The following is a 1,153,433-nucleotide window of genomic DNA, read 5'->3' as shown; positions in this document are numbered from 1 at the left end:
TCATATGTGGAATTTAAGAAACAAAAAGGATCACAGGGGAAGAGAGGAAAAAATAAAACACGATGAAATCAGAGAGGGAGACAAACCATAAGAACTCTTAATCATAGGAAACAACTTGAGGGTTGCTGGAGGGGAGAAGAGGAGGGGATAGGGTAACTGGGTGATGGACGTGTAATGAGCACTGGGTGTTATATAGGACCGATGAATCACTGACCTTTACCTCTGAAACCAGTAATACATCATATATTAATTAATTGAATTTAAATAACAAATTTAAAAAACATATGCACATATATTAAAGCAAACCAAAATAATTGGAGTCATCTGAAAAGTTGCAATTTTGGTACTAAATTTGACACTGTTAACACTGTCACTTGACCCTACTCTATAGGCTATAATTTATTTTAGTAAGAAAATATTCTCTATGGTTGAAGAAGCTCAGCCCAATTATCAATACTTGATAATTTCAGAGCTTGATTTTATGTATTTTATATTGATATAGGCAACTACGTCAGCCCATGTATTTTTACAAATGTTATCTTTGTCTTGAATAAGACAATAAATATGCTTTTAGGACAAAGAAAAGTCACATAGAACTGTTTGCAAATATGTGGCGAATGAGATTCATGTCTAGTAATGGAAACTGGTGCAGACTTTCTTGGAAGTACTTCAGCAGTGCTTTGTGCCATTAATAGTATCGGTGACCCAGCAATTGTACTCCTAGGTATGTATTTTTGAGAAATTTTCACACAGGTTCAAAAAATGGCATAAATGAGGATACTCACCACTGTGGTATTTATGAAAGCAGGTGAAGTAGAGGCATCACTAGAAAAATGGCGAATCAAACGTAGTGGATTCACACTACATATATATGCATCATGTAAAAAAAAAAATCCACAGCCTACTGCATTTATTAAATAAAATATACCAACACTATTCTTTTTACAATCATTATTCACCCTATAAGCCCCAACTTAGATTTTACTGTAAGAACCTAACGTGTATGTGTAGTTTCTTTAGAAAAAGTGTAATTCTCTTCTCACTTGTAGAGATTATGTAGCATTTTTTATTTTACAACCACATTCTTACTTATGATCAACTCTAATTACACTGCTTTTCCTCCACTACATCTGGTTTTGGTCATTATTCCTTGGATCCTGAATCTACTTTTGAAATTTCTCATTTTGTTGGAATATATTCCCTGGTATTGGTTCAAATGCATTCCTTTCTTCCGCTGAGGCTCTGTGGGAGGTTAATATTGAGACCTTGAATTTCTGAAACTGTCTTTATTTTGCCCTCCGATATGAATAACTTTAAATACCCTTGCATCCAAGTGGGTCATTAAAGTTCTGATTTTTTTCACTTTGCAAGTAACTGCCTTAATTTTGGAAAATAAGGTACTCTTTGTTTGGAACTTTAAAAAAATGTCCTCTGTACCTAATCTGAAACTGTGACGACATATCGGGTGTGCATGTTCATAGTTTTTGTTTGGCATGAATGGACCCATTTGTTCTAAGGATCCGCATGTATTTTTCAGGTTTAGGACATTTCCCTGAGTTTGTTTTCTTTTTCCTCCTTCATTGTGTATCTGTACCTTTTTTCTCCCTTTGAAATCCTATTAGATCCATGTTAGAACACAAGAGTTCTCTTTCATGTCTCATTCCACACTGTTCTTTAGTTCGTTTGCATTACATCCTATGGAATTCATACCTAAAGAGCTCACAGATTTGCTCCTCAGGGTATCTTCCTACTCTTCAGCCCAACTACGGAATTTGTGACAAATTCCACTTTCCAATATAAAGATATTTAAATGTTTCCCTAACAGTTGATCTTGCAAATTCAATATTCTCGTTTGTCCCTGAGAAGATCCTATTTCAAAATAATGCTTTTTGAATAAAACTAGCTATTTGGTGACTCTCCTGATGGTGTCACTTTTCTTCAAATGTTCAATAACTACTGTTCTCACCTTAGTATGAACTTGTCTGGGACTGTCATTTGCTTACTGCAAAAAAAGATGGGCACAAGGAGGGATGGTTTTTAATGCAATCACTCACTGCTCCTGCCCTTAACCATACATCACCTTCTGCATGGTGCTTGGCATTAAAAAGGTGGTTATTATAACCACTGCATCTTATTATATTATTAAAGCCAATGCATCCAGCATTATCTAGTGCTCTTACTTGACCTTTTATTCTGTCTCTACTTTTGAAGCATCCCTGAAGCCAAATTCATCTTTTACGGTGGAATTCTCTGGGCCTTTCTGTCCTAGGATTTCAAAGAATTCCTTAAAACCTATTTATCCAGTGCACTTCTATTTCTCCAAACGTGGAGACTAAATAATACTTTTACCTATCACGGTATGAAATAATTGTTTTCTGTTGCCTCTAGGGATGTGGAGGGGGAGGAGATCGAAGCATGTGCCAGAGCGCAATCTTGAACAAATTTACTCTGTGACACCTAAGCCCGCACAAGTTTTCTCCTATTTTGGGGAAATAGAATGCCCTTTTGAAGGATGATTCAAATGTGAAAGATGTTTTCATATCCATTCTGGGACAGAATTAGTTCTCAGAGGATTAGGTTTTGCTTTTCATGAAGATGAGGAACCTTCTAAATCATCCATCCTAAAAAAATCCATGCTCTGTGTTTTTTCTTCAATGCTTAGTTTAGTTGTCTTTAGTTTTTCTGACAAGTTAGTTGGGAAGAAGAACACATTAAAGAGAGCTGTGCCTAGGAGGAATAAAATTGGCTTGATTAGAGTAAGGAACATCGGTTCAGGAAAAATATGTACAGACTTTATCATGTTTTCATGCAAAATAAAAATAGCTCTACTGAATCATGGAGGGGGTATGATTTTCAACTACGGACTTCTTCCTTTACTGGTGATACGTGAGCTCATAGTTCATCCTACAATTTAAGGGCTTATTAAGAAGCTAGATGGGCCACATGAAATCCCAACGGAGATCATAAATGTCTCTTACATGTTATATGAAAAGGAAATTATCAGAATTATTTTTTTCCAGTCTTCTTCCTAACAATCCCTTAGAAAGATTTTAGTATACCTTGATCGTTCTTTAAAATAAAACCTGAAGAGATTCTATGGAGGTGTTTTTCCTAAAAAAAAAAAAAAAAAAAAAAAAAAAAAAACCAAAAAAACTTTCTTTTTCTGTTTAGAATGCAAATTGTTTCACAAAGATAATTCATAGTCCAAAAAAAAAAAAATAGCATTGTCTAATACATTTCCCAAAACTGTAAATGACTATGCGATCTCCTGGGATTACAAATTCTGCAGAAGTAAAGAAACTGCAGCAGAAGGTAGGTAGAAGATGAACCACCTTTTCTGAACTCTCTGTTAAGAGACAAGGGATCCCTGGGTGGCGCAGTGGTTTAGCGCCTGCCTTTGGCCCAGGGTGCGATCCTGGAGACCCGGGATCGAATCCCATGTCGGGCTCCCGGTGCATGGAGCCTGCTTCTCCCTCTGCCTGTGTCTCTGCCTCTCTCTCTCTCTCTGTGACTATCATAAATAAATAAAAATTTTTAAAAAATAAAAAAAAATAATTGCAATAGAAGGAATGAAAAATAGCCTTTCAAATAGATTTGACTGCACCAATTTTGAACTAACTAGAAAACATTTCCCATTCCAATGACTTCTTGTACAAGTAAAAAACAATAATTTAAGGTAAACTACACTTCCTCCGTATCCAAAACTACAAGTGTTTAAAATGCCAAAACTATTGTCTTTCTGACAATTCTTCTCACTCTGAATTTCATAAAATAAATCACACAACTTTAAACAGCATTAGTTTATCACCCAATTCACTGTGCTATTTCAATCTAAATATGCACAAAATTTGGGAATGTTTTATAAACATTGATAAAAATATCACATAGCTGTGGATGGGATTGCCTTTGAAGCACAAGGTTTAGTTCTGTTTAGGTCACTGCTTGTGTTTAAAGAATTTTTCAGGGGTCCCTGGCTGGCTCGATCAGTGGAGCATATAGGACTCTTGATCTTGGGGTTGTGAGTTCAAGTCACACATTCGGTGTAGAGATTACACAGAAAGAAAGTCTTTAACATTTTTTTGTATTTCACATATATACACAACTTTAAGTCCCAAGAGGTCAGAAAAATACTTACATAAAAAATATATGGGAAGTTTTAGAATTTCATGGATTTAGATGATGGTTCTCATAAATCAGCATAAAACTTTATTTAGTCTGTGTAAAGAATTCTGTGTGGAATAAAGGATTCTGAGCATATAATTTTTAATGGTTTAAAATTTCAGGGTGATCAATTTTAAACACTATCACTAAAAATGAGAGTTTTGGTTTTGATGATTTGCTACATAATATTTAAATAATGTCACTTATGGGTATGGACTTAGACTACAAATTACTCAATAATATGTAAACTAAAAATGTCTTCATTTCCTCAGAAGATTTAATCTTCCATTCAAATTTTTAAACTTTATCAACCAAAAATTCTAACAAAGAGTTAGTTTTCCAATTTTTTGGAAGAAAATTATGGCTATTAGTTGAAGTGCAAAGCTTTTTGCTATTAACTTCTGTGGTTTTTTTTAAAGATTTAATTTACTTATTCATGAGAGACAAGAGAGGCAGAGACACAGGCAGAAGGAGAAGCAGGCTCCCTGTAGGGAGCCCGATGTGGGACTCGATTCCAGACACCGGGATCGCGCCATGAGCTGAAGGCAGATGCCCAACTGCTGAGTCACCCAGGCGTCCCTGCGATTAACTTTTCTGTTATATAATTTCTTTTTCAACTACATATAATATAAGAACATAAAAAAATTTTTAAAATTAATTAGTGGAAGGGCAGCCCGGGTGGCTCAGTGGTTAAGCGCCACCTTCAGCCCAGAGCGTGATCCTGGAGACCCAGGATCGAGTCCCATGTTGGGCTCCCTGCATGGAGCCTGCTTCTCCCTCTGCCTGTGTCTCTGCCTCTCTCTCTCTCTCTCTCTGTCTCTCATAAATAAATAAAAAAAAATCTTAAAAAAATTAATTAGAGGAAAATACAATACTAGTACATGTAATGCTTGCTGCACTTGTATCAGTATAATATGCAGACAATTAACTTAAGGTTAGATCACTGTTCAATCAGTTGTTTTCTGTGTCTCATTTCCTTTTCCAAAATTATCTCTGTGTATCTGATTTGAGATAAAGTAGTTCAGTTGAAAATGTCGCAATTATATCTATTTTATGTATTCCTTATTAAAAGTAGAATGTGACTGAAAAATTGACTGAAATTAACAAAAAGTGATGTGTCAAAATTAATATTTTAAAATAACCTATGGAAAAAAAAATAACCTATGAATAAAGGGAACACCAAGGCTTGTCTTAAGAATCTGTTTGTCATTATTTTTTTTTAGAGATTACAACACACATACAGTAAATGAATTTTATCAAAATACATCACATTTCTTCTACTATATCCATAAAAATCAATTCCTATGTAAATAGTACTGAAAAAACAACTAAAATGAGTTAAAATTTACAAAGAGTTGTTAAAGGGTTTCAATCACAATATTATTAAAACTATACAGTACAATAACCAAATGATAACATCTTGAAAGAAGTGCAATATTTGAGTTCACATCTTTTCAAAATTACTGCCTATTTACTCTGACTAGCAAGAAAGGAACGAGTCTAACTTTTTTGCAAAAATAATGTAAACTGCCATTTTTGCTCATCCTATAAAAGTCGTAATTAAAATAAAGTTGAAGAACAAAGCATAACAGATTAAAAATTCCAAAATTATATTTCTTAGTAATTAAAAATGAATTGCAATAACTGAATATTGCTCTAATGAAAGGCTCCAGACTAGCCTCGACTAAAAAACAGTTATTGGTCTTCTGTGGCACTTTTTTCTGGTCCAAATAACCATGCATTAATTCTTACCTTTGCATGTTACTCAAATTTTATTGAATTACACAGACAGAACAAAAACAAAATTAATAGTTTGGATAAACAAATTAATAAACATCTATGAAATATTTGTTACACTAACGAAGAACAAAGGCAGCTGGTGGTAAAACATTATTCTATTACACTGATACACTTAGAAACCCTTTAAAGACTCTGAAGTGTCGAGTTCACATTTAATGTTACCTGTAGGAACAGCCCTTTATTTGAACACCTTTACACACTGGCAGGCCTCAAGGACCCATCCCTTTGCTCTACAACGCTCCACAGCAATTCTCTATCACTGTGCCAATTTCACAAACTTGCTTTGGTTTCCTAGCTCCATGCGTACTGTTTCCTTTTACTTTACCAAGGCAATGTGAGACCAAACAAAATCAAGAGGCTTTCCTAAATCTGCTTACACTTTGTGTTACAGCAACACAATCTTAAAACTGGCCATTTTAGTTTCATTTGCTGCTTAAAATAAAAATTATAAATTAAGATTAAAATGGAATACTAATTATAAAACAGATTGCAAGGACCACCATTTGCAAAAACTCAAGAGATTTCCATATCAGAAAAAAAATGCATGGACATGCATCTACAGAAGAGTTAAAAATTTCCTGTGACTAAAAAATTAAAAATTGAATCACCAGTAGCAAATGTATTGTCAATGGCTATGACAAGAACAGATCCTGTAGAGTTCATAAAATGCAATTATTGTCTCTTTTTATTTCTTTAAAAAGACATTACATTTTTATTGCATTATTTTATTAATAAAAACACATTAACACAGCTGTTTTTTCAGTCTTTGCTTCCAGATTTTTATAGGAATTAACTGTTTTAATCTGGCCTTGGAAAGTGAACCCACCAGTACCACCTTCACCTACTCACTCTTCAATTCAATATGCACATAGCAAAAACCAACACTTCAAATCTCTTGCCCACATTAAAAAAAAAAAAGTAGTTTCAGCAGAAAAACATTAATACGAGTTGAATAAAAATAAGGGCATAAAAGCTATGAGACAGATAGCTCTGCCATCTGTCTCTGGGCTACAATCAAGGCTAACTAGAGCCTTGCACAGAGTTCAGTCATGTGTATGAAATCCAAAAATAAACCTACAATCTATACAAAAACAACATATGTTTGTTTTTGTGGCCTTGATTGCTATGTTTAAAAACCTAACAAGAACTTTTATATGGTATGAATTCAACAGTCTCCCCTATATACTGTACAGTGGTTCTTTCCCTCTAACCACAAGTTCCATTATTTCATTAATGTACAAATTTGAACATAATTTTTTGAGTTCTTCTTTACATATAAAAATAGTCAAAATATTAATTTCCCCTGCAAATATCTTCCAATAAATCTTGCTGCCTTCCCTTTCTTTGTCCACAATTCTTATGAGGAAACCTCTCGTACAATGATGAGTTCTACTGCATTCTGGAAAGTTTTTAGCAAGGACACTGCTTGTCCATGTTCAATATTGATAAAACTGTAGCCATTAGCCTAGAAGAAAGAAGAAAAACGTCTTTAGGAAAAACATTCCACAGTAATTTATTTGCATTTATACATCTATTTTTGCTGACGGTGCACAAACCTGGCTGAAAGTAAGAATCATTTTGGCAATCTACAGCATCACACAGACTCCTGGGCCCTATTTCACATCTATGAAAATAAAATCTTTGAAGGTGGGACCCGGGAGCCTGTACCTTGTCTACTTTTCAGATGATTCTTATGAGGCAACCCAATGTCAGGAAGCACCTGGCTAAGACACAGAGCCAGACATTGGGTTATGTGTATGTGCTAACATGTAAATGAGTCCCCAAGATGCAAGGACAGCAGAGGGCAAGGCCTACTCTTCCCATCACTTTGGACCATCAGATAAACACTACATTTCTTATAATTTAGGCTTAATACTTATTGAGGTCTTACTATATATCAAACACACAGTTCTAAGTGCTTGATATGAATTCTTTAATTCCTGTAACAAACAAGATTCTTTCACCATCTTATTTTAAAGAATATTCCTGAACTTAAACAAAATGCTAAGATGTATCAAACATGTATTTAAAAAGATCCATATGATTTTCCAAGGTTCAAGGAAGAAATATCTTAAACTATGAAAATATCTGAGTGGCCTATAAGAAATGCCACTATTTTCATCCACAGATTTTTAATGATAAACTTCAAAAAATGATTATTTTTAAAATATGGCATTTAATAATTCCTTGATGAGGAAGCAGATGTTATAAAATGTAAAGTTAAGAAAATAATAAAAAGATGTATATTAGTTACCTGAATAATTTTATCACCCGGTTGTAATAATTTGGATGCTGGTCCCTCAGGCTGTACCCTTGTTACAAATATACCCTTTAATAACAACAAAAAAGGGAAACACTTAATGGAAAACAGTATGCATCAATAGAAGAGATGATTTTTCTTTGACAGTAGGCATATATTTGAATCATTGTACAAGTTATCTTCCTGCCTTCTCTGAATATTGTTACAATCCCTTGTTATGTTTGGTGCTGGTAATTCTGACTTGAGTATAGTGACTTCTCTTAAAGTGACAAAGTTACTTCTAGGATGTGCAGAAAAGTAATAACTAAATTTAAAAATCACTTCACAATGTGATGGACTTGTAAAATTGGCAGTTTAATTTGTTTTCCTCAAACAATTAAATTTGAAGTGGATCACATTTCTAAAAAAGCTGAACAACAGAAAACAAAAGGTGATTCTATATTTATATAAGTATCTATTGGATTTTTACTTACATATAAGGGGCATTAAGTTAGTGAATAAAATCTCCTGGGTGTCTCAAGAACATACAAACAAACTCACATCATCTTCAGGTCTGAATGGATTTCCTCGGCCCCCAACACCTCCCGATATGCTGAATCCAAGTTCTGGATCCTTTTCAACTCTCACTCGAATCTGAGTTAAGATGAAAATAAACTATTACTAATATCTCAGAAAATGCTACAACACAGTATTTAACTATTGGTAAAATATGTAAAGATTCATCTAAAATAAATATTCAGGTAGATGAAGGGAAACTACAACATGGAATATTATGTTAATGAGTTAGTGAGTTAAAGGCACAGCTGGGATTATAAAGCATAGCTCCTAACTTAATCTACTGCTGTTTTACAAGGATAGGCAACCAATTCATAGTGATACCTTTTTTAAAGATATTACGGATTTTATTTTCCGCTTATTATCAGTTTCCATTTGTAAAATATCTAAATTACATAGTATCTCTGCGTATTGAGTGTTTCATAAGATATTTAAAAATCTGTGGGTGGTTGTTGAGTATCAACTCCTCATTTCCTGAACCTGTTTATATCCTTGCAAGACATTGGGACTGATGATCAATTGACAATATTTTTTATAACCAGGCCATAAAAAAAAAAAAATCAAGAGCTAAACTTGTTATAAAACATTCCCTTTCCCCAAAGTCTAAAAAAAACAAAGCACATGTTCTCTGCCTAAGTTTCTAATAATATTATTTTATCAACAAACTATCAAAATACATAAACGTATGATTAGTCACTTAAGTACTTTGAAACATTTAATTCTTGAAGTACTTTGGAGACTGCAGTCAAATTTCAAACTCTCGGTGTCAAACAACAATAGTAAACCATAATATGCCAGTTAAGTTTTATGGTCTACTATTCATATTCCTGAAGAAGGTCTAATTACTGGAATATCATCAGATGGTTTTGGATAAACAACCACCTTAGGGAAAAAAAAAAATCACATCCCAAACACTAAATCCTATGTCAATTAATCAGAACACAGGGGATCACAGAGTCAAATTAAACAAACCATTAAAAGTTTGACACCCTATTAACATGAAACCAAACCTTTAAACAAATTGGTAAAAACTATGTTAAAATTCTATATGGATTTACTGCTAATAGTTAAATAACCTACAAAGTACATTAAGAGCTTAGTTTCAAAAAAAAAAAATAAAAAAAATAAAAAAGGGCTTAGTTTCATATTTCAAATATTCTTGATTATTCTTACCTCTTGCCTTGCCAGTTCATGGCCTTGTCTAGGAGGACAATGGGGCTGTGTATATGGAGGCTGGTGGGCCACCTTCAGCATCAAGTAATCAATTAGTTGTTCTCTAGAGGGATGCCTTGCCACAGAAGCCTGAGGAAGGGAGTGATGTATTTGACTATAATTTGCCTGAGGCCTGAGAGGCTGGCCCATCTGTCCATTACTCAAAGGCATCTAAGAAAAACACGAAGTGTCTTAAAATGACCAGTAATAATGTCTTATCACAAATATTTGGATTTTCTTCTTGGAGCATCACAAAAGTACTCGAGTTTAACATTTTACATTACATAATATCAAGCCACTTAAACTATTTTTTCTAATTTTACAGTTTTAAAAGAAAAAATCTATTAATTCGAAACTTGCCTGAGTGCTTGCAGATAAGATTCTCAGTCTTTAAAGAAATCATACCTACATTTAAAATTACTTGTTTTCCTGTTCAATATGCATGGACATGTTCAATATGCATGCTTTCTTACAGCAACCAAATGTTAAAATGGTGATTATGTCCAATTTTACAATTAAAGCCCATTAAATTCAGGTAAATTTTTCAATCTCACACACACCTTTGTTCATGTTTTCTTCTGAACAAAAATAGCAATTCCTGTGGTAGAATTATTTCCTAACCTGAGTGATTATTCTACTTTTATTTCTTTTCAGAATTAACAAGTCAATGCAGCTATACGGTGGAAAACTAATTTATTCCTTGTGTGTGTGTGTACAAGTTAGCAACTTTTAAACTCTCTAAATGTTAGTTTCATAAAATAATAAACATAAAAATTAAACCTTGACATTCTATTTTACTTTTCGCAAGCTACACAAAAAATCTGAGATAATTATTTTGTTGTTAAAAGAATTCTCTTTTTAATGCTTCACATTGCATAGAATGAATCTGAATTTTAGATTTAAAGTCACCTCTGTGGAAATGTAGCTAATAATTTGATATATTAGTATAAGGAAACTATCTGAAAAATAAGTTTATATTTGTATTATCAATATTTGCATAAAAGGGATTGCTGTATAGAAGGGGAAATACTTTTAAGCTATTCAATCATTTAAAACTTCACTGCTGATTATTAATAAAAAGGTGATCTCATCTACTAGCGAATTATGGAAAAACTCTGAGAAAAATACTGAGCCCTGTTCTCCTAAAATTATCACAAAGTAGAAAAGTTTGGGAGAAGATTATGGTAATTGTTTCAGAACTACATATTTTTGTCACATGAACCTTGTGGAAGGAAACAAAGAAGTGTGGCTTTACTGAAGACTTTTACTTTTAAAAAAGTTATCTTTTCTACTGTGTTATACTTGAGAACTTGGTTAATTCTGAACTTTGGAAGCTGAAATGGGTATTTTCTAACAGGGCACAACGGTGTTATCACTGTGACAAATCTATTGGTTGCAGAAAAAGCAAGGTACTCTATTATCCATGTCTGTCTTTCTTTCTTTCTTTCTTTCTTTCTTTCTTTCTTTCTTTCTTTCTTTCTTTCTTTCTTTCAATTGTCGTTGTGCTGTCACTTTATTACTTATGCACAACTCTGAGGATTGCACTTGCTTTCTCCAAGCTTGTAGCATTTATTCCTATGTGCAGATTCAATATCTTTCTCTTGGGGAAAATTTTCCAAACAATAATTACCTCTGACCCATGTATGCTAAGACTGCCTGATATCTAGATTCTTAGCTGTTTACATCAATGTTAAACACACCCATGGACTATATTAAGCTATCATTAGCAGATGGCTCAGGAGAATAAAAGTATGAAACAAACCCAGTAACCTAAACTATAAAATGGATATTAAAAAGAAAAAGAAACTGAGTAACACAGTTCAATTAAAAGAAAAACAGGAAAAAAAGCGTAAAACAAATCATTATGTATGAATTTATGTTAAATGGCTGGGTTCCTACTCTCGAACAATGTAAAAGTTTTTAATATAATACATAAGTATGCTTCAAAATTGTATCTGGTTATACTAGGAACATGGAATTAGTTAGGAGAAAGAACAGTTGAGAGATATTATTAAAGATCTATCTGGTATTGGTGACCAAAAAGTAAACTAGGTAAGTGATGCTTTGGTTACAAAAGTAGTAAGAATACAATCATCATCTAGTCTACCACATACAAGTCTTTAATTTCATTTAAAGTATTTTTAAATGCCTTTAATAATAATGAAACATTCTCAAAAGAAGAATTTAAGACTGGTTCATCTTTAATTCTCCAAAAGGTTAACTTTAGGAATGCTGAAAACCCTCTGATTCAAACAATAAATTAAGTAGGTGATAGTAGAGGAGGAAAAAAAAACAAACCCAATAAAATCATTCTCCACTGTAAAAAAATCACGGACTAAACTAAGAAATAATAGAGTAAAAATCTATTTCGTATTTCGCAATTAGCTTTTAAAAAATCTTCAATGATTAAAGAGGAAAAAGTTCTCAAAAAATTATTTTCAATGTTAAAGCATCTATGTTATTTCCAGTTCAAAAGCTGTAAAACATAGTAAATTCAAAGAGATATCTTCATTTATTTCCTGAACACCTACTTTCATCAAGCTGTCTGGAGAAACATCTTTGTGACTAAGTGTAGCTGACGAGTAGTTCGGCTGTCCTGAAATGAATATATCATCTTGACAAGGATCTCCTGGACAGGATGTCTGGGGATGCTTCAAATGAGGGGAAAATAAAAAGTAAACAAATAATGCTCTTTCAGATGTGAAACCAAAATGATGATGACACTTGAAAGGAGATTAGGAAAAAATATTACTATTGTGGAAAAATGAAGAACCAAATCATACATTATGATCATAACTGCCATCAGTATTAGTACCTTTATGATGGACATTAACTAAGCTTGTGGTAATCATTTCACATTTGATATATATCAAAATATTACAATGTACACTTTGAACTAACACCATGAGATATGTCAATTATATCTTAATAAAATGGGAAGAAATATTAGGTACCTTTAATATACACTGTTAAGCTATTCATAATGCTTTTTTTTTTTTTTAAAAGATTTCACTTATTTATTCATGAGAGACACAGAGAGAGAGAGGCGGAGACACAGGCAGAGGGAGAAGCAGGCTCCATGCAGGGAGCCCGATGCGGGACTTGATCCCAGGTCTGCAGGATCACGCCCTGAGCCAAAGGCAGACACCTAACTGCTGACCCACCCAGGCGTCCCTCATAATGCTTTTTTTATTTACAGTAATACTCAGCCTTTAGCAACTATGAACAACTTAGTTATTAATCAAAGTTAAAAGTCCCAAATTTTAAGAGCAACTAAAATATACTCCTAATATACAAAAAGTTTTTTTTTTTTGTAAGAAAAAAAATAAATAACTGCTATTCTCTTAACAGCACAGCGCCACCTGGGATTTTTCTATTAATGTTGAAAATACCAATAAATATACAGTCTTAAAAAATTCGCTTTCACTTAATTCTATCATACTAGCATTGGACAGCTCAGTATTTTTATAACCAATGGTTTGGTGAAACGTTTTTAAAATTAATTAGAATTCTTATTTTTATATGTCAAATAATAATATCCTTATAGTTTACCTCATTGAAAGCTTTAGAGAAAAAACAGAGTCTCTGAATATTTTTTATAATATGCTAGGAAGCAAGATGTTCATAGTTTTCATTTTAATTTGCTTCTAAACACACCTAGCTCTATTTTTGAAAACTAAAGAGACTATAATAAATAGCACTATCGTTACTTTCAAAACAGTATGCGACTAGCAACAAAGATATGCATCCTACAGGGACGCCTGGGTGGCTCAGCGGTTAAGCGTCTGCCTTTGGCTCAGGGCATGATCTTGGGGTTCCCAGGTCGAGTCCCACATCAGCCTCCCTACATGGAGCCTGCTTCTCTTTCTGCCTATGTCTGCCCCTCTCTTTCAATCTCTGTTTCTCATGAATAAAATTTAAAAAAAAAGAAGATATGCATACTATATCATATAGAAAAATAATCTGAAATCTACTTCATTATGATATGCCAAAGAATAAATATAAGCCTGAGGGGTTGTGATTTAATCTTAGAAGCTTTATCTGCAATAGAACTATCATGTGCAGTTAGTTGCTGGTTCAAAGCATGGATTAGCATTTTTAGATTTGGTTTCATCCAATTTTGTGTATTTATGCAATGAATATTTTGCCTTCCTTCCCCATTTTTGAGATGTGCTTTCAGAATGCACAGTAATCAACTTGGGTCATAACTTAAAGTTTAAATTCTAGTCGGAATATATAACTTTATTGAGTCTTTAAAAGAACAAGTGTGTTATGAATGAAAAAGCAAAATGCAACAAACTCAAAGGCCTTGTTTAAGAATTATAAGCAAAAAATATTACTGTACAAGAATTTGGAAAGAACAATCATTCCAGATGACAATAGAGATTATCCCTGAGTTATTATAAAAGCCCCTGGTCTTCACTCTGTGGCTTTAGCTAGAATGAGTGCCAGAAACGCAGAGTTTAATAGCTATCACCCTTTTCTCCCAATTTCAAAGTGATAAATTACAGAACAATTGCTATCACTCTAACATAGAAACAAAGTTGTGGCAGGTGACAGAGGGCAGAGCAAGAAAGGTGAGGTCCAGCCACAGCAAAGTGAATCCAGGAGACGGCTCCTGTCCTAGAACATAATGCAAAGCCAACAGTGTATTAAAAAAGGGGTGGGGCTAAGGATCCTCAGGAAAAAGCAAAGGACCCAGAAGTAACCAGTCAATATAGAAAATAAAACTATAGGGAGGAGACAAAATAAGGTTGTAAGAGGAGAAAAAGCTTTTTCAGAATGGAAGAAAAGGAGGAAAAGGAAATATTTATTTATGGGCCACACTACTACCTCAAGTTGTTATGAAGAGAAAATTAAAATAGAGCCAAAGTGGTCTTTCTCCTTCTCTGCCATTTTTATCCTCGACCCTTAATTTTCATGAGCAGAATAAACCTTCCTTCTTCACCGTTAATGACTCTGCTGAAACATGTATAATAAGTACAGGATTTGGGTTTTGCCTCTTCATTGGTACTTATTACAATTTCTCTAGCCTTACATTTAATCATATTCAGTGAATTGTGCTTAAAGTTATTTCCCAATTTTCTATCACTAAACTAAAAATTATTCTTCCCTACAACACCTCTGTGTACCATATATGGCATAGCCTTAATACCTTGAGTTGTGGAGAGCTAATTTTATTAAGAGAAAACACTACAAAGCCTAATGATTTTTTTAAAAAACAGCTCAGTTATTCCAATTGCTCATTCCTATTTACATAAACAAGAGCACACTACAGCCTTAGTTTGCAAACCAAAGAAATTTAAGAGATAAATACTAAATCAGCTTTGCAGAGTTTTAGAACTAAGCCACGGAAGAACTGAAAGGTAATTAAGATATCTAACCCACAGTAAAAATTTATTTTCTAGAAACGTGAAAATATTAAAAATGTGGGGTTTTTTTTTTTCTTCTGGGTACTAAAAGTACTGGTCTACTACAGGTACTCACTCGAAAAATGTGCCCACCAGAACCTCTTCCGTCTGCAACACTCAAGGCAAGGCTGCCTTGGCTGCCATGCAGATCCCTAGAGCTGCCATAGTGAAAGTTGCTTACAGCAGTAAAATTGGAATTAAAGGACCTTGACAGCATGCTCTGAATAAAGAGGGGATAGATTTAACAGAGATTAGTGTAGCATGCAAAATTCACAAGACATGTTATGTACAAAGACGTATTTATAAGTAATCCCGATACCACGCAGGAATATCATGCATCGGATTTTCAGTGCCACTACAAGAAAATGGCACTATTTACCATATATTTACATGACAACATACACATATACACATAAAGTACATTTAAATCCAACCATTCATATTTAAACACTAAAGAAGAAAGTAAAAAACATACAGTGGCTTTTATAATGCTACCATTTCCTTTACTCCTAACACATCTTATTAGAAGTTTGTCAGAAGAGAGGAACTGATGCCATACACCTAGATGTATGTGTACATATGTAGTTATATATGGAATACAAGCTAATTTCTCTATAAAGATAAGTTTTACCAACAACCAGTTATTTCTAAGTCAAAATGGACTTCTAGAGTTCTTTATTTTATAGAAATCAATTCTATGTTATTATTAAATAAACGGAGAGGTTAAACATACATATATACCACAGAATAAATCTACCTGCAAGACACACCTGGCTCTTGGGTATTGTAATTTCTTAAAAAAAATACCTTCTACATTTAGAAGCATGTCTTACATTAGAAAAAAGTTGAACATATATTCAAAGTTTTAGGATAGGACACTTAAAAGGCTCCCATTGCTCTCCAATTACCAGGAAAAAAAAAAGTTAGAAAATGTACTTGTAAAAAAAAAAAAGTTAGATACTTAGGATTTATTTTAGGAGTTAGTAGTGGCATTTGCTGATTCAACTTGAAGAACCACTGATAGAATCTTTACACTGATGAATCCCTAATGCAGAGCTGCCTGAAAAATGTACTTCAATAAAGACAATGCCTGATTTTCATTGTTCCTGCTCATTAATTCCCACAGCTGTTAAAGGCTGTTCTTTCACGTGGATCCTTTTAGTCATGTCCCTGAATATTGAGGGTCTTAAGGTCAAATTGAGTGCAACCATATTTTGAGTATGGCTTATTATCAAGAAATATAGAAATTTCTGTATTTCTTTTAGGGAATGAATACACACACACACACACACACACACGCACAAATACCTTCTCCAGATTATGAAACTGATCTCTAATACCAACAAACATTAATGTGCCATTCCAGAATTAAACGGATCTATAAAATTACAATGTAAATTTTTAGTTATTTTGTGAATTCCAAAGTAAGACTAAAGAAAAAGCTAAACTTAACGGGCTATGCCTATAAGTTTCCCAGACCGTTTCATGAATAATAAGGATTTGGCAGAGGCAACTCAGAGGTTCTATAAACATTTGATTATAATGTAAAAATAAAGAAATTATACAGTCACACACACACACACACACACACATATAAACACCACATACCCATGTGCTAAATATAGTTTTAACGTGTTCTTGAGTGGTCCAAAATGGACCTTTTTAATGATAATGTGTAATCTAGAACAAAGCTTTTTCTGTGGTCTTTGAACATATATTAAGTTTTTGCAAATATGTCTCTGTTAAGAAGGCTGAGGCTCAGAACAGGTCCAGTTTTTAATTCAGGCCTGTGCATAGACCTCTGCATAAAACTGCACCCTGTCATAACAACACATTTGTGCAGAACTCAATTAAGGAACAGGTCTCAGGCACTGCTCTTCATTACACGCTAATAGTTGTATAACAGCAACTGAATGTGGAAATTTTCATGTTATGTTCATCATAATCTGGCTGAGTGCTTCTTACCAGAATTATTAGTTTAATTAAATAAGTGTGGAGCAGCAAGAGGTGAGATCTATTTATGTGTTTGGGTTCCAGATACAGTTTGTTGTAGGAAAGGGAAGGAAAGGTTACTACTACAAGGTTTAAAAACCATGTAAGCTGCAATAATTTATCTACTTTTTTATTAACAACTAAGCTGGGCAAAGTAGCAACTTTTGATTTGAGGACTTACCTCTAGAGGTAGGACAAGCATTGTGAAATCACCTGGGGATATTTTTCAAATGTCTACCAGGCCATCAGAATTATATTTGGGGGAGGAAGAGGAATTGCAGAGGTGTAAACAGATTTTCCATCACCCTCCACCATTTTTAAGCAATGCTTTCAGGTTTGTAGTCTGAATCATGTTGCTCTGTGTCCTCACAAGGCTTTTTTTAGTCTCAACTGGCCTAATCCTCACTTCTATATTACCCGTGGGCACAACTGGGAAACTACCATCTGGTACTCTTCAAGTAACTGAATGGCAGATTTCTAAATTTAAAAAGCAGAGAGGTATAATGAAGAGTGGGGTAGCAGCTACGTGCTTTCTATTTACTAAAGTCTAGGCATATCTCCGTCAGACAGGAAAGTAGTGGAAGAACAGCCACCTGAGATGTCAACTACACAGAATATAAATATAACCAAACTCATGTCTTCATCCAAATCTGCTCTTCATTCTCTATGCCAGCATTCTCAACAACCAGTTAATTCAAGGCACCACTCCAGCTATTACGTAGTGCTTTTCCTCAGAGACTTATTAGAGAAATATTCTAATCAAAAGTAGACTTTCTAGAGTCTGTTTTTGAAACTATCTCTTGAATTCTTGCCTTTGATTCAATTCCATCAATTTATTTTCTCACTTATTTTCTGGACCACTAAGGACCCTCATAACTCAATCAACTTAACCATAGCCTCTTCCTCCTTAAAACAAAACAAAACAAAACAAACAAACAAAAGTATAGCCCTTCCTTCCTCTTATGCCATACCAATTCCAGAAGTTTATTTATAAAAATAGCTATGGTACTCCACTGCTTAAGAAATTTCCAAATTCCTCAGAAAAAGCACACGAGTTGAAAGAGCCTCAACAATAGCTATAGTTACAGCTGATATGAAATGGGTGACAATGAAGTTGCCTAAGGCCATTAGATGCTCAGCTATTTAAAGGTGAGAGGATAGCATTGACAAGAGCTCACAATTTTAGGTAGAGGTTCACTGTGAATTCATATAGGTACTAATCATATTGCAGGCATTTATTTTTGAAAAACTGGACCTAAGGAATTTTTTAAAGAATTGAAGTTGTATACATTTAGCTGCTTTTAAAAACATATATTTAACGAACAAAGAAAATTCTTGGGTAAACTCCACCAAGAGACATGAAGTTAAATCTTAAAGAATGTGCTTTATCCGCTTGAGCCACAGAACTGTGTACGTGATAATTTTTAAAAATTTTTTAACTCCAAAAAAAATTTTGTTTAACTCCTTTTCAAAAGCTGAGTTTTACAAATTAAGTTATAAACTGAACATGAGCTTAAGTTATCTTACCCATGATTTTCAAACTTCATTAGAGCCACAGACACTTGAGTTCAGATAGGTCAGAAACATAGTTCAGAAAAGTCAAAAGAGTAAATGCCATGCCAGAAGTCATCTGTGTCAGTGACAGTGTTAGTCTTATAACATTGACTGGGAAGAAAATCTTAGATAAAATAGTTATATTTATGGTATGTTTCTTGTTATCCTGCTAATTACACAGTAAACTGCTATTTCTGTACACATACTTACATAACCAACAATTATTAATAGAGGAGAGCAGGAGGTCGAAAAATGCTAAACAGAGGTACACGTGTGTGTGTATATATTATTTAAAGTATGTACAGCATAATCTAAAAGAGACACATATATAAACATATGAAATGAATTTCAGCTCATTAGAAAACTCTGGGGAGTAAGAGACAGAAAAGAACCATATCCTACCATCTCAGACTTTGAGTCTAAGTCTAAACTTGAACTCTGCTTTAAGTACCAAGGAAAAACTCCTCAAATATAAGTATATATTCAGTAATTCAGAGTATCTTGTTTCACCTTAAGAAACAAAGAGTACCAAATATTTTTAAGAGAAATAAATTTATAGAGAGGAAAATAAAAAGCTCATATTTAATTACCTTTTCTAACTTTTTGGCCTCGATGTGTCGTAGTACTTGTTCTCGCCAATCATGAGGAACTTTACTTTTTCCTGGAGGATCTAATAAAGAATGCTCAGAACCAACCCTTGCATTTGGTCTTTTTGAAGGACTAGTCCGTGAATAATTAAAATCACTAACTGACATAGTTCTCTCTGGTATTTCACTAATGGAGGGTCGTGCACTCTGAGGTCTTGATGCATTTGGACCATCCATGCTATATGTTCGTGCAGAAAGAGGTCTCTGTGATCCTGACATCATTGGAGTTCTTCCCACTGAATGTAACTCTCTGTACGACAAATAATCTCCTTCAGGAATTTGGCCCCGCCTTGTGGGACCTGACTCACCAAGATTTACAGAAGCTGTAGAAGACACACTACTTTGTCGCTGAATGGTAGTTCGAGTTGCTCCAGGAATGAGTCTGTCACTTGGTGAAATGGCCCACATTTCCCCATGTCTTCCTGGGCCAAGTCTCTGATGCAAATGATATCCAGTATTAGCTCGAACATTGTTATGGTTAGAGAAATTCATATTGGCAGAATGTTTAGCATAACTGTGACTTTCTGTGCTCTCTGATCTAGGAAGACGCTGTGGAGGAAAACCGACATGATCTATTTGGGGATTTTGTTTGGTGTGCCACAAAGTGTCCTTGACTGCAGCACTACTACTGTATTGGATATTATATTGTGGAGGACCATATATTTGAGGCGCAGATTGTGGGCCACTTACTGTGGGGCCTCTTATCATACTTGGCTCTTCAGGATTATGATTTGAATCAAATTTGAAAATTGCCTTTGTACCTGATATTAAATCAGAAGATGAAGAAGAGCCAGTAAATACTTGCAATGGTTGATCATACAGAAGTGTAGCAGACTTGCTCCTGACAATATTTTTTCCATCAACAGTAGGTGTTACTTTAATTGGTGCACTTGGCTGCTGTGGTCCATTATCACTAAGAATGTCATAGATTTTTAACCCTCCAGTCTCCATATTAGTTATACTATGAGATTTCACAACAGATCCAATTGGCCCACTTCTCTGAGGAGAGAGATCTTCAGTACTTTTGGAAATACCCATATCAACAGAAGAATCAGTGTCATGTGGTTCAGTCCTCTTAGGAGACTGTGGAGTTTCCTCGGAATGTCCATTTACCTTATTTACACATTCCAGATTAGGATACTTATTTCCATTTTCCAAGGGCTCAGCTTCTCCTTTAGTATTAATGCTTAAAAAGTCTGTTCCAAGCACTATATCCTGCGTCTTTGATCTTTCCACTATCTCTGGTTGAAATGTATCATTAGTTACAAGTTTATTAAGGTTCATATTGATATGGTCTAATTTGTGAGATTCATCAGATGTGGCTGTTGAGTCAACACCTTTCTCAATAAGAACTAATCGCTCTTCAATATTCAAATCATATTCTGGTAAATTAAAATCTTTTTTATCAAGAACCTGGAATTTTTCTTCTGTTGAGTGATTTAAAATATCTCCATTTTGTAAGAGGCTGTTAAAATTTTCATCTTCTTGCCTAAAACAAAGATAATTTTATCACAAACATCATAAAGCTCAGTTTCTTGGTAGTAAGAAGTATTAATAACTAGTTAATATGTCAGTACACAAAGTTAAAGAGCTGATAGTAATCAAAGATTAAAGTCATTTATTAGCAAGTAGTAATATTAAAATATTATTGTAATAATCAAATAATGTATTTACATTAAATGGAGACAAGTAAACCATTAATTAAATTCACAGATAATCAAGGTTAATTTTTTTCTTTTTTTTTCAAGGTTAATTTTCAACAGGATCACCACTTTGTCAGAATATAGTTTAATAGAGCTAAACGGTGAAGAAAAATGGACTTATGCACCTTTCCAGGAATGTGCTAAAAAAACATGAAACGTTTGAAAGATGGGCAGATACATGAAAAGCCAGTAACTTGAACAGCTGAGCAAGAGCACAGACCATTTTTACAAATAATTCGAAAATCTAACATTAATAACCAAAGTTAGTCATATATTTTTTTTTCAAAGTTAGTCATATTAACTAAGTAGTTAGTATTAGTTTCAAATATATAAACAAAGGAATTGTAAAAAGCTAATAAGAATTAAACAAGTACTCAAAGGTCTACAAAAAATGTCAAGAAAGTCAGCTATGCAAAAAAAAAAAAAAAAGAGAGACAGAACTAACCAAAAAAAAAATGTCAAGTATTGTACGGTGATTTAAAAAATAAACAATGTAGCCCTGAAAAAATCTGAAGATAAAAAGCAAAACTAAATCTAATCACTCTTCTAAGTTACTTCATTGCATTTGGCAGATGTTTATAAATGTACTATTCCAAAGTTACAGAAAACATTTTATTTCTACTTGGTGGAAATAAATACCTACTTATATTTCACACAAATACGAAAACATATTTGTGTTTTGCCATATAAATATTCATGTTTAACAAATATTCCTTAGCTTTGATCTTCCCATTAGGTAACAGACTATACTCATTACTAGAGTATACTAGTATACTATACTCATACTCATTACTAGAAATAAGACAAAGGTGTGGATATATCCCTTTCTTAGCCTTTATTTCATTACACAAAAAACATGATTTATAAAATACAAAACTCAACAAAATACTCAAGAAATTAATCATTATCTTACCATCTAAGAGATTATACATTTTTTTTTACCATACTAGGTCTTAGCCTCAAATTCAGAGAACAGATATAAATAATCATAATTATAAGTATGTGATAGCTAAATTCATTTTGAGACATAAAATTCACCTTCCTTTTACAATACAGATCAATTCAAACAAAATTTGACTTAACTATGCCTGAAATTTAAGAATCAATTTACTCTAAAACATAGTCAACAATATTAATATTCAGTAGTAACCCAAATCATTCTAATAAGCACCTAGCTGATACATTAACATGAAGGCAAAACAACACATTTTATTTTGATAGCCAAATACCTTGAAAGTCCAAATAATAGTTGTTTTAAACTTCAGCTAACTTTAGCCTATAGAAATTAAGACTAGTTTCAGAGTCTGAATTTAAGTCTACAAATTTAAGTCGAACTCAAAGTTACAGAAGTAGTTAAAAGTACTGAATGCCCTTTAATGGCACCTCTCAAAAATGAGTTATCTAAAAAGTACCTATTTCAACTTGAATTACTCCAAACAAGCTGTTTATGTTGTAATACCTAAAAATGCAGTAAAACTGTCCAACTTTTTAATGAAGATAATTATATTTTAAATCCTTTCTTCTCTATTTATTTTTAGGTTTATTTTTTTAGTAATCTCTACCATGTGTGGTTTGAACCCATGACCTCAAAATGAAAAGTTGCATGGTCCTCTTCTTCTCTATTTAAAAAACTAATACAAATGGAAATGTAGCAAAGCTACATAGTAGTAATGAGGAAGAAATCATCTACTACTACCGAACTATTTCTATAATAGTAATTTGTGAAATCCTTTTAGTCATATATATTTACTTGCCTTATTATCTCTATTGTACAAATAAATTATTCTGTTAAGACGTTCGTTCACAAACCTGATTTTGGCATTGATAGCAATATGAGTTTGTTTCACTGGAGAGCAGAGTGAGGTATCTTGACTACTATCAGTGTTAAGAGAAACTGAATCAGACATCCGAGATGGAGAAGAACAGTTGCTGTTATTCTGATTGCTATTGTGTGTGACTTCATCTGATAAAGAATCTGTATCCTTTGTATCATCTGAAACAAAACAAAACAAAAAGTAAACCGTTGATAAAGTCACTAAGGATTTCTCTTTAATACTTTGTAATGATGACAAATGGCATTTACATTGTTCTGGTTCAATATATAAAGAATTATATGGATTAGAAGATAACCAATGACACTTCTGAAAATTCAGTCCTAATACACACAAAGATTAAGTAATTTAAAACATGTGATATCTTTAAGTTTAATACATATAATCTATGTTAAGGTTACCCAAAATTTTAGTTTTAACTACTGACAAGATGATATTATACAATGTTTTTCTAAGGCCATCAATTAGTTTTAGTGTATATGGATCTTCCACTCACTCATTCACAATTTTTTTTTTCAGTAGGCTTTACACCCTGTGTGGGGCTTGAACTCACAACCTAGCAATCAAGACTCACATGTTCTAATGATTGGGCCCGCCAGATGCCCCCTCATTCACGACTTCAGTTTCACAAGGTCAACTCTCTTTTGCTATTTTTAAACCATTTCAAAGAATTGCACATGAAAAAGCAACTATCAATATATGAGAAGAATTTTGTTTTTTATTTTTTTATTTTTTTTTTTAATTTTTATTTATTCATGATAGGCACACAGTGAGAGAGAGAGGCAGAGACACAGGCAGAGGGAGAAGCAGGCTCCATGCACCGGGAGCCTGACGTGGGACTCGATCCCGGATCTCCAGGATCGCGCCCTGGGCCAAAGGCAGGCGCCAAACCGCTGCGCCACCCAGGGATCCCAAGAATTTTGTTTTTTATACACAGAAACAGACAATATTCATATTCCATTATATAGGCAGGTACATTTTAAAAAGTATTAATTTTTTTAAAGTAATGATAAAAAGATAACTTGGGACACCCAGTTGTTCAGTGGGGAGAGCATGTGACTCTTGATCTCAGGATTGTGAATTTAAGCTCCAAGTTGGGCAAAGAGCATACCTAAAAAAAAATTTAAAAAGATAATAACTCTATATCTTTACAACCCTAAAAGCTGTTTTTAATGCCATTCTACCCAAATCATAGAAACAGTATACAGAGACACAGTCACAGGAGATTACATGAATTAAGGATTTTTTAAATCTGTTCTAAATATCTTAGGAGCACAGTTCAAGCAGTCTGGATTGTCTTTACAGTTGATAATAATAGCACATAAGGCTTTATATCTTCAACTTTAAGGATCTGGGTGCTGGAGTCTTAATTTTTTAAATACTGTTAAGATAGCAGGTAAGCTCTTTCCTAGATATTATTCCTCTTCTTCCACCTCCTTGTGACAGATAGCAACATGTAAAATACTTAGCACAGTAAGCAACTAGTAAGTGCTCAGACAAATATCACCACCATTATTTTTATGAAACCCAAATTATTCAAGAGCCGCCCAGATGTAAGTTTAGTCAAGGCCATAAAGGCAAAAACTAGATCAATATTTGGTAAAGATAATACAGGGCACTAGTGGGAAGGGGTGAAAGGAAGGGATAGATTTCCTTCAAGTTCCCTCTCATTTCTAAGAAGGGTCTGAGATTCTATGTTATATGAAAAAATGGCTGCGGTGTGAGTATGGTTTAAAAAGAACTCCAGGACAGATAAAACAATAAGCATCTATTCTGTATCAGGTACTGTGCCAATCTGAGTACACTGAATAACCTAGTACATTTGATACTCACAACCTCTTCATTAGCCTCAATGAATGTTAGGTAAATTCATATGCATAAAATTAAGAGCTCAAGGATTACCCAGCAAATAAGCAGGAGAAATGGGATCATGCTCTTATATGTAACCTTGCATGAGAGAAGAGAAAATACCTAGCAATTTTTTTTTTAATAGAGAGCTAAGGAATAGATCTTTTAGAAAGGCATGTTTTGAAAATTATTTCTAAAAAAGTATTTTAAGTAGTATAATGACACTTAAAGAAATTTATTTCAAAAAAATTTATGAATTTACACATTCAGCCCATTTCTATTCTTAGTGCTTTCAACAATCTAACCTTTTTTGTTATTACTAAGAGCTACCACTTTTGGCTGGTTAATGGAGCTTTCAATTAATGGTGGTCGCATCTCTGCCATTTTCATTTCTTCATCAGAAGAAAGTTCTTCAGATTCCTAATTTAAAGAAAAAAAAAGAAAGTATTTAAATAAATTTTGGTTTCTTCAAATGAATAGATAGTAAGTCATAAGAGCTTTAAAGAGAAAAGAATACTTAGAACATGGATGAAAAAATTTTAATGGTAATAGTGATTAAAACTAATATATGATTTAAGTTTTTCAAAATACAGATATAAAACTATGGCAATTATTACCAATATGTCAAAGTGACTATGGGATAATTTTCCATGGGAGGCCTTAATTCAAGGTCAAGTGTATTAATGATTCAAGCATATTAATGATTATTATATGCCTGGTACTATGCCAAGTGCTAGAGTAACAAAAACACAATAATAAAAACAACAATAAGAAGAAACTGTCTTTAAAAAAATTAACAATAAGAAACTGTCTTTAAAAAATTCAGTTTAGTCAAGGTGTTCCAACTGAAAGTCTTTTCCTAATTCTCACATTTATTCCCTCTAAGATTATCAGGTTCCAAGGAGTCAGAAGGACTGACGTGTTATTCTATTAAAATGACTTAATGGCGATTTTTGGCCAATTTGAAGACGGAATTTTTTGTTATTCTCCACGAATTTTTCTCTAATATTTGGCAATGGTCACAGATGATCTGCCATTGAAAGCTATTAGGTCACGGGGCTAGTGAACAAAAGGAGTGGGTAGTGAACAACTTTTTATTGAGATATTTTAATGTTGTAAATATTGTATATAAAAATAGATCTTTTGCATGTTAAATTATTCCTAATGACAAAAATTAAAAAATAATATGATGAAAATAAATGACAAGTCTTAAACATTGTTCTGTTAAAAGTACTAAGACTTTTAGGTACTCATAAGTGACCTAATAAAGATATGGACCAGAGTCAGCCAACTAGTTCAGTAAAAAGGCCCGATCATAAATCTGTTACACTTTGAGGGCCTGAAGGTCTATTTCAACTACCCATCTCTGCCACTGTGGCACGTAAGCAGCCATACACAACACATAAACAAACGAAATGTGGCTGTGTGCCACGAAAATTGAATTTTTCACTTGTCAAGAAATATTCTTTTTCTTTTGATTTTTATTCAACATTTAATAATGTAAAAGCAGTTCTTAGCTTGCAAGTCATATAATGACAGGCAATGGGCCAGATATGGGCCACAGGACACAGTTTGCCAAACCCTCTTCAGGACTGTACTATAATGGAAAGATACTTCTAGTTAGTAGAATAGGAAGAGAAAGTGAAGAGGGAAGGAAGAGATGTGAAGGGCAACGTAAGAGAGGCATGACATTCTGAACAGATGAAAGAATGGAAATAAGAGAAGGTATGTAGAGCATGCCAACTCCATGTAGCCAGAGCTCAGATAACTGGCAGGACACAGAAAAGTCAGATTGGATTAAACAGGGAAAGGTTTTGCTTTGAATATGGACTCAAGTATGTGTTGGTCATTATTGGAAGTTGCCAAGCCAGGAATTCACAACATCAGATTATCTTTTAAAATGGTAACTCTTGGGACGCCTTGGGGGCTCAGTGGTTAAGCGTCTGCCTCCGGCTCAGGGTGTGATCCGGGGTCCTGGGATCGAGTCCCATATCGGGCTCCCGGCATGGAGCCTACTTCTCCCTCTGCCTGTGTCTCTGCCTCTCTCTCTGTGGCTCTCATGAATAAATAAATAAAATCTTTAATAAATAAATAAATGGTAACTCTGGTATTAAGAATGTAAGGGAAGAGAAAGAGACCAGCAGAAAGGGATCTGGCTATCCGAAGTCTGAAAGAAAAAAAAAATCTGTCCTTAAGCAATGGCAGTGATGGTTGATAAAGAAACAAAGAATTTGACAGAAATTTTGGAATGAACAGGACCTAAAGACAATGAATGCAAAGAATAAGAGAACAGGAGAAGGAAGAACAAATGGTTTGTCCTAATTTTTGATTCGTGCAGTGCTTTCAGCTGCTGAGATTTCCTCCTATACTACACCTGGCGTCTGGGAGCTATGGCCTCCCACATTCCTTCCCCGTTTGTCTCCTGTGCTCACATCAATTAATCTTCTTGCAGTTAGCTCTTATTTTTTGCTTTCATACTCTTTGCCCTTGGATTATATTTTCTTCAATGATTATGTTTAATGTAGATAATTCTTTAGTTTATAATCTAGCTTTAATTTCTAGGGTCCTGATCCAAGGTTCCTGGGATAGAGCCCTGAGTCGGAGCCCTGCGTTGGGCTCCCTGCTCAGAGAGGAATCTGCTGCTTCTTCTCACTCTCTCTCTGCTCCTACCACTGCTTGTGTTCTCTCATACTCTCTTTCCCAAATAAATAATAAAATCTTCAAAAATAAATAAAAAATAAATAAATAGGTGAATTACGTAATATGTGAGCTATACCTCAATAAAGCTATTTAAAAAAAGCTACAGTTTTTATTGATCCACTAGAAGAAACTTTTAAAAGAAAAAGTCTCAGACTCCACCAAAAAACTAATAGAACTGAAAACTGAATACAGAAAGTCACAGGATACAAAATCACTATACCGAAATTTGTTGTATTTGTATACACTAAAAAGAAATTAAGAAAACAATCCCATTTACAATTGCATCAAAAATAATAAACCCCCCCCCCCCAAAAAAATAATAATAAAACCCCTAGGCATAAACTTAACTGAGGAGGTTAACTCTAAAAACTGTAAAGCACTGATAAAAGAAATTGAAAATGACACAAATGGAAAGACATTCCATGCTCATGAATTGGAAGAATATTGTTAAAAAGGCCAGATTGCCCAAAGCAATCTATAATGTAATCAGTTTCAAAATTCCAAGAGCAGTTTTCACAGAACTAGAATAAATAATCCTAAAATTTGTATAGAACCCCAAAAGATCCCAAATAGCCAAAACAATCTTGAAAAAGAAGAATGGGAGGCATCTGGCTGGCTCAGTTGATAGTAGAGCATGTGACTCTTGATCTGAGGTCATGAGTTCAAACCCCACATTAGGTGTGGAGTCTACTTAAAACAAAACAAGAGCAAAACTGGAGGTATCAAAATCACATATTTCAACATAGACTACATGAAGCCATAGTGATCAAAACAGTAATAGTACTGTCATAAAATTAGAAACACTGATCCATGGAACAGAATAGAGCCCAGAAATAAATTCATGATCATATGGTCAATCACTGACAAAGCAGGAGAGACTATCAAATGGGAAAAATAATGTTTCTTCAACACATGGTGTTGGGGAAACTGGACAGCAACATGCAAAACAATGAAACTGGCCTACTTTCTTATATTATTCATAAAAAAAAACTCAAAATGGATTAAGGACTCAAATGTGAGACCCGAAACCATAAACATCCTAGAAGAGAGCACAGGAAGTAATTTTTTTGACACTTTCTTTTTTCTTCTTTTTTTAAGATTTTATTTTTAAGTACTCTCTATACCCAACTCAAACTCACAACCATGAGATCAAGAGTCGTGTGCTCTACCAACTGAGCCAGCCAGGTGCCCCAGAACATTTTTCTAGATATGTCTCCAGAGGCAAGGGAAACAAAAGCAAAAATAAACCACTGGGACTGCATCAAAATAAAAAGCTTCTGCACAGCAAAGGAACCAATCAATAAAGCTAAAAGACAACTTACAAGGGGCACCTGGGTGGCACTTGGGTTGCTCAGTCGGTTAAGTATCTGCCTTCAACTCAGGTCATGATCCCAGGGTCCTGGGATCAAGCCCCACATGGGGATTCCTGCTTAGCAGGGAGTCTGCTTCTCCCTCTACCCCTCCCCACTCCCCATGCTCTCACGTGCACTCTCTCTAATAAATAAAATCTTAAAAAAAAAAAAAAAAAAGACAACTTACCAAATGGGACAAGACACTTGCAATAACATATCTAATAAAGGGTTAGTATCCAAAATATTTTTAAAAAAGGAGCCCTCTTGCACTGCTGGTGGGAATGCAAACTGGTACAGCCACTGTGGAAAACAGTGTGAGAGTTCCCCCAAAAAATTAAAAACAGAATTACCATATGATCCAGTAATTCCACTACTGGGTATTTACCCAAAGGCGCGCGCACACACACACACACACACACACACACACACACACACTTGGAATATTACTCAGCCATCAAAAAGATTAAAATCTTGCTATTTGCAACAACATGGATGGCTCCAGAGAGTAAAATGCTAAGTGAAATAAGTCAGTCAAAGACCAATACCATATGATCTCACTCATATGTGGAATTCAAGAAGCAAAACAAACGAACAAAGAAAAAACAGCAAATTGAGAATCAGACTCTCAGCTATAGAGAACAAACCGATGGTTACCAGAGTGGAGGTGGGTAGGGGGATCAGTGAAATAGGTAATGGGATTACGAGTGCTCTTGATGGGTACTGAGTAATATATAAAATTGTTGAATCACTATATTCTACACCTGAAACTAACGTAACACTGTATGCTAACCATATGAAATTTTAAAAAATTCTCAGACATTCAAGAAAAAAAATACTTCACAATCAACGATAAATGCTTAACTAAGCGAAATAATTTAAATATACCAAAAATAAATAAATAAATATACCTATGGCAACCTTTTCATTGTTAAGCAATTGAAATGACATATTTTGAATAATTAGAATAGAAACATCATACTCTAATTTCCATGGTAAACACCTGAGTGCAATACAGGCATAAAGTTTTCAGTTCAGAGTGATACTATAGCAAATACCATGAAATTTCTCAAATGAGTTGGCCTATTTTCTGCTTTTGATATGTTTCATCTTATCTTTAGTAGCAACAATGAGATACAAAATTTTTAAGACTGTTACAGCTGTTTCAGAGAACAATCACAAAGCAGTTACCTCAAAAACGTCATCATGATTAACAATATGCTTCAAATTCTCAGAGGCCTTCATATTTGTAGTCACTGGTAGACTTCCAGGACTAATCTCAGCTTCAGATTCACTGGTCTTCTGTAAAGAGTTTCCTATCATATACTTTTCTCTTTCATCAGCTTTGATTCTTACTGGAGTGGTACTTTCTGAAGTCTGCATAAAAGAAGAGATAAAGAATTCACATTCCTTAACACTTTGTATCTATTTTTGTACCGTAGTTCAGATTAGAATTTAAAAGTAGGATGCCTGGCTGGTTCAGTAGGAAGAGTGTGTGACTCTTCATCTCAGGATCATGAGTTCAAGCCCCACACTGGGTGTAGAGATGACTAAAAGCATATAGACACGTAAAAGTAGCTTCACATATTCCTATTCTGGATAAATCAAGGGACCTTTAAACATGGACATCTGTAGCAGTCACAGATAAAATGCTTATTGGGAGAACAGGTGGCCCCAAAGGTTCATGAACCACATTAAGCTTGATAATTTAGCTGAGGCTACACTTCACCTGAGGCTACACCTAAGCGGCCAAGCTGTTCATGAGTGAGTCACTTAGCTCAGCATGCTTGAACTCAGGATGGTTAGGTTGTTTTCTGCTGACTGTGGAATAGTAACTCTAGTGACACGAGAAAACTGGATTCTGTGATATAATGTGGAGGGGAAAAGTCCATTAAAGGAACACAAATTTTAAGGATCTGTGTAGGTTTCTGAAACATCTTCCAAAAATAATGTCATAGCAATTATATTTAAGATTAGAATTGGGTAGAGTGGATCAATGTTATTACGGGGGGAAAAAAAAGTATTTCCATAACAATGAATTTTCTGACATTCCTTATCTTATTCTTGGTTCAGGCAAGATTTTTTAAAAGCTATGTTGACGCTATCCTGCCTACGTGGAACATCTGTAACCATACTGAAGTGGTAATAACAGCAATTAGAGAGTTTGCTGATTATTCCAGCTTTTACTTCAGGTAGCTGAGAATAACACCCGAAATTTGGGAGGACATTATCATGTATACAAAAAGGACCATTATTTTCAATTATTATTTTAAAGTTTTAAAAAGCTTGCAATAAGTTTTAGTCAACTCTTTTAAATGGAGTTTTCTGACCTTCACACCCACATCATTATTTACAACTTGCTGATCTTCATGTGGTTTCAGATCTTTTCCAGAATCGTCATAAGTCTCTTCATCTTTTAATCTATGTACAATGGTTTGAACAGTTTTGACCATATTCTTAAGCTCATCTGGGTACGGTGTTGGATACCTCTTTAAATTTCCCTCCTAGAAAAACAAAATAAGTAAAATGTGAAAAATGGATAAATATTTCTAACATCAAACTAAAAATTGATCTACAATCCATCTGAATTACATTTGTTATCTGGCTCCTAGGGGTAACTTTAAACACAGATGATAGATCATTGAAAGCATTTTGGAGACAATAAAAGAATGGTTTTATCAAAAGTAAAAGCCTTTATAGCTACAGATTTAACTAATGTTTTGAATGCTTTTTTTTTTTTTTTTTTTTAGCAGATGTATATGTATTCCATTTTAAGATTTATGGTGTGGGTATTGCCAACACCATCACTTGGCTTTAAAACAGTTATGTTTTCCAGCTAGATATTTATCCAGATACATAAAAAATTCCCACATTTATAAACCGTCTTATACACCAGGAAACAAATACTTCCAAAGTCAGTCTAATTGTCATTTTTTTGGATTCAGCTAGTTTATGTAAGGGAAAAATAATTACTCCATGAGTAAGTGGGAAATGAATTATTTACTACTTCTGTCACTGCAACACAGATTCTCAATCCCATAAAAAAAAAAGTTCGTAACAGAGTTCTTTTTTCCTAGAATATAAATAATAAATTAAAAGGAAAAGGGAAAACAATAATGTGTTTTTCTCTTATTTTTATATAAAATGGCTTATAATCATATAGTTTTATGCTGTTCTCAAATTCCTTCACATGACATATGTATAGGATCGATAAAATTTCAAGTGCCCTGAGGGCAAGAAATGAAACCTGTACTTCTCTGTATCTCCCAAAACAGCACAGTAAGGTAAGTAGCACCAAATAAGTATCAGTGGACCTCTTTCAAACTTGAAGGAAGAACAGGACTCACCCTGGGAGGTGCCTCCCTTTCATCTTTGTCTTCATCACAGTCAAATGCCACTTGAGCTCGTTGTTTCCTCTGTTCCTCCCACAGTGAAGGATTAAAACTTTCATTATCTGATATGAACATAACTAGAGAAAAACAAACAAAAATAAAAAAAAAGTATATATTACTGTAATTAAGAAAAACCATTACTCACTCGTAATTTTCTTTGAGTTATATACATTAAGGTAAGTCAAGACTGGTCAACACCGGCAGCATTAAATGTTACATTAACAGCTAGGCTGTGAGTCTAGTATTTCTTTACAATATTAATCACATATCTTTTCTTCCCTAAAGCTAATTTGTCTTGTTACCAGAAGGGTTCCTGAAAAGAATCTAACAATCATAGCATAGTAGATAAGGGATTTTTGTGCAGTTCCTCACAAAATGCAGCATGGTAATAGTGCTAGCTTTGGCAGCACATATACAACATGGTAATATATAAATTATTTCATCCAAGTTTTTGCATTCAGAATAATCTGCCCAATTCCAATATTGTTCATTACGTATGGGGGACAAGGAGATAAAGACAAAAGCAAAGCCAGTTATTTTGGTTAAAAAAGATTACCCTGATGCCTTATAATTACATCTTTGCATTATACATTACACTTTGTATAGCTTTTTTTTTAAAGATTTATTTATTCATGAGAGGCACAGAGAGAGAGAGAGAGACAGAGACAGAGACACAAGCAGAGGGAGAAGCAGGCTCCATGCAGGGAGCCCGATGTGAGACTTGATCCCGGGACTCCAGGATCACGCCCTGGGCCAAAGGCAGGTGCTAAACCGATGAGCCACCCAGGGATCCCCTACTTTGTATAGCTTTACTAAGTGAAGTGCTTGCAAGATATCTTCTATATCAAAATGTAAGAAAAACTGAAAATCTAATATAAACTCAACACTACATATCCTGCTATGTGATATTAATATTAAAGGTAAAGAAATAACAACTGTTACAGTTTTTCACTTATTAGGCAACTAAAAAAATCTAAGTTCTAAAAATCAATCCATTTAAATATTATATATCACTGTACAGAAGTGTGTGCAATACAAGATAAAATCACAGTTTTCTGCCCACTAAAAGAAAATGACTATACCCACTCAAAACAAAGGGGATTAAAAGTGTCCAAAATTGGTTAATAGAAAAAATGAAATTTCTGGAATACCCATATGTGGTCAACTTGAATACTTATGCATAAGTAGCATAATTATCATTAACTTTAAGTCCTTATTGTGTGCTTCTTACCTTCTTTAACATTCTGTCCAAACAAAGAATGCCACAAAGCCAAATACAAACGAGGGGAATTGAGTTTTTGTCTTCAGTTTTCCTTTATTTTCAATACTTGGTTCTAGTATTTTTTTATAGTCACAATAATGTACTATTTCAATCATCTACCTTATATGCTCTGGACTGCTCACTTCTACCAGAGGAAAGTGACATCACCTTGTTGTTTAGAACTATCACAAATTTATGGTATTCCCTAGTCTTTGCTCCATCTTTAGTGGTGTCCAGGAATCCTTCTATTTATTTCTAGTTAGTCTTTTCTCTCACCACAAATCACTTCCACAAACACCCTTCCCCCAGCCGCTAGAGGCAATTTTCTCTTTGATTTTAATGAGTAAAGAAATGAAATCAAAACACTCAGACTGATAATTCCCTGAATCCTTCTTCAACAACCAGTTTTCTCCAACTACACAGTTACATGGATGCATACTTCCCACTGAACACTAATTCCTCCATGTAACCCAAAATACCATGCCTTCTCTTCCGAATTTATCCATCATTATCCCCCTTTAGAAGAAGAGCTATTGCTGCCCTCCCCCTCCCCTTTTTAAAAAGATTTTTAAGTAATCTCTACACCCTACGTGAGGCTCAAACACAACCTGGAGATCAAGAGTCTCAAGTTCTACCGACTAAGCCAGCCGGGCACCAAAGAACATGAGCTTCTTGAAGCAAGGATTTTTATCTTTAAATACTTAGATCTAATACACTGCTTATCGAGCACATAGGTGCTCGATAAAAATGGAAGGAATTAAATGTAAACCAAGTATTTCTTCCCTTAGAGAGTATAAAACTCCAAGCCAAGAACATTGTATTTTTTTTTATTTCTTTGAGGCACTGTGATAAAGGAAAAAGCTTTTCTTGAATTTGAAAAGAAATTCTCCCACCTGGCATGTCAATGCAGTTTCTGATTCGCTATTTTAAGTGCATTATGTTATAGTGCTTTCCTTGTAATAATATCTATAATGAAATACGTTGAGAAACATGTAAACTCTAAAAGGACTCAGAATATGATTATTATTTTTATTTAAGTAATCTCTACACCCAAGATGAGTCTCAAACTCACAACCCTGAGATCAAGAGTCACATGCTCCACTGACTAAGCCAGGCAGGCGCCCCAAGAACTTAACATATAAGTGTATCTCAAACTTTTCCTTTTAATACTCTTCTACTCTAAAATACATCTCTCAAATCAAAAATTGAAAGGGGCAAGATTTTATTTTGCTGCTTCTAATTTTCATATCACAAATAAATTTCCCTGAAGTATGAACAAACACTAAGGGAATAAATTAAAATTACAGAAATGATAGGAGGCTAAGCAAATCTGAATCATGAAAAGAGAAGACAGTAAAAGAGATCAAGGCATGAGTATATCCATGATTAGAACAGTTCTGAGCAGGAGTCACCAAAGTTTTTCTATAAATGGTTGGATAATAAGTATGTTAAGCTTTGTGAACCAAGAGACAAAAATCACGAATACTATAGTAGGTACTTATGAGAGAAATCAAATTTCCATAAGATTTCTGACAAAATTTAAAATATACTAATAGTTGAGTACCATTTTCTGTTATACAGTAAATGAGAAGACTGAAGTTCTTACTGATGGAGTAATGGTACCGACTATCATCAAAATGATGTGTATACTCACTATAGAAACTATTCTTAGCTTGTGGGCCACACAAAAACAGGTATCAGGCCAGATGTGGCCCATGGGCCACAGTGTGTCAATCACTTTTATTGGAACAAAAAGTGTTATGACAGAAGATATTTATCTGACTATTCCGTGGAAGGGCCTTCAACAGTATCTCACATTTATAGAGTTTAGTTCATTACTCAAATAAAAACTACACATATGCTTTTGCCTAGTTTTATTCATTGTTGGAATCATGCTTGGTTATTTTAATGTTAGTTAAAATTAAAGGAAAATAACATTCTGAAGTCTCCATATGACAGCAACAAAAGCAGGTAGACAAAACACTAATAACACATTAATATAATAAAAATATCAAAGATTAAATATGTCCTCCACTCTGGTTCCATCACCAGGGAAAAAATAATTTTATTTGAAGATCTTCCTTCAGAGTGATATCTGTATTAGATTTCTGATAATTACCAGTTCTTATTATTTTTCTGAAATAGAAGCAGCAAAAAATGAGAATAAGAACCAAATCCAAAAAAAAAAAGAACCAAATCTCCCAATTTGCCTTTTTACCCCATACGACAGGGACCAAAAGCTATTAAATCTGGGCTCACTTAAGAATGGTTTTAAAATTTTTAAATGTTGAGGCCAAAACCCAAAACATAAAAAACTAGTTCATGACACATGAAAATTACATGCAATCTAAATTTCTCTGTCCATAAATAAAATTGAATTAGTACACACTTATGTTCATCTGTTTACATATCATCTGTTTTTCCACTAAACAGCATCAAGTAGCTTCAACAAAAACCTATGGTGTATGAAGCCTTTAATATTTATTAAATGGGGGATCCCTGGGTGGCGCAGCGGTTTGGCGCCTGCCTTTGGCTCAGGGTGTGATCCTGGAGACCGGGGATCGAATCCCACGTCGGGCTGCCGGTGCATGGAGCCTGCTTCTCCCTCTGCCTGTGTCTCTGCCTCTCTCTCTCTCTCTCTCTCTCTCTCTGTGACTATCATAAATAAATAAAAAATTTTAAAAAAAAGAATATTTATTAAATGGGGGCCCCTGGGTGGCTCAGTGGATTAAGTGTCTGCCTTGGGCCCAGGTCATGATCCCAGAGTCCTTGGTTCAAGCCCCATGTCAGGCTCCCTGCTCAGCAGAGTCTGCTTCTCCATCTCCCTTTGCCCCTCTCCTTACTCATGCTCTGTCTGTCTCTGTTTAAAATAAAATAAAATAAAATAAAATAAAATAAAATAAAATAAAATAAAATAAAATCCAAATTAGTTTATTAAAAATATTTATTAAATGGTTCTTCACTTAAATAATTTGCTACCCCATGCAACAGGACATTAAAGTCTCTTCTCTACACTAAGAATTCACTCTTCTCTTTCCTCACAAATATTTTAACATTCTATTTTAGCACTCTATCATCCCATGTAAAAAAATAACTATTTCGGGATCCCTGGGTGGCGCAGCGGTTTGGCGCCTGCCTTTGGCCCAGGGCGTGATCCTGGAGACCCGGGATCGAGTCCCGCGTCGGGCTCCCGGTGCATGGAGCCTGCTTCTTCCTCTGCCTGTGTCTCTGCCTGTCTCTCTCACTGTGTGCCTATCATAAATAAATAAATTTAAAAAAATAACTATTTGAATATATTAATTATGTAGCTAACTGAAATACTGTTAGAAATCACCTTTAGAGATGAAGTGGAAAATTGAAACATGAGTCTCAGTGACTATAGCAAACAAAGGAAAAAAACACCTATTGATGTTTCCAAACACTTGTTAAATTTCCTGTAATGCACAAACAAGGGCATACGCCAGTGTTGGTATATCTATTTTGAACTTCTTAATTTTTTTTTCTTGGTAATCTCTACGCCCAATGAGGAGCTTGAATTCAAGATCCTGAGATCAAGAGTCACAGACTGTACTGAATGAGCCAGCCAGGTGCCCCTGAACTTGTCTAATGCACATACAGAGTACTTGCATAAAACAATATTTCAACATTGACTATCTAAAATGAAGTATACTATATTTTGTTATGGATAGATATTTCTAAGTTATATTGCTAAATATGGGAATTGGGGATTTATTTAAATATATGGAAAAGGAATCGTGCTTATAAATCTATTCTCTAAGCATTAGTTATAGATCCCCAATGAAAGAAGGTACTCATATCTGACTTCTCACAGTATTAACTTATAATTCAATTCAAAAGCTAAATAGTTTTGTTTTACCCAAATCTCATTATATATTCCCATGAAATAACTTATCAAGTCTTTTATTCCTTTTTGCAAAGAATAAGAAATAATTAGCACAGATAAATGAGTTCTTTATCACCAATAATGGAACAGAAGTTAAATGATTTTAATTTTAATATTTTATTTTTTATTTTATTTTTTTAAAGATTTATTTATTTATTTATGATAGACATAGAGAGAGAGAGATAGAGAGAGAGGCAGAGTGTGTCACAGGCAGAGGGAGAAGCAGGCTCCATGCCGGGAGCCCGACGTGGGACTCAATCCCGGGACTCCAGGATCACGCCCTGGGCCAAAGGCAGGCGTTAAACCACTGCGCCACCCAGGGATCCCCGATTTTAATTTTTAATGTATTTAAGAATTACAAAACTGGTGGCTGAACCTGCCAAAACAATAACAACATCCAATTTGATTATGCCATTGTGTTGATAAGCACTTTATATCCAGTGCTTCTCATCTGTACAAAACTCCTGCAAAACATATACTATTATCATTATTCCAAGATGAAGGAAACCGAAGTCCAAGAATTTATTTAACTTGCTTGTGGTAGGGGATCCCTGGGTGGCTCAGCGGTTTGGTGCCTGCCTTTGGCCCAGGGCACAGTCCTGGAGTCTCGGGATTGAGACCCGTGTCGGGCTCCCTGTATGGAGCCTGCTTTTCCCTCTGCCTGTGTCTTTGCCTCTCTCTATGTCTATCATGAATAAATAAATAAAAATCTTTAAAAAAAAAAAAGAAAGTATTCTTTAAAAAAAAAAAACTTGCTTGTGGTATATTTTATAAATTAAAATTAATGATTAATTTAGATTTTCTTCAGTGTTTTTATGTATTAAGAGTTAATTTATAAATAACTTAGGGCCATAATGATTTTCACTGGTTTCAGAAAAATATACACATAAAAATTATATCTTTAGGTGTAACATAAAATATACATTACACATAGACACATAACAACATGTACTAAAAACAATTTTGCTCCTTAATCTAAAAGGCTTTATCATACCAAAACTGTTGAAAAATAGTAAAGTATATATATTCCCTTTCTAGGTAAAACATAAGAACCCTTTAGTCAGAATTCTACATATTATATCTTTATCTGGTATATGGATCCAAGCATAGTGTTTAGTCTACAACAAAAGAACAAAATAATTCCTGGTTCTATAGTTGTAATTACATAACACTTGACATGCATTCCTAACATTTAGCGGAAGAACAGAGAGAGATCTATAATAGATGAAGTTGAATTAAACAATTTCAAGGAATCACTTATGGAAGCATTTGGTCTATATGTATCTCTAACTTCAACTATCTACAACTCTGACATACGGACTTATTTTCTCATTTTCAGAAATTTATTTCCAAATTCCCTTCAAACTGGTAAAAGTTTATGAGACTTAAAATTCACTTCACACCTTTGCTGTGATTTGTTAGTATTTGAATTTTTAAAAGAAAAGAGATTCTTAAATTCCTACCATCCTCAGTCCTTGGCTGCTGAGGGAACATGTAGTTAGTGAGCACCATTTTCTGGGTCTCTGAATCAGTCTCTTTTTGAAGAGGTATCAGGGGTTTAGACTACGGAAAGAAAAATAAATGTTTAATTTTCAACAATTCTAAAGTAAATACATATCCAGTAATTCTTCTGAATAAGTACACACCATTTTTTCTATAAAATATCAATATGTATATTACAAAAGCAAGCTTATATATACATTAAAAACTTTTAAGCAGTGATTTGAAACCTTATAAAAATCTAAAAAATAACATTAATTTTTAGTATAAAACAAAACTCATACTGTATTGCAATTATCACTAGTTATCAATACAATTTAAAAACACCTCATATACTAAGTATACCCATAGTCCAATAATTACTTATCACAGTGATTTAATAAAGCTATAAAACAAGCCTTTCCATTTTATGTTATTGTGCCCCATTTATGTTATCATTTCCCTTTGGAAAGAGGCTTTTATAGAAATGGTTTAGAAGATTTAGTCTAGTTATCTGCAGGTTAATTCTAGCGGAAAAAAGAGCACTTAAACATTAAGTTATAACCTGCTTCTCTCCTCTGTCAACTGTCTCCTTTAATAAATGGTACCACAAGTTACTGACTTCAGTGGTATATTATAAACCTGTTATTTTGGACGTCATTTTTTCCTAAGCCTTCTTTCCTAACTGGTTATAAAGTGTTTCCAATTTATTATTAATATAACTAATAACTTTTGCCAGCCTATTAATCTAAAATCTTACCAATCCAAGTCTTGGTCAACTCCAAAGAGGCAAGCAACTACCCGATCTCTTCCTCACCCGCCACCCTATCAATCAAATCTTTACCCTTACTCTTGTGAAAACTTTGCAGCCAGCGAATTCCATCCGACAGTCTTATATCCCCAATTCAAGCACTTCTTCCATGCCCCTCAATTTGTTCCATGGTAAACAAACTGCCCTGCATCTCAAACATCTTTATTGAAAACTTTCCTTGACCTCCCTAGATACTTTCCTTGACCTCCTCAGATAAAAAAAATGGTAGATCTATTCCTTCCCTAAACAAAGACAGTGCTCTGCTCCTCTTTAGTCTTCTTAAATACAGGGGTGCTTATTCTCCCATAGCTCACAGACGCTGGGTCAGGAGGTGGATTCTGAGCTTACAAATGCTGTGAGATCATCACTGTTATCAAGTATAAATACTGTTTTTTTGAGGAATATAAACTGTGCCTCTACCCTCCTGAACTCTGCCTCTGCCATTGTATCTCCTTTCCTAGTATCCACTGACCTCTCAGTAGAATCCATCTATTCTTGACTCTTTTATGACAAATCTTTCCACAGTCATGGGTAATTTAATAGATACAAAACATAAATGACATGGTCATTCTCTTAACCCACTGATGTCTTAGCAGATGAGGAGTACATGGGAAAGGGGAAAGAAGTCTACTTAGATGGACATGTCAAAATTATTTGGAGGCTTTTAAAAACAAATCACTCCTGGAAATGGTTCTAAAATTGTGGTAATAACTGTACAATTCTATAAACATATTAAAAAGCATTCAACTGTACATTTTTAAATGGGTGAATTGTATGGTTTGTGAATATATTTCAATAAAGATGTTATAAGAAAACTAATCATCTGTTATTTATGGGGTAACAAAGGCAGAAACATAGATTGAGGCCTCTCCATTCCCTAAAACAAAACATCTAACTCCAGTAATCTCTATTTCTATTTCTTTTTAAAAACTTATTATTATTATTAGTTTTTTTTAGTAATCTCTACACCCAACACGGGGCTTGAACTCACAACTCTGAAATCAAAAGTCCCATGCTCTTCCAACTGAGCCAGCCAGGCGCTTCTCTATTCCTATTTCAGATATTCAATCCATTCCCTTGCCATAATTCCCACAATGTAACCAGTAAATATTCATCCTCTGAAAACTAAAATCACTCATTCAACAAATATTTACTTATATTTGCCTTTTAGATGCCAAAGTCCTATAACAGGCACCAGGTATACATTGGTTACTGGTTTGGGAGAGTTTACAATACATGAGAGGAAAGACAGGGACAACAAAATGAGACATTATAGAGGTGTCTGGGTGGCTCAGTGGGTTAAGCATCTGCTTTCAGCTCAGGTCATAATCCCAGGATCCAGGGATTGAGCCTTGCATCAGACTCTGCTTAGCAGGGAGTCTGCTTCTCCCTCTCCCTCTGTGTGTGCGTCCTCTCTCTCTCACTCTCAAGTAAATAAATAAAATCTTTTAAAAAAACAAAATGAGACAGTACAACATAATTTAAGTACAGGTTAGAGTATAGGGAGCTAAGAGAAAATATAAGAGGTGTTCACTTATCACACTCTTGAGTGATTAGGAAAGCATTCCTGAAAGAACGCCTTTCTACATGATGAGTAGGCATTAACCAGGTAAGAAGGGGGAGAGAGAATGATCCAACAGTGCAGAACTCATTTGGGGATATGAAAATGAAGGTGTAAGGGATAAAGATGAAGATAGACGATGAGCAAGGTCTTGAAGGATAGGATATGGAGAAAGGAGAAGTCATGAAAAGGCTTTTTTTTTTTTTTTTTGAAAAGGCTTTAAATAGATTAGTGCTGGAACAGATAAAAGGATTGCTTATAGTGTGGTTCAGAATGAAATCAGAGTGATATGAGATTGGAGGTGGTGGCAACAATGGAAGCAGAGACCTGTTAGAAATCTCAATAGTCCAAATAAACATTGTTCAACAGAAATATAATAGTGAGACTAAAATGAGAACCATAGATTATCTATAAATTTTTAGCAGCTGCATGTTTTGAAGGGCAAAAATAAGTTAAATTTTGATAATGTATCAAATTTAACATATCCTATAAATTTAAAATATAATTTTGATGTATGATCAATAAAAATTGCTAATATATTTTGCTTTCTTTGTTTTTACTAAATATACAAAATCCAGAGTATATTTTACACTTAGAGTACATCTCAAATTGGACTACACACATGACACTAGTGCCTACTGTTCTGGACAGTGCATGTCTAAGTAAAAGATGATACACTATATGATGAACAGTTAAGAGTTATACACCCAAGCCTCGGTCTCTAGCAAGTACTTTTTACTGATCTAGGGAGCCCAGGAAAAGAAAAAGATTTGGAGCAGAGGATGGAATGCTCACTTTTGGGCTAGATGAATTTGAGACATCTAGGTAGCAACGTTAAGTAGACAATAAGGGTGCAGTTTGGGAAAGAAAACTGAGCTAAGGGAAACTCTTAGGAATAATGGGCATATAGAGAGCAATTGCATCTTTTACATTAGAAAGTGTAGGAAAAGAAACTAAAGAAGAACCTAGAGTACTACAGGGGAACCAACATATAAAAGATTGGCAGAAGAAAAATTCCTAAAAAGGGAAACCGAGGAGTGGTCAATCACAAGGACAACCAGTAGAGAACGCTAAGATAGACACCACACAGGGCTCTCTCTCCACTGTTCCAACTATACTTGCCAGTCAGTCTCACCAAGACTGACACTCCCTTGAACTTTCCACCTTATTGCCATTGTTTTTCCTGGTCTCTGCTTCTCTCTTTGTACCTCATGGATTTCATTATAACCACCTTCCTGCCAATTACCAAGACCTCCTTGCACTTTCTTTTACACCTGGTGTGGCAAAGCTGTAATCCACAGTCATACCAACTGTGCACTTTCTTTGTATCACACAATTGAGCAAATTAGTGTAACTATGAGTTTGTGGTAACCAACTTCAACAGGGCTCTCAATGTTGCCTGAAAACCTTTCCATGTTTCCTAAATTCTATTCTGAAGATAGTGTTTTCTGAAAAGGTTAAAAAGAAAAAACAGGATTTAAGAACTGCTTGGAAACAGCTACATTCTAAGAGTTTCAACATAAACATTATTAGCTCTCCCTTTCACAAACATCAGACCAAATTGCCTTCAAAAGGAAAAGAATCCCTGCCAGTTTTAATTTCCATCAGTTATACACCAGTTACCCAACCCCATCTTGTATTAATCTCATTGTCCACACAGCCTCCTCACAACAACCTATAGAAATGCTCTCTAATATTAAAGGATTCCCTCTTACATTGCCTCTAGCTACCAATTTATGTTCCACTCCTCTTCTTTTTCATCCAACCTTCTTAAAAGCTTAATCAACAACTGTATGGCTTCATTCTCTCATTTATTCATTCCTTAAATTGCATCAATTGGGTTTTTGATGTACACCTCTAAAATTACGTTAGTTATAGACATAGTAAGTTGGCAAGTTAAGTATAACTTGTCAAAATATAATGCATATTTTCCAGACTTCATTTGAATTGACCCCTCAAACAGCATTTATCCCATTATAACTTCATAACTTCTTCCATTAAGCCAGTTGCCTCATCATTAACTTGAATCTACTATCATATGGCCACTCTTTCTAAGCCTATTGACCCAGCTGCCACTTAAATGTAAGTAATAAATGTATATATGTATGTATGTATGTATGTATATTAGTATTCCTCATGATTCATCCATCCCTAACAATTAAATAAATAAATTCAGAGCTCCTTTTGAGAAAATAATAAAAGCTATGAAACCACTCCCTAAAAAAAGGCGATTAAAATGATGAGCTGAACTCCTATTATCTCTTCTTGGGACAAAAATCTTTAAAAAATTTTTATAATAAACAAAAGGAACAGATCTATAACTGTCCTGGAAAAAGAAAACTGCCTTCAGGAGTACTTACAGAAATCCCAGGAGATTTGAAATTTAAAGAATGGAGAAACCAAGAGCATAGAAACCAGAATCTAGGACAAAGCTGGAGAGGATTGTGGCCACTAGAATTGTTCTCTAGGTGCCTCTACCCAGATATATCAAAGGTACTTCAAACTTAACATACCTAACTGGAACTACTATCTTCCCATAAACCTTTTTTTCTGTTGTGGTTCCTCATCTTGGTTATTGTATCAATACATCAATACCCACCGAGCCCTCCAGTCACATCTCTGAGGCTCACCTTCGTTTTTACTTCCTTTCTTCTCACACACATGAATTCTTCACATATTCTAGTGATGTGACCATTTTAAAGATTTTTATTTATTTATTCATGAGACACACAGAGAAAGAGAGAGAGAGGCAGAGACACAGGCAGAGGGAGAAGCAGGCTCCATGCAAGGAGCCCGATGTGGGACTCAATCCCGGGTCTCCAGGATCAGGCCCTGGGCTGAAGGTGGCACTAAACTGCTGGGCCACAGCGGCTGCCCATGATGTGACCTTTTAAGTTATATCTTAAATATACTAGCTCTTCTCTGGCCCTGTTACCATTATTTTACTTCAAGGTAACATTTTCTATGGCCTTGAGTTTGGCAATGCCCTACTCTCTAGTCTAGTCTCTCCTGCCTTCACACCAAGCACCACTACCCCCTGCTAAATCCATCTTCCACAATGCAGCCCAAAAAGCTTTCCAAAATAACAATCTTATCCTACTATTTGCTTGTTCATACGTCATACTGGTTCATCATCAACTATAGTAGGGTTGACATGTATTACAGGATCACTTCTTTCTCTTAAACTGATGGCATATATGAATAATTGATTATGATTATAATGACCAAAAGCCAATTTGCCTGGGATATTTGCATTTTACACATGCTGATGTGACATAGTTATCATAAAGCCCTTTTCATTATCAAAAGGGTCTTAGTATGGACAATAAATTACAAGTTACCCTAATCACAGCAATCTCCCACTGAGGCTGAGTATGACTTCTGAATCCTTATAACAATTATTCAGAAGCCAGTCATAAATTAACAGAGTTAATTAACTTGCCATGCAAGTTAATTAGAAAAGAAACTGTTCACCAGTCTTGAAATATAATGCAAGTTTCTCTGCATGGCATACAAGATTCTCCATGACCTGAGAGCTGTCTACCTCTCTGGCCTCATTTCCTACTCTTCCACTTAAAGGTTATGTTCTAGTCACAACGAACCACTTCTCCAGTTACAGAGTACCCTAGACTTCTTCACCAAAGAGTACTTAGGTTTATGATATTCCTTCTAATTAGTATTTTCTTCCCCCATCTTTGTTTAAATCCTTTTATTCTTCTAAGAAGTGGTTAGTCATTTGCAGGCATCTCCTCCACGGGGAAACCTGCATTTACATCCCCAAATTTTGCTTCTCTTCTTTCATCCTGAAGCCTAATCCTACTAAACCTTTTATCACATTGCATTACAATGACCTTCTTAATATCCTTACTTGGCCCATCTTAGTCTGCCTGGCACAAAGCAGTTGTTCAATAAATATTTCTTGAATGAAAATGAACAAACGAATAAGGAAATGAATCAACTGTTCTGTTTAAGACTTCAGAAACTCATGAAAAATTATGTGACTCCATGTACTGCATACAGGTACATTCCCTAAATGGTCAGTGAAATATCCAAGAGCAATTTATTTTGTTGTGGGTTTTTTTTTTTTTAAGAGCAATTTATTTTGATAATTCTACTCAAATTACTTTCACATACCTTCTCCCCTATATGTTGTTCTTTCTTAGCAAAATGACTGCTTCATACTGTGAGGGAGATTTTATAGCTACACAAGATGATTCATTATTTACCTGTTTATTACTTGTCAAACTGAGAAAAAACACAAAACCCTGTATCACTACAATTTTTTTTAAAGATTTTATTTATTTATTCATGACAGACACACACACAGACAGAGGCAGAGACACAGGCAGAGGGAGAAGTAGGCTCCATGCAGGGAACCCGACGTGAGACCCGATCCTGGGTCTCCAGGATCAGGCCCCGGGCTGAAGGCAGCGCTTAACTGCTGAGCCATCGGGGCTGCCCCTATCACTACAATTTTTAAAAAATTTGAGAGTGCGTGCACGTGTGTGTGTGTATGTGTGTGTGTGTGTGTGTGAGAGAGAGAGAGAGAGAGAGAGAGAGAGAGAGGGAGAGGATAAGCAGGGGGAGGGGCAGAGGGAGAAGGAGAAGCAGAATCTCCACTGAGCAAGGAGCCCAAAGCAGGGCTCAAGCCATGCTTAACCAACTGATCCATCCAGGTACCCCTACAGGGTTTTTTTTTTTTTAAGATTTATTTATTTATTTCAGAGAGACAGAGCAAGCATGAGCAGGGAAAGAGGCAGTGGGAGAAGGAGAGAAAGAATCTTAAGTAGACTCCCTAGAGTGCAGAGACCCATCCGTGCAGATCTCACGTCCTTGAGGTCATGACCTGAGCCAATATCAAGAGCTGGATGTTCAACCAACTGAGCAACCCAGGTGCCCCTACTACAGTTTTGTTTGTTTGTTTTTTTTTAAGTAATTAACAGATGTGGGACAAAGAAAAGAAAATGAGAGAACACTGTAAATATGAAGAAACTCTTAGATACTAGATAATTTCACTAAAATGAGTCATCTGGCATAATATGCTGGTATGTACTCCAATAGTGCTATTATACTAAAAGTCTGAGTCCTCAAGACCAGGAGCTATGTCTCACAACTATAATAAGTAACTGGCATAAGCCAGGGCCTAGCAATGTTTTGTGAATCCAAATGCAAAATTTCAAACATTCCACATGTAAATATTTAAATTAAGAGATTAGAAAATTAAGAGTTCCATATATACATGAACTGACACATTTAATGATGATCCAGCAATCACTGTGTTCAAGCTCTCACAAAAGCAAAGGTAACATCATTTTAGTATTTCCTTCCTTAGCTTATAGAACAAGGAAATACTACAATCTGATTCTTAAGTGTAGACTGACAACAACTCAAGCCTTTTAGAATATTAATAAGAATTAGGTAAGAAAATTGGTCTTGGTTAAGAAGCTTGGAGAATCCTGAAATATAGACAAGTGGGTTTCTTTATGATAGTAACACAAAAAGGTTGTTAATATAATCTAAAAGAAGGATAAAATACAGTCTCCCAAGCAAATTTAACTATAGAATTTAAGAATATCTTATGAGGGGGCGCCTGGGTGGCTCAGTCAGTTAAGTAACTGCCTTCTGCTCAGGCCATGAAGCTGGGGGTTCCTGGGGTCGAGCCCCACATCAGGCCCTCTGCTCAGTGGGGAACCTGCTTCTCCCTTTCCCTCTGCCTGCCACTTCCCCTGCTTGTGCTCTCTCACTCTGTCAAATAAATAAATAAAATCTTAAAAAAAAAAAAAAGAATATCTTATGAGACTAGTGTATCCAAACCTTAGGAAAATGCAGCTTTAGATAACTTATTATAAGGTATTGCTCAAAGTCAAGTACTAAGCATTAACTTATTAAAAGGATCAGCAAACTGTATACTCTACTAGGTTAAAAAAAAATTACCAGTAAGATATACCTGAGAATAAATATGGAGGAAAGATTTCCTCATACTTACAGAGAGTAAGTTAACTCTTATTTTGTTTAGGACCTACAATCTATTACTTTGATGACATTATACAGGAGATTTCTTATCAATTAAAGTAGAAGTTTACAACAATCTACACTGTGAATCCTAAAACTAAGAATGAGATACTCAAAACTCAAAATATATTTTGCCAATGTCTTTCACAGGGGAATTAGAGCTACTATATGCAAGGATAAATTACTAACATTTATTTCTAAGACTAAGGCAAATACAGAGACTTCCCCGCTAACTGTCCAAATGGAAACTTAGCTAGAGTACTAAGACAGATTCACTGTCCTGACCTTCCTGCCTCCCATGCACTATAATACACTTAAATCAGTATTTCATATCCACTATTCCACGAAAAATATGTACTCTTCCCAAGGTCAGTAACTACTTCTATCTTGACAAACCTAATGGCCAATTAGAGGTTCTCACCTACCCGATCCATCAGCAACTATGGCTCAGATGATCTTTCCTGAAGTACTTCCTTCAGATGACTCTCTAGATAACATCCTCTCCTGGCTACCTGGTTCTTCTCATTTTCCTTTTGGGGCCACTCTCTTCCCTGAACTTATTAATCTTTGACCTTTTTTTCTTCTCTGTTCTTTCTCCCTAGTAATTTTATGCACTTCCATGGTGTTAAATCCTCCCTTTGTACAATGCTGACTTCCAAATTTTATCTCTAGCCAATGCCTGATAGTCAATTACTGACCTGACAGTCCTACATTCCTTCTTACCATCCCCATTATTATCACAATAGTTGAAGCCCCACAATACCTCCTTCTCAACTATTGCAATACCCTCCTTACTGAACCTTCTCCTTCCAAAACAGAATATTCCACTCCTAATCTTAGCACCCAACCATGGTCCATTCCTCACACAAGCGCCAAGTGATCCTTTTTAAAAAAAAATTACATTTTGCCATTCCCTGGCAGGAAACACTTCAACAGATTTCATCTAACTCAAAATAAACCCCAATTGGTTAGTATGGCCTACAAGGTCCTATGTGATCTAGTCCCAATGTTCCTCTCTGATCTAATCTTACTCAATTCTCTTCCTTGCTCACTATTTTCCAGCCGTTAGGGTTTTAATGTATTCCTCAGTTACACCAAGCTCATTCCAATATTAGGACCTTTCTCTAAATATTATTTAAAGGCACCTCCTCTCCCAACTCACTGTCCTAGTCTATGCATGGCTCACTCCTAATTGTATGGGAGCATCTGCTCTACTGGTTCCCTTCCTTAGAGAGAGAGAGACTTCCTAAATCATCCTATTTAAAATAGGATGTTTACTCTTTCCCTGCTATTCCTCTAATGCCTATCAGGTTCTGTTTTGCTTTGTAGCTCTGACACATTATTACACAATCACTTTTCTCTCTCTCTTGAAAATGTAAGCTCCATGAGAATATAAGAAGATTCTATTTGCTTCACCAATATATCTCGTTTCCAATTTTAGTATATGAGCTGCCGAAGCGAGCACTATCTCAAGTTTCCAGAGCAGTTCATGATCTACTGTTAAGCCTTCAATAAATATTTATCAATCAAAGAAAAGTCCCAGGAGTAACTCTTAATTCCTTAGAAACATTTCTTTCAGGCGTGTGAAAGTGTGTGATTAGAAGCATAATTTAAATTGATTATTAAATTTCTATAGATAAAATACCACAGAGGATCACTATAAAAACTTCAAAACGGAGAATACTGAGTCTGATACCTTAATCAATATATCTTTTTACGGATTCAGGAGTAATTAGACAAGTCCGATAGGATTTATGTTTTGAATCTACACAAATTGCACAAAACTTAGCTGCATCTACATATTTTCTAAGATTTTCTTTCCTTATATATATTTTAAAATGTATACCAGGGTATAACAGCTCTTAAATGAGCCTATGTAAATTATTGTGCATAATTCTATAACACAATTGAAATTCCAGAATTTACAAAATCAGAATGCCTACCTGATTATCTGAGAGCCACATAGCAGTCAATTGTTGCAGCTTTGTAAAGCTAAAGGGCAAATTCTTTAATCTGTGGGGGGAAATACAAACAAAATTAAAATAACAAATGTTAAAATGTAAGAGCAAAACCTAATGGTCTTCTAAACAATATTATATTTTTGAATATGAAAACAGGAGATAAATATTTAACTTAGGAGAGAACCTGATAAAAGTCTTTGACATAAGATATAAGATAAACTATTATTCAGTTTTATAAGAATTCATTTTAAAAATAAAATGCTTCTATTGAATCAATTCAGCTAGAGGAAAAATAGATAATCAAATACCCTCAAAAAATTATCTGCTAAGAAAAAATGTTAACCATCTTTACTTTAACTCAAAGATAAGAACACCTTAAGCAATGTCTCATAAAATTGCTGTGGATATTTTATTTATATTTAGAAAGAACAAACTACTTCAAGAAGCCTGAGTGAGAGTTAGAAAAACTCCAAGTTCTGAGCCAGCACTTTCATATTCCAAAGGCTATTTGAACAATATAATGAGGGGCAGCCTCATTGTATGAGGTGGCTCAGCGGTTGAGTGCACTTTCAGCCCGGGCGGGGCCTGATCCTAGAGACCCGGAATCGAGCCCCACATTGGGCTCCTTGCTTCTCCCTCTGCCTGTCTCTCTCTCTCTCTCTCTTTCTCTCTCATGAATAAATAAATAAATCTTTAATGAGTAAAAAACAAAATAATATTAACTCCTCAGAAGGCCAAATTAGAAGAGCACCCTATTTAAAACAGAATGTCTACTTAACTTACACCTTCTATCTTGTTATGCTATCTACTCTGCTATGCCTACCTTCCAAGGCAATATGCTAGAACCTAAGGGCTCTAGCTTTAGGGTACAAAGTATGGGCGGAAATGAGGATTTAATTTTTTTAAAAGGTAGTGGTTATTCTTAAACAAAATGGAACAGTCCAAATACCTTAATTAGTCAGAAAACTGGGCTAACAGTAAAGCTCTACTTTACAAGCTAAGTGAGCCATCTTAAATCTGAGTGTTAATTTTCTCCTTGTAAAATAACAATACTGTACTATTGCATAGTGTTGTTTTGATATTTTGTAAGGTATTATGAAAGCATAATGTAAAAATGCTCTACATTCTTTTATCATTATTAGTATCTTTACCTCAGGAAAAATTACAGACCGTCTGTTCTTAAACATTATGCCAATTTAGCAACTCTAGTGATTTGCTCTGTACTTTGACTGTGTTGCCCAAGCTATGCAAATGGGTGCCTAATTCAGATCTCTGCTTAGAAAAATACAGGGAGCAGATTAAATGAAAAGCTGCTTCATGCATCAGTATTATGGTGAAGGTATGACTTAAGGAATAAAAAAGGGTGAGTATAAGGAAAGAACAGCTATCTAGCTAAGGCTTTAAGTTGTTGAGCTAAAGTTGACACAAAATGAACTGTGACAAATAACCCACTATAAAACCACAGAAAATTAGGTCATCTTTCAAATAAAAATTCTATTTAAAAACCAAAAATACATATGAAAAGAATATGAAAAAAAAAAGAGAGAATGTTATGCATGCCATTTTCTTTTCTTTTTTTTTTTTTTTTTTTTTGCAATGCCAGTCTTCTTTGGAAAATATATTTATTATTGATAATGCATGCCATTTTCTATCAAATAATGAAACTTTAATTTCATTCAATCAATGTCTTCTATAAACCAGAATTCTTACAAACCTATTGTCACTTAAATTGATGACTTTTAGTTTTTGCATGTCACCCATTTCCTCTGGAAGTGTCTCAAGTTTATTGGAATGGAGAAATAGCACAGTTATATTTTTCCAGCTTCCAATCTGAAACAGAAACATAAAATTGTGGATCAAAATTGTGGCCTACTGCTTAATAGAGAGAAGTAAAATATCATTTCCAAAAGTTATGAAAATATTCTTTCATTTATAAAAGGAATAATTATTTTCTCCTTTCAATGATTAATTTTCATGTTTAAAAAGTATTTAGATACCTCTATAAATAAGTATAGCTAATTATTATTCAGAAATAAATAAAAGAGTTACACAATTATTTCTAAAGAAAACAGATAAAACCATACTAGGTAGTTTTAATAAATAAAATGAAAAAACAATTCAAAGCAAATTGAAAATACAATACCTCTGGGGGTAACTGTTGTAAATAATTATGATCTGCAGCAAATGTTCTTATATTAGTAAGCTGCCCAATAGATGAAGGCAAAGCTTCAATTTCATTGAAGCTACAATCCAGTTCTTCTATTGATACTAACCTGATTAATTAAAATAGAAAACACACATTTTTTTTTAGTTTCTTATATATAACCCCAAACTTAACACATAAATATCAACTTGATTTTACCCAATCTAGAAAAACTCGATTTCCACTAAGCATAACAATAAAGATAAACCTCTCTTTATTATAAACATATCCAACCTATGTCCAATTACTTATTTAAATGCTTATGGAATCTCCCTTAGATGCCATTTAAGCACTTACCCGAAAATATGTATGGCTGAATGAAATATATACATAATATATATAAACATAAATACATAAAGCTGAATGAAAATAAAGTCTTCTAAGTAATTCAGAAAAATCTTACCCTCCTATAGAGTCTGGCAAATACATTAATTGATTTTCATCTATTTTAAGAGTTGTTACATTCTTCAATGAACCTATGAGGGAAGAAGTAAGATATAATTTTCCAGCTTGAACTAGAAACCAGTCAATCAACAGTCCATGCAAACACATATTACATTTGACATGAATCATACAGAACTTTCTTAACCTATCTAAAAGAAAAACCAACCTAACCTCTTCACTCTGTATTCCCTTAGCCTTTATTTTCAATTTTTATGATATATCACCTTTTAACAGTAGTGTATATTTATCTATCTTACTTCTATTAAAATGCAAGCTTCATAAAAGTAGGGACTTCTGTCTGCTTTGTTCACAGGTGCAGCACTACTCCTTAAAACAATGCCAGGGGACAAGTGAGTGCAAACAAAAAGGAATGGTAGGTATATAAAATTCCTAGGTATAGGGATGCCTGGGTGGCTCAGCGCTTGAGCATCTGCCTTCAGCCCAAGACCCGGGGTCTTGGGATCGAGTCCCGTATGGGGTTCCCTGCATGGAGCCTGCTTCTCCCTCTGCCTGTGTCTCTGCCTCTCCTTCTGTGTCTCTCATGAATAAACAAATAAAATCTTTAAAAAAAATAAATAAAATACAAAGAGTCTAACTTAAAATTAAAGTGTTGAATAAATTGTAGACTTTGCAAAACGTAACCTGAGCTAAAAAAGCTATGTAACTCAATAAATATGTACAAAGGGTTTTTTGTTGTTGTTGTTGTTTTTCATGTTTAAGCATCATAAAGACGGCAAGATTTATGTTATTGGTTCTTCAATCAAAATAATTCAATTTCCTTGAAGCATCATCAGACTAAAAGTAACTACACAAAGACTCTCATGGGATCTGCTAAACTGGTTTGTTTTCTCATCTATGAGTCTAAAATAGAGATTGAAAAAAGTTACTAGATAATAGCTATGATTAGCAGTTAAAGTTTGGATAAATTAACATCTTTTTAAAGAATTTAAATTTTATTGTAGTGATAAAAATGGCATTTTCTTAAAGAAAAATATAGTAATGTCAACCGAGAAAAACGTGTAGACAATCACATAAGGAAAAAATTCAAATAAGATTTGTGACTGGCAGTACAACAGAACTAGCTCATAACAAAATCTGACATACGAAAGTTTTGAGTGAAATAATGGCAAAATGTAATTTCTGAGATTTTACATTAGTAAATTTTTTTTTTAAAGATTTTTATCTGTTTATTCATTAAAGACACACAGAAAGAGGCAGAGACACAGGCAGAGGGAGGAGAAGCAGGCTCCTTGCAGGGAGCCCAAAGGGGACTCAATCCCAGGACCCCAGAATCACAACCCAAGCTGAAGGCAGACGCTCAACCACTGAGCCACCCAGGTGCCCTACATTAGTAAATTTATTACATGAATCAGAAAGCAATACAAACCAATAGTCTCAGGCAGTTGTTGAAGTGAATTGCTTGATAAGAGGAGGTCTTGAAGGTTTTCACATGCTGAAATTCCTTCTTCAATCATTTCAATATTATTTTTGGAAACATCCAAATATGTGAGCTGTTTCAAACTACCAATAAACTACAAGTAAAAAAAAAGGAAATCTAATGATTCCAATAAATGAATTTGTAGCAAGTGTAGATAATAAAATCAATACCAAGTTATAATTCATAATTACATGTTTAGTTGAGAGAAAAGATTCAATTTTTTTATTAAATGCCATAAATAATATATTCAATAATAAAGCTAAGAGCTCTTGCTAAGAGACTAGCAGAATGACAATGGACATATACTTTTCTTTGGGAACTCAGCTGTCACCATTGGCCAGGGCAAGAGGACCCACAGGGATTCATATGTTCTTTGAGTATGGGAATAAATGTCAGCTGATAAGACAGAAATTACATAGAAAATATCCTACTTTAACAAATCTCTGAACAAAATGAGTTAGGATATAAACTCAAATGCAACCATTAGGAAGGACACACTCCAGGTCTAGTGAATTAAAAACAGTCTATTTTACAAAGTTTACTATGGTAATTTTCTGATTTTAATCAAGAATGTATTGACAGTAAAAATAAAAATGTTATTTGCTTCTATCCAATAGTACTAACAACTAAATAACCATCCTTTCTTAAAAGGTAATTTGAAAATGTACAATTCATAAAACTGCAAAGAAAAGAGTACAATAAGAAAAGCCATTTAAAGTTTGATATACATACCCCTGGAATAAAAGTCAGTCTATTACCATCCATCCAAAATTCTTTCAATCCACTTAGTTGCTCAAGTACTTCAGGCTGTTTGGATAAGAAGGAGGTAGGGGGATTCAGTAATTTACCTGAATATTTTTATCCTTCAAAAGAAGCTCCAGGGAACTTCTAATGGTAACTTCTAGTTTAAAACAATTAATAAGTAATGGGGGCGGAGGCATGGAGCAGAATCAGGATTCTAGACTTTTCACTATATTATAATCATTACAGTGGTACTACTAAAAGAAAACTCAAAGATAAGCATTCCAGAAGAGTAGGCTGCCTAAAACTAATTTAAGCTTTTGATTACATAACAGGTTCAAGTATTTATAAAACTAATAAATAAAAGTAAGACCAATTGCTTTCAAGAGTACAATAAAAAGATACTCTCAATCATTATCTGTAAAAAAAGATTTAGCCTTTTCCTGTAAGACCCAGCAATTGCACTCCTGGGTATTTACCCCAAAGATAGTGATCTGAAGGGGCACCTGAACCCCAATGTTTATAGCAACAATGTCCACAATAGCCAAAATGTGGAAGGAGCCTAGATGTCCACTGATGGATGGATACATAAGATGTGTGTGTGTGTGATATATATATATATATATATATATATATCACACACACACACACACACACACACACACACACACAAACAATGGAATACTACTCTACCAACAACAAAAAAAGAAATCTTGCCATTTGCAACAATGTGGATGGAACAAGCGAAATAAGTCAATCAGAGAAAGACAATTATCATATGATCTTACTTATATGTGGAATTTAAGAAACAAAAGAGAGGACCACAGGGGAAGGGAGGGCAAAATAGAACAAGATGAAATCAGAGAGGGAGACAAACCATAAGAGACTCTTAATCATAGGAAACAAACTGAGGGTCACTGGAGAGGAGGGGGCTAGGGGATGGGGTAACTGGGTGATGGACATTGAGGAGGGCATGTTATGTAATGAGCACTAGGTATTATTTGAGACTGATGAATCAATGAACACTACCTCTGAAACTAATAATACACTGTTAATTAATTAAATTTTAATTTAAAATAAATGGGAAAAAAGAATCAATTAAGAATTAATCAATGTTACCTACTTATTATCAACTATTCTATATGATACTATAATGGTGCTACATATCGTTATGCATTTGTCCAAACCCACAGAATGTACAACACCAGAAGTCAAACCCAATGTAAACAATGGACTTCAGGTAATTGTGATGTGTCAATATACGTTCAATCAAGTTTAACAAATGTACCACTCTGATGGGGGGTGTTGATGATGGGGAAATTATAGATGTATGGGAAGGGTGTGTACAGGAAATCTCTGTACCTATTGTCAGCTAAAATTTGCTATAAACCTAAAACTGCTCTATAGAATCTATTTTAAAAAAAAAAAGCAGGAGTTGTCTGGGTGTCTCAGTCAGTTAAGTTTCTGCCTTCAGCTCAGGTCATGGACTTGGGTCCGGGGCTCGAGCCCTGCATTGGGCTCCCTGCTCAGCAGGGAGTCTGCTTCTCCCCCTCCTCCCTGCTTGTGCTCCCTCTTGCTATCTCTGTTTCTCTCTCTCTCAAATAAATGAATAATATCTTTAAAAGAAAAGATTTAGGGATCCCTGGGTGGCGCAGCGGTTTGGCGCCTGCCTTTGGCCCAGGGCGATCCTGGAGACCCGGGATCGAATCCCACGTCAGGCTCCCGGTGCATGGAGCCTGCTTCTCCCTCTGCCTGTGTCTCTGCCTCTCTCTCTCTCTCTCTGTGTGACTATCATAAATAAATAAAAAAAAAAAAAAAAAAAGATTTAGTTTTTATGAAAAGGACAAAGATTTTCCCTGATGACTAAGATGGAGGAAAATAAAGAAAAAAACATCTTGGGCAGCCTGGGTGGTTCAGCGGTTCAGCGCCGCCTTCAGTCCAGGGCCTGATCCTGGAGGCCCAGGATCTAGTCCCATGTCAGGATCCCTATGTGGAGCCTGCTTCTCCCTCTACCTCTGTCTCTGCCTCTCTCTCTCTCTCTCTCTCACATGAATAAATAAATAAAATCTTTAAAAGAAAAAAAAGAAAAGAAAAAAACCATCTTAAGTATCCAGTAATAAGGGAAAGGTAAGTAAACTAAGGCATAATCACATGATATGAACATTTTGTTATTTCAAACTCTTAGCAATTATATAATTATTGGTTTTTTGTTTTTTTAAATTATTTTATTTTATTTTATTTATGATAGTCACAGAGAGAGAGAGAGAGAGGCAGAGACAGAGGCAGAGGGAGAAGCAGGCTCCATGCACTGGGAGCCCGACGTGGGATTCGATCCCGGGTCTCCAAGATCGCGCCCTGGGCGTGGGATTCGATCCCGGGTGTCCAAGATCACGCCCTGGGCCAAAGGCAGGCACCAAACCGCTGTGCCACTCAGGGATCCCAATTATTGTTTTTTTTTTTTTTTTTTAAGATTTTATTTATTTATTCATGATAGTCACACAGAGAGAGAGGAGGCAGAGACATAGGCAGAGGGAGAAGCAGGCTCCATGCACCGGGAGCCCGATGTGGGATTCGATCCCGGGTCTCCAGGATCGCGCCCTGGGCCAAAGGCAGGCGCCAAACCGCTGCGCCACCCAGGGATCCCCCAATTATTGTTTTTAATATGGTGTTGATAACAAAAAAATTAGAGGATTGCAGTGGACCTTGGTATTTTTTTAAATTTATTTTTTATTGGTGTTCATTTTGCCAACATATAGAATAACACCCAGTGCTCATCCCATCAAGTGCCCCCCTCAGTGCCCGTCACCCAGTCACCCCCACTCCCCACCCACCTCCCTTTCTACCACTCCTTGTTCGTTTCCCAGAGTTAGGATGGACCTTGGTATTGAGACAAAATTCAATCTTAGACTTTTGCCCTTGTAGGTTCTATTGAATGCATCTGTCAAAGGTATTTTTGCCACTACACAAACCTCTGTCCAGTCACTGACACTGTGATGGCACAGAGTACCATCATATTTAATCAACATAATAACACAAGTAATACATAAAAGTCATGTCATTCAGATTTACTGCTAATACATAAATATAAGTAAGGATTCTAAGTGTCTTGGATTAAAAAGATCTCTTTGTGCTTTACCTGTTATCACTTAAGGGTGAGTTTTTAAAAAATGTATAATGCTGGAGACTGAAATGGTACAAAAACTAATGATTCTGAATGCTACTGATTTACAGGACTAACAATAATTAAGATTTTTCAAATAGTTAATATGGATGTAGATTAATATGTATAAAAATATCAAGAATATAATAGCTTAACAATTTAGGAAGCATAGTACATGTATTTTTTATAAGGGCTTAAAAACTTCCACAACACACAATAAAACCTATCATAAACCATCCTCAATTAAAATAAAGAATATGAATATTTTAGAAAAAAATGAGGTATCCAAAACTTCCACTCTTCAGCCGACTTCAGCTGTAGAGTTCACTGTCTATTTGATAAGCAAATGTATAATGAACACCCACAGGGCAATCATGAAGTTGACAATACTGAGAAATTCTTGTTAAGATGATCATTTGACAGCAGACACATGAAAAGATGCTAAACATCACTCATCATCAGGGAAACGCACATCAAAACCGCAAGGAGCTATCCCCTCACACCTGTCAGAATGACTAAAATCCATAACACAGGAAAGAACTGCTGGTGAGGATGTGGAGAAAAAGGAACCCTAGTGCACTGTTGGTGGGAGTGCAAATCGGGGCAGTCACAATGGAAAACAGTACAGAGGTTCCTTAAAAAATTAAAAATACAATCCAGCAATTCCCCTACTGAGTATTTATCCAAAAACATGAAAACACTAATTTGAAAAGATATATCCACCCCTGTTTGTGGCATTATTCACAATAGCCAAAATATGGAAGCAGCCCCAGTGTCAACTGAGGCTGATAAAGGCAATGTGACAGGAGTGCCTGGGTGGCTCAGGGGATTAAGCGTCTCCCTTTGGCTCAGGTCATGACCTCAGGGTCCTGGGATGGAGCCCCACATCGAAGGCTCCCTGCTCAGTGGGGGGCCTGTTTCTCCCTCTCCCTCTGTTGCTCCCCCTGCTGGTGCCCCCCTCTCTCTCAAATAAGTAAATAAAATCTTTTTTAAAAAGTAGTATATATGTGTGTGTGTGTGTGCATATATGTAATGGAGTATTAAACATAAAAAAGAATGAGATCTTGTTATTTGTAACAATGTGAATGGCTCAAGAGAGTATAATGCTAAAATAAGTCTGTCAGAGAAAAAGAAACCACATGATTTCACTCATATGTGAGATTTAAGAAACAAAACAAATGAACAAAGTAAAAACGGAGACAAACCCAGAATCAGATTTGTGACTATAGAGAACAAACTGCTGTGGGAGGGGAGGTGGATAGGTGGATGGGTGGAATTGGTGAAGATTAAAAGTGCTCTTGATGAGCACTGAGAAATGTACAGACTTGCTGAATCACTGTATTATACACCTGAAACTAATATAACACTGTATGTTAATTATACTAGAAGTAAAAGAAGAGACCAGGGGCACCTAAGTGGCACAGCTGGTTAAGGGATCAGACTCTTAGTTTTGGCTCAGGTAGTGAGTGATCTTAGAGTTGTGGGACCTTAGCCCTGCCTTGGGCTCTGCATTCAGCATGGAGTCAGCTTGAGATTCTCTCTCTCTGCCACTACACCCCCACCCCACCCCTCTAGCTCTGTCTCTAATAAATAAATCTTTTTTTTTTTTTTTTTTTTTTTTTTTAATTTTTATTTATTTATGATAGTCACACAGAGAGAGAGAGGCAGAGACATAGGCAGAAGGAGAAGCAGGCTCCATGCACCGGGAGCCCGACGTGGGATTCGATCCCGGGTCTCCAGGATCGCGCCCTGGGCCAAAGGCAGGCGCCAAACCGCTGCGCCACCCAGGGATCCCTCTAATAAATAAATCTTAAAAAAAATAAAATAAATCTTAAAAATAAATCTTAAAATAAAATCTTAAAATAAATCTTAAAAAAAAAAAAAAAAAAAAGACTGCCAGTCATTTGAAATCTACCATAATTTTAAAAACCAAACATAGGGCAGCCCGGGTGGCTCAACAGTTTAGCACTGCCTTCAGCCCAGGGCGTGATCCTGGAGATCCGGGATCGAGTCCTGCATCAGGCTCCCTGCATGGAGCCTGCTTCTCCCTCTGCCTGTGTCTCTGCCTCTCTCTGTCTCATGAATAAATAAATAAAATCTTAAAAAAAAATTATAAACATACTAAAAAAAAATTAATGATGATGATATTCAGGCCAATGAATTCCCCTTCAGAAAAAGTATCTAGCTTATTTTCTGAGTTCTCTTGGAAAGCTCAGTAAAAACAAAAATCTACATACATACTCTTTTCCTTTTTTGTTACATATCATAGCACACTTTGCATACAAAACAAAAACAATTTAGAGGTCTTATTAGAGTCTTATTACCAACTGAAAAACAACAGTTGTTTCACTTGATGTTTTCTCCTTAGCTATTAAGTAAAATTACAGAAAAATATTTTATCATTGAATAAATTCCTGAGCAATACTCTCAGGGAGCTACTTTTGACTCAGAAGTAGTCCCTCTGCCTGTGTCTGATTCATTCTAGATTCCCTTATAACTTCTCAAATTGTCTACTCACTATGCCTAAAAACTTTTAGTTACCATTTCCATGGGTTTCTCATTTATTTTACATTTTATTCTCACTATTGTCAGGTATTTCTGTCTGCTTAATTTTCCCTGTTAAGAACTTTCATATTGTTTTTTTCTCAAAAATATGTATCTTTATTTTACTCTTAAAAATGCTAAGAAATAAATACATTAATTTTCACATGTTCTCAAACTTAAGACCTCTGGATAAGGACTAGTATGAACTTACCACTTCTGTGAATTCATTACTTCCCAAATCCAGTCTTTCCAGCTGGGTCAGTCTATTCATGGTTCTATGTACAAGGGATTAATGAAGAATTGAATATAGAAAAATATCAATTAAATGGAAGCTTTCAAGAGTAATAGTGTTAAACATTCTCATGTAGTATCTAACAGTCCACGTAGACAAAATAAATGTAATTTCTTAGAAAAGTATTCTAAATTTAATTTCTCAATAAAATAAGTTGAATTATTTTCTCATTTTGGCTTCTCATCAGGTCTTCATCTCTATTCATAAGTAGTCACAGTAAATTCAAACACATAGACCAGAATATGTGTAACTGGTTTTCATTGTTTTTAAAGAATAAATTTTCATATAATATAAATCAACTAATGAATTAGACTGGCAACTACATAGTAATTATTACCATTTTTCAATATTGGTCACGTATTTGTAAAATTTCAAGATCGCTAATTCTGAAAATTAAGACTCAAAATTTTAAGAAAAGTAAGGACATTTCTCACCACATTTTCAAATTAATTTCAATACAACTCAAAGTTTTATAAGAATCACAAATATAATGAGTTAGATAAAATTCACTTTTAACTTCCAACTTACTACCAATATTTCTCTGTAACTACAGCAACTTGGAAAATATACAAAAACTAATTTCATAATAAAATAACTAAATTGTGCTTTTATTTCTCCTTCAATATGGTATTTTAAAAACCTAATTGGGATGCCTGGGTGGTTCAGTGGTTGAGCGTCTGCCTTTGACTCAGGTTGTGATCCCGGGGCTCCCGGGATCGAGTCCCACATCAGGCTCCCTGCATGGAGCCTGCTTCTCCCTCTGCCTGTGTCTCTGTCTCTCTCTTGCTCTGTGTGTCTCTCATGAATAAATAAATAAAATCTTTAAAAAAAACCTAATCAATAAAAACACATATTTATACTCTTACATAGCTACTTTTAGAGAAATGTAGTATTTGATAGATTGAGGTACTCTCAGCTACCCAAATAAGAACTTCGTGCTATAATCTTTTAGAATATGACAAAATGAAAGCAAAATACAGCTATTATCATGTTCCCAATATATATTAATATGCTAATAACTTAAAAATTAACATCATTAAGAACCAACAGGCTCCTTAAATGATAACCCAAGAACACAGACATTTTATCTTTTCTGGAAACTTAACAAATTAGAAAAAGTAAAATAAAATTCACTTAAAAGCATTTCTCTGTTTGTTTTTTTTTTTTTTTTTGGGAAAAAACTAACAAACATAAGAGCACACATAATTGGGGGCACCTGGGTGGCTCAATAGGTTAAGCACCTGTCGTCAGCTAAGGTCATGATCCTAGAATCAAGCCCTGCGTTAAGCTACCTGCTGGGCAGGGAGTCTGCTTCTCCCTCTCCCTTTGCCCCACCAGCGTGCTTGTGTGCTCTCTTCCAAATAATTAAATGTCAATCACACACATAACTGTAACGCCACTATTGTTACTGACCTACTATTAGGGGAAGCTAATTTTCCCTAACCCTTTCATTTTAAGTATTCCCATTATATCAACATTTCTTTAACTTATTTCACAACAACCATTTTTTTTTTTCCAAAGCTGCTTTATTTCACTTAGACTTATTAAGCTCCTAATCTCAGGTACTATGAAGTACTATGATTTTATTTCCTTTACTCTTATCTTTGTCCAGAAAATCTCTAAGTCAGTTGTAGTTTGCTTCATAACAAAGCAAAAGGTACTTCCAGGATCTTTCTGAAGAAAGATTAGATGCTATGGTATTAAACTACGTCTATAATACTGTATCTGGTAAACATCTGAGAAAAGTAGAGAGGTGTATGAGGAAGAAGGGAAGGACTAAAAGAAGACATAATCTTAATTTTCTTAATTCAACACTCTTAAAATGACAAAAGAACATAGGAAATCCATAAGCAGCAGTTAAACATTGTATCAACAGGGTAAGGAATACAAGAGTATAAAAAAGAAGTGGTCCCTAGGAAAAATACAATTATGAATGACATCTTTAATAAGCAAAGTTTTAAAACTGATCCAGGAAAAAGTGAGTGAAAGATCTATGTAATAAAAAAAGAAATATGGTGTAAAAGCCTCAAAGTGTCTCCATCACAACTTGCGTTAGTTTACACTGGCAACCTTGGTCCTACTAAGAGACCTCAAAAGTCTAAGACAAAATTTCATGTTTTCACTTTCGAGTCTTTTAAGATCCAGCTTCTTACTTCAAGGAGAGACTAAAAACTATCTCTCAAATTTCTTCCTGTTTACCTCTATAATTCTTTTGTATTAATGACGCCTTTTTATCATCTCCTCTTGTGTCACAGAGGAAAAATAGACATCTTTCGTGTGCTTAGTCCTGGCCCTCTGGTCCTCAGAGGTTATTAACTTTCACATAGCTACATATATCTAAACTAGCTTTCCCACTGCTTTCATCTTTGATTACAATAAGGTTCACTAACATAACCTGGAAGCATATGACTTTCATAACATTTAAATACTGCCTCTTTGTAGTTTGTGAGGTCTCGAAAGTTTTAATCATGAGTCTTAAAAAGAAAGCTGTAAAGATAATATTTGAAAATCCATCAGAGCCCAATTTAAAGTTAAATAAGGACATAAAATAATGAGTTAAAATTATGGTTTCACATAAACCATATTAATTGTAGGCTGAGCTATTGTAAATGATTTACATCTTATTCAAATCTTTTACGAAGCTGTCACTGTTTGAACTAAGGAAGCATCAACACCAGTACCACATATGTAAAGTATTTAAACCTTTTTGAACTTAATATGGATCATAATTCTCATTTTAATTTATACTTACAACCATCACTAAGAATTCCAATAATTTCTGCACTGAACAATCATCAGCTCATAGATAACGTCTTCTGGGAATCAGAACTAAGATATGCTCTTTGTCCTCAAAGACTTAAATTCATGGGGAAGGTTACAAGTCTATCTGTATATGCATATAAGTTGGGCAGGTAAAAACGGGAGTAAAATGTATTTAAAAAATAAGAATAATGTGGTAAATTTCATAAAAGATACAAATAAGATGCCACAGAAGTTGAGTAAACAGAACTAACTCCTGGGGAACTGGAGATATCTGCCTTAGAAGGTAACAATTAACTCTTTGACAAACCAATTACAACAGAAGTCAGCAAAGTTTTCTGTAAATGATCAGAAAATAAATAATTTAGGCTTTGCATACAGTCTTTGACCCAAATATGTGACTCGAACTCTACAGAGCAAAAGGAGCCATAGACAATATGTAAATAAATACAGGTATTTCCAGTGAAACCTTATTTACAAAAATAAACAGTGGGCCAGAGTTAACAAGATGGTAGTTTGCCAATGCCTGCACTGTAAAAATGCAGCAATAAATTCTGGAAGTTTTAAGGTTTTTTTCCCAATAAATGGACATAGACCACAGTGCATTTTGAGTGTGTACATCTGTTTTTAGTCTTACCTTATTTCGCTTGGACTGCCATCTTTTTTTTTGGACTGCCATCTTTTTTTGATGTTAGTTTACCAGTAGGGGGCCCTCCACCCCACTTCTAATTTAAAACAAACTATAAAATCGGACAAATCGTTTGAACTACCATTATCAGACTTCACATGAAGACCCTACAGATCTCACTAATGAATACTATAGAAGAGCCCTACTATATGAATTGGGACCTCTATATAGGACTCGTGAGCTTTACAGACATATTTTGGTATCTGTCACAAAGGACCTAGTTCTGGAAAGCTATGCAATCCCTATAAAATACCAAAAACAGATGTGAAAATTTTATATTCAACATCACTGATTAAAATATGATGACCACAAATGCCAGTCTTTTAAAATAACTTTCAATCATATTTTAGACATTACAAAGTTAACATTTCTCTAAGGACTTAAGAATTAAAAATTCTTAGGGTGCCTGGCTGGCTTGGTCAGTAGAGCATGTGACTCTTGATCTTGGGGATTATAAATTTAAGCCCCACATTGGGTGTAAAGATTACTCAAAAGTAAAACCTTCAAAAGAATTAGAAGTTCTGGAGGCAGCCATCTTGCTCTTGCTGTGTGCTGTTGTTGGAGGACCCTCCCTGCTTCAGATTTACCAACAGCATGAATCAAGAAAAGTTAGCCAAACTTCAGGCTCAGGTCCAGATAGGGGGCAAGGGTACAGCTCGCAGAAAGAAGGTGGTACATAGAACAGCTACAGCTGATGACAAAAAACTTCAGAGTTCTCTAAAAAAACTGGCTGTGAATAATATAGCTGGTATCGAAGAGGTGAACATGATTAAAGATGATGGGACAGTTATTCATTTCAACAATCCCAAAGTCCAAGCTTCCCTTTCTGCTAACACCTTTGCAATTACTGGTCATGCAGAAGCCAAACCAATCACAGAAATGCTTCCTGGAATATTAAGTCAGCTTGGGGCTGACAGCTTAACAAGTCTTAGGAAGTTAGCTGAACAGTTCCCTCGGCAAGTGTTGGATAGCAAAGCACCAAAACCAGAAGACACTGATGAAGAGGATGATGATGTTCCAGATCTTGTAGAAAATTTTGATGAGGCATCAAAGAATGAAGCTAACTAAAATTTTTTCTGGTGTTTGGAAGCTGGCATGGACTAGATTTAACAAATCAGCTATGTGGTTCCAAAGTTTTACAGACATGGAGAACATCAACTGTTACTAGTTCAGTAATATAAATATTTTGTATATTAATAATGCTGTTTGTTCAGCATTTTTCGGTCATTTGATTTTGCGTTTTGCACTTCCTCCCAGGATCTATTCTTTTGGTCAAAATACGAAGTATTGGTGCAATTTGAGGGTGTTTTGGTGTTTGATTCCCAGTTTTCTGTTTTTTTTGTTTGTTTGGGCATTTTTGGTGTGTGTAGGTCTGTGTATGCGTGTGGGTATGTAGGTATACAGTGGAGAGCAAATTGGAAAACGGTTCTATTTATCGTCCTTCTTCCCCCAGTAGAAAATAAAACAAATCTTTACAATTGTTACTTTTATTTTTTTTTCTAATCACAGAATTAATGAAAAGTGACTGTCTTCGATTTCATATCTGAGGAGATTTTGCCCTTGGAAGTTTGGTTTTAATTTGCTTTGTTAACATATTTTTCATACATTTCTCTGGGTTTAAAATGTCTTGAGATATTTTACCACCAGCTCCATGTTGGCATAGTGGGTAGCATATCTCTGGTGCATCTGCCTTAGATTCACTTACCTAGTTAGACCCAGAAGATTTTCTTCTAGCTTTCTTCCTAAATGCCTTTTTCCCTTTCCTTTTGGGCTCCCAGTGGCCTAGTCAGCCTTTGGTAATGCTCTTCCTCATCTTCTACTAGCCTGAGAAGGATGTTCTCCATATAGAGTTAAGTCAGTGCCTAATCCCTCTTTTGGTAAGACCTTTTCCCCCTCATCTTGAGGAACAACAGCTCCATCTTCAACGTTTTATTTCCCCCTTGATTTTATAATTTGGTAGATTTCAAACAGGAATAGCTAGCATGTGCTTGCTAAATAATTTTATGCCAGCCATAGACTCATTCCCCAACACAAATGGTCATTCTATGAAATGGTACTGGCCCCAGGAGGATTTCTTCAACCACTCTCCTACTCTTGGTCTTGAACCTACCTCTGGATTAGATCTTACTGTTGTAGCTGCTCACAGCATCCTCCTGCATGCTTAGAGTAATGCTTTTGGGGGAACACTGGTAAAATACAGTATTTATTTTTTTCACCTCCTTTCAGAGGACTTGTAGGTAAGTTGCATTCATTAATTCAAGTTTCCCTCTTGCTGTCTGATGATAAAAGCTTGCATTTTGCTATATCAGCATTTGTTATAGCCAATATTAAGGACAAGAGTTAGAAAATCTATAATTTCCTGGCTCACCCGCAGACTATGGCTTAACCTTGCAGCATATCAACTTATGTTTCAAGCCAGATATCTTTATTTGATATCTAAAGTGCAAGACCAACAACATATCAAGAGATCTATAGGCAAGAAGGCAAAGCTCTTGTATTTTTTTTCATCCAGACACTTCAATTTATTTTATAAATTTGTTCATTTTTCCTGTTCTGTTTTATATAATACATGAACTTAACTACAAAATAAAGTAACAGTAATAAAATAACAAAAAAGGATTATAAAAAAAAAAGAATTAGAAGTTCTTACTTTAGAAAGGATAGCATCTTTACTTACTTTGGCAACATTTTCAACTGGTTTTCTCTAAGTTCTAATATCTGGAGTTTAGTTAATCTGCAAAATAAAATAACAAATCAAGCATCTATGACAGAGACAATGAATTTAATTACCAAAGTGATGTCTAACTCTAAAGTTTAAAAGCAACGAATAATTATTTGTAATCACAAAGACAAGACTATTTCTGCTCCTCAGAGAAAAATTAAACACTTCTAAACACATTTAAAGCACAAATTGATTGCCCCTGAATATCAATCTTACAGCATTTCATGCAAAAAATCCCTCCCCAAAATACTAGCCATCAGTATATCAGAAAATAATTCAACTTCAGAATCTAGCTCCGAGAGAAAAAAAGAACAAGAGAAACTAAAGGGACATAAAAAGGGACAAATCCCCTGGCTCTTCAGTGATGTACATACCAATAAAATTAGAGGGAAAATAAGAAGATTGGTTGGTCTAGAGGTGCTAACTAATGCCACAATGTCAATTATATTCCAACACATAAATGTATCAAATCAACACGCTGTATACCTTAAACTTACACAATTTTTTTACCTGTCAAATATATTTCAATAAAAAAGTGGTCCAAATGTCAGATATAGAAAAGGAATCTAACAAGTATACTAACTTTTTATATATTCATGTATAATGTATATGCATATTACACATATATATCTACATATGCATGTATATAAATATGTGAAGCATGATAATGTGGCCCCCACAGGACAGTCATTGGGCTACAATAATACCCAGAATTCTTTTTTCTTAATTGAAATGTAATTGACATATAACATTATTAGTTTCAGGTATTCAATGAAATGTACATATGTATATATTGTGAAATGATCACCACAGTAAGTGTAGTTAACATCCATCACCACAGTTAAAAAAATTCTCTTTCATATGATGAGAATTTTTAGAATCTGCTAACAGCTTCCAAATACGCAATACAGTATTGTTAACCATAATTACCACACTGTACATTATATCCCCATTATTTATTTATAGTTGGAAATTTGTACTTTTTGACCACCTTTACCCATATTGTCCAACCTCTCACCCTTGCAACACCAATCTGTTCTCTGTATCTTTTAGATTCCACATGTGAGATCATACAGATTTATCTTCATTTAGAAACAAAAAGATGACTAAAATTAACATGTCAATAAATAGCACTTTCTACTAATTAGTTTTAAAACAGTAATAATTTGCTATTAGTCATTCATTCACTAATTCATTTTTTCATTAAAAAAAATACTCAGAGACTATAATGACAAGAACTACTCTGTTAAGATATTGGTAGGAGTGTGCCAATGGGGTGGTCCCCAGAAACACATTTTCTTTTCTCCAGAATTGTCATTCTAGTAGAGGGGACAGATAAATAAAAAATTAGATCATTTTCAAATGTGGTAAACACTAAGAATAAAGCATTCTGTGTATCCAATATATAGAAATTACCCACATTTAAACTATTTTGCATACTTTAAAAATCAATTCAAGTCTTAAATTACCTTTTTCTTCTAAATATTCACTGCTTATTATATACTTGGGAAAAGAAATTCAAAGACAAAATAACAACTGAAAAAACTATAAAAACCACAGTGCTTGGAAGTAATTACAAAAGAAGAGCCTATGAAAGTGTAATTAATAGTATTACAGCGACTTGTAGTTTTGTAAACTTTATAAGAGCTAACAAGAAAAGGCTTTAGAAGAAACTGTAATTTACCTGCCAAAATTAGCTGGCAAGAATTCAAGGAAAGCATCATTTAGATATAACTGGGTTAGGTTTAACAGCTGAGAAAATCCATCAGGAAGCCTATATAAAATACATCAGAATTTAAGTTAAATTAATACACAGAATTTCAGTCTCATAGAATCTAAGAATATGTCTACCCAACACATGTTCTTAACAGGTAACCTTTTTACTTTAATGAGGGATCCTCAAGTTGAGATTTCCTTTTTGTAAGAATTTACCTGTTTCAATGTTTATGATGACTTCTCTTTGTAAATAGGAAATGAGACAGTATTTGTCTCAAGAAGATAAAATGTCCACAGAAAGGTCAAATATGAATGAAGCATGATGCACAGAAATGTACTTAGGACATAACTATGACATCAGTAGGCACTCTTGAAATTCGCTTTATCTAACGTCAGTCCAAAGGAGTAGATAAGGAATTCTCAACTTTGACAGTACTGACTTTTGGGGCTGGATAATTCTTTGTAGTGAGGAGGCTGTCTTCTGCACTGTAGTGTTTGGCAGCAACCCTGGCCTTTGTCCACTAGAAGCCAGGAGCACCACCTACCATCATCGCAGGTTTTAAAAACCAAAACCATCTTCAGAATTTGCCAAATGACTCCTGGGAGCAAAATTATTCCTACTTGAGAACCACTAGTTTAGATTATTTTCAATTTCAATATCTGCCCCTTAAATAACCAAATAAAGATTGCATAATTTTATAATAAGCAAAAGAAAAGAAATAACACAAAAAGCTACATGACATTTTAAGGCCATCTGAGAACCTATATGTACTATCAGCTTTATCTTTGTTTCCTCTGGTTAACAAAAGAAATTCTAGATCTAGGACTGGATGCTAAGTATTTTTAGCTAAAAATAAACATCTTCAGTATATGTTTTTCCTGGATTTTAACAAGCACCAAGTTCTCTTGCAGTGAGACATCTCAGTCTTTGACTCATCTTGTTTCTCCTCTAAGTCACATTCCTTCATCTACCACAGCAAATGAAGCATCACTGTTTGAAAATACTCTATAAATACAGTAGTGTAATATGTGAAAGCTAGTTTCAGTTTTTGACTTAGCTATACTAAGCCATGCTCTACTCATCTTTTGTTTTCTATCCCATTTTTGTAAAACTGAACAGTTCTGGTGTTAGGAAAGCGTTCTATTTATAGCCATTACCACCACAAAAGAATATTGATGACTTCTGGTGTATGGTGCAACCAATCACATGTTTTTTCTTTTTCTGTTGTTCTTATCTCTCTGATCTTTCGGTTTCTTTTAGTATTTTTGAAAGTTTTAGGGTGCTACAGAGCTGATTTGTGAGCGAAGGTATTCTTACATTGTGCAAGTATCACTAAGGGAGGAGACCTGGGTTCTGGCCTCATTCCTTACACAAACTATCTGTGAGACCTGGAGCAAAATACTAGCATTATGGATGCTAAGTTGCCTTTGTAAAATATGGAGTTAGAAATAGGATTTAAAGGATTTCATTTTAATCTAAAACTGAAATTTTGTATAGATTTATGGTTGTTAATCAATTACTCATTAAAAATATAGAAAGTGATGTTCCACTCCTATTTCACAGCTATTTTATTCACAAGAGCAACTTGTAATTCAACTGAAAACTTACTTGGAAATGGGGTTTACACTGGCCTCCACAACTGTCAAAACTTTACAATTTTTTATATTTTCTGGAAATTCCTGTATTCCTAGAAAGAGAACAGATAATAATCAAATTAAAAGTATCTGCTACAGGGACACCTGGGTGGCTCAGTGGTTGAGCATCTGCCTTTGGCTCAGGGCATGATCTCGGGTCCTGGGATGGAGTCCCACATCGGGGTCCCCGAAGCGGGAGTCTGCTTCTCCCCCTGCCTGTGTGTCTGCCTCTCTCTCTGTCTAAGGAATAAATAAAATCTTAAAAAAAAAAAAAAAAAAAAAGGACCTGTTACAAAGGATAAAATAATAATAAATTAATTCCTATTTACCTTGCAGATTCAAAATTTATCAACTAGGATCTAGACAAACTGATACCTGCCAAACAGAACTACTCTACAATTTCTCTTTTCTCTTTTATCTTTTGTTTATATGCCTCTTTATAATTGCCAGTTATTAGTTTTACCTCCCTTTGCTTCTCTTATGTCTTCTGAAAACCAATGCCTTCTCTATTTGATGATGTTAAGGATACAAAATACAGAACACTGAGGAGTCTGTTTTTCTGACAGAAAAAGACACATTATTTTTTAAGTGCTGGGCTCCAGATTAAGGTGGTCCCTAACATATATATAAAAGACAAAGCTGAAAACAAAGCTGAAGATAGAAGTAGTAGAAAATCTACATTTGCTATATGACTAGATATGCCTGGTGGCAGTCGCTGACCAATACTTCTGTAAAATACCATACACGTGCTGGAACAAGCCAAATTACGGTAAACTTTCTAAGCACTTACTCTTACTTCCTTGAAATATCTCAGGAAAAATATAGTAAAAATAATTTGCGAACAATATCCCACAAACTTCAAGTAGCAATGTTCTACTCCAGACTAAAAGAACACTAATAGCTTTTTGAAATATTACAAAAATTCTGTTTATAAGACTCATTCCTGTACTAATACGATATGAATATTCAATATAGTTGACATTAAAGGATCATTTAAACTTCTTTAAACATCATTACTGTATCATTCTACCTAAGTTTACCACAGTGCCAAGCACAGAATTTCAAGTGATCAAAAATTAATGATGCAAAATCAACTGGCAAATACTACAGTAATAAATGTTCAGTTAAAATTCATCACACACACAAAAAAACCTCATCAGTAGATACTAATATTTGTGGGTAAAACGATTATGAAAAAAACAGAATACTAATAAACTCTCAAAGTTTCTCCCAAAAAGATACTTTTTAATTATAAAAGGAAAACAGCAATTACAGTAAAGAAATCTCACAGGCATCACCTTAAAATGCTTCAAAGGTAGCAACACCAGTTAGCATTATCCTATGGAACCAAATCTAAGAGGCACTGGGGAGGGATAGGTATCGTTGTCATGTTAATCACAAGCAAACATCAAACAAATCCAAACTTAAGGAAATTCTATATAACTGCCCAATAAACTTTAAAACTATCAAGGTAAAAAAAGACAAAGGAAGATGGAGGAACTACCCAGGTGAGAGGTCTCCTCTAGACTCAAGAGTAGGATTGGTAGACTGTATCAATGTCACTATCTTTCTTGTTTTAGAGTATCACAAAAATGATACCACTGAGGGGAAACTAGGTAACAAGTACACAGGACCAATCTGCAATTTTGGTGCAATTGCATGTGAATTTACAATTTTCTCAATAAAAATTTTCAATTAAAGAAACCTAGGCTCAATGATTCCTTAAGGGAAGGCTTTATCATTGTGGTTATTACAAATCCAATTTCTCTAACAGTCAAGATAATTCATTTTTTCTATTTCAATTTAGGAACTTTTATATTGCCTAGAATTTATAGAGTTCGTGTAAATCTTCAAATAAGCAAATATAAACAATGACAGATATCAAATGATATTAAGGAATTACTTTTAACTGTCTTTTTTCAAGTATGAAACAGAGTGGTTTCCATCTTGAAATACTTATGTATGAACGAGGTTGTTCATGACTTGCTTTAAAACAATCAGAGGTGAAGGGGTACTTGACTGGCTTCATCAGTTAAGCGTCCGACTTTTGGTTTCAGTTTAGGGCATGATATCAGGGTTGTGAGATTGAGCCCCACGTGGGGCTCCACACTCAGCACAGAGTCTGCTTGAGATTCCCTCTCCCCTTTCACTTCTGCCTCTCCTCACCCTGTTTGTTCTGTCTCTCTCTAAAATAAGTAAGTAAATAAATAAATAAATAAAATCTTAAAAACAACTATCAGAGATGGCCAAGTAGGAGGTTTAGATGAAGGTATTCAATACACTGATACATGCTTAAGTTGCCTGATAGGTACACCAGGTTTATTAAATTCTACTTTTGCAAATACTTGAAATATTCCACTATAAAAGATTACTACGGGGGGCACCTGGGTGGCTCAGTGGTTGAGCATCTGCCTTCAGCTCAGAGCATGATCCTGGATGATCCCGGCGTCCTGGGATCAAGTCCCACATCGGGTTCCCTGTGAAGAGCCTGCTTCTCCCTCTGCCTATGTCTCTGCCTCTCTCTGTGTGTTTCTTATGAATAAATAAATGAATCTTTATTTATTTTTTATAGATTTGTTTGTTTATTTATTTATGATAGTCACAGAGAGAGAGAAAGAGAGGCAGAGACATAGGCAGAGGGAGAAGCAGGCTCCATGCCGGGAGCCTGATGCGGGACTCGATCCCGGGTCTTCAGGATTGCGCCCTGGGCCAAAGGCAGGCGCCAAACCGCTGAGCCACCCAGGGATCCCCATGGATAAATAAATGAATCTTTAAACAAAAGATTACTACTGTTCAGTTACTAGAAACAGACCCAGAGACAAAGAAAAGGACTTCAAAACAGTTACTGTACTTAAAGGGAAAAAAGTGACCAAAATGGTGGAAAGGAAAAGGTTAAATTTAAGACATAAATGAAACCTCACAAAGTATAGTCCCAAATAAAAAAATCCAGGACAGGATTAAAAGAAGACTGGGGTGCCTGGGTGGCTCAGTGGGTTAAGTGTACAACTTCGGCTCAGATCATGATGTCAGGGTCCTGAGATTGAGCCCCACATGGGGCTCCATGCTCAGTGGGGAGTCTGCTTGTCCTTCTTCCTCTGCCCCTCCCCAACACTTGTGTGCTCATGCATTCTCTCAAATAAATAAAATCTTAAAAAGAAAGAAAGAAAGAAAGAAAGAAAGAAAGAAAGAAAGAAAGAAAGAAAGAAAGAAAAGAAAAGAAAAGAAAAGAAAAGAAAGAAAAGAGGAAAAGAACAAGATTAGACACCACAGAGGAAAATTTCAGTGGGCCAGAAGACAGGAAACAGAAATTAGCCAATCTGAAACATAGGGAAAAAGTAGAATAAAAAATATCAACATAACTGAGAATACATGGGACAATGTCCAGCAGGCTAACATATATCTATCTACCTCTTTAGAAGTTTGTTTACCAGCCCACCACTAAGAGTATATGCTCTTGGAGGGCAGAACCTTTGCCTCTCTTTTTCACGAGTTTAATAGGACATGGCACAGCCTTATCAATGTCAATAGACACTTGGCAACACCAATTTTCACACCATAATACCTATGTACACATATTCTTGTCAACAAGAATCTGTGGCAGATCAACTCCTGTCACCCCAACACAGGATCTCCAACATTGTGATTTATATAGTTTTTATCCAGTTTTGTTATCAAAGTTTATTTTATTTTTTTATAGATTTTATTTATTTATTCATGAGAGACAGAGAGAGAGAGAGAGAGAGGCAGAGACACAGGCAGAGGGAGAAGCAGGCTCCACGCAGGGAGCCCAACATGGGACTCGATCCCAGGACCCCGGGGTCACACCCTGGGCCCAAAGCAGGTGCTAAACCGCTGAGCCACCCAGGGATCCCCACTCAAAGTTTAATACTTATAGATGGAGTTGTGTACTTTCTCCCCTTACTCTAACAGAATAGTTTTTATAAATTAGGTATTATCCCAATTCTATGAAGGTTTATTCAAACTTGCTCTTAAAAGTAGGTCTGCTAGTTTTTCTGATTTAATATTATGCTCATTGGACTTCTCAAGTTTTCTGCTTCTTGATTTTGGAAATTTATTTTTCATTTCATTTATGTTTTAAAATTTAGTGCCTTTATTGTATTTATTTATTTTCTTTTGAGTGAAAAGTCACTTTTTAAATAAAATGATGGTAACAGGAATGTGAGAGATGTTTCTTTTGGAGGGAATGAGGGACAGAAGAATTTTCTTAATGGTAAAATAAAAGCTTAACTTTGTCAGAAGTCACAAAATTGGAACTACTGATCTACAAATCTTTTTACCTAGAAATTTAACACTTCAATTACACATTTTAGGATATGTATACAATGAATTACTTAAAAGTACCTGTGTTTCTTCTATTACTACTCAAAGATTTTGTTTAGGTTGATTTGATTTTCTATCCTAAGTACATGTAACTATTTAGTATATTGGTATCTTTGTACAGCAAACATTTGCTAAATTTGACTTACTACCAATAACATCCACTGTTTTCTACAGTAATTTTGTTCCTTCTTTTCTCTCATTGATTTATATACAAAATATTTAAGGTTACTAAGTCATGTTCTTTTAGGAGTTAAATTCTTATCAGTCCTTTAACAAATAATTTGTCTCAAGTGATAATTCTATAGGATACATTAAAGTAACTTTTATACATTAAAACAGTACCCCTTTGCTAAACTAACTTATTATTTCAAAAACTTTGTATGGGGATGGCAGCAGGGGTCCTGGGGCAGATGTGGTACTCGGGGCCAGAAGTGGGAGACATGGAGGAAAAGGGGCAAAAAAGGGAGTTTGGATTATTATGAAAAAATATTTGCTTTAAAAAAAAATCACTCTATAAGCATATATTTCATTTCTCTTATGTAAACACCAAGGAATGGAATTAGTGAATTAGTTATATGCCTACTGATATGGTGAATTACATGGATTAATTTTCAAATATTGAAGAAGCTTGGAATATCTGGAATGGGTCCCACTTGGTTGAGGGGTATTATTTTTTTTTTCGTACTAAGAGAACAACATGATTTAGCGTATCACTTTATTTATTTTTTAAAATATATTTTTTAAAGATTTTATTTATTTATTCATGAGAGACAGAGAGACAGAGAGAGAGGCAGAGACACAGGCAGAGGGAGAAGCAGGCTCCATGCCGGGAGCCCGATGTGGGACTCGATCTGGATCATGCCCTGGGCTGAAGGCCGTGCTAAACCACTGAGCCACCCAGGCTGCCCGAAGGGTATTATTCTTATCAAACACTTCTTTTAAAATAAAACATTCCACATTTTCAGGAAGGATAAGGGAAAGGCATTCCATGGTTTTCATTAGCACCCCACTTCATTTTAAAACTTAGCTAAATATCTCATTCCTTTTACCTTTTTTTAAGTCTTTAGGGTATCATAAAATCATCTACATAAAAGATATATCCAAGAGCTATAATGTTTTTTGTACGTGATAAAGACTAGATATCTAAGGAGAAAAAAAAACAATGAGTATGGTATGTTCTACTGATCTAAACTTTTATATGGAGAAAATAATTTTAAGAGTCCTATATTAGATTGCTATAATTTTACTATTTAGTGGAAAGTAATGCTTTTATCTTCCACAAATACAAACATATACTTTTATCTGTGAAATAAGTAATTCTAAATCATCTCCAAATTTCAGATACATGGTAATAATTTTTCCTCAAGCAACTGATTTTGAAATATTCACGGGTTTTCTGCTTTTATAAATTGTTAGCATTGTATTTATTATGACTTTAATTCCTACAGGTTCTAAACCTGTATCTCTGGTTCCCTGCCCTCCCCCCCTTAACTCCAAGTAAGAATTTTCAAATACCCTTGAGGTATTGCTTAGGTATCTCAAACAAAACATGGCCCAAATTGAAATTACCTATACTCTGTATTTTTCAGCAAATATGTATTATCTACACACAGTGTAAGACACTACTATAGACTAAAATACTGAAGACATGGTTCCTTTTCTTGAAAAGCTAAGAAAAATATTATCATCCTACTGGTTTCTTTCCTTCCTTGGTAATATTTCTTCTCAGGATCTTCTGTACCTTTCCCCTCTTCTTCCAGGTTTCTTAATGTTGGGTTGCCACTAGGGCTCATTCTTTAGGTCTCTTTTTTCACACTCATGCCCTTGGTGACTGAATCTAACCTCTGGCTTTATGCTGACAACTCCCACATATGTATAGCTACCACATTCCTCGCTTGATTGAAAACTCCAGACCACCCTCCCCACCCTGTGAATAACCAGGTATCTTATTTCAAATATAACATTTCAAAAAATTATCTGATTTTTTTCCACCAAAAATTACAATTCAACAGATGACCTCATCCCGTCTCAGTTGTCAGCAACTCTTTTCACTTGCATAGACCAATGCTACTGAGGTCATCTTTATCTCTTATCTCATGTCCTATATTCAGTCCATCTTAAAATCTTATCGATTCAACCTTCAAGTACCTCTAGAGTCTGTCCACATCTCACTGCTTCTATCACTATCACCAGAGATGACTGAAATAGCATTCCAACTGGTTACTTTTCACCTTTATACCCACAATGTTTCTACACATAACCAGTGTAAGTCTTTAAAATATAAATCTGATCATGCACTGATCGATCAGCTCAAAGCTTTCCAAATGATTCCAGATCACTGAGAGTAAATGTGAAAGAACATACTAATGCCTACAAGGATCTATCTCTCTGACCTCTACTCCTCTCACTCTCCCATCTTAGTATGTTTTAGCTACCCTGGCCTTCTGTTTCCCACACATACTATGAATGATTGCACTTTCCAAACTTTACACTATTATTCCCTCTTTCTGGTACATTCTTAACTCAGATATCTACACAGCTAACTTCTCAAGTCCTTGCTCATGTCACTTTCTCAATAAGACAAGACCTACTCTCAAATGCTTGTATTAGCCAGTCTTCAAAGATGGCTCATTTTATCCTTAAAGTATGCAAAACCTGAATTTTATGAGTTACTTTTTAATTCTCTAACAATTCGAAGTATCTTTTCCCTTTTTCATTCTCATTTGAATTTAATAGTGTTCCTTCTTTGTGATGTACCCTTTTTATAAGAATTTGACTCTGCTACTTCAACTTAATAAAATGAAAACACCAGTTTAGATATTACAAAATGTGGCTTTCCTCCTTCTATTACTATCACTTAGTTATAGAAGAACTCTTTCTTTACTCCTGAGAAAGAGAATATACCTCCTGACATTTAGGAGCTGGCCTGGTCTTATGAGCTAACTACTTGGCATTCAGAGGAGCATCTCAGTATTCTCTTGTTGAACTATACAACTTCAAAGACTATCAAAATCAGACTAGGCCATTCTTTGACCATAAAAGATAAAAATTAAAGCAACTTTGTACAGTTAACCTTTAACATGGGTTTGGATGGTGCAAGTCCACTTAACCATGATTTTTTTTTTTACAGTACTATAAATAACGTTTTATGGTTTTTTTTCGTTTTATGATTTTAATAACATTTTCTTTTCTCCAGCTTACTTTAGGAATATAGTATATAACACACACAACACACAAAATATGTTGTATATGTTATATATATTATACACATATATGCTAGGGATAAGAGTTCTGGTCAACAGTAGGCTGTTAGTATAGTTAAGTTGGAGGTCGGAGGAGTCAAAAGTTATACACAGATTTTCAACAGTGCATGGGGTTGATGCTTCTAACTCCCCACATCATTCAAGGGTCAACTATAATCATGTCTGAACAAATGTGAACATCGTCCAAAATACAAAATACCAAACAAGCCCTTCTCGCAAATACTGCGTGACTGCTATTTCTTTATCAATTACAACTTTAGGCTTGTTCTAATTTTCCTTCCCTATAGATAAAATTAAGTTTCCCAATCATAGGAGTGCCTGGGTGGCTCAATCAGTTGAGTGTCCAATTCTTGGTTTCAGCTCAGACTGTGTTCTCATGGATTGTGTGACTGAACCCCATGTCGGGCTCTGCACCAAGCAATCAGTCTGCTTGAAGATTCTCTCCCTCCACTCCTCCCTTAACTCACACTCTCTCTTTCTCTAAAATAAAATCTAAAAAAAAAAAAAAAGGTTCCCAATCATAGAACTACCCCTACTTCCTGATAGCATCCCACCCAGAGTAAAACCTCATATTCTTAAATGTTCCCCCAAATCACCAAATAGAAGTCAAAACCCTATAATAAGTCTTTTTTTTAACACCTTGAGACACCCCTTAGATCCCCATGATATGGGTTTTTGCTCATTGCATCAAATAATAAACCCAAACTGTTGAAAGGTGAGTTCCTGGTGATCTCTACTGGGAGGGCATCAATGCTTCAATGTCCTAATTATAGAATGCAAGTTAATACTGGTTCCTTACTGTTTCTGCACTTGAAAAGCTATGGTAATAAATAGTACAGAATATAACAGTGAGCTCCAGTCAAAACAGTCTAAACCAGGAATTGCAAACTCAAATAATTATACTGGTCAAGCCAATGTATGATTTCACTAGAATACGAGTGATAACGCCTATGATAAGGCAGTGTGTGAACACCCCAGTTACAGCCTGCATTATTAACATACTTAGCAGGGACCAGTGATCAATGTTTAAAAATATTTAAGTCCTGGGGTATTTAACACACAGTTTTTCTTCTCTCATTATCTTAAATAAACTTTATTACAAGAGCTCAATTTAAACAACTATTAAGCACATTAGCAATTTCAGAAATTTGAAAACACAAGAAAAAAATACAGTGACTTCCCAGGTCATCAGTAATTTTCCTCATAATCAATTTAACTTCTCTGAGCTTAAAGTGAGAGCCTTTTCCAGCAGTTGGTTCCTAATCATCAGATTTTCTCAGGTTCAATGAACTGGTTTCTGTTTTCACCACAAACTTTCAATTCATTCTTCCTGGGCTTTTTGACTCAATTAAAAAGAAAGGCCTTATTTAACCTCTCTAGCATTCCCATATCAGTTAGAAAGATCTGAGCCACTCTTTCTGGTTTCTGTGCCTTATAAATTCCTGGCTTTCTATTCTGTGTGCTCAGACAGATGAATTACAAACTAGGTTAGTCTTCATTTCTTTTATCTCCCCTTCCCCACCAGCTTTCCCAATCAACCACTTTGCAGAATGTTTTAATCACCATCCCCATTAGTTTTCAAGAAGGACAGGCATTTGAACACAAAAAATGATTATTTTTCAAACATTAGTTGCTTTCTGCAATGACTTAGGACAGCAGCTTGGTAAACTTTTTATTTAAAAACCTAACAATAAAGCAAAACTTTAGACACAAAAGGAAGAGCAAATTAAATAAATTTACACTTCAATGCAGTTTCATTTAGAGATCAGTTTAAGACAACAAGGAGAGGGACGCCTGGGGGGCTCAGGGGTTGAGCACCTGCCTTCAGCCCAGGGTGTGATCCTGGAGTCATGGGATTAAGTCCCACATCGGGCTCTCTGCATGTCTGCTTCTCCCTCTGCCTGTGTCTCTGCCTCTCTCTGTGTGTCTCTCATGAATAAATAAATAAAATCTTTAAAAAAAAAAAAAAAAGACAACAAAGAAAAAAGCAAGGAAACAAGTAAAAGGCAAGGGACTGATTCTTCCACATAAAATATAGATGAGGCCCTTTCTATGTGAAATCACAGAGAAAGAGAAGAAAAGAATAGATAAAATTTCCACTAAAAATTAAATTAAGCTTTCATTGGGCAGCAATAACTAATGTCATCCTCTTTCTGGGTAGAATGCTTGAGGGCTTATCTTAAATCTTCTCACTATACAGAAATTATTTCCAACTCCTCAAAAACACAAGCTGATAGAATCACATAAAACAGGTTTTCAATATAACCAAAAAAAAACTGCTCAAACTAGAATAAAAAAGAAACACTACAAACAGGCTGCCATAATTCAAATACACCATTCTTTAAGAAGCTGCATGAAAAAAAAAAAAAGAAGCTGCATGAGAGTCTATACATGCTGCACCCAAAGTGCATCAGTCTCAAATCAGAGTAATAAATCCGTGCTTAATATATTTGTCAAGAGATATATGAAAAATGTTCATCATTGAGCCAAGAATTATTATCATACCATGAGAAGTGGTAGCAGTTTGCCAGCCCTTCCCAGGTGCATACAACTGTATTAGTAATATTCAAGATTATTTCAGGTCTCTTTCCTTATACTTTAAGATTTCCCATTTAAAACTATCAAAAAGTAGAAAACACCTCCTTGGGATGAAGGTTCAATGTGATGACTTACAACGTCACACAGTTCTATCATTTGGTAATACTATGGAAAGCTACAATGGCAATGGATTAAGTTCATTACTTTAAAATTTATTAAGCAATACTTGTCACTCGACTAAAGCAGGAGGAATGGAAATTCATTTCAAACTGTCCTTCAAGAGAAGTTTCAAGCTGAGGAAATCTACTTAACCTAAATAAAATCATGAGGGGAAAAGTCACACAAATTAAAAATCAACTGACCTGAACTCTTCAAAATGGCAAAGTCATAAACAAAAAGATGGGCAAACTGTTCCTGATTTTAAAAGATTGAAGAGACACAACTGAATGCTATGTGATCTTTAAGGGGGGGGGGAGGGGCGGCAAATAGCTGAAACGGCACTTTTAGGCAACAGGGAAAATGTAATGTCAAATTTCTTGAAAGTGATCATGATACTGTGGTTATGTGTAAGGATTTCCTTGTTCTTGGGAAATGCTTCTATATTTAAAGGTAAAGTTCCTGTCTGCAACTTGAAATTTTAAATAGGTTTACTAAATAGAAATTTTATATAAGCAACAATGTCTTTTCCCCACAACATATTTAAATTCATATATATTTTTAGAAGAGAAAGAAAGCAAATATGGTAAAATGCTAACGGTGGGTGAATCCTTGAGTGTTCTGTGAATTTTTCCATAGGCTTCTACTCTGGCTATGAAATTTTCAAAATAAGTTGAGAAAAACAGGACATACATGAATCCAATCTAAGTAGCTACTAAATTCTAAATTTTTTATTTAAAACACAAATTTCTCATATCACAGGAAAAAAAAATTTAAGTGGCTCCATGCCCAACATGCGGCTTAAACTCACAACCCTGAGATCAAAATGAGACCAACACCTAATTTTAAGAGTGGGATGGTCCACCGACTGAGCAACCCAGGTGCCCCCAAATAACAGAAAAATTCTAACCTGAAAGTCAAATATTTCAATAGAAGTTTTAAAAATTACAAGTTTTAAACTTAAAATTTATAAGCTATTAACAACTAAAACCCACTACAGCATTAACTGCTATAACCTTCCCCTGAACATAGAATGAATGTGAACACATTATACCTCCTTAAAAAAGATTTAATCCCTAAAATAGAAGTATTAAATTGATGACCTTCCTACAAATGTGCAATTATTTGATACGGATTGCCCACAACTAAAATAATTAGGGTTTATTAAATGAAGGCATGCAATAAATATATATTTTAATTTTTTATGGAAATGAGTAGATACAGTTGCTAATTCATTGAAAGTGAACTGCTGGTTGTGAAAAGAGGATAATTCTTTCAATCAGTCTTTAAAGTTTTTTTTTTTTTTAATTTTTATTTATTTATGATAGTCACAGAGAGAGAAAGAGAGGCAGAGACACAGGCAGAGAGAAGCAGGCTCCATGCACTGGGAGCCCGACGTGGGAATCGATCCTGGGTCTCCAGGATCGCGCCCTAGGCCAAAGGCAGGCGCCAAACCGCTGCGCCACCCAGGGATCCCTCAATCAGTCTTAAAGTGGTTTTTGCAAGTCCTAAAATGTAGAATTAATATGATAGAAAGATCACTTTTGTATGTTCATACCATCAAGACAAAGAGAAACTTTGCAACCCAGAGGTATAGAACAACTGCTAAGCATTTACTGGTGCTACTGCACTAAATTCTGGGGACTTGTTCATAAAGTTTTTTCCAAACATTATAAAGAATTCTTTGAATATGACTTAGTATTTAGTGTTTGTTGAAGTCTTATCTTTTAGCAGGCCATTTAAATATTGACTCTCGTAATTTTTTTTGTAATTACATGAGAAATATGCATTCATTCTAAAATTTTCAAGTATTTACTTCTCTCTCTATTGGACCAGGTAAGCACTTAACATTTTGGAATCTTCTACACTGAAATAAGTGTATATCAAACTAAACCAAGACTATATACAGCAAGAGAACAGTGACCACGTCCTTTATTTCTCATCATTAACTGTAATCCTAGGTCCTAATACAGTACTTGAAAAAAGGTGGTCTTTCAATAAATATTCAATGATATTCAATTGATTTACAATATTGCACTTTTTTTTGACCTTTAACACCGTACCGTAAATACTGCATGCCAGTACTGATGGAGCTCCATTAGATTTCTCTCTATAGCTATATTAAATAGTGTAATCAACAGTGAGCGCTACAGTTGTTAATAGTTTCTCATCATCACAAACAACAGGACAATGGATATATATAAATATATAAATTTAAGGATACATAAGTAAATACATGCATGCATGTATCCACAGCATCTTAATTTAAAGATCATTTTAAAGTTTTTACATCTATCTCCACATTGCCTTAAACTATCATATTTATAAGCTTTATATATATGAAAGCTAATATGGTAACACTTTTTAAATTTGTATTTGTATTTTTGTTTGTTAACCCACAATTTTAATAAAATAACATGTTCCTAAGTACAGAAAGCCAGGGGAAAAAAATCTTACCATTCTTGCTGACATCCAGTTCCCTGAGATTAATGAGATTTGCAATAGATGCTGGTAATGTTGTTAAATCATTGTCTGGCAAACTCAGTTTGTGTAGAGACTGACAGTTAAAAAGTTGCTAATGAAACAAGGGAAAAAAGGATTTTTGATTAAGTTTCCTTAAACATTTCATTTATTAACCTTTATACAAATAAATATTATTAGTATGTTAAATTGAATGATTTATACCCACATAAATACCAGGAAAGATTTCTTATTGTTTCATGCTATTATGTATCTGAACAGAATTGAACTACTCAATCATTACAACCTTGTACTTCTGCCCTGAGGAAAATGCATTCAGTGAGAATAACTCTATGGTTGTATTCTTTGTTAAAGTAGTAAAAAATAAGTAATTATTAAATATGGCAAACTTTGAAACATCTATTTCAAGCATCCTTATTTCAAAATGAAAATTTACATATATTAAACCCAAATAAGTACAACTGACTTAAAATGACTCAAAATACATAATTCTGATTTGGGATGAAAAAAAGGGAACGAATATATTGTTATGCTAAAATCAGAAGCATGAAATATACTTATAAAATACATTAACCAAAAGTTTAAGTAAATGGGTCACTTCTACATTCCATACCAAAAAACTGTATGGAGCACAGAGAATTTTTAGGGCAATGAAAATACTCTGTACAATACCATAATCAAGGATACGTTTCATACATTTGTCCAGACATACAATGTAGAACACCAAGTGTGAACCGTACCATAAACTATGGACTTCAGGTGATGTTAATTTTTCAACATAGATTCAACAACTTTAATGTAAGTACCACTCTGACAGAGGATGTTGACAACAGTGTAGGTATATATGAGAAATTTCAATTTTGCTGTGAATCTGAAACTGCTCATAAAAAGGAAAGTGTTTAGAAAACCAAACAAAAAGCTGTTATCAGGATGACACTGCATAAGCCCTATTTAAGAGCGTTCTTTCAAAAACTGAAAGTAGTGTAAGTGATTCAGTTATCTGCACTATCACAGAAAAATCACACTCTCTTTTCCACCCAATCACCAGGCTGAGATCCTACTATTATTGCTTATTACAAAAAAGGTACTAATCTCAGACTTCCAAGTTCTCCAGAACAATCTAAGTAAGATAAATTACTTTCTAAAGAACAATATGTAAGGAAAAAGTAAATTACAAAGTACCTTATTACAACCTAGGGAAGTAATTCATAAACATGCAACCCACAATCTTTAATATTTTATCCATAGCCATATACAATTTCTTTCTAAGAAAACCTTGGATGGCATTGGCTTTCCAAATGTTTTTATTAAAAAAAAAAAACAAAAAAACCAAATGTTTTTATTACTAGCTACCAAAGAAAAAGCCTTTTTCAAAGCACTGCCATACAGTATGTATATACACACAGAAATTTAACACAAATATTTCATGCAACAATGGACACATGCAACACACTGTACTTTCTATTCTATTCTAGTTAGGATTGCCAGATGAAATACAGAATGCTTGATTAAATTTGGATTTGAAATAAACAAGGAAGAATTTTTAGAAGAAGTATGTCCTATTTACTGCATAAAACACACTTATACTAAAAAAATATTCATTGTTCATCTAAAAATGATAATTTAACTGGGTGTCCTCTGTTTTTATTTTCTAAATCCACCAGTGCAAATCAGTTTGCTTTTTGGAAATGCCACACATATTTATGATCCACAAACACATCTCCATCCAGTTTTGATAAACACTAATGTTAGAGTAGAAAAACATTCTAACAAATTAAAACTACTGTACAAACTGAGGGTAGCTAAAGGGGAGGTGGGTGGGGCATGGCTAAATGGGTGATGGGTATTAAGGAGGACACTTCTCATGTTAAACACTGGGTATTATACGTAAGTGATCAATCACTAAATTCTACTTCTGAAACCAATATTACACTAGCTGTTAACTAACTAGAATTTAAATAAAAATTTGGCGGGGGGGGGGGGCAGCTACTGCAGTTTTTCCACAGTAAACAAGGAAGGGAATTGAGAATGAAGGGGATTGGGACTTAAAAAAAAAGTAGCCATGAAAAATTTTAACAAACTGATAATGTGAGAGGATGTTTCATGGCAACAAAACAACTTTCTCTAGTTGTTTTTACATTTCAAAAATGTTAAGTCCTCTATAAAATCTTTTCAAACAAACTGAAATGGGGGCAAATAGAATACTACCTCTAAAAACCTGCTTAATAACACAATTATTATGTGACATTCGAAAGGATAATTTATTCTCAATTACAATAACGTAGACCAACATCTCACAAAAACTAGAAGAAAAAATTTCTATTTTTGTCTAGCTAAATCTACTGGCTGCAGAAATTGTATAGTCTTACCTACCAAAATGGCACTAAAAAACAAATTAAATACAAAATTTTAACTTACTTTCTCAAATATTCAAGCAATTAACTTGAAGAGATAAAGGTTAAGATTGTATTTTAAAAATTTTGGGGTGGGACGCCTGGGTGGCTCAGCAGTTGAGCGTTTGCCTTCAGCCCAGGGCGTGATCCTGGAGTCCCAGGATCAAATCTGAGATCGAGTCCCACATTGGGCTCCCTGCATGAAGCCTGCTTCTCCCTCTGCCTGTGTCTCTGTCTCTCTCTATGTGTCTTTCATGAATGAATAAATAAAAATCTTAAAAAAAAAAATTAAAATAAAATAAAAATTTGGGGGGCACCTGTTTGGTAGAGTAGTTAAGCGTCCAACTCTTGGTTTTGGTTCAGGTCAGGATCTCAGGGTCCTGAGACAGCCCCATGCAGGGCTCCACGGTCAGTATGGAATCTACTTGAGATTCTTTCTCCCTCTCCCTCTGCCCTACCTCCTGTTCATCCGCATGTACACACTCTTTCCCTCTCGCAAATAAATAAATAAATCTTAAAAAAAATTTTTTTTGAACTCTGCTACATATCTCAAGATAAAATGAACCAACCAAAAAAAAAAAAAAATGGAAACACAAATACATTGATAGCATTATGGCAACATTGGGGATATCATATTTCTTGCGTAAAAATAACCAATGGCAATTCTTAAAACAGTATTAACATACCTTTGGAAGCTCTTCAATCTGATTAGCATCTAAATAGAGCTCCTCCAAAGTTTTCTCAAAAGTAAAAATCTCTTTGGGAACCTGTTCCAAACTGCAATGAGAATAATCAAGAGTAGTGACAGTCTCCTCTTCCCCTCGTAGACAACGACATGGTACCAACCGCACAAACAAACTTCGTTTTGTAGTCATTTTTAGACACTGCAATATTCAAATAAAAGTAAATTCAGTTAAAACATATTATAACCAATAATTTTTCAAAAAAAATTCCAATTCATCGCAATCTATATATCAAGACAGGTACCTCTTTCTTTACACACATCCAGTGGAATACATTGAACATTGTTTACTGTCAAAATTTATGTAAATTTATATATACTGAATTTCAAATGAAACTCAAGTACTTTTGTACTATAAAAAAAAATGACCCGCTAAATAGCTATTTATGTGCTTCTTTAAGACCCATGCTTCATGAGTCTTGGTTATTCTCAACTAGAAAACCCTAATATAACAAAGATATTTCCTTAATTCCTGGGTAAGAGCTATTTTTTTTATTAAGAATTTGGAGGTTCCTGGGAGGTTCAGTTGGTTAAGCATCTGCCTTTGGCTCATGTCATGATCCCAGGGTCCTGGGATCGAGCCCCACATCAAGCTCCCTGTTCATCAAGGGGTCTGCTTGTCCCTCTCTCTACCCCTCCCCCTCTTATGCTCTCTCTCACTTACTCTAATAAAAAAAATTTATTTATTTTAAAAATAAAATAAGTCTACTCTGTAGACTTTGACTACAGAGTTTTGAGTAGGAAGTGGGACTGCAAAGATATTTTCAGGTCTTCCTTAATGAGCCATCAGAATCAATCACTCCTTTAACTTTCCAAGGCTCTTTTTTTTTTTTTTTTTAAGATTTTATTTATTCATGAGAGACATACAGAGAGAGAAGAAGAGGCATAGGCAGAGGGAGAAGCAGGCTCCATGCAAGGAGCCCTAGTGGGACTCGATCCTGGAACTCCAGGATCATGCCCTGAGCTGAAGGCAGACACTCAACCACTGAGATGCCCACGCGTCCCTCCAAGGCTCTTCTACATCAAAATTCCAATGTATGTCAAGTGTACCTTGTTTCAATTAAATATTGGTCTTTTAATTTTTCTTTTCTTTTTTTTTTAAGATTTTATTTATTTCTTCATGAGAGACACAGAGAGAGGTAGAGAGAGAGGGAGAGACACGGGCAGAGAGAGAAGCAGGCTCCATGCAGGGAGCCCAATGTGGGACTCGATCCCGGGTCTCCAGGATCATGCCCTGGGCTGAAGGCGGCACTAAACCACTGAGCCACCCGGGCTGCCCTCTTTTCATTTTTCTAAAGAGCTTATAGACCCTCTTTTTGTGTAACGTTACACACTAGAGAATAAACTTACTTAATAAAGTATATATACAGATTTGTTTCAAGTTAAATGGGGGAAATTAGTGAAAAGTCTCCAGGTTTTTTTTGTTTTTTTTTTTTTAGATTATTTACTTATTTGATAGAGAGAGAGAGAAAGAGTGAGTGCACAAGCAGGAGGAGCGGCAGAGGGAGAGGAAGAAGCAGACTCCCCACTGAGCAGGGGGACCAATGCAGGGCTCAATCCCAGGATCCTAGGATCATTACCTGAGCCAAAGGCTGACACTTAACCAACTGAGCCACTGATTGGTTAATGTTGGTTAAGCAACAATGCTGCTTAAAATTGGCTAATTTTAATTTACATATCCATAGATTAATTCCAACTAGTCTAAGATTATACTACCAAAGAAAAGCCTACTTCAATAAATAAGAATGACTGTTAATCAAGTTAAGAACTCTTTGTAAAATAGGAATTCTTGCTTAAGCCAGAAGACTCTTAGAGTAATAGAATACTTCTAACCAAGGCCAAGACTAGGTTGAAACCAATGAGGGAAATGGTCTCAAGCACAAAATAGAATGAAGCACCGAAAAAACTCACTAATCAAATTAAATATTTTACTGCATTGCCTTTTAAATTAAAAATCACTGAAAAATAATCTGTTTATGAACAAAATGACTAATACTTAAATTAAAAACAAGATTGGGGGATCCCTGGGTGGCGCAGTGGTTTAGCGCTTGCCTTTGGCCCAGGGCACAATCCTGGAGACCCGGGATCGAATCCCACGTCAGGCTCCCGGTGCATGGAGCCTGCTTCTCCCTCTGCCTGTGTCTCTGCCTCTCCTTCTGCCTGTGTCTCTGCCTCTCTCTCTCTGTGTGACTATCATAAATAAATTAATTAATTAAAAAAATAAAAATAAAAAATAAAAAATAAAAACAAGATTGGTATTACTAATGTTTTTCTTTTGCCTCAGACTTCAATATGGCTCTACACAGTACTGCTTCCAACTATTCTATTTCAAATTATGTGATATTCTTTTTTTTTTTTTTTAATTTTTATTTATTTATGATAGTCACAGAGAGAGAGAGAGAGGCAGAGACACAGGCAGAGGGAGAAGCAGGCTCCATGCACCGGGAGCCCTACGGGGGATTCGATCCCGGGTCTCCAGGATCGCGTCCTGGGCCAAAGGCAGGCGCCAAACCGCTGCGCCACCCAGGGACCCCTAAATTATGTGATATTCTTTTTTTTTTTTTTTTTAATTTTTTTTTTTTTTTAAATTTTTATTTATTTATGATAGTCACAGAGAGAGAGAGAGGCAGAGACAGAGGCAGAGGGAGAAGCAGGCTCCATGCACCGGGAGCCCGACGTGGGATTCGATCCCGGGTCTCCAGGATCGCGCCCTGGGCCAAAGGCAGGCGCCAAACCGCTGCGCCACCCAGGGATCCCTTATGTGATATTCTTAAAGTGTTTGACAACTAAGCATTTCTCTTGCAATCTTTTAAAAATATAACTATTCTTGGTCAATCACCATGTGCCAGGTACTGTGCTAAGTTCTTTAGATAAAATATATAAATATATAAAATATAAATAATATGTATAAAAATATATATAATATATATAAAATATATAAATGTATATTCTCATTTCATCCTCATATATCTAAGACATGTATTATTATTCCTATTTTTCCATAAAGAAACTGATTCTTTGCTCTTACTGCATTACTGCTCCTAAATACATAATAATAGACATGAAATCATATTCTCAAAATGAATAAAATATCAATAGGTCTTTACTAGGCACTTCTCCTTTAGAGTTTACAAAAATAAAATACTGATCAGATTCAGAACACACCACTCCAAAGTACGGTACCATGACATATTGAGTTCTTTCAACTTAAGGAATGTGAGAAAACAACAGAAGCAGGAAGGTCATGCTGCTCCCTTTGCATGTCCTCCCTTTGCACTTCTCCAATGAAATAGGTCATAAAGTCCTCATGTGAGAAGTGCCTTCCTTATACCTGGAGGAAAAAACCAATCTAATCTCTAAAGAATGGAGACGAATCCTAACAAATGGGCTTTATTAAACTTCCCCCAGTTTACTACATTAAACCTCATACTCTGGGATCCCTGGGTGGCACAGCGGTTTGGCGCCTGCCTTTGGCCCAGGGCGCGATCCTGGAGACCCGGGATCGAATCCCACGTCAGGCTCCCGGTGCATGGAGCCTGCTTCTCCCTCTGCCTGTGTTTCTGCCTCTCTCTCTCTTTCTCTCTCTATCATAAATTAAAAAATAAAGATAAAAAAAATAAAAAAATAAACCTCATACTCTGACTTATCATACTTCTTTCTATGCAAGTCACACTCTTCATCAAACCTAGCATAAAAATACAAAGTTTTAATGGTTTCTTTATGTCCTTACTCTTTATAAAAGCTCCTCTGCCACTTAAAAACTTGTATTAAATAAATTTGCATGCTTTCTCTTATTAAACTATCTTTGTGAAGTTAGTTTTCAGACCTAGCCAAAGAAAAAAGGGCCAAGGAAAATGTTTCTTCCCCTACACTATGATGTCAAATATAAAAGTTTCTATATGAAATTGCCTCATGGGAATGTAATATATAGCATGGTGATTATAGTTAATAATAATAATGTACTGTGTATTTGAAAATTGCTATGAGAGTAGATCTTAAAAGTTTTCTCATAGCAAGAAAAAAAATGTATAACTACATATGGTGATAGATGTTAGATTTTGGTGGACATTTAGCAATATATGCACATATCAAATCACTGTTATACCATACACCTAAAATTAATATAGTTAGGTCCATTATACTTCAATAGAAACAAAAAAACTTTATCAATAAAGAATATCCAGAAAAGTTTACTGAATGCTTATTAAGAATATAGTTTTACTGGTAAGAATGAGCAGTTTTGTTGATCTAATAAGAATTTCAGGGCAGCTTGGGTGGCTCAGCAGTTTAACACCGCCTTCAGCCCAGGGCATGATCCTGGAGACCCGGGATCGACTGCCACATCGGGCTCCCTGCATGGAGCCTGCTTCTCCCTCTGCCTGTGTCTCTGACTCACTCTCTCTCATGAATAAATAAATAAAATCTTAAAAAAAAAAAAATTTCATTGCCACAGGGGAATTTAGCTTATACCTGTGTGTTTATGAGATCCCCAAATTAAAAGATTCCAAAAATGAGTATGAAATTTCTGCTCAAGAGATTTTAAGATTTAAACTGATAAGTTAAGAGGACACTTAAGAACAATGGGGAACTCAATCCGCTCTTTCCAACATGGTAGCCATTAGACATGTGGCCATCTTAACCATTTTTAACTTAAAATTCAAGTTAAATTAAATAAAATTAAAAATCTAGTTTCTCAGTCACACTAAGTACATTTTAAAAGCCCAACAGCCAAATGTGTGGCTAGTGGCTACTGTACTCAGTAACAGAAGACAGAGAACATTATTTCTATCAGTGCAGAAAGTTCTGTGGGACAGTGTTGGTTTGATGTTTGAAAATATTATTCTGTTTATCAAATTATAAATATTGCATGCTTATATTTATATAATATGATAGTACCAAAGAACTTGTAAGATATGGCCTAAAAATTCCTGAAACTGTAATGGATTTGAGAGTATAACTGCTAGCTGAGAATAAAGGGCATGAAAAGTTTATGACCAAATATATGTAATTAAAAAGAGTGTATCTTAGATATCACCTGTGCAGCACACATGAAGCATAAGGCAATTTATAAGACAGAGTAATTGTTAATGAAGGTAAAACATCTCCAAGGTTTTTTTGTAGTGCTAACCATAAAGAGATCATGTTGTAGACAGACGAGTGGGGTGGTCAGAAGTTTCACAACTTCTAAGAAGAGACTATGACTTTAAAAAAGGAAATTAGATGCTCTAGGAAACAATTTACATCTTAAGTAAAAATTTCCTGTGGACAGAGGCTATGAAGAGAGCAGTTTTAGATCTCAGATTGAATTCAGTGGGCCTACAGCCCATACAAAAATGAACTCTAATTTATAGCAGATTAAAACTGCTGATTGCTAAGAAAGGAGGGGGAACTTCATTACTGAGGGAATGGAAGGAAAATATCATATGAAAGAGAAATAAATGAGTACTAACAACCAAAAAGAGCCTCCCTTATACAATACTAAAAGAAAGTAAACCAGAGGAAGAAAGCCTGGCCTGTTTTCAAAAGGAAGTGATCAACATGGGAACAGTCATTAGAATTTTAGTGTTAAGATAACTAAGAGCCACTTTATAAACCGGACTTAACAAGGGAGACATAAAAATATTCTAATCAAATGGAGAAAGAAAGAAAAGCCAACCAAGAAAAAAAAGGCATAACAACAAGCCAAACACTTTCTAACAAAACAAATTAAAGCTACTTACCACTGGGTTGAATTTATCTCCCTGATGTTTCTTAATTGAGCCAACATTCTGTGGAAACCAAAATAAAGAAACAAAATTAACAATAAAAAGAGATCTTGGGACACCTGAGTGGCTCAGCAGTTGAGTGTCTGCCTTTGGCTCAGAGCATGATCCTGGAGTCCCAGGATCGAGTCCCACATCGGGCTCCCTGCATGGAGCCTGCTTCTCCCTCTGCCTGTGTCTCTGTCTCTCTTAGTATATCTCTCATGAATAAATAAAATCTTTAAAAATAAATAAATAAACAAACAAACATAAATAAATAAAAAGAGATCTTTATGGCTTTAAAGATCATCTCTTCTAAATTCTTATTTGTATCAAAATGTAAATTATAATTCTCAAAAATTCACTAGTATTAAACACACAAATTTGCTAACCTTTAAATACATAGCTAGCTTCTTAATCAGTCACTGGATTGTTTTTAATAATTTTTAAACTATGGTAAGCGCTCATCTGTATCAAATAATAAATACCCAACTACCACTAAAATCCCATTTATTTGAAACTACTGAGAAAGAATAAGGTTTTTCCAAACAAATTCAAATCACCAATTGTATTAAATTTAATAGTTTTTCCAAAAAATATTTTCTTTAGGTATGCTTGAGTGGCTCAGTGGTTGAGCATCTGCCTTGGGCTCAGGTCGTGATCCCGGGGTCCTGGGATGGAGTCCCACATCAGGCTCCCCAAAAGGAGTTGGCCTCTCCCTCTGCCTATGACTCTGCCTCTCTCTGTGTGTCTCTCATGAATAAATAAATAAAATCTTTCTTATGTATGTATGTATGTATTTGAGAGAGGGAGCACACAAGTGAGAGTTGGCAGGGAGACGGGGAAGACAGAAAGAGAGAGAGAGAGAGGGAGAGAGGGAGAGAATCTGAAGCAAACTCTGCACTGAGCGAAGAGCATGATTCAGGACTCGATCTCATGATCTCAAGATCATGACCTGAGCCAAAACCAGAAGTTGAACACTTAACCAACGAAGCCACCCAGGCACCCCTATATTCAGTAGTTTCTGATGGTTCTGTAAAGCAGACAATGGTAACAGATGCTCAGATTCTATTCCTCCCTTTACAGAAATTTTACTTTATTTGGGGTAGTAATGAACCCAGCTAAATATCCACAATAGATCCTTTCAAGATGGATGGACAGGAGTCGGAGGACACAGTTGAGATCAGTGACATATGAAGTCTGCTTTGAGAATGGAATGGGGTTGGTTATAGGCAAATATTTGTGCTCCTTATCTAGGGATAGATATAAACATGTCTACTGAGGCAACAACAATCCTATGACCATGAGTCAACAAGTCTGAGTATTAAAAAAACAAGGAGGCTGACAAAGAAGAGAAACAAAACAATCTGGGGGTCTCTAATAGCAGTGCTGAGGAAATGGACTTTTCTTTTTGGAAATGGACCATGTTAAACTACTGCCTTTTTCTGGGTTTCTTGGTATGTAAGAAAGCTAACCCCCGCCCCCCCCTCCCCCGCCAATTAATTTAAACCATTGCAAAGCTTCCTGTACCTAGAGCTGACACATTACAAAGTGCAATAGCCTAAACCCAAAACAGGAACATTAAGAAATACATAAATACATCATAATCTTTTTCTTAAAAATTCATAATGCTACTAAGTTTGTGTTTCAAAATTTTAGTTATCCTAAATTTATTGGGCTATTTTTCTCTGTGCCAAATGGTTTAGTACTGCTGAGTTGTTTAACCTTCCCCACAAATTCTACATATAGTACATGCCACAAAAAATACCTCTGTGTATAGCAAGCAAAGATGGTCACTAAATTTGTCATTCAACATACTCCTACAAATGTGATAATCTGGTAAAATGGAATTGTCAATAAGCTGAAATGGAATATGGCTATGGAAGACCAGGTTGGAGAGAAGAGAGATGTGAACTTTGTGTTTAGAAATGTTAGTTTAAAATACCTGAAAGATGTCCTAGTAGGATCTTTAGTGTGCAGTTGAATATGGGCATTCAGAGATATGGGGACAGATCCAAGCTGAGGATATAAATTTGGAAGTCATCTGCTTAGAAATGATATTTAAAGCAAGGAAATTACATGAAAGCATCAAGAGCATGAGCATGGACACAAAAAAGAACAGGTCCAATGACTGAGCCCTGGGATATTACAAAAATAAGAGATAAGAAAGTAAAGATGGAACCAGCAAGGACACTGAAGAGAGACAGTGAGTCAAAAAAAAAAAAAAAGTGATATATCATAAAAGCAAAGTGAAAATATTTCAAGGAGGAAGAAGTTATTAACTATGTTAGAGAATTTAGAATTACCAATGTGTAAAAAAAGATCACTGATTATCCTGACAAGATCATTTAATGTGGAGGGGTAGAAACTAAACAAAATTTGGAGGTGATTCAAGAAGAAAGAGGATAACCTGACAGCAAATTCAGACAACTCAGATAATTTGGCTACAAAGGACATTAGAAAAACAGAGCAGTAGCAAGAGTATAATGTGAATCAAGTGTTACAACATTTGATTTGTAAGCAGATAGGCATAATCTAGTTAGAAGAGCCCATTGGTAAATTTCCATAAAGAGATTTGGGCAACAACTCATAGATTGTCCTAGCAAGATGTCCCACCAATAAAAAAGCTGCTCATAAGGAGGAAAACAAAACAAAACACACCTTGCGTGCAATAGTATGACTAGCTAAATAAAATTCATATAGGTTATTTTTCAAAAATATAGATTACTGGGGACGCCTGGGTGGCTCAGCAGTTGAGTATCAGCCTTTGACTCTGGGCATGATCCCAGTCCCGGGATCGAGTCCCACATCGGGCTCCTTGCAGGGAGCCTGCTTCTCCCTCTGCCTGTGTCTCTGCCTCTCTCTGTGTCTCTCATGAATAAATAAATAAAATCTTTAAAAATATATAGAAAGAGATCACTGTGCCTTCTTTCTAGAGACTCTTTTTGCAAGATTTTATTAATTAATTAATTAATTTGAGAGAGAGAGAGAGGGAGAGAGAGGTGAATAAGCATGTGAGTGAGGGGAGGAACAGAGGGAGAGGACCAGCAGAACTCTGCACTAAATGTGGAGCCCAGTGCAGGTCTCAATCTCATGATTCAGAGATCACAACCTGAGCTGAAATAGTCTGACACTTAACCGACTGAGCCACCCAGGCATCCTTCTGGAGATTCTTATTTTGGAGATTAGATAGAAAACTCAAGATTCTCTATCTTAAAGTGCTGATGTAATTCTTTTTGTGCAACATTCTCAACGATAATCAGCACATGGTCAATCTTATTTCACCTGTGTTCAAACCACCATCTTTCCTCCCTCCTAATTCTCTACCATTATTTTGACAGACTCTCAGCTTGGGTATTACTATAAAGTGAAAAGTGAAGTCACTATAAAGGTTTTTAAAATACAGTATGTTGGGATCCCTGGGTGGCGCAGCGGTTTGGCGCCTGCCTTTGGCCCAGGTCGCGATCCTGGAGACCCGGGATCGAGTCCCACGTCGGGCTCCCGGTGCATGGAGCCTGCTTCTCCCTCTGCCTATGTCTCTGCCTCTCTCTCTCTCTCTCTCTCTCTGTGACTATCATAAATAAAATAAAATAAAATAAAATAAAATAAAATAAATAAAATAAAATAAAATAAAATAAAATAAATAAAATAAAATAAAATAAAATAAATAAAATAAAATAAAATATAAAATAAAATAAAATATAATATAAAATAAAATAAAATAAAATAAAATACAGTATGTTATACTTTCCCATCGATTTAAAGAGATCACATGATATACCTGACTAGATTTGAGAAAGATTTTATTGCTGGAGCAATCTTTCTAAATGAGTTCAAAAGCTAAAATGTACAACAAAGGATCATCAGGCATGCTCACAGCTATGAGCAGTCAGTGGTTATATAAGATCATTTTAGTTTGATTATGGCTATCCTGGTGTTTGTTAATCTATATTCGCTATACCTGTCCTTAGTACTGAGTCATTTAATGGACACTATTAACCCATTACAGGTAAGTAAATGAATAATCAATAATGAAAATATGGATATGAAAAAATATATATATATAGAAAGGTCAGAAATTGGGATGCCTGGGTGGCTCAGTGGTGGAGCATCTGCCTTTGGCTCAGGTCGTGATTCCGGGGTCCTGGGATTGAGTCCCACATCAGGCTCCCTGTAGGGAGCCTGCTTCTCCTTCTGCCTGTGTTTCTTTCTTTTTTTTTTTTTTTTTTTTAAGGTTTTGTTTATTTATTCATGAGAGACACAGAGAGAGGCAGAGACACAGGCAGAGGGAGAAGCAGGCTCCATGCAAGGAGCCCGACGTGGGACTCGATTCTGGGTCTCCAGGATCACACCCTGGGCTGAAGGCAGCGCTAAACCGCTGCGCCACTCGGGCTGCTCTGCCTGTGTTTCTGTCTCTCTCATGAATAAATTGTTTTAAAAAGGTAAGAAATTTGTACAATGAAAAAGATTATAAATGCTATACAAGAGCATTGGGTCCTGAAGGACAAAAATCAATAACTGAATATACAAAATGTGCTATGCCTATAACATATACAGCAACAAAGAGATAGTTCCATACTTAGAGCTGTAAGACTAACATCGATGTCTGAACCCTACTGGCCGGATTCTAATCCAGTAGAAAGCTGAGTTTCTTCAATATTTGCACTACTAATCCAACTTTCATAACAAACCATTGTTAGCCTAAACATGTTTTACAAAAATGTTAGTGTTGAATAAAGTTGTAGGCATACATACTGAAGTTACTAAGGAGTGCCACATTTGTATAAATTTCTGTCTTACATTCCTACAGATTATTTACATAAAGAAAGGGACAGATCCCTACAGTTTGGAAACTGTATACGTCCATGTAACCAATAGCAATGACAATATAAAATCTACTTTAGTGAATAAAAGTGGCAAGAGGGGGCATCCCTGTGTTGTTCCTGATCTTAGAAGAAAGGCTCTCAGGTTTTCACCAGTGAGTAGGATGCTAACTGTAAGCCTGTCATATATGGCTTTTACTATATTGACATATGTTTCTTCTACACCCACTCTGTTGAGAATTATTATAACTGGATGTTGAATTTTTGTCAGATGCTTTTAAAAAAAGGACAGGTTACTAAGTCGTCTTAGAATTCACCAGTGAAGCTATCAACTCCCCACCAAAGCAAATAGGCAAGAAAAATAAATAAAAGGCATTCAAACTGGAAAGGAAAAAGTAAAACTGTCACTATTTACAGATGACATAATAGTATATATAGAAAATACTAAAGACTCCATCAAAAAAACTGTTAAAACTAATAACTGAATTTGGTAAAGTTGCAGGATACAAAAATCAGTTTAATTTTTATTCACTAATAAAAAATTATCAGAAAGTTGGGACGCCTGGGTGGCTCAGTGGTTGAGCACCTCCCTGCAGCCCAGGGCGTGATCCTGGGGTCCCGGGATCGATTCCCGCATCAGGCTCCCTGCGTGGAGCCTGCTTCTCCCTCTGCCTGTGTCTCTGCCTCTCTCTCTCTCTGTCTCTCATGTATAAATAAATAAAATCTTTAAAAAAAATTATCGGAAAGAAAAATTTTTTAAAATCCCATTTACAATTGTATCAAAGAACAATACACCTAGGAATAAAGTTAATGAAGGAGATGAAAGATCTACATATTGAAAACTCTAAGATATTAATGAAAGAAACTGAAGATACAAATAAATGAGAAATTATTTCATATTCATGAGCTGCAAGAATCAGTACAGTTAAAATGCCCATACTACCCGGAGCAATCTAAAAATTCAATGCAATCTCTATCGAAATTCCAATGCCATTTTTCAAAAAATACGGTCAATATTTTTACCCAAACACAATGGGTAAGGTAAAGGGCAGTCCCTTCAATTAATGATAGGGGGAAAACTAGAGTCAGGCAAAAGAATAAAACTTGACAACGTTCTTACACCATATACAAAAATTAACTCAAAATAGATTAAAGGCTTGAACCTGGGGCACACCTGGGGTGCTCAGTCGGTAAAGGGTCCAACTCTTGATTTCAACTCAGGCTATAATCTCAAGGTTATGAGATTGAGCATTGCATGATGCTACACAGTCAGCATAGTCTCTTGTCCCTCTCCCTTCTCCAGCTTGTATGTGCTATCTCTCAAATAAATAAAATCTTTTTAAAAAAGGAAGAAAAAAAAAGACAACAAACCTAAGACCTAAAACCATAAAATTCCTAGAAGAAAATACAGGTGGGTAAGCTTCTTCAGGTAGGTCTTGTTAATGATTTTTAATCTGACACCAAAAACAAAAATAAGTAAGTAGTACTACGTCATAATAAAAAGCCTCTGGCACAGCAAAAGAAACCATCAACATAAGGAAAAGGTAACCTACAGAATGGGAGAAAATACTATTATTCAAAATATCTAAAGAACTCACACAATTTAATGACCAAAAAAAATCCAATTTAAAAATGGGCAGAAAATCTGAATATACACTTAAAAGAAAAATAACAAGTAGCCAACAGAGAGATGAAAAGATGCTCAACATCACTAATCATCAGGGAAATGCAAATCAAAATAATAAGATATCACATCCCACAACTCAGAATGGCTATTATCAAAAAGACAAGAAATAACAAGTATTGTTGAAGATGTAGAGATAAAGGAACCCTTCTGCACTTTTAGAGAGAATGTAAATTGGTGCAGCCACTATGTAAAACAATGTGGAGGTCCCTCCCTGAAAAGAAATCCAGCTATATGATCCAGCAATTCCACTTGTGCGTATTTATCTGAAGAAAACCTCTCTTGGGGCGCCCATGTGGCTCAGTGGGTTAAGCATCTGCCTTCAGCTCAGGTCATGATCCCAGAATCCTGGGATCAAGCCTCACACTGAGCTCTCTGCTCAGGAGAGAGTCTGTTTCTCCTTCTCCCTCTCCCCCAACTGGTGCTTTCTCTCAAATAAATAAATAAAATCTTTAGAAAAGAAATCTCTCTTTCAAGAAATTTCTCCAGCTACCAATCTATTTCTCTGCTTTCCTGTACAATAAAATTCCAAACAAATTGTCTATATACACTGTCTTCAATTATTTCATCAATTGTTCTTAAATACACTCCAATCACACTTTTGTCTCCATCACTTCAATGGAAACTATTCTTCTTAGTTCATCAATGGCTCACATATTGCCAAATTCAATAGATAAATTCTAAGTTCACATCTCACTTGAACTGTTTCATTAGAAGCATCATTCCCCTACTTCTTTCCACATTTTCTTAGTTTCCAAAACATTACAGGCTCCTAATTTTGTTATTACACCACTAATTATGCCCCAGTCTCCTTTTCTAGTTGTTCCTCTTCATACCAACCATTTAACACATATAGTCACCAACAACACAGATTTTGGTCCTCTTCTCCATACTCATACCCTTGGTGATCATACAGTTAAGTCTTTAAATGTTATCAACTCTTTAAATAATAAGTACTCAAAAGATACCTGTCCTAGTTTGGGTTCTCCCAAAAGAAAAGGATCAGATAAGAACTTAAGTACAGGTAGTCTGTCCAGAAAATGACCTGAGGGAGCAAGAGTAAGGCAGAGATTTAAAAAAAAAAAAAAAAAAAAAAAGAGCACCAATACAAAACACATCAGTAGGAATCAGAATGGGAATAGCACATATAAAAATTATTTCTGGGGGCAGCCCCAGTGGCGCAGTGGTTTAGCGCCTCCTGCAGTCTGGGGAGTGATCCTGGAGACTCGGGATCGAGTCCCATGTGAGGCTTCCTGTATGGAGCCTGCTTCTCCCTCTGCCTCTCTCTCTCTCTGTGTGTCTCTATGAATAAATAAAATCTTACAAAAATTATTTCTGGGATGCCTGGGTGGCTCAGTCAGTTGAGAGTCTGCCTTCAGCTCAGGTCATGATCCCAGAATTCTGGGATGGAGCCCTTCATGGAGCTCTCTGCTCAGAGGGGAGTCTTCCTCTCCCCCTGCTACTGCTCCCCTGCTTATGCTCTCTCACTTTGTCAAATAAATAAATAAAATCTTTAAAAAAACATTATTTCTGTACTTTGGAGTAAATGTAGATCTTCATATTGCAAAACAAAAAAAGTCTTTTAAAATATATTACTAGGGGATCCCTGGGTGGCGCAGCGGTTTGGCGCCTGCCTTTGGCCCAGGGCGCGATCCTGGAGACCCGGGATCGAATCCCACATCGGGCTCCCAGTGCATGGAGCCTGCTTCTCCCTCTGCCTGTGTCTCTGCGCCTCTCTCTCTCTCTGTGACTATCATAAATAAAAAATAAAAATTAAAAAAAATATATATTACTAAATTTAATATATAGTAATGTTTAAATTTTGCATGACTTACTATAAAATATAAATCATAAAACAGTCTCAGGAAATAGAAAATCATGGATGAAATTTAAGAGTTTACCAATAAATCACTATTCTAAAAGACACCAAGCACTTAAGTGCTTGCAAACTTAAAAGGAATGGAATTGGATTGCAAGATTTAGGGGTTATAAGAAATATGAGAAAATTCTCAATTCTTATTACAAATTGAATATAATTCTGATATCAACAATTATCAAAGTTAGCATACTGCATCAATATAACATTTATACTCGAGAATACTTCAAAAAACCAAAGAGTTAGTTAAACCTAAATTATGTAGGAGAAACTCAAATACAGTAGTAATACTAAGCATAGCTATGGAAAATGAATTCTAGGAATGCTAAGAGAAAAAATCTATTAACAGTAGGGGTGAAAATGAAAAGGAGGTAAAATGGATCTTCTTGACAACGCCATAATGAATTTTTAAAAAGGCAACATTCTTCTCAACAAAAGTCCTAGAAACAGAATATTTACTCAATAAAAAAACATTTGCACCACATTCATGAAAAAAATACTAGAAAAAATCCATTAAAATTCAAAAAATAATCTTATCAAGCAAGTGAAAAAGACAACCCACAGGATGAGAGAAAATATTTGTAAATCACATATCTGATAAGGGAATTGTATCCAGAATACATAAAGAACTATTACAACAATAAAAAACACAAAACTTAAAAACAGGTAAAGGATTTGAGGAAGCATTTCTCCAGATATACTAATGGTCAATAAACATATGAAAAGGCACTCAACATTATCAGTCATTAGGGAAACACAAATCAAAATCACACTGAAATAAAATTTTATACCCATTAAGAATGACTACAATAAAAAAGACAGGCAATAACAAGTGCCAGGGAAGATGTAAAGAAACTGGAATCCTCATACGTTGCAGATAGAAATATAACTAGGAAGTCACTTGAAAAAAGTTTAGCAGTTCCTCCAAAAAGTTAAACATAGTTACCATATGACCCATCAATTCCACTAATAGTTATATAATCAAGAGAAGTGAAAACAAACCCTCTCTGAAAAACTCGCAGCAGTATTACCTATAGTGACCAAAAAGTGGAAACAATTCAATACCCATCAACTAATTAATGGACAAACAAAATGTTGTATATCCACACAATGGAATTATTATTCAGCTATAAAAAGAGATTAATTACTGATACAGGATACAACATGGATGAGCTTTGACAACATTATGCTATGGTAAAGAAGCCTTACACAAAGGTCACACACAGTATGATTCAATTTTTAAAAAAGATTTTACTTATTTATTGATTAATGAGAAACACATGAGAGAGAGGGAGAGAGAAAGAGAGAGAGGCAGAGACACAGGCAGAGGAAGAAGCAGGTGGAGGACTCGATCCCAGGACTCCAGGATCAGGTCCTGAGCCTAAGGTGGTGCTCAACCACTGAGCCCCCCGGGCTGCCATATGATTCAATTTTTATGAAATGTCTCAAAAAGGAAAATTCATACTGGGGCACCTGGGTGGCTCCGTGGGAGCATCTGCTCAGGGTGTAATCCTGGAGTCCGAGGATTGAGTCCCACATCGGGCTCCCTGCATGGAGCCTGCTTCTCCAGCTGCCTGTGTCTCTGCCTCTCTCAATGTCTCTCATGAATAAATTAAAAAAAAAAAAAGGCAAATTCATAGTAAAAGGAAGTAGATTAATGGTTGCCAGGGTCTAGGGCTAGAGGCAACAAGAATGACTATTAATGTGTACAGGGTTTTTTAAGGTGATGAGGTATTTTGGAATTAAATGATGATAGTTATTGACCTTCATAAATGTACTAAAAACACTGAAGTATATACTTTCAGCAGTGAATTTTATTCTACATCAACTATAACTCAATTGAAAAAATATCTAGGGGCATCTGGGTGGCTCAGTTGGTTAAGCGTCCGACTCTAGGTCTTAGCTCAGTTCTCGATCTCAGGGTTCAAGTCCAGAGTAGAGAAAAGAAAGAAAAAGAAAAAACACCCTAAAAAAAATACACCAGTTAATGCCATTATGACGTATTAACACAACACATTCCAAACTGCTTTCCCAATGCATTCAGTAAGCACTTGACTTTTTTCTTAAGATTATTTAACCGCTTCCCTCTCTTTTTTTTTTTAATTTTTTTTAAAATTTTTATTTATGATAGTCATAGAGAGAGAGAGAGAATGAGACAGAGACACAGGCAGAGGGAGAAGCAGGCTCCATGCACCGGGAGCCCGATGTGGGATTCGATCCCGGGTCTCCAGGATCGCGCCCTGGGCCAAAGGCAGGCGCCAAACCGCTGCGCCACCCAGGGATCCCTTCCCTCTCTCTTTAAAAACTTAAGATAAATTACTTACACCCAGAAGTCCATAATCTAATCCCAATTTATCTTTATACAACTTAACTAGAGTCGAATCCTTTGCTCAGGTGAGGTATTTTACCTTCCTGTGGACTCCTCATTCTACCCACTGTTGGCAATTACTTCTTCAGTTCTTTATGTGGTGTTTTAAATGAAGAGAGCTATAAATAAAATATGTTTTTATGCAGTGTGTATACTGTCCTAGAAACTGAACCAAACCTGCTGAAAAACATGACCTGATTTGAGAATCCTGGACATGAATACCACTGCTTGAAATTCCATTAGTTACATATTCTGGATCCTCTAAAATCAACCTCTATTAAAATGAAAAATTCACATGGTGCAGACAAGCCCTCACTTCCTAAGGTGAATTTCCTCCTAAGCATACTTCTTCCTGGGTTCAAGAGAAGAAACCATGACCAAAAATCAGAAAAAAGGTGAGAACTGGCAAAACAAAAACTAGAAGCCAGTCTGAATCTTCACTTTTCTGTAAGGCTAATGTGTTTGCTTTAGGGTTAACTTAGCCTAGGTATGATTATAAACATCACAAACAAAAATAAATAAAATTAAAATTAAAAAAAAAATAAAATAAACATCGCAAACCTTTCAAAGAAAGCAAGCCAGAACTCTCAACACCTTGTTACACAAGATTTTTAAAGCTTATCAGTAAAATTTAAAAATACCACCACTTGGTAAAAGCTGTAGAATTCAGATTAAAATTTAGTCATAATATCTGTAATTCTATTAAATCATTCCAAACATCGCTTAGGGCTAAAAGACTCATCTCCCTGAGATGACTCGAAGAGATCAAGAGTCACATGCTCCTCTGAGCCAGCTAGGCACCCCAAAGGCTCATCTATATTTTAAGTAAAATAGCATCAGATTCATAGGAAATAAAAGAGAAAATTTTAAGCTGCTTCTACTACTCAAATATTATTTTTTCTTGTTTTTTAGCCATACCATTTAGTTCCCTATTTATTTAATGCCGTACTACAAAGGTCTTGGGGGAACATAAAGTATAACATGTGGTTGTGGTTCTCCAATCTCAAAGGGCTTAGAAATATAATAGGGGATACAAGACAAACTCAGTTTAGAAAAACTTTGGGTAATAATTACATGTCAGTGTAGTCTCATTAATGGTAACAAATGTACCACTCTGGTGGGGAATGCTGATAACTGGAGAGGCCATACACATGTGGAGACAAAGGTTATAACAGGAAAATCTCTGTACCTTATGCTCCATTTTGCTGTGAACCTAAAACTGCTCTGAAAAATTAAGTCCTTTTTTAAAAAGGGCAACTAGTCCTAATACTCATTACAAAAAAGGAATGGGTATACCTTAACTGGAAGAACTACAATTTCTGTCAGTGACATTCATATTCCAACATGCAACCATTCAGTGTTAGATAACACCTCACTGTAAAGTCACCTTTTTCAATTAACTGAAAAGTCTGTCTTTATATTTTTAAAGCCACCTCAATGAAACTGGGACACCACGGGAATAAAAATTTGACATTTCCTGGAACTATGAGGATTTTTTAATAGCAGACTTTGGACTGGTTATACTACTGGAAATCTGAAAACCTCTTAAGCTAAAATCATCTGTATCATATTCTTTGGTGTTTTAGTTGTCTCAGTAAAGCATTCACATTAGGTGCTAGGAGGACATCTAAACTTGCCTCTTGAGGAAACTACAAGCTTTATAATGTCGAGAACACCTTGTAGAGAAGGAATGGCCCTTCTCTCAGACATAAATACTTCTCACCTTTCATAATTTGAAAATAAACATACCATTTCCTCAACTGATTTCCAGTCCACCAATAAGCAAAATAGAATTGTGATATGTCATTCCTTCATTAGAAAACAAAATTCTGAAATTGTCTGCTATCCAGCTAGCCCAAATTAGAACAATGATGGATAGAGCGGTATAAAAAAATCCATCCACATCTAATTTACCCTTAGGATCAAGTTAGAGTACAAAAAAATCTGTTTTTTTGAATTACATTATCTTATCCTTGTATATAATCCATCTTCACTGAGCTTTTTGTATTTACGCCCTATTTATTAAGAATATCATTATTTTTTTAAAAATTGAAAAAAAAAACAACTTTTTCATTATGAAAAAGAGCCTGAGAGCTATAGAATATGAGCTATTTAATTATTGTCAACAATATTGTCTATTCATTACTCAATAGCTCTTACAGAAGAGTATTCAGATTTTAGAAATCATTTAAAACTACAAGGAAAATCTTTTGGCTCCTCTGTAGATACATTTCTTTATTTAGGGTAATGAAAACCTTGGCTCCCAGGAAGCTTAGCTGAATCTAGTCTATCACAGCAATCATGCTAAGTTACTTAAAAACTATTCATTTCCTTATTCATTTCTTTAGATGGGACTTTCTATTTCTATTAACTATAGTATTTACATCCTATTAAAAGTAACCCCAAATCTTATATTTATGAAGAACTATTAAAAGTAACATCAATTTGGGGGATCCCTGGGTGGCTCAGCGGTTTAGTGCCTGCCTTTGGCCCAGGGCGTGATCCTGGAGACCCCGGATTGAGTCCCGTGACGGGCTCCCGGCATGGGGCCTGCTTCTCCCTCCTCCTGTGTCTCTGCCTCTCTCTCTATCATAAATAAATAAATAAATCTTTGAAAAAAAATAACGTAAATTTGAACACAAAAGGATCTTATTTAAGTAATTCTATCATACAATAAAAGAACAAAAGATATTTAAAAGAAAAAAGGCTGTTCTTTTATTTATTATCCGAAAAGATTCAATAAGGGGCACCTGGCTGGCTCAGCCGGGCTCTTGATCTCAGGGTTGTTAAGTTCAAGCTCCACATTGGGTATACAGATTACTTAAAATAAAAAAAATCAAAAAAGATCAACAAACAAACAAAAAATACTAAAAAGTGACACAGCAAACTAACTGCTTACGTAGCTGAAGGGATCAGTGGACCCTGGCAAAAGAATCCCTATAAAAGTCAGTTTCTTCATTTACCAAAATAAAGGTAGGGCTACTTACAGACTAAGAATATAATTAAGAAAGACTTAATGTATTTATTTGAGCCTAGGACAGTTCTTATAGCACAAGGCAGGTACTTAAATGCTCTTGTTATATATACAGTATCTAAAGCTAGGAGAGAATAGACTTGAGACTACACCTTATCCTCTATAAATCTATCCCAAGTCCTTGCTCTGACCATGAAGTAGACTAGATATAGGTGAAACACTGTCATGAGGAAGAAACTGTACTCTGTAAATAAGTAGATACAGTGAAACCTCTTCACTTCATACACAGTTCAAAGTATTAAACACTACACTCTGAAGAAAATGCCCAATAATACTACATTCCAATGCATGGCAAAAAATAGTTTAAAAAGTGTATAAAAAGTAAACTAGCATTTAGTCTATCGTTTTAAGGCAAACGCTATTCTCAATATAACTAAGTATAAATTTAACAAAATATAGGTATAAATTTACTTAACAAATATATACCAAGAATCTATTCTTTCTGTGTTAAATACTGTGCTATGAAAAAATGGATGGAGGGGCACCTGGGTGGCTCAGTCAGTTAAGCAACCAACTCTTGATTTTGGCCCATGTCATGATCTCAAGCCCTGTGTCACGAGCCCTGTGTCAGTCTCCATGCTCAGGGGGGTAGTCTGCTTCTCTCCCTTTCCCTCTGCCTGCCCATCCCCCCTCACACAGAGTAGCATGCACTCTCTCTCTAAAATAAATATATTTTTCAAAAAAGGATGGATGTCAAATATATAAAATTTATAATTTATATAAAATTTCATCAATCATCTACAATAGAGCTACATAAAACAAAATTGCTCATAATAAAAAGAGGACAAAAAAAACCTTTTAAAGATTTTATTTATTTGAGAGAGCGTGTGGGTGAGCTAGCTGGGCAATTATCTCAAAATAAAGGGTTTAGTTCCAGAAAGAAGCCTGAAATGAAACATTTATAAACCGGAGGAGATGAGAACACTAGCACTTTTACTTTAAAAAGAAAAATTTAGTTAAGCTAATCAAAATATCCACTAACAATTAGAAACAATACAAAATGATTTATGTACTTAAGTTTTAAATTAAGTAGCCAAGCACTCTTTAAAAGTTATAAATCCAGGGGTGCCTGGGTGGCTCAGTTAGTTAAGCATCTGCCTTCAGCTCAGGTCAGGACCTTGGGGTCCTGGGATTGAGCCCCATGTTGGGCTCCCCGCTCCATGGGGAGTCTGCTTCTCCCTCTCCCTCTTACTCTCCTCACTGCTCATGCTCTCTCTCTCAAATAAATAAATAAAATCTTTTTTTTTAAACATTTTCTTTTTTTTAAAGATTATCTATTTATTTATTTGTTTGTTTGTTTATTTATTTATTTATGATAGACAGAGAGAGAGAGAGAGGCAGAGACAGGAGGAGGGAGAAGCAGGCTCCATGCCGGGAGCCTGATGTGGGACTCGATCCCGGGACTCCAGGACCGTGCCCTGGGCCAAAGGCAGGCGCCAAACCACTGAGCCACCCAGGGATCCCCCTAAAATCTTTTTTTTTTTTTTTTAAGTTCTAAATCCATACTAAAACTCCTCAAAGAAAACATAGTGGAAACCTCCAGGACACTGGATTTGGCAATGAGTTCTTGATGACAACACCAAAGGCAGAAGCAACAAAAGAAAAATTAGACAAATTAGATTTCATTAAAATTTTAAAATAAAAAATATTTTAAAATCTGTACAACAAGCCACTATCAACAGGGTAAAAAAAAAACAAACCACAAAACAGGAGAATATATGTGCAAATCATGTATCTGGTACAGGATTAATATCCAGGGTACAGAGAACTCCTAAAGTTCAACAACAGGGCAGCCCTGGTGGCGCAGCGGTTTAGCGCCGCCTGCAGCCTAGGGCGTGATCCTGGAGACCCTGGATGGAGTCCCACGTCGGGCTCCCAGCATGGAGCCTGCTTCTCCCTCTCCCTATGTCTCTGCCTCTCTCTGTGTCTCTCTGTCTCTATGAATAAATAAATAAAAAATCTTTTAAAAAAAATAAATAAAGTTCAACAACAAAACAACCTGATTCAAAAATGGACCAAGGGCTTGAACAGACATTTCTCCAAAGACGTAAAATAAGCACATGAAAAGTGCTTATGGCCCATAAGTACGTGAAAAGATGTTCCTATCATTCATCATTAGGGAAAAGGAAATCAAACCTATAATGAGAGGCGCACCCGGCTGGCTCAGTTGGTAGAGCATATGACTCTTGATCTCCAGGTTATGAGTTTGAGCCCCACAACAGGTGTAGAGATTACTTAAAAAAACAACCACAATGAGATACCACCTCATACCCATGAGGATGACTACTTTCCAAAACAAAAATAAAAATAACAGAAAATAAGTGTTGCCAAGGATATGTTGAAATTTGACTCCTTGTGCACTATTGGTGGCCACTGTGAAAAACAGTATAACAGTTCCCCCCAAAAAAATAAATTGTCATATAACCCAGCAATTCCATTTCTCCATATATAACCCAAAGATTTAAAAGTGGGGTCTCAAAGAGATACGCATTTTTACGGCAGCATTATTTACAATAGCTAAAATGTGGAAGCAACCCAAGTGCCCATTGACGGATGAATAGTTAGGCAAAATGTAGTATATACAATAGAACATTCAGCCTTAAAAAGGAAACTGTGCATCTGCTACAACATGAACTTTGAGAACATTATGCTAAGTAAAACAAGCCAGACACAAAAGGACAAACATTGTATGATTCCATTTTTATGAGGCACTTAAACTAGACAAAATCACTGAGACAGAAAGTATAATAGTGGGTTGCCAATGGCTGGGAAGAAGAGGGAAGGAAGGGGAAGTTATTGTTTAATGCACACAGAGCTGCAATTTTGCAAAATGAAGAGTTCTGAAGACGGACACTGGTGATTAATGCACAACAATATGTACTTAATATCAAGCTGTACACTTAAAAATGGTTAGTGCAGTAAATTTTGTTGTATGTATTTTACCACAATCAAAAAAAAATTGTAAGTCATAAATCCAAAGAAGGGAAGACTTAAATACCTGAGGAACCTTCAATGGAAACAATGGTACTTGAGTTGGACTTGATGGATGACAATGTGTAGAAAGAAGCCAAATAGGAGTTGTAGAATAATCATTAAAAAATTTAGTGATGGGAATGCTCCCACTTTCATCTATAATTGTGCCTGCCTGTTTCTGAGAAATGAAACAGGTCAACATTTAAACATTATTTTTCCAGAAACTAGACATGAATCACCAAAAGTTTATAATTTCTTTAAAAGTCAGCTTCCAAATATTCAGTATGGGTGATTTTACATTCTGTAGTTATTCCCACATATATGCCAGTAAAAGGTAACTCAGTCTTCTCAAGTAATGCCAAGTATCCTAAGAGAACTCTTAGAATATCCCCAGTTCTTCTCTCTCATCCTTTACAAGGCTGCTGTCATTAATTTCACTTACCCATAAACCGTCTGCAATGCTATCACTAATAACAGTGGACACAAGTCCTTGCACATTAGTCAAAACTCACAGAATGTATATCAGAAAGAGTAAACCCTAATGTAAACTATGAGTTCACAAACTGTAACAAACATAAGTTAACTAAAGGATAAACAGGAATGGAGTAGAATACATGGGAACTTCATACTTCCTTTTCAATTTTCCTGAAATCTGAAACTACTCAAAAAGTAATGTTTTTTAAAATTTGAGGTGATAGGGGCTGGCTCAGTCAGTTGGGCACCTGCCTTCAGCTCAGGTCGTGATCTGGGGGTCTTGGGATCCAGCCCCTGTTGGGCTCCCTGCTCAGAGGGGAGCCTGCTTCTCCCAGCTAGCTCACGTACACGCTCTCTCAAATAAAATCTTTAAAAGGTTTGTTTTTTTTTAACTTTGTGATTACAAATTATGTACTACTTTAGGATAAATCTTTCCATTGATCCTCTTGGCTCGAATATTTATGTCAATTTTTTTTTTTTTTTGTAAACCGAACTGAATTCCATTTATTTCTAAATTTAAAAATGATCATCTGTGACAGATGGGAATCTGCCAAAGGTGGGGGCTGGGAATGGGGGGATGGGCTTATTACTCCAAGGTTTCGTCATTTACATGACCCCAGAACTTCTTCCGTAACAACTATTGTTTTTTTAAAGATTTTATATATTTATTCACAAGAGATGGAGAGAGAGAAAGGCAGAGACACAGGCAGAGGGAGAAGCAGGCTCCACGCAGGGAGCCCATGTGGGACTCGATCCCGGGACCCCAGGATCATGCCCTGAGCAGAAGGCAGATGCTCAACCACTGAGCCACCCAGGGGTCCCTTTCTGTAACAACTGTTAAAAATATTTGGAAAATATTGTTATTCTAGCTTCCAGTTAGAAGTATGGGTCTGAGGGGGAAACTAAGTACACTTTTGAGGATATAATGTGATGGATTAGCATTGTGATGGATTGTTAATACAGTGTTATATACTCAAAAATTGCCAAGAAAAAAGTAATCATGTGCTTAGATATGATGAAGGTATCCCCAAATACAGTGGAGGTGATCATACTGCAATACATGTGTATCAAATCAACACACTGTACACCATAAACTTAGACAATGCATATGGCAATGACATTTCAATACATCTGGGGAGGAGTGAAAAGTAAAAAGTAAAAAATAAACATCTGGCACAAAAAAAACAGTGCCAAAGAAAATGTATACTTCAGAAACTACCTAGGGAAGGTTGGTGTAAGAGAAAAACCAACATCCGAAACTAATGATGTATTATATATTGACTAAATGATTTTAAATAAGAAATGAGAGGAAAACTGAATTTATTTTTCTAACCTCATTTACATCACTAACAAACTAAATGACCTCTAACATTTCACTTCCCCATCTGGGCCAATAGTTTCCTTTTCTACTAATTATTAAAAAAAAGATAGGGTGGTTATCTAGACTGGACTATTTTCTAAGTCACTTTCAGAGGTAAAATCCATTGATTATGAGAAAAGTATCAGCATTCTGGGGAACCTATCTTTCATTCACAGCAAATTATCTATTAATCATATTACAGGAAGGATAAGGTCAAGGCCAGTGAAACCATGTAAACTGACAAAAATATGTGCATGAACTTAAGTAGAGAGTTTGCTGAGTTTACTGTAGGGACGCCCAGCTGGCTCAGTGGTTGAGCATCTGCCTTTGGCTTGGGCGTGATCCCGGGGGTCCTGGGATCGAATCCCGCATCAGGCTCTCTACATGGAGCCTGCTTCTCCCTCTGCCTGTCTCTCTGCCTCTCTCTCTCATGAAAAAATAAATAAAATCTTTTAAAAAGAGAGACAGAGTTTACTATTTTAATCAAATAAAGGACCGAAATAACTGCTATCTATTGGTATACATGATTATTACTGTGCATCATACTAAGTACTAAGCAATTCAAGGAAAATGTTTATAATTGGAATTTTTTTTTCCAGAGATAAACCAAAATCAGTCAAGAAACAAAAAGGTTCATGAAGCCATTCTAGTATTACTGAAAACATCTTCAAGAGGCAATTAAGGGGCAGAACTGTAGTAGAAGATACCAACTTTTACTTAAATCAGCCAAGAATTTTTACTTCTCTAACAAATGACATTCAGTTTAGAAAATTATCTTTTTCTCCTTCCCATTCCCACAACCAGACAATGCTTAAAAAAAAAAAAAAAAAAAAAAAAAAGGCAGGGCAGCCCCGGTGGCACAGCAGTTTAGCGCCACCTGCAGCCCAGGGCGTGATCCTGGAGACCCAGGATCGAGTCCCACATCGGGCTCCCTGCATGTTGCCTGCTTCTCCCTCTGCCTGTGTCTCTGCCTCTCTCTCTAGCTGTGTCTCTATGAATAAATAAAAATAAAGATAAAAATAAAAAATAAAAATAAATTTAAAAAAAGCAAATACAGTATGATTAAATGGAAGGTCCTGGGCAGCAATAAAAATAACCTGTCCCATTAATGAAGATTAAATAAATCAGACTGCTACCCTAGCAGTGGTGGAGGGTCTCAGGCAAGGTAAGGAAATTGAGGGAAGAATTTTGTAGTTAATAGAAAACAAACTGATAGTTCCCAGAAGGGAGGTGGATGGGGGGATGGTAAAAGAGGTGATGGGGGTTAAGGAGGGCATGTGTGGTGATGAGCACAGGGTGATGTATGGCAGCACTGAGTCTCTACACTGCACACCTAAAACTAATATGTTAACTAACTGGAATTTAAATAAAAACTTCAAAAAGATTTTGTAGTTAAAAATATGGGTTTCAAGTCTTCAGAATACAGCAGGTAATACATATGAAAAATCAATCCCCTTCCTCTATTTAAATATCCAGGGGATCCCTGGGTGGCTCAGTGGTTTGGTGCCTGCCTTTGGTACAGGGCATGATCCTGGAGTCCCAGGATCAAGTCCCAGGATCGAGCCCCACGTCTGGCTCCCTGCATGGAGCCTGCTTCTTCCTCTGCCTGTATCTCTGCCTCTCTCTCTCTCTGGGTCTCTCATAAATAAATAAATAAAAGCTTTAAAAAAAAAAATAAATATCCAGGTAAGAATACAATCAATGAAATAGCCCCATTCATTACAGCAACAGCTCTCACCCTCCCTCCATTAAGTTTGTGGAAATAAACACAGCAAAAAATATACACATTTCTTTATAATTACAAGAAATATACATACTATAAACGCCACTGAGAGGCATAAACTGTAAGAAGAAAATCATAAATGCCACTGAAAGGTGTAAACTATTAAGTGGAAAACTTATGTTCACATAAAAGGCATATGCTATTTTAGAGGTATCAATTAGTTCCTAAATTAATCTATGAATTCAAAGCATTCCCAGCATACCAACAAGTATTTAGAAGTTGGTAAGAATGATTCAAGTCCACCTGGAAAATTATTTTCAAAGTAGAGTGATAGGGGCCTGGGTGGCTCTGTCTGCTGAACATATTACTCTTGATTTTGGCTCAGGTCACGATCTCAGGGTCGTTAGGTCAGGTTGGGCCCCATGCTCAGCTTGGGGTCTGCTGGGGTTTCTCTCTCCCTCTCCCTCTGCCTCTGCCCCTCCCCACCACATGCATGCACACACACGGTCTCTCTCTTTCTCAAATAAATCAATATTTAAAAACAAAATAGGGGCACCTGGGTGCAAAACAGGGTGATAAGTCACAACTTTCTGATATTAAGCATACTAAAATGAATAAAAAAATCAAGACAGCATAGTATTATCATAATAAAAAGCAAAGAAAACTCTTGACATAGATTAAGTATATTTGGAACTTTACTATTGATAAAGATAGAATTTTAGAGGTAAAATGATTTACCCAACAAATGGTAATAGTAGATAGAAATATTCTAAAATAAATCCAGATGATTATTTCACTCCTTAAGCCAAAAACTTAGGTTATTATATGTTTATAATCTTGGCACAAATCCTTTCCAAGAATATCATTAAATCCAAAAATGCATAAAATTGATTAACTTGACTATATTAAAATTTGAACTTCTATATAACCAAAGCAGCATATAAGAAACAAACCAATTAAATCCATATGGAACATAAAAGGCACACAAAAATGTAATATTCCTAAAAGAATTCTTACAATGAACTTGCTAACGTCACAGTTAGTAAGGAATAGATTTAAGCCCAGGCAACCTAACTCCAAAGCCTATGTTCTTACGTATTATATACCTTACTACCTGCCTCAGATTTGCACAAGTACTTTAAGACAGCTTATATCCAATTTGTTCAAGAATGCACTTAGAAAGATACTCTTACATACTACTTGTGAAAGTATAAATTGATAAAAATCTTCAGAGAGAGAATTTGCTCCTATCAATCATTCTGAATTATACACATAGCAAATGCACTTTGGGTATTTATCCAACAGAACAGAATCATATAAAAGTGCAAACATTTATGTGCATAAAGTATAAGAATAAACATATATTCTATACAGCAGTGTCATGTATAACGACCTACAAACAACCATAACACTAATTAACACACAAACACATCTACTAGATCTCCTTATATATACTTGAAATATATCTCCCATTTATATTTAAAAATACCGACACATGCATATACACATGCACACTGATACGATGGACTACATACTGAAGTATTCAGAAGAATACACAACGCACTGATAAGAGTATCTGAGACAGATGGGATTGTGGAAATTTTTCATTTGCTATATATTTTTGTACTTGAATTTTTATAACCAGAAAAAAATTAACATAATTGTTTTAGCCGTTTGCCTACCAAAGCCTCGTCTACTTGTACCTTATCCAGCCCTCTAGCCTACCCTAAAATATCTCAGTCTATAAATACTTCACAAAGAACTGATAGAAGTAGTATTGATTTCAATGAGTAAGGTCAGCAAGAAGACTCCCAGGGTTTCTGGCTTGGGGATGGTTTTCAAAAGAGCAGACAAGAAACCATGTGCTGATATCAAGTATCTCTGACAAATCAAAGTGCAGCTACTATACACAGTCTCTGTTATTCTGCAGTTACTTTCAGGATAATTAAAATCTTTTGAGGTCCCCAGAGATTAACAGGGCACCCAAAGAATCCATTTGCTGCTGCCAGGATCCTTATCTTTTCCTAGAAGACGGAGAGCAAATCTTAATTCTAGTCACAGTAAGGTATCCCAGTATACTTCTTAAATCACTTCAAAATCTCCAGGGTTGGGGAAGTCAACCAACTTCTTCTAGGCTAAGCAACAACCTTGGCAAGGGAGATTACAGGTTTCTTACACTGGTCCTAATACAAATGAAACAATCCCATCCCCACCCATCCCTCCAGACCTTAGATTTAGCCTAAGGTTTGAAATTCTAAGGACATCATTATCAGGAAGAAAGATACAGGAAGAAAGATACATACGCCAAACTTAGGAATCACACAAACAATATAACCTAAACATGGAAAAACAGAGTTACATCAAAATCACTGCATGCAACTAAAATTGAGCTCCCACATTACCTCCACAAGGATTTATCCATTAAGAGTACTGATTCTTTCCATCCACCATTCATCCGCCTTTCACATGATAACCTGGGATTGCTAAGGAATGAAATACTTCACCAAAATGTATTGTACCAAATATTACATTTTAGAATTGTATCCCTTTAGAAATACTTTGAAAATTAATTTGACTACAGGGATTTGACTTCTGTCTGAATATGTCTGTCTGAACAAACGTTTGCCTCATCTCCCTCACCAAAAAAAGTACAGAAACAAAACTAGTTCTCACTGTCAAAGATAAATTATAACTATACAAAGGGAAATCATGAGAATGAACCATGTGGTGCTGAATTAAAATCAGATGTATTGGGATCCCTGGGTGGCGCAGTGGTTTGGCGCCTGCCTTTGGCCCAGGGCGCGATCCTGGAGACCCGGGATCGAGTCCCACATCGGTCTCCCGGTGCATGGAGCCTGCTTCTCCCTCTGCCTGTGTCTCTGCCTCTCTCTCTCTCCTGTGTGACTATCATAAATAAATAAAAAATTAAAAAAAAAATCAGACGTATTACTGAGAAACCATTCTGTATTTATTGAAATATACTCATACATGTGAATGTGTACTTGTGTGCAAATAAAAATATCCCTTAGCTTTATATCCTAGGGAGGCCTGAGTGCAGCAGATACCCCAAGAACAACAAAGACAAGAAGAACCCAGATCTTGGCTTCTAAGTACCATTTTCCGCTAAAAATGACTAGAACAAATTTAACGGTAACTCTGAACACCATTTTGTGCTGGATACAAGAAGTGCTCAAGGAGGAAGAGCTGTATCAAAAAGAAAACAGAAATTAAGTCAGCTGGAAGGGGTTCTCACTAGCCAAATCCACAAAAATTTGAGTATCAAAATGAATAATAATGGATTATAACCCAACGGATGTAATAGCTAACTATGAGTTTATATAGATGTAAATATATGAATAAGTTAAAAATAAAGAAAATGTTTACATAGTCCCAAATTACCTTCCCCAAAAATACGTGTTAATTACAAATGAGGAAAGAATACCTTGGCATAAAGAGGTATCTGGTAGTTACAACCATAATTGCATAATCAACGATTATCACCAATAATGGGGACAACTGAAATTGCCTACGACCTGATAAGATGCAATGAGAAGAATGCAGCATCACTCCACAATAACCCTGTTGAAGATCTAATCATAAAAATATAAATCTAATTAAAGATCAAATCATAACAATGTCACGGAAATACAATTAAGGGATATTCTATGAAATAACTAGATCTGTAATCTGTAATAAGGTCCTTGAAAGTGAACACAGACATTGTTCAGATTAAAAGACATGACAACTAAATGTAATGCAAGATTCTCATGTGGATCTTTTTGCTCTAAAAGACATGGGGACACTGGTGAGATTTAGGTTAAGTATTCTTTGTTAACTTCCTAGTTTTGATAGTTATAATGTCATTACACAGGATAATGTCCCTACTTGTAGGAAATAAACATTAAAGTATTTGGGGGTAACAGAGTATCGGTAAGGAGGGCAACTTACTGTCATATAGGTCAGGGACAAAAAGTTTTTCGTACTATGCTTCTTTTGGTACTATGCTTACAACTTTTCTGTATATTTGTCATTATTTCAAACTTTTAAATATGAAAGAAGAATTACAAAAAATCTACAGCATTGCCAGAGAGGATTATATTTACAGATAATAACACAGAATGGCATTTGTTGAGAATCAAAACTGAATGGGAGTGGGGGAAGGTGGGAAATGACGACAACACAACACACATCTGAAGAATCAAATATACAAAACAAAGTAGGATCTCCAAAAAGAGTTAAGTTTTCTTAGCAATAAGGATTGGGAGAAGTGTGTCCTGGGCAGTCAGCCAGGTAATAAAACCATAGAACAGCTGCACAGTTAAGGCCTCCAGCAAGCACTTTGTACTGCGGGATTTCTGACACTCGGTCAGTATAACTGTGAAAATAGGGGAATATTATTCCCTGAGTGAAAGGAAACACGTGTAAGAGGACAAGCTACCCACATACCCTAAAGGAGAAAGCCATTAAGTAAATAAATATACCAAAGCCAGAACAACAGGGATGCACATGGGCTGGGAGAGTACCATGAAATGACAAATGCCATACAATCTGGACCGCGGTACAAAGCTTTAACCACAATGAAAAAATCTAACATTTGAGGAAAAACCAGAAGCATGATAGATACATCAAGCACAGTATGATCAAATCTCCCATACTGCTAAGAGAGGAAACAGAAAACAATGTAAAAGTTTTATCTCAGAGATTCAACAGGTTACAAGTAAACCAAAAATACAGCTAAAAATTAAAAATCAACTCCTATGGGGCACCTGGGTGGCTCAGCTGGTTAAGCACCTGACTCTTGATTTCAGGTCAGGTATGATCTCAGGGTCGTGAGATCAAGCCCCGCATCCAGCTCTTCACTGAGCGTGGAACTTGCTCAAGATTCTCTCTCCCTAAAAAAAAAAAAAAAAAAAGATTCTCTCTCCCTCTGTACCCACTGCCCGCCTCCCCTGCCCCACCACTGCTCACTCTCTCAAAAAAACCAACAAAAAAATCAACTCCTGTGAAAAAGAGTTCACAGAAACTCTATCCTCCCCACCAAATAAAGTAATTGAAAAGAAGTGAAGACCAAATTGGTGAGCTAAAATATCAAGCCTCAGGATTCTTTCAGAATGTAATACAAGACACACACACACACGCACACTCACACACAAAATCAAAGTAATGAAAGCTCTCTAAATCCCAACATCCAAGTTTTTAAAGTGCCAAGTGTGCTCCTAGGGCCTTAGAAGTCCTCAGATGTTTCAAAGAGTCTTCAAGATCAAAACGGTTTTCATAATAATACTGAAACATCATTTGCCCTTTCCCATTATACTAACAGCAATGGTGCAAAAAAAATGGTAGGTAAAATTGCTAACACCTTAGTGCAAAAGCACTGGCATTGAGCTACATGAGCATCACTGCATATTCCCAGATTTCTTTTTTCCCCCCTTGAAGTTTTTATTCAAGTTCCAGCTAGTTAATGTACAAGTGCAATATGAGTTTCAAGTGTAGAATTTAGCAATTCATCACTTACAACATCCGGTGTTCATCCTAAGTGTCCTCCTTAATACCCATCACCTGTTTAACCCATCCCTTGCTCCCCTCCCCTCCAGTAAGCATCAGTTTATTCTCTGTAGTCATTCCCAGATCTCTTTTTAAATGTCACTTTCACCTGATTTCTTTAATAAAACAGTATAAAATAGTTTTATTAAATCTGAACTCAATACTGTCTTTTTCACATTTAATGTGAAAGAATGGCGATGTTGAGGAAAAGCACCTCTGTAATTACTTCAAATGAGCTAACTTAAGCTTTTTCTCATAAAACATCATTTCGACCTAAAAGAACAAATGACAAACTATGCTTATAGACTTAGGAATTCGGGAGACCTTCTCTAAAAAATAAACCAAGTACACCTGCAACTTCAAGGAAAAAACACTAACAGTATTTGTTACCAATGATTAATATTTAAACCTCCTAGTGAAAATTTAGAAATGTGGGAAATGTTTATCTGTCACTCTGAACTTGACAGCTTCACAATACTAAAGAGTTTTTTGATGAAATTAGTGGTGATGTTAACAATTTTTTTCTTTTGTTTGCTACTACCTAAAAGAAATGCATCAACATTTGGAAAACGTATAACTCAATGAACCAACATTTCTCAAACCACCATTATATGATGTCAGAAAATCATGAACAGGTAAAAGATTCATTCAAAGTGCAAAATAAACCAATGGATTATCAGGTAACAAGAATGAAAAATTCACTGATACAGTATCCAATCTGACACCGCAGCTATATATCCTTTAAGAAATTTTGGTGTGGTGGGCAGCCCGGGTGGCTCAGTGGTTTAGCGCCGCCTTTGGCCCAGAGCATGATCCTAGAGACCCGGGATTGAGTCCCAGGTCAGGCTCCCTGCATGGAGCCTGCTTCTCCCTCTGCCTGTGTCTCTGCCTCTCTCTCTCTCTCTCTCTCTCATGAATAAATAAATCAAAACTTTAAAATAAATAAATAAATGTAGATATGAGAATTAAGCTGTTTCTATTTAACCAGACATAAAAGCCTTGGAAAAATATTCAACAATGTCCCTCTTTTTGCTAAGAATTGTTTTGAAAAATAGTTGTTTTGTTTATAACATGCAATGATTTATGTTTTTTTGAACAAACCAATTGATATTTAAAAATTCTGTAGTACAGGAAGTAAAATAAATATAATCCACATAAACCAAAGCTCTGTGGGGTTCTTAGTAATTTTAAGAGTATAAAGGCATCCTAACACCAAAACGTTTGGAATAGTTGCCTTAGGTCTACTATTACTTGTAATTATATTATTATGCTATAAAGAGTAATTTCTCCTAAAGACAGATGAAATGTATAAGGCACACTGACCCAAAGCAAGTTGTCCAAGACTACTCTACTGCCTAAGTTATTCAGTGTTCTTTCCATTATCCTACTCCCTTCTGGGAACTTAAGGATGCTGTCATAGTGCCCTTCTCAACTCTTCTGGTACAGAAAAAAAGAACCGGAAACCACTCAATATGTACAAAAGTAAATAGGTTCTGAATAAGGATGTCCATAGAGCTGACGTCCCCAGATGTTATTACACCCATTTTGATTACTTGTCTTTTGATTATTTTCTACTTTTTCTACTACATTCTATATACCTAAAATCATAGATATTCTCCACATAAAGTCTTTTATTAATTTTTAGATGATCTTTTCTATTGTCTTACACACTACCACTTCTTAATCCTGGCAAGGCCTTCATCCAATAGTACCTGAAACAAAATTTCAAGTGACAAGAATAAAGTGAGTGACACAGTTCCACTGTGCTTATTTCATAAAAACAAAGGAAGGCAATTTCAAAATTTTAGGGACGCCGATAGAAAAGACACCTACCTTGAGAGGTAGGACAAAAAGGAAAATGACAAAATGAAGAAATATACAGAGAGATGTTTGTGTCAAAACCTTAAGAAGTCAAAAGCATAATAAAACAAGGCATAGGGGTTTATAGAGAGTCTTATTAATAAAATTAGTATGTAAAAACCTGATCTTAACAGAAGTAATTCTGGGGATATTAAAAAAAAAAAAAAAAAAGAGTTCAGGAAGCATAAATAAAAACAAAATATATTAATGAGTAGCAGCTTACAATACTGGCATGTAAACTGAGTGGGAATGCAAAAAAAAAGGGTATTTATAATTAAATGGGGCAAATAATTTTTTTCTATTTATGTTGTAAAGAGTCTTTTTAGGTGATGAGCATGGTCTCAAAAGTTCAGAAAAGAAGGGAAGGGCAACATACAATCAAGAAACAACAGCTGACCATGAAGAAAATAGAGGAAGTAAATAAAGCAAACTATAAAAATAGGAAGCTAAAGAAATTAGAAGACAATGTCTAACAATAGCTAGATTCCTTTTTTACGATTAGAAAACAGAGGCAAACGCTAAACGTAAATCTGAAAAATGGGTGTAGTACGGTTCGAGTTAATGATGAAAGGCACCATGAAAGAAACAAAAGATGCAGAGTCAATCAAAGAAAACTTGAAGGCAGAAGTGCTGAGCTCCTTCCTTACAAAATTCAAAAGTATTATCAGGCATAATCCACATATATATTTCTATGGCAAAAGCAAACAGCATGCATGCAAAAACTGAGCAAACTATTTTGACCAGCAAAGCACAAGTACAATTTATGTTGTCAGGACAGAAAAAAATAAAGACCTCTTTAGAATCTACAACACAGGTGTTCCCGGGGGGGAAAAAAATCTAATAGGGAAATAGGCAAGAGAAAGAGTCAAAACAAAAACTTCAAGCAACAGTGCCTTTAAAGAGAATCTAGGTAGCCCTCACAAAAAAGAAACTACTTTGCTATCCAACATCACTAAAATTCTGCACAAACCCAAATATGTTGCAAACACTGCCATAATCTATTTCTAAGACGAAACAGCTTAAACTCTTGATTATGTTCTCTATAAGCAATTATTTAAAATAAATGCTGAAACATGCACCTAACTTTCTGAAATTTTAAAGTGTTTCTTAAAGTAAGGTATTGTTTAGTACCTTAGAGTCGCTAAAAGAGGGGAATTTATCAATTTAGAGATTTATCAATGATATATGTAAAATGTCTCTAACTACAGCTACCACTTCATTAAGAAATAGCATGCAATAAAAACCGGGTTTCCTTTTTTGAACCACCGTAAGCTTTTCAGACACGAAAAGTTTGCAAATGCTCGATCTCAAACAGCAGGTGAACTTCATAACATAATATTTGAATTAATTAGCTGCTGGATTAAGTTTATCACCATTGAAAACTCCTAAGTACCTTCCGTAAATAGTGCCATTAAATATGTATTTTGTGCAATGTAAACAAAAGCTTTGGAAGTACTCTAGATTTACCAATTTAATCTAAAAAAACCCCATATAATGCTAAAAAGAATACCCAAAATGTAAAGCCACTTGAATATTCTGATTACGTCTTTCTTAACCTCTTTTCAAACCCCATGGTCACATTTTAAACAAGGCCTGAAAATATGTATAGTCTGACAATAATATAAAGCCTAAAATTGATTAAGTTAATCCGGTACTGAAGTAACAAAATTCTAAGTAAACCACAAAGTAAATTTTGCCTTGGTGGTACAAAAGGAAACAAAGGTTCTACAAAGGTGAACATTTCCCATTTGTAAAGTGTGCTGTCCCCATCTAAATACACTACTGATCCTTTAAAAAAAAAAAAAAAAATCAAGAACTTTATAAATGGACTTAAGCAGTCATTTTCAAGTGCTACAATACTTTTCACTTGTAAAATTTACTAAAGCAGAGAAACATCTTCACAAAGTGATAATTCTTTATAAAAGACTTGTTCTATTAAGGCTCTGCTGCTCTGAGGCCAAGTATAAGCCATATAAGGAAACTGAAGTTCAATGCCATTTATTTTGTTCTGCTCTTTTAGATGCCCAAGAATAACCTCTTTCGTTGCTTAATATTACTTACCCAAGTCATAAAGCAGATCACCTATACGCTTTAAATTCCTTCATAAAGCTACTCTGACTTAACAGGAATGACTTGAAGGTCCACAATCTTAACAACACAAACAAACAATAAATTTCTAAAAATATCTCCAAGGACTACACTCTGGGGGGGGGGGGGGGGGGAATCAAGACAATATACCGTAAGAGTGGAAAGACTCTCATTTTGAAATGCAGTTCACCTAACAACAAACAAGCTGTGAAATAATTTGATCCTGCTCTTCAAAAGTTATCTTTTCTCTGAACTAAAGAATGCCAACTATTTTTCATAGGGTAGCACGAGCAAAGTAAATATTAATTTATAGTTAGGATATACCTACCAAAGGATGCCACACTTCTTTAACATTTATTCAAAAGCACAGTATTAGGTTTCACCTACTTTACCAAAGTACTGAGAGAAAAAAAAAAAATTAAGACACACTAAAATACCGAATAAAAAAGCTATTTGTGTTTGTTGTGAGCAAAGTAGTTTTTTCTACAAAGACTACCGATTGGCTCAGAAGTGTTTATAACTCCGACTGGTGGGCTGTCTCCCGTGCTTCACTAATTCCTGCCCCCACAGGAGGTCCCTGTGGCTTATTAGACAGAACCAGCCAAAACCTTAGGCAAAACCTAAAACCTACAGAGACGTAAGGAAAGTACTATTCTAAAGGGACAGATGTTTGTTATAATCAATACGACTCCCACAACGATCCCTTTAAGCATTTCACTTCCCTCTCTATACATTCTGTTCTCAACTGCAGAGAAGTCTTAACAGATCAAACTACTCACGGCTGTATTTTTGTTTTTTGTTTTTTCTTTTTTCACTACAAGGCTGGGCGACCTTAACGCTCACTCTCTCCTTCTCCTTCCTAGGTCAGTTAACAAGAAACATTGAGCAGAAAACTTGCTTTCGATTCATTGACCAAACAAGTATCATTAGGGTTGTAAATGTCTGAAAGGAGCCACTTAACTGGAGAAACAGATCACTCACCTAAAATTTACAAAAAACAACACAACAGGGAAGACTCAGAAGGGCAAAGTCTGTGGATAAAAATCCAACCAAAGACGTTTCTAAAGGTTGCAACTAGAAAAATAGAATGAAGTAAAATAAAGTAAAATAAAATGAAATAAAGTAAAATAAAATAAAATAATAAAGATAAATAATAAAGTAAAATAAAATAAAGGTAATAAAGTAAAATAAAAGTAAAATAAAATAATAAAGATAAAATAAAAAATAATAAAGTAAAATAAAAAAGGTAATAAAGTAAAATAAAAGGTAATAAAATAAGTAAAATAAAATAAAATAAAGTAAAATAAAATAAAAAATAATAAAGTAAAATAAAATAAAGGTAATAAATTAAAGTAAAATAAAGTAATAAAGTAAAATTAAAGTAAATAAAAAATAAATAAGATAAAATAAAGTAAAATTGAATTAAATAAATAAAATAAAATAAAGTAAAATTAAATCAATAAAATAAAATAAAGTAAGTAAAATAAAATAAAATAAAATAGACAAAAATTAAGGCAAAAGTCCCATAGCCGGTAGCAGGACCCACAACTGCGGCAGCCATCTCAACGACGGTAAAGCCCTCGCTGCAGGGACCTAACTTTTTCCCCCCAAAACAGAAGTTGCCGGGTTCAGCCACTTCCCTGATGCAGAAGTGCACACACCGTATAGGTTTTGGGGAAGTCGGCGTTGCGGAGCGGGGCGGCACAGAGGACCTGCCGCGCCGGGTCTCGGGGTCTCGGGGTCTCGGGGTCTCGAGTCTCCGGCCCCGGGTCCCGCCGCTCCGCCGCCGGCGCCGCCTCCCGCCCGACCCGGCTCGGGGCTGGCGCGGGGCTGGCTCGGGGCTGGCTCGGGGCTGGCTCGGGGCGCGCGGGGGGCGCGGGGGGCGCGGGGGGCGCGGGGGGACCCGGGAGCTCCGGGCTCGGGCTCGGGCTCGGGCTCGGGCGCTGCGGCGGGAGCTAGTTACCTGTCGGGGCGCCGCTCAGGGCCGCTCCCCCGCCGCTCCGCCCGCCATGCTCCGCTCCCTCCCGGGGCGCCCGGGCCGCGGCCGAGCGGATGTGCGGCGGCCGGGGCGGCGGGCCCGGGCGGCGGCGGCGGCGGGGGCGGGGCGGCGCTCCGGGGCCGCGGGGCAGGGCCGTCCCAGCCCGACCGGGATCTCCGCCGAGCAGGAAAAAAAAAAAAAAAAAAGCAAAAAAAAAACTTTTCACTCGTGACACCGCCCGGAATCACGGCGCGCAAGTGCGTCCCCGCGGCGGCGGGCCCGGGCCGGGGGCCGGGGGCCGGGGGGGGCAGGGGGGCGCGGGGCGCGGGGTCCCGGCCGCGCTAGGCCTCCGGCTCCGGGTTATTGTCTCGACAGCGCCCGCCGCGCCCTCCGCCCGCCGCCGCCCCGGGGCCGCCGCCGAGGGGCCGGGCGAGCTCGCGGGCGGCCCCCTCCCCGCCCCGCCCCTCCCGTCCCCGGCCGCCGTCCGTCCGTCCGTCCGTCCCTCCGTCCGTCCCTCTCGGCGCCGCGGCGGGCGGGCCCTCGAGCCGCGCTCTCCTCCCTCTCCCGGCTTCCCGCCGCCGGCCCCTCGCTCCCCGGCTCGCGCTTCCTCCGGGCGGCCGCGGCGGGGGCGCCCCCCGGGCGGCGCGGGGGGCCGCGGGGGGCGGGGGGGCGGGGCGCGGGGGTCCTCTCGGGCTCGCGGGGCCGCGGCGGGGGCCGAGGCTGCGTCCCGCGCCGCCGCGCCACCTTCGCTCGGGCTGGCGAGCCTGCGAGGGGCGGGAGGGGCGGGAGGGGCGGGGAGGGGGAGGGAGGGAGGGAGAGAAAGGAGGAGCAGGGAGCCGGGCGGAGGGGAGTGCCGGCCTCGCAGGCCGCGCGGCAGCAGCAGCGCCACCGCCACCGCCCCGGCGGGCAGGGGGAGAGACTGCGCGCGGCGGGGCAGGGGCGGGGCGGGGCGGGGCGGGGCGCCTCCCGCGGGCTTCGCCCCCCCGCCCACGGCCGGGCAGGAGGCCTGCGCGAGCCAGTGCCGGCGCGCGGGGGCGGCGGGGGCGGCGGCGGGGGCGCGCGGGGGGCGCGGGGGGAGGGCCCGGCGGCGGGGCTGCGCGCGCGAGGCCCAGCTGGGCCGGGACCCCAGCTCCTCCGCACGACGGCCCCGGGGGCGCGGGGTTCAGGTCCAGCCCCGCTCGGCGGGCTGCAGGTAGCCCCGCGCGGCCCTCCCACTTCCTCTAAGGGCTCGTCGCGCTGCAGGAAACCGCAGCGGCGGCCGGGGCAGCTTCCCACGCCGGCCCCTCCGGCTCGGGGGCTCCTCCGAGTCTCAGCCTCGCACGCGCGAGGAGACAAAGCTGGCGCTGGGGTGGGGGGAGGGGGGACGGCCCGCGAAACGGCCTCAGGATCGTGCCTTTGTTCCGGGGAGCGCCCCCGGCCCCCCGGCCCCCCGGCCCCCGGCCCCCGGCCCCCGGCCCCGGCGCCGCTGCCCTGCACCTCGCCGCGCGGGCCGCGGTCTTCCAGCCTGGCACGGTTTGCGTTTACTGCGGAGCGAGACTCCTAAGCGTTCCACCAACACATATGGCAGAGAGCGCTGCGACCATAACATTGCACGGTTTTTTGCAGTCACTGCCTTAAATACGTTAACAGACAGGACGGCCTTGTTCGGGAGCAGGAGCGTAAGAGACGCGGAACAAACCGTTCCCCGCCCCCAGCCTCCGCGGCGCGGAACCCTGCCGGGGCGCCGAGGAGCCGCTGGGTCCCCCACGCCTTTGCTTCAGTCCTTCCGTCTGTGTTCCAGAGATAATCATTTATTGCCAAGTTTGAGTAAAGAACCGTATGCCCTATAGATAATGTTTGGCTTGCATCCAAAGGAAGGAGTTCATAAAGTCCATCGAAGAATTGATTGTTCACCGGGGTGAGCTGGACGCGAGTGAAAACGCTTGGAATCACTCCAGAGGTGGTCAAGACCGTCTGGTTAGTGTCACAGCATTTTCGCTACTTGCAGAGCTGCTGGAATGAACGCAGGTAGTTCTTTAGGGCAAGAGCAGAAGTTGAAGGTTCCCAAATAGCACCAGGGCGCTCAGGCTGACTCAGTCCTGCACTGGAGGTGGGAGAGCGTAGAACTACGGCTGCTTGGAAACGAAAGGACAGCCAGGTGTAATAGTAACTGACACCGAACCAGTTAAGTCACGTGACTATGAATCTTAGCCATTGCCTAAAATCTTAAGGTTGGTGTATTGTTTAACTGCTATTTTTAATCTCACAAAAAGGATTGCCTGCTCCCCTTGCAAAAACTGGCTTCGGTCTGACCAAACTCCGTAGCATAGCCCTGAGCTGGAAGGGTCACCCTAGTGAAGAAGCCCCAGGATGGAGTGTCTCCCCATACCAGCTGCAATCTGGAATTCCAATGTTGTATCTGGTCTCAGGTTACTTCAAGACCCCTTTATTTATTTAAGATTTTATTTATTCATGAGAGACACAATGAGAGAGGCAGCGGGAGAAGCAGGCTCCACGCAGGGAGCCCAATGTGGGACTCGATCACTGGTCTCCAGGATCACACCCCAGGCTGAGGGCAGGCGCTAAACCGCTGAGCCACCCAGGGATTCTTCAAGACCCCTTTAAATGTGGCATCATAGATTCCCAAACCTAAATAATAGGACCAGACCAGTCCCTAGGTTAGGACCTGTACTGACCCTGGCCTTATCCCCCCCACACACACCATCTCCCCCTATTTAAACTCCTCCTTGGGGACCCATCAGCTGATTACCACTTAGGCTGGAAAACTTTCTCTAACCAAAACCCCTCCTCCAGCTCACCTAAAATTTTGCTGCTGGAGTTTAATCCCTTTGAGTAGTTTATTTCCCTAGAACAAAGCTGTAATCCTGGGAAAGGTAACATTTAAGCCTTATTAGTCATTTATACCTAATTCATCAGATTGTTTCCCCAAAGCAGCTTTTGATGGCAGGGAATATAGAGATAGCATATGCCGATGCTGTCAAAATAGGAGTGGGAAGGGCAGCCCAGGTGGCTCAGCGGTTTGGCTCCGCCTTCAGCCCAGGGTCTGATCCTGGAGACCTGGGATCCAGTCCCACGTCCGGCTCCATGCATGAGGCCTGCTTCTCCCTCTGCCTGTATCTTGGCCTCTCTGTGTGTTTCTCATGAATAAATGAATAAGATATTTAAAAAATAATAAAAAAAATAGGAGAGGGAAATGTGGTTGCATTCTTTGGGGAAATATATGGAGAGAAGTACAGACAATAAAGTGCTTCCCCATTTGATTGTTAAATGAGTCCCACGTGGGGCAAGAATGAGCCCCAAAGCACTGACTTTAAGAGGCCGGAAGCCAGGATACACTTAGCAATATTACCTATTTTGACAAATATTCTTTCATGATGCCTTTGCAAAGTATCTTCAGCAGGAATTGTGTCTGTGCTCATACAGAAGGGTGGAATGACAGCTGTATGATCAGGGTATCCAATAATCAGGAATAATGATTCATCTTTGTTATTCATCACTGACTACTCAGTTCTAACTCATATGAGCACCACATACAGATAGAGCCAAATCTTCCATTTGTTCTTTTATTATAAGGCACTCTCTTGTTCTGTGCTTTACAGATTAGTTTCCTTTGAAAATCCTCCCACAGTTCAACTAAGATGGACTTAACATTTCAATTATGATTAAAAGGAGAACTAAAACCCCACCTTCAACAAGCCTAAGTGTGCTTCTGTAATGATTAACTGAACTCCAGGACCACCGACTGATCGTAGAGAGAAAGCTAATAACTTTGTTGATACTATTGCTTCATCTTCCCCCATTGTGATTCTCTAAATAATTCTCTGTGAAAGGCGGGGAATTCTTTGGGATTCTGCTTCCCAATGGCTGGGCTCAGGAGAGGAATTACTATCTGCTAGCAATAAGCCACATATCTGAAGGAAAGTCTTAAGTCTTAAGCATTCCAGGGAATGCACACAGCATCCATCAGGGGGGGAAAAAAGTCTCAGGAAAGAGCCTATCTACTGTTTTTAAAAGGGTCCCCCTGTCTTTTCCCTGTGAAGGCCAAGCAACTGCACAGAAGCACTTGAAAATCAAGTAAGCAGAGGGCAAAGGAAGGTTCAGGATGATCACTCTTCTTTTTTCTTTCTTTTGTTTTTGTTTTTTTTTAAAGATTTATTTATTTATTTATTTATTTATTTATGAGAGAGAGAGAGGCAGAGACACAGGAGGAGGGAGAAGCAGGCCCCATGCTGGGAGCCAACACACCGGGACTCATCTCGCCCTGGGCCAAAAGCAGGCCCTAAACCACTGAGCCATCCAGGGATCCCTTCTTTTTTCTTTCTTTCTCAACACCTAGTAAAGAATTGGTTACCTAAAACCAAAGTCTTCATCGTGTAGTATTAGGAGAAAATTAATCTGCAGGCTAGAATAGTTTTTAAAGTCCAGAAGCATTAGATCAAAATGCATTATAACACATATTTTTAGTAAGGATTGACTTCCCTAGTTTCACTTCCATCTTAGCCCCTCGATAGAGAGAGGGCAGGAGGTTAGGGCAGCAAATGTGTGGGAAAGGGGCACTTGGGTTCAAAAGAGGCCACACATGCAGGAACCAAAATTAATAATACTTTGGGAATGGAATCATCCCTCCCAGAGCATGCCTTTTTGATATATTTTCAATAATATTTTTCAAAACAGAGGTAAGTCTGCCTCTCGTGAAAAGCTTTAAAAGGTTTCAGGTTTTTTGCCCTAGTATATGCGTGATCATCTTTCTTCCCCCATCCCATACATTTTGTACCCATCAGGGTTAAATTTCTTTCAGATGTCTCATGAATTTTTTTAAAGTAAGAGAGAAAATAAAGAATGCATGGTGATTATTTGTGTGATCTCTGAAACAAGACAGCTTGAATTAGAAACTTGGCTACGGAGTGACCTTGGGCAAGTTCCTGAACATCTATAAACACAAACTTGAGCTTCCTCATCTCTGCAGTGGGGACTATAATACTAACTGCCTCTTAGATTATTGGGAGGACGGCAGAGGACAATGCCCATAAGCTGCCTAGCACAGTGCTTGGCCCATAAAACTGTGATTATTAGTAATTCAGTTTATTTTTTTATTTTTTTAAATTTATTTATCAATGAGAGACAGAGAGAGAGAGAGAGGCAAGACACAGGCAGAGGGAGAAGCAAGCTCCATGCAGGGAGCCCGATGTGGGACTCGATCCCAGGTCTCCAGGATCAAGCCCTGGGCCAAAGGCAGGCACCAAACCGCTGAGCCACCCAGGGATCCCCAACCCCAGTAATTCAGTTTATTTTTTTTATTTATTTATTTTTTTTTTTAGTAATTCAGTTTAAAAGGCACTGATAATATGTACCATGCTTCCATCATTTCTAAGATGACCATATAATGTCATCATTATTTTTTTAATGTATTATTAAAACTAGAATACTTTTGAGAGGAAGCGCAGACGTTAATAACAAGTATGCAGAGACAACAAATGTAAAACCACAACTGTCCTGAACCAACTAAAACAAATAGTTGCCCTAATCATTTCCAATTTTACTACTTCCTTCTGATTGTTTCCCCTCTCCTATCTTCCCTGCGATGAATCATACCCTGTGTCAATCATATTACAACATGCACACTTCCTTCTAAATTATAACAGTATTAATCAACAACAGAGTTTAAATACTGCTGCTTATTGCCTTTCCATGCAGGCTTTCACTTAAGAATACCATCCCTCTTGGGGTAACAAAACTGCTGTTTTCCTACTCCAACCCACACTTAACTACTTTTTTCTATAGTATTTATTTATTTTTTATAGTATTTAAAACAACAACAACAACAAACATTTAGCATTCAACTATGAATTAAAATAGGCAATACACGAGTGTGAAGCAGAATTTGAGATGTAGTAAGAGGCTAAATGCCCTGCTCTAAACTATGTAACTTAAAAACTTGTTTAGCTAAGCAACATACCATTCCTTTTTTTTTTTTTTAAGATTATGTTTATGTATTCATGAGAGAGAGAGAGAGAGAGGCAGAGACACAGGCAGAGCAAGAAGCAGGCTCCACGCAGGGAACCCGATGGAGGACTCAATGTGGGACTCGATCCCGGGACTCGATCCCGGGACTCCAGGGTCATGCCCTGGGCCGAAGGCAGGCGCTAAACTACTGAGCCACCCAGGGATCCCCACCATTCATATTTCAAAGGAAATCATCTCTATGTTGTTGACAGGATACTGGAGAAATCTCACTAAAATCTGGTTTAATCAGTATTTGGAAAGATACTTCTCAGTTGGATTTTCTCAAATAATTCTGGATATACTTTAACACTCATACTTTCTTCCACTGGGGAGAAAAATATTTTCTGGGAATTGAGTGCAAGTGTTGAGCTAAATAATAGCATATTTTAAAATGCTCCCCCTCTGTGCTGTTTTCCCTAGCCCAAGCCCTTTGTTTTCCTGCCATTAAATTAATGTCCACCATGAGATCAATCATACAGTATTTTAGTTTTCTTAGTTTTTTAAATCTTCCACTCTTCCTCTAACATAGATACTAAATTTGGCTTCCTTCTACCTCTGGAAACTCCCTCCAAGGGCTTATGTTTTCTTCTACAAAATTTTGGATTATATATTTTTCACTTTTCCTCCTATACAGCATGCCAAACTACTGATAGAAATGTCATTCTCCTTCCAAAGGATTTGTCATCCTTTACATAGAAATAAATACGAAGAGAAGAACCCGTTTTCAAATATTTTATTTTATAATTTCAACGTAATTCTTCTTTTTTTATTCTTGATATTTTATTTCATTTACCTGATTTCCAGCCACCTTCCCTCATAGATAACTGATATTTCTAGTTTGTCTTCTGTCCTAATGAAACCTTAACTAATAAGTTCTTTGTCATCAGTCTTTTCATCTTTCAGAAAAGTTCTGGCACTGGCATTAGCATTTACTCGCTGATGACCTTGGACAAATGATTTAATCTCTGTGCAGTAATTCATGATCTATAAAAATGGAAAGATAATCCCTTCTTTACCTACCTCATAGGGTTACCATGGGCAGCAAATGAGATGAGGTACAGGAGAGCACACTATAAATATTACCTAAATAAAAACTATCTTTTTTTCTATTACATCAGTAGTCATACATTTCATTATTATCATCAATAAAATATCATAAGCCATAGTCTATGTCCATTGACATAGTGGCTCTATAGTACGCATACTTTAGATTGCATATTAAATGCAGGGTCTATTTTCTATAAAGTCTATAACCTAAAAGATAAAGTAGGTATAAACCCATCAACTTTTATATAAAAATTCAAGTCATTAATTCAGCTGTCCAAAATTCATAAGCTTTATTGAGTCAGACACTGGCTAGATTTTACACCATGAAATGTTGCTAAGGCAAATTAGAAGTGTTAATTTTAGGGAGAATCTTTGACCTACTTAAAGATAACAAACTTTCTAAACGTCTAGAATCTCAACATTCATAGTAGTATTTGATAAGCATGAAAGGACCTTAAGAGGTGGTTTCTAGCCCAGCTGCATTTTATAGGTGAGAGAATTAGGCTTGAAGACTTGCCCAAAGTCATACTACTAGTTAGAGGTAGAACCATAATTAGAACACAGTTCCCCCCCATTTTAGTATGTGTTCTTCTATCCCACACTGCTACCACATAGTAATCCAAACATGAAACAACCAGAAACCGCTGAGGAAAAGTTTGACAGAACCACTTAAATTCATAGAACTTCGGCTGGCAAAAGACACTATAAACAAAGTAAAAAAGACAAATGACAGCTGGTCCAAAAATGCTGCATACGCAAGAAACAATACCTAATATTTTAATATATAAAAGGCTGTTATAAATCCAGAACACAACAAAAATCCAATAGAAGTATTTACAAAAGACATAAATCAGCAGTGCATACACACACACACACACACACATAACACAAAGAGCCAATAAACATTTGAAATATGTAATGGCCTTAAAAATCAAGTGGGGAACAATCTCATTTAAAAACCAAGATGAAAAAAATAAAAATAAATAAAGACCATGGGATCCCTGGGTGGCGCAGCGGTTTAGCGCCTGCCTTTGGCCCAGGGCGCAATCCTGGAGACCCAGGATCGAGTCCCACATTGGGCTTCTGGTGCATGGAGCCTGCTTCTCTCTCTGCCTGTGTCTCTGCCTCTCTCTCTCTCTGTCTGTGACTTAAATAAATAAATAATAAATAAAATATTAAATAAATAAATAAATAAATAAATAAATAAATAAATAAATAAATAAATAAATACCAAGATAACTTGGGGCTCCTGGCTGGCTCAGTTGGATGAGCATGTGACTCTGGATCTCAAGCTTGTGCGTTCAAACCCCACACTGGACATGGAGTTACTAAAACAAATAAAATTTGTTTAAAAACAAAACAAGGTAACTGAAAGTCTAGTCAGCTTTTGCTATTGTTATTAGGGTTGGGGTGATAGTTCCTTTTCAGCTCTCTCAATGAGCAAAAGGAACCCCAGTGGGCTCTATCAAAAGATGATCCTGTCACTTTGGTAAGAAAGGGAAGTGTGCCATTCTGATGACAGCTAAAATGGAATTAAGTTAACTTATGGGGCTCCTGGGTGGCTCAGTCTGTTAAGCAGCCACTTTTGACTTTGGCTCAGGTCATGATCTTGGGGTAGGGAGATGGAGCCCAGCATCAGCTTCTCTCCCATTCTCTCTCTCCCTCCCCTTCAGCCCCTTCCCCCTGCTCGCATGCACAGGCACTCTCTCTCTCTTCTCTCTCAAATAAATAAATGAATCTTTAAAAAAAAATTCTCTTAAACATGATCCCAGAAACTAGATACAGTCTTTCTGGTGCTGGTGCTCTCCATGAATGTCTATAGAGAAGCTCAACAGCAACACTTGGAAAGGGTCAAGGCCAGACCACCAGACTTCTAGATACGCATTTGCCAAATTGTGCTCAAATTAAGGTTATATACTTTGGAAACCATGGATTTTAAGATACTGCGGTACTCAAATAAGTGCTGAACAATGTGAGGTGATAGCAAATTGTTTTAGCAAGTCGAAATTGTGTTTGTGTAATGAGTTTCAGGCCCTGACGTTAACTCCCAAATTCCATCAGGGTTGTGGATTGAGGTTCTGTAAGGGCTGGGGAATGGGAATCCCGCGAAAGGATCCAGGATCCGAGGAGCCAAGTGCAGGGGTAACCACAGGAGTAGGGAAGAGGCCGAAGAAAGTTTGCTTGTATTTGTCATGTGAACTCTCTCTACTCTTCACACCTCCTTGGACTTGCTCCCTGGCAAGTGTTCTTAAGACAAGTAATAGGGGGAAAATGGGATCAGGTGGGACAAGAGGAGAAAAAAAATGGCTTAAAACAATTTTTAAAAAGAGACCAAACCTAAAACCAGAAAGTTGAAACAAAATACCTTTAAAAGACTGACATAAGTTTGCAGAAAACAGAACAGATGAAAGGAGAGAGAAAATGAGAGTCCGAAATTACTAAAAAGAGCAAGTGAGGGGAAAAATGACATTTAAATCCTCCTAAAAGGCAGAAAATGAGATTGATTTCAACGAACTATATACATGAGGGGGAAAACTAAAACAACAAAACCAAACAAAACAAAAACAAAAGATGAATGACATTGGCTGTACCAAAAACTAGACAACACAGAGAAACCCCCCAAATCTATAACATAAAAAATAATAAAACAATAATACTTGTGAATGCGTAAGAAGAAAGAAAGAAAACTTCTAGAGGCCATTCGGTTTCTGAGCGAGTCTGATATCTCTAGGAAACAGGGTCCTGGTGTACCAGGACTTCCTGGGTTAGTGAACAGAGGGCTCCTTGGAAGCTGCCCTACACCCTAAGCTCGTTGCTCCCAAGTGTCCTTAGCTACCCGTGGAAGCAAAATCTGACTTCTACAGCTGATTCAGACTGCACTCCCTGAACTTCTCCTAAACCCTGACTTTCCTCCCCTTCTTATCAGAATAATAAGTTATGTTGCCAGTTAATAGATAACCTGCCTGTCCACGATCACCTAGGTAGGAATTTGTAGAGCTAGAAAATGAACCCAGCAATCTGAAGCCAGAGTGTAAATGCCAACCATTAGTCTGTGTTGTCCTGTAACTACTTGTAATGCCTGTACCAGTAGCTTTTGCACACCCATTTATAAGCCAACATTCTCACTTTTAATCACTGGGGATTTTTTTTTTTCTTAAGTCACAACCTTCCGTAGAATAGAAACAAAAGCAGTTTTAATTTCATCTTGAAATACTTCCTGTTTCTTAGTCTTCTTCCTCTGCTTGTTTAAAACAAAAGCTTGTCCCTTTCTTTTCTTCTTGTTTCTCTCTTTTCCATAAAACCAATGTGCATGCAATGTAGAAAATAAAGGGCTTACAAAGTATACAAAACTAAAAAAAAAAAAAAAAAAAAATTCCACCAAATACAAACAATTCAAAATAGGACCCGAGTAATGATGTTATTCAAGTGCCTGAGCATATCTGTAGAGACTAGGTGGTTTTAAGGCCTTTTCTGTGTAACATAATGCTCATTTTTGTGTAGCAGCCATGATTGTGCTAGATTGACAGGTAGAGTTACATCTTTATTGGTGGGATTGAATAAAAAATAAGCATCCTAATTTGGTGCTGCAGTAGCTTACTTTGAAGTGTTGATTCTATGTTTTCTCTTAACCTCATCATCCCAGCTCATTTTACCAAATCATCCCAGCTCATTTTACCAAAAACCGTTTGCATTGGAACCTTGCTGATAATTATTCTTTAGGCATGCCTAATGGAATATGACCAAAAAACAAAACAAAACGAAACAAACAAACAAACAAAAAAAAACAAAACAGAGTGAGCACAGCTTCAATACTGATACACTAACTGGTATCTAATATCTCAATACTCTTTTCTTCCTTTAATGTGTATATGACTCCTTGATGCTTCTGAACCACTAGCAGAGAAGGTAGTTTAAGAATCATTACCAACATAAATTTCCATCCATAGACTCTACTTTTTACTTTCTCACACCACCTCATTTAAAGTCTTTTGTGTTTAGAAGTATGTAATAGCCCCAAAGGAAGGTATTATGCGTTTCATCTGTTGCTCCAAAAGAAGCGAAAAACTAGACTATTAACCCGCTGTGTAATCCCTGCACAGACTACAACGCCATTCAGTGCGAAGCCAGGCGCTGCCAAGAGCAGGGAGGATTGCAGTTTAAACATTACAGGGTCAAGTTCAACATTTGTTCCATTCACAGATCTCCCACCGACATCAATGAGAGTTTTGTGCAGAGTAGAATTTCTTCCTTAGTCAAATGATTTCTGTAATGCCTTCTATTTTGCCAGAACATACTCCACAAAGAATGTAATAAAGAAAATGTACATAGTACCTCTCTTTTTTTATCCCTACTCTTGATTTCAATAACATGCCATCTACACACACACACACAAAAGGCATTTTTCTTAAAGAACATGGTTTAGAACCTTCTAGACAGTTTGCAGAGAATATAAAGAGATTTTTTGATCAGTCTAGGCTCATTTGCTTACAGTTTTTGAGGTTCTGTTTTATTTTGGTTTGGCTTTTTTTTTTTTTTTGACCTGTGATATAAATATCACAGATGAATTCAATCAACAGACTTTGAAACAATGAAATTTTATGCCCTATATCATAATTGGCTGATTGGGAACATGGAGTTCTTAAGCTATTAGACGAAGATATGTGGAACTACCTGCAACTAAGTATCAATTCCGCAAATATTCTAGATAAGTAAAGGTTGTTAAACAGGAAAAGTGAAGGTATTGAATTTTATATAATTGTTGGAAGGGTAAGCAGTCTATTATATTAGTGAAGTCTGAACACTACAATGTAATTGTATTGTTCTTAGGGAATACAGTAATATCAATAAAAATAAAGTATTCCAACAAGTGAATAAACATAATTTATAATTAGCCCATTGTCTTTGTGACTTACAATTTCAAGGGAAAACAAAATATTAGGATAGTAAAATATTAAATTCCTTTTAAGGGAAACAAAATATTAGGTATTTTTCTTTGAATAACTATAGTAATTACCTGATTAACACTTCTATCAGCTTGTAAAAAAGAGACATTAATTACATTACAAATTAACGTTAGTGTCCAATATCATAATTTAAGGTTCTCTTTGACTTTTAAGATTTAAAAAGAAAATCTGCAGTTTCTTATAGACTTGAAAATCTGGTGTATGTTTTGCTTAATCTTCAGAAATATTTTAAAACAGATTGGATTCTAAACATCATTAGTATTCTATAAAAAGCTTTGGCATGACACATTCATACTTCGTGTAAAGGGAGATGCTCCTATTTTTCTGTTGCTCAGGAAAGTTTTTAAAAAGGCAATCTGGGGACAAAGAGAGCTGATAGAAAGTAAAAACAAAATAGGCACTTTGTCCTGCGCAATAAGTCACTCCCTGTTATGACCGCCCATTGCTCAACTTCAAAATTTCTTTTTTTGGCTGTTTTTAAAATTTTTATTTTTAAGTAATCGCTACATCCAATGTGGAGTTTGAACCTCCAACCCTGAGATCAAGAGTCGAATGGGCCACTAACTGAGCCAGCCGGGTGCCCCTAGAATAAATTTCTACGGCAGTTCACTTCTCCTTCCAATTGTAACTGTGCCAGGCCTTTCAGAAAATCACAAAGTCACACCAACTGCTATTTATTAATGGTGCACTCGTACAATAAAAACTTCTTTAGGAATTCAAACAGACGTTAGGCATCAACGACATTAGTGGAGTATCCATTACGGATCCAGTATAAGGCTAGGCAATTCAGATGTGATATCTCGCAAGGTAATTTAAGAGATACCAAGTTAAGAAATTTTAGATAAATCTATGATTTATATGGCAATTCCAGGAAGAATCCATTATTCTACGGTCCTGGGAATCAGAAAAGTCCCCACTTAGGACTTACACTACAAAGAGACCATCAAATTCTTTTGTGTTCTTTTGAGTTGGGAATGGGACAGTGCAGCAGTTTTAAAGAATATCTACAAATTCATTGGGGCACCTGGGGGGTGCAGTCAATTGAGCCACCAACTCTTGATTTCCACTGGGGTAGTGATCTCAGGGTCATGGGGTCGAGCCCCACATCGGGGTTTGCACTCAGCGTAGAGTCTGCTTGCAACTCTCCCTCTCTCTCTTCCCCTCCCCCTCTCCTATAAATAAATCTTTAAATAAAATAAAATATATCCACAAGTTCTTTGATAGCCTCACCAAAAGTGCAAATTAGGAAGTCTGTCCTTGAAATGGGCTAGTTTTTGATTTCTGCTTCAACCCATCGAGAACAGAGAAAGTGACACTATGTGATTCCCTAGGTGAGGGCATGAAAGGCAATATTCTTCTACTTTGTTCACTGGACTACTAGCTTTTGAAGACATCAGCTACCAACTCAACATTCTGTCTTCCCTGAGGCCATCACGTAAGAGAGGTCAAATCAGCCCACCTGGCAAGACCACACAGCGAGGCCCTGGGACTATAAATAGCAATTGAGAGAGCTGACCAGCCAGTCTCAAGTGCTCCCAGCTGCCTTCCCTTCCAACCTGCCCCACCCTCCCCACCCCCCGACCCCAACATCTGTCACGGCTCCAGCCACAATCACATGAGAAATTACGTGGGCTGCAACTGCCTAGCCAAGCCCTCCCCAAGTTTCTCACCCAGAGAAAATATGAGATATAATATTGATTGCATTTAAGCCAAAATATGTTGGGGGTATTGTGTTAAACAGCAATAGTAACCAGGACAGATACAATTTTCTTTTTGCCTCAAAAAAATTTTTGTATTAAAAATGTTTTTTTTTGGGGGGGTTGAAAGATTTCAAATACATTCTAGAGCAGAGAGAGAGTTCCTCTACAAGGAACTCTACAAGGAACTGAAATATTTTAAGCCGCATCCCAGACATTGTGTTACGTCAAGTATCATACACTACGTCAGTATGAATATCTTAACAAACAGGTATTTTCTTATGTAATGAAAATGTCATCATCACACTTAAGAACATTAACAAAAAGTTTCTGACATCATCTAACATCCAGACTACAATCAGATTTTTTGACTGCTCAAAATTGTGTTGTTACAGTTCTCAGAATAAGAATTCAAACAATGTCTACATACAGCATTTGGTTATTGTGCCTGTTAGCCTCTTTTTTCTAAAAAAAAAAAAAAAAAAAATTCACTTCTCCAACCCTTTCCCCCTACCATTAACTATTTGCAGAAACCAAATAATGTCTGAAGAATGTTTGCTTTCTTGTGGTGTCATTTAACTTGCTCCTTTATTCCCTGTAGTTACTGTAAATGAAAGTTGGATCAAAAGAATTGATTAGATTCAGGGTCAACATTTCCCCCCAGGAAGGATATTTGATAAATGCTGTGCGCTTCATAATGCATCACATTAGGAGGCACATCGTATCTGTTGATTCACTTTTAAGGTGCTAAGATTGATCAATCATGCTCACAGCCTTATTATCCCTCATGATAAAGTTCTCACCTGCCTTTCAACTAAGTTTTCACTCGATGATTGTTGCCTGAATCAAGTATTACATCATCGCTCCTGGGATGTCACTGCTCCTACACCTTCTCAATAGCTGGTAGTAGGAAACACGTACATTAGAAAAAGGGGGAAAAAATGCTGATAGTAATGAGGTTTCCAAGTCAAAATTAACATTACAGCAATGTAATCCTGTAGGATTTTTCCTAAATTCTTTGATTTTCTACATGTTTCCCTTACACTGCAAAACTTCGTTCCTAAGATCCATGTAATTACTTATTTTCATTAACCTCTAGTGTGTTTAAAAGTTTCAGAATGAAAAGAGAAAAAGAAAAAAATAGTTTCAGAATGATAATATCAATATTGCCTCTAACAATTAGATACAGAATACAGTTTACAAATTCTTTCTACTTCTTTTTTTTTTAATTTTTTTAAAATTTTTATTTATTTATGATAGAGAGAGAGAGAGAGAGGCAGAGACACAGTCAGAGGGAGAAGCAGGCTCCATGCACCGGGAGCCCAATGTGGGACTCGATCCCGGGTCTCCAGGATCGCGCCCTGGGCCAAAGGCAGGCGCCAAACCGCTGCGCCACCCAGGGATCCCAAATTCTTTCTACTTCTATTTGTTCTTCGACTCTGTTCTGTTAAGGTATACTCTTGAAATAATTATTTTCTTTGTATCTTTTTATTTTATTTTTTATTTTTTAATTATTTTTTCTTTCTTTGTATCTTTTTAGTTGTGTCTTTTGTGTTATTGACTTGATATTAAGTTCATTTGTTTCAATTCATTCAGTTCAGTTCAAGTAAGGTTCATTTGTTTCAGTCTGTTTGTAACTTTTACAAATTGCTTTAAAAATGTTTTTAGTTTGTTTTTTGAATATGTGCAACATCGATATACTTTACATGGTCAAATGATCTAATAGGATACATTTTGAGAAGCCATTCCATCTTTTTTCCCACTATCTGTTCATTTTTTTAATAGTCATTTTTTTATTAGTTTTGGTTTAGCACTATGTTTTTAAAAGATTTTCACTCATTTATGTTATTCTGACAGACTGAAGGGTGACAAATTAGCCTTTAGGCTAAATGGCTACAATACCTAGGCTCATGAGAGCTGTAGATTAACGAAGAATTAAGGTTCAGATGCAGTGGATTTCATACAAACAAGTCATTTTGGTTTTTCTTTCCTTGCAGCTTCCTCATCAAAGTCTTTTTTTGTTTTTTTGTTTTTTTTTTTTTTAAAGTAGGCTCTATGCTCTATAGACTGAGGCAGCCAGGAACCCCACCATCAAAGCCTTTTTTAAATAGAGAAGTACTCTTCTGCTTCTCTTCTTCATGTTTTTTTTTTTTATCACTTCTACTGAAATGTGCTTACCTAGTTAAAAGATTCCTTTTTCCCTTAAGATTTTTTTTTTTTAAAGTAATCCTTACAGCCAATATGGGGCTCAAACTTACAACCTTGAGATCAAGAGTTGCATGCTCTATCAGCTGAGCCATCCAAGTGCTCCCAAAGAATTCTTTTTAATGATTAGAAAATAAAATTCATAATAGGATTCCATTTTACACATACATATGTTTTCAAAGAAAAAAAAGCAGTGACACAGTATACCAAAATAACAATGTACTTATTTGTGAAGAATAAAATTTTAGATTATTTAATTTTAATTTTTATCTTCATTTTCTACAATGATGATATACTTGCATAATATTAAAGGGAAATGTACTTTTATTTATATAGAAAAATAATAAAATAATCATTTAAAAATGACTAGATGAATGATAAACTATTCTTATAGGTACAGAATTTTTGTTTGGGATCGTGAAAAAGTTCTGGAAATGGATAGCGGTGATGGTTGCACAACATTGTGAATGTACTTAATCTTAGTGAATTGTACACTTAAAAATGGTTAAAATGGTAAATTTCATGTTATGTATATTTTGTTACCATAAAAAAAGAACAATAAAGTAAAAAAAGTTACTACACATTATCTCTAGTATTAAATAAAACTCGTTAAGTACCATGATCTTGCCATACTTCAGTTATGTTTTTTAAAGTTTATTTATTTATTAGTAATCTCTGTACCCACTGAGGGGCTCAAACTCATGACCTTGAGTTGCATGCTCTACCCACTGAGCCAGCCAGGTCCCCCATAAAATTATACTCTTTAGATAGATGTCCAAAACATTATTGCTTGCTTATTGCACAGAGAGAATAAATATAAACTAATATTTACTGAGGGACTGAATGAACATGTTACACATAAGATATCATTTAATATTCCCCAAAGTCCATGAGATAAGTACCATTATTATCTCCATTTTAAGCACGAGGGAACTGAGGCTAAGAAAGTTTAAGCCACTTGTCAAAGGCCACCCGGCTAGTAAGTGGCAAAATCAGGATTTCACCGAAGGTCTGTTTGACACCAAATCACTGCTCTTAACCACCATTTTCTGGTAGTTGGGCTATCCCAGCTCTGGATTGCCACAGAGGGACCAGTTACACAACATGCTGTGGTTATAATATGTTGTTTCAGAAGTTTTTGGAGAGGAGTTTACTTAAGATGTCTGCTGTGTTTGCTTTTAAGCTTTCCTATTTCTGCTATGTTTCAAAATGGGTTAATAGAGTTGTCATAGAAACCATTCCTTATTAATTTCATAGTCATGTCAAATAATGGCGATGATGGTACATTTGTTCTATTTCAGCTAGAGACAGAGTCGGCAAGAAGGTGCAATTTAGGATGATGGATTTTGAACACGTTTTTCCAAGATGAGGTCAGCAGCTTGCTGGAAATGCTGGGGGTGGGGATGTGGGTGGGGAATCACATAATTATTATTCTAAACCCAGCAACTTTAGAGTCTCCAGGATCTGGGGAGAAGATCAAGGTTTCGGTTAGTTCTGAGTTTAAGAAATGTAGTCACTGCTCACATTCTCCTAAATTAGAAGGTTGAAATGTACTTTGTGAGCTTACTCCTATGGCTGCATGCTGCTCCTAAGACCCCCGTCCTTACTTCTTCCTTGTACTCCAAAGTGCTCAGGAGTGAGTTCTGGTTGAGAGGTGAGAGAATTTGGGCCCATTATGGTGTTCTGGCATGGCTTAGAGCTCCTGCAAGGATCCTGGAGTCAATCCATTCTCTTAGATGCTGTTATGAATTTCAATTCTGAACCAGACATGTGGCCACACTCCTAGATGGACTATTAATAAGATCACATTTCTTGGGTTCTTTCAACTGACCCTTTAGACACTGAAGACTCCAGTTGGAGGTGCAAGAAGCTACCTAGGGCTTAGGGCCACACAAGCAGTCACAAAATGAAAATGTGTCTCTACGGGGAGCCTGCTTACAACTTGGTGTTGGACTGACTTAATTTTCCCAAGTAAAATGTAACTTGTTCATTTAAAAGAAGGAATGCTGTTTCCAGTGCTGTTGAGACAAATGTAAACTTAAAAGCATTACAAGGCCACTCTTGAAAGAAATGTGAAAAGCAATTAAAAGTTATCAATATTAACTTTTAGTACTTTTAGTATGAGAATGAGAAAGTAAGTTTCATGCCAAGAATTTGTCCAGTCGTGCAGAACTGAAGTCTGAGCATGCAAGGAACTCAGTTAATCAGGGTCAAAGGAGGCTAATGAAACAGGCCTTGGAGGTATAGAAAGACTGTGTAAAAGTCGAGTGAACGTGCAGAAACCAAAAAATCTAGAGGTTTTACCCTCTTGAAGTCCAAAAGATTGGACATTGAGAATATTTTTCCATAGTTAAGACTCTGAAATGTTCTTCACATAAATTTCTGTGTAAAGACCCACAAATATGCCCTTAGCCATTGTACAAATGACCAGCATTAGACATCTCCACTTAAAAAGAAAGGGTGTCTACCTGTGAAAGGCATGCACAAGGAATAGTGAGTGTCTATTCAATGTCCATTATCCTTGCCCATGAAGAGAAGCTATGGAGTAGGAAATCCAAAACCCAGGGTAACCCCCAAATTACTCATATTTCAATTCAAAATGCTTCCTTATTTTATCCTTATGTAGGCCAAAACATCTCAACTTTAAGACTACTGACATTTCAGGGGGACCCGGGTGGCTCAGTGGTTGAGCCTCTGCCTTTGTCCTGGGATCCAGGCAACCTTGGGCTCCCCGCAGGGAGCCTGCTTCTTCTCCCTCTGCCTCTCTCTTTGTGTCTCTCGTGAATAAATAAAATCTTAAAAATAATAAAATAAAAATAAGTAAAACTACTGACATTTCGGACCCAATTACCATCTGTTGCAGGTACCCTGTGTATTGTAGGATGTTACCAGGACTTCTGGCTTCCATCACCAGATGCCAGTTGTGACAACCACAAATGTCCCCCGGGAAGCAACATCAGTTGCAACTGAAAACCACTCATGTACACCAATATCAAAGATAGTCTGTCCTTCCTGCTGGCACACACCAGCTGGATGGTGGGGGAAGTGGCATGAAAAAATATAAGAAGCTGACCCAAGACAAAGAAAATTTATTGCCGATAATCTGCAGTGTAGATAATAAACAAGTAATTCACGGAAATTAAATATAGGGCTCAGAGCATCCTATTAGAACCAAGGTTCTCAATTGGTAGACAGTGAGTGATTGAGGTTAATACAAATACAGGACGTGGTGGTAATCACCTTCCGGCTGCCAGGGCCCAGCCACTGATGATCAAATCAAGTATTCCTTTTATAGAACTGAATGACTTGATACACATTGTGCAGTTGAGAGCTCGCTTGTTTTTCATTCATCGACAGCTGGTCTAGCAGAAAGCCTGCCAGACGCTTGGGTCAGGCAACCAAATTCCAAAAAGCATATTGATCCTGAGAAGGTATAGATCCGATGAGTAAAGATTTCCAGAAAGAAGTAACCACTTCTTTTTTTTTTTATTTATTTATGATAGTCACAGAGAGAGAGAGAGAGGCAGAGACACAGGCAGAGGGAGAAGCAGGCTCCATGCACCGGGAGCCTGACATGGGATTCGATCCCAGGTCTCCAGGATCGTGCCCTGGGCCAAAGGCAGGCGCCAAACCGCTGCGCCACCCAGGGATCCCCAGAAGTAACCACTTCTAACTGAAACATACATTTGCTAGTACTTCTGATGCATGTAGGCAAAGCATATTTTAGCCTCTTTTCTGGGTTTTATATATAGTTTATGGACAAAAATCTATTTCTATCAGGAAGTCTTCAGTGTTGACAGCAGGGAGGTGTGTGAAGTTCAAAACACAGGCTAACCCTCCACATGCCCCCTTCTACTCACTAACTCCCCCCAGGATGGTCACTGGACTGATTTCTAACAAGCATCGAGAACTTTTGCCCGTTTTTGTATGTTATTTAAGTGGGATAATACAACGTGTGTTATTTTGTGTCTGGCTTCTCTCCTTTGACATTACTTTATGAGATTCATCCAGGTTTTATGTGTGTATGTGTGTAACTGTAACTGGTTCTTTTTTATTGCCATGTATTATTCCAATGAGTTAATATCCCACAATTTCTCTGCTGATGGGTTGTTTTCACTTGGAATTATTAAAAACAGTGATTCTCTGGGGAAAAAAATACAGGCTGCTAGGGGCACATTCTTTAAGAGAATACATATGTGGACTATATTTCTTCTTGTTCTACATTAATGATACTGACTGGGTCCTGAACTCTGTCGTCTGCCCAGTGTGTCACATTTAACAAAAAAAGTTGAACCAATGTGCTTGTGGAATGGGAAAAATGTGTTCACTTGTATTTCTATTGGGTTCAACGACCATCTTCTTCGTACGTTCATTAATAGATTATGTATGTTTCCACTTAGAGAAAAAATTAGAATTAAGAGATGTGTCCAGGGGTTGATCCTTGAAACTAGTATGTTGCAATAATTCTATTAGTGAATTTAATAAAGACTCCCAGGAAAAGCATTTACTGTATCTATAACAGTGCCTGGAATAAGAAAGCCACGTATTTGTTGAAAAAATGAGCGACTAAATGGACGGATGGCAAAAGTGATGTCACATGACTAAGAGACAAAGCCAATATGGTAAGTAAGGAGAAAATGTTATTTCAGGAAATATTAACAAGGTAAAACAATCTGCCCATTGTCAGGCAGCCAGAAAATGTATAAACGGAATTCTGAACCAGGGAAGTCTAACATTGAAGCACTTAACCTCTAAACCAGGAACAATGCTCAGAAAGGTAATTCTAATAGGGTTAAATTCCTGACTTTAAGAGGAAAAAATAAATCCCACAAATGAAGGACTGTGTACTGTTCATGGCCACAGTGCATAGAAGAGACCTGGTGGCTTTAGTTGACCACAATCACAGCTGAGCCCACAGAGTGATGCGCTAGTTAAAAAAGCAGAAGCCATCTGAGGCTACGCTGATCACGGGAGAATATCCCACTCAAAGCAATCCCAGCTCTGTTCAAAATAGCTCAGCATCTTTCACTTCTCTTTCCTCGACCAATATCTCCGATAGGATGTTATGGAGAGATTCAGCTCCTATCCCTGTCTTCTTGTGTGTTTTGGGGTTTGTTTTGGTTTTAAATAGGCTCCACACCCAGTGTGGAGCCCAAGGCAGGCCTGAACTCAGGACCCTGAGATCAAAACCAGAGCTGAGACCAAGAGTCACAAACTTAACCGACTGAGCCACCCAGGTGCCCCTCTGGTGTCTGATTATCACTGGAAATATGCAAGCTTCACCCCATACAGACAACTAACAAGAACACCTTAAGACCACTTCAATCAACCCATTCCAGATTACTAATTTTTTGCTTCAGGTCCAGCTGTTGCCCACTCTTCCCCTCACTTGACATTTTGAATTGCCCCTTCCTTCTGGTCCACACTCAAATGGGATGTGTCTTTGCTTGTATCTCACAGACTCAAGCCAGCAAGATCCACTCCTGCAACCAGCCTAAAAACTCTGGGCCCTACTAATTTGGAAAGGGGATTGGGCATGTCTCAGTTCACTCTCAGATGGAACATCATCTTTGGTTATGTGAGTCTTGATAAGACATAACGACAAGCTAAGGGCAATCAAGATGGTGAAATATCTGGAAACCATGCCATACGTACACATTTGGTTTTAGCCAAGAGACTGAAAAAAAGAATGTGTTACCAAAGGAAAAACTGAAGAACCTGGAGGAACAAGAAAAGGAAACGGTGTATGGTAGGCTTGATTGTGATCTGCACTTGAACAGCTGTGATGCAGATAAGGGAATAGTTAATCTCATTTTATTAGTAGGAAATACAAATGGATGGAAGCTTTAATGGACACTTCAGATCTGATGGGAGGAAGAACTTGGCCATAAAGAAACATCTATGTTAGTCATGTTAACACATGGAAGAAAATGTACTATATACATTTTCTTTTCTTTTTCTTTTTTTTTTTTTTGAAATTGGAGCATAAATAACACAGTGTTACATCAGTTTCAGGTGTACAATATAATGATTCGACGATTCTGTACATTGCTCAGTGCTTATCCAGATCAGTGTACTCTTGATCCCCCTCCTCTGTTTCCCTCCTCTCCTCCTCCCCTCCCTGGCAACCACCAGTTGGTTCTCAGTATTTGAGAGTCTGGCTTTTTGTTTGTCTCTTTTTTTTTTATCTGTTTGCTCATTTGTTTGTTTTCTGAAATTCCACATACGAGTGAAGTCATACGGTATTTGTCTTTCTCCGACTGACTTATTTCACTTAGCACTATACTCTCTAGGTCCATCCGTGTTGCAAAAGGCAAAATCTTCAGGAATGCACTGCCTTTCAAAACTGAAAAATTCATAGGGAAAGTCAGCTTCAGATTTGAGGAGGAAATAGGACAAAAACACAACGGGGGCCAGGATTCCACGGCATTCTGAGTCACTTTACATTATTTCCGAAGGTTGGGGTGCCTTGGGGTCAATTACTTGGAAGAGGTTGGTTTTTAAAATATTTTGAAGAATAAAGTAGAGATGATTTTCAGGGACACAATGAAAGATTGCCCAACACAATGCAGCTGCAGTGGAGAAAAGAAAATAGTGGGTATACTGAGAGGTTTTCTGTTCGACTAGACCAGAAGAAGTACACTGGACGAAGAGTGAAAAGATAGGAAATTTGAGACAGAGGCAGAATAATTGGTGAATCAATCTTAATCTACCTCGTAGGGTATTTATGAAACACTTTAGGTCATAGACTCCTAAAAAAATTCTTAAATGTTTACTTATAGGGAAAATGAGATCTGTTTATCTGGAAAATAATTATGATGTCATTTTCAAAAATATACCAATATATTATTAAAATAATCACATTATTGGATAATTTGCCAACAAGTTTATGGCAATATTTATAGACCTGTGATTTCTAGATAATATATCAAATAATGCATAAATATCAAGATACTATGCTTTATAATATATTTCTATATTCATAGCCTATCTCTGGAAGGAGATGTAAGAAAGTGGTACTAATTGCCTCTAGGAAGGAAAACCTAAAGGGCAGGGGATGGAGGTGGAGGAGAGAATTTTCACTGCACACCTTTTTGGTATTACTTGAAATTTTCTATCATATGTATGTATTACCTAGTCAACCTTAACTGAATTACTAATTAATAAAAAGGAAATCTTTTATTCATATTTTAGTCAATATCAAAAGTTTAAGAAACTCTACATATATTTTCCCATTGATCTGTCTGGGTTTTCATCTCTTTCTCTTTCCACATAATTTGGATCTTGTTTTAATAAGCTGCTTCTTTTTTTTTTTTTTTTTAAGATTTTTATTTACCTGTTTGACAGAAAGAGAGAGTATGAGCAGGGGGAAGGGACAGAGGGAGAAGCAGACGCCCCATTGAGCGGGGAGCCCGATGCAGGACTCGATCCCAGGACCCTGGGATCATGACCCGAGACGAAGGCAGACGCTTCACCGACTGAGCCACCCGGGTGCCCCTTAATAAGCTTCTTTTGCCAAGGAACATAGCTGACTAAATATCTGTCTGATCAATCTTGTTATTTGAGGGCAAGCCCTCCAACCAGACTTAGCTCCTCCTTGCTGTTGGTCGTTGTGGCACATTGATGGGATTTTACTGAGGCAGAAATGGCTAGAAGTAATTTAAATGACCACCTCTCAAAAGCGTCCAGTTTCCCCCATTCTTGTTGCTCCTTCCTTAACCTGGGACATCAGATGTTCCTGCCTCTAGTCTTCTCAACACTCTGTGTGACGTCCTGCCTCTCTGTCCCTGTTCTCCACTTTGCAGCCAATGACCTCATCACGTCGCTCCTGCTCCAAGCCCTTGGGGGACCCACCCTTGTCCTCAGGGAAGAAATCCAGCTGCCTCCATATGACTTACGAGGCCTGTCAGGATGCGGCCCCTGTCTCTTCCTCATCATCTCCTGCCACCCTCCCCATCTGAGCTTCCCATCTCTGGAACTCCCCATGCCTTCCCTGACTCTTACAATTGCAAAAGAGTCTGCTACAGCGTCTCTGCCTGGCTAATTCCTGTTCCTGAGTTCTTGTAGAAATCACATCCTGTGGAAGGCCTCTCAGCTCCCCGAATCCGGGTGAAAATACCCTCCCTTTCCAAGCACCCTGTACCCCCTCCATTGTCTGTTACTTCGCTGCTCCTGCTTCCCATGAAGACTCTCAGCTCTGTGAAGGCAGGGATCATAGGCAGTTACGCCCCAGACCTCAGCACCTCAGGAGTGAAGCAAAACTTAAGCCAATTCAGGTATATTCAGAAAAAAGGAACTCTTCTTTCTTTTGTGTGTTGAAAAATAAGATTGTCCTGTTTGGTAATAGAGACTTGCCTGGCAGGAACCATGGGAAAGAGGGATCTTATCAGTTTAATTTATTAAATTGTGTTAATACAGTTTTGTTCATGAATATTGTCTTTATTGAATTCCTGGAAGGAAGGCATTAGAATATTTCCTTTGAGTTGAGCCTATGTTTATATCCAGGACACACATTAATAAGGTTGGCTCTGTGGTTAGAGAATTTTGTTGTAAAAGAATACCTGGACATCTAATTTATTTGATTAGGACTTTATTAAATTTTCCTCAAAGTCACCTTGCTTGCCACCACTCTTTCTCTTACAGCTGCTACCTCTGCACAAAATTTTCTGAAATAACCTCTTATCCTAATATGAGCAAGTGCTCTCACCTCTGAATAAAATGGTTATGAAATTCAATTCTTATAAAATCAGACATTATAATTCCTCATTTTAAAGATTTGAAACATTTTTTTTCCTTTTCAGGGAAAAAGCAAATATGAAATTAGATACCGCCAACAGTCTTCAGCCTCATACCATACCAGACACGCTGTAATATGAGAGAGTATGTCTTAAATACTCACATAAACATACATATTATATGTGGAGAAAAGAGTGGGAGAGAGCACAACAAAATATTAAGGTTGGTGGGATGTGTGATTATGATTAGTTTTTGTTTTCTTTCATTTTCCTCCCAATGTTTCTGCAAGGAGGAGGGCTGTCATTTTTTGTATGACTGACAAAAATCAATCAATCCACTTTAAAAATAGGCCTGATGTATTTAATGTATCTTTTTCTTCTCTTCTGGATGCTTGAGGTCTCTGAGTTCTCAATTTATGAAATGAATCAAAAACACTCTTGTCTTAATTTTGGGTAACATACTGTCTCCAGAGGGACCTCATACTAATGGCTCTGCTTCTAATCTTTTCACAGGAATGCCATTCTTCTTTCTGGATGGAATTCCAGAGAAAGCTTGTACATAGTCTTCAGATCATTATTCCTTGCGCGGCTACCAGTTTTTGTCTTAATCTGCATGTGCACGTTTCAGGACATCCAGAACTGGAATTAGGGCCTCTGACATACCTGCACATCTGATACAAATGGGATATGACAGGAATCAGTTTCCAAGAGCCTGCAGATGGTACTAGATTTTGTGACTGTTCAAATGTGGTAATGGTGGAGAAAAGAGGAATCCTATAAATGCTCTTATTTCCTCCTCATGTTCGGGATGCCTGAGAAAACAGCAAGTCGGCTCAAAAATCATTTTTACCTTCCATTCTTTTTTCCTGTAGCATTTCTTAGCCAAACAAAAAGCCTCCGGATTTTATGCATCTTTTTGCTTTGTAAAAAGTTGAAACAAATATCTTGAAAAATGGCCCTTCCAGTAAAGCAAAGTTAACTTCATTTCTTGACAGTTTGCCTGAGAGCCACTGTACTGGTTCCTTGGAGTGCTGAATTCTTGGAAGCAGAGGATGGAGGTAATACTCTGGGAGAAACTGCCCTCACAATCATCATTTGTACGTCTCAGAGTGCTTGTTTAAAAGAGCTCATTAGGTGGAAGCATGAGCTGTCTCAATCATGTAGAATGCCCCCTCCCCCCACCCAAAGATGGTTTTCTTATCTATTCACTACTTGGTTGTTCAAACTTCTAACCCATCTTGGGCTCTCAGCCTTGAACTTAAAAGCCTCTAAATTCTGATAGTAGTAATGATACACTGCTTCAGTCTTTTTTGGTAGCATATTTCTATTTTTTTCCTAGCCATTTTCACTGAAAAAGTCAATTGCTTTTTAAAAAAGCAACTGATTGTTTTTTCCACTCTACCCCATGAAGAACAGTAGATCTTAACCATGCTTGTGGCTTCACTACCCACCTCCGTGCCAATGGCTCCCAATTCTACATCTCTTGCCCAGACACATCTCTCTCTCCTGAGCCCCGGATGACCAACCACCAGCTGCATTTCTCAATTTGAACGTAGAAATTCATTCGACATTAAATGAATGTAGCACCTCAGTGCTATGTACTCAAAATTTACCTTCTTCCTGTACTTTGATTTCTCTCTCTCTCATCTTTAATTTCTTCTCTCATCTTTATCTTTTTACTCAGGTGAATGGCCCCACTATTGACCTACTTTCCCAAGCCAGCAACCTGTCGTCTCTGACCCATCCCTGTCCATCATCCCTCACATCCAAATGCCAAGACTTGTTGATTCTATTTGCTAAACATATCCCAAGTAACTTTTCTTCATCATCATTGCCACTAACAGTTTAGACCACGAACACCTCTCACCTCAGTTATCGCAAACATTTTCTAAATCACTTCCTCGCCTTTGGTCTCTGTCGCTGAAGATCCAATCTAGCCAGAGTGATCATTCTGAAACACAAATCTGATCCTATCACTCTTGTGCTACAAATGATGTACTGGATGTCCACTGCCCTCAGAATTAAATCCAAATTTCTCAGCCTGGCTTTATAAGATTTTCATAATCTGGTCCCTACTCGTTTCTACAGTTTCAGCCCCTCCCACCTCTCCTTCCCCCAAACCTTGTCATAGCTACAATGAGCTTCTTTTTGCATGCTCTACTATTTCCTGGTCTTCACGTATACCACATGCACCACTTGGAACACTCCGGCTTCTCTGTATCACCTGATACTGGTTATCAGCTACACTCAGTCTCAGATCTCAGTGTAAGTGGCTTGTTCCCTGGGAAGCCTTCCCAGAATCACTCCCACCCTAGACTGATTAAAGTACCTCACTATATTCCCATAACACTCCCCACTTATCCTTGTCTTTTCATTTTTTTTGTTTACTTGTTTGCGTCCTTCTCCTAGATCGGTAGCTCCCTAAGGGCACATACACGTCTTGTTTACTCTTACCTCACATCTTCTGAGATCTTATAAAGGTCTCGTAAAGAACCCAGTAAAGTTCTAGAACCAGTAAGTTCTCAATTAACAGTCGTTGAACTAATGAATAAAGTTAGAGAACTAACAGGTTCCCTGGTTGCTGGAACATTTACAAATAAAGTTTGAGTTATTCTGATTGCTTGGATTGGCAAATGAACCTGCAGACCTAGGCCAGATTGGAGAAAATCAAGACTGATTTTTGGTAGAGCCTGGCCTAGATTAAACTAAGAAAGAAGAAAAGCCCCTAATCCTTGATGCCAGTGGAACCAATTTCATCTTCAAAATGGATTATAGAGGGATCCCTGGATGGCGCAGCGGTTTGGCGCCTGCCTTTGGCCCAGGGTGCGATCCTGGAGACCCGGGATCAAATCCCACGTCGGGCTCCCTGTGTGGAGCCTGCTTCTCCCTCTGCCTGTGTCTCTGCCTCTCTCTCTCTCTGTGTGACTATCATAAATTAAAAAAAAAAAAAAAGCATTATAGGGATCCCTGGGTGGCTCAGCGGTTTGGTGCCTGCCTTTGGCCCAGGGCATGATCCTGGAGTCCCGGGATCGAGTCCCACATCGGGCTCCCTGCGTGGAGCCTGCTTCTCCCTCTGCTGTGTCTCTGACTCTCTCTCTCTATGTCTATCATGAATAAATAAATAAATAAATCTAAAAAAAGACATTTATAAAAAAAATGGATTATAAACTAGGAAGAGTGAGTTTGCTATTCTTTTCCTTGTTGGGGTATTCTTCTAGGGATTAGAGGATTTCAACCTTAGATTCCAGAAAAACAGACAGACAAGACAAGATTAGTGCTACAGAACAATGCAGGGACAGAGTGTTTGAATGAATGGGTTGAATGGTTGGAATATTTTTATGGGAATAGGGAATATGCCAGAAACAGATTTGAACAAGAGATAATGCCTCTGTTGTATAGAAGGTGAGAATGAGACAACAAGCAAACAAATAAGTCAAGAAGACACAATCAGAAAGTGATTAATATTATGATGTCAAAACCAGTTGATGTGATAGAGGATGTGGGTAGGGAGGTGGTTGCTTACAATAGAGGGTCAACCGAGGCCTCTTTAAAGAAGTGACATTTGAGCTGAGATGTGAATAGTGAAAAGGAGGCAGGCATGTAAAGAAAGGAAGGAAGAATAATTCCGTTGGAAGGAATAGCAAGCGCAAAGAATAAATTTGCAAGTTCAAGGAATGGAAGAAAAGGCTATGTGAACAGGAGAGGCATGGCTGTCGATGAAAACAAGGAAGTGGGTGGGAGCTGATGGAGCAAGGCCTTTTCACCTGTGCTGGGAGTTTGGGTTAATAGTGCACTATCCCTGGGTGGCGCAGCGGTTTGGCGCCTGCCTTTGGCCCAGGGCGCGATCCTGGAGACCCGGGATCGAATCCCACATCGGGCTCCCGGTGCATGGAGCCTGCTTCTCCCTCTGCCTGTGTCTCTGCGCCTCTCTCTCTCTCTCTGTGACTATCATAAATAAATAAAAGTTAAAAAAAAAATAGTGCACTGGGAAGCCACCAGAGGGTCCTAAGTCAGTAATTGACTTTACCTCAATACTCTTTTCTATTTTTATTTTTTAAGATTTTATTTATTTATTTGAGAGAGAGAAAGGGCACAAGCAAGGGGGAAGGGTACAAGAAGAGGGAGAAGCAGGTTCCACTCTGAGCAGGGAGCCCAATGCTGGACTCGATCCCAGGACCCTGAGATCATGACCTGAGCCAAAGGCAAACCCTCAACCAACTGAGCCATCCAGGCCACTATCTTAATATTCTTGAATTTACAGACTGAGGAGGAAGGAGTTAAAAGTGAAAGAAAAAAGTATTCTTTTTAACTTCTCCTACTTAAACTAAAGCCATGTGTTTGTGCTTTTCAGCATTTCAGTACCCAGAATGATTTGATGACACATTAAAATACATTTATTATACATTCCATTTCCTTAATTGAAGGAGAACTCAGAAATATCCCTGCCAATAGTGTTTCTAGGTGAAGAATCAACATTCCCTAGACATTTTAATTTTTTTACTATTCTTACCCAATGGGAGATTAGAAAGTAATTTTGTTTAAGAATTAAAATTAAAGTAATTACTAATTTTAACCTATTCTGCTCCCATGTGGTTATCTCAATTAAAATCAGAATCTATAACAGTCACATCCAAATGGGATTCAGGGTTTTAAAGCCTTTCATCCTAGACCTTTAAGTGACTAGCTGAAATCTTGCAAATCTCTGCTTAATTGCAATTTACACAGCCTTTCTGGTGAAACTATGAGGTTTAAATACGAATTGAATCTGAGTTCAATTAAAAAGTTATTTGGACAACATTCCTTGTTAGGAAATGTGATCTACATGGTGTTTGTTGATGATTATAAAGCCTGGTTTGTTGTCTCTAATTCAGACGCTTTATGTGGTTCTCTGTCAAAATAAAAATGGAATACGCCGTAATATTGAAACAATATTATTTTTTTCCTAAGGAGCCCAAAGCACTTCAGTGATGTTTCCTCATTAGTCCTCACCACCTCCCCAAGGTAGTAAGTAGATGGAAAGTATTATGCACATTCAGTAGAACGCGGAACAAGGCCAAGAGAAGTGAATGAACATGCCCAAGGTCATGTAATACGTCATGGCAGGGGAGGCATGAATCTCAGGTCTTCTAATTCCCAGGGATCTGGCATTTTGTAATGCAGGGCAAGGTACCAAACCAGTGCCTGTTTACTTTGGTACATTTGAGTCCTCATGTATACAATTACAGTGAACTAATACATCTGTCCTAAACTCTGTCTCTATGTTTGCTGTTTATATTGGCAATAATTATCAACAGTTATTGCTTTTAAGATTTTATTTATTTATTTGAGAGAGAGAGAAAGAATGCAAGTGAGGAGAGGGGCAGAGGGGGCAGGAGAGGAAAGGGAGAGAATCTCAAGCAGACTCCTCGCTGAGCCCAGAACCTAAGGCAGGACTCCAACCCATGACCTTGAGATCATGACCTGAGCCGAAACCAAGAGTCCAATGCTCAATCAACTGAGCCACCCAGGCCCACAATAATTATTAACTGTTATTTTCAAATGAAGACATTGGGGAGGGAATAAAAATGCAGTAAGGTTAAAATATTTATCTCATATATTGCAGATGGGTTATCTTTCTAGGAACCTATACTGCCTATAGGAACTTTATCATTTTGCCAAGGATTACATGTGTTGCTTGCTATTTAAGGAATCAGAAATGTAAACAGACACACACACACACACGCACGCACGCACACACACACTTCATTGTATCATTTTCTCATAAAATATTTTTCCTCCATAATAAGATATTTGAAACCTGTGAGCTTCTATAAAAAGTTAAAGCTGTTTGAGCTTTGGTTCTTAGGTTTTAAAGTGTTTACATGTCCTCTCATATTAGCATATGTTCTTGCTTTTTTTTTTTTTTTGCCTTCTTCTCTCTCTCTCTCTCCCATTTGAATTTGTGTAAAAAAAAATCCAAACACACATAAGCATAGCAAATATAATACAATACACCTCCATATACCCACATCTTGATTATAATTACATATAATCATAATCACGTAATTATAAAGATTTTGCAACTTTTATTTATCCCTGTTTTTGCCCTTGCTGAAATTTCAAAAAGTACATCTCAGACATCAAGTCATCTCATCCCTGCACACGTGAACTATGAATCTCTAAAAATAGAAACTTTTATTTTTTAATTTATTTTTAAAAGATTTTACTTATTTTTTTGTTTATTTTAGAGAGAGGGAGAGTGAGAGCAAGCTGGGGGAGGAGCAGGTGGAGAGGGAGAGAATCCCAACCACACTCCACGCTGTACATGGAGCTCAAGCTGGCCAGATGTGGGCTGACCCAGCACCTGGAGATCACGACCTGAGCCGAAATCAAGAATCTGTCATTCAACCAACTCAGCCACCCAGGTGCCCCAAAATAGGAACTCTTAAATCATAATCATACTGCCATTATTACACCAAAAAATTTAACAATAATGCCTTTATGTATCCAAAATACATAACATAAAGTTTCTCAGATTATTTTTTTTAATCTTTTCATAGGGGTACCTGGGTGGTATAGTTGGTTGGGTGTTGGATACCTGGTTTTGGCTCAGGTTGTGATCTCAGGGTTGTGATCTCGAGCCCCTCTCAGGCTCCCTGCTTAGTGGAAAGTCGCTTCTCCCTCTCCCTCTGCCCCTTCCACTTGTGTTTTTTCTCTCTCTCTCTAAAATAAATAAAATAAATCTTTTTTAATAAAGTCTTTTCATGGTTTGTTCAAATCAGGATGGAAGCACATGACATCTGGTTATGGTGCAGCCTCCTCTGGAGCAGCTATTTCCCTTTTCTCTACCTACTGCTCTTGACTAATGGCAGATATCAGGGAGGCTGCCCCGAAGAATGTCCCACATTCTGAAATTATCTGTTTGCTTCTTTATGGCATCATTTAACTTATTTCTCTATCTCCCATATTTGCTACTAATTAAAGTTAATCCTAGAGGATTGATTATATTCAAGTTCATTAAAAAAGAAAAAGAGTGCTACAAGAACACTTCACAGGAGACACTGTGAGCTTCCTGTTCCATTGTATGACGAGGCCCATATGTCTGGTTGTTCCACCCTTGGTGATGCTAACATTATTAGAGGGTTCATGTGGTGACAGCCTCATCCTTCCATTATAAAACTCCCCAACAGCCTTTCCACTAATGGTATCAACCACTGATGATCTTTGCCTGAATCCGTTATTTCAGGGATTTCAAATAATTATTTCATAAACTTATCATTCCTTCCACATTTATTAGCTGAAATTCTTCTGTAAACCAGACTCTTTCCTCCTCAACTAAGCCTATTAGCTTAAACAGAGAATTGCTGCTTAATTCTTTCCTTTGATTTGACAAGAGGTTGGTAACCCAGTTACATTCATCAGTGTTCAGTGGGGTGGGTTTCAGATAACTGCATTCATGATTTTTCTTAATACTCAAATTCATGCAATGACTTTTTACTTCTCACAGCAGCAGACAGTAGAAGAATATAATACAGGTGGAGTACTAGCTCTGTATTGTTTTTTGGAGAAAGCAATGGAGCAGCATATAGGCAGTTCTCTCTAGTATAAGGTACTTCCCTAGCTAAACTGAGCCTTTTCTTTTGTTTCCTTTGGCTTTCCTTCACTGTCTCATGGGGATGAATGGGATGTAGCAACCAGAGAGGAGGAAAAAGAAGGGAAAAGGGGAGGGACAAAGAGGAAGGGTAGAACTGTGACTCCGGAAAGACAATTGGCATATGGCTTCACTCATATGTGGAATATAAGAAATAGTGAAAGGGGCAGCAGGCCGGCCCCGGCGGGGGGGGGCGGGGGGGGCGTGGAGTAAAAAAAAAAAAAAAGAAATAGTGAAAGGGACTCTAAGGGAAGGGGAGGCGCTGAGTAGGGGAAAATCAGAGAGGAAGACAAACCATGAGAGACTCCTGACTCTGGAAAATAAACAAAGGGTTGCAGAAGGGGAAGGGGGTGAAGAGGATGGAGTAGCTGAGTGATGGGCATTAAGTAGCACAGGGGATGTGACGAGCACTGGGTGTTATACTATAAATTGAATTTAAATAAAAAAAAATTATGACTCATGTTCCAAAGCCAAGCATCCTGGAAAAGAGAACTACAAAGGAACCAAAAAATACTTCTATACTATCTCCAACCTTGAAGGAAATGAACCGACCATAGGAAGTTCTTCATAACTTTAAGAAATATGACACTGAGCTTTATCAGTCTTTGCCTTAATAATTGTGTAATTAATTGGTGAGAGTAGCTAGAGTGAGGAGATGCTGATGACCAAGACTTCTTGCAGCACTTTCATGTTGCACATCAGAACAAGATCACTAGGCAGAAATACTTTTGGTTTACCTATGAGCCCAAAGGGTTTATGGGATACTACCATTAACAGGGAAGATGGCCCTGTTTATGCAACTGCCACAGGCCTAACTGGTTGGATAACTTCTTTCTAATAACAACCTTTTATTCAACAACAATATATTTTTTATTGTAGGTGTCAGAAATAATTTCATCCTCTGCTCACGTACAAAATGAAGCTGGGAGAGTAGCTTTCAGCAACAAAACGGAAACTAACATTCCAATATCTTTTGATGTTAGAGATATTTACATAATATAAAAGGTATTTCCCAAATTAAAAGGGTTAATTGACAATATTTTTTGAGTGGTTTAAAAATTCATGTTGAAAATTATCCCTCAGAGTAAGAATGCTTTGTTTTTCATCCACCTTCTCGTAATGGATATTAATCCCTGAATGCATAAAACTTTAATCTGCCCTGCCAAGTTATGCATTCTAAAAATCAAATCTTATAACACAGCCTAACATCCCTCAAAGAGAAACAACATGAGGAATAGAGGTCTTAGAATATTTGAAGGCAGGTGGAAGCAAGAAATGACTGACCTTTTATGGAGAGCAAGCTTCAATGGTGTCTTTTTTCTAAAAACAGTTGAAAAGCATCTTAATACCCAATTCTGCTATCAATCTAGCGGTAGTCCTTGTGGCGAAAGTTATTCAAAGGTTAGACTGGGAAAGTGTGAATAATGAGTTCCCTGAGGTTAAATGGAAATGATTGATTTTTGGTGTCTTGACAGTATTCTCATTAAGTAGCATATACATTTATGGATGGACATAGGAGAGTTGGCATGGAATGCGAAGATCTTTGTTCCACACAGTAACACCTACTAGGGAGAAACCACCCGGAAAGAGGCACTGAACAACCAAATAGAATGACTTGGCTGGCTGATGTCAGTCAGCCTATGTCGTTGGTCACTGCAGGGCTGGCATGATGGGCCCAGGGACGGAGCCAGGGGGACAGATAGAGACGGTGCATGAGCCCAATTGCACGAGCTACCCTTTACTGAATCTGATCTAACAGTGTCACTTGGGCAACATGTCAGCCATAGAAAGCAATATTGAGCCACCCCTGTAACACTGTTTCCCAAAGAGGGGATACCAAATACAACTTCTTACGTTGGTAAGAAGTTAGATATACTGGACCCCTTCCACTCATTTTTTTTTTTCTGACAGTAATAGCCAAATATTCTGGTTATATATTAGCTTTTTCTGCCTACTGAGCCTCTGCTATCATCACTGTCACATTTGATTCACCACCATGGGATCCTACATAACAGCCATTAGGCCAAGGACTCACTTCACAGCAAGGGAAATATGAGAGTGGACCCATGACCATGGGATTCCCTTGGCTTTATTACATACCATGCCAACTGGAAGCTACTGGCCAGGTAGAGACTGGGAATGGCTTGCTGAAGACATGCTTAAGTGCTAGCTCAGAGCCAGCAGTTTGTAAGGATGGAGTGCAGTCTCCAGTAGAAAAAAATCATGAGACTGGGAGCCAAAAAGTCAAAGCAGGAATGATCCTACTTACCCTCATTCCAATAATCCCCCTAGGGAATTTGTGCTACCCATCTCCATTACATTAGATTCTTCAGGGTTAGAGATTCTGATCCCCAAAGGGAAACATTCCCCCCCCCTAGGGAAAACAATAAGAACCCCATTAAACTGTAAACAGGCTGCCCTTGAGCATTTCAAGCTTCTTGTGTTACAGGGCCAGCAAATATGAAGAGGAGTCACTATTCAGGCAGGAATAATTGACCCTGATCACCACAAGGGGGTTGAGCTACTATTATACAATGGGGGCATGAAGGAAGATGTTGTGGAGCTCAGGTGATCTACTTGGATACCGCCTGTTACACCTTCACCAAATAATGGTGGAAACAGATGAGAGAGATGAGAGAAGTACCCCTAACCTGAGAAGGACGTGGAGACAGAGGCTCATTCCCTCTGGGAATGGAGAGGCCACTAACGAAGCCACCCAAACCAGCAGAGATGTTAGATGAGAGTGAGGGCATTCCAGAATGATCAGTGGAGGAGAGATACATGGAGTCTTAACTGCAGGCCCAAGAGTAGGCTCAGCGATAGTAGGTGTAGTTTGTTTTGCTAGCCTTCCCTTTCTGAGGAAGAGAGGCCTGCTGGACATACATGAAGCACAAGGGGTCATCTGGGAGTGCAGCTGACAGCCCTCAGCTGGCGGGTCTTGGAGGGATTGCCTGAACTGCAGAGATCTGCCTTGCCCAAGGTCGCACCCTTCTGGGATAGCCCATCCCCAGGGAATGGTAGAGGTGAGAATATAAAGGCCTGGCTCACTGTGGGCCAAGTCTGGGAGGTGATCTGATTTAACCTCCAGCGCTCCCTAAGGAATTGCCTGAGGCCTGCACTGCAGTGTGACTTCTCCCTCTGCTCAATCCTTCTTTCTCTCCTCCCCTGGCAAATATCCCCAACAGTAAGCTCTGTCTGAAGGTCCACTTCCCAAAGTACACACACTGTGATTATTGGTTACAGTGAATCCTGCTTCCATGAATTTTCTCATCAGCCAATTTCTTTGGTTAGACAGATTTCCCAGGCAGAGCTGGGCCCTCACCTCTTTGCCACCACAGCACTAAGTCTCCTCCTTGCGTTCCAGCACTCACCACATTATGTTGAATTGTCATTTAGGACGGTGTGTCAGTCTGCCTTTCTAGACTGCTAGTCTCAATCTGGAAAAGAGGGATCTTTTCCTCACCAACCTTTGGGCTCCCAGCGTCCAGTGCATAATCAGTGCTCACATCATGTGGTTGAATGGGGATGAAGGAACGAAGTCTTGATTTCAACAGGCTTGCGTTTCACTCCTTCTTGAAGGTCTAAGCCCTTTAGGAGACAGACAAACACAAAAGATTTCCATCAGACTATCTTTCTTACATTTGACTCTGTGTCAAGAAACGTCATACTGATCATATTGAAATTTATGTTCCCTTTGTGTTGATTATGAGTCAAGTGGTCCATGGCTACCAGCAGCAGCAGCAGCAGCAGCAGCAGCAGCAGCAGAGCAGCAATTGGTTTTCCAAGCAGGTGTCAAGTGTGAATGAGTTCTGTCAACTAGTCTCATCAATATCCTTGAAGTCAGTAACTCTCTGCTGACACATGCAGTTGACATTCACAGAGAAGCTGCTATGCATCAAGCACGGTGCTATCCTAGGAAGTCTTACCTGATAAGGAAGACAGATGAGTGAATAAAACCTGGATGTGCATAAGCCCTGTTCTTTCTAAAACACCTGTGACAAAAATAATAAAATAAAATAAAATAAAATAAAATAAAATAAAATAAAATAAAATAAAATAAAACACCTGTGACAACGTCAGTACCAGGACAAGAGTGAATTGTGAAGAAGTCTTTGGAATGAAGTAATAAAAGCCAACAATAACTAGAGTTTCTTGGAGACACACATGCAAACCATCCCCACCTCCCCCACGCCACCCCTTTTCTTCCATAGGTAAGTAGCCAGGAAATACAAACTTTCCCAGAAGAAGACAGTAATAGAAAGGGCAGGTTATTTACTGGGAAAAGAAATTAGGTGACTAGGTGACAATGAAAGGTTTGTGCAATAAAAGTTCTAGGAAATGGTACCAAAGATGAACTCAGGATCAATGAGGGGACTAATGTTCTCTCTTTCTCTCTACTTTTGGGAGATGTGGATTCAGGGGACAGGCAAAGAAAAGATTCATAGTTCTTTCTTATAAAATGAGAACCTAACATTTAAACTAAGTGTTTAAATGAATAGGAGAGGTAGACTTAAAAAACTTTTTTTTAATTTATTTGATGTGAGAGATAGTGTGTACAAGCAGGGGGAGCAGCAGAGGGAGAGCGAGAAGCAGGCCCTCCGCTGAGCAGGGCAGGGACCCCAACATGGGCTCAATCCCAGGACACTGGAATCACAACCTGAGCTGAAGGCAGATGCTCAAGCAACTGAGCCACCCAGGCGCCCTGGGATACCAAGTTTTGTACCAGGATATGAATTAATTACTTACACATGGAAAAAGAACAAAGAGTCAGAAAGTTAATGCATCTTCTGGAAGACTAGCACAAGAGCTGACATCAGTGAGATAATAAATGTTATACTAAATTAATGAGTTGCCCTTTTGTCAACAGTAAGAATGCTACAGCACCTCCTACCAGTAGGACTTGCTCTGTGAAGAACAAGTAAGGATTTCTCCAAAACCGGTTCTACTCTTTTACTCTTTGGTCAGGAGTTGAAAGCAGTGAGCAGGTTAGGAATTAGCAGGATCTGTACTTAGGCAGTCACAGAAGATCACGGGATCAGGGGAGAACCCTGTGTAGGCAAGTGCTATGTTCAGAGAAATGTAATAAGGAAGATGCCGAAAGATAAATGGAACACAGCACTAATCGAGGCAGGATGGAAGGTTTGGCCATCATCCACGTGTCCACTGCAGTGCTCCAGAAAGTTCCTCTCAAGCTTTGGTCCTAAAGCCCACATGGAACCTTAAGTCTTACAGCTGGCTAGATTGTGTGGGAGCCACAGAGACGGCCTTTGCTCCTACCCAAGGTCCACCTGAAAGCATGCTCTCTCCTTTAGGCTCAACGCTAACTCTTGGTTCCACCACTCCAACGGTGAGATGAGCCCAAGAAAGATAAACCTAAGGAAAATGAGCCAATTGAAAGGACATAGACTAACAACATGGATGAACAGCACAGACACAACAATGAGTAAAAGGAGCCAGATACAAAAAGAACATACTGTATGATCCCATTTATATCAAGTTCAAGAACAGCAAAGCTAACATATGGTGACAGATGTCAGAATAGGAGTTACCTCTGGGTACAGGCTGGTGGGGGTGTTAGATATTGCCCGGAAAGGGCTTCGAGACCTCTTTCTGGGCTGTGAGGGATGTTCTGTATCTTGATCTGGGTAGGGGTTACCCAAGTGTACCCAATATGTAAGAATTCATTAAAGCGTACGTTGAAAATGTCTATGCTTTATGTATGTTACACCTCAAAATGAAGTAGAAAAAAATTCATTTACTTGTTTTTTTTAAATCACTTATTCTTCACTCCATTTCCCTTTTCTTCCTTCTACCTCCCCACCCTCCCCACCCCCCACATTCACACCACACAAGTTATATAGCCCAAGTACGTTGGCCAGTTTACGTCTGAGCTCCTCTTCCTTGGGAAACAGAGTAGGGAGGGACCGCTTTGCACGTTCTCTAGGGGTTGGAGGGTGCCAGAGACACACTGGCACATGGCACAGTCCCCGATAGGAGCATTCGGTACGTGCAGAGTGCATCTCCTGAAATTTGTAAGTGGGGTGGGAAGGTCTGGAAACCTAAAGAAAAGGGACATCTAAGACTAGGTACTTACAGGGACTACAGAGACTTGCTCACGAAAAGCGAGACCGGTGCCCTTTTCCTGCGTGGAAGTTGAAATAATAGACCAGGACCAGATAGGTCAATGATGCTGCTGCATGCCATGGAACTCAAATCCCAGGTTCTGTGATTTCCCTGGTCTGAGAAGAGGATGAGCTCCAGAATCTGCAGGGGAATTACACTACAGGGAAGGATTGTTGTGTGGCCCCATTTTTGTGAAAGGAGCCAGAGAAATCATTAGAAACACCATCCGAAGCCAGAGAAACGAAAGGAAACTAATTCTCACCAAGGGATTAACCTGAAACCTTAGGTCCAATGACACAGTATTTTAATCAAGTGTCTTCCAAAGAGGCGATAGGCACTGGAACAAAAGCAACCCTGACCCTTTTCAGGACGTGAGACCTTGCCTATTACCTTCATGGCTTTCAACTTCGAGAGAACTAGAATGTGTCAGGGCACGGGGCACGCAACAGAACGGCGGGATGGGCCTCCCGCTGCCATCAGTAGATGCACGGACATAAGCATGGCTTGTCTGCCATCAGACATAGATGCTATTGTAATCGGAAAGACAGAGCAGCTCTCCGTGCAGTCATCTGAGGACAACGTTAGCCACTTTAGCATGTGAACACAACAACGCTGTCAGAAACAACAGCTGCATCTGAGAACACACTCCTCATCAGAGACCAGCACCAAACTGGGCAATCAAATAGCAGCCTGGTAATTAATTAAGTTTAGAGATTGTTCTAAGGGAGCTGCTGGTCTTATTCACTAATGTCATTTATCAGAAGCACTTTTTTCCCCCCCAGTCAGGACAAGAGTACATGTTTATAAAGGTGACAGTCTTACGCCCGGGAACAGGACTGTGCCGGACTCCCCTTCCCGAGACACCTCTTCCAGGATGCTTCTCCCGTGCTCATGGTTCTTCTTTCCAATGTGTCAAGTATGCGTCATTTTAATTGGCTTTCGAAATATCTCATTACCTGGCCTCATTATTTTTTCTTCTTTTAAGATTTATACATTTATTTTAGGGAGAGAGTGTGCACATGGGCAAGGGGTGGAGGGTGGGAGGGGCAGAGGGAGAGGGGTAAGCAGACTCCCCGCTGACCGTGGAGCCCTACGCAGGGCTCAATCTCACGACCCTGAGATCATGACCCAAGCTGAAATCAAGAGTCTTATGTGCAACCGACTGAGCCGCCAGGGAACTTCCCTGGCCTCATTCTTTGTAGCAAAATTTCTGACTACATGTGGGACCCTTTCTGCTTTGGTCAGGTTGGAAAGCCTTTGACCTGGCTACTCCCTCAACTTCCCTCCCACCCGTTCAAACACTAAGCCGGCTTCTGAACCCACTTCTAGGTTCCCCTTCTATAGGTGTGCACTGGCTCTGGATCTCATTAACTGTCAGTGAGCTCCTCCTCACTTCCTTCAGCACTTGAAAACAAGGTCATGATTCCTTAGACAAGTCAGTCCTCCATCTCTTCATTTTATAGAAACAATCTTCCATACTCATTACTGTTGGAGGTAATTTAGTCTTTCCCAGTACCTTAGAAGCCCATGTGTCACCTTCCTGATAACATCTTCATCTCTTTCCATCAAAAGAAGAATCCCGCTGTTTATTTTCAGGTGAGAGCTTCTCCAGAGTGTACATAGAACTGGAATTGAAGTTGTAAGTTTTTTTTTTTTTTAAGTAATCCCTCTCCATGTTGGGTTTTGTTTTGTTTTGTTTGTTTTATTTTGCTTTAAAGATTTTCTTCATCCATTCACAAAAGACACACGGAGAGAGAGGCAGAGACACAGGCAGAGAGAGAAGCAGGCTCCATGCAGGAGCCTGATGTGGGACTCATACCCGGGATGGTGGGATCATGCCCCGGGCCGAAGGCAGACGCTCAACCACTGAGCCACCAAGGTGTCCCTAAAGTTGTAAGTTTTATGCATCTTCAACTTTGCCAAGTAATTGCCAATGGATTTTCTAAAGTGCTCATAACAATTTGTATTCTACTAGGAAAAGAGACTCTGAGAAGAAGATTATGGTGCAGAAAATTTATTAGGGAGCACTCTCGGGATCGGCACCAAGGGCAGACGGGAAAGGGAAGGGGATGAAGCAGGGCCAGACAGGCAACGTTAAGGAAAGCCCCAGCTCTCTCACAGGGAGCTTTGAATCTGAAGTACCCAGAGTTGTCTGGGGCTGGGGGGCTAGACCTTTACCATCCCCCGTGGCCACACATGAGCTGTAGGCTGCCACGGGGAGACTGAATGAATCATTCTGGGCAAGACAATTGTCTTTGTTTTTTTTTTTTAAGATTATTTATTTATTTATTCATGAGAGGCACAGAGAGGCAGAGACACAGGCAGAGGGAGAAGCAGGCTCCTTGAGGGGAGCCTGATGCAGGACTTGATCCCAGGACCCCAGGATGAGGACCTGAGCCAAAGGCAGATGCTCAACTACTAAGCCACCCAGGTGCCTCCGTGTTTAGTGGTTTTATGACACGGCCATAAATCGAGTTTCCACAATGTGTCGATTGTGTCTGGGATCTCCACCCTGTTACATTACTCTACTTGTCTTCTCCTCTACCAATACCGCATTGGGGTAATCACTATTCCTCCACTGTAGCTATTTTGTGGGAATTTTGTGAGAATTTTCCTAAAACACTGAATCTTCCTATCTAAAAAAATGGTTCGGGATCCCTGGGTGGCACAGCGGTTTGGTGCCTGTCTTTGGCCCAGGGCGTGATCCTGGAGATCCGGGATCGAATCCCACATCGGGCTCCCGGTGCATGGAGCCTGCTTCTCCCTCTGCCTGTGTCTCTGCCTCTCTCTCTCTCTCTCTCCCTGTGTGACTATCATAAATAAATAAAAATTAAAAAAATAAAAAAGTGGTTCATCTTTCTAGATATTGAAATCTTCTTTAATGATAAACAGTAAAGTTTATCATTATACTGTGAGACAGATCTTGCATATGTCTGGTTAGACTTATTCCCAGACACTTCATATTTTTTGTTTCTATTATAAATGGAGTTTTCCAGTGGCTTGTTGCTGTTGTTTAGAAACACAGTACATTTTCATTTTGATCTAGCAATCTTACTAAATCCTTAACTTTGATTCTAATAATTTCTCTGTAGATTCTTTTCAGTTATCCAGTAATTGCATCTATTTCGTATTATTAAACCGTTTCTGTAATAATTCATTACAGTACAAGGATGTGCAAAATCAATGCTAATTATTTCCCCCCTCTCCTGTCACATTCCACGCTCTGTGTCTTCATCTTCTTGAGTTTACCAGTGTTAACAACCTTCCCTGCATTTCCTGTTCTTTCCCTGTGTGTACCAATATGCAGGGACTTTTAATTGCTTTTATTGGAATAAGACTATCACAAAACCATTATTCTACAATCTGTGTTTTCCCCTTTCCCTAGTACCATGAAGTTCCATTATTCCATCTTTTTTTCTAATATCTTTATGCATTTTGCCTAAATGAGCTCCTATCACATATGCTAGCTGGGTTTTTTAATTAAATTAATTTTATTTTTTGCCTGGCCGGTGTGAGTGCTTTACTCTTTGAAAAACAAAAACCGACTGTGGATAATCTGCAGGCCAAATGTGAAGGCCTTGACCCTTCATGAAAAGATTGCTGAACTAGTTGCACATATAAGTATTAAGTTTTAATAAAACATTTAAGGTATCTATGTACCTTTTTGTTAATGACTCACACTGTGATTGACTTGATTATTGGACATGGAGTTAGACACACACTGCTGAGGGACCAGACTAAATCTGTTAAACTGTAAAGTCATGAGCAGACGCACAAACCAAATAAGAAGCCGTGCTCAGCAAAATACTTGGTAGGCCTCTAAAGATAAAATAACAATCTGACTTGCATTGTCCTAGGGTAATGTAGTGTATCAGGTGATTCCAGTTGTCTCAGTGGCACTGTGCTGTGCCACATGGATCACATCTGTCAGGTGGGATTAAGTGACAACAGAAATTATTCCAGTCAAGCTGCCAATAATTTGACTGGGATTTTATTTAATTTATTTATTTTTAAAATATTTTATTTATTTGGGGGGTGGGGGAGAGTGTGAGGAGGGGAGAAGAGGAGAGGGAGAAGCAGCTTCCTGCTGAGCTGGGAGCCCAATGTGGGATTCCATTCCAGGACCCTGAGATCATGACCTGAGCCCAAGACAGACGCTTAACTGATTAAGCCACCCTGGTGCCCTTTGACTGAGATTTTAAAGCAGTAACCTAGTAGTGATTTTAAGCTAGAACCCAAGGAAGTAAACATAACAAGACTTCGTGATTCTTGTTATGTCTTTGCAGCAGAGCATTCTACTTCTATGACAGCATATAAAATCCCATTATGTCAAAAATCTTGAACACATGGAGCTTTCTGCAGAAGCATGATGTGTTATCTGCCAACAAGATATTAAACAAACCAAATTCATCTGGTGTTTTCTGTAAATAATTCACTATTGTTGTCTAGCATCTTGTAAGTATTGACTGTGTTTGTGAAAATATAATTCTAGGAATGACTTATCCTATTTTCTGGGATTCCACTGAAGAAAGAGCATACTGTTTCATTTGTGCATTTCATGTCAGCAATGTTTTACTATTATAATTTCCTGTTAATATTTTATTCTTAGAACAATGAATTCATAATATTTTCCAAACCAAGTGAGTTATTTCTTTGAAAGTTAAGAGTGTGTATATTTCACAGTCTTCATTATCATCATTACCAACAAGTATTAAGTGTGTATTATAGGAAGCCCCACCGCGTAGAGTTTGCAGTATACCAGAATATAGGGCTGCAGTTTCTGCTATCCAGGAGTTGACTGTCTAGATGGAGAAAAAAGATGTCAACAGATGATAAAAAAGATAATCATAATACCAGCTTTTTAATGGATTATTATGTTCTGCTATTATGGTAAGTGCTTTTTATAATTATCATAATCTCCAAATAACCCAACGTGATAGGTGGTATGTTTTACAAATGAGAATTTTTACAAATGAGAATACCATACGTAGCAGAAATTTTGAACTTGACTGTGAAAAAGATTTATTCCTTTCTTCAATAATGATCACTTCATGAGTATCAGAATAATACTATATAAGAAGTCAACGGAGGGAGAGCTCTGTTTGGTAGCACTGAGCTTTGTACCTTAGTTGGATTTTAGTTAAAGCAGAAGAAGAGCGAAGGCAATGCAAACAAGAGGAAACATACTTCCAGAAGGCAAAAACATGAAAGCAAATTGGGTGACAACAGTTGGGCTCGAGTGAATATAAGGAGGAGAGTGAAGGTGAAATTCTATCAGCAAACATTTCTAAAAGACTGGCAAAGGTGGTTTGAGGACAAGCTGATGAGTGCTTTAGGTATGAAGCTAAGAGGTTTAGACTTTATTCCACAGGAAGTGGTGAGTCAAAAATGATTTAACATGTTTAAATTATTGAAATGATAATAGTTACATATGCACATGTTTGCAAATTCAAACAATACAGAAGTATAGAAAGAAAAAGGCAAAAATTCTCCTCCCTCCCACCATATCAAAATTTTACTTTCCAGAAATAGTCACTGTTAATAAGTTTTGGGTGCCACCTCCCAACATTTTAAAATTCATAAAAATATAGATCTACTTTTCAAAATAAGTGAAATTATATTATCACGTTTTTTGGCCACCTATTTTTTTTTCCTGCTCAGTGATGTATCATGAATACCTTTGCATGTTAATACATGCTATGAGGACTCTTGGACAGCCCCAAGCATTTCAAAGCTTGGATGCACTGAAATGAAAAAAAGTTAGAAAAAATGTATTAACATAACCAATGTTGTAATAAATATCTTTGTATGATAATCTTCCTTGCCCAATTACTTCTTTAGGCTAAGTTCCTAAAAGTGGAATTGCTGGATATATACATATTAAAATTTGATAAATTTTCAAATTGTTCTCTGGAAAAATTATGTCAACTTATACTCTCAAAGAAAGTGTTTTGGAATGTTTTTTTTCTGTACCTTCACCAACATCAGATCTTATCAACAAAGAAACTTTTTGAGCAAGGATGTGACATGATCATAACGGTGGTATGTCTTGTACCTGGCTTATTCCAGATCATTGTTTTTAATGCATGATTCATTGTCTATTTTAAGTCCTAAAGCCAACAACGGGGTAATCAGACACTTTGGAAATGAGGATTTCTAATGTGTTAGGAAGTAGACTGAACATAATAAATCTCACCTGGCAAAATATTAATCTTCTTGCCTTAAGTCAATGGTTCTCAAACCTTGGTGCACTGAAATCATTTGGGGAGCTTTAAAGACTATCAATGTCTGGGTCCCATGTCCAAAATTCTCACTTAATTGTTCTGAACCTGAGCATTGAGATTCTTTAAGCCCCTCAGGTGATTCTAACCTGAGACACGATTGAGAATTCCTGCTTTATCTGTTAATTTTAGAAGTATCCGAACTTCATGCCCAGCCCCCTCATAAAGATGCCGCGTGTAGCTTCCTTTTTCTGAGGCTGTCTTGAAAGTATGATATGCATTCCACATTTGGGAGAGATCTCACTAGATTCAAACCAGGCCCTATAGAGTCACCATCTGAAGAAGTTTGTATTTCTTTTCTTGGCAAAGATCCTGGATTGTATTCCAGGCTTAATTTAATTTCTATACTTTTAAGCTACAAAGACTAAGAAATATAAGTTTTGGCAGCCTTGGGTCAGCCATTCTGTTAGGACTCAGGTGCATTAAATAGAGGTCTGGTTAATCTGCAGAAAACAAACAAAATGACAGTTCTCAGAGTGTTCCCTGGAAGGAACAGAAGCTCCGGAGTTAGAAGCTCCGGCCTGACTGACGTACAGAGAAAGCAGGGTTTACACAAGGCAATATTAGTAGAATAACAAATGACTAATTCTTCTTCAAGTGTTTCAACTGTGTGAGTTCCAATTTTTCCTATCTCATTACTGTAAAATTTTCAGACATGTTCATTGTGATTAATAGTATTGGAAGGATAATCCCATCATGTTTTGAGGGATGAATGTCCCTTCGCTTTGCTGACCAGGAGAATGAGTAACTCACTTGCCATAGCCCTCAGGATATTTTGGTACTCCACGTCAACCTATCATTGCCAAGCAACAGCTGACACTTGAAAGAGAACTGCTGCCCTTCAGAGATGGAAACTGATCTCTAAACATTGCTATTCTGAGTTTCATATTTGCCTGGGTTGGTAACTTTCTAGGTATTATGAGAAGCAGGTTGCTGATCTTTGGCAACAGAGCATCAGGCCCGGGATTCATTTCCTGAATCTCACTGCAAACAGGATGTCCCTGCCCATGTGTGTGATGGTAAACCAGCTCTGTGGGGCAGGAGCCACGTGGAAGTGGGCTGATTTCCAGAATTTGCCAATTTCTGTGGTGTAAATACTCCTATTGTGACTGATTTTAGGCTACCAAGATCTAATAACCAGCACTCAAAATCCTGAATATTTAATAATCAGCTCTCACCATCTGGCTCTAGCATGCTACTGATTTTATCTCACCAAGAATCAGCAATCTTGGTTTTCTGGTAGGTAATTATAGATTGATAGCTAAAATACACTGCAATTATTACTCTTGAGGCCATTTTGTTATTTAAAATTCAGTGTAAGTAAGCAGCAAAGCCCAGCTCACACCTAGATCACAAGTTTCTAAAAAGCAAGCAATAAATAAATAAATAAATAAATAAATAAATAAATAAATAGCAAGCAAACAAACAAGTTTCTCAGCATGGACTTTCAAAAGACTCTAAGGTCTAACAATGTGAAAGCTTAACTATTAGCACTTTCAGAAGGTTTATTTAATAGAATTTTTACAAGAATTATAGTCTAAAATAAAATAATTATTTGGGGTTAGAACCATGGAATGTATTGAAATTTTTAAAATATTCAATCCAGCAATTAAATCAACTTATTAGCCCTAATGGTTGCATGCTTGACCATTGCCCTTTTATCTCATGAAGTTCAAATGCTTGTTGAGAAGACAGAGGCTGTTCCAGATCCCATTTTGTTTGACCCAACTATAAATTATAATCTCTTTACTTTAGAGAAAGGATTTCTCTTGGGAAGTCCTATGTCCCTCAAGTGGATGCCTTCCAGAATAGAAAGAGGCACTGGTTGGCCTGGCTCCTGTTTGGAAAAGGAACCTGTTTGTGTAATCTCAGGAAATGATAATTTTTTTATACATCTGTTTTTAGGAGGTAGTCATTATTTTTATTTAGGACTGTTCCCTTAAAAATACATGAAATGAGGGTGCCTGGGTGGCTCAGCTGGTTAAGCGTCTGTCTTTGGCGGAGGTCATGATCCCAGGGTCCTGGTATCCAGCCCCTGCTCTGTTGGGAGTCTGCTTCTCCCTCTCTCTCTGCAGCTTCCCCCTGCTAGTGCTCTCTCTGTGTCAAATAAATAAATAAAATCTTAAAAAACATATATATATATATGAAATGTGTAAAACATCTCAATTACTATTTGAAATAATCATCTGTATGTGTTTTCTATGCCACCATGTCATAAAAACTGCTTATTTAATCGCCGTACAAAGATAATAACACCTTGCATGTGTAAAGAGGTTGAGTATTCAGGAGTCTGAATAAATGTGTTTGTATCCTCACTTGTATCTTCAATGTGTAAATGAATATCCTCCCTTGTAAAAACAAGACACAAAAATAATACCTACTTCATGGGGTTATTGTGGGGATTAAATGAGACAACATAAATAAAGCACTTAGCATAAGCTTGGCATTTAGCAGATGCACAATAAAAATCAAGAAACTTTATTTTTACAGTGTTCTGTGACTGTATTTAGTAGATGCACAATAAAAATCATTTAGTAGATGTATACTGGCATTTAGTAGATACATAATAAAAATCAAGAAACTTTATTTTTACAGTATTTTATAGTGTTTTGTCCCTTTCAGTGTTTTTTAATTAATTCATTCTCATATGATCTTTTATCGTAATCAGGTGAAATATGTAAATGGTATGCTGGTAAATGGCAACCTGGGATGGGTTTTTCATTATATACATTATATATAATTAATCATAATACTATTTACTGACTCAAAATAGGGTATAAACTGATAAATAGCAATAAAAGCAAACCAGAGTCAGAATATTTTTTTCATTCAGAAGTAACAAAATATTGCTAGCTACTGATTTTAGAAATATTATTTCTTGAAAGCAACCATAAGTTTCTTCTCTTACAGCCGAAACTATTTTCAAATGTTTCCTATGTGCTGAGCACTATGTTAAGGGCTTTATCCCTTTTGATCCTCAGAACAACCCTGTACAATAGGAATTCTATTCTTTTTACAAATAATCGTAAAAGCCAACACTTACACCATTTAGTCTGTGCCAGACATTGTGTCAAGTGGGTTTTTAAAAATTTGTGTTATTTTATTTTAAAAATTTTATGTATTTATTCATGAGAGACACACACAGAGAGAGAGAGAGAGAGAGGCAGAGACACAGGCAGAGAGAGAAGCAGGCTCTGTGCAGGGAGCCTGACGCGGGACTCGATCCAGGACCATGGGATCACGCCCTGGGCCGAAGGCAGACATTCAACCACTGAGCCACCCACGTGCCCCAGAGTATTTTTTTAATAAAGATTTTATCTATTCATTTGAGACAGCGAGTGAGAGAGGGAGGGGGGGAGAGAGAGAGAGAGAGAGAGAGAGAAAATGAGCGGGGGGAGGGGCAGAGAGAGAGAGAGAAGGAGATTCCCCATTGATGCAGGGGCTCAATCCTGATCCTGGGACTCAGCAATCATGACCCAAGCCAAATGATCAACTGGCTGAGCCACCCACGTGCCCCTGTGCCAAATGTTTCACATGCATTATCTCATTTTAAGCAGCCTGACAACCTTCTGAGATTGGGAGGGACTATTATTATTATCCCGGTTTGCTAATGAACATGATATATAGACAAATTTGCTGGAATGATAGAGCAGGGAACTTTTTTATTGGGCATCATCTCTGTGTAATTACATAATTTAAAGTTCCCAGGATTATCTTTCTAGAGCCAGTTGCATTAAAAATAATCAGTGACATACAGATTGGAGAGAAAACAGTTCTGGGGGCAAAATTCTGTTTCAAGTATGTTGGCACCATTCCCTGATCCTACCACTGTCCCAGAGTTGCACAAGAGCAAGACCTGCTATGACACACTTGAGTGCTGGAGAATCACTGTATTAGTCAGCCCTTTCCAATTTGAGTAAAAATAAATTCAGTTTGGCAACTGCACACTGGAGAGTAAACTATTCTTAACACCTGGTAACACATCATAGCCTTTCCAGAGATAAAAACGGTGATGGGGTCAAAGAAGTATGTTGTTTCAGGGCGTATGTTGCTATTATTAAAACCGGCTCTCTGCAGGAAGTATACACAGACAGCGCACAAAAACAGGAAAGTCACTCAGGAACCTGCTTCAAAACTCCTGGTCTGAGTTCATGAAATTGCCCTAAACGTCACAAGGGATGGATATCACCAATTAGCAGTCAGAGAGAACACGGTTGTTCTCATACTTTAACTCAGACACTGTATTTCTAATCCTGTGAAAACTGATCCTGATGAACTAAGGAATCCAACTTTTTACACCAAGCCCAACACATTATAGATAAAGAAACCAAAATTACAGTGGACACGATGGATATCTGAAGCTAGTGTTTTTGCCTGCTCAGAATTCATTTCCCCTTCTGGTAACAACCGGTCTCCTGGAATTTTCTATGGTACTCCTCTCTGATTCATGATCTTCCTGTTTTTAGAGGGCCGATCTCAGCCTTACGTCCAGGAGTGGGCATAAACTGGGCTTGGACGAAGGAGGTCACACTAAGCACTCGCTTCAGGCATGAAGCAGAACCTGAAATGATTCAGTAGACGTGAAAGTAAATCTAAGAGCACATGGTTAATTCCAAAGCTAGGGCTACGTTGCAAGCCCAATGTTCCTTTCATACCATCATGCCACATAAACCATGTAAATTAAAAAAAAAAAAAAAGTTCTTACTGGTCTAAAAAATAGTCACAGGTTCCATTTCAGTGCCAGTAAGCCAGACTGTCTCAGCGTCCATGCTACTTCCTGTTTATATACTAGAATACCTGCAACCTATACCCACATTTCCTTCTATTTCCTTAAAGAGAGTAACAGCTTCTACCAGGGTAAGGAGAGAAAAATGATAAGTTGCTGCTCTACATTCAATATTCCTCTAAGGTCTTTAAAAAAAAATCATTCTATGGCACTAGGATGCTGCAATCTATTTTATCCTACTATAATGATTGCGATCTGATTTCCAGCTATGTGAAAGGGGGCTAGGGAAGAAGTGCAAGGGAGTACAGTGTTCCATAGTGCTTATTGTGGTTGCACTGGAGGGACTAGATTGCTACTAATTTCCTGTCATTCCATTATTTTCCCATTTGGGGCTTAATACTGTATTTCAGAAATCAATAAGCTTATACTTTTCTAAAAATTTATTCAAATTATAGATTATCTGTTATCTGTGCTTCAAATTATTCAATCCTCTTTTCTATGGTGGCCATTAATCTCCTCCTTAATTCTACCAGGAAAAAAAAAAAAAAGCGGTGACTCAAGCTAGAGGCCATTGGGCCTATCCTGGGCTGTAGTCTTCCTAGGAGTGCCCGTGTGAAAGTGTGGCTGCATTAGGGCCGGTGTAGCAGAGCTCCCAGGAAGACAGCCAACTCCCAGGAAATCAGTGAACGAGGAAAGAAGGAAGTTTAGGAATGACCCAGATCAATTTTAGTTAACCCTATCAATGTGGTCTCTCATGGCCTCAGGAAATTTGGCAATTACTTCAACTTATATTTGGGTGTCACATGAGGCCTCAAACACAGAATGTCTGAACTGAATTCCCTTATCTTTTCTTTTCCAGAATAGTTGTGTACTTACTCCACACTCCCACCGTATCTCTCAGCTCCGCCTCACTGCCTACATTGGACTCATCCTCAAGTACCAACCAGCATGTGTTCTTTACCATTCTCGTATTGCTGTATCGCCAACCGTTGTGTGGACTGACAGTTGCTCAGCTACCAGTCTCGTCCTCCTCCCTTTAATCCTCCACAGGGATCTTTAACATTCCAAATCCAATCCTGCCCGTCCCCCAGCCCATCTCCACCCACAACTCAGATGCTGTGGGTAGTTCCTGATTTCCCTCAAGATAACATCCACAGTTCTCTAGGATGGCATTCAAAGACTTCTAGGATCTGTCCTCTCTGGCTATCATCTTAGCATTATCTGTCACCACCCCTGGACACTCATGGCCTCACCTCAGTCACATCAAGCTCCCTGAGTTACCTATCCGCACAAACTATTCCTGCTGTCTGGGAAACCTTGATCTTTCCATCTGGGGGTGATTAATTCACATCTGTTGACAAAAGAGTTTGTGTTGTGTTGTTGCCTTGGTGTACAACATGAGATGATTCATACATATGCTTCCAAATGCAGAGTGTGTTTCCACAGGAACACATAAGAAACTGGTTGCCTGTGGAAGAGAGAACTATGGAACTGGAGATGCAGGGGCAGGAGAAAGACTTTTTCACTCCATACTCCTTTGTGCCTTCAGAATTTTATGCCATGTAAATATACCAACAATTTGACTAAAGCTAAAGATAAGTCTGCTCTATGGACCAGCAGGTCCGTTGATTGGTATAAACACAAGAGAAATGAATGTGCAGGGACACCTGGGTGGCTCAGTGGTTGAGCCTCTGGGTGTGATCCCAGGCTCAGGGATCGAGTCCCACATTGGGCTCCCTGTGAGGAGCCTGCTTCTCCCTCTGTCTGTGTCTCTGCCTCTCTCTGTGTGTCTCTCATGAATAAATAAATTATATCAAAAAAAAAAAAAAAAGGAAATGAATGTGCATGTTCACCGAAAGACATGGACAAGAATATTTGTAGCAACTTTTCTCATGAGAGGCAAAACCTGAAAACACTCCAACTGTCCATCATTAGGAAAATGGATATTTAAATTGAACTATATTTATTGAATGGAACCATATAGGAATAAAAAAGAATAAACCCTGATACATTCTATCAGAGATGGAATGTTGAGCCAGTGAATTCAACACAGAAGGGTAAACACTGGATGATCCATTTCAACATCAAATACAGGCAAAAGTAATCAATAGTGATAGAAGTCAGAACTTCTATAGTTCTGTGATAACCTCCGGCAAGAGTAGCGTATGGAGGGCTAGGAGGGTGGGGCATGGAGGATATTGACTGGGAAGGGATAAATTTGGGAGTTGTTGGCAATGTTCTGTATATCTTGGGTGGGTGACAGTTAAAAAGATATATACATATGTAAAGTACACATATACACTAGATACATATGTAAAAATAATTGAGCATTACATTAAAGATTAGTGTATTTTACTGTTTGTATATCCATGAAATTTTAAAAAGTTCTTAAAAAGCATAAAAATACATATTACCAATTTGATAAAAGTAGATAAAATAATTTAAAAAAATTTTACCCAAACATAAATTGATTTTTCCCTTTACATTGATAAAAGTCAAGGCAACTTCCATACTAACAGTCAGTATGGGGGGAAAAAAGGCAATAAGGAAAATATCAAGAATTTCTTTAAATTAAAGAAAAAGTCTGAAGCAACTACTGATTGTAAATGTAAAATCCCAATTAAATCCATTACAAAATGGAAACAAAACCAGAATTTTCTATCAAAACCCTAAAGCCTGAAGGTGAATGAAAGGGAACTAAGCCTGACATGTTATCGGAGGACACCACGGTAACCTGGAGACAGAGCTCACTTTGTGGAAAAGTGGCAGCTAGAAGTGGAAGTGACAAGTGCACTAATGAGTAACTAAGGTTTACCTGACACACAGAGAGGCAGAGCAATGGTGATCTTTCTAGGTGAAAGGACAGGAGAACCACGTAGTCCAGCGAAAGCAAAAGAGACAAGAGACAAGGCTCTTGGCAGCCAGAATGTTTACAAATGAATTTAAAAACGTGTGTGAAACCGTAAAACAAGCTGTGTTAGACTATATCAGAGGAGTTCAAGAGCTACACAAGGGCAGGTTGCCACCCAAAGTGAAAGCAACATGTGCTGCTTTTTAAAAAGACTTTTTTTTCCTCTTTTCTTTCTTTTTCTTTCCAGTTCCGGAGAGGCAGTAACAACAAGAGATATTTGGCAACCAAGCTCCCAAGACTTAATACTTTGAATTTCTTGTCTGTCAGGTTTTTTTTCCTCCTCTTCATAATCTCTCTCTCTCTCTTTAAATTAAAAAGTAACACAGTTTCATTGTAGAAAGTTTGGGGAATACAGAAGAACTTGAAGGAGAAATCAAAAATCACTCACCAGATGACCACTGTTGCGTTCAAGAATGGGCCAATTTCTTGTAGGTAGAGAACAGCCCAACGAGCAGGTCAGAGGCTCTCCTGCCCTAGGAAGCCAGACAATGTTTATTATTGGAGATTTGTCATTTTTATTTTTTATTTATTTCCCACTAGAAGTTCCATGAAAGTGGAAATTTTGTCCCTGTAGTTCACTGCTATATCCTGGTGCCTGGCACATAATAGACACTCCAGAAATATTTGTTGAATTAGCAATTTTTCCACGTTTACTAACAAAGATTAGCTGCTACTTTTAGTTCTTTGCCCTCTCATAATTAAAGCATTTTAATTCCTTTTCAAGTTCCATTCATGACTGTTTTCCTTTATCAGAACAATGTAGACATTAAATTAAAATGTCTGTTGAAAAAATAAAATAAAATAAAATGTCTGTTGAAATTAGGAAAATGTCAAATGTAAACAAAATCTTCATGATTTATATTAATACCACATTGTATTTCTTCTGTGGTGCCTCCTTGTGTATTCCCCCTGAATATTTGAAAAAATACTTCCTTCCATTCCTTATGTTAATCTCTTGCTCACATAGCTTACTGAATAGAACTTGAAAATCAATTAACACCTAGGGCATTGCAGCACATGTCTCCTTAAAAACCATGATTTCTTTTTAAAATTTAAGTTGGGTTACTAATTATTTTCCCCCAAATTCAGAACTTGCCTTTGTTGAATGAAAAGTGATCTAGGAGATCCCATGATGCTTAGAAGTTCAGTGAGGGCAGTAAAGAATATTGAATCTTCTTCTAGTAAAAATTTTCAGGGAGAGCAGATGGAATTGCTAAAGCTTGAAATATGTCCAAAATTCTGTAGTCAATATTCCTACTCTTAGAATTAAAACAAGACCCTTGGAATCTTCCATCATCAGAGATAGCCAGGGCCCTTCAATCATCCCAAACCAACCAAGGCCTCAGGGACTATGAACAGTTTTTTTTTTTGGGGGGGGAGGATAATATCACATAGTTAAGGGTGTGGTTCATATAACTGGGAAGTCTAAAGGTAGAACTAATGGGCGAGGCCAAGTCCACAGGTTAGATAATGTCAGGGTCCTCTCTCTGAGCACCCATATGATCAATTCTCAGAGGACCAGTTGGTCCTGGATCATGAACAGTGACCAAAGGAGAAGATATTTGAGTTGGGAGGGCACGGACAATGCTGGGGCCACGTACTCAACCATGTAAAGAGGGAAGTGGGATCAACTTTATTCAAGCAAGAAAAGTGGAATCTGTCACCACGTGGAGTGGCAGAGGGTATTGGTGATATGCTGAAATTTATCTGAGCCTGTGCTCCTGGAACACAATCCTCCTCATACACACACCCACTCACCCCTTGTGTTCCAAGAAATGGCTTCCTGCAAAGAACCACCCTTCCCCAAATGACTTAAATAAGACTCTTGACCATCTTGTCTACCTATGACAAGACACAGACACTATAAATTTCCATTCTTTGTCTCATAAATCATTAGCTAAACCATTTACCCCACTGACCAAGCTGGACAAATGGCCACTAACTTGATTTGAGTAATCTTTAGTCAGATTTCTCTACTTCCCTCTGAATTTGGTCCCTGAACTTGGCCTACCTTTGACCTGCCTGACCTGAGATGCTTGCAAGTCTTATGCCCTATGATTAGAGCACTCCCCCTATTGCAACAGCCCCCCTCCCTTCCATGCAGTAATCCTTCTGAGCAAAGTCTGTCTCTCCTTACCTCACCCCAGATTTGTTTTTCACTCGACATTGGCCAGACAAAACAATAGATGTTTACCACAAACACTGTTGTCCAATGTGCTGGGTCTTTTTTTTTTTTTTTAAGATTTTGTTCATTTATTCATGAAAGACATAGAGAGAGAGGCAGAGACACAGGCAGAGGAAGAAGCAGGCGGGGAGCCCAATCTAGGACTCGATCCCAGGACCCTGGGATCACACCCTGAGCCGAAGGCAGACACTCAACCACTGAGCCACCCAGGTGCCCCAAGATCTGCTGGGTCTTAAAAGGATGAAAATTAATCACGCCAACCCTTCCCATCTTCAGTTCTTAACCAGTGGAGAAGTAGAAAGAAAAGCCAGAATCAAAAAAAAAAAAAAAAAAAAAAAGAAAGAAAAGAAAAAAAAAGAAAAGCCAGAATCAGGCAGGTAAGAGTTCACAACATCAGCTTCATCAAGGGATAAATGGATAAAGAAAATGTAATCACACGCAATGGAATATTATTTGGTCTGAAAAAGGAAGGAAACTCTAACACATGTTACCACACGAATGAACCCTGAAGACAACAGGCTAAGTGAAATGAGGTGGTCACAAAAAGATACTGTCTGATGCCACTTACCTGAGCTACCTAGAGTAATCACGTTCAGAGACACAGAAAGTAGAACAGGTTGCCAGGATCTGGGAGAAGGGGGAAATAGAGTTGTTGACGAACAGATGGACGGTGTCAGTTTGAAAAACAAAACAAAAAAAAGTTGTGGAGATTCTTTGCATGACAACGTGAATATAATTAACAATACCAAATTGTATACTTAGGAATGGTTTAGATGGTATATTTCGTGTTTTGTGCTTTTTCCCATAATAAAAAATAATTTTTACACAAGTCAGCTTCTTTACCACTGAAGCTGATTGGAGATGGAGATGTTGATTTGTGCTCAAATGAACTTACTAATACTTTGCAGATTTCTTTTTTTTTTTCTAAAGATTTTATTTATTTATTCATGAGAGACACACAGAGAGAGAGAGGCAGAGACACAGGCAGAGGGAGGAGAAGAAGGCCCCATGCAGGGAGCCCGATGTGGGACTCGATCCTGATCCCAGGATTTCAGGACAAGGCCCTGGGCCGAAGGCAGGCACTAAATCTCTGAACCACCCAGGGATCCCCCAACTTTGCAGATTTCAAATAAATTTCTTCAAACTTCAGACCTTCTTGCAGGACAGGACCTACTATAGTAAGATTACCACAAGGTCAGTCTTTAAGGGCAGGCCATTCTGAAAGAAGGGCTGAGTGACACGTTGGTACTTCATTCTCTCTCTTACCAAGGAAAGTGCTTTCTCCCCAAGGTGAGAGTGACCAAGGAGGAGAGGCCTGAGTGCTCCCAAGTCATCCCCACTGGGAAGCAGACAGATTTCAGGGGATAATCATTTACTCCTAAACAATCTGTTAGGAGAAAACCACATTAGAATGTAGGGAAGGAAGGAATATGAGAAGCAGCAAAGTTTTTCATATTTTTGTTGCTAGGATAACAGCAACAGAATGGTCTTTCTTTCTCAAAACAATTTTATTGGTGTGCCTTTTTAAAAATATAATTTTCCTAACACTGGAAGTACCACATTAATGATAATTTGATACACTTAATTTATTAAGTGGCTGGAAGGGGAAAAATGAAAAGGATTATTAATGTACAGTTCTCATTTTATAATTATCTTTTTTTCTGAGACTATTTATTTATTCACGAGAGAGAGGTAGAGACATGGGCAGAAGGAGAAGCAGGCTCCCTGAGGGGAGCCCAATTGGGACTCGATCCCAGGACCATCTGAAGGCAGATGCTTAACCGCTGAGCCACCCAGGCATCCCTCATTTTATAATTATCTTAACTATTTTCTGGCTTTTTGTCCTGTAAGTTTCATTAGTAGCTATCAGTGACACGAACAGTTTCAAAATGCTTTTAATTGATACGAATGCCAAAACAAGAGGATAATTTTGTGTTGGAAAGCACACATCTGACTTAGATGTTTTATTCTGAAAAAGAAAGACAGCCCCTTGGGCACAAGAACTTCAAGGTCAGATATAAGTCCATTAGACATATTTGACTGGCTACACATTTTTAAAAATTGTACTATTAAATGCACTATAGGGCCGGGATATCTCTGTCTTTCCAACATCTCTATGGAGAAAGCAGAGCAGATTTCATTTCTCCAGGTTATTAGATGAAAAAAAAAAGTCTATTATGTTAAATTAAATGCTTGGTATTATATACCCACAGAATGAAATAGCTGATTTAAAACTTTCTTCTTTTCTTTCTTTGCTTTCCCAAACAAGTATATTTAAATATATACCTCTCAAAAAAATATATATATATATACTTCTCTCTTATTAATTTATGGTAAAAGGATTATCTTTAAAAGTTACATGCAATCAGACTTAAAAGAGAAAAAACTTACACTAAATGTAAATTATACCTCAATTTAAAAACTTACAAAACTTTAAACAAGTTTGGTGAAAAAAATTCCTCTGTAGGAACTTTAGACAAATAAAGGAGTACATTGAAAATCAGCTGTGATATGACACTTTGAATTAATAGTACAGAGTGAAACACTTTGCATCTTTAAAAAAAGATAGATACTATTATGTCAAAAAAAATGTATATCCTCTATCAACAGAAAGCACATTTGGTTTGAATAATTTCTACATCCTCAGAGACATTCTCTCTCTAAGGAATCAATCCATTTAGGAAATTACTTCCTAGAACTTGTACTAAAAAATGAAGAGGACTTATCTATTACATTTGCGTTGAGGGGAAAATGGTGCGCTTTAGATAAAACATTGCAGTGACCAAAATACCTCCCATCTGTCAACTTTATATTCCTCTCATTTAGTTTCACGTCATGCACTTTGGCAGGATTCATGGGAGGAAAGCAGACAAGAACCTATTTTTACCATTGCTGAAAGCATGCCAATTTGGCAAGGGTGTGGGACAATGGGCAGTCTCATACGCAGTAAGAGTATAAATTGGTTCCGCCTTTCTGGAAGGTAATTTGGCAATATAAAGGATATCAAAATTTTAAATATGCATATCTTTTGGCTTAGAAATTCAACTTCTGGGAATTTATCCCAGTGAACGAATTGAACAAATATGTAAAGATACACATGAAAGATTGTTTACAATAAGGATAAGTTAGAAACCACCTCAATCTTCTATTGTAGACTGATTAAATACTTTATGTCTATTCATTGGAGTACCTTATGGTACTTTAGAATGATCATATATACTTGGGTTTATTGCTAAGGAAAAGTTATAGAATAGCATGTATAGTCTGGGTTGTGAAAATATTTCTACACACATAGGAAAAATCCTAGAAGGATAAACAGTAAAATAATGTTACCTCTGAGTTGTGCAGTTTCAAGTGATTTTTTTACTTTTTTATTTTTTTGAAACTATGTCACAAGCCTGTATCATTTCTTTAGTCCTAAAACACGTGTGTTTCGGCTTGAAAAAATTTAAAACATGCCAACCTAAACAATTGTTTCAGGAGAAAGTACTTGCAAATCACATATCTGCTAAGGGACTAATATCCAGAATATATAAAGAACCTCTAGAATTCAACAAGAAACCCACAAACAACCCAATTTAAAAATGGGCAAAGGATTTGAGCAGGTATTTCTCCAAGGATGATATGTAAATGAGCAATAAGCACATTAAAAAATGCTCAAAATCACTAAATCATTAGGGGAAATGCAAATCATAACCACAATGAGATACCACTTCACACCAATTAGAATGCCTAGTATAAAACAACAACAACAACAAATAACAAGTGGCAAGCATGTAAAAAAAACTGGAACACTTCTGCTTTGCTGGTGGGAATGTTGCTGTGGAAAACAATACAGTGATTTCTCAAAAAGTTAAATGGAATTGCTATGTAATTTAGCAATTCTACTTCCAGATAGATACCCAAAAGAATGGAAAGCCTGGACTTGAACAGAATATTTGCACACTAAAGTTCATAGTAGTATTAGTCACCATAACCAAAAGGTGGAAACCACCCAAATGTCTGTAGACAGAATGATGGGATAATTAAAATCACACGCACACATACAATGGGTTGTTATTCAGCCTTATAAAGGAAAGAAGTTCTAATACATGCTACAGTGTGGATGAACCTTGAGGACATTATGCTAAATAATACAAGCCCAACACAAAAGGACAAATTCTGTGTATTTCCACTTACATGAGCGATGTGGAGCAGTGAAATTCATAGAAAGTTGCCAGGGGATGGGGGAGGTGGAATGAGTTGTTGTTTAATGCATACAATGGGGATGGTTGTACAACAATGTGAATGTACTTCATACCACTGAACTGTACACTAAAGTTCATGTTATAGATTGTTTTACCCCAATAAAAACGTTTTTTTCCCTACCTAGTGCTATCTTCTGTCATGACTAAGGAAGATCTAACTTGTCAGAAAAATATCTGTAGGCTTTGGAAAACAGAAAACTCTTATTCATCTCAATTCATTTCCCTTAGCCAGGCTTGGCCTACATTGGAAGGTATAAGTGACATTAATCCAAATTAATAGGGATTGAGTTAATCCTCGTCATTTCCCTCAATCCAATTAGGTTTATTTATATGTGACCTTTATTTCTTCAGCTCAGACCAGATACCTGAAAGACACGGGGAGATTGTGGGTAATCACGGGCAGATGTTTACTACAGACATGTCAGCTCTTTGAGCCCACCCGAGATAGTCTGGCTTCTCAGTGATTACAGCTCTTCAGGGTGTCAGAAGTAGTCTGGGTCTAAGCACTTTTTAATCTCCATGGGGGACTGAGCCGGTAGGGGCCACTACTGCTGTGACCCCAGTCTGTGCCACTCTCTCAGGCATTTTCCACCACCTCAGCTCCTGACCTCAAAAGGAGCATGTACCCCCGTCTTCGAGCTGATGGTACATTTCTGTCCTTTTCTGGGACCGTCTGTCCAGAGGTGGTGGCAGCTTTCCACTCAGCTGATGGAAGAAGTTTATTCTGGTGGAGGCCTCTCCATGCCCAAGTCCCCACTGCTATTCCTCTTGGTGGTCATGGTGGCCCTAGGGTGGACAGACAGGGTCTGGGCTAGGACTGGGTGAGGGGAGGAGGTTGGGATCACCCTGGACCTGGGCTGGTGCAGGGAGGGTGGGGGGAGCTGCAGCCTCTGCTCAGACTTTAGCAGATGAGCAGCTCCCCAGCTCTCCTTAGGAACCCCCGTAACAGCATCCCCATAAGTCGTCTACCTTACAGTAGCTTCCATTCTGTGGCGATTGTCCCTTCCTCACCCAGAGAAAAATAAAACAAAAGCAAACACTGCCCCCCCCACCCCGTTTCACTATCCAAAACCCCAGGCTTGGGGCACCTGGGTGGCTCAGGTCCTGATCTCAGGGTCCTGGGATGGAGCCTGCCTGGGGTTCTCTCTCACTCTCTCAAATAAATAAAACAAAATAAAATCTTAAAAAAAAAAAGAACGAAAACCCACTCTTAGTTAATATCACCTCATCTAGAAAGAGTCGAGAAGGGTATGGTCTCTGTTGTTCTATGCAGGGGGGGCCACACTATACTGGCCATATTTTTAACCCACTCCCCGCTGGAGGTGGAGCCCGGAGAACCTCTGCAAACAGGACTCGCGGCCTGCCCTGTACCTCCTCCTTCCTTGGATCCATCACTGCTTGGATTCTCAAGGCCAGAGCACATGGGCTCACAGGACATTAGAGCTAAAAGAGACGTTGAAAAACAGCTAGTCTAGTTGCTTTAGCTTTTGATGAAGTTCAAGGACATTAAGTGATCTGGCCAAGAACACGGCTATTAGGTATAGAAATTTCCACCACTATGTCTAGAGATAATTAAGATCTCTCACTTGTTGCTGTTTGTTTTCAGTGACTGGCTTAAGTATTATGAAGGGAGAATTGAGAAGAGGGGGAAAAATCTCAAATTAGTCATTCTTGGTAGTTTCTCACAACTTGGATGCGAGGTTTTTGTGGTGAAGGAAGTTGAAATTCATGACTAAAATGAGTAATTTTTTAAAAAGTCAATATTTGCTTAACATTCTCCTGTTCTCACGGATATTTCAGAGCTTACAGGATTCAGCATACAGCACCATTAGCTGCAGGCATAGAATGCTTAAGAACTGTGGATAATGCAACAAAACAGCCAGTTGAAAAATAATTTTATTTCTGAAAATAAAGTTATAAAGCTAGGCATGTACACACACACACACACACAAAGCATGCTTTCGATTTCAGCTTTGGAAGATTGGGTCAGATTTGCTTTTAGAAAAGACCCTGTTCTTTGTGACTGAGCCACTTATAATTAATTGGAATTGTCTTTCTAACCATCTTTTGCAGTTTACACCAAGACTTGCATGCTTGATGTTCTGCTGGTGGACGTATGAAGTTGGTGAGATGGGGAAGGTTTAAGATCTACCCATCAAGGTTGGGCCACCAGATAGAAGTAGCCGCCAACGTGGACTCCAGAAGCCTAGCTGGTTGGGACAGGAAGAGCTACTGATGCAGTGTTCAAAGGACAATAAGCATTTCAATTCCAAAAGTGAGGACCACTGGGCTTCCGATAAAGCAGGTTGGGCACAGTTGTGGGAAATTCAGGAGGTACCTATCACTCAGGACTCAGTCTAAAGGGTGAAGTAAGGGCAAGGGTTAGAAGGATAGGGAAGGGCATAAGTTTGGGATAATTCAGATACAGAGATCAATACAAAGCTGATCTTACCATAGGCAGGGAGAGGGAGGAGATGGGAGATGGTAACACGACCATAATGGTTCAGGGTTCATCCCTTCAGACCCAGTTAAGAACATGAATAGTTGGGAACTAATTAGCCCCAGGTGTTATCATCAGGACAGTAATAGTTGGAAGAGTTTTCATCACTCCTACATGCTTTTTTTTAAGATTTTGTTGATTTACTCATGAGAGACAGAGAGAGAGAGAGAGAGAGAGAGAGAGAGAGAGAGGCAGAGACACAGGCAGAGGGAGAAGCAGGCTCCATGCAGGAAGCCCGATGTGGGACTCGATCCTGGGTCTCCAGGATCACGCCCTGGGCCGAAGGCAGGCGCTAAACCGCTGAGCCACCCAGAGATCCCCTCCTACATGCTTTTCATTTATATCACACACACACACACACACACACACACACACACACACACACACACGAAGAGAGACGGAGACCGAGACGGAGATAGAGATTTATTGCAAGGAATTGGCTTATGTGATTGTGGGGGCTAGCTGCGCAAGACCAGAATCTGCAGGGCAAACCATCAGGAAGGGCAGGCCGCAAACTCTCAGGAAGGAGCTGACACTGGAGTCAACAGGCAGCATTTCTTCTTCCTTTGGAAAAAACTCAATTCTGTTCTTAGGCCTTCCCACGGATTGGTTCATGCTCACCCCAATTATGGAAGATATCTCCTTTCCTTAACGTCAAGTAACTATAGATGTTTATCACGTCTACATAATACCTTTGCAGCAACACCCAGATCAGTGTTTGATTGAATAACTAGGTACTTTAGAGCCTAGTCAAGTGGACAAATAAAACTGACCATTACACCAGTTTGGTAGCATTGAATTTGCATTACACCCTGCTTCCCAGAGGGAGACAAATGCATTCCACTCATCTATATGATTATCATTCCTAACATATAAAAATATGGGAGAGATAAAACCAAAAACGTATTGCCTGTCTTGAAGATTTATATATCTGAAAACAACCGAGACTGAGCCTTCTTGGTGAAGAACTCGGCGGGGCCAGTTGTGGAAACTAGGTAGGGCAGAGATTAGGGGAGGTAGTACAACCTCATAAAAACAGGATGGACTTTGGAATCAGACACACCTGGGTATGAATTATAGTTTCACTACTCTGCAAATGCTGACTTTAAGCAAATTGCTATATGGAAAAAAAAATCCATTTCTTGAGATATAATTTATATATAATTTAAGTGAATTTTAACACATTTACACATGTGTAATCATATACACGATCAAGATATAAAAGTTCCCTGTACCTCTGCGCAGTCAACTGCCCCTGATTGCTAGCCCAAAGCAACCGCTGACCTGTGTTCTCTATTTATCAATTCATTCATTTTAAACTAATATTTATTGAGTGCTTACTATGTGTCAGGCATAGTTCTGGGCGCTGGAATATAGTAGTGAATAAAACAGGTAAAAGTAGCCGCTGTTATGTAGAGGGAAACAGAAAGCAAACAAGAATACATAAGGAAAATATAGGTGGGTCATATGGTGGTAACTTCCCCAGACGAAAATGTAAAATGTTACTGGGGAGAACCAGGGTGGGGTGGGGGTGGGGCACATGTTGCTCTTTTCAGTGGGGTGGTCGGGGATCCCATCACTGGGAAGGTGATGTTTGAACAAATTGCTGATGGAAGTGAGGGCATAAACAATGTGGGTATTAGGACAAGAATGGTCTAGGTAGAAAGAATAGCAGGTGCAATGGTCCAATGGTGAGTGCTGCTGGAATGTTTGAGAAACTGCACAGAACTCAGTGTGTTTGCAGTGGAAGGGACAGAGATGGAAAGCAGAAAAAAGTAGAAGAGGTCCAGCTAGGATAAGGCCCGTAGTCCACTTTGACATTTTACCTTAGTGTAATTAGGAGCCACTGCAGAGTTTTGAGTAGAGGAGTTGACATATTTAAAAGGATCACCCTGGCTGCTGTGTTGGGAATTGACCGCAGAGGCCAAGTGCAGAATTAGTGTAAAGTGCCTGGTACAGAGCAGATGTTCAATAACTTTTAGCTATTTGGAGCTTATTGATTTCTTAGCACAAGTGAGGCTGTGACCTCTTTTTGTTTCTTTGTTTTTGTATAATGCAAATACAAATCCATTCGTTTACCCAACAAATATTTGTGTAACATGACTATATTGGGTGCTGGGGAATGTGGAGTTAAATGTTGAGTTAATGCTGGGGAATGTTGAGTTAAATGTTAAGTCAAAAAAAGCTAAGATTGCTACAAATTCATAGAAACAGAAAGTAGGATGGTACCAGGATGGGGGAGGAGAAAATAGAAAGCTGTTTTTAATGTGTACAGTTTCAGTTTCGCAAGATGAAAATGCCTGGAAATCTATTGCACAACAATGTGAATATACTTTACTGAACCGTACACTCGAAAATGGTTAAGATGGTAAATTTTACATTCTGTGCTTTTTCTTTAACCACATTTTTTTATTTAAAAAAAAATTAAAGCTTTTTAAAAAGCAAAAAAAAAAAAAAAAAAAAAAAGAGAGAGAGAGAGAGAGAGAAGACTATTGTTAGGGGGGTTAACCAGCGAATTAACAACAGAAATGTTAGGTAGGAATAAGTAGCTACGATGAAAAAAATAGTGGTGATGTAGTGTGATTGGGGGGCTCCTTTAAATTAAAAAAAACTAAGACCCGTCAAAAAAGAAAGCATGACCCTATTTATGTAAAGGAGTATTTAGGTGTCTGCTGCCTGACTAGGCCTTAATCACTTACAAGCAAAATCCCAAACAATATGAGTAAGTCTTTCATCTTGGGGCATGTGGGTGGCTCAGTCCGTTAAGCCCTGACTCTTGATTTGGGCTCAAGTCATGATCTCAGGGTTGTGAGACTGAGCCCCACATCAAGCCCTATTTCGGGCTCCACACTTGTGTCAGCTTGGGATTTTCTCCCTCTGCCTCTGCCCCCACTGGAGCATGTGCTGTCTCTCTAAAATAAATAAATAAATCTTAAAAAAAAAAAAAAAAGTCTTACTTCTTTATCCCCTAGAATGTGGAATCAATTATATAGTTAAAATGCTATTTTTCTGTCTTACTAAAAATAGATGTGTACATAGGTGTGTATAACTTACATACGGGTATGTGTGTACATATACATACATACACACATTGGCACATACATGCATATGCTTGTATGTGTACATGCGACATTAAACAGATGTGTCTGGTTGCTTATTCAGCTTATTCAGCATCCAGGTAATAGAATACCTTCACTTCATTTGTATACTTTTCTGTATAGTATTAATTTTTAAAGTAATAAGCATGTAGCATTTTCCCTAAAACAATAAAGCTATTTTAAAAATTAAAACTACAACACAGTATAGCTCTGGTGTATGAGTTGATAAATGTGAAGTGCTTGGAACATGTCTGGAACGAGTCAGTGCTGATAAGTCAGTGTTGATTAACTCTGCTTGTTACTGTGTCACCTGTTAGGCCCTGCTCCAAGTTCTCTACATGTATTTTCTCCCTTAACCCTGACGGATATGACAGATGCTGAGATACAGACGCATTATGACAAAGATTCCACAATTTTTAAGTAGGGAGACTATATTCAGACAAATGTCTTTTAACTTTTTTTTTTTTTTAACTCCTTTAACATAAATGGTTATTCAAGATGCCTCAACCCTGTACTCATGGAAAAACTCTTTGATGAGGACATTCTCAACTGATACCATAAACACATAAGTGCTTTATGTGATTCAAAAGAATGATGTATACATTCTCATAAGGTTTCTGAAGTATCATTTAAAATAAGTGAGTCAAATAACTACAGTCTAAGGCATACATAATTCACACAGAGAACTAAAATTTGCATCGTAACATTAGAGCAAAATTATTGATAATAGAGCCCGTTTGCCCTTGAAGAGCAATTTAAGAGTTTACAAAGCACATCCACATATGTTGGCTCATCTTGAGCTCCCAAACCATTCAGTGAGGTGGTAGGGCAGGCCAGACATGGCCGAGGAAGCTGAATCATGGATGTAGCTTCAGTTAGAATGTCTGGCCACAAGTAATAAAGCCCAGTTCTAATTGGATTAAAACACAGAGCTATCCTGGCTCACTTACTTGGATGCCCAGAGGTGAGGTGGTCTTCAGACTTGACATAATCTAGCTTCACTTCTTTGTAATACTCTTGGTTCTGCCCTTCATGAAGTGTTGGCTTCATCTTGAGACTCATACAGTCCTGGGCCTCAACGATACACATGACAATGCCAGAGGAGAATCCATTTCTTTCTGTCCCTTTATCTTGAAAACTAGGAAGCCATCCTCAGAAATCCTTTGCAAATTTCCCTCATTTATCATTGGCCTGGAGAATTCATATGCCCATTCATGAGTCAATTATTGGCAAGGGCCATGGGATTACCCTTAGACAAATCAAGATACTTGAGAATCTGGGCTCTGTTAAGAAAGAGGAGAAAGGGGAATGGTAATGAGCACTGGTTGAGTACTACAACCTGGGAAGGAGGAGTCAGGAGTCAAATCCAAAACTCTCTCAGGTTAAGTCCTGTGGCCATGAGAGTACCACTGAGGCCATGGGAGCAGGACTCAGGTCCTTGCACTCTCATGTTTTTCATATAACAACCTGAACTTGAGTTTCATTGGATTAGAATACTCATTTTTGGCTTTTGTGAGGACACCCAAAAGGTATCCTTAAAATGTTTGTGGGAATTAGCTATGCCTGGATTTTGCAAGGCTGAGGTTGGATGGACTACAAAAAATTTGCTTTGAAAGCCACCTTTTGAAAATTCCTTTTTTCAATTAAAAATATTTTAAGGAATAAAAAACAAAGTTTTTAAAAACATTAACATTATGCTATATTTGCACTAAATTTTTAAAAAAGATTTATTTGAGAAAGAGAGAATGTGAGTGGGGGTGGGGAGGTGCAGAGGGAGAGGGAGAGAAAGAATCTCAAGCAGACTCTGCACTAAGCACAGAGTCCGATGGAGGGCTCCATTCCAGGATCCTGAGATCGTGACCTGAGCCAAACCAAGAGCTAGACGCTAAACCAAGTGAGCCACCCAGGTGTCCCTGGATTCTATTTTTAAAGAAAAAACTATTGCAGTTATAGTTGAAGCACCCTGAGCATATCTCCCAGATTCCATTCTTTTATTCTTCCCTCACCAGAGGAAATCATATTCTGAATTTGCTGTCCATTTTCATGTGGATGTTTTTGTACCTTTAATACTATGCATAGATCTAAGATACATAATATTAAATAAACACACACACTTTGCATAAACACTAGCCTGAACATATCCTTCTGCAATGGGACTTTTCATTCAATATTTTTTTAAGTGATACCTATATTGACATATGCAGCTTTAGTTCGCTCATCCTGATGGCAATATAGCCTATTATTCAAATATACCCCAGGGTATTATCCACTCTTCTGTTGGTGGATATTTTCATTATTTTGCAATTCCAAATAAAGCTATTGTGAGCATTCTAGTAGATATTTCAAGGTACACATTCAGAAGAGTTTGTTCGGTCCACATCTTGGAGTGGAATTATTGGTCATGTTCATCTTCAGCCTTAATAGATCTTGTCATATTGCTGCCTGTCTGATGGCTGTGATGTGGAATTACATTGTTGGTTTCAGAAGCATAGTAATTTCTTTTTTCCCTTCTGTTTCCTATGCATTTGAGACCCTCCAGTTTCTTAAACTTACCCCATTTTCTAGATTGGAAATTTGTTTTCTTTCCCTCATCATGGAAAACTGCAGTGCTTATTATGAGTCTCTTCATCTTGATAGGTCTTATTTAAGTTAGCCTGCTTTTTCCTTTGAAATTTATTTTTTTGTTTATTGGACACAGTGAAGTGGCAACGAGAGAAAAGAAGTAAAAACACATATCCACTTTCTCATATCCACATGTCACTTTCTCTTCAAAGTGTTGAGATAAAATAATTTTTCTTAGTAATTTCTTGCTTATTTGATGAAATATGTGATCACAGTGTGATCAGAATTTGTGTATTTTGTACAGAGAATGGAATAAGTATATGCCTCTTTCTTCTCACTAGAGAAATCCCTAAATCAGAAGGTTTAGGAATAGCACTGATAACCAATTAGTTTAATTAATATTTGACAACTCTGTTTAGCAGAATCCTTGGACTTGTACCCTGAGCATAGAGATGACACTTCTGAATGATGCCACTTTTGCATCCTAAAACACCTCTCTATTTTTACAGCGTCTCCTAAGAGATTCAGCTGCACTTGGATATGCTTACAGCAAGCTCCCTGAGGACTTTCCCTATGTTAAGGGGAAGAAGTAAGGTCAGTAAATCAAAATTTACACCCTACTGTCCTAGGAAATGCAAAGGCAACCCAATAAACAAACATGAGATCATATTTCCATTTTGGCTAAGGACAAGGGGAACATTTAATCCCGAGGAGAGTGAGAGAGAGAGACAAGAGGAAATTAAACACGCGCTAATTGAGACCGTGCTGTTTTCTCTTGCAGTTTGCTTTGCAAAATCCAGATGGGAAAGGAATAAGTATTTACTTCTCGTGCTTTCCTCACTTACCTTTTAAGTGTCTTAGCATCAAAAGAAACACCCACCCTGAAGCTTCATTTTCTTTACCCAAAGAATGTGGTATAAGTGAGAATGTTGTATGAGAGGGAGGAGGTGCAGGGTGAGCTCTGGGGGCACAGAGAAGTATTCAAGATAAAAATGCTAAAAAGGATAATTTCCAAGATTTGAGACACAAGTTTGATGGGGGAGAGTTATTTACGTTGGTTATGGGTTCTTAGAGAGTTGCCCCACACCATTTATCCTTTTGTTTATTGATTAGGTTGTTCAGAAATGTTAGAAACGGTTGTCAAGATTGTCAAACAGCTCCTTTTATTGCTTCCTCTAGAGTCGCAGGATGACAGCTAGATTCTTCTGGCATGCACAGTAAAGGTCAACTTTGGTAGTGTTCCATTAAAACAAGACTACAAAAGTTTTTATAGATAAGAGGTAATGAAGTTTTTAGGAATTTCCCTTTTTCTTTTTTAAGATTTTATTTTTAAGTAACCTCTGCACCAAATGTGGGGCTCAAGCTCACAATCCTGAGATCAAGAGTCACACGTTCCATCAACTGAGCCAGCCAGGAGCCTCTAGGAGTTTTCTTCTAACTTCGTTCATACCTTTTTATTATTAAAGTTAAGGAAGACCCGAACATTTGTTGGAAGCAGTTAGATATTCTCTTATATTACTTTTAAAAATTACTTATCTTGAATTAAAATAATAATTTGTTAATCAAATATGTCTTGAAGCCAAACACTCTTTTCTCTTAAATATTCATGTCTTCCTCCCCTCGGAGTTCTGCAGTTGTGCACAGCTGGCACTTGCTGCTGTTGGGTTCCCGTCCCTGCCTTCTGAAGCTGACCTGCCAGCAGTTGCCTTCTGATGGGCACCTTCAAAGTGCAGCCTTCACACCAGCCTGTCCTCACTGTCTTCCGTATCAGAAACCTCTGTGGTGCTAAGTGGCACTTTGGCTCACCCTTTCCCGGCTACGAAAACCCTTCCAGCTGCTAGTTCAGTGACCTTAACCTGGGAGAGCCAGTGTGTTGGGGGGGGGGGGGGAGAAGTATATCCTGAGCACATGATCCATTTTCTGATGTAATGACTTCATTTCTATTATCCCAGAGGAATGCAGCAGGCGTACTGACATTGTGTCTGCTGGCCCCACGGACAACAGTGTGTTGTTGTACCAACACGCCCGGCTAAATTTGGATATGGTCCTGAGAATCTTATTAGGTAGAGAGAGGAACTAACCGGGTCTTTGTGGATGTTAACACAACTGCACGCCACCCTTATAAAAGAAGTTGGCTTTAGTTATAACTAGGGCAAAGTTAAAGTAGGATTCAAAATGTTTAATTAGGGCTCAGTGAATGTTTTTTCCACCTTAACCTGAACTTCAAGAGATAAAAGGTGAACCAGGTAGCACATTCTGGCTTTTGGGAACAAGTGTATAGCCTTACTTAAAACTTGGCTGACAAGCTATGAATGAGGCCAAATCTTTGAGAGCTCTTAAGCGTTCTGCAAACATTTTAAAACAGCATTTACTTATACGGGTGGTGGTATATAATTTACCCTGTTCTAGTCCTTCCAAACCTCTTATTCAGCATGCAGGCATTAGAATATTCACCGTAGTTAAAATGGGATGTTGTGAGAAAAGCCTTCCAAGCACCCCCCCCTCCCTGCCCCCCGCCCATGAAAGAGCACCTCGACCTTTGTCCATGGCCTCACCAGGGATGTTTTCTGCTTCAGATCTCTGTCATGTTCCTACTGGGATTTGGAGACATTCGCTTAAATCTTCCATTCACCTAATTAGTCTTTTGGGAGAAGGACAGATGAAAGAAAGGGAAGGCAGGAGAGAAAGTGATGCTTCACAGAGCTGGTTAGACCACAGGATGTAACTTATCTACTAAGGGATTAGTGCCATGAAAATCATTACAACAGAAGGACTGAGCTCTGTGAACTTGGAGGTTCTGTCTTCATTTAGATAAGTCACATTCAAACTAGTCCTATTTCCCTCCTTAACTATGGCGGAATTAAAAAAGGAAATGCAAAGTTGGGTCACCTTCCCAAATGGCTTCACAAAAATGTCCCTCATCAGAGGCCCCCCCAAAAGAAAAAATAAACTGGGGTATATAAGGGATTGATAGATAAAGTGTGAGAAATTTCTCTCTTGCCACCTGATTCCAGTTGGAAATTCACTGGCTGTGCTGCTGACTGAACAAAACAGAGGATAATAGCCTCTGGCTGAAGATTTTATAATTGAAGCTGAGGCAGAGTGGGCCATGTGCGTGTTCAGAACAGTGATTGCATTGTGAATTACAACACAAGTCCCACTTGTCAGTCACACAAATGTTTAAGACCATAGAAAGGCATCTGATTTGGGACAGGGATGACAAAATGGATCTTTTGGTTTTCCCCACTTAGCCCTGAATACAAAGGACTGACGACTGCTTTGTTCTGGGATAAAGTCTTACATTCCTTGTAGGACCTATCCAATCACTAATAGAGAAAGAAAATTCCTGTCTGGAATCACTCCTACCACTTTCCCAAAGAAGTAGACTTTAGTTCTCATCACCCGATGGGGGAAAGAAAGCCATATAAACAGTAACACACCAGATTTTGTTTTGTTTTGTTTGCTAATCATCATTTCCCCTCATTTATCTTAACTGAATACCTCAACGTTAAACAATTGTACTAAACAGTATTGAGAGACATGGCTCTAATTTGATAATATTTGTCAATACTTAAAATGCTTCTACCCTTTGAACCAGGAACTACACTTAAAGAATGTATTTAACAGATAAACTGATAGCTGTGGAAAATGATATATTTTGAAGGGATAGTCTTGGCAGCATTGTTTGTAATGTCTGAAGAGTGAAAATGTCCTAAAAGCTCATCGACGGGAAATTGATTAAATAAATCACAGTACATTTACACTTCTGAGGTCCAGTTCCAGTCCTTGTCACCAAACTTGGAACTCTCAAGTTTTTTATTCTTTCACTGATCTGCTTAATTAATTGCTATCCCTCGTGTCACAAGTTATAAATAACAGGCAATAAGGGATTGAAGAGTTGGGTGCTTTTCTTCAGCTGTTAGCAGTAGTAATGGAAAATTAACACTGGTGGGAGAAGGAAATAAGGAATCTTGACTCATTCTGGACCATCTCTAAACATCTCAATGGTCATCTTAATTAACAGCATGTTTTCTGGATTTATAGGATGTACCAATGCTTCCTGGGTATATTATACTTATCAGGCCAAGGGGAGTCCCATGTCAGTTCTTAAGGGCTAAGGTTTATAACCATTTTTTCCTTTTTTTAGTTTTTAGGTAGGTTCCATGTCCAGCATGGAGCCCAATGTGGGGCTTGAACTCATGACCCTGAGATTAAGACTTGAGCTGAGATCAAGAGTCAGATGCTTAACCGATTGAGCCACCTAGGCGTCCTGGCATATAACCATTTAATCACAACACATAGATAGGGTTAAAGTGAATATTCTATTCTTACTTGTAAATCCTTTAATCACAGGGCCTAAGAAAATTCTAGGTGTAACAGATGGAAAAGCACCATTTAGTCCGATTGCTGACAGGCTGAAAAGAAAAAATCAATCATTTTATTAGAAATAAGTCTGTGCTGGCAGGTGGCATGATAATCATAAAATTTAGTGGCACAAACATTGAATTGTAAAATGGAGCCAACTAGTGTCAAGAAAAACAACAAGAAGGCTTTTTAAACATACTTTCTTCTAGAATTTTTCTCAATGTATTATAAGCCTATTTATCTTACTACATTTGAGTCCCTGGAACTCAGAATTTTTTGTCATTTTTTTGTATCCTCAAGAGCCAAGCACATAATGGGTATTTTATAGTCTTCAAAATGAATTAAAAAACAATAGTTTGAAAGCAAATTGTTTAAGATCATCCTTAAATTTTTCTGATTAATGCTAGAGGTCCTTTTCCCAGAAAAATAAACTTATCCATGCATACAAAACTTTCAACAGAATTTCTGGGCCATCATGGATGCCTGCTTTCTCTTTTCTTTTCACACATTTTCTAGGGAACCAGAGATTCTAGATTAAGAAATTCCTAGATTTTTTTTAAAAGATTTTATTTATTTATTCATGAGAGACACACAGAGAGGCAGAGACACAGGCAGAGGGAGAAGCAGGCTCGCTGCAGGAAGCTGGATGCAGGATTCGATCCTGGGTCTCCAGGATCATGCCCTGGGCTGAAGGCAGATGCTAAACTCCTGAGCCACCCAGGGATCCCCAAGAAATTCCTAGATTTAGAGTACATAATCACAGAGAGAAGTGGAGGAATCTTTAGAAATATTTCCTATTCCTCAATTTTTCTTTTACAAAAAGCATGTTTTTTTTTTTTCATCTACTTTACAGAGAAACTTTCAGTCCCTAAGGAAAAGGGCCTCTTTGAGGTACAAGGTGTGTAAAAAAATTTTATCTATATAATTTTAGGTTAACTTAGATATTTTGCAGTTACCATAGTAAAATACAGCCTTATAGCAAAACATAAGTTTAAAGAGGTTTTTTTTTTTTTTTTTTTTTTTTTTTTTTACAGATTTACTTATTTTAGAGAAAGGGGCAGGGGGAGAAGATCCTCAAGCAGACTCCCTGCTGAGTGTGGAGCCTGACGGGACTCAATCCTAGGACCTTGAGACCATGACCTGTAGGGAAATAGAGCTGGATGCTCAAATGACAGAGCTGCTGAGGTGCCCCAAGGAAGTTATGTTTATTTAACAAACATTTAGGGACTATTCACTATGAGTCATGGACTGTGGAGGGCAGGGACTAGAAACAATGACTCAAATCCTAATACGGTAGAGCACAGGCATCATAAACTGGGTACTTGAGTTAGATTTTTGCCTCTGCGTATGTGTGCTGAAGGTAGTGATGGGTGTAATGAGCAGAGAGCAACTATAAATTCCGTGAAAGGAAGAAAATGCAACCGCAAAAACCTTTGGTTTTATTATGGTCATATACAACTATTAGCCTCCCTTCCTGTTACCAGATGACCCACAAGGAGTCTGATTATAACCTCTGGGTAAGCACTGATTGATTATGGATGAGGAGTAAGGTAACGCTTGAACTACAAATGCTTAAACTCTACCTCTGTGTATGAGCAGCTACAACCACCTACATGCCATTTCTAAGACCAAGCATGTAAATGTTTCGTTCACCCGAGTGATGTTTTTCTAATATTATGTTTGTGGCATCTTAAAGCTTTGGGGAGACCTCAAAGCTGATCTGGCATGAATGTCTACTCAAAGGAGAAATGCCCTCTGGAACACTCCTGAAGCCACAGGCTTCGTTTGAACTCTCATTAACAGCAGAATGTATTTGCAGTCACCGATAATTATTAGAAACCACCTCCTCATAATTGAACTAAGACCTCCTTATATTTTCCAATCATTTCTCTGAGCTTTGACTTCTGGAGTAATGCAGCATAATCCTATTCTCTCTCCCTACCCTTAAGGATCTGAAAACAGCCATCATTTTGCATTTCTGAATTTATCTCCAGGCTGTACTTTCCTTTCTTCAATGTATTCCTCTTGAGAAATATTTTCACAGTCGTCACCTTCCTGTTCCTAGTCTTTCACACACTGTAATACTTGGCCAAAGCCTGCTGAAAATGTGACACCTAGAACAGAACACGATATTCTAGCTCTGAGTATCTAGCACATCTGAGTCCAGAGGAATTCTTTTGATCTGGACACAACCTTCCACCAACACACTCTTCCAAGCTTTCATCCTTACCTCCTGTTCTCTCCCTAGGTATGCTGTGCTGTGGGCAAAAACATTTGGAATTTGGTCACATAAAAATGTTGTCTTTTTTTCTTGAGTACCACTATCAACTCAAGTTCCCCTTTCATTTGCCTTGGCAATGGAATGTGTACAATTTTATCTTAAATTTGCCTCAGCACTGACATAATTGTACATCTTAATACATCATATTTAACCACTGCAGATCTGCTATCTGTAAATTTGATAATACTTTTTATGGAATTTCTTGTGTCTTCATTCAAAGGATTGGAAATTGGCTTCAGTTTAATGTGAATCATTATTCAACTCTCAGGTTGTTTCAATAGCCAGGAATCCACCTGGCTGATTACCCATCTTGGCCACAAAGATTTCAAAAGAGATGTCGAGTACCTTGCTGGATTCAGTGAATATGGTACCTTTAAACCAGTCTAAGCCAAAATGTTTCCCCGATGACAAATCCTAGGGACATTTTATCACTGCCGTGAAATTTTAGGTGAGCTTCCAAGCTCTATGAAATAAGCAGCCAGGATGGGTGCCAGGTCATGTGAGTAGAAACAAGAGAACCTGTGTCATAGTCACCATTTCCCCTTTTCTGGTACATATATAGTGGACCAGAGGCACTGGATCTATATTTTATTAGGAGAGGTAACTCTGAGGTAAATTCAGCCAAATAAAAACTCAAAAATCACTCACTAGAGAGGGATATGTGAGGGGTTCTGTTCATTACCGCAATTTTCAATATTTTTTTTCAGATAAAATCTGAAAAGTCTTATTGTGGGTGTGTCAGAAAAGGCTACAGTGATCTAGTATTTAGATTTTATAACCTTTACCTTTTGCCTTTGATAGAGTTGGTACTTAGGTGGATCTGTTGCCTGTGTAAATTTCTCCATTAACGACAAATGAAGAGGTAACCTTTGGACATTGACCGTTTTTCAAAGAAAATGAAAACATGTATTTTTTTTTTTTTTTGCTTTTATTCTCACCAAACATTCATAAGTGAAGGCATATTCAATTTCGAGGGGCTATCCAATTTCAGATGTGAGACACATAACTGTAATAATGTTGTGCCGAGGGAAGAAAGAAGCCTTGGTCATTGTATCTATTCAGATGAAATAGGTTTTCTCTTTTAACACTTTTAGGGGCTCAGTTAACCATGCCTAAACCCAATTTGGGGGATTAGTATTTTAATTCAATTCCTTCAGAGCATGAACAATTCTTCCTGTGCATGACAGCAAGGGAAAAAATGAAAAACAGTCATAAACAAACCAGCTGATCCACTGAGGATTACTATACAGATTAATTTATACAAAGGCTAAAGGCAAAATGAGAAAAGTAGAAAGTTAAGTCATTCCCTACTAGTTAAGGAAAGAACAAGTACAAAATCATATCAATTAAAAATTAAAAAAAAATATTTTCTCTATTTTAGTTTTTTACACAATGCAGTTTGTCAATTTTACAGAGCTACAAATAGTTACCTTTCATCCTACTAGCTTCAGAAAAGCAAGATATTCATGTAAATAGCTCAGGTGGTAACTCTTCAAGATAATTTTTAGTTATTCATCTAGGTAACATGCAGCATTCCTACTAAAGGGAAAAAAGTCTATGTTAGGTGGCATAATATCATGCCTTTTCTTTCTTTTCTCTGTAGTAACCCAAAATGGTCCTAAATCTCCTGGATCAACAATCAAGAGAGATTTTATTATATATTGCTCAGTTCACAAATCTGAAGTGTATGTTGGCCAATGACAATTTTTATAGTTTATCCACCATTCAGAATGCTTTACCAACACTCTATGCTCTGATCTGGAAAAAAAGAAAAAAAAGAAAAAAAAGAAAAAATAGATGAACGGCTATATTCAAAAACACCTAAAAAAATACTCCTTAGTTTTGAATTATGCTAAAGAATAAATATTTGAATTTATTGCTATGCTTTGCTAGATTTTAAATATCAGATGTGGACTTTAGATAAAAAGAACTTCATAGCAAAAAAAAAAAAAAGAACTTCATAGCGCTTTTGCTTTCTTATGAATTTCAGTTTTAACGTTAAAGTATGAAAGAAATGTGAGCTCGTTCTCATGGATAATAATTTAACTTTATTGTGTGCAGCCTTTTTCACACCAAGTATTTGTTTTTCCATGTGAAATAAGATTTAAAATTATAAAGTTATTGTTAAGGAGACACACAGAAAGGCAATAGAAAAAGCTGAAGAGAGTTTTTGTCTGAAGCTAGAAAACAGAACAGTCTGGGAGAAAAAGATAAGAAATGAGAAAAGTATCAAAGGTTAAAAAAAAAACTAGTTTTGGGGAGAGAAGGGCCAGGCAATTGTCTCAGAGGGACGGTAAGATTTCATGTGCATGTTTAATATATGTGCTTGGCAATAATAATCTTAGAATTTTCTTCTGTGTCATTAGAGCTCTTAATTTTTCCCACTGTCTATAATTTTATGCAACATTATATATATGTGTGTGTGTGTGTGTTTATGTAGCACAAAATCCATTTGTAATTTTGTACCTCCCAGCAAAGTCATACCTCAGATACGAAATGGAAAATAACTGGAAGACCTATCAGAGTACATTCAAAGTTTGGATTTTTTAATTAAAAAAAATTTTTTGTATTATCCTGCTTTGGTTTCCTTATTGAGTAGACTCCTGGGGAAAAGTAAGTACAGTGAGTTTACTGGTCTGCTGTAGAAGTAGAATTAGACTCATAGCAAAGAAAGTTAAAAAGAGATCCAAAGGTTCACTTAAAATAAAAATCACCAGACAAGATAGGCTATGAGGAGCCTCCTCCCTGTGGATGAGTTTTAGCACACACACACTTTGGAGCAGCTATCCGCAGATACTTCTGTCCAGAACCCACTCCTTTTCTGGAGTTTCTGAACTCTTTTTGCCCCACATCAGCTTTAGCTCTCTTCACTATGCTGCCATTTATGATATGTTTACCTGCCACTTTGGATGAGATGGCAGAGAAGGAGGAAAAGTCCCTACTATTTATCAGAACATGAGAAGAGAAACAAATCCCTGGACTTGCTTTAGTGCTCTAATTGGCAAATATGCCAAAAGACTGACCATCTCACATGCTGAGGTGGAAATGAACCTCTAATATAAGATAAAAAATCCTCTAACACAAGATACAAAAGATAATATACATTAGGCCAGTTCAGTTAAAACTCATACGTTTTTTGGTACTCTCTGACAGGACTTTAGAAAAGATATACCCCAATGGCAGAAAGTAATTTAAGTATGGGAGAAAGTTAGAAACCATAATGCCTGAAATACAAAAATAAATGCATTACTGAGGCATATTCCCCTGGTGCTGAGGTATGTGGGCAAAGAGGTCACACTTTACTGTGAGACAGGGGGTCAAAGGTGATGCAGGGCTCTAAGAAAATATTTACCAGAGGAATGTGATGATTCATTTACCAGTCCAGAAATCCTAAGTACAAAACTTTAAGATATAAGAAGGATCAAATTATATAATGTATATGATTCAATTTAAAAATTCTTAGCCCTTTTACATTATCTAGATTACAGTAGTAAAAAATCAAATTACATTCATATGAAACTTTTATAAAAAGAAATCAAATCCATTTTTATGAAATTTTATAGTACAATTATTTTCTAATGGGTATTTTCTTAGGTCATGGTATTTATAATTCCATTTACATCTGCAAAATTTTTCAAATCGAAAAACAAAAGGCAGTCAATAGAAATCTAAACTTTCATTTGCAAAACTCCCTTCAGTTTTCAGGCCAGTAACACATGGTGATGTCAACTTCTCCTCCAGACATGGACTGCTACCAAAGATCCCCAGTTTAAGGAGCATGCAGGCCTCTACTCATTAGGAACGCTTTCTGGTTTGGCTCACGTTTCAAGAAATTCTGGAGCATGTCCATGCCGTCCAGAGATCCCCCAGGTTTCAGGATTAGGTTTCTGTATTTCATTCCAACCTAATAAAATAAAACATCATGCCTAATAATTCATTGTTAAAGCAGTTTTCCAAATCCCTAGATGCAAAAGAGAAAGGGGTAAAGGTGAAGAAAAATGGACTTTACTATGTCTGGATGTTCTCTTTTGCCAAGAATACAGCTCTGTAGTACTTATTTATTTTGGGAGCTGTGAGATCTGAAGCTTAAGAACTCTGGTCTTCTACATTCCTCTCTAATAATGTCTTGTCTCCTTAGAGTCTCAACAGTGAGCAAACAGATGAACAAAAAAATAGCCAAATGGAATGTATAACTGATTTTTATTGGTTAGTCCATCTCTAATGCTATTTCAAAAGGGTTAGCAAAGCAAGTGTTCAAGAAGGCCAAAAACAGGGGGTCTGTGTACCTGGAAACAGTGGTACCACTTCTGCCAAAATGGCTTCTGCTATGTTTTAAACAAGGGGCTTTACACAAAACCCCTCATCTTTATGGATGGCAGTAGGACAACAGCACATGCTCCATGGTATAGGGCAAGATATTTCTGTGGGTCCAGAGGTGGGAATAAGAACTTTGTAAAGTTTTCTTTGGGGATGAGGTCTGGAATTTTAAAACATTGCAGTTACTCTGCTTTTATTTAGAAAAATATATGAGCAAATAAATATGTGAGAAAAAAATGACTGTACTTCAGTGTCAGTGTTATTCACTATTTTCACTTCCTTTTCATCATCCTTTTGAGGAAGACAATTCAGTGAAGCCTAATTCTAAATATACATTTAAAATAGTTCACAGAGTAACACCTTGAAATGTATAACCTTTATATCACTGTATCAATATGATTAGTAGTCTTTTTTTAAAGATTTTTTTTTGGGAAAGGAGAAGGTGGGGCGAGGGAGAGAGAAAGAGAGAGGGAGAGAAAGAGAGAGAGAAAGTGTGCACATGCATGAGCAAGCAGGGGGAGGGGCAAAAGGAGAGAAAGAGAATCCTCTAGACCATCACTGCCTGGCTTTTTTTAAAAAGTAAAAAACAAAAAACTTGGTAAAATTAATTTTAATAAAATATTCTCATTTTAAAAAGATTTTTATCTATTTATTTCACAAAGAGAGTGCACAAGAGCATGAGTGAGGCCTGGGGGATGGCGAGGAGCAGAGAGACAGGAAGAAGTAGACTCCCCACTGAGCAGGGAGCCAGCCGCAGGGCTCAATCTCAGGACCCAGGGATCATGACCTGAGCCAAAGGCAGCAGCTTAACCTACTGAGCCAACCAGGTGCCCCTTAATAAAATATTTTAACCAGTAAATCTACATTTATCTCAACTTCTACAAATATAAAATTACTGAAGTTTACTTTTTGTTGTAAGTCATCAAAATCTAGTGCTTTTTACTTTTACAGCACAATTCTTCAGTGGCACTAGCCACAGTTTAATTGCTTGATAGCCACAGGTGGAGAGCATAGACAGGTGGAGAGCCCAGAACACTGATGATCTTTAGAAGGGCTGGTTGGATGATATTCTAGTCTGACATTGAAAAGGCATGTAGTAATCTCGTTGCTTTATTTAAAAGCTTTGGATAAATTTTCTTTTTTCTTCTTTTTTTTGGATAATTTTTTTTTAAAAGGGCAGGGCCCGTAATCATTGATATTTCAATACCTGAAAACCCTGGTAATGAACGTTTAGAGCTTGATTTAATGTTCTTTAGGGGGAAAAAAATGACATGTAATTTCTTACTTGGTCTGCAGCAATTCATTACTGGTACAAGAGCAATCGAGAACCTAAAATGTGAGTGATGGCTATACCTACCTTGGACTTTATTATTCTAAGAAGTAGCAGCTCAGGGCCCTTAAGCCCAAATACAGTCTCCCTCTCTTCCCTTTATTTCATTGTCCAATGTGCTTACATTTCCTACAGTGTTAAATCAGTATGGGGACTGGGTGGTATGGGGAAGAAAGACTACGCTCTCTGCAGGTAGCAATATGGGAAGAACGTGGAAAACGCGAATTAAGTTCATCTGCAGAATTGTAAAAATATTTTAATCGTTAATGGAAAAGGATGTAAATATATGCTAATAACTGAGACAACAGTATAATGAAACCCATGTACCCATCATCCAAACTCCATAATTAATATTTACCTGCAGAAATTCTTAATGCTTAGGATCTGAGACTCTTTTACTTATTAAAAAGAAATTTTTCATTCCACAAATACAGGAACGTCATGAAAATCTAGGTAGGGTAAAAAAAAGAAATCTCCTGCAATGCTGGTACCGAAACAGTCTCATCTGTACAGGGAACTGTGGCCCTTGAGGAACTGCCGGGTACTGGGAAGAGGCAGCTCCGGGCTCCTCTGAACAGTAAAGCCCCCATGGAGCTGGGTACTGTTCCGACTCACGGTACCCAGTTCAGCACAGCTCCAGCCCTGCCCTGCTTACGGCTCCAAACAAGTTGATTCAATTTCCTGAATTACAGAGCAATGGTCTTTTAATAGTTTCATTTCCTTCACAATGAAGTTTGGAGAACAGTTTAAGAGTCATTTGGTAATAGGATCTTGCTTTTCTTAAAAAAGAAAGAAAGAAAGAAAGAAAGTTAAGTGAATTTTAGTATTTTTGGAAGGTACCAGCTCTCTGGGTGAGAGAACACTTCTGGGAGACATATGCCACAGGTGGAAGGAGTCTTTGCCCTAAATTGTTCTACTTTGTTTACATAATAAAGAAACTTGAACTGAGAGGAAAGCAGAAAGAAAAGTTCTAAGACAACCACGGAGATTTTTCATGCTGAAAAAAATCCTTCAGGAGGATCTGCACATAGTATGCTGAGCTTCTATTAACTATTCCAGAAGGTAAATCACATTAGTCACCTGTGCGGTTTTTAATCCTGGAAGATTAGAGTGTATCTATTGGCAACTGTGCAAGTCCTCTCTAACAGTGATGTTTTCTAAAGCAAGGTCAGGGTGTTGGGAGTCAGGGCCAAATCCGAATCTTGGCTTCAGCCTCGGCTCTGGGACCGTGGGCCTTGGTTTCCTTTACCTATCAAGTAAGAATATGCCCCCCTCGTTTAGCTGATGGGGAGTTAAGGATGATTTCGGTACATTACCCACTCCCTAGTGTACCACATGGCATCCGGGGGGGCACTCAGCAATCCTCAATGGTCGTGCATCCCTCCTCTCATTTCTGCCCCTCTCACACTGCTGCTATGGTTCAGTGTCTCACGTACAGAGCAGGAACACAGATGCATTCCGGGTCTGGCATCTCCTTAAAATTCATTCTGTCTCCTAATAAAGCTAAAAAAAAGTACGAGAGACTTCATCTCCATTATTAATAAGAAAGAGACTCTAATTCAGTATGAATATTAAGTCAGAGACAAGGCACTCATTTTATCTAAGAATATGTACCCTTATTTTTCAGAGATTTATTCATCTATTTGAGGGAGAGAGCACAGTAGGGGGTAGGGGCAGAGGGAGAAGGAGAGAAGCAGAACCCCCCCTAGCAGGGAACCCAACCTGGAGCTCGATCCCATGACCCCAGCTGAAATCAAGAGTTGGATGCTCAACTGACTGAGCCCCCTAGGAACCCTTGAGGTAATATTCTAAGAACAATATAATGACCTGAAGGAAGGGTGCCATCATCTATCAGTAATGAGAATATGTAAATGGTCAACAGCCTGGGTCTCCTGCTATCTCCGGCATCTGTGAGACAGCACATGCTTCTACTGCCTTCCAACTCTCTCCTTCCTGTTGCTGTCTCCTTCCTACACTGAGTAACACGCATCAGGGCAAAGGGCATCCACCTGAGCACAGGGGATGATGACCAGGCACCCAACAGGCTCCCTGACCAGCTTTTAAAGTGGACTTTGAAACCTTCCCTTCCACGGCCCATCTGTGAACTCCTTCTCAACAGCACACCCTTTGTTTTCTATGAGGGTGGGGAGATCGTGGGTGGAAAAATAATACCTTGGACAACAACAAAGAAAAAGGAAGAGAGTCAAAGATTGGTGCTGGTAGTCAAGGAGATGGAACAAGAAGAGTGGGTAGGAATCTTCGCTTCATTAGAAGAGGCCTTCTGGAAACCTTAAGCAATGTTTCAGTTTGTGAGGGTAGACAGACAGATCTTTATTTATGGGGAGGGAGAGCAGAGAAAAACAAAACAAAACAAAACAAAAAACAACCAGCCTGGGCAGTAGCATGCACTGGGGGAAGGGGAGGCAGACGGGGAGGACCACCACCATAATTAAATAGAACAGTTTTGAAGCAGATGACACGCAAAAATGAATAAAACAGCTCCTTAGGGCCTTATGATCTAGGGGGTGAGATAAAGGAATAGACAATTAACAAAACAGATTATTAGGGTTTAAGGAGAAATGCGAAGAAGGGCTGTTAAGAACACAAAGAGGGAAAAACTGCTTCCAGTTGGTTGGGATTCAAGACTTAGAAGGTCTGGCCTTGTAAATATGCAAGAAGTTGGAAATCAATCCCATTTCCTTCCTTTATCCTTAAATCAGGCAAAATCTAAGTCTATTTGAAAAGGCTGCAATGTAAGAGAAATCAGCTTTGGGGTGGTGTATCAGGAGAGCTGAAGCAGAATTTAATCCGTTTGTAAGGACCTGCAGGAGAGGAAATTTCATATTCTCCCTTAGCAACACATTATAGAAAGAACTGGGCCTAGACTTCTGATGGAAGAGCACTGGAACACTGAGCTTTATATTACACTTTCACTGTCAGGCAATTCTTTCGCATGTTAACCCCAAATTCGTCAGGTTTCTGTCTGTTATGGCATGTGGAGATCTAGCTCCTTCCTAACGGCATTACAGATTGAAATACAGTGATACTTGATTTTAGTTCTTCTCCACTGACAGAAAAAACAAAGGTTAGCAATTTCTCTAAATGCAAAAGAGGTGGAAGATAATTCTAGCTTAATAATATAATTGTCTTTGAATCCACAATGTCTACTAGCTCTTAGGAAATTTTCCCACAATGAAGTTGCCTTATAAAAAGAAATGGCCCTAGTTAAAATGCCCCCATTTTTTTCCAACCCTATGATTAGCTGCTGTATTTTGAAACTACATTTGGTGACCTTAAAGATATCTTCAAAGAGCCCCTAGAGCTTGCTGTTCAAAAGTGTTATTCCCAAGCAGCTCCCTTCCATAGCTATTTAAGAGATCAGTTGGAGAAGGAAAAGAGGTGTCTGATAATGAAACGTCTCCATATTCTACCAGAAACAAAGACTTTAGAATATATTTAACTAATTATATAGTTAAGACGGTCTATCTATTTACAATGAAGAAATTAGAAAATCACAAATAAAGCCAGAGGGAGCAAACTTGTGGCTATTATAGGTAAGTGGCCAATTCTAATACTTTGATAGAGCCCTCAAAGCAGAATGAAACCAGTGTACCATAAAATATGCTACTGCTACCGTTGGTATTCGGAAGGCTATAGGTTTGGGGCACCTGGCTAACTCAGTTAGTAGAGCATCTGACTCTTGATCTTGGTTGTGAGTTCGAGTCTCACACTGGGTATATAGATTACTCAAAAAAAAAAAAAAAAAAACAAAAAAAAAACCCCAAAACAAAAGAAAAGCTTTATACTTGACCCTTCCTTTTATTGTTTTCCCAGTGAGTAAGGCACTTTCTACAGTTCTGCTTGCTAAGGTCTGGAATGTTTCTCGGATGAGCAAGAGGTTATAGTGAGAAGGTCTGGAGATGTTCTTTTGTTTTTGTTTTTAAAAGATTCTATTTATTTATTTATGAGAGACACAGAGAGAGGCAGAGACACAGGCAGAGGGAGAAGCAGGCTTCCTGTGGGGAGCCCGATGTAGGACTCGATCCCAGGACCCCAGGATCACGACCTGAGCCAAAGGCAGACATTCAATCGCTGAGTCACCCAGGTGTCCCTTGTTCTTTTTTTTGTTATCAATGACAGGACTGGTAATGTCAACAGTATGTGATCTAGTTAGTCCTCAGCCTCTCTAGAGTCTGGGGACTAAGCATAGTAGGCACTGATTCCTTGAAGGGCCACACCACTATCTTCTCAAAATGATTCAAATACTTACTGGTGAAATTAACCTGTCTTATTAGGTGTCAACTACAGTGGCACCAATATGTACTCAATTGTGATGCTTATTAAGAATTCTAAGGGAGTCTAATTCTTCTTCCTTTCACAGTGTCTTGTCATTTGTTTCTTGCTTTTGTTGTGGTTTCATACTGAAAGTTTCTAGAGTCTATTTTGTATTCTTATTATTCCAGAATTTTTATAATGGCTTTGGGAAAGTCTTTTTAATTCACTGTGCCGGGCAATAATAACTGGTCCCTTTCTGCTGAAAACTTTGTAAATCTAGAAAATATAGCAGAATTCAGTGATGAGGAAAAAAACAAAACATAGTTGGGAGGGTGAGGGCTTTGAGACAACACAGACTGTATGATATATTGTGATTGCTCTGATACCCATGACTTCAGATCAAATTCAGTATTTCCTTATACTATAAAAATTCTTTCAGGGCACCTGGCTGGCTCAGTTGGAGAAGTATGCAACTCTTGATCTCAAGGTTGTGAGTTCAAGCCCCATGCTGGCTGTAGAGATTATAATAAACAAACAAACAAACAAATTGACTTTTAAAAAAATTCTTCCTTTTCATCACAACATACCTGTAATAATGACTGATGTTTTTTGTAGAATGGGATTACTGCCTCAAAGTATTAACTTTTAATAAGTGGGTATTTGAATTTTATAAATCAGGTATTACTTTATTTTTATTTTTTTCTTAAGATTTTACTTATTCATTTGAGACAGAGAGACAAAGAGCACGAGTGATGGGACAGGGCAGAGGGAGCCCTGAAGAGCAAGGAGCCTGATGTAGAGCTTGATCTCAGGACCCTAGGATTATGATTGGAGCCGAAGGCCAACATAAGGGCCCCAAGGAGGTATCACTTTAAAGCAAACGTTGGCAAAAATTAAAAAAAAATTAAAGCAAACAAAACCAAACAGTACACTGTAAGATGGAACAAAATGGCTATTTAAAAAGCTGTTCTAATATCTGCCACTGCAGTGAATAGTGTGAAGGTAGGGTGTGGAGGGATTCCCCTTAGTTGCTGGAACCAGATTCACTACTGTTGTGACAGCAGCGTAGCAAGAAATGACATGATATCCCAGAGTATTTGATAGGAAAGGATGAAATAAAGTCAGTTTCATGGCATAAAATGAGTAACACACAGTGATGTCATATCCAGAATTATAGCAAAACTGAAAACTGTTTTTAACATTACAAGGCAAAAATTCCAAGTTGTTGGGAATTTTGCTTTCTCCAGGATCAACCCAGGTCCCTGTTCTAAATTAAAAGTAGTCTGGCTGCCTACCAAGCTGTGAAGCTTGAGAATAAAAGGAAGTACATAGAAGCATAAGGGCAGGGATTGATCTGCTGGACTTGCAAGTTCCTTGTGGTCCACTGGGATCAGTACTTTGGCTGTTACCTTGATAGGTGGAAGAGAAGAGGTGACAGTGGAAGGTACTGGAGATGTGGCTGTGGGAGTGGAAGCACAGAGGAGGTGGATGAGGGAGAGTAATTGAAAAAGGTACTGTAGTACTTATGCCAGGAAGCCTCACCCACTAGTAAAAGCCAGTAACAGGTCATAATTGACCTTTATATAACTAGACCTTGTATCTCTTTAATCATTGTTTTCTGATTTCTACAATAATGCATGCTTTATGTAAAAATAAGGAAAAGCTCCATAAAAAAAACAGAAAAATATTGAATAATCACTCATAAAGTCATTACCTGAAGCTAAGAATGGACATTTTGATGTACTCTTTTTCTAAACACATCTTAAAATAAAAATTTATATTCGATGGTACAAAATATTTTATGACCCAACTTTTTTTGTTCTGTGTATTAAACACTCCAGACATAAGAAAAAAGCTGTTGAAGCCCTTCCCTCATGCCCAAATCCATTCTGCTCTTCAAAATATGGAAAGGCCACTTTTGGTTCAAATGATCTGGAACATTTCACAAGTGAGTAGCCTTTTGAGTAGGGCCTTTAAGAAAGGTAAAATTTTTAAGAGGCATAAACAAGGAAGGCACACGTTTTAGGTGGAAAAAACAGAATGAATAAAATTTGTGAAGGTGCAAAGACCTATGGGAACACACAAGGAGTCTTCTGGGAAGTAAGGAAGGGATTTGATGGCTAAGGAAAGGACTATAAACAAGAAGAGGAATAAGAAGGAAATTAAAAAAAAAAAAAGAAATGGCAGGTGAGGGCCTTTGGAAGTTGGCCAATGGCTCATCAATGGTTAACTGGAGAGTAATTTCCAGTTTAGTTGATGGAGGCAAAAGCCAGGTAACAGGGGCACCTGGGTGGCTCAGTAGTTGAGCATCTGCCTTCAGCTCAGGTCATGATCCTGGGGTCCTAGGAGTGAGTCCCACATTGGGCTCCCCACAGGGAGCCTGCTTCTCCTTCTGCCTGCGTCTCTGCCTCTCTCTGTGTCTTTCATGAATAAATAAATAAAATCTTAAAAAAAAAAAAAAAGCCAGGTAACAGAAGTTGGCCAAGACTGTTTCTTAGAGCAAGAAATTAGGCTGTAAAGGAAGAACAACCGAATAGTAGCAACAGGGTTATCAGAGTCAGTAGCAATTACCCGTTTTTTTCCCCCAAGATGGCAAACCAGTAAGGCTTGGTATTAGAGACATTGCTGAGACAATGGAGGAAAGAAGATAAGTACTGAGGTATAGAAAGAGAATAAAAAGATGAAGTACTCAGTCTTGATGCCCTTACTTTTCTTAGAGGAGAGGAAAGAGGTATTAAGAGACTCCGGGGAACGCAATAAGGGAGGTGGAGGAAGACAGCAGAGTAACACTGGGGGTCCAGACAGGTTGGATAGCATGACTTTGTAGTGGGGCATGTTAATGGAGTCACATGATCTTCCCCAGAAAGTGTGAATCCCAAGGACACCATCTCCAAGTGCGCTGGTGGAGAAATCCAGGGCTCTGGGCACTTAGCCGAAGGTCATGCAGAAGTCAAGGTATTTATAAGAATAGTCAGTGGTTGACCATTGTAATAGGTGGGCTAGGGAATGGAAGGAGACCTACAGTGACCTAAGAGCCTGGGTAGGGTGGGATGGAAGATGGAGTGATTAGAAAGGCTAGTGTATAGACTGTAAGTGCCCTGAAAGTGTTTTGGCGGGGGTGCGGGGTGAGCTTGGGGGGGGATGGTGGTCTAAACGACAGCCATGTATTTCAGTATCTATGTGTGGAGCACTATGCAATCCAGAAACAAAGTTTAAGGGAACAAATTGGTTAGCTAAAATAAGTACAGAGAGCCTGATTTTGAGAATTTGTTCTTTTCATTTCTGAATCAAACAGAATAGAAAGCACACTGGAAAATGCATCAGCCCTAGAAATAATCCGACAGCTGAGTCTTCAACAAGAGTGGAGACTGGGGGCCTGTAACTCAGGAAGGTTTGGCTGGTAGCCACCTGGCAGTCAATTTACTATACACAGAAAGGAATGGCTCAGGTTAATAAAGCAGCTTGAATTACTTAGAGGCATTTGGGTTACAGACTATGTAGTAGGTGGGGTAGGCCAGCCACAGAGAAAGGGTACCTCACGCAGAAAATGTATAAAGAAACTGTGTAGAGAATATCAAAATCTTTGTAGATCATTTCTATCAGGAAGGAGTTTACCTTTCTTTCCCAACGTCCTATAAAACTAAAACATGGTTCAGCACATGTCAAAACTAGCTGCTATAAATGCTCAAGTGCATAAACAAAGCTTTGAATTTTAATTATGCAATATATTGGAATGTTAATAAGCAAGAAAATGTAGTAGGTTTTTTTTTAAACTTATAGAATTAGAGTTAATCACTTGTGCACTGCAACTTAATGATGTATGATTTGAAAAGATGCAAGACTTTAAAGTTGAAAGCTGTTACCGAATCTCTTATTCTAAAATCTACACGTAATAAGTACTTTACACTAGGAATTAAAGGGGAGGGAGGCAATTGCAAAATTAACAAAAAGGAGAAAAGAAAATACAATACCTCTGGATTCATTATTCCTTTTTTTTTAAAACAGCTGTAAAACATGTCCATGGAAAATACTTCACTCCAAAGGTATCCATAATATTGGCCATCGTATCCCCCTGCCAAATGTCCAAAAGTAGCTGGCATATTTGTGCCTTTAAAGAAAGATACATTTCAATCAATGTGATGGCCAGTGTTAATTATCAGGTTATCAGCTGCCTAAGGTTTCCCTAGGGGGAGTGCAGGCACTGGGGAGAGGAGACAAGCAGGATCCTACCTGTAGTACTCCATGGATTCACATGTGCCCTCGGCCAAGATGTTTACAAACTTCTCTACTATGATGACTCAACCTTGAGCAGGTTTCGGCCTTAAGCTTTGGAATGCCTAACAATAGTTTCAGAGGCTTTGTCCACACCCATCAGATAGCTCAGTGTTTCAGAACTACTCAGTCCTTTCTTATCCCTTAGATGCATATGTATCTTACAGATACTCTACTATTAGAGCCTACCCTTCGTCACACCTCTTTATATCTAAAATTTGTCAGAACGGCGCTTATTTTAGGTTCATAATTACTGAAAAAGAATTATTTAAAAACCTAAAAAAAGTTTAGGTTTAAAAACCTAAAAATTTTTACCAACTCAATCTACCTCTAGGGCTACTTTTAAAAAGGATTTTGTCAAAGTGGCCTCAGGCACAGAGTTGTGTATGGTCTGCTATAAAGAGATCGCAAAAGTAAGTGAGGATCTGGGATGGACTCAATGAACTCTTCTGATCTTTATCATCACTATTAATGTTGACGGATTTATTTAAATAACGACTTTTACAGAGAAAAAAAAATCACCCTACCAACTATGTGTACACGAAAAACTACCTGTTGGCTTAAAATATGTAAATATATAAATGTGAACACACGTGTGTGCACCTACCCACCCACACACATGAATATCATAAATATAGGGTTAGAAAGTGCTAGTTAAAACTGCCTTAACTGATCTCAGAACCAAAATCAGAAGCAAAGTTTGTGCTTCTCTCTAAAACTGCCCCCTTCTGCCAATTTCTTAGTGGAATCACTGGGAAGTCCTGGTACATATATGGAGGGAGGAGCCAGGTGGGAGCTGCCAAACGTGAACGGCTTTCTCTGCTTTGGGGTGGAGGCCAGTTGCTCATGCATGATTACACTAAAATGCTGAAAGCTGGAGCCACCTTTCCTTTAAGCATATTTGGACAGGATAACTCATACTCGAACATAGTAAGCTTATCTGAAAGTCACTGCCTGATTATAGAAATCAGAAACAAATTACATGAGGTAAACTTCCTGACAATCTCGGCCTTCCCTAGCAGTGCTGTAGGACTTTACCGTGTGTGGAACAGAAAAAATTGAATTCAAGTCTTGGTACTCACATACCTGGGGTGGCTGCAACACCTAAAACCTCTGTGCAGTATTTGGCATATTCACTTGCGGCGTCCAGCGATGCGTTGGTATGGAGAGACTGATCAACTTTGCTCAAAACAATCTGACGTAAGGTCAGAAGACCTATTAACATAAGAATGTTTGGGCATGTTTTGGAGAAAAGAGAACTATGTGTTCTAATATCACAAGATCAAAGATTTCAAAAACTGATGCCTGTAGTACATACTACAGAGTGGGAGCAAGGTAACTCACTTAAGATTTAAAAGGAGACAGATTTTTTTTTCTTGGGCACAATCCTGTATATTTAGCAGTCTTCTCCCCCCCCCATAATAGCACTTTAAGAGCACTAGGATTATTAAAGGGGAAATAAGTTCTATAGAAGAACATGTCGGCAATTCCCTCTTAAGCAATTCTAACAAATTTTCCTTTTCTATAAATTTTTATTTTTTTAATTTTTATTTATTTATGGTAGTCACAGAGAGAGAGAGAGAGAGAGAGAGAGGCAGAGACACAGGCAGAGGGAGAAGCAGGCTCCATGCACCAGGAGCCGGACGTGGGATTCGATCCCGGCTCTCCAGGATCGCGCCCTGGGCCAAAGGCAGGCACCAAACCGCTGCGCCACTCAGGGATCCCCAAATTTTCCTTTTCTAAAATTACAAGTCATACCTGTGTTGACCAGTCTGGAATCAACAAGCTTTTCAAGCAGATCATCCATGATAGGGCTTCCATCTTTATAATGTTTTGACAATCTTCGGAGGGAATCCATGTCCCATACCCAGTTCTCAAGCATTTGTGATGGCACCTCTACAAAGTCGGTTTCCACATTTGTTCCGCTAAATCGTGCAAAATCAGTCTAGAAAGTGAACACAGAGGTCTTTTTATTTAAGCACTGAATGAAAACTACTTATGTGATGCATTATAATTAGGACTCTAAGAGCTGGGCACCTGGCTGGCTCAGTTGGTAGAGCATGTGACTCTTGATCTTGGGATTGTAAGTTTGAGCCCCAAAGAGGGTAGAGAGATTACTTAAATAATTATTAGAAAACAGGGGAGGTGTCTGGGTGGCTCAGTCGGTTAAGTGCCTGCCTTCAGTTCAGGTCATGATCCCAGGGTCCTGGGATTGAGCCCCATGCCGGGCTCCTTGCTTAGCAGGGAGCCTACTTCTCCCTTTCCTTTTGCCTGCTGTTCCCCCTGCTTATGCATTCTCTCTGTCAAATCTTAAAAGAAAAAAAAGGAATCTCTAAAACTCAGGACAGAATCAGAGTCACCTGCCTCTTTGAATAAAGGGTTAGGATAACTTCAAATTCAAATGAAAACAAAACACAGTAGCCAAGCAGCCTGAAAAATAACCCTCCAAGTACTCTATGTTCATTTAAATGAATATTTCATATTTTGAATCATAGACAAACTTGGAATAATCATCAGGAAACATAACTGAAAAAAAAATCAGTCTGAGTTAAAACTAGCCTTAAGCTTTGGAAGTAAAAAGATTTTAAAAATTTTCCATTGAAAATGAATATATTTACGACAATTTCCCCCTACTTCTCTTTTCCGTTTGCTTCCTTTTATTTATTCGATAAGTCCATTTCTGGGGCACTCATCACTCCATTATTTAACTCCTCAAGTTTTCATCAAAATCAGAGTTAAATTACAACATTGCAGACAGATATCCTTTCCATGTGTGTTATGTTTTGTGTTCTAAACTTTAAATAAGTGATTTCTAAGGTAATAGTGTTGTAGAAAGCCTAGTTGTACCTCTCAGGATAGAAGAGGTTGCCTTAACACAAGAAGCCATTTCAGCAGGAGTTAGAGCTGTGGGTCAGCTGGCAAGTGGGGGCAGTGAAATGCAGCTATAGTTTCCTGGACAAAATATATACTCAGAAGTTAAAGCATCCCTTATAAAAATAAAGGACTTATTCTGAGGGTATAGGCTAAGAGTTAATTTTTTTTTTTTTTTTTTAAAGGGAAGTTTAGGAATGCCTGGGTGGCTCAGTGGTTAAGGGTCTGCCTTTGGTTCAGGTCGTGATCCCAGGATCCTGCTCAGCTGCTCAGGCAGTCGGCTTCTCCTCTCCCTATATTGCTCCCCCTGCTTGGGGGGAGCGCTCTCTCTCTCTCTCTTTCAAATAAATAAATAAAATCTGAAAGAAAAAAAAAAAGTGAAGTTTAGTGAACTATTGAAACATATGTCAGGAAAGCTCTTGATCAGAAAGAGGGGAACCTGCACACCATCCACAGAACTTCAGTAAAACTGACACGGGCAGAGGAGAGTTAGCATGAAAACAACTGGGTCGCCTGCAGAATGGGGGTTATCACTGTGTTGTCTTTCCCTGAACCTCTCTGTCCTGTTTCCCTCCTCAGTCCCTCCCTGACTTCATCATCCCCGGGGTTCTGCAGGGAAAGGAAAAGAAGAAGGGCTTAAGTGCTGGGGGAGGCGGCAGATGGGATGCCGAATCAGCAGCAAAGAACTGATTCTGCTTTTGGCCCAGGGCAGAAGCGCAGATGTCAACGCCATTTCACATTCTGCCTTCCTCTCTTTATGCAAAAAAATGTTTTGCTTGACTTCCTATTATAATTGCGCTGATTCTAGATATGAGGAGCTGCAAATACTGCAGGGCCAAAGGGAAGGAAATTCACTAGGCGCTGGAATTAGGCCACCTGTGTTTGAGGACATCCTAAAAAAAAAAAAATTCTTATAGGGAAGAGGCAAGGGTTCCAGAAAACTGAATATTTTGCCTCTTTCTGGTATCTTCTAAAATAACAAACATCCTACATTTAGATAAAACACTTTGATGCAATAAACATAACAGTGGAAATCCATTGAGACTTTACCACGTCAGACATTATGCTAGGCCCTTTATATGAATTATCTGATTCAAATTCTAAAATGATTATATGAAGTACATACTGTTATCTCTGTTTAGAGATAAGGAAATTGAAACATACTGAGATTGACAGGAGATCTAGGGTTTGAAACCAGGTGGTCTGATTCCAGAACCCATGGTTTTAAGCACAATTGCTATAATGCCTATGTTATAGAAAAATAAAAAACATAAAAGGTCAAATTATGACATTACAAAGTGGCTAAATCCTAGATATTATCTAAAGTAGAAAAATCTTTTTTTTTTTTTTTAGATTTTATTTATTTATTCATGAGAGACACAGAGAGAAAGAGAGGAAGAGACATAGGCAGAGGGAGAAGCAGGCTCCCTTCAGGGAGCCTGATGTGGGACTCGATTCCGGGACTCTAGGATCAGGCCCTGGGTCAGAGGCAGATGCTCAACCACTGAAACTCCCAGGCTTCCCTAAAGTAGAAAAGTCTTATATCAATCAAACTTGCCTTCATAAGAAGAGCAAAACTGAGGTTTCAATTGTGCTTCCTTAGGAATCCTACTTCCTCTACATACTGGAAGATGTTTCAAGGATCAAACATGAGCCTGGCTGTGAAGGTCGGCCTTTGTAAGCACCTCTCCTGCACTTGGGATTCTGTTAAGAGTAACTGCATGATTTTCTAAGGATTATAGTTTTTAAAGAAGTACTAACAGACCAAATAAAGGCAAATAAATCATACCATCAGCTACCACTCCGCGGTATTTCGACAAAAATGTACATTTTGTATATTCTGCTTGTGTGAATATTTTTCAGTCAGCATTTGCAGATAAGGGTGCAAATCAGCCCCAAGTAACAACAAAATGTGTGTGTGTTTGGAGGTGGTGGTGCTGGTGGTATTTCAGAACCTAGAAAAACATGAACAAATGAGAAACTCATGAGTTAAAACTGAACAAAATAAAAAGTAACGCAGTTATGTCATTCAGAGTAGAGAAGAAAAGGCTTATTCTGTCCAAAGACATCGGGTGGTGGGGGAGAAAGCATAGCACATGAATGAACAGATCAACAATGTCTCCTAAAGAACAAAAGGAAATGTTTGCAAGGAGTAAAAGCTAAAAATAGCCCTACGGCTTGCTTACTAATTTCCCGAAAGTCAGAAAGTCAGTCACGCTGTTTCTCTGTGTGCCCTTTGAGCAGTATCATTTAAATATTTTTCAAAAGAGGAGGACAAAGATCCTATGAAATTCAAAAGCTCTATTTCCAGCAAACAACTGAATTGCTTCTAAAAAGAAAGGCATCCATGGTCAGCCACTGTATGAGTCAACAAAGGAACCCTGAGCAAGTCTTAGCATCTAGTAGCCCGCTGGGGGTCTGACACTCAGGACAGCACGGCTGCTGAATTATTTACTCACTGCTGACCAGTCAGCAAACACCACCTCCTAGTTTTAAAGCGCATGTTCCAAAGAGCCCTATAAAGCCCTTTATATGGTTTTCAGTAAGAACAATTTGAAGGTGTCGAATAAATAGTAGCTTATAGGCTATAGTATCTATTGATGTTAATATACTTCCCAGATAAAGCAGAGCATCGTGAAATGAACACAAAATAACACGATTAACGAATCATTTTGTAGGTGACACTTCGAAAGGTTTTAGAGCATTATCGTCGCAAGAAATGTTTTGACAATAAAAGCCTAGAAGACAATGTAAACTTAGATTTCTGTTTGATTTTAATTTCTTGGGAGGAAGAATGTTAGTTAAAACCATGAGATTTTTCATTATTACCCTTTTAAACAGACAACGGGATACCTAAAATACACACTATTACAGATTTTTACAACAGATCACTTGATGCTATAAAGAATTCAGACAACACAGCAAGAGCTGGAACAAAATTATATAAATTAAAGCTCAAAAGTCTGTGAGCTTCTGGTGTATTTAAAGACCAAAGTCTTACGGATGACTGTTCTAATTAAGTGGCTGGATGCTTTTAGGGGTTGCAACTAAAGTTTTATGTTCGTGATACCAAATTCCAGCTCAAAGGAAAAGCAGTCGCTGAAATCCGTAAGTGTACTGTGTTTAGAAAAAGAAAAGGCCCCAGGAGAATGGACTCTGGCTGTCTGAGGTGATCCCCTACCGATTTCCCCACAGTCATTCCAGATCCTGACCTGCGCGACTTACCCCTAAATCCAGGGATGGTGCAGAAGTTTATGTAACAAACCATTAAAAAAAGACAAGTGCCACTGTTTCCCAGACTCTGACACAAATAGAGGGTTAAGGGTTCACACTTTTAACTTCACATACACCTACCCATCAATGGAAGTAATAATAGTAATAAAGATACCCTGAATAATACTTTGCTGACTTGCTTATTAATCTTCACAGCAGCCCTATAGTTCAGCAGATCAGTATCACCACCATGATTCAAAAGACATAATCCATAGAGGTCCTAAATACTGCTTTTTTTTTTTTTTTTAAGAGAGAGGGGAAAGAGCACACATGTGTGAGTGGGGGCTGGGTGGGGGGCTGGTGGCAATGGTAGGATAGTGGGGAGGGGCAGAGAGAAAGAGAGAGAACTTAAGCAGGCTCTACACCCACCATGGAGCCTGAGGCTGGTGCTTGATCTCATGACACTCAGATCATGACCTGAGCTGACATTAAGCATTTCTTTTGTAGACATGTGTCTCTCTCTATACACACACACACACACACACACACACACACACACACACACACTCATATATATAAATAAGCACACAAATAAATACAGTGACACAGAGACCTGGGTAGCTCAGTGGTTGAATGTCTGCCTTCAGGTCAGGTCATGATCCTGGGGTCCTGGGATTGAGTCCCGTATCAGGCTCCCCGCAGGGAGCCTGCTTCTCCCTCTGCCTGTGTCTCTGCCTCTCTCTCTCTCTGTGTGTCTCTCGTGAACAAATATATAAAATCTTTAATAAACCAAAAACAAATAAATAGAATAACAAAAATGGGATCCTGAAAGACATCGCTTCTAATACTAATGATGGAATCTCTAACTGTGCAGGGCTGGGGGTAGGGAGCAGAGGCCACAAAGTTGTTGATAAGTGTTTACTGTACTTTAGGACTAACACTGAAAGGTCACCTTATACAGAGGGAAATGTGGAACTAGATAAACTCATTCCACACATGCTTACTTGTGGTTGACTTAGAGAGAATGTCATTTAAGAAGCTAAGGAGAAAAAGATCTATCAGACAGGAATACATACTTGGGAGATCAAATTCTGGCCACATGATGCACTGTTGTCTCCAGGGCGGGGACTGAGAACAGTGGTTACAGGTAGCAGACTGGTGAGGAGCATGACCATCAGATCGGGGACAAGCCATTCAACCCTCTTGAATCTCTGTTTTCTCTACTTGGAAATGGGGGGGTGGGTAACAGTTTAATAGGAGAGGCCATATTCCTTATTCAGGGAATACTGTGAGGATAAAATTCATTAATGGATGTGAGGCACTGATTATAGTGTCTGGCACATGGTCAGTGCTCACTAAGTCTTGGCTGCTATTATCGTTCTTAGCCTGCCCAGTTTGCCTAACCAGGTATGGTCTTGGCTGGTCTAATCGTGCTTGTCCTTGGCTTCCTTCAAGGATCTATTTTTCAGTATTAATACTGAAGATCAAACAAACCCATATTCTTTTCAACTCTTTTCCCACCATTGCAATACTTGAAACTGCTCATTCTGCTCTAGCTTCAGGAATCAAATTTCCAAATGGGCAATAAACATTAAAACAACAGAAAGACGAACACAAACGTGATCCTTCCTCCCTCCCTCAGACTTACTCATTTGAGTGAGAGAAAGAGAGTGCACATGAACGGGAAGGGCAGGGAGATGGGGAGAGAGTCCCAAACAGACTCCACACTGAGTGTGGAGCTTAAGGCAGGGCTCCTGTCACGAACCTGAGATTACGGTGTGAGCCGAAGACAAGAGCTGGAGGCTTAAGCACTATTCCAGCCAGGCACCCCTAAATCAGATGGTTTCTAATCACCTTCCAAAGATCTTCACCCAAAAACCTACTGAGGGTAGGTGTTTGTGAATTTCTTAAACTGAAGTGAAGGTACTTTGCCTTGTGGCCACTTTTTTCCTTCTCTCAAATTATGACGTGAGCTATGTAGTGATCCCCGAAGCTTGAATTATGTGTAAATACAGTTACAATACTTCAAATACATATGGTACTTAATGCTTTCCCAAGTACCTTTCATACATTATTAATAATCTTACAGGCATCCAGGGAAACAGGTATGAGAACTGTTGTCCTCATTTATGAACAAGAAAAATGAAATGGCTCAAGAAGGTTTAATAACTTGCTCAGTCACATAGTCAGGCTCTCAAGTACCTGGATGATTTTTAATACAGTGATTTTTTAAAAAAAGATTTATTTATGAGAGAGAGAGAGAACTTGTATGTACAAGCTGGGGGGCGGAGTAGGGAGAGAATCCCAAGTAACCTCCCTCCCAAGCACAGAGCCCCATGCTGGGACTTGATCTCACGACCCAAAAATCAGGACCTGAGATGAAACCAAGAGTTGGACGCTTAACTGACTGAGCCCTCCAGGCACCCCTAAGGTAGTGTTCTTATCCTAACACTAGGGTGCCTGCCTGGCCTCTGCCCCACAGGGTTTATTTACAAGACAAGAGGCTCTCTATTAGTCTTTTGACCAAATTAAAACATTATTTGGAATTACAAAATTTGAAGTTTTTCTGCCCTTCCATCCTTCTCACTTTTAATTGATAAGGCTTTATTGTGATTCTATGATGCTTTAAGACTTATTTATTTTATTTTTTAGAGATTGGGGGAGGGGAGAGAGAGAGAGAGAGAGCAAGCAAGCACAACACACACACAGGAGTAGGAGGCAGAGGGGGAGAGAATCTCAAGTAGCCTCCACTCTGAGCCAAGTGAGGGTCTGATGAGGATCTGATCTCATGACCATGAGATCACCATCTGAGCCAAAATCAAGAGTTGGATGCTTTGCTACCCAGGTGCCCCCTATGTTGCTTTACAATAATGATCTCTAACAGTCTAAAACTCATTACTCCCAATGTGCAGACCAATGACATCATTATGGCAGCTGTTAAGAAGAATTACTTTTCTTTTCTAGCCTACCTAGTTCAAAAGGCCAGTGATTACTGAGAGCCCAAACCACAATAAAACCAAGAAACAGGAAGAGATACCAGAGATGCCATCTCTTGATTGTTATCTTCAAAATTATATACCCCATAGTACTAACACAAGAAAATATAAGAGAAACTCATCTCCTGAATGATGAAATAGGAGACATATTGAACTAGTGCACATTCATGTTTGCAAACTGGATGTTCCTGCAGTCACATTTAAATATTACTATGACAAGCTCCAACGAGCTCTTCAGGTCATCAAACTTGCACAATGCCAAAGTGGAGGACCCAAACACTGAGCTGCCATATCTTAAAATCAATCTAGTGGATGTGTACAGCAAAATTATTATTATTTGTTTAAATTAGAGAGAGAGAGAAGGAGAGGAAGAGAGAGAATTTTTTTTTTTGACAGAGAGAGAGAGAGAGAGAGAGAGAGAGAATCTTAAGCAGGTTTCTTGCCCAACACGGAGCCTGATGTGGGGCTCGATCAACAACCCTCAGATCATTAACCTGAGCCAAAACCTAGAGTCGACTTAACTGACTGAGCCACCCAGGTGCTCCCACACGGCAAATTTTAAATTCACTATGTATTTCTCAGAGAAGTCAGAAGTGTTACTAAACATAGAAGCTATTAAAACTCCTTATTCACTACCACCCAGGTTACGTTAATACAAAAGAATTTGAGGGCAGCACCGGTGGCGCAGCAATTTGGCGCCACCTGCAGCCTGGGGTGTGATCCTGGGGACCTGGGATCGAGTCCCACGTCGGGCTCCCTGCATGGAGCCTGCTTCTCCCTCTCTCTCTGCCTGTGTCTCTGCCTCTTTCTCTCTGTGTCTATGAATCAATAAATAAAATATTTAAAAAAAAAATAAAAAGATTTTGAAATTATTATAAGGCTGCAAGGAGGTGGTTCTGTGCCTATTACTTTTGAGACAAAAGTACTGATTATTGGTTCCATATACAATTAACTTAAAAGTTCTTTTGGGTGGTCCCGGTGGCTCAGTGGTTTGACCCTGCCTTTGGCCCAGAGTGTGATCCTGGAGACCTGGGATCGAGTCCCACATTGGGGTTCCTGCATGGACCCTGCTTCTCCCTCTGCCTGTGTCTCTGCGCCTCTCTCTCTCTGTGTCTCTCATGAATAAATAAATAAAATCTTTAAAAAAAATTCTTAAAAAAATTTTTTAATTGACCTATAGTAGACATACAACATTATATTAATTTCAGGTGTACAACATAGTAATTCAACATTTATATCTTTAAAAGTTCTTAAAGCATTACATACATATGAAAGAATTAATAGAGATTTTTCAAAGATGATCTCATGAGATGACCAATCAAGGGATTGTACTACACACTATTTAGTTATATGACACATTCTGTGTTCATGAAGGAAGTTAGGCAAACTCTGTAAGAATTGAAGGTAGTCCAGTGTTTCAATAGAGACACCATATACAAACACTATCATCATCATGATACTGTCATCAGTGTATCACTATATATACTGATTCATGTATATATTATACATTTATACAGTTTATATATATACGTACACACACACACACATAAACATACATATATTTCAGTTAAGAGTCAAAGAGCTCTAAAATAATAAATTTAGGAACCAGGAACATTATTTTCCAGCATTAAAAGTGACTATCTCAAAGGATCAAAAATAACATAAGAGATCATGAGAATAACAGAGTGGTAGAGAAATGCATTATGAGCACATGGTAAGCATATAATACTCAGGTTCTAAGAGGACTATGTCTGAAAACAAGAACACACATGAAGAGCACTGAAAATCCACTCAAGAATCACTATTACTTTAATAAATGTGATTAAGACGCCAAGTTATTCCTTTGTGAAATCATTAGTTGCTAATCAATATACAAATAAGGAGGAAACTGCTATAACCCAGGAGTTCTTAACTTGGAATTCATTATGGTCTGGGCTTCAAGGAATCTGTGAGCCCTTTGGAATGTTATGTAAAAATCTGAGTATATGAGTTGTATGTACATTTTCCTAGAAGAGGTATCCACAGCTTAAAATCAGATTTTCATAGAATCCTCATACCCAAAAGAGTTAAGATCCACTATTCTAAAAACAAGCTATGGTTTATGTATGTACAAATATATAACTGGATCTTGGACAACCTAAGTAATATTCCATAAGTCTGAAATTCAAAAAGGTATCTGACTTTTCTAAATTACTCATAAAAATATTTTTTAAAAAAGGAAATGGAAATTAGACTTATCTTAATTAAAGGAAACAGCTACAGAATGGACACTGATTGAAAATAAATACTGCAGGAACCTGATAGCTGTGAAAGTACTTTAAAATTATGTCAGAAAGAAAATTTGGGTTATTCTGAAAGATTTCTTTTCCTTGGATTAAATACAGGATAGAACTGGCTACATTGGTGTATGAGGACTTATTTGAACAGATTCATATCTTATTTCCCTATTTTTTTGAACTAAACATGGAAAAATCAGAATGTAAAGATAAATTGTTAAAAGAACTAAACAGGTTTTTTTAAACAATAGTGACAGTATTGTTTTGGAACTGAGTGGATACATCTTTGGTTATTATAATGACTTGGGAGCTATTCTGAGGGCCGGGGATGCTAGATGTCCAGGACCAACTGCATATGTGCGGACAAAAAACAATTGTCCCATATGCTACATGCCATTCATATGTCCTACTGGACATTTACATAAGTGAAAAATCTTAATTAAGCAAGCCCAGAAACTAACTCCATTGCACATATTTCTGTAAAGTATTTTGTACCTACCTTTAATTTCCAGGACTGAACTATTGAGATCAACTAGGTAAATCAAAGCAAGACTGCTTTTTGTAAGTTTCCCAAAAAAATGTTCACCATTTTGGAAAATCAAGTCACCACTGGTGCTATTGACCAATATGGAATGTCTTTGTTCCCCCCAGTTCATATGTTGAAATCTAATCCCCAATGTGATGGTAGGAGGCAAGGCCTTTGGGAGGTAATTAGGTCGTGAAGGTAGAACTTGCATGAATGGGATCAGCGTCCTTGTAAGAGAAAACCCAGGGAGACCCCCAACCTTTCTATCACGTGACAACATGGTGAGAAGGCACCATCTGTGAACCAGAAAGCAGGTTCTTACCGGATACCAAATCTGCCAGCACCTTCCTTGATCCTGGAACTTTTAGCCTCTGTGAGAAAGAAGTTTTCATTGCTAATAAGCCACCCAGGCTAAGATATTCTGCTACAGCAACCTGAACCAAGACACTTGGCAATATCATTCTAGGGCTTGAGTTTACAACACAAACCGCATTTATCAGTCTGTAGTTTTTGTTATTAGGTTCAGGGTTATTCATAATGAAGACTTCATTATATCTTACTATGGAGCCATGCCCAGGCCTAACTATCTGGAAAACATAAAAATGTATTTGTTTTATGTTCAAGGAGGACAATATATCAACTACAAAATTTTCTGTGAAAAAAAAATTCTGTGTGGAGAACGGCTGTTGGGAAAAATGAGTAAAATCTAAAAAGTGCTGGGTGTAGTTAGGAGTACTGTAGCAACACTGGCTTCATGGTTATGACCAATGTACTATGGTAGTATTAGATGTTAGGAGTAGAGGAAACGGGGAGGGTTACATGGGCAATTTTTGTTCTGTCCTTGCACCTTTTCTGTAAATTGAAAACTGTTCTAATAAAAAGCTTCTTCTTAAAAACTTTGCCTTTAGAGATGCATAGAAATTTCAAATTTGGAAAAATGTTCCTCCATTTCTTTTAATATCAGTTTCCTTCCTTCCTTCCTTCCTTCCTTCCTTCCTTCCTTCCTTCCTTCCATCCATCCGTTTCTTTCCTTTCTCCCTTCCCTTCCCTTCCCTCCCCTTTCTTTCTTTCTTTCTTTCTCTTTCTTTCTTTCTTTCTTTCTTTCTTTCTTTCTTTCTTTCTTTTTTCTTTTCTTTCTTTTCTCCTTCCTTCCTTCCTTCCTTCCTTCCTTCCTTCCTTCCTTCCTTCCTTCCTTTTTTCTTTCTTTCTTTCTTTCTTTCTTTCTTTCTTTCTTTCTTTCTTTCTATTTCTTTTTCTTTCTTTCTTTTATTCACTAGAGACACGAAGAGAGGCAGAGACACAGGCAGAGGGAGAAACAGGCTCCACGCAGGGATCCTGATGTGGGACTTGATCCCAGGACCCTGGGATCACGCCCTGGGCTGAAGGCAGATGCTCAACCACTGAACCACCCAGGTATCTCTAATATCAGTTTTCTAAACTGTTTATTAAACTGTTTCTAGGGCAGCCCTGGTGGCGCAGCAGTTTAGCGCCGCCTGCCGCCCAGGGCGTGATCCTGGAGACCCTGAATCGAGTCCCACGTCAGGCTCTCTGTATGATGCCTGCTTCTCCCTCAGCCTGTGTCTCTGCCTCTCTCTCTCTCTCTCTGTCTCTATGAATAAATAAATAAAATCTTTAAAAAAAATAAATAAACTGTTTCTAACTCGGTGTTTTCATGAGTCAGATAACAGTGAAATATTAACAAGTTCATATGGTTTATCCTAGAATACGGTGGGCCTAGTTTACTGAATTGTATTACTAAGTTGAGAAAAAAATGTTCATTTTCAGAAATAGAGGAATCAGTTGCAAGCCACCGCACACACACACACACGCCCTTTTTGGCAAGTTCTCCACATGGTTATACTACGTTATCTATGATTTTAATTTGAGGCTAGTAGTGGGAGGTGTTTCAATGTATTTATTATTAAAAAAGGAGTAGAGTCTGAGACAGTTGAAAATCACCAAACTAAACAAAGCATTAATAAGTGGAAGAAAAGAGATTACAGCTCAGTTTATCTGTGAGGCTTACACCAAATCCCTATGGAGAAGAAGATAATTAAAAGTAAAAAAACCCAGAGTTATCTGTAACCCTTAATGATAATCTTTTTCCATTGGGTGGTATTCAATGAAGATCCTTTACCAGTGGGTTAACCTCTGAGTAAAAAACACAGTACATTTGAGGACACAATAAGAAAACTTTTATGTTTTTCTACAGAAGGCCTAGGAGATTCGTGAGCATGTTCAGATTCTGAAAAAACATGTTAAGGGGAGGAATCGAACAGCAGCAGAAAAAATAAAAGTCGGAAAAACAGTTAGTAGGTTTACTATTAAAAGAAAAAAAAAATCACTCACCTGTGCACAAATCTGATGCATGACATGACCAAATTCGTGGAAGTAAGTCCGCACCTCATCATGCCTCAGGAGAGAGGGACGAGCTGCTGTTGGCTGCGAGAAGTTCACCACAAGGGCAGCCACGGACATCATGCGGCTCCCATCAGGCAGGAGGCAGCCAGGCTGGAGACCAAAGCAGGCTGCGTGGTTGTACTTTCCTTCCCTGGGAACCAGAGCATCATGGGTGAGATATGAGAACTCTTCTCTAGCAACAACATTGCTGGGACCTCTCTCAGACACAAAGTCTTACTGGATACCAGAGGGATGTAATCCACACTTAGAAAGTAGGTCAACATTTTATCAAAATGGATAAACCAGAACTAAGCAAACAAAAACTCTACTATCGCTTCACATGAGTTCTATCTCCAAGGTTTCTTTTGCTGAAAAATCTTAATGTAAGAATTAAGAGTATATACCACACCCAGTACAGAGCTCAATGTTTAATGGAATCTTGCTTTTCTTCTCCAAGGACAGGGTCACTAAACACTAAATTGTGTTAATGCAAACTTGAGATAAAAGATAGAGTTTGATTTACGAGGCAGTTTTTTCTTAAAATTACAATTGACAGAAAACCAAATACTGGACAAGAAGGTTGTTCCTTTTATTCAAGGAAGGAAGAATCAGCATTCACAATTAAATGAGCTCCTTTTATAAACTAGTCAGGCCTTTCTGAAACAGAATGCTTTTAGTTAGCTTGGGAAAAAGCATAAATTACACTATAAAGTTGTCTATTCATGGACAATGGGGTATCAGTGATGGTCTCTCCAAAAGCAATGTGCAGTTAGACTTTATTCCACAAGTAGGTTTCCTTCTTCCTTTTCTTTTTTTGGCCAGAAGACTAACAGTACATTCAGGTTTGGGGTAGAACTTTTAGTTTGTTTTGATTAATATATAAAATTTTTTTGTATTATCTTTTCTTGCTGACTCCTTATTAGTCTGTTTTCCCTGCTGTTCTTTAACTGTTCTTCAAGTTAAAAAAAAAAAATTAGCCTTTTCCAGCTTCCTATAATGGTATAATGCTAGAAAGGGCAATGTTCCTATCCACACAACCATCACAATGTGTTTCACAATCTCCAAATCACAACTTTTTCTGAATTCATCACTAACTGGAAGGCATTCAACTGACCATCCAAGACAGATGCCTCCAAGGAGAGAGGAAGTGAGGAAGCAAGCATTTTTTTTTTTTTTTTTTTTTATACCTGGGGCAAATCCTGCAGAAACCAGTAAGAAAAGTCTTTTAACAAATTGTCAAAGGCTGTGGTGGACCAGTGAAAACAGGGAGCCTCTGTGAACTACAGATAAGGACACTCTGCCTCTGTTTGCAGGGTCTTCTCCCTGAATCTGGCCAGGGACACACAAAAAGATGGTGGCCAGGGAATACCCTGATAGAGCATCAGTCCACGCAGGCCTGGAGAGGGAGTAGCTGCCTGGGTAAAGGAATGAAGCGCTGCCTCGCTTCTGGGAGGAAGCGCACAAACTCTGCTGCCCTAAAAGCACTGGTAAAAACCCAAAGCCAAGGGAAAGAGAAGAGAAAAAAATCCTCTCCTTCTGAAGGAAGGACAGGAACGTAGTGTGGGCCCAGACCTGCAAATGAGACCTACTGAACAGGCTATGTCAGCACTGAGCAGGGACATGGGAAGGAAGGGGACAGATGAGGAGGGGACAGGCCCCATGAATGTGAACACCAGAAACTATATGCTGAATGTGATATGATTTTCAGCCAGTCCAGATTCTGGTGGTTCAATAGAATAATTCCACGTAGTTACTTCTAAATGTGTAAACAGATCTATAAATCTTTTTTTTTTTTAAAGAATTTATCTCTTTGTTTATTTACATATTTGACAGAGAGAATGAGAACACAAGCAGGGGGAGCCAGAGAGGGAGAAGGAGACTCCCCGTGGAGCAGAGAGCCTGATGCAGGGCTCGATCCCAGGACCCTGGGATCATGATCTGAGCCGAAGGCACATGCTTAACTGACTGAGCCACCCAGGTGCCACTATTCTATTTTATACCTCTTAGTGCACTATGGAGGGTCAAGAGTGTATTTTTCCCCCAAAAGTGTGTTCTTCATTTGAGAGTAGTATGTGTGCTACTGTGTTAGCCTTGTCTGTCTAACATCAGGCCCTGGGCTGAAGGCAGATGCTCAACCACTGAGCCACCCAGGTGCTCCACTGTACATGTTTAAAAATGCAGAGAATAGGACGCCTGGGTGGCTCAGCAGTTGAGCGTCTGCCTTCAGCCCAGGGAGTGATCCTGGAGACCCGGGATTGAGTCGTGCACTGGGCTTCCTGCAGGGAGCCTGCTTCTCCCTCTGCCTGTGTCTCTGCCTCTCTCTCTCTCTGTGTCTCTCATGAATAAATAAATAAAATCTTTAAAAATAAATAAATAAAAAATAAAAATGCAGAGAGTAATGCTGTAACTTACAGGTTTAAATGTAGATTCTCTGGTGAACAAAAGCTCCCCAGTGACATTGCTGTATATTATTCATTTTATGCTATGAAGCTAGCTTTATTATTTTTTTAAAAGATTTATTTATTTATTTATTTATTTATTTATTTATCTGTTTGTTTATTTATTTATTTATTTATTTATTTATTTATTTATTTATTTATGATAGACATAGAGAGAGAGAGAGGCAGAGACACAGGAGGAGGGAGAAGCAGGCTCCATGCCGAGAGCCCGACATGGGACTTGATCCCGGGACTCCAGGATCGCATCCTGGGCCAAAGGCAGGTGCCAAAGCGCTGAGCCACCCAGGGATCCCCGAAGCTAGCTTTATTTAATCTTTCTTTTTCTTTCCTATCAAATGCTCTGGGATATCATGTCATTTCTTGCTCTGCTGCTGTCACAACAGTAGTGAATCTGGCTCCGGTGACCAAGGGGAATCCCTCTGCACCCCACCCTCATACTTTTCACTGTAGTGGCCGGAGTAACCCATACCTGAGTTCTCTCTGCCACACTGAGATGATTCTTACTGAAAGAGAGCAGATTGTCCCTAAATCAGAAGAGGTTGCACAGAAGAAAAAAGATATCCCAAAAGAAACTAAAGACACAAAAACTTATGGCCCAGGTGTAAATTCTGCATAAAATAAATGCAAATTAAAAAAACAATAATAAATTTTAAAAGGTCCGTATCAAGCATCTTATGTTAAAACCAGAGTGTTTTGCTTTTTTGTTTTGAGAATCTTAGTATTCAATGAATAAAAATTGAAATGTGATTAAAAAAATAAAGTAACTTTTTTTTAGGCCTACTCCAAATATCATTTTTTGACTCATGTAGAGAAAATGAGTTATTCCATCTCACTTTTATGAAGTGACAGGAAGTGAACATTAAGTAGGTCACTACTTTCACAAGAGATCAGCTTCTGATTCCCATATCAGTGCTGGTAGCAATGGCCAGATCTCAGAGTACAAAAGAAACCAATTATATGTTGGCAGGGAGACAGCAGGCGGAGGTGGCAAGAACTGCTATCTTTGACCCTGGAAGTAGAACCTGGGGACAGTTACAGAACACTCCAAGACTGAAGGATTTCCCCGGACAGAATTTTTGGCTTAAAACTCTATGCTGACATTCTTATTAAAAATAGACTTGTCTACATTTGACAAGGGTTTATTTTTAGATTATATCAAAAGTGAAAGTAAGTCCAAAAAACATTGGGATAAGACTCCACTGTCTGGATGACACAGTTAGCCAGTGTCCTTCCAGCAACTACCTAAAGTCACCCAAAGTCTGTGGGTTAAAAACTTTTTGCACTACAAAAAGTAGGGGGTTACTGTAATTTCCTTTGGCCTAGTTAGTAAAACGAACTGGTAATTGTAACAGCCTAGCTTTGTTTTAGAAAGCAGCCTAGAGAGAAAGTGATCCAAATCCTTTCATGTCTGATGAAACAGAGTCCATAGTTACCACATGTTTCAGAGACAATAATATTTTGAATTCTCACCATTGACTGAATACCTAGCCTGGGTGATATGCATAAATAGCCTAATGCATGAAGTAATCCTATAAAGGGATTACCAGTCCCAAACGACAGAGGAAGAAACAGAGTCTCAAAGAGGTTAAGTCACTTAAGCATCTCAACTCCATGTGAATGACTACAAAGATTTTGCTATTCCTACTATACTGTGCTGCTTCTCAGCCAATTCAGGGAAGTGCCCATAGACTAAAGAGTACTGGCAAACAGATTACCTGAATAATAAATATTTTAGGGACCAATTTATTTATTTGTTTATTATTAAAGATTTTATTTACTTATTCATGAGACACACAGAGAGAGGCAGAGACACAGGCAGAAGGAGAAGCGGGCTCCCTGCGGGGAGCTGGATGTGGGACTCGATCCAGGATCTCGGGGTCACGCCCTGAGCCAAAGGCAGCCGCTCAACCTCTGAGTTACCCAGGCGTCCCAAGGGGCCAATTTTAAATGAAGTAAGTGCAGTGCACAAACCAGATGATGATGGTAATGATGATGATGATGGCTGCAAACACTTACTAAGCAATTGCTATATGCAGAGTCGTCTTCTAATCAATGTTCTGCACATCATTAACTGTTTCATCCTTATAACCCTACAAAGCAGGTAGAACTAATATTCACATTTTATCAAACCTATAATATAGGTAAGGGAACTGGGGCACAGGAACATTATTAAGTAAGATGCCTGGTAAGTGACAGAGCCAGACACTCTGGCTTCAGAGACCACATGTTCACTCTCACTTCTAAGAACCACACGTGAGAACTCTGGAAGACAAGAGTTCTAACCTGGGTAGGAATCGAATCCCTACAGTCCCTTCCAACAATAGGATTCTCAGTACCTTGGATAGAGGTCCAAGTAGAACTGTCCCAAAACTTCTCCTGTGGCTTTGTCCTTCACAGTGTAAAGTGTCACACTTTTATGCCACACATGAGCATCTGCCACCTGCTCGAATGAAAGCCCCAACAACTCCTGGTAGATGTTCAGCAAGCCTTCAGTGACCACTTCAATTGGGAAGTATTCCTTGAGGCTCTCTTGATCGATGGAGTACTTGAGTTCTTCTGTCTGAGTCATGTAGTAATGGAGATCCCAGGCATTGATTTTCCCATCATATTCAAAACCTCTCTCTTCACATTCCTTTTTCTTCAAATTCAAAATAAATTCTCGCTCTGCCTCACCCAACGGTTTTAATTTCTGGCTTAAGTCATCTGTGAGGGAAATGGGAAAAGCCAGTGATTTATTGCTTTTGGGGGCAAGCACATTTATACACATACCAGTGTTTTAGCACGGTGTTTTCTCCTTTGTAGTACTTGATACACATAATGGGAGGAAGGAAGAGCGGAAGGAGAGAGCGAGGGAAGGAAAGCAGGCTCTCTTATGACAGCACTGCTGTTCTCTTCGGGTAATTTATCATGGCTCCTTGCCCTCCCCCCCCCTTTTTTTTTAGTTTTTCTTTTTTAGCACCAGCCAAATCAAGCCACAACTTCCTCATACCGTCAACAAAGCTCAAGTTTATCTCGGAGAACTCTGACTCCAGAATGTTATATAACTCAGGAAACAAAACAATAGTGAAACCATCTCATGTACATGATTACTCTTCAATGAGATGAGGCTCCTCAAAAAGCCAGGGAAGATAAATCAGATGCAACCTGTGATCACTATTACTAAAAACTGCTCAGTGCAGTTAAAGAACAGCCATGGGTTTTGTTTATCACCAATCCCTTCCTATAAAGAATGTCTATTTGGATATAGCAATTCCACTTTTTAGATGGATACCACAATTTATATACCGTGGTTAATTTTGACTATTTCGCTTTCTCCCTAACTTACTTTATTTATTTATTTTTTATTTTTTTCCCCCTAACTTATTTTAATTTAAAAAGGGCACATTTCCATCTGGGCTATCGTCTTGTGGCCTGTATTCACATACTCTCTTACAGGCCTAATCAGAATTGTATCACTCTGTATCTCCCTTAAGTTTCCTTCTTTCTCTTTACAGGGCTTATCAGACAGTTGTCTTCACCTTTACACTCTAGGATTGACTTCCAAACTGCCATGTCCTGTAACAGAGCCAAATACATGTTTATCTTACAAATATTTGTGACAAATTGAGGACAAATACATAAGAGCCCATGCATTTAGCTGGATACAGTGAGATAATCAAAGAAAAAGAAAGATGGAAATATACAACTAAGTATAAAAAGACCCCACCTAGAAAGGCTGTTACGTGGCTGGTACTCTTTGCAGTGTTCATTTCAAGGACAAAGTCGGCATGTGTGCTATAGCCAAGGAGTTTGGCTACTCTGGCCCGCAGTGGGAGTAGCTGCTGCAGGATTACGGTATTTTCCTAGTAGTAAACAACAACAACAAAAACAAAGATTCATCATTAATTGGATCCAAAGCATTAAAAGAGAGTTATTACATGTATTTTTAGGTTGGCAAAACTGTCAGGTATTTTTAAACCATCTCACCTCTGAATAAATTACTACAGTGTTAACGGACTTTTTTTTTTAAAGCTATGATTGAGTTTTATTTCTGAAATAACCAACTTTTTAACCCTCAGGAGATTGCTATGAGGTCTTAATAAAATTTTAGGTATTATAAACTTAAGAGTGAAAAATAGGGATCCCTGGGTGGCGCAGCGGTTTGGCGCCTGCCTTTGGCCCAGGGCGCGATCCTGGAGACCCGGGATCGAATCCCACGTCGGGCTCCCGGTGCATGGAGCCTGCTTCTCCCTCTGCCTGTGTCTCTGCCTCTCTCTCTCTCTGTGACTATCATAAATAAATAAAAATTTAAAAAAAAAAAAAAAAAAAAAAAAAAAAAAGAGTGAAAAATATTAAGGACTACAGTGATTCCACATTTAATTTCATTGATAAGACTGCAACAAATATTGATACTTACATTTGTTTTTGGTATTATAAATATATGTAAACACTAGTTTGCCACTTTTTTTTTTTTTTTACAGATTTTATTTATTTATTCATGAGAGACACAGAGAGAGAGGCAGAGACACAGGCAGAGGGAGAAGCAGGCTCCCTATGGGGAGCTGGATGTGGGACTTGATCCTGGATCCCAGGATCATACCCATGATCTCAGGATCATGCCCTGAGCCGGAGGCAGACCTCAACCACTGAGCCACGAAGGAGCCACTAGTTTGCCACTTTACTTCACACCCATTAGTATGGCTACTATAGAAACAATAGAAATATAATGAAATATATATATTTCATGAAATACATATATTTCTATATTATAAGGAATATAATACAGAAAAATAGTGTTAGTGAGGATGTGAAGAATCTGGAACCTTTGTGTACTGCTGATATGAATGTAAAAAGTATAGCTGCTGTGGAAAACAGTATTGCAATTCCTTAAAAAATTAAACACATAATTACTATATGATCCAGCAGTTCCACGTGTGGGTATGTATCCCAAAGAGTGGAAGCAGGAATTCAAAAAGATACCTATACACCTGTGTTCACTACAACATTATGTGAATAATAGCCAAGTGGTGGAAGCGTGTTCATCAATGGATAAATAAAGGAAATGTGGTTGATACATACAAAGGAATATTATTCAGTCTTAAAAGGGTAAGAAATGCTAGCGCATGGATAAAATGTCAAGACATCACACTAAGTAAAAATAAGCCAGCCACAAAATATGTCTCACAAATTGTATGATTCCAACTTACATAAGGCTCCTAGAGGAGTCAAATTCATAGAGCCAGAAAATAGAGCAGTGAATGCCAGGGGTTGGGGAAAAGAAGATTGGGAGTTAGTATTTAATGGGTACAGAGTTTTAGCTGGGAAAGATGACAAAGTCTGAAGACACATAGTGGTGATGGTTGCATAGCAATGTGAACATTCATCTCAAATCATTACACATTTTTTTGTTTTTGTTTTGTATGTATTAAGAATATAAATAATGATATTGCTTTATTTTTTTAATAATAAAAGGAAAAGTAATCTCCTGGAGAAAGTAATAAATGTTGAAGTCAAAGAAAAATTACCCCAATGATTAAATCATATTTAATTGTTTCTAAGGAAGATCACACACTGAGGTCAGTCTATCCAGGTTCTTAATTAGGCTCTACCATTTATTATTTATTTGACCTTTGTTAAGTCCTTTAACCTTTCTAAGCCTCAGGTTTCTCATCTTTAAGATGTGGACAATAGAAGTAGCTGAATCGTAGGGTGATAACGAAGACTCAAGTCAGAATATATGTCAAGTGCACAGAAAAGTGCCTGGTACGTGAGCAAATACTAAATAATTATTTACTCTAATTTTCATTATTTTAAAACTACAATGGAAATATGGATAAGAGAAATACATAACTCAAGTTCTAAAGTTTACTAGTTTGAGTTTTTCCCATCTTTTTCAGTTTTCCTAGACTTCTCTCTAGACTGACAATTTTCTCAAAATCCCCCTCCCCCCATTCTTTCTTTTAGTAAAAGAATTTTCTGAGTTTTTGCTGGACACATGATACCTTGACTACCTCTTCCAACCTCTCTTAAAACTAGCTGTGGCCACATGATATGCAACGGAACAAGGGACTAGCAAAGAGGTCATGAGTAAAATTCCCGGGTTATCTCTTTATAGATGCTTGTCTTGTCAGCTGTGAACTGCATGTGACAACAATGACTGTGGAAGCCACGATACCAAGGATGGCAGAGCTATCTCCTCCAACTCTGGATCATTCACCTCTGTACTGTTAGTTGCAAGAGAAATACACCTTTAGAAATTGTGTTAAAACACATATAACATAAAAATGCCATTTTAACCATTTGAAAAAAATTATTTAAGACTTTTATTAGCAGGTGCTTGCCATCTGCTGACTTTGAAAAAAAATCAAGTTTAAACTTTTATTACAAATTTAAAATTAGGTTCTTAAATTTAAATCTTAACTTGACCAGATACAAAACAACTTAAAAACTTTTAAAGGCGTATTGAGAAAAACCAGGCTAAAAAACCAAACCAAACCCAACCCGTTTATCATTACCAAAAGACAGCTTTAGGTAAAAATAATAGAAACCTCAGGCTGCATAGATAATGCAGATTAGAAGTTCTCCTTATTGGCTCAATGGGCAAAAGGCAAGCACTTAAAGTCTTTGGCTCCAATCTCTTGTTTATTTCTTACTGCTGGAAATTCATATTTACTACTTCTTGTTGGCCAGCTAAACCGGATGATAGTAGAGACGGTAAGACCGCATTTACTTAGTGCCCCCAGCCTCACGAGCCTACCAATTCTCAGAAGTAGATTGGCTGAGTTTGTCTCTGGAATCTTGTGGTTTGGGGTTTTCTAGCATCTGTGTGGGTCACTGGAGTTAAGTTGGCAGAGACCTTGAGGCAGCTGTTGATGTTGGGCCTCATCTTAATTTTCCTTCCTTTCCACTTCAGGCTCTGTCAAGAAGGAGCCCTGTGGGATCATGGTCTGAACCCCCATACACACTGTCTCACTGGTCTGCCTTGCTCTCCTGTCCGCTGGTCAGAGCCCTCCAGTGCTTCTCCCTGCGGGCGAGGGTTGGAAGAGTGGTTGCTGCCCATAGTCAAGTGGGAACTTGGTCTATGGGAGGTCTGGCGCTGTGGGGCTTGCCTTTCAGGAGCACTGTCCCAGTCCTCCTCCTTCCCCATCCTCACTATTCTGGTACTTCTGCGGGTAACTGTGGGGAAGGCTCCTGCAATGAAGAGCATCTTTAACAGTTATCACCTGCTGCATATTTATGGCCTTGAGCTGGGGCTCCACCACAGCCTGGCACTTTTGCTGCCTCCCTACCCTTTCCTCCTCCCACACCAGACTCCAGCCTCTCCCTTCCCTACACTAAGCAGGTACTTCCCAGGGTGATTCTTTTTGGCAATCTGGTATACAAACACCTTGGTCTCATTTCTGTTGATCGAACTGCATCAATTTCTTAAAGTGAACCACTTTACGTTCTCCACACCTTCACTGTGATGACCTTGTGGTGCTGCAGAGGTGAGGGCAGGGTCACCTCCCCCCAATTGTTGCGCGTGGTGACAGTGATGGTGACTGGGCCACTGGGGGTGCAGCTGCTTAGGGCTCTCTGGGGTCCACTCTCCTTCCCACTCTTGCCGGAACTCCCATTTAAGCCATTTTTAAGTGTCTAATTCAGTGGCACTAATTGCACTCAGTTCATACTATTAGGCAACCACTACTATTATCTGTTTCCAAAACTTTTCCAACACCCCAACTGGAAACCTGGTAACCATTAAACAGCAATTCCCCAGTGTCCCCTGCCTCTGCCAACCACTAATCCTTTCTGAAGAGAAATAGCTTTTATCTTATTTGAGTCACTGCACTGTTGGTTGGCTTTTGTATAGCTGCTTACCCTGCTTACCCTGTACCCTCACACACACAGAGGTTTGATATTAGGAATAGGGTACTGCCATAAGAAAAATGAAAAAATGTACAGGAGTAGAAGGTGGGAACAGAGACACAGCAGGCTAGGAAGCTGGCAATCCTCATTATACCATGGGCAACATTTGTTAAAATGATTTCATATCATAACTTGGAAGGCCGGACAATTACCTACTAAGTCTTAGCCCTAGGGGGACTGTTGGGGACATCTAATGTTGGTGCATGTGTGTTGCTATGTGTGGCTTTTGGAAAGATTGCATGAGATGAACTCAAATGAGAACTGTTCAGTTTACAAAGATAGAAGGAAAAGACTTCTGTTAACCAAGGTTTTGTCCATGGCGTACAATCTAGGACCTCAGATGTCTGGGGGAGCCATTGCTCTGTACTCCTAGGATCAAGAGAAAAGACTCACTTAGAGTTATTGAATTACAGAGAGTAGTTTGAGAATACTGTCTTCTTCCTCAAGCCTACTGTTTCAGAAGGCCCCAGAGCAGACTCTATTAAAGCAAGATGAACAAGATACAGGAGCCAATATAAAAAAATCTAGAAGACTTAGGAACTACTGACCAAAAGTATTACTTGGGTATAATCATTTTAATCTGAATCTGACTGGAAGCAAAGAGACAAGACACTTACTACATTTTTGAGGGAATTATATTACCAAAGGCATCATGAACTTGGCCTACAAAAGCTTGTGGTTATTTGATCCCTAAAGCAATCCTCAGGCTTCAAACCAGCATGAGCAGGAATCTTGACTAGTAGCTGCCCAGGATTTGGTCCTAGAGGGCAACAGACAAGAAAGAATTCCTGGCAGGCAAAATCAGGGATCGCGCGGTACAATTGCTAATTACTGCTAGAAAAAAAAAAAAAAAAGTAACTTTAAGGAGCTATCCAAGGACCTTCATCAAAGCAAGGAATCCTCACAATTTCTGCCAGTTTTTGAAAATTGGTATGGGCCTGCCATATGTCTCCCATTCTTTCCTTTTCCAAACAGGAGTTTTTAGTGTGGTTACTGCGTTCCTAATCCATCAGTGGGTGTGTGTGTTGGGGATGAACAGATCAGACAACATGCTCTCTCTTTCATAAGCTGCTAGATCATGAGGAAGCTACAAGTGGGGAGGACTCCAGACAGGCTTGTCTTTGAGCTCGAGGCAGTTAACTCGTTACGATTTGACATATGGTGAGTGGGGTTCTAGGTGTGGCAAAAAGGTGCTCACAGTTATCTGGAGGGCCCAAGAGGCAGACTGTGGAGGAACTGGCCAGCTGACTCTCAGAAGGCATTTTTAATTCTTCCTTTTTTCCTTTTGGCAGTGGAATCCCCTCAGCTAAGCACATGGCTGTCAACCAGAGACTACATTTCCCCCCGTTCCCCTGAAGCTAGATATGGCAAGATGATGGAATCTGAGTCAATGGGTTGTGAATGGAGTTGATGTACATCATTTCAAGGTCTTCTTAAAGGTGCTTTATTTTCCCTCTTCCCTAAAGGCTGGGACATGGTGAGAGCTGGTATGGCCTTGGAAGTCATTTGTTGAGGACAGAGAGGCCTAGACTTCTGACTTGGTAAATGAATACAACTTTTGTTTATTTAAACCATTCTATTTTAATGAAAACAGCTTATGATGTGGCCACACCAAGGCTGCCACTGAGCAAGGAGAAAGTTAAAAGCTTTAAGAAATTAGGAGGCATAATACACAACTAGGCATATTGGTTTCTGAGCTGATGTCAACATGGGTAAACAAAGGAAACCCATCTCTTAAAATCTTCCACAAAAACAAAAGAAAGACAAAACATTCAGAGTACCTCTTTGCACCTTGTATTAAAAGCCATTTCCATCTTCCTTCTGGTCTCAGGGATACAACATTTCTTCATGACAGGAAAATAGTGTGGATATTTTAAGGTAATTTTATACTTGTCATCATCTGTCTTTTCTAAACTGTCAATGAAATCATCAGGAAGTGCACCTGCAAAAAATCATTTTCTCATTCATCTATTTTTCTACTCATTATTAGTGTATTTAGCAATTGGCATGATGCCTTTAAGAAGCTCTAGGAATTCTGTGAAGTAACTGAGATTCAAGTAAAATAATGATAATCCTTATAATATCATTTTGATGTTACTAGAATGGGGGTGGTGATCAGAGGACGGTGGCTTAGGAGATGGTAATTCAGAATATGAATAGGCTTCAGTGCACTTGTACAGATGGTGTTTTGATGGGGAACAGGCAAAGCTAAGCCACAAAAGATTCAGAACAGATTAAGCACAGACTACTTAAAGTTACACTGTAGGAGATATTATAAAGCAAAAAATTTCAAGGCACTGAAGGCTGTTAAACACTAGCATAAGTTACCAGGAAATATTATGAAATCTCCTTTGGATTATCTCTAGAAATAGTATATACTCTTATTAGAATAAAATCTAGGCATGCTTTGGTTGTCTTTTTTGTTGAAGGGGTGATGAGTTCTATAGAAAACTACCTGATCATTTTTTTTTTTTTTTAATTTTTATTTATTTATGGTAGTCACAGGGGGGGGGGGGGCAGAGACACAGGCAGAGGGAGAAGCAGGCTCCATGCACCGGGAGCCCGATGTGGGATTCGATCCCGGGTCTCCAGGATCGCGCCCTGGGCCAAAGGCAGGCACCAAACCGCTGCGCCACCCAGGGATCCCTACCTGATCATTTTTTAAAGAATTCTTTCAACTTTGATTTGGCAAATGGTGAGGTAACATTATTTCTCTAAATTATACTATTTAACCAGAAAAAAAAAAAAAAAACCCAGAATTTTACCAAGTTCAGCCTTGGAAAATACAAGGAAGGTATCATCCTCATTGAGGTTTTTGTTGAAGTCAATACATAGCTCACTCACTCTTTTCTTCATTGCTTTGATTTCCTAAACAGAAGATACAGATATAGAACATTAACGATAAGACAAAACTTTCATTTTTTTTAAAAAGATTTTATTTATTCATGAGAGACACACACACACAGAGAGGCAGAGACACAGGCAGAGGGAGGAGCAGGCTCCATGCAGGGAGCCCAAAGTGGGACTCGATCCCGGGACTCCAGGATCACACCCTGGGCAGAAGGCGCCCTAAACCGCTGAGCCACCCAGGCTGCCCGAAACTTTCATTTTTAATGCCATTGTTCAAACAAGTTTCACTTTTACATGAAGATTGGCTTCTATGTCCAGCCTGCAGGAAGTGTTTTTTTAAAGATGTGTTTCATAAAATAGTTTCTTGAAGTCTTCTATGCAGTATCTGTATCTGTATGAGTATCTGATACAGAGTATCAGTATGCAACATGAGTATCTGTATGCAACACCTACAAAAGGCAATCCCAGTGATGTGTTAGAAATTAGTCATAAGAACTAATTTGTAAGAACTAAATAAACTTAGGTATAATCGAAGCAGACTCTGGTACAGAGTACATACAGATAGTAAATAGTTGTTGGGTGAATGAATGACTGTAGTAGCCTGTTAATAATTAACATTTTTCTTTCTTTTTAAAAATTATTATTATTATTTTAAAGATTTTATTTATTTATTCATGAGAGACACAGAGGGAGTGAGAGGCAGAGACACAGGCAGAGGGAGATGCAGGCTCTATGCAGGGAGCCCAATGTGGGACTTGATCCCAGGTCTCCAGGATCACACCCTAGGCTGCAGGCAGCGCTAAACTGCTGCGCCACTGGGGCTGCCCTAAAATTATTTTTTTAAAAACATTTTATCTATTAATTTGAGAAAGACAGAGAGACAGAGCTTGAGTGAGTGAGAGAGAGAATGCACGAGCAAGGGGGAGAGTCAGAGGGAGAAGGAGAAGCCGACTCCCCATTGAACAGGGAGCCCGATATGGGGCTTGATCCCACTACCCAGGAACCATGATTTGAGCCGAAGGCAGATGCCCAATTGATGGAGCCACCCAGGCACCCCTAATTAACATATTTCTAATCTTTTCCAATTCAGAGTTTTAATGTAGAAATCAACATTTGGTGCTGAAGTAAACAGATAATTAATTTTATGGTTGCTTTGGAAAAAAGGCTGTGTCTTAGTTTTATAGACTTTTGTAAACTAAGGTAATAGGGGCCTTAACATTTGCATAAAAAATATTAGGTGGGAAATCAGAGGAAGCAAAAAAGGAAACCACAAGAAAAAACATTAAATGTTTATATTAACCTGTCTTATATTCTAAAGATGCTGGATAATGAAATTTCAGGAACCATAATGGTTCTCAAAGCATGGCCCTGACCCCAACATCACCTGGGAGTTTGTTAGAAATGTATATTCTTGAGACCCAAACCAAACCAACTAAAACACAAACTCTCAGAGGGTGGGACTCTGTACTCAGAGCTTTAACAGCTTTGCTGTAAACCATCACTTGGTTTGGATGTCTTTCACACTGGTTTCCTGTTTCTAATGTTTACAAGAATAACCTGATAATTCTGGTGCACACTTAATTTGAGTCTGCTGACTTAACACATACTGTGCAGTATTGGTTTTGGACACTTGGGTTATCACCTCAAGCTCCCTTCCACCACCACTCCCCCATTCTACATTAGCCATGTAGTTTGGGTGGGACCTGATCCTATCTGAAATTTCAGGAATGTGACCCTATACCATTCAGGTAATCCCATCCCCACTGTAGTACTGACTGGTTCTGATTAGCAAGGCCTGGCATTCTCCTGACTAAAAGGGGAGTCAGGATTAGGCATATGATCCAATGCAGGCCATTAAGACATGAGAGGAAGTTTGACACTATGTTCTTTTGGATGGTGGATCTTCTAGTTATACAAGCAAATAAGTCTTTTCTATTGTTTAAACTGAGTCAACAGGGTTTTTATCAATTGTAAATAAACATATTTCAACTAATACAATGCCCCAAACAGAAATGATGAGTGACCCAGAAGACATAAGGTAAATTACGTAAGTCAGATCAGTCACATTTCTCTAACTAGGTTGAGGAAGATACAAGGTATTCAAAGGGCGTTTAGGTGACAGAAAGGTACCTGTATCTCAGTAGTACCTTCAGTTATATCTACTAGGCTGACATCACTTGGTTTGGCTATCTTTCACACTTGTTTCCTGTTCTACTGTTTAGAAGAATGACTTGGAAACAGATCCAGGGTTGTATTTCCTGTCCAAGAAGAATGATTTAATTCTGTAGCTGAGTTTACTTCTGATAATGGAAGACAGGATCAGCATCAGACAAGAAAAAGTTTGAGGAGCACTTTTCAGTAGCTAATGTGTCCTCATATTCGGTTGGCCCTTGAGCAACAGGGATTTGAATGGTCCAGGGCCACTTATATACAGATATTTTTTCAGTAAATAAAGTTCAGTACTATAAATGTATGTTCTCTTCCTTTTGATTTCCTCAATAATAACTTCTTTTCTCTGGCTTACTTTAAGACAATATATAATACATATAACATACAAAATACATGTTAATCAACTATGTTATGGGTAAAGCTTCTGGTCAATAGCAGGCTATTAAGTTTTTGGGGAGTCAGAAGTGTGGATATTTTTGACTGTGCAGGGGAATTGTTATCTCAACCCCCAGGATGTTCAAGGGTGAACTGTATTAATCCTAGGGTATTCCACTCCAAAGTGCTTGTATTAAAACTCTCCATCATAAAAATTTTATTACCAATGACCATGGGAGTGAGAGTGCAAATCAACTACTAAGACCTGGAAATAGCCATAAGGAAATATAAAATGGAGAACGGAAAATAAGCCCAGCACATATGAAACAAATGTAATTTGCATAGGATTAAAAATTCTGATTATCAGTTGTCAGTCACCATGAGGTTGAAAGGAGTTGTAGAATTTAAAACCACTGACTACCAAATACACTGGAAATGGATTTGTATTACGTATTATTTTCCATAATACAAATGTGTTGTTTTCCAACCTGTTTTCTGTTGTATTTTATTTATTCTTTTTTTTCAAATAAGAAAAAAGAAACATAAACTCACATTTTGAACTTGTTCTGGAAGATGGAGCCCATTCCTTTTTCCCATTTTAATTGACTTTTCCAAGTATCTCCTGGCTTCAGGTTTTATCTTACTCAGATCAGATGTTTCCTGAAATGAAAGGGTATGACAACCATTTCTGTTACAATAGTGCATGGGTAAATTATAAACTATGAGACCAAAGCAAATTTATTCATTATCTCTGATGGGCTATGAAGCACACAGGTGATTACGAGGCAGGCTCTTTTGAAGACCTAATTTCTTTTATGCCTTAGTGAGCTTTGCTCATTTAAAAGGGAAAAATTAAATAAATAAAAAAGCTAAACAGAACTGCCTCGCCTCACATCAGAATAAAAAATGCCTGTACCACTTGAAAGTGTGATAATAGAAACATTTGCATAATCTCATTCTGAGTATTCTCTATGACCATGGTCTTTTTCAAAGAACGTATTCCTTATCACGAATCATCTGGATTTAATTTTCTATCATTTGCTAACCTGGTTCCACTTGAGAGGCAGGAATAGAAATAATGGGCAAATTCTACACAAATGGAGAATGGGATTCTTTTGCCAACATACCAAACAAGGACAGCTGGATTAAAACCCCAGCCAAAGGCTTCCAACACTTCAAAAATGCCTTACTGTCATTTGGCAAGAGAGATCAAGAGACTACAGCAAGCAGCATATGAACGAGTATCTGGGAAAATGAGTCAACACTGCACAAAAAGGAGGAAAGCTAGACAGAACATTTGAACCTGTATGCAGGAGCAAAACAACATCACTCAAAAGAATGGAGAATTCTCCCGGCAAAAGCAAGCTAATAAAAATACCAGATGTTTTCTCAAAACAGGTGGCAGGACAGACATGGCACATCTGGGTGGCTGGTCAGTTCATGGTCCCTGGGAGGAAATGGGGACGCCAGACAGACTCAGCAGGTGTAATGGATTCAGCCTGGGTGAGAGCCAATAAGGGACACGTGTCTCTAGAGCCTTAGAGACCTACCATTGGGTGCACTCTCTCTCCAAGACCTGGGCTGCCCACCCTCGAGTTTTATATTTTCCCAACTAAAGACATCTTTGAAGGAACACAGTTTTAGCTTCAGAACATGCATTTTAGATTGCTGGTGTAAGGCTTTTGCTGCAATCATTCTGCAGCTTTTTTTCATATTTTATTGCAACAGGCAAATAGCTGTATTTTATTTTTAAAAATATTTTATTTATTTAGGGATCCCTGGGTGGCGCAGCGGTTTGGCGCCTGCCTTTGGCCCAGGGCGCGATCCTGGAGATCCGGGATCGAATCCCACGTCGGGCTCCCGGTGCATGGAGCCTGCTTCTCCCTCTGCCTATGTCTCTGCCTCTCTTTCTCTCTCTGTGACTATCATAAATAAATAAAACTTAAAAAAAATAATAAATAAAAAATAAAAAAAATAAAATAAAAATATTTTATTTATTTATTTGGGAGAGAGAGAGAGAACATATGAGTAAGGGGTAGAAGCAGAGGGAAATCACAGAGAGAAGCAGACTCTCCTCTGAGCAGGGAGATCTACTCAGGGCTCAATCCCAGGACCCTGAGATCCCAACTTGAACCAAAGGCCGATGCTTAACTGACTGAGCTGCCCAGGTGCCCTCAAATAGTTGTATTTTAACTAAAGGTACTACTCGATACAGCAATCCGTATCTCACTTTGCCTACCAATACAAATCGTAGGTCCTAAGTACTAAAGCACTTTTGTGCATACATTACTCACAGTTTCCTTTGCGTTTATTCACAGTGGAGGCAGAGAACAGTTAGACTCCTTTTTCCATTATAACCTTCTTTTATATCCTTGGAGAACTTCTGCGCAAGCTGGCATGACTGGAGTTGGAACCCCCCCTAACTGATATTGGCACACACTGGGATCCCAGCAACACGTGCCTGCAGTGGGAAGAAACCCCTAATGGCCAGGGAGAGAACAGGGCTGTGGGCTGGCTCCCTCAGGGATGGCTAGCCGTTCGAATCACAGAGTTCAGGGGCATGTGATTAACCTGGGTTGATCAAGGCTGGTTTTAACAGCACCAGGAAGTATGTCCTGAGGTGTGGGGCACAGCAACCGGAGTTTCTAGAAGATATAATACTGGATACTGTAAGGTTGGGGAGCATCTAGGCGAGAGCTATGTGTAGCAGAGGAAAAAAAGTTCCCCATGAGGAGGGTCTGGGGAGAGCTGGGTAAGTTGTGAGGGGCCCAAATAAGCAGGCCCAGAGCCAGAGCAGAAGGCCTTCCCTGCAGGGCAGTGAGCCACAAGTGAGCCTTCCCTGTGGGCAAGTCGGGCACACTGCTGGGCAGCAGTGTACCAGGGCCTCGGGTTCCTGGCTTCACCTGGTCACCAGGGCCCTGAGCTTAGAACAGAGGCTCACTGCGAGGCCCACCAGCTGCCGTGAGCAGATTTCTCCCTCTTTGCTATGCTCGGTCAGGAAGGGCTCACATGCTAGGAGTGCCCGGCCCCGCTGTATCTCGGGAGTACAGAGCTGGTCCTTCAAAAAGCCTAGAAGCATACTCGGCAGAGTAAACTCAAACTCCTGGTCTTGACTGGGTAAAAACGACCGACTCCCTAAAAAGATAAGATGGGCATCAACAGGTACAAGGATGTTCTGAGAAAAATCTGCCCCAAATTAGGTCTAATTTAAAAAAAATGACTAATTATCTGTACTGAAATGTTTGACTTACCACAAAAATGACCCTTAACAAAATTCTGACTCAACTATAACCAGGCATCATCCGCCAGTCAGACTCCGAGCCCTCAGAAATCTCTGGAGGGCTCTCGTAGGAGGAGAGCACTTCTGATATGTGCTTCTAAAGCACATTCCTGAGCTGATCATATGAATATTCTCCCTTATAATCTCCAGGCAAGAGCAGAATCACTGTGTAATGATTTTCTAGGAGCAAAGCAGCCAATACTCTGGACTGCTCTGTGGTAACTGCATCTTCCTTCCTGAATAAGAATTTAATCCATTTGAATCTGAACCAGGTCTCAGACCTCCTTGGGTGAAGTTTCTCCTCGTTAGTGGTGGGGGAAGGCCTAAAGTGCCCTTGAGAAATTTTCCAGTTTATATAATCTGACAGTAGAGGCTCGGATTTACTTTAATCTCTGTGGTGAGGAGAATTAGTTTCTTCCTATTCTCCTCCTGTAACAAAGAGGCTTCACATGAAAGTGTGAATGTGGGCACATGTGCGCACACACACTGACACATATGCTCGTATACTCATTTTATAAACAAGAAAACTGGGGTTAAATGATCTTAGTTCACTCAGCTATTGATTAGTAAAAATGCATAGAAATACATTTTATAAATTCTTACTTTGGTACTTTCCCCAATATATTATACCACTAGATTATACCTTGATTTATTATCATTCTTTAGAATTTTATTATAAATCAGTGAACATTTTCTTAATTTCTCTGCAATCCTCCCCACCTTCTTTCTTTAAAATATTTTATTTATTTATTTATTCATGAGAGACACACACACACAGAGGCAGAGACACAGGCAGAGGGAGAAGCAGGCTCCATGCTGGAAGCCCAACGTGGGACTTGATCGCAGGTCTCCAGGATCAGGCCCTGAACCAAAGGCAGACGCTCAACCACTGAGCCACCCAGGCGTCCCTCCTCCCCACCTTCTATCCCATGACTGTTCCTTTCTTTGCAAGAACTTCCATTTCAGCTTCTAAAATATATAAATAAAAGATAATTCCAGTGGGATTTTCCATATTGTGTATATAAAGAAGAAACCACAATATTGTTAAAAGAACCCTGAAAATTTAAGATGGTATATTTCTTTGAATATCATCTAGAAAAATGAGTTCAGGGATTCCTGGGTGGCTCAGCGGTTTGACACCTGCCTTTGGCCCAAGGTGTGATCCTGGAGTCCTGGGATCGAGTCCCATGTCGGGCTCCCGGCACGGGGCCTGCTTCTCCCTCTGCCTCTCTATGTCTATCATGAATAAATAAATAAAATATTAAAAAAAAGAAAAATGAGTTCATAAGCTTGGAATATGCTATAGCAATAGAAGATAACAGAGTAGAGTACAGATCCCATTGCAAAAGCTAAGACAGAGGCATAACTTAATTAAATGTGTTATATTTGCAGTTCCCTTCCTGATTTTCCTGTTCTTTTCAACGTTATGTTTTCTGTTAGGTTTCTATCTGACCACTGTGAAGAGGGCATTCTTAGGTAGCTTGCCTGTGTTTGCGGGGTTGGGGGGCGGCACAGAAAGGTCTGCTTGCTGACCACTAATTCAAAATACCACAAGAGCCCTTGCTTTGGTGTGAGCCAGAAGCCCAGCGAGGACACTGGGAACAGGGAACCATACTGCATGAAGACACATTTTAATGGGGACTGGTTCAGTTCCATTCAGCAAACATTCACTGAGCTCCTACTTATGCCAGGTACTGGAGGAAAAAAAGATGAATATGTTTGAGGTGCTTTAAGTAATATGAAGGGATGCCTGGGTGGCTCAGTGGTTCAGCATCTGCCTTTGGCTCAGGGCATGATCCCAGTTCAGGGATTGAGTCCCACATCAGGTTCCCTGTGAGGCACCTGCTTCTCCCTCCGCTTGTGTCTCTGCCTCTCTGTGTCTTTCACGAATAAATCAATAGAATCTTAAAAAAAAAAAAAGTAATATAAAAGAAAACAAAAATATTAGCAGCTAACATCAGTATCAGGTAGTGAGTGAAGAGAGAGCTCAATACTTGGGAAGCCCAAGAGTGGTATCTGGCTAGTAGGGAAACTAAGGCAAGGCAAGGCAGTTGATGCTTTGTATTAGGTCTGTAGGCTTTTAAAGCCTCACAAAGCCACAAGTTTCAGTAGTACTGAAAGTTATTATGACCAATAACTAGACTTTTATGTTTCAAAATCAAGAAGGATGGTGTAGGTTAAGGGAATTACCATTATCATGCTGATTTTTGACTAAAGGTTTTTCCTTCCCTTCCCTGCTTCTTTTTTTTTTTTTTTTTTTCCATAGTCTTAAAGGACTGGTTTGTGTATTTTAATTAGGCAGGCCTTCATGGCTGGTAGCGTAAAAGGCCATATAATGTTTAAAAGCATCTTTACTTAATACCATGACCTCATTCTTTTACACTTTAACAGTAAAACTTTAAGTCACTAATTGGCTAAGATGAATTGGCCTGACCAAAGCCCAGGGCTCTGAAAAAAAATATTAATATTACAACAGATAACTGTATTTCTTGATTCAGCTGGCATAACTGAGACTTTTATTTCACTAAGGAATCCCTCTTTTATGCGTATTAGTTAGCAGTTCACTGGAGTAAAATATTGCATGCCTGGATTGTCTTAGCATGGAGACACTGGACACTGCACATTTTTCTCATCAATACGGCTTGAAAGAGTGTCTAAGACTTCTCTGCTGGCTTCTTAGCTAACAACTAAGAAACCTTTGTCAGGACGGTTGGAAAAACCAACACCTGTGGCCCTGACTGCTGGCTTCTACTGTGGCCCTGGACAAGCTTTTAGCTAAAGGAATGAGGAAATGGTTGCTTTAATTTCTTATTCTTTTATTTCTTCTGGTAGAATTAAGGCTAAATTTAACATGTTAAATTTGCATGTAATATTTTAAATCTATAAATGAGTGGAATTACAAATATATGTTATAAAAACACATTAAATCCACCCTTTAATTTACAAAATAGAATAGTAACACGGCTGCACTTACCTGTGCAGCAGATAACCATTCTCCTGACTTTTATGCTAAATATTTTCTCCAGTTTTACTGCTTACATATACATTATTTGGTTTTGTTTCCTTTTGAGCTTGATGAAATGATGTCTCACTGTAGTGTTCTGCGACATTTTTCTTTCATTGCTACTAAGATTCAGCCATGGGGCTGCATGCTGCTATACTTTACTTACTTTCCTGATTATAAAATATTCCAATGTAAAAATACTAAAATTCCTTGATGCATTTTCTTGCTGATAGAAATCTGACTTGTTTCAGCATTTTGCTATTATAGGTAATGTTGCTATGAACAATAAAATTGTTGTCCAATTTCACAAATGCAAAAATAGGGATACCTGGGTGGTGCAGCGGTTTAGCGCCTGCCTTTGGCCCAGGGCGCAATCCTGGAGACCCAGGATCGAATCCCACGTCGGGCTCCCGGTGCATGGAGCCTGCTTCTCCCTCTGCCTGTGTCTCTGCCTCTCTCTCTGTGTGTGACTATCATAAATAAATAAAAATTAAAAAAAAAAAAACAAATGCAAAAATATTTCTAGGTAAACAGTAAGGATATACTGAGTTATGAAGATTGTGAGATCCAACTTCATAATACTAAATTTTTCTCCAAATTAGTTACTACTCTAATTTTTTTTAAATTTTTATTTATGATAGTCACAGAGAGAGAGAGAGAGAGAGAGAGCGCGGCAGAGACACAGGCAGAGGGAGAAGCAGGCTCCATGCAACGGGAGCCCGACGTGGGATTCGATCCCGGGTCTCCAGGATGGCGCCCTGGGCCAAAGGCAGGCGCCAAACCACTGTGCCACCCAGGGATCCCACTACTCTAATTTTTGAATTAACTTACACCCTTACAGGTAGTGCATAAACATTCTCACTGACTCATATTTACAGATACTGAGCATTGTTAAACTTATTTTTGCCAGCCTGATGAGGAAAAATTGTATCTTAATGTGACCTTCATTTGTACTTCTCCAATTATTATTATTATTCTTTAAAGATTTTATTTATTTATTCATGAGACACAGAGAAAGGCAGAGACATAGGCAGAGGGAGAAGCAGGCTCCCTGCAGGAGCCTGATATGGGACTCGATCCCGGGACCCCAGGATCACGCCCTGGGCTGAAGGCAGAGGCCCAAACGCTGAGCCACCCAGGAATCCCTGTATTTCCCCAATTATTAATGAGACTGAATATCTTTTCATGTTTAATTGCCATTTGTGTTTCTCCTAAAATATCTTTTCATGTCATTTGCCCATTTTTCTTTTGCAATGTTGGCCTTTTTTTATTGACTATAGTAGTACTTTATATATCCTAGGTACAAATGTTTTTCTAGTTCCATATTTTACAAATTTCTTAATTTAGTATTTACATATTTCAGTATTTGTTAGTATTAGTGTCTTTTCATTTTATTAATAGAAGTTCTTTTTTTTTTTAAAGATTATTTATTTATTTTAGAGAGAGAGAGAGAGAGAGCACACACACACTAACAGCGGGAAGAAGGGCAGAGGGAGAGGGAGAGAATCCTCAAGCAATTTCCCTGATGAGCAGGGAGCCCAAGTCAGGGCTTGATCTCAGGACCACAAGATCATGACCTGAGCCCAAAAGCAAGAGTTGGATGCTTAACTAACTGAGCCACCCAGGTACCTCCTAAGTTCTTTATTTTAATGTAGTCATGTTTATCAGCCTTACATTTTACAGTTAGCATTTTGGTGTCTTGTTCAACAAATATATCCCTGCTCAGGTGTCATAAAGATTTATTCCTATATAAACTTCTAGAACTTGTTTCTCTGTTTGATTGTGAGTAGGAGATCCAATTTTTCCTTTTCCTATATAGATAACCCATGTCCTAGCAACAATCACTGAAGTCCTATCTTTTAGATCTGTCACCAAATGTTCCTCACTTTAGTTTGATGAATAATTACCTCTGTGGCTCCTGGGAGGTTACTATTTCTGAGCTTCAGCATATCTATTTATAAAGAGGGATGCTTCACAAGGTTGGTATAAAAGTTAAATTAGGGCAGCCCGAGTGGCTCAGCAGTTTAGCACTGCCTTCAGCCCAGGGCCTGATCCTGGAGACCTGGGATCGAGTCCCACATTGGGCTCCCTGCATGGAGCCTGCTTCTCCCTCTGCCTGTGTCTCTGCCTCTCTCTGTGTTTCTCATGAATAAATAAAATCTTAAAAAAAAAAAGAAGTTAAATTAGATAACTACAATGTTGTGCCAATGTAAACTACTAACCACAAATTAGGGAGGAGGTAGGAAGACTATGGTATGCTAGTCTCAAGCTCTATTGTAATTTCATCCATCTATAGTCACCACAGGACTTATTTTGGAGGTTTTGAAAAATAATTGCAAATTAGTTGATACTTCTTAGACGGAGATGCACTGTCTCTTGAATTTGGGCAGACTGCAGGGACTTGTCAATCAATACAGTATGGCCAAAGTGATGCTATGTGACCTCCAAAATGGTCAGAAAATGCAATGTTGCCTCTGTGTAGTTTGTTGAAACACCCTTGTCAGAGTTCTGAGTTTCCATGAAACAGATCCTACTACCCTGATGCTGCCATGCTATGAGAAAGTCCAAAGTAGTCCATGTATAGAGACAACAAGGAGATGCCTTGACATAACATGAAGAGAAAGATGTCTGGTTGGCCTCTACATGCTTCAGCTTCAGCCACCACTGCCTTAAATCCATGCAAGACCCCAAGCCAGAACTATCAAACTGACTTTTTTTTTTTTTTACGATTTTATTTATTTATTCATGAGAGGTGCAGAGAGAGAGGCAGAGACACAGGCAGAGGGAGAAGCAGGCTCCATGCAGGAGCCTGATGTGAGACTCGATCCCAGGACCTCAGGGTCACGCCCTGAGCCAAAGGCAGACGCCCAACCACTGAACCACGCAGGCGTCCCTCCAAATGACTTCTTTATGAATTCCTGACCCACAGAAATGGTGACAGAATACAAAATGATTGCTGCTATATTCAGCCAGTAAGTTCTGAAGTAATAGGTTATATATCAATATATCACTAGAAGCCTTACTGAGCATAGATTTTGCATAAAGAACTGTGAAAAATAATTTCATATTTTTACCATCAATCCTAAGTGAAGAATAAGATGATAGCTAAAATAACATCTTATATCGAATTAAGAATATTATAGATCATTATCTACATTGGTGGTATCTTGAGACCTCAGTATTATTCAGAGCATCCTCATTTTAGTAGATCATGCTGAAATTGCTGACTTAACATAAATTTAAAATCCTATCACCCAGCTTAATGAAGGGGTTATGTATTACACCATGGTTGCCCTGTTTTACTTACAACATTACAGAGAAATATAAATAGAATATTTAGATATATCTAACTTTGTCTTTTTTAAAAATAATTTTTTTTTAATAGAGAGAGTGTATGTGCAAGTGCATGTAAGCGGGCTGGAAAAGGCAAGGGGAGGAGCAGAGAATAAGGGAAAGAATCTTAAGCAGGCTCCATACCTGACATAGAGCCTAACATGGGCCTGGGTTTCATGACCCTGAGATCATGACCTGAGCCAAGAGTTAGCTGCTTAACCAACTGAGCCACCCAGGTACCCCTAACTTTATCTTTTAGTATGAATGAGATGAGATTTATCATTTGTTAAACTGTCCAATGCTAGCACAGAACTCACACTGATAGTTTTAGATTTTAAAAAGTACTGCCTAAATACTGGGTAATATATAGAATTTCTGAGTCACTATATAGTATACCTGAAACTAATTTAACACTGTATGTCAACTATACTGGAATTAAAATGAAATAAATACTACCTAAATAAATGCATCTATTTGTCAAGGAATGTGTTTAAAGGGAACTAAATTCACTAAGTAAGCTCCAGTGATTAAAAAACCCACAACAGTTATTTTTTATTATTCCGATCTAGTCCTAACAGACATTGTAAAAGCTTCTAAAAACGGTTGCACAACAATGGACAGGTATGATAATAATTACTCCTTTGGAAAAAAAAGAAAAAAATGATGGAAGCAACTCTAAAACTACCGTAAATTATTACAATAAAACCTTTGAGGAAAACAAACAAACAAACAAAAAACCTTTGAGGGATGCCTGGGTGGTTCAGTGGTTTAGCGCTGCCTTGGGCCCAGGGTGTGATCCTGGAGACTCTGGAGACTCGGGCTCCCTGCGAGGAGCCTGCCTCTCCCCCTGCCTGTGTCTCTGCCTCTCTCTCTTTCTCATGAATAAATGAATAAGTCTTAAAACAAACAAAAAAAACCTTTGAGTGAACCAGCCCAAACAAATGGACAAATAGATGAATGCACTGGTATCTATCTGGTATATTTTACTAGCATACTATATAGGCAGCAGTTTGTTCCCAAATTTAAAAGTATAACAATATAAATAATTATAATAATATAAAGAAATCTAAAGTGACAAACCTCCTGTATCTTGCTAACATTCATAAAGATCAGAGAAAAACATTAATACAACATATTACATTAGGATTGTGATATCTTTTTAAGGCTTGAAAATCCCAAATGAAAACTTACAAGTCAGAATGGAAACAGAGTTCATCAAAGGAAATTAGAAATTCTGGGAAAAGGTTCTGAAATACATATATAATATAGAGCTAGAAAGGAAATCAGATTTTTTAAGGAAATAAAAAATAGAAGACTGTAAGGGCCATGATTTGAATCACACAGAATTAATAACTGGGGTCAAAAGAAGAAAATAAAACAATGTAGCTAATAAAGAACACTCATAAAATTATTACAATTTATGTTATTTTTATAGTGCTAGAGATGAACAGTTATGAATCACACAGATGAATATAAATCACAGGGGGGGGAAAGTGCCTGTCTGACATGAGAGAAGAGACAGCATGTACATCTCACATGTCTAAATAAAGTCTTAATTACATATTCTTTAGTATGTCACAAATAAAACATCTGAAACAAAACTGCTGTTTCATTTCAATTCTTGTCATAATTTGCTAAAAAGAACAAAATTTGAGATTTTGCATAAAGACACATGCAAAATTAAACAAAAATGTCTAGGATTATAAAACAATGGTTGTTTTTCAAACAAAGTGCTGAGCGTCATGAAAATAAAAATTCAAAGCAAAAACATAATGACAATGCTGGGAAACAAATCAACATTGGTGATGAAAAGATCAAAAACCCTCAAGGCAGACCCTAACTTAAAATATCCATTATCCATAATTTCTGTGAGTCCTGAAAAACATAAGGATGATAGACAGGAATGACTGTGGCGGGTAGTATCAACAGTATGTCATCAATATCATGGCCCAAACCACATGATATTTATAGGTAAACAACTCACAATCCCATTTGGTTGTAGCTGACCTGATCTAATATAAACCTTGCAACATTCCAGAAATTCAAAGAGGTTTTTACATCGAACCATTATGTTCAAGATGGTCAAAAATCCTTAGATTTATAGCTGTACACTTTTTTATACCTGGTCTTTAGTGTTGAACGTGAACAGCAACTCAACATAAATCTATAACACTGTGCTATTATAACACTGTGCTATTATATATAACACTGTGCTATTATAGAATATATATATTATATAATAGCACATATATATATAACACTGTGCTATTATTATAGTATAACGATATGGTGTAATATAACAATCTATGGTATAACAATATATAACACTGTGCCCATTATTATAATAATTAAAAACAAAATCTAGAAACTTTCAGATACTTTTGATTGTTGGTCAAAGATTTTTACTTTTTTATTATAGATTTTGTTTTCTTTTTAAAGGGATTTATAACATTGGAGTGCCTGGGTGGCTGAGTCGGTTAAGCATCTGACTCTTTTTTTTTTTTTAAGATTTTATTTATTTATTCATGAGAGACAGAGAGAGAGAGAGAGGGGTGGAGAAGCAGGCTCCACGCAGGGAGCCCAACATGGGACTCGATCCTGGGACACCAGGATCACGCCCTGGGCCGAAGGCAGGCACCAAACCGCTGAGCCACCCAGGATCCCAGCATCTGACTCTTGATTTCGACTCAGGTCATGAGATCAATCCCCAAGAAGGGCTGTGTGCTCAGCAGGGAGTCTGCTTGAGAGTCTCTCCTTCTTCCTCTGCTCCTTTTGCTTGTATGCACTCTCTCACTCTAATTAACCAATCAATTCTTAAAGGGATTTATAATATCATTTACCTGTAAATGAACAATTCTCAGAAATATATCTTCTCTCATGCTCATCTCAATATCAAAACGAGAAAGTCTTTTGTCTGCTTCTGTACTTGCTGCCCGCACTTCTTTGTCAGAAGAGACATGCTGAGGAAAGTCTAGCATGGTTCGCTCCACTGGCAATAGAGGAAAAAAAAAAACCATAAGGACTCATTGAATCAGGACTAAGAAAAATACCTCCTACCTGGATGAATGATTAACCCAATTTAAGTTTTTCATTTTATACTTTCTGTAAAGGTTCCTGAGGCTATCAAGAAATAGCATCTAGTGGCCCGGGTGGCTCAGCGGTTTAGTGTCGCCTTCTGCCCAGGGCGTGATCCTGGAGACCCGAGATCGAGTCCCACGTCAGGCTCCCTGTATGGAGCCTACTTTTCCCTCTGTCTATGTCTCTGTCTCTGTCTTTCTCTCTCTGTGTCTCATGAATAAATAAATAAAATCTTAAAAACAAAAAAAGAAATAGCATCTAATGCAGGACTTGGCTGTGGCAGAGCATTACTAGGAACAATCAGGGTAGACACTGTGCAGAGTATGTGTAGGGTGTAATTTATTAACTGGGAATGCAGAAGGATAAAGACATAGTTCTCCTAGTGACACATTTTATTTTATTACTATTATCTTGTATTTTTTGTGATGTATTTCATTGTCTGGGATGTGAGAGTATGGAACAATATGTGAAAAAATAACCATACAGGACAGAGCAACTAAATTGTCAAATGAATGCGAGAGTAACTCAAAGACAGCACTACTAAGGACTGGAGCCCTATGTGATGCCTTATGGATAAGGCTGGACCCTAGGATGGCAGGGCAAGAGGAATATCTCAGGAGAGGACTAGAGAAGTAGAGACGACAAGCGTGGGACTGGCAGAGACAGGATGTTTTGGAAAAAAGAAGACCAACTTAGTGAGAGGGGGTTTGTTTAGAATAGGAGTTCTTAACCTTTACTAAAGATTCCTTAGAGAATCTAATCAAAAACTCTCTCCCAAATACACATATTCATACAAGCATAAAAAGTTCCATACAATTTCAGAAGATTCCCAGAAATCTCAGCAGACACATCAAGTAAGAGGCTCAATACTGGGGTTACTTCTGTTACATAATGGTAGTAATGCAGTCTGCTCTAATTTTCACATATTAAAATGATTTCTTGGGTTTTTTTATACATTTGTATTTTGACTTTAATTGGGCAAAAGTCTGACTAACCCATACAACAGGAAAAAAATGAGTATAACTTATAGGGATGGTTATAGCTATGCTGTGACAATGAATACATTTTTATTATTTTTAGTACTTTGAAGGAATTATAAATAGGTAAAACTTCCTCATGTGAATATGGTAGAGAGTAGAGCTATCCTTTACATACCAAGAAATTGTCCAGTTAAACAAGCTACCTCACTTTAATCAGTCCTCTTAAAACATAGCTACAAATAAAGCTGTTTGAAAATTGCCTCAAATATCAGAATGAGTTCATAATGTGTGGTTTAAAAAATCAAATTGAATAATTATTCTTTAAGGATTTAAGGAATAATTATTTTTAAAATATATAGTTTTATGTCCCTTGATTAAAGAAAGAATGGAACAGAATTAAAATTTCATACATAGCACTTCTTTGAATAATAAACTACATAGTTATAGATTCTGTTTACTTTTTAAAAATTAGCTCAAGAAGATATTAGGAAAAATCAAAATTGCAGAACAAGAACGAAATGAACAGAACAAAATGCAGGAGCCTGAAACTGGAAACATATTCTTAAACAAACAATAATACTAAAAACCATTTCCTTCCTTTGCCACAAAGACCTGAACCAGACTTATGTTCTCACTGCCAAACTATAAACAGTACATGACACTAGACAAATGAGGTTTTAACAGCTATTGCAGGAGGCAGATTAAACTCTAAGAATATATACTGATAAGAGGAAATTTGTTTTTAAAAATCTATTCCTGAACTCAAAAATTTCTATGATTAACTCACAAAACTAAACTTATGGGATAGCAAGAATATTAGAAAACTAAAAGCATATCTAAAAGATGTATTATTGGGGAAGAAGCAGAATTTAAGATAATTAAAAAAAAGATTTTGTGCTTTCCCCACTGATTTTTGTATTTGTTGAATGCAGAAGTCACCAGGCTGCCACACTATCTTGGCCAAATGTGACTGCAGAAGAAATGAGTCTCTGAACCAAGGATAAACCACATATGGGGAGGGAGATACGTATGAAATTGTGTTCTGGGAAAACGCCAAGTGGGAACCAACTCCATCCCTTTGACTATGACTAATGAGACCAATGAGGTCTTTTTTTATTCAGGAGTTTAAACTCAAGACTGTTAGCCAGATTTAATGGCCATTAATCAGAGTGAAGCCATTGGTGGTAAGAGGCAGAAACTGAAACAGAATAGGGGAGGTAAGAGAATCCCTATTATGGTGGGAGACAGGTAGGGAACTCTCGGTGCTGAGGGGTTGGTGGGGATAAAGAAATGAGTAAGTCAATAGAGCTGTGCAGGATTCTGGACAACCTTCCAAATTCCGGAATACATACAAATGTTTCTGATATCCAGTTCTACAGATAACCTATGCTCTTACAAGGCCTGGATACACAGCCAAGGTCGTTTAGCCATAATTATACTCCAGAGTACACCTAACCCTTAGAGGCAACTGATGTGAATCTTCACTCCTTTATTTCAAAGGACTTGTATGATAAAAATAATATATTTTTAGTGTAGGAAATATAGAAAATAGAGAAAAGCAGAAATAGTGAATTTTTAAAAATCAACTGTAAACTCAATACTCAAAAAATAAGCTATTATTAAAATTTGTGTATTTTCTTCTCGTTTTCTTCTCTGTGCTTTTTTTTAAAAAAGTAACTAAATACTGTGCTTCTAGCATGATTTTAATGGCTCCACAGTGTTGCAGAGGCTGAGTGTACTGTTATTTAGCCTATTTGTTGCCACCCAGGGATTGTTTCCAAGCTTTTGAGAGGACAGAGTACCTATTTAAACATAAATTTACACAAAATTTCTCCTGTGTCTGAATATTTCCTTAGATTAAATGCCTGGATGTGGAATTAACAGGGCTAGGATATGAACTTCTTAAGCGTTTTGATATGTCAAAATATTCCCTAGGAAGCAGTTGTAATAGGAGTGTACATTCTGTAGCATCATTGCCAACACAATAAAAACAATTTTAATCTTATTTAATTGAATTCTAAGCAATTTATTAATCATTATGGAAAAATCAATGTCTTGTAAAATTGGAAAATGGACTGCCAAAACAGAATGCATAAAATGGTTGATGCCTACAAAATGCATCCTACTCACCTATGTACTTCACCTCTACATCTGCCAAGGCCTGCAAACAGTTCTCATAAGTTACTTCCTCAATGTCAAGCATTCCAATAGCATCGTACACCTGTTTGGTTTGCACAATGAGCTCCTCAGTTCTTGTTTTAATTTGCTCTGGTGAAAGATCCCATCTTAAAACATTTCTGCCAGCCACAGTATAGGAAGACATGGCTTGAAGAGGAGACCTCACTTCTCTTCCTAAAGTCATGAATAAAATCTTGGAACCACCAACTCTGAAAAGAATCAGAAAAATAAAAATCAGGCATTTGTTGGTCCAAAGTCGATACACAGATGTGTATTATCTAATTAAATTAACTTTTTAATAAAACTGAGTAAATCCCTTTCGGGTGAACTTACATAAAATAAGCATAAAACTAAATGCCTTTGCATTTTTCCCCTTTGACTGTACAGACTTAATGGAATTAGTACTTACCAAACACTGAATTGGTTATGTAATTAAATTATGTTGAGAAATAAAGTGTCAAAGACATAACAACTGTCCTTTATAAATTAAGCCAGTAATCTTTCTTATTTAAATGTTTTCCCTGTGCTGGGATGTCTAGTTGGCTATGATCTTGGGGCTGTAAGTTCAGGCCCCGTGTTGGGTACAGAGATTACTTAAAAAACTAAAATCTTAAAAAAAAAAAGAAGAAGAAATACATGTTTTCCTGTGCTAACATCTATCTACAATGTACCAGACTCAAAAAATGTTTTAGGATTCAGCAAGGAAACATTTTCAAAATGCTCTTTTTATAATGAACACCAATGTAAAAAATTTTTTTTACAAAAATTTCATGTAAATCAACTATGGCAATCTGAATTTAAGACTGGAGAAATAGGGACACCTGGGTGATTCAGCAGTTAAACATCTGCCCAGGGATCCCGGTGGCTCAGCGGTTTGGCGCCTGCCTTCGGACCAGGATGTGATCCTGGGGTCCTGGGATCGAGTCCCACATTGGGCTCCCTGCATGGAGCCTGCTTCTCCCTCTGCCTGTGTCTCTGCCTCTCTGTGTAGCTCATGAATAAATAAATAAAAATCTTTTAAAAAATAAATAAACATCTGCCTGCAACCCAGAGCATGATCCTGGAGACCCAGGATCGAGTCCCACATCGGGCTCCCCACATGGAGCCTGCTTCTCTCTCTGCCTGTGTCTCTGCCTCTCTCTCTCTGTCTCTCATGAATAAATAAATAAAATCTTAAAAAAAATGCTAGAATTAAAAAAAAAAAAAAGACTGGAGAGATAAACTCTGGTATTGCTATAATGTTATTCTAAAAAATAAAAGAAAAAAGAAATTGTCATGATACCAATCCTTCACCTCCCTAAAACTCTCAAACTAATAATTGATGCCATATGTGTATACATATGTAATATATACCATTCAATATAATTTTAGAGCTTATAAATAAAAATATTATAATTAATAGCTAACATCTGTTGTATGTTTAGGCAGTGTACTAAATGCTTTCCATTTATTCACTCAGTCCTCACAACAAAACTATAAGGTAGATACTATGGTTATTTTCATTTTATTTTTATTTTTGTTTATTATTTTTTAAAGATTTTATTTATTTATTCATGAGAGACAGAGAGAGAGTGAGGCAGAGACAGAGGCAGAGGGAGAAGCAGGCGCCATGCAAGGAGTCTGACGTGGGACTCGATCCTGGGTCTCCAGGATCACGCCCTGGGCTGAAGGCGGTGCTACACTGCTGAGCCACCCAGGGGATCCCTGGTTATTCTCATTTTATTTACCACAGAGGAAACGAAAACACAGGAAAATCAAGTAACTTGCCCAAGGTCATGCAGATGGTTAGACAGTAGAAATCCAGAACCTCCACTCTTAACTACTATGCTAAACTTCATTCCCATTATCTTACAAGACCCTCAAGACCACCTTATGTGGTTGGCAGTGCATTATTCTCTTTTAATAGCTGATTCAGTTGAAGCTCAGAGAGGCTAAGTGACTTATTTAAGGCCATTCACTCAATAGATACTTATAAGCATATACCGTCTGGTCATTATGACAGGCATCAAAGATAAACAGGCAAACTGACTAGGACCCTGCTGTTAATAATACAGTGGAGAACTCTGAAAGACCACAGAAGGAACTTTTCTAGGATGATTTTCTAAAGGGAATAAGGTGCAAGCCAAGATCTGGATGTTGTCCACAAATTACCCAAATGCCAAAAGCTGTAAGGAGAGAGGTCGGATAAGATCAGTGGGGACTAGAGAATGAAGAGCCTTGGGAATCACTTAAGAGTTCAACCTTATTCTGAAGGCAGTGAGAGAGCCACTGAAGGGTTTTAATCAGGTAAGAGATGAAATAAGATATACATTCTAGAGAAATCGCCCAAATTACAGTGAGTTGAGAGGTTTAGAAAAGAGAGATCATATTAGAGGTAAGCTATTACTGTAATAGGGACATAATATTAAGGTATACTCAATAGGAAACGGGGAACTGGAGTGACTTAAGAGATATTCAGGAAGTAAAATCAATATGACTTTTTTTTTTTTAAAGAGTGATATAGGGATGCCTGGGTGGCTCAGTGGTGAGCGTCTGCCTTTTCAGGGCGTGATCCCCACGTTCTGGGATCGAGTCCCACATTGGGCTCCCTGCATGGAGCCTGCTTCTCCCTCTGCCTGTGTGTTTCTGCCTTTCTGTGTGTCTCTCATAAATAAATAAATAAAAATCTTTTAAAAATAAACAAAAGAGTGATATAAGAGTTTTATTTAAAAATAATATTTACATGACACCAGGAAAGACATACTTTGGCAACATCTTAAGTTGATATTTAGAAAGTGAGGGGATACATGATGTTTCAAAATCCTTTTCGGGGGTGGTGCATGAGCAGAAGAGGGAGTGATGTGCTGTATAACACTGGCAGGTGAGGCTGGGCTACCTCCTGGAGTAGAAGCACCTGGGGGAGGGTGCCTGCTTTTTTTTTTTGGTATTTGGTACAGGGGTGGGGAGTGAGTCAAGGATGTTGTCCAAGATTCTGTCTTGTAACTGGATGGATGGATGGATGGATGGAGGCACCTTCACTAAAACAGGAAATTTAGAAGGAGGTGACTTTTTGTGGGGGTGTGGGGGGAGAGAAATTAATTTTGAACATGCCAAGTGTGAAGTGGCTGTGGCACATGTAAGTACAATTCATTAATATCAGATGGTAACTGGAGTTATAAGGCTGGCTGAATGGGCCCAAGGGAGTTTGCAGAATAAGAACAGAACAACTGAGCCCTAACTCTAGTTTAATCACTGAGGTAGAAAGAAAATGAAGCCAGAATGGTTTTAGTAAGTTGTGAAAAGCAAGCATAGAAAAAGGTAGGGAGTGAATAAGTGCCAAATGTACAAATCTCCAGAAAGATGGACGAGTCTGTCAAATTTAGCAACAGGAATGTCACTGATGACTACAGCAAGAACAGTGTCAGTGGATGGTAGTGGTGAAGGTCAGAATGCTATGACTGAGCAGTAGGAAGAAGGTAAAGAACTGGAGAGTGCATCTAAGCAAGTCCCTAGAGCTGGATGTATTTTAGGTAAGAAGAGAGACTACTGTCTCAGTAAAATAAAAACAGGTAAAGTGGGAGTTGTTAGGTTTTAATAAAAAAGTATGGGTTTGAATTTAAGAATTCAAAGGTTAAGCAGTCTGACAAGATCCAGGACATTTTCCCAGAAGTGGACAGTTGATATAAATGAGTTGGAAGAGTGCATATGACCGACTATCTCGTACTGGATAGATTGTCTATGTGAACACTGGAGTCAGCAGCTTGATAGCTCGGCCTGGGAATAGAAAGGAAGACTGAGCCAGTAACCAAAGTCTTCAAAGATTGGAGAAGACCAACTAGGTAGCTGGTGGAGGATATCATAGGCAAGGTAAAGGATAATAAAACCAGACTGTGAGCCTTGAAGGTGTTTCTATACAATGGTGAAGTGTTGGTCTGGGAGCATACCTGGGGGAAACAAAGATGTGATCTTTCCTCCTTACTTTGTGGTATATGGGGTGGAGAAGAAAGAGGGATGTATAGAAAATGTTTTCCCTGGGGTTGGATGGATTTCAGTAAAGGTTAATAGAAGACAAGACAATCCAGGGAGTATAAAAAAGTGGAGGAGTTTGTTTATTATGGGACAAGGGTTCCAGAAATAATGAGGGAGGAGCCTAAGAGTAGATTAGATAGCTAGAAATGGGTTGGTTGTCCAGCCATTCACTGCTTCCCTCTAAGTATATATACATCTTTCTTCATGTTACCCATGCACCATCACTGCCCCTGTCCCAGTCCATGATCCATGGAGGTGGCTGTCCCTTCCCTCAGAACTCCTGTTCCCACTGTGTATAATCCAGGAAGCTTATGTCCTTGATAGCAGCTGGCGTCCACCTTACGACACAAAGTAGAACCTGACACGATGAAGCAAACACTGTGAACAGAAGAATAAAGGAAGGAAAGCAAATATTTACTGATATCCCTGAGCCCCTATATCACTTAATCCTGAAACCTGACCTAGAGCTATTTTCCAGTTATGCTGAAGCCAGTTTGAAGGCGGTTTTATGTTATTTATTTCATAGAGCATCCTAACTGATGAACAAATGAGGACACACACACACACACACACACACACACACACAAAAGTATGAAGGTCACAACAAGAAATGATGGATGACTAGAGGATCTTAAATGCTCAGTAGTGGCTGAAATTAATAGAGATCTGAAGTTCAGTGTGTGGAGTTGGCTGAAAATGTCCAAAATAATTATTTCCACAATCCTTCATAGAAACACAGAGCTGATGCATCAAGGAGGTTGTCAGCCAAGTCCATGACTTTCCAACTATAAGTGAAGACGCTGGCCATGGGATTACTGATGTAATCAGTAATTCAGTGTAATTCCGTGGACTGATGACTGAAACACAGCACCTCTGCAGCTTAACCCCTTGTTTTTTCTCGATTCTTCTAGGTACAAGCCAATTATTACAAATTTTCATTACTGTTAAGCCCCCTTAAGAGAAAATTACTTCAAACATTCAATGATAAGATGAACCTCCACTACTTCTCCATTTCCTAATATTTGTCTAAAGCTTGAGTGTTTGGTCACAGCATGTGCTTCTAACTCAGTGAAACTGGTAAAGTTATTACAGTACCTACACCCTGGCTGAAAAGACAGACTCATCATCCCCCGTGTACAGTTTGTGTTGCAATTAATGAAGAACTATCCCTTCCTTGAAGTGATACTACTCCCTGAATACAGAAGGGGTAAAGAGAAAGGAGCAGAAGTTAGAAACCATAATTTTATGGGTCAATAGAACATATGACATTTTTTTTCCATATACCTTTTCTCACCTTGTGGGATTCTGTTTTAATTTCTTCCAGGATTTATAATTCTTGCTACCAAAGAAAAGGAGACAAAGGATTGCCTCCTGCTTCTAACCAAAACATTTTGATCTATTGAGAATTTTTCCACCTGCCTAGTCTCTGCTTTTCTCCTTCCATCATCATTTTGCTGAGTATCCCTATTCCCCTTTGTTATGATTTCAAGCTTGTTCAATGCTTCAGATGCTGGTACATTTTATCTTTTCTTCCCCTTCAGGGCCTCTGCAGCCCTGGAGAACTGCACCTGCGTGGAGAAACCAGTGCACCTGCAATCACTCTAGCATATGTGATTGTACCCTTGAGAATCTGGTGAGGATTTTTCTAGTAACTTTTTGCAACTGAGAGGTACCAGAGTTGAAAGCAGGCAACAGAGCGTCATTCTGTCTTCCCTATAGGAGTTACTACATGCAATTATTTGAGAATCTAGGTTAAATCTGAGATTTCTACTGTGTAATTAAACACAAGTTTGTTTCACTTTCTATAAACTTCCAGGCTCTATTATTTCTGTACCATTCATACCCTCTTCATCATCCCTTCCCTCTTTAAATCATTTTTTCAACACAAAACTCTGAAGCTTCTAACTAAGAAATAATACCAAATACTACAATGCAGTTGACAGGAAGGTGCATTTGTTAGGGCTGTTGTCTCCTGTGTCCAATATACAAATGAAGTATTTAGGGAAAAAAAAGTGGCACAAATTTTGAAAGAGATCACCAGGTTGCAGAATTTCATTCTGAAACATGAGCATGCCACAATTATTCTGAGTAATTGCTGTTTTAAGACTTGCAAAGCATTTTATGGAATGGACTTTCAGAAATGCTCTGACTTACTGGATTCATTTTCTTTTGAAGCATAGTTTAAAGGCTTCCATTTCCTGCCATCAGGGCTTCTTTGACCATCCCTGTTCACCCAAATCTGAGATTCTATCACCTTTTATTTGTGCCATTAATTTTAGGCATTTAAATTACTATTATCCACCTGTTCAATTGGTTTGATTCATACTCTAAATTAGACTAGGGCTTTCCCAAGCACAACAACCACTGTAGGTTTCTTTTGCAAAACCCCCAACCCTAACACATTGCACACTGATGAACACATAGGTGCTCACTGCATATTTGAAATGAGATGGGAATGATGGGCTAAAACTCTGTGGCAACACTATCTTCCTTCAATATCACCAATAAATATCCACATAGGGAAAAGTGTTTTATTAGAGCTAGGACTAGAGTGAGGATCATTATGCAAAATGGCCTACATTCTATTCCCCACAATTTATATTTTATCCATATTTTCCTCCTTTCTCTAAAGTGGCAGCACAGGCATTTCCTGAAACTTAACCAATTCTTTAAAACATCGGGCAAACCTTTCTAGTTTTGACTTTAGAATTAAGCTTTGACTTTATCTACAAGCGGCTATTGAGGACTCCAGTGCTCCCAGACTGGAATTATCTTTTTTTTTTTAATTTTTATTTATTTATGATAGTCACAGAGAGAGAGAGAGAGGCAGAGACACAGGCAGAGGGAGAAGCAGACTCCATGCACCGGGAGCCCGATGTGGGATTCGATCCCGGGTCTCCAGGATCGCGCCCTGGGCCAAAGGCAGGCGCCAAACCGCTGAGCCACCCAGGGATCCCATGGAATTATCTTTTTTATCTCAACTCAAACTTCACCTTCTCCAGCGGTTTTAGGAATTATTCCTCTGTAAACTGAGAGTACCCAACACGTCATTCATCAAAGCACTTACACTGAAGAGTATTCACCTACTGACTTGGTTGTATGTCCAAAAGACCTTGAGCAGACACTGGGTTTTAGTGAAACACGGAGACTCTGAACCTAACATAGTTTGTGGTACATGTGTATTTTAACAGTGACAAGTTTACCCAAAAAAATTCCACTTAAGGTACATGTGTATTTTAACAGTGACAAGTTTACCCCAAAAATTCCACTTAAGGTTATTAATACTTCTATTTAATACTTCTATTATCTGTATGTCCAATATACAAGTAGTTCCATCTGAGAACTGAATAGCCTCCACTGAATATTATAGAAAGTCCTGATCTGCAATCAGAGAAGATGGTCCAAACTAGTTAAAAACAGCACATATTGGACTCAAGCAAAATGAATGTTGCTAATAATTTTTCTTCTGAATCAACTGCTGCATTGGAGGCATGGAGTCAGGATTAGTACTCAATCGTTACTGAGCCCTCCAGTTCAGGTCCCTAGAGCTCCCTAACAAGGGTAAGCATCTGGTATTTGAGTTATTAATGGTCTAGGCAACAGCTTTTCCATTTAAGGACATTTTATTTTTTTATCTTTTTAAATCCTTTATTTATTTTGAGATAGAGTGAGAGTGGGAGAGAGAGAGAGAGAGAAAGAGAGAGAGAAAACATGAGTGGGAGGAGGGGCAGAGTGAGAAGCAGGCTCCTTGCTGAGCAGGGATCCAGGACCCTGGGATCATGACCTGAGCTGAAGGCAGATGCATAATCAACTGAGCCACACAGGGGGCCCCGTTTAAGGACCTTTTAATTTGGCTTAGGATAGAACTGATCATGAACAGAATGTTATCGAACTAAATGCCTTAGAGTAAGTCAACTTTTATCAGTAAACAGAGACACAGATTCTTAGCCAAAATTATTACTCTTGATGTTCTTTAGCAGAACTAATGTCCGGAAAAGATCCTTCTAGATTGACTACTGAGGAATTACAGGAAATGCAATTAAGTATGATAATCTCTTAAATCTCTACTCATTCCTATGTTCTTTCTCTTAGTTTTAAAGAAAAAAACATGTGTCTCCCAACTAAGGGTCTGCAATTTTTGCATCCTGCAAACTTCCCACTTACTGTCTCCACCTTGTCTTACCACTAATTCGTCTGCATTATTTCATTAAAAGTTCCCTGGCAAAGCTCACTTTTACTCTTTCTTAGTCCTTCTTCCACTTTTATGACCCTTTCTTCTCAGTCTCCTTTGTTGGCTTCTCTTCCTGTACCACTGAAAGTTGGTATCTCCCATGATTCCATCTAGATGCCTAGCTGGAGTTCCAGACCTGCAGACATCTCAAATGTAACATGTTCAAAATTAGATCTTTCTCACGAATTCTCACTCTCAGTTTACCAATCACCTAGGCTTTTCAGCTAGAAACTCACATATGACTGGAAGCACCATCATCACCCCTACTATTCATTAACAGCCTGCTAATGTGCTGATACTGTATCAAGATTTTACATGATTTTTCTTATTCAATCCTGCCAAGAGGCACATATTAAAAACCTACTAGTATGAGGCGTGAAGAGTAAAGGGTCAGGGTCACAAAGCAGGAGCTAAGATTGAAACCTAGATCTGTGTACAAAGCCCATATTCTTAACCATGCTATACTCATGTAGCAGATGCATCATCTGCTAGATGATGTAGACGATGGAAAAGAGCAGGTTTCTCACTAGTTGCACCTCCATGATGATCCACCCTGCTCGTAATGAGAAAATCAGGCAAGTAAAGCAAACATTTTAATGTCACTTATCTGATCTGCTATCTATACCACTCCCTGAAGGACTGCTGCGAAGGGCTGTGGAGAAGTGCCCCACTTCAGCTTGTATCCAGCTCTGAAAAACGGGCCATGTAGGCACGGGCAGCTTGTAGTCACCCATTTCCAAAAACTAAAACACCTCAAACTGGGATGACCTGATGGCTACCCTTTGCACCCAGGTCTCAAATCTTTTTCAGGGCCCTTTGATTAATTGCTCTTAGGTAAGCAGTAAACTACTTGAAAAAGTGTATTCATTGGAAGCTGCAAACACGTTCTTAATGTACACAGCCAAACAATCTACATTTCACATAGATAAGATTCAGCTGAGGCATTCTAAGAAAACTTACGCAACAAAGGCTAGTTCTTTATTCCCTGGTGATTCTCAGATAAGAAACAGTGAGCTGTTACCGTCATCTGTGAATATGCCTAAACTCCAGATTATATTATCAAAAAAAAAAAAAAAAGGTTTATCATAAAGGGATTTTCCATGAATGAAATGAGTTGATTCAGTCATTCCTTTAATTAACTTACTGTGGTTACAAACATGAATGGAATACAGTTATTGCCCTTCAGGAGCTTACAGTTTTGAGAAAGAGACAGAGAGAATACAAGACAGCAAATTTTACATGAATAAAGTGATGGATGATTTAGAGGACAGAGCTATTAACTCTGCCAAGGGTACATTCTTCTATATTTCCCTCTGTGCATGCATACACACCCCCCTGCAAATACACACACACTTAGACCTTGGTTCTCTTCTTTCATATCCTTTGTATAAAATATTTTAATACTTTTCTTATTAGCTGTTGCTACATAGATAACAGAATTGATGTAGAGTATCATACTTCTATTTTCTTTTAATTAGCATTTGTAGAACATCATCCAAGTATATTCCCAGAAATATTACTAACATTAGCTACTTCTAACTTCTAAATTCCTTAAGTTCAATGTTTCAGGGTCTGTATGTCAACTGGATACTTTATACAATCTGTATTTAAAAAAATTAAAAATAAATGATACATCCAAAGACTGGTCTTTTTAAAAATCTATAAGGAAAAAAGCATAAATTTATAAGTTAAACTCCTATAAAGTGCCTGATATGCAATAGATATTCATTTAATAAGTTAAAATCTGTATGAAGATTTAATACCACCTATAGATTGGCTGGTGAAACACTAGAAAGATTGATTGACCTGTTTCCCCCAGGTCAGGGGAGGAATGAAGACACTCTCTTTCTCATTCTACTAGAATGTAAGCTCTTTAAGAACACACTCCACATCTTAGTCACCTTTGTGTTTCTTAACAAATATGGAAGAATGTGTCAATGCAAATCATACAGGTTCTAACTGCTGAATCAATGAGCTAGAAAAGTGATGAAAAAGCTGAATTCCTAGCCCTAGAATGACTATTAAGTTAAGCCCAAGACACCAAGTAAATAAGGTAATAAAGCAATCAAGAAAAGGTGCCAAGACAATAAAGTTGTTCAAGAAAAGTAATTAAGGAAGGGATATATCATAAAGATACTTTGAGTCACAGACAGATTATCTACAGAAAAGGCCCGTGTACTTGCAAGGCAAGTACACAATAAGTCTGCTCTTGCTTCCACCTGCTGGTATGGGAAAGTAATTTTTTAGATGATACAGAAAATGTTGAACAGCTCTAGGAAAATCTTTAAGAAAACGCTGAACTTTCAAAGTGCTCTTGAAAAGGTAACACAGTAGCATCCCACAAAGAGCCCGTTCACAAAAATATATACCATGATCTCTGCCACAAATACTTTGAATACAGAGCAGAACTACTCCAAACCTAGAGATGTTCCAGTGGCTCTTATTCTAAGTAGTCTCCTGTGTCTGATAAAGCCAAGAGAAGTACCTATTTTCTTTCATTGTACAGTCTCTTTTTTGTTCCCATGGAAGTAGCATTCACAGTTGATGACTAGTGGTCACAGAAATTCACTCATGTGAAAAAAAATTACACATATATACACAAACGCATAGAAATGAGTGGATATAAAACTGGTGAAATGTGAATAAGGTTGGCGGATTGCATCAATTCCATCAATTCCTGATAGTAACCGGAGAAAACTGTATGAAGTGGCTATGCGATCATTCTGTGTTATTTCTCATATAACTGTTTGTAAATCTGGATCTCAAAATTTAAAGTTTTAAAAAAATGTGGCTAAAAAAAATTAAAATAAAAAAATAAAAAATAAATAAAAAAATGTGGCAGAGTGCTGTACCTACCACTTGTGACTTCTTTAAGAGGAGGGAGAGTCAACGTACAACTGGTTTTTCCAAAGTATAAAATCTATGACTCCCTACTGACATACATGAGTAAAGAAGGAAGGAAGGAAAGAAGGAAACAGGGAAGGAATGAAGGAAGGAAAAAAAAAGCTCCAGTATAAGTAAATATCAAATATTTGATGTAGACACTCCAGAGCTCAAGAGGGTGAAGATTAACTTCTCTCCTGCCTTGAGTACGGGCTGCACTTAGTGACTTGCTCCCAAAGAGAAGGGCATGGAAAAATAACTTTATAGTAATCTAGCAAACACTACCTCAGCCAACTGACCAAGATTAACATCATCAGTGATGTCCTGTAGACATCATGTACCCCTAAACATGACATGATATAAAGGGCATATGACCTCTGCAATCTTCTTCCCCAAAACCTATAACCCTGATCTGTCTAATTGTGAGATAAATTAAGGGACATTCCACAAAATACCTGTCAGCACTACTCAAAACTATCAAGACTATTCAAAACAAAGACTGAATGATTCTCACCACCCGGAGGAGCCTAGGGGAACATGCTGATTAAATATAATGTGATCTCCTGAAACGGATTCTGAAAGATGAAAAGGACATTAGGGAAAAATGAGTGAAATCCGAATAAAGTATAGAATTTAATTAATAGTCACGTACACATACTGGTTTCTTAGTCATACTAAGGAACCAATGTTGGTTCTATTGTAACCATCTAACATTGTAACCACGTAACCCCTTCCAATGTAAGATGTTAACATTAGAGGAAACTGGATAAGGGATTTATAGGAACTCTGTACTATCTTGGCAACTTCCCTATGAATTTGGAACTGTTCAGGGATGCCTGGGTGGCTCAGGGGTTAAGCGTCTGCCTTCAGCTCAGGGCGTGATCTTGGGGATGTGGGTTAGAGCCCCACATCGGGCCCCCTGCATGGAGCCTGCTTCTCCCTCTGCCTGTGTCTCTGCCTCTCTCTCTCCCTGCGTCCCTCATGAGTAAATAAATAAAATCTTTAAAAACAAATCTGGAACTGTTAAAAAACCAAAAGTTTATTTTTAAATATCAACAAAAATTTGATGACTAAAATGACCAGTGCAGCTATAAAGGTCCAATCGTGGTCCTATACAATGAAAATATACTATGTATTTTGGAGCCAGTGCTACATACAACCTCAGTTATATACAACTTCCTATTATCAGTAAGGCCTAGAAGTAGAACTAATGTTATTATACAAAGTCTCCCCTAGGAATGAATGATGATTCAGTTTGGTGAGCTCTTTCTTAAAATAGTGATCTGGGGTGCCTGGGTGGTGCAGTTAGTTAAGTGACCCACTCTTGGTTTCAACTGACTCCTGGTTTCAGCTCAGGTCATGAGCTCAGGGTTTAGAGCTTGCTTAAGATTCTCTCTCCCTGTTCCTTTGCTCCTCCCTGCCCCACCTCACTGCCCCTTGTGCTCTTTTTTTCTCTTTCTCTCTAAAATAAATAAATCTTTTTAAAAAGTTAGTGATCCACTTAAAAAAAAAAGGAAATTCTCTTTAGATTTTAGAATATAATGGAAATAAGTTCTTCTGAAAATACATGAGAAGAGACTCTTCAAAGTCATCTTTTCCAGGAAATAGGAATACAAATTAAAAATGTTACAAAGAAACTGCTTAAGGTCATATGAAGAACTTTGTGAGACTAGAAATACTTGTACTATTTCTACTCTGGGCAAATAGAACTTACAGAGAAGGTTGATTACAAAATTATAAGGAAGGAAATAGAAAAATCTCAGGTTCTGAAAAATAAGAAGCAGAACATATTAGTTTAACTGATTTTTCTCCTAATGTTGTATATAGGACAAGTGGTTTAATATTTACAGGTTTTAAAGAAATGTAGTATAAATGAACATGAAAAGATGGCTCTTCTTAAATCCTTTAACTGGCTTAAGTAAAGCCACCTGAGAAGGAGAGCATCTGAAAACAAGTGCTGCATCACAAATAAAATCAAGACTTCCTTAATAATTCATTAGTAAATGGCCTACTCACACTCATGAAAAACCACAATTCTAAAAAGACATTCCACTTTTATTTTTCTCTAGGAGGATGAGTAAATTGCTTTTGGCACATGTAATTGGTGTTTGGGGTATAGTTCTCAGAATTGAAATCCTTCCTAAAGTACTCAGGAGAGACACTTCTCTCCTTGGTACATTAGTTAATAGGCTCTTTTTTTGGGTCATCTACACATGGATATTTTGTTGAACGAATGATAATGGCTAAATCCTCATCTACACATGGATATTTTGTTGAATGAATGATAATGGCTAAATCCTCATCCTCTACCTAACAACTAGTTTGCTTTTCTTTTTAAAGATTGGTTCAGCCACTAATGTGTGTCCATTGTTATTACATGTGACGACGATAAGTAGATTATATATCTATTATTATGTATCTACTGATTATTATAGATTATGGATCTCTGAAAAAGAATTTATCTTAGGGCTATAAACTGAAAAACTTATGATTAAAGTAATATAATGCTAGGAATATGTCTCAAAATAATTGGAGGAAAAAGTATATGAAAACAGATTGGCAATGAGCTGACAATTTTGAAGATTGGGGAGGAAAGTCTGCTTACTAATTTTTGACTTTGGTTTATGATGGAACATTTACATAATAAAAAATAAAAAAAATAATGACTTTCCATGTGCCTAGCTCTAGTTATTATTCTAAATTCAGATGTGATCTGAAAAACAGAAGAATGCAACAGTAACAAATTCAATATTAAAAGGGACACTAGAGGCACATGGCTGGCTCAGTTGTAGAGAACACACCTCTTGATCTCAGGGTCCTAAGTTCAAGCCCCAGGTTGGGTTGAGAGATTGCTTAAAAATAAAAGAGATATTAAATGGAGCAAACCTCAAAGAAAAACAAGAGCACAGAATAAACATACTTGACCAGAGAATGAAGGAAGATTCACAAAATCATGGTTGGAAGGGACCTTAGAAACTAGTTAGTTCAAATCTCTTAATTTAGGATGGTCAGTGAAGTTAAGTCCTGGGTAGCCAACTACGGGCTTATGTTTCAGCATTTTACTTTCTTGAAGATATAGTGAATGTTACTCAATGTGGCCATTTCTAAATTCTGATAGTCTGAGAGTTAGAGAACACCCTCCTCTAATATTCACATGTCCAAATCCTACCCCCTTCAAGGATCATTTATGACCTTGTCCCTCCCTTTTATCTTGGAACTAATCTCTCCCTCCCCTGAACTCCATATCAATTTGTTACTCCCTGGTACTTAACACCTTCTACCCAAGTCCAGGGAGTTTGGCTTCTGTGTGCCCTTGGCTGACCCCAGGCTCACTCACAAGAAGTTTGTCTTCTCTCTTTCTCAGCTTGGTTGCTTCTGACCCAGTACTTCACAGGCTGGAACCTCCTTCAATTTCTTCAGTATCCAAGTTGACTTATTTAGAATGAGTCTTGCTCCCAGAATATTCATTACATGAGACTATTACTCTTCAGATCTACCAACTGGGTCTGCAGGGCACCAAATCACTGTGTGAATGCCTCCAGGGATACGGAGTATGACTAACACCATGTTTTCTAATATATGGCTTCTCTTCTGCCTCATACTCACACAGTATATACTAAAAATTCCTTTGTATTTGTTGGTTAAATTATCTTCCTATTGCATATTACTCTACTCTGTAATTTTTTATTACTCAACTAGGCCTAAATTAAGACTTAGACATAGTACTTTCCTCTGGCAATTGTATTTTTGAATAAAAAAAAAATCAGCAATGAGCTATCTATTTCGTATAAGGATTGAAAGAGACACAAGCAGAGGGAGAAGCAAGCTCCCTGCAGGGAGCCTGATGCGGGACTTGATCCTGGGACTCCAGGATCACGCTTTGAGCTAAAGGCAGGTGCCAAACCGCTGAGCCACCCAGGGATCCCCAAATAGTTACTTTCTATGGAGTTTTACCTGTCATTGTCAAATCCCGGCCTATACTTCTTTGGTATCACCAGCAAATGCTGAATTTTCAGTTATTATCACTGATAACTTTTTATCCATCCAACCATCCATCCATTCACGTTAGTTCAATAAATATATTAGTAAGCATCTACCAAGTGAACAACACCAGGCTAAGTGCTAGAGATACAGAAATCAACAACAACAACAACAATAGAGGCTCCTGATCTAAAAAAACTTGTCAACTAGTGAGGCAGACAAACATTACTACTGCTACTACTGTGTGTGCTATGGAAGTACTTATAGTACTCAAAGGGACCAAATTTAGTAGGAGTTGGATAAGTTCATTCTGAGGAAGTGCAAGTAAACTGATATTAACAGCATCTATTACAATCTAACTTTTTTAAAAAAGATTTATTTTATATTAGAGGAACAGTGAGAGAGAGCCCACGTGCGTGAGCAGGGGAAGCAGCAGAGGGAGATTCTTCAAGCAGACTCCCCACTGAGTGCAGAGCCCAACTCGAGGCTCAATCCCACATGAGATAATGACCAAGAGCTGGACACTTAACTGAGCCACCCAGGTGCCCCACAATCTAACTACTTTAGAGATTTGTTTCATTACTCTCTGACTCCTTGAATAGAGGGAGGGCATGAACCCATGTGAGCAGGGATCATTTCTTTTTCCTTTTTTATTAAGTCAAAAAAAATTTTTTTAAAGATTTTATTTATTTTTTCATGAGAGACACAGAGAGAGAGAGGCAGAGACACAGGCAGAGGGAGAAGGAGGCTCCCTGTGGGGAGCCCAGTGCGGGACTCAATCCCTGGTCTCCAGGATCAGGCCCTGGGCTGAAGGTGGCGCTAAACCACCGAGCCACCCGGGCTGCCCTTAAGTTTTAAATTTTAATTCTAGTATAGTTAACATACAGCGTTACATTAGTTTCAGGTGTACAATATAGTGATTCCACATTTCTATATATTACTTGATGCTCATTGAGATAAATTTACTCTTAATCCCCTTCACCTATTTCACTCATCCCCCACCCACCTCCCCTCTGGTAACCATCAGTTTGTTATTTCAAGTTAACAGTTTATTTTTTGGATTGGCTTTTCTCCCATTGTTCATTTGTTTCTTAAATTCCATATATAGGGCATCCCTGGGTGGCTTGGCGGTTTAGCGCCTGCCTTTGGCCCAGGGCATGATCCTGGAGTCCCGGGATCGAGTCCCACGTCGGGCTCTAGGCATGGAGCCTGCTTCTCCCTCTGCCTGTGTCTCTGCCTCTCTCTCTCTCTCTTTCTCTCTATGTCTATCATGAACGAATAAAAAAAAAAATCCATATATGAATAAAGTCATATGGTATTTGTCCTTCTCTGACTTATTTCACTTAGCTTTATACTGTCTAGCTCCAAGGGATGGTTTCTTGACTACAGCTGTATTCTCAGTTTAGCTCAGTATCTACTAGCATAGATAAAGTATAAGTATTTTTAAAATATTTTATTTATTTATTGACTCTTTAAATATTTTATTTATTTATTTGACACAGAGAGAGTATAAGCAGGGGAATGGAACGGTAGGCAAAGGGAGAGGGAGAAGCAGACTCCTCGCTAAGCAGGGAGCCCAATGTGGGGCTTGATCCCAGGATGCTGGGATTATGACCTGAGCTGAAGGTGGATGCTTAACTAATTGAGCCACTCAGGTCCCCCTAACAAATATCTTATTTGGGCAGCCTGGGTGGCTCAGCGGTTTATCGCCACCTTCAGGCCAGGATGTGGTCCTGAAGACCCGGGATCGAGTCCAGCGTTGGGCTACCTGCATGGAGCCTGCTTCTCTCTCTGCCTGTGTCTCTGCCTTTCTCTCTCTCTCTCTCTCTGTCTCTCATGAATGAATAAATAAAATTAAAATATATATATATATCGTATTTATTTATTTAGAGAGAAAGATGGCGCAAGCATGAGGAGGGGGAGAGGGAGAGAGAGAGAAGTTCAAGCATACGCTGCCTTCAGGGTGGAGCCCTATATGTGGATTTCAATTCCCTGACCCTGACATCATAACCTGAGCTGAAACCAGGAGTCGAACAACCAACTGAGCTACCAAGGCACCCCTGTAAGTGTGCTTTTTGAGTGGAAATCAAATGAAGTATCTAGAATATATAAAAAGTGCTCAAATCCAGTATGAAAAAAATAAACAACCCAAGGAAAATAGACAAAAGACACCACAGGTATAAAATACAAATGGCAAATAAATGTGAATATACACTCAAACTCATTAGTAAACACAGCAATGTGTACAAAATCCAAGAGATACATTTTATTTTTTTATTTTATTTTTTTTTTTTAAAGATTTTATTTAGGGATCCCTGGGTGGCGCAGCGGTTTGGCGCCTGCCTTTGGCCCAGGGCGCGATCCTGGAGACCCGGGATCGAATCCCACGTCAGGCTCCCGGTGCATGGAGCCTGCTTCTCCCTCTGCCTGTGTCTCTGCCTCTCTCTCTCTCTCACTGTGTGCTTATCATAAATAAAATAAAAAAAAAAAAAAAAAAAAAAAAAAAAAAAAAAAAATAAAGATTTTATTTATTTATTCATGATAGTCACAGAGAGAGAGAGAGGCAGAGAGACACAGGCAGAGGGAGAAGCAGGCTCCATGCACCGGGAGCCCGACGCGGGATTCGATCCCGGGTCTCCAGGATCGCGCCCTGGGCCAAAGGCAGGCGCCAAACCGCTGCGCCACCCAGGGATCCCAAAATCCAAGAGATACATTTTATAACCACTGTACTGGCAAAAGGTCTGACAACACCAAGATTTGCTGAGGATGGAGGATCAATGGATACTCATGAACACTACACAGGGAGAGGAAGTAAACTAGTATTACCACACTGGAAGAAGACTGGATATCTTTGATAAAGCAGAAAATGTATAGATCATACAACCTAGCAATTTTTCTTAACCCTTGCACATATGAATTAGGAGAAATTATAAAAATATTAATACCAATATTGTTTATAATAGCAAATAACTGGGAATGACCTAAATACTCATTGATAAGAAACTAGACAACAAATTTTAAAATGATCACCCAGTGAAAGGTCTCAGAGCAATAAAAATGAACCACAGCCATATAAAACTAGTCTCATCATGTGAAACCAAACCATATGTTGTTAAGGAAAACATGTATTTGTGTTATGACGTAAAGAAAAGCAACAGGACAATAAACATGAATACAGGACAGCAGTTATCTCTGGAATAAGGAGAAGAGATATGGTCAGAGAGGGGCACGTAAAAGACTTCAAAGGTACTAGAAATGTCCTTTTAGATATACAGATACTCTTTTTTTCATTCTTTTAACTATAGATCTCTTTTGTGTATAATATTTTATGATAACTTTTAAGATGAATGACAAGTATTAGCCAGGCTGTGGAACAGTAGGGAAGAAAAAAATGTTCCAAATAAGGGATCAGTATGTGTTAATTTATGAGAAGGATATAAAGACATGACTTCTCTGGCTGAAATACTGAGTCCACTGAGTGAGAGGAAAAGCTGGGCCAGCTAAGTAGTGGTTGGACTGTATAGGGATTTATAAACCAATAAAAGATTTTGATTTTATCCTAAGGTTAATGGTAAACTAAAGATTTTTATCTTTTTAAAAAAAATATTTATTTGATAGGTGGGGGAGGGGCAGAGAGAGGGAGAGACTCTCAAGCAGACTCCTTGGTGGAGCATGGAGGTTGATTCAGGGCTTCATCTCATGACCCTGAGATCACGACCTGAGCAGAAACCAAGAGTCGGACGCTTCATGACTGAGCTAGCTGGGGGCCCCTGAACTAACGAATTTTAAATTGCAGTGTGACAAGTCACATTCGGATTGCATAAAGGTCTCTGTTTTTGGAAGGAAAATATATGAATAGGGAGCAAAAATTGAGGCTGTTATACATGATGAGGATTTGGATTAAAGTGGTGGTACTGCAAATAGAGAAAAGAGAAAGTCTTTAAACAAGGTAATTGATGGAAAAGATAGAGACAGAGAAAAAGGCCAGGGACAGCTCCTAGACTTTTGACGTCAGTAAACGGTGACATTCAGAGACAGAGAACAACGGCAAAAGACAGATTTATAAGGTTTCTAATTTTGGTTTAGGATAAAGTGACACTGAGATTAAATAACGTTAACAAGTGCTCAATAAATATCTGTAAAATGAAAAAGTAGACTGAATATAAGAATTCTAAAAAGAATTGCATAATTGGCAGTTGGAATCTAGTATCATTCATCTATTTCTCTTTCAAATAAATAATTTATGTTTCTCTATGTTGGCACAGAATTCTATAAAAAGTGAAATCTGGAAGTTGTATATTTGTATAAACTTCAGTGTTAGAATGATAAAACCTAACAGTGTGGCCCTTATTGTATGAATGTTGTGCATTGTAGAAAGTTAGGCTATACCTGAAAGCTGTGATTATTTCAGTCAGTATAACCATTGTTAAGGTGTGGGGCAGGAAAACCCTAATGACTGTTAGAACTGATAAACGAATTCAGCAAAGTAGGAGGACACAAAATCAACATAAAGAAACCTGTTATATTTCTAAACACCAATGATGAAGCAGCAGAAAGAGAAATTAAGAAAACAATCCCATTTACAATTATAACAAAAATAGTAAGATATCTAGGAATAAACCCTACCCAAGCAGCGAAAGGCCCATACTCTGAGAACTATAAAACAATGATGAAAGAAATCGAAGATGACACAAAGAAACGGAAAGACATTCCATGCTCATGGATTGGAAGAACAAATACTGTTAAATATTTAACAATTTGTTAAGAAAAAATACTGTTACTACCTAAAGCCACCCACACATTTTTTTTAAGATTTTATTTATTTATTCATGAGAGACACAGGGAGGGGGGGCAGAGACACAGGTAGAGAGAGAAGCAGGCTCCCTGCAGGGAGCCTGATGCGGAACTTGATCCCAGGACCCCGGGGTCACGACCTGAGCCAAAGGTAGATGCTCAACCACTGAGCCACCCAGGCATTCCATCATCCACACATTTAATGCAATATCTATTAAAATACCAATAGCATTTTTTGCATAACTAGAACAAATGGAACTACAAAAGGCCCTGATAGCTAAAGCAACCTTGAAAAAGCAAAGCAAAGCTGGAGGTGTCATAAATCCAGACTTCACGTTATATTACAAAGTTGTAGTAATCAAAACGGTAAGGTACTGGCACAAAAATAGACACACGGATCAAAAAATCAGAATAGAAAACCCAGAAATGAGCAGTTCTGGGCACCTGTGCTGGCTCAATTGGTAGAGCATGAGACTCTTGATCTCAGGGTTGGCAGTTCGACCTCCACGTTGGTTGTAGAGATTACATAAAAATAAAATCTTAAAAAAAGACAAAAAAGAAAACCCAGAAAAGAACCCATTACCATATGATTGATTAATCTTCAAGAAAGCAGGAAAGGATAACCTATGAGAGAAATGAATGTCTCTTCAACAAATGGTGCTGGGAAAACCGGACAACAACATGCAAAAGAATGAAATTACACCATTTTCTAATATCATACGCAAAAATAAATTCAAAATGGGTTAAAGACCCAAATGTGAGACTTAAAACCATAAAAATAATAGAAAGGAACACAGGCAATAACTTCTTTGCCATTGCCCATGACAACTTCTTTCTAGATAAGTCTCCAGAGCTAAGGGAAACAAAAGCAAAAATTAAACCATTAGGACTATATCAAAATAAAAAGCTTCTGTACAATGAAGAAAACAATAAAACTAAAAGGCAACCTTCAGAGTGGGAGAAGATCCTTGAAAATGACATATTGGATAAAGGGCTAGTATCCAACTTACAAAACTCAACATCCAAAAACCAAATAATCCAATTTGAAAATGGGCAGAAGACACGAATAGATATTTTTCCAAAAAAGACATACTGATGGTCAACACACACATGAAAGATGCTCAGCATAATTTATCATCAGGGGACTACAAATCAAAACTATAATGAGATATGACTTCACACCTGTCAGAATGGCTAAGAAACAACACGTGTTGGCAAGAATGTGGAGAAAGGAGAACTCTTTGGCATTGCTGGTGGGAATGCAAACTGATGAAGCCACTCTGGAAAACAGTGAGAACATTTTTCAAAAAGCTAAAAACAGAAACTACCTTATGATCCAGCCATTGTACTATTCACTATTTACCCAAAGAATACAAAAACACTAACTCAAAGGGATACAACCACCCTGATGCTTACAGCAGCATTATCTACAATAGCCTAATTACGGAAAAAGGCCAGTGTCCACTGATTGATGAGTAGATAAAGGAGAAATGCAGTGTGTTTGCATATATATGTATATATAAATATGTCTGTATATGTATATATGTGTATATATCTGTATTTATATATGTACATATATAAATGGAATATAGGATGGAACATTACTCTGCCATAAAAAAGAATATAATTTTGTCACTTGGCAATGACACAGATGAAGTATTATGCTCCACAAAATATATCAGAGACAAATACCATATGATTTTACTCATATGTATAATTTAAGAAACAATATAAACAAGCAAAGGGGGGGAAAAAGAGCAAAACAAACCCAGAAATAGACTCTTAGCTATAGAGAACCAATCAATGATTACCAGAGGGGAGGTGGGTGGAACAATGGGTGAAATAGCTGATGGGGATTAATAAGGAATGTAATTGCTGAGATCAGACCAGATAGTGTCAAACCAGTATGTTGTACACCTAAAACTAATATTACATTGTATGGTAACTGAAATTTAAATAAATTTAAAAAAAGAATACAGGTGAAAAAAAAGTATTCATCTCTTTCTGTATGGATATGCAACTGACCAAATATTATTTATTGAAAAAAGTCCCCCTTCCCCCTACTAAGGTCACACTGTTATTATAAAATAGTTGTCAAGTATGTGTAAGTTTATTTCTGGACTCTCTTATTTCATCTATTTTTCTATCCTCGCACCAATACCACATCGTGTTTTGTTTTTTAGTAACCGTACCTTTGTAATTCCTTGATATTTGGTTGCTCGCATCCTCTAACTTCATATTTTTCAAGTTTGTGTTTTGCTGTTCTCAGCCTTTTGTGTTTCCATGTTAAATTTTAGAATCTACATGTCAATTTCTCCAAAATTTGGAGACTGGGATTTTGGGACTGGGATTTTTACTGAATCTAAAGGTTGACTTAGGGGAAATTTTACAATATTCAGTAGTCTACTTTTCTGCTTCCCAGGGAGGGATCCACAGATGTTCCACATTCCCACTGTAATGTAAAGGGAACCTTTCACAACGCCCAGAGCTCTTGTCCCGCAAATGCAGGAGGAGGATGTCCTCAAATTCCTTGCAGCAGGGACCCATTTAGCTGGCACCAAATGTGACCTCCTGACGGAACAGTACATCTACAAAAGTGATGGTATGTGCATCACAGATTCAAGAGAGAACCTGAGAAAACCTTCTGCTGACAGCTCACACCACTGTTGCGACTGAAAACCTGGCTCATGCCAATGTCCTATCACACAGGAATACAGGCCAGCGAGCTATGCTGAAATTTGCTGCTGCTACTGGAGCCACTCCTATCGCTGGCCACCCCACACCTAGAACCTTCACTAACCAGATCCAGAAAGCCCTCGAGGAGCTGAGACTTCTGGTGGTTACTGACCCCAGGGTTGACCACCAGCCTCTCCAGACGTGTCTTACATTAACTTGCCTGCCACTGCTCTGTGTAACAGAGACTGTCCTCTGCAACGCACAGACATCGTCATCCCTTGCTATGAGGGATGCACTCAGTGGGTCTGATATGTGGATGCTGGCCTGGGGAGGTTCTGTGCTCCTGTGGGGCCGTTTCTCCTGAACACCCACTGGAAGTCATGTCTGATCTCTACTTCTACAGAGACCCTGAAGAGATTGAAAAGACTAGGCTGCATAAAGTATTTTTTAAAATATTTTATTTTTTTTAAAGATTTTTTTAAAAAAAGATTTAATATCTTTATTTAAGATAAAGAGACAGAGAGAGTACAAGCAGGGGGAATGGCAGGCAGAGGGAGAGGGAGAAGCAGGCTCCTCACTAAGCGGGAGCCCTATGTGGGGCTCCATCCCAGGACCCTGGGATCATGACCTGAGCCGAAGGCAGATGCTTAACCAACTGAGCCACCCAGGCACCTGCTAAATTTTTTTTTTTTTAATCATGAAGGGTATTATCAAATTCTTTTTTACATCGGGCAAAATAATTACATGACTTTCCTCCTTTATTCCATTGATTGGTTAATTTCATTGATTTTCTAATTTTTTCTAACTTAAAAAAGCCCACTGGTTTTTCCTTGTATTGTCCTCCTGAATTTCTGTAATAAGGGTTTGGTGGTCTCATAAAACTAAGTGGGAAGTGTCAACTATTTTCCTATTCTTTGGAAATGTTTATGCATAATTGGTGTTATTCCTTAACTATTTGGAAGAGTTCATTGCTAAAGCCATGTGGGTCTAGACTTTTGGTGGAAAAGGCTTTCAATACAAAAACAGTTTCTTTAACAAACATAGATTGTCTATTTCTTCTGGTGTCTATTTAAATGTTATATTTTGCAATGAATTCTTCCATTTATCCACATTTTCAAATGTATTGGCAAATACTTCTTCACAACAAATACTCTCATTTTTGTAAAATCTGTACTATCTGTAGTGATGCTCCCTACTTTACTCCTTTTATTGATAAATGTATTTTCTTTCATTTTTCTTGCTAAATAAAGTTCATGGATCTTTAAGGAACTTTAGCTCTGTAGAATTTCCCTATTGTATGCTTGTTTTCTGTATCATTGAATTTTGCTTTTCATTATTGCCTTCTTTCTATGTTCTTTGGGTTTAATTTGCTATTCATTTTCTAGCTTCTTGAGATAAAAACTCAAATCTTTCCTTTTTTGCTAATGTATTTAAAGACACGTTTTTCTTTTTTGAGCACTACAGAAGCTATGTAATAGATTGCAAAAAAGACCACAAATTGTTCCTATTTCTGTCAGCATAACCTATTATCAAGTAATTTAACAGTTTTTTCCATCAAGAGGTGTCTCCACCCTTGACTCTGGGTTTTGCCATGTGACTTGATTTAGTCAATAGATGTCAGCAAATATAAAACAGAGACTTTAAAAGCTTTTAAGCATCGAAGCTTATCTTCTTAGACTTGGAAACTTGAAAAAAACCAAGTAAATGAGAGTAATTTCCATAAATATTTTTATATACGTCTTATGTATAGTGTAGCATACTCAAAGGGTAAAAAAAAAAAATTACTCCTAAAGGGGAAATCTTTTGCACTGTTGGTGGGAATGAAAACTGATGTAGCCACTCTGGAAATCAGTTTTGAGGTTCCTCAAAAAGCTAAAAATAGAACCTTTCTTTAACTATAGCTGTAATACAAATACCTGATTTTTTCCTTGAGGATGATGGCCTTACTATTTTTCTTAATTCTGATGCTTGAATCATATTTTCTAATTTTTTTTCCACACCTCCCTTCCTTTTTTCTGCTGCAGCAATTTAAAAGAATACACTTGGATAAATTACTCTGATGGTGGGTGCCAATCTACAACTATACTGTCAATTAAAGATTCATGTATATTTTAACTGTGTTGGGGAAAAGCTACCCACTTTCTCCTCATTAGAGCATTAACATAACAAAACAACACTGACCCTAAGAATTTAAAGCCTCTAAGTCATTACTAACTAAAAACAAAAACACCACATATTGTTTTCCCCATTGAGTTTAAAAACCAGAATAAATACTGTATATTAGAATTTGCTTGTAAAATGAGTTATAAAAACTGGATGTACAGTCTCTTTCCTGAAAATGTTGGCATAGTAAATAAAGTTCATAATTATAAAAAACAAAAATAGAACTGTTCTATGATCCAGCAATTGCACCACTAGGTATCCCAAAGAATAAAATATACTAATTCAAAGGGATACATGTACCCTAATGTTTATAGCAAAATTATCTTTAAAAGCCCAATTATGGGACAGTCCGGGTGGCTCAGCGGTTTAGCACCACCTTCAGCCCAGGGTGTGATCCTGGAGTCCCAGGATTGAGTCCCATGTCAATGGGACTCTGCTTGTGCCTCTGCCTCTCTCTCTCTCTGTCTGTCTCTCATGAATAAAAAAAAATCTTAAAAAAAAAAAAAAAGCCAAATTATGGAAACAGGCCAAGTGTCCATCAACTGATGAATGGGTAACATGTGGGGTGTGTTTATGCAATGGAATATTATTCAGCCATTAAAAAGAATGAAATCTTGCCATTTTCCATGACCTGGATGGAGCTACAGTATTATGCCAAGTGAAATAAGTTAGAGAAAGACAAATATTATACGAGCTTCACTCATAAAAATGGAATTTAAGAAACAATACAAATGAGCAAAGAGGAAAAAAAAAAAAAGGGAGAGGCAGACCAGGAAAGAGACTCAACTATAGAGAACAAACTGATGGTTTTCAGAATGGAGGCAAATGGGGGGACAGGAAGAAAAAATAAAAGACATGAGGCAGGAAAAGAATTTTCCTCATGGTCTTGATCACAACCAAGATTAGGTATCAAAGATAACAGCTCACGTGGCTGGGAAGTAAGAGGTAAGAGGGTATTCTTCTGAATGCCAAGCAGGAGGAATAGATGATCTCACAGTAGGCAGAATGGGATACAATCTTCCAAAGTACATTGCAGTAAATCAGAAACCCCTATTTTGTAAGCTGGACTTTCCTATACTTTTTTGTGGGGTTTATGTGGATTTCCTTGTTGTTTCACTTAATAATTAGAAAAGTCACTTCAAAAAAGTCAGTATTCATGACAGAAAAAGTTTCAAATATGAAAAATGAAACAAAAATACTAGAAGAAAAGGCAGGTGGTTTTAAAAAAATTATAATCTTGAGGTAGGGAAGGGCTTTCTAAGCACTTGACCAAAGGCAGAAGTCAGGAAGGAAGAGATTGATACACTTGATTATATAATAAATTTAAACTTTTGTAGGCAAAAAAGCAGTTAACCCACCCCAAAATCCAATGACGAAAAAAACACAAAACCCTCCAACGTTTATGAAGGGCTATTACACATTATTAATCTGACCTTGAAAACCTCCAAGATCCAATGAGGTGGTTCACAAACATGAAAATAATAGCTAATATTTATGGAGCTTTTATGCGACAATGTAGTAGGCCAACTGCTAAAATGGCCTCCATCTCACCCCCATACGTATCTACGACTTCTTATAATTTGAGTTTGCTGCTCCTCCCATCGAGATACAAAGTCTACCTACCCATTTCTTGCGCCTGGACTGGCCTCGTGAATTGCTTTAGGCCAGTAGAATGTGGGAGAGTTGACGGTGTTCCAGCTCAAGCCTAAGCTTTAGGAGGAGGCCTATATAACACTTCCACTCTCATGGAATCCTGCCATCGCCATGAGAAGAGGTCGGAGTTAGCCTCCTGGGGGCTGTGAGACAATGTGATTCCCACGTATACGGGACAGCTAAGCCAAGATCAGCAGGGCTGCCTACACAACCCATGGCTGGCTGTAGGTGCAGAATGAGCACTGTTAAGGCTAGAAAACCTCCCCGGCAAACATAACAAAACATTTGTCAGCAAACATAAATAAATATCTGTCATTATGTTTTGTGGAGATTTGGTTTGTTACATGGCATTATTGTGGTGACAATAATGGACATAACAGGCAACGTTCAAAGTACTCTGTATTTACTCTCAATCTTAAAAAGGTGATGTGCGATAATAGCAACTATATATTGGTCTTTGCTCCTGGTTCCTGGCACTGAGCTCCTTGTTGTTTCCTAAGTGACAAGAGTTCTGGAATCATCTCTTGTTGTAATATTTAGTTTCTAACCCTAGTTCCTGACACAGGGCTCCTGAAAGCCTTGCAATTTCCTGGGTGACAAAGTGGCTTTTCCTCTGATGAGTGGCTCTGCATAGGCTCCTGGATAAGGGCTGGTTACTAGAAAGACCGAGCCATGATCGGAAGTTTGGAATTTTCAGCCCTGCCCTTCACCCCTCAATTCTTTGAGAAGGGGGAAGGGCTGAAAACGGGAGTTTATGATAGATCATGTCTACCTCATGAAGGCTCTATTAAAACGCCCTGTAGTATGGGGTTTGGAGAGCTTCCAGTTTGGTGAACATATCCATATACCAGGAGGGTGATGTACCCCAGCTTCACAAGGACATAAGCTACTATGCTCAGGATCCTCCCAGACCTCACTGCATGTATCTCTTCACCTGGTTGTTCATCTATATCCTTATCTTTTAATAAACTGGTAAACATGTTTCCTGAGTTCTGTGAGCCTCTCTAACAAATTAGTCTAACCCAAGGAGGGGATCATGAGAACCTCAGATTTATAGCCAATTAGTTAGAAGCACAGGTAACAACATGGGCTTGCAACTGGCACGTGAAGTCTGGGGAGTAGTCTTCTGCGACCAGCCCTTAATCTATGGGTCTCACAATATCTCCAGGTAGCTAGTGTCAGAATTGAGTTAAAATGTAGGACATCGGGATCCCTGGGTGGCTCAGCGGTTTAGCACCAGCCTTTGGCCCAGGGCGTGATCCCAGCATCCCAGGATCGAGTCCTGCGTTGGGCTCCCTGCATGGAGCCTGCTTCTCCCTCTGCCACTCTCTCTCTCTCTCTGTGTCTCTCATGAATAAATAAAATCTTAAAAAAATAAAATAAAATGTAGGACATCTACCTGGTGACTCAGAGAATGGCTTGCCGTGGAAAAAACCTCCACATATATTTGGTGACTGTTTAATGTCAGAAGTGAAGAGTTCTGTGTGCGTAGTAAAGGGACTTCCAGAAGGGGGAACTGTTTTCCTAATATAGATGAAGCCATTTTCCCCTCTCTTGTCCCATATCCTACTCACCTATCTGACATGTATTCCATTCTAGTCACAATGGCCTCTTCACTTTCTCAAACACACCAGGCACAGTATCAACTTCTCACTGAGCCCTCTCCTATCAACTCTATCATTTCATTTTCACCAATACTGAATATCTTTCTTTCCTGCTTTACTTTTGGCTCCCTTGCACATTTCCCCATTTAATATACTCTATTTTTTCCTTAGTTGTGTTTCCTTATGTTCCCATAGAAGGTAAGCTCCCTGAACACAAAGATTTTTGGCTGCTTTGTTCATTGCTATGTCACCGAAACTAGAATAATGTTTGGCACGAAATATACACTCAAAAAATATTTGATGAGTGAAAAAAATCAACCAATTAATTTCAATTTACTGATGAAGAAACAACAGACACAGAGAACCTAAGTAATTCTGCTTGAGATCACTGTGCTGGTAGGTGGCAGGGCCAGCTTCAGATTACTAGAGCCGGGTCTAGTCTAGTCTAGAGTACTATACTATCCCCCTTTCTAATGCAGAACTTGGTATATTTCTGTGAACCCAAATACCACCAATTCCCTTGGTTCTTCATACTTTAATCTAGGTATTTCTCCCCACAGAAGTCCTCGGCTTTGCCTTAACCAAATAGGCGATAATATTTAAACTCAAATAAGTACCAGGATGTTACTGGTACCAGGATGTTTTTTACTCCTGGTACCAAAACCAGGAGTAAAAAGAACAACAAAAATCCTCCTTTACAACTTTTAAAAATTTATTTATTTATTTATTTAGAATGTATTTTTACAGATAATCTCGGCTCAGCCTTTGATATTTAATTTAAAACCTTTCCTTCAGTGGTATTTTCTTTTCCTAGCAATATTGTCCTAAAATTCTGGGGTTTCTATCTATCAGATTTGGGGGGACAATCTCAATTTATTCAACTACTATTAAAGTACATAAATATTATTAAACTTATCAAGAACTATAATTTAATTTGTCTGACTTTCTAAGACTTCCCATATGAAAAAATTGTCACATGCGAAAACAACTTTTTTGGTTTTCAGATCACAAGTCCTGAATTTTCATTAAAGGATTAAACTCACAGTGTGCTTGGGTGGCTCAGTTGGTTAAGTGTCTGCCTTCAGCTCAGGTCATGATGCCAGGGTGCTGGGACTGAGCCCTGCATGGGGCTTCCTGCTAAAAGAGGAGCCTGCTTCTCCTTCTCCCTCTGCAGCAATCTCTGCTGCTTCCCCATCCTCCTACCCTCACCTGTGTTCTCGGTCAAATAAATAAATAAAGTCCAAAAAAAAATTAAACTCACCAAATAAACTCTCAACAAAAAATGCAAATTATAATAAGCAAAGTCTCCATTTAACAAATTGATACGAATACAAAATTTTAAAATGTTTGGTGTTGCTAATGGTGTAGGAAACTAGCATTTACATACTCCACTGATAAGAGTGTAATTTGGGGCAGCCCGGGTGGCTCAGCGGTTTAGCGCCGCCTTCCGCCCAAGGCGTGATCCTGGAGACCCGGGATCTAGTCCAACGTCAGGCTCCCTGCATGGAGCCTGCTTCTCCCTCTGCCTGTGTCTCTGTCCCTCTCTCTCTCTCTGCGTCTCTCAGGAATGAATAAATAAAATCTTAAAAAAAAAAAAAAAAGAATGTAATTTGGGTGCAACTTTTTGGAGAAAAATAGGATAACAAGTACTAAAGGTCTGGAAGATGTGCATGCCCCTTGATGTACAAATTCCACTGCTAAGAGTTTATACTAATGAAATAATTAAGGATTTGGCAAAAGACTTAAGAGCAAGAATGTTTATCTAAGCACTATTATTCATAGCAGGAAATGGAAATGATTTTTATGTCCAAAAGTAGGGATAAGTATCATACATTTCCAAATAGACTACATTGTAACTGTTTATATAATGGAAAAATGTTTACACTTTATAAAACTTATAAAAATATGGTATAATCCCATATTTGTAAAAAGAAAAGAAGTATCAATATGCAAAAAAGATTTTTGGGTGCTGTTGTTTTTTTTTCTGGATGGGTGGATTGTGTCTTTTGCTTATGAATATATTCTAAGTTTCCTACAATGAACATACATTGGTGTCAATTTTTTAAACTGTGGTTCTTTTTTAATTGAATGAAGAAACTGGGGCCATTATAGCTATAATTTGGAATAAATACTGTTGAGTCATCTTTCTCATTTATTTTTTTGAAAATGCCATCCATCCCTTACTCTATAGCGTACATCAGATTTTGCTTGGCTCACACGCTGTGCAATCTGGCTGAGATAGGAGGGGAAGTTCTCCTGGTTTAATTGCTATGGCAACAAAAGTTGAAAGAAATCTTAAGTATCCTTTGGTCCAGTCCTTTTCATTTTACAAAATAAGGAACTTGAGAGGGAACCAAGATATTGAGTGATTTACTTAAGGTCACAAGATTATCTGAGCAACTAACCCTGTCTTCAGATTCTCTGCTCCCTCATTCCAAAGAAATTGGAATCTCATCAATGATCCTGGCTGTCAAACTGGCTTTGGAAAGGAGATATAGAAGCTCTGCCAACAGAAAAACACAAAAGAAATCATAAGTCAGCAGATAAAAACCTAGTTACTTTTAAAACACTAAAACGAACTGCCAAGTGTAGGAAGAAACAGGAAAAAATACATCAAGAAAACACAAAGGACCTTTCATGTTGTCTAGTATTTTTTTTTTAAAGATTTTATTTATTTATTCATGAGAGACGGTGAGAGAGAAAGGCAGAGGGAGAGGCAGGCTCCCCATGGAGCAGGGAGCCCAATGTAGGACTTGATCCCAGGACCCCAGGATTATGACTCGAACGGAAGACACTCATCCACTGAGCCACCCAGGTGTCCCCATGTTGTCTAGTATTGACTGTTTTTTGGAGGACATAATTTGAAACAAAGATTCTGTGATTAAGTCACTCACAAGTCCCATAAATTAGTGACTACTGCTGTATATATTAACTGTAATATTATGCTGTTAAGTAACAAAATAGTTGATATATTTGATTACCAGCTTCTAACAAGATAATTGCAAAGCTTTTTATATATTTATTTTCTTCCACGTATAAACAAGGAATATGAGGAACACTATCAGTGGTTCTCAAATGTGTTCTGTAATCTTAGGGGTGAGAATATGCAGAGGGGTCCTTCAGACCTTTCAAGTCATCTATGAGGTTAAAAGTACTTCCTGATAATACTATGATGTTTACTTTTTTCACTTGGTCGACATTTGTACTGATGGTAAGAAGCGATGGTAGATGAAATTGTTGTCTCCTTACAACATGTCAAGGCACCCAACTGTTTTAGCAGTCGTCATATTCTTCGCCACTCACTCATGCTAAAAATGTCCATTTCCCCTTCATGAAATAGTAAAATAATTAATTTTATTAAATCTCAATCATTGAATGGATATGTGGGGCAAAGTACGCATAAAGCACTTCTGCTTTATACTTTTATACTTGAGCACAAGGCTGTCCAGAAGATTTGGCTGCCCAAACCAAAAGCACTTGTGTGATTAAATTGTGAGCTGAAATTGGTGCTTTTCTCATGGAACACTATTTGTACTTGAAAAGATGAGTAACAAACTATGGTTGATCAGACTAAAGTATTCAGCACAAATTCTCCCAGAAATGAAATAAAGTGAGCCTGTCATTTCAAGGAACTGATACTATTTGTTATCAAGGATAAAACTTCAGCTTTCAAATGAAAACTAGAATTTTGAAAAATTGTACCTGCCACCACGAGCTTGCCAGCTTCCTAATACTTCATGACATTTATGATAGGATGGATGATGATATTAATGAATATGATTTGATACTGAATAATGTAACATGCCAACATTAGGAAGATCTGTATAACACAGTGTACTGTTATTTTCCAAGTAACCAATGTTTGACATTAGAAAATCATGCATGGGTAAAATATCCATTTAAAATCTAAGCTAGAAAAAAAAATCTAAGCTAGACATATGGATTTCAACATAACAGAATAAGAAAAGTACATTGATAATTTTATATCCGTCATTGCAACTACCCTTAAAAAAAACTATTACCTGTGAAATTTGATATGATATCCAAGCATATCCATGATTATTTTTAAGCTGTTAAGTACTCCTATTTGAGTGAGTACATGAGTGAGAGGTGGGATTTTCTTCCTCTTCTTAAAGCAAAACAGTGTAACATATAAAACACAGAAGCAGATGTAAGAATGCAGCTATTTTCTATTAAGTCACACATCTGTTTTACACAAATGTAAAACAAGGCCACTCCTACGATGGTTGTTATAAAAAACAAAAACAGAAATCAAATGTTGGTGAAGAAGATGGAACTCCTGTTCACTCCTGACAGGAATATAAAATGGTACAGGTGCTGTGGGAAACATAGCGGTTCTTCAAAAAAATTAAATACAAAATTACCATAGGGGCCCACTAATTCTAAGTATACATGCTAAAGAACTGAAAGGAGAGACTCAAATAGATATGTGCACATCCCGTGATCACAGCAGGATTATTCAAAATAGCCAAAAGATGGAAACAAGCCAAATGACCATGGACCGGTGAATAAATATGTGGTATTTTGATACAGTGGAATATTATTCAGCCATAAAAAGGATATTCTGACCTAAGTTATAATGTGGATGACCCTTAAAAACATGCTAACTCAAATAAGCCAGTCACAAAAGAACAAATACTATATGATTCCCCTTGTAGGAGGTACCTAAAGTAGTCAAAATCATAAAAATAGAAGAAGTAGTGGTTACCATGAATTGCAAAGAACTTAGTTACTGTTTAATGACTAAAGTGTTTCACTTTGGGACGATGAAAAAGATCTAGAAATGGATAATGGTAATAGTTGTGCAACAATGTGAATATTCTTAATGTCACTGAATTGTGCACTTAAAAATTGTGCACTTGAGGGGATCCCTGGGTGGCTCAGTGGTTTTGCACCTGCCTTCGGCCCAGGGTGTGATCCTGGAGACCTGGGATCGAGTCCTGCATTGGGCTCCCTGCACGGAGCCTGCTTCTCCCTCTGCCTGTGTCTCTGCCTCTCTCTCTCTCTCTCTCTCTGTGCCTTTCATGAATAAATAAAATCTTAAAAAAAAATTGTGCACTTGAAATGGCCAAGTGTTATATTTTGTTTATTTTACAACCATAAAAAAATTAAGGAAAAAGAAAAACCCAAACTACAAGGTCACTTTCTTACTGATTTTTTTGGAGGCGTTTTGGAAAGGTTATTTTTCATGAAAAAATGTTATTTGTGCAGGTAATGAATTTATCACTTAAAAAAAACCCCTAATAAATACTTTAAAAATCCCTTAGTTTTCATTTCTAATCTGATAAATATGGATAGGTATAATCGACATAAACAGCTTTTAGGTCCTCGGTAGTTTCTGCAAGGTAAAGGGGTCCTGAGACTAAAAAGTTTGAGAACCGCTGTCTTATACAGAATTTATTCTCTTCTCACACCTGCGTTATGGGAGTATCTTCATTTGTACCTTTAGCTGCAACTGGAAGCCGTATCACTCGCAGCCTGCAGACTAAAAGGACAATGTGAAATACGATAAAAATCATCACATTAATTCTTTATGATTACTACTATCCTTTGGATGCACCATAACCTAAGGACCGAACAACGCAAAGCTCCACACAGATGAGTGGCCTTACACAATAGAAAACTGTCAAAAAGCTTAAATGCTGGGCCTTTTCCAAAGTAGCTTTGTAAGTATCTAGCAAGAAATACACATTTCCTTTCTTCTATTGGATCTACGTTAGGATTTACAGTTTAAGGCTGGATTTGGGGATGGGGGGTGGGAGAGGCATTGTTTCCTGAAAACCACTCCATCTAGTGCATCCGTGCAAAGAATTTAATTCTCTCACCATCTTGCTACTGGTCTTTTGCAGAGGTGCGGCTTGGGAGCTAGGAAGCAATCCAAAACAGCAGCTGAGGCTGCCCCAAACCGCGTCCAACCGATAATTTCCTCCATTTTGGGCCAAGTCAATTTGCCCCGGCGAGAGGCCGAATGTTTTTACGGGGAAGAGGTAAATAAAAAGGAAATTAGGAAGCACGGACGGAGATGAGCAGCGAGAGCAGAGCGGCGGCACGCAGACCGCGGTCAACGAGCTGTGGCTAGTGAGGCGCGAGGGGCGGACTGGAGGCGCAGTTCCGGAGCCGACGGCTGCGCGCACGTTCACCGGGAGGTCTGCGGGGCGGGGCGCGGCGCGGCGCGGCGCGGCGCGGGGGGAGCCAAACGATTTTCTTGTCCGCACCCTCCTTCCGCGCTCATTCTGGGCCGGCCTGTGTGCAGCCGCAGCCCCAAACAAAGGGGAACGGACGCCCTCCCGAGGGAGCGGAGGGGGCAAGGTGGCCCCGAGGGCCCGCGGCAGGTGTCGCTCAGGGTAGGGCGCGGGCCGTGGGGACGTGCGACCGGCGCGCCCCGGGGAGGCCGAGCACCACGCCCGGCCCCAAGGTCTGCGCGAGCCCGCGCGCGGGAGGTACCTGTGGAGGCCTCGCACAGCCGGAAGGCACCGGGCGATCATGGGACGGCCGAGAGGCGGCGGCGGCGGCGGCGGCGGGGAGGCGGGAGGCGGGGCGCCGGGCAGCCGGGAGGCGGCCCCGGGAGGCAGGCGGCGGCGGCCGGGTCCGCGCCCTCCCACGTGCGGCAGCCCCACGCCGGCGCCCACTTCGGCCCCGCCCCGCGCCCCGCCCACTTCGGCACAGCGCCCCGCCCACTCAGGCCCCGCCCCGCGCGCCTGGCACCGTCCCGGGGCCAGTTCCCGCGAGAGCCCGGGGTCCCGAGCGGAGCGCGCCGCCGGGGGCGTGAGGGGCGGGGGCGCGTCGTCCTCCGGTGCGGGTAGGGGAGGCGGGGCGCCGGGGAGCCGAGAGCCGGCGGCCCCACGAGGCAGGCGGCGGCGGCGGCGGTCGGATCTGCGACCTCTCACGTGCGGCAGCCCCACGCTGGCGCCCTCGTCGGCCCCGCCCCGACCCATCCAGGCCCCGCCCCCTCTGGCCCAGGCCCCGCCCCCGTTTCGGCCCCGCCCACCCCGGGCCCCGCCCCGCGCGCCTGGCACCGCCCCGGGGCCGCTTCGGGCGAGAGCCGGGGGCCGCGGGCGGAGCGAGCAGCCGGGGGGCGGGGGCCCGAGGGGTTGGCGGCGGCTGCGGCGGCCTCGGAGCCGGGGAAGTTTGGGCGGCCGCGGGCCGTGCTGCGCTCGGGAGCCGGGCTGAAGCCGGAGGACCAGGGGGCGCGCGAACCGGCCTCCGGACGCCCCCCGGGCCCGCTGCCACCGTCTCGCGTCCTCGCCTGGTAAGAGGCTGCGGGCTGGGCTGGGCGTCCCCCCCCCCCCCCCCCGGGGCCTGCACCGCCCCGCCGCTCCCGCCTGGGCCACCGCGGGCCTGGGGCCTGGAGGGAGGGAGCCGGAGCTCGCTGTGCCCGGGGTGGAGCCCGGGGAGAGGCCTGCGGGAGGGGGCTCGCCCCCCGCCCCCCGCCCCCCGGCCCCCGGCCCCCGCCGTGCGGTTTTCACCTTCCGTCCTGGGGCCTTATTTTTAGTGCTTGCAGCCCCGTGGCCTGGAGACTGCGCTCGCCTTGGAAATAAGCGCAGAAATAATAAACACGCTGGCGGCGGGTACCACACCCTGGCTGTGGCTTAGGGAGCCCGGAGAGCAGATGGATGATGCGATTGAGTGCAAATGAGCCGCCGGTGCCGCCTGGCCCTGCGCCACAGCTCGGAGGCGGTAGTATCCGAGTGAATGAACCTGCCCCGGAGCTTGCAGCTCGTCCCCGGGAGCTCGGCTGCTGCGGAGAGCGCCGCTCGGCGTGTAGCATCCTCCGACCCAGGCCACGACCTCAGGTCTCCATCCAACAGAAATGCCGTTTTTTATTAAGAATGACACTCGGTGGTTGAACACCTTCTCGTTATTAAATACATTTCCTCCTCCTGTGACAGTCTAAGCCTGCAAAAGTTGGTGCAGGGTAAATTCATACCTACATTTAAAAAAAAAAAGGAAGAAGAATCTCTTGAAACTGAGGAAGATGCTCGTTGTCGATCAGCTTCTGAGTCAGCAGTATGAAAATCTCCCTCCACTGAGTCCTGAGGCCTTTGGGGGATTTCTACATCTGTAGCTAGACCCCCCCCCCCACCCCCACCCCGTCCTGATCTCTATTTCTACTATGCAGACTGTTAGGGTAGCAGGGACAGTGAGAGCCTAAGCTTGTGTTCTACATGTTTTGAGAAAAATTTTACTTTGGCAAGTTCTGACATAATCTAACACTGCTGGGTGTAGGTGAGAATATGTATTTCGTTACGTATTTTTGTCCTCCTGAGTCTTTAAAAAGAAGAACGAAGGTAATACAGGGTTTTTCTTTTTTTCTTTTTTTTTTCTTTTCTTACTTCTGATGTGATTTATGACCTTGTTATTTATAACCTTTCCTGGCTGATTCTTGAAGCAGTGTTTTCCTTTCTTTTATCAGGGAAAAAGTGTTTAAGCTTTTAAAATGTCATCTATCAAGCACTTAGTTTATGCAGTTATTCGTTTCTTACGGGAACAAAGTCAGATGGATGCTTATACTTCAGATGAACAAGAAAGTTTGGAAGGTAGGCACCTGCTCTTTATGTCCATTTGTGTTATAATAATAAGCCAAGACTATAATAGCTGTAAGCGTGACTTTATGATCTATTATATTTTTTATTTATTAAAGATTATATTTATTTATTCATGAGAGACACAGAGAGAGAGGTAGAGACACAGGCAGAGGGAGAAGCAGGCTCCATGCAGGGAGCCCGATGTGGGACTCGATCCTGGATCTCCAGGATCACGTCCTGGGCTGAAGGCAGCAGGGGCTAAACCCCTGAGCCACCCAGGCTGCCCACTTTATGATCTATTATAACAAAATCAAAATATTTTATTGACAATTCAAGAAGAAAGATTGTGTTTCCATTTTCTGAGGCTTGTTTTCATTAACGACAGAATAAGAGGACAATCATTCATTTATTGAACAACTGTATGGTGTCAGAACTATGCTGATCATACAAAATCATAGGGATTTTTTTTCTTAACAGTTAACAGTAACTGTTAAGTTAGTATTATCCTTATTTAACAGATAATGAATGAAACCAGATAGATTAAGTAACGTAACATAACAACGACATAATGTGGCAAAGCTGAGATTTAAATCCCGGCTTTTACTCTGAAGGTCTTGTCTCTTCCTAATAGAAAAGCATCCCGTTTAGAATCCATATATGAAAATACCTTAGTCATCATAAAAGCACTATGTAAAGTGTAATAATTACATCACAATTAAGCTATGACAACTTTCTGTTCCGGGATTTGAAAATGGGAGGATTTCACTGGTGTTCTGCATGAGCTTTAAATATTAGATTTGGTAATCTGTTAAATTGAGCTGGACTTGGATGACAGCATCACGTGTTTCTTTGAACACCATCTTTTCTGCTTCATGTTTATGCATTATAATATTTAAATCCAGTATAAGCATAACAGGATACAATGCTGCAGATGGGCTTGGGGAGGTTCAATGAGCGTAGCTTCTTTGTGCCCTGAAGACTTAATTATTGCAATGAGATAGTACACTTAGGAGAATTTAATGAATTATAATACAATTTGATTTTGCCATCTAGAGGCTGTTTCTCCTATGAAGGGGATACATCTATTAATTTCAATAAGCACTTCCATTGTGAATATGCTTTTAAGAGGTGGGGATGAAAACTGGGCATTTGCTCTAAATCTGCTTGCAATCTGGTGAGACGCTGTCTTTCCAGGTGGCAGTGAGAGGAGCAGGTGACACACAGTTGGAGAACATTGCAATCGGTTCATTTCATATTAAGGTTCTTTTTGTCCTTGGTGGTTAGACTATGTGAAGATAAATCTAAAGAAAATATTGGTTATGGTTGCTCAGTAGCAGACAGATAAAGGCAGTCATTTAATAAAAGATGTTTCTTCTCCAATCAAACGCAGTATAATACTTCTAAAGGCCAGAAAGAAAATTGAGTTTTTTAAAAAATCAAGATGTTATGTCCTATTTTTAGGATGGTCTTCAGCCAAAAATATGTGCCTTCAGCTGTTTGTTATACATGGAAGTCAGAAATGGTGCCAATTGTTTTTGACCGACCCCTATTTTTGACTCTATGAGTCTAATTTAATTGAGTATGAAATCATGTGGGGGAAGTCTGCCCACCTTCTAGACATTTAAAAAAGCCCTGGAAAAGGAGCCTAAGTTCTAGTACCAGCCTTCCCATAGCAGTAAGGTCTTATAGTCTTATCAGCTTTGAGCTTTTGCATCATATTATGTCACCCACTCCTAATTGTTGTCATCTACTGACATCTGTTTCATGTGGCTTCTGCTCCCTGTCACTCTCTCGAGTACTACTCTATCTTATTCTTGGCAGTTGCAATGACCTCATAGATGTTTCTTTCATTTTTCTCAGCACTCTGTTCCTTGATCTTCTGTCCTCCAGTGATCTCAACCACTCAGCTGCATGGTTATACCCTAGACTAGTGGTTTTCAACGTAGGGTGATTTTGCAATGTCTGGAGATATTTTTTTTTTTTTTTTTTTGATTGTCACTACTAAGGGGCTGGTGTTACTGGCACCTAGTGGGTAGAGGCCATGGATTCTGCTAAACATACTATAATACACAGGACGGCCCCCAAGAACAAAATCCAAAATGTCAGTAGTGCCAAGGGTGAGAAACTCTTCCCTGGACCTTATCCTTACTAAAATTGCATTCTCTCCATAATGTCTATTGTAGACATTTCACTTCCTGACCAGTACTGCCTGTCTTTCCAGGTCACTCCCTCTAGAATCCCTACCCCAACTATTTGACCCTATGAATACCCCCCCCAGTCTGTTGATCCCATACCTTTTACACTCCTCTTCTTACCTTTCTTAGATTCCATGATTCATTATTATATTATATATTATTATTATATGATATATTATATATATCATATATATTACATATTATTATATTATATATATTAGAGATACACCCTTGTATATCTCTTCCTTTCTTGCAAAACCCAGCCTCATGTAAATTCAGCTTTCCACCAACTCTGTGCTCATATCCATGTGACTATGTATAAACGGAGCAAAACATAAAACTTTGTTGAATGGTCCCACTTTGAATTCATGACCATGAGCCTCAGGTGGACCTTTAACGCTGCCTGGCAATCACACTATCTCTTCCAAGTTCATTCATATTTTTGCTTTCCTAGGCCACTACTTTAGCACTTTCTGGTGTCTCCTCAAACCCTCAAACCTCCTCTCCTGTACTCACTTTTAATTGATGACCGTGCTTCCTACTCTACCAAGAAAATTAAAGTAATAAAATAACTTCCACAGACTTCCCCTGCCCCATCTATCCACACACCAACATCTACACCCCCCACCAACACTCTGCCTGCCTGCCTGTTACCATATGCCTTGGACTAAATATTTATGTTTTCTCAAAATTCATATGTTGAAACCTAATGCCCAGTGTGATATTAGGAGGTGGGGCCTTCATGATTGGGATTCATGCTCTTATGAGAGACCCCAGAGAGTTCCTTTGCTCCTTCTACCATGTAAGGACGCAGCGAAGAGGCACCATCTCTGAACCAGAAAGCAGGTTATCACTAGACACTAAATTTGCTGGTGCCTTAATATTGAACTTTCCAGCTTCGAGAACTATGAGAAATAAATTTCTTTTGTATAGAAGTCACCTTGACTATGATGTTTTGTTAGAATGGCACAAATAGACTAAGATACTGTAGATGAACTATCCATCGACTTTTCTAAATGAAACCTCTCTGCTGGCACACTGGATCTCATTCCATCCTGTCTCGCCTACTCTGGGATGTCATTCTAGTTACTCTACCCTTCTTCTCTTACATCAGCAAGTTTTCACTCTGTACTGGATTATTTTTATCAGGATAGATGTTTCATTATTTTTCCCTTCTTAAAAAAAAAAGCAAAAACAACCGCTTATTACTCTTGCTGTATTACTCCCTGCTTCTAAACTTCTGCCTCCTTCTATTGTCTTCCCCTTTTGCTGGAAAACTCTTTGAAAGAATTGTGTGTACTTGTTTTTTAAAGTTCCTCTTCTATTCCTTCTTAAACCCCCTATTCCAGTTAGGCTTTTGCCTCAGTCTCTTTCCACTTGTACTATTCTCATTAAGGTCATCAAGGATTTCTGGTGATTTAGTTAAGTGGTCAGTTCTCAGTCTCCATCTGTCTTATTAGCTGCCATTGATAATGCTGATAATCTCTCTCGTCTTGCCCCCAACCTCCCTCCACCTCACCCCCCTCCCATCCTGCCACTGCTCTATACTTGATTTACTTGGCTTCCAGGATACCTCCTCACACTCTTAGTTTTCTTCTTCTCTCATGGCCTGTTCCTTCTGTCTCCTTTACTACCTTTTCTTCTTTTCTCTGACTTGGAGTGCCCCGGGTCCAGTGCTTGATCTTCTTTTCATTATCTGTACTTACTTTTTTGATGGTATCATTCAGTTTCTTGGCCTTCAGCCAAGACCTTCCTTCTGAACTGCAGATTTTTATATCCAACTGCCTACTAGGTATCTCCACTTCTATGTCTAATAGGCATCTCAAACTGAACATTTCCAAGACTGAACTCCTGATCCTCCCACCCAAAATCTGTTCCCCATCTCAGTTGATGGCAACTCTTATCTTTTCCACTTGCATAGGCCCAAAACTTGGACATCATTCTGGACTCTTCTCTTTCTCTCAGACTCTGCATTTAATCATTAAATGATTAAATCCTGTTGGCTGTGCCTTCAACATATATATCTAGAGTCTTACCATGTCCTCCCACCTTCACTGATGTCACCCCTGGGTAGAATTAAGTATTTCTCCTCTGTTTTAATGTAGTAGCCTCTTACAGGTCTGTCTGCTTCTGTTCTTGCAGCTTTGTTGAATATTCCCAACACAGCCACCAGTGACCTTTTCAAACAGAGTATGTCAGGGGTGCCTAGCTGGCTCAGTCAGTGGAACATGCAACTCTTGATCTTGGGGTTTTAAGTTTGAGCCCCACATCGGGTTATAGAGATTACTTAAAAATAAAATCTTTGAAAAAATTAACAAAAAAATAAAACAGAGTATGTCAGATTCTATCATTATTCCACTCAAAATCTTGCCGTGACTCCTCATGTTACTTAGTCATTGTTTAAAGGATTTATATAATTTGGACTTCAGCGATGTGTTGTTGACAGACGCTTCCCCTTTCTCATTTGGCTATAACCAAATTAGCTTCCTAACTCTGAATATACTATATCCTCTTTCCTAAGGGCTTTGGCTGTAGTTTTTTTCTGCTTAGATTGTTATTTCTCCATATAATAGTAATGCCCCCATCTTCTTTGAGTCTTTGTCAAATCTCTTTTCTGAATGAGACCTATGCTGGGCACTCATATCTGCAGCCTGCTTCTCTGCTCTACTCTCTATACTTGCAGTACTCTTTACTGCTTATAGCCTACCTCTCCACCCCTACCCCCAAGAAGTCAGGGATCTTTTCTGTTTTAGTCACTGATTTATCTAAAGCATGTAGAAAAGTGCCTGACACGTAGTAGGTGCTCAATAAATATTTGTTGAATTGGGTTGATGAATTGAGTCAAGTGATCGTGGGCATATCACTTAGTTGATCTGTAGCACAATTTCTAAGGCTGTTAGGTGAAGCCTCTGACTCTTCTCCATCTGATAGATTTGTCAAGAGGATCAGAATCAGTGATGACAGGTACCTGGCATATGGAAGCTTTTGAATAAAGTGGTACATGGGATATCATAGTGTTGTATAGAAGTCTTCACTTGCCCTGCTCCTCATTAGTACCAAATGCACTGTTATTATTTGTGGTTAAAGGGGAACAAGAATTATATAGTGTACTTGTTTATATTTGTAGGACTTATTCCTGAGTAAGGAATTTGTATTACTTATTCCTGAAAGAAGGCTTGAATTTGTTTTATAAATGAGAATCTTGAGGTAAAAGTAAGAGAAATTACTGTAACTAGGTTATTTGATTTTTTTTTTTTTTTTTGGTTGTATGAAAAACGATAACGAAATAGTCCTGAGTTCTTGTCGTGCTACCCACCCTGCCACTTACTGCCTACTCTTTTTGCCTGTTTCTTTTGCTGGAAAACTCTTTGAAAGAGCTATCTATACTGCTCTTTTCTAATTCCTCTCCTTCTATTCTTTCTTGGACCCATTCCAGGTAGGTCTTTGCCTCAATCTCTCACCCACACTGTTATCATCAAGGCTATCAATATTTTGGCTACTGGGTTTACTTATCAGACAATTCTGTTTGCTTGTGTAGGGAATCTAAAATAGTAAACTCACAGAATGATGGTTGCCAGCAGCTATGAAAGAGCAAATAGGGAGGTGATGGTCAAAGTAATTAAGTTCTGGGGACTGACTAGTCTGCCCAGTGCCTATCATTAATTATGTTATATACTTAAAGTTGGGTAAGAAGGTAGACCTTAGGTTAAAGTGTTCTTACAACACACGTACACACGATAATAAAGGTGGTGAGAGGAAGCTTTGGGAGGTGATGAGTATGTCTCTGGCATTGACGGTGGTGATGATTTCATGGGTGTATGCTTATCTCCAAACTCATGGAGTTATAGACATTAACTATGAACAGCTTTTTATATGTCAACCATACTTCAGTAAAGTGGTTTGAAAAAACACACACCAAATAATTGTGTTTAAAACAAAACAGCCACCTCCTTTAATGATATTTAATTCTATCTAATATGAACCAGGTCTGTGTTTTAAGGTGAATGGCAGAGGAAATAAGGGAGATGAACTGAATTGCTTCAACAGGATAGGGCATAAAAATCCCTCAGTTACCACATGGACTGTTCACCTGTCCTTGTTGCGCAGTAAAGTTATATACTCTGGGTTTTGGTTAAGGACTTGGTTGTGTACTATCCCTCTTTCCCATGGTTGTGTATTAATGTTTTGGTGGAGAGGAGTGCTTTTCTTCAAAGGGTTTATTGTTATTTTTTTTTCTGTAATTAAACTATGACTTCCATTGTAAATGAAGATGTAGATTAAATTTATTGAACACCTATTATTTGCCAGATCTGCTAAAGTCATAGATGAGTAAGATGCAGTCTTTATCCTCAGAGGCAGTCTAATGTGGGAGACATTTAAATGCATGGAATATAGTATGATAAGTTCAATAATAGAAACCTGTACCAGCGACATGGCACAGTAAAGGCAGTGACCAGTCTGATCAGGAAGGGAAGATACTGATCAGAATAAGTATATACATATAAACACACACATACATTTGCCATTATTACTATTGTTGTTGTTCGCATTGACTGTCTTCATGGCAGTGGGAGTCTATTTTCTTGTGGCCCAACGTTTATAGTGCTGGTATGACTGAAGTGCCAGAACAAGTGCTTGGCAAGAATAGACATTGAAAGGGGCACCTGGGTGGCTCAGTTGGTTAGGCATCTGCCTTCGGCTCAGGTCATGATCCCAGGGTCCTGGGGTCGAGCCCCACATCGGGCTCCCTGATCAACTGGGCACCTGCTTCTCCCTCTCCCTCTGCCTGCCGCTCCCCCTGCTTATCCTCTCTCTCTGTCAAATAAATACATAAAGTCTTAAAAAAAAAAAAAGAGAAGAATAGAAATTGAGAGAATGAGGAATGGGTAAATAGTAGATTATATTCTATGTAAAAGATCCTCTGACTCCTTCTTGCAATTGGTAACTTAGTTGCTTATTCAGTCCCTTTTCTAAGGAGAATTGTTTGCTGGTTAGTGAAAGTAATAGTATTTCTTTTATGGCAGAGGTATTTTTCTCAGGACCACTGAAGGATCTCTCTTATATATGGAAGCTAATAAATGAACAAACCAAGCACGTGGGTACAGAGAAGAAATTGGTGGTTGTCAAAGGTAGAGAGTAGGGTGAGAGAAATGGGTGAAGTGTTTTTGTTTAGTTTTTAGTTTCGGTATATTGAATACAAATAAAGTCATACGCAAATGGAAGTGAACCTGCTGCACGCTGTCTGGGAGTACACTGGACACTTGGCTACATTCTCATCTTGTGGAGCCGGGAGAGAATTCCTCCTCAAAGGAGAGCATCCTGAGGACGGGAATCCGCATCCATTCCCGTCCAGGAGTACTTGTAGAAACGACAGGCTATCTTTCTTTCTTTCCCATAATTGCCCTGGTTTGAGCCCCTTGTTTGTTTAGATCATTTAAGTAGGAACCCTCTGTGGTCAGAGTGGTGGTTTCCTCCACTCTGTCATGTAGCTGGTGTGTGTTTCTGTCATTGAACTTACTATACTGTATTCCATGCGGTTGGATGTCTGTCTCTGTGAGGATGAGGCCTGTATCTTATTCCCTGTCTAATCCATTCTCAGCATTCCTACCACACTTCTGGTTCTAAACACAAATCCAGGTATGTTCTTCTCCTTCACTGAATTCTTTAATGGCTCTCCATTTGCCCATAGTGTGACGTGAGGCGCCTTGTCATCCAACAGCAGTGACTTGCTCTCTCGCATCGTCTCCCACCATGTCTTTCCACCTCTTCCATCCCCTGACCGGTTATCTTGCCATACACTGAATGCAGCCCCGTTTAACATGCCATGTATTTTTGGGTTTGTCTGCCTCCTTCTCTCAACATAAGCTTCATCACATGGATAATGAGGCATTAAAGATTTTTGTCTTTAAATTAACTGTTGTATTTCTACCATCTTAGAACAGGACCTTGCACATCTTAGAACAGGACCTTGCACCTCAACAGGTGCTTGAGGTAAATTTGCAGGCAATGAATGAATTTTTTTAAAGCCAACCTATCTTCACCTAAGTAAATATACCAGGATTGCTATTTAGTGCCTCCCATGAGCCAGAAATTGTGTCTGTTACTATTTTTGGTCAGATTGAGAGTCTGTTTCTCAGAATTGAAAAAAAAAGATTTTTTTGGTTCGTTTTATTCAAGCCTTTAGAACATTGGTGGCTAATCAGATATTGGCAGAGAGGAATCAGTTGTTGATGACTTGCTTCAATAAGAATATGATGTAATGGATATATTGAGAAATTATATTCTAGGTAACATTTTTCTTTAAGTAAGGAATAAGAAATCAAGTTATCTTCCCTCAGCAGCTGGTCTATAAACAGAAATCTCTATGTAGCTGAACCATTTAGTTTTTCCTTATGTTCTGTGATCATAAATACTGAATTACCATAGATTGCACAGAATGCAGATTTCTACCAAAAATAAAAGGTCGTTCCTTATTTTAGGTTGCTAATTTTTTTTTTCACTATTCAAATTTATTTCAAGTTGCAATTCAGTGCTTGGAGACAGTTTTTAAAATCAGCCCAGAAGATACCCATCTAGCAGTTTCACAGCCTCTGACAGAAATGTTCACCAATTCCTTCTGTAAGGTAAGCTGTCACTGTTTTCTCATTAGTATCTGATTTAAGTATGACTACGATATTACGTTGTTAACATCTGAGGGGCTAGGCCTTTACGTAAATAACCTCCTCCTTGAGCATAAGGTCGATAGTCCACATGGAGATGATTTGGGACCTAAAATATAACTTTTAATGTGCTTTAGATTTTCATGTTAGTAGCTATGAGCATCCTCTCACCTTCATTCATTCATTCATTCATTCATTCATTTTAAAGATTTTATTTATTCGTGAGAGACACAGGGAGGCAGACACACAGGCAGAGGGAGAAGCAGCCTCCATGCAGGAGCCCGACCCCCGGGCTCCAGGATCATGCCCTGGGCTTAAGGCTGTGCTAATCTGCTGAGCCACCTGGGCTGCCCTCACCTTCTTTTATATTTAATGATATGTCTTAGTTGCTTTTTAAGTCCTTTCTAATACCTGAGCATTTTTTAGATTTCTGACATGGAATAAAACATGGAATACAAGTTAAAAAAATTTTCCTGTTTATAAAGCAACTATGTAGAAATACATTCATCAGGAATTGAATCATCATTTGAAGCATATTTAAATTGGGCCATTGATAGGGCTCTTTAAACAGGGAAGGTTCAAGGTCATTGTGCAAAAGTAATGCCAAACATCAAATTTTCTGATCTGTGCTCTTGAGAACTGTTTACAATAATGGTCTTGGGTTTCTGGCCTTTTCAGGGAATATGGAACATAAATTTGTCTGAAAAAAAAATGTTTTTAAAGACAGTTTGCTTGCTTGCTTTTTCTGAGAAACAGCATAAACAGGAAGCAGGGAGGGGTAGAAGGAGAGGAGAAGAGAGAATGTAAGCAGGCTCCATGCCTCCTGTGGAGCCCGATGGGGGCTCAATCTCACAACCCTGAAATCATGACCTGAGCCAAAATCAAGAGTCTGACACTTAACTGACAGAGCCACCCAGGCTCCCCTTAACCTGTCTGAAAAATGTTAAGGTTACTGAGTTTAGGGCCCTGGAATGACCTCTGATGTGTTTTGTCATTTCATTTTGGTGCCTCATGAAGTCCTTTTGTTACTCTGGTTCTGTATTCGAGCTTCAATATGGATTGAGGAACTCGGGCGAGAGGCTGAGGCATGTGGTATTATACTTCATACTGGCAGGGATGTTGCTGAGACTACCACATTGACTGTAGAACTTGTTGGAAGAGGTTCTGAGAGTTGCAATGAAGACGGCAATTTGGCAGTATATGTTGTCTCTATACTTGGAAAAAAGAATAATGCAGTTATCAGACAGATCAATTCTGATTCAATGATAAAGCTGTAAAGAGATAGTGACATGTCTGTGTGCTCCCCATCACAGGATTCCCCGGTTCTTCTCTTTGGTTGCTGTGGTTTTTTTGATTGCTGGGCTTCTGGCCTCCTTAGGGAACTCCATTTCAGTGGCTGGATATGCCCCTGGTTAAAGTTGACTTTATTTAACTCATAGATTCCCAAGAGTCCTGTGCTTCAGACAACACTTGGATTTGCTCACTCCTTAGTGTCTGTCACTGTTGACCTCATACTAGAGATCAGAACTCTTTTTTGCCTCCCAGGAAGCTCAAGTTGACTCTTGCACTCTGTTTAAATAGGGCTCTGTTTTGGGATGCCTGGGTGGCTCAGTGGTTGAGCATCTGCCTTTGGGGGCGTGATCCCGGGGTCCTGAGATCGAGTCCCACATCAGGCTCCCTGCAGGGAGCCTGCTTCTCCCTCTGCCTGTGTCTCTGCCTCTCTTTGTGTCTCTCATGAATAAATAAATAAAGTCTTTTTTAAAAAAATAGGACTCTTTTCTTTCTCTCTTACTATTTTCCTCTGATTGTATTTAATCATAAAATTTTTTTACTTACTATTTTTAAAATATAATTTCTTGGAACTGGCTCCATTGTGTATCTGCATAGTGTTATTTGTGGTGTCAGTCCTCTGTTACTCCATTTTAACAGCAGCAATTTCATCACATGTGTGTTTGTTAGCAGAGTAACCCAGAGAGTCCAAAACTTGCCTGAATCAGTATCAAGACTTATAATTAAATAAATTATTTGTCTCTATTCAGCCATAAAAAGGAAAGAAATCTTGCCGTTTGTAACAACATAGTGGAGGGTATTATGCTAAGTGAAATAAGTCATTCAGGGGAAAGATAAATGCCAGATGATTTCACTTATATGTGGAATCTAAAAGGCACACAAATAAGCAAAGGGAAAAAAAAGAAGCGAGAGAGAGAGAGAGAGACAAACCCAGAAACAGACTCCTCACTATAGAGAACAAAGGGATGGTTACCAGAGGGAAGGAGGGTGATGTGGTGGGTGAAATAGGTGATGGGGATTAAGGAGTGTGCTTGTGATGAACGCCAGGTGTTGTATGGAAGTATTGAATTACTGTGTCGTATACCTGAAACAAATATAATACTGAAGTTAACTGGAATTAAAATAAAAACTTAAGAAAAAAAGAAATTATTTGTCCCACCAAGTGTCCTTGGTTGTTATGTTGATTGTTTTAGTTTTAGGATACTGTTCTTGTGTTTTTCCTCCCAGTTAAGTTTATATCCCAAATGGATTCATTCCTTTTATGTAAAGTAGGTGACAATCATCCCCACATTATAGGCTGCTTAAATGTATTCGGTGAATATGAGAATTAGTTTTCAAAGTTGTACAACTGTGGCAATCTCATTAAACTAATTCAGGAGGATTTAAAAGACAAAATGGATTAGAGGTCATTTTTCAATATGCCACTTTTCTGACTCAAAAAGTCACTTTTTCCCCATGCATTAACTGCCCAGGCGAAATAGAAGGAACCCTGACAGCAAGTACCGCAGGGCAGTGTCGTGTGTCCTTGATAAATGTCTATCCTCGGAGACTGTAGTCAGTTTTAAGTAGTGACTTCTAGTTACCAGGATTCCCATTTTGATTTTATACTTTGTTATTCTAATACTTTATGTTTAGAAAAACTGATTAGTAGAGAAGGATTACAAAAAATAAGAACAACTCATATGCTTGATGAATGATTTCATACTTGAGAATATTTTTGTGTAATTAGCAAAGTATATTTCCAGTGTTAGAGTTACCAAGTTTCTTAAAACTTTAGTCAAGACAAATAACATGGTGGATATATTCTAAATGTAGTACATAGGTATATTAGCTACAAACTATGTTTTCTTGAAAACTGTAGACGAAAAAAAACTGTAGACGTATTCATGAACTTCAGAGTCAAGTGTAAAAGCACAGTTTTTAAAAGCTCTTTCAAAACTGGAGAAGTGCATTGTGTTTCCAGGGCCACTTGAGATACTTCTGCAGACACCTTTGGTTTGAGCCTTAGGAATGCAAAGGAGGTTTGAGGATGATAGTACGTACTGAAAACAGAAAATGTACATTGTTTTTTATTTTATGATGATATTATTATATATCCATTGTTTTAAAAAATTGGTCAACATGGAAAGATTTAAAGAAGAAACTGAAAATTTGATCTCCAAATATTATGGTTAACCTTTTGTGCTAGACCTTTCCTGTCTTTGTTTTTTAGCCTGTGTGCGCATCTGTGTGTGTGTGTGTGTGTATGTGTGCATGCGCAAATATTTGAATAATAGGAGCATATTATTAATGCTTCTTTTTGTCAGCTGTGAATTTGACTTAGTAGGGTATCTCTTCAGATATTAACATTATATTTCAAGATTTTCACTAATATAAACAATCTCTTGAGTATATTCCTATTCCTATTCTTTGCATAGGAATATTTAACCAGAATTTAATAGAATTTATTAGGAATTTGAGAACAACAAAGCTTCCCAACTATAGCTAATATATAATTTGAATAACAAAATATCCTGTTTTATTTTTTAATATGATGAATATATTTTCAGGAGCATGTTCCTAAACAGTGAAGCATTTTCATTCACTAAAAATATATTTGTCAATAAAATACATAGTAAACTTATAGCATAAATGTAAACTACTCAATTTATCTCCATTACCCATATATAATATACATTTATTTTATGCTTATACTATTTTATATAGTATATGCTTATACTATTATACTATTTTAAATATACTGATTATTTATATTTGTTGTGCATGAAGTTGGATTTTTTGATCTAGGAAAAGCAAGTAAAAAATTTTGATTCAGATTATCTTCTAGAGAAATTCTACATATTCATTTTCCTAATAAAAAGTATGTGAAAAAAAATAAAGTATGTGAGAGGACTTTTCCCCTATTTCTTTCTAACCATCTTATTTACAGTTAAATTTCATCACATGTAATTACAGAAGAGTTATGGTAATACAAGTTATTCATTATTATAGTTCTGTGGGATGACTCCTTTTTTATGTGGCTAAATGGAAATACATTGATTTTTATTTAATTTCAGAATGACATAATGCCTCTCTCCAACTCAGTGCCTGAAGATGTGGGAAAAGCTGACCAATTAAAAGATGAAGGTGAGTATTCCATAGAGAAATTACTTATTTCGTAAAACTTTCTGAAACTCTGGAGAAAATGACTTTGTCAATTAAGATTCTGGTTTACACTGCCAAGGCTGGATTGTTGCAAAACCAACATGGTATTTGTGAAACAGAAATAAATGTGATAGGTAGGAAGCCTAGAAACATAGTATGGCTTGTTAGCAATATAGTTATGCCTTGCTTCAAGAAAAGCAGATCTGGTGTGAATAAAACTTGGAAAACAAATATCCTAAGGGGTGATTACTTATAATGATTACTTATAACTGAACTTGCTAAGTGTACTCTAGGATCCCAAATTCTTTTTTATGCTTAAAGAAGATGAAAATAATTTTCAGTATTATTTTAACTTTCATATAGATTTAGTATTTTCAATTCTTTGAAATTTGTTCATGGCAATTGACTTAAGTATTACCCAGCACATTTAATTACTGCATTATTACATCTTCTAATAGTGGCTTTTAAAGCATTCTTAGTTTTTTTTTTTTTTTTTTTTAAGATTTATTTATTTCTTTATTCATGAGAAACACACAGAGAGAGGCACAGACATAGGCAGAGGGAGAAGCAGGTTCCCTATGTCAAGTTTGGCAAACAAGATTTGTACTGAGAAATTGGAGGGCAGGGTTTTGATATTAGCAGTGAATGAGAGCCAGGATATTCCTTGTCCTTTAGGCCGAGAGTTATTAGGGAATATTCCACGTTAAGAAGCTATCCTAACTTGGTTCAGAACCATTTTCCTGGGCTTTTACTTGCACTGAAGAAGGTAGTTTAGTTAAAAAAAAAAATGGTGTCTGAAAAGGTAGATATGGAGGAAGTATGCTTTTCCTACTCCTTGGGCCTTATCCTCTCTATTAAATTTATAAATATACACCTATATCATTGTTTTTAATGGCTCCATAGTGTTCCATGGTACTGTAAGACCATGATTTACTGACCTAGACAGATAATTTTATAATCCTAAGTAAACTCTTAATATCTTTGTCTGCATTTTTACTGTTATGTGATTGTTGTCATAGGATTATATCATAGAGTTCTGTATTTCCAACAAATACTGCTTTCAATGTTCAATTTCTTTTTTCCTCTAAGAAATGATACTATGACAGGGCCTTAAAATTTTAGAATGACAACTTTCGTAAATTACATGCAAATTCAGCAACAACTAGGGGTGCCTGAGTGGCTCAGTTGGTTAAGCATCTGCCTTCATCTCAGGTCATGATCCCAGAGTCCCGGGATTGAGCCCTGCTCAGTGGGGAGTCTGCTTTTCCCTCTCCCTCTCCCTCCCCCCAACTCGTGCTCCCTCAAATAAATAAATAAAATCTTTTTTTTTTTAAATGACAACCAGATCCTCGTTGTCTTTGAATCAAGAGTACTCTCCAAAGAATTTGAATTTATATTATCCAGATAGAAATGCATTTTCTATATATTTAGTTTCTAATTGGAACAATTTAACCTGATGTTTTCTGCCTTGCTCAGAGATTTGTAGTATATGAAGTCACTGAAGATAATATTGAATAGATGGCAATTTGAAATTTTATTTTTGTCCCTCACGTTTATTCTCTCTGCGGGAGATTGTGATCCCCACACGGTTTGCTATGATATGCTCAATGCTGGTAAGATGAGGATTAGGAGGTAATGCAGAGAGTTATTTATTGTTCCAGCCTGGGTAACTGAACTCCTCCTGCTTTTGCTGTTAACTGAAAGCTTTTATTCTTTGTTTTCACTAAGACCTGTCACATTTAAGACATGTAACACACAAAGTTAAAGCAACTGTTTTTATTTTATTTTATTTATTTATTTTATTTTATTTATTTTAGAGACAGAATGTGAGCTGGGAGTAGGTGGGAAGGGAAGAAGGAGAGGAAGAGAATATCAAGCAGGCTCCATACCCAATGCAGAGCCCCACAAGGGGCTCAGTCTTACAACCCTGAGATTGTGACCTGAGCTGAAATCAAGAGTTGGATGCTTAACCAACTGAGCCACCCAGGCACCCCAGCAATTGTTTTTACACAGGATTTGCTATTCCTGTGAAAACTAATGTCCATTGTAGATTGTCAAGCATAAGGTTATTCCAGGCTGTGTGTTCCACTTATCTGTGTCAATCAAGGCTTCTAGCCAGCTGGTCCCTTCCTGAAAAGCTGCTTTCAAATATTTTTATGTTTTGTTTCTGAAGAGCTGCAGTAAGACCAGACAAAACCAAGATGGTTTCATTTCTGTCATTTTCTGACACATCACAAAAGTATAGGCATATCTTATAGGTTATCTTGATAATTAAAGGAGACAATTTCATAGGAGACTACCACATAAGCATAAAGTGCTATAATACATTTCTTCATTCGTGTTCTGAATGTTTGTATGTTAGATATTTTTTTTTGTATGTTAGATATTTTGTGACTTTAGGCTTATTGTTAATATATATAAACGTATATATTCATAGAGAATGTAGATACTTGATGGGGTGGTTTACAGGGAGACATACAACAGATTTTAAAATAATAATACAACAATAATCATACTATATTGATGGACAATCCGTCACAACTGCTGACTCAGGAAAGGAACATGTGAGGCCAGCTGCTCTGTCCTTCAGAATCTCAAGGGGGCTGGACAATCAAGCACAGCTACTGGCTGAGTTTGCCAACACTGTCATGATCAAACTCAGATAAACTCTTGCAGGAATAGCCGATAATTCAAGAGAAGAGGGTTTGGAAAAGAAAAAGAAATTTATGTCAGGTACTGGCAGCAGAGGGAGTGGCAGCTCCAGTCTCAACAACCCACCTCTGTGCCCGCGAGGTCGACACCTGGAGTTTTATAGGGAGAGGGTCAGCGGGGTACGTGCAAGAGAGCAGCAGGCAGGGAGTGCGTGATCATGGCTGGGGATCAGTGTGTTTTTGGCACGTGATCACGGGCAGGGAAGGGGACCTGTGGGGTGTGGTCCCCTAGTCTTTCCCTTACTATCAGTGCATTTCTGGCCTGGTGGTTGGAATGTGGTGGTCACTGCACAACACCTTCATCATTGCCTCAAGAAAGTGTGGTAAGAAATAAGCACAGTGGATTTTAGTTAGAGCATGAGTTAAGTGGTCATGTCTATTTCTGGTTTTAAGTTTTGGGGTCTATGATGGAGCCAGAGGGCTCCCCAAGAACCCCAAGATGAAAAGGCCCAAGAGCAAAAAGATTCCACATAACCCAGAAAATTAAATCTTTTACACAGGGGAAGCAAACCTATATAAGTACCAGACCTACGTAGTTAATATCTTGCTCTGTCATAAAAAACTGTGTAATCGTCTTAGCTTCCTTAGAGGTTTTATAGTCATTACTTTTGGGGGGGTGAGGATCTAAATTATTTTTTTTTATTTTAAAAATATAGCTTTATTGAGGAATACTTGGGTGGTGCAATTGGTTGAGGATCCTACTCTTGGTTTTTGGGCTCATGTCATGATCTCAGGGTCTTGGGATCGAACCCTGCCTTGGGCTCCATGCTCAGTGGAGAGTCTGCTTGAGATTCTTTTTCCTTCTACCTCTGTCCCTTCCCCCACTGGTGCTCTCTCTAAAATAAATAAATAAATCTTATAAAGAACAAAAATCCTCAGCTTCATTTGAGCTATAATTTGCATACCATGCAATTTGTGCCTTTAAAATGTACAAATTCATTGGTTTTATAGTATATTCACAGAATTGTACAACCATTACCATAATTACAGAACATTTTTATCATCTCAAAAAGAAGCCATGTACCTATTAGTGGTCACTGTTTTGTTTTGTTTTGTTTTGTTTAGAGAGAGAAAGTGTATGCACATGGGTGAGCAGAAGGGGGGTGGAGAGAGAATCCTAAGCAAAGCTCCATCCCACCACCCTGAGGTCATGATCTGAGTGGAAATCCAGAGTTGGATATATCTAACCGACTGAGCCTCTCAGGCGCCTGTCGTGGTCACTCTGTTCATTTCTGACTCTTAATTTGCAGTAACTTTTTGTGTGATTTTTAAAAATTAATTAATTAATTAATTAGAGAGTGGGAGAATGGTGGAGAGGGGCAGAAAGAGAATATTAAACAAGCTCCACATGGAGCCTGATGCAGGGTCTGGATCTCAATCTCACAACCCTGAGATCACAACCTGAGCCAAAATTAAGAATCAGATTTAACAGACTGAGCTGAGCCTCCCAGTCGCTGCACTTTTGCATGATTTTAGATGCTTTTGTCTACCTGCGTTTCCTTTAATCTTCCTGGTCCTTGCAAAGTACTTTCCTCCTTCTATTCAGTAGCTAATGATCTATTGAAAGACCAAGCTAATAGGAGAGCTTCTGGTTTAGAGAAAGTTGGAAGGAATAATACAGCCTTTTGTGATGTAAATCCTTCCTCTTAACCCCAGTGTTTTAAATTTTAGATTTTGAACAGTGGTTCTAATCAATGAGCAGGACACTTTTTTTCCATTTCATGGAATACAGAAGATAGCCAAAGGAAATCCCTTATTTTGCTGACTGGTTGTTATCCTAGTTAAATTATTTCCAGATGTATCTGTAGATCACCTTCTTGAAAATTAGTACCCTGTGGGCTAGCCCTGATACCTGAAATTCTGTCTTTCTAGAAACTAATGTCCTACAATCTCCTTTTAAAAATCTCTCTCTGGGGGATCCCTGGGTGGCTCAGCGGTTGAGTGCCAGCCTTTGGCCCAGGGCGTGATCCTGGAGACCCGGGATCGAGTCCCACATCAGGCTTCCTGCATGGAGCCTGCTTCTCCCTCTGCCTGTGTGTCTCTGCTTCTCTCTCTCTATCTTTCATGAATAAATAAATAAAATCTTAAAAAAAAATCTCTCTCTGGAAGTGATAGGACATAAAAATATTATCTGCCAATAACATATTAACATGATTAATCATATCAGCTTACACAGCAGAGTTCTGAGGGCTTGGCTATTCAGCAGGTATATGTTTTGATGGGGAAGTAGTGACAGGGGGGGTCCAGACTGAGATGATGATTGTGAAGGATGTTGCATCTGGAATGGGGTGGGCCGCTCTAAAAAGAAAGGAGAGAGATGAAGTTAAGGAAGGTGAAAAGAGATTTCGCCACGAGATTTTCATAATTGTTGCATTTACTCACATTTTGTAGCCTGTATTTTATAGGGTATGCAAACATTAATTGTTTTAAGACTTTGCATTGTTAAAGTCATTCAAAAACACCATGGCTAAAGGAATATCAATTGTATAGTGCGATGGAACATTTATCTCTGAGGTCACTAAAAAATCATGTTGATGGGGCACCTGGCTGGCTCAGTTGGTAGGATATGTGGCTCTTGATCTTGTGGTCATGAATTCAAGTCCCACGTTGTGGTTAGAGTTTACTTAGAAAAAAAAAGAAAAATCATCTGGCTGACTTTCGTATTATTGTAGTTTCTATGAGTAAAATTTATCTTTCAGATTTTCTGTTTTTTGTTATATTGTACTTATTGTACATATTGATTGTTTCAGGCAATAACCACATGAAAGAAGAAAATTACGCTGCTGCCGTGGATTGTTACACACAGGCAATAGAACTGGATCCAAATAATGCGGTTTATTATTGCAACAGGTAACCTAGCACTATTGTGGTTTACAGTTCTTAAACTGTAATTTGCATTAATAGCTCTGAAGAACTGTAAAATTTATTTTGAAAAATTTGAAAGTTCAGAAAAATATAAAGAAGGAAAATAAAAACCTCATAAAATTACCACTTAGAGCTAATCACTGTTACTCACTAACCTTTAGGCATATTTTGTCTGATGGGAGTGTAATCGATTTTAGATTCATTGTTATTCAGTAGGCATATCATAAACATGTCCTTACTTTGTTGAAACTCTTCATAAACATTATTTAAATGGATACAAATTAGTCTGTTATTACCTCCTGATCTTTTTTATATTTCTAAATATAGTCACTGTGGCTAGCAAAAGGCACTCGCTATTTTTTAATAAGCGGATAAATGTACCTTAATTTATCTTATTTTAGTATTATTATTTTTAATGTACCTTACTTTACATAACTTCTGACCTGTTGGCCACCTTGGAGGTTGTTCATTTTTTTTTTTTCAATATGATGAAGCCACAGGGAACATCTTTGTTTCTCAAATTATTTTCTGAAATTTAGATGTTCTGGACTTTGGATTTATCCTTGGACCTGCTTTCATTTGGTTTAACAATGTAAACGGTTAACATTACTGTCGATGCTAATTGCAAAATTGTTCAGACTTCTTTGAAAATTGATTTCCTTCCCTAGGTTGTATGAGCATATCTGTTTTTACCATATTCTTTTCAGTACTAAGTACTTGAGTTTTTATTTATTATTGTTAATTTAATATTTTTATTTAAATAGTAATTCTTCTAATTTATATTTAATTACTGGCAAGGTCGAACATTTTTCAAATGTTGGCCGTTCAGGGTTTTTTTGTTTTTGTTTTTGTTTTTTTTTGTCTTTTTGTATTTTTGCCAGGTATGTATTATACCTGTCCTCCTCTTTTTTAACAGAGAGCCTAACCCTGATAGGTTGCATTTCCCCAGGCTCCTTTGTCACTTGGGTTTTGTCTTGGTTCAGCCACAGGAGGTGCTGGCAGGAGATTGGAGGGCAGAGGAGGAGAGAAGTCAGGGTATTTCTTCCCTTCTTTACAACAGGGTGTTTATCCAGCAGGGGCTGCTTCCCATCTTTGTCTCTGTCTCCCACCCAAGACAACTGCTGTGGTCCCAGCTTTTGCCAGGTGATGTTGGGTGTTGGACTGCACTTTGTCCTCTGTCTTAGGGATGGTGATGGCTTCCTGTTGTTCCTCATCTCTGGATTGCTGCACAACCCCCTACTTGGCATCTCAGCTCTCCGATCAACTATATAATGAATTCCCTGAACTAAATTAATCTATTTTAAATATTAAAGTTCCAATAGTACTTTCTGCAGTGATGGAACTCTTCTGTGTCTGCATTGTTCAATACAGTAGCCACTAGCCCAAGTGGCAATTGACCACTTGAAATGTGCCTAGTACAATTGAGAAAGTAAATTTTTAGTGTTTTATTGATTGAAGATCAATTTAAATTAATTTGAATTTTAGTGGCCACATGTTGCTTGTGGCTACTGTTCTGTACAACATAGCTGTATATTAAAGATATAATCCATTAGTCCTAATTGCACAGCTTACTGTTTGCCTTTTAATGTTTTTCATAAGTAAAAGTTGTAAATATTGATGTAGACAAGTTTATTTTTCCTTTCTTTTGAAGTCCATTCCAGTGTTTTTAATCTTAAACCTTTCCCTATTTGCAGACTAGGCAAATAACTTCTCTTATTTTTTCTTCACATTTAAATTTTATTACTGCAAGTGTGTTTTGGTGAATGATAGCTATTTTAACCAATTTGAAACTTCTTATGAAAGAAATATATAAAAATAACCTTTTATTATATAGTAAGTTCTTAGATTTGGAAGATATCTTTAAGTTAATTTGATCTAATCTTTCACTGAGTTATCCTTATCTTGTTTAGAATATTCATAGCCTTCTAAGGTAGTCCCTTCTCCCCCACCTTTTCTTCTGTGGTCCTATCTGTTGAAAAAGCCTTCCTTGTGTTGACACTGAATTTGTTTTCCCGAAACCCTCGTAGCTAATCTTAGTTGGCAGTTTTTATTTTTACTCTTAAGGACAATTACAGAACAATTATGATCTTTGTTTTTCATAATAGTACCTTACATTTTGAAGCTTGCTACCAAATTCACTTGAGTCCTTTTCTCCATATTATCTTTGCAGCTTCTTCAGTTATACTGCAGATAATAGTTTTATTTTCTGCACTGTTGCTCTAAACTTGTTCCAGTTTACCTGTATGTGTAGTTCCCAGGAATTTACACAGTGTTTCTGGAATTGGTCTGACCACAACAGTCTTATAGGGCTCTCATTTAACCTACCTCTAGATAACATACTTCAATATTAGCATTTTGTAGAATTATTTATTAATTTCATGTTTTGCTTTTGGCTTATTAAAATGTCTCTTCTTCACACATTCTCCTTATTTTGTCATTCAATCATATTTTCATTTGACAGCTTCTTGCAAAACACTTGCTGCATTACCAGTGCTGTCCCTGGAGGTATAGTTGGTGGTCTATACTCAAATGCGGGATCTTACATTTTATCCCCACAGAATTTTATCTTGTAACAGTCTCTTATGTGTATGACCCTTAATCTTTTTGGATAATTGGTAAAGTAACGTATTTGCTTTTGCTCTTAGTTTCATGTCATCTACAAATTTAAGCATATATTATGTTATGTCAGTTATGATGTCAACTAAGAGAGCAATCATAGGGAAGTGGTTAAGAGCAAGGGTTCTGACTCAGAGTCTTTGAATTCTAATTTCTGGTTGTGGCGTTTACTAGGTATGTGACCTTGAGCAAGTTACCTAATATATGTATGCCTTAGTTTCCCCATTAGTAAAATGTGGATAATAGAATTTACCCTAGAGAACTGCTGTGGAGATTAAATAGTTAATACATAAACAGTGCTAGGAAGCGGTCTCCTAAGTGTTGCACACAACAATATTATTATTGTATGATATTGCATAATTGTATGTTACAATGATAAAATTATTATTTAAATATTGTTTAAATATTATATCATTAATTCTGTGTTATATATTTAATGTCATTTATGCAATCTGGTGTGGGTTTTTTTTTTTTTTTTTTACTTTGATCAGAATATGAAGAGAGATCCAAATTTATCAGGGTCCAAATATTTGGCCATTTGTCTTTCTCTGATTTGCCAGTCTGGTAGCAAGCCTGTTAAACTAAAACAGGAAATGACGTTAGATGGGAATTGTTCTGAATTAATCTAGTGTCATTTATCTTCTTTTGGCAGAGAGGTCTTTTACATTTTTATGAAAAATTTTGAAGTCGAAAAGAAGTTTACAGTAAATACTCTTATAATCATCCACATCAAGATTTTGCCTTTAATATTTTAGTATATTTACTATGTCACATGTTTCATCCTTTTGAACCCCTTTGTTTGTTAGTCTTATTTTTGCATTTCAAGGTAAATTGCAGCCACCTGTACACTTTCCCCCTAACTACTTTATCATGTGTGTCATTAATCTAGTTCAATATTTTGCATTTTTTTCTTTTGAGGTACAACTTGCAAGTAATAAAGTACACAAATCTCAACTGTACTTTGCCATAATTTTGACAAATGCATACATACACTTGTGTAACTCCCAACCCCCCGACCAAGATACTGAAAATTCTGCACGCCCCTTCAGCGTCAGTTGCCTAAAACACCAGGGGCAACCACTGTTTCATTTCCCTACTGTAGATTAGATTTGTTTTTTTGAGATTCCGCATAAAAGGAATCATACCATATGTATTTTTTTGTGAGAGACTGTTTTTGCTCAGGTTAATGGTTGCGAGATTCACCCTGTTGTTGCTTATCTCAGTGGTTCTTTTAATTGCTCACTCATACTTTTGTTTGAATATACCACAGTTCGCTAAGCCATTTTCCTATTTATGGCCACCTGGGCTGCTTTTGGCTTTTGTTTTGTATTTTGTCCAGAATTTATCGTTGTTATTTGTGGAAGAGTTGGATCCATAAGGAAGCTAACTGTCCATCCTAGAAATCTTTTTTTTTTTACCAAAAAAATCCCTTTACTGATGTGTTCTAAAAATCTAGCCCAGGAAAATTAAAAATCCAAATAATTGTTGGAAATTGTTGGAAATTGTTCTGCAAGTATATTTTATTCTCTGTCATCAGATGACTATATAATGTTTTAATTTAGCTTATGAAACATTTGAAACAAAAACACTTAATTGTGTCACAAAATGTTAGGGCCAGATATAGGTGTTATCAGAAAATTGCTTGTTAATAGACCACAGTAAGCCATACAGTTTAACTATGACTATGGTAAATTGGAGCCTAAGTAAATCATTTATTTCAAATGAGATTAGGGTTCATGAATCATCGTCGTATGTTTACAAGTACTGGATTAAAAGAGATTCTTGGCAATACCTGTGCTTGCTTTTCATTTAATTATTGTTAAATCAAAACCAATGATCATGCTTATCTTTTTCATTTAAATTGTATCTTTTTTTTTCCTGAGGAGTTCAGTAATAGAACAAGCAATTTAATATTAAATAATTAGAAGACTTTATTTGTATATTTAATACAAATATTGAAAAAAGGTTCAGAAAAATTTTATTAGACCCTAGCAGTTATAAATATCTCAGTAGCCTATAGTCTTGCCAACTACCCCTGCATTTTTCTTAGCCAGCTGGCTGCCAAGAATTGGAAACTTGGAATAGTAGATTAAATCTTCCTTTTGATACACATTTTCACAGTTTTATTACTAATCAAAATATTCATATATTAAACTTGCTAGGATGAACTATAGTTTTCTTTTTATAGGAGTGCTGTTCTTATATGTTAGAAAATAATTATTTGGCACATTTCTTAACCAAGCCTTTCTTTTCTAGTATTTATCTTCTGTTTTAGCCTTTTAGATTCCTAGGGACGCTTTAGGTTCGACTTAGGTACCAAGAAAACCCTAGTTCTTCCCTGAAAATCTTTTATCAAATATTTTTATCAAAATCAAAAATAAATTTTTCCTTTTTTCTATACTTAGCACGCACTGACCACGATGTATATCATTTATGTCAATTTATCGTATGTTGTGCCTTATTATATTTGCACATTTGTTTTATTTTTTCAGGTGAAGGGCAGAGATGGGATCTTGTATCTTTTTGTATCCCTTATAATGCCTAGCACTGTGCCTCACAGGACTTCAGCCAATTTTTGTTGGATGCATGGAGGACTATAGAAGAACTATGAGAAATTCCCAGTGATCCTGAAGCGACGACAAGTGTTATATAACACTTGTGTATATAAAATAACAAATGACTGAGTATAGGCCTAAAACATTTCCAAGTACTTTATAATGTGAAATGATATTTTACAGTAAACTGGCTAACTTTCTGTGTCTTACATCACTAAACAGTATTCTTATTTCTTGTGTACAACCTTGTTGTTCAGCACATTACCCGTTTCTAGGGTGGGTAGGTGTTTGAAGGACTGAGACAATGAAAGGAATTAAAGGTGTACAGGAGAGAGATGGAGCATGATGGAGAGAATTTGTGCAGCGGCCTCTCAGGTGATGGGGAATTGAAGATGGAGCTAGATTTGATGGACAGGTGGAACATAGGTGGAGAATAGGGAAGGGCATATAGGTTGGAGAACATAGTATAAAAGGCACAGTTAGGTGGGACACCTGAGGGACTCAGCTGTTGAGCATCTGCCTTTGGCTCAGGTTGTGATCTCTGGGTCCCAGGATCAAGTCCCACATCGGGATCCCTGCAGGGAGCCTGCACCTCCCTCTGCCTGTGTCTCTACCTCTCTCTCTCTCTCTTTCTTTTTCTCTGTCTCTAATGAACAAATAAATAAAATCTTAAAAAAAAAATATATATATATATATATTTAATACCTAGCATAGTTCTAAGCTTTGAATATTTGCTTCTTTCAAAAACAGTGTAATTCCTACATGTAAAAATAGGTTTTTGCCATAAGTTACATATGACATACAGTATGGGAGAAATAAGTTACCTGTGATTTTTCTATCTGCCTTATTTTCTATAAAAATAGAACCAAGTTATATTCCTACTCTTGCTCTAAACAAGGTAAAGAAGGCAAGGATGTCCGAAAACATGGTGACTGTGACGGTATTGTTCTGTTGGAATTTCATTAGTCATGCCCTGATAACCAGACAGCAGGGGCAGAGAGAGCGGCCACATTGATATTCAGTTCAGACACTGGCATGTCTGGCTTCATCTCACAGAAGATTTGAGTATAACCCAACTTTTCTTCCCTTTCCTGGCCTCAGAGGTTCAGCTCCCTGTCCTTGTCCTCTTTTTAAAGATCCTAGCTTGTAGTTTGTGGTGTGTAAAGCTAAAGCTATCAGGATGGAAACATAGCGATCCTCTTCCCATCTACCCACCCTTGTTTCTGCGTCTGATTCTCCCGGCCTTATTCCCTGTCTTCTTCTTAGTGTCTGAAGCCAGAGATCAGCATGTCTTCCGCTCAGTTTACCTTTTCTGTCTACCTCCCCCGAGCTCCTTTGTTCCCGCCTCCATGACCATCACTATTCCCTTAGTCCAGGTTCTTAAATGTTGCTAAACTAGAGCTGTAGTGACTTCATTTGGCTTCTAGGGTCTACTTGTGCCCCCCGTCTCCAGTCTTCTGACAAAAACAGTCTTTTAAAAATGTGAAATGAATCATCTAACTCTTTCTGTTTGCTAGACCCAAATGCCTACATTATCAAATGTAAATTCCTCAGCATGCATGATGCTTAAGATCTCTTAGAATATAGGCATTTTCTTTTTTAAAATTCCATTATTTTCACTGTTCTTCCTACCTAGCTATTCTTCTCTCTACTCTGTGCACATGGAATGTGAAATTTGCTGACTTCTTAAAAGTACCGTGTTGAGACATCCCTTCGTGCTTTTATGCGCTCTGCCTAGAATGCTTCCTTCCTTCCTTAACTGGTCATCTGCCAGCCATCCTTCAACACCCCGCTAGGTGTTGCTTTTGTTTTGTTTTGTTTTTAATATTTTATTTATTCATGAGAGACAGAGAGGCAGAGACACAGGCAGAGGGAGAAGCAGGCTCCGTGTGAGGAGCCCAATGCAGGACTCGATCCCGGGACCCTGGGATCACGCCCTGAGCCAAAGGCAGATGCTCAACCACTGAGCCATGCAGGCGTCCCTAGTTGTGGCTTTTGGAAAGAGTTTCTTAATTTTTCCTCTTCCCAACCTCCTGTCCATGCTCTTGCACCCTTGCCCACCATGATCAATGGAGTGATGCTGTCCAGTATGGTAGCTCCTAGCTACCTGTGGCTGGACAAATGTTAAGTTAAACTTAAAATAAAAAATTCAATTCCTCAGTCACACTAGCATATTTCAAGTGTTCTTTTTTTTTTTTTTTCCAAGTGTTCTTTAATCATGTGTGGGCAAGGGGCTGCTGTGTTGGATAGGACAGATGAAGAGCTTCTTTATCGCAGAAAATTCTATTAGACAGTGCTGCAGAGAGTTAACTGCAGTTTTCTCATGTGGCCTGTATCTTTGACACTTTGTAGATACATCTTTTGATTCCATTGTGGCACTTACCATACTATTTACTTATTTATTTACATGTGTTTGTCTCTATTAGTGAAAGATTGGAGGGAAGACAATATATCTTCTTCATCTCTGTGTATTTGATTTGGATTTTAGGGCTTAGTATATTATTTGTTTTCAACAAAAGTTTGAGTTGAATTGATACAGTGAGGGTTCCCCCCCCCATAGGATATTTTTTTTTTTAAGATTTTATTTATTCATGAGAAAGAGAGAGAGAGGCAGAGACACAGGTAGAAGGAGAAGCAGGCTCCCTATGGGGAGCCTGATGCAGGACTCAATGCTGGGACTTGATCCTGGGACTCCAGGATCACACCCTGGGCTGAAGGCAGGCACTAAACTGCTGAGCCACCCAGGGATCCCTGATACAGTGAGTTTTAGAAGGGAGAATTACCTCTACTCGAAGACTTCTAATAGTGAAGCAGTAACATGACAGCATGTTTTATATATATGTATAAAATATATATGTAAAAAATATATATTTTGGTATGTTACATTTGATACTGTATTTTGATATGTTACGTCTCTTTTAATCTAGAAAATACTACTGGTTTTTAAATTATTACTATTATTTTTTTTAATTTTATTTATTTATGATAGTCACAGAGAGAGAGAGAGAGAGGCAGAGACACAGGCAGAGGGAGAAGCAGGCTCCATGCACCGGGAGCCCGACGTGGGATTCGATCCCGGGTCTCCAGGATCGCGCCCTGGGCCAAAGGCAGGCGCCAAACCGCTGCGCCACCCAGGGATCCCTATTATTATTTTTTAATGACATAGACATTTTTGAAGAGTTCAGACCAGTGATTTTATAGCAGGTGCCGTAATCTGGATTTGTGTGATTGCTTCCTCATGATTAATTTTAGGTTGAAGTGTGGTATGAGGCCCACATAAATAATTATGTATGCCATTTATTGCATTATAGTAGGAAGCACATAATTTCAAGCCGTCCATTAATGGTGATTCTAAGTTAGTGATCTTAGGGTGGTAACTAGCATCTCTATTATTCCTTTTGTAATTAAAAATTATCTGTAGGGTGACATCATGTGAATATCCTGTTCCCAGCAATCTTTTTACTCCATGTTTTACCATCTGTTCATAATCTTTCCTTGAATCATTAAAACACTGATGGTTGCAAAATGATGATTTTCTAATTTTTACATTTATTTTGTCTGTATTTCCTCACATATTTCTGTAAAGAAGAGTTTTTTCCCACTCCCCTCTTTTCCACTTTCCTCCTCCTTCCCCCACCCCAAATTTTTTGAGTATCATTATGGACTCATGAATTTTTAAAATCACTATTTAATATGTTATAAAAATTGCCATAATTTTTGCCACTGAAATCATCCCATATTTGGCTAGTGGGAGCCCCTTTAAACTGGCTGTGTGTCCTTTTATGTAACTCTGTTTTTGAACATTTTCTTGCTTTCTCAGACAACAAAGTATTCCATATTTGCCTTGTACATTCCTTGCTCTAGACCTGAGCTTAGCTTTTTCTACAAGTAGCCCCTGTTCCTGTTAGTGGAGAATAGTATTTAGAAACCAAGATCTGGTTGCAAGATATGATCATTGCTATTGAAGTAGTGTTGTTACTGCTTCTTCAGTGAACAGAGCTAGAAAATACAGTTTTTTGAAAAATGTGCAGATACTTTTAATTTGCATTCCATTGTCACAGAAATCTCCCTCACCTTTCCCCATTTTATGTGGATTTCTTTTCTTTCAGAGTGAAAACCCTGCTTTCCAACACAACCAGTACGTTTACTCATTAGCTCTACCTTTCAGTATTCTTCAATTGATAGTATAATGCCATTATTACACCACGAGCAAGCCTGCTAAGTAAATTTCACAATTTCTTTGCAATTTCTCTTTTCCTTAGACTCCATCTCATTAAAGGTATATATATTCAGAATACTACTTGAAAGTTACTTGAATGCTTTTTGATACACAGTCAGCATCATTTGTTTCTGTTTTACTTAGAGGGTTTGCTTTTTCATCCTTTTTGAAGTCTTATTCCTATTTTTATCCCCTCTACCCCATGCCTACCCATCCTTTGTGAGAGTGAGATTTTTCATATGTTTGATTTCTGTACCATGTAGATGTTTTCCATAAAATTAAACTAACAGGATGATCAGTAATAATGGCTCTTTTTATCCTTAACAATGCTTTTGCTTCATGTCTGATATTAGTGTTTTCTACACAAGTTTTTTTTTTGCCTGGTTTTCAGTTTGCTTGATTATCTTTTTTCTATCCCTTTCTTTAACCTGTGTGTGCTTATGTTTTAAGTGATGTGTATACAATTTGAGAAACTGGTTTTTATCTAGGTTACTTTGTAGTTGCTTTTATGTTTGAATTGTTTTTTCTGCTCCTGATATTATTTGGCTTCCTCTTCCTTCCCTACCTTTTTTTAAAAAAATTATTTGGAAGTAATACATACTATATCTCTTCTTTTAATGGTCTTTTTTTTTTTTAATGGTCATTTTTAATGGCCATCCTTCTCATGCTTGTTGGTGCATATTGAATGGTCAAATAAACCCTCCTTTTCTTATGTACTACCAAATTAGGTTTGTTGAATTCTGGACTTTCACACTTAAATTTTTTTTTTTCCACTGGAAAAAAGGAGACTGTATGTTTGTTTATTTTTTTAATTTTATAATCTTAATTTGGAAAGAAAGGGTCTCAGTCATGCTATATGAAGAAAAATTGGCAAAAAAATACTGGGCTGATCACCACCTTTACTTTATAATCTGCCAGCCACCCTCTTGCCCCTGCCAGGAACCTAAGCACTGTTGAGGCCAGGAATACTATTTTGATTACTGCTCTATCCATTATGACTAGAAAAGTGTCTGGGCATTAGCTAGACCTCACTAGATGTATTCATTGAACGAATAAGTAGAAATATTTAGTCTGGAGAAGAATGAATGGGACAGTAGTAGGAGTGGGATGGAGGGCAGGAAACACGATGGAATGTTTAGTTTGAAGAGCTTGCTTGTCAAACAGTCATCTGCTTGGTTAGTATGGCCCTGAGGACTGAAGTGAGCATAACAGCAGGAACACAGGGCTGTCTACTGTCAGAACCGTGTGGAGAAATAGAAAGTAGCTTCATTATGCCCTTCCAGTTACCTCTAACAGAACTCTCCTGAAATAACTGGAAGGGATTCAATAGTCCTTAATTGCTCTAAGAGTCTTTTGCTAAGTGGATGGAATGCATTGCTCTCCTTCATTTGCAGCCAGATTTAGGTGCACAGGTAGGTTAAATTTCCATCTTAGACTTGCCAGATGATGATCTTAACCTTACTAACAAGTGATCATTTAACAGCATAACACTACGCAGTCATCAGTCTGCATGCTTCCCTAACAATCCCACACGTCCTGGTGCTTTCAGTTTTTTGTTTGGGCAAATTAGAAAAGCAGTAAGTATGTAGATTGTATTGTATGTAGATTGTAAGTATGTAGCTGTATGATTTGCTTATTTGTCATTTTTCTAGCAAACAGTGAAAGGTAGCCTGCATATTTTCTCTCAGTTTTGCCTTTGAATTACCTTTTTGTTTGATTTTAGAATTATCTTAGTATGATTTAGATATTTACTGGGAGTGATGTACAACTTGGGACAAAGAACATGAGGTTTTATTAGTACCTGATGGTCTAAACGAGTGCCTTGAGGGCTACTTATAATAAAAATCTCTTCTTTTTCTCTTAGGGCTGCTGCTCAGAGTAAATTAGGTCACTACACAGATGCAATAAAGGATTGTGAGAAAGCCATAGCAATTGATTCAAAGTACAGCAAGGCCTATGGGAGAATGGGGTAAGTTGGCAAAATGTTCAAAGTAGTACCAAGGAGTATCAGATTTGCTATTCTTAATGGCTTGGTTTTCCATTTCCTGCTTAAACATTGCAAAGAAGATCAATATACCATTGAAAGAGGAAATGATTGCAACTTCTGTGACCTGGGATAGAGATGACCCACTTATATGATGAATGGTTGGTTGTTGGAGAAAATTATACAGAAGAGTAGACTCACTTTATGTTCAAGCCTACAAATCTCAAATGAGCATTCAATATTTTGGCAGACAGTCCTACTGTATTTCCTTCTATGTTCACCTTACCTCTCTGAGTTGCTGCTTCCCACCTTCTCTTCTTCTCTTCAAATTTCCACCACATGCTCCATGGCGACTCTCAGCTCACGCAACTGCCTTGCACTTAATTAAGAAAATGGATGCATTTAGAAGAAAAGTAACTCCTCTTCCTGCTTCTGAATCCACCAATTCACCTGCATTTGTATCCTCACAGATTGCCTTTTGTCCCTGCTCAAATGGAGCGTTCTTATCTAAGACTGGCCTTCACTCACGCCTTACAGCTCTCCCTTTGTACCTTCTCCGGGTCTTTATGCTTTATGCTTGGAATCCTCTCCTGTATCTTCTGCAACCCTAGCTTTCCTGTCTCTAACAGTGACACTGACTGCATGCAGAAAGGTCCTAGAAAATCACCTACTGGAACTGTCCTTTTCCCAGCAAGGCATTTCCCAGCTCTTCTTTCTCTGATTTGCTCCCATGGCTGCTTGTGTCTGCGGTCGCATCTCTCTCATGTCTCATTTGCTCTCCCCTCACTCTGATAGGGGCTTTGTCTCTGTCACTCCACAGACAGCCCTGTTTGGGGTCTCCAGTTGTCAGTATTTTGCCAGGGCCGGTGTTCATGTCTGTATCCTTACCCTGCCCCGTGTTTTAGTATTTGGCATGATTAACTTTACTTTCTTTTAAAGTTTATTTATTGGGGATCCCTGGGTGGCTTCAGGGTGTGATCCCGGGGTCCCATGATTGAGTCCCACATCAAGCTCTCCACATGGAGCCTGTTTCTCCCTCTGCCTGTGTCTCTGCCTCTGTGTGTCTAGTGAATAAATAAATAAGATCTTTAAAAAATTTTTTAAAATAATAAAGGTTATTTATTTCAGTAGTCTCTATACCCACCATGGGGCCTGAACTCACGACCCCGAGATCAGGAGTTGCATGCTTTTCTAACTGAGCCACCTGGGCTCCCCTGCATGATTAACTTCTTTTTTTTTTTTTTTTAATTTTTATTTATTTATGATAGTCACACAGAGAGAGAGAGAGGCAGAGACATAGGCAGAGGGAGAAGCAGGCTCCACGCACCGGGAGCCTGACGTGGGATTCGATTCCGGGTCTCCAGGATCGCGCCCTGGGCCAAAGGCAGGCGCTAAACCGCTGCACCACCCAGGGATCCCTAACTTCTTTAAGTACTTCGTCCTCTCTGCTTCTACGACATCACACTTCCTGCTTTTCCTTCTACTTCGCAGGATGCTCTTTCCCAGTCTGCCCGGCTGGTTCTTCCTTCTCTCCCACCTCTAAGTACTGAGGTACTTCAGGGCTCTCTCCTCTGCTGCCGCTGCCATTTTTCTGCTCTCTCTTCTGATTCCATCCAGTCCCATGCTTTTAAATTCCATCTACAATCAGTACTCATTATTTATGGATTCTGTACTTAGGAATTTGCCTACATGCTGGCATTTTTTTGTAACCCCCAAATCAATACTCACTTGCTTTTGTGGTCATTCACAGAAGCGTGAAAAATTTGAGTCAGTTGTCAGCAGAGGTCTGCCTTTTTGTTTTAGTTCTCATGCTGTAAACGAGTGTCCTTTTCAGTCTGTGTAGAGCTGTATTGGTTTTTTGCATTTTTGTGTCTTTTGTGGTTGATTTCCCTGTTTACACTGGCGCCCAAATGACGGCTGAAGTGTTGTGTCGTGTTCCTAATCACAAGGAGGCTACAATGTGTCTTATGAAGAAAATACAGGTAATGTTTGATCAGAAATGAGTTAGTGCTGTTGAGTGTTGGTTCAGTGCTAATGAATCAGTAGTAAGGTTTCTTTAAACGGAAACACACATAATATAAGATTATGTTTTGATTTGTTGATGAAAATGCTGTGACCTGGGTGCCTGGGTGGCTCGGTCAGTTAAGCCTCTGCCTTTGGCTCAGTTCATGATCCCAGGGTCTTGGGATTGAGTCCCCACATCAGGCTGTCTGCTCAGCAGGGAGCCTGCTTTTCCCTCCGTCCATCCCCCCTGCTTGTGATCTCCTCTCTCTCTCTCTCAAATAATTAAAAAAAAATTTTTTTTTCTTTTTTTTTTTTTTAATTTTTTTTTTTCAAAAAAGAAATGAAATGTTGTGACTGAAGGCTCACAGGATCCCAATTCTATATTTCCTCTGGGAGCAATTGTTCATTATTTGCTAATTCATTGTTTGTGGTGCCTTTATAGAATATAACTACTGTTGTTAACAAGACTCAACTGTTTATAATGATATAGATCTTAAGTAATGTCTGAACTCCATACTCATATATTCAACTACTTTTCATTTCCACTTATATGTGTGACAGGCACTTAAAGCTTAACATGTTCCCCAAAGAACTTTTTTTTTTTTTTAAAGATTTTATTGGGATCCCTGGTGGCACAGCGGTTTGGCACCTGCCTTTGGCCCAGGGCGCGATCCTGGAGACCTGGGATCGAATCCCACATCGAACTCCCGGTGCACGGAGCCTGCTTCTCCCTCTGCCTGTGTCTCTGCCTGCCTCTCTCTCTCTCTCTCTCTCTCTCTCTCTGTGACTATCATAAATAAATAAAAATTAAAAAAAAATAAAGATTTTATTTATTTATTTGACAGAGCGGGGCATATAAACAGGGAGAGTGGCAGGCAGAGGGAGAGAGAGAGAAGCAGACTCCCCACAGAGCGGGGAGCTTGACATGGGCTCAATCCCAGGGTCCCAGGCTCATGACCTGAGCCAAAGGCAGACGCTTAACCAACTGAGCCACCCAGGCACCTCCCCAACAAACTTTTTGTTACTTTCTTAAATCTTTTCCATCTCAATAAATGGTACCTCATTTACCTACTAGTGCCAGAAAGTCAAAAGCCTAGTAGTTATCCTTCATTATTATTATGCCTGACAGGATTAATCTATCAGCAAGTCCTGTCCATTCTGATTTCAATTATATCTTGAATTCAAGCATTGAATGCTATCTTGCTTCTAACCCTAGTCCAAATCACCATCTCTTACTTAGGCTACTGCGGTAGCTTCGTAACTGGTCCCCCTGCCACCATTCTACCCATACCCATGTTGATCATCTGCAGAAAAGCCAGAATGAATGTTTTTATTTGTTTGTTTTGTGAGCAATGGGGTGAAGGAGAGGGAGGGAGGGAGGAAGGAGGAAAGGGCAGAGGGAGAAAGAGAGAATCTTAAGTTCCATAGATGCGCAGCACATAGGGCTCAATCAGTCTCACAACCCTGAGATCATGACCTGAGCCGAAATCAAGAGTCACAGGCTTAATGGACTGAGCCACCCAGGCGCCCCCAGAGTGAATGTTTAAACCACAAATCAGATCTGTCACTCCATTGCAACCAGAATAAAATCCAGACTCCAGACTGTGGTCTTACATGGTCTGGCTCCTGATTATTTTATTCCCTGACATCATCTTTCCACACTCTTTTCTGTGCTTCCTCATCAGCTCTTGTCCGGTTCCTTAAGGATGCCAAACGCATTGTTCTCAGCACTTTGTGTTTACAGTGTCTTCTGTTTCAAATGCTCCTTTGATTTACAAGTGACTGCTTTCTTCTCATCACTCAGGTCTTTTCACTGTGGCTGTCTTTGAGCAGCTCCCCTTTAATACTATGATTTTATTTGTGTGTGTATTGCTTATCTTCCCAGGTAGGATGAAGTTTTCTTAACCTCAAGGACTTCATCTTTCTCTTTGTGAACTATAAAATAGTATCTGGTATGCAGTAGGGTTTTTTTTTGGTTTTTTGGTTTAGAAATGTTTTTTTAAATATTTTATTTAAATTCAAATTTACCAACATATAGTATAATACCTAGTGGTCATCTCATCATGTGCCTTCCTTGGTACCCATCACCCCATTACCCCATCCCCCCTCCTACCTCCCCTTCACAAGGTAGGGTTTCAATAAATATTTATTGAATCTTGATTAACTGATTACTCTGAAGTAATATCTTTATTGTTGACTGGAAGAAAATCAATTAGGTTCTGAGAATTTTTCTGTGTTTAGACACTGAATTTTGTTTTGATCAGAGGTCTGGGAGGTAAGTCATCCAAGAAAGAAAGAGAGTAATTTGTTAAAAACAAACAGAACAAATAAAAACCCTCAATACTATCTGTCCATATATACTATTACTGTATAGTTGGGAAGTAATTTTCTGGTAAATTCTAACTAGATAGAGGATAACAAAATTTAATAACTAAGTCTTTGATCTGTGCCTGGGTTAATAATGTGTTGAGTGGTAAAGGATCCTAATTTTATCTACTTAAGTTAATACGACTTCTTCAGGAGTAGTCCACTGATACCCCATAGCCCATTTTTATTTTTTTAAATGGTGAATTGATATTTATTGTGGCTCAGTGTATCTGTTAGGAAGAAGGAAGAAAGTGGGACATTAGGAAGCACACATCTAGTTGAGTCCTTAAAATGATTTTAGCATCATGGAGCTATAATGGCCACAGGTTGTTAGCTCACATCTTTGTGGAGCTTTGCCATTACTAAGGCAGATTACTTAACATATTAACCTTAAAATTTGAAAGGTAGGTAAGGTTCATTTCTAAGCATTAAATTCATGACTCACGGGACAACGTTTCGGGATGGCCAAGTTTGTCAGCAAGTAGAATGGAGAGAGTCCAGACTTACAGAATCTTGAAATTAGAAGGAATTTTGGTGATATCCCTGTGAATCATAGTACGGTGGATAAAGTAAGTGTAGTGTGGATTCAGATTGATTACCGAGGCAGATGTTTGACTGTTGGTGATGTCCTGATGTTCTTTAATCATGTATCTTATACTCTTCTATTTTATTCTTTTCAGACTGGCCCTCACTGCCATAAATAAATTCGAAGAAGCAGTTACAAGTTATCAAAAGGCGTTAGATCTTGACCCTGAAAATGATTCTTACAAGTCAAATTTGAAAATAGCAGAACAGAAGTTAAGAGAGGTATCCAGTCCTGTAAGTTATTGACGACAGATGATGGCAATATTTTCTGTCATTCACAATTTATTACAATCAAATTGCAGTGGTTAAAATAATTCTCAAATATCATTGTTTTACAGACAGGAACTGGATTGAGCTTTGACATGGCTAGTTTAATAAATAATCCAGCCTTCATTAGTATGGTGAGTAGATTTCCTTTTCTGTTCTGCTGGCTGTCTTTCCATAGCGTTATATGGTTCCCAGGCTTTTAGAAACATACAAGGGAGCTTTGGTGGTGGGGGGTGGGGTAGGGGTGGTGGTAGGGGTGATATAATGCTCTGGCTCAGGTTTTTAACCTGCCTGTGTACCTCTTTGTGAGAAAGCCATGGAGAGACTTTAGGAGGCCCATGGATTCCCTGAAATTGTATATAAAAATTTGTATGTAAGTGTACCTATGCATTTTTTAGGGAGAGAACTGTATTTTTCATCCGATGGACAAAGGGGTCTGAAAATCAAAAGGTTAAAAACAAGTCTTTTCCGTGAAAGCGGCCCTAGGAAGATCTCTAGTAATTGAGGTCTGAGTGGTTTGACTGTCACGGTACCCTAAGGTCTCCTCTTTTGGTCTGCTTCCTTTCTATCCTGAGTTTATTTGAACTTTTAGTATAATCCTTATATGTATGTATTTCATCCTTCAACAAAATCACTCATAGATCTTTTTGAAGACACACATGCTCTGATCCAGTTTGTGGAAACTGATTTAGTGGGTCGGGGATGTTACATGGCCATGTAAAGCTCCTTGAGTGATTATTTCTGGTTGAGAACCATTCGTTCTACTACATGCCATGCCCTTTGGAAGGCGGCAGTGCCACTTGTATTCATCTTTGGTTCTTTCAAAAAAAAATGTGCCCTGCATCCACGGTATCTTTGTTTGCATTGAAATGCACAGATGGCTCATTCTTGATGAAATAAAGAAGTCTTTTAAACAATTAGTAGGTTTATAGCAACTGGCAGTGTACAACTGGTAGTTGAAATCTTTGTAGACAGTAGTTAATTTTTGAATCATTGACTCTAAATGAGGTGTTGGGAAAGCCACCACTTGCTTTTATTATCAGAGATAATTATTTGACTGACCTGCAAATAATTCAGTAACTTCTCAAGTCTCAGGATTGAACTCATCAAATTTAAGTTGGTCTTCTTATCTACATGCCAGCAATAATATGTCTCTCTGTGGGTTTTGGGACATCTTTAGCATCGTTACCCATTTCCAGGCCTCAGGTGATGCTATTATACAGGATATGAAAAGGGATTTCTTCTAGTTTCAGATTTGTTTTAGTGCTCAAACTGCTGTGTACCAAAGTGAAGTGTTGTAAAAGGTGGCAGTTAAAAACCTATCGTGTGGCTTGTAAGAAGAGTCGGGTTGATAGAGTAAGAGGATTTTTGGAGGAAGCTATTGGAGTTAGCCGTTTTCCACTTGCTGGGAAGTAAGGGGACCTGCCCTCCTCTCAGGCCCACAGAGAAAGGGCTTTTCTGGCCCCCTCAGAGAGCTTTCTACGTGGCCCTCAGGGCGGAAGACAGCAGACTGGAGTCTGGCCCGTCAGCTAACGAAGCCTGTGTGGTTTAGCAAGTAACTGTACCAATGGCAGTGGAGTGGAGGAGGTGTGCTTCCTGTGGATCACGGTGCGCCCGGGAGCTCATCTAGTCCAGGGTGATCCGCCCAGAGGGGCCTCCTGGAAGGTGACAGGACCCTGACACGTCATCTCTAGCGGAGGACTGCAAAAGACTTGGGACCGCACGGAAAGTCGCAGCTTCTATCCAGAGAGTAAAGTCCCTTTCTCAGAGGACAGAGGAGAAATGCCCAGAGCGGTGGGGGTGGGAAAAGTTTCTGAAGGACCTTAGAAAGAGCCCCAAGAGAGATCCATAGTAATTTTAAAGAGTTTGCACAACCAAAGAGCACCAGTGCGAAAACCACTGAGAAAGTACCAGTCATCGGATAACTTTCCTGCACCCCTGACCCTCGTCCCTCCTGGAGGGCCAGGACTCTTGCCCGGCCAGCTGTGGGGAGAGGCACAGAAGCACGGTGGTGAGGAGGAGCAGGCAACGGCGCCCCTCCGCACTGGTGCAGCAGGCCCACCTGACGCAGGCCCATGGCGCAGAGCGGACGTGCACTTGGTTACTGCAGGGAGCCAGACGCGCAGTCCTGAGCCACAGGTCATTTTGTAACTTTAGGCGACTAGAGGACTGCTTACTTTAGAGTGACCAGAAAAGCCCTAGGATCTGCTCTGTTTCCTTGAGGTCCTAGAGTCTAGAAGAGGATGAACTGCTTTATAGAATCAGATTAAAGGGATCGTGACACAAAAAGGCTTTATGATAGTTGTGACCCACAAATCCTGCTTTTTCTGTGTATTTGTCCACAGAATTCATGTATTGGTGCAGAGGCACCAATCCTACCCAAGACTTGAGGGAAGTTACTGAACCGTTTGCAAGTTAAGTCAGACAGTTCTCTTTATGGCAATGAAAGCAAGCGATGGCTTTTTCCAACGATTCATTTGGGTCAGTAGATTAAAAAAATAACTACCATCTACAAAGATTAACTTAATTTTTACATGAACATTGTGGACAGTACCAGTTTGAGGCAAAAAAAATCTGATATGGTTTCAAAATAGAAAGTTTTACAAGTGAATATATGTATGAATGTAATTTCCCTCCCACTATAAGCAGGGGAGGAATAAAACCACCAAGCCCCATGGAGCAAGGTCACGTCTCCTACTCTTTTGAAGTAGACCTTCAATTATAGGAGACTGTTCATACTTTAAAAGTCTATTTTTTCCTTTTCACTTTATTGATCTGATAAGTAGTAGGAAGTAAACTGCTCTCAATATCCTCAGCTTAGTATATGTTTGTAATCTCTTTATCCTCACAATGTATTTTCAATGCCACTTTTTCCTAGTCCTTCTTTTTTTTTTTTTTTTTTTTTTTTTTTTTTTTTACATTCCCATTCACTTTTAAAAATACACTAAAGCTAGGGGCTCCTGGGTGGCTCAGTTGGTTAAGTATCCAACTCTTGGTTTCGGCTCAGGTCAGGGCCTCAAGGTCGTGAGATTGAGCCCTGCATCGGGCGCGGAGCCTGCTTGTGATTCTCTCTCCCCCTCCACCCTTCCCCACTCTTTCATGCACACGTGTGCGTTCTCTTGCTCAAAAAAAGAAAAATACACAAAAACTCTAAAGAATGTTAGAATGTACCTGGTTTAGTCTTCATTCCTGGGTTTTTTAAAAAAAAGTCTTTGTTAAAGACCCGTAACTATGAACTGCCTTTAATGGGAGATGCCATTTTTTCAATTGCAGGCAGCAAGTTTAATGCAGAACCCTCAAGTTCAGCAGCTGTAAGTATATTTTCCCCTCCCACCTGCTGGCTCCTAATTGGAGCACTTCAGCTCCAAAATGATAAGTGATAGATGGTAGATGAATGCCAGTCATTTGGAACTTAGAGCCATGCACATCCGCCTTGACTTCCTACACAGTATGGGTGTATTTTCCTGACTTCTCCTTCGCCAGTACCCTGCTTGCTAAGACTATATGCCAATCCCAGTGTGTATCTCTTGCCTATTCTAGAATGTCAGGAATGATGACAAATGCTATTGGGGGACCTGCTGCCGGAGTTGGGGGACTAACTGACCTGTCTAGCCTCATCCAAGCGTAAGTGTTACTATAGAAAGAGTAAAAACAAGTTTGTATTTGACAGCTTGTCTCTAAAGTGAAAGGACCAGGGCTTTCTTTTTAAATTTTTTTCTTTTAGTATCAGTGGCCTCATTAGTTACTCAGTCTAAAGAAGTTCGTAATATGGAATTTTCAGAGTGGAGGGCAGGAATCCAGATCTGTATCCATGCAAAAGATTTTCAGCAGATTAGAATAGTTACTCAAGGAGGTAGATGAAAGTCAAATATCTGCTTGCAGTATGGATTAATTTAGGTATACTCATGTATTTAAAAATCAGGTATCCCATACATTAATGTCCCGACAATTTAGGAAACTATTTTATTTGAGCTTTTTCAGTGCACATCATTATCAGAGGAACCCCTTGCATCTTATTATATGAGCACACTACCTTCACTTCCACCCGAGTTGGTTAGGATACTCTGCTTTATTTTTTTAATCTTTATTTATTTATGATAGTCACACAGAGAGAGAGAGAGAGAGAGGCAGAGACACAGGCAGAGGGAGAAGCAGGCTCCATGCACTGGGAGCCCGACGTGGGATTCGATCCCGGGTCTCCAGGATCGCGCCCTGGGCCAAAGGCAGGCACCAAACCGCTGCGCCACCCAGGGATCCCCGATACTCTGCTTTTTTAATTGATTTTTTGGTTGGCCTGTAATGTTACCACTGGAAATTTTATATAAAGACAGGAGGACCCTGTGCTTTTTGTGATTGCAACCATGTAACCAACCCTACTTACAATATTGCATTTTTAGTGATCTTTCAGTGGCTTGATTCTAGTGATGTGTAACACTTGCAGTTGATGGTTACACACTCAGGCATTTGTATTGTTTTTTTGCCTTCGTAGAAATCAGTTATGTTAGGTGACATAGAGGTGACCAGAAGGATTGTGACACCTAGCATACCTGATGACAAGAGCAATTCCTTGCGTTGTATTTGAGCACCGACAACGAAAGCATGTACTCTTCAGCCCTTTGCTTATTTGTGGTTAAACACTAAACCGGGTAGATTTCACCCTGATTTCAGGAAGTCTCTTTTTAGCGTGGGTGTTTTGTTTCTTATGAAGAACACTGCACTGTCCTAGTGCTATATGGAGGAATTACTGGAAGATAGTAACATCAGGAGTCTAAAACTTGTTTTTATAGAAAAAGTTCCCTTTGAATAATACCCACATCCTCTGCAGTTCTCTGGGCATTGGTGTTATGTGACTGGAAGTTCCCTAATTCATACCACTTTGCCTCTTTACTACAGGGGACAGCAGTTTGCTCAGCAGATACAGCAACAGAATCCTGAACTTATAGAGCAACTCAGAAATCACATCCGGAGCAGATCATTCAGCAGCAGTACTGAAGAACATTCGTGACTTGATCAGGGACCCTAACCCAGAGCACAAATGATTATGGCTCTTAAGTGTTTGCTGTAGATAGTGGCCAAAACAAAGACACGTAAAAGAATCAGTCTGTCTATACGATAGGTTTATCATCCACAGACTTGAACATAACATGACTCCTTTGTAAATGAATGGTCAGTAGCCCTGTGGAGTGCCAGTAGAGTACTGGACAGGGTTCCATTTTCAAATCATCATCATATTTGTATATTAGACCTAATAGCAGAGTATATTTATTGAAAAGGAGGGCTGTTTATGGGTGAGTTCTCTAGCTCTAAATTCCCTGAAGCAAACTGTTTTTGAAAGATGGCGATGGCCAAGAAGAAAGGTTTCTCATGCTGGTTTAGGAGAAGTATCCTGGCCACTGAACAGCATGCATATCTGGAGAGGAGAAATGTGTTGTGCAGATTTCGTTTTGATAGTGCTATCAGGACTGAATGTAAATCACAGGGGCCAGTACTGTCTTTAATGCTGCTTGTTCTGATGGGTAACAGGGAATAATCAGAGCTGGTGGAAAGAAGCATTTGGTGCAAGGGTGGTTTTGAAAAGAAAAATAAGATGCTGTGAATGTACAGAGTGAAGGTAGGATGTTCAGGTTTTCTGCATAGTTCTTAACTAATCTTGCCTGCAGTTTGGTCTTGATAACATTAGCATGGCCAATTACTCTAAGTACATAATAAAATACATTTAGAAATCCTTAATGGTACTGTTTAGGTCCTTTGTATAAACTACTCAATTTAACTAGCACAATTTCCCCAGTGGTGACTTTACCATGGAAACTCTCAAATATACTTACATTTAAATAAGCCACTGTTTTGGCCCTCAAGTTAAGGATTTTCTAAGTGGGATTTAATTATGTGCATATAAATACTGATTTTTTTAAAACTCACTAATTATTTGATGGATTACAAAAAGCTTCTATCACTAACACTGCTTGTTCATGTAAACCTTTGCTGTAATTTGGCTTAGCATGTTGCTTTTATGCTTAATCTTAATTTGATGCAATGTAAACATAACGGGACTTAAAATATTTCACTGAAATCAGAATTCATAGTAGTTAATGAAGAAATGTGGCATTAAGTATTAATGGCATGTCTTTACAGTGATAAAAACCATTCTAACTGGAATTTCTTTTGTTAATTATGAAATTGGTAAAGTAGGGTGAACACAATAATTTCACAAGTGTTGTGACAGCTGAAAAAGAAATTAATATAAAAAGAAGTCAGTAATACTCATGATGATGAGGGGCCTTACTGTAACTATTCTCTTCAAAAGACTTGGTATCTCTATAAGGTTAAAAACCAACTTTTCCTTTGTTTCCCCCCTTGTGAGATTAGAACAGTGGTTCTGTAATTTCACTGTAAGAATTCATTAAAAATGCAGTTTCACAGCCACACTTTCCATTTTTATTTAGTAGTAAGGCCTAGGAATCACCATGTTAAATACCATACCAGGTGGTTCTGACTTAGGTCTTAGGACTCTAATTTAGAGCAAAGGTTAAGTTAGAGATTTCTACTCAGACCAGCAAATTCCTAACTGCCTGAGCACAAGACCCATAAGAATCTACAGTTCTGGCCAGAGAAGAGCAGGACTTAAATTTTAGGCCTTCTGAATTAAATTTCCTGTATTCCATCTAAACCAACTTAATTTTTCATGAGGTTAAACTCAGCTCCTAGTGTTTAAGTGTTATACAGAACGAAATACTATTCGCATGAAAGTTAGTACTGTCCTGGAAAAAAAAAAAAACGTGAAAGGTGATCCACAATTAAAAATTAGCTACTCTTGGGGTGCCTGGCTGGCTTAGTAGGTAGAGCATGTGACTGGATCTCAGGGTCAGGAGTTTAGGCTCCACATTGGGCATAGAGTTTGCTTAATTAAAAAAAAAAAAAGGCTACTCTTTTCCAGTGATAAGACAAAGTTTCTAGCAAAACTATCTTGTATATTAAATTGCTTTTAGATCAATAAAATTGGTAAATCTGTAGGTGACTGACTGGAAAGAGAGAAAATACAAATCAACAGTACCACAAGGGAAAGAGAAGACAGCACCATAGCCTTTGAGACTTTAACAGGATAATCAGAAAATACAATGACCAACTCTAGGTCCATATATTGAATAACTTACATGAAACAGATGAATTCCCTGTAAGATAAAAACTACCAAAGTGCAGTGAAGAAATAGACATCCTCCAGGAGAGCAAGCTTCAGGCCCAGAGGACTTCAGTGGTAAATTCTACCAAACACAGGAGAAATACTATCAATTCGACACTATTTCTTTCAGAAAACAGAAGAGGAGGAACACTTTCCAAAGCATTTAGCTATTATTACTCTGATACCAAAATCAAACAAAGGCATTATAAGAAAAAACACTTTTTAAAACAATGTCTTGATTTGCCAATATCTCTAGTTGGGGTACGCCATCCTTTTTATGTGAAGAGCTGGTATAGTCCTTCCATTACAAATTTCTTGTTTGTTTCTTGGTTGATACACCACCTATAACAAGTTCATTCTAGGCATTTGTCATTCTATTCAAGCCATTTTTGCTCTTCAAATACCTTTATCATTTTGGAATCACAACTGCAAATCATTTCAAGTATCTGCATTTGGAAGTATGCATTTGGATTGTGCTAGCTACTCTTAAAATTATAAGGACTGTCCCAAATACTTTGCTGGCTTGTTTGGAACAAGAGGACATTAAGGCAATGTACTAGAATGTAATTCTAGAATTTAGTATACATTCTGTTTAGGAATGACTGGCTTCTGTTAACTACATTTCATTGTAGTAGCTATAGCTGTTATGATGCTATGTGAAACTTAAAAGGTTCCTTTTATGAGGAAGACGTTTTCATTTAATGTACCAAATTGTTTATCTAATTTTTATAATATGGTTTAAACCGATCCTTTCTAAGATGACATTATCTAACCTTTACTTAAAGAATGGAAGATATGTATCAAAAAGAGACTTTGTAATTAAATCAAATTACATAGCAGCTATCAAGTGACCATTATATGTTACTTTTAAAATCTGGAACAATGAAACAGAAGGTTCAGTCATGAGAAGATGCTTGAAAAACAATGGAAATACACAAGGCAGTGGCTATAAAGTCTTATTAATCAATCTTACTCTGAAAGAAAGACAGACTTCAACTTTAGACTGCACTTTATTTTGCACAGATATTTCATTATTAGTGCAATTTAAGGGGCAAATCTCATTCTGAATATAGCTTTCACTTTGGACCAAATAATTTGTCATGGCAATAAATAATTATGCATTTAAGAAAAACCAATTTTTGTATTCGACTTAATGCATCTAACATTTAAGCAATTATATTTACATCCTTGAATTCCGACTTACCAAAATAGGTTTTTATTTAACAGCATAAGCTTTTGGTTTCCTTACAAAATATTGAAGCTTAGGATATTCATGTTGCAAATTTGTTTACAATTTTAACTTTCTAACTATTTTGTCCTGGAATAAGTAAATCACTGTGATTACATACAGAGAGTTTTGTAGTATTTATACATGATTTAGAGTTCAAAATCAAATATCAGAAGTTGGAAATCCTTTAAATATGCCTTATGAAAATAAGTGGCTTATTTTTCAATGTGAAAAAACACAGGGCTTTTTAGCTTAGAAAATTAACAGGAGGGTATCCCTGGGTGGCTCAGTGGTTTGGCGCCTGCCTTTGGCCCAGGGCCTGATCCTGGAGTCCCAGGATCGAGTCCCATGTCGGGCTCCTTGCATGGGGCCTGCTTCTCCCTCTGCCTGTGTCTCTGCCAGCGCCCCCCCCCCCCCGCCATGTCTCTCATGAATAAATGAATAAAATCTTTAAAAAAATTAACAGGATTCTTAGTTAAAAGTTAACAGAGTAATCAACAATCCAAGCAATTAAACCAATTCTGATCTGCTGTTAGTAACTGATATTTAGATGTGAGTGTTTATATGTCACCACAAACACAGGTACACATAAATATAATAACCTTGAAAACAACTAGGAGAACTCACACTGTGTTGGCAATATTAAGGTTACATAAGCACTACTCTAGTTGTCTTAAACTTTTTCTGCTGAGGAGTTAGGAAAAAAAGGGTGAATTGGAAAATTTTTAAATAAAGTATTATAAAAATCTAAAGTTTTAAGAAACAATTTTATCTTTCAGATCAAGGTCAGCAAACTAAAGCCTGTAGGCCAAATCTGGCCAGCTGCCTGCTTCTGTAAACACTGCTGTGCTCTTTTTGCCTACGGGTTGCTGTCCCACTACAATAGCAGAGTTTAGTCTTTTCCTTTTTTTTTTTTAAAGATTTTATTTGTTTATTCATGAGAATACACAGAGAAGAGAGAGAGAGAGAGAGAGAGGCAGAGACACAGGCAGAGGGAGAAGCAGGCTCCATGCAGGGAGCCTGACGTGGGACTCGATCCCAGGTCTTCAGGATCACGCCCTGGGCTGAAGGCGGCGCTAAACTGCTGAGCCACCCGGGCTGCCCCAGAGTTTAGTATTTTCAAACCACATTCCCTACTAAGACAAATATTTAGTATCTGGCCCTTTACATAAAATGTTTGCTAACCCCCCATTCTAGATACTTGCTAGGGACAGTGCCTCAAATATAGAGCTTTTGGGAAACAAAGTCCAATGGTTATCTAAAGATGTAACAGGTTGAGTGTAAGAAATATACAAATGTCCGTTTAGAATATAATTCACAAGATAAAATCTGTAGATGGTTCTTTTCAAAACAATATTTAATATTTTAACTTTTGCAGGAAAGAAATTTAAATAATAGGTACTTATTTTTGTTGTAGACGTGATCATTTCACAAAGGTGACCAATACACAGGAAGTCCTGTGAAACTCCATGAAAAGTAGAACACTGGAAGTTTTCTTCAACTCTCCACCTTAATGGCCGAAGATACCACACAGACCTGTGCGATGTCATCATATTCATACGTTCTCTTTAAGAACGTGTCTGTTAGTCTTAAGCCGGAGACACTCTATTGAGGGAAAGAGAAAGGCATAAATATCTGGGAAAGTACCAAGGGAAATGTGGAAACAGTAAACGACCTTGGGTTACCCGTGCCCAAATACTGAAATTACTGAGAAGAGAGCACACCTGCAGTCCCTGCACCGAAGACAGCAGGGTGAGAGCCAGGCAGAGGGAGGAACTTGGATGTAGCTTTCCGAGCTGTCTTCCTGAGATGCCACACCAGTGGATAGAATTGGTATTGCACATTTCCAAAACCAGATCCATAGTCCTTTCACTGCTGGAGGAATCAGAAAGACGGGAATAAATCTTGTTCCTTTCACAAAGCAGTACTGTGCTATTTCTTCCACTAGTGCCAATGAATTGGTTTTCAGGGTATCCAGGAGAATAAAAAGCAGAATCAGAAATAAAAAGCTATAATGTCATTTTTATTTCACTTAAGATAGAAACAGGAAAATAAAAGGAGATGGCATCTTCTACGGTTTAAAGTGGCACTGAGATTGATCTGCCTGTCTGGATATAAGCCTTCTGGTTCTATTATTGAATCCTGGCTCCCTGGTGCTGATCTGTTAACAGCTTTGCCATTTCTCTGGGAGACTTCCAGACATCTGTGTCTAATCTTGTTGCTATGTTTCCTTTCTATTTCTGGCAGGTACTCTTCCGGAAAGAAAAAGATAAACTGAGTCTTTTTGTTATTTAACCTAGGTTCCTTTACCATGCAGATAACACAGAAAATGACAGTATTTCTAAGTAAATATTATCCAGGTTTGTTCACACCGGAAAAGACTGCTTCTGCTTATAAGTGATATCACTAGTTTAGCTTCAACATGTTAAAAAAAAAAAAAAAAACTTTCAATGACAGTATACACATTGTTCTTCTTTTTTTTTTTTTTTTAATAGCCAGAGGCTCAAAGTAAAAAACAGTCCTCTGCTCTACCACCATTTTTGGCTACTTTCAACTGTTTCAGTTTTTTTTTCTTCCTCTTCCTTGGCTCCTTATTTTAAATACTTATTTAAATTTCAATTCGATTCTTAAGACATACTGATTTAATGATCTTTAGCTTTTATATGTCTCTATTTCTGCAACAAACATTTCAAATGTCCACTGTGTGCCACAGACCAGGTTAAATGTACTACAAGAATTTTCTCATGACGTTTCACAAAAATCCAGTAACTGTATTTTGTGCATGCGTGTGGGTGTGTGGGTGTGATAGTGGTGGTAGTGACAGGGATCCCATTTTTATACATGAGAAAACTAAAGGTCTAAGAAATAGGTGCTTTTTAGAAAATTCACTTCAATCATCTGAAGTTAAAGCAGACACCATAAGAAAATGAATTTCTTCATTTTTTACAGCAGTTTGTCATTTGGTCATTAATTGATTTGCTACACCTCAAAACATTTAAATAAACAAAAAATCCAATGCACACCTATACACATAGGGTCTTTAGCCTACACATGTTGCTGTTTAATGAGCTTCCACGATGGGGCAAATTCATCTACAATGCGAGGTAAGATATGGTCCCTTTTGTTGAATAGTGCAGAATGTAGTAAGGGAGAGACTGAAAATTATAGCAATATATATATATTCATATATATATGAATGTCACCAAGAAAAACTATATAAAAATTCGCTATCACAAAAAAGGAATGATTAACTGTGCATTATAGGTCACTAGCTTCAGAGGGAGGAAGGTATTTTTTTTAATTTTCAAGGATGAGTATTTCCTATATCATAAAGTTGGAGTAGATATGGAATTTTAAAAGAGTATACATTCAGACCATGTTGGATGGGAATTATTACTGCAATACTATCAAAATGCCCCAGCTAATAATACATTCCAAGTAGTAATACAAGTTGTACCAGAAGCAAGAGGACTGGAATTTAATCCTGTTTTTCTGGCGTCAAAGCCCTATGCTCTTTGCATCCCAATCGCTAGATTATATCAAGGCCCTATTTTCCAATCTATGATTGATTGATTCCTTGTCTTAAATTCATAACCAATTTTTATTTTCTTAATAATAAAGCTGCAATCCAGGTATAAGTATAGTTCAGGAAAATCTCTTATTACCTTCAATCTATAATATATTACTTCATAAGAATGTACTAGTTCATGCATTAGTAATCTGAAGTGTGAGGAAGTGTGAACGATGAAGAAGAGCATGGACTCTGAAGTCAAATACACCTGGTTTCAAATTCTGGCCCTATCTTTTCTAGCTCTCTCTGCTTGTCTAAGTCACTTAACGTCTGAGTTGGCTTTCCCTTGCATAAAATGTGAATAACTAGTACCTACCTTGTAGGGTGCAATTCATGAATTAAGCAAAATATAGACAATGCCTAATAAAGTAGGACCTCAAAAATAAGTAATGTATACAGCTACCAAAAGAACTTTACAGTATGCAACACCAACATCAGAAAAGGCTTACGTCAAGAGGAAATTTAAGACGGCATACTCAAAAGACTTTAATTTCTTTGACGTAGGCGAGGAGCAAAGGATACCCATCCACAAACACTGCCATTACCTGCAGTTTGTTATTTTACAGGTAATATGAAAAGGTTCTTCTAGGTTTACGGTATCTGGGATTGCCTCCAAAGACAACCTAACATCTCCATAACCTGGAGCCTAAGAGAAAAAGCAACACAGTTAACATACATCTATTACAAAACCTTTCCACTTTAATAAAGGTACCACACTAGCCCATGTACTCAACAGTTGTTGTTTCTCCAATGTTTGGAGAAAATACTTCTCAGTCATTCTTACTGTTCTCCGTTCTAACTTCTTTTGCTAATATCGTCTGTGGACCAGCACTGTGGACCCTGTGTTTGCTATGATTATTCCATGTTCAGTAGAGATCAAATGAATCTCAGAGGTAAATAGTAAAGACATTTCAGTATGTCTGATCTTAAAGGGATGTTTTCCAAAAATCCTATAGCTTATACATACATAACTCTAAATAAGGTTATTGCCAAAGCAGGAAGAGTAAGATTGCTGTGAAAAGATCCAAGAAAACAAACATGTCCGTTAATGAGACACTCAGGCAAGGAGAGACCAGAGAAACATCAAAGCTTGGAACCTCTATGGCAAGATGAGACCTAACAACTATATTTTAAAATAGGCTCAGTGGGGTGCCTGGTGTTTCAATCGATTAAGTGTCTGCCTTTGGCTCAGGTCGTGATCTTAGGGTCCTGGGATTGAGCCCCGCCTCAGGCTCTCTGCTCAGTGGGGACGCTGCTTCTCCCTCTAATTTTCCCTCTATGCTCTTTCCCTTTCTCAAATAAATAAAAATCTTAAAAATAAATAACTAAAATAGGCCAGTGATAATCTTTTTTTCCCACAGCGAAATTAAAAACATATATGTGTGTGTGTGTGTGTATATATATACAATAGTTAATATTCAGCACAAAGGGCATACTCCCACCAGTAAGAGAAAGAGTACTAGAAGCCATCCCTACTTTAAGAGCAGAAATTAGGTAAATTATTCAAGTAATGTTTACAAGGTAACTTTAACGGGTCTCACTTTCTGATTAGACAACTCAGATTTTCAAAATCTTTAAAAAAGTATGAACTAGGGGCACCTGGGTGGCTCTGTGGTTAGTGTCTGCCTTTGGCTAAGGTCGTGATCCCGAGGTCCCAGGGTCCCACATCACGCCTGCTTCTCCCTCTGCCTATGTCACTGCCTCTCTCTCTCTCCGTGTGTCTCTCATGAATAAATAAAATCTTAAAAAAAAAAAAAAAAAAGAAAGAAAAAGTATGAGCTAAGTTGGTGAATTTAAGTCTAAGAGTTTCAGGGCATTGCAAAAAAATCCTTTAATGTAATAGAAGTCAGATGAACAGAGAGCATGAAATATCATAGAAGGGAAAAATTGGTGAGCACTAGAGTTTAATTTCCATTTGGTAAGAGTAACAAACCATGTATTATGGATCAAACATTCGAACATTTTTCATTTATCATAATACCGAGTTTCTACCAAGAGATCAGTAAAATTATTAGTCTTTTATCTCTTACTCACTGGTAATATTAGCGCTTCTTATACTGCTGATTTTTAGTGATGCACCTAGGAAAATTTAAGCTGTCCTAACCATCTGCCCCTCGCACACCAAAACCCCCTCAAATGTTTTCTCTAGACTCACCATTCGCTGAAGTTGGCTGGTCTGTAATCTTCCCCTTTCACCTAGATTTGTTTTCCACACTATATCCAATTTTCCAATTACTGTTACTCCTTTAATGATGCCTGCTTTTTCTGCAAACTCTTTCTTGGGTTTTAGGCAGTACAAATACTGGCGTGTATCCATTGGCTGCAAATATGCTCTTGACCCAAATGTAGTTACACTGAGAGGGGTGGAGAGAAGAGAGAGAGAAAATTCTCTAGAGTCTTTTAAAAGAAAAACCATGGCTGTGACTATTCCTTTGGACAGGAACTGAGATTTACCATCCAAATATCTTAAATAGAACAGTTCAGTGGTTTCAACACAAATGAAAAATGACAGAACTGAGAGGATTTATTTTCTTTGAATTTTTTAGATGATATGGAAAATCTTTAGGTTCTTTATATTAGAATGCAATATATTACCTAAAATACTGGATATGTATCAGTTAACTGAAAAAATGCAATAGCAATCAAACCCAAAGTATCCTGTCCCGGTTCTCTGTAATTACTAAAGAAAGTCATCTAGAAGAAAAAACATACCATTATAAATGACATGATCATTTTAAAAATAAAAGATCAGAGAAAGAATGGAAAGTTACTGTTTTCTTTAGTGGGGATATAGAAGGCTACAAACTTTACTGAATTGAACCATCATAATAAAAGGTAAATGTTTCGTTCTTGGTGAATAAAATCAGGTATTTTCCAGATATTGCCTTTTTATCCTTATTAACATCAACTTTATATTTATTCTTCCTTTTTAAAATAACCTACAAAAAGACATATGTATTTCATTTCTGCAAAACAAAACAAAAAATCAACACTAGATCTATTCCTATGCTCACTCCTTTTAATGTTGACAGATTATTCTTAAAGCTCACCCTTCATCTTTATCCTTTCTAACCTCTCCATCATTCCTTCCTATGCCTCAGTTTTACCATTTGCAGGAAAGGTTGAACAGTTTCAGATTTATGTCTCTGAATTATTCTAGAAATTAAAAGACTAAGTGCTTCAAAAAGTAAAATATAAAATGCAAATGGTTAGGATCTTTATTATATTTTTATGTGGAGGGAAGAATGGGTGAAGCACAGGAGATTTTGGGGGCACTGGGACTATTTGGTATAAGAGAGTAAAAAGGTGGTTACATGTCACTGCATTTGTCAAAATCCACAAAAGGTAGGACAGAAAGAGTAAACCCCGAATGTAAACTATGAACTGTAATGAATAAAAGTATTAATACTGGTTAATCAACTCTAACAAATGTGCCACCTTAAAACAAGATGTAAGTAATAGGGGAACTATGAGTAGGGGGAGACATGTGAGGAACTCTGTGCTTTCTGATCAATTTTTCTATGCACATAAAACTTCCCTGGGAAAAATAAAGTCTCTTAATTAAAATACAAATTACAAACCATCCAAGAGTAACAAATGTTAGAAGAGTTCACATACTTGAAAACAAACACTTCATAATTCATATTTACCATTCTCCAGCTTGGCTGACTGAGTTTAATTCTGCTACATTGTACATTATAGATGGTTCCAATGAAACTTTCTCCATAAACATGGGCGAGGTTGTAATATTCTGAATCTGGGCTTCGAGAAATACTTCATCAGTCTGAGGATATGAAAAAAATATCCACCAAAGTGTAATGGTATTTAAAATATTTACCTCAACAAAAATATCTGATCTATACGAAGAAAAAATATTAACCACAAATGTGATTAGTTCATGCCTGCAAATCAAAGTTATCATAATTAATGCAAGAAAAGAAATCTCTCATCCTAACGTAATTAACAGGGGCAAAGTCAAGTGTTAGTTAACTGATAATTTGTCAAACAATGGATGGGGGATAACTATAACAGTTTTTGTATCAACATCCAAAACTAGTTATTTAACTGGAATTTCATTCACAGATATCCTAAATCTTTGAGTAGGTTTCTAAACGTTAAAATGTCATTTAGTAGTATAAATATACCTATGTACCTATCATTTCAGTGGTATGTTAATATAATTAGATCTTCATTATAATATTCCATCATAATATGGTTTCCAATGGTCATATTATTTCAATTTAGAAAGTATAGAAGCCACCAGTACAGTGAATAATCAATATATTTTATAATCTTATAGGATTTAACTTTTTATTTAAAGCAATTTGTTAGTGGTCATTTGCGATTTCTTGGTTCATCTTAAATATATATTTAGGGTTAAAAAAAGTACTTGATAATCATGGAGCTTCCAAATCAAACATAAGGTATTCTGTAGCCTTAGAGAAAGATTTGAAAACTAATGCTGTTTGGCAATATTGTAATGAAGGGGTAATTTAAATATGTAGTTTTATAAAATTTTTATTTTCTAAATTTAGGGATTAAAATTTAGATTATTTATACTAAACATCCTTCTTTTTATGTGATTTGTCTCTTTTTGTGTGTTTATATAACTGAAGAATAGGAGAACTTGGTTCATTTTTGAAATCGACTTATCTAAAAAATAACACATTAAGGATATTCAATTCAGTAAATAAAACGTTTCAGAGTCATATACAGAAATAAAAAAATATAAACTATGACCCCCAAAATTTGGCAGTTAATATAAAATCTAGGAAAATGGAAATCATTTGCAAAATTGTAATAATGAAGTTTAGTGTAATATATTATCTAAAACAGATTGTTTAGGTCTTGGCACATGTGCTCAAATGAAAATAGAAATACAGTGATTTATCAGTTTAAAATAATTGCCACTTAAAGGCATTGTTCTGTTACATTTTCTTAAAAAAAAAAAAGGTAAATATATCCCATCAATCCATTGCTTTAAAAAAAAAAATAACCACAGGCCCACATTTCAAATTTAAAAATGCAATTTTCTGCTTACGTTTAGGAAAAGCTTAGATAAAATGAAAGAAAAACAAGCAGCATAATGGAAAATTAAGTTAGTTTGAACAGTTAGTACAAAGTAATTTGACACTTGAAAAATTAAGAATTCTGTGCTACAACATTAAGATGTTGTTATTATGCAAGTCATGTTATTATAAGCAAATGCTGCTTATATTAAATAGAAACTTGAAAATATGACTTTAGCCAACTTGGGAACATCTGAGGTTCTTTTGATGTTTACTTTACCCAAACATAAAACTAAAACCACTGTGCATTTTAAGATAAATTTCAACTAGAGAGTTTGCCTCAAAGAATTAAAGGATGGTAAAGAATCTTATGTTAAGATGTTGAAAATCCCAAGGCTATTTTAAATAAGGTTAACATGCCTCTTTTAAAAAACACCCAAAGGAAAAACAATAAAAATGAGTGCATAATTGTTTCAATATGACAATTTAATCTTCAATCTAATTTTTTTTCCCAGAGAATAAAACAATCAATATAATATAAAAAGTACAAATTAGAAACATCTTTTAAAGTCACACAAGTGGTATTCACAACTAACTTTGTTTTTCCACTATGTTTTGTAAAGAGAGATTAATTAGGCAGAGTCAAAAAGTGGTAAGTAAGAAAAGCATATAAATTTATAATAAAAAATCAAATTACCACAGAACTGAGGTCACTCTAATGGAAAAATAAAAAAGAAAAATTAGAAAAATCAGAATTAAATGTTAAAGAAAAAGAATAACTAACTTTAAAATAAAATGCATTTCTGCATTTTTTTTTAATTTACTAAACAAGACAGCATTAGTAAAACAAGGAAGTAAACAGAAAGTACAAAGGAATATGACAAATCATTTTTCTAAAAAGGTGAAACTGCTATGGTTAAATGAATAGAGAAGAACACTACAGGTGAATATTTAAACAGGAGCAAATATTCAAGGACACATTTGGGCAAGAAAGGTATACCCCATGCGCCTTTCAAGTTCTATAATTCTTTACCTACACTGTAATTCTTCATGGATACTTAGGATGGTTATACACTACCCTCCACAATCAGAGTAATACACACTGTACAGCTTCTCCTTAATTTATCTAATAATGGAAGCATTTTTTCAAGGAGCATCTTCTGTGTTTAGAGTTCCATGCATTACACTTGAGGAAATGCTGGGCTAGACCACATCAGGCAACTGAGAATTTATTCTTTTAATATATTTTATAGTTCATCTTTTTTTTTCATATATATTTCTAAGGCTACTTATTTATCAAGGCTCATCTAAAATGTTGCTTCTTTTGTCCAACCCACTGCTAAAAATACTTTTTCACACCTCTTTCTTCCCAGAGTCTAAATACACTTTATGATCTAGGGGGTGGTGCTTACACTGCAATTTTGTAATGTTTGTCTCCTCCACTAGATTTAAGTACCCTGAGGATTGGGAGGATGTCCAGTTTTCTTTATTTATCTCTCTCTTTTTTTTTTTAAAGATCTTGTTTATTTATTCATGGGAGACACACACAGAGAGAGGCAGAGACATAGGCAGAGGAAGAAGCAGGCTCCTTGGAGGGAGCCCAATGTGGGACTCAATCTCGGGACCCTGGGATCACGACCTGAGCCAAAGGCAGATGCTCAACCACTGAGCCACCCAGGCGCCCCTCTTTAGTACCTGGCATGGAGCTCTATCCCTATCAGGTGACCCAATGTTTGAATCCTAGTTGCTAATGTCACCAATCTTCCTATTTTAGAAGACTTCAACAAAGTTTCTCATAAATAGAAAAATTTCTCATTTGAGACAAATGTGGGGCTGATAAAAGTCAATGAGTAAGAACTATGGCATAGAATAATAAATATCACCTACTGATATCAGTTTGTTTACAAACTCCTACAAGTTACCTTAATTTTCTAGTTGGGGTCAAGAGAATCTGCTTTGTGCTAGGCCGAATAGTATTTGCCTAATAAGGTAATCAATATCTTAGAGATAGTGTTCTAAAACTATTTGTTCACTCTTGGTTGTTAAAGAAATCTCCATTTTCAAAGGTTCAGAATTTCACTAAAATTTTTTTAGCTGACATTTGTTGGCAACGATTTCAGATTATGTTTACATATAATGCTAACTGAAAAAGGCAGCAAACTGTGTTACTATGATTATAAAAACAATACTGAACATAAGTGAGTAAAAACTGAAAGAGAATATGAATTAATAAAAAGCCCATTACTATTTGGTGTGGTGCAATTGTGGGGATTTTCCCCTTCCTTTTTGGGGAGTATATAACTTTTACAATACTATTTATGGAATAACTAGTAATTTTAAAAAACTGTAGGAATCATTCTAAATATTAGTATTATAGAACTATTTGACAAGTATCTTAACAGACCACTACAGTTGCAGCAGAGAAAGACCTAAAATAGTTTAATATGTGTCTTCCTAAGAGCCAATTATAAGAAAAGAGACCCACACATACAGCCCTATTTGTTTCTAATTTTCAAATGTATGTATTCTAACACTAGTTATCTGTCTTCCCTCATGCTATGGATGAAATCTTTCCTAGCAAAATGATACATTAAGATCACTTAGGGCACCTGGGTGGCTCAGTGGTTTAGCGCCGCCTTCAGCGACAACAGTTACATGAGTTACATGTGTATTTACTTCAGCCTGGGGTGTGATCCTGGAGACCCAGGATTGAGTCCCATGTCGGGCTCTCTGCATGGAGCCTGCTTCTCCCTCTGCCTGTGTCTCTGCCTCTCTCTCTCTGTCTCTCATGAATAAATAAATAAAATCTTAAAAAAAAAGACCACTTAGGGATCCCTGGGTGGCTCAGCGGTTTAGTGCCTGCCTTTGGCCCAGGGCGTGATCCTGGAGTCCCGGGATCGAGTCCCACATCGGGCTCCCAGCATGGAGCCTGCCTCTCCCTCCTCCTGTTTCTCTGCCTCTCTCTCTCTCTATGTCTATCATAAATAAATAAGTCTTTAAAAAAAAAGACCACTTAAAATTCAATAAGCTAAATAATCATAATTAAAAGTATTCTAGTAAAACAAAAAAAGCAGAACACATATGTAGTGTGGCAACTCTCCTATCCCCTGAAAAGAAATGTTAACTCTTTAAACATCTAAGGAATCTCCTTGATGAGACTATCCCCCCATGAAATATGTATATTCTTCACTTACAGACTCAATATTCCTTGTGCACTTATAATTCTGCTTGGAATGCCTTCACTGCTTTGACACTTTTATGTTTCCAACATCTATTATTTCCAGACTCTGCTCCAGTTCCCCTTCTCATCTTCTCTGAAGACTACTGTAATATCTCAACTCCAGACTTCCTATAGCACATCTTTTTATATCATTCACTTTAGATTCACTATATATATATATATGTATATATATATATAATACTAGGTAGTTTTATTATTTTATATACTTGTTTCTTTTCATCTAATTGGGCTCTACCACAGGTCAGATTCCTTATCCTAGACATCTCTTGGTAAGCCCTGCTGTAGTACAAACTTCATATTGAATAAAAACTCAGATGCTGATGGTAAAAATACATACCAAATTTGACATGTGACTACAAATTTTTGATCATTTGGTTAAGGGTAATAAAGACATAATTTTCATTTCAAAATACTGCAATTTAATACTTTGGAACTAACATTTTAATAAAATGTGAAATTTTAAATTTAACAACTTAACTGTATGAAAGACAAATTTTTTGAAGGGTTAAGGGGCCCATTTGGAAATCTGTTTTTTCTGGAACTCAGGAAGCCAAAATAAAGTAGAATTTTAATTTATTTTTATTTTTTTAATATAGAATCTTTAAAAAGAAATTCAAACAATAAAACCTTTATCCTACGGCAAAGTCTATTTTATCTCTTTTGCTCAGATAGAAGACAGATTATCTTCTATTCTGAAAGTTACCATATTTCTGTATTTTTGCCAAACTTGTTTCTCCCAAAAAGTATTTTAAGCCATTCACCGAACTTAATTACCAAACTGCAGCTGACACACTGATTTCCCAGCACAAAGAATTTAATTTGCTGAGCTGTATTTGTCAATATTTTCCAAGAATATTAAATCATTTTTGCAGGGTTAGAATGACTACTTCAATTTTTATGGTGTCAGAATCACACTGTAGATATTTAATAGATTGCTAATGTTTTTAGACAGTAACAATAAACATTAAAGGATGTTTTGGGCAATCATTTAATGAAAGGAGGTGAAAGCCTCATGAAATTAACAAGAATAAAATTTAAGATATATTGATTCTATGTAATTTAAAAACAGCAGATTAAAAGATCTATAATGAAATGATTCTCTTTTGATTGGACATTAGGTTCATTTTTCACAAGTAATTCATAATCCTATGGGCAATTTACTTTAACATGAAATGAAATGCAGTACATTAGAATATTAGTCAAGTAAGATCTTACTGTTTAATCTCAATTCCCATTAAGTGCCCAACACTTACCTCTGCATTATAAAATTTGGTTTTCACATCCAATGGTTTGAGAACCTAGTTGAATAAAGCATAACAATCAGAAGAGATTCTCATTTGATCATTTATTTTTATTTGTTTTAAATCATAGGGCTTAAATCTGTCAAAGGCATTTTCCAATTGTAATTGTAAAAAACTTTTTTAATAGGTATGCAATAGTTTTTGCAAAACAAAAAACAAAAAACCCCCCAAACAATCCCAAATACATTTTTAAAAGACAACCATCATTTCTTGATTGGATGACAGTTACATGAGTTACATGTGTATTTACTTCATAATATTTTGCTAAATTGAATACATGTATTTTATGTATTTTTCTCTATATGTTTCACAAAATGTTCATTAAAATAAGCAGATAAAATTTTTTTCTTTTAAAAGGCACGCAAAATCTTAAATAAGTGATAGAGCAAAGCAATAGCAGAAGTTTTCCCTTTCTTAGAAAATTTTATTTTTCCAAGTAATCTCTATGGCCACCATGGGGCTTGAACTCAAGACTCCAAGATCAAGACTCACATGCTCCACCTAATGAGCCAGCCAAGTGACCCATAATAATTCTGGGTACATTTATTTACATTGGTTTATTATTCTTACTGATAGTACTTTTTCTTCCACTTAAAAACAGAGGTATGAAAAATATATATATAGCATACTATCTCGATATAATGTAGAGAGTTATATACAGTCATCTCATCCCTTCTTGCACCCACTTACTGGGTTAAACCAGTGGTTTTTAACTGTTTTTAATCATGGAGTTAAAATTGCGTATAAACACAAAACTCTACCTACAATTTTGGTTCCTCATGGAATCCCGGAAGGAAGCTTGGTCCACTAGTCCCAAGGCAATAATCTCTCATTTAAATATTTCTTTAGAAATTTGATACGATTTATTTTAATTTATCTGGACTTCACACTCATTTTAACTCTCTTTTATATTCTTCTGTGCTTTGACATGGCATAAAAACAGCACAATTTTTTATGGATAAGAATCTTTAAGTGAGGGGTGTCTGGCTGACTCAGAAGAGTGTACAACTTTTGATCTTGAGGTCATGAGTTTGAGGCCCTCATTGGGTATAGACATTACTGACAAAAAATAATAATCTTCAAGTTAAATATTATACTGACAATGATAGTGCTTTATTTAGTCTGACTTTAGATTTCTTGTAATATAATATGACAAATCCAGACATATGAAGCTATTTGCTTTATTTGGAGCCTGTTTTCACTGCAGATAAATAGGAATAACTTCATAGAGGGGGAAAAAAGTCATCTAAAAACTATTTACATTGTCATATTCAATACCTGAAATTTGAAGAATTTTCTAAAATACATTTTTTCTCCACCCTGAGTTGTATAGCTCACTGCACACACCAAGCTGAAATAGAAAGATATCTCTGAATCATCTTCAATTTTATTTTTAAATAATAAATCTAAAATACTTCAATTCTACTCACAAATTTGGAAAATATGACTACCAAAGATGTGAAAGTATAGCCAAATGAGTCCACAGTAGGAAAAAATGAGGTTCAGTGGAGAAGAATTCCATGAACAAGAAAGCTCTGATTAGCCATATATCATGGTGAAATATATTCCAAAACAAATCCCAGAATAACCAAATAGCTGAATGTACAAAGTAAGTTCATATAAACTAGAAGAAAAATACATGAATTAAAAAAAATTCTTGGATGAAAAAGACTTTTTAATATAAATAGGCAATAGAAAGGAAAAGTCTTAGAAATTTATAAATTGAATAAATGAAAAACACGTTAAAACAAAAAGCAAAATACAAAATGGGACAAAATACTTCTAACAATATGAACAGAAATCTCATAAGCAAAACATTAGTAGCTTTCTCAAGATAGGAGGAAAGGATACATAGATATATTGCAATATTATAAATAGCTAACAAAAATGTGAAAATATTCAGCCTCACAATTAGTCAAAGAAATACAATAGTGAGATACAATTTTTCTACCTCTTAAGATTTGAAAAAAAAATTATTTACAGGTGTTACCAGGATTGATGAGGGTTTAGAGAAAGGGACTCTCTATACACTGTTAGTCGTTACAGGAGATTTAGAAAATAAGCCTTAAGTAAGAGTCTTAAAAATGTTTATATGTTCCTATAGTAATGCTTCAAGCAATCTACCACAGGAAATACTAAGGTGTTCATCACTCTGCTACTTAGAATAGTGGGAGACTAGAAATAATCTAAAATCCAACAGTAGCATAATCAAATTAAAATATATGGCTCAAGGATGTAAGATAAAAATATCTTGGGGCAGCCCCAGTGGCTCAGTGGTTTAGCACCACCTTCAGCCCAGGTTGTGATCCTGGAGACCCCGGATAGAGTCCTACATTGGGCTCCCTGCATGGAGCCTGCTTCTCCCTCTGCCTGTGTGTCTCTGCCTCTCTCTCTCTCTCTCTCTGTGCCTCTCATGAATAAATAAAATCTTAAAAAAAAAATTCTCAAAAATAATGTTTTCAGGGATGCCTGGGTGGCTCAGTAGTTAGTTAAGCCTCTGTCTGCCTTTGGCTAGGGCATGATCCCGGAGTCCATGGATTGAGTCCCACACTGGGCTTCCTGCATGAAGCCTGCTTCTCCTTCTGCCTGTGTCTCTGCCTCTCTCTGTGTCTCTCATGAATAAATAAATAAAATCTTTAAAAAAATAGATTTTTATTTTAATTTTTACATTTGTTAAATTTTACTAAAAATTTATTGTTTATTGAAGTGTATTAAATGTGTAAAATCCTCCATTTATTTATTTTTAAATGTTTTATTTTTAAATTATTTATATTTTTAAAAATCCACAGGGAGCCTGATGTAGGACTCGATCCCAGGACCCCAGGATCATGACCTGATCAAAGGCAGATGCTCAGCCACTGAGCCACCCAGGTGCCCCAATTATAAAAATTTGTAAAAAATATAAAATTAAAAAAAATTTTTATAAAAAAAAAAAAAATAACAATTCTCTGTTAGACTGTGGGGTAAGGGGGACAGAGCTGACTTCATGGAACTCATACACTATTTTTTCTTTTAAGAGAGAGGCAGAGACACAGGCAGAGAGATAAGCAGGCTCCATGCAGGGAGCCCAACGCAGGACTCGATGCCTGGTCTCCAGGATCAGGTCCCAGGCCAATGGTGGCGCTAAACTGCTGCGCTACCCGGCTGCCCTGGAACTCATACTTAATGGAAAGGACAGGCACTATGTAATTAATTTTAAGTAGAAGACCAAAAAAATGACAAGTTGTCGATGCTATAGAATACATTAAAAGGGGTATTTAGTTTAGGAGGTCAGGAAACCTCTTTGAGCAGTCATGGTGAATCTGAGACTTGGAGAAGTGGAAGTAAGCTAAACAAAAGAACACAGGCATTCATTCCTTAAGAAGGGGAGAATATATTTCAAGGCATAGAGGAGTGCAAAAGAAAGAGACTTCCAATATGCCTCAATATAAGAAGGGAGAAGTGAGAAAAGGTTAAGAACTAGAGTGACTGGTTAGGATTAGTTCTAGAGAGCTTCCTAAAGCCAATACAGTCAGAATTTTCTAAGGGAAGTGGTAGGTCACTGAGGAGTTGAGTGACTTATCCAAGACCATGTAGTAATAAATGATGAAGCTGAAATTTGAACTCTTTAAATTTTGCCTCCGAAGCTTATGCCAACAACAGAATATATGCTAAGAAGTGCTTACAGAAGAGTTGTCACCAAAATGAACTGATTAATAGCTAATATTATATACTTAAGTCAAGGAAGAGAGGCAAAAATGGTGACATAAGTGGAGATGAAGAAGGGGGGATAATGACATATAGTTAGCAAGAACTAAAAGGACTTTGTAAATTGTGTGTGTGGATGGTAAGGCAGATGAAGTCTAAAATTACTTTCGATGGCTAAAATTTTCATATTTGCCTCTCAAAGAAAAATAGAGCATTCACATTCAAAGACATACATAGGCCAGGAATATAGAATTTGAGGGTTTTGTTTGTTTGTTTTTCTCATAGCTTGACTTACTTTGGTTCTATATTTCTGAATTCTCAGGGTAGAGTGTATATACACAGTTAAATACAGAACTGAAAAGCTGTAATTTAAAAAATAAATGTTATTAATGTCAGTTGCCAGTATTTCAAAAATAATGAACCTAACTTTCAATCAGAGTGGAAGCTGGGTTCTGAACACTTGCATGTTTTTTTATTTTTTGGATAAGACCATCTATAGATGCTAACATGAAAACAGAAATAAATGAAAATAATAAATTAATATTTTTTCCTTACAAAACAAACATTTTGTTTAAAGTTTATTTGTGATAAGCATGTAAACCTGGGACATTAAATTCCTTCTTTGGTAGGTTTTTAGGCTTGATGTTAAATGGACAGAACACAAAAAGTTCAAATAAAGGCATACGTAAGTAAAAGAACTAGTATCATTTAATCCTTACATGTGTGTTCCAATTTCCTTTACTTCATGGTGTATGACATCATCAATACAACAATCAGGTTTAAGTTCAGCCACTGCGGCATTGGAAGCTGAAAGATTTAAACGCTGAGAACTTGTCTGAAGATCAGCCTTGAAAAAAAGTTAAAAAAAAAATCTGTATGAGACTGGGTAGCTACAGGGTGTGGCTACACCTGTAGAGCAGGAACAAGGAAGTAGGGTTGATGAGTAGCAACACTTCTTGGTGTCAATCTTTCTATACAACTATGAAGCCTAGAACCACGTTGATGGTTCATACATCCACTCCAAATTAAATAAATAAAATCAGCCAGGAAGTAGGGGGAATAGGTAATGGAATACAAACAGTACCAAATGAACACAACCACAGTGGAAGAGAGGGATGGGAAAAAAAGAACTAACCTAAGTAAGTATGGCAAACAAAAGCTAGAGACAAAAAGAATAGTATGTGAACTTGGTACTCTATTACGTGTGCCTGTTCACAGGGGTATGGATTAGCAATTCTGCAACTGTTATGTGTATACTAGGACTAAACAAAAAAATATGGATAACAAGAGAGAAGTTTCTTATCCTTAGAGAAAAAAATGGTGCAAGTAAGGGAACAGAGAAGGCTGCAATGAAACCTTTAGTGTTGAGCTGGAACCTGAGTTATCAATATGAATATACAGTTTTAAAACATATATATAAATGGATATTCCAGAAACAAATATAGGTAGATGAGTACACATGTGCTACTATCTAACACTAAAAGTTAAATAACTATTCAAAAACAGTATTAGATGTTATTTATAGAACTAGAAATCAGCATTAAAGTCACCAACAAAGAGAGGACCACCTTCTCTAAAATAACAACCAGTTGCTTTCTATTGTATTCCCTTTTTGTTTCTTTTTGAACATTTCTGTGATTGTCATAAATGGCATCCTCCCTTAATCTCTAATATAGTGAATTTTTTTTCAGTTAAAAAACAAACAAACGCTATTGGTTTCCAGTTAAACATGGTAGATTATATAAGCATTTTTATTCTCAAAAATGACACTAAGCTGACAGTAAGAGAATTTAAAAAGTACAGATTCACAGTCTCTCTTCTTTGATTCCAAAATTCCGAGAGTTGTAAAAAATTAAAGTTTTGAGAGCTGAAGTAATAACAGCAGTGTAATTGTGAATCTCCCAAGTCATCTCCCAAACCTTGTGTTAGTATAATTAGAAACTAGCAAATGTCCAAACTTCAAATTACCTGTAAGTAGACAAATATCAAAATTTTGCCAAGCGATTTCTCATGCTCTTGTCATGTGTCTTGGCAAAGAATGAGAAGTTTAAGGAAAGAGTAGAGATGGGCCTAACACTGATCTAAACCACTTCCAGAAAGACAAAGCCTATTCTAAGTGTGAAAATACTGAGAAAGTGCATTACTGGAAAGAAAACACTTCAGGGGAAAAAGAGTTAAAAAGGAGAGATAGCTTTTAGAAATGAGTGAAGAGGAAAAATTTAGGACACTACAATTCATATAAAAAGAGAAAATCTGAGGAACACACACTCCCTTCTTCCTCCATCAGCTTCCCCAAAGGCCACCCAGTAAAGAAACCAAACTTTGTTCACAATGCTTTAAGAGGGTGTTTTTGAATTAGGAATATCAAAGCACCTAAACTACATTTCATAGAATGCAAAGCCACGAACAGTCTTCATCTATAGAAAAATACTGTAAAAAGAGGGGCGGGGACGGCTGGCTCAGTTGGTTAAGTGGCCTACCTTCAGCTCAGGTCATGATCCCAGATTCCCGGGATCGAGCCCTGGATCCCAAGCACTGTGCTCTCTGCTCAGCAAGGAGTCTCCTTCTGCCTCTCCCCACAACTCATGTACACTCACACTCACTAACAAATAAAATCTTTAAAAAATACTGTAAAAAGAAAATAGATGAGAACTGAAATAATTCACTGATTAAAAACTGCCACCCAAAACCAATAGTGAACAATTGTGTACTAACAGAAGACAACTGTAAAATAGTCAAACTGAATTAACTATCTTCAAGAGAATATCTGAAATATGAAAAAACACCTAGAATGAGAAATTTTATTTTTAAAGATTTTATTTATTTATTCATGATAGACACAGAGAGAGAGAGAGAGAGGCAGAGACACTGGCAGAGGGAGAAGCAGGCATCATACAAAGAGCCTGACGTGGGACTCGATCCTGGGTCTCCAGGATCACGCCCTGGGCTGCAGGCGGCGCTAAACCGCTGACCACCGGGGCTGCCCAGAATGAGGAATTTTAAATCTAAGACTAAAACTTTTTGTTGTGTTCTTTTAGCATGGAGCTAAAACTTTTTTTAGAGAAGAATATATATGGTTGAATTCAGTAAAGAAAAAAAAGGACACAAATCATATCAGAAATGTGAAATGACAAAATAATAGAATATAACTACTATTAAAATACAATCCATGAAAACTTTTTAGAAATAAAAAATCAAAACTTACCTATTGAAAGGGTCCACTTGCTATCAGAGAAATGACATCAAACAACCAATTCTAAAACATACAGGGAAAAAAAAATCCCCAGGGCCTCCAGGAAAATTATCAAATAACTTACAAGGCAAGAGAATTAGACTGGCATTAGTCCTCTCAAAAACAGCATATATAACTAAGTAACAAAGGAGTAGCATTTTCAGAAATCATATAGAAGGAAAATATAATAAAGAATTTTATATCCAGCCAAACTGTCCTTCAACTATAAAAACACTTTTGAACATTTCAAGGCTCAGAGGATATTACACCCACAAGCATGTCCTGAGCATACTTAAGAAATCCCCATCCAATCAACATGCAAATAAAAATGGGAAGATATGAGAAAGGGGAAAAGGAAAGTGGTCTAAGCAATAGGTAAGATTTGTTAAAGGATGCTATTAAAGACTAAAAGCCCTACAGTAAGCAGTTGAGTAAGAAACAGTGAAGGGGGGAATATCATAAAAGGCATAAATATAAGGCCAAACTTAAAACAAAAATACAAACTTTCTTAAACACAAAAATTATTTGAAAAATAAGGAATGAAAACATGTTGCGCAGAGAAAAAAGTTATAGCAGATATAACGTAATATGCTTACTATTTAAATAGACAATAACATGATATATTTGAAACCAACCATGTAAACTTATTGATACATGTGAATGGACTAATTCATCTAACAAAAAGATTCAAGATGGCTTACAAAGCCAGACCAAATATGTGTTATATAAAAGAAACATCAATAAAAACAAAATGACTGAGAAAGGCTAAAAATAAAAAGAACAAAGACACACCAGGCAAATAGAAACAGTTTACAAAACGGGGTAGTGATACAGACACTTCAAGTAAGATCTGAGCTGAAAACCATTAAACATAAAAAAGGAGAAAACTTTTAATATTATAAGCCACAATTTGAAACGAAGAACAAGCATCTGTGAATGAAACAGCATAGCCTTTATCAAGCACAAAGTATAAGATATAAATAGAAGCATACTAATAAGATTAACATGTCATTTTCAGTACAATACAGATCAAGTTGACAAAAAAAAAAAAAAAGGAAGTAAAGATAAAGATACAGGAGACCTAACAACACCATCAGTAAGATAAATCTTATGGATCTACATATCTAGCTTTACAATGGGTAACAGAAAATACACTTCTTCTCAATTACACATGAAATATTCATTAAGAATTAATATTAGGTCACAAAGAAAACACTAGCAAGTTCTATAAGTAGGAATAAAACAAGAAAAATATTTATCACAATGCAATTAAACAACCTTTAGATCATTAACCAGAAGGAAAAAAAAAAAAAAAAGCTTTTCTATCTGAAAAACCCATTAAACAACTCTTGGGTAAAAGAGGAAATAAATACAAATTAAATTATAGAATTCTTAAAAACTAATCATAATGAAAACACTATATGTTAGAATCTGTAGGATATTTTTAAAGTGGTCAATCAGAAGAAAATTCACTTTTATCAACAGAAATTAAAAAATGAAAATTTAAAAATTAAATCCCCAGCTGAAAAGCTAGAAAAGAACAAAGTAAAAAATTAGAAGCACATGAAAAGAGCTTGTTAAAAGCAAAAATCAATGAGGTAGAGAAAAAAAAAACAAGTAATGAAATATAAATTAAATACAAGTAATGAAAATAGCTTTTTTGAAAAAAAATTAAAATACACAAATCAAAAGATAGTTTAATGGAAAAAAAAAGCAAAATTAGGCAAAATAAGAAGTGATCAGGGGAAAATAACACTGAAAGAGCAGAGTTTTTTTAAGAGACAACTTTGCAGACTTGTATGCAAATACTACCTGAAGTGGAGCATTTCCTAGAATAAAACAGTTTAACAAACTGTTATACACTGTTAGATGTTAAAAAGTTTAAAATGATCTCCACAGGAAAAAAGTAGAAATGTTACCAAGAAACTTCCCCCATCAGACACACAAGCTCACATGATTTCACAGAATTCTATAAACCCTACAAAAACCAGACAGTCTAAATGCTCCACATATATTATTCATTAAAATGACACTGAAAATGAAGGAAAATTATCTCCATCTTTTATTAAGAAACCGTAATACTGACATCTAAAGCTTTGATAGACAACATAAAAAAGAAAAAATCAGGCCAATGTCATGCTGTGCTTCCTCAGCTATATCCTCTTAAGTTATTCTGATGTAAAAAATGGCTTATGTGTGTATATCATGAATCTGAACATCTTACCTGAGAAACTAAGATAACCCTTGGTGGGCACTGCACAATAAATATTAGCTACTATCATTATTAAATACTGCTGCCTTTATGAAATTAAAACTGAATAAAGCCAACATAAATACATATTTTATACTAAGTATGCTATATTATTACTTTCTTAAATACTGACTTAAATCATATGCACTTGGTGATTTATTCACCTTACAAAAATAATCATTTACTGAAAGTCAAGTGTATGCCAGGAAAAAACTTTATATTCTCAAACTTCTCAAAGTCAGACCTTTTCACAATCAATATAGAGGCTGGCCAACTTTTTAAAAGGTCAGATAGCAAATACTTTGGACCTCACAGGTCATACAATGTCTTTGCAACTCTACAGCTCCTCAGTTGTAGCTTGAAATCTGTCCTAGGTAATACATAAATGAATGACTGTGGCTGTGTGCCAAAAAAACTTTACTTATGGACATCAATCTCTGCATTTTCACATCACAAAGTAATAAGGTTGTTTCTTTTGGATCACTTGAAAATGTAGAAACCATTCTTAGCTCAAAGGCCTTATAAAAACAGGCAAGAGACCAAATTTGGCCTGCAGGCTGTTGTCTCCCAACTCATGATTTAATAAAAGGCAGAAACTCCATCCCTGTATGACAAACATACAAACATTTATGAAAATTTTGCATCTAGTTTCTGGTAGTTGGGTCATATGTGAAATTTGGGATACTGGCTCTCTGAGGTTCTTTTCAATTCTAAATACTTGCTGATCACTTTAAAACTCATTTTAATTGGACTTCCCTTTTGGCAATGCTCTAGTAACATAAAGTTACCACATAAAGATCCCCTTGATGACTTCTCCCGACTTACCCTAAATCTTTACTTTCTTCATGCCCTTTCTCTTTCTGAATAAATTTCAGTCTCTGGCCATTCCACCCTGAACGCACCTGATCTCATCTGAATACATTTCAGACTATTTAACTGAGTTGCATATTTTATCACTTGATTTCTAAATTACTGTGACAATCTTCAAACTGGTATATTTCCTACAAAGCAACCCATACAGTGCTTTCCTATCCGTCGTCCAACACAGTGTGAATACCTTTGCTCAAGAGGTCCCCACTGACTGCCCACTGCCTTAAAAAAAAGGGGGGGCCCCTAAAACCTTTAGCGATAACCTGGCTTTCAAGACGCTCCACTTCAGGCTACGACACATCTCTGTAACTTACCTACTTCTTCTATCAGTTGAATTTTGCTCACTGTTACATAGAACACATTATGGATTCCCATGCCTCTGCTCCTGATTAGCATGTACTTCTTTTTCTCTAAATCCTACCACTCTTTCAAGATCCTGTTGTGTTTCTCCTCCAGGAAGACTTCGTGACTGACATGATCCTCTGTGATCCTCCCCTTTCAAATTTTACTGTGTTAATCACAAATTATTAATAAAAACTTGAACCTTGGTCTGCTTTGTCACCCTAGCAATCACAACCTTTGAGAATAAGGAAAAATGATTCTGTGCTTAGCATATTATCTTATACCTTTAAGGGTTGAATTAATGCCTGCTGTTAATGAGAGTTAAAAGTCCAGTATCAAAATGCATTTTAAGGAAGTTTCAAAAACATAAGAAATTACAAAGCTTATAAAAGCATATACATATCCCAAACAAGAATGCCACTTACTTTTACTAATATATCTTTTACAACTTGATTGCTATCATTATGAACGCTGATATAACTGGAAAAGGTCTCTCCCAAAAATATATTCCTGTAAAATAAAGTACACTTTTAGCCAGAAATTCACCCAAGCTTTAATATAAATATTCTGTATGAGCACCACTAAGAACTTAAGATGGAGAAGAATTTACTAAAGGATAGAAATCACATGGACAGTCCAGATAGCTCAGAGGTTTAGCTCCGCCTTCAGTCTAGGGTGTGATTCTGGAGTCCCGGGATCAAGTCCCATGTCGGGCTCCCTGCATGAAGCCTGCTTCTCCCTCTGCCTGTGTCTCTGCCTCTTTCTCTGTCTGTCTCTCTCTCTCTCATGAATAAATAAATAAATAATCTAAGATAGAGATTCGTAAAATACTACTTTAGCCTTCCTTTGTGTACCCTAGGCTGCTGATTCATTGTCCTGTATAGCTCAAAATACTGACATATGCTATAAAACATGGTATCTATTATGGTCCTCAACTATTGCACAAACAGCCGTTTCCCTAGACATAAGCCCCTGAAATCAGACCCATGTTAAAAGTCTTATGATTTATTTCTGAAGAGGCTGGAAATGGCGATTTTTGATATAACTTATACCCTAAATCTAGAAGAGACCCAAGTAATCGATCTCAGTATTTTTTACCAATGTGTCTAGTTTTTTAAGTTTTTTAATAACTTTAAGTTATTCTAATATAAATAATGGTTACATGACTACTGGCCTTACTTTGTATTTTTTGTATATTTTATAAGAATACCTATTTATAAATATATATTACACAAAAATCCATAAAAATATTTTACATGAATATATTTCCAAGCTTTCAAGATACAAGTTAATGACCATATTCCGTAAACTGTTTTTAAAAACCTAAAAAATTCCATGTGGTCTTAAATTCTCTCAGTTGCAAACAGACTGAAACCAAGGGCATCTACCTCATTAATAACCCAGAATAAGAGTAAGAAAGGGAACAAAAACTGACAGTTCTTATTTTTTTTTTTAATTTTTATTTATTTATGATAGTCACACACAGAGAGAGAGAGGCAGAGACACAGGCAGAGGGAGAAGCAGGCTCCATGCACCGGAAGCCCGACGTGGGATTCGATCCTGGGTCTCCAGGATCGAGCGCCCTGGGCCAAAGGCAGGCGCTAAACCGCTGCGCCACCCAGGGATCCCTGACAGTTCTTAAAGAGCTGACAAGTCTTATAACTTATGTTGGGAGAGGGGCCATGAAACTGAACAAGAAAGTCACTTCTGAAAGACATTTAGATTAAATCAGTAAAATAAAAGGAATACATAAAATTTTATCATCCTAGAAACCACTATTCATACTTTGGTATTATCTTTTTTTAATTTGCAGGGGGTTAGGAGGGGATGACAGAGGGAGAAGAAGAGAGAGAATCCTAAGTAGACTCCATGCCCAGCACAAGCCCAATACAGGGCTTGATCTCACCACCATGAGATCACAATCTGAGCTGAAATCAAGAGTTGGACACTTTACTGACAGAGCCACCTAGAAACCCCCATCCCTCCCTTTTTTTTGTATCTTATTTTTTAGTTAAAACAAAACAAAACCCAGAATCACAAAGTATAATTTTGGTAAAATCTTTTTTTCTTTTAACTACATAAGTGTGTTAGGATGAGTAATTTTCCATTCCATAGTTATTTTATGAGAACATAATTTGTAATGGCTTTAAGTAATGTTGCATAGTTTATATCAACATATTCTTTTTTTTTTTTTAAAGATTTTATTTATTTATTCATGAGAGACAGAGAGAGAGAGAGGCAGAGACACAGGCAGAGGGAGAAGCAGGCTCCATGCAGGGAGCCCGACGTGGGACTTGATCCCGGGTCCCCAGGATCAGGCCCTGGGCTGACAGCAGTGCTAAAGCGCTGAACCACCCAGGCTGCCCTCAACATATCATTCTTACCCAAAATTCTGTGGTAAAGTCAACATTTCTCCCAACATTAAAATTTCTGCACCATTTACAGTTGAAGGATCATCTCTCATGAGTTGGTTAAAGAGATCTCCTATAGAAAGAGAAAAACATAAATTCTAACTTAATCTTGTAAGTTTTACTTCCATAAAGAAATAGCTAGAAGAAATATTTTTTAAAAAGAATCTTAACAAAAATTATATCATAAAAATCTAATTTATAATCTTTACTACAACAAATGCATGCCAAGAAATTCTAGTTTCATAGAAAATGAACACTTTAGAAACAAAGGCAAATGAACATCATGAGATAAAAAATATATTTAGTGAGCACTAATAATTTTAAATAAAGAGAATGCTAATACACACATTGATGGAACATTTAAGGATAAATAAAATTTTAGTGTCATGACTATGAATGTATCCTTACTAAAATTAAAAGTTTCTTGTTGCCATGGGATATCAACAGTATCTTGACTTAGAGATTATGGGTGAGATCTACTACTTAGATGGTTACCATTTACATCATACAAAAACTGACAAAGAATGCAGCAAATAATTAGTATAAGACTGGCAAAACTATGTTTATTCCAAGGTAATACAGGCAATCTGTGTTTCAACTTTTCCCTAAGTGTAAGCAGAATAAAGCATACCAGGCAAGTCTTTTTCTTCGCATGTTACTGGAATATTGGTGAATAAAGTAGGCTTAGTTAACCGCATCACTGTGAATTAAGAAAAAAAAGAAAGAAAATATTAATATTGCTTTGAGCTAGTATTCCCAAACTGAGTGTATGGTACTTATCAATTCTATAATAAAATCAAATACAACCTAAAACTCCCTAAATATAATATTAAGTACTTCCAAAACTCACACATCATTTACTAAAAATGTTAATTTATAACAGAAAACCTTATATGATTTACTTAAAACCTAATATATTAAAAAATTAAATGTAAATGTAGAATATCACATTATAGAAAAACTAGAAAATAAAGAAACTTTAAAGCTTAAGGTATATGAGAAAAAGACCTTTTTTTCCCCCCAAAGATTTTTATTTATTTATTCATGAGAGACAGAGAGAAAGAGAGGCGGAGACACAGGCAGAGGGAAAAGCAGGCTCCATGCAAGGAGCCCGTGGGACTCAATCCCAGGTCTCCAGGATCAGGCCTTAGGCTAAAAGCAGCGCTAAACCGCTGAGCCACCCAGGGTTGCCTGAGAAAAAGACCTTTAAAATAATCTTGAGTGATGTTTTGATTCACCATCTTGAAGATGAAAGAGTAATTTTACAAAAAAAGAATCTTTATAAAGCTTTATCTCTTGGTTCTAATCGCCAGCCACTGGAAGTTCAGTAAGTGGATCTTTATGTATTATTAATTCTGTACAGAAATTACAAAATTATCACTTAATGTACAGCTTTTTAAAATTCCAACCAAAATTAAGATTTGTTCTTGGGACATAACAGAGTGTGCCGAAGCTTAGAAAAAGAAGTAAAAATAAGCTAGGGAAATTAATGGGAAAACAATGAGGAAGAAATGTATTTACCATATATTAAAAGGTAGTCTATAATCAACTAACTGGCTTATTAATGCAAGACCACAGATGTATTAGTTTAAAAAAGATTATTAGGATGCAGAAAAAAAATAAACATGACAAAGTGCTAGCACAACTGGTTAGCTATTTGGAAAAAATTAAAAATTTAATTAAATTCATTTCAAATATCAAATAAATTGCCTATGTATCAAATATTTAACAGGCAAAAAATTAAGCCACAGAAAACTAAAAAGAGTGAAAATTTATGAAACCTAGCCTAGTGAGGACGTTCCAACTAAAAAACAAAATCTTTTTCAATTATTTTAAAAGATTGATCTTTGATCAGATCAAAATAAAGACAAAAATTTAACAGTAAAAATCATACAAACTTGGACGCCTGGGTGGCTCAGCATTGGGCACCTGCCTTTGGCCCAGGGTGTGATCATGGAGTCCCAGTATCAAGTCCCACATCAGGCTCCCTGCATGGAGCCTGCTTCTCTCTCTGCATCTCTCTCTCTCATGAATAAATAAATAAAATCTTTAAAAAAAATCATAAAAACTTGTAAAATATTTCAGAAAATTAATCAAAGAAGACTATTTCTTTATACTCTATTAAAAATGTTCATTCAAATCAAACCAAAAAACTTTTAAAGACTATTTCCCAAAATGGTCAATTCACAATATAAGTGGTATTTATTAGTATATGTAAACATGTACCACCTAACTACTAACTAGCGATATCATTCATACCAAATTTAGTGCCTTTATCCTGGTTTCAGCCTAAATGTCATCTTTTCCAAAAAAGAAGTAACAGCTCACCTTGTTTCTCTGATAGTCCCTTATATTTATCATGAACTGATATACATACTTATTTATAGCACTCTGATTCAAACTCCATGAGGTTTAGGCTCTTAAGTTTTATATTGTTTTCTGGTTTTGTTGCTTGACATAGGTTCTGGCACATAGTATACTCTATAAATCTTTGCTGAATGCAAGAATTAGCACCTCACCCAACTCCTCAAGTAACTGGCATTATCTTGAAGATGTTGTTTCATGAACTGAGGTCATTAAACAATGTTATATTAAATAGATGGCTGTTGAGGGGTGCCTGGCTGGCTCTTGGTCTCAGAGTCATAAATTCAAGCCCCATGCTGGGCACAGAGCTTAAATAAATACAACAAAATAAAAACAGATAATATAACTAGATGGCTATTGAAACAGGCAACAGATATTAACCTTAAAATTTCTGAAGTCACTTGTATAACTGGTATTTACTAGTGGTAGACAGTATGCTAAATACCTCACAAGTATCAACACATTTAATTCCCATGACTACAAATTTGGTATCATTATCTACCAAGGATGACACTTGGGGAAGGTAACTTGCATATAAAAGATTACACAGCAGATAGGTTGCAAAATTAGATCTGAACTCAGATAAATTCACTTTGTTCAAAAATAATTCTCTATATTATTAATTATAAGTCTATTTATAGACCTATTGGGCCATAAACCTGCACTGTGATGTCTTACCAGAAACATCCTATAGGAATTCAAAATAGAACTCCATCTCAAACAGTATTAATCAGCTAGCTACCGATTGTTGACGAGGCAGGCACTGGAAGTGGTTGAGGAGGTATTTCTAACTTTCTATTTCGCTCTTTTTTCTATCGAAAGTCGATTAAAATTAAGTACAATCTGAAGGGGATTAAAAAAACGCTCTAAAAATGATATAGATGAGACAGGTTTTGTTTTTTTTTTTCACAATCCAAATATCTAAGACTCTAAGCTCACCTTTAACACCAAATGGTGCTCTCTATTCCCCTTTATTTTCATTTCAGAAGAAATCTAATTTTAATAAAAATACATTCTCAAGGGAATCCTAAAACACTCTTTTAAAAAAGTGTCCTTGAAAATACCATGTGATTTCACTCATATATGGAATTTAAGAAACAAAGCCAGCAAAAGGAATAAAAAAAAGACTGAGACAAACCAAGAAACAGATCCTTAACTAAAGAGAACAAACAAATGGTTACCAGAGGGGAGCGGGGTGGGGGCATGGGTCAAGCAGGTAAAAAGGATTAAGGTGTGCACTTGTATTGAGCACCCTGTATTGTATAAAGGTGCTGAATCACTTTTTGTACGCCTGGAACTAATATTATGTGTATGATAACTAACTGTAAATTAAATACTTAAAAAAAAAGATAAATTGTTTTTGAGTTTACCCGAACATGTAGCCAACTTATTTCCTTAGTATATGCTCAAACTTCCACTGTGTACAAAAGTCTTAGAAAGCTTAATTTTATGGATTCTATGATTTTCTAGGGGATGAGATAATAAGTAGTGGATAAAAGATAACCCTCCATTAAAAAAAAAAAAAAAACTTCCCAAACTGGTATTAAAAATACCTGTTTTCTTCATATTTTCAAAGACGGTAAAAATTAGTGGAGGAGGGGGGGATAGCAGTTGGTTAAGAATACTATCATCCTGAAGACTCAAAGAAAACTACTATAAAGCACAGTTTGTCATATTGCCGATTCTGAAACACAAACTGGGAAAGCCCAGTAGTAACTTAAAAGTATGACATATCAAAACACATTATTTCCCGTCTTACAGCAAATTAATGAACCTCGAATATTACATGTAATGTTAGTTGGAAAAGAGCAAATACCAACAAAAAGTAAGGTTTAACAAACCTGGCAGAGGAAATATAAAGCACTGGTTATTCATTTTTAAAAGATGTATTCACTTTATATATTTAGAGAGAGTACATATAGATGGGGGAAAGTCAGAAGGAGAGGGAGAGAAGCAGTGAGCATGGAGCCTGAAGCCAGGCTTGATGTTATAACTCTGAAATCACAACCTGAGAAGTCAAGAGTTGGGTTAACCCACTGAACCACCTAGGCACCCCAGTAAAGCACTGGTTATTAAAAGATAATCTTACATTCAGCCTTCAATGTTAAAAAAGATTCTTGGTCAAAAATTAAAGAGGCGAAGAGAGTATGTGATTTTCAGCCAAGTGCCAAATCACGTAATCACTACGCACAGCAACTAGTGTCATGTGTGGCACCATTCTCATTGGAACTCACAAAACAGACATTTTTATGAAATCTAGGTTTCAACTGTTATTAAAAAAAAAAACGTGTGTAAGTCTTCAATAATTTATGAAATTAATGAACTAATGAACTGGGCCAAGTTCAACTTGTGTATACATTTTGCTTGGAAATAACATGAAAGAATTAAATTAGGGAGAATCTTCTTCAAGTTCAGAGTCCTTAACTATTTTCTACAGTCTTGACTGTCTAGTCTCTGAATAATTTCAAGTTTGTGAACTGTGAATTCTGGGCATTTTGAACACATTATATCAAAGTGAATCATTATGCAGGAGCTCATCTCTGAAATTCTCGAAAAAATGGCCTTTAAGATATTTGATGAATTGGCAAATGAAGTTAAATTCATGATACCCTCCACATCTTTCGTTTATTGAATTTCACATTTATCTGAAGGTAGAGAGGTTGTCAGGTAAAAAATAATATTATGGTACTGCTACCACTTTCCTAAATAGTAAATGCTATCAGTACTTTATCAAATGCCCTCAGAGATTCACCTTTCTGTACACATTCTTGTGTCCCCAATTATCTTCCAAATCTATGACTTAACAGTGGAAATGAGAAATAGTGCAGAGACCTTCTATTAGCTAGTGCTAGAATCATCAGTCCTAAAGTTCTAAATACTCTAAAAAGCTTCAAAGTAGCAGTGGATTCTAAATTCTTAGGTCTTAATTACCTAAGTATTGTCTAGGTAGATCAGAAATGGATCTCTCCTTCTTTTGAAATCATGAGCACTATTTGCCGTAAAACTCAACCTTGAGTTTTCCATGTCTGATTGCTCTTTCCTTGCTTCTCAAAGAGGTAGAAAGCAATTGATACAAGTGAGAAAAATTTAAATCTGCCACATATGAAGGCAAAGAAACTTTACAAAAAAAAAAATATATATATATATATATATATATATTTTTATTGGAGTTCGATTTGCCAACATATAGTATAACACCCTATGCTCATCCCGTCAAGTCCCCCCCAGTGCCTGTCACCCAGTCACCCCATTCCCCCCCCACCTCCTATTCCAGTACCCCCTGTTCATTTCCCAGAGTTAGGAGTCTCTTTGAAACTCTTTTAATAAAGTGTGATTCTTGGCTAAAATTAACAACTCAGGAAACAATAGATGTTGACAAGGATGTAGAGAAAGGGCAACACTCTTACACTGTTGGTGGGCATAGAAACTGGGGCAGCCACTCTGCAAAACAGTATGTAGATTCCTCAAAAAGTTAAAAATAGAGCTCCCCAAAACCCAGCAATTACATTACTAGGTATTTATCCAAAGAATACACACATAGTGATTCAAAGGGGAATGTGCACCTCAATGTCTATAGCAGCAATGTCCATAATAGCCAAGATGTGTAAAGAACCTAGATATCCACTGATAGGTGACTGGATACAGAAGTTGTGGTATACACATAAAAATGGAATATTACCCAGCTATCAAAAAGAATGAAACTTTGCAATAACATGTATGGAACTAGAGAGTGTTATGCTAAGTAAAATAAGTCAGAGAAAGACAAATACCATATGATTTCACTCACACATGGAATTTGAGACACAAAATGGATGAATATACAGAAAAGGAAGGAAAAACCAAATAAGATGACAAAAGAGAGGGAGGCAAACCATAAGAGATACTAATCTCTAGGAAACAAACTAAGGGTGGTTGGAAAGGAGGTAAATGGGGGGGAAGAGGTAATTTGGTGATGGTCATTAAGGAAGGCACGTGACATAATGAGCACTTCATGTTACATGCAACTGATGAATCAGTAAATTCTACCCCAGTAACTAATAATACAGTATATGTTAACTAAATTGAATTTAAATATTTTTTTAAGTATGATATCCGGATAAAAAATATCCATAACAATCTCATGACTTGATTGTACCTTATATTTTCAGTGCTGTGAACAATCATTTCAAAATAATAAAACTACATCAGAAAAAAATTGTGTTCTGTTCAAGTTACATAACTTTTAACCCTTGTTTAGCAGCCTTCTGGTAAATAAGACCTAAACAAATTAAATCCACTGTCTTTGCCTAATAATATTAACAACTCTTATTTGCAAAGCTTGCTGGCAATATTGAATAACTTCTTGACATTTCTGCAGCCGTCCATGGTGAAAAGATGATTAAGGAAAGAAAAAGGAAGTAATTACTGAAGAAGTGACCTCAGAAATTCCCTCCAGACCTGGTGATTTTTTATTTAAAGACATTTGGAAGCATCACATACACATGATGATTATTTTCTGGACAGCAGGCTCACTTGAGACAATAAAAAGGTAACTGAAAGTAGTTAAAACAGTATTTGGACAGACTGAAACCTAATTGGAAAATATTATCTCTTTATTTAAAAATTAGTAGCTTGAGGATGCCCAGGTGGCTCAGTGGTTGAGTGTCTGCCTTTGGCTCAGGGCGTGATTCCTGGGTCTTGGGATCAAGTCCCACATCGGGTTCCCACAGGGATCCTGTTTCTCCCTCTCCCTGTGTCCCTGCCTCTGTGTCTCTCATGAATGAATGAATGAATGAATGAATGAATGAATGAATAAATAATTTTTTAAAAAATTAGTAGTTTGCTCTTTAGCAACCTCAGCTCACTCGGGCTATGAAGAATCTCTCCAAATGGCATGTACATGTATTATTGAGCCCTTACTGAATCAAGCACCACAAGACAAATGTGTGTCTTCGTTCCAGAAAGACTACAGTCTTACTTTTTTTTTTTTTTTTTCTCCCAGGGAGTTGGTTCGACCTTGTAATGAAAATAACTCCACATGAGCTCTGTAAGAACAAGGTCCATGTTTCTCTCCTTCCATACTACATTCTAACATCTATCTCATGGTAGGCATTTAAAATTTGCCAAATAAATACATTTTTACATATAACTTTTATTGTATGATCACTTTGGGTATTTTTATGACGTGAAGTGTAAACCCAATTTATAACATTTTGCTTACGGGAAACTCACAGGAACCAGTCAACTAGTAATCAGCATTAACCATCAATAAGGCTGAAATACTTGTACTAGATTAAAGAATAAGAATCTCTTATCTACATTTGATATTTCCCTTCAAAATAAGTTATATCCTTAAAGATACATTACGGTCTATGGCAAATTATACATTTTGTACTTTTGTTTCAAAATTCCACATCAAATAACTGTCAGTTACAGATTTTTGGAAGCATCAGTGGAGTCTGGTCTAGTTTCCCAATTTGGACTATGTTCATGCTACTTGAATAACATTTGCAATAGAATTGGTTTTATTTCTTGAAAAAAAAAATCATTATGCTTTAAAGGAAAAAAGAAAAAACACTACAATGTTACATTTTGAGGCTTTACCAAAATCCAAACTATCTGCTATCATTCACGGCAATATCTAATTCAACCACTGGAAAAGTAACAGGACAAAAGGAATAGAACATTTTCCCTGTAAACTCGGTACAAGTAATTTATCACGATTCATTTAGAAGACTACTAAAAGTATAACCCAGAAAGCTCTCGAGTTAATAGATAAGTCTAAGAACTCATCTAATAAACATTTATTTCTAGAAAACAATGGTATACAAATTACCACACAACTTTTTACAATATTAAGAATGAATAGGATGTATTAGTGAAGGGTCAAATGAAAAATTTAAAAACCCATAAAAATTTATTGATCTCACTATTTCAGATCATATTCAGTTTATTCAGAATATTCTTCTCTTTGACAGTGAAATTCATTACATACTAAAAATAACACCATATTTATGCATGAATAAATTCATTTTCCCAGTAAGAGCTAACCTTCCTTTAAGAAGATTTCCCACATATTCACAGTACATAATATCACAGAACACCCATATTTGGTCTAAGTGTCTCTGAAAGGTTGCATTACAAGATGGAAGTTCATTGTGCCTGATAATTTGATTGAGTTTTGCCCAAATGTCTTCCAGAGTTTGGTTGTTACAAATAGCGTGCTCTATAGTCCATCTTGCTCTGTAAAGTGAATGCAAATTCAGTGCCTTTAAACTATCTTGCAATTTCTTAGACAAAGGAAAAATATTTTCAGTACAATTACTGTTGGGAAGTGAAACACTCCAAAACCTCTTCTTGTGCTGTCTTCCCTTCTCTGATTGTTTATCTAGATTTCCACAATTAGTCTGTTCATTCAGTGAATGTGACCGGATTAAGTGCTTCCTTTTTTTTAAATTAGGTTGAAATTCCAAAAGATCTACTGTGCAATCATAACTCTGTGATTTAGCATCGTGTTCTGAAATGGTTAAGTACTGTTTCACATCTTCAGCTGCCTCTTCAGAAATCACAGGTGGTGATCTTTTAGGTTTGAGTGGAAGTTTGGACCCATCATGCAGAAACCAAGGAATAAATCTCGTTAGTGGACGTGTAGGAAAGTCTTGAATTGCTTTCTCTGCAATTTTTAGCAGTTGTGTGGGATCATTCTCATATGGTCGATAATGTAATATTACTTCTGTAGTCATCCTGCAGTAATCCAGTTACTCTTAATGAAGAGAACATTTCTTAGATGTGCTCCTCAGCGCTAGAATGTAATTTATAATTACAAGACTCTCTTTCCAAATCAGAGGGAAACAGGACCTAAAGTGGAAGTATTGCAAAGAGTAAGATACGGTAGGGGCAGCCTACACACAAATAGGGAAAAAGAAAAGACAAAACCAATCCCAATATGACATTTTACCAAGTGCTGTTGGTAAATGCAAATTTAATCCACAAAACTGGAACTGCTTTATCTTACCAAAATAAGGGATCTGGATTAGATGCCCTATAAGATCACTGCCAGCCCTATAAGATCATTGCCAGTAGTCGATGTGTCTAACATAACAGATATAAAGGACTTGGAACTACCATCATTAACATAGTAGGTAATAATAATCTTAAGACTATAGCAAAAAACAGAGTAAATTAGTGATTCTTAGAATACTAGATTCATCTGAAGATAACAAAAATGTTATGGTACTTAGAAATTTGAGACAGCTGAATTGAGGACAATGAAAATCATTGTAATTTTTAATGCCTTAAGAAAAATGATCATTTAATACTTTAAAATTATATGAATTCTACCAAATACAGAGACAGAATACTTAATGACTTTATTTCATTTGCAGTTGTAAACACTAATAACATAAAAATAGTTTAACTCTGAATTTTAACCAGGCTAGGAACTGGGTCTGTGACAGTCTCCTTTGTATAAATGGAGGACTTTCAGAATATCAAGACTTTGGTACTATGGTTCCTGAATGGGGGGCGGGGGGGAGGAGGAGGAGGAGGGCGGCAGCTAGACTTCACTTTTTTTTTTTTAAAGATTTTTATTTATTTATTCATAGAGACACAGAGAGAGAGAGAGAGAGAGAGAGAGAGAGAGAGAGAGAGAGAGGCAGAGGGTGAAGCAGGCTCCATGCACGGAGCCCGATGTGGGACTCGATCCCGGGCCGCCAGGATCACACCCCAGGCTGCAGGCGGCGCTAAACCGCTGCGCCACAGGGGCTGCCCTAGACCTCACTTTTTTTCCCTCTCATAACAACAAAGTCTTCAAGTTGCCCCAAATGAAGTCATTGATAATAAATTTCAGCATATAGGTAGGTTTCCTAACCGAGTCCAAAGCTGCAGGAGCCATAATGCAGGCTCTTTCAAATCCTAATTACTGTTGGAAAAAAAAAAAATGAGAGGTTGTATTTCTTCTCCCCCAAATCATTAGAGAACCTTTCAAAGGGATTCGCCTATTGCTAGAATGATGATGGGTGGGAACTCCTGTCATGATGTCACAGTATTCATTGACCACTGATTCTGAAAAGTCAGAAGTAATTAATCGCATAATGATTCTTTTTACCTATTGTCAGTGTCCACTAACAGATGTGACAACTTAAATTCATAAATGACTGTGATCCTTACCATCCATAATTTTAATATGAACCTAAACACAGAGAGCATATTCTTAAAAGCATTAATAATACTTTTATTTTTTCCTTTCCTTTTCCTTACATTGTAAAATATGGCACTGAGAATTCTTCTTCTTCTTTTTTTTTTTTTTAAAGAACTTATTCAACATTGTATTCCAAGGATGATAAGGTTCGGAGAGCTTCTTAGTATTTTACATATATAAGAAACTTAAATGACTATATAAATTGGTACACTTGGCATCCAATAATTAGTAAAATTAAAATCTGTGACAATTATTTTTTTCAGTAATTTTTTTTATTTTTTAAAGTAACCTCTACATCCAATGTGAGGCTTGGACTCACTACCCCAAGATGGAGAGTCACATGCTCCACCAACTGAGCAAGGCAGGTGCCCCACAACTTGTGAAAATTCTTGAGTAGCAAGGGGGAACAATGATACCGAGGAGCTTTAATAAAACTGAAACTATCAGTGAACTTCACAGCACTTGTCCTCTTAGGCTGCTAAAATACTCTTTCCCAGGTGATCTTCTGTTTCAGGAAATAAAGAATAATAGAAAACTAAAAATACCCAATGGCACTTAGCTTCCACATCACTGCAATGTAACTTGGCGTTTAATAGCTTTCAGTTTGCGTAAATTGATACCCAGCAGCTAAGAGAACTGTTTCAGATTCCCCGTCATAGTAGTTAATGGGAAAATGTTCTCTGAAAATGCAGCCTCCTCCATTAGGAGGCAACATGGAGTCTTGGAAAGGTAAAGGCCTTGGGCTAAAATATTGCCTCCAATCGCTTTCTAGCTCTGTGATCCTGAAAGTCTCTTAAATTTCTGATAGATATTAAGTAAAATCTATTCCACATACTTCACATGAGATTAAGAAGAAGAAGAAAAAAAGACAGTTTCTTTCCCTTCTTCTATATAAGAACCCATTTCAGTCTAGCTCATTTTCTCAGGCTGAGCTTCCAGATCCTATTGCTATATTATTTAATACAGTTGTTTTCTGGGATCCCTGGGTGGCTCAGAGGTTGAGCATCTGCCTTTGGTTCAGGGTGTGATCCTAGGGACCCGGGATCGAGTCCCGCATCAGGCTCCCTGCATGGAGCCTGCTTCTCCCTCTGCCTGTGTCTCTGCCTCTCTCTGTCTCATGAATAAATAAATACTTAAAAGGAACTTTAATATCGCTTTCTAATCCTACAGCCAGAGATAAACCTATTATCCTCAGCTAGGAGTATCTGATTTTGTTAGGGATGGCACTGGTGAGCTTCTGGAACGTCTGATGCTCACATCACTGAAGGTCAGTGCAACTTAACTGAATTCAAGTAATCTATTGAGCCTTTTCCCAGCTCAGTCCAAGAACTTATTGGTGACCACACAGTAGAGGAAGGGAGGGAGAGAGGGAGGGAGGGAGGAAGGAAGGGAGGGAGGAAGGAAGGAAAGAAAGGAAAAGAAAGAAAAAGAAAAAACACGTTTGTGGAAGCAGAAGAGAAAATAAAGCTGAAGCTATCTTAAACAAAAGGTTTTCAGAAAACAGTAAGAATTCCAGAAAAACGCCGCCCTGTGGGTTTTCCCCTAAATCATCAAATTCACTACAAGTTTTCTTGCCATGCACAGAAAACGGAGGTTGACATGAACTGTCCCATCCCCACGACACCCCCTGCAGCCTGGCAGGTGCAGCAGTACCACCTCCGGTGATTTACCAGGTTATCCGTTCCTCTCTAGGGAGAGGCCGTCAGACCTGAGAGCCCCAAGGAGAAGAACCCCCTCCTTCCGCTCGTCGCCCCAGGGCAGGGCAGGGCAGGGCAACGTCGAAGGAAAAGACGAGGCCTGAGTCCCCGGGACCGGGTCTTTGTGGCAACGACTCCGAGAACCAGCGAGAGAAGAGGACAAAACAGACTAGAGGGAGTCAGGTGCGTAAAAGTCTACCTTTCAGGGCCAGCAGGTGCTCCTGTTTGGGGGGATTCACTTCCATCCTGACCGGCGCTACCGACCCCCGGCCTACGGCAGCCGCACAGGTTCAGCGCAGCCCGGAAGCGAACGGAAGAGCCGACGTTCGCGAAGCTCCACCTCGCTCCCCACGGGGTTCTCCGCGCTGCTGCCGCCTTCAAGTCTCTTCTTTATCACGTCCTTCACGGACGGACTCAGCGGCTTCCTTTCACCGAAGCCATCCCTCGCTCCTTAGACACCTGTCCATTACATCCCTGTCTATTTCCCAGCGGCAGTCACGCATCACAATTTCAAGAAACCACTTCTCGGTGACAGCGCGCAGCGTCCCAAAGACTTGCATCGCACAGTGGGGGGGGGGGGGGGGGGCGCGGAGGATTTTGCATGCTGGGATTTGTAGTTTATAAGCAGAGCCGCATTGCATGCAGGGAGATGTAGTCCACTCCCCATCCCGCGTCTCGCCTGCCATTAGGCGGAGGTGGTGATCGAAGCGGGGGCTTCCCCTCGAAACTTTGCTTCTTGCTTTATCCCTTCTTTTTTTTAAATTTCCTTTATTCGTATTCCTTCCGCCAGTTGCAGATGCAGACCGCATCTTGAATAAGAATACAAACAGCAAAGCGTTCAAATACACGAGGCGGCGCCGCCGAAGAGGTAGGGACTGGCGGAAGGAGGGGGGCAAAGGTCAGCCCCGCGGCGCTCCGCGCTTCCTACTGCGCCTGTGCGCCGGCGGCGAGCGCGGAGGCCTCTGGGTAGGCGGCTGGGCCCCGCCCCTCCGTTGGAGGCCGTGACGGCTGCTCCTGCGGCGCCGCTCCGCGTAGGATGGCTACCCTGATTGTAAACAAGCCTGGAGCGGGACTGGACGCTGGCCGGCAGGGCGGCCGCGGGACGGCCGTGGTGAAGGTGAGGGGCCTTGCGTGCTGTGTTCCCCACCTGCGGCCTCCCCTGGGTTCGTCCCTGAGGTCTGGCGGCCGCGCTCCGCCGTCTTCGCTGGGCCTCTGCGCCCCTCCTGGCGTCACTAGCCCTCCCCTCCCCTCCCCCGTCCGTTCTCCTCCCCTCCGACAGATCCAGGGGTGACTGCCTTTTTAGCTCTGGTTTTCATTATTGCCCTCCTCCTATCACCAGACGTGTGGTGTTGGTTAGTCGGGCCCCTCCTCGCTCGTGAGTACGGACTGTCCACACGTTTGGGACGCGTCCCAGCAGCAGCGTGGCTGGGCATTGGGATATGGGGATTGCCCTGTGCTTCAGGTTCCAAATTCTAGTGTGCTTACATGCTTCAAGATTCATTGATTAAGAAGTCAGTTGGGAGCATCCCAGGGGGCTCAGCGGTATAGCGCCGCGTTCGGCCCAGGGCGTGATCCTGGAGACCCGGGGTTGGGGTCGAGTCCCATGCCGGGCTCCCTGCACGGAGCCTGCTTCTCCCTCTGCCTGTGTCTCTGCCTCGCTCTCTGTGTCTCTCATGAATAAGTAAATAATAAAATCTAAAAAAAAAAAAAAGAAAGAAAGATCAATTGAAATACGTGGGATTCATCCTTGCCCTCCACTCTAGACCTATGGGAAAGAAGATGTGCAAGGGAGAACTGATCTCAGTGTCTTGTGATAACTTTCAGGATTGTTGTAATCTGAGTTATTGGTAATTGTCATTACTGGCTACATAGTAGAATGAGGACTTTTTTTTTCTTTTTTTTAAGATTTTATTTATTTATTCATGAGAAACAGAGGCAGAGACACAAGCAGAGGGAGAAGCAGGCTCCATTCAGGGAGCCGAATGTGGGACTCTATCCCAGGTCTCCAGGATCGTGACCTGGGCCGAAGGCAGGTGCTAAGCCGCTGAGCCCCCAATAACTGAGAACTTAAACAAACAAACAAACCCTGCTGATACACACCTCCTCCCCCAGTTCTGATTAACTTGACATCAGCATTTTTTTTTTTTTAAACATCCCAGAAGCGGGGATCCCTGGGTGGCTCAGCGGTTTAGCGCCTGCCTTTGGCCCAGGGCACGATCCTGTAGTCCCGGGATCCAGTCCCACGTTGGGCTCCCGGCATGGAGCCTGCTTCTCCCTCCTCCTGTGTCTCTGCCTCTCTCTCTCTTTCTATGTCTTAAATAAATAAATAAATAAATAAATAAATAAATAAATAAAATCAATCCCCAGAAGCGATTTTAATGTGATTTTAATGGTTGAGAACCAATATTCCAGATAATATCTGAAGTTATTTTAAGATCTTGGTAAGACCCATCTGTGATTCTTCACCTATTATTAGTCTCGTATGACAACAAATGCTACAACATTTCGGCTCACAGGTATGCTATCACTTGTTGATGGCTTTTAATTCGTCTGGCCTTTGTGTATTAATAAAGGTACCCTGAAGGTACACAGCTTTATCTGAGATACAGAGGGGCACTGTTGTTAGGCACGTTGTATGATCGGAGTCTTATTTATTAAATTGTGCTTTATCTAAAAGAGGATCCCTGGAGATTATTTTGTGAATTATACTGAATTAAGTTGTAATTACAATGGATATTATTGGTGTATCTATTATTGTTACTCTAGTTGCCTTAAAATCTCTCTCTCTCTCTCTCTATATATATATATATGAAAGCCTCATATGACTCAAATTTGTTACAGCACAAAGTTTGATATGTTAGAGGTTCACTTTGTGTGTTTTTTGTCTTCACACATAGAATGTGCCTGAGCTGTGCAGGAGGGTAGTCCTTTTTGTCAAGATCCTTATGCCGTAATTTGTAAGGGGTATGATGGCATAAATTTTTAAAAATCCGACTAATTGTCATTTTTGTAGATGAAAGCAGAAATTATTCATTGGAAGGTAAAAGTTGAAGTCTATAATGTGAAAATGTGAAATAATGTGTTTAGTGAACGAGTTGATAATGACAGGGTTTTTTCAAATTAGAGAAGTCAAAGGCAAAATTTGACATTATGAAATTACTTACATTCTAAAAGAAAAAAATATCAGGAAAGTTTTTTTGTTTTCGAATTTTTCTTAATTTATTTGAGAGAAAGAGCGAGCGTGAGTGTGGGGAAGGGGTAAATGGAGAGGGAGAAGCAGACTCCCTGCTGAGCAGGGGCCTGGATTTGGGGCTCCATCCCAGGACTCCGAGATCAGGACCTGAGCTGAAAGCAGGCGCCCAACCTGCTCAGCCACCCAGGTGCCCCAGGAAAGTTTCATTTGCAGAGTGAGTCTTCTTAGTCTGGTTAGGGTACCTGGCTGGCTCAGCTGCAGGAGTGTGCTACTCTTGATTTTTGAGTCATGAGTTCGAGCCCCATGTTGGGGGTAGAGATTATTAAAAAAATAAGAACTTAAAAAAATATGGTCTGACTTATTAAAATTTGATTTACATGTGATATTAGTTTGAAGCTCCATTTGACATATTTGTGAAGTTGATAAAATTAAGAGCTTTTTTCTTATTTAGGATTTAATTCCTTGTGCTGTTAACCACAGTTCCTATTCATAAACACTGAAGGAAGAATATCTCACTCTCTTGTTTATTGAGTTGATGTGAAATAGTCTAGTAAGTTTATTTTTGGACTCGTGTTTGGTTTGTAAATCTGTGGTATATTACCAGTGCTTTTTGAAAAAACCTGTGGTAGCAACTCAAGTTCTTTCATCTTGTGCAATTATGGGGTCAGAGATAAAAGATATCAATGCACTAAAATTTATTTTGATTCTTTGGAGATTATGGTCATAAATTTATTGTATTACAAAAATAAGAACATATATAAAAATGTTGTATTTATTTTATATCTAATTCTATTGTATCTTTTCTGTATCTGAATGAATTTGATATTTAAGCGAGGATATTATTTATTTATTTTTATTGGAGCAATTTGCCAACATATAGCATATCACCCAGTGCTCATCCTGCCAAGTGCCCCCCTCAGTGCCCATCACCCAGTCATCCCCACCCCCCGCCTGCCTCCCCTTCCACTACCCCTTGTTCGCTTCCCAGAGTTAGGAGTCTCTCATGTTCTGTCTCCCTCTCTGATATTTCCCACTCATTTCTCTCTTTTCCCCTTTAATCTCTTTCACTATTTTTTATATTCCCTAAATGAAGGAGACCTATAATGTTTGTCCTCCAATTGACTTATTTCTTTTTTTTTTTATTTTTTTTATTTTTTTTTTCAATTGACTTATTTCACTCAGCATAATACCCTCCAGTTCCATCCACGTTGAAGCAAATGTTGGGTATTTGTTGTTTCTAATGGCTGAGTAATATCCCATTTTATATACACATCTTTATCCATTCATTCATCTTTTGATGGGCACCGAGGCTCCTTCCACAGTTTGGCTATTGTGGACATTGCTGCTATAAACATCGGGGTGCTGGTGTCCTGGCGTTTCACCGCATCTGCATCTTTGGGGTAAATCCCCAGCAGTGCAATTGCTGGGTCATAGGGCAGCTCTATTTTTAACTCTCTGAGGAACCTCCACACAGTTTTCCAGAGTGGCTGCACCAGTTCACATTCCCACCAACAGGGCAGAGGGTTCCCCTTTTTCCACATCCTCTCCAACACCTGTTGTTTCCTGTCATGTTAATTTTGACCATTCTCACTGGTGTGAGGTGGTATCTCATTGTGGTTTTGATTTGTATTTCCCTGATGGCAAGTGATGCAGAGCATTTTCTTATGTTAAGCGAGGATATTTAAATGAAACTTCTGTCCTGCCTTTTTAAAAAATGTAAGATACATTTAAGTGTCTGTGTATAATACAATTTATGTGTAACTCTTCCCATCTGTTTTCCTCCTCATAGGGAGCCATTTACTATTCCAGTGTAATCCGTTTCCTGTGTATACTGCTAGAAAGATAGTGTGCCTGTATAAAAATACATATATAAATATATGCTCTTTTTTCCCCAGCTTTATGCAAAAGCTAAATATTCTATGTATTTTTCACTTTTCTTTATTCATATGAAACAATTCTGTGTGTATACATAAGAAACTACCTCTTTCTCAACAGACTGCGTGGTTTTGCAGTATATGAATATACTATAATTTATTTTCCAGTCTATACTGATACCTATTTATTTTGTTTCCCATCATTTGCAAATGCAAATGGCGCTGTGAGGAATGATCTAGAGATCTTGTCACACCCTTGTGATATATTTGTCAGATATATTTCTGTAAATACAACTATTAAGCTAAGTAAACTTTTGATAGGTATTGTTAAATTGCCTTTCTTAAAGCCTGTTTTAGTAAACATTTCACAGCAGTCAGTAAGTTTAAGAATATCTGTTTTCCCACACACTTGCCGACACAAAGGATTACACAAAGGGTTTTCCACCTGTTTGATCTAATCTGAAAAAATATATTGGTTTAGATTTAAGTGCGTTTCAAAGTGCTTTGACTGAGATTGAACATCTTTTCATATGTTTAAAGAGCTGTTTTTATGTCTTTTCTCTTGATATGTATGTTACATTTAAGCCTCTTTTGAACCATACTGGGGTGTAAGCCAATTATGAATGATCAGTTTACAGTGAAAGTTTGTATTTTATGCACGAAGTCCAAATTAATTAGAGTTGATTTTAAATTTTTAATGGATTAAGTAAGTCTTATTTCCATGTGGATTTTCTTTTTTTTCTTTTATTTTTTACCTTGCATTGTGTATTTGTTGGGGGGGGGGGGGATGGTGGTTGAGCTGAACTGTTTTTAATTTTTTATTTTGTCAAATTTATTTATATAAGCACACCAGTACTGGATTGTTTGGGATGCCCAGTTTCTGAGGGCTTTTTGGTCTAAGAGGGAAAGACAGGCTGGAAGCCAATAATGGAATTAAAGTGTTTCAATGTTAAGATAAACACTTATCTGTGGTGCATGATGGCCCAAGAGATAGTGTGGTTATTTCACTTGGACAGAGCTGTGGGTAGACTGACAAATACAGTTGTTTAGAAATTTGTTTATTAATTAAAAAAAAAAAAAGATCCACTTGAAGAATGTTTATTTCCTTGGCATTAGCATAAAAAAAGAGGCAAAAACAGTGTGTCATGTTTTGGAAACTACACATTTTTTTATATAGTTTGGGAATTGAGTCTTAAGTGGGTGTCAGTGAAGCAGTAGGACAGAGACCAGATTGTCACAGGTCATGGATAGCTGACATAGGAGTTTGTGGTACAATTGAACATTTCAGTGTGGGTATTTTTAAAAATAAATTAAAATTGTATAACACTTCATATATATTGGGAAATAAAGGTACCAAGAGTGCTTCATTGATAAAAAAAATAGTTTGTTGATTAATTATAAAACATAACCTCATGGACTTGGGAAACAGAATATGCTCGATTCTTGTTGCCGTTCTTTTGACTACGTGGTCTCAGGCAAGTCATGTGCCTGTAATTGGAACTATATGGACAAAATATTTCCTAACCCAGGGGCATATTTATTAATTGAGAACAACGAATTGAAATTCAAGTCTTAGCTGACTGCTTTCTTTACTTTACATGATGATAAGTGGATACTAGAAAATGTTTGAAAATTATACTCTGTAATGAACAAGTTCATTATCATTTATAAATGATAATTGTTACCCTAGTACATAATTCAAATGATTTCTGTTCAAATTAATGATGGTCTTTTAGGGGTAGGTAATTGCAGAAAAATTGTTTAAGAACCCAACTTTGATAGAATAATATGTTACACAGATTCAGATACAATGAATCAAGTCATAATTTTCAAAAGAGAAAGATGATGTTAATTTACAACATTATCTTGGTCCCTAACCTTTGATACTTCAAGGTGATTTTACTATGATGTAATTTTTGCAGGGTCTGTCAGATAAAATGATAAAAGGTGATTTAACATTTTATGACCGAGACTGTTTTTTTCATGGAGGAATAATGTAACAAGATCGATTTAGTGTATTAGATTGAGTATTTTTGGCCTGAAGAATGTGTGCTTTTAAAATCATTCAAAGAGGGCAGCCCTGGTGGTTTAGCGCCGCCTTCAGCACAGGGCTTGATCCTGGAGACCCAGTATCGAGTCCCACGTCGGGCTCCCTGCACGGAGCCTGCTTCTCCCTCTGCCTGTGTCTCTGCCTCTCTCTCTCTCTCTCTCTCTCTCTCGCTGTCTCTCATGAATAAATAAGTAAAATATTAAAAAAAAATCATTCAAAGAGCACGTTTCCTTTCCAAACACTAGGTGCTGGAGTGTGGAGTTTGTGAAGATGTCTTTTCTTTGCAAGGAGATAAAGTTCCTCGCCTTCTGCTTTGTGGCCACACAGTCTGTCATGACTGTCTTACCCGCCTGCCTCTTCATGGAAGAGCAATCCGTTGCCCTTTTGATCGACAAGTAACAGATCTAGGTAGGAAAATACATTGTATGTATTTAAGTTTTAAAATTGTAGGGATCCCTGGGTGGCGCAGCGGTTTGGCGCCTGCCTTTGGCACAGGGCGCGATCCTGGAGACCCGGGATCGATTCCCACGTCAGGCTCCCGGTGCATGGAGCCTGCTTCTCTCTCTGCCTGTGTCTCTGCCTCTCTTTCTCTCTCTGTGACTATCATAAATAAATAAAAAAAAAAAAAATTAAAAAAAATAAATAAATAAAATTGTTTGTTTTATTTGTGTGAAAAAGAGTTTTTATAGTCATTGAGTGCTGCAGATTCTAGTTTAAATGAGAGGTGGGGAAAAAAGATTATGTTTAGCTGTTTGAGTTCCATTTTACTAAGGAGTTATTTTAGGTTAAGTGTATGTTTCTTACAGTGGTTTTCAGACATGAATCATAGCTTATTTGTAGTTATAAAATCAGTTTAATTGGCTGTGAGCATGATTTTTAAAAGAAGAAATAGAACAAAAATGTGGGTGTGTTGCACACTGTAAGGGTGAATATTGGTGTGTGAAACTCTTGTTTCAGATGTATATATACACATATTTAAAAAAAGTATTGATATATATATATAAATAAACGTATGCTATTCTGTGTTGTAATTGAAAATATGTTTCTTACTGAAAGTTGATATAAAAAATATTTTAAAGCCTTTGGTTTAATATATGTAGTAAAAATCAATGATAGGATTTATAGAGTTAAATGATAGAAAAATAGTAGAACTTTAAGTATGTTTCTACTCGCAATGCTAAGGAACTGTTTTTTAAAGAGAATTTTAGCAAGACAATAGTTCTAACATAAAAAGATAATGAGGAAATTTGAATTTTGAAAATTTAGATATTAATGATTAAAATATAAGACAAATTACTATTGAGGTATAGTAAAGGTAAAATTATTAATAGTCCATTTTGTTAGATTTAGTTATTTTTATATTCTAGGAGATTCAGGTGTTTGGGGATTGAAAAAAAATTTTGCTTTATTGGAGCTTTTGGAACGACTGCAGAATGGACATATTGGTCAATGTGGAGCTGCAGAAGAAGCCATTGGAATATCTGGAGAGGTACTGATAGAACATGTGAAATATTTATTATGAGTATGAATTTTTTCTTTTAATTTAAAATCTTTGCATTAAAAGCACAATCTTACCTCACTTGCTCCAGCAGATAGGATTCCAGAAACATAACTTTTCATTATATTACAGGTTTGTAGGCAGCAATATTTCCAGCTAAATAGCAATTCTCTGAAAATACTATACCCAAAGTATGTTTTATATATAAACTTATCTCCTTATTATAATTCAGTTCTACCCAAGGATAAAGTCAAAGAGTAAGAAGGTTATGGAATGGTAAGAAGAAGGTGTAAGCTACATTAAACCAAGGATGCAAAAGTGAATCAACAGTAAATAGTACAGCACAAAGAAAGAGGAACTCCTTGAAAAAGGCCATTTAATGTAGAGGCCAAATGCATTAAAAATAGCAGTAGCTCCTGAGGGAATTATTACTATTAAATATCTTCATGAAAAGTTTAAATTGTGTGTAAGTATACTCTCTTTATCCAACAGGCTGATCGTCCAGTAAATATTAGAATGAAGCTCATTAACACAGGTTAAAATACATTTTTATTTTTATTTATTTTTATTTTTTAAATTTAGTACGCTCCATGCCCAATGTGGGGCTTGAACTCATGACCCTGAGATCAAGAGTTGCATGCTCTAGACTGAGCCAGCCAGGCGCCCCTTAAAATACATTTTTAATGCTTGGAGGATTGTCGCCATAGCTCATATATTGTACTAGATATAAGAATAGTTGTAGTAAATAACAGTTAGTGATTTTGGTGATCAACTTTAAAACCACAGGTTCAGTATCAAGGAAAAAAAGTCATTGATTTCTACCTCTTTTTTATTAGGTCATGATTTCTTTATGTAAAGTGATTCACTGAAGTGAATTTCAGACTGGAACACTTTTTTTTTTTTTCTTTAAAGAGTTTATTTAAATTCAAGTTAGTTAACGTGTAGTATAGGATTAGTTTCAGGGTTAAATTTAGTGATTCATCAGTTGCCTGTAACACCCAGTGCTCGTATATCATGTGCCCTCCTTAATGTTTATCACCCATTTACCCCATTCCCTAATCCACCTTCCCTCCAGCAACCCTCAGGTTGTTCCTGTAGTTAAGCATCTCTTAATGGTTTGCCTCCTTCTCTGTTTTTATCTTAATGTCTTTTTCCTTCCCTTCCCCTATGTTCATCTTTTTTTGTTTGTTAGATTCCACACATGAGTGAAATCATTTGTCTTTGTGTGACTGATTTATTTTGCTTAGCATAATACCCTCTGGTTCCATCCACAATTTTGCAAATTTCATTCTTTTTATGGCTGAGTAATATTCCATTGTATCTATATATACATATTTATCTGTTCATCTGTTAATGGACTTTTGGACTCTTTGTATATTTTGGCTATTGTGGATAGTGCTGCTACAAACATTGGGGTGCATGTGCCCCTTTGAATCACTATTTTTGTATCCTTTGGATAAATACCTAGTAGTGTAATTGCTGAGTTGTAGAGTAGTTCTGTTTTTTTTTAACTTTTCGAGGAAGCTTCATACTGTTTTCCAGAGTGGCTGCATTGGTTTGCATTCCTACCCTCAAAGCAAAGGGTTTTCCTTTCTCTGCATCCTCCCCAACATCTGTTATTTTCTGAGTTGTTACTTTTAGCCATTCTAACTGATGTGAGGTGGCATTTCATTATGGCTTTGATCTGTATTTCTCTGATGCTGAGTGATGTTGAACAGTTTTTCATGTGACTGTTTACTCTTTATATATATATCTTCTTTTGAGAAATGTCTGTTCCTGTCTTCCACCACTTCTTAACTGGATTTTTTTATTTTAGGGGTATTGATTTTGGTAAGTTCTTTATAGATTTTGGATACTAGCCCTTTATCTATGTGTCATTTGCAAATACCTTCTCCTATTCTGTAGGTTGCCTTTTAGTTTTGTTGACTGTTTCCTTTGCTGTGCAGAAGCTTTTTTATCTTGATGAAGTCCCAAAGGTTCATTTTTGCTTTTGTTTCCCTTGCCCCTGGAGATGTGTCTAGTAAGAATTTGCTGTGGTTGAGATCCCAGAGGTTGCTTCCGTTCTCTTCTAGGATTTTGATAGATTCCTGTCTCACATTTAGGTCTTTAATCCATTTTGAATTTAATTTTGTGGATGGTGTAAGAAAACGGTCCAGTTTCATTCTTCTGTATATGGCTGTCCAGTTTTCCCAACACCATTCGTTGAAGGGACTGTGTTTTTTCCATTGGCTATTCTCTCCTGCTTTGTTGAATATTAGTTGACCACAGAGTTGTGGGGAGCACTGTTTTCTAAAATTTTTGTAGTTCTTTCATGTGCTATATCTTTATCTTTCAAAAGACATTAGAATATTGTCTAATATTGACCTTGTAAATTATTTTTCATGTCTGGAAAACAGAAGACATGAATTTTTAGTTTTATGTGTATGTGTTTCTCAAAATTGCAAGTAAAAATGTTTACCTTTGAGTTCATTTCTTAATTTACTTTTTAAAATTTATTTTTAAATTTATTTTATTTTTTTTAATTTCTTAATTTAATGTGATATTAAATGACACCATTGATATATTTTCTAATTTTTATTTCTGGAACAATTTATTCCAAGTTTCTCCCTTTCCAGTTATGGTCCTTTATTAAGCGTAAGTTTCAAAACATTCTTGATTATCTAACATGTAAAGTTTTTTAATTTGAATGCTTTTTGTAATTCATGAAAATTAGAAATAATATTTAAAAGCTTATATACAACATAGATTTTATTTATTTTTTATTTGGTTAACTCAGTGCTTTTTCAGCCAGGATTGTGCAGTGAGCTCACCTGTGGAGTTAAAAAAAAAACCCAGCTCAGGCTTCTAAGCCTATTGGAATAGGTATTTCCTAGGTTAGAGTCTGGGCATCTATATTTTTAAAAACTTTGTAGCTGATTCTTGTCTACACATCGTCTCAAAATAACATTTGGATTTCTCTTTTTTTCTATGTATCTCTGTGTTAAGTAGTATTTAAAGCAGTTGTCAGGGGTACGTGGCTATCTCAGTAGATCATGGAACTCTTGACCTCAGGGTTTTAAGTTTGAGCCCCACTTTGGGTGTAGACATTACTTAAAAATAAAATCTTAAAAAAAAATAAAGCAGTGGGGATATATTTGTTATCAGTTTTTTTAGTCCTAAAAAGATTTCCAGCCTTTATTGTTCAATTTCTTTTATGTAAAATTAAAGGACTCCGTGGAAGATATCTTTACACTGTGTATCTCTGAGAACAGTTTTATTTTTGGCCTCAAATTCATAGCATATATTGATAATCAATTTTGGAAATAGCTTATCACTTTCCTATAGAAATGAATACTTTATTAGATGAATTGTAAATGACCTTTTTACTTAATTACCAGTATTTCATATATAAAGCTTGGTCAGTCAGAAAAGATTCTGGGCTTTTATATTTTAAAATTTGTCATGTTCCAGTGATTGAGGTTCAGTTTGAAGACATTAATTTTTTGTTTATTAGAGCATCATTCGTTGCGATGAAGATGAAGCTCACGTTGCGTCTGTATATTGCACTGTATGTGCAACTCATTTGTGCTCAGAGTGTTCTCAAGTTACTCATTCTACAAAGACATTAGCAAAACACAGACGAGTACCTCTAGCTGATAAACCTCATGAGAAAACCATGTGCTCTCAGCATCAGGTACATGCCATTGAGTTTGTTTGCTTGGAAGAAGGCTGTCAAACTAGCCCACTTATGTGCTGTGTCTGCAAAGAATATGGAAAACACCAAGGTCACAAGGTATGAATATAATTAGACTGGATGACTCTATCTAGTTTACCAGCCTACCATTTGTTTCCATTGATCTGGTTCTTTATGCCAAGTAGGGATTGAAGAAGAGTTCAGTGATGAATGAATTGAGTTTGGTAGCGTGAAAAGAAATGAAAGATTTAATTTCTGAATGTCATAACAAAAATTTCAGAGAGGCTTTATGATTTTTTATTCACTAAAGAATAGCTTTCCAGAAGGAAACAAAATTTCTATGTGTGCATGTTTTTATAATGTACTGGATTGTGTTGATAATATTTATGTCTGTTGATGAACTGATGTTTATGGTAAAATTATAAAGTGAGTCTCTTGGATTCTTTTTTTTTTAAAGGGAGGGAGGGAAGGAGAGGGAGAGGGTGGATGGGTAGGGAGAGAGAATATCTTTTTTAATATTTATTTATTTTAGAGAAAGAAAGGGAACATGGTGGGGGGAGGGACTGAGGAAGAGGGGGAGAGAAACTTTAGCAGACTGTGCTGAGCACAGAGCCAGATGTGGCGCTCCATCCATGACCCTGAGATCACAACCTGAAATGCAACCAAGAGTCAGAGGCTTAACCCACTCTGCTACCCGGGCACCCCGAGAGAGAGAATCTTAAGTGGGTTTCATGCCCAGTATGGAGCCTGATGGGGGCAAGGATATGGGGCTGGAACTCACAAACCTGAGATCTCACAAACCTGAGCTGAAACCTAGAGTTGGATGCTTAACCAACTGAGCCACGCAGGTGCCCCATCTTGGACTGTTATTTAACAATAAATGGATTCCCAAATTCTAAATTATTTCTTTGAAGGATAAATAGTTTTGGGGTGAAGGTAAATTAGTATTTGTTATCTTGTGCTTTTTATATATGTGTTATAAAAGCCATTTGTGGTTGATGCTTCTCTCTCTTTTTTTTTTTTATCATTGGAGTGATTTAAATAGCATTTTATGTCATTAGTCATTACTGTGAGTTCTTTTCTATAATTTTGTTGCACTTTAGCATTCAGTATTGGAACCAGAAGCTAACCAGATCCGAGCATCAATTTTAGATATGGCTCATTGCATACGGACCTTCACTGAGGAAATTTCAGATTATTCCAGAAAATTAGTTGGAATCGTTCAGCACATTGAAGGAGGAGAACAAATAGTAGAAGATGGAATTGGAATGGCTCACACAGAACATGTAAGGACTTTTTTTCTTCTTTCTTTATATTTTTACCCTTTTTACCTCTAACCTTTTATTTTTATTGAGCAATTACATTGTGCTAGTACTGCACTAGTCACTGAAAATAAGTTTTTTAAAAAGTCTCAGTCTTCATGGAATTTATAGTCTGTTGTAGAAAAAAGTTTCAAGTGTGGCAACTTTTTTTTGTAACTGAAGTATAGGATGCCTTGGCAATGCATAAGAAGAACATTAATTTGCTGAGTCAGGGAAGGCTTCCTAGAATACAGGGTACCAAACTGAGACTTGAAGAATATGTAGTCAGTGAGAAAAGTAGGGTGGGAGTGAGTTGTCCCACTGAGGAAAGAGTATGTTAAATGCCTGGAAGTGAGAATTCGACGTAGTATTGAAACAACTCCGTTCAGTCCACTTGGAACTTTGAGTATTGGATGGGGCCTGGCGAGAAAAATTGTTAAGAGAGTGAAGGGCCAAATCACGTAGGATCTTGTTAGCCACATTAAAGAGTTTAGACTTTATAACAAGGGTAGTGATGAGTAGTTGAAAAATTAGCATAGGAATAAAATAATCAGATTTGTATTAAGAAAGGTAGCTCTTCAATGTAGAAAATGAATTGGAAGCAGGGAGACCTATTAACAGGAGGCTGCTGAAATTATCTGATTGAGAAATGTTTATGGCCTTTAATACTACAGTAGTGAGAATGGAGAGAAGTAGATGGGCATGAGATTTTAAAGTAGTGGAATAGGTAGGTCTTAGTGATTGATAATATTGATTGTATAAATAACTTGAAGGGTCTGGCATGTTGCCTAGATTTTTATCTTGCTCAGGTTAGTGGATGGTGATTTCATGCACTAGTGGGGGAGGAGGAAGAATTTGGAGAGGGGTAATAGGGCCAAGGTAATAATTTAATTAAGGTATTGAATTTCTTAGATCTGTGAAATAATGGGGATGATACCCTCCAGTGAATTGAAGAGTAAGTGGGTGTTGGGAAGTGAGTGTGTTTAACTTTTAAGAAATTTAGCTGTAAAGAGAAGGAAGGAACTAAGGGGATAGTTACGGACTGGCTTTTTTAAATTGAGTTGTGCAGGAGAAAGGAATATTTTCAGATGGGAATATTCAGGGACATACAAAATGCAATGTTTTTCTTTGGTAATCAAACAAATTTAAAGCTAAATCATTGGGGGATAATTCAAATACTGCTTTGTCAAATATAGTAGTCATTACCCACATATGGCTATTTAAGTTTAAATTAAAGATAAGATAAAATACAAAGTTTGGTTTTTAGTTTCACAGGTTGCATTTCAAGTATATTCAAGTAAGTATAGCTAGTGGCTACCGTATTAGACCACGCAGATACAGAATGTATCCATCCTCACAGAAGGCTCTATTGAACATTTTGTGCTAGAATGGAAATATTTTATTCATTCATTCAATCAACATTTCCTGAACACAAAAGTTTTAAACACTCTTTTAGCATTGTTCTAGCTAAGGAGACATTGCTATGTAAGTCAGAAAGCTCTGCCTTTGCAGTTTACATTCTAATATGGGAAAGGGGTCAAAATAGGTTAGATGCTTTGGAGAAAAACAAGAAAAAGGGAGAGTGTGCTTTTATATGGGGTGTTCGTGGATAGACTTCCTGAAAAAGGGACATTGAGCAAAGAGGTAAAGCAGAAGAGAAAGGGAACCATGCTAATATTTGGGGGAAAAGCATTCCAGGCAGAGGGAAGAACAAATGCAAAGGCCCTGAAGTACCTGCTGCACTTAAGAAACTGTGTGGAGTGCTCACTTCAGCAGCACATATACTAAAATTGGAATAATACAGCAAAGGTCATTAACATGGTGCCTGTGTGAGGATCATTCAGAAATTTGCGAAGTGTTCCATATTTTTAAGGATTAAGAGGTACAGACTTCCAGTTATAAAATAAATAAATCACAAATGAAAAGCATAGCATAGGGAAGAATATAGTCAGTCAAATTGTAATAATTTTGTATGATGACAGGTGGTGACTATACTTAATTGTAGTGAGCACTGAGTAATGTGTAGAATTGTCGGATCAATAGGTTGTACATCTGGAACTAATATAACATTGTCAACTATAGTTTGATAAAAACAAAACAACTGTGGGGAGGCTAAATGCAACTAGAGTAGAGTGACAGAGGAGAGCATAACAGGAGTTGAGATCAGAAAGGGTCTTCTTGGGTACTTGCTCTTCTTTCTGTCAGGAATGCTCTTCAAGATACTAATGTGGGGGCAGCCCTGGTGGCTCAGCGGTTTAGCGCCGCCTACAGCCTAGGGCGTGATCCTGGAGACCTCCCTCTGCCTGTGTCTCTCATGAATAAATAAATAAAATCTTAAAAAAAAAAACTAATGTGGTTTTCTTTCTTACCTTCCTCAGGTCTTTGCTCAGATGTTGCTTTCTCAGGGTGTCTGTCCTTGAACACCCCACATAAAGAATTTTGGCATTTACTCAGAGTGGAATAGGAAACCATTCAAGAATTATGGGCAAAAGAATAATTATGTTTCTGACTTAACATTGTAGAAGGATCAAATCTGGCTGCTGGGTGGAGAATACACTGTAGAGAGCAGGAGTAGATCTAGTGAGACCAATTGGAAGACTATTGTAATAAGTGAGAGATGATACTGTCATAGATCAGGTTGGAGAGGTGGAGGTGGTGAGGCTTGGTCAGATCTTGGTTATATTTTGAAGTCAGCAGAATTTTCTGGGGGACTAGGCATGGAATATGAAAGAGAAGTATTAAGGGTGACTCCAGTGTTTTTATTTTGAACAATTTGGGAGGGCTTTGCCAGTTACTGAGATGGAGGAAACTAGGTTTAGCTGTGGGAGACTGGAGACTAGGTATTCCATTTTGCTTGAGATGTTGCTTAAACAGTTGGATACCCAAAGGCTGTGGTTAAGGAGAAAGATCAAGTGTGCCGATGGCAATTTTGGAATTTTTTAAGGATATACACGGTAAATTTTCATTAGTTCACATAAAAAAAAAAATCTTTGTTACAGTTAAAGATGCTTTAAATTAATTTTAATTTCCTTAGGTACCAGGTACTGCAGAGAATGCCCGGTCATGTGTCCGAGCTTATTTTTCTGATCTACATGAAACTTTGTGTCGTCAAGAAGAAATGGCTTTAAGTGTTGTTGATGCTCACGTTCGAGAAAAACTGATTTGGCTCAGGCAGCAACAAGAAGATATGACTATTTTATTGTCGCAGGTTTCAACAGCCTGTCTCCATTGTGAAAAGACTTTGCAACAGGTAGGTAGATTACTTTGCCAGCTGGCTTCTTGTTTAGGTTCCACTAACAGGAAATTGGAGAGGAAGGCTGGAGGGTAGAGGTGGTTTCCTTGGGGTTCCCATTTGCTTTGGGTTCCTGTGAATTTCACTGCTCACATGAGAAGACCACTTTCCTTAGAGACCTGAGTTTAGATTTCATGGGGGCTTTCCTGTAAGTTTCTAAGTTTTAATAATCTATCCTACAGTTGCTTCCTCCATGATACCTCAGAGTTCTTTTTACCCTTTCAGTTACCTAGTTAATAACTACACCTAGTTAATGGTTCTTCATATTAAATTCTTTGAGTTCACATAACTGGTATAGTTTTTTTTTCCTGATTTGGACTTGAATGATATAATATGCATTGTTTATCCTTCTAGATGTTGACTAGATGCATCTTATTTATCTTTATATCTGGATAGAAAAAGCTTAATAAACAGTTGTTCAGTTCATAATGAATAATCAGCAATCAGCTACACAGCAAAATCAGAAATGGATTATCTTGATCTCATTTACTCGAATACTTCAAAGTATTTTTATATTTATTATGTTGCAAAGTATGCTCGTAGTTACTGATATATTTAGAAGTTTTTTAGAGTTTCTGAAGCATTTCATCAGAATTGTTAATGATACGATATTATCTCACTGTGTTAATGCAAATGAAATTAGGGTCTTACAGTCATTCTTCATATTGACTTAAAAATTTTTTTTAAGTTTTATTTATTTAAGTAATCTCTACACCCATTATGACCCATCATGGGGCTCCAACTCACAACCCGGAGATTATGAGTCATATGCTCTTCCAGCTGAGCCAGGCAGGTGCCCCCACTTTTGCTTTGATTAATGGTCATAGAACCCTAACTCTAACCAGTATTCTTCAAAGTTCCTGCTACAGAGATAATTGAACAGACGCATGGTAGACCATGTACATGTTTATTACCAGTTTTGAGAACAAAGCTTAATTATCCTTCCCCTCCAAAAAAATGATGCATCATCTAAGTCCAAGGTATGATGCTAAGTGGTGACGATTTGTCTGTTCATTTAGCAAATATGTTTTGAGTGCCTACCATGTGCCAGGTACATTCTAAATATATGTGCTATATTGGTAAAGAAAACAAAAAAAAAGCTATAATCTTGTGGAATTAGCATTCTAGCATGACAAAGATAAATTGTAAACTGTGATATATCTAAATAAGTAGATTATATAACATGTTAAAAGTGGTAGGAACTAGGTACAAAAAAAAAATGAGGGTCCAGCAGACTGTGTTCTTAGATAGTGTAAGCATCATTCAGAGAAGGTGAGATTTAGGGATGCCTGGGAGGCTCAGTGGTTGAGCATCTGCCTTTGGCTCAGGGCATGATCCTGGGGTCCTGGGATCGAGTCACGCATCAGGCACCCTCCATGGAGCCTGCTTCTCCCTCTGCCTATGTCTCTGCCTCTCTCTGTGTCTCAAATAAATAAATAATAAATAAATAAATAAATAAATAAATCTTAAAAAAAGAGAGAGAGAAGATGAAATTTGAGCAAAGCCTCGAAAAGGAAGAAGGTGAAGGAATTTGTTCAAGCCCTAATGTGGGGAAGAATAGTCTAGCTGAGGAAAGGATTAGAATAGAAACCCTAGGACACCATGCCTGGAGTATTTGAGGAACAGCAAAAAGAGACCACTGTGGCTGGAATAGAGTAAGTGAAGAAAAGGGTAATGGAAGCTGAAATTGGAAGTAATAGGGAATTATCTGTAAGGAAGGCTTTCTGAGTCACTGGAAGGACAGACTTCAGCTTTTATTGATTGAAATGGAGAAGTCATTGTGAAATTTTGACAAGAATGACTTTGATGTATAAAAAAATAGATTGAAGGAGAGTCAGGATGGAAGGAAGGAGTTAAAAGAAAGGAGGAGTTTGGAGACTTCTGTAGAATTCCACATGAGAAAGAATAGTGGCTTAGCTTGTGGGAGTGAAAAGTGTCCAGATTTTGGACATTCAGTGGGATTCATTTATTTGTAGGGCATGAGAGAGTAGAAGGCAAGAATTGCAGGGTTTTTGTTCTGAGCAACTGGGGCAACATGCAAATAATAAGCAAAGTTTATTAATTCATAATCAGCTAATGTAAATATGCAACAGTGAGCAAAGACTGTAAACACCATTGCTCTTGTGGCGCTTACATATTATTGGGAGATCTCTATCTTACGAAGAATATATTGGTACGTGTGTAGAATTATATCTGGAATATTTGAGAAACTAGAAAGTGCTTGACTTTGAAGAGAGCCTGGGGATCTAGAGGGGAAGGGAGACTTTTCAATTTCACCTTTAGTCAGTTTTTTTAAAACCAACACCTGTATATCTGAGATCATTTTAAAAAGTACAACATACATACAGAAGTGTGTGCATACGTGTTCAGCTTGCTGAATTTTCAGACTGGACATTACCATGTAACTAGCACCCAGATTAAGTAACAGAACACTAGCAGCACCCCTAGAAACCCCTCAGACTCCCTTCTAGTAACTACCTGCTTTCCACTGAGGATAAACCATACCTTGACTTCTAATGCATACCTTATTTTTGTCTCTTTTGGTAATTAATAAAAAAGGAATCTTCATGTATGAAGTCTTCATGTCATTTCTTCTTTTACTTGACATTATGTTTGTGAAATTCATATCAGGTATAACTGTGGCTCATTCTCATTGTGGTATAGTGTTGCCTTTCTGAATACACCACAATTTATCCATTCTTCTCTTGAAAGAATTCTCTTAAATTATCTGTTAATGCCCAATTATTATCCTAGTCAAATTTACATTTTAGCTAACTTTGAATACTGTTAAATGAATTATTCTTGATTTTTGGTGGTCTCTCTTTTTTCCTTATCTGTGTAAAAGTTTACAAGAAAACTATTCTCTTTTCTAGGATGATTGTAGAGTTGTTTTGGCAAAACAAGAAATTACAAGGTTACTGGAAACATTACAAAAACAGCAGCAGCAGTTTACAGAGGTTGCAGATCACATTCAGTTGGATGCTAGTATCCCTGTCACTTTTACAAAGGTAATCACTTTACTTCATTTTTAGGTATCATTTCTGATAAGTCATAATTGTTTTATGTTCCATGATAATCAGCTTGAAGAGACAACTAAGAAATTCATAGGTTGTTTTTTTTTTTAAAAACTTTCATCAGTGCATAATAGAAAGTGGTATAATGAATCTCCATGTACCCATCACCCACTTTAACAATTAAAAACTTTTTTTTCATCCATCATTTTCCCCATTCCCTTTTTCTTCCTGAAGTCTCTCAGGTTATTTTGGAACAAATGTCAACGTATCATTTCATCTATGAAATATTTTTGTGTGTGTTTGTGAAAGGTAAGGACTGTTTTAAAAAACATAGCCAAAATATTGTTAAAAACCTAGAAAATTTAATAATGAATCTCTAATGTTAACATGATCGTTACTTAGATTTCCTAGATGGCTAAAAAAAATTTTTGTTTCTGGAAACAGAATCCAACCAAATAAGGCTTATGCTTGCCGTTTGGTTGGTATATTTTAGTCTCCTTTAAAATGCATGGCCTCGAGTGCCTGGGTGGCTCAGTTGGTTAAGCATCTGCCTTCAGCTCAGGTCATGATCCCAGGGTCCTGGGATGGAGCCTGTTGTTGGGGAGTCTGCTTCTCCCTCTCCTCCTGTCTCTCCCCACTGTTTGTGCTTACTTTTACTCTCTATCAAATAAATAAAATCTAAAAAAAAAAAAAAAAAAAAAAAAAGTGATTTGCTCCTAATTTAAAAGGTTCATGTGTTTCGTTTTACTTTCCCTTTTTAGGGTCTATTTTTTTAGAACTAAATCTTATTTTATAATAATGTGAAACACTTTTATGGTCCGTAGTCAAATCTATAAAGCAGGGTTCATTTAGAGAAGTCTAGTTCTATCCACTTGTCTTTCTCTTTCTGTGGAAAACCATCAAGAATTTTTTCTTAGTTTTTTTCATCATTTAGAAATAGAAATACATTTATATATTTGTATGTACGCTCATCACATTAAAGGTAGAAGACAGGGATGCCTGGGTGGCTCAGCAGTTGAGTGTCTGCCTTTGGCCCAGGGTGTGATCCTGGAGTCCTGAGATCGAGTCCCACATTGGGCTCCCCGCATGGAGCCTGCCTCTCCCTATGCCTGTGTCTCTGCCTCTCTCTCACTCTCTCTCTCTGTGTCTCTCATGAATAAATAAATAAATCTTTTTTTAAAAAAAGGTAGAAAACATTACATATTTCTTTACCTTGTTCTTTTCACATAAGTGTACATCCTAGAGATTATTCCATAGCAGTATTCAGTGACATTATTTATTCTTTTTTTATAGCTTCAAGATACTTTATTGTGCAGATAATACCACATTTGTGTGTGTGTGTGTGTGAGAGAGATAAAAAACTTAAAAATTACCATCTTAACCTTTTTTTTTTTTTTTGAAAGAGAGAGCAAGTGGAGAGGGTGGGGATGGTGGAGAGTGGCACAGGAAGAGAGAAAATCTCAAGCAGTCTCCATGCTCAGCATGGGGGGAGCCCGATGCATGGCTCAGAACCCTGAGATCATGACCTTTCTGTTTCTTTGTATTTGAGTACTCTAAATACCTCATATAAGTGGAGCCAAATAGCATTTGTCTTTTTGTGACTGGCTGATCTCAATTAGTATGGCCTCAGAGTTCACCCATGTCGTGGTATGGGACACAATTCTCTTTGTTTTAAGGCTAAATAATATTGCATTGTTTGTATATACCACATTTTGTTTATGCATTCATTCATTGATGGACATTGGGTTGCTTCCACATCTTGGCTGTTATGAATAGTGTGGCTGTGGACATGGGTGTACACATATTTCTCTGAGACCTTGTCTTCATTTCTTTTGCATATATATCTGGAAGTGAGATTACTGGATATGGTAGTTCTATTTTTAATTTTTTGAGGAAAAAACTATGTTTTCCATAGTTGTACCAAATTGTAATTCCCACCCACAGTGTACAAGGATTGCAATTTCTCGACATTTTCATCAACACATGTTAATTTTGTTTTGTTTTAGATAGTAGCCATCCTGATGGGTGTGAGGTTGGTATTTCATTGTGCATTTGATTTGCATTTCTCTGATGATTAATGAAGTTGAGCATCTTTTAATATGCTTAATGGCCAGTTTATATCTTTTTGGGAGACATTTTTTTTTTTTTTTTTTTTTTTGGAGACATTTTGTATAAGTCCTTTGCCTGTTTTTATTTTTTTATTTTTTTTATTTTTTATTTTTTTTAACCTACTGTGGATGTTGGATTATCCATGAGATAACAATTTATTTTTTTTCAGTTTTTTTTTTAATTTATTTTTTATAGGTGTTCAATTTACCAACATACAGAATAACCCCCAGTGCCCGTCACCCATTCACTCCCACCCCCCGCCCTCCTCCCCTTCTACCACCCCTAGTTCGTTTCCCAGAGTTAGCAGTCTTTACGTTCTGTCTCCCTTTCTGATATTTCCCACACATTTCTTCTCCCTTCCCTTATATTCCCTTTCACTATTATTTATATTCCCCACATGAATGAGAACATATAATGTTTGTCCTTCTCCGACTGACTGACTTCACTCAGCATAATACCCTCCAGTTCCATCCACATTGAAGCAAATGGTGGGTATTTGTCATTTCTAATAATGTATACATAAACCACATCTTCTTTATCCATTCATCTTTCGATGGACACCGAGGCTCCTTCCACAGTTTGGCTATTGTGGCCATTGCTGCTATAAACATCGGGGTGCAGGTGTCCCGGCGTTTTATTGCATCTGTATCTTTGGGGTAAATCCCTAACAGTGCAATTGCTGGGTCGTAGGGCAGGTCTATTTTTAACTCTTTGAGGAACCTCCACACAGTTTTCCAGAGTGGCTGCACCAGTTCACATTCCCACCAACAGTGTAGGAGGGTTCCCTTTTCTCCGCATCCTCTCCAACATTTGTTGTTTTCTGCCTTGTTAATTTGCCCCATTCTCACCGGTGTGAGGTGGTATCTCATTGTGGTTTTGATTTGTATTTCCCTGATGGCAAGTGATGCAGAGCATTTTCTCATGTGTGTGTTGGCCATGTCTATGTCTTCCTCTGTGAGATTTCTGTTCATGTCTTTTGCCCATTTCATGATTGGATTGTTTGTTTCTTTGGTGTTGAGTTTAATAAGTTCTTTATAGATCTTGGAAACTAGCCCTTTATCTGATATGTCATTTGCAAATATCTTCTCCCATTCTGTAGGTTGTCTTTTAGTTTTGTTGACTGTATCCTTTGCTGTGCAAAAGCTTCTTATCTTGATGAAGTCCCAATAGTTCATTTTTGCTTTTGTTTCTTTTGCCTTCGTGGATGTATCTTGCAAGAAGTTACTGTGGCCGAGTTCAAAAAGGGTGTTGCCTGTGTTCTTCTCTAGGATTTTGATGGAATCTTGTCTCACATTTAGATCTTTCATCCATTTTGAGTTTATCTTTGTGTATGGTGCAAGAGAGTGGTCTAGTTTCATTCTTCTACATGTGGATGTCCAATTTTCCCAGCACCATTTATTGAAGAGACTGTCTTTCTTCCAGTGGATAGTCTTTCCTCCTTTATCGAATATTAGTTGACCATAAAGTTCAGGGTCCAAAAAAAAAAAAAAAAAAAAAGTTCAGGGTCCACTTCTGGGTTCTCTATTCTGTTCCATTGATCTATGTGTCTGTTTTTGTGCCAGTACCACACTGTCTTGATGACCACAGCTTTGTAGTACAACCTGAAATCTGGCATTGTGATGCCCCCAGATATGGTTTTCTTTTTTAAAATTCCCCTGGCTATTCGGGGTCTTTTCTGATTCCACACAAATCTTAAAATAATTTGTTCTAACTCTCTGAAGAAAGTCCATGGTATTTTGATAGGGATTGCATTAAACGTGTATATTGCCCTGGGTAACATTGACATTTTCACAATATTAATTCTGCCAATCCGTGAGCATGGAATATTTTTCCATCTCTTTGTGTCTTCCTCAATTTCTTTCAGAAGTGTTCTATAGTTTTGAGGGTATAAATCCTTTACATCTTTGGTGAGGTTTATTCCTAGGTATCTTATGCTTTTGGGTGCAATTGTAAATGGGATTGACTCCTTAATTTCTCTTTCTTCAGACTCATTGTTAGTGTATAGAAATGCCACTGATTTCTGGGCATTGATTTCGTATCCTGCCACGCTACCGAATTGCTGTATGAGTTTTAGCAATCTTGGGGTGGAGACTTTTGGGTTTTCTACGTAGAGTATCATGTCATCGGTGAAGAGGGAGAGTTTGACTTCTTCTTTGCCAATTTGAATGCCTTTAATGTCTTTTTGTTGTCTGATTGCTGAGGCTAGGACTTCCAGTACTATGTTGAATAGCAGTGGTGAGAGTGGACATCCCTGTCTTGTTCCTGATCTTAGGGGAAAGGCTCCCAGTGCTTCCCCATTGAGAATGATATTTGCTGTGGGCTTTTCGTAGATGGCTTTTAAGATGTTGAGGAATGTTCCCTCTATCCCTACACTCTGAAGAGTTTTGATCAGAAATGGATGCTGTATTTTTTTTTAATTTTTTAAAATTTATTTATGATAGTCACAGAGAGAGAAAGAGAGAGAGGCAGAGACCAAGGCAGAGGGAGAAGCAGGCTCCATGCACCGGGAGCCCGATGTGGGATTCGATCCCGGGTCTCCAGGATCGCGCCCTGGGCCAAAGGCAGGCGCCAAACCGCTGCGCCACCCAGGAATCCCTGTATTTGTCAAATGCTTTCTCTGCATCTAATGAGAGGATCATATGTTCTTGGTTTTTCTCTTGCTGATATGATGAATCACATTGATTGTTTTACGGGTGTTGAACCAGCCTTGTGTCCCGGGGATAAATCCCTTGGTCGTGGTGAATAATTTTCTTAATGTACTGTTGGATCCTATTGGCCAGTATCTTGTTGAGAATTTTTGCATCCATGTTCATCAGGGATATTGGTCTGTAATTCTCCTTTTTGGTGGGGTCTTTGTCTGGTTTTGGAATTAAGGTGATGCTGGCCTCATAGAACGAATTTGGAAGTACTCCATCTCTTTCTATCTTTTCAAACAGCTTTAGGAGAATAGGTATGGTTTCTTCTTTAAACGTTTGATAAAATTCTCCTGGGAAGCCATCTGGCCCTGGACTCTTGTGTCTTGGGAGGTTTTTGATGACTGCTTCAATTTCCTCCCTGGTTATTGGCCTGTTAAGGTTTTCTATTTCTTCCTGTTCCAGTTTTGGTAGTTTCTGGCTTTCCAGGAATGCGCCCATTTCTTCTAGATTGCCTAATTTATTGGCGTATAGCTGTTCATAATATGTTTTTAAAATCGTTTGTATTTCCTTGGTGTTGGTAGTGATCTCTCCTTTCTCATTCATGATTTTATTAATTTGAGTCTTCTCTCTCTTCTTTTGAATAAGGCTGGCTGATGGTTTATCTATCTTATTAATTCTTTCAAAGAACCAACTCCTGGTTCTGTTGATCTGTTCCACAGTTCTTCTGGTCTCGATTTCGTTAAGTTCTGCTCGAATCTTTATTAACTCTCTTCTTCTCCTGGATGTAGGATCTATTTGCTGTCTTTTCTCTAGCTCCTTTATGTGTAAGGTTAGCTTTTGTATTTGAGTTCTTTCCAGTTTTTGAATGGATGCTTGTATTGCGATGCATTTCCCCCTTAGGACTGCTTTTGCTGCATCCCAAAGATTTTGAACGGTTGTATCTTCATTCTCATTAGTTTCCATGAATCTTTTTAATTCTTCCTTAATTTCCTGGTTGACCCTTTCATCTTTTAGCAGGATGGTCCTTAACCTCCACCTGTTTGAGGTCCTTCCAAACTTCTTGTTGTGATTTAGTTCTAATTTCAAGGCATTATGATCTGAGAATATGCAGGGGACGATCCCAATCTTTTGGTATCGGTTCAGACCCGATTTGTGACCCAGTATGTGGTCTATTCTGGAGAAAGTTCCATTTGCACTTGAGAAGAATGTGTATTCAGTTGAGTTTGGATGTAAAGTTCTGTAGATATCTGTGAAATCCATCTGGTCCAGTGTATCATTTAAAGCTCTCATTTCTTTGGAGATGTTGTGCTTAGAAGACCTATCGAGTATAGAAAGAGCTAGATTGAAGTCACCAAGTATAAGTGTATTATTATCTAAGTATTTCTTCACTTTGGTTAATAATTGATTTATATATTTGGCAGCTCCCACATTCGGGGCATATATATTGAGGATTGTTAAGTCCTCTTGTTGGATAGATCCTTTAAGTATGATATAGTGTCCCTCTTCATCTCTCACTACAGTCTTCGGGGTAAATTTTAGTTTATCTGATATAAGGATGGCTACCCCTGCTTTCTTTTGAGGATCATTCGAATGGTAAATGGTTCTCCAACCTTTTATTTTCAGGCTGTAGGTGTCCTTCTGTCTAAAATGAGTCTCTTGTAGACAGCAAATAGATGGGTCCTGCTTTTTTATCCAGTCTGAAACCCTGTGCCTTTTGATGGGGTCATTAAGCCCGTTCACGTTCAGAGTTACTATTGACAGATATGTGTTTAGTGTCATCATGATATCTATTCAGTCCTTGTTTTTGTGGATTGTTCCACTGAACTTCTTCTTAAAGGGGAATTTTGAGAGTCCCCCTTAAAATTTCTTGCAGAGCTGGTTTGGAGGTCACATATTCTTTCAGTTCCTGCCTGTCTTGGAAGCTCTTTATCTCTCCTTCCATTTTGAATGAGAGCCTTGCTGGATAAAGTATTCTTGGTTGCATGTTCTTCTCATTTAGGACCCTGAATATATCCTGCCAGCCCTTTCTGGCCTGCCAGGTCTCTGTGGAGAGGTCTGCTGTTACCCTAATACTCCTCCCCATAAAAGTCAGGGATTTCTTGTCTCTTGCTGCTTTAAGGATCTTCTCTTTATCTTTGGAATTTGCAAGCTTAACTATTAAATGTCGAGGTGTTGAACGGTTTTTATTGATTTTAGGGGGGGATCTCTCTATTTCCTGGATCTGAATGCCTGTTTCCCTTCCCAGATTAGGAAAGTTTTCAGCTAGAATTTGTTCAAATACATATTCTGGCCTTCTGTCCCTTTCCGCACCCTTGGGAACACCAATTAAACGTAGGTTTTTCTTCCTCAGGCTGTCGTTTATTTCCCTTAATCTATCTTCATGGTCTTTTAATTGTTTGTCGCTTTTTTCCTCAGTTTCCCTCTTTGCTATCAACTTGTCTTCTGTGTCACTCACTCGTTCTTCCACCTCGTTAACCCTTGTCGTTAGGACTTCTAGTTTGGATTGCATCTCATTCAATTGATTTTTAATTTCTGCCTGATTAGCTCTAAATTCTGCAGTCATGAAGTCTCTTGAGTCCTTTATGCTTTTTTCTAGAGCCACCAGTAGCTGTATAATAATGCTTCTGAATTGGCTCTCTGACATCGAATTGTAATCCAGATTTTGTAACTCTGTGGGAGAGAGGACTATTTCTGATTCTTTCTTTTGAGGTGAGGTTTTCCTTCTAGTCATTTTGCTCAGTTCAGAGTGGCCAAAAGCAAGTTGTATTGGGAAAAGGAGAAAAAGAGAGGAGAGAAAGAAGAAAAGAAAAAGAGAGAGAAAAAAAAAGGAAGATAAAAAAGAAGAAAAAAAGAAAGGAAAAAAAGGGGTGGAGGAAGGAAACAAATCAAAAAGCAAAACAAAACAAAACAACAACAAAAAAAGAAAAGAAAAGAAAAAAAAAGAACAACGGGGGAGTATCTTCTGATTCTGTATATACTCTAAGACTCTTGACTTCCCCTGGAAATTGTCCGTCTAGCTGGTCTTCTGGGGGAGGGGCCTGTTGTGCTGATTTTCAGGTGTTAGCACTTGGGGGAGCTGCTCTGCCCCCTGCTTGGTGCAGGGCTCAGTGGGGGTTGTTTACCCGGTGAGGCCCCAGGAGGAACAACCCCAGTGGCGGGGCCAGCTCTGGAAACCTGGATTCAGCCCCCGCAGGAACTCCTGAGCTCTCCGTCTGCAGGGCCTGGAGGCTCCGGGGCGGGGCCGCTGATCTGCTCAGCTTGGGGCAGGAGCGTCCTTGCTGTCTTGGGCCCTCCCTGCCTCTGCCTGTCCTGGGGGGAGGCTGGATCCCGAGCTGTGTCCCGGCGCCCTGTGCTCCCGGTCTGCGCTGTTGGATTCGCGCTCCCGGCCACGCAGTCCCCTCCGCACAGAGCCTCTTCCTCTGCCCGAGCCCCTCCGAGCTGCTCCGGTCCCGCCGTGCGCGCTGCAGCCCTTAGGGAGCTCGGCGCACTCTCCCGGGGCGCAGGTGCCTGTTAGTGTCCCACGGAGCCCGAGGGCATCCCCGCCCTCCTGGGTCCTGCTCCAACTCCCCGCGAGCCCCTTTCCGCCCGGGAAGGTCGGTGCAGCTCCTGCTCCTCCGGGACGGGGCTCTCCTGTCCTGGGGACCCTCGCCCCGGCCTCAGCCCGGCTCCTCGCGGGCCCCTCCCCCTTGGAGGCCTTCGTTTCTTTATTTCTTTTTTCCCGTCTTCCTACCTTGATAGAAGCGCGAACTCTTCTCGCTGTAGCATTCCAGCTGGTCTCTCTTTAATTCTCAGGCCGAATTCATAGATTTTCAGGATAATTTGAAGGTTTTCTAGGTAATTTGGTGGAGACAGGTGATTTGGAGACCCTACTCTTCCGCCATCTTGCCCCTCCTCCCCTTTGCCTGTTTTTAATTGAGTAACTTGATTTTTTCTTGTTGTTGAGTTGTAGGAGTTCTTATATATTCTGGATAAGAATCCATTCTTAGATATATAATTTGCAAATACTTTGTTCCATTTGGTAGGTTGCTTCTTCACTTTGTTGATTGTATCCTTGATTCATAAAAGTTTAAGATTGATATGGTCCCATCTGTCTACTTTTGCTTTTGTCGACTTTGTTTTTGGTGTCATAACCAAAAGAAATCAAAGCCAAATCCACTGTCATGAAGATTTGCAGTATGTTTTCTTCTAAAGGTTTTATAGTTCTGGGTGTCATTTTGGAACTTTTATCCATATATTTAAAATCCAAGTATTTATAATTATATACTTTGTAAATCTATCCTTTTATCGTTATATAATACCTTTTGTCTCCTATGACAATTTCTTATTTAAATATTTTTATTTATTTATTCATGAGAGACAGAGAGAGAGAGAGGCAGAGACACAGACACAGGAAGAGGGAGAAGCAGGCTCCATGCGGGGAGCCCAACCTGGGACTTGATTCTGGTTCTTCAGGATCACACCCTGGGCTGAAGGTGGCGCTGAACACCGCTGAGCCCCTCCGGGCTGCCCGACAGTTTCTTATTTAAAGTCTATTTTGTTTAATAATAGGATAACCACCCGTGCTCTCTTTTGAGTATGATTTACATGGAGTATCTTTCTTTTCCTTCACTTTCAGCCTTCTTGTGTCCTTAAATATGAAGTGAGTCACTTATAGACAGACAGCATATTGTTAGATCTTGGTTTTTTTTCAATCCATTTAGTCAAACTGTGTCTTTTCCTTTGGGAGTTAAATCCATTTATATTTCAAGTAATTATTAATAGGTAAAGACTTATATTATCATTCTGTTCATTGTTTTTTGTATATCTTATAGCTTCTTTGTCCTTCCTTTTCTCTTACTGCCTTCTTCTGTGTCTTAGTGATCTTTTATAGTGTCATCATTTGATTCACCTCTCATTTCCTTTTGTGTATATTCTGTGGATTTTATGTGTTTACTATTGTTATTACAGAGAACATCTCATTTTAACATTCTATTTGAAAGTGATAACAATTAAACTTCTTTTTCATATAAACCTTCTATTCTTTTATAACCCCATTCCCCATACTTTATGTGATTGATGTCACAGATTACACCTTTGTACATTATATACCGGTTACCAAGGCTTATATAATTTTTTAAATGTTTGTTATTTCAGTTTTCTAAGGATAGATTCATGCAACAAAATTATAATAATACAGGTTGCTATTTGTTCGTGTAATCAGAAGAATGAATAGGAGATGAAATAATTGACAAGGGTATTATAAATAAAAGTATAAATGCTAATACTTAACTCCATATCAAAATAAGAGGATTTAAATTTTTAAAAATTACAGGACAATAGAGTTCACATTGGACCAAAAATGGAAATTCGAGTTGTTACGTTAGGATTAGATGGTGCTGGAAAAACTACTATTTTGTTTAAGTTAAAACAGGATGAATTCATGCAGCCTATTCCAACAATTGGTAAGTATGAGTACTGCTTTTTACTTTAATGGATGCTTTATAGACAAACTCTAGCTTACAGCTGAGTTCTTGGAGGTCTTATTTTATGCCAGTATGGCATTGTGGTGGGCTCTTTACATAAGCATGTCTGAGAAAAACAATGCAAGATTCAGTGGCTGTTGGATTGAAATGTAGATGGTGGGATATTAAGAAGTAACAGATTTGTGGGATCGTTGGAAGGATTAAAGGGTGGTGAGGGTTAGGGGAAAGGAGTGGTAGTAGTGCAGAGCTGTTAGGTATTTGAGTTTCAGGATCTAAAGATCCTGGTGGAGGTATAGAGGACTAACAGCTGTTAAAGGTATATCTTCCCCATATGTGTTTATTAAGACTGGAGTTGGTTGGGCTGCAGTAGATATTGCTGTATGAAGATAATTTGTATTATCACAATTATAAATAGTGGGTCGCCTATGTTTGGTGTGTTACTGATTATAAATATAAGTTCAGTATTAAAGTAACTTTTTTTTGAAAACAGGTTTTAATGTGGAAACTGTAGAATATAAAAATCTAAAGTTCACTATTTGGGATGTAGGTGGAAAACACAAATTAAGACCATTGTGGAAACATTATTACCTCAATACTCAAGGTAAGAGTCAAAATGGTATCTTAATTTTTCAGAATTTTAGGATGCCAGTTTTCCTAGGAAAGGAATTGATTTAACTAGTGAAGCTTATTTTATTAAAAAAGTTAAGGTGGAAAGAGTGGGATCTGTACTTAGGTTTATTTCATGAAAAAGGTCATAATTATAGCTTAAAACTTACTTACCTTATACCTAGGCAGTTAAGAGTACATACTGCTTGCTGCTCTTAACAATTAAAGTACGTTATTAGTATTCATAAGAGTGTGATCACTGCCTATACTGTGATGTAGAGTAGAATTCTTGGTGTATGTTTCTGCTGCTCTCTTCAATTCAGTTAAACATTTTCCTCATTACAATCTCTCAAAAGCTCCATTCCTTCATTTCCATTCACAGTTATTTGTTTTCTGCAGAAGAACCTGCGGTAGTTTACTTTTGGCCAAACTGAGTTTTATCACATATTTCACCTAACATTTATTAATATTTGGGCCTCATTCTATGCTTTTGCTTATACCAAACATAAAACTAATGTTCATGCCACCTGTTTTATATATATTCATACTTTCCACCTAAAAGAAAAACTTGGGATTTTTTTTTTTTTTTTATGATAGTCACAGAAAGAGAGAGAGAGAGAGAGAGAGAGAGAGAGGCAGAGACATAGGCAGAGGGAGAAGCAGGCTCCATGCACCGGGAGCCCAACGTGGGATTTGATCCCGGGTCTCCAGGATCGCGCCCTGGGCCAAAGGCAGGCGCCAAACCGCTGCGCCACCCAAGGATCCCAAAACTTGGGATTTTTGATATTGAATTTAGTATAAGCCATTGATTAATAAGGGAAAAAATGGGATTTTGAACATGAGGAATGATTGAAAAGTCAGAATGTTTAGCTATCATAAGGTACCTGGAAAGATTCCAAAAGAGAATCAATTCACTAGGTACTTGTGAAATTTCTGCTATGTGTTTTGAGTATAGTATATATGGAAAGTGCTGTGCTAGACACCAAAAGAGATACTTTGCAGAGATAAAGGTGGTGATTTATTTAGACTATTTTTTGGCAAAGGAAGTAGTAATCAAAGAACAAGTAGCATCATAGGCCATGAAAGAAGCCTTAACAAATTCAAAAAGATCGGGGGATCCCTGGGTGGCTCAGCGGTTTTGCACCTGCCTTCGGCCCAGGGTGTGATCCTGGAGTCCCGGGATCAAGTCCCGCATTGAGCTCCGTGCATGGAGCCTGCTTCTCCCTCTGCCTGTGTCTCTGCCTCTCTCTGTCTCTCTCCTCTCTCTCTCTCTCTCTCTCTCTCTGTGTCTCATGAATAAATAAATAAATCTTTAAAAAAAATTCAAAAAGATCAATGTATCTTCTCTTTACCTTTTTAAAAAATATTTATGTCCTTAGTGTGAATGGCAGAGGGGCACAGGGAGAGGGAGAAGGAAAGGAAGAATCTCAAAGAGACTCCCTATGGAGCCCTACGTGGGGCTCAACCCCATGATCCTGAGATCATGACCTGAATGAAAATCAAGAGTCAGACGCCTAAGCAGCTGAGCTACCCAGGAGCCCCTCAATGCATCTTTTCTGACCACAATGCTATGAAACTAGAAGTCATCCACAAGAAAAAATATGGAGAGACCACAAATATGTGGTGGCTAAATAACATGTTACTAAATAATTAAGGGGTTGGGCAGCCCCGGTGGTGCAGCGGTTTGGCGCCTCCTGCAGCCTGGGGTGTGATCCTGGAGATCCGGGATCGAGTCCCACATCGGGCTTCCTGCATGGAGCCTGTTTCTCCCTCTGCCTGTGTCTCTGCCTTTCTCTCCTTCTCTCTGAATAAGTAAGTAAATCTTTAAAAAAATAATAATAATAATAAATTAAGGGGTCAACCTGAAAAATCAAAGAAGAAATCAAAAAGTACATAGAAATAAGTGAAAATGAAAGCACATGGTTCAAAACCTTTGGGACGCAGAAAAAGCTGTTTTAAGGGGGAATTTTATAGCAATACAGCCTACCTCAAGAAGCATGAAAAATTCAAATAACCTAGCCTACACCTTAAAAGAGCTAGAAAAAGGACAAACATAGCCTAACCAGTAGACAGAAGAAAATAATAAAGATTAGAGCAGAAAAAGGAACCCTCTTGCACTGCTGGTGGGAATGCAAACTGGTGCAGCCACTCTGGAAACAGTACGGAGTTTCCTCAAAAAGTTAAATTTAGAACTACTGTATGAACCAGCAATTGGACTACTAGGTATTTACCCAAAGAATATAGAAACACTAATTCAAAGGGATATATGCACTCTGATGTTGATAGTATCATTATCAGCAATAGCCAAGTTATGGAGAGCTCAAGTGTCCATTGATTGATGAATGTGTAAAGAATTGGTGGTATACATATACAATGGAATATCACTTAGCCATAAAAAGGAATGAAATCTTGCCATTTGCAATGACTTGGATGGAGCTAGAGAATATAATAAATAAGTCAGAGAAAGACAAATACTATATGGTTCCACTCATGTGGACTTTAAGAAACAAATAAGCAAAGAGGAAAAAAAGAAAAACGAGAAAGAGACTCTTAAACTGATAGGTATCGTAGAGGAGATAATGGTGGGGATTAAGAAGTGCATTTGTTACAATGAGCATCGGATGATTATAATAAAAAGCATTATTTGGGAAATCATGGGAGGTATATCCCCATTAATTAGGAGAAAAATGCCCACATACACAGCACTTTGTTTTGGTGGAGGAAATGTTTTAAATCCTGTTATAGATGGGAAAATGAAGAAGGTCGAAAAGTTAGGTGAACTATATGAGGTCATACTGTTAAGTACTGCTAGGCCCTCTTGTAGGCAGCCTTTCTGTGAAAAACATAGTAGATAATAGACTAAGCATAATACAGTAAGGAGAGCATTAAAATATTTGGTCCATTTACTGAGAGTTAACAGATGACTAATTCAGTTTTTTTTTTTCCCCTAGCCGTTGTATTTGTTGTTGACAGCAGTCATAGAGACAGAGTTAGTGAAGCACATAGTGAACTTGCAAAGTTATTAACGGAAAAAGAACTTCGAGATGCTTTGCTCCTGATTTTTGCTAACAAACAGGTAACACGTATTTCTGAATACTATTTGGTAGTTTTGTTTATTCTACATTACAAGGTAACTGGAAAGATTTCAAAACAGATAATTCAGTAGATACTTATGAAATTTCTGTTGAGTATTTTATAAATACAATGTATATGCAAAGTGCTATACTTGGTACCTTGGAGTATATGGGAAAGAAAGAAATTGATGCTTACCAGAAACTCCTATATATGTATGTGAACGTGTAAGTGACTGTGTATGAGATTCTAATACATAGAAAACTGGCAAGTCACTTCAGTAATATTAACATGCTATGGGAAATTAGAGTAGTTCTAAAGGTGGCATCTTGTAAAAGATTTGTAAAAAGTGGGATTTGAGTTGAAATTATGGATAGGACTTTGAATTCATATGTGAAGGAAAGAACACCATAGGCAGAGAAAATAAAAGCATAAATAGGGAGCATCAGCATATCTATATGTAAAGGGCAAATAGAGGATGACGAAAATCTAGAATAACAAATAAGGTCTAGACTGAGAAATTTAGGTTTTATTCTGTGACAGGAAAACCATCAAAAGGTTTTTGGACTCTGCATTTTAAGACCATAGTCTGGGGGTAGAATACAGAACTAGAGACAGGCATACACAGTAAATCGCTGCAGTAATTCAAGTGAGAGAGTTAGCAAGATCCTCAATTAAAGGAATAGAAGGGTGGAAGCAGATTGGAAAGAGTTTATGAACGTAGATTTGTTAGAATTCTGTGTCTGAATGGGGAGGGTAAAGGACACGGGGAAGCTGCAGATTCCTAGATCTGAGCCTATGCTTCTAGGAGGATGACAAGTGCAGTAGAGGGGCTAACATGTCATAAAAAGGAAGGGTAGGATGGCGAATAAAAGGTTTTCCTCATAAAAAATAAAAGGCAAACTACTAAGAGCAAGATACACTTTGCTTTACTTATTGAAAAAGACACGTAAATAAGGCAAAGTGAATCCCACTTTTCATCGTTAAAGATAAAAATGTTCATAATCTTCAGACTCATATATACTGTTGGTGTGGTTATTAGAGACATTTTCTTGGAGGGCAATTGGGCAGTATCATACCTATCAAAATTTTAGATGCATATACCTGTACCCTGCAATTTTACCTCTAGGAAAGTATTCTACAAATATCCTAAAGTTATCCTACAGATAATGGTGCAAATGAACGTGGGTAAAAATGTTACATATGTATATGTATGTATTTGTAATAGCACATAAATAGGAGTTCAGAGTAAATATTAAGAATAGGACTGGTTGGGCAGCCCGGGTGGCTCAGCGGTTTAGCACTGCCTTCAGCCCAGGGTGTGATCCTGGAGACCTGGGATCGAGTCCCACGTCGGGCTCCCTGCATGGAGCCTGCTTCTCCCTCTGCCTGTGTCTCTGCCTCTCTCTCTCTCTCTCTGTGTGTGTCTCTCAGGAATAATAAATAAAATTAAAAAAAAAAAAAAAGAATAGGACTGGTTAAGAAAAGTAATGTAGCACCTACACCCAGGAATGTAATTCGATGTTAAAAATAATGCTGAAAGTCTACTTGTCCAGATAATGGAAAGATAATTATCTTCAAGATGTGTTCAGTAAAAAATTTAAAAAAACTAAAGGATGTTTATTTGCATGAATGTGCATGGAAATTATCTGGACAAATATATAAAATATCATAACTGGTGGTTGCTTCTAGGAAGTAGGGGTGTTCGGGGGTATTTGGAGTGGGAATTTAGTAACTTCATTTTATAAATTCTATGTATGAGCCATTTTTGTGATACAGATGTGTTAACCTTTTTAAGTCAATGCCTTATGACTCAGGCAGTATCTTTCATTCAGGCTGCATTGCCTTTATTGATTTCACTGTGATGTTATTCCTACAGACTATATTATAAATGATCTTAATCACAACCCTACTTTTCTCTCTATTAATTACAGAATAGTTACTGAAAGGTGAATTTAGGTTTTAACTTTAGGCTTTTGTTAGAATGGCACCAACAGAATTCTATATAAATAATTTTGATGAGTGGATTATAAAAATTTTGTTATGTATATATCTTTCAGGATGTTGCTGGAGCTCTGTCAGTAGAAGAAATCACTGAACTTCTCAGTCTGCATAAATTGTGCTGTGGCCGTAGCTGGTATATTCAGGGCTGTGATGCTCGAAGTGGTATGGGACTATATGAAGGGTTAGATTGGCTCTCAAGGCATCTTGTGGCTGCTGGAGTATTGGATGTTGCTTGATTTTAAATGCAGCAGTTCTTCAAAGTTTTGTGGTTAAGAGTTACTTTGCACATAATATAAGAAATTCTGCACTCAAAGTTAATTTAGGATGTATACTTAAAAGGACTTTGGGGAATTCAGTACAATATTGCTTTTTAAAAAGTTACTCTGTAGTAAAATTTAAATATTTGAGCAGATTAAAATTGCATTAAATAGGGACTTAGTGAATATACATTTTTTAAAAACATAAATTTGTTATTTTTTTCACATTATATGTGAACCATATACTGGGAAAGAAGTAGTGAGGGAAGGGGTAAGGTGAAGATTTATTCTTTCAGTGAAAAAGGAATAGCCAACTGAGTGCCTAATGGAACCTCTGTGTGAAGCAAGTGAAACATAGCTTCTCTTTTATCTTACCTTTTCACTGGATTTGGCAGTATTTAGTAACAAAGCAGCAGTGATTTAATGAAAGAATCCAGACTGTATCTTTGGGTAGTAGGATTACTTCTATGTTTATTATAACAGAACACCTTTAATGCTAAGAACTATAAGCTGCAGAAAATTAATATTTTATAATGTTTTATTAAAACTTTCTCTAAGCCCTTTTGTATAAAACACAAGTGAGTCATATGACGTTATCTAACTAGGTATGACTGTCAGATTAGTATTAAACTGAAGAATAATTAATAATAAAACAAGTCAGTTATGTTGTAGTTAATCTTCACTTATGAAAGACCCATTTCCCGGGTTGAACTTAGATATATTATTTCCTAGGTCACAGCTCTAAATTGGTCCTTCTATTTTCAACACATTTAAATTAGAGTTTCTTTTTAAAATAATATTGCATCCTTAGTGGGAACGATTATAGGGTAAAATGTAGTAAGTTACACATAGAACCAGGGTTGTTGGCTTTACATAAAAAAAAAAAATAGAGATCTAAGTAGAAAACTACATTTACCTTAAGAGAAGCAGTGGAGAATTAGTTACTTTAATAGCTTTCCCAAAATAAGTGCATTTATCTTGACAATAAAATGTTATCAAGGCTCTTCATGATAAGGCCTTGAAAAGTTAGTTGAGAAAGAATGTGTCTAAGGAAATGTTCAGAAAGTTTACATCACCTTTATTAATGCAGTGTTGTAAAAGTTTAAAAATTTTGTGCTTTTTACTGTTTTTCATTTTTTAAGGATACTCATTATAGCAGTACGATTTATATTTAAACATAGCTAGATTCAGTTTTATTATTTTTTTAAAAGGCTCTTCATCCTTTAGGATGAGGTTGAGTCCTAAGTCGTCTTAGTTGAACTGCTAGGAGAGGTAGGTCCCTCTTTGGTGGTACTGTTTTTGGTTCAGTCTCTTCAAATGTACTTTTGTTTAAAATAAACAACAAAACTTTTAGAAAACAAAGCATTAGAAAGAAGTCCATCAGTGTTATGGGCAGTGTGTAAATAAGTAAATATTTCATCCTTTATTTTTCAAGTAAAAGTCATGCTGTTACAAGTGTAATTTGTGCATATAAGTAACACTTATGAATTAAATTATTTAATATTTGATTACAATAACTGTGAAAAATAAAAAAATGTGTTAACATTTGCCTGTGAGCCCTTGACCTGCTTTCTCTACTAGGTAATTGAAAAAGAAAATCTAACACTAAAATGTAAAGTTGTTTTCCTTGTAAATTATTAAGTTTATTTCACCAATTTTGGTAAACTTTGTAATTCACATTCTTAGGATATTACTAAACACAATGTAAAAATTGTGCTTAGACTTGATTATAATGTACATAACAGTGTTCGTGTGTGATTTCTTTTTTTTTAAGAAATATTTTTCTCAGGCCCTTACTACTATTTATGGTTGTATTCTTTCCCTAATCATTGGTTAAGATTTTGCTAGTTCCCTCTGAGAAATGTCAAACTTAATAATGAGAGAGATGTCTTAAATACAGTCTATTAGGATTTGCCTCCTAGCTCTGAATTTCTGTATTAAGCTAAATATTATTGTATGGTTTATGTAAAGCAGGTTTACAAGTGTGTAGCCCTGGTCTGTAATATCGGAATGCTTTATTATCACCAGAAGCCATTATTTGCATTACATATAGACAGCAATAAAATGTTAAAATCATTTTAAGGAAGTCTTATCATTATTCTATAAGTTCTGTTTCATGTACCATCTATCTACTAGTATAATTAGTAACCACCTAAAGTCCTATTTATGCTGTGGTTATGAGAAAGGAAACAAAATGGGGTAGGGATTGACTTCCATGTCAAATCTGAGTTTATTAAAGATTTAGAAATAAATAAAGCATTCTGTAGTTGCAAAGTAAGCCACACTTAAATGAGCATTATCTAGACAGAACTAAATTTTTGCATTAAACATCGTGAAACCCGTTTTTTTAAATTTTAAGTAACTGTTTTAGAAAATGGCTGAGAATACTTAGGTGCAGCCTTATGAACTAATATTGCCAAAAGAAAGACATTTTCCTTAGCATTGAGATACCTTTCAATTTGCAAAGTGGTTAATAGGGAAGAAGACAGTTACACTTTTCCTAAAAAAATAATGAAGAGGATGAATATGTATCAGATGATATCCTGCTAATAATAATTTAAAACATGCTTTACAAAAAGATACTGGCAATGTATATTTTTAGGTCTACTGACTGTTAAATTTGTGACATGAAATGGAAAAATTCGTTAATCAACTAGGATTTTTCACTCAACCAAAATAACTATGTTTGGCAGAATGGGGCATCACCACCACTTGGTGGCAGTATTATAAAAAATTTAGGATTAAGTTTTCAGGAATGAATAAATTGCTTGGGTGATGTCAAGACATCTAAAATAGTAAGTAAAGGTAAATGTCACAGTGAAAAGTCATTTTATGTCTAAGTTCTGCTTTATAAAAGGAGGACATAATACTAAAGTAGCATAACTTGGGGGCGCCAGGGGTGGCTCAGTCAGTGGCTCAGGTCATGACCCTGGGGTGGGTCCTGGGGCTCCCTGCTCAGCCAGGAGTCTGCTTCTCCCTCTGCTCCCACCAGCCCCCCGCCAAAGTCATGCATGCACTCTCTCCCTTTATCAAATAAATAAATAAATAAAAATCTTAAAAAAAAAAAGTAGTACAACTTGGTACATTAATCCATCTCACAGGTTTGTGGTACAAAATGGATAAAGGAAGTAATCCTGTTTGTCAACAGAAGGAAAAGTGTAAGTTTAGGTTGAAACATAAGAATGTGAATTCCCTAAATAGGTCTGTTGAACATGCTCCTCCTTTAACTACTTATTCTTCTTTAACTTCAAGAATGGAAATAAGAAGCCATGGTTCTTAATAGTTATGAAGTCAGGAGGGAAAGTGAAGAAGAAATGAAATCAATAGAAGACTTAGAACTCATTTTATTGCTCAAACTCCTACTAATTACTCCATTATTAGCTACTAAAAGTTTTACTTAACATACACTTTTTCTCAATGGTCTATTTAGTAAGGTAAAGAAAGATACTATTATTTGAGGACAGAAAATTTGAATGTAGCTACATGAGGAAAATAATGTGAAAATAGTAAATGAACCTGTATATAAAAATAAGGACTGAAATACTACTTTATTCTCATACTTAAACACCAGGTGTAATACTCATTTAAATGTGACTTACCTAGAACTACAGAGCTATTTCTAAATCTTTAATAAACTACAACTTGCTATTTATTTAGTGAAATTTTACTTACTTCTACTTACTCTTTTTAACAATGATTAAAAGGCAAAATTATTTGGCACAAAACACAAACCCAAGAAAAGAAAGGAAGTGGTACATTATTATGAGATCCTGGTATCCTTTCTTAGTGGATCCAAAGAAACATGAAGGCAGATTATGTACCATAATTTTTTAAAAACCTAAGGAACATATGCATACAATTCTCGTTACTCAATATGGTTTTGAGTAATTACATATAAGGAGTACTGTTTGCCCAAATTTAGTCCATTTCAGTTTATTATCTCCTAGGATGAGAAATACTACAAGGAAAACCATAGGCAGAGTTTTAAAAAAGGACTTTTAATGAAAAATATAAAAACATAATCTTGCATCCTTGAAACATGATTTGTATGTCCAACAAGTCCTAAGAACTTCCTAATGTAAAATAAACCTATTTGATATATGTGTATTTTTATTTACATATACAATGAAACAAACCTTATTTTACTTGACAGTAATATTTATGATGCTGACATCCTCATAGGGCTTATCTGTTTTGGGATTGACTTTGACATTGGAGATCCTTTGTACAACTTCCATTCCTTTAGTCACTCGTCCAAACACTGTGTGCTTATTATCAAGCCAAGGCTGCAATGGAGGAGAAATGGAAAATCTTGGAAAACTCAGATTTCCTAAATCACACCCTCTGGGTGAGCAAATTAAAGAGAATTTAAATTTATGCTTCATTTAAAAAATTTAATTAAAAGGATATACAGTTAATTTCATTTAGCAGCTTTTAAGAATGATTTCCATGTTTATACGAAAAAATATAAAAGCACAGTATACTGTTTAATTATATTTCTGCATCTTTCAGACCAAAGGGAGCTGTAAGATATTTGCTAAAGGTAAGTGTCTCTGCACAGCTTAACGAGTTATGGCTCAGGTTTTAGAACTTCTCTGCAGGAATCCTCCCTGCATTAAGTAAGAGGCAGTCTGGAACTGTTTAAGCAGCACGTACTTTCATCTTAGACATGGGAGCTCAAATGCTAGCTCTGCTGCTTACTTGATCTCTGACAACTTAAATCATATCTCACTGTTCATTTCCTCATCTATTTTTTAAAACTGGGTATAATAATACTAGAATTTTTGTGAATACTACATGGGACTTTGTGCCTGATAGTAATTATAAATATTTTTCATTGCATGGTGTTTAATTTCAAACAGTATAATAAGTTGTATCATTCTGTGTAAGTGCAGAGCAAGAAAGCTCAATATTCTTATACTGTATTTTATCAAAAATACAGTGCCATTGATTATGGGCTGCATTCTGATTTCAGAGATATAAGAATATATATAAAGGTCTTAAAATTGAGAATTCATATACTCTAATTTCCCCCCACTCTAAAGATAAGGAAAAAGGCCCCGAAGTGAAGTAATTTGTTTTCTATTGTACAATTAGTATTGGCAAAGTTGACTTAAACTCAAGTGTCCTTAGTTACAAAAAGTATAGTTTTACAAAGTAAAATCTGATTTGTTCGGTAATTTTACATTTTCTCCTTTAAATTGTTTTCATTTTTATATTCTGGCAGATATAAATAATGGTAGAAAATAGTGCAGCTCTCTTCCACTGAATTCATTTTTACATCGTAAACTATGAATCTGTGGCTTACAGACAATGCTGTTCTACTTACCGTTGGTACTACTGTTATGAAAAACTGGGATCCATTAGTATTTGATCCAGCGTTGGCCATGCTGAGCGTATATGGTCTGTCATGTCGTAATGTTGAATGAAATTCGTCTTCAAATTCTCCTCCCCATATGCTTTCTCCTCCCATACCAGTACCTGTTGGGTCTCCTGTCTGAATCATGAAGCCCTTAACAAGAAGTACACAAAAAACATATTACACTGTTCTTTTCTATTTTTTTTTTTAAGATTTTATTTATTCATGAGAGACCGAGAGAGAGAGAGAGAGAGAGAGGCAGAGACACAGGCAGAGGGAGAAGCAGGCTCCCTTCAGGGAGCCCGATGTGGGACTCGATCCCAGGACCCCGGGACCATGCCCTGGGCTGAAGCCAGACGCTCAACTGCTGAGCCACCCAGGTGTCCCTACTTTACTTTGGAAGATAAATTTCCTCCGCTTACACACTACCTTGTTTCAGTGACTGAAACAAAATTGCAAAGGTCTCCTCATTGATAGACATGTACTGGCATTCTCAATAATCCAATTAAAAACAATGAATATTTTAAGTTTTATATCTGTATAGTGTGGTAGGTTTTACAGAATTGCCCCACTTTACTCTCTTCCCTTTCCCTCAACACTGTGGATTGCCTGGTTCACTAATTCTTCTAATTCACTAATTCTTTCAGGCACCCACCCCACCACCCCCCTCAAACCTGGTTATTCTTCCTGTCATTTCTCCTGCCATTTCTGACCTGCCAGTAACCAAGAGCTACACTACAGCCCATCCATTTTATGGAACCCTGCTCAACAAAATCCTGGGCCAAGTTCTTTCTGACTTCAGGTTTTAATGATGGTTCTCCAATTTTACTGTTATGTGCTGCCGAAGCAAGCACTTAATGATGGTTCTCAAAGACTAAGTGGCATCACGTTTCTTCTATTATTTAAAATCTTATCTTTTAGATCTACACCTTATCTAGTCACCAAGTAACCTTAGCTATTGGTTTTATCTAAGCATGACCTTTTTACTCAGTATGTGACCCTGGTTTTAGCTGTTGACAAAATACTGATGCAATGTTTCTAAAAAGGTACCAAGTTACTATTCCTGCACTTGATTCTAGATCTGATGTTCATGACCATCCATTTTTCTTTTGGCTTCCATAGTCCATTTTTCCTATTCATTTCTAATAAACTGATCATTGGGAGACAAAGAAGATTCCTTAGGCTTAAAATTACTGGTTTTGCAAAAACTATTCCTGAAATGACATAAATTTTGTGTCAACTTAGGGAGCCTGGGTGGCTCAGTCACTTAAGCATCTGACTCCTGGATTTGGCTGAGGTCATGCATGATCTTAGGCTCCTGGGATCAAGCCCAGCATCAGGCTCTGAACTCAACGGGGAGTCCGCATGAAGATTCTCTCCCTCTGACCCTTCCCCTGCTCTCTCTCTCTCTCTCAAATAGATAAATAAATCTTTAAAAAATTTCTTGTATAACTTACCTTAATTATACGGTGAAATGTATGTCCATTATAATAACCATTTCTGCTATGAACACAGAAGTTTTCCACTGTCTTAGGGCACCTAGTAAGACATATGTTAAAATATAAAATCTGTTCAAAAAAAAAAAAAATCTATTCAGAGCATCTTAAGACAGTTTTCTTTGCAGTTGTGCTTCTTAATGGTGTTTTCAGTATCTTCTGAAACTCTCAGGAGTCATTTTTCATAATGTCTTCTATTTTTTTTTAAATATTTTTTATTCATGAGAGACAGAGAGAGAGAGAGAGGCAGAGACACAGGCAGAGAGAAGCAGACTCCATGCAGGGAGCCCGACATGGGACTCGATCCTGGGTCTCCAGGATCAGGCAGGCCCTGGGCTGAAGGTGGCACTAAACCACTGAGCCACCCGGGTAGCCCACATAACCTCTTCTAATCTCAGGATAAGCAAAAGTTGAAAGAGCATACAAACCATAGTATATTCATATTGTTTAATTCATTATCTTTAGATCATGATTGATTATTATATTTGAGCTTGACAGTATTTAAATTTCAAAGTCATTTAGCAGGTTAAAAAATACAACTACAGCACCTTAAGGTGTATATATGTTCACTGCATATATAAAAGTTCACTGAACCCATATAGTGGGTTCAGTTCTTGGGAAAGATAATTCCCTTATACAAAGAATGTTATGGTACACTAACACCATTCCTGACTAAGCATTTACTCTCTGAAATATCTCCCAAATTTAATTAACTTTAAATGACAATCACAAAGTATGAAGCTTTCCAAATAATGTTAATCAATCTCATGTGATGATTTAATAAGGTACATTATCATGTAATAGCTCTTAGAGCTGGGAATAGAAGGGAGATACAAAAGATAATTGCACGAAGTACATTAGGGGACAGGCTTAATAGCTGCATGGAGGTTCTGAGTACCTAAAATGAGATGGTCCAGGTGTCTAGAGCTGCTTAGTTCTTTGTTCATTACCACGGCAGATATAAAACATATCCAAAATAAGTACTTTTAAGTAAAGGTGTTGTAAAAGATGTCACCTTTTGGATCAAGAATAGCGAGATATTCTACTGTATCTGGCATTCCATGTTCATCTTGCAAAATTTTAAACTGTCCAGAATACTTTTCTTTTTTCAATTCAATGGCCTTATGTTTTTTGTTGGAACTTTTCAAACATATAAGGATAACACTGGGACTAAAGAAGAGGTTGTGGATGTCTAGCAAATGACAGGGGAAAAAATTATCCTCCCCTTAAGGATTTGCTTTGAGGGTAAAGCCAATTATAACAAGTGAGTCACAAAATCTAGTTGGGATGTGTTATTAATGGTAATATATCACTTATAGTTTACATTCAGCACTTTCATAGCCATGTTTCATATTCACAATAATAAACCTATGAAATGTGTGTGTGTGTGTGTGTGTGTGTGTGTGTATATATATATATAAAATTATCCCATTTTCTAGAGGAACAGTTATCAGAAAACTAAAGGTAGATGTTCTTTCAAACACTTCTTCAAAATTTCTCAAGTTGGAATAATTTAAGGTTGCACGGTTTCTTAAAACATATTTACATTGATGTTTATCTAAGACAACGAAAATAGTACATACTCAACAGGAAAAAGTTTGATGTGGAAAACTAAAGGTAGATGTTCTTTCAAACACTTCAATTCTTTAAAATTTCTCAAGTTGGAATAATTTAAGGTTGCACGGTTTCTTAAAACAGAAATATTTACATCGATGTTTATCTAAGACAACGAAAATAGTACATACTCAACAGGAAAAAGTTTGATGTGGATGTCTCCCATACTTGTGTGGATAATGGCACTGTCTGAAACTCGTTTAGGTCCTTCAGCTTGAGTAGCTGCCATGACTTCTTCTTTAGAAGGTTTCTCATTAAAAACATCTCTGTCAGAATCTGCACTTTTTGTATCTTCTGGTTCTCGTTTGGTAAACTCACAAGAAAAGAGAGTGAATGAATTAAATTTTCATCTGGTTAAAATTTATCAACAATAAAAATTTAATTACTATTTGTGATGTTTGAGAAAAGAAAATTCACATCAGAGTAAAACCTTATTTTAGGAATCACTTCCTATTACAGGATGTGTAACGCAGTTATTTTTACACTTGTCTAATAAGAAAATAATCCATTTAATGAAGATGTATGTATGATTTCAAATGGGGTTAAATTTCTTTTTGGATACACATTTAACAAGATACAGTTTTCTGGGATAGCTTTCTGCTTCTGCCTGGTATTACATCATAACCTGTCACCTGCTGCTTACTTTTCACTATTTAGATTTCCTGGGTTTGAATTCTAGCTCCGCTACTTAGTAGTTTACACAATTTGGGAAAGTAAATTCATTTCTTCCTTTTAAATAGGGATAAGAGGGCAGCCCCGGTGGCCCATCTGTTTAGCGCTGCCTTCAGTCCAGGGCATGATCCTAGAGACCCAGAATCAAGTCCTGGGTTGGGCTCCCTGCAGGGAGCCTGCTTCTCCCTCTGCCTGTGTCTCTGCCTCTCTCTCTCTCTCTCATGAATAAATAAATGAAATCTTTAAAAAATAATAATAGATAAATAGGGATAATAATAACTACCTCAAAATAGTACCTATTGTGAAGATTAAATTAAGGGATATAAAATGTTGAGAGAATTAGAGAACAGTGCCCAACATGTAGAAGGTACTATACACCTATTAATAATTGTTATTATTTCAATAAGCAGAATTTTGAGTGAAGTAGAAATTTCAGGATACCTTAGGATATTGGGAAAACTGAAAGAAACTTTTCAATTGTTGAAACTTTGGATTAGGGAAACCTAGGTGGCTCAGCGGTTTAGCGCCTGCCTTTGGCCCAGGGCATGATCCTGGGTCCCGGGATCGAGCCTGCTTCTCCCTCTGCCTGTGTCCCTGCCTCTCTGTCTCTGTGTCTCTCCTGAATAAATAAATAAAATCTTTTTTTAAAAAAGAAAAGTTTGGATGGGATAAACTTTTATTTCCTACATTTATCAATCAATAAATAAGCTGAATAGCATCATAGTTGCTTACAATACATCAGATGAAAGAATGAGTATGCTATAATGAGCCAGACACTTTACCAAACCTTGTGAATAGTGAAGAAAATACAATGCCCTGTACTTGAGAATTTTATATTAAGGAGGAGATGACAGGGTCAGAGATTTTAAAAAAAGGGAATTATTCCAAAGACTGTGACACACACTGCACAAGCAGACATACCTACTCAGACTTGATGTCAAGAGAAGGCTGCCAATTTGAGACCTAGTAAAAGCAGGGACTGGGGACAGGTGTGTGACGGGCAGAAGTAACAGCTTGTGTAAATGCACTGAGGTATAAAAAAAGGACAATTAACTACTGCAAAGGAGTTCAAGTTCAGCACAGTGTAGCAAACGAACTAAAAATGAAGAAAGATAGGTAGAAGAGCCAGGTGAGAGCTGACGAGCCATTAAAGGATTTTAGGCAAAGAAATTGCCAAATTTGGGACTTAGAAAGTCTCTGACTGCAGTGTGGAGTCAAGATGTGGATGTCTCCCATACTTGGGAGAGAATGAGAATGGTAGGGTAGAGGTCTTCATATTTGAGATTTTTCTGCTTGGCTCAATGGTTAGGACACTGCTACTTTTAGCTGCTTGGTAGTTTGATTCTGAGCCCAATGTTAGTTAATAGGAGAAGTACTTGCAGTGCAGTAGAAAAAAGGAATTCCTCGGGAATACACACTTTTCAAGTAGCATTATTACAAGGGAGTTAAAAGGTAATAAAAAGAAATGTGCTTAGAGGAGGCAGTGTGCAAGTTCAGGGGAGATAAATTATGTTTCAGAATAAAAGATGAAAAATAATCCTTTTCAGGAGAATTTTAAAAGCCCATAGTGAAAACTATTTTGGATGCAATTATTACCGTAACCACTTACTTCCTAACATCTTAGACAACACAAATAGTTTTAGAAGCCAGGTTGAAAAAATTTCAAAACAGGAGGGAAAACAGTACAAATTCAAGTCCTAGTTAAAAATTCTACAATATTAACATTTTAAGATGGTATTCTGGTTGTTTAGAAAGTCTGCTATTATTGCCAACATTCTCTCCAGTTGAAAGCACAAGCTAAGAAAATAAAGCTCCAACCAAATTGGAAGAATTAAGGTCTATTTCCTAGTATTTCCGCATACCATATAAAATCTGTTCTTTTTGAAAGATGTACAAACTATTGTTGGGTCAGCTTGAATATTCTGAAGAACGGGGTTTTCAGATGCTTTCATTTCTATGGTAGTTGCAGCACGATGTTTTTTAGCTATTCCCTGGAACAAAGCCAACTGCATCACTCTGATATTTTCTTGCTTGCCTAAGATGCGCACACACCTGGAAAACACAACGTTTTATACAATAAAATTATCAGAATGAACTCCAATTATAAAACCTTTATAGTTAAAAGGTAGGAATCAACTATCCTTAATCCTTTACCTTTGTATAAAAGAATAAGTGAAAGTTTTAAAAAAAAGTGTTTCTCTATCTCTCTCCCCCCAAAACAGTGACTTTAAATTGGTAAGTGGCTGGAATTTTCAGGTTAAAAAAATACAATCATTCAGTCATATAGTTTTAACCTATCTCTATTATTTTAATCTTTCTGCAAGCCTTCAAAGATTCTATACTGCCAAGAACTACAATATAAATTTGTTTACATGTGAGAATGCACAGCACTAGATTTTTTTTTTTCCCTTTAAAATATACTTGAAGTTCTTTTCATTTACATTCAGTGATAGTATCTGATTGTAGCTATTTTCTACTAAAACCAAATGGACTGTTTACACAAAAGGCTTATTGTGGTTTCATGCATTTTAACTTCTGATTTTATGTCTAGCAGGATGTAATGCTGAATTCTGTGGTTAAAATATTTGGCAACATTTAACATGAACCAGGCTAATTTAAATCAATAAGCAAAAGAGAGATTGAAACTTGTTAAAAAAAAAAAAACCAACTTGAAACTATGCATATCTTTTTTCCATTTCTTCTACAAACACGAGTGGAAACTTTTTACATAAGATTATAAACAACCAAAAGACCACAGAAAAATCCAGTCAAAACATTTGGTTAAGTTTAGACATTTGGGACCATTCCACTTGTCTTGGAACAAACAAAACTCCCATTGTTTCCCTGAAGGAGGAAATGGTCCCCCATAAATGAATGCACTTTTAAAAAACATGTTAAAGCTTACCGGTTTGTTTCTACATTTATAACTTTAATGCCTAGCATTGTTCCATACAGCACGAAGTGTCCAGTTTCATCAAAAACTATGTTAATTAATCTTACTGCATCCACCTTCTCCAACTCACGTTCGACAGCCATTCGTCGGCCAAATTCCATGTCGGGTAGCTGTTGCCTCATCTGCTGCAGTTCAGTAAACATCTAGGAAGCAAACCATTTATTAATAAAAAAGCTACATGATAAAGGGAATGACAATTTAAATAGTAGTGCAGTATACATTAAGAGCCACTGAAAGTTTGTGTACTTAAGTGTTATTTTAAGGTGGAATCTATTAAAAAATAAATTATTATAGTATTAAAAAATAGTATTTACACTAACTGGTTCTAATTACAAAAAAGTTAATATACCTACTGTTTTCTCTTTTTAAACTGTATCTGCTGCCTTTTATAAGCCACAGACTAGTACCTTCCAAGAGAAATATAAAGCAAACCACACATATAATTTTAAATTTTCAATTAGCTACTTAAACAAGAAAAGAAACAGGTGAAATTAGTCTTAATAATGTTTTATTCGACCCAACATATCCTAAATATAATCATTTAAACTTTAAGCAATATTAAAAAATTGAGATGAGGTGCCTGGCTGGCTTCAGTTGGTAGAGGATGTGACTCTTGATCTCAGGGTTTCAAGTTCTAGCCCCATGATGGGTGTAGAGATTACTTAAAATCTTAAAAAAAAAAATGAGATATATCACATTCTATATTTCTATTAGGTCTTTTAAATCCTGTGTGTATTCTATACTTTCACCCATCTCAGTTTGGACTAGCCACATATCAAGTCCTCAACACCCACATGTGGCTAGTGGCTATTATACTGGACAATGCAACTATAGACAGGGATCATGGGCCTGACATAATGTAAAAAGCACTCAATTGTTGTTGAATGAATTAATTCGTATTATTTCACTAATTTATAACAATTTCATTACATTTTAGAAAATGTTTCAAGTTATTTTTACAGAAAGCCCACACAGATTATTATTAGGTAAATGTGTCTTCGTGTAGATGAATATTTTTATGAGTGCTCTGTAGTTTTGATATTTGGTTTTCTTATCTTCAGAAAAGATATTATTATTAAAAGATATTATTTAAAATAATTTTCATAAAGGTTTACATCATAATTATTATGTATTATCATACCACAGGCTTCCCCAAAATATGATCTTTCATTCAGTTTTCCAGACATTTAGGGCATCAAGCAGCAGAATTCAAAAGTAGCTCTCCATTGGAGATGAAAAGGAACGAGGCTTATGTCCAGTCTAATTTTTTTTATGCCTGTATTAACTGGAAATCCCGTTCTTCTAGATACGGAAAGAACAACAATGTACATAACTCCAAAAAACAAAAGGAGGTATGTGTATTAGGGAACAACATGAAGCAAAGGTCTTATAGGTCAGATAAAAAGCCTGGTGATTAAAAAAGCCTACTCATTAGGATTTCTTGTCTCCAGTCTCTGGGACTGATAAGTGGTTTTTTTTTTTTAATTTTTTTTTAATTTTTTAAGATTTTATTTATTTGTTCATGAGAGACAGAGAGAGAGAGAGGCAGAGACACAGGCAGAGGGAGAAGCAGGCTCCACACAGGGAGCCCTACGCGGGACTCAATCCCGGGTCTAGAGGATCACACCTTGAGCTGCAGGTGGCGCTAAACCACTGCGCCACCCAGGGATCCCGGTAATTGCTTATTCTTATGCCACAAATAGCCTAGATACTGGACTACATTTTTGTAGCAATTATTTTGTTAGAAGATTCATTTTCTTTCTTTCTCTTTCCCTCTCTTTTCTTTTCTTTCTCTTTCTTTCTCTTTCTTTCCTTTCTTTTCTTTCTTTCTTTCTTTCTTTCTTTCTTTCTTTCTTTCTTTCTTTCTTTCTTTTTTATTTGAGAGAGAGTGAAAGTGAGAGAGATCACAGAGGGAGAGGAAGATGGAGAAGCACACTGGCCCCTGAGCAGGGAGCCCAATACGGGCCTCAATCCCAAGATCATGAACTCAACTGAAGGCAGATACCTAACCGATTGAGCCACCCGAGTTTCCTGAGAAGATTCATTTTCAGGACTTAAAAGATTTGTAAATAGCCCTCTGCCTGTATATGAGTGTTTCATAAGTGTTAATCCAACCTGATAAGTACATTGGTATCTTTTTACATATTCTAGCCTTAATACCAGAGCCTCTGTGATACACAATTCAGCTATATGCAGCTCATGCATATCTTATTAACTGTGAGATTCCATACATTTACTACTCACTAGCATTCTAACTAATGTACTTGGCTTTTTTTTTTTTTTTTTTTTGGTAATCTCTCAAATTCTGAATCTCAACCTCTGTCAATAAGCTTTACTACTGACTACTCTTATCATCTGAGCCCTTTGACTTTGACAAATGTTGAAGACAACAATGAAGAAATAAGAGTGGACTGAACAGCTGAGAGTATTCGTGTTAAGAGATTTATATCCAGAGACTGTGTTTTTAAATATTTCTTTTTCTAAGGAATCTCCGAGGAGCTGCAAGCTGGTAGAGAGCCTTTAAGTTATATTTAAACTAGTATGTAGTTACTGGCCACCATTAAAAAAGAACCCATCACAAAAAAGTTTTCTCCTTTCCTTAAAAGTATACTGGAAAGCTATTCTCTTCCACCAAGAAAATGAGTCATGAGGAAGACTTGACCAGCAAGCAGATCTTCACATTTGTCTGGATTCATACTACTTCAGGCAGATAATCCACCCAACTTATTGCCCCTTGCCAACCAACAAGAGTGTCACTAATAAGAATAATAGAATTTGAGACCTTAATGTAGGGAATGTAATACAAATTGGTCCCTACTAAGACTATAGAATTGACACTGTCATACAATAAATGTTACTGCTATAAAGGTTCAACCCACAGACTCTTAGAGGACTCAACATACCATTAGTAGTTAGAGAACACTTGAGGAAAACCGGTGATGAGACCCACATTTCCACAAAAAAGTTAACTTTGCATGGATAGAAACTCTTATTCTACAACCACATGCTTTAACGAGTTCTCGGTAACTAATTATGTGTCAAGTAGAATGCTGGAGATACAAACATGAACCGAAACAGATAAGGGATCAGAGATCACGTAAGTTTAATCTATGAGGGGTTGGATATGTACTAGTCTAAAGTAAGACCATACCAAATGCTCTAAGAGAAAATAAACAGAGCAGTATTGAGTCACATTAAAAAAGCTGTCCTAAGGGCTCAGTTAAGCAGCCAACTCTTGGTTTTGGCTTAGGTTGTGACCTCATGGGTGGTGAGAGCCCCCGAATCAGGCTCCATGCTGAGCAAGGGTAGCGTCTTCTTGAAGATTTTCTCCCTCTGTCCCTACCCCCTCCAGCTCAAGGTGTGCTTTAGTCTCTCTCACTCTCTCTAAAATAAATAAATCTTAAAAAAAAAAAAAAAAGTCCTATATTAGATAAACAGTGAATTTCTACAGGGAGTGACCCTTTCAATATGATTTGAAGCATGAGTTCAACAGGTAATGGAATCGGGGAGGGGTGACTCCAGGTAGCAGGTAAAGCATATGAAAAGGCTCTTTGGTGGGAGCATGTTCAAGAAACTGAAAGAAGGCCTAAACGGCTAGAGTAAGAGGTAGGGAGGAAGGTGATTTACAGTAGGCTAAAGTGGTAGGCAAAGGCCACAATGAGGCAGGCCATGAATTTGGCCTTGATCCTAGGAACAACAAGTCACTAAAAGGTTCAAAAATGACATGATCAGACACGCACTTTAAAGAAACTTCTCTGAGTACAGCAAGGAAAACAGATTAGGAAGAAGCCAGAACATAGGCAGTAGGCATGAGGTAGTCCAGGCAAAAGATCATGAGCTATGGTAGTGACAGCTGTGCTAAAAGGAAATGGATAAATTTAAAGCATATTGAGAAAGTCAAATTGACAGGATTCGTGATGAATTAAAAAGAGGGGTAAGGAAAAAGTTATGAAGATAAGGATGACTTCAGGTTTCTGGTTTGTGCAAAAAAATGGATTTGGTGCCATTCATGTAGACAGCAAAACAAAACAAAACAAAATGACAACAACAAAACAAAAAAGATGATAGCACCAGCTCTGCTCGTAATAGAAAGCTGGAAAAATCAATTTGGGAATAGTCATAGAACAGGCACGAGTGAACAGGGTTAAGAGAAGGGTGCCTAGGGTGAGTTTTGAGAAGATTCAGAAGATGAACTTAGAAACAAAACTAAACTAGAAACACAGTCACTATGAATACATGAATAATTGGCTCAAAAGATATCATATCATAAACCTAAGGAATAACACTGAAAGCAGACAGCTGGATAACATCTTCAATGTGCTAAAAGAAAACAATCATCAATGTAAATATCTACATCCTGAAAAAATATCTTTTAAGAAATAGGACAAAATAAAGACATTTAGAAAAAAATATTCATTAAATTTATATTGCACTTACACTTAGTGATTCATCGAAGACTCTCATGAGTTTTCCAGTCAAAAATCTGAAAATTCTAACTTTTCTATCAGAACCAATAGTAGCTATTTTCTTCCCATCAGGTGAAAAACATATGCTGGTTGGATAAGCCTTGCACTTGGCAAATTCATATAAATCTGTGTCAGTTTTATATTCCCAGTTCACATTTTTGGGGAATTTATATTCATGAGGAGGCCCAGTCCAGTATTCAATCATTCCAGATTTATCAGAAGACACTATTGCTTTGTAAACTGCATTCAGCCGTATCTGAGTAAGAGGTGACGTATGGAGTTTGTCAAAAATATGAAGTGGCTGGTTGTCTCCTCGACCATCATAAATAAAAATTTTTCCTGTGCTCTTCTCAGAAGCAGCAACTGAAGATATGGCATCCCCTGGGCAATAGATCCACTCACACTGTCCAGGAAAATAGCTAAAATATTTAAGAATCAAGGGAGAAAAAGAGTTAGATACAAGTAAGCATCCTTATCCGCCCTCACCACCAAAAAAAAATCCTGGCCAAGGGATGCCTGGGTAGCTTGGCAGCTTGGCACCTGCCATCGGCCCAAGGCATGGTCCTGGAGTCCCGGGATCAAGTCCCACGTCGAGCTCCCTGCAAAGAGCCTGCTTCTCTCTCTGCCTGTGTCTTTGCCTCTTTCTCTGTATCTGTCATGAAATTAAAAAAAAAAAAAAAAAAAAATCCTGGCCAATGATTTAGCTAGTTTTGGATTCCGTGCTCAAAAGTAGCAGAGATAGAAAATGGAGAGGAACAGCTAAGAAAAGCTATCAATTTTTCTCTTTCTGATCTCATTAATGTAATGGTAATAACTTCTGAGGATTTATCAGACCACAAAGAGAAGTGCATGTTAACAGATCATTTACTTCTCTTGGGTAGACAAGAAAACCTAAACAAATCTGAGCCTTAAAATATTCCAAGACAGGGATCCCTGGGTGGCGCAGCGGTTTGGCGCCTGCCTTTGGCCCAGGGCGCGATCCTGGAGACCTGGGATCGAATCCCACATCGGGCTCCCTGTGCATGGAGCCTGCTTCTCCCTCTGCCTGTGTCTCTGCCTCTCTCTCTCTCTCTCTCTCTGTGACTATCATACACAAATAAATAAAAATTTAAAAAAAAAAAAATATTCCAAGACATTGTCTTTTGGACCTCTGTCTATATCTTAGTCTATATATAACTTACTTTTAAAAACAGGTTAGCATGTAATAGTGTACTTGATAAATCCGTTCTTGAAATGTTTAAAATCAAAATATTTTAGCTATGACTGTGATCAAAAGAAAAACATTTTGATATCACATTCTCATTAGTAACTTGATCTTAAAACTATAAAGTTGGAACATGCCACCTGATGAACAAAGTGTAAAAAAATTGGACAGATTTCATCAATACACCAAACTTACACGCTCAAATGAGTGTTGTCTCTTTCTAGGCAGTTTGAGAAGTTAAACAGGTATTCCAATGTTGGTGTTGATGCTCAAAACTTTTTCGGGACTTCTCTTTTAGAATTTCTAGCAGAACTTTAGAAAAAACCCAAAACATTCTTTCTATATCCTCAAAGGTGGCAAAGGTTCAACATTTATGAATAGATTTAATTTTTAAAAACAGCTAAAGTGTAGGTAAACAAAGCAGAAATAGGACAAATAACCAAAAGATACTTCCATTTCTAGTCAAAAATAAGTTCTGACCATAAGTAATGAGACTGATTTCCGTTAGTGGCTCATAAACTGGTTTTGAAGCAAATTCCAAAAGAAATCCTGTTATGTAATGAACTGTTGTTCTTCTCCCTCCACCATTCATATGTTGCAGTTACCCAAGGTGATCCTATCTGGAGATAATTAGGAGGGAATTAAAGTTGAATGACATCATAAATGTGGGGCCCTAATTCCATAGGCCTGTGGCCTTCTGAGAAGGGAAAGAGCAAGATACCATTCCTCACTACATCCTGACCCCAAGAGTCCTCACCACAAATTAAACCCCACTGGAACCTTGATCTTGCACTTTCCAGCCGCCAGACTCAGAAAATAAATTTCTACTGTTTAAGCCTCTTAGCTTACAGTCTTTTGTAATGGCAGTCTGACCTAAGACAAGTCCCAAAACTTTTTGACGATGCTATGACTTTCAGGTTGACATTCACTTAGATGTATATAAATTAGTATGGTATCTAGGAAAGACATGCTTAAAATATTCCTCTCATTCCTGTACAATCTAACCACATAGTTTGGGTATCGATATAATTTAAAATCACCAACAAATCACCTCAATTCCAAAATGTACATAAGCCTTATAGGGCACAATACATATAACTGCAATAAACACAGCAAGGAAGTTAATTCTAAATACCAGTATATCAGACATGATGGATCCTTGTTAATTCATTAAGTAACATTAAATGGATATAATTAATTCTTGTTATGATGCTGTTTAAAAATTAATGACAAAACCACAACAGAATGATTGACAATGATTAAAATGACAAAACCACAGAGGAAGCCTCAAAATAGAACATAACAAGGATTCATGTATTATTTTCCCAAGCAATATTCAAAGGCACATTTTTAATAGAATGGCAATATATTCTGTTTAGAAATATCTACAAAATGACGTTTAAAAATTTCACTAAGTTAAAAAAATATATACTTTAAAAGACTCACCCAAGCTTCAGCATATTGATCATGTCAAAGTTCACTACATCAAACACCTTCATTGCTTTATCATCACCCACAGAACAGAACAATGCTCCCTCAGAGCTAACTGCAATACTCTCAATAACTCCTATTTAAATAAATCAAATTAAAACACTCTAGTAAATACCAATGAAACAAATATACATAATTCAAAGAAAAAAAAAAGCATTTTAAAAGAAACTTTAACCAATACAATTTAAGAGAGGCACACAAACACAAACACAAAGTGAAATTCTTACCCAGGTGACTACGAAAATGTTTAACAAATTCAATTCCCTCTTCTATTTTCTTCCAGAACTTAACGTGTCCATCATGACTGGCAGTAATAATAAAGTCTGTCCTGCATATATAAAATTATAAAAGTTAACTTGTAAAACAGATTTATGAATTACTTAGTACTCTCAAAGCAATCATTCTTGAGACTCTCTTTCAAAATAGGACTTTTAAAAGATATCTTCCTTTATGAAGACCACTATTGCAAATTTTGTAGTTTTGTTGTGAATATCATTAATAGTTGCTGTGTTACTAATTTTAATCCCAAGAACTGAAATCAGAAATGAACTAGCACTGGACATTAAAAAAAAGAAAAGAAATTTCACCAGAAATCACTAGACCATGAGGGCTCTTTAATGCTAAAATCACCCTATAGGCAGTGTTTTCACAAGGAAAATGCACTAGTTTTCAGAAGTTGATAAAACATTAAATCTCAATGTATCATTTCTGTATATGCAAAGTTCAACGTATTTTTTTTAATAAATTCTTTATTTATTTTTTTAAATTTTTATTTATTTATGATAGTCACACAGAGAGAGAGAGGCAGAGACATAGGCAGAGGGAGAAGCAGGCTCCATGCACCGGGAGCCCGACGTGGGACTCGATCCCGGGTCTCCAGGATCGTGCCCTGGGCCAAAGGCAGGCGCCAAACCGCTGTGCCACCCAGGGATCCCTCAACGTATGTTTATTTTGTATCGAAAAGATTTTATACAGAATAGTCTCCCTTGTAAGGTATATAAAAATAGAAACCATTTATTGAAACCTAGAATACATCAGGTACTTCACACATATTCTCTTGAATGCATTTGTTGTATGAAAGAATATATAGGTCTTTATTGAACTCAAACTATTACAGAACCTGTGACGTTAAGCAGAAATCCACAGTATCCTAGTTACTGCCACAAATCCTGCTTAATACTGAAGCATTTTTATAAAACAAATTTTTCAGAAAAAAATTAAAAAGACGTGATAGACTTACTTGGTGCATACCACATGGGTGATAACATCTCTATGCATGTAACTGCGTTCATACATAGATGCACTGGGGAGATTTTCAAGATAGACTCTTTCAAACTCTAGAACTGAGAAGAAAAAAGAAAAATGTCTTTTTAACTGGAACTATATACTATTTTGAATTTTAAGATTTTCTCCATTCTATTATGTATTTTCTTCTAGATTTTCTTAAATTTCTCTCAACTCATATGTAGCAGAAAAAAAAATTCAGTGCCTATTATATCCCTTGTAAGGTGATAGCACCGTTATTTAGTCATGACAGGTTCTCAGGTATTATATAGAAACTTAAAAAACTGTCCCCAGCACTTAAGAACTGAGTGATTGATTCTAGCTTCATATGAAGGTTCCATTAAAAACAAAAATCTTAAGTTTCATGGAAAGTATTACAACCATTTTTCTAACCATGTAGAGCCAATTATTACTTCTAATTTAAATAAGTAACAAGAGGCCAGTGGCCACTTATATCTGTTTATCTGTAAGGCACTAATCCTCTTTGAAGTCACTGATACTGGAATTAGAGCAGGTAAACATGATAAAACACTAAATAGATTTTTAGAGCTGAGAAAATCATGGAGTTCTCAATTTTTTTCCAGGGGTAAAACACTTGTAACTGTTAATCCGAGGAAATACTGATTACAAGAGCTATGAACAATTTTACAAGCAAAAATGGACATTATATGTGTATCTAATAAAATAGTCCAATGACAGCCAAACAGGACTGTAAAAAGTTGCTACATTAACTATGGGATGTTTCCTAGTTTTTCATAACTAATGTATAGCAGACTCAAAGTTATGCACAAAGAACTGCTTTTTCCTTCATTTTTAGTAACGGAAACTCCCATTTTTATATGGGGATCTTGACACCCAGCTGTAAGAGGACATTTCTCATCTCCGGAGTTAGGTGTGACCATGTGTCAATGAGATGTGCCCGCGAAGGAGTGTCCTTCAAAAGGTGTTCTTCTCTTCCTCAGTCCTACAACTTAGAACTGGGATAACAGCACTATTACTTTAATAACCACTCAGGACAAAGATGAGGGCCATATCCTACTGATGTTTAGGGCAGAGAGCTGGAAAGAGCCTAGGTCCCTTTGGAGCCTCTATACCAATCCTAGACTGTTTACTTTGGGACTCTTTTTACACATGAAAGCAGCACACCTCTTTTTTAATATCATTGACATTTTGGGTCTTTATGTAATATGTAGCTAATATAATCCTATCTGATACACAGATAGATTGTTTTGTTGTTTACTTGTTGAAAAGCTATTCAACAATGAATATTCAACAACGAATCTATTTAATAGGTATTTACTCAAAACAAAATAGGTTACAAGGCACATGGGCATGAAGAACATATAATTCCGTCTTTGAGAAACCATTCATTTAATTAAAGGTTGTGTCATATAATAATTTATAATGTCTGCATATAAATGAATACAAAAATCCAGTGTCCAAAGAACATGTTAAACAGGATGGTTCTAATTCTAGAAATACATTATAGAACACCTGTCATTTAATTTTTTTTAAAGATTTTAAGTAATCTCTACACCCAACATGGGGCTTGAATTTACAATCTTGAGATCAAGAGTCACATGTTCTACCAATTGAGTCAGCCAGGTGCCCCACTCCTGTCTTTTTAGATAAAATCTTCAAAGATATTTTTCTAACGTTTCTTTTTTTTTTTAAGATTTTGTTCATTCATGAGAGACAGAGAGAGAGGCAGAGATACAGGCAGAGGGAGAAGCAGGCTCCATGCAGGGAGCCCGATGGGTGACTAGATCCCAGGACCTAGGATCACACCTTGAGCTGAAGGCAGGCGCTAAACCACTGAGCTCCCCAGGCATCTAATATTTCATACGTTTTTAAATTTCATTTTTTTCTTCAAACTCAACACTATTGATTGGGTTAAATACAATGAGCATCTTAAGGGCAAACATTTTCACACCTAATTATTTTTCTCTGTCTCAAACTAAATTAAGTCTTGTAAGATCTGTGTCTCAATACTAGTACCAGCACTTTTTTTTCTTTTTCCATGAGAAAAAACATACAGAAATATTTTAATGCAACAATAAGAGCATTAACTTTGTCATATTCGTTCATTTAATAGATACTAATTGAACACTTGCTACACGCAAAGCACTGTGGCAGGCACTGAAGCAAAGTAGGAATGGACTTTGTTTTGACAGTGGAGAAAAACATTTCAACCATGTGAATAATGGTAAAATGTAGGAAGTTACTATGGAAATTTTTAAGAGAAAGACCTAGGGAACCCTGGGTGGCGCAGCGGTTTAGCGCCTGCCTTTGGCCCAGGGCGCGATCCTGGAGACCCGGAATCGAGTCCCACATCCGGCTCCCGGTGCATGGAGCCTGCTTCTCCCTCTATGTCTCTGCCTCTCTCTCTCTCTCTCTCTCTGTGACTATCATAAATAAATAAAAATTAAAAAAAAAAAAAGACCTAACAGTTAAAAAAAAAAAAAAGATAATATGGAACGCCTGGGTCGCTCAGTGGTTGAGCACCTGCCTTCGGCTCAGGCCGTGACCGCGGGGTCACGAGATCGGAGTCCGCATTGGGCTCCCTGCAGGGAGCCTGCTTCTCCCTCTGCCTGTGTCTCTGCCTCTCTGTGTCTCATGGATAAATAAAATACATTGTAAAAAATAAAAAAGATAATTTGCTTTAAAGGTGTCAATCAATGTACAATGTTCAAAAAAGTTGCGTCTTCAAAATTTGGATGCATGACCTTTGAAGGCTGCCTGTAAATTCAGCTATTAAATATTACCGGCAGTTATGATCAATGTTTTGTTTTCTTTTTAAGAAATTTTTATTTTATTTTTTAATTTTTTTTAGAAACCCAGCCTGGCCTGGAGAAGTCACAGGCTTCCCAGAGGGGTTGATTGCGAAAGATGGATGCTAAAGTTGAGCAAGTTAGCCGAGTGAAAATTATTTCGGGTACACACCATCATATCCTGGTAGGCTGCCAAATAAGATAAAAAAAAAAAAAAAAAAAAAAAAAAGAGCATGCCCCCATTCTCAAGTGTTTTAATACGGCTGGAGTAGAGAGTAAGTCAGACACACACAAAGTCAGGACAGAGAAGCAGCGGAAACGCGCGGGCGAGGTCAGGAGAGATCCTATCACGACGCAAGTCACGGTAGGGAGTTCGGACCTTGTTTTGAAGATAACGAGGAATCGGTCCAGGGCGCGAAGCCGAGAGAGTGATAAAGGAAGATCGGACCCTTCAGGAACATCGTGTTTTAATGGCCCTAACATGCTTACGACAAGCCGTTTTATTACAACAACGCTGGAAATAAACATTCAACCTCTGTCCCTCCCCGCTCTTTTGGTTCGACGAAAACTTGGGTCACTGCTCCGAGCAAGGAGGAAAACCCTTCGGGCCTTGGGGAATCCTAGGGCTCGAAAACCACAGACCGCTGGTTTTAGGTGAAAAAAAATCTGCGATCCGGGGAACTCCGGTGACTCTCAGGGGTCCGAAGACCCGGCCCTGGCAGGGTCAGGATCAAAATCCTGCGGACCTTCCCGCCACAATCCACTCTCGAGAGGCACAGACCTCCGCCCCCCGCCCCGCCCCCCGCGCCCCAACACACAGCATCCCTGAGCTACACGGCCTTCCGGAAAGCCGGGCACAGATTCCGGCCTGGGCTGCCCGCCGTCTGGGACGCCACGACACCGCCCGGCTCGTGGCCGAGGAGCGGCCTGCGTGAGCCTTAGCATCCGCCGCAACACGTTCTCCCAACGCACCCTGAGGAGCGCCGTCCGCGGTTAACAGAGAGACGTTGCGCTCAGCCCAAGTCGTGCGAGTACAGGGAGGCCAGACATCAGAAGACGACCCTCGGTTCTGAGGGTGCAACGCCCAGCAACCAAACAGCATCTGCGGCTGCGGGCGGCCCCGCCAGCTCCAGGTCGGGGGCCCGCCGATTCCAGCTCGCCCTGGGCCTATGTCTCCAGCTACCTTTCCTCTTCTTGGCCAGCGTCGCCTCTACAGGTAAAGGCCCGACCCAGCGCTCCTCATCTTCCTCTTCGTTCTCCTGGGCCACCGCCACTACCACTGTCAGCTCTCTCTCGCTGCGTTCCGTTTTCTCCGGTTCCTCCGGCTCCCGGCGCCTTCGCCTCCGCAGCTGCGAATCGCCACCACCTTCCGACGCCATAGTGGCCGGAACGTCAGAAAAGGCGCGACAACCCGACGCACAGCCCTCCCGCCAATCGTCACGGCGGCGCAGCTCGCGCGTCACCGGCCGAGCGAGCCCCGGGATTGGCTGAGGTGGGTAAGCGCGGGTCCAATCAGCGAGCAGCGCGCGCAAGGGGCGCGGGGCCGAGCGGACCTGGAGACGCGGAGGCTGCGCTGGGGTAAGAGCGGGGCGCGGGCAGAGAGCACCTGGACGCTTAGAAACCTCCGCCGGGCCTCGCAGGTGGCCGCTGGGGCCCCGCTGCTGGGACCCTTACCTCGGCGGGAGTTGTCTACCCGGCGTCCAGCCCTAGGAGCAGCCCCGCCCTCCAGCCCGGGTCAGGGGAAGATGCCCGGGGAGCCGGGAATTGAGGCAGCCGGTTAGCTTGCGGGCCTGCCTTCGAGCTCCCGAGCTGTGTTGTCTGAGCTGCTCGATTGTCCCACACGGCGAAGAGGTGGTGAGCGCTTCTTACTGGTTTCCCGGGAGAGAGAGACAGAGGGAGGGAGAACGGGGCAGCCGGGCCAAGGAACCGAGGTGCCCCTGCTGGGACCCTTCACCCTTCCGCCATCAGCCTGGTCTTCGTGGCCTTCCGGACTTCTTAAAAAAAAAAAAAAAAAAGTAAACAAAAAGGAAGGAAGGGAGAAAGGAAGAAAAAAATCGTGAAAGACACGTAACGTGATAACATGTACCGTTTTTTTATGCCCCCTTAAAATTGAGGTCTAATTGATGCATGACATAATGCAGTTGACCTTTGGTTGTTTTTTTAAGATTTTATTTATTTATTCATGAGAGACACACAGAGCAAGGCAGAGACACAGGCAGAGGGAGAAGCAGGCTCCACGCAGGGAGCCCGACGCGGGACTCGATGCTGGGACTCCGGGGTCACGCCCTGGGCTGCAGGCGGCGCTAAACCGCTGCGCCACCCCGGGACTGCCCTGAGGTTGACCTTTGAGCGAGGGATGGATGGGCAGAGTGGTTAGGGGCGCAGAACCCCACCCCCCGTCCCCGCCCAGTGGGAAATCTGCCTATAGTTTTGACACCCCCCCCCCAAAAAAAAGCTTTACCAATACTGTTGGTCCAAAACCTTACCCATAACATAATCTGTTAACACATATTTTTTGTGTGTGCGTATTGTATACTCTTATTTTCTCCTCCATAATGTCAAGCTGGAGACAAAATCATTAAAATCCTAAAGGAAGAAATCTACATTTATGTGTATATATTGGGGAGAGAAAAGATCCTTGTGTAAGTGGACCAGTGCAGTTAGTTCAGTATTGTGTGGTTCAGGTGTCAGCCGTGTTCGTTTCAGGTGGACAACGTGATGATTGGCTATTTATTTATTTATTTATTTTGTCTCTACTTTTCAAAATCCCCATTTTTTCGTATTAACTTCGCTTCCCTGGTCTGTATCAATATTTTCTTTTGGAGGACGAGAAAGGAACTCAAGGTGGAACTTGATTCTTTACCATGGTGGAGAGCTCAGAGTACATGTATTTTCAAAAAGAGCTCTAGTAGTGAGGGGTTAGCAAGACATGGCATTCAACCTAAGTCGCAAGGTTGTAGAAATTAGTGGTAAGGAGTGTTTAAATCAATTAGGTTAGGTGTGTGCCTGCTACCGCATTTTTCTTGCTCTGGAAGATCCATGTTTTTGTAAAAATGCAAAACCATACTTTTGAAACCATGCCCCGCACCTAGAAGTAAACTTTTGTTGTGTAAAAAAAAAGAAAAATTCAAAAGATTTCAAAAGATTCAAAAAAAATCTTCAAAAAGATTTCAAAATGATGGCCACAGCAAGTCTAGGGAATAGTGAACAGCAGTCACCGTGACAGAGAATTTTTTTTTTCTTTCCCCTGCGAGGAGAGCTTTTGAGGTCTCCTGTCTTAGAAACTTTCAAACGCAGTATTAACCATAGTCACTCTGCTGCACGTCAGGTTGTCGTGACTTACTGTGTCACTAACTGTGAATTTGTGCTTTCTGGCCTCCTTCACCCATTTTGCCCTCTCCCCACTCTGCCTCTGGTAGCTACCGATCTGTTTTCTGTATCTACGAGCCTGGTTCTCTTTGTTTTTTATGTTTTCCCCCATCAAGATTACACATATAAGCGAGATGATACGGTAATTATCTTCCTCTGTGTGACTTATTTCATTTAGTATAATGCCATTGAGGGCTAACCGTGTTACTGTGAATGGCAAGAGTTCATTCGTTGTTATGGTTGGATAATATTTCTGTGTGTGTATGTGTGTTCATACGTGCCGTGTTTCCTTTATCCATTCATTTGTCTATGAATACTAAGGTTGTTTCCTTTTTTTAAAATAAATTTTAATTCTTCAACATTTTCTTTTTAATATTTTTATTTATTCATGAGAGACACAGAGAGAGAGACAGAGGCAGAGACACAGGCAGAGGGAGAAGCAGGCCCCATGCAGGGAGCCCGTCGCGGGACTCGATCCCAGAACCGCAGGATCACACCCTGGGGTAAAGGCAGGCGCTAAACCGCTGAGGCACCCAGCCTGCCCTGAGGTTGTTTATGTATCTTGGCTCTTGCAAAATAATGCTGCAGTTTGAACATGATGGGTGCATATATCTCTGAATTAGTGTTTTCGTTTTCTTCAAATAAATACCTGGAGGAGGGGTTCCTGGATCATATGGTGGTTCTTTTTTAAGTTTTTGAGGAACCTCCAAAATACTTTCCATAGTGACAGCTCAAATTTACATTCTCACCAATCATCCATAGTGGTGCCCTTTTCTCCATATCTTCATCAAGATTTATTATTTCTTGTCTTTTTGAATATAGCTGTTCTAACAGGTAGGAGATGCTCATTGTGGTTTTGATTTGCATTTACCTGATGATTAGTGATGTTGAGTATCTTTGCTTGTACGCATTGGCTATCTTTCTTCTTTGGGAAAATACCTATTCAGAGCCTCCACCCAATTTTTACTTGAACTTTTTTTTTTTTTTCTTTTGAGTGGTATAAGTTTATGTGTATATATATATATTTTAAAGATTTTATTTATTCATTCATGAGAGACACAGAGAGAGAGAGAGAGGGGCAGAGACACAGGGAGAGAGAGAAGCAGGCTCCATGCAGGGAGCCCGACGTGGGACTCAATCCCAGGTCTCCAGGATCACATCCTGGGCTGAAGGCAGGTGCCAAACCGCTAAGCCCTCTGGGCTGCCCGAGTTCTAATATATTTTAAATATTAACCCTTTATTAGATATATGATTTTCAAATATTTTCTTCCATTCTATTTTCATTTTGTTGATGGTTTCCTTTGCTGTGCAGAAACTTTTTATATATACATATATATTTATTTATGTATTTTTTAAAGATTATATTTATTTTTTTTTAATTTTTATTTATTTATGATAGTCACACAGAGAGAGAGAGAGAGAGTCAGAGACATAGGCAGAGGGAGAAGCAGGCTCCATGCACCGGGAGCCCGACGTGGGATTCGATCCCGAGTCTCCAGGATCGCGCCCTGGGCCAAAGGCAGGCGCCAAACCGCTGCGCCATCCAGGGATCCCGATTATATTTATTTATTCATGAGAGACAGAGAGAGAGAGAGGCAGAGACACAGGCAGAGGGAGAAGCAGGCTCCCTGCGGGGAGCCCAGGGCAGGACTGGATCCTGGGACTCCGGGGTCATGCCCTGACCCAAAGGCAGACGCTCACCTGCTGAGCCACCCAGGCGTCCCATTTTGCCAACATAACTTTTTAGTTTGCTGAATTCACACTTGTTTATTTTTTTCTTTTGTTGCCTTAGCTTTCAGTGTCAAATCCCTCCCCCAAAAATATTCCCAAAGAATCACTGCCTATTCTTTTAGGAGTCTTGTGGTTTCAGGTCTTATATTCAAGTCTTTACTACATCCTGAATTAATATTTATGTAAGGTGTCAGATAGTGGTCCTGTTTGGTTCTTTTGCATATGGCTATCCAGTTTTCCCAACACCATTTATTAAAGACACTGTTCTTTCCCGATTGTATATTACTGGCTCCCTTTGTTGTAGATTGACCATCTGTATGTGTGGGGTTTATTTCTGGGCTCTCTACTCGATTCCATTGATCTTAGAATTATATGGATACTTTCTGTTAGTTTATGTCATGTATATTAGTCTTTTTCCAATAATAGCATGAGTTTAATTTGGTATTAGGTATTTTAAGTTTGCATAGCATAGTATCCTAAATATAGCAATATTCTTCAATAAATGGGAATTAAAATACTGAGATGTTCAAAAGGTTGACTTGCTCTCTCTTTTCAGAAAGGTACATTTAAGGATACAAAATGCAGGAAAGAGAGAAAGTTGAACTCTTACATGTTTCTATTTATTTGTATTCTAATGCTACATTGAGTTGCCATTTCAGCTAGTTTGTTGAACATCTAGCCATACACTTGCACACACAAAGAAATTTCAAAATTTCTTTTGCATACTCATAATGTATTTTGCCAATTAGTATTCTACAAAGTGTGGAAAGGTCAATTTGCTCTTAATTTTTAAGTTAAGGTATATTTAAAACAAATACGTATATAATGTTTGACCTTTTTTGCTTAAAAATATTCTAAAATTGTTAATGATTATGGCTTTGTGAACTTAACTATATCTTTTATGTATAGCAAAGAAGATATTTAGTGCAAACATGTTTTAATATGGCATAAGTTATTTAGTTTTACTAGGCAACTTCAGATACTTAATAGTAATGTTAATAGTAATGACATAGCTCTTTATGTGCTAGGTATAGTTCTAAGAGCTTTATACATATTAACTCATTTAATTGTCATAACAACTTTATGGGGTAATATTATCATCTTTATTTTACAGATAAGGAAACTGAGGCACAGTTTGACTTGCTCCAGGTCACACAGCTTGTAAGTATTGAAGCCAGGATTTAAACCTAGATGGTCTGATTTAGAGTTCACAAAAAGTTTTTTGGGGATCCCTGGGTGGCGCAGCGGTTTGGCGCCTGCCTTTGGCCCAGGGCGCGATCCTGGAGACCCGGGATCGAATCCCACATCGGGCTCCCGGTGCATGGAGCCTGCTTCTTCCTCTGCCCGTGTCTCTGCGCCTCTCTCTCTCTCTGTGACTATCATAAATAAATAAAAATTAAAAAAAAAAAAAAAGTTTTTTGGGTAATGCTGTAATAAGCATACCTAAATAGACCAAAGCAAGTGTATCTATGCATAGGATTATTCCTAGGAATAGAATTTCAGGGTCAGAAGATAATTGTATTTAAAATTTTGATGGGAAAAAAATAAAAATAAATAAAATTTTGATGGGTATTGCTTATTAACCTACAAAGTGACTGGTTTACCAACAGTGCATGCCTCTTGTTCAACACTCTTATCAATATTATTTTCTTTTTTTTTTTAAGATTTTATTTATTTTTTTCATGAGAGACACAGAAAGAGAGTCAGAGACACAGGCAGAGGGAGAAGCAGGCTCCTTGCAGGGAGCCCAATATGGGACTCGATCTTCCGACCAGGATCACACCCTGAGCCAAAGGCAGACGCCCAACTGCGGAGCCACTCAGGCATCCCATCGTTATTGTTTCTTATGAAAGTTTTCATTATTGCTAGTCTGGATGAAAAATAACTCTTGTTTATTTTGTGATTTTTTAGTATATATATATATATATATATATTAAGATATATTTGAGAGAGAGAGAGAGTGTGTATGTGAGGTGGGAGGTGGGGGGCAGAGGGAGAGAGATAGAAACTTTAGCAGATTCTGCACTCAGTGTGGAGCCTGATGTGGAGTCAATCTCCTGACCCTGAGATCAGGACCGAGGTGGAAACTAAGAGAGTGCTGCTTGACTGACTTTGCCACCCACGCCCTGTTTGCATTGTTAATGGCTTATAAGTAAGGTTAAGAAATGTGTTTTTCTATATTGAAAAGATATTTCTCATTTTTTTAATTCCCCTCCTATGTCCTTTGCCCATTTCTATTGGAATGTTTTTGTTGTTTAGCTTTTTTATTGCAAAGTAACATACAGATTAAAAAACCTACTTAAATATAAATTTTATAAATTATTATGAGGTAAATGCCTTTATCACCATGCAGATCAAGAAATAAAACTTTGATATTCACTCACAAGTCTCTCATTTGGCACAAAATAGTCATAGTTCTCTCCCCTGCCTTCTCTCTCTCCCTCCCTCCAAAGGTAAGAGATGTCCTGACTCTTATGGTGATAACTTTTTTTAGTTTAGCTTTTTTTTTTTTTCCCTTTTTTCTTCTTTTGGATTGAGCAAGTTGGCTTTATTATTCCCACAGTGGTGTTTTAGTAAAGAGGTGTTAGATTAAATTTTGACTTTTATTTTTTATTATTTTTTTTAATTTTAAGTTTTAAATGATATCCTTGTCCATGCAGAAGTTTAAGAATTTTTGTAGAGATTTTATTTAGTTTTGTCAGAAATATTTTTCCAGGGCAGCCCTGGTGGCTCAGTGGTTTAGTGTACCTTTGGCCCAGGGTGTGATCCTGGAGTCCCAGGATCGAGTCCCACATTAGGCTCCGTGCATGGAGCCTGCTTCTCCCTCTGCCTGTGTCTCTGCCTCTCTCTCTGTGTCTCATGAGTAAATAAATAAAATCTTAAAAAAAAAAAGAAATATTTTTCCAGTCCAAGCAAAAAAAAAATGTCTCCATGTTTTCCTCATGTTCTGTTTTATCATTTCTGTTTTTGGATTTTTTGAGGAATGCTGGGGTAGTGTTAAGATTGAGGTATATATCTAGACTTACCCCCTATCCTCTGTCCCTGAATACTATGCAGTTAATTAAAAGGAATGAGTAAGTTCTTATAGAAGACCAAATTATACATGGAAAAAATAAAAGACAATTTGGTACATGAAATATCCTGATTTGGATTGTTCTTATATCCCTTTAATTTGACTTGCCTCCAGGACGCCTGGATGGCTCAGTTGGTTGAGTGTCTGCCTTCGGCTCAGGTCATGATCCTGGGGTTCTGGGATTGGAGCTGAATAGCGAGTCTTCTTCTCCCTTTCCCTGTCTCCCACCACCCTGGCTGGTGCTTTCTCTCACTATCTTTTTCTCTCTTTCTGAAATAACTAAAGTTAAAAAAAAAAAATTGCATTGCCACCTGTGTTTTATCATAGGTCCATAAATGTGTGAGTCTGAAAGGCTTTCTTTTTGTGTTCCATTGTTCAGTTTGCCTATCCATGTGCTAATTCCACGCTATAAGAATTAGTATAGTTTTATAATAAGTTTAACATCTGGTGGTAAAGCAAGTCTTCTCATCTTCTTCATGAGAGTCTTGGCTGTTTTGGCCCCTTACCTTTCCATAATAAACTTTAGAATTAGCTTGTCACATGCCACAAAAACAAACAAAAGGTTTTAGAGTTTTGATTAAGATTTAATAGATCAACTTGAGGGAATTAACATCTTTACAGTATTGAGTTCTTCAGTCTGGACATGACATATCTCCTCTAAGTTATCTAAAACCTCTCTGTTGGTAAGTCTGATTAAACGGTATAAAACTTAAGTTCCACATGATTATAAATATTTTGGTGGAGTGGATTATTCTGATTTGCATTCAGTGTTGTGGGATAGACATCTTTAATAAAAATAAAATTCCATGGTATGGAGGGATTTTTGCCGATTTTGTTCACTGTTACATGTATAGTTCCTAGGTGAGTATCTGGCAAGTAATAGGTGTTCAACACGTATTGTTAAATAAATAAATATTTTTTACTTCAGTTTTTCTTACAAGGCTAAGAATTATTAGGCATGTCAGTGAATCAGCAAGATCTAGATCCAGACAGCACTACAGATATGGAAGACATTACAGATGCTGAAGAAAAACTTATTAAAGAATGTGAAGAACTGTGGAAAGATATGGAAGGAGTAAGTACCAAGAAATAAAAGTGATATATGTATTAATTACTGTAAGATTTATTTTTTTAATTACTGTAAGATTTAAAATCTATTTCAATAGTAGACTCAAGAAAAGTAATTATGTTGGTTCCTAAAAGCCATTATATTATATGATAAATATTTATATAGCTTTTAGACCTGTAAGCATTTATTCAATAAACTTTATGCCAGATGAGCTATAGAAAGAGGAGAAATTATGACAGTCCCAGCGCTCAAGGAGATTATCATTTAATAGATGCAGTAGCCGTTATATTATATTAAATGATAATTTATAAGTGGAAATAATAATTTTCTAAAAAGATTTATTTATTTATTTGATAGAGGACTAATAGAGGAAGGGGGGAGGGAAAGGAAGACAGAGAATCCTCAAGCAGACTCCCCATTGAGAGAGGAGCCTGAGTGTGGCTTGGCTTGATCCCAGCACTCTGAGATCATGAGATGAGCTGAAACCAAGAGTGAGATGCTTAACCAAGTGAGCTATCCAGGTGCCCCAATACGAGCAGAAATAATAATTTTATGGAGGAAAGCAAGACAGGGAAGAAACTAGGAAGTGCTTGGGCAGGGATAATGTAATTTTACATAATGGGGTTATTTAAGGTCATTGATAAGTTGACAACTGAGCAAAAACCATGAAAGAGATAAGGAAGTGAGACATGAGGATATTTAGAGAAAGAGGTTGCATGAGATGCATAGTTTGGGAAAATTACTTGGTGGTTTTGAAGAAAATGGAATATAGGAGACTTAGACTACAGGTAGAAAGAGCACTTAAGAGGCCCTAGTACTAGTTTTGATAAGAAGTACCAAAGGGCTAAATCCTATCCTAGCAAATAGCAGGATTCAAGAGACACTAAGGAGGTAGAACCTAAAGAACTTGACATTTAATTGTGATATGGTGGAAAATTATGGATACTTTCAGGTTTCTCATTTGGGCCACTACGAGGTTGGTAAGGTTCATTCCCTAAGATAGAGAATAGAGAAGTGGAGAGAACATGTAATTATGGAGTTTGAGTGAAAATATGAGTTAAGTTAGAAAATGTCTTTGAAATATATGTACATTTTCTGAATTAGTGAGATATAATCATTTCTGATAAAATATAGTATGTTGATAAAAGTTTTTTCTACTTAAAATAGCGTAGTATATGATACAGGCCATAGACTTTGCATCCCACTCTTTTTTTCTTTTTTAAGATTTTATATATTTATTTTTGAAAGAGAGAAAGGCAGGGGGAGAAACAGGCTCCATGTAGGGAGCCCAATGTGGGACTCGATCCCAGGACTCCAGGATCACACTCTGAGCCAAAAGCAGATGCTCAACCACTGAGGCACCCAGGTGTCCCCGCATCCCATTCTTCACAGTAAAATTTTAGATCAGGCAGGTTATTGATTTTCTTTTTTTCCTTTTTTAAAATTATTTTTTAATATAAATCCTTGATATTCTATATTTGTGTATTTTCAACATAATGTGTATAATTGGTTTTTTTTTTTTTTTAGTATTTTTTCAGTATAGGAATTGGAATTTAAAAATGACAAATTTTAGGGATCCCTGGGTGGCGCAGCGGTTTGGCGCCTGCCTTTGGCCCAGGGCACGATCCTGGAGACCCGGGATCGAATCCCACGTCAGGCTCCCGGGGCATGGAGTCTGCTTCTCCCTCTGCCTATGTCTCTGTCTCTCTCTCTCTCTCTGTGTGTGTGTGACTATCATAAGTAAATAAAAATTAAAAAAAAAAAACACAACAAATTTTAGGGGGTGCCTGGGTGGCATAGTTGATTAAGCATCCAACTCATGTTGAGCTTTGAACTCAGCTTGGAGTCTGCTGGGATTCTCTCTCCCCTCTCCCTCTGCCCCAGCCCTCACACTCTCTCAAATAAATACATCTTTATTTTTTTGTTTTTTTTTTTTTAATTTTTAATTTTTTTTTTTTAATTTGAGAGAGAGGGAGTGTGAGAGAGAGAAAGATCACAAGCAGGGGAAGGGGTAAAGGATCTGAGCAGGGAGCCTGATGTGGGACTTGATCTCAGGGTCCTGGGATTGTGACCTGAGCTGAAGGCAGAAGCTTAACCGATTGAGCCACCTACCTTAGACACCTATACGTAAATTAAAAAAAAAAAAAAAAATTTTTTTTTTTTGTAAAATGATAGCATACTAGAAATAAGCACACAAGTAAAATTTAAATTATCCATATTTTCAATCATGTATAATCACTATTAATAGTTGTGAGTTTTTAAAGGTGGCATAGAAACAGTGTCTCCTGAAGGCTTTGTTTTCTTATGATCTTAACTATATTGCTACCTCTTCCATTATTTTTCTATAGTACTTTTCTTCTTATTCTCTTATTTCCTATTTTTCCATTATCTAGTTTCTAATTCACCATACCTATTTTATATTTTCTTTTTCCTTATTTCTTATGATCATTTTTTTGTTCTATATAGAATCTAGTATCTACGTCTACTTTTGATATGTTCATCTCGGGACCTGTTTGGTAACCCTCCTAATCCACTTGCTTAGAAAGTGAGGAACATAAACTCTTCTCGTGTATCAGTTATTTGTATTTATTATTTTAAATAAATATTAAATTGACTTGTATAAAAAAGGGAAAGGGAATTATCTGTTATATATAAAAGCTTCAAGTGTGTAACTTGTTTTATTTACTTTTTAAATCAAGTGTCAGAAAAAATTATCACTTGTTGGAACTGAGACACTCACTGATTCAAATGCTCAGGTATGAATCCTTTTTTTCTTCCTAAAAATAGGTAAGTTTAACTCATTTTGGTTTGGATAATATTATTCATCCATATTAAACCCACATATGATAGCTTTGTTGATACCTGTATGCTTAATCACTTGGAAAATTCTCTATTTTCTGACTTAGGGAAGTATTCTAAATACTTTTTGAATAAACTATTATAAATAAATAAGAATATTTTCATTATCTTTTAACAGTTACACATGTTTAACTGTTTAGTCAGTAAATGTAAATCAGATAACACCTTGTTAAAAATTTGAACACATACTGTCCTACTTTGTGTTAAGATTAGTAGCCAGTTTTTTACTGTATGTGGACCCTTAATTGATTTTACTGTATGCTGAAATAAAGGATTAAGATATCCATTTTAATAAACAAAGATCTGTGGAATTGGTTTAAGAATATACCAATGGATCATTGCAACAGATTAAAAAGTTTAAATATGGCAAAGATGGTAGTTCCAGTTTGTGGGAAAAGGATGAATTAGTTAATAAATGATAGTGGTACAATTAGTTATCCATTTGGGAGAAAACCAAATTAGACCTCTGTCTGTTTTTTTTTTTTTTTTTTTTAGAATTTATTTATTTATTCATGAGAGATACAGAGAGAGGCTGAGACACAGGCAGAGGGAGAAGCAGGCTCCATGCAGGGAGCCCGATGCGGGACTCGATCCTGGGTCTCCAGGATCAGGCCCTGGGCTGAAGGCGGCGCCAAACCGCTGAGCTACCCGGGCTGCCCAAGACCTCTGTCTTTCATTATATATACATATATTCTAGATGGATTGTCATAAAAATCTTAAAAGTCAGGAGACTTTGTGCAGTCTAGGGACAGGGCAAACTTCTTAGCTAATAGTAGATAACTAGATATTATAAAAGACAACATATATTTGACCATATGAAGAATTTAAAATGTTTTAGTGTTAATTTTAAGAACAAAGTCAAATACACAAATAATTCTAAAGTAAATTCTTAAAACTGGTAGTAGAATGTCAGACGACGTAAGAACCAATTGAAGGTACTCTTGAGTTCCAAATCCCACAGTTTACATTTAAAAATTGGTTCAATTTGTTATAAGGGCAGCAAGTGAGGAAGGTGTATGCTTGTGTCTGCTGCCAGCAAGCTGCAGTTGGGGGTTCGTGTTCTTCATGGTGTGTTACACAGAGAGCAGCAGACAAGTGAACTCAGAAGCAGAGAAGAAGCCATCAGTTCGTGGAGTGGGGTGTAATGCAGAAGCTTTTTTGAGGGCTTTTGTATTTCTTCCACTCCTTTTCATTAAGACTGGAATCAAGCTTACATGTAGCTATTAGAAATTTAAATTTCCTTTTAGTGCTACTCAGTGTAAATGTGTCTAATTTGAAAAATAAGTTATGAAAAATAAAGATTTAGGCACTGTTCCAGAAAAACACAAATTTAACATCATTTGAACAAGAAAAGGAATAATGGCCTTGATTGATTATAACAATATGAGAAAATGAGAATCTATGAGCATAATAATACTGAATGAGAATGAGAGAGAAAAAGAAGGGGAAAAAACTAATTTGTCATTTTTGAAAGTACCTATTATATCAGGTCTTTAGAAATTAGTGATGAAGGATGAAGCTATCTTTTAAAAAAACATTTTGCATCTATCAATAAAATAAAGTTCTCTTGTACTGGGTAAAACTGAATATTGTATTTGAAATAGGATTATATAGTAAATAAACTGTCATCTAGTTTTTTTGGGAAATGTGGTTCTTATATTAGAGAAACTAAGACCTACTGAATCAGAATCACTGGGCTCTGGGCCTATACATTTCTTGAATGATTTTCATGCAATGATCCAAACAAACAACTGGCTTTGCTGGAAGTGCTTATATAGCTGTAAAGAATCAGTATCCTTAGATAGTCAATAATCAGATTATCTAAGGAATCCCAAAGATTACTCCCAGGAGTAGTTCACAAGTCTCACAGTAACTCACAGGAGGACTCCTAAGACTCAGTACAGTTAGATTCATGGCTGAGATATATTATATTAAAAGGATACAGAGTAATCATCAAAGGGCAAAGGACCATGGGGTAAAGTCCAGAGGATATCAGACACAAGCTTTCAGGAGTTCTGTCTTATCAGAGTTTCACACAAGATGTGCTTAGTTGCCCCCAAAGGGTTGTGACAGTGTGAATTTTTTTTTTTTTTTTACCAGGGAACCCCATTAGAGATTCAGTGACCAAGGTGTTTTGTGGGGGCCAGTCACATAGGCACCCTCTGCCAAAATACCAGACTTCCAGAAGGAAAGCAGGTGCTCAGCTTAAGTTCTATTCTTTGTGAAAACAGTACAGACACAATGAGTCACTCTTAATAAGTTGGTGGGAACCATCTCAAAATACAAGTTCCCAGATACCAGCCAAGGGCCAGCCAGCTTTGTAAGCAGACCTTTTAAATAATCTCAAGGTTGCTTTAGTTACTCTTTTTTGCATACCTATTAGCTTTAAAATTTCAGTATTAAAACTCAATCCATTTTTAAAGCAAGAAGTTAGATATTTTAAATTAGAAAATGGAAAGAATTCTCAAATTTCACAGAAGTCACTTTAGAAATACTGCTGTTATTTTTTAGAAAGTATTGTTTAATTATTTGGCAGGTCAGAAATAATTTGGGTGTTTGCCTTAGATGGGCTTTGGGAAGGTAAGAGCTGTATGTCATCAGCATAGTATGAGGTTGAACCGTATGAAATTACTTTCTTTTAAAAGGTTAAAAAATTAATATTTATTTTATGCATTTCAATTTAGTATGTTCACAAAAAGTGTTACCAACTTATTGTGATGATAGTTTTGCCTAGTTTGGATACTACTTTTTAAGAATTTGTTATTTCTTCTTAGTTATAATTAGCATTTATGAAATCTCTTTATAGTTCACAACAGACTTTTTAAATTCATATTTAATATCTATAAGAAAATGATGTTAAATTCTCCTTTGGTAAAAATTTTAAATACCTGTAAATGCATTTTTATGTAATTATATAAAACTTTGAAATACACTAGATGTTTTTCCCTCTATTTAACAGTCAATGATGTGATACGGAGCAAGGTCTTTGAACCATCTGCTCTCTGTATCATAAAAATTGGTTAAGAAGCACCTGGGTAGCTCCCTCAATTAAGCATCCGACTCTTGATTTTGGCTCAGGTCATGATCTCAGGGTCATGAGATCAAGCCCTGAGTTGAGCTCATGCTCAACTGTCCCTCTGCTCCTCCCCGCTGTGTGCTTTCTCTTACTCAAATAGATAAATAAATAAAATCATTAAAAATATTACTTAGAAAGACAGTACTTGTTCTTTTAGTGTAAATATTAATACCCATTGCGTTTTTTATCTGGCTACCAATAAGTATATAGAGGTGATAAAAAATGTACTGAAATTTAACTTTAAATATACATAGACTTCAATTTATTTATTTATTATTATTATTATTTTAAATTTTATTTATTCATGAGAGACACAGAGACAGAGGCAGAGGGAGAAGCAGGCTCACTGCAGGGAGCCTGATGTGGGACTGGATCCCAGGACTCCAGGATCACACCCGGAGCCCAAGACAGACACACAACCACTGAGCCACCCAGGCGTCCCTAGACTTCAATCTAATAATCTAATCAGGCAGAGATTTATCACATAGATTTGTTAATTATCAAAATTACAATGATTAGATTGTATGAATTACAGTTAATATCAGGAACATACCATCTTAAACTGTTGTGTAGCAAAATTGATTTTTATAAATAACCTGTAGAACCAATCTCATTTTATAATTGTCTCTATATATGTATTTTTTAAAATTTTGGGGGGAATGCCTGAGTGTCTGCCTTTGGCTCAGGTCATGATCCCAGGGTCCTGGGACTGAGCCCTGAGTTGGACTTTCTGCTCAGCAGGGAGTCTGTTTCTCCTTCCCCCCCCTCCCCTGCTTGTTCTCTCTCTCTCTAATAAATAAATAATAATAAATTTTTTAAAAAGATTTTATTTATTTATTCATGAGAGACACACAGAGAGAAGCAGAGACATGGAGGGAGAAGCAGGCACCCTGTGTGGAGCCCGATGCAGGACTCAATCCCAGGACCTGAGCCAAAGACAGATGCTCAACCACTGAGCCACCCGGGTGCCCCTGAAGATTTTATTTTTAAGTAATCTGTACACCCAATGTGGGGCTCGAACTCACAGCCTCAGGGTCAAGAGGCCCATGCTCTACTGACTGAACCAGCTAGACACTCCTATATTTTTAAAGTAATATTAATTTAGGAAATAAAAGAAATATGCTTATATCCTTTTATTTTAGGTTGAGTGGTAAAGTAGAATTAATCATTTTTAAAGATTATATCATTTGTATAACAGGCAATTTATAAGCTATAATTAGTATGGTTTAAAGCAGAATTTTGTTTAGAGTGATAAATTTTTATAGTTTGGATGCCTATTATGTTAGCTATTTATGTTAGGAACTTGTGTTAAAATATTAAAAATGTCTATACTTTAATCTATGAGCATGTGTGAATATTCTGTAAGAAATAACTGTTTTATACTCTTGTTTTTTTTTTTTTTATATAGCTGTCATTATTAATTATGCAAGCTAAATGTTTGACTGCTGAACTCAGTCAATGGCAGAAAGAAAGTCCTGAAAGTAAGGTTCTTATTTTTAGGTTTATATTTCTGTAAACCTATTAGTGGCAATTTTTTTTTATTTTTATTTTTTAGTGGCAATTTAATGTAATGATTACAAGTATTACAAGATCCATTTAGCTTGGTTGCAATTGCCTAAGTTTTTCTTTCATTTATATACATAATTTTGTGCTTATTTTATTATTATAGGTAAATATATATTTGTGGCATTATAATAATCATAAGTTATGGAGACCTTATTATAACCATCATTTGATCCTTACAGACACTATCTTACCTGCTCAGTAGAAACTGTAAATCGTATCTTAATGAATGAAACTTAACTGGTAGAAGAGAAAAGTTATTTTCGATACTTAATTACATACGGACCACATAGATTGTATGTTGCCTCTTGACTTGTCCAGCAGGGGCCAGCTATATATTTGCCTTTTGTCAAGAAATAGAAAATGGCTTAAAAATCTATAGTTAAAATACCCAGCTAGGAAATACTTTTCTATTATGAAAGCTTACTTTTTCTGTGTCAAATATATGTATGTATTTGGTTTTTTATATCGACTGTGCCTCTTTCTTTTAGCATCTCACTTCTTTCTCCTGCCCATTTGCCTCCTTTAACTCCCCCCAATTCCCATTTTAGTTTTCTGTGTAGGATTATCGCTCTCTAATCCCAGTTGTTGAGATTCTTCTTTTCATTTTCTTTCTAGACAATTTCATCTACAGTCTTGATTTTAACTACTTTTTATATTTTAAATATATACATACTTTTTATATAATATATACAGTTCAATTAGATAGATATGTATGTCTATATATACATATAGACATATATATATACACATATATATATATATGTATATCGAATCTATCTGTATCTACCACTGTTCCACATTTTTACTACCACATTTTGGCATTTCTGATAGCTGTGTGTACACAGTTGTGTCTTTAATTTGCATTAAACTGTATATCCTGTTGCCTCCTCAGGATTACATTGAGCATCTCAAAGGCCTCGTACTGTGCTGTTAAAATTTGCTGTTCTGGGCAGTCCCAGTGGCGCAGCGGTTTAGCGCCGCCTGCAGCCCAGGGTGTGATCCTGGAGACACGGGATCAAGTCCCACGTCGGGCTCCCTGCATGAAGCCTGCTTCTCTCTCTGCCTGTGTCTCTGCTTCTCTCTCTCTCTCTGTGTCTCTCGTGAATAAATAAATAAAATCTTTAAAAAAAAATTTGCTGTTCTCTAGAGGACTGTGCTCAGCAATTTTTGCTTCCTACTCTACATGCTATTCTAAATTTTTTTTAATTTATTTTTTATTTTTTAAAGGTCTAACTTCATTCCTTTACATGTGTATTATCTAGCTTTCCCATTATTATTTGTTGAGAAAACTGTTCTTTCCCCCATTGAGTTGTCTTGGCACCCTCGTCAAAAATCATTTGACCATATAGTGAAGATTTATTTCTGGATTCTTTATTCTCTTCTATTGGTCTATATGTCTATTTCTATGCCAGCAGCACACTTTTTTGACTACTGTAGCCTTGTAGTAAATTTTGAAATTAGGAAATGTGAGACTTATTTGGCTATTTGGGTTCCTTTGATATTCCATGTGAATTTTAGGGTGGATTTTTTTCTATTTTCTACAAAAATACTGGGATTTTGATGGAAATTACATTGAAGCTGTTGGTCAGTTTGGGTAATATTGATGTTTAACGATATTAAGTCTTCTAATCCTTGAACATGGGATATTTTTATGTTTGTTGGTATCTTTAATTTTTTTCAGCCACATTTTATAGTTTCTGGCATACAAGTCTTTTGCCTCCTAGGTTAAATTTATTTCTAAGTATTTTATTTGTTTTGATGCTATGTATCAGGAAATTTTCAATTTTTATTTTTCTTATTATCATCATCCCTTATATACATGTTTTGTACTGATAACACCAAGCACACAGGCTGATCCGTAAGCCAAATACACCTTTTGCTTGGGGTTGCCAGTCCCATAGACTGCCACACTGAAAGGACTTAAAATATATTTATATTCTTAGAAGCTGCTATATTGTATGAGTTGAAATGATTGTGTGAATCAATAGGAAATACTACTCATGGCCACACTGGCCAAGAGGGAGATTATAACTTTATGTTCTTAGAATCCTTTTCATTTTTGTTGAAATGATTTGGTAGCCATCCTGGAGCTGCCAATAATCAGTTCTGATACAGGGCCTATGAAGCACATGTGGGAAGCTCTTTCCGGTCAGTTGTCTTGTCCCTCTAGAATAGCAGATAAATTAGAAAGTTTTCAGTAGCATATTATTTGAGAAATTTTAAATAGTACTTTATTAGGAAAAGTAAACAAAGTACAAAGATTGAACTTTTCTAAGTATAAGGATTTAATTTTGCTATACTGGGCAGTCCCAGTGGCTCGTCAGTTTAGCACCGCCTTCAGCCTAGGGCGTGATCCTGGATACCCGGGATCGAGTCCCATGTCACGCTCCCTGCATGGAGCCTGCTTCTCTCTCTCTCTCTCTGTGTCTCTCTCTCTCTCTCTCTCTGTGTCATGAATAAATAAATAAAATCTTAAAAAAATAATAATTTTGCTATACAAAATTAAACTGAAACGTTAGTTTATACTCATAAATTGGCAAAAATTTTAGAAGAGTTTATATTTTTTGGTGTTTCTTAATTGCTAATAGAATTTTTTTAGAAAAGAATCTGGCATTCTATTTTAAAATTAAAAATATGTATTTCCTTCTAGGAAATTCTGTTTCTGAAAATTTATCCCAAAGAAATAGAAGCACTAGCACGTAAAGACATATGTTAAAAAATTGCTTACACCATTATTGTTTTTTTGTGGCTAAAAGTTAGGTTCAGTCAGTATTAATATCACTACAATATGGTATGTTTATTCTGTAGAATATTTTGAAGTGATTTAAAATTATGAATTAGACTTACATAAGATGAATAGAAAGGATTTCCTTGGAGATTTTGTTTAGTGAAAATAAGAATAATGTGTATGATATCCCATTCTTTAAAACCAGCAATACCAAAATGAATAACCCTTGCATATATGAAACAGGTAATGTACAGGTACAATGTATTATTCATACCGCCTAGCATGGCTGTAATCAAGATGTACGTTATCTGTACATCTACATGTATATGCATAGGATCATATAATTACAGAGAGAAATATTTAAAGGACACAGTATAGATTATTAATTTTGTTTTTGAGGGATTAAAAAGACAAAAGGCATAAAACTAAAAAATGCATAAATGTCATGTTTGTCTAAAATTAAAGTTGGTTATATATGTATAAGATGTTAAAGAAGAAAATATAGAGGTATCTTAGAAATCAAAAAATCAAATTCTTTATTTTTGAGAGTTAAGAAAGCATATATATATATATATAATTTCGGTTTGTTTTGTTTCTGCAGTAATTTCACTGAATGAAGAAGTTCTAGTAACATTAGGAAAAGAGGAGGTAAGTCACTTAATGAATCTGTAGTAACCCTTATTAGCTTATAACTAGAAGTGTTTGGGATTCGTGACATAAATAGGATGAAACCACTTAAAAGCCATATAAATTTTTTATTTTGATTTTATGTTTTATTGAATGGAATATTTTAAATGGTTTGAATTTCATCTCACCAATTTGTATATCAGAACTCTTGTTAGCGTTTAGTATGTAAACTTTATTCTTAAATTTAATTTTCATTTGATTAAACTCTTCATAATAGGGATCCCTGGGTGGCGCAGCGGTTTGGCGCCTGCCTTTGGCCCAGGGTGCGATCCTGGAGACCCGGGATCGAATCCCACATCGGGCTCCCTGCATGGAGCCTGTTTCTCCCTCTGCCTATGTCTCTGCCTCTCTCTCTCTCTCTCTGTGTGACTATCATGAATAAATAAATAAAATCTTTAAAAAAAAAAAAATAAACTCTTCATAATAAAAGCAAAAGCATTAAACATAGTTAAATGATCATAATATTCACCTGTTCTCAGAATTTAACTTACATGTCAATAAACACATTTTTTAAAAGTGTAAGTCCAAGGATGCCTGGATGACTCAGTGGTTGAGCGTCTGCATTTGGCTCAGGTCATGATCCTGATCAAGTCTCACATCGGGCTTTCCACAGGGAGCCTGCTTCTCCCTCAGCCTGTGTCTCTGCCTCTCTCTCTGTGTCTCTCAGGAATAAATAAATAAAATCTTAAAAAAAAAAAAAGGTGTAAATCCATTAGGTCAAACAAATTTGTAAACAAGAATGTAAAATGCATGGAAGGAAATAAGTATCTGTGTGTCAAGAGACAGGACTGAAAAGAGATTATCTGCTCTACAGAGTTGAAAGAAGTCTTGGGATTTGAAGGAATCTGGTACTATAATATTCAAGGTTCAAGTCTGGAGCTAAAAACAAGATTTCTTTTACAGCAAAAGAATAGACTGTTAGACCTTTTCTTTTCTAATCAAGCAGCTAACTTTTTACCCAAACACTTGGGAAACTGGTGGTATAGGATATGGAGACATTAAACTATTGAGGTTCTGGACGCAAGAATACCAGATTGGGTGTTTAGTAGGATTGGTGTGCAAGTCAAAAGTCAGAAAGATCAAGTTAATATGTTTATACTATGTGGTAGGAGTACCACCTCCTTCCCCTGTTCTTTCTCTGGAAGTCTTGTAATCTAGTATAAAATAGTCTCAGACTGGAGATAAAAGAATCTTCTCTGGAAAATCTAAATGGCTTAAGAAAAAAAGATCTATAAATGTTAATATACAGGATTCCCATTGAAAAAGCAAGGTTGGTGTACATCAAAAAATGCCATTCATAAACAAGGTTTTAAGTATTTTTGAGTTTTTTTTTTTAATTTTTATTTATTTATGATAGTCACACAGAGAGAGAGAGAGAGAGAGAGAGAGAGAGAGAGGCAGAGACACAGGCAGAGGGAGAAGCAGGCTCCATGCACCGGGAGCCTGACGTGGGATTCGATCCTGGGTCTCCAGGATCGCGCCCTGGGCCAAAGGCAGGCGCCAAACCGCTGTGCCACCCAGGGATCCCTATTTTTGAGTTTTAAACATAAGTGGGCAGCTAGTTGTCATGAGCATTTGTTGTGAATGCCTCCAAATGGAAAGGCAGAAACTCAAAACAACTGACTAAGATGAACTTTAAGGAAATAGAGACAATTCAGGGAACAAAGAATTTAATAAAAATATCTAACTCTTGATTTTGGCTCTCCTCCTGGTCACAGGATCATGAAATCTATCCCCTTGTTGGACTCCACACTCCGTGGAGAGTCTGCTTGAGATTCTCTCCTCCCTCTGTCCCTCCCCTTGCTTGTGCTCTCTTTTTCTCTCAAATAAATGAGTAAATCTTTGAAAAAAAATATTTATAACATAACAGAATGCCAACTTAAAAGAAGTACGACTTCATACTCCTAGTATGGCTATATAATCAAAAGACAGACAATGACAAGTACTGGTGGAGATGTGGAAAAATTAGAACATTGATAAACTACTCCTGGGAGTATAAAATGGTGCAGCCACTTTGGAAAACAGTCTGGTAGTACCTCAGAAGATAACAGAGTTACCATTTGAACCAGTATTTTCACTCCCAGCTATATACCCAAGAGAAGTGAAAATAAGTGTGTATCCACACAAAAACTTACACATGAGTGTTCATAGCAGCATTTTTTATAATGGCCAAAAAGAATAAACAACCCAAATGTCATCAGTGGATGAATGGATAAATAAATAGTATCTATCCAATGACATATTATTGTCTAAGAAAATGAAGTACTGATATACCATAATACAGGTGTATCTTGAAAACAGTATGCTAAATGAAAGAAGCCAGTCACAAAGGATTGCATATCGTATTCCATTTATATAAAAAGTCCATAATAGGCAAATTCATGGAGACAGAAAAAGTAGGTTGTTGCTGATTGGAGAGGAAGTGATGAATGACTGCTAATGGATACTGCTAACAGGTTTCCTTTTGGGATGATGAAAATATCCTAAAATAGATGGTGGTGATGTTTGGACAACTATACAAGTACACTAAAAATTAGTGAATTATGCACTTTAAGTGGTAACCTGTATGGTTTGTGAATTATATCTCAACGAAGGTGTTATTTTAAAAAGGACCAATCAGAGAATAAGAGCCTTTCTCATTGAAAACATGATACCTGAAATAAACACAAAAATGTAGGTAATTATAGTAATGGAAATTTCCTACAGAGTACAGATGGCAAAGAAAAGGAAAATTAGAATAATAGAACAATAAATAATATATGAACATTTTCCCAGAATGAAAGATTCGTATTCTTTTTTATGTTGAAAAGAGCCATCAAATTTTCAATATGAATTATAAATGATACATGACTTAATGATCCACTGTAAGTTTCCCTTTGGTAGCAGCCCTTAGACTATCAGCACTGATTTGAACTGGCTGAAATCCAAACTTGATGCAGTTCCAACATTGGTCTTAACATTCGGCTTTCATTTTAATTATTACTGATAAAAATAACAGAAATTGAACATTTAGCTTATTTCTCTTTCTCATTATTTCATATTTCCTTATGTATCCAGTTAGGCAACTGTCTTGAGAATTTTTTTCTGTCACTTCTAAATTCCTTTGACTATGTATCTACCTGTAATTATTGATCATGGTGTGGCTGTTGTCTTGTATCTTTGTTGACTGGTTAAACATTAGGTGCCAAATTCATCATTCTCTGCCCCATTATCCTTCTTTTTCCCACAGAGTGCTTTCATTGTGTTTTGGCGAGCCAGGGTCATTATAGCAAAATCCCACTTCTGATGCCAGCTGTTGTCAGGGTTTTCCCCAAGTCCACTCATTTTGTTGATGGGCTATGACTCGGAAAAGCTATACTCGGGCACCTGATTTACTCAATGGTTGAACATCTGCCTTTGGCTCAGGTCATGATCCTGAGGTCTTGAGATCGAGTTTGGGATCAAGTTCCGCATTGGGCTCCCCACAGGGAACCTGCTTCTCCCTCTGCCTGTGCCTCTGCCTCCCTCTCTGTGTCTCTCATGAATAAATCAATCTTAAAAAAAAAAAAAAGCAAAAAAAAAAAAAAAAAAGCTATACTCATAATTACAGTTTTTTACAGTGAGAAGACACAGATTAAAATGAGCAAGGGAAAACACACATAGGCTAAGCTTGTAGGAGTCCTTTCCCAGTGGAGTTGATGGATTTAGTTCTCCTTGCAGCTGAGTGTCACATGTGCAAAGTATTGTCAAAAAGGAACTTTTTGTTTGTTCGTTTGTTAGATAAGGAACCTCACCCCAGACTTCTTGTCTAGAGTTTTTATCAGTAGTCAGTCACCATGCATCAGGGGCCTCCTTGACTGAACTCACCTATTCACACTCCAGCCCTCCAGAGCAAAATTGCATTTACCAAAAATCACATAGTTAGAATAAACTCTCTAATCAAACTGGTACCAAGTATGTAAGGCTCCAGGCATACATAAACACTTTTTTTTTTTTTTTAAATAGCCTCCACACCCAAGTGGGGCTTGAAGTCACTGAACCATCCTGGCACCCCTACATAAACATTCTTATCAGACATATATTCCAGGGCCTCAGAGCTCATCCTTCAGGAGTCCACAAGGAACCTGACCTAAAGACAGGCCTTTCTTGGTAATGTGCATTTTGTGCCACCTTGCCTTGCTCAGGTAACTCCTGCACACTTATCTTTTTATTCTCTTAACAGTGTCTTTTAAAAAACATAAGTTTCCAGTTTGATTAATTGTGTTTTATCAAGTATTTTTTAAGGTTTGTGCTCAAATATAGGAATATTTGCCCAACTTAAGGTCACAAAGATTTCTTGAATGTTTTCTTTAAAAATTTCAAAGTTTTACATTTATGATTTATTTTGAATTAATGTTTTTATATGGAATGAGTTATTGATAAACTTTCCTTTCATATAAATACCAATTGTGGGTGTTCACAAATTGTTGAAAAAATTATTTTTTTTCTTTTGAATTTCCTTTGCATGTTTATTGAAAATTAATTGACTGACCATATATGTGTGGATCCATTTCGACTCCATTTGTTTTTCATTTTGGTTATTTCTCTTACTTTTTTCTGTCTTTCTGTCTTTATGTCAATTCCACATTGTTTTATTTACTGAAGTTTTAGAATTTTGAAATAAAATAGTATGAATTCTCTTTTTTGTTTTTTCTCAATATTGTTTTATATTTTCATATAGAGTTGGCTGATCATTCAGTCCTATAAAAAACTTACTAAATTTTGACTGAGATTGCCCAGATTCTGTAGTTTAATTTGAGGCGAATTGACATCTTTAACAGACTGAGTCTCAGTTCAGACCCATGAGCCCTGTATGATCTCTGTGTTTATGTAGGTCTCTGCTTATTTACAATTTTTTAAGACTTATCTCATCAGTGTTTTATAATTCATTATATCAAAGATTAGAAAAGAAAAAAAGACATTTGATCATCTTAGTGAATTCAGAAAGAATAAGTGACAAAATTCAATATTCTTGGTTTTTTAAAAAAATGTTTATTTAAGCAAACTACCCCAAACATGGGGCTCAAACTCATGACTTAAAGATTAAGAATCTTAAAAAAAAAAAAAAGAGTAAGAATCTCATGCTCTACTGATTGAGTGAGCCAGACATTCCATTTCATGATTATTTGACTTAGCAAAGTTGTAATAGAAGTATGCAGGTCTTCTACATTTTTGTCAAATTCATCCCTTTGGTATTTCATATTTTTAATCCTATGACAGTGGTATTTTTTAGTTGTCAATTATTGCTGCTACGTATAAATACAATTAATATTTGTACATTGATGTATTAGTATGATTAACCTCTTATTCTAGTGGCTTTGTGGATGCTGTAGGATTTTATAAATAGCTAGTCATGTCACTTGAGATCAGGGGCACATATTTATTCTTTTGCATTTGGATGGCTTTTATGTGATTTACTTACTTACTTACTTATTTATTTATTTATTTATTTATTTATTTATTTATGAGAGAGCGAGAGAGTAAGAGTACAATTGAGAAGAGCAGCAGGAGAGGGAGAGAGAATCTCCAGCAGACAGACTCCATGATGAGCAAGGAGCTGCACACGAGGGCTTGATCTCACAATCCTGAGATTGCAATCTGAGCTGAAACCAAGAGCCAGGCAATTAACTGTGCCAGCCAGGTGCCCCTGGATGCCTTTCATAGGTTTTCCTTGGCTTATTGTACTGTTCTAAAACACTTACGTTTTTTAAAAGATTTATTTGTGAGTGAGAGAGAGCATGCCCTAGCAGACAGGGAGAGAATCCCAAGTCGACTCCTTGCTGAGTGGAGTCTAACCACTCTGAGATAGTGACCTGAGCTGAAATTGAGTCATTCCCTTAACTAAGAGAGCCACTGAGATGCCCCTGGAACATTTAGTAATCTATATAATAAAAGTGGTGAGAATAGATATTTTTGCCTTGTTTCTGATCTAAGTGGATAGCATTTGCTCTTTTCATCAAGTATGATGTTAGCAGTAGGTTTTTCATAAGTGAAATTAAGTCGAAATTACTTAATTTTTTTTAAAGATTTTATTTATTTATTCATAGACACAGAAAGAGAGAGAGGCAGAGACACAGGCAGAGGGAGAAGCAGGCTCCGTGCAGGGAGCCTGATGTGGGACTCGATCCTGGGTCTCCAGGATCACACCGCAGGCTGCAGGTGGCGCCAAACCGCTGCGCCACTGGGGCTGCCCCGAAATTACTTCCCATTACAATTTATGAAGACCTTTTCTAAAATTAGGAATTTTTATTGAAATTTGTCATTTATTCTTTCTGAATTCATTAAGAAGATAATTTTTTTTCTATTTTACTCTGTTGATATAATAAATTACATTGACTTTTTAAAGCATGGAGCATTAGTTTCAGGTATACAATATAATGATTCAACAATCCTATATGTTTCTCAGTGCTTATTAAAATAAGAGCACTTTTAATCCCCTTTATCTATTTTCCCTATCCCTCTATACACCTCCTCTCTGGCAACCCATTTTATTCTCCACATTTAAGACTTCTTTTGTGTGTCTTTTTTTCTTTGTTCTTTTGTTTCTTAAATTCCATGTGTAGGTGAAATCATACGGCTGTAGTATTTCTCTTTCTGACTTATTTCACTTAGCATTATGCCCTCTAGATACATCCAGTGTTGTTGCAAATGGCAAGATGTCATTCTTTGTTATGGCTGAATAATATTCCATAGTACATATACAACCATATCTTTATCCATTCATCTATTGAAGGGCACTTGGGTTACTTTTGTTATCTTTGGTATTGTAAATGATGCTTCATTTAACATAAGGGTGCACATATCTTTTCAAATTAATGTTTTTGTTTTCTTTGGGTAAATACCTAGTTAGTGGAATTACTGGATCACATGGTAATTCTATTTTTAATTTTTTGAGGAACCTCCATACTGTTTTCCACAATGGCTGCATCAATCTCATTCTTACCAACAGTGCATAGGATTCCTTTTTCTTCACTTCCTTGCCAACACTTGTTATTTCTTTCTTTTTGATTTTAGCCATTCTGACAGACGTATAGTGATATCTCACTGTGGCTTTAATAATGCATTTCCCTGATGATTAGTGATGTTGAGAATCTTTTCATGTTTGTTGACCATCTTTATGTCCTCTTTTTTAAAGTTTTTATTATTTGAGAGAGAGAGAGTGAGTACCAGCAGGGGGGAGGGGCAGAGGGAGAGGGACAAGCATTCTCCTCACTGAATGGGGAGCCCAATGTGGGGCTCGATCCCTGGACCCCAGGATCATGATCTGAGCCAAAGGAGATGCTTAACCAATTGAGCCATCCAGGTATCCAGGTACCCCTGGTTATTCTCTTTGGAAAAAGTACTATTCAGGTCCTCTGCCCTGAATAGTAATTGGGTTATTTGTTTTTTGCTGGTACTGAGTTGTGTAAGTTCTTTATATAGTCAGATATGAGCCCTGTATCAGATACATCATTTGCAAGTATCTTCTCCCTTTCGGTAAGTTTTGTTTATAGTTTCTTTTTTATTTTGGTGTAGTCTCAATAGTTTCATTTTGCTTTTGTCTTCCTTATCAGAGGAGACTTAGCTAGAAAAATATTTCTGTAGCTAATGTCACAGAAATTACTGCCTGTATCTTCTTTCAGAAATTCTATGATTTTAGGTCTCACATCAAGGTCTTTTTTTTTTTTAAGATTTTTATTTATTCATGAAAGACACAGAGAAAGGCAGAGACATAGGCAGAGGGAGAAGTAGGCTCTCTTTGGGGAGCCCGATGTGGGACTCGATCCCAGGACCCCAGGATCACGACCTGAGCCAAAGGCAGATGCTCAACCAGTGAGCCACCCAGGTACCCCTCACATTAAGGCCTTTAATCCATTTTGAATTTATTTTGTGTATGGTATAAGAAAGTGGCCCAATTTCTTTCTTTCTTTCTTTTTTTTTTTCATTTAGCTGTCCTGTTGTCCCATCACCATTTGTTGAAAAAAACATCTTTTCCCCATTATATATATGCCAACTTTGTCATAGATTAATTGACCATAACAGAATGGATTTCCTTCTGGACTCTCTTCTGTTCCATTGATCAATGTATCTGTTTTTGTGCCAGTACCATACTGTTTTGATTACTGCAGCTTTGTAGTACATCTTGAAATCTGGGATTCTGAAGCCACCAGCTTTTGTTCTTTTTCAAGATGGCTTTGGCTATATGGGGTCTTTTGGGGTTCCATACAAATTTTAGAATTATTTGTCCTAGTTCTGTGAAAACTACTATTGGTATTTTGGTAGGGATTGTGTTAAATCTGCAGATTGCTCTGGGTAGTATAGACATTTAAAAAATAATTGGTTTGGGGACGCCTGGGTGGCTCAGTGGTTGAGCCTCTGCCTTTAGCTCAGGGCGTGATCCCGGAGTTCTGGAATCTGAATAAATAAATAAAATAAATAAATAAATAATAAATAAATAAATAAAATCTTAAAAAATAATAAAAAATATTGTTTTTTCCTGTCCATGAGCATGAAGTATCTTTATGTTTGTGTCATTTTCAGTTTCTTTCATCAGTGTTTTATAGTTTTTGGAGTATAGATCTTTCATCTCCTTGGTTAAGTTTATTCCTAGGTATTTTATTGTTTTTTTTGTGTGGTTATAAATGAGATTGTTTTCTTAATTTCTCTTTCTACTGCTTCATTTTTAGTTACAGAAATGCAATAGATTGCTGCATATTAATTTTATATCCTCTGACTATACTTGAATTCATTGACTTATTAGTACATTGATTCTTTAAAAATTTTATATTATCTGTTTAACCAGATGTATTCCTTAGATAAACCCTTTTTGCTATAATGTGTTAATCTTTTTTATTTATTGATAGATTTAATTTATTAAAATTTTATTAAGGTTTTTGCATCTGTGTTAATGGGAGATACTAGTTTGTGGTTTTCTTCTGACATCTTGGTCAGGCTTTGGTATCAAGCCTAACAGAATGAGTTGAGAAATATTCTCTCTTTAAAAGAGTTTGTATAGAATCCGTATGTATTCCTTAAATGTTTGCTAGAATGCACAGGTAAAGCCATCTGGGGCTAGACTTTTCTTTGTGGGAAAGTGTCTGGTCACAAACTGTTTTTCTTTTTTTTTTTTTTTTTTTTTTAATTTTTTTTTTTTTATTTATTTATGATAGTCACACACACAGAGAGAGAGAGAGAGAGAGAGGCAGAGACACAGGCAGAGGGAGAAGCAGGCTCCATGCACTGGGAGCCCGACGTGGGATTCGATCCCGGGTCTCCAGGATCGCGCCCTGGGCCAAAGGCAGGCGCTAAACCGCTGCGCCACCCAGGGATCCCACAAACTGTTTTTCTATAGCTAGTCAGTTTTTCTATTTTTCTCTGAAGAAGTGGCAGTTTGTGTCTTATAGTTTATCCATCTCATCTAATTTGTCAGATTTATTAATTTTGTTCATAGCATTCCCTCATCATTTTAATGTTCATAGCAAAGTCATCTCTATCGTTCCTGATGTTAGTAATTTTTATTCTTTTTTTCTCTTGTAATTAGTATGGCCAATCACGGTGACCTTCTCAGAGTCAGCTTTGGGTTTCATTGATTCCCCCCCGCCCAAAAAAAAAACCCCTCCTTCCAGGTTTCTTATTTTTCTGTCAGTTTTTTTAAAATCATTTTTTATTTAGTTTACTTTTGATTTTATCTGTTCTTCTTTCTTATGGTAGAAGCTGTCCTTAATTTGAGAGCTTTTGTCTGTCTTTCTTTCTTTCTTTCTTTCTTTCTTTCTTTCTTTCTTTCTTTTTTTTAATTTTATTTATTTGAAAGAGAGTTAGAGCATGAGCAGGGGGAAGGGCAGAGGGAGAAGCAGACTCCCTGCTGAGCAGGGAATTGGACTTAGGGCTTGATCCTAGGATCCTGAAATCATAACCTGAGCCGAAGTGATGCTTAAAGGATGGAGTCACCCAGGCAACCCTGGAGCTTTTTTTTTTTTTTAATATAAGCTTTTACTGCTGTAAATTCTCATCTGAGTACTGCTTTTGCTTCACCCCAGAAATTTTTATTTTGTTTTTACTTTCAAATAATTCATAAAAATTTCTTTTTTCTTATAGATTCTTCTTTGACTCATGGGTTATTTGGAAATGTGTTTTTAATATTTAAATATTTGCAGATTTTTCCAGTTACCTTTCTATTATTCATCTTTAATTCTTTTGTTCATATTTAATAACACTGGTTGCTTTGAAATCTTTGTACTTGATTTTTCTTTCCTCTTTGTATTACCTTTTCTCTGTTTCTGTTTTCCTCTCCTTCCAATTTCTTGACTTATGTATTTTTTAAAAATAAACCTACTTTATTTATACTAATTGTTTACTGATTATTTCACGCCCCCTTTTTCATGGTTATTATACATCTTTAAATTATCATGAATTTAGATGCATAAAAAGCTAATGGAAACTCTTGACATCAGAAGAGTGGAATACTTAGCTAATATGTTCTAGAAACAAAAAGATACTAGAAAAAAATCCAAATATTATTTTTTTTTTTTTTTTTTTTTAAAGATTTTATTTATTTATTCATGATAGTTACACAGAGAGAGACAGAGAGGCAGAGACACAGGCAGAGGGAGAAGCAGGCTCCATGCAGGGAGCCCGACGTGGGATTCGATCCCGGGTCTCCAGGATCGCGCCCCAGGCCAAAGGCAGGCGCCAAACCACTGCGCCACCCAGGGATCCCCCAAATATTATTTTAATTTGGTGTATCCACACAATCTTCTTTGATGTTCCTCAAATCACACATATTCTTGCCTCAGTGCCTTTGTACCTACAGTTTTCTCTTCATGGGACTTTTTTTTGCAGATTTTATCATGTTTTATCATGTCTTCTTAATCTGCTGCTATACTGTTTACCCGATCAGAAAAGTCTTTGCATATCATACTACTACCTAAAAGAGCTATTCCTGCTCTACGTGTCTGTGCTCCTATTTTGACATATTTTTTCTTCGTGATACTGATCACTCACTGGAGTTACTTATTTTTTTGTTTGGATTCTCCTCTTTGTTCATCTTTGAATTCCTGACTCCTTCAACAATGCCTGGTAGATCAATAAATATTTGTTGAATGAATGATAATCATTTGTGTCTGTTTTTGTATACTCCTTAGAAAAGAGACCTAATCTACTTGATTACTTAAAACTCACTGTTTGTTTTTCAATATGAAATTAAAACGTATTGCTCAAACTGTTTCTTATATTTTTGAATTTAACAAATGAAATATTACAAAGAACCTAGTACCTGCTGTATATTTCCTTTCAGACTTTCTGGTAGGCTTTCTTGCTCTTGATTTCTGAGTATCTATCTAAGTAAACAAATGTCAATTTCACTCTCATTCATAAATATAACTTTATAAGATTACAGACTAAGAATTAATTTGAATTATTTTGTCCTAGTTCCAAAAATTGAGAGTTGATCTTGAATTGGTACTCTCTACTGTTCAGTCAAAGAATGAAAAGTTAAAGGAAGACTTGGAAAGGTATAATTATATTATAATTATCTTTAATCACTGCTGTTTATTGAAGTGGCATTAATGTTTTATTTGGCTATTGTTGGTGTTTTTCCATGTTTAAAGGGAGCAACAGTGGCTGGATGAACAACAACAGATATTGGAATCTCTTAATGTACTACACAATAAATTGAAACAGCAGGTTGTGACATTTTCTGAATCAAGGTATTTGTATTCTAGGTTTTTGAAATAGGAAAAAGTTATTTTTTTATGTTGCATGAAATACATGAAAAGGGAAGTTTTATTAGAAATTATGAGTTTTACTGTATTTAACTTTTGCCAATTCTTAGTTATATTTTACTTTTGATTTGATATATAGTTTCCCTACAAGTTAAAGAATTCTGCTTCATAAAGCTAGTTATTTGTTTTGAACAAATGAAGTTTAAACAAAATATTTGATCAACTTTATGAGTTAGCATTTACATATACTTATATTTTGTGTATTTTATCAGTAAAATATTTCTTTTAATTTTTAAAATCTCTATAGAGTCTTTGATGAGCTGAACACTAAAATGCATGACATAAAAGAATATAAGGAGAAACTCTTGATTACCTTGGGTGAGTTTCTGGAAGATCATTTTCCTCTGCCTGATGGAAATGTTAAAAAGAAAAAGGTAAGTTTTAGAGAACATATTCATGTAGATATTTGTATATGAGATTGTAAGTTTTTTATACATTTTGAAGATACACAGAGATACATGTACAGAAATATTTCATCAGGGGATCCCTGGGTGGCTCAATGGTTTAGCACCCGCCTTTGGCCCAGGGCGTGATCCTGGAGACCTGGGATCGAGTACCGCGTCAGGCTCTCTGCATGGAGCCTGCTTCTCCCTCTGCCTGTGTCTCTGCTACTCTTGCTCGCTCTCTCTCTTTCTCCATGTCTATCATGAATAAATAAATCTTTAAAAAAAAAAGAAATATTCCATCATCACATTTAATATTGATTGAAAAATTAGAAGCAACTCAATTCAATAAAACCGGACTAAATGCATTTTTAAAATATTTATCAAATAAATAAATAAATAAATAAATAAATAAATAAATAAAATAAAATATTTATCCATATAATAGGGGAAAAAATACACCTTTTAAAATATATTGAACACTACCAAAAGAATTACTAAAATGCTTACAATATATTGTTAAATGGTTAAAACACAGCCACTTAAATTTTATGTCTGATTTATAACAAAAATGTAATAGTGCCTATGCCTAGCGGCTAGGATTTTAGGTGAGATTTGTTTTTGTTTTTACGGTTTTCCAAATTTCCCATGTTGAGCATGTGTAATTTTTAAAATCAGAAGATAGCTGTTAGTTAATGTAAGTTCTTGACTATTTTACTAGTTAGGTATGATGTAATAAACCTTTTTCACAAAAGCAAATATTTTATTTGGTGACAAAAGATTGAGAACAACTACTTTAATTCCTTTTTAAAAAACAGTATATAGTATAAATAAATAGAGCTTGTGAAAGCATTGTGTAATTATCTACATATAAGTAGAGCTTGTAGGTATTGAAACTGGCATCAGAATGATTTTTCTAAAAATATATACTTTAAGCGTTTTTCAACATAAAACTAATGGCTCCCTATTGGATGAAGCCGATAAACGCAAAGAGTAATAGATTTATATTTGGACTTTGTCTATCTTCTGAACCTCCTGTCTAACCATGCTTTATTCATCTCTTACATGAATCCATTCAACTATACCACTCTAGTTCCAGCAACTATGCAATGACTTGTCACTTTTTGTGACTTAAAGGTTTTATTTTCTCTGCTTACAGAACACTTCATATCTGATAAGGATAGCAAATTTTTTTTTAAAGATTTTATTTATTTATTTATTCATGATAATCAGAGAGAGAGAGAGAGAGAGAGAGAGAGAGGCAGCGACACAGGCAGAGGGAGAATCAGGCTCCATGCAGGGAGCCCGACGTGGGATTCGATCCCGGGTCTCCAGGATCGCACCCTGGGCCAAAGGCAGGCGCCAAACCGCTGCGCCACCCAGGGATCCCAGGATAGCAAATTTTTACTTAAGACTTAAACAACATCTTTTCTATGAAGTTTTTTTTTTTTTTAAGATTTATTCATATGAGAGAGACAGTTCGAGTGTGGCAGAAGGAGGGGGAGAGGGAGAGAGAAATGTAAGCAATCTCTGTGCAGAGCGTGGAGCCTGACATGGGACTTAATCTCACAACTCTGAGATCACAACCTGAGCTGAAACTAAGAGTTGGATGCTTAACTGACTGTGCCACTCAGGCATCTCTGTGTGTGGGTGTTAAGTGAAGTTTACGTGCCATTTTATTAGCATTTGTCACAGGATTTTGTAGTAATGATTTATGTCTGTGTCTCTGTTCACGCACCATGCACTCTCAGCTCCTTAATGTGTTAATTTCATCTTTGTAAGTCTACTCTCTGGCATATATATTATATATAGCTGGATTAGGGTACCACTGCTATGGTCACACTTAACTTTAATTACCTCTTTTAGAGCTTCGTCTCCAAATATAGTCACCATGGGGTGAGACTGAACATAGAAGTTTTGAGAGGCATGGTTCAGTCCATAACACGAGCTTTATCATTCAAAGATATGTTAAAAAAAGAAAAAAACTCAAGTCCCTCCACTGTATCATTAACATTAGGTGAACATAATTTGAGACCTCTCCCTAAACACATACATATATAGAAGCATAAATGAATTGATGGATGTGCAGATCAGTGGAGTATTTTTTTAAATAAAGATTTTATTTATTTATCTATTTATCTATTTATCATCTATCTATCTATCTATCTATCTATCTATCTATCTATCTATCTATCTAAGAGAGAAAGAGAGAGCAAAGCAGACTACCCAGCAAGCAAGGAGCCCTATCCACGGCTTGATCCTAGGACCCCAGGATCATGACCTGAGCTGAAGGCAGACATTTAACTGAATGAGCTACCTAGGCACCCTCAGATCAATGTAGTTTTGTATAGGCCAATATAAACTAAGTATTACATGTAATTCTACTTAAATTCATAGAGGAACAATGAGTGAGGTTAATTTATTTAACTCAGATAAATATTTCTTGGCTTCAAGTGATTTTAATTCTGGAGAGATCCCCGATATAGAGAAAGCTAATTATGAAAAACGTTATAAAACATAATACTTTTTAAAATTTCATCTTTAGGGACACCTGAGTGGCTCAGCAGTTGAGGTCTGCCTTTGGCTCAGGGTGTGATCCCGGAGTTTTGGGATCAAGTCCCAAATCAGGTTCCCCATGGGGAGCCTGCTTCTCCCTCTGCCTATGTCTCTGCCTCTCTCTTTATGTCTCATGAATAAATAAAGAAAATCTTTAAAAAAATAAATTTTCATCTTTAATTTTTAGACAACATTCATTGACTCCCTACTATGAAGGATAAGGAAATTAACATTCTTTCTCCTATACACTCATTACAATTTCTGTTATTTTAATTTTGGCCGGTTTATATATATAGCATTTTTATTCTGTTCTCATACCAATATTCATGTATGTGTTTAGTCTTTATATTGTATTGGATTCGATGCTTCTCATCTTTTATCATTTATTTTGAGTTTTTAATTATTTGATTTGATGGATTTTTTTTGATAACTTATTTATTCAAGCAGAATTCCTGGGCATTTTATTTTTAGGTTCTTGAATGATGAAAATGCTTTGTTTGCTTTTATAGTAAAAGGATATTTTTAGCACATAAAAAAACAAATCTCAAGATCTGGTAGGGATTACTCCATTCTTTTTTCCATTTTTTTTTTTTTTTCCATTCTTCTGAAATAGAATATGCTGTGGTGATCTGAGGTCAGCTTCTAGATATCTTGAATACATGCTTGAAGAGTTCTTTATCCCTAGACTTCAGTAATTTCACAAAGATACATAACAATGTTGATCATTCAATATCAGTTCGCTTTGAAGATGGCATTGTTTTTGGGTCAGATTTAGATCACATTTCATTTCATGGAAATTTTATTTTATTGTGTCATATTGTTTTTCATATCCTTATCTTGAAATATTTTTTTTCTTGGTTCTCATATTTTTCCTCTGCTCTTCTTTGATTGTTTCAAATATTTATATTTTAATCTTGCTTTGTTGCTGCTTATTTCTGTATCAGTTCTTTAATTCTCTTTGCTTTCATCACTACTCAATGCTGCTTTTTTAAATTTCTCTTTAATTTGAGAAGGTATTAGAGGGACGCCTGGGTGGCTCAGTGGTTGAGCATCTGCCTTCAGCTCAGGGTGTGATCCCAGGGTCCTGGGATTGAATGCTACATCAGGCTCCCTGTGAGGAGCGTGCTTCTCCCTCTGCCTGTGTCGCTGCCTCTCTGTGTCTCTCATGAGTAAATAAATAAAATCTTTTTTCTTTTTAAAGAGAAGGTATTAGAGACCAGGAGTTTTTGATATCCAGCTTTACTATCTTTACTGAGGAATCAATTTATTTTTACTCTTTCTTTAACATATTTGTACTTACAGAAGACCTTAAATTTTTTTTGGTCAAAAGTTTTTAATTTATTTGAGAGAGAGAGAGAGAGAATGAGTGGGGCGAGAGGGAGAGGGAGAAACAGACTCCCCACTGAGCAGGGAGCCCAACATGGGGTCCTATCCCTGTAATCCTGGATCATGACGTGAGCCAAAGGCAGACACTTAACCTACTGAGCCACCCAGGTGCTGCTACATAAGACTTTATAGTGACTTCCCTGGTAATCTTTGATGGTTATCAGAAAGGTACTAGCTTTCACTACAGTAGGTGACTTTGTAATTAATTAAATACCTGAGCTCAAAAACTGCTGATTAAGATTAGTAGGAGATTTCTAGCAGATCCCCTTTAGATTCTTGTCCCTTTGATTGGTGGTTTTTTTGTTTGGTTTGGTTTGGTGCAAAAAGTGTTTTTATTAAAGCATAGGGACAGGACCTATGGGCACGAAGAGATGGTCTATGGAATATTTTTAATAGGAGTTTAGATAAATGGTACCAGGCATAGTCATGAAAACTTGCAAATGATAAGAAACTAAGAGAGCTAGATAGTAAATATATTGGATGACAGAATTAGGACTATATTTTTCAGTTGGGTAGAACTAGCCCAAATAAAGTAAGGATAATGTTTAGTGGAGGCACATAGAATACCTTTCTTGAGTTTAAAACATTAAAGAATGAAGGAGACCTATCTTAGCTAGATGCAAGAAGGAGGTTTAGGCATTTTAGATGATAGTATGCTCCGAGGGAGGTGAGCAGGGCAAAATAGATGTCCAAAAGCTGATGAATAAACTTGAATAAAATTCCAGCATCTATAAGTATGGAAGTGTGAATCTTCCTTTTCATCTTTGTTATTTAAGTCACACATGTATCATGTGGAGACTGGATTGAAAAAGAAAAAACAAGATAAATTAAAGCACATCTAGACAGCAACCATGATATTGAGGGGCTGCAAGGCTATGGCTTGTGAAAAATAAGGAACTAATTAATATGGTGATGAGTATGGTGAAGACTTGGGGCTCCTAATACCTCTCTTCAAATATTTGAGGAATTCTTGGATCGAATTGGAATAGGATTTATTCTCTGACATTCCAAGGGAAAAAGAAGCAGTGAGTTGAGTTAACATTAGGAACTGTCAAGAACTTTAGAAAGCTGAACAAGGCTCCTTGGGAAGTAAATTTCCTATCCTAAAGCTATATAAATACAGTTGGGAATGCCATTTGTTTGAAATATTTTGATTAGAGAGTTCAAACAATAGACTTTCAGTTACATAAGTATATATATAATATGTATAATTTACCCATTATGAATTTTTAGATAATCTGAATTATATCTTCTTGTAATTGCACAAGATATTACTTAGGGGTTGTTTGAACTTTGTTTTTATGAACCTGTTTAGTACAAGCAGATTGTTTACTTTTAGAATGCTTTTAAAATCACCTAATTATAAATATTTTGTTTTGGTATACCTTGTACCATTGCAGTAAGAAATGCTAACTTTTGAAAATTTTGTTATAAATATAGTCTAATCTGCCATTGGCAGAATTGAAAGATTAATTCTTTTTTATTCACATTTTTGTCAAAGAAAAACGTTAAAGAATCAACTGCACAGCTGATAACACTGCATGAAATATTAGAGGTAAGTGTTTTGTGTAGTTTTGTCTTCAAGATTTCTTTTAATTAGTGATTTCTAAACAATTATACACAGGCTCAAAACAAAATAATTGCATTAGTTCTTAAATATATCAACTTTTATTAAATATATTTATATTAGTTTGTCTTTAGTATAAGACTAGTGTCTGTTTTCTATACCTTACTAGAAAGAGTATTGTCATTTGTTAAAAGAACATAAATTTGGAGACTAGCACTTAATCATATTCCCAAGATTATTATTTTAAAAAAATGTTTCTGGTGTTATTTAATATTTACACAGTTGAAACCCTGTACTTTTACATGGATGGAATCTTTAGTTGCCATCTCTATTCTATCTGAACTACATATGTGAGTTTAAGGATTCCACAAAGTTGCAGAAACTTGTACCCAGTTTTAAAGAGGTTTCCATTTATTAATATCTGTAGTTTTTTTAAATGGAGAAAATCAGTTATTTAAATTAATACATAGAAATTATGATTAAGCAGTTATTCAAAGAGAAAAGAGATAGACATTCTTTGGCAAACAAATTTTTAATGTTTTATTATAGATGTATTTTTTTTTTTACTAAGTATGGTATATTTTGAATGATATTTTTTCCTAGATTCTTATAAATAGATTATTTGATGTTCCACATGATCCATATATCAAAATTAGAGATTCATTTTGGCCACCTTATATTGAGCTGCTCCTTCGTAATGGAATTGCCTTGAGACATCCAGAAGATCCAACACAAATAAGATTAGAAGCCTTTCATCAGTAAAAGGATGGTCTTTTTTTTTTTTTTTCCACATGGTACTTAATGAATCTTGTCATTCGAGAATAATGGAAACACTGAGGATTTACTTGGATAAAGAACATTATTTGCAAATCAAAGTACATAGTCCCTCTTCCTTTTATCCATAAAATGACACATGTCATCTACTATTCGTTTATAAATGGCCCTTTCAATTCAGTCAGTGCTCTCTGGTGTTTTCAACTGGATGGAAAAGAATGCAAGTAAAAAAATATTCTAGACTTAATCATTGTAAAATTTGATTTACCTTTTGCAGTATTCTTTGGAAAGTTCTTTGTTAATTTATGATATTGCTAATATAATTTTTTTCCTTTTGAAATTTGTGAGTTTATTTTATGCATTTTGAGTTGTGTTTGGTGCTTATATCTTTAAATTTAGGAATTATATTGGAAAGGCCATTTAATTTGCAGGTGGTTTTTAAATTGGCAGTTTTTGGCATAGAAAGAATCATAATTTGAATGTATGTAGTAAATCTGTTCCATGTATATGCCTTATTTCTAGATTTTTAAAAAAGTTGAAACAAAACTAATGGATAAAGGTAGCATGAAAACTATATTTTAGTATGTATTATATAAATGATATATATTGAACTGTTCTTGGTTCTGTTAATTATTGCTAACAAAATTCTGTTCATAACATTTTGTTAATTCTCTAAATAAAATTCTCTTATCTAAAAATCTCTAGCTTTTTTGGTGATGTGGTGTGATATTTTAATAAATAGATTTTTTCATAGGCAGAAAAATGAGGGTATTATAAGACTCATTCAAGGTTACATACAAGCCAAACTAAAGAATACCAATTCCTTTTAGTATCATTAGTTTTCTTTTCTTTTCTTTTTTTTTTTTTTTAAGATTTTATTTATTCATGAGAGACACAGAGAGAGAGAGAGGCAGAGACAGAGGCAGAGGGAGAAGCAGGCTCCCCACAAGGAGCCTGATGAGGGACTTAATCCCTGACCCCAGGATCATGCCCTGAGCCAAAGGCAGATGCTCAACTGCTGAGCCACCCAGGCATCCCTGTATCATTAGTTTTCTAAGAGGATTTGGTGTGTACTTTTATATTTGAAAATGCTTTCTAATGTTTATCCGTATTTCTTGCATACCTTAAATACTTCAACTTTCTTAAAGTAAACAAATACTATTCCAAGTATATCCTGTCCCTTTTAGATAAAATACAAACACTATTACATTTCAGAGAATGTAAGTTCTTTTATGGAAAGATGACATATAAAGTACCTTGCTTAGAATACTCCAGTTGGGAGTCACAGCAATGAGCATGTTTTAAGTTCTTGAAGTTACTGGAGATGGGAGAAATGGTTCATTCAGTATAACCCTGAGAGTTATTTTACAAAGTAGGTAGTGTTGTTGTCCATGAACTTCTTTGTATTGCAAATTACAGAAATACATTCAGTAGTAGACATCTTGCTTAACTGGACAAATCTTCATTTCACATTTTACTGGTTAGGATCTTTTGATATCTTGTATAAGGCATTAAAGAAAACTTTGATGATTATTACATCCTACTTCTTCCAGGCTTCTCACATAGCAAGATTATTTGCCTACTTTTTTTTTTTTTTTAAGATTTTATTTATTTATTCATGGCAAACACAGAGAGAGGCAGAGAGAGAAGCAGGCTCCATGTAGGGACCCCGATTTGGGACTTGATCCCAGGTCTCCAGGATCATCTCCTGGGCCAAAGGCAGGTATGCGCAACCACTGAGCCACCCAGGCATCCCAATTTGCCCACTTTTGATCTCAGTTATGAACAAAGTAAGGTATACTAGAATTAGTCTTGATTTTTACTCCACCTAAGCTTACAGCTTTTGTAAGCTTTCTGTGGTTTTAAGAATGTTGGAGCAAATGTTTCAACTTCTGAGGAACTTTATGTATTTTCACTTTTCACTGCTTTAAGATAGCCATTGAAATCTGTTAAGATTTAGGATTGTTTTTATTTTACTGACTTTTTTTTTTTAAGATTTCATTTATTCATGAGAGTCAGAGAGAGGCAGAGACATAGGCAGAGGGAGGAGCAGGCTCCATGCAGGGAGCCTGGTGCGAGACTGCATCCCAGGTCCCTGGGATAATGCTCTGAGCCAAAGGCAGACCCTTAACCACTGAGCCACCCGGGCATCCCTCACTATGATTTTTTAAATTGAGGTGTAACCGACATAGAACATTTTATTATTTCAGGTGTATAACATATTGATTTGATGTTTATATATATTGTGAAATGATCACCACACATCTTTCACCATAGTTAAAAACTTTTATTACTGGTCGTGGCTGGCACGGAGCGAGCTCGCGGGCCGGGAGCCCGAAGCTAGAGAGCCTCTTGGTGCCCAGCGGCTGTCACCATGCCACAAAATAAATATATTTAGTTACACTGGAAGTGCTATGGCTATCGTTTGGATTACCATGAGAAAAAGAGAAAGAAAGAAGGTCGAGAGGCTCATGAACGTTCAGAAAAAGCAAAAATGATTGGTCTGAAAGCTAAGCTCTACCATAAGCAGCGCCATGCTGAAAAAATACAAATGAAAAAGACTATCAAGATGCATGAAAAGAGAAACACCAAACAAAAGAATGATGAAAAGACTCCACAGGGAGCAGTACCTGCATATCTACTGGACAGGGAGGGGCAGTCCCAAGCTAAAGTACTTTCCAATATGATTAAACAAAAGCGAAAAGAGAAAGTGGGAAAGTGGAAAGTTCCTTTACCCAAAGTTCGTTCCTAGGGAGAAACAGAAGTATTAAAAGTCATTCGAACAGGAAAGAGAAAAAAGCATGGAAGAGGATGGTCACTAAAGTCTGCTTTTTTGGAGACGGCTTTACTAGAAAACCACCTAAATACCAAAGATTCATTAGACCAATGGGCTTACGTTTCAAAAAGGCCCATGTAACACATCCTGAATTGAAAGCCACTTTTTGCCTGCCAATACTCAGTGTAAAAAATAATCCCTCATCTCCACTATATACAACTTTGGGTGTTATTACCAAACGTACTGTCATTGAAGTGAATATGAGTGAGTTGGGCCTTGTGACACAAGGAGGCAAAGTTATTTGGGAAAATATGCCCAGGTTATCAACAATCCTGAAAATGATGGATGCATAAATGCAGTCCTGCTGGTTTAACAGCAGTTTCAAACAAGTAATCCCTTATAATTCCTGAAGACTACACACCCGTCAGGAAGACCACCATTGTTGTGGTGGATCTGGATGCTACCAAACAGCCTTACGTATCTACAGTCATCAAGACATTTATTCTACTGTAAAAAAAGTTGAAATAGACATTTATTAAAATAAGTGGTCTTTAAAAAAATTTTTTTTTATTACTTGTGATGAGAACTTTTAAATCTATTCTCTTTGCAAATTTCAGATATGCAATACAGTATTAACTCTAGTCACCATGCTGTACATTATATCCCCAGGAATTCTTTATTTTATGACTGTAAGTTTGTACCTTTTGACCCTCTCTTTACTCATTTTGCCCACTCTCCACCCCCTCCCTGCCTCTGGTAACCACCAATCTGTTGCTTTGTGTCTATGAGCTTGTTTTCTTGTTGCTTTTGGGTTACACATGTAGGTCACATCATATGACCTATGACTTTTTCTCTGACTTTTTCACTTAACGTAATGCCCTCAAGGTCCATCCTTGTCACAAAGGGCAAATTCCATTCATTTTTATAGATGAATAATATTCCATTGTATTTATATACCACCTTTATCCATTCATCCATTGATGGACACTTACATTGATTCCATATCTGGGCTATTGTCAATAATGCTGCAGTGAACATGAGGTTGCATATATCTTTGAGTTAGTGATTTCATTAGTTTGCTCCTTGTTGCTTTTACCAAGAATTCTATTTTTCAATTCTGTAAAACATCTTTTATTTGAAAGTGAGGTTGAGGGCAGACAGGTGGCTCAGTGGTTTAGCACCACCTTCAGCCCAGGGGATGATCCTGGAGTGCTGGGATCAAATCCCACATCAGGCTCCCTGCATGGAGACTGATTATCCCTCTGCCTCTCTCTGTGTCTCTCATGAATAAATAAATAAATCTTAAAAAAAATAAAAGAAAAACTAGAGAAGACAAAAATGGAAGACAGAGAACAAAGGCAATGAATAGAATATAGTAACAAATATGGTAGATATTAATCCAGATAATAATCATTTAAAAATTATTTTAAATGTGAATGGACTAAATACACCAATCCAGGCAAGACTGTCAAAGTGGTTAAAAAAAGAAAAAAAGACTCAGACTATGTGTTTTCTGCAAGAAACCTATCTGAAATATAGACTCAGATCAAAAGTAAAGGGACAGAGAAAGATATATCATGTTAACATTAATCAAAAGATACCTTGAGTTAGCTATCTTAATTTTACACAAAGCAGACTTCAGAGCAAGGAAAATGCCCAGGGATTACAAGGAATATCACATATTGATAAAAGCTGCCAAATCTCCAAAAAGACGCAATAATCTTTAATATGTATGCACTTAACTTTGTCACAGTACATAAGGCAAAAACTGATAGAAATGCAAGAAGAAATAGATGAATTCACAGTTACTGTTGTAGACTTCAACATTCTTTTATCAATAATTGAGAGATCCAGCAGGTAGAAAACCAGCAAGGATATAGTTTAACTGAACAGCATCATCAATCAACTGGATCTATGACATTTATAGAATTCTAATCCTGCTATAGCAAAACACGCATTCTTTTCATGTTCAGGTGGAACATTTACTAAGACCATGTTCTGGGTTACCAATAAAATTTTAAAATTAGACTACAAATTATGCTTTCAAACTACAATGAAATTTAAGTCAAAAATAGGAAAATACATGGAAAAATCCCAAAATATTTAGAGATTAAACAACATGTAAACACATGCATTGAAGATATCTCAAGAGAAACGCTTAAATATTTTGTACTAATTGAAAATATAACTCCTCAAAATTTGTGAGATGCAACAAAAGCAGAGTTTAAAGAAATTTATAGCATTAAATATATTAGAAAAGATGAAAGATCTAAAATCAATAATCTGAAGAGTTCACCTTAGGAAACTAGAAAAGGAACAGCAAATTAAGTCCAAATTAGGTGTGCCTGGCTGGCTCACTTGTGTAAAGAATGGGATTCGTGATCTCGAGGTTGTGAGTTGGAGCTCCATGTTGGGTATACAGATAACTTAATAAGTAAATAAATCCAAAGAAGAAAAAAAATGATAAAAATCAGAATAGAAGTAAAGGGAAATGAGAACAAGAAATCAATACAGAAAATCAATGAAACCAAAAGCTGGCTATTTGAAAATATCAATAAAACTGATAAATCTCTAGCCAAGCTAACCAAGAAAGGAGGAGAGATGAGTATCAGAAATGAAAAGAGGGACACCTGGGTGGCTTAGAGTTTGAGTGTCTGCCTTTGGCTCAGGTCGTGACCCTGGGGTCCTGGGATGGAGTCCCACATCAGGCTCCCCAAAGGGAGTTTGCTTCTCCTTCTGCCTATGTGTGCTTCTCTCTGTGTCTCTCATGAATAAGTAAAATCTTAAAAAAAAAAAAGAAAGCCATCAGTACCCATCCCAGGAATATTAATAAGATAAATAAATAGGGCAGCCCGGCTGGCTCAGTGGTTTAGCACCGCCTTTGGCCCAGGGTGTGATCCTGGAGACCCGGGATTGATTCCCACATTGGGTTCCCTTCATGGAGCCTGCTTCTGCCTGTGTCTGTGCCTCTCTCTCTCTCTGTCTTTCATAATAAATAAATAAAATCTTTTAAAAAAAATAAGTAAAGGTATATTATGAACAACCTCTTACCCACAAATTTTATAGCTTAGATGAAATGGACCAATTCTGTGAAAATGTAATCTACCAAAATTCACACAAGGAGAACTAGCTAAACTGCATAAGGTTATATTTGTTAAGGAAATGGAATCAATAATAAACTTTCAAAATAGAAAGTATAAGACCTGGATGGTTTCATTGGTGAATTCTACCAAACATACAAAAAGGAAATGATGTCAGTTCTGTATAATCCATCCCAAAAAATTGAAGCGGAGGGAATAGTTCCTAACTCATTCTGTGAGGCCAGCATTACTGTAACACCAAAACCAGACAGAGACATTACAAGAAAGGAAAGCTACAGACAGATACGTGTCATGAACATAGGTGAAATATGAAACAATCAAATTCAACATTGTAGAACAAAGATCTATCCACCACTGCCAAGTAGCATTTTTTCTAGGTATGTAAGACTGCTTCAACATTCAGATGTCATGAATTAATGTAATTCATTCATCAATTACATTAATTACATTACATAATTACATCACATAATTTAATTGTGATTACATTCATTAATTACATTACATAATCACATTACATTACATAATTAATTACATTAATTCATGACATCATTAGACTAAAGCGGAAAAACCATATGATCATACCAATAGATTACAAAAAAGCCATTTTCCAACTCCCATTCATGATAAAAACTAAGCAAGCTAGGAATAGAAACTGATTCTAAAGTTTATACAGAAAGGCAAATGATCAGCTTAGCTACCAAAATATTGAAGAACAAAGTTGGGATGACTGATACCAACTTTAAAATTTATTGTAAAGCTCCAGTAACCAAGACACTATGATGTTGGTGAAAGGCAGACAAGTCAATGTAACAGAATGAAGAGCTCAGGAATAAGACCGGCATGGATAGGGTCAGCTGGTCTTTGTTTGACAAAGGAATAAAGATAATCTGGTAAAGCTGAGTCTTTTTCAACAAATCGTGTGAGAACATGGACCCTGACATACCTTTAACAAAAATTAAATGTAAAATGCACAGCTATAAAACTTCTAGAACATAAAAGATAATCTAGTCTGAACTTGGGTTTTGTGATGCCTTTTTTTATTTTTAGAGAGTGTGTGGCTGTGGGGAGGGGCAGAGAGAGAAGGAGAGGGAAACATAAGCAGACTCTGCTGAGTGAGGAGCCTAACACATGGCTGTATCTCACCACCCTGAGATTTGGACCCAAGCTGAAACCAAGAGTGAAACTTACCCAACTGTACCACCCAGGTGCCCCTTGTGATGACTTTTAAGATACAATACCAAAATTGTAATCCATGAAAGAAAAAACTAATAAATTGATTTTTATTAAAACTCAAAATTTCTGCTTTGTTGAAGACACTGTTAGAATGAAAAGATAAGCCACAGACTGAGAGAAAATATTTGCAACATACATAATCTGTTAAAGATAACAGAAAATACACAAACAACTCTTAAAACTCAACAATAGACAACAGATACCTCAATTAAAAAGAGGACAAAAGGTCAAAACAGTTACCTCACAATAGAAGATCTAGAGATAGTAAATCAGATGAAAAGATCTCCACATATGTCATGAGGAAAACGTAAATTAGACAGCAATAAGATACCACTACAAATTTACTAGAATGGCCCAAATCTGAAACACTGACAACCCCAAATGCTGGTGAAGATGTGGAACAAGAGGAACTCTCATTCAGTGCTGGTGGAAATGCAAAATTATACAACCAATTGGAAAACAGTTTGGCATTTCTTACGAATTTACTATACTACCAACCAATTATGCAATATTTACCCCAATGAGTTGTCTACACAAAAACTTTCACAGAAATGTTATAGCAAAGCACTTTTTCATAATGCCAAAAATTGGAAGCAATCCAGATGTTCTTCAAAAAACAAATGTATAAACAAAATGCAGTACATTCATATGACAGAATATTACTCAGCCACGTTGTGAGTTGCCTCAACATACTTAGTTTCCATGTGACCAGTTCCAGAAAGTGTTCAATATCAAACGATGAGTAACCCTGTAGTTTTGCAGTCAGCAAGAGCGTGCAGGGAACCGATCATGTCCTAAGGACTGCCCCTTCTAATACAGATAAGAGAGCAAACATATTTATCATGACAATCAGAATCTCCTTAAAAAGCAAAATTTAACTGTAGTATATAGGAGACATACATAAAATAATTCAGAAAGGCTAAGCACTGGGGCATTTGGGTGGCTCTGTCAATTAAGCGTCTGCCTTTGGCTCAGGTCATGATCTCATGGTCCTAAGATTGAGCATTGGGCTCCTTGCTTCTCTCCCTCTGCCCCTCCCCCTGCTTGTGCTCTCTATGTCTTAAATAAATAGATAAATAAAATCTTTTTTTTTTTTTAAAAAAAAGGCTAAGCATAAAGGGATCAAAAATGTCTATATAGCATATAGGAGTTTTTGGTCCATTTTGAAATTGAGTTGTCTGTCCTCTTACTGCATTTTGAGAGTTTTTGTGTATTCTGGAAATAAATCCTTTATCAGATCTATGATTTACAAGTCCTAGGCAGGCTCTTGGATAGGGAAAACAGCAATGGTAGGCTGGTGAAATTTGAGTAGGGTCTACAATTTAGTTAATAGTATTGTACCATTGATAGTTTACTGGGCTCAATAATTTTAATATAGTTATATAAGTTGTTAACATTAGGGAAGCCAGGTGAGAGATATATGGGAACTCTACTACTCCTGCAAATTTAACATTAAAAAGCTAAAAAAAATAATAAAACTTAAAAGTGATAAGAGTTCCTACATTAGCATACTCTTTCTTTTAACATGTGGCATTTGATAACATTTAAAAGAGAAAACAAGGAAAAATATGTAGAAAGACTTAACAATAAACATTAGTGGATCAGAAATTAGAAGAAAAGGAGTTGTGAGTGGAAATGATGCCATAGTCGTATTTTCCTCTGGGTTTAGAAGCACTTCGTATGAGAATTTGGTTCTTTCCTTGGAAATGAATATTAAAATTTCTCTATATGAGAAGGAGGACTAGAATCAAGGTCTCTGAAGCTGAGGGCTTGTGAGTTTCTTCACAGCCAAAATTTTGTGAAAGGAGATCTAAAACAAAATCACTGAGGCTTATAACAAGCTATGAACCCAGCAAGGTGAAAGAGGCAAAGATAGAGCTTTTAGACCAGGAAGTAAATGGGGATATGTTAAATACCCATTGTTGCTTGGATGACTGTAATAGCTAGTCTCCAAGATCAGTGATCCTCCTCTGCTGGTATTCACCTCCACATGTGTCAGTGTTAGTGACCAATAGAATATGACAAAGAGACAGTATACCTCTTTTATTTTAAAGATTTATTTATAACTTGTGAGAGAGATAGTATGCAAGCAGGAGGGGCAAAGGGAGAGAGACTCCCAAGCAGATTTCATGTTGAGCACAGAGCCCGATTCTGGCTCAATCTCACGAGATCTCTGAGATTATGACCTGAAACCAAGAGTCAGACACTTACTGACTGTGCCATCCAGGCGTTCCTGCATCTTCTATTTTGAATTCATTTGGATTGCTAAACTCTGGAAGGAGCTTGACTCCATGATAAGAGAATGCTCAGTTTGTGTTGAGGCTCACAGGAGCAGAAACGAAGGTCTCCTGCCAACAAAGCACGACTCTGTTAGCTGTGTAAGTGAACCACTTTCAGCCTTCAGTTATCTGAACTAACCCTTGGCCATAACCTTGACTGCCACTTCATGAGAGATCCTGAGGGAGAATTATTCAGCTAAATTGTTTCTGAATTTCTGAAACACTGAAATGGTGAGAAAATAAATGTTTATTGTTTTAAGCCATTAACTTTTGGATTATTTTATTATATAGTAATAATTTTATCACGGAATGTTTAAACACCATAATAACTGGTTGTGGACTTGGGGCTGGGAGAGGCTAAGGCAATTTTGAAACACCAGGTAAAAGGGGTCAAATGGAAGGGGAGGAAATGAATAAAAATGGCAAACCATAAACATACAAGATTTCCTGGTAAAATGACCGTGAAAAGCAAATGTTAAACCAGTGAAGGAATTTAACACAAAGATAGCCAAGGCAGCATATTTTGTTTTTTGCCGCTGTTCTTCCTACTTTCTAAGGGAGCTAAATTTTATTTGAGTAATCCACTCTTGTCTACACAGCCATGTATTTAGCTAAACCGAACATGGTTGTCTTAATCCCCTTCTTAGTGATTTATTTGGGAATACATTTGGTGCAATATTGACTTAATATATATGTCTTCTGAGAAACTTTTGGGATAGATTTCTTTTTTCTGATTAAAAAAATATACAGGAGGAGATGACTTCTTCTCTTCTGGTAGATGTTACTGGGTCTGTATGGAACATCTGGAACTGTTTAGCCATTTTGTAACCATAAGGAGAGCTGCCATGGACAAATCTGGCATATTTAGTATGGCAGAGTCACAAAAGAGAAAGAACAAATTCTGATAATGTTATTGAGCCAGTGAATTAGTTGACCCTAGAGGTGCTTTGCTAGGGAACATGATATATAAGATAATAAATTCTCCTCCTAGTTTAAGTAAATTGAGACAGATTTTTTATGTTACTTGAAACTGAAGGTTTCCTAGCTGGTAGCAACATCCAACAAATGGAACATTCACTCTCAATGAAATTAATTTTATGGATTACCTGATGAAGACTTTTAAATGTATATTTTGAGGTTATTTGAAGAAATTATTTCATCTAAAAAGGGCTAGAAATTGTAACACAAAAATAGGAACAAATGAAAACATTTGCTTATGAGAAGGAATTCATTACAAGTCCCATATCTGATTAAATATGATAATTTAAGTACATTTCTACAAAGGAGATAAACTGAATCAAGTCAGAGATTGATTTAATAAATCAATAAAGAGAATTTGAACAATTCATCCAGAAAGATAAAAAAGATCAAAATTATGAAGAACAAATAAGAAGTATAGAGGACAAATTGAGGAATTCCACCAACATAGAAATTCTTAAAGAATTTGTGGAGAATGTTAAGTAATATTTGAATCGATAATGGGTGATAATTTTTCAGTATGTAGAACGATATAAATGCTCAGAAAAACATGTTCATGGAGTACTGTGCAAGATAAATAGAGGTAAAACCACACACCATGAAATCGTTTAGTGAAACAGCAAGATACCAAGGAGAAATAGTTTTCAAAGATAGGAAAAGACAGGTTATGAAGATAGGAATAACAATCTTTATTTTATTTATTTAATTATTTAATTTTTTAAAACAATCTTATTTTTTATTAACAATAGATATTGTTGCTGAGGGGGGAAAAAGCCATCAGCCTAGACTTCCATAACCAGCTAAACTTATTCAAGAATGAGGACAAAACAAATTTTCTGACATAAAAACTAAAAGCCTTTTTTACTGTATACTGTCCCTAAAAGAACTGCTAGTGGACATACTTCAACAAGAAGAGAAGCTAACTTTGGAGAAGGATGGGAGATAAAAGAAGCACACAAATTTTAACATTAATTATGAAAGGAAAACATATAAGAAGAAAATGTTTCTAGAGAAGATGTTACAAGGATACCTACTTTGGAACATCTGGCTATTCAAATAAAGATATATAACCTGTGTTTAAAAGAAAAATCCCTACAAGGTTTCCAAGTTTGTATGTTCTTGGTAGGAAAAAATAACAATTTTCCCACACCATTACTGTATACTATATGCACATAAGTTGTGATGTACCTTTAGGCATCAGAAGTTTGGAATAATCTTCTGGTAGGAAATTAATTTATGGGAAATACTTAAGGGTTTTTTGAAGACAGAGTTGGATTTCCCTCTTAACTTTTGTAAGTAAGCTCAGTTGGCTCATTAGGGTATAAAGTTCGTTTTGACTGGAGCATGATATGTATTCTTATTATCTAATGGCAACAAGGCAAAGGATTGTTTTTGCTTGAGGACAGTTGTATGTAATAAAGAAAATTTACAAAGAGCCCTAAACATAAAAGAGAAAAAAAAAGTTAAAATGGGCTATATTAGAATTAGGAATTTCTGTCTACAAAAAGCATACGTTCCTTTAAAGAGTTAGAAGGCATTCCATAGAATGGGGGTAAGAACTCAAATCTGAAATATATAGAGAGTAATCCCCAAATGAATAGATGACATTTATCCCAGTTAAAAATTATATTGGTAAAAAGACTTAAGAGTCACTTCACAATAGAGAGTAAATATTTTTAGACTATTTTAACAATAAAGGAGAGAGAATCTTGGTCCATTCGGGCTGTTCTAACAAAAATACCACAAACTGGGTACTTATAAACAACAGAATTTTTTTAGTCATAGTTCTGGAGGCTGGAAATTTGATATCTGGGTACCAGCATGGTCAGGTGAGGGTATTTTTTGTGCTTCATAGCCAGTGTCTTTTCACTATGTCCTGACAAGGTGAAAAGGCTGAGCGATCTCTATAAGGTCTCTTTTATAAGAACACTAATTCCATATATGAGGGTTGTATCCTCCTGACCTAACCGTCTCCCAAATGTTCTACCTCCTAATACCATGATATTGGGCATTAGGATTTCAACATATGAATTTTGAGAGGGACACAAACATTCAGATCATAGCAGAGAGGAATTCTGGTTTCTAAGATGAAATAGACACACTTCTCAATATTTCTCCCACCAAAACTGCACATTATATGTAGAACTTTGCACATTAAATGTAGAGCACATGTTAAGAAAACTGAAAAGTGGACTGAAAAAGCCATACTGGCCAGAGACTTGGTGAATTGAAGTTCATTTACTACACAGAAAAGACAGACAAACGTTGAATTCTGTTTATGTTACATGAAGTTCATACTGCCTGTTAGACTCACCCAAGTAGACATTTAGATATGAGTCATTGGCATATAGGGGCGCCTGGGTGGCTCAGCTGGCATCTGATTGTTGATTTTGGTTCAGGTCATGACCTCAGAGTCCTGAGATTAAGCCCTGAGTTGGGCTCTGCACTCAGCAGGGAGTCTGCTTCTCTTCCTCTAACCATCCTTCCGTCATGCTCTCTCCGTCTAAAATAAATAAATAGATCTTTAAAAAAAGTTATTGGCAAATAAATGGTCTTTAAAGTAATTGGAAAATATACATTAATCAAAGGAAAAATCAGTTGATAAAGAATAGAATGGGCATCAGGGCTGACTGAATCCTGGGCATTTTAACATTTGTAACTGAGCAGAGAAGGAGGTAGGACCATTGGGGTAGTAGGAAAACTAGAAGAGTACAGTGTCACAGAAACTGTGGGAAAAGAAATTTCCAAACGTGAGTGGTGAATTAGATTGAATGTTGCCGGGAGTTCAAGGAAGAACCACAAAATTGATCACCAGACTGGCAACATGGATGTCAGAAAAATCCTTATTTAAACTTCACTAGGGGTTCTCTCTCAGTTGGAACACACAGCGCTGACAATATAGATCGATAAATTATGTAACTTACTGCATTTTCCCTTATCACACTTTAATCTTGTTTTCCAATTTGTGAATTTATTGAGAAAAGGAACCCCCTATTTTTATACTTCTTAGCTCTTTGCTTAATGCTAAAGAGTAGACAATTGTTATTAGCATATTGGGATTTTTGCTTTATCTTAGCGATATGCTTTGACTTCATCTTTTCGACCTTTTTGACTGTTAGATATTCTTTGTATAGAATGGTTTTAACCCTTGATTATACTCATCCTTTTCAATATGTTTTTTTCTTTCTGCTATTAATCTCATACCCTAATAAAAAATTAAAGAATAAAAGTAAAGAAGTAAAGGGATAAGTAGTTAGAACTGTTTTGCCACTGTGAAGTTTCTGAAATTGCCAGATTCATTGTAATAACAAATAACCGTAACCTTTCTTGCAGTACATGGGTGGCTTAGTCAGTTAAGCGTCTCCTTCTTCTCAGATCATGATCTCAGAGTCCTGGGATCAAGCTCCATGTCAGGCTCAGAGTCTGCTTCTCCCTCTCCCTCTGCCCACCCCCCTCCACTATTTGTGTTCTCTCTCTCTCAAATAAATAAATAAAATCTTTTTTAAAAAAGTAATCTTTCTTTCTTTTTATAAAACTGTAACTTATTCCCATAATACAGATTAAAATAATAGATATTCATGTACAGTCTATACCTTGAATTAGCAGATAGTAAGATTTTATGATAATTACAGTTGTTTTGTTTTTCAAAAATTTATGGATTTAGTTGATACTACTTTGTACTCCTCCTTAATCCTGTTCTTTTCTTTCACCCCAGGTAACCATGATCTTCAAGAAACTGTAGGTTCTTCCTGTGAATGCTCTTGTAAGTTTGAGATAATATTATTTGCTGTGTTATTAAGTATATATAAATTGTAGCATATTATGTACATCCTATCTCAGTTTGAACAACATACTCTATTGCAGTATTTCAACTTAATGTTACATAATTTATTCATGTTGACATTTGTACATTTGTAGACTTAGTCCAATTTAGTAATTACAAGCAAGCATGAAATCAGAATTCATCTCATTTTTTTCTGAAAATACAAGCAGTCTAATTTTAAGAACTTTTTTTTTAATCTCTTGGTTTTTAACTAAAAAAATTAAATCTATATCCATGTACGGATGAATGGATAAAGAAGTGGCATATATATATGAATATATATGAATATTAGTCATAAAAAAGAATGAAATCTTAAAAAAAAGAATGAAATCTTGCCACTTGCAATGACATGGACAGAGCTATAATATATTATGCTAAATGAAATAAATCAGTCATTGAAAGACAAATACCATATTGATCTCACTCATTTGCAATTTAAGAAAGAAAACAGATGAACATGGGGCAAAGGGGAAAAGAAAAACGAGAGGGAAACAAGCTATAAGAGACTCTTAACTATAGAGAACAAATTGAGGGTTGATGGAGGGCAGTGGATGTGGGATGGGCTAGATGGGTGAATGGTATAAAGTAGGGCTCTTATTATGAACATTGGGTGTTGTATGTAAGTGATGAATCACTGGATTCTACTCCAGAAACCAATATTGCACTGTATGTTAACTGCCTAAAATTTAATTTAAAAATAAAAATAAAATAATTAAATCTAATTTACATGCTAACACATTAAAAATGACAAGTTAGAAGTCAATTCTTACCTCTAGAAGTTCCTCAGTTCTTATTCTTGGACTTTCAAACTCTTATGCCTTTGCCTCTTTTTTTTTTTTTCAGTCTCTGAAATACATACATACATGTGTGCATACATACGTCCAAATTCCTTCCTCTCCCAATTTTCCGTTTATTCCATCTTTGATTTCCTGAAAGGGCTCTGTGTACTTTGATTTATTAAGGCTTCTAAAAACTGCTAGGAATGCTTTTTCTTAGGTATAAGTAGGGGATTTGCTATCAACTCTACTCTGCCTGTGATCTTCATTTCTTAGAGAAAGAAATGGAAAGCTGGAGAGGAAAGTTTTTAAATAGTAAAGATTGGTCATTATAAAACTTTTAAAGAATTCTACTGCAACTTAAATTCAGTCAGGGATTAATTTAAATTTGTTTCAAGGGCAGCCCAGGTGGCTCAGCGGTTTAGCGCTGCCTTCAGCCCAGGGCCTGATCCTGGAGGCCCGGGATCGAGTCCCACGTCGGGCTCCCTGCATGGAGCTTGCTTCTCCCTCCGCCTGTGTCTCTGCCTTTCTCTTTCTCTCTCTCTCATGAATAAATAAATAAAATCTTTTAAAAAATAATAAAATAAAAAAAAAATTTCAAATAATTCAATTAAGAATTATGCATGGGTATTCATTAATACATTTCCATACTAACGGAAGTGCTATCTATAGTAAGATTACAAGATATTAATATGGCATTTATGTTGCAAGATAAAGGAGAAATAAGGGAGAAATGATAGGTTAGTTACATAGACAAGTTCACTTTATGAAAATTTGTTAGACTGAACATTTTTCATCAATTTATATATGTATGTATTTTTCCATATGAATATTCTACTGCAATAAGAATTGTCAAAAAGAGAGACATATATATGGACCCTGAATCCAATAAAAAGAGTTTTTCAGGCTTTTATTTGCATTTGAGGACATCTGCTATTTGCCGAAATTAAGGAATTATTAATGTTTTAAGAGTAATAGTGGTATAGTAGTGGTTATTTTTTTCCTTATAGTTTACAAATACAGGCAAATATTTAATGGATGCAATTAAATATTATCTGGGGTTAGTTTCAAGATAATCCAGTGGGGTGGAGTAAATAATGGGAAAAAATTGGTCATGTACTGACACTTGTTAAAACTGGATTATATATAATTTGGGGGTTCATTATAACTATTTCTCTACTTATGTATCTGAATTTTCTGTAATGCAGTTAAATATGCACACACATGCATACACATAAAAAGCTACATTCACACTTCATTTCTCATGCTAATAATGTTTCTCCCTTACTCATACCACTTTTTTCTACACTCAGTCATTTGGAGGAGAAAAGGATATCTGTTGGAAATTTTCATTACTCTTTTTAGACGCAGGATGGCACTGTTTGAATAAGTAATTAGCCGCAGTCCACTTCTCATTGAATAAGCTCCTTTCCTCTACAATGTGGATACTTCTTAGGGCAATTTGTCTTAGTTGAGAGTGAAAACTTTTGAGATAACTTGTAGAGATGATACTACTCACACCTTAACTTTATTTTCCTGTGCTGGCTGTATCTATCTTACACCAGATTTTTTTTTTTTTTAAATTAATGCACAACTATTTAAAGGGTGGTTTCCACACAAAAACAGCTTTGCTCTGTGCCCACTTTTTTACTAATTTTTTTGTGTTTGCAATTATTGCTAGGAGATTGGTCATCCATGTATTTTAATGCAAATCTATCTATCTATCTATCTATCTATCTATCTATCTATCATCTAACTTATCTATTTATCTATCATCTATCTCTCAGTCATCTAATCATCTATCTCTCTCCATATGAATCCTTCTTCCTTAAAACTGTCAATGCCAACCCCAGGACGTATTTCTAACATTTTAAATGGCGTTGAGCCAAATACTACTGATTAAGGTCAAGATGAGGACTATGGACAAAAGCTTTCCCCTTCAACGGTCAGAAAAAGAATGGAAATAACTGTATTTTTGGACGTTCTCAGTCTGATTCATGCCTTCTTTTAGCCAACTATTCATGTATTCACCAGAAGAATTACACCTACTACCTCCGGTGTAGGAAGGGGGGAAAAAAAAGTCAAATGAGCAATAATGTTAGCAGAAGCTTGAAACTTAAGAGCCGGTATTCAAGAAAGGTCCTCCTCCCCACCCCCTTCCCTCCGGTCCAATTCCCCTTTCTGGTTCTGGCCATCGGAAATTGACTTGGCGTTAACTACCGACTGGAATTTCTAGGCGTCAATACCACCGCCCCCTGCACCCCCAGCCCAGCCTCGGAAACTCTTAAACCTCTCCCTTCCCTACACTCAACCATAGAGACAGATAAATGATGCAGCAGATTACACCGTTGAAAGACAACATTTGTCCTGGGCTATTTTCACTTTTTTTTTTTTTTTTTTCCTGTTTCCGATTTGTGTGCCAGACTTTGTTTGCTTGCTTAGGACATGGAAAACATATTTGGGCATTTCCCCCACACTTTAAATGCCAGTGGCTTTCTCCCAGCAAATGAAAGCGAAAGTGCTACGCTGTAGTGGTGTTTTATCCTTCAAAGTATGGACTGGCAGCTGGAGTGTCCGGAGGTGTGGGGGGTGGGGGGTGGGGGGGGGTGGGATGGGGAAGCCTGAAGAACCAGTTTTGAGGTTTTTGTTTATCTTGAGATCACAGCAGGGTTCCTGTTGTGTTTTTTTCCCTCCTTTTTTTGGGGGGGGGGATGTCTGACTTTGGATTTATTTTCATTTGGACAGTCATTGAGGTTTCATTCAATGTACTGACTTAAAAAAAAATACACTCCACTTGCAGCTTTCCCCGGTTGCATTTTAACACACCATCCAGTCTCACCCTCATCTGGAAATAATGCAAGCTTCTCTCTTCCCCCGCTCCCGCCTCCCCAACCTTCCCCCCCCCCCCCCCCCCCCCGCTCCTTTTAAAGCCCCACATAACCTGAAGTCGGTAATCAGATGGAAAATGTGCTGGTCTTAGTTTACTTTTAGTCTACTCTCCCTGTTGGTGGCAATTTTCGTTGTTGAGGTACAGTGAAAAACAGGCTGTTTTATGCACATATAGCTACTGAGTCTTGCAACCCGCCACCGACCTCAGTTTGCTCTGAGTTTCCCCAAAGACACTTCATGTGCCACTTTTAATATTTCTGTTGTGTGGACTTCAAAAACAAAAACCCTTAGGACACCGGGGCATCTTAACAGTGACACGAATTCATCTCAAGTCATTCATCCTCTCCCTCCCCCTTCCTTTTTTTTTTTTTTTCCTTTTTCTTTTTTCCTTTTTCTTTTTTCCCCCCAAGAAACAACTAATCACAAACCAAGGCTAGAATTTCTAAAAAAGCGGAGGAGGAGGAGGAGGAGGAGGAGGAGGAGGAAGAGGAGGAGGAAGAAGAAGAAAAAAGGCGGAGTGGGGTAGGGGATGGAGTTGAGAAGGGCCAGAGTTTCTCTCATTCACAGGGTGGAAAAGTTGACATTGTCTAAGCCCTTCTGAATGGCTGGGAGTCGGTTACCCTGATTGTACCTCTCCCTCCCCTCCCCCTCCACGTGACGACCCAGGACACATGCGCACCCGACGCAGCCCGGCACATCTGCACACTGACGTCAGTGTGCTCTGCCTCCGAGGAAAAGCTGCCAAAATTTTCTCCTGCTGCAATTCAAGTTGGCTGGGGGCCGGTAGTGAGATCTAGGGCTACTTCAACAAAACTTTGCTGCCCTTCCTGCTCCTCTTGTCTTCTTTTCTCTTGATACCTTTTGATGCTCTTCACATGTTATTTGCATAGCAAAGGCACTAAGCTGTCCAGGAAGAGAGGGCACCACTTCCACCCCCAATAAGCCTTCTTCCCCCCCCCCACCTTCCCTTCCTTCCTTTCTTTTTTTCCTTTCCTTTTTTTTTTTTTTTTGGAGGGGGGTGTTGAGAGAGAGAGAGAGAGAGAGAGAGAGAGAAAGGGTGTTTGCAAAGGCAGCATCTCAGGATGATAGCCTGGATGTGTTGATGGCATCTCTTTTATTGCCAAATCGGAAAGTCCGTTCTCTAAAGCCCGGTTTAGCCAGACTATAGGGTTTTATTCTGGCTGCAGAATAAGTAACTGACTGCTGTGGCTTTGCAAAGGGGGGCAGAAAAAAAAAAAGAGAGAGAGAGAGAGAGGAGAGAGAGTACGTGAGTCGTCCAGTGCAATCTCTATTGTTTGAAACTTACTTTTTATCAGAATTTGAAGATGAAAACGGTAAGGAAGACTTAACAATATTCAATGAAACCGTTTTTTTTTTTAATTAAAACTTGTGCTTTGCTTGTCTTCCGAATAACGCGTAGAAAACTTTTTCTCTCTCTGTGTGTGTATGTGTGTGCGTGTGCGTGTGTGTGTGTGTGTTTTTAATGGCAATGAGTGAGCTTGACTGAACTCATTTTACAGATAGAAATCTTTTTAACTCCAGACTAGTCGGGGGTTGGAGAAATCTGGGTCTTGCAAGTATTTTATGATGCAAAAAATACATGTTTATATGATACGAATAGACATGTTTTGTGAAATATGACTTGATTATGATTATTGTGGTCTTTTAACTAATCACCAAATAGTAATTGAGAAAGCAATAACGATGTGTATTTTAAACTGATTTCTAGTTTTCTTAAAGAAAAACCTGCATTTTATAGTTTCATGTCAGTGTCTGAAGTAGTCAGACAAGTGCATATTTTATGCCTGGGCTCAGAGGGCAGAATTAATGTGCTAGCTATAGCCCCGATGCTCTAGGATATGTTAAGCTTTTAATAGGCTAATCAAAGAGATGGAAGCGTGTGTTTTTGATTTACTTTTGGCCACTTGGGACGACGTGCTAGACTCATAACCCTCCGGAGCCTTAAATATCTGGGTATGTCTGTATATATGGTATATGGGATCAAAGTTCAGGGACTGAGAGGGGGGGCAGTTGGAGTGCTGGAGGGGGTTTTGGAAAGCTGCCTTCTGATAATGTGTACTACAATTCCTGTCTTTGGTAATTTCTTTCCTTGTTGTACTAGAGGCAAAGAGAGTGAAAAAGCGCACTGAGAGGGAACAAGAGAGTGAGTTTCTTACTCTTGTTTTTATTTGAGCTGCCGGTGCAACGCGTTTGGGCCAAATGCCAACTGTCTGGGTCACACGCGTTTTATCCAAATAGATTTAGCGCTGCTGTCTGGAAATGGGCTGCTGAATGTTAACTTTAGGATCAACTCAACCAGGGCAGCTCAGACTGTTACCCTCTGTCTGGGTGAAGTAGGATTGGTGGGGGGGTAGGGGGGTTGCAGAATGGAGGAGGAAAGGGGAAACTGAACCATTGCTTGGAACTTTTAAAAAAGACACTGAAGTGTGATTTTTAACATATTCTTTTATATTCAAATTTCTTAGACTAATTTTCTTTTCTTTCTTTCCTTTTTTAACTTCTGTTGATTAGCCCAAAATATAGGAATGACAGTTTTTTAAATTAACGACAGGGAAAGAAATGTAACATAAACTGGTGTAGTTGAAAGAAATTGGGAAAATTAATTTTGGAAATAATTGTTTTCCTGTGTTTCACCAAAGTAGTAACTACAGTTCTGGTTTATATTAATTTCGTGCTTAAATGTGATCATTGGTGTTTTTGATTTTTGTAGAATAGCATATAGAGGCAAATAACTTGATTTCAAATAAATCAAATTCATTCATCTGCCACAAATGGCAGCAAATGAAATCTATCTTGTGTTACTAATATTTTTGTGATGCTCAAGGGGAAAAACCTCTAACCTCAAGACCTGAAATATTTTAATACTTTTCATGTCTAGGCCAATATGTGTAAGATTAATTTCTACTCTTGTCTACTCTTACCACTTCCTCTTCATTTCCTTAGCAACCACTAGTAGCTACTAGTGGTTTAGGATGGACCTCTATGCCAAATCCTACCCCGTGTGTGACTTTTATGAGAAAATAAAGAGAGTTAACATATTTAAGAAAGTTAATAGCACCTTCTTGAGGGAAGAAGAAATGGCAGAAGAGATGGAAAATTCTCTTGGTTCTACCCAAAGACAGTTGAGATTATCAACATTTTGTAATGGCTTCAGAAGAAAAAAGGTGCTTCTGCTTCTCAGGAAAGAAGTTATAATACCAAAAAAAAAAAAAAAAAAAAGAAGTTATATATTATATTATAGTTGCCATCTGGAAAAAAACGGTTTGGGACTATATGCAGTTTGGGGCTTGATTTTTGTAGAATGGTGTTTTTTACATTTTTTGCTTTTGGCTTATTTGCTCTTCTTGATAGGTAAGTTTTGAGTGTGTTTAAATACACCTTTGGAAACTGATCTCACAAAGTTTATAAATGATCTGGAAACCTTTGTACTTATAGCTTAATAGTGTGTCCTTGGCACATAGTAGGTGATGCTGCTAAATGTTAGTCGAGAGAGTAAATGGCAAATGAAATTTGAAGTTAATTTTCACATATAAAAGTTAAATATGTGAAGAGAGCATAGTATTGTTTCTTCCTCTGTGAAGACCACATCAGCCTTAAAATAACCAACCTGAGTTAAGATGAATGAAAGAAGTTGAGTAGGATATTATACATGTTCTTTAGCTCTCTAATAAGAGTTCATGAGAGGAAATTATTACTTTGGCTACAACCAGATCACTTGAGTAGGAAGTAAAGATGATAAAGGAAAAAGAAAAGTAAGTACCCTTCAACTAGGGAGACTACTGAGGCAGTAACTGTGGAGCAAGTTGTCTGATCTTATTTCCACTTGACTAGGGTAGCTTTGATCCAAGGAAGCAGGTAAATGATCCCTTAACTTTACTGGCCGGTACATGTGTATTAGGAAAAAAAGCATATGTGAAATCAAAGTAAAATGGAAGTTTTCAAATTTAGAATATTTGTTAGCCCAGTTATCATGACCTAAATTCTTTATTATTTGCTCTAAAAGACAATACAATGTTACTGATTGATTCCTATCATTGTATTTAACTATTACACATTTGCGGGGGAAGGAGGAACATGGAACTATTTTTGAAGGAGGGCCTTTGAAAAGTGATGAGTAAGATAAAGAGGAGAAGGGGCCAATATTTCTTTAGTCATTAAAGTGAAGTGTGCTGACACTTTACATGATCTGTAATCTAATTTAATCTCTCGACAAGTCTTTGTAAGGTAGATACTATTATTCTAGTTTTATTGATGAGAAAACACCTCCAGAGAGGTTAAGTAACTTGGAGTCAAGCCAGAACTCAAAGCCTTTGTCCTTTCCACAACATAATAATACTTCGCCTATGCAATGTTAAGACTTAATACATTATGATTTATGGACAATTATGTAATATTTTAATGTTAGTTTGAATTATGGAAACTACATTTGAAAAAGTCAGTGTTCATGCACATTTGTTTATAGTATCCAGATTAACCTCTCCAGCAGGTGTCTGAAAGTAGATTAACCATTGTAAATAGCAAAAAACTACTTTTATTGTATAGGTAACTAAGAGAGGTTGATATATTAGTTGTTGTTGGTTTTAGTTGAGCTGAGCCAACTCATTTGCTTACTATTTAAGTTCCTTCTCTGACACCAGAGGATTGAGAAAAAAGTAGGGAGTGAGGAAGGGTGTGAGAAAAGAGAAACTCAAATTTATTGAGTGCCCATGTGCCAGATACTGTAGCGAGTGGTGGAAACAAGACTGTAGCTTTGGTTTAACTTTAAAGCTCCTGCTCTTTCTATTATGCACCAATGCACTTTTTACTACAAGTCCTTAAATCAAATGTTAGTCTACTTCTAGCCAAGTAGTTACATATTACTTTTTCTCTCAATGCTACTGGCTTACTTAACTTGGGCGTTTACTGGACAGTGGTAATAATTGTAAGAGTGGAGGTTACAAAACTGAAGCAGGAAATTTCTTAAGGGGAAAATACTTGTTCCCTAAACCCAGACACCTTTAAGTTTGTCATTAGTTTGAGAGCCCAGGAAAATAGGAAAAAAGGATGAAGGTTTCATGCAAATCTATCACCACTAATAGAAAATGAACTCAAATGTGTTCATTATCTGTTCTTCTTTAGAGGAGGATTAAGGTATATGAAGGACCATTTAATGTCAGACATTATATTGCAAAACAGTCAAGTGTCTGAAGAGTGAATCTTGTTTATGAAGTGACAGTTTCACCTTAATATCTCATGGGAGGATGGGGAAGACTGTGTAAGTGTGGAGACTAAGTAGGCTAGGAATCAAGATAACTGGATTCTTTTCACTGTTATTGACTAATGGTGTGACTTCATCTCTTTATAGATTTTTGCCTGAGTAAGCAACTTCTTCCTAAATCATTGCAGAAATAGTTTTGAGATGAAACAATTACTCCATATAAAGTTGCTTAAACTATGCACATTAATTATTTTTTTAATTTTATTTTTAAAAAATATTTTACTTATTTATTCCTGAGAAACACAGAGAGAGGCAAAGACAAAGGCAGAGGGAGAAGCAGGCTCCCTAAAGGGAGCCCTATGTGGGACTCGATTCCGGATCCGGGGATTACGACTTGAGTCAAAGGCAGATGCTCAACCACTGAGCCACCCAGGCACCCCACATTAATTATTTTATACCCTTTATTATGGATGTATTATTTGACAGTAGTTATATGGGACTGCTATTAAATATTTAAGTTAGAGTACCTTAAATTGGAAGTATGATATGGTAGAAAGAATTTAGACTTTAGACCCAGGTAGCCCTCTGGACTCTTGGCTCGGCTATTTTCCAGCTCTCTGGCCACGAAATTCAACTTCCTTATCTATAAATTGGGAGCTGTATTGTTATCAATTCTTGCAAAAAAAAAAAATCATCATGGACGTAGTGGCTTAAAACAACTCACATTTATTACATCAAAGTTGTGTGATTCAGGAAACTGGGCATGGCTTGGCTTTGTCCTGTGCTTCAGGATCTTTCATGAGGCTGCAACCAAGATGCTGGCAAGGACTCAGGTCACCAAAGAATGCTCAACTGGAGAGGGATTTGCTTCCTTCATGTATTAGTGGGCAGGGACCGGTTTCTCACAGGCCATTAAGGGCCTTAGTTCCTTGCTAGTGGTTGTCTGGAGGCTGCTCTCAGTTGCTTGCCATGTGAGCCCTTCCGTATGACAGCTTGCTTCATCAAAGCTAACAAGGGAGAGAGTCTACTAGTAAGATAAAAGCCAGAATCTTTTATAATCAAATCATCCAGGTAACATTTTTCTCAACATTTTTTTTTTTTTTTTTTTTTGGTAACATTTCTCCAGTTACTCAAGGGAAGGGGATTACACAAAGGTGTGGCTATTAGGAGGAGGCTCATTGGGGCCATGTTAGAGGCGGTCTTGTAGAGGGGCAATGATACCTACTTTGTTATGAATACTAAAAGAAGTAACATATATTTAAAGTTCTCTTCATTTTTGGTCTCACCGTAAACTACCTTTCTAGATATGACCCGTGAGTCTTCTCCATAGGACTCAAACTTACTATTATTACTAAAATGATTTTTTTAGAAAAGATTTTATCACGAGAGACACAGAGAGAGAGAGATTGAGATAGAGAGAGAGAGAGGCACAGACACAGGCAGAGGGAGAAGCAGGCTCCATGCAGGGAGCCTGACGTGGGACTGGATCCCTGGTCTCCAGGACCACACCCTGGGCTGAAGGCGGTGCTAAACCACTGACCGCTGAGCCACCCAGGGTGCCCAAAGATTTTATTTATGTATGTATTTATTTATTTATTTATTGAGAGTGCAGGAGTGAGAGAGAGAAGCAAACTCCCCACTGAACAAAGAGCCTGATGCAGGGCTTGCACCAGGGACCCTGGGATCACAATCTGAGCCAAAGGCAGACAATTAACCAGTTAATTAGCACCCCTTAAAATGACTTTCCTTTTTTTTTTCTTGCCATTTAGACTTTGTAGTATCTATTTATTTAATTTACTAAGATTACCCCCATCAATTTGACTTGTGAAATTGTATTCATCTTCCAGGGCCTATCTCAACTGCCACTTTTTAAATTAGCTTTTCTTGACTTATTCTTCTCTGACTCAGAAATCCTTTCCCTCATCTGATCTCCTCAATGCCTTTCGTAACGTTATTATGTCAAATGTCAGTCTGCCTTGAATTTTTTTCTTTGTTGCTTAGATCGTGAACTCCCAAAGGGCAAGGATTGTGTTAATATTTTCTGTATCCTCATATTGTTATAACATCATTTTAAGAACATAGTAAGGCATATTTGTTGATTAATGAATTAGTTTTTGGATGGAAGGAGGGTTTTTTTTTTAAGATTTTATTTATCTATTTATGAAAGACACAGAGAAGCAGACACATAGGCAGAGGGAGAAGCAGACTCCCTGTGGGGAGCCCAGTGTGGGACTCGATCCCAGGACGCCAGAATCATAATCTGAGCCAAAGGCAGACGCTCAACCACTGAGCCACCCAGGTGCCCTGGATGGAAGGAGTTTTAAATGATGGTGGTTGTTTTATATGTTGCACTAACCAATATTTCTAGCATCATAAAGAATGAAGTATTCCACATAAATTAATTTTCCAATTAACTGCAAATATCCTTTTATATGCCTAAAATGATTTTCTTTTAGTCGCTATTTATTTACTCATTTACTCATTTTTTTGACCAACAAATATGTAAATATTTATCATATAATCCCATACATTAGGAATGTGGAATGAAAATCTTTCTAGTGCTTATTGTGTATTTCTCTGTATTAGTAGTAAGTTATCTTATTAAAAGTGACTTAATCTTTTATTCCTGACTCAGGCAGTATTTTGAATATCAGATATTGAGCTGTAACACAGTCACATACACAGTAGACATTGTCCGAAACTACTTAAGGACCATTTGCCTCTACCCCAAACTGTGTTACTTTGGGGTTCTACAACTAATTTTTAGTTTTTCTTTCCTTTTTTTCACTTTTGTCCTGGTAGTGATGTAGTTTCTTGGTACCTTTGCTATTTTCTTCTTCTAAAGTGTACCGTGTGCTGGGAAACCGGGTAGTCACATACCCTAGCATTCTGTATGAAATGTAAATTCATGGACTATGTGTGAGGTTGTGACTCGAGAGGAAATCACATGAGATAGGACAGGAAATCTCTCGTGATACCTGAAATGAATTTTAAAAATGCTTTTCTTTTCAGAAAAATGAATTTCTTTTCTATTCAGTTACATTCTAAATAGTTGAAGTTGTCTCATATGTGTTGCTTTTTAAGTCATGTAAGACTCAGAGATAAAATCAAGGGGCTACAGTAAATATGGTTCAAATTTTTACAAGTTTTGTTTGTGCTGGTGTCTGAGTGTTCACAGACAACTGCTAAATGTCACTGTATATTTGTAGATCTACTCTAAGAAAAAATGATAAGTGCCTCATAAAGAAACAAATTAATCTTGAATATGACTGTTCTAAAAAGCATGTTAAGGAATGGGATCATATGCTGTTTATCCCTTACATAAAATGAATTTTGATTGTGAAGTCCCTCTACCTTTTATTTTATTGAAAGGAGGTTAGTCACCATACCCATACATTGTTTTCTTCAAAGTTAAAAAAAAAATTTTTTTATGATTCCACTTCATATTGCTACTTTGATTATTAAATAGCACTGGCATTATCCTACTTACCATTTAGGCTTCTAATTGTTTAGTCTTGTGAATGTTTATTTAGATTATAAAGAAAAACAACAGTCTGATTTATATTAAATTACTTTGTAGTCTTTGTCTTTTGGCAAACATTCAGCAATACAATTCTGTACCTACAAGATATTTTCATTTAACATAATTTTTTTGTTTTGTTTTTCTAGGTTAAAAAATGGCCATACTTTAGTAACTAACCAGCCAAATGTTTTGCTAATGAAAATTTTACCATCATTCTTTATTTCCTTTTGGATTGAGAAAATGAATCCAGATATAGAAGAAAGTACGAGATGTTGGACAAAAGTACCTGTTAAACAGTGGAACATCTAATAATTAATTTGCAAGAAATTTTAAAGACATAAAATTGTTATGCTTCGATTTTGGTATGGTATTGACTCTCTAGCACATAGGTAGCCCTCCAAAAAAATCATCCAGTTTTCTAAATTATGGAAATTTTGTGGAAGACGTTGACCTGGATTTTGAGCCTCATCATGGCTTCATCGGAATTTCATAGTGACCACAGGCTTTCATACAGTTCTCAAGGTAGGAGTCCTGCTTTTGAAAGTGACAAAAAATATTGCTATTAATTTGACAGGAAAAGATTCTGACTATTTAAGTCGGGTGAACATTTTCTATGGGATATGTAGTGATAGGAATGGAGACCTGCTACATCATTCAGTGCTAGTTTCATAAATCCTAAGTGCTCTAAGTAGTCTATCTTGTTATACTATTATTTAACATATAGTATATTTTAAAGGTGACTGGTCTTTCTTAGAAGTTGATATACCCAGGCCTCGTCTTTTGAATCTTAAACTTTAATAAGCTCATCTGTTGCTAAGGGTTACAGGCAAGGTCATGTTCAAAAGGAACCCAAAGGTTTATGCTATAAAAGAGCAAGAAGAAGCTAGACATATTCTGGTACAAGATCCTTCTAATATGGATCCTTAGTGAAAAAATGCTTTCTAAACTTAAGAATTCTGATATAAAAACTAGAATCTGAGTAAAAGAGTAAGAGTGGTAGAAAATTGGACTTTTCAAACTCTCATCCATGAGTTCCCTAATCTGAATCCATAAAATTGAACATTATATCATAAAAAGGTCTTAACAGAGGGCCCTGGAGTAAATGACATTTTGTTTTCCATGGACATGTCTAATCCTTATAGATTTATTAAAATAACTTTTTGACTCCCCTCCCATGAATGTATAGTAACCAATAATTTTTTGGTGTGGATGAACCAGATTTTTAGGGTTTTTATACATTGATATATATGTCTAGAAGTCGATATGTATGTAGTGTGGCTCTCAAAGTATATTAATAAAGCCATAGCATTTAGTATGTACTCTTATTTAGTATTTATTTCACTGTCTTTGAATTTATTTCTATTTGGTTGTACTCTTATGGGAGTTTATATTTGTGGGTGAATTCCATGTATAGACAGTGAGGCAATAGACAGACATTTGGTTTCCCTTAGTGGTAAACCTCGCTAAAGGAAGATGCGGTTAAGAAGGTAGATTGGAAATATTAAGTATACCTAAATGAGGAAAATATGTGTAATAATCGTCTAAATTTTTGTCAGTCTAATGTTTTTCTTTTTTTTTAGTCTAATGTTTTTCTAACAGCTTTATTGAGATACAATAAACATACAATATAATTTACCTATTTAAAGTGCACAATTCAGTGGTTTATAGTATATTCACAGAGTTATGCAACCATCGCCACAATTTTAGAACATTTCAACACCCCAAAAGAAATCCTGTGCCCATTAAAAGTCACTCCCAAATTCTCTTCAAACCACTCTCCACCCCAGCCCTAAGCAACTAATTTACTTCTGTCTCTAGAGATTTTCCTATTCTGGATTATTTCCTACAAAAGGAATCATATAATATGTGGTCTTTGGGGACTGATTCCTTTCACTTAGTATAATGCTTTTAGAGTATTAGGTAGTGAACTTTAATAATGAAGGCAGTTATTATGAAGTTTCATTCATGTCATACCAGTGTCAGTATTGTATGGAATAAAACTCCATTGTGTGAATATACCACATTATGTTTATTCATTCATCAGCTGATGAACATTCAGGTTATTTCTCCATTTTGGCTACTATGAATAATGCTGCTATGAACGGTCATGTGCAAGTTTTTGTGTGGATATGTGTTTTCATTTCTGTCAGGTAAATACCTAGGAGTGGAATTGCTGGGTCAGATGGTAGTTCTTTGTTCAACCTTCTGAGCAACTGCCAGACTGTTTTCCAAACTGGCTCCTGCATTTTCCATTCCAACTGATGATTTAAAAAAATTTCTACAAGGCTGTAGAAATTTGACATTAACTCTTTTGGCTAACTTTCTCAAACATATTTTATCTGAGGTAAATTCTATTATTTTAAATATGTGTAATTTTCACTTTTTATTTCAATATAAAATATTCATAATTCCTATAAGAACTTAGCTTTTAGACTCAATTAAGAAATAAATATAAAAAAAGAAAAATAGTTTTCAAACTAATTTTAAATTTAAATGCAATTTTGAGGAATAATTGGAATTTAATTCATTAGATTTTAAACTTCTTTTTTTTCATACCTCACATATAATGATGCTGATATAGTTATTGTTGTTTATGCTGCTACTTCTTTGTTCTGTTAAATTTTCTTTTCTTCCATGTGTTTTTTCTGGATTCTCTGCCTTGTGATTACAAAGAGGAATTCCTGACTTATCTAGAACACTACCAGCTAACTATTCCAATAAGGGTTGATCAAAATGGAGCTTTTCTCAGCTTTACTGTGAAAAATGATAAACACTCCAGGAGAAGACGGAGTATGGACCCTATCGATCCACAGCAGGCAGTATCTAAGTTATTTTTTAAACTTTCAGCCTATGGCAAGCACTTTCACCTAAACTTGACTCTCAACACAGATTTTGTGTCCAAACATTTTACAGTAGAATACTGGGGGAAAGATGGACCCCAGTGGAAACATGATTTTTTAGACAACTGTCATTACACAGGATACTTGCAAGATCAACGTAGTACAACTAAAGTGGCTTTAAGCAACTGTATTGGGTTGGTAAGTAGATGTTATAATTTTTAGTTTCTGATGGGGAATTAAGTTCATAATGTAAATGTCTTTCCTAACATTAATAATAGAGAGGTGGGTTAAGGAAGCTAACAGTCTAAATTTTTTTGTTATTCTTGCAGCCTTTGTTGTTGATGGTCCTTTGGTAATGTTTGCATTGACTTTGTAAAGAACAATTTTCATGACCCTATATTATTTGTAGAATAAATTGAGTACATTTATTGCTAGTTTCTTTGTTAGGCTTTATATATAAAACAGATTTTTTTGAATAAGAATTAATTATCCAAGATAAATCTGTTTTGAATCTTCTCATATGTTAAAATGACACTTGCTATTAAATATGATAGAAAAATACTATTCCTAGTCATCAGCACTGCTGTCTACATTTGGCATTAACACTAATTATACCATTGATAGTTTTAACAGCATGGTGAAATGAACCATGAGATGAGGGGGAAAAAAGGAAAAAAAAAAACCCGAATTAATTCTGTTGTGAGACATGAGGGCAGAGAGTGATGGGGATTTGAAGGTGAGTTAGGACATGTAAGAGATAATGAAGGCCTGTGCAAGTTCTGTGGCACTGGCAATGTGCGGCAAAGAATGAATTTAAACCACAATTTTGCTGAGAAAATTTAGAGGGTTTGTGTCTTCCTAATTTTTTCTTACCCGGTATCTAAAAAGACACATAGTACATAGTAGGTGTTTAATAGTATGTTTAAAAATTGAGATAGAATTGAACTGGGTGTGGGTACATGGAGAGGAAGTAATTGAAGATGGCTGAGGTTTCTCTTTTGAATGACAGGTATATGGATTTGACTAGGTAAGAAAGGGGATGCCACTGGAATGCTGGTTTGGAGACAAATATGATATAGTAAATGTGAGGAATCTAAAGAAATAAGGTTACATATGTTTATTTATTTATTTTTTTAAAGATTTTATTTATTTATTCATAGACACAGAGAGAAAGAGGCAGAGACACAGGCAGAGGGAGAAGCAGGCTCCATGCAGGGAGCCCGATGTAGGACTCGATTCGGTCCCCAGGATCACACCCCAGGCTGCAAGCGGCACCAAACCGCTGCACCACCGGGGCTGCCCGGTTACATATGTTTAGGTGACATTTGGGAAATATAGCTCTGAAATTTAGAAAAGAATTTAGTTCTGGAAGCAGGTAATTTGAGAGTCATCAAGTGACCATGAAATTGTGAAAGATGTTTGATGAGTCTAAAGAGGATAAGGTTGAAAATGGAGACTCTTGTAAGGGGATAGCAGAGTGTCACCCATCTATTCTTCATCCTTTATTAAGACTCTGTTTCTTGCTCTCTTTCCCTCTATTTGTTAATACCTTTCTGTTTTACTTTGCTTCCTATTGAAACTGCATGGTCCATGTTGACTAACTTTGATTACTTAAGATGTGGTCCGCCAGATTTGTCCACCAAAGTTACTGTTTTCTCCTTGGCAACTAATAAGGAATTTGTGAGCAGATACTAGGAGACTGTAAATTCTGTTCCTCACATCACACTTTTGCCCACCAGACTTAGTAACTCCTGCCTTCATTCTTATTTTGTTATATGTTTCATTTTAATCAAATGTAATATGTAAACATGTTTTTTTGAAAAAAAAAAAAAAAACTCACTTTTCACCTCCCCACCCCCCAGATAGTTTTTAAGTAGGCTTCACACCCAATGTGGGGCTTGAACTCTCGACCTGAGATCGAGTCATATGCTCTACCAATTGGGCCAGCCAGGTGCCCCTCAAAGGCCCTTTTAATCAATTCTCTTTTTAATTGTTTTATATAAAAATAATTTCAATGTAGAGATAATTAGTGTTTTCTAATCATATTTTCTCACCTATTTCAATACTACAATCCTTGCCCCATTCATTTTTTTTTATTTTTATTTTATGATAGTCACAGACAGAGAGAGAGAGAGAGGCAGAGACATAGGCAGAGGGAGAAACAGGCTCCATGCACCGGGAGCCCGACGTGGGATTCGATCCCGGGTCTCCAGGATTGTGCCCTGGGCCAAAGGCAGGCGCGCTAAACCGCTGCGCCACCCAGGGATCCCTCCTTGCCCCATTCAAAGGAAAAGACTTCCTAACATTAGTGTCGAAGTTAGTTGTTGAAAATAATGTCACATTTTAGTTTGGTTTCTATTTGGACCATGGCTTTCTTATCCAGGTTTTGTATTTTTGGAGTTTCTAACTATTGTTATTTTGTCTTATTGTGAGAAAAAATGAATTTTTTAAAAAAACAAATGATCAGTATTAACCATTTCTTTTGTTTTATATCTATTGCTTGGAATATATTCCATTCTTCTTTGGAAGCTTATTTTTTCTTAGAATCTACTGGTTAATTTCTTGAGCAATTGTAAATCTCTTATCTAAGGATTCTTTTTTCCAAACTAGTTCTATATCTTCTTTCTGAGTTTACATCCTATTTTTATTGGAGAGCATCTTCAAGTAATTACCTCAGAAAATATGTCTGAGAAGTAAAATTTCTGAGTCCTTACCTATTTGAAGTACTTTATGTTGCCCTCATGTTTGGTTAATAATTTAGCTGGATGTGGCATTTGGTTTCAAAAATCATTTTTCTTCAGAACCATGGTTGGTGGAATTGGGAAAGGGAGATACAGGGTATCAAATTCATGAGTATGATTTTATATCTTAGGGAAAGATTTAAAGATCTTTAAAAAAATTAGCATTGATTCATTCATTTTGGGTAGCAGATAGAAGTGTGCTTCTTGTTCTTTTTCTTTCCTAAGATTTTTCCTCAGTGAAAATGATATGATCTTCTCTTTATCCTTCCTATTTTAAGAATTTTATAATAATGTGATAAGCTGTAGATCTTCTTTCCTTATCCTTACTTGGTTTTAAATGGATGCTTTCAATTTAAAGACACTCCTTCAGCTTAGAGAAATAAAAAAAAAAATTCCTTAATAATTTTCTCTTCTTGTTCCCCAGTCTCTGCCTTTTTGTAATTGATTCTTCTCTTTTCTTTCTTTTTTCCTTTTTTTGTTCTAAGTTCTATGAGATTTCTCCAATTTTGCTTTATTTTCCTTCTTGGTTTAAAAATTAGTCATACTTCTAATTTTCAAGAGATTTTCCTTTTTGATTGTTCCTTTCTTTACATTTTGTTCTTATTTCTTATGTCCACAGTTATTTCCTTTTTTTTTTTTAATTTTTTATTTATTTATGATAGTCAGAGAGAGAGAGAGAGAGGCAGAGACACAGGCAGAGGGAGAAGCAGGCTCCATGCACCGGGAGCCCGACGTGGGTTTCGATCCCGGGTCTCCAGGATCGCGCCCTGGGCCAAAGGCAGGCGCCAAACCGCTGCGCCACCCAGGGATCCCTCCACAGTTATTTCCACAGTTGCCTTTTACATTTTCCCTTATTCATTCATCCAGTCACCAAATACTTATAAGTACCTATTATATATAGAATAGGCACCGATATAGGTGCTAGGAGTACAATAGTGAACAAAAGTGAAATCCCTGTCATCATAAAGCTTTCATTCTCACGGAGGGGATACACAAATAAATAAATAAAAATCACTGGCTTGGTTTCCTGGGGTGTGGGCTCAGCGTGCCCCACCTCTCCTCAGCCCAGCCTAGAGCATAGAGGTCTGCTTCCCCCTGCTATGGGAGAGGTTCTTGAGATGGGAGCCTTGCCCTCAGGACTGTCTTGGCCTCACATTAAAAAAAAAAAAAGATAAATAAATATCACAGTATGTTGGATAATTATAAGTTCTAAGGTGAAAAAATATTGAGTAAAGACATAAGGAAAATGAGGAAGGGAAGCTTGCATCTGAAGGATAGGATTTCCACGTGGAAATCTTCAAGTATAAAGATGTGATCTTTTTTTTTTAAAGATTTTATTTATTTATTCATGACAGACACACAGAGAGAGGCAGAGACGCAGGCAGAGGAGAAGCAGGATCCATGCAGGGAGCCCAATGTGGGACTCGATGTGTGGGACTCGATCCTAGGACCACAGGATCAAAGGCAGATGCTCAACCACTGAGCCACCCACCCAGGCATCCCATAAAGATGTGATCTAAGAGTGTTTGGGGGACAGCAAAAAGACTGCCCTGGCTGGAACTCAGTGAAAGAGAGGAAGTGTGATCGAAGATGAGGTTAGAGAACTGGGGGCTGGATGGTAGATTTTAGAGGATGCAGGATTAAATAAATGATGACTCCAAGCTTGAGGCCTGAGCAACTAGAAGAAAGCAGCCATGAGTTGAGATGAAAAAGATTCAGGTATTAACTGAGATGGAAAGCTGGAGGAGGACCATTTGTGGGAGGTATGTATCTTAGGTTCAGTTGGGCATATTAAATTTGACTGTTGTATAAGATACTGGGTATGCAAGCCTGAAATTCAGGAGAGAGAGATGAATTAAGGAATTATAAATTTGGAAGTCATCAATATATAGATGACATTTAAAGCCAGGAGATTATATGGAATTGCTCAGTGTGGGGGAATAGAGATAGGGTAAAGAAGAGGTTTTAAAAAAGAGAGAGAGAGAGATTTAAGGAACTGAGCCTTTGGGCACTCCAGGAGGTTAGGGAAGTCAGAAAGATGTGGAGGAGACAGCAAAGAATAGTAGGGAAAGAAAGTTGAAGGAAAACCAGGCGAAGATCCTAGAAGCTAAGAGGAGGAAGTATTTATTTCAAGAGAAAAATGCTGCTGAATAAAAAAAAAAAAAAAGAGCACTGAGAACTGACCATTGGATTTATCAATGAGGAGGTTGTTTGGTGACCTTGACAAAAGCACTGCTGAAGTCATGGTGGAATATAGAAAATAGCAAAAACCTGATTGAAGTGGGTTTGAAAAGGAATGGGAGAAAAGAGTATGTAGTTAATTATTTTAAAGACTTTTGAAAAAGTAAATGGTCAGTTGCTACAGGCAGAGTGGGGTCAGAGGAGGTTTTGTTTTGTTTGATAAAGATGGGAATGATCATATAGAGAGAAGGAAAATTTCTCCAGTTCATCCATAAGAAGAAGGAAGTAAAATAGATTATATGGACATGAGATGCAGGTAGGCAGATATTTGTGTTGTAGGAGTTTGCAGGAGGTTGTACGATGTTTATTGGAATGGAAGATGGCAAACTGATTTATTAAGGGATTAAGAGGAGACGAGAAAGAATGGAATATTTATGCAAAAGAGCAGGATACTGAAAGTATTAGAGAAACATAGTGTAATTGCTGTGAAGCATTCAGGGCACTGTTGAGATCATGGTCGTCATACGTTTAAAGTGAGACTAGTCAGCATCGCAATGTATTTTTCTCTGGCTAAATGAAGCTGCAAGGTTGCAAGCTCAGAGGAGCAAAACTGACTTGATCAGAGTTTTGGTTTAGCCAAATAAATTCTGTGAAGGGAGAAAAGGGCAAGGGAATTGAAGGTGGAACTGAAGATGGATTAGGAGGGAAGTAAGAGTAAGGCCGTGAAGTGGGTAGAGGATAATGAAGAGGTAGTAGAATCACTGGGTCTTGGTGGGTATAAAAGAACTATTCCTGGAGCTGGGATACTAGAGGAACCGTCCTGGAAGAATAAAAGGTTGGGATACTTGAAATTGAGATTTTGGCAGGGTTGTAAGTATTGAAAATACTGAACTCTAGGGTTTGACCATGGGTATGAATGCCTAAGATAAAGTGAACGATGAGATACTTGATGGAGAGCAGGTCCAAGGATTGAGAGGGCAGGGGCTGAAGAACCCATGTATGTCAGTAGTCCTTAGCCTTAACTAGTACTACATCAACAGTCCATGAATGGAATTCAGAGGGTTTGTCAACTGGAAGGGGGAAAATGACATCTTTATCTTTACTAATTACTTCCTTTTTTTTTTTTTTAATATTTCATTTATTTGAGACAGAAAGGGAGAAAAAAAGTGAGAGCACCATAGCAGGGGGAGGGGCTAAGGGAGAAGGAGCAGGGCCTGATCCTAGGACCCTGTGATCATGACCTGAGCTGAAGGAGATGTCCAGCCTGCTGAGCCACCCAGGCTTCCCAATATTTACTAATTCTTAACCGAAATTTAATATTTCCTTCAATTATGAATATAGACAAACCAATACAGTAATAACTGACCTCAATAGAAATTATAGATATTTTTGTATTTTGTTACAGTCCTGCATGTTCTTCAAAATATTATTTATGTTAATCACTATTATGAAATTGTGATAATTATTAGATCCACAGCCGATCTTCTCATTTAAAATATTAGAAAAAGCCATCTATCTGCATTCCTTATATTACATTTAAAAAATACTTCGATAATGGCATTTCACTACAACTGGTTTTCTTTATAATCCTATATATTTTTCTGTACTTAAAATAATTATTCTGAGAAGTAATCCCCTGGTTTCATCCCCACTAGATTTCTTTTTTAAAATATATATATTTTTAAAGATTTATTTATTTATTCATGAGAGAGAGAGAGAGAGAGAGAGAGGGATTGAGGCAGAGACATAGACAGAGGGAGAAGCAGGCTCCATGTAGGGAACCTGACATGGGACTCGATCCTGGACTCCGGGATCACGCCCTGTGTCAAAGGCAGATGCTCAACCACTGAGCAACCCAAGCGTCCCATCTCCACTAGATTTCTAAAGGGATCCAAGGCACACACAGATTTTAAGAACCGGTGACTTAAGATATTGAAATCAACAATTATTTCAGAAACAGTATTGCAGAGGGTGACAGTGATCCAGAAGGTAAAGTCTTCAAAGAATAAGGAAAGTGCCTGTGGATCAGTAGGTAACTGCAATAGCAAAGGGAGCCAGTGACGGCATAATGGCAGAGCTTTTGTGTTTTGTTTTGTTTTAGAGGAGGGAGTGAGTGAGAGTTGTTCAGAAATGGCAGTGAATCACAAGGACATTTACCCTACCTCCTGGTCCAATAGGAGGCATATCAGAGAGAAAGCAGAGGATCCACGATTCCAGAGGGTTGCATGGAAGAAAGAGTGTCATTTAGAGAGACTCAGGTATTTGAGTAAGAGGAAGTGAACATTCGCAAATGAGGCTGAGCATGAGTTTGAGAAGGGACAATGGAAGTGTTTTAAATGGCAAGAGGGGAGAAGTAGGAGATGGGATAAGAAAACATGATATGTACAACCATATGGGGAATAGAATCCGGGGGATGGGATCTTAGGCTTCTTGTAGGGAATGGCATGTCAGGGAGAGGGAGTGTGATGATGTTCATTCTGATGGCCTGAGGCAGACCATGTAGAGATGTGTGGGGATGCTGAAGGAAGTGAGATCAGGGCTCTTGCTAGCATGTGCACATTTCTAGGACATTGACTTAACTGGCCTCTAGCACCTTTCTAACAATTTCGTAGTCATTTTCCCCTTTCTTCCCTCTAGCTCCAGAAGCTCCCTGCTGTTTCTCAAATACTGTGTGTGTGCTCATACCCCCATGCCTTTGTTGCCATTCCCACTATCTAATCTGCTCTTTTCCAAGATAATCTGTTTGACTTACTCCTTCACTTTGTTCAGGTTTCTGTACAAATACCACTTTGCTAGAGAGGATGTCCCTGACCATCCTTAGCAGTTTATATAATTCTCTCACTTCTGATTGTTCTCTGTCCTCTTGCATTGCCTTTTTTTTCCCCTTAACATTGGACACTACCTGGTTATCATTTATCTAATGAATGAGTCTCTTTTATCTAGCTCCTTCCACTAGAATATAAGCTCCATCATAGAGCTAGAAGTTTGGTTTTCTCACTACTGTATCTCTATCACCTAGAACAGTACTTGCTGTGTGATAGGCACTCAGAACATTCTTGGTGAAAGAATAAGTCAGAAACAACCCTCAAAAGGTAAGGGGATTAAAATATAGTGCTAATAACCCAAGCTCCAAAATCGATGGAACGAGTTGGTTACTTAACTTGGCTCAGTCTGTGTTTCTCATCTGCAAAGTGGAGCTGATAGTAGTAGTTACTTCAGAGAGCTATTAAGATTAAATGAGATACTGTGTATAAACATCTTACAGAGTACCGAACACATAAAGTCTCTGGATTTTTTTTTTCCCCCGAGTCCTTCCATACTTGGAATTAGAGATTTTTGTTTATTTACCAGGCTACTGACTCTGTTTTTCCCAGCAACCTGAACTTCTTGTCTGGGACCTTTCAACATCCTTCTGCCCACAGTTCAGCTTGATATGACTTTAGTCCTCTACCCTTTCTGGGCAGTACTCCTGACCCCACTTCTTCCAGTTCCCTCTTATCAAAACTTCTTATGCATGCCCTCTTTTCTGCAGGACCATGCTCAGTTTGCTATCATATTGTTAATCTTCCTGATAGGGTAATTCATGCTCAGGTATTAGGTTTTGATAATGGTATATTATGTTATTCCTGTGAGTATTTGCCTTTAGTTTAGGGACTAATATCCTTAAAGTAAAGCAGATAATGGTGAAAATAATGCAAAGTGACTAAATCATGCTTTTTCTTGGTTTGTTTTTTGCATTCTTTAGCTGCTCATTTCACATAAGTGCCTGCCAACTTCATCTATTAGTTAGAGCAGCTCTGATTATGCCTTATCTTTCTTTCCAAGCATGTGGTACTTAACATGAATTTCCCTAAACAGAATCATAGAGATTTAGATTCAAACGGACCTTAGAGGTTATCCGGGCCAGAGATTTTCAGCTTTTTTCTTTTTAAATCAGGAAAACCCTTTTCTCAAATGAAATGTTATGTGGAAACATACTATACAGATTAATAAAAGCACAGCTGATTGTTGAGTCCAGGAATCTAAGCCTTATAGGTCTCCCTTTGTTGTCTGGGGCAATCCCCTAAGGGCACTTCCTTGGAACCCTTAGGGCTCCCCAGAGTGCTGTTTTAAAACCACTAATTTACACCAACCCTTTCATTTTTCCAGCTGAGGAAATACACTCAGAGAGTTTGTGTTTTATCCAGTGTTACGGGATAAATTAGTTGGATTAAGAGCAGTCCTCACATGTGTGTTACTTAAGAAAACACTAATAGACCAGTATGGAAGTTCTTATTTCTAAGGCAGATAACTTTTACTGTCTTATTTCTTTTAATCAACCAACTTTTATTTGGTATTCATACTACATATGAGACACTTTCTATGGTTATAACTGATACAAAGATTTATGAGACATAACCTTTTGCCTTAAAAAAGCTAATAATATATAGTTGGGAAGATAAAACATGCAGTTGAAAAGTTAAACCAAATGAAAATATAACTTCCAGACTTGAGGTGTAGCAAAGAAGTGCGAAATTAATTAAAAATAAATGGTACCAGTAATAAGCTCTTTTGGATATCAGAAGAGGGCGAAGCTCCTCCATTTGGGCTAAAGAAAACTTTAAAAAGGAATTGTGTTTGAGCTGAGTAACACTTGGCTATGTAAATAAGTGTAAAGAATATATCATATGAATAAGAGCAGAGCTTTGTGTGAATTGCAGCTCTTTCATTTATCTCTACATAATGTTGGGGAAGTTTTTAACCTCTGGGTCTGTTACTTCAACTGCAGAATAGAGGTACATAGGATGTCTATCAATTAAGGTAATAGTAATAAACCTTATGTCAATTGTTTATCACAGTAGAAATTTATTTCTCCTTTTTGTTGGTGTCTATGCTGGACAGCAATATAAAGTCACTCAGGGTCCCAGATTACTTCTTTTTCAGCTTCTGCCTCCCCTCGGTAGTTTTTCTGAGAGAGTAGAAAATTTTCCTGGAGGTTTTCAAGGGGTTGAGCTTAAAAGTGGTATATAGTATTCTGCTCATTTCCTATTGGCCAAAGCTTAATTACAGAGCTATGCCTAAACACAGAGGATGAAGTTAAGCTGTGTGCACAATTTGGAAAGGAAAAAAGTCTTAGTGAACAAATGGAGGTCTCTGCTACCTCAGAGAGTCTGGGGGAAGATTGGGAGAAATAATGTATGTGTCATGCTTAGTATAAGGCATGTATGGCATGTAGAAGAATTTAAACATCCTTTTTAAAGTAGAGGTAAATTTATATAATGTTTTGTTGAGTATAGATAATCCACTAAATTTCTATTAACATATGTTTTAAGCTCTTTTTGGCGAGGTATCAACTTGGTTTTGATTCTCGGTAATGATAATTGATATTTAAAATGATTCTTCTTGGTAAATTCTTTGTTTCTTCTTCTTTTAGCATGGTGTTATTGCTACAGAAGATGAAGAATATTTTATTGAACCATTAAAGAATACCACAGAGGATTCCAAACATTTTAGTTATGAAAATGGCCATCCTCATGTTATTTACAAAAAGTCTACCCTCCAGCAACGGCATCTGTACGATCACTCTCATTGTGGGGTTTCAGGTGAGTGAGTGTGTGGCTTTTACAAAGTGTATTATATTATGTTGCCATTCTCTTTCTTCTGACACCTATGGAAAGGTTAATAATAAACATCATTAGGAATTTGAGTAATTAGAATGATAATACCCAGAGTGTCACTTATCCAATGCCTTATGATTTCACTCATATTTGGAATTTAAAAACCATATAAGGAAAAAAAGGGGAAAAAAAGACATGAACAAAAGACCAGGCTTTTAAATACAGGGAACAAACTAAACTGGTAGTTGCCAGAGGGGAGGTAGGTGTGGGGCTGGGTAAAATAGGTAAAGGGGATTAAGAGCACACTTGCCTTGATGAACACTGGATAATGTATAGAATTTTTGAATCATTATGTTGTACATCTGAAAATGATATATGTTAATTATACTTCAATTTAAAAAAAAAGAAAAAAACTACCTACCTTTTCAGTAGAAAAAAAAAAGATATCACTTATCAATATTTTGAAGTCAATTTTGGAAGTTCTTTGAGAAGTCCTTAAAATATAAGTCTACATAAAATTATTTTTTCTTTGAAAAGGGGGAAAACCCACCCTATTTTATCCAGGTAATAGTTATAATTTTCAAACACAAGTGTTCCATATTATAATTTTCATGCACAAGTGTTGCATAGTACTTTATGCTGTTTGGTTAGCCTGATATTTTTATGCTAATTGAAAAACTTCAGACACTTAAATAAGATTTCAGTAATCTTAAGGTAGTATTCAAAGACAGTGATAGTCGGGTACTATAGAAATACATAACAGGGACAGGAAACCTAGACATTAGCAGTCAAAGAAGGCTTCATGGAAGAGTGACTTCTAAGTTGAGGCCTGAGGGAGAAAGAGAAGGGAGCTGTGCAGAAGTAGAGGGAACAGTTGGTAGAGTGTTCTATATAGAGGAAACAGCATTTATAAAAATTCTGAACCAAAAGAGAGATTGTCACATTGCAGTCATTGCCAGTTCCTATAATGAGATGTTAGAATGTGGGCTGGAGGGATGGGATGGATTTCATGGTAGGTGAGGAGTGACAGAGATGAAAATGAAGTGACAAGGAAGGCCAAGACACAAAGGATTTGTAAATCACGTTAAGGAGTTTGATTATCCTAAGTGTGCTGGGAACCCATTGAAAGGCTTTAAGCAGGAATCACCTGATCAGATCTGGGTGTTAGAAGTATTACTCCGGCAGCCCTATGGAGACTGAGAGGAGAGCAAGACTAGAGGGAAGGGGTTAGGAGATTATTTAGTGTAAAGATGAGAAAACTTACCGAATAGAGGATATAGCTTGGCATAGTAGAAAGAATATGGCCTTTTCTGTATCTTTGGACAAATGAACCGACCTCTCTGAGTACTTTTCTCAACACACATTAGTTGCTTAGTCAAACTGTAGCTATCATTATTATTGAGATGTCTGTTTCTGGTATTTAAAGAGCTATTTTAAAAACAAACAAAAAGATTAGGGGCACCTGGCTGGCTCAATCAGCAGAGCGTACAACTCTTGATCTTGGGATTGTGGATTTGAGCCCCACATTTGATATAGAGATTACTCAAAAATAAAATCTTTAAAGGGACACCTGAGTGGTTCAGTTGGGTAAGCATCTGCTTCTTGATTTTGACTCAGGTTGTGGTCTCAGGGTTGTGATATAGAGTCCCCCATTTGGACTAGGCACTCAGTGGGGAGTCTGCTTAAGTTCTCTCTCTCCTTCTCCCTTTGCCCCTCCCCTGCTTTCTCTCCAAAAAAAAAAAAAAATCATAATAAATAAATCAAAATAAAATCTTTAAAAAATTTTAAATATTAGATTTGTTCTGTATAATTCTCATAGGTGGAGCCAGGGGAAGTTTATTTCAGTATTTCAGCAGATTTCAGCTTAATAGAAAAAAAAAAGTTCACCAAGTAGTTTTATTTTTTATTTTTATTTTATTTTATTTTTTTAAAGGTTTTATTTATTTATTCATGACAGACGCAGAGAGACAGGCAGAGAGAGACATAGGCAGAGGGAGAAGTAAGCTCCATGGAGGGATCCCGATGTGGGACTCGATCCCAGGTCTCCAGGACCACGTCCTGGGCCGAAGGCAGACACTAAACCGCTGAGCCATCCAGGGATCCCCCCCTACAAGTAATTTTAGGAACAAAATGGGATGGGTTCAAAGTAGATGTGTAAAAAATAGGACGGGTTATTTTATAAATTATGAATGCAACACTGTTTTGATTATATCCTTTTCTTCTGCTTCAAGTATAAGTGTTCTTTGGAGTTCTTTCTTCAACTGACTTCTTATTCTACATACTCCCTTGAGTAATCTCTGGGATGTCCTTGTTGATGAAGAGTAATTGGTACTAGAAAAAAGCCACTTAAAGTGAATTGGCTTAACACATGAAATAAAATTTCATAGGAAACAATGAAAAAATTTTGATGGGTTTTTGCATTGAGTAATGAAACTAAACATGGGAAATAGGTTAGTTTATCTTATGTTTAGCAAACTTTATAAGTACAACTTATATATATATATTCTTGAAAAAGTAGGTTTTAAACATTTAGTTGTTTATTGCAATATCAATTTTGCTAATATGATAAAATCATTTTTATCATATGATAAACATGACATTTTTATCATAACATGACATCCTTCACTCTATGCTTGTAAAGCTCACTTTTTCCAAAAATACTTAAAGATTGCACTGTATTCTGTAAGATATCTCTTAACCCTTAGATATTCAAATTATCCTCTTTTGAAGTACCTATCTTATTATTCACTGGTCTTACTGAGGCAGATTGTTCTTTTGCAAAGGCTGAGGCATGAATCAAATAGTTCAGCAAATCTACTCTTACTGCCAGTATAAAATTCTGTTCTTGTTGGGGAAGATTTTCTTCTACAAAGTCTGTTGGATTACTGTGCCATTAGCAAAAAATAAGGCAGATCAGTGAGACATTCTTGAATGGTTGAAAAATCTTGAGTGGATTCCTGTGACTATTTCCTCACCTTTAATCTATTCACTAGCCATTTCTGTTACTTTTAACACCAGTCCATTTAGTTCAGACCTTGTTATCTCTTGCCTGCACCACTGTAATGACTTTCTAACTGGAGTCTTCCTGTCTTCAGGTTTGTTTTTCTGTCTTAAGTGGGCTGTCTCCTACATCTGGCTGTATTATACACCTTCAAATGCTTCACTGGCTTCCCAACAGTGGAAAATCAGCAGTAGTTCCCTAGGTTCCATAGGAATATCACTAGAAAAGTATTTTGTGTTTAATAAGTTTGGGAAATGTCTGGTTAAGAACTTCTGATCTTAATTATGATACTATTTTGACAGCAAATTCAAGTGACACATGCATTTATAGGTATTAATTGCCACTTAATCTGTTATTTAGAACTCAACTTTACATAAAAATATAAGAAAAACCCTTTTGAGAGTAAGCATATTTATCTCCTATTCAGACATAAATTTTTGCATCTTAATTAGATTGTTATCAATTTCAAAAAAGTTTTGTAAAAAAATTTAGATAACATGGGATAAAAAGAAAAAAAAAGGAAGTGAAAGTTGCTCTTTTTACGACTACCCAGGGATAATTGAATGTTCTCATTGTCCATTGATGTAGATATCATTATGTCTCTATACCTGAATTGCTTACTTATGTATTTATTAAATAAATATTCATTTAGCATGTATGTGTCAGGCTTATTCTAAGCGTTGGGAATAGAGCAATAAATAAAACAAGAAAAGTATCTGCTCCCATGAAGCTTATATTTTAGTGAAGAGAGTTAATTAAAAAATCCAATCAAGCAAACAAATAAATACATGGCCAACTATCAAGAAGTAATAAGTGCTATTAGTGAAAAATAAAGCACATCAGTGCAGTAATTTTGAATGACTGTATATATTAAAAAATATTTTGAGATTGGTAAAAAAATTAAGATCTTATTTCACATGGCAAAGAGATCTGTGTATTTATTTGCTTTTGGGGAAAAGTTCTTTATTGTTTGTTTTTGGAGGAATGTTTTCTTTAATATTCTACACTCTATCCAAAATTAAATTGAGCATCTGTAATGATTATCATTTGAATAACTACTAATCTTTGTTTTGAAACAAAACAAATCAATTGTGTATTCTATTTTAGACTAAAAAAAGATATTAGTTACAGATCATTAGGCATAACATTAAGCAGTCAATTGACAATTCTAGAACATAGATACTGTTTTGTAATGATCTAATCATGCTGGATTTATTTAGTTTTTAAAATGAAATCAGATATCTTTATTATGTTTATTGTGTATTTTTTACATATATATCTATGTATATATGTATATACCTCAGACTACAAATTCTTTGCGTATAAGCCTCTTGCCATTTATGAATGCCCATAAAAGACATTATATATATTTATCTGATGGAGTAATAACCAAGCAAACTAACAATTTAAAAAGCTAAAAGTCTGAAATTTATGAAAATGATGAGAACAGCAGTTACCTTATATAGCGTGCTATCTATTGAGAAACACCATTGCTGTGTTTATTTTGTCCAATCATGTCTTTTTACAGATACTTTAAATAAATATAAGAGGAAACTGATGAATAGATCAGAGAAGTGAAAATGATAAAAATAATGGAAATTATTTTTTTAAACCTTTTTTTTTTTAAAGATTTTATTTATTTATTCATGAGAGACACACAGAGAGAGGCAGAGACACAGGTAGAGAGAGAAGCAGGCTCCTCACAGGGAGCCCAACATGGGACTCAATTCCGGATCGGGAGTCACACCCTGAGCCAAAAGCAGATGCTCAACCATTGAGCTACCCAGGCGTCCCAAAATAATGGAAATTAAATCCTATATTTAGACTTTTAGGCTGTCCATCCAGACGAAGGGAAAAACTAGGCATGATTTGAATACATGAATGATTTTATGATTTTGGAAGACTGAGCAAAAAAAAAATGGCATTATGTTAATGCAGAAAGGATTTTGACTGTTTCATAACAATATTACCACAAACTCAGTGGCTTAAGCAATATACTTTTATTACCTCACAGTTTCTGTGGACCAGAAGTTATACATGAATGAGTTAATTGACTTAGCCTCAGCCAGGACTGAGTTCTCATCTGAAGCCTTGACTGGGGAAGAATCTACCTTCCTATTCCTGTGGTTGTTGGCTGCATTTAGTTCCTTGGTGTTTTAAGACTAAAGCTTTAGTTTGGAGTTAGTTGTCTGCCAGAGGCCATCTGCAGTTCCTTTCCATGTACAGTTCATCAACTTGGTTGCTTGCTTTCTTAAAGCTAGCAAAGGGAAAACTCTAGTAAGAAAAGCTACTATAATATTATGTAACATAATTATGTACTATATATATATATATATATATATATATATAATCATGTACATCCCTTTATCTTAGCTATATTCTCTTGATTAGAAGCAAGATACAGATCCCACCCACACTAAAGGGGAGGCAGTCACACAAAGTGTAAACATTAGGAGGTCATGGGGGCCACTTTAAGAGTCTGTCTGGAATAGGGGAATACTTACTGGCTGTCTAAAAATTTATACTATTGAAATAAGAAGTAATGGGTCTCTGCCCCTCTCAACCTTTAGTAATAAAAATACTCATTTAATGTATATAAATTTCAAAAATAAGGGATGCCTGGATGGCTTAGTGGTTGAGCACCTGCCTTTGGCTCAGGGCTTGATCTTGGAGTACTGGATTGAGTCTCACATTGGGCTCCCTGCATGGAGCCTGCTTCTGCCTCTGCCTGTGTCTCTGCCTCTCTCCCTCTCTATGTCTCTCATGAATAAATAAATAAAATCTTTAAAAAACAAAAAAACAAAAAATATTTTATTGGTATTTGTTGTAGTCATTTCTATCTCTTCTTTCTTAAAATTTATAACTTTTACCAAAGTAATTTTCAAAAGGTAGAAACTAAAGTAATTAGAAAAATAATGGAAAATACTGCCAGTTTCTGTTAATTATATTATATAAATTAATCTGATTCTTCCTCAATAAATTTTTTAGTAAGTAGATGTTAGATTTCTTGTTCAACATACAGGGCAGCCCGGGTGGCTCAGTGGTTTAGTGCTATCTTCAGCCCAGGGCGTGATCCTGGAGTCCCGGGATTGAGCCCCACATCAGGTTCCTTGTGTGGAGCCTGCTTCTCCCTTTGCCTCTGTCTCTGCCTCTCTCTCTCTCTCCCTGTGTCTCTCATGAATAAATAAATAAAATCTTTAAAAAAAAAAGATTTCTTGTTCCAACATACAGATATGAAAGTGAGGTGTGAAAGGACCTATATCTGTTCAAGTTTATTAAATAAAGATGAATATAAATGAGACAAGTGTTTACAAATGCCATAGTATTAAAAGATTTACTTTGAACTGAAAGACCAATTGGCTAGAAAACAAAAGATTAAACTGCAATCCACAGTAAAATGTGGTTTAAAGGAAGTCATGCTCTATCATAGTTTTTCAACTCTCGTAATGTCATTTACCTCTAGATTTTAGAAGAATACTTTGGGTACTCTTAGTATAAATAGTTGCGTACTGCAAAACTAAATGAAAAACTTAATTCACAGCCTTTTAGAATTGAAATTTCTAGACTAGTAGAATTGCTTTAATTAAGATAGTTTAATAAAGGATCTTACTTTAAAGTAATGCTCAGAGGTGTCTTAGGAATAGAATTTGTGGATGGTGAGTTCAAGCCCCATATTGGGCAATATAGCTTAATTTAAAAAAGGAATAGATTTTTGCAGTACTGATGTTCTTCATCAGAACTGTCTAGGGTGTTTAGAAAGTTAACGCTCTAGTTGTTTTTAAAAAAAACTTTGTACATATTCTATATTTTAAAATATTATGACAATTTCTCACTGGAATAATATGAAATGATTACTTAAAAATATTTTGATTACATAATTCATTAGACTTATTTTTGGTTTTTATGAACAGCTGTATGCTATTAATGTTTAATTTGTTTCAGATAATGACTTTTTTGAAAACTTTAAAGAATTTAATTTTCTCACTACTGCATTTCCTCATCCTCTCTCCTCATTTTGAAAATCTTAGTATCTTAGACAACTTATGAGAAGCAAGTAAGTTTAATTGGTGAACCTACCTGAACCTAGTTAATTATTTTTATTGTAGACCTCATAAGAAGTGGGAAACCTTCGTGGCTGAATGAAACATCTGCTTTTCCTTCTTCACTACCAATTAATGGCTCGCATATCCGCCACAGACAGAAGAGATCAGTAAGCATTGAGCGGTTTGTGGAGACACTGGTAGTGGCAGACAAAATGATGGTGGGCTACCATGGCCGCAAAGACATTGAACATTACATTTTGAGTGTGATGAATATTGTAAGTTTGATGCCTCTATATAATATTTTAATTTAATAATTTGTGGTTTTGACTAAGGTCATGGATTTTTAATGTGAATTAAGGTTTTAAGAATTTGCTCATCTAAAATGAGAAATAATTGATATATTAATGCTTCAGTTCCATAGAAAATTAATTTAAAGGTGACTTTACTCTTCATTTTCAGATAATGGGTTATATTAAATCTTGTTTAAGAGGTTTTCTTTAACTTGAAATATCAGCTCACCCTCTTAATTACTATGTTGTAGTTCAGTTTTAGGAGAAAATACTTCTTGAGGGAAATTTGTATAAAAATCTTTTATGGAGGCATCTTGAGGGTAGAATTCTAAGTGGTATGAGATAAAATAATAGCTTTTTATATACAAAGCAGTTTGATTTATGAAAAATTGTTTTATCATTCTTTAAAAAAATATTAAACAATCACCCTATGATTTTTGTCTGACTTTGTGTCTTTTCTTATTTTCTGGAGGTCAGGTTGCCAAACTTTACCGTGATTCCAGCCTAGGAAACGTTGTGAATATTATAGTGGCCCGCTTAATTGTTCTTACAGAAGATCAGGTAAGAATGAGTTAGTTTAGAAATCTAAAACCCTTAGCAGACAGACTATAGAATTATGTATTATAAAATAAAATATTTTATTATTGCTCCTCTTAGGAAGTTCTGGTTGAATAGGATTTTCACTACTAAGCATTTAATATTTTAAGCAAATTTTAAATAGTATGTAAGAATATACCACGTATGTCATGTTAAAGCTATATATGTATATTAGCTATATGTTTCAGAGTAAAGATGAGCATTTGCATGGCAGATCTAATAATAGTGGTTTTGGTTGCTGAGAATCACATATATTCACATTATCATTAAAGCTGGAACTGGAAAGAATGTTCAATAGTACACTAAATTAACTCTAGGTCAGATATTACAGAGATAAAAATTGGCAAGAGATTATTCCTAGAAACCACTGTTTCTAATTATAGTCCCACTTTAGTCTTCAAAAGTTTTAACAACTGACCTTAGTAATTTGTTTGGAACATTTCTGGTATGCATGTTGTATTGCAGCCAAACTTGGAGATAAACCACCATGCAGACAAGTCCCTCGATAGCTTCTGTAAATGGCAGAAATCCATTCTCTCTCACCAAAGTGATGGAAACACCATTCCAGAAAATGGGATTGCCCACCACGATAATGCTGTTCTTATTACTAGGTATGGTTTGTTGCAAATATTTTACCTTTGATTGTTGTGTTTGATATTTTAACTATATTTGGTTCTATCTAAGGCCTCATTCAGGTAATGAGTATATTGAAAGCAAAATGGTAATTTGTTAATCACCACTGAGAAAGAATATATTACACTATTATTGTGTTTGCATCAAATGAACCAAATAAGAAAAAAGAACAGATATGGAATTGACTTAGAAATTTAATGAACATCTTTCCTCCTACTGATGTCTATTCATAAGGTTTAATTGGAAGCACATATATGTTTTGTTAATTGAAAAAATATATAATAAAACAAAGATTAAAAAGTATGAGAAGATTATATTTTAAAAACAAAAGTGAGTCACCCCTCTTGGTTATAAAATATATTAATTATTCTTACCTCCAAATTGTTAAAAGTAAGGATATCAATAGTTACACAGTTTACTTAGACGAATGTTTATTTAATTAAAAATATTTTGATTAAGGTATAAATAAAAAGAAGCACATTTATTACATTATAAATTGAATAGCTTGCTTCTCAGAGCAAAATTATTACTTGATGATACTGCAGTGAATTTATATAATTCTTTCCAGTTTTGCATAACTATATTCAGATCCATTTCATCCTTACTCTCCAACAAGAACTCTGTGAAGCTGATACCATTATTATTTTTCCCATGTAAAGAATGAGGAAACTAGTTTAAAATACTTAAAAATCTCAAGCAAGTGAAAAAGCAAGGCTCAAACCTTGGTGATCCTGTATTCTATGACTGTACTCTGCTTGCTGTCTTGGTTTTTTTTTGCTGTCAGTAATTATAACTGGTTAGAAGCATGCTTACTTAAATCATTTTAAGATGAACTTGTCTTGTGACCTCTTATCAGTATTTAAAAATGAAAAAAAAAAACCCAATAATGAAAATGGAAGCATTATTCTATCTTGATGAAATGGAATAGACTTTGGTATCTTGGTTATTTCTTTTAATTTGCAAGATAGTGTTTAACATGTATTTCACCTATGGTATGCCCATCTACTCTACATTAAACTGTATGAAGGGAGTATAAAATTATATGACATCAGAATCTTGAGATCCTGGAAGATAATGTGAATTTACCTTTTTAAAAAACATCGCTGTTAACTAAGTTGTAGGGTTAAAGCTTCTGAATTTTTTTTTTAAAGTTATAATTACTTTAATTGACTTCATCTACCTGGCATTGTAAACTAGAAAATTTTGTTTATGACATGCTTGCTGAATAAAAACAACATTGTATGGGTTCTGTATTCATATGTGTTGACATGTCAGTCTGATAAATTCTGCAATTCCTCAGAGTCTTGTGGTCTGGAATGATTCCCAAATATATTTGAGGAGTTAAAAATATACTAAGGATTGTGCAAATATAGAAACCTTTGTATAAAAATATATATGGATATGATTAGTGTCAATGAAATTACTACAGGAAAATATCTGTTATATATGGTTAGCAAAATGATCACAGATAATTTACATTGGCTTCTGTGTTTGTATTTATAAAGTCCAACTCTCCCCAAAAAGGCAATGCCCAGTGGGCTCCTGGTGCTTTATATTTTTGTTATTGTATGCGCATTCAATTTTTAGCTTTTACATCAAATGACAGTAGCTATACCAAGAGTGCACATTTATAAGTATTTGCATAGTGAAATATATCTGGGCAGTTAGCCATCTTTCCTCAGCACTGACTACGATATTCAACTGTCTTACGTGTTCCTCTGAATTGGCCTACATATTTTTCTGATCTTCTGCACAGTTCTCCCTTGTTTGTGTGCCTTTTTGATGCCTGAGGTTTGAATGTAAAATTTTATTTTTAGATGTATCTCCTAACGGTTAGACTAGCACTATAAATGATCTCAGAATTTAATAGGACAGTACTTTGAAGAGTTCACATCTCATACCATTTTAGATTGGTTATGTAGTGGAGGTTAGGAAAGTATCTCTTTGTGGCAGCATATAGAGTGCTGTTCTGAATTCTTATAGTCTCAAAGTAACTTTTAGTTTATTTAAAAGTCTACTTATCTTTGAATTATTAAGGCCATGGAGTGAACATACTTATTATAAAAATAAAGGTATAGAAAAATTAAAATATGCATATATATAAATAGTTTTTAATATACTCTTTGGTCTTAATACAGTATTTTTGATACCAGATAAAACAATAGAATTTTTTAAACCTTTTAAATTATTATTATTCATCTAAATGTAATGAATATCATCTCTAATATTGAAGGGTTTTTGTTGGATGGTTGACCATGTTTGATTCTTCCTTATATATTTTTGATTTGTGAAATTGAATATATCTTTAAGTAAAACTGCTATTTTTTGTAAAAATTCTAAGAATTTTATAGATGCTTTTATATTAGCATTTTTCATTACTTCATGTAACTCACTTATTAATATATCCAGGGTTATGATTTCACCATTTATAGGTAAGACCATGATTTATGTTTGCTTGAAATGTCAGCTCACTAGGGAGAATGTATAATGTGTTTACTGAGAATTCCAGAGAAAAATTGATGGATATGTTTATCTCTGCTAGGCCAAATTTTATCTCAGGGATTTAAATGTTTTAAGCAGAAAACCATTTGGAACTGTACTTAGGTAGTAATAGTTGCTTTTCAAAAAAATAAGTATAAAAGCTCAAAATACTATCTTCTCTTAGTAAATAATATATATATATTTTTTATATTGGCATACATTTAAAGCAAATGATGCTCTACAAAACTATCAGATCACTGAGACTAGTCAGAAATAAATAAGCAAAATAAAAAATTTAAAATTTTAGGGGCGCCTCACTGGCTCAGTTGGTTTGGTACCTGACTCTTGATTTCAGCTCAGGTCATGATCTCAGGGTTGTGAGACTGTGGGGCTCCCTGCTGAACAAGGAGCCTGCTTAAGATTCTCTGTCTTCCCTCTGCCCTGCCCGACTCACACTTTCCCTCTTTCTAAAAAATAATAATAATAATTTAAAAAGTTTTAAAAATTCTGTTGTTTTATCTGGTATCAAAAATAGTATTAAGACCAAAGAGTATATTAAAAACTATTTATATATACACATATTTTAATTTTTCTATACCTTTATTTTTATAAGTATGTTTACGTGTGTGTGTGTGTATATGTATACATATATATACATAATGAACATCTGTTATATACCAGTTAACTTTATCTAATCTTTTTGAAAAAACTGAAGTATACCTGACAAAGTTGTATATACTTTAAGCGTACAATGTGATAACTTAATGTGCCTGGATGTTCATACATCTCTCCAGATAGAAATCTCAGCTATTATTTCCTTAAATAAGCTTTTTGCCCTATCTCTCTTCTCCTTCTTGGATTCCCATGATGCTAATATCATTTCATTTGATGATGTCCCATAATTCAGGTAGTCTTTCTTCACTGTTTTTTATTTTGTTTTGTTTTGTCTTTTTTCTTTTAGTAGGTAATATCAAATGACTTGTTTCCAAGTTCATGGTTTCTTTCTTGTGCTTGATATATCTGCTGTTGTTGCTTTCTATTGCATTTTTAAATTTCTTTCATTTCATTCTTTAGCTTCATAATTTGTTAGGTTCTTTTATGTAACTTTGATATATCTTTTGAATTTATTATTTTATTCATATATTCTTTTCCTGATATCATTGAGTTGTGGATGTGTGTTCTTTGTAGCTTTCTGAACTTTTTAAGAACAAGTATTTTGAATTATTTGTTAATTTGTAGATTTCCATTCCTTTGCAGTCGTTTACTAGAAAAACATTGTATTCTTTTGATGGTGTCATGTTTCCTTGATTTTTCATCTTTCTATAGCTTTGTGTTGATGTCTGTGCATTTGATGTCACCCCTTCCATATTTTATGGAATGGTATTGGTAGAGAAAAATCTTCTGTGGGTGGGCATAATGATGCTGGCTGGGTTGAGTATGATTTTTCTAGCTCTGGATAAGTTCCAGCAATGTAGTCTCTATTCACCTTTGTCAGCTGAGGTTAGCCTTAGTGAAGATTTTGGAGTTCTTTAATGTTTGAGACTGCATTTGTCTACAGCAGCAATAAAGGCTGCTGGGAACTATCTGATCTCTTTTTCTTTCATGGAGGATGTCATAATGGAGGGGGTTTCTCTTGGAGCTTGTCCAGCTTGCAAGTACCCACATTAGTGTTGGTAGCACTGATGTCTGATGTGTAGGGACATTTGGTAACTTTTAAAAAATAATGGAATATGGCACTATATAACTAGGTCAAGAAATGATTACTGTTTTGAACTTGAAACTCGACAAACAATTTAAGAAGTTAAATTTGGACTGTATGTATACACTTAAAAAGTTACATATGTTACAAAACTGTCATATTATTCTTATTAAACTTAGTATCAAGAAACTGTGAACTAATGGGTACTTAGGAATACATATCTACAATTTGACAGATTTAAAAATTATTTATATTCCCATATGAAGTCAGAAAATATCCACCACATTTAAAATCAAGACAATTTCTAAATTTATTTTTTGGCAAAAGCATTCAAGAAATCTTTTTAAAGTCTATAGGAATTCGGTGACATGGAGTATACTTGCATCAGTTTTGGGCATTAACATGAACAGACTAATGTATAAATTTCCTGAATTTCTCTCCTATCAACATCATGTTTAAAAATATGTATTTCAGATAAGAATTATAACCTAAAATCTTTTTGGTAACAGATTTATTGAGATATAATTCATAGACCATACTGTTTGCCCATTTAAATGTACAACTCAGTGACTTTTAGTATATTTGCTGGGTTGTGCAACCATCATCATAATTAATTTTAGGACATTTTCATCATTCCTATAAGCAGTTATCCTTTATTCCCTTATCCTTCTTCCCATCTCAGCCCTAGACTGAAACAACTACTAATCTACTTTTAGTCTCTATAGCTTAGCCTATTCAAGACCTTTTGTACGAATGGATTCATAAAGTATGTAGTCTTTTGTGACTGGCTTTTACTTTGCATAGTGTTTTCAAGGTTCAGCTACATTGTGGAACATACCAGGACTTTGTTCTCTTATTTGACTAAACTCTTGAAAATTCAAGATCCAGATCTTTTAAGAATGCCTCTATTAACAGGCTATTCTTTAATAATCATACTTCCTTTTCAGTTTGTCAGTAATTAAATGCATAGGACATATAAATACATCTCATAATACAGACGCAAAAATTGCACACCAAGACACATATTTTAGTCTTTAATTAAAATGAACATATTTATCCTCTTAAGGGATCATGACTATTTGCTTTGTTGCTGCTGGATTTTAAAGGGATTAGAATTTCCAAAGTCAACTAATATTTTCAGTTGGGAGATTGAAAATAGCTATAAAAAATAGTCTCTTGCTAAAACTTGGCCTATAGTATGTGAATTGAAAGAAGTTTTCTTAATTTTTATAGGATGTATCTGTTGGAATTCTATATTACCTTCATGATTAAAAACTTGGCCTATAGTATGTGGATTGAAAGAAGTTTTCTTAATTTTTATAGGATGTATCTGTTGGAATTCTATATTACCTTCATGATTATATATTAAACAGATAGAAAAAGGAAATTAAATGTGGTACATTAACATTTATTTGATATTCATTTATGGGTTTCTTTTAATCCCCAAGGAAAGGCCAGATAAATTTTTTATGAACTATCACTAAGCTTTTAAGAATATGCAAGTTTATCAGCAGCAGAGGAATCTTGAATTCAGTTTGCAGATGAATTGATTTTGGTATATGAACATTTTGAAACATTTAATATTCTCTTACTACTCTGGCTCTTTCATTCTTAGTTAACCAAACCACCTATACCCTTTTTTCTTTTCCAGTTTCTGTTCACTTCATCCCTAATTTATTGATTCCTTACTCAAGTGTGTTTATCTAGATTCAGTTTCCATTCCAATCAAGGCTTATGACAGACTTATGCAACCTTTATACTCTGTGCAATCTGGGACATTTTTAATATTGAGAGAGGGTACCACTGGCAGGTATGCCTAGACAATAGGCACAAAATAGAATCAGGTAAATCAGATCATGGTCATCCCAGGCATTACCTATTTTTGCTTCTTAAATTTTAATTAAAAATGGAAATAAGAAGATACTCTTCTCTCACTGCCTAAGGTTGACTAAATACATGCATTTTAATGAACTATCTTTGTACACACCTTGACTAAAACAGGTTTATTTGTAATAGACATCATTAAATAGTTAAAGAAGGATCTATTCTAATAAACACTTATCTTTAGGGAATAGTAAGTTTAGTATTTATATTGGTTTTATGGATGTATTTTTGCAATTGTTTATTAAATACCAAATTCTTAAGTGCTTTGCAGATGTTTAATCTTTTTTTTTTTTAAGACTTTATTTATTCATGAGAGACACAGAGAGAGAAAGGCAGAGACATAGGCAGAGGGAGAAGCAGGCTCCCTGCAGGGAGCCCGATGTGGAACTTGATCCCTGCCTGGCCCTGGGATCATGCTCTGAGCCAAAGGCAGATGCCCAACTGCTGAGCCACCCAGGTGCCCCGATGTTTAATCTTTTAAACATCATAATAGCGGCGTGAGAGAAGTTCTGTTATTATCTCTATTTTATAGATGAGGGAAGTGAAATAACACATTAATTAAAGGACCCAAGATTTATACCAGATAATCCAACTGCAGAGTCCTTTTAGAGGAATTATAAGGGTGTTCGATAAAAAATAATGTGGAGATACTTTAATAATGTTGGTGTGTGTGACAGGCAGACCTCTTTAATGGCCCCCCATGATCTTTGCCTGCTGCTGTTCATGATTTTTTGTGTAATCTGCTCCTATTGAGTTTGTGCTAGACCTAGTGAATTGATATGTTTGCGACTTGGATTCTGCCTACCTACAAAACGGTGTATTTCTTTAATTTTCCTCAGCAATGTTTTGTGATATTCACACTTTACTTTTTTGTTGTTATTGTAAATGGTATTTTTAAAATTTCATTTTATAGTCATTCATCACTAGTATATAAAAAGAGTTTATTTTTATCCTGCACTTTTGCTAAGTTTTTATCCTGCACTTTTGCTAAGTTCATTTATTAGTCTTAGTAGCTTTTTAAAAGATTACAATGGGTTTGTACAATGGATTGCAAAGTTAATCATGTTTTTGAGATCTTTTTTTAAAGATTTTATTTATTTATTCATGAGAGACAGAGAGAGAGAGAGAGGCAGAGACACAGGCAGAGGCTCCATGCAAGGAGCCTGATGTAGGATTCGATCCTGGGTCTCCAGGATCACACCCCAGGCTGAAGGCAGGCGCTCAACCACTGAGCCACCCAGGGATCCCCGATGTTTTTGAGATTAAAGAGAGTTTTACTTCTTGTTTCATCCTGAATGACTTGTAATTCTTTTTCTTGCCATATTTTACTGGCTCGAACCCCTAACACAATGTAGAATAAAAGTGGGGATAGCAGACATCCTTGTCTTGTTCCTGATCTTGGTGGGAAAGAATACCATCTTTCCCATTAAGCGTGATGCTTGCTGTAGGTTTTTCATAGATGCCCTTTATCAGGCTGACACAGTTTTACTCTATTCCTAGTTTGCTCAGAGTTTTTATCAGGAATGGATATTGCATTTGTCACATGCTTTTTCTGAATTTATTGAGATGATCACATGGTTTATCGTTTTTTTTTTTTAGTGTATTAATACAGTGAATTGCATTGATTGGTTTACTTATTTTTTTTTTCAGATTTTATTTGTTTATTAGAGAGAGAGTGCATAAGCAGTGGGGAGGGACAGAGGGAGAAGCAGACTCCCAGTTGAGCAGGGATCTCCCCACCCCCCACACAACATGGGCCTCGACCCCAGGACCATGGGATTATAACCCCAGCGTAAGGCAGATGCTCAACTGACTGAGCCAGCCAGGTACCCCTGCACTGATTGGTTTAGAATGTCATACCAATCTTGCATTCCTGAGATTGGCCATGATGTATTATCCTTTTGATGTATATTAAATATGATTTGCCAAAATTTTATTTTTTTGTATCCTTTTATTTTTTCTAATTTTATTTATTTCTTTAGAGAGAGTCAGAGAGAGCATGAGTGGGGAGAAGGCAGTGGAGAGGACCAAGCAGACTGCTCACTGGAAGCCTGATGTGGGGCTCGATCCCAGGGCCCTGATATCATGACTTGAGCTAAAGTCGGATGCTTAACTGACCGAGCCACCCAGGGCGCCCCTTTTTGCATCTATTTCTTATGAGAGTTATTGTTCTGTAGGTTGCTTTTTTTTTTTTAAGTTTTTAGTTTTTTATTCATGAGAGGCACAAAGAGGCAGAGACTTAGGCAGAGGGAGAAGCAGGCTCTCTGCCTGATGCAGGACTCGATTCCAGGACCCCAGGATCAAGACTTGAGCCAAAGGCAGATGCTCAACCACTGAGCCACCCAGGGGCCCCTGTTCTGTAGTTTTCTTATAATGTCTTGATCTGGTTTTGATATTAGAGTAATGCCGACCTCCAGAATGAATCAGAAAATATTTCTTCCTTTTCAATATCCTGGAAAAGTTCATATAGAATTAGTTTTATTTCTTTGCAAATGTTTTAGGTGGTGAACCAAGTGAAGCCATCTGGACCTGGCGTTTTCTTTGTTGGACAATTTTTAACTACCAATTCAAATAGATTAAGAGATAAAGGGCTATAAAGTTATTTTATTCAGTGTGCTTTGATATTTTGACTTTTACAAGAAATTTATTTCATCTAAGTTGTTCTCAAATTTGGATTTAGTGGTTTTCTCTATTGTTTTTCTCTTTTCTATTTCTTTAATTTCTTTTTTTTTTTAAAGATTTTATTTATTTATTCATGAGAGACACAGAGAGAGAGAGAGAGAGAGAGGCAGAGACACAGGCAGAGGGAGAAGCAGGCTCCATGAAAGGAGCCTGACGTGGGACTCGATCCTGAGTCTCCAGGATCAGGCCCTGGGCCAAAGGTGGCGCTAAACCTCTGAGCCACCCCAGCCGCCCTATTTCTTTAATTTCTGCCATGATTTTGACTGTCTCCAGTCCTTTGAGTTTAATTTTGCCCTTCTTTTTGTTGTTTCTTAAAGTGGAAACTGTGGTCATTGATTCATGACCTTTCTGCTTTTTCTGATATAACTATTTGGTATTATAAAATTTCCTTCTAAATGCAGTTTTATCACATCCCACAAATTTGTTTATTTTGTATTTTCAGTTCTATTCAGCTCAAAATACTTTATAGTTCCCCTTCATTTCTTTTTTCCCCATGTACTATTTAGAATTGTGTTATTTAGTTCCAAATATTTGCCCCCCTCCCCGAGATCATTCTTTTTTAAATTCATGGGAGACACACAGAGAGAGGCAGAGACATAGGCAGAGGGAGAAGCAGGCTCCCTGAGGGGAGCCCCATGTGGGACTCTATCCCAGGACCCTGGGATCACAACCTGAGTTGAAGGCAGACACTCAACCACTGAGCCACTCAGGCGTCCCCTGAGATCATTCTTTTATTTCTAAATTTCAGTCAGAAAATATATTTTGTATTACTCAAATGCTTTTCAACTTACTGAGAATTGTTTTGTGGCCCAGAATATGGTCTTTCTTGGTATATGTTTCAAGTGTACTTCAGGTGAAAAGAATATGTATTCACTATTATTGGGTGGAATATCCTAAAAATATCACATAGATTAATTTGGGGGTTCATAGTTTACAACTCTTTTATATCCTAACTGATATAAACAATTTGGTTATGTGTTTTGAAATAGTTTTCATCATGTTTAGATTACTGAGCTAATTATTTCTGATTTTATCAGTTTTGACATTTTTAGCCATTATTTCCTCAAATATATTTTTGGTTTTACTCACTTCCTTTCTTGGTGACTTTACTTGCCCTTCTATTTGCCTGCTTGAAATTGTTCCACAGCTTATTGATGTTGTGTTTATTATTTTAAATCTCTCTTCTCTGTGTTTTTCATTTGGGTTAGCTTCTATTGCCATGTCTTCAAGCTTGTTAATCTTTTTTCCTCAATGTCTAATATTTTATATGTTTATATTTTCATCTCACACAGTATAAATTTTTTCGTCTCTAGTAGTTTAATTTTTTTTGATCTTCTATATCTCTTTGGAGATATAAAAACTTGGGAAAATACAAAGCTTTGGAAAGTATAAAATCTATTTTAAAGATCTTGTCTGCTAATTTTAGCATCTATGTCAGTTCTGAATCAGTTTCAGTTAACTAATATATCTCTTTATTATGTTTTATTTTCCTGGTTCTTTGTATACCTGGTAATTTTTGATTAGACATCAGACATCATGTTATTTTACCTTTTGGGTACTGGATTTATTTGTAATAAATATCCTAATTTCTGGAATGCCCGTTAGGTTCCTTGGAACCTGATTCTTTTGTGTCTTGCTTTTAAGATTTGTTATGCACAACAGGAGCAATGCTTAGTGTTGGGCTAATTATTCCCCAATATTGTGGTAAGTCCCTTATGAACACTGCTTACAAGGCCTTGTGAATCTTAGGGTTTTCTAGTTGGCTGGATAGGAATAGTTTCTTTATCCCATGTTAAATGAGTGATGGGTTATGTCATCTCTAATCCTTCAGGGTAATTTTTTCTAGGGCTTTGGGTCTTTCCCTCATACCTATGTGCTGATTAGAATTGTCAAGAATTTCCTTCTGCAAATTTCCAAAATCTGGTCTTTGTATAACTTTATTTTCTCCTGTAGTTGGTCCTATAAATTCTTGCTAGTATGGTCTCCCATATTTTCTGTACTGTCTTCAACACTGAGTCCATTGGGCTTTCCTGGACTGGGGCCTAGAAATTTTCAAGGTGGTAAGGAGGGGTAATGTTAGGGCTTACTTTGATTGCTGTTTTTCGGGGATCACTGTCCTTCATTTCTGATGTCTAATATATTGCAAAATGACATTTCATATTTATTTATTTATTTATTTTTATTTATTTATTTATTTAGTTCATTTTTAAAATGGTTTCAGGCAAGAGGGTAAATTTGATCCCTATTACTCCATCTTGACTGGAAGTGGAAGTCCCAGGCAAACATTTTAAAACTGTGTACCCTTTGAAAGTATCTGGAGATATTCCTTTCCATTCCCCTTAAATACTTCAGTTTATATATTCTAAGAACCAAGGTATTACATAACCATAGTACAGTTGTCAAAATCAAGGCATTTAACATTGATACAGTACTGTTATTTAACAACCTGCATTTCATATTCAAATATTTTCAATTGTCCTCATATTCTTTGTAAGTATGTTCCCCCTCAGGCCAGTATCTAGTCTAGAATCATACATTGTACTTATTTCTCTTGTCTTTTTTAAGAGTCTCTTTTAATATGAAATAGTTCTCAATTTCTTTTATCTTGACTTTGGCATCTTTAAAGAGTACACGAGTTTTTCATGGAATGTATCTTAATTTGGATTTTTCTGATATTTCCTCAGAATTAAATTCAATTTGTGCATAGTTTTCAGGAATGACACTGAAGTTTTGATTTTTTTTTAAGATATAGCATATCAGGATACACATGAAACTGATTTTTTCAAGTATTGGAGATGTTAATTTTGATCGTTTGGTTAAGTTGATGTCTGTTATGTTTCTTCTTTGTATTTTTCTTTTTAAAATTTATTTACTTAATAAATAAATCTCTTCACCAACCTGGAGTTCAGACTCACAACCCTGAGGCCAGGGGTTGTATGCTTTACTGACTGAATCAGCCAGGTGCCCCTCCTTTGTATTTTTCTCTTTTTATCATTTTTAAGTAAGCTCTTCACCCTATGTGAGGTTCAACTCATGACCCCAAAACCAAGAGTCACATGCTCTACAGCTGAGCCAGCCAGGCACATCTATATTTTTCCCTTTTATAATTAATATGCAAATTTTGAAGACTTACTTTGAGGCCTTCTAAATATCCTGTCTCTTATGAAACATTTACCCTCTAGTTTTGTCATCCATTGATGATGTTCTAACTCTCATTGCTTCTAAATTTGTTAATAGGCTTTCCATTTAAGGAGGAAATTTTTTCTTTCATTCTCTCTGCCTTTTTTCCCCTGCAAATAGAGACTCATATATCTCTGTCTCTATCTATCTATCTATCTATCTATCTATCTATCTATCTATCTATCTATCTATCGTTTCCTTTCTGTGGCTTTCCGTTTTTGAGGATTTCACTCTGTTTTTTAAGCAACACTTCCATCTGTCTACAGCATTCTGTTCTTTCCTCCAGCCAGTAAGAATGCAACTTTCTACTTTCTGTTTTCGTCACCCTTTCCATAATTGATTGATATATTCCCACATCCAAATGTACTTGTAAATTTTTAAAATTACTGATGAAGTGACTATAAGAATTTTAATAATGCATGTACTAGAGAGTCTCCCATAAGGTCTAACCTGTTAAAACAAGAGCAACAAACACACAGAGAATAAACTCAAAGTTTTTTAAGTTTTATTAATTCTGTAAAAATCTATTAAACTTAAATTAGTGTTAATTAAATGTTTAGTGATTTCATGTATCTTACCTCTCTTACTTCTATAATGTTTTCTTAATTGGCCAGGCTTATTTTCAGAAATGTTTGAATTAGAATCAAGCAATAATGAATTTTTTTGTAGTTAGAAGACATCAGGTAGAGTCTAGGAATTGAAAGAGTTCACATAAACCAATACGTAAGTAAAAATATGAGACTCAAGGGCTGTATTTTACATGGTAAATGTCATCTAGCAGGTGACTGCAGCTAATTAACTAGAGTAGTATATTAAGTAGAATGTTTTATGCCAACTATAAAAGGCCTTGATAACTAGATTTGCAATGAAGCCTTATTTTAATAACAGATGTATTTTTGAGTTTAGTATTAAAGCACATGTTTTAACTATAAGAGAAAGAGACTAAGCGAATTATTTAAGATAAGCTGTTAGTAAAAATTGGACAAGTAAAACAACCAAGAGTACTTACTTAACATAAAAATAAGGAGTAACGGCTTAATGAATTATATTAAGCAACAAGAAAAATAAGATCTTATATGTAATAATCATATATTGCCCCTCCCCTGTAACATGTTTACTGACATATAAGTTACATACCATAGGGTTCACCCACTTAATATGAAGAATTCATTTTTTTCTGAAGAATTCATTGTTGTTAGTATATTTACACAGTTATACAACTATCACCACTATCTTAGCATACTTCTGTCATCCCAAAATGAAATCTGTTGTGATTAGAAGTCACCTTCCACTTCCCCTAGTCCTAGGAAACCTCTAACCTACTTGCTGTATAGATTTACCTGTTTTGCATATTTCATATAAAATGGAATCAAAGGCGGGTGCCTAAGTGGCTCAGTCAGTTAAGCGTCTGCCTTCGGCTCAGGTCATGACCTCAGGGTTCTGGGATTGAGTCTCACATCAGGCTCCCTGCTCAATAGGGAGTCTGCTTCTCCCTCTGCCCTTCCTACCCTCCTGCCCCCACTGATGATCTCTCTCTCATTCTTTCTCATAAATAAATAAATAAATAAATAAATAAAGTCTTTTAAAAAAATAAATGGAGTCAAATTGTAAGTGGCTTCTTTGACTCAGAATGTCCTCAGGGTTCATCAATGTTTTAACATGTATCAGTACTTCGTTCCCCTTTATTGCCAAATAGTGTTTTATTTTATGGATATACCACATTTTATTTATCATTTCATCCTAATGGGCATTTGGGTTGTTTCCTCTTTTTTGGCTGTTACGAATAATGCTGGTGAACATTTGTGTACCAGTTTATACATGGATATGTGTTTTAGTTTTCTCCTGAGTATATACCTCAGGTGGAATTGCTGGATCATATGATAAGTCTGTATTAATCTTGAGGAACTGTCAGACTATTTTCCAAAGTGGCTGCACTATTTATATTCCCACCAGCACTATATAAGTGTTCAAATTTCTCCATACCCTAGCCAACATTTTTTTATTGTCTTTTTGGTCACAGTATTTCTAGTGAGTGCGGTGACAGTATTTTTGTGATTTTGACCTGGATTTTCTTGAAGGCTATGTTGAGCACCATTTCATGTGCTTATTAGCTGTGTCTATCTCTTTTGAAGAAACATATAATGTACTTTTTTTGGGCTTGATTGCATTTCTTGATTGCATTTATATAGAAAGTAAAGATGAACATTTAACTTTATGCAAAATCAGGTAGTCATTCTGTCATTCTGTCAGGTAGTCATTCATTATTCAAGTACTTCTTGAATAGATATTGTTGCATAATGGAAAGTGGGCTTTGGAATCACACAGACCTTGAATCCACCCCTGACATTGCATCTGTTCGTTGGTGAGCTAGGGCTGAATACCAAAGCTCTTTGAACTTGTGGAATGGTGTGCTGTTAATGACATAATGTGTGTGGGTACTGGGTACAGTGCTAGGCACCTGGTAGGGAAGCATAATAATTATTTGGAACGGTTATTAACCAAATGTTAAGCACGTATCAGGTTTTGAGAAGGCAAAGTATGGTGGAATCATAGAAGCAGCACTGATTTTACATGAAGGAGAGTCTAAGTATAACTTTATTTAGGGATTTGAAGTTCTGTAGGAATTTGGATGAATGTTGGGTGCTTGTTCAAGAAAGAGACACTGCATGTGCAGTGATATGGAAAATATGATTGAGAAAATGGCTTCATTCAACCTCTGTTTTTGAATTTATAAAAATATATCACTGTAAAGAAAAAAAATGTTTTTGTGCTGCTAGCTGCTAGTTATTCAGTGGTGAATAAATTAAAGAATGAGTTGGTCAGGTTTGAGGAAAAGAAGGGAAATATAATGATCAAAGTAATATTAGAGAAGTTGCAGGGGCCAGACCATTCTGTGTGCATACTTATTCTGTACCATGGTACCACTTATTTAGTAACATGGTATAGAAATAACCATTTCCCCTATTCGTGAGTATTTAAATAGATTTCTTTTGTTTGTTTTTTAGTTAGTAAAAACAATGGAATCCTCCTTATACACAGGTAAAGTATGTCCATATCATGTAATGCTAATCAAGAATATATGGACATGGGAAGTTCATCGAGAAATAAAGTAAATTGGGCAAACAAAATTGCAGAATAATGCATAAACTGTTACTTCTTTTGTGTTTAAAAAATCAACAAGATTAGTAAAAAAAAAAAAAAGGAAAATTAACTTTTGTTTTCTTTACATAAAGGATGACATTGGAAAAATTCAAGTGGAAAAGTGACATGATCAGATTTGAAAAATGTCCCTGGCAGAGGTGTAGAGGATGGATTGTGTGTGTGTGTGTGTGTGTGTGTAAGTGCTAATATATGCAAAGCAGTGGAAAATGGGTGGAAAAATTCAATGCCTCTTTTCTGTCCAGTTCAGAAAGGCTTCTTAGAACTATTTGAATTAGCATTTCACTTTCCTTTTTAACTTATCCCAAAGAACTGGATGCCAGACAAAAATCTGAGCCCTGAAGTTGGAAGATGAGGTGTCCTTGATGAGTGAGGTAAAAGGATAAAGGAAAAGAAAAGAGGTTTGAGAAATAAAGAAGGGACAGACTCATTGAGAGACACTTATTAGAAGTTACTCCTCTTTTTTGGTTACATTTTCACACTGGATTATTTTGGGAGAATATTTACAAAATTGGCTATATCCTTCCTATCCCTGCTCCCTCCAAATTCATCAAAGACTTGCATCCCTACAAATGATAGCTTTCTCATTTCATGAATTCTGAGAACCTTAATAATTGGCCAATATTAAGGAAATGTTGACGGAAATAATTCTGAAAAAGCATTCTAGAATAAGAAAAGGTGACATTTGAGTATTTTGCCCACTTTCCTCACAATCTTTTCTCAACTTACATTTATTTTTAGTAATCTCATTCATTTTCATGATTTTAAGTGCCATCTATGCAGTTAAGTACATCTATTTAGCTTTAAGTACCATTTATATGCAAAAAAGCATTTCCAGCCCTGACCCCTCCCCTAAACTCTGTATTTGTGCCTAATTGACATGTGCATGCACCTCAAACGTAAAATATCTAAAACTAAATTCCCAATCTTTCATTTAAACCTATTCTTTCTTTAGCTTTTTTTTTTTCAAGTTTTCCCTACATGGCAAATATTAAAATATTAAAATGTTTTCCCCTTATACAAAGAGCAAAAAAGGTACTAGTTAGGAAGCTAATATCAAGAAATTAGTAACTTGACAGTGGGAAATTAATATATACTAAGTTCAGCTCTCCCCAAATTTTCAAGCATCTCCCCTGTCTCCTCATTTTTACATTGTTATTTTTTATTTGCTGATCTCCCACACCTTCGGCCCTATCTCGTTAGTTTATATATGCCATGAGCTAAATTAGCAAAACACATACTTAAAAACAGTATTAAAAGAGAAGAAGTTAAAAAAAAAAAGAGAAGAAGTTGAATTATAGTTCTTGCGAAGGTAGGCGAAGTATTTATGGGATCGTTCCTATCATTCCATTTCTCTGGAGTTCTGGGTTTAACTTTCAAAATGGGTTTTGGGGCCTGAAAGATATAATTAAAATGGTACAGTAACTTATCAAATGTTCTTTCAAAAAATAAATTGTTTCTCCATTTTACTGATGCTAAATGATATTGAGAAAGCATAGACTAAGATATTCATGTAGGGCTTAATAGGACTTGCAGTGGAAAGGCTGGGAAATGGAATAGGAAAACTATTAAAAATAGTTTTGAGGGGTATAAAAATTACTGTCTTCTTCAAAAAATACCATAAAGCTTGCATTTATACATTCACTGAGACATTCAAAAAGCATTTATTGAGCATTTACTCTGTATAAGTTATTGAGATCATGTAACAGTAAGATAGATAAATGTCTAAGCTTTAGGCTTTCACTCTAGAGTAAAATAGATTATGAATAAGTAGACAAAGAAATACATAATTTTAATGTGTAGTATGTATTAGGATAGAGACAAAGAGACAACATAAGGTGGGAGAAAAATCTTTATGATAAAATAACTTAAGACTTTAGAACTTTCAGGGCATCTGCCTGGCTCATTGGGTAGAGTATGCTTCTCTTGATCTTGGGATTATGAGTTCAAGCCCCACATTGGTCATAGAGATTACCTATGGAAAAAAGACAACAGCAACGACATTAGAACTTTCAAAAGTTCTGAAGAATGAGGTGTCAGTCATAGTAGAGGGAGAGAATGACAATGGCATGAGTTTATGCCAATAACAAATAAACCCTAGTAAGTAAGTAAGATGAGAAAGAATTTGGATTGTATGAGAATATTTGCTGCAAGTGCATACACATGTAATCTTTTTTCTCTCGTTTATTTTTGCCTTGTCTTTTGTTTTTAACCCCCCTGGGGATGGTTTTTAAAAAATACTAATTGAGATCCTTATTTACATTGGATTCGACTTATTGATGGAGAATTTCCCTTAAGGAGATTGAGTTTTGACTGACTTTTTTCCTGGGAAATCAAAATTGTCAGCGTCTGCAGGTCTTTTCTATGAGACCATTCAGTTTTTCCAGAAAATAACCCAGTAGTTAGTTTCTTGCCTAATTTCAAGTGTTCTGAAAGCAAAATAGGGAAGGAGGTGAACAGATTCCAAGGAAACATACTGTCATTGTTTAAACTATTAGGCTTTACTTTTGCCTTCCACTGGGTTTCATACGCTCAAAACTGAGCCTCTCTAGGTTCATTTCTTCAGATGTGTAGGGGAGGGCCTTTTCCAGGTTCACAGGAGCACCTAATTTTTTGTTTACACACTTTGAACCAAACTGTTTTCAGCCTCATGTCTCACTTCTTTCAAAGATGGTTAGTTCTTAATTTTCCATTTTCTTTGAGCTAAGATAATTTTAATTTATTTAAATTAATTTTGTCTTCATTCAGAAATGTAGAAATAATGTTGATAACCATTACTGAAGTTAGCTTTTGTAGTGATAGTTGAAATTATCAACTGATTTTGAGAATTTTGTGGACTAGACAAAACTTTGTTAAGTTTAAGACAAACTAGTAAGTGTAATTCTGTGACTTCATGGGAAGTCCCAAGGTAATGCCTTAAATGTTGAGTGACTGTTGTTAGAATACCTACTTGTTTAAAATACTACCTATAAAATCAGACATGATTGGAGTACACAGAGTGTAATAGTTTCTTATTTTGTTTATAAGCTCTTGATATTTCAAATAGAATTATTGTGTCTTTTTTTCCTGTCAAGTGTTTATACTAGTTTTGACTAGTATATTATTATTGACTTTTAAAAATGTTTCCAGTTTAATGATTTAATTTTAATGTTGTCCTATTACTTAGGGTTGGTTCATTCTTATTAATCATTCAGTATTATGATGGTAAATAATATTATGTATATAGTAGATTCATTTTTTTTAAAGATTTTATTTATTTGTTCATGAGAGACACACACACACAGAGAGAGAGAGAAAGAGAGAGAGAGAGGCAGAGACACAGGCAGAGGGAGAAACAGGCTCCAAGCAGGAAGCCTGACGCGGGACTCAATCCCCGGTCTCCAGGATCACACCCTGGGCTGAAGGCGGTGGTAAACCGCTGAGCAACCTGGGCTCCCCAATTCATTTTTAATCTTATGTTCACTTTCTTTTTCTTTTTTCCCCATTGCCCTTATTTCTTCCAATGGCAGTTCCTCACATCCTGTTTTTTTTTTTTTTCTTTATTACTCTAGCTATGATCCTTAGGCTAGCTAGGAAAGCTTTGATTTCCTACTTTCTGTAGATGCACAGTTCAGTAGAGATTGAGCATGCCCTTTGAACTTCTCACAGGTAAACTCCATAGGAACACATCAGGATTACAAAATACTTTATTGCATATCAGAGTCCTCAGGAAAATTAAAATAAGTTGTTTAATAGTTTTCAGAAAAAAAAAATAAGCATATTACCTACCCAACTTGACTGCAGCATATAAATTAAGGAATTATTTTTGGTGCTTAGCAGGCAAGTACTCCTTAAAGCCCTTTTAATGTACTCTGGCTTTCCTCCTTTGGTATGTAAGTAATTCTGCTTTCCAGAGAGTTATAGAAGAATAATGATTATATTTATGGGTCTAAATGTTTATAAGTGAAAGGTGACTAAAAATAATATTTTCTCAGTGTGTACTTAGTGAACCTTACTAGTAGAGAGGAAGCAAAACTAATTTCAAATCATGTTTTTGTTTTTCTTTTAGTTTTATTTATTTAGGTAATCTCTACACCAAATCTGGGGCTTGAACTCATGAGCCTGAGATCAAGAGTCCCATGTTCTTCTGACTGAGCCACCCAGGTGCCCCTCAAATTATGGTTTTGAAGTAAACCTATTATATTATATTATATTATATTATATTATATTATATTATATTATATTATATATATTATATTCTTTTTCATAAATAATTTCTTTATTATTTTAATTGTGATTAGAATTTTGATTAGTTATCTTTTATTTTCAAAACATATCCCTTTTTCTGGAAGTATCGTTTTATTTATTTATTTATTCATGAGAGAGACAGAGAGAGAGAAGCAGAGACACAGGCAGAAGAAGAAGCAGCCTCCCTGCCCGGAGCCCAGTGTGGATCCGGGATCACACCCTGAGTCAAAGGCAGACACATTCAACTGCTGAGCCACCCAGGCAACCCTAGAAGTATAGTTTTAAATTAAAGAACAATTTTTTTCAAATATTTTTCTGAGTCATACTGATTTTGAGTTTTATCTGCATTCAACTGAATTTGGTTGTCTATCTACTCTTATTCTAAACTTTGAGTTTGTTTGCATACCAAATATATATTTGCACATCTGCCAACTTCTGCCTGCCACTGTTATTTTTATGCTTTTTGTATGCCTGTTATGTTTGCCACTTATTATAATCTGTCCCTGTTTGAGGTATCAGTGCATTTATAGAGGAAACCAAAACACTCTTGTCTTCTTTCCTTTGTATTGGTTTTTTTTGGTGACAATTTTACTTAGATACAATCCACAGACTATCCCATTCATCCATTTAAAGTAGAAATTTAGTGTTTTTTAGTATATTCAGGGAGTTGTGTAACCAGTGCCACAATGTATCAATTAAATTGTTTGCTCTTTTTTTTTTTTTTTGCTATCTTTCTCCTGATGATGTGCACATTTATACTTTCTGAATGCTAAACCTGCATTTCCTTTCACCTAATGGATCTTTCAACCCTAATGTCCTACCATCATTCTCACATTCTAAAGCTAAGAACTTTCTCATTTTTCCCATACCTTTTTCCACACTTTTCCCATACCTGCAAATGCAAAAATCCTGCTCATTCTGAAAGGTGAAACTTGATATTGATGTCTCTGTTTCCCACTATCTAATTCTGCAGTATATTTATGCCATGTAGATGCATCCTAACTGGTCTCTCTGTATCTAGTCCAATTTAGCCATTATCATTTATATCTTCCTAAAATATCATTATCTTATTCTAAAGTAAAAAATAAATATATGAAAAAGTAAAGGCAAATTTACAATTGAGTTCAATTAGAGATTTAACATTAATCTACTTTTAGTTTTATTTTTTATTATTTTTTTTTGTTAAAGATTTTATTTATTTATTCATGAGAGACAGAGAGAAAGAGAGAGAGAGAGAGAGAGGGAGAGGCAGAGACACAGGCAGAGGGAGAAGCAAGCTCCATGCAGGGAGCCTGACATGGGACTCGATCCCTGGTGTCCAGGATCACACTCTGGGCTGAAGGCGGCACTAAACCACTGAGCCACCTGGGCTGCCCTACTTTTAGTTTTAATAGGGCAATTGAACAGATGAAAAAAAGGAATCTTAAATGTTAAAAACCAAAAATGGATTGAAATATTTTAAAAGTAAGAAAAAAGAGAATGTCAAAAATGGTCATGCAGACTTGAGAAAAAATTTTTTCTTTTCTGAAAAAAGAAAAACTGATTTTTAAACAGTGAATGAGTTACTCAGTGAATGAGTTAAACTCAGTGAATGAGTTAAATGGCAGATTAATCAAAGATGAAGAGAGAATCAGAAACTTGTAGATATGAAAAAATTACCCAGACTATAGCACAGAACGACAATTAGTTTCCCGCAAGTAAAATTCTTAGAAGTTTCTTTGGAGAATGGCTATTGATAGTAAGTTATATTGTTGATCTAGAAATATTTTTATTTTGCCCTAGTTTTTCAAAGATAGTTTTACTGGATTCATAATAGTATATTGATAGTTACTTTCTCTTAACATTTTGAAAATAATATTTTATTCCCTTTTGGTTTCCATTGTTGCTGTTAATGTGTGAGGTCAGTGTGATTATCATTGTATGTGTGATCTATCTCTATAGCTGTTTTCCCATTCTTCTCTGTATCTTTTCTGTTATTTAACCTTCTTAGTATACAATGTGCCTTTTGTATCTTGTGGATTCATATCTTTCATCAGTGCTGAAAGTTTCTCAGATTTGCAAATGTATGTTCTCTTCAACTCTTTCTGTTCTCTCCTGAGTCTCTTTAGATGTATATCATACCTTCTCATTTAGGTATGATATACATCATACATAAACTGCCCAAATTTAAAAGGGATTGAGACTCAGTTATAATTCAAATTAGATCCTAGAAATAGATGTAGAGCCCATTGAACAAGATAAATAGTATAGTTAAGAAGTCAGGTTAAATCAAAACAATGAAACAATTAATAAATTCATCACAATATAAGTTTTACCTTCTTTTCCCATAGCATTGACTTGAGATTTTCAGGTCTACATGAACTTTTTGTTCCTAAATAGACCGATTTCAAATAAACACAAAAAAGATGTTCAATGTAACTAAATTTAGGGAAATACAAATTAAGATCATGATGAGATACCTATATATATTCATTAGAATGGCTGAAATTAAAGACAAACAACTGACAACACCAAGTGCTTGGAAGTCACTGGAACTCTCATATGTTGATGGTAGTTGAAAATGATATGGCCACTCTATAAAATAGTTTGGCAGTTTCTTATAAAGTTAAAAGGAAACTTACCAGTGACTCAGTCATGCTCTTGGGTGTTTATCCTAGGGAAATGAAATTTGTGTTCATACAAAAACCTGTACATGAATGTTTATAGAAGTTATAATCACTCCGAAGTGGAAACAACCTGAATATTCTTCAACAGGTGAATGTTATTCAGCAATCCAAAGGAAGAAGCTATTGACTCATGGAGCAATTTGGATGAGTCTAAAAGACATTATGCTAGTCTCAAAGATTAATGTAATGTATGATTACATTTATATGACATTTTTGAAAAGATTAAAATATAATATGTAGATCAGTAGTTGCCAGGGGTTATGGTTAGGGGCATAGTGTGAGTATAAAGGAATAGCAAGAGGGAGGTTTTGTTTTTGGAGTGATGGGACTATTTGATTGTAGTGGGGGTTACACATTTATACATGTGTTAAAGTTCATAGAACTGTACACCAAAAGTTAATTTTAGTATATGGTAATTATTAAAATAAAAATGTTTAAGTGTCTTTTTTTTTTTTCCAAAATGACAATTGGCAACAACCAAAGAAATTTAAGCATATGCCCTTCTAAGCATTTCCATTTCTAGGACTATATATACTTATGGTGTCAATATGGTAGCTAATGACCACATGTGGTTACTGAGTATTTGAAAATTGGCTCACCTAAATAGGGTTGTAATTTAAGTGTAAAAAGCAATCTGGATTTCAAATAATTACTACAAATAAATAAGGTAGGATATCTCATTACTAATTTTTTACATTGGTTTGCATGTTGAAATGATAATAATTTGGACATAACAATTTAAATACAGTATATTTAAAATTTTAAAAATAGGCCATTTTGTGCCTCATGGGTGTAGTATTAATGTTTATTTGATCCATTACCATGTTTCAAAATATACTGTCATAGATCATTTGTGATCCTGAGAGTTTTAATCTGAAATGCAACTCTAATGGAAATGCCCCCTTTTCTAGCTATGCTCATTTAGCCCTGGTAAATGTATAATCATTTACACATTATTCTAAGAGTTTTGATACAGTGAGATCAAAGACTTGTTTACTTTATACGCCCATATTCCAAGCATCCATTGAAAATATGATAAACTAGTTTATAAATTCTTAATTTAAAAACAGCAATTTACTTAAGTGAATAACATTAAGCACACTTATTCTTTATATATAAATTTGTTTTTCCAACCAAACTTCCCATTTAATTGTCTACTTCATGAGTTCTGTAGTAGATCTTTTGGAGAAAAGAGGGTTTCAGAAAAGCTTTGATTTACTCTTTTTTCATGATCTCTACTTCAAAGTGGAATTTTCCTTGCTTGATTACACTTACGGGAAGGGGTGGACATGCAGGGGGAAAATCAAAGTAAGCTATGCTTTAGAAAGAAAAGAAAAGAAAAAGGAATCACAGCCTGGAAAACAAATTTGCCTCTTTAGTTTTATATTGTTTCAGCTAAACCCTGTGATGAGGTAATTCCTGGTGAACTACTTATTTCAAATGCTGCTCTTGTGTTGCTATCTTGGTATTTAGGAAAGAACAAATTAAAATGCAGAGTCAATACATGTTTGATGAGTTAGGTAGATTTGTTCATTGTTGGTATTGCTTTTTAGATGTAAAATGTGGAAGGGTTCTGAATAAGGCTTTTATTTTTTTTTAAGTGACAACTATTGAAGTTTAAAATAAATACTAGGTAAAATGGTATTCATAGTTTCACATTCTGTATTTTGTAATTAAAATTGGGCAGGAATCCAAAAAGACATAATTTCAAATACGTTGTGTCTTATTTTTTATTCTTTGATAATTTAGATCCTAGTAGGAATTCGAGATTAGTTTTACTAGAACAACAACAACAAAAACTCAAGAAGAAAATATTTTATCTATTTACAATAGATTTTATATAGGCTTTTGTTTTTGCTTGCTGTTGATTATCTGCTGAACAGTATAACCTTAAATTTAGGAAGAGGGCCTTACCTTTTAACTTTTGTTTGATTTTAAAACAGCAGTATTAAAGTCTTGCCCTAGAAATAAAAATATTATGTTCTCAACTGCTGAAAATGAAAACTACAATGAGGTATAACTTGTGAAATCCTCTCCCTTGGGGCACCCAGATGGCTCATTTGTTTGAGCTTTCGACTCTTGGTTTCTGCTCAGTTCATGATCTCAGCGTCCTGAGATTGAGTCCTGCCTTGGGCTCCATGCTCATTAGGGAGTCTGCTTGAGATTCTCTTCCTCTCTCTCTCTCTTTCCCTCACTCTCTCTCTTTGCCCTTCCCTCTCTTGAGCTCTCTCCTTCTCATAAGTAAATGAATAAATCTTTAAAATTCTTTCCCTCTTTTTAAGTAAGAGACCCTGAAAGTTGGGTTTAGAATGCTTTCCCTTTACAGAAAACAGTTTGATTTGTCTTTACCTTGATCTGATTAGTTGATCATTTAATATGGGTGTGAAATATGCATATAGGGATCATATTTATATATTCTGTTAATACAGAATATTTTTTCAAATTTAGCTATTATTCCAATAGAAATGCTTAGAATCTTTTGATTTTTTTGTGTGCAAAAAATTTACAGTCTTTCAAACTAATCCAGAGGTGGTATTGGGGTAAAATTATAAGGAATTGCCACTTATCTTATATTTCTGTAATATTTTATTGTTTTGTGTGTGCCAGGAGGAAATTATTTTGGGAAGAAACAAAAACAATCTAGAAGGTGTTTTAAATGTAGTGATTTTTATGTATCTTACACTGATGCTGTTTATTTCATTTTTATAGTAGCTTTTTCTATTCATTGGAGAGAAGTATGATATATAAATGAGGCTCATTATGTTTCCTGTGTTGGTACTGTAGCAAATTTTGCAACCTACTGTGTATTTCTTGCAATTTGCTCTGATTTCTCAGAAATCATTATAAAATGGTTTCATTGTTATGTAGAATTGACTAACCTATAAAAAGCAACCTGTAATTATTATATGATCTTTTTCATAGCTTTTATTTTCTACTTCTTTTCATTTATACATGCTCACATAATTGTAAGCTGCCACTGATTATTTCTGGAAAGATAACATGAATAGCAAGTGATTCATAGCTCTCCTATGAAAATCATACTCAAGTGATATGAAGTTTTTTAAAAGTGAGTGATAAATTTAGGCACTGCTGTCCAAGCCAATATTGAGGAGTGAAATATAAAAATTTATATGCTGGGACATTCATATTGACATCATAGAATGGTAAGTTTATAGTCATCATTGCATTCACAATTGTAATATCAATTATTATTAGTGCTCACAAGTGTGTAATATTGATAATAATTTGCATTTAACCAAAGGATTGCCTTTACAAATTTTTTTTAAAAGATTTTATTTATTTATTCATGAGAACACAGAGAGAGAGGCAGAGACACAGGCAGAGGGAGAAGCAAGCTCCACGCAGGGAGCCCCATGTGGGACTCAGTCCCAGGACTCCAGGATCATGCCCTGATCCGAAGGCAGATGCTTAACCACTGAGCCCCCCAGGTGTCCCCTCCCTTTACAAAATTATCTTTGAAATTTAGTGATGACAAATGAAGGAAATATTTTTCCTTTCCATTATGTCAGCATTACCTCCCCAAAATTTAGAGAGATGTTTAGGGAGTGAAAAGTGAAAGGTTACTATTGGGATATTCATTACAATTATGATTAAAGATAATATGGTCTAATTATCTTGCTAAAATCTTCAATGTTTCCTACATGTAGCTAGCTCTTCTTTAACACATGACTCTGAATTGAGAACATAAATTTGTCTAAGAATTTTAATTTTGGTAGATTTTACATTTTTATTTTATGTTTTCTTTTTTTTTGCTTCAAGTTTTTATTTAAATTCTAGTTAGTTAACATATAGGGTAATCTTGGCTTTAAGAGTAGAATTTAATGATTTGTCAGTTACATCCAACACCCAATACTTATCATAACTGCCCTCCTTAATACCCATCATCCATTTACCTTATCCCCCACCCATCTATGTCCATCAACCTTCAGTTTGTTCACTATAGTTAAAAGTCTTTTATGGTTTGCTCCCTCTCTTTTTTCCCCCTTTCCCTATGTTCATCTTTTTTGTTTCTGAAATTACACATATGAGAGAAATCATAAGGTATTTTTCTTTCTCTGAGGACTTACTTCTCTTAGCATAATGCACTCTGGCTCCTTCCACGTTATTGTAAATGGCAAGATTTCATTCTTTTTAATGAATAATTTTCCAGATATCTATATATCTATATATGTATCACATATCTGTCTATCTATATCTTCTTTTTCCATTCATCAGTCAATGGACATTTGTGCTCTTTCCATAATTTGCCTATTGTTGGTAATGCTGCTATAATCATCAAGGTGCATGTGCCCCTTCAAATCAGAATTTTTGTATCCTTTTAGTAAATACTTAGTGCAATTGCTGAGTTGTAGGGTAGTTCTCTTTTTAACTTCTTGAAGAACCTTCATACTGTTTTCCAGGGCAGCCACACCAGTTTGTATTCCCACCAACAGTAGAAGGTTTCCCTTTCCCTGCATCCTCCCTAACATTTTTTGTTTCCTGAGTTGTTAATCTTAGCCATTCTGACCCATGTGAGGTGGTATCTTGCGGTTTTGATTTGTATTTCCCTGATGCCGAGTGATGTTGAACATTTTTCCATGTGTCTGTTAGCCAACAAATCCACATTTTTTAAAATCGATGATTTTCTAATAAAGAATCAATAAAATAAAATGTAATAAATAACTTTGACGTATGGTTTTGGTAGAGCTTCAAAAATTATTGACAAAAGGGGCTCAGAAAATAAGATATGTAGTGGGTATCAGATTTAGAGGCTAAGAAAGACAAAGGACATTTGAGATAGAAATGAGGAGAAGGGGGATCCTGGAACATTTTTATGCCAAGAGTTCCTGGAAGTATCACCTTATCAAAGTTTAAAGTTTTTGGGGAATAAGGAATTCATCGAGGGAGGCAAGAAAGAGACCCTGAGAAATGTATGTCTAAGAATTTTATAAGAGGAGTGGTAAGGCTGACTTAGATGAATGGGAGGGATCTGGGAGATGATATTATGGTAGGGGGACCAGAAAGGATGAGATTACTTTGGAAAAAAATTGGTAATGAGAAGAAACTGGTAATGAATTTCTAAAATACATTCATTTTATGTAAAATAAACTGCTGACCACTGTCCAATATCTGATATTAAAATACAAAAGAAATACTTTTCCCAGATTTAACACTAGATCTCTCTTTCTTTCTCTCCTTCCTTCCTTCCTTCCTTCCTTCCTTCCTTCCTTCCTTCCTTCCTTCTTTCCTTCCTTCCTTCTTTCTTTTCTCTTTTCTTTTTTTTCTTTTCTTTTCTTTTCTTTTCTTTTCTTCTTTTTTCTTTTTTCTTTTCTTTTCTTTTCTTTCTTTACATAATCTCTACACCCAACGTGGGACTCAAACTCACAACCTCAAGATCAAGAGTTCTATGCTCTACTGACTGAGCCAGCCAGGCACCCCAACACTAGATATTTCTTAATCATCATCAGCAATAGTAACAGGTATCTTTTGAGTTGATGATTTTAACTTTGGTTAAAACATTCTTTGTATATTGGCTGAAGAGAAAAGATAGGTCAAATGAGGTTAAATCTAAAATGCCAAATTTAGATTGGGTGGCTGGGTGGCTCAGTTGGTTAGGCTTCCAACTCTTGATCTCAAGGTCATGAGTTCAAGCCCCGTATTGGGCTCCACACTGGGCTCTATGCTGGTCACAAAGCCTATTTAAAATTTTTTTAAAATATAAAATGCATGTATTAAGACAAAATAGGATCATTATTTTTACTAGAAAATAAAGAACATGTTACCAAGTACTATACTGTAGTTGGATTTTATGCAAGTTTTACTTTAATACTCTTAATGAAGATTGGAGAACCTAAAGATAATTTTATTTTTACCTATTAGGTCACCCAATTTATTTGATTCTTACTTAGAGGGAGGTGTTTGTTTTTTTTTTAATTATAATAACCCATTGCTTTTTTCTTTCTGTAATTATACTTATTATTACTATCTTTAGTAGCATTCTTTTTGCTGTTTAAACAATATTCAAACTTTAGACTCGAATTCATTTCAGGTAAAAGATTGAATAGCCATTTCTTCAGAGAAGTTATACAAGTAGCCAATAAACATATGAAAAGATGGTCAGCATTATTAGTCATTAGGGAGAAGGAAATCAAACTAAATGAGATACACTCTACACCCACCCAAATGGCTATAATCAAAATGACAGAAAATTACAAGTGTTGCTAAAAATGGAGAGAGGTTGGAACTCTCATACATTGTTGATATGAGTGTAAAATGGCACAACCATTTTGGAAAACCATTTGGCATTTTCTAAGAGTTAGGTGCAAAATTACCATATGATTGAGCAATTCCTTTTTTTGGTATATACCCAAAAGAAGTGAAAACATATGTCCACATGAAAACTTGTACAGTAATATTAATAACAGTATCACTTATAATAGCCAGAAAGGAGAAACAACCCAAAGTCCATTGTGATGTAACTAAAATGTGATATATCCATTCAGTGTAATACTATTCAATTCAGAAAAGAATGAAATGCTGATTCATGCTATAGTGTGGATGAATATGAAAACTTTATGCTGTGTGAAAAAGCCAAACACAGAAGGCTATACACTATCTGGTTCCATTTGTGTGAAATATTTAGAATAAGCAAAACCATAGAAACAATGTGGATTAGTGGTTGCCTATGACTGGGGACACCTAGGGAGTGACTCCTGATGTTTACAAGGTTTTTGTTTGAGATGATGAAAGTATTCTGTAATTAGATAGTGGTGATTGTGGCACCACTTTGTAAATATACTAAAACAACTAAATTGTACACTTCCAAAAGGTGAATTTTATTGTATATCAGTATTTTCAATGTTTTTATTTTATTTTTTTTTAAAGAAGTTACCTTTGAAGGCAACATGGGGGTTAAAGTTAGAAGGTAAACTAGAATCAGATGGTAAAGTTTTTTACTGTTGGTTTATATTCTTTATATATTCTGTATATAAGACTTTTAACAAATATATGAATTGCATGTATTTTTTCATCATTCTTTGGATTTTCACATTCTTGGTAAATGTTTTTTGAACCCCAAAGTTTAAAAATTTAATGAATTCCAATTTTTGTTTTTGGTTGCTTGTGTTTTTGGTTTCATATCTAAGAAACCATTTTTTAATACAAAATCACAGAAATCTGATCCCATGTTTCCTTCAAAAATTTTTATAGCTTTAGTTCTTACATTTAGGTTTTTAATCTATTTTGGGTTAATTTTTGTATATGATGTAAGAACAAAGGATACTTCTTTTTTTTTTAAATTTTATTTTTAAGTAATCTCTATACCAATGTGGAGCCCCAGTCCACATCCCTGAGCTTAAATGTCACATGTTCCACCAACTGAGCCAGCCAGGCACCCCACAAAGGATACCTCTTGTCATTCCTGTCTAGAAAATGCATTTTTACAGTTTATGCTTTTAATTGAAAGTTCCTCAGGCACCTGGGTGGCTCAGTTGGTTAAGCATCTGACTCTTGATTTCTGCTCAGGTCCTGATCTTGGGGTTGTGGGATTGAGCCCTGCCTCAAGCTCCATGTTCATTGGGGAGTTTGCTTGGGATTCTCTTCCTCCCTCTGCCCCTACCCACCCGCCTCTCAAATAAATAATTAAATCTAAAAAAAAAAAAAAAAAGCGGAAGTCTTCCTGTACTTGTGCTAGTCTTCCCTATTCTGAATTATCCCCAAATTCTGTCCTTTATTGTCTAGATGAATTGCCCAGAAATCCTTTTAAAACTTCTGTCTTTTATCCTACCCCAACCCCCCCCCCCCAAACCGGCAATGATCTTATCTTCCATATGGCTTTATCTATATCCTTCTCACAGCACCTTTGTCACTTTCCCTCTAGTGTTATAGTTATACATGTAAATGTATTGGCACTTCCTCCCTAAGGGCAAGTTCATAGTTTAATGAATTCCATAGTATAGCATTTAGTATTTATCTGTTGAATTATGATAATAGACTCCTAGTATAGTGGAGGCAAAATGAAATTACAATTGTTTAGAGAAGGAATAAGATTAACCTAAAATACCAGTAGGATAGCCATCTTCAATGACTACTGAACTTGTAGAATATGTATTTTTGTTGGTCCTTTATTAATTTTATTATTGAAATGTTTAAGGAAAGTAGATGTTTTATTGTAAAAAGACTTTTACCTTATGGCATCAAGTTACAAATGTGGGTTTAGAACTGGAAGACATTAGATGAAAACATTCTTTGAGGATAAAGAATACTGCATTATAAAACTTAACTGACCAATTAAGAATGATTAATAAAATTGCTTATATTTTAAGTCTTATTTTAAATAGCAATCTTTCTTTTACAAATGGATGTTTATAGATGATAGTGAAAAAAAAAAGGTTTACTTAAAAAATCCCTGCAGTGCTTGTTATTGGAAATGTTTCTGGAAAACCTGAGTAATACATTGCCCTACTGAAGAAAATTGCCTGGGAAAACTGTGACTGACAGTTTATGTTAAGGTTTGCAATCTTGCACAGGTATCATGCCAAGTTTTCATTTATTCACTTTTCTTGAAAGTGGAAAGAGACTTAGAAAAATATAGGCTTACCACAGAGTTCCTTTAGAGAAAGCATTGTTGTGTGAGAGGATGTCACACTGAGCCTGCCTATAGTTGTAGCCAGTGATTCTTTTAAGAAGATATGGAGGCCTGTTGCTAGGTCTTACAAGGTCAGTTTGAGAGGCTACAAATTGAGCAAAAAGTCAAGTTCTTTCTTTGTTGTTACAGAAAAGTAAAGACAGTTTCATGAACTTTGATATTTGAGGTGTGAGTTAGGGTCATTTATTAGCAAACTGCTAAGCAATTTATAAAGATTTGTTAACACTAGATGCTCATAAAATTAAGCAGTGCAGTAGAGATTATGGAGATACACATGATTTGGGACTTATAAATTAATATTAAATATTTTCAGGTACAAACACTTTCAGAAAAACACTTTACCAGTGTTAGTTTGAACTAAAATATGGTCTTCAATGACTTGGTAGACCAAAGATTGAATGTGGATTAATTTATTGTTTAGAGGTCAAGAAACAGAGGAAAAATCAAAAAGGAGACTGAGAAAAAGCAACCAGTAAGATAGAAGAACCAAGAGAGTATGGTATTCAGGAAGATAAGTGAAGAAAATGTTTCAAGGAGGAGAGCAATCGTCGCCTGTATCAGATGCTCCTGATAGATTAGAATGAGCCTATTGGTAATCTTGAAAAAAGTGGCTTCAAGGAAGGGTGTGATGAAAGTCTGACTGGAATGAGTTTATGAAAAAAGGAAAGAAAGGAAAAGAAGTGGAGACGGAGGTTATATAAAAGTTTTTTTTTTCAGTGAGTTTTGCTATAATCAAATGAGAGAAGTCAGGTATTAGCTAGAAGGGTCATGGAGACCATGGAGGTTTTGTTTTTGTTTTGCTTTCTAGAATATAGAAATGTTCTAATATGTAAACATTGCATGATAGGATAATCAAAGGTAAAAATTGATAGTATGGGAAAGAGTGTGGAAATCTACAGTATAATGTCCTTGAGAAGACTTCAAAAGATGGAATCCAAAACTAAATACGAAACTGTCCTTGGATAGGAAGGATCATGGAGAATTTACTCATCGTAATAGGGAAAGGAGAGTATGTATATACATCAAAATATAGTTTGGCATATTTAGTGTGGGTGCATCTAGAAGTTTTCTTCTGGTGGCTTTTATTTCCTCCGTGAAATAGGAAACAATCAAATGAAAGTAAACAAGAAGGAGGAGATGAGAGATTTGAGATTTGAGAAGAGAGAACTGTGAACTAATCATTGAGGAAAGTAAGACAGTGACTAGTGAAAGGTAATGGCATTTTTGGGAATTGCTAAGAGCTTACTTGAGGTTACTTTTTGTATTTAAAGTGAAAATCAGTGAACATACTAAGGTTTTTTTCTTCAGTCACATTCACCTGGTTGGGTACAGGTGTGGGATAGGTGGAGATTTCCTTAAAATTTGAGTTACTGCAAGTGAGTGTCCTGGAGGGAGAAAAGGGAAAAGGACATAAAAGGTATATACATGGAAAGGTTGATAATGCTTGACCATGGTATTTAATTAAGCCTGGTAAAAGGGGAGTAATTATATGAAGATGATTAGGAACAGTGAAAAGTGGTAAGAAACTGAGAAGATGAAATATGGTCAGAGAGTAGAATGCTTGAAAATAGAAATAACAAGGTCTTGGTTATCACTCTGGCAGAGGCAGAGTGAGGGCAAGACTACTAAAAATAAAGATGCTGTATAATGAGAGGCCAGGGCTAGGGCTTATGGTGGAAAGAAATTAAAAATTTGATGTGTTGGAAACATCTGCAAAATGAATTTGGTATTTTTTTAATGAGTGGAGATCACTTTTAGGAAGATCACGTGGGGAGCAAAAAAGAGTTCTTATAAATTATGGGATTATATTAGGTGAGTGGTCCTAGGTTCATAGTATTGCAGTTCAATATTTTTAGCAGCCCCTCTTCAACTTGCAATTAACCCAAAAGGCAAAGCTTGTAGAAACTTGATCCATGATGAAGCTTGGACTTTGAAAGAATAAGACATTCATCTGCCTCGGTCTTTCTTTGGAAGTACTACATTCATTATTTAAGGCATCTCTTTATAAGAGTTTAATATTAGAAAGGCTGTTAGAAATTATGGGGCACCAGGGTGGCTCAGTAGGTTGAGTGTCCAACTATTGGTTTTGACTCAGGTTATATCATGGATTGTGGAATGGAGCCCTGCATGGGCCTCCGTGCTTGTCATAGAGTCTGCTTGAGGATTCTCTCCCTTTGTGCATTCCCCCTGCTGTAAAATAGATAAATACATCTTAAAAAAAACAAAAAACAAAAAAAAAAAAGAAAGAAAAAGAAATTGCTTTGCCCAGTTTGTCATTTTATTGCCGAGGAACTAGGAACTATTTTATTCAGGTGTTAATTCAAGGGAGTCCAATTTTTTTTTTAAGATTTTATTTATTTATTCATGGGGGGAGGGGAGGGCAGAGACACTGGCAGAGGGAGAAGCAGGCTCCAGGCAGGAAGCCTAATGTGGGACTCTATCCTGGGACTCCAGGATCACGCCCTGGGGCGAAGGTAGGCACCAAACCACTGAGCCACCTAAGTATCCCCCAAGGGAGTCAAATCTAATGGAAGTATTTAGATATCATGAAATTAAAAAGTATGTATGACGTTGCAGAACCAAAGTAGTCTTTTGAACTCTTACAAGGAGCTTCTGAAAAAGAAATCATCCTAATAATATCCCAGAGACGAATTATGTAATTACTGGGTAGTATACTCATCAAGTATATAAGAAAATACTGAACCCTCTTGAAAAGTGTGGCAGCATGGATAGCATAACCTATGCATATATATTTAATATATAATTCATATATGAATATGAATTTAATATTCAAGAAGAAAATAGTATAAATCTTGGGTGGACCTAGAAAGAAGAAAAATAAGTAGAAGAAAAGCTGTCAGGGATTAAACAATAAAATGAAAGCAAAAAGAAAAGAAAACTGAAGTTAAATGTTAAGAATGATTATGGAGCATTACAAACAAATTCACACCAGTGTGGATTGAAGGTAGGCTGATACTTATTTAAAAATTTTACAATTTATAAATAAATATACATAATAACAATATAAATTACACAATGTTTCGCTATGAAATCTCTATCTTAGAGGAGATTGGAGAGTTAGAAAGGGCAGGAGAGGAAGAAGTTGGTAGCACAGATGAGACAGGTGAGGAGAGGAGGGACCAAGGCATAAACTGGGTGGCTGTAGATAGGAAATGTCTGTTCCAATGAGACAGTATAGCTTTCTTTTTTATTTCATGATCAACCAAGACATTTTAAGCCCTGTAAGTTTTATTATAATGTTTCTTTTCCTGAACTTAGATGTATTACATAGATAAAGACTGTTACCTCATTCTAATTCTTGGTAAGAATTTTTATTTAAAAATTTGTATATATACGTAAAAACAGGGTAATAGAAACTAGAGATGACACCATCTGGACTGTTTAATCATTTTTGAAAAAGAGAAGGGGGAAGGGCAAAATGTTTTTAAAGTTCTAGTTTGGTTTCTTGAGATGACTAGCTTACTTTTATTATTTTTTGTCTCTATTCATTTTCCAAAGGGAAATAAATAATCAGCTTAAACTCTCTTGGCATATTACCTTAATTGTATTTATTTATTTTATAAGCAGTGAAGTGCCATTCTAGTGATTAAGCAAGTGCATTGTGCCGTATGGTAGGCTAATGTGACAAGTATGTGGCTTGAAGCCAGTAAAATACCTCTCTGTTCCCAACATACTTAGTTGTTTTCAGCTATACAGTTGTTATAGTTATTGTGCCTGGTATACTGTTAGGATTGTATCTATCGTAATAGTACAAGTAATTGCTTAACTATTAAAAACTAAGTTGTGTGGGGTTTTTTGGTATCATCAGTTTGGAAGAATTTTTGGTATATCTTTTCAATGTTGCAAAAGGATCAGGGATTTACAGTAGAACTACAGAAGCTTTAAAATATTAACAGCCCATTAAGTACAGGATATGGTTCATGAGGTTTAATGGGAAGTTGTTAAAAGGAGATGGAACTATTCCAATGATTGGGGAGGGGTGGCTAGTGGCAAAAAAAACAGGGCAAAGAATTTAAAAAACTTGTTTTCCTATAAATATTCAGTGTTTGGGTACACTGCACAACAACAATAACAAACCTCGTCTGTCCTGATCAGTATTTGGAGCTCAGTGAGAATTCTGTTTGGTCCATATGTTAACTTTCCTCTTTAGAGAATATCCAGCAATGTTGTGTTAAAAAAATTTCCTGTGGATTTGAGATGCTTGGCATTCATTAAATCAAACCTTCGGACTTTGAAATAGCACCTACTTTGTTTAACATTTAAAAAAATTACAGGGCTCCTGAGACTAGTCCAGGGAATAGCCTTTAGTGATTATCCAGAGAATAATAAAAAATGCAAGTTTTTCAGAGAAAGGTATTTTAAAAGCAAAAGAGTGTAACGCTTTAAGAGTTAGTATTTAATATACACCTGAGTCTTCGTTCCTTGAAGCGTGGCACACTTCATAGCACACAGCATATGGTCAGTGACAATTGGAGTCTAATATATCATGTGTATTTCATGCACATCTTGGGTCTTGGCTCCCAGGCTGGGGCGGTAAACCTAGTCTTCTGCTGCTTGGATTAAGTGCCCCCTTCCCTGCCCCACAAGCTCTTCAATCCCAGGCAATTCGTGTAATTTTTTTGAGTTTCAATTTTCTCGGCTATGTCCTATTATTATTTATAAGATCAGATGATATCATGTACATGAAAGCACTTTGTAAATTGTGATCTACTTAGTAGATATAATCTTATTAGAAAGGTAAATCAGAAGCTAGGACTCTGGAACTTTGTAGACAAGCTCAGTTATCAGAATCCTAGCTCTATCAATACTGCTGCTGTCTTGTTTCAGCAGACCAAAGTTAGCTTTGCCACAGGTGCTTCATGATACTTTTTGCTTTGGATTTCATGTTAAATCGATGTTACTGAATGAAACTTGGAGAAAATGGCGAGCGCCCTGTGGAAACTTGAGTGAGAATACAGTAAGCGCTCAGCATGACTTTCACACTTTTTAGTTCCTTACCTGACTTTCCTTTTCAGCCCAGTTGATTATTCAGTACTCACTGTCTGAAATGCTGGTATGTTTCAGTTATCAGTTGCTGCATAACAAATCACCCCAAAACTTAGTGACTTAAAACAACAATCATTTGTTTTTTTTTTTTTTTTTTTTTAACAACAATCATTTGTATTGTCACAGACTCTCTGGCTCAAGAATTTGGGCGAGGCTCAGCTGAATAGTGCTGGCTTGGTCTCTATTGTGGTTGCAGCTAGACTGTGGCCAGAGCTGATAAAGGGGGCTGATTGGGCATCTTTCTCTCTTTATGTGGTTTCTGCATGTGGTTTAGTTTTTGGGCTTTCTTACAGCATGCTAGCCTTAGGGCAGCCAGCCTGCTCACATGGAAGTTCCAAAGCCAGCATCTTGAGAGAAAGAAAGAGAAGGTGTAATGCCTTTTATGACCTTGCCTCTCGGATCATAAGCTTGCTAAGATTCAAGAGGGAAAAACTTAGATCCCACATCTTGATGAGAAGAATGTCAAAATTACAGGTGGATGGGAGATGTTATTAGGATCCTCTTTGGGGGAAAAAATATAGTCTGCCATGTGAATGATGATTAATCCTGTCATTTAATATATAGCTCGCCCTGCCTGTTGACCTTACTTCTCTAGTGCCACAGTAAGGCTTGATTTATTCTCCTTTTTTCTTTTGTAACTACATAAGAACTATATATAACTGCTACATATGAACAAGGAAGAAATACAGCTAACTGAAATTAATTAGGACTACTCTTTTTATGCCTTCTTAAATATAAAGTCAGCCTCATTTTGGAAAGATTATTCAACACACATAAGGAAAAAAAAAAAAAACCTGTTTTCCTTGGAATCATACTTACCAAAAGATGTGTTGATGTGTTACTAACTATTGGTTTGGAAAGCACATATTAAAAGAATGCATTGCCACTGACTTGCGTTAAACTCCAGAAACTCTTGTTTGGAGAACAATTTCTGTTCTGACATATGGTGAGCATGTTTAGTCTTACTTCTTATGGCACTTTTTTGTACACTTCCCTTATCAAATTTATCACATTTACTCTATATTATGGTTATATGCATGTAATCTTCCTAAAACATTGTCCTTCTTTTTTTGGGTAGATTTATTGCTGATTCATCACTACCATGGATGCTTGGTAAATATTTGTTTAGTGATTATACAGAGCCCTTGATGTCCATTATTCTTTGAGAAAATACTCTATATGTTTGGGCAATTGACAGAACTGGCTTCTGGAATGGAGATGGGCATCCAGATATGTCACTCTTACTTTATGGCCAGTTACTAGTACCCATATGTAATGATAGTTATTCAGTATTAAAGAGCATTAGTTATTGGTACATTTTTGGTTTTGAAACCCCTCCCAATAATTTACAGTTTAATTAATTAACTTACCACTACTAAATGGGGCTCATTCCTTTATTTCTTTTTTTCTTTTTTACTCCCAGATTAAATGAGATGTAATTGACATATAACATTGTGTAAGTTTAGGGTGTACCATGTGGCAGTTTGATATATAAAATGTTATCAAGTAAGGCTAGTTAACATATCCATCATCTCGCTTTGTTACTTTTTTTGGTGGTGGTGGGTTAGAGAGAATTTTTAAGATCTATTTTCTTAGCAACTTTTGAGTTTACAATACAGTGTTGTTAACTATAGTCATCATGCTCTACATTAGATCCCAGAACTTTTTCGTCTTACACCTGGAAATTTGTACTCTTTGACAACTTTCATTTCCCTTCCTGAATTTTCCACCCTCACTGCTGGCAACCACCAATCTACTCTCTGTTTCTATGCGTTTGGATTTTTTTTTTTAGGCTTCACATGTAAGTGAAATCATGTAATATTTTATCTTTCTCTGTGTGACTTATTTCACTTACATAATGTCTTCAAATTTCATCCTTGCTGTTGAAAATGGCAAGATTGCCTTCTTCTTAAATAATATTCCATTGTGCATATGGACACATATATGATATTTTCTTTATCTATTCATTAGTCATTGGACACTTAGGTTGTTTCCATGTCTTAGCTATTGTAAGTAATGCTTTAATAAGCATAGAGTGCAGATAACTCTTTGATATTACGATTTCATTTCCTTCAGTTACATACTTTAGAAGTAGGATTACTGAATCATATGGTAGTTCTTTTTTTTTTTTTTTTAAGATTTTATTTATTTATTCATGAGAGACACAGAGAGAGAGAGAGAAAGAGAGAGAGAGAGGCAGAGACACAGGCAGAGGGAGAAGCTGGCTCCATGCAAGGAGCCTGATGTGGGAATCGATCCTGGGTCTCCAGGATCACACCCTGGGCTGCAGGCAGCGCTAAACCACTGAGCCACGGGGGCTGCCCTCATATGGTAGTCCTATTTTTGCTGTTTTGAAGAACCTCCATACTATTTTCCACAATGGCTGCACCAATTTGAATTTCAACCAGCAATGCATAAGAATTCCCTTTACTTGGGCAGCCCGGGTGGCTCCGGTGGTTTAGCACCGCCTTCAGCCCAGGGTGTGATCCTGGAGAGGGGGGATCAAGTCCCACTTCGGGCTCCCTGCATGGAGCCTGCTTCTCCCTCTGCCTGTGTCTCTGCCTCTCTCTCTCTCTCTCTCTCTCTCTCTCTGTGTCTCTCATGAATAAATAAGTAAAATCTTAAAAAAAAAAAGAGAGAGAGAATTCCCTTTTCTCTACATCTTTGCCAGCATTAGTTATCTCTTGTCTTTTTGATAATAGTCATTCTGATAGGTGTGAAGTGATATCTCATTGTGGGTTTGATTTTCATTTCCCTGATGATTAGTGACGGGCATATTTTTGTATGCCTGTTGGCCATTTGGATGTCCTCTTTGGAAAAATATCTATTTAGTTCTTCTGCCCACTTAAAAAATTATTTTTTTTGGCTTTTGGGTTGTGTGATTTCCTTATATATTTTAAATACTACCTCTTATTAGATAAATGGTTTGCAAATATTTTTCCCATTCTGTGTGCTTTTTCATTTTGTTGATTTTTCTTTTGCTTTGTGGAAAACTAAGTTTGATGTACTCCCACTGTTTATTTGGCTTTTGCTGCTCATGCTTTTGCTGCTCATGCTTTTGGTGACATATACAAGAAAAAAATATTGTTAAGACCAATATCAAGGATCTTCTCCCTTTTGTTTTCTTCTAGAAGTTTTATGGTTTCAGGATTTATTTACATCTTTATTCCATTTAAAGTTAACTATTGTGAGTGGTATAAGATGAGGGTTTAATTGCATTCTTTTGCAATTGATATGAGAATATCAAGGTTTCCCAAACCATTTATTGAAGAGACTCTACTTTCCACCTTGAGTTTCAAGGTTCCCTTGTCAAATGTTAGTTGATGGTATACATGTGGGTTATTTTAACAAATTTAGCTGATTCATGAACATGGGCTATCTTTCCATTTATTTCTGTCTTCCTGAATTTCTTTTATAAATGTCTTGGAATTTTCAGACTATTGATTTTTCACCGCATTGACTAAATTTATTTCTATGTATTTTATTATTTTTGATACTGTTACAAATGAGATTGCTTTTTAATTACCATTTCAAAAAGCTCATTGTCTATTGAAATGAAACTGATTTTTAAGTTTTGACTTTGTATCCTGCACTTCGAGTTTGTTTATATTATTTCTAACCATTTTTTGGTGATGTCCTTTGGATTTTCTATATACAAATTATGTCATCTGTAAACAGAGATAATTTTACTTTTTCCATTTTGGTTTGGATGCCTCTTATTTCTTTCCTTGCCTGATTGGTCTGGCTAGAGCTTATAGTGCTAAGTTGAGTAGGAATGGTGAGAGTGTAGAGGGCACCCTTTTCTCTTTCCTGATCTTAGAGGAAAAGTTTCAGCTTTTCACTGTTGAATATAATCATGGGCATATCATATTAGTCACACGGGCCTTAATCATGTTAGGTTTGTTTCTTTTATAACTAGTTTGTTGAGAGATTTCACAATAAAATTTTATCAATAGTTTTTTCTTCATCTACTGAGATGGTCATGTGATTTTTATCTTTCATTCTATTAATATGACTTATCACATTTAGTAATTTATGTATGTTGAACCATCCTTGCATCCCAGAGATAAATCCTACCTGATCTGTTACATGATCCTTTTTATTTGCTGGAGGGTTTTGCTGTTGTTTGCTAACATTTTGTTGAGAGTGTTTGCATCTATATTTATCAGGGATAGTAAGAATTTGAAATTACATTTTTCCTATAAAGTTTTTTTTTTTTTAAGATTTTATTTATTTATTCATGAGAGACACAGGGAGACCATAGAGAGAGAGAGGCAGAGACATAGGCAGAGGCAGGCTCCCCATGGGGAGCTCAATGTGGGACTCTATCCTGGGACTCTGCAATCATAACCTGAGCCCAAGGCAGACGCTCAACCACTGAGCCACCCAGGTACCCTCCTGTAAACTTCTTTAAGCAATCTTGCGAAGTATCTATTATCCATTTTGTTTAGTGAATGTAATATTTTCAGACAAAACAGTAATAAAGAAGACATTCTTTTTATCTCACTACCTATTTGTGCTCTGAGAAGGAATAATTTGTTAAATACTCTTTTGGCCTTAATGTTTGAATTAATTTTCAGGATTGGCTTTAAATGAATGACTATAGCAATACATTTTGAAAATCAGGAAAAAACTTTCTGTTTTAAGCAGAAAAAAGAAAAACATAGCCAGTTTGTAATGGTTGAAAAATTTGGTAGGGGATATTTAGAGTACACTACTCACATCTTGAGATTCTGGGTAAGTTATGAAGAAATATGTAATATTTTAAAATTTCATGATGGCCATATCTTGGATAGCTCAAAATTACCTGCTAATTAAGATATTTAAACTTCTAGGGCAGCCTCGGTGGCACAGTGGTTTAGCACCGCCTGCAGCCTGGGGTGTGATCCTGGAGACCCGGGATCGAGTCCCACGTCAGGCTCCCTGCATGGAGCCTGCTTCTCCCTCTGCCTGTGACTCTGCCTCTCTCTCTCTCTCTCTCTATGAATAAATAAAAAATAAAATCTTAAAAAAAAAGACTTATAAGGATTTGGAACGTTTTTAAAAAATTTAAATAACCAAGCAGTTTTATAATGTTAGCTTCTCTGATATGTTAGAACCTGCTAAGAGGGATCTTTAAGTTCTAAGAATTAAAGATACTCTGACTTTGCAAAGAAAAGGAGAACCTAGAGCCTTCTCAGTGAAATGGCTGATTTCAAGAGTAGGTTAGGGCCAGTGCTCAAAAAATTGATGATATCATGTAACAAGGACCCAAGAATCTGATTGAATGGGTTCACACCAGCCACTGAGACCAACTGAGTACCAAAATAAGTACAGTAATAAATTTTAAATAATTGAAAAAAATAGTAATTGATGAGTCCATAAGTGGAAGGAAAGAGGCCCTTGTTTACAGTGGAAAGCTCTAAGGGCTAATTGGTAAATATAGGGGAGATCTACAGTTGGAAAATCATCATGATGAAGATTAAATCAGGCAAATATCATGTTGGCTACTAAATCTAGTGGGCAGTTTTGATGGGGGCAGCATATTTGATTGACTTCAAGTGTCAGGCTACTTACCAAGTTGCAAGAGAGGAAACAATCCCAAAATTATGCAGTGGAGAAACCGGGTAACAGCTTGACGAGGTAATAAAAGTTTTATAGAATGAAAGACAGACAGACCTAGCATGTCTCCAGATGTGATATTCTGGTCATGAATACCTGAGTGCATCCTAACCACATCAGGTGAGTGCTAAATGAGGAATTTTTTATTAAGAGAAAGGAGGGAGGACTGTGTCCTCTAAAAATGTCAATGTCATAAAAGATGAAGAAAGGCTGTGGAAATATTCACATTAAAAAATACTGAAGCGGCATGACAACTAGATAGACCTGACCCTAGACTCTTTCCTAGAGGAGAAAAATATATATCTTATAAATGACATTATTAGTTCAGTTGACAAAATTAGAATATGGATAGAGTAGATTAGATAAAAATATTATTGTATCCATCTAATGATACTCTCTGTGGTTATGTAAGAGAATATCCCTGAGTGGGTTTCTTAGAAACTGCACACTAGGGGATCCCTGGGTGGCTCAGCGGTTTGGCGCCTGCCTTTGGCCCCAGGGTGCGATCCTGGAGTCCCGGGATCGAGTCCCGCGTCAGCCTTCTGGCATGGAGCCTGCTTCTCCCTCTGCCTGTGTCTCTGCCTCTCTCTCTCTTTCTATGTCTATTGTGAATAAATAAATAAAATCTTTAAAAAATAAAAAGAAAGAAACTGCACAATGAAATTGTGTATAGTGTATGTAACTTACTGTCAAATGATTCATAAAAAAAATCTGTGTGTAGAGAGCACGGGTGCAAATAATAAACAATTAGGGTAAAATGTTAATAATAGGTGAATTTAGATGAAAAGTATTAAAGAGGTCTTTGTGCTATTTTTGTTTTTTCAGCTTTAAGTTTGAAAATTTCGAATAAGAATGTTTAAAATATTTATTTATTTTTTAAAAGGTTTTATTTTTTATTCATGAGAGACACAGAGAGAGGCAGAGATATAGGCAGAGGGAGAAGCAGGCTTCTTGTGGGAAGCCTGATGTGGGATTCAACTCCATAACCCCAGGATCATGCCCTGAGCCAAAGGCATACACTCAACCATTGAGCCACCTAGGTGCCTCAGAATTTTTATTTATTTATTTAAAAGATTTTATTTATTTATTCATGAAAGACACACAGAGAGAGAGAGACAGAGACAGAGACAGAGACAGAGACAGAGACACAGGCAGAGGTTAGAAGCAGGCTCCGTACAGGGAGCCTGATGTGGGACTCAATCCCTTGTCTCCAGGATCAGGCCCTGAGCTGAAGGCGGCGCAAAACCACTGAGCCACCTGGGCTGCCCCAGATTTTTTTTTTTATTTAAAGGGAACTGAAGACACCTTTAATTCTAACATTTAATGTTATAATTGTAAAATACAGCAAAACCAAAACTTCCCAAGACATAATTTCAGTATTTAATAAACTAGTAGGAGATAGACTACTGTGAAAAACTAGTAATTGATGAGTCCATAAAATAATTGATGAGTCCTTTAAAGACATGAAGGAGATTATTTGAGGAAGGCAACAAAGCGAATAAATAACATGGTATAATTATCTCTCATGTCTGTGATTCTTTTGCTCTGTGATTTTTGGCAATTGGTCTAACCACAGCTATAAGGAAAAGTTGTTGCAGTAAAGACAGAACAAAAGTAGCGATGAGTTTGTTGATAATGTCCTAACTTACTGTTTCTATTTTTTAGGGATATTCAGGTGTCTAAATAAAAAGGACTCAAACTATTATTCTTAGTTTCACAGTATTTAGAATTAGAGAAGAAACAGCATACATATTTTCAGTGACTTGTGTGATTATGAATTTGTACTGTAACTCATGACACAGCTGCCTGACCTCTGGTAGTACATTAACCATTCCATTCCTTTGTTTATGTCTTGCTTTGAAAGCTCCCTTTGCTTCTGTCCTGCAGCCCTGTAATTAGATTCATTAATCCTTTAAATCTACCCTAGTTTTCGTCAGCTTACTGAAGTCTCTCGCAGCCTACTCTATCAATGCCTTCCTTATTTATTTTCTCCTCTTGTCTTTGACCCAGTGATTGCTTCTCTTATGAACTACTTTGGAGGAATCCTGACCAATTCAGACAGTTTAAAAATGTTTGTGGGAATAAAAGGTACAGCATAGAGAATATAGTCAATGATATTGTAAAAGTGTTTTATGGTGACAGATGGTAGCTACACTTGTGGTGAGTATAGCATAATGTATAGAGATGTAGAATCACTATGTTGTATACTTGAAACTAGTGTAACATTGTATGTCAACTATTCTCAAATTTTAAAATTCTAAAAAAAGAGAAAGAATTGTGAAAACGGAAAAAATAAATGAATACAAATAAAAATGCTTGACTAAGCAAGTCACAGCACCATGTGTTCTCTCTCTGGAGTAGACCTGCTTTATGATGAAACCTGTCGTCTTTCTGTGATTTTGTTTATATTAATATGCTTGTATCAGATTCTTTATGGAAAGAGACAGGTTATAAGTAAATGAATAAAACTATGTTCAATGAATTCCTATTTCTACTTTCACAATTCTTGGAGAGCTCTAGGCTAGAAATCCTTTGTAATCTATTAGGCTCTAATTACTTTTTCTTCTAAGAAACTTTAGGATTCCAAGCGTTGAGAGTTCTCTTGAACACCTTAAATCCTATTTCTTCACTATCAAAGGAATATATTTCTAGTGATAAAATTCCAAAAATGACCATTAAAAGTGACTTTTTTCACTCAAATGACAAAAAATAATTGCCAAATCTGCCAGTCCATATCCATTTATTAATTTCTGCTGAATAAAGCATGTAAAGTGAAAGCAGTCATTACCATCAGACTATCACTGCCTCACCCCCAGACTATTACTATGGACTGGAATAAACAAACCAATCTAGTCAAATGCCAGATATCTATGTGATAATAAATGTTAAGTGATAGGTACTAAATTTTACTAAGAGCTTTCTTGGGCTAAGCTTTGGGTATACAGTATCTCAGTTTCAAAAAGAGAAATGTGCCATCTCCTTTTAAAGAAAAAAATATTAGGGATGCCTGGATGGCTCAGTTGGTTAAGCTTCTGCCTTTGACTCAGGTCATGATCTCAGGATCCTGGGATCGAGCCCCCCCCATGTGGGGCTCTCAGCAGGGTGTCTGCTTTTCCTTCTCCTTCTGCCCCCCACCCCTCATGTTCTCTTTCTCTCCCAAACAAATAAAATATTTTTTAAAAATTTAAAAAATTAAAAAAAAATTGTCTCAGACCATCCAATATTAAATTATTTTTATTATCATTGTTATTTAAATATGTACAAATATAAAGTATAAATTCCTTAAGTTTATAGACCCAACAGCTTCATAAAGCCAAAATAAATTATAAATTTAATAACAAGAAAAGTACAAAACCATTGAAAGTTACACCACCATTAGTATGAAGGCAAAAACCATTATTAAAACTAAGTTGCAGGATCCCTGGGTGGCGCAGCAGTTTGGCGCCTGCCTTTGGCCCAGGGCGTGATCCTGGAGACCCAGGATCGAATCCCATGTCGGGCTCCCGGTGCATGGAGCCTGCTTCTCCCTCTGCCTGTGTCTCTTCCTCTCTCTCTCTCTCTCTCTGTGTGACTATCATAAATAAATAAAAATTTATTAAAAAACAAACAAACTAAATTGCTTTTTCAAAGTGAATGATATAGTTTTCTCTGAGTTCAGCACATCTCTACTACCCAGTGGTGACTTCTATCATTTTTCTCTAGTCAGACTGCTAGAAACCTTTATTTATATAGCTCATTTGGCCCTGACTTGGCACAAAACCATATTTTATATAAGTATTCTTCTGTTGTTTCTTATTAGGTTATGACAATTAAAGTGGTACTATTTGGGGACAGTATAATCCAGAACACAAATGCCAAGGCAGGCACTGATATTATATAGCATTAGTTTAAGTTGTTTGTTTACTCACTTTAGATGTTTACTTTTCCATACTTATGTTCCTCATTTTAGTTATTTTTATTTATTCTAAAGATTTTATTTATTTATTTATTCATGAGAAACACAAAGAGAGAGGCAGAGAGAGAAGCAAGCTCCATGTAGGGAGCCCGATGTGGGACTCGAGAATCATGTCCTCGGCTGAAGGCAGGCGCTCAGCCCCTGAGCCACCTGAGCATCACCTATGTTCCTCATTTAAAAAAAAAGATTGTCATCAAAGTGAAGATCTGAAACTAAAAAAGTTATCTGTAAACCCTTGACCAGGAGGGAGTATATGGACTCCTAGGATGAGAGACACTGCCTTATCAGATTTAATCCTTATAACAACCTTAGTAGATTGATATTATTTTCACCATCTTACAGATAAGGAGACTGAGGTTCAGAGAAATCAAATAAATTGCCATAAATCACATGGTAAGAAAGTAGACTGAGGTGAACTTTTAGATGCGGCAGGTAACAGAAGGGTGGTAGTTGGAGAAGTGATAAGAGTTGTGTTGCATGTTATATTTAGTGTTACAGTCTTAAACTTGTACAAATTCTGTCACTTATTTTTTTCTTTGTTCTCAGACTTTAGATAGGTTTCCTAAGGCAGGAGAATGTTATGTCATTTAAGTTCACTGTTCCAATTCACTGAATAGTTTTCTGTATATGGCATCATATGGTAATACGTACTTGTTTTTTGCTTGTTTTTATTTGTTTGGTTGGTTTTTGGATAAAAGATTAACCAACAGACTTTACTGTGGTAGTCCATGAGTATAATCTGTATGAAGTGTATATCCACTCAGTTGTCAATGCTTTCTTCCTTCATTACCTCTGAGAACATAAATGTTACTACTGTAAAACTGCTGATGATTATCTGTTTGAAGAGTAGGAAACTTTTCATGCAGTCCAGTGCCCTGTTCCATCATTTGAATATCAGGTTGTCTTGACCTAACCATAAATCTGAGGCTTACTGTGATCATTCTGTTAACCAGTTGGATGTTTTAAACCCTTGATTTAAAAAGCACACTGTAACCATTTGTAAAGTATGGACTTCTGTTCCTTTGCTGGATGGAGAATAAGAAAATTTTTTAAATGTGTTATTGATCCCTTAGTTAAAGTAGTTAATGACTGAGGAGTCACAGAATTAGGTAATTTATGAGGCACATTTTATTTTTATTTATTTATTTTTAAAGTTTTATTTTTATTTATTCATGAGAGACACAGAGGGAGGGAGAGACATAGGCAGAGGGAGATGCAGGCTCCCTGCGGGGATCTTGATGCGGGACTTGATCCCAGAGCCTTGGGATCACGCCCTGAGCCAAAGGTAGAGGCTCAACCACGGAGCCACCCAGGCATCCCTTATGAGGTACATTTTAGCTCTTATTTTGAATATACTTTAAATGAAGCGAATATGAATATTTTGAATTATGAATAGTTTTCTAGCTTTCACACTAATGGTGTAGGTTTTGTTTCTTAGCACTATTTTTATTAAAATAAATAGAGCACCTATGCTGAGATCAAGAAATGTCGATTATCAAACATACTGCCTTGTGTTTTGAACCAAAGAATGATGATACTGATGGAATTTCAAGTACCATGGAAGGTCAACATGAGATAACTTTGAAATTGTACAATTTCCAAATAACTAAAATATAACCAGGCTTGCATATTGTCGTTCCTTCTACAACAAATCCAATAAAATAATTGTTTCCCAGTGACCATTTTGTACTCAGGAGAAAAAAATTAACAGTTGATGTTTGCTAAGATGTTGATTAAAGAAGCTAATAGTGATTATTTAGGTATTGTGTTACAGGTCCTCATAACCCTTGTGTTTGATAATATAAATTTATAATAACATTACTGAACAGCATTTAGTCAATTAAACATTTATATACATATACATTTTGATCCATCAACTGTATTTCAAAAATGCCTTTTAAGGACATAACAGGTATATCATTGAAGATTTGTATATGAGGGCATTTGTTGCTGTATTATCTATAATAGAGGGAAATTGGATTTAAAAATCCAGTAAAGGAGGATGTTTAATTTAAAATTTTGAAATACATATGGAATAGAGTAGATGTACTCATTACTCAACTTTAACAAGAAACCTTTTGAAAAAAAGTAGACATTTTCAGTGTCTGGAATGATGTAATAATATGTGCATTGAAATTCAACTAGAAAAACAACATCTAAAGATGTAGCTGAAAAACCGTTGGTATAATTCCTTTCAGAGCACTCATTACACTGGTAGAATTATAGCTTAATTAGTAAATTACAGAACTTGTATCTTAAAAATGTTCAAATATTAGGCTGGAGAAGTTCTGATAAAATGAACTAAAATGGTTACCATAAACAGCATCTCTTTCCTCTGGCCATAGAGTTCATCACTGCCCTATAATTCTTTGCATTTCCTCCATGTTTGGCCCAAACAAGTAATGGTAAATCGTAATGGCCATATTGAACCTTACATTTGAGCAGTTTATGCACTGAGGTATTTCACATACTACATTATTCCATTTGGTAATCTTGAAGTTTCTATAATCACTTCTCAGGTGTTACAAAATTGGCTGTATTTGCCTCATTCAGTGTAAAACGCTCAGTGATCTGATACAGCATCATGACCTAGCAAATAGGAAGAAAAAGCATCTTTGTGTCCTGATGCTTTTAAAATTTTTAAGGAGGGCAGCCTGGGTGGCTCAGCGGTTTAACGCCACCTTCAGTCCAGGGTGTGATCCTGGAGACCCGGGATCTAGTCCCACGTCGGGCTCCCTGCATGGAGCCCTGTCCCTGTGTCTCTGCCTCTCTCTCTCTCTATCTCTCATTAATAAATACATTTTAAAAAATTTACAAGGAATCAATTAGTTTTGAGAAACTGTCAATCTTAATAAAGAAAGGATGACTCATAAAGTATAAATAACAATATAAGATAGAATAAAAATGTAAATAACAGTAAATATAATAAGAAAATGATAATAATAGTTAATTTTTGACTTAGTAATTCTATGAACCTGTTCTCTGCTAGGAACTTTATACATATTGACTCATTTAAACCTTTTGGCATTTTTGTAGCATACTGTTATTATCCTCACATGACTGTTGAGGAAATCAAGACATGGGGAGATTTACCAAAAGTTATCCAAGCAGAAGATGGCAGAGCTGAGATTCAAGTTTGGCTCTTCTGCCTTCAGCCTGAAATCATTCCCACCCCCACTACTTATTGGTAGGCACTGGGTCAAAATTTTAAAATAAGTTTTAGAATCATTTACAAATAATGTATCTGTGCATTCTGTACTCCTCAGATCTTGAATTCTAAGAAGGCAAGAAAAGACAGGCAATAAGCAGGTAGACAGGCAATAAGCAGGTAAACAAATGCAGATTAGCTAATTGTCATGCATTCCTGGAAAGAACTAGATACAATGAAAGAGAACAGCAGGGGACATACTTAGGTCGTATAGAAAGGTTTCTGTAAGGAATGACATTGAAGCAGATACCCTGAAGGATGAGTAGTCACTTGTGAAGGGCAAAGGCGAGGAATTATTCAATCCTAGCAATAGCCATGCCCTGAGGCAGGAGGAACACTGGTAGATCTGAAGTCAAATGACACGTGGTAGGGGGGAATTTTATATAAAGGTATGAAATGTGGTTGGAGGTGAAGCAAGCATCAGGGCCCCTCTCTTAGAAGAATGTGGTGCTTGAACAAGGAATCCAGTGTTTTCATTTCGCACTAGATCCTGCAAATTGTATAGTGAGTCCCATTTGTGGATTATAGGAAGGAAACTTGGTATTGTGATGAATATAACGGGATGTCCTTAAAGTGTTTTATGCAAGGATGCAACCTGATGTCTAAAATCAATATATAGAAATTAAAATTCATTGTGATAGTTATGACCCAAAATATAAGTGTCCAGTTTCAAATGAGTACAATCAGGGTTCAACTTGGTTAGGTGAGTATGTGGCTCAAATCAATACCATAGGAGTGATATTAAGACTTTTTATACGGCCAAGGCAGGTAACAATTAACACTTTTCCATAAGCATTTTTTTAGAAGTCTTAAACAGTGGAGCCAAAGCTGCTTCTTGAGAAAATAAACTTAAACTCTGCCTGCAGAACTCTGGCTTACCATGTAGGTGAAAGTATTGTTATGGCTCTTTATAGTATTAGAAAATCCAGAAGTATGGATTTTTCCTGCAGTTAGAAACATGGAATATCTGTGCTCCTGGATCTTTCCAAAGACTCCAACCTTAAACTGTGTGTATCGAAAGACAGAAAGTCAAGCTGACATAAGTGATTTGTAAGGGATGTAGTCTAAGGGAGCTGCTAGTTACCTACTCTTCTTGGTATATAAAATGTATTCTTAGGAATGTGATATATTACCATATCTGAGTCATGTTATTCTGATTCATTGTAGACATTCAATAAATGTTAGTTAATTTGAAAATGACTGTAAGTCCTCCCAGAACAGCCTTCATTTAGTGAGCCTTTATTCTGCATCTATAAAATTATACATTATTATTATCATCTGTTACCCAAGGAAGTTTCTTGTAATTTTTTTAAAAAAACTTTTCAAAATGAGGAGTTTCTGTTAGAAAAATTTATATCTTTCAAAGGATTCAAATGCTATCTTTTATCAGCAACAAAAATGATAGAATCCTTTATAACTATTTTGCTTTGACTACTTGGAAGCTTACAAATTTAGTCTGGAATACATTAATATTTGCCTTTCTAAACCTCCAAATAGGGCTAGCTTATTTGCTTCTTTTTTTTTGACCATTTGGAAATTTATGAAAAATATTCCATCTCACTAGAAGTTTTTTTAAAAAAGAATACAGAAATAAAGCAAATACTGGGACTCCTAGGTGGCTCAGGGTGTGATCCTGGAGTCGTGGGATCGAGTCTCGCATCGCGCTCCCCTTGAGGAGCCTGCTTCTCCCTCTACCTATATCTCTCTCTTTCCCTGTATCCCTCATGAATAAATAAAATTTTATTTATTTCATTTTTTAAAAAAGATTCTATTTATTTATTCATGAGAGACACACAGAGAGCAAGAGGTAGAGACAGAGGCAGAGGGAAAAGCAGGCTCCATGCAGGGAGCCCCACATGGGACTCGATCCCAGGCCTCCAGGATCATGACCTGGACTGAAGGCGGCGCTAAACCGCTGAGCCACCCGGGCTGCCCTCTTTAAAAGATTTTAAAAAATGAAGCAAATACTATGCATACTGTGTAGTATGGTCAGTTGTATACTGATGAGACAACTCTGTAGAAAAAAAAGGCTCTGATTCATAGCAGTTTTAGATTTCATGGTGTAAATCCTCCTCCAGTGACTTATTTCAAGCTACCAACATGCAGTCACTGAACCTGGCATTGGGAAGAAATATATATTATTGGTTCTCATGAACCACTCAGAACTGATTCCAGCACACTGCAGAATAGCATAGTGTGTATATTAGGAAATCAAAAGAGTAAATATGAAAAATCCTCATGATGTTAAGTGAAAAGACAAGTATTATATGATTTATAGATTTATTGTACACATGTCATAATTATGTATAATTATGTATATAAACAGGCTTATGGATAAATACACTTATGTGTGATCCCATTTTTATTTTATTTTATTTATTTTATTTTTTATTTTTTTTTATTTAGGATAGTCACAGAGAGAGAGAGAGAGGCAGAGACATAGGCAGAGGGAGAAGCAGGCTCCATGCACCGAGGTCCCGATGTGGGATTCGATCCCGGGTCTGCCAGGATTGCGCCCTGGGCCAAAGGCAGGCACTAAACCGCTGCGCCACCCAGGGATCCCCCCATTTTTATTTTAAAGATAAACACACGTAACTGTATGTGTATGGGGAGTAATTGTAGGGAGAGAGAAGGGGGAGGGGAAAGGCACTATGATTCATCAGGTGTCTGGAAAATGAAAGTTTTATTAACAAAAAGAGTCCTTTCCACAAGAATTTAGAGAAGAAATAAAACTAGTTTGTTATTAGGTAAATATAGTACAGTATATGCATATAGCTAACCTGCTAGAGGCTACATAGTAGGACAAAATTTCACACAATTTAGATAGCAAAGAGGAGGAAAGAACAGTAATGTCTCTAATCACCTAGAGATGGTCTCTGTACATCTCATACGAGCCATGAGCTGATTCTGGTAGTACATAGTTACATACCTAGAGGTTATTTGGCCTGCAACCAGGCATATATTTCACTGCTGTAAAAATGAGGGTAAAGACAATCCCTAGAGAGATTTATCTGTATCCTAAAGGTTAGAATAAGGTTTAGATTCACTGTGTTTTAAAGGAAATACTCTATCAAATAGGGAGGAGAATATAGTCACTTAGCCTTTGATAAGTGAGGAAGATAATTTTTATTTACCCTTATGCAGGTTGAAATGAAAACTAAAAGGGATATCTATAGTGTTTATTTGGTGAATTGTTTTTTTTTTTAATTTTTACCTGTATTTTCTAAATATTCCTAATAAACACATATATCTTATAATCAGGGGAAAATGTTTGAAAAACAGATATTGGGGACTTGACTTACTGTAAACAGTAAGATCGTATTATTGTATTCCTTTGATTTTTTTTTTTTAGTTTCATTTTTTAGTTTAAATTCCAGTTAACATACAGTGCAATATTGGTTTCAGGTGTAGAATTTAGTGATTCATCACTTACATATAATACCTAGTGCTCATCACAAGTGCCTTCCTTAATGCCCATCACCCATTTTACCCATCACCCCATCTACCTCCCCTCCAGCAACCCTGTTTGTTCTTTGTAGTTAAGAGTCTTTTTTTGGTTTGCCTCTCCCCCTTCATTTGTTTTGTTTCTTAAATTCCACATTGAGTGAAGTCATACAGTATTTGTCTTTCTCTGACTTACTTCGCTTGATAGTACCCTCTAGCTCCATGCATTTTATTGCAAATGGCAAGATTTCATTCCTTTTTATGGCTGAGTAATATATTCCAGTGTGTGTGTGTGTGTGTGTGTGTGTGTGTACCGCATCTTCTCTATCCATTCATCAGTCAATGGACATTTGAGCTCTCTCCATAATTTGGCTATTGTTGATGATGCTGCTATAAACATCGGGGTGCATATGTCCCTTCGAATCAGTATTTTTGTATCCTTTGGGTAAATACCTAGTAGTGCAATTGCTGGGCCGTAGGGTAGCTCTATTTTTAACTATTTGAGGAGACTTCATACTGTTTTCCAAAGTGGCTGCCCCAGTTTGCATTCCCACCATCAGTGTAAGAGTGTTCCCCTTCCTCAACATCCTCACCAACATCTGTTGTTTCCTGAGTTGTTCATTTTAGCCATTCTGACTGGTGTGAGGTGGTATCTCATTGTACTTTTAATTTGTATTTCCCTGACAATGAGCTATTGAAAATCCTTTCATGTGTCTGTTAGCCATCTGGATGTCTTCTTTGGAAAAGTGTCTATTCGTGTCTTCTGCCCATTTCTTAACTGGATTATTTGATTTTTGGGTGTTGGGTTTGATAAGTTCTTTATATATTTTAGATACTAATCCTTTATCAGAATGTCATTTGCAAATATCTTCTCCTATTTTGAAGGTTGCCTTTCAGTTTTGTTATGGTTTTCTTTGCTGTGCAGAAGCTTTTTATTCTTTTGAGATCCCTTTTTAAAATCTCTAGTTGTTTTATTGTTAATCATTATATGCACAAATTCATCGCTATGTTCTTCCTTCTTGTTCTGGAGAATAAACAAAGAAGGAAAATAACCTTGTTTTCAAAGAGCTTGTAATATACTTAGATAAGCTGAATTTATATGGAATAGCATGAATGATAGAAGCAAATGGTACATAACTGAGGACTACAGTGTATAATATGATGCTGTGATAGGTTTTTTTTTTTTTTTAAGACTTAACTTATTTGAGAGAGAGAGAGAGAGCATGCAAGAGTGAGTGAGCACAAGTGGTGTGAGGAGGAGAGGGAGAAGCAGGCTCCCCTGCCCAGTAGGGAGCCCCACATGGAGCTTGATCCCAGGACTCCAGGATTATGACCTGAGCCAAAGGCAGACACTTAACCATCTGAGCCACCCATGTGCCCCATGCTCTGATAGTTAAGAGGAAAAGTAAATCAGTTTAAGAAAAGTTATTTGGAAGAGGTAGCTTTGGGATAAGCGTTCAAGTTTGCTTTTTTAAGTAAATGAAAATCCCCTCAGATGAGTGTAACCATAAGCCTGTAACATTGCAAATGTTAGAGGTGAGAATGAACTTGGAGTTGCTTAAGGGGATTCTCATACCAGGGAGAAGGCCAGAAAACGGTAAATACAGAATGGGCTGCTTAAGTGGAGAGACCTTGGAAGTAGGGAGGCCAATTCAGAGGCAGCAATTCAGAGGCAATCAGACTTGAGGCACTAAATTGAATAAGTGCTATCCTGAAAGAAAAGATTGAAGAATTGATAGAACTGATGATTCTGAATATCAGGAAAAAAAAAAAGGAAAAAAAAAGAATATCAGGAAAAGGTAGAGAAGAATGAGTTAAAGATTGTCCTAGAGGTCTGGGAGTATAATGATAGTGCAGAAAAATTTGTGAAAGAAATTAATGCATTTCATATTTGATATGATAGTTCTACATCTAATTTGAGATGTCCATTTGTCAGAAGCTGTATAGTTTGGATTGAATCCCCCAAAGAAGTCCTAATCCCCAGCACCTCAGAGTGTGACCTAATTTAGAAATGGTGGCAGTGCAAATGTAGTTAAGATGAGGTCATTATGGAGTACTGTAGGCCCTTAATCCAATATGATGGTAATTTCAAAGTTCTACCCTCCAGAAATGTGAGGCAATAAATTTCTATTGCATTAAGCCACCAAGTTTGTGGTACTTTGTTATGACAGCCACAAGAACCTAATAGAAATGCTGATACCGTTCTTTGAATTTTTTTTTTTAACTATCCCCGTCCCTCAACCTTCACCTTTGGAAATATTTATAAAAATGAGATGAAAATAGGTATAAGGAGTCAAAAGTGGAAAGAGTATTTCATTACATTTTTTCATATCTGTGTATTTATTAGTGTTTTTTATTCTCTTATTATCATCATTCTGAAATGATATTTTCATACAGGCCAAATAATCTCTTTAGATTGTGCAGTGTTAGCTCGCTGGAATGTGTACTCTGCATACACTTTTAGGGAATTAAAGATATTGATATGACTTTTCAGTTTATCTGGCAATCTGAAATTCCATTGCCTGCCTTTTGAAGAATATCAGATGTCAGAATGAAGCGGCAACTCAGCCATATGAATTAGGGATAATACTGAGACCTCAAAGTAAGCAAAGCAAGCATGGATAACAGAGCATATGCTCAAATGCCTTGAAGACCTGCTATAATAAGAGGAAATTAAAAAGAGGGAGAGTGGTAAATGTTTGTCTCTGTCACTTGCTCCATAGAGATGCTGTATAAGAACTTGTATTAATGCTTTCGTTTCAGATGACAAATTCAGTATTTTAATTATTGAAATGACATCAAGGTTGTATCTCATTTTAGACGCTGTCCCCTTTCAACTTAATCTGCTTTTCTGGCTTGCTTTCTGGTGTATTTATATATGTAAGTTTTTTTGTGGGGAAATACCTTTTCTTTTTTAATTTCTAATTTAATTTCTTTTTTTTTTTTTTGCCTTATAAGTTTTGGGGATCAATTAGGCTACCAAATATTTGATACAATTTGGAAAGTAAAACTGACTTAAATGCTTGTGAACATATGATTTTTGGCAATTGTACTCCCCAAGCCCAACTTCTTATTCTTTCTAAGTGAAATATAGACTTTGCGGTTCACTGACCTTTGAACAGAAGTTCTTTTTCGGGCACTCCCGGTGGCTCAGCGGTTTGGCACCGCCTTCAGCCCAGGGCATGATCCTGGAGACACCGGATCAAGTCCCACGTTGGGCTCCCTGCATGGAGCCTCCCTCCCTCTGCCTGTGTCTATCTCTCTCTATCTTTCTGTCTCTAATAAATAAAATCTTAAAAAAAAAAAAGTTCCTTTTCCCAAAAGTGTGTACACTGTCCATTTGGTTCCATGCAGAACATGTTGAACAAGTGTGTACACTGTCCATTTGGTTCCCATGCAGAACATGTTCTCCCTTGAACATGTTGATAAAGATAAAGAGCAGTCCTTATTTCCCTAAAAATTTAGTTCTATTATTAGCTGTGAAATTTGAGTGACTCTATACTTCTGCTGGTTCAGAGGATTTTCTAGAATTGCTATCTTGTGGCAGAATTAATCACAGCAAAAGAAAATGTGCCAATGTGGACAGTTTCAGGCCAAAAAGGAGCAAGAGAGCTCAAATTTGTGTTGCTTGCTAATAATATACCTAATTTTTTAATATACCTAATTTATAGTACTTAATATCCTTAATCAGTTACTAATTTGACCAAAATGCCCAAATATTTTAATATTCACTGTTAATAAGATGTCATAAGGCTATTTAAGTGGATGCTTAAAATTCTGATGTATTAGTCATTTTTTTATAAAATCTCAGTTGGCTGTAATCCCAGTTCACATTTGCCTTATTTAGATTCTAGTGTTTATTTTATTTTTTAAAAAATGAAGCAAAAAAGTGATTAATGGTTTAGCTGGTTAAGAACTTAAGGAAGGTTTTGCTTAGTGAAAAAAAGTTTTTCTTTCTGAATATCTGTATTTCATAGATTGGACCATATGAAATTATCATTTGTGTAGGTTAAATAGACAATTTCCTATAGTTTTTAACCTAGTACTCAGTTTAGAATAATAGAGTCTATGGTCTACCCTGCCTGAGCCACCTCTATGTAAGACATCTTACAAGACATATGGGTTATAAAATAACATCTTTTGGTATAATTATAATGAATTTGCAGATTTGAAAGGTAGCTCCTTTTTCCCCAAATATTTTAATTTTAAGTAATCTCTACACCCATGTGGGGCTGAAACTCAGAAACACTAGATCAAGGGTCACAGGCTCCATCAACTGAGCCAACCAGATGTTGGCTGAAAGTTTTTTTTTTTTTTTAATTTTTAATTTAATTAATTTATTTTTAAATTTTATTTTTTTTAAAGATTTTATTTATTTATTTGAGAGAGAGAGCACAAATAGGGGAGGAGCAGAGGGAAAGAGAGAAGCAGACTCCCTATCCCCATCCCCAGCAGGGAACCCATGACTCAGGGCTCCATCCCAGGACCACAGGATGATGACCTGATGTAAGGCAGGTGCTTAACTGAGCCAACCAGGCACCCCTAATTTTTTTTTATTTTTAACCAGGCTCGGCGTAGAGCCTAACATGGGGCTCGGTCTCATGACCATGAGAACACGACCTAAGCTGAAACCAAGAGTGGGACGCTTAACTGACTACGCCACCCAGGTGTCCCAAGGTAGCTTATTTTTAAATCCAGTGCTTTCATTATCTTATAGCTTAAGGCCAATTCAGATTATGAAATGACTGTACCATAGCTGATGACAGTAGTATTCTGTATGTATAAAAGTCACCTTGGGGTACCTGGCTAGCTCAGTCTGAGGAGCATACAATTTGATCTCAGGGTCATGAGATCAAGCCCCACACTGGATGTGGAGATTACATAAATATATAAACTTGCAAAAAAAAATTCACCTCTTACTCCTTAAGAAGATATTTCTTTAGTTATGAGAAACAAAACAAGGATAGAAAATCAAAGTGTTATTAGCTTCATTATGGAATTAGACTATTAAAATAAAACAACATTCTGGAAATACGATTTTGAATTAACTTTATTTGAACAGATACAAAACTGCTTTTTAAGGGGGACCTCTGGCTTTTCCTCTAAGGACTTGTACAGTTTGGAGTGCCTGGGTGGCTCAGTCAGTTAAGCATCTGCCTTTAGCTCAGGTAATGATCTGCAGGTCCTGGGAGTGAGCTGTTCCCTCTCCTTCTGCCCCTCCCCTTGCGTGCTCTCTCTCTCTCTCAAATAAATAAATAAAATAAAAAATTACACAATCTTGCTAAACTCTCTTATTAAAAAACAAGAACTTTTGCAGTTTATCATTGCATAAGTGGGGGTTTTTCAACTAGATAAGGCTACATCAGACTTGAATTTTCATAACAAAACATCAACTTTTCCTAAAATTTATAATAGAAATTTTTGTTTTGGCTGCAACACAGGTAACCTGCACAAATGGCATGTCTTAGCAATACTTCTCTTGGACTTTTAGAATGGGCTATCAGAAAAGATATGTTAACCATTCATTCTTTTAGGATAGTTTTTATTTTATTTTATATCTAATTAGATTAGGGTCCATGGAGACCAGCAAAACTTGGCTTTACCAACTTCACTGCAATGTGAGGGATTCGGCACGTGGGAGAAAAAAGGGGGGTGCTTGGAAGCGGCACCTTGTTCCCTCCCCTGGAGGCACAGAGTGGCTGACAGGGTGGTGGAGACTTGGCAAATGACTTTCTTGCTGGCACTTGCAGAGTGAGTAGATTCCAAGGGTCTGGAAAAGGGTAAGCCCCCACTCGTGTGTCCTTGGGATCCTTGCTGCCTTCCTTGGCTGGACTGGGGTATGGGCATGAATGTTGCTCTCTCCTTGCCTCCTTTCTGCTGCCCTTGGGGTTTGGATTCAGAATTTGTTCCTAGCATCCAAGACTTTGATAAGAAAATTATAGGGACTTAGGCTTACCTACAAATCTTGATAGAACATTTTTTTTTAAAGATCTTATTTATTCATGAGAGACACAGAGAGAGAGAGAGAGAGAGAGAGAGAGAGGCAGAGACACAGGCAGAGGGAGAAGCAGGCTCCAGGCAGGGAGCCCAACGCGGGACTCGATCCTGGGTCTCCAGGATCACGCCCTGGGCCAAAGGCGGCGCTAAACCGCTGAGCCACCCAGGCTGCCCATTGATAGAACATTTAAAGCTTTTTGATGACAAACTTCAAAACTGCAAAGATGAACAGAGGAAAAAAAAATTTAACTGTCAAAGACACAACCAAATATCATGGTAGAATGAGTTAAACAACGCATTTATGTTGCTGCAGATCGCTAAAGTACTATTAAGTTTGTAGATACAATATATCAGTCTAGTCTCTAGGAACCTGTGATCAACATAATGCCTACCTACCCAGACTGACCTTCAGAACCTGCTCAGTTGTGTAAGTCAGAGCCACACTCATCTTCCCTACCAGTTGGACCTGTATTAGCTAACTTGGGACATCATCAGACTCCAACATCAAATAGGACCAGTAGGGACCCCTGGGTGCTCAGCAGTTGAGCTTCTGCCTTTGGGTCAGGGCATGGTCCTGAGGTCCTGGGATCAAGTCCTGCATTGGGCTCCCTGCATAGAGCCTGCTTCTCCCTCTGCCTTTGTCTTGCCTCTCTCTCTGTGTGTCTCTCATGAATAAATAAATAAATCTTTGAAATAAAATAAAAAGATCTTTATGACTTTAAGGAAAAAAAAAAACAAATAGTACCAGCAGTGGGCACTACCATTTAGTAGCAGTTTGACTTCTCCAAGCCATGTCAACTTGTCTCCAAAGTAATACTGCTTTCAAAGACCCAGTTTATAGCTGTGTGTTTCCTTTCATTCTATCCCCAGCTCAATTTTCTTTCCTTCCTCCAATGCTTTTCTTCCTTCCTTTCATTTATTATTTTACTAAGAGTTGGTGAAAATGATTTAGTCCCTGACCTCTCTTAACACAGTCTAATACAGGGAGACATGCAAAGAAAATGTTACTCAGAGTCCCTATGTAAAAACTTGATGATAAATTCTGTACATAATTTAATGCCAGAAGAAATTTGTTTCTCTTAGCACACAGACATGCTTACTGCAACCAAATAATAAGTAAAATGGAAAACTAAAAATAAATAACTTCTTTACTGGTTTAAGTCATTATTTTTCTTATTTAGTGGAAAGTTTGGAGGTAGACAGTCCAAGGACAGGTGTAGTGGCTTCTATATTTCTACTGTACTATGCTTATCATAATGCTCTCCTTCTCTTTCTTGTTACTTCAGACCCAATGTGGCTACTAGAATCCAGGCATTACGTTTACTCTCCAGGCAGGAAGAAGAATAAAAAAAACTCTTTTTTTTTTTTTTTTGGTTTCCTCCTGCTCCCTATAAAACGGAAGTTCACAAAGAACTTGCTATGTCTCATTGTCTAGAATTGTATTGCATGCCTCAATATTTTAGTTTTCTAGTTACTATAGTAGAGGAAGGCAAGTGTAAGAGGCATTGAAGTAGATATTGAATAACATTGAAACAACAAATGATAAATCATTCAAGACTAATAAATTCTAGACCAATTGACTTGACCTTTACATTATGAAACCAGTTGTCCTTTGAATGACATCAGGATCCAAAAGAAATCCAGAAGATATTTGCAAATAACATTTCTGATAAAGGATTAAGTATCCAAAATCTACAAAGACCTTATCAAACTCAACACCCAAAAAACCAAATAACCCAGTTAAGAAATGGACACTTTTCCAAAAAAAGACATTCAGGTGGCTAATAGACATGTGAAAAGATGCTCAACATCACTCATCATCAGGGAAATGTACAAATCAAAAGTACAATGAGGTATCATCTCACACCTGTCAAAATGACTAAAATTAAAAGCACAAGAAACAAAAGGTGTTGGCGAGGATGTGGAGAAAGAGGAGTCCTCTTGCACTGTTGGTGGGAATGCAAACTGGGGCAGCCACTCGAGAACAGTATGGAGGCTCCTCAAAATGTTAAAAATAGAACAACAATTGTACTTCCTTTTGTATTCTTTACCTAAAGGATACAAAAATACTGATTCAAAGGGATACATGCACCCTGAGGTTTATAGCAGCATTAACAATAACCGGACTTTGGAGAGAGCCCAAATGTCCATCAACTGATGAATGGATAAAGAAGATGTGGAATGTACATGCAAACTGGATGGAATATTACTCAGTCATCAAAAAGAATGAAATCCTGACATCTGCAATGACATGGATGGAGCTAGAGTGTATTATGCTAAGCAAAATAAGTCAGTCAGAGAAAGACAATTACCATATGATCTCACTTTTATGTGGAATATTAAAATGGAAGCAGATGAATATATGGAAAGGGAGAAAGGAAAAAAAGGAGAGAGGGAAACAAGCAATAAGAGACTCTTAATGTTAGAGAACAAACTGGAAGGTTGATGGAGGAAGGTGGGTAGACAATGAGCTTAGGTGGGTGATGAGTATTAAGGAGGACACTTGTTATGATGATTTCTGGGTGTTGTATGGAAATGATGAATCACTGAGTTCTACTCCAGAAACAATCAATACAACACTGTATGTTAATTTCCTAAAATTTACATTAAAAAAAAAGAGAGGAAAAAGAGTGTATACAAGAAAATAAAAAGAAAGTACAGATCAGGGCAGCCCTGGTGGCTCAGCAGTTTAGTGCCGCCTTCAGCCCAGGGTGTGATCCTGGAGACCCGGGATTGAGTCCCACGTCGGGCTCCCTGCATGGAGCCTGCTTCTCCCTCTGCTTGTGTCTCTGCCTCTCTTTCTCTCTGTGTGCCTCTCATGAATAAATAAAAAAATAAAATCTTTAAAAAAAAAAAAAAAGAAAGTACAGATCAAACAAAAAACAAAAGAAATCAAGTGACTGGTGAAATGATAAGGTAAAAAAGAAAAAGGAGTTTCTCCTTTTAAACATAGAGAAACAAACTGATAACCATATTTTCTGATAACCATATTTTCTATACAAATGTGAAATTAGAAGAAGGAGGCAAACAGGTATATTAGAACCAACTCTAAAAAGTTAATGACTTTAAGTCTTTATTAAATATTTCCTTTCTGGGCACCTGGATGGCTCAGTCAGTTGAACATCCGACTCTTGGTTTCCAGTGAGATTATGATCTTGTTGTCATGAGATTGAGCCTCATGTTGGCTCTGCCCTCAGAGAAGAGTCTGCTTGAGATTCTCTCTCCTTCTTCCTCTGCCACTCCTGCTCACGTGCCCTGTCTCTCTCTCTCTCTCTGCCTCTGAGATAAATAAATAAATCTTTAAAAATGATTCCTTTCAAAATAGCCCTCTAGACATTCTGAATTTCATGACCTTAATGAAGATAGGTGTTCATCTTTTGATTATTATTTTTTCATTTTAAAAAAATTATATTTAAGTTTTTAAGATTGATTGATTGACAGAGAGCACTAATGCACATGTAAGGGAAAGGCAAAGGGAGAGAAAGATTCTCCAGCAGACTGAGCTAGGAGCCTGCCTCATCTCATGACCATGACCTGAGCCGAAACCAAGAGTTGGACACTCAATTAACTGAGCCACCCAGGTGCCCTGGTTGTTTTTTTAAATAGAAATCCTGAATTGAGAAAGAGAATTTTGTGCAGTAGCATATGATATAGTATCATCTTAAATAGAATTTTATGTGACAGGTTTTATATTGAGTTTTGTTTGATTAATATATGTAATCCTGTTTGATTTATTTACAACAGTTGCAGGTTGGTAGGTTGATGGGTTGGTGCTCCAGGAAGCAGAATTAATATGTAGGATATTTGCTAGTGAGAACTTGTGGAATTTATTATACCTGTGGTGGAACAGAAGGAATCAGGATTGGGGCAAAGGAAAAATAGGGCTTTGATGCAGTCAGAACAAAAGCCTCAGCCAATTCCATAGGGAGGCTATTTGAGCTGTTCCAGGTACAGTAAGGAGGTAGGTCTTTGTATTCTTTCTTCCACCAGTCATTTGATGCCAGCTATCCCCAGGAGGGGGTGTGATCTTGGGCAAATTGATCTATACAACAGAGTAATTGTTGGAGAGGACTGACAGCACTTGGGGAATTAATTTTTCAGACCTTCATTCACTGTTGTGACTGTGAAAAAAATCAGATTTAACTTCTAAATTTTAGTTTTACCTTACAGTTTTTAGAAGTATTAGCTACAGTAAGTGCAATACCTACTGATAAATTTTCTCATTTAAGGATCTGGAGTTGGACTATTAAAGGTGACTTAATTCCAATTCAAGATAAGTGTTGTTACTGTCCCCATACAACATTATTATGGTATTATTATTTTTATTCCCTATGCTGTACTTTTCATTCCTGTGATTTATTTATTTTATAACTGGATATTTGCACCTGTTTATTTCTTTTACCTATTTCACACATACTCCCAATCCCTTCTCCTCTGGCAACCATCAGTTTGTTCTCTCTACATGTGACCCTGTCTGTCTTTGTTTTTGTTGTTCCTTTTTTTTTTTTTTTTTTTTTTTTTAGATTCCACATATAAGTGAGTCATATGGTATTTATCTTTCTGTTTCTAACTTATTTCAGTTAACATCATACCCTGTAGGTCCATCCATGTTGTTCAAAATGGCAAAGTCCTATTCTTTTTTTATTACTAATATTTCATTGCATATATATGCCATATCTTCTTTATCCATTCATCTGTTGGTGGCTCCCATATTGTGGCTATTATAAATAATGCTGCAAAAAACATAGGGGCCTATATACCTTTTGAATTAGTGTTTGTTTTGAGTAAATGCCCAGTAGTGGAATTACTGGATCATATGGTATGTTTATTTTTAATTTAAGGAACCTCAGTAGTGTTTTTCACAATTGTTGCACCAATTTACATTCCTATCAGATGTTCCTGATGGTTACCTTTTCTCTACATCCTTGCCAACCCTTGTTATTTATCTTTTTGCTACTAGCCATTTTGATTGGTGTGAAGTGGTAATTTATTGTGGTTTTGATTTGCATTTCCCTGTGATTAGCCGTGGAAGACATCTCTTACAGGTCTGTTGGCCATCTGTATGTCCTCTTTGGAAAAAGGTCTATTCAGGTCATCTGCCCATTTTTAAATCAGATTATTTGTTGTTTGGGTATTGAATTGTATAAGTTGTTTATATATTTTGGATATTAACCTCTTATTGCATATTTTGTTTGCAAATATCTTTTCCTATTCAGTAGGTTGCTATTTTGTTTTGTCATTGGTTTCTTTTGCTGTGCATCCATCTTTTCAGTTGGATGTAGTCCTCATAGTTTATTTTTTGCTTTTGTTTCCCTTGCCTGAGGAGTCCTATCCATAAATATGTTGGTAAGGATGATGTCTGAGAGATTACTATGTTTTCTTTTAGGAGTTTTATGGTTTGAGGTCTCACATTTGATTCTTGAATCTCTTTCGAGTTTATTTTTGTGTTTGGTGTAAGACAGTGGTCTAGTTTCATTCTTTTGCATATAGCTGTCCAGTTTTTCCAATACCATTTATTGAAGAGATTGTTTTTTTTTTCCTGTTGCATATTCTTGCCTCGTCTGTCATTGGTTAATTGATCCTATAAATGTGAGTTTCTTTCAGGGCGCTCTCTCCTGTTTTCATTGGTGCCAGTTCCATAATGTTTTGATTATTGTAACTTTGTCATATATCTTGAAATCTCAGACTGTGATACTTCCAGCTTTGTTCTTTTTACAAGATTGCTTTGGCTATTCATGGTCTTTTGTGGTTCCATACAAACTAGTATTATTTATTCTGGTTCTGCGAAAAATACTATTGGTGTTTTGATAAGAATTGCATTGAATCTGTAGATGGCTTTGTGTAGTATGGACATTTTAACAATATTAATTACTCCTATCTAAGAGCATGGTAATATCTTTCCATTTGTTTCTGTTTCTTCAGTTTCTTTCATCATTGTCTTAGAGTTTTCAGAGTATAGGTCTTTTAACTCCTTGGTAAAATTTGTTCCTAGGTATTTTCTTTTTCTTTTTTCTTTTTTTGGTGTAGTTGTAAATGGGATTATTTTCTTAATTTCTCTCTCTGCTACTTCATTATTACTATGTAGAAAAGCACCCAATTTCTGTGTATCTTTTATCCTGCAACTTTACTGAATTCATTTATTAGAGATTTTATTTATTTATTTGAGAGAGAAAGATGAGGGGGAGGCAGAAGGAGAAGCAGACTCCTCACTGAGCAGGGAGCTTAATATGGGGCTCGATCCCAAGACCCTGGGATCATGACCTGAGCCGAAGGCAAACACTTAACTGACTGAACCACCCAGGGACCCCTGAATTCATTTGTTAGAACTAATGTCTCACTTCCATGATTATCTTTATAATATTTTGAAGGACTCTGATGTCACACATCATTATCCACTCCCTTGTCCCAACTCATTTATTACTTGATCTTTTTTTATGTATTTATGTATGTAGATATGTATGTATGTATTTAGAGTAATCTCTACACCCAACATGGGGCTTGAACTCAAAACCCTGAGATCAAGAGTCACACCTTCCTCTGACTGAGCCAGCCAGGTGCCCCGTTAATTGGCCTATATTAAAAGAATCTCCTCTCACTACCACTTCTTTTTTTTGGAATGGAAACTTAGAAAGGAGAGAATCTGTTTTGATTGTTTTCCATGCTTTTTGAATAGACTTTTATAATTTATTTTCTTTCCCCTCAAAGTTATCGGAAACAACAGCATTTATAGAATAGAGCAGCTCTACTACTGGACATGGTAGGGGGTCAGGGAGTGATTTCCCGCTGAGCAGGGAGCCCAATGTGGGGCTCAATCCCAGGACTCTAAGATCATGATCTGAGCGGAAGCTAGACGCTTAACCAACTGAGCCAGCCAGGCATCCCTGAGCTAATTTTATATTAAAAAAAGATCCATCTGAGAAAAGACACCCTAAATAAAAATGGTCCTTTAAACAAACAAATGAACCCTTAGAAATTCTGTTCCAAATAATTTATTTTTTTTCCAAATAATTTATTTAACATTGTGTTTAGTTAATATTGAGAAGACTTTTCCATCAAAAATTTACCTATTTGCAAATAATATTTACATACTGGGTTTCAGCTTATAGAGCAGTTTGGCATATTTTCTGGTAATGATCATAAAAATCCTATGAAATGGTTAAAACAGTTATATTATTGTCCCTAATCTACAGACAAGTGATCTGAGACATATAAGTAGCAAATGGTAGATTTCCTCACTCCTGTGAGTGGTCTTTCTACTATAGTATAGCATTTAACATGGATGATCAGTTTTTTTTTGGTTTCAGTAGAAGTTTAGAATTTTTCTCTGTCTCTGCGTTGAGCAAGGAAAAATCCCTTGTCAATAGGCAGGAATTGGCATTGTAGGTTAGATATAAGAGATATGAGATCTTTATCAGGCTGGCAAGAACAGTAAATTGGTCAGGTGATCTGATCTGAGCAGCAAATCTACAGTAGGTAGACTATATCAAAATTAGTCCAGATTTCATAAGCAGGAACCTAACAAGGAAGCAAGGAAGCTTTACTGATGATGGCAATACCAAGGCTAAACTTCAAAACTGCAGGGAGCATACCCTCATTATATTCTCTGTGAATGTTATCCTCTGGAGTTGTGCAGTATGGCAGTACTTTAAGATATATTAAGAATACTAAAAGAGAGCAGTTACTCAGTGAAGAATCTCTGAAGACTGAGGCCTTTTATTCTGGCTAACTGTGATAATCAGTAACTCATTTTCCCAGACAGAATCTTTTGGTCTTAAAAGGCTGAGGTCAACTCTCACAGCTGCAGTTTCTCCAGGGAAAAATTGTCCTTAGACTTAGCCAAAAGCCTTTCACATCAATATTTGAAGAGCAGGAACCGTATCCTGCAGTCAAATGGAGGCTATCTGTACCCCTTAACAAAGACAGAGAGGTTGGCTTCTTAGGTGAACTGTGTTTGGCAAGGTGACAGGAGTTTGGAACACCAGACTGCTTATCATGTCTTTATGTGATTTTTGCACTTCAGTTTTTCTAAATTCAAAATAGACTAAAGGTAGCTCACAGTTGGCTCTGAAAATTTCCAGTTATGGCTTAGATCAAGTTGAAATATCCTGGGATGATTTTTAAATGATTCATAGGTACGAGCTTTTCACAATGTTAACATTTCTATTTGACACAGAAAATCATTCTTTTTGAAGTTGATGATTTATTTTGATTTGAAATTACAAATCCCAAAGATAATTTTCTTACCATGAACATTGTATTGTTTGGCAAGTGACTTTCCCTAAAGATTACTTAAAAGTCTCTTATCCTTAATTGAATATGTTACAGCATAGAAGTCTACTAAGAAATGCTTCCAAAAATTATTTGCATTTTGTGGATTATGTTTAACCCCCTTTTAGATTTGATGAAAGCAGTCAATAATATTAAAATAAGCTCAAATGCATTTTCAAGATGTTGAAACATTCATTGCCAAAGAGAAGAGTAAGTGTTGGTCTGAAATGAAATAAGAATAAACCTTACATTTTATACAAGAAAGTATCATTTTGGGGGAGAAAGATGAGGATTTTAAATATTCATATTAGTGCTAAAATTTTCTTTTACTTTGCTAATGCTAGCTTTAAAATTTGCCAAATAGCATTATTTGCAGTCTAGGCATAGGGCTATGTAATTTTCTAAGCATGATAGAATTTGTCATGATGAGCACTGAGGAGTATATAGAATTGTTGAATCACCATATTATACAACTGAAACTAATATAACATTGTATGCTAACTATACTGGAACTAAAATTAAAAACTTAAAGAGTTTGGAGACTTGTTACAACTTGTTGGCCATAAATTAAATCATTTTAGTATCTTATATTGACTTAAATGTAGAAAAATATGCATACCAGCATTTGAAGTAGCTTATGTTTATATTAGTAACACACTATAGTATTCTCTATTTTTTCTCCAAAAAAGATAGAGAATTAGGTATTTCATTTACATGAGAATTATAATATTTTTATCTGCGGTTTCATATGCATTCGTAGAACTAGACTACAATTAGTGCCTAATATGAAAATTACTTTGAATATAATTTAATATATGATGAATCAGAAATTCTGGCAGGCTCCTGCTTTGACTTGGGTACGTCTTTATGAAATCCAGATTATACAATACCATGGAAAGATGCTGGTTGTTTTAATTTTACCTTTTGAATTTTGGTCAAACTGGAGTTTATTATATATTCCTTCTAAATTCTTTGATGCTAAATTTACAGAGAAAAATTATTTTTATTCAGTGATGTTTAAAAGCTTCCTTTTTAAAAAACTTCTCTACTGAAATAGGATAGCTTTATTTGGTTTTAAAATCACATTCATAAGTCACTTCTCTCCTGGAGTGAAAATTGTAGACTTTCTATTTGTCTCTCTCCCCACTGAAGGCAAAACTCTCTTCTGAAGTCAATAAAAGGTTACCAGGAGAGAAGAGAAATTGTGATTGGAAGCATTGAGCCTAGTAATTCCTGCTGTTATGGCAACTGTCATCTGAAACATAGGGAATACTTTTCAAGCTCTATTTTTCATCGTTGAATTAATATAATAAGTATTTATAGAATATGATTTTGAGCTGTATTTACTTTTCTAGATTTAATTTGTTTTTTAAAGAAACGGTCTCAAAATAGTACTTAGCCTTGGATAATTCTTTTGGATGACAAATAATATTTATTGATAGAATTCTCTCCGGGTTAAAAAAAAAACAACAAAATTAAGTTGTTTTATTAATTGTGATTGGTTAATTTTTATTAAGTTCATTAAGTACTTTTCTGTTCATTTGGAATATTTCATCTGGCTCTCCTGGCAATGCTGTTAAGTTGAGAGCCAGTGTGGGAAAATTATGGCACAGTGAGCTGACTTGCTAACGAGATTATAATTAGTTACTGATGGCAGCAGAACTAGATCTCAGACGTCCTGAGAGGCTAAATTCATGTTCTCTTCAGCCAACCACTGTCCCCTGTTGATGACTATGCAGCCTAAGTTTTAACGTTGGAAAAATGAACTCTTCCAAAAACCCACCAGAATGGTTCCTTCAGGTACATGAGCATTCCTTCATACAAAGCAGTTTCTTGTTTGAATGATAAATACAAAATTACTGTGGTAAAAATAATTTTTACTCAAAAAAGATAGAGAATGGAAATAAGGTGATGCATTGGGTTAAGGCACTGATTTCTGGCCCAACTGACTTAGATCTTTATCCTGGCATGAATTTGGTGGCACCTCCTAGTCCCTCATGGACTTTTTTCCACATCAGACAAAACCACTGAATGGTTTTGTGCAGTCTGGCAGGATTGTTAGTTGCAGTGGTGTAGAAACGGAAACAATTTGGGAGTTGTAGGTTGAAACTGAGGTGCCTGGTTCTATGAAGTGGTATTGGTACTGAACTTTGAGTACCAAACTTATGTATATATTTAAAACAACTTTTTTAAGGTGGATGGTAGTAGCTATTTGAGTGTCTTTGGAATACTGAGACATTCAGCATAATTGTACATCTTATAAAGAGGAATTTTGGAGTAGAATGGGTTCTAAATTCACTGGAAATTTAGAATCCAAACAAAACTCATTTCATGTTTGTATAAACTATTTTAAGCCATCTTGTTCTTACTAATTTTTTTTTCTCTAGCCTGTAGTCTTTGTTTCTAATTGAATCACTTTGAGATGGTCCCAAAGAGGTTGATGCCTCTCTGTTTGGTTGAATACATTATAATCTTTATCTGCAAATTATCACTGAGGATCCACAGGATTCCCTAAGTTCTTAGAAGAAAGAATGGTAGAAGAATTTCATGGTAAAAAGATGACATGATGACACTATGAATTAAAATATATAACCCAAGTTTATGACAAAGCAAAAGTTCACTTTAGAGGGGCATTAGATCAGCATAAGTAAACAATTAAAAATATGAAATGTCTTATAAAAGAGATATAGCATTAAGGGTATTTTTTTTGCAACTTTTATATATGAAATAGGTAAATTTGGAATTGTTTCAAGATCATATTCTCTTCCTGCTTTGAACTCTTTAATTACGTTCACTATCTTTCTTAGGTCTCTGGAATAAAGGACTAGATCACAGCGCTTTGAAATGGTAAACACTCTCAGTGTGTGAATAAGGAAACTGGTTCTGAATTACAAATATAATATTGCCTTAAAATCTGCAGTTTCATTACTTTTTTTACAAAGCCATCTTGTCTAATTTCTGCTCAAGTAATTGTGACACATGGAGTAGTTTTGTACATAGTTGTGAATGCAGTAAATTCAATTAATTATGCTTTCATTATTTATTTAACACTCTCTTCCTTTACCTTCACCCCTACCACACCCCATAGCTAACTCTATGCCAAATCTAGTTAGTGAATCCTAATCTGCAGTAGGGGGCTCTTTCATTAATAATCTTTAGCACTCTTAAAAAGTATGTGATATCTTCATTTACAATATAAAGTGAAGGGCCCTGGGGTAGCTCAGTCTGTTAAGTGTCTGCCTTAAATATTTGCCTTCATTTAGCTCAGGTCATGATCTCAGGGTCCTGGGATTGAGCTCCAAGTTAGGTTCCCTGATCAACAGGGCAGTCTGCTTCTCCTTCTCTCTCTGCCCCTCTCCTATCTCATGTTCTCTGTCTCAAATAAATCAATAAAAGCTTAAAAAAATAAAAATAACAAAATAAAATATAAAGTTAAATTTTGACGCGTGGCTGGCTCAGCCAGTAGAGCATATGACTCTTGATCTTGGATTTGTAAGTTCAAGCCTCATGTTGGGTGAAAAGCTTACTTAAGGGGATCCCTGGGTGACGCAGCGGTTTAGCGCCTGCCTTTGGCCCAGGGCGCGATCCTGGAGACCAGGGATCGAATCCCACATCGGGCTCCCGGTGCATGGAGCCTGCTTCTCCCTCTGCCTGTGTCTCTGCCTCTCTCTCTCTCTCTCTCTCTCTGTGCGACTATCATAAAAAAAAAAAAAAGCTTACTTAAAAAAAGTATAAAGCTAAATGAAAGTGAGTTCAGACATGGAAGGAAAGCAGATATAGAAAGCTGAACACCTTCAATGTTCATTCTCCAAAGCACACAATTTTAACGTACTCTAAAACTTCAGGGAGCAGCTGCATCAATATTTGGTTGGAACTTAGAATCCCTAATAAATTCCAACTTCCCAGCAAGATAGAGGTTGAGCAAGTGATAAATATTATTATGGTGTTATTGCCTTGAATTAATTTGAAGAGAGGATCCTTGGAAGTGATAAAATTGCATATAAACAAAAGATTTTAAATGCTAAACATGAAAGGTGCAAAATATTGTCCCTAGGAGAGGAACTGAAAAGCATGGGTCTTTAGGGCTAAGCAGCTGCTGCTCTCTGGGTCTGGGAGGTGAGGTCCTATTGTTTGGTTGTTTTCATACTGCATGCCGACCATTCTTACGGAATATGCTTTCCAAACAAACAAGGGGGAAAGAATAGCAGTCCTCATTTGACATAATTTGTAGAGAGAGGTTCAATGACACATCACAACCAAGAACAGAATGCAATTCTATTTGCTGAGATCAGTGCTCTTTTGAGGATAGCTAGTTAGCAAGAGGTCAACAGAGATCTTTTATTTTCAGGATAGAATATTTGGAACAGAGAGGGGGGAAGGGAAAATATGTGCAACAGAGAATATTTCAGTGGATTATTATTAGAAATGTGTGTCTTGCTCTCCATTTGTATGTCGGTTTGTGTAATTCCTTATATTTTCCTGGTAGTGAAGCTTGCAAAAATAATTATCATTTTAATGAATTGGAGGTATGACATAAATTGACAAAACTTTGAAGTGTGATTTTTTACAGTATATGTGCTGCTGAAGTGGGCACAAAATTGGGCGAATTTTTACTCATTTAAAATTAAGCTAAAAATAGGTCTATTAAAAGTAGGAGCCATGGTAAAAAGAAAAAACTCCTCTTAACCTGGATGATTTCCTAGCTTCACGTTATTATGTAGATATGTGTGTTTGTGTTTGAGCTACAAGCTAGGAATGGACACATGAAATTAGGAGATGAAGGAAGCACTTTCTAAAATAAACAGAATTAAAATATATAACCCAAGTTTATGACAGCAATTATAGGTTCTAGCCATATTTTCTGAAATTATCTCCTGAGAGTGTGTATTATTAGTTTTATTATACACATTCCTAGTCCTGTTATAATATTGACAGAAGCTCCAAAAATTTAATTAAAAATACATACATAATGAAAACAGTATGTTGTCCATGTTTAGAGAAGGCGTTTGAATTCCCTTGTTTACTCTTTCTTTGTTTTACTAGTTCCCATTAGCAGAGTAAATCTAATTCTATTTGTACAAGGTGGCTTTGTGTCTTATCTCTTAAGTGGTCATGATTTTGAAATCTAAGTGGCTAAGTGCCATGACAGGCTAAGGTGGATTTAGGGAAGGTATTTAATTTGAGTGGGAAAGGCTATTTTTACATGGTCAAGGTTTTTTTCTTGGTTCGATAATGCCAAATGTGGGTGTCACAGTTCAAATTCCCTTTGCTGTAATGATGCCCCCGGTGAGAGGAGAATCATATCCTATGTACCATAGGAACTGAATAAGTTGATAATGGAATTTGAAACCCTGGGTTAAGGCAAAATTTTAACTATTTTGTTATTTGGAGGGTCATTTTGAATCTGACATTCTTGCTCTTTGTGTCTAAAAAAAGCCTCTACCTTGGATTATTTCCTTGTCTTTGTACATTTTTAGCATCATGTCTTTTAACTATTCATGCAGTGGTTCATTTCATAGTATATTCATATTGATATTCACATCATTATGATGATTTTTTTTAACAAAACATCCCCACATCACATTGCTGCAGACCTCTGTATTGCAATAAATCCACAAGAGGGGCCATCAGGACTTTTTTCAAAAAGTTTTTTTTTTTTTTTTTTTTAAATTTTTATTTATTTATGATAGTCACACAGAGAGAGAGAGAGAGACAGAGACATAGGCAGAGGGAGAAGCAGGCTCCATGCACCAGGAGCCTGATGTGGGATTCAATCCAGGGTCTCCAGGATCGCGCCCTGGGCCAAAGGCAGGCACCAAACCGCTGTGCCACCCAGGGATCCCTTCAAAAAGTTTTTTAGTTTTGGAAGTAATGTCAGTGGCAAGGAACAAGATGAATAAGTTAGGAGATATACTAGATTTGGCTAACAAACAGCAAGAGCACTTTGGGGATTTCAAATTTGATTTATAACTAGTGTTCAGGAAACAAAAAGAATGGTGTTTTTTTGGAAGAGAGGTTGAGGATTCCATAAATTGGCAGATGGAGAAAATTTACCAGCCAAATAGGCCTTCATGCTTGCCACAAAATCTTTCCTGACGCTTCATTTATCTTAACTACATTAGGGCTAGTGAGTTTTTAGGTTGGCAATCTCCAAGGAAACCTTGTTGAAGATTTAGAATAAATTGCAAGGTAGTTCCTAGTTTGCTGTTAGCTACATTATAGTACTACAAATATCTTTCAGCATCTTTTTTGTGAATTATATTGAGAATCTATTCAAAGTAGGATATAATTAATTACTTTATGATCTTTAAAGAGTTACTGTCATTTCTAAATTATGTAGTTTATTGATGTAAAATTTGGAATTTGTGATTGTTATAATAAAGAGATGAAAGAAAAAGAAATTACTAGTGTTATCAAACATAATTGCAAAAGACCAGTTTCCATTAACTAGTGAAAGAGACTAACCTCATCAATTAGTTTATACCTACTTATTCCTATTAACAAAGGCAACAATAATTGAAATAGCAATAACATTTATTAAGCACTTATTGTGCTAATATACATAGTATATATGGAATACCAAAGTTTATCCATAAAGCAACTAGGAGCTATAGTTATTATTTTTCCCCATTTTATAGATAAGGAAACAAGTTATACAAGTAGATATACATATAAAAATATGAAGCAATATATAGTTAATAATTTATGTATAGGTGGAGCTCAAAAAGAGAAATCAACAGAAGAGTCAGCAGAAAATGCTTCCTGGATAAGGTGAATCTCGGTTATATCTTATGTGTATAGAAAGATGGTAGAAGAGATAAGGGGAAAGTAAATTAGAATATGTATGGAAGAAGCCATAAACATTGCATTTGAGACCAGTCCAAAAAGAACATTGAGTTTGTATTCCTTAGTCATAAATGGCATACAGAGTTTGTATTCCTTAGTCATAGTGGCATACAGTCTCACAAATAGGAATAAAATATTTTCAACAAAGTTTAGAATCTTTAGTTTCTAGTATATTGCACATGCTATGAAGAATTTTGGTAGAATGTCTAACATACATAAGAAATCTTAACTTTTAAGTGCATTAATTGAATAAATATTCAGTGGCTAAATTTTTTCTATTAGGTTTTTCACACAGGGAAGTAAATTAACATTATTTAGTTACTTATTACTTTTAGAGTTTAATAATCTATGGAAAGAAAAGGTTTGCATATTCTTCTATGGAGAGGTTTTGGTTTTTTGGCACACATTTGTGCTGTAGTAACACTAGTCTCTAAAATTCACATTACCCAAATTTGTTGTAGGGACAGTAATTCTCTTCTATTTTCCAAAGAAATAGAAACCTTGTTTGGCTTATTCATTGTGATATTTACAGAACCTAGTTCAGTGCGTAGCACAGGGGAGGTTCTCATTAATTATCTGTTGAATAAATGAATGAATACACAAATATGAAGAATTTGTAACATCACGGTTTTTAATTTGTGGATATTTAAGTATCTTCAATTGTGAATCTTTGGAAACCATTGGAATATCACAGTCATTTTTTATTTAGAAATTAAAGAATAGTGAGAGTTCATGTTTACCCAATGCTCCATAGTGATTCAGTACTGGAGAAAAGAATCTTCAGATTTTCTGCCTTTCAAAAGTAAAAGTTTTCAGTGTGTCACTTGTAACAAATGATATGGGCACTGGACTGTTTTTCAAAATTGGTGAGTTAAAATCTCACCCTGTGTCACAGCTTACTAGCCATATGGTCTTTGGTAGATTATTTGACTTCTGTAAATCTGAGTTTGCTCAATCATTGAATGAAAATAATACCTTTTCACTTTCTACACTGTGAAGGTTGTTGTGAAGTGTAAAGAGAAAATTCCTATGAGAACTATTAACACTTTGCACAAATAACATGTATTTCGAGTCATTTCTTTACTACTAACAGTGTTTCAGGCTAACAACATACCTTGTAGGTCACAACATAATATTAAGCTACCTATTATTATAAAGCTGATTATGGAATACAGGGATATACTTAGAAGGTAAGTTTCATTCAGTCATATGAAGATATAGGAAAGAATCCTATCATAGAAATAAGACTTGCATGTTTGGGGAAGTATGTAGGTTGGTGTGTGCAATTCATAGTGAGTGAGAGGAATGTAGTACTGAGAGGCAAGGATCAATCATTTGGAGCCACATAGGCTATGATGAGTATGGATTTTTGTGAGTACAATATCCTCATTATACTTATTTGAAATACAGTATTCTTCAGTTGAAGATGACAATGTTACTCTACTTTTTTAACTAGGAGAAGAGTCAAGAGATCTTAAGTTTCATATATATAAGGGGACTGTAAGAGAATGGCAATTATATATATGCCTGGAGGCTTCTCATGTATTTTTTAGGCTAAAAAAAAACATTAATGGCTCCCTATGATTATTGAATACTCTGTCATGTTAAAATTTATTTGTATTTTTCTCATCTAATCTATTCTAAATTTCTGTTGTCCATGGATTGTGTTTTAATCAACCTTGAATAGAAAAGGACTTTTTAAAATTGTTTTTAAATTCCAGTATAGTTAACATACAGTGTTACATTAATTTCGGGTATATGATATAGTGATTCAACAATTCTATACATGGTGCTCATCATGCTAAGTATATAGAACAGGATTTTTTGGTTAATTTTTCTAACACTAAAATAACAGATTAATTATGGTAATAAGCAACAGTCTTTCAACCCACCCCTTCCCAGCTATTACTTCTGGGAGTTAGTGCTGTGTCTCTAAATAATACGATTTTATTACAACTTTTGATTTGTCAATTTTAGACATTCTCTTTTATTTGTTTCTCTTATGGATAATACTTTAGTGATTTAAAGCACTGACTGTACACCCATCTTCCTAATACATTTAATCATTTTTAACCCTCTATTGTTTACCATTTTAATTTAATTTAAAAATTTTTAAAGATTTATTTATTTATTTATTCATGAGAAACACACAGAGAGAGAGGCAGAGACACAGTCAGAGGGAGAAGCAAAGGGAGAAGCAGGCTCCACGCAGGGAGTCTAACGGCATGCGTTAAACTGGTGAGCCACCCAGGGATCCCACCATTTTAATTTTAAACAATAAAACTTTGTTTCTTCTTTTATCACTTATAAATGCCTTTTACTTCCATACGTTGTAGGGGACAGTGTTAAAGCTCACCAGATATTTTTACAAGTTTGGAATAGCTTTGTTCAAGACGGAACGTAGAATACCATGGTTACTTTTCTTCTCCATGGCAATTAGGTAGTGATCCTTGTCTTCTATGTCTTAAGTGCATTTTCTCTTGCAGCTCTTGAATTTTCTCTAAATAATTCATGTAATTCATGTCTGTGTGATAGCAAAAGATGACATGATGGATTTTACCTGACTATCTATGCTTCCATGTTAGTAAGGTTTTAAGATTTCTAGCTCCTATGCAGTAGAAACCAGGTAAATTTAATTTATTTTATTTTGTTTTATCTGGTGTAGCTCCACATGCAATAAGATCATTACAAAAGTGCCTTTTAAAAAATATTTATCAATAAACGTATTCAAATAACTCTTGTTCAGTTAATGACTACATAGCAAGTTAACACAAGTAGTTCTATTATGTTTTGATCCTCCAAGCTTTTCATAGTTTTCTATCAAAGAAACTTATCAATATATTTAAAGTTTTAAATTTTAAAATCTCAGGGCACCTGGTGGCTCAGTTGTTAAGCATCTTGCCTTCTGCTTCAAATGTGATCTCAGGGTCCTAGGACCAAGCCTGGCGTCAGGCTCCCTGCTTCGTAAGGAGTCTGCTGGTCCCTCTCCTGCTGCCCCTCCCTCTGCCCATGCTCTCTGTCTCTCTCTCTCTCTAAGAAATAAATAAAATCTTAAAAAAATTTTTTTTGAATTATCTGAGATTTTGTGAAGTTATGAAGGCATTTTTTTTTAAATACCTTATACCCTCTGGTCTCTAAGGCAGTTAGTGTTAGGCTGGAAGCTGAGGGTGAGGGGACAAATGTAACAAGGTCTACACAAGCACAGTTGTTTTAGAAGTTGATGAATTCTGGCACTCAAGTTTTTTGGACACTTAAACCCCTCTTGTAGACACGTAATGTTTAGATGTTATAATATTCTTAATAAATTATTGACAATTGCAATTAGAGAAAAATGGGGTAAGAGGCATCAATGCCTTATATCTTTGAAGATAGCAGTGTTAGACTAAACTTAGCAAATTGCAATATTGAATAGAAACTAGAATAAGAAATATAATGGGGGATAAATATAAAGCATTATAGTTGGAGAGGAAAAATAGTGTAAAATCCAGAAGGATGGATAACTGTGTTTAAGTAAAGTTGGAAACCTGCTTAGTAGTAAAGGAATAATAGGATTTGTATGACTTAACAATATAGTGTTGTGGTGAAAACAAACACAATACAAGATCACATAAATAAGAATTAAGAATGCAGGAACTTGGAAGTTATTTTCCCGTAGTACTTGCCACTGGTCAGGCCCTTATGAGAGCATTGTTTCTAGTTCTGGGCTCTACCACTAAGGAAGGACGTGGAGAACTTGGAGAAAGTTCAGAGGAGGACCACAAAGATGATTAAAGGGTTGAAAGAGAAACCTAAAAGAAAAATTTTTAAGTAGCAGGGATTATTATTATTCCAGAGAAGAGAAGATTTAGAGGTATTTAACTTATGCATAAGGATGGAGACCAGATGTTCTCAATCTTCACTGAAGGTCAAACAAAAAGAAATCAATTTAACCTGCTGCATGAAGGATTTGGATTAAATATGAGCTGAATTTTACATTTAGAAAGTTAGAATAAGTGACTGTGGGACATGTGATATTTTTTTGTGACACTATGGATCCTTACTGACAACATCAAACTGCTCACAGGGCATTTGAAGTATTTATTGATCTAAATAACTCATTAGGTAAACTTGCATTTTTTCTTCTTCTTTTTTTTTTTTTTTTTCCTGACTGAGGAAAATCAACAGTTGAAGGAAAAATTCTTACTTTATGATCAACACTTATGGCAAATGTGTCTAGTTGACTTGACAGACCTAATGTAATTTGAATTATATTCAGTTCTTTTAATAAGACAGTGTAGTCTGGGGTTTCATTAAATCAGAAAGATAATCAGTATGATCTCTTTCCCTACTGTCTTGTTACCTACACCAGGCATTAGAAGATAGATGACAGTTGTTGCTTATTCACTGGCTGTAAATATCAATGAAAAGGAGGAATGAGCATGTTGAAATTTTAAGTATAATTTTTTTTAAGATTTTATTTATTTCTGAGAGACACAGAGAGAGAAAGAGGCAGAGATATAGGCATAGGGAGAAGCAGGCTCTATGCAGGGACTCCCGGATCACGACCTGAGCCAAGGCAGACACTCAACCCAAAGACCTACAAAGTCCCAAAGTTTTAAGTATAATTTTATTTTAGATTTTGACTTTTATCTACATATGTACAAATGATAAAGTACTATGATGATGTTTTTTTCTAGGAATAACCCTTTCATATGCATTTTTAAAATGCAGTCTATACTGTTAAATAGTTTGCCTGACCATAAATAAAAATTATTTATCTTTGCAAGTTGACTACCAAAGTACTGTCTAAGAGAACTAGGCTATTGGTTGCTTGTGGCTAGATTAAAAGACACATATATTCACAATAGAAACATTTTTCTTCCTATTGAGCAATGTTTTGCATGTGTATTATGCTTTTCCTTTTTTGCTTTAAATAGCTTCTTTGGTTTTGAGGTTTCTGAGGAAGAAGACAAAATAAGCTGTGTACTTTATTTTGAGGCAAGTTGCTGTTGTGGTCTACCATGTTCTGTAAAACTAAAAAGACGATGTAGTAAAAAATTTAGAAAAAGTTTTTAGATGTAGTAAAGTGTGTAACGTTATATGTATAAACTGGCCTTGCATTGTAAATAATATACAATGGACTGGTCAGTTTTTCAGTGTCTATAAAGCATTTCCATTATATGTTGATGTCAAATATTTTTTTAAGATTTTATTTTATTTATTTAAGAGTGGGAGCAAGAGAGATCACAGAGTGAGAAGGGAGAAGCAGACTTGCCATTGAGTGGAGAGCCTGATGTGGGTCTTGATCACAAGAACCCTGAGATCATTACCTGAGCTGAAGGCAGACGCTTAACTGACTGAGCCATCCAGGCGCCCCTGATTTTTTCTTAATACTAGAAGAAGTTGTATTTTTTTATGTTCATGTCATATATATTTTTTTTTTCCCAGTACTAGATGAAGTTATATTTTTTTAGGGAGATAGTTTATCTTCTAAACAAAGAACAACTTATTTTACTTTTTAGGGAACCAACTATTTTTACTCAAAAATTTTATCCATTTTTGGGATCCCTGGGTGGCGCAGAGGTTTAGCGCCTGCCTTTGGCCCAGGGCACGATCCTGGAGACCCGGGATCGAATCCCACATCGGGCTCCCGGTGCATGGAGCCTGTTTCTCCCTCTGCCTGTGTCTCTGCCTCTCTCGCTCTCTCTGTGTGACTATCATAAATAAATAAAAATTAAAAAAAAAAATTTATCCATTTTGTCTAGATGCTGTAGTGGTTGTAGATATTTTAGTATTAAAAATATATGGTGTGTTTCTTCACGCAGCTACAAAGGAATGTTGGGATTCTTGTTATTTATTCTTTAAAGAAGACAGTTATCTTTCAGGGTAGTATATATTAATTAGGTAAATTTAGTTTACTCTGGAACTTAATGATTTATCTATAATTCATATCCATTCTATATTATTTACAATATAAGACCAGCTAATGCAAGTAACTTTTTCATTCTTTACTATATCTAGAATGATGTTCATAGGCAAGATTCCAAAAATGTAATATACCACTTTTGTGAATGTGCAAAAATATATATGTGTAATAATTTATTCATTGTAAATAAATATATCATGATTTAGTGACAAGACTGTCAAAGGGAGAAAGTTAATTAATCAACAATGGAATAGAATTGAGATAGTAACGAGAAAAGGCCCAGAGGACAAATATGATAATCTGTTGAATGATGACAAAGGAGTAAAAATCCTGTCTTGATAGGTTTTTATAATTTAGATATGAAAATCTCAATCTTGTTAGCTAGCTCAATATTTTGCAATGGTTTGGGGACAATTTTGCAAGAGTAAAAGGCATTCGTAGCTAATTATCTCTGTGTTTCCTATTAGAAGCTCCCTACTAGAATGAATGGAAAATTCATATTATGCTGTAAATAGCCACAGTGGCAGCCTCTGAGTTATGATAGGAATTAGTAGCTAAAATTATCTATTCATTAGGCAGATAACCCCAGCACATCTTTGAGAGCTATTGTGTAAGATTTTCACATAATAATAATAACAATAAATATGTCACTTCATCCATTAGTATACATATTGTTGATTTTAGGTTTTAGGCATTCAGAAATATTAGCAGTAACTTTCTTGAGATAATTCATGTCATTAAACAAAGAGGTGTATATTATCAAAGATATAACCTGTGAAATGAGGTACATAAACCAGTTATCTATCTATCTATCTATCTATCTATCTATCTATCTATCTATCTAGTTAGTTAATAAAGATTTTACTTCTTTGTTAGAGAGAGAGAAAGAGAGAGAGCTCACAAGTAGGGGGAGTGGCAGACAGAGAGAGGGGGAAGTAGGCTCCCCTTGGAGTAGGGAGCCCAAAGTGGAATCATGACTCAAGCTGAAGATGCTTAACCGACTAAGCCACCCAGATACCCAAATTATGTATTTATTTAAAGTGATGTTATGGGGGTGCCTGGCTGACTTGGTCTGTAGAGAATGCAACTCTTTACCATGGTGTTGTAAGTTCAAGCCCCACTTTGGGTGTAGAGCATACTTAAAAAAAATTAAAGTGATATTATGGGCTGAATGTTTGTGTTCCCCTAAAACTCATGTGTTGAAACCTTTATCCTCAATGTGATGTTATTAGGAGGTGGGCCTTTAGGAGCTAATTAGATTTAGATGAGGTCATGAGAGTAGAGTCCACATGGTGAGATTAGGGTGCTTATAAGAAGAGGACAAGACCAGAGACCTTTCTTTCTCCAGCAGGTGAGGATATAGCAAGAAGGTGGTTGTCTGCAAGTTAGGAAGAGGGTTCTCACCAGGTACCACATCTGCCAGCATCTTGATCTTGGACCTCCCCACATCTGGAACTATGAGAAGTAAATGTTTGTTGTTTAAGATACCCAGTCTATGGTGTTTTGTTATAGCAGCGCAAGGTCACTAATCCAGCAATTGGTACTGAGAAGTGGGATTGCTGTAACAAATACCTAAAAATATGTAAGCTTCAATTAGGTAATGAGTAGAGGCTGAAAGAATTTTAGGGCATGTGCTAAAAGGAGCCAAGATTGCCGTGAAGGGACTTTTAAAGGCAATTCTGGTGAGTTAGAAGGAAGAGGTCAAGAGGGTTATAAAGGAAGTTTCCACCTTCTAGAATACACAAATAATAATGAGCAGACTATTGGTAGAAATGTGGATAACAAAGGCCTTATCAGTGATTTCTGGGTCAGAAATGAGGTATATATTATTGGATGATGGTAAAAAGGTGATCCTTGATATCTAGCAGCAAATAACTTATTTGAATTATGCTTATGTTCTAGTGTTTTGTGGAAGGTGGAACTTGTGGACAATGAATTTGGCTATTTAGCTGAGGAGATTTTTAAGCAGAGTATTGAAGGAGTAGATTTGTTCCTCCTAAATGCTTATAGTAAAATGCTAAAAGAGAAGTGAATTGAAGAAGGAATTGCTAAGCAAAAAGAAACTGGAACCTAAAGATTTGGAAAATTCTCAGCTGGACTATAATGCAAAAATTGAGGAAGCATGTTCAGAAGAAAACACTAAGGTGTTTCTTCTGAACAATGGAGGTTTGAAGAAGGTTTGTTTCTTCTGAACAATTTGATAAGGAGGTTAGTGTAACTGTGAACTACAGAGTAATCATCCATCTCAACAGAGCTGGCAATAAAGATGAGATTATACCAGGAAAAACACTGGAAGGAACAAAGGAAGGCTGGGAACATGTATTATCCTTCAAAAAAAAAAAAAAGAGAAAAAGGACCCCAAAGACAATTCAGAGATCACCTGGGCTGATACTCATACCATAGGCCCAGAATGCATAGCCCAGGTGGCAAGACTGCCTCCATCATGGTTCAAAAGTGGAGCACTGCCCTGCAGAGATGCATAGGAAGGCCATTCTAGAGAGTAGAGTGGGTAGGACCCTTACAGAGAGCCTTGTGAGAGCACTCGACTAAGATGAAGGGATGGAGCCGTGGATGTGAAACCAGGGAAGCTGCTGCCATCCCCGTGGGTCCATAGAGTAGAGCTCAAGCCTTAATTATTCTCAAGTCTTAAGTTTCATGGTATTTGCCAAGGTAGGTTTTGGGACTTTACTTGGAATCTTACTTGGGACCAATCACCTCTTTCTTTCTTCTGATTTCTCCCTTTTGGAATGGAAGCATCTATCCTATTACTATCCTACCGTTATGTTTTGGCAACACATAGCTTTTCCAATTTCACAGGTTCATAGCTGAAAAGGAGTTTTGCCTCAAAATGAATTGTGTCTAGAATCTCACCCATATCTGATTTAGAGGATATTTAGATGAGACTTTGGACTTTAGAGTAAATGTTGGAATTAGTTAAGACTCTGGGCCTGTTGAGATGAAATGAATGTTTTTGTTTGTTTGTTTCTTTTTTGTTTTTGTTTTTGTTTTTTTAATGGAAGAAAGACATGAATTTGGAGGGTGTGGTAAGGATGAGGTGTTATGAACTGAATGTTTTCCCTCTCACCAAATTCTAGTGTTAATGTCTTAACTCCCAATATGTTGGTATGTGGAGATGGGACCTTTCAGAGGCAATTGGGTTGAGATGAGGTTATGAGGGTGGGCCCCTCATGATGGAATTAGTGCCCTTATAAGAAGAGGCACTGGAGCTTTTTCTCTCTTCATAAGTAAGCACCAATGAAAGGCCATGTGAGCACCAAGGAGAGAGTCACTGTTTACAAGCTAGGAAACCGGATCTCACTGAACATCAAAAGGGCTGGCACCTTGATTTTTCCCAGCCTTCAGAACTATGAGAAATAAATGTCTGTCATTTAAACCATCTAGTCTACGGTATTCTGTAATAGCAGCCCAAACTAAGACAAATGGTCTTACAATCTTTTTCATTTATCATGAAGAATGTTATACATTCTTGCATGTATTGGTTTAAAATCATGTTTTCTCTCCACTATTTTATTACAGTTGTCTTTATAACTGCAGTCAATGTTATAATGTTATAACTGCAGTCATCCAAAAGTAGTCAGTGCATGTAAGGAAAGCAGAGAAGTGATGTGTCACTATCACTCGGCCTTTGTTACTATTTCTAAGAGAACTAAATGAAACAGCACAGGACATAGGACATTTTGTTTGGAAATAATTCTGTGACTTAGTGTTAAACAAATGAGTCTCAGAGTTTAGGTTTTGATTCATTCCATTTTCAAACCTAAATCATTGAAATGAATGCTTCTTTGCAATGAGTGTTTCTCTTACATAAGAATGGAATGTAGTTTTTGGAAAAGGTTTTAAGAACCCATCCAGGTATTTCATCATTATAAGGTAGCGCTATATTTTGCAGACCTTAGAATGGAACTTAACCATATGTTTTGGTCAATTTCTTTTGATAGCCATGCTTGGCCAAAAGTTATTAGGAAGTCAAAGAACTGAAACTATCCACAGCAGAAAAGTGTACCAGTGTTACAGTAACAGATACTCAGCCAACCTCTCTAGTGTCAGTCTTGCTCAATCAGTCCTCCTTTAGGAACATAGGGTAGAGTAATGACAACGTATGCATTCAACTACTCATCCAAAAGTAGAACCTTGCTTTCTTTTAGGTACCTGGCTTTATAAAGACCCCCTAAGATCATGTTTCTTAGTTCTTTTTCATCTGCTCTGAGGCCTTTATTATTCTTTCATGAAAAGGAAATAAAACAAGTACCCAATGATTAGATGGTTATCTATCCAAATTGAGAATCCATAGAGTGTTCTCTAGTCATATTTTGGCTTATCTGTCCCTTTTTAGAACTTCACCATAATTCTTAGCCTTACCTGTAGTTTAGACCACAGGCCTAAGTTAAGGGGCTCCTGCTGTATCGTTTGTTGGTCAAGATTTAGTAAAGATTGATTTGTTTAAAGGGTGCTGAGCATAGGCCATCAGGAACTCCTTTTCTTTTCCTCAGCCCCTCATTTCATCACTTTGTACAGCTGCAAAGTGTCTTAAAAAGCACACCGGTTACACCTTTGTGATAAAGCAAACTCTTGTTTTTCTTCATAGTTTTTCCTGAAGTGACTGAAGTTTGGAGGAAAATAAGGCAAAACCATAACATGTCAGAGAAGAGTTGATAGGATATAGGGTTAATGTGATGCAAGGTAAAAATGAAAAATTCAGGAGAGTCTGGGTGCCACCCATGTGCACCCAGAAACTTAGGTCCTTTAGATTTATCATCCCCAATTTTGATATAAATATAACTTGATTCTATATTATATAATTCATGGCTGAAACTGTGTACTATTTTTAATCCATGGCTGAAGTCTTCCTTCTGTTCATCATTATAATAATAGCCTAAAGGAGAGAAATCTTCTAAAAGTATGTATCATGGTGGATGTAGCCACATATAGATTATTTTTCTTATTCCCATATCACCTCTTCCCTCCATCAATCATGGGTTTTTATCGTTTCAAACTTGACCGGAGCTAATGTGGTCAGGCAAAACCTTAGGGTTTGGTGACTGAGTGTTGTAATCAGTTATAATGAAGGGAAGTTTTAGATCAAATGCCACATACAAATACTTATTAAACAAACAAGGGGTTACAAAATAGTTCATACTCCTATTTTATAAGCTTGGATTACATTTCAGCTCTGTTATTTAGGATGCCTTGATAGCACTTTGCATGAAAAGTGCACTCATATATAAAATATAAACATATTTTAGGGACAGACTTCTACTACCATTATATTTGTCATTTGGCACTATAATCCTTCAAAACAATGAGTGAACATGCAGCACAAATCTCAGATGCTTTACTAAGTGTACAACCTACAAAGTTTGCTGCATTCTCTGTATGTGTTCATGCAGACTGGGGGACTGTTTCTGAACCATTTTGACCAATCTACAGATTTGAAACATCACTAATTTTTTTCTTCATTGAAAAATATCTTTATCAACATTTATTTAATATTCATGAAGCTTATTTTCAGTTATCTTTTGCACTGATCATTAGAGACAGGCATAGCTGAAACACCTTCTGATTAAATGTTGTAGAAAAATGTATATAATAAAATAAAAATCATTCTTTTTTTTAAAGATTTATTTGTTCATTTGAGAGAGAGAGAGAGAGAGTGATAGGAGGGGCAGAGGAAGAAGGAAAGAGGGAATCTCAAGCAGACTCCTCGCTGAGTGAGGAGGAGCCTGATTCAGGACTCGATTCCAGTTCCCTGAAATCACGACCTGAGCTGAAATCAAGAGTTGTATGCTTAGCTGACTGAACCACCTGGGTGAAACTAGCAGAGTAAAAATCATTATAATCTCTCTATTCTCTCATCTTTTCTTTAGATACCCACTGTTATCCTCCCAGATTTTTATCTGTATGCAAAAATCAATCTGTATACACACTTATATAAACATTAAAAAAAAGACTTTTCCTACTATGCAAACTATGTTTTAAGTTGTTTTTTTTTTTTTTTTTTCCTACAGAGGAACAATCTAGTTTGGTATTCAATTATCCAAGGCACTTAATGAGCTGTCCCCCCAAAAGGAACTCTCTAAACTCATTTCTCGATGTTTTATCCTCTGTATTCAATGTTTCAGCCTCTCTGGACTTCTCATAGTTCCCTGCATATGCCATACTCTTTCCAGATTCTGTTCCTTTGATTATTCTGTTCTCTGACTATAATGCCTTTACTTTTCTATTTTTTCTGGCTAAATATTTAAAATCTGTTTCAGATGTTATGCCCTATTGTGAATCTGTTTTTTAGGTTTCTATTGTGTATTTCCTCCTTCTTCTGTATTTTCATAGTAATTTGTATATAACTTGATTATGGCAAAAGCCATCATTATAATAGCTATCAAATATGTAAGTTTGACTTTCTTTTACACTTATTTTATTTCATCATCTTTCCACATCATATTGTAAGTTATCTGCTTATGTGTCTTTTCCCACATAGACCACAGTTAACTTACCCAACTTTAGATTCTAGTATATGGCACTTTACATGGACACATAATAGGTGCTTAGCAAATCCATGTATGAAAGAATGAAAGTGAAAACGTTGGTTTTCAATACTTGGCACTAAAGGAAACACATAAATCATAATTACTCTTGGTGAATATAGAATAGAAAAGGATACAGTGTGAATTGAATGCAAAAGCCACAGGAAGTAGCATGTCTTTTTCCTATATAATATCTTACAGAGAATTCTACAGGTATTTTAGTGGGTTGGGAAAAGTTAAAGAGAATGCAAATACATGATCGTAGTCTATGATGCTTTAGCTTGCATTATTTGTTGACGACTTCAGACTTTATGTAGGTATTTTGGGTAGTCATGACAGAATTAAATGATATTCATCATGAGTGCAGCATAAAAGGTTTATGCAAAATGAGAGCATTGGGAGGAGATTAGAAAGGATGGCTATGAGATGGAAATATAAGTTGTATTTGTCTGTGACCTTCAAAACTTTTGCTTAATTTACCTCTGAAATAGTTTGGAAAATTAACACACCATTTTGCACATTTTAAGTTGCTATCAAAAATAATTTTTATTATGAGTTTAAGTGGCTACAGACACTGTAGTTGAAAACATATAATACATTGTATGTATGTTTTAGATCCATTTCTCAGAACTTTAGAGTTATCTATTTCACTGATTCATGAAAAATGTTCACCATTTAATCTAATGGGCTAAATCAGCTCTCATTGCCAAACTACTTAGCCATGTCAGACTTACCGATCAATAACAAAACTGACTTCATTTTTTAGATCAGATAAACATGTTAATGCACTCTATGAAAATCATCTCACTTCTGAATTCTAATTGTGAGATAGCTATATAGATTGATTTGTAAGCAGTCAGAAAGACTGGCAGAAAGACAGAGTCTTACGAGGACAAAATAAGCGTCATCCTCTTTAATTTTTCCTGCTGTGTTCATAAAGGATTGACCCCAGGATCAACACATTCTTGAATTATTTCTTTGCATACATTCTGGAGACTTTTACACCCAGGGAGTAATGTACCCTAACAATGTTAGGGATGGGTGAGAAGTTTGGTTTCTTTTTTGTAAAGTAGAAACAGGTTGATTGTGAAGGGCAAGAGAGGAAAGGAAAATTGGTGGCTTGCAGGTGCTTGTATTCATAGGCAGATCAGTTTTAGGAAGGGGCATATATCAAAGTTGAAGATTTGAATATAGATTCTGTGTAGACATTTATTTCTGCAATTACCCATGAAAAGTCTCTATTTACATTTTCTTGAAGACTCCTGATATGGGTTGTGCCTACATAACATTATAGACATTATACAGGTATGGTCACAAGATAAATTGATTGTGACACTGAAAATATACTTTCTGGTGCTTTGGTAAATATACCAAGTACTGTCTCTATCACTTACACTCAAAAATGTACCAGTTATTGCAACTCCGTGGTTCACCAATTACAAGACAAGAAGAAGATGAGTATATATGAATGATCAGAAGAGAAAGCTATGTAAGAGGAGAAATCCCTTTCCCCAAATATAAAGTGTACAAGATGAAAGGTTTGAAACTCTAAAAATAAGCAAAGGGAATCTCCAGGGATTTTAACGAGTTCAACAGTACAGTGGTATGCTGGATGTGATATTTATTTTTTGAAAATACATTTTGATCTGGTGAACAAGAATGGGATTAATTATTAATCCCTTCCCCTAGTAATGTGGACTAACCATTATTTATATACAGTAAAAAGACTTTTACAACTTGGATTTTCCTGTAGTTTATAAAATTTTATATTTTACCTGAAAAGCTTTTCATTTCTAGCATAAAACACAGGCAAATAAAAATGGTCAGCCTTTTTAAGTTTATTTTTTATTTTAACTTTAGAAATTGAATATGTTTGGTTTTAAAGATTAGTTTATAAGAATATTATTAAAAATGCTTAAAATAAGTGTTCACATCAATATAGATTTAGCATTCTAACTGTAATATATTTTAAAATATGCAATATTACTTATGAACTTCATCTTTTGTGTTGAGTTGTAATGCAATATAGCATTAGAGTAAGTGCAGCCCACATTAGGTAAGCTTCTCTTGAGCTATTTGTTTAGCTGTTTGCAAATTCACATAAAAATATTTGTATTTTAACTATGTTAAATTTCTTATATACAAGTAGGAAAACTATGTGATACCAATTTTATTCCCATTGCTGTATTGTGCTAATATTTTTTAAAAATAAGAACCTGTGTTAGAGTTGAAGGAACTCCAGATACTGCTTATAGATCAGAAGTATAAAACACAATCTGTGGCTATAATAAAAAAATATTCCAGCAGGTTCAAAGTGATTGGGAATAAAAAGCCACTCATTTGCTTTTTTGTAGAAGCAGTAGCAATCTGCAGACAAGCTATTCTAGCTTCAGAACAGTATGGTAGATGGTTTTATGGAACTCGCAATTACAGAAATTCACTTTAACCTTTCTTTCTTACTGGCAGGTGTCCCATTGGCTTGCAGCCAGGGGCTGTGAGTGTAGTGCAGCCGGTGTGTCCCCCAGAGTGCTGAAAATGCCCACACTCCAGCTGGCTGCTCATAATTGCACTGATTGTGGTCTGACAACCCAGAGCTCTAAGAAAGAAATGTGATGAATATACAAAAATATTTTACAAATTTGATCAGATTACAAATTTCATCTCTCTTTTTTCTCCTCTATAGATATGATATCTGCACTTATAAAAATAAGCCCTGTGGAACATTGGGTAAGTTTTTTATAAAGGGAGGATAGTTCAGATTGTCTTTTTTGGTCCAGTGGCTTTATTCTTTATCATTTATTTGATCATTTTCCTTTCTGGCACATCTGAAATCACTCCTATAAATTGTTAAACCTGACCCATGTGGGTATGTCACTTACTAGGAAATAAGTAGAATGATGATTAAAAACACCTTAGAAGATGATTCTAAATCTTTAAACAATCATGATGAATCATAAGTTACCAGTCTGTAATGTATTTTCCAAAAATACTAAGGAATTTGAGAAGCAAATGAAAGCATGCAGCATCTTCATCAACTAGGAAAGGAAAGGGGGGAAAATTGGGGCAATACTTAAAGGGGAGACATTGTGCTCTTAATGTATTTTGTTTGGTGCAATTTTGTGGAGCAAATATAGCCCTATAAATTAAGATATTGGAAATTTCCAGTACTTGAGCAACAATAAAATTTTTAAAAAATATTTTATTTATTTATTCATGAGAGACACAGAGAAAGAGGCAGAGACATAGGCAGAGGGAGAAGCAGGCTCCCTGTGGGGAGCCTGATATGGGACTCGATCCCAGGACCTGGGATCATGACCTGAGCTGAAGGTAGATGTTCAACCACTGAGCCACCCAGGTATCCCAATAAAAAAAAAATGTTGTAAAATATTACAGCCAGCAGTAGAGAGAGAGGACAGGATTATCTTTCTTGTCTTCCTGAATATTTGTTTTTTTTAAGGGCATTTCTGTAGTATTCTAGAATTTAAAAAATTACATTTTATTGCAGAGCATAACTTCATTCTGGTTAAAAGTTAACTGAAAATACAAATGGGGGAAATGATAGCTTTCAAGTAAACTAAATTTTTAAGCAACTAGAGTTATTTTTAAGAACAGGAGTTTTTTTCTTGATAATTTTTTTTATGTCATAGAGACTTTTTTACAGATAGAAAAGTTTAAGCAGGTGAAGGTGAATATTCTAGTTTCTCTGTGACAAGTCTCAATTTTCTTGTCTGTAAAGCAACAATTATGAAATCTATTCCTATGCCCTTCATAAGAATTTGGGGAAGATCAGATTTAAGAACAGGTGGGAGAAAAGTTGTCACTCACTTTCCTGGAGAATTCAGAAAGTTCTCTCTTCAGAGATTAAAATTTATTTTTTTTCCCTCCTTTTCCAGTCTTCTCCTATCCCATTTTCCTTAAGGCTGAATAAGAAATCCCAATTAGCCAATGATGAGTATTTAGGGTAGCGAAGTTTGCTAGTTAAAAAGCATAGAAAAAGCTCTCTTTGCTGAGAGATCTCACATGAAAAGATTAAGGTTTTTACAAGAGCATCATAATCCATTGGAAAGGACCCTAAAGTGGAAACTGTAAACTAACAACTGGCTTTGACAGTTTCAGTGCATTACCTTTTCCTTTTTATTTAGGTCTTTGTTCCTCAATTCTTATCTATGTAGGTAGGAGCAATAGCTGCCCTTGTGTGATAGGGATATTGTAAAAAGCACTTAAAGAAAAAAATACAATGATGCTTAATAAAGAAGTACTATAAAAATGCACTGATATTATTTATTGTAGAGATTTTGCTGTTTAACTTAACCTCTCTATTATTGTTCAAATTCTGTAAGCAATTACTAAATGCTTGATCAAGTTTAGATACAATAGACACTAAGATTCAAAGGAGGTATGAGATAGAGATTGTATTTTTCTAGTGTATATGTATATATGGTGGAAATACATACATATATATCTATACACATGCTGTTGCATTTTGAAGGTAGCTTGTTTACACTGTGGTATGTTCTTCATTAGGACATTAGTAACAACATTGCCTGTACTTACATTGTTATTTTTGCCAAAGTAGATTCTTCTACCCAATATCTCTTTTTTCTATGTATTCCAATTTTTATAGCTTATTAATTTCCAAAATCAATACATTAATACATTAGTACATGTCAGTGCATTTTTAAGCTCAACATAAATTATTTTTCAAGTTATAAACCATTATAAATTATCTTTTATACTATCTCATGGTGAAAAATGAATGACTGCATATATATACATGTGTTGAGTTTCATATGTGAAAAATATATTATCAGTACAGAATCAGTCAGGTTTTTTCCTTTTGGGTGGTCATTTCGGCAACTTTCATGTTGGTTTTTATGCTAACACTTGCATATTCTCTTGCTTAGTACCTTTGATGACCAACTGTAACAAGGCTAAGTAGATTTGAGGGTGCAAACTGTGGCAATCAAACTGAGGAAATCTAACTGACCCAAATAGTAATCAAACCCCTATTAACACAATCACACGTAAGAACTTTGACAGCCTAAATTTTATTGGTGTACACAAAGTTGTAGAGGTTGTGAAAATAGATTAGCATCTAAACTATTTTATTTCAGTTAAGATTTAGTTCTGTATTTTTAACTAATAGTAATTTCCCAAATATTTTCTTTCTGAAGTTGTCCTTTTAGTAGAACAACTAAGTTAATTTTATATCAGATATAAAGGTAAATCTATGTTTGCAAATATACCTTGGGGAGTCATTGAGAATTCTCAGTTAAAAATACTGCTACATGGTATGCAGCAAGCAGTCACAATAACAACACACAAAAATTAACCTATGTAATAATACATTTCAGGAAATATGAGAAATGTTAATTTAACAATAATTTTTCTTGGTAATTGTTTTTAAACCAAATTTCATAAAGCTCAAAACAGAAACAGTATTCAAACAGTGTAGCTTTGTTCTTCCCTTATCATGGATGATACTGAACTCAATAGATTAGCTGGATAATCTACTGCAAACTTTTTTGGTATTCTTTCACTCCCTATCTCTCTTTCTCTCCCTGTCTCTTTTTCTCTCAGTAGAATTTGGAACTAACATTTATTAAATACTTTTGATTAACCAAAAAAGTTAAGTCACCTTGCCCCAACTAGTCCCTCTTTATACTTCCTCTTCTTCAAGTCCCAAGACTTCTAAGTAGATGGAAGGGAACTATAAGAATAACACTAGTATTTATAATAACTCAGAGAGACAGAAATCAACCCCTTCCCCAGCTTCTGCTCCTTCCACATAAAACAGTAGGAAAAGCAAACAATCTATTAGCAAATCTAGTATTGACCTCAACTCTGTTCCAGTGTGGCTATTATGTTAATATTTTATATTTGAAGGTACAGAAAAACAATTTCTAGAGCTTTTTTGTCAGTCAAAATATTAATTGAATAGCTTTTACTGTTTCAAATTAGTGTAACTGGGAAATTGTACCTAGCATGGAACATTGCTTATTGCAGTCAATAAATATTCATTGAATTGGCTTCAGATCACTTTTTGTGGTTAGATAATTATTACTAGGGTAATGATAGTAGACTACTAACATATAAAATGTTTTTCCTACTTTTCCTTCAATTTCTTTTAAATAACGTTCGTTCCTATATGTGTTAAGTATGATTTGGCATCTGTTCCCTTATAAGTTATACATGACATTTTTCACACAAAAATTCATTTTTCTAAGTACTCTTTTAAAGTTATGTACTAATTCACAGGGCGTGATATTCATTTGGAAGTAAATATGAAAGCTTTTACAAGCTAACATTCCCAAGGGAGGAATACCTTGAGAACATAACATTTCACTAGAATCAGTGAATTAACACTGTAGCTTTTGCTTTATTAGTAAAACTCATGTATTGAAGAGGGATGGGGGTGGGGATAACCACTGAATCTGCAAATGTCTTTCTTTCTATTAAAATACCTAAAGAAATTGTTGTATTACTATTAGGACTAATTTCAGAAGATTAAAAAAATGCAAAACCTATTTTTAACAGTTCTCCTTTTTCTCTTTTGAATCATTCATTTTTGCTCTTATAAAAAATGTCATTAAAAAAACCATTTGGGATTCCCTTTTTTTGGTAACTAAAAAGTTGCTTGTATATTTTTATGAACCCACTAAACTTAAACAGATCTCTTTAGAAAAATAATGTGGATATATTTTGCTTTCTACAGCCTGAAGAATGTTAAAATAGAAATGCTTTCTTGAATTCCCTCTTCTGGCTCAAGTTACTAGGTGGTCCCAAGTTACCAGAAGTAAAATTTATAAATCTAACCCCTAGTCTAGACATTTTCCAGCACTGACTGCAGTTCAAAAAATATTAATGTCTAGCCGGCAAAGTGAAACTCCCCCCAGTGATTTTGCAAATGACTAGAAAGTTAACCTTTTGCCAACTGCTCCTTCTGTGCATGGAGGTTATTAAAAAGAATCCAGGCATTTATAAGTATGGGCTTTTTAAGACTGAAACACCTTGGCTTGACCCTTTGTGTCTCCTTCTGTTTATTCAGGCTTGGCCTCTGTGGCTGGAATGTGTGAGCCTGAAAGGAGCTGCAGCATTAATGAAGACATTGGCCTGGGTTCAGCTTTTACCATTGCACATGAGATTGGTCACAAGTGAGTGAGTTTAAGAAAATCAAAATAAATTTTAGAACTCCACTCTTTTGAGCAACTCATAACTACTGTGTGGAACGCCTGTGCTCAAACATATTTTACTGCCTTTTTGTCTGATTTCAGTAGAGAATGTTATCATTTGGGGGTATTGGGATAAATCATCTTAAGAACTGGAGACTTGTTAAATAATCTTTCTGATTCAATGACCCATATTTTTAGAGTGGTGAATGCACCACACTGAAGTTTTGTTATACAAAATTGAAATAATTTACCTTTAGCATGGTCTGCTCATCACCCAGCTCCTCTAAGTTACATTGTTTAAATGATCTTTCTTTTCCTCAAGTGACATTACCTATAAATTTAAAAATCATCATTGACACTACTACCATAAAATCTACTTTGAGTTTTCACTCTTCATATAGCTGTGAGCATACCTTTTCCAGACATAAAGTTTGTGCAATCAGTGCTATGTAACTTGTGTTTTCAGGTGTAATATGTCATTGAAATTTAAAAAAAAATAAAAAATTATGTTACAAAGAATAGCAGATATCATTCTCATCACTTTTTAGAAGGATCTGAAGTTTTTACTATTTGCTTTAAATAAATCAGTGCCAAAAACTATCCTATGGCTATCCCTGCACATACACACACATAGCAGTAAAATCCTTACTTTCTTACTTTCAAGCAACAGGCAGCAGTAAATGTAAAGGCCTGCTCATGTGGAAGGAGAGAAATTTGAAAACTTTCAAAGTGTAGTCAAACATTTTAAACTAAAACAAGCAGCCTATTTGCAGGAACTCCTGACATTTGTATGATTTAAGTTTTACAGTCTGCTTTTTGGTAGAGAAATAGATGGGGAAAAAAGAACAAATAAAAATGAATGTTTGTTATACACTTGCCTCATTGGTCATTCCTGAGATAAATCTGTAGGTCAGCTTGTTTTTTTTGTTTTTGTTTTTGTTTTTTTCCAAAGTGGAGATTGAAATGGAGTCAGTCTGTTGCATTATTTTGAAGATTGCAACTTAAATTTTACCACATTAGTGTTGATTTATGTATAAAGGCAAGTAACCTACAAGTTTAAACCTAACTTGATTCATACATGAGGGAAAGTCAGTACTGCACTTTTCAAGAAGGCCTAAAAATTTTGGTATTCTAGTTTTCATTGCAGAAAACAGCAAGAGAACAAGAGCAGAGCCCTCTTAACCAGTCAGTTTATCTTCTATGCACTTAAAAACCTGGCTCATTAATGACTGTCATAATCTTATGCAACCACACTGAATTTAATAGGTTCTGTTAGATTCAATTAAATTGAAAGGTTAGGACAAGTAACATACAGCAGATGAATAATGTGTGTGTGAGAGCACCATTACCTCATGGACTCACAAGTTAGTCAATGTCAACATATGCATTATAAGCCTTATTCTTATATGGACTTACATACCTGAGGGGAGGGTTTATCTCCCTGTATCTTTTATTGAGATGAAGATTCTAACTGACTTACTCTCAGGCTTCCCAGATTATTTTTTATTGTTGTTGGCCTCTTGGGTAATTCCTTTTAATTCCTCCTAAGATGAATGGCTTGTGCCTTATATGGGCGATTGTGAAAGAGAAGTAAAATATGTATATACCTTTTAAGATTTATGTGCTTTGGAGTAATTTTATTTCACAGCTAATTCTTGTTTGATAATGTAGCTACTAAAAATGAAGTGGGGGGGAAGCTACAAAATGCTTTATAATGAGAGCCAGAAGAAGTGCTTCCATTCAGAAATGTTATTTGACAAACTAAAAATCAGCTATCTTTCCATGTCCAATCGATTAATATGTTAGTATCCTCCATTCCCTTTTCCCCAGACAACAAGTCAGGGTAGGTTTAACTTATCTTTTTCAATATATTGAATTCTTATTTGCTCAGTTAGGGAAAATCTATTTCATGGATGAAGATCCTTTGTTTTTAAGATCTTAGGGCTTAGCTTTAAGAAACTTAGCAAGTCAACTCTGGCACAACTCATGGCATCTCTAAAATACAGTGTTCCCTATTCTTCCTAGGACAAAGCAACAGCCCTGGTAAATATATCAAGTATAGCTTTCAGTTAAAGTGTATTGCGGTTTTATAACTTGTATCATTTAGTAGGATGGATGTTAAGTGATGTGATGATATCTGCAGATTTATCACAGTGAAGAATATTTGAGTTTCTGAGACGTGCCCCCATTAAATCACTAGACTGTTGGAAGATTTTCTAGTATTCTTTACAGTGTGTAGAATATGGTTTTGCCCCCTCATTATACTGGTATACTATCTATTTTGAACAGCTATTAGGATAACTTTTTCCTTTTTTCTTTTGCTAGGCTTTAGCGCCCTTTTTTTTTCTCCCGTAACCCCTATGGGGATCAAATTAGCGACCACTTTTATTTCTCCCTGTGCCTTTGTGCAAACAAGAAATTAACTTTCATGTAAAATAAAAGATTGAGGATTTATGATGTATTTAAATAGCACGTCTGGCTTTAATGTAGCTATAAGCCAAAGACAAGTAATGAAACATTATAGAAAAGAATGCTCATTGAAAGTATTTTAAATTACTTATGTAATTGCTATAGGTTTCAGCAATGGAAAAGTAGGATGTTGAGAAAGGGTGGCAAGAATTCAACCAGACTTCTTGTATTTTGAGAAAACTATCTAATGTTTCCATACTGTACAAAAATAAATAATCTTAAGAATTGTAAAAATATTCATAATTTTTAGGGGTGCATGTTGAAGTATGCAGGACTGAAATGACAGGATGTTTGAGACTGGCTTTTAAAAGAAAATGGAAAAATAAAAAGAGAAAGATAAGGGAAGAATAGCAACATTTTGAATTTTATAATCCTGATAAGTGTATGGATGGGAGTTCATTATGCTGCTGTCTCTATGTCTGATATTTCTTCACAAAAAAGAATAGGTCCTAAATAAATCTTTTATTTGACTCAGCTCATTTAACAATTAATCATGATTTAGTAAACTATAACTCTGATTTTGACAAAATTTATGGAAATGTTAAATGTTTTAATGAAAGCTGCTGGTGTAGCTTGGTCTTGCTTTTGGAAATCAGTATCTCTGTTTGGTCTTACCAATAGGGATACAGAAGGTTGGTTAGGAGATTATTTTTTTTTAAGGAGATAATATGTAGCAGGCTTGAGGATAAAATTGTAAATTGTTAGGAAGCTCTTGTTATTATTTTCTTCAATCTGAACTTCCTTTCTCCTGCTGCAAATACCTAGGTGTCTCTAAATGCTTGATCAGGGCTGTTGTACTTTCATAATAGAAAACTAATAATGAATACATAAGAGAATTTTAGTATTTGGAACTAATATTTAAGACTGTATTTGGGACTTTAATACCTAGTCTAGTTTTGGTATCAAAATATTGTTAGTCTTATAAGTATTCTATGTTCTGGAAAAGTTTACTTTCCCATGAGTATGTTTAAAAATATCATTTAAGTATAATTTACATACAATAAGGATGCATACATTTTGTGTGTAGTTCAATGAATTATGGCAAATGTATATAACCGTTTAACCACCATCACATTCAAGATACCAACATTTTCATTACCAGAAGAAATCCCCTTGTTCCCTTTCATAGTCGATCTCCACTCTGTTCACCATTTTTCCCCTGGGCCCAGACAGCTGCTAAAGATCTATTTTCTATCACTGTAGGTTAGACTTATCTTTTCTATAGTTCCCTTTAAGTGGACTTAGAGAGGAGGCTCTTTGTGTCTATAGTTTCTTTCCCTTAACACAATGCTTTTGAGATTCACCCATGTTGTTATGTGCGTCAGTAGTTTTTTTGTTGTTTTGTTTTTTCCTGAATAGTATTTCTTATTAATAGCAGTAGCACTAGTTTGGGGCTATTATGATGACTAGAACTGCTGTGAACATCCATCCATGTACAAATATTTATTTGGACATATTTTTCATTTCTCTTGGGTGGTACTGTTGGTAGTATGTTATGTGTTAAGTTCACTTTAAAATGAACTATTTTTCTAAGTTGCTATATACCATTTTGCATTCCCCACTAGCAATCTATGAGAATTCTGATTACTTCAAGATCCTTGCCAACAATTGTTTGTGTCTTTTCTATTTTCGCCATTATTATACATTTTAGTGGCGTCTCATTTTAATTTTAATTAGTTAATCATCTATGTTGTGATGAATAATGATGAGCATCTTTTCATATGCTTGTCATTCATTGTCTTCTTTGAATGTCTATTCAAAATCTTTTCTCATTAAAAAAAAAACTGAGGTATTTTTTCTTATTAGTTGCAAAAGTTCTCAGTGTAATCTGGGTATAAAAAGTCTTTGTCGTATATACATAATGTGAATATTTTCTCCAAGTCTGTTGTTTGCCATTCATTTTAGTGGTGTTTTGTAAAAAAAAAAAAAAAAAAAAATTTTAATTTTGATGAAATGTAATTGAAAATTTTTCTTGTATGGTTTGTGGGGTTGTTTTTGTGTGTGTGTGTGTGTGTGTGTGTGTCCTAAAATGTCTTTGCCAACTTCAAAATTGTGAAAATTTTCTTCTACATTTTTGTCTAGAATTTTTATATTTTTAGATTTTATATTAAGATCTATGATCCATTTTGAGTTAATTTTTTTTGTATAGTGTGGGGTAAATGTTGAGGTTTTTGCCACCGATATCTAGTTATTTTAGCACAGTCTGTTTTTAAAAAATGTTGTAGTTTTCTTTTAATGTCTCTCTTTTTTTTAATCTTTATTTTTTTGGAGAGTGAAGGAAAGCATGAGGGAGGGAGAGGGCAGAGAGAGAGAGAGAGAGAGTCTAAATCAGGCTCCATGCCCAGTGCGGCCCTCATGCAGGGCTTGATCTCACAACCCTGAGATCATAACCTGAGCCAAAATCAAGAATCACATGCTCAACTGACTGAGCCACCCAACCACCCCTAATGTATTTCTTGACTTTTGGTATCAGAATATTGTCATATAAATTGAATTAGGAACTCTTCTGTTTTCTGGAAGAGTTGGTATACATAAGGTTGATGGTATTTCTTCTTTAAATGTTTGATAGAATTCACCAATGAAGCCATCTGAGCCTGGAACTTTCTTTATGGGAAAATCATTGATTAATAATTTAGTTTTTAAATTAAATATAGGATAGCATGTTGTCTAAATCTTTTGAGGTTTTTTGTTATTTATGTCTTTCAGTGTATTCATACTATTTCAACTAAATTGTCAAATTTATGATCATGATATTCTCTTATTGTCTTTTTAATGTCTGTCATATAAATAATGATTTTCCACTATTCATTCTTGATATTTGTAATTTGTGTTTTCTCCTTTTTTCTTTTTTTCCAGCTTTATTGAGATATAATTGACATATAACATTGTATAAGTTTAAGGTGTACAACGTGATGATTTGATATACGTATATATTGCGAAATGATTACCATGATAAGGTTAGTTAACACATCCATCACATCATATAATTACCTTTTTTTGTGTGTGTGGTGAGAACATTCAAGATTCACTCTCTTAGCAACTTTCAAGTATACAATACAATATTGTTAACTATAGTCACAATACATGAGAACTTCAGAACTTATTATATAACTGGAAGTTTGTACACTTTGAATATCTCCCCATTTCCTTCACACCCTAGTCCCTGATAACCAGTGGTCTACTCACTTTTTCTAGGAGTTGAGCTTTTTTAGATTACACACATAAGCAAAATCACAGTGTTTGTCTTTGACTTATTTCACTTGTAATGCCCATTTGTCTTTACTTATTTCACCTGTAATGCCCACAAAGTTCATCCTCGTTGAAACAAATGGCAGGATTTTCTTCCTTTTTATGACCAAACAATATTCAAGTGTGTGTGTGTGTGTGTGTGTTTGTGTGTGTGTGTATTTGCATATCACATTTTCTTTATCCCTTTATCTGTTGATGGACACTTATGTTATTTCTAAATTGTGGCTATTGTGAATAATTCTCCAATGACCATGGGGGGTGCAGATATCTACTTGAGATAGATATTTCATTTGCTTTGGCTGTGTACCCAGAAGTGGGATTTCTGGATCATATGATAGTTCTACTGTTATTTTTTGAGGAAACTCCATACTGTTTTCCATAGTGACTGTACCAATATACATTCCCAATAAGGGTTCCCTTTTCCCCTCATTCTTGCTGGCATTTGTAATCTATTGTCTTTTTATATTAGCCATATTGACAAGTATGACATGATATCTCATTGTGCTTTTGATTTGCATTTTCCAGATTATTGGTGATGCTGAGAACTATTTTCTTCCAGGAATTTTATAGTTTCTGATCTTATGCTTAAATTTTTAATTCATTTTTAATTAGTTCTTATGAGTTGTATAAAATAAAGGTCCAATTTCATTTATTTTTTTGCAGTCCAGTTTTCCCATCACCATTAATTCAAGAGACTATCTTTTCCCCTTTGGATATTCTTGGCACTCTTTTAAATGTTAGTTGACTCTGTGTGTGTGTGTGTGTGCGTGTGTGTGTGTGTGTGTGTTTCTGGGCTTCCTATTCTGTTCCCTTGCCACGAGTTTTGTGATGCCACCAGCTGCGTTCTTTTTCAAGATTGCTTTGATAATCTTTGGGTCTTGAAACATTTCATACAAATTTTAGGATTCCTGTGAAAAATTTTATTGGAATTTTGATAGGAATAGTATTAAACCTATAGGTGGTTTTGGGTAGTTTGAACATTTTAACAATATTAACTCTTCCTATCCATTAACAAGTGGTATCTTCAAATTTATTTTTGTCTTCTTCAATTTCTTTTATCAATTTCTTATTGTCTTCAGTATACAATAGGTCTTTTACCTCTTTTATTAAATGTATTTCTCTTAATTATAGGAAAGTTGCTGGAGGGGAAGTGGGTGGAAGGACGGGATGATTGGGTGATGGGCGTTAAGGAGGGCATGTGATTGAATGAGCACTGGGTGTTATACGCAACTGATGAATTATTGAATACTACATCTGAAATTAGTAATTAGCCTGCTATATGTAGGCTAATTTAATTTAAATTTAAAAAAGAAAAAATGAATTTATTTATTTAAAATTTTTTTAATTGAATTAATCTTTTTTTAAGTTAGCTGTACAGCAAATGTAGGGCTCAAACTCATGACCCCAAGGCCAAGAGTTGCACACTCTACTGACTCAGCCAGCCAGGTGCCCCTGATTAAATTTATTTCTAATGATTTCATAGTTTTTGATGCTACTGTATATGGTAGAGTTTTCTTCATTGTTTCAGATTGTTCATTGTTCTAGTGTATAGAAACACAACTGATTTTTGCATGTTGACTTTTCTGGTCTGCACTTTACTGAATTTAGTTCTAACAATTTTTTGATGGAGTCTTTTGAATTTTCTATATACAAGATCATGTCATCTATGAGCAGTGATAATTTTACTTCTTCCTTTCTGATTGGATGGCTTTTATTTATTTTTGCTGTCTGATTGGTATGCTTGAATAGGAGAGATGGGAGTATAGAAGATACTCTTGTCTTGTTCCTGATCTTAGAGGGAAAGCTTAAAATTTCACCATTGATAATAATGTAGCTGTGGGGCAGTCCCACATAAAATGGCTTTTATGATGTCAGGGTTTGTTCCTTCTATACACCCACATTGTTGAGAGTTTTTATAATGAAAGAATGATGAGTTTTGTTAAATGCTTTTTCTTTATCTACTGAGATTTTCATATGATTTTTATTTTTCATTCTATTAATGTGATGTATCACACTGATTTGCACTGATTTGCATGTCTTGAGCTATCCTTGCATCTCAGGGCTTAATCCTTTGTGATCTTGGTATGCAATCATTTTAATGTATTGTTAAGCTTGATTTTCAATTATTTTGTTGAAAAATTTTGCATCTATATTCATCAGAGACATTGCCCTATAGTTTTCTTCTCTTGAATATACTCTGGCTTTGCTATCAGGGTAATGCTGGTTCCTTGTAAAAGACTTTGGGAGTATTTGTTCCTTTTCAGTTTTTTGGAAGCGTTTAAGAAGGATTGGCATTAATTCTTTAAATGTTTGGTAAAATTCACCAGTGAATTTATCTGTCCCTGGGTTTTTCTTTTTTGGGAGGCTTTTAATTATTGATCAATCTCCTTACAGGTCTGTTCAGAATTTTTCCTTTTCTTCTATCTTTTTTTTTTTTAATTTTTATTTATTTATGATAGTCACACAGAGAGAGAGAGAGAGGCAGAGACACAGGCAGAGGGAGAAGCAGGCTCCATGCACTGGGAGCCCGACGTGGGATTCGATCCCGGGTCTCCAGGATCGCGCCCTGGGCCAAAGGCAGGCGCCAAACCGCTGCGCCACCCAGGGATCCCCCTTTTCTTCTATCTTATTTAATTTGTTCATGTATAATTGTTTGTAATTGTCCCTTATGATTTTTGTATTTCTATGATATCAATTGTAATGTCTTTTCTTTCATTTCTGGTTACCTTTAAGTGTTTTTTGTTTTTTACTTTAGTCTAAATTTTGTCAGTTTAGCTTCTTTTCAAATAAGCACCTCATGATTTCATTGATCTTTTGTATTGCTTTTCTAGTCTCTTACTCATTTAGTTCTTCTCTGATCTTTGTTATTTTTTAGTATAAAATTTGGCCATATTTTTTTCTTTCTTTTTTTTCTAGTTCCTTTGAGGCACAGAATTAGGTTGTTGACTTGAGATCTTTATTTTCTTTGTGATAAAAGCATTTATCACTATACTCTTCCTGTGATAAAAGCATTTATCACTATACTCTTCCCTTTTAGAATTGCTTTTGCTACTATCATAAGTTTTGGTATGTTGTTTTTCCATTAACATTCGTCTCAAAGTAGTTTTTTATTAGACTATTGATTTCTTCTTTGACCCATTGATTGTTCAGCAGTGTGTTATTTAATTTCCATGTTTTTGTGAATTTTTCTGTTGATTTTTAAAAAGATTTTATTTATTTATTTGAGACACAGAGAAAGAGTGAGAGTGGCAGAGGGAGAGGGAGAAGCAGGCTCCCCACTCTGCAGGGAGCCCAATGCAGGGCTTGATCCCAGGACCTCTGGATTATGACCTGAGCCCAAGGCAGATGCTTAACGAGCTGAGCCACCCAGGTGCCCTTTTCCTGTTGATTCTTAGTATCATAGTACTGTGGTCATAAGGGTCTTGAAAGGATTTCAATATGTAAAAAAAAAATTTAGGGGATACAGTTATTATAAATATATATAATCCATACTCATTTTAGCACATGTTTATCATTGTGCCAACTATAGAAGTAAAAAATATCAACACCCACCAATCCCATCATAACTGAAATTGAAATTGTTCTATTTCATTGTGTTTATTTTTGTTAATGGATGTATGCACATGTACTATATATGTTATTATTTTTTATTAAGTTTTTTATTTTAATTCCAGTATAGTTAACATACAGTGTTTTATTAGTTTCAGGTGTACAATATAGTGATTCAGCAATTCTATACATTACTCCATGCTCATCATGATAGGTATGCTCTTTAATCCCCACCACCTATTTCACCCATTATCCCACCAGCCTCCCCTTTGATAACCATCAGTTGTTCTCTATAGTTAAGAGTCTGTTTCTTGGTTTGTCTCTCTCTCTCTTTTTTTCCTTTGCTTGTTCATTTTGTTTTTTAAATTTCACATGAGTGAAATCATGTGATATTTGTCTTTCTCTGACCTACTTAGCATTACACTCTAGCTTCATTCATGTTGTTGCAAATGGAAAGATTTCATTCTTTTTTATGGGTAAATAATGGGATATTATTTATATATCACATCTTCTTTATCCATTCATCTATCAGTGGACACTTGGGCTGCTTCCATAATATAATATTCTATTATAAATTCAAGTTTGTTATCACTTATGTTATGACCTATTGTGTGATTTTTCCTGGTTAATGTTATGTAGGTGCTTGAGAAAAATATGTATCCTGCTAATGTTGGATGGAAAGATCTGTATACTGCCTAAAGTGTAGCTCGAGTCAGATATTTCTTCATTTTCTATCTGAGTGATGTATTGTTGAAAGTGGGATTTTAGAATCCTAACAATTATTATATTGTTGTTTATTTCTTGTCTTAGTTCTGTTTGTATTTGTTTTACATATTTAGGGAATCCAATTTTGGGTGTGTACATATTTATAATTTTTATATCTTTTTTATAAATTGACCTCATTATTATATATAACCTGCTTTGTCTCCTGTTACAGCTTTTGAGTTAAAGTCTGTTTTGTCTGGTATAAACTTAGCTATCTCTATTCTCTTTTGGTTTACATTTGTAGGAATATCTTTTCCATCTGTTCACTTTGCACCTATTTTGTTTACTTAAAGCTGAGATGAGTCTCCTATAGGCAGTGAATAGTTCAATCTAATTTCTTTTAAGGAATTTATTTATTTATTCATGAGAGACACAGAGGGTGAGAGGCAGAGACACAGGCAAAGGGAGAAGCAGGCTCCATGCAGAGAGCCCAATCCCAGGACCCCAGGAACATGCTCTAAGCCAAAGGCAGATACTCCACTGCTGAGTCACCCAGGCATCCCTTATTTTTTTTTAATCTCTTTAGCCACTCCAGGTTTTTTTATTAGAAAAATTAATCCATTTACATTTAAAGTAATTATTGTTATGTAAGGACTTAGTAATGCTATCTTATTGTTTGCTGACTCTTAATATAATTTCTTTCTTTCTTGCTGTCTTTGTGAACTGATAGTTTTCTGTGGTGGTTTGTTTTGATTCCCGTTTATTTGTCTTTTGTGTATCTACAGTAGGTTTTTGCTTTGTGATTACCATTACCTGTGCATAAAACATAGATATAATAGTCTGTTGTAAGACAATAGCAACTTAACTTTCATTACATACAAAAACTGTCCTTTAATAATTTCCCACCATATTTTTCATTTTATGTCCTAATTTATATATTTTATATGGTATATCAATTAAAATTACTGTAGCTATAGTTCTTTTTATACTTATATTTATTCTTTAACCTTTATAACAGAGTTAACATACCATCATATTATAATATTGTAATATTCTAAAGTTGTCTATATTCTTTACCAGTGTGTTTTATATTTTTATAGTGTTCTCATGTTACTTACCATCATTCTGTCATTTTCAGTTTGAAGAACTCCCTTACGCATTTCTTGAAAGGCAGGTCTAGTGATGATGAACTACTTCATCTTTTTTTGGCCTGGAAAGTTTTTATTACTCCTTCATTTCTGAAGGACAGCTTTGCCAGGTTAAGTGTTCTTGGCTGGCAGTTTTTTTCTTTCAGCACTTTAAATATATCCAGTCTTTCTTGGTCCCAAGGTTTCTCCTGAGAAATCGGATAATCTATGGGGGTTCCCTTGTATGTGAGACATTTTTTTCTTACCATTTTTTTTTTTTTTAAGATTTGATTGATTGATTGATTGATTGATTGATTTAAGGGAAGAGAGTGAGTGTGAGCTTGGGAAGGAGCAGAGGGAAAGTCAGAGAACCAGCAACAGACTCCATGCCAAGCAGAACTTTGATGCAGGCCTCAATACCACAACCCATAAGATCATGACCAGAGCCAAAATCACTAGTCATTGGCTCTACTGGCTGAGCCACCCAGGCCCCCCCCCTTACTGCTTTTAAAGTCCCCCTCTTTGTCTTTGATTTTAGACAGTTTTATTTTTATTTTTATTTTTATTTTTGTAGGTGTAGGTATTTTTCATTTGAAACTATTTGGGCACTTATGAGTGTCATGACCTTTGATGTCTAATCTCTCTCCAGATTGCTGCCCTTTTCTCCCACTTGTCTCTTTTCTTTTTGAGACTCCAATAATGCTTAGATAGATTCTTTTAGTAGTATTTTGTTATTCATATAAGCTTTCTTCACTCTTTTTCATTCTTTTTTCTTTTTTTCTTCTCTAATGGGATTCCAGTATACTTTTCTTTGAATTCACTGGTCCTTTCTTTTGCTTTGTTGAGTCTGCTTTTGAAGTTCTCTATTCAATTCTTGAGTTATTGTGTTCTTTAGCTCTAGGATTTCTGTGGTTTTTGTTTGTTTACTTTTTAATGATCTCTATTTGTTGTTGAATTTCTTATTTTGTTCACAAATTATTTTTCTAGTTCTAATTTCATTTAGTTATCTCTTTGTGTTTTTCTACAATTCACTAAATTTCTTTAAAAGAATTATTCTGAGTTTTTTGTCATACAGTTCATAAACATCTGTTTCTTTAGGGTTAGTTATTAGTGTGCTTTGATTGTAGAAATTTACTTGATTCCTTGTGATCTATGTATCTTTGCATTGGTATCTGTGAGTTTGAGGAAGCCATTTCCTCTTCCAGTCTTTCACAGACAGCTGTGTTGTGGGGCTACTGATGTGCTTTCTTGCCCATGCTGGCTGCATGGCTGCCTAGAACCACTGTTCAGGCTTCCTGGTTGGTCAGTGCTGGAGGCTGTGCTCAGCAGTAGCCAGATCCGGTGCCTTGCTTACTTGTGTGGGTGGATCTCTAGAGTGGGTCCATTGGCTGGGACAGACCAACTGGTAGAGACCCAAACCTAATAGAACTATTGATCAAGTTGCCTGGCCAGAATAGGCCACTGGCTCAGCTGTGCACTTGTCTTGAGCCTGACTGGTTGGGATCTCTGCTGAAGGGTCACTTGTATCTAGCAGGAATGTGAAGTGCTAATTGCTAATAAACTTGTGTCCTTTCTCTCTCTGGTTTTGGATGGTTCTCCTAGTGATCCCAATGGCACAATGTTTAAGTGGTTCTCCTAGCGAATGTCTTGGAATGCTGGGGGAACTGGATGGCCATGTTGGGCTCTCTTTTTTCCACTGGAGAATCTGTAGGCTCAGGGGGACTTGGTGTAGGGTTGCATAGGCTTGGTAGAAGGATGGTGTAGTCAAAGTAAAACTGTTCCTCTTACCACTCTAATATGGCTTTTCTTTTGTTGTTGTTTGTTATGGAGGTGTTTCTGTCTCAGACTGAGTTCTGAGATCTTCACAAAGGTGTCCTACCTAGGATTATTTGCTAGTTGCTTCTTCTGTTAAGGGGGCTAAAATCAGGAATTACCTATTTTGCCATCTTGCCAATGTCTCTTTTATTCTTGATCAATATAGCTTTAGGTTTTTAAGTGCTATTATTTTCTTTAAAATTTTTTTTGATTTTATTGATTTTCTCTATTGTATGTTCATTTAAAAATTGTTCTGGTCTTCATTTTTTTCTCTTTCTTATGCTTACTTAGGTTTAATTTCCTCTTTTTTAAAATCCTTTTGTTTATTTATTTTTTAAAGATTTTATTTATTCATTCATGAAAAACAGAGAAACAGAGGTAGAGACTCAGGCAGAGGGAAAAGCAGGCTCCGTGCAGGGAGCCCAACGTGGGTCTTGATCCCTGGTCTCTAGGATCATGCCCTGGGCAGAAGGCAGTGCTAAACTGCTAAGCCACCCAGGCTGCCCTTATCCTTTTTTTTATTTATTTATTTATTTATTTATTTATTTATTTATTTATTTATTTATTTATTTTTATTTTTTGCCCTTATCCTTTTAAAGTAGAAGCTTAGTTCATTGATTTTGCATCTCCCATCTTTCATAAGACCTAAAGCTGTACATTTCTTTTTTTGGGGGAGGGGGCGTCTTTTTTAGCAGCATATGACATTTCGTTATTGTATAATTTTATTTTCATTTAGTTAACACTGTATTTTTTTCTGTGATTTCTTCTTAGATTGTGGTCAATTAATATATTCCATTACTTATATCCTTCTATGCTTTATGGTCCATCATATTTTCTATCATGGTGAATGTGTCTTGTACCTTTGAAAAGAAAGTGTTATATAATGTTGTTGGGTAGAGTGGTCTAACATTTACAATTAGATCCATTTGTCTGATACTGTTGTTCAAGTCTCCTCTATTCTTACAGCTTTTCTTTATAGTTGATCTATCCATTTTAATAGAGAAGTTTGAAATCTAAATCAATGTGTAGATTTGTCTGTTTCTCTTTTCATTACTGTTTTACTTCATATATTTAAAAATTTTATAATTACATGCATTCACAATTAGAACATCTCTTCCTAATTAATTGATCCTTTACCATTATGAAATATCTTTTTATCCTTGTTAACATTACTTTTCTTAAATCTACTTTGTATTATTAATATAGTGATTCTAGCTTTCATCTTATTGTTTGCATGGTGTATCTTTTTTTAATCTTTTTACTATGAATTTACCTATTTCTTTATATTTAAGAGAATTTCTTTTTGGCAACTTGTAGTTGGGTTTTGCTCTTAAATTTGCTTTTAATTGAAAAGTAGAAATTGTCTTCTTGTATTTTATTATTCATTTATATTTAATGTAATTAGTGGGTTTTGGTCATTAATCTAGCTGCTTGTTTGTCTAGTTTTTCCTACCTGTTGTTTCATTTTTCTCTTTCAGTTAATTAAATAGTTTAAAATTTGTCATTGTATCTTCACTATTGGCTTATTAACTATACCTCCTTTATCTATCTTTTTATCTATTGTGACACTGCATGAGTTAAGACTTTCACAGAGGAAAAAAAAAAGACTTTCACAGAGGAAAGCATGCTATTGCAGTTGTGTAGATTAATAGTACTAATATTACTTTACAGGGTCATTGTCATGTTCCAGAAGTATATTAATCGCAGTGAATGCACACAATAATAAGTATTTTCCCCATTAGACAGATAAATTAAATGAGACAGAAATTAAATGGTTAAACTTGGGTTGAAGGCAAACCCTCTGGCTCTGGAATGGCTTCTAAACATTCCTAATGTGCAGGTTAGAGATAATGAAGGCTGAAAATAGAATGGTAGCATTTGGATAGTTTAAAGATATATTGAAGAGATAAAATTAGCAGAGTTTGATGCTTGATTGAATAGGAGTGATGAGAGAGGTTAAATTAAGGATTACTCTCATCTTTAAGCCTTAGTGAATGAGACACCTCAGTACCACCCTCTGAAATAAAAGTTGAACCAGTTTAATTGAAGGAACAATGAGTTGTTTTTACGTTAGGTTAAGCCTGTAGGATATCCAGGTAGAAATATACGGAGGGCAATTGGATGTACAAGTCTGACATTAATGAGATAGGTATGGTCTAAATATATAAATTTGGATTTCATCCATAAAGGTAAAAGTCCTAGAGAACTGGCATAAAGTGCAAAGAACTGCATAAATAATACCTAGTAATCATTTAAATTTTAAGCTTCGGTAGTGTTATTTAAATTGCTTTATGTCCCAAGTATTGTTTTTTTATAAACTGTAATTAAATAGCTATCACTAAGGAATCAGATACATAATAAAGCTAATTGAATCTAGATGTACTTAGATATGATACTTAAACCTTTGTAGTCTAAATCTTGAAAGATACAATTTTAAGACAAATAAATTATATTTAGCTTTTTCCACAGTGGTTAAACTTATGAAATTATAATAGTAAGAAGTATTTCAGGATGAAAATGTAAATATATTTAAGACGGTTAGGAATTCTCTACTCTTTTAACACCTGTCTCCTTTAGAGTAAGGACCATATTACTTACTCGTTTTTGCATCCCCAGTGTCTACTATATACTCAGTCTTTACTGGTGGAAAAACAGCTCTTTAAATACTAAATCCAAAAGGAATGGAAACCTCATAATTTATCTCTGCATACCTCGTCTTTTGAATTAATATAATACTTAAATTTTTGGTATTTGTGTGTGTTTACATTTCATTGGTATCTTTTTTTACTGAAATATAATTCATACAATGTTACTTTAGTTTTAGAGGCACAACATAGTGATTTGACAAGCCTGTACATTATGCTATGCTCACCATAAGGGTAGCTACCATCTGTCACCATACAATACTATTACTATACCATTGATTATATTTCCTATACTGTACTTTTGATCCTTGTGACTTATCCATTCCATTACTGGAAACCTTTATCTCCCTCCTTCTTTCACTCATTTTGCCCTTCCACTCACCTGCAACTCCCTCTACTCTCACAATCATTAGTTTGTTTTCTGTATTTAACATCATACTTAACTTTTGATGCTACTGTGAATATTTAATTCTGAACTAATATAGAAAATATCTAAAAAAAAAAAAAAAAAAAAAAAAAGAAAATATCTTAACATGTATTATATTAATATAATAAAACATATAATCATTTTTAAATAGTTGAGAAATTGATAAAGTAATTATTGAATTCTTTAATTTTTATAGTAATACTCCTTTTTGTATTGAGCATGAGAAATGTATATTATTTAAATGTCTAATAAATTTTTAGGTGCCTAATTTAATTTTAAAATCAAATTTTGAACAAAATCTTTGAGTGTATGCCTAGGTATGTGTGTGGAGTAGCCTACTATGTTATGCAATGTCTGCAGTCAGGGAAACACTCCATAATACTACTTTTTAACTCAGTACTTTCTAATATTTGAGTAGATTGTTTCAATTTTTTGTTTGATATTTGTGTTAAGCATTAAAACATAATAATTCTTGTACTTACTCTACAAGTATGTAATACATATTTATGTATTTAACTTTAAATATAATACACATTCTGTTTATTGTGGTGGTTTGGAATGAAACCTAAAATATATCTAGTATGTCTGTATATGAAGAACAGTGTGAGGCTTCATTGAATCTAGAAATTAAATTGGGAAGAATTGACATCTTCAATATTCAGTATCAATATTCAGTATCAACAATATTGTCTTTCATTCCATGAACACAGAGTATCTCTCTGTGATACATTTGGATCTTTGCTTTCTCTCATCAGATTTTGTGGTTTTCTATGTATGGATCCCTGTACATATTTTGTTAGATATGTAGTAGCTAGGGATTTATTTTTTGGTGGGGGACCATTCTAAATAGTATTGTATTTCAAACTTCCAATTACATTTGTTCTTTGCTAGGGATACCTGGATGACTCAGTTGGTTTGGCGTCTGACTCTTGATTTCAGCTCAGGCCATGATTTCAGCTCAGGCCATGATCTCATGGTCCTGAGACTGAGACCCATGTCATGCTCTGCACTTAGCATGGAGTCTACCTGAGATTCTTTCTTTCCCTCTCCCTCTGGCCCTTCTCTCCCACTTGCTCGCTCTGTCTCAAAATAAATAAGTAAAATCTTTAAAAAAAAAAAAGAGTTTACAATTGTTCTGTGATAGTATATTGAGAAGCAATTGACTTTTTACTCTCAACCCCACATTTTGTGACTTTGCTATACTATCAGATTTATTTATTGGCTTTTGTCTTACTGCACTAGCTAAGATTTCTAATATGATGCTGAATAGATATGGTGAGAGGACAAAGTTTCCTTGAAAGTTCTTAGTCTTAGGAGTGAAATTGTCCAGTTTCTCATCATTAAGTGTGGTAAATAGAGAGTTATTTTGTAGATATTATTTATCAAGTTGAGGAAGTTGTCTTTTATTTTTTTACTTGTTTGCAGAGTCTTTATCATGACTGGGAGTTGGAGTTTGTCAAATGATTTTTCATCAATTGATAGGATTATATGATTTTTTCTTTGACCTGGGGATTTTGATACATGAGAGCTGGGTTCTTGTCTCATGGAATCAAAGAATGAATCTTGCGGATAACAGAGAGTGAACAAAGCCATATAAGTTTATTAAGCAGAGATACGGAGAAAGCTCTCAGAAGTGAGAGGAGTCCTGGCAGGGTTGCCACTGAGGGCTTTTAATGACAGTCTTTTATTGAGAACCTAGAAAAGGAGCCCACAGCCTTGAGATTTTTATGCAGTCTTGGTTTGAGCAGGGGCTATTGATAATATCTTAATGACATATTTCTTAGTGGTCTGGTGAGTTTCTGTGATTACTTAGTAGCCTTTAAAGGGAGATACTCCCTGACATTTTGGAGCTTGGGAGCCAGGTTTTTTATTTTTCTCTTATCTGTTTTCTTATCTGTCTTATCTGTTTTCTTGGGATGGGTAGGAGCCGGACTCTGGACCTTTCAGTGTCCTTGGAGGTATGGGAACCCTACAGATTTCTGGAAGCCTGACTCTGGGCCTTTCCCTGCTGAGCCCCATCTGTCCCTAACTCATTCCTACATCAGTATGATGGAATACACTGGTTGTTTTTTGAATATTAAATCAGCTTTGAATAACCTGAAATAAATCCATGTGGTCACACTAGATAGTTCTTTTTATACATTGTTGGATTTGATTTGCTAATCTTTTGTTGATGACTGTTGAATGAGAAGTATTAGTCTTTATTTTCCTTTCTTGTAATATCTTTATTTTATTGTCGTATTAGGGTAATGCTGGCCTCCCAGAACAAGTTAGGACATGTTCCCGTTGCTTCTATTTTCTGGAAAATATTGTGGAAAATTGCTATAATTTCTTCCTTAAATGTTTGTTGGAATTCACCAGTGAAATTGTCTGGGCTTGGTGTTTTCTATTTCGGAAGGTTATTAATTTTTTACTTAATTTCTTTATACACAGGCCTATTCAGATTATAAATTTCTCTTTGTGTGAGTTTTTGAAATTTGTGTCTTTCAACAAATTGGTCCACTTTGGTTATCAAATCTGTCAACATGGAATTGTTCATAATATTCCTTTATTATTTTTTTTTGTCCAAAGGATCAGTAATGATGAGCCATCTTTCTTTTTTTATAATTCTTTTTTTTTAATTATTTTATTTTATTTTATGATAGTCACACACAGAGAGAGAGAGAGAGGCAGAGACATAGGCAGAGGGAGAAGCAGGCTCCATGCACCGGGAGCCCGATGTGGGATTCGATCCTGGGTCTCCAGGATCGCGCCCTGGGCCAAAGGCAGGCACCAAACCGCTGCGCCACCAGGGATCCCATGAGCCATCTTTCTAATAATGATAATCTATATCTTCTTCCTGTTTTAGTTGGTCAGCTAAGTTAGAAATGTACCAATTTTACTGATCTTTTTTAAAGAGTCAACTTTGGTTTTTCTTTGTTTTCCTATTTTCAATTTCATATCTAAGTTTTATTTCTTTTCTTCTACAAGTTTTACACTTAATTCTAAATTTTAGAATTAAGATATCTTAAGTATAAGTTTTAGATTTATTTCTTTAGTTTTTCTAGGATGGAAGCCTAGATGACTGATTTTTAGATCGTTCTCCTAATATTTGCATGCAGTAGTATAAATTTCCCTGTAAGCGTTGCTTTACTGCATCCCACAAATTCTTATTTTTTTAAAGATTTATTTATTTATTTATGATAGACAGAGAGAGAGAGGCAGAGACACAGGAGGAGGGAGAAACAGGCTCCATGTCGGGAGCCTGATGTGGGACTCGATCCCGCGACTCCAGGATCGCGCCCTGGGCCAAAGGCAGGCGCCAAACCGCTGAGCCACCCAGGGATCCCTTTTTTTTTTTTTTTTAAGATTATATTTTTTAAGAAATATTTTATTTTATTTTATTTTTTTAAATTTATGATAGTCACACAGAGAGGGAGAGAGAGAGAGAGGCAGAGACATAGGCAGAGGGAGAAGCAGGCTCCATGCACCGGGAGCCTGACGTGGGATTCCATCCCAGGTTTCCAGGATCCTGCCCTGGGCCAAAGGCAGGCGCCAAACCGCTGCGCCACCCAGGGATCCCCATCCCACAAATTCTGATAAGATATATTTTCATTTGCATTTAGTTCAAAATGTTTTAAAATTTCTCTTGAAATTTCCTTGACACATATGTTATTAATAGTAAATTTTGTATTTCCCCATGCATTTCTATCTGTTATTAGCTCAAATATTTGAGCACTCTGTTGTTAAATGCATACAGTAAGGATATTTCTCTTGGAGAATTGACTGCTTTATTTTTTAAGAAATGTCATTCTTTATTGCTGATAATTTTTTTCTGAATTGTCTGAAATTAATATAAGTACCCCAACTTTCTTTGATTCATGTTATCATGCATGTCTTTTTCCACTCATCCCTTATTTTTAACTCAATGAGATCTTTATACTTATAGTTGATTTCTTATTTTGAACATATTGTTCAATCTTGTATTTTTATTCACTCTGACAATTTCTGTCTTTTGATGTGTTTAGACTGTTCATACTTAAAATGATTATTGATATACTCAAATTAATTTCTACTATGTTTATAACAGTTTTCTATTTTTGCACTTTGTTTCTTTTCCCTTTTTGTACATTTGCTAGTTTTAATTAAACATTTTATATGATTTATCCTATCTCTTCTCATAGCTTATCAATTATAGTTATTTTATTATTTTAATTTATTTTAAGGATTTTATTTATTTATTCATGAGAGACACAGAGAGAGAGGTAAAGAGAGAAGCAGGCTCCCATCGGGGACCCTGATGCAGGACTCAATCCCAGGACCCTGGGATCACTTCCTGAGTCAAAGGCAGAGGCTCAGCCACTGAGCCACCCAAGCATCCCTCAATGATAGTTATTTTAAAAGATGTTAGTATTTGCTCTTCAGTATTAGTAGAAAATTTTATATAAAACCTATTTAATAACATATACATATGTATATGTATTCAGTATATTAATAAATTTTTATGTCTGTTATAACTAGTCTTAAGTCCACCTTTAAATAATAGTATCCTGCCTCATATGTAGTATAGGTGCCTATAAGAGTACACTTTTGAAGAAAGGAGAACCCTCTTACACTGTTAGTGGGAATGCAAACTGGTACAACCACTCTGGAAAACAGTGTGGAGGTTCCTCAGAAAGTTTAAAATAGAGCTACCCTATGACCCAGGAATTGCACTATTAGGTATTTACCCCAAAGAGACAGATGTAGTGAAATGACAGGATACCTATACCCCAATGTTCCACAGTAGGCAAACTGTGGAAGTTGCTAAGATGTCCTTTGACAGATAAATGGGCAAAGAAGATGTGGTGTAAATATATTATATATATTTATATATATATTATATATATATGTGGTGTAAATATATCATATATATATATGAATTGGAACATTATTTAGCCACCAGAAAGGATGAATACCTACCATTTACATTAATGTGGATGGAACTGGAGGTTATTATGATGAGTGAAATAAGTCAGTTGAAGAAAGATAATTATTATATGGTTTCACTCATATGTGGAATATAAGAAATAGTGAAAGGGACCATAAGGGAAAGAGGGGAACCTGAGTGGGGAAAAATTAGAGAGGGAGACAAACCATGAGAGACACTTGACTGAGAAACAAACAGAGGGTTTCTGAAGGAAAAGTGGGCGGGTGGGTTGGGGTAACTGGGTGAATGGCATTAAAGAGAGCACATATGATGAGCACTGGATGTTATGTTATATGTTGGCAAATTGAATTTAAATTTAAAATATTGAAACAAACTAAATAAAATTAAAAAAAGAAAGAATGCAGACTTTTAGGGGTGCCTAGTTGGCTCAGTCAGTAGAGCATGGGACTCTTGATCCTTGGGGTCATGAATTCAAGCTCCATGTCACGGGTAGAGTTTACTTAAAAACAAAACAAAATGAAAATCAATAGCATCCTTTTAATTCCTTACTTCTGCCTATTATGATGTTGCTGTTCTTCATTTCATTTAGCCTTTTAATATAATCACCAATATGTTTTCCTATTATTAGTTTTAACAGTTATCCTTTGTATTATTAAAAAAGATAGATTTTTGTTTGTTTTGTTTATTCCTTTTCTGATGTCTTTTTTTTTTAATGGAGATCCAATTTTCTAATACAATTTTCTTTTTTTCCTGAAGAAATTCTTTTCATTTCTTGTAGTACAGATCTGATGATAATAATATATTTCCTCAGCTTTGGTTTGTTTGAAAAAATATTTCTTTTTCACTTTTTTTAAAGATTTCATTTATTTATTTGAGAGAGAGAGAGGGAGGGAGCAAGCATGAATGGGGGGAGGGACAGATGGAGAGAGAGAATCTCAAGCAATCCCCCTGAGCAAGGAATCCAACGTGGGGCTCAGTCCCTACCCTGAGCTCATGACCTGAGCCAAAACCAGGAGTCTGATGCTCAACCGACTGAGCCACCCAAAGACTCCTTTTTTACTTTTGAAGAATAACTTTACTTGGTATAAAATTTACATGGTTTCTGATTAGAAATTGTTGTTATTCCTACCTTTATTCCTCTAGAGGTGAAGCAGTTCCCCACCTCCACCCTCAGCTTATTTTAAAATTGTCTTGTATCTTTTATCAGCTGTAGTTTGAATAGGTTATGCATATGTATAGATTTTTTTGATACTATCCTCTTTGGCATTGAAACCTCCTAGATCTGTGGTTTATTGATTGTCATTAATTTTGGAAAATCCTTGGCCATTATTCTAATCCTTAGTTTGCTCTATTCTTTTTTTTTCTTTTTTTTTTTTTAAAGATTTTACTTATTTAAAAGAAAGAGAGAACACAAGCAGGGTGGAGGGGCACAGGGAGAAAGAGAAGCAGACTTCCTGCTGAGCAGGGAACCCAATGTGGGACTTGATTCCATGCCACTTGAATCATGACCTGAGCCAAAGGCAGACTCTTACCCAACTGAGCCACCTAGGCACCCAGTTTACTCTGTTCCTTATTTTACGTTAGATATTAAAATTGTATATATGTGACACCTTCAGATATCGTCCCAAAGTTTCTGGATGTTATGCTCTGTTTTTTGTGGGATTTTTTTAAAATTCTTTTTTCTCTCTGCATTTTAGTTTGGGAAGGTTATGTTGACCTATCACCAAGCTCATTAATTCTTTCCTTGGTGACCAGTCTAAGGATGAGACCATCAAAGGCATTTGACATTTCTGTTATGGTGTTTTTGATTTCTGGCATTTCCTTTTTTATTCTTCCACAGAATTTTCATCTTTCAGCCTACAGGACCTATCTGCCCTTCTATATCGTCTACGTTTTCCACTAGAACCCCTAACATAATTAATCATAATTACTTTAAATGCCCTGTTTGTTAATTACAAAGTTTGTGTCATATCTGAAACTAGTTTTGCACTTAATCTTAGCCAAAAGGCCAAGAAGCAATTGAACCTAGTTTTGATGCTTGTTTTGTCTCTTTTAATTATGTTTCAGCATGCCCTGCCATTTTTTATTTAAAGCCAGACATGATGTATTGTGTAATAGAGACTGAGGTAAATAATCCTTTAAGGTAAAGTAATAGGCATTCTTTCAGTAATTGTTAATGAATGAATTAATGCTGGATGGTTGTATTGTACGATCTAACTCTAAAATGAAAATTGTGGTTCTTTGGAGGCTTTATATCCCTTGGAGAAGCAAGTGAACTTATATTTTTCTGGTATAGAAACATATTTAGTCAATGAAACATGACTGAAACATTTTACTTTGTCAGTTGATGAAGCTTCAAAGTTGTATGGTGCCATTGTTATTTACCCAAACTAGTAATACTATTCATGATAATATTATTTTCTTGTTTATCATTTAAATTAGGTTTGTGAATCCATTATAATATTTTATATTTTTCAAATTAGAACATATTGCTACTGTTATTTAAATGGTACTAAATTATTATCTTTTCATAAAAATTACATTTGGTCAGGCCATTAAGTGTATGCACACACATGTATACCATATATATTTTCATATATAGTCAGTCACATATGTAGATGTGTTCCCATAGTAGCTAAAACAATGATAATATTATAAAGACTTTATAAAGTTTAGAAAAGCTACTATAATATAATCAAACAAATTATTTCAATAATTAAGCCTTTGCCATGATATACATTAAGGCAAAAAGTAGGTAAGACCAGTCAGAGTGGAGGCCTGGGTGGCTCAGCAGTTGAGCATCTGCCTTTGGCTCAGGTCATGATCCCGGGGTCCTGGGATCAGGTCCCACATTGGGCTCCCCACAGGGAGCCTGCTTCTCCCTCTGCCTGTGTCTCTCATGAATAAATAAATAAAATCTTAAAAAAAAAAAAGACCTGTCAGAGTTACTACCTTAAGTAGATACTTAAGTTGCAGAAGTAAGTATATTTATGTTTGCATGTGTCATAGAAATAATAAACCTACTAAACAAAGTAGAATTCAGTTACAATCAACTTTAGAAACTTTGAGAAGACATTACCTTCATTTTTCTAGAAAAACAAAGAAGTGGATTTGCAGGCAGATACCATCATAGTAATTTGTTGGTATAAATTTCAACTGCCATAAACCAATTCAATTACATTTTGCCCATTTATAAGGAGGATTATAATGGCAAATGTTTCTTTGTTCCAATTACCTTCCCTATTTTTGCCGTGATTATTATACATATGCACATAAATATACATATACACCACACCCAAAATCTTGGTGTATATTTAATAGCTTGTTTCCTCTGCTCCCTGGCATCTTTGTAATTAAATGAAAGAAAAAAGCATAAAGTAGTAGTAGAAAAGATTGTAAATGTATTACAGTGATTTTATTGCCTTTGGAAGCCTAACTTCCAACTCAGAAGTGTTTATACTAAATTATTCACATTATACTAAATGTGAGCATGGCTATATACAGGCATATAAAGAATCTAGGTCTTAGATTCTGCTAGGCACTCCCCTCATTAAATATTGTTCTAAATAAGTTCAGAATCTTGAGTTCACTTAGTTTAATAAATTGTATATAAAGTCCAAAATAGAATTGAGTTTCAAACTGTTTTAGAAAATTCATGAGCAAATGGTAACAACTATACTATTAACTATTAAATCTAAAAATATTTGCCAGATGTGGGTATAGAAGTCTCTGAGTATATCCCTTAAATTTCATCTTTGCTTTATTGTAACAAGTGATTCATAGTCAAGATCAGTTATGAATAAGAACAGATTAAAGAGACCTCAAATGGAAAATACTTCTGAAGAAAGATGTCCCCTTATTCCCTTGTATTTTTCTGCCACAATGGGAGGGCTTAGTTTGGAGATTCTTGTAGTTGTCACAAGTTAGGCTATAGTTACCTCATCACTTTTTAAAGAGAAATTTAATCATATTAAGAATCATTAGAAAACTGGTTTTTAAATCTGTAATTGTGTAATGTGTTATCTATTTATTTTTTCCTTTAATGGCAGATTTTAAAAGTACATGCTCTATGTACTGGTGATCATTTAAAAAAATGCAAGATGGAGTTTAAAGTGTCATGATTATCTAACAGAAACAATGGTGTTGATTTATTGGCAACATGGTAGAATTAAGGTTGCTTAGATACAAAAATTGAATTAAGCATTTTAAGATCTTCCTTAGCCATATACAGATCTTCTGTTTGGTTTGAAACATGTTATGATTTTAAAAGGATGTACAGACTAAATGCAGTTAATTTATTCTTATAGTCTATGCTTACTCTTTTCTATTCTTGCAAATCTTCCAAAAGAAAAAAAACAAATAAAAATTTTGGTATACAAAATCAAGAGAAAGCTACTATTTTGTGGTTCAAATTATATTACTGTCAAAATGTTTAGTCATGTAATATACGGTGTAATAATGTACAATGTAATGATGTACAATGTAATCACAAATAAGTTACCACTTATATATCCTAAAAAATAAAAAGACACAAATCCTCTTCTTATATTTCACCATGCAAGTATATAAATATTTGCCATATATAAAGACATTTTGTTTTGTTAAATATAGTTTCAAAGGAGAAACTCATTTGCATAGAAAACTGTAATTTAGTGTAGAAAAATATTTGAGAAAAGCATATGTGTTGGGAGATTGATGCATATGATATACTCTGAGTTACAGATACTTTAATGAATAACCTTTATTGTACAATCTCTCAGTCTCTAAATAGCAACTGCCTTGTCTCTGACTAGTTATGTCACTTATTTTGACCCACTCTCACTTTTTTTTATTTTATTGCTTATTATATGGTATTACATATTTTTGTTACATTACTGACCATCAAGGGAAGTATATCCAAATGATACTTCCCAAATTCTGTCTTTCATTATATACATTTGATCAATGGGGAGTCTCTCACTCTTGCACAATTTGTTCACAAATACTTACTGAGTACTTATTATATTTGCCAACATAGAGTGTATTGTGGATACACTGATGATGAAAGCAAAGTTCCTGCCCTAATGGAACATGTCCTTTTTTTTTTTTTTTTAACTTTTTCTTTTCCTATTCTTGAATAACTTTCCAACTCTTGGATTAGTTACTTCATGAACATCTTCTTCTAATTCACTCTCCTTCAAGCCAAAACAAAAGCACAACCGCTGGGCTGGGATTATATAGGCTGGGATTCAGGGTATATCTTTATAAAAGAAGATAAGAAAAACACAATTTTTAAATTTAGACATAATAGATTCCTAACCATTTATCTGTAGAACTTTTTGGTCATACTTACAAGTCCCTTTTAGAACATCTTCAGTAGCTTTCACTTGTCTTTTTCCTTAATAAATGTACTTTTCCTCCAGTACTATCAATTCTGTAGAAAAATTCAAAATATATCCCATTTTGTTTAATTGCCAGTTCCAGTAGTATTGTTATATACCACTTTTCATTTCAGAGACACAGGTTTAGTCTGTAAAATAGATTAAATAAGCTTATGTGAGCTATCCTGGACAAATAATAATTTATACCATTATTTCTGTAGTAAAAATTTCAAGGTTCATAAAATCAGCTTTTAAACTTTAGAACTAAGTCAATTTACAAAGCCAGTTTGGGTATCTTGTGTGACTGGTTTGAGAGGTGAATTTAATTGCCAAGTTTTAGAACAAACTATTCTTCATATATTCAGACTCCTGTAATTAACTAAAGAGATATTTTCTTTTAAAATGTTTTACTTTGAAATGTTTTGTGTGTGTGTGTGTTATACATGTATACATCATTCAGATTTAACAAATATTAATATTGTCCCACATTTGTTTTGGGGACTTGTATTGTTATTTTCAAATATTCTGTGTGCCAATATCATGTTGCTTTAATTATCATAGGTTGGGGCTTTTTTTTTTTCAGATTTTATTTTTTTATTTGACAGAGAGATAGAGAGAGCTAGAGAGCTCAAGTTGGGGGAACGGCAGAGGGGAGAGGGAGAAGCAGGCTTCCCATTGAGCAAGGAGACCGACTTGAGGCTCCATCCCAGGACCCTGAGTTATGACCTAAACTGAAGGCAGATGCTTATTCAACTGAGCCACCCAGGCACCCCAAATTATCATAATTTTCTACAGATACTGAAGTTCTTTCTTCCATCTCCAAAATCATCTTGGCTCTTTCTGACCCTATACTTTGCAATATTAATTTTGGAATTTTAGTGTTAGTTCCTATGAAAAATACCTAATAGGATGTTCATTAACTTTTTAAAAATGGCATTGATATGTTAATAAGCATTTTGCATGATTCTTGAGTGTTTTTCCATATACTGAATCAATACTTGTTCTTATATAGGGTAAAGTCCAGAACCTAGGTTGAACTTTAGTGAAAGGGCAATCCAGGGAGTGTTATGCCCCAGAGAAGAGAAATCTGCTGGATAGGGCAGGTGGTGAAATTAGGCCTTTGCCCTCTCTCTGATGGGTGAGTTGCAGTTTTTAAGACCCTGTGTTATTTTAAGTTGTTTATGAACAACTTAAAAATACTGTTTGTTTATGAAAAAAAGAAATGGTTAGCAATCAGAGTTTCAAACTCATAATTTCATTTATTTTTCCTACAGAATTTAAAAGTTTTGGTCAAACAAGACAGAACAAGCCTAATGGCATCGTCTTTTTCCTTTTAAGCCATATTCCACAGCTGCTGTCTTCTCCATCCCTTTGGCCTTAACATTGTATTTTTGCTTGGAGCACAAAGCATAAGTGTCAGTAATTCTTAAAAGCACACAAAAGTATGAATAAAATAACACTCTAGGGCAGCCCCCGTGGCCCAGTGGTTTAGCACCACCGCCTTCAGCCCGGGATACGATCCTGGACACCCGGGATCGAGTCCCATGTTGGGCTCCCTGCACGGAGCCTGCTTCTCCCTCTGCCTGTCTCTTTCTCTCTCTCTCTCTCTCTCTCTCTCTCTCTCTGTCATGAATAAATAAATAAAATCTTTTAACAAAATAACACTATAGTATAAAAAGTAACTTGAATAATGTAACTGGTTGTTTCTGTGCTGTAGACATGTAGGGCTTGCTCCCTCTCCCATTTGATTAGTTAGGTCTATTTTATTTTTTAAGGTTTTATTTTTAAGTAATTTCTCCACCCATTGTGGGGCTCAAACATACAACCCCGAGATCAAGAGTCACATGCTCTACTGACTGAGTCAGCCAGGCACCCCAGTTGGGTCTATTTAAAGCGAATTATTCTAACTAATTAATTTAGCACATTATATTCAATTCACATCATTAGGACTTTAGTAGTTTAGTCTCGCAGCAGTCCTTGGATGAAAATCAGTCAGGAAATTGTCAATATCATGAAAGTCTGCAGATAGCTGTGAGTATCCCAGAGTGTGGAGCATAAGAGAACCTGGGGTACCTACTCAGGACTTTAACACCCCAAAGCCAAATGGATCTCTGCTCAAAAAGAAATGGAATACTGGTCAGGATCTCAGAGTCTGGGGAGCAGGTGAAAGAAACAAGGGATTCATTTACTAAAACTTGGGTGTAAGGTAGTGTCTTCTTCACTAGAAATAGGACCAGAGGCTAATGATTCCAATTACTTTAAAAACTAGAGAACCAGATCAACGGTATGCCATGTTTTAATACTGCTTCACAAAGCTATGGTCTTTAAAATCTCCCTAACAGTGAACAAAATTGGTCCCAGAACCCATGAGCAGAGTTGTGGCTTCCTGTGAATTATGTAACTCCAGTTAGGTAATTACAAGAAAGAGGGGCAGAGAAAAGTAAAGTTCATCATAGTTGAGTATGGAACTCATGTCAGATTCTTTGGATCCCATGCTTTACAAGAGAATGTTTATTAGATCTGCATTTTAACCTTGTGAATCTACCCAGTTTATCCAAATTAAATCTCTGCTGATAGATTTTTCATCCATTTCACTAAGCCTCTAAGCCTTCATCACCAATCCTTAAAGTCTGATTACATGCTAAATACTGTGAATAAAATTAAATATAAAAAATACTTTCTGTTTGTTGAGTAACTAGTAAAAATGGATACTGGTGTCAAGCCATACTTAGGCTTAAAGATTCATTATTAACAGTCACTTTGGAAGATAGTTTGGCAGTTTCTAACAAAACTAAATGTACTCCTATCATAGGATCCAACAATACCTAAAAATGTGCAAAGCAAACTATTACAGCTTTTAGAACATATTATAGAAGTATATCCCCATGAACTTAGGTTAAAGAAGGATTTTTTAAAAATAAGACATAAAAGGAGCGCCTGGCTAGTGTAATCAGTTAAGTGTCTGACTCTTGGTTTCTCTTCACATCATGATCATATAAGCATGTTCAAGTATTAAATATACAAGTACTTGAACATTTTACAAAAGAAGAAATCCAAATGGTCAATATTCATATAAAACATATAAAAATATAAAATATGTTTAACCTAATTTATAATAAAGGAAATACAAAGTATACCCACCATGATTAGCACAAATTTAAAAGTCTGATAGTATCAACTATTGGTGGAGATGTGGTACAACCAGGATTCTTATGCACCACAGGTAAGAATCTATTTTGGTGTAACCATTTTGAAAAGATGTTTGATATTATCTAGTAAAATTGAAATTTAACCTAAGTCATGACCCAACAATTTGCTTTCCATATATATCCTAAAGTAGTGATTCTCAAACTGCAGTCCATTGATCTCTGGGATTTATGAAGCACTTTTGGACCAAACTATTTTCATAACACTAAGGCCTAATGTGCCTTTTATTTTTTTTTCATTGAAACTGTGTTGATGTTTACACTGATTGTACAAAATCGATGGTGAGTATAAGTACTGGCACCCCAGCATAAGTCAAGGCAACCATACCATTAGTCATTATATTTGTTATTGCCATGTCACTTTTACTTAAGATTGTTCTTGATGCAAAAGAAATAATTATTAATATAATATTAATAATTATTAATTTTATTAAAGCATATATATATATCTTTTATAAAGTAATCTGTGTCACAGAATGGGAATTATGTAAAGCATAAAGCACTCTGCTCCGTATCTTTGTCTGATGGTTGTCACAAAGAAAAGAACTTGAGCCATTGTTTGAGATGAACTAGCTGCTTTTTTCCTGGAACACAATTTTTATTTGAAAGAAGGAATGAGAAACTATGGGTAGTTGGCAGAAATTCTCTTTAAAAATAAACAAATGAGCTTATTATTCAAGGAAAACAACTTATACTGTTTATTACCAATGATAAAATTTGAACTTTTGATCAAAAATCAGAATTTGGGAAAAGTTATATTTGTCATTATAAATTTGACAGCTTCCTAATACTTAAAGACTTTTTGGGATCCCTGGGTGGCGCAGCAGTTTAGTGCCTGCCTTTGGCCCAGGGCGCGATCCTGGAGACCCGGGATCGAATCCCACGTCGGGCTCCCAGTGCATGGAGCCTGCTTCTCCCTCTGCCTGTGTCTCTGCCTCTCTATCTCTGTGTGACTATCATAAATAAATTAAAAAAAAAAAAAAGACTTTTCTTTTTTTCTCTTTTTAAGACTTTTCTGATGAGATTGGGTGATATTAGTAAAACCAGATTCAAAAAGACCATTGGTATGGTTTCAGAATAAGTATTTCAACTAACCTTTAAAAAATTATTTGCCAAGTTTAAAAACTCCTACAACTATCTGAAAGGGTTATAAAAATACTCTTCCCCTTTCCACCTACATATTAGCGTGAAGTCAGATTTTCATCATATATTTCAACCAAAACAAAATACCACAGAAGGTTGAATGAAGCAGCAGATATGAGAACCCAGCTATTTGTGAGTAACCCAGACACTAAAGAGACTAGCAAAAGGGGACACCTGGGTGGCTCAGCGGTTTAGCACCTGCCTTCGGCCCAGGACATGATCCTGGAGTTCCCAGGATTGAGTCCCACATCAGACTCCCTGCATGGAGTCTGTTTTTCTCTCTGCCTATGTCTCTGCCTCTCTCTCTCTCTCTTTCTCTCTCTGTCTCTCATGAATAAATAAATAGTCTTTTATAGAAAAAAGAGACTAGCAAAAGTATAATTAAACAACATTGCTGTTTTCACTGAAATTCTTCCATTGTTTATAATAAAATATTTATTTTCTCATTTTTAATTTTTAAGATGGCAAATATCACTCCAAATGACATCATAAAAAAAAAAAAACAAATGACATCATAAACAAAAGATCTTGGGGTCTCCACTATTTTTAAGAATGTAAAAGATCCTCAGACCAATAGTTTAAAAACTGTTCTGAAGATTCTCTTCTATCCATGACTGGGAGATGTGTTCAAGAATGCTCATAGCAGCATTGTCTATAATAGCCCCGTAAGAGGAACCATCCTAAATTCATTACCACAGAATGAATAATTAAATAGTGTATTTGCAATGGAAACCTGTAAATGAAGATGAGTGATACACAATGTTAGTTCAGCAGAGATGACCTTCTCTTTAAAAATTGTTGAATGAAAGAAGCAAGTTATAAAAGGACATCTACGTGTGATTTCAGTTCTATAGATTTCAAAACCAGGGAAAATTAACATACGTCATTTAGAGTTCTCATAGAGAATGACTATCACAAAAGTCAGGATAATGGTTCTCTCTCTTAGGGGAGGAAGAAGAATATGAAGGTGAGGCAAACTTTTATTCTGAAAACATTCTATTTCTTAGATTTAGGAAAGATAATGAGGATGCTTCTTTATAATTAACCTTTAAAATGTAAATATGTTTGATTGTCTCTTAAGTTTGCTGGATATGTTTCATATAGTACGCATGTGAGACTAAAACTCACAAAACAAAACAACAAATGAAAAATATCATTAAAAAGTATGAAAAGAGAGTTAATTGGACTGGTTACAAATTTGATTTGTGTTGGATGCATTGCCTGTTATGGAACTCAAATAGTGTCAATAAGCCATTAAATTTTTATGTTATTTTTAAACTAAGCTGAGGTTTATCTTGTAGCAGTTTTTGTAAGAATGATTCATGAGACCTCTATTCCTTGAGTTTTTGTTCAAAATGATTTTTATACTCACTTTGGCTGAGTCATTACTCTGCGGTAAGCTGGTATTAAATGTCACCATGGTGAAACCTGAGGGTAATCTGATTGTTTTACCATTTTGGTAATTTGTTATTTTGCCCCAGTTGCCTAAAATATATCTTAATTTTGAAGCCCAATAAGTTAACTAAACTGTGGCTCTATGTGAACTCATTCCATGTCAGTTTTTCCCAGGACATCAAATAGTTTACTTTTGATTAGTTTTTAGCCATTTTTATTTCTCGAAAGTTTTCTTGCATTTTTTTATAATCACTTTTATTTCTGTTTTATTATTTTGTCTCTTTTCTGGGGGGACAACAATGATATATAATATGTTGGATTTCTTTACTTTGACCCTTTTAAACTCTGTCAGTTTTCATTCTGCTTGCTTTTTCACTCCTGTGAGAAATGCTTTTAGCAGTTGCCTAATTTTTTTTTTCTTTTTTTTTTGCTACTTCAGCATGGCCTTTTTCCTGTGATAGTTTTATTTTCCTTTCACTTATTTCCTCTCATAGTTCATTTCGTCCCCTGTCTTGTCATATCTTCCCTGATTGCTTGTATCTCTGCATTAAATACTTGTTTTTATAAAAAAAATGATAGCTTAAGTTTGTTTGAAATAATATGTGTCCAGTTTTTATCTTTCCTGTACCAACATTTTTTTTTCCTGCTAAATGTCTATTTGTGTTTTTCTGTTCTGATTACTTATTTATTCAATATACTTGTAGATACACTTTTTGTCCTTTGGACTCATGTCTTTGAACAAGTTAGATTTTTCTGGATGAACTATTTGTAAGTTTATGATGGGCAGGGACCAGAGCTATTGTCTCATTAGGAATTTATTAGTGATGTAGAGTGGTGCATGTGATTCAAGTTCTTTAACACTGTATTCCTTTATAAAACTTTTAGCAAGATAGAATCTCTCTTTTGCCTTTCCTTACTGACCGATTCCTTCCTACAGATATGATTTCTGTGACTCCCAATACAAATAAGCCCAGCCCCCTCTTCTTCTGACGACTAGAGCAAGGGTGTATATTCCAATAGTTTACATCCTTACTCCAGTCGTTCACAAGAAGGTATTGCTGGTTTTACCCCCCGGATTGTTGAACATAACTTTAGAGAAATATGCCTGGCTTTTGTGCTGAGATCTTCAGTTATTGTTGTTTTCTGTCTGTGTCTTGCTGCATTCATCTCTGATTTTTCTGAATTCAATTATCCTTTCCCATTCATTATAATGTTGTGGTTTATGGTTTTAGTGGTTTTCTACATTTCATTAAGTGCAGAATTTTTGTTTCTTTTTCTTATTTTTCCTTACTGCCTTTGGGTGATATCTTAGAGAAAAAAGGTAGGAAACTTTTTGCTTAACAATGTCGAAATAAGATGCCTCTTTTAAAATTTTGAGATAGGAACAGAAACAATAAGACATGAGAAAAGAAATTTTTGGTTTTTTCTTGTATCCACTAGATTTAGATGAGATCTTCAACATTCAATTTATCTCCTAGTAGGAAGACAAAACGAAAAGCCTACTTTATTTTTGTAGAAACTGAGAATTTGGGCTTTAGTTAGTTTGTTTTAAATTTATACTAATTTGAAGTAATTTGCTTGTAGAATTACTTAGGTTTTCATAATTGAGTAGGTTATCCTAATCAACTACAATCTTCGCTCTCTTATTAGATTTGAGATTTAACTTTACCCTACTTATAAGCTAATAAATTGGCCTATAACTGTCAAATGGATGCTAGCAAAAGACATGAAATTCCTCAGAGACAAAGGATTTTATTACAGCAGCAGTAAACAACATAAGCATCAGCATGTTTATTTGGTTTCTCTTGGCCCCTAATCCCACAGGGGCAACACAATATGGCCTAGGTGAATGCTTCATACACAGTGGGTTTGCATCACAACTGAGAAACATTGAGCTTGGGGAAATCTACCACTTTTAGAGCAAGTAGTAAGTAAACCTGCTTTTTGTCCAGGGGGGGAATGTTTCCTCATTTCTCAAAAATTATCCTGTGAAATGGACTGGTTAAAGCATAAGGTTTGCAGACTTGGAATACCCAGCAAAATGTGGAGAATCACAAGAAGCCCAGGGAGACTGTCTCCCAATGTCTCAATCTCTCTATCTCTCTGTGTCTATCCTCTCTCTCTCAATGTATGTTCATAAAACCCTCCTCAAATGAGAATCTTTACCTTTATGTAATATGAACTGTTTTATTAAATACATAAAACCAACCATGGAAGTGTTGTCTTGCTACTGCTGTTCACTTGTGAGCGTGGGCCCCATGTTCACCAAAGTCTCTTTTGTTCTTGTTCTTGTTTTTGTTCTCATTCTCTTTCTTTTTAAAAAATATTATTTGTGAAACTCAAGAGGAGAGCATTGAGTTTATTTTATATTTGTTGATCTATTTCTATCTATCTATCATTTATCTATGTATCCTTAGTTCTTAGCACAGCATCATTATCAGTCCCACAAGGACCATTCTTACTTAACATATGTAAATATGTATTTGTTTCTGTAATCCCATTTCCCATTCCACTTTCTTTTCTTCCATAGATAGCTACTCTAATATATTTGATATGTTTTTTTTTAATATATTTGATATGTATATTTGAATCCATATGTATCCTTGTAAAATATCACAGATTGTTTATATATGTATGTGTCTGTTTTTTGTATACATAAACCACATCTTCTTTATCCATTCATCTTTCGATGGGCATCTGTTTTTTAATCTTTTAAGTTTGAAATGATTTCAAGCTTATAGAAAAATTGATAGAGTAGGAAGATTTCCCACGTGCCGTTTACTCAGATTCAAATATCATTAATACTTTACCATGTTTGCTTTATATCTCTCTTCCTGTATATGTACATGTATTATTTTTCTGAACTACCTGAGAATAAGTTGTAGACATGTGTCTTATCCCTAAATATTTCAGTCCTTTTCCTAAAAGAAAAGATAATGTCTTCTATAGCACAGTATAACTATTAAACTGGAAAATTTAACATTGATATACTATTATCAAATATGCAGTCCATATTCAATTTTCACCAATTGTCCTAGCAATGTCTTTTATAGCTTCCCCCTGCCTAATCCAGTTTGCATAGCATTTAGTTGTTTCCCTTTTGTCTTTAATCTGGACCAAGTTCTTGGCTTTTTTTGGTTATTTGAGTGTGTATGTAATTTTTGCATATATATATATATATTGATATAATACTATAGATCTTTTCCCTTTTCTTAATTTTTTCCAGTGTTTTTAAGATCCACCCATATTTATATGTAGACATTATTTTGTTTGCTGCTTCCAATTTCTGCTTAGTATCCCGTGATATGCATCTTCCAACATTTATTTATCCATTCCCCAGTGACAGACACCTAGATTATCTTTAGCAACTCGCTATTATAAATAACTCTGTCATGAACATCTCAGACATGTTCCCTTTGGGGATATTCCTGGGATACATATTCAAGAATAGAATCCTTAGTTATAAAATATCTGCCTATTTAATTTGACAGAGTACTGCTGAATTGCTCTCCACAATAGCTGCCTGGACCTCAGTACAACTATTGTACACTAAGCTCCCAGTTTCTCTACACCACTGTCAACACTTAGTTCTAGGTAACATTCTAAATTTTTGCCAGTATCATGGTTCTAAAGTGGGCTGTTATTTATTCTTTCTGATCATTAATGGGTTTCACTTCTTTTACCAACTCTTCCCTGAGATAGACTTTCCCCAGGAGGGAACCTATCTTTATTTTATCTTTTTTTTTTTTTTTAATTTCAAGTTTTTATTCAGATTCTAGTTAGTTGACATAGACAGTAAAATTGGTTTCAGCTGTAGAATTTAGTAATTCATCACTTACGTCTGACACCCAGTGCTCATCACAAGTGCTCTTCTTAATTCCCATCACCCTTCTAGCCCATCCCCTGTCCATCTCCCCCAATCAATGCTCAAGTTTATTCTCTGTAGTTAAGACTTTATGTTTTTTTCTCTCCCTCTTTCTCTTTTTTCCCCTTTCCCCTCTGTTCATCTGTTTTGTCTCTTAAATTCCATAAATGAGTGAAGTCATATGGTATTTTTCTTTCTTGACTGACTGATTAAGGAAACCTATCTTTAAATATTTATATGTGTGTGTGTTAACTACTCCAGCCTGATCAGCCTATTAGAGGGATCTTTTGAAGTTGATGTCGTGAATAGCAGTTGTAAACTCCCATCACCATAAGTGAACTCTTTAACATTGGTCAGGCCATTGCTGGAATTTCTTATATGTGAAATACAAGCTACAAAAGTATACATTCTCCTAGACAACTGAAATCTAAGTCCTTTAAGATAACTATCTGCATCTGACACCTAAAGATTGTTGGTAGAAATAGAACTTGTAATGTTTTCACCTTCATATACTTGAATTCTGAATTTTTTAAAAAAAATATTCAAGTGTAGTTGACATACAATGTTACATTAGTTTTAGGTGTACAACATAGTAATTTGACAGGTTTTTACATTATGCAATGCTCACCACAAGCATAGCTACCATCTGACACCATATAACACTATTACAATATGACTGTTTTAGTATTCACTATGCTGTGACTTTTGTTCCTATGATTTATTCATTCTGTAACTGGAAGCCTGCATTTCCCACTCTCTTCACTTTTTTTGCCCATATCCCTACCCCTCTGGCATCATTTTGTTCTGTGTATTTATAGGCCTGATTCCTTTTATCTATTCATTTGTTTTTTTCACATATGAGTGAAATCAAATGAGTTTTGTCTTTCTCAGTCTGAATTATTTCACTTAGGCTAATATCTTCTAGGTCCATCCATGTTGTTATAAATTACACAATATTTATCTTTTAATTGCAAAGGATAAAATTTCTGAAGTACTGTAAATATTAGCATGCAAAAAAATAAAATTTTATATGCATCTTTTAAATATATCAGTTGAAACTAAATGCCATAGTATTTTGGTAACTTTCATTATACACTTAAAAATATGTATTTTAAAAAAAGGCTCTTCTTTTATAGTCAAAATTTACATCATTTTTTCCCTCCTTTAACTCAATATATCTGCTCCTTCTTTCTCAACCAGAATACTATCCTGATGTATATTCTAAGATATATTTTTATACTTAAAAGTATTTTAATTATATCATATCACTATCACAAAAATGTATACATTGTGATTACATTTACAAAAATTCCTTTGATAATAAAGGAAAAAATTTTCCCTGGATTTTCCATTACATTACAATCATTGTTAGTCAATTATTGATTAGCAAAACATATATGTATAGGATCAAAAATTTTTTTAAAAAACTCATCAACTGTTCATTTGATTATATCCTCTTCTAAACTTGATGAAAACTAGAAATTACATGCTATTTAGTCATTAAAATAATTCTCTTTTTCAACATTGATACGAAATGCTTCTAAGTATCTCTTGACACTCATGTTTTTAGACCACAAAACAGTGAACTAATTAATGTAAAATTACAGATAGGTAAAGGATAAGTTTTTCTTTTATAAGGTGGGAGAAATAAGATATAAAATGGAGAAGCTTTGCTTTTTTTCTTAGAAGATAGTACATAAGGAAGCTGAAGATCTTGAAAATTATTTTCTTAAAGTCTTCTGTGTTTGCCTATACCCATCTTCATATGACTCAGGAATATGTAATAAGGCTGCTGCTAAAAGGAAATAATTTTTTAAAGCTATCATCATTTGAAAAGAATCATAGTAGTATTCACATGATAGCATCAGCCTTTGAGAGAAGTATACAATATTGTTTATTGAATTATAAATTTACATTAAGGAGCTTTTTATGTAACTCCATGGCTGATTGTTTTGACATAATTATATCTAATTCTATAAACTGTAAACTCTACCATCATGTTCCTAGAAGATCATTCAAAGAGACTGATTCCAGTGTGTTGGGGTCAAACAAGAAAACTAAATACTGGTGTTCATGGAAGGTCATTTGGTGTTTTAATTTAAGGCTCTGGATATATACTCTTCTGTATTTCTCTTCCTTTGCTTATGTTAGTTCCTCCATGTGAATTACTAGTTTCTTTTCCTTGTCCCACATATGATATGACTTTATTATGACTCTTACTGTATTTATGAAAACCAATCCTTTCAGCTTCCTAAACACGTCTCAGATCTAATCCCACTTCTCTATCCAGTGCCCCATTCAGACCTACACCATTTGTCATTTGGTAATTATCTTCTATCTGCTTTCCATGCCTCCATTCTCTTCCCACTCCAGGGTCTCCACCATAGAATTATTATAATGACCTGCCTAAAATACAGATACAATTCTAACATTCTCCTTCTCTGAAATCTTAAGTTGCTCTTACTCACAAATCTTCAGTGTTTGTGTCCTGCCAAAAGTATTAATATTTACTTTAACTTATTGTAATTCTCTGTTCTCAGCTACCTTTCCAATTTTTTCTCCAGCAATTATCTTCATCTATTTTATACTCTTGTCACACAAAATTCTTATTTCTTTGAACACATATCATAGTACATTTATTAGATGTCTCTATGGACACGTAACTTTATTTTTTCACTAATAGTCAACATAAGCTTTTGGTTACCTGTGAAGAGAGACTAAAACTTATGATTTATAATCAATATTGTTTTTATATCACATTGATAATAGCACTAAGCATAGCTATAGGACACAGAGGCGGGGGGGATGGCAAAGACAAGCTTTGAACAATGAAGGGAAACCGACGTAAAGAAAAACTATAATCATAATCCTGAATGTATCAAGATTTTTCAAAAGGTGTTTTGAAAACACACACATACACATACAAACATAAATTGCATATGTATTTAATTCTCCTTTATATTATAAAACAAATGATTTTTGCATTTGAGATTTAACCTAGAACTCAACGGACTATAACTATCTTTTTATAATTCTCTTTTAGATTCAGCATAGTGAGGTAGCATGAACTCTAGGATGTTGAAAGGCAGGTTCTACTAACACTTACTAACTTTATGATCTTTGATAGGTCATTTATCTTTGCTAAATCGCAGTTTTTCATACCCATAAAGTGAAAATTAATATATATTCCCTTTCTGCTCAAGGAAAGATTGTATCATTTAAGTTAACATTTGAAAGTATACGATCAATTAAAGAGATTTAAAAATAAATTCTATCATAGAATTGTTCTGTAGTCTCTTTAATCCTGTATTTCCTTAGAGGATCTTGATAGAAGATATATGTTGATAAGGCTAATAAATGATCAAATAAGGAAATAAAGGACATATTGGGGGTTCATTTGTTTTATTTTTTTTATTTCTTTCTTTTATATTTCTTATGTTTCTTCCTTGTTAAAACAGTTTTGGTATGAACCATGATGGAATTGGAAATTCTTGTGGGACGAAAGGTCATGAAGCAGCAAAACTTATGGCAGCTCACATTACTGCAAATACCAATCCTTTTTCCTGGTCTGCCTGCAGTCGAGACTATATCACCAGCTTTCTAGAGTAAGTAATCTCTGGAGAGTGATGATGAATTGCTCCAGAAGTAAGCCATTGGTAGAAGCCTAATATGTAGTGCTTCGTACTGCATAATGAGTAACTTTTATAGGGTGATATTTCAGGCTGTTCCCAAAATATTTTAATATATCATTGTGGCAAATTTTTTCCTTCATACTCCAACAGAACTTGGTAGATTAGAGAAACTGGAGCAAGGCTATAAGTGGAGTTGATGATGTGAGTGTCAGAAATGTTCAATAAATGGGAAACAATGTCAGAAAGAATTTAGATTTACACAGTTTAATAGAGTATAGGTGAACATTAATTCGGTGATTATCTATTTCATTTTGTTGTTGAAAAAACTGAATTTTTCAGGAATGCTGAAGTATCTAATAGTAACAAACAACAACAACAAAAAACCAAATACCTAGGAAATGAAAATGAGAAAATGAAAATTTGTCTTTGAAAATTTATTTTGTGACTCATCTTTTCTGCAGTTTGAGAACTTCTTTGCTGATCTTTTAATGTATATTTGAGAGTCTGGTTATTTAAGTGTGAAATAAATAAATTAGCTGAGGTATAACTGTTTATTAAAGCAGATTTCCTTTCACATCTTACCTGCATAGGACTTTAGGATTGGACTTTAGAAGCTCATAGACTTAGGTCTCGCTTTCTAACTGTGTTACCATGGGCATGTTACTTAACCTTTCATAATCTTCAGTGACCTCACTTGTTAAATGAATTAGGTAATAATACACACATCATGAGGTTGTTACATATATAATTATGTACAATGTTATAATGTATATGTAACAGTAAACATTCATTAAATGGTATATGTTATTTTAAATAATATGAAGGCTTTAAGCCTTATTCTATCATTACTTTTAACTGTTTTGAGCCATTGTTTTCTTTGGGAGGAGAGATTAAATGCTCTGTGAAAAGTTGAATCATAGAAAAAGCACACGTGAACAACAAATTTTTTTTAAAAACTGTCTTTCTTCAAAATTCACATTTATATTACTGTGGTCTAAAACCTTAAAAATTCAGATAGGTTATGTAAGGTAATATTATTTATTAAAGCTTTGATTCATATCTGCTAATCACTGAAACTTCTGAAAACTTAAAATTATGAATTTTTTAAAACCCCAAATGAGATTTTAAATTACCTAGCACAATGATTTCATCAGAGATCAAAAGATAAATGTTTAAAATTGGCTTTTTTGAATTAATTAATGTAATAATGAAATAGAAGGAATTGGGAATACATATTAGAAGGTAGTTTCTCTGAATAATTATGCTATAATCTAAAATTTTTAATGTTAGTAACAGGTAATTATAATACTATACTTGCCTAGTGCCTAAACTGGGTTGAAGGCTGTAAAGATAGACCACAGTGCATTTGTTTGACATCTTTTGGTAGTTTTTCACACAAAGCACTAGTATTATCATTTTCCAAGATGTTTTTAATGAGATCATATTACCTAAATTTTAAGCATTGTTGAGGATCTGCTTTCCCCAGAAATCAAGCCAGATCTGGAATTTCTCCTTTGACTTGGCTCATGTTTTTATAATGGAATCTTAGTGTCTATCACCAGAAAGACAAACTGTATAACATGCTTAGTAATCCTGTGCATTTTTGAAGGCTTCTCTCCTGGTGTTTTGTTTTGTTTGTTTGTTTGTTTTTTTGCAAGTACCAAGTTTCTTTCTCCCCTATCCTGTTTATTTTGTACAGCCTATTTGCTAGGACCATCTCTGTATACCTAACAAAGACCCATTTTGATCTCTTGCCAGACCTTGCCTTGATGAAACTATATTAAGGCTGTTAAAATACTCTGAAAGGAAATCCCTAAATTACTAATAAAATACTATAAAGAAATCACCACAGATCTGGTGAGAGATGTAAAATTATTACTAATTGCAATAAAGTGTTCCATTGAATTAATTAAAAGAATTAATCCACAGAGCATTATTTAAGCCTTATTGCCTCTTTGCATTTTGTATGTAAGCATGATTAGTGTTGACAGGGTTTAAAAGGCTTATTTATCCTGTATTTTATAAAAATATTTCTGTTGTACATCATCATGGAAATGCTCACAAAGTTAAATCCATTAGTAAAAAAATAGATATTAAAGACAAAGGGTAGAAATTTGGGGAAAGTTGTCTTTTTTTCCTTTTTTGATAATAAACTAAACAACTCTGATTATAATCTGACCAAGCAATAAGGTTTTTTTTTTTTTTTTTTTTTTTTTTTTTTAAACACAGGGCCCTTTAAAAAGGTCAGTTCACTGGAGCACAAAGACATAATAGTAACTTTCTTGAATTTCTTTGTTCCTTTTTATTAATGCAGTTGGCTTAATTGCTTTAACAGCTATGTGTGATATTTTTAAAAATCCAGTGATATTTTGATCAGGAATTGAGGTTACATTTATGTTTTATAGTTGGCTCAAAAAGACTCATAACATTTTATTTTAGTTTCTCTTCTCAAGAAAAAGAAATCTTGAAAGATGAATTGTTTAAGAACTGTAGCCCAGCCAACAAAATGCATACCTTTCTTTACTTAGTGACTGTATAGGCCCAAGATGATGGTGGATTTCAACAATGAGCTTTCTATGATTTATAGAGAATCACTATTCACTATGTTCAACTGAAAACAATTCCATGGCCTTTAAGTGCCAATAGAGTAAAAGTCTCTCATGTCTTTCTGAAACACTAGGTGCTACTGATCAATCAGGAGATGGTGTTTACCAACTCCCAATATTTTTTTTCAGATTTCTTAAACTCGGTGATTCAATAAGTGGTTCATGAATCGCCCAGAAGCCGTCCTGATTAAATAATAAAGAACCCATTTCCGTTAAAATGGACGTGTTATGCCAGCTTCTGATGTTTTCGACGACGGCTTTGCAGGTAGTGTCCTTCCTATCTGCCTGCGGGACTTATTTACTTATTTATTTAGAAAATAGAGAAAGATGAACCTGGTATTATGGCTCACACTCATTGATGACTATGGGCTAATTTACCAGGCAGTGGAAGGCAGCCAGTAGTTTAGGCCAGTTTTTCATACATTTTCCACCACTTAGTGGTAGTACAGAGTAATTTCATATAGTTTTCAAAAATTCCGGAGCCTCTGTGAATCAATTCTTGCTCTCTTTAAATTAAAGTCTGTTAAATTGTTTGAACTGTCAGAGATCCATAGCAAAATTTCCTACAGCTCCAAATTAAATACAGACTAGCCATTTTCACAGAAAGGATGGAAGCTGAATAAAAGAAAGGCAATATTATGGTAGAAGGTGAACTAGAAAGAAAGAGCTACAAGGAAAGTGATATAAGATGAACAGGATGACTAAGACACTCACATTTCCTCTATACCAATTACCTTTGAAAGTCAGTATCAATAATCTTTAAATGGAAAACGATTTCATAGATGGGACCCTCTTTATATATGGAGCCCAAGAAACAGCAAAACAGGTTTCTCCTCTTTCCATTTATCAGGCATATTTTGGGGACTTCACCTTAACCCATAAAAATCTTTGATTAAGTCATAATTACATATGGAGAAGAGCATAACCAAGTAAGTCATTTGTAGTACAATGTTTGTTTGTTGGAAGCCTCAAATTCAGTTCTATTCAAGCATCCTAATCATATAGATGGCAAGAGAGAAAGGTCTTACTTTTAAGTAAGAAAGGTCTTACTTACAGTCGGACTTTTAGAAAGTAGTTATTATTTGTTTTGTGAAGATTGATAAAGAAGTTTACAATGACATAGTAGGTAAGACACTTGACTTGCCATGGATAATACAATCTAATTCATTTTTGTTTAAGTGTATGAGCACTATTTTGTGGTAAAAATAGGAGTTGGCATTAAATGTTAACTTTTTGTTGTTGTTGTTAAAAGACTGTTAAGATATATATAGGATTATATAGAAAGATTTATTTTTTAGATTGTCCCACTGTGTTGTAGGCTGAAGGTCTATATAGTATAATTGTTTAAATAAAAAAAAAAATCTAAATTTGCAATTAGGAGAATGTGCTCACATGTTCTGGAAACAAAGCCAAGGGTACATATTTTATATAGGGATCTGTAAATTTTAGCTGAAGACTTCAACTCTGGCTCATGTTCCCATTTCAAGGCTAATTTTCAAACTATGTAAATCAGAGTTCTCTAAATTAGAGGTAGACTACATAAAATATGATTTTGCTATCATGCTGCAAAGATTTCTGGAAATGTAAATGTACTTTGATTTACTAAGAATTTCATAATCTAGGAAAAAAGCATGTTCTCAAGCTAATACACATTCTTTTTTCTGTCTTGTCTTAGATGCATAAACAAAAGTAGGGTGTTATTATCTTTATTGCTGTAGATATTAACAAAAATTGAGCTTTTAGTAGTGAAATGTATGTTGCTAGAGAAATTCTCAGAGTTCTAGTTTTTATGTATATGGTTTTGCTCAGGACCAATATATCAGTGCTTAATAACAATAAGTTATAATAGTATCTCATAGATGGAAAATGATAGTGCTTTTCATTTAATTTATTTATTAACGAATGAGGTTTATGTTTTCTTAGTGGAAAAATTTGCATATGACCAAAACACAGACCATCTGTGCTTAAAAGTGCCATATGATGAGAAAACTCAAGTAGATTTATACTACTCTTATTATTTTGATAAGAGTAGCATAAATAATACTAGGTTTAGCATCATAAGAATTGTATGGTTATATCAACTAACTAGAACCCCAGATTTAATAATAGTTACTCCTAATCTCCATTTTGCTAAATAGACTCAATTACAAAATGTAAGAAAATAACTCATCTAATATTTTTGAGAAAGGAAAAAACATTTGTCCCTGGAGACCTGTACAAAAATGTTCATATCAGCATACTTGACAATTTTCAGAAATTAGGAATAATGTAAATGCTTATTAATAGAAGAATGGATAAATAATTATGCCATAGTCTTAAATGGAATATTAAAGAATGATATCAATGAACATAATATTGAACGAAAGTATAAAATCACAAATAAAAATCTACAGCATGACTCCTTTTATGTAGTTCAAAAATAGGCAGATTAATAATTGAGAGATGAATAATTACTAAGAAAATCATGGAAATAATTATTTTAAAAGTCAGAATGTTAGTTCTTCTAGAGAAAGTGAGGGGTGTAATTAGGGTTAAGCTCCTGGGAATTTTATAAGAGGAAAAAAAATACTTCCAGGGTTAAATATACATCTCTCTGATTCATATCCTCTACCTTCTATACTTATATCTGTGATATTTCATAATGGCAATTGATGACTCAGAAGCATGGTAATATCCAGAAATATTATTTTCTAAGAATTAATTAATCATGATCTAGAGGTTTAACTTACTTGAAAGTATTAGGAAAATAGCAAATTTTAGTAACACTATGCAAAAAATATTTTTGTCACTTACCCTCAGGTAAGAATTAAAATATGAAAACTACCCCCCACCCCAAATAGTTTAACCCAGGTTTTATGGTATATATATCAAATATGGTTAGTAAAAATATATATATATACTACATTTTCTACCCAAAATGTAGGAACAATAAATCAATCTTGAAGATAATCCCTACCCTTGCTTTCCCAGAACCGATAAAAATAAGACACGTGACTTGCCATTAGTGGTTTGTATGATAGTATGGCCAAACCCATTTAAAAAGGCCTTTGTTGATGCCTTATTTCTAAATACATGTTCGTTTTGATAAAGATCTATATGTTTTTGTTTATATTTTATTTATACAGTATTTTATTCTTCTGCAAAAATATAAAGAAAAGAATAAGACTTGTCTAGATATTTAATTAGACCACATTAATACAAAGCAGTAAATAATTCTAAAAAACTGAAACAAAAATCCACTTATGGAGTAAACTTTATCAAAAGACTTTGTCCACAGGTGACCACAGTGCATGCCTTCTTTATTGTCTGGAGGCCTTTCCAATGGTTGTCTAATTTGGTATTTTTAAAAGAACATGAACCATGGTTAGAACACCATTAATACCTTGGAGCAAGAACTTTAGACAAATGAATTATTCTTGCTTCCTCCTGGGTTGAGCCAAATTTCAGTTTGCTATCAAAAAAATTTTTTTCCGCAGGGTATCTATTCCCAAAGTCTTTTGGGGGGTCTGTATAGTATTTTCTCTAGGTTTCTAAGTTAATTTTCTATATCTACAAGTAATTATATATAATAATTTTTAATAGATTTTTGAGTTAGTGCTACTTAGGTGAATTTATTGTATAGTTGCTTTGTTATGCTATCGGCAAATATTTTTACCAATGGAACCCTGTACTTAGATCCTTCAGTAGTTAAACTTTTCCCATTAATTTATACTATTACTTGATTTTTTTTTTTACATATTTCAACCCTTTCATAAAGACTTTTGTAATTTTGTTGTAGATGGAACTGAAACTGATATTTTAGAAGAAAAATTATGGGCTTAAACTGCTAATTGATTTATTTCATGCATATTGCATTTTATCAAAATTGTCTTCTTTCAGTATACTTTTCACATTTGACTGCTTTATCATTAATCTTAATATAGAAATTTGAATATGCATATCTATATAGATTAAAGATACTTTACATAATAAAATAAAAGGAGCTTGCTATTTTAAAAATTCATCTAGAAATAATTTCTCTTATTGCAGTGCATGTCAATTTCTCAAAGTTCAATAAATAGGAAGTAAAAGCATTCTTTCATGAAAACTGGACAGCAGGGTGAAAATAAGTTGTTTTCTGTTAAATACATTGAAGAGTGACAAGTGAAATGATTATAATAACCAATAATAAACCCATCTATATTAGTGCAACATTTATTATTTTTATCCAAATATTTTTATTGATGAAAAACCAATCAAGAGGGGCATAAAGGAAAGGAAAGGGTGCAAAGAAGACAGTGTTCTGCCCGTGGGTTTCTGAATCTATCACCTTGTGAGTCGTATGGTTCAATTTTTAAAAGGTATTAATTTGCTCCTGTGCAAATACACATTTTAATATAGCAAATTAACTTTTACATTTTAAGAAGTATGACAAAATAGTAAGTGAATATGAAACTCGTTATTATACATGGCTCTTTCTTAACCTATCTATAAATGAAAATTTGTACTGTCCTAAATAATAGTTGAGGAACTTCTACTTGTGAAATTATTTTCCTTTGGCAAAGTGGATGGAAAAGATTTGGAAAAAAAAACACAAGTGCTGGCACAATTGACAGGAATGTTGGAAAAAATTTTTAAATGTTGGCATAGGAATTCTTTAAAAATTCTAAGTTACTCACATGTGAAATGAAAGTAAAAAAGCATCTGTCCTATTTTATGCACACTGACTAAAAAAATGAACAATTATCTTTAGCAAAGTATAAAGCTCTTTAAACTAAGGTATTCCGTCTGGATTTTGGCGATCTTTATGTTATTTGTTCCACTGAATTAAAATATTATGTTTGAGTGCGAGCATACTTTGAAAGCAGAAATTGCAGAGAGGAGAACATTCTCTTTTCCAACTCTGATGACCCTAGATGAAATATGAAATTTTTGAGAGACTAAACACTCCTAATATACTTGAGAGAACTTTGGATCTTGGCCTCATCTGTCATTCTGCCCATTTATTATTGAAATATTTCAAGAACCTTTGGACATGTCTTACTACAGCATCTATTGTTTTGCCCAAGTTAGAGGAGTATATAGATTAGGTCTTTAAGAATGACAACCATAGTGGCTGTTTGTTTTTGTTTTGCTTTGTTTTTTTTTTAATTTTCCACATTTTATGTTTTTAATTCTACTACCAGATGTGGTTGTATTTTCATGGAAAACAAACAAGAAGCTTAGAGTAATATGAAATTCTATTTTGATTCCTTGAGAAATTAGTTTAAATCAGTATTTTAAGGCCAACATGACATTTTGAGATTGTTGTCTGAGATGCTTTTATTGTGTCTCGGTGCTGGAAAAAACTACTGGGGCTCTTTTTCACATTTCAGTAAAGTTATTCTATTCTGCTATGTGAGTATTTGTTGGTAGAATGTATTGCTTTTCATGCATCAAGTTATTAAAACAAAGAGTTCGACACATGGTTTCATGATTGTGATGGAAATAGTCCATAGTGTACCTAATTTCCTTTGATCCTTTATGTTGAACAGTTCAGGCCGTGGTACTTGCCTTGATAATGAGCCTCCCAAGCGTGACTTTCTTTATCCAGCTGTGGCCCCAGGTCAGGTGTATGATGCTGATGAGCAATGCCGTTTCCAATATGGAGCAACATCCCGCCAATGTAAATATGGGGTAAGAAGTCTTAATCCTTATGTTTAGTCACTTACATGTGTTCTTTCATGACACAAATATTAAGTTAGATTTTAACTGAGTGTAGTTTACCACTGATAACATCATTCATTCAAGTATGGCCTTTGGCACACTGCTTTTTTTCTGATATAAATTGTTTATTTCTAAATATTTGAGTAATCTTAGGTTTCAAACATCTTGTGAAGGATACAGGTAGAATTTTAATAATTTATGATTTATTTCTTTTTTAAGTCCTGAGCTTATGATGCCAACTTTAGTTTGTCTTTTGAAATGTTATGGTTTTGAAAACTTCCCCCTCCCAGCCTTTTTTGGTACTTTAATAATTGGGTTTAAGAGAATTTTCACATTGGCTAGGAGCCTTTATTTTAATTTATACTTTTTAGTACTGAGTCATTTCAAGTTGCTTCACTCACTGCCCACATTCTAACACAACAACTGAGTGGGGACAAGATGACATTAACCCAAATAGAAAAACAAGGAAAATTACTGTGGAAAAAATGTAGGTTTCATAATTGACTCTTCATGTCTGCCTAATAAAGTAGGCAGTGGATGGAGCAACCTGAAATGACTCAGTACTAGAACATATAAATTAAAATCAAATAAATAATATTATATCTAGAAATAATAAGTTTTATTGAGAAAAATATCAGTGTTTAGTATAGAGACATATTCATAGAAGGTACACAGTGTAAACATGCTGAATGAAAGAAGAGGATTTTTAAATGTCAAGTTGTAAGAAAAATTCAGGTTTAAAGCATAAGTTTCGGCGGGGGTGGGGGTGACTGGGTGATGGGCACTGAGGAGGGCACTTGATGGGATGAGCACTGGGTGTTATTCTATATGTTGGCAAATTGAACACCAATAAAAAATAAATTAAAAAAAAATACAGCATAAGTTTAACAGCTTAATTTCTATTTTTATGCAAATACTATTTAAATCTCTTTTTAAAAATAGTAGCAAAAAAGGAATTAAGTTTTAAGGTAGAAAATACTAAATAATATATACATTATTCTGTACTAATTATTCCCCTTGGGTTCAGTACAAAAGAAAATGATTTTTTAAAATATCCCTTGGGTGGCAAGTATATTCTTATTCTTGGTGGGCTTTGACAGCATATTTTGTGCAACAGATTTAAAGATTTTGTGCAACTATCTAAATATCTAAAGCCTAGAATAAGACTTTGGTCTTTCTTGTCTCTCTGTACAGAGTCTCCTGTTATTATTTCTATATGATTTTAGGTTTTTGTTTCTTAGGTTGTTTTTTCCTACAGAAAATGTTGGTCAGATTTCAATCATGGTCTTTTTATATACTTGTAGTTTAGTAGGTTGAAATTCATGACCAAATAAGATTACAGATTTTCTATTATTCTTATCTATGATCTCATTTCTTTATTAAGAAGTGAAATAGTTTATCTAATTTTAGTTTTTTTTATTGGAAATTGAGTTTTAACTGCACTTATGTATTTTTATATTAGATAATTTATATTATCAGTTTTGCAGGACCTATGGATACATTTTTTTATTTCTTCAATAATTAATAAAAATTTTCACCTGATCATCCTCTCTACCTGTATATCTCATTTATTTTAAACTAGTGGATTTGGGATCCCTGGGTGGCGCAGCGGTTTGGCGCCTGCCTTTGGCCCAGGGCGCGATCCTGGAGATCCGGGATCGAATCCCACATCGGGCTCCTGGTGCATGGAGCCTGCTTCTCCCTCTGCCTGTGTCTCTGCCTCTCTCTCTCTCTCTCTCTCTGTGACTATCATAAATAAATAAAAATTAAAAAAAAAATAAATAAATAAACTAGTGGATTTGAAGTGAAGTGGATAAGTAATTGCAAAATTGTATATTTTCAGTTTATGTTCCTTATATTTAGCTTTTTTTTAAAAGATCTTATGTATTTATTTGAGAGATAGAGAGAGCAAGAGCAGGGGGAGGGACAGAGGAAGAAGAGCAAGCAGACTCCCTGCTGATCAGGGAGCCGGACACAGGGCTCAATCGCAGGATCCTGAGATCATGACCTGAGCCATAGTCAGACATTTAATCAGCTGAGCCACCCAGGTGCTCCCTTTTATATTATCTTTATGTGTTATGTTTATAAAAACTTTTATAATAGATATAAAATAAAATTTGGAAAACTTGAGGAAAGTCATTAGCATCTTACAATCCTATACGATTTTACATATTTTATCATTAATCTTTTCACTTTGATTTGCAGCAAAATGGTTTTCTTAGACTCATGTACTATATGAAAATGCTTATGCTACCTTTTTGTAATTTGATAAAAATTGTAATTATCTATTAATAGTTTGTAGGTGGTGAAACTAAAATACAGAATGTGATTTACCTACCCCAGGGTAAAGACAAAAAAAAACTTTTAAGATTTTTTATTTATTTATTCATATTTATTCATATACATATATTCTATATATATGTATATATTCTATATATATATTCTATATATATATATATATATATATATAGAGAGAGAGAGAGAGAGAGAGAGAGAGAGAGAGAGGCAGAGACACAGGCAGAGGGAGAAGCAGGCTCCATGCAGGGAGCCTGATGTGGACTCGATCCCGGGTCTCCAGGATCATCCCCTGAGCTGAAGGCGACGCTAAACCGCTGAGCCACCCGGGCTTCCCTAAAAACAAAAATTAAAAAGGTCTACTTTACTTCCATTTTCTATTAAGATAAAGATAACTTATATTCTATTTCAGAAGATACTTTTTATCAATGTTCATCAAATGTCTATTTCTAAATATCTTCTTAAAAACAAAATAAAACAAAACACCTCCCCATCTTATTCCAGTCTTTTTTGAGAGATAGGGGATCTAGAGAGCTTTCCTAAACTTATTTTCAGGGTTATAATTTCTCAGGTGGTGAAACCCTGAGTGTTGGGTTTGAGTTTTATATTTTTTTATCGTATGTAAATAGTTAGGACCTTCAAGGCAAGGTATAAGTACAGATGAGCAGCATACAAAATAAGATCCTACTAGATCATCTAAAAAGTCTGCTAGCTGTATCATCAAATACTAAGGGTGCCTTTGATGTGTTGATTAAATTGCATTGCAAATAAAACAGTATCAGTTAGTCTTAAAAATGTGGGTTTTTTGCCTATTTAGAGGAAAATTACTCCCTGTAAAGTTCTATAGGATCTGTTGTCTCACTCTTCTTCCATTTCAATTTGTCTCTTTCTTTAGCAGAAAGGAATTATCGAAAGTAGATTAACAAGAACATTTTATAATAATAATAAGCTTAAACTTTGGAAGGAACTCACTAATGAGCCCATATATTTTAAGGGATGTGGGTGATCTTTGCTCTCTAAAAAAAAAAGCACAGATTAATTCAAGACTCAGTCTCAAACATAACTCCACATTTCTTTATTCTGTCACTGTAAATCATATCCTAAACATTGTTTTCATATATATTTAATGAATCAGTATAGGTCAGCAATATCCAATACATAATTTACTGGTAATTGTCAATTGGTGTTGCCCTCATGACACTTTTTAACAGAAATAGAAGAAAAGAAAAAAAGAAGGGTGAAAATTCACAGAGAACCATTAAAGACCCTGAATAGCCAAAGTAATTTTGAGCAAGAAGACCAAAGCTGGCAGCATTATACTTCCTGATTTAAAAAGCTGCAGTAATCAAAATAGTATGATCCTGGCATAAAAATAAACATAATAGACCAATAGAACAGAAGAGAGACTAGACATAGAGCCATGCATATATGACCAATGGATCTTTGACCAAGGCCCCTTGGTCAAATATACAATGGGGAAATGATAGTCCCTTCAATAAATGGTATTGGAAAATTGGACAGCCACAGGCAGAAGAATGAACCTGGACCCTTATTGTACACCATACACAAAAATGAATTCAAAATGAATTAAGGACTTTAATGTAAGACTCAAAACCATAAAACTCCTGGAAAAAAAACATAGGGAAAAACTTCTTGATTTTGGCAATGATGAAAAGGCAACTTATGGAATAGAAGAAAATACTGCAAATCGTGTATCTGTTAAAGGATTTCTGTCCAAAATATATAAGGAACTCCTACAACTCAGTAGCAAAAAAAAAAAAAAAACACAAAAAAACAAAAAAAAAACAAAAACGAAACAAAACAAACAAAAAACCAAATAACCCAATTAAAAAATGGGCAAAGAACTAAATAGACATTTCTTAAAAGAAGACCTTTAGGGGATCCCTGGGTGGCTCAGCGGTTTAGCACCTGCCTTTGGCCCAGGGCACGATCCTGGAGTCCTGGGATCGAGTCCCACGTCAGGCTCCCGGCATGGAGCCTGCTTCTCCCTCTGCCTGTGTCTCTGCCTCTCTCTCTCTTTCTCTCTCTCTATGTCTATCATGAATAAATAAATAAATCTTTAAAAAAAAAAAGAAGACCTATAAATGGCCCATAGGTATGTTAAAAGGTGCTCAACATCACTAATCATCAGGAAAATGCAAATCATAACCATGATGAACTATTACTTCACACCTCTTAGGATATTTATAATAAAAATAAATAACGCAAATACAAAAGAAAACAAATATTGACAAAAATGTGGGGAAAGGGGAACACTTGTGCACTGATGGTGGGAATGTAAACTGGTACAGCCACTGTGGAAAACAGTGTGGAAGTTTCTCAAAAAAAAAAAAATTAGAACCACCATATGATCCAGTAGTCCCACTTCTGGATGTATACCTAAAAGAACTAAAATCAGCATCTCAAAAAGATATATTCATGGTAGCTGAGCTGTGGAATCAGCATCTCAAAGAGATATGTGTATTCTCAAATGCATTGCAACATAATTCACAATAGTTCAGACATGGAAGCAACTTAAATGTCCATTGACAACAAATGGATAAAGAAAATGTAAGAACGTACAATGGAATATTATCCAGGCCTTCGGAGGTGGAGATCCTGACTTTTGTGACAACGATAGAAGAATCTGCTAAGTGAAATAAGGCAAATAAGGAAGTACAAATACTAAATGATGCCACATATGTGCAGAATCTGAAATAGTCAAACTTATAGAAGCAGAGAGTAAAATGGTGGTTGCCAGGGGCTAGGGAAAATTAAAAATGAGGAGGTAATTTGTCGAAGGATACAAAGTTCAGTTATAAGATGAATAAGTATCTATATAAGTATCTATATAAGATGAATAGATATCTGGGGTACAGCATAGTACCTACAGTAAACAATAATCAATTGTATACTTAAAAATTTCCAAAGAGGGTAGAACTTATGTTAAGTTTTCTTATGACACATACACAAAATAATAGAGGACGGGAGGAAGCCTTTGGAGGTGATGGATATGTTCAGGGCATAGTTTGTGATGATGGTTTCATGGATGTATACTTATCTCCAAATTCCTCAAATTGTATGCATTAACTGTGTGAAGTTTTTTGTGTGTCAGTTATACCTTAATCAAGTGTTTGGAGAGAGAGAGAGAGAGAGAGAGAGAGAGAGAGAGAGAGAGGTAATTGCTCACCAACAGGTAGACTTAATGCCCAGGATAACATGAGAGAAATTTTATAGATAAAATAGCTTTGTTTAACATATGGGAAGTTTTTATTATCTATGAAGTCTGTCACTGTCCACATAGACTTACAAATTAGCACATAAATGCCTAATAGTATGCTATACCTTGTTGTTGCTTACTTTAATGTAGAACTGAACAGTATTTTATCAATGAACCATGTATTCTGAATCCCAGAAGGGAACACATGATCTAATACAAGGTTTCACAATGAAACAGAATATTTTAAGATTATTTATTTATTTATTCATGAGAGACAGAGAGAGAGACAGAGAGAGAGAGAGAGAGAGGCAGAGACACAGGCAGAGGAAGAAGCAGGCTCCATGGAGGGAGCCCGATGCAGAACTCGGTCCCGGGTCTCCAGGATCAGGCCCTGGACTGAAGGTGGCGCTAAACCGCTGAGCCACCTGGGCTGCCCCAAAACAGAGTATTTTAAATAACATTCTGCTCATTACTATCCTATTATTATTATTATTATTATTATTATTATTATTATTATCATTATTACTATGACCTTGAATTATTGATAGATTTTACTTGGGCATTGTTTCCAGTGAACAGCAGCCAACTTGTTCTTGTAAACTTTGGATGGCAAAAGGTACATTAAGCATGCAAAGTGTTTTACCTTTACCTGGCACATGGCAAACGTTCAGTAAGGATTTCCCTTTCTTCTATAAATTATGTCATCCATGATACCGTTCCTCTATAGTTGATATGCTGGTAGTGCTGTAGGAAAATATAAGTCATCTGTATTTGGGGAGCATTTGAAGATATTCTAAGCTCATGCACATCCTTCAGTCTCAGCTCTAATGCATTTTCTCTTCAGACAGACCTCTGTCCAGTCAATCTACAGACAAAGCCTTCTCTTTTTTAACCTCTTTTCTCTTTCACATTATGCTTGAAATAGCAGTCATTTCAAGCCATAATCATTCTATTGGATTACTCATAATTATTTAAATGTCATCTTCTAGGTAAGGCTTCCCCTAGCAATTTTATCTAAATCTGTGTGTGCACATGTGCACATACACATGCACAAGTGCACTTCCTGTCATTTTCCTTTCTTTATTTCTCTCCTTAACATTTATTATTTTTAAACATACTATATATTTTGTTAATTCATCTTGTTTTTGTCTGCTTTTCCCACTAGATTTTTCCTGGGCACAGAGATTTTACCAATTTCATTCCCTGTTAATTTCCCTAACACATAGAACAGAGCCTGGCTCATGATAGGTGCTCAGTAAATATTTGTTGGAAGAGTGAACTGATCAATTATAATAGAACATAAGTTCCATAAGAGTAGGAATCCCACCTGCCTTATTCATGACTGTTTACATGATGCCTGCCTTATAATATGAGCTCAAAATATTTGCTGAATAAATGAGTGAGAAGAATTATCTGGTGAAGAGATAGTGGGGAGAAGACCTCTGTGGCTTTTTTGTGTATTTGAAGAGCTGCCAGAGGCTAGTGTTGCTGTAGCTCTCAAAGCAAGTACCATATAAATGAGATAGAAAAGGAGGCTAGGAGTCAAATCTGTATGCACCTTAATAGGCTGTGTTAAAAATTCTAGGTTTTTATCTTAAGAGCAATGGGTAATTATTGAAGGTGTTTCAATGAATGAGACCAAGAAGGATATTGATGTGCAGAAAATCACAGGATTTCTAAGACATATTGTGTCTTACTAAACAAATGTAATTCTGTGATCTAGAGAAACCGTATTAGAAAGTCAAAGACTTAATATAAAATGGTCTATGTCCTCTTCCCTCTTGTTTTCTATTCCTCTCCAAACACATTCTACACAGAGTACTTAAAGCAGCTCTGTCACGGTTGATACTCCCTTGTAGCAATGCCCTTGCTTTTCATACTGGAAGGTACTACACCATAACTCTGAGATTAATATGAAAGTGTTTGTGTATAGAAATTCAATAATTTTGATGTGAAGTTTGCAAAATCATGGGTATTGTGGTGGATACAGAACATACAAAGAGAAAATATGACACAACTTTGGGAATTTTAAGCCTTCTCATTAGTTTTAAATCTTTCCAGGGGAAATGTGTTTGGGGCATACACTGTGTTTTAGTTATATTAAGGATTAATGAGAAAATAATCTAGAAGTGGTTAAGTATGCCTTTTTTGTTCCACACTTTAAATGATGGCAGATTTTTAGGATCTAATATTAGAAATGGAAGATCACAAAGAATATATGTTTATATACAAAACTGGATTTATTAATTTGTAGTAACAAAGTACAGTTGATATTCAGTCAACTCTCCTCAAGTGTACACATTTTCTCACCTCAGGAAATCTACTCAGTAGGCCAATTAATTATCAAAAGTTTATTTGGTAAGCATAGAATTAAGATATAGGATGGTATAAATTATTTTTATTAATATGTCAACTAATAACTATAATAAGAATACTATCAAGCTATATCTGCCTGAAATATAGCTATTTGTAGGCAAAGTAATCTGCTGAAGATAAGATAGTTGACTTGTCTAATCAGGGTATCCTCCTTCTGGAGAGTACTTAATAAAGTCTGACATATTTTGTCTCTCAGACTCAAGTTTTTAATGTTTTCATGCTTACTCCCTTTTGTTTATTATTTTATCACCACCAATTAGTTAAGATTCAAGTCATTATTGCTTTCTACTTGAGAATCATTCTAATAAAGAGACTTTATGAGTCTTTTTAGGGAATTGTTGGCTACCTACCAATTTTTTTTAAGAGATGCAGATAGCTTGGGAAAGGGTGATAGTGAAATACTTAGAAGTACATATAAGGGAAGTTTAAAGAAATAGAGTTTGAGTAGCCTATTAAAAAGGAGGCTAAATGTTGGCCTTAAAACTGTCTTCAGACTTTGGAACATTTATTATAGTTTGATAGCTGGTAACAAATTGTTCTCCTTCCCTAGCAAGAGCAAAAAAACCACAGTTGTCTTAATTTTTACAGCTGGGAGATTGTAGATGAGGCAGTAGGAAGAATTTCAAGTTATTAAATGTTGGAATGTTGCACTGAGGGTGATTGTAGAACCACTTTCCTTGCAGATTTTAAGGTGGTGTAAATATTCTACAGTGTGGTTTGATATGGAAATAATATTCATGGTATTATTTTAGCAATTCAATATTCTTTTGGAGTCCAAACACATATGCTTATTAGGCATGTGTTTAATAAGAAATTGATTTTGTTTTTATTTTCCCTTAAATTTCAACCCAAAATTTTAGGTCCATAATTACTTGTATTCTTAAAGATCACTTGTTTTTGCTTTGGATTTGCTTCTTAGAGATATTTTTCAAAACTTTTTAATCATTTTTTTAACCTCTTCAAATTGATAATTATTTAACTTGCATTTCTAGATTAGTTCTTTGTTAAATATATGTGTGTGAGTATATATATATATATTTGTATGCATATATATAACAAAAATATATGTCTTTCTAGGATCTCTTGTATTTAAATTATCCACACAACAGGATTAACCTATTTAAAGCTGAAATAAGGGTGCATTATTCTCTTTCTTCAGATGGCTACTAAACACCTGGAGCCAGGCCACGGGGTCACCATATGTTGGTTTTCAATTTTCCTTTGTGTGATACCATGATAAGTAACCTTTCTAATCATTGATGCTCCTTTTTGACCTCTTCAGGCTCTACTCTCCCCTTTGGCCGTCAGGATCCTTTATTGCAAACAGCTGTTGAGAGATGTTACTTACTGATAGGGTAATGAGGACAAAGAAAATGTTTCATATTCAGAACTAAAGACCCAAGATGGCATAGGATTTAGGGTTTCTCAAGGGCAGAAAATGTGTATATGTTTCTTCTATGATCCTTATATTTGTTTAAAAAAAATTTTTTTTAAAAATCATCTAGCAACAAAGAGGCCATTTTCTCTTTGTATACTGTTTTACTTTCATATTGACAAAGTCATTATAAAATGGTTTGGTAATTTTATATCTCTTTCCCCATTGTGTAAACTGCTAATTTTAATTTTCACAGGTAAATTAAAGGGCTCTCCTTTGTATTTTTAGTATCTTTTAAGAGCTATAGTTATGAAAACACATAGTTATAAAAACATTAGAAAAGATAATTTAAATTTCTCTTATTATTTTGAAAGAGTTTTTGAGTGTAAAAGAATCAGTTATTCTATTCTGATCAACAAAGACCTAGTTCAGTATTTTACAAAATTGTTTTCTAAATATCAGGTACATTATTTTACTTTATAAAAATTACTTTAAAACTACAACCTTCATATGTATTTTTATTATTATTTGTATTTGCTATTTTTTATTGTTAATATTTGCAAACAGTGTCATTCATTTGAAAATTCAAATAGACTAGAAGTCTGGGAGTTGGTATTAAAATTTTAAATAAGTAGCAATATTTTAAGTCTTGTCTCTTGGAAGATCATGGAATACTTTTAAGGAGTATTGACACACTGACACACTGTAGAATGATGCCAGTGTTACGCGTAAGTCTTATTTGTCCATATATGATTGTTTCCTATTGCATAATGATGTGATGCCCAGGTAAGCTTTCTCACAAAGAAAAGATCAATGGTATTATTGAAAGTCTCATAGAAAAAACCCTGCAAATCCAAAGAAGGGTCTTTATTAGACATAGTAGATCACTTAGTGACTCCATTCTCAAAAGCTTTAAATAATCTATTAAAATCATGAAGGCAAATGAAGAATCTATAATATATCCTTTGTGTTATTTTTAAAAAATGATAAAGAAGCTATGCCTTGAATCCAATTTTTTAATTTTTATGAAAATGACCTCTATGGGAGGCAAATATCCTCAAAGACTTACGTCTCTAAGGAGAAAGCATCACAAGCTACAGGTTCAAGGCTACAAAGGATCAACTAGGGTGCTGGTATCAAATGCAAAGATTTGACAGTGCAAAGTTTTCTGGCTATAAAATTACCTAAGTTTTCATTGGTCTGCCCCAACCCTATTTTCCCCATAAATTGTGTTTTCTTCATAAGTAGTTTTACACAATGCAGGGGTTTTCACAGAATGCATTTATTACATTTCAACAGAAAGCTTGTGTGTATCAGAACGAGAAAAGGAAGGTAGGGTCATGGCAGAAACAGAGAGGAGTTGAAGTTCAAATGGCAAGCTGGTCAGGATCCCTTGGTGGCTCAGCGGTTTAGTGCCTGCCTTTGGCCTGGGGCATGATCCTGGCTGGAGTCCCAGGATCAGGTGCCATATTGGGCTCCCTGCATGGAGCCTGCTTCTTCCTCTGCCTGTGTCTCTGCCTCCCTCTCTCTGTCTTTCATGAATAAATAAATAAAATCTTAAAAAAAAAAAAAAAACAGAAAACAAATGGCAAGCTGGTAAGCTGAGGTTTTCTGCATTAGAATAGGGGACATCAGCCTGGTATGAGGTAAGGGTCATTTCTACTGTGAAGGAATAGCGAAACGGAAATGACAATTGTCTATCCTATGCTTTGGATGGGGAAAAAATAGCTCACATGAGAAATTGAAGCTTTAGGCTTGTGCCTCACATAAGAACAGAGTATGAGGGGATCCCTGGGTGGCTCAGCGGTTTAGCGCCTGCCTTTGGCCCAGGGTGCGATCCTGGAGTCCTGGGATCGAGTCCCACATCAGGCTCCCGGCATGGAGCCTGTTTCTCCCTCCTCCTGTGTCTCTGCCTCTCTCCCTCTCTGGGTCTCTCATGAATAAATAAAATCTTAAAAAAAAAAAAAAAAAAAAAAAACAGAGTATGACTTTGTATGGTCTCCATACATGGTGCTGACCAAATAAATCAACACAAAAACCAGTGAAACAAAAAAAAATGAGTCAAACCTTAGGGTATATGATAGAAACAAATGCCCAAAGCTTCAGCAACTCATGAAGCACAGGATGCTCCATCAAAAAACAGTGTTCCCTGAAGATAAGCTTGAAAAGAAAATAACAGACATTAGGAAGCAATCCATCATGATGTGAATAAGCAGAAAGATTAGCACCCCAATGGAAGAATAAATGGTAAATATGAAAAGGACTTAATAGACATGGTGGTTAGAATGACAATATCCAATATAAGTGAATGAACTATAATTATATATATAATTAGATATAAATATAATATTTGTGATATTATAATATATATTATATATAACTTAATATATAATATTATAGTAATATAATATATTTGACAGTGCAGTTTTCTGGCTATAAAATATAATATATTAATATATATAATATAGTATATATTATATTTGTGATATATACATCACAAATATATAGCTATAATTATATATTATATAAATTATATAACTAATAATTTTTCAGAATTAAAGAAAGATGTAAATTCAAAGCATGAGCCCCAAGTAGATAAATAAAAGGACACCTAGCTACTGCAGTATAGCAAAGACAAACTTTTGAAAGCAGCTAAACTTCATCACAAAGAAATAGTGATTAGACTGATAAATTATTTCTCAGTCAGCCTCCATGTATGGAGTCCAGATAACAATGAACTTAGTACCTTCAAATGCTAAGATAAGACAAATGCTAGCCTAGAATTCCATATTCAATTAAAATATTTTTAAATTGAGGGTAAAATAAATTTTAAAAAACGAAGAACAACAGTCCTTTGGGGCACTTGAGTGGCTCATTCGGTTAAATGTCCAGCTCTTGATTTTGGCTCAGCTCATGATCTTAGGTCATGAGATTGAGCCCCACATCAGGCTCTGTGCTCAACAGGGAGTCTTCTTGAGATTCTCTGTCTCCCTCTCCTTCTGTCCCTTCCCCCTCCTCTATCTATCTAAAACCAATCAATCAATCAATCAATCTTAAAAAAATCCCAGAATCTCTTGCTAAATTCACTCTGGAAGGATGCATGTCAAGAAGAAAGAAATTGAATTCAGAAGATAGTGCTGGAACATAAGAAAGAGTTGATCAACGTATCGATATGTTTAAAAAAAAAAACACTGATTATCAAGTTTTGGGCAGTGCGTGATTCAGAAGCTTTTAGGTTTTTGTATGCAGGAAAATTTCTCTCTGAAAATTAGCAAACCGATTCAGGGATGCAAACTTTTAATTTTGCCAAGTAGAAACATTTTGTCAAGACTGCCATTAACACACATACACTCTGCCCTCAGGAACTGTACAGTCTTTTGTGACACCTAAAAAGTAAAAAAAGAACCATACCTAAAAAGTAAAAAGTAATAAATAACAAGAGTCTGTTAAAATTAAAAATTTTAGTTTCATGAAAAAAATCTAACCACACTGATATCACTCTTCTAATTTTGTCGCCAAATATTGAAAACTCCATAAAGCAGTACCAATCTATGTCTGATTGTACCCTACTTTCTCCCTGGTTTCTATAAATTCTTTGATAGTGTTATTTTTTCATAATATAATGCCTGGTGAATAGTAGACGCTCAAGAAGTATTATTGAATGAATGGGAAATAATGTTTTGTTTTATCCAGGCAATCCTCCCAACTGGTTACAAGTTGAGCCCAAGAAATGAGAGAGTCCATTTCCAATTTTCAGTGTCATGTAACAGAAATTTCCCTTAGTGAAGACTGTTGATGACTTCCCTCACCTTCCTTAAACTCTAGAGCAAGCACAGAGACCAAAATTTCTCCTAGAGAGTAGGGTTAGAGAAAGGAATCTCCCTAACACAGGCAATAGTTTATTAGTTCATAGAAGTTATAAAATAATCTTAATAAATCTTAACTTCTCCTGTAAAAAATTAGGAGTATCTGAAAGAGAACTATGTTTTTCTAGAGCCAAGCTGGCGGGTAGTCAAAAATCATCAATCTATCTCACTAACTATACTCTATGTTATTTATTTTATGTAGGAATATTAATCCATCTAATATGATGGTGGTTATACAAATTCCCTAGGAGCCAAAAAATTTCAGAATGCATTTAACTTATTAGTGAAAAACTTGGGACCTAACTTAGGATGCTTATTTGGCAACTGATATACCTATGCATATACCTCTGTAAATATATCATCCATGTTCTAGGATCCAACAGTTTAAAGAAGAGTATTTTGGAATGTATGAAAATGTTCTCCGGGAGCCTGAGTGGCCTAGTCGGTTAAGCATTTGACTTTTGGTTTGGGCTCAGGTTGTGATCTCTGAGTCATGGGATTGAACCCCATGTGGGGCTTTGTGCTCAGGAGGGATTCTGCTTGAGGTTCTTTCCTTCTCCCCTCCTCCCTCTCTGCCCCTCCTCCCAACTCATGCATGCACTTTCTCTCTCTCTAAATTAAATAAATTAAAATCTTTTTTAAAAAGAAGAAAGTATTCTCAAGTTCTTTCAGGAAGTGTACCTCTTGCTATCTTAGTATAAAATAAGATTTTCTTAGTTTCTATCTTTTAAGTGAATTTTTTTTATCTTGGGAAATCTTAATTGAGATGTCATGATCTTTATTATTCAAGCTGACATTCTAGATAAGAGATATATTTGAAAAATCTTCAGAGCCTTTTCTGAGACTAGTTTTACATCTTGGGAGTATTTCCTCTACATAAATTTACAGTCTCATGCTTCAAACAGTAATTTGTGGGAAGTTAATGCCCTAGCAAAATTCCAATCCCCAGGAGCCCACTAGGTAATAAAGTTCTCTTAGCAGTGGGAATCTACCTTTCAAAATGTGTTATTCTCTATAGGATAATAAGGCTCTATCAAGGGCTGTACTATGAATCTTGAGATTAAAGCTTTGAAAAAATATCTTGAGCATTTGCTGTTTTGGGTAGAGATTTTCAAGGCACTTTTGGAAAAAAGTTTTTGTAAGTTGACCTCATAGTAGTATGTTTTCCTAATAGATGCTTTGAACATTTTCCCATTCAATGATAGAATTTTCATTTCACAGTGTATCTAAACTTCAGGCTTCTTTTACTTCTGTCTAAAGTTAAGACTTAGACCTAATAAAATCATAAAAGATCAGTAGTATAGTCCAGGATTATGGATTTTTTTTTTGTAATCTCTTAATACATTTTTTAAGCAATGCTTCTCTGTTTTAGCGAACACAGTTTCTCTTTGAATATGGGTGTTTTTGATGTATGGGATAGTATTTTAAGACCCTAAAATGTTAGTACTACTGTTTTTCTAATATCAAACTGAAATAATATATTTAGGAACATATATATTAAGAAACCATCTCCTATAGGAAAGGAACACTAAAATAGTTATTTATAGTCATAAAACAGAAACTGAAACTTTGAAAGAAAGTAGAATTTGCAGTAAATTAAGTTGTAAGAACAGGAAAATTATGTTTATATTATGATCTACAAGTACATGTTGTTTTTCTTTTATAATGTTTTAACTCTCTTCTAGCTCAATAATTCTCCAAATAGAATTTAAAGTAGATATCGAGTAGATTTATTCAGAAACATTTTAGAAGCCTAATAGAGGGGCACCTGGGTGGCTCAGTTGGATAAGCATCTGCCTTTGGCTCAGGTCATGATCTTGGGATCCTGGGATCCAGCCCCAAGTGGGGCTCCCTGCTCAGTGGGGAGTCTGCTTCTCCCTCTCTTGGTGTCCCTCCAAGCCCACCCACTTATATGTGCACTTTCTCTCTCTCAAATAATTAATCTTAAAAAAAAATTAATGGAAATTCTATGTCTCCTTTTGTGCGGGGTGGAAGGGAGCATCGTAAAGAGGAGCCCAAAGAGATCTGCTCAGTGTTATACCCTGTAGGGCGTTTCCATTTGTAGGAACAGTGAACCAGTGAATTTAAAATGTTACTGCTTTATTTCTGAATTGTGTTTATATGACATACGTTTTTTATAATGATATTTTGAGAGTAAAAAGAGCAGTTGGGGAATAGAAGCAATAAAAGTGAATGTCATACATAAATTTATCTTCACACTCCAGATTAGTATATTTTTATTGCAAATATATATTTTGTACTACATGGTTCTAGTTTAACTTAAAAACTTGTATTATTGGTAATGATGCCAGTTGGTGATCATAAATAAAAAGAAACTAAAAAATTTGAGTATTTTCTTCAAAGCAGGTTTTTTTTTTCCTGTTACTTAAAATACTTAGGGACATGTTAGACAGCTTATTTCAAAATTTGACAAATTAATATGGTATGAACAAGCTAAAGTATTTTTATATTGCCAATATTATAGTAAGTGTTTTAATTCTCCCATGCTAAAGTAGGATAATGAGAAATCATAGTAAAGAGGACAGGACAGCTCCAAACAACATCTGAAATATGTCTGTTTTGAAAATGACACATAAAGAGCAGCATTTGTTCAAAACCACATTTCCTTCCATGCAGGTGGGCTACACTGATGATCTGCAAAAAAGCATTGCTAGATTGTTCTTTAGGTGTATATGAATTTTAGAAATTAGTCACTGCCCATACCTGTGGTCTCTTTTTTTCTTTTTCTTTCTTTTCTTTTCTTTTCTTTTATTATTATTTTTTTAAAAGATTTATTTATTTATTTATTCATGATAGACACAGAGATTGAGAAAGAGGCAGAGACACAGGAGGAGGGAGAAGCGGGCCCCATGCCGGGAGCCCGATGTGGGACTCGATCCCGGGACTCCAGGATCGCGCCCTGGGCCAAAGGCAGGCGCCAAACCGCTGAGCCACCCAGGGATCCCCTTTTTTTTCTTTTTAAAATGGTCTTTGAATATTACAATATATCTAGGAATTCATCTACTTGGTAACACTTTATTAGTAATTGATAAGTTTGTACTATTGTATATTCTTAAGAGTAGTAAATTCATTTTCTACATATTCATTCGTTCTCTGTACTCTTCTATAGTAATGAAATTTCTTTTTTAAAAAACATTCTTTTTTAAAGATTTTATCTTTAAGCAATCTCTATACCCAACATGGGCCTTGAATTTACAACCTTGAGATCAAGAGTTGCATATTCTACTGACTGAGTGAGCCAGAGGCACCAGTGTTTCAGTGAAATTTCTGCACAGTACTTTTCAAAGATCCTAGTGGGGGAACGCCTGGGTGGCTCAGCGGTTGAGCGTCTGCCTTCGGCTAAGGGCGTGATCCTGGAGACCCGAGATTGAGTCCCACATCAGGCTTCCTACATGGAGCCTGCTTCTCCCTCTGCCTGTGTCTCTGCCTCTCTCTCTCCTCTCTGTGTATAAATTAATAAAATCTTTTTAAAAAAATAAAATAAAATAAATATTCTAATAAAAACTAAGATATTCTTTATCCACTAAAATAAGAATTATAAAGAAAATTATTTAAGTGATTCTGCAAATGGGTAACACATCTTGCATAAGAATCTCCTTCCAAAATTTTCATCTCTTATGCTTTAACAGCAGGAAAACACCTGGGATGTCTTAGTAAAGTAATGCCGAGTGCACATAGGTATATTTTATGGAAGAAGTGGACGTGATTTTAGTCTCTACTTCTGATCAACTTGCTTTTTGCCTTCTTTCCTAGGAAGTGTGTAGAGAGCTCTGGTGTCTCAGCAAAAGCAACCGCTGTGTCACCAACAGTATTCCTGCAGCTGAAGGAACACTCTGTCAAACTGGGAATATTGAAAAGGGGGTAAGCTCAAATGATTTATTATCTATTTGACAAGTAGACTAAATTGATCCATTTCTGGTGTTGGTATTCAACTACTAGGAAATCATGCATGAGAAAATAGTAGATATCTAGCCTAATGAGTTAATTGGCACAGATTGACATCTGTGCATCTGCTATGTTTAGGAAATTACAGTGATGATTATTCTGGCTCAGTTACACCTTTCTGTGCATATATGTATATATTTGAACAGAAAATCCAACAATAATCTTGTCATATAATATGGTCTGTTTAGTCACATAAGTTTATGTTTCTTTGATAAATAATTCTCAGGAAAATTATGTGACCCACAAATATATTTTATTACTAGAGTCAAACTAGAGTTTATTTTAAAATTACAATATAAGAGAAAGGGCAAGTATTGGAGGAATGATCAGACAATTTACTGAGCATAGGAATTATAGCTAAATAATATTAGTTTCATTGGTCTAGTTTTCGAAAAAATATCATTATTAAGAATTGTTCAAAAGGATAAGAATAGTTTATACTATTTCTGAAATTCTTTAGGAATTGCTATAAATATGAATTCTAGAATTTATTTGCTGCCTACTAAATTTATAATAATAGCTACTACTGTCTTCTGTTCTCATTTCTAAATTCTTCCATGTTAGTTGGGGTACTTTCAACAAAGATTACACTGAATTTCAGTTTGCAATCTGATGTTTAAATAAAAGAATGAAAGCTTTTGGGCAGCTGTCATAGTTTTATTAATCCTTGCTGACGGCTTCATTCAGGACCCGTGACCTAGTGCCATGTTGATGGCTTTTCCATGCTGAGTTTGGAAATGTTGGTAAATTGTGCTAAATGTATGAATTGATAGGGTCATTTTTAAAGGATTAGGGATCTTTTTTTGAGACTTTGTAAGTAGCCAATAAAAATACAGAGACCTTCACACACTACCAAAAATTCTTTCTTTTTTTTTTTCACTGAAGTAATAGAAAATATTAAGAACTGCATTCTTGAAACAACAGTCTAGGTTTATTTTGGAGTCAGCAGTTCTTGTCAACGAGAAGTAGCAATTTACATCAATCTGTACTTAGAAGAAATACATAATAGTGAGGGGAGAAAGTTACGGTGAGAATCCCTTTCTTTATTTGCCCCTGATTGATTATTATTCTTGTGATCTAGTCCATGGGCCACAGTTTCTTTTTGCCTAGAATAATACTATCGCTAAGCCTGATGACTCTTTATTTTACTTTATTTTTAAATCCCAAGCATAAAGAATTCATTCTTTTAAACACTATAAATTCTATAAATTATATATATAAATTATAATCTATAAATTATAAAATCTATAAATTATATAATCTATAAATTATATAAATTATAAATTATATAAAATATATAATCATTTCAAGTAAAGAAACCATTAATAGTGGCTATCTATCTGAAAACATATAGCTCAATCCCACTAATCATTTATGTGTAGATACATATTTAATATCTTATCATTTGTGCTTAATAGTAGAATCCCCAAATGTTATATCTTACAGCTATTTGCACATGTGTAAGAGAGGTGATATTTTGGGGGGGAAATTACAGACAATTTTGAGGAATACCAAGAAAAAACTCTCAATAATATTAAAGCTAACAGTATTGAATTTAAATTTAGATAAACAGAGATATAATACTTTTATATTTGTGTGCATACACACAAATAAGGACAGACAAGAGAAAGTGAATAAAATGGGGCAAAAACATATTTGATTTCTAAAGATTCCCATTCTGTTTTTAGAGTTTATTTAAGTAATCTCTGCACTCAACATGTGGCTTCAACTCACAACCCTTAGATCAAGAGTGGCATGCTCTTCTGACTAAGCCAGCCAGACATCCCTAAAGATTCACATTTTTTTTAAAGATTTTATTTATATATTTGAGAGAGAGAGAGAGAGTGAGAAAAAGCACGAGCAGGGAGGAGCATGTGGGGCTCAGTCCTAGGACCCCAGGATCATGACCTGAGCTGAAGGTAGACACTTAACCAACTGACCCATCCAGGCACCCCAGAGATTCACATTCTTTTTTTTTTTTCTTAAGATTTTATTTATTTATTCATGAGAATACACAGAGAGGAGAGAGAGAGGCAGAGACACAAGCAGAGGGAGAAGCAGGCTCCATGCAGAGAGCCTGACGTGGGACTCGATCCCAGGTCTCCAGGATCACGCCCTGGGCTGAAGGCAGCGCCAACCGCTGAGCCACCCGGGCTGCCCGAGATTCACATTCTTAATCTTAGTTAATGGTTGTCAACTTTTTGATCTCTAAATGCTTTCTTCAAACAAAGTCTACAGAATTCTGATATATATATTTGAAACAATGGATATACTCTTGCTAAAAGAACTCCTTGCCTACCTCCTCACCCTGTCCGTGGACCCTTGTCAGCTTCTGACATACCTCAACAGAACATCTTAGGTTCCAAGAAAGACTATTTAAGAACTTTGTAAGTGTAGCTAAGTTTGTGTGCCAAGAGAGCATTCAACATCCACAACATCATAGTTTCATATAGTCAATATGTTAGATTTCACCATCCAAAATTAATCTACAGGGCTCCATGCTAGGTGTAGAACCTACTTGAAACAAACAAACAAACAAATAAATAAAATTGATCTACAAAACAAATGTTAGCCATTCTTTCAGAGACGTGGAAGATCAACAGACAGCTTTAGGAAAGTCACTAACGAAACTTAAATGAGTGAATGAAAAGAACGAATATGTAGCAGACTCGTAGAAAAGAAAAGGGCAGAGTGCTATGAGAAGACCCTCAAACTATCTCTGTTATTAACAGTGAGTTTATGAAAAGGCTTTCAAAGTACTAGATCAACCTACAAGTTTAAGGGGAAAAAATACAAAGAACTAGAAATGAGACCTGAGCCATTCTTTATTTTTTATTTATTTTATACTAACTGAACTTGCCATGTTATTTATTTATGAATATTTATTGTCGATTTCAGTTATTTTTTTTTCCTTAAAAAGGAAGCATGTTTACAGTTGCCAAATGCAGATTTTCCTCTTAAGGCTTTATCTGTTTGGAAATTAAAACAGAACTCAAAAAAAAAAAAAAAAGAAATTAAACTAGAACTCCAACCAAAATAGCCATGCGAAGAGTCAGTGACACAAAGTAGCAATTTTGCTTGGTCTAGTCAACTTTGTGTGGCATTAAAATATAGTTGCCCATTACTAGTAACCATGATGATCATGATGATGACAATGAAAAATTTTAAAGTACTTACACTGTGCAAGGCACATATTTGTTCTATTTAGTATTGGCAAAATTCCCATGAGGTAAGTACTGTTTTAACCCCATTTTACAGATGAAGAGAGTAAGACTTGAAAGCCTAAGATTGCAAAGCAATTTAAAAGCAGAGCTGAGACTCTAGGATGGGTCTTTCTAATTCCAAAGTTGAAACTTTTGCCCCTCTATACTGCCTCTGATTTTACTTTACCTTCAGATGGGAAATTGCAGAGAAAAAAGCAAATTTTTATTGTCACAGTCTCGGAACCTGAGATTGGGGGTGACAATGTATTGAACCCTTTAATACTAAGTGAAATTTTCACATACCTACCTGTAATGATTTGTTATCTCAGGAATTACAGTCAGAAAGCACTGTGGGCATAACATTGAAGAAAGAATATACAATTGTGTTACAACTGGCAAAATAACGAATCTCTACTTTAAAATGAGAGAGGTCTATTTCTACATTTGTAGAGATCTTGTGAGGATAGAACAAAATAATATCTCAGTAGAGCTTTTTGTGGGCTTCTTCAGAGGGAAGGTGCCAGTGTATGTTACTAGAGCATCATCATTCATTTCATTGTTATTTTCCAACCTTGGATGATAGGCAGGAAATTCTTCACCAGACTGTCTTAACTGGCACTAACGAACATCAAAGAGTGTAAGCATAAGTTTGTGTGTCTCAGAAACATGAATGGAATACCCATGACTGGCCTCTGATCTTAACTTTGAATTTCAAAACTACTGTCTTCAGAAGGAACAAGAAAAAAACCTGCATCCTGTCTAGCCAGCAAGATAAAACCAAAGCTGTTCGTTGTGTTTTGAATAAATCCTTTAAAAAGAAAAAAAAAAAAAAAAAAAGGTCAGGGGAGGGGAGAAATATTGCTCAAGTGATAGCATAGACATATCCAGAGGACTGGATCCACAATGATCTCGTCAAACTCTGGCTGCAAAAGATATGGGATTCCTGCCCGGGGGCGCAGTTCCACAAATGTTCCATGTAAGTATGGGAACTGTTCCATGCACATTTAGCAGATGGAGTAAGAAATATGGCCAAAAAATTAAAAACTGATCTTTGCGTGAGTCCTGGGGGGTCTGACATCGCTATTACAGCCATTGGATGTTTGCCTGAATAAGCCATTCAAGTATTGAATAAGAACCATATGGTCAGAATGGATGTGCTCAGGGACAGTAGCATTAACCAAAGGAGGAAATTTGATGAGCCCAGACGGTGCGCTGGTACTGTGCATCCACAGGTCACACTCCTACAAATCAATCAATATAGCTTTCAGCCAAAAGAACTTTCCTTAGTCGTGGCATCAACAATAGCTCTTTGGACAGGAATCAGAGGGATGCCATACGTGATAAAATAATAAACAACGGTTTAGACTGTAAAAACTCTGATAGTAGTGTTGGCATTGTTACTGAACAGGACATTAAGGAAAATCAAAACTCAATCTTTGCAAGCTCTGATGGTGACCAAAATAGTTTCCAATACTTGGTTTATTGCCAAAATGCTGATTTAATGATTCTACAAGACCAGTTAGAGATATAGCCCAGAATTTAGGCCTATTCATACTTAACACTGATTCCTAATAATCTTGGCATGGGAGAGACATAGGACTGTATTAGAATAGGATTATTATATACCCTTTGAAAGCACTAGATATGTAAATAGGACATTTGCAGCCCTAGATCTTAATTCACTTAAGAGTAAAATATATTCTGTTTTGACTGGGTCCCAAACTATAAACACAGGAAGTGAAAAAAGAATAGTCCTTTCAATTGCTCTAGAAATTTAAATAGTATGGGATGACAAGTTCTGATTTAGAATTTGGGCTGAAATAAGCTTTTGCATTCCTGCACCTGCACAGCAGAAAGATAAAGCTTTTAATAGTGCTATGCTCCAACTCTCAGTTTTTCTGACTTGGGAAGAATGTTCCATATTGAATCACCAAAATCACTTCCCTCAAAATCTTAGGATTTCCTTAGAGGTCTCTCATTCCAGATGCTGGCTGGACCCAAAGTGCTGGCTATGGTACAAGATGTACCATAATCACATCCTAAAATGATTCTTACTAAAAATATATATATTATATATATTTAAAAATAATGTCTATACTCATGTTGAAATTTTGCTTTGTGGAATTCTGACAAATTCTCATTTAGATTGTTTGATTTGTAATATTATCTTGTTTGAACATAATTCCCTATGTAGATCATGAAATTGAGTGGTCTAATATCAAAGGATGTTGATTATTAATGGGTAAGTGTTTCTTAAGAAAACTTTTAAAGCCTCACTGGAATGTATCATCTTTCTAGATAGTTTTAATAACATATTTATTTTATTTAGAAGGAATGTGAAAAACAAGAATGAGCAATATGAGATTTTATTTTTGAAATGTGATAGTTTCACTTCTATCACCTGTCCGAATCTGGTTTAGCATATCTGAATTAGCAAAAAGAAGGCCAAATTTACCCAATTTATCTAGAAAATTTAGGCTGAAGTAACAAGACTGATACTTAGAATAGTCCTAAATCACTAGATTGGATATAATTTTTGAGGATAAAGGAAACTTGTCTCCATCTGAATATTTAACTTCTGCAGTTTAAGAAATTAAGTAAAATTCTGTGCCTGTAGAAATAGAGCTTTTATGGGTTCAGCAACTTCAGATGGAAAAAAAATAAGAAAAGTAGAAAATACGGCACTCAAAATTCTCAGCTTTATGTGCTTACAGGATTTATATACCTCAAGTTGCTTTATTTTGTGTAATCTAATTATATTACTTATGACTTACGTTAAAATCTTGGTGTATATCGATTCATGTAATAATCTAGAAAATTGTCTCCAATAACTTGATCCACATAAAGTTCCCTGGAGGTTCCTTAAAAGCATTTATTATTAAGTTAAATAAGTTTCTTCTCTAAAATCATGTACTACATCAAGATACTTACCTGTGCTGGAGCAGAGAAATAACAAGAATCCGAAAGATGTCCTTTACTTAAGTATAAAGTAGAGGGAAACTAAACAAAGCTCAAAAGACTGTTTTGCCAGAGATCAATATCAACCAAGTCCTTTGGTAGATTTATAATTTTTTGAAGGCATGTCTGCATAGACTAATTTTTAAAGTTGTCCTAATCCAAACCACATTGGATTTAAAAACTAAAGTTAGTACCCATCTTATAATTAGGGAATCTGAAAAAAGAAAATCACTTGCTTTGGACCATGGATATTGATTGCTAGAATAAGAACTCAGTTTTATAAAACAGACTACATAGACTGAATTTACTTGTTGTCTAAGTTGTTAACTGGTTATTAAGCTAGACACTAGTCTCTTGTCAACTGCTAGATGACTGATACTTATAATACAATTTTGAGTTCTTCATTTTTTAGCCATTAATATTTGTTATTTAACTTTTCTCATACAATTGTCTATTACATTATAACTCCATGGAATAGGTATAATCCAATAGCAGGAATTTATGCAATAAAAGGTTCTAGCAAGCCACTTATGAAATACTACTGCAATGTAGATGTTAATTGATGATGAGAACCGAGGAGCATCCTACAAACTGAATACTGTTTGTTTTTTACCTTAAGAATACGTTTTAAAAGGAAAGCAAGAGAACTTATGTAACTTCTCTCCCTGTACTGCATTTTGTGAGCATCCCAGAAACATCTATAACAATATTATAAAATATTTTGGAACCTATGTCATTCAATATTCTTTTTTTTTTTTTTGTCATTCAATATTCTTATGGCCTTCACCATTTCTCTGTCCCCTGAAAAATGCAAAAAAAGTCTTATCTATAAATTATAAAAATACTCAAAGAAATCTGAAATAACATGTAGCAGTACACTAAGAGTTTTTATCTCCAGTGTTATTTTGTATTTTATGAAATAAATATAGTCCAGTATACTTTAATACTCTAATATACTTCAAATGCATAATCCTACTCCTACATTGTTTTTTTCCCCACTGATTTTTGTGTATTTTTGGACAGATAATCCTTTTTCTGCCAGTAAGTGACTTTGGGCAAGTCAGCCTCCTTAAGGTTCTGGTTTCTTCCATGAAAAAATGAAGCACTTAGACCACATGAATTTCAAAATCTCTCTGAGCTTTTAGATGCAGCTCTGTGATTGTATAAAATAAATGTAAAATCAAATTTTAATATTATTTTACATCAAAAATGCTAAATTTCCAACTTGAAATGGTAAATTTTAAGATTTGGCATTTTTTTAAGTGTTGTCATTAATTGAAACTAGGGGGAACAAAATCAGTAATTGCTGGTCAGTAATACATTGCTCAGCTATTCCCATAGGAAAATAAGTGCAGGCATACATATTATACACAGCTACTTGTAATAACAAAAATGTGAAACTGGAGATTATTTGGCCCAAATTGTGACTTTTGTATAGGTGAAGTCCTAACACAATTGGTATATCAATATACAAATAGTGGTCTTCAAAATCAATTAAGTAAGCCATAAACTGTTAGCTAAAATATTCTCTCCCTCAAGTGTATTTTATTATCAGTAGCCCTGCTCCCAGGGTTGATACTGTTTTATCAGTTCAGCCAACTGTCTCTGGTTCACCACCTTGGACAGAAAGATTTTTTCCTTCATGGTAATTTTCATAAAACTAATTATCTTTCTCAATGTCCTACATTAATATTTATTAGACTTGAAGTCAGAATGCTCTGCCTTGGGCAGCCCAGGTGGCTCAGTGGTTTAGCGCTGCCTTCAGCCCAGGGCCCGATCCTGGAGACCTGGGATTGAGTCCCACGTCGGGTTCCCTGAGTGGAGCCTGCTTCTTCCTGCCTGTGTCTCTGCCTCTCTCTCTGTGTGTCTCTCATGAATAAATAAATAAAATCTTAAAAAAAAAAAAAAATGTTCTGCCTTATAGGCAAATTTTTACTTTCTCTTGCCTAATTTTTGTAAAAACATTTTATTTATTTATTTGACAGCACATGTAGAGGGACCAGCTGAGCAGGGAGCCTGATGTGAGACTCAATCCTAGGACCCTGAGATCATGACCTGAGCCCAAGGCAGATGGTTAACAGACTGAGCCACCCCAGTCCCCCTCTTGCCTAATTTTTTTTGGACAAATGATAATCACCCAGTACTTCTTTTTTTTTTTTTTTTAGATTTTTATTTATTTATTCATGATAGACCGAGAGAGAGCGAGAGAGAGAGAGAGGCAGAGACACAAGGCAGAGGGAGAAGCAGGCTCCATGCCCGGAGCCCGACTCGGGACTTGATCCCAGGACTCCAGGATCACACCCTGAGCCAAAGGCAGACACTGAACCGCTGAGCCACCCAGGGATCCCCCCAGAACTTCTCTTAAAAATAAATAAAAATTCTTTTATCTTGTTACAAATACTGAAAATTGGCTGAATGCAACTACCATGGAAACAAAGATGAATTTGACTTTTTTTTCCTCCAGTATCTCTATTTCTTTCCTTACTTGCAGTAACCAGAATAGAACACAGAATTCTGTAGTTTAAGTAATGAACTCATTCGTTCAATAAATTTTTGTTGTTTTTTTACTACGTTAGATGCTGTTGTAGACATTCAACATTTCTAATAGAACATTCTGTGATGATGAAATGTTCTTTATCTACTCTGTCCACTATAGTGGGCACTAACCTCGTGTGGCTTTGGAGCTCTGGAAATGTAGCCATTGGGTTTGAAGAACTAAATTTCAAATTTTAATTAAATTTAAATAGCCCATTATTGCTATATAATGCTATGTATTGATTATTAATATATTATATTATTAATATAATGTATTAAATTAAATATATATGTATTTTTAAAAATCAGTTTCATAGATAATAGAGGACAGTTTGGTGGTTGCCAGGGTTTGGAGAAATGGGCCAACTATTTTTGGTTTTGTCTTTTTAATTTAGATAATTTTTTAAAATAAAGGGTATTAAAAATTCTTACAAGAAATTTTTTAAAAAATGCTCAGGGCCATCATCTATAGGAAGAGATGATAAATGTGCATCATTCACTGTGGAGAGAAACCTATCTTTCTAAGGGTGCTTGTTGATTGCTTTCCACATTCTGGAAGATTTGTGTGTCCTTCCAAGAATTCAGTATCTGCACCATCATCTAGGGCTGGCAGGAACTTAGCTTTCTCCAGGATTTTGGAAGGTTATAAATGCTGTCCACACTACATTTAGATCTCTGCAGTTGCATAAGCCTCATTCCTACATATGAGCATTCCATATTAACAGTGATATTAGCTAATTTTGCTGAAGGCCTAATATGACACTACCATTGTTCTAATCACTTTATGTGCCCTGCTAGAGGGATGGTGTTATTATTCCCATTTTATAGGTAAGAAAATGGAGATCCAGAGAATTTAAGCAATTTACCCAACAGTTACTAACATTTACAGAACTCTTTCCATGTATCAGATAACTTTCTACTCCCTATGTACTGTTCTTCACATTATCTTTGTTTAATCTCACATGCTATAGGCTGTATTATTATTTAGCTTTTTATTTATGAGGAAGTTAAGGAGCAGACAGGTCAAATTAGTTACTCAGCATCTCAGTTTCTATTCAGGTCTCAGTTCTCAACCATCATGCTATCCTGCTTCTCAGGATATATTTTGCTAGAATAAGTTGATTATTTGTGCACTTAGATTTGTTGCTGAATTTTTCCCTTCAAAGCATAGATGAATTGCCTAAAATGAGTATGATGCTATGTTCATAATTCTTAAAATAAATAAATAGCCATATGTGCATCTCTTGGTGTTATATACTGATGAGAAGAGATAATTACTAAAGAAGTAATTTGAAAAATAAACAGGGTAATTTAAAATAATGGTAAGTGCTAAGAGGGAAATAACACAGGAGGATGTAATCTCTATTACATCTGGAGTTAGCAGTGGGAGCGTGGGAAGTAACGGGGAGTACCCTTTTCAGAATAAGGGTAGTCAAGTAAAGATCTCTGATAAAAGGACACTTGATTGAGACTGAATAATGAGAAAACAGTAACATAAGTAATTGAGAGAATAATATTCCCAGAAGGACCAGCAATTGCAAATGCCCCAAAGTGGGAACACACTTAGTGTATTGAGGAAAAGAAAGAAGTCCAGTGGTCTGGACCAATTTGTGCAAGAGAGAGTAAGAGTGGAGAAGGAGGCAGGGGTCAGATCACAAAGGCCACTACTGACCAGAATTAAGGTAAGTAGGGAAGTAGTGCAATCATTTAAGCAAAAGAGTGACATGATGTGATAATATGTTTTTCTTTTTAAAGCACTCTGAATGTTTACTAAGGACTGGGTTTGATTATAGGTAGAAAAAAGTAGAAGCAGAGAGGCCAAGTAGAAGCTATTCCATTTGCCTGTTTCATCTGAGGTGGTAGCCATGAAAATAGTCAAAAGTGAAAGAATACTGGATATGTGGAAGTAGTGTAATAAACTGATTACTTTCTAAGCATCTAATGTTAGAATACCATTATATTTTAACATAAAGTTGAATTTTATGTAACAGTCTGACATTGCTGCCAGTTATTCAACTCTAATAAATGTTTCTTATTGTTATTCATATACACGAATGACTTTCAGAGCATCAGGATGGTGTGTCAAAATTTGATAATTCAGAAAAATGCCCCAATAAAGGCCTAGAAAGGCTTGGTTTAAAAAAAAAATAAAAAGGCTTTTTTTTTTTTTTTTTTTTTTTTTTACCATATTCTGTGAATAAGATTTATCATGTTAGAGTTATGACCTGATTATGTGATGTCTGTGTCTCGATAAATTATTCCTGGCTTTCTACTTCCATGCAGTATGTGTGGTTTACTGCAGAGTAAAGCTGAAAGAATTCCAATACACATGTTCATGCAGGGACTATACACATGGCTAGTCAGCATATGTAAGAGTTTTTTGTACCCTGTCCCTAGTATCTTGGCATTACTTTTATTATGTCTGCAGGACTCGTGTAGATGAAATGCCACAACACATTCTTTTACTATTGTAGCCTCAACCAGCTTTTTTTTTTTAAGTAAAAGCAATTACCATCATAAAAATTCCTTACTGGGGAACTTTCCATATTGCGTTATCATTCCATGAGTCTAATAATAGTGGAATATAAAGAAAAAATTTTTAATGCTAAAATATCTAAAAAAGACTTTTGAGGTCTCTTTAATGAGAAACACTAGGATTCTGGAGGAAGAGAAATAAGAAAAAAGGAAGTAAATCAAGTTTTTTTTTCTAGACTCCTGGTACATAATAGAGGTTTATAAATCTTTGCCTAACTAAAGATAATTTGCAAATCACATGCACCTTCGCCATTGTCTAAACAGTTAAAGAACCCTCCGTCTGTTATCTGTTGGAGAATGCTAATGCCTATAATTGGTCATTGCCGGACCCTTATGTGTTTCTAACCTGATAGCTCTATCTGCCTAAAAGCTAATTCTGTGTTTTCTGTGAAATCTTGCAGTGGTGTTATCAGGGAGATTGTGTTCCTTTTGGCACTTGGCCCCAGAGCATAGATGGGGGCTGGGGTCCCTGGTCACTATGGGGAGAGTGCAGCAGGACCTGCGGGGGAGGCGTCTCCTCATCCCTAAGACACTGTGACAGTCCAGCGTAAGTAGCTAAAGTAAGCCGAAGCCAACAAAAAGACACAGTTGGAAATGATTCAAAGCTGTGGTTTCACATGTTATCTGTAAAAACGTTTCACTAGTGAGCCAAGTGTTTGTCTTCTGAACAAGCAATAGGCACAGGAAAGTGGAAGAGCCTTGTTAGACTCTTTTTTTCCCTTCCCCCTCACTGTGTAACTAAAAATAAAAGAAAAAAAAAAAAAAAAAAAGCATTGTGTATCTATCCCAGGTGTAGCCAGACTTTTAATCTAGTAATAATCAGATAGATTTCCTCCTCCAAAAACTACTGAATTATGGATGAATCCAGGTCTGATCTTAGCTACATTACCATTATTCCCAGGAAACCTAAGGTCTTTTCACATGTCACATAAAATTATTACTGCTACATTAGTATTAAAAGGACCAATGAGAGCACTTCAAGGGTTGAAATGCCTTGATTCGCATCACAAATCACAATGAAAAGAATAGTGCCCATGTGTTAAAATAGTTTCCATTCACATGCCCCTATTAATCATCTTCCGGAGTTGCCACCACTTTTCTCCCCATGACTATTTTATGCAGGTCGGACTGTTCCTCTCCCACCACTCTTTTTCTCCGGTCAGAGCCCCCCTGGCGAAAGGCCAGCCCCATCAGTATTCTTTGGTAGCCTGTATTGCCTCGCCCTCCCACCAGTGCCCGTTACAGGTGGACCAGTCCCCCAGCTGGACCTTCCTATTTGCCCCAAGACGAAACTGCTCCTTAGCTCCTGCATATCAAGTGCTCCCCGTTTTTGTCTAGAGCTCAGGTTGCAGCCCTTCTTTCTCAACTAATAACGTTATCACTTCTGCTTTCCTCCCCCCCCCCCCCCCCCCGCCCTTCCTGGTGTAAAAGATAGTCAGCTTTAATTTTTTATTTTTCTCCTCTTAACTCAGGATCCCTCTTTGGTTCCCCTCTCTACACATCTCTTTTCATCTCTTTTAATTTTTTTTAGCTTGAAATTATTTCCCTTTGCACTCGTTCTGTGTTTCCATGCTCCAGCTTTCTTTCCATTATTATCATTCTGCTAAACAGAGCTAGCTCACTGTCACCCACTCATAAACTAGTCATGCTACCACCATCCCCACGCCCTTGTTTTTGTCTGACCAAACCATTTCTCCCAAGCTGATTTAAACCAGGCCATTCCTTTTCCTTTTTAGAATCACTATTCACTGGCATTCAAAGTATATTCAAAATATAACTAATTATTCCATTGACTACCAGTGGGCCAAAATTATAATTACACTTGACCTTTTTCAAGCAAGTACAGAATAATTACCTAAGTTCAACTGCAAGCTACTGTAAATTAGTAACCAAAACTATAAATCTCTGTGATAATAAGTAATATAAGAGAATGACTTGGACTTCTTTCAAAAAAAGAAGTTAGTTTTTTCCATTTAAAATAGCATGCCCAAATGATAACATATGGCTTTCCCTGATGTTAAATACTTGAATTTATGTAATCAAATATTGGACATCTTACTTTTTCATTGATTTGAGTGTATTACACAGTATTTATGCAATGCAAAGCCCTGATATTTAGATGTAATTTTTCAAACTTCACGTAATGAGATAGAAATTCATTTCTGTATTATTTAGTTTGAACTGAAGCTGTTTCCAGAGAGTTATTTAGTATGCTTTCATTACCAGTCTGGAAAAAAATAGTAAACTTACCATTGCCTACTCGATAAACAGATAGCATCAGATTATGTGTTTTATTGAATACGATTCAAATGGTTTTTCATTATAAGTAAGTGATTTTTAAACTCATGGTGTTGAACTAAGCACATACTTAGTATGATAATTAGAAAATAAATTTATTTAATTGAATTTTCTTAAGAACATAAATCATGACAATTAAGTCTTATAAAGTTATCCATAGCAAACTGCCCTAGTTTTTATGTTCAACAACCATAATCATTATTGCTAACAATATTTTAATAACTAGAAAGATGTCAAATTTTGTATTTTCCTAAAATAAATGCTAATATGTTTTGGTTAAGCAATATATGTACTCTCTCTATATATATACTATATATTCACATGTTAAACAAAATGTGTTTTCAGACCTTCAGGAGGTGGAAAATATTGCCTTGGGGAAAGGAAACGGTATCGCTCCTGTAACACAGATGTAAGTAAAACCAAACTTTGCTTTGAAAAATTAGCTTACATTTCCCCTAGAGCAGGGAAATTTTTAAAACTCTAAGCTATTTGGTCATAAATCCATGTGTATGAAAGTCACATGAATTTTTTAAATTGTTAATAGTGAATGGAACAGGTCTCATGTCCAAAAATTCCATCAATAGAGGACAAGGGGAAGGTCCAGCACTAGGAGCAAATACAATCTCCCTTACAGGTAGCAAGAGAGAATCATAGACCCCTCAAAATAACTTGGCCCTCAACACTCACCCCTATGCTACCACTATCTTTCCTGAGATAAATAAGATTTATCTTATCATGCCCATAAAATAGGATTATTTTGTTTTTGCCACTATAAGAAGCCCCAGATTCCCACATCATTACTCATCTCTTGCCATCCAATCCCATGAAGTTCTACATATCACATCTTCTGTTTTGTATCTCTGCCCAGCTACTGAAACTTTTCTTCTGTGCCCTTAGGAATTGATGATCCATTGGCAGCAAAATCCCTTATATCATGATGTCTGTGAATTTTCCTTCTCTTTACTTTGTTGTTCTAATGGAAACTGGCTGTCCTCTAATGATACTTATAATAAACTTTAGCCCTCTAAAGGGCTCCCTTAGCTCTTGAGTGAGTGGAAGTGGATTGACTTTTCTTTATATCTTGTTACCTCTTTCAGACCATTCTTCCCTCCTACCTACAAATTACACATTTCATTTCATGTCATCAGACTGTTAGACAGTATTCCTCACTGTCATGCTCTCCCACTCCATTCCTATCTTTATTCTTGGCTATTTCATAAATATATATTTTTCCAGTATCTTCTCCTCTGGATTTTTCTGTAAACATGAAAACATATTGTTATTTCTCCTATCTTAAAAACAAAACACAACAAAAACATCTGCCAGTTCTTTTCCCATTTCTTTTCTTCATTTTGAAACAAAATTCCTTAAAAGAGTTATATTTACTTCCAGATCCAATTCCTCTTCTGATTTTTTTCCTTAAATCATTCCTGTCAGATTTTTGCCTCTATCATTCTACTAAAAAATGCTCTTGTCAAGTCATGGATAATTTCCATGTTGCTTAATCCAATAGTCAATTCTGAGTGTTCATCTTAGTTGATAGTCACTAGGCTTCCATAACACTACAACTTTTTGGTTGTTCTTTTCTAATGCTACTTGTTTTTTTCTTATTCTCCTTTGCTGGGTCCATTTTCTCGTACTTCTTAGAGTGTCCAGGACCTAGTCATTGGCCATTTTTTGTGCACTACCAGTATTCATTTTTTTAAAAAAGATTTATTTATTCATGAGAGACACAGAGAGAAAGAGGCAGAGACAGAGGGAGAGAGAAAAGCAGGCTTCCCACAGGGAGCCTGATGTGGGACTCAATCCTAGGACCCTACGATCATGACCTGAGCCAAAGGCAGACACTCCACCACTGAGCCACTATCAGTATTCATTTCCTTGGTGATCTCATCTAGTTTCATTGCTTTCAATAGCATTCATCTGTCATTTGACCCCCAAATTTATATTTTTAGCTCAGATTTCTTTCATGGATTCCTGACTCATATTTTATCATTGATTAGACTTAATAGACATCAAATATTTAACATGTCCAAATGTTATCTCTAAAACATTTCATATACCTGTACCTCCAACAGTTTTTCCCATCTCATATGTCAATTCTATCTGCCTCAAGCCAAAAACTTTTGAGTCATTCTTGATTCCATTCTCTCACAGCTCATATCCAATCCCTCCGGAAATTCCATTGGCTTTCTCTTCGAGATATATCCTAGATCTGCCTACTTCTCACTGCTTCCACTGCTACTACTCTGTTTTTCACTGGATTACTCTGAAGAGCTTTTTCAGTGGATTTCCCATTCCTACTCTTGTTCCATACAGTTCTCAATATATGAGGCAGAGTGTATCTGATTATATCCTTTACTCAAAACCTTTCAGTGGCTCCATTTTACTTTAATCCAAAGTCCTTAGAAAGGCCTGCAAAGACTACACAATCTAGCCCTCCATTAGTTTTCTGAACTTATCTCTTGTTATTTCTTCCTCAGTAACCCTGCTCTAGCCACACAGGTCTCCTTGTACGTACCAGGCAGGGTCCCACCTTAGGGCTCTTGCATTGTCTGTTTCCTTTACCTTATATACTCTACTCCCAAAATATTTACATGGCTTACTCTCTTACCTCACCTTTATTCAACTGTCACCTTCTCAATGAGGCCTAGCCTGATACCGTGTTTAAAATTGTTACCTTTCCTACTCTCTACAACCCTAAGACTCCTAATCTTCCTTACCTTGCTCTATTTCCCACCATATCTACTTCTAATATCCTCTGTAGCTTATTGATTGTATTTATTTTTATGTTAAACTTTCATCTTAAAGTAATAACATGTAGCTTCAATTACAATGATCATTTCAAGCTACCAGTATTATTTATTCATTCACTCGACAAACAATTGAGTGCCTGCTCAATTATATATAATTATATATCAGACTGTTCTAGAGTGATAAAGACAATTTCTGGTCTCAAGGATCTTATAATTTCCTGGGAAATCAGTTAAGTGCAGAAAATCACCACTCAGTAATAAATATATGACTTGATAGAATAAGTATGGGATGCTATAAAAGCACATAGAATGGGCACATAGCCTAATTAAGGATTTAGGGATTTCTTCCCATAAAAAGGTAAAGATATGAAGGGCAAATAAGAGCTGACCAGAAGAGAAGAAAGTGGCAATGAGAGCATTCCAGGTAGAAGGAGAATTAAGTGCAAGGCTTCTAAGTTAAACAGCCTGATCTATACCTGTAGGTAGTAAGACACCATGCAAAGACTTAGCCTCAGATTTATGCTTTAGAGGAGAATGGATGAAGCTGAGACTACAACAGAAAGATAAACAGATCAGAAAGAATTTAAGGGTACTCATGGAAATGACCGAAGTGCTGAGCCATGCACTCTGCATTGAGATGACAGTGGAGTCTAAAGAGGGCTAAAAGGAGAAAATTAAGGGCCTAACTTAAAAAAAAAAAAAAAAAAAAAACATAAAAAGTGAAGAACTGAGATAGTAGGAAAAGCAAGGTGAGACAGATAGAAGGGGTGAGTGTCAGAGAATGGAATGTACTTGAATTTCATATATGACAAGTGAGACTTTTCTCAATGATGACAAAGCTGCGGTGTGGCCAATGGAATGCATACCTAGCCTTGGGCAGACATGAATGAGTTCAAGGATCATCAAGGCTGGGGAGTCTGGGGAGTCTTCTATGCAGTTGTTGAGGTCACTCAGGATGATGTTAAAACCTGGCGTATAGAGTGTGACTGTGAACCAGGTATCAGGTAATAAGTGAGAGAAAATGACCATGATAAGATTAGTAGGAATGATGAAGCCAGATAGTGATTTGGATGAATTGCGTGAATTTCAGAATAGAAGTATTACACAAGGGTAGAATAAATAAATAACTACTGTATGTCAGATGGTGTTAGATAGGAGTGAGAAAGCCAACCCCGTGTTTAAATTCACGTGTTTCTGTTGTTATATACTTAGAGGGGAGAGGCACATTTTTGGGCCTTAATAAAATAGGTCCTATAATACAAATAATATATGATAAATAAAAAGAAAAAAGTAATAGACATATCAAGCTTGTTGCTTTTTACCCATGAACTTTGTTTTAGTTGCTCAAAATGTAGAACTTGCTATATTGGTGGGTAGACATTTCTATTGCTAGCTTTGTCTTCTATTTCAGCTTTCAGCATGAAAAGTTAACATAACTATGTCATGGAAATACATTTTTTTTTTCACAAATGTAGACTCCATTGTTCAGAATATGAGACAATTCAGTTATCACACTGAAACTTATTTTCATGCTAAGTTAATAAAATTGAGCATAAGTTTATAAGGTGGGGACTTTTATTTAAAAAAAAATTTTTTTTTACTTATTTATTTCAAGGAGAGAGAGGGAAAGGAAACTCCCCACTGAGGAGGGAGCCCAATGTGGGGCTTGATCCCTGGATCCTGGGATCATGACCTAAACTAATGATAGATACTAACCAACTGAACCACCCAGGTGTGCCTAGTGTGGACTTTTAAAGCATAATCTAATATATGAAAATTTAAACTTTCAGAACACATAATCTAGCTGCACTGTACAAGAAGAACTTTCTTGATTGATGGAGATGTTCTATATATGCATTGTCCAGCTTGGTAGCCACTAGCCAAATTAGTTATTGAGCACTTGAAATATGGCTAATGTGGGGGCACCTGGGTGGCTCAGTCAGTTGATCTCGCCTCAGGTCTCGATTTCAAGGTCATAAGTTCAGGCCCTGCATTGGGTTCCATGCTGAGCATGGAGCCTACTTAATAATAAATAAATAAATAAATAAATAAATAAATAAATAAATAAATAAATAAATATGGCTATATAAATGAAAAGCAGCACTTTAATTTTAATTAATTTAAATTTGAATAGCCACATGTTGCTCCTGGCAACCATATTGGACAGCACTGAGTTATACAGTCTAGCTGTGCAGTAGAAAAATAATAGTTATAAAGAAGTCTGTAAATATTCTATATAAAATTCGCAAAACAAATCCATATTAGATCATTTTGGAAACAAATGTAGAATATTTCCATTTTTTGGTGATGATAGAATAAGTCATTCTGACAGAATTCCTTTTAAAAATTATTGGGTAAGAATGTTTTAAAACATCACTTTAAAACCTGCAAGTATGTGACAAGATAGTGAGGGAAATTCCTGAAGGTTACATTCTTTGAGAAAGGGGAATTCAAAAATGTAAGTGGAGCATCAGAGCACCTAAAGTACCTTTGCCCTGACAATATTCTAAAGAAGAGAAGAAATAAACTATTACTGTGTCTCTTTCCTACCTATACAGAAAGCTTTTCCCAAAGCTCCTCCCTTATTCTCTTGGCAGACTTCATTCATGTTTTATTGGCCTGGAGGCCACGTACCCACTTTAAACCAGTCATGGGCAAAAAGAATGGGATTACCATAATTGGTTTAGACTAATCCAGATTTGCCCCTAAAATGAGGTTAAGGTCACCTTTCCTGAGAGGTAGATTCCTGGGCAAGAATCACAATTCTGTTAGCAATAAAGTGGAGAGTAATAGATCCTGGGTACACCACACATGTCTGCTCAGAGCTCTTTTAGTTTCCATCTTTACTAGTAGAAGGAGCAGCAACAGAAGTAGTAGTGGTAATAGCTGCTGCTAACATTTATTGAGCATTTGCTATGTACCAGACCCATTAATTTAACCATATTTTCTTCCCATTCTGAGAGTTCTTTTCCTTCCAGGCAGTGAGTTGGCTTACTGAGATATTTTAAATGTTTATTCTTTCAACAAAAATCTAGAAAAGATATGCTAATTTGGAGTCTTGGTATAAGTTATTCTATTACAACTTTGCCTCTGTAACATGAATTAGCTCGTAAGTGATCAAGTCATTTTGTGCCATACTTTTGCCACTAAGTGATACAGCGCTAAAGTCAAACTACATTGACACAGCTGAATAGTAGAGGAAAATTGTAGTGTATATGATAACCATTTATCCCACATTCTTGTTTTGGCTCAGTTTGGCCACATGCTCTGTCATAGAACTCCCTGTCATGCGTTTCTGCCTTTTGTCTCTATAACTCAATATCCACAACGCTTTGTTATTAACTTATTTCACTTTTTTTTTCCTTTTTGGAAGATAAAGTCCTATGTTTATTCCAGTATTTCTTTGTTAGGAATTTGCCATGTATTTTTTAAACTGTGCTAGTATTTTATTAGAATTGTTATTGTTTTAGTTAATATCTCCTGTCTCTGATTTGTCTGCCTCTAACACTATTTTTCTCATATGCCTGTTATTTTTAGTGTGTGATTTTACAGAAAGAGGTTTTTCAAGAACATATGTGTCATATTAGAGTAGAAACTCCTATATTCTAAGGATCTATTTTAAAAGTTTCTATTGGGACACCTGGGTGGCTCAGCAGTTGAGCTTCTGCCTTTGGCCCAGGGCGTGATCCTGGCTGGGATCTGGGATTGAGTCTCATGTTGGGCTCCTTACAAGGAGCCTGCTTCTCCCTCAGCCTATGTCTCTGTGTCTCTCATGAATAAATAAATAAACTCTTTAAAAAAATAAGTAAATAAAAGTTTCTATTAAATAGACTATAAGACAGAGAATTTAATGATAAATCATGAAGAGTGAATCGACTGTAGTTAAGATTGAGTCACGCAAGCAAAAAAGACTTCAGTATGTTCCAGTAAACATAGAATGGGTGTTACTGTGGAAGCATTATAGGGCTATTGTATTTGTATTCTTTAAATTAACCTTGGAGCTTTTTTTTAAATGTACAAGGGTTTAAATGTTCTATTTTTTCTCATATGGCCTGGATATCTCTTATGTATGAGCTACCCTAATTTAAGGGATTCCAGAGTATACTTATCTTCATCAGATCAGCCTCCAACACTAGTGCATTTTAAAATAATTTAATGCTATGAACATCATATTTAGTGACACTGTAAATAATATCTGAGAGAAATCATTACAATTAGTTAAAATCATCTTGACAGTCAAAAACTAAGAAACAATTCATAAGCATTTTTTGCTTGTCATTTGTGATCCAAGAGCTTCTCTTGAGACCTAAAAAGAGGATAAAGGGTAAATTCAAATGATCCTGGAAGAAGTTTCAAATCATTGCATGGAATGAGAGCATGTTAGGCGGTCAAACGGCAGGAACACTCATTTATGAATCTTTGAAGTTTGCTCTGTGCTACTTATGCTCAGAATGCACATTATAATAGAAAATAGAAAATCTGTGGGGTGCCTGGGAAGCTTAGTTGATTGAGTGCCCAACTCTTGATTTTGGCTCAGGTTATGATCTCAGGGTCTTGGGATGGAGCCTGAGTGGAACCTACTTAAGATTCTCTCTCTCCTTTTGCCTCTCCTCCCACCTACCCGAACCCCTCCCCAAGCTTTCATGCGCTCTAGCACACAGGCATATGCATACTCTCTTTATCAAAAGAAAAAAAAGAAAATCTAGAAGATAGTAGTCTGATTTACATGTATTTGATAGCCTACTTGCATTCCAACCAATTCCTCATAGCCTATTAGTTTCTCATGTAGTATAGCAATCTTGAACTTCTCATTTCTGTGATTGGACAGCTAGTTATAGTTTACCACTTAGTTCTCATGTTTTTACATATCATAATTATTTATCATTATTAGCCATTAATCTTTGTTTAGAGTTGAGTTAGCTTCATAAAAATCCTAAGTGAAAAATAGAATAAATTAGAAAATCCAAGGGAACAGAAAATAATATTAAATTGGGATCATTATCTTAAGTGTGTATCATGAGTTCCTTCTACATATTAAGATGGACCACACATTTTGCTCTAAGTTTCTTAGAGGCCTGAGTAAACAGGCAAACACTATGACTTCTTAGTTTTGCGGGTTTTTTTGTTAAAGATTTTATTTATTTATTCATGAGAAACACAGAGAAAAAAGCAGAGACACAGGCAGAGGGAGAAGCAGGCTCTCTGCAAGGAGCCCGATATGGGACTTGATTCCAGGATCCCGGGATCACGCCCTAAGCCAAAGACAGGCACTCAACCACTGAGCCCCCCAGGCGTCCCTCACTTCTAAGTTTCATAATGTCTAGTAGCTTTGACAAAAGGAGATATATCACAAAGGAACACTTTACTATTTTGAAGCTTTGGTACTCCTACAGGGATCTCCACACTGATGAATCAGATTGAAACACGCAAGGCTAACAGTACTCTTTTTGCTTAAGTTAGAGGAAAAATTAAAACTGAGAAACTTGGGATCCCTGGGTGGCGCAGCGGTTTAGCGCCTGCCTTTGGCACAGGGCGCGATCCTGGAGACCCGGGATCGAATCCCACATCGGGCTCCCGGTGCATGGAGCCTGCTTCTCCCTTTGCCTGTGTCTCTGCCTCTCTCTCTCTCTCTCTCTGTGTGACTATCATAAGTAAAAAATAAAAATTAAAAAAAAAAAAAACTGAGAAACTTTGTAGGCCAAGTAGTCTTAAAAAGTGACTAGCCCCAAAACACGACAGCCACACTTTCTCCCTGATGCTGATTTGATTCCCACCATAGGCATTTGAAGAATAGAGGAATGGTACAAAGACAAGAACTCTCCAGTTGAAAGGGAATAGTGACCCCAGTTGCAAAGAAAAAAATCCCTAGAGTTAGAAGATGCAAGTTATAAAGAAAAGATTCTCAATCTTTAAAAATAGGTCAGAAAATTGTATCTAGCTGTAAAATTGGCCTGACCAGTCTCAACAGCAACCTAATCAGCCTAGAAGCCAAAGGTATTTGTACGTACATTAGACTCGGAGGCTGATTGTCTGAATTAGGACGAGTTAGGCAGTTTCTTCCCTGAATCATCATCGGTCACTCTCAGAAGCCTTCAGAAGCAACTAAACAAGGACTCTTTGACGTTCATATGATGGTCTCCAGGACAGGATAGCATATAAAGACAATAGCTATAGCAAGAACAAATTAAACTGGTTTTCATCTTGAAGCTACTGAGCTTTTTTTTTTTTTAATAGAATAGAATTGGATGAAGTTGGGTCTCACTGTTAAAGTAGGATCTACTTGGATAGATCCTACTAGATAGATTATTTGGAATCATAAACAAATCTAATAGATAATGGACATGGCCCCTGTGAGACTTTGAAGAACAGAATTTTATAGAAGTCATAATGCCTTAAAAAAGGATATTTCTACATTTCCAAAAAAGAATTTCCTGTTGTTACTTAGCTATTCTCCAAAACCAAAGGAAAAAAAAAATCCTTGTTGTTTTCCTGTTCTCTGTTATTTGTGATTTTTGTGTGTCTGCTTGTCAATGTGACTAGTGTGGGGTGACCTGAGTGGGTGGAGGCTGGCAGCACTGGTTGGGAAAGAATTCACCCAACGCAGAACAAGGGAGGTAGAGATTGATCAAATGCACCATAAGGGAGAGGCAGGCAAGACAGCAAAGCAGAGACTGTGTGTCCAGAGACGGGGGCGGTGGGGCTGCAGTTACAGAGGGAAAAAGAGGGAGTGTTGGAATGTGTGGGGTTTTCCTATTTGGTACCTGCGTCCAGATGTAAGAGACCCATAGGTCAGCTAGGGCTTATGGATATTTTGAGGTGGATTACCAGAATAGCTGTTTGTATTCAGCCTAGGGGTTGGGAGTGTGCCTCTCTGCCTTACTCAGGCTTCCATTGTTCAAGTCCGTTGCCTAAAAGCAGCCTCTACAACTAGGGTAAAACTTCTGGTGAAATACCTAAGCTTCACTCAGGCTGGGATGGAAAGTCATATTGGCCTTCATCTTAAACATCGCACTTCCTCCTTTATCTTACACATGAAAACTATAAAAAATTATGGACTCAGAAGGGTTTCCAGGTCACCTGTGGTCTGTTCAAAAAGTGAAGCAAGCATAGGTTGTGTAGTACCGAGCTGTTCTCTCAATCAGCTTTTCTAGAGAGGCGTACTATTCTGCGACTTTTTTCTTATTCATTGCTTACAGTCATGAAGCAGTGATAGTCCTTTGGTTTTGGAGAAGTGCAGCCTATATTTCAAGACAGGATTGTCACAGAGTCGTGGAAAAAGCATGGGTTTGGGATTCAATTGACTTAAGGTTGAAGGTTGACTGAAACACTTGTTGCCATTTGGTCTTGGGGAAATACCTAATCTCACTAAACTTCAGGGAACTCCTATACAGAGTATAAATATATCCAACTTGCAGAGGTGTTTGAGAATTAAAAGAAGTAACACATGTAGGGACATGTGCTACTTCCTAACACTTAATCTGTATTTAATACAGCATAGCTATTAATATAGACATTTTTGTCTCCAAGTATATTACAAAGATTACCAAGTACTTTTCATTCATAACCTCATTGTATCTTCAAATCACTTTTATGTATTTTTTATTTTTTAAAAGATTTTATTTATTAATTCATGAGAGACAGAGAGAGACAAAGAAAGAGAGAGACAGAGAGATACAGAGAGGCAGAGACACAGGCAGAGGGAGAAGCAGGTTCCATGCAGGGAGCCTGATGTGGGACTGGATCCCCAGTCTCCAGGATCATGCCCTGGCCTCAGGCGGTGCTAAACTGCTGTGCCACCAGGGCTGCCCTCAAATCACTTTTATAAAGAGGAAGAACAGTGTTTTTGTTTTGTTTTGTTTTTTTAAGTATTTTAAAATGAAGAACTAAAGCTGAGCAGCAGGCTAGTACCATGGAAGGGACTGAGTCAGGCCTTTGAGAATTTCTGAGTACAAATTTAGTGTTCTTGTCACAGACGGAGCCCTTGGGAGGTGGGTAAAGTAAGCTTCTCTGAATGTGGTCACCTTTGACATTGTCTTGCTTCCGGTCTAACCTTACCCTGCAGCAGAACCAGATAGCTGAGAACATTCTGAAACTACAGACCTTGCCCCCAGGGAGAGGTGTGGGGTAAGTGATAACAAGGTACAGAGTTGATCCATTAACAGTGTTATATCCATGTCCCAAGTTATAATTAGAAAATAGATATGTATCAAACACTGGGTTTTTTATGAATACTATATATAATATCTATTATATTCTTATAATAATGGCAAAAAAGTAACAGGAGCAAGTGTCATTAATCTTTAGGTTAGTATGAATTTAATGGTGTGCATCATGTTTGAAAAATAAGGACTAGCTTTTAAGCACAAAACAGAGCTTGCTTGTTTACTTTGTTTTTAAAAGGGATGTTTTAAAAATTACGAAGTGAATATTTGTTGCCTAATATTTTCATAGACTTAGGGGAAAGGGTTATACTATGGACAGAGAGCACTTTAATTAAATTTGGGCTATACAGAAATAGATTTAAGTTTGAAAACTTGCATAGAAGATTATGGTATCAAATATGACAGCTAGATTCTATTTGGTCTGGACAATATAGGTTTATCAGGCTTTTGTTTCTTTTTCTTTAAAAGTAAATATACAATGAAAATACAAAAAAATCAGAAACCATTTTGGAAAGAAAGCTTAAGAAGGTTGAATCAAAACTGGTTGAAATGATTCATTGGACACTACATTTAACTTTGGCGAGAAAAATCACATAATTATACCTGATAACTAGAAAATCAGGATTTTTGTTTGCAACTTAGAAGGTGTGGAAGCAAGGACTTTGTTAGCCCTGTGGCATTGTGTGATTTAGAAAGTGATGCCTGTCTGGGTGAGCAAAGAGAAATGTCCTTTCTTCACTTGCTAAGCAGATCAGGGGCTGGAATCTGAATTCCACTTATGCTCCTGAAACTAATAGAGTGTAGCCCACTAAGAGTATATTGCCATCCTGGAGAGGGAGAAGAAATTAAATTTAGGGAGTGTTGAAGTTTGACCTAGTGTAATAGTGAAGAAGCAAAAGTGCATTTAGTGTGGAAGCAAGAAAGGAAGAAGCAGCAGAAGATGAGAAAGGCAAAAGAGAAAAGAACTAGAATAAAATGCCAGTATTGCTCATTTTGCAATTTTCCCCAAGGCTGTAGGAAATCCTTGAATCCTGCCAGCCTGCCTATCTCCTTTATGAAGAAGGGAAGAATGGGAAAGGGGAAAAAGAATTTTCACGCTCAACTCTCTTCTCACACTTTATTGCCCATAAGACATAATACAGTATTTACAGAATTTGCCTCATTTGCAAGACATTTTGGGATGTATTTCTCTTGAAGTTAAATGGCATTTTGGGTGTATTTTACAAATGAAAGAGAGAAGGCACAAAGGGCTTCTGCGACTTGCCAAGGTCACCCTATTCTTTGGGACAAAACCAGGATTAGAACCCCAGTAATAGAAATGCCACTACAAAGTTTGTCAGCGGAAGCTGAGATTTCTTTCTGTAGCAACTTTTATGCCCCAATGAATTATCCTTTTTTTTCCCTAGGTTTATGTACCAATAAAAAGTATTAAGTTTAGTCAAAAGGAGATGCTTTTAAACAATTGGTGTAATTGGAAGCATAAGATAGTCTGTGGAATGTGCTAAAATACGTATCGCTGTAAAAAAGAAAAGTGCTGATAAAGATGCTAGTGTTAATTTTTTTTTTATTTCTTTGAAAATGCCAAGATTAAAAATGCTGAGACCTGCAGCTTTGCCCTCTGGATTTATGTGGGGTCCTGCTGGTTGCTTTTTAGAAGGAGAGGATGCTTGATTAGTGTTAACACTAGGAGGCTGAAAACCTGTCAGGCTTTACATAAAAAATTGGTTGCTTATGCCCACTGTTTTCTCTTAGAGTTTTTGCATGGTGTCAGCATTTATTACCTCTAAGCAATTTAAAAAGCATTACTCCTTAAACTCTCTACTATTACCTAAAAAGCAAAACAAAAAATATACTTTATGCAATTTTTCCTTAAGATATTACTTTTTTCTTTGAACACTCTTATTCTTTGGAATGAGAATATACAACTCCTACTGAGTTAATTTCTGATCAACACATATTCAGAGCATTCACAGAAGGAAACATTGAAATCAAGAAAACAGAACACCAGCTGATATATTCTAGAAACAGAAAGGCATGGGATCAAGACTTCTACAGTTTCCTTAAGCCTTTCCATCCTCCATGTTATTCTAAGAACATTCTTAACACACTCCTGTTTGAGGGCCTCTATTTCCTATTTATTCTCCTCACGGATGTGTAAGTAACTCCTTCAATTTCTCTTTACGCTCTGCTCAAGGGCCGCCTTATTAGAGAGAATTTCTCCAGCCATACTATTTTAAAACAACTTGCCTCCCACCTTACTATCTATCCCCTTTCCCTACTTTATTTTAATTCTTTCTCATCTCCAGCTAGAATGAGCTCCATGAAAGCAGGGACCTAATCTATTTTATTGCTTTATCTCCAGAGCTTACATCTTATGCGACACATAAACAAACATATACATTTACTGAATAGAAGAAAGATATTTAAGGACAGTTCTTGGTGTTATGATGTGCCCATAGGAAAGCCATCAAGGTCTAGATACCTTTCACTTAGGGATCATATTGTTCAGTGTAGATCCAAAAGAAAGGAGCAACACCCCTGGGTTATAGAATTATAGGAAGACAGACTTGAGTTAAAAGTAAGGGGAGGGATGCCTGGGTGGCGCAGTGGTTTAGCACCTGCCTTTGGCTCAGGGCATGATTCTGGAGTCCCGAATCAAGTCCCACATCAGGCTCCCTGCATGGAGCCTGCTTCTCCCTCTGCCTGTGTCTCTGCCTCTCTCTCTCTTTTTTTCTCTCTCTCTCTCTCTGTGTATGTGTGTGTGTGTCTCATGAATAAATAAATAAAATCTTAAAAAAAAAAAAAGTAAGGAGGAACCTGATAGTAATTGCAGCTGCCTGAAAAGTGTTTGATTTTTCTATAGATGCTTATATAGATCGCATGACCACTTAGGGGATAATTATAGAGGAAACTGAAGTATCTTATGCAAATTAGATTACATCCTAACATTTCTTAGAAGTATATGATTCTGTATTGACTCAAAAGTTAATCACTGAGTTTGATTATTCTTCAACGTGCTGCTGGGCATGTGTATCTGTTATGTTAACATTCTAAATCAAGGGGTAGCCAAATTGCACCTCCTGGGCCAAAGTTGTCCCCGGCACCTCTTTTTGTAAATAAACTTTCATTGGAACACAGACCTGATGGTTCATTTATGTATTGTCTGTGGCTTCTTTCACACTATACTGCCACAGTTGAGGAATTGGAACAAAGACCATATGGCACACAAAGTCTGAAATATTTATTATATGGCCCTTTACAAAAAAAAAGTTGGCTAATCTCTGCCCTTAACCAATAAATTGCAAAAAATAATACATAGAAATAAATCTCTATTTAGTTTCCTGAATACCTTGTCAACATCATCATCATTATTATTTTTGATTATCGTATCAGTTAAGTTCCAACTGTAATAGACTCTCTGAATATACAAGACTCTCTGAATATTTAAATAGAGGGAATTTCATGAAAAAAATTGTTACACAAATGATGGAAGAGGCTGACAAGCCCATCCATAGATCAGCATCAGCAGGAGGATGCCACCACTCCTCTCAGGGAGACAAAGGAAGGAGGTTTTATTAGAGTCTAGAGGCTAGAATTACACAGCAGAAGCTAGAGCCATAGGATAGGGCCAGAGGGTGGAGGGATGGGGTAAGTGTGGTGCTATTACCTAAAGTTGGAGTCACAAAAAAGATTCAGCTTCTGCCTATGATGCTGCTAAGGTGGGGAGAAAGAAAGGGAAAGACTTTCCCTTCCATTGCCTGAGTCATTGTCAGAAGTCAGCAGGCACAGAAGCCTGGGAAATGGAGCTTGCAGAGTTTGTTCCCCTGAAATACAGAGCAGAGCAGGAGAAAGAGAGAATGAATCTAAGAATGCCTAGACCCACGACCAGAACAGCTGCTAAGAGTTATTCAGGACTCCCCTGTGCCAGCTACAGAGCTAAACAGTTCACAAGAGGAGGTGAATACTACTATTATCCCCCGTTTATAGATGAGGCTTGGAAAACTAAATTGCTAAAGGCCATGAATTAAATAAATGACCAAATTAAAATTGAGTCCATGTTCTCATACTCCAAAATTATGCTTTTAGCCCTCTTGTTTTATGAATGAGGAAAAAGCAACTTGAAGGAGAAAAGAAACTTGCTGCTGAAATGACAGGAACTCAAGTTATTCCTATTAAGCTTTTATCCATATTAACAGAGCTAAAGCTTTGTGCTGTCCCTGTAGCACTTAGACTTCATAGGAAGTTCCCATTCAGCAGAAGGAGTGTCCTTACACCCAGTGTACTCGGTAAAAGGAATTATTAATTACAACTACCTAAGGGTGTTGAAAGAGATTAAATAGATAATACATCTACAATAGGCCTCTGAATAGTGTGCCACAGAGTGCGTACTTGCCAAATGCTTAGTAAATGCTAAGTAGCTGCTGTCACTGTTAATAATTTTATTATGCTGACCCTAGGAGTGGTTATCACAGGAAAGAGTATAGATTAGAAATTTTATGAAATGCTAATCCAAGTACTTTATTAAACAATAATAGCCTCCTGTCAGACTTTTTACTTTACCTGTATTTTGGAGATTCATTACAAGGTAGCCAAAAAATGGGATTTTGTCTTTAAGTGAATAGTCCTCACGATGCCTAGGTTGGTTAGTTCAGGGCTTTTTTTTTTATGTACCAGTGGTTTTCTACAAAATGTCATCTCTTCCTATGATGTCATAAGTTTCTTTCATCTAGGATGGCCTTTTTCCAACTATTCCCAACATATGACCTTCTTCCTTTACCCATGGCTTTACTTGGCTTCATTCTTAATAGTTTTAACCCCCTAGAATATTCTTTCTCAGTGAGTTCAATTCCTATAATGATTTATAATATTATAAAATAATTATTTATAATATTTGTATTATAATTGTAGTTTACTTGAGATTTTCCTCCTCCACAAATATTTCCCTCATCAATCACGTGACACATGGATCTTTTACCTTTATACGGCACTGATAGGCCACCTGTACCAAACTGTTGTATACTCACTGCCTGAGATAGCACCACAGTTCTCCCATTTGTGTCTGGTTTCTCCAACTAGATTGAAAGCCATGCTTGGATGAATGTTTGGGTGGTTGTTGCTTTACAAATACTTAAATATTATTTGAAAACTTGTAGTCAGAGATCAAACTTCTTGTATTTTTTTTTAATTGATGATGTTTCATTAAAAACTAGTCTCAATGCATGGCAAAGCCACTGACAACTTTAATCCTCGTGTGGGATTCCCTGAAAATGGTTAGAATGACTTTTTTTTTTGATCCAAAGAAAAAGCACACCGTGAAACAAAATACCCTGGAAGCATATCTTTTCAGCATGGTGTATGCTGTAGGTAACCTATGCTAAATAGTTTATTTTTCATTTTTTTAAAAGAAAAGTAAGGGTGATTTGACAGGCAGAATCATTAGGTTTGAAATTGTGGTGTCAAGTTTTAATATGCAGAAAAGATTTTAAAATACAGGGCTCACAATAGAATGTAAAATATTTTCAGAATTTGAGGCTTTGGACTTGATGTGGTAGAGATTTGAACCAATATATAGGAAGTAATGATGAACATGCAACTATTTGCACATTGTAATCTATTATTTTTGTACATGCTTCAAAGGACCATTTACAACATACTGACCTTAGAAACTACATAAAGTGAATGTAGAGATCCCAGGGAGGGTAGTAAAAAAGTCTTTGAATGATTTCTGAGAGTTTAGTCTACTCATCATTTATTCACAATTAAGAATTTTGTCTACTGACCTGTCTTGCTCTGCCATATATGTGTGGGATATTTTCTCCATCAATATATCAAAAGCAGTGATTGTTTGAGGTGTTACAACTGCAGAACTCTTAAAAGATAAGTCAAATTAGGTCATATTGCTCAAACTCCGTGAGATGTTATACTTTTAATTCTTTGTGAACTTAAAGATTGAATTAGGATGGCCTGTGGTATTTGGAATCTAGACCTAACTACATTGGCAAGGTTTTCCTTTATAAAAAAAAAATCAGGTAGAAGAAGCATTCCAAACTTTTAAAAACAAACAACCCTCTCTTCACCCTCTCAACATCTTTCTCTCCTCCCCACCCAACACTTGCACATGTTTTGAACCAATTTAGTATTTTATTTTCTGTGATGTTTCATAGATTAAATGTAAATCTTAGTAAGTCCAAATTCCTTGAATTTGAAGGTGTTTAGACTTGAGGCCTAGCATTTGCCCAGTTCATTCCACATCTTAAAATATGGTTTTTGTCAAGACTAGACAGTAAACAGCCATAGTAGTAGGGATCCAAACCACAATTAATAGTGCTGAATGTTGTGTTACAAACCTGCCTCTTGATTTCTTAAAATAAAGAGCTGGGAGTAGCTGTGGCAACTGGACCTTAAATAATGTTACCAAAAGGAATTTTATGTTTTAGTTTCTTCATCTAGTTTATGTATGTTTATAAGGAGGTACCAAATGGATTGATTACAAAGTGGACTGTGACATGTATCTGAGTATAAAGTTTTAAGGAAACCGTCTAACACTTAATTTCGTTTAAATTACTTCAGTTGTTTGTTCTATGGCTAAGATTACAATTCAGACACATCAGTCTGAATACTGGTTGTAGAACAGTAAAGTAAATGCCAGAAATATAGCTACAGCATCAGTCAGTGAGCTAATGTGACAAGTTCAGGCAATTTTAATTTTAGGGACATTGTCCCTTAGTTTTGGTATTTTTCAACAATCATACCATTTATGATTTTATTTTATTTTAGCCATGTCCTTTGGGGGCCCGAGATTTTCGAGAGAAACAGTGTGCAGACTTTGACAATATGCCTTTCCGTGGAAAATATTATAACTGGAAACCCTATACTGGAGGTAATGTATAACCTAGCAGAGCATTTCATCATGCTTGAGAGCTTTGCAAATATAAAAAAAAATATAAATACATACAAACACACACACATTCATACACATACTAGTAAAAATTAGTGTTTGTAAATCAAAGCAGGAAAAATGCTTACAGTACTAAAAAGTTTCCCTGTAATAAAGTTTGTTAGTAAAAATGATCAGAAATCATTTATAAAAACCTAATTCTATAATAACAAGGTATAAAAGTCCTAGAAAGGATGTAAATCCAAATAATGCTTTTGAGTTCTTGAGACTTCCTTGGGATACATGGGCACTACATTATAATCATTTATAATCATTGAATATTTAGAATTATCACCCTAAAAACAACTTATAACAATATAAATCAACTCAAAAAGTGGCCAGGAAAAGCTGTATTCTTTCTTGGTCAAAGGCCAAGGATCTTCCCATAGATCATTATTATTCATTTTTAGTATTGGGACACATTTTTACCCTTTAATTTGGGCATGTATCAGACACTAATTGTTCAGTAACCACAAGAAGTTTCCTTGTACTCCCAAAATACAAATTAAATTTTGTTAAAATTTTCTCTTGGAGATTTTAAAACACTTTCATTGTTTGTTTTTTATTCTAATATCTTACCTTGAAAGCTTTCCAACAGAGCAATATTAAAGAATCTTACACTGGCAAGATTCTATCATTCATATTTTAATATGCGTTGTTACATTTGTAACTATCTCTCTATCCATTAATTGATTTATTTTTTAGATGCATTTCAATGTAAATTGTAGTCATTGATATAGTTTCCTCTAAATACGTCAATACGTATAATAGTTACCACAGTTCAATACTGGTTTTTTGAGGTTAGATGATGTATAATGCATTGCACCATCTTAACTGTACTTTCCCTGAGTTTTGGCAAATGCATACGTGTGCAAAGCCCTATTAACATATAGGACATTACCATCCTTCCAAAATTCTCATAGTCCTCCTAGTCCTTCCCAGTCAATAGCTGTCTCAACCTATTTCTTCCAAGAGGCAACCACGGTTCTGATATTTTTTGCTTATCATAGATTAGTTTTGCCAGTTCCACTTCATGTAAGTGAAATCATGTCATATTTGCTCTTTTGGGTCAACCTTTTTTGAGTCTAGTGTTTTTGAGATCCAGCCAGGTTATTGCATGTATGAATAGCTTATTCCTTTTTATTGCCGAGCAGCATTCCATTGTAATACCCAGTCTGTTTTCCCATTCTACTATTGATGGTGGGCCACCTGAGTTGTTTCTAGTTTTCAGCTGTTCTGAATAAGCTGCCGTGAACATTTTTGCACAAGATTTTTTGTAAGCGTATGTTTTCATTTCCCTTGGGTAAATACTTAGGAGTGGAATTGCTGGGCAATAGGGTAGGTGTGAGTTTAGTTTTAAAAGAAATTGCCAGATGTTTTTCCGAAATTATGTACCATATTATACTCCCACCAACAATATATGAAAGTTATGTTTGTTCCACATCCTCGCCAACATTTGGTGTTTGCAGTCTTCTGCTGGTAGGTGTATAATAATGTCTCAGTACAGTTTTAATTTGTGTTTTCTGATCATTGATTATGTTGAGCACATTTCTATGTGCTTATTGATGATTTATAAATCTTTTGTAAAGCATTCAAATCCTTTGCCTATCTTTCCTTTGCCTATTTTTAATTGGCTATCTTTTTATTCTTGAGTGGTAGTCATTTATCAGATAAATTTTATGAATATTGTCTCACATCTTTGGACTTTCTTGTTACTTTTTAAATGGCATTTTGGATGAGTATAAGATGATAATTTCTATGAATGCTAATTTTTCGGTTTTTTCCCTTTTATAGTTATTGTATTCAGTGTCCTGTCTTAGAAATCTTTGCCTTTCTCAACCCAAGAAGATATTTTCTTATGTTTTCTTCTAAAAGCTGTGTGGTATTGGTCTTTACATTTAGATCTACAGTCTAAAAATAATTTGGGGTTACTGTGTGTGTTTCTAGTGTGAACTCTATTTTGTTTCACTATTTGTCAACAGCAGAAATGTACAATGAAATGTACACAATGCACAGTGAAATGAAATGGCAGCAATACTATGCTAGTACCACACTGACTGAATTATTGTGAATGTATAGTCTTGGACATAGGTGGTGTAAGTTCCTCCAACTTTGATCTATTTTTCAAGAGTTCTTTGGATATTCTAAGTGCTTTGCATTTCCATGTAAATTTTAGAATTGTTATTAATTTTTACAGAAAAACATGCTAGGCTTATGATTGCTATCATGTTAGAGCTATAGATCAATTAAAGGGAAAGTGATAAATCAATAACATATTAACATTGAATATTGCATTCAATAGTGAATTTATGAACATGGCATATAGATACCCATTTATTTATGTTTTCTTTAATTTCTCTCAGCTATGTTTTATAGTTTTAGGTGGTAGGTCTTGCACTTCTTTTGTTAAATATATTCCTGAGTAATTTTTTTTAACTATTGTAAATAAAAGTTTAAAATATATCATTTTCAATTGCTTGCTCTAGTAGCTAAAGATAGATTTTTGTATCTTAACTTTGTATTCTGTGACCTTCCTAAATTTCCTTTGTTCCTTTAGAGCAACTATTAGTCCTAATAGTTGTTTTGTAGATTGCTTAGGATTTTCTTGGTAAATAGTCATGTTATCTGGAAGCAGAGACTCTTTGTATCAATCGTTATGCCTTTTAATTCACGTTCTTGCCTTAAAGCACTGGATTGGCCCTTCAATACAATTTATACATGTAGTATTATATGTGCTTTTCTTTATTCTGTTGTTAATATGGGAAGTTGGATTTTATAATGTCAAGCCAACCTTTTATTCTGAGGATAAACCCCATGTGGTAATGATTTATTATATTTTTATATGTTGATGGACTTAATTTCTAATATTTCATTATGGATGGTTGTATCTATTTTTTTTTTAAGGAATACTGATTTGCAATTTTTTTTCCTGTCATGTCTTTGACAAGTTTGAATATAAGAGTTACTATGGCATCTGGAAATAGAATCTCTATATATTTTGAAAGAGTCTGTAAGATTGACATTATTCTTTAGATAGAATAGATTTCACTACTAAAACCTCTCAGGCTTGGTATTTTCTTTGGGGAAAAAAAATTGTTACAAACTCAACTCCTTTAGTAGATATCAGGCTATTCAGATGTTTTAAAAAAAATCTGAAGAAATTTATATTTATGTTACTCCCACGTCCCATTTCTTGACAGAAAATTGATTATAACATTTTTTTACTATCCTGTTTATTATCTGTAGGCTCTGTAGTGATGTATGCTCTTTCATTTCTGATATTGATAATCTGTGTTTACTCTCTTTATCTTGATCAGTCTTGCTTGAGGTTTATTAATTTTATTACTCTTTTCAAAGAATCAACTTTTGACTTTAGCACTTTTCTCTTTTATTAATTTTTGCTCTTATATTTATAATTTTTAAATTTGGGGTTTATTTTGCTTTCCTATATTACCAAAACTTGATTTTTGAAGTTTCGCTTAGTTCAAAATCTTTTATTTACATTGTGATTTCCTCTTTGACCCATGGTTTATATAGAAATATGTTATTTTAAAAAAAAGAACGATGTTATTTTTATTTCCAAATATTTGATATCTTCTAGATTTTTTTGGTTATTGATTTATAATTTAATTCTATGATCAGAGAATACTCTGTATGATTTAAATTTTTTAAGTTAATTGAGATTTGTCTTATAGTACCGCTTATAGTTAATTGAGATTTGTCTTATAGTACCGCTTATGTTCATGTAATGTTCTGTCTATACTTGAAAAGGATGTGTTTTCTGCAATTGTTGGACACAGCATTCTATCATGTCAAGTTGTCTGATACTGTTGTTTAAAGCTTTTAAACTATTTCTGATGTTTTTCTGCTGTAGTTCCTCTATCAGTTACTGAGAGAAGTATGAAAATCTCCAACTATTATGTGGCTTTCCTTTCTTTTTTGTAAGTTTTTCTTCATGTATTTCAAATTGCCTTTATTAGGTACATATACAGTTAGGATTATTTTGTTTCACTGTAGGAGGAAGATAATTATAAGCTTAGTGAATTAACCTTAAATTCATAATAAGCTTTCACTAAGGGTAAGTGGTAATGATGTGACTTTACATTTAGAGAATCATTTTTTCTTGAAATAATAGCAGTACCTCTTCTGAAAACTCAGTGTAGCTGAGTGGGGTACCTGGGTAGATCAGTTGGTTGAGTGTCTAATTCCTTATCTCAGCTTGGGTATTGATCTCAGAGTCATGAGTTCAAGTCCTGTGTTGGGCTCCACACTGGATATAGAGCCTACTTAAACAAACAAACAAACAAATAAACAAAAAACAGCTTCACTGTACCTGAGCAAGCTGAACACATCTTCAGTAATAAAAAAGGGAGAAATGTATTCTTCTTATCATCACTTAGTGTAATGGTCTAAGGAATACAGCCATAGGGACACCTGGGTGGCTCAGCGGATGACCATCTGCCTTTGATTCAGGGCAGGATCCCTGGATCCTAGGATCAAATCCCACATCAGGCTTCCCAAAGGGAGCCTGCTTCTCCCTCTGCCTGTGTCTCTGTGTCTCTCATGAATAAATAAATAAAATATTTTTTAAAAAAAGGAATATAGCCATAGCATTTGTATGTCCTACATATCAAATACTACCTTACATAATTAAATAATGTTAAAATTGAGTTTAACAAAACTCATGTTCTCTTTTTAAAGCCTGATACATAAAAAGCTACATTAAATTCCTAAGCATTACAATAAAAAAAGGGTAGCAATAAAAAAAAAAAAAATCCCAGTAAGGTTTATGGAAATTTAGAGCAATTTTATTCATGAGACTATTATAAAAGTAAATATAAATACCTTGATTATCAGTTCAGGAAGAAACTATTCTATTTATTAATTGTTATATTTATGCTCATTAGAGCAAAATGGATCATTGACTTAAGTCTAATAACATTTCAAATTATATACTAGTTCAATAGCCTACCTATATGCATTGATAATGGAAGTAAACATAGACTTAGGCCAGTGGTTGTAAACTGGAAGTTCAGGAACCAGATTTTACTTATGTACATGTTTTAATCTCCACAATGTTTTTGAAAACTTTGAATGAGTGTCCAAAAACGAGTTTTTATCTTAAAAATCGAGTCTTCCATCTTCTCATGAAAAAACAATATCTTACAATATTGGGCCATCTTCTTGCATTTATACAATAATCAACTATAACATAGATCTTCTTTAATGGAATGTTCTCTCTAATTTAGCATTGTCTCTATCACTCAGTTGGCCTGTCTCTTTTATTTCACATACCTTTGCTGAGCTTTCTACTTTCTACTGAGACTAAGCATATTATTTTATCTTCCTGCCTTATTTTCATTGTTAAAATAGTCTTCATTATTTCAAACAGAAATTGTATCAGCATAATTAGAATAAAACCAAAATATTTTAAACTTCATCAAATGAAGTGTTTTTAAGTCATAATTTCAATCAGTAGTTACATATTCATAAATAGCTCTCTCATGCAGTGTTTTGTATAAAATAAATTCATATGCATTGTCATTTTTCCAATATACTATGAGGTTAGGCAATTACTCTGCTTGTTTTTTCAAATTGCTACTATTTATGCCCATTTTTCACATCAACCTTAAAAAATACAAATTTCAGTGACAAAATGAAAATGATGGTTATTCTATTCACAAAAAATTTAGGAATTGTTTGGACACCTGGGTGGCTCAGTGGTTAAAGCATCTGCCTTCTGATCAGGGCTAGATCCTGGAGTCCAGGATGGAGTCCTCATTGGGCTCCCTGCAGGGAGCCTGCTTCTCCCTCTGCCTATGTCTCTGCCTCTCTCTCTCTGCATTTCTCATGAATAAATACATAAAATCTTTTTTAAAAAATTTAGGAATTGTTTTAATTATTCGTGTTTAATGCTATATGTAATATTTATCTTTGATTTAGTAACAAGAATTATTCCAATTTAATGTTATAATTAGTTTTTACCTTTGATTTGCTTATGTAATAAAGATTTATCTCTAAATGTGTGCTACAAAATAAATAATAAATAAATAAATAAATAAATAAATAAATAAATAAATAAAGTATGCTACAGCCACATTCATGGAATATGATATCTTTAAAGAGGCATAAATGTAGAAGTTTTTTTGTTTTGTTTTGTTTTGTCTTTTACAACTACCATATCCCTGCTTGAAATAGCAGAGTTTTTGTATCAGCTTCAGTTAACAAGTGACATATGTTGTAGAAATTCCCATTTGTTATATGCAATTATTGTGTCTAGCCTCCTCAAGCTTTATTTTCTGTTTTTTAAAAAATGTTTTCATTTCATCCATTTTTTTCGACATTCAGGTACCTCCACTGCGATCCCTTATAACCTAAAATATATTGTTAAGTATATATTAGAATTACCTAAACACTTTAAACCTTAAAACTGTTTAATTCATCCTCTGTCAAGTTCCACAAGCAATGAAAATAAATATGAAATTTTAGCAAAGGAGGAAAGAAACCTACACATCTGGGTATATAGTAAGGGAATGATGTCTGTATGAATTGTAAATTTACTGTGGTTAATATGGAATCACTGTTTCTTAAAAGAACCACTCCATTTATTTCTTTTCTGCTGTATTTATCCAGGTGGGGTAAAACCTTGTGCATTAAACTGCTTGGCTGAAGGTTACAACTTCTACACTGAACGTGCCCCTGCGGTGATTGACGGGACTCAATGCAATGCAGACTCATTGGATATCTGTATCAATGGGGAATGCAAGGTTGCTCCAATTATGAATTTTACCTCTTTTTTGGGGGGCTTTTGAGACTTCTATCGTTTTTCTCAAATAGTCACTCCTAATTAATACTATGCTCAGAATAAAGAGAGCCACATTTTTGAGAAATTCAATTTCCAATTAGGAAATATATGTCATATACATATACTATGACAGTATACATAGTTAAACTTAGAATAGCCTGTTCATATTCAAACATGATGCAAATGTGGTTTATTTTGGTGCTATAATTATATATATAGTAATTGCTAGAGGTCTGAATATATTTTGAACTTTAATTTCTGTTATTTTCTTTCATTTATAAACAGATGACAAAGATGATAGGAAGAGAAAGGGAATAAGGATTCAGCTCTTATTCATATGGCTACCATATGTTTTCATTAGAAGACTGATATATTTCATAGCATAATTTTTCCTCAAAGTGTGAAACAGCTATGTTTCTCCTACTTTGCCTCTTTTTGAAGCATTTTGAAGCACAATGGTATTTATTATAGTTAGTCTTTACCTTATTAAAGCATTCATTTTAGAAAATTAGCCAGACTAGTTGAGTTATAAGAGCAAATCCATGCTATTTTCCTAGACCTGTATATAAATCTACTCATAATAAGAAAAGCCACAAAAATCACTGTTCTCATAGTTTTTTTCCTTGTTTGTTTTCATTTTATATTAAAGAGAAGCACAAAACTGAATCTCAGAAACTTAGAAAGAAGAGATAAAAACGCTATCAGCTTTGTGTCATAATTTCTTGCAAAAGTTTCTATCCTTCACACTACTTGCTTCCCAGTGTATCTGATGAGGATATCCTGTGCATGCCTGTGATTTTTATGACAGTATTAATTTTTTTTTTTTGGATAGCAAAGACTAAAGTACAGGTTTTTTCAAAGATCACGTGTCTGATATCAATGGCCCAAGGTCATTGTACAAATTCTAGTACCAAACTAAATACCAAAAATATATAAAAATCTACATTTCTGTGATTAAATGCAAAACTGAAAGGTGGAATTTCAGCTTCCAGAATCCTATGCTTCCATCTCCTTGTTTTTATGCCAATTATATTCAGCCAGTGGAAACAGGTATTCATTTTTAAAGGCTTCCCCAGTTTTAAATTCCACAACTAATCCTTGACACTAAAAATTGGATATCCAAAAGAGCCAGTGATTTAGAAAGGTCAAACCATAATGCTCAGTCAAGACTCCTGCTGTTATTACCCTGTGTAGACAACATGCCATTTTTCTTAATTCTTGCATTTCTTGATTAAAGGTGTAAGAAAGAGTTCATTGCCAACAATTTCTATTATTTTAAAATTTGGAGCACGGTATCTATAAATGAAGAAGAAATCTAGGTTAGAAATATAGACAGAATTTTTTTTTCTTTAAACTTATATGTTGAGAAATGTTAGCTAAGAACTTTGTAGACAGTGAAGGAAAAAGAAGAAAGAAAAGTATTTCCTGTTTTGATCTCCTTTCCTGGAAAAGCAAATAAATGAATATATTTATTTGGTTAGTTATGGTTCCAAGAATTCCTCTTCATGACATACTGAATATTCTTCTCTGTTTTCAGCATGTAGGTTGTGATAATATTTTGGGATCCGATGCTAGGGAAGATAGATGTAGAGTCTGTGGAGGGGATGGAAGCACGTGTGATGCCATTGAAGGGTTCTTCAATGATTCGTTGCCCAGAGGAGGTGAGTGTGTAGAGAGAACTCTTCCTCACACCTCTGACATCCTGGGAATAGCCAAAACATTTGATTTCTTCCCTACCCCCTTCTCTCTACATTTTTTTATTTAGGCAATGTTTTTTTCCCCCAAAATACCTTCAGCCTCTTAAGTATTAAATATAGATTCATGTAAGATTTTATGGAAATAATATTCCCTTTATATTTGACTTCATTTAGCCATGTTTTTCCTTCAGATCAGAATCCCCACAGAACATTGATGGCAGGACCATGTGTTGAAAAAAACAAAAACAACAAAAAAAAACAAACCATGAACATGTTGAGGCTTTGAAGACTATCTTGAGATATTTCAGAGAAAAATAAAAATATTCTAGCTGTGTTCATGAACCCAAAAGGAAATTGGCCCATATTTCATAATTTATAAAGTGCAAAGTGAACAAAAGATTTGAAGAACAAGGAAACTTATTACTGAATGGTTACTAAATACTCATTTTCTGACTAAGGCTGCACGTGCGGCTTATTACTGGTTGTCTTCTGTGTTCCAGGCTACATGGAAGTAGTACAGATACCAAGAGGCTCGGTTCATATTGAAGTCAGAGAAGTTGCCATGTCAAAGAACTATATTGGTAAGTAGCATTTTTTGCTAGATTTTTAAAACTGCTGAGGAAAAGCAACACAGTATCCTGAAGGAAAAGACATATTACTTGGGTAAAACATTTTCATGCTTAAATGAAGTAAGTTTCAAATTTTATAAGAGCTAAACAAAAAATTCGTAGTTTATAGCGTAATCTTCACTGGGTTGGTTATTTGATTTTTAAAAATCAGTTTTTTGAGGTATTTATATATGATAAAATACATTTATTATAAGTGTACATTTCAAAGAATATTGACATATAATAAATATATAAATAATATATATTATTACTATAAACATGAAAATAGTAAACATACTATTACTTTAAATATGTTACTATATGTAAATATATTTTTATATATTTATGCACATATACCACATATTTATATATTTGTATATATATATACATAAAACACCACAGCCAAGACACAGAACATTTCCATGACTTCAAAGCATTCTCATATTGACCTTTGCAGTCAAATCCCCATAGCTTCAACCTTAGGTAAACATTGATTTCTTTTCTAACATCATGTATTTTATTTTTATTTGTTCTGGAATTTTACACGAATGGGATCATAAAGTCTTTACTCTTATGTCTGTTTTTTTTCCACCTAGGATGTTTTTGAGATTCATCCACATTTTTGAGTGATAAGTTGAATATATCTGAAGTTTATTTCTTTATATTGCCAAGTATTATTCCATTGTGAGGACATACCATAATTTGTTTATACACTCACTTGATGGATGCTTGGGGCATTTCCAGTGTTTGACTCTTATGAATATAGCTTCTTTGAATATTTATAGAGAAACATGATGTAGACATGTATTTTCATTTCTTCTGGATAAAAACTAAGGAGCAAAATTGCTGGGTCATATAATATGTACATGTTTAACTTTATAAGGAATTACTAACTTGTTTTCCAAAGTGGTTGTTATCATTTATAATCCCATAAGTACTGTAGAAGAGTTTGGTTTCTCCATATTCTTGTCAATATTGTTGAGCTTTTAAATTTTACCCTTATAGGTGTCTTCTTTGTGAAGTGTCTCAACAAATATTTTGCCTACTTTACTTTTTTTTCTTTCAGTCAAATTATGAATTCTTTGTATATTCTAATTACAAGTCTTTGTTTAAATATACATTTTATGAATATATTTTCCAGTCAGTGGCTTGTTTATGCCTATTCTTAATGGGTCCTTTAATTTTCATGAAATCTAATTAATTAATTTGTTTATGCTTTATACTTTTGTGTCCTACCTTTGAAATTTTGCCCACCCCAAGATTGCAAATATTGTCTTCAATGTTTCTTAAAAAATTTATAGTTTTCGAGGGTACCTGGGTGGCTCAGTCAGCATTTGACACTTTGTTTTGGCTCAGGTCATGATCTGAGGATCATGAGATACAGCTCTGTGACCGGCTCCACGCTCAGCATATAGTCTACTTGAGATTCTTTTCCTCTCTCTCTCTCTTCCCCTGGGGATCTATTTCTGCTCCCTCCCATTGATATGTATGTGGGTGCTATCCTTATATCAGAACTACACTGAATTAATAGAGTTTTCTAGTAGAATTCCAAAATAGGAAGCATTAGGTTCTCAAATTTGTTCTTTCTCAAAATAATTTTTGTGTATCTAGGTCTTTTACATTTGTCTACACAGTTTAAAATCAACTTGACAATTTCTAGAAAAAGAGATCACATGGAATTGTGTACCATCAGCTTGGGAGAATTGATATCTTAAAGATATTATATTCTAGTACATGAAAAGATTTACCTGTATATGTATTTAAGTCTTTATATTGTTCACCACTGTTTTTTTTTTTTTTTTGACGTACAGGTCTTCCACTTATTTTTTCTTAAATCTACCACTAATTATTTCATGCTTTTTTATATTATTATAAATGGTATTGATATTTTAATTTTACTTTTGAATGATTTGTTCTTATATAACAATAATTGATTTCTTTTTGTATTGACCTCATGTCCTGTGATTCTTCCAATTTGTGAGAATGGAGTATCTTTCCATTTGTATCATTTTCAGTTTCTTTCATCAATATTTTATACTTTTTAGAGTACATGTCTTTTACCTCCTTAATTAAGATTATTCATGGATATTTTATTCTTTTTGATGCAGTGGTAAATAGCATTGTTTTCTTAATTTCTCTTTCCGCTACTTTGTTATTACTGTTATAGAAATACTACCAATTTCTAGGCATTAATTGTTTTCTGCAACTTTACTAAATTCCTTTATACTTCTGATATTTTTTTGATGGAGTCTTTAGTGTTTTATATGTATAGTAGCATCATGTCATCTGCAAATAATGACACTTTAACTTTTTCCTTACCAATTTGGATGCCTCTTATTTCTTTTTTCTTATCTGATCACTGTGGCTAGGATTTCTAGTACTATTGAATAAAAGTGGTGAGACTGGACATCATTGTTTGGCTCCTGATATTATAGGAAAAACTCTCAGTTTTTTATCATTGAGTATAATGTTAGCTGTTGGTTTTTCATGTATGGCCTTTATTAAATTGTTAAGGTATGTTCCCTCTAAACCTACTTTATTGAGAGTTTTTATTATTAATGAGTGTTGAATTTTGTCAAATGCCTTTTCTGTATCTATTGAGATCATATGATTTTTATCCTTCTTTCCTTTTCTTGATCATGCTAGTGAGGCATTTGTTAATTTTATTGATCTTTTCAAAGAAAAAGCTGTTGGTTTAAATGATTTTTTTTCTGTTATTTCTCCATTTTTCATTACATTGATTCCCACTGTTCTCTGTTTCACTTTTTTTCTACTCCCTTTGTGTTTGTCATTTTTAGCTTCTCAATATAGATTGATTTAAAGAATATTTGTCTACTTTAAAATAAGCATTTTGCATTATAAATTTCCTGCTAAGTACTGCTTTAACTTCATCCCATATATTTTAATACATTGTATATTTTTTATCAGTTTAAAATATCTTCTTATTTACATTGTGACTCAAGGCTTAGAAGGTATTATTTAGTTTTTGAGTATTTGGGAATTTCCCAGATCTTTTTAAACTGATTTCTACTTTAATTCACTTATAAAGGGATGCCTGGGTGGCTCAGCAGTTGAGCACCTGCCTTCGGCCCAGGGTATGATCCTGGAGTCCCAGGATCGAGTCCCACATCTGGCTCCCTGTGGGGAGCCTGCTTCTCCCTCTGCCTGTGTCTCTGCTTCTCTCTCTCTGTGTCTCTCATGAATAAATAAACAAAATCTTTAAAAAAATTAATTCACTTATGAAGAGATGACATACTTTGTATGATTTTCATTCTTTTACTAGGGTTTGTTTTATGGCCCAGCATATGATCTATCTTAGTAAATGTTCCATGTGTACTTGAGAAAAATGTGTATTCTAATGTTATGGTGTTTAGCATTCCCTAAATGTCAATTAGTTTAAAGCAGACAATAGTTGTGTTGAAGTCTTCTATATTGTTATTTTCTGCCTTCTTGTTTAAGCAATTATAGAATCATGTTGAAATCTCCAACTAGAGGGGCAGCCCGGGTGGCTCAGCGGTTTAACGCCAGCTTCAGTCTAGGTCATGATCCTGGAAACCCAGGATCAAGTCCATGTTGGGCTTCCTGCATGAAGCCTGCTTCTCCCTCTCTCTGCCTGTGTCTCTGCCTCTCTCTTGCTGTGTCTTCTCATGAATAAATAAATAAAATATTTTTAAAAAATAATAAATCTCCAACTACAATTGTGAATTTGCTTGTTTCTCCCATTAATTTGTAAGGTTTTGCTTCATTTATTCTGTAACTTTGTTATTAAGTGTGATGACATTTAAGATTGTTATATATTCTTGAAGTACCTGGGTGGCTCAGTTGGTTGAGCACCTGACTCTTTCTTGATTTTGGCTTAGATCATGATCTCAAGGTAATGATAGAGCCTCGAGTTGGGCTCTGTACGGGGCATGAAGCCTGCTTAAGATTCTCACTCTCCCATTCCCTCTGCCCTTCTTCCTCTGTATGCTATCTCTAAAAAAATAATTTAGGGGATCCCTGGGTGGCTCAGCAGTTTAGTGCCTGCCTTTGGCCCAGGGCGTGATGCTGGAGTCCTGGGATCGAGTCCCATGTCAGGCTCCCCGCATGGAGCCTGCTTCTCCCTATGTCTGTGTCTCTGCCTCTCTCTCTCTCTCTCTCTCTGTCTCTCATGAATAAATAAATAAAATCTTTAAAAAATAATAATAATTTTTAAAAATTGTTATATCTTCTTGATATATTTAGCATTTTATTATTATCAAATGTTCCTTTTTATCCCTGATATTAATATTTGACCCAAAGTCTATTTTGTCTGGTAGTAATCTAGCCACCCAGATTTCTCCCAGATTAGTGTTTGCATGGCAAATCTTTTTTCATCCATACGGTTTTCACATGTATGCATTTCTGAATTTAAAATGTTTCTTGTCAGCCACATATGATTGATTTAGATTTTTTATTGTGTCTAACAATCTTTGCTTTTTAAATTGCAATCACCAGATGAGGTATGGGGTGGTTGACCAACTTTCTGTAAAGGGCCACATAGTAAATATTTTCAGCTTTACAAGACATGCAGTCTGTCTGTCTCAAGTATTCACTTCTACTATTGTAGTGTGAAAGCCAACATAGGTAATGCATCAATGAATGAGTGTATTCTAATAAAGCTTTATTTAGAAAAAAAGTTAGTGGGCCATAGTATGACAACCCCTTGTCTAGATCATTTATATTTAATGTAATAATCAATATCATTCAATTTAAGTCTACCATCTTGCTATTTTTCTAATTGCTTTACATGTTTTTTTCCCTTTTATCTTTCTTTTCTGTCCTTTAGGTTTATCAAATGTTTTATAGTATTCCATTTGGTCTGTATTAATGGTTTATTTGTTATACTTTGTTTTATTTAGTGGTTGTGCTAGCATTTACAAAATTCATCTTTAATTTATCAGAATACACCTTTAAATAATATTACACTCTTTTTATATAAGACTACACCCTTGGGCAGCCCGGGTGGCTCAGCGGTTTAGCGCTGCCTTCAGCCCAAGGGCCTGATCCTGGAGACCTGGGATCGGGTCCCACGTTGGGCTCCCTGCATAGAGCCTGCTTCTCCCTCTGCCTGTATCTTTGCCTCTCTCTCACCCTCTCTCTCCCTGTGTCTCTCATGAATAAATAAAATCTTAAAAAAAAAAAAAAGACTATGCCCTCACAACAGATTATTTCCATTTTCTTCTTCTACCCATTGTCTTATTTTTTAAATACATTTTATTTCTCTGTATGTTATAAGCTGCATAATACATTGTTATTGTTTTAGTTTTAAAGAGCCAATTATCTTTTTTAAAAATTTAAAAATAAGAAAAATTATTTTCTGTTTGCCTACTTCTTTATTATATTTGGCAATTTTCTTTCTTTGTATAGTTCTGAACTTCCATCTTCTAATTTCTTGTCACTATATTTGTTTTCCCTTAAAATCCTGGCATATATTATAATAGCTGTTTGAAAGTTATTTTTTGACAATTCCATAATTTCTGTCATTTTGGGATCTATTTCTTTTACTTGGCTTTTTTCTTGATTTGGGTCAGCTTTTCCTGTTTCTTTCCAGTTGTAGTAATTTTTTATTGGATGTTGTACATTGTGAATTTTTCTTTTTTTGAGAGTCTGGATTTTGTTTTCTTCCTTTAAAGAATGTTAAGTAATCTATAGATGAGCTTGATCTTTTAAGACTTGTTTTTGAGCTTTGTTTGGTAAGTGCAGACTAGCCTTTATTCTTGAGCCTGCTCAACTCTAATTTTTAAAAGACATGATTCTCCTTGGATGTCTACTGAATGCCCTAGTGATTGAAACTCTGAATTCTTGCTCTGGACATTTGTCAGCTTATAGTTCTCTGGTAGGGTTTTGGTTTTTGTTATTGTTTTGTTTTTTGTTTTTGTGTATGTGTGTGTTTTTGTTTTTGCCTTGCTTTATGGAATTTTATTCTATGCATACATAGATTGCTATTCAGCAACAGATTCCTTCTTTTTATTCTAGACATCTGGCCCTACAAATTCCATCCCTTGGCCTTCTCAATTTCTGATCTCTCACTTTTAACTCAGTGTGACAGGCAGGGTTTGCTTGGGTTCTTCCATTTTACACTGACAGAAAGTGCCTCTACCACTCACCTTATTTGTCTTCTTCCAGGTATCACAGTTCTGGGCAATGTCTAAGAACAGCTGATTCATGTTTTTTAGTTTTGCAGTTGTTTATAGTTGGAGGGCAAGTCAAGTACCAGTTATCTTAACATGAGAGAAGTGGAAATTCTATTTATTTGATGTTTGATCCTTTAAGACAAATTTAGACTCTTCAGATACTCCTAGCAAGACCTGGATGAGTTCTTATTCTCTTGCAAATATCCCCTTGACTTAAATCTTTTTTAAAATAAGACTACATCTAGAATGCTTCTTTAAATAGAACACTAGTATTATCAAGCTCTTACTTTATTTTAAGAAAACCTCTTAATTGGGGCACCTGGGTGGCTCAATCAGTTGGGCATTCCAACTCTTGGTTTCAGCTCAGGTTATGATCATATGGGTCATGGAATTTATCCCCTTGTGGGACTCCGTGCTGAGTGGAGAATCTGCTTGGGGGCTCTCTCCCTCTGCCCCCCATTCTCTCTCTCTCTCAAATGAATAAATATTTTTTAAAACCTCTTTATTTTTATGCCATAATTTTGGATTGTTTTCCATATTAACAAGACTAAAAAATAGGATTTCTAATATCAGATTTTTTTGCCTTTAATAATGCTCTGTCCATAAAGCCACATCTTCCTCCCTTATTCAGTCTTTTTAAAATACTTTGTGTTTTTCTGAACTTACTAGTAATGGCAAAAGAGAGTTAGGATCCATTCATGAAGTAGTTGAGAGAATGGGAAGTGAGAGCTAAAATTGAAGGAGAATTCAAAGCTGCTGGCAGTGGGTGTGAAAAAGGTGATTTTTACTTTTGTTTTTACTATTTTATATTATACAGTCTGATGTCCTTATATAGCTAAAGTAATTTTGATGTGTTAGATGAGACAAAACTACTGGGAGAGTTGAAAATAAAAACTTTAAGCTATAAGAAAAATTTAATTAACAAATTAAATAATTCTTAAAATTGGTTGACATGCTCCTGAAAGATAAGTGAATTTTCACAACATATCTGGAGTCAAGAAAGTACAAGTAATTTGCCAGGCAGATAGACTTGAGGGAATGGAAATGGTCTATAATATTAAGGACAAGTGGTAGAGGTCCAGTGAGTCAGACTCCATGTGTCATGACCTCTTTAGTCCTTTTGGGCTGCTTATTCATCTGGCCTGATAAAAGTTTTTTTTGTGTGTGTGTTTTAAGATTTTTAAAAATTTATTTACTTAAGAGAGAGAGAGTGCATATGTTGAGGGGGGAGGGGAGAGGGAGAGGTAGGGAGAGAGAGAGAGAGAGAGAGAGAGAGAAACAGTCTCTGTTGAGCATGGAGCCTGACATGAAGCTTGATCTCACAACCCTGAGATCATGACCTGAGCTGAAATCAAGAGTCAGATGCTTAACCAACTGAGCCACCCAGGCATGGCTGGGCTGATAAAGGTTTTGAAGAAGCTACCATGCTAACAAAAAGTTATGCTGACATTTTTGTCATTGTCAAATCATGATCATCGTTATCAAAATTATCATCTTATTTATTTATAGGAATTTATGTATAGTAGTATTAATAACCCTTTTTCCTATCACATATTTTTAAAACTTTTTAATTCATTATTTTCCTCTAGAGGTTTAAAAAATTATGCATACATATTTATTGAACTCATTCTTTATAGTTTCGGAGAGGTTTTTTGTTATTGTTGTTTTGTTGTTTTTGTCATGCTTAGAAAAGCTTTTCATACCCCAATATTTTTTCTTTAAGTTCTCCCATATTGGGACACTTAGGTGGCACAGCAGTTGAGTGTCTGCCTTTGGCTCAGGGTGTGATCCCGGGGTCCAGGATCAAGTCCCGCATTGGGCTCCTTGCAGGGGTGCCTGCTTCTCCATCTGCCTGTGTCTCTGCCTCTCTCTCTGTGTCTCTCATGAATAAATAAAATCTTTAAGAAAAAAGAAAGTTCTCCCATATTTTCTTTCTAGCATTTTATTATTTAATTATGTTTACATTTAAATATTTACCCATCTGACATTTATTCTTTCTTCTTTTAACTTTTTGTTGAGGTAAAATTCATATAACAGAATTTAACCATTTAAAAATTTTTTTTAATTTATTTATTTTGAGCACAGGGGGAGGAGCAGAGGGAGAGGGAGAAAGAGAATCTCAAGCAGGCTCTGGTGAGTGTGGATCCTGACTCAGGGTTTGATGTCAGGACCCTGAGATCGTGACCTGAGCTGAAATCGAGGGTCAGATGCTTAACCGACTGTGTCACCCAGTGCCCTGGGTTTATTTCTTAACTGTTTGGCCCCATTGTTCTGTCTGTCCGTGTGCCAGTACCACAAGTTAACTTCACCTCATATTAGTTTAATTATCGTTTTAAGTTTTAAGACAAGAAAGTCTGCTCCCTACTCACACTCCCATCCCCAATTATTGCTTTTGTTATAATTTCCCTTTGTAGGGAATATGTTTATTTCTCCAGGTAAAACTTTCATTTCTGTTTATTAATATCATTATAAACACTTAATATCTTCTTGACATGCACATGGAAAATTACTATGTTAATTTGTACTTATGAAAATAGTCAAGAATCCTATCTCTAAATGGAAATGGCATGGATATTCATTGTACACTCCAGTGCAGTTAATAAGTGACATTGTGGTAAATGAAGTTTCACATTTTTAGGTAGACTGTATTGTTTTTTTGCCTTTGTTTTTTTGTTTTTTTTTTTTTGTTTTTTTTAGCTTTGAAATCTGAAGGGGATGATTACTATATTAATGGTGCCTGGACTATTGACTGGCCTCGGAAGTTTGATGTTGCTGGGACAGCTTTTCACTACAAGAGACCAACTGATGAGCCAGAATCTTTGGAAGCTCTAGGTCCCACCTCAGAAAATCTCATTGTCATGGTAAATGTGTCTTTACCACTTAATTTCTCCCGTTTTTGTAATCTGCCCTGTGAGGTACAAAGGAGCAGCCTTTATTATCTCTGTTTTACAGGTAGTGAAATTAAGGTTAATAAAGGTAAAATGGCTTAGCCAAGGGTATCAGATATGTGTAAGGTTAAGGCCATATTGCTCCTTCCTTTTGACCAATCTTTTCAATGCCTGCTTGAATAATATTTTTATAACTAAACAAGGAGATGAGAGAAATGGCTCTAAATTACCCATGAAAATGGAAGGAGAAAATTCAGTATAAATGCATGTGTTCTAAATGTTCCCTTAAATTTCTTATAAGACTTACTTTATGACATTTTCTTCTTCAAAAGAAATAATAAATATCTGAATGAAGCCTCATTGTATTTTAATTATCTTCACCAGTTGTTTTCAATGGCAGGTTCTGCTTCAGGAACAGAATTTGGGAATTAGGTATAAATTCAATGTTCCCATCACTCGGACCGGCAGTGGAGACAATGAAGTTGGGTTTACATGGAATCATCAGCCTTGGTCAGAATGCTCAGCTACTTGTGCTGGAGGTAAGACACCCACTAGGCAGCCCACCCAGAGGGCAGGATGGAAAGCAAAACATACTCTGAGCTATGCTTTGTGTTTGCTAAAGAAGCTAATTGGAAACATTTCTTGCAGGTTTGCTTCAAGCTGTAATTTAGCAAAAGAAACTTTGCTTTAATTATATTATATTCCGTTTGTTTTTAACCTCATGTAATTTGTACAGATTTGTTGGTAAAATACATCTTGGCACAATGAGTGTCTCTGCTGGTGCTTCTTCCAAGACTATCTTGAAGGTGGGCTGTTTGCTTTTCGTGAACACATTCTTGGTAAAGAACATCAAGAGTTTTAAATAAGAAAATGAGCAAGAATCAGACGGCACAGATGCAACTTCTTGTAATGGGGGATGAGAATGTATGTCTGTGTGCTTGCGTGTTTGTGTTTGTGCGCTTGTGTGTTTCCCACAAACCTATTCAAACTCCCTTCTTCAGCCATCACAGTTAAGGGGCTATATGCTGGGATACTACAATAATTCCTGGTGTCTGGGTCTCTGGGTTAATGGTGTATGCTGAACCCATTATAGTCCCTCAGAAAGGTAGCTGCTAGGCGGTGGTTGGTGATGTGTTGGTTGTCCCATGTGCGTTTTTCATGGGTGCCTTTTCCCCACAATTTACTCTATTCCTAATCCTCCTCCCTCTAGTGGCCACCAATGCAATTCTTTACCTCTGGCTGGGAGAGCAGGACAGTTGGCTTCCTTCAAAGCCAACACCCTTGCTGCTGCATGGACTGGTGAGTAGAAGTGCTGTGCAAGCAGCATCTTCCTTCTCTCTGGAGACTAAATGCATCGCCTCCACCGTACACCTTGGTCCCAATAGGCGAGGAAACAACCCTGTCCCTCAGGCCTAGGATGGGCTAGAGTACCTCACCATTCCAAAAGCAAAGAGTGATTTTGAATAGTGATATTTAGAATGGGAGAAATAGAAATAAAGCATATCATCCCATTTTATCCCATTTCCAATGTATTACCTATTTTCCCCTTCTAAACTGCTCAGAAACATATGATCTGACATGGCCTTTACCCTATCTTGTCCTGTACTCACTGAATTTCTAAACACCTCTGATTCTTGAGGCTTGTATTGGAGGAATTATTTTTACAGAAATGATTATTATATAATATATTCAGTATTTTTAGACTCATACAGAAATAAATCATTGATAAGCTACAACTCCAACTTTAGTAGTAAACACTATATAAAACATCAAAAAAGCAAATTAATAATAATAATAATATCTTCTGTGTGAGGTGTCATGAAACATGGTTTTATATAATTTGAGGCATATATTGAAAGATCTCTAATTCCCATCCGTTTTATATGTAAAATGGCTAGTGATTTGTGACATAAAGTTTTTAAAACTATAAGGCATTACTATGTATTTTAATAAAATAAAGGATATTTGAAATTAATTATTCAAGTGAATGCCATTGTATTATATCTTAGTGGCATTTATTCATATATCTTTCTTTGTTCCCAAAAATTCATTTTTATTCAAGCTATAAATTAGCTTATCCCTTTCACATACCAATAAAGAAGTCTTCATGATAACAGTACATACATAATTCAGGCCCTGAAGCATAAGGTGGGATAAAGTTATTAAGGAAGAGTCAAAATAAAGTTTAGGAAATCTAATGAGGGAAGTCTAAATGTTGAAGATGATTAGCTTGGAGAAGAGAGGGCTGAAGGAAAGTATATTAGTATCTTCAAGTCTGTGACAGAATGTTGAATGAGAAATTCTTAGTGCCTGTTCTTCTTTGTACTGAAAATTGCTATATTTGGGGATGGTTTAGACACAGTCTTGTCTGAGGCCAAGGAGGGATTAAGTGAATTCTCAATGTTCCTCCTAACCCTATGATTCTTTTGTTCAAAAAGGAGATAGTCCAACAAATAGGGTGGTTGTTAGGCCATGAGAACTGAATTTAGAAGAAAAGCTGTGATTGTATTAAAGATACATGAAAAACTTAAAGGAGTGTTATTCTTTTCCATAATGCTCAAATTGGGAAATCATAATACAAAAATGATCTCTTGTGGTAGAGGGTAAAACAAAAAGAAAAACAAGGAGGGAAAAAAGCCTCTGGAAAGAGAATTTTCTGTTATTTGTACTTTTTTTCTCTGTTCTGGAGCTAGCGATCCCAGATATTTGAGGTGGTTCTAGAAACTAGAATTCTGCTCAGTTGTACGTGATTATGACAGCAGGCATGAGGCAGTCATGAGGCCATTGCCTTCTTTGGAAGAGAGATGTACAGTGCTTGGAAGTTGGCAGGGATAGTGTGAAGAGCTGCTATTTGTCTTGCTTGGTAAGCGGTTCTCAAAGTGTGGCCAATAGACTGGCTGCATCAACATCACCTGAGAATTTAGTAAAAATGCTACTTTGGGGGCCCCATCTCAGACCTACTGAAAGAAACTCTGGATAGACTTCAACATTCTGTTTTATATAGCTCTCCAGGTGATTGTGATGCTTACTCAAGTTTGAGTACTAGTGGTTTGGTTGACAGAGAAACTGAAACCTGGACACATAGAACCTATGCCCTCCTCCTCACTGAAGTCTGTGCATCTCTCTAGACTCACTTTGCACCTCGAACTGTATCTGGAATATGCTAGATACTAAATAAATATTTACAGATGAGGAAAAGGAATTAATTATTTTGACAGTCATTTATTTGTGCTTGTTTTTTCCAGTATAGGAAATAAGAGTTTAGAATTGTGCATTTTCTTAGGAGATGGGGCAGTTTTTTTTTAATTGGGATAAAGTAAGTTCTTTTTTTTTTTTTTTTTTTGAAAGGTGTTACTTATTTGTTAATAAGAGACACACAGAGAGAGGCAGAAACATAAGCAGAGGGAGAAGGAGGCTCCTCGAGGGGAGCCTGATGTGAGACACCATCCCAGGACCCTGAGATCACACCCTGAACCAAAGGCAGATGACGATCAATCACTGAGCCACCCAGGCATCCTGGGATAAAGTCAGTTCTTAATTGGGATATTTCACTGTCATCTTTGTAGGGTGGTACTAGGTGTCTTGAAAACACCAAAAATTTTTAAAAAGGAAAAAGAGAAAACAAGAAAGATCTCAAAAAACTTTGCATTGCAATCTCACAAGACTCTTCAGTGAACTCACCTCTTACTGTCCTGCATATGTTTTATTAGTGGCAAATAACAAACTTTGAGTCTGGGAGCAATGTTGATAGCTTTCTCTTATGATATCTTTTAAGATAAGAAATTTTGAGATTGTTTTTCTGTTGCTTAGCAGACCCAATGACAAATTGCATGCTCCAGGAAATATTGCTGGTGATTCAGTCTAAGTTATGGTCTTTTCTCTGAGTAAGTGATGAAACACTTCCTTAGCCTGAATAAGAACATTGAGATGCTGTGGGGTGTTGTCTTCAGGATAAATGTGATTTTTAAGATACAGTTGTGATTCTTCCTCTGAGAGAAACTCAGGCCCAGTGAATTAAAACTTAACTATTTTCTGAATCATTGTTAACTCCGACTAGAGTTTTGTTTCTTTATTCCTTATCCAGAGTGTTTTATACTCTGATTTATTTGATTCCCAAGTTTATATGCTACCATTGTGTTCATGATTAATGTGTTAATTGATAAAGCTTGGCTGGGTAAAGAGAATTATATTATTTTTAATACAAAGCTTTTTTTTAAGTAGTATTACCCTGTGTCTTTGCACTGCAACTTTTAAAGTTTCAAATAACAAATATTGTGTATTTTTCCTTTGATATTAGTCATACATACTCACTTTTTACTCACTTTGGCTGGATGTTTGGTCCTCAGACTTTACATCAGAATTACCTGGATGTCTTATTCAGATAATATTGCTAAGATCTGCCTCCAATTTTGGATTCAGGAGGTCTGGGATAGACCCCAAGAATCTGCACTTCTAAAAAATGTCCAGGTGATGCTGTGCTACTGGTTCAGGAACCATACTTGGAAAAACATTGGGCTAGACACTTAGATTTCATAAAGTAAATGCCTATTAAAACAAAGTGGCAAATCATTTAGGTAGTAATCCATATTGCAGTTATAATCTACATTACAGCTAGTCTTTTTTTTTTAATGCTTTTTTTAAAATATTTTTATTTATTTATGATAGTCACAGAGAGAGAAATAGAGAGAGGCAGAGACATAGGCAGAGGGAGAAGCAGGCTCCATGCACAGGGGGCCCAATGTGGGATTCAATTCCGGGTCTCCAGGATCGCGCCCTGGGCCAAAGGCAGGCGCCAAACCGCTGCGCCACCCAGGGATCCCTACAGCTAGTCTTTTTAATGATAAATGGCTCTACTGCTCAGCTATGTAATAATAAACATGATGTTATAGTTTATAACACATTTTCTGGTACCCTTTTACATTTAATTATCAGCAACAGTACCATGAGCTATTATCATTACTATTTTGTAGATAAAACCCAAGTGAAGTAACTTGCCGAAATTAAGGCTTTTTTTTTTTTTTAAGATTTTATTTATTTATTCATGAGAGAGGCAGAGACACAGGCAGAGGGAGAAGCAGGCTCCATGCAGGGAGCCCAATGCAGCACTCGATCCCGGGACCCCAGGGTCACTCCCTGAGCTGAAGGCAAATGTTCAACCGCTGAGCCACCCAGGTGTCCCCGAAATTAAGACTTAGAAATTGAATATCTAGTGATTTTTATAAATGTAGCATTGTTTTAATAAAGATTGTCCTTTACCTTGGACAGTTTTTCCTCCAGGTGGCAACTTCCATAGAGCAGCATGATATATACCCACTAAAAAAAAAAAAAAAAAAAAATCACCTGCACTAATTTGAAATTTTACTTTTTCAAATGCTTTACCTAAACCTAGTGGTTCTTAACTTTGGTTATCTTAACATTGGAATCACCTGGAGAACTTTGAAAAATTCTGATGATTGGGCCCATCCCCCAGAAGTTGTGATTAAAATTGTGAGGAGTGTGGCTTGGGTATCAGATTTTTAAAAACTCTTTAGGTAATTCTAATATGCAGCCAATGTAGAGAAGTCCTGCCATTGAGGCTGATGGAAAGTTTATTTAGTATTCAAATAATTTACATTCAGATACAAATGCCACTGGTAGCATTAACTCACATTTCTGTTATTAATTAGCTACTAGTTAAATGCAAAGATTAATGAGATTTATTTATAAGTATTTGGGATGGGAAAGTAGAACAGGACATCAGCGGAAGAAATGAAAAATGTAGCAGAATGACAATTAATTTTATAATTTTGTTTAGTGTGGCCGTCAGCCTCGGACATGCCTTCAGAACGCTTTTTCAGTTTATTTACACACTCTCTTTACCTGATGGATCATTTATAAGCATCTAACCAGTGCTCTTAAAACTGACTGAAACTGTGTTAGTTACTGTTTCTCAATCTTTTGATTAAGATCTAGTGAAATTGCGCTAAGCAGGTTTTCTAAAGTTCTCCCTCTAATTTCAGATTTCTGTGGTACTATGTACAAGTTACAATGAATATAAATGGTTATATACTCAACCAACTTTAATTTAAACTCTCAAGTCAGAGTCATATGGCTCCTGTTTTAACTCAACATTTGTGAAAACTTTTAACTTTTTTTCTCTTTGTGACATGGTTCTAGAGAAAGTCATCTATTGTTTTAGGAAATTTTGTTTCATTAGGGAATGAATCTTTGCAAAATGTAGCAGTATTCATGATAACTTCCTTCCCTACCTTTCTGGATATGCTCTCATCTCCCACCATTTAAACCATTCTGTTTCTACCCAAAGACCTCCCTTCACTTCTCCTTTTATTTGATGCTGCTCTTAGGCTTTAAGGGAAAGTTTTCAAAGCCAATTAACTGAGAGTTACTATACGGTTGCACTCAAGTTTGCACCTGTTCTGTTAAAAAGAAAGTCTTAAGAATGCTTTATTTCTGACGCAAAGGAAAGTCAGACATACATAAATATTTTACAGGTATTCTTTTTAAATGTATGCTCTAAGTCTTTGACCTGCAATTGGCTCTATTGACACTTCTGATTATTTTTTCCAAGTATTTTTTTTTCTTTAGGTTTTCTTTCTTTCTCTTTGTGTAGAATTACAAAAGTTGTATACCAAAAAACTCATTTTTGTCAGATTTCTGCTGACAAACATTGGCATCTCTTTGTTGAACATTGCTTGGCAGCCCAGGAAGAAAAAGATGAGCTAAAACTATACTTTTATTGAAGAGGAGAAGGAAGAAGACAGGTTTATTTTTAGAGGCAATTCAATTTTGATTTTATTTGAAGATAAAAGTACATATTTTTAATCTATGTACTATGGGGTTATTCAGGAATGTTTCTGATCAATTGTTATTGACCACTTAAAATTTTATCATTACTTTTTACTTTATATTTATATAACCTAATTAATTTTTTGTATGTTTCATGATTATTTAGATGCTTATTTATTTTTATTTCTCTTCCCTGGATGTCATCTTAAGTCATACGTGTGTGTGTGTGTGTGTGTGTGTGAATAGCATATAACTTAAAAGATATTCTGTGTGTCTCTTCTTTCTAGCTAGGACAGATTTTTAAAATTCACTTTTTTTAATGATTTCACCTGATTCATCTGGATTTTCAAGCATATTGGAGCTGGGTTTTTACTCTTTAGTATTTTTAGAATGTTTTATATGGTTTCCAGCTACTATCTTATAGTAGGCCTGATGTAGGCCCATATTTTTCAAACTATACCAATGTGCCCCAGAATACTGAAGCAGACTCAACAAAAGACACAACAGAATGTACATTTTTGATGGAAACACAGTAACATTCATCATATACCATACTGGTTATTACTAATTTCTTTGGACTTAACTACTTAATAAGTAAAACTCTTAGATATATATTTTTTTTCTGCCTAGGAGGGCTGTTAAAAAAATTACTGAGACATTAAGGGTGTCATGAACCAAGAAAGTTTGAGAACTCTTAATTTAAGGTAGAATGAGTATCAGTAAAGTAGGTAAAAATTAGTCATCTCTCTTTCTTCCAATAGATGTTGAATGTCATTTCATAAAAGGAAGAAAAAGACATAAACTCCTTAATTGAGATCCTGGTGATGCTTGGAACTTCAAATTAGAGCCTCTTCTATACTTCTAATTAAGGAACTAGGAATCTTGAATACTGTGTAAACTTTTCCTTCATATCTATATTAAGTTTTCCTTCTGATATGTCCCAAATATGTTTCCTTCATCCATTAGTTCAGTTTAAGATTGATGGGTGATTAAGGTGAAAAACAAAAAAGAAAAAAGAAAACCTTAAGTATTTAAAAGAGAACTGATAGCAAATTTGTCTTTGCAATTTACTACCTAACAAGTTTATGTAATAATCTACACTATTCCATTTATAAATGACATACTTCTAAAGTTATTTTAATGAATCGGTCCTTCAAATTGTGTTGGCCTCTTTAAAAAGTTGGTTATTTCTACATTGTTTCTATGGAAACACTGTATGTCCTTGTTATATATTTTACTTTCAAAAATGATACAACACAAGCATAATGTGCACTTAAAAGTACAATAATTCCATTACAACATAACAATTTTAAAATTGTCTTTTAAAAGTGATTATTAGAAAAAATATAATGCAATCTTTAGGCTAATACTAATACCTGACTGAAAGAAAACAGCTCTCATAGTACCAGATATGACAGGTAAAAATGCCTTACATTTTCACAGATGTCCTTTTAATTTCTTCACTATTCCTAAGATAACATTTTTTAAAAAGATTTTGTTTTTAAATAAGCTTTATACTCAATATGGGACTCAAATTCACAACCCCAGGATCCAGAGTCACACACTCTACCAACTGAGCCAGGCTGGCACCTCAAGATACCTAACATTTTTTTTTTAATTTTTTTTAAGGTATTTATTTATTTATGATAGTCACAGAGAGAGAGAGAGGCAGAGACACAGGCAGAGGGAGAAGCAGGCTCCATGCACCGGGAGCCCGACGTGGGACTCGATCCCGGGTCTCCAGGATCGCGCCCTGGGCCAAAGGCAGGCACCAAACCGCTGCGCCATCCAGGGATCCCTGATACCTAACATTTTTAACATCACTAATAATGGTCAATTCATAGTATTAGTGAACTAACAGAATGTGTTCAAACAAACGAGTGTTTTCAGAGTTGACTTTTATGGACATAATAATAATACCTAATATGTATTACAGCTTATAAAGGACGTATACACTGTAGCTTTGACTCAAACTCAGAGTGGAGTTTGCTCCAAAATGGAGCAGAGAGAAGAAAACAAAATCCAGTTGTTTTTCAAGATTCAAAATAGACTTGGTTGAAATTAAGTATGAAAGACATAAAAAGGTCAAATCTTATAACTAAGTTTGCTTCTCTTTGATTTAGGATTTATCATACAAAAGTTACTTTCAGAGTTCGGTAAAAGATAACAGATGGAAATTTTAGTTTGAATAATTAAAAGCACTTTCCTCATTATGATTTATTTCCCTTTGAAGAAATACAGTTATGTAGTTAGTTTTTAAGAAGAATTCCCTATAAAAGATAATTTGTCTCAAGTTACACAATGTACTATTGCTTGAAACTGAAAGTCATTTTACATTTGATTCCTATATACACTATATTAGACATAAGATAGATCACTGTGATATTTTTAATAATACAAGCCACTTGTAAGAAGTGACTTGAGCTTAGAAAAAATAAAGATTTGCATTTACCTGTGTTTATTGTTCCCAAATTTTCTCTTTGGTCTTTAAAATATAAAATACTTGTAGGACTAGACAAAGTCTATCATTGCATTGACCATGGCTTTCCCCAGTTCGCCTTCTCCCACCATCCCCTTCTTTTAGGTCATTTTCAATGTTGCGAAGTAAGAGTACCCTATAATATAAGGGTTTAGCTGTACTAGGCATCATAGCAGAACACCTATGAACATCACAGCTCCAGAAAGCCTTAGTGTCTATAGCTCTCAATTGCACCTGGCGGCTTGGTTCGCATACAGCATATCCTTGAGAGGAGTCACTTCTCTAGGCAAACTCATGCTCTTGGTTGGTTCACATCTTCTAGAGAATATGTTGACTTTTTATTTGTCTATAATAATTATTTCTATATCTTTTTACTTAAGCATATGGCTTCACTTATATGATACACTCAAACTTGTTTTTGGAATTCTCCTGTGTATTTTCAGTATTAAGCTTTCTAACGTCATGTAAAAAGTCTTACATACATATAAAAGTTTGGTGTGGTAATCTGTTTTTTTACTGTTTACTCCTGAATATTGTGGCTTGTATTTTCTCTAATGTTGGCCTTATAGCTGAAGGCAAAAAGTCTCTGCTAACCCTAAACATTTCCCCTAGTGCTGTTTTCCTCCCTGTTTCATCTCATTTCTATTGCCTTAGACATTATATTCTTCCCTAACATGATCAGGGCCTGCATACATGTTCACTCACTGAAAAACTTGGGTAAGCGCATTCCTATTGTATTAATGATTTGTGTGTCACAGGTCAAGTTTCACTTAACAAATATTCTATCTAGCATTTTTAACAGTCATAACATTATGTATCTTTACAAGGTATCATGCATAAAATGCTTTCAGAAAAAAATTAAGCCTTTTTTAATAGCAAACATCATCATCCCAATTTCATAGGGCCGTCTAATACTACTATTCCCATTTTTTTTTACTTGAGGAAATAAGCTATACAACTTTTTAATGTTTCTTTTTAATGTTTCTTTGGTTCTAAGAAAGAAAGAGGTCTGTATATAATTAGAAGAAAAGCTTTGGGGAGTGCCTAGGTGGCTTAGTCAGTTAAGCCTCTGACTTTGGCTGGGGTCATGATCTTGGGGTCTTGGGATGGAGCCCCAAGTCAGGCTCCCCATTCAGGGGGGAGTCTTCTTCTCCCCCTCTCTCTCCCTTTATCTCTCCCCATGCTTGTGCTCTCTCTCTCTCTCTCCCTGTCTCTCTCTCAATCTTTAAAAAAAGAAGAAGAAGAAGTAAGATAGAAAATCTTCTGGGCACCTGGCTGGCTCAGTTGGTAAAGCATATGACTCTTGATCTCATGGTCATAAGTCTGAACCCCACATTGGGTGTAGAAATTACAGTCGTTAGGGGATCCCTGGGTGGGATTGGCAGTTGAGCACCTGCCTTCAGCCCAGGGCATGATCCTGGAGTCCTGGGATCAAGTCCCATGTCGGACTCCCTGCACGGAGCCTACTTCTCCCTCTGCCTGTGTCTCTGCCTCTTTCTCTCTGTGTCTCTCATGAATAAATAAAATCTTAAAAAAAGAAAGAAAGAAAGAAAGAAAGAAAGAAAGAAAGAAAGAAAGAAAGAAAAAAAAAGAAAGAAAGAAAATACAGTCTTTAAAGAAAACTAAAGGAAACCTTCTTTATTGGTAATAAACCTATCACCATGTGTAGAAGAAACTCAAGATTTTCTTGTACTCTCAAAATCATTTCTCTAAACATTTCAAATAAAATATCAAAAACAAGCTCCTATAGATCATGGAGATTTCTTTTTAGTATAATGTGAATTAATTCTTTATAGGAAACTTGTCTCTCACAAACTCCTATTCCTAGCTATGTTCTGCCTCTTGACACGTCTACCCCCTATCATGTGTATGTCTATTGGTAAGAATTCAAGCGCTGAAACAAGACTACAAAACTAAAGGAATCTAACAAATGTCTATTTTCCAGACTTATTATCCTGTAGAATATGGGGGCATGGTGGACATAAAAGGGGGAAAAAAACTAAGCAATTGAATTGTGGAGAAAGAAGAGAGGAGACAACTTTCATAGAATTTTGAATGTGAAAGAAACATTAGAAATGATCAATTTAATTGTCTCGTTTTACCCAGGAGAGTGAAAACTTACCTGAGGCCATTCCTAAACTGCCTAGAACTTACAAAAAGGTATAATAACAAGATAAAGTGAAAAGGGATAGCATAGACCTTTGTTTATGAAAAGAGTGCTTAAGATCAATAAAGATGAGGGAAAGAGGGCAGCACGGGTGGCTCAGCGGTTTAGCACCACCTTCAGCTCAGGGCATGATCCTGGAGACCCATGATCAAGTCTCACGTCGGGCTCCCTGCCTGGAGCCTGCTTCTCCTTGTGCCTGTGTCTGTGCCTCTCTCTCTCTCTCTCTCTCTCTCTCTTTCTGTGTGTCTCTCATGAATAAATAAATAAAATCTTAAAAAAAAAAAAAAAGATCAGGGAAAGAGAAATGAGAAAATAAAATAGATTGTAAAACTAAAATTATTAGACCTGAAAATGTATTATTTTATTATTTTATAAATATATTATTTTACTAATATAATTATATTAGTACTTGCCTTGTCCCCCCGCCCCCAATTTTAATGTAATCTTACTGAAGTCCAGACTATCTCACTTAGACATAGTAGGAATTAGGTGAGTTAAGTTAGACACTTTCCAAAGAAGAGATTCCTGTTAATGTCTAATGAGTGGTAGAAATTCCCTCCAGGGAGGGGTGCCTGTGTGCCTCAGTCAGTTAGGTGTCTGACTCTTGGTTTTGTCTTGGGTCATGATCTCTGGGTGGTGAGATTGAGCCCCATGTGGGGCTCTGCTTGAGATTCTCTCTCTGCCTCTCCCCTGTCCATGCCACTGTCTCTCTCTCACTCTCTCTCAAATAAATAAAATCTTTAAAAAAGAAAGAAATGCTGGGATGAGCACTGGGTGTTATACCATATGTTGGCAAATTGAATTTAAAGAAAATATTTTAAAAATTAAAAGTGTCATAAAAAAGAAAAAAATAAATAAAAAAGAAAGAAATGAAACTCCCTCTAGGAATAGTATGATATCAAATAAATGCAATATGTGTATGCTCCACCCTACTTTACTGTCACTAAACACAGTTGCTGAAAAATACACTATTTTAGAACTGCACTTTTTGTGTGTGTATATATAATCCTGTGTTTCCTTGGAACACCTAGTTTTGCTTAGGATGGAAGGGAAGACACTGGGAGAGACAGAGAAAGGAAGCCTTGAAAGATATAAACTAGCAGGAGGCAATTCAGGAGAAGACAGCATGTGGGTGGAGCTGATTTGGTACACTGGGTGCCAGTGGTTAGATCCAAGGCAGATGGACTTTACTCTGCCCTGCAAATGCTTGTGTCTGGCCAATAATCACACAGCACAATAGCCAGATTCCATCACTGAGAAGCCGAGCAGAGAGACATTTTTTTTTTCCTGGCACTTTTTGCTGTTTGGATGCTATCTATAGTGAAGATTTAGATTAAATTAATATTGCTGGCCATATGCTCTATATATTACGGTTGTATAGAGTGTTGTCTTGGTTGCTAGCTACTTTAGATGCTGTGGTTAAGCAAACTGTTGCCTTAGCCACCAACCACATTTGTAGTATAAGCTCTGACTTTCTGACTTTTTTCTCCCTCCTTCTTCTTCAGAAGACTGTTTCTTGAGCAGATATAGATATGATGTGCTGTGCCACTAGGTTAAATTACCTAGATGTTGGCTAGCCTGTCAATCCCAAGGATACATTTATACCTCTCTTCTCATTATTGACTAACTCACATACTCACATATGGTTGTAGACTGCTCACTTACCAACTGAATGGTCTAATACTGGAATCCTGAGTCTTAAGAGTAGATTTGAAAAGACCTAGAAGGTCTTTCTCCTGACTTTATCCTCCCTCTTGTATGTCCTGATTTAACAGATATCACTCTTTCAAGTGAACATCAGGTGGTAATTTTTGTGCACTGAGTGCCCTCTCTACTTTTAAAATGATCAACTGTTCTGTGAAAGGCAATATATTGCCAAATACTGTTACAAATGAATTTGTACAATTACTTAATTCTCTGAAAGGAGAGAGAAGTGGGATATGAGAACACTGAACAACCTTTAAGGGGAATAAAGAAGAGACTGAAAAGGAGAAGAAACTGAGAGGCACTATGATCTCTGGAGCCTTTGCTCAAGATTGGCCCTAGGCATGTAGCTGCTGAGCAGAGGATCCTGCGGTCTTCAGTTGAACCATCACCATCTCCTCTTGTAAGCTCAGTAGATGAAGGATTCCATCTGGACTAATTTGCAGCTCACTGGACTTCTTAATAATTTTCCTGGGGTATGTGCTCTTTCAAAATGTTAAAGCCATTTCCTGAAATACAGCTAGAGCAGTGATTCAAAGTTGAGTACTCCTTCCTCTCACTGGACAAGAGAACCTTTGGTAGGAAAACAGATCAGCTATAACTTTCTTTAAATTATTTTATTCTATTTATTTTTTAAAAGATTTTATTTATTTATTCATGAGAAACACAGAGAGAGAGGGAGAGACACAAGCAGAGGGAGAAGCAGGCTCTATGCAGGGAGCCCGATATGGGACTCGATCCCAGGACCCCGGGATCATGACCTGAGCTGAAGGCAGACACTCAACTGCTGAGCCAGCCAGGCATCCCAGCTATAACTTTTTTAAGGCTGGCTTTCTTTTCTTTTCTCTTCTTTTCTTTTCTTTTCTTTTCTTTTCTTTTCTTTTCTTTTCTTTCTTTCTTTCTGAAAGAGAACAAGGAAACACGAGCAGGGAGAGAGGCAGAGGTAGAGGGAAAGGGGAAGCAGATCCTGAAGCAAGGGATGCTGGATCTCATGAGCCTGAGGTCATGACTGGAGCCAAAACCAAGAGCTGTCACTCAACCGACTGAGTCACCCAGGCTCCCTGATCATCTGTAACTTTTAACTATTGGCTGAAAATTAAATATTGAATATAAGATCTGATAAATTTAAACTTAAAGACTAAAATTAAGGGTTATGTTTCCATATTAAGAACCATCCTATTTGATTTTTTGATAAGCAGATTAAAAATCTCTAAACAGGTTCAATTTTAGAGAGTTTTAAGTAAATATGTATTTGTATTGACATCTTGGTACTTAAATTTTGTAATATGAAATCATTAATTTTTTTAACCATGGAAAAGAAATTATATTAAATTAAAAAAACAGGTATAGGATTTGCATGCCAATAACTTTAGACATTTAAGAATAAAATATAATTAGTACAGTTTGTTTGTTTTTTTAAGATTTTATTTATTCATAAGAGACAGAGAGAGAGGCAGAGGCATAGACAGAGGGAGAAGCAGGCTGCATGCAGGGAGGCTGATGTGGGACTCGATCCCGGGACTCCGGGATCATGCCCTGAGCTAAAGGCAGAGGCTCAACCGCTGAGCCACCCAGACATCCCAAGTACAGTTTTAAATTTGAACAATTAAATTCTGCAGAACATCTGCATATCTCCGGGGGACATGGACGCTAAGTCACTAGAATTTTGGTTTTGATTAGGCATCTTTGACTGGCCATGTGGACATTTTATGTTTTTGGTTATAAACTGTAAGTCTTTAGATTTGAAAGCATAGTGATTTTTTGTAACTGGATATAATTATTCCCAACAGGCTTTGAATCAACTTCTTAGCAATGTTTTACAGATTACTTTACAAGATTTATTTTGTTTTACGGATTACTTTAAAAGAAGCTATATATAAAAGGCTTAATCATATAAAAAGATTCTAAATTCAATCATTTTTCTTTTTGACTTAGTTTAGATTATTTCTACTTGATCTGTATTTTCTACTTTCTAAAGCTAAAAGTTGTATTTTCCTTAGTCCCAAAGTATGTTTCAAAATCCATCCTAATTTAGGTGCATTAGTTTAGAGTTATCCTGTTGCTACTGATTTAAAAAGAAAAAGAAATTCTGTGAATCTGCCAAGTGTGGGGGTAAAAGTTGGAAGGGGATTTTTATGCTGTTGGAGGAAGACAATTCAGCATTGTCTGAAGATTTGGAATAGATTACTGGTATAGTCAGTTTTTGAGTGTGAAATACCATACTGTCTAATAGAACATTTTAGAAGAAAATTAATAAAAGATGAATGCAAGGAAAAATGCATCTTCATGAAATATAGAGTATTTTCAGCTGTTTATTTGAAGACTTTAATTTTTACTTCGTAAAGAATAGTTTTCTAAAGTTATGGAACTGAAGTGACCCCAAAATGTCCTAATTCCTAGTTTTTAAGAGGTCTGGAAGGCTTGACAAAATTAAGTCAATTTGTAATCCTTAGCACTTAGTTCAGTATCTCTTAAGAAATATGGTTCCTTATACTTAGTAACTATTCTCTATTGAATGAATGAATGAATGAATGAATGAATGAATGACTTGTCAACTACATTTCAGTGGCATGTTCAGCTTGTGTACTATGTAATTTTAAACAAATTCCTGGAGCCCACCAAAAAGCAAAATAGCCTTAAAAATAAAGATCTAGAACAAAGATACGAGATTGTGGATATTTTTTATTTTGTTCTTTGTGATTTTGCTTACTTTCCAAATTTTCAACAATAAATGTTATGTAGTTAAGTTTTTCAAGATACATACATTGTTAGAATTTATCTTAAGATCAAATACAAATCTCACCTCTAATAACTAATATCTCACCTGTGATTCAAATTGCAGAGGCCTCACTTTTACATTAAAGGCTACTTTTAAAAACTAATGTGATTATAACAAAACAACATTTCCAGGGTTAATTTAGAGGAAGTAGAATTTTCTTTTAACTTGTAGAAACTGAACTGATGTTTCTGACACCGATGCAAAGTAACATCAGTTCTATGTTGTAGTGCTGAAAATGTTTATTCTTTCCTGAGAAACAGCCAAAATATTAAATTGAATGACAACACTCTCATTGCAAATGTAATCAGATTTTTTTTTATTATTAAGTATAATTATCAAAGTCGGGTAAAGTTGTTTAAGTCCTCCATGTAAATGGGTGATTTGAGATTCCCTCTCCAAGTATAATCATATTTGAATGACTTTTAAGAAATGACCATGGTAACTTACAAAAATAATCCCCTGCTCTTCCTGATAGGAACAACATATTGAATTGGGAGGATGAATACTCTGAGCCACTATGGCAAATGGTAGTTGAATCCTCTGACTAATGGTAGAGATTTTTTTGTCTAGGTGGGTCACATGGACTTAGTTATCTGCCCACTGGAATGACACAATGGGGAGATAGCTGATGAATATTGTGGAACATCTGTGGATGGATCACAGCTATGCCTAAAGTGAATCATTCTTCCCTCAAAAATCTAACGCTTAATAGTTAAAAAATTCCAAACTGTTGTCACATAAACTGAGATTTGACCTATTCTAGGGATTAGGAGGGAATGAATACAACACATATTCTAAGATATTTTGCCAGTAAACTGTTGCCTATGTGTTAGACCCCTGAATTTAGGAAAACCTAAAAATTTATTGAAAGAAATTAGTAAGAGTCTTGGGTCACTGCCAATAATAAAATATACCTTCTTCAGCTGCTTGCCACCATCATGGAGGCTACAAGACTTAATTTTCCCAATCAGGGTCATAGATTTCCCTACCTTGCTTAGCTAAAGGTATGTATCGCATGATGTCTGAGGCATCCGCACATACAGAATTTCCATGACTCTTATAAGCACCCTGGGGGAAGCATTTGGTGTATGGCTTTTAAGGTGACAGTTTCTTTCACTGAAAGGTCCTATTGCACATTGATTTCCCTAATTTGAGGTTAAAGTCTTTTCTTTGGGGTGCTATTAAAAGCAGCTGGGAAGAAAAAAAAAGCAAAACCATGGGTTTGTGTGGGGCTAGCTAGGTGTGAAGCTGTGGTTTCCTGGATACTGCTAATGCTGTTTTTATTAACTCTTAACGGGAAATTTAACTTACCTGTTATAGGGATGTGGTTGGGGAGAAAGAGGATAGTTTACGTTTTTATATCCAATTTCAAAAGTAACCTGCTACCTCTATATAATCTGAAACTTATATCATTGTTTTTAGTTTTACCTTTTTCTCTGATATCTTGGTATACCTAGCTTTGCTTTGCTTCTTTAGATTTTTTGACACTAAAGAAAAAATGAGACTGCTTAAAGCCTACTCACCAGGGATGTTTACAAATAAGAGTATGTTTGTGTGTGTCTTTGTATTTTGTGCAATGTGAGCAAGTTGTGGTGGATATCTTTGCCAATAAATAATAAACATACATGTAGAATTTTACAAATTTTATAATGGGAATATTTTTAGCTGTGGCAAACAGGTCACATAGACTAATTTTTAAAATTGAGATAATAATTTTCTAAGCCATTATTTCAAGAAATATATATATAACTGTTTGACAATGGTGTAATCAACAGGGGGCCAACTCTGTTAAAGCAAACAGACTAATGCAGTCTAAAAGAGGCCTACTGCAATCTTTAAATTCTAGTCTTTGTGGGCTTTTAGAGAAATAAATCTACAAATGGAAGAACAAAAATGAAATGTGTGAATGTGATGTGTTGCTAACAAAGACATTTAAACTGATGGATTTGTCCTACAAAATATCAAAAAGTGAATTTGTCCCTACTGTTTTTATTTTTAAACAGATATACAATCATTGTTTTGCATTGAAATGTATTTTCATACATTTTATCTGACAATATTTTAGGAAAATGAAGTTTGGTTTTGTTTTTTGTTTTTGTTTTTTGTTTTTTAAGGTAAGCATGAAGAAGAATTTACAAATGGGAATGCTAATTGCTTAAAATTACCAATAGTTTCTTTTCTGAACTTAAAAACAGTTATGTTTCTAAATATGAGAACAATAATTTTGCCTAAAATTGCAGTATAATGACCAGGACTTCTCTCCTTTTTAGAGAAGCAGTCAAGTGTTTCTGGAACAGATAAAACAGCAGCGATCCGTGAGGTTGATTCCCCAGAGGAAAGCTATGCATACCTAACTTAGTGGAAAGTAAACTACTCTTCAGTTAACAATGTCCTCCTTTTCTCAAGGTGTCCAAAGACAGGAGGTGGTCTGTAAAAGATTGGATGACAACTCTATTGTCCAGAACAATTACTGTGACCCTGACAGTAAACCACCTGAAAATCAAAGAGCCTGCAACACTGAGCCCTGCCCACCTGAGTAAGTAAGAGTAAGAAGTGAGAATTGTTTTCTTTCAATTCAAAGAGAAAAACATGAGCTATTCATATTTCAAACCATATTCATATCTTATGAAAAGAGGATAAAGCGTATCTGAGGGTATAATTTTGATGTCCCTTTCACTGAGCAAAGATTCCTATTTATCTATAGGTTTCAGGTAATGAAATCCTTTAAAACAGGAACTTCAATAGACTGATCCTGGCACAGTGCTGGAAATTATCATATTTCATCAATTCTAAAGCATATACCTTCTCACATTTTAGCATCTTGGAAATTAAGATTCATCTTGCAATTCATAGTGTGTTACTTACAGTAATAATCAGCATTGTTTTTATCTTTTTAAATGGTATATAAAATAATGGTATCTTTTTTTTCAATGGTGTCTAAGTTCAAATTAACACAGTAGATCGATGTGGAGTCCTATCTTTTCCAGATATTTATCCTAAAGGCCTAAAGACTCTTAATATGTTTTAGAAATATTCTGTAATGGGATATCAGTGCTTTAATTTGCTGACCCAGTTTTAAGTTGTGTCATCCTAAGTCATCCTATCTTCTGGGTTTGGGGCACAGGCACAGAGGTGGACTTCAGCCTCATTCTGCCAATTAATGTAGCAGTTACAGCTCACTGTAAAGGGAGGCACAAGCTAACAGCCCATCCATCTTAATGATGACTTTTGAAAAATTTAAACTTACCAATATGGACATGCTTTCAGTGAGTCACACTTTATAATCTGTAAGAACAGAAAGGTTTCTGGACAGGGACGCCTGGATGGCTCAAGTGGTTGACCATCTGCCCTTGGCTCAGGTCATGATCCTGGAGACCCAGGATCCAGTTCCATGTTGGGCTCCCCACATGGAGCCTGCTTCTCCCTCTGCCTGTGTCTCTGCTTTTCTCTTGTCTCTCATGAATAAATAAATAAACTCTTAAAAAAAAAAAAAAAAAAGAAAGGTTTCTGGACTGAACAAAAGGCATGATTAGGGGAGCCTGGCAGACTCAGTTAGTAGAGCATGCAACTCTTGATCTCAGGGTCATGAGTTCAAGCCCCATGTTGAGTATAAAGATTACTTAAAAAAAATTTTTTTTAAAAAAGGCAATGATTACATGAGAAAAGACAAAGATGCTGAAGACAGAGATACTGAGTTGATCATAAAAATATTGATCTTTGTAGGGATTTTACCTGTTTGACAATGGCAAGATAGAACATATGCAAATGGCATTTCATCCTTGTTTGAGATATCAGGGTAACCATTATCCTCCTGGCTAGCTAATTATCCCAACTTGAAATTGATAAGGAAAATATCAAATGAATTTATATATTTCAAGCTCCTTAGAACTGGAGAGGAAAGCTCTACAATGCAGTAACAACAGAGAAGTCACAATAAGGGATTCAGGTCCCTAATTCAGGTTAAAGCAAGATGCATTCCTTAATCTGTTTCAGTACAGTAATGCCTTAGGAACTTTCATTTTCCAAAGTCAGTGTCTGCCCAAATATTTGAATCTTAAAGGAAGATATTTACTGCTAGTCTTTTGAAACAGTGGCAGTGACTACCAAACAAGGAGTGCAAGGAATCTAGAGTGAAAGAAATTTTTATTCTAGGACTTTTATTTTTTTAAGGTTTTATTTATTTATTTGTGAGAGAGAAGGCGAGAGAAAGAGAGAGAGCACACACAAGTGGGGGTGGGGTAGAGGGAAAATGAGACAAGCAGACTCCCCTCTGAGCAGGGAGCTCAATGCGGGGCTCAATCCCAGGACCCCAGGATCATGACCTGAGCCAAAGGCAGATGCTTAACTGACTGAGCCACCCAGGTGCCCTATTCTAAGACTTAAATTTTCATGTTTCTTCTTTTCAAAATGTGATCATGATATAAATAATTTCTTAAAATGCAGACATGCATTTAAGAAAAAGTATAGAAATATGGCCTATGATCTATAGAAATATGACCTATGATGTATATATATTACAAAAACATTTGATTTTTAAGAAATTTTTCTCCTTTCTGCCAATTATTTTTATAAATTTAACTCAAAGAAGTGAGAAAACTGCTAAAAATCATGGGCTAAATTTTGTTCCTTCCCATGTTTCCAATAAGTTTCAACATTATTTTCATGTAATTGTACATCTCAACCTATCAAGTTAATTTCTTGACACTCAGGATTTTAAGTATTATGTTTGGCATGTGATCAGCCATTTAAGACCTCTGAGTGGTCCTCGTCACACCTGTTCTATTTTGGCTTCAACTTTTTTTATTTGTTTCACCTTAAATGCTATTCAAAAGTCCTTTGAGATTTCAGTGGCTCATCATTCCATCCCATGTATTATGGGCTTGGCTATTACACTGGAGTTGTTTTGTATATTTATGTGTATGTATTATGTATATACTATATATAGTTTAAGGATAATTGACATTTGAATGAATATATAATTAAAATTAAGTTTCCTATCTCCTTTCCTTTTGTAACTGAAATAAAAAGTCATTTATCAACCTTTTTTTAAGTTTGGAAGTATGAGGATGGAATTTGATAAAGAGAATATGAAAAAGAAAATTTAGGCTGACTTCTTTTTCATAAAGAGCTAAAGATAGATATTTAAAATATTTCTATTTATTAGTCCATTTTTTTCTTAATTCCTTTTTAATTTTTTTTTATTCCTTTGAATTCAAACTATGAAAAAGAAAATATCACTCGTTATTTTGTATCCTAAAATTCGCGGTAGACATTTGTATTCTAGAGATAAAAATCATTGAAAGACTACTGAATTCAATAATACTTCAAATGACTGTAGAAGAAAGGAAAGGAGATAGGTTTTTTTCAGATGATGATATGATAATCATATTTGGTTTTTGTAATACATATTTAAGCACAAAGTTTTAAAAACACAGATATGTAAAACTAAGAAAATAAAAAGACCTGTAATACTCAAAATACCACTGTTAATATTTTGAAGCGTATATCTCCAGTCTTTTTTCTATGTTTACATAGACATGTATATATAACAAAATGGCATTATACTATTATCTGATGCTTTGTAGTTAGTCCTTAAGATATTTTGAACATTAAGTATCTTCTACAGCATTTAGTAGATATGTCCTTGTTTAATTAATTAGTTTTCCACTGTTGAACAATTCTGGCTGTGTCTTAGCTTTCGATCTCTTAAAATACCACAGCATTAAAAATTTTTGCTGCTAAACATTTGCTTTCTATAACTATGCTCTTATGGTAAATACATGGGAATAGAATTCCTTGTTCAAACAGAAATATATTTTAGTCTGTGAAACATTGTCAGATTGTTCTCCAGAAATAATGTACGGATGTACATTGCCACTAAGAGTGTATTACAATGTCATTTCCCTGAGCTGCACAACACTGGATATTATTATTATTATTATTTATTATTATTATTATTATTATTATTATTATTATTATTATTTTAGAGAGAAACTGAGTGAGCAGAGGTAGGGGAAAGGGGCAGAGGGAGAGGGAGAGAGATTCTTAAGCAGGCTCCATGCCCAGTGCAAACCTGAAGTGGTGCTCCATCTCACAACCCTGAGATCATGACCTGAGCTGAAATCAAAAGTTGGGTACTTAATCAACTAATCCAACCAGGCACCCCTGCATAGTATTATTTTAGAAACAATCTTTGATTATTTTATTGGGGGAAAAAGGCTTGATACTTAATTGTTGTTTTATGTTGAATTTTTAGATTGCACATGAGGTGAAACATTGAAAAATTATGTTCACTGGCCATTTGTATTACCTCTTTTTGTTTTTTCCCTGCATGGCCTAACCTATACCATTTTTCTACTGAAATATTTGTCATTTTGTTACTGATTTCTATGAACTCTTAATGTACTAAGGATATTAATTCTTTTACCTCTATTTCAGATATTTTTTCCTAGTTTGTCATATGATTTCTTTTTTTTTTTTTATTTCTTTATTATCTTTGGTGTTATCTATTTTTACATACAGAAACTTTCAAATATTACATAGAAAAACTATCAAACTTTTATTTCTTTTTTAGGTATAATATTTAGGAAGGCCTTATCCACTCTAAGATTATATTTTCAAAGTTTCTTTCAAAGTTCCTTCTCTTTTTTTTTTAAAGTAAACTGTAATCTATTTGAAATATATTTGCCTACTTTGAGGAAAGGATCTATATTTCTTTTCAAATTCCCAGTATCATTATTAAAATTCCTAATGGTATTTTTAAAATCCAGAATTATCCTTTTAAATGATGAAATACTTCCAATATCTTTCAGTCATATTGGAGACTTTATAAAGAGGGTTTGGAAAAATAGAGTAAAATTTATCTTTGTGTTTATAAAGAAGGTGAAGGGACTAAGAAGAATAGATGAAAGAGGCATTGGTAGAGAAATATTAATAGCGTTTATTTGTAAGATCTTGAAAGGCAGAGGAAGCCTTGCTGGGAAAAATTAATGTTTTCATAGCAGCAACTCTTTTGTGAGAAACAGTATAGTAGTCAAGATGGTGGTGACTAGAGACAGGAAAAAAACAAGAATTCCAGAGGCATTGAGTGAAAATGGTGGGATTCCTGACAAAGGCTTAAATAATTGGAAAAAGGAAAAGGGAGGGGTTGATATTAAAGACCATGACTGATAGGCAATTAGTGCCCCACCATGAGAAAAGGAAGTAATGCTGAGTTGGAATCCAAACAGAATGAGCAAGAGTTCAGTTTTGACCATGCTATCTTTCTATAGAAAGAATGTTTCTATATATGGCTTCATGTGAAGTATTGTTAGATAGTGAATATTATTCCTGTATGATGCTGTGGTTTTTAAAGTTGTGAAAATCAGAGGGGTGAAAACAATAGAGTATTACACATTGTGATAATACTGTGACCGCAAGCTAAGAAACATTTTTTAGGCAACTGCAATGTGAAAGGCATTGTGCTTTGGGAGAAATGGCTCCCTTGCCTAAGGACAATCTAATTGGGTAAATACATATAAAAGTAACTATAGTTTAGGCCAAATATGTTAAGTACAATAAGAGAGTTATGAACAAAAGTGCTAAAGGATGCTTGGACTGGGGAGAAATTTTTATTTGAGAGTTAGGTTAGGTTTTATTTAATGGTATCTTTTATGATATAATGTTTAACACTTAAATTGAGTCACTGTACCTCAGCCAAGGACAACTATAATCTGTTATTTTAAGTTTGGAGGAAGTTTCATCAGAGTCCTCTGTAAAACTCCAAAATTTAAGACATGAGAACAATCATAGAAATCATTAGTCCAACTCCCATCATGATGAGAGTACACTAATCTCTAGTGATGTCTTCTCATTGTACCACACATCACTAACATCGTAAGTGACAAATGTTCAGTGACACCTGAATACTCCCAATACTTAATACTTGTTTGGAAAAAAAAAAATACTTGTTTGTTTCATTGCCATAATTTCAGAGATGTTTATTATATTCATTTTTTTCAATTTAGAAAAATCTCAACTGTGGAATGTCTAGAGCATAGAGGCTTATGCATAATATTAGTTTTACTTTCCAAGTAGCCAAGGAATGAACAGATTTTCTTTTTTTTTTTTTTTTACCAACTTAATATTTAGCAATATTTTCTAAAACTTATTTTAAAATCTAACAAAGTTCTAGTATCTTAGTAATTAAGAGGTTATGTATTTGAATCTTTCTTTGAGTTAAGATGTCATTGTGAGGGGTGCCTGGATGGCCCCTCAGTGGTCATTAAGCATTTGCCTTTGGCTCAGGTCCTGAGTCCCAGGATCAAGCCCCAAGTTGGGCTCCAGGCTCAGCAGGGAGTCTACTTCTCCCTCTGCTCCTCCCTCCCTGCTCATGTTCCCTCTAGCTCATTCTCTCTCTCTCTCTCTCTCTCTCTCTCAAATAAATAAATAAATCTTTTTTTTAAAAGATGTTATTTTGAGATTATGAAGTTTTTTTAAAATTTTGCTTTGTTGTGTTTATGAGAAGAGTTGATAATTAGATGTTTGACACTAGGGTGAAGCTGGGAAACCTCTCTACCTCTCTCTTTTAAGTCAAACACCTCATACCAGTTTATTTCCACATGTTCTGCCATTTCCCTTTAACTTGAAAAGCAAAAATAATATTCTGGTTTTATGATTGGTTCTTTCTTCAAACATATTCTGGTTAACCTAGGTTTGTGGAAAATATCTCTTGTGTCTCTCTTGTACCCTCCCCCCAATAAGTATTATTTTTCCTATTAATGTGCAGACACTATAGGTCAAGATTAACACGGTTTGCACCACACCACTCTTATTTCAGACCCTCAAACATGGATCCCACTAGTTGTTAATGTGTAATGGATATGGAGACACTTGTGAGGATGAAGATAATTTGAGCTCAACAAGAAGCATTCCCATTATTGTTCAGATTATAACAATTCAGCCATTGATATTAACAGATAGAATTTTTGTGTTCATATTTTTACCACTAAATCCAGAGGAGGAATAAAGGAGAAGTAGGGAGAAGGTCATCAGAGAGTCAAATACAATGGGAAGAGTGAAGGTGAAGGAAACCGTCTTGTCTCACATTGGACAGGGGAATAGGAAAAATAAGATGAGTAGATGCAGTGGCAAAATTGCAAAACTATTTAAATAACTAGGGTGTGATTTAATCCTTTAGAGAGACATGGGAAGGGATGATTTGGTGAGCAATAAAGATGCAACAGGGACTGAAATCAGAATTAAGTCAGAAGGGAGATTGGGAGGGTGGTTAATACTTTTACTTTCATACATTCCAAATTAAATGCTAGACTGATCCATCTAGCCTAAGAGATGGTTGGCAATAAGAGAGAGGACAAAGAATAAAAAGGCGGAGGTGGTCCTGACCTCGTGCAACAAAGAACAGCAGCACCTCCTGAATCACTGTTGCTACTCCGGGCACCTGTGTTTAATTTGAAGGCCTCCATCCCTCTTACATTATGAGACCTAATGAGATCATGGCTGGAGGTGGTATGACTGGACTTTTTGTGGCTGAGTTGTACACATTTCTGTTTTATCCCCTAATCTTGGTGATGAAATCACTGTTGCGAATTGAATCAGAGTTTCACTATGGCTGGCATGCAAGTTATTATTCTCAGTACACATTTTCCTCTTTACCAAAAATGGTACTAACAACTTGGGATCATGTTCATCTGTGGAAAACAAAATGGAAAGAATATGAAAATCACTTTAAATCTCCTCTGGAAAATGACTTAGAAAAAAAATCAGATTCTCAGGATATTTTAAATTGTCATTCTTTAAGTAAATTTTAGGTTGAAAATTTTTAGGTTTTGGAAAGATGTATTTTAAGATGGGGAAACTGATTAATTACAATATTTCTAAATGCTGATTTCCCTCTATAACTAATATAAGACAATACAAATAATAATGAACAAAGGCCATTGTTGCATTTTTGGCTAACTACCAGCTCAAATACAGAAACTAGTATTCTGACTTCATTAAGATATTATCTTCCACAGGCAAAACTGGCACAATTAACTAAGCTCACAGAAATTGTGAGAAATATGTTCTTAAGTGTTCATACTCTTCTGTCTGGATAGTCTCTTACCTGAGTATGAGCATATCCGCTGAGATTAGTTGCATAATTTATAATTGCGGATTGAAGAAAATCACTTGTGACCTCATGCTTATGACCTAGTTCCTACTATTCAGCAAAATTTTAAATGAAATTTAGTGGAGATAGTAACTGCGGGGGGATCTAGTACTAATTTCAACATTGCTCTTTTCATGATTTTGGAGAACAATTTCCCTAACACTAATCTTACTTCTTATATAAAACAAAGTGCAATGTTTTGAATATAGCTGGCATTCAGCATGTATTTATCAAATTAAATGCAATAATATATCAATCAGGACTCTGGTTGGAAATAATACAACTTCAACTTCATCTACTTTCTGTACAGATGAGGATTTGTTGGTTTACTTAACAAAGCTGAGGGAAGGGCAACAGTGGATCTAGTTTCAGGAATGGCTAGCATCCAGGACTCAAGCACCATCAGGGTTCTCTAGCTCTTCTGCATTCTTTCACATCAGCTAATTCCACTTGACAGGGCACATGGCCACCAGCAGCTCTTACATCTTTATGCACTTCTATGACAAGAAGGGAAAGGCCCCCTTTTGCTCTAGTTGAAATATAAAAATTTTAAAGTCAAATTCTCATTGGCCTGATTTGTATCTTGATTCATACCTTTTGGCCAAATAATGTGCCTAAGAGAGTGAGTTCTGCAGAAGTTTTACATGGACACACATATACTCCCCCTGAAATTACATATAGATGAAAGTTCATTGATGGCTGTGGGGAAAAAGAGTGGTTCACCTACAAATGTGAAACATGTTCATTTTGTTATTTCAGCTCCTTCCCACATTAGCTGCTTAGAAGCTGTTTTCAGGGGTGGAGAATCAAAATAAGGGATCTCCATGTTTTCACAGAGCTGGCTTAGGCTGTGCTCTTGATGCAGGGTTTTAAAGACTCCTATACCTTCAGGATGGACACCTCGGCTTTCTCTGCCCCATAAGCATAATAAACACCTTCTATCTTCTGCAGAGCCTGACATTCATTTCTGAAAATCAAAAAATAATTCCCTAGCTCCTTTAATGTGGTTTTAGCACAAAATCCTTGATTGTAAGAGAACCTGCCTCAGTATGATAACAAATAAAGCTACTGTTTCTTCTTTACTGTATGTCAGACACAATGTTAGAAGCTTTCAGTGATGTGCTAAATGAAGCAAGCTAGTGCTGGCTCCTGAAATTCTGTCATTAACATATCTTCTCTTGGTATGTTCAACATGGCAAGGATGTAGGCTGAAATGGGTGATAGGTATTCACACCACAGAATTGGCAAATGCAACAAATCAAGACCTCTGCCCTCCCATAAAGAGCCAGTTGTCAAACACTCAACCAGTGCATGACTGGGAGCTTCAGGTTTATTACCTGACTTAATCCTCATGACAGCCTCGTGGTTTATATTGTTATCTTCTTTTTAAAATTTCATTTAGGAAAGGAGAAATATCAGTGCAGTTAAAAACATAGAGTGCATTACTTGTTTGGACCTGATTCTGTTTGCTCCAAAGCCCACGCACTCCACTTGGAAGGCAGCTGACATTGTGTTATCTTTTCCGTTAGCGGCCCTTCCATTTGTCATTTATCACATTGACCAACACTGAAATGTCAGCTCTTTAAGGGAGAGGATGTAGTCCATTGAAAAAAGTGCTTTCACACAGCCGAAAATTTCTGGCTACCCTGAGGAAATGTTTTTCTGTGTTTCTCCCACTTCTTGCTATAGGTGGTTCATTGGGGATTGGTTGGAATGTAGCAAGACTTGTGATGGTGGAATGCGCACAAGGGCAGTGCTCTGCATCAGGAAGATTGGACCTTCTGAGGAGGAGACCCTGGACTACAGTGGTTGTTTAACACACCGGCCTATTGAAAAAGAGCCCTGCAACAACCAGTCATGTCCACCTCAGTGGGTGGCTTTGGACTGGTCAGAAGTAAGGAAATCTGACGCTGTATGTTTTAAGATGTCTTAACTATCAATCCCAAAGCATTTAATATTAAGGACACCTAAGCATGTGAGCACCTTAGAACTCAACAAGTAAGGACTACATAATGGTAAATTTGGTCCTGTCATGCTTTATTGCTGCTTGTCAGGAGGCAAGGTTTTTTGGGGTTAGGGAAATCAATGAGAAACTCAGCATCAATTTGTTAAAAATAAACCTAAAGTAAATTTGAAAGAATATTATTATAATGAGGACTCACATAAGTGGTTCTTCTCTTTCTTTGCTATTCTTGAGCAGCAACATAAGCTCAGAATTAGTGATATGTCTTTTTTCCCAAGTAATGTAGCCTAACTACATAATTCATGCACAGCAATATTTATCAAATTTTAATCACGTATTATATATCTAAATATGTTTTAATTGTTTCTGTTGCATCTGGGAAAGAAACACGGATTAAAGGGTTATAATATGCCAAAAAGTCAAATTCAGATTTTATCATTACTCCTGCTTCTATGATCAGTGAAGGAGACCTAAGATAATGTTTTTTGGGCATAAATGTGTATAAAAGAGCCTGAAACAATACAGAGGACTCAGAAAAATGGTCTTATGAAAAATGAGGTTAAGGGGTAGAGTTTAATTCTTGACTCCTCATTCTGCATGAGACATATAAACACCATACCATTCTCCACATTTCCCAAAGAAGAGTTTAATTCTTCTGTAGTGTTGGTTAATATTAAAAAGAATGAGTACCTGGCTATATAACTAAAGGTCATTCTTCCAATTTAGCAAAACAGGATGCATTTCCTGCTGGAAACGTTGTGGTACTTGCTTTGGGTATTTCCTGTAGACCTCCTAAGCTTGTAAAACAAAACAAAACAAAAACCCCAACAAATAAACAAAAAGAAAACATACATTGATTTTTAGGAACCCTGGATGTAACTTTTCCCCCTACAAATCTTACTCCAGGAGTGGCCTTATTTTGCTAGAGGCATGGGCCTAAAAGAGACCTGTGTTTAAGATGGTACATGGAAATGGAGATTCTGACCAGTTGTGGTTATCTATGGAATCTGTGGTGGGAATTGGGAGTGTTCTCCCAAGTTTCCTGGCCATACTCCAGCTTCAGTAATTACATCTGCCCACCTAACTTTTGTGTTTCAATCAAATAGTAGACATATTCTTGGTATTCACTGAGTAGTTATGGAAAACAGTATGAAATCTTCTGTTCCCTAAAAGTGGGTGGATTAACTTCTAAATTGATTTGGGAGATAAAAATCTACTGATAAGGAATAGACATTCTACAGAGTTGCACATATGTTCATAATTATTTTACCTGAAATTCAGTCCCCAAGACCCTCATAGAAGTTCATAAATAGTTATTGAATGTTGACAAATTTGTTATTGGAAAATCATAATGGGAGACCTGACTATTGGCTTCAACAGTCTGAGGGTTTCAGGTCAAGTCCCTAAGAATAATTCAGTGCTAACTAAACACACTGGAATGGGCACTATGAATAATACAAAGTAATCCTATAAGCTTGGGAAAATAAATATCCATGAAACAACTAGAGAATAATATAGGACAGTGTTTAATAAATGGTGAATTATGAGATATAAATGTATAAGTGATATAGAAATTTAGAGCTAAAAGAAGGTCAAAATAGCCTGAGATAGGATCAGAAAGCTTTTTACTTGATGGGAGTTAAACTGAATGTTGAAATATGGAATATGAAATAGGAAGAGAATAGAGAAACTAGAGAAGATATTCCTGGTGATAGGATAATTATTTCTTCAGTTACTTACTCAGAGAATATTCCTGAAACACCTGAACAGAAACTCAAAGATCTTGTGGTGAAAGTAGGGTGGAGAAGAGGGTTTGTTTTAAAGAATAAATGGAAAATAAGATTGAGTAGAATAGTAATTCATAAGAAGGATTGAATACAGAACTTTATACATTCATCTTTCTACCAAAAGTAGAATAAAATCGTTAAGTTCATAAGTAGAAACAAGAAGATATTTCTGCCAACCATAAAAACACTAAACTCACATGCACAGATTTATTTCACATTGATCTTTTGATCTACATTTTTCTATAGCATTACATTTTTATTTTAACATAAAACAAATATGATCACCTTCAGAAATGGCATATGTATATTTATTGTATGGTTCCATTTAACATTTTAAGGTTTTCTTCTGAAATCAACCTCATATAGGTTATAAATACCCTGCTTTTCAAATTTTGATTCCTTTTTGTTTTGAGAGAGTGTGCGGGTGCCCATGTGAGAGCAGGGGGGCAGGAAGAGGGAGAGGGAGGGAGAGAATCAGAAGTAGGTTCCATGCCTAGTACAGAGCCCTATATGAGTCTCCATCTCAGGACCCTGAGATCATGACCTGGGCTGAAATCAAGAGTCAGATGCTTAACCAACTGAACCATCCAGGAGCCCCTAGAATTTTGATTCTTATCTATCCACTCTTAGAGGTTACTTGCTCGAACAGCATGAGAGGCTCTTGGGCACTCCTGGAGGCTGCCTGAAGAAATATGAATAAATTAGATGCACTTTAAATAACATTTCTGCTACCTTCTTTAAGATAGCTTCGTTCCGGGTCATAAGATCAAGCCCCACATGAGATCAACCCTGCACGGGCTCTGTGCTGAGCATGAAGTGTACTTAAAATTCTCTGTCTTCCTCTCCCTCTGCTCCTCCTCCCACCCACCCAACACCCCCAGCAGCTCTCGTGCACACACTCTCTAAGAGGAAGGAAGGAAGAAAGGAAGGAAGGAAGGAAGGAAGGAAGGAAGGAAGGAAGGAAGGAAGGAAGGAAGGAAGGAAGGAAAGAGAGAGAGAAAAAGAAAGAAAGAAAGAAAGAAAGAAAGAAAGAAAGAAAGAAAAGAAAAGAAAAAAGAAAAGAAAAGAAAAGAAAAGAAAAGAAAAGAAAAGAAAAGAAAAGAAAAGAAAAGAAAAGATAGCTAAGACAAAGCTTAGGAGAAAGAAGTAGAGCTGAGGGTGTGGCACGCACATGTTAGGACTACCACTTCCAGTAAGCATTGCTGGCTGCTGTTGTTTCTCCATGACAAGCCAAGAAAAATGTTCAGGGGCAAACATAGGTCAAGAAATGCTCCTCTTATCATCTCAGAGATCTAGTTGATCAATACCTGTACCATCATCTTCATATTTTGGGTCTCTCTCAGGAAAAAAGAGCTAAGTTTTATTCCTTACAGTCTTTCCTGTTTATTCTCCAAAGGAGCGGTCCACTCACACTTCCATTTTCTTACTTTGCTAGGAAGCCCACTTCTTCCCTTGCTGGGTTAAAAATAAGTGAAAGTAAATACATTAAATGAAATAAATGTCTGAGTAGCTTTGGAGACCAAAGTGAGAACAAGGAGCCTGTTCTACCTTGAGGAACGGAATACCTCCCACTAATGAAAAGAGGAGGTCCTAGCAGCAGAGCAGGGAATGTTCCATCTTTTTTAGTGACCTGCTACAAACATTTCACACAATATTCCTTTGACACGCCCTGGAAACTTCCCTCCTTTTTCTGCCCCTTCCCCACTTCCAACTATCAGCTATCTGAGCTCTGCTCATCACAAGGGTGAGGTTCAACTGGTGAAAACATTTTGCAGCAGGAGGAATGTACCCTTTGACCTTTTCCTTTTCTTTGCCGGCTGCTCCAATATAAAATTTCCATTGTTCCAAAGCCAGGAACCGCTTTTTCGCTTTTTCGTTTTCCCCATCAGTGAAACCCACCCGGTGTTTATGGCAAAAGAAAAAAAAAAAAAAGCCAAATTACCTTGGTGGAAAATGGCTCTTCAGCAACCTTTTGTGAAACTAATGAAGCCACGGCTTTCCCATTTCCTATAATCTAGCTTCACTCTTGGGATCACCCATGCTATGTTGGACTTAAATGGCTTTCTCTTTTTGCCCTCTCTTGGCAAATAACCCTTAAAAGTATTGCTGCATACTGTGGATGGGCTCCAGCAATCCTAAGCCATTCTTTTGATGTATTGGAATAGTTTCTTTTGACTCCCACAGAGTAGCCATCGAAAAAAAGGTCTGTTTCTTGTACTTACTCTTGGAGAAGGGGATGACGGCTGGCATCATACTCAATTGATTTTATAGGACTTACATTTAGGTAGCATTACTTAAGAAGGAATGAATGGGGCTGGGGGACGTTGGAAAGGGTAGGAAGCTACCTACAGGGACTATGCTTTGTTTTTAGAGACAGTTGTGACATCACCTTACCTACTCCTAGGTTCTGCTCTGGTGCTATAACGAAGTGAATTAAAACTACCTCTCCAGAGAGAATTCCGTCTAACCCCAAAACGTTAACATTTCTACCCTATTGCAAGTGAGAGTCAAATTGTTTTCCCTGGTGTGGTTTCAAATACTTTTCTCTGCAAAATATGTTTTTGCTTTTTAATCATTGATCATTAAAGGTAAAGCAAAAATGCATCTCTCATAAAACTTACCTCCTATATCCCACTGAGACGAAAACAAAAAGCAAATGGTCTGGTCAGATTTTAGATATATTGTGAAATTTTGATTATATGAATAAATAGGAAAAATAGGTATTTACCTGCAATAAAGAAAATAGAAATAATTTTACTAAAGAATGGATTGTCCACTGAGATCGTATCTTTCACCCAGCTACCTTTAATGTATTGTGAGAGTGAATGGAATGAGCTTTGATGTTTATAACTATGCTTTCATCTAAAAAATTGAACTTCTATTACTAGTGAATTTTAGGGGGTGGTAAAAAAATATGTAAAAATCTACCCTTTTACATGAGCAAAGACCAATGCATGCTCTGAATTATTATAATTATTATTAATTATATAATAATGATTATTATTATAATTAATATCTATTAATCATATACATAATCATGGCTACATCTTGCCTTCCTAAAATGTCTTTTTTTTTAGATAGTTAAATAAAACTGAAGCTGTCAGATGGATAAAGAAACATATTTATCAGAAGGCTTGAAAGAGGGAAAGATGACATGTAGGCTATATAAAGTAGAAGGAAGAAGAAAAGTGTATACAAGCTGAGGAACATCTCTGTTTGAACATCTCTGACCTAAGGTCAAAATAATTTTCTCGATAGAGTTCTCCTGGAATGAATCTGGCTTAAGTGGCATCCCTATGCCTTTATTGTTTTTTGTTTTTTTAATAAGCAATTTCTAAATATTTAATTTTTAAATCACCGTTAAGAAGTACAATATTTCCAGAAAGCAGAGAGTTGAGGCTTTGGCCACAGGCATCTAGTATTTGTGGCTAGATCTGCAGGGGTCAGGGCTGGCATATTTACTGAATCAAAAACTGGCAGAAATGTAGTTTTCAGTCATTCATTATTTTGAGAATCCAGTTGATTATCTCTGCTTCTACTGCGATGGGCTGGAATATCCTTGGCTTATTTCGTGGAGTCGGGCTGTCATTTTCTAAAATTATTTTTTTTGCCTCAGTAGAAGTTGTTGTTGTATGCCCAGTTTTGCGGATGATTGCACGTTGTCCCACAGAGGGTTTGTGTCTCTGTACGTTGACCTTTCAGAGCTTGGTTCTGGTAGAAACTTGCCATCTGGATTTATCTGTAAATCTTTCTTAATGCTTCAGTTCCTCACCTGTAGAGTGGGTGTGAAAATAGTACTTCCCGAGGTTTTGGTGAGAATCAGGTAAACTATGACACCCAAAGTACCTAGAATACTTCCTGGTGCTTATTAATAAATATTAGTGCAAATGGTCATTAGTGCTTAATAAATATTCTCTTTTTTTCTTCTCCCTATTAATACCAGTGTTACTGGTTTTGGTGTAGTTTTGGTTTCCTGGGGACTTCTAGACACAAATGAATGAATTGTCTATCATTGCATTATCTGCCTCCCCTAATCATAATCAGGACTTTGGCATAGGTAGGCTCCTTGCAAAGACTGCTAGATATGACTACATTCCTCAAATAATAGCAGAAGCTTCTTGCTACTGGAAAAAGATATTCAAATAAGCAAGGGGCACATGCCCCCAACTTTAATGTACATACATATGCTTTTAAGATGTAAAGGGAGAGGGGAGTGGCGTAACTGCGTTTATTAGTAAATGTTCCCACTATGGAGAACTAATCATAGCTTGAAATACTAAAATTGAATTTCCTATCTATCCTATGTGCTTCTGCCTATCTCTGGAAAGTCAGAAGTACTCTTCTTTTTGTACTTTATCTCAATGTATTTTTTTTAATAATTAGTTAATACTTCTCATGTGTTCTCCTGACTTTGTTTCTGCTGATGCTGAGAGCTACGATGCAGATCCAAAGGCCTAGGATTTTGGTCCTGCTCCACCACTTGCTATCTGTTTAACTTTAGGTTGCTTAAGCTTTCCTGATCTGGGATCACCTGGGTGGTTCAGTGGTTGAGCATCTGCCTTCAGCCTGGGGCATGGTCCTGGAGACCCGGGACCGAGTCCCACATCAGGTTCCCTCCATGGAGCCTGCTTCTCCCTCTGCCTGGTCTCTGCCTCTCTCCGTGTGTCTCTCATGAATAAATACGTAAAATCTTCAAAAAAACAAAAAACAACAAAGAAACCTTTCCAGATCTGTAATTGTTCTTAAAAGCTTGTATAAAGATAACGTATCTGAAAGTGTTTTGTGAACTGTTAAGCTCTAATGAAATGTAAGGGAGTAGTGTTATTATCAATGATCACGTTAAGCCTTAAGAAAGTGACAGAAATCCTCTCAGGCTTTGGCTTCTAACACTGGTGGATGGTAGACACTTGGTGTGAAGCCAGGAGGACTAGGCACGAGTAGGTTATGCTTGAGAGACTGGAATCAGGGCTTTACTCATTGTACAGAACACATGATGGCAGAACATGATTGCATGTCTTGGTTTCTTGAGATTTGGGATTGCTGTGACAGTTAAATGAGATAATTAGTGCAGAGTCCATAGTGTAATGCCTAACATCCAGGAAACAGTGTTAGCATTAGGTCTGCCTTTTAATAGCTGCATGACTTTCTACCAACCACTTACTCTAAGACTGTTTCCTCATTGTAAAACTAGAATAATAATTGCCATCTCACAGGATTTTTGTGAAGACCATGTAAAGTATAGCAGATAGCATGACATTCGACATATACTATGTTTATTAAATGGCAGCTGCTCTTATTATCATTATTTTTAGTAGTGGTTAACTAGTGGAAGTGGCAGCAGTGTTGGCATTGTGTGTGGTACTGGGCTAGCCCTGGAGAACACTGCACATTACTAAGGAGAGATGAATCTGAAGCGGTAAGGGTAGCCTTCCTATCAGGGTATAGTAAGCGTATTTAGAGTTTGAATTTTTATCTTGAAGACGATAGCAAGCCATTGAAGGATTTTTCTTTTTTTAATCACAAGAGAATATAATTGGATTTGTGCTTTGGAGAGTGAAGTAAAGGTAAGAGCAAGAAACAGGAGGCCTGTTAGAAAACCAGCTCAATATTACATGAAGGAAATGACACTTGTCTGAAGTAAGGATAGGATAGCAGTGATGGAGACAGAAATCGACAGATGTGAGAGAGATGTAGGGGCTCCACACTCAGCAGGAAGTCTGCTTGGGGTTCCCTCTCTCCCTCTGCCCCTCCCCCTTGCTTTCTCTCACTCTCTCCAAAATAAATAAATAAATAATTGTTTTAAAAAACTATGAGTTCCTGGAAGATAGAGATCATTCTGAATCATTTTCATGTCCCTGTCTCCTCAGTCTAGTGTAGCTCCTATAGTAGATCTGGAGAATTTTTTTTCTTTCTTTTTTTGTTTTTTGTTTTGTTTTGTTTTGTGTTGTTTTGTTTTGCTTTTTTGAATGAAAGGTATAGAAACAGGTTTTCAAAATGCTATGGGTAGGGTCATCACTTGACTGAGAGGAAGAACAGATTTTAAGGAAGCGTTCAAATGTACAAGGGAGAAAGTTGGAGACTTTTGTCAGTCACCGTGTTTAATGGGTGACTCTAGAAAGAGAACATTCCAATTAACCCAGAGAAGAGGTAAATAATAGACATTGTGACATAAGAAGAAACATCTTTTCCTCAGTATGAAGAGCAGACTGGTCCAACTAAAGAATAGTCAAATTCATTTATGTTTAGGGAAATTCCTTATAGACAGAGAAAAGTCCAAAGATTTTCTGTGCAGTAAACCTTCACCAATGGCCATGTATTCGTGGTTACCACACTCTAAGAATACACACCTCAGTCAACCCCTAGCTTGCTTCACAAAGACGAGTTCTCATGGTCTACTAATAGCATAGGGATTCTTTTCAGAAGACTACACCCAGCAAGTAGGAAACCAAGGATTCCACATTCCAAAAATTAGCAGAATCTTATCGCAGCTGAATGTGGCCAAGCATAGGGAGGAATCGAGGAATAAACCTACCCACAATAAAAGAAGAAAATAAGTTAGCCAAGAAAAGCAAACTTTGGATTTAGCTCTTCAAGTCCTTAGGGAAAAAGATAAAAGTACTTCTGCTTAAAAACTTAGGGAATTTATCATATCTGAAAGACTTTGCCCAGAATTTAGTTTATATGCATCTTCTGTACCCAAACATACATTTACTTCAAGAAAGACTTTCCTCAAATTTTCTTCTATCTTTAGACTGCCGTTATTCATTAGTATTTGTTTCATTTTCAGTGCACTCCCAAATGTGGTCCAGGGTTCAAGCATCGGATTGTTCTGTGCAAAAGCAGTGACCTCTCTAAAACATTCCCAGCTGCACAGTGTCCAGAAGAGAGCAAACCCCCTGTCCGGATCCGCTGCAGTTTGGGCCGCTGCCCTCCTCCTCGCTGGGTGACTGGAGACTGGGGCCAGGTAATGCAGTTGGACGGGGGCGGGGGGGGGGCTCCTCCCGAAGCAGCACCTTGAGACCCTTGAGATTCCTAACTGGGTCATTATGAGGGCTCAGGAGATGAGTAACACCGCCGAGATTAGGTATGAGATTCAAGTGTGGAAGAATGCACAAGCCACAGCTGCCACACATAGACCCACGGTAGCTGTGTCACTGCCACACCCACACACTTCCTACTTCAGCCTATTCCTCGCATCTTACCATTTTAACTTAAAATGGAAAGAGGAATGGTCTATACGGCCAGATATTTGCTGAGCAAGCCAACAAAACTTTGGATTCTAGTCCCAACGCTCTCAACTACTTCAAGAATAAATCAGTTAATACCGGTGTCTTAACTTGCCTACTTGCAAAGTAGCTCCTCTTAACTTCACAGAAGTATGGGGGTTAGCTTGATAACGTGAATGACAATCTTTGCAATATTATCAATATTTATTTTTCAGTGGGTTTATCTCATGGACATCATTAATTGGGAAACCAGTATTATAGGACTTTCCATATGTATTTTTATTAAACGCATTTTATGTTCTAATTCCCATTTTTCTTTCATTGTTCTCATTTACTTTTAAATTGTCTTCTCTTGCAAAAGGCCACCTTAAATCCTTTTAAAGCAAATTGGTATATTTGAATAAAAGGAAAATTCAGTATTATCCTTTTGAAATGTCAAAAAGGAAATCTATTAGGTTACATTAAAAAATAATGCTCCAGAAAGTAAAGTAAATTTCTAGACAGTTAATGCCCTTTTCCTGTGGTTTTTATAATTAAACTTGTAGCTAGTTGTTTTTTAATATCTGAGACCCAAATAAATCATGGCACATAACTATACCAGTATGACTTTGTGTGTGCTATGGACCAGACCTGCCATAATTTCTTAAAAATGGCATTTCACCAAAAAAAAAAAAAAAAAAAGGCATTTCATAGAAATAGTTAGCAAAATTCTAACCAAACTTCAGTATTTCTAGAGTATAGCAGCATTTACAGACCTCTTTCATTACATTTGGGAGAGCACAAAGATTTTCAGTCTCCGTTAAGGCAAATAAATATATTAGCTCTGTGCTCAGCCAGCCCTATGGGTAAACAAAAAAATATATGATCATAAAATAACAAACATTTGCATTTGTATAACAAATAATACTGTGCATTTATATAACAGTATTTAATTTATAAAATACTCGAATGGAATATACATGATAAGGTTAGGCATTGTAAGCAATTATGTGTGTCACTGTGGAAGTGTAACAGTTTTATAATATGGAATTGATATGCTATTAAAGATTCAGTACAGACAGGCTCTCATAATTTTCATCTAAACCAGGTAGGCATTTCCTTCCTTACATATTCTTCATTACAATGCACTGTTATATAAAGGTCAGTTGAAAGGTTTTGCATGTTAGTGATTTCACCAAATTTACAGGAATCAATGTCAAATTCTTTTAAATATTGTCAAGTCCTTTTCTTCTCATCTATATTTTAAATTCAGTTTCTTAAAATTAAAATTAACTGATAAAAATATTTTTTCAAGGATGCTTTAATATATTTTTATGGTCCCTTTGTCATTCTGTATTTAAATTTTTTTTTAATAAAGGGCCTATGAATATCCTTGCAAGTCCTATAAGTGCTCTGAGAGTTTTGACAGACAAATTCAATAGGGCCTCAGTTTGTTTACATTGTGAGCATCACCATCACCTGTCTTGCACTGGCACTGGCTAGCTCATCTCCTTGATCCCGAATCTCACAGGCTTTGCTGGTATGCTGGGTTGCAGGCCCAAAGAGTAGACCTTCAGCCTGGACAGCTGATTAGTCACTGGTGAACCTAAGTCACTCTGAGAGTAACTTCAATTGTGAAGTAACTGAATCCCTGAGTAGATGAAAAAGGAGAGGGAGACATGCTACTTGGCTCTCACATTTGTGTGACAGACAGTACCTTAGAAAACTCAGAGCACTTATCTAAGCTCTTTTTTTTAATTGGTCCCCATCACCAGCCTGTGCAGCAGTCACTGCTGTTGTGCAGAACTCATATTTTGATCAGATTCATAACACTCCAGTAGACCATCAGATTGTTTGCCCACAAGCCTATAATAAATAGACAGGAAACGTGATGTCCCAGCCCTAGCATCTCTAATTATTCAACTTCTGTGAGGGAACTGTTAGAAAAATAGCCCAGGAAATCTCCTATTTCCTGGGAACTATATTGCTTCCATTTGCTAGGGTAATCACATGATCTGTGAATTTCCAAACCAGTCCTAGAGGAAATTTCCCAAGATGAACTTCATTGGACTTTAAAAGCTAACATATATAGTATTTGAAAAAGATATAATATCTTTTTACCTCCTAAAATTGTGGAGATTAGTGTTTTCTTTCTTTCTGTGTCTTTGGGTTTAGTGTTCTGCTCAGTGCGGCCTTGGCCAGCAGATGAGGACGGTGCAGTGTCTCTCCTACACTGGGCAGGCATCTGGTGACTGTCCAGAAACTGTTCGGCCTCCATCGATGCAGCAGTGTGAAAGCAAATGTGACAGTACCCCCATTTCCAATACTGAAGGTGAGTTTCCTGTGGAGAAAGGGCCTGTGGTCCCTAGTGCTCACCTGTACTGGTTCCCAGGGTTTGAAAATCCCCATAAAGCCACTCTTGTAGGGTAGTGTGTATAGAGCATGTGAAAACTGCATGTGTACTGGAGATATGATAAGGAAGCCTACATTTTTCCCTGACTCTGACACTAACTATATGACCTTGGTAAGTCACTTAACCTTACTGGAACTAAGTTTGCTTATCTATACAATGAGAGATTGGAGTGGGTAACCTCTAAGGTCATATCCGACGTAGCATTCTATGTTTGACTTGTGCCAGAATATAGAAATGATTTCTAACGAACCACATTTTGAAGTGAAAACTTCTGTTTCTCTTTGGATGTAGCAATGGATCTCTACCATCATGAAGATTAAAGTTCATGCTTGTAGTTGTATATATAATGAAAGCATATGTTTGAAAGTATTTGCATTTCAAATGCTAATTTCCTCATTGTAGAAAAGAAGAAAAAGATAATTACGTCGCTGTTTAGAGAGGAGAACAAAGGTCTTTGGGCTCTGAAATTTCTCTTTCTGATGTATTGGGTAATCTGTTTATTAACAGCAGATGCCAGCCCAAATCCTGAATTTTTTTATATCTTATTTCAATAAATATACTTTGCTTATTCAGCTAGGCATTCATTTAAAATTTCAAAATGCTACTATGTAAGAGGCACTGTAACAGAAATCATAGGAAGTATGGAGACAAATATGGCACAGTCAGAAAATTCAGACTGCCTTGTCATGTGAAAATAGAGGCATGCTCAAATATAGCACAAGACTATCTTGAAGCTACTAATTTAAATTATGTAAGAAACCCAGTTGCAGGGCTCTGCTTAAAACTAAAGTAGAGAACTATCCTGAACATAATTTGTTAATATTTTTCAAGTGGAAATTATGTGCTCACACACCTATTAAGAAGAGATGTATTTCTTTTGACCAAATGTATCCAGTTTAAAGGATTTTTAAAATTTTTTTTAAAATAGACCTTTTTATTTTAAAGATCTTATTTATTTATTTGACAGAAAGAGAGGGAGAGAGCAAAGAGGGGGATGCAGAGAGAGAGGGAGAAGCAGGCTCCCCACTGTGCATGGAGCCCGCCATGGGGCTCTGTCCTAGGACCTTGGGTTCATGACCGGAGCTGAAGGCAGATGCTTAACTGACTGAGCCACCAGGCACAACTTAAAGGATTTTTTTAAAAATTACATCCACTATTTTTAAATGTTTCCTTAGGAATTTTATTTTAGGAAGAGTAATCATCTTGTATGACAACATGCCGAGAACTTGCATCTTTGCAAATGTACTGGTTTTTATATCTGAGCCTCAACCAACATCCTTATTATATAATTTACTCTTTCAGATAAAAACAGTCTTAATCTACACCAATTCAAAATTGTAATTTTAATTTGCAAAATCTCTGGCTCTGATGCCGTCTACTTTTTGTCCCTTTAATAAGGGACATTCTAGAAATCTAACTTTTCTTCTCTTGAGAAGGACTCAAAAAATCCATGACAAATCGGACTCAAAAAATCCATGACAAATCAAAGTATTTTTCTTTTTTTTTCAAAGTATTTTTCATAGCAAAACAATCTCTTTGAAGTGATCTAAATAAAAATATCTCTCTTATATAAGACTGCAGCAAACAGCTCTACCCATCATAAATTATTAGTGATCAATCACATGGGTTTGGAGGTCCATTTTTCTTTCTGAGTTGAAATATAAAAGGTTGAGGTAGAAAAGAGGATATAACTGTCATTATATTACTCTGTGTAATTTTGATAGGCCCTTTAAATTTATAATCCACCTTATACATTTCATATACAAAAATATCTGGATATGTGTGTATGCGCACGTGCACATGTGTGTTATAATTATGACAAGAACCTTCCAAGATTTGATATTACTGATGAGGAAACTGAGGCACAGAGAGCAATAGTGACTTGCCCAAATTATGAGACTAGAAAGTAGTAGACTCAGGACTTGAACCCAGATTTGGCAAGGCCCAAGGACATGTCAGTTTCAACCACATTTTTATGCTATTCTTAATTTGCTTTTTAAGTAGGGTATTTTAACATGAAAACAGAGCTTCTGGTTATAAAGTAGCAACACTTCATCATGAATCATCAATCATCCTGAATCAGTAGATTCAGGCTCAGTCATTGCTGAAAGAACTGGCTTTTTAACATGCCCACAGCAATATATATGTTGAAATTATGTTTATAGCTTCATTTTGGGCATTTTAGTAATTTCTCCAAAAGCTTTTCTGTCGTGGTTAATTATTATACATAAGCTTCACAGCTGGAGATGCAAAGTTTTCAGAGTGGGCAAAATATCATTTGCAACTGAACTTACTTCCTCCTGTTTTAAAGAAATTCTTTTAAATGGATAGATGTTAATATGAGGTTTCTTGAATTATTTGGAGAAACACCTCATGGTCATTTAATCTGCCTGGCCAAATCACTTTTTATTAATATTAATTTGAAGTAAGCAGTTAAGACAGTATTTTTAGCCTTCTTAGTAAAGGAAGAAACTTTTAGGAAATTATTAATCCTGCAAAATATGACTAACCTTAGAACTATTATTCCCTAAAGCTGCTGAGTCATTGAAAAGAAAGACGATCGCTCTTAAACGAAATTAAATTTAAAGTGGGTATGTCTGTCATAACTTGTTTTTTGTTCTCTTTGGCTTCCCAGTGGCATATATTGAATACATTAAATACCTATCTATTCATTTCATCAGGAGCTAATTATTGAGTGCTTGCTGTGGCCAGCCTCGGCCATTCATTATGGCAAATTCAAGTGCATTTATAAGTTCATAGTCTTACAGGGAAGATACTTAAGAAAAAAAAAAAAGGGAACGTAGAAGATGTTATGTGGAGCAGTTGACATAGTCCTAAGAGAATTCAAATGGAAGACCAGTGACTTTAACCTTTTAGATCAAGGCGAGCTTCATAGGCTATGTGGTCTATGAACCAGCTGTAATGTGTACTTGGAAAAATAACCCCGTGTGTACCCTGGGAAAAGAGGATGAAACAGTTGAATTAAATCATAAATTGTCATTCTTAGAGATATGAAATGAGCAGATAACATGGATTTGAAAAGAGAAGAGGTTCTTGTATGAAATTAATATGAGTAATCTAATATGGCTTCTGGAAATCAGATCAGGGAGAGAAGAACTGCCTGTTACCAAGGGAGAGTTGGGAGGGAAGTTTGGTAGTAGGGAAAGGAGTAGACTCTGGTTACTGAAGGAGAGTAGAAAAGGACCCCTTTTTCCCCAGCAGAATCAGGTTCTCGACTGTTAGTGGGAGCCTGTGAGAAACTGGTTCAGCCCCACCCCAAGACAGAGCAGGACCAAGGGAGATCCCTTGGGATCTAAAATAGAGTTTTTCAGAGAGGGTCTCTAAGGGTGAAATGGACAGAATCTTGAGAATTGTTTTAACAGCACAGTGTAGGAATTGATTCCCATTCTAACATTTTATTATGAAAATAAAAAGTTTCAAACGTAACAGCAAAGTTGAAAGGTTTATACAATGAACACCCACCCTCTGGAGTCCAACATTAACATTTTCCTGAGCTTGATTTGTCACATATATATCTCTGTCCATGCCTCAAGGTAATGGTTTTTAAATAATGTGCTCAATTCGCTCAAACATTATTATTTACCTAGCAAACATACTGACTGTGTGCCAGGTATTGAGACTATGAAAGGAATGTGACAAAGGTTCTTGTCCTCAAAGGGAGCAGATTTAGCGGGGGTGGCAACAGATAATTCTCACATATAAGCAATACTCTAACAGGATAGAAAGAAGTTACCATGAGTACACAGAGGAGGGAGCAATCAGCAGAAACATCATGGAGAAGGCAAGCTTGAGTGGGGCAAACAATTTGTCAAGAAGACAGGGAGATACTGAGCATTCCTGATAGAAGATGAGTATGTGCAGTCATGGGGACATGGAGGTAGTTCAGTATGGGTGCAGTGGGTTGGCAGATTAGTAGGCAGTAGAGATGTGGCTACAAAGAGAGACACAGGGACTTGGTTTTGGAGAGTCCTGCATGCACTGGAAGACAGGACTCTATCTACAAGTTCTAGAGAACAAGTGAAGGAAACTGGGGAGTGACATGCTTGGCATGGCAAGAGTGGGAAGGGGCAGAGAGAGGTCAACCTTGTATGGAAGAAGAGTCTAGGCTTGAGACGATGAAGGCTTGAACTAAGGCAGATATAGTAGAAATCAGAAGGAGAATAATGAGTTGGAAGAAATAATAAAATGGAAAGAATAAAAAGAACCCGATGAATGATCAGACATGGGGATGAGAGATTGGAGGTATCCACTATGACTCCCATTTAGATTTTGGTTCCTGGATGTTATAAATCATGATAAGGAATTCAGGAATCTATAAGGAAGTTAAGCACATTCATCTCCAAAAGCCATAATAAAATAATGGAATTTGAGTAAGATTTTTAAAAATAAAAATAAAATAAACAATGGAAAGAGATGGAAGAAATGGAGGAAGGTTAAGACAGCAAAGAATAACAAGAGAATGAAACTAAGAAGTGGAGCATCAAGATGTTAAAAATAAATAGTAAGAGGGAACTAGAAGGAAGAAGGGAAATATAATTTGCCATGTTCAACATCTGCTAACTTTAGTTTTTAATTCTTGAAAGCCTTCAGTGAAGAGTTAAAGCATTGTAGGCTTGATTTTGACAGACTGCCACGATGAAGGTAACACTGCGTTGCTGCCGGAAGTGAATTACAGACACACTGGGTATCACTGCATCTGAAGTACTACTCAGAGTAATTTTTTAAAATACATCTGGCAGCTAGGGCTAGTCTACTCAAGCTTACCTGAAATTTTATCCCAAATGCCATTTTATTCATCTTTTTGCAGTTTCAGGTTCCCTTGTACTTTATATGGTGAGTCTTTTCAGCCTCTCAGTAGCACAAGGCACTTTGTCATCTAGTATTTATTGCTGCCAGGTAATAATTCATCGTGTGCCATGAGCTGGCAACCAACCCAAGAAAGGTGTGGTCAGTGAACTTTACCAGCCTACACTCTCTAACTCTCTAACACTGGCTTTGGTGGGTCTCAGTCTACCTCAAATGAACAACTCAGAGAAAGCCTTAACAGCTCCAGAAATTTCATAAGACCCCCAGAACAAAAGAGCTACTGGATTTGAGGTTTAAAGTGGTATCTGAGGAGTTAAAACCAGTGAAAGAAATAATAAAGGTCAGTTGAAGACTTTGATTTCAAGGAGGTGAGGAAGAGTAGTTTTTTTTTTTCCTTTGCCATTTTAAAAAGCTCATAATGTACCTTAGCACTCAGGATCATATTCTTGGCTTCGGGGTTTACGGGGAACCCTGGGATTTGTGTTGGGATCATACCACCTTGAGGATGAATGTGGGTGGCATCCCGGGAATAAGACCGGGTAGAGAAACAGAAAACAAAGTGAATGACTTAATCCATGGTAAGATGAAATTGGAATCAAGTTTTATAGTTGATATCATCTTGCTTTGAGGATGAAAAGTTGGTGGACTGTTCCCATTGCAATGAATGATGTCAAGTTTCCAAGTGAAACTTGTTAGTGCACCCTTTTCCAGTCTGACTATCTGACATATCAAAGGCTCAATTACAGTTTTGTTTTTTGTTTTTTGTTTTTTTTTCAGAAAAAATACTTTCACATCCCTCACCCCCGACTCCTGCACCACACATTCACACACACAGCCTTTGCCATCTCATGTCTCACTAGGCTCTGCATCTCCTTGGGCAGTTTGACAGAGGCACAGCTGGTTGTACTTTTGTAATCCAAAAGATAGACTCTAAGATGCTTAAATCATAACTCTGTACTTACTGTGTTCTGCCTCTGAATCTCATAAAGAGTTTACAGGCACACAGGGTGTGCATTCTCCAAAGAAAGATGCTGAATGGTCATGAAAGGATATGTACCCCAGGCCACTCCAGTGATAGCCAGGCTTTATAGCATTTTATGAAATAAGTGCAAGGACACTACATTTCAGGAGTTGCTCTTGTACTCCTTAGACCAAGTGAAGCCTTCAAAGTCACAATGAATCTGAATCCAGTTGCATCCTAAATTCATAAGCCTCTGTTCAGTGTGAGTATTTTGAAATCATGTCTTTTAGGTCAGAGATTTGAAAGATTAATGTAAAGCACCTGGGAGTTAAAAAAAAAAAAAAAAAGGCTGGCACATCAATGATAAGTAGATTCATGTGTTGCCTATGAAACAGGTTGTCTTATTTTATCATTCAACTCTACCAGAACCCAGATTACCAGTGAGACCCACTGTGGCATACCTGACAGGTTACTTAAGATTCTAATAATGGGTTTAGTTCATACAGTGAGGCCTAGAGGTTGGCTTTCAGCCCTTGATATATTCCCAAGTGTCCCTAAGAAGAACTTGAGAATACTCCATAAATTGTTCTTCCCACCAGAAATATCTGGCCTTGGGCAAAGTGAAATTTTATTTTCAGGGAAATGTGTGATGTAAAAAAGGAAAGACTAATTAGGTCCAGAAAATATTTATTAGAAACCACACAGTAAGGACCTCTTACCCTTCCAACAGCCTCACAAAAGAAAAGGTAGAATGAGTGTCTTGTCTTTTCCTCCCAGGACAGTACTCAGCTGGCACATGATGATGGCATAAGAGGAAATCCAGCTCCTTCATCTTAAAATCCTTGACTGTGACAGCTTAGATTCCACTTACCTCAAAAGCAGTAGATATAAGTGTATCTGCTTTAAGAAAATATGACAGTGAAGACCATACTTTCCAAATAGATTAATTGCAGATTCGTAATGATATCACAAAAAGGTTCTACTCAAAGGATTCCTTTTAATAGGTCTCTTATAATATAATAGTCTCTTATATATAATAGTTTATTTTTAGATTATATATTGCTTAGGTATAGAGGAGCTTTTGGTTATTAGATGTTTGGAGATTAGCTAGAAATCAGTGCCCACTGAAAATCATTCAGAAACTAAAACAGAACATTTATTATTGTTTTGATTTCAATGGAAAACTGTTTAATTTATGCATAGCTTTTCCAGAATGGTTTTATCACAAATGTAAGCTGTACTGTGTATTGATTCAAGGGTGAGAAGGTCATTTCATATATTTTTTTAAAGTTTTTATTTAAGTTCCAGTTAGTCAACATACAGTATATTAGTCTCAGATATAGAATTGAGTGATTCATCACTTACATTATTTCATATTTTTAATGGCTTTGACAATAATATGACATTATTTCATATTTTAATGGCTTTGACTGAGACAGGCTAGTGATTAAGTTTTATAATTAAGGCCTCTCGACTACATCAGCAGAATGTCATGAGTCAATTCAAGAGCTTGCAGCAAGTCAGTCCTCTCTAGGTAAGCTAGAAAAGTGGCAGATGGGCTGAAAGCCCTGGTATAATTTAATACTGCTCCTAATATATTTAAGATTTACATTCAGCTTTTGGTAATAGTGGGGCTTTAAAACTTCTTGGTGTGTCTCAAATTGCCTTTCACTTTTGTCATTTTACAGACTTGGAGGAGGTTAAAGCTAAGGAAGAGTATTCAGGCTATTTCAAATACCTATGACCTAGAACCTTCCTTTAAAAAAAAAAAAAAACCCTACTCATTCTCCAGGCACCTAACTGGCTTAGTCTGTGGAGTGTGTAGCTCTTGGTGTTGGGGTTGTGAGTTTGAGCCCTCTGTTGTGTGTAGTTTATTTTTTTAATTCCCCTTTTCTAAGATGGCGAAGCAAATTTTCTGATGATGATGCCACAAGGATTGACTCATGACTTTTGGTATCAGCCAAGAATACAGAAGTCTTGACAGGCAGAAACCTTTTTGTTGTTTCATGCCAAGAATGCTGCCAAAACTGAGGGGTCCTCGCCCTGGCTCTTAGACTGAGCAGCTTTGTGATGAGCCTAGTTTCCCCAACCTTTGTGAGCTTCAGTTTTGCCATCTATATAAATCTGATGTTTTATATAATAAAAGGATTAAATATTGGGGATCCCCGGGTGGCTCAGCGGTTTAGCGCCTGCCTTTGGCCCGGGATGTGATCCTGGGATCCTGGGATCGAGTCCCATGTCGGGCTCCTTGCATGGAGCCTGCTTCTCCCTCTGCCTGTGTCTCTGCCTCTCTCTGTGTGTCTCTCATGAATAAATAAATAAAATCTTTAAAAAAAGGATTAAATATATAAAACCATCTATGTAAAGCATCAGCTTTACATACATCACAGGATTAAATACATGAATATGTAAAACCACCAGGCAGTTCCTGGCACACAGAAGGCTCTTAATCAATGATTTATAACGGCATTGTTACTGGATTAAGCTCTTGTGGCGTTAAAAGACTGAGAGAATGAAAGACTGGCTATGGTTGACCTTATCTGGTAAATAGACTTCCATCAATCCAAAGATTGGTTCTCCCTGTCTGGGCAGTCTCTAGAAGGCAAAACCAAGAAGTAGGAAGGGAGTCTTCCTTGGTAACCCTCCTTTGTTGGAGCCCCCACACTCCATCAAGGCTCCATGTCCTCTGGCAGCCCCAGTGTCTCCACTTTAATAGCTCATCAAGGCCTATTGTCCCAGTCTTAGCATCCCCAGCCCTGGCTCGTCCCCCATGTCTCCCCATCCCACCCCATTATGATGTACCTGCTTTCTGTTTAATATCTATTTGTTTAATTTGTTTAATATCTATCTGTTCATTTGTTTATGTGGCCAACATGTAACCCTTCCTGAGAGCCTAGGTACATTTTGACAGAGATCCCAGAGACATGACACACGATGATCTCACAGGCAGAAGTGTTGGTGGTAATAATAATAATAATGAGAGCTAACAGACTGAGAATAGACTGAGTGATTCCTCTGTGTTGCACTTTGTAAGCACTATCCCATGTGCGTCACTCACCACATCCTGTGGGCAGGTCTTATCATGGGTCTCTACTTCACAGATGAAACTGAGGCTTAGAAAAGTGAAGGAACATGACCCAGAACAGTCAAAGGCAGGAAGGAAGCAGCTCTGGAATTCACCCCGAGGCCCAGCTCACTCCAGGCCACCCCTAACACTGTGTTACACTGCTGGGCCAGGCAGGTCTTGGGTGCTCCTAAGGAGCGCCTACCTCTCTAAGTTTGATTCTGCTCCCAGGACCCAAAAGGTTTCAGTTTTATTGAAATCAACTTAGTTGATGACTAACTTGAGAGGGGTATTGGAAAGTTCAGAGAGGGACACCCTGGCAGCCGACCTCCAGCCTCCCCCGAGGCTAGACACTGCTCCTGGCCAAAGGACCCACCGTGCCCTGGGCCTCTGCATTCCCAGAAGAGTACTCTCATTTCCAGCACCCACCTAAGAAGCTGAATCCCAAGTTACTTATATTGTAATAGACCTTGAAATCTGATTCTATGACAGACAATAACTGATGAATAAAAATATTCTTAAGTTGTTCCTCTCTCCAATTACCCCACCATCCACCCATTCAGGCTAGGTCTACAAGAAAAATCTGAATTTTCCTGTATTTTGCTCATCTCAGAATTTTCCTGGACCAGCAGGAACTCTTCCAAAAATGGAGTAATGAATCTCGCAATAAAATTGAACCCCAGAAAATACTGACTTGTGTCAACAGGACAGCATTTTCTCAGGAGTAAATCTAAATATTGTGTCCTCATCGAGAAAGTCAGAGCACTACTTACTGTCATCAGGTGGTAAGAGATAATAACTGATAGTGGTAATTTGACATCTTACACTTAACCAGTGCTGATAAACCTTGTATGCACTGCTCGAGGTGGCATCCTAGGATGTCCGTGTTATGTGTGGAGGTGAGAACTCATGATCCCCGTTTACAGTTCAGGCACAGAGAGGCTGTTTGTTCAATAAAAGAGAAAACTAGGATTAAACCAGGGCAGCCTGGCTTCCAATTTTATTTCCCTGTACTATTAAAGCAACCAGTCTTCCTCTACCTATCAACTACGTCATCTTTATATTTTTTTGCTAAAATTTATTTTGTACTCGACGTGATCCCATCAAGCCCTGCTGCCGACTCTGAGAGGAGTAGTCTGATGGCAGGCTGTCTCATTAGGATGATGATTTGGAATTAAAGACAAGTGACACTGTGTCGGCTTGTCCCATCATTTTAATAACTGCATTACCTTGACAAGATGCCCCTCTTGGTAACACCGATAAAACTTTTCTTCTTCCCCACAAAAGTATCCTTAGTTTAAACCCATCTTGGTTACTTTTTACTGATCATGACAGAGAGGAAATGCCACCTCCAAATTAAAATATATGGAGATCTTTGCATCTCAAATGCATACTTGATTCACAAATATCATCTGATTTCTTTTTTTTTTTTTTAAGTGCAAAGCTTAAAGAAATTTTTCTTGTCTCTCCACCCTTCTTTTCAGCCAAAACTTGAATTTATGGAGAATCCTAGTATGGAAAGATTCTATTCAGATTCCTTCCCAACTATTATTCTCTTTAAGTCAAATCGTTTGAGTAGTAAGGGAGTTCAATGGTGGCAGTTTATGTTTGCAGAAGACTGAGGGCTCCTGTTTAAAATTTAACTCTTTCACTGAAAGAGCCTGGAATATGAGATCAATAAAGTCACCTTACTTTGCAATAATAATGGAAAACTTTCCCATTCCTTCGCACGTAATTTCTTGAGCTTGTCATATGCCTTGTATACCATGCATATGATGTCTTAGAACTTCAGTGGATTTCTGAAGCCAGTAAAAGAAAAAACATGCAGATAATCAAGTAAGCAAGCAACAACAAAACTGTCCTGTTACACTGAACTTCACCCAGTGTTCCGCCTGATTCTAATTACCTTCAGCAATTTACCCAGGATGCTTCAGTATAACCACCTGGAAAAATGAGGGTGGAACTCTGATTCTGGGAGGCATGTGGAAATTTAATTACGAGGTTTGCAAAGTATTTTAAAATCCCCCAGATAAAAGTGACCAGAGGACTAGAGACGAATATCATTATTAGAAGTAGTAGGGTTACGTGGGAGTGAGAAAGGTACTGAGGATCAAAGACCGGTGTCCCTTTCTCTGCACTGGCCCCTTAGCCCCCATCTTCTGCAACCAGCCTCAAGGAGAGATGGAGAAAGAATCATTTATTCACCTTCTGGCTGCAAGAACTGCAGACCTCAACTGTGGCAGTTCTAGCACTGAGGAGAAAACACACATAGGAAAAAAGAAGGCCATGTCTCACTTCCAAATTAAAAAAAGACATTTCTACATGTTTCCATAACCCACAGACTGCTGCCATTTGAGGCCAACCCCTCAAAGTTTTCCTCTTTGTCTAGCGTAGTTGCTGAATCTAGGCCACTGTCAGCAATCCTTTTCATTCACCCAGGCCCATCCCTATGCCTCACAGATGCAGAGATTCTCCTGAGACATGTGTATTTTGGTATCAAACAATGCAACTCATGTTTGATTTTGGATAACCTTGCATTGCTGAATAAAATAACCCTTGAGAAAGAAGCAATAAAAGCACTGTAAGAAAAATGACTCATGTTTCCAAGCTGTCTAAAGTGATCACTTATCCCAACAAATGGTAATTCTTTCAAGACACAGTGGGCATGCACCATACTTATAAAAGTCTGGGAGAAAAGCCTTGCAATCATTTTTTTTTTAATTGTGTTAAAATCTATCAAAAGAATGTTTCTGGTAGGCTGTACCAGACAGGGTATGCTTAAAAACAAAAACAAAAACCACATGGATGTGGAAGCCAAGGTGGATTGGTGCAAGGGGGTCCTTGCTGAACATGCAGTCTCATTGGCTTGTTTATGCACTTGTTTATGTCCCTCTAATTGTTTTCCATTTTCTGCCCCCATTCGATAGAGTGCAAAGATGTGAACAAAGTGGCTTATTGCCCACTGGTGCTGAAGTTCAAGTTCTGTAGTCGAGCATACTTCAGACAGATGTGTTGTAAGACCTGCCAAGGACACTGACCCATGGAAAGCCAGAGAGAGCGCCTTGTCATTTCATCGTGGAAATGCGTCCATCAAAGAGAGCCACCCAGAGGAAGAGGATTGATGTCCTTGCAAATGCATTACCCTGTGGAAAACGTAACCACTGGTCAGCCCTAGCTGACAGGATTTCAATATTATTTTAACTTCTGTGAAGTGGGATTTATTGATCCAAAGTGCTGGACACGGTATTAAGGAGGGAATGCCAGATCGGAGAGATCCAAACAACACAGGGAGACTTGCTTACTGTGGAACGTTTGTGTTCTTTCGAGTAAATCCAATAGCCTGTTTACCTCCTTGGACCATTAAGATAATTTTTATTATGGACTTAGCAATGACACTGAATCCATTTGTATTTAAAACTGTTTAAAATGTAGCTGTTATGACTTGGTCAACTATGGAAGTAAAGAAGATTCAGAAATCTTAAGTCATAGCTTAAAAATATTTACTATACTCTATCTCACTACAACAGCACCACAATTTAAATTCTAAAACGGGCTTTTAACTGTAATTTAAGGAGCAATTATAAATCAAAAGTAATGAACGTTTGTATTATTTTTCTTCATTCCACGTAATTTCCTTAGGAATAATCCCCCTGTTCTGAACACTGCTGTGAGCCATATATAAACTATATTAAACTGAACAACAATGAAGGACTGAGTGTAAGGCAGTGCATCAGTTACTGCAGCTGTGCAAGTCTATAAATCCTGTGCTAAAAGACTGTGGCCAACTTGCCATCGTGCAAGTGAAGCTGAGATTTCCATTAAAACTTTAAGAGAAAAACATTTCAATTTCATGCAGAAGCCAGACCAGGGGGTACGGTAGAGACTGAAGAGCCAGGCCCTTTGCTGCCATCACACAAGATGCCTCAGTTCTTCCTCGAGTCACCCCAACTCAATCGTGTTTACATCCTCACCAGCCACAGAGCAGCTTCCGCCCCGCTGGATTGTTGCACGCGTGTTGAGCTTACTGAAACGATGCCGTGCAAAAGATAGACTGGCTCAGTAACAACCAGGCAGACCCTTTTGCTGACCATTGTGATGGGTTCCAGATGTCCCTTCTTTGATATAGCAGAAGGGCATTTATTTATATGAGAGCAAGTGTGTGTGTGTGCGGGCGCTTTTGAGTGCATGGGTTAGATGAGTGTGCTTGCACATAAATGTGCTATTTCTGTGAGTTTTAAAAGTAAGCAAGGGGTAACAACCAAAGAAGAAAAACTCATGAAGCCTAAAGACCATAAAGCATAATTCTAATAGTCACTCAACCAACTATTTTGTATTTTTTATGGATACTCTGAATGGCAATTAAATGTGAAACCCAAGTTTCTTGGGCAAGTCAAATTCTAGACTCCAATCCAGAATCCTAAATTAAATTGATTAGCTCATAGTTTCCCTCTCCGCAAGCTTCATATCATGCTCATCAAGAGATTCAACAGTGGGATTAAAAGAGAGAAAAAAAGAGGGTGCTTCTTTATATTTTGTACTTGAACCCTTGTAGCTTGCAGCAGGTTCTTGATGAATGTGCTCGTGTCCTACAGGTGTGTACACCATGCTGCACCAACACCTCAGGCTCCAACCAAATGGGCGACTTTGTAAAGATACTACTTTCAGCGAAAAGAGTATGTTTGACTTAAAACCCATCACCGTGTGCTCAGAATACACATCAGGTGTATCACCTACACTGTGACCTAAGGTAGATGATTAGTTTTTTTCAGAAAGGAAAAGAGACTCACAGACTTGAAAAACCAACCTAAACTTCAGGTTTGCTATGGACAGTCAGCTTGGGATGTTGTTCTGCACACTCAGTCGTGGTCATCACTATGTTTTCACCTGCTTTCTCTTTCAATACGTTAGCTCGTGTCCCTGAGCTTGCCAGAGAAAGCTACTGACAACACACAAAAATCGCCAGGGCCCCTATGTATACTGCCCTCAGAGGGCCAGCCAGGTGCCATCTAGTCCGTGAAGGGGAGGCAGCCCGTGAGCCACACGGCCCCGGCACTGAATTCACTTGGCCCCTTACAAAGAGCAGTTAACTTGGTGCTAATGCGTCCTGGTAAAATAAATAGAAGACGAGTGGTTTCTGTGGCATTTTAGGCATAGGTGTCCTGTCAGGATCTGTTTTTCCCTAACATAACTATCAGCTCATGTTTTTATTCCAAGAAGATTTCTTACACTATTCAGTCCGTTCTTCACCCCACCTGAAAACTAATGTTGTGAGGGCCGTTGCCCTGGGCCCCCTTGACTGACACTAGAAGAAGGGACAGCTAGTGTTCCCGCAGGAGTAGGCACCAGACCTGAGGCCAGGAGCAGAGAGCTTCCAGGCACCGCATTGGAGAACTCTGCTAAAAGGAACCAAGCACAGAATGTAACAGGACTAAACCTGAGTGGGGGAAACAAATCATATTCTGCAGCACATCACAGAACCGCTGCTAACTCTGTAGTCAACCACCGGGCTACATGATGCTCTCTTCCCAAATAATAGCAATAGGATTGTCAGTGGAGGCTGAGCCACCATGGCAGGCCCTCCGAAAGTAGCGTGCTATGTGGACTTAGGGAGCCCCAAGGAAACTGATACCCCATGGCTGAGAGCAGTACCTGCCACTGGCATAAAGCCTTGCCAAAAAAGGAAAGGTGAATATACCCAACTGATTAAAGCCCTTGAGATCTAAGTGACTCCCCCAAACAGTCCATTTCATTAGGAATTTTATTGGAGTGAATGTCACATAGGTATCCTTAATAATACAGAATGAAATTACCTTTGTATTATTGTGATTAGTTGTTGCTTATTATTTTATACTCAGTATTAATGTGGTACACTGTTACTTTTTTTTTTGCTTTTGTAAATTATATTCTAATTTATTGCCATGTTTCCTAACACTTGTCCTACATTCATTCTCCTGCTTGTAATGAAAATGAAAAAGTCATTGTAACACTTGATGGAGTGAAATTCCACACCAGGCACAGATTTTTTTTTTAACATAGATAATTTAGTAAAAATAAAAATTCAGCTTGTAAGAATGTCTCAGATGAAAGTTGTCTATTCCCTGAAAAGCTGGTGTTAAACTTGTAGTATGGGGAAATCTATCTTTTGGAATATCACACTACATTATCCAAATTATCCGGGAAGCATCCAGGATTGAGATAATTCATTGCATCCTTATTACCCTCCCCTGAGATTGCATATATTTGTATTTTAATACTCTTAAATACAAGGGCTTTGGGTATTTCTGGTGGAGCTCTAGCCCCAGATGCCACTAGTCAGCTATTCTAACCCCAGAAAGGAAGTCCAGATTGACCCATGACTCTTTTGCCCCCTCCTCCTTTTGCATTTCATATGAATTCTTTAGCATTAGAAGAGGATGCAAGATATTTCATTGTGGAAAAGGTACTGAACAAAAGTTCATACTTGGAAGGATTTTTATACTTGGATTCAGCAGGGAGCACAGAAACATGGTGGACATAGTTTTCCACCTTAGTTCGGCCACTGCAGAGCTGGGGTGTACTAGCAACATGCAAAAGTAACTACACAATTTTTGAAACTCAGCAAAATTAAGATGAGGGTGACCCTCCTGCATGCTTTGCTACTTGAGTATGTTCATAATGACAATTTATCAATGACCTAAGAAGATGTGGAATGCCCAAGCAGGTTGTGCTTCAATCTGCTTACCTCCATATCCACCCACACACATAGCTTTTTCTGCTACAAGAAATGAGGTGCGGTGAGTAGATGGTCCTGGAGAGTATTTCCCCAGGATCACTCTAGGAGCCAGAAGTGGCTGGAATATTATGAAGACTCTGAGGCCAACTGTATCAACTTCCCACCGCATTTGCAAAGGGTAGTAGTTCTGCTAGGGGTTGGGGAGGAGGCAATAACAAGAACTAAGTTTTGCCTTAGCTTAGGTTCCTCAGAGGCTAGCCTATCTTTCCATCAACAGTGGTTTTTAAGCTTCCAGTTAACTGTTTTCTCTCTCTGAAATATCTAAAGGGTACTTTCCTACTTAACAGTGCAGACCCCAAGGACAGTCTACCCTCTGTGGAGATTCTTCTGCTCTCTGGAGAGCACTAATATCAGCCTTAAGCTTTTATGCTCCAAAAGGTCAGATGACATTTTTCCCCCCGGGTGAATTAGGAAGAAAGTTGGGTATTGATCTTTGTAACAAAAATGTGTGAATTTGTGTGACTAGGATAAGATTCATTTCTTTTAAAAGATGGGGGGGGGAATGCAAGTTAGAAAAAAAAAGTCACAAGTCCAGGAGGACTGGAAAATTCTAAATAAGTGGTTGCAAGAAAGAGAAAAGATCAGTCCCTGGAAAAAAAAAGTGACAGATAGTGGGGTTAGAATAGTGACAGATAAGCTGCATTTGGAATTTTGTCTCATATCACCAGAAAGTGTGGAATAAACTGACATCTGTTTTCAAAAAGAACAGCTGTTCACAATGGTTTTGTGCCTCAGACTTGAAAACCTCAAGCTATAACTTAAAAAGAAAATGGTCTTTTCTCCCATCTTTTCCTCAGGAGGTTATTTCTAGCATTTATTGTCCTTCGTTTCATCCACAGATGGTATCTGAGGCCCAAAATCGAACGGCAGTTTGATAGTGTCTCCACTCTTGGGGGCAACCAAGGTTATGCTTGTGTTGTCTCTCGGTTGCTGGCTCCTGTTAGCCCACTGAAAGCCTTGAGCCACACAGGTGATGAAAGATCATTTTCAGAATGTCCAAACCCCAGGGATTAGGGAGCCTGATTAGTCCTGTTCACCTCAGGGCATGGAACGTCATGCCAGACCAGTCTAGATTTCATCGCTCCAGACTTTAAGTTTTTTTTTTTTTTTTTAATTCCAACCAGAGATCTCTTCTTGGACCTTGGCTTGGATACCTTACCTTAGAGATGTTTCACATACGAGGGGGGAAGTTAACCCACCAGCTGCAAGCCTCACCGAAGTCAGACTGCCTTCTTCAGGTCATTGGCTCCACCGTGGTGGCTTCCACTAGCTCAAGGCCAGTGTGATTCTTGAAAGAGGCTAGTCTGTGCCCCCAGCAAGGGCTTTTGTGGATAGCAGGCCACCTTATGGGCCCACAGGGCAGTAACTGTGAAGAGGCCCCTGAAATCCTAAGCAAAGGTATCAGCAGGAAGCTCTAGTCCAGGGTGGCCTCTGTGTCTAAAGAGTAGCATCAGCCACGGTCATTCATTTAGATAACCAATATTTGCTGAGCACCTGTTGCACACAGGCTCTATGCCAGGCACTTAACACGTGTTCTCTCATTGAATGGGTTACAACAAAACTACGAGGACAACACTGTCCATCGCTAGGTAGACAAATTCCAAAACTGGGGCTCAGAGAGGTTGCGTAAGTTGCCAGGGGTCGCAGAACGAGTGAAGGGAGTGTCACCTCTTTGGCACATGGAAAGAAGCTGCCTGGTCTGCATCTGGGACCTGGAAATTTGGAAGGATGCTCCTCTACCAGAGAGAAGGTGACTCACCAGGCCAGAGGAAATGGGTTCCGCTTTCCTGGGAAGCAGCGGGCCTAAGGCCCTGGGCAGGGCTCGGGGTCAGGGAAGGGTGAACTTTGGGCTCCTGTCTCCGTAGGTGGTGGTGTTCACTACGAAAATTCCTATGTCTGGTGACAAAATTATACACGGGGACCCAAAGTGGTTTCCAAGCATGTAGTTAGAGATCGTGGGAAGAGGAGGAAAGTAAAGGGCAGAGATATTCAAGGATGGATGGTGTCTGCAATGGCCGTTAGCAGCCAAGTACAAGAGAAGGCTCTTACCTCCCCTGAAATGTCCTGTTTTGAATCACAGAGCCTGTTCCTGTCTGACAGCCCCCCACACCATTTCCAGACATGCCAGATGGCCTCACTGACCTATTTCAACACAACTGGAGCAGAATGATTCCTGTGTTGGCTTCGGGTAAGTTTCAAGAAAGGTGGGTTTCTCTGTTACAGTGAGAGCGAGACCATCAGGTTGCTGCCAGCAAGCACATTCTTTGACCTTCTGTGGTGGGTCCACAGAGTGGAATCAGGTGTTCTTTCAGCCCATGCCAGAATGTACTGGCCGCCCAACTGGCCACCTGCCTCCACCCCACCGACCGGGCTTTGGCTGGCCCTCTACCAAACAGCTGTGCCGGGAGCCACAGGTGGCCGCCCACGCTTGTGCCCAGGCCAGCAGCTGCATTGGCCTGACTCAGCCTGGTGAGATGGACCTCGTGTGCCTCTGCCCCTCTGCCCCAACTCCTTCCCAGCCAGGGGCCGCGGGGAAGGAAAACTAAACCTTAACTACACTAAGAAATGATTTTGTGGTCGAAAGGCAATCAAAAAACTTACTGTTCTCTTCTCCATCATCGATTTGGGTATTTTATTTCTTAATGATTCAGATGAACTTGTAAATGAAGAGACATTTAGTTCCTGTGTTAGGGGGTATCTTATCATAAATATAAGAACTGCCTGGTGCTATGTATCTATAAATATAAAAACAAAGCAGGAATACAACTCACCTTCCAAAAAAAAAATGTGTCTGGGAAATCATCCTAGGTGTCTAGATAATAACTACACACAAGAATATTATTTGATATACTGAAAAAACACCCACAGAAGTGGCTAAAATAGGAGTCTGAATTAAAGTGGGTAGCAGGGACGCCTAGGTGGCTCAGCGATTGAGCATCTGCCTTCTGCTCAGGTCGTGATCCCGGGGTCCTGGGATCGAGTCCCACATGGGGCTCCCAAGGGGACCTGCTTCTCCCTCTGCCTGTGTCTCTGCCTTTCCCTCTCTGTGTCTCTCATGAATAAATAAATAAAATCTTTAAAAAGTAAATGAGTAAAGTGGATAGCAAGACAAAAGATGTTATCTCAGCCAAACTCATTGCCATAAGAAATAAAATGTTTCACAGTTTTAAACTGTAGAACAGAAAAAAGCAAAACTGAGAAATTAAATAGTTTATTTTGAGATTAAAAGGAGAAAGTTCTGAAACAAGATAATAACTTGGAGCCACATTTAGTTTTGAAGATTTTCTGAATGTAGGCGGGGCTAGGAAGATGTTATTACCTACTATCCTTAGGGTTCACCTTCCCATCAATGTGGCAAACTCTTCCCGGAGGGAAATAGTGGGAGACACACTGTTCTATTTCTCAACTGGAGAAACTACATGTACCAACCATCTCTTATCTCTTATGTCTGGCTTTTTTTTTTTTAAGTTTATTTATTCATTTTTAAGTAATCTCTACACTCAACATGGGGCGTGACCCCCAGCGCAAGAGTGGCAAGCTTTTTCAACTGAGCCACCCAGGTGCTCCTGACTTTTTAAATCGATACATTAGGACTTAACACTCCAGTTGAGTGTTGTCCCCTTCAGAGTAATCACCAGATATCACCCTGTACTCATTGGGAGAGTAAAATCATCATTCAAGACAGTTTTTAAATTGTTTGTTTGGATTATCTCCCAGGGTAGAATCGATTTGAATTTTGCAAAAGCCCCAAACCAAGTCTGGTGAGTAATCTTCGTATAGTCATCTTGGCTACAGATACCTTCTGCGCCTTACAAATTGACCCCAGGGATACCACAAAAGGAACTCCAAATATGCTTGGGGTGAGTGACTACTTTAAAAGATTTCACTCATTTGTATACCAAAGTGCTGGTGCTTTGTCTAAAAACTATTGGCATTGCTTTATAATCCAACTTAAAAATAACATAACATTTCACTGAATGTTTTACTACTGCAGATGCTAATATTATCTGGAACTGGGCCACCTGAAAGACATGTTATCTGCTAGGGAGTAGAAAGATCTCTTGACCTCCCAGGTTGAGTAACCCTTCGATCGAGGAAACCAAACCACTTCTCAGACCTGGAAGTTAGCGAACAGCTGTCCTTAGAGGATTCTCCTTCCTGGAGTCTCTGGAGCAAAAAAACAAAAACAAAACAAAACAAAACAAAACAAAAAAACTGTCCTTCCAGAGAGCTAATTAACCAAGGTCTGTCAGCAACATTAATGAAGCTGTGGCTGAGTGTGTAAGACTTGGAGCTGTGCTTCTTCATCACTGAGTCAGCAGCCGTGCAGATGTGCCCTGATTTAGACCATTCTACACGTGTTGAATTTATGTAGCTTGAAGCATTTCCCATTTGCTTAAATGATAATTCTGAGATGAGCCTGTCCTCTAACTAGCTGTGTTGGGCTAACAACCCAGTTTTGAGTGTCTTCCTCATTGGCCTGTCTTCCTCCCGGAGTTATCAAGGAAGTTGTTAATGATGTGTAAACAGATACTATCTTAAGGAATTTTGAGTTTGTCCTTTGAAGACGATAATTACTCTCTATCTCACTTTGAAGTGTGAATTTTCACCATGGGCTTTTTATAAATCAGATACTCATCTATATCAAGACATAAATCAAATTTTTTTTCACATTGTTGCTGGAACATGCCTCAAAATCCATGATTTTTACATACACACACACCCCCATCTCCCAAGAACCAAATCATTTCAGATTCATACCCTCTCTCCCCAAACAACTTGAAAAAAACCTTGGGTGGCCAGGAATTTTTGTTTCTCAAAATTAAGAATGACAGCCATGGTCAGGGACACGGTTGGAGTCCATTGTCACTATGCATCAAGAAAACTTCACTTTAAACATGTTTACATTTTCACCCCAAATAGTTTAACCAGATTGATCTTTTTTATCAACGTCATAATAATTCCATTGTCAATAATTAACTAGGAAAAAAACCCTGATAAGACAGGCAGAGGGGGTCTCTTCGGGGAGTTCTAATGAGAAGAGGAATGAGCGATCATGTATTTATTTAATGCAATGTCCTCTGTAAGAGCAAGGGGTGCTGAGGAGTGAGAAGTGTTTCTTAGACTGTTGAAAATACGTGATACAATATCCTTTGGTTTAGGCAAGAAATTAACAACTTTTGTTTGTTTTTTTTATTCACATTGGAAAATTTCAAACCTATGCAAAAGTTAGAGAGACTAATGTAGTGATGGCTCCTCCCTTAGCTTCCACAATTATCAACATGCCCAGTCTTGTTTCCATCTACTCTTCTTCTCTACGGTGGCTTCATTGAAGCAGACACCACCACGTCATTTCATCTTTAAATACTTTGGAATCTATCTCTAAAAGATGAAGAGTCTTAAAAAAAAAAAAAAACAGCTAAGCACTGTTAACAAGATATTTATATTTTCATCATAAAATTATTGAATTGGCTCCATACTGTCATCAGATTGTACACCCCTCATGCGCACCTTAGGGAGTCTATTCCAGGCGGTATTATAGGTGCATTCTGTCCCTTATCTTGTCATCATCATTATTGATTTTCTAGAGGACGAAACAGGGGCCGGGAGAGATTGAGGGATTCCTTTTCTGGCAAGTTGAGCCTCGCAGGCTTGCAGAAGACCAGGATTTATGAGAAAACAGTTCTTCCACCACCAGTGCCTGTACTGTTTCTCTGTTGCAAATCACATTTGGGAAGAGGAACATCCAGGTCTTTGCTTGTCGGTCCCAGAAGAGTGTTATAAAAAACAAGTAACTCATGGAGAAAACAAATCCTCCTCTGGCCCCTCTGACCATGGCTGGTTTGAGCCTTAGTCGCATAAGACAGCATTCCGTGGTGTAACTGCCTTGTTGCTGCAGATGACTTCAGCCGTAATTTTTTTTCTTTTTTCCTTTTTTTTTTTTTTTTTTACAATCAGCACGTCAAAAGCTACTCTGGTTAATGAAACTTCTCTCAGACTTCCCCTTCAGTCTCCAACTCCATTGCAAAATTTCCAGCTGTAACCATTAGTAATTAATTGTAACCAGGCTCAACCATGGAATAAAGTGTGTAATTAAAAGTTATTTTCAGGGCAGCCCCGGTGGCCCAGCAGTTTAGTGCTGCCTTCAGTGCAGGGCCTGATCCTGGAGACCTGGGATCGAGTCCCATGTCGGGCTCCCTGCATGGAGCCTGCTTCTCCCTGTGCCTGTCTCTGCCTCTGTGTGTGTGTGTGTGTGTGTCTCTCATGAATAAATAAAAAAATCTTTAAAAAAAAGTTATTTTCATAGGGAAGTATAGTGATGTTAACAAACACATTTCTGACAATTGATTTTTTTTTTAATGGGGTGGTGTAGAGAGAGAGCAATAAAACAAATACAGCAAATGTTAACAAATGGTAAATATAGGTGATGGATAGATACATGGTAAGAAAAAGAGTTCATCCCCATAGAAAGTGTGTGTGTGTGTGTGTGTGTTTATGTGCATGCATATGTCGGTGTATGTGGGGAGGTAGTGTGCATGGGGGGTGTATGGAGAGAGAGAGAGAGAGAGAGAGAGCAATAGTATAAACACTAAAGTTGGGACGCCTGGGTGGCTCAATGGTTGAGCATCTGCTTTTGGATCGGGGCGTGATCCTGGGGTCCCGGGATCGAGTCCTGCATCTGGCTCCCTGCATGGAGCCTGCTTCTCCCTCTGACTGTGTCTCTGCCTTTCTCTGTGTCTCTCATGAATAAATAAATAAAATCTTAAAAAAAATAAAATAAAAATAAGAGTTAAAGCTTAGTGCACTACTCTTTTCTTTCCTTTTTCTTCTTTCTAAGCAGGAAACCAAGTGAAGTACAACAGTTGGATTCACAAGTCCTACATGTAAAGAGTGGCCAGAAAGGAAAGCAACTGGGCTAAAAACCAATTCTGAGTCCTAGTCCAAGAATGAGTTTTTCTCAAGTCAAAGCAGTGGTTCCCAGATTTTCAGATTTCATGGACCAGTAAAATTTCAAAACTACTTTGGAGACTGATGTAGAATTGGTAGCGTTTCACTTTGCCAAGTAAGGATATTTAAAAAAAAAAAAAAAACTATCAGTTACTATTCCCATAAAAGGTACCTTTCTAGAAGAAAGTACATTTTAACTGCAAAAAAGTGAATGCATTTCATTTCACTTTAGTAGAAGTCACTACGTTGTCCTTATTTTTGTATTTAATATGTTTTCAAATAAACTTTTCAGTTGCAAGTAGACAAAACTAAACAGGTGATTGAAACACCAAAGGCAGGACCGTTCCTAGGTGAAGCCCACTGTGCCACTAAGGCCTGGAGAACCCAAGGGGCTCCTCTCCCACCTTTTTCCTCTGCCTGTCTCTAGCCTGTCAGGGGGCTCCCTTCATCTGTAAGACAGCAACAGCAGTTCCAGGGGCACACACAGAAGAGCCAGCAGCCATCCAAGAGGAGAGGCTGGTGTGTCAGCATCAAGGAGGAAGTTCAGAGTGTTCAGAGACCCCGCACATTTGCCCCCCCCCCGCCACTTCCCCCACTGCCCCCCACCCTCCCTGGACACAGTGGCCAGAACTGAGCCACAGTCCATATGCTAGCAACAACTCCTGGAAACTGCCTCTTCCACAAGGGACAGGGGTCAGCTGTTTGTGGGACCAAGGGACTATGTTAGGTCTCTGAAGGCGTCATCTGAGGCTAGCACGCCTGAGTGTGAAGCCCGTTATTTGAGAGCAAATCGCTTAAAGCTTCCCTTGCTGAGGCCTGCAGAGCCTGTTGAGCATCTCTCTAACAGTCTAAGAAACGCTTTATTTAGTTCCATCCAAGTTTAGAGCAGAGATCTGTGTAAATAATGCTCAAAGTCTTCCTGCATTGCAAGGGAGCCTGAAGAAGCCTGGCCAAGTGATATCATAGCTCTGTTGAGAAAAGCGTGAATAATCTCCCATCATTTTACCCCCAATTGAATATGGACAATTACTCATCTTTATTAACTGCCTTCTTGAATTATTCATGAAAGCAAAGGTATTCAAACCCACAGAACTGGCCTTGCCATATAAAGGAAATTGTAACAGCTCCTAGTGAGACTTGTTAGTGTAATTATGGGGAGCTTTTTCATATGTCAGACAAGCTATGAAAAATGTGATCAGCCCACAGACAATTTTAAAATACCCTGTTAGCCTGAAGTTGCAGTCGCTTTCATGATATGTACCACCCCTGAAACTGTGTAGAAGATAAATTGCAATGTAAGCAAAAATTGAAGATGAAAAGATTTCCAGGATGAGATGAGAGAATGAAGCAATAAGACAGAAGTTCTCTTCCCCCCACCTAACAAAATAAAGCAAACAAAAACAAAAAAAGAAGAAGAATTAAAACAACAACAACAAACCCTACTAGCAGCAAACACTCTAGAGTCGTGGAATAATTTTCTGCCCTCAATATTGAAGAATAAGTACCTGAAGAAAAGTCTGGTACTGCCCCAAAATCTTGATACAAATTCCAGCTTTGCCCCCACCCATCCTAAATAGTATGTAGAAAAGAAGGTGAGTCAACAAGATCCTGAAATTCTCATTAATACTTTCAACCATCAGAAAAAGCAAGCTGACAGACTGAATAGGTGGGAAATTCAAGAAGTCCCTGCCTACCGGGACCGCATGCAGGTTTGAGAAAGGCCACAATCTATGAAAAAACACAATGGGCATGCCTCAGAAAGTCAGTGTAGACTTCCCATATGTTTCAGGAATTCCACATTTGGGTATATTACCCACAGGAATTGGAAACAGACTCCAAGGCTTCCAGTGGCAGGGTCTGGTCTGGGGAAGCAGAGGCAGGTGTCATGTCCAGCCTCGAAGGTGGCAAGAAGCAGCCCTTGAGACTTAATCAAGATAAAAAGCTTCTGCATAGCAAAAGAAACAGTCAACAAAACTAAAAGACAACCTATAGAATTGGAGAAGATATTTGCAAATGACGTATCAGATAAAGGGCTAGTATCCAAGATCTATAAAGAACTTATTAAACTCAACAGCAAAGAAACAAACAATCCAATCATAAAATGGGCAAAAGACATGAACAGACATCTCACCAAAGAAGCCATACACATGCTCCGCATCACTTGCCATCAGGGAAATACAAATCAAAACCACAATGAGATCCCACCTCACCCCAGTGAGAATGGGGAAAATTAACAAGACAAGAAACAACAAATGTTGGAGAGGATGTGGAGAAAGGGGAACCCTCTTGCACTGTTGGTGGGAATGTGAACTGGTGCAGCTACTCTGGAAAACTGTGTGGAGATTCCTCAAAGAGTTAAAAATAGAGCTGCCCTATGACCCGGCAATTGCACTGCTGGGGATTTACCCCACTGGATGTTATATATTGGCAAATTGAACTCCAATAAAAAATTTAAAAAATAAAAAAAAAAGAAGCAGCCCTTGAAGCAGCCCAAGAAGCAGGCTAAGATGGATGAGGAAGATAAGGCATTCAAGCAGAAACAGAAGGAAGAGCAAAAGAAACTCTAAAAGCGAAGGCCATAGGGGAGGACCCTACCGCCACCCCTACCCCCAGCCCCACCACAAGTGGAATTAAGAAATCCAGCAAAAAAGGAAGCTGCTCCTGGTGCCCGAGGCTATGGTGATCCTTAATTCCATTCCTGTTTGAACATCTGGATTCCCTGTCATAGCACCTGTTGCCACCTATAGCTGGAATGAAGTGCAGTCTTAGATCCTGTTGTACATTTAAGAATAAACTTCTTTTTAAAAAAATCATTAAAACAACAACAACAAAACAGAGAGTCTTTCCAAGGGACATGTATTACACCTACGTTCAGAGCAGCATTATTCACAATAGTCAAAAGGTGAGAGCAACCTAAGTGTCCGTCAACAGATAAACAGAATGTGGTTCATCGTACAATGGAATATTACTTGGCCTTAAAAAGGAAGGGAATTCGGACATGTGCTACAACATAGATGACACTTGAGGACGTTATGCTAGGTGAAATAAGCTAGTCACACAAAAAAAGCGAGTATTGTATGACTCCACTTATGCGAGGTACCTAGAGTGATCAAGTTCATAGAGACAGAGAGTAGAAGGTGGTCGCCAGGGGCTTAGGGGAGAGGGAGTAAAAAAGTTTGTCTTAATGGGCAGAGAGTTGCAGTTGGAGAGAATGAAGAAGTTCTGGAGATGGATGATGGTGATACCCGTACAACAATGAATGCGCTTATGCTACTAAACTGTGAGCGTGAAAATGGTTCAGTTGTAGATTATATGCTGTGTATATTGGACCGCAACTTTAAGAAGAAAGAAAATCCACAAGGTCTTGCCAACTTCTGAAGCACCGTCCAGATATCCGGAAACGATCCTCAGGCCACAGGGTAGGGATGCACTAGCTGGATAAGTGACTTGCTGTGGTGGAATGTACTGTTGTTCCCAGCTGCTCCCCTCCTTCCCCATCCTTGCCCTTTGCCACGTGACTGGAAGTGCTCCCTCCTATGGAACAGAGTCTGCTTCCCTGCCCATTGACTCTGGGCTTGGCCATATGACTCACCGTATTTAGCAAATGGAATTTGAACGAATATGATGTACTTGATATCCTGGCCCTTGGTGGTTGGCTCATTCCTTTTTTCCTTTAAGATTTTATTTATTTATTTATTTATTTATTTATTTATTTATTTATTTATTTATTTATTTGTTTGTTTGTTTATTTATTTATTTATGAGAAAGAGAGAGAGAGAGAAAGCACAAGCAAGAGGACAGGGGAGAGGGAGAGGGAGAAGCAGGCTCCCCACTGAGCAGGGAGCCCAACACAGGGCTTGATCTCTGGACCCAGAGATCATGACCTGAGCCGAAGGCAGGTATTTAACTGACTGAGCCACCCAGGTGCCCTGGCTGAGTTCCATCTTGGATGGTCATCTGAGTGCACGGAAAGGACACATCCACACCAAGAACAGGGAAATGTTGACATGTTAGCACATGTCGTGTGTAGCAATGGAATGATCCTCTTTCCTCACATTTTCGTGTCTCCATAACCACCTCTTCCATATGCCCCCCCCATAAGGGGAAATGCTGCCCGAATATGTTGCCTTAGATAGAATGTTCTTTTCTGCCACATGCCTAGCTTCCCAGTCTTATGAGCCAAGTTGTAGCTGAGAGTGACTATTCTGAGATTGCATTGCGAAATCTTTCCTCCTCCAAATTTATCTAGAGAAATGAAAAGAGCCCATCCTTACGAGCTCATGGGAGGATTCTGGAGCTCTTGCCAGAGCACCAAGAGGAAAATCCACTGCTTCAAAAGACAGGGGTGTCCAAACCTGCAGTGGCGGGAGCATGAATCACTGTAGCCCAATCCCTCAACTTTCCTCCTTAGCTCGTATAAATATACTCCTCGTTGTTCTTGGTTTTCTTTTCTATTTTAAAATTCAGAATTTTTATTCTTCTACTTGAGATGTCTAAGTTGCTAAATCTGGGGGCAGATGCTCTCTTTCTCGATGTAAGTCTACAGGAATTCTTGCCTCTTCCCTTAGTGTCTGCCCAAAATAGGTACAGTTCTGAGAGCTGCTGCTACCCACAAAGTGCAGGCTGCTGTCCCCTGGTCTGCAGAGCAGACAGAGGGAAGGAGAGAGGGTTTGTTTGTTTTTTTGTTTCTTTTTCTTTTTTTTTTTTTTTTTGCAAAAAAGGCCTGTGGCAGAAGCCTGGATACACACACATGCCAGACGGAAAATAGCCCAAGATGATGATCTCAACTTATTCTTGATTGCTAATTTCTAGTTGCTGTACTGAACACAGAGTTAGAAACATTGTGTGCTCGGAGGGTTTGCAGTCTAAACTGCCAATGGTATGCCCTGTGCATGAGGCTGGTCAATAAATATTATTTGATGAACCGGCAGCCTGTTAGGAGGGAGGAACACACTGGCTCTCTGAATAGTTCAAGTACTCAGTCCAAGAGGAGAGAAATGGGATTCAGCCAGAAGTTGAGAAGTAGTAACAAAATGATGAATAATCATGCCTATTTATGAGCAAGGAGGGTTTTTTTTTTTTTTTTTTTAATACCACAGAGCCCAGGAACTTTTGAACACAGCTCCCAGTCCTGCCCAGTGGCTCAGGAAGTTTGAGGGACAGAATCATCCCCATTTTTGAGGAGGAGAAGTTGAGTTATGAAGACATGAGTCAGCTTTTCCGTGGTCATATGGTACAAATGGTCCCAGAGTTAGGTTTCCTGACTTCCAGCCAAGGAAGGCATTTTTCATACCTCTGGCCTCCTTCACAGGACTCTTCTGATACAAATGTCACCTGCCAAACATCCCAAAAAGGCCCAACATGGCTTTGGCTTTGTTTCCAAGTTGGCCAACGGTTGGCAATGTGAAATGGAGACCTTCTCCCAAAGGGGCAGGAGAACAGCAGAACGGGAGTGAGTGCAGCTCAGGTCAGTGTCCTGTGCTGGAGGGAAGCAGACAGTCACCAGACATCTCTGCTGTCCCTGATGTGTGGCCCTCCACAGGTGACAAACAAGAAAGACTTGCCTCCTAGGGATCAGATGGCCATCTGAAGCACTGGTTAGCACAGTTGGCACAGTCTCCACACATGACTGGCTCAGCTCAGCCTCATCTCTGAAAATTAGCATATGGCTCAAAAAACCCTGTAAGTGCCCACAGGCACTGCTACCTCCATTCTGCTACTCTGGGCAGCGTGAAGTTGAGTATCAGCAGAAGGAACAATCAATACCCTGACTTATCCGGAAAAAAAATGAAATGCAAGCCAACTAGTTTAACCAAAGAAGCAAGATACTGGGGTTTTTTTTCCCTTAAAAAGAACAAAAACAAATTTAAAAAGCAATTCACCAAAGAAGACAAAATACAAAATTGCCAGGAATTGCCAGTCAGTAGAGATTTGGCATTTGAGGGTGGTGGACCAGCTGTCCAAGATGACAGGATTGTTGTTGATGGGTCTGGGCCTCCAGGGAGGTGGACTTTGGATGGTGTTGCCATGGCCTGCTCACACTTGTTTACATCTGTTCCTTGGAATACTAAAACAGCATTGTAGTCCATGGCCTATGCCTGAGAAACCTAGCTGCTGTCCCCTTGGAAATACAGAGGGCCCCGTCTTAAAAAAAATCTTTGAAACACGGTCAGCCAGAGGGCACAAGTGACACTGAGGCAGAAAAAGCACTGTGTGAGTGGTCAGAAGAGGTGTTTCCTGCCTCTGCATCTGTCAACTCTCTGACACCTCTGGCCACAGTTTCCTTAGATAAAATGGAGCTCATGCTTACCTACTCTACATGTTGGTGTGAGACTCAAATGACATCCCGTAAAATGCACTGTCTGGAGGTTGTTTTATCCCAGGGCTGTTGCCTTGGCTTGTGGTAAATCTCAAGGCGGTCCTATATCAGCATCTCCATCACACATAGGGGTTGGCCTGCCACCTCCCCTCAGTCCTTGGAGTGTGTATGTGCTGCTCTTTGGATATTCCTGTGGGTGGATCATCATTCCTGTTGGATGATTGTCAACCAGCAACCGTAATACTCCAATGTATGTCCTTCTTCCTGGAGCTTATTCGCTAGAATCCAATGTTGGCTCTACTTCAGGCAAAGGTACTGAAGATTCTGGCAAAGCTTAGAGTATCTCCTAAACTTGCCCCCCAAGAATACAGTCCTACAGAAGATCATTTGACAAATCCTGAGACTCAGCAGCATTCTCTCCAGATCGAAGGGAGAACTGAGAAGCCAGGACTGAAACTGGAAAGGCAACACTTCACTAAAAACGAAAAGCTTGAAATGATCGCAGTGAACCTATGAAGACAAAAGCCACACCTAAATCATGACTTGCACTTAGATTGTGGAGGAATAGAATTCCTCAGGGTCTGTTCAGCCCCCTCTTCTTGAAAAGAGCCTCTCCATCCATCAGGTGAGAGCCTCACAGACCTATCTGGGTCATGTGGCCCTACTTACTTGGTGTTAGCTCATCTGGTGGACCCTTGGCCAGGATGGGCCAATGGAACTCCATGGGAATGTGGAGCTGGGATTCAAGGATGCAGCCAGGGTCTGAGTGTGGCTGGACTGGAAGTACATACACACTTGCTCTGTGGAGCAGACACCTTCCATCGTGTGCACGGAGGCACAGAGAAGGCTGACCTCAATAGAGAGGAGAAAAAGCAAATAGAGTCAGCCAGAGATGTAAGCCCATCAGGCTCCAAGGAGGGAGTAGCTGCCTTGGCTCCTGACAGTGCCCCAGGCTTTGATTCTAGTCCCCTCCTCCCCTGTTATTCCATGAGATGCTTCTGAATCCTTATACCATCTTCCTTTTCTCACTTACACTAGACTGAGTTTGTTTGTTTGTTGTTGTTGTGAGTTCATTTATATTATCTGCAATTCTTATAACCTTAAAGGATCCAGAAACCTGCAGGTCAAGTGAAGGCATTTAGGCTTTATCCCATGAGCCGTGAGGACCCTGAACAGCCAGTAAAACCAGGAGCTCCTCAAACCATCACTTAAAGAAAGTGTTGAAAGGTGTCTGATGCAACATCTTGCAGTTAACAACCACCACTCAATAAATGGTTCTTGAAGTACACGAATTTAAGTCGTGTACTTCAAAAAAAGTCTTGTACAGTGTAGGATACTACACTGCAGTTCAGCAAAGGAGACAAAGATGGTGAGATAGCCTTCACTCCTCTTCAAGACAATCTGATGACCTGGTGTTTAGCAGGTGACACCTGGGAACCTCCATCTCTTTCAGAATATGTCTCTATGTTCTGACCCCCAGTAGTGTTTAGATGGTACAAGAAAGGCAATATTTATGGAGATTTCTTTTACATATGGTAGTCACAGGTGATGGATATTTACAAGAAAAGATGTTTCCCAAATACATATACATATTATGCAAATACTGGGGGGGTAAACATTTCCATTCCAAGGATGCGGTACTTCTCAACCCTCCTCTCAATATGCTATTCAGGTAGCCCCCACTTTTCAAAAGTTTGCCTTATGCCACTTCACTATTGCAAAAGACCTGCATTAGTACCTGTTTTCACTAACTGAAAGCATCAAGCCACATGGCTCCAAACTTGAGTCTGTGAGTATGTGTGCTTTCTCTCAATTTATTTTGTGCATTTGTTAGCGAGACGCGTCTGAAGGTATCAGAAAAGCATACGAGGGATCATTTTTGGGGGTCTGGGAACTCTCAAAAAATTTTCCATATAAATTAATGGTAATGACTCCTCCGCTTTGTGTCATGTTGGTTTATGAAGGTTTTTAGAGGAGGATCCTACTTTCAGGTAGTGGGGGAAACCTGTATTGGAGACTGTGCTAGGGACAAGAGAGGACTAGATGGAGACAAACCAGAGAATGAACACACAAATCCCCGTATGAGAGGACTTAATATTAAAGAATGAGGTCTTTGACCGAGTATATTTGGCAATTCTTAGTCTTTATACCTATCTTTAAATATCTTAAAAGATTTTCAAGTTGGAGAGAAAATAGACTTGTCATGGGCTATTCCAGAGAAGGAATCTACAGGCACCTTTTTCATCCAAAATAGCAACACTGCCCCAATATTATACAGTTGGAATGTTCTTTCTACCTCTTCCTTTGACAGCTACCGTGCCTAGCCTCATAGTGGGCCAGTCAGGGAATCTGTGCCTTGGTTTTTCCCATTGTTTGGTATGTGAGTGACCCAAGGGTTCTCCTTCCCATTGATATCTTAGTATGTTCAAGGCTTTGATAACAACATGCCACAGACTGAGTGGCTTACAAAACAACAGAAATTTATTTCTCACAGTTCTGGAGGCTGGAAGGTCGAGATCAAGGTGTCAGGATGTCCACGTTCTGGTGAGGGCTCTCCTCCTGGTTCATAGCTGGAGGCTTCTCGCTGTCATCTCACATGGCAGAGGGGGCAAGGGAGATTTATAACAATAATCCAATTCATGAGGGTTGCAACCTCCCAAAGGCCTCACCTCCCAATACCATCAGCCTTGGGCATGAGGGAAGGGCAGATATAGAGAGGGGTGGTTAGAATTCCAACATAGGAATTTCGGGGGGCACACAGATATTCAGACCATAGCGATTCAGTTCACATGGCAAGCAACTGAACAAGTCCTTCCCAGGACCTGTAAGAGCTGCCCGACAAGAAGCAGGCTGTCTCTCAGCACCAGGTCCTAGCATGGGGCTTGTCCACAGAGAGCCAACAAGCATCTTTAAGGGGAACATTGGAGGAAGTGAAAAATCAAGATGTCTTCTGCATTAACTATGATCCCTTCAGCTTCTTGACCACTAAATAATAGTAATATTTTTCCTTCACAAATTACTCACTGAGGAAGAGAAAATAGTGCATAGTACATGCCACAGAGGAAGAAAAAAAAAAGACAGCAAAACATTGTAAATAAATTAATACTGGACTCAATTACAATCCAAATGTCCTACCCAGCTCGTCTTTTTTAACCTCTAGGTCTCCTTCTAGAATACAGGTTCCTTGAGGACAGGGTCCATGTCTTCTGTGTTTTGTTTCATTTCTGTATCCCAGGACCTGACAAAATTTTTCTTTTTTTGTAAAGATTTTATTTATATATTCATGAGAGACACAGAGGCAGAGACACAGGCAGAGGGAGAAGCAGGCTCCATGCAGGAAGCCCGACATGGAACTCGATCCCGGGTCTCCAGAATCACACCCTGGGCTGAAGGCAGACGCTCAACCACTGAGCCACCCAGCGGGTGTCCCCAAACATTTTTCAAAGATCTGAAATTTAGGTGCATCTTTGTTCTTAACAGTTTCCAACACTCCAAAGAAATGACCTACTTGAATTCAGGGATGTACGTAAGCTGCAAGTATACTCTGTCAGCTTGGGCTTTTGTAACAAAATACCATAGACTAAGTGGCTTAAACAACAGATGTGTACTTCTCACAGTTCTGGAAGCTGGGGAGGCCACAATCAAAGTGCTGGCAGTTTCAGTTCCTGGTGAGAGCCCTCTTCCTGGTTTTGTATAGATGGCCCACCTTCTCACTGTGTTCCCAGGGCCTGGAGAGAGCAAGCAAGCTCTGGTCTCTCTTCCTCTTCTACTAAGGGCACTAATCCTATCATGGGGCCCCACCGGCATCACATCATCTAAAACTAAAGGATTCTACTACCATGTACCACACACTGGGGGTTAGGGCTTTAATATATGAATTTTGTGGGAACACAAACAACCAGTCCATAATAGACACTTATTGGGAAAAGAAACTCTCCCCAGACTCCCCGAGGGTCTACTCTTCCTCTTGGAGGAAGGCTGTGCGCTGGGTAGAGCTCTAATTTCCCACTTCCCCGAAGGCAGAAGAGGGCAGCCTGCCACATGAGGGTGTTTGAAGCAGGCTCTTGCATATCACCAGGATGAGACTGGCCTTCCTGGCAGGCTGTCCTGCTGCTGTGAGATTATATTCATGTTACAGTTCTTACCTCAGCCCTAGACTCAACAAGACATGGAAACTTCCCTCTAGAAGTCAGCCCTGGTTAAATTAGCCCCACCAAACCCTAAACAGAAAGCACCATGACTCTGCAAGCTGAATGACCTCAGGCTGACCCAGTGCAGCAGAAAGTGTTAGAATGTTTAAGCAAGACTTCTTGAGGCTTTGGCAGCCATTATTGTTGCTCTCTGACCCCAACTGGCTTTCCTCAAGGTCTCTCAGATCACCGTCAGGCAAGGGCCTTAGACCTCCCTTCCCTAAACAATTGTCAGTCACCATCCAATGGCAGCCATCGGACGCCAGGATTACCAAGCCGTGGGGAAATTGCAGGACTTGCAATCATTTTTACAGGATAGAGGCCTTTCCAGGGTGAGGGGGACCAGACGGCACTGTGATCTCCATTCCTGGAGAGAGAGAGAGAGAGAGAGAGAAACTTAAAAATCATTTAATTATGATATTCGGGCTTAATATTAACAAGCTCAAAAGTTTTCCAACACCCTTCCCCAAAGCCTCACGGCCTCCAAATGACTTCAGCTGCTCCGAGACAGTCCACTGTGTGTCTGGGGCATCAATTTGATTTACAGAGCATTTCAAAATATTTATATATTTTTTAGGGTTTCCATCACAGCCTCAGCCAGTAACCTGCTGTGTTTGAAAATGTCTGGGCAGTAATTGTCATTGTTTGCAACAGCTATTTTGGACTCCACTGAGCACCGTGGCATTTTGTAGAATCTAGGAATGCAATTACCAAAGTTGTATACATAATCCAAGTGACCTCTTGGCTTCAGAAGCTCAACCCCTAGGAAAAAAAGGATAACAACAGCAAAACGTTTGTTTAATTTTTCTTCTGTAGTTGGTCAGTTGTAGGTGGATTATATTATGGCCAATTTGGCAAAAAGATGATTAGTGTAACAATTCCTTATAAGTACAAAACAATGTTGAATTCAACATACAAGAAAGAATATGACTGGGATGATGGGCTCCTCTGACCCACTTTCCTTACCTAAGTGTTTGTAGAGGAAATTGGATACTGAGGGGATGTCTGGGTCTTGCAATGATTCATCCTTCATGATGCAAGAGATTGTTTTTTTTACCAATTAGAAGAGGGCACTCTTATGTCATTTAAAAAACAAGTTGCTCACAGTCAAAGAGTTTATGTAAAGGGAAAAAAATGTATTCAATAAGAAAGAGACCGTTTTGGAGTCAGTAAATAGGAGTTGCCCTGTGTGTCTTTAGGGATTGAGGTTTTTTGGATCTTATCAGCTTCTGACAGGCTCAGGTTACTCCCAAATTATTTTCTCCTCTCCCGGTGTTTGTGTTCCCGGGGTGTGTGTGTGTGTGTGTGTGTGTGTGTGTGCGTGTGTTTGGCTTTCAGATACTATCAGGAAACTGCGCTTCTAAAGCCCTCCCGCAGTGTGAGGCAGACTTGTCAGACCTAAGAACAGATAAACATAACCTCTCGACTTCCAAGTGGATCAGTGGTTTGGGTAATTCCTGCTAGAGCTACAGGATTCCTAAGAAACAGTCTTGAAACTTCCAAGCTTCCCCTAAGGAAAAACCCAAACAATTTGTCCGATGGAAATGCCCAAGAGCATTTTGCTCAGCACCTTGCAGGTTGTACAACAGCTCCCCTCTCCTGTCTGTCTGTAAGCATGTCTGGTGCCATGTCTGGTGCCTATGGATCTGAACCTGGTGAGTCTCAAGCCTGGGTCACAGCTTGTCCTCAGATTTGGTGCTCTCTGTGCTGTCCGCAGCCTCTCCCCGCCTTGACAGTGGTGGTGGCTTTCCAGCTTGTTTTGAGTCTGTCAAAAGGCCACTGGAAGACTCAACTGCAACCGGACCTAAACAGATCCTCTAAAGGCCTTGAAGGGCCTGAACCTCCCTGAAGTGACTTGAGGGACAGAAATGGGATCCAGGTAACCTTAGGTTCTCTCGCCGTTTGGTCTAGTTTTTATTGATTCCACTTCTTTACCAACCTCTTCACTTCATCAGCTGTTCCCTCATTCCTGTGAGGAATTATGGACAGACACCACCATACCCCCCCCTCACACACACACCCCAAAACAACATGTATGTTCTGAAGTAGTGTCCGAAACCCCAGGCCAGGCTCCTCACACGTCTGTGAGGTGAGCAAACGCATTGCTCTAGGAGCACACACGGCTGCCTCTGAAGAAAAGCACTGCCAGCCAGTCTCCGTAGGGGAAGAGCTGCTTCAAGACAGGCTAATCATTCCCAGTCGAGCTGGGTGCTGCAGGAGCGTGTGTACACAGCTGTCGGCCATGGTTACGGGGAAGTCGGCGGCCCTCAGAGGCCAGGGAGGGGTCCTGAGTCCAGACTCGGGCGGTACTCAGATAATGGTCCTAATCATTATATCTCAAGTGGCTGCCACCTGAAGAGGTGACCTCATGCACAGTCTCCGGATAAATCATCCAGAAAGCTCCAGCAGGAAGTTGTCCTCAAGGAGGATCTCCAGTTTTTCTTTTTTCTCTCTTCAGATTATGCACATGCCCAAGATAAAATATCTTAGCGGCTACTGTTTACATAAATTATATGGCTCTGAAATGCCAATTCTGTATCCAGACAAGCAAATCTTTCAGCCAAGGGAGCTTTTATAACGTAAGCTTTACTAGGTACTTCCTCCCTCTTTCATGTATACTCAGTTACCCTGGTTTGTCTTTTATTACTGTAAGCATGGCTTTTGACTAAAGGAAATGAAGGCATTGACATTTTTGTTCATTCATTCATTCATCTTAAAAGGAGACTGATGCTTTTGTGATGTAAAGATGTTCCCTGGGAAGCAATGACAGCCTCTGCTGGACTAGCGGATTTAACAACAAATACATTATTCTTGCAGAATTTTTCCTTGTGCCAGGAAAGCTAAGTGATTTGAGCTTCATGGGGGAAAGCTGTTCCATCTATGTGAATTCAGGGCAGTGGAAAGGGCTTCAGATTGTCCCATATTCATTCCAACTGTCGAATGCCTCGCACTGTGAGCTTGCAAATTAACCCTTGACTACGCCTTTAACTCTGTTCAAGTCTGGATACCAGAATAGGGAGGCTACAAATTTATCACGCATCATTTATGCCCGAGTCTGAGGAGGGCAGATGTTGACAGAAGGGAATCACCGAATATTAGAGTCCAAAGAGTCTCTAGAGAATATCAAACCCAACCTCCCAGTCCTACTTTTGACTTTCTAAGTGGTCCTTGAACAGTACCAGTCAGTCTATGGCATGGGTCTGTGGGAAGGCTTTTCTTTGGAATGAATGACCAAAGAATGAATGACCCAGCTTTGACCCCTATTTGAATGACCCAGCTTCTAAATAGATCTTACCATCTATGCCACCAGACCGTTCCTGGTACCAATTTCTCCAGGGAGCCAACTGAGACAGAATTCATCATGGAGGATGTTTATTAGGGAGTGCTGTCATAATCCCCACCTGAGGAAGGTTGGGAAGGAAGGAAGATGGGGAGGAGGGAGAGGTCAATATCATAAAGCGATATTGGTCCTAATTCTGGTGTTTGGGGCAAAATATAAGATACTTGAGGATAACCATCACGTGTCCACTCAGTGTTCTGTTCTCTAGGTTCTGGTCTGGTCTTTCACCCTCTCTTCTTATGGTATGATTTCCAGATCTCTCATGTCCTCACTGCCATCTGCTCAACACACTCCAGTGGACCGATGTTTTTAAAATGTGGTGCCCAAGGGACACCTGGGTGGCCTAGTGGTTGAGCATCTGCCTTTGGCTCAGGGTGTGATTCCGTGGCCCGAGGATAGTCCTGCATTGAGCTCCCTGCAAGGAGCCTGCTTCTCCCTCTGCCTGTGTCTCTGCTTCTCTCTGTGTGTCTCTCATGAATAAATAAAACCTTAAAAATCTGGGTGACTCAGTTAAGTGGCTGACTCTTGATTTTGTCTTGATCTCAGGTTCCTGGGATCAAGCCCCGAGTTGGGTTCCAACCTCAATTGGGAATCTGCTTAGGATTCTCTTTCTCTATCTGCCTCTTCCCCTCCCCTCTTCTTATGGCCTCTAGCTCTCAAATAAATCAATCTTTAAAAAAATTAAAAATTTTAAATTTTTTAAAAAATGTGGTGCCTAGAACCGAAGGCAATATTCCAAGTATTCTGTGGATCATGTTCTACTCCCCCAACAATGCAGTTCTCTTCTGAGAGCCCACTCTGATATTAAGCTCAAGTCCAACTTTCTTCTTCGTGAAGTGGTATCAAGCCACATTCCCCCCTGCCATCCTGTGCTCATTTTTAATACAAAATTTATATTTATCCATAGTGAATTTCTCCTTCATGCTTCCTGTCTTGGTTGCATCTTGATTCTGGCATCTTTTGTGCTTGCTATTCCACTTAATTTTGTGTCATTCTCAAACGTGACAAACAGCTCTCCTATGAATGCTTACCAAAATCACAGATAACAATATTGAACAAGATATGGACAAGCCTGAGGTTTGTGGCATGCCACTGAGGACCTCGCTCCAGATGGAAACAGATCCAGTAAATGGAACTTTTGCATTCTGTTCTTCTTCTTTTTCTTTTTTTTACAGCTTTTATGAGGTTTTTTTGTTTGTTTGTTTTTAAGTAGGATCTGTGCTAAACATGGGGTTTGAACTCATGACCCTGAGATCAAGAGTTGCATGTTCTACAAACTGAGCCAGCCAGGCGTCTCTGCATTCTGTTCTTCTCCACTTTCTACCATGATTAAATCTTTATGTCTGACAATTAGCACAATTCCTGGCACAGTGTAACTTAACTGTTCGTTGAATGAATGCCATTGTATTTCTCCACGCAGTACACAATAATACATGTCTTTATATACGCTTTATATATGTCTTGCTAAATGGAATATAAATCCTGTCTGCACTGTCTTCTCTAATGGATTAGTATAGTATCCCATGTAAAAGGAAGTGAATTTGTTTAGAATAACTAATTTAGGGTCACATTTTTTCCCAGCCAGGACCTCGACCTTGGCATAGCATACCACAGTTGGAAGCTCAACCTCATTTGGAGTTTGGCTACTCTGCTGATTAAAACCTGGTCCTCTGTTTTCTCTGCTATCCTCCAGGAGCTGAGAGCCTTTTTGTGTGATACCTGGAAGCCCTCTGCTTTCACATGTCATTTTCCTTTTTTTTTTTTTTTTAATTTTTAAAGATTTTATTTATTCATGAGATAGAGAGAGAGGCAGACACATAGGCAGAGGGAGAAGCAGGCTCCTCACAGGGAGCCCGATACAGGACTCCATCCTAGGACCCCGGGATCACGCGCTGGGCCAAAGGCAGATGCTCAACCGCTGAGCCACCCAGGCATCCGTCCCCACATGTCATTTTCAATTGCCTGTTATATGCTCTCAGCCTTTTATTATCTTTTTCTAAATGACCATGGAACTTAGCAACAGCCACTCAATTTCATTGGCTATAAAGTTACTATTTGCCTCATTTACTTCAAAAGCCACATACTTTGCTCCAGGTCTTATAGACCCTTCCACTGGTATCACATTCCAGTGCACCAAAACTGGAGGTTTCAACAATTGGACCTCTACATTGTACCACGGGCTGTTTGTGCACCACCTACCAGCAACTAGGCAATGAATGACCCAGCTTCTAAATAGATCTTACCATCTATGCCACCAGACCGTTCCTGGTACCAATTTCTCCAGGGAGCCAATTGAGACAGAATTCATCATGGAGGATGTTTATTAGGGAGTGCTGTCATAATCCCCACCTGAGGAAGGTTGGGAAGGAAGGAAGATGGGGAGGAGGGAGAGGTCAAGTTGGAGCTAAAACAGAGTTCTCCCACACTGGGCAGAAATAGCTAGGCCTTTATGACCCTCTATCAGTCATTGGATGAGGTCTCCCCTAAAAGGGCAAGCCCTTGGGTCAAATGGCTCTCTGCAACTAAGGCAATCTCAGAAGAGTCTATCAGCCAAAGTCTGTCTACTGGCAGCACTCCTAACAGCTGGGACAAAGTCTTTCTTGTCACCATAGTTGTTAATATCAAGATTCTGCAATTAGGAAAGATTCTTTTATTAATTATTTCTTAAGAACTTCTCATGCTCGTTAAATGTTAATTAATGCCCCCAAAATTGATACAGATTCCCAATCAAAATTGCAGGAGACTTTTTCTGCAGAGAAAAGATAGCATTTATAGAAAGTTAATTTAAAAAAATTTAAAGGTGGTATGCCTGGGTTGCTCAGTGGTTAAGCACCTGCCTTTGGCCCAGGGTATGATCCTGGAATCCCAGGATTGAGTCCCACATCTGGCTCCCTGCGGGGAGCCTGCTTCTCCCTCTGCCTGTGTCTCTGCCTCTCTCTCTCTGTCTAGATCTTTCATGAATAAATAAATAAAGTCTTTAAAAATTTTTTAAAGGTAACTACTAAAAGAATAATAAAAGGAATGTAACTTCCAAACAAGTAGAAAGGAAAAGTGAAAAAAATTAAAAACAAACAAACCCTGGATCAACACAAAAGAAGGTAGGAAAAGGGATGACACAAAATTATATGGCAAAAATAAGTTTAAAAATATTCCAATATATGTAAATATTTAATTATTAAAAGACAGTGATGTTTGGATTGGATTATAAAAGCAAAATCTAGTTATTTATGTTTTTTAAAAATGACTTAAAGCATAAGTACACAGAAATTAAACATTATGTAAAAATAAAAAATATTTAAAAATAAGATATTTAAATTTATGTAAAGATAAAAATATTTAAAAATAAGATATTTAAATAAATTTAAAGAAGGAGGTGCAATATCTGCCCCCTGAAAACTGTAAAACATTGCTGAAGGAAATTAAAGAAGACCAAAATAAATGGATTATAAGATTTAGTATAGCTAAGATGGCAATACTACCCAATGGATCTACAGATTCACTGCAATTCATATCAAAATTCCTACTGCCTTTTGGCATAAATAGGCAAGCTAAACCTAAAATTCATATGAAATTACAGGGAAACTCAAATAGCCAAAACAATTGAAAAAAAGAAAAATAATGAAGTTGAAGACTTATACTTCCTAATTTCAAAACCTACCACAAAGCTATTGTAATCAAAACAGTGTGCTACTGGCATGAGCATAGATGATACATAGATGAAAAGAACAAAAATGGGATTCTAGCAATAAATTCATAGTCAATTGATTTTTGACAAGGGTAGAAAGACCAATCAATGAGAAAATAGTAGTGTCTTCAACAAATGATGGTGAGATAAATAGATCGATACCGTATGCAAAAGAATATAGTTGGACCCTTACCTCACACTCTATACAAAAATTAACTGAAATTTTGTCAAAGATCTAACCATAAAGATTAAAACTCCTCATGACCTTGGATTTGGCAATAGATTTTTAGGTGTGACACCAAAACATAAGGAGAAAATAGGAAAATAAATATATTGGACTTCATTGAAATGAAAATCTTTTTTTTAAAGATTTATTTATTTATTTATGATAGACAGAGAGAGAGAGAGAGAGAAGCAGAGACATAGGCAGAGGGAGAAGCAGGCTCCATGCCGAGAGCCCGACATGGGACTGGATCCCAGGACTCCAGGATCGTGCCCTGGGCCAAAGGCAGGCGCTAAACCGCTGAGCCACCCAGGGATCCCTGAAATGAAAATCTTTTGTGCATCAAAGGATCCTATCAAGAAAGTAAAAAGGCAACCCACAGAATAGGAAAAAAAATATTTACAAATCATATAGCTGATAAAAGTCCAGTATCCAGAATATATAAAGATCTCTTACAATTCAACAACAAAAATACAAATAACCCAATTAAAATATGGGAAAAGGACCGAATAGACCTTTCTCCAAAGAAGATATACAAATAAATAGTCAATCAGCAAACAAAAAGATGTTCAACATCCTTAATCATTGAGTCATTAGGGAAGCACACACACATGATACCATATCACATTTACTAGGATGAATATAATAATAATCCTTAAGTAGAAAAATAAGTGTGGTGAAAATGTGAAGAAATTGGAACCTTCATATGCTGCTAGTAGGAATGTAAAATGGCGTAGCTGCTGTGGAAAATAGCGGTTCCTCAAAGTTAAACAGAATTACTGTATGACCCAGCAGTTCTACTCATAGGCATATACTCCCAAATTTAAAAAGTGATGTTCAAACAAAAACTTTTGCACACGCGTTCAGAGTAGCATTTTTCATAATATCCAAAAGGTAGAAACAATTCAAGTGTCCATCAACAAATAAATGGATAAACAAAATGTGGTATATCCATACAATGGAATATCGTTCAGCCACAAAAAAAGAATAAAGTGCTGACACAGGCTACATTATGGATGAACCTCGAAAAGATTATTCCAAGTGAAAGAAGGTGGCAACAAAGACTAATACTTTATAGGGTAATAAAGTCATATCTATGACATGCTCAGAAGAGGCAAATCCTTAGAGACAGTAAGCAGATTAATGACCACTAGGAGCTGGGAGGATGATAGAACAGGGTATGACTATTACCAGGTACAGAGTTTCTTTTGGGGGTGATGCAAATGTTCTGGAATTCGATAATGGTGATGGTTACACAACATTGTAAATGCACTAAAAGCCACTGAACTGTACACTTTAAGATGGTGTACAATTTCCCCAAATTGGGGGGAAAAGAACCCTAAAAGCCACATTCAAGAAGGAAATTAAAAGTTAAGACTAAAAGATGAGAATGACGGGGATCCATGGGTGGCTCAGAGGTTTAGCACCTGCCTTCAGCCCAGGGCATGATCCTGGAGTCCCAGAATGGAGTCCCATGTTGGGCTCCCTGCATGGAGCCTGCTTCTCTCTTTGCCTGTGTCTCTGCCCCACCCCCCTGTGTCTCTCATGAATAAATAAAACTTTAAAAAATTTAAAAAATAAAATAAGAGAATGACATTTTTATTCTCAACAATAGGTCATGATTGATTGTTAAGCTCACCTTGTAAAGTTAAAAGATTTTGCTGCAAACACTGGGGTTGACTTACACAGGTATAGAAAGGGTCTATTCTAAAACTTGTAACAGTCTTATTTAATTGTGCTATTCTAAAAAAAATAAAGGTTTATTTTATATAAAACAAAAAATGGGCTAGACAAATAAATAAGTATACTTAATTTAAATAGTGGGTGATTCCACTTGCCTACAGGCAGGGCCTCATGAGCCTTGGAAAGGAATTTGGACTTTTATCTCAGGACTGTCTCAATAAGGCTCAAGTTCTAGAAAAGTCACAGTAGGTGCCCTGGGAGAATGACAAAGTAGGAAATGAGTGTATTTGCAGAAATCAATTAGAAACCTTTTAGTGGCTTAGGTGAGTCTGATAGTGGTACGTACAGACTTAACAGAGAACATAACCAACTTATATTAATCAGAACTCTTTCAAAGAGACAGAAAATGACCTCGAAGAAGCTCTGTTAAAAGTGGGGAACTGTTGGCTCCCGGAACAAAATCACGGGAAAGCAAGGGAGCTGCTGGCTCTGTGATGACCAGACAGGGGGATGGAATGCTGCTGTCTCTCTCTATTTTTGTTCTCATCTCTGCTTATCTCTGCAAGTTAGCTGTTCCCTCTTGTAGGCCTGGAAGGTCTACAGGTCAACACGACGTGTTGGTGGCTCTGAAACCATGTCTTTACAGGTCCGATGGAAGGAGACCTGCTGTCTTTGATTCAGAATCGATTCAGAATGTAGTGTCCCAGGAAAAGCTGCCATTGGCCAGCCTCACACCATGTGCTTATACCTGGATTCCTCTCTGTATCTGACTGAGAGGTATTTTGATCATCTAAGGGACATGACCATGACAGTGGCCAAGTAAAGTCTCTAACTAGGTGAGCAGAGGGAAGAGGCCAACAGTCCTGAGCAGACACAAAGGCGCTGTGGAGTGAATGGAATTTGGTGATTGATTGGTCGTGGAGGGAGGATAGGAATGAGCCAAATGTGACACTTCGATTTCCAGCTGCAGTGACTTGGGAGGATGCTGGGGCCGTGCCTTCACAGAGGAAAGAGAAGAGTGGAAGCAGGTGTGACAATGTGTGACAGTGAGTTCACATTTGTACCCGGAGAGTGATAAGGAGCAATGGGACATCCAGCCTGAGATGCCCAATAATAGGCCAGATTCCTGGAAGAAACAGCTGAGCTGGATGGAGATGTGGGGATCATCAGCACTGGGGGCCTCCCTGAAGCGCCAGGACCCGAGGGCACCTTCCAGAGAGAACGGAGAGTGAGAAAAGGGTGGCTGAGGAGACCCTGGAGAGCACCACCACCTGAAGGAAGAACTGAAACAACTAAGAAGGAACAGGAAGGAGGAGGAAACCAGGAGAATCCTACGGTGTCAATTCTGGTTCACAGTGGTTGGAAGAGCTGGCAAGGCAGGCCCAGAAAGCTGGTGGCGGACTCGGAGAGAAGACTCGAAGAAACCCAGAACCTCTCTAACAAGAGAAGCTATTTCAGCTAACAAAGCAAGTAGTGTGTTAAAAATAATGATAAAAAATAAAAATAAAAAAAGCAAGCAGTGTGTGACAGGGGCCAGGAGGAGTTCTGGGGGGGAGGAAGGAAGAGGTAGGAGGTCCATTGGGGTCACCAGAGGAAGCAGAATTATTTTTTTTTAAAGGATCTAAGTTGTTGGGGTGGTTTTTTTTGTTGTTGTTGCTGTTGTTTTTTTAAGAATTTATTTATTTAAATACAGAAAGAAAGAGATGCAGAGACTCAGGCAGAGGGAGAAGCAGGCCCCATGCAGGGAGCCCGATGCGGAACTCGATCCCAGAACTCCGGGGTCGAAAGCAGATGCTCAACCACTGAGCCCCCCCTGGGTGTCCTGAGGAAGCAGAATTTAAGCAAATACCCCCAAATGGGTAAGACTTGAATAGCCGGACAGTGGGAAGAGGGGGAAGATTTCCTGAACAAAGGAAGAGTATACAGGAACATTCAGGAGACTTGCTTACATTGAGGACTGATAAAAAGATAATTTCAGGGAAATGAGCTTAGGCCAGATCAAGGGGGCTTTGAATGCCAAGCTAAAACCTCCGATAATAAGCCTAAATTAGGAGAGAGCCTTCAAAGATTTGAGATACTCCCTTAAAGAAACTGTCCTGTTGTTCCATCCTGTGGGGTTTGTTTTTGTTTGTTCTTTCAAGGCGTCCCTGCTGGGCCAACCCCTGTCCTATAACCCTCTTCCATCATGTTGGATCTGTCTCTTGTTTTAGAGAATCTTAGCCGTGACTCTGACACTGCTGGAGCGTTGGAGCTGATCTGGGACTGTTCAGAAGCTTTCTCCAGTAGGTAGTGAAGTTTTCTTTTCTTCCATCCTATTAGTTCTAGTTACATCTCTCCGGGACCATGTGAAACAATCCCACGTTCTCCTCGTGTTTATGTTCTGAGGATGCTTATAGGGTTTCCACATTCCCTCTGCTTTGAGCTTAGCCAAGGTATACATGTTTAATTCTTTTAATCTCTCCCCCTAAGTCACTCCCTCTGGCCTCTTAATCATCCTAATTGCTCTTCTCTGAATGGCAGCCAAGTCAGTATGTGCATCCTCCTTGAGAGCGCACGGGGAACACAGCATGCCTCGTGTGGTCTCCCCAGGCCCATCGATCACCGCCCTCCCGGGGCTGGACACGAGGGACTGCACCCCGCCGGCTCTCCCCCTCCCGCAGTGCAGCCGGCCCCCTCCAGCAGGTCAGCCCTCCGTCTCCAGGTGGCCTTCTCCGAAGCCTGGAGCCTGCGACCGCCACATGCTCTCCCCCAAGCTCCTGTCCCAGCAGGTCCCGCTGCAGAAGATGGCCCGGGACCAGGCCTGAGTATGTGTGGAAAATTGCAGCTAAGCTTGCAAAAGCAAATCTTGGAAGGGGGCAGCCTGGGGAGCGCCCAGAACGAGAGGATGCTGCGGCCTGCCACCAGCTCTCCGGCCCGCAAGGCTGGGAGCCTTCGAGAAGGTGCAACGTGCAGGCTGCTTCCCTGTTTCCAATTATCCTTTTTATCTCTGCTCTGGCCCCTCTGCTTACCTCAGTGTTTTCATAGCTCTCAGCCGTTCCTGTTCAGCTTTGGGAGGATAAACGTGAAACCAAACAAATTATAAATATCCTGTTTCTAGATGTGTTATCGCCCTGCGAATAGAAAGCCCCAGAAGCCCGAGTCTCTTGAAAGCTCTAGTTCTTTTCTTTTTTCTTTAAAGCTTGGGGGCGGGGGACGGGGTGGGCGGGAGATCCTCTGCCACTCTAAGGAGGTGGCGGCAGAGGTTAAACCGCCTCTGAGCCACCGAATGTTTGGATTTCAGGGAAGGTTGACATGGAAGCCCACCTGAGGCCTCCTGTGGGGTCTCGGAGGAGATAAACCCCGAGATGGATCCCTGGGGGCCCCTCCCTCCCGCTGCAAGCACCCCGGGCAGCGGCCGCGGAGCAGGGTGCGGGGCCCCAGGGCCACCTGCAGCTCCCAGCTCCCCCCCGCCCCCGCACCAGGCTTCGCGGACCCCCGCGGCGTGGGAGGCTGAAGGCCTCAGTCACTCCACTTGTGGGCACCGCGGGCACCTGAAGCTACATGAAAAGAATGCTTGTTATTTGGGGTTGGGGTGGTGGGGAGGGGAGAGGGAGAGAGAGGAGAGTCATGAGGAGCAGAGGGGAGGAAGAAGCAAGAGGGGGGCACCTGTAGGAAGAGGACAGCGTGGGCAAGAATCTGGTTGCTCCCACCTTCTTGTGCCATCGGACAGGGCTCTGTCCTCAGAGGTGGGCCAGGTTCCGGGGGGACCTGCCTTCCATGCCCTCCAGGTGGGCCAAGGTTATAGGAGGGACTAGCCCTCTGTGTCCTCCCGATGGGCCAGGTTATAGGGGGGACTAGCCCTCCATGCCCTCCAGGTGGGCCAGGTTATAGGGGGACTAGCCCTCCGTGCCCTCCAGGTGGGCCAGGTTATGGGGGGGGGGACTAGCCCTCCATGCCCTCCAGGTGGGCCAGGTTATAGGGGGGGGACTAGCCCTCCATGCCCTCCAGGTGGGCCAGGTTATGGGGGGGGGACTAGCCTCCATGCCCTCCAGGTGGGCCAGGTTATAGGGGGACTAGCCCTCCGTGCCCTCCAGGTGGGCCAGGTTATAGGAGGGACTAGCCCTCTGTGCCCTCCCAGTGGGCCAGGTTATAGGGGGGACTAGCCTCCGTGCCCTCCAGGTGGGCCAGGTTATAGGGGGGACTAGCCCTCCGTGCCCTCCAGGTGGGCCAGGTTATAGGGGGACTAGCCCTCCGTGCCCTCCAGGTGGGCCAGGTTATGGGGGGGGGGGACTAGCCCTCCGTGCCCTCCAGGTGGGCCAGGTTATAGGGGGGGGGGGACTAGCCTCCATGCCCTCCAGGTGGGCCAGGTTATAGGGGGACTAGCCCTCCATGCCCTCCAGGTGGGCCAGGTTATAGGAGGGACTAGCCCTCTGTGCCCTCCAGGTGGCTCAGAGTCTCCGTTTGTGCCCTGGCTTGAGCATGTCCTAGACAAGAAGCCCTTGAGAGCTTCTCTGTAGGATGTCGAGGGCCTCCATCGTGTATGGCCACGGACTCTTCCAAGGCTGGGTACCGACTCCGTCCAGCTGCCAGGTCCGGTGAGGACTCCTAGTTCAAGCGAGGAGGAGATACACAGGGAATCGTTTTGACGCTAAGGTACGTCCCACTCAATTGTTCATTTGTTTTGCTAAATCCGGTAACTGACTCCATGTGTATTTATGGTTTTTCTAATTCAATCCCTGTCCAGACAGCAACTTTTTGAAGTAGGAAAAGGGCTCGGCCACACTATGCCAGCCACTGGGCATGATTTCCAGCCTCCCCTCTGTCCCCTCTCCTTGGTGCAAGTTGAGCTTTGGGCCAAACTAGGAGGTGTTTTCCGGTGGTGGGGAGAGCCGCAAGGGGGGCAGCCCCCCGGGGGGCTGTAGTTGAGGTCACCTAAGAAAGCAATTGGAATTTCCAGCTTGAGATGACACTGCTACTCGGAGCTGTGCTCTCCTTTATCGGAGGCACTTACGAGATGTGCCTTGAACAGAAGAGTTAAATAGTAATCGTCTCTTGTAAGCGGCGACTCTTAACTGGGGTTTACATTTGGGATTAATAGTAAACTCCCCGGGGCCTTACTGACAGAAGAATGTAGTTGCCCGAATAAACAATATTTTGATCAGGACTGAGCACCAATCCTCAGAGCATCATAGCCTCTTCCTAGCAAGGAGCATTTCCCAACTCTGAAGTAATTTGTAATGTGCTGGGCAAACATTTTTTTTTTTTTTAAATGGACATCTTAGATACCATAAAAGGGAAAACATTTCTCTCTTTTTAAGTAATAAATACCGTTTGCAGGAGAATTCCTTCAGTTTGCATTTCTGGAGTATTTCCTGATAGTGTGAGGCCTACAGGGCCTGAGTGTGCCCACCACCTAGAGGAAGGAAGAGTGTAATGGAACCGTGTAGGTCTGGGGTTCACTGTCCTCCAAATGTTACACATTCCTCTTGGTACGGAAAACCCAGAATGCCTCCCGGGTATGGGGCTGGCTCTTCAGCCACGGGGAGGAGGGCCCCTCAGATGGGCAATTGTGTTAGTTGCCCAGCGGTGGCCATTGGTCCTTCGGCCTCCCCCAGTGAAAGGGGAGGCCTACCCGAGGAATCCCGACTCTCCGGCTGCTTTCCTCTCCTTCCCATCCTGACCCCAACGTCACAGGCTGGATTTCAGCAAGATACAGCCTCCCCACCAGGAAAGACAGCACTTTGACCAGGAATATGAATGTGCTGAGAAGCACAGAAAACATGTTGTTGTTCTACGGGGAGGTCTGTCTTGGAAAGGGCCCGGCTCTGGGTCTACTCCAGAACTGCTGCTCGCTCTGCCCCCTCGTGCAGGTGTGTGCGACTCATCCAGCACACAAGTCCTCCCTCCCCACTTCCCCACTTCCAGATGATGCTGTGAGCAGCTTTGGCGGGGGGGATCCTGCCTTCCTGGGGCCCGTGACTGTTTCTCGCCCTGGGTGTCGTGTGCTTAAGGTCGGGGAAAGCGAAAACGTGGATTCCTTTCCAGTTTGTTCCTTCCACAAATATTTGTTGATCTCCCATTGTGTCCACAATCACTTTTCACCAAGCTGTCAAGAGGGTCAGGCTTGTGGATGAATGTGGGGTGCTGAGTGACTGCAGGGAGTCCTGTGGGGTAGAGGATGGCAAGGAGAGAGAACGGGCACACTGGAGTTTAGCAACAGTAAAGCCGCTTTATGCCCAATGTCTAGCCCCATGTCTGGCATAAAGCTGATGCTCAGAAAGCATTTGTTGAATCTGTTTGACCATGAAATATTCAGGGTGATTCACTTTTTCTTATTATCCGTGAACTAACTCCTTTTCATTTCATTAAATATCTCTTGTCATTCTGTCCTTAGTAACAATGTGTGCTCAGGAAAGTGACTTTTTTCCCTTGGGTAGTTAAAAACCTTGGAACATATCAGTCTCATTTTCTGATCTTTGATTGGGCTGGCTGGTTGTAGGGGACAGGATGAGTGGACAGGTCGGTTTCCTTCCTGAAGAAATCTTTCTTGTGGGTTTCTTTGTCGAGGTGCCGTATCTCACTGAAATTCAGCATATGACATTTGGGGACAGGTGGGAAGGAGAGGAAAGCCATTAACTAGAAGATGAGTATTGCTTGGGAGCCCTGCTTATTCTTATTTTTTGAAGATTTTATTTATTTATTCATGAGAGGCACAGAGAGAGGCAGAGACACAGGCAGAGGGAGAAGCAGGCTCCCTGCAGGGAGCCCGATATGGGACTCGATCCCAGGACCCCGGGGTCACACCCTGAGCTGAAGGCAGACACCCAACCGCTGAGCCACCCAGGCACCCCCTGGAGCCCTGCTTATTTGTGAGCCCTATGTCTCCATCCCATGGCAACATGCAGGTGGGTTAGGTCTGTGTGAGTGAAGTGGATGGGTCTCTTCTCAGCCTTTGGCTAGGCGTGAGAACATATCCAGAGGACCCCTCCACCCCCCATCAAATCCACATGTCTGGCTAAAGCTGCGTGAAATTTTTATAGACAAGTTTGTCCAGGGGTTGACGTGAGAAACAATGCTACTGACTATTAAATATTTTTAAACAATCAGATGTTTATTGGTTTTAGCCTGCAAACACCTTCCACCGGCTGGATGCAGTGGGAGGCTGAGAGGAAGGGGAAGGCCCTGTCTCTACCTGTTGGGAGCCCGTAGTGTCATTGCAGATTCTAAGGTAACACACAACCATCAAGTGCTATCAGAAGACCAGGATTACAGAGGAGACAACAAAAGACATGGGGCTCAGGAGCCAGAAAGAGTTTGGAAGGCGAGAAGGGATGATGGGAGTAAATAGTAAGGTGCCAGGCACTGTGCGAAGCAGACTCGAGAGGACTGTTTCTGTAACCTTCCCTACTGCTCTGTGGTGGTTGTGCTGCTGTCCTGCCCATCTTCCCAAGAAAGCTGAGCCTTGTGACACTCAACTCGCCCTAGGTCACTTGGGAAATTACAAAGCTGAGATGAGAACATCTGTACAGAAGGCCAGGAGAGTTGATGAAAATTGGAGTTTAGTGGGGGGAACACAGCATCTCCTCCCCCTTCACCCCCAACTCCCTCTTTAAAGCGAGGATGATAATTCCTACCTTTCAAGATTGTTCGGGATAAATGACAGTGTTTGCCCATGTTCAGAGCAAGCCCGGTGCTCAGTGGGAATTTCAGACCACATTAGGGGAAAGGGGGGGGGTGCAGACAGACATCCCAGAGAGGGAACCAGAACGTGACTGATGGGATCAGTGGGAAAGGGGATCTGGTTTTGTTTTGTTTTTTGTTTTTTGTTTTTTAAGATTATTTATTCATGAGAGACACAGACAGAGAGAGGCACAGACAGGCAGAGACAGAAGCAGGCTCCATGCAGGGAACCTGATGTGGAACTCGATCCCGGATTCCAGGATCACGACCTGAGCCAAAGGCAAGGGCCCAACTGCTGAGCCACCCAGGCGTCCCAGGGATCTGGTTTATAGGGGACCTCAAAACTGAAAAGAGAGGGTGACAGTTGATGTGACATTACATATGTCACTGAAAGTGATCGTTCTTTTCTGATTTTAAAAGTAGTATAAAAAAAAAATAAAAGTAGTATATACTCACAAATGGTTTTGGGGGAAAAAAAACCAGGGAAGTAGATGAAATAAAATAATTCTACCACCTGTACGTAACCACGTATAATCTTTTTTTGTATTAGCTTTGATCCTAACTTTATGAAATGTGTTATAAAATACAACATTATGACCTTTATGAAATACAGCATTCATAAATGTATAATATACATCTACTCCTAATGTTCTTTATGATTATACTGTGAAATAAGCTCTGCCTTTTTCATACTTTTTGAGGACATTTTCTTCATCAGTAGATAATATTTTTAAGAGTATTTAAGTGAAAGAATATTAATATAGTAGGAGCAGCATAATATGTTTAACAATTTCTCTATTATTGACTATATAGATTGTTCCCAATCTTTCACTGTTAAAAATAGCACTGGGATGAATATCCTTATTTGCATTTTAAAGAATTATTTCTTTAGGCTGAACTCCTAGAAATAGAGACAGTAGGTCAAAGAGTGTAAGTGTTTTCAAGGGTCTTGATTTCATTTGCCAAATGGCTTTCCGGAAAGGTAGAATCAATTTCTGTTCCCAATGAGAATGCTCATTTTAGGAAGCTCTTGCCAACAGTGAGTTTTTTTTTTTTTACTAATAATTGTAGAAAAAATAGTATCTTGTTTTAATTTGTATTTCTTAGATTATAAGTGAGGTGGAACAGTTTTTCCAGTTTATTGGCCATTTATATTTCTTCTTTTGTGAACTTTTCTCTTTGTTTTCTTGACTATTATTCTGGACAGCACTGTCAAATAGAGACCTAACATGAGCCTTGCACATAGGTTTTTCTAAAAGTACAAACCTGAATGTGATGGGGAGCAAGAAGTGGGAAAGAAGTAACAATGTCTTTGCCTTCTCTCAGGCTTCAGTTTTTCAATTTTAAGTGACAAAAATACACGTCATCTTTCGTAGAATTTCTCAATTCAGTTTCAAAGTTTTTGTACTTAGTAGAACTTCCTCCCAGATTTTAGAATTAGATTGACTGGCAACCTTGGGTTTTAGTTTTTCTCCGCCCACGCATATATTAGCTCATGGGAAAGGTTATATTAGAAATTATTAATCAAACACCACATGTTTTACTCTGTGTGAATAATTTTGACCGGCAGCTGAGATCATGAGAGCTGTGTTTTAGGAGGATGTCTAACTTGACAAAACCATGTTTTGGAAGAGTTTGAGCTTGGAGGCTGTAGACAGCCTGGGAGGTAGTTGCAACATGCAGCCTGAGGCTCAAGACTGAGAGAGTCTTGATGGGGTAGGGGCACCAGGAATGGAGCAGGACGTGTCTATCTACGAAACAATTCCTGTGAAAGGAAACTTTGGCTCTTTTTTTCTTTTTTTTAAACAAAAAGGACATGGCCAATGAAGAGAGGGAGAGGAGAGCTAGCTTTAATTTTTTTTTTTTTTTTTGCATTTTGGTGGATTAAAAAAAATGATACTCTGCAAAGAAAGGGGAGGGTTGGAAACCTCATTTATAGAAAAATGTTATTTTCATCTGAGATAGGTTGAGTTGGAGGGAAAAAGCTGTCGATTTGTGGCCATGATCCCAGGACCCTGGGATTGAGTGCCACATCGGGCTCCTCAGCAGGAAGCCTACTTCTCCCTCTGCCTCTCTCTGTGCATCTCTCATGAATAAATAAATAACATCTTTAATAAAAAAACCTGAAAGAGTTGATTTAGTGGGGCCAGGTGAGGCTGAAGGGGGTAAAACCATAAGAGCTGTATCGATTCAGTTTTGTATCTTTCTTCACTAGGAGCCCAATGCATACCTGGCAAGAGTAACATAAGTCTTTGCTTTGACTTTGTGATGACTTTTAATAGTGTGACTTTGAGCAAGTTGCTTAGGCCTCTAAGTTTCAGCTTCCTCACCTATGAAATGAAGACTGTCTTACATATCTTTTTGCCAGAACTGAAGCACCTTCCAGAGTGAATATTTAATAGTAGTTCCCCACTCCTGCAAATCAGGCAATGTGCTAGGTACTTAAGATATTGACGTTTATTATGACAAGGTCCCTGCCCACAAGAGCTCCTATTCTGCTGGGGGAGAACAGAGTGGTAAACAGGAATTAGAGTACAAAGAAGGGCGACGATGAAGGTCCACACAAGGTGCATCTCCGCTTGGGTAGGGCTGAGGAGTTGCAGAGGAAATCAAGGAAGGATTCTCAGAGGACAGTAGATCTGCCCCCATTAGAGGGGCGAATTCAAATATTGAAATGAAGGCAGGGAAGTCATTTCTAGCCAATCGAGGAGCATGAACAATGGTGTAGAGATGTGGAAATTTTCGGCCAGCCTGGAGGAAGGCCTGGGTAGCGTGTCTAGGAACTCTTCATAGTGATCTGACCCTTCTGTTGCCCTGGGACTTGATCTAGCAGTTGACTCCTCCCTTTCCAGTAGTTTCATCATCTCTCTACCTACGCCGCTTCTTTTTGGCCAAAACCTATAAACCCGGGTCTCTTCAGAACTGAGATAATTTTCCTTGTTTGTCTTTTTCTCCATCTACTGCCCTTTTCTCTCCTTCCCTCCCTTTGGCTGTTGGCCTCCATCTCCTCCCTTCTTAGCTCATTACTCAGTCTACCGTGTCCTGGCTTCCTGTCCGTTCCTCTGCTGAACTGTTCTTACCACAGGTTGCCAGTGGCTAGCAGTAGCCAGAGCCTGTAGCCCCTTTTTCCATTCCTTCTTATTCACCTCTGTCTCATTTAGCCCATTGCCACTTCCCCCTGAGTCTTCCATCTCCCTGCCCTTTCAGATCCTCTTGAGTCTTCTCTCACCTTTGCAGTCCTTTCCTGCTGCCCAATCCTAAAGTTTAATGTTTCCTCTCTTTTCTGAGCTCCTTTTTTCAGTCAACAACTCTTTCTGAGTAATGTCATTCACTCTTGAGGTTTCAGTTTACCACCACCACTCCCCTGCTCCCATTATTCTAGCAACTCCCAAACCCTTATCTGTGGCCCGTGTCTCTTCCCTGGGGTTCCAACTCACATTTCCCATCTCCTATGGAGGACTCCATTTTTCTGTCCCTCAGGTACCTTGAAAGTGAGTATATCCCCAATCAAACTTAACCATCTTTTCCAACGACCCTATTTCCTGCATAACCTTTGTATATTTCCTTTATATCCGTGCTCGTCTCATTGTCCAAAATTGAAACCTGAGAGTGGTCCTTATTTCCTCTTCCTTTCTCCTCCATATCCAATCTTTCAACAAATCCTTTTTTTTTTTTTTCCTACTTTCTACATATCTAATGAGTTTGTTTTCTCCTCATTGTTGTCAGAGGTCCTAATCATGTTCAACTGATCAGCTTTATTTGTGTTTTTGGATCAGCTTTCTCATTAGTGTCCTTTCTTTCCTTTTACTCCACTCAAATTCGTCCTTAAATATCTTTTAGAGTGTTCATTTTAAACTACATTAATTCCAACATGAGTGATACCAATCATCCCACCTTCCTGCTTGAAATTGTTTGTCTCTTTTACCTAAAACAGTAGTTCCTAGTCCTTCTTCCATGGAGCCTTTTTAATGTCGAAACCTCTGGTGGATGCCCACATGATAGCTATACTCCGAGTGCCTGTGAATTGAGAAATTACATAAACCAAAAGCTACTTCAAATTCAGCAACAAGTTTAAGTTTATTTTGTTATTAATACATATAGCATTGGCATACATTGACCAATAATATATATTCAGAAACATAGGACATCTTCCATCCAAAGGCCATGAATTGTGGATTCTTGGACTCTTTGCAATAACTACTTCCTACTGTCAAGAACCACTGCCTTAAAGATAACATCCAAATTAATGAAAGGGATACATAAGGTACTTTAAACTGTTTTTTTTTTCTTTTTTTGAGAGAGAGAGAGAGAGTGCAAGCGAGTGTGGCAGGGTAGAGGGGAGAAGGGCAGAGGGAGAGGGAGAGAGAGAATCTTAAGCAGGCTCCATGCTCAGTTAAGAGCTGGATGTGGGGCTCGATCTCATGACCCTGAGATCATGACCTGACCCAAAATCAAGACCCACCCCATAAAGTGATGTTTCCAGTCTCATCTCACTTTGCTCTCCTTGCCTTCTTCTCACGCCATGTTGGCCACATAAGCTGCTCATCTTCCTCCCATCCCTCAACTCATCACTTTTTCAGGAATGCCTGCCCTTCCTTTCCTTTGGTTGGAACACCTTCACCTTATCCTTCAAGACCTGACAAAAATGTCAGGAGAAGCTTTTTTTAGTTTCCTCTTACAGTTATTTGGTCCTCGGTGCAACTCCTAACACTTTGTGTGTCATCTCTAGCGAAGCACTGATTCTGATTATATATTATACTGAGATGGCTTTTACATTTGTCTCTCTCACTGGACTCTGGGCTCCCAGTTGGCAGAGTCTAGGTCTTATTCATCTTTGTATCCTGGGCCCCCAGAATAGCGCCTGGCACCTAGAAGTACTACGGTCTGTGGCAGAGGTTGGTGGATTCATAGTGCCTATTAGAATGTCTTTGGCAGCCTTAGAGCAGCATCCCCGAAAGAAGAAAAGCAAAATAGCCCAGCCCTGAGTGCCCAGCTCTTTCCTTGTAATTACAACTCTGTGCAGGCCCAGATCATGATCAATCTTAGCCTTAGCCATAAACCTGTAGAAAGCTCCAGCTGCAAAAACCTATAGCTGTCACCCAGTATGAGTCTTTCACATTACAGACCAGGAAATCAGCGTGGATCGTTTCCTCTTCCAGGTTCAGCAACACTCTTTTCAGCTTTCTCCACATTCTGGTCCTTGATTCCTTTTCTATGGATCTCGACTCGTCTACACTCTTCCTACATTGTTGGAATAAGTTGCTCATTTACAAAAGGTACGAAATTTGTTTTATTCCCTAATGTATGAATGCCTGCAATCCATAGATAATGTATGTTTTTTAAATGATTTAGACCTTGGGACGACTGGGTGGCTCAGCAGTTAAGTGTCTGCCTTTGGCCCAGGGGGTGATCCTGGAGTCCAGGGGTCGAGTCCCACGTCGGGCTCCCTGCATGGAGCCTGCTTCTCCCTCTGCCTGTGTCTCTGCCTCTCTCTCTCTCTCTTGGTCTCTCATGAATAAATAAATAAAATCTTAAAAAAAAAAAAAAAGATTTAGATCTTTCCGTCTTCTTCCTGGCCAAGTGCTTCAGCAGGAACAGCACCAGCAGATGTGAATTCAAACTTCATCTACGTCTCTTGCCCAGACTCTGAGGGAAGTGAATGGGCAGCAAAGTTGCCAAAGGCAAGCGGCCAGGGGAAGGGCAGCAACCTGGACATTCAACGTCTGGAAAAATGAAAATCCCTGGGGCCCACTCTCATTTCAGAGATTATAACCTGCCTGGTTTTTATAACCTCTAAGCATTGGGCCTTAAATGCCAAGTGGCAGTTAGGAGATGGGTATTTTTGTGGCGATGTGGTTGGATTTTGCGGGGGGAATGATTTGTATGGAATCATGAAGTAAGTAGCTTGAAGGAGAATATGGAGAAAATTTGTCTTGGGCAAGATACTGAGCCACTAAAGTATCTTCAGGACGCTGCGTATAACATGGAAAAAAATCAGACTTTGTCCTGTTGCATCCAACTGACTACATGGTCACTTTGAGAACAATAAAGTGGCCGTTATTCTTGAAGTATGTAGAAGAAAACTTAGCAAGAGGAAGTTCCAACCAATGTAGGACTTCTGGAAAGCCTGCCCAAGGTCTAGAATACATCACTGCCTCTCTATGGGGGGAAAAGCCTGGGCATCTCTCTGAATTTAGATAAGGTATTACTTTAGCCATTAAAAATGAAAATCTTCCTACATCTAGTAGCCTGTGGGTATGTAAGCATCCTTACCAATCTGTCTTCCATCTTTTGGCAAGTAAAAGTGACCTGAACGCCTCTATTTATACTTCATACAAATTCCTAACTCTAGGGATAGAAATTGTCAGGCTCCCAAATTCGAGTCTGGAGAAGTTAGAATCCTCATTGTTTACAAAGCTTGTCCATCCAATGAAGCTGGTGTTAATTAACTCTGGCATCTCTAAGTTCATTTTGCATATTCAAAGGTGGCTCTGAAGTCTGGGTCTTTTTTTTTTTTTTTTTTTTTTTAAGATTTTATTCATTTATTCATGGGAGACACACACAGGGAGAGGCAGAGACACAAGCAGAGGGAGAAGCAGGCTCCGTGCAGGGAGCTGATGCGGAACCGATCCCAGGACCCCAGGATCACCACCCAGGCGCCCCGAAGGCCGGGTGTTAAATAACAAGTGCACAGACAGCACCACTGAGCAGAATGCAGGCCTCACATATTTTTCCTTGTGTTGCTTCTGTTACCAGTCAAACTTACAGATGTGAGACCAGAGCATTTCTGACAGTCCCACAAAAAGATGCTGTTCATTTATTTTGGCAGTGGGTAGTACTATTCTAAGAAGGCAAGTCCTGCATAGCCAAGCTCACCATGATAGTTCAAAATCTCTCCTTCCTTAGCATTCACAGGGCCTTGGGTTATGGCATTGGAAGGAAATGGAACAGATAGAAGGGTACATGGAGAAACAGCAGTTAAAGTGCCACGACTTGTAAAACCCCTTATGTGCAGTACGATGTTTTCAGTTAGCAAATGAACATAATTTAAAGAGCAATTTGCTCGTCATCGTTGATTCCTACCGTATTGGTCAGTTTTGGCTTTTTGTAGACAAATTTCAACTTGTGCAGATCCATAGTAGTTCATGGATATATTTAAATCTAAAACAAGAGGTTTATAAGATATTTTAGAAATTTTAGTGAGCATATTCCAAGTTACATTAAGTTGTACAAATACCCTATGTAAATAGAATATTCTGGACATAAAGCAAGCCAGCAATGCAATGTATCTGAGAAGTTCGTCTTTTTTTTTTTTTTTTTCCCCACCCGATACTTTTCTGGGCAATTCGATTGCAAACTCCTAGTGAGGGTTTTCTGAGGCCTGCAGGGAAATGCCCAAGTATACAGCTCAGTAGCAGACTGACCTACTAGGACAAGAATGGCTTTGTCTGGGCTCATGTGACAAAAAAAAAATTCACACAGTCTCTAATGATAGACATACCTTTTTCCTTTTGATTATTGGCAGGATGCCAGCTGTAAATCAACAGCAGGGTGAGTGCTAAGCAGAGTTGGGTGGTGAGAAGGAAAGGAGGAGATAACAGAGCAGTTTTTCCTCTTTTTCTCAACAGTATACACTGTGTATTTATTTACTCCATAAGTCACCAGGCAAATATCCAGCTATCCTGCTTCTCGAAAAAAAAATTCTACTAGCATCCGGAGCCCATAGCTAAACATCACATATTATTATCTTTGCATATATGCTAGAGTCTAATGAGTCTAATTCCTTTATGGTGCAATGTAAGTACATAGTTGTATCTGTATCTTAATGGCCATAGAGATTTGGGTTTAGAATTGAGAGCCATTTTCTTTCTTTCTTTTCTTTTCTTTCTTTTCTTTCTTTTCTTTCTTTTCTTTCTTTCTATTCTTTCTATTCTTTCTATTCTTTCTTTTCTTTTTCTTTCTTTTCTTTCTTTTCTTTCTTTTCTTTCTTTTCTTTCTTTTCTTTCTTTCTTTCTATTCTTCCTTTTCAGATTATTCCTTTTTTCCTACTCTCCTTTTGACCAGACACTCCTAAAAGAGTCTGTACCTTGAACAGACTGGGCATTGTGGGGAATACATGCTGCAGTTCTGTAGAAACCATGTCCATGAGTCAGAAGGCAAACAGCAGGCCTGTTGTATTGATTCTATGATGTGGATTATTAATATAACACCTGACATGTGTGAGCTGGCCCAGACCTGCTCCCCGCAAGAATTGCTGGGCTGAGTGCTGTGAGGGCTGGAGCTAATTGGAAGTATAACCCAGGACTGTTTGGGGAAGGCGAAGTCGTGCCATTCCAGAGCCAGGCCTTTCCCTTCTGTTTCTCAGTAGGGATGCTGTTTTCTTAATAGTGCCCATGGCTTTATTGCAGCCAGTGGAAGACAAGAGGCCATTTGCTTCCTGCACATCAATCACTGTGGCCCTGAGATCTCAGGGTATGTTCACCAGAAGGCGGGCTGCACAAGCCTTGCTCCTAAATTCTTGGAGAGCACTCAAAGAAGTCAGCTAACTGCAAGAGTCCAATTAATCAGTCTCTGTGGTGGAAAGAGGTGTGAAGAAAAACCCAAATGTCTTCAAATGATTAAGCAAAACAGACTGCTTATCTGTCATTGCCTATGGTATCATGGGTCTGCCATAAGCCAGAGGCCAGCAAACTACAGCCTCCAGCCTGATTTTGTACAGCTCACAAACTAAGAATGATTTTGATGTTTTTAAACAGTTGTTCAAAACAAAACCATAAAAAAAAAACCCAAAACCTAAAAGCAGAGGATGTGGGATAGAGACTGTATGTGGTCCATGAAACCTGAAATATTTACTATCTGGCCTTTTGTGGAAATAATTTCTAGGCCACAAAGGTGTGATAATGAAAAGATTTGCATTCCAGGCTGTCCCATCACTCGGCTCCCCTTCACTGGCCGTCTGTGCTGTCGGTTGGCCCAGGCGGGGACTTTGGCTGACTTAAGGGACCCTGAGCCCCATGTGCGGTTCTGAGATTCCTGCACCACTTTCAGGGGGACCTTACCAGGGCCGCCGTGCCCGGTGCTCAGTAGGTAATTGGGTGGAGAACCACGGGTTTACAAAACGGTAGGTTGAACATGGATTGAAACCGTCCCCTCTAACCTCCCAGCCCATGGCAGGGCTTCCAGAGCAGCCCAGCCTCCCAGCGAGCCAACGGATTTATCAGATCGTTTGAGCCATTGATACTGGGTGTTTCTCTCCCAATAACCGTTCTTTGAGACCTGGCCCACCGCCAGCTTTTTGGGAAGATAAGATTCTAAGTTAATTCCTAAAGTTTCTGGTTAGGTAGAGACTGCCTTTCAGTCCACGTTCTTTGATCTGAATCCCAGGAGGGTCAGGAGTGTTTCTCCAGCTACGGCTCTGTCTGAATATTGCCAGTGAGGGCTGCTGACGTGCCCCTCGGTTGATTATCAGGAGTGGGTGTGGGAAGGGGAAACTTCCTTTGTCTTGTATCCTTCATCTTTCAACTTGCTTTCTCTTTGGGCCAAACATTCTCTTCCTGAAGGAACATGGAAGGAATAGAAGTTCAACTCAGTCATGGCATTTTGAGATCTGCCTACCTCCTTATGTCATCTCCCATCTGCACCTGTCTTTTAACCATGGTTACAGGCATGTTGTTCCTTAGCAGATTGTTTCACACACACTCATATGCCTTCACCCATGTGGGTGCCATCCACCACCTGACGTGCCCTCCCTGCCCTTTCCCCAGGGAATTTCACTAATATCTAATCATCTTTCAACTTGAAGGTCAGGGGTCATGTAAGGATTGAATTGCATCCCCCCAAAAGATGCTGAAGTCCTAACCCCCAGTACCTGTGAATGTGACCTTATTTGGAAACAAGAGTTTTTGTAGCTAGTCAACTTAAGATGGAATCAGTAGGGCAGGCCCAATCCAAAAATGACTGGTACCTTCTAAAAACCGGTAAATTTGGATACAGATGGACTTGCATAGAGGGAAGACCATGTGAAGATGCTGGGCGAATGCCACCTATAAGCCAAGGAATGACAGGCTATCAGAAGCAAGGAGAGAGGCCTGAAACCAATTCTCCTTCAGAGCCCTTGGAAACGAACCCTTGATCTTGAACTTTCAACCTCCAGAACTCTGAAAGAATAACTTTCTGTTGGTTAAGCCACACAGAGTGTTACTTTGTGCAGGCAGCCCTAGCAAACAAATACAGGTCACTCTTATGGTGGAGCCTTTCTTGATCGACCTGAGGTCAAAACGGACTTCCGTGTGTCGCAGCTAATAAGCTAGATGCATCCCATTACGCCAGCAGCCATACACAATGAGGCAGGGCATTCAAACTACAGTGCCCATGTGAATCACCTGGGAATCTTGTTAAAAGGTAGATTCTGATTCCCTAGGCCTGGGTTGGGGCCTGGGACACTGAATTCCTAACAAGCTCCCAGGTGGTACCGATGCTGCTGGTCCACAGGCCCGACGCTGAGAGCCAAGGCTTGAGGACGCTTATTTACGTGTTTGTCCATGATGCTGTACCGTGCCTGAGGGCAATGTCAGTGTCTCTGAATATCTAGCACTTGGGCAGCCCAGGTGGCTCAGCGGTTTAGCGCCGCTTTCAGCCCAGGGTGTGATCCTGGAGACCCAGGATCGAGTCCTACATCGGGCTCCCTGCATGGGGCCTGCTTCTCCCTCTGCCTGTGTCTCTGCCTCTCTCTCTGTGTCTCTCATGAATAAATAAATAAAATCTTTAAAAAAAAATATCTAGCACTTGATGCAGTGCTGGGAATATGACAGGCATATAATAAACGTTGGTTGAGTGGTTTATGAACAGATGAACAAATGAATCTATGTTATTAGAACCATGCTTTGATATTGAAGGATTCATGGTCATTCCCAAGATATGGTGGACACACACTAACTGTACTGCTGAATGTCTCCTAGCTCTCCCACCCTTCACCAGTTTTACCCATTTATTTTTTTTTATTTTTTATTTTTTTTAAATTTATTTATTTACGATAGTCACACACAGAGAGAGAGAGAGAGGCAGAGACACAGGCAGAGGGAGGAGCAGGCTCCATGCACCGGGAGCCCGACGTGGGATTTGATCCCGGGTCTCCAGGATTGCGCCCTGGGCCAAAGGCAGGCGCCAAACAGCTGCGCCACCCAGGGATCCCAGTTTTACCCATTTAAACTCCAGAGAGAAAAGCAGCTCCTATCACACATGAGGGAAAACATTCTGGAAGGCTACAGTGATGGTAGAGAGGTGTACTGCTAATTTTTCAACTGTATTTAAGTCAACTCTTTAACACCAATGGGCAAAAGTCACCCCTTTCCTCCATCCATCCTCCACTTCTCCTCCTTGTGTAACTGCCCAGAAGCTGGTCACCGAGAGCCGGAGGTCATGTACAGAGCCATGTACATGACCAAGCTCCTGATAAGAATCTGGTACTGTACCCTTACAAGAGCTCACTGATGTAGCCCTATTTACAGGTAGAAATTGAGGCTTGGGGCACCTGGGTTGCTCCATGGTTGAGCGTCTGCCTTTGGCTCAGGATGTGACTCTGGGGTCCTGGGATCGAGTCCCACATCAGGCTCCCCTCAGGGAGCCTGCTTCTCCCTCTGCCTGTGTCTCTGCCTCTCTCTCTGTCTCTCATGAATAAATAAATAAAATCTTTTAAAAAAAAAAGAAAAAAGAGAAGAAAAGAAAATTGAGGCTCGAAGAAGTAGTTTGTCCAAAACAATCAAACTAGTGGGTGACAGAAGCAGGAGGTAAACAGATTCAACTCCAAAATCTACGTCTTTTCCATCGCACTGTGGAAGAGAGAGCTGATGTTCTCACGGGCTGCCCGGTTACACTATCTCTGCAGCCTTGTCTCCTCCCCGTAGAAAATGCAAAGCAGTGGCTCTTTCTCTCCAGCTCAGAGGTGATTGCTCAGCTGCTTTCTAAGCTATTCCAATGATGTCTCATTCTGGCATCTTCAAGGAACATGATATTTCTTCCTGTACGTGATTTTTTCCTTTCAATCTAAAAAATCGTTCTAATGATTTTGGATAGAATGGTTCTGACCTACAGTACACTGGCTTTGCCTTCTCACAAAGGTAGATCTTTTCTTAATGCCTCAGGGCTCTTGTTAAGGGTTGTCATTCCTAACACTGTGCTGAAATGTATTCATATTTTTAGGTATCACTGAAAATATTAAGCTGTTTACCTCTACATTAAGTGGTGTCAGACTCAATTTTTTAAAAAGATTTTATTTTAAATAAGCTCTATACCTAACATGGGGCTCACACAACCCTAAGATCAAGAGTTGTGTGCTTGACTCTCTGAGCCAGTCATACACCCTAGACTCAATATTTTTTCTATTCCTCCCTAATCTAAAGACTCAGTTATTTCTGCTGCCGTCTGTGAATCTGCTGCTAACATCTTATTTCTCATTTGTTAATTCAATTCTCAAGGATGAGGATTGATGTGCAAGCTTGTTAGAAATATATGCAAAGTAAAAGTGAGTAGGCCCTGAATTGAACATCTAAGAGGAAGTTTCCTTCTGAGTTAGAGATTCATTGCCTTTAAACAGATGTTTTTGTTCTCCCAGAGGTTTCTGTGAATTTTCTGGTTCCGAACTGTATATTTTCAAGTTAAGGTCATTTCAAAAAAAAAAATCTATTAAGTTACAATGGTGCTGTACAATATATTAGCTTTAGACTTCCTCTTGCCTATAAACCAGCTAATAACAGTAGAATCTTCCTAACCTGGAACAACCCAAAAGAATAAGACATTCTGAATTAATTTTTTAAGATCTCATTTAAAGTATTAAAAAAAAATTATGTGGATCTCTTGCTTTCTGAATCAAAAAGTGACACACATCTGCTAAAGAAAATGCTGGATGGGGCAGCCCTGGTGGCGCAGCAGTTTGGTGCCTCCTGCAGCCTGGGGTGTGATCCTGGAGACCCGGGATCGAGTCCCACGTTGGGCTTCCTGCATGGAGCCTGCTTCTCCCTCTGCCTGTGTCTCTGCCTTTCTCTTTCTCTGAATAAATAAATCTTAAAAAAAAAAAGAAAAAGAAAAAGAAAATGCTGGATGTATTCTGTTGAATAGACTACAGTATTTGTTTTGTTTTAAATAGTATGTCCAAATACTTTATTGTCTTAAGTAATTTAAACTTAATGCTATAATCTTTCACAGTAAAATCATTTCTAAATACTAAAAAAATAAACTCTGGTCTCAACTAGGTTGGATTATTGCAAATTCCTTATTAATAGGGTCTAACTTTGCTACATATGTATCTCTCTCTCTCTCTCTCTCTCTCTCCCCCCCCCCCCTTTTTCTTCTCCCTTCTCTCAACTACTGAAGAGTAGTCTCAATGACCCTTTGACATTTCACAATTAAGGTTTTCTGTACCTTTGGGAAGCAATTGTAAAACTGAAAGGTGGGGCACCTGGGTGACTCAGTGGTTGAGTGTCCCCTCTCTCCCTCTACTTCTCCCTCTGCCTGTGTCTCTGCCTCTCTGTCTCTCATGAATAAATAAATCTTTAAAAATAAAATAAAACTGAAAGGCAATTTTATTTATGCCTACTTATCAAAATATATGCTAAAGCTTCTTATTTTGCAAAATGAGAAAAGAACCAAGGAAAAACAAGCAAAGATAAAGAGGAGAAAAGAGGTAATTGGTCAAAATTAAATGTGATATATGTAAAGCAGCCTTGGGGGCCAGTAGACAGACCCTGCCCTGATTCATTGGGATGTCTGGGTGGGAAGGCACAGCCCCTGGAGGCAGCCTATTCCTTCTTGTTACCTACAGACCAATGACCCTTATGTTCATCTGAATAATCAGCATTTGAAACGTCAATGTGATTTATCTAAGAAGAAATCAGTACCAGCAAATTAGTTCTTTTAAACATACAAACAAACCATAAGTGTTATTTTCTAGCCCAGGTTTTTGTTTCAAATAGCTCTGAATAAAGAGATGCCCTACAAACCAACAGTGTATTCATCTCAGATAATGCAACAAGTTTCAGTTCTAACAGGATTTCCTGGTTTAACAGAGGCTTTCCCTAACAAAATCATTGTAGTCTAGAGGAAACAAGGAAATTATGCTTTCAATGTCTTCTTTTCTTACTTTGTATTCTTTTGCCATAAAAGCACAGGGACATTTTTTTTTCTTTAGAAAGTTTTTATGATTAATGAAATGGCCAAACATGTTGGAGGTTAAAAGGTAAACCTACAAGGCAAAACATGCTGTTTAAAGAAATTTATAGCTTATCAGCCAGAACCACATTTGTTGGTGAAAAGCCTTCATAAAATAATTATGAATCTAAAGAGTTAACTTTGGTTTCTGTTGATCATGCAGAAAAATTAAGGGCCATTTTCCAGGCAATAACTAAAGTGCTAAGTAAAGTACCAACTAAAAAAGTGCTAAGGTACTAACTAAAAAAAAAAAAGAGACAAAAGGAATAAAGAAAGGACATTTTTGTAAGATCTATGTTCACACCATCTAAAATTCTGAAAGAAACAGAACCACCTGGGTGCCAATGACCTACTTTCCTAAATTTCAGCTGTTTTTAACCACTATTTTACCAACCTTATTTTTTCTTATTTTGATTTAGGAAAAAAAAAAGGCTGCTAGTGCTTCAAAGAGTAGGGAAATATCAATAATCTTCAGGCTTTCCTCTCAAACACATCAAAACGCTTTAACTGTCTATTCGTCCCCCAGTCAGTGAGACGGTCTTCTTTTTAGCTCCGGAAGATTCTAGACTGCTCCCCAGATGTGAGGGGAGAAATGCAAGTTGTATTTGTCTATACCTACAATTCCTGCATCTTCCCAAATTGGAAATGTCTAATTCAGAAACCAACAGGGAAAAAAAGAGCAAGATCAAGATGTCCGTGAGATTCTCCATAGTTTGTGAGAACTGCATGATGATTTCCTTCTAACCAGAAAGGATTTTTCAGAAAGACACTTTTTTCAAACTCTCATCTCTATATATTGTTGGAGCTCAGGTTTGTGTGCAACTTAACTTGTATTGAATTACCAAGCTCCTCCTTATCTTTGAAACTGCTCCTCCGAGAAGCCTAGACCCTTTTTTTGCAGTAGTATGGATAGATTTGAACAGAAGTTTTAATTAAAAAGCCAGGATAAGTGGGGGCACCTGAGTGGCTCAGTTGGTTAATTGTCCAGCTCTTGATTTCAGCACAGGGGCCCTGGGAGAGAGCCCTGTTTTGGGCTCTGTGCTCAGCACGGTATCTGATTGTCCGTCTCCCTCTACTCCTCCCTCTCTGCTCTCTCTCTCTCTCTCTCTCTCTCTCTCTCTCTGACAAATAATAAATAAAATCTTAAAAAAAAAAAAAAACAGGATAAGAAAAAGCCAGTATTATCAGAGTCCATTTTGCAGGTGGGCAATGAGAACCGTATGTTAGAGACAAGAATTACTGATGGTTCTAAAATCCAGCTACAAGAGTGCTCCTCTCCTGTTAGTTACTCATGTCACTCATGTTTACTTTTGATGTGCTCCGTATCTGTGATGTTGGAAAATTAGTGTAAGGTTCATTGATGCTGTATGCTTGGGTTACGTGTTTGTCCAACCATTAAAGAAATAAAATAAACCTTCTGAACATGTGCTGAGCTCTTTCTCAGTGTTGTGTTTTATTATGAGAAATGAATTTTAAATGCTTTTTGGCCAAGATAAAATATGTTTGGCTTCATTCAATACCATGCCAGACATTTTTTTTCTTAAGTTTGCAAAGCTTTGGTGGACTTCTGCTTCTTGGAATCCAGGGTCGTGTGTGTGTGTGTGTGATGGTGTTATTAAGTAAATGCTGAGATTTTTAAGTGAATTTGATTATTTTATTTTTATTTATTTAAAGTAATCTCAACACCCATTGTGGGGCTCGAACTCACAACCCCAAGATCAAGAGTCACTTGCCTCTCTGAGCTGGCCAGGTGCCCCTGATTCTTTGTTTTAAACAATCTTAACTTCCTTCTCAAAATTGTGTTTATGGGCGAGAAGCTCCTGGTCTCTGTTTCAACGGTCCAACTTTCTAATTACTCCTGCTACATTCCCAGAAAACCCCAAAGTTTTTCCTCAAGAGAACCCCCCCCCCCCCCAGCCAATTCTTCTGTCCTTACTGGTCTTTTCATCAGTGAGGCAACAAACATTTCACACGGTGCCAAAGGGGACAGCCTCTTCCTTCCATACTCAAGTACCTCACCCATGTTCACTGTAGAAATGGATTTTGTCTTGCTCCGAGAATCCTGTTCGTTCCAGTTGGGTTCTGTTAGTTTTTTGTGGTGAGGGAAAAGCATTTCAACAATCCCTACCCTTCTGCTGGAAAATACGTCTCACCCTGGTCTGTTATCTTCTTTTTGTGTAGAGTGAGGTAAAGAAATGATTTATCCTCTCAACTTGCATGCTCTGCATTGTCTCGCTGACTTCCCTTCCAGGCTCTCCGCGGGATTTGAGAATTTATGTTTCCTTGCTTTTGTTTGCTGATTGTATAAAGGATTTTTATCTTCATGTTTCAAGTGAAATCTCACCAGCTAGGATTTCCTTTCTTTAGGTAACACTTTGTCCTCTCAGCTTTTTTTTTTTTTTTCTAACTTTTTCTTGAGTTTGTTCACACTCCATTTCATTCTTGTTTCTTTTTTTTTCATGTATACTTTAAGAAGGCATTGCTTTTCAACACTATTGTCTTTTCTCTCTCTCTTTCTGTATCTATTTCTTTGAAATGGCAAATTATTGGATCTCTCTCTTTCTCTGTCTCTCTCACTATTATTTAAAATGACCTAAAAGGTGAAGGGCAATATCCGTCCCAAAAGGCTCCTTTTTTGTTTGTTTCTAAAAGCCACCAATCAGAATTTACACTTACTCTGAATAGCTCTTCTCAAATTAGAATCACCTAGTGTCATTCACCTAGTGTCATTTGTCCTTAGGGTATAAGTTTAGCTCTGTTCAGGTGAAATAGAATATACACAGAGGGAACAAAAGAATAAAGACCGTCATTCTCTGGGCTCCCCTATATCACTAGCAGACAAAGACTCAGCAACAAATGCTTCAGGCCTAAGATTTAAGTTCTTCACACCGGGGTGTGTTTGAGAAATGCATATTAATTTCTGCAAGAACAAAGAAAATTGATTAATTTCATAGAAAACGAGAAATAACACTGCATGTTTAATTTAATTTGAATAAAGTAATACAGAAGCTGCATTTTAGATTTCCTAAATTGCCGTTGACGGCTCACATGTTTTAAGAGCAATGTTCAAAAAAATAAAAAATAAAAACAATGTTCAATAATAAAATTCCAAGTCACCAAAATAGGAATTAGGGCCTTCGGAGACACTGGAAGCAAATTCGGCTTGTATTTCATTAATTCAATCACTTTTTAATTTTTTTTTTATTAAAAAAATTTTTTTTTAAGATTTTATTTATTCATGAGACACACACAGAGAGAGAGAGAGAGAGAGAGAGAGAGAGAGAGGCAGAGACACAGGCAGAGGGAGGAACAGGCTCAATGCAGGGAGCCTGATGTGGGACCCAACCCCCGGGGCTCCAGGATCACACCCTGGGCCAAAGGCAGGCAGTAAACCACTGAGCCACCCAGGGATCCCCTCAATCACTTTTTTAAAAGTTGTTCTTCTAAGTAACCCAATTTTTAAAGATGTAAGCAGCTAGTGGTAGCATTAGTCTGATCCAGGTTTATTCTAGGTATAAAGTAAAAGAAGTCCTAGGTAATTGGTTTAAGGTGGCCCTGGAAAAGCCTGGCTCTTAACATTTCACATGTTAGCCAAAGCCGCAAATGGGAATCGAACTAAATCATCTGCATTTTAAAATATTAACTCTACCTCCTTGGATCATCAGCAGCAGCAGCTGGAGAAAAATGCATTGTCCCAGGACACCGAGGACACCATCTTAGGAAGTGACTCCCGTGTGGGAGAGCAGGCCACAGCGGGATGGCTACAGAGGGCATTTCCAGTTCAGCAAAGGTGTATCTGGCTTCCTCTGTCCCCTGTTGCAGAATTCCTAGCTTCCGTGGTTGCATCCAGGTTTGTTTGTTTGTTTGTTTTTTAATATGTATACGGTTGAGGTCTTTTATCATCATCAAAATGTGCCTCTATAAAAAAGTGTGCAAGAGGATTTTCAGGGCAGTGAAACTACTTTGCATGAAACTGAAACGGCCGAGTCGTGTCCTGCGTTTGTCCACCTGCATAGAGTGTATGATGCCAAGAGTGACCTGTGATGTAAACTATGGTTTTTGGGTGATTATGACGTGTCAGTGGACGTTCATCAAGTGTAACAAACGTGCAACCCTTGGGGGGATGGGGAATGTTGATAATGGATGAGGGTGGGTGAGGGGTGGACAGGGTGTGTATGGGAAATCTGTACCTTATGCTCAATTTTGCCGTGAGGCTAAAACTGCTCAAAAAAAAAAAAAAAAGAAAGCAAGAAAAAGAAAAGGAAAGGAAAAAGAAATCTAGGGACGCCTGGGTGGCTCAGCAGTTTGGTGCTTGCCTTTGTCCCAGGACGTGATCCTAGAGACCCGAGATTGAATCCCAGGTCGGGCTCCCTGCCTGTGTCTTGGCCTCTCTCTCTCTCTCTCTCTCTTTCATGAATAAATAAAGTCTTAAAAATAATCTATTTAAAAAAAAAAAAAAACGTGCTCAGCAGAGACCTCAGCACCTTCCCTGCCTCCTCCCTCTAGACATTCCAGTTCAGCTTTTCAAATGCTCTGGAATGACCAGGAAAGCACACCAACAGCCTCGAGGCACGTCCTGTATCTAATATGACCATAGACTCTATCAGCTACCAAAGGCACTTCTAAGAGGGAAGGGACCACCATTAACAATGACATAGGGCCAACTGGCACCTGGGACTATCCCACCTGGGACTATCCCACCTGGGACTATCCCACCTGGGACTATCCCACCTGGGACTATCCCACCTGGGACTATCCCAGTGGAATATAGGGAGTAGATCATATATCACTCTACCCAATATTCCACTGTAGGGCAGCATTATTTAGACTATGACACTAATGTAGCAACATAACAAGTTTGAAAACTAGGGGGGAAAACATAAAGGCACAATCCCAAACAACCACTCAGTAGGTTTTGGATTCCTTTCCAATGTTTCCCATATTTCTTTTTCATAATCGTGATCCTAACATGTCTGTGATTTTGTGCTTTGTATTTTTCTCTTAATGTTGGGTCATAAACACTTTTTCATGTTGCCAGTTTTCAAAATTATTTTAACCTAGATCTTGGTATTCCAAGGAGATGTATTTACCATGTATTTAGTTCTGTCTTGCCATATGATTTTTTTAGCTGCGTATAAAGTAAGCCCTTGCTACTCTGGGTGGCCTGCGGGCTGATGGCAGGGGTCTGACCTGTGATCCCTTTCTGTTTTCAGAAAAGCAGACTTGCAAATCCCACCCCGGCCCTACTGAATCCGCCTTTTAAGGAGGTCTCCGAGCTTGAGAAGCACTGAGTTAATCTCGTCATAAATAATGCTGTTGTGAACATCTTCATGCACATGTGTTTTGTTTGTGGATGGTTTAGTTATGTTCAGTTTTCAGAAGTGAGATTATGAGCTCAAAAGACTTGTGGATTTTTATGTTTGCCAGAATTGCTGGAAGGTTCTTTAAGAGCCTGAGGGGTGGCTGTAACTGAGTGCCATAATCTGAAGATGGGTCCAGTCCATGCCCTCTGTCAGCTGGGGACTTACAGTTGACCTATTGGAACCCTCTGATGTTAAAAGCCCTACTATTTAAAGAACAAGCCTCCTCTTACCTTCTGGAGGCAAAGCCAGAGAGAAAAAATAGCTTTCTGTTCCATCTCTCTGCCCCTCAGACTCACAGAGCTTCTTGCAGTGCCCATCAGATTGCAAGGCTGACAACTCCTAAATATTCCAGATACAGGCCAGAAACCTCTTAAATTTCATGTCTAGGGAATTCATTCCTGACTCTCTCTGAGTCATGAAGAAAAAGAAATGCTTCTTTCGGGGGCTTTTAGGTTCACCTTCCAAGCCACAGTAACTCTAGCTTTGTTCTGGCATCCGTAACCCAAAGGATCATGGTGCCGCTTCCCCGATGGCTCCTTAAATCTTTTTTCTTCCCCAGGAGCTACAGATACTTTCTTTTACAGATAATCTCATCCCTTAAGGGGTCTGCAGTTCCAGTGCTGATGCCATCCTCATTGGGTTCCAGCATGTGATCCAGACTTTCTCTGCTCCCCACCGCTTTCATATCTGACCTGCTTTTCTACTTCAACATCTCCAGTTTTTTAGTTGGCCTCTGGGCTGCTGTTTTTCTTGGGACAATGTCACATTCTGGGGCTTATGATACACTTTCCTGATAGTGATATTGTCCAGATCCTTAGTTTGTTTCTTCGTGTTCTTAAGCCTGCCCGTCAAAGCTGCCACACATCGGGCCTGCTTATCTGTGTCAATGTCTGGGACTGTGTCTGGCAACTTCATCCCGCTGGTTTCATGTTCGTTTAAGGATGGTCACAAATTGACATCTGGATCTGTCTTAAGATTACTGGAATATTATCAGTATCCACCCTGGACAAGTTAGCTAGATCACTAACATACCTTTACTATTTCTTCTGGAGACATTTCCTCAATCAAGTTACTCTCCCTCTTCCATCAATGACAAAGTTTAACGGAAGCATGCTTTCTACCAATTACTCTTCTTCTTCTTTTTTTTAAGATTTTATTTATTTATACAGGAGAGACACAGAGAAAGAGAGGCAGAGACACAGGCAGAGGAAGAAGCAGGCTCCCTATGGGGAGCCCGTTGTGGGACTCGATCCCAAGACCCCAGGATCATGCCCTGAGCCAAAGGCAGATGCTCTACCACTAAGCCCCCCAGGCATCCCGCAATTACTCTTCTTTATGGAGTGCAACTTGTTTGTATAAGAGAGAGAAAGAGAGAGGGAGAATGAGAGAGAGAAAGAGTGTGAGTCTGACTTCCACCCATAGTTTATTTTGCTCTGAGATAGGCCATCATCGTCTTTGAGATGGCTGTCATCTAGTTCCTTCCTGTACTAGAAACCATTCTCGGGTCTCCTGGGTGGCTCAGGTTGAGCATCTGCCTTTGGCTCAGGGCTTGATCCTGGGGTCCCGGGATCGAGTCCCGCATCGGGCTCCCTGCATGGAGCCTGCTTCTCTCTCTGTGTCTCTCATGAATAAATAAATAAAATCTTAAAAAAGAAAGAAACCATTCTTCCCTTGAGCAGTAGAATCTCTGCTTCCACTTGGAGTTTGAGCTGGCTGGTTATGCTGCTGTGACCAACAGAATACAAGGAGAAGTGAGGCTAGGTTATCAGAAATCTTTTTTTTTTTTTTTTGTTCATCAGAGATCTTACAGCTTCTGCGTAGCTCTCTTGGAATGCTCACTCTGGGGGAATCCAGCCACAGTGATAGAAGATATCTGACTACCCCGGGACTACCTTGCCGTGAGGAAACCCAAGGTAGCCATACGGAGAAGCCATGTGGACAGAGGTATGACTGATAAACCCACAGCCATCCCCACCCACATGTCAGATGTGTGACATCTGACAATACAATTCTTTTAGAAGACTCCAAACTCTGCCTTCATTCAACAGAATGAATGTGAGGGACTCCAAGAGAGAACCACCCAACTGAGCCTTTAAAACCCCCAGAACCATGAAAGAAAATATTAAATAGTTGTAAACCATTAAGTTTTGAGGGAGGTTTACTATACAGCAGTAGGTAATCAGAATACCAAATATCTATTTTGGGTAAGGAAACCTCTCGGATCCAAGGTAGTAAAACAACTGCATCAATGATTATGCCGCAGGGTTTGACGTTCTGTTTCAACTTGTCTTTACAAAACTATGGCTTGCTAAATTACTCTGGAAAGAGTAAAGCATCATGGTTACTTTAAATTGTAATCTAGATGTGGCTTGGATGGGGCTGTCTCCAGAGCTGGGTGATGAAAGACCTCAATTCAGTGCTGATGCGCTAGCTTTGTTGTAGGACTTTACTCATGGAGAGGCTGACATTATCAACTACAGTTAATTAATAGGTCATAGTCATAGAAAGTTCGAGGAAGGGGCCTATAGATGGAAATGGCCTAGTCCAGCCACCTATTTTTTTTTTTTTTTCTAGATCAGATAAACAGAGGTGTACAGAGCTAAAGGGTCTTGCCCAGATCCACATCTGGCTAGTGTCAATGCCAGGACAAGAATTCAGGTCTCCTGGCCCAGGTGCAGCTCCTTTCACCGTATCACTCTGCCGTAGTATCTTGTATAGTAACCACCGTATCTTGGTTACTAAAGATACTCTGAGGAAATCAGTGTGCCCTATGTTTTTATCTTCTCTTCCACGTATTGTATATGTCATAGCTGCTGTTGATCTGTACAATGGGGCTAATACCCACCTTAGGTGGTTTTTTATGAAGGTTAAATGCGATAGCTTATGGAAATTACTGGGCACTTACTGTGTACTCAATAAATGCTGAGGATCGTCTTCAAGAGCCTAATAAAACAAATTCTTTGGAATAACCGTCTCAGGGGCCTTTACATTGAAAGAATTCTCCCCACAAACAATATCCTAGGTATGAGAAATTCATCACCGGGCAGGACTGCAGAAGGCCATTCAGCATCCGCCCAAGTTCTAACCCAGACAAGTAGACATTTCAACGACCTGTGAGAAAAGAGAGAGTGGGATGTGGATAATTAGCGCGAGCGCTTGGAATAACTCACCATCCTGCAAAGGGAAGCAGAGGGGCTGAGTCAGCTCTGGACACAAGAATAGGAAGAGAGCAGGCCTGAATGTCTGGAGTTCTTTCTGTCAACTTTTTATAAAAATAAGTACCTCTAGCTGTCTGTCTGCTGAGGAGACATCCATCACCCGGTCTGCGAAAGTAGCTTTCCGTAGGCCCGTCTCCCCAGACTTCTGTTGTGGTTACTTGTCTCCCTGTGGTTATCCTCACGTCTGCTTCTCTGTCTCCCTTGTATCATATGTGCTGTGTGTGTAAAACTCTTTATGTGGAGTCTGGGAATGGTTTTTAAGACCTGCAGAGCTCTAAGCCAGAGCCTCCACCTTGAGTACCTGCTGCTGCCATTTCTCATCAGCGGGGCCATGTGCACGTGTCGGGAGCCACCCCCGCGACAGGTAGGGCCCCGCCGTGTAGAGACGCAGATGGGGAGGAAGGGAGCTGTGGTGCCGAACACCTGCCCTGTCTGGGGCCCAAGGTAAAGGTGTTCTTCCATAAGGCACACAGACCCAGCCCGGGCTGTGGACACCCCAGACGAGGGATGCACCCTGTAATTATCTTAATGATTTCAGGTGATGAGCAGGGAAAAGTCCTTTTACCTGGCCTTTGCTCCCTGCAAAGGTGAGGTGAGCTGGTTGTTTCCAAGCTAATGGCAGATGCCTCTGGAGTTAGACTGGCGGCTTCCAATTCCAGGTCTGCTGCTGGTTGGCTTTATAATCTCTGGGGAACAGTGTGAGTTCTTCGAGCAACAATTTCCTCACCTGAAAAATGGGGATGCTAATAAGGCCTGGTTTACAAGCAGGTTGTATAGAAGGTCACGTGGAAGTCGCGTAAGAAGAGCACCTGTCGCTGCCCTGGAATATTGCAGATGCTCCGTAAATTATAGACCCTGATGATGACTTTCAAAGTAAAGGGAGGGGGGATCCCTGGGTGGCTCAGCGTTTTAGCGCCTGCCTTTGGCCCAGGGCGCGATCCTGGAGTTCCGGGATCGAGTCCCACATCAGGCTCCTGGCATGAAGCCTGCTTCTCATTCCTCTTGTGTCTCTGCCTCTCTCTCTCTCTCTCTCATGAATAAATAAATAAATCTTAAAAAAAAAAAAAAGTAAAGGGGGGAAATACTGTAGAGTGAAGAAAATTAGCCTACTCGTTTGGGCTAAATCTTCAACCCAGCACTTTGTCACTTGCCTTTCCTGAACGTATGAATTGAGGGATCCTTTTGTCTCGCTCCTTCACAGATTTGGTTAATCTTAACCCTACGTCTATCTAGCTGGACCCCCTTTTCTCCGTAACCTCAAGATGTCTAGCTCCAGAATAGGTGAGGGCCCACAAAATTTTAGTCTAGACTCGGGATTGGTCTGAATCTGTTTTTAAGACAAAATCAGTGATTTTCAATTTTTGATGTGGAATTGAGCTCCTCCTCGAGAGGACACATTATAAACATCTGCTACTATTATTTGTCCTTAAAAAATGTTAATGTTCTGTATAAACAGCAAAAAAGAACTTCTAGTCCTAAGTGTTTTATTCAGTTATGTAATAAGCGTAACAGCCAATTGTGTTTATAGACTCAACTAATAAGAAGAAAAAAGAGAGACGACCATTTATGGAGTGCTTGCTGCGTGCCCGGCGTGTCACAGCCTTCTCCTGAACATTGTTGCGTTCCCATTTTACAGAGGAGAAATCCAAGGCTCCGAGAGGGTAGGTCTCTACTAAAGTCCCTGTCTGGTGATTGGTGGAATTGGCGTTTGGACGTGGATCTCTGATTCCAAAGCCCCTGCTCTACCCAGCCCATGTTACTGCCTCCAGACCCAGCTCCATTTGCTTAATGAGGACCCGATAGATATGCAATCTCACAGTTTTCTTGGGCTATTCAGATGCCGTGAACATGCTCTTGTCTTTGGAGTGACCCTACGGCTGCTCTTCTAGGTGCGGATGCTAGGAACTCTCTGTGCACATGTCAGTTATTTCCAGATGCCGAGTGTGAAACTTTTAATCAAGTGTTTCAGAGGAAGGCCACATCTGGAAACAGTTATCCAGATGTTATAAACCACTTTGGCCAGTGGTTGCCAGACTGCTGTCCAGGTGATGAGTATAGGACGCCCCCCCCACCCCCTCCATATGTGGACAATGTTCCGGAGGGATGGAGAGCTGGGATATTTGTAACTATTGTGCCACATTCTTCCCTGGATGGGACATCAGGGACCTGTGTCTCCCAAAGCAAGGGTTTCCTGATGGTTCAGAGGAATCTCTAATGTCCAGATTTTCTTTTTTTAAAGATTTTATTTATTCATGAGAGACACACAGAGAGAGAGACAGAGATACAGGCAGAGGGAGAAGCAGTCTCCACGCAAGGAGCCCGATGCAGGACTCCATCCTGGGACTCCAGGATCACGCCCTGAGCCGAAGAGGGACACTCAACCACTGAGCCACCCAGGCATCCCAAATATCCAGATTTTTTTTAAAAACTGGAATCACCATCTGCAAATGGCATGGCTCCCTACCGTTCACACAGCTCTGTTATAAAGACAAAAATGACACAGGTAGCTGAGTTCTATTGACTTTAGGATTTGTTCCATATCACACAACCTTTCGGTTTTGATCCCAGTGTTCGTTCGTTGCTGCTATTCATTGCCAACTGAACTTTGCCTACTAAAAGGAAGCAACGTGGCAACATGCAAAAATGGTAAAAGGCACAAATGTGGAAGTTAAACTGTCTGCATTCACATTTGTTGCTTTGTACCTGAGTGACCTGGGAGGAGTTATCCTTAATCTCTCTAGGCTTCAATCTTCTCTCCTGGAAAATGATAATACAGGGGGTAATGCCCAACTTCATTGGGTTGTGGTGAGGATCTGAGGAGATGGTTGTATGTAGAGCACTTAGCGCAGTGCGAGGACTCAGCGAACATCATTATTCTCGTGGTGGTGGCCGTTGGTGACCATTTGTTCTAAGAAAATTTGATGTCTTCTGCTAGGTGGGAGGTGAACGGCTGATGTTAGGGTCGCTTGTGTTGAAATGCAAACAACTGTCTAGTGATCTGGTCCAGAGAAGGGAAAGGATGCCTGGGAGGGGCCGAGATTAGCCGATGCTATTTACATTCACACTAGCAGACTCCATTTGTAATGGGCCCAACCATCCTGATTCAAAACCAGCCTCTCCACAGGAATTTCACACATGCAAATGAGGATTTTGATGGTCCTTGTAAAATAACCTCTAGTTTAGTCTGCACAACTCTGCCATTTGAGAGCCAAAGTCCTCAAGATGGGCCAAATTGACTACACAATTGCTCTAGTCTGATCCCGGCTTCAGGAACCACAGGGGCAACTGTTTTCAACCTTCCAGTCTGGGAGGATGCTCTCAGCATTACTGCTGAGTGAGTGAGCCTTGTGGTTATTTCGGAACAGAGGAAGCCAAACAACACTTAGGCCTAGGAAACAAAAGTGAACCCCCATTAGCTCCTACTGTTTAATGATATGTTCAAGCAAAAATGTCCATTTGACCTTTATGAATGAGAATCCTGTGCCTATGAAGTCAGTAGGACCCTTACAAGCTGTACCCATTTACCAATTTTCCTTGAGACATTTCAACATTTTGGATTTCCTTTTATATGCCTGTATTACTCACTTACCTCTTAAAAAGGTTGTTTTTTTTTTTAATTTTTATTTTTTCCAGGAGAGTGAAATAGTTGAACTCTTGGAAATATTTAAGCACAGTTTTGCTTTGTTTTATCTGATACATCTGGATTATTTTAGTTTCAGGCAAGGATCCATTAGCATCAAACAAAACAAAACTGTGTTGTCTTCAAACTATATTTTTGACTAAAATTTCCACTTTAAAGCAAATTATGTTTATATAGCTTGATACAGAAGAAAATCATCCTTACCCTGGCTTCTTGGATGATCCCCTTGAATTTACTTTTTTCTCCTTCTACCTCAAATGTGGGCGGACCTGCCCTGGGTCTTCTTCCCTAGTCTCCTGACCAGAGTTCTTAGTCATCTCCTTTGCTTTACCTGTCACCTCTATTCAGGTGCCATCCAAACAGTGCGCTAAGGAAATAAGAGAATGATGTCTGCTTTGAATGCGTTGAGCTTGGGGAGCCCACAGAACATTAGGATAGGAAAGTCTGGCAGAAACAGGCAGAGGCACTTTCAAGCTAAAACTTTATTCAACTTTCTCTTGCCTATAATCATGCCTTGAGAAAGCTCCTGTTTTAATAAATCATGGCCCATATCTGTTTGCCAGATAAGCTGACGAAGCAGGTTTGTTTTTCTTACTTTTTTTTTTCCCCCTAGCCTGTGGGGTCTCCCATTTCATGCTTCTGTTTATCCAAGTTTTATTTACAATATCCTAATAAATCTCTGTGCTGTAGGATCATGTGGACATGAGGATGGTTTCAGGGGTTACCCATGAGTGCTATAATGTTAGGAACCATATGGCAATGCTTTCCTGTAGAGGACGAGGGGATCTCCCTGCGTGAGACTGAAGTCAGGTTTCTTACTCTTCACTTAGGGAAAGTGCTTCAGACAGAAGACCACATGGAGTCTTGTGCAGGCCCTGTCCAAACCACCCCTGCCCTAGGAGCTGCACAAAATGCCCATGCTATTCCTCCCTTGCTTGGATGATGACAGGTGGGGTGCAAATTACTTCTCTAGTAAAAGCTCAAGTAAAAAGTATTGTCCGAAGGTCCCTAAGTCTTTCTGGCCTGTAGATATTAATGAAGTCACACCAGTGCACTTCCTTGGCAACCTTCTTAAATCCTGCCCACATCACTTTTGGGAGCCCTCAGGACTGTCCTGCATGGATTAATATTTTGATATCCTTTCATCTGAACATATATTTGGTATATATTGTTTTGTAGTCTCTCTTCTCTTTTAGCGTGCTATAAACTTATGGGTTAGATGTTTTTCTATAATGTGATTTTTTTTTTATGGTTATATGGTATTCCATCATATGGCTAACCATATGTTTTAACCACTCTTTTATTTTTATTTTTTCACTCTTTTTTTTTTTTAAGATTTTTATTTATTTATTCATGAGAGAGGCAGAGACACAGGCAGAGGGAGAAGCAGGCTCCATGCAGGGAGACCGACGTGGGACTTGATCCCGGGACCGCAGGATCACACCCTGACTCAAAGACAGGTGCCCAACTACTGAACCACCCAGGCGACCCTATTTTAATCACTCTTTTATTGTTGTATATCTACTACCAATAGTAAGTGTTCTGTGGTGAATATCTTTACACACATTTCTAATTACTGTCCTGAAATAATTCCTGGGCATGGAATTACTAGACCAGATGCTCATCAGAAAGGATTAATGCTGGTATTATTAATAAATAATGATATCTCAAGTATTACTAAACTTTGGGCCAATGGAAGGTAATTCCTCTGGAAAGAGCACTTGAAATATAGCCGTATAGCTTATTAAACCAAACGACACTTCCAGCCTTTAAAAAAAATGCATTTTAAGGACCCAGAATCATTCTGTATTTATCAGTACAAAGCAATTCTTTTGAATTTTTGAAACCCCCTTATAGTTGGCACTTGTTTCCTAAAATTAATTAATTGATTGATTAATTTAAAGATTTAATTTATTCATTCATGAGAGAGACAGAGCGAGAGAGAGGCAGAGACACAGGCAGAGGGAGAAGCAGGCTCCATGCAGGGACCCCAATGCGGGACTCGATCCCAGGACCCCAGGATCATACCCTGGGCTGAAGGCAGACACTCAACCCCTGAGCCACCCAGAGAGCCCCGTTTCCTAAAATTTAAATTAGATATGGTGTTTTTATGTAGGAGTCGTAGTATCTATTAAATTTATACGTTTAAAAAATAAATTTATACGTTTAAATATAAATTTAAACACATAAATTCTTTATTTTTTTAAATGTATAAATTCTTTATTAGTGATATCTATCTTCAACAAGTCATGCAGGCCTGGACAGGTATTTTAAACTTTATGTGAAACCTCAGCCTCCCGAAGTTTAATTTTCTACCACGGAGATTTCAAAGTTCCAATAGTCCATAAGGGATTAAGTGGAAGGTATAGCTTGTATCCTTAACTAGACTTTAAGAGAAGGGAGTTGTCACCGATAGAGTTTGGCCAACTGTCTTATTAAAGATACCACCAAGAACAGAGCTTGGAAGGAAAGGTAGCCCAGACGCCCCTGGCAGCCCCATCATTCTGTACTTTAATAACTCATTGGCAACAGGATGAAGTAGTTTATGTTCCAGACTTTGCCTCCTGGTATCTAGATTTTTATAGGTGTTTTGACTGAGGTGTAGAGGAGGCATTTCTTGGCCACTGATTTCTATTCCAGATTGTGGGATGTGAATAATTTGGTAAATTAACATCAATGGCTTAGTCTGTTCTTTGTTACCAAAGGCCCCTGGGCTGCCTGTTCCACTGGATGGTCACATTAATTTGCAACCACACGAGGATGGCTGCTGGGCACACACACCCAAGTTAAATTTCCTTTTGCAGGTTTTCCCCCTCTTTTGGATATTCAGGTAGCCACTGAAGTCTGAGGCAGCTCTCTCTTGTGCATTCATAATTCTGACTAAACCTAGGGTTTCCAAAACTAATATCAGGGAGGAAAGATCCAAACCTGAGGTGCTTTTGTGGCTTTTTTTTTTTTTTCCTGGGGCCAGCTTTCGGCCATGTTTCCAATGATCAGTCTGTACGCCTAGTTATACACTAAATGCATAAACTGTGTGTGCTACAAATGATGTTTTTCTAGCCTGTCCTTATAGCCTATTAAACCAGAGTTGGCAGTTTTCCATCCCTTAGGAGAAGCATTTGGCATAAATAATATTGTCATTTGGGAAGGCTAGACATGGTCTGAAGAAGTGACCTTGTATAAATATTGTCTGAGGTATGACTGAGGCTAAATTATATGACAGGGAGCTAGTATAGTCTGGGCTCTGGGCCCTCCTGGTAATGAAGTCGCTTCTTGTAGTAATGGAACTATTTGAATTGAAAATGTAATCAAATATATCAGATGCTGTTAAAAACACAGGAACCAGCCCATTTGTGTACCTCTAGAGTCCAAAGGATGGCAAAGTGGTCCTGGAATTTCTTTGTCATTCCAATGGCTTTGTCTTTTCAAGAGACAAACTGTCCTAGAAAGTGCCTTTTCTCTTCACCACAGAACTGCACACACACACACCCCCCGCCCCCCCGCCAGTGTTGAGACGGCTGAACAGGCCAGGCAGCTGTTGATCCTCCACCCACGTCTGGGATGAGCAGTGGGCACAGAGCTGGCTTTTTGTGGGTAAACTGGTGTATCATCAGTAGCACAATACAACCCCCCACAGCCAGTTTATTTCCATTCTCCTCCCACCATCCTTGTTTAGAATTTTACTTCCTCTTTCCTGGCTGACGTTACTCAAATAGCCTACTAAGTATACAGGACTCCTGCCCTTCACCTTTCTCTTCCTTTTAACTGATTCACCAGAAAAGCATGACTTTATTTTCATCAATTCATCGATCTATTCATTTATTCCTTCGACAAATATTTGTTGAATGTCAACTGTGTGTCAACCATTTTAGCTCTCTGCTATAATAAGATTTACAGTCCCATGGGGCAGGCAGATATTAGACAAATAATCCCAGGATCCAATAGACAATTATAAACTGGTGTGAGCATTCTGTGGGAATGAAGCGTGATTCTTTGATACTATAAAACAAAAAAACTCTTTCTGGATGGAGGTGCAAGGGAGGCTTCTCTGAGGAAATGATAATTAAGTTGCAATGTGACTATGTATAGGTGTGGGGTTTAGCTGGGCAAAGGAGTAAGCTGGAGAGTAGGGACAGAATGGGGTGGGTAGAGTGTTTCCCAAAAAAAGGAGCTGGCCATGGCAGGGAGCAGAATTGTGCCATCTGAGGAATGGAGAGAAGGCCACTGTCACGGGCATATGGAGAATGAGGGCCACACCAGGTGGGCTATGTAAGGTATATTAAGAATTATGGTCTATGTTTACCGGCCGTGGAAAGCCATGAAAGAGTGTGTAAGCAGGCTGTGATTGGATCAGATTTGCATTGAGAAAAGACCACTTGGGCCCCAGTGGGGAGGATTGATTGGCAGTGGCCAAAGGATCAGGAATGGAAGATAATAGTGGACCCAGGTATTAGCAGTGGGGTGAGAAATAGGTTTGAACATTGGTTATGTGGGGAGAAAAAGACACAGTGTGTGATGATGGATTGGACATGAGGGAGAGGATGACTGAGAGACTCCGATTCGTGCAGCTGGATTGGTTGAGCAGCCATTTACCAAATGGGAGATTACCGGAAGAGAGGACTGAAATCATGAGCTGGGACCTCGAATTAGAACCAAACTTGACGATTTTTCAAGGAATAGTAAGGAGGAGGGCAAGAGGAGATGAAAACGCAGAGATCCCAGACTGGATCATGGAGAGCCTTATAGCCCACTGGAAAAGGATTTAGCTTTTAGCTGAGTTGGGAAGCTACTGGGGGGCTTTGATCAGAGGAATTACATGATCTGATGTGACACTTTTGAGAGATTACTGTGGCTGCTCTATGGAGAAAACGTAAGGCCAACCTCAAGGAGATCATTTGGGTAAAAATTACAATAATCCAAGTGGAAGATGGTGGTGTAAATGATGCCTTACATCAGAAGTGGTAGCTGAGAAGTGATGATAAGTAGTAGAATCTGGATAGGTTTTTAATGTAGTACCAGCAGCATTTTCTGATGGTTTGAATGTAGTGAGAAAGAAAGGGTGAAAGATGACACAAAGATTTTTGGCTTAAGCTATCGGAAAGATGGATTGCCATTCACCAGAGCTGTAGAAGATGGATGGAAGTTCAGGGATTTGGTTTTGAATATTACATGTGAGACCCTTATTAGATATCCAAGTGGAAAGATTAAGGAGGCTGTTGTACATACGGCCTAAACTTCAAAGAACATATATAGCATAAAAACACAAATTTGGTTATATTTGAGGTATAGATAGATGATACTGAAACTCATAAGAAAGAATGAGTTTGCCAGAAGAGAAAGGATAATTAGAGAAGAATTGAAAATGTTTTAGAAGCTAAGCATAAAGGAGAAAATCTAGTTGGTGATCAAGGTTGATATCACCAGTAATAAGACCTACTGACATCATGTACCCCTTGCTGTGATGCACTGGGAAGGCTGTAACATCACTTCTGTGGTATTTTTGCCAAAAAAAAAAAAAAAATGCATAACCGTCTAACCATGTGAAAACATCAGACATCCAAATTGGGAGACAGTACGAAATAATTGACCGGCACTTTTCAAAAGGCCAAGGTCATGAAAGATCATGAATTTCTGGAAACTCACAGATTAAAGAAACTAAACAGGCATGACAAGAAAATACAATGTGAGATCCCAGATTGGATCCCGGAACAGAAAAAGGATGTTAGTGGGAAAACTGCTGAAATTCAAATAAAGACCGTAGTTCAGTTAATAATATTGTAACAATGGTATTTCCCTGGTTTGGATCCTTGTACTATGGTCATATAAAACGTAAACACTAAGGGAAACTGGCTTAAAGAAATGGGGGAAGTTTCTGTCTTATTTTTTTGCAGCTACTTGTCTCTGAGTCTAAAATTATTCCAAAAAAAAAAGTTTTAAAAATTAGGTTCATGGCTTTTAGGCATGCACCCCCCAAGGATGTGGCTGCCCTCACCTCTAGTCTTTCTAGCTTGGCATAGACATGCTGGAGACGTAGGCAGGACCACCCATTGGGGCCTTTAGAGTGTGTTAAGGATTTTGGACTTTCCTCTAAAAGCCGGTGCAGGATTAAGCAGGGAACATGGAAGAAGATGGGAAACTAGACATGTTTGTTTTAGGCAAAAAAGAGACAAGAAAACAGAATAAATACTGGGTTAGGCCCAGATTCAGGCAAACACCCAGTTACTCTCAATTATTCATCCTGTTCTCCAAACAGAATTGACCATGAGTTAGTTCATGACTCACAAGGGTGTTAGCACATTGTAACGTCTGGCTGGGAAGATTGCTCAAATCCCAAAGGATTATCCTTGCGGAGCCTTGCAAGCGTCCTGTTTTCTCCTGGCACTCCCACAGTTCAGGCATAACTGTAGAGGGGATTTTAAGCTTGTAAGCCTGAAAGGTAAATCGTGTGTGCGTTGCTTCTCATCCTCCCTGTCCAGAATGATTCTAGAACAAAGGCTGCAGCTGGATTGAGATACCAACCTACAGTGAATGAGGAAATGATCATTAGGAATGAGGCAAGAGACTCCTCCTGCACCCGCCTTCTCAGCCAACCCCACTGGGGGAGAGGGCTGCGGTGAGGTGGGGTGGGGTGGGAAGTATTAAAGATTCCATCACATCAAGGTTCCCAAGAGTGTTGTGGACCAGTTGGAGATGGTGACTGAGAAGTGCTAATTAGAAAATTATATATTAAATATTAGCCTTGGGGAGAATTGTAAAAGTGGTTCATAGAGGAGACAGAGGTTTTCTGAAGCTGAAGAGGCGCTGCCTTGGCCCAAAAAAAAGGGTGAACCATTGAGACAGATGTGCTCTTTAATCTGCCCACTGTCCTATGGGGAATGGGCGAAAATCAGCAGAATCCCTGGAGTGTCGGGTAAGGTCACCTGTGCACCCTCCTTACCACCAAGCTCCCTCATTGCCTGGCCTGGCAGGAAAGTGCACGTCAGCACTAACGGCTAGGTCTGTTCTCAGAGACTCTGAAATCATGCAGTCTAATACCCTAAGACGTAGATCCTACAAAATGCTACAATTAGTGGTAGCTGTCAATTCCTGAATACTTACTACGTGCTAGGCCCTTATAGAGTTGTTCCTAATCCTTTTAGCAACTCTTCGAAGTAGTCATTATCATCCCCACATCACAGGGGATCTTAACTGGTGAGGAAATTGAGGCTTAGCTTGTCTGAGGTCCTACAACCAGTGAGGGGCTGAGCCAGGATTTGAACCCAGGCCCGGCTTCCCACAGAATCCCCCACGCTCTCCACTAAACTTAACGATGTTGAACGAACCCATGGAGTCAGAAGTCATCTCCGCGAGTGCAGTAGTGACTCTGGAAGGGCCGTGACTGGCGCTGACCCAGCGTTATAGGCCTGTACCTGTGTGCAGGGTTTCAGGAAGTTTCCCCAGGCTGTGGAATGGGCAGCCCATGACTCCTCTGGCCGGATTCGGGGGAGGCCACCTGAAGGCCCTGCTGCTGCAGTTTACCAGCCCTGGGGGGTGTGAAGAGCGAGGGGGAAGGGCATGAAGAATCCTGACCAGCACACCTGGGCTCCTCATGTTGGAAACTCCTGAGGATGTCTGTCAACGTCGGCCTGAAGCTACATTTCTGGCTTACGTTTGGGTGGCTTACCAAGCCTCAAAGGCGGAAAGAACAAATCACGCTGAGCGTTTGACAGTGAGCGAAGTCCAGGGTTCTATCTGGCCCTTTGCCACCGACTCGACACGTGGCGAGGAGCAGAGAAGCTCCCGCCTTACCATCAAAGTCTGTCACGTGCCCTAGCTGTCCCAAGGAGGAAAAGGTAGCCAGGCCTCAATCCCACTTTCTGGGATCCCCTTTGATGCAGAATGACGGAGAAGTCCAGGCCCACAAAAGTCGTCCTGTACACCAAGCTACCACACTGATATGATAGGTCGGCCATGAACCCTCCCTTTCCCCGAAGCTCCAGCAACAGGGCAAGAGCATTTTGGGGTGTTAGGGACATTTTAACAAGTCGGTGTTTTGCAGAAAAGGCAAAGGAGGAAGAAAAAAGTCACCTTCTCCTTATGGGTATTGAGGAGACAGTAAAGCATGAATTCTGTAGCACCATTGATCCCATCACACCCCTGCCTTTTCCTTATTCTGTCTCCCACTTTTGCTTTTCTCAGCCTCTGCTCCAGCTCTGTCACCGCCTTGCTGGTCTGCTCTTACGTGTTTCCTTGCTGCCCATCACCCCGGTGGCTCCTGCGTGTCCTTCACGTCCCCCAGGGGACGCCTCCCCTGTCTCCCTGGGCTGCTGCCAGCTGTAGCCTAGACCTCTCTACATGCATGTCCCACTGGCTTCTACTGACCTGACTGACCTCCACCTCCACCAACCATCTTGGATTCTTTTCTCTCTGCCTCCTTTATTCATTCACCCAGTAAGTCCTTGTCCATTCGTTTGGAGAAGAAGATTAAACCCTTCCTAGACATTAGGTAGTGTCAAAAGCACCCTATGTGTGTTAACTCATTTAAGCCTCGCAACCCTAAGGTGGACCCTGTCATACTATTGCTTTACAGGTGAGGAAGTGGGGGCAGAAGAGGATAAGCAATTTGCCTAAAGTCACACAGCTCTGAGCGATGGAGCCACAAGTAGAACTCCAAAGCCCTCGTTTCCTAAATATGTCTCAGTCCCCTCAGGCCACCATAATCTCCTTTCCCCCTGCAGTCTAGCTCCTCAAGGCAGCCAGAATGATTTTTTTGTGAGTAAACTCTCCTTAAACCCTTCTGGCTTCTTATTTCCCTCCAGACAGGGTCCAAATTTCTTAAAGCAACAGAGAAGACACTCCCCATGTGCCTCTGCCCACCTTCCAGCCTTGCTCCATGCGGCTCCTCACCTCTACCCCCAAGGCCAGGACTTCCTGCGTGTGCAGCCCTGTGGCCTCCTCTTGTCTCTGCCCAGCCAATTTCTCTTCGCCCTCGCATCTCAGCTTAGATGTCACTTCTTTCAGCAAGTTCTCCCTGGACACCTGACCCTGTTGTCCCACCACGCCATCCAGTGCTTAGCCCTTTGCAACAACTATTGAGACGCTCACAAGGCCTGCTCCATTCCTCCGACTCCTCCATTAGCGAGCTGTAAGCTCTGAGTGCAGATCCTGGCTCTTGTTCTCAGTGAATCCCTCACCTTTCCCTACACCTTCCACTTTTATACCACACAAAATTGCCAGATTTGTGAGCGAAGGTGGTAGTAAAGGGCAGATGACATGAAAGAGGGGAGCACAAAGGGAAGTCACCACTCTTCCCTTGACACAATACCAACTTCCACTCCCCAGGGGGACACTACGCCTTTCTGGAACTTTTTGCACGACAGCCTGGCTTTAAATCCTTTGACCTGCACGTATCTACCAACCTGCGGGCGGCGTGAGAGTTCAGGCTACCTGTAGTTCCTTCCAGGTGTCATCACTACTCACTCACTGGCTTTTGGACTTGGATACCACGCTACAAAGCCTCACTTTACTCATCTGGAAAAGACCACCTGGGTTTCAGTTTTTGGCAGTATAACAAATTAGATGCACTGACTAACCCAACAGAAGCAACTAAAATGAAAGAGGAGGGGGAAGAAAAGTGTTTTTTTAACCACATTATTAAAGTGTCTTAAAAATAAAGAATCTGGGGATCCCTGGGTGGCTCAGTGGTTTAGCGCCTGCCTTTAGCCCAGGGCGCGATCCTGGAGTCCCGGGATTGAGTCCCACGTCAGGCTCCGGGTATGGAGCCTGCTTCTCCCTCTTCCTGTCTCTGCCCCTCTCTCTCTCTAGTCTATCATAAATAAATAAATAAATCTTTAAAAAAAAAAGGAAAGAAAGGAAGAAAGAAAGAAAGAAAGGAAGAAAGAAAGAAGAAACTGTGAATCCCTGGGATCCCTGGGTGGCTTAGCGGTTAAAGTGTCTGTCTTCTGCCCAGGCTGTGATCCTGGGGACCCGGGATCGAGTCCCACGTCGGGCTCCCTGTATGGAGCCTGCTTCTCCCTCTACCTGTGTCTCTGCCTCCCTCTCTCTCTCTCTCTCTCTCTCTCTCTCTCCCCCCGCCCCGCCCCCCCCCGTGTGTGTGTGTCTCATGAACAAATAAATAAAATCTTAAAAGAAAAACCTGTGAATCCCAAAAGTGAGATGAGAGCAGGAACCCAGAAGTAATTCAGGAACAAAATATTCACTCCGATTTTCACTCTGAGGTTTTTGCCTAGGCCAGGAAACTTGAACTTCTCTTTTGATGGATGTGCAGGACTTGAGAGGTAGGAGATAAAGCCTTGAGCTTGCCCCAAGTGGAGATTGAATCAGATACCCTAGCATAAACTGGGATCCCAAAGGCATGAACCGGGGAGAAAAAAAACCCTGCTACACAGAAGGCAAGAGCATGGATGGACAAGCAATATAATATTTGCTTATATTGACCTAGTCCGTGGGTGGAGGGACAAAACAAGTCCTCCCCCCAAGATTATATAACCAGAACTGAGCCCTCGGAAGGATTTATCAATCTGAATTCATGCCACCGGTGTGGTCGAAAAATGTTGCCTGAAGCAGCAATTTAAAGTAGTACCAGAATAGTGCCCCCAGGAGACAGGCAGCAGTAATTTGAATCTTCTTGAAAGGAACTCAGCTTCAACTCAAGCCTTTAACATTTTCTCCAGATAAAGTTACAAGGAAAATGAACAACTCATGATAAAATAAAACTCAAAAAGCGTCCTAGGAAAACAGTACACTGTGAATGAAAACAAAAAAGAAAGAAAAGAGAGCACGAAGGAAAATTGCCATTACGAAAATATTTAATAGGTGAAAAGAAGACATTCTGAACAACTTTATACCAATTAATTTGAAAATTTAGATGAAATGGGTTGAATCCTAGAAAAATAAAAAACTCGGAAAAAGTGACTCAAAAAGTAGAAAATCTGTAAAAACAAAAATAAACAAAAAAATCCCAGAAAGTCTGAATAGTCCTACATTAGCTACATTAGCATTTTTTTTTTTTTTTGGAATTGTCCTACCTTAATTTTAAAAAGACATAATTAGTAATTCAAAAGCTTTCCACACACTCAAAACAAAGAGCCACCAGACTCAAATGACTCAGAAAAGTATTTGATAAATTTTAGCATCTACTCATGATTAAAGAAAGAACACTGGAGATAAAAAGGGGTCGTACCTAACCTGGAAGATCGTATCCACAAAAATTTCTACAGAAAACATTTAATTTCAGAGGAAATATTGAAAATGTTTTTATCTTTTTAAGTTTAATCTCCCTAATATGGGTCTCAAACTCATACCCCCAGGTCAAGAGTCACAGGCTCTTCCCACTGAGCCATCCAAGCACCCCAAACATGAAAATGTTCTATTACAGATTCCTCCCCACCCAAAAGAAGGTCCATTAGACATGCAGTATTTTACTGGAGAATCCTAATCAATGTAGTGACTAGAAAATTAGAAAAGATTAGAAAGGAAAAAAATAAATAACATTGTTTGCATAGCTAGTGCTTGAAAATTTAAATGAGAAGAAAGGCTCTGAACACTCCAAAGGATCTATGGGGATCCCTGGGTGGCGCAGCGGTTTGGCGCCTGCCTTTGGCCCAGGGCGCGATCCTGGAGACCCGGGATCGAATCCCACGTTGGGCTCCCGGTGCATGGAGCCTGCTTCTCCCTCTGCCTGTGACTCTGCCTCTCTCTCTCTCTCTGTGACTATCATAAATAAATAAATAAATAAATAAATAAATAAATAAATAAATAAATAAATAAATAAATAAATAAATAAATAGTTTAAAAAAAAAAAAACAAAGGATCTATGGATTGAGGATGAATAAGTGAGTTTGCAGAAAGACTGGACGCACAAGCAATATATGAATAGTCAATCACATCATCAGTGCTCAGTAAAAAAAAAAGTATTTTAAAGAAAATAATCATTTATGAAAACACCAAAATATAAGTAGGAACAAATCTAAGAAGAAAATGTGAAACTGCTTTGTGAAGAAAAATATAGAACTATATTGAGAAGTTAAAGAAGACCTAATAAATGGAGCCCTATTGCTGATTTTTCAACAGGAAGCTTCAATAGCTTTAGTACTGTTAAATATAGAGATTCAGTAGAGTTCTAGTCAGTATTCTCCAGAGATTGTCCTGGACCCTGACAAATTACTACTAGAATTTTTTTAAAAGATTTTATTTATTTATTCATGAGAGACACAGAGAGGGAGAGGCAGAGACACAGGCAGAGGGAAAAAGCAGGCTCCATGCAGGAAGCCTGACGTCGGACTCGATCCTAGCCCTGCGGGGTCACACCGTGAGCCAAAGGCAGACTATCAACCGCTGAGCCACCCAGGTGTCCCTTTACTAGAATTTTTATGAAAGAGCAGGAGTCCTAGAATAGCCAATACTCTTGGGAAGACAAAGAGAAGCTGGGGGATTGGCCAGACCAGATATCAAGACCTAATAAAGCTATAGGAATTAAGTCCATGTGATCTTGATGCAGAGACTGACAAAGGACCAACAGAACAGAATAGAGGAATCCAAACAAACTTGTACATGTGGAAACTTGAATTAAGACAAAGTAGCCATTGGAGTGCCTGGGTGGCTCAGTTGGTTAAGACTAAGTAGCCATTGCTGTCGCACAGAAAGAAAGAAATGGTGTCAGGACGTTTGGTTATCCATGTGCAAAAACCTGAAGTTCAGTCTCAATTTACACCAGATACAAACAGCAAGCTCAAGTGGAGTAAAGACTTAAATACCAAAGGCAAAGGTATAAGCTTTTAGAGGACAAATTAGAAGAATATCTTTAGGACACTCTAAGAGTAAAGATGGATTTCTTTAAGCAAAATACAAAAACATAGACCATACAGTAAATATCAAAAAATTCAGTTCTGTTAAAGGTCTGTCATCAAAAGACATCTTAATTAAGGGGCCCCTGGATGGCTCTGTTAGTTAAGTGTCTGCCTTTGGTGCAGGTCATGATCCCAGGGTCCAGGGATCAGCAAGGAGCCTGCTTCTCTCTTTCCTTCTGCTTGCTGTTCCCCTTGCTTGTTCTTTCTCTGTCATAATAACTAAATAACATCTTTTTTTTTTAAAGACATCATATAGAGAATAAAAAGAAAAGTCATAAAGATGAAGAAGATGTTTCAACACATAAAATCAATAATCAAAAAGCCTAGTACCCAGGGTTATTTCAAAAATTAATTCCAAATGGGCAAAAACCTTAATTCTGATAAATCCAGATGTTGGCCAATCTGTAAAGAGCCCTTTCATTCACTGTTAGCAGCAATGTAAGTTGGTACAAGCATCTCAAAAGCACTTAGGCATTCCCTAGCAAAGTTATAACGTGCTTATTCTAAACCCATCTGTTATATTTCTGAGTAGGTAGCTGAGGAAAATTCCACCTGTGTGCCCTGAAAGACATGCCAAAGAATGTATTAGCAGCATCGTTCTCGATAGCTCCAACTGATAACACCCCAAATATCCATAGAATAGAATAGATGGTGGTTTTCCATTCAACGGAAAGTTACACAGCAAAGAAAAATGATCGAGCTACTTTCATATGTGTCAATCTTTAAAAACGTAATGAGAATTGAAAGAGATAAGACTACGACAGGCAGTACGATTCCATTTATAGATAGAATTGGCAAAACTAAATGTTGTGCTCTAAGAGACGCATGTGTAGTTGGTAAGCTCTAAAGAAAAGCAGGGCTGTGATTAAAACACAGTTCAGATGCTGGGGGTTTTTTTTGCAAGGAAGAGAGGGTGGTATCGTTGGTGAGAAGCCCGCAGTTACCTCTAAGATACTGGTAATATTCTGTTTCTTATCCGGGACAGTGGTGACACATCCTCTCATTAAAAAAAAAAAAAATTATGTATGAAATTTATTCATTTTAAAAATAGGTGTATTCTGCGATTAATTGAAAACTCCAGTTTCTGCTGCTGTGGCAAAGATCGGATGACACGAGGTGTACAAAGTGCCAGGCATCTAAGAAGTGCTCAATATGATATGTGTCTAAATTTAAAAAATAGGATCAAATAACTCTTCCCTGAGGCCTGGAGGGGGTGAGACAGGGAGGCACAGAGGAGTGGGCTGTGGATAGCAGGACAGATTCCTATGGGCCCCAAGTAAGGATGCAGAGACTTGGACGTTGGCTGGAGCTCATCCAGTCCTTGAAGAATCTGCCAAGTGAAGCAGGCAGACACATTCCAGAAGATGGCATGTTTACAACTTCTTGGCCCACACCATTGCCATAAAAGCAGCCTGCCCAAATCCCTTTCTTCTTATCCACAAATGAGCCCCAGGATATTATACCTTTCCTGGGAGGAAATATTGTTTTCTAAGAGGAGATGAGCCTCGTTCACTCTGGCTCCTCCCCCCTCAACAGCCATGCAGAGATTTAGCAGGGGATGATGTGGCCATCAGACAGGGCTTATCCACCGCCCCTCTCCCTCCCCATGGGTGGAGGGTCTCAAACACACTGGCTGGAGGCCAGGTCTCCCTTTGGTGGGGGGGGCGGTGGCTCAAGGTCTTTTAACAAACCTTAACTGAGCATCTGTTAAATGCAAGACAGTTTGACCAACACATGGTGTTATGGGTTGAAGCGTGATCCCCCAAAATATGTTGAAGTCCTAACTCCCAGTGCCTGTAAATGTGGCCTTCTGGAAATAGGGTCTTTGCGGATGATCAGGTCAAGATGAGGTCATTAGGCTGGGCCCTAGTCCGAAGTGACAGTCTCCTTATGAAAGGTAAATATGGACGCAGGCACATGGGAAGGTTAGCATTCCCCTGCCACGAGCAAAGGAACCTACCAGAAGCTGGGAGACAGGCCCGGGACTGCCCACACCTTGGACTTCCGCCTCCAGAACTATGAGCTCCCCAATTTGTGATATTTTATTTTGGCAACCCCGGGAAACTAATACAAGAGGGTGGAAATAGAAAGGAGGGAGATAGGACTTCCTGCCCTCCAGGAGCTTGCTGTCTCCAAGGGCAGTCGTATTTCAAGCAGAAGGAAATAAATAACAGAACAGAAAGGCAAGGAAGGTGTTCTGGCCGTGTGTAAGCTAGAGAGGGAGGGGTTCTAACTGTACAGTACACAGTTTCACACTTATGTTGACTTATCCTTTCTTCCACATGCTCACTCATTTACTCATGGGGGCTGTGGAATATATTGAAGAAGACTCCAGGCTTTGAAGTAAAAGTTCATATTTCAGGTCAGTTGGTTCCTAGTTGCTTCATACGAGGAAAGTTTCCCTCATTTATAAGATGAGGGTAATCATGCTACCTGACGGTGCCTGACACATTGTGAGGCTCCATAAACGGAGACAACCTGCAGGAGTGGCAGCGTCATTCTCCACCCAACCTAAGTTTACTGTATCTGCTATGAGCCAGACTCCGTGTGAGAGATATAAAAATAAGGCAACAGTTCCCGCCTTCGCGGAGATCACAGTCTAGTCCCCTCCTGGCTTGGGCACAGATGTAAAGCAAACAGCACCCTAGTAGAATAAATCCTGATAGGCATCAAGGGAGTGTCTGCCCTGAATGAGGGGATCAGGGTAAAGGCAGACAAGGGGTGGTGCTTGAGATGCATTTTGAAGGATGAGTAAGAGTTTGTTGGGGAAGGGCCATCCCAAGGAGTCGGAAGACGTGTGTACAAAGCAACAGAAGCAGGAGAGAATAGGCGACATTTGGAGAAGAGCAGTTCGGTGCAGCTGAGACATAGGATCCTACATAAGGAGAGAATCTTGGGAGGATGGAGCAGGGCCACGTTGTAAAAAGTTCTATATGCCAACCTGAGGAGTATGGACTTCATCTATGGGCAATGAGAGCTTCTTTTTTTTTTTTTTTTTTTTTTCAGTAGGCTTGAATTCAAGACCCTGAATCAAGCAAGACCTGAGCTGAGATCAGGAGTCAGATGCCTGACTGACTGAGCCACCCAGGCACCTGGGCAATGAGAGATATTGAAGGACTTTTCATTCTCAATAATGGACAGTAACCAAGGGAGCTACGCTGCAAGCCTCGCTTTTAGATGTGTCGTTGTGATATTAGTGTAGGGGTGAGAAAAGAGGCAGGGGAGCCTGTTAGGAGGTTATCACATTAGTCAAGACCACGAGCTCTGAAGCCTGGGGCTGAGTCAGTGGTGGTGGGGTAGACTTGGGGAAATAGAAGACAGTGTGAGCTGACATCTGTGATGCCGTCCAGCTGCCCAGCATTTCTCAAACATCCTCTCTATGGTTGGGGAATTTCCCAACTTAGTGTCCATCCTCAAAGAACAAGCCAGAAACCCACTCTCCCAGCGTTTCTGTCAGATGGGGCACAGGCATATAATTTGGGCTCTGCCCATCAGGACTTTGTTTTTTGGAAAGAGAGTTGTGAAGAGTCTGTTCTGATGAGGTTAGTGGTGGGCCGCTGTGGGCCGCAGTCCCTCTTTCCCCAGGGTCTGCCTGCAACGCACAGTGGGCCGGCAGTAGCAGCAGCAGGGTTCCTACAAGCCAGCCAGGCTCACAAGCCCTCCTAAACCAGCTTGAGTGGCTTCCGGTGTTTGTAACTAAGAACACAATCAGATGCAAGTAGGAATGACAGGACTTGGTGATAGATTGGGGGTGAGAGAGAGAGCATTAAATCTACCATGATGCCTAGATCTCTGCCTTGGGTGCCTAGGTGAGTGGTAGTGCTGTTAATTAAGCTTGGGAATGAGGAGGGAAGGGCAGCTTGGCGAAGAGAACAAGGAGTAATAATAATAATGAGCTCAGTTTCCAACATGCTGGGTGGGAGTTCCCTTTGGGACAGATGGGCCATAGACAGATATGTGGGATATATGGACCTGGGTATCAGCAAGGAAGTCTAAATACGAATTTTAGACTTGTTGAAATATATTTATTCGTTAAATTAATTGAACACTTGAAATGTTCCAGTCACTGAGGAAACAACTATAAATAAAATAAGATCCCTGCTCTCATGAAATTTATCATTTAATAGGATAAATCATAAGTAAACAAATATGAGACGTGGTTTTGGGGTGATATGTACTACAAAAAAGAGTGATGGTCGGAGATGGGGTTGGGATAGCTCTTATTTTAGAAGTGTGTCCAGGGATGTTGTCTCTGTGGAGAAGACATTTGAACAGAATTAGGAGTGGGCTCTAAAAAGGTTGGGGACAAGGGAAAAGCAATCTAGGCAAAGGGAATAGCAAATGCAAAGGGATAATAAGCTTAGAGCATTTAAGGAACAGCAAAAAGGCCAACGTGGCTAGAGTTTAATGAGCAAGAGGAGAGTGGTAGCAGATGACCTGGCAGAGATAAGGACCAGGTCATGGAGTGTCTACACTGTTGACCATGATGAGGAATTTTTATTTCATTCTCAGTTTGATTGGAAGCCATGAGAGGGTTCCAAGCAAGGAGAGAAATGATGTGATTTATGCTTTTAAAGATCACTGCTTCCACGTGGAGTAGCATCTTTGAGGGAGCAAGAGTAGAAGAAAATAGACCAGCTGGGAGGCTAGCGCAGTAATCCAGGCAGGAGATGGTGGTGGCTCAGATGCACGAGGTGATGGGGATGGCGGGTCCTGAGAAATGGCTAAATGCTGGGTATCCAGAGAAGAGACAACCAAGAGGACTTGCCAGTGGGATTGCTGTGGATGTTAGGGAGGGAGAGGTGTTGGATGACTGCCATGTGCTTGGCCGATGGACCCAGGTAACCGGTGGTATGCTTTAATGGGGTGGGTGAGCGCTGGTTGGGAGCGACGGTAGAAACAAAATAGTTTGGGCCTGGATGTAAGTTGGAGATGTCTATTAGATACCAAAGTGGAAAAGCTGGAGCAAGACTGATCAATTTGGAAGTCATCGTCTCAGAGACAGGATTTAGCCATGTCCCTCCCCTCCCCCATAAATCCGTTCTCAAATCCCCCCTGCAGCCTTGGGGGGAAGCTTCCTGTCACGGGTGACTTATGAAAGGAGTCTTTATCTGGCACAAGTCTTTCCCCAGGAGGTCTGTGTTGGCCTACCACAAGTAAAATCTAGAAAATAGAAAAAGCAGAAAACCAAGGCAAGACATTATAAAGAGAAGGACACTGTACTGCATCGCATTATGAGCTTAAAAATTGCAAGTTGAATATATCAAATATGTGCCCTACATGTTTTAGGATTTAAACTTCTGTAAGGCAGCAGTTGTTCTGTATTGTGTCTTCTTGGGAGGCAGTTTAGAGACCTGGTTAAAATCACCGGCCTTAGAATCCCACTTCTTGCGTCCACCTTAGAAATATGTAATTTTGGTCTAGTTATTAAATATCTCAGCACCTCAGTCTCCTCATATGTGAAGTGGAGGTTGTAGTAAAACGACCATCTTAGGACTATTGTAGAGATTAAATGACTGACTGAGTGTGACTAAAGCCCTAAGGAGGGTGCCCGTTTTGAATGAACTCAATAACCATTGGCTGTTAGTACCTATTATGTGTTCTACAGGAACATAGACATATTGCGGACTCCACCCAGGAAAGGCTTAAGCAGAGGCTGGAATATTCCCATAAAAATGTAGGAGAAACACCATATTGGGAGAAGGATAGTTTCTGGGCCTCCAACCTTCTAATTTTGGGTTCTTTTTTCATGATGTAAATTCTGTGCTGCCTGGGAGCATGGTGTGTTGACTGAGCGTATGATAAACTGAGACTGGAGAACAGGGGACTTCTTGGTTTCCTTTTGATGCCAGCTTTTTTCTTAAGATGCTTACACTTGGGATCCCTGGGTGGCGCAGCGGTTTAGCGCCTGCCTTTGGCCCAGGGTGCGATCCTGGAGACCCGGGATCAAATCCCACGTCGGGTTCCCGGTGCATGGAGCCTGCTTCTCCCTCTGTCTGTGTCTCTGCCTCTCTCTCTCTCTCTCTCTCTCTGTGTGACTATCATAAATAAATTTTAAAAAAAATTAAAAAAAAAAAGATGCTTACACTTATCCCAGATGCCAGATGATGGATCTGCTTTCCCTGCCTCTGCTACTCTCCTATGGATTCTTGATTCTTTAGGCAAGAGTCTGCTAGCCAGCTGCCCATAAGGATTAATCCTGCTTCAATCCTTCTGGGTAGTATTCACATTTTAGCGGAGGCCACCGTGACAAGTTTGCAAAGGTGAGTAGTGATGGGCACAGCAAGTGAGGGAGGCCATTGCAGACCCCACACTGGACACTGTAGTATTTGGGGTAGGGATGTAGGGATTTGGACAGTTGCAGGTCCCTGTGGCCCATGCTGCTGGAGCCCTTGGGAAAGTTATTCTAGAAGGAACTAGACATATTTAAAATCTAAGCTTTTGGAAAGAGGAAATGAAGTTTGTATACCCACTGGTTGTTACCATGCTTGGATATAGCACTGGACTCTACTTTCTCTGGAAGGAATGGATGAGATCTTTAAGTCTGGGGCACCTGGATGGCTCAGTGGTTGAGCATCTGCCTTTGGCTCAGATCACAATCCTGGGGACCCGGGATTGAGTCCCACATCGGGCTCCCTGCAGGGAGCCTGCTTCTCCCTCTGCCTGTGTCTCTGCCTCTCTATGTGTGTCTTTCATGAATAAATAAATACAATCTTTTAAAAAAAGATCTTTAAGTCTGAGCATAAAGATAGTAAAACTCCTTTGCAGCCATGTCTAAGTGTTGCGCTGCTATTCTGGGGTACATACCATATCCCTGCACTTGTTTCAGAAAATCTAGGTCAATGTATGTGCTTTGCATTTAACACACACACACAGGAACCTAACCATACAGTCTCAACTCCAGGTGGCCTTTTTTCTCTGCTTTTCTTTTCTTTACTTTTTTCTTTCTTTCATTCTCTCTTGAATTAAATCTGTTCAGTATCTTTAATAATTCTATCACTTCTAAGTCCTTCCACAAAGGGCATTACAGTTCTCCAGTTTATTGCAGACATCTCTCTAAAAAAAGAGCCATCCTTAGTGCTGAAGCTCTAACACAAATGTTTAGTTCCTGGCACTACACTCTAAAGCAAAATGAGTAACATTTTATTTGAGTAAAACAAATTATAATATCTCACTGGGGAATATACCCAGCACATTTTTTTTTATATATATATCTATCTATCTACATCCAATGGTAGTCATTTATGGGCTAATTTAAAAACAAATGCAGATTTCAAAAAAAAAATTAATGAAAGCCACGTTTTGCCCAGGAATAGTATCGTATACATGCCCTATAGCAGATACTAGGCGGCCAAACTTCAATGGCAAGACTCTAAGCTGTGAGTTTGGTATTGGCCACCTTTTCTCGCTGCCTTGGAGAATCCGGCGGCGAGTGATGTTGAGAAACCACCTTGTTGCCACCCTTTCTCTTCCTTATGGGCAACTCCACTGTAATAGAATATTCATTTCCTGAAGGGGCAAGACGGAGCAAAAAGCCTCCCACCAATCCTCTGGATGTCACAACGTTCTGTTTGATAAATTCTGTTGCTTCTTCGCTTATATTGTAGATTCCTTATTCGCTCGTTTCTTGATCTGTCCTTTTGCCTTGTTTCCTTCTTTTTTTCAGCTGTCTTCCAGTCAGTCTGCACGTAGCCTCTGAAGGGAAGGAAAGCTACCACAACTGCAGGTGTGCAAGTTTTCCAACTTTCTGGAACAAAAATCCCTCACACCAGCCAGTCCCTCCACCCTTTGCAATCCGGGGGGGGCTACTGAGTATTCTTCTACCGTGGGTCTGGGACTGTGGCCAAGCATGTGATTCCACTACTGGTTTCTCCTTGCAGACGCAGTTGAATCCAACACTTCAGAAGACTCGTCTTTGCTTTCCTACACTTGGGGAGGGGGTTCCTTCCGGTTCTGGGTTGCCATGATACCGCTGGCCCAGGTGGCTCCTTTCAGGTGTAAAGCCTGAAACCTCACTCTCTCCCCTGCCCCTCCCTCACAGAGGCTGTGAGGAGTGTGGTCCTTGTCTAGGTATTTAATGGAGGAGGGTCTCATGAGGAGAAATGTCAACACTGTCCCTGGGTCTTTGTGTAACCAAATAAAGCAAATGTAGTGCATGATTCCTGATTAGGTCCTGAATTTAAAAAAAAAAAGAAAGAGAAAGAAAGAAAGAAAGAAAGAAGAAAGAAAGAAAGAAAGAAAGAAAGAAAGAAAGAAAGAAAGAAAAGAAAGAAAGAAAACTGTCAAAGATATTTAGGGATAATTGAAGACCGTTGAATATGGATTGAATATTGATTAGCTCCTCACTATGCAGGATGTGGACCACTGACCACACCAGCAGCATCACCTGGGAGCTTGTAAGAAATGCAGCTTCAAGCCCCACTCTATGGTCTACATGTCCCTTGAAGGTTGAGAGGCATGTGTGTGAGTGCATGTGCTCATCCCAAAGTAGAAGAATCTGGAGGTATGTCTGTAACCCTGAGTGAAGGAGATGCTTTCAAAGGAACAGACCCCTAGACTCCTACAAGGCATGCTGGAGCCATTAGAGTCTTCTCCTAGGTGGGATAGACCAGGCATGGAGGGGTCTATGCACTGACAAAAGGGGGAATGATGGAATTAGACCAACCCCACAGGGAGACTCCCAAAGGTGCCTGGGGATTCACTGCACTAATGGACAAGAAGTCAATAAGGTTAGGAGTTGGGGTGTGTCCCCTTAACTTGATGGGGATTTTTTTTCCCTTTGTTGGATGACACAGCTTAAAATTCCTTCCTTCGTGTGTTGTAATTCCCTCTGGTTTTCCCCAACCCTAAGGTTGGACAACACCCCTACAACATTGTGTGTCGGTGACCGAGGAGAAGCCCCTGTGGTCACAGCCCTCCATGGAGGCCTTTGCGGGAGTAGCAGCATCACTGGCAGGGGGCAGGGGTCGCCGGGGTCCAGGCTGCATTTTCCAGCAGGGTCGGTGAGCCCCTGCCACTCCTGTGTCTCATTCTTTAAGTGTCTCTGTCTCCTCACAGGGCCGGAGCCTTGTGGTCAGGATCACTAACCCTGAGCCCTTCTCTCTGATTGCCAAATCACAGAAGGGGCAGCGTGAGGATGAGCCTCCCCCAAGTCCCCTATTTCCATAGCTAAAGAGGATTTGATTCATGCTGGGGCATTTATTTAAAAGAGAGAGAAGGAGAGAGAGAGACCAGCATGAACTGAAAAGGACTGAGAAATTACATCCTCTCATTCTTGTTTCCAAATTCCACTCAGGTTTGGAACTTATTTGAACAATTTTCATCCTGAAACATGAAAAGGTGGAGGAATCCAGCCTCTTTTTGCTCACAGTAGACAAAGATAAGCATCTCTCCACAAAGGTACGAGATTATGTTACCCTTCTGGAATCCTGGTAGCCAATTCCAGTTGTTTTTGAAGCACAATGCTACCCATGAGGCCTAAACCAAAAGAACCAGACATTCCAGATTGACTCAAATAATTCCATTTTTTAAATGTAATGTTCTGGCACCTTTATGATTTCCATATTTGTTCCAGTTTTCATCACACCCTGTGATACTGAATGGCAAGATCAGGAACAGAATGCTTCTTTGAATAACTCAGCTGCCTTCCTACCTTGTGGCTGTCAGGTATAGGACACAGTGTGTCAGGAATGCAAGGAAAACACAATTGCCATTCAAGAAGTTAATTCTCTCTCAACACATATAAAGAGGGGAAAAGTTGTTTTGTGGTTTATTTATTGTGGGGAGGGGAAGTTTTCTTAAAAAAAACAAAACAAAACAAAAGCAAAAAAAACAAAACAAAACAAAAAAAAACCCACACCACCCAAAGGAAGGAAATTCTCAATGGAAACCATGGATCTTTGATGAACTTTTTACTTCTGCATAATTTGAGATTTATTAAGAGCCAAACTAAAACCTATTTTGTTTTTCATTGTGTCTTATAAGTAGAGGAAAAAATGACATTAGTCACTATGTATTGAGCCATATGACTCTCAAATACATAGTAACTTGGCTTTGCATGCAAGTCACATTGCTTCTAGAAACCCCACAATAGGAAGGTTAAATCCTTTTCATTTTCTTTGGCACTATCTGGAAACATTCACAGCTCAGAGCTGGGATGTCCATCCTATAGTTTATGCAGCGTAGCTGTGTTGTCTCGGACTCTACAGAATAAGAGTTTACAACCGAACTGGAAAAACAGCTCTCCTGCGCTACATCTAGTCTAGTCTAGTCTATGTAGGCCAGACTTTATCAGTTTTTGGTACTCCATGTGATAATCACCGCTTGCCAAACACGCTTGTCTGAATTATTCCATAAAACATGCTTGATAAATGGACTTATCAAGACCACTAGGTCTTGAAGAACTTAAATTAGTCCCAGATGACTCCCTTTTCAGTTAAAAGATAAATTTAAATAAAATGTGAATGTAAACATATTTTCGACTCAGAGTTCTGTTTTAACCGATGAAGCACATTCTGGCACTAAGCACTGTATCTATTTTTGACGTTTTATGGGTTTTGCGTTTGTTGGAGACAAGATCTCAGGTGGCCGCATCTATTTTTTATATTTATGACTCTTTTGTATTTGCTGGAAACAAACAAGTTTCAATTTTCTATCTGTAAAATGAAATAATAACAGATGCTTTGCAAGGATCTGAGGATGAGTACATAAGATAGTAGACATAAGGTGTTTGTCACGATGCTGGGCACATAGTGTTGAGTAAATGTCACAACTTAATTCCCTTAGCTTGTGGAAGACATACACAACACTTGAAAGGTGATGCAAATATATTCATTTCTATTGGTTTTCAATTTAATGTGTTTTTCTCTTATTGTAAAATAATGGGTTTGGGGGCAACTGGGAGGCTCAGTAGGTTAGGCGTCTGCCTTTGGCTCAGGTCATGACCCCGAGGTTCTGCGAACAGCCCTGCATCGGCCTCCCTGCTCAGCGGGGAGCCTGCTTCTCCCTCTCCCTCTGCCCATACTCCCCCCCACCCCACCCCAGCTGCTCATGCTCTCTCTCAAATAAATGAACAAATAAAAATTCTTAAAAAAAAAAAATGGGTCTAACAGTATTTGATTTCTTTATTTGACAGAGAGAGAGCAGGAACAGGGGGAGGAGGAGGAGAGGGAGAAGCGGCTCCTCGCTAAACAGGGAGCCCAGTGTGGGGATTGATCCCAGGACCCTGAGATCATGACCCAAGCCTAAGGCAGACACTCAACTACCTGAGCCACACAGGCACCCCAGAGGTTTTTTTTTTTTTTTTTTTTTTTTTTTTTGCACATTAGTTGTTTTAAAATTTTAAGGCTCTTACTGATCTGCTAATAAAACCTTCTGCGTTTCCAGTGCTACTTCACCACGTTTTTCATGCTCCTAACTCACCATCTGGACAGAGCCAAGCTGGTCCTGTTATCCTCTCCACAGTTTCTTTTCCAGTTCTATAATTGATATATAACACGGTGTAAATTTAAGGTATATTGTCATGTATTGACTCATACATTTTTTAATAAGATTATTTATTTATTCATGAGAAACACAGAGAGAAAGGCAGAGACCAAGGCAGAGGGAGAAGCAGGCTCCATGCAGGGGATCCATGCAGGATCGCGGGATCATGCCCTGAGCCGAAGGCAGATGCTCCACCACTGAGCCAGCCAGGTGTGCCTTGAATCACATTGCAAAATGCTTACCATCATAGGATTAAGTACCGCCTCCATCACATCACATAATTACTATTTTTTCTTTTTTTGTAGTAAGAACATTTAAGATTTACCCTCTTAGGAACTTTCAAGTTTATAATACAGTATTATTAACTGTAACCACCGTGCTATCCATAAGCTCCCCCAGAATGTATTCATTTTCTAATGAATATGAAACCGGAAGTTTGTACTCTTTGGCCAACATCTCCCTATTGCCTACCTCCCACCCCCGGCCTCTGGTAACCACCATTCTACTCTCTGTTTCTAGGAATTCTGCTTTTTACTTTTTTCTTAGCCTTTTACTTTTAATTTTTTAAAGTAAGCTCTATGCTCAACATGAGGCTTGAACTCATGCCCCTGAGATCAAGAGTCAGATGCTCAACCTACTGAGCCAGCCAGGCGCCCCGAATTCAACTTTTTTAGATTCCATATATAAGTGAGATCATACAGCATTTATCTTTCTGTGACTTATTTCACTCAGCATAATGCCTTCAAAGTCCATCCATGTTGCCAAAAATAGCAAGATGTTCTTTCTTGTGGCTGAATAATTTTTCACCATATATATGAATAATATTATTCCTAGCAATATTTATAACTAATATTTGTATATGTGTGCATGTGTGTGTGTCACATCTTATCAGTTCCTCCACTGATGGCCCTTCATGGGCATTTAGGTTGTTTCCATACCATGGCTATTGACTCCACAGTTTCTTCTATCATTTTTTTTCCCTGTGTAGAAAGCTTCTTCCCGGTTCCCTTTATTATGATCCTGCTTTTCCTTTAAGGTCTGATTCACCCATTTTTTTCCTCTTGCAAAGTCATTTTTGATTCCCTTAGTCTAAAAGTAGTATCTCCCTTACAGTCATTCTAATGACATTGAAAAGGTTTTTTTTTTTTTTTTTTAAACTTAAGTTTAAAATAGGATTAGATTTACAGAAAAGTTGCAAAGATTGTACAGAGGGTTCCTATATATCCCTTAGCTCACGTTCCCAAGGTTCCCATCTTACATTACTATGGTAATGCCACATGGATTCAGCCCTTTTAACTTACGCTGCAGCAGACTCAACTGTGAGCTCCTTGAAGCCAGGCTCTGTGGCCACTGATTTAGTGAGTTCTGTAATGTGTGTAAAGTTTGTGTTACCGTCGTGTACTGAGTAGGCATTAAGCAGTATTTGTTCAGTGAATAATTGCCTTCATTGCCTGAACTGCCTACTTCAACGGAAGCCCTCAGTTTGTTTTTGCTTATTGTAAGCCAGCTTTGTGTTGAAGCAGAACTTACATGCGGAAAACCGTGATCACAAATGTAGAGCTCAAGCTGAATTTTCCCAAAGTGGACACACTCATGTAACTATCGCTGAGATCTTCCAACAGAACATTTCCTGCATATTTTCTTTCCCCGGAAGCCCCCCAGCACAGCCCTCTAGCCTTCCATTATGACTCCTTCTATTGCCCTCCGTTTTAGTGTAACAGCGGGTCACGGTGTCATGGTTCATGATGATAACGTAACTCTCTTTTATATTGTTATCATATCCATGCAAAGTGGCTTGGATCTATCTATTACAAAATTCACGGCTTGATTAAAGGAAGTACCATGAGGCGAATTTTCCAACCGCCAAACAATGTCCATTGTCCTTGTAGTTTATAGAGTTTCTTCATCAAGGCCCAGCTTAGAGTTGGGTGTACCCACTTTGGGCTGAAAGACAATCCCAGCCTGAAAACATCAGTCAGGCCACTGTAGGAAGTCGGATATAAACCATTTTGGTTTCTGTTCCCTTAGAAACACATGGAACAAAATAAAGTTTGCCAAATGGAAATATACAAAAACCACTGGGGAAATAAATGTTATTTTTAAGCTTCCAAGAGGCTATCACAAATAATTGGGAGGAGAGTGGAAAGAATTCAAAAAGCAGGTGACCTTTGAACAGGCAGAGCACAGCAGGGCTAGCAAGTGCCTGGAGAATGTTGGGACTCATAGAAAGAGATGCTGGGACACCCGGCCGGGCAGGACGGACCTCAGTGGACGTGATGAGAATGGAGCCAGCCTCTCCTCCTTCTACGAGAGAGCTGGACAGCAGAAAGAGAACCATCCTCCAGGAATGAGAGCTGTGAGAACCCCTGGGTACTAAAAAAAGGAGCTGACTTGGAGATCTGGGAGCTGGTCATCTGTTGTTGGCAGCCAGGTCTGGGGCGTCACCCTTAGGACACTCGCTTTCTTCTACTCTCAGAGCAAAAGAGCACCCTGTGGAGACCCGGTGGTGACCCGTCCCCTAGGTGGAGACCACAGAGGCAGGACAAGTGGGTTAGAAGGAGATTGGCGGCACTGTCAGGACAGACAGCTGCCCTGCCAAGGGGACAGGGAGGAGGGCAGGCATCTCCTCTGGGCTCAGAGGGAAAAGAAAGCCACCGCGGCCTGTCTCTGTCCTTCTGAACTCACATCACTGCTTCCCTGCCAGTTCTCAGACGGGTCAAGACTTGACAGCTACTTTGCAAAGTATATGCCAGTGACACAAATGGCCTGCTTTGTGGTGTGTATTTAAAACAAGACAGAAAGCGTTGCCAGTTGGTCAGGCTAGCTTTCCACACAGATAGCATTGGCTCGACTAGAGACAGTTTGTGCCACGTTTTCTCTCATAAAGGAAAAGCCTCCACAGACTGAGCAAAGAGAGAGATGCAGAGGGAGACGCCAAGAGCTGGCCGTTCCTGGGTTACAGCCTTCCCTTGGGTTACAGATGATCACAATTCCAAGCACACCAGGGACCTGTTGTGTTTTTGTATTCACATAACTACTAGCGTCGCATGCCCTTTACGAAGCAGACTCACCAACAATCGTATGTGGAAGACCTTCTGGAAAAAAGGCCCTGGGAGCTTGAACGTAGTCTCTAACCAGCAGCCTTTCTCCCACAACCCCCTTTTTAAAAATTTTATTTATTTATTCATGAGAGACAGAGAGAGAGAGAGAGAGGCAGAGACACAGGCAGAAGGAGAAGCAGGCTCCATGCAGGGAGCCGGATGTGGGACTTGATCCTGGGTCTCCAGGATCACGCCCTGGGTTGAATGCGGCACTAAACCGCTGGGCCCCGCCCCGGGCTGCCCACCCTCTCTTTCTACCACCACAACTTTCAGTCAAGGTGACTTGCAGGAGGTTAATCGAAGTAGGCATCTGGGGCGCCTGGGTGGCTCAGCGGTTGAGCATCTGCCTCCAGCCCAGGGTGTGATCCTTGAGTCCTGGGATCGAGTCCTGCATCAGGCTCCCTGCATGGAGCCTGCTTCTCCCTCTGCCTGTGTCTCTGCCTCTCTCTCTCTGTGTGTGTGTGTGTCTTTCATGAATAAATAAAATCTTAAAAAGCAAAAGAAGTAGGCATATGTAGGAGCTCACAGAGAGGCACTGGGTGGCTCATTGGCTTCGTTTATCCTAGGCATCTGGGATCCCACGAAAACATGTCAATCTCTTTCTAGAGGGGCAGGTCACAGTAAGGCAGAAAGGGCACTAAGCAGTGTCACTCTTCCGTAAGCCAGTTCTTTCTCTGCATTTCTTTGATGTTTTTTTTTATAAGAGAATGAAACAAGGAGACTTTTCCTCTATAATGTATACATACCTATACACATACATTTCCTATATAATACATACCCGCTAAGAGCTTGTGCCTAACAATTAAACCTGAATGTTCAACACCCGTGTTCTAAAAATAATCAGGTACTCCTCTCCATGGAGAGTTCACAGGAAGGACCAGCTTACTGTTTTTCCTTGGTCTCTCTGCCTCGAGGGAGCGATGCACCGTCCTCTGCACTCACCTCCACCTCCATCGGGAAGCCTGTGACCTCCCACTTCACAGGCACAGCAGCTCATCCTACTGTTCAGCCCCATCAACCCTCTATGCTGACTCTACCATCAATAGTGTGGAAAAGAGCGGAGATTTCCAAGTTTCTGTCCTTCCCGAACATACTCTGGGTGAAATTCTTAGGTGGGACTTGTGAGCTCCACCGACCAACCAACAAGCCCCAAACCCGGGGGCCGGTGCCCACCTGCCGGTACAAATGAGAGCCCTATTAGGTGTCTCTACATTGAAATTATAGTTAATTAACTGATGCTACACCCACTTTCTGAGCTTCAAAGCGATGCCTGCTCGAAGTACGGAATAGGTTTCTGCTGCGGTATCAAGTGCAAAAAAAAAAAAAAAAAGGTAGGATGCAAAATAATGTATTTATAACGTGAATGGAGCTCGGCAATGCTTGAAACTGAAAAATCTGTTGCAGAAGAAAGAAGAAGAAAAAGGGGGAGAAGGAGGAAAAGGAGAAGAGGAGGAGGAGGAGGAAAAGGTGGGAAAGGAAGAGGAGAAGGAGGAGGAAAAAGAAGGAAGAGGAGGAGGAGGAGGAGGAGGCAGGGAAGAGGCGGCGGCGGCAGCGGCCAAGGGCGGCCGCGCAGGGTCCCCGCCGACCCGGGCTCCGCGAGCTCCCGCCTGCCCCGCAGCCCGAGCCCGACACGCGCGGCCCCGCGAGGACCCGCCGAGCGCCCCGACCGAGCGGCGGGAGGAGCGCGTGTCCGGGGAGCTCGGCCGCCGCGCATGCGCCTCGGGTCCCGCCGGGCCGCGGGAGGCGATCCGGCGCAGGCGCAGTCCGCCCCCCCCCCCCCCCCGGGCCGCGGGGCGCCACCTGCTCGGCGTGGCCCAGCCTCGCGCCCGCTCCCTCCCCCTCCGCGCGGCGGCCCCGCACCCCGCCCCGAGCTCGGGCCTCCCGCGGGCTGGCGGACGGCGCGGTGCGAGCGGCCGCGGGGGCCGGGGCCCGCAGGGGAGGAGGGGGGCGCCCGAGGGGACAGTGCGGGGTCAGGGGGCGCAGCCCCAGCGGCCCGTCCGCCTGCTGAGCAGAGCCCGGCGGGGGCGAGGGGGGGCCGGACCTGGAGGGGGTGAGGGGGGTGGGGGGAGCTCCGGAGGGGGGAGGGGAGGAGCCCCGGAGGGGGGAGGGGCGGGGTCGGGGGGAGCCCCGGAGGTGGGGTGATGGGGGAGGGGGAGGAGCCCCGGAGGGGGTGGGGGGCCGGGGTAGGAGCGAGGAGGGGGATGAGGGGGGAAGGAGGAGGAGCCCCGGACCCGGAGGGGGTGGGGTGGGGGGAGGAGCCCCGGAGCCTGGGGGGTGGGGGGTGGGGGGATGGTGGGGAGCCCCGGACCCGGAGGGGGTGAGGGCGGAGGGAGCCCTGGAAGGGGTGGGGGGTGGGGGGGAGGAGCCCCGGACCCAGACCCGGAGGGGCGACCTGCAGGAGCCCCGGGCCCTGCGCCGCTGGCATCGCCCAGAAGTGGCCCCGACCCAGGTGCCTACGGATGGGTTTTAACCGCATCAGGGCTTCTCACAGGCTCTTCTTTCTTTTTTTTTTACTTTGTCTTACAAAACAGAGGTCTCATTAGGGTCTTTCATGAGCTTCCCCAGGATGCTCTGCATCACGTTCGATTGCCTTGGCAAGGAGAAGGGACTTCTTTTTTTTTTTTTTTCCCTGAATCTTCGATCACCATTGGCGTCTCAGGCCTTTAAATCCTTCGAAGTCACATCCCTGTTCCGCCCTAGCGGCTACCGATTCCCCAACCGCGGTGCTCCCTTGCTTATTTATATTTCTTTGGCTCGAGTATGGCATCCTTTCTGTCTCTTGGGCCCAGGGGGCTGGGACGTGGGGGCAAGGTTCCCAAGCCTTAATCAGCAGCTTGAGTTCCTGTGACCTGTTTTGGAATTCATAGTAACCAGAGTCAACAGCCAACGGGGTTTAGGAGAAACAGCGGCAGGTTTCTGGAGTTCAGAAGAGATAACCCAGTTCCAAGACATGGGAAGAAGAGAGAAGGATGTTGGGTAGTTGCTAAAGTCAGAGCTTCTCAGGCTGGGGTTATCACCAGAACCACCCAGGCAACTTAAAAATACAGGCTTCCAGGGTCGGGATTGGGGCAGACATGGGTGTTTTTCAAAAACTTGAGGGATTCCGACCTCAGCAGAGGCAGGGCCCCGGTTAAGGGCTCGGGCTGTTGTGCATCAAGGGCAATACCCTGTGTCTGGGGCTGGAGTTGCTGATCATGAGGCTCTGGAGATACGTTTGGCCCAGTTTGCCGGAATTATGCTTAGTGTTAGATGTGACCTGAAGATTTGGGACTCAGCTGAAGGGACCTGGGAGGAGGACAGACCAAAGTACCCACCTCCTGAGTGACTAGGAAGCAAAGGTTGCAGGCCCTAACCCCTCAGTAAGGGTGGTGGGCTCAGGTCAAGGAACCATCAGTGGAGAGCGATGGTAACAGGAGGATCCAGGGGAGCTGCACAGCCCTGCTGAGCCCCCTCTGACCTGATTCCCGGCTCCCGCCATAGGCAGGAGCTGTGAGTTCAAGCTTACAGCCGCCTAAAAGTCACAATTAGACAAGAGTTCTAAGCTAGGTAAGCTTTGACTGAAGGAGGTAATATTAGTAATAATTGGTAACACAAATGCTATTGTGGTTTATTGGGCTCTGTGCTAAACACTTTACAAGAACGAGCTGATTTAATCCCTCACAACAATCTTTTGAAGTAAACCAGGTGTCCAGTTTACAGATGAGGAAACCAAAGCTCCGAGCATTAAAAAAAAAAAAAAAAAAAAAGCTCCGAGTGTTTAGGTGAATCATCTAAGAAGTCCCAACTGGTTGGTGGCAGAGACAGAACTTGAACATAAGTCTGTTTGCGGAATGTGAGTTCTTTTGATGTGAGACTTCCCATTTCAGAGGCCTCTTTAGTCCCAGAGTGGAGTTGAGTGCAAGTCAAAGAGTGAAGTGATGGTCAGAGAAGCTCAGGAATGAATGATGAATAAATGCTAAAATATGCAAAGAGCAGTTAATTTGAAAACTCACGTCTTATATAATTGGGATCATTTTTTCTTTTTAAAAAATGTATTAAACTTAGAGAGACAGAGATGGTATGCACGCAATCAGAGGGAGGGGCAGAGGGAAAGAGCATGCCAAGCAGACTCCCTGTTGAGCAGGGAGCCTGGCACAGGGTTCCGTCTCAGAACCCTGAGATCATGACCTGAGCCCAAAACAAGAATTAGATGCTCAACCAACGGAGCCACCCGGGGCGCTGCAGTGTTGTTGTTTCAATTTGTATTCATAGTCTGAGATCTTAATAGGTCTGTGACACCTTAATATTAACCTGAGGATTAGGTATGGCACATAATAAACCAAATCAGTGGGCCTGGAGGATAGTTAGGTTCTAAATCTTATTTTAATAAACAACTGTTCATACCTTTCCAGAATCATTAAAAAAAAAAGGTATAATTTTGTTAATAGAGCTTTCACATGTTAGCAGTGTCTCTAAAGTGGTCACCAACCGGGTTCGAGAAGGAGATTGGCAATGACTTAGAAACTATGTCGCCCTTGTAACATGGGCTTGAGAGTCCAGTGAAGGAAGAGTAAAGGAAATGACAAAGCACCCTTTGGAGGATGATGACAGAAATCTACGTAGGAAAATAATCACACCTTGGGGATCTTGGAGGGTCTGCAAGCACTACTGATTACTCACCAGTTGTAAGCTCTCCCAGCATTAATCCATCTTGGCAGTGGGAAGGACATTACCACATGACTGCATTGCCTGCTGGCTTCTTACAAACTCCTGGCTGGAAAAGAAAATGAGTGAATATTCACTCTGGAAGATGGAATTGTTTCCTGTGTAGAGTCTACCTCATGGAGGTCCTTCAGGCAAGTAAACCAGGTTTTAAAATTTTATTTTTCTGCTGACCACGTTCCAACAAATTCTGAAGCATCTAATTCCTATCTTGGAAGAGTTTCCCGTAAGGTTCAACCAGACTCCTGTCAGGCCAGTGGCCACTAAGGTGACTGTTTGTTTGTTTTTTTTTCCACTATTGTAATTTTAGACTTGGTTGGAAGTGTCAAACCTTGCCCCCATCATATTGGCCGAGAAAGGGAAAAAACACCTACTTGGTTCTTGAAGGTGCTTTAACATTTTCAGGTCAATGTTTCTTCATTTTTAGTACCTGAGATGGTTGGAGGAAAAGTGCACTTGTAGAAAAACAAAACATTTTTTCTCCTATTGGTGGGATATGTTTTATTCACAAATAATGAGGATAATGTGGGATACAAGGCAAATGGAATGGGCATTCAGATGCTGGAAGACTTCTTTGGCCACCATGGGTTTTGAAATGGCTGCCTCTTTCTGGACTTGCCAGGGAAAGAAGCCAATAGGTTCAAGAGACGTTGTCTTAGATATTTAAAGGTGGGAGAAGGAGAGAGAAGAGGGGAGAGAAGAGTGTTTTCCACGCTAGTGTATTACTAACCCCCGTTAGCAGAGAGGAGGATTTCTTTGAAGAGAGGCACTAAATGCTTTTCCCACATTCTGCATACGGAGAGTGTTCACCCAGGAGCTGGAGGCAGGTAATGGGCCATATTAGAAGGTCATCCAGGAACACGATCTTCCCCTAGCCTGGTAGGTCATGAAGGTCTCACTTAAACGTGGGACTCTCCCTAGCCTGTGGAGAGACACCTTAGCTACCCATACAGCTTACAGGGCTGTGATGAATGACTTTGTTCCTCATCCTACTCGATGGCTATTGAATCGTAGGCTTGGTGAAGAACCGTCGTGAACTTCAGCGTGCTGCAGAAGGGTGGAGGCCAGGGGCAGAGGGCTGTGGTCCTCTGCTAGAAGTCTCCTTGGTTGCTGTGGAGTCTGAACTTCCAGCTCCTTTTCCTGGACAAGCCATGGGCTTCTACATGTGCGATAGAACATCTCATGGCCCAAGTCACGGGTTATTGTCTTGTTACTGCATCTAGAGGCCTATGCTCCAGGTTTTGCAGGAAGATAAGTATTTCCTGGAATATTTGGGAATATTCCTGGAATATATGGGAAACAGTGAAGTGGAGCAGATTAAGTTGTATGGAAGCCCTTTGAGCTTCCACCCGCAAAAATGCCTTAGCTCCAAAGGACATTCTATCTCAGGGAAGGAATATTGCCCAGATTCCTCAGAACCAGAGCCTCAGAAGCAGAACAGGAATTGCTAGTAGGAAAGGGACAAAGAGAAATTAGGAGGAGAGAATCCCAAGAAGGTAGATTTGAATTTGGCAAGAAGAGTATCAGGGGTGCTCTTTGGGAGAGCAGCTTGCTGGGGTGTCATGTCAGTAGGACTAACAGGACCATTTGGGCTGGCTGGCAAATGGAGAAGCCGGACAGTGAGGGGGGACAGAAGGAAGAGCTGTCTCTGGGGTTGTGCCGTTGATCACTGCACAAGGGTACTGCCACTAAGGGGACGTGATTCACATCACCCGCAACATAGATTTGATAGTTACTATCTCCATTTTTCTTGCAGATGCGATGAAGTGTCTTGTTCCAACAAAATCAATATATCATCACAATTTTCTGACACACGGAAGTAACGTGTCTTGGGGAATGAGTACCTTTTTCTAATTCACACAAAGGTACCATATGAGCTAGAAATGACTCTGAGGAATAAAAGTACATACTCAAAAGGCATCTCAATGCTATCAAGAAGCTATAGAATCGTTGACATAATTAAAGAGAATATATATTTTTTTACCCTTCTCAATACTGTGGAGGCGTTGAAGGTCAATATTTTTACGTGAGTGATAAGAATAAAATGAATATTTCTCTCTCTTTTAACCTGTATCAGAATGCATGTACTTATTATGTACTTTCTGTGTTTTTGAAAATTTGTGAAGGTTTTCTTTGGCAATCCTATCTTGTCCTAACCCTTTCCCACTTGGGCATGAGATCATTTTCTGTGGTTGCCTGATGAGATTTGAAAGTGGCAGGAGAATGGATAAGTGGAAAAGAATCACTCCTCAGGTCAAAACCACTTGGCTTACTTGTATCCTCCATGTGTTTCAAAAGCATCGTTTGAAGCACATAAAAAGTAAATTTGACTTTCAGTTGTGACACCTTAGGTAAGTAATGAGGGCCTCTCACGAAATTCTCCCGATTTTTCTTCCCTGGAAGAAGATTGAAGAGAATGAATGGATTTTAAGGCAAATGCAACTGTAGTATCGGAAAAAAACAACAACAAAAAAAACCCACTGATGTTTCTCGTACTGTAGTATAGTCGTTGCTGCCAAAAAAGCGGCACCTAAGAGCTGATATGTAGAGAACAAACACTCTAATCTTGATGTTATGATGGAGGACGTTTCACTGATTAGCCTTTTGAATAACTAGTTACCTATCAACTAATTTCAAGGTATTTCTTATAAAATGATGGCTGTGGGAAGGTTAGATTTAAATACCTGGATAAATCACCCATTGTTTCAGTGACCTCAACTGTTCCCCAACCCACCCCCCCTTCTATGTGATAAATAAGTGACTCACTTAACCTTGGAGCACTAGAAAGATTTACCAAGATCATTTGTTACATTTCCCCATCATGTAAACATTGTGTTCAGGAAGAGCTGTAGTGGGAAGTGAACTGAGGACAGACAAGCCGTCCTACTTGCTTTCGAGGCTGCTCGGGTTGGTTGCATAGATGTTCTTGACTTGTTGTTTTTGTGGAAAATTCTGCACATCAAAGAACACAGTGAATTTACCTATGAGCTTGTTACGTAAAGGAATAACGAAGGGATATGACTCTTAGGTTGAGAAAAGAAAATTAAATCTGTTTTTTAAGTATTTTAGATTCATGTGTCCAGTAGATGTTTTACATTCTCTAGCTTTCTGCTTTAGGGCAGCACGTCGAAGTACAATTTTCGGAAAACAGGCATCATAATTAGTTGGGAGGGCTTGTTAAAAAAACAAAACAAAACAAAACAAAACAAAACAAAACAAAACACCAATAGCTTCTTGGGCTTCTACCTCAGATCAATGGTCGTGTCATTTCTGAGGCCTGGGAAGCTGATTTTGACAAGTTTCCTGACCCGTCTGCCTCCTCCAGGTTGATTTTGAAACACAATGATATATTTATGATCTTACATTCTGTTTTATTCCTCTGGTTGAAGGGGGTGGGGAGAGAGAGAGAGAGAGAGAAAGATCGATTCTCAGTTTTGTGCCAAACCATGAACAAAGCGAGATGAACGTCTGTGGAAGGTTCTTTTCTCGTTGAAATGAACAGGGACGTTGTTGGAGAAAACCTGGGTGTGTTCATAAAGGGCACACAACGGCTGTGTAGGCTGATAGGCCCGGGGCTGTAAATATTTGAAACTGCAAATTTGTAAAACCATGAATTGCATGGATATTTAGAATATTTTTTTAATACACATGAGCACGCTATTATACAACTAGCATAGTTTGAATCTAACAGATTGGAATTTGTGTCTCCTTATAAAGATAAACTCGATTCTTATCAAATAAGATCCTTGGAATTTTTAAAACTCTGCAGAACATCTACACCAAGCATTGAACATTCCAAGGTTTCATAAATTAAGGACTTCAAAAAATCTATTGTAACTCCTTGGATTCAGCCATTAGTTTGTGCCTTCTAACAGGCTTTCCTAACGTCAGTGTACTGTGTAGGCTCTGATGATCTCACGTCATCTAATTTGCTCCTACCCATATGCATCTTAAGTTTACGTTACATGCTGGATAAGAGCAACTGCCATTAAAATACCATCCTTTTAGACTTTTCACTGAAATTGTGTCTACCTGTCACACTGAATCCATAAAAATCTCAATCCTTTTATGAATTTGGACATGAAAGATGATCAGTGTCGGTGGCTCATGAACGATCAAGGACCCTGAGTATGAGAGATGTGTTTGTGGTTCAAGTTCCCTCTGCCTGTGGGCCCGGCTGTGGCCTCTGAATCAGAGGTTGAAGGGAGGAGTCTCTTGGGGATCCCCTCTTGCTTTCCTACTGTGGTGAGGCTGAAGGCAGCTGCTTTCCCAGGCCTCAGCACTTCCAACCTGAGGGTGATGTGCGGTTTCACTCCCTTGTCTAGCCATCACGACTTCCTGTTCTTTTTCTGTAATGTTTTTCAGATCTGCTCCTTCCCGTAGCTTTCCCAAGCCTCCTTCTGGTCCAGGCTCTAATTACCTCACACACACCTGCACTCTCCTAACATCCTCTTTCCTGTCTGCAACTTTTCCTCTCACTATTTATTTATTTATTTATTTATTTATTTATTTAATTTTTATTTCTCAGAGTTGTTAGAATCCTCTTCCCGAAGCATCCTTTCCATCACATTCCTCCTCCAGCAGCTCCCAGTTGCATCAAATCTAAGCTCCAGGTCCTCTGCTCCTAAGCCCCCTCTCATTGCCGGGGCCATTATCTCCTTTACAGCTGGACTCCACTCCAGCCAAGCAAACGTCCTGACACCATGTCTATACGATGCTGTAACATCTGGTTAATCCAGTCAACTCTGTCAAATCTTCAGTTAATCATCTGGATGTTTTGTCTACAAGATGCCAAACATCTGGATTGACTGAAGAAATTCACTATATCGATATATTTTTTTTTAAACTGAATTGACCAGATGTTTTGGCATTATGCAGACACATTGCTGTCTCCTACATTTATCTTAATAGCTTGTCTGCGCAGTGTCCTCTCCACCTGAAGCACGACCTGTCTTCTCAATGCCATGTTCTCCCTTCCTTCTGAATTATGGTCAAAATTGCCTCTGCCACGAAGCAGTTCTAGTTTAATGCCATCAAACTAAAATCTTGATTCATGCTAGTATTTTTACACATGAGATTCATGTCACAGGAGATCACTGTGCTCTGTATTTTATTTTTGGGTGTGGTCTTCCCCCTTTGCCTCACTAGATTATGAACTCTATAGGTACGGGTAAGGTGTGCCATCAAACAATCTGCTGTGTAATAGGAGGCATGGTATCCTAGTGATCGAGGGCAAAACTCTGGGAGTCAGCTTTGTTTTGAGTTCTAGCTCCCCTGCTACTGTGTGACCCAGACAAATTATTGAACTTCTCTAAGCCTCGGATCTCCTCCTCATTTACAAAATGGAAATAATAATAGAGCCTGCTCAATTAGAGTTGTTTATAAAGATTGAAAGAGTTACTACAGATAAATGCCTTCAACAGGGTTTGGCATAAACTATCCATTAAATTTTTGCTCTTATTGTTAATAAGCTTTGTAAGAACTCCGTTTTCTTGTCTATCCTTTCTTTTGACTGTGACGGGAAAGGCAGCTGTTATTGTTCCCATGTGAGAGCAAAGAAAACAGATATTAGAAGGTTCTATTATTTGCCCATTAAACCAGTTGCAGGTCTGAAACCTTATAGCCTTACTTTCTGCACTTACATGTTGGCCCTTAGTTCTTTCTAGTCTCGGGAATTAGATTATTGCTTTCTATAAAGAACAGGTACTCAGGGAATATGGGTAGAAATGTGTTTCCCTACAGAGCAGTGGTTCCCCAAAACTGGTCTGTGAGCCAATGCCCATCGGTGACAAAGTATCTTATGTTAAAATGAGAAAAAGACAATGTAGTAAGCTTTTCCTAAAGCTGAATTTATTCAAATGTTAGAGCTGTGCCTGAACTGAGGTTGAATCCTTCCTTCATTTTTAGTGTAAAAAGTGTTCTAACTCTGTGAAATGATAGTGATATTAAATTATAAAATGTGGAATAACAGGATATTGGATACTATTTGCTTATTATTTTTAAAGATTTTATTTATTTATTCATGAGAGACACAGAGAGGCAGAGACACAGGCAGGCTCCCTGTGGGGAGCCCGATGCGGAACTCGATCCCAAACTCGATCCCAGGACCTCAGGATCATGACCTGAGCCGAAGACAGATGCTCAACCACTGAGCCACCCGGGTGTCTTGATACTTTTTAAAAAGTACTGGTTGATTTATTCATTCAATAGGTATTTATTGAGTGTCTACTATTTGTTAGACTTGGTTCTGGGCACTGGAACAATAGTAAACTGACAACAATTCTCGCACTCATGTAGGGCACTCTGGGGTAGGAAATTGGATGATAAATAATAAGTAAAGAACCTCTCTAAGGAGGAAAAAATAGAACAAGATGAAACCAGAGAGACCATAAGAGAGTATTTTTTTTTTTTTTAAGATTTTATTTATTTGTTCATGAGACACACAGAAAGAGAGGCAGAGACATAGGCAGAGGCAGAGGGAGATGCAAGCAGGCTCCATGCAGGGATCCTGATGCGGGACTCAATCCCGGGGCCCCAGGACTACGCTCTGGGCCGAAGGCAGATGCGCCTACCACTGAGCCACCCAGGCTTCCCACCATGAGAGACTCTTAATCATAGTAAACAAACTGAAGGTTTCTGGAGAGGAGGGGAGTATGGGGATAGGGAACCTGGGTGATGGATGTTAAGGAGGGCAGGGGGTGTAATGAGCCCTGGGTGTTGTATAAGACAGATGAATCACTGACCTCTCCCTCTGGAACCAATGATACACTCTATCTTAATTAATTGAATTGAAACTTAAAAAAAGAAAAAAAAAGATTGAAAAAAAAAAAGAGAAAGCTCTCTAAGGCTCAGTTTCCTCATCTGTGAAATGATAACAAGGGCCCCTGCTGATAGGGTTGTTTGTAAGAGTTAAATACATTAATGAGACAAAATGCTTAGGTGTTTCTAGTATTACTGTATATAATAGGAGGTTGAGATTTAGAAAGATGAGCACCTGGGGAAGAGGTGGGTTGCAGTTTTAAAGTAGAGCTGTTACTGTCGGCCTCACTGAACGAGCGTCTGTTTAAGCAGACTTGACGGGGCTGAGGGAGTTCGCCATTGGGATATCCTGAGGAGAGTGTTTCAGGCAGAGGGCTCAGTCAGTCTTGTAGCTATTGTGAATGTGTGGGCTTTTAATCCCACTTCTGGGGGAACTTCTGAAGGGTTTTGAACACAGGAGTGTAACTATGTGACTTCTGTTTTTTTTATTATTATTTATTTATTTTTTGTGACTTCTGTTTTAAGAAGTTTCCCTTGGCTGCTATGTTAATAATAAATTAAAGCAAAACAAGTGTGAAGCAGGGAGACTCGCTATAGTGCTCTTATTGTGGTCCACGTACAAGTTGATGGTCCCTTGACAGGGTGGTCACAGTGGGAAGTGGTAAATAATGGTGCACTTCTGCATATAGTTTGAAGGTACAGCCAACAGAATATCATAACAGAATGATGTGGGGTGTGATGTAGAGACAGGAGTCCAAATATCTAGCCTGAGCACCTGGAACGATGGCGTCGCCAACGCAGAGATGGGCCACAGTGTGGATGAAGCAGGACTGGTGAAGGCAGGACTAGGAAGTGCAGAGGAGAGTTTAGTTTTGGACATGCCATTGATGGGACATAAAGTCCATACAATGAAATGTGAAATTTCACTCTGAAATGGACTTGGGCCTCAATACTATCATGTATAACTTGTCTAAGTTAATTAAAAAATCACTTGTTGAATTCTTTAGTTGCTTGCGAGATAGTATCCATTCTTAATCAGTCTACTCATTTACAGTAATAATATAACTTTAGGACAAAGATAAAATGATCCTATTCCTCTTACCCTAAATAGAATATCTCCTCAAAACTGATTGATTGATTGACTGATTGATTATTTTTAAAGATTTTATTTCTTCATGAGAGACACAGAGAGGCAGAGACACAGGCAGAGGGAGATGCAGGCTCCATGCAGGGAGCCGGGGCCAGGACTCCAGGATCATGCCCTGGGCCAAAGGCAGGCGCTAAACTGCTGAGTCATCCAGGGATCCCAAAAAACTACAAATTAAAGAACAATTTGTACACATCCAAAAATGAGTAAACTCATAACTGTTGAGAACTAACCATAAAAAATATTCTACTTTAGTCATTTATTTTCTATACAAGATACCCTTCATTTCAAATATATTGTCATTAAAACATTTGAATAGGCTAGTGAAGCTCCAACTAGGCTAACTCTAGAAAATAAATGGGAAAGTAACTTAAGAGTTTCCTGCTCTGAAAACTATTTTAATTATTAAAACAGAACTTCAACAGGTATCATTTTTGGCATCATGAAGATGAGAGACTATAATTTTCTAAAAGACCCAGAATACCTTGTGACTGGTGCTGAGAAGAAAGCCCCTAGAATTTTATTTTTTTCCTGAACAAGTAACATGAATTAATACCATGATCTAACCTTGAAGGAATAATTCCCAGCAGATGTGGAGAGAGACCAGACTCCTGTCTGCATTTTAATTAGAAGCCAGTCTTCTTTTCTCTCCAGGTAGGATTCTCTATTCCTAACCCAAAATAACCTTTAAAAAAATTAAATGAGTTGGTATGTTATCACTTATAGGAAATAATTCAAAGAACTATAATTACATTTCTTTTCTTCCTCCTTCCTTTTTTTTTTTTTTTTTTTTTTTTGCGAGTTGTAGTTGCTTCTTGAGTTGGACATATGACTGAGGCAAAAATGACAGGCAGAGGGAAAAATAAATGTGAGCCAAGTGGCTTTGGAAAACTTTGTTGAAAGAGAATCTAAAGATACACACTAGTCATCAAAACATAGGATGCAGATGTTACTAGAACTTAGAACTTGACCAAATTTTGTGAAATACATAAAAAAGAAATACACATGAAGATTGTGATCTTGGAAAAAGTTTAAAAGCTTTTGTGAGTTCTTTAGTGCCCGTGCAAAAGTTACACTATATGAGCTTTTAGCTCATGGTGAAAACAGAATGGGAAAAATCACCAGTTGTATACTGGGGTTTCCTTTGGTGGCTTGAAGTCAGCCATGGTATTTACACCATGGAAATCTGCAAATGCTACAAATCAGGGCTTTTTAAAAAATTTTTTCTTTCCATTTTTTTTTTAGGGAGCCAGTTTACCAGCACACCATTGAAAATAACTGCACAGGGATTAACGAAACCCTTAGCACCTATAACAAAGATATTCCTTGTATGGTTTTGGTGAGGGGGGCTTGGGGGGAATAAATGAGTATTCTTTCTGTAAACAGGGACTTCTAATACTCACCTTTGTAAGATGTGGTGTTTAATTCTTTCTTTTGCGATTAAAATCTCATCAAATTCTTATTTGAGAAGATTTCTCTACAATATGGCGTCTGTTTCGCTTCTTTTCATTAAGAAGTAAAAGAAGATAAACTATGTATGTGTGGCAGGAAAGCTTCCTGCTTTCTAAGTAGAAGTAGTACCACCTGATAAACTGTATAAAGTCACTGGAATGGAGTCAAAGCCATAAAGAAGCTACCAAACTTTTTTTTTTTTTTTTTTTTTGTGAATGACAGTGTTAAAGAATGTAACCCCTCTCAACTTCTCTACACCCCGTACATACAAATTGCTCGTACTGATACAACCCTCAATCGTGACTCACTTCACACCTCTTTTTTTTTTCTTTTCTTTCTTGTTATCACCAAGATTAAACAGCATGTTTGGGCAGTAGTCTGCATTCATCTAACCTTTTCCATCCAGGCCACACTGATACAACAGAACAGGTTTATGTACCTCACACGTCAGATCCTATCAAGAAACTTGGTAGTGACAGTTTGATAAGGACACCGTAGCTTATTGAACTTGTTCTAAAAACAACAGCAGCAAACCACTCATCTCACACGTTTTAGTGACCTTGTTCTATGGTGTCCCCATTTTTAACTGCAGGAGATGTATTGCTGTGTGGCTTCAGGGCATATAACAAAGCTGAGGCATGTGACAAGGTGTGTTTTGATATTACGCCACTAAAAATGCTGCATTTACTTCAATAACCTATTGAGAAAGGAGAGGTCTATGGTTGGTGTTAACGTCCACCTTGCCAACCGATGTAATCAAAGTGAAAAAATGGCTAGTCAGAAAATGAGAAAAAAATTGCCAGGAGTTGCTTTTCTCTTTGATCTTCAGAAGGTCCAGGCTTGTGATAGACCATGAACTGTTTCAGGGTAACATCCCTACAGCAAGACACAGCAAGAAAAGTAAACTCAAATAAATATAAAATTAGAGTGAACTATAAAGCTCAATTTTCTTACATGGTTTTTGTTTTTTTGTCTCTGATTTCTTCATTTATTTATTTTTGGCCCAAACACATTCTTGAGACATGCCAAAGACTTTACTATAAGCACATTTAATACCATATTTAACTATATTATTAAGCTTTAAAAATTGTTATTGCTGTTATGTAGTCAAGTTCAAAGTGAATTTTATTATCATGGTGAAATTTTTGGATGGGATTCAAATCTCTGTAAAATTTCAGATTTTTCTACTCCTTGTGGTGAAAGCAGGATAAGGCGCATTTGACTAACCTGAGGGTTTAATGTTATCATGCAGTTATCTTTCTGAATCTAAAATATTATCCTTCTGGCATGTGCTCTGGAGGCCTGTGGCCCCCTCTGTTCTTAAAGATGGACACATTCAGGGAGAAACAGGAGAAGCCCTTTAGGATTGTTCGATACAAACAAATCCAGTGCTGATCTATTTCATAATAACCAACAGAAACTTTGTGAGTTTGGAAAACATAATTTTGCTTTGTGACTATCTATAAAACAACTGATATCACAACTTTGTGGTGAGGGGAAGGCAGGGCACACTTCTAAACACCGGCCTATGTTTTGGTGGGTTTGTGTCTAATCGCTCTGCTTTGGAGTGGGTCGGTACTTCCCCAGAACACCCCTATCTTATCCCCCCTCCTCCTCTTTGAAGAAACTTTCTTCTACTTCTGAAACAAAAAGAAAGTGTTCTTGTTAGTATTGGGAGTCGTCCTCTGTCTTCTCACCTCAGGTTCTGGATATGATCATAAAGGAAAAAAATACGAAATATTTAAGGCCTACTAGACTATGGAGGCAATAATATAATGAGGATTGAGTCCCCAGCATCTCCCTTGAGAAATGAACCATTACTAACACAATTGAAGCCCATGTTATTGTTGCCTCCTTAGAGGTAATTACTATTTTCATACAGGTTTTTATACTTTTGCTACATGTGTACATTCATACAAAACTGAATGCTGTGTTGCATGGTTTTTTGTTTTGTATTAAGATTTTATTTATTCATGTCAGAGAGAGAGGCAGAGACACCGGCAGAGGGAGAAGCAGGTGCCCTGTAGGAGGAGCCCGACATGGGACTCGATCTGGGGAATCCGGGATCATGCCCTGAGCCCGAGGCAGATGCTCAACTGCTGAGCCACCCAAGTGTCCCTGCGTTGCATGTTTTGAATTATTAGATAGATGGTTCCCTTTTTTCCACATTATTTTTAAGGTAAGCTAACACTCTTGTTTATTGGTTGTCACTATACAGTATTCCATAGTTCTGATACACAGTAATTTAGTTATACATTCTTGTGTTGATGCTTCGGTGTATATTTAGTGCAGGCCTCCTTGAGGAATGTGTGGGGATTTCTTTAGGGGACAGACCGAGGATTAGAATTTTTGGATAACTGGATATGCAGGTCTTTAACTTCTCTAGATATTGCCATGCTCCAAAGACTGAATCATCAGCAGCAAAGCCAGCAATCTGTGTCACACACCCTCTGGGTTCGAAGTTTCAGATTCTGTAGTCTGAAGTGGGGCAGTGGTAGTGGTGGGGAGCGTGGCAAGAGTGGCCATTTCCAACGGGGTTCCAAGTGATACTGCTGCTGCTGCAGTGTAGTAACCGGGACCACATTTTGAGAGCAAGTGCTCTAGAGTCCACTGGATTACTTATATCGGGAAAAAGAGAGTCCATGAGACCTTATCTGAGAAGATGTGGCTGGTGAGGTTTTGTTAGGTAACTGAAAGTCAGCCTATGGTATACTGTGAGGATTCAGATTCTAGAAAGACTGAGTGGAATATAGATAACATATACTAAATAACCAGTATGAGTGGTCGTCATCAAAGGCTAAACCGATGAATTCTGTTGCTAGAATGGGACCCCTAAGTGAGCTCCTGCTCTTGCTGTGCTGAGAAGGGCAGCGGTGTGGACAGGTGGCCCAGTGTCACGCCAAGGTGGCCAGTGTCAGGCCAGGGTGTGCAGAAGCTTGGCTGCTGTTACTTAGTATCTCAGTGTTTTGATTACATCAAACCCAGGCATTGGCTTAGATGCAGGTGAGAATATCCCCTTGGGATCCCTCCAGTTTTAAGGCCCGGTGCTACGGAGTCAGAATGATTTGGCTAGTTTTAGATGCTTATATCCAAAACACAACAACAAAATCAATCTTTATGTAATTTTTTTTTAAATTATATTCCAAATTTAGTACTGTGGTAACAGAATGCCGGGGAGCTTTCCCTTAAATATTCTTTCTAGCAAGGACTTCTTATAAAAAAATCTTAACAAAGCCTTCACATATTTTAAGATAAAAAGACACACACAGGTTGGCACAGTCTACAAATAGTTAACAAACATATAAACTGGCAGGAAAGTTCTCTTTTTTCAGATTTAGCAATATAAAAGGTCAAATGGAGGGGGAGCGGGAAGCATGTACCAGTAACCAAAGTCATTCCACAATTTATACAACAAGATAATTGTTTTTTAAAACCAGACAACAGGTTCGAAAATACTTCTTTTCACACCCTTAAGTGATGCTGTTGGGAACAATGGCTGTTACAAGGCCATTTGTTGCAGGCACGTTTCTAGCTAGCTCTAGTTAACATTACTGTAATTTTATCTTCTCTCTTTTTTCTCTCTCATCAGCTTTTTGCTTTCTTCTCGTCTTCTCTTATTCACTGGATTCCGAGGATCATAGATTTCAAATGTGTCTGAATCTTGCATGCTTGCATCCTTCACTTTTCTGCTTTTATCCTCAAACTGAAGTACATGCGACATCCTGAAGAGGGAGAGAGATGGATGGTTCAGTGATTTTGGCAGGAGAACAGAAAGTAGACGTTTTATACTATACTGTCCTTGGCATAACGCACCATAGGGTACAGGACACCAACATGCGCTTGTTGTTTATTGGTGCTTACACCGCATGGAAACCACCTTCTCAGAAGACACTTAAATTTGAAAAACGTGTCTGGAGTTTGTTCTGTTGGTTTGTATTTTTTAGTAAAGAGTCTCTTTGCCTCAGTCTTCACTTGAAGGTCCTTTCCTGATGGGAGGTTAAAGGAATTGTAGCAGAATGTTCCTTCACCTAAACTCAGAGAACATTTTGCCAGCTTCCTTTAAATAAAGAGCAGGCTCACTTAGCCAGAGAGGGCAGGGCGGCAGAGCAGAACTCCTGACAATAAACCAGCCCTATCTGATCTTTCTGTTTTCAGTAGTTAAAGGGGTCAAGATTCAGGAATGTGTTAAGAAAATTCTTGTTCAAATGATGTTATGACTGCCTTTTCAGGGGAGCTGCAGGGTTAAAAACAAAAAATGATTTTTTTTTTTTTTTTTTTTGTGCAAAAGGAAACTAAGCTTTGGCATAGCTCCATGGACTAATTTCCTCCTCTTACTGTTGATTACAACAAATTTAACCATCCTGCTTTTCCCACTTTATCAAATGCTTACTGGTCTTAAGGTATCAACATGTGCTTGAGTCCTAAGTGGTCATAAGCTGGCTATCCTTAGCAGCAGGGAAATATGTAAGTGATTAGCTCTGCCCCCATTAGGAGGTGTCAGAAATAAATGGGGAAGTCAAAGACCAGATTTCAGAGCAACTGAATGAATTTGGAAAGAGAAAAGTCAGTTTCGATATATAAACAAAACTACTAAAGCTTTTCCCACTTGTTATTTAAGCACTTTTAAAGTGGGCATACCCAACACTTTTATCACAGCTGATAGGGCTAAATTGCCTATAGGATTAACACTCCCCATACACCCGCTGTAACTTTCACATGAAACCCAAATATTACATTAATTTCTTTTTCCCTGAATAAGCAGGGATTTGGGCAGTAGGTACAAGTCCCCCATCCCTTTTCCCTGCAGTAGCAGAAATGCTGAGTGAAGCTTACTTATGTGAAAAACTCTCACGGATATATTCAGATTTTGAAGAAAACATTTTGGTGACAAATAAAATGTTATAGTATTAATGATACTGAAGTTACTAAGGATTCAGTAGCTACTGTTCTCAAGGGCTAACAAGTTGAGCCTTAACTATCATTCCCATCCCTTCTATCCCAGAAAAGCTTGCAGTTAGTACAAGTGATATTATTATATGGATGACCTAGAGTCTACTTTAACTTACTAAATGAAGTAAATCACATTCACATTTCTATACTTTATTATTATCTTTATTTTCTATACTTTTTGTGCTTTATTTCTATATCACTAATATGTAATTTGCATTAAATTTCATAACTAATTTCAATAACTAATGTTCAATGTGAACATGCCATATCACCTGTAAGAACTGCTGAATCCTTACACTTCTTTTGCTTGAGTGAGTATCTTTATTCAGAAAAAGGCATCATATGAGATCTTGCCATTTACCGTATGGGTGGACCTAGAGGGTGTTATGTTTACTGAAATAAGTCAATGACAAATACCGTATTATTTCACTTAGATGTAGAATCTAAAAAAACAAAACAAATCAATAAACAGAATCAGACCTATAAATACAGAGAACAAACTTACGGTTGCCAAGAGGGGGGAGGGGTGGGAGGATGGGCCACATGGGTAAAGGGGCATGGGACGTACAGGCTTCCACTTATGGAATGAATAGGTCATGGGAATAAAAGGCACAGCATAAGGAATATAGTCAATATTGTAATAGTGTTGCATGATGACAGATGGCAGCCACACTTGTGGTGAGCATAGTGTAAGGTATAGATACTTGAATCACTATGTTGTACACCTAAATCTAATGTAACATTGTATGGCAACTATATCCAAAAGGAAGGAAGGGAGGGAGGGAGGGAGGGAGGGAAGGAAAGAAAGAAAGAAGGAAAAAAGGAAAGAAAGGGAAAAGGAAAGGGAGGAACAAAGAAGGAAAGAAAAATAGAAGCAAAACAACAGAAAAAGAAAATCAAGTATAGTTACCTCCTTACCATAGCAATGACAGTGGAAAAACCATGCTGGACAGGTAATTTCAAGAATGGTGATATTGAGGCCTTTGCTTCCTAAATTTCCACTTTAAATTGTTTCTATCTTCTTTGAAAATGATAAGATACATTTAATGGAAGAAATGGAAAAAAGAGCTCTGAATTAAGCTTATGATAACAGAATAAATAGCACCAATTTTATCATGGATAATCATACAATTTAGTAGGATAAATTTGTAGATTCTTTGTGGGAGGAGGATGTAGGGTATTCAAGGAAGTACAACATAGGATTGTTGCTTATTTAAATAGATTCCTCAAGTGTGACTTTCTTACACTTTGAATTTCCTGCAGTGTTAGCTTCTGAAAATAAAACAATCCCAACTCCTAGAAAAAGGCGGATTGTTCTACATTCGTGGTAACCAGGGACTACTAGAACTGGTTTGAAACGTACTCAAACTGGATTTAATCAATTAATGATGATTTGCCTAGGCCTAAAGGATCAGTGACAACTCAGTTCAGTAAACACACCTCTGAAAGCCAACTAATCAGTTGGCCAATCAGTGGTGGACTGTCGAGTAAACATTTCTGAAAGCTGGCCAATCACCGAGAGCCTCTGGTGCATAATGGGGCTCCTGAGGCTGATAACCCCTAATAATCCCTGACCCCAAAACTCTGTGTCAGATTTGCAACCCACTTTGCTCAGAGACTGTGCCTAAAAGCATAACTCTTCCTTACTTAATAAATTAAACCTTTTGTTTCAGGTAAAGGAGAGGTGGTCTTTTTCTTTGACACTTCTTATAATCTGTCCTGCATTTCCCACAAAGTATACTTTTTAGGAATTGTATTTCTCCTCCTGAGGAACAAGTTTAGAAGGATGGCAGGATGTCCTTTTAAAGGTCCTTTATCACACATTGTGGGGAGTACAGACCTTGCACTGCATTTCAGTAAGCGTTTAGCAAATAAATGATTCTTGTGCAGATACCTAACCCAGGTAAGTAGCTTGAAACCAGGAAGTACCTGAAACATGCCCTTTAAAACAATTTTATTTAATACTCCTGTACTGATAGTAAAAAACAAAACCACTGTCTTTAGTTAACTTATTAATAGCTTTCTATATACACATTTTTCTATTTCAAAAATTATTGCTCTCTCCAAAAATGCAGATGGATTTTTTTTTTTGTAATATCCATTTCTATTAGGGACTGTCCACATTTCAAAAATGACTTTACCAGAACCTGTCAATTAAAACCTTATAGGCACCTTCTTCCTTTCTCTCCCATGAGAGAATCTTGCAACTATTGGATTTAGCTGGCTCTGGTATAAGAAATGAACTCTAGACATGTGAACAACAGCACAAAGTCCACAAAGAGAAACAGGTTTTCCTACAAATTTGAAAAAACGCAGAAAGCCGTAAATTAAAGTAGCTGTCTTTTTCAACTGTTTGTTTCATACACCACTGCACTAAACAAGTCCAACATTTTGATTAATAACAAACCTAAACCCAGAGGAAAGAAGGGGCTATCAGCTTACAAACTACTTCAGCTTTAATATCATAATACTTAGCATGGCTGGTTACTCAGCAATAATATTTAATCTTTAATAGAAATAAAAGCATAATCAAAATGGTTCACCCATTTATCTTTCAACATGCTTTGGTCACTTCATTTTAAACAGCAAAACAAAACAGTTATTATGATTTTCAGCATAATAAACTCCTGACCTATGTGCCTCCATAAATCACAGACTGCACGAATTGAAAGCATGCCCACATTTTACAGTCTCCTGTGAGAATACACATGCAGACTTATACTACAGCCTTAACTCAAGTACATAAGGGTCTGGTCATTTACAGTTTTGTACGTCCCAATAACTCAATACTATTCACTCCGTGTCTGGTCATGGAACTGGCCCAACAAGAGCAGTTAATTTTTTGGAATTAATTGCACACTGATCATTTACATGTGATCATCTTAGGACTTGTTCACTTGAAGGCAAAAATATTTAGTTCTGATTAGTAAAAAAATTTACATAAGCTCCCATTCTCCAGTAACATTGACTTTAGTGTGTTACAGAAATATGGAGGCTTACCATTTTCATAGAGGTTATTTGGTAGAATAAAGTTTTTTTTGTTTTTTGTTTTTTCAAATGGGATTGTAGGAGATTATAAATGAAAGTAAACAACTGATTCTTTAAAAAGGACCTGGACCTTGACTAAACTCACTCATTCGACATTGAGTTTTTAAAGTTCTCCCACAATCATGAAATAGATTAAGAAACAACAATTAATATTAATAGAAAACAGGAGAGGTACTCATTCTCAAACATACAGTAAATAGTACAATACAGAATTCCAGTATTAATAATTTGTTTCTAAAATGCATTAAGATTATTTATGCTTATTTAATGTAAACAGCCATCTTTTTCTTTGGAAATTCTTTTTTTTTTTCTTTCTTTTTTTTTTTTTTTTTTTTTCCTTTGGAAATCCTATAGACCACTCCTTCCCAATTCTCTCCAATTTAGGAACTTACCACCCCACCTTAGATTTTTGTAGGTGTTCTGTTCTACATGTGTACTATTTCTCCTTCTTCTAATCCTCCAAAGGTTCTAAAATAATCTTAAATTTTTTTTTTTTAATTAAGTAGACTCCACACCCAACATGGGGCTTGAACTTACAACCCAGAGATTGAGAGTCACAGGCTCTATTGAATGAGCCAGCCAGGTGTCCCTTAAGTGATCTTTCTTAGACATTTCTTTGACCAGAAATGATTGACTGCTGGATTAGACTGAACTACCTTAGCCAGACCCTTAAAACTCTTAGCAACTGCATCTTCCTATCTCACCAACCTTATTTTGTTTCTTTCATCAATTACCCTTTTGAAACTGGCTGTTTACTTAATTGTGAACAGACTGTCAGTTATTCCAGACGGTTTGAATCTTGTTCACAGCTGTATTCCCACTGCCGAGAGTGGTGATTTGTGTTGTAAGGCAAAGCCTCCAGGTCCTTTGTACTGGCCAGGCCTGCTGGCTGGTGCTTGCAGGTTTGCTAAACTAGTACTTGGTCTCCTTTTGTGGGCAGGGAATATCTTTTATTTCTGTGATAAACTTTAAAATGTCTAATAGCTCTGTAGGAAGTCTCAGGCTCAGCACAAGACCCCCCTTCTTTCATGACCTCTCATAGCTCAGCACAAACCGACTGCTGTTTGCCACTGTGCCCCTGTCACTTAGCGGCTAGTTGTCACTCCTCATAGACTGCGGTGGGACGGTGCCTTGTGTTCTTTTCCACTGACTGTGGTTCCTAATGTAAAACTAGATAGGCTGTGTTTTTTTTTCTTTTTTAATTTTTTTATTAAGTAAACTCTGTGTGCAACATAGGCTTAAACTCATGACCTCGAGGGAACCAAGCAGGTGTCCCTTAATAGATATATATTTTTTAAGCAGTTTCTCACGGACTGATCCTAGAGCCCTGCACCAGACACAGGCTGCACATTAGAATCACTTGGGTAGCTTTAAGAACTATGCCAGGCTTCTACCTCCAGAGGTATGGATCTAATTGTGCTGGGATGGGGCCCCAGTACTGGTAACTAAAATTTTTTCTTGGTGATTTAAAAATACAGCCAAAGTTAAGACCACTTAACTTTGTTAAAAGTTAAAAAACTAAAGTTAAAACTAAAGTTTAAGAACCTTTACATTTTCACATTGATTTATTTCATGAGCCATTTGTTCTGGCTCCTTCCGAGATAAACAGCAAGTTCCTAATGACAAACCACTCACATACCTGAAGAAGCCTAAGTGGACTCTGTGTCCATTAACTGAATAATTTCAAGTGTATTATCCTTTAATTATATGTGCTTTGAAGATAAGGCAAGAAACTAGATTCAGTTATTCACTCAGAAAATATCTGAGGATTTTTTTATGTGTGAGACCCTGCCTGTGTCAGACCCCAGGGATACAAAACCAAATATGACCCAGACCCTGCCATCCTAAGGTGAACAGTCTGTTAGGGAGATGAACACAAAGACATCAGAACAAGTGCACATTTTGGAATTGCCTGCAAAGTGTGAGGTGACAAGAGCATCCACTGACACAACTCTACAAAAAGCTTTCCCGTGGTGTCTGCTATGATCTTCAGAGTAGTAACTGTATGGGGCAGGCAGGAAAGATGTCATCATCCCCACTGTGCAGGCAACTTGTGAGACTCATGGTCAAGAAACTTGTAGCTGGTAAGCAGTTGAGGGGCTCTACTGAATGTCTTCAGAGGTAAGAAATTTTCCCAACATGAAGATGGATTTGACTTTAGGAATAAATAAAAAGTTAATTCAGTGTTAAGCCGAGTAAGCAGGATAAAAAAATCAGATTGGGTAGTATTCATTTTAGAATAAAAAATAAAAAAAAATGCAACTATAAAGAGACAAGCATGGCTCCCAGGCTGGTCTTTAAAACTATTCCCAGAGAAGTTCTAAATGTCCTGAGCAGTGTGGAGGCTGTTTGGGAAAAGGTACCTCTCTTTTAGATGAACACTTGTTTAAAAAAAAAAAAAAAAAGTAATTAGTTTCCATTGTAAATTTTTATCCCATTATTGCCTCTAATCACTGCTCACTAGGATCTCAGTCTCCGTTTCTTCTTTTACTTCCTAAAATGAGGATGCTAGGTTGGGACACCCTGTTCAGCTGGAGGTTCCCAGGGTGGGAGAGCCAAGGGCCCAGGGCCTGACTTTGTAAGGGTAGATCTCTGGCAGTCTCCTGTCAGGCATCTAATTGCTAAGGAGTGCCTTGTGGTTGATGATGATAGCCAGGTCTTTTCTATTATTTATATATTTTTTTCAAAGATGCAAATCTAGCCATGAGAACTCTTCTGTTTTAAATCCTTCAGTGCTCCCCATTGTCTATAGAATGAAACCCAAATTTCTTATGTGGCCTCTCTATAATTTGGCTTTTGCTTCCAAGTTCCTGTGTCACCTTCTCTGATCACAATTATACTCCAGACATCCCGAATTACTTGCGGTTTCCTGAACAAAACCTGCTTTCTCCTGCCTGCTTACTGGCTCTCTACGGTGATACACTTCCTCCCTTGTGCTGGCTGAGGTGTCATCCCCTGTGGGAGCCAGTCCCTGATTCCTCTCCTGGACTGTCCTCTTCTTCCAGTGGTGTTAGGCCTTCTGCACATCTCTCTAGTTTAGGCTCCCTCACTAGACTCTAGTTGGCTTTGTTTTACTTGCCTTTATACCAGCACCAGTCACCAATGCTTGGCAAGAAAAATACCCTCAATGTTATTTTTTTTTTTTTTTCAATATTAACTTTTTTTTTTTTTTAATTATTTTTTTTTATTGGTGTTCAATTTACTAACATACAGAATAACACCCAGTGCCCGTCACCCATTCACTCCCACCCCCCGCCCTCCTCCCCTTCTACCACCCCTAGTTCGTTTCCCAGAGTTAGCAGTCTTTACGTTCTGTCTCCCTTTCTGATATTTCCCACACATTTCTTCTCCCTTCCCTTATTTTCCCCCTCAATGTTATTTTTGATGAATAAATAAATGTTTCTGGGTTACCAGTCACTTCAAAAATCTTTGGCTAGAATTCTGGTTTTGTTCACCATTCTCCGTTTTTTTTTTTTTTTTAAAGATTTTACCTATTTATTCATGAGAGACACGGAGAGAGGCAGACACACAGGCAGAGGGAGAAGCAGGCTCCCCGAAGTGAGCCTGATGTGGGACTGAGCCTGATGTGAGACTTGATTCCAGGACTCTGGGATCACGCCCTGAGCCAAAGGCAGATGCTCAACTGCTGAGCCGCCCATGTGCCCCTCTCCCTGATAGTATTAATGTATAATTCCAAATTATTTAGCCATTATGTTTATAAACCCTTGAGTTTTCTAGGTTAATAACTCTCAAACTCCACAAGACCATAGAAAAGGCTAAAACAAAGTATTTCCACCACTACTAACTTCATGCTATGAAAATCCAACACTTCTCTTCCTCAATTGGCCACTTAAATTGCCTAATGATTAGCATTTGTCTTTCGTACTCTTGGTCTTTGAGGGATGGGGGGGGGGGGGAACCGCGTGTACTGTCCTCAGACAGCCTCCCTCTACTTGGGCTGAAAGGCCTTGCCATTCTTTGGGAAACTTTGTCATCCACATAATTTGTCTTTAGCATATTGTGTTGACAGCTTCTCATTTCTCTGTTAAATTAGAATTCCTAAGAAACCCAACTAAATTACTTCTGGTTATAATTTAAGCTTATCATTCTATAGGGCTTTAGATAAGAAACTTAAATGATCTGATGGAAGGTTTTTTTGAGGGGGAGGACTGAAAAGGAGATTAGCATTTGAAAAGCAAAAACAGCCCTTTTGTTTTTAAAGAAAAATTTTAGCAAGGCAAAACAGTTTTCAAGTTTTGCCACATTTAATTCTTTGACAGGACCACACCCTGCTCTGTATCATCATAGATGGCCTGCAGCATACTCTTTCCATGTCACTTCTCTGGAATGTCCTACCACCCTCTTCCCACTGGTCCGTGTCCCCTGTCCTTTCAAAGTCCAGTGTAATTCCCATTTCATCCTAAAAATCTCTGACTGCCCTGGGTTTCAGGATCTGCTCTTCCTTTGGAGTTTCCCTGACACTTCTATGAAATGGTGCATCACAGCTGAAGACCTGGGTTTGAGTTGTACTTCAATCACTAAATGTTACTGAAAGAAAGTCACGTTGCTTTTCAGGCCTGTTTCTTCATCTGTGAAGAGGAGATGGTGATATGCACCCTAGCTACCTCACATAATTAGAACGAGATTCCAGTAAGTCCAACACTTACTATCTCAATTTATTTTGTGTGTGCTACATACAAACTGTGCTTATATAAAGTTATCCCTTTATAACATCCTATTACACCGCGTAGACTTTTTCAGATGCTTCCCTGTACACCATCATGCACACATAACTTATTTGATCACACCTAACTTTAGAAGCTTATACGTATATTTTAAAATATATCGGTTTATACTAGACTACAAGCCATTCGAAGAGTAGAAACTGTTTACAGAATCAAAGAATGATAGAAATTTTATAACTTTCATAGCACGATTCACATATATTCACTGGTTTTGTGTTTTTTCTTTGTCCAAAGTAACACAATCCTTAGAAGAAAAAAGAAAAAAGAAAATGATCTGTGATCCCACAGCTCATCAATAACTACTGTGAACATACAGGCACAAGACCTCCTATACTTTTCCTATACCTCTGTGTGTACATATGTATGCAGACATGTATTTCAAAGAATCAGATGTTGGTTAAGTGCCTGCCTTTGGCTCAAGTAGTGATGTCAGGGTCCTGGGATCAAGCCCCACATCAGGCTCCCTGCTCAACGGGTTGTCTGTTTCTTCTTTTCCTTCTGCCCCTCCCCTCTGCTCATGTGTCCACGAGCTCTCTTTCTCAAATAAATAAATGAAATCTAAAAAACCCCACAAAACTCTCTAGTATTTGATCCTACAGATAATTTACAGACAACCCTGTGTTGTAAGATTCTTAGGCTTGTTCAAATTTTCACCTTTATAAACAAAATGCTGCTAACAATTTTCTTATTTGTAGAAATTTTGGGGAGGATAGGCTGGTTCAACATTCTTTCTTTTGGTAGCATAATTCTTTTTCTTTCAGAAATGACCCTCACCACTCTGAGTCCATGTTGTTGGAATGGGATGACACCCCCTGTCCGTTTCCCAGTAAGGGGACACATGGAATAGGTCTGCCAGGAATAACCAGTGATTATATCAGGGCATGGGCATTTGAATTTGAAAAGGCCAAACAAAACTGGTTCAAGATCTTTTCCTGGAACTACTGGGTTGACCATAACCGTAACATAATCCTAGAGGTTCTGAAGGTCATCTTTGCCACCCCCTAGGCGAAGCTGGCTTATGGATGAGGCCAGTTGAGAGAAAGATAGAGCCAGGAGACAGAAAGGAGCGATTCCTGACACTGGTTGAGTTCGCTGATTTACTCATGCCCTAGCTCTACGCTCTAAGCTTTCCATGCTAATAAATACCCCAGTTTTGTTTAAGATATTTCTATCATTTGTAACAGAGAATCTTTACTAACGCTTAGGATATATTCCCAGAAGTAGAATTCTTAGGACAAAGATTTGTACATTTTTAAGGTATTTCATACAAATGGTCTAACTTCACTCCAGAGAAGATTTATCAATTTACAGTCTCATTGGCAGAATGCCTTAGTTTGCTCTAATAGCTTTTGTTTTCTCCTTTTCCCCAGGTTTTTGGCTATCTGTATTTCTTCTGTGATATGTGTGTGCATCCTTTGCCCATTGAAAAGAATGTGATATTTATCCTTTCCTTATGGATTTGCGAGAACTTTTACTATATTAAGAATATAAGCCTATACTCATTACATACATTGCAAATACCTTTGCTAATTTGTCATTTGTCCTTTAATTTTTATCTTTCCCAGATGCCAAAATTATGATAATAAAATCAGTGGAATGGGATACCGTATAGGGTGGATTATTCTAGAAATGAAATTGGAACAACTAGGTGTCCTTTTAATTTTTTTGTTGAGTTTTACTTACCTATCTCCTTTCTTCCTCCCTCCATCCATCTTTCCTCCCATCCATATAGAACTTTAGAATTTTTTATATAGTCATTGTGAGCAGCCTCTTCCTTTGTGGTCTTTAAAGTCATGGTTAAGTCTTTCTACACATTAATACCATGTAAATATCCACCTATGTTTTCAACAGCACTTTCACAGTTCTCTTTTTCATTTGTTAATCTTTTATCAATTTAGATTTTTTTTTTATTTATGTGGCTAGATAAAGTTCTAATTTAATTATTTTTTCCAAGTGACTACCTCATTGTTCCAACTTTTCTAGAATAATCCATTCTATACAGTATCCCATCCCACTGATTTAATTATCATAATTTTGGCATTTGACTAGGAAAGACCATTACCTTCTTACTCTTAAAAAACATTTCTCAAAATTTATTTTTTAAAATAGATTTTTTTCAAGAGGTTTAGATTTACAGAAAAATAGTACAGACAGTTCCCTTATACTCCCAAACCAATTTTCCCTATTATTATTTTCTCATGTTAGTATGGTACATTTGTTACACTTAATGAACCAATATTGATATCTTATTATTAAATCCATAGTTTATTTATGTTTCCTTAGTGTTATGGACTAAATTTTGTTCCCCCAAATTTGTAAGTTGAAGACCTAACTCCTGACATGACTGCATTTGAAAATATGGCCTTTACAGAAGTATTTAAGATAAAAATGTCATTTGGCAATACATGCAAACATTGAATAATTACATTGCACATCTGAAACTAGTATTTTATTTTATTTTTTTTTTAAAGATTTTATTTATTCATGAAAGACAGAGAGAGAGAGAGTTTGGCAGAGACACAGGCAGAGGGAGAAGCAGGCTCCATGCAGGGAGCCCAATGTGGGACTCGATCTGGGGGCTCCAGGATCACACCTTGGGCCAAAGGCAGGCGCCAAACCGCTAAGCCACCCAGGGATCCCTAAAACTAGTATTTTATATGTTAATTATACCTCAGTTTAAAAAAGGATTCCATAAGCTCCAGAAGGTGTGCCTTAATCCAAAGAGCACTAGTATCCTTAAAAGAAGAGGAAGAACCACTAGGAGTACATGCCATGTGATAACAATGTGGCTAACTGTGAGCCAAGGAAAGAGGTCTCACTAGAAATCAACCCTGCTGACACTTTCATCTTTGACTTCTAGCCTCTAAACCTATGAGAAAATAAATTTGTATTGTTTAAGCCACTAGTCTGTGGTATTTTGTTATGGTAGCCCTAGGAGACTAATACATTTAGCTTTCACCTAACGTCCCTTCTTCTGTTCCAGGATCCCGCTCAGGGTATCACATTACGTTTAGTTGTCATGTCTCCTTAGGCTCTTCTTAGCCTATGGTGATTTCTCAGAATTTCCTTGTTTTGATCACTTTGACAGTTAAGAGGCATACTGGTTGGGTATTCTGAAGGATGCCTACATTACTGAAAGTTACCTGATGTTTTTCTCATGATCAGAGTGGGCTTATGGGCTACTGGGAGAAAGACCACAGTGTAAAGTGCAATTTTCATTACATTATATACAGGGTAAATGCTATTGACGTGATTAATGATGCTGATGTTGACTTTGATCACTGTACTGAGTGCTTGTCACTTTTCTCCACCCTTAAAGTTATATTCCCCGCGCTGCTTTCCATGTTGTACTCTTTGGAGGGAACTTACTATGCATAGCCTATACCTAAGGAGTGAGAAGTTATGCTTTCCTACTCTTTTTATTTAAAAAATTCTTGGCTATTTTTGCATGCATATTTTTCTTCCTCCTTCAGCTGATATTTTTATTTGGATGTTAGGTTCATGATTAATTTTGAGATAATTTGGTTTTTGTTAAAAATTAAGCATTCTAGACACATAGTATACCTATCTATTAGTTGTAAAATAGGTTGTGTTTTCTTAATTTAAAAATACATGTTTTGGGGGCACTTGGGTGGCTCAGTTGGTTAGGTATCTGCTTTTGGCTCAGGTCATGAACTCAGGGTCCTGGGATGGAGCCTCATATCGGGCTCCCTGCTTAGTGGGGAGTCTACTTTTCTCTCTCTCCCTCTGCCTCCCCTACTTGTCCCCTTTTTCTCTCAAATAAATAAAAATCTTTAAAAATATATTTTCTAAGTGATTATTTCAGAGCTCTGATTGATTAACTGATACTGATTTTTGTGTATTTATTTTGTATCTGGCCACAATACTGAAGTCTTAGAACTTTTGGTAGATAACTGGATTTTCTAGATCAGCAAATGACTTGCTTTCCCTCCAATCAATTTTAGACATAAGTAAATAAAGAGAAGCTAGTGAACTTATTTATCAAACTGAAGCCTGCCTCCCAGTTCATAGTCTAGAAACTTTGGAAGCCTAAAGATGACAGATACTTTTACAGGTACTTTTGCTGCTAATGAAAAATAGAGATAAAAATAATTTCTGGAGGGAGGGGCAAGATGGCGAAAGAGTAGGGTCTCCAAATCACCTGTCTCCACCAAATTACCTAGAAAACCTTCCAATCATCCTGAAAATCTAGGAATTCGGCCTGAGAATTAAAGAGAGACCAGCTGGAATGCAACAGTGAGAAGAGTTCGCGCTTCTATCAAGGTAGGAAGTCGGGGGAAAAAGAAATAAAGAAGCAAAAGGCCTCCAAGGGGGAGGGGCCCGCGAGGAGCCGGGCTGAGGCCGGGGCGAGTGTCCCCAGGACAGGAGAGCCCCGTCCCGGAGACGCAGGAGCTGCACCGACCTTCCCGGGCGCAAAGGGGCTCGCGGGGAGTTGGAGCAGGACCCAGGAGGGCGGGGATGCCCTCGGGCTCCCCGGGACTGTAACAGCAACTCCGCGCCCAGGAGAGTGCGCCGAGCTCCCTAAGGGCTGCAGCGCACGGCGGGACCCGGAGCAGCTCGGAGGGGCTCGGAGGGGCTCGGGGGCGGCTCCGCGGAGGGGGCTGCGGGGCGGGAGCAGCTCGGAGGGGCTCGGGCAGAGGAAGAGGCTCCGTGCGGAGGGGGCTGCGCGGTTCCTGGAGCAGCTCGGGGGGCTCGGGCGGCAGCTCCGCGGAGGGGGTTGCGCCGCCCGGGAGCGCGAATCCACCAGCACAGGCTCCGGAGCACAGGGCGCCGGGACACAGCCCAGGATCCGGCCTCCCCCGGGACAGGCAGAGGCCGGGAGGGCCCAGGACAGCAAGGACGCTCCTGCCCCAGCTGAGCAGATCAGCGGCCCCGCCCGGAGCCTCCAGGACCTGCAGACGGAGAGCTCCGGAGTTACTGCGGGGGCTGACTCCAGGGCTCCAGAGCTGGCCCCGCCACTGGGGCTGTTCCTCCTGGGGCCTCACGGGGTAAACAACCCCCACTGAGCCCTGCACCAGGCGGGGGCACAGCAGCTCCCCCAAGTGCTAACACCTGAAAATCAGCACAACAGGCCCCTCCCCCAGAAGACCAGCTAGACGGACAAGGTCCAGGGGAAGTCAAAGGACTTAAAGTACACAGAATCAGAAGATACTCCCCCGTGGTTCTTTTTTTTTTTTTTTTTTTCCTGTTTTGTTTTGTTTTGCTTTTTGATTTGTTTCCTTCAACCACCCCTTTTTTTCTCCTTTTTCTTTCTCTTCTTCTTCCCTTTTTTTTCTTTTTCGTTTTTTTCTTCCTTTTTTTCTCTTTCTCTTTTCTTTCCTTCTTTCTCTCCTCTCTTTTTCTCCTTTTCCCAATACAACTTGCTTTTGGCCACTCTGCACTGAGCAAAATGACTAGAAGGAAAACCTCACCTCCAAAGAAAGAATCAGAAACAGTCCTCTCTCCCACAGAGTTACAAAATCTGGATTACAATTCAATGTCAGAAAGCCAATTCAGAAGCACTATTATACAGCTACTGGTGGCTCTAGAAAAAAGCATAAAGGACTCAAGAGACTTCATGACTGCAGAATTTAGAGCTAATCAGGCAGAAATTAAAAATCAATTGAATGAGATGCAATCCAAACTAGAAGTCCTAACGACGAGGGTTAACAAGGTGGAAGAACGAGTGAGTGACATAGAAGACAAGTTGATAGCAAAGAGGGAAACTGAGGAAAAAAGAGACAAACAATTAAAAGACCATGAAGATAGATTAAGGGAAATAAACGACAACCTGAGGAAGAAAAACTTATGTTTAATTGGTGTTCCCGAGGGTGCCGAAAGGGACAGAGGGCCAGAATATGTATTTGAACAAATTCTAGCTGAAAACTTTCCTAATCTGGGAAGGGAAACAGGCATTCAGATCCAGGAAATAGAGAGATCCCCCCCTAAAATCAATAAAAACCGTTCAACACCTCGACATTTAATAGTGAAGCTTGCAAATTCCAAAGATAAGGAGAAGATCCTTAAAGCAGCAAGAGACAAGAAATCCCTGACTTTTATGGGAGGAGTATTAGGGTAACAGCAGACCTCTCCACAGAGACCTGGCAGGCCAGAAAGGGCTGGCAGGATATATTCAGGGTCCTAAATGAGAAGAACATGCAACCAAGAATACTTTATCCAGCAAGGCGCTCATTCAAAATGGAAGGAGAGATAAAGAGCTTCCAAGACAGGCAGCAACTAAAAGAATATGTGACCTCCAAACCAGCTCTGCAAGAAATTTTAAGGGGGACTCTTAAAATTCCCCTTTAAGAAGAAGTTCAGTGGAACAATCCACAAAAACAAGGACTGAATAGATATCATGATGACACTAAACTCATATCTCTCAATAGTAACTCTGAATGTGAACGGGCTTAATGACCCCATCAAAAGGCGCAGGGTTTCAGACTGGATAAAAAAGCAGGACCCATCTATTTGCTGTCTACAAGAGACTCATTTTAGACAGAAGGACACCTACAGCCTGAAAATAAAAGGTTGGAGAACCATTTACCATTCAAATGGTCCTCAAAAGAAAGCAGGGGTAGCCATCCTTATATCTGATAAACTAAAATTTACCCCAAAGACTGTAGTGAGAGATGAAGAGGGACACTATATCATACTTAAAGGATCTATTCAACAAGAGGACTTAACAATCCTCAATATATATGCCCCGAATGTGGGAGCTGCCAAATATATAAATCAATTATTAACCAAAGTGAAGAAATACTTAGATAATAATACACTTATACTTGGTGACTTCTATCTAGCTCTTTCTATACTCGATAGGTCTTCTAAGCACAACATCTCCAAAGAAACGAGAGCTTTAAATGATACACTGGACCAGATGGATTTCACAGATATCTACAGAACTTTACATCCAAACTCAACTGAATACACATTCTTCTCAAGTGCACATGGAACTTTCTCCAGAATAGACCACATACTGGGTCACAAATCGGGTCTGAACCGATACCAAAAGATGGGGATTGTCCCCTGCATATTCTCAGACCATAATGCCTTGAAATTAGAACTAAATCACAACAAGAAGTTTGGAAGGACCTCAAACATGTGGAGGTTAAGGACCATCCTGCTAAAAGATGAAAGGGTCAACCAGGAAATTAAGGAAGAATTAAAAAGATTCATGGAAACTAATGAGAATGAAGATACAACCGTTCAAAATCTTTGGGATGCAGCAAAAGCAGTCCTAAGGGGGAAATACATCGCAATACAAGCATCCATTCAAAAACTGGAAAGAACTCAAATACAAAAGCTAACCTTACACATAAAGGAGCTAGAGAAAAAACAGCAAATAGATCCTACACCCAAGAGAAGAAGGGAGTTAATAAAGATTCGAGCAGAACTCCACGAAATCGAGACCAGAACAACTGTGGAACAGATCAACAGAACCAGGAGTTGGTTCTTTGAAAGAATTAATAAGATAGATAAACCATTAGCCAGCCTTATTAAAAAGAAGAGAGAGAAGACTCAAATTAATAAAATCATGAATGAGAAAGGAGAGATCACTACCAACACCAAGGAAATACAAACGATTTTAAAAACATATTATGAACAGCTATACACCAATAAATTAGGCAATCTAGAAGAAATGGACGCATTCCTGGAAAGCCACAAACTACCAAAACTGGAACAGGAAGAAATAGAAAACCTGAACAGGCCAATAACCAGGGAGGAAATTGAAGCAGTCATCAAAAACCTCCCAAGACACAAGAGTCCAGGGCCAGATGGCTTCCCAGGGGAATTCTATCAAACGTTTAAAGAAGAAACCATACCTATTCTCCTAAAGCTGTTTGGAAAGATAGAAAGAGATGGAGTACTTCCAAATTCGTTCTATGAGGCCAGCATCACCTTAATTCCAAAACCAGACAAAGACCCCACCAAAAAGGAGAATTACAGACCAATATCCCTGATGAACATGGATGCAAAAATTCTCAACAAGATACTAGCCAATAGGATCCAACAGTACATTAAGAAAATTATTCACCATGACCAAGTAGGATTTATCCCTGGGACACAAGGCTGGTTCAACACCCATAAAACAATCAATGTGATTCATCATATCAGCAAGAGAAAAACCAAGAACCATATGATCCTCTCATTAGATGCAGAGAAAGCATTTGACAAAATACAGCATCCATTCCTGATCAAAACTCTTCAGAGTGTAGGGATAGAGGGAACATTCCTCGACATCTTAAAAGCCATCTACGAAAAGCCCACAGCAAATATCATTCTCAATGGGGAAGCACTGGGAGCCTTTCCCCTAAGATCAGGAACAAGACAGGGATGTCCACTCTCACCACTGCTATTCAACATAGTACTGGAAGTCCTAGCCTCAGCAATCAGACAACAAAAAGACATTAAAGGCATTCAAATTGGCAAAGGAGAAGTCAAACTCTCCCTCTTCGCCGATGACATGATACTCTACATAGAAAACCCAAAAGTCTCCACCCCAAGATTGCTAGAACTCCTACAGCAATTCGGTAGCGTGGCAGGATACAAAATCAATGCCCAGAAATCAGTGGCATTTCTATACACTAACAATGAGACTGAAGAAAGAGAAATTAAGGAGTCAATCCCATTTACAATTGCACCCAAAAGCATAAGATACCTAGGAATAAACCTAACCAAAGATGTAAAGGATCTATACCCTCAAAACTATAGAACACTTCTGAAAGAAATTGAGGAAGACACAAAGAGATGGAAAAATATTCCATGCTCACGGATTGGCAGAATTAATATTGTGAAAATGTCAATGTTACCCAGGGCAATATACACATTTAATGCAATCCCTATCAAAATACCATGGACTTTCTTCAGAGAGTTAGAACAAATTATTTTAAGATTTGTGTGGAATCAGAAAAGACCCCGAATAGCCAGGGGAATTTTAAAAAAGAAAACCATATCTGGGGGCATCACAATGCCAGATTTCAGGTTGTACTACAAAGCTGTGGTCATCAAGACAGTGTGGTACTGGCACAAAAACAGACATATAGATCAGTGGAACAGAATAGAGAACCCAGAAGTGGACCCTGAACTTTATGGTCAACTAATATTCGATAAAGGAGGAAAGACTATCCATTGGAAGAAAGTCTCTTCAATAAATGGTGCTGGGAAAATTGGACATCCACATGCAGAAGAATGAAACTAGACCACTCTCTTTCACCAGACACAAAGATAAACTCAAAATGGATGAAAGATCTAAATGTGAGACAAGATTCCATCAAAATCCTAGAGGAGAACACAGGCAACACCCTTTTTGAACTCGGCCACAGTAACTTCTTGCAAGATACATCCACGAAGGCAAAAGAAACAAAAGCAAAAATGAACTATTGGGACTTCATCAAGATAAGAAGCTTTTGCACAGCAAAGGATACAGTCAACAAAACTAAAAGACAACCTACAGAATGGGAGAAGATATTTGCAAATGACATATCAGATAAAGCGCTAGTTTCCAAGATCTATAAAGAACTTATTAAACTCAACACCAAAGAAACAAACAATCCAATCATGAAATGGGCAAAAGACATGAAGAGAAATCTCACAGAGGAAGACATAGACATGGCCAACATGCACATGAGAAAGTGCTCTGCATCACTTGCCATCAGGGAAATACAAATCAAAACCACAATGAGATACCACCTCACACCGGTGAGAATGGGGCAAATTAACAAGGCAGGAAACAACAAATGTTGGAGGGGATGCGGAGCAAAGGGAACCCTCTTACACTGTTGGTGGGAATGTGAACTGGTGCAGCCACTCTGGAAAACTGTGTGGAGGTTCCTCAAAGAGTTAAAAATAGACCTGCCCTACGACCCAGCAATTGCACTATTGGGGATTTACCCCAAAGATACAGATGCAGTGAAACGCCGGGACACCTGCACCCCGATGTTTATAGCAGCAATGGCCACGATAGCCAAACTGTGGAAGGAGCCTCGGTGTCCAACGAAAGATGAATGGATAAAGAAGATGTGGTTTATGTATACAATGGACTATTACTCAGCTATTAGAAATGACAAATACCATTTGCTTCAACGTGGATGGAACTGGAGGGTATTATGCTGAGTGAAGTAAGTCAGTCGGAGAAGGACAAACATTATATGTTCTCATTCATTTGGGGAATATAAATAATAGTGAAAGGGAATATAAGGGAAGGGAGAAGAAATGTGTGGGAAATATCAGAAAGGGAGACAGAACGTAAAGACTGCTAACTCTGGGAAACGAACTAGGGGTGGTAGAAGGGGAGGAGGGTGGGGGGTGGGAGTGAATGGGTGACGGGCACTGGGGGTTATTCTGTATGTTAGTAAATTGAACACCAATAAAAAATTAAAAAAAAAACAGTAAAAATAATTTCTGGAGAATCTGGGTAACTATGTTAAACATTTGGTACTTATAACAATTCTAAGAAACTATATCTAATGTATACTTTATTAGATATAAGTATATGTAATATCTTATATCTAATAATAAACTTTTAGTTTTACTTCAAATGAATTAATCAAAACTAGCCATATAGAGAATAATGACATTATCAACCCCAAATATTACAACTATTTTTCTTCTGTGATTTTACTTTTGATACTGTTTAAAATGTAAATGACAGTTTTGTTTAAATGTTTTGACATTTTCATATGATTTCTAGAATATATTTTAAGACATCAGATGATTCATTCTGACAGCATTTTAACTATCAAAATGTAATATTTAGGTAAAAAGCTTATGAACTTTTAATTTTAGAACACTTCTCTATCACTGATTACAAGTAACTTAGGATTCTCTTTTCACAAATGTTCAAAGCTTCTTTAGGAATTAAGAAGTTAAAGGGTTAAAATATCACTCCATATGAAAATAGTGTGGATCTTTTTCAACATGAATTAGATAGCTATACAAGAGAAAGAAATCAAGGAGGAAGAGAACAAAAGAAGACTCAAAATGGGAAACAGAAACAGTGACAAAGGAAGCAGAGAAAAATGCAGACAGAAACGTCCAAAACTTAGGAGATTTAAAAATTGACAGTAGGAGCACAATAGAAATGAAAAATTAAAAAAATATATTTTTAAATATTTGAAATACAAATGAAGATAAGTATAGGAAAACAGAACATTAGGTAAACTACAAGAGATGCTAGTCCATGGAAAAAGAAAACAAAGATGAACACTAGTGGAATTTCTTTTTCTGTTTATCGTTAACATGGGAACACTTCCTTTGTTCTGAATTTTGAATGAATGTTAATATTTCTTCATTGGTTTGGAGTTTGAAAAGCCAACTCTTAAAAAACGATTTGCTTCCCTCATTTAAAAAGAAAAATAATCCTCATATTATAGAATGTTGTTAATAAGAATTGAGTATTGTTGGAGCAAAAGTGAAAGATGTAATTTTTAAAATATCTTCATCAGCATGGGAATAATTTCTCAGCTTTCTTCCCTATCTAGCATGCTTCACACTCAGTAGGACACAGGTGGAAGGATTTAAGAGGCTTTCCAGAATAAATCTGTAATATGCATTTTTACACCTGCCCTGGGGTTTAACCAACTGCTCAGCCAATAACATTTAATCTGTGGCTGGTGAACTAACAAAACAACTTGGGAAGATGGAGTTCTCAGTCAAAAAGGCCTGGTAAGCAGCTGGTGTACATGGCTATCTGCCCGTCTCTCTGAGAACAAATCCATGAAAAAGCAAACTTACCTAATGTGTAGAAATTTATTTCAGGTCAAACTGTATGAAAGTAGAGTCTATTCAGAAGAGTTTTCTTTATTTAGAAGAAAAAAGCAGAAAAAGAGGTGACTTCAGGGACTGGACAGAGAGAGAGCTTAGAAATAAAATAACCACCTTTCCACAGTCAGCTCTTAGTTATGACAAACCTCATTGTTCTTCTGCAGCATTATTTATAGTCCTTTAGAAAATGAACACTAATTAGGGAATGAGATCTATAATCATATTTCTTTTTGCTTCATTTTTATCACTACCTTAGAACTTGCCTAAGAGAGGAATGGAAGAAAATATTTATGTTATATTGAGCTTATAATTCCATGTTCTCTAAAGTGATGTGTTTGTGCATTATATTTAAATTCTATTTTCAACTGATATACCCCCGCCCCACTCCTTTTTTTAGTACCAGCCTCAAGGAAAAAAAAATAGTATTTCATTCATGAGGCATTCATGTTCACTACAAAACATCAAATCTCAAATTTATTTATCTCAGAAAGAATTATGACAGAAACTAAAAACTACTGCAACTTATTATAGTTTGGGTTAATTAAGAAAAGGTCATAAAAAGCTGTCAAACATTATAGAAATGGTATAAACGCTTTTTTTTAGAAATGGTATAAATTCTAATCATTATTTTGATAGATCTACTGACCATCAAATATAGCAAAATTAGTTTTCAAAACTAATGACAAAATAAGAAATGAGAATAACTAAAAAACGTATTGAGCACTGACACCCTGCTAAATCCTCTAAAAAAAAGTATTTCATTTAATTGGGCAGCCTGGGTGGCTCAGCGGTTGAGCGTCTGCCTTTGGCCTGGGGTGTGATCCTGGAGACCCGGGATTGAGTCCCATGTCAGGCTCCCTGCATGGCGCCTGCTTCCCCCTCTGCCTGTGTCTCTGCCTCTCTCTCTCTGTGTCTCTCATGAATAAATAAATAAAATCTTAAAAAAAAAAAAAAGTATTTCATTTAATCTACAAACCAACCTATCAGAAAGGTACTATTATTATCCTCAGATTACAGTTTAAGGAACAGGATTAGAAAAGTTATGCAATTTGCTTGAAATCACACAGCTAGTAAATTTCCAAGTGGGGATTCAAATCAGGTCTGACTCCAAATCCCATACTAATAACCACTCTACTCTTTATATTCCCATGGAAAATTATGAGTAAATGTGGCAGGAACTTCTTGTTTAAGTTAAACTTTTAAATAGCTTTCCAAATTTTAATTATTCAAATAATATAGTTTATAATATTAAGGACATGGACTTAATATCTGCCATGATTTAAAGGGGGATTGGGGATCCCTGGGTGGCTCAGCGGTTTAGCACCACCTTCAGACTAGTGCATGATCCTGGAGACCCAGGATCGAGTCCCACATCGGGCTCCCTGCATGGAGCCTGCTTCTCCCTCTATCTGTGTCTCTGCCTCAATCTCTCTCTCTCTCTCTCTCTCATGAATAAATAAATAAAATCTTTAAAAAAATCTTTAAAAAAATCAAAATAAGTTTTTGGTAAAGAATTGTCTATCCGCCTTTATTATTATTATTTTTTAGATTTTATTTATTTATTCATGAGAGAGAGAGAGAGGCAGAGACACATAGGGAGAAGCTGGCTTCATGCAGGGAGCCTGACGTGGGACTCGATCTGGGGACTCCAGGATCACGCCCTGGGCAGAAGGCAGCGCTAAACTGCTGAGCCACTTGGGCTACCTGGCCAAATATTTATAATAAAGTCCTGAAGTCACTTGTTTGGCCTTGTTACTACAGTTTAAAAAATAATAACACTGCTTTATAAGCAAATGTGAAAAATATGTAGGCTACTTCAGTTAGAGGAATTGTTACAATATAAAATCACACACGCAACATAAAAACTATTGAGCCAAGCATGATTAGCTATTTTTGAGATCTACTACTTCCTAGCTATGAGATCTTGACCAAAGTTATTTAACCTTTTTGTGCCTCAGATTCTTCCCATATGATTTCAGCATAAGAATAACATCTAGCTTTTATGTTTGAAAAAGACTAGTGCTTTGTAAATGTTCAGTATGAGCGAGCTTCTTCTTATACCTTTTAGATCTACCAAAAATCAGCTCAAGCCCAAATTCTACATATCATGGCCAACTGAATTAGCTGCACACAAAGAATAGAACATTATTATTATATTTAACTTGATTATCTGCATCAATACCAGAGAGGATAAGGGACGTTAATAATTCAAAATGGTAGGAATATTATTAACAAATGTCTTTGGAAGATTTTGTGGCTTGTATTTATATATGGCCATCCTAGATGTCCTGGGGATTGACGTCATGTAAAATAAAAGTGTTATCTACTGTATGACTTTGTTAATCCTTTGTTCTTTTTTGTTCAGTATCAGGGAGATGGAAAAAATTCTGATCAAACTTCTCATAAAAAAAAATATAAACCTATACTATAAAATGGCAATCAAATATCCTAGATTTTGTTCTTTTTTATTCCTCATGCTACTTATTTTCCACATGCAATCTTTTCCATTACTTTGAAGGTAGGGAGTTTGTCTAAAGACTGATTATTTCCTTCTTGGCACTAAGGCTGCAATTCAGGTAGTGGCCACCTGTTAAATAATGGGGCCTTTTTATTGATTCCATGGTCAGTTGTCTAAGATTTTTCCAGGTGTGGTTAACTCAGAGAAAATAAGAATGGAGCACATTATCCAGAGGCTTAAACTTTTAAAGTAAAAATATGTGTTGAACAATAAAGGTCCAAATTGCTTACCAGATATTAAGTAGTATTATATGGCTACAATAATTTATTAGTTAAGTACTGACATAGGAATAGACAGAAAAAATTCATGTAAAATAATGAAACTGACCCAAAAATATTCCTAAAACCTTACTCTATGATAAAGGACATGTGGACATGTTTCATATCAGTGGGAGAAAACACAGGATTATTCAGTTGTGGAAGTTAGCAACTTAGAAGAAAAAGTTGTAAGAGTAACTTAACATCATACACCAAATAATTCCAGGTAAAGATGTCAATTAAAAATAAAAATGAAATTATAAAAATACTAGGGAAAGATATAAGTAGGTATTTATATAATCCTGGGATTATGAAAAACTGAATGACACCAGGCCACAAACATGAAGAAAAAGATTGGTGGATTTAGCAATGCACACTGAAAACTTCATGTTAAAAACAAAACAAACTCTTCACAAACTGTTATGACAAACTAGTAAAAATATTTAAAACAAAATACATCCTTCATATTTAAGAGATTTTGTAAATCAGCAAGAAATACATAATCATACTATACAATTAACCACCACCACCAAAAGGATGAAATGTAAATGACCAGTTAACATATTCAAAAAGTTTACTTTGTTTCTTTACCAGTAAACAAAGAAATACAAAATATAATACAAAGTAGGAGCTGCCAAAGATTAATGTATCTTTATCTGTTATCTGCGATATTTTACAACATACACATACATAATATTTAGGGTAAGGAGAAACCAGCAACTTCATACATTGCTGGTACAGGTAAATGATTTAATTTTCTGGAATGCAATCTAGCAGAGATGTTATCAAGACACACCTGAGCCGACAAAAATCAGAATGATCTGGGGGAAAGACCTGGTTAAAAGCAGCACGAGGGAACTTTCAGGGGTGATGTATATGTTCTAGATCTTGTTTTGGTAGTTTTTACATGGGTGTATACAATTTTTAAAACTAATCAAGATGAACAAATAACTATGCAACTTCTTATATGTAAATTATACCTTGTTAAAAAACAAACGCACAAACAAAACTATACCTGACTCAGCAGTTTCACTTCCTTTAATCTAAGGAAATAGCAGTGCACTTACAAAATATGTAACTGTTGGATTATTCACTCATGAAAGACTTACAATGAAAAATTGGATAAGTTTTTCCATCCTTGAGAAAGGTGTAATATATATATGAAGATAGAACCATTAATGATGATTCTCTGGGGGGTATGAAATTACCATTTTTTCTTTCCTGGCCTTTTTCAATGTTTTTTTAAATTGTATTATAAATACAAATTAGGTTATTTGAAAAATCAATATGTTAGTATTAATTTCATCTAATAATTCTATGAAAGAAAATGACACAAATCAAAATGTTTTTATAGAAACACAAGCAACTATGTACAAATTCTGCATCTTCTTTCACTGAATTTCACCTGGAATCTTAGTATTTGGGTTTTTCATTCCCACTTTAAGCATCACTTAACTTTTTTCATATTTTCTTGATTGCCTGTGTACAATGGCAACTTTCATTTTGTACTGGCTTGGTTGCTATCCGTAACTCCCATTGTGAAATAACTTTTTTACTACATTGTGCTTAATCCCAAGGACCTTGGCTCCTTAAATTTTCTAATAAAAATGAACTACTTATGCCTATAGGACCTTTCTCTGTTTCAAAATGCTGTCAGCTAAAAAAAAAAAAAAAAAAAAGAAAAAAAGAATAAAAAAGATAGATTCTTGAGAGAATCCAAGTCCATAATCTATGATGTGTATTCCCAGCATAGAAAAGGTAATCTTGTCCACTCTTTTCTTTCTCTATGAATGCTAAATTTACATTAGCTACACTCTGGGAGCCTTAGGATTTTATAATTTGGATACAGCTAAATAAACTGCTTTATAATACTTTTCTCATTTTCTCAAGACATTTTAAAATAGAACCATTGAGTGCAACTACCAAATTTAATGGCTATGTTTACATTCCTTTGAGGTCACAGACAACGTAACTGAGGTAAATTCATATTTGCTCGCTTGCTCCTTCCTTCCTTCCTTCCTTCCTTCCTTCCTTCCTTCCTTCCTTCCTTCCTTCCTTCCTTCCTTCCTTCCTTCCTTCCCTCCCTCCCTCCTTCCTTCCTTCCTTCCTTCCGCCCTCCTTCCCTTTTTAAAAGATTTTTATTTATTTGACAGAGAGAGAGAGAGAGAGAGAGAGCGCACAAGCAGGGGGAGTGGCAGAGGGAGAGGGAGAGGGAGAAGCAGGCTTCCTGCTGAGCAGAGAGCATGATGTGGGGCTTGATCCCAAGACCTTGGGGTCATGACCCACGCTGAAGGCAGACACTTACTCGACTGAGCCACGCAGGTGCACCAGCCTTTTCATCTTATCTTTGATATTATTACATCAAGATGAGTATATAACAGTTTGTCAATTTAATTTAGAATGTTTATTTTGTGCTGCTTGAGTAATTTGTCAGGGGGAAAGTATTACCCCAGTACCATGCATGCCCCTCCCTCTCTCACACCTAGTATTTCCTGAGCATTACCTTAGAGTTGGGCACTTTGTAACCTTATAATTGCTTTACACGCATTTCTCCTTTAATTCTAATAACCTTCAGGTAGCTATTGTTATCTCCACAGGTGAAGAAATTGATGCTTGCAATAGAGGCTGCTTGCTCAGCCAGTCTGATTTAACAGCTTTCTGTATAATTAAGAGATAATTCAATACGTAGGATGGCAGAGCCTCCATGGTAGTGTATTTCTTTAGAGGAAAGTGGAAAGTATTCCAAAGATGAGAATGGATGGTATATGCTGTAACCAGCTCCAGAAGGCCAGATACTATGATTTAGGATCAAAGGTCTTTTTGAAAGTGAGGTTGATTTTCCTTCCCACTTTCATTCTATTAATTATGACTCCATGTTGAAATCACTGTTCTGGAGGCAACATGGACTTTTAAGTGTGACCAAGAACCTCACCATTTATTACAGTGTGATTTTGGGCAAAAAAACCCTAATTTCCTGAGCCACAGTTTCCTCATTTATAGAATGGGACTAACACTAATTATCTGATGGAGTTTTAAGAAACAAATCCACCATAGCTGGTCTCTAACCTATGAGCCCTCTGAGGGTTCAATGAGGGAAGATATCATTAAGGTTCTAATAGGGTACCTGGAATTTAGCACTTGCAAATATCTACTTCAAGAATGAATTGGCTGGATTAAGAGCCACCTTTATCTCCTGCTGCCAGTAGAAGAATATGAGCAACAAGCATTAAAAAATAGGTATATTTACTTTAAAGTCAAGTATAGGTGACTTGTACTCTTGTCAGTTATTTTTATAATCTTATTAATCTGAATAATTGATAATTGGCTAAAAATATACTTAACAGGTAGTTTTAAAAGAAAGGATGAGATTGTACATTAAAGTAACTCTGTGGACTTTTGCTAAAACCAAAAAGTCTGTGAAAATGTAAACACTCCACTGTTGGGCCCAAGGGATCCGGAGGGGTCGGGAGCACCAACCACCTTGTCACCCTTGCCTCAGGACTTGGCCGCTATCAGCCGACCACCAAGGATCCATCATCATGGGGAGACAGGACCTACAGGAAACAGAAACCCACCTTACCTAACTTTGTACCATATATAGACAGAAGCAGCTATCACCCTACACCGACACTACCCTACCCTTCCCTAGAAAGGCCTGCGGGTGTTATCCCCGCGCCACTTCCCGGTCTTCCTCCCCCAACAGCACTTCCATTAAAGCTTGCCTCACCCACCTTTGCCTGGCCTCTCTAGTTCATTTCACTACCAACCCGATCAAACCTGACATCCACAGCAAAATAAATAAATAAATAAAATGAAATAAAAATAAATCTATAATTTATTAATAATTTATTATAATTTATCTATAATCTATAATAAAAATAAAATATAAATAATATAATAAAAATAAAACTTCCTAATAACATCATTATGTTGCCTTCTTGTTTTCTCACTTTGATATTTAAAGGATGTTCAGTACACCGTTTGTGCTGCTGTTTTGCTTGAGCAGAGCCAACAGCACCATGGCCCGGCCAGTTGAGCACTCTTTGGGCTGCAGCCTCAGCTGAGCTGTGTACCCAGCAGAGCACACTTGGTACATAGAGGAAGCATCTGACGATAGGCCATGGCTGTCACGGGGATTGTGTAAACTTGCAGTTTTTTTTTTTTTCCTGCTGGGTGTTGTATGTATGGTGGTTTATATTTCAATATATTGGAGTCTTTTCATTTTATTCAAGGAATCTGTTCCATGTTTAAAAGCCTTGATTAAAGAGGAAGCTTTTTATAATCTAAAAAAAAAAAATGCACAGACCTTACAGACTTCACAAAAAATAATTCAAAATGGATGAGAGACCAAAGTAAACAGTAAATAAATTACAGAGATGAGAAGTACGGCACAGGGAATATAGTCAATAATACTGTAGCAACATTGTGTGGTGACAGATGATGACTACACTTATCGTGGGTTAAGTAATGTGGAGAACTGTTGAATCAATGTCAAATACCTGAAACTAAGATAACATTGTATGTTAATTATACTTCAATTAAAAAATGGATCATAGACTTAAATGCAACACACAAAAGTGTAAAACTCCTGGAAGATAATATAGGAGGAAACCTTGATGACCTTGGCTATTGGATGCAAAACCAAGGGAATGATCCATGAAAGATACAATGGATAAGTCGAACTTCACTGAAATTAAAAACTTATGCTCTGTGAAAAACCGTCAAGAGAATAAAAGGACAAGCCATGGGCTGGGAGAAAATATTTACAAAAGACACAAAATATTTGTATTGAATATACAAAGAACTTATAAAACTCAATAATAAGAAAATGAACAATCCGATTAAAAAAGTGAGCAAAAAACCTTAGCAAACACCTCACCAAAATACATACAGCGATGGCAAACAGCCTGTGAAAAAATGATCAACATCATAGGTCATTGAGAAACTGCAAATTAAAACAACAATGAACAATCACTCCACACCTATCAGAACGGTCAAAATCCAAAACACTGAGAACACCAAATGCTAGTAAAGAAGTGGAGCAACAGAAACCCTCATTCATTGCAGTGGGAATGCAAAGTGGTCAAGCCACTGGATGACAGTTTTGCAGTTTCTTACAAAATTAAACATGCTCTTACCTATGATATAGTAATCATGCTCCTTGGTATTTGCCCCAAAACTTATGTCCACACAAAAACTTACACATGGATGTCTACACCAGCTCTGTTTATGACTGCCAAAACTTGGGATCAATTGAGATGCCTTTAATAGGTGAACGCATAAGTAAACTGTGCTACATACAGATAACAGAATATTATTTGGCACCGAAAAAAGAGCTATGAAGCCATAAAAAGATGTGGAGGAACCATAAATGCATATTACTAAGTGAAAGTAGCCAACCTGAAAGCTACATACTCTGTGATTCCAACTATATGACATTCTGGAAAAGGCAAAACTATGCACACCATAATATCATCTGCTGTTGCCAGCATTAGCCAGAAAGTCAGAGATGTACAGAATGATCACAGAGAATTTTGAGGGCAGTGAAACTATTCCGTATGGTACTGTAATGGTGGGCACATGTCATTATACGTTTGCCCAAACCTGAGAATATATATCACTGAGAGTGAGCCGTAGTGTGAACTGTGGCCTTTGAGAGACAATGATGTATGAATGTAAGTTCATCATTTGTAACAAATGTACCTCTCTGGTGGGGGGTATCGATAGTGGAAGATGGCCGTGTGTTGGAGGGGGGAGGGAAGACAAGGGAATATGGAAACTTTTCATACTTGATGCTCAATTTTGCTGTGAGTCTAAAACTGGTCTAAAAACAAATGAGGCCTATTACAAAACATTTCTGAAAAAGAAAAAAAAAACAGTCAAGGACCAGTTTGGAGTTGCTGTGGGCATGGTAAGAATTATGTTGTAAGCAGGTCTAGACCAATAGGTTGGGCACATTTAATTCAGAAAGAATTACTTTGGTATTGCTTGAGAACAATGATCACAAACCAGGAAGCTGAAATAAAGCTTCCCAGGACCTATAGATTGCGTTATTACATTTAACAAAAAAGAATCATCATGACACAATGACACAATGGCTAAAAATGCTTTAATTCTCAAATGGCTAAAAATGCTTTAATTCTCAAAGTGTGACTTGGGGATCTCTGTGTCTCCAATGTCAATTATTTTATATGAATACTAAAACATTATTTGCCTTTTTCATTCTTATCCTATCAATGTACAGAATTCTTCACAGAATACATGATGTGTGGGATCAGAACAGCTGGATGAGAATCCAGCTGCTCCTGTTATGTTAGACATTGGAGTTATGTAAAAAAAAAAAAAAAAAGGAAATCAATGCAACTCTTCTTACTAGATTTTCTCCTATGATAGATAATAAAGTGATTCTTTGTAAAAATTTTGTTTATTGTTAACATGACATATGTTTATTGTTATTTCTAAGTGATTTAAATTTTTTAGTTTTAATTTCTAGTAAGATAAATATCAGTGGATATATTCTATACAAATAAAAGCTCTTTGGAGTCCTCACTAATTCTGGAAGTATAAAGGGATCCAGAGACAAAAAAATTGAGACCTGTTATCCTAGCTAACGTACTGGGTAAAGAAAATCTCTCAATTGGCTAATGTGGGCTTTCACTCCTCTCTCAACATGTGTCCTTTTACCTGTATTTAGGTTTGTCTACACTAACTTATTACCCATGGCTGTGCTTGGCAACGTCCTGATGGGATGAAGTGCAGACCGTAATTAAAATATTCATTTGTAGTTATTGCATCCTTTACTTGATACACCACTAAACCGTATACAAATTATAGTATGTGTTATATATAAAAGGTGTTAAAAGCTTTGCCAATGAGATGAAGCTATGTCCTTCAATGGTATCTTAAATGGTTCTAAATGGGGCTAACACTCAATAATTACTTTTACTGGGGGGATCCCTGGATGGCTCAGTGGTTTAGTGCCTGCCTTCGGGCGTGGTCTTGGAGTCCTGGGATCGAGTCCCACTTTGGGCTCCCTGCATGGAGCTTGCTTCTCCCTCTGCCTATGTCTCTGCCTCTCTCTCTCGGTGTCTCTCATGAATAAATAAATAAAATCTTTAAAAAAAATTACTTTCACATTCACATTATTAAATTTTCACAGTTTTGGATACTCAGACAACTGGTACCGGTTACGCCCACACTATGCTAATTACAGAGGAACACTTGAAATCTACTTCATGCTAAATCTTGGTTCTTGAACTCTAATCTCTAACACAAACAAATTGTGACTGATGGACAAACTAATTTTTGATGCAAGTCCAGGTGCATTAGTAAAACAAAAAAACAAACAAAAAATAATCTAGATCCAAAAGTTCTAACCTATAAGATTATCTATCTTAGAAGAAGAATTTGTTTAGAACCAAGAACAAAACCACTTAGACCTGAGGATGTTGAGGAGTCATGATGAAATCTGTACCAGTTTATTAAAAACAGAAGCAAACCAGACTGTGTTTGTATTTCTTAAAACTTTACAAGTACAAAGCTAAAATGTTATTCTCTTTCCCTAAGTACTGCAAAGTACCTTAATTAATTCTTGAGATTCTAACAGCCCTAAAAGCAAGTCATAAAAATGAGATTTACATGGGAATATAAACTGGAGTGACATTTTGGGAGGGCCACTTGAAAATATTTAGCAGAAACCTAATATGCATACCCACTGACTAAGAAATTCCAGTTTTGGAATTGATCTGGAAAAGAATGGCAATGATGAAGACACATGGATGGTCATTACAGTGTTGTATATAATTATAAAAACTGGAAAGAGCCTAAATATCCAACAACACAGGGGTCATCAAGTAAACTATGGTTTATCATATAATTAAATACTATGTGACCATAATACAAACATAGAAAAATTAATCATAAAGTTATGTATGGCAAGGAAAAGTACTTACCGTATACTGTGAAGGGGAAAAAAGCAAGTATATGATCTCATTTCTGTGTAAAATATGTATAGGCATAAAAATATCTGGAAGGGTATAAATTAATAGTATTTATTGTTGAGTTTGGGATTACAGGTGATGTTTATTTACTTTCTTTGAGGGGTCTGTATTCTGGTTCTGCTATAGTGAACATCTTTCCTTTATGTAATAAAAACACTTACTTGAGGCAACCATGCAATTGTTAGTGTTTCTCTAATTCTTATGATACTGGATACTGTATGTACTATGGAAAGTGGTAGAGGGGAGAGAGATGAGAAGAGAAGGAGGGAGCAAGGCAGACATATTTTACATTGTTGATTATTTTATCATGTATATTTGTTGTAAAGTATTAGGTTAATCTTAGATTTAGGGATCCCTGGGTGGCGCAGCGGTTTGGCGCCTGCCTTTGGCCCGGGGCGCGATCCTGGAGACCCGGGATCGAATCCCACATCGGGCTCCCGGTGCATGGAGCCTGCTTCTCCCTCTGCCTGTGTCTCTGCCTCTCTCTCTCTCTGTAACTATCATAAATAAATAAAAATTAAAAAAAAAAATTCTTAGATTTAACAATCTGGAAAAAATTTCAATGGAACATAGATCACAGGATCACACTCTATTCTCATAGATTTAAATTTTCTTCTCTCCTTGGAGAGCTGATTTTGTTCTGCAGGAGCAGGTGGCTTTCTTTTTTATGTCTTTCTACTATCTTGTCAGACACAGCTCTCTCAAAACTTTTTTGGGAGCTAACCAAGCTTTATCTAACCAAACCCCAAATGGCATATGGACTTCATCCACATGGTCATATGAATCTGTTGGCCGATGACTCCTGCCCTGTATCTAATTGATTTTATGAAGTCCATGCTTAAAGAAAAATTCTAAAGCTATAAGAGTGTGATGCTATGGGATGAAGAAATGTAGTGGCAAAGAGGCTACTTTATTGCTACACTGGAATCTGGGAGCCATCACTGCCACCAAATATTGGCAGCATATATCCCAACAAAGGAAGAATCCTAATAATTTGGAGTGAAAAATTTCTATCATGCATTTCAGCTTAGATCTACTAATAACACTTCTTTAAATGTCTTGTTAGACAGTGAAATCTGGGAATAATTATCAAACACCATATACAGTGTTTACAATAGAATCATATTTCTTTTCTTTCTCTCCCCCCCACTTTTTTTTTTTTTTTTTTTTTTTTTTTTGCATAAAAAGGAGAATGCTGCTGAATGGTACCCAAATGTCTGTTGTATACCATGCCAATACGGCAGCTCAGCCAAAAATGCGAATAGAATAGTTTGCCAAGTAAAAGAAAACATAACAAATTGGTAATGGTTTCTATCTTGACAGAAAATGAAAATGATCCCTCAATGTGTGGTCACTCATGCGGACACATAAAAATGTCTGAGAAGCAATCATTTTACCTCAGATAACAGACCCTGACAGTGTAGTACAGCACTGGCTGACTTTCACTTCTTAGAAAAGCGGTAACCGTGACCTACAAAATAGTCTGGTAACCATGTAATTTATGCATAACACACATGCACATGCCATGCACTCATAATATTTGCCATAAATCATTTTGAATACAAGACTTCTTTTCTGAGTGGAATATACTTTATGAGAGATGATCTAAATCACCAGAGACCTGATACAGTTGAATGGGTGTATTGATGAACAGAAAGGATGTTGCTGCTTATCAGGTTACAAAATTTCAAAGTCTATATTGCAATAAAAAAGGTCCCATGTATTCTGTATGATTCTGTGTCATGCCTTGAACACTAAAGGTATTTTATTAGAATTCGGATAAGATAAATACAAAAAATGTGTAGGTACATAGTTTACAGTTCTGACTTTCTGTTTAAGAGACTGCAATAGAGGGTAGAAATGAACCCCCTGAAGACTTGGTAATGTGTCCTTACCTTATTTACCCTTCCTTTACCACTTATTTTTGTTCCCCAGATGGAGAAGTGGTCAACATCACTGACCATTGATTTTACCATCTGGTAAAGTTTTTCCATTTGTTTACTTTCTAATGAGGATGTTAGAACATAGATTGTACTGTGAAATCACAACAAAAGCAAGAATGACAATTTTAAAAACACTAATTGACATCTGAAGCTAATGAAGAATTCACAATGAGAGAAAACTGAACCAAGTGGCTAGGAAGAACCTTGGGAAGTTAAATGGCCTTGCCAAGTTAAAAGTAAATTTGAATCCTGCGGGTTATGAGTTTCAAATGAAACTTCTGGGTTTAAATTTGTTGGTGACTTTCCTGTTCAATAAAAAAGGACTTAAATGGCTTATAAAAAGGTTAAAAAAACTTATTGGGCATCAAACTGCTCTTACAAAACACCATCTTGATGAGTTAAGTGTAAATGAATCAGAAACACATGGATCATATTTCCTTAAAAAATGCATATGGATTCAAAAATAAGGGGAAGAGGACTTGGCAAAACATTTTTTTGTGTGGTGGCTGAACCCAAAACATTTGAAAGATATTTTGAGACATTCAAGGAATCCAAAATAAAACTAAACCTGTCCAGTCATATAAAAAACAGAAAATTCCTCTATGTAATGTGCATTTATCTGTATGGGTCAATCAATACTCACTGAGCCTTCCCCTTTGTCAGAGGACTATGGGAGAAGCCAGCTTCTGCCTCTAAGCAACTTTGAATTTAAGCAGAAACAAATAAACAAAAGTAATAGAAACCAATTAAAAAAGTCTCAGGTTTAAAAAAAAATATATAACCTACATCATACAGAAACTATATATTGAGAAATATATAAATACTTAAGGGTCCAAGGGGAGGTAGGATTCATTCCATTCTAATCATCATGCCCTCAGCCCTTTTGATTAAAGTTATGTAGAGTTGTAGAATCTTACTTACTTAAATGCTTTCTTAATAAGTGTTTTTATGTCTTTTTTAGTGTGTGTCCCAGCCTTCTTTCCTCCACCCTCTAGATTTGTGAGCACTCAACAAATCTTGCTGACTGGTTTCCTGGAGGATGGGAGTGTTGAGCAGTTTTGAAATAGGAGAGAGATGCTGTCTGGCAGAGAGGAGTGAGGCTATGATTCTGGGTTGGGGTAATGGCACATGTGACAGTTCAGAGGCTCCAGAGGGTGAGTCATATGTGGGGGGTGACCCACTGGCTTTCTTGCAGCAATATGTTCGAGCCAGGGTGGAGTGGGAGGTGAGGGCAGTTAGGTGTGGGGAGTCCTAATATACTACATGTGAAGTCAACTGGAGGACAGAGGAGTGTGATAAGGGAAAGCACGATTCTTATTCCATTTTTTTCTTTTTGCTGTTATAGGATAAAGTGCTAAGGATAGGACATGTACGAGTCATTAATTCCTTTATTTCTTATCAGTGTCTTAAAAAGCTGAAAAATAGCCAAAGAAAAAAATAAGTTGACTGTGTATGAATTGCTAGGATCCTGTAGGTCATAAATTTTAAGAGGAACTTAGTAGGATTATGAAATGTATTACTGAGTCCTAAAATGTTTGTGGGAAAGTGTAAAACATTAATGATTTAGAATCTTTTGAAGCTGCTTTCTAGCTGTTTAATGTGGATCTTATCTTTTCCACAATATTAGAAAGTTATTTAGGACTGGGAGAGTGTCACATATTTCTTATATATTTTCTGCTGGCTAGCACAATACTGGGAACACACCAAGCACTCAATAAATGCTTACTCAAGTGAAATGAAGTCAAAAGGTGCTGAGGCCCTGTGATGACAAGGGTTTGATGAAAGGTGAAGTCTGAAGGGAAAAAAAAAGTAGGAATGTCCTAACAGCATCTCTGCTCTGAGCCTGTCTGTTCACGATTAATATAGAGGAATCAAAAGCCCTTACCATCCTTCATCATCCTCTACTTCTGCTTCAGAAACGTCATTCTCAGGAGTTTCAGCAATTGCTTGAGTGAGTTTAGATTTAAACTGGTTCAGCAGTGCCAGGGTCTGGAATAACAATTGTATTGCTAAGTCTGATAAAGATAAATAGGACTTTATGAGAGACACTGAAGTTTGGTAGAAAATAAAATGTGAAACACTAACACATAAAGCACTTAGATAAATTTTTAATTTTGAAGGAAAATATAACAAAATTCCAGCAGTGACTGATATTCACAAACTTTTTTTTTTTTTTTTTTTGATATTCACAAACTTTGACAATGCCCTGTTTGCATTTACACTGACATTTTCTCTCAGACATATGTGACCATTTCCTGATTTGGGGAACATAAATTTGCTTATATAAAAGATGCTTAAACATTAAAATGCATGATTAGTAGCTAATTTTTAATGTCCATCAGAAAAGGAGGTACTTCACTAAAATATGCTGCTAAAACACCAACAACAAATACTATTTGTCATTGAACAAATTTCCAAAAATGTAAAAAGTTCATTTTTAAGGAAGATAGAATGGATGAACACAGTAACTCTTGGAAGATGGATAAATGGAAGTGATATTTTTAGAAGCTATTTGTATTTATCACAAACTTTAAATAATTCCCTTTGATTCAATCACTTCAATCCTAAGAATACATGAAGAAAAATAATATGAAACACAGAAAATGGCTTATGCAAAAGATGTACACTGCAGCAGCATTCATACAAGTAGAAGAGTGGGAACATGTTAAAATGTCTGTCAGTAATGAACTAGATAAATTTGCTAAAAAGCATTGACTATGCTATTACACTATTATTAAAAATTATATTCATGAAGCATTACATTCTATTGTTAAGTAAAAGAAATGGTACATAAATATCATGTTTCAGTAGGTTTTAAAAAAAGGGACATATCTCTGATTCTTGTTTGTCTTCCATGTCCTTTGTGGGTAACAAACAACAAGTGCCTACAATTTTGTAATCACATTGCACCCTGGCTATAATTCAACAGATGACTCCAGAATTTGAGCAGAGAATAAAAGTCGGGAAATTTTTTTTTATCCTATAGCTTAAAGAAGTATGTAATTGTGAAATGGGGTGAAGTACTACCTGTCTAAAAAGCTGTATATCTAATTAAGATCCTGACATATTGAATTCAGTACTAAAATATTCATATTTCAGAAGGAAAAAGGTATTATAATAATAGTTCAGTATGCAAATAACAAATATAAAGAGTCACAATAAATTGCTAGGCTCCATAATTTATCTAGGAAATACCATCGAGACCATGGTTCAAGAAAAAATTAAGTAGATTTTGGTGGTCCAGAACTTAAGCTCAGTCAAGACAGGTGGTGCAAGGAGCAAAAAACAAAACAAAGGCAGTTATTGCTAAAAATGATAGTGAAAGTGCCTTATATATGCTTTGTAAGTTCTGTAAAATTTAATGCCCACATGGACAACAGATGAAAATATGGCCATAGCTGTTGAATGAGAGGAGTTTGGGGGAAGTACTGTAAATTCCTACAGAATATCCTCAGAGGGATTCCGAGGGCTGCCTATAGTGCATTAGGGTTTAGATATTTGATCTATTTCCAGAGCAGTAATTAAAAGACTAAGCTCTTCAAACAGTTTTAACAGATAAAGAAGGCATCCCTTGTTTTGTAACCTCACTCATTAAAAAAGACTGTTGTGCTTACAAACTTTTATTGTATTTGCTTTATAATAAAAAAAAGCTTAATTTAGAAATACTAGAAAACAAAGAGAAGCAAAACAAAAATATCTATTATCCCACCACTAGGAATAATAATTGTTGACATTTTGGTATATATCCTTCAAGGCTTTTGGGGTGTTTTTGTGTGTATGTGTATGAGCTTAGATTACATCTGATGTATATTATATAAGATATATCTCCATATGCATATTTCTATATCTATAGCTTAAAGTAAATCCCATCAATTTTTAATGGTGGACTTTTGTACATTTGGAAATGTCTTTTCTGAAGGCATAAAGGAAAATGAAAACAAAGTAGATTTCTTAGTGGAATCAAATTTTAAAATTTCCTAGAAAATTACACGGGACCTAGGTCTTCTTCCTTGAGTTGAAAGTGGCAAGAGCCAATTAACCTGCTACTGGCATTTACTCAGAGAAGGGGGCCTTTAACAAACAAAAAACATCCTCTTGGCTTTTCTTAGCTTCTCCTGTATTTGAGATTGGATTTTCTCTAGCTGCATTCTAAAGGCAAGGGAAGACACGAGGCAGAGAAGCAAACATCACAGAAATAATGGGGCACAACACAGAGTAAAGAAGATAGGATTTGGGGGCTCCTGGGTGGCTCAGTCGGTTAAGCATTTGCTTTGGCTCAGGTCATGATCCTGGGGTCCTGGGAAGGAGCACCACATCAGGCGGGGAGTCTGCTTCTCCCTCTGCCCCTCCCCTCACTCATACTCTCTCTCATGTCTGTTCTTTCTCTCTCAAGTAAAAAAAAAAAAAAGAAAAAGAAAAGAAAAAAAAGAAGATAGGATTTACATAGAGACATTTCTGTTTGGCATCTGCAGGGGAGTTAGTCTTCTAGTTTTTGCTGAAGGAATGAATGGCCAACTACTTAGAGCATGGCTCTTCAGCACTGTGAGAGCCTTCCTGGCAAGCAGAAACTGTTTTTGAAGAGGCCCTGCCTTTGTAGACTTTGTGCATGCGTATCTACAAAGAAGAGGCTCTTCAACTGGCCTCTGTACCTCTAGTCCTGTCCTGGTTTCAGTATGTTCTCTATACTACAGCCAGGTTGGAAGGATCTTTCCAAACTGCAAATGAGATCATGTCACCTCCTTTTTTCAATGGCTCCCCATTGCTCTTAGGGTAAATATAATAAATTTCTTAATATGGCTCAAAAATGCCTTGCATGAGTTGGCTTCTGCTTACCTCTCCAGCCTCATCTTTCTCTTAGTTTATGTTATTGTTATAGTTAATATCTTATAGTTTTTGCAAAGAGATGAAATATTTCTTATATACTCTTCCTTTTGTCTGGCCACCTATCTCCTGTTCAACCTTCAAAGTTCAACTGACCAATCATTTTTCAGGGGAGCCTTCCCAGATTCTTAGGCCATGATAGGTCTTACTGTTATGTATTTATATAGTTCCCTATACTTAACCTGTCATAATGCTCACCTTCTTTTATTGGGATTACTTGACTGGCTCTTTTCCCCAGTAGCTCAGAGAGGACAGATACGTGTCCACCTTGTTTACCACCAAATACACTGATTAGTACATGGTTCTTAATAATTATTCGCTAGGAGGCAAAAAAGAAGAATGCTTAAGTAAGAGTGGTCCTTAGGGTAGCTTTGGTAGTATACTGACTGCAGTTGCTATTCAAAGGACTTTGTGATTCCATGAAAACAAGTTAATAATGTACTTTTTCTTAATTTCATTTAATGTGCCATTTCTTTTGAAAATTACTCAGATTAGTTCTTTATAATTTCTCCTATAGCTGACTTCTTATAGAACTTTCCCCATGATTATTTTCATGCTAAGTACTGATGGATGATCTTTTTTTACCAGTAACTAGGTGTCATTTATAATGCAGTCCCTGATTAACTTAGCCAAATAGACTTGTACTTTTTAATTTACTTTTATTTTGCCTATTTTATTTATACACCTAAAATGGCATGTTCTTAAATAGATATGTATGGCAGCACCAAAAATAAAGGATTTTGGTCTTCCCTCTAGCTTTTCAACATGAATGGCTGCTGAGGAGATTTATTTCATTGAATGCTAAGTGTTACGTGATGTATAAAATTGACTTTCAAATTGTTGAACCATCTCTTTTTATTCTTATTTCTAACAATCTTCTTTTATTAGTTCTTAAAGATTCAGAGATTATTTGAAATAAGCAGAGTCCTGTATGATTACTTACAGTAGAAGTCAACTAGTGGACCAAATACCTTATTTATAGGCAGTGTACAATTTTGAGCAGATTGGCTAGTCAGCATGTGAGATGCTATGCTAGAAGAGATCTCTTGATCATTTATAATCACCACTTTTCCATTTCACAATATTTATTTAGATACCTGGCTATCTGAGAATATGTGGCTTTACAAGGTTCCTATGTTTGAAATGGGAGTACAAGGTTGAAACCTGAAAGTTTTAGGCTTTACCTACAATGGCTGGAAAGAACATGAATGGTCAAGGTTCCTGTCATCCCACTCTATACAAACATATCCTTTTTAATTTTTATTTTATTTTATTTTTTAAAGATTTTATTTATTTATTCATAAGAGAAACAGAGAGAGAGAGAAGCAGGCTCCATGCAGGAGCCTGACATGGGACTCGATCCCAGGTCTCCAGGATCATGCCCTGGGCTGAAGGCAGGCATTAAACCACTGAGCCACCCAGGGATCCCTCCTTTTTCATTTTTAAAAGGTAATGTTTTCCTGATGTATAATCAAATTAGGCTTCATTAGCAACACTTGAAGACAATGAAAAAGCAGTGCATTACATATGGACTTAGGCTTGTCAAGTTACCTGATCTTCCCGAGAAGTTCCTTTCTTTGCCTGTTGCTTCCTCAAAGCTTCATACTTTTGTTTTTCTCTTCTGTATTCTGCAACAGCACCATCAGGAGCAGTTTCTTCCTCTAAAGAATAATAGAATGTTCTTAGAATAAATAGTAAAAAGGCTATGTGGTTTCATATTAACATCTATGCTTATTACAGAAGAGTAGGTCAGATACTGGGATTGGTTTTCACCCATTTAAAAATCAAACCAATAAATGCCACCAGCTCCACAAATATTTCCTATGCTAGACAGTGATGGATATTAATTTATGAGCCAATTTTATAAACATCTTTATTATATAATGTACTACTATAGTTTTTCTCACTTGTTTGACTATAAAATTACCTATCTCACTTTAAATTTTTCATTTTCATTTCCCAGCAGTATACTCTGAATAATTTCCTTAGTTTTATATTTCAGTTCATTAATTCCTTGTTTAATTGTATCTAATCAGTTTTTAAGTCCTGACCAGGTGGACAGTTTTTCTAGTTCCCATTTCTCTTGAGCCATGGCCACATCTCTGTCCAAGTCTGAGATTAAAACTCCAGCTTCTAGCAAGTAGAGCCTACATCTGGTTCCAGTATTCCCTCGGGCAATTATAATATCCGTTTGCCCAAATCATGCTCTGGTTATGCCTCCTCTTCGTTTCTGTACCTAGGTCTTTTTTTCCTTACTTTCTGTCTCTTTCTGTCTCTATTTCTCTCTCAAGCTTAGCTAAGTATTTAAATTGGGCTGGATCATATTTTATCCAGCATTTCTATATATTTGTAGGAGAAGGAAGTTCTGTGCTAACTCAGTTCATGTTGCCAGAACAGGAAGTAGCACATTCATTTCTCATACGCTTGAATCCCCTTGAATAAACAAAAATTGAATAAGTGACTGGATGATTTTAGTGACATAAAACTGGCTAATAAAATACACAAGGAGTTTGAAAAATTTAGTTTCTCTAAGTACAGGCTGTTCTTTTACTTTTATTATAAATCTCAATATATAGTGGATGATAATTCATAAATAATGATGTAGTCTGATGACTGTCATTAACTGAAATTCCTACAAAGCATGCTAAATGAATAGGAATGAAGTATGGTGGGAAAAAAAGAACATTTACTAAAGCCTATATGTTGGCACCATGCTAAAGTGCTTTGATTATCTATGAAGGATCCATATACCAAAAGAGGAAACAGAAATTAGAATATGATAAAGCTGCGATTTAAGCCTAGGTCTGTATGGTACAAAAGGCCCACACCTGTGCCCTACTGGCTTCAATTAAAGCTTTAATCAGAAAATAAGATTTTTACCTAGTGTCTCTCATATGGTGGGCATTCTGACAAATGCTATGAAAGACATTTAAAACATAAATGATACCAGCTTTTCATTCTATAATGTAATCTACAGGGTGAAATTAATCTAAGATAGGTGAAAAGAGTTAAGAAATCAAGGCTTTGACTTTAAATATCAAATTGCTGATTCCTTAGAGGGCCTAAAGCTTACCTGTGTTATACTGTTAGAATAAAGTATCTTAGCTATTTTGGAGATAAAACTAGGTAATATATGTGAAAAGGTCTAAGGAAAAGAATGGTCAACATCACTATAATCAGTTTACTACTGGAGTATCAGTCCATGAGAGCACCAGAGCTAGAAGTTACTTTGAGGATCTTCTAATCTAATCTACCTTCTCAGTTTATAAGTGAGTGTTTAGGTAAGTCAAGTTACTCAGCCAGTCTCCCAGGGGGATCTCCAGCTCTGCCTGGGCTAAAACTAGTGTTCTGACTCTTAGTTTAGGTGACAATCTAAATTAAGTACTGTACTTCTGTCCCTGCATGTTATAAAGAATGCCTTTAACCCCTCCTCTAAGAGCTAGTTGGAAACTTAACCCTTGCTTCACTTAAATTCTTTATCTCAAAACGTTTTTGTTCTAAACATGAAGGGATGATGACTACTCAACTGTGGTTACTTAGCTCATGAACCAATGGTATCCAACTACAAATCTCATCTTTTAGATAAAGGGCTTATTCCCTCCACTGTCTCAGGACCAGAGTTCAGGGAGCTTAACAGCTCTAAGTAGCTGTTACATTCATTTCTTTTTTCTAAAAATGCTTATCAAATAATCATTATGTATCAGAAACTGTTAGGGCTACTTATAAATTATTTTGAATATACCCAGTATTTCAAGGAAATTTTTGAAAAATTCCTGTAATAAACAAAAACTTTTATCCAAATAAACATATTACTGCTAATAGTAAACAGCATTTGAAAACAAAAGGGACAGACTTCAATGGATATAAAAAATATCAATGCTGCTGATACCTAGTTGTATCTTTTTTCTTTTTTTTTTTAGATTTTATTTATTAGAGAGACAGCAAGCATAAGTAGGGGCAAAGGGGGAGAGAGAGAAGCAGGTTCCCTGCTGAGCAGGGAGCTGGACATGGGACGCAATCCCAGGACCCTGGGATCACAACCTGAGCCAAAGGCAGATGCCCAACTGGCTAAGTCACCCAGGCACCCACCCCAGTCTAGTTGTTTCTTATCATACTTTTTGGAAGCTAAACTATGTATCTTCTTTTTAAATCAAATTTTGTATATACCAGTTCTTAATTCTAGGAAATGTACCAGACTTGAAAGTAGATAACCATGATAACTAATACTTTAAGTACTTATTATATTCCAGATACCAGTACCTGAGTTACTTGATTAATCCTGATAATCAAACCTATGGGGGAAGGCACAGTATTAGCCCTATTTTGCTGATACGGAAACTACAGTAGTAAGAGGTTACATAACTTATTATTAAGGGACTATGAACATGAGAATATAGACCCATGTAGTCTGACTCTAAATGACAAATTCTTAACCAGCTTGGTTACTTCTTCATGTTTGACACACAAGAAAACTTAGAAAATATTCCAATTTGACATAAAAAGGCATCAGGTAACCAGTTGGATGTGTCTGATGAAATAAAATCCTGCCAAAAAAAGGCTCTAAATTCCTCCAAGACCATAATAAATGGGAAATACAGTCTGCCAAACAGTGGATTTATGTAAATAATTTCCACCTAGGAAGACTCCTTTATAACTTTTTTCTGATAATCCTTAATTAGTCATATGTCCCCCCCTCATTTGAACCTTTAGACCGTTTTAACTACTTGTCTGTATTTGCCCCCTAGGCTACAAACACATACGGCAGGGATTATGCCCTGTTTGTGGCTTAGCATATGCCTTGCATATAGTATATGCTCAATAAATAGTAGCTGAATGGACAGATGAACAATTTGATCATTTTTAGATCTTTAATTACAACAGTGTTTAGTTACCTTATTGCTCTTGCTGGATGGAGAGACTCCCTGAGGGACTTGTATGGGCTTAGGGCCCTTAGCATACAAATACTTTTACAATAGATAGTTGTTTAATTGAGTTATAGATAAATAATTTCTGACACATATTAAATAGAGGTAAGAGGAACAGAAGTCAACTTTAAGGCAGTTTCCTCTGATTACCTGAACACTAAACTTTTTGGGTAGAATCTCTGTAAGAGTTATACCCATTCATTGAGGTTTTACCATCTCCTTGAGGAGCTACTGGGGATATACTATGTATCTTTCCCCTAGTCAGAATGCCTATTGTTTTGTTTGTTTTATTAGGAAAATCCATTATGGAAATGACAATAATGAGAATATATTCTTTGACATTAAGATGAGAGCTTATGTATAATATACTTTTTATTATCATTTCTTGTAATTATAATCCATAGTGTTTACTGAATGACAAGAGGTGAAATTTGTACTAAGTTTGTTTTAAAGATAATTGCAAGTTGCTTAAATGACGTCTTTAAAAAGTGAATCACTAGAAACCTGGTCTCTTTATCCAATGAAACTGCCAAAATGAAAATTATTCACAATAAAGAAATTATTTACTAGAGGTGTCTAAATGCACATTTACAAAGTCTACACAGAAGCTTAGGGGAAGACTAGGCTGAAAGTTTAATTTCTTTCTGTTCTGTGAACTAAAATAAGAAATCTATGATTTATTCATTTTATTTAATCACTTTATTTTCAGCATATTTTTTGTTACAAATTGAACAATACTGGCTCCATCTGGTGGTCAGAATAAGCCTATAGTTCCAGAGTTCCGTGAAGATATGTCAGAAGTTGTTAAATAATTCAGGGGCTACCTGAATTGAACACTGAACACTGACATATACTTTAACGCTGAACAGTGATTAAATGCAATTCAGTCTACATTTTCTTTTTCTTTCCATTTTCATCCTAGCTTCATTGCTTCATGTTATTTTACACTTAAAGTAATCCTCAAAATAAAGTAAGAATATTTTCCTGTGTTTTTCTGTTAGCTGATTTGAGAAATGTGAAGGTAACAAGTTATAATACAGTTAAATTAATCCAGACTTTTAGACTGTATCCTATTTTGGAACATAAACACAAAAATACTGATTTTCACTGTGTATTTTGTAAATTTGACTATGATATGCTTTGGTGATGGTCAGCTTTTGTTGAATTTAATGGGAGTTCTTTATGCTTCTTAGATTTTGATGTCTGAGTCCTTCCCTACATTAGGGAAGTTGTCAGCTATAATTTGTTCAAATAAACCTTCTGCCTTTTCCTCTCTCCTTATCTTCTGGGATTCCTATGATATAAATGTTACTGAGTTTTAATAAGTCAATTGAGTTTCCTAAGTCTACCTTCATGATTCATTACTTTTCTTCTCCTCTTCTTTATCAGTTTCATTATTTTCCATTGGCTTCTCTGCTTTGTCCATCCTTATTTATATGGTCTCCATTTGGGCTTGCATCTTAGCTACAACATTTTAGATTTTGGCCTTACTAGATTTTAGTTCTTTTACCTCTGCAAAAAAATACTGATTTTCAGTTGTATTTTCCATTAAACATCTCTAACAGGGGTAACCTGTGAGTGAATGAGAGTTCATATCTAGGGATTCTGTATATTTACAACCTACTGGCTACTTAATTTTTTTTGAAGATTTATTTACTTATTTGAGAAAGAGAGAGAGCGTGCAAGAGAGGGTGAGAGAGAGCACGAGCAGGGAGGAGAGGGAGAAGCAGGCTCTCCATTGAACAGGGAGCCTGATGCAGGGTTCCATCCCAGGATCCTGGGATCATGACCTGAGCTGAAGGCAGATGCTTAACCAACTGAGCCATTCAGGTGCCCCTTAATCTTAATTTTTAAATTCACTATAAAAGGAACATGTCCACAATTACAACAGAAAATAAAGAACTAAGAAGTTCTTAGACAGCAAGAACCCGCTCCTTTACAGGCGGAAAAACGGAGGTTCAAAGAGGTCAAATGATTGTGCTAGGCTTGGAATATCAGAAACCAGATCTTATGACATCTCAATGTTATTTCCTTTCTCTATATACTACTATGTGTACTTTCTCTTTGGAATGTGTAATCACTACAGATGTATTTCATTATAGTCTAATAATCACTTTGAAATTATATACATTTAAAGTATGCTGTGACTATTTATAAAATGGCAGGACTTCCAATATAGATTTAATTCTCTAGGAATTTTCATAATTTTAATTTTTGTTATTTTCCCTTAAGATTTTTAAAAACTTGTCTTGGGGCACCTGGGTGGTTCAGTCAGCCAAGCGTCTGCTTTTGGCTCAGGTCATGATCCCAGGGTCCTGGGATTGAGCCCCATTGTGCTTGGGCTTTTGCTCTCTCTCTAATAAATATATAAAATTTTAAGACAACAACAACAACACCAAAAATTTCTGTTAATACCCTGGTCCTACCCAAATACAAAATTTCACCTTTTACTTTCTCAAGCATATTGCTTTGTTGAGTTTACTATTCAAACAGCAGTCATGTTGGTAATAACTAATATAACAACACATAGATTAGGTACTACAAAGTATTATACCAGAAATCAATTCAAATGAATTAAATGAACTTATCTAATAAATTAAGAGATGAAGAGAACTTATATCAGTAAAGACAGGTTCTGAAGCCTAAACATGAAATTGCTTTAAAATTACTTTAAACTTAAATTGTTTTAAGTTACAGTTTATTATATAATTCTATCTCAAAAGCTTTTTATCAGATGTTTCTCCATTTTCTTAATGATCACAAAAAACAATTACAATACAAAAATGATTACTGAGAATTACTGAGGGACACGAATAGCTTCTCTTCTGGGGCTCCAACTTTCCACCTGTCAGCTCTAGTCTGTTGTTTCTTTTCAAATTTACTTCATTCTTCCTCACTTAGACCCCAGGACTAGAGCAAAGATTGATTGATGTTGCCCCCAGGTCTCTCAACAGAGCAGACTTTGCACTTCTCCAGATGGCATGAGCCACAATTCTTGCAGTTTGATGGCCATTTTGACAACATCCCTACGTTGACCTGCCATTCTGGATGTGGAAACTACAAATTTTATATTCTGTGTTGTAGCAATAAGAAAAAAAATACAAAATTCCTCAAGATAAAAAGATTTCATGAAACCAATCAGGGAGGATACTGAAGAAAGAATTGCTACCTAACACTGCCTAAGGCTATGATTACCCTGGCAAATTAAACACTTCAGAGTATCTGCATTTATAATAGCACTTAAAGGAGAGTTCCAGTGTTTTGTAGTAAATTCATGAGATACTTTTCTTCAAGTAGTTATAAGAGTTTACAGACCAATTCAAAAATAGTCCTTAAATACTTGCATGTGTGGTATGCACGGGTTTCTTTTTATCCCGTGTGTGACTGAGGCATTGAAGCAATAAAGTGACTAAAATATAAGACCATTACTACTAGTACTATCACTGCTTTTAGGACCTAGCACGTCTGAGATATAATACTAAGAACTCTGTGCCTGCTTTCTCACTTAATTCTGTAACAACAGAATGGATATTATCGTCTCTATTTTGTGCAAGAGGAAACAGAGGTTTAGAGAGGTTAAGTATCTTGCCCAAGGTTATATAGCTAATAAATGATGGAGAAAGGATTTGAAATCAGGGCTGTCAGACTTCAAAGGCCATGCTGTTTTTATTCTGTTACACTGCAAGCAGTTATGGGGAAAGGGCGGGGGGGCACTAGTGTATATGGGAGTGAGTGAAACATAGATGGTTCTTGATGTGAAGGAGCTTATAGGCTGGAAAATGGATAAGATACATATATTCTTTTAACTGTGCAGTGGTACCAACGACATGAGAGGTCCTGATAAAGTACTTAGGAAATCCCTGCAGAGGAGACAGGAAAAGTTGGGAGGAGGAAGTGGCAGCAAAACTGGGCGTTGTTAGAGAAGGAAGATCTAGCCAAAGCTGGTAGAAAAGACATCAAAACCAAGCAGGGAGGCAATATAGTGCAGGATGCCATGAGGAAGACAAAAAATGTTCTGTGAAAGTGAAGAATGGGTGAAATAAGATGGGGAGTAAGGAAAATCAGAAAAATCTGATTATGCATGCAATTACCTAAGGGCTGGATTAGTGAACTGGAACTTTATTTTGTTGAGTAACAAGTAGCCACAAGACATGTCTTATAGGTCTACACTGCAAGGAAATAATTTATAAGTATTTGCAAGCCTTTTGTAAAACTAAATGAACTGTGTTGAACCACCCTGGACTGGTATGTTGTTTGAACTCATTTCTTTCTTTTTTTTTTTTTAAAGTATTTTTGTTGTTTTTTTAAAAAAAAGATTTATTTATTCATTTATGATAGACAGAGATAGAGAGAGAGAGAGAGAGAAAGAGAGAGAGAGGCAGAGACACAGGGAGAGGGAGAAGCAGGCTCCATGGCGGGAGCCCAATGTGGGACTCGATCCCGGGACTCCAGGATCGTGCCCTGGGCCAAAGGCAGGCGCTAAACCGCTGAGCCACCCAGGGATCCCCTGAACTCATTTCTAAATAAAATAAAATAAAATAAAATAAAATAATATTTTCTTTATGTGATACTAGTTTGAGTTAGTTGATAGAACGGACACTAAAGTTCCAAGTTTCCTGATGCCCACACTTCTCTTAATGAAAACAGTGCCTTCTGCAGTAATTCAGTGAACAAGAGGACAAAGGCCAGTAAGTAATAGAGAGACAGAGAAAGACTGGCTCACAAAATCTTGTTGAGATTTTCCCCTAATCAGTTTAGGAAAGAACTTTAAAAAGTATCTTGGTAAAATTATTTTCCCAAACCTATCAGAATATTCTACCTTTAATGTGAAAGTATGTGCAATTACTTGAAAGCACCATACCCAGTTGTTTCAGAATTTTTTAACCTGCCTAGACTGTATTCTCTACCATAGGTTCATTTAGTCCGATTCAGATTTCACCCTTCTTCCTCAATTTCTATCTTAAATATCTCTAACAAGCTGTATTTTGAGATGAGGTGAGGATAGTACAGAGATTATCAAGTTTTGCTTCATCTGAAGTCGACCTGTGTTCAGATGTGCTTTCTGGAAACTGGGATTGGAGTCTGAGTTGGATGGGAGTCACCTTGCTTAGTTTTACTGATAATGCTGTGAGCTGTAGGCCAGATCTCAGTCTGCTGATTCTGGCTTCCAGCTAATAGGTCATTTTGCTGTGGCTTATCTTATTTTATTTATTATTAATTTGTTTTTTAATTTTCTTAAGGAAACAATGCTTTGCAATTTTATAGTGGAGACTATTGGACAGAAGTTCTGACTTCTCAAATCTGATTCAGTTAGGCTGAGTTCTAAATGTCTTTATTGCTTTGGTTTCTTCATTTGCAAAATGGAAATTATAGAACTTGCTTAATCTACTTCTCAGACTGTTACAGAACTAAATGTGAAAGGGCATTTGATGAGACTTTGTAAACTTCATATTATATAAATATGAGGTTTTATTATTTGGCATTGAATCCAGGGCACCCTATATTATAAGCTACTTTCTAGCATGGCTCCCTTCAAAAGATTAAATCTCATTTGAAGAGGCAAGGAGTAGATATAATATTTTTCGCTTTATTAACATGTTTGTTGGGAAAAAAATATTTCTGTATATTAAATCATATTTTCAAAGCACCAATAAAATTCATAACTGGAAGAAGTGTGGGAAATTCATTTGTGAAGCAAATTATCAAAACTTAATTTATATTTCCATAAATTTGGATGTTCAAATGTAGCATTCTTATGATGAGGCTTACCTATAAATCTGAATTTGCTTAAAAGTAAGCACTATCTGGCTGGTTCAGTCAATGGAGCATTTGACTCTTGATCTCAGGGTTGAGTTTGAGCCCCACGTTGGGTGTAAAGATTACTCAAAAAAAAAAAATCTGGAAAAAAAAAAGAATAAGCACTATCTGCTGGCATACAGTAGGATGGAAAATGCTCTGCTATTCTTATCCTCTGCCTGTAGGACACTTGTACAAATAGTGCTTTCCATGTGCCAGTGAGTATTCTAAGTGCTTTATGCATGATAACTCATTTAAATATAACGTGGAATGAGTTGCTACTGGAAAGACATATCTTTTGAAAAAAGCTGAAATTTGGAAAGGCATGTAATGAGTGAATGCCAGTGAGCTTTGACTGACATGGGTACCAAAGCTAGCCCCAAGAATGTGAGTTCCTAAAGGGCAGGAACTTTTCTGTTTTATTCTTCATTTTATGTCTAGAGATTCAAATAATGCTTATAAGTTTTCAGACACTTGACAGATATTATTTAAAAGAATTAAGATTTTTTTTAAAAGATGATTTTTCAGAAGAAAATGAATTCCTAGAGAAAGTAATTGAAAGAAAGTGGGGAGAAGGAAGGGACAAAGCAGAGGGGTCTAAATAACTGGCCTTCCTTGAAAAGCTGCAGTTATTAGGTGCCACCTTAAGCTTAATGGTTCTTAACATTTCTTTTGTGGTACTTGCAGCCAAAAAATGATCCGGAAACAATAGAAATATAATACTCATTAAGATGATATATCAACTAAAGTTAAAGTCTCTGAACTCTATATTACAAAAACATATGTGCTGCAGAAAGAAAAAAAATCTTTTAAGGTGCCTGAGCTTTGAAATGGCATTAATTAACTCTTTTAATAAAGAAGGATTATTTGGCTTTGTTTGATTAATTTCATAAGCTGAAATCGTTACTAAAGTAATCTTACATTTTTTTCTTGGTGAAGTGAAAAATTTCTCACCCTCTTATTTTGGATTAGAACACAATTACAGACACATTCTCACTGATTAATTTTTTAAAGAAAACCTTTGGCTTAGTCACAAAACAAAGCCAACACACTGAATGGACTGGGTTCAATATTTTGAGTTAGCAACCTCACATTCTGTTCTCAGCTTTGTCACTCACTGGAGTGAAGGCTTGAGTTGCCTCCCAAATGCTTTGTCTCTATTGTCTTAGATGGTAAATTCATTATTAATTACTGTTTAAGGCATTTAATGTAGTAAATTAATTAGTATGCTACATACTGTTAAAATATCTCAGGCAGTACAAGTATGGATAATAGAAAAATAAGCAAGCCAACCTTGAGAAGTATTTCTGAGAAACTGAGTTGCCTGGATTCTATCCCAATAGTCCGCCTAGCATCTTCACAAGATACCAGCAGTCTTTGGCTGTAGTAAATACTGCAATTATTGTGTCTTTAATTACAATCAAATCAGTAAGAATAAACAATTCTTCTATATATGCATCATATGGCAACTCATCACAGTGTAGAGTAGTGTAAGGGACTTCTCTATGGGTTTTGTGGAAGGCAAAGTACAAAGGACTTATTTTTGTTGTCGTTTTTCTATGGCAGACTCACTCTCCTTATGTCACGGATAATACTGAAAATAAGATGTTCAGAGATAAATCAGACAAAAGTGGTAAAAAAAGGATACTGATGCTAATTCTTGGTTGGGATTATTTGAAAGGGGACCAGACTGTAAGGTTGCTTCTAGAGAGAAAGTATAAAGTGTCTTGTGTACACTGCCAAATAGTAACAATAAAAATATGGATTTACATAGTATAATAAAACTTTTATTATCTTTCTTAGGTATTGGAAGAGTAAATAGATGTTCTGTAATTAGATACCTAAATTATTATAGTAAGTGAGAGGGTAAAAATGACTGCATAAAAAATGCCATATCCTTTCCACTCTGTTTCACACACACAACTTGCAAGATAAGAAAAGGCGCCATGCTTTCTTTTATCTCCATGCATTTGCATGCACTGTATCCTCCATCGGCAACACTTTCAACTAACTTACACACCTGAACCAGTAGCTTCAAAAATTTATAAAAGTTGAGAGGTTTCTAGTGTACAAAAGGACTCACTTGAGAGGTGAGAAGAAAATATTAGAATCCTTTATATTTATTTATTTTTAAAGTAAGCTCTGTGCCCAGTGTGGGCTTGAACTTATGACCCTGAGATCAACATCATGATCTACTAATGAGCCAGGCACCCTAAAAATGTTATTAATATTTAAACTATTGTTTTTTTGTTGTATGTTATATATAGTATATAACCTATGTCTTTGGTTATACCGACATATGAGTCACAAATACATATAAAAATACATGTTTTGGAAATATTCACAATGTATTTTACAACCCAAATGTCCATCAGTTGACAGATAAACAATATGTGGTATAGCCATAGAAGGGAATATCATTTAGCTATAATGGGGAATGAAGTATTTGATACATCCTACAACACAGATGAACCTTGAAAATATGCTAAGTGAAAGAAGCCAATCACATTCATATGAAACATCTATAACAGAGAACTCTATAGTGATATAAAGCAGATTAGAGGTTACAGAGGGCTAGGGGAGGAAGGGAAGGCTGAATCTGTAGCAGGAGATGGTAAAGGGTACAGGGTTTCCTTCTGGGATAATGAAAATGTTCTAAATTGTGGTGATAGTTGAAGGTATCTATGAATATACTAAAAGTCATTGAATTGCACACTTAAATGGGTGAATTGGATGGTATGTGAACTATATCTCAATAAAACTGTTAAAAATAAAATTAAAAACTTTATTCTGCAGGTGTAATAAAACATTTTTGAAGACCAATGGTCTAAATAACTGATGATTCTACTTGGGTTTGTGTGTCTAGAAAGATATGTTGCCATCTAGATTTAACTTCCTTTCTTTTGCTCCCTCAAACCTTCATCAGAATATGTCCCACGTTGTATCAATACTGGTAGTTTGTCTCTTTCACCTGCTAAATTACAAACCATATATGTTCACCCCATATCATGGACTAAAATAATTTCCAAGTGGCTTAAGGAATTAAAAGCAAAAGTAAAAAAAAAAAAAAAAAAAAAGTCCAGGAAGATACAGATGAATATTTAAACCATCCTGACCAGATACCTGGAGAGTTTCAAAAAGTACTGACATGTGGGTTTCACTCCCTGAGCTTTGGTATTTCCAGGTGATTCTTTTTTTTTTTTTTCTTTTTTCAGGTGATTCTAATGTATAGAAAAGCTTGGGAACCACTGGTCTAGTGATGAAGGAGATCAGAAAAGGCATTTCAGAGAAATGGCCTTTAAAGCTATTTGAATACTGAGGAAATTTTCATTGCATACAAGAGGCATTCTAGGAAGAGGAAGTTGTGGCAACAAGGGCTCAGGTGGGAAATAGGTTGGTATGTAGCATAGTAATAGAGCTTAGGATCCATAATGAGAGATGAGACTGGCGTGGCAGGCAAAGTTTAGGAACATAGGGCATTGCATGGCACACAAAGGATTTCATCCTGTAGGAAATGAGATGCCATTAAAGAATTTTATGAAGGGGATTGACACATGATCAAGTTTGTGTTTAAGAAAAGCCACACACAGAATGCACTGGCAGGATCTGAGATTAGCAACAGAGATCTGTTGGCAGCCTGTTAGCAGGTTGTTAAAATAGTCCAACAGAAAAATTGTGGCTAAAAAGGTCACAGTAGGACATAAGGCACAGACTAGAAATCTGTAAGAAAGGGATGGAGTTTTTAAGAAAAATGTACAGAGAACAGATTTGTTTTGAGGATACTGTAGTCTTTTCAGATCTAAATCTAAATCTGGGGCAGCCCCAGAGGCCCAGCAGTTTAGCGCTGCCTTTGGCCCAGGGCATGGTCCTGGAGACCCTGGATTGAGTCCCATGTCTCCCTCTGCCTGTGTCTGCCTCTCTCTCTCTCTCTCTCTCTCCCATTCTCTCTCTCATGGATAAATAAAATCTTTTAAAAAAAATCTAATTCTGTTCACTCAAGAAAATATGCAAACACTAACCCCTCATTGACATGTGATGAATGATGTTTTTCTCTAAAAATATATTTAGGTATCTAGACAATAAAAGTATCCAAAATAATTCTCCCTGAGGTCCTGGATTTCACATTTATTTTGGGAATTTTTTTTTTAAGATTTATTTATTTATTCGAGAGAGAGAGAGAGAGAAAGGGAGAGAGAGAGAGAGAGAGAGAGAGAGAGAGCTAGGGGAAAGGGGAAGAGGGAGAAGGAGAGAGAGATTGCTCAAGCAGACTACCCTCTCAGTGCAGCCTGACACAGGGCTTGATCTTACAACCCTGAGATCGTGACTTTAGCTGAAACCAAGAGTTGGATGTTGAACAGACTGACCCACTCAGGTGCCTCCATTTTAGAAAAATCCTAAGATTTTTTTTATTTCCTAAGTAAATACATAAATTTCTAAGTGAATAAATAAATAAACTTATTTATTTCCCTGAGGTTATACTTTCTACAGGTTTTTAAAAGAAAAAAAAAACAAAAAAGAAGAAAAATTATATCTAAAAGAAAAACTAAAAAACATCAACTAAATAAGATTACAGCTCTCTTGTAAGGTACTATAAGCTATAAAGGTCAGATAAGTCTTCCTAATCAGAAAGTCCTTTACCACATTAAAGTTAGTGATTGTCAAGTTGAAACTGTTTCCTGATCCTATTTCATCAAACCTGGGTACTACTACTCATGCTTTTTGAACTATAGATTATTTCTTCTATAGAATCAAGGTTCTATAAATTTTTGAACTCTTGGTATAGATATTAAGATGTTACAGGAGAGTGCCCTTTCCTCTGGTCAGACTAATTTTTTTCATTTCACTTCCCTCAGTGAAGCCTTCCTTAACTAGAGCAGTTCTCACTGTTCTGAATGTCTCTAAATCTTATATAGTTCATCTGCACACCAAAATTCAAGAAAGCACTTGATATACTATTAATTATGAATGCTGTTTAATTGACTATTAATACAGTTTCATTATTAAATATAAAGTATCTGCTTCCCATGAATTAGTCTTATTCTACATAAGAGAGGCCAGCTAAGTTAGAAGCAGGGAAAAATATTCTGTGGGTTTTGGGAGGCTTATTTGGCACAGTGCTATTAGACATTTATTCAAACTCAGTGGTTTTTTAATTCTTTGTACTGTGACGGATCACAGGAATTTTTTTTTCATATTAACTACACACATATTTTGGTATATAGCTAACATATGAAATTGTATATAAGGTTAAGCCATATGAAAATACTAACATTATGTTTTGTTTACTTACAAAAATGACAATTTTATATTGTTCAACATAATGTAAAGAAAAAAATTTCAAAATTTCATAAAAGAATACTTACTTACTCTTACTACATGTGATACATTCTTATGTTTTCTTGTCTATGCCATTTCCTTAAATAAAAAATGCTGATTAAGATATGCCTCTGAGTTTAATGACCCACAGTAATTACTGGCTACAATTTGGAAAGCCCTGCTCTACCCTCTAACCTGTAGTCTAGACGAACAGGTAGAGGGATTCTGAGAGACTCACAAAAAAGCAGCAAGGTGGGGGCAGCCTGGGTGGCTCAGTGTGGCTTAGCACCGCCTTCAGACCAGCGTGTGATCCTGGAGACTTGGGATCGAGTCCCACGTTGGGCTCCCTGCATGGAGCCTGCTTCTCCCTCTGCCTGTGTCTCTGCCTCTCTCTCCCTCTCTCTGTGTCTCTCATGAATAAATAAATAAAATCTAAAAAAAAAAAAAAAAGCAGCAAGATAAAAATGAAGCAAGTAATACAGATGGTGCAACTGCCTGGAAACTCTGTGCCCTTAGCAGAACTGGCAAGGATTGTACTAACTGGAGATAATTCAGAGATCGAAGATTTTGAATAAATCTTCTGATTTGACACTACTAAACTCATCACAGTATGTGATTCAACATGGTTGACTGGTAATGTTCAGAATGAACGTTATCCCTTGGGACACAGTGAGGTTTTCTAAAAGTGAAGTTTATCCAGTTCTATTAATAACTAGTGTGAAACAATACAGATGGCTACAGATTGTAGGCCTATTACTTATATTATAATTAGGCTTCTAGCTTATTATTAAAAATGATGTTTATATAAAGATCGTGTATGTATGCTTAATTATTAGCCATTTTGTCAATGAAATCCAGAAAACATGAGTTCTTTTCCAAATGATTAAATTATTATCAGACAGACATGGATATATCCATGAACAGGTGTCAGTATCAGCACATAGTACAGGAATACTGGAGTAGACTTCAAGGCACAGGCATGCAGGCTAACATGGAAGCAGGAAGAATGCTGTTAGGTCGTTGGAGCCTGAATTGTATGCATATACACTACCCTCTCTCATCCTTTACGTTACCAACAGCTTTATCTGATGGAACAGTGTTGACAGAACTTGAATTGGTGCCAGCCCTACTGATGAGGAACAAGGTGGAACAGTTGCTGGCTGGAGGGAATGTTTCCTTTTTAGGAAGTAGCAGTAAGATGATATATAGAAACATGGTTGGAATGGAACTATCACAAGTTGCCGATAAAAGAAATGTTTTTAGTTTTTAGAAGACAAAGGATCAAAGAAAGTAAAATAAGTGGCTGATGTAGGAAAGAAAGTGCTCAAACAATGAGATGAAAAATATAAATCTAAAGGAAATAATAAGTGGCCACATAGATATGCATACTAGCAACCACCCTGAGTTCTAGTTGATATAGCTTATGCTTGGTCCTTTTACATCAGCAGATTAAGCATGAGAGTAACAGTAAAGACAAGAAATAATAAGTCCTAGTCAGCTAGGAGAGGCCTGATTTCTCACCATGGCAACCAAAAGCCACAGACAACCTACGATGTTCATATAAAAATCAGATAGAAAGGAAATTGCTTGTCTGATTGCAGGAATGAAATAAAACTTGAGACAAGTACTTTTTATAACTGTAAAAGATAATAAGAACAAATGGAAATACTAGTTTCATTAATAAACAGCTTTCTTAAACTCAGCATAGACGTATTCATTGTCAAGTCTCAGACCAAGATAGGCCAAGTGCTTGCTTCTGCTCTATTCTCCAACCTCATGTTAGAACATAAGGGCAGCCACTGTGTCTTTTTCACTGAATGGGGAGCTTGAATGTCCACCACTCCATTTTCCACAAGTTTTGTGAACCTGAACATCTGTTTATCAACAATGAAATGATAAATAATAACCTTGACATTCCTCAAAAGGAGCCACAAAATTCAGAAGTGTATTTTGAAATGTCAGAGGGAATAAATCACATTCAATATAGTTTTAGACATTTCGCTATATGCATTATATAATGTGTACATATTTATAGTATATGTGCATGTATATAAACATAGCTAGTATATTAGTATATTAGTATACTTTGTATATGAATATCTCGGGATAAATAATCCTTCTAGGTAAAAAAGTTTAGGTAAAAAAGTTTACAAGAATCTTTTCCTTTACCACCTAACAAAAAATAGATGATAGACATGCCTGCTTACCTTACTTGACTGGTTGAAAATTAACAATTTTATTTAGCATTTGGAATATTCTGATTGTAGTTCTGGCTTGAATGGTTGCTAGGAGATAATTTTTGGTAAAGAGGAGAGGGGAACAATGTGGGCCAAATATGGAGGAATCTGATAGTAAAGCAACATATTCTGGTAATCCATTTTGTTAAAAAGTACATACTGGCAGTAAATAATATATAAGTAGCTAATTTATCTATATAAGTAGCTAATTTATCTATTACAAAAGTACTAAATTTAATCCAAGATACAGGAAAGAATAACATCTTATATTAAATATACAATGCTTTGGGGTTTTGTTTTTCATTGTGAGATGACAGGCCGAAAAAAGAAGGCAGATTCATAATCACTTTTATGGAGGGAAAGGTTCTCTTGGCTCACATGGAAGATTATAGAGTATTCCACGCAATGTTGTCTTCGCTATTCACGGCTACTAATCCGGGAAGAGGACTGCAGGTGCTATCAGGCAATTTAGGTCCTCACAGCTGGTTGGTGCTCTCGGGGAAAAATTAATTATCTGAGCCACAATTCTTTTTGTGCAAAATACTGCCTGTCCTACTTTTCATGGGTTCTTGTAAGAGACAAATGAGGACAGGGGAAGAAAATAAAAAGGTATAAAGTTACTCACAAGTATGGGCTTGTGTTAAAGACATAGTTGACTGCCCGAGTAATAATCCTTCTACCTTCTTCTTCTTTTTTTTTTTTTTTTTGCTAACAAAATCCACATTTGGTTTAGGAAACAAAATGCTCAGTATCAGGGGACAAATCACGACCGATTTAGTTTAGCTTTCATCTTTGATTTCACTCATTCTTCTCCAAATATTTTTTTGAATGCCTACTACATGCCAAATATTGTTCTAGCTGTTTTCTTAGAGAAAACAGACAAAAATCTAGTGGGGAAGACAGAAAACAGTAAATAAGTAAAACACACAAGTATATCAGAGGGTGATAATATAAAACAGAGAACACTGAAGTAAGGAAAGGAAACTCAGGGAGTGCCAGGCAGACATGGTCAGAGGAGGCTTCACTGAGAAAAAGACCTGAGAGGTAAGGAAATAGGTCATGTAGATTATCTGGAGGACTTGCAGTCCAGATGGTAACAGCATGTGCAATGGCCCTGAGGCAGGGAGCATGCCAAACGTACTCAGAGCAAAGAGGCTGGTCTGCCTAGAACAGAGTGAATGAGAGGGAAGTAAAAGGAGATGAAACCAGAGATAAAAAGGAGGTGGGGCATAGATGATGCAGGCTGTTGCAGACAAACAGAGGGGCTTTACTTTTTTTTAATTTAATTTTTAAAATTCATATTCAATCTGCCAACATATAATACAACACCAGTGCTCATCTCATCACATGCCCTCCTTAATACCTGTCATCAGTTACCCCATCTTCCCCCTTCTGCAACCCTCAGTTTGTTTCTCACAGTTAGAGGAGTCTCTCATGGTTTGTCTTCTTCTCTAATTCTTCCTCATTCAGTTTCTCCCCCTTCTCTTATGCTCCCTTTCGCTATTTTTTATATTCCACATATCAGTCAAACTATGATAATTGTCTTTCTCCGATTAACTTATTTTACTCAGCATACCTTCCAGTTCCATCCATGTTGAAGCAAATGATGAGTATTCATCCTTTCTGATGGCTGAATAATATTCCATTGTATAGAGCTTCTTTACCATTCATCTGTTGAATGACATTGTGGCTCCTTCCACTGTTGGGCTATTGTGGACATTGGGGCTATGGACATTGCGGTGCAGGCACTCTGTTGTCTCACATCTGTATCTTTGGGGCAAATACCCAGTAATGCAATTGCTGGGTCGTAGGGTAGCTCTATTTTTACTTTTTTTGAGGACCCTCCACATTGTTTTCCAGAGCGGCTGCACCAGCTTGCACTCCCACCAACAGTATAAGAGGATTCTCCTTTCTCTACATCCTCGCCAACCTTTGTTTCCTGTCCTATTAATTTTAGCCATTTTCAGTGGTATCTCACTGTGGTTTTGATTTGTTTTTCCCTGATGACAAGTGATGTGGAGCATTTTTTCATGTGCTTATTGGCCGTGTCTAGGTCTTCTTTGGAGAAATGTCTGCTCATGTCTTGTGTCCCTTTCTTGACTGGACTGTTTGTTTTTTGGGTGTTGAGTTTGAGAAGTTCTTTATAGATCTTGGTTACTAGGGTCTTTAGCTTTTAAGAAACCCATTGGTGAGTTAAAAAAAAAAAAAAAAAGGAGTGTGACAAGATGTGACTTAGATTTTTGAAGGACCATCCTGGCTAGTATATTGAGAACAGACTTTCAGAGACCACTGGCAGAAACAGAAACCAGTTATTAGACAACTGCACTAATCTAGGTGGCAAATGGTTGTGGCTCCCACCAGAGTGATAACAGAAGTGGCTAGGTTATAAATCCTAGATTTGTTCATCGGTTGAATGAGTAGTATAAAAGAAAGAGAGGAGTCAAAGGTGACTCAAAGATTAACTGTGATGGGGAAGATTTCAGGAGGAGCAGAGTTGGAAGATAAGATGGGTAGTTCAATTTGGGACATGTTAAGTTTAAGAACCTATTAAACACTTTGGAATTTATAAGCATATAGATGACATTTAAATCCATAAGGTTAAAAGACACCAGTAAAGAAGTAAGTGTAGTATAAGAAGAAATCAAAGGCCAAGTAAAAAGGTGATGCAAAGAGGAGGGAATGATCAACAGTGTACAATGCTGGCAATAAATCACTTAAGAAGAGGTCTAAGCAGTTGACTTGTGAGAATGGAAGTACAGCAGGTAAATTTAAGAGGGAATGAGAGGTGAGGAAATAGGAGATGGCAGGCATGTATGTTCTTTCAAGGACTTTTTTCTGGAAAGGGACAGAGCTAAAGTGTAGTAGCTGGAGGGGGATGTGAGGACAGGATTTTTTTTTTTAGTGGAGCAAATATGGCATGTTTTCATGCTGATGGTAAATGATCCAGTAAAGAAGGAAGTTTGATGATGCAGGAAAGAAAGAAGAGAACTGCTGGAGTGTTGTCTACAAGTATGTGAGAGGCAGCAAGATCTACTGCACAAGTGAGGGAGTTGGCCTCAGAGTAGGAGTAGCTCATCCATAGTCATAGGAGAGCAGGCAAACAAATGGCCCACAGTACAGATGAGTTGGTTGTTGTGGTGAAACTTTTCTTCTGGTTGCTTATAGTTAAGAAATCTCACTTTACTTTGCCAATGATTGGTCCTGTCACATGTTTATTCTCAGTAGATCCACTTTTGGACAGTGATATGCAAAGGGAAGTCTGGTGGGGATTCTGAGAAAGATTTTCTTTCCCATAAAGAAAGGTCCAGAAAGAGAAAGGTCTTTGCATCTACCTTTCCTTCTGCTTTGGATGCAATTCTATGAAGACATTATGTTTAGAGCTGCTGCATACATCTTATGACAGTAAGGGGAAATCTATAATCTATGTGCCAATAACTTTACAAATATGAATAGAATATAGGTCCATTAAGGCAGAAGTCTTTTTTTTTTTCAACTTGAGATATAATTAACAAATAAAATTTTAAGATATTTAAAGTTTACATTGCCAGGATTTGATATGCATATACATTGCAAAGGATTCCAGAGGTCTTTATTTTGTTAACTGGTGATTCCAAAGTATCAAAAAAGTACCGGCACATAGTACACACACAATAAATACTTGTTGAATAAACGAACTATCATCAAGATAGACGTTTTTCAAAAATTCACAGTATATTGATGTACACCACCAAATAAAGAGATAATTACACTCCATGCTGTAAATGGTAAGATGGGGTAAGTGCTAAGAAGTTGAAGCAGGTTTAGCTGATCTTGACTCTGAAATGCAATGAACTTTCCAGATTGTGAAAATCAGCTTGCTACTTGCTATTGTTTGAATGCTCATTATAAAATGTTTTGTCCTGTATCAGTATATTCTGATAATTTCTTGAATTCCTTTATAAAAATAAATATATTTCATATAATCCTTATGCTTCTCCTTAGTGAGACACAAATAGGGCCATGATCTAGGGTAACATTTGTTTTATTCATTAACTTCATTTTTCCCCCTTGTCTCCATCTTTTTTTGACCTAGGAATACAATCATACTGATGAAATATTTTACCACAGCTATCACCAGCTTTTATTGAAAAGCATACAGGATGCCCTGTTTTAAACATTTAAGAGTTTCAATGTCTGCTTTTTTCTTTAGAAGAGTTATATTTCTATATTCCATGCCAGCATTCTCTTTCCCTCTTTCATTTTAGCAGATACCATTATCTTTTTCTTCTGGAATCATTTTTGTATACCTGAGTACAATGAGCTCCTTCACCATATGACAGAAATAAAGTACTTACAGTTTTATTATAGGAGCACACATGTGGCATTATATGCAAAGGAATTAAATTAAAGCTGAAGTGTCCACAGCTTGGACTAAAACCACATTTATGCTGCTGAAGGCAAGAAAAATTATTTAGTCTACAGTAACAAGTAAGTAGCAGCAAAACAAATATTTGGTTGACTGGAAAGCCAATGTTTTCTTTACTTGTTATAAGCATAAAAGCTAAAAACAGTCTGACCAAGCACATTCTGACACCAAATAACACATGTATTCATCAATCTTGTGGCGCTTATAAAACTGACTCTTAATTTATGAATTTACATGTAAATAAAGCTATAATCAACTTTGCCTTAAATATATTACATATACATATATTAATTTATGTAATTTACAAAATATATGCTTTTATGCATTTATATATAGTATGTAATTATACAGTTTATTTATTTAAAAAGATTTGCACATTTTTCTTTACTAGTATAATATATAATACCTTCTACCCTTAAAAATGCTTTAATAGAACTAGAACAAATAATTCTAAAATTTGTATGGGACCCCAAAAGGCCCTGGATACCTAAAGTGATCTTGAAAAAGAACAAAACTGGAGGTATCACAATCCCAGACTTCAAGATATACTACAAAGCTATAGTATCAAAACAGTATGGTATTAGCACAAAAACAGAAACATAGATCAATGGGACAGAACAGAAAGCCCCAAAACTAAGTCCATGATTACGTGGCCAATTAATCTTTGACAAAGGAAGCAACAATATGCAATGAGAAAAAGTCTTTTCACCAAATGGTGTTGGGATAACTGGACAGCTACATGCAAAAGAATGAAACTGGACCACTTTCTTACACATACACAAAAATCAACTCCAAATGAATTAAAGACTTAAATGTGAGACCCAAAAACATAAAAATCCTAGAAGAGAGCACAGGCAGTAATTTCTCTGACATCAACTATTGCAACATTTTTCTAGATATGTCTCCTGAAGGGAAACAAAAGCAAAAGTAAACTATTGGGACTACATCGAAATGAAAAGCTTCTACAAAGCAAAGCAGTCAACAAAACTAAAAGTCAATGTACTGAATGGGAGAAGATATTTGCAAATGACATATCTGATAAAAGGTTAGAATCCAAAATATATAAAGAAATTGTACAACTAAACACCAAAAAAAACCAAATAGTCCAATTAAAAAATAGGCAGAAGATATGAACAGTTCTTCAAAGAAGACATCCAGATGGTCAACAGACACATAAAAAGATATTCAGTATTGCTCATCACCAGGGAAATGCACATGAAAACCACAATGAGATATTACCTCACACCTGCCAGAACAGCTAAAATCAGAAATACAAGCAACAACTGTTGGTGAGGATGTGGAGAAAAAGGAACCTTAGTGCACTGCTGGTGGGAATGCAAACTGGTACAGCCACTGTGGAAAGCAGTATGGAAGTTGCTCAAAAACTTAAAAATAGAGCTACCCTATGATCCAGTAATTTCACTACTGGGTATTTACCCAAATAATATGAAAATACTATTTCGAAAGATACATGCACCCTTATGTTTATGTCAGCATATTTACAACAGCCAAATTATGGAAGCAACCCAAGGGTCGATGGATGAATGGATGAAGAACATGTGGTATACATACACAATGGAATATTAGTCAGCCATAAAAAGAAGGAAATCTTGCCATTTGCAAAAACATGGATGGACCTAGAGAGTATATAATACTAAGTGAAATAAGTCAGAGAAAGATTGATTTCACTTATATGTGGAATTTAAGAAACAAAACAAATGAATGAAGATAAAAAGAGACAAACCAAAAAACAGACTCTTAACATTAGAGAACAAACTGGTGGTTACTAGACAGGAGGTGGGTCGGGTGTTTGGTGAAACAGGTGAGGGGATCAAGAGTCCACTTATCCAGAATGAACACTGAGTAACATATAGAATTGTTGAATCACTATGTTGTACACTTGAAATATAATGTAACAATGTATGTTAACTATACTAGAATTAAAACAACAAGAACAGCAAGGCTTTAATCTAGTATATATTCACCATACTATGAATAAATTATTTGTCTACATATGTAAATAATTGCTTCCATAATCTGCAAAACAGTTATAAATTGCTGACTGCTTGCTATGCTGAGTCTGTGATTGGTGACATACAGTATTTATCTTATAACAAATTTACTTATTCATTATTATTCTTATCTTACAGATAACAAAACTGAAGTCAGAAATGACTTGCCCAAGATCACCTATCCCCTAAATCAGAGTGAATAATGATGAAGCCATCCCCTATCTGAGATAGGATTCTGTAAAATCATATTCCTGATAGTGCAGCAGAGGGGCTAAAATGTCTCACAAATATAAGATTTTTGCATTTAGCAATTTAATTAATAAAAATCTTCTGCAATAAATGTGCTACTATTATTTTTTTTTTTAGAGAGAAAGAGAGGGAGAGAGTGTATAGGGGTGGGGGGAGGAGCAGTGGAAGAGGGAGAGAGAGAGAGAGAGAGAGAGAGAGAGAAAGAGAGAATGAACCTTAAGCCCTGATGCACGGCTCGATCTCGCAGCCCAGAGATTGTGACCTGAGCTGACATCAAGAGTTAGACACTTAACTGACTGAGCCACCCAGGCACCCCTACATACACATTAATTTCTAAATAATGTATTTGCCTGAATAAAAAATAGCAAAGGAACAATGATTCTTTTTTTTTTTAATTTTTTTTTTAATTTTTATTTATTTATGATAGTCACAGAGAGAGAGAGAGAGAGAGGCACAGAGACACAGGCAGAGGGAGAAGCAGGCTCCATGCACCGGGAGCCCGATGTGGGATTCGATCCCGGGTCTCCAGGATCGCGCCCTGGGCCAAAGGCAGGCGCCAAACCACTGCGCCACCCAGGGATCCCAGGAACAAGGATTCTTGATATTGGTTACAAATATGGAAGGAGGGAAAGACTAGAATGTACCCTGGTGTGGGACTATAATTAGTCTATCAGTATTTCTTCCTGCTCTGTTGGCTGAGAAAGCCTAGAAGCAACAGGAATGAGCACCTCATAGCCATATCTTGATTTCTAAATAGTGTTCTCCACTAAAAGAAAACAGCTCCTTAGAAAAAATGGTGATTCCAGGGGCAGGGCAAGGAAGTATAAGTATAGAGAATCTAGTTAAATAAAAAAAATGAGGAAGTACTCAAATAATAATAGAAAAATATCAAAAGAACATAGGAACCAGCCTGAAGGGGCTCCCACTGGCCAAATAAAATAAAAATATTTATTTTGAGCACCAAAATAAATAATGATAAAAACAGACTACAGCCCATGAAATAAGATTCCATGAATTTATACTGATATACTTCAGTAAATTGAGAAGAGAAGCTCTTTTTTTATTTTTTTAATGGAATGCAAACTATAAGAGGAATGCCAGAGTTAGGAAATCATCAGTGAATACTAAAACTAATGGATAAAAGTTTGATGAAATATGACATATTTACACAATTTCAAAATATTTGCTTAGAACTAAATTTGATACATTACCTTAGATTGGTTTCTGGGCTACGGAAAAACCTAAATAGGTGTAAAGGACATTAAAAAGAAAAGAAAAATATGAATTGACTGTGAATTAGGTAATAGTATTATATCAATGTTAAATTCCTTGATCTTGATAATTGTATTGGTTATGTAAGAGAAAGTCCTTGTTTTTAAGAAATACATGCTTATGTATTTAGAGGAAAAGACATTGCATCACTAAGTGCAGTCAAATACTTCAAGAAAAAAATTATGTTTATACACAAACATACATACATACATACATAGAGCATATATAAATGTAACAAAATATGAACCACTGGTGAATGAAGTAAATATATATAAGGGTTCATCATATTATTCTTATAACTTTTCTCTGACTTTGAAATTTTTTTTTAAAAAAGGTAATCATTGCTTCTGATTTTAAGGATTAATCTCTGGGACCTAAGGAAAATCAGTTTTTCTGGGCTTTAAGAAAAGAGACTTAACTTCTACAGTTGACCCTTGAACAGTTTGGGCATTAGAGAGGCAGAGCCCCAGGGCAGTCAAAAATCTGCATGTGATTTTTGATTCTCCCCAAACTTAACCACTAATAGCATACTGTTCACTGAAAGCCTTGACAGATAATATAAACAGTTGATTAACACATTTTATGTTATAATATTATATACTATACTTTAATAAAGTAAGCTAAAGAAAAAAATGTAAGAAAATTGTAAGGAAGAAGTACATTTTCAATACTGTACTATAAAAATCCATGTATAAGTGGACCTGGTCAGTTCAAAACCCTGTTGTTCAAGGGTCAACATATATCCAATGGACAACTAACTCATTGTAAGACCTGATGCCAGGTCCTACAAATTAGCTGGAACAGTAGTTCTGAGTGTGGTGCCCAGAGTGAACCTGTACCATCAACTTTACCCGAAAACTTCACAGAAATGCAAATTATTCAGCTCCACTCTAGACCTATTTATGTTCTACTGATATATATGGGGCTGTAATAGGGTATAGAATGATAAACCACTTGAAAGTAAGATTCTGGAAAACAGAGGTAGATGATTTTTTAAAGAACTTAATGTAGTATGCAATAAGACACTCCTAAAAGTCTTATTAACAAAGGAATAGTATAATAATTATCTTAAGATCACCCTAGTACCAGGGTATAGAATGGGTCACTTCTAGGGAGGTTCTAGAGGAAAAGGCCAGTTTCAGTTTCTCATAAGAGTGCCAAGAGAGATGTGTTAGGAATATTAAGAATCTCAACTAGTCTGTGGGAGTAGAAGAGGGCATCTGCTAGATGTGGGACTAGAAGATTGATTCACAATGGGTGAGTGCCTAAGAGTTATCACTTGGCTGAATGTGACACGAGCTCAGGGTAAGGAACCAAGGATAATGACAAGGGAAAGGGTGAGGAAAAGACAAGAGCAATTAAAGGTTAATGAGATTTCAAGCCTGGATGGCTGATAGAACAGTCTGGATTCAGATGAATTCAAGGAAACTTCCTATAGCTGGGCCTTTTAAAGGCCAAGGATCCCAGTCTTATAATCCTATAAAAGCATGTTCTTCTAAACAGTGTCAAGTAAGGAAGCCGGTGATTCCAGCCTTATGATTCCATAAAGCATGTTCCTGTAAACAGTGTCATGTAAGGAAGTGGTTTTCAGACTTGCAGATTTTAAAGATCTGTAAACATTCCAAGCAAACTTTAATGGATGCTTTGCTTTTTAATTTTACAAATTAAGAACTTTAAAAAACACTTCTATTAGCTGTTGAGAGTATAACTTGGTAAAACCATTCTGGAACAAATGGCAATATCCAGAGGAGCCAGATGTGTGCATACTTCACAGACTATGGTTTGTGTTTAGTGTATTTGCTGAGAACATACATAGAGTTCAATCAGGGCTCTGATGCTTCCTACCTATAGGATTTTGGACATTTTATTTAACCACTATAACTTAGTTTCTTTATCTGTAAAATATGGATAATAATAGCATCTATTGTTTTGAGAAATAAATAAATACCTATGAGACACTTAGAACAGTTCTTGGCATACAGAATTGGTAAACATTATCTGCTATTACAATTATGATGACAATGACAACCCAGACCCAGCAATTCCATTTCAAGACATAACCTAGAAAAACTCTTGTTTATATGCACAGGAGAAATATATAAGGGTGCTTTCTGCAAAATGTTTGAAGTAGAAAATACATGGGAGAAACCTCAAAGTCCATGACAGAAGAAAAATAAACTGGCATAAGCATTCAATGTCTATATCATTTAAAATGAATAAACATGTATTATATTTAAAAACATGGATAAGTGTGGAAAGCATAATGTCAAGTAAAAAAACAAGGTGTGGTTGGACACATACCATTTGATACCACTTATATAAAGTGGCATATTCAACAATATTATTACCTTTAACAGCTACATACAAACCCATGTAGTGAAAGGTTAAAAACATGCATAGGAAGGAAACACATTCACTTCCGGGTAGTGGGTACTTCTGTGGGGTAGAGAAATGAAACTGGAGAGTATATAGTGGACTTAAATGGTATCTGTAAAGTTTCTATTAAAAAAAACTAAAACAAATAGAAAAAAAAAAAGATTCATCGGGTAAAAAACCAGGTTAAATCCCTGTACTTTTCTGTGTGTTTAAAACACTTCATTAGGTAAAGGAAAAAGCAAAGGAAAAAATGACAGTCCATCAATTTGATTATATTTTTTTAAAAATCACATTTTAATGTTTTTATTTTGAAATAATTTTAAACTTACAGAAAAGTTAAAGAGTAGTATGAAAACTCATGTATTTTTTCAACAAGATCACTAATTTTTAACATTTTGTCGCAGGTTTTATTTTTTCTCCCTTTGCATACATATATATATTTTTTCAACTTGAAAATACTTTCTCATACTTTATGGCCCTATTTTCCTTAATACTTCAGTTTGTAATTCATAAGAACTAAGATAATCTCTTATGTAACTATTGTATGGTTATCAAATCCAAAAATATAATATTGATACAATACTTTAATATACCACCGTATTCCAATGTGGTGAAGTGCCCAATAATGTCCTTTTTAGTATTATTTTTCCTTTTGTTCCAGGATCTAGTACAGGATTATGTACTGTGTTTAGTTTTTTTTTTTTTTTAATAATTTTTTAAAATTTATTTATGATAGTCACACAGAGAGAGAGAGAGAGGCAGAGACACAGGCAGAGGGAGAAGCAGGCTCCATGCACCGGGAGCCCGACGTGGGATTTGATCCCGGGTCTCCAGGATCGCGCCCTGGGCCAAAGGCAGGCGCCAAACCGCTGTGCCACCCAGGGATCCCTGTGTTTAGTTTTGATGTCTCTTTAGTCACCTCAGCCTTTCTTTGAATTTTGTAACATGGACATTTTTCAAGAACACAGGGCGGTTGTTTTTCTAAAAAACACTTTGGGTTTGTCTCATGCTCCCTTACAATTAGATTCAGGTTATGCATTCCTAGCCAAGGAGCACAGAACACTGGCTGATTTTGTATTCTTCTCAGGATATCATTAGGAGATATATGTTGCCCCTCATTACTGCTGTGAAATCTTATTAGGCAGTCAACCTGTTACCTGGTTTCTCTGTGTGTGTTTTACTCTGCACCTGATAAACAATCAGAAAGACTTAAGATCACACGAACATACTGCTCTTCATCAAACATTCACCCTAGACTTGGTATCCATTGATGATTTTTGGTCAAACCAATCTTTACTATGAAAATAGTAATTTTCCAATTCTACAAGGCCCTTCACATTTACTGGGTGGCATCTTACTGTAAGGAGAAGACTTCCCTTCTCTTCTCAGTATCCATTCATTTATTTACAGCATTATTAAATCAAGGATTCCTATTTTTCCCCAAATGCTTAAATTTCATTATTGTCCTTGGTTATTATTTTTTTGATCTTTTAATTGAGACAAAATTCACGATTTTAAGTTGTAGTTTTAGTGGTTTTTAGCATAGTCACAGTGATATAATTGAGAACATTCCCACTGCTTCAAAAGGAAACCCTTTATCTTAATAGCAGAAACACTGTTAGCAGTCAGAATTCTGACCTCCCTGCAGCCCTCACCAACCACTCGTCTTTCTGTTTCTACAGATTTGCCTATTCTTAGACATTCCATATAAATGGAATCATACACGTGGCTTTTTTTGATGGGCTTCTTTCACTTAGCATAATATTTTCAAGGTTCATCTATGTTGCAGCATGAATCAATACTACATCACTTTTTATGGCTGAATTAGATTTCATTATATGGATATACCACATTTTTTTGGTTGTCTTGTTTCCACTTTTTGGCCATTATGAATTATGCTGCTGTGAACATTTGTGTACAAGTTTTTGTTTGAGCACTTGTTCTTAATTCTCTTAGGTATATACCTAGGAATGGAATTTCTGGGTCATACGGTAAATCAATGTTTAACTTTTTGAGAACTGTTAAACTTTTTTTCAAAGTGGCTACACCCTTTTATAATCCTACCAGCAATGTATGAGGGTTCCAGTTTTTCCACATCTTTGCCAACATGTATTAGTTTGTTTCTTTTATTTTATAGCTAATTAATGGGTGTGAAGTAATATCTCATTGTGGTTTTGGTTTGCATTTTCCTGGTAGCTAATGATGTTGAACATTTTTCATCTGTTTATATTTTTCTTTGCATAAATGTCTATTCAAATGCTTTTACCCATTTTAAAATTGGGCTGTTTAGCACTGTATTTCTGATTTATATGTCCTCAATTATTTGAAGTGCAAATTATCTCAGACTTGACCTGGGAGTCAGGGGAAGAGGTTTCAAGATGCCTACTATGACCTCTTGACATGGTACCATCTTTTTTTTGGGGGGGGGGGGGCACTTTCTACTTTCTTGCATAACAAGTATTCCAGTTTGGGAATAGCCATTTCTCCAAAGAGCCCTGGTTCCTTTCAATGTGATATGGTATCAGAAACTAATATGTCAGGTATGCTTTGTTACTGCTTATTATTTTCTAGGCCTTTTTAGCAGCCAGAGGTAGGAAATACACACACACACACACACACACACACACACACACACACACAAGATATCATGAGTCCATACAAATCACATCTATCCCCTGAAATTTTTCCTTGTCTTCTCTCATACCATATTTTTATATCCTTTCTTCTATAAGAATAATAACATATGTACTGCTCCTACAACATCAACATATGTATTCATTTACTAAATCTCATTACATACATCAAACAGTACTATAATTAGTATGCTTATAGCCCTACAAAAACAAAAACCTACTAAAAAGAGCTCAGGTTTTGTTTACTACTCCTCTTCTTTACTCAAGACCAAAGATTATATAGTCACAATATTATGTTCAAAGTTCAAATTCATTTTCTCTTTCTTCATAATGTGTAGTTATCTGTACTTATCAGTGTGATGTTACTGATTAGAAATTAGTTGTTTCTCTTCACCCTGTTTTAGTTTCTTTTTCCTTTCTGCTATTGATTTAATTTAATTTTTAAAATACATGGAACATGAATACATTTCCTAATGTCCAAAGTACACCAAAAGATAAACTCAGAGGTGTCCCTGCTTCTCCATCTCTTCTACCCATTCTCATTCTTCCAGTTCTTACAAATAAACAATTTCATTTTTTATGCTTATCCTTCCTATGTTTTTGTAAAAGAAAGAATGTGTATGTGTGTGTGTATGTATGAGTGTTCTTGTACCTTATTTTTCTCACATAAAAAGCAATATATATTATATAGCATATACTGCTTTACACTTAGTTTTTTTCCCTTACTTTCAAAGAATAAAAAAAAAATTAAGATCCTAAAAAGGCATTTTTCAGGAAGGAAGTGATAAATTCTGACTTTCTAACAATGGGAAGAAAGAAATATAATCATTACCTAGTATTTATTGAATATCTGCTCTTTTAAATGTTTATTTTTACTATAGAAAAGTAAAAGCTGTATTTTGGAAACACAGCTGGGACCCCTGTGTTGTCAGCCTGAAGAGGCAGTGATGGGTGACTGCTGACTTCTGAAAGAACAATTTTGGTATACTTGTAAAGTTGGGAAGCTACAGCCCAAGAAATAATTAATAGTTGTGAATGAGGGAAGGCAGGAATTTCAGACTACTCTCCTCAGAAATTGGTTAACAGTGGAAGCAAAGTTTGGAAGGGAATACAAAGAAGAAACAAGGCTAAAACCGTATCTTTAAGGTCAGGGGTGAAATGAATAAATTGAGACAGAAGGGAAAAAGTCAGTGGATTTGGAGACTTCTGCAAAAGAACAAGGAGAAGAAAAAAAGTTTTTGAAGACCATAAGAAGGGGTTGGGGGATGGTTGGCCTTGAAAAGAACTAGGGTCACCTTGTCCTGACAGAAAAGACAGGCTGGAAAAAATGTGTGGGAAAACAGAAATTCTGTGGTGGAGAGAAGCTCATATTAGATGGTCTTTTCAAAAGAGTAAAGATGAGGTAATCTGTACAAGGTTGGGGCAGAGAGGGAGGGTTGGCACTGGAGATGTGAAGACTGTGGAAAATGCTTGGCACAGAGAGGCCATGTGGAGAACACAGTACAGAATGAACAATATAAACATGACAATCTCTCTATTGGAATTTCTTCAGCTTTGTGAAATGATGTAACTGTTCTGAAACTCCTGCCATCCTTCTATTATTGAACTAAAAATTTAAAGCTATCCCATAAAATTACAAACAATATATCAGTTGAAGAAGAGTTGAATCTTAAGAAATACCACATTTGCTAAATCTGGGTTAAAAATATGCATATTTGTGATTATATCCACATTTTACTTACATACATATTATTTTAAACTAGTAATAATATCAAATATCTAAAGAATTCAATTCATCATTATAAATACTTAACCAAATGAACTAATCTAAAGTCTAATGTTCAACAAACATTGCTATTACATAACACAACTCACCATTTTTTTTGAGAATAGCTTTTAGGAATGCCTCTTGATTTAGACCAAATCAAAAGAAGCTGACTGCTCGAAATTTAAAATGGCAGTTAACCCCAGCTCAAAGACAGATTAAAAGGTAACAAAGTCAAAGAAGTTGAAAAGGCTTTCCTTGGCATAGCCATTGGGCAGGCAGTAGTGTAATATATTCTTTCCCTCCCTTTATTTGAAGTCTGCCTCCTAGCAATTTCCTTCCCAGCACTAATCTTAAAACAGAGATATTAAAAACAAACAAACAATCTTTTTGTCACCTTAAAACCGGCAGAACTGGCATCACGTAACATGATACTGTGTATTTGTTTTCTTTACTGCCAGTCCCTACCCACCCCATTCCCAGCTCCCAACTGGAATCTAAGGCCCATGAGAACAGACACTTCATCAACTTGTTCTGTTTTGTCCCTACCATCTTGAGTAATGGTTAGAATACAGTGGCATTCAATAAATATGGATTAATGAACAGAAGATCAAATATAGAATACTCATGCATGGTGAGGAAAAAGAAAGTCAGGGAAAAATAGTTTTTTTTTTTTTTTTTTTAATGACATTAAGTGATAGCAGCATTATGGATTACCAGGAACTGACTTAACATTTGGTTTACTAGATCATCGCTAAATATCTAAGATATACTATATTCAAGAGTATAAAATTTCTTGTTAAGGTTAAAAGTTTGTCTTAAGTAAAATAAACGGTTTAAAGTTTTATAAAGTATGTATATTTAGTTGAAATTGCATTTAATTCAATGAGATACTTATCTTAAACCTTCAAAATTTATTATACAGAATGACATATAGGATTAATATAAGGAAGAATATGGTAAGTAGCATAAGAAATTCACTGAGATATGCAGGGAAATGTGTTTTTTTTTTTTTTTTTTTTTGTTAGGGAAATGTGTTTTGAAATGTATCTAAGGCTTGGCGCTAGAAATGTATATTGGGGAACCATCTGTCAAAGAAATCAACCTATCTTTTGTGGGATTTTGAAGAGTCTAAAGGAGTTTGGAAGAGGTTTATAGGAGGTGGAGTATTTGAGATAAGACATGAAGGGGATGCCTGGATGGCTCAGCAATTGTGCGTCTGCCTTTAGCTCAGGGCCTGATCCCAGGTTATGGGGATCGAGTCCTGCAATGGGCTCCCTGCATGGAGCCTGCTGCTTCCTCTGCCTAGTCTCTGCCTGTCTCTCTGTGTCTCTCATGAAAGAATGAATAAAATCTTAAAAAAAAAAAAAAAAAAAAGAGAGAGATAGGACATGAAGGAAAAAATCCCATAGACTAAATTGCACAAGCAACATGACACACACTAGAGAAAGTAGGGTAAAGCCTATGATTCATGAAGGCAGTTTGGGGAGAATAAGGAATCTATCCGAGGAAGTAATGGAAGAAAAGATCTAAAATCTGTAGTATTTATTGCAGATCTTGTATACAGTTTGCTAGAAGGATGGGCATTGATCAAGGGCTTTGCTTACTTTATCTGAGTTAATCCTCTGGACAATCATGTGAGGTTGGTATTACCACTGTGGTGGACACACTTCTCCCTGCACTCCTGAGTCCATGTGACTCTAGTGGTTCACTCTATCTCTGGCCTGAGAAATGGCATATGACTCAGGACTGGCCAGTTAAAGGCTTTATTTCCATAGCTACAGTAATTGTCTCAGGGATGGGCACATGGCAGTATCAGTGACAATGAGATGGCAGGAGATTTTTGTTGAGACTTCTGGGACCTATGGAAGCATCCTTGTCCAGTGGATTAGAATCTGGGAAGAGGGGATCCCTGGGTGGTGCAGCGGTTTGGCGCCTGCCTTTGGCCCAGGGCATGATCCTGGAGACCTGGGATCGAATCCCACATCGGGCTCCCGGTGCATGGAGCCTGCTTCTCCCTCTGCCTGTGTCTCTGCCTCTCTCTCTCTCTCTATCATAAATAAATAAAAAAAAAATTAAAAAAAAAAAAAGAATCTGGGAAGATGTGAGGAGTTGCTGTTATGACTACTCAAACACATGGGGAAAGCCTGAATGGCACAAATAAGGGTGTGTACATGGGGGATAGGGTGAAAGCAGAATCAAGAGATGGAGATATAAAGAGAAAATCTAGTCCCACTTGACATTATTTTAGCCTCTGATAAAGCTGTGCTTGTAATCAGTTCTACCTATAGCCCCAAAGGAAAATTAAAAAAAAAAAAATTATTTATTTGAGAGAGAGCGAGAGCAAGAGAGCGAGAGCAGAACACGGACATGTACCAGCAGAGGGAGATGGAGAGGGAGAGGGAGAAGCAGGTTCCCCACTGATCAGGGAGCCCAACTTGGGGCTCCATCCCAGAACCCCAGGATCATGACCTGAGCCACAGGTGGATGCTTACCTGAATAAGCCACCCAGGTACCCCAGAAATGTTTCATCATAAGCCTTTTTAACTATTTGAAACCCTAAGATTCCTAACTAAAAATGCCATTCCCATTTTACAAATGAAGAAACTGCAGGATAAAGTAATTTAAGATTACATAAGTTTTAAATAACAGACTTCTATCTCTAACTCATATCTGATGGCTCCAGGCCCATGGTAACTACAAATTTTTTATTTTTTATGTTTTCATACATATGTGTATGTGTTTCTAAGAAAGAGGGAGAGAAAAAAATCAGAGCTTGACTTTGGCTAGTTTATTTTAGCATATACAAATAATAGTACTCATTGAGCATTATGCTAAGAACTTTACATAACATTTCTATAGATGGCAATCATTACCAGCTTGTCTATACCCACTTCTAATGGAATCTTTCTTACTCACAACTGCTTTTCCCTCTGTTAGCCTGAGAAGATGGCATCAGGGATGGCATATGTACCAGATATGCTCACAAGGGACTATGGCTTAATAGCTAATTAAAATATGAGATGGGCCAGTCAGACTTCTTTCTTGCAAATATGGTGACACTGAGCCAATTGCTGACATGCAAAAGGATGTGCACACTGAAAGTTGGGGTGATCATTTGAGACCACATGCAATACAGAATTCTAAAGGAGAATAAAAAAAGAAGACTGTATAGAAAGAAGAGTACAGGGCAGACATAGAGAAAGGAAAGAAGCAGAGGTGCAAAGACAAGCAAATTACATAGCTTTGAAAGGAGAACAGCTTCAGTTTCTGATCACTTTCTACGTGTCTTACTCTTAGGCTGTTGTCTTTGAGTATTCATGAGACTCCACTGTGTTTACAAAAAACCCCTTAAAGTAGCTTGAATAATTCTTGGACAATGAAGCCAATAAAATACAGATTAGAATAAGACATCACTGTAGTGAAATATCACAGCGAATTAACTCAGTAGGTAATTATCTTCAAGATAAGCTGAGATTCAGAGAATTTAAGTTAATTCCTTGAGGGAAACAACTAATTTGAGATGAAGCTAGGATTAAAACCTAGGTCTATGTGTCATAACTTCACAAGTATTAAGACTAACTGGAATAAGGAAATACCAGAGACAAGGAAAACAAGAATTAACTTCAATATTCGAGGACGAGGTAGTGAGAGACACACATAGAGCAATGGATGAAGTAATGGAAATGAAAAGATAGGAACAAATGTATATAGGGGTATCTACGGGGGTAGGGCTAATGGGTGAGTGAAGATATAGAAGAAGCCTAAGGTGATATGAAGTTTTTATTATCTTGGCTGATTGAAAGAACAGAGGTGCCATTAACAGTGCTAGCAGGGAAATTCTGGGACTTGTTTTTGTGGGGAAGAAAATACACTTATTTTGGTCATTATTAGTTTTAAATGAGCGTGTTTAAAAAGGGAGTTGAAAATGTGGGCCTAAAGCTCAGAAAAAGGGATTCAGGTATTATTTTAAATAAGTGACTTCAATGAAATCTTTCTAAAATTCAGTAAATCATCATAGATTCAGGAAAAAACTCAGTATTATACAAGTACAAAACTTTAAATTCAGAGATAAAAACTGTATTTAATCCTAAAAAGAGATTCCCTTACTTCTAATTTTACTCTGGCAGTATTATGGTGACAAATTTATTGGACTCAAATGATGGAATGAAGCAACAGAATCTGGTTATTTAGTTCTATATAATCAATAGTGTGCATGTACACACACACACAAACACATATACAGGCACAAGCAAACACACCCACAGACATACTCAAACATTTATATCTTTAAAGGATCTAGTAATGTTTTAAATTGTATAGCAAAAATATATGGATATAACATAAAAAATGACTTGTTTTTATGCCTTGCATTTCTCCATGGAACTTAAAATCCTTTAACAGACATTATCTCATTGTTTTAAGAACTGTTATGAAACAATCTGACATTTATATAACACCATTCATACTCAATAATCCCAAAGGGCTTTACAAACCCTGGAAGAATGACTTTGCTCATGTTCAGTATGCAACCACTGAGGGATGGAGGTGGGATGGGTGGGTAGAGGAGGGCACAGGACTGTGGTAGATATTCCATGGAATGTAGCAGTAACATTATATAACATTTAAGAAAGGAAGTGAAAGACCTTATTAAACAGAAACCATAAAGAGACAAGCAGAAAGGATCCAAGGTAAGATTGTATTACACATGTTAAATTCGGGAAAAATATTAATACCAAGTGGTCTTTTTACATTTTTGTATCTTATTAAAATAAAATATAGATACCTCCTAGATTTAAAAAAAATTGAGAGGGGATCCCTGGGTGGCTCAGCAGTTTGGCACCTGCCTTTGGCCCAGGGCATGATCCTGGAGACCCGGGATCGAGTCCCGTGTCGGGCTTCCTGCATGAAGCCTGCTTCTCCTCTGTGTCTCTGCTTCTTTCTCTCTCTCTGTGTGTCTCTCATGAATAACTAAATAAAATCTTTAAAAAAAAAAATTGAGTGTCATCTGCTAAGTCAGGAACTCCATTGCCTTATTTATTTATTTATTTATTTATTTATTTATTTAGAAACAATCTGTATACTCAATGTGTGGCTTGAATTTATAGATCAAGAGTTGCATGCTCCACTGACTGAACCAGGCAGGCGTCCTAAGAACTCCATTTTCTTTCTTTCTTTCTTTTCTTTTTCTTTCTTTTCTTTCTTTTCTTTTTCTTTCTTTTCTTTTTTCTTTCTTTCTTTCTTTCTTTCTTTCTTTCTTTCTTTCTTTCTTTCTTTCTTTTCTCTCTCTCTTTCTCTCTTTCTTCTTTTTCTTTCTTTCTTTCTTTCTTCTTTTTCTTTCTTTCTTTCTTCTCTTTCTTTCTTTCTTTCTTTCTTTCTTTCTTTCTTTCTTTCTTTCTTTCTTTCTTTCTTTCTTTCTTTCTTTTTAAAGAACTCCATTTTCTATAGTGATTTTTTGTGTGGGTAGTGGTGTGTATTCCAACTATCAACCACACCAAGGATACTAAATTGTTACTGATTTAAAATACTCTGAGGGGGCTGTATTTTTTAAAAGGTTTCTCTTCCCCTCCTTTCTTTCCTTTTTGAACTAAGACTAGGATGCTGAAAAATATTCACTCAATTGGAAAAATGAAAAAGAGCTTTTTGTTTTGAACTTTTCAGATGTATTAGAAGGAGAGAATCAATAGGATGCATATATATGTAGAAAGAAATTTTGTTGTAAGGAACCGGATTACCAGATTATGAAGTCTGAGAATCCAGTTTGAGTCTGAAGGTCTGCGAATCAGCAGAACCGATTTTAATTCCTGTTTAAATTCCAGTCTGAAAGCCACAGGTTTGACACTGGAGTTGATGTTTCAGTTTGATTCTGAAAGCAGGAAAAGCCTGGTGTCCTAGCTCAAGACAATCAGGCAGGAGGAATTCTCTATTACCTCAGGAAGGTCAGCCTTTTTATTCTATTCAAGCCTTGAACAGTTTAGATGGGAGCCACTCTATGAGGGAGGGCAATCTACTCAGTCTATTGATTCAGCTGTTAATACCATCCAAAAGCACCTTCATAGACACACCCATAGTAATATTTATCAAATACCTGGGTACCCTGTGGCCCACTAAAATTAGTAAATAAAATTAACCATCATTTCAAATAAAGGTCCTCTGTCCTTCCATGACAAAACTAACAGAATTCAGTTTTCTGAAGCATTTAAGGTCAATGTAATAATGGATTTTTAAAAAATTTTTATTTATTTATGATAGTCAGAGAGAGAGAGAGAGAGAGAGAGAGGCAGAGACACAGGCAGAGGGAGAAGCAGGCTCCATGCACCGGGAGCCCGACATGGGATTCGATCCCGGGTCTCCAGGATCGCGCCCTGGGCCAAAGGCAGGCGCCAAACTGCTGCGTCACCCAGGGATCCCTGTAATAATGGACTTAAAGAAGATATTGCCAGATACCCTACTTGGACGAGGAAATATGCCAGTTAATGCCAAAAGGTTACTGCAGTGCCCCAGTGTTGTCTCCTTTAGTCACATTCTACATGAAGGAGACTATAGAAGATGATGACAAGCATTTCGATTGGGCATATGGGTGGAAGTAGAGGGAATTCAGGAGGAGAGCTGGATAACAAAAAATATTGCAAAACCAGTCTCAGCACCACATCATATGGTTATAAATGGAGCCAGTTTTCCACAGGAATGAAAACATAAGCTCCAGAGCTACACTGGAGCTTTGACTATCTCTCTAGCCAGCTCATGGTTAGAAGGGGAGAACATCCTTATTAACTTTCCAAAAAATACCACTTGAGGCCCTGGATCTGTAGATCACCTTTCAACACAGTGCTCTGGCTAAGTACAAATTTACTACTATCACTACTGCCACTACCACTGTTGCCACCAAAGTTACCATACATTTTAGATACTGAACACTTTAAAGCTTACACTTAACAGATGGATATACCCATTTCACAGAGGAAGAAACTGAAGCTAGGAGAGGCCAAGTGCTGTAAATAGGTTTTTGTTTGCTTGGTTTGTTTTTGACCCCTTCTTCTAACAGATTCTGCCCCTGATGACAGAGGGCACATGATCAGTCATTGTTTGTCTCCTAGGAGCAGAGTGCTCTAGAAAGAAGCTAGAGTGAGTCATCTGATGATAGATCCTAGAATCAGTCCAAGAGTTCCTGCATCCAAGGTCCTTGGTCTTCCTGCTCATCCTGAAGTTTGGCCATTCAGCTGTGCTCCATTTTGTGTGCTATCTCAATTTCCATCCTATCCTCTGGCTTGAATTTTAGGTGATTGTGATCAAGAACCCTAAGAAATACATATCTATGTTATATAATTTACCCAAGAGCAGATAGGTATCAATGGAAGAGCTAAGACTCAAACCTATATATATATAGGTTTTAACCATGACACCTCACTGGTTTTTGAAAATTGGAATCCTGTAATGGTATCTGCCACCAAAAGGAATGAGAGCATTCTCTTGATTTTATGTCTTGGCTTCTGTAGTAATTCTTTTGAAAAGAGTTCAAGTAACATGGAAAATCTTGTAAAATTACTCTATAAAATATAATTTCATTGTTGAAAGGGAAAATCTTTAGCGGGCATATCTGAGTTAGGTTATTTGGATATTGTATAAAAGGGACAGCCAGAGGTATAAGAAAATGGTACTTGCACCGTGCTTTTTCTCAATTAGTGAGAAGAAATTAAAATGAAACCTTTAAGAACCTTCCAGATAAGCAGGCAAAAAGTAGTACAAAAAAAAGTACAAAGACGACTTTCTGTTGCAGGATCATAAAACGGAAAGACCCAAATGTTCAGTCTTCCAGGTCTACAATTGTGTGAAATGGGAAAAATTAATCTCTCTGAGCCTATTTCCTCATCTGTAAAATGGGGATAGTAATGTCTATCTATATAGGGTCATTGTGTGAAGTTAAATTCACTCTCACTCTCTCTAGTAAAGTTTACGTCCAATGAGGGGCTTGAACTCCCAACCTTGAGATCAAAAGTCACATGTTCTACTGACTGAGCCAGCCAGGCTCCCCCAAATAAAATAAATAAATCTTCCAGCATAGAGTCTGGCACATGGTATTTTTGAAATGGTAATTGCTATTATTGTTGTAGCTGTCATTAAACTGAGTCAGATGTTGATGGTTAGGGGGCTGACAGGAGAAGGCCGGGGAGAAGAGTGTGGAAATAACACATAGTTGGAACTCAAAATGATAAAAGCATTTGAAGGACAGGAGTTTTTAATTCTTTGTTAGGATATCCTGCCTTTGTGTGTGTGTGTTTAATATTGCATTTATTGTGAAAGTAGTGCCAATACTGAAAAGGACACTGATTTAAAATATAGAGCTCAGTGATGTATCACAAAGTAAACAGCCAGGTAAGGAAACCAAACCCTGCTGGTCCTGTAGAGGTACTCCTGCTGCCCATCCCAGCTACTGTCTAACCTTTCCTCTGGGACAAAAGCAGCCATCATAATACCCTTTGCAACAATCACATCCTTTCTTTTCTTTACAGTTTCAGTTTATAGTAACACTTCAGCATGTGTGACTAAATACTACTTAATTTTGCCTTCTTTTTCATTTTATATAAATGAGTTCATAAATGAATTTTTGTGTGTAGTTATAGGTCATTAATTTTCATTGGTATATAGTATTCTACGAATGTATTACTTTTTTTTTTTTTTGTATTACATTTTTAAAAACCATTCTACTGTTGATGGGTATTTGTGCTGTGTTTTGCCTGTTTTTGGCTGCTAGAGGTAATACTATCATGAACCTTCTCATACACTGCATACATTTCTAATGACTGTTTACCAAGGAAAGAGTAGAATCCATGGGTCACAGATTATATGTATTTTTAACTTTGGAAAAAATGCCTAATGTTTTCTTGGATGCTTGTATCAATTTATACTCTTAACAGAGGGTAAGAGTCCCATTGTTCCACATTCTCAGTACCAATGGATGTTGTCATTCTTCTGGAGAACGTGTGCATTTTCCTGAACACACATGAGGTTGAGCAAATTTTCTTTTTTTTTTTTATTTTTTATTTATTTTTTATTTTTTTTTTTTGGTTTTTTTTTTTGAGCAAATTTTCTTAGGATTATTGGGCATTGGATGTTTTGCTAAGTGGCTATTGCAGTCTTTCTCCCATTTTTCTTTGAGCTATTTATCTTTCTTACTGATTAATAATAGTTCTTTAGATCTTCTGGCTATCTTGTAAATATCTTCCTCCATTTCATGGCTTGCCTTTTCACTCACCTCAGGGTGTCTTTAATGAACACAGGTTTTTGATTTTAACATAATAACAGAGCAAACATTTTCTTTATAAGTAGTTATTTTTGTGTCCTAATCTTTATATCTCTACACCAATGTCATAATGAAATTCTCCTAAACTATTTTCTAGAAGTTTTACTTCTGTGCTTTTCACATTTAGATCTACAAGTCTATCTGGAATTGATTTTTATGCATGGTGTAAGATGTCAAGTATTTTTCTGTCCTCAAATTAATAATCTAATAGTGCCAACACAATCACTAAAAAACTATCCTTTCATCATTCCTTTGCAGGGCCAACTTTCCAGGCTGCCTGCTCTGTCTCCCATAACCACCAGTCATCGTACCAATCCCACACTGTCTTAACTACTTAATTTTATGATATCAGATAACATACGGTTGTCACTATCTTCATCTCCATTATGACTCTCTTAGCTACTTGGATTTCCCTATACATTTTAGAATCAGCTTATTAGGTTCTACACAACCTGTTGGATTTTGATTGAAACAGCACTGAAATTGTAGAATTTTGGAGAAAATTAGCATTTTTAATGTTTTTTCTTTTCTGAATATTTTCACTTCTAATTCTTGCCTTATTACACCAGCTAGGTTCTCCAGTAAATCTTTAAGAATGTAATGATGCTGAATAAGAGAGATTATAATGTACGTTTTTATCTCATGCCAGATATAATTTTCTCTATATTTGCTATAATTTTTAGATACCCTTTTTAATAGTACAGTCCTATTTCTAGTGTGCTAGAATTTTTAGCTAAAATCATGAACACCTGTTGAATTTTATTAAATGCTCTTTCTCCTCTCAAAATGATAAAATAATTTTCCCTTGATTCTATTAATATAGTAAGTTATATTGGTTGATTTTGAATCTTCAAATTTGCATTCTTGGAATATATCTAAACTTGTAAGAATGCATTATACATTGAAAATATTGCTTCATTTGATATACTAGTATTTTGCTTAGGATTTATGGAGGTTGGCCTATAATTATCTTTTCTTGAAATGTCTCTACGAGGTTTTCTTATCAAGATTGTACAAGCTTCATAAATTGAACAGTAAAGTGTTCGCTCCTTTTTTAGTCTCTGGTTGAGTTTCTGTGAGGTTGGTGTTATGTCTGAGTCTTAAATTATGGATTTGATTTCTCTAAGTTAGAAAAAACATTCAGAATCCTACTTCTTCTTAGGTTAGTCTTAGTAAGGCACACTATTTCATAGTAGTATAAAGTTGTTTAGATCGTCTTGAAAGCATTTTAGTGTTTGTGAGATCTGTGATTATGTTTTTAAAAAAACTGTTATTGGCTATTTACATTTTTTTCTTATCCAAGTTAATTAAAAGTCTAGCAACATGATTAGTCTTTTAAAAGAATGTGTTTGTCTTTGTCAACTCTATACTATATGCATGTTTTTTGATTTTTGCTTTTCTTTTTTATTATTTCTTTTTTTTTCTTTCTTTGTGTTTAATTTGCTTTTTTTCTAGCTTAAGAGGGGTACTCAGTTTTGTCTTTGAGCTTCTTGAACAAAGTAAGTATATTTAATTTAAAGACTGTTTCTGATAATTTCAATTTCTGGAGTTCCTTCACAATTGTTCCTATTGGTTGTTTCTGCTGGTTTCAGTCAACTGATTTTGTCTCTTTGTATGCTTGCTTACTTTTAACTGTAGGTCAGATATTGCATTTGCTGAACGGTTTGTAGAAAAATGTAGTGCCTGAGATGATGTTATTTTCCTTCAGTGACAGTTTATTTTGGGTTCTGCCAGTATATGAAGGCACTAGCAATCCAAGATCACCTTAATCCAATTTCAGAGACTGAGATGATTTGAAGCTGTCTGTATTCCTACACAGGCCTGTCCACTTCCAGTTAGCCTTCACCAGGAGAGAAAAGACCCAGACCCAAAATATTCACAGACATCGTCTTTCTAGGTCCTGGAGTCCATTCCCTGTCCCCTCTCCTTAAGAGGCTATCAAAAGCAATGCATTATATTTTAATCTCACCACTATGCCCTCTGAATTTAGCAAATTTTCTTAAGTGAAGAGTTGCCCCCAAATCTGCACCTCCATTCTTCACTGGCTCTTAGTCATGAAAGTCTTCACTCTCTTGTTAGTTCTCTAATGTGCTAAATATTTTTTAAAAAGATTTTAAATATTTGTCTAGCTTTTCCAGTTTAGCTCAAATTACCTGGCCCACCTTTACCCAAAGTAGAAGACTCCTTCCTAACACTGCTTCATGGTCTCCAACAACTAATGACTTTGACCCATACTTCACACTATATACAAAAAGTAACTCAAAGTGGATCATATACATCAATGTAAAATCTTAAACGATAAAATTGCTAGAAGAACTGAGGCACCTGTGTGGCTCAGATGGTTAAGCATCTGTTCTTGGCTCAGGTCATGATCTCCAGGTCCTGGGATCAAGCCCCACATTGGGTTCCCGGCTCAGCAGGGAGTCTGCTTCTCCCTCTCCTTCTACCTCTCACCCAACTTGTATTCTTTCTCTCTCAAATGAATCAATAAAATCTTAAAAAAAAAAAAAATTTTTTTTTAGAAGAACACATAAGGGAAGATCTTTGTGACCTAAGTCTAGGCAAAGATTTTTTAGATCCAACATCAAAATTTCAATCCAAAAATTTAAAAAGTGAACTAATTAGACCTTATCAAAATGGAAAAGTTGTTTTTTGAAAGACACTGGCATGAAGATGAAAAAGAAGCTACTATTAGGAAGAAAATATTTGCAAAATTATATATCTGATAAAGGATTTATATCCAGTATATATAAAGAACTCAACATCTAATGGCAGATAACCCATAATAAAAATGGGCAAAAGAATTGAGTAGTTTGCCACAAATTATAATATAGATGGCAAGATTATATATTAATCTATATATAATATATATAGATGAAAAGATGCTCATCATTATTAATTAGAGACATGCAGATTAAGCCACAAGATGACACTACAAACTATTAGAATGACTAAATTTAAAGAGTTCTAGGGTGCTTGGGTGGCTAGCTCAGTCAGTTAAGCATCTGCCTTAAGCTCAGGTCATGATCCCAGGGTCCTGGGATCAAGTCCCACATCAGGGTCTCCTCAGTGGGGAGTCCTATTCTCCCTCTCCTTCTGCCCCTTACCCCACTTGAGCTTCCCCCCCCTCCTCAAATGAATAAATAAAATCTTAAAAAAAAAAAGAATGACTATACCACTGTTAATGGGGATTGAGGATATCTCTCTCATACATTACTTGTGGGAAATGTAAAATGGGACGACTTGGCAGTTTTTAAAAAGTTAAATATAACCGATTACATGACCCAGCCATTCTGGTCTACATCTTTACCCAAGAGAAAAGTATATGGTTACATAAAACCTTGTGGAGTATCATCTGTATCATGGAATACTACTTAGTAATAAAAGGAATGTTACTGATATACACAGCCACATGGATAAATCTCAGAATACTTATGCTGAGTCAAAGTAGCCAGACAAAAAAGGGTACAGTATACCATTCCATTTAAATACAATTCTAGAAAATACAAATGGTTTTATAGTAATAGAAAGAATTTCACTGGTTGCCTGGGGATTGAAAAGGGGATTACTCAGAGGCATGAGAACATGTTGGACCTTCAAGAATATGTTCACTGTGTTGACTGTGAAGGTTTCAAAGGCACATGCATGTGTCAGAATATAACAAATTGTTCACTTTATTCTTCAATGAAGCTGTTAAAATATTTTTTCTATTTTCTGATGACTGTAGAATCTGTTTCTTAACTGGTCCTTTCTGATCCCTATCCAGTTTATTTTTATTTTTTTTTAAGACTTTATTTATTCATAGAGTCAGAGAGAGAGAGAGAGAGAGAGGCGCAGACACAGGCAGAGAGAGAAGCAGGCACCATGCAGAGAGCCCGACATGGGACTCGATCCAGGGTCTCCAGGATCACGCCCCCAGGCTGCAGACGGCGCTAAACCACTGCGCCACCGGGGCTGCCCCCTATCCAATTTAAAACAGTCCTTCAGGGCAGCCCCGGTGGCATGATCCTGGAGAACCTGGATCGAGTCCCATGTCGGGCTCCTTGCACGGAGCCTGCTTCTCCCTCCGCCTGTGTCTCTGCCTCTCTCTGTCTCTCATGAATGAATAAATAAAAATCTAAAAAAAAAACAAAAAAAAAACAGTCCTCCAGTCACTATATTACATTGTCCTGTTATATAGTTTTCATAGCCCTTATTATCTAATATTACTTTGTTATTTGTTCATATATGCTCATTTTACCATAAATTCATGCTCAAAAATGTAGATTATCTTGAGTCGTCTTCATTCTTTTCTTTTTCCCCATACAAGTTATATAATTATCTACTTAAATGAAGGTTAATTTCATTAATTCCTCCAGCAATTATTTGTTGAATGCCTGTATTTTGCCAGTCACCATGTCAGGTACCAGGAATATAGAGATGAATCAGTTATGACTGCTGCCCTGCAGGTCACTGTTCTAACTATTGCTCAACTTACTGCCCTTCATTTTGCAGTGAAATCTTACTTATTTCTTAAAACCTGGCTTGAAGACTTGGTCAAGTTTTCCTGACCAAATGGACTACTACCTTTTTGATTTTTCCTAGGTTTATGTTAATATTACATAACAGCATCTGTTAATTGTCTCCCTGAATTCATTCTCCCTCTTTACATTTTAGTGATAGGACAAAACGCCATCCTTCTAATCCCCAACATTAAGTTTAAGCTAGGCACTCAGCCACCCAATGTAGCTTAGCTTTTCTTACAGCTAGGTAAGAATAGTATCTTACCTAGCTGATTCAGAATAGTAGGATATGACTACTATTAGTATGTCATTAGTATTAGCATTAGTATGACTGAAACTGCTGTGTGCAACTTTTGGGTCAAGTACATCTTCAAGATGAAGCCACTTGTCTGGTACTTATTCTTTCCCCTTCCTTCCTGCTGAACACGGATATGAAGGTTCAGCGAAGGGCCAGGTTCAATGATGTAGGCTATGAAAACATCCTCAGAAATGGTAGAAAAATAAAATGAAAGAAACTTGGGTCTTTGAATGAGCTGCTAGCCATGAAGTAGTTTCCTTCTTTCTACTTTGTTGGGTTAATTTTGCTGCATTTTTAAAGCTTCTTTACATGGGAAATGTTTCCAGTAATTTCCTGAAATAAGTCTTAAAGCTATAATTTTCCTTCTAAGTATTGCTGTAGCCACATCAACACATTTGGAAATCAGTAACTTTAAATCAATTGTTCTTAATTGTTAACAACTGTATTTTGTTAGAGCAGGTAGCTGGTTTGAAAACAATCCTCTGAAATTTTTCTAACTTTCTTTATAGCCCACAATGTGGCCACTTTCCATAAAAGTTTCAAGAGTGCTAGAAAAAGAGTCTGTATTCTGAAGTTGTTGAGGGCTACACTCTGTTTATGTGCATGATATCAAGCATGTTAATTGTACAGTCCAAATTGTCTATGTTCTTAATTTTTTATAAGCTTATTTACTCAGTTACTGAGAAAAGAGTATTAAAATTTCCCAATACAAAGGACTTGTTTACTTCTCCTTATAAGCCTATCAGTTTTGCTTCATGTATTTTGTGTCTGTATTACTAAGTCCATTCACATTTAGGACTATTACATCTTCCTGGCAAAGTGAAGATGTTATTACGTTGAGTCCCTCTTTATGCATAATAATACATTTGCCTTAAAGATGCAATTGTCCAATATATTTAAGATGTTTCTCTTGTAAATAGCGTAGTATTGAATTTGTTTTTCAGCCCAGTTTGATAGTCTTGGTGTTCTAGATGAAGAGTTTAAGTTTTTGAGTTAGTTCAATGTAATCTATCTATATAAAATATAGATCTACTGATCTATACACTGCACTGTTTTTAATGTTTTCAGTATACATGTCTTTTTCTTTTCTTTCTTGTCTCCTTTCAGATTGAATTTTCCCCCTCTAATTCCATCTTTTTCTCTACTAGATTAGAAGTTATGACCTTTTCCTGTCCTTTTAGTAGTCTTCCTAAAAATATTAACATGGATATTTCATGTTACAGTCTAAAGTTACTTTGTATTTCCATCTTCCAGAACAAAGATCCATACGAGAATACTTTTCCAAACTCCTTTTACCTGCTTTTCCAACTTAAATACTATTTTTATTATGTATTTTATCTTTATTTTTTTTAAGATTTATTTATTTATTCATGAGAGACACAGACTGAGAAAGAGAGGCAGAGACATAGGCAGAGGGAGAAGCAGGCTCCCCACAGGCAGCCCAATGAAGGACTCCATCCTGGATCCCAGGATCACAACCTGAGCTGGAAGGTAGGTGCCCAACTGCAGAGCCACCCAGAAGTCCCAATTTTATCTTTATCTTAAATACAAGACATTATTATTTTACTCATTATTTCTTTAGATATATACGTACTACTTTCTATGTTCTTTTCTCTCTGCAGTACAGATCTATCTATGCTCACTTATCTTTTGCTTGAAGTATGTCCTTTAGAATTTTCTTCCTTAGGTAGGTAGTAAAATATGTTTTTCTGTCTGAGGAAAACTTTCCTTCACTATACTGAAGATAACAAGCTGTCTTATGTCCATGATCATTGCTGTTGAGAAATTAGCTCTTGCTTTTTAATTTTATTTATTATTTATGTTTTTTGGAGCTCACAATGGGGGAGGGCAGATGGAGAGAGAGAACATCTCAAGCAGACTCCCCGCTGAGCACAGAACCCAGTGCTGGGCTCAACTGCACAACCCTGAGAATGTGATCTGAGCAGAAATCAAAAGTCAGATGCTTAACCAACTGACCCACCCACGTGCCTTTTTTTTAATTTAATTTAATTTAATTTTTTATTTTTTTAATTATTTTTTTTATTTTTTTACCACATGCCTTTTTTTAAAGGTAATGTCTTTTCTCTCTGGCTGCTTTTAAGGTCTCTTTGTGTTGAATGCTTTGAATATTATCATGGTGTGAATACATCTGGATTTATTCTTACTTACCCTCTTTTAGGTATTTTCATTCTTCTTTACTCTATGAATTGATCTCTTCCATTTGTTACAGAAAATTTTCAGCTATTAGCTCTTCAGATAGTGCCTCTGTTTGTCCTTTGATTCTCTCCTAGAATTTGATTAGATTTACTGGATATATTTTTTTCTTTCTATTCTTCTATGTCTCCTAGCTCTTTTTTGGGCTGACTTCCATATAATTTTTCAATTCTTTGTTTACCAATGCTATTTTAAGCTATGTCTAATTTGCTATAAAACCTATTGAATTTTTAATGTCAATTATTATAACTTCATTGCTAGGTTTCCTAAGTTACTTTTAAAATCTTCTTGTTCTATATATTTTTTAATGTTTCTTTTCTTGAAACATGTAACATATAATTAACACTTAATATCTAAATAAAAACTGAAGAATTTGTGAGTCTGATTCTGTTGTCTGTTATTTCTATTAGCTTTTTGTCAAGTATCTGGTGTGTTTGTCTTTTCATTCAGAGCTACTCATTTTCTTCCGAACTTTCTGTGAGCACAGTGAATGAAAGTAGGTTTCTACTGAAAGGATTTATGTTTGCTTGTATCAGACTTCTGGGGGTACTGAGGATCCAGGACTGTTTCCAACTGAGTTCTTGGTTGAGGACAATGAGGCATGATAAAATTGGGCTCTAAACTGATGAGAAGACTTTCTTATTGCTAGAGTCCATAGGAAATGTTCATGCCCCAAAATAACTGCCATGATTCAAGACAGGCAGTTTTCCTTGTAGTTCTTTGATGGGAGTGAGGTGATTCTGCTTATTTCTAATTCGTCCCGCCACAAAGGATAGGGATGTTTGGACTCCCAACTATATGGGATACTCTTCTATTAGATACTCCCTACTTTGAGAAAACCTTAGGTTTGTAAGACTTCAAAAAACAATTCTCTAGTTCAGCCAGTTTAGCAAATGTCATTAGGGTTAAAGCCAGACCAAGTGCTCCACTTATTCTCTAAATTCACATTTTTACTTATTCCCCAGTTTAGTTATTTCTTGTTTTGTTTGTTGTGCAAGTTCATAAGATAATATGAGAAAATGTTTTTATATTATATCCAACATTTTTAGTTGTTTTCAGTGGAAGGATTAGTTTGGACTCTTAGTCTGCCATGTTGCCAGAAATTAACCTTTTCAAAAAAAAAGAAATTAACCTTTTCTCTAACATTTAAAAAAAATTTTTTTTTTTGCCAGACATTGCAAAGTTACATGTTTAGCCTTTGAAAAGACACTACAAGTATGACAATAATCTGCTCTTCAAAAAAGACTCTAGGTTTGTAGAAAGGGTTTTAGAAACAATTTTTCTCACCAAAACCAAAGTAGATTTCAATAAATACCAATGAAAACTTTGTATCTCTTCAAGGTTTGATCAAATTGAAAAACAGAGCCATGGAAGCCAGAGTACCTGAGCTTGCTGTGTGATCTTGGGTCAGTCCCTTAATTGGTGGCCTTTGGCTTTTTATTTATTTATTTATTAATGAGAGACAGAGAGAGAGAGAGAGAGAGAGAGAGAGAGGCAGAGACACAGGCAGAAGGAGAAGCAGGCTCCACGCAGGGAGCTGGACACAGGACTTGATCCCGGGACCCCAGGATCACGCACTGGGCTGAAGGCGGCGCTAAACCACTGAGCCACCTGGGCTGCCCTGGCCTTTGGCTTTTGATGTATATGATGAAGGGGTAAGCCTGGATGCTCCTTGCAGGACCCAAACTCTGTAATGACTGCACAAAACTATTCATTGAAAATAGAGCATAGTCAAGATCAGAGTTTCTTTTTTAAAAAAGATTTTATTTATTTGACAGAAAGAGAATGTGCACAAGCAGGGGAGTGGCAGGCAGAGGGAGAAGGAGGCAAGCATAGGGAGCCTGATGTGGAACTCAATCCCAGGACCCTGGGATGGTGACCTGAGTGGAAGGCAGATGCTAAACTGACTGAGCCATCCAGGAGCCCAAGATCAGATTTTCTGATGTTCAAGACATTCCTTAAAGCTAGCCTACTTTCATATTTTAAACACAATGCAGCATAATGTTTTAAATAGGCATATTTGTGTGGCCATTAAAAAAAATCAATATAAACTACTTATGTACTTCAAAATAGAGTCTTAAAGATTCTTAATATTTTGATATCTTTTGACATTCTGAGAGAACTTCTTCATTCTTTTTGTCCTTTCTGGCATTTCAAATTTTTTATTGTAGCTATTAATATAATTTAGGGATTATGTGTTTTTTGCATGAAAAATTACGAATACTCAAAAGCTGCATCTATACTGTCTGCCAGGAGTTTATTTTGAAGAATTTAGACAACATAACCACTCAAAAGTATCAGCATATTGCATTAATTGTTAAAAAAAAAAAGATCAACTTAATTCCACACAGATTAAACTGTCCAAAGTAAGTTTTAATGAAACATATTCACAGGTTTACACTCTAAAGTTGTGAAAAGATTATCTTTTTCAAATTTGATTAAGTGCTGCAAGATGTGGAAGAAACTCAGCACTCAAATGAATTATATGTTTGATGTCATTTTTGGCAAAACCTCATAAAATGTCACATAAAAGAAAAACATCTCACTTAAAATAAGGTCTTGACAGCAATCTGGAATAGTTAACAACTCCACTCCCAAATGGGAATGCTGGTTATAATCAAAATTTAATGACGATATTAGCTCTACCCTTGAGACAATCTAAACATCAAAACAAAACAAAACAAAAAACAACATGTGCATATCCACCCACATACCCCTCCTCTCTTACTTTCTAAAGATGACAAATTTGTAATTATTTCAGTTCATGCTCTCAATATTGATTATAATGTTTCCTTGCAGATTTATCACTGGCCACTTGAGAAATGAAGAGGTGGCATGCTGCCAGGCAATGTCAATCAAGTATTTTTGTTGTTGTTGTTGTTTAGAATTAATTCATGAGAAGTATAAATAATGCTGGTCAGTAATGGAGATGGAGTCCATGGGTGTCAGTGCCCTCACACCTTATAAACCCTAGAGCTGAAAATGGTGGGAACTTTTTACCTTTCAACTACATTTATACAGTCTTTACATCCATCCATTGTCCTCTATATTCCTCTGATATGAGAAAATTAAGAGGAAGAATACATCTGAAATCAGGTTGTTTAAGAGTTATCAATTTTACTTGTAAAGTTTTTTAAAAAGCATATTACAAACAAGACTATGATAAAATAGCATTATGGAAAATAATACATGTGTGTTTCTGGCATGAAGATAAAAAAGTTGAGAAATATATCACACAGTTAACAATGCTGGTCTTTGGCAGAAGTATTATGGGGGTGATTCTTTTTACTTTTTTTAAAGATTTTATTTATTGGAGAGAGCGTGCATGTGCGCAGGCAAAAGCATGCGCATGAGTGGGGTGAGGGGCAGAGGGAGAAGCAGACTGCAGGGAGCCTGATGCAGGTGTCCATCTGGGGACTCTGGAATCATGGCCCGAGTGGAAGGCAGATGCTTAACTGACTGACCTGGTGCCCGTACAATGATCTTTTTATCCTTTTTATCCACATTTCTGATATTTTTGCAAAGGTTGTACATTACTTTTATAATTGGAAGAAATAATACAACTTTTTAAAAAAGAGACAGTTAAGGCCAGAGATTATTACTAACCTGTATCAATTAACAAATCTATTTTTACTGCGTTAGTAATGGCATCAGTATTAGTAACAGGAATACAAAGTGCAGTTCCTAAAAATATAGCTAAAGGTGCTTGTCAAATTTCCTATATTGGAATTGCACCCATTACCAGGCAGAAGTAATTCTTATTTCAAAACTATTTAAAATAAATAAATAAATAAATAAATAAATAAATAAATAAATAAATAAATAAAAGTATTTTAAGACAGTGAAGGGTTGCAAAGACATACCTTTAACACACTGGCTCAGAAAAACAGCAACAGATGAGAGTTAAGTTTCTCATTGTATATTTTATTTAAAATATTATTTTATTTATATTATTTATGTATATTATAATATACATAATATTATATTTATGTATATTATTTAAAATATTACTGAAAGACATTGTTAAAAATATAGCATGCTTTCTGCTATATTTTTCTATATTTTTTCTATATAAAAATATAGCATACACGAAGGTAATGACATGTATTTAATAAAATTTTACTTTAGAGACTGATTACCCTGCAATAGAGGGAGTCTGTTTTTCTAGGACTTCTAAGAAATGAAATATTCCTTACAACTGAATATCTCAGAAAAGAGAATCTTTATCTTTAATTGATTAAAATGATTAAATTTTTTTCCCAATTAGAATTGTTGCCCAATCTCTCTCTGCCTTACTAAACAATAATAAGGACCATTAAACTTTTCTTAATTGAAAGAGCATCAATAACTTTAATACTATTTGCTCTCAAAGTATAACGAAGTACCACAAACCAATAATATTGTTACTATTAGTTCCTGTGTTTTCTTGCTGTCAAGCGGTCAGCTATCACCTCTTGCTGCTGCCAGAATGAATGTCCCTTGCTGTGCCTTTCTCTCTCACTTTTTCAATTTTAATTTTGTTTAAGTCCCATAAAATAGTGGGCTAGCAAGATCCACAGGCCAGGCCCTACCTACCCTGGATTTTCTTTTGTTTGCTTGCTTGCTTACCTATCTATTTATTTTTTAATTCTTGAGGTATATTTCATATACCATAACATTTCCCCTTTTAAAGGGTACTCTCCCTCACTTTTATTTTTCTTTAATCTGTTCTGTATTTAGAAACGAATAATCAGTTAGTACCATACACAAAGTAAGAATAAACAGAGGATTACTGATGGCTGGCCTGAGAGGCTTTCTATGAGTCAAGTACAAATACACCTTTACTTTTTTATGTAAATAGCATTAAAAGTTAGCATACAGACTAGATTAAGAGTTGACTGTGGGAAAAATAGGCTTGATACTTATAGCCTCCAAGAAAAAAAATGATGACTCAAGTATCTGAAGGAAGTTAAGTGCTTTGGAAAAAAAGTACCAGTTTGCTTAGAGAGGGGAATGAATTTTGCATGGTGTTTAGGCACAACACAGAGCTAACGTTCCAAAAGAGCTTCTGTTTCTTATAAAAACCAAGATTAAGCTAGTTTAACATTATATGATAGATGAAAAGTAGTCATAAACGATATACTTTTACAACCTATCAAGCCTGAGAGGCCTTAGTCTGACTTAATCCAAAGAGAGTCTCACGAAACCTGAAATGGTCCAGTGCAATTTGAGAGGTACACAACACTCTAGGGATGTGTTCATGAAGAGGCTTTCAAATTCTTTCTTGATTTACAAGCTCAGATTGCCCTCCCTCCTCTAATTTCTGGCACTAGTTAGAGAATAGGTATTGTGTGCTTTGAACTTTGAAAAGAGGATCTTTCCAAAACTGATTAGAGAATATGTCTAAACCTGTACCTCTATGTGACTATGTTCAGTTTGATACTAGTTTTGATAGGAAGAAATTCAAACCTGGAAAGGACTTAGAGACATAATTTAATGAAAAGGATTATATAGTTTGTTAAAGATCTTGACAGAGTCAATACAGGAAACCAACTCTATCTCCAATTAACTATCAATCCTATTCCAAATTGGTATAAAAACCATATGCACAGGCCTGGATGATTTACAGTGGGACTAAAGAGACTCCCAGGCTGTAAACAGGATTGTCCTTAATACATCTCTTCTGACATTGCTGGTATTTAAAGTAAAATACTACATTCCTCATTCACCTAAACTGGGGTGTTAGAACCTATAGATTCTGCATTCAACTGAGAATACAATTTAACTGTTTTATTTTTATTTTCTTTAAAGATTTATTTATTTATTTATTTATGAGAGAGAGAGAGAGAGAGAGAGAGAGAGAGAGAGAGGCAGAGACACAGGAGGGAGAAGCAGGTTCCATGCCGGGAGCCTGACGCGGGACTCGATCCCCAGACTCCAGGATTGTGTCCTGGGCCAAAGGCAGGCGCCAAACCGCTGAGCCACCCAGGGATCCCCTAATTTCACTGTTTTAAATCGTAGAGTCAAATTTCACACTATCATAAAAATTTCTAATTATAGACGAATGTAATGGCTTTATTCCTCAATGTTTTCTTTCATTTTCAAAAGTGAAGCCTTTTTTTTACTTTTTTGGTGAAACCTCTTTTAAGACATTATCTGAAGCCTTTAGACATATTTAGATGGCAAACCAATGGCAAAAATTATGAGGTTATATTTATGTAATGCTTTTCTTATATTCTTTCTATACTTATGTAGAAGTACAACCATATTTGTTATCTGACAATATCCTTGTGATATAAGGAATAGCAGACTTTGAGCTTTCCTGAGAACACTGAAGAAAAAAATAAATGGTCCTATATACATTTTTACTTCATAGAGAAGCTTTGTTTTACATTGGTTTGCAAAAGATTAATAGGTTGGCTCAACTGTAAGTGTATGTTTTCTTATGAGGGAAGAGATGTTAAGAGGTTTATGGATTGTGCATTAATATTCTTGGGGGAGCAGCTTTGTTGAGGCATAGCTGGTATATAAAAGAGCTGCACTTGTTTGGACATGTATAGATTGATGGGTTTGGACGTGTGCCTGTACCCATGGCACTATCACCATAATAAGGTAGTACTGAATAGCAATATATTTAGGATTGTTCAATTGTATGGGGCCCAAAGTATTTATTGATGTAAAAGCAACAAAAGTATTTTATTTTCTGTTATGATGGAATTAAAGGAGTTAATAAAAAGGAAATACTTAACAGTAAAACATTATAAAAATAGGAATAACACATTTTATTTATCTTAAATTTATACAGAGAGAAATAAATGGGTCCTGATTTTAAAGTAACTTGGCTACAGAGAGAAATAAATGGGTCCTGATTTTAAAGTAACTTGGCTACGGTGATAGAAGAGATTTAGAAGTACAACTATAGGGATCCTTGGGTGGCGCAGTGGTTTGGCGCCTGCCTTTGGCCCAAGGCGCGATCCTGGAGACCCTAGATCGAATCCCACGTCGGGCTCCCTGCATGGAGCCTGCTTCTTCCTCTGCCTGTGTCTCTGCGTCTCTCTCTCTCTCTGTGTGACTATCATGAATAAATAAATAAAAAAACCTTAAAAAAAAAAAAAAGAAGTACAACTATAGTTAGAATATAAATTCCTGGTTGTCTATACACCTTTGGCTAAGGATCTAGCTCAAGAAACTGGGTAAAGATTATAAAACCAAAGGCACTCTGATCAAAGGAGACTTCCTAAGACGACTGAAGCCCTGATAAAGTATCACATCTATTAGAACACTTGGCTAAATGCTAAATGGGAGGCCTCCATTCACACAAGGCCAAAACTGGGAAGATGAATGCACAAACATAGAATGCAAAGCTTTTTTGTTCTGATGATTTCTTCTCAAGTACTTTTAATCTGAGGATAATACGTTAAAGTCTAAAATAGTCCGCAAGTATTAGACTTAACAGATAAATTAATAAAATTGGGAAATAATACTAATGGATGTTTTACTTAAGAATGTAGACAACCTCATACATAAACCCCTTTTAAACAAAGAATATTATTATAGAAATGTAATTGTGAAAGTACCTGAAAGGAATGTTTATTTTGAAATTTTGATTTATGTTGTATTTTACACCTAGCTATATTGATTATATATAATCAGGCAACACAGTATTAAAATTCAAAATTTCCATTAATAGGACTTGGATAGGACAAAATGGAACCAGAAATAGTTATATTTTTTTCCTTACAAATTTAAAATTATTTGTTACATAGAACTGTAAATTTATTAAAGGTCTTCTCATTATCTAATTCACTTCTTAACAAGAACCGTGAGGGGCACACAGGGCATTTTCTACCTGGATTTATAAGAAAATGGAGTCCCACAGGCTTAAATATCACTGCAAAAAGTAACTGAACTTAAAAATCTTAACACTTTCCTCTTTATTTTTTGAGAAGATATAATACTCTAAAGTATTCTTATAATCTTTAGTGTTACATATAACAAGCACTTAATATTACTACAAAATTACTATTAAAAATATCAAAATTAGTATATTTTTTAGTCTTTCTATATTAGCAGATGTCGTACATGCATCTAGATGGAAATTCATTTGGAAAATAATATTGTGTCTATATTGCACAATATTGTGTCTATATCGTCTATATTTTTGGTTTACAAACCAAAATACCTAATAAAAACCGCTTTTTAATAAGTCTATTGGCAAATTAAATTTTTAGATATACTATATAATATTCAAAAGACCAAATCATCCAGAGTTGTCACAAAACTTAGATAATTTAGTCTTGGATTAAAAGAAAATGTTTTATAAAAGCTAGATATGTAGCCATATAACCCAATCAAGAAATCTCTCCTGAATAGGTTCGGCTGATATATGAAGTTATAGAGCCAAAGTCAAGTAACACTTTCAACTTCTTTCCCTGTGATGATCTTATTATGAAAATGCTTATGAGAACCTTTGGATCTGTTCCCAGAGTTTATATAGATCTAACCATGGAATATCTTTCAGCTGAGAAGATAGGCTAACTTCTGACATATATTCAGGGATGCTTAAAATTCTACTTTGTTTCTAAAGTGATGTGTAATGAGATGCCTCATGGGGTCATTTTTAATCATGAGGCAAGAAGGAAAACTGGACTTAAAAACTTCATAGGAGGGATCCCTCAGTGGCTCAGCGGTTTAGCACCTGCCTTCGGCCCAGGGTGTGATCCTGGAGACCCGGGATCGAGTCCCACGTCAGGCTCCCTGCACAGAGCCTGCTTCTCCCTTTGCCTGTGTCTTTGACTCTCTCTGTGTGTGTCTCTCATGAATAAATAAATAAAATCTTTAAAAAAAAAAACAAAAACTTCATAGGAACATGTGAATTTCAAATATAATGTAGTGTTTACTGAAATTCACAAATATTTCATAATAAACAATTTTCTAACATTAGCCATACTAGTCAATTTAAGAAGGTCAAGTAAATTTAGAGGAAATGCAATTCCAGGAAAAAGGTAAATCATAATGCATCACAGACAGGGGCTAAAAGCAAATTTTGTTCAGCATTTTAACAAAAAGGTGATAAAACAATATTGCTCCTAGTAGGACTCTAAAATTATGAGAATCAAAATAAAAAGACTGACTTAGTGCCTAGATCTTGATTTCTAAATACAATGGAAAACCAGAATTCCTTGGAGAAGTGATTGATTCCAAATCTGGAGTGGGGAAAACATAAGATCAACTTGGAGCATCTTATGCTCAAAAGTAAAAATGTGCTCAAAGTTGGGAGCAAGTTAAAAAGACACAGGAGCCAACCTGAAAGAATTACTAATAACCAATTCTAGTACTATTTGAACAACAAAATAAAGTAATGATAGTTTGGGATGATAACACATAGAATAAATATTCATAAGCCAAATTGATATAAATAAGTAAGTAAATAAATAGAGAGATATCTTTCTTACAGAAGAATTTCAAGTAATAAAAGAGGAATCAGGGAAATAAAAAGTCATCATTAGAACATCACTGTAAATAACTGTTGCCTATAGGCAAGATCCACCAATGGATACTAAAGTTGGTGGGAGGAAGCTTGAAAAGAAACAGGATAGACAGTCTCAAAGTATTTTTTTCCCCCAAACACTTAAAAATCTCAAAGGGAAAAAGAGTAACTTTAGAGAGTAGTAGCTCAACAGACATTTCTTTAAACACTAGTGATCCAGGTGGTATCAAGACTAAAAAGACAATAGATAGCTTTATAATGCACTGGAAAGGACATATCATTTCTGTGGCAGTCTTGCCAAAAAAATGCATAACCTTAATCTAATCATGAGAGAACATTAGACAAACTCAAATAAGACAATTTCACAAGGTATCTAACCAGGACTCTTCAAAGTGTCAAGGACATGAAAGACAAGGAAAGATTGAGGAACTGTCACAGATCAGAGGAGACTAAGGAAAGACATGATGACTAAATGCAATATGGGATTCTGGATGGAAAAATAGGAGAGAAAAAAGTCGTTAGTGGGAAAATTGGTGAAATTCTAATAAGGTCCATAGTTAGTCAAAACCAATGTTTGGTTTTAATCATTGTACTATGGTTGTATAAGACCTTAACATTAGAGGAATATGGGAACTCTGTAACTTCTCTGTAGGTCTAAAATTATTTCAAAATAAAACAATCAAAAATAAATAAATAAAATGCCTTATTTTTTGTGGAAGCTAATATTAGCTGACATTGAGATTTAAGGAAAATCCAGGTATTTCTGGAAGATACGAGGAAAATTAAATTCAGAGAGGTAATTACTAATATAATTTTCTAATTATGGCATAAAATAAGATTTTAACATGGCTAACTTTCTCATAAATAGACTGAAATAAGCTCTGGAAGAATCTAGAAGCCCTAGAAGAATCTTCTCTTTTGTGTTAAGAAATCATTCTAAGATTCAAGTCATTCTTTAAAACCTTTCAAATGCAGATAAACAAACTAAAACAGCACTGTTTATATCTAATATAAGCCTTAACTATAGAACACTATTACAGTGATTATCTATTTCCAATTCTCTCACTCCTCTATTAGATCATAATACAAAAGGCAAGAACCATCCATTTTTTGCCAACTTCATACCTCTGGCCCTGCAGGGTTCTTGAGACATGGGCATACTAATAATTATTAGCTCAAAGATGAATTAAAAGTTCAAGTAAAAGCTTTTTCTGGTTGAAAGGAATTATTTCCATATATTCAAAATGTTTTTAATTATACGGAACAGTACTCTGAGAAAATTATGTCTAAACTTAAAAATAAAATAACCCTCACTGTACTTCTTTGAAATCTCAGTACTGCCAATATAGCTGGTTTCTGTTCTGGGTTATACTTTACCTACATGACCTAGTCACACATAAGTTTATCCTTTCCTTTAAATTTAGCTTATATTTTGTGGCATTATGATGAGTTAATTTTTTTAGTTTCATTCAAATCAATGACTTTGAATTTTTCATTAAGTACTTGTGTTTACTTTGACACTTTACAGTCAGTCAGTGGGGGATATGGTGCAAATAACCTAAGAACTATGTCCTTTAGATAGTTATGTGGTATTACTTGAGCTACTTAAAAATAAATACTGCCTATGGTCAAATGCTGTACCGCTGATCTGTATCAGAATATGTAATCTTTAAGGCCAGATGTGGCATCCTATTCTTTGATATATCTCCAGTATCTGTTACAACAAGAACCTAGTAGATAAACATTACTTCTTGGTATCCAAACAGCATGAGTTTATGGAAGACATATGCATAAAACAGATTTGTTAAGCCAAATTTAGTATATATTATTAAAGCTAACAATAAAATTTCTCATCATGTTCATTGAATATACAATATAATTTATTATTGGGACAAGATAACAGAGGGTTCCAATCTGTGAATTTGGAAATTGAACATTACACTTTCTATAGATGAAACAGTTTTAAATTAAAGATCATCAGTGAAACAGCTTTTTTAAAAGCCCTCTTAGTTTCATAAAAATAGTAAAACAAAGAACACATTTAACCTGTATTAATAGCAGGATATTATTTTGAATGTTTCTTTTTTTTTTTTTTTTTTTTTAAATTTTTTTATTTATTTATGATAGTCACACAGAGAGAGAGAGGCAGAGACATAGGCAGAGGGAGAAGCAGGCTCCATGCACCGGGAGCCTGACGTGGGATTCGATCCCGGGTCTCCAGGATCGAGCCCTGGGCCAAAGGCAGGCGCTAAACCGCTGCGCCACCCAGGGATCCCTATTTTGAATGTTTCTGATGAGCTTTATTTATTAGTATTTTAGATTTTCAGTGTCTTAACATAAACAAGACTTTAATTTCATATTATTCAAAGCAATGCACAAATGTTTACTGAAGTTATTACAAACATAGCACCTAAATGCTTTTCTTAATGTTTTAAAGGGTATATATATACAATATAAAAAACGAACACTCCATTCTTGTGAACTATGTTATGGCAGTTACATTTTGTCTGATGTCAAATCTCTGTTAGTTTTCACTACGCTTTTTAGAATAATACTTATGATCATGTTTGACTGAATTTACTTCTTAGACAAAATCCTAACTAGAAATTTATTTTGTTGGCTGTCAAAAAAAAAAAAAAGTATTAAAAAAAAAAAAAAAAAGCAAAACTCAGGAAGGAATGAAAAGGGAAAGAAAAGGAAGGAAGAAGAGATGGAGGGAAGAAAGATATGTACCAAATGAAAATAAACACCTGATAAATATCCTTACCTTCACTTTTCCTTTCTGCTTGTTTTGCTGCATTTTCTACTTTTTTTTGTTTTGCTGCTAAGAGTTCCCGCTTTAACTGTCTTGCTTCTTTTCTGAGTTCATCACTATAAACCAAAAACAGTTATGTAAGTATATAATACAGTGAGAAAGAAAACTGTCTAGCAAAAACAGGATTATTGGTTTTCAGGTACACTAAGTATCTAAGAGAAACAAAATGTAATTCATTTTGCTTCTTACATGTGTATTATGATATGGACACACAGATAAAGAATATGGTAAAAGCTGCAATTTTTCATAATAGCAATATGAATTACCTATAAAAAAATCCCTTTCAAATATATAAAACAGAAACAGGTAAGTGATAAATGATCCACTTTTCTCCTAATTCACCTGCAAATTTAACATTCTAGTTCCAGTGTAATAAATCTTGGAGATCCTGAATCAAAACAAAACTTTAACAGAAATTCTATTTGCTAAACCCGGACATATACAAAAAGATGTGGCTTTAAAACTTGATGAATCCCTGAACTGGCACCAGAAGCTACCATTTATTAAGCAATTCCATGCTAGGTGCAGTGCTAAAATGTTTTAAACTGAATTTTTAAAACTCAACTAGTTTTTAACACACTCAATACCACAATTCTACCCTTTGTGTGAAATCTAGCAGGCTGACGTATTCTGATTATTAATACAATCATATATTAAAGGTAAACTGAGATGTAATACTGACTGTTACAAGTCCCTACATGACTGGTTTCTACACGCCAGTTTTAGGGGAGATTCACATTCCTATGCTCTGTACCCATGACATGAAACCTTAGGGTCATTTGTGGCCTGTCAAAACTTTGCATTTCCTATCTGTGAATGTCAGGCATCCACTCTATTTCAGTAAAAGCTAGAGTGAATAACAGATATTCAAAGAACATTGTAAACTTGAGTAGGTTAACAAGTTTGGAGAAGGTCTAAAAGATACTCAAGCCATCTTTCACAAAAGCTGAAAGATTTTGTGAAATCTTAAGTCTAAATAGCTCCATACTGACAACCTTTGTGTTTCTTCTTGATCCCCAAATCTTATACATTTTTTTCCTCGTTTAAATCACTGTCTTAAGGGCACCTGAGTGGCTCAGTTGGTTAAGCGTCTGCCTTCAGCTCAGGTCATGAGCCTGGGGTCCTGAGCCCCACATTTTGTTCCCTGCTCAGTGGAAAGCCTGCTTCTCCCTCCCCCTCTACCCCCTGCTTGTGCTCTCTCTCCCAAATAAATAAAATCTTAAAAAAAAAAAAAAAAAAAAAAAGCCATTGTCCTGTATCAGTTACCAAAGTGCATTACTCAGTTCTTTTGACCTCTTATCTACATCCAACACATATAGCCATGTTTTCTATCTGCTTGGCCTCCAAGATCCTGGATTCTGAAACTTCCTCCTCTGATCAAAATCTATTTCCTTTTTAACTTTGTCTTTCATTCTTATTGAACCTGTGCTCATTCATATTAAAATGAAAGCTAACACTTTCACAGTTCATAATCCATCAGCCCTATTCTTACCCACCAGGCTCTCTATCCATTTTAGATATGGTTGGCTGTTTCACTGATATCTTCACCAGCACCGTTAATCTTCTTGTTTGCTCTTATGAACATGCCATAATCACCTAGAAGAACTTGTTTACAACATGCTCTGAGACAAGGCTCCAGAGAATATGATTTTGTTAGATGTGAGATATTGCCTGGGAATTTGCCCTTGTAACAAGTTCCCCAGGTGATTCCAATATGCGTGTAAGTTTGGGATTTAGTACGTAAAAACCGCCCGATAGCAATGATCTTCTCTTCCTTACAACTCCAAGCACGCCTGCTTCACTGATCCTTTCATTCAGCCAAACAACATACTCAAATTTCCCTGGATTCTGCTCCAATCAAGTGATGATATCTTCACCAGGGGATTCCTTGCCTGAATGAACAGTTTATGTATAGAGTTTACTTTATCAACCTCAAACTTCTTAATCTCTTGCAATCTATCCTCCTTATACTCTACTGAGACTGCTTCTGAATCAACTAAGTTCAATGGCCTTTTCTCAGTCTTCCTTTTCCTCTTCGGCTTTTTTGTCATTCAATATTAACCCCTCCTTCCTTCTTGAAATTCTATTCTAATCAGACTATGTACCACTTTAGTTGTGATTCTCCAATTCTTATTCTCTTAATTACTCCTTCTGTTCTCGACCTATCATTCTTGGCATTTTTCTCATTTCTATACCCTGTACACTGGCATTTTTATCTAACCTCATAACATCAAATGTCATTTTTATATAAGTTATTTCCAAATCTAGATGTTTTGCCCTGATTTTTTAGTCCTGCATTAAAAAAAAAAAAAAAAGATTTTATTTATGTATTTGAGGGAGAGAGAACAAGCAAGGGGAGGGGCAGAGGGAAGGGAAAAAGCAGGCTCCCCACTGAGCTCAACATGAGGCTCGATCCCAGGACCTTAGGACCATAACCCAAGCTGAACGCAGGCGCTTAACTGACTGAGCCATCCAGGTGCCCCTGGGCCTGCTTTCTGTTATAAATCTTCATGTACATTAGTGCTGCCCAAAAGAAATATAAGGTAAGACATACATGCAATTTTAAGTTTCCTAGCAATGACATTTAAAAAAATGGTAAAAGAAAACAAGTTAAATTAATTTAAAAAATTTATCTTACCTCAATAATTTAGTATGTCCAAAATGTCATTATTTCAACATGCAACCAATATCAAAATATAATACAATATTTTATATTCTTTTTTGTACTGAATGTTCTAAATCTGGTATGTATTTTACACTTACAGAACATCTCAGATTAAAATAGCCACATTTCAAGGGCCCAGATCTAGATGGATAGTGGAGGCTAGACACTGCATAATTACAAACTTCCTGTGTTCAAACTTGAAGACATCTCCTCCCTGCCCAAATCTGTTCCTTTCCCCCAAGTCCCTATTCGATTGTGGAACCATTTTCCTCCTAATGACTAGACTTTAAACTTCCTCTGGGATTGTTTCCCTACCCTTTCACTGAATCACTGTCGAAGTATATCATTTTCCGATCTTTTTTTTTTTTTAATTTTTTATTTATTTATGATAGTCACAGAGAGAGAGAGAGAGAGAGAGAGAGAGAGAGAGAGAGAGAGGCAGAGACACAGGCAGAGGGAGAAGCAGGCTCCATGCACCGGGAGCCCGATGTGGGATTCGATCCCGGGTCTCCAGGATCGCGCCCTGGGCCAAAGGCAGGCGCCAAACCACTGTGCCACCCAGGGATCCCTTTCCGATCTGTCTTATATAGAACTACTCCTCTTGATTCTCAACATCCATGCCTAATTTAGGCTCTCACTGTGTATTCCTCAGATAAATGTAATTACTTCCTATTTCTTGAAGTTAAACGAGCACAGGGAATAGCAACCACATCTTTGCTTTATCCACTAAATACCATTATCTTTTTATTATACTATTTGAAAGAATTTAATTTGGAAAGTAATTCAGACATTTAGATGATGTTTTCTGAATACTAAGGTCTTTGAGGGGAAGATTATTTTGAAATTGAATAGGAAATGCTGCATGATAGCTAAACAAACTAGTTATGAGAGTCATTTGAAATATGCAAAGAATGAGAGGCAGTGACAGTATAAGCTGACAGAGTCAGTAAAGTGCAATTATCAAAATATTAGTTTTGAATTCAGAAAGTCCTAATTTAAAAATTAACTCTATTACTTATTATCTGAGTGACCTAAGAATAATTACTTAACTTCTCCAAGACTCAGTTTCTTCAAATATAAAATGGAGGTAAGATATTTAAAATATTGGGCACCCAATACATGTTCAAAAGATGGTAGCTTCTATTCTTTAGATCATGTTGAAAATAGCACTACAGTTAAGGGTTGTTTGTGATGTAGCCATATTTCTTTATTATGTTAGTTACTATAAATAAATGTTACTTCTACTATATGTGAAGATCAACTCTGTTCACAATTTTTATAAAGGGCAATGCACACATAATGCCAGCTTCTAAAGATCTATCCTTAAATAGCCGAAGGCTTGGATGCACTATTGAAGGAGCCATAATAACATACAAACTGAATAAGGATGAATAAAAACTCAAAAAAGATAAAGTGAGACAGAAAAGGGAAGGTCTATAAGATGATTCAAAATTGCTTCATTATGTTGAATTTTTCAAATGATTCAGAATTTACAACAGTGTTAAAATCTTTCAGACTACTGAAACAACACTATCTGTTGGTACTTGTGGAATACATAACTCCTGGAATGAAGTGCAAGCTTTTAAAGTAGTTCTTAGGTCACAGTCTAATTTTAGGGTTCCCAATCTTATATTCTCTGGAATATAATCTTCAATATTGCCCAAGTTAATAATGGAACTGTAAACATGATACATACAGACTCCGGATTCTTTATGTGGTTTCTTACTTAGTTTGCTAATTACTCACTGAATGAACAGTACATTTAGACTTGAATACCTGATTCTTAAGCTGAATGTTTTTTATACAGAAGACACTATGAATAAGTAACTACACAGGAAAGTTTTTATAACTATAAAGTGTGTATTTTCATCAGACTGTTCATATCACTTTATAGAAGTAGTTAAAAGCTTGCAATGTTTTAAATTGTGCAGCTTTTCAACTTGAGGTTGAAGATTTAAAATAGCAACAACACTTACCTTGCATAATTTTCAGTTTTTATTTTTCCCCAGATGCTTTAAAAAAAATATTTTATTTATTTATTTTAGAGAGAGTGAGAGTGAGCATGAGTGGGGGAAGGGGCAACAGGAGAGGGAAAGAGAAGAGAATCCCAAACAGACTCCCTAAAAGAGTGTGGAACCTGATGTGGAGATCGATCTCACAACCCTGAGATCATGACCTGATCTGAAAACAAGAGTTAGATGCTTAAACAACTGGGCTACCCAGGCGCCCTCCCAGATGCTTTTCTTTTCTTTATTCCAGGAATGTGCCTTAGGAAAATTCTGAGTTATATCTGTTCTTTTTTCTTATACCATGAGAAGTATCTTAATATTAGGGTGATGAACTCCAACACTGGCCTTTTCTAACATTCACCTCCAAAAAAAAAAAAAAAAAGAAAAGAAAAAGGACCTTATGTTTGACAGGCTTTTGAAAAGAACTTTATGAAAATGAAGTGGACAATGGACAATAAATGAATTTGTTTAGAGATGTTATTAAGCAAGCTGACAGCTAAACATATGTCCATTACAGATCATTGTTTCTTGGACCATAGATACAGTATTTGCAGTTAGCTTATGCCTGCTATTTCCTAACATCTGATAAGAATTCATAACACATGGAAATGATTGCAAAGCAAACAGTACACCCTTCATGGTTTTCAGTCTGCTGCCTTAAAACAAAGATACCGAATCTGCTTGTAATGAAACAACGGCTTGGCTGTTGATGAAATAATAAAATAGCATAATAATGGCCTATCAGATCCATTAAAACTACAGATGTATGGCACGATTTTTAGCCTTATAGTATCATCAGCAGACGCGGGGAATGGAGGTTTAGCATGGATCAGAAGGTATCATAATATGTTGTAGTATACACATGAATTGTGAAAATATATACATATATTCAGGAAATAGCTAACCTATTATATTAAATCAGGGAAACCGACTGTATGTTTACCTAGTACCAGCAGTCTGGCCTTAGACAACTATGTTAAAGCAATTTGAGTCTCAGTTTCTGCAACTCAAAATGTGAAAAATAGTAAGGCTGTAAGAAATGAATACAATTCCATAGAAATTGCTTAGCATAGTTAACATGATGCTTGGCCCAGAATATGTACTCAACATTGGTTTGCTTCTATTATCACTATTTTTCTCATCCCCACCACAAACACCATTTCTGTTTTTACTATTTACAGAATCAATTACTGATGAACTGAGACATTAGGCTAACTAGAGATTAAAATGGCAAATTCTTTTATTTTTCTCATGAATGCATAGATTTCAAAAGCTTACTGATAAGTTTTTGGGTTTGATGCACTGCTTGGATTAAATACCATATGCTATGAAAATGAAAAATGCAACAGTTCAAAAAATCTAAAAATTACAAAATTCCCATATTCTAACTCTGGTTACTAAACACTTGGAACTGAACTGCTTTTCTTTTTTTCATTATAATCTAGTTGAGAAGGTGAAGAATTAACTAGTCAAGAAAAGTACATATATTTACAAATTCTGTGAGGTAGGCTAACAGAGAACCTACCTTACTTTTAGTCTACGTGATCTTAGAAGGCATCTATCAAAAGATGAAGGGTGTACTCTGAGAGATATAATGCTCTACATGTCTTTCATAATCTGTTACACCAATATGTAGGAATAGAAGACTGCAATTTGGAAAGAAGGAGTCTAAATGCACCTGCATATAGCCTTCAGACTTAAAATCTTACTCATTTCATGTGAAAGATCACATTTATTTCTAAATAAAAAGTTTACACATCTGATGTAGATTGCCATTAATCTTATAAGGTCTCCTTCACATCTTAGAAAGTTTTATTCTTTTCCAAAAAGCCTAAACAGTGAATCCTGCACAAAATCATAAAATGTCCATAACAGTAGGTGGTATTGCTATTCTGTCTAAAACCAAGTAAGAAGTTCAGAATCAAGCATGTTATTTTACGGCAAGATCTTGGCTTAGCTAATATTTCACAGAAGTGGAGTAAATTTGTTGTGGCAGAAATTCGGTCTTTAGCCATATGTCTATTCCACAATCCAACTTTACAAATGATATTAACTCAATATGAAAAACATGAGATTTCCATTTCCAGTAAGGCAACATACAAGGAAACCTGAAAATTTTCTTGCAATCAAACACTCAGAAGAGCTGAATAGATTTAAATAGCTGAATACATTTATAAAAATGTAATACATGCATAACTTAGCTCTTTAAATACATAGCTTAGTTTGCTAAAAACCAAGGGGTTGAAAAATAAGAAGACTGAGAACCAGAGCAAGAAGCACGGCAACTATTATTGGGGTACTCTGAGTTAAGTGGTCTTAGTAACCCAGGATTGTAGGTTTTAACATGGGGCTTTAGTCATGAGGATCGAAGTATACTCCTACACATAAATTTAACGATTCTCCACTCATTGGAAAGCTCAGAATAAACATATCTACTAAAAAAAAACACAGGAAGACTATAAAGAAGGTTGTCTCTTTCAGGTCCATGCAGGTAAGCAGACTCTCAAGCTAATATTCTCAGGATATCTAAGGAGGATTTTTAATCAAGGGTTCCCGAGTGGCTCAGTAGGTTAAGAATTTGACTTCAGCTCAGGTCATGATCCAAGGGTCCTGGGATTGAGCCCCACATCAGGCTCCCTGCTCAGTGGGGAGTCTGCTTCTCCTTCTCCTTCTGCCCCTCCCCCCCGCTCAATGCTCTTTCTCAAATAAATAAATAAAATCTTAAAACAACAACAACAAAACCCACTAGTGAGCTATTATACTGTAATGTGCCTGTTGCAACAAAAGGCAAATTCTCTCTGAAGGAAGAAATTTTCAGTCAGATTTCAAAGGACTCTGAAGAGTTCTTTAAAAAACAAACAAACAAAACCTCCCAATAAAAAGATTTCCCAATATACAAGGAAATAAGGCGTTGTGAGAATCAAAGGAACAACAAATAATAATAGAACTTGACCCTCAAAACTTTAGACTGTAAAAATAAAACAAGTATATTTATCACATGGAGAGAATAAAAAATTGAATACAAAATCTACATCAATGACTGGAAGAAGAATCAGAACAACCTTCAAAAGTGATAAAGAAAATAGTTAAACTCAATGAACTAGTGAATAGATGAAAAAAAGAGACTGAGTGAATCAGATATATCTGAAAACACATAACATAGGATACAAAACAGAGAAAAAAAATCAACAACTGTAGGAAGTTAAAAGAAAGGAAGACAGAGTGAGAAAGTCCATTATAAGTGGAACTGCAGAAAGAAAAAACAGAAACTGAAATTGAGACAACGCCTGAGAATTTTTCCAAAACTGATGAAAAATAATAGTCTTTAGATTCAGGAAGCTCAATGAATTCAAGCAAGATAAATAAAAAGAAAATCCAAATGTAGACATATCATCATCAAAATACAGAACACCACAAATTGATCTTAAAACATCAGGATAGAGGCACCTGGGTGATTCAATGAGGTTAAGCATTCTACTCTTGCCTTCAGCTCAGGTCATGATCTCATGGGTCCTGGAAATCAGTCCTATGTTGGGCTGGCTCATTGCTTAGTGGGGAGTCTGCTGGAAGATTCTCTTTCTCTGCCCCTCCCCCCATGTGCCTGTGTGCGCTCTCTCCCCTAAATAAATAAATAAATAGATAAATAAATAAATAAATGATTTAAAAAACCAGCATAAACATGGATAAATCACTTAAAATTAAATTCACCGTTTTCTTTGATAGAGCAAGTAGCTGGACATATTGTAAAACTAGTCATGGACTTATTCAATATAAAATGATGTCTTTCATTATTGTCATTAAAAGCAAAGGACAGGGGGATCCCTGGGTGGCGCAGCGGTTTGGTGCCTGCCTTTGGCCCGGAGCGCGATCCTAGAGACCTGGGATCGAATCCCACGTCAGGCTCCCTGCATGGAGCCTGCTTCTCCCTCTGCCTGTGTCTCTGCCTCTCTGTCTCTCTCTGTGTGACTATCATGAATAAATAAAAAATAAAATATTAAAAAAAATAAAACATTAAAAAAAAATAAAAGCAAAGGACAAATAATGGCTTAATGCTTAAACAAAAATGATTATGGATTAGTTGTAACTAGCTTAACTATTTCAAGAATGCAAAATAACAGGTCAAAGTTAAGCTTGGGATATATTTCTACTAATATACTATAAAATAGGTGCTTACCCACTTTCTGGCTTATCATGCTGCCTTGAGTATAAAGCAGAAGACAAACCAATACAGGTGTAGGATAAATGGGTGGGCTAGGAGGTAGAAGAAGTACTAGCAGCAGTAATATACAAGACCGATTGGCATTTAGCTAACAGCACAATCTGAGTCAACACCACGATGTGACTGCCCAAAAAAGTATGTATGATCATAGGTCTCATTAAAAGTACAGTATTCCCAATATGCATGTTACATCTTTTGCAATTGTTCCACAGTCCTTGGATATTCTGTTCTATTTTGTTCAGTCTTTGTTCTCCTAGGTTTTTGGTCTTCAAAGAATCTATTGATATATATCCTCTCGCTCAGAGATTCTTTCCTCTGTGTCTAGGCTACTAGTAAGCCCAATGAAAAGCATTCTTCACTTCTCTTACAGTGTTTTTGATCTGTAAGATTTCTTTTTGGTTCCTTCTCATCATTTTGGTCTTCATCTCCCTGCCTACATTACCTGTCTGTCCTTTCATGTGGTCTACTTTAACCAGTAGAGCTCTTAGCATATTAATGATGGTTGTTTCAAATTCGCAATCTGATAATTCCAACATCCTTGCCATATCTGGTGCTGATGCTTGCTCCATCTCTTCAAATTGTGTCTTTTGCCTTTTGGTATGCCCTGTAATTTTTTTCCTGGTAGCCATTCATGATATATTAGGTAAAAGGAATTGTTATAAGTAGGCCTTTAATAATGTGGTAGTGAGGTGTGGGAGGGGATGCCCAATAGTACCATGATTAGATATTAGTCTTTTAGTTATCCTATACCTCTGGACTATGACTTCACAAGTGTTTCTCAGACTTGTTTATTTGTCCCCCATTAGGTGTGGGCAAGATGGCTACAGTTGACTAGAATTTATGTTTTCCTTCTCCCACATGGAAGGCTAGAGGGAACTGGAATTAGGTGTTTCATTTCTCCCATAAGGAGGGATAGAGCTAGAGGGAGTTGGCTATTTCCCTTCCCCCAGGTAAGTTAGGCTCTGATAATTGCCCAGCAGGTTAGGCTCTCTAGTTAACTAGTTTTCTCTAAAGACAAGCAAGAAGAACACCATATTCCATTATATTTTAAAATGGTTCCTTTTACCCTTTTCTGGAGGAATCACTAGGGATTTTTCTGTTATATTTACTATAAGAACTTAGTTGAACTCTCAGAGGTATAGCTCACAATATTGTGGGGAGGCCTCTGTATAACTGTGTCCCCCTGGAGTCTTTAGCTCTCACATTTGTCCACACAGAGCCTCCAGCAATTCAATTATAGTTCAGGCTTCTCATCCCAGCACTGTTTCCATAGCCGTTTCTCCTTGTGCTAAGGTGAGCTGCAATTCCCTGTGGTCACCTGTCTGTCTCTCCAATACTGAAGGCAGAAGTTTGCCCTGTCCTGTTTCCTCATCTCTGGTAGTGACTCAAGAAGAGGAAAAAAAGCAAGATTAAAACATTTTATTTTAAAAAGAATTTAGTTTTATTTTACTTGAATTTAACATAATACTAAATGGAAGACTAAAAAAAAAATTCTAAATTTATATAAATGCTTGTGTCCAGAGATTTCCTAAGAAAGTCTTCCATTTTATGAAAAAATGTCATAGAAATATTAAAAAATTGGATTTTATTTTAAATGACATGATTCAATTTTAGGCTGTACTGATTAACTTCCTGACTTAAACGTTGAGGAAATTAAAATACTTAACATTTTTTCCACTTTTTCCTTCCTCCATTTTCCAATTTGGGTTAGTTACATTATTGTTTTTATGTTGTCAATGTTAATAGCATGTATATATAGAATTTTCAGTTACATGGTCTTAGTTTCATATGAAAATGGATTTATTGTTCACCACCATCACTTTTTCCCCTAGTCCTCAGTTTAAGAAATGTTTGGAATAATGTTCACCTGCTGTTAATAATAGTTATTTCTGGATGTAGGTGTATTGTTTCGGGTTTCCTATTTTCTTCTTGCTCTGATATATGGTCTTAATTTTTTATGAGTAGGCATCATTTTTACAAAAAATAAATTAAGACATTTAGAAAAAAATTTAATGAGCTACATTTATTACAGTATCAAACACTGTGAGTCAATATGTAGTAACGGATAAATAAACATAGGGATAAACTAAGGGAAAAATGGTATCAGAATACTAATCCTAGGAATCTGAGAGATATATGGAGGCTAGAGAAGAGGAGAACTTTTATGGGAAGACATTTCGAACGTAACATAAAGAATAAAAACCACTAAGAAAACTGCAACAGATAAAATAATGGATACTGAAAAATGATGAGTTAATTTTTGTAAAGGTCCTACTTAGCACAAATAAGCATTATGTAAATTATTTATTAAAGATTTCCCTTTTCCCACAGTATTCTTGCTAAGTTTGTTTTACATACATCACAATGACTTCAAAGTTATGTAAAAGTATGAAAATGTGAACAAATGATTTTAAATAGAGTACATGATATGAATTAAATGAGGGAAGAAAGTGAGGTAGAAGTTTTTCTGGCATTCAACTAGACTTTCATCAGCATGGATTAGAATTACACAAATTGGGTGCTATAGGATCATTTATTTATACAGTGTTTCTTTCATAAATGGAGTTGCATGTGGGTGGGCCTTTTAAATCACTGAAACTTCCCATTTTAAGTTTAGGGACCGTTGGCCCTGCCTTCTTATCTAATGCATGGAGAGACACTGGGGTCCCTCCTTCACCTGTAAGCCCCTTTCATGTGGCTCCTGGACCATTTGTGATGAGGACAAAAAGTACATCATAAGCTTCTATTCCACTGGAGAATGAGTCACACTGTTGCAGGTCTATAAAATCAAATCTAATCTGAGTGTAGCCTTTCTGATAGTAACTAAAAGATGGTGGTGGTGATTATGATGGTGATAATGATGTCATATCTTATTTTTCTAATTTTAATTTCAGACTCTTCTCACTGGGTGGGTGGGAGTTCCCAAGTTCCCCAAGAAGTACTTTGCTTGCTTTTTCAAGACAGATGAGCCATTAGATAAATGGTGCTCTTACTTACCTGACTTTGAAGATTACCCTTCCTATTTGCCTAGTCTAATGAGCAAGCTTAGACTCTTTTGGTACAGATGCCTTTCCAGATCAAGTTTACTGCATCCTTTTGACCTTGGGACACTGATTTGTCTTGCCTTCAAGTCAGTCTCCAACTAGAGTCAGGGTAACTTTTTAAAGCTCACATTTGATCTTATGGATTCTTTGCTACAGCATCCTTTGATGCTTAAAGCTCATACTTATTAACTTTACTACACGGTTCTTCATGGTCTTAGCTATGCTTTATTCTCTAGCTCTATCTCTGATGCCTCACCCCTTGCATGCATTCCACACATTCTCAAATCCCATTAGTTCTTAGAATGTATCATAATCTTTGACACCTATTCCTTGTGGCCTATACCGTAACTCCTCTCTTTCACCTCCTTTCCACTCAGATCTCAGTTTCCATGCCGCTTTCTCTGCAGAGACTTCTGAATTCCAATACTGGCACACAAATATACAATACACTCCCTATATTTATCCTGTCACATTTACAATACCATATTTTAACTGCCTGTTACTTCTTTGTAATATACATTAGTCTAATAAAACCAAGTCATTTTACTTTTGTAACCCAAAAAACTAGCACAGAATCTGACACATAAGCAATATTCATCACTCAGTAAATATGTCAAATAGTACACTAACACTAAAAAAATAATTCATTTCTCTTAAGCATGGGCAAAATGTATCAATACTAAGTGTGTGAACACTTTAACTCAGCAATTCTAGGCATGTATTGTAAGGTGCCAAAAGTATTCAAGCACCTGGACAGATGTAAAATGTGCTGCTGTTCATTATAACACTGTTTATAATGGGAAATGTCTATTTAAAATAATTATGCTACATAACACAGATTATATAATAAAGACAGAGTATTATTTGATTTATACAGAATTATGTGTTTGGAAATGTGTGTATGCCTACACACAAAAACAAAAATAGGAGCACTTGGCTGGCTCAGTCAGAAGAGCCATGCGACTCTTGATCTTGGGGTCATGAATTCAAGCCCCACATTGGGTGGAGTAACTTCAATCAATCAATCAATCAATCAATCAATAAACTTAAAAAACAAAAAAGGAGGGGCGCCTGGGTGGCTCAGTCAGTTAGGCACCTGCCTTTGGCTCAGGTCATGATCTCGGAGTCCTGGGACAGACCCCCACATAGGGCTCCCTGCTCAGTGGGGAGCCTGCTTCACCCTCTCCCTATTTTGCTCCCCCTGTTTGTACCCTCTCATTCTCTCTTTCAAATAAATAAATCTTTAAAAGACACACACACACAAAGAAAAGTCTTATCAAAATGAAAACAATGATTAGCTCTGTAGAGTGCAACGCCATGTGATGATTTTATAAACAATTCATATTATAAAGATTAACCTATTTCTGTTCAGAAAAAGAAAAAGTTTCCCTTTTTTAGGGGGACTATTTCAAATGATTTCCTTGGAATATCCATGATAGATATTATGGCCCATTGTTCCTTCTGTACTCTTTTTCAAAATTAAAAAAAAAATTAAAGAAGTTAATCAATTAAAAATATTCTAACACCCAGGACACTTAATGCATGATCTTTACTGATTTTTGATTTCTACAGTGGTCTCACCGAATACTCTTAAAATCTTATTTTAGTAACGTATATTAAGTCAAGCACAGGAGATAAGGTGTGGCATATCTGAATGCTTACACAACATTTACATTTAGATTTTTCTATTTGCAAGACATATGAAATTTAACATAAAGTATACTCCCATTTGTACTAATAAGTTTACTACTATAATGACAGTATTCAGTCTTTAAACAAAAGGTTCTTAAAAATCTCCACTGCGATTTAATTATCCATTACTGTGGATAAACAAACTCACTTTATGAATTTGATGAAACTACAAGTCCAGGTCACTACAAAAACATTTTCCTCACATTTGATCTCACCTCTCCAACTAAACATTTGAAGCCTACGATATATGCTTCTGTTCCATGGCTCTAAGCCACTAAGGATGTTTTGGAGAAGGAATATAAACTTTCATAGTTTTTTAAAGCTTCTTTCCTATCCTAAAGGCCATGGGGGCAAGGAATGGGGGGAAGAACTAAGGAAACAAGCCAAGGTAGAAGAGGAAAGGTTTTACATTTTTTTTCATCAGTAAACAATAATGCTTCAAATTAAGGGAGAGAGGAAAAAAGAACTAGTTTTCTTTCCTTTCTAGATACATAAACCACACAGTGCAGTATGAGTACTGTGGATACAATAGGCATTAAGCCACAGCAGGGGCCGTTGGTTTGTGCATCCTGACTTTTCTAAAAAAAAAAAAAACTTTCACCTACATTGTGGCTAAAGATATGCTCTAAATTAAGCTGCAGATTTTCTGCTTCTAGAACTCTGTCTGGCATTTAGCTGGCAAGTTGCATTCTCAGAGGACTAGTGATGGGATGCAAGAATGGACTCATCCCCAGGATACTGCTGCAGAAAAAGCCAGTTTTTCTATCCTGTGAGTCTGTGTAGGATTTAACCTTTCTGTGGGTTTCCTACTCTCTTACCACCTGGCAGACAAACAAGACCAAAAAATTTGCTTGAACTGTGCTAGACCAGCCCTTCAAGAAAATAAGGACAAGATGTGAGCCAGGAAAAGCACTTTGGAAACTACTTGCACCTAATAAAAACATATTTTTAATTTAGCTAATGTGAAACCCAAAGTAGTTCAATCCAAATGGAAAAGATGCTTTATTTATATTTATGTGAGTTCTTAATTTAGGCTTGATTCATGCTTCATGAATAAAAGCCACCATTTTATAGAATAAGGTGCACATTTGGCTGTGCATCCCTTTGCTTTTCATTAAACCACTATGAGAGATGTGGCAAGATTCAACATTTGTCCTTAATTTTGTCAATAAGCTGAAATTTTCCTTTATTTTTTATTAAAAAATTATAATCAACAAGGTAATATGATTAGAATTTCACATGGTTACTTTTATCTTTTTTTTTCTGTAGTCCCAAAATGTTCCAAGTACTGTGCCAATAAAATAAGCACACCCATGCCTACTATCTCATTTAGTCCCTAGCCAATTGAGCAACTCCAACTAAGGCACCAGATAAAGTAGAGCAAAATGAACCATTCTTTTTTGCACCCTGTCTAAATTCCTCATCCACACAAGTCTGTTTTAGTCACCGAGTTTTGGCATGGTTTTAATACGGCAACAGATAATCAAAACAGGACTATGATATGTAGTCATTTATATATTAATAATCTACCAAGAGGACTCATAAGCAAGAAACTATTGACATCTTTTGAAGAAATTCACTATTATTAGTCATTTCAAATGGTGTCCACAGAGTTGGGTCCACGTATTTTGAGTTAAGAGGTAATACAAGTGTTTACATTACATTATAATTTAAAGTATACTGTTATATATGTACAACACTCAAAAAAATCCATGGGAAATCTTCAGCCAGAAAGATTGATGCTGTTATATTAACATTAAAAACCAAAACATCCTCATGAGATCCAGAGACAGGTACCCATCTTAAAACATAGAACAACCAAAGATAAAAACTGAAAATCTAGCCTGAAAATCTGGAGCCTGGGCTAGCACTTCAGACATCTATCAGTGGTGGTGTGCTATAAAATCATATGGAAGGCAGCACGTGGGGTGGTATCGGCACTCATCCCAACATCCTGGGCAAGCAAAAGCTCTATTTAGACAGATGCAGATTTGTGATGCTTTATTTTCTATAAATGTTAATGACTTTTGCATTTTATTCCTGTTGAGGGTTTAAGTATATTTTAAAATCTAGTATCATCATATTAGGTATTGTAAGTCTTGTACTAATAACATCTGAATTCATTTAAGTATCGACACCTGAATAAAACTGTTTTTTTAAATTTTTTATTTATTTAAAAAAATTTTTTTTGAATAAAACTGTTAAATTGTGATCATCTGTTGTGGTTAGCAATGTAATGGTAGCTTAAGTATGGAACAGTAGTTAAATGTATTGTTATCTGAAGTGAGACTACCTGAATTAAAAGTTTGCTCTGATTTTTTATTTTTATTTTTTGCTTCCCACCATAGCTCCCCCAAAATGCCCTAATAATACTAATTTTACCTTGTAGGGATGCTGAGGGTTTAGTGAATTAACACAGAAGAGTGTGTACACAAGATGTGTTAAATAAATATTTGTTATTATTGTTATATTTTAACTTTACCAACAATAAAATGTTGATGCTGAGGTCAAAATTAATAATCACATTTTAAATTTGCACACTCTGTAAAAGGTCTTGATAAAAATGAGAAAATCAATATAATGGACTCAGTATAGTTCCTGAGACATAATAAACACTTATAATAATAATAGAATCCTAATAGGAAAGAATCTTAAGAAATCATCTGGTTCTGCTTCTAGATGTTGCCTTATTGTTTGTACACAAAGTACCTTCCTCAAACTTTTATATGAATAGTCTGTTTTCTTTTAAAAAATATGCTCAAAACAAACACTCTTAGTGCTTTACCATTCCTGATAGGTCTATTTTCTATCACACTAATGATGTGTGCAATTCCACTCTGAATTCTAATCATGTCTTGTTATCTATTTAATTTTCTTTTCTTTGACCTATCATTTAGAAGCAATGTAACAAACTGTATATTCAGTGTGTATAGTTTAATGAGTTTTGACAGATGTATACACCTGTGTAACCTGAATCCCTAGAACGTTGTCATCGTTCTACCCAGAACGTACAACCCAGAAAGTTGCCTTGTACCCTTTTGCACATAATCTCTGCCATTCCTGCCACCTCCCCACCCCTTGCCCACAACTACTGTTCTCTTTTCTACCACCATCTTAGTTTTGATGTCCTAACAATTCACGTAAATGGAATCAGACAGTATGTTCTCTTTGGTATCAGACTTATTTCACTAAGCACAAAGTGTTTTTTGAGGTTTATGGAAATGACTACAGTATGTATCCGTTTCTTTTTATGCTAATATTTTATCATATGACTACACGTGGCTTATCATTATCCTGTTGATGTAAATCTGGGTTACATCTAGTTTCTGACCATTATGAATATAAGTATTATGAATATACATAATATGTATATGTATACATATATACAAGTCTTTTGTGAATAAATGCTTTCGTTTCTCTTTGATAAACACCTGGGTGTGATAAATACCTATGCATGATGGGACATGGGGTACATGTATGCTTAACCCTAAAAAACTGCTGAATTGCTTGTCATATTTTATATTCCCACCGGAGATTAGCATTTAACAGTTCTGATATGCTGTCTCCTTGCTGAAATTAGGTTTCTCAGTTTTTTTTTCTTTTTTTTTTTTTCAAGCCAGTCTAGGGAGTGTTATCTCACAGTAGTTTATGTTTTCCTGAATATGATATTGAACATTTTTTCATGTGCCACCCATCTGACTTCTGATGAAATGTCTGAGTCCTTACTCCATCTAAAAAGGATTCTAAATACAAGTTTTTACCAAATTTATATGATGCAAATGTCTTTCTCAATCTTCAGCCACCTATTTTTTTTGCATTATCTTTTGATATGCAGTATTTTTAAAATTCTGTGGAAGTCCTTGCTCTCCCTCTAAAGTGCAACTGATATAAAAATGATGTGGGAACCCTGGGTGGCGCAGCAGTTTAGCGCCTGCCTTTGGCCCAGGTCGTGATCCTGGAGACCCGGGATCGAATCCCACGTCGGGCTCCTGGTGCATGGAGCCTGCTTCTCCCTCTGCCTGTGTCTCTGCCCCTCTCTCTCTTTGACTATCATAAATAAATAAAAAATTTAAAAAATTAAAAAAAAATGATGTAAACCAAAGGCACAATTTTTTTTTTAAAGGCACAATTTTAATAATAATTTATTAAATCCCCAAAAGAAACCCAGGATGAGGCCCAAGGTGAGTTTTCAGTAGGAAGCCTAGATCTGTCACTGACTTCTAATCCAGAGTTTCTTCCATTACTCTGATATATCCAACCTAACTAAATGGCTTTCCATTTTTAAGTCTTTTTAAAAATGACTTATTAATAAGGCCATTTTGAATGATTCCTTGACTTCTAGCATTTTAGCAATGTTACCTTATTTGTGCAAATGTGTTATTATCTTGAATCCTTTTTTCAAAGTCAACAAATTGGGTGCTGGCGTGGAACAGGCACTCAATATGCCTAGGTTGCCAAAAGCTGCTAACAGGTCCTCTGTGGGTGTGATTCTTAAATTACCCAACAGTGGGACCCTGTCAGCGGTTCCACTTTTATAGGCTTTGTATTGCTGGATGTCTTAAACCTGATAGCCATTAGGCAAATTCCTGACTGAGCATATCCTGCCCACACATAGGTATTTGTCTTTGTCCTCTTTTGAACAGTGGTAGAACACTAGTCAGTGAGTAAATGTGGTGAAAAAGGAAGTCCAATCTTTATTAGGCAGTGATGAATGAACTGAATACTGAAATTTAAACTGGTAATAAATGGTGCTTCCTAGACTTTATTCTTTCAAACAATATATGGCCCAGATGTTAACTTACTCAAACCTTAAATCAAGCAAGAACTTACAACGTCTCTAATCTGGTACCTTCTCAGAGAGAATGGAATGGAAAATGCATTGTCAACTGACACTTTTCTCTTTGCTATGAAAATATTACTATTCTTTACAGGCTTTTACACATTTATAGATTTTTATCAACATACTTCTATTTTCAACCTAGGCCAGTTACATTAGCTAGCAACATCTGGTCAATCACAAAGTGTTATTGTAAGGAGATCATTTACAGAAATACAATTTAATTCAGATCTGATTTTCAGAATTATAAAAAATAGAGCAGAATTTATTGTATTTATTATACAGAAAGGCTGTGAAAAGACAACTAAGATTAAGTCAGTTTCTTTTTTTTGTCAGTTTCTATTGCTTCCAAAGATTCCTTCAAATGATTATCTTTAACTCAATTTCTACTCCTAAGACTACCAATGACTTAAAATGATCTTTTCTTCTGATGAACATGATATCCCTGAATGATCCAAGTCCCTAAGTTCTTTGAGGAATTACTTTTGCAACTAGAGCAATAAGAGAGCCTCACAAATTTCTAACCCCAAATGTCACTACTGAAAACAAAGACAAAACCTTCCTGAAAAACTAAACTATTAGAAGTTCAGACTGAAATATAGGAACCTATCATATATAAATTTCTGTAAGACAAATATGAAAGTACCATAACAACTCTAAAAATATAGAGGAGATAGTTTTGAGAAAAAAAATTTAAAAACTAACTCTATCCGGAACACCTGGGTGGCTCAGAGGTTGAGCGCCTGCCTTCAGCTCAGGGCATGATCCTGGAGTCCCGGGATCAAGTCCTACATTGGGTTCCCTGCTGGAGCCTGCTTCTCTCTCTGCCTGCATTTCTGCCTCTCTCTGTCTATCTCTCATGAATAAATAAATAAAATCTTAAAAAAAAAAAAAGCTAACTATCAGTTTTAGAGTATGTGCTTATAATATTTCTTCTAATACGGAAAACTATTTGCATTTTCTTTCCAAAATATACTCTACAAAAGTTTTAATTAAAACAAATATATTTCCTTTTCAAAAAACTAAAACAGAACAAGTCAATTGTGTCCCCGGAAATACCGATAATGAATAGGTGGTGGGTGCTAGTGATGTAACTGGTCCATCAAAGGATCCTTTTTTGCTTTTTTTTTTTTTTTAACTTATTTATTCATGAGAGACATATATATATAGAGAGAGAGGCAGAGACACAGGAGGAGGGAGAAGCAGGCTCCATGCCGGGAACCCGACGTGGGACTCGATCCCAGGACTCCAGGATCACGCCCTGGGCCAAAGACAGGCGCTAAACCACTGAGCCACCCAGGGATCCCCCTCTTTTTTGTTTTAAGAGATTGTGAGATATTTGCTTAAAAAAAAAATCCTTAATGTTGGAGACTAAAACCATCTAAAAAAAACAAAAAATATGTATCCAAAAGGATAATCTGTAAGTTTTTTTTGACTAAAAAGGATGTTGATGTTAATAATTCCCCCTAAGCCAAGCTTCCTCCTGCTAGTTGAATTTACATTTGATTTGTTCATATTATGGATTTCTAACAGTTTTTTTTTTCTTTGCTTATCTGTTGGAAATGTAAAACAGTACTGCATTAGATTGGGAAAGAATTTTCTCCCATAAAAGCAAGGGTAAGGGAACCTGTCTGAATAAAAAAGGTTACTCCCATGTGTTTAGTCTGATAGTTGTTCATACTTCCATACACTTATCCTTCTTGTCCTATTAAGTAAACAGAAGAACCTGAACAAGCTTTCTGAAGAATCCTTTTGTATTCAAGCAAATATTATTTATGAAATGGTCATGATAGGGGCATAGCTTAAGTAGGTACAGTGTTATCAGGGTATCCCTAACTACTCACTGTGTAGGCTTGCTTTGGTCATTATTCAATAAACACTTATCTCTGTAAGGTCAAAAGAAGATATTTTACTCATTTAAGCCTAATAGCACTTGGTTTTGATTCATAAATAGTGCATAACTGTACCTCACACATTTCTTATATTATTTTCAAAGAAGGAGTAAATTAATTGAAACCTCATTTTAAACACAGAACTAATGGAGCCCTGCTCTATATCAACACTATCTATATAAGGTGAAACACTTACAAACCACCTATTATGCCAACATGTTCAGCGAAAGATATTTATCTTCTACTTGCAAACACAAAAGTCTCTGAGAATGTTGCTTTCACTCAGTGCTATCAAAAATACTACTTAAAGCATTCTTCTGCAATAATTACTAAGGAGTTAAGACATTCTGCTCTCTTACTTATTCGCAAATCATTTTTTTCAAGTATGACAACAATAAATCTCTTTTTCAAAAGGCCAAGAATTGCTAATTATTATACCATTAATATTAAAGTTACCAAGCATTTATCCAAGATAGCAAAAGTTTAAACATGACCACACTAACTATAAACTTGGCTCAGAGCACCAGTGATCTCATATCAGCCTGTAGGCACTGCAGGGGAGGAAAGGAGAGAAAAACTAAACACCACAATTCTAAATGTAGCAAACTAGAGTATTTTTTTTCTTGACAAGCCTCTTAAAAAAAACAAAACTCCAAAACCTCAATTCCTCGGTACCCTGAATGGTTTTCTTATAGAGGAATCAGCATGTTTGTCTTTCACAGGTATACAAATTCAGTGGACTGAAAGTGAGAAGCAGACTACTAAAGCCATGGATAGTTTATGACCCTAAGCTAGAACAGTGATGGGTGTTTATAAGAATAACACATAAAAGTCAACATCAGTGCTGAAAAGTGGAATATTAATAGTGCAACAGGCATAAGAAGAGCTATTTCTAAGATGGGTCTTTATTTTATCCTAAAGCATAGAACATTGAGTTCATTAATAATCTCTATCCAGGATCAACAATATAAAGCAAACACTTTATGAAAACATAAAAGTTTTAGTACACCTCAACCATGAACTTTTATAATACAGCTGCTATGTGTAGGGTATTGCACAAGGTTCTGAAGTCAAAATTACATCAGTACTCCTCACGTCCATTCAGATAGCTACTGTCAAAACAAACAAATAACAAGTGTTGACAAGAAGTGGAGAAATCAGAACCCTTGTACACTGTTGGTGGGAATATAAAGTGGTACAGCATTATGGAAAACAGTATGGTGATTCCTTGAAAAATTAAAAGTAAAATTACCTATGAACCAGCAATTCCACTTGTGGGTAAATGGTTAATGTCCAAAAGAACTGAAAGTATGATCTCAGAGATATCTGCACACTTATGTTCATAGCAGCTTATCCACAATAGCTAAAATGTGGAAGCAACCCAAGTATCCATTAATGGATGAATGGATGAACAAAATGTGGTACTAAATATGGTGGAATATTATTCAGTTTTAAAAAAGGAATTGGGGGGATTCCTGGATGGCTCAGCAGGTTAGCACCTGCCTTCAGCCCAGGGCGTGGTCCTGGAGTCCCAGGATCGAGTCCACGTCAGGCCCCCTGTGTGGAGCCTGCTTCTCTCTTTAGCTGTGTCTCTGCATCTCTCATGAATAAATAAAAAAATTAAAAAAAAAAAAAAAAGGAATTGGGCACATTGTATAACACAGATGAACCCTGAGGACATTGATGCTAAGTGAAATAAGACCATCACAGAAAGACAAATACCATGCGACCTTACTTGTATGGGGTATCTGGAGTAGTCAAATTAATAGAAATAGAAAGTAGAATGAATCATGGTTGTTGGAACTTGGACAGAAGGGAAAATGGGGAACTAATTAATTGGTAAAAAATTTTAGTTTTGCAAGATGAAAGTTCTGGAGATTGGTTGTACAACACGAATATATTTAACGCACTGAACCATACACTTAAAATGTTTAGGATAGTAAATTTTATGTTGTCTATACGTTACCACAACTAAAAAAATTTTTAAAGTGATTTCCAGGGTGGAAGGAAAGAAATTATGTCAATATTTTGCATTTGATAGTGCTCAGTACCTACTAAGTAAGTTAAATTCATTTTTGAAATAGAATTGTAACTGGCACACAATGTTATATTAGGTTCAGGTGTACAATATAATAATTCAACAAGTCTATATGTTATGCTATGCTTGTCAAAAGTGTACCTACCACCTGTCACCATATAATGCTAATACAATACCACTGAGTGTATTTCCTATGCTGCATCTTTCATCCCTATGAGTTACTCATTCCATAACTGGAAGCTTGTCTCCCCCACTCCCCTTTATCTGGTGGTGTGTGTGTGTGTATCACTCTTATTTATCCATTCACCTATTGATAGACACTTGGGCTGCTTCCTTATCACAGCTATCGTAAATAATGTTGCAGTAAGCATAGAGATGCATATGTCTTTTTGTTTTTTTTTTTGTTTGTTTTTTTTTTAATTTTTATTTATGTATGATAGTCACAGAGAGAGAAAGAGAGAGAGGCAGAGACATAGGCAGAGGGAGAAGCAGGCTCCATGCACCGGAGAAGCAGGCCCCATGCCCGATGTGGGATTCAATCCCGGGTCTCCAGGATCGCGCCCTGGGCCAAAGGCGCCAAACCGCTGCGCCACCCAGGGATCCCCGCATATGTCTTTTTGAATTAGTGTTTTTGTTTTCTTTAGGTAAATACCCAGTAATGGAATTACTAGATCATATGGTAACTCTATTTTTAGTTTTTTGAGAAACCTCCATACTGTTTTCCATAGTGGCTGCTCCAATTTATATTCCCCCACAACAGGATATAAAAGTTATATCTAGGGATGCCTGGGTGGCTCAGCAGTTGAGCCTTCAGCCCAGGACGTGATTCTGGAGTTCTGGGATTGAGTCCCACATTGGGCTCCTATATGGAGCCTGCTTCTCCCTCTGCCGTCTCTGCCTCTCTCTGTGTCTCTCATGAATAAATAAATACTAAAAAAGTTATATCTACATTTTTCCCCATAGCACCTTTGGCAAAAGGCCACTAACTCCCATTTGAACATTTGTACTTCCCTGTGTTATGGCAGCCCCATTCCATTTTGGGCCTAGTCTGTTAGAAAGCTTTTCCTTATTTTTAAACCAAATATGCCTCCTAGCAACTTTCATTCATTTATTCTGGTTCTGTCCTTAGGAGCCCTAGGGAGGACAGGAAAAACCTAGTTCTTCTTTGATACAAACACCTTTCAATATAAAGGGGTGAAGGGACAACGCCATTGTACCATAGTCATTACTTTTTTTTTTTTTTTTTGCAGTAAGTCCATCAGCCCATTGTCCTGAAGGATGGGCAATAAAAGCCATATCATCCTACATAATTTTCTCTCAAAACAGAGTTCAAAAAGATCTGTTAGAAGCCTTCCAAGAAATGTGAATTCATTTGAAAACATTTATAATTTTAAGTTTTCTATGTAAAATTGCCAGCCCTTAATTTCATAACTAAAAGGGATTTACTTTTGAATCACCTGCATCCACACCCTGACACTCCATTTGGCTTTTCTGTCCTTCCAAGTAGCTCTTAGACACCTAATAAATGCTGTTAGTAAAGTGTTTTGGGCTGAAGGTTATGACAGAAGAATAATATCTTATTAGTAGCCATTTAATTTTCACTTGTGTTGGAGATTTTAGCTGTTCAACACTTACACAATCTGAAGTGATTAATAGATTTTTAGTCACTGTGATCACTGGGTTCTTTTACGTACACATAAACATGAAGTAATACTAGGCATTAGTTAGCAACTACAAAATTAATGAAGCACTCTTATTATTTATGTTTTAATCTCTACAGAAATCTCTTGTGTTTCAGTACAGTGCAAAATTATTTTGGGAAATAATAAAAGTAATTTAGATAAAATATCGTATTTTAAAAAAATATACCAACAGGCTATGCTCTCTAAGTTATAGTGATAGGCTACAGCATGCACTGAAATCTTTGTTGGTAAACTTTTTTGAAAAGTTTCGCTTTAAGTACTTAATAGAAATTTTTTATTAGCTTTAAAAGGGCTAGAATTCATTTGAAAAGGGAAAAGAAAACAAATGAGATTAAATTTTCAACAAAGTATAGAACAAATGAGCATGCAGTGCCTTGCACTTAAAAAGTGTTCAATAAATCTGGAGTTAAAATGAGCAAGCTTTTTATTCTGTATCCTTTTGTGTTTAAATGAAATCATATAAGTAAGTTTGTATTTCTCAAAAATTTTCCAATACATTTTATTTACAAAAGGAAAAATCTATATAGTCATCTGACTGGGTACAGACACATTTCCATTTTGATTTTCCAGGACTATAACAAATTCTGTTAATGTTCAGAAAAAGAAAAGCAAGTAATTTCTTTTTTGGAGCATATGTGATCTCCCCCAAATCAAAATATCTCAGTTCCTTTCATTTTCAACCTAGAAACAAGGTTCTTTTCTTCTCCCAGAGTTCTTTCTACTATATGCAGATTTACCAAAACATTTACGAAGTATTAAGGGCGGAAAAAAGACTAATTTCTGCATTCTTCCAGTCTCTCTGGGAATTCTGTCAATAATGGAATCTGTTTGAGACTAACAATGCAAATGAAATGCCTTAACACTTACAAAAAGGAAAAAAAAAAAAACCCAAATCCTCCATCTGAGCTAATTAGAAATGAAATGCTAAAATGAACACTTAAATGAACATATATGAATATGTGGCAAAACTCGGATTCTATTCTTTCTTGCATAAGAGAGCTATCTTTAATTTTTCCATGGTGAATTTGGAATTCCTTTTCTTTGAGTTTCCCGATATAAAGTAGTGGTCTACTCAGAATCACAAAATAAAACAGCAGAGGTGTTAAAATCTTGGCAAGCCTCAGAATTATTACTACACAAGTAAAGCTAATGTCTGGCAATAATATTTACTTTCTTCCTTTTTACTGACATGTACAACTGACAATTGACCAGGGTTTTCCAAGAAATACTATCTCATAAAAATACAGATTCTTTAAAGAATCTCCACTCAAGACCTTAAAAGATTAAACATTTTAACATTAACATTATTGGTATTGTTCTCATGGAAAGTAAACCATTACAAAGGATGTAAAAATTGCCACGGTTTACTGGCAAGGTATTTTGAGGAAAAATTGGAAGTTGAAAACTCTATTAGAACTTATCACCTGCTATTCTAGAGTTGTTAATTCAATTCTCCTGGTTTTTGGGAGCCATTAAAAAAATGCAAGCAAAGTGGGGAGGAGTGGACATGAATAAAACATCTTTTAGGAAAATCATTCCATCAACACAGTAAAGGAGGGACACCAGTTATGTTTCAATATTACAAGCCAGGGGTAACCAGTATTTCTGTAGAGGACCAGATAGTAAATATTTTAGGTTTTGCAGACGACATGATCAATATCACAACTATCGAACTCTGCCACTGAGGTATGAAAGCAACAATAGACAAAATTTCTAAATAAACGAGTGTGTTTATGTTCTACTAAGACTTCAAAAAACAAGAGATTCAAAAAACAGGTGGCAGGATGGATTTGGTTTGTAGGCTGTAGTCTGCTAACCTCTATTCTAAATCAAAAGTAAAAGCTAGAACTTGGCAAATACAGTGGCAATGAAGATGTAAAGAAATAGATTTTAAGGATTTAAGCGGAAGATCTGGTAGGTTTTGGTGAGTGACTAGATATAGAGGTAGACGTTACAGAAATAAGAGTCTAGGATGACTTCCAAATTTCTAGCTTGGGCAACTAGAAATGAGTGGGTGAGAATAGTCACTGTGAGAAGGAATCTAAGATGGGGAGTAATTTTGGTTAGAATGGTGATAATTTGTTTTGGACATGTTGAAATTTAAGTTCCTGTGGGACATCTAATTTAGACAGTTTGAAAGTGATGTAATAGAGACAGGAAAGAACAGTGTGCTTTTCCACCTCCACACTGTATCAGTGACCACATCCTGTCAATTCTTCCTTATAAAGCTCTCAAATTCCTTTTTTACTCCCCATTCCCAAAGCCTTGGTTAGCCCTTTATGACCTGGGCTATTGGAATAGTTTCAGAATTGGTTTCCAGGCATCAAGCCTTGGGCCCTATAATATATTGTCTGCACTTTGACCAAAGGAACCATTTTAAGATATGGTTCGATCATGGCCCTGCCCATGCTTAAAACTTTTCCACAGCTTCCCAACAATGCATAAGCCCTTTAGTGATCTGACTTCTATCTACTTGCTGTTTACAAATAGTGACATGCAATCACAGTAGCTCTCTTTTGCTTTTATTTGGTGCATCGTGTTACCTTCATCTGAAAAAAAAAACCTGCTTGATGGAAAGAGCTGTAGAAATTATGCCTAAATATTAACAGCTCTATACAGATGGTATAAATTCTTTCTTTCTTTTTTTACCTACATTTTTCTAAGATGTACTGAATGACTGCATATTACTTTTTTTTTTTTAATGAAAAGGGAAAGTTTAAAACATATGAAAATAACAACATACTCCCTTTCCTGCCAACTTCTGATTATTCCTTGGGAAGGCTTTGTCCTCAAATTTGTTATCTCCTGAGGACACTGCTCGCCCAAGTGCGGCAGTCTTCCCCGTCCAATCTGGCTTCTGCTGCTGGTCCTCCCAAGCATCCTGCAAACTTAGTCGTCATTTTTGCACACTTGCTCCCACCACAAAGACTCTCAAACAGACTAGTAGGGGATTCAGCTCTGGAGAGGGCAAGCTGGGAAAGCTAGCTCATTGGCAGGGAGCTCATCTGCCCTTAGAAATTAGGTTTAAGAGAGTTTATAATTTGCAGTTCTGGCCACAGGTGACCTTGCACAGGCAGCTACTATGACCTTTATAAGAAGTGTCAGGAATTCTCTTTGATTTCATCCTCTTTGGGCACTCAGTCAGCTGCCATGCCCAGCTGTCCTTTCTTCTTTTACAACCAACTCCCTCCCCCCTACTTCTTTTCTGTGTTCTTGTCAAGTGCTTTAATCTCTCCCTTGTATAACTGCCCAGATTCCCAACTGATCTTTTTGCCTCTAGTCTTCCACTGCTATAATCCATCTTATTAATGTAGTGCTCAGAAACTTGAGCAGATCTCTGAAGAAGCTGAAACAGTTTGCCTTAAGATCTCCACGCTTGAGTGCTTCTCACTTCTTTTCCCAGTATTCGCCTATAGAGATAGTTGGGCCTCTCCCAGATGCCTCACCAGACCCCATTCTTTCCTGCTTCTAGGTACTTTCTCAAATCCCCTCCAAAAAGGGACAGCATCCTTTGGTATACCTGTCTTTATCCTACTAAGTTTTAAGGCTTAAATGCTACCTACTCTGTTAAGCTTTCTTCTTTGTTCACAAAAGTCAACTTGAATTCCTTTCACACTGCCTATATCATACACACTTACTCCCCAACCTCTGTCTCCAACCCATCCCAAATTTCCTTATACTATAGCTTTTTATCCTTATCTTATTCATTTTGGAATCTTCACAGAGGCCACCATAATTCACTGTACAAGAGATGAATACAGAATGAATGTTTCTTCTCAAGAAATATCTTAGGGACTGATTGTCCTCACATCTTTAACTGCTGTGCACCTAGTATATTTAAGAGCAAAATGAAAGTACTGAATGGATACAAATATTTTACTTATTTGCTCCTTTAATAAACATTTCTTGAGCACCTAGTGGGTAGGCACAGAGGTTAGGAATTCACAAAGAGGACTGAATTAAGTTTACAAAATGGGCTGTGACATAAGAAGAAAAAAAAATATATTTGGTTTCTACCCCTGGTTCCTGACAGAGAAGCCTTAAAACCATTGTAATTCCCTGAATGATGGGAGTGATAGAAGTGTTTTATGCAGACCTCCTAAATTTCTTGGAATTTCCTGGCTGATGGGCAGTGCGGCAGTCAAAAGATGAAGCATCTTTTGTTCTAATAAGGCAACTCTTGGTGAGCTAACTGGACAGCTTCTGGATGGGTGCTGGTCATTAGAAAGAACATGCCCTGATTAGAAGATCCCTATACTAGGAGTGTGGAGAACTGAGTTGTCCAAAGTATCCATATGCTGGAAGGGCAGTACACCCTAAACTTCATGGGGAAAGCAGCTCTATTTACCTATTCATCTGGCTGTTCATCTACATCCTTTATAAAATCCTTTATAATAAACCAGTAAACAAAATGTTTTCCTGAGTTTGTGAGCTGTTATGGCAATTATTGAACCTGAGAAGGGGGTGTAGGAATTCCAGAGTTGTAGCCAAGTAAGACAAAAGTTCTGAGAGGTAACCTGGGAACCTAGAATTTGTGATCGCCATCTGAAGTGGAGGGCAGTCTTGTGAAACTGGAGGGTAAAAAAAACCCTACAGTATAAGAGAGTATGGAACGGGGCAGGGGACAGAAGTTAGGAAGTAAGTATGTATGAAACCTGTGGAGTGTGTGCTAATTCTGGGTACTAGGTATCAGAATCAAATTAAATTGTACAATACCTAGTTGGTATCCACAGAGAATAATTTGTAAAAAACCCTCACATTTGATATTTTTGTGAAGTTTTTGTGAATAGAGAAATAGGGTTTTTTTTTCTTTTATGGTCCAACCTTGTATTGTTTTGAAAGACTGTTTTCCTATCAAAGAAGAGATAGACCAGATGGCTTCTCAGTTTGTCTTGAGTCAGATTTTCATAGCATGATTCATTACTTTTCATAAATATCCTAAGCATATAGGGCCACAATGAAACCTGAGTATAAAAATCATTCTAAATCCAAACACAAGTGATTTTACAAATTTGGTTAATTTAGATTACCATACTTCTGTTCCTTTTCTTTAACGCAAAAAAACCAAGAGCTTACTAGGTTATCCTAAGATTCAAAGTTATAAATTTCAGCTTTAATACTTATGGGGAAATGGTCTTTCCAGAACACTTGTAAGTTAAAAGGCAGAGGACACCTGGGTATTAACTCTGCTTTCTCCCTCTGGATGAGAAAGTGTCCTTGCTGACACTGAGTTTGGTTCAAGAACCAGGAAAGTCTGGTAATTATAAACATTTCCATAAAAGGAAGCCCAGAGATTGTTAGTTCAAGTTCTTCTGGAATAATGATGAAAATGGAATAGCCCACAGATTGCTTGTTCTCTTAGAACAGTAAATATAAAAGGGTAGCGACACAACAAGAAATGAACTTTCCTGACTCAGGACCCTATCTTGCATGTATATTGCTGTTAGCAACTGCTGATCCCTAATAGGCGTCATGATGGTGATAAGAAGCTATGAGAAGATGTGCTGTATCTGCTTCTGCTCTTACTTTACTTCTGATATAATACTGGATCTATGATTCATTAAATTGGGAACTAAAGTTAAAAGGCACATATGTGCATGCATGATTGTGTGTATGGTTTCCTCCTGTCAATCTATAATCCACCCAAAACACTGTACTTGACTTAGAGAAAAACTAACATGGCAAAGGCACTCTAATCACTTTAAGTAATGCTAATTACTCAGGAAAAAAGGCAGTAATGTAATCAATACTGATTGTGAGACTGCTCATTTGGTTAAATGAAAAGAATCACTCTTAAGAGAACTTTGCCCGGGACACAAAATGTAGATAAATCAAGAATCTCTAGGAAGAATGTAGTGTTAGGAAGGTGCTTTTTAAGATACTTCATCTTAGAAATGATACCTCAAAATAGAGAAAAGGTTGAAAATGTCTTCCAAAGAAATAGTATTCAAAGTTTCAACTTCAAAAATACTTCAAAAGGAAATGGGTCTAGAACCAGGAATAACTAACTACTTCAGGTTTCATATTTTGGAACAAGTTCAGCAAAATTACACACTAAAATTAATTACTAAGTGGTAAATTTATAAAATTCTAAATAAGAAAGATTCCTATAAGCAGTTTTTGTTTTGCTTTTTTTTTTTTAATGTCCAAAATGGAAAAAAAGAGGAGCCAAATGAATTCCATTAAGCCTGGACTTCTTATTGGCTTAATGAAAAGCCATTTTGAGATATAGTAAGGCATAAAACTAATGCTAGATATTAAACACAACTTCATTGAAACCTTATCTCATTTCCTTATGAAAAAGTAACTAATTAGAATATTTTTATGAACTCTGAAACTAAATTTGGCACTTTAGTAGCCAATAAGCAACAAAGTCACATTTAAAACTTACCAGGACGCAAAAGTTCTTTTTAAAAGTTAACATAAAGTAAGCATTGAAGATTTTAACATCTTTAAATCCCAGTCTCCAAAACCAAAAAAGTAGTTACTTATGATAAAGATTATAGTAGTATCATTTCACACCAAAGGTGTTAGAATTCCTTTCTGGAAATAAAGTGAGCCTCTGATATATCTACTTTTATGCAAAATGAATGAATGAATGAATGAATGAATAAATTTATAAACCTTAAAAGCTAAACCTCATTCCAGAAAAGGAGAATGAGAGCTGATTTTCTTAGAGGTTTCTCATTTGTACCTGAGTCTTGAGCTCAAATGGCTTGTGAACCGCAATTACATACACTCACAAATACCCTGCTACAGACATGAGTATTTGTTTGTAACACTTGGTGAGTATAAAATGGCAAGCACAAAAGCCATCCTTTTGAAACTTTTCCTGGTGTATGGAAAATCTTAGTTTTTCTCGTTTATGTAAACCAGTCCTGTAACTCAGATAAATACTGCTTTTTAGAATAGAAACATTACAGCAGCCTAACTTTTCCTCAGCTAAACTTAGAGCATTCAATGATGGGCACATTTTCTGGGCTCCACCTTCTGCAAACAAATTTAAAAGTACTGAAAAGCAACCAAGGCTTTACATCACAGAATAACAGATTTAGGAACGAACACTGGAGAAATGTTACAAACAGTACTGTTGCCTTGTTGGGTGATTTAAACAGTAAGATTTATTGTCTCCTTCTAGCCCAAATTTTAAACGTGGATTTTGTCAAAGGTTAGTTCTAACTTAGATCAAATTAAGCTTGATGAGAATGGGCCAGCTCACTCCTAACCACATACTAAAAGTAGGAAAATGATTTGCCTTTTTTTTTTTTAAAGGTCACATGCCTGGGACCTCAGGGAACAGTAGTATTATTAAAGGGAAAACTCCATGTGGTTTCAAGAATGGCAAAAACATCTTCACAGAGGAAGCTCCTGATTAGCAACTGAATGAAAGTAAAAATGTAATAGTTAAAGCGAAATCTAAAAACAGAATATACCCTATAATGCTCTGCAAAAGCATAGCAATCAGTGGTATTTGTGCTTGACCACTGGAGATTCACCTCTTTTCTCTTTCCTGTCCATTGTGTCCTAGAGCCACCAGTGAAAGTTAGGTCACCTCAAAGGTGTAGGATTTATAAACACTGAGAAAAAGTTGGGCCTGAGTAAAATCTAAACTTAAGTGTAAGCTATTTGCTGAGGGTTCACTGGATACTATTATTATATAAGAATAATATAATCTCAGTCAAGTGCCATGAATGTGATAATTAAACACTTACTTGAATTAGTATTCAAATATTTGTTAAACTGGATGTAGGATATGATTTATAAACTAGTTTACTTCTCCATTAAATACTTTGTTCTTGAGTTAAGAAACTTAATACCTATTTTATCATCAAAGTTAAACTAGCAAATTTTAAATCTTTGCTTGGGTCTGACTGCCTACCTTTCAACAGCCCCAGGACTAAAGTCTTTTTTATCTTAGGCAAGAATACAGTGGTTTCTCTCAGAAAACAAAACAAAACAAAACAAAACAAAAACAACTAAAAAACTAAAAAGAAAAAACAAACAAAAAATGACACTCACATAAAATATAAAGGTATCTTGTAAAACAAGTCACTTGATAAGTTTGATTAATTTTGTTGGAGCTTATAATTCTATAGAAGTTTAGAGGGAAAAAATCAATTATTGAAAGAGACTGGATCTTCCATACAATGAAGAATATTAATATATGAAATTTAAGTTATACCAAAGACTTGACCATCAATTCATGGCAAATGATGCCTTCTAATAGAAATGAATCCACATTACCTATATTTAGCAAAATAACATCATAGAGAAATATACAGCTATTTCCACTGCTAATTTACATAATGGAAAGTGGAAAAGTTTGCTGTTTCCACATCCCAAGCCAACTATATAATTATCTTTGCCAAACATTCAGCAATCTACAGAGTTTGAATATATAAGATATCCATAGCCAGAATTACATCTGTTTTATGGACATGCCTGTAATGGGAAGGAGGAACACAGATTTACCCTATAATCCTGTGAAAATGTGATTTAGACTTTTACTTTACACAGAAAATAATCATTCATTTATTTAGTAACTTTTTGAACAGTAAAATTTCCAATTAGAACGTTGAAGATATTTACTATTTAAAGACATTCTGCTAATATACTTTTGTTAGAAAAGTTTCTTCAGTCTATTATCTGCCTGGAACGGTGGCTTTCTGTTTATTAGAACAAATAAAATTATACTTCTAAATCTAAAAACCATAAGAATATATATTTATTATAATGTTCTCCATTTCTTTTTTGCTAATTCAGGTTTCAAAAGATGTCTCTGTACTGTTGAGAAGGAGACCTCTGCAGGCTCCAGAAACCTTCAGTTGTTTGGGTGGTGGGAGCCAGGGGAACTCCCAGAATTGCAAACTCTTTTCCTGTTCCACAAGTGAATCCAAGGACAAGCTTTAGAAACAATTCTTGCTTCACCAAACATAAAGCTTACTTTTGGAGATGGCTCAGGGGAAAGGATTAAGAGCTTAGGTGTACACAAGTCTAAAGAAACAGCATAGTAGAAGCATATGAATGGGATATTTTGGACTCTCACTATAGAATACATATGTGTCCTTGGAGTTTACAGAGACATTTTAGTTTCAATCAACACAAATAACAGAAAATACAAGAAAGGATGTTCATCAGTAAAAACAAAGTTAAGATAAATGCTCGGAAATCTCTCTCACTTTGAACGTATAACTGCACAGAGCATTACCTTCTGGCCAAGCCGAGAAGAGTGATTATCATCTAGTCTAACTTAGAGTGAAAGGCGTTTCATAGAACTCCAAAAACCAAATTATAAACATGAGGTTAAAACAAAATATTAAATTATTCCAGATCTTTTGTAGGTTCCTAGCAAATTACATCAAAGTGCTCTTGCCTAAGAAAAGAAAATTTCCTTTTGTGTTTATGACATGTAGAAGAATACTAGGATAGGATGAGGAGATGTAATGTCAGAGCTCTATAGAAGGGTTCATTTAAAGTTCAAACCAGAACAGAGTTATGTTGCTGGTTACAAAGATGACCAACAAAACTGTACTTATTACCCTTTTATGCAAAGAGATGTAATTCAATAAATGCTGAAATTTTTCAAATTAATATGGTTTTACTTTTTTTTGGTTTAGAACATACAGTTAGAATATTAATGATATAAACATGATCGTTTGTAAAAAGAGAGGTGAATTTTGAGGTTGTTTGCAAAAAAATTCAGTTGATCCTTCTCCTGCCTCCCTTTTGGTGATATTCAGGTAATGTTATTACTATTCCAATAGAATAATAGACTAGACTGGTTAATAGCATAAAGGCTCCTGCTGGCCCCAAAAGTATGGCTAAAGCTACTTATATATTCAATCAAAAGTTCTGGTAGATAAACTCAAAAATGATAGAAACATTCAACAGCTTGTGTGTTTTGAATAAATGATAGATTTAACTTTAGCAAAGACTAATTTTGACTATATTCAAAGACTCAACATTTTCCTCTTACACTGTGGACAAAGATGGTAACTAGCCTCTTAGCACAAAGCTCTGGGTGAAGACCATAAGAGAAAAAGAATCAAAATCATGATTCTGTCACAGAATGAACATCCTTCAAACAGATCCAAATTACAAAGAATATATGAACTGGAGGCAAAAGCTTAGAGAAAATAGTAGATTTTTGCTTAACTTTAAGACTAGTCATTGTGCTATCATTTAATGCTGAAGATCAAAACAATCTGACAACCCCTTTTAACACACTAAAAATAACTCTCAAGGCCATTTAAACTGCAAAAGGAATCATCTCAGAAGCACAGAGTGATCAATAACAGAATCCAGTTACAGAATATATCAATGGAAGCTCTTCTCCATCACTGCTATCAAAGCAATTCAAAGTATACTTTGCAAACTGCAGTAATATAAGCAAAATATCCAAAGACCTGTCTCTGACAGTCTTCAGACTACAGTATGTGTCATCTGTTTGGTCTGGTTTAAGTATGGGCTGATTTAAAAGCAGTGAGATGATCTTGGATGGAATTTTCAAATGTCCAGAATTAATGGAATATATACATGAATTGTACAATACAAAATAATAATTTGCAAACACATAGGTTTACTTTACATAGTCAGGTACTGCTCTAAGAACTTTATATATATTAACTCACATCCTCACACAAACACTATTATATATATATATATATATATTTTTTTTTTTAAAGGCAGGATGTGGACCCTGATCCTGATGGCCATAGTCTATGGGAGCAGGTTCGAGGTGGATTAGGGTTCCAGGAGGAAGTGTTTTTTTTTTTTTTTTAGATTTATTTATTTATTCATAGAGATGCAGAGGGAGAGAGAGAGAGGCAAAGACACAGGCAGAGGGAGAAGTAGGCTCCATGCAGAGAGCCCGATGTGGGACTCGATCCCGGGTCTCCAGGATCACGCCCTGGGCTGCAGGCGGCGCTAAACCGCTGCGCCACCAGGACTGCCCCAAATACTATTATATAGCACTATTATAAGCTTACTTTACAAATAAAGCTGAAGCAATTACTTATTCTAGTTCCCTAGAGCTCACAGATACACAGAACCAGATTTGTTTGGTTCTAGAGTCTGTGTTCTTTGCTCTTAAACCACTATACAAGTATCCTCAAAGTGTGTTCTGAGGGACCCTGGGAAACCCTGAAACTACTTCAAGAGAATCCACAAGGTCAAATTATTTTAATAATATTATTAAGATGTGATTTGCCTTTTTCATGGTTTTGACATTTGCACTGATGGTACAAAAACAACAGTAGGTAAAACTGTTGGACCTGTAGCATGAATCAAGGCAATGGCAGCACACTGAGCTATAAGTCATTGTATCCATCCATCATTGCCAGGTACTGACAGTAAAGAACAAATTTAAGCCAGTTTCACCTAAGAATATCCTTGATGAAGCAATAAAAATCATTAATTTTATTAAATTTCAACCTTCGGGATGCCTGGGTGGCTCAGCAGTTGAGCATCTGCCTTCAGCTCAAGGCGGGATCCCGGGGTTCAGGATCGAGTCCCGCATCATGCTCCCTGCAAGGAGCCTACTTCTCCCTCTGCCTATGTCTCTGTCTCCCTCTCTCGGTCTGTGTCTCTCATGAATAAATAAATAAATATTAAAAAAAAAAAAGAAGAAATTTCAACCTTAAGCAGTGATATTTTGTGTTGAAACTGACGTATGCATAAAGCACTTTAACTGTATATACAAATAGGATATTTATTTTGGGGAAAACATGCAATTATTTGAACTATGAGCTAAAACAGTCAGGGTTTTTTTGGGTTTTTTTATTTGAAGGAACTGACAAATTTTAGTTATTGTGATCTGGGAACAAAGTGATCTTCTCACCAAGGAAAAAGACTGAAAATATTTGTTAACAATAATACAATTTGAGCTTTCACAGAAAAAAAAGATTTTGGAAAATTCAAAACTGCTACCATGAGACTGACCAAAGACAGTAAGACTCTAAAGATCAGTGATGATATTAATGAATGGAATTTTTTATATTGTATGGCAAAGTGTATCAATATTTGGAAGATCTGCATAACTCAATGGACCAATACTTTTCAAATGATCAACTCATAATGTTACAAAATCATGCATGAGTAAAAGACCTAGTCAAAGTGAAAAACCAATGGATTTTAATGTGTAGCAGATTATGAAGAGTCTCTTTCCTTCTTCTTTTTCTTCTTCTTTTTTTTTTAAGATTCTATTTATCTACTCATGAGAGACATACAGAGAGAGGCAGAGACCTAGGCAGTGGGAGAAGCAGGCTCCCTATGGGGAGCCTGATGCAGCTCTTGATCCCAGTACTCCAGGATCATGACCTGAGCCAAAGAGAGATGCTCAACCACTGAGCCACCCAGGCATCCCATGAAGAGTTTCTTGATTTCACATTGCATTTAGTTAATAAGACAGTAATATTTGTTGAGTTTTGGTAGAGTATCAAAAAAGACTAACCATAATTATCTAAAAAGGTTTTAAATACTCCTCATTCCTCAAAGTTTATATTTGTATGAGGTCATATTTTCTGCCTATAATCTAACAACACGGTTCATACAGCAGAGTGAATGAAGAAGAAGATATGGGAATCCAGCTGCCTTCTATTAGGCCAGTCATTTAAGAGATTTATAAAAGGGTAAATTTCTTGTTTTTGTCACTAAATGGTTTTTTTTTGGGGGGGGGGGGAAGAATAATTTTTTCTATAACATGTATTATGTTAAAATATAATATAGTCTGTTGTTATCTTAAAGCATATTAATATTTAAAATTTTTTCTCAGTATTAATTTCTAGTAAAGTATATATTAATATATATACCCCCCCCCCCCAAGAAACAAAAGCTCTTTGGGGTCCTCATAGTTTTTTTAAAAAAAGATTTTGTTTATTTATTTGAGAGAGAGAGAAATAGCAAGAGAGAGCGAGAAAGGGATGTGAGGGAGAAGCAGGCCCCCCATTGAGCAGGAAACTTGACAAGAGGCTTGATCCCAGGACCCATGCCCTGAGCCAAAGGTAGATACTTAACCAACTGTGCTTCCCAGGTGCCCATCAGTAATTTTTAAGAGTGTAAAGTGTCCTGAAAACAGAAAGTTTGAGAACTGCTGCACAAAGCTACATTGTCTCTCCTCTGTGTGTATGTAGGTATACATGGTAGCAGCAGGGGTGTTGGAGGGGTAACAGTAGCTCTTAGTTGCTTCTGTATTCACTCCTCTTCTGGAGCTTTGTTTTGCTTCTGAAGTAGGATTCCCTACTTTCATACTGAGGAGAGAATGTACTGAAGACAAACATAAAAATTACCCTGGAATTATAATTTTCTATTATAAGAAAGCGTTATTCAGCATTTAAAAGAAAAGTAGTACTTTGACTAGGAAGAAAATGCTTGTAATAAATCAGAAAGTTCTAAGGGTCAAATGACCAACAAACCTATTTGAACACTCCTGAACGCTTGAAGAACATACAATTAAATTACAAACAGACCATATTTGTAATGTAAAGCAAATACTGATATAAACACAATACAATGAAAAATATCACCTATTCAAATCTCATTCATCTTTCAAGATCTAGCTGAAATATAAGCTTTTTTAAATATATGCTAATCACACAGGTGTTCAATAAATTAGTTATCTGTTAATTGAAAAAATAAGTGACTAAACTGAATAAAGTTATTTCCCTTCCTCACCTGTCATTGAAATTATTGTCAGGAGACCTGTAGCAGTCACATACATACTGCCTTATGTAGTTCTAATGGCATTTCAGGGGCGCCTGGGTGGCTCAGTTAGTGAAGTGTCTGCCTTCAACTCAGGTCATGATCCCAAGGTCCGGATCGAGTCCCCTGCTCAGTGAGGATTCTGCTTCTCCCACTCCCTCTGCTCCTCCCCCTGCTTGTGCTCTCCTTCTATGTCTCTATTAAATAAATAAATAAAATCTTTTAAAAAATAATGGCATTTCATAAATTTTACACACATACCATTTTGTGTAGGATACGGATATAGGTTTACATATGTACATCTTGATAACATTTTTGCCCCCCGGTGGTATTCTAATAGATCCTAAATGTAATTTCCCAAATTGAGGAAAACCAATGATCAATTACAGCCTGTTTCTATCGGAAAATTTTCTTAAATTCTAGATAACACACAAATAAAATTGCAAACATGATCCATTTATGAGTCATTAAGTACCCCTGACATTCAGCCAGTAATTCTAAAATTGGAAAATGATTGAATTTCCTGGACCTAACAAGTAATCTAACAACAAAAAAGAATAAAACATGAGTCATAAAAGGTATAGATGAGGACTGTTTTTAGAAAACACAAATCAAGAAAAATCATTTTATAAGAAATGACATTAAAAGCTTCATTATACTTTTAGAATCAAATCTGTGTTAAATTAATATAAAAATAATAAAAAACCACACTTGCATTTTGCATAATCATAATCATCTGCATGATCATAGATTTGATATTCACTTACTCCTTTAAACAATGGTTGAATAGTCACAATATACTAGATAACCATTGGCAAAAGCTGTGACCAATTCTCTAGGTGGTCTCTTGGCTTTTCTCTTGCTTAGTCCCCTTTTTATTAACTGCTTAGTGAGTGGAGGAAAAACAATGTGAATTTAATAGCTGTTTCCGCTATTTAAAATGTTGTAGACCAGTGAGTAGTTTAGAAGCTTTCAGAAGGAAGTAAAGGAAAAAGTATGCTAGATTCACATTCAGACTTGCTGAGATTACCTCGACTGACAAAAACAAAAATGGTTTGTCACTTATCCTCTATAAGTCTTATCTGTAAAATGAGGAAATTGAGAGACAGTTGATATGGATCTTCCAACTTTAAACTTCCATAATTCTATTTAAGTACTGTGAACATTTGGCATATGAAGATTAAGTGGGGCAGGAAATTAAATGCTACTTAATGGGAAAAAGTAGTGAGTCATCTAGCTATTTTCAGAATTATTATACATACATTAATCATTTTTTCTTAAGTAAACTCAATAGTAAAATGAACATTATTCAGAATCACTTGAAATATTCTGAAAATATTCTGAGAATAAGTATGTAGTACCATGAAAACAAAAAAATATTATAATTGATAAATTTTAATAACTTACTTATTGAATGCCTATCAACTCATCTCATCATGTAACAATCTGGTAAAATAGGTATTTATTTTTAAAAATCTTATTTATTTCAGAGAGAGGGAAAGACGATGAGCAGGGGTAGTCAGGGGGAGAAGGAGAAGCGGGCTCCCCATTGAGCAGGAGGCCGACATGTGGGGCTAAATCCCAGGACTCTGAGATCATGACCTGAGCTGAAGGCAGACGCTTAACCAAGCCATTCAGGCATTCATTTTACAGAAGGAAACCAATAAATACTCTTCCCACTATAACAGCATAAGGCATTTTGATTGCTACAAATGAGTCTCTTTTTTATAGGGTAGTTTCAGTTACTAATGGTAACAAGAATAGGAACAAGGAAAAAGAAATCCCAAATAAACATGGTGTAACAGCTTAAAATGTGAATAAATTTCAGTAAAATAAGTTAGTTCTGGGCTGGGTGAGATTCTTGATCAGATGGCTTCTCAGGTACTTTCAATGTCTCAAATTTAAGTAGTAATCTCAATTCACTGAAGCTTAAACAGCTATCTGATCCATTTTTCCACTCATTACAGAAACTTCTTTATATTACATTAATTATAGATTAGTCACAAATAGGAGGTATATAACTTAAAGTAGTAATACAGGGAATCTTCTAGGGAAAGGATCCAAAGACTTGTTTTTTGTTTTTTGTTTTTTAACTTTCTATTTTCTCTCATTGAGTTTACTTAAAATAAAAACGCACTGAAAATTTGCAAGGCCATTTTAACCTTGGCTAATAATGCTTTCTTAAAAACAAGAAAAAGTTGCTCGAGAAAAGAATACACTGATTTGATTTTTCATTTCCATGTACATTTTCTGTTGAGACAACAAAACTGCCACACACACACACACACACACACACACAAATGATCTGAAGAAAATTAAGTAGGACAAGTCCAAGAAAATTTACCAACTAAAAATTTATTCTTGGATAATCAAAAGGAAACTGAGATGTCTAAGTATTATACAATATAAAACTGAAAGCAAAAGACATGAAACTAATAGTTATATTACGGCCTACTGCAAATAATCAAGTAGTAGGAAACAAAGTTAAAAATACTATTATTAGTTGAAATAATTAATGATGTATAACATCAGAAATTACTACTTGGTCTTTTAGTTTTTCAGAAATAGCATCATTTCAAGAAAATCTCCTCAATCAAGGAAATTTGTAACTTACCAGGTATAATTTAAACATAAAATGCAAGTCTAAACTGCCATAGAAAGTATTGAGGTAATTTATAGAACGTTCCAAACAACCACAGTAGAATACGCATTCTTTTCAAGTGTACGTGGAACATGCACCAAGATAAGCCATATTCTGAGCCAAAAAACAAGTCTCAATAAATGTAAAATAACTGAAATTGTACAGAATATGTCCTCCAACCACAATAAAATTAATTTAGACATTACTAAGAGAAAGATATCTGGAAAATTCCTGAATATTTGGAAAATAAAACAGCACACTTCCAAATGACCCACAGGTCAAAGAAGAAGCCAGAAGGAAAATAGGAAAAATTTTGAACTGAATGAAATTCAAAGCAAAAATTCTATCAGTACAGGTTCAAACAGAGAAACAGAAGCAGTAAAATATACTGTGTGTGTGTGTGTGTGTGTGTGTGTGTGTGTGTGTGTATGAACTGGCTTATGCCATTATACAGTCTAGCTAGTCTGAAATCCAATAATGTGGACCAAGCATTTGAGCAAGTAGGCCATTAAGAAGGGCAAGGTGGAACTCTCCACAGTATGAGCTAAAGCTGCTCTCCACAGATGGAATCTCTTCTTCAGAGTAGCCTCAGATCTGTTCCTCAGCCTTTCAACTGATTGAATCAGGACCCCCAGATTAAGTCTGATAATCTGCTTTACTTAAAAGTCACTGATTATGGATTTTAATTGCATCTACAGAATACCTTTACAGCAACACCTATATTAGTGTTTGATTAAACTCTAGCCTAGCCAAGCTGATGCATAATACTATCTTACAACAAAATTGGTGAGACGCAGAAAAGCCATGTTTAGAGCGTTAAATGCTTACATTAAAAAAGAATAAAGTTCAAAATCAATTATGTAAACTTCCAGCATAAGAAGCTAAAAAAAAAAAAACAGAAAAACAAACAAAAAAACAAAAAACAAAAAACCGACAGCTACCACCACAACAAAAATCAGACGAAGAAAAAGGAGAAAAGAAGTAAATTAAAATAAGTAGAAAGAAAGTTAAGAACTACTTGATTTCAAGACTTATAGATGCTATAAACACATAAAATACATATCTCTAGGAGTTTAATGACATTTCAGATGTGCCAATTTGGAAAATTCCCAGTTCAAACTTGTCCCTGCTTATCACACTCCAGATATAACCTTCATAGAAGTCAAGAACTGGATGCACCCTTGAAGGCTGAAGATAGTTCTATCCTTTCATTTTCAAGAAAAGAACACCCAAGGTCAAACACCTATGTTTAAGGGCTCTGGTTTCCAAAACTCCCTCCCAGAGTTCTTTCCATTGCAATATACTGTCTCCAAGTTCCTTTCATGCCCCTAAAAATGTGCCACACATCTGCGCTGCAGTAACCACTGAGAAAAGCTACCATCCATCTGCCCATTTTCTTTTACTTCTTAAATGATTTATCCATAGGCTAGCACTTAAAGCACTTTTGTGTTAATTACAAAAGGGCATATCCTCTGGGGGAACCTCCTAAGAAATAAACACCTTTTCTTGACTCAAAGATTAGAAAAAGGCACCTGTTCCCAGGGCTGATGTGGCCATCTCCAGTGCACAAGGCTTGGAGGAGAACTTGATCTAGATTCCAGCTCATATTCACATTCCATGGCCAAGTCCTCTGCACACCTATCTATAATTGCCCTGCCTCTTGGCCATTCATCAACTTGTTCAATGCAGAAAATCAAGTAATATCAGTCCATAAAAATTTTCCATTCTTAAACAAGTCAAATATAAAAAAACTAAAAAAATTGTATCTTAAAATCCTTAAGCTGTGTTTTAACTTTTGGCATATCAAGGTTCTAGTATTAGAAATATTCAATCAGAACTACAGTGTTAAGAGTAGACAAGAAAACTCTGTTACCAGTACATTTTAGAAAGTGACATTTTATATTTGTTTTGTTTTGTAAGATTTGAAGTGTTTCTGTAAGTGCTATATTAAAAATCACATAAAAGGAAAAATATAGCAACATGTTTTCCTAAGCAATAAATGTCATCACTGAATTTTCAGCAAGAACATTTATCTTTCTAAAATAAAACAGTTGCATACACTAGCTAAAGTTAGAATTTTATCTTTTAAATTTGTTTCCTTAAATGAACATGTCCCTAATCATACTTGTAGACATGCTATTTTTGTTTTATGAAGTTGTCATTAAGTTTTTACTATAAACAGGATGTTCTCAAAAATAATACTTCCATTTTTTAATAAACATTCAAAATGAAAAAATGAAATAAAAATAGTAATTAGCAATTTAGGTAAAATGCAACAAATTAGCAAACTCATTATCTTAGAAGGGAGTATTTCTTTAACCAGCAAAATTACTTCTGTAATCTACTTACTCCAGTTTACAGTCTGGCATTTGGCAGTATAAACCTGCCTGAAAACAAACCTTCAAGAAAATTAATTTCATCTGACTTCACACCATTTTACTTGGGATTTCCTATGTATTTACTCAGCCTGTCTACGCCATTTTGTACTTTTTAATGTATTATTTTCTTAAGTAACTTCATGTGCTCATGTTTTGTATAGCATGATTTAGCCAACAATAATCACATCTGATGCAGAGTATATTCTCTGTAGTCTAGAGAGGGTTGTGGGAGGTGGGAGAGCCAGGATGCTTATGAAGGACAGCAGTGTCTCATTTTCCTACTAGGTATGCTTGGCTTGTCTCCCCAAATTGTCCCCGTGGACTGGGCTCATCTCTTCTACTTCATTAGTGTCATACCCCTTAAATACATACATCCCCTTAAATACTACTCTGGTTGTCATATATGCTTATTAACCACTGTCAATTACCTGGCATTAAACTTTCATTTTATTTTGAAATATGGCATGGTTGGAAGGGGCTCCCAGAAAGTGAGCTATTCTAAGGCTGTTAAATGAGAAGGCTGGATTGTGTGTCACCAAAAGGCACTTTAAACTCTATAATCACTGGCCATCAATGGCATAATGTTTTAAAAGTAATTTCATACATATTATTTCATTTGATATGACCACAACTCTATTAAGATAGGAAGGGCAGGTATTAATCACATTTTATAGGTGAAGAAACATTCAGAAATGCTATTTGTTCAGTTCTCATTTAGAGTAATGATTGTGAAATCAGAATCTAAACTTTTATAAATCACAGCTGTTATTTAATGTTAATTATACACGTAAGATTTTTGTCAAAGTGCTAGAAATAAAATTTGTTTTCATATTGTCACTAGGTAGATTCATTCCTCTCCCTAAACTACCACCTCATTTACTACAGGGATTTAGTGTTCACTTTCAAATTATAAAAACTAAAATAAACATAATTCTCTAATATAGTAATCTCACTAAACCTTCCTACTCATAGATCTCCTGTCCAAAAATGTAGGAATCCAATATTCACCCAACTTTTAATCTTTCAAACTGGTTTACCTAGAGTAGGTAAAAAAAAAAGAAGTTGATCTATGTTTTTCTGTACATTTGCATTAACACATAAATCAAGCAAAATGAGTTATATTTGCACTTTACTCTCCTGGAAGGTACCTCATGATCTGGTCCCAACCCTATCTTTCCATCTTTATTTCCAACTATATCCTCTCCTCTAGTCACAACAGATTGTTCCTCAAATACACTCTGGGCTTTTCTCCATTTCCTCTACTGGAAATTCCCTTTCCCACCCATTTCCTCTTATTCAAACTCTACTCCTTCCTCAAGGCCTAGCATTAATGCTATCTACTTTGCATACATGCAGACTTCCTGATCCCTAAAGTCAAAATTAATCTGTCCCTCCTCCATGAAGCTGCTGGACTTTCTCTGAACCTCTGCTTTATACAGAGTTCATTGTGTACAAGACAGCTATACTGTCTGGCTCAGCTGAGAGCAAACATTTTTGTAGGCAAAGGGAGTATCTTTATCTTTCTATCTACCACATGCATATTGTAGATGTTTGGAAAAATGTTTCCTAAATGCAAATCTCCTTGCAACTGTCTTGGTTGGGGTTTTCATTATATCTTACCTGGACTTGGACTATTAAAGCAGTCTTCCAGTCGGTCTCCTCAACCTCTAGTCTTGGCTCTTCGCAGTTTATTTTCCATGTTACTACCACAATGATCCCTCTAAGACAAAAAGCTAATCATGTCACTTTCCAATTTTAAACCTTTTATATTGTTTCCCACCATCTGAAGAACAAAGTCCGGTTTAAGTATGCCATACAAGGCCCATCTTGATTGGCTCCAGTTTATTCCTCTAATATTTTCTACCTCAATTCCTACAGATGTGCAACCATTTGTATATAAGTTACCACACTTATCAGGATATCAAATTCTCACCAATCCCTTGGTCTGCATCCTGACCCACCATTCTAATATCCCATTCTTTATGGCTCATCTCAAGGGAGGTATATAGTATGGCAGTTAAGTCAAATATATCTGTGTTTAAATCCTGGATTGTCCATTGCTTGGAGAGTAATCCTGGGTAAAATGAATATTGCAAATACAACTAAAGGAAGATTAGAAAGCAGTCTAGCCTCACCATTCTTCCCCTATTCTCTCTGCAAAACTGCTCTGTTTCTGTGCATTGGTGGACAACTCTAATATTTTGTGTAAAATATAAAACTAAGAGCCAGTATTAGAATCTAAGGTCTAGGTGCCTTGTAGGTAGAGTTAGTCAAGTTCCAGATTGAAAAACAGATAGGCTTTAACTTTTGTTATCTTCTAGCTCCTTATTTACTGAATACTAAAATGTGAAGTAAATAATACTACAAATTTTAAATCCTTGCTTACAGTAGTGGTCCATTTTGGCAAGGATGTACATATAACATTTTCATATAGTGCTTGCCTCATGTATCTTTGGTGAAATATCTGTTTGGATCTTTTGTCTGTTTCTCAAATGGGTTTGTTTTTTAGTGTTGAGTTTTCCGAATTCTTTATATATTCTGGATACAAGTCTCTTACCAGATATGTAACTTGCAAGTATTGCTGCCCAGTCTGTGTCTTATCTTTTCATCCCTTAAAAGCATCTTTAGCAGAGCCAAAGTTCTTTTAATTTTGATAAAGTTCAATTTATCAGACTTCTTTTTGTGTCTAAAAACTCATTAGCATACCCAAGTTCATAAAGATTTTCTCCTATGTTTTCTTTTAGAAGGTTAATAGTTTTACTTTTAAGTTCATGATCCCTGTAAGTTAATTTTTGTATAAAGTGTGAGGTAGGTGTCAACGTTCAGTTTTTTTGCAGACTCTCAATTGCTCTAAAAGATTATCATTTCTAATCAAACTGTCTTTGCACTTTTGTCAAAAATCAGTTCATTATATTTGCGTATGTGTGGGTCTATTTCTGGGCCCTGTATTCTCTTCTATTGATCTCTCTCTCTCTACCCAGTAGCCATCTCTTCTTTCCACCTCTAAGACTTAATAGGTACGTAATGCTATAGGTTTTTGTAAATAACATATACTTAAGTACACCTAGTTCCAGGTATCATAGCTCCAAATAAGGACTGCTTTCTGTTCTAAGAATCAGAAACAGAAATGTAACAACAACAAAAAGTAAACAACCTAATATGAAGCAGGAAAAAAAATGCAGTGATATTCGAAAGCTAGGCAACTGCTCTGCTTAGAAACTAAGTTTTCAACCTTAAAAAGCCCATATGAGGTGAATCCCTTTGGTATAATCTATTTCCATGTCAGATTTATAGCTTTGTAGAGAGGTTGTTTGCATTTTATTTTAACCTGGTTTAGGTGCCAGGTCTTAATCTAAAATTCTGTAGCTACAGTGTTTTAAAAAAGAACAATTCAAAGATACATATACATATGAACTTATAAACACCCTTCAAATGCTACTTTAAAAATTTTTATCAAGAACAAACTAAAATTAATCTTCTCATACATTTCTCTCTTGCTTTTTTGTTGGAATAAGCAGTATTTCATCAGTGTTTTACGAAAATTATTTTGAGTTAATAGCTTTCATACATTGTAAAAGGTTATCTGTTATCTTAAGAGTCCATGAATTAAGGCAACACAAATATCCTTCCATCTTATAGCCATAGCACCGAACAACCAAAATGGTGATGCTGCAGTCCCACCATCTTTAGGTTGTAACCATCCTCAGGAGGCCAGGCTCTTAGGTGTTTAATTTTTGTTGCAGGCTGTGTTTAGGTACTATAACAGCTGTTAATGACCCTTTATTACTACTTAAAATTGTTGTTGCTATTCACTGGCACAGCTTGGAAGTAAAGGTAGTTTGGTTAGAAGAAAGGACTCCCTCTCACTTTATCTTTCTAGAATAGGTAACCTTGTCTTCTGCAAACATCCAGGCCTAGCATTGGAAAAGACAGGTAATCTAGATCCAGACTTGCGTTTTAACCTATTTACCTTAATTTACTTCTGCTCCCAACATACAGGAAAAGGTTAAGTAATACGTGTATTTTCCTCACTAATTCATTTGCTACAAAAGCTATGAGCAAAACCTTTAAGTATCTACTAAAATGTAAACATTTTGTTCCAAAATTTTTCCCATAATGTACAGCATAGGCTAAAACAATAAAATGAAGAAAACATAATTTTTAAAACTTCACTGGACTACTGGTAAATCCTGAAAATATAATAATGAGCATAAAGCCAAACAATTATGGTTGGTGAATAACTTTGCGATGTTATCCTAGCTTTCAATTTCTGAGCCACTCTCCAGCAGCATCAGGATTAGACACTTGTACCTTCTATCACACTAAATGTACTTCCACGGGTCAGCTATATATCCATTAGTCTAGGTGACTGGGTAAGTACCTACACACTATACCTAAAACTGACTCTTATCATATAGCAGCAAGATATAAAATACAAAGACTACAACACTCTAGAGTTTGTATGAGGTCTACATGGTACCTTTCTAAACTCTCTGATGCCAACCCAAGGAATTTTCTTTTTAATTCCCTCTGACAAAGACTGCCTTTAAAATTATTTCAAGTTATTGTTAATATTATGAACAAATAAGCATATCCAGAAATTTTCTAGTGATTTGTAATGATTAATAAGACTAAAAAAGTAAATGCCTACCCAAAAAGAAAGTCATTATATGTAATTTTCATAGTTAAGAAAACATTCTTTTTCACAGAATCCAGAAAATCAAATATACAGCAAAGAACAAATCTAACTTCCTGTCTGTTGACTGTGTGTGTGTCAACTGAAAATACAAATTAAAGAGAAAGGATTTGGTACTTAAGCTCATATGTCAATTGGTATCCGTCTTTGACCATAAGAAAAGTACTTTTCAGTAGGAACAGAAATCTACCCATTATCATAATAAATTTGAGACTGTTTAAACAAAATAATTTTTTAAAGAAGAATTAAACCAGTCAGACTAGTTGACATGATAAAATTAGCAATACCAGAAAAATGTATTAAGGTCTTTAAAATAAAACAAAAATTTAAGTGTGTAGAAGAATTATAAATCAAATACAGAATTATATTAAAAATCGAGTAAGCCACTGGTAGACTTCAAAATAATAATGGAAATACTAGTTAAGGTTTAACACTCACATAGGCGCATTTACATAAGTAAACACATTGAAATCAACATGAATACACAAATATACTGAATGAACTAATACACGTGGTGTAGCAGTATCTAAACAATAAAGGCTAAGGAGAGAATAGATATCAAATATTATTAAAGTATCAAAGTTGGCAGAAAGGAAAGAACTGTAATGAATTCTGTGAGATTCCTCTTCAAAGTAAGTCATTACTGAATAGTTTATATTGTGTTTACTTTTTAAAAGACAAGCTTAAATAAAGGCAAAGATTCAATAAGGTGAACAAAATAGAATAAAATCCACTCATTTAGATTAATGTTGATGAAATATTCTGGCAATGGTTCTTAAAGAAGTTATAGAACTTGTAGAAAACTGATTTTGGCTGGGTGAAGAGACCCTCTTACTTTGTCTCCCTACAACAGAGCAACCTTGTCTTCTGCAAATATCTGAGCCCAGCTTCAAAAAAGACAGATAATCTGGATTAAACTTAACTTTTAACCTTATTTACCTTTATTCGCCTACACTGCAACATATAGGAAAAGATAAGTAATGTGTATATTTCTATCACTAACTATTTGGCTACAAAAACTATGAGCAAATCACATCCTAGCACTACTGATGGATTTTTTTGTTTGTTTTGTGTTTTTTTTTCTCAGGGGTGTAGATCCCAGGTTATCCATTTTGTAAAAGCCAAACAAATTTTTAAAATTTGTCTTCAGGTTATTTGGATATGTACCCCTGGTAGGCAGGGAGGGAATTATTTTAAATAGTGTGGTCTGAAAAGATAATGTCTGAGCAAAGAACTGCATGGAGGGAAGGAATGGTTACTGACGATCTCAGAGAGGAAACTTTCAAGCTGAGATAACCCAAAGTGCAGAGGCCTGAGAAAAGAATGAGCTCGGTGTGAAACAAGAAGGACAATATGCCACATTTGAAGTGAGCCATAAGAGTAAAGCGGATAACAGGTTGGCCAAAGTGTGTAAAAAAAAAAAAAATTAAGGATATGAAGACCAAGAGCACAGAGTAAAGGGGTTGCCTTTGCCAGAAGCATATGAATTCAGATGCAATGGATACATCTGAAATGGTTGGTGGGAAAATAAGGCATTTCTCTAACTACTTCTGTTTTCATAATAAAATGAGAAGCCAGGTCATCAGCCAAAAGTGAGAAGAGCAGGGAAGATGTTGGGTGTTAATAATTAATATGATTCTCTGCCAGGAACAACAAGGAAACCAACTAAGAAAGCTATTAAAACTAACGAAACAGCTATTCATTTCCTCTCTACCCACATGCCCACCTTAGAGAACCTTCTCTACTTAGAGCCCTGAAAGAAATAGCCTTACTGTATCAGTTAGATTTAGGTTCTGTTACACTTAATGGAAACTCCAAATAACGTGGCATAAATAACTTGAAGGTTATTTCAACGGGTCAACTCCAGCTAGGAAATCCAAGCTAGAATCATAGCTCCATGAGGTCTTTAAGCACCCAGGATCTTTCAACCTCCCTGTTCTACCAAGGCTAGCCCCTTCCCTCTTTCCTTTAGAAAAGACTGCCTGAAACTCTGATATGCCTCTGTTTCTCTCATTAGCCAGAATTTGTTCACAAGGCCTTGCCTTGCTACAAAGGAGTTTGGTGAATGTCCTTTAATGAGGCAGGTATGAGTCCAGCTAAATATCTGGGTTCTCATTACTAAATAAGAAGGGAAGTGGTTAATGGAGGGAGAAGCCATCTCTATCATACTGACATATCTCATGGCTTTCTAAGAGCCCCTCCACCATCACTGTCCTCTCCAATGTCATAATTGAATGGATAGTTAACCCAAACTAAGCCAGTAAGATTCTTTCTCTGGAGAGTCAGGCTTTGGGACACAGAATTAAAGTCAATTTACTTCTGAAGGGCTGAACTTCAGGAGACAACAGGCTAGAGCCCTACGGAGAAAACATCAGATTATAGAAGGTAACAGAACAAATGAACAAAGAAAAAGAGCTGGGGCTGCAGAAGGAGAGGTAATATAAGTTTCTGACAACTTCGCTTCCTGTCAGGCCTGTACACAATTCTTTTATCTGGATTCTGTGCAACTCCTCTATTCCTTTATACAGAAATCCCTTCAGTTTACTTTATAAGTAAAATCCCTTTATAGAAAAATTTGAGTTTTTTTGAGTGGGTTTCTGTTCCCCACAACCAGAGGATCCTTAACATATCTCATAAGATATTTATGATTTAATGTTACGTGCATATGAAGGGTTTCTGCGTCTTCTGTGAAACTTGTGGAAGATTGCCATTGTGTTCTTCTTCACCCCTTGTGAAAAGATGGATAAGAGAACATTTCCTCTAGATTTTATACATTTTAAAAGTAGGTGATAATTAGGAATTGATATCCTCCTTCCTAAAATTCAGATAATGGCAATCAAGTAATGTTTATTATGTCTCTTTTTGTCCTGTCTACCAGGAAGATGATGGCTAAATTTATTACACAGTCATGAGTATTTATACTATTCCTGATTAAAGCAAAGCCTGGAGGAGATTACATTACTATTTCTAAGCATTCACTGCTCCTTCTTGTGAGAGGTTTATACTTAACCATAGAAACACTAAGCTTGGCCACATCACTTGCTTTCACCAATGAAATGGTGAGGTGATGGACGCCACGTCTTAAGCAGAAGCTTTAAGAACTAGTATATGATGATTCCATCATCACTCTTCTCCCTCTCCTGTGCCTCTTGGCAAAAGGCTTCTCCTTCATCCTGGGCCTCTGAATGTAAGTGATGTGGAGTCCACCCACCCATCTTGCCAGGATGTAGCCAGAGCGAGAGAACAAACATTATTTTAACCCAGTAAGATTTGGAGATTCTTTGTTACTATAGCATAACTTAACTTCAGCTGACTAAAAAAGGAAGCAGTTCAGTATGTTTGTATGTAGGACACTGAAGAATATCAGGAAGGACTAAAAGGACAAAAATGGCAGAGGGGAGTACTAAGAACACCCAGAATTTCTATCCCAATACTCACCACCACTCAGCCAAGGAATCTAAACCAGAAACCTAGGTATAACTTTTTCCTTTAGGTCTCTTATATTCAAATCTATTACCTTCTCATTATCTCGAAATCCATCCCCATAGATACTAGTGACTTAGACTCTGATTACCTCTCCCTTGGACTAATATACTAATCTGCTAATGTGTCTTTCTGTTTCAGTCTCCTTCCTCCAATCTATCCCCTGCACTTATATAGAATAATATTTCTAACATGATCTCATACCTTTGCTAGAGACATTCCGTGAGAGAGTTTCACTTCAGCTGGACACGTGTGAGCTGGCCCTGGCCCACCCTTCTCTGGGCTCCAGAGAGGTGTCAGACCATTGCAGGTTCAAGGACCAGCTTTGCCACTTGCTTTCTTTCTTTCTTTTTTATTGAAGTTTGATTTGCCAACATACAACATCCAGTGCTCATCCCTGAAGGGACGGGATCAGCTTTGCCACTTTCTACATACAAATCACTTAAACTCTTTAAGTCTAGTTTTCTTTACTTTTAAAATGAGAGTTATAATACAGACTATACCTTGTAGCCTTGTTTTGGAGATGAAATTAGAGTAATAAATTGATTTGGCAAAGTGTCCAGTCACACGTAGAACAAGAAATATTTGTGGAATAACACAACAACTGTCTGGCTAGGGTACCTATGAATACCTCACAGCCTTTATGTGTTCATTCAACTGTGACCCTTTACTAGACACTTATCAACTTGTAAAGAAACTCAGATTTACTAATCTGAGCATCCTAGGACCTAGCATAGTGTGTAGTACAAAAGAGAAACTCAATATGCCTAAGTGAAGCCATACTTGGAAGGTGGTAAAATCCCTGAATGGTTAGAGGGGGAAAGGATAGAGAAAACTAGAGAGAGAAAAAATAGAATCACTAATAATAAATCTCCCTCAGGCCCATGTGTAACTTCAAGTGCTTTTAACTTTGTGCTAAACAAAGACCTTTGCGTCTTGAGTGGCGTCTTTGTTCTGTATTTTATCCAAGTTATATTTGCAAATTTATCTTTATTTTTTTTTTACTTATTTATTTATTTGAGAGAGAGTGCATGTGAGCAGGGGTAGGGGCAGAGGGATAAGGAGGGGAAGACCGAAAGAATCCTAAGCAGACTCCAGGCTGAACATGGAGCCTGACCTCAGAACCCTGAGATCATAACCTGAGCCGAAACCAAGAGTTGGACACTTAACTGACTAAACCAACCAGGTGCCCCTAATACTTGCCAATTTAATTTATAGGTGAATTCACAATGTACAGACAATGAAAGTAAGAAAGCAATGAGTCTCAAAACTCTTCAATATGACTAGATTTGTTCCAGGGTAGAGAACACTTCCTCAAATGCTTGAATAACTTAAAGAATGTTTTTTGCACATAATCTTGACACTACATTTCATATGTGCAATTCCATTCTCCAAAAACAATCGATACTACCAGATCAATGGAACAGAACTCTCAAGGGTAAGAGAAATCAATACATTCTAAATAGATGCAAATACCTCTCCTCCATTTTGACAGGAGAAACTCCCCCACATGTGCAGTTCACTGCTTCCTGTCTGCCATTTGAAATATAATTGTAAAAACAGTAGGGTTGCTGTATTTCTTAAATATATAACTCAAGTTTGGGGATTTTTTTGTTTGTTTTATTTTGAAGGTTATTTCTTGGATGTGGATTAAGGTTCTCAATGAACTAACTGGGCATTTTAAAAGTTTTTTTTTTTTTTTTTTATTTCAAATAGCCCACAAAACAGTTTTGTTCAGAATATCCAAAAATCTTTGCTATAAAGACCCAAACAGAAGAAAAATGGAATCTTGCCAAAAATGCCAAATGATGGTATGGTTTATAATTGTTACTATTCCAAAAATTTAAATGTAATAGGTAAAGGCAGTAAAATAAACCATCAAGTTTATGCTGGGGGATTATACAACACTAATTTAAAGGGCTGAACTTAATGCTAAAATGTTATTTCCTTCCAATAATGCCTCCAAATAATGGTTTATATTATTAGCATTAGGGTGTGACTTATGAAATTGCTGATATTTGACCATTCTTGATTTACAGAAATGGCAATTTTACATTAACTCTTTTTGACCTGGTATGTTGAACTTTTCCAGAAATATATATTGCCTACTTAATATCCATAATAATTTACATGCATGTCTTTTAGAGCATGTGACATACTGAATTGTAATTAATTGTTTATAATCTCATTTTTGCCCTATATTATGAACGTCTGCAGACAAATCATTTCTCCTTTATTTTCATGTTCCTGAAATCTATCACGGTCTGGTACATAGCAGTTCTTGCAGTGTTTGGCAACAATAGTAACATGTTTGAGAACAGGATGACTGCTTAGGAAAGAACATACAAAAAATAAAAGTTGGGTGGCTTAGAGGTTTAGCGCCTGCATTTGGCCCAGGGCATGATCCTGGAGTCCCGGGATCAAGTCCCACATCGGGCTCCTTGCATGGAGCCTGCTTCCTCTGCCTGTGTCTCTGCCTCTCTCTGTCTCTCATGAATAAATAAAATCAATCAACAAATAAATGTCAAGTTCTAGTACAAGTTACCGCAAACTTTGTTAAAATTAGGATGGCTCAAAAGCTAATATCTACTGGCAAACCCAAATATTTCTTGAAAATACAGTATTTCAACCACTACTACTCCATACCAGAGAAATACTAACTGCAAATTTTCTTTATTCAGAGACCAGATACCCACTACATAGAACTCACATTTCTTCCTCTTCTTCTTTTTTACCATTCGCTTCAGTACATCCCAGAGCAAAAGAAGGTAAAAGGAAGCAGAAATGCTTTAAATGGTTAATGCACTCCTTGCTTGTAAATGTTCTATGTTCTAATGAAAGGAAAAGGGGACTTCTTAGAGATGACAAATTCTAATGGTGCAAATAGGATTGTTAAAATATCTGTGGATTTCAACCTTTGTTATTATCTTTTAAATTGATGCTATAATTTAAAAATGCATACTATCTTCCAAATTTTTGAAATTTAAATACTGTATTATTTTTTTGAATCTGTACTTCCTAGGTCTAATCATATTAAGACTAAGAGATTCCCCAACCTGAGAGAAAGGTTACAGATGCTTTTGAGAAGGCTAGAAATCCTGAGAAATAAGAAATCCTAGTAACATATGTCAAACCAAACAAAGAGAGACTTGAGAGAGGAAAATTGGCAACATCTAATGTGGGTGTCCACCCAGGCTTCAGGGAATATACTCAGGAGGTATTTATAACTACATTATTCCTTGCTTCATAATTTAAAGTTCAATCCAACTCATTAGATCTTTAATCTCAATTTCAACTTCAATATCCATATCTAAATTCCTGGTGTTATCATATTTCATATTCAGTCAACTAATACAGGTCATAACTAAAACACAAATTCCACTTAACTTTACCAAATAAGAGAGTTGTTTTATGAAGAAGGTCAACTAAATATGATGGGTAAACAGAATATAGCTGATCAAATGGGAAACTGTTCAAACACCAAAACTAATAACATTCTAGTTAACCTTGAAACATTTCTATCAAATGTTTGATGATTATAATTTGAGGGTATGTATTAGTATTTTTTTATTTATATTTCGATTTGATGAAAATAATTTAAAACAGTAATCACAATACATTCATAAAAGTTACACAAAGACCGAATTTCCATAATGACTATAATCATCACAACAAACCACTGATTTCTAACTATTTGGTCTGCTTGTTAGATCTGATTATACTCTCTGGTTATTTATTACATATCAATACACAGATATTCAAAAATAGTAGGGCAGACAACTCAATTTGGCTTATAGTATTAACTTGCAGCAGTTGAGCTCCACCTACAGGCAAAAAAATAATTCTTTACCATCAACTTTAAAATAGATTTTTCAAAAGACCAGCTCCAAATAATCCCAAACTTACAATTAACTTTGAGTGCACATTAGAATAACCTGGGGTACTTTCTTAAACTTAAGGTCCCATACCACAAATTCTGATGGACTTAGTCTGAGGTGGGGCCTGTTCTCAGGTGATCTAAATGTACAGAAAAGATTGAAAGGCACTGATTTAAGTCTTTAGCAGCACATATTCTAAAAAAAAAAAAAAAACATCAGAAATACTCAAATACCATATTTTATTTCTGATGAAATTGAGTCCCACTATACCTACTGTTTTATGTTTTTCAAAGATTAAAACTAAATTCAGTTGATATAAATGTCTTATCACTATTAGGCTGCAAAAACTATCTGAGGTGACACTGATTTTTTTTAAATCCACTTTTATATTATTCTCTAGCCCAGAATTAATCAAGGGAGTATGTCTGTGGTGGGGAGTAGAGTTCTTAAACCTGGAGGCACATTAGTATATCTGGGGAGATTTTACAAAGTATTGTTACCCTAAACTATTATCTGTTCTTAGAAGTTAGAAAAGCAGTGAGGGGAGAAGTAACCAGAATGGGGCAAGAAAGAGACTTCTGGGTGATGGAATTTTCTGTTTCTTGATCTGGATGATAGGTATATGGGTATATTTGGTTTGTAAAAATTTAGCAACCTGTATAGTTAAGATACATGCACTGTGAAATAAATTCTGTATGCATGTCATACTTCAATTAAAAGCTAAAAAGTTAAAAAGGAGAACGTGTCCGGGTTTCACTTCAGACCAAATGATTCAGAATCTATGGCAGTGGGGCCTAGCCATCAGTATTTCTTTGAACATTTCCCTAGTGAATCTAATGGGCAGTTAGGATGAAAAACCATTTCATGTATACATCACATAATGTATCACTTATATTCATTCACTTATTAATCCACTCATTACACAAACTTTCATTCACTTATTAATCCACTCATTACACAAACTTTAAGAACCATCTGCTTATTAGACTAAACTCAGGATATAAAGATAAAAGGGACCCGGGGCACCCGGTGGCTCAATTGGTTAAGTGTCTGCCTTTGGCTCAGCATCCTGGGATCAGCTCAGTGTCCTAGGATCGAGCACCATTTCAGGGCTCCCTGCTTAGGAAAAGATTCTACTCTGTAAATTTGTTGAAATCATTTTGTTAAATACCATCCCCAGCTTACATGTGAAGTACACAACAACCTTGCTTGTAGATTTAACATCCAAAGTGATAAACAGCTTTAACAGGGTCTAGTTGTTTCTTTACCAATAGAAACAATACCACAAATTTTCAGTAAAATTATACTCCTTGCCTAAAGGGCTGGTAGGCTAATCCATTGCTTGAATCGGAAAATGACTGAAGGATAATGGACTACTTCTAGCACATGCAGATGAAAAGGCTGGATATTTGAATGGACATCCTATCTGGCTGGCAGCTATGCCCTTATAATTCAACTCAGACTGAGTAGTAATATTCCTTTAAATTTAACTATCTTTTTTTATCCCATTATAATTTTTTAAGATTCTTAGAGATTTTTTCTGGTTTTTCAAGGTAAAATTAACTTGAGACTTGAACTAGAGTTAAGCTTTTATGCCAAAAGCACTAATAATTTTGGAATTTTTTGCACTCAAGTGGTCATGACACAAGCATGAAAATTTCTAGGTTGGAGTGAAAAATTATTTTCCCTTTGAAATTCTGTACTTTCTACTCTATCCTGTTCTCATTTTTTCTTTTTATTTCTGATTGTAGGCAGGAGAGGTAGGATGAAGGAGGGAGAAAGAATATGAATACTAAAAATCTGGGGGAAGAGTTAAAAATCTAGTTAAAAATAGATGTTTTGGAGGGCACCTGGGTGTCTCAGTTGGCTAAGCATCCTAACTCTTGATTTTGGCACAGGTCATGATCTCAGGGTCCTGGGATGGAGACTCGAGTTAGGCTCTCAGCTCAGCAGGGAGTCTGCTTGGGATACTCATTCTCCCTCTCTCTATGCCTCTTCCCCAACTCATGTGCATATGTTCTCTCTCTCAAATAAATAAATAAATCTTAAAAAAAAAATAGGTGTTTTGGTGTTTTCACCATTTATTAGGGCAAATTTTACCAAATAAGCTTTAGTTGTTTTGTTTTAAACAAAGGCAGACTGCCATATGCAGCACCTCATTTGGATGCATCTGGAGTCTTGGAAGCTTGACTACTCTACACTCTCCTGCAAACAGAACTTGAAAGCTTGTTAGGTTCTAGCAGGGGAGTGCAGCTACTCGTATACCCTTGACTGAAGAATGGTCCTCCTCTATCGGGGACGGTCATCCTCTTCGACTGAGTGTGCAGCTTCAGGAGGGACACACATGGAACGGTGAGGAAGGGGACACCCGCCTAGCCAGCCAGATCAGCTGAATCAACCCTGGTGATCAATGGGGTGACAGATGTCAAGCCAGATAGCCCTCACATCTGTTCTATTTAGTTCTTAAAGAAAATTCAGGGCAGCCCGGGTGGCTCAGCGGTTTAGCGCCTCCTTCAGCCCAGGGCCTGATCCTGGAGGCCCGGGATTGAGTCCCACACGTTGGGCTCCCTGCATGGAACCTGCTTCTCCTTCTGGCTGTGTGTGTGTGTGTGTGTGTGTGTCTGTCTGTCTGTCTCTCTTTCTCTCTCCGTGTCTCTCATGAATAGATAAAATCTTTAAAAAAAAAAAAAAAAAGAAAATTCAGCTCTGCTAAATTATAAGTTATACAGATTACAGGGTATATAAGTATTGGAAACGATTAAAATCAATAAGATAGTAAAATTGATGACTTAAGCACTTAAATATAACAACTATTTGTTTCATTTATTAAAAACTCAAAATGGGGGTGCCTGTTGATCATCTGACTCTTGGGTTTCAGCTCAGGTCATAATCTCAGGGTTTTGAGATGGAGCCCTGCAACAGGCTCTATGCTCAGGTGGAGCTGTTTGAGATTCTCTCTCTCCTTCTCCCTCTGCTCCTGCCCCCACCCCCGTTCATGTGTGCTTTCTCCTTCTAAAAATAAATAAACCTTTTTAAAAAACTTAAAACTGTATTTTTTGCAACATTATAAAGCTAATCTTTAAAAAATTCATAGTTGTTAAAAATCACAAAGTGCATGTCTTAAACCAGAGAGAGAAAATATTGAATGTATATGTGATCTGACTTAAAGTTACTGAGCTGATGTGATGTGTAGCACTAAATATTGTCAATAGTGGCCCAAAGTTAATCTACTATACTTAAATATTATTTCTGAATATAAAAGTTTTTAACATCAGTGGACACTTCTGGGAATTACTTTTCTGGTTACATAAAGGATAAAATTGGGGGACCAAAGCAATGACAACATGGAAATATATTTTTTTAAAGTTTTTTTCTTTTAAGTTTTCTATATGAAGTTGAGAAACAGATGAAAAAATATTATTTACATGTAGTAATGTCTATTATTACCTCCAAATGTAGGTGATCCAAAGAAAAAATATTTTTAAAGATTTCATTTATTTATTACAGAGAGAAAGAGAGTGCACACAGGAGCTGGGAGGGGAAGGGCAGAGGGAGAGGGAGAAGCTGACTCCCTGCTGAGCAGGGAACCCAACACTGGGCTCCATCCCAGGACCCCAAGATCATGACCTCAGCCGAAGTCAGACACTTAACTGAGCGACCCAGGTGCCCTGAAAACATTTTTTAAAGCAATATTATTTAAAATGTATACCATAAGGTTGTAATAATAAAATCATAAAGGAGAGTATTTCAATTAAGTTAAATTTCAAGAGTCACAAACTCAACAACTCTTTATCACCAGACATACACTTAAATTTCTTTTATGATACCACTGAGATTAGGAGAGGTATACAGTATAAATCAGACTTGAAAAGATACTTAAGAATGTTTTCAGACCCCCCCACACACTTTCATAACCAGTTTTGACAAATTTTACCTAAATCTGAGGGCTTCTCTTTTCATTCTCTACATTACTGTTCATATTGGCATTAAACAAACATAGCATTCCACGTCTAACATATTGTTTACCCCACATATAAAAATTTATAGAGGCTTTTAAAAAAGAGATTTAGAGAGAGATGAAGTAGAATTTGACTCATAGGACCAGTGCTATAAATACTTTAAAACTGGTCTGTTTGAGGCCTCCAAACAGGCTAACACACAAATAGTATACATATCAAACATTATGAAAATAGTGTTTAAAAAAATAAGTTGAATAGAGGACTCGATGCTAATTTGAAGTGAAGTATAAAAAGACAAACTGATACCTAGAAGCACAGTAATTGACTCACCTGCGGCTAACTGATTTCTTCACTTCTCCCTCTCCAGCTGACTTAACATTTCCACTAGGGTCCTTTTTTAACTTTTTTGCAATTCTTTCCCTCATCAGATTCTTCTCATCACCATCAAGATATTCATCATGCTCTGCACCTTCACATTCTCCGTCCTGTAGAAATTGAAATGGAGTATTTGCCAGGCATCCCATCTCTCTTTACACTTCCAGAGACCCATTTCAGACTCTCCTTATTGCAGGCTAGGCCAGTTTTGCCTTTTGTTTTGTCTTGAATTAGTGAGGGCTTAAAGAATCTGTTCCAGGTGGGAATACTCCTGGGGTCTGCTCTAAGCCAATTATGTAAGTAGGGGATACCTGAGTAAGAGGTGTTTGCTTACTTCACCCAGAGTCCCTCTGTGCAGCATGGGCTGTGCTCCCTGTGTGTCACCCAGGATATTGTCTATCTACATTTCTATTCTTTCCCAGTGGGAAAAGTGGCTTCTGTAGGCAGTTTGCCAGCATACTGACCTGAACCAGAGATTAATTCATGTAGATGAGGACGAGGTAGAAAGCTGAGATTCCTTCCTATCTTCCCCGTCATACCAGTTACTCCTCTTCTCAGAATCGTTCAGTGAATCACCAACTCACTCACAACCCTCTACAATCGGTACCTCCCTGACATAGTCTCCTACAGCTCCAGGCCAGGAACATGAGCCAACTTTGGAGCTAGTGCTCAATCCATCTCTAAACACCCATATACCATATATTTGCATTGCTTGCTCTTTCATCTCCTTCAGGTCTTTTCTATCAGCTTTAATAGCCAATACAACTAATAAAGATCACCACAGTCTTGAAGGAGGATCCTCTGAATTGTGTATATAAAAGAATACTATGATAAATGGATATCCATGTAGCAACATTTAAACTTTTAACAAAAATAATTGATATCTGAATTTTGAGCATTCAAGTAGTGAGGGGGAGAAAAAAATTGGCTAGAAATTCATATACATATAAGATTTCAGTTTTTTAGGGAAATACACATCTACCCACACACTTGAAGGAAATATTCCAATCGAAATAAATGATTTACTTTCTCAAATTTTTAGACTTTTTTCAGAATTTTAAATGTATAATTATAAAAGTAACATACACTACCTTTTAAGGAAAAAATAATCTTTTATAAACATTTTGAATTTTCTATTGTTCAAATATATTTATGCTAAAATTAATACTTACTTTAGCTGAATCTCCTACTGCATCACCTTTTTCACTACAAAAAGAGTGAAAACAAATAAATTTTAGCTTCAAAGTGAAACTACTAAAATTATTGAAATTTTAGTATTATTCACATTTAGAATATTTTGCTGGGATCAAAAGTTCAAGAACCTATTTCAACATAGCAATTTCAGAATGGCATTGCGGAATAAATAGAAACATTCTTCAAGAGAGTCATTTTTATAAATAGAATAAGAAGTATGCTTCATTAGCACATATATGAATTCACTAGAATTAACAGAAAAAAAGCAAACAACCAACGGTGCTTTTTTATGAACAAAGTACTGCAGTAAACAGTTTCTTCCGTTGGCTTGATGTAGTCTGGCTGAAAAAAATCAAATCCTTCAAATACAAGGATATTAAGAAAAGATTTTTTTGAAATAGAATTTTTGAGAATAAGCTAAACTCAGAGCCATAGCATTTTAATCCCCCTTTGAGACACCGGCTCAGTATTTCATGTGTAATTATATTTAACATCTTCACTTTGCAAGGAGAAGCAATTCAGACACTTTCCTGTTAACTACTAAAATATGTAAGAAATAACTACTCAGTGAATTGGTCTCAAATGTAGTGACTTCTACACAAAACCTTTCAACTCTGACTTGTTTACCCATCGTACCAACAGGCACAAAAATGCTTCAAAGAGAAAGTTAACAAAGCAACTTTGAATTAAACATTAAATTTTCAAAGCAAACTCCTATTCAAACAATCCCAAGATTTAAAAGTTTAGCAGTTAATTTTAAATTTAGTTAGTTCAACAGAAATAGATGAAAGGGCCAGAGTGCTTCCCTCCTTTAGGCTAGAAGCTCTGCTATCTCCATCACCAAAATGCTTTCGTTTTTTGTCTGAGTTTAAAAAAAATTGGACTTAAAAGAACTGACCAGGGCGTCTGGGTGGCTTAGTCGTTAAGTATCTGACTCTTGATTTCTGCTCAGGTCATGATCTCAGAGTTGTGAGATGGAGCCTCACACCAGGCTCTGCATGCAGTGGGGAGTCTACTTGAGATTCTCTCACCCTCTCCCTCTGCCCCCTCTCCATCCCCACACGCTCTCTAATAAATAAATCTTTCAAAAAAGAAAATGAAAAAGAGAGAGAGAGAGAGAGAACTGATCACTTTGTTACAAAGGCAAGAAAATACCTGAGCCAGAAAATAATGTAGCATACTAACCTTCCAACAGCTGGAACAGAACTGAGATGGGGATCATCCTTAAGCAAGTCATGACTACTTTTGCTTTTCCCCTTCATGCTCTGGGAAAAAATGTAGGATATAATCAAAAGTGAGGAAGAAATAAATCTTTCAAAAGGATAAATAACACATTTACATTAAATCTAGTACTGGTAAAATATGGCTAGCAAAAGATACATGTTCCTGAAATTGTCAGTATAAATTAGAGCTTTATAAATAAGAAGCTAACTCTCACATTGATTGAAAACATTTTAAAAACACATTTTCTTCCAAAAAAATCCTTTTCAAACACTGAATCTTCAGTATGATTTACCTAAAATTAAACTAATTCTTTGACCCAGATAGTAAAACTTAGAAGAAAATATACAAGAGTAATTTGAAGTAAATGCACACCGCTTTTTTTTTTTTTTTAAAGATTTTATTTATTCATTCATGAGAGACAGAGAGAGAGAGAGAGAGGCAGAGACACAGGCAGAGGGAGAAGCAGGCTCCACGCAGGGAGCTCGATATGGGACTCGATCCCGGGACTCCAGGATCACGCCCTGGGCCAAAGGCAGGTACCAAACCACTGAACCACCCAGGAATCCCAACACACAACTGTTTTTCAAACATACTTGCGATATTGCACAGAATTACCTGTAAACATGTATTCTGTTTCTCTCAAAGCCCTATTACATTCTCTAACCTTTAGCACAGAACCAGAAAAGCTTAATAGTTTAAAAAAGAAAGATTTTATAGGCCACTTAATGTGGTCTCTCACCCAAAGCAGGAATCTCTTTGGACTCACTGCTAACTAGTCACCCAGTGTCTCAACACTTGAAGGGAGCTTATAACCTTAGACACATACAAAAATCACTCCTTTTTAAATGTCTTATATTTTTGGACAGTTTTCTAATTAGAGAAAAAATAATCTATGTGTAATTTCCAACCATCCAACCAATCCTAGTTCTACATTTTAGAACTAAAAACGAACTATTAACAATTTGTTACCATGTATACTAGAGTTTAGTTTAAATACAAAGAGATTGGTAGGTATAATGATGGCCCCCTAAAGATGTCTACCACCTCGTCCTCAAAACCTTTGTATATGTTACCTTACATGGCAAAAGGGATTTTGCAGGTAAATTAAGGATTCTGAGACGAGGACATTATCCTGGATTGTCAGGGTATATCCAATGTAATCACAAAAGTCTTTACAAATGAAATAAGGAGGCAGGAGAGTCTGTTTCAGAATGATAAAGCTTAGAAAGACTCTGTGGGGGATCCCTGGGTGGCTCAACGGTTTAGCCCCTGCCTTCGGCCCAGGGCATAATCCCGGAGTCCCGGGATCGAGTCCCACATCAGGCTCCCTGCATGGAGCCTGCTTCTCCCTCTGCCTGTGTCTCTGCCTCTCTCTCACACATCTCTGTGTTTCTCATGAATAAATAAATAAAATCTTAAAAAAAAAAAAAAGACTCTGTGGGTTATTGTTGGCTTTGAAGATGGAGGAAAGGACTTTGAAGATGGAGGAAAGGGCCACAAGGAATGCAAATAGGCTCTAAAAGTTGGAAAAGTTAGGGGAAGAGATTCTCCCCAGAGCCTACAGAAGGAAGGCAGCCCTACCAATACCCCAAAATGTAGCCTAGTGAAACCTGTTTTGAACCTCTGACCTCCAGAATTGTAACATATTAAATCTGTGTTGCTTTAAGCCACTAAATTTATCGTAATAAATTACAGTTACAGCAGAAATATGAGATGAATATAAGTATATTAACATCTTTTAAAATTAAATACAAACTAGAAAGATAAGTAAAGTTTAGTACAATTTAATGAGGCAAAACAGTTTATAGACTGTCCAACACTTCTTACAACCTCTGTGCAAAAGGCCTTGCAGCATTCTTCATGTCATGTCTACCCCCAGATCCCAACTTTTTGTGAAACTTTAATTTCTTGGAATAAATAAGAAGACAAAGTATTCTTACTTTTTATTCTCAAAAGTGGTGTATTTGCCTATCAATGTAACTTTCTAAGTGAGAAAAAGCTTTCTTAAAGTGTAGGATTTGAGGTAAAAATGTTAGCATATCTAACAGTGAGAGAAATACTATGTGTATCACTGTCAGTGTGACACAGCTTAATCACTATTTTTAAATCTAGCTATTGAGATACTTTTATAATGGACCTAACGTTTAACTTGCCTCATGAAAACTACTTGTCTGATTGTAAGTTTTCACTCGAAAAATATTTTCTGACATCTGTTTTTAAATTATACAAAGATTCAGGAGTAAACTTTAAACCAGCAAAGACATTTGAATAAAACTATCATTTAAGAAAGCAAAATGAAGGAAGGCATCTTCCATAAAAGCTTTTTAAACATCTGAAGCCTCAGATCACATTTTTATGTAGTTTTTACTTCTCCAAAGTATGTCCAATTCCTCAAGCATTCTCCATGGGCAGTGGGAGTTCTTGGCTTCATCACCATTCTCCTCATGATCCTCCCCCCTTCCTCTGAATGCATCTAGTTTGTCAGTTTCTCTCTTTCTCCTTCCTTCCTTCCTTCCTTCCTTCCTTCCTTCCTTCCTTCCTTCCTTCCTTTCCTTCCTTCCTTCCTAAATGTGTTCTGAATTGAACAAAAGGCTGCAAATATGGTCGCCCAAAATGCAAATTCCTTATTCCAGAGATCCTACTCTAAATAATTCAACTAGGGCTTACGGGCTATTAAGTGTTATACCTATTCGGCTGATTGCATTCAACTAAAGTACAGAATTTACATGTACTCCTACTACACTTTAACTTACTAGTTCAAAGAATCACGCACAGGTTGACAATGAAGCACTCTTTGGGCATAAATATTCAATAAGCTATAAATCCATCTAACTATACTATCTCCCAGATCACATTTCCTCACGTTGTCCACAAGAATACCATGAAAGACTCTGACAATGTGCTTTCTGGAACTCAAAATATGTGACTATGGCATCCTCCTATCATGCAATCCTATCAAAAAGGAAATGAAGTCAGTCTGGCAAGTCACTTAGCCAGAGTCTCAGTTTCCTCATCTATAAAGAAAGGAAGTTGGACTAGATCCCTTTGAGCTATAAAATTCTATTATTCTAAAAGATTTTTATCAGGTAGTAGAAAGATACTGAAAAAAATAATGAAGGAAAGCTAACCCATGTGGGAGAGGCACCTTGTCATGAATAAATGAGTGGGGTGAAGTAGTGTCTGTAATCCCATACTGATAATCCATAAACCAGAGGGGACTCTATCTTATTTCTCTTTTCACATAAAGTAAAGCCCCAATTCAGACTTTACCAATTATTAACTTGGGCTGTTAGGTTCTGGAATAAAGCTTAACGCACTGTGGAGTCACTGAAAAAAGAAACTTGATAAGTAAATGAATAATGAAACAATTATTTTCAAGACCTCTAGAAATATTTAATTTCATGGAACCACTGAAACTGGAAATTGTTCTTAGTTGTCGTAAAAGACACTTACTTGACTTTGGTTCTAATTATTACATACATTTAAAAATAGTAAGGTTAACTTTTATTGGTCATACTTTTCCAATATTAAGGTTAGTATTCCTTTTTCTTACCAAGGTTTCATTTTACCCCAAAGGTAAGATGTATTGGAGGGATTCTCAGTCTGAATAACCATACAAAAGAAAAATAAATAAAATATACTTCCATTTTTATTCACTCTAGAATTTCTCATGCCCTCTAGAGAAATTTCCTTTCCTCTAAGCCAATAAACTTCAATGATTTCAGATTTTGATAATTCTTTAGCTCTCTGAGAATCAAATATAAATTATAACTTAGAGTTATGTTCCTATGTATGACATTTGACTTTCAAAAACATCTTCCGAGATTGCATATTGTATAGAAGTAATGACTATCCACATCCTTATTTCACAGCTCTAAATAGTTCATGGTATTTTCACTGTTAAAAAGAGGAAAGCTGAAGCTCAGAGAGACTAAATTATCCAAGGTCACAGAGTATCTGTGGAAAAGTGAAGTGCCAATATGAATGTATATGATTCCAAATCCATGCTATTTCTGCTTCAATCCACTGCCACTGAAAAATGACAGTTTACCATGAAAGAACTCAGCCTAGGACTCTACACACTTAATAAGGCAGAAAGAAAAGGAGATGAAGTTTGAGCAGTATACACTGAGAACATAGTCATATATTTTTTATGTAATAAAAAAAAATGGATGTTTTTAAAAGGAAAATGTATCAAAAGAAAGGCAAAGGTTAGATTGGAAAAAGGAACAATTAAGAAAAGACATTTAGAAAAAATGGTATTTTAGGTATTGAAAATAAGTATCACTTGGACATCCAGAATGGGATGGGACACTTCAGGCAGGGAAAAGAACACAAACAAAGACATACAGAAAGGAAAACACAAAACATATACATAGAACAGCATATAGTTTAGATCTGCTAACAGTGTTTCCTACATTTCCCTGATAAGAAGTCCAAGGAATTCATTAAAAAAACAGCTTCCCAGGCTCCTCCCTTGGAAATTCTAATTTCATAGGTCTGCAGAGGTATGGAAGAATGTAATTTTTATTTTATTTATTTTAAAAAAGATTTTATTTATTTATTCATGAGAGATACAGAGAGAGAGAGAGAGAGAGAGAGACACAGGCAGAGGGAGAAGCAGGCTCCATGCAGGGAGCCTGATGTGGGACTTCAGCCCGGGACTCCAGGATTGCACCCTGGGCAGAAGGCAGGTGCCAAACTGCTGAGTCATCCAGGAATCCCAGAATGTAATTTTTAATTTTTAAAACAGTGTTGGACCTGATTTTTCAGTGGTTTTTAGGTGGTTTAAGAAGTAAACTAAAGGGCAGAGTTTGTAAAAGGAGAGGAAGGTCATGGTCCTATTTCTATCGTCAACAGAGTAACTGTGACATATTAATGAGGTTTCAGGAAGACTTTTCTGATGGTAATGAGTGGAAGGGAAAGAAAAGCAAGGAGATGGGAGACCAGTCTAGAGACTAGGGCAGCAGCCCAGGCTCAAAATGAAGGCCTCAGCAAGGGTAGTAGCAAAATAAACTAAAAGGGAAAAATAGATTTTAGAATGTCATAGATGAAAAATTGGTAGAACAAGGAACAAATTGGTTTTGCAGAGAAAGAGTAAGAAAAAAGTCAGAATCTAAAATTCTTCTCTAGAGGATACTGATATCAGGGGATAGAAAAAAAAAGTCACAAAATAGGGAGAAGTCTGAGAAACAAAGATAATAAATTAAGCCTTGGCCAGGACTTGGGTTACTAGTGAGATATTCAAATAGAGAGAGATGGTCAGTAGGCAGCTAGAGAAAAGAAAAGCAAGCTAGCCTAGAGATACAGACTTGAGAGTCAGGAACAAACATTTGATAATTTTATCATACAGCACAGAGTCAGATGAGAGAAATATGATGACACAATACTAGGCTTATACTATTCATATGATAATGGATTGTAGGTTGCAATTTTTTTGGCAAAAAAGGGAATAATTTACTTAGTCTTTTCACTGTGAAATGTTTTTCAGGTTTGAGAGCAAACATAAAGGGCAAGCCAACACTATCTGCAGTGGTATCCTTGCAGATTTCAACCTTGTAGCAAATTCACCATGGTCCGTGTCAGTTACATATTTTGTTTGATTGTTTTACTTTGAACAATAGTAAGCAGCAGAGGAATATATGCTTCAGACATCTAACACATCCGATTGTTACAAATAGAAGAAATCCAAATTAATTTCCTAGTAAAGTTGATCTCAAAGTAATGGTGAACAAAACTTACTTTAGACTAGAAATTTAATTCAACAAAAAGACTGATAGAGAAAGTCCTTTCTCCTGCCCTTGTTCTCTCTTCAAGACTGCTCAGCCTAATATCCAGGACCCTGTGTGAATTAGGAAAGGGCAGGGGGCCAATTGAACTCAGTTGCCTTCCACCCCAGAATGCTGTGCTACCTGTACAATTTCCCGCCAGGCTCCTAGATGGCTTGAGTTTGAAGCAGGCAGCTTCTGCAGCACTCAAAATCATATTAAAGACTTAAGTGGCTATAGAAATCTAAGTTCAAAATTCTGATTGCACCACTTCCTAATTGCATGATCTTGCACAAGTAACATAACCTTTCTGAGTACTGATTTCTTATATGTGGTTGTTATAGAGATTACATAAAATGTGGTTATAGAAATTACATAAAATAAATATTTAGCACAGGTAGCAGAGAAGAAAATAATTACAGTAGGGTATAACATATGCTTTGATGGTCATAGATATGTATATATAGATATATGACCCCGGAAAGAAGTTAAACTTAGCCTGGGTGGGACATGGGTAGGGGAGGGAGGTGGAAATAGTTCGGAGTTGATAGTGGAGCTAAAGCCTGAAGGAAAAACAAATTAGCCAAATAAAGGAGAACATACTCCAAGCAAAGGGAAAAACAGCAGTGTGGGGGGTGGGGGTTGTGAGTAAGGAAGGCATGGGTATGTAAGGAAACTTAGTAACTTTAGAAAACATCAGTGAAAGGGGCTCCTGGAATTTTCCAGATCTAATGTTTGTGGTTTTGTTCATTTACAAATATATCCACAGGATCATGACGTATAATGTATCTTTCATTTTAATAAAGCAGAAATTTGAATCCTGAATAATGCAAGACTAGTGCACTGACTTAAAGAGGACAACTTCTGAGATATCAGAGTGGTAGAGTGATTGATAATGTTGACCAGGCCTAAGGAAAGGAGATTTTTATATAAAGATGAATTTAATTTTGACATCTAAAGAGATGTTTCATAAAGGAAATCAAGAATATGAGATAAAAGCCCAGAAATATTTGTCCATGTCTCCTAGAGTTCAGAATATTGGTATACAAGGGTAGTTGAATCCATGGTATCGAATATATCACTCTGGGATGATGAAGACAGCAAGAAAAAATTATGACTATAACATTTCTTACACATGTCCATTTCAATTCAGTCTTAATGCAATGGGTAGAAGTAGTGTGCTCACTGTATGTCCAACATTAGCCTACCAAAACCATTCTCCATGATGAGGGAAGCACATGGTTAAAGAATTAAAAACAAAGGTAAAAATAATGTGCTTTTAAGTCAGTGCTATTATGTTGCTTAGAAATAGGTAACTATATTAAGCAAGTAAGACAGGGCTAAGTTACAGAGTTTTAATTACCACAATAAAACTTCTAATCCTTTAGGCCTCTGTGTTCATTAGTTTTCCTTCTTTTTTTTAAATACTGCAAAAAAAATCTATTTATAAAAGAGTGATTTAAAAGCATTATGGGGGGGCAGCCCCGGTGGCGCAGCGGTTTGGCGCTGCTTGCAGCCTGGGGTGTGATCCTGGAGACCCGGGATCGAGTCCCATGTTGGGCTCCCTGCATGGAGCCTGCTTCTCCCTCTGTCTGTGTCTCTGCCTCTCTGTGTGTCTATCAATAAATAAATTTTAAATAAATAAATAAATAAATAAATAAATAAATAAATAAATAAATAAATAAAATAAAATAAAATAAAATAAAATAAAATAAAATAAAATAAAATAAAATAAAATAAAGGCGTTATGGGGCAGCCCCGGTGGCGCAGTGGTTAAGTGCCGCCTGCAGCTCAGGGTGTGATCCTGGAGACCCGGGATCGAGTCCCACGTCAGGCTCCTTGCATGGAGCCTGCTTCTCCCTCTGCCTGTGTCTCTACCTCTGTGTGTGTGTGTGTGTGTGTGTGTGTGTCTGTCTCATGAATAAATAAATGAAATCTTAAAAAAAAAAATATAAAGGTGTTATGTTTTCTTTACAAACAGATAAAAGGACAGGAATTATCCACTAAAAAAAAAAAAAAAAAAAAAAAAACAAAACAAAACAAAACAAAAAAAACCCAAAAAACTCTACATTTCAACCCTCCACTATTATTTTTAACTAATTATATTTTTTTGAGAGAGAGAAGGGGTGGGGCAGAGGGAGAGGGAGAGAGAGAATCTTCCACATAGGGTTCGATCTCACGATGTTGTGATCATGACCTGAACCGAAATCAAGAATCAGACACTTAAAGGACTGAGTCAGCAAGTGCCCTTCAACATTCTACTATTATTATAATCCTCTAAACTGCCTGTATCCCCAACTCCCCTGGCCTTTCTCCCATTTGACTCTCCATACAAATTTCCATCATTTCTTTATCATCTGAGGGAAGACATACCAGAATCTTTGGGAGGAAAAACTCTTGAGGATGATTTTTTTAGAGTATATTTAACAGATTCACTGCTCTAAATTCATGTATCTTACACTGAAGGAGACATAGGTTCAAATCCGAGCATTTACTGGTTGTGTGACTGAGGAAATTATAACCTATCTATACCTTAATTTATTTGTGGGTAAAATGAAGATAAAAATACCTATCTCAAAGGGCTGTGATGAGAATTAATGACATTAATAAATATTAATAGATAATAGTAAAATGAATATAAGAGCTTTGGTCTGTCACTATTTATTGACATAATGACCATAATCATTATCATCTAGCAAACCACTTGAGCAAACAGCAATTAAAATCTGAATCACAAAGTTGAATCATTTTTTAACTCCAGTTCTGATTAAAAAAAATAAAAATAAAAAGGTTAAAAATCCCCACAAAATTACAATTTCAAGTGGGCATATCATCTTAGGAGTTGCAAATATTACTGACAAGAAATTATTTTACAAATCAGTTCAATGAACACTTCCTGCTGGTGTACTGTGAAAAATACACTGTGCAAGAGATACAAAAATGAGTGAGATATAGACCCTAATGTCTTTTGTAATTCAGAACAAAGGGATTAGAGTTTTACCTGACTAACTCGATTTACTTCCTCCTCTTCTTCTTCAGCTTCCTCTCCAAATGAAAGTAAACTAAAATTTCTTATCAAAAAAAGGAAAGAATGAAAGAAAATTGAGAAAATTAAACAAAACTTATAAATACTGTATTTTCAAGGCGATAAAATAGAATTTACAGGAAGAAACACATTTTGGCTGTTCACACAATATGACTTAGTATTCAGCAGAAATATAGTAAGGATCAGTATAATGCTAAGACATTGGCCTCAGACCACAGATATTTCATATATTAGACGAAACTAATGACCAAAAATCCATCCCGAGCACTCCTATTAAATATATCAAGTCAAACATGACAGAAATAATTAAGCTTTTTATATTTATAAAAACAGGTTAGCAAAATAGAGATTTCTGAAAACCTAATAAATATATAGCCCTGAGAGCACTACAAATGAGAATTAATCTAGTGTCTTCCAAAATGTCTCAGTATTTAAAAATTGATAAGATACACAACATTGTTAAATAAACAAATATATATAAGCAATAAACTTAACAAAAAAAAAAAAAGCCCATGGGGAAGAATAAACTGTCCTCTTTGAGGCTTCAAACTAAAGACATCCCAAGGAAGATAAATAGTAAGTTATTAAAACTCTCAGATATTAAAAAAAAAGTAAAAGATTTGGCAACCAGAGGAATTTTTATTTCAAAACCCAGATGTAATCAATGACTGCCACATCATCCCTAATATATTTGCTATAAATTAAAAACAAAATCCAAAACACCCAACTTTTGGGCTGTTATCAAGATAATGAATAGTGATGAAATATTTTATCTGAATATGGGGACTGTAACCTTTCACCCAAGGATCAATTAGTCAAAATAAATAAATCAAAAAATAAAAGAATATCAAATATTCAGCTATATAAGAATTTTTTTTGCCACAAGACATTAAGGGCTTATTGAAGTGGCTCATGTTTGACAGTTTATAAAAGCAGCTTAACTTCCTTATAATGTAGGATGTCACAGAAAGAAACAAATGTGATTGAATACCTAATCCACTGGGTATTTTCAAATTCCCCCTGCTTATTTTCTCTTCATAACAACCAGATGTTGTAATTATAATCTCCATTTTATAAGATGGGGAAACTGAAGCTCAGAAATATGAACACACTTTGCTTCATATAAATGGCGTCAGGCAGGATTAGACTTAGAGCTGTCTGAATCAAAAAAAAAAGCTGTCTGAATCTAACAATTATGAATACACTAAAATTACTAATATGGATGCTATAATTCATCAAAAGAGGAAGTTGAAATCTAACTCTCTGAAATCTATTTTATTAAAATAAGCAAAACTAATAATGTGAAAAATATTGTTCATAAGATACTGAAACTTATTTACTCTAAAACAGAAGTGAAAAACTTAAATTATGTAACAATGCAGTCATTCTATCCTTCATACTTGACTTTCCAAGTGCTTTACACAGAGCATATATTAATTGAAAAACAAATAAAAAACAAAGAATAATTTTCAACAACTCATTTATGTAAATAATTTTTATAGTGATCACAAATATTTATTAGTACAGATCTCATATAGACATCTGACATCTTTAGCTTAAGTTACATACAGCACTTAAACAAAAGAAATACATAGAGAAAAAAAACAACAACCTCATAATTCAGATAGCTTCCCAGTCCACACTGGCCTCCCCCTCATTAGTAAACAGTTGTTACAAAAGTAAATAAAATAAATGAATTTCTATTATTCTATTATTTCTGATTACTTTGTGCCTTTGGGTTTCAATTTCTTTACTTCTTCCTCTGGTTTCTCTTTTTTTGGCTTTTTTATTTCTCTTGGAATGATGTCATCAAAAGGATTAAACAAAACCTACAAAAAAATTTCACAAAAAATTAAAACTAGTATTTACTTGCATTGATATTAATCTGTTTTTTTTTTCTTTGCTCACATAACTCTAAGTCTAGTGATATATTTACTACATAAAGTGCTTCCACTTACAGGGCCTCTCTAGATTCTCCTGATAATCCTATGTGCAATTAAGTAAATGGTATTTTATCTTTATTTTAGGAAAGGGAAAAATATTCAAGAAAACTTAATACCCCGTAAGCAAGACCAACTCAGACTTCTGACCCCAAAATAAATGCTTTTGAGGACCTTGCTTCCTCAATGAAGGATCACTCTTAAACTACCTAGGAAAGCACTTCATTGAGCTTAAATAAGCCTTATTCTTCTAACTTTCTCTTACAAGTCAAGCTTTTCATGCGCTGGATTAATCAATTAAAGTTTCATCTTTGTAACCAAAACCTTCAATTTTAAAAAAATTTCTTAATCAGAAATTGTGCCTGAATTACAGAGATACAATCTGAGTTGTAATGCTGATTCAATATAAAGCCTTCATCCAATAGTTTAAAAATACTAACAGTCCACTTCTCTTACACGATAATTTAAGTGCTGTACCTCAGAAATCATGTTCCTACCTCACAGCTTCTTATTTTGTGTGGATTACGTGGTCTTTCTTCCTCACCAATGTCTACTTCTGTCAACCGCAGCATGTTATATATTGTATCCCCTGTGACCTATCAAACAAATAAGAAAGAGCTCAACTGCAAACTATTATACTCATTCTCTGAAATAAGGGAGGGCTTCTGAAAATATTTTTTCAATAATTAAAAGGAAATCCCATATTTTTCTATAGGAGCCTATGCATTAAATATTGCAAATAAAGCAACTTCATCTTAAAGGATAAAAAGCAGAAATGGAGTTCAATCCCTCAATAACATTTTTAGAAAACTTCCAATGTATATTTAATATCAGGTTTTGTTAAAAGTGAGAATATGATGCCAAGTAACCTCCTACTGAATGACAACTTTTCAAACAAAATAAACAAATTCAGATTTTAGAATTGGGTAGAACAAGCAAATAACAATACCATGTGTAAGTGCTTTGCAGACATTATGTTGTTATATTCTCATAAACATCCTAAAAGCAGGTATTGTCATTATCTTCCTTCTCCAGATAAGAAAACTGAGATTCAAAGAAGTTACAGAGCTGACCGTGACAGCCCTTCTGAATTCTCATTGCTATGTTATACTTGGTCTCTAATGGGAAAGTTATATAAGCAACTGTAAAAAGTGGTGTAGAAAGACATTCTAAATCTCATTTTATTATATGTTTTTAGTTTTTAAGAATAACAGGAAAATCTATGACTATCAGACACCCTGCGTTGCAGTGGTTCAAATGTGCATATTTCTTAAGCTATATTGTTAAGTTGTAAGCAACAATATTGTATTACATGTTTTCTACATAAGTCCTTTCTTCAATATTTCTCAGGAGTTTTAAAATAATACCAGTTTTCCAGTTGTGCTCAGTTTGTTTTTTTTTCTCCATCCTCACAAAATTGTTTTGCCTAGCCTGTGGGGAAACCATTCCTATTGAACCAGTAGAGGGAGCTGATACACTAGTGATGTCTAACATATTTAGACTTAAACCATAAACATATTTTTTAGAAGGGAGACTAGGAAAACAAAACCTCCAGAATCTCCTTTTAAAGACAACTGTTGAAAATTCTATGGAAATGACATGCCCTGATACGATGTTAAATATGAGCAGGATTAAATAGGTAACAAAGTAATATTTCAGGTAAAAAGTTTTAATGTCAACACAACTTCCACTGTAAACTTATGGGAATTCATCATTTACAAAAATAAACATTAAACTACTAAAAACATTAAACTACTTGTTACCTAGATAATACCTAGGTTTCTAAAAAATATAAAAACAATATCAGCTGAGTGATACAGTAGCAAATATCATTAGTATGATTTAAGAAAAAAGAAAATTTTAAAGTCATAATCAATGACTTAATTGAAACATACACAAAAAACTCAACTCCCTCATAGTTCATTGTAAAAGGAATATATCCCATCACTTTTAGAAATAATAAATACATAGCCCAGGAGATATTTTGATGAGGGCAGCTCCTATGTAAGTTGGTCATATGCATCAGAGAAGCTGAAGATAACTGAACACAAACCTTTCCAAAAATGGTATGCTTATTGTTAAGTTCATCTGCTCGACCCAGTGTAAAGAAAAATTGGCTTCCATTATCGTGGGGACCAGCATTTGCCATGGCAACCAGTCCTCTCCGATTAAAACGTAACCGTGAGTGGAATTCATCCTGAAGCATAAAAAAATTAAAATAAAGATAATTTAGTAAATAATCTGTTATAAGGGTCTTCATTTTCAGTTAAGAAGGTCCTATACAACTTCTAATAAAAAATGCTAAAGTTTTATTTAACTGATTTTCAAGTATAATCAAATCCAATACTTACTATTCCTTCAATTCTATTAAACTTACTTCACTAGCCTGTAAGCATCTTCTAAATATACTCAACCACAAAATTAGCCTAAATACACAGAAGGGCACTCAAAGGGCACCTCTAAGTCATTCCCCTGTTTCCATCCCTCAAAGTTCTCTAACTTTTTATAACCTTCTATTTTTTCCTCCAAAAAAACCTTTGAATCATTGCAGAGTTTTCAGCTATTGCCCCTCCTCACTCCATTCTAAAGGTCATGAAAAAATTGCTTCTTGTTTTTCAATTTAAGGAATCTACTATAATTGTATTATGTCCTTTACTCTTTTTTAAAGGTCTTTGGTGAATCTTTTCTGAACTGGCCTTTGTCTCATTGGCCAGTTTTCCAAAGAGCAAGAGAAAGCCTTTCTAAGGTGGATTTCTTGCTACAGCAGGGCTACATAACATATGTTAGTTTCTCAGTTAACAGAATTTCTACCCAGACCTGATACTACTAGACTCATGTGTAAAACAGCCATATTATGCAATCAATGCTTTTCAGAAAGAAAGTTATTTTTCCTTAATAAATAACTCAAAAGATTTGAGCTCAAAGAGTCATTAACTCCGTATATTGTATCAAAAATGACCTAATTTGAGGGGAACTTGGGTGGCTCAGTGGTTGAGCATCTTATCTGCCTTTGGCTCAGGTCATGATCCCAGGGTCCTGGGATAGAGTCCCACTTTGGGACTCCCTGCATGGAGCCTGCTTCTCCCTCTGCCTGTGTCTCTGCCTCTCTCTCTGTGTCTCTCATGAATACATAAATAAAATCTTTAAAAAAAATGGCCTAATTGAAAAATTTAACAAGATAACAGTATTCTATAATAAGCAAAAAAAAAGAAAATCTCAATTTAGAAAGGAGTTGTGAGAAAATACTATTCTGTTACACCAAACAGTAGAATAAAGGAATGCTTCCTACTAGATGGAAGCTGTAAAATCATGAGATATCTCAATTTGGTAAAATACAAAATAGCGTTTTTTTTTTTTTTTAATTTTTATTTATTTACGATAGAGAGAGAGAGAGAGAGAGAGAGAGAGAGGCAGGCTCCATGCACCGGGAGCCCGATGTGGGATTCGATCCCGGGTCTCCAGGATCGCGCCCTGAGCCAAAGGCAGGTGCTAAACTGCTGTGCCACCCAGGGATCCCCAAAATAGCGTTTTATAGTGACATGTGAGATTTTTAAAATTATAACAATACCTCATTTTGTAAGGCCATTGTTGTCTGGAAATTAAAGCAAATAGTTCAAGTATTTTTCTCAAGAATCACACAGTAACCCAGTAAAAAATTAAAAGAAAGTCCAGGCCCTCTCATTAGTATAAACATGTCTTACAAATTCTTGTATTTTAAGAGCCACTGATGTTTACTCATTCAAAGAATATGACATTGATACCATCAGATTAATAAATAACCTAACTTGTAGTTTTTTATTTGAACCCACTGTTATTTTTTGTATTTTAACTATGACATTACCTCTTTTTTTCTTTTTAGATCTGTTGGCAGTTAACAAATCACTGACCTATTCTTGATTAATACATTTTTTTTCCTAACATTTTTTAGGTTAATTCTTTCTTCTGTACCCTTGTGATTTCCTGTTATGGCATATATTTTAGACTACAGAGGTCTGTTGTGCATTAATTTAGAATGAATTCTGCTTTAGAGTGAATTGTGTCTCCCCAAAATTCATATGATGAAACTCTAATCCCCATTGTGACTATATTGGAGAAAGGGCTGTAAGGAGATAATAAGACTTGTCATAGGTACGAAGCCCTAATCCAATAGGGCTAGTGCCCTTATTAAAAAAAGGAAGAGACACCAGAGCTCATGTTCTCTCAGCGAGCAGGTGGCCATCTGCAAGCCAGGAAGAGATCCTTCACCAGAAATTGCATGCCAGTAAGCTGATCTGTACTTCCTAGCCTCCAGAACTGTGAGAAATAAATTGTTATTGTTTAAGCCAACCCATCAGTTACATTTTATTATAACAATCCAAGCAGATTAATATAAACTTCATATAGTGTTAAATAAAATATTTTAAAATATGATGGCATATGAAATGTCCTAAAAATCCTTTACATTTACAGAATTCCAGAGATCAGATACAGTCAGATATCAAGAATTATGTTATATTAGTTTTTTTTCTGACTCACATTTTCCTCATGACTACCTGTAGTTCCACCTGAATTCAGTCTAGCATAAACGTTAGCAATAAGACAACTTAGAATGCTGGATAGAAGTGCTGCTCTTATAACTGTATAATCCTAAACATGTGATAAAGTTAGCCAGATTTTGTGCACAAATGTGAAATGCACTTTTCTTTCATGTAGGGCACAGTCATTTTTGATTAAGCAATCCAAACTGATTTGCAAATAAACAACAATAAAAATTCAGTTTTACCTTGAATGGGGCTCCATAGATGGACTCTCCACCAGCCCCTGTGCCAGTAGGATCTCCCCCTTGGACTATAAAACCAGGTACAACTCTATGAAAAATGGTGTTGTCATAATATGCTGAAAGAAATTGAAAATAATTTAGCAAAGTCTAAAATGAAGTATATAGCTTTCAGAATTAATATAATTAGAATCACAAGATGTTTTTCTCAGACTTTTAAATAGGCTCATAAACCAAGCCCTTTCTCCCCTACTTACTACAAGATGTCTACTCAAAACAGCACAATTTCTACAAAAAGCATGGTTGTTGTTATGCTGTAATTATTTCCAGGATTCTCTCAAACTCTGGATTACAGTTTACATATAAATATATTATTTGGAAGCTATAAATACACAAGAGAGATCACATATAATCTTCTAATAGTACTTATTATCGGGAACCTAGGAAAAGAAGTTGTATGTGGCCGAAGCATGGCATCTCAGTGAGGTAAATCCTGAGCCAAGAATTTGGTGGGGGCAGAAGGGAATTATTTAGGGTTTGAGAGAATCTTAGAGTTTATATTAAGAAGTAGCAACAATGGCCAATATGAATAAAAGATTCTTAGTATCATTAGTCATTAAGGAAATGCTAATCAAATCACAGTCAACTACCACTTCACACTCACTAGGATGGCTATCATCCAAAAACTGGAAAATAACAAGTGTTAGTGAGGAGGTGGTGAAACTGGAGCCTTTGCATATTGCTAGTGGGTTGTAAAATGATACAGTCACTGTGTAACACAGTTTGGTGGCTCTGTAAAATTTAAACACAAAATTATCCATCAAATTCACTTATATGAACATACCCCCCCAAAACTGAAAACAAGTACTAAATGAATGTCACAGCAGCACTATTTGCAACCGCTAAAAGGTAGAAACAACTCAAATGTTCATCAGTCTGTGAATGGATAAACAAAATCAGATATATACATACAATGTAATATTACTGAGCCAAAGGAGAGAATGAAGTACTGATATACACTGAGGCATAGAAGAACCTCAAAAATATGCTTTGTGAAAGAAGACAGACACAAAGTTACATATTATATAGTTCCATTTATATGAAACATCTAGAACAGGTAAATCTGTAGAGATGGAAAATGGATTGTGTGGTTGCTGGAAGATGGGAGTGATTGTTTAGTGAGTGTTTTCTTTTGGTGTAATGTTTTGAAATTAGTAAGAGGGGCTGGTTGCATAACATAGTGAATATACTAAATATCACTGAATTGTCTTTGAAAAGGCTACTTTCATATTATGTGAATTTCACCTCTTTTTATAAAAGATCGCTTGAATGAAAGAAATTATTTTATTTCAATCAAGTTAGTTTTGAACTTACATTAATTAATGAAATAAGTACAAGAGGAAAGTATATGTAGAACATATGTATAGCCCTGAAGGAAATGCTGAATAAACAAGACCTATTATCATTGTTGTAAAAACAAAGAAACAAATAACAGGTAGCAACGGAGTGGACTGAAGTGGAGTTGATTACTGAGTGTAGTCCTAGTTTGGTCAACGTGCTTAGGACTGCAAAACAGAAAGATGGAAAAAGTATAGTTTCCTGAAAGCTTCACTGAGCTGCAGAACTGCCTGACACCAGATTTCTTGTCATATGGGATTATAAATGTCTTTATTATGTAAATAATATTGAGCTGAGTCTTCTCTTACTTGTACCTAAACATAACCTAATTCATTTTAAGACAAATACTAGTCAAGTGCCTACTTTATGAGTCAAAACAAGACTATGGTTTATCATAATTCATAAAGTACTAGAATACAATAACTTGGAGGCTCCTTCATAATTATTTACACTTGCAAGGTATAATTGGATATAAAATCCATACTTTAATTTTTTTTTAAAGATTTTATTTCTGTAATCATGAGAAACAGAGAGAGAGAGACAGAGATATAGGCAGAGGGAGAAGCAGGCTCCCTGCAGGAAGCCGGATGTGGGACTCAATCCTAGAACCCCAGGACCATGCCCTGAGCTGAATGAAGGCTGACGCTCAACCACGGAGCCACCTCAGCTTCCCCAAATCCATACTTTAAAGCTACACTGGCAAGAGATTCCCAGTGCAAACAAGTGCTCCTTGGTTACAAAGAGAAACTGTAAAAACTGATCTGAAAGTATCCCTCCTGTATCCTTAACCATTTACTCAGGTTGACACTATGTAACAGTCAGGAGTGCTGAGTTTTGCCTCTTGGCTGGGTAGCCTTAAACAGAAATTTTCCCACCCTTTTTAAAAAATTGAAATATAATTGACATTTAACATTATATTGGTTTCAGGTGTACAACATGATTCAATATTTATATATGTTGTGCAATGTTTACCACAGTAAGTCTCATCAACATCTAGCACCTCACATAGTTACAGTTACGAATTCCTTTTTCTTGTCATGAGAACAAGATCTACATTCTTAGCAACTTCCAAATACACAATACAGTACTATTAACTATTGTCCCCCATGCTTTACATATAATTTTCTTATTATAAAATTAATATTTTAAATTAATTCACAGTGTTGTTCTGAAGATTAAAATAATGTGGAGGTAATCTATAAATTTTAAATTCAACACAAATGTGACATCAAACTGTAGTATTTTCACTTAAATTCTAGAAATTTAAATATAAAACATATCCCAGTCTATATCAGAAAGTGATTAATAATCTGTTAGGTCCATAATATACAGCCAATTGACATTTTTTTTTTTTTTTTTAATCAGATCTGCTTTTTTCAAAGATCACTCAAACTCCCAGTATGGAGAATGGAATGGAAGCGACACGGCTGAGTGAGAGGGAGCAACTTCTTGTCCTTAAAGTAAAACCTGACTGTGGATTATATTGAGGTGCATATATTTAAGAATCCTCCAGGAAGCAGGGGCTCAGTAATCCATTAGATGTGAGGGAAGGGGGACATGAAAGACATCTTTATTACTTGTGCTTTCAAATTTTAAAATTACCCATCTTCATTTTCCTATTTCCTCTTAAGCCCTTCGGTGATACTGGCTTTTTACTTTAAGCTATTTTATTTTATTTTATTTATATATATTTTTATTAAAGTTAGCTTTTTTTAAAAATTTTCCTAATTGTATTCCTGTTAGATGAATGAAATTACAATACTATATATACTGAGTAGGAACTTTCTATAATTCCTCTATACCATGATTTTGTACTCTACCAGAGCTAAAATTTCAAATTTCCACAAAATTCCATATTCATATCTATTTCCATGTGACTTAATACTGCTAAACTATGCATTATGGTTGTCCTTAAAGTTTACTATGTACTGTAATAGATTCTGCTGCATGCAATGTTTATTTGACTTCTTAAATATTTATGTATCAGTCCCATAAGGATTTTGAAGAAAGGCTTTATATTTTCATTATGTGTGTTCATAGCACCCTCCTGAATTTTCCTGAATTGAAGAAAGATATTTTCATGTACCTTAAATATGAAATTTCCTATTTGGCTGCTGTGGCTCTGGCATTTTCCATTATATTTATATTTCTGGCAGTACAATATATGTGTCTCATAATATACTTTGTCTAATTGTATTTCTGCCAAGTACAATATAGGAATTTACATATGCATTTTTATGTGGTTTATGTGTATTTCTTCCAGAACCTGGTGCTTATGTTTAATTTTATAAATATTTATTTAAAACTCACAGTTATCTGTCTGCCCTATTTATTTTAGCCACTTTTTTTTTTTTTAAGATTTTACTTATTTATTCATGAGAAATACAGAGAGAAACAGAGACATAGGCAGAGGGAGAAGCAGGCTCTCTTCAAGGAGCCCAATGTGGGACTCGATTCTGGACCCCAGGATCATGCCCTGAGCCAAAGGCCAACGCTCAACCACCGAGCCACCCAGGCATCCCCTAGCCTTTTTGTTTTTTGTTAAATATTTCTGCTTCCCACTTTGTTTTGCCAGCCTAGAATTTTACTCCTTCCTCATACTTCAGAGGAACCAAGCATGGTGATTATAGTTAATAGTACTGTATAGTATACTTGAAATTTGCTAAGTGTTTTCACCACATACACACACTCACAAGGTAACTATGTGAAGTGATGGATGCATTACTTCATTTGGATAACCATTTCACTGTATATATATATATAGATCTTGAATCACCGCATTGTACATCTTTAAAAATCATGTTGTACAACCTAAATATATACAATTTTTATTTGTCTATAATACCTCAATAAAGCTAAAAAAAAATAAAGACTAAAAACTTCCCTTTAATTGGCATATTTATGTCATGCTCCAACTTCCTGGTTTTTACTCCTTTCCTTTTTAATTCTGGAAATCATCCCTTTTTGAAGAAAATACTGATATGATGTTACAAGATCTAGAAATATCATGACTTGTTTAAATCATAGAATTAGTGAATTAAAATGGGGTTCTCTAAGTTACATTTTTAAAACTGACTTTATTTGGGCGTATCTGCATTTAAATTAGTCTTTCTCGGGTTTGTTAGACTTTGCAGTAATAATTCTATCTTTCACCTGATCAATTAAAAGAATTGTTCTAGTTATTTTTCTAATGATTTTACTACTGTTTTTTCTTTCTCCTTGTATTCTTATAAATAGGGGAATAATTTTTTGTTGTTCCAAATAAGTTCCACCATGACCTAACTTAAGGACTTTATTTCTTCTTCACTATCATATTATATCCAGATGTTTTCTGTTTCTTCCATTCACCTGGTCATGGATTATTAATTACTATTCATTCTTTCTAATGTTTTTGTACTTTCACTCTTCCCCTGTAAAATTTGAGCTTTGAGTCTTCAAAACTTCTTTCCAGAAACAAGTCTGACTTTTCTATGTCTACTGTGTTTCTTGGTTCTGTTGATAGTTATTTGAGGCTTTTCTGACTGTACTACCTGTCTGACTCAATTTCCTTCCTGCCTGCCATAGCAATTATCAATAATGGTCTTCGCAGATGTCTCTCTCTCTCTCTCTCTCTTTTGGCATTTTTTTCGGGGGGGGGGGGGGGGGCTATGTATTTTTATATTTTAAACCTTCCCCTGGTAATTACTAATGTAATTATTACCTATTTGGAGAGCTCTTGCTGTACCCTCCTATTGATTATACTGGATTCTCTTTCATACCTTGCTTTTGACTCAAAACACTGCTTTCTGATACCTGATTAACCTTGTCTGTCTCTACAAATCAGATAGAACTTAGAAAGATAATGATTTGCCACCATTGGGTATATTCAAAACCATATGCCATGTATTCTAAAAGCTAACAAGTTACAAAAATGTTTAGTTATATAAGAGAATATCCTGAAGGAGAAAACACTCAGGTGGATGTATAATTCTGTAAAGTTTATTGAAAGAAAAATAGTCACTTCATGACTCAGTCTAAAATCATACTTAAGACATTGATAATGAATCAGTGAATTCTGGATGGAAAGCTTCGTGGAGAAGGTGGAATTCTGGATAGAGACTAAAAAGTGGATAGACTTAAACAGTAAAGAAAGAAAGAACAAGTATTTCAAAAAGGAGACTGAGGATATGAAGGAAGATAAGAGGCTAGGTGTGAAAGTGGAAATGGGAAGGAACTGCTTAGGAAATGAAAACAGTCAACTGAAACTTTTATTTAGTGTAATGAAAAACAAAGCTGGAAAGCTAGGAAGCCAAGCCATCTGAGGATTCAGCTACCAGATGAATATATAAGAGGATAAATAGATTAAAGGTGACAGAGAAAGACCAGGTAAAAGACAACCCCACATGTAGGTCAAAGTCAAGGCAGTCTGGTTTAGTTACAGTTGACAGAGGAAGATTGGAGTAAAAAAAAGTCCACTAGGCACTTTGATATGTAAATTAGAGTAAGTAGAGAGGAAATGGGTGGAATTCTAAATTTCATAGTTATTTGGATAGAAGTAACAACTAAAGAGTAAAGACAATGGAGAACTCAAGGCAATCTTAAGGAGTATCCTTACTTAGAGGATGAAAGAAAGAAGTGGGGAATAAACAAAAAGATCAAAAAGGAACAAAGTTTTATTGGTGAGATAAATTTCCCTGCTAAAGATACATAGATTTATTTGAAAGACAATCTTTTATATCCTTTATTTCCTGACACAAGAGCTCAACACCATATCACTCGTATCAACTCCTATCATTCGTCACCACTTAACAGCAAGCTTCAATGTTGTGGGAAAATTCAGTTTATTTTTAACAAAATTTCTCCTACAGAATAAAACTCAAAAGTTATAATTACCTTCCAAACAAAGCTGAATGAAATTCCTGCAAGCTTTAGGAGCTTCTTTTGACCACAACTCTATGTCAATATCTCCAGCTGTAGTTTTCAATAAAACCTGTAGGAAGAATATAACATCGTTACATTAAATTATAATTTTGGCTTAAAAATTAGTTGAAAGACTACTCAATTTGAAAGATTCATTGAGGAGTTTTTTTTTTTTTAAGATTTTATTTAAAAAAAAAAAAGATTTTATTTATTTATATATTCATGAGAGAGAGAGAGAGAGAGAGAGGCAGAGACACAGGCAGAGGGAGAAGCAGGCTCCATGCAGGGAGCCTGACATGGGACTCGATCCCGATCCCGGGTCTCCAGGATCAGGCCCTGGGCTGAAGGCGGTGCTAAACCGCTGAGCCACCCAGGCTGCCCCATTAATGAGTTTTCAATTTTAGAGTTAAAATTAAAAACTTTGCTGGGCTTTTGTTATACTCAAAAAATTTACACTCAAAGTACAACAGGAAAAAAGACAGTCTCTTCAACAGATGGTGTTGGGAAAACTGGATAGTTACATGCAAAAGAATGAAACTGGACCACTTTTCTTACACCGTACATAAAAATAAACTCAAGATGGATTAAAAACTTAAATGTGAGACCCGAAACCATAAAACTCCTAGAAGAAAAGACAGTAATTTGACACTGGTCTTAGTGACATTTTTATAGATATCTCTCTTCCAGCAAGGGCAACAAAAGCAAAAAGAACTATTGGGACTACACCAAAATAAAAAGCTCTGGACAGAAAAGGTAACCACCAGCAAAAAGAAAAGGCAACCTAATGAATGGAAGAAGATCTGCAAATAATGTAACTGATAAGGGGTTAATATCTAAAATATATAAAGAACTTACACAACCCAATTTAGGATTTAAGAAAAAAATAGCATATACTTTTGTTTCAATCAGAAAAACTTACTTAAAAAATCAATCATTTAAACTTGCTTTAAGTTTTTTGCAACTTTTCTTCCAATAAAATTGACATAGCAAATTAAGAAGTTAAAGAACAAACCCATGAAATTTTGACACTATAAGACAATTTTACAATTATTTTTTTATATACAAAACACTCTACTTTCTCATCCAAAACCATGCCATTCCTGGAGCACCTGGATAGCTTAGTCAGTTAAGTGCCTGACTCCTAATTTTGGCTCAGATCATGATCTCATGGTCATGTGATGGAGACCCTTGTTGGGCTCCGTGCTAAGTGGGGAGTCAGCTTAAGATTGTCTCTCTCTCTCTCTCTCTCTCTTCCCAACCCCAGCCCTCGTGCACTCTATCTCAAAAAAACAAAAACAAAAACAAAAAACAACCCCACAACAAATCATGCCATTCCTAATTTACAATGAAACTTCTTAATCTAATTTTAGGTTGCACATTACTAAAATGGTATGTCGCAAAAATCACCATCTACATTGGAATCCGTTGATAGCCTCTGTTTTACCAGCCCATGAAGGTAAGGACTTCTAACTTGGCTTGGCATGAAAACAGTGCCCCAAAGAAATACTCTATCATGGGGGTGCCTGGGTGGCTGCCTTCAGCTCAGGCCATCATCTCAAGGTCCTGGGATTGAGCCCTTCATCCGGGCTACCCACTACCCACTCAGCGGGGAGTCTGCTTCTTCCTCTCCCTTTCCTTCCACCTCTCCCTCTCCTGGCTCATGTGGGTGGTGTCTCTCTCTCTCTCTCTCTCTCAAGTAAATAAATAAAATCTTAAAAGAAAAGAAAAAGAAATACTCTATTGTGACAAACCAACCCACCTGGTTTCTCATTTTCTTGAGAGGTATATGTCTGGGATGTTAACCGAGTGGCTGAGTAACTCCCTAGATTGTATCTAGAACCCTGGGTAACACCTCCTTATTCTGCATGAAAACCAGTTATATATCTCAATCCTAAAAGTACAGTATATTTAAAAAGATAATATCCTGTCCTACCTATTATCACCTTGTAGACCTGAAATAAAATGTCACTGTTAAAGGGAACCTAGACATGTCTTCTCTTCCTTGCAACTCTAATACAGTAATTCCAGCTTTTTCAAAGCATGCATTCCTATCAGCAAAGAAGAAAAGGGAAGTGGGCAGGAGGGGACGTAAGAATTGGGAGCAGAAGATAAATATTTCAAAGGATTACATAAAAACAGTATTTTTAAACAATTCTGAATCTTCTTTACCAGTAGTATAATGAAACTAAAAAAAATACTCTGAGGTATATAATATATACTGAGATAGAATTTACATACCAAACAATTCACCCTTTTAAAGGCGGTTTTTAGTATAATTCAGAGAGAGAGAGGCAGAGACACAGGCAGAGGGAGAAGCAGGCTCCACGCAGGGAGCCCAACGTGGGACTCGATCCCAGGTCTCCAGGATCACACCAGAAGGTGGCACTAAGCTGCTAAGCCACCCGGGCTGCCCTATATGTTCCTTTATATATATAAAACATTACATTTAAGCAAATAAGGAAAAAAAAATACAACCGGAAGAATATATAATACATAATTTTTCTTCCTGCATTTCATGGATGGTTTTGCTCAGTCCCTGAAGTGTGCATTCACTGTTTAGAAGCCACTGCTCTAAGGAACAAACTAATGTACATCATCCCTTCCTTTACAGACTATGGAATCATGTTGCTCAAATGCCAATACTGACCCTTTCACTTACAAAGGGTAAGGGAGCTTTTCTTACTTCGGACATGATATTTAACATACCTGTGACTCAACTTTCTTATCTAAAAACAGGAACAAAATATCTTTATGGGTTTGTTGTGAGGACAAAATGATTTACTATACATAGCTTTTGAACAGTACTTGACAAGTAGTAAATGCTCAAAAAATGGTAGTTATTACTATTTTAGTTATTATTTTTATATAATTTTTTTGGCCACAGTAAACTTACATCTAGTAAAAGGAATGCATAATTGGTTGGGCTACCTTGCTTACCAGACTTTCTTAATCTTTCCACTGATGAGATATTGAATTAAAAAAGAAGGCACATGCGGGGAACTAATCTTTGACAAAACAGGAAAGAGTATCTAATGGAAAAAAGTCTCTTCAACAAATGGTGTTGGGAAAATTGGATAGCTACCTGCAGAAGAATGAAACTGGACCACTCTCTTACACCATATACAAAAATAAACTCAAAATGAATGAAAATCTTAAATGTGGGACAGAATCCATCAAAATCCTAGAGGAGAACACAGGTGGCAACCTCTTTGACCTCGGCCGCAGCAACTTTTTGCTAGACACATCTCCAAAGGCAAGAGAAACAAGAGCAAAATTGAACTATTAGGACTTTATCAAGATAAAAAGCATTCGCACAGCAAAGGAAACAGAAAACAAAACTCTAAGGCAATGGTATTGGAGAAGATATTTGTAAATGTCTTATTAGATTAAGAGCTAGTATCCAATATCTTTAAGGAACTTAACAAACTCAACACCCAAAAGACAAACAATCCAGTCATAAAATGGGCAGAAGACATGAACAGACATTTCTCCAAAGATGAGATACAAATGGTTACACTTGAAAAAAAGCTCAACATCACTGGTTATCAAGGAAACACAAATCAAAACCACAATGAGATACCACCTCACACTGGTCAGAGTGGCTAAAATTAACAAGACAGGAAACAACTGATGCTGCAGAGGATGCGGCGAAAGGGAAACCCTCCTGCACTGTTGGTGGGAATGCAAACTGGTGCAGCCACTTGGGAACAGTATGGAGGTTCCTCAAAAAGTTAAAAATCGAGCTATCCTACAACCCAGCAATTGCACTACTAGGTATTTATCCAAAGAATACCTACATGGTGGTTCAAAGGGGCACATGCACCCCTATGTTTAGCAGCAAAGTCCATGAAAGCCATAATGTGGAAAAAGTCCAGATTCCATCGACAGATGAATGGATAAAAAAGATGTGGCATATTTATACAATGGAATATTACTCAGCCATCAAAAAGTGAAATCTTGCCATCTGCAACACCGTGGATGGAATTAGTGAAATAAGTCAGAGAAAGACAAACACCAGATGATTTCACTCATTTGTGGTAATTTAAGAAACAAACCAGATGAACATAGGGGAAGGGAAGAAAAACAAAATTAGATGAAAATAGAGAGGAAAGCCAACCCTGAGATGCTGACCTCTAAGGAAACAAATTGAGAGCCGCTGGAGGGGAGGTGAGTGGGTGAAGGGATAATTGGGTGATGGACATTAAGGAGAGCATGTGATGTAATGAGCACTGGATGTTACGTAAGACTGATGGATCATTAAATTCTACTGCTGAAACTAATAACACAGTATATGTTAACTAAATTCAATTTAAATAAAGAATTTTAAAAAAAGGCATATCCCTCCTCTATGCACTTCTATTGGCCAACACTACTTTGTCAGGTATAAGTGGCTCCTTTTCCCAAAGCTCCTAAATAAGACAATACTTTGATAATAAAATGTTTCTTAAGAATAAATATATTAATGTGATATAAATTGAGTGATCATAGTATGGAAATTTCATGCTGACTGTATAATGACATTTCTGTCAGGTGGTGTATTTCTGTGCTTCATCTTCAGAGGGGCCACAGTAACTCTAAAACACAGCACATTTATAGACAATGGCCAAGAGTCTGCCACTGATACAGTGTGTCAGTTACTTCCCAGTTGATACTAAGCTCTTTGAAGGGAGGAATTTGTCCCATATATTCTGAATGTCTCCTTATTCTTTTAATACCTAATGTATCATTAGACAGCATAGGCACTAAGCATTCACTGAGCAAATTTGTTATTATATCTCTTTAAATTCTTTCCAGGTGCTCTCCATGGTACAGAACTTCAACATCTTTAATTGGTCTTATGCTGGAAAAAAAAGTCCCCAGTTGTTTTTGAAGGAAAACTTTGGCTATGCCTGATAGTCTCTGTAAGCCCAATTCTGTTTCAGAAGAACAGCGTATATCACAGTTTGCATGTACTTATTGCACGATTACTTGGTGAATGTATATTTCACCCCACTGATTCCATGATAATAGGAACAATGCTGGATTTTCTTTTTCTCATATCCCTAAAACCTAGCATAGAGATTGGTCCGTGCTAGTTGCTCAATAAAAGTTCTCCTGTTCAGGCATGTATCTCTGTTAAAGCTTTTCCTCTTTATGACCATAAAATCATCCTCCAGGGTAAAGCACTAAATCTTCCCTTGACCAGCAACACTATAACCTCAAACTCACTGATGCTTAATACTTTAAGAGAAATATAGTATTGGGCAGCCCCGGTGGCTCAGCAGTTTAGTGTCGCCTTCAGCCCGGGGTGTGATCCTGGAGACCTGGGATCGAGTCCCACCTCAGGCTCCCTGCATGGAGCCTGCTTCTCCCTCTGCCTGTGTCTCTGCCTCTCTATGTCTCTCATGAGTAAATAAATAAAATCTTAAAAAAAAAAAAAAAAGAACACTTAGAAATATGAAGGAGGTGTTCTGAGTTTTCACAATGATGCGAGGTAGGGGTGAGGAGGCAGGCGAAGTTTAGACAACAAAGAATTAGAAGAATTGCTCAAAATACCCAGTGAAGTTTGTGCTGGGTCTATCAATGACATTATTGGTTTTGTTTTCAAAATGCCTTCCCTATATTACAAAATGTCGACCAACAGAAAATTGCATGAACTATGATGCAATCATGCGACAGAATTGTATCTGATGTGAATTTAGTCTATCCTTCCTCAACTACGTACTTTCAGCTCCACTATTTTCTCCAGTATGCTGCTTCATGGTGTTGCCTACGTGATACAGACTAGCCCTCAGTTTAAGAATTCAGGTGATACTGATTCCATGACCGACTCCTCTGACTCACACTGCATATAAAAATCTTCCATGGGAATTGACATACCATGGCCATTAAATCAATCAAGATATCAGGGGACATCTGGGTGGCTCAGCGGTTGAGCATCTACCTTTGGCCCAGGGCGTGATCCTGGAGTCCCGGGATCGAGTCCTGCATTGGGCTGCCTGCAAGGAGCCTGCTTCTCCCTCTGCCTGAGTCTCTGCCTCTCTGTGTGTCTCTCATGAATAAATAAATAAAATCTTTAAAAAAAAAATAAATGAAGTATTTCTCTGGATTCTCATCAATTCTTTTTAAAAAGTCAGTTTGTTTTTCTTCTAAGGGAGAACAGGAAAATATTTGTTATCCTGAATGTTCATATATATGTACATATATTTAAGTGAAGTTTTAATTGCAGGGACACCTGGGTGGCTCAGCGGTTGAGCATCTGCCTTCGGCTCAGGTCAGGAACCCCAGGGTCCTAGGATCGAGTCCCACGTCTGGCTCCCTGCGTGAAGCCGGTTTCTCCCTCTGCCTGTGTCTCTGCCTCTCTCTCTGGGTCTCTCATGAATAAATAAAATCTTAAAAAAAAAAAAAAAGTCAGGAAATCACGCTCCCATTCTAATGTGGGCACATTTCCCATTCTCTGCTTTCTCTGACAGTCATCTCGTGTTTTAAGGCCAGCTCTAAAAAAATCCCTCATCCATGAAACTTTCCCGCCTCCCGCAGTTGCTCCCTCTTTAGTGCTCCCATACCACTAGCCTCCTCTCACCACAAGCGCCTACCAGATGCATCACAAAGCTTTTTCTTTACATGCCTGCCTCTCAAACAAAACCCTGAGCTCCTCCAGGGCGACCACTACCACCTTCATCCTTCACTGCAGCCCTAGAACCTAGTACAGGGCCCAAGGCTACCACCAGGCGTTCAATAAAAGGTTGTAGAAGGAATAGAGAAAGAGTAGTTCCCAAGTACACCAAAAATAAATAAATAGATAGCTAAACTAATATAAAAAATAAACATAGTAAATAAATATAAAAAATAAGTAAAAATCTAAAAGCCAAAAATGAAAATAGAAAATAAAAAATAAAAATAAATAAAAATAAAAATTTAAAAATAAAAAATAAAAATAGAAAAATAAAAATTAAAAATAAGTAAAAAAAATTAAAATTAAAAAATAAAAAACGAATAAAAATTAAAAATAAATAAAAATCAAAAATTAATAAAAAACCAAAAATTATAAATAAAAATAGAAAAATACAGAAAATAAATAAAAATTAAAAAACAAAAAAATAGAAAATAAATAAAAAATAAAAATCAAAAGTTAAAAATCAAAAATAAAAATAGAATAAAAATTAAAAATAAGTAAAAATAAAAATAAAAATTAGAAAATAAAATGAATGAATAAAAATTAAAATAAAAAATTAATAAAAATAAAAAATTAATAAAAAATTTAAAATTATAAAAATAGAAAATAAGTATAGGAAATAAAAATTAAAAACTAAAAATAAAAATAAAAAACGCAAAAATAAAAAATAAAATTAAAATTAAAAATCGATAAAAATTAAAAATTAGTAAAACCTAAATCAATAAAAATTAAAAATAAATAAATCAAAATAAAAAATTAAAAATAAATGTTAAAAATAAATAAAATAAATAAATGTTAAAAATAAAAATAAAAATATAAAAATAAAACATATAGATATAAATAAACATAAATATAAATATAGAAATAAATAAATAGAAACAAATATAAAAATATAAAAATATAAACAAAGTATAAATTAATAAAAATATAAGTAAAATACAAATAAAACAAATAAAAATATAAACAAGTAAATATAAATATAAATAAAAACAAACAAGCCGGTTTTCAGTGTACTTTGTTTCCCCCTGGGCCCTAGAGGACCCCCCTGCCTGAGCCAGGCTGAAGCAAGAAGTGGGGCCGCGGGCCGGGAGGTGCGGGAACGTGGCCTCGAGGACTGGCGCGTACCCGCGGGGCGGAGCGCGCAGACGGTGTGGGAGGCCGCGCCCGGGGACGCGGAGGACCGGACGCCCGGCGGCCGAGCGGTCCCGGAGGAGCCCGCGGCCCCAGGCGAGGCCCTCACCTTCCCGTTGGTGGGAGGCTCCTGGATGTAGATGTTGCTCATGCCGCCCGGTCCGCGGGGCTCCGCTCCGGGTTGCGAATGAGGCCGGAGGGCCGACCCCTCCCGCCGCCCCTACCAGCGCAGCTCCCTCTCTCGGGGGGTCGCGGAGCGCTCCAGGGCGTCAGTGCCCCCAAGACGGCCACACCAGCCACTACCTTTACCCCCCAAACTAGTCCCTCACGGGCGCCGCCATGTCGCTTCTGGACCTGAGCACCGCTAATCCCGAGGAGGGGGGATTCCAATAGCCTCGGGGGGGGGAGAGAAAAGACCGCTAAGAACCGACACATTAATTGAATCTGTGGTACTCCTTTTGAAAAAAAGCAATCTCTAAGCCTTGGTGTTTAACCTCAGTAAACGGGCTCGGGTCTTATTCACTCCTCCCCTCCGCTCCCCCCCCGGGAGCGGGCGGCAATGGTTCGGACCGTGTGTGCTCTGCAATAGGCCTCCCCCCGCGGAAACGGCTTCGACGGGACTTGGGTTCCGCTGTCGCCAGCGGCCTTCCCGGACTGTCACGGCGGTCCCGCGGCGCCGGCGGGAGGAAGAGGCCGCCCTCGCCGTTTGCGGGCCTCGCTGCAGGCGGGCGGCGGGTCCTCTCGGAAGCCCAGGGCTCCTGCGACGCCTCCCCCCGCCTCCTTGCCGTCTTCCAGCGCTATGGCCGTCCCAGGTGAAGCCCGGCGCCGGGGCCCCGAGGTCGCGGCGAGGAAGGCAGCGGGGCCAGGGGAGGTTGGGGTGCGCTCGGGTCGCGGGGGAGCGCCGGGCGGGGCGGGGCGGGGGGGGGCGTAGCCTGAACAGGTTCGTCTGGTCTGCAGGAAAAAGTTTCTCCTCCAAAAACAATCAGCGAAGGGAAGGAGGGGCGGCGGAAACGGCGTCCCTGCAGCGCCGCGGAGCTCCAGCTGCGCTGGATGGAGGGCGGGGGGGGGGGGGGGGGGGCTGTAACCGTAGGCCGGGCGGCGGGCGGGGGTGCAGGGGTCCGGGGCAGCTGGCTTACCTCGGCCGTGGCTTGAAGACCGGATCCCGGCGGCGCCCCTCGACGGAGCCGAGCAGCCGGAGGCATTGGTGCAGCGGCAGCCGCAGGCCCGGCCCCCGGGGCTCCCTGGTGCCCCGAGCTCCCGGGTGGCCCTGCACCCGCCGCTTTTCGTGCATCTGCAAAAGCAGCCTCGCTCCTTGACGCCTGTGGGTCCTTCCAAGCTCTCGGTTCTGTGGGTGGGGGCGGGGGGCGGGGGGGTTCACCGTAAGGGAGCCCTACCTACCAAGTAAGCGCCCCGGAGCTCTCCCGTCTGCAAGGACGAGCGTCGGGAGGGCGTCTCCTTAAACCAGGTTTGCTCCCTGTCTTCCGAGGAACCCTGGTTGCAGGAGTTAGTTGCAGAATTATATCCCAACCCGCACCCCGCACAGCTTGGAGACTTCACGATGCACTTTAGTGTAGGAGCGACTCAGGTGCTGCGGTTCAGAAGCCCGCCCTCCCTTTGTTTCAACCTGCCCTTCGCGGTATTATTGAGCCGAGTTTGCACTGTGGCAGCCTCTTCCTGTCTCTTTTTGAAAAGACTGCATGTGTCCATGAGAGACACAGGGAGATGCAGGTTCCCTCCGGGGAGCCCCATGCGGGACTCGAACCCACGACCCCCCCGCCCCCACCCCGGGATCACGACCTGAGCCCAAGGCAGCGGCTCACGCGCAGAGCCCCCTCCCCCCTCCCCCCCGCAGGTGTGCCAGTTGCAGCCTTTTCTGACCTATATTTTGCAGATCACTGTTATAGGACTATTGGGCTTTTCAAACCACTACAATTTTGGGAGGAGGTTGGGGGGGAGGGGCTTGTGAGAGAGGAGAGATACCCTCCCGCACACACAGAGCAATCTTTATTTAAAGTGCCTACTAAAAAATAAAAAAAAATAAAAAAATAAAGTGCCTACTGACTGCATGCTGGGCAATGTGTGAGGCAGGGAGAAGGCAATGGGGGAACAGGACAGTTGCTCTTCACACGGAGCTGGGAATTTAGGAGTGGAGAGGAAGGACCAGGAAGTCAGGTGTATGTGTGGCAGGGGAACATTGGAAGCCTTCAAGAGCGCATAGGAAGGACACCTCACGGAAAACGGGAGAGGCCGGATGGGCTTCTTGGAAGACGTGGCATTTAGGATGAGTCCTGAAGAATTCCAGGAGGGTTGGAGTGGTAGGAGAGGATATTGCAGCCAGGTAATGGATGGGACTGACAGGTAAAGCAAGACTCACCTGATAGGCTGGATGGGTCAAGCAAGAGGCAACGTGTAAGAAGGGGAAATAAAGGATGCTCCCTATAGGCGGAACTCAGAATAGTCATGGGAGAGAGGTGGGACACTAAGTAGAGAGTTAATAACAGTAGCCAATATTTCCTAATGTATCAGGTGTGTAAATAGCGTGTACTATGTATCAGATGTGTGGCATACTGTGTCAAGCATTGGGTTTTATCTCCTTTTACCATCCAGGTCCACACTGGAAGATGAGCATTAGTATTTCAATTTTAGGGGGCACCTGGGTGGCTTAGCGGTTGAGCATCTGTCTTAGGCCCAGGGCGTGGTCCTGGGATCCGGGATTGAGTCCCACATTGGCACCCCTGCATGGAGCCTGCTTCTCCCTCTGCCTATGTCTCTGCCTCTCTCTCTCTCTCTCTCTGTCTCTCATAAATAAATAGAATTTAAAAAAATAGTATTTCAATTTTATATGAGGATACTGAGGGACAAACAAGTCACTTGCTAATTAAGGGATAGCTAGTGATGTGACAGGTCAGTGGGGCTCTTCTAGCCCTAATGGGCTTATTCATTTTGCCGTGTTACAGTTTAATTTACAAGGTAGCTTCCACCCCTTTAAGGACCTTGTAAGCCATGACAGATATTTGGATATTTTCCCAAGGACTGTAGGAAGCCATTTAGGAGTTTTAAGAGATTCTTATTTTGGGAAGACCACTCTAGCTGCACAGTAAATTGGAAGGGAGCTAGCTAGGAGACAGTCATTAAGAGTAATTTCTGGTAAGTTATGATGATGCCTCAAGGACGGTATCAGGAAAGGAAGGAAGCACATAGAATTGGAGATACATTTTTTTTCAAAGATTTTATTTATTTATTCATGAGAGAGAGCAAGAGAGGCAGAGACACAGGCACAGGGAGAAGCAGGCTCCATGCAGGGAGCCCGACGTGGGACTCAATCCCCGGTCTCCAGGATCACGCCCTGGGCCAAAGGCAGGCCCTAAACCGCTAAGCCACCTGGGCTGCCCCATGGAGACACATTTTTGATGGTAAATTCACTAGGAATCAGTGCAGAGGTTAAGACAGGAAGTGGGGTATTGTAACACAGTGGGGCGGTTTACTAATGTAGGCAATACCTGGGAAAGAGCAGGTTTTAGGGGGATATGATGGGAACTTCCGTTTGGGGTTCGTGTTGAGGTATAGTGAGACCTACGAATGGAAACCTCTAACAGGCAGTAAGAGAGAAAATTTGTAACTTAGGAAAGAAGCCAGAGCCAGAGACAACCATTTGAGTTCCTCCACAGATGTAACCGAGTGGCTCCCTGTGCTCAGGTGGGATGTGCAGAGTGTGAGGGAAGGGTCTGTGGCTGAAACCTGGAGCTTATCAACGTGGAAGGAGCTAGCAGGGGAAGGCCCGTCTGCAGAGCCAATTGCCTAGGCGTCCTGAGCTGTCACATCAGCCCCGGGGATCTTTGTATTGCACGGCTGCAGCTAGAGTTGAGTTGCTGTCACTGGTGGGTTTATTACTTGAGCAAGCGTTTTGAGGACCTACATGGTATCGACTTTCTAGGGGACACAATATCATAGCTTGTGTCCTCATGAAACTTAAGTCTAGTAATGAACATGGGGTGCTTAAGAAAGAGGGGGAAAGTGATTTTTTAAAAAGTCCTTATTGGAAATGCCTTAAACTTAGACCAGCATTATCGATATCTTAACCTTCTTCCAATTCAAAATAATGCACCGGAGTGTAATAATCTTAAATTGCGCCATTAAGCTAGACGGCCAGACATGGACAGCCTGTTTAAACTGGGCAAAAATTGAGATAATAGATATGACATCACTGTCAGAGTACAATGATGTACAAATAGAGATACAGAAAATGTTGAGATAATTTCTTGGGTGATCGATCCAGATAGTGTATTAGAGAAAAACAGGGCTCCATCAGAAATCTTTTGAGATAATTATTGAGAAGGCCGACTATTATGTTAGGCTCTTTTATTTTTAGGCATAATGTTCGTATGGATTCAGCATGGTATTTCTAGGGCGGTCTCGCAAGTGATTACTGTAGGATGCGACTATAAAGTGGTGAGGCTGCCTTCCACAAACAAAAACCTGCCTCTCCTGTTTTATGGTCACCTATTTCAGCCATTTATCCACAGTGTTATGTGTCAGCATTTACCATTATGTAGGCAACACAATGAAATGTGTACTTTCTTAGGGAAATCATAGACTCTTCGTTGTGATTTTAAAAATGACACGTACAGGTTTCAGTGAAGTTTACTTTCTTTTAGAAACTGCTTTGCCCATTCACAGGTGTTGAAATTAGTTCTGATGTTCACGTTAACGATTCACCATCATTCCCCGCAGAGTCGACCTGCCCTACGTGGCAATGTATGTTACTGATGTGTGTTAGCATGAAAACTCTTTCTCTCTCATTCAGAAAACTCTGTCTTGTCAAGATAGTCAATTTCCTCTAGCCAAATTAACATTCTACCTGGCATATCAAAGTAAGTCAAAATTTTAACACATAAAACATCTTAGTAATAGAAGAATTCTAAATTACAGGGCACCCAATTTCTTTTCACTCCTAAACTGTCCACAATTTCTTTTCTCTCTAGTCTGTGCTGCGCGTTGCTACTGAAATAATTTTCCTAAACTATGTGTCTGATCCTGTCATTCCTGGGGGAGGGAGGACGTGTGGCAAGAAATTAGTTCTTGGCACCTATCTGTGAATCACATATTTCTTTTTAAGTAACTTAACCTTTGTGAGGCTCCTTGTCCTTATCTCTCTAATGAAGGAGTTGATGACTGCACTTTGTCTTCCTTCTAAACTGTTCTAGTGCCAAAGCTCCCCATCTTGGCAGGAGTGAAGTTCACCCTCCTAAGCATGGCCAGATCTCTCTTGCCACTCTTTCCTCCCACCCTTCCTCTCTAGCATCGTACAGTCTTCGGACTTGGCCAGCTATTCCCAGAACCCCTCGTGAACTCTTGCTTCCATGCTTTTGTTGTCACCGCCCCTCCTCTGCCGTCCATAGGTACCTCTGGGAAGCTTTCCTCATCTCTCAGCTGAAAGTCTGGCATGCCAGTTCTTCCTCCTTAGTAGTAGAGCTTTGTGGTTTTTACTCTGGCACATTCTAGCGTGTATGATAGCTGTGCAGGTGCATCGTCCTAGTACATTGTAGTTTCATTTAGGGTAGAGACTTGATTAATCTTTATGGCTTCTGGAACCTCCATTTGAGAGATTTGCCCGTAATAGGTAAATAATAATAATTAATGATTAAATAATAATTTAGAGGGTTGATCATTAGAACTGTTGCAAAGCAGAATCTAGTACTAAAGTTGACAGGCTAAACTAGACAGTGATTGTGATTCTGTTTCGTTAGTTGACAAATTCAGATTTCTAGGCCTCTTCTTTTTTTTTTTTTTCTAGGCCTCTTCTTAAGCTGGTAATACCTTTTTCTTCCTAGGTTTTTTTTTGTACCTTGAGGCAAGTGGATGAAAGCACTGTATACATTTACTTAAATGCTACTTCTTTCATGTCAGTAGTTTGAAATAAGCAGCTCTTTAATATCTCTCCTTAGGAGGATCAAATGTTTGTGCTGGCATTTTTAACTAAAAGCAAGGACATCTATTCTTTTCAAAATGTTTACATCAAGGATCTCCTTTAACTCATTTTTGAAATTCACAGGTAATTAAAATAAAATACTTGATGATCCTAAAGTAAGGATTATATCTATAAATTCTTAATATAAAGCAGTAGAAAATTTGAATACTTGGAGTTTTACTTTGCACTCAGTTTTAGCTATTACATAGCTATTTGTACCTCTTTGGCATAAAATCTGGCCACATTTTGAATTTTAAAAGTGGAATAAATGGAGGTTACCTTTAAGGGTTCCCAAATTATGATAAAACTATAATGGAGTAACCAAATGTAAAACTTAAAATATTACAAAGCAGAAAAAGAATCTAATCTAATTGAATCTAAGTAAATTAAAAATGAAAAGAATGGAAGGGTGATTGCAGTTTCTAAGTAATGTAAAGAAAACTTAGTGCCTTGAGCTGTTTACTTTTAAATTTAAATGATTATAGAACATATTTTAACGTAAAGAAGACTTTGACAGGCTTCCCACATCTAAAATAGAGAAATGTACTATTAAATTCCAAGCATTACTGTTATAGTTCCCAGTGACTAAATTGTTGATTTGGAAACCTAGGTGATGTGAAATTTTCAAAAAAATAAATTTAGGTCAATATGATGTTTTACCATATCTCTGGGGGCCACTAAATAATCAGAAGCATCTGCCAGGGGGATGCTACCACTGCATCCCTAGTGCTCACATGCTTGTATTTTCTCCCTCTTATCTTTGTCCCTGCTCTTTGGTCTTCTCTACTCTTTTTTCCTTCTTTTCATACTGTTTCTTTTTTTCCTTTTATGCTAACTATTTTAAGGCATAATTTACATATGTTAAAATGTACATCACAAATTGTGTGTGTGTGTATGTGTATATGTGTGTGTGTGTATATATATATATATATATATATATATACACACACACTATATGTACACCTATCACCCAGATCAAGATTTTAAATATTTCTATCACTGTAGGAAGGTCCCTTATGCCTCTCTCTTTCCCCCTTCCCTTGCCTAAATAGCCATTATTTTTATTTCAGTTGTCCTTCTTCTGCACCTGTTCTTCAGGAGCCTATCACTCCTCAGTGACCAATGACATGGGCCAATGACACTGTAGACACTAGTTTCATAGCTAGCAACTGAGAGCTGCATAAGTCACGGATTCCCAAGTGCTGAGGTATTAAGTTTCTCGCCTCAAAGCAACAAGCGTTTGTTAAGGACATCTGGCAAGTCTACACCATGCTCAGCAGTGAGTTGTATACAGGATTGTCTGGCATGTTCTGGAACCTAGAGAAGATGTTCTGGCTTTCTCTACTCCTTTAAGTTCTTGGAAGATGAAAAGCCTTCCAGTTAACTGTACTCTTCCCTGCCACTCAGGTTGTTTAACAGAGTTCTAGATCCACAGCAAGCCCTTGCTAGTATTTAGCATAGATAAAGACGTCTGCAATTTATTCCTAAAGCCATCAGTTAATAAAATTTTATTGTAAATCTGTAACGTAGCTTCTCTGAAGAATTTACAAGAGCAATTACTGCCTTTGTTATAGAATCTTGCACAAGAGCAAGTCTTCTTCATTTTGAGTTGTTTGAGGGGCGTTTTTAGTTTGGTTTTTGAGAAGGAAATTCATCCACATATTTCAGATTTTAAATGTACTGAAAGGTATGTAATGACATACACCCTTTCTACCCCAGAGGCACTTCTTTTTTAGGTAACTAGTTGATGTTTTTAGAGATCTTTTTTGTATATTTCCATCTATGAATAAAATCTGTGTTTAATTTGTTTTATCTATATCCAATGTCCTTTCATATAAATGGCAATATACCATAAGCACTGTTCTATACCTTGCTTTTTTTCTTTATCTTAGAGATGATCAGCTATCATTAAGACTAACCATAATTTATTTAGATCTAAATTATTTCTACTCTTCTACTATTACAAATGATGCTGTAGTGAATAACTTTGTATATAAGTCAATATAAGTCAATATGCATTTGTGCAAGCAGATTGAGAGGGAGAAGTGCTAGGTCAAAGTAGTATGTACATTTATAGTTCTGATAGATTTTGTCAGCTTGCTTTCCATAGAGGTGGTATTGATTTATACTGCTATTAAGCACTGTATGAGAATGTATCTGCCCCGTACTTTTCTCAACCCTTTCTTTGCTATTCTGATAAGTGAAAATAGAATCTCACTATAGATTTTAATGTACATTTCACTTATTATGAGTAAGGATGAGCATCTCCATGTTTCAGACTTGTTTCTGTTCCTGCGAGCTTTTTGCTTAGCTCCTTTGTCAATTTTTTTTCTTGTTGGTTTTTTTTCGTAATGATTTTCTGGGTTCTGTATGGTAGGGATAATTGCCCTTTATTGGTGCTATGAGTTGCATATATTTGTTCCTACATTTTCCTGTGTCTTTTCAGTTTGTTTTAGGTGGTCTTTGCCATTTTTTAAAAATGTAGGCAATTTTATAAGTTTTTATTCAATGATTTTAGGATTGTAGGTCATGATTACAAAGGAACATTTCAAGGGAGACAGGTTGTATTACTCTGAACAGGACTAGCAAACTTTAAATAGGAATGGTAGGAAGAACAGCATGAGAACCTCAGATGGGGAACTGGGTAACTTCTAATTGAAGTAATAAGGGCCTCTCAATATGGCCTTGCTATTCAGCTTGACATAGATTTTGAGTACTATTGTATCAGCAGAATTCTTGTTCCAAACAACAGAAACTGACTTAGTTAATTGAAGAAGAAAATGAAAGATATCAGGGAGCTCACAGAACATAAGCAAAGGCTAGATAACAAGACTTGGAAAACAGAAAAGACCAAGGACATCCATAGCCAAGATCCTGCACAGCCCCAGACATGGTTAGGAGTGCCGCTCTCTGGTGTCACTCCCACTAGAAGCTGCATCTTGACAGGAGAATGAATGAAATGTCCTCACTTCATTGTGTCACTTATCTCAGAGTTATTGTATCAGAAGCATCAGATTAAATGTCCCAGGCAGAAGCATTCAGTTGGCCCAACACTCAAGAAAATTAGGACAGATGAAGCCTGAAATTTTAATGTAACCAAAAACTGATGAGAAACATGGTTGATATGGAGTTTTTTATTTAGAGTTCTTGTTGCATAAAGAAGTTACAACTTTGTTAAAGAAACCTACTCTGAAAAAGTTTGATATTTCATTCATTATGAATTCTGAGGTAGAGTTCGTCATAAGTAAGTTAATTTCTCATAAATGCTGAGATGAGGTCATTCCAGTTCTGTCCATTACAACAGTTTTAGTTCATTGTAGGAATGATAATGGTGCATTTAGAACAGTTTTGTTCTGTCTTATTCAGCGTCTATGGTTTCTATGGAAACAGACTTAACATTGACCTGGATTCTCTGCATTTTGTTTTTTTTTTCCCCCAATGAGCAATTATTTCATAATGAAAGAGCCTGAGATTTTATTATTAATCCGGTTTTATACCACAGTTCTACAACAGTGCAGCATATGTATTACCACAAGGTTTATGAGAAAAAGTGAGATGGAGGCACAACACTTAAAAACTTCATCAATGATACATAAAAATTGATAATAACCTAATAACAGCCTAGTTTTGCACATATTAATTGGTTAAAAGGCACATAAACAATACAATAAATAGGGTATTGTACCTTGTAGAAGAACTGAAGTTTGCTGTGGAAGTGGACTTAATAAGAATTAGAGCTTGTGAATTGTTCCAAAGTAATGGTAGGAAGAGGATGACATGAAATCAGATTAGAGTTATTACATCTTATGCAGTTGGACGCTGCTCATGGCACACATGCTGAACTGAGGTCACTAGAAATATTTTGGGTGCGTTTTGTGTATTCTTATAAGCCTCTGAGTAACTGGATACTACTTTCTGCATTCACTTAGTGTTTTTCTTGGACAAAAGTCACATTATATTAAAATTGTTCTCTTTTATATCAGTTGCACAGAAACAAATTCATGTTTTTAAAACAAGCATTATAGCATACCTGACTGTACTTTTACTAGAATAACTCAACTATATATATTTTTTAAAGATTTTATTTATTTATTCATGAGAGAGACACAGAGAGATTTTATTTATTTATTTATTTATTCATGAGAGACAGAGAGAGAGAGAGGCAGAGACACAGGCAGAAAGAGAAGCAGACTCCATGCTGTGAGCCCAACGTGGGACTAGATCCTGGGTCTCCAGGATCAGGCCCTGAGCTGAAGGCGTGCTAAAGCACTGAGCCATCTGGGCTGCCCAACAGTATATATTTTAAAGTAACTTTGGGATTAGGGAAAATGACTATTGTATTGTCTTCATAACTGTAAGGAGATACTTTGAAAATGATCTTCCTTTTAAAATTAACAGTATTAAAAAAAATAAAATTAACAGTATTTTATATTTGTGCTATATGTATTTTATTAGTGAATTTGGATTATAGCTTCATATGAAGGGTTTAGGAATTAGATGCCTTTCATTAAGGGAATGGAGCAGTTCTTTCCTGACCTTCTGGTTGGTGGAAGTCCTTATTAGAGGTTAAAATTAGTCATATATATATATATATATATATATATATATATATACACACACACACACATATATATATATATAATGCAGTCATAAAAATGATATTCTGATATATGCTACAATATGGATGATCTTGAAAACATTACACTAAGTAAAATAATTCAGATACAAAAGGATAAAAGTTGTAGGATTCAACTTATATGAGATTCCTAGAATAGGTAAATGTATAGAGGCAGAAAATAGAATAGAGATTACCATGGGCTAGAGGGGAGAATGGGAAGCTATTTAATGGGTACAATTAGTGTTTGGGATGATGGATTTTGGAAATTGTAGTGATGGTTTTAGTAACATTGTGAATGTACTTAATACCATGGAATTATACACTTAAAACTGCTTCAGGTGATAAATTTTATGTTTTTTTTTTTTTACAAAAATCTATTTCATCTGTTATTTCCTCTTCCAACATTGTTCTCATGTACCACTAATTATACAGAGATAACTATAAATGTTTCTAAACTTTGAATTTGTGACTAGAAGTTCGTTTTCTTTTGTCAGATCTGATTGCTGAATTCAGATGTTTCTTATAATACCTAACAATTAAAGTATTTCTTTGGATTCTCATCAATTCTTTTTAAAAAGTCAGTTTGTTTTTCTTCTAAGGGAGAACAGGAAAACATTTGTTATCTTGAATGTTTATATATATATGTATATATAGTAACTAGTATATATAGTGAATATATGTATGCATATACATACATAGCTAATTATTTACATTTGAGGGACAAGCTGAAGTTCTCTGGAATTTCTTCCTCAGTGTTCTAGAATTCTGGGAATATTTAAGCTCTTGACCATAACACGGCATTTCTGTTAAAGAAAAATAAATATATTCTGGAATTATTCTTAAAATAGTGTCAAAGAAAATAGTGTGAGTAAATTGGCTTTTCCAGTTACTTCTAATATTCAAAACAATTGAATGAATAGTGTTACTAATTTGAGTCAGGAATGACTTTTTTTTTTTTTAAAGAAAGAAATTCTACAGTAAGAGGTTTCTTAGTTTATTCATGTGATGAAATTCTTATTTTTCTACTTCTTATATGTCTCCTAAAATGTTATCCAATTGTATTTCAGGTTGCAACAAGGATAGTGTCCGAGCCGGCTGTAAAAAATGTGGCTATCGTAAGTACATTAAAAAATAATGCTTCAAAGAGTGAATCATTGCCTCTTTGGGCAGTGTAATTTAGCATCCTGATTTCAGTGCCCTGATTTCAGCATAGTTCTATAGCCTTGTTATTTAGCCGGGTTTGCAGATGATTCAGAAATTGCTCTGTCAACCCTAAATAGTTACTTTCTTCCCTGCTACAGACTCAATAACAGATAACTGTGTATCTAGTGACTAGCAAATATGTCAAGTACAAGTGGAGTAGTAGATTTTGGAGACTGAAGAAAGTATATTCCAAAAAAAAGTATAAATGTATTTAATCTTTTACTCCTTGTCCTTCTAGATATTGGATGAAGAGGGGAAAGCAATGAAAATTTTTTATGAAGGGTTTTCCTGTAGATTGACTTTAGTCTTTAAGAATGAAATTAGTCCCAGAATTTCTGCTCACAGGCAAAAAGTTGATGTAAACAATCATTAATCTCTGTTATGATCAGTGAAATGGACCATAGAAATGGATCAATGAAATGGAATAGAAAAGTAAACTTTAACATGTGCAATTTTATAGCTTAAATTTGTAATTATGTATCACAAATACCACTTCTTTAAAGTAACATTTCCTAAAGCTTTGATAACAGCTATAACAGTAGCATTTGTTGTTTTTTAAGTTGTTTGGCGACCATGCAAATGAGCCTGGATTATGGTTAATACTCTGTATAAAATTAGTTAACTAATTAATTTACATAAAAGTGTAGTTATATTTGAAGCAGAATGTTACATGAGCCTCAGATGTACAACATAATGATTTGATAAGTTTTTACTTTAGGCTATGCTCACCACAAGTATAGTTACCACTGGTCACTACATAGTGCTATTACAATACCATCAACTGTATTCCCTATGCTGTACAGAAAAGTTATTTTTAAAAAGATAAATGTGATGTAAAAAAAAAAAAAGGCCATTCAAGAGCATGTGAATTGAGAGCACTCAGGGACATAAATCTCCATTAAAAGGGCTCATAATGAAAGCATACTGAGAGTACCAAGTCACATTCCTCCAAGCCGAGGCTGAAATCTGTCTCAAGGGAATCTTGCTCATTTAGCATAAGCATACATAACCTTCGTATAAATAAAAACTCCTGAAGAATATACTTGCATGCAAGAAATGAGTACAATAAAAATCTTTCTGTGTTTTAAACTTGCTTATTTTTGCTTTGTTTTTTTTCTTTAAATCTTTGCTAATTTCTGTGTTTCATTTCTTGATTTAGGACTTATGAACCTGCTTGCTCATGTGCATGTTCTTGTGCATGTGTGCACTCGCTCGCTCTCTCTTCTATATATGCTGTTTTATTTACTTCAAAATCCGGAATGGATTTTCCAATCTATCTACGAATACTGGTTTATCTACTTGGACCTCTTCTAAGATTTGTAGGAAAATAGTGAAAATAATTTGTTGGAAATATTTGTTGATTTAGTCTCCTTATTGCTATTTTATTTTACACTATAATTGAAGTATCTGTAGTAATTAGAATTTTCTTATAGAAGCCAAGTAAACAAATAGGTTTGTCAATCTTTCTAAGTTTAGTTCCTTCTGCTTTATTATTTTAATCTATGATTTTAGTGATTATTATTATTTTTTTTTTTTTTTAGTTTTTTTTTTTAATTTTTTATTTATTTATGATAGTCACAGAGAGAGAGAGAGAGAGGCAGAGACATAGGCAGAGGGAGAAGCAGGCTCCATGCACGGGGAGCCCGATGTGGGATTCGATCCCGGGTCTCCAGGATCGCGCCCTGGGCCAAAGGCAGGCGCTAAACCGCTGCGCCACCCAGGGATCCCCAGTGATTATTAAATAACTCATTTGTCTCCTGTGGAAAAATTAAGTAATACTTCCCTTCTGGCTTAAACTTAACACCTTATACCTATTAAAAAGGAAGATCTTCTCAATTTATGTGTCTTTCTAATGGAAACTACATTTAAAAAATTACCTGTTATTTGGAGGCCAGAATCTTAGTATTGATGGGGTATCTAAGAGAAAAGTCCACAAAAATCTTTGAAATGTTTTTAATGCCTAAAAATGTGCATATTCATCAATCAGTTACAAAAGAGTATTATCTCTCTAATGTGAAACAAATGATTTAGGTTGTACAATTTAAAAATTTTAATACTTGAAGAAGATTTTATTGTCAATATGTTTCAAATATGGTTATATTGTTTTCAAAAGCTTGAAGTTAAGGGGGCTGTATTACAAAAGTTAAGATGTATTACTAAATAACATGAATGTCACTTTTTCATGACATTCCTCAATAATATTAGAAGAATTATTATTTGTATGATGAGTTTCTGAATTTTTTTTGGAGTTGGCAACTTCTGAATATTTAAAAGCTACAAAGTCACTAAGCCTTTGTCCATGGAATAAATGTCTCAGATAATTATCATAGTTCTCAGAAAACATACCTTTAAAAAGTTCAGTATACTGAGTATACTCAATAGTGGAGCATTTGATTATAGCAGCAGGAAATAAGAACATACTTAAATACCTTTAATATTTTATTTAACTTAAAATACTAATCTATTGATAGACATTCATGACCTTTTCTTTGCCCATGGGTCGGCTGATTATTGTTTCTCATAGTCTTTTAAGTGCGAATACCTGAAATGCATTTCCTACTTCTTAGTTTGTTTCTCCAAAGATAAGCAAGCAGTGAAAATAATAAGTCTAAATGCAAAATCATTTTATCATTATTTCTCAGCTAGGGGTAATACTGCCCCCTTGGAAATCCATGGACTTTTTTTTTTCTTCTTAAGTTGTCCATTTGGGGTTAAGAGCAACAATAGGACATTTAGTATGTAGGGTTTAGGGATTATAAACATCCTACAGTGTGTAGGGCAGTACTAGGCAGTGGAGAATTATCTACCTCAAAATGACAATGGCTCCCACTTTGACAAACAGGTACTTTTTATTGTTTTAGATTTTTTTTCTCTGTCTTGTACAGTCTTGCACCAGTACCTAATTTGAAAACTGCTTTTTAAAAATAATTCATTTAAATCAGGTGTTTCCCATAATACAGCTTTGTTTATAGAAACAACCACTTTTTTTGTCCTGGATTCATATTTTTGGCCTTACATAATTGTACATAAGCAAACTTATATATAACAATAACAGACTCTTAGTGGAATAAAATATCAACAGGTAAAGTAAAATATTTAGGTATGAGCTGAGGAAAGACCAAGAAGGTACAATGCTAGGAGAAGAAGAATAGATATTCAAAAGTGAGGGAAAATTGTCATGTGCTACTGATAGGATTTGTAAAAGATGGTTTGGAAATTGTCATTGGATTTACCAGGTAGGATGCTTTTTTGACCTTAGGAAGTTCAGTTTAAGTGGAGTGGTAGGTCATGAAGCAAACTGGGCAGATTTAAGCCTGTATGGGGAGGGATAAAAAAATGGAGTGGCTATATAGTCTCTAGTTTCATGAAATTTGCATGGGAAAAGTAAGGAACTGTCTTAGTCCTTATGGGCTTCTATAACAAAAATAAATAGAATCTTTAAAAAAATAAAATAAAAGGGACTCCAGGGACATCTCTAGTCCTTTCCACCATGTGAGTGTGTGTGTGTATATATATATATATATTTTTTTAAGATTTTATTTTTTAAAATCTTTAAAGATTTTATTTACTCATGAGAGACAGAGACAGAGAGAGAGAGAGACAGAGACACAGGCAGAGGGAGAAGCAGGCTCCACACAGGGAGCCCAACGTGGGACTTGATCCCAGGTCCCCTGATTGTGCCCTGGGCCGAAGGCGGCACTAAACAGCTGAGCCACCCAGGCTGCCCCCTCTTTTATAAGGCAGTAATCCCATTCATGAGATTACCACCCTCAGAACCTAATCACCTCCCAAAGCTTCCACCAACTAATACCATCCTCTTTGGGGGTTAGAATTTCACTATATGAATTTTGAGGGGGCACAGACATTAGGTCATAACAGGAACATATTGAATATACTTGACCCTTGAACAAGATGAGTTTGAACTGCACAGGTTTAGTTGTGAGTAGGATTTTTTTTGTCTTTGTTTTTGTTTTAATAAATACTGTACAACAGTAGAACAGGAACCATCATGTCTCCTTCTCTTCCTCCAAACCTCCACTTAGCCAAACTAGATACTAGAGTGATACCTGTATCTTGCTTCTCTCTTGGGAATGTGGAAAACCTTCCAAGTGGAGTCTAGGGAAGGTAGATAACCAGGGAAGTTAAAGCACCTTTACCCTTCTCTCTAGGTCGCTTGTTCCACCTGGTCCCCTTTATGTGATTCTAATGCAGTTTCTGCTTGTGGGGGAAATGCTGTCAAGGGGTAAGTTCCCCGACAATATTAGCAACCCTCCTTAGAAGACATTCAGCACCTTGGACAGCACCCCCATACTGAGTCCAAGGCTTTTGTCTGGTGCGGTCCTGTCCCCCGAGGGTTCTGCACTCCTTGGTGGAGAGTCAGTAACCCCTTGGGTGGGTTATTATGTGGTCCTTGGCTTCTTTGGCAACAACCCTTCCCCAGAGCCTGTTTCTTGCACCTCCCAGTTCAAGACCTCAGTGAAGAGAGTTCCCCACAGGTAGTAGGATAGAGTACCAGGAGCAGGGAAGAACCCTGATGTTCCGGCCTTTACTGCAACTTGCCTCCACCTTTGCTTTGTTTTTCATCATTTGGTTACTTCTATCTTACTTTTCTATCACAAAAAATACAGTAGTTCAGTTTTGAGGGAGCCAGAAGTTATATGTGGATTTTTGAGTGCCCCTACCCTACCCCCTATGTTGTTCAGGAGTCCACTATAATTCCTGGAAGGGAATTTGGCATAAAGGGAGGGTTTTATATTTAAGATATAATATGTTTATATAGACTGAAGGGATATTATAGGAAATGTTGCAGATCCTGGAGACCGGAGAAGATTAAGCAATTTCCTCTAAGAGTTATAACAAGGATATTTCTTAATTTTGGAGGAAGCTAGGTGAGAATAAGTATGGCTATTTTCAGGTGTGGAGACAGTAGAATGAGACACTGTCTGGTAATCTTAGGAGGCTGAATTATCTGTTTGGGGAGGGGGCATTGAGTGAGACAGGAAAGTGTTTGGACCATAATTTAAGTCAGTCATAAGTTTGGAAAAGTCACTGAGGAAAATAGCACAGGCACAAAAAATGAAATGTTTTGTATTTGTGCTAATGTTCATGAATGTGTGATTGCACTCAAGCATTGCTTGGTGACTCAAGGATAGGCACTATCCAAAGAAAGTTTAGCTTTGAGCCAGAATATTTGTTTTACGGTGAGATATGATAGATGATCAAGAATATGAATGAGTCATAGAGACTTATAAAAGAGTGTTCAGGGAGTCAGGAATGAGGAATTTGATAGGCTAGGGGAAAATGAAGGGATTGAGTGAGTTAAGATCTTAATAAGATTCCCAAACAGATCTGTGTATGGGTGTGAGGGAGTGAGAAAGCTAGAAGGATAAGTGCTTATACTGAGAGTATGATTTTGGAGTTTAAAATTTCCAAAATGGAACATTTCAGGTGATGACAGGGAGCATAGTGTGGCCATGGCATCTAGAATATCAAGGAACTGAGAAAAGCCGTACAGCACCCTAGACTGTCCATTTAGGCCTGTAGAAGGGCTTAGGGTGAAGCACTAGCGTATGAGCCAGATTCCAAAGACTTCAGTAGATAGGCAACAGGGCTGCGTGGGAGAGTAGAGGACTGCTATATTGGGAAACAGTATTAAGAAGCCTGGAGGATGCTAATAATACTGAAATAAGCTGTAGAAAAGTGTTCTCGGGGAAGAGCCAAATATCCTTTAAAACAAGTGGTAGAGGAAGCAAACTGAGGACAATTTGTCCACTAGGGATTGTGTGTTTCAGAAGCAGTCATGAGAAGATTGGGAGAGAAGGGGGTAATGATCCGTTAGGTCAGGAGCACAGAAGCAATATGAAGATGAGACTTCCAGGAAGATATATGGATACAGAAGCCTGCATTTTTGGGTAGGAATCACAATGATAGGGACATGAAGCTTGGTGGAATTAATTGTGTTTAATGATTCAGAAGTTTGTAATGTAGCCTCATGCTCTCAGAGCTGAGGACCTTAGGGAACCCCCAAACCTGGTTTACTTAGCTCTAGTTCACATGGTCTGCATACTCCTTGGGCCAAGCGATAGGTACATGAGCATCCTGATTATAAAACATAATTTATCGGGACGCCTGGGTGGCTCAGCAGTTTAACGACTGCCTTCGGCCCAGGGCGTGATCCTGGAGTCCCGGGATCGAGTCCTGCATGGGGCTCCCTGCATGGATCCTGCTTCTCCCTCTGCCTGTGTGTCTGCCTCTCTCTCTGTGTGTCTCTCATGAATAAATAAAATCTTTTAAAAAATAATAATAATAATAAAAACATAATTTATCATTCATTTGGTAAATCTTTGTCAGCACGTTCTAAATGAAACTAAGTTTTTATTGTTATGTGGCACTTTGAGTTGCCCATCCAACCACTCCTTGAATGCAAATGATGGAGAACGTACTTTTGCTTTTAATGATACAATAAATGGTCATAATCTGACACCATGTATTAAATACCTACTTGGTGCTATAGACTCTGCTAAGCACTTTAAAGATACAACTCACTGCATTTCATTCTTAAAACAACCTTATGAAGTAGGTTTCCTGGTGCCCATTTTCATGAACAATCAAAAAAAAAGATGGATTCCGGCACCAGATGCCTAGATTGCCTAGATTGTTACTGTTACAAATCAGAAAATAGGCTCAGGAGGATTACTTTATTATTAAGTGGGGAGACTGGAAATTGAAATCTGGTAATCTGTAAGACTTTACACTATGCCATCGTCTTTTTCCCACTATTTTTAAAAATTGTGGCAAAATATATATATAACATAAAATTTGCCATCTTAAGCATTTTTAAGTATATAATTCAGGTGCATTTATTACATTCACAGTGTTGTACAACCAACTCCACTATTTATTCTGACACTTTTCATTACCCTAAACAGAAATGCCATAACCATTATTTCTCCAGCCCTCCCTTCCCCCAGGCCCCATCCTCCAATTTACTTTCTGTTCTATGAATTTGGCCATTCTGACTGTATCATGTAAGCATAATCATATGGTATTTGTACTTTGTGTCTAGCTTATTTCCCTTAGTATAACATTTCAAAATTCATCTCTGTTTTTGTTTCTTTGTTTTGTGGTTGATATGATACATTGTATTTATCCATTCATCTGTTGGCAGGCACTTGGGTTGTTTCCACTTTATTGGTATGGTGACTAATGGAGCCATGAAATTATGTGTCGGAATCCCTTTTTTCAGTTCTTTTGGGTATATGCCTAGGAGTGGAATGCTGGGTCACCTTGTTCAGCTTTTAGGGGGCCTGCCAAACTGTTTTCCACTAAAATGGAACATTTCGTTTTACATTCCCACTAGAAATGTGTAAGAATTCCAACTTCTCTGCATTCTTGCCAACATTATTCTTTTCCTTTTTTTTTTTTTTTAATGTGTAGCCATCCTAGTAGATAGTAGGAATTGATATCTCATTATGGTTTTTGATTTGAATTTCCCTCATGATTAATGATGGTGAGCATCTTTTTTTTTTTTTTTTTTTTTTTTTAAGATTTTATTTGTTCATGAAAGAGAGAGAGGCAGAGACACAGGCAGAGGGAGAAGCAGGCTCCATGCAAGGAGCCTGACGTGGGACTCGATCCTGGGTTTCCAATATCAAGCCCTGGGCTGAAGGCGGTGCTAAACCACTGAGCCGCCTGGGCTGCCCATGTGAGCATCTTTTTATAGTCTTATTGGCCATTTGTATATCTTCTTTGGATTAATGTCTATTCAAATCTTTTGCCCATTTTTTAATTGAGTTGTTTTTTGTTCTTGAATTGTACAACTTGTATATACACTGGATGTTAAACCCTATCAATGTGATTTGCAAATATTTTCTCCAATTCTGTAGGCTATCTTTTCACTTTTATACTAATTTCTTTGCAAAAAATTTTTAAATTTTGATGAAGTCTAGTTTATCAGTTTTTTCCTTTGTTGCTGGTGTTGTTGGTATTTAGTTTGTGGATCTATTTATTATTATTTAGAAAGAGGTAGAGGGACCAAGCAGGAGGGACAGAAGGAGAAAGAGAGAATCTCAAGCACACTCCACATTGGGTGCAGAGCCCGACATAGGCTCTGATCCCATGACGCTGAGATCACGACCTGAGCCCACGACCCCAAGATCAAGACCTGAGCTGAGACCAAGAGTCAGATGCTTAACTGACTGCACCACCTAGACACCCCTGGTGCTTTTGGTGTTTACCTAGAATCCTTTGCCAAATTCGAAGTCCTGAAAAAACTTATCCTTTCCTGTCTCCTAAGAGTTTCATGGTCCTAATTCTTATAATAAGTCTTTGATCCATTTTGAGTCAGTGTTTGCATATGATGGGAATAAGATGTTCAACCTCGGGATCCCTGGGTGGCGCAGTGGTTTGGTGCCTGCCTTTGGCCCAGGGCGCGATCCTGGAGACCCGGGATCGAATCCCACGTCGGGCTCCCAGTGCATGAAGACTGCTTCCTCCTCTGCCTATGTCTCTGCCTCTCTCTCTCTCTCTCTCTGTGACTATCATAAAAAAAAAAAAAAAAAAAAAATGTTCAACCTCATTAGTTTGCATGTGGAAATCGATTTGTTTCTGCACCATCTATTGAAGACACTATTCTTTCCCCAATAAGTAGACTTTACACTGTTGTCAAAAATCATTTGGAGATACACATACACGTATTTATTTCTGGGTTCTTAATTCTGTTCTCTTGGCCTATATGTCTATCCTTGTGACAGTACCATCCTGTTTTGATTAGCTTTGTGGAAAGTTTTGAAATCAGGAAGTGTGAGTCATTCACTTCTGTTCTTTTTCAAGATTGTGTTTAGGCTAGTCAGAGCACCTTGAATTTGGGAATTAGTTACTATTTACTATTTCTGAAAAGGCCCCTTCATTTTTTATAACCAACTACTAAAATGTTGTAATTTGAAATGTCTCTGTATCTGTGGTCAGGATTTGTGTCTGGTCACCTAAGAGTTTTCTGGTCATTGTCTTCTTAGAGTCTATTTAGAAAAGACATCACAAGAACTGTAATTTGGAATACAATTATTTCCTAAGTTTGTTCACTTATTCCCCCAGTAGAAAAAACAGGAGACTATTTGTAGCTTTATGACTAACTTGTCTTAGTATTAGTTTAGGGTCAATTTCATTGAAATAAAGCTAAAATGCATGTGAGATGGAGCTTGCTGCCAGTGTGGTTATTATTTCAGTATTTACTTTAAATATTCATTGCAATATGAAGTGTTTGAGTGCAAAGCTAGCTTAAGTTAAAGGAAAAATTATATCATCAGGAGTTCTGATCAAAATGGCAAGCTGAACCAAGATAGAAAGTCCTCTTTTGTGCTTTGAACACAGAAATGCTGAGAAAAACAGAGTAACAACAATAAAAATAACCCAGCTCAAATGAATGAATAGGAAATCCCTAGTGGTGGAAATGAAAAGTTGCTCAAAGCCAGACAGGGAATGATAGCTGAAAACATTGAGGTCCACAGGCCTACTGGGTAGACTTTTATGGACTAGAGAATGACGCCTTAGACTACTATGGGATGGCAGCTTGGCTGGAGTGGGGACTCTTGCATAAAGCCCTGTTTGAAAGGCTGTGAAGCTGAGATTAGAAAAATCCCACTCACTATCTAGAGAAAATGGCCAGAAACTTTACTGTATGATTTCCTACAAGATAATAATTAGAAGAAAAGGAACAATCAAGAATTGGCAACCCAAGCTTATAGCATGTATGAGGAGTGAATTTACACTGCCACCAATGAAGCAGGATCTATTTTTCCAAGTTGAGAAATTAACATTGAAAATAGATCTGGTATTGGGGCACCTAGCTGGCTCAGTTAGTAGAATGTGCAACTCTTGATCTCGGGGTTGTGAATTCAAACCCCATACTGGACATGAGAACATACTTTAAAAAATGGGTCTGCATATGATTTTACTCATATGTGGAATTTAAGAAACAAGACAAATTAACACAGGGTAGAAAATAGGCAAACCACAAAACAGACTCTTAACAATAGAGAACAAACTGAAGATTGATGAGGGAGGTGGGAAGGGGAATAGGGGATTAAAGAGGGCTCCTCTTTAATTTGTTGTGATGAGCACTGGGTGTAGTATGTAAGTGATGAATCATTAACTTCTACACCTGAAACATATCACAATGTATGTTAACTAACTGGAATTTCAATAATTGGGAAAAAAATGGTCTATCAAATTAGATAGGCTTAAGTGCAGTTATATGTCATTATTAATAAAACAACATAAAGGCTACATAGAAATTTTCAAAATAAAGGGACAGAGGAGGAGATAGGTTAAATATTGATATTCAGAAGTTTTCTCACAAAAATGGCAACTTAATATGATTAATAACAGAAAGCGTAGTAGAGTAATTTCAGTATCAGACTTTTGAGGTAAGAGCAGTGTAGGAATAGAGATTCGGGGGCGCCTGAGTAGCTCAGTTGGTTGAGCGTCTGCCTGAGGTCGTGATCCCGGGGTCCTGAGATTGAGCCCCATGTCTGGCTCCCTGCTCAGCAGAGAGTCTGCTTTTCCCTCCCTCCACCTCTCCCCATGCTTGTGCTCTCTCTCTCAATAAATAAATAAAATCTTAAAAAATAATAATAATAGAGATTCAAGAACAATCAATGAAAAAGGTAAAATGATAATGATCTTGATTGTGCTTACTAATATAATCTTCAAATATTTATAGCAAAAACTGTATTATAAGGAGAAATTGACAAATTTTTAATGATAGAAGTACTTGAAAATTATACTATCAGAAGTTATTAGACCAAAAAATGAAGATTTGAGCAACAAAATAGACATAGCACTCTATTCAACAGAGTGATATATATGTTTTTAAAATACATACCAAGTCATTTCATAAATTTATTACATGATAATCCACAGAAGAAATCTCAGCAAATACCAAATAACTGATCTCATACAGATCCCACTTTTTTTTTCTCCAGAAGTTCATTTTTTAAAAATGAACTTTTTGTTGTCTGATTGTTGGGGCTAGGACGTCTAGTACTATGTTGAATAGCAGTGGTGAGAGTAGACATCCCTGTCGTGTTCCTGATCTTAGGGGAAAGGCTCTCAGTTTTTCCCCATTGAGAATGATGTTTACTGTGGCTTTTCATAGATGATTTTTATGATATTGATAGATGTTCCCTTTATCCCTACACTCTAAAGAGCTTTAATCAGGAATGGATGCTGTATATTGTCAAATGCTTTCTCTGCATCTTTTGAGAGGATCATATGGTTCTTGTCTTTTATTGATGTGACCTATCATGTTGATTGTTTTATGAATGTTGAACCACACTTGCATCCCAGGGATAAACCCCACTTGGTCTTGGTGAATAATCCTCTTAATGTACATTGGATCCTATTGGATGGCTAGTATCTTTTTGCATCCGTGTTCATCAGGGATTATTGGTCTGTAATTCTCCTTTTCGGTGGGGTCTTTGTCTGGTTTTGGGATCAAGGTAATGCTGGCCTCATAGAATGAGTTTGGAAGTATTCCTTCTATTTCTATCCTTTGAAAAAGCTTTAGTAGAATTGGTATTATTTCTTCTTTAAATGTCTGGTACAATTCCCCTGGGAAGCCATCTGGCCTAGGGAAGTTTTTGATGACTGCTTCAATTTCCTCGCTGGTTATTGGCCTATTCAGGTTTTCTATTTCTTCCTGTTTCAGTTTTGGTAATTTGTAGGTTTCCAGGAATGTATCCATTTCTTTCAGACTGCCTAATATGTTGGCATGTGGTTGCTCATAACATGTTTTTAAAATCATTTGTATTTCCTTGGTATTGGTTGTGATCTCTCCTCTTTCATTCATGATTTTATTACTTTGAGTCTTTTTTTCTTTTAAATAAGTCTGGCTAGGGGTCTATCTTAATAATTCTTTCAAAGAACCAGCTCCTGGTTTCATTGATCTGTACTACAGTCTTTCTGGTCTGTATTTCATTGAGTTCTGCTGTAATCTTTATTATTTCTCTTCTGCTTGTTTTAGACTTTATTTGCTGTTCTTTTTCCAGTTCCTTTAGGTATAAGCTTAATTTGTGTATTTGAGATTTTTCCAACTTCAGACCCTACTTTCTGATCAGAAAGCATGATCTGAAAACTGCATATGTTTGCATATAAAAAGAATACTTCTGAATGATTCATTTGGAAAGAAATCACAACAGAGGAAACTTGTTTCCAGCAGTATGGCAGACTGGATCCTCTTGTAAACAACTAAGAAACTTGTATAAAATGCACAGTACATTATTTTAGATACAATAGTGTTCTAGAAAGAAAGAATTAGAGGGCAACAATCGAAGGAAAGCAGAAATTTAAAGAGGTAATAATTGAGGGTATTCCTGAACCCAGTGTTCATGAACTTGTATTTATATGGGTTGACAGAGTACAGGGGATAAAAGCAAGGCTTGGGGTCCAGGTTAAGATTGGGACTCTAACTAGAGTTGTTACTGTATAAATTTAGAACTTCCAAAGGATTTCACACTCAAAGAGAGAACTAGAAATAAACCCTAGCACAAAGTTAGTGAATCATTAGTGGGTTGTGAAATCAATTATGTAGTTACCATCAGCACTGTTTGTTGTTGTTTTTTATTTTTGTTTCTGAGTATCAAGCGTAGTAATGCTTCAGGTAACTTTTTGTTTCATTGTGAGTGTGTTAGTGTGAATTTATATTTGAATGCATATATGAATACAAAACATAATATTGGGAGGCAAAAACTAGTTGCAGAATGATAGGTAAATATCACTGAGTTTATGTTATAAAATAATCCAATATGCTGTTTTGGAAGGATGAATACCAACTGCAGTGTACCAACTTCTGAAGACAGAGGGAGTAGAATGAGATTAAGACAGGGTTCCAAGGAATTGTGCAAAGTCCCACCTGTGTGTATGTATGTGTGTATGCACACGCACGCACAGGCATGCAAACATTTACCTTAAACACTGTAAGTGAATATGACAAAATGTTAACATGTGGGTGATAGGCACTTGGATATTGGTTATATTATTTCCTGTACTGGGGGCACCTGGGTGGCTCACTGGTTGAGCTTCTGCCTTTGGCTCAGGTCGTGATCCTAGGGTCCTGGGATCAAGTCCCTGCAGGAAGCCTGCTTCCCCCTCTGCCTGCCTCCTCTCCTTGTGCCTCTCATGAATAAATAAAAATCTTAAAAAAAATAACATCATTTAAAAATAGTAATAATAATTTCCTGTACTTTTCTGGTATTTGTCCTATTTGATTTTTGAATACATGGTATCATGTGATAAATAAGTAAATATTATAGCTTTATTATTGGGAGAGTCTTTAGGAGGCAAATGATGCCAGAATGAATTTTTTTTTCAGAATGAAATTTTTATTTAAGTGTTCTTTAGAAGAGCACCATCAGGGGTCCCTGGGTGGCTCAGCAGTTTAGCGCCTGCCTTTGGCTCAGGGCGTTGTCCTGGAGTCCCGGGATCGAGTCCCGCGTCAGGCTCCCTGCACGGAGCCTGCTTCTCCCTCTGCCTGTGCCTCTGCCTCTCTCTCTCTCTCTCTCTCTCTCTCTCATGAATAAATAAATAAAATCTTAAAATAAAAAATAAATAAATAAAAAGAACGCCATCAGGAGCCCCTGGGTGGTGCGGTCAGTTAAGCTTCTGACTCTTGGTTTTGGCTCAGGTCATGATCTCAGGGTCCTGAGATCAAGCCTTGTATCAGACTCCGTGCTCAGCAAAGAGTCTGCTGAAGTTTCTCTTTCTTTTTCCCCCTCCCATGCTCATTCTATCTCTAAAATGAATGAATAAATCTTTTTTTTTTTTCAAAGCACAGTTATATTATCATGGCACTTTTAATTAGATGAAAGCTATATACTCACTCTGTAAGTAAGTACATAGAAAGGGAAAATACATGAAGTATGATGTAGCCAAAAAGTGCTTATTAAATTAGAAGCCCTGATGAATAAAGGAAAAAGTTCTCTCTCTGCATGGTTCATTCAGGAAAAGCAAAGTACTACCCACTGAATAATAGAAGTTGGAACTAAACATTAAATCATTAAAAGTGTAACTGGAAAAAAAATAAAATAAAAATAAAAGTATAACTGGTTTCTTAACCATGAGGCAACAAAATAAAAATATATAGTGTATGTGTTATTTTGTCATTCACATTTTTGTTTGTTTATTTTACTTAGCTGGTCACCTGACATTTGAATGCCGCAACTTTCTCCGAGTAGATCCCAAAAGGGACATAGTTTTGGATGTGAGCAGTACAAGCAGTGAAGAGAGCGATGAAGAGAATGAAGAACTGAATAAATTGCAGGCATTACAAGAAAAAAGTAAGTAATGCTTTTCTTTCCCTCCATCCTTTAAAAATGTTCCTAAACATTCTGTTGTATTATGTCATGTTTATCTATTTTTCTGTTGTATTTATCATTTAGATATCTTGTGTATTTTATATAAGAGATAGTGCATAGGTAAGGAAATAGACTTTGAATGTTGCAAGTACTTTGCCCAAAATCAAACAGCTGATCAGTGTTAGAACCAGGAGGCAAGTCTACTTCTGATTCCGCAACACAGGTTTTGTCATTGTTGTTTCCATCACATTATCATATGTCACATGGTACAAAGAGTCTGATTTAAGACTTCGTTTCTACACTTGTTTGGCCATTTGTAGCATGTGACTTTCAGCAAGTCATTTAACCACTGTGAACCTTGATTTCCTTGCGGGATAACACAAAGTATTAGTTTGTTAAATCATATTCCTTCAAATCAGTGACCTTAGCCATTATCCAGCTTTACTAATGGTTTCAAATATATAAATGATCATGAGGCAGAGGGAAAGCTGCAAGAGTTCTAAGACCATTAGTACAGCTCCCCAGGTATTTTCTTTCTATGTCAGAACCCCCTCTGGCTGAGATTAACATGAGGTTTCTTTATTACTTACACACACAAAAAAGTCATTTAGTCATGAAGCATCTTAATTTTATGTCCATATAGTTGCATTTTCCAGGGTGACATGCCTCATAAATCCATAGATGCTGGGATTATTTACCATATGCAATCTTGGACAAAATAGATACATCCTGCTATAAGAAATCTATAAATAAGGATTCTCTTGCCAACAACTTGATCATAGGCTTGTAGCTTTCAGAATTATAAGAAAATAAATTTCTGTTATTTAAGCACAATCCTGTTTCTGCTCCCCCCTTCAAAGTATTCTCAAGCTAGCAAATACCATTAATTTGTTTCCAGGAGGTCTCTCATTAGCATGTTTACAAAGAAATTTGATAAATTATCTGTTTTCTTTCTTGGTGGCATCCTCCTTTCTCCTCAAAGAGAGAGTAGATTGCATACCTGTTTAACCATTTCTTTTCCCATCTTGTATATAAAATGGCCTATCCTTGCAAGGGGTTTTTAGGAATAAAATAATGCTGTATGTATGTGAAAATACTTTGTAAACTTCAAAATGCCATATGGTAGATGTCACACAGAATAAAAATGCTTGGAATGAGAGAGATACATAAAGGTTAAAGTCTCATTTTAGATCACAAGTCAAAAATAAACCATAAACACTTTAAAACTTTTTAAGTTTTCCATATTACATCTAATGAAGGTAAATGAAGTCAAATGCCAGCATACTAGGACAAGCTGGGAAGGCAGAAGAAGGAGAGAATCCTAAAAACGGCAGACAAGACTTACACTACATATGAGTATATACAGCTTCAGGTAAAGATAGCTGCTTGAGTGTACACCTTTGATTTTATCACATACTGAAACACCACGAAATGATAGTGGAAGACTTTTTTTTAAAAAACATAAACCCACAAAGAGAAAGAAAATGAGATAGCAATAATAACAAAATTTTAAAAAGCAGAGGAGTTTAGTGATAATGCACTGCACACTTGAGAAAGTTCAATCCTTTAATAGTAGGAGGTCTAAGGAGTAACCTGATAGTATACACTTCAAAACTCCCTAAAGACTTGATAATGAGTATCCTCAGGTACCTCTGTGATGACATTTGTAAAGCTAAAAACAGAGGATTGGTTAAAAATCTGAAGTAATCCTCCTCAATTTGCTTTCCCTACTCTGTGAAGCCAGATGGCTTCCCTCTATCACCTCAGTGGCTACTACAGTTCTGTTTTCTAGACAGGGTAAAACAAAGGGTCTTAAAACTAGGACATACCAAACACAGATGAAAACAATAAGTTAAAGTACAGGTAGAAAATGATGAGAACCTTCCAGCCATCTTCACCTCTTTGGTTCCCAGACTCTGGGTAGAATCACTCAGGTAGAAGATTTAAAGATTAATCTCTAGGAGGTCTGACTGGTCTCAGAAGAAAGAAATAAAGATACTGACCTCAGGAACTTAAAGGATGTGACAGCCAAATTACCAGCAAAGTTAAGATTTCTAAGTTTCACTTGCTCAAAACTGTGTGAGATTTTTACACAATCAGGGAGCACTAAATTTCTGAGGAAAGACTCTCATGTGAAATGTAGATACCAAAACCAACCAGCAGACAGATCAACCTGAAGGATAGAGTCTGTGCAGGGAGAAGAAAACAAAAGTCATTAATATCCAATTTTGTAGAAAAATAAGCTATAGCACCCATGAAAGAAGGATAAGATTCTATAAAAAGAACAAAACAACAAAAGAACTTTTGAAAATTAAAAAAGAAGCAGACATAAAAAAACTTGAAAGAGATGGAAGATAAATCTAACAAGCAAAACAAGAGAAGAAAAAAAAAGATTAGGCAATTGAAGACTCAATCAGGGGAATACTTCATTCAGATGAACTCTAGAAAGAGAAAGATGGAGTTTCCAAGAACTGAAGAACATTAGTTTCCAGATGAAAGGATTCAACAAGAACTAAGCACAGTGTCAGAAATAGATCCACACAAAACCACACTTTTGAAAAACTTCATACAATAGGAAATAAGGAGAATATAATTCAAACTCCCAGAGTCAAAGATAAAACAGGTTACAGGTGAAAGATCAAGAGTCAGAATAACTCTGTTCTTCTCTAAAGAAATACTAGAAACTTAGTAGATGTGGTAATGCTTTCAGATTTTTGAAGGAAAATTATATCAAATTATACCCAATCAAATTATCAACCAAGTGTGAAATAGAATAAAGGCTTTGGCAGTCATTCAAAGTTAAAAAAAAAAAAAAATTTCCTCTTACATACTCTTTGTTAGAGCACTGATTCCAGAGGTTTCTTCCAAAGTAAGGGAGTAGACCCTAAGAAGGAAAACTATAGGAAGTAGAGATAAGAAGGGTGTTTCTAGAGCACTTGTAGAGGAGATCTCCTGAAGACAGCCACACCAGTCACAGAGACCAGGCTGAAAAGAGCAAAGCTAAAGATTCTAGGAGAAAAAGCCTAAGATTGTCAGCTCCATAGGGACAGTTTCTAGCCCATCCATCTACACTGCCCTATCTTAAAACAAAACAAAACAAAAAAAAAAAAAAAAAACAAGCAAAAACAAAACCGAGAAAACCCAGAATCAGACCAAACCAAAAGTTTTAGAATTAGTAAGGCTTTTAGAGAACCCATAATTTAAACCTAGTTTTACAGAAAAAGGAACTAAGGACAGATGACTCCGTAGGTCACTGACTTGTCACAGCAAAGCCAGCACTGTGATCATGTTTCTTGCCCAGTAGTCCCATACTGCTTACAGTACAGTGTGCTGCTCTCCTACCTTAGAGATTATCCAATCTATTGGTTCTTCACCTTTTTTCCATCACCACATTGATCTGAAGGATAAAGTACACTCTCAACCTGAATAGTGATTTAGTCTAGAGGTGATTTTTTAATCAGAAAATCTGGGACAAATCTCACCTTGGCAGGAAAGGGAGGGAGTTAATATTACTATAACCACCAGGATAGGAAGTAGTGGGTAAAACTTCCTTGTTAGAAGCAGCTTTCCCTTAACCTCATATTGAGAATAACTGACTCAATATAAACTTTTTTTTTTTTCCTTAAAAAGATACACTTGCCTATGGCCACTTAAAGTTAAGCTCAGAACTTGTTTCCAAGTCTCGTGGCTCCCTCTCAGGAGAGTGCTTATTTCAGCTCATCATGCATATTTTAATAATAAAGAATTATTTATTTCATGGTCATCTAATGGAAGCCCAGTGTCCCCCTACTCACATAAACAATAAATTGGTTCCTCAATACAGGGAGGAAGGGAGTATAGAGGGGTGGTTAGTTCCATGGGTAACTTATCTGCTACTGCTCAGGATGTCTGATGGGGTGAGGATACAATGCTGACTTGTTCAGTTCTCATGCCACAGCCTTTAGTGGTTCTGAGGGCTCCTTGAATCCTTCCTTGGTTCTTAGAGAGAGCTCTAATATCAGCAGTCTTGAGTAAGTTATGGTTTGGGGAATTTTTTATAATCACAGTAAGAATAGCAAGCCAGAAGAAAGTGAAGAATTTTTAGTGTGCTTATGTTAATTAGTTTTCCTGCTTTTATGAAATAGAAACATAAAGGGGAAGAGAGGGAAACATCACCAAATAAAACTCAAAACTTACTTTTGTATAAGTTATATTCTTTTTTGCTTCTGCTTTCATTTATTTCTATCATGTTGTATGTTTTTCAATGTATTTAATGTATTTAAGGAATTAATAGAAAGTAATTTATTTCATTTAAAACAAATGTCTAAATGACAAATACATCAATTTTTGACACAAATTGGAAAACATGAGAGCAGGACATGACATGGATAGGAGCAAACATTGTTGTCTTATAGTATGACAACCTGGAACCTGTGAAGCCTTATACAGTTGTATTACAAGTGCTGTGAACAGGGAAAGGTTGAATAATCCATGTATAATGAGGATTATATGATGTTATGGACTCACTGTGTGTGTTTGTGTATGAGCATGCTTACTGTTTAGTGACACTACAATGCTTTAGGAAGCTTGTGAAGGTATTAGAGGTGTTAGAGTATGTTTTGAACTTGCTGCAGAAACTTGCCTTTGGAATCGCACGTGGTAGTAGCAAATATCTGAAGTCCTATTTATGTTATAGTATGTAGAAAGTCAAGGTAAAAGGATTTTACTGTTTACCGAGGTCCCAAGAAATTCAAGAATATGGATTTTTTTCCCCTTCTATTGTACCTGGAGTTATTTAATATTAATTAACTATTAACTATTCACCTGTCATCAGGAAATAGTCCTCTTCTCATATCTCATCCCTTAATATTTTATGATATTCTTTTAGTTCTGTCCAGAAAAGAAGTGTTGTGTTTTGGCAAATTTGGGAGTTTGGGCTTAGTTTGATATTTTGGTTTGGTTTGTTTAAGAAAGTTGTTTTTTTTTTTTTTTTAAGATTTTATTTATTTATTCATGAGAGACACAGAGAGAGAGAGAGAGAGAGGCAGAGACACAGGCAGAGGGAGAAGCAGGCTCCATGCAGGGAGCCTGACATGGGACTCGATCCCGGGTCTCCAGGATCAGGCCCTGGGCTGAAGGCAGTGCTAAACCGCCGAGCCACCCACCCTGTTAAAGAAAGGTTTATGTTAAATTCATACTTGATAGTATTTAAAGATGGTTGATACTGAATGCTGCTCAGGAGAAAATGCCCAAATCAGGTATTTGCACGTTACCAATAATTGTGTCGCTTGTTCTCTTTAGTAACTGCTGGAATTAGATTCAAGTGAACGACTTAAGTGGTGGTTTCAAGCTTCATAAAGATAGAACTTAAATGAATCTGTAACATGATTAGAATAAAACCTGTATTTGGTTCAAAACGTACTTTTTATAAGAAAGCCATGAAAGATATTTGCTAAGTAGTTGATTAGAAGTAACAAAAGTGAATGGGAAATTTAGATTAATGGATCTAGGTTTGGAACTATTTTGTTAGGTTTTTTTTTTTTTTAATCTTTTTTTTTTAATTTTTATTTTTTTATGATAGTCACAGAGAGAGAGAGAGAGGCAGAGACACAGGCAGAGGGAGAAGCAGGCTCCATGCACCGATAGTCACAGAGAGAGAGAGAGAGGCAGAGACACAGGCAGAGGGAGAAGCAGGCTCCATGCACCGGGAGTCCGATATGGGATTTGATCCCTGGTCTCCAGGATCGCGCCCTGGGCCAAAGGCAGGCGCTAAACCGCTGCGCCACCCAGGGATTCCTTTTGTTAGGTATTTAAAAGCAACTGGAGTAGCTACAAACCTGGTGACATATGCAAACAAAGATCAAGTAGCTAACTCTGCTGATACTACTAGGATGGTTCTTTCACGTTATCCCAAAGTTGTCTCTAAGCACTGGATCATACACTCTGACTCCTGTTTTTTTACACTAGAAACTACCATTCTTGCTGATTATTACAAAACCTAAGTGCAAAAGTACACACGGGGTTTTTGCCTTTAATTTTATACTCCAAGGGTTGATTGTATCATTTTCTAAGAAAATACGGTTTTGTAAAAATTTAGATTCTTTTCCCTATGTTTATGTACATTTCAACATTCTGTCTCAGAAGGAACTTCAATAAATAGAGGTGGAATCGTTTTAAGAGTGGTAGCGTAGAAACACTGAACTAAGTGGAACTTCTGTTTACAGTGTGTGAATTCACATGTACAATTATTGTTAATAATGCTAGTTCCTAAGTAGTAGCCAGGAAAAAATAGTTCTTAAATTCTAGAATTATTTTGTCTTTATTAGAATTAATTTCTCTGTATAACCTAGTCCTTGGACTCCTTGTCCATCATTCCTAAATGGAAGTGGTTATTTTTCCCATAGCTACTTATTTGCGTGGTTTGTTATAACTTGGGGGGACGGGCATGTTTATACTAGTCATTCTGAACTTACAGATACAAAAAAAAAAAAAAAACCTGCATGAGAGAAAGTTAAAGTGACTATTTTTTTTAAGATTTTATTTATTCATGAGAGACACAGAGAGAGAGAGAGAGAGGCAGAGAGGCAGAGAGGCAGAGACACAGGCCGAGGGAGAAGGAAGCTCCATGCAGGGAGCCCGACATGGGACTCCATCCCAGGTCTCCAGGATCACGCCCTGGGCTGAAGGCGGCGCTAAACCGCTGAGCCACCTGGGCTGCCCAAAGTAACTATTTTAATATCAGATCAAGTCAGTTTCAATACAGAATATTACTAGGGATAAAGAGGGTTTCTTTATAATGATAAAAATGTTAGTGAAGAGGACATATGAATAATAAGTGTTTATGAATACTAAGTGGTCATGCACCTAAAAACAAATTCAAACTATTTGAGACAAACTGATTGGGTCTAAGAAAAAAACAAAAGGAAATTAGAAAGTATTTTGAACTGAATAAACAAAAAACACAACATAATATTATGAGATGCTTCTAAAGTAGTATTAAGGCAAATTGACAGCACTAAATTCCTATATTAGAAAGGAATAAATGTCTCAAATTTATAACTTAACCTCTGCCTTTAACACTAGAAGAAGAGTAATGAAACTCAAAGTGAGCAGAAGAAAGAAAATAAAAAAGATCACAGGGATCCCTGGGTGGCGCAGTGGTTTAGCGCCTGCCTTTGGCCCAGGGCGCGATCCTGGAGACCCAGGATCGAATCCCACGTCGGGCTCCCGGTGCATGGAGCCTGCTTCCCCCTATGCCTGTGTCTCTGCCTCTCTCTCTCACTGTGTGCCTATCATAAATAAATAAAAAATAAAAAAAAAATTTTTAAAAAGATCAGAGATGAAGTCACTGGAATGGAAAATAAGAAAACAATAGAAAAAAAGTAGTAAAACCAAAAGCTGGTCCTTTGGGAAGATCTGTAAAATTGAAAGATTGCACTCTGAACTGATCAGGTAAAAATCAAAACAAGCCAACAAAAACCAGTATCAGAAATGAAAGAACTGACAACACTACTACTACAGATATTAAAATAAGGGAGTATTGTGAAAAACTTTATGCTAATAAATTGGACAACTTAGATAAAATGGTCAGTTACTTGAAACATACAAACTACCAAAACTCTTTCAAGAAGAAGTAGACTGAATGGTGTGCATCTATTAAAGAAGTTAAATGTTTAGGTTAAAAACTTTGAACAAAGAAGACTCACTCCATAGCTGAATGGCTTCTCAATTTTACCAGATGTTACAGAAGAAATAATACCATTTCTACATAAAAATCTTAAAACTTGAAGAGGAGGGAGTACTTTTCAACTCAATTTATAAGACCAGGGATCTCTGGGTGGCTCAACCGTTGAGCGTCAGCCTTTGGCCCAGGGCGTGATCCTGGAGTCCTGGGATCCAGTCCCACATCGGGTTCCCTGCAGGGAGCCTGCCTCTCCCTCTGCCCTTGATTGATCAATGGGCACAAAATCAATTATATTTCTGTATTGTGACAATGAACCATCAAAAACTGAAATTTTAAAAATACCTTTTATGACACCATGAAGAATGTGAAATACTTAGGGATAAACTGACAGAAGGTGTGCAAGCTTGAAACATACAAAACATGGCTGAGGGAATTTAAAGAAATGAATGAATCAAAAGATCATATTCATGGAAGAGAAGATTCAGTCTTTTCAAGATATCAATTCTCCCCAACATGATGTATGGATTCAAACTACCCACAATCAAAATTCTAGCAGGCTGTATTAGAAATTGACAAATGAATCTTAAAGGTCTTGTGGAAATGTAAAGAACCTAGAATAGCCAAAATACTTTGGAAAAGAGTAATAAAATTGGAGGACTAGCACAGCCTGATTCCAGAACTTAGAATAAAGCTACAAGTAATTAAGGCGGTGTGATATTGATAAAAGGATAGCATAGAACAAAAAAGACCAATACATTTATGGCCAATTGATTTTTTTGAACTTTTTATGTTCAGAGAATTGTAGATTCATGTGCAGCTATAAGCGATAGTGTAGAGAGGACTTTGTGCCCTTTACCCAGTTTCCCTCAATGGCGATATCTTCCACATTTGGATTCTGACATTGATAAAATCAAGATATAGTATATTTCTGTCACACCAAGGGCCACTCATACTGCCTTTTAAAAGCCACGCCCACCTCCCTCTGGTCCTTACTACCTTCTTAATTTCTGGCAATCAAAAATTTGCTGGAATTTCAAAATGTTTTATGCTTTCAAAAATGTTTTATGAATGGATTAATATAGTATATGATCTTTTTAGATTGGCATCTTCCACTAGGTATAATTCTCTGGAGATTCACTCAAGTTGCTGCGTATTTTCAATAGTTTGTTTGTATTTCTTGTTGAATAGTATTTAAGTCCATGATTTTTTTTTTTGAGTTGGTTTTTGTGTGAAAGTCTTAAGCCAAGTCTTAGTCTTTTGCTTAAAGACAACCAGTTGTTCCAGCACTCTGTTGGAAAGCTATCTTTCTCCATTAAACTGCTCTTGCATTTTTGCTAAAAATCAGTTGGTCTAAGTTCTATCTTCTATTCCACTGATCTATGTCTTTCCTTCCACCACTGCCACACAGTCTTGATTAACATAGTTAAGTCTTAAAAGTGACTAGACTGATTCTTCCCATTTTATTCTTATCCAGAATTGTTTTAATTATTCTCTGTTCTTTCCACATAAATTTTATAATACTAACTATATCTACAAAGAAATCTTGTTGGGATTTTGATAGAAATTGCATTATACATGTATATCAGTTTAGGGAGAATTGGGACATCCTTACCTTCTTGAATCTTCCAATCTATGAACATGATCTGTCTCTCCATTTATTTAGGTCTTTGATTTCTTTATTCAGCATTGTGTAGTTTTCGATATAAAGTCTTGTACATGTTTTATTAGCTTTATACCTACAACCATTTATTTTATTAAAAATAACTATAAATGAAGTATTCTGAATGTTGTCTCTGTTTATTACTAGTATATAGAAATGTGATTCTTTTGTGTATGTTTATACTTGCTCAGCTCACCTATTTCTAAGAGATTTTTATAGGTTCCTTGGGATTTTCTATGTAAGCCAACATACCATCTACAAACAGGAATGGTTTCATTTATTTCTTTTCGATTTGTAAGTCTCTTACTTCTTGTTTCTTGCTTTATTGCCATGCCTAGAACTTGCAGCACTGTGTTGAGAAAGAGTGGTGAGAGACTATGTTCTTACCTGGAGTCTAATCCTGGAGGAAAAAAGCATTTATACTTTCACCATTAAGTATAATGTTAGCCATAAGTTTTATATAAGTTGAAAAAGATTCTCTTGGGGGCTGCTGGGTGGCACAGTCAGTTAAGCGTCTGCCTTTGGCCCAGCCTAGGTCATGATCCCAGAGTCCTAGGACCGAGTCCTGCATCAGGCTCCCTGCTCACTGGGGAGCCTGCTTCTCCTTCTCCCTCTTGCCACTAGCTTGTGCTCTTTCTCTCTTTCTCTCTTTCTCTCTCTCAAATAAATAAAATCTTTAAAAAGGAAAGAGAGGGGATCCCTGGGTGGCTTAGCTATTTAGCGCCTGCCTTTGGCCCAGCACGTAATTCTGGAGTCCCGAGATCAAGTACAACGTCGGGCTCCCTGCATGGGTCTGCTTCTCCTCTGCCTATGTCTCTGCCTTTTTGTCTCTCTGTGTCTCTCATGAAAAAATAAATAAAATCTTTAAAAATAAATAAATAAATAAATAAATAAATAAATAAATAAATAAATAAATAAATAAATATAAAAAGGAAAGAGAAAGATTCTCTCTATTCTTATCTTCTCTGAAAGTATTTATTATGAAATCATTGTCAGTTTTGCTAAAGGCATTTTCTGCATTGAGTTGAAACTTTTATCATTGTATTAAATCTCTTTCTCTCACTGGTAATTTTCTTCATTCTGAAGTCTGTTTTATCTGCTATTAATATAGCCACTCTAGCTTCCTTTGGATGATGTTTGTTTGACATTTCTATCCTTTTGCTCAATTTGTCTATATAATTTTATTTGAGGTGGGAGTCTTATGACAGTGTGAGGGATGGATCGTATTTTTCAGTCCACTCTGCATATTTCTTTTAATTGCTTTCTTTTTTTTTTTTTACATTAATTATTTACATGTTAGGGCTAATCCTGCCATTTTATTACTTGTTTTCTGTTCCCTCTGTTTTTCATTCTTGTTTTTTTCATTCTTGTTTTTTTTTTCCTGCCTTCCTCTGGGTACTTGAACATCTTTTAAGATTATCTCTAGTGCTTTGATTTAGTTATAGCATCACTGAAACACTTATGGAATTGCATTTTGGTTTGCCTGTAGTGTCTTCGACTCTGTCCGTAGTGTTTGTAAATTTTTCTGTGATGTTTTGTATAGCAATTTATAGGGATTGCTGTAGGTATAATATATACATAATTTAGGGCTTGCTGTAGGTATCATATATACATAATTAATCACAGTCTACTGGTATTGTCATTATACTAATTGAACAGTAGAAAACTTGCCTCCCTTTATTCCCCTTTACCCTCTCCCCTTTACTGTACATTTGTCTTGAATGTGTTCTCTACATACATTTAGAACTACATGAGATGATTATATAGCTTTTGTTTCCATCACCAAACATAATTTAGGAACTCAAGAGAAGAGAAGCCTATCGTATTCATGTTTTTGCTTCCTATGTTCGTTCTTCTCAATGTTCCAGCGTTCCTTTTTTTATCACTTCCTTTCCATTTAGAGAACTTCCTTTAGCCATTCTTTTAGGGTCTTTCTGCTGGTGACATATTCTTACTTTTTCTTATCTGAGAATGTCTTAATTTCTCCCTCATTCCTGAAGAATATTTTTACTGGGTAGAGGATTCCAGGTTGACCTTTCTTTTCTTTCAGCACTTATAAAATGTTGTGCCACGTATTTCTGGCTTCCACGCTTTCTAATAAGAAATCTGCTTCCATTCTAATTGTTTCATTCACATAAATAATGTGGTTTTTTCCCTCTGGCTACTTTTAAGATTTTTTTCATTAGTTTTCAAAGGTTTAATTGTTTTATGTCTTGATATGGATTTCTTTGGATTTATCTTGTTTGGGATTCACTCAGCTACAAGTACTTTTTAAGCCCCTCCTTCTTTATACTCTCCTTCTAGAACTCTAGTAACATAAATATTGTATCTTTTGTTATTGTCCCACAGACCCCGAGTCTCTTTTTTAAATCTGTTTCCTCTCCATTGCTCAGATTGGGTGATTTTTATTGTTTTCCTGTTCAGTGATATTTTTCTTACATGCTTTGCATTCTGCTACTGAGCCCATCTGCTGACTATTGTATTTCCATGTAATGTGTTTTTACTTCTAAAATTTTTATTTTGTTCTTCTTTGGATTTTTAATTTCTTTGGGGCTTTCATATTTTTTTCATTTATTTCAAATACCTCATTATTTGGTTCATAGAAACATTTTTGTAATGGCTGCTTTAACATCTCTTTCAGATTATAATCTCTCATTATGGTGTTGTCATATTGATTGTTTCATTTTTCATTCAGTTTGAGATCTTCCTGGTTCTTGACTTGATGAGTTCTTTTCAACTGAAATTTGGGCATTGTTATATTATGAAACTCCAGAGATCCCTGGGTGGCTCAGTGGTTTGGCGCCTGCCTTTGGCCCAGGGCGCGATCCTGGAATCCTGGGATTGAGTCCCGCGTCGGGCTCCTGGGATGGAGCCTGCTTCTCCCTCTGCCTGTGTCTCTGCCTCTCTCTCTCTCTATGTCTATTATGAAAAAATAAATAAAATCTTTAAAAAAAGAAAAAAAGAAACTCTGACTTTTCTTAAACCTTTTCTTTTCTGATTTTCTCTGGTACCACCCCAGAAGGGAAAATGAGGATGCCACCTTGTGACTGCCAGGTGGAGACATAAGTTCTGTTTTTCCACTCAGGTTCCACCAGCACTCAAAGTGGTCATGGCTTCTTGTGTGAGGTGGGAGTGATCCTGTTACCACTATTAGGGTATCCCATGGTGGGAGTGGTCTTGATGATGAAGGCCCTGACTTTCATTAGATCTCCTCTGACAGCACTTCATTGTAGATGGGAGGAGTACCTCATCATTACATTCCTATGTGGTCTCCATTGACTCTCTTAGTGGAGATCTTTTTACTGGCCAATAGAGATAAAAGTTCTGGCCACTTACTTAGACTCCTCAGACTGTGGAATTGAGGTGCCCTATCATAGCTTTACAAGGGGAGAATGTCTAATTTCCCATCTAGCTGCTGCTTACATGATTGGGGTTGATGCCAGAATTTTCTGTGGTGTTAGGCTTGAGTAAGGGCAGTTAATATCTACAGCTACCTCTCCCTAGCCTTTGGCTAAAGAAATCAGGCTTTTGTTGGGGCATTTTTGTCTGTACCTGTTGACATTGCCAAGTTGCCAGCTTCTTCAGCTCCAACTCTGGGCTATAGGAAGCGAGAAGAATTCCAGGGAATCCACTACTTTGTCATTCTCTGGGTTTCAAGATCCTTGACCAGTCTATCTTATTTCTACTTTTCAGGTTTTTTTTAATGTTTGTTTTTATAATGTCTGGTATTTTTAGTTGAACTTACTGGAGGAATAGGAAGAGTATACTTACTTCATCTTCCCAGAAGCAGAAATCTAATTGATTTTTCTTCCCTGTCCAACTGATTTTTAACAAAGGTGAAATAAGTTGCAAAATATTATATATACCACTGTATGTATATATCATATAAAATATCATATATCTGTCTTTCAAAAGAAAAAACTTGGGAGTCACATGTAATTATATAAGTGATTATATGTACATATTTGGTTATTAGCAAGCTTAGAAGAAAATACACCAAATTGTTCATTTTAGAAACATGTTAGAAAATAGTATATATCCTTTCCTTCAGGGATACCAAAAACATAAATATTAGATCTGTTGTTACTGTCCTGTTAACCTAACCTCATGACCCTTGAGTCCCATGATGCTAAGTTTACTTGAAAAAGAAAATTTTAAAACTGTATTTGAGGGGCACCTGGCTGGCTCAGTCAGTAGAACATGTAGGATCAGCCGTCTTGATCTCAGGGTGGTAAGTTCAAGTCCCATATTGCGCATGGCATATACTTAAAAAAAAAAAAAAAAAGAAGAAGAAGCTGTATCTGATTGTATGTTTTGTTTTTTAAGATCTGAAAAGGTACACACCAAATTGTTGACATTGATTTGCTATAGGAATTAACAGTGGAGTATATGAACTTTTTCCTTAATGTACCTAGTAGTATTTGAAATGTTTATTGAAAGCATATAATATTTTTATAAGCTTCTTAATAAATAAAAATAATTAATGGACCTTAAGGGTATTAAGCTAAGTGGAATAAGTCAGAGAAAAACAAATACTGTATGATTTCATTCAAATGTGAAATCTTAAAAAAGAAAAAAAAAAGCAAGCTCATAGATACAGAGAAGAGATTTGTGGTTATTAGGCTGCTGATAAGGGTGGTCAAAAGGTACAAACTTCCAGTTATAAAATAAGTAAGTCATGGAGATGTCACGTTCATGTTGACTGTAGTTAATAAATAGTGCTGTATCATATATTTGAAAATTGGTAGGAGAGTAGGTCTTAAAAATTCTCATCATAAGAAAAAATATTTCTGGTAACTGTATAACGCGATAGATGTTAGCTAGGCTTATAGTAAATATAACTGTATAACATTGTGATAGATGTTAACTAGACTTACAGTGATTACTTTATGATGTATGCAGGTATCAAACTATTATGTTTTATGCTTGAAAGTAATATAATGTTATATGTCATTATACCTCAATTTAAAAAACTATCAAGAAAGGAGAAAGTGTTACAAGAAAAGCATAATATTCTAACCAATGAAATTGATCAACAAGCAAAATAAAAAAATGTGTACCTACCGTATTAGATATGGATTCATCATGTCCTGATTCTTTCCCCTCAACACACAGGAGTAAATGAAGAAGAGGAGAAGAAAAAAGCAAAAAGCAAGGAGAAAATCAAGTTGAAAAAAAAAAGGAAAAGGTATTTTTTAACATCATTGTTTTTTAAAAGCAGGACAGTAAATCCAGGATGAATTACAAAATTTTATTTTGTGCGTGTTGTCCAGTTAATTTGGCACTAGTTTTTTTTCCTAATGGGAATTAGATAATCAGTTGTTTAAAATATTAAAGTCAGGAATCAAAAATAAAGTTGATATTCAGCCAACTTAATTTTTTTTTGTAGCAAATTAAGGTATAAATAAATAATAGCCACCCTCCCTTCTTTTATGTGTTCTAGAATTTTGAGTTTAAAACATCATCCAGGCTTTCAATTAGATGATGTCTAAATTATTTACATATATATTTTGTCCTCATATATATGAAGTTGGAGCTTAAATATTTGTATTCTCAAAAAAAATTTGTATTCTCAAAATATCATTGCCATGGCTACAAAATTAAGTTATTAATAGGATTTACATGCTCACTAATCATGCTAAAAATTCTTTTAGGTCTCTCAGAACCCTCATCAGCCACCCATGAATTTTTAGTATCAACTCTTTTAATAACTAACTGGTTAAAGAAATTGATCAAAAGAATTAAGAAGCAGTTTCTTCTTTGGTTAATGGGTGCAATTTCATTTATACTAGAATAAACATGTACATACAGACATTTTTAAGGCCCTTGACGCTAGTAATGTCTGACTTGGACCCTAGTTCTCTAATAAAGTAGGTTCTGCAAATCAGAACCTTTACTTCAAAAAGCTTTACTTCATAAAGCTTTTAATATGTACATTTTAGCCCTCAGCTACTTTATAAATTGGAAAAGTTTTCTCTTTCTCTCAAATGTTGGGAGTTAAATAATCTTTAACATAATAACTAATAGGGGGCAGCCCCAGTGGCTTAGCGGTTTAGCACCACCTTCAGCCCAGGGTGTGATCCTGGAGACCCGGGATCGAGTCCCACATCAGGCTCCCAGCATGGAGCCTGCTTCTCTCTCTCTCTCTCTCTCTCTCTCTCTGTATCTCTAATAAATAAATAAAAAATCTTTAAAAAAAAAACAATAGGGAGGTAGAACCCAGTGTATTTTGTAGTCTGACTCATGTATTGTTGAATGATTTGCATTAGCACAGCAAGATAGATGGCTTATAGGAAAAATGAAAAAAATTTCTTCCAAAGTCTAATATACTTGTTTTATCATAACAGATTATTTATTCAAGACTGGGGTATCACGACCTCCAACAGGACCTGAAATTAAATGAACTTTTCTGGGCATACTTAGCAGAGATTTTGCCACCTTAATAGAATTGTTGTTGTGTGCAGGTCTGACACGGTACCTTAAAAATGAGAATCTGGGACCAAAAAGCCAAAGAAAAATGTATAGGCAAAGAAGCTCTAGTCAGAATGCAGAGGTCAAGCAGAGTCTTTAAAACAGGAAAACAGACAAGAATTAACAATAACAGAATTGAAGAGGGAACAAGAGAATCCTTGAGAAAATAAGCCCCTGAAACAGGTAAAAGTCCAAGTAAGATAGACAAGATGGAAAAAGGAGTAGAGCATTACAGGAAACAAGGGAAAACTCGTGAGTTCCTAAACAGGAAGGTCAGGGAATTCATACGAGTCACTCTGCAGACACAGCCTGGTGGTCTCACGTGTTTATTTTTTTCCTCCTGTGTGTCTTTGTCAAATTTTCTTAGTTTGAGGTTTCACTCCTAACGGTCAGATCACTCAACTATCTCTTGAGATGTTGAAATCTAAGACGGATCTGTCCTGTCACACATTTAGAGTTTGGGTGTGGGTACATGGTTGTATACCTGTTCATACAAGATCTTAAGAGATGGCTTCTCTACTTTTTTGTTACTTTTCTTTTTCTTTTTTTTTTTTTTTCATTTTAAAGGAAGAAATTCTATACTTTTCCCCCTAATTTTGTATCAGATTAATATTAGAAAAATAAAGAATAATGATAAATCATCCCATTTATTTATATTTATTTAAATATCTTTTTTGTAACTAGTCAGAATTACTTTGGAATGCAAGTGCTCATCTGTATCACTCTGCATCTAGAGGATTCAAGTATTCTAACTTGAAAAATCAAAAGAATTAACAAAAGTGCTTTTATTTTGCTGATTTCCAGCTTTCACCCATATATACCAAGGTACAGTTATAGTCCTTTTTATATAATTACGTCTTTTTTTTTTTTTTAGCTCTTTTAAGAGACTCTGCTAACAAGTTACTGCATATGTGAATGAATTGTATATATAATAAAGGCTTGGTAAATGCTGCTTTGTTTACCTTATAAGATTTTGAAGGATATGACAGGATGAAAAACTGAAAATCACAGAAAAAATCATTACATCCTTACTGAATTTAACTTACTACTAGAGTCGAACAGAATAGAGTTATTTGTTTTGTCAGTTTCTGTGGCCAAGGAGCAAAAATTCCAGTCAGTATTTTAAGAGAATACAAATATATAAAGCACATTTTGAGTTTGCTTATACCCCACCTTGCTTCAAAAATGATTTAAGGCAGGTAAAATCCCATTTACAGTGAACCTCTCCAGCCATAAATGCAATTACCAGTCCATGTGTATTATTGCCCGTAGGTCTTATTCATCCAGTTCCACTGAAGAGGACACTTCCAAGCAAAAGAAACAAAAATACCAGAAGAAAGAAAAGAAGAAAGAAAAAAAGAATAAGTCAAAAAGAGGGAAACATCATAAAAAGGAAAAAAAGAAGAGAAAAAAGGAGAAGCATTCATCCACTCCTAATCCTTCTGAGATCTCCAAAAAGTAACTGAATCTCCGGCCTAAGCCATTAAATTCTAAGATTTGGTTTTGAAAATTATCTGACCTTCCTTGGAATTTGCTATACAATTATGCTTTGCAATAAATCACAGGCTTTTCCATATAGACATTTTTTTCATATATGGGACCATTGTCTGGCAATACATTTTTAGTGTGCTGACTCTGAAGTATTGAATCAGTCTTATTACTTGATAGTCATGCCCCAAGTGTGGATATTTGTACCTTCAAAACACATCATTTTTGTTATTCATGACTCTGTGTCTGACTCTAGTGTTATTACTTCATCAGTTGATTGTAAATGGCTTTATTGCAGTCAACACAGGTTATCGACTTAGCACTTAATGAGTATTTGCTGAATCATCAAGTGTCCACCTCCCAGTGATAAAGTGAGGTAGGGGATAATGCTTTGCTCTTGACTCTGAAAAATTTAATAGCTTTATATCCTATGGTAATATATAAAGGTAGTGAAATTTTTCACTGCTGTTTTTAAATTTCAAGCCTTTCTGGATGTCATAGGAGAGGAAGCTGCTTTATTGGTCTTAACAAGGACATTTTAAATCAGTGGTGTTGGCAGGAAGACAATAATTAAAAGACTTAAGGAAGTTTTACCATTACACAAAACACAAAGTGTCTAGTACCTGCCACCTCTATTATTGTAACAATTACAATTTTCTTCCTTGTTTAAAAAGACAAGTGCAAGTGTAGTTCAGCTTCATAGAGTTGATGCTGTGTTGGATAGAATTTTTAGGATAGACTCCTGGGTTGTTTTACAAATGTGCCATATTGGCATCTCTTAAAGTGATACCTCAAACACAGAACTTTTTAATTAGGAGGATGACAGCTAAATCATCATCAGAACTGATTTTTATTGTATTCTGTATGTAAATTTTATGAAGCTTGTTTCTATGAGTAATGTGGAAAACTTTTATAAATGTGAACATAAATATTTATTTGTCTAAAATAATTTGTAGTTTTAAAGCAGGTTTCACACTGAATTTATGGTTTCAAAAAATGACCAGTTTGGGACATTTCTCTCTTTTACTTCAGTCGTAGACCTTAAGCGCAGTGACAAAAATTTAGGATTAAGAATTTTATTCTGTACTTTTTAAAATATAAGAGCCAGGGAGTTGCATCATGAAAGCCTTTATATAACAATGGAAATTTTATATGGGTAAGCATTTTCAAACATATATTAGTAGATATAAATGTTTGTTACATTTTTAATTTCACAATGATCAGTGTTACTTTGCTTAGTATTCAGATAGTCCTTACACCCAATGAGTTAGACACTTCCTGTTGTGGCAGCAACAAACATTAACCAGTTATCATGGCTCGGCACCAAAGACTGCGTATACCTCACTGTGGTGCAGTTATAAATTTTCAAGTTGCTAACTTAAGAGACATGGCTACAGGTGAATTCATTTTTGTGAAATCAGGTAAGTACACGTGACCTCACAGGCTGGGAAGGTGTACTGATTCTTTCTTCATCCAGCTCCTCTCACTGGCATGACCTAAGTCAGACTAGGGGTGCTTCTTAACTCCTCTTAACACGCGCACACCATATTCAAAATCTAGGAAGCTACACCCACATCCCTATTCTAGCACTGTAGCTGAGGAAGCTTTCATACTTCTAGCTTTTCCATAATCTAATTTAGGCAAATGACCTCCTCAAAAAGAAATCCTTTTTTAAAAAATAGTTCTGTCAGTTGTTGGAATAGGTTTTTAAGGGTTTGTTTGGCCTTGCTGTATTTTACCTATTTTTTTAAACTGCATTTTATGTAAATACAGTTCTTTATCATGATGAAAAAAATAAAAAAGCTTTTAAAAATGATTAGAAAATGCTACATGCACAAGGATGACCCCATCCCATTTAGTGTGTAACATGGTTTAAAAAATGCTAATAATTGTAATGAAACAAAGTTAATTCAGGTATTTGTGAGTTTTATTTCTGTTTTTTTTTTATTATTATTATTATTATTATTATTATTTTTATTTCTGTTTGTTATAGAGATTATGGCTCATTAGATTTGTTTTCTGAATGGGGACACAATAATGGTCCAGAAAAGTTATATAAAATTCAGCACTCATTAACTAATACAGTGTGCAAATTAAAAAATTTTAATGCTCAGTAATTTTTTCCACTAGATTCATTCTTAGAATTATTCTTAAGTAAATTCCCCATAGTATGAGAATAGTTCATAAAATCACTCATCTGAATAAAATTCATTTTACTAGTTTTCTTCCAAAGTAATCTTGTTGTGGGGATAGCATACAAATCTCATTAATAAATTTTAGAAGATTAGTGAAGTTTTCTCTGAGGCAGTATGGAGCAGAGGGAAAAGTGAATTTAACAGTAAAAATTCCAAAAAAGTCCTGGCCTTCCTAACCACGTGTGACTTTCAACTAAATCATTTAATTTCTCTGGGCCTTGGTGTCTTTCATCTATAGCATAGTGTACCCAGTTTCCCTGAGAGCCCTTCCAGTCCTTAATGTATATGCTCATCAATATTTTAGTACAATTCAAGTAATATTATTCATTTTAGAAATTGTTATAAGTAAGCAGGTAGCATTCTATAATGGTAGATTGAATTTATTAATATAACTGTTAAACACATTCAGCTTCTTTAAGCAGATAATTGATATTTGGTTTACATTCTTACCAACCAATGTATGTCATTTTCACTAGATGCATATAGAATTTATGTTTAGCTTTGTATCTGTAACCTGATAATCTGAACACTCTGAGGCTATCACTTTTAGCTGATGGATCTACTGCCCACACATTCCCTTTCTTTTCTCCATATCATTTGTTGGCTAAAATCTCTCCAGGTATCCCTAATTGTTCACCCTTAATACATATCTGTTTACATATTTGATTCTCTGAGGCCAAAACATCAATAAATAAGGAGTAAAACAATTTTATGTGTCTATATTTACGATTCACTCTAATATTATATGGCCTTGTGTCACCTTCAATTAACTAGGTTGCAGAATTATTAATAATGTTGATAAAAAAGGCCATTGATTCCTTTCTTCAGCAAACATCGATTGAGTGCCTGGCATGGCAAACACTGCTAATAAGTATTGGGGATACAGAGATTGGTGAGACTCATTTGCTTCCCTGAAGAGGTTCATATTTGGTTGGTAGGAGAAACAGCAGAACACATCGATGTGTAAGAAGTGCAGTGATTGACCTGAGCATGCTTTTATAGAAACACAGAAGGATACTTAGCCTGGAGGAGTTAGAAGAGGCTGCCTAAAGAAAGTACTGCTTGACTTGGATTTTGATTTGAGGATTAAGGTGGAAGTCCTGGCAGTTACTGATGAGTTGGTACTGTGAACAAAGTCCACAACAGAAAAGAACTAAGGGGTGTGTGTATCAAGAATTGCAAGCAATATGTGAGGCAGGAAGTGGGAAGAATCAAGACAACCATTAGGTTTTCAGGAACACAAGAAAAGTCTTATGTTCCATGTTTGGAAGCTTGGACTTGAATCTATGAGCGATGAGACACCTTGAGAGAGTCTTATGGAAAGAAATGACTTATTGGAGTTTGGTTTCATCCACTTCAGAATCCAATTAAGCAGTTTTTACAAGAAGAAATCACTCATATGAGAAGGTCACACAGAAAATAACCTGAGTCTTTTATATCCTATTATTTGTATGTTCCTATTATGTCCTCTTCTAGACCCACTTGCCTTTCTGAGATTTGATTATTACCAAAAATCCCAGTGACTTGTCTTCTAAAAACACATAAAGCTACTGTATTCCTTATCAGACCCGTCCCCAGAATGACCTACATACGTGCATACTTTGAAATGCGTTTTGTTTTAAATGTTTAGATAATTTTTGACTGACTTAAATTCTGTCACTAGGCTAGTATTTGTTCCACCCAAATAAATCATATAAAATATTTTTCATTGTATAGTCTTGGCTCTAATTTGATAAGTCTTCTTGCTTTCTTAATATTTTGTCTCAATCTATGAAGCACAACTGCTTCAAAGTTACAGAGACACATGCCAGTTGACCCACTGATTGAGCCTGGTGGCTGTCCCCTCAGGTAACCTGGGTTGGCAGAGACTATAGCTAGTACTAGTACTAGGACTCAGTTGTCCTTGGGCCATTGGCCTCCAAGGAGAATATGTTTCTTAAGCCAGCATGCTGGTAATCCCACTTGTGAAGCCCAGCATCTTCTGACCTCATTTGTCTCCCCCACCAAATTTAAAAAAAAAAATATGCAGAATGCCAGAGAATTGGGCTTCCTCTCCTAGGACACAACCTGTGACACACGCAGCCATGCCCAGCCCCAGTATCTCTCAAAGGTTAGGAGGAGTTTGAGGGACCATGAGCATTTTGCTGGCCTTGACCAGTTTGCCTGCCAACTGTCATTTATGGCATCTGCCCTTGCCCTTGAACAACAAAGGTAGAACTGTACCAGTGCCTTAACTTTCTCGACCTAGTTTTTTACCTGATGCAACATCTGACTATTAAGATAATTATGAATATCTGTGTATCAAGACAGCCAGTGTGAAATCCAGCACAAGCAGTAGATGTTGCAATAATGATCTGGAGCTGTGCTCTCAATATAGCCACATGTGGCTGTTTAAACTTAGATTAATTAAATATAAATGTATTCTTCAGTTGCATGAGCCCCATTTTAAGTGCCCAGTTGCCACATGAGGCTAGTGGCTACCATGGACAGTGCAGATGAAGAAAACATTTCCATCATCCCAGAAGCTTCTACTGCACAGTGCTGGTCCAGGAGATAACCCAGCTCTTGGTAAAAATTTTGACAGCCAAATGGTCAAAAGTTTGTAAAACCTGAACATGACCAAAAGCAATAGGACATTCCTTTTTTTTTTTTTTTTTTTCCTCTTCTACCAGAGAAGCCATATTTGACACATTTTGAAAGGCTAGTCTTTCAACTACAGGTATTTTATACAACACAGTAGATGTGTTGGCGGAGCCAGCTTTTAAAATTAATCCTTATTTCCTAGTGAATTCCATTAGAAAACAAGGTCCGTGTTCTTGTAATAGAAATCACACTTAGGAATAAAAATCTTTCAAGACAATTATAATTTGCAGAAAGCATAGTTTGATTTCTAGGTGTCTAAGTGGTATTACTGCAATAGCCTTAGGTGGAGCTAGAGACTTTATTTTTTTTTATATAACTTTCATTATAGAAGTTCCATAGAAACTTCATCAGTGAAGGATTTTTGTTAGGGTTACCCTTTTGGTATGTAGAAAATATTTGTCATGCAGATTACACATTGTGAGGGAATGTTACTGAATGTTAGCTTTTATAAAGACAATATATTCATTTTGTGCCCAGCAAGCCCTCTAAAAAAGGCATGGGTTGATCTCTAAGAGACCTAAGAACCTGCCACCTCTATTTTGTAAGACCATTCCCCCTGAGATTTCCCCTATCCTCTACCATCTCATAAAAAGAACTGCCTCTAAGTATCAAAAGAATTGTGAAATGTTGGTGATGTGACAAATTTCTCATTGTTCTGCACTGGCATAGGCTTGCTTGTCTGTGTTATTGATAAGTTCTTTAATTTCTCATGAAGTATTAGCCTAATTTCATGTAATGCAAAAATATCTTAATTAGCAAATAAAAGTAAACTCCACATGATCAGAAACCTTAGTAGGTTTTTTTTTCCTTAGTAGGTTTTTAATAAATTAATTGAATAACTGAAAATGCAGCTGTGTCTTGCTTTGTGAATTTTTAAAAAGCATAATTACGAACTGTATTTGGAATGCATTCTTTATTTGTATGGCTCCATCTCTGCAGTGAGCTTTTACAACACAGGCTGTTTAATAATACACAGTTTTGATTTGTGTGGTATCCATTTTTGGATCTTGAATTACATCATCAGCTTCATAGGATGTTTCAATTGTTGAATTTGATGCTGCGTTTGAATTGGGGGCTTTGGTTTTCCTGTTCAGGTTGCCTGCAAAACACAAACCAAATGAAATAGTTATTTGAAGTTATGACATAAAATTTGGCTTTTTAAAATGTGTGCTTAAAAAATACACTTTGGAGCCGTATTGAAAATATGTCTTGAAAACACTCCATGGATGAGTGAGAATTGAATCGTTTTAAAGTTGTTTTTGAGCATTTCCTTCTGAAAGTCAAATTAGGGAAATGATAACAGAAGTAAGAATTTCATTTCCGTGCTTACCTTTTTTTATTTTTTTGCCTCCATGTTTCCATGGAGGAAATTACTCATTGAGAAGAAGGCAACAATTTCTGGGTTGCTAAATAAAAGTGTGATTGTCCCTGTGCATAACGAACAAAACTATACTAAAGCTAATCGTAATAATTTGCAACACTCTTAAGGCTTTGCCATCATAATCAGTTTAGATGTAATGTTTAAAAAGAAACACATTTGTGGGGAATCCCTGGTGGCTCAGCAGTTTAGCGCCTGCCTTCGGCTCAGGACGTGATCCTGGAATCCCAAGGATCGAGTCCCACGTCAGGCTCCCTACATGGAGCCTGCTTCTCCCTCCGCCTGTGTCTCTGCCTCTCTCTCTCTCTCTCTCTCTCTCTCTGTCTCTCATGAATAAATAAATAAAATCTTTAAAAAAAACATTTGTGCCACAATCACAATCTCATTCACTCATTCCATGTAAATATGAGTCCAAAATGCATAAGGGTAGAGGAATATGGACCTTTGCTCATCACCAAAACCAAACCTCATAGCAAAGAAATGGATTATTCTTCAAGAATGATTGTTAGAAAAGTTAAGGGCGCTCCTGGGTGGCTGAGTTGGTTAAGCATCTGACTTGATTTCAGCTCAGGTCATGATCTCAGGATCTTGAGACTGGAGCCCCATGCCTGGCTCAGCACTCAGCATGGAGTCTGCTTGAGATTCTCTCCCTTTGGCTCCCCCTCCTTCCTCCTCAGCACCCCCCTCCTCGGCTTTCTCTCTCTCAAAAAAAAATCTTAAAGAAAAGTTATTGTATCATATAGTTCACCAACATATCCAAATTTAAACAACATAAATATGTAGAAGCAGTAGATTAATCCCCGCTGTCACTAATGCCCTCCTGGTGCTGAATCCCTAGCCCAGTTCACAGTCCGCATGTCTGACCTACTGGCAGCATTGTCCTTCCTTGGTCTCCAGGATACCACCCTTTCTTGACTCCCCTCCTCTTTCTCCATTGCTCCTTCTCAGTCTCTTGTTGGTCCCTTTTTCTTCTCTCAGGCCTCTTAGAGTCAGGAGTGCCTCAGGGCCCAGCGCGTTGGTTCCTAGCCCCATCTTCCTCCCCAGTTAGTCTCAATTAGAAAAAATATCTGCTCTGAACCTCCCTTAGAGGAAGTGGGATCCATTGGCCAAGAGGTTCCCCTATTAGAAACAGCTCCTTCCTCTACTGTTTGCCACTTACATCTTTCAATGTGTTCATACTGCCTGGCTTTGCTCAGTTATAAGTAATTGTACAGACTGCTTTCCAGACCCCGTCAGCATACCCCCACGGTGGGTTGATTTGGGACCTCAACACTCGCAGGGCAAGATTATTTACAAGTGGTGAAGAACAATGTCTCCCTCCAGCTCCCAGATCCTGCCCACAGCACTGAAACATGGGTGGCACTGTTCTCTGAGCTCACCTTAAAAGTATCCGAAGTTTAAAGCATAGGGCCTGGAATCGTTCAAAAGATGCCTTTATTTCATCACTTCTGAACTTCTGTGGTGGTAAAGTACATGTTCTACTTCTCAACATTCCATCATAATGTTTCAACCATATAATGTGATTTTTTTTTTTTTTTTTTTTTTAGAAGTTAATTTGTTGTAGGCACAACATTTTCTAGCCTGGTAAGTAGCTCTATGCCCAGTCAGCAATCATTATCTGTTAAATGGAGTAGGGAAAGCTGGCATGAAAAATCTAATAAACCGATAAATTTGACTTGACTGTCACTTGCAGAGTGGAATTTTAGAAACTAATAGATGGAAATTTAACTACCAAGCACTTCAGTGGTGGAATTTATTCTCTGTGGGGGCCACTGAAACTATTTTCCTCTGGGAACATTTGAAAAGCGAAAATATTTCTAGGTTTGTTTTTCATTTGCACAGCAATGTTTGGTTAGTCCTCTTCAGTATTCAGCAGGTAAAGATAAAAGATCAAGGATAGAGGGTGTAAATTAGTTTCACATCATCTGGGTGGCTTTTGCATCTTACGTAAGCATTTCTTGACACATCTAAAACTTAAGATTTTTATTGGAGTTTCTGAAATGCTGAACTGAATGTTGGTTAATTCTAGTCCTTTGTGTTTCCTAAGCTTTTTTACAGACTTAGATTCATAAGTTATTTCAATAAGATTTTCAAGGTGTTTTTATCTACCTTGTCACATATAGTTTTTGTATTTTTAAAAAAATAAATTCAGGAAGTTATTTCCTAACTTAGAGGTTCTCTCTAAGAACCCCTTAGCTTGGGGTTCTCTCTTAGTCATCTCAGTTATGACAGCCCCAGTTTCCATTATGTATTTTCTGGCAACAACCGAAAGAGTTGAACTAACCTATCTACTGCCCTCTGAGATTTCAACGCTTGCAAAATATACTCCAGTGTTACGGGTTTCTCTTCATCAGGGACTTGTAAAGACACCCATTCTCCAGCCCTGCCTTCTTATCTCCTTGGCTACTGGATCCTTCTAATCAGTGTAGGCACAAATTTGTTTTTTAGACTGGCTTCTGACAGCAAGGCAATTCCCCTCACGGAACCAATCTGCTTCACAAACCAGAAAAGATTTGTCAGAAACACCCTTCCAATGTCACTGGAAGCAGGAATTTTGATTAGCAAGTTAACACCCCTAGTGTTCACTCCCTTCTCACAACTTATTAAAAAAAGAAAAAATCCAAAGGGGCTTTCAATGTGTATCCTTTCTGGTAAGTCAGAGTAATTGGACATAGAGAAAAACCACTGCAGTGAGTAGCTATCGTGGTAACAAGAGTCCAGCCAACTGCACCTCTTTGGAATCCTCTTAAAAGAGAAAGCAAGAAAAGTCTGAGCAACCTCACCTTTTCCTCGTTTTGCTTTGATAAACAGATGCTAATTTTTTAGCCAACAAGGTAGAAAACCAGCTGCCTCTTCTTCTGCCCCAGGATTACAACATGGACTGGATTTTAAATAAATCTATCATTCCATGGAACTCCCAAGGGATTTGTTACATCTAAAAGGTTTTTCTTTTTTAATTCCTCCTTTTCCTTACTGAATGCAGATTGTGAGGCTCCAACATTACTGTTCTTAACTGGGTTTGACATTAGTTGTTCTTTCCACAGCTCGTGGCCCATTTTCTTTTTCTTTCTTTTTTTTTTTTTTTTGGTGTCTGGTCATCAGAGGGAAATCTCAACCTTCCTTTAATTCTATACCAGGTTATAGAATTATACCTCTCAGACTGGCATTTAAATTAAAGCTTTGGCCTTTGCCAAAATTCAAATCCAATTCCTCAGACAATCTTTGCATGTATCCTCCACAAAGTACGCCAATAGAATTTTTTTCCGATAATAGTTGAATTTTGCATTCATTTTCTGAACCATTCCTCGGGAATCCATTTATCTTATAACTCATCTGTGAACTCTGCCCTTGCTTGCCATTTTAAAATACCAAAAGAGTGCTGGAGACCCCTGCAGGTCTTCCTCTCTTTGACTATCTGGCCGGAACTGTAATTAAGCTTTTCTGCTCTCATCTGCCCACATCCCCCTAGCTTCTGTGTCACATTCTCCATCCTACAGCAGCTTCTAATTCCTAATTAGCTGGCTCACTTTATTGCTGAGTGGAAAATCTACACATCTGACTCATCCCACAGTTCCTCCTAGGGAAAACAGGCAACCTTAAATCTACCCTAAGTGTGATTGATTTGCAAGAGGATGTTTTCCCTTCGAATTTAATATGGCCCATAGGCTGGATCTGAAGGTAATGGTCAAGTGGGCAGAACTTGCCTAGTGACCTACTGATCTATTGTGTTTTCCCTGTCTCCTTCTCCTGCCTTAAGAATATATAGATATCTCAGATAAATACACTTTAAAATTTACTGTAAAAGCTACAATCTTTGACTTGCCCTTTTGCTTTATCCATCCACTGATGAGTGAAGGCAGTTCTCTCCAGAAATGTTTTTCCTATCCTCCTATCCTCTTTTTTTCCACAATGAGCTTTCTTTTTCTTTTTCTTTTCTGCATTATTAAATTTTCCCAACCACTGGTGAATAACATAAGTCAAAAATAACTTAGTGGATATTTAAAATCCTTTAAATGAATTTTCACAAGAGACCGGCTTCTGTTTTGTTTATTGGTTCCAACATCAGCCAAGATTGCCTAACCCTGAGCCCTGAGGAGGACCCACAAATACTAAATGTGGCAGTAGCTCTGCTGAGCAATTTGATCTTCTACATTCTAGGAACAAAAACAGTCATAGGAAATTATATGATTATAATTATAATATGATTATGTTATATTCTATATAATAATATTATAATTATATAATTATAATTATATGATTTTAAGTAGAAAGACCCCTTTAGGAGACCTATTAACCTTTTCTGCCATTGAGTTCAAGTTACCCCATCTTCTACTAAGATCTCAGTGAGTTCTTAAAGACTTTCTGAAACAAAGAATGGTATTACAAAATAAGTTGGCAGCCTACTGAATAAGAGTTTTGAGCAGGGTTTTGTTGGAGAGGTGTTAAGGCTATTAAGAAAAATAGATCCCAAAGTTATCTGTAAACTTAGTGCAAAACCCATCAAAATACCACTTGATTTTTAAAAATATGGCGTGATTCAAAAATTTATTTGGAAGCCTGAACATTACAGGAGTAGCGAACAAACTTTGATAAAGAAGAATAGTGGTAAGGGAGGAAGGAGAAAGTCTTGCCTGGTCAGATATTAAAACCATATCACTACCACAATTTTTAAAGTATATTATTAGCTTAAGAATAAATGGATTGATAAATTTAACACAGCAAAATAGCGTTCAAAAAATTTTGGACACATTTCAAAAGAGCAAAGGACCCAATTTAAAGGAGGCTCCCACAGGCCAAATCTGAGACAATGTAAGGATTAGAATAAATGATGACAGTAATAGAATATTTTAAAACAAAGAATCTGAGTCCATACTGATCTTAATAAATAAACGAATAGGTAAATAAATAGGGGAGAAAAAATAAATAAATAAATAAATAAATAAATAAATAAATAAATAAATGAGAAAGGAAAGCTCTTCCTTGTAGTAGAATAGCAACCAACATCAAAGGAATGTGAGGCTTGGAAAGTCACTATTTTATAACTATTGTAATAATAGGTCTAAAATTATTTTGAAATTTTGAATGGGGACACCTGGGTGGTTCAATGGTTGAGCATCTGCCTTCGGCTCAGGTTGTGATCCCAGGGTCCTGAGATCAAGTCCCACATCAGGCTCCCTGCAGGGAGCCTGCTTCTCCCTCTGCCTGTGTCTCTGCCTCTCTCTCTCTGTCTCATGAATAAATAAATAAAATCAAGAAAGAAGAAAGAAAGAAAGAAAGAAAGAAAGAAAGAAAGAAAGAAAGAAAGAAAGAAAGAAAAGAAAGAAATTTTGAATGAAAAAACTCAGTCAAGACCCATCAATGAATGGATGAAAATTTGAGAAGGAACAGAATATTTTCCATCTCAAAGTACCTCCTCACAAAGTACTTAGTAATTAATAGGGAACAATCGTGACTTTACAACATACTAATCCAGCAAATACAACCTTAACCAATGAATCAAAGTTAACATCACCTCTAATGGGACAAAACAATATTATGTGCTTCCTTCTATGATGCCCTGAAAATATGATTTCCATGTATTCCTGTCAAAATGTATTATCTCTCTCCAATCATGAGAAAATATCAGACAAATTGAAAGACACTGTACAGAATAACTGGTTTTTGCTTTTCAAAAATGTCGAGATCATGAAAGACAAAGAAAGGCTGACGATTAAAGGAGGCTAAAGAAATATGACAACTAATTACTAGACTAGATGAGGATGAGAAAAACATCGCTATTAAGGATATTGGCAAAGTCTGAATATGAACTGAAGATTAGATATTACTGTATCCATGTTACATTTCCTGACTTTGATGAACATGCTGTAACTATGTAAGAAAAAAATCCTCTTCTTGGGAAATACTGAAATATTTATGGTTAAAAGGCACGATATCTGCACAATTATTTTCAAATGGTTCAGAAAATATACATTGAATGGAAGTCAATGATAAAGAAAATGAGGCAAAACATTAAGAAGAGGTATACAACCTCTATGCAATTCTTGCAATTTTTCTCAAAGTGTGAAATTATATCAAAATAAAAGAATAAAAAAAATTACAGCACTCTGTCAGTAAAGTGGAATTATTCTATGACAAAGGCATTTACTTATTGGCAAACAAAGATGTCAATATTGTCCAGTGGAAAAAAAATGCGTAAGACTCATCCCTCCTCCCATTTTGTTAGATCCACTTGTGTATAGATGCATGCCAAAAATCCATGAAAGAATTCAACATGGTGTTCATAACCCCCATCTCTGTACGGTGCAATCACGTAAGACCCTGTTTCTTTGTTTCCCCATATTGTCTCATTCTCCACCAACAAAAGTGAATTGAAAGAAAGGTCTTTCTTTCCAGGTGACTCTTCCAAGAAGAAGAAACAGAGCAGACCATTCTGAGCCAGGCCCAGTCATGTTGTGCTCACGGGCAGAAGAAACAATGGCATGATCCTCAGATGTGCTTTCTCAGGATTCTATAGGTAATTTCTATTTTTCTCCTAGGCAGCCACACCTTACTGAGGATTTGCTTGCTCTCTCTCATTTAGATCGCCTGCCTTTACAAGAGAGACCACGGGGTAGATACAGGCTTGGAGTTTCTACTACCTCTCTACAGCTGTATTGTTCTATTTGTGCCAAGCAGCTCTACTAATATCTGTCCTTTCAATTTCCATCCCAAACTCTGCTTCCAACAAGCCCTGTCCTTAGGCCGTCACCACTCCCCCCACACACACACACTCCCCCAGCGTGTCAGAACCACAGGGTGGATGTGCTTAGGCTTCCTGGAGCTCCAATCTTCTTCAGATATGAGGAGGAAAAGATGTTATTATTAAAGACAAGCCTTCACATTCAGCCAAATGGAAAAAAAAATGACATAAATTTTATAAATAAGATGGGAAAAGGGTAAACATAAAAGGGGAACTTCAAATAATTTAAAGCTGAGATCATGACCTGAGCTGAAGGCAGACACTTAACTGGCTGAGCCACCCAGGCACCCTTTCTTTCTGATGTATACAATTTAAGCTTTTATACATTTTGAATTGATCCCGAAAACATCAGCTCACTGGCAGTGACTGCAGTGTTTCATTGGGCTACCTCCAGGGTACACTTTGTGGACAGGTACTGTCGCCAAGAAATTAATTACCCTTTAAATTGTGTCCCATCATCATTTTCTTCCCTCTTTCCGTGTTTTGAGTTATGCACATTTCCAATGCCCCATGTGTTCGTAAGGGGCTCCCTGCACAGCAGGGAGTCTGCTTCTCCCTCTCCCCCTGCCGCTCCCCTGCTTTTGCTTCTCTTGCTCTCTGTCAAACAAATAAAAAAAAATCTTTTTTAAAATTAAAAAAATAAAACTGACTTAGGGCACTGCACTTTGGTGTTTCTATAAGTGACAAAAGTCTAAGTCTAGAATAGTTTAATAGACAGTTTTGCCAAGTGTATCTTTATTGGGTTTTATTCTTTTTTAAAAAGATTTATTTATTTGAGAGAGAGAGAGGGAGAGAGAGAGAGCATCCACTTGAGCACGAGTAGAGGGAGGGGCCGAAGGAGAAGCAGACTCCCTGCTGAGCCCAAGGTGGGGCTCAGTCCCAAGACCCTGAGAGCATGACCAGAGCCTAAAGCAGATGCTTAATCGACTGAGCCCCCCAGACACTCCAAGCAAGGTTTACTGAGACATAGTAAAGTGATAGTACAAAGCTTCTGAAGACAGAGGGGACCCGAGAGGGTTGCCCACCCTAAGTCAGTTTTAGAATGCACACAAAAACATTTTTTCCCCTCTAAGCCATTCAAATTGCCTGTAATGACAACAGTCTCAATTATAAAAATTTTATAAAAATCTAAAATAATGGGAGGTCGACTCTTAGGAATAGGTCACTTTGAAAGAAGAGAGTCGTAACAGACAATACCAGTTTCCTCTGATGTAATATTCACTTGCTTGCTCTTCTGCAAACATTTTATTATGCCCTTGACCTTGAAGGCATTCTTTAAGTGGAATAAAGACTTTTTGTTTTAATAGCTAGAACACGGGAATCTATTCCTAAGTGGAACAGAGAATGCATATTTCACAGCAGCACCACAATGTTTGCACTTTAAAGGATCACTTGCAAATATAAACCATCTTCTTTACCTGTCTCAGTAACATGTGGACTGCCTATTTTGTTTTGGGCTCCCCACCATGTCTGATTTGGTTAAAACCAACCCAAAGAACCCAAATCACTTCATTTGAAAGCAGCAGGAAGGTGGTGATCATATAAAACCCTGCCTTGTCAACAGCACACAATGTTTTTGAGAGGAAGGAAGCAACTCCTTCTAACTACCTCAGAAGGGCATTAATGGATCTCCTTATCTAAACAGCAATAAGAGGACAAGACTTGAATCAACAAGCCAACTAATTCTGTCGCTTGGTTCTCGGAGCCAACATGAAATAACATGAAATAACAACATGAAATAACATTCTGGAGCAGTCCCTGAGATAAATCAGGAAAAACAGCCAACTTCTACTTAGCACAACGCACTGCACAGAGGAGACATTCAATGACTGTTTGATGACTCTACAGGTCACAATAAAGATGTCCCTTTGATCATCTACTATAAATTGATCATTTACTTCATTCAACAAACATCGTTAAGTGTTCTAGGCAATAGCGATACAGTCGTAAGGAAACAAGATGGAAATTATTACTTTCTTGGAACTTACTCTCCAGTGGGAGTGGAGAAAAGTTAGACAGTAGATAACTAAAATATATAGTATAGTAGTGCTGACCGCTTAGGAGAAAAATAGAAAGGGAAGGGTGTGTGAAATAATGAAGGGGAGCTAAAAAGCCAGACAGGGTGACCAGGAAGAACTCCCTAGGAAGGTGACCTTTTAGTAAAGATGTGAAAGACAGTGCAAGTCACATGGCTATCTCAGGGAAAAGCCTTCTGGACAAGGGTGGCAGCACATGCAAAGGCCCTGCAGCAGAGGAGTTTCAAGGGACAGCAAAGAGGCCAATGTGTCTCCTCCACACAGGAGATGAGAGGAATGTGGGTGGAGAGGGCAAACCGCAGAAGCCCTGATAGGTCCCAGGTAAGGCTTCGGTATCTAACAAGACAGATGGGAAGTGATTAAGGTTTTGTTTTGTTTTTTTGTTTTTTGTTTTTTATTTTTAGCAGAGAACTGACAAGACCTGGCTTGGGTTTTAGCAGCCTCACTTTTCCTGCTTTGTGAACAGCAGACAGCAGGGGAGCAAGGGCTTAGCTGGGAAGGGGAGCTATTTGTTTTAAAATGCAGAGTCTGGGGATGCCTGGGTGGCTCAGTACGTCCTCCTGCTCCTGCGTGGAGCCTGCTTCTCCCTCTGCCTGTGTCTCTGCCTCTCTCTGTGTATCTCTCATGAATAAATAAATAAAAATCTTTAAAAATAAAATAAAATGCAGAGTCTGGAGTTCCCTAGGTGATTCTTAGGCATAGCAAAATTCAAGAACTTCTACTTTAAATTATCTTGAGACAAAAATTGATTTTATGATCTAATTCTTTGGTGATCACCAATCCAGTGCTGCATTTTGCGAGCGGAGAAACAGGATCTAAACTACTGGACTCACTTCAACGAACAACCTGTCCATTCAGCCGCACAGTTCCAAACAGCGCTTCAGAAAAAGATCCGCCAAGGGACCCTGGCCTCTTGCTCTGTGATGCAGGACACCCTCTGGGAGAGATCTCCTCTGCAGAAAAGGAAAGTAGAGCCAATGCAATCATTCAGTCACAGTGTATTTGATAAGGTCACAGAGCATGTACTCCATAAATAGAAGTTTCAGGATTCAGCCCAAGGAGGGCATCTGAGCAGGTGACTTTCCAAAACTTTTTAAAGTAAACTTTTCAGTTCCTTTTTAAGTAGAAGTTGGCGAGCACTTGTATCTTATTCTAAATATATAGATCCTACATTTTTAAAAATATTTTTATTTATTCATGAGAGACACAGAGAAAGAGGCAGAGGCAGAAGCAGGCTTCCGGGATCAAGCCCTCAGTCAAAGGCAGATACTCAACCACTGAGCCACCCAGGCGTCCCTACATCCTAAATTTCTATTAAAATACACTTTAAGTATGTATCTCGAAATGTTTGATTACTACTTTTTAAATACACCAAGAGAAATTTATATTCACAAAAGTCACAACAATTCTTTCTGATTGAATTTCGTATGCTAACGGTTAGCATTTGTGTGACACTTTGTAATTGAGATGATGAGACCCAGTTCCACAAACCGTACATAAAAATTTCTTTCTAACTCTATAGGCACTCTCCACACAAGCGCACAAACACACATGCACGTGTGTATCTTCACTAGTGTGTAATCCATTCAAACACTGTCTTCTATTGACTTTTCCTCTGCTTTTATTCCTTCTGTGGGCCTCTGCAGTATTTTATGGGCCTCCCCTGAATACTGCACCCCTCAAACGCTCAGAGGAAAGCCCAACTGACCACTGACTGGCCCATCTTGAGCGATGCAACCCTGAGAATTAACCACCAGAGATTTTGCTCCTCTATTCAACTTCTTTGGCTCTATCAAAAACAAAGTTAATTTTTTTTTAACTCTAAGAGGATAAAAACCTTCAAAACGGAAAGAGACTTAAACATAATAGAGTGGATCTGCTGGATCCATGTGTTGGTTTTCATGAGAACATCTACGTCCTGCCACTCTTTGTCCTCTGGCCCAATTTCTCGAAGGGTTTTCACCGTTAACGCCTGATTTCATGTGAATCTTTTAAAAGGCGCCTAACATACCGAGTTTTTGAAAAGCGTTCCTTGTCAACGGTCTGATGTATCACCCAGGGATGGGTGATCGTTTTGAATCCCATGCAGGGAGTTGGCTACGAATCACAGACACGGATTACCTTCTCGAGTGGAAGACGCCTCTAGGTGCTGAAGCTGGAGGCCGCTGTCTAACCTTTGAGGCTTTGTAGACAGAAATAAGTAGCACAGGACACAGACGCTGATGACAAAGGCAAGTAGAACAAGGGCAGCAGTTCCCAGTCCAACCAGGGCACCGATGCTGGAGGAGACAAGAAGAACATCCTCAGTGTCGCACAAAATGGTTTGCACACACACCCTAGAGGGCAGGTTTGAATGTTGTTCATTCTTGCTCCAGGCACTCCTAGCCAAATTATATGTTAGTACAAACGGCCTCTGATTGGAATCTAAAGCTCACCTCCTGCCTTCCGCAGGTTCTTACATTTTCTCGATACATTTACATGGTAACGTTAGTAATAGAATATCATGCGAGCTCAGATGGCAGGTGGACGGCCACATGATTCTCTAAATACCGCAAAGGAACCTCTGTCAGTGTATGTTAGAAGCAAACATCGTGTTCACCAACAAAAGGGGAATTAGCAAAATACTCTCTGGGACAAAAGTAGCAATGCAGATGTAGAACTTTTCTTTTGGAGACGTGTATGGAAGAGGGCACCTACCAATACATGAAGCCACAGCTCTTCCAAAAGAGAAGAAGGTTTAATGAAAGGGAAGCAGTACTTATGAAATGTATATAAAGTCCAGGTTTAGCTGGGTTTTTCCTTTCTAAAAGAGCATAATACCAAAGGCCTCTAGTGCCAAGGAAGAAACCCTTGTGCTTTTCTCCAAAAAAAGGGGGGGGGGAGGATATCTGATACTCTTTTCTCCGCATTAACTTTGTAATAATTCCTTCCGAGCAGTTATCTAACACTAATCGTTTGAGAGGTAACACAGTTTACATAAGCCTGTGAACTTGATACTTTTAAATAGGAAAAGGATCTTGGAAAAAAAATTATCTCGAAAGACTAATAAGCTTTCCTTATTATTTTGCTTTCCAGTGTATGTAAACATGTAGAGAGAGATTTTAAGCTGTTCAAGAGCACATAGTTCTGTTGACTTGCCCATAGTGCAGTGCCCCCAACAAGTTTGAGATGTACCCAGGGAAGGAGGGAGGGGAGACTCTGACCAGGGATGCTACGTGTGTTAGGGCTCTGGGAAGAAGGAGAACAAAATCAAAAGCGAGCCGCTAAGCTTATTCCATTTATTTTGATTTTAGGAGATAAAGCCCTTCTGCCATTTAGAGACGGCCTCCTTGGCCACAGACTTGGAGTCAGACATCCAAAGACACGTGTGTCTGCTATATTCATGTCGGCCCCTACTGAAGACTGGATAATTTTGTGGTTAGAGTCAGTACGTAGTTTTATATCTAAATTGGACTTCGCCCTCGCTTGTGCACTCTGAGTCCAAAGGGTAGACTCCCTGGCTCTGGCAACTCCGCTTTCATGTTAGTTTGCACCAAAGTTGACTTTTGTAGAGTATATGCATCTGGGAACGTTAGGACTATGCACAGACGCAGGGGAACATAATCCACTTAATTAACATTAAGTTAATGCTGCCTAAGACAGCTAGGCTGCCGCACATCTAGGAAGATTCCTGAAATGAGAACAGGTTATTAAAAAAAAAAAAATCTTGAAAGTGAAAAAAGTAATTTAGTCAATTTAAAAGTCAACTTAATTAAATTCAACATGCATATTGTGAGCTTTCAATGTGCACAATTGAAAAACCAGCCACATGATTTGAAGGAAAAAGCAAAGCATGCTGTTGCTGCTTTCTATTATAAGGAAAGAAGGTCCTGCATAATCTTGGACAGTTAGTGTCACAGTTCCACTACGTTGGAAATGCTGCTTCGTGTGCACAAAACTCTAGATACATCTCCTAAAATATTCATTTTGGGAAATACTTACTGACCTCATGTGTTGCCCTGTGCAATAGGTATTATTTTCCTAGGTCCTCAAAGCAGGTTGCCAAAGGAAGCCCTGAGAGGTCAGGGACTTATTTGTAAGAGATGAAAGGATGCTGTGGGAGGATGGTGGGGGGCTGGGGGATGCAGAACAGGCCAGATGATCCCATCCTCGCAGCATCCTGGGCTCTGAAGCTGCAACCACGTTCACGTTACCTTTCCCCGCCTTAGCAACTTTGCTTACCTGGTAGTAGCTGTGCCCCGCCTTTCTCCAGCAGCTGCAGAATCTCAGAACCAATGCTAGTGGCTTTAGGAATATTTCCCTCATGGGGACTATTTTAAATTTGGGTGGAGAGCAAAGAATAAGAGGGAAATGAAGCTCTGAATTTTTACTTCCCCAGTGCGTTCCCAGCGCTCAGTAACTCACAGGATCCCCAGGCTTAACATGGCCAACAGATGCCATCAGTTGAGATGGTTTTTATGCCTCCCAGGAGCTGAGCTCTCCTGTCCGTGTTGTCCAGGCTGAATGAAGACCCCAGCTAGCTAGTCGTTCTCTGTGCCCTCATAAACCTATCCTCTGCTGCCTGTCACTTTGGAACTATTCAAGGGTCTGAGAATCCCAGGCACTTTTCTGACTGAGTTTGACTTAAGAGTTGCCAGTCTCTGTTGGAGGTGCTGCCCTCATTATTAACACCTCCAAAGACTCAGAGCTGGCTTCCAAAAGTGCTATTTTCCAAAAGGCCGAATGATATGCAATACTGATTACTTGTCCAGATGAGAGGGATAAGCCACCACTATTTTCTGAGATTTTGTCCCACTCTGGCCACAATACGACGTTGTCACCTGAACTGACTGGTTAGCGACACTCCTTTGGAGGAGTTTTTGAAACTCACAGTATTTAAAAAAAAATTATTTCATTGCCTCCAGAAGTAACAGTTACAGTCAGCCGTTGGAGACTGGACAAGTGTGACAAATTCTGGATCATGCTAGAGGATTAGAGAAATAACACTCTTCTGCTTGCTAGCAGCGTCTCTCTCTTGTCGGGCATCATCAGCTCATTGGTTTGTGAGAAACCAATGAAGGTGGGTTGGGAGTTCTTTCCCGTTCATTCTCCAGGCAAAAACCAAAGGATGGAGTTCAGAGGTTGCAATCTTCTGGAGTAGAAAGGGGCAGGGGCGGGGGGTGGGGGGAGCATTTCACAGTGAAAATACCTGCATCAATAGTAGGTGGACTAAGTAAAATTGCCATCATAGGAAAAAGAGGCAAGGAAGGCTCCACCTTAGAAAGTCTCCTGTCTGGGGTCCCTCGGTGGCTCAGCGGTTTAGCGCCTGCCTTGGGCCCAGGGTGTGATCCTGGGGACCCCAGATCAAGTCCTGCATCGGGCTCCCTGGATGGAGCCTGCTTCTCCCTCTGCCTCTCTCTCTGTCTCTCATGAATAAATAAACAAAATCTTAAAAAGAAAAAAAGAAAGAAAGTCTCCTGTCTTGGCTCCAGGGGCCAAGTGGCCCACGTGTTAATCAAGGGGTGTCCTGTAAAGGTTCTAAGGAGCGGGTATCACAGCAAGTAAAACTTTCCCTCTGCCTGTGATCCATCAAATTAGGTTCAGGGTCATCTGAAAAGAGCAAATTTGGGGAGTCCAGTCGCTCTACGCGCGCGCACGCCTCTTTTTGATTCCTCCACACCCTCCAGGAGACTTTAAACCTTTTAAACACTCCGGTCTTCGGTGAATACCTAAGAAGGCGCCCCCCCCCCACCAAGTGTCTGTCTCCCTCTTTGTATTCAAATGCACCAAATGTCCGAACTAATGCAAAAGAGCGAGAGCTGTGCGCGCCTGCCCCCCCGCACCCCGCACCGCGCACCCCGGCGCCCAGGGCGCACAGCCTCGGGGGTCCCTCGGCCGGGCCGGGGGTGGGGGGGGCGGGGGGTGTAGCACCGGGCGGGTCCCTCAGCCTCCCCCCGCCAGGGAGCCGAGCCTGCACCCCCTCCCCCCCCCCCCCCCGAGCATCCCCCCGCTCCATCCCGGGCCCGCCGCCTGCGCACCTGAGGCTCCACATGTAGCCGTGCTTGTAGGGGAAGTAGCTGCCCGGCTCCCCGCAGCAGTACTTGAGGTCTGCGAAGCCGCAGCAGTAGCGGAGGGCGGCGCCCTCGCCGCTCCGGGGGCACTCGAAGGGCTCCACGAAGGTGCGGTTGAGGCTGTAGTAGCCCGAGCACACCCGGCCCGCCTCGCTCATCGCGGCCAGGCTGCGCTCCTGCGGGGGGGCGGCCTCCGCGCGCCCCCTCCCCTCCCCTCCTCTCCTCTCCCCGTCCGACCCTGGGCCCTTGTCCCACCGCGTGGTCTCCTGCTCGCCGCCTGCCTTGGGCGGCTCCTCGCGCTCCCTGCACCGGCACCCGGGAGCTGGGCTGGCCCCGCGGCGCGCCAGGAAGCGAGCTCACCGCAGAAGTGCGGGTGTGGCAGGTGCCTGCCGTCTCCACAGGTGCAGCCCGAGTTGCCGCGCCGCCTGCCCGGGATGGGGGGGGGGGGCCCTCCCGGCACGCGGAGCAGGACGGGTCCCCCCACCCTCACCCCCCACCCCGCAGAGCCACAGCCACTGCGCTGCCCCGGGAGCTGGGAGGGGGGGTGAGGCGCACCCCGACTTTGAGAAGGACGCGCGACGCCCTAACAGCTGCCAGTTCAAAGAAATCAAAGAAGCAAGGTTTTTTTTTTTTTTTTCACCCCAAAGCTGGCCGTGCGTTCCGCATTCTGGGAAGCAGAGGGAAGGACAGGGGGCGGTGAGGACCTGCTGCGGAGACGGAGACCGGGAGAAGGACAGGGGGGCAAAGGACAGCTGGAGAAAGACACCGGCCTCCGTGGGGAAGCGCTGCAGAAATTTCCCTGGTTCCCCCTCTGTGTGGTGTTCTCACTTAGGGACGCGGGTGCTCATAAGGGTGGGAAGGGATGCGGTTGTATTGAGCAAACCCCTGTCGGTGTGCAAAGAAGAAAGTGATAATAGCCCCAAGCTGGAAAAGGAGGGGACTGTGACATTGGTCGCATTTGCAAGACAGAAGAGCGGTCCTTGCCCTTCGTTTTCTGTGTCTTTCCCTCCTGCCACAGGGTTGATTGGATGTTGCGATGATACCTTGTTGGGCTCTGGGTACTTCTGTACAGTCTGAACACTCCCAGAAATGCTCCCGAGCCTTGTGGAACCCGGTTAAGTCACTCGGGCGCAGTTGTGGGTCCCTCCGAGTTTGCTTGTAACCTTGGTAGGCAGAACCAGAGCGGCCTGAGGACTGCATGCTCCGCATCCCTGACGGGAGGCTCTTGAGGCCTCTACTCCACGCTGCGTGAATCCTGAGACTCACCAGTCCGGCCGGTGGAACAAACTATTGCAGGCATCCTGTAGATCATAGGTGTGCTTCCTCTGCTCCTTTTATGTGGGTCTTTTCCTGGATTCTAGTAGTTTCTTGACAGACATGTGCTCATCAGTACTCAGCTGAAGACTCAAGAAGATCTTCCAGTGACCTCTCTCTCTCCAGTTCTCTCTCTCTGTCTCTCCATCTACTCACCGGTACTATGTCTTGCCTTTGGGGACCCTTGTCCTGCACGACCTGATACCCATGTTCAGTACCTGTTGTTTCTCTCATTACTGTGGTTGAATGTTTTGGGGCAGAAGGGCTAATCTTGTCTCGGTGAAGCCATTTTAGCTGAAGTGGGCCAGGCGACTGGGCCTGATCCAGGGGCCAGTTGGGTTCTCTGTCTGTTCTCTACCCTGGCGACAGGAATCCACAGGGAGCTGGTCTGCAGAAAAGACAAAATGAGGCAGGGAGGAGACACACAGAAGGGTGGAGAGAGTGCTAATGGTTTTGCAATTCAGTGCAAGTCCTTTCCTGAGACCCATCCTACTCCTATTACTGCAATTCTGGGGACGGCCCTGACCCCTTAGAGTAAAATGCCCTTTCTGGCTGAGGTGCCTTCCCCTCAGAATCTACTGCTTGCACCCAAAGGGTTCTAAGCCCTGCAGCACAGCTGCAGGTGAAGGCCAGGGCGAAGGCAGTTAAGAGGCAGACACAAGAGCTGCTGGGCCAATGAAGCTGGGAGGGGGGTCAGGAAGGGGCTTTAGGCTTTTCTTCCCGTTGTGCAAGAGGAAAAGAAGATGAAAAGAATGAAAGTTCTTTTGGGAGGTGATGGCAACTGTCTCAACAAAATGCATCAAAGTCTGCCTGGAGCGGAAGACATCAAGGTGGAAGAAGCTGAGAGCAAAGGCCTGGAGACGTGCTCGGGTGACAGGCGGAGCAGAGTACAAGGACCGGCCCCTCGCCGAGGGCCCGGGGTATGATTAGAAGTCCTGGCTCTCTGGTGGAACCAACTTGCTGGCTCCTGTGATTTTTCTTTTTTTCTTTTTCTTTCTTTCTTTCTTTTTTTTTTTTTTTTTTTGCAACAACGAACACTGGATGGTGGGAAAACAGGAGCAGGGAAATGAGCGGTAGGACTGGGCAGGAGGATTCTCTGGGGCTGTGCTCCGGCCCCTGATGCCTCTGCAGTCACATCGGTGCCTCGGCCCTGCCCTGGCCCCAGAGCCACACCATATGCACGGGAAACACGCACACAGAGAAGGGCACGCCCACAGCTGCCCGACTCCACCAAGCCTGGAGTACCTCGGAGCCTCTGAAGTTCAAGTAAACACAAGAGCCTTTTAACACAAGAGGTTTAAGAGCAGGGTCAAGGTTGAGGCTTTCAGCAACGCCGGTGGAGAAGATGTGCAGCCTGCTTGACTTGGCCGCTGTCTGGTCCCCCCTGTGACCGAGTCCTCGGCTCTCAGCCGCCAGGCAGGAGTGACAGCCAGTGGGGTGCAGCTGGCCCAACCTCAGAAAATTGCCAGAAATTATACCCTTCATTTTCACATATCTCGCTGGTTCTCAGCAAAGATGGTACCACCCTTTAGGTAATATTTTGCATGCAAGTTTGGGTGGTCATGATGCCCGAATGCCCACCTGGTGATAGGGATGTAGGCCAGCGAGCTAGACATCCTGACATCCTGCAACATCTACAGAAAAACGAAGAACTGTCTGTGACTTTTCAAACGTGCCATGGGATATGACATGGATGAAAACTGTATTTATGCACATCTAAAACCCGTTCCTGTGTTACAAATGAAATACAAATAAGCATTTGTTGAATTTTCCAGGAACGTAATTCGAGGGAAATTGTTCTTTGTTTTGTTTGGAACTTCACCAAGTTTTTCACTCTTGGAGAAAATCATGCACCAGGGGTAAAGTCGCTTGAGATTTGGTATTTGAGTTGCCAATACCGTGCACTGTCTGTGCCGGCCGGCATCTGCGCTGTCACTCTGTAGTGACTTCTAGCTGCTGCGTGCACGGTATTGGTGTAAATGTGTCTCTCGGTCCAGTCGTGCTTGAGCACTTCCACGTGGAAACACATATTGTATATAGATTCCCTTCCCTTTATTTCTTCATCATGCCACAAGGAAGCCATTGCACGTGTCGTGTTAGTTTGCTAGGGCCGTTGTAACAAAGTACCACTGACTCTGTGGCTTTAACAGCAGAGATTTATTTTCTTAGAGTCCTGGAGGCTGGAAGTCTGAGATCAAGGTGTTAGCAGGGTTGTTTTTTTCCAGGGCTGTGAGGGAAGGATCTGTTCCAGGCCTCTGTCCTTGGCTTTATCGCTGGCCATCTTCTCCCTGGGTGTGCACATTGTCTTCTCTCTGTGTCTCTGTCTGAATTTCCTCTTCTTATAAGGACACCAGTCATAATAAGGGCCCACTCTTATAAACTCATTTTAACTTAATTATCTCTTTAAAGACCTTATCTCCAGACTGAGGTGCTGAGGGCTAGGACTTGGTCATATGCGTTTGGGTGGGGGGTGGGGGGTGGGAGAGGAAATGATTCATCCCATACAATTGGGTATGTAGGTCCATCCTACCATATATGCATTTTTCTTTCTTTTTGTTTTTTAAGATTTTATTTATTTAGTCATGAGAGACAGAGAGAGAGAGGCAGAGACACAGGCAGAGAGAGAAGCAGGCTCGATGTGGGGAGCCTGATGTGGGACTCGATCCTGGGTCTCCAGGATCACGTCCTGGGCCAAAGGCAGGCACTCAATCACTGACCCACCCGGGCATGCCAACATTTTTATTTCAAAATAGCAAAGGGAGACTTACAGGGACACATCTTAAATGGGGGACACTGAGTCTGACAGGGCTGAGAACTACTGCTATGCTCTCTGTGTAGGACAACTGCATGTGGCATGTCTCAGAGGTGAGGGTTGCTCCTTATCTCTGATCTCCAGCGCAACATGATTCACCCAGGACTGGCAGGCCAGAGCACGTGGAGAGAGATTGAAAACAGCAGCCATGTGGCTGCTGGGTTAAAGCAAAACAAGGCTTCAACTGAAGCCGACTTGGCTGCAGGGAAAATGAAGAGGCCAGATGAGTGCTTTGCTCAAAAGCCCTCCATAGATCCTTATTTTCAAACCCGCCATAATCAGTGCCACTCTCCTCTCCGCACTCCATTGCCCTCTAGGCCGTCTCTAACCTGCTCTCCGGCTCTGGCAAATCAGCCTCCCTCCTGCCACAGCAACCTCTTCATGTATTTTTCTGTCCAAGGGATGCTTTGACTTGCTTCTCTCTCTTGAAATCTTTGTCCAAAGCCCAGCTAGCCGAGTCTCTCGCCATCCAGCTCCCTGAAGCTGCTAGACTCGGGCAATTCCTAGGTAGGATGGAATTGGAAAGGACACACACGATGAGGCCACGAGGAAGCAGGGGTCGTGAGAAAGTGAACTCACGGCTTCCAAGCCCCGGGCAGCAGAACGTACACGTACACACACGGAAAACCAAATGGAGTAAAATTACCAGCTAGTGATAAAAGAAGGTTAGAAGTGGGAGGGGAGGGGTGCTGGGGGGCTCATGGTTGAGCATCTGCCTGTGACCCCGGGGTCCTGGGGTCATCGGGCTCCCTGAAGGGACCCTGCTTCTCCCTCTGCCTGTGTCTCTGTCTCTGTCCCTGGGTCTCTCATGAATAAATAAAATCTTAAGAAGAAGAAAAAAAAGAGGTGGAAGGGGAGTTGCTGAGTGAGCAGAAGGCCGATGGTGGGCGGTGCTGACGTGCTCTTGCTCACCTGGGGTGATGCCAACCCTGCCCCTGAGCCCCTGGGGGACCCGTCTCCATGAGAGCTGGCTATTCCCGGAGTTGTGTGAGTGCTCCGTGGTTGGGACAGAAATCGCCGTCAACGTATTTCACAGCCAGGATTTGCCGTCGAGGAGCACAGAGCAAAGGTCATGAGACCTTAAGGTGCTCATCCCCCTCCAGCTTGCAGATCATACCCCTCAACTCTAAGGTGTATTTGCCTCTCCCTTCTATTCATTTCTGGGCGCAGGCCTGAGCCTCCGGGGTGGCTGGCCGGGCCCTGACACTGGGGACAGCCGCTGGCCATGCAGCTGCCATCACTGGTTCGAGGCTCTGCCTATGACCTAGGCATGCTGCGTCAGGGTGCGTTTCGAAGTCTTGCTTGCCATGTGAGGCAGAGGCTGTCTGTCCCCTCGGTGCGTGGAGGAGAGCACGGGCCCCGGGGGAACTGGCAGTCCGCTGTCCTAGCACAAGGAGGGGAGCTGCCTTGGGATGAAAGGGACCTGCAGGTGGCAGGGCTGAGAGAGAAACTGGGTCCTTCCCACACTCAGTCACTGGCATGAGGTGTCCTTTAGGAGCCACTTATTTTTTTTTTTTATATTTTATTTATTTATTCAATAAGACACAGAGAGAGACAGAGACAGAGACAGAAGCAGGCCCAATTCAGGACTCGATCCCAGGACTCCAGAATCACACCCTGGGCTGAAGGCAGATGCTCAACTGCTGAGCCACTCAGGTGCCCCTCTTTAGGAGCCAACTTATTGCCTTTATTGCCTACACCTCCGTGAGCTGGGTTTTCTGATACTGAGGACCTCCTTCCCCCTGGAGGAGCCCAACCATGGACAGACCAAAGGAAGGCTGACCATCCCCGCTTGGTGGCCCTGCTGCATGCGCCAGGCACTGTCATGAGCACTTCCTGTGGATCGTGCCACTGAAGCCTCAGGGCTTGCTCCTCTGCTGAGATGAGGACGCTGAGCCACAGGGAGGTGAGGGTACAGGGGCCAGTAAGAGGTGGAGTCGGGATTTAACTGCTGCCATGTGGCTCTGGTTAGTGAACCCTTCTCATACTAGGGCCTTAACTTCTGAGCTGTATGCCCTTTCCTGCTTCTTGGATGCCTGCAGTGATTTGTGGATGGATATTCATCTTTATGCTTTGAGGTATGTGTGTGTGTGTGTGTGTGTGTGTGTGTGTGTGTGTGTGTGTAGCCTGCCCACGTGTGTTGTATAGGCATAAAATTCCGTATTACTTTTTTAAAAAATATTTTACTTATTTATTCATGAGAGACAGAGAGAGAGACAGACAGACAGAGAGACAGAGAGATGCAGAGACACAGGCAGAGGGAGAAGCAGGCTCCACTCAGGGAGCCCGACGTGGGACTCGATCCCGGGTCTCCAGGATCACGCCCTGGGCTGAAGGCGGCGCTAAACCACTGAGCCACCCGGGCTGCCCTCCACATTACTTTTTATACTTATATTATTGTTCATGATGTAAAAAAAAAAAAAACAGTCCCCAGAGTACCTCCTTGCCTAAGAGGACGGGCTGGCTGGGATCCACGCTGGGACTCTCAACACCAGCTCCTGCTAACGGAAGGGGGCCTGGCCCAAAAGTAGGCCCCCCTCCTGAAGACCCCGTTGGGTAGAGGCAGAAGCCAAATTTAGAATCACAGTCTGGTGTAGAAAGAACTGTCAGGTTTCATCTCAGACCTGAACATACCGGGTGAACATTCTGGCCTGTGAATAGGCTAAAAACCCTCATGGCTCACGGCCCAGTGGCCCTCTCCTCCTCCCCTCTCCGTCCTTGTCCTCTGTGATGAGCACCACGTAAGAACATGTGAGGAGTTTGTGCCCTCAGGTGAAGAATATGACTGAGCCCCTGCACAGGTAGGGAACCCAGCCAGAGACTCCGGCCCTTGCTCAGGAAGAGGTGACTGTCACCAACAAGTGATACAAATGTGCCCCTGAAAGCCCGTCCCGCCGGGTAACACTCATGGCTTGAGCTGAGGGGAGACTCCTTCCCAGCTCCTACGGGCCGGTCTTCCATTGGTCCCCAACGTGGGCAAAAACGAGGCAAGGCTACTGTATCACAACGGCTCGGGGACTGATTTCTAAGCCTCTGCGTTCCCCAAACTCTCCAGATGTAGGGAGACGAAGAAGAGGCTCTTACTTGGGTGAGAAGTCAGTTTGGTTAGAGTTTCATTTGTCAGGATGTTATTTTGTAACTTTAAAGCTTTCTTCTACAGTGCTCTACATTTAACAAGTATTAATCTACTTTTAATAGTCACTTTTTAGGGTCGCCTGGGTGGCTCAGCAGTTGAGCATCTGCCTTCGGCTCAGGGTGGGATCCCGGGGTCCTGGGATTGAGTCCCGCATCTGGCTCCCCGCAGGGAGCCTGCATCTCCCTCTGCCTGGGTCTCTCTCTGTCTCCCTGTGTCTCTCATGAATAAATACATAAAATCTTTAAAAAAAAAGTTATTCTCTAAGCTGCCTTCCTCCCCCCACTCAGAGAAAGGAAAAGAGTCACTCATCTACATTTCCAATGAATCGGATGTTGTCCTAAAGAGTAGCTTGTCCTTCCTCCACCTGCCAGATGAAGGTGGGATTGGCCGTCTGTGCTCTTGGGGTCTGGAATAAGGACGGCGGGGTCACCGTTCGGGTGGAGGCTGTTAGTACAGGTGAGGGAGTGGTCCAGAGCGGGTGAGGTAGCCTAATCCACCAGCATCTTCAGATCTAGTGCATGGAACCCCAGGACAAAAACCATGGTCTGGCATGTATGGCTGGAGAAACTCGTCGAAATCAGGATTTATCCAAGGACCCTGCCTCTTTGTCTCCTAGATTTTGCAGGTCTGGGAGTCGAGGACTGGGGATGGGCTGTGCTGGCCAGAAAGTCTGGGTGCCTCGGGGAGGGATGCTCCTACCAGGAGAAATTATTGTGTTTTCTAGACCATGAGCCCTGAGGCTCCTGTTGGCCTTCTCAGACTCTTCATGCTTCCTGGGGAATGTTCTTTCCTTGTTCTCTTCCTAGAGCAAAGTGTCTGTGTTCTTAACTTTTGGTTGTAATCTCAAGTACCTGCTACCAATATCCAACTGTCTATGG

General features: G+C 37.2%; 12 protein-coding genes, 1 long non-coding RNA gene, 2 other non-coding genes and 3 pseudogenes across 57 annotated transcripts; 9 read left to right on the top strand and 9 right to left on the bottom strand.

The window, feature by feature from the left end:
- Positions 1-5,347: 5,347 nt before the first annotated feature.
- ERBIN (erbb2 interacting protein) lies at positions 5,348-124,685 on the bottom strand. Of its 14 annotated transcripts, none has more exons than XM_072826635.1 (27): positions 124,665-124,685; positions 91,383-91,430; positions 85,607-85,804; positions 82,504-82,621; positions 69,723-69,801; positions 68,082-68,171; positions 66,353-66,409; positions 60,147-60,210; positions 54,223-54,297; positions 53,440-53,584; positions 52,012-52,084; positions 51,549-51,678; positions 51,120-51,235; positions 49,388-49,457; positions 39,045-39,144; positions 32,372-32,493; positions 31,355-31,528; positions 30,216-30,401; positions 25,281-25,395; positions 23,105-23,288; positions 19,536-21,081; positions 15,476-15,619; positions 12,520-12,639; positions 9,950-10,159; positions 8,762-8,854; positions 8,216-8,290; positions 5,348-7,426 (listed from the first exon to the last, which is right to left on the bottom strand). In XM_072826635.1, the coding sequence occupies exons 3-27, from the start codon at positions 85,793-85,795 to the stop codon at positions 7,319-7,321; spliced, it is 4,383 nt and encodes a 1,460-aa protein (XP_072682736.1). In that variant the 5' UTR covers positions 85,796-85,804; positions 91,383-91,430; positions 124,665-124,685; the 3' UTR covers positions 5,348-7,318. The 14 variants fall into 14 exon arrangements, with proteins under 14 accessions (XP_072682736.1, XP_072682735.1, XP_072682737.1 ...); XM_072826634.1 differs by lacking the exon at positions 124,665-124,685 and adding an exon at positions 123,174-123,293; XM_072826636.1 differs by lacking the exon at positions 124,665-124,685 and adding an exon at positions 122,872-122,998.
- LOC140633714 (transcription factor BTF3 homolog 4 pseudogene) lies at positions 61,316-64,971 on the top strand (annotated as a pseudogene).
- A 73,185-nt stretch (positions 124,686-197,870) lies between the features above and the next one.
- Positions 197,871-292,614, bottom strand: NLN (neurolysin). 5 transcript variants are annotated; one of them, XM_072826652.1, is made up of 14 exons: positions 291,276-291,342; positions 287,216-287,313; positions 256,770-257,026; positions 253,422-253,570; positions 241,517-241,624; positions 238,336-238,438; positions 237,352-237,512; positions 231,390-231,525; positions 230,020-230,386; positions 225,174-225,375; positions 212,701-212,887; positions 212,029-212,157; positions 210,642-210,778; positions 197,871-200,652 (listed from the first exon to the last, which is right to left on the bottom strand). In XM_072826652.1, the coding sequence occupies exons 2-14, from the start codon at positions 287,263-287,265 to the stop codon at positions 200,518-200,520; spliced, it is 2,121 nt and encodes a 706-aa protein (XP_072682753.1). In that variant the 5' UTR covers positions 287,266-287,313; positions 291,276-291,342; the 3' UTR covers positions 197,871-200,517. The 5 variants fall into 5 exon arrangements, with proteins under 5 accessions (XP_072682753.1, XP_072682752.1, XP_072682751.1 ...); XM_072826651.1 differs by lacking the exon at positions 291,276-291,342 and adding an exon at positions 290,657-290,919; XM_072826650.1 differs by lacking the exons at positions 287,216-287,313; positions 291,276-291,342 and adding an exon at positions 292,298-292,614.
- Positions 291,903-339,143, top strand: SGTB (small glutamine rich tetratricopeptide repeat co-chaperone beta). 6 transcript variants are annotated; one of them, XR_012031299.1, is made up of 13 exons: positions 291,911-292,080; positions 293,245-293,368; positions 302,071-302,174; positions 306,557-306,626; positions 312,106-312,205; positions 323,475-323,579; positions 328,646-328,784; positions 328,889-328,951; positions 332,091-332,128; positions 332,358-332,441; positions 333,711-333,983; positions 334,341-334,428; positions 338,640-339,143. XR_012031299.1 is itself a non-coding variant. In XM_072826670.1 (12 exons), the coding sequence occupies exons 3-12, from the start codon at positions 293,269-293,271 to the stop codon at positions 333,820-333,822; spliced, it is 915 nt and encodes a 304-aa protein (XP_072682771.1). In that variant the 5' UTR covers positions 291,910-292,080; positions 292,324-292,624; positions 293,245-293,268; the 3' UTR covers positions 333,823-337,130. The 6 variants fall into 6 exon arrangements, 2 of the variants coding, with proteins under 2 accessions (XP_072682772.1, XP_072682771.1); XR_012031301.1 differs by having other exon boundaries at positions 291,908-292,080; positions 333,711-334,428; XM_072826670.1 differs by lacking the exon at positions 338,640-339,143 and adding an exon at positions 292,324-292,624 and having other exon boundaries at positions 291,910-292,080; positions 333,711-337,130.
- On the bottom strand, positions 336,986-375,718 carry TRAPPC13 (trafficking protein particle complex subunit 13). Of its 8 annotated transcripts, none has more exons than XM_072826666.1 (13): positions 375,577-375,718; positions 363,769-363,837; positions 363,111-363,210; positions 361,152-361,236; positions 354,751-354,878; positions 351,623-351,695; positions 350,297-350,341; positions 346,500-346,517; positions 344,444-344,577; positions 342,949-343,147; positions 341,339-341,439; positions 338,947-339,097; positions 336,986-338,827 (listed from the first exon to the last, which is right to left on the bottom strand). In XM_072826666.1, the coding sequence occupies exons 1-13, from the start codon at positions 375,620-375,622 to the stop codon at positions 338,720-338,722; spliced, it is 1,257 nt and encodes a 418-aa protein (XP_072682767.1). In that variant the 5' UTR covers positions 375,623-375,718; the 3' UTR covers positions 336,986-338,719. The 8 variants fall into 8 exon arrangements, with proteins under 8 accessions (XP_072682767.1, XP_072682768.1, XP_072682762.1 ...); XM_072826667.1 differs by having other exon boundaries at positions 338,947-339,094; XM_072826661.1 differs by having other exon boundaries at positions 336,986-339,097.
- SHLD3 (shieldin complex subunit 3) lies at positions 370,613-375,713 on the bottom strand. Its single transcript, XM_072826677.1, has 2 exons — positions 375,577-375,713; positions 370,613-372,338 (listed from the first exon to the last, which is right to left on the bottom strand). Exon 2 carries the CDS (start codon positions 372,221-372,223, stop codon positions 371,468-371,470), a length of 756 nt encoding a protein of 251 aa, XP_072682778.1. The 5' UTR covers positions 372,224-372,338; positions 375,577-375,713; the 3' UTR covers positions 370,613-371,467.
- Positions 375,719-376,052: 334 nt separating the features above from the next.
- On the top strand, positions 376,053-413,494 carry TRIM23 (tripartite motif containing 23). Of its 3 annotated transcripts, none has more exons than XM_072826659.1 (11): positions 376,053-376,494; positions 382,740-382,902; positions 383,862-383,983; positions 387,660-387,764; positions 388,769-388,951; positions 392,001-392,216; positions 395,132-395,266; positions 405,329-405,458; positions 405,970-406,080; positions 409,037-409,161; positions 411,218-413,494. In XM_072826659.1, the coding sequence occupies exons 1-11, from the start codon at positions 376,414-376,416 to the stop codon at positions 411,395-411,397; spliced, it is 1,551 nt and encodes a 516-aa protein (XP_072682760.1). In that variant the 5' UTR covers positions 376,053-376,413; the 3' UTR covers positions 411,398-413,494. The 3 variants fall into 3 exon arrangements, with proteins under 3 accessions (XP_072682760.1, XP_072682759.1, XP_072682761.1); XM_072826658.1 differs by having other exon boundaries at positions 387,486-387,764; XM_072826660.1 differs by lacking the exon at positions 387,660-387,764.
- Positions 390,727-390,836, top strand: LOC140634524 (U6 spliceosomal RNA). The gene has a single exon (XR_012031968.1). It is a non-coding gene; the product is annotated as a U6 spliceosomal RNA (small nuclear RNA).
- Positions 413,495-415,397: 1,903 nt separating the features above from the next.
- PPWD1 (peptidylprolyl isomerase domain and WD repeat containing 1) lies at positions 415,398-436,144 on the bottom strand. 3 transcript variants are annotated; one of them, XM_072826655.1, is made up of 11 exons: positions 435,912-436,144; positions 431,914-432,016; positions 430,901-431,001; positions 430,629-430,749; positions 427,950-428,397; positions 423,465-423,655; positions 422,422-422,611; positions 420,019-420,200; positions 418,235-418,316; positions 416,748-416,930; positions 415,398-415,704 (listed from the first exon to the last, which is right to left on the bottom strand). In XM_072826655.1, the coding sequence occupies exons 1-11, from the start codon at positions 436,105-436,107 to the stop codon at positions 415,561-415,563; spliced, it is 1,941 nt and encodes a 646-aa protein (XP_072682756.1). In that variant the 5' UTR covers positions 436,108-436,144; the 3' UTR covers positions 415,398-415,560. The 3 variants fall into 3 exon arrangements, with proteins under 3 accessions (XP_072682756.1, XP_072682757.1, XP_072682758.1); XM_072826656.1 differs by having other exon boundaries at positions 435,701-436,122; XM_072826657.1 differs by lacking the exon at positions 431,914-432,016 and having other exon boundaries at positions 435,912-436,051.
- CENPK (centromere protein K) lies at positions 435,032-474,033 on the top strand. Of its 4 annotated transcripts, none has more exons than XM_072826676.1 (11): positions 435,032-436,220; positions 440,943-440,989; positions 443,830-443,976; positions 446,670-446,726; positions 451,314-451,386; positions 454,801-454,847; positions 466,311-466,393; positions 466,490-466,588; positions 466,911-467,037; positions 472,490-472,543; positions 473,159-474,033. In XM_072826676.1, the coding sequence occupies exons 3-11, from the start codon at positions 443,860-443,862 to the stop codon at positions 473,315-473,317; spliced, it is 816 nt and encodes a 271-aa protein (XP_072682777.1). In that variant the 5' UTR covers positions 435,032-436,220; positions 440,943-440,989; positions 443,830-443,859; the 3' UTR covers positions 473,318-474,033. The 4 variants fall into 4 exon arrangements, with proteins under 4 accessions (XP_072682777.1, XP_072682774.1, XP_072682775.1 ...); XM_072826673.1 differs by having other exon boundaries at positions 436,212-436,306; XM_072826674.1 differs by lacking the exon at positions 435,032-436,220 and adding an exon at positions 436,284-436,582.
- A 1,670-nt stretch (positions 474,034-475,703) lies between these two features.
- LOC140632981 (ribosome biogenesis protein NSA2 homolog pseudogene) lies at positions 475,704-476,573 on the top strand (annotated as a pseudogene).
- A 5,971-nt stretch (positions 476,574-482,544) lies between these two features.
- Positions 482,545-488,813, bottom strand: LOC140633705 (uncharacterized). Its single transcript, XR_012031296.1, has 3 exons — positions 488,290-488,813; positions 486,011-486,199; positions 482,545-482,787 (listed from the first exon to the last, which is right to left on the bottom strand). It is a non-coding gene; the product is annotated as an uncharacterized lncRNA (long non-coding RNA).
- On the top strand, positions 487,410-783,264 carry ADAMTS6 (ADAM metallopeptidase with thrombospondin type 1 motif 6). 5 transcript variants are annotated; one of them, XR_012031294.1, is made up of 26 exons: positions 491,551-492,518; positions 500,072-500,447; positions 502,599-502,963; positions 513,101-513,269; positions 520,392-520,603; positions 521,096-521,179; positions 521,681-521,826; positions 609,990-610,033; positions 614,355-614,460; positions 653,801-653,947; positions 662,094-662,235; positions 679,172-679,279; positions 690,996-691,141; positions 693,238-693,301; positions 710,588-710,690; positions 717,381-717,514; positions 719,090-719,213; positions 719,750-719,830; positions 728,710-728,873; positions 729,301-729,439; positions 730,111-730,199; positions 747,222-747,351; positions 756,655-756,859; positions 765,503-765,679; positions 768,096-768,252; positions 780,113-783,264. XR_012031294.1 is itself a non-coding variant. In XM_072826631.1 (25 exons), the coding sequence occupies exons 2-25, from the start codon at positions 500,351-500,353 to the stop codon at positions 780,220-780,222; spliced, it is 3,354 nt and encodes a 1,117-aa protein (XP_072682732.1). In that variant the 5' UTR covers positions 487,410-487,459; positions 500,072-500,350; the 3' UTR covers positions 780,223-783,264. The 5 variants fall into 5 exon arrangements, 3 of the variants coding, with proteins under 3 accessions (XP_072682732.1, XP_072682731.1, XP_072682733.1); XM_072826631.1 differs by lacking the exons at positions 491,551-492,518; positions 730,111-730,199 and adding an exon at positions 487,410-487,459; XM_072826630.1 differs by lacking the exon at positions 730,111-730,199 and having other exon boundaries at positions 491,806-492,518.
- On the top strand, positions 506,522-506,664 carry LOC140634552 (small Cajal body-specific RNA 21). Its single transcript, XR_012031991.1, has one exon.
- Positions 783,265-864,647: 81,383 nt separating the features above from the next.
- LOC140634480 (FUN14 domain-containing protein 1 pseudogene) lies at positions 864,648-865,240 on the bottom strand (annotated as a pseudogene).
- Positions 865,241-889,027: 23,787 nt separating this feature from the next.
- Positions 889,028-1,081,208, bottom strand: CWC27 (CWC27 spliceosome associated cyclophilin). 2 transcript variants are annotated; one of them, XM_072826625.1, is made up of 14 exons: positions 1,080,940-1,081,201; positions 1,073,018-1,073,114; positions 1,066,754-1,066,866; positions 1,064,045-1,064,188; positions 1,062,489-1,062,587; positions 1,061,777-1,061,880; positions 1,060,007-1,060,076; positions 1,051,199-1,051,278; positions 1,049,992-1,050,025; positions 1,048,775-1,048,929; positions 989,565-989,668; positions 929,579-929,688; positions 925,032-925,135; positions 889,028-889,641 (listed from the first exon to the last, which is right to left on the bottom strand). In XM_072826625.1, exons 1-14 carry the CDS (start codon positions 1,080,979-1,080,981, stop codon positions 889,479-889,481), a joined length of 1,419 nt encoding a protein of 472 aa, XP_072682726.1. In that variant the 5' UTR covers positions 1,080,982-1,081,201; the 3' UTR covers positions 889,028-889,478. The 2 variants fall into 2 exon arrangements, with proteins under 2 accessions (XP_072682726.1, XP_072682728.1); XM_072826627.1 differs by lacking the exons at positions 889,028-889,641; positions 925,032-925,135; positions 929,579-929,688 and adding an exon at positions 982,788-984,406 and having other exon boundaries at positions 1,080,940-1,081,208.
- SREK1IP1 (SREK1 interacting protein 1) lies at positions 1,081,018-1,128,160 on the top strand. The gene is made up of 6 exons (XM_072828442.1): positions 1,081,018-1,081,098; positions 1,081,420-1,081,642; positions 1,092,484-1,092,531; positions 1,106,809-1,106,952; positions 1,121,409-1,121,481; positions 1,124,037-1,128,160. Exons 1-6 carry the CDS (start codon positions 1,081,018-1,081,020, stop codon positions 1,124,224-1,124,226), a joined length of 759 nt encoding a protein of 252 aa, XP_072684543.1. The 3' UTR covers positions 1,124,227-1,128,160.
- Positions 1,128,161-1,129,984: 1,824 nt separating this feature from the next.
- On the bottom strand, positions 1,129,985-1,145,791 carry SHISAL2B (shisa like 2B). Of its 2 annotated transcripts, XM_072826629.1 has the most exons (4): positions 1,145,261-1,145,791; positions 1,141,365-1,141,522; positions 1,140,077-1,140,196; positions 1,129,985-1,130,189 (listed from the first exon to the last, which is right to left on the bottom strand). In XM_072826629.1, exons 1-3 carry the CDS (start codon positions 1,145,449-1,145,451, stop codon positions 1,140,078-1,140,080), a joined length of 468 nt encoding a protein of 155 aa, XP_072682730.1. In that variant the 5' UTR covers positions 1,145,452-1,145,791; the 3' UTR covers positions 1,129,985-1,130,189; position 1,140,077. The 2 variants fall into 2 exon arrangements, with proteins under 2 accessions (XP_072682730.1, XP_072682729.1); XM_072826628.1 differs by lacking the exon at positions 1,140,077-1,140,196 and having other exon boundaries at positions 1,145,261-1,145,778.
- Between the last annotated feature and the right edge of the window lie 7,642 nt (positions 1,145,792-1,153,433).

This window comes from Canis lupus, chromosome 5 (assembly GCF_048164855.1).
Source record: "Canis lupus baileyi chromosome 5, mCanLup2.hap1, whole genome shotgun sequence".
NCBI lineage: Eukaryota > Metazoa > Chordata > Mammalia > Carnivora > Canidae > Canis > Canis lupus.
This window is presented reverse-complemented; position numbering and strand designations above follow the sequence as displayed.

Bases quoted from the DNA above. Each gene is read 5' to 3' on its own strand.
- SHISAL2B (XM_072826628.1), bottom strand. From the start codon at position 1,145,451: ATGAGCGAGGCGGGCCGGGTGTGCTCGGGCTACTACAGCCTCAACCGC. The intron at 1,141,523-1,145,260 runs GTGCGCAGGCGG...TGTCTCCTCCAG, and splicing joins GGCTACATGTGGAGCCTCAG to CATCGGTGCCCTGGTTGGAC. The intron at 1,130,190-1,141,364 runs GTAATCCGTGTC...TGTGTTTTGCAG, and splicing joins GGCGTCTTCCACTCGAGAAG to GCAACCTGAACAGGAAAACC.
- ADAMTS6 (XM_072826631.1), top strand. From the start codon at position 500,351: ATGGAAATTTTGTGGAAGACGTTGACCTGGATTTTGAGCCTCATCATG. The intron at 521,827-609,989 runs GTATGGTTTGTT...TCTCCTCTATAG, and splicing joins AATGCTGTTCTTATTACTAG to ATATGATATCTGCACTTATA. The intron at 662,236-679,171 runs GTAAGAAGTCTT...CTTCTTTCCTAG, and splicing joins CCCGCCAATGTAAATATGGG to GAAGTGTGTAGAGAGCTCTG.
- NLN (XM_072826649.1), bottom strand. From the start codon at position 291,766: ATGGGTCGGGGCGGGGCCGACGAGGGCGCCAGCGTGGGGCTGCCGCAC. The intron at 225,376-230,019 runs GTACTGAGAATC...TCTGGTTCCCAG, and splicing joins TACTTGGACCTCTATCCAAG to GGAAGGAAAGTACAACCACG. The intron at 200,653-210,641 runs GTATTGTATTTT...TTATTTTATTAG, and splicing joins AAGGAATAATGAATCCAGAG to GTTGGAATGAAATACAGAAA.
- TRIM23 (XM_072826658.1), top strand. From the start codon at position 376,414: ATGGCTACCCTGATTGTAAACAAGCCTGGAGCGGGACTGGACGCTGGC. The intron at 387,765-388,768 runs GTATGAATATAA...GTTGCACTTTAG, and splicing joins GAAAACACCAAGGTCACAAG to CATTCAGTATTGGAACCAGA. The intron at 388,952-392,000 runs GTAAGGACTTTT...TAATTTCCTTAG, and splicing joins GAATGGCTCACACAGAACAT to GTACCAGGTACTGCAGAGAA.
- CENPK (XM_072826676.1), top strand. From the start codon at position 443,860: ATGTCAGTGAATCAGCAAGATCTAGATCCAGACAGCACTACAGATATG. The intron at 446,727-451,313 runs GTATGAATCCTT...TTTTTTATATAG, and splicing joins TCACTGATTCAAATGCTCAG to CTGTCATTATTAATTATGCA. The intron at 472,544-473,158 runs GTAAGTGTTTTG...ATTTTTTCCTAG, and splicing joins CACTGCATGAAATATTAGAG to ATTCTTATAAATAGATTATT.
- TRAPPC13 (XM_072826661.1), bottom strand. From the start codon at position 375,622: ATGGAAGTGAATCCCCCCAAACAGGAGCACCTGCTGGCCCTGAAAG. The intron at 363,211-363,768 runs GTATGCTTTATT...CTCTTTCTATAG, and splicing joins CGAAGAAAAAGACTTGCCTG to GAGATCTCTTTAACCAACTC. The intron at 351,696-354,750 runs GTAAGGATTAAA...TTTCTATTTCAG, and splicing joins AAGGAAATTGGAACACACAT to CTTGGTGTGTGCAGTGAGCT.
- CWC27 (XM_072826625.1), bottom strand. From the start codon at position 1,080,981: ATGAGCAACATCTACATCCAGGAGCCTCCCACCAACGGGAAG. The intron at 1,073,115-1,080,939 runs GTGAGGGCCTCG...TTCTTCCTACAG, and splicing joins AGCCTCCCACCAACGGGAAG to GTTTTATTGAAAACTACAGC. The intron at 1,062,588-1,064,044 runs GTTTGTGTTCAG...TTTGTTTGATAG, and splicing joins AGCATACCATTTTTGGAAAG to GTCACAGGGGATACAATATA.
- SREK1IP1 (XM_072828442.1), top strand. From the start codon at position 1,081,018: ATGAGGCCGGAGGGCCGACCCCTCCCGCCGCCCCTACCAGCGCAGCTC. The intron at 1,081,643-1,092,483 runs GTGAAGCCCGGC...ATTGTATTTCAG, and splicing joins CAGCGCTATGGCCGTCCCAG to GTTGCAACAAGGATAGTGTC. The intron at 1,092,532-1,106,808 runs GTAAGTACATTA...TATTTTACTTAG, and splicing joins CTGTAAAAAATGTGGCTATC to CTGGTCACCTGACATTTGAA.
- SHLD3 (XM_072826677.1), bottom strand. From the start codon at position 372,223: ATGACTACAGAAGTAATATTACATTATCGACCATATGAGAATGATCCC.
- PPWD1 (XM_072826655.1), bottom strand. From the start codon at position 436,107: ATGGCGTCGGAAGGTGGTGGCGATTCGCAGCTGCGGAGGCGAAGGCGC. The intron at 428,398-430,628 runs GTGAGTCTTTTA...TAAATATTTTAG, and splicing joins ATCAATATGCTGAAGCTTGG to CTATTTTCCTGGACAGTGTG. The intron at 422,612-423,464 runs GTAAGCTTTAAC...TGTGTTTTCCAG, and splicing joins ATAAATGTAGAAACAAACCG to GTGTGTGCGCATCTTAGGCA.
- ERBIN (XM_072826635.1), bottom strand. From the start codon at position 85,795: ATGACTACAAAACGAAGTTTGTTTGTGCGGTTGGTACCATGTCGTTGT. The intron at 53,585-54,222 runs GTATGTATATCA...TTTTACTTGTAG, and splicing joins GACTGACTTTTATTCCAGGG to TTTATTGGTAGTTTGAAACA. The intron at 32,494-39,044 runs GTAGGAATTTAA...GTTTTTCTCTAG, and splicing joins GCAGCCAAGGACTGAGGATG to TTATGTTCATATCAGATAAT.
- SGTB (XM_072826671.1), top strand. From the start codon at position 293,269: ATGTCATCTATCAAGCACTTAGTTTATGCAGTTATTCGTTTCTTACGG. The intron at 306,627-312,105 runs GTGAGTATTCCA...TGATTGTTTCAG, and splicing joins TGACCAATTAAAAGATGAAG to GCAATAACCACATGAAAGAA. The intron at 328,952-332,090 runs GTGAGTAGATTT...TTTCAATTGCAG, and splicing joins ATCCAGCCTTCATTAGTATG to GCAGCAAGTTTAATGCAGAA.